The sequence below is a fragment of the Paroedura picta genome, chromosome 10, assembly GCF_049243985.1.
Source record: "Paroedura picta isolate Pp20150507F chromosome 10, Ppicta_v3.0, whole genome shotgun sequence".
Taxonomy (NCBI): Eukaryota; Metazoa; Chordata; class Lepidosauria; order Squamata; family Gekkonidae; genus Paroedura; species Paroedura picta.
The window spans coordinates 72774961-73921459 of record NC_135378.1 but is presented as its reverse complement, the minus strand read 5'-3'; the positions used below and the strand labels follow the sequence as shown (position 1 = coordinate 73921459).

Below are 1146499 nucleotides of genomic sequence, written 5' to 3'. Positions count from 1 at the left end.
TCCTTGATAAAAACTGGATGAAAAGGCAAAAGTCACTCCTGCCATAATAATCCTGTAGAATTCTGACACTGCTGAAAACAAATATGTTAAATTGTGGTTAACGGTGTATGTCAGTAGTAACAAACATGCTGTCGAATTCTACTCACAACCGGCTTTAAGACTCACTCCATGAAAATAAAAATCGGATAACTGCAGTAGCCTTATTGTGTCTCTTTGCAGTGGATTCTAATTTTCTTGTTGCTTCTGTGTGATGAAATAGAGTGTGTATGCACATTTTACTTTTATTCATGAAGAAGGTGGGTCAACAGTGTCTTCATATCATATCACAGCTGCCTGGGAAAGATGTGGTATTGCTGGCATCCATCTAACTAGAAGTGAGAATTTGTCTTTTCCCAATAAAATCTTTTCCCAATAAAAAGCAATATACATCCCATACCTGAGGTCCTAACACACTTTTTTCCAGGCAAAATCATTTTATATTTAAAAGATAAAGCTCATTCTATTCTATTTCTAATTATCTCTAAGATTTCTTGCCTAAAAGGTCTAAGAATTGGGTAAAGCCAAAGCACTTGTAAATAATCAGGGTTACCTTGAGAATGAGGAAACTCACAGAGGCCTAGGTATTATTCACTCAGATGTGCTTTGAACCTGAGGACCACTAGATGTCATCAGTGAGGTTATTTTCCAAAATAGCATCCCAATTTAGACTTGCTGCATCCACTGAGGCTCCTTTCCCCCTAAAAATAGCCAGGAAAGACTTTGAAGGACTGGTAGATTTCAAAGCTTTTAAAATGTAAATATGATAAAACACACAAAAAAAATCATTCATCTCTCATCTGGCCAGAGAATCAGAACCAGTCAGTGTGGATACTGTTGTAGACCTCCCCTTGGCTGAGCAATTTTTCTCCATGAAATCTCTGCATCAACTCGAGGGTGCCCTCTATGCCCATAGATGCAATGTCTCCAAAAATGTCAGAATGAAACATCCAGAGGCAAAAGACTCCCTTCAGTGCAAAATAGTTCTTTCATCTCAAGTTCAGTCTGGGTGTGGCTGAGCTAATTACAAGCATTTTGTTTCCAGCGAAAAATAAATTACTTTGGAAAGCTCTTGCAAGTGGAAGCCAATGGGCTGAGAAAAACGTGACTTGGTTTATATGCGTAAAAACACGGAGGCAGCAAGTAAGCAAGATGGTTTGCTGATACCTTCCAGTGGAATGAGCTGTGCTAGCTCATTCATTCAAGTACAGCTGGTTCTTGCACACTTGACAACCAGTAGCCAACCATGTGAATTAATGCCATGAAAAGCTATTGCATTTGGGGAGATATGAAAGGTTCAGTCTGCAGTGTTATCTCTGTAACAAGGCCAGCCACACACATCGTCACTTGATATTGCAATCATCAAGTGATAGCATGAATGTGTGAATCAGGTGCAGAAATAAATAGCTGTCAAGAGATGTTATAAAGTATGAGCAAAAAGCTGTTATGTAATAGGCTAGGATAATTAACATGCATTCCTGGTTTATCTCTGCCTAAACAATTTAACCTTATACAGATGCTCAGTGATGAAAATGATTGCCCTTGCTCTGGAATTCCTCAGGTCATGCTTGCTAGGTGCTCTCTTGTCCTCCCAGTGACAGAATATCTCAGTTCTAGCTTCAGCCACCTTAGTTGCCAATGTTACCTAAATTGGAAGTCTCTTAAATTTAGATGGGGGAATTAGCAAATTATTCAGAGAATTAGTGAGAAGCAAGTAACATTGAGATTTTCACCTGTGTATATCTTGGAAATCCACATAGAAAACATCCAAAATAAAATTAAAATATTTTTTATTGAAAAGTATTTTTAAATGGAACTAGCAAACCTGTACACAAATCACACTAAACATACCCCCAAGAGAAAAAGAGAAAAACAAGAGAAAAACACAGGCAAAATGGTGTGATAGGGAAGTATAAGAAGGAAAGGGAAAGTATAGCTGCCTTCATGATGTGCAGAAGTCTGTGGAAGAAATGGCCAGCGTTTTTGGAAGAAATGAAGCCCACAAGCATGCTACTAGGAAACACAGACACACAGAGACTGGTCTGGGTGTCTAGTTTTTATAGGAATATTTGTATCCTCAGATTAGAATTTGGTGACCTGGCCTCTAAAACAATGTGCTTGATGAGATCATGTGTATATAATAAAGAAACCTAGAAGGCAAGTTCTTGTCCAGTGTGGACAAAACTTGAGACAAACTCCCAGGACAGATATAATACCTGCAATGGCCCTTGGCGAGTCTCCCAGGAAAAGAGACAAAGACATGGCTACATCACGTGAATAAGACAAAAATGGAAATAGTATCTTGATGACTCTGGTATTAAAGGATGGGAGACAGACTAGGTGTGGTTGCTGTTAATCAGAACTAATTGTGTTCTATAGATGCAGCCAGAAGGAAGAAGCACTTAAAAGGTGATAGTAACATTCTTAGGGGTGCCATTGTCTTGTAGATGTTTCTAGAGTGGGGAGAGAAAAGCCAGTTGTTGACTACTCTGGAGGATCCATGATAATGTCATATGCAGAATCCAGGCAGCTCCTGGAAAGTATGAAGAGTACAATTTAATCTCTGCATGGGCACAGATGTTGTCGGTTAGCCCCGGGTGAAGCTGACATATATTTGTATAGTTTCAGCATAGTGATGTGACTGCAGAGCAATATAGCAGCAAGGTGCATGAGACATTGATGGAGGGTGTTTGCAGGCAAACCACCTCCCAAAGCAAGGAGGGGCCTGACTCCTAACACCAAGGGAAGGAAAGAAGAAAAGAGAAAAGGGGGGAATTAAACCATAACACAAGTCCACCCACACACCCCATTGGTAAATTAATAATTCGTTATAAAGTAGTGAAAAATTAGAATCTTTCTACCTGCTCTGATAATCTTTCTACCTGCTTAGGGCTGATCCTGCGTTGAGCAGGGGGTTGGACTAGATGGCCTGTATGGCCCCTTCCAACTCTATGATTCTATGATTCTATGATAATGTTTATAGGGAGTGTTTTTTTTTTTTACAAGAAGAATTAAAATATGACTTTTTGACCCACAGACTGACCTTTTCACTAATATGGGACATTCAATCATCTTGGGATTTTTACCACTCCCTTCTTCTGGTTTGTGTAGATCAGATCTGTTCATTTGGCCAAACTCTTATGAAGCATCATAGGACATAGCAAAGTAAAATACGTATTCAGCTATGTATTTGAGGGCAAAACTTTTTTGGGGGGGGAGGGGCTAAAGAAAGGTAAACAAGTACAGATGAATGGAACAATTATCTATAGCTTGGTCATAGCTTGACTATAGTATGGTCTCCCCTACAATATAGAAGGGGCTGTAGCTCAGTGGAAGAGTTTTTGCTTTGCGCGCAGCAGGTCCCAGGTTCAATCCCTGGAATCTCCAGTTAAAAGGATCATCCCTTAGGTGATAGGCTGACTTGAGGCCCTGCACAGCTGCTGTTGGCTTGAGTAGAGGATACTGACCTTGATGGACCAAGCATCTTGTTTGGTATAAGGCAACTTCATGTGTGTTCATACACCTAACAGAATTAGGTGTAAATTATATGGGCCCTTTAAACATTAGCCCAGCTACACAGTGAAACAGTTTCCCCATGGCTAAACCCCCACGATGGCCGTAGAACAAACTATACTGCTTCAGAAAGCAGGTTGGGGGAATCAAGTTATTTTGAAGGTGTAAAAAATGTTGCATGTAGAAAACACACACAAAAGGGTAGAGGCTGAGTCAGTATTTCCTCCTGATTGTTTTATAGAATGGGATATTTTGAAAAAGGCTTACCCAACAGGATAATTGCAAAGACGGCTTAGAATTGACTAAGCAAATAATAACTTGGGTTCACTTAATATCTCAAAGGAGATATGAATGATGATATCTATATTTGTAATGGTATAACCATGGGAGTGTCTCAGTTGTTTGTTTATGCTTTGGAACTTAAGTCACCAAGGACTCATTTCATCCTGAATTAAAATCCCGTACGTGGGTGTGATTGACAAGGCCCCAAAGCTTCCTTAGCTTGGCAGCCGTCATGTCAACTCTTTTTAAAGATGTGGGATTTTATAGTCTCAGGGCTTTTTATGACTGTTCATATGTACAGGAACATGCCTTGGTTTAAACATTGAAAGGCTCCCTTCAGACATAATTATGAACCCTGATTTATTTCAAATATGGTTAGATTCAGCCTCAACAAATGTTGATTTCATTGCCTTCATTTTTCCCACTGATCCCTGAGACCCAGCTGGTATCTCATCTTCCTTGGGGGGGGGGGGTGGGAGCACTGGAGATCATGGAAGAATTTCAAGATTTCTGTTTCTGTGCTAAGGGAAATCATCATTAATCAGCCAACCTCAAACCATTTTGATGTACCCAGTGTAAAGAAATGTGTTTTGGTTTGGAATAACATCAGCTAGGGCACGTACAGAGCATTGGACAGGGGCACTGCAAGTTTATACTTTTCTTTAGGATGCCTTGCTCAATCTGCTGCTGTGTTGAAAGTATGCATGCAAACATTTTCTTTGTAGTCAATAAGTTTGAAAGCTGTCAGCTGTTAACTGTCCCACCTAGACCTGCAACATTTGATCACTCTGTTTTAAATGAGCTCCAGGAGAAAGGGGGAGGTCAATAATTTTGCAAGCTGCTATTCCCCCAGTGGTAAACAAGTCCAGCAGTATCCTCAGTGTAGCAGGATACACAGACACAAGACAGGACCTCAGAACAGCAACACAGGGAAGGAAACCTGGGAGCTCTGGCCCTCTCAGTGAGTAATTCCTACAAAGGCGGGGTGGTGGCAGTGGTTTGACCAAAAAATAGAGAGCAAGGCCGCTTGGAGGGAAGACAGAATAGGGCCTGCAGCTCAATGGGGCAGTTCCACCACACTCTAACTACTGATCATTACTGGAATGGTCCAACTCTGGATGATCACACCATAGTTAATTTCGCCAAACATACTCTTACATGGCATCTGAGCTAAACTCACATGTTTTCACTTGCCTCAAGGATAAACCGTTGGCCAAATTATGAGACCATCTGAAAGTATCACCTGAGATAACAAATACGTGCATAATTTAAAGCTGGCAAATTTCATCCAGATTTCTTTTTTTTTTGGGGGGGGGGTGCCCAAGATTTTCAGTAAGTGTTAATGACTCAAATGGAAATATATTTAAGTACAGTTAGCAAAAACTAGTATGTTGTGTTCACACAATTTTATTTATTTATTTATTTATTTATTTATTTATTTATTTATTTATTTATATGCATGATATGTGATGTCAACAGCAATGCAGATCAGAAAGCTGTTCTTTTTTATTATTTTAAACTAGGATAGTTGTGCTCTTGGCACACATACTTAGTATACAGGGGGGTTTTTTTCTAAAAGAAATATTGAATGGATCAGAAATATTAGTTATTTTTCAGGATTAATCATTTGTCACTTGAGACTCTGTGGTGGTCTCTTTCCCCCTCCCTAAATGATACTCCTGATTGCTTTATCCTCCACCCAGATGTCAGTGGAGTATGTAGCACTTCGTAAACAATTCATTACACACTTGCTTTGGATATTTTGTTCATGCAAAACAACACAGGGAAGCAGTGAGTGTCACCATGGTGACAGTGGATCAGATGTTATTTCCTCTTTGGCTGCATTCTGAATGGAGGATTAGAAAATCTGAACTGGGCCTGAGTATGCTAAAGCAGAGGACTGAGATGAGACTGTGGACAAGGTCACATTGCTGTAACTGGGGCATGTATGTAGCGAGACCTCTTTGAATAAGAAGGCGGGGATTTAAAAAGATAATGGTGGCATCAAATGGATATGGGAGAAGGGGGTGGGGATGGGAGGCTTTGGCCACTGGATATAATATGCCAATCATTCTAAAAATTCTTTCCAAGTTAACAAAGCCTCCATTAAATTTGTAAGGTAAATAAATAATACAGCTCATGATGAAGCTATTCTTGAGTGACCTTCTGCACAGGATCTCTATTCAGCATCAGGATTGCCCCGAAAATCTTATAATCCAGGAGCAATGTTGCTCCTTTATTACTCATGTTTTCAAACAATCCTTTTATGTTGGTGGAGGCAATCGATCTAGAGTTGCAGTTAAGCATCACATGGAGAAAGGTCAGCGAGGGAAGGGCATATCTTCTGTTTTGTTTGCAGTGAATGCCTTGACTGTTTCCAAAGGTCTGCACGCATAGCAAAGTTGTCATCTGTCGATTTATCCATTCTGTTTTGTTTGTACCCACAGATGAAGCTCTTATTTAATACATGAAACAACAGATGCCAGGCTTACACCATCTAAAGCAATAGTATGGCATTACAATTAATACTTCTGAATGTGAAAATAGAGCTACAGCAATACACACAGCTCATCTTTCAATTAGTGTTTCCAAAAGATTTCATTTTGATTTATTTATGCTTATATTTTTCTCCTGTCTTTGGCCAAGGTAGCCTGCAAAGTTTTTAAAATGTTCCAAAATCACACAGTAATGTGCTAAAATAAAACTAATAAAAATGAAAACAACCATGTTCGAATTAAAAATGAATTCAATTTTGCATACAGTATAATTTATTTATTTATTTTGTTTATTTGCATTTATATACCACCCTCCCCTAAAGAGCCTCTTGTGGCGCAGAGTGGTAAGGCAGCCCATGAGGCTGGGAGTTCAATCCCAGCAGCCGGCTCAAGGTTGACTCAGCCTTCCATCCTTCCGAGGTTAGTGAAATGAGTACCCAGCTTGCTGGGGGGTAAACGGTGATGACTGGGGAAGGCACTGGCAAACCACCCCGTATTGAGTCTGCCTTGAAAACGCTAGAGGGCGTCACCCCAAGGGTCAGACATGACTCGGTGCTTGCCCAGGGGATACCTTTACCTTTACCACCCTCCCTTGTGGCTCAGGGTGGTTTACAGAAAACGTTAAATGAGTAACAGTGTACAGAATAAGTTTGGTAACTGTGTCAACAATCTTAACATCAACAATTATAACATTATAACATTATGTTCAGTTAATTATATCAACAGTCTATTTATTGAATATTTAAAAGAAATTTGAAAAAAGATAATAATTCAGGTTAGTGATGCCACGTACCCTCCACCCTTAGAGGGCTATACCCTTGGCAAACTGAGTTAACATTGTTTTATATCAACATAAACACTGATAAAAGAACGATTACATTTTTTCCCAATATTCTATGAAATAATTCTAACATTTTGCAAATGTTTCTGGTGGTTCTCTGTGTATTAAGCTCGTTAGTTTAGCCATCAACATAAATTCTCCCATTTTATTTAACCATACATCCATTCCTGATAGTTTATGTTTCTTCCTCCTTTGAGCCACCATAAATTTTGCTGCTGCTGTTGAACAGAAGAAAAACTCCTTCAACCGCTTTGATAGATCTGTTGGGGGAAAGCGTAGTAACATATATTTAGCATACATTGGAAATTTATAGTTTAATTTTTTTGCATCAAATAATGAATCTTAACCCAAAATTTTTGGGCTGCATGTGATCAAAAGAAGGCTTTCTGACATCTCCAATATTTATCATCTGTCTGATTTGACATTCTACTTTTTATAAGCCATGACTATATCATCAGTCTTAATGTCATCAACAGACATGACATGGCATAACATGTTCAGGTGACATTTTGTATGCAATCCCATAAATGTGCTTGTCTGGATAGAAGGAGGGGAGGGGGGCCCAATAGATGTTGTCGCTGGCCTCGACAAAATGCCTGGTGGAAGAGCTCTATTTTGCAGGACCTGTGGATCTGGGATAACTCGGACACTTCCGAATGAAACCTAAGAGGGAAAAGTGGTCCCTACAAGTGCATTGGATGAGTGTCACTAGACTAGGTAGGGTTGCCAGGTCCCCATGGCCACTAGCAGGGGGTGGGGGTGGGTGGTTACGAGCTCTAGATTGGGAAACTGCTAGAAATGTGGGGAAGACAGGGATCTCAGTGGTGTACAATGCCATAGAATCTGGCTTCCAAAGTATTCATTTTCTTCAGGGGAATTGTTCTCTGCAGACTGCAAACCAGCTATAATCCACATGGAGGCTGGCATCGCTAGGACTAGGACTTTCATGCATGCATGTCGGCTTCTCTAGTTCTGTGATGCCACAAAATCTATTTTGTATTATACAAAAAACTGTGGCATGAAAGACATGAAAGAACTTGCAGTCCTAATTTGTATGAGCCTGAAATAGTTACATAATAGTCCTCTATTAAATATAGCCCAGTTTACCAATTGTCTATATTAAACTTGAATTCAGAGCAGGAGACATTGAGAGTCAACTAAGTGCAAAGCAAATACATTAGAGGACAAACTATACATTACAGAGAGTTTCATGTCTCCATAAGGGGCGGGCGTATACATTGACCGTTTACGCACCAGGAACTTCATTGCCCCAACTTCCATGCAGGATCACAAATCGGGGTCAGATGAGGTGCACCAGGCCAAATGCTCCCCTGTTTGAGTGCAGGAAGAGGTGGGGCAACCTGCCACAAGTAAAACTGCAGCTTGCATTCCGGCACAAAACTTTCAGTGCATAAACGGTCGTTGAGAGGCAATGCAAGGAAGAAAGTTTCTGAAAAAAGGTGAAGCGTCCCCTCTTCCTCCCTCCTCTATCAATGGCAATCAGAAACCCATGGTTTGGAGAAAGTTTCATGCATCTCTGTGCAAAGTGTTGCATGGCTTTAGCACAGGCTTTCTCAAGCAGGGTTTCGTGAAACCCTGGGGTTTCTTAACAGCTCTGGAAGGGTTTCCTGAATGAATGGAAGGGACTTTTTCATATATAGTTTAAATTTGTTAAATATTTATTAGATGATATGACCATATTTTGCATTTTGATCTGCCCTCCCTTTCTAAAATGGTCAATGATGGGCCTGGAGGGGTGGGAAGGGGAGGGCCTCCAGGTGGGCGTATACACAGCTATGCTTTCCAACCATAAAGGTAAAGGTAAAGGTATCCCCTGTGCAAGCACCGAGTCATGTCTGACCCTTGGGGTGACGCCCTCTAGCGTTTTCATGGCAGACTCAATACGGGGTGGTTTGCCAGTGCCTTCCCCAGTCATCACCGTTTACCCCCCAGCAAGCTGGGTACTCATTTTACCGACCTCGGAAGGATGGAAGGCTGAGTCAACCTTGAGCCGGCTGCTGGGATAGAACTCCCAGCCTCATGGGCAAAGTTTTCAGACGGCTGCCTTACCACTCTGCGCCACAAGAGGCTCTTTCCAACCATGTTCTGCACAATTGCGCTACTTCTGGGATTTCTTGAAGCCTGAAGATTGTTTCAGGGATTTCTTGATGGTAAAAAAAGTTGAGAAAGGCTGCCTTAGCAGATTAATGTGAAGGCATATGGAGTCATTCTCTCCTTTTTAGTGATTGATTCAATTGGGCTTCCCTAGAGGCCTGTCTGAAAATGGTTACCAGCTGCAAACTTGGTTTGCTGGAGAATGCAAATGATTAGTCTAGTCATAAAATCAAATCAGTGACACATTCCCTTTAAACATTCACTCGCAACCTCAACAGATAATACAAGGACTTAATAAATGCTCTCTCAGTCTCAGTAAATTTCCCCCCAGGTCAGAGTTGATACACATTAATAAAATACACTGACCAGACCATGATGTACAGGTGGGAATGATGGAAATTCTTAAGATACTTCCAGTTCCCCAAGACTGTATATAATTTTGGATGAAATATTTCACACAGACAGGCACTTTATTATCATCAAACTCTGATATCTGCATGACAGCAATTAATCAAAACATTTCCCATATTTCTAACAGCTGCCTAACTCAAATGGGTCATGTCAAGAGAAGGATGTACAAGCTTTACATGCAAATTTTTGTGAACCTCATCTGAATACAATGTGCCAAGTATATATAATCAGCTCTGACCGCACAATTCTTGAGAAAAGTGAGTCAAGATGCATCAGGAGATTCAACAACAGGAGGGTTGTTATTCTGAATGATTGTCAAAATGCGTGCACAAAAACTGCTCACAATCTAAAATAGGTCCTATTCACCATCACAGTCTCCTTTTTCTGTGTTACAATGGTGTAAGTGCTAACCTGTACCATTGATGTGACTGTGTCTGGATGCTATGACTCAGGTGTAGTCAAACTGCGGCCCTCCAGATGTCCATGGACTACAGTTCCCATGAGCCCCTGCCAATATTCGCTGGCAGGGGGTTATGGGAATTGTAGTCCATGGACATCTGGAGGGCCGCAGTTTGACCACCCACCCCTGCCAGGATTAACTTTTGCTTATATATTCCTACTGTTATGATGGTCAGTTCATAGTCTGATGGAGAGTGCTTACACTCGAAAGCTCATGCCTTGAATAAATCTTTGTTGGTCTTAAAGGTTCTACTGGACTCTGATTTTATTGTGCTACTTCAGACCAATACAGCTACTCATTTGAATCTGTACCATTGATGTTGTTAACAATACAGGAGGGTAGCAGGCACTGTTTTTTTTAAAATGGAGGGTGCCACGACTGTCACTGGCTGTCACTGGTGTCTTAAGATTCACATCTTATAAGAACATATTCATTAAATTGTCCGTATTATAGGCAACCCATGGAAACAGTTCACTTATTCTTTTGGCTTACTTGTCAAACTGTCAAACATCACAGCAAACATTTAAAATATTTCTGGCCAGAGACTGAAGTGTTTTTTATTAGTGATTTATCCCATTTTGTACCTCATTTCCAGTGTTACATCTTGTAATCACATGAATAGTGTCATCTTAACTTTTGACATGAAACAAGAAACTTTTTGCCATCAAACAGTATTTACCTCAGACTTTTATTGAGAAAATGAGCTAAGGGGCGGCGGGGGGGGGGGGGGCAGGAAGCCTTGTGAACTATTCACTGTTTGCCAATTCTTTCACGTACATGCATTCCCTTAGGCTACCGGTAGTTTGAATCAAGTTATTTTGTTCAGGATAATAACCATGCTGAATTATGTAAAAAAGAAAGAGACACAGTCCATAAAAAATGTATTTCAAAATCAGGCCCCAAGCTTTTAGTTTTTTTAAAAAAAATCAAAGTTGATGCACTTCATGTTAATTTAAAAGAAAATATATGCAATGCTTATTTAGGGTTAATTTAACACAGACTGTCATGATGTAATAGAATGACACTGAGGATATTAGGACAACACAAATATTTAGTTGTGAAGTTGGTGCAGACATATGTGGTTTAAAGTACCAAGTGTTTATTTAAAAGTGCCTCTGAAAATCGTGTCCAGTTTTGAAATTTACCACCTCAAAAGAAGACTTCAAAACTAGCATTTTTTGAAGTTGTCCATTTGGATGTGTAACACATTTTCCTATGGCAGAGAATTCAAGATGGTAAATTCCACAAGCCTATAATTGTGCAGTCCCACAGGAGGACTGTTTTACCTCAGCATTTAACATATTGATTTGGCAATTTAGTTTGCATTTGAGTTCCTCAGAATGAGCCTGGTGATTGCTGGGTCCAGTCCACTGATTTTCAACTTGGCAGGTGTTTCCTCCACAAAGTGCCTTTTTCTCCAAACACAGAGTCAATTTTAAGATTTTACCCTCCTCATTACAGCACAGGGGTACCAAGCCTCCAGTCTGGGCAGGGAATTCCCCAGTGGTAGTTATATTTTACCATAAAACTATAGTTTTACCATAAAGCTTCAGACAATTCCTAGAGCTACCAATATCATTTCCTCAGAAATGACATCATCAAGCTCACAACACTAAAACCCCACATCCATATTCTCAATTTTCCCACCAGATGCCAGGCTTGGCTCTAAAGGGGCAGAGGATGCAGAAGATCCCAGGAAGCATCTCTTTTGACTTGGGTGGAGTGGCCATTATAGCCACCAGGAAATTTTCCTGTCGGTAGATAACCTCCCCACTGCCTTGGATGAGTCAGCCCAGGGGTTTCATTGTTGCAATGTTTTCTTGGAAAATATCAAGTGTGCAATGCTCTTATTTTTTTTCTTTTCAGGACCCTGACATGGAAGAAGGGGTGCTTCTTTCTATGCCGCTAAATCAGTCACTTGATTTAAAGCATTTCAGAACCAGACAATGATATGAAGAGTCATAGCTCTGGCTCCTCCTCTTCCTGTTATGTAATTTCCTATTACTTTTTTTTGGGGGGGGGGGCTCAGTGGGTCCAACATTCAAGATTATCAGCCTATGGTCTAAATCTCCAAACCTGAGAACTGAATTTTATATGGGTCAAGGATTGCGAGTCAACTGTCAAAGATTTACTTCCTTTGTCCCAAAGAATTACCAGCTCTGAGTTGTGAAATCCCTGGAGATTTGAAGGGGATGGATCCTAGGGAAGGCAGAGTTTGAAGAAGAAGAGTTGGTTTTTATACCTTGCTTGTCATTACCTGAAGTTTACAATCCCTTCCTCTCCCCACAACAGACACCCTGTGAGGTAATTAAGGCTAAGAGAGCTCTGACAGGACTGCTCTGTGAGAACACCACTATCAGGGCTGTGGCTAGTCCAAGGGCACATAGCTGGCTGCATGTGGAGGAGTGGGGAATCAAACCCGGCTCACCAGATTAGAAGCTGCCACTCTTAACCACTACACCACACTGACTTTCTTGAGAGAGGGAAGTGAACTTACATGGGGTGTATTGCTAGAGAGTCCACCCTCCATAGCAACCATTTTATCCATGGGGATTGATCTATATCAGGGGTAGTTGAACTGCAGCAAATGTCCCTTCGCTGGCAGGGGCTTGTGGGAATTGTAGTCCATGGACATCTGGAGGGCCGCAGTTTGACTACCCCTGATCTATATCATCTTGAAATCTGTTTTCATTCTAAGAGGTCTCCAGGACACAGCTGAACCCAAGTTTCACAGTTTGGCCTGTTCTGATGATTCAGTCGCAGCAGAAATATGGGCTAATGTCACCCAAACCTAGGACAATGGGGAATAAACCCCGGTTTACAAGAGAAAAACCCTCCAACGATTTAAGCTTTAATCTCCTTTTAATGCTGTGGCATTTTAGAAACTCTTGTTGAACTAGGAACAGCTGCTATAGTCATACTTCTGTACAAACCTTAAACCCTGGAAACATGCTCTTACTTGCTATGCTGTGTGTTCTTTGGAAAAAATTATCTATTCCTTTTCAATATCCTGAAAGGAGAAAGTATCGTGTCAGCAGAAGAGCCAGTGTGCTTCATGGAACACAAGTACCAAGTGTATTAATAGAACACGCCACCCTCTTCCATAGAAGTCTATTAGCATGTTTCTCATTCCAGAGATCACTGGGCTGGTCTTTTATCAAACCAGAAAAGAGTGGCGTCATTCCTGCTATCAGGTTGGCTGATTTCACGTCGAAAACAGGTAATGTCATAACTCCCGTGCTTCTTGAATTAGCTACCTAGCTTCATGGGACAAACAAACAGGCCTTTTTAAAGAGTCCTGTCATTTAACTGGGCACAGCAGGCCTCAGATTGTTTTTCTGAAGGCATCCAGGGGACTAAGAGAGAGATGACAAATGTTCTTCAGATAGATGCCCATAAAGAAACACAGCTGGGGGGGGGGATCAAGCTACATTAGACCCTTATAACTGCAACTGAGAAGGCCATGCCAGTTTCACATTGGGAACTGGCCCACAGATGTCCTAGGTATCTGGATTTAATGAAGATTTTAACAAAGTTGCCAAGCAACAGGTTTTTTTAAATTTTACTTTGATCACAAGTCCTCCAAGAGTATTAACCAGTTGCATGATTCAATGTGCCATGCTTTTATGGGTCTTGTTATTCAAGCTGGGCAGAGATTGAACAAGATACTAGGGATCTAACCTCTCCAGGATAAAGTTTGCTAACAGTTTCATGTACATGTTGAATCCCAGGACTGGTTCCATGCCACAAATAAGAATTTGCTACCAGAGGATGTAGTGATGGCCAAAGGAACCAAGAGCTTTAAAATGGGATTAGATTGATTCATAGAGCATTAATCTATAATTACTACTAGTCATGGCAACTAATCCACATTCATATCCCAGAGCCAGCAGGCAATGTCAGAGAGAAACCTCAGTATCAGTGCCCTGTTTTTGGCCATCCAGAGGTACTGGTTGGCTACTGTGAAAGACAGGATGCTGGACTCAATGGACTAGTGGTCTGATCCAGAAGGGCTCTTCTGAAGTTCTAATCCATCCCTCAGCATCAGAGTCACCTACAGGTGACTGGGCAAATCCTAGAGCCACCAGTTGGCCTAGGTAGGTTGTGCCACTGCTGCCTGGCCTGACTTGAGGAAGACACATGGTTTTGACCTCCCAGTCCATTCTGAGCATCATTTTCTGGAACTGATCAGTCAGTCAGAAGAATAACGACCACATGGTGCCCCTGATCCACATGAATTGATTTGAAATAATACAGTTGTCAAATGTATGAAAAACCACCATGAAATCCAGGAGAATCCACAGAGTTGCACACTCTCCACCTCTATCTTAGTGAAGGCCATCTGTCACAATGACCAAAGCAATTTGTGCCCCAAAACCCAGAAAGAAACTGGATTGAAATGAGTCTAGAAGATGCCATTTCATCATTCTATATATTCCAGAATGTATGATTTGGCAAAATTGTTTTTTCTGGAATGCCAAGCAGAAAAGAAATAAAAATAATATTCCAGGCACTTCTGATTTGGCAGACTTGACCCTTCCAAGCACTCGCTGGTCCTTCTGGGTGTTGGCTAAGAGAAGTGATATCCTTTCATCATGCTCCAGACTCAACATCTGCCGTTCCCAGTTCCTGTGTCCATTTCCTCCTGAACTCTGTGCACACACATGCATATTATTTAGAAGCACCATAGCCTCGACTAAAGTCTCTATAGAGAGTCTAACCAAGGACTGACCACTGGCAGAGGCAACTGTGGGATTCAGGGGAAAGTGGGAGAGAGAAGCAAAATAAAATAAATCTGAGAATGAGGTGGGGCTGTGGATCTCTCAGGACTTACTCTGAACCAGTGGTAGCATGGATTGCAAGTTCCTCCAAGGATGACGTTCCTCCTGCTGTACAAGCCAAACCTGAGGTCAAAGGGAAGCTGAGAAGGAATACCTAGGAGGAAGCTCTTTCTAGGGAGCCAGAGAATGAAGGAGCTGGGACTCTCTTGATTAAACCTGTCCATCTCCGAAATCCACATTAAGACCCCAGAAAAGAGGAAGGGTGAAAAAAACAGGCACTATGAACACTTAACAGTTGCAGGCAGATCTTCCCTAGCGCATTAAATCCCTGGCTAGATATTGTTCTCTGTCCGGGGTCTCCAGTTGAACATCTCTGGTTGAACCGTGTCCTCCTCCTCAAGTCCTGATATATGTACTTCTACCAGCCAGTAACTCTGCTCTCCTGAAGGCCAAATTACATGCTCCATTTGATATGAGTTTCCAGCAGAACTGAAGCTGCAAATCCCCTGTAGCCATTTTGTCTGGAAGTGCAGCAGGGACCTGATTAAGAAAAAGACCATGGCAGAGGGGAAGGAAAGGCTTTTGCCCTTACCCCCTCTGAATTTTTCCCAAGCTGAACTGGTCTGGGGAGCATTATGTGCTTCATATGCAGCCCCTGCCAAGGGTCAAATAATACCCTGGGCTCTTTCAGCTCCATAAAATGGTGTAGGGGGAGGGAAGGAGACCCACTTCTCCTCCAGCCGTGGTCCCAATCTGAAGTGGACCCTGAGACACTTCTACATGGAATGGCCTCTGGGGACTCACCCTTGCAGTATGGTTGCCAATCTGCATTGGGAATGCATGCACAAGGTATTGGGACTCTGCAGTAATTGGAAACAGGATAGAATCTCAGGCATTACTGGACAGAAGTTTTATCCCATTTTTATCCTTGCAAAAATCCTGTAAGGTGGCTCAGACTCAGAATGACAGTGACTGACGTTGTTGTCTTCTCTTCCATTTTATCCTCACCACCACCCTGTGAGGAAGGTTTGACTGAGAGAGGGTGCCTGACTCGAGGTCATGGCCCCCATGGGGATTTGAACCTGAGTCTTTTTGCCAATAAAGATACTCTGACTCTGAAGATGGGTCTTCCCGATACTAGCCCAACACTCTTAACCACCATGCTGTGGTTGAGGATTTCACTATGACTTGCACAAGTGGAGTTCATGGCCAGCACTCAAGCCTACACCACCCAAAACAAATTTCTTCCACATCACATTTGCTCTTCGGATTCAGTAAGGCATTCTTTTGATTTTCCCAAAGCACCCGATGGCTAAATATTTTTGCTGGCTATATTTCTGGCCATATCCCTGAATGTTTCCATTGCTGTAGATCAGCTATGGAAACAGTCATCCAATGCATGACACATGCATTTTCTTGCCAGTGGTAACACCTGTAACTAACAAGAACCGTGAGATTTGGAATCAGGTTCTGGCAGTTGCTGTGAGAAAGTGAACAGTAATCACGCAGAGGCGCATGACCAGTTCTGCAGTGAATTTGAGACGTAATAACTACACTGCAGGAACTTCCAATATTATGCCAAGTTTTTCGTATCTTGAAAACCTGAAGACAAGTTTTTCATATCTTGGAGATATGCCCGGCCCAAACTTGCATATTCATGTCATGGATGAAAACAGGGTTGTGTCCTTGTGTGATTCTAACAACCCTCTTCTCACTTCAAAGATCCTTCCTGGAGCCTGCTGGCAAACTGTGCATGACTTGGTAGTCATGTGTATGCATTAAGGACCCTGTGCATAGGTCAACACACATTCTTCACCATTCCTGGGGAAGGGGAAACTGGAACTGGAACAGAAAGAAAGGCAACTGGAATATTATTATTATTTTATTATTATTTTTCAATTTATTTCCCGCCACTCCCTAACCAGCTCATAGTGGGTCACAATGTCTTAAAACTCCCCATTAAAACTCCCATTAAGAGACTTCAAAATACCCCCAACATGGCGGAAAACCCCCACTCCCACCCTCACTTCTAGAGGGGTGGAGAAGGAGTTCCAACAATGTTCACTTCAAGCCCTAGGGAGGCGATATATCTACCTCGCCGGCCCCAGCCTCTATAGACCTGGCAGAAAAGCTCCGTTTTACAGGCCCTGTGGAACATTGAGAGGGCCCATAGCATAGAGTACGCCTATGTACGAGTGGGCAGTTTTTGAAGGTATTGTTCCAAATGCAAGAAATGCAGTGAGTTACCACACCTGTGTGTGTAAAAAGTCCTGTCAAGCCACAGCTGACTTATCTCAATCCCAGCAAGGGGCTTTCAAGGCAAGTGAGGAGAAGAAATGGTTTGCCATTGCCTCCCTCTGCAGACTCTTCCTTGGTGGTCTCCCTTCCAAGTTCTGACCCTGCTTAGCTTCCAAGCACTGAAGAGATTGGGCTATATCATGCTACCTCCTCCCCTCCATGTATAAACACAATACCAGAAATAAGAGTTGTTCACAACATACAAAGGTACCAGGAGCCCAACCTGTCAGTGTTTCATGTGAATCAAATGGCATTTACTGCTGTTGTTGCTACTACTAAAAGAAATAGCCCTCTTGTGTCAGTGATGAATTCTCTGGCAGGGATTAGTTGAGCAGCCATAATGCCCCAGCAGGATGTACAAACAGTCTCTTGTCTGTCACAGACTAGCTTTTCTTGCCTTCCTTCTCCATGTATAGGGTTGCCACCAGGACTCCCCTGACCCCTGCCTTCCTTGCAAGGCCTTGTGTGATGCAACTTGGCTGTACCGAAGTGGCATTTTGGGTTTTCTTCAGTATTGGTGCAGCAGTATGACTTGCAAGATTTTGTCCAGGCCATGTTGGTCTGAAGCAACAGAACAATGTCTGAATACAGGGGCACCTTTAAAACCAAGGACATTTTATTCAAGATGTGAGCTTTCTTCAGAACTGATTAAGCATGCTTGCACAAAAAAGCTTATACCATGAATAAAGCTTCCTTGGTTTTAAAGGTGAGACTGGACTCAAACTTTGTTCCGTTGCACGATTACACAAAGTGCATAAACCCGGAACATAAAACAAGCTGGCTGCATCCAGGAATGTGCTCAGCTTCTGAGTTCTCCTTACTAGACCTCCCTTCCCATCCCAAGTGGCTTTTATCCATACAGGGCAGAGTCTGCACTTACTTTCTTTATTCCATTGTCAATCCTGTTGAATTCAGATCGCTTTGAACTCGGGTCTTCCTCTCCTCCCCCCTCCCCATTGAAACAGGAAAGTCTTCTGCACGTGGCTAGGGAGGCTCAGAAGGTGGGGGGGAGCCTTTTTCTTTCTTTTCTTGAAGGGGGGGGGAGCGGAGCCAGGCAGGGAGCCTCTTTCTTTTCTTGGAGGGGAGGGGGAGAGGATCGAAAAAGGCAGAGGAGGGAGGAGAAATCCAGGACCGACAGAAGTTGAGAGAAGTTAGGGGCTTCTCCTTTAAGGCAAGCGTGTCACATGACCAGGTGTAGCCTATCAGAGGTTCTCTACCACGGAGCTTTCTTTATTCAGGATTTTCAGCAGTCTCAGATATGGCACAATAAAGGTAGGGTCACTCCAGATCAATCCTTCTTGCTGCAGAAGGAAAATTAAAATCGCCCAAAATCCAAACTGAAATCGAATTCTGTATAGAGGGCAGGGACTGAATTGATCTGGGGTTAGAATAAAAGCTCCGTGCAGTTTACACCCAGGTCTCAGGATCCCCAGCATAGCATTTTTGAGCTGTCACCTATTTTCACCATTGGATGTAGCCTGTGGGTTTTTTCGGGAAGCATCTGCTCAGCAAGAGGGAAACAAAATTTCTTGCACACTGCATCTGTCAAGACTTTCAGGCCACCTCTTCCTCAAGAAACCAATGGGAATGGTAGTCAAATCTCATTTTACTTGGATACCTCTGTGACATTTGACGCTACCTGATGTTAAGTAGTCTCCAGCAGGCTCTGTGCTTGCAGCTATTCTGACTGTTTCAACAGGATGGAAGTCTACGCAGTTGTTTCTGAGCTAGAGGATGACTTGTATCATTATGTTTTATGAAGCCTGAGGACAGAAAGGTTTCCTTTTGCATAAATGGGATGCAGATTACCTGCGTGTACGCTCCCCTTCTGCTGGAAGTTCTTAAGGAATACCAGGTTCTATTTCAGTCTTGGCTCGTATCCGTTGGCTCAGTTTACTGTCTTAGGCTAGAATTATTGGTCTGGTGCAGGTTTCGTTTTCCTGCTGACAGTGTACAGACAAATTTTTACTGTAAACATGGTACTTAGTCTATCAAGGCATTGAGTATTTTGATTAACCGTCTAGCTGGGAAAACCGATCTAATCTTGGTGTTTACGTTCTGTTTGAGATTGGGGTCTCGAAGCAGCACAACGATGTTAAACATTTCTTGCATAAAACGTTCTACATTTCTCTTTCCAGATCCATCAGTTAGACTTTTATTTACTGTGGGAACTGAGATGTTGGCCCTTCTCATCTCTCTCATGCCAGTGAGTTCAACAGCCATGAGTACTGTAACTGTTTCAGGGGAAAGAAGAACAGATCGTCAACTCAGAAAGTTTAATTCTTGTGGCTATGGAGCATTACCAGCTACTGCTCTGCTCTGATTCCCTACTGCTCCACATGAAGGATCCATTGTCTCCAAGGGAATTGCTCTCTGTAGTCTGGAGATGATCTACAATTCCAGGGGATCCTCAGGTCCCTCCTGGACATTGGCATCCCTAGCCTATACCTAGAAGGTCAACAAAGGCTTTCAGGCTCTGCCATACTCACAACTGGCTTCAAGACAAATTCACACAACCTTCCCTTCCTGCAGTTTTCCCAGAAGATTTGCCAAGCGCTGCTCTGTGGGGCTCATCCTTGGACCAGCAGAGTATGCTGGTATCATCAAGTGGAAGGCGAGGAAAGAGAGAGAAGGGCTTATGCACTCCACTTTGTGTTCTGCTGCCGACCAGTGTCTGGAGGCCTGGCTGACCTGTTTCTCTGGACTCTACGACCTCAACACTCAGCTGGGCCTCGAAGAGAGGGTCCACAGCACACAAACAGCCTGGATCAAGATGGCAACAACAGCACGGACTCTGAGGTTATCGCCAGCATGGCTGTTTTTGGTGAGCACTGAGATCAGGCAGCCGTGCCCTCTCAGTTGAGTAAAGGACTGGATGGGGCAGGATTGGACCCAATCCCCAGGACTGCTGTCTTGAACCAAGATGGTGGGGGGCATTTGGAGGAATAGGAATAGCTCCAGCTGGAAAAGAGAGGAACCAGGGGACCAAGACCTGGGCTATTTAATCCCAAGCAGCTCTCAGTCATGGAGGAGGTGATGTTGAAACCCTCCCCCCTCCCATTCTGAGGCCCAACAGGCAGATAGAGCTCTTGCCAGCCAAACAGGGTGGTAGAAGGCGGTGTAGCATAGCACAATCTGGATCAGGGCCCAGTGCATTGCTGGATCTTCCCCACAACTAGGGTTGCCAAGTCCCCTGGCCATCGGCGGGGGATGAGGTCACCTGATCTAGGCTGGAAAACTCCTAGAGATTTGAGGGTATAGCCTTGGGATAACAAGCTCAGTAGGGGACAATGCCTCAAGGTCCAGGGGAACTGATTAGTGTAATTCTTGGGGATCCCTATCCCTCATTATGTCTAGTTGCTCAATGCACTCACTGGGTGTTTTCCCAAAAAGGAATTAGTATTCTGTCCCTCAGGGTGTTTTTCTGGCTTAGAATGAGCCTACTGGGTCCAAATGGGTAGAAGAAGGTTATGATGCCTCTGTAATATCTGTTTATTCACAAAAGGAAGCAAGCAGGCTCCTAAAACAAGCAGCATGACCATTGATCCTGCTTCGGAATAATGGAAACAGCCAATGTTTTAGCCAACTCCAGTTCAAACCTCTCTGTGTTCTCTGTCTGGCTTCCTGCCCAAAATGCAAAGTACAGCTGCTTTCTTTTTCTCCACAGAGACCCTGCAGAACGCTGGTTTCAGACTCGGCTTGTAGTTATATTGCCCATTCAGGAAAAGATCTCTGTCTAATAGCTCCTATTGAGGAAAACATCCACTAAGCTATTAGCGAGAAGTTAGCCAAATAAAAAATAGCTGCCACCATATTGTGACAGCATGTTTTTGTTAGGCTTTCATTCTAATGGGAACACAAAGTGGCTTCCAACACCGCCTCAGTTCATCCTCCCAAGAACCCTGTAGGTTAGGCTGAGAGTATGAGCCTGGCCCAAGATCACCTGGCTAGCTTCCATGGCAGACTGGGGATTCAAACTCAGGTTCCTAGTCCTCCAGTCAAGGGTCCTGAAGTGCATCAGTGGTAGTTCTGAGTCTAGCAGGGTGAGTTGCATTGAAGGGGAATGGAAAAGAAGGCTTTCATGCATGTTATCCTTAACTCCAGCAAGCCTTACCTATTAGCAGCAGACATGTACCCACTGTCCAGGTTGTTGCCTCCAGGCATCACCTGGCAGTAGCAGTACCAGGCATTTATGCCAGTGGAACCTAGAGCAAGATAATGACCGGAGAAGACCTTGAACACTGAATCAGAGAGGCTTCTTCCTTGCTGACAGTCACCCAGAAAAAAACCTAACAATACTAATAGCCTTAAATTACAGGCAGACTTGTAACCAAAAGCTTGTGTAAGGCATTTCTCATAGCTGTGGGCTGTTTTGTTCTAAACCACAGTATTCACCGGTTGCCAAGGCCAGTCATTTACTTGCTGTGGCATGCTCATCTAACCCCCCCCCCCAGGGATTACACATTGTGCAAAGAATAAGAACAATAATAAGAAGAGTTGGTTCTTATATGCCGCTTTTCACTACCCGAAGGAGGCTCAAAGCGGCTTACAGTCGCCTTCCCTTTCCTCTCCCCACAACAGACACCCTGTGAAGTGGGTGAGGCTGAGAGAGCCCTGATATCACTACTCGGTCAGAACAGCCTTATCAGAGCCGTGGCGAGCCCAAGGTCACCCAGCTGGCTGCATGTGGGGGAGCGCAGAATCGAACCCGGCATGCCAGATTAGAAGTCCGCACTCCAAACCACTACACCAAACTGGCTCAGATTAGAAGGAGCTCTATGCCACTATCAAGATGTGTAGAATGGTACGGTATAGCCCCATCTCATCAGATTTTGGAAGCTAAGCAGGGCTGGTACTTGGATGGGAGACCTCCAAGGAAGACTTTGCTGAGGAAAGCAAATGGCTTAATCACCTGCCTTGAAAACCCCATGGGGTTGCCCCTAATTGGCTGTGATTTGACTGCACTATACACACCCACCCACTCACACACCATGCCATTATTCATCTATGACCAGAGATAAAATAGTTTTGGATCAACTCCATCTAGATATTGATTGACAAGGGTCTTCGTGGCATATACATTTGTGCAGGGTGTTCAGGAATCTGTCCTCCAAAACCGTCCCTCCTTCACTGGCTGATGAGCACCTGCCCTTTAGAATAATGCCTATGTATACACTCCGCTCCCTGTTGTCAAGGCAATGGAGGGGAAACAAAGGCACTTGGCTTAAGTTTTAGAGAAAGGATGATGGATTGGTGCACTTTCTTTTCACATGTAGGGCCCCGCTGAGATCAAATGTCTAGGCAGGCCAAGATTTTGAGCCTTGCAAAACAAATCCATCGCTCAGCCTTCATGGATCGTCACTAGTAATATCAAAACATGGATTTTCCCAAAACTATCACATGGCAGTGTTGAGTAACACATCCACTTAGAAGAGATGGCTTTAAATTTTTTACACTTGACAGCCTTCTTTATACTGACCCTTTTTTCCAACTCTACTTTAAATGTAAAACCTTGCAAACCTGGAGAAGCGAAAGCCAGGGATACCCAACCAGTGTGCTGGGGCACACTGGTGTGCCATTGGTGCACCTGAAGTATGCCACAGCGTGTTGGGATTTTAAAAGTATTATTATTTTAATTTGTTTTTTAAACCTCTCTTATATAGACAGGTTGGGTATCCCCCCCCCCTCCCAAAGTGGCCAGTGATGGACCCAGAGGAAGTGGGAAGGGGGGGGTGGCGGCTATTAAAAACTTTGTTGGCCAAGGCTCCTACCACTTCATTGACCTGTGTCGTTGGTGACAGCTGGAGCCAAGCAAGGTGAGTCCTTCCTTGGGGTTGTGACGGATGGGTTGGGAGTGTCTTCAGGTATTTTTGGTTTTAACCTGGGTGGCAGAAGGACCTTCCGCAAGCTTTGGACCCTGGGTAGCAGGGAAAGGGTCCTTCTGCGACTCCAAAAAGAAGAGTTGGTTTATATACACTGCTTTTCACTACCTTAAGGAGTCTCAAAGCGGCTTACAATCGCCTTCCTTTCCTCTCTCTGCAATAGGTAGGTGGGACTGAGGGAGCTCTGGTGGGACTGCTCTGTGAGAACAGCTCTATCAGTGCTGTGAGTAGTCCAAGGTCATCCAGCTGGCTGCAAGTGGAAGAACAGGGGGCTAGTCTTTACAGTGAAAGCTATTTATAGATGGGTGATGTCTCTTCTGGGGGCATGGTGGTAAGGTATGGCCAGCTGACAGCACTTCCGGTATACCTGGAAGCCTGAAAAAATTTACAGGTGTGCCTCCACAGATCAAAGGTTGGGAAAGGCTGTTCTAAGCTATGGTGTTAAGGGGCTTATTGAATGAGACCCAGAAGAAATGGTGTAACAGAGGGAGTTGCACTGTTGGGAAAGTTCTATTGATTTCTTATTTTTATTATGTTATAGTGGCTTTTTAAGAGCCTCTTGTGGCGCAGAGTGGTAAGGCAGCAACATGCTGTCTGAAGCTGTCTGCCCATGAGGTTATGAGTTCAATTCCAGCAGCCGGCTCAAGGTTGACTCAGCCTTCCATCCTTCTGAGGTCAGTAAAATGAGTACCCAGCTTGCTTGCTGGGGGGTAAATGCTAATGACTGGGGAAGGCACTGGCAAACCACCCCGTTTTGAGCCTGCCATGAAAACGCTGGAGGGCGTCACCCCAAGGGTCAGATATGACTCGGTGCTTGCACAGGGGATACCTTTATCTTTACTGGCTTTTCATTGCTTCTTCTTGAGTTGTCAAATGCCTTGAGCACTTTTTTGTTGAAAGGCAGTCGGTAACCAAACTAAAGTAAGGGGAGGCATTTATCCATATGGCACTTTCTATCACCAACTTTTGCTTCAAGCTTTTTGACCCATAAAAATAGTGCACGAGGGAAAAATTAAACTATGCTTTCCTTGTCCAAAGAGCAGTTCTTGGTGGCTGTGGCTAAGGGGGTGTGCACGGGTTAGATTCATGGTGGATCTTGTCGGTCAAAGACTCACAGATACTGGATTTGTTGCAGCACTTCCATGGTGTCGGAACACGAGACAAGAAGTACCAAGACTGCACTGAACCCCCCGCCACCCCCAAACAGATATACAGTTCAGGAACAATAGATCTCCTGGCCAAGCATGCCATTGGCTAGATTACCATTGATTGATTTAAACTGGACAGATCCCACCACTGGGATCCAGGCTGCACATTGGTCAATATCACACTCCCTTCAATCCGACTTCAGATCTCAAGCTTGGTCCTCTGCAGGATCCTTATCAGAACCACAAACATAACAGGAAACTGCGGAAATTATATATGTGTGTGGGCATGCCATTTTATGCTCAATGTTTCTTTTTTTTTTTAGTTTGCCCTAGCTTTAAAGACTGCCATATTTACTGTGGCCCAAACTTTCAAGAAGTTAAGGTACAAGTTCTTGCTCTTGAAAATTTTTAATGTTTTTATTTACATTACTGACCCATGTCACCCAGCAAGCGTGTATGACAGGGGAGGGGATTTGAACCGGGATCTCCCAGGTCCTCCTCCTGTATTCTAACTAAATTGTTGCAAAGCTGTCCAGTTGTCAAGAAAACTCCGCATCTGAGGGAATATTTCGTTTTTAAAAGTGTGTGTGGGGGGGGGGGGCAGTGGTGCCGTTTGACAATATTTCAAGAAAGCTGCAAACCGCACTGGGCTCTGAAAGAACTTTTTGGAATAATATTTGAGTCCCATGGCACCTTTCAGACCAACAAAGTTTTCTTCAAGTTGCCAGAGAGCTTTGGTGTGCAGGCACACTTCCTCAGACAACGGGACAAGAGGAAGTGTGCAAGCACAAGAAAACCCTCACACCTTGAAGAAAACGTCACCATTGGTTTGAAAGGTGCCATGGGACTCCAATTTCTGCTTCTGGATCCAACTTTTGGAACGTTCCCCAATCGGCCGATAAATTTAGTTTTTAGGAATAAAATTAGTTTTTAAGAAGCCCGAAGCGAGCCTATTCCCCTCTGGCCTTTCTCATCCAGCCAGGGGAGCCTCGGGAGCGCCCAGCGCGAGGGTCTCCTTCCCTCTCGGGGTCCCACGCTGGGCGCGCCCGGCCGCCTCCCCCACCCCCCCGCCGGAGAGCGCTTCCTCGTCGCGAGGGGGGAGGAGCGAAGCGCAAAGGGGGCGGAAGTGCAAAGCGGCGCCAGCGGAGCGAGACCTTCGCCTGGGAGGTTGCTTTCTCTCTCTCACACGCGCGCCAGCCAGCAGCCAGCCAGAGCCAGCCAGCGAGCGGGAGCGCCTGCGCGTCCTCGGTGCTGCTGTGCGCTCGGAACGGCGCGTCTCTCGGCCAGCCCAGCCGCTTCGGAGGTGAGCCTCTCGGGGCTGCGCGCTCAGGCGCTCCGAGGCGGGGGAGGGGGGGGGCAACACCTGGAGCCGCGCCGGGCAGCACCTGGCGGACAGGGCGCATGCTCCTCTCGTCCCCGGGGGCGCCGGCCGAGCGGTGCCCAAGGTGCCAGCGCGGGCGGGAGACAGGCGAGCCCGGCGGGTTCCGTCTGAGCGCGGGAAGCGCCAAGGCCGGGGGCTCGCGCAGGAGAGTGGGCTGCCTGGCTCTAAGGGGGGGGGGGGGGGAGGAATTGGCCCCTAAAGCAGCGGTCCGCCTTGCAGGGGGAGTCCTCGCAAACAGGCTCGCCTCTGCCCTTAACTTCTGCGCTTTCTCTGCGCGGTGTTCGGGGTCCCTTAATCCGACTGGTGACATTGTGCCCGACCTCGGGGTGTCGCCCCCCTTTGAGGACTATTAAGAAAGGAGCTGCAAGGTAGCCAGTTGGGAGGGGACGTTCCCTTTTTTGTGCACAGGTTTCCTCTTAGGGCGGGCAGGTAGCAGGGTTGCCGCTGGTGCCAACGGGTGGTCGCAAAGAGCACGGCAGGGGTAGTCAAACTGCGGCCCTCCAGATGTCCATGGACTACAATTCCCATGAGCCCCTGCCAGCGTTCGCTGGCAGGGGCTCATGGGAATGGTAGTCCATGGACATCTGGAGGGCCGCAGGTTGGCTAGATGGTGAAGTTCCAAACTGGACAAGTGCCAAGCACCTAGGCGGGGCAGGGTGACGGCTGTGGGGTAGCTTGGCAGCTCTGCTTCCTCCTCCTTGCTGGGCCTTTTGTTAACTAGGTAGAGACAAAAAAAAAGTGGAAGTAAGGAAGGCGAGGAAATCTGCTTACTCGAGCATAGCTTGCCTTTTGGGGAAGCCTTTCCCACCCCCTAATTAACTTGCAGGAACATACAGAACCCAGGTCCGAGTTGCGCTGGCTTCCCGTTGCTGCAGGCTTCCTTATCTAACTGTATTTCAGGAGATCTTCATCTGGGCTGACTCTGCAACTTCCCTGGGTGCACCTGAGCTTTCTGCTGAAATGTGCAGCAAAGCAGCTTAATCCCCCCCCCCCCCAAAGCATTGTGTAGCTGTGTGACCAAGTTATTACGTTTCTTTAAGTTCCGCCTTTCAGGTTGATTATAGGGTAAGGGTATACATCAGAGCCTTTTTAGCAGGGAAGTGAGAAACCTGCATGGATTTTTTCAAGTAGACAAGAGCCTTCAGGCATCCAATATTGTGTGTGCAAATTTTTGGTTTACCATTCTAGAATGTGTAAATAGCAGGAAGAGCCATAATGAGGGCTGTGTGTCACATTTTGTCTAAAGTGTGTACCAGAAAGTATGCTGGATTTCTAACTGCTCTTTAAAAAAATTCTCCATGAATTCGTTATTCCACCATAACAGTTTCCACTTACTATTATTGTTATTGTTGTTATTTAAAAGACCACCCCTCTCTGCAAGCGGGCTAGGGGTGGTTTACAAAATAGTTAAAACATTCATAGCCAAATTTTAAAGCACCCTACAATTAAAACTCTCAAGCCAACTCCCTTACATCCACCTTTCCTGCCCAGCCATCTTCTGTCTGGCCTGGAGATTGGGTATTGGCTGGGATCAAATGTCCAGCCATGAAGAAACAGGGTGTGGGAGGAGGGGAGACACCTGGAGAGGAGAGATGGGAGACCCACAAGACGTTAAGACCCACAAGATGTGATGGTGGGTCTGGGGAGATTCCAAATTCATAAAGATGGCAACATAAAAGTCCTTGTACTCTTTGACTCAATCTGGAATGCTCTCCATTAGTCCAAGCAATCGTTCATGGAGACTGGTGTGTCATCCCTGCTGTCTTTCTGGTTTGGCCATGTGGCTGCCACTGACATGGAAGTCCTTCCAGAAGCAGTTTCCCACCTTCGCAAGATTTATTCCTCATGGGAGTTCACTTCGACAGACACTGCAATGCTAAAGGATTGAGTGTGTGGGGTGAAGGGGGAGGGAGCAGAATTTTCATATGGAAATCTTAAGCTTTGAGACCACTGAGTTCTCCCCTCCATTTCAGAAAGCCTTACTATGATAGAACTTGAGACCAGTGCTTTAAATGCTGTATTATTAGGAAACAGAACTTCATTTTGACTTTGTGGAACATGCCAAGCCATTAATGCTTGTTGTGATATTGTAGCTTTGTTGCAAATGTTTGGTATGTTTTTAGCCACCAGAAATTTAAATGCAAGCTCGTTTTGCTTGGTTCCACCTTAAATATTAACTAACTTCAGGATCTTTCCATAGCATGCTTTGGTTTCATTTTACAGTTTGCGTAGCCTCTCACTCTTTCCAAATATATAAAAATAGAAGCCAGTTTCTACTTAGGCAATATTACAATATCTTATCTAAGGTGACACTGAAACAGTAATCTTTGACACTAACCAGCCTCCTTTCCCCCACCAAAGTATTAAAAATGGAAAATATATTTTGCTTCTTAAAGTACATTTCAGATTTCATGCAGAAACATCATTTACAAAGGGTTGACTTGCATTACATAACTTTAGTGACTAATAAATTGCCGTTTTGTGTGTCTTAGGTAAATATTCCAAGAAGAAATCTTGGATTGCATTAACGAAAAAAGTTAACCTCTGTTTAGGGAAACTCTTCTTGCTCTAGAATACACACAGGACAGGTATTATTAAATCTAGAGCACTCAACTGGTCTTTCTTTATTCTCCCACCTCAAGAATTCCTAGGCATGGATTTCTTTAGCAATTATGTAATAGGATGGGGTTTCAGTGGTGTCATAAGTGAATATCCTGATATGAAGCTAGTAATATTTATTTTTATTTATTTTTGGACTTCTAGTCTGCCCTTCCTCGAATGTTCTGGGCGTAACACATTTTAAAAACAGATTTAAAACAGTTTTAAATTAATATAATGTAAGTAATATAATTGTAAATCATCAGTGTTTATATTTCAAGGAACCACAGACATTTAATTATATTTTAACTGAGAAGGAAGACAATGATTAAATTTACATGAGATACATGCTTGCACACACACACATACACACACATAATGAGTGTAGTTGTATATGCAAGTTTGAATATTTCCTTCATAGGTGGTATAGCTTGAGTCTAGGATAGCAGAGCAGTCTATAGTTATATCATTGACAAAGTATGTGCACTTGGCTTAACAGTTTCCATCCAAGTTTTCAAGGCAATGATCAGAAAATTTATTAGATCAGAAAATGCCACTATCTTATTTCTTGAGGGCTTATACCCCCCCAAATCTTATATATGTGTCTATAAAGTACTACTGCACTCAAATCAAGTTCTTCTCCTGCAGACAAACATGGCTACCCTCTGAAACTGTTTTTTATGAGTGCATGTAAGCAGTTTCATGACCCACCTAAAAATATAAAGTATGAATGCAACCAGCAAGATGTGTTCAGAACAATTACCATAAAGGTAAATTAGTTAGGGAGCCAGGATCGCTGAAGCTCCCTGTTGACACTGATCTGCCAACAAATATTGGTTTGCTCCTATATAATAACTCGTCCATGGGAAGACAAATGTCTTTTTTTAACTGTTGCTAGTCCCATATACTTATGACTACTTTTCCAGGCTACTTATGGCCACTTATGTTTGCTTCCATGTGTCATTACAAACCATCATTTAAATCATACTGACTATCGAGCATAAAAAATGCATATAGACAGTCTGAAAACAGAAATTAGCAAGATTTAGGACCCGTCACAGGCTTGGGGCATCAAGAAGGCCCTACTGACATCCCCCTAGCAGATAAAAAGGGTCCATAGATGTTGGTAGCCAGATATCAATTGTGACACTTTGTTTGTTTGTTTGTTTTGAGATTTATTTGCTGTCAGTCTGGTTTGCGGCGGTTTACAATCAAGATGAAATTATAGTAATCTAAAACAGTAATATCCCCAATAAAAACCCACAATGATGCATGACTTTGAGGAAGGAAGTCATCTTCTTGCTTCACATTGGGCTAGAAAGATATTTTAAAAAGTTGCAACCAGCAGTATTCCATGTAGTACCTTCTGATTGAAACCAACCAAAACATTTACAAGAATTCTGCCTTTAGGAGAGCTATAGAGATGGTAAACCTCTCTCCCCAACTATTGGTGGCTGCTTCTGATCCCCAGTGAACAAGACATTTGATAGGAAAGAAGTGTTACTCTAGGTACTCTGATTCCAGAACTGTCATGGTTTTGAAGGTCAAATCCATTACTCTTGATTTGTGCCAGAAGTTAATTAACCTCCTATATGGCCTTTCTGTCACTGCCTTAAAATGTCCTCAATAACCATCAATTATATAATAAGGACAGCTTCTGGACAAGAGTTCAAAAAACGTTCCCCCTGGGCCTTATAGTAATCTGAACAAGGGATTAGCAAAGCATGCGTGGTAGGCAAATAACTGACCTTCACACAGAGGCACAATTCGAAGGATCAGCCCAATCAAGCAAATAGCAGTGATGGTACAAACGCCATCTGTCTAGGGCAGGGATTCCCAACCAGGGCTCCCTGGGACTCCCCTCGCCTTTCCCCAGTATCCTGCCTTAACTTGGCCATAACCAGTATGCCATGAAAGCAGGCAACTGGCTATTTCTATTGACCCTGGGGGTGGTGTTCTCACATGATTCCCACACCTGGGAAAGGGGGTGGAGCTGAGGTACCTACTCCTGCCTCAAACTACTTCCTTTTTCTCCTGATCTCAGTCCTCCTTGGACATGGTGGGGAGGTATGGCCAGCTGACATCACTTCTGGTCTGGTTCCAGGGCTCCTAGAAGTCTGAAAAAAATATTTCAGGGGCTCCTTCATGGTCAAAATGTTTTAAAAGGCTGGTCTACGGGGAAGACCAGCAGAACTGGAAAGCTGCCAACCCAGCTAGGTTTTTTTTCCAGACCAGAAAATTTTGGCCCATCTAGAAGGGCGAAGCAGTTTCTCTAAAGTAACTTGAGGGATATAAGTTTAACATCTGAACATGGGCTAAATCTTTACCACTGTGACATGGACAGCCAGTGTCGAATTAGGATCTGGCAACCCAGGTTTGAATTCCTGCATGACTGTGGAAGCTCACTGGCTGATTTTGACTCAGTCACTCCTTCTCATCCTAACCCAGGGGTAGTCAAACTGCAGCCCTCCAGATGTCCATGGACTACAATTCCCAGGAACCCCCTGCCAGCGTTTGCTGGCAGGGGGCTCCTGGGAATTGTAGTCCATGGACATCTGGAGGGCCGCAGTTTGACTACCCCTGTCCTAACCTATCTCATGGGGAGGTAGTTGTGAAAACAAAATGAAGGAAGATAGAACAATGCAAGGTGCTTTGGGTCCCCATTAGAAGAAAAATGTGGTTTAAATATCTTTTTAAAAGCCAAGAGGTTATGGCGTTTGTGAATGTTCCTTAAGTATTTATTCTTTCGGTATATTTTAATCCTTGAACCTCTTTTACAGACATTCACTATCTGGAATTAGACCCTGATCATCAAACATCATGAACAACTACAGTGTCTCTTTGGTGGGTCCAGCCCCTTGGGGTTTCAGACTTCAAGGGGGCAAAGACTTCAATATGCCCCTGACAATCTCTCGGGTAAGCATGTTTGCCTTTCAGTCCTTATGTGAAAGTATGGTGTATGAATGTTAACCTGAAGCCAGAGAGAGAAAACCTCTGTAACATGATTCACTCGTTGAATACAGAGACATGTATTCTGTCATAAGCAATCTGGATACTCAGCTTGTTTATAAGAGAAGAAGCAGAGTTTTCATTTTGATTTGTTGAGGTTTTTTAAAGCTTCAGTTTTTAAGACAGCAAAACGTTCAAGTTGTAAACATTTCAAAAAATTAGAGTAGCTAGTTGTATAGTTCGGAAAGATGTTTTCTGCCGGTGAGAATCTGAGCCAAAGTGTGATGGAATACAGCAGACTGTAATAAACCTTAGCATGGTTCAGACATACTGACCTTTGAAGTCCATTTTAGTAACTGGTTGCTAATGGGTTTCCCCCCCTGTCATTTCAGACAGACCCAATTTACTAATTGGCTGCTTGTGGAATTTATTTACCAGTTCACACAAACCTGTTTGTGTTGGCACAATAAAATCAGAGTCCAGTGCAAGCACTCGAAAGCTTGAATAAATCCTTGTTGGTCTTAAACTGGACTCTGATTTTATTGTGCTAATTCAGACCAACGTGGCTACACATTTGAATCTGTTTGTGTTGGGTTAGCAAAGTGTGGTTGAGGGAAACTGCTTTCTTCTGTTTTTCTCCCCTTCATTGCACTTCTGAATTGCAATGTTATGCTGTTTAAAATGGCCATGGCGCTTCCTACTATGCTGTTTCCCCCCACCCTTGTGTGCCTCATGATCTTCCACAGTCTTTTTTTTTTATGTTCTAAGTTGAACGCTTCAGTGCTAAACCGATATAGCTCTTCAGTGCTGTGGCAGCACCAGCGGTTTAATGCTATAGCGCTCAACTTCAAACGTTCCCCTCCAAAAGTATATGGAAGATTATGCAGGGAAAAAGCAACATTGTAGGAAGTGCTGTGGACATTTTAAACAACATACCACGTAAGGGCAGTTAGCAGCCAGTTACTAAAATGGGTCTGTCTAAAAATGACAGGAAAAAAATCCTTTAGCAAACGGAATATACAAAGGCAGTTTAAAGGTGGTCTCAACGTCTTCAGCTGCTGGGCAAGCGGTCAGATTTACGGTTCGATCCTGGTTTGCATGGGAAACCAAAGTTTTCAGGGGTTGGGGTATAATGGCAAACAAACAAACAAACCCATAAATAAAACAACCTCAATCAGTTACAAGTTGCACCAAGATGGACATGATGAATTCAACTGTCTCCAAAGCTGTGAAGGAAAGTGGTATGCAAACACCATAGTTGCATTTCATGTCTGAACCATGCCAATGTGTCAATCAGCACCTGCCAGTTTCTGGGAGGAATCCGCCTCTCAAAAGGTGTGGCAATGTCTGTTCTCCAGCTATGGCTGTGCCCCTTTTCATGCTAGCCCTCTGGGAAAATTTATTCCTGACTAGGGATTACTGCATTACCTGGGATAAGGCAGAACGGATGTGCCTTAGGGGAAGACAGCCGGGTGGCCTTGGGCCTAGAGAATAATTTCCTGTTTCAGTACATTTCTTTTTTTGTGTGTGAAGCGTGTGGTTTACAGAAGGGCTAGATTAAGAAGGCCTGGTGGTGTCAGACAGCATAAAGATGCTTCCTGACACTGTAGGATGTGAGGGCAGCACAAACAAAGGAAATGGGGAGAAAAGGCAACAAAGAACAGTTTAAAAAGAGAAAACAGTGGGTCAGTTGACAGTGGTAAAGGAACAGTGGTAAAAGCATCAATCTGCTTCTGAAAGCCACTTAAGGCACAGTGACTAATGCTAGATCAGTCAGCTTTTCTTTTAGATCTTAATATATCTTCTGTCAGTTGTTGCTTTGGAGTAGTTAGAAGAATGTTACTGTCTTCTTGTTGGTAGCATCTTTAAAGAAACTTTCATCTTTTTTAAAAAAAATATAAACTGAGAAGTATGCATGATGGCACTGAACAGCTAGGGAAGGAAAGCTGCATATCTGTTTTGCAGTAAACGTAAATCTGTCCTGTCCTGTCCTGCCCTGCCTTGTTCCAAATATCTTTAGGATATCGGTTTCATTTTGCTTGGTCTGAGTTTTTATTTTCTCAAAATAATTCACAGGGACAAGAAAATCTGTTTAATATTTTATGTTTTAGTCCTTTGTGCCAACTCATATGCCTTGTTTGAAATACTTTAAAAGTTTTTTAAAATTGTCTGGGGGAAAATTATTGTTCTTAGTAGCCCAAGGCCGGGATTGTTCAGAATTTCCACCATCCTTTCTGTACCAACTGAATCTTCTCCTGAAAAAGATTCCCTTAGCATTTTAATATTATTGCTTTCCTATAGTATCGTGGCTTATGTACCTTCCTTTGAAAAGCCTAGTTTTAAGACCCAATCATTGGGAATCTTTCTTGTGCAAAACCTCTCTGAAATGCATATGATGTACTTTTCTCCTGTGAATATACTGGCCTATCTAGCACGTTACTGTCTGACTGGTCTTGGGCAGAAAAAGGCTTGTAACCAGAAAGATTTGAAGACAGAGGGCAGGGGTTGAACGTGGGACCTTTCGGGTGCCAGTCATCTGCAGTAGCCATGGTACCTCTCCTTAATACCATTATGGGGTATGCTGGAAGTGGGTTATAGTCTTATTTAAGACTGGTTTTAATGTTGTTTACAAATTAAATTAACTCAAGCCTGGACGTCTGCTTGTCATTGTCTCCCCTGCTTAGACGGAATGTACCATGTATTATTTTTGCTTTGTATGGCATGGTTTTAGTCTTCAATTAGTGTACTTCATTCTGGTATGTGCATCATTCTCTGATAATAGAAAGGGGGGATGTTGTGTTGCTGGTACATCAGAACAGTGTGTTCAACAACACAGTCTTCTCTCTCCAGCATAAGACATGCTAGCTACTTAAACCCTGATAAAGAAATATGCAAACAAAGGAGCAGAGCTGTTTTCGTGCCCTTTCTAAAGGTCCTCTTGTCTGTTTTGACCTTCTTGGGTTTGGGGCAGTCATGCATACAATTCATTCTAGGCTCTGAGTTATTTTTATAGGCCTTTGTATTGGGAGCTGGCATCATGGTGCTATGTATGTTTTAAACTCTTTCGAACAGCAATTTTGAAACAGTTACCAAATAGAAAATTAGTTTCTAATGGGTTTATTTTTGGCAAGAGCATTTATACAAGGACATGCTGAATAGAAAACTTTAAAAGTGGGCTTTTTAAAAAAATTCATGTGTACTGCTTTAGCAGGATGGATGGCAGCAGAAAGAAAAAATTTTGTGCTTGGTGAAATATGCTCAAATGAGTAGAGTGTTGCTTTTGAAGAGAGTAAAGCAGCAAACAGACTTTGATCTATGCTAATTGCATGTTATGTAACTTTATGAAAATATGTGCAAGTTCTTTTCTTGTGGTTGTCTTAGTGAGTTCTTTGCTCCCCCCCTCCCCGCCAAACTTAATTCTGGGTGCATAAAGAGGCTGGATTGTGGTGGGTCTGAGATACTCATGTGATAAAGCAATGGGGTGAAAGAGATAGGAATGGAGCAAGTTATTGACCTGAAGAAATCAAGAGGTAAGGAACATAGAGAATAAGAGGTCAGGGCTGGCATATCTGCTTATATTCTATACCAGGGGTAGTCAAACTGCGGCCCTCCAGATGTCCATGGACTACAATTCCCATGAGCCCCTGCCAGCATTTGCTGGCAGGGGCTCATGGGAATTGTAGTCCATGGACATCTGGAGTGCCGTAGTTTGACTACCCCTGTTCTATACTGAGCATATGTGTTAGGGTTCAAACTGAGTAGTACGCAGGCCAACAAGATTTTCAGGGGAGGAGCTGTCCAGAATCAAAGCTCCCCTTGCCAGATACCACAGATACTTTTGTGGTATTTTTGTGGCCCAAGTATAAAGGGGCATCTAAGATGATACTACCAGGAGCCTCTTGTGGCGCAGGGTGGTAAGGCAGCAGAAATGCTGACTGATGCTGTCTGCCCATGAGGCTGGGATTTCAATCCCAGAAGAAGAAGAAAGGTTGACTCGGCCTTCCATCCTTCCGAGGTCGGTCAAATGAGTACCCAGCTTGCTGCTGGGGGGTAAACGGTAATGACTGGGGAAGGCACTGGCAAACCACCCCGTATTGAGTCTGCCATGAAAACTCTAGAGGGCATCACCCCAAGGGTCAGACATGACCCGGTGCTTGCACAGGGGATACCTTTACCTTTTAAAGATGATACTAGAAAGCTGTGGATTTCTCTCCTCTGCCCCTGACACTTGGTCGGTTTCTGTGAACATCAGTTGAGACTTTGGTGTTTTCGCATGTCTTACCATTTGGATTAGTGGTACTGGCTATGAGAACTTAAATGCACACACTGAGACGTGGAGGGAGACGGAGATCTAGCTATCTAGACTAAACCCATCTGGTATGAGTCTGGAATTGTGTTATAGTTCTTGTTTACTTATTGAGGACATTTCATGATGGGTGTGAGAATACATTGTGGGGGATAGGGGCCACCCAGTTAGTTTCAAGACATACATGAGGTTTGGGTCTAGGGAGGCCTGCTGCAGTCTTCTAACCACTACATCTTTCTGGCTTGGACAGTTGGCCTCTAAAATGTGAAATATTCACTCTATCCAAGTAGAAGCCCTGAATTGTTTGAATGTTATATAGGGCTTCCTCCCCCCACCCCAGCAGTCACTGTTTAGAAATGATGTTGACGATGATGCCAGCCGTTCAGTCATGTCTGACTCTTGGTGATCCTGTGGGTCACAAATCACCACGTTTTTCAATCTCGCACCGCTTCTTTTAGTTGTATAATGCTCTGGCCAGTGTCCATCTTGATCAAATCTAACCACTGTGTTTTTTGTCAGCCTGGTTTCCTTTTACCACTGACCAGTCCTAGCCTAATTGTTTTCTCCACTGAATTGGATCGCATGATATAACCAAAGTAAGTGAGACAGAGTTTCATGATTTTAGCTTCAGGTGATATATGAGACTTTAGATGCTGCAGTATTTCCTTGTTTCTGACTTTTGCTATCCTCGGAATCATCAACTCCCCCCCCCCCCAAATGTCCAATGATGGGCCTGGAGTGGGTGGGCAAGGGAAGGGCCCTGGGAGGGCATGTACACAGCTATGCTTCTCAACCATATCCTGCACCATCCTGCCACTTCTGGGGTTTCTTGAAGCATTTTTCAGAGGTTTCTCAACAGTAAAATGTTGAGAAAGGCTGTTTATCCTGCCTTAATGAACTTGGTCACACTTCTGGGGCTCCTTGAAGCCTGAAAAGTATTTCAGGGGCTTCTCCACGGTCAACGGTTTGAACAGGGCTGTGCTAGACAGAAGTTAGGAAATCAGCTTTGAGTGGGAGTCATTAAATGAAGCATACTTCTTCCTCTTTTGTTTCCAAAGCCAGTTGGGCTGGGGAGGAGTCAGAAGACAATTTGTAGATAATGGCTGGTTTTTAAGCTTCATTTTGCCTTGCGTTCCTTGTAGCAATTTGTACCATGGCCCCCCGCTGGAAAATATACTTGTGCAATTTTTGCTGTGCTGTTTAAATTACAGGGGAGGCGGTACCAGATCCGTTCCTGTTCATAACTTCCATCTGTCTCCAGGGCAGGAACAATGACTTCAATGCATCTCCCTGCCATGTATTTTTTAACAAATGCAGAGGTACAAAATTTAGTATGAGATCCTAATCGTTTGTTTTCGACCACTTGTGTGACACGCTTCCATTTATCTATTTCAAAGGGACAGATTTGTGTTCTTTAAAAAAACAAAACAGCCCTCCACCAGATGGCTAGTTGTGAAATATCCTGAATAAGCCTTCTACGCAAGGTCTCTATGAGAGTATATTCCAGTTAATGTAAACAGAGAAGAATGAGCCTTGTTTTTCTTTCTCATTTTGAGCCCAGAGGGCTTGACTGCTCATGTCAATGTCCCCGCCATTCTCCCCCCCCCCCCTGCTATTTTTGGTGAAATTACTTTTCTCATTATTCCTTTGCTGATGGTTATCTTTAAATGCATTGTGAGAAGAGATGTAGTGCTGAAAGGTTTGTTTGTTTTTCTTGGTAGAGTGCCAGCAGATATATGGAGCTTTATTCCCCCCTCCACCTTCTTGAAAGAACAAGCTTCAGAGTTATCCTACTGTCCATATAAGGAAAAAGCTTGACAGAAAGTTATCTTTTGTTTGCTTAAAATAGTGGGAAAATTGGTATTTCCTTGACCAAATAAAATTGTATTCATAGTTGGCTTCTGAACTTTAGGAATGTAGCAGACTTGTCATCCGTAAGGCCCCAAATGGGTTCAGGCTGTAGGGTCTAAATTAGTTTTTGTTGGAGTCTGCAGATTGTGTGTGTGAAATTTGCTGCATATTGGCTTCACTGATGCCTTGGGAATTTTTATTCTAGGCACAAATTTAACTTCTATCACTATCTAAGGATGCTATATTGAGCCTACAGTTGACTGCTCATTGTGAGTGGGTCACACCCATGCTGATGAAGTGTGTATTTGGGGGTTTCTGTTCTCCTTTGTGTTCTGAGACTCATAAGCCCAGCTACTGCTGCCATGACTTTCCTTTGGCTGTTAAGTCACAGTTTATTCATGGGGACTCCATTGGGTTTTCAAGGCAAGAGACATTCAGAAATGGCTTGCCATTGCCTGCCTCTGTGAGACAACCGTGGTATTCCTTGAAGGTCTTCAACTACTAGCTAGAGTGGACCTTGCTAATCTTCCAAGGTATAATGGGATTGGGGTAGCGTGGACTATCCAGGTCACCACTGTCATTTGCATTACCCAAAACAATTCCCCTTTCCAACCAAACCAGTTTTCTTCTACCTGTATTCGAGATACCTGTGCCCAGCCACGTAAGTATTGTGTGTGGTGGACCATGGAAAGTAAATAAATTGATTCTCAGATCCAGGAGACTGAGCTGAGCCCACATGGTCATAACATGACCCCTCTCACTTTAAGTTTGTTGAATATTATTTTTATAACATTAACACCCTAATTCACTAAAAAGTTCTGGAGACCATAGTGACATCATGCCCCAGCTGGAAGTATTTTTCTTTGTGTAATAAAGAAGCAGAATTTAGCAAACTGTCTTTGGAACTCTTCCTCCTCAAAGTTAAGCAATACATATTTAATTTGCTGTTTATTGCAGTCTCTGTTTCAGGATCTCTGTAAAGTCTGACCCGCAGTGTTAAGCTTCACTGTCATGAGAGATATAACATCTCATACACATTTTGTGCCTGCCCTGTTTCTCATTTTCTAGATCAACCATGAATGTGGATTTAGCTCTGCAAGTGTCCATGACTCTTATTACATAACGCTCCATGCATGTTATGGCTAAGTGCTAAAGCAAACACCCTACATGCAAACCAAATATCTCTTAAACATATGTTTTCTTGGCTTACATAGCTTCTTTGTTCTCTGTAAGTTATAGATGAGGGAATTGGCCTTTCCCATTTTCTGTCATGTGTTTGGCAGCTCTTCCACAATGTACACAAAAATCCATGGGCTGTTAGTAATCTGTGGTAGGTACAGTCTATGTTGTGTTTCAAACTGGTAAGACTGGGAGATCGCTAAGAAGCCATGGCAGCTAAGTTGATACAGGGTCAGATCCCAGCTCTACTCTCTCAGACATTTCCATTTATTCTTTTGCCACTTTTACCAGATTCTCCTAACTGCTAGCCACTAGTTTAAACTCAGCATTGTTCCGGAGGATCGCCCCATACTGCCGGGGAGATGCTTTATGGGAGCTCAGGGGCTGCATTTGGAAAGCAGAGATGGGGAAGATTTATAGACTTTTAGGTACTACCTCTAGAACATGACCATTAATATTAATCAGTGTATGAGAGAGAACAGCTTAGGTTCCTGCAGGCACATTTTAAATCCTGACATGGTATGGTGAGCACGGCCATAAAACGGCTTGCACAAAGTGACTGCCATGGGAAGGGGAGCCAGCCACATAGTGAAGATCCTTGTGCTGTGTCGGTAGCTTCTGCCAAAGAAATGTTATTTTAAGAATCTGTATAGCCGATCAGAAGCCTTGTTGGGCTAAAGCCCCATCTGGCTCCACCCCTTTTTACAAAATACTTGATGGGTACCAGGATAGGTGTGACAGGTCCTTTGTGGCTTATGGCTTTGTTTCTCTTTCAGTTTAATGCAGTATACATTATAGTTTGTGATCACAATATCTATTATTGGAGATTAAAAGTTTGAAGATGATAATACGGTGTTATGATACCTTAGTGAGTATGTGGCGGTTGTTTCCAGCCCTGTCAAAGAATGGGGCTGCTTAGAGGACTTGAAATATTTTTTCCTCTTTTGTGGTATGGACTTCTAAATTCCTGTTAAATGGCAGACTGGTAAATAACCAAAAGGCACATTTCCTTTTTTGGTATTTTGTAAAACTGTCACTCAGCTGAGCTTGAAGGGAGAAAAATGTAATAGTTTGCATTTTTTTTGGTGGGAGAATGAAGCATCTCTGGAAGAAATGTATTTTGAAGAAGATTGGGCATTTCCTTTTTGGAATGGAGTTGAGTTTTCTGGAAATAAATCCTTTAAAATCCTTCTGTATGGTGTAGTGATTAAAAGTGCAAACTATTTTCTGGAGAACTGGATCTGATCTCCCACTCCTTCCTGTGAAGCCTGCTGGGTGACCTTGGCCCAGTGACAGATCTCAGAACCCTTTCAGCTCCACCTACTTGACAAGGTGCCTGGTTTTGGGGAGAGAAAAGGAAGGTGATTGTAAGGTGCCTTGAAATTCCATAGGATAGAGAAAAGCAGGGTGTAAAAAATAATTCTTCCTTGTTGTTGTCTTCTTCTTGCTCGGCGGCTATGTCCTAAGCCATAACGTGCCAAGGGAGAAATTGCTTTGTAATATATGCCTTAATTGCATGTTTGCGTTGTGATAACCACTAGGGCTGCTGATTCTGGTTTAGTATCTCCCTGGAGAGGGTGGAGTTTTGGAAGGAAAGAGTGCTCAGTGAGGATACAGTGCTATAGGGTTTCCCTCCAAAGCTCTCACTTTTTCCAGGTAACTGATTGCTGTCATCTAGGGATGTAATTCTGGGAGATTTCCAGGGCCTACCTGGAGGTGGGCAATTTTAGGCACAACATCAGCGGTCAACGGGAGTGCAAACAAATGGCAGAGACTACTGTAGGTAAACAAGAATATGTTTTTCGTCAGTATTGTATGTGCATGTCTAAATGTACAGTAAAATCAGCATGTTATAATAAGATATAATTTTATATTTTATATATTCTGTGAACAAAACTATTTTTAAAAGGATTTTAAACCCTATACTTCCAAAGTGTAGATTTTTTAAATAAGGCCTTTCAATACCTCTGGCCTTTAAGGCTGGCCCAATTTCCCCTAAAGGGCATTGCCTCTCTCACTTTGAACTTTTGAGTAAAATGCTGATGGCTCTGAGATTGGGTGTCATGAACTCTGTACTGATACCTGACCTGAAGAAACTGCTGCTGCTGTAAGTACTCAGGGAAGACCTAGGTCAGCTCCATGACTCCATGTAGAATTAAATAACTGCCCATCAGGAACAGACTTCGGGAGGGAATGATCGTATCCACTTCCCTGGGTAACCTTCTGAAAGCAAGGCACAGAAGTGATCTGTAAGCTGGAAAATGGATTGTTTTTTCTCCAAGACCACCGGTGTGCCAGGAAGTCGGTGGTGAGCTAGTTTAAAAAAAGAGTGCTATTAACTTTTGTTGATACACTTGTAAAGTTGGGACAAGAGAAAGCTCAGCTGCTGAATGCAGTCTCTTCAAGTAACTGGTATCATATCTTGCCCCTGTAAAGACTATGAGTTACAATGTTGACATTCAAAGATATAAAACCAAGTTTAATGACATAGTCAGAAGTGGAGGGATTTTTTTGGGTTTGCAGTGATTCCAGTCAGGTATTGCCAAGAAAGCTCTGAGTGGAAAGCAGACACATTAACAGACTCTATGCTTAAAATATGGCACTTGGTGGTGGAAAGTGCCGTCAAGATGTAGCTGACTTTGGCGACCCTGTAGGGCAGGGGTAGTCAACCTGTGGTCCTCCAGATGTTCATAAACTAAAATTCCCATGAGCCCCTGCCAGCATTTGCTGGCAGGGGCTCATGGGAATTGTAGTCCATGAACATCTAGAGGACCACAGGTTGACTACCCCTGCTGTAGGGTTTTCAAGACAAGAGACAAACAGAGGGTGGTTTGCATTACCTGCCTCTGCATAGCAACCCCAGACTTCCTTCCCCCCCTCTGATATCTAGCCAGTACTGTTCTACAGTTAGTTTAAATCCATCACTGTGAGTCCTATCCCAGTTACCTCAGAAACTGCTCCCTGTCTTCTTCCAAGTGACAACCTTTGAGATACTTACAGAGAGCAATCATGTCCCCTCTCAATTTCCTCTTCTCCATCCCGAACATTCTCAAGTCTCTCTTTCCTTATAGGGCTTGGTCCACAGGCCCTGGATCATCCTCGTCTCTGTCCTCTGCACCCTCTCAATTTTGTTCACATCCTTTTCAAAGTGAGGCCTCCAGAACTACACACAGTACTCTAGGTGTGGCCTCACCAATTAGCCTTTGTTCTGCGCAGTACAGATCAAAAGTTAAACAGGGTTAGTTTGCTAAGTGGGATTTAAGGAATGGAGGCTTTCACTGTGAGTTGCTTTAAATGGATTTTGTGTTTAGAGTGCAGAGAGACTAACCCCCTCCCAACCCAATTCATATTAAGTTCGCATTTTCAAAATGGCAGCTCTAAATAATCTATTTGATGAAAAGAGGTATTTCAAAATGTGTTTACGTATTCTTAATTTGAACTTTAAAATGAGTCTGCTTATCTTCCCAAGAAAAGAGAAGGAAATGGTACTTTAATTTTGAGTTCATGATAATGGCAGGGTGTCGATCTGATAAAGTTGGCTTCCCACAATCTACCTGAAGAGAATTTGCTTTCTGAAGGAGCAGACACACAGAAAACCACATGAAAAATAAGTTATCGTGATAGAATTTGACCTTGTCAGAAAAACAAACAGGGTTAAGCTTCCATCTGGTAACTGCTTTCATTTTCCCATGGCTACAGCATGGGAAGAAGCAACGGGAGAACAATAGATATATAAAAAATGGGTATTTGAGTGTCCTCTTTTATGTCCTTGTATATCTTATTTCCCATTAGAGAAGCAGAACTCTGCTCCATTTCATGGCCATTTCAGCCGCATTCCCCTGCTTTAGATATGGCTTCAGGGTAACCTTTGCCTCTGGTGGTCACAGAACAGCAGTTTGTTGCTTAATACTCTCTGTGTTGCATGAACTAAAGAAAGAAAGAGAAGCTTTAGGATCCTGTACAGGGAATGTGTTCGTTTTCTTTCCTAACTTTGATTGCTTTTTGGTCTTCCGAAATCAAATGCATTCTTCTGCGCCAAATGGTGTAAGTAACAATTTGAGAGGGCTGTATATATATAAAATGTATATTTCATCTGTGTATACAAACTGTATATTTCATCATGGAGATTATTTCTTCTCCACATGCTGGGTCATGTGTGGCTTTTATTATGTCTTTGGGTATTTTAACCTAAATACCAGTTGAAAAAGGAACACTGTAGCTGACTTCAATAAGAATATAATATGTGCAGTATCTGTGCAGAAGCCTATGAAATTTGTTCAGGTTACTAGTACTGGATATTAGCCTCTGTGTGGATGCAAGGCTGTGATATTTTTTGATAGAAGTTTAAACTTTCTCTGCATTTTTCAGCACTTCGTTCCTCTGCTGTACCTTTGTGCCTTCTGCCAAAATAATACGCTTCACATAGTTTTATTATGTCATTATTATATGCTGTGGCAGCAAGGAAAAAAAGAGACATAGTTTTATTGCCGTGATCCGTCCATATGCTAAGTTACTCCAGGCAGTTCCCATGAACTCTTCCTCTCTGCAGTTGTAAACCAAGATTATTTTTCCATTTTGGTTATTGACATAAAGTGCTTCAGCAAATGACAGAAGGTATAATTTATTGCTTCTTTCACCCCTCCTTGTAAGAATAATTTGCTTTGCTTTGGGGAAAAGATCTTTATTGTGGGGAAGTGAGCAAGGACCGCACTGTGGACATGCAAAACAGTCAGCTTCCTGTCTGTGTGGTGTACTAAAACACGTTGACTGTTTTCCAACATGTCAAACCAGGTGTAGATTGCAGTAAAACAGGTGAAGAAATGGAAAGTGAGTGGTACAGGATGGTACATCATGTAGATGTTCCTAAAAGTTTGCTCCTGCTTGGATGCAAAACAGGTGCAAAACCTTCATGGGGAGGGACTGTGCCTCAGTGATATGTGTATAGAGGGCCCACTTTCAATCCCTGACACCTTCAGTTAACAGGATCAGGTAGCTGGTTATATAGAACAGGGGTAGTCAACCTGTGGTCCTCCAGATGTTCATGGACGACAATTCCCATGAGCCCTTGCCAGCATTTGCTGGCAGGGCCTCATGAGAATTGTAGTCCATGGACATCTGGAGGACCACAGGTTGACTACCCCTGATGTAGAAGATCTGAGCCTGAGAACTTGGAATACCACTGCCTGTCTGAGTATATCATGTCAACCTTAACAAATCACTGGTCAGTTTAGGACAACATAATGTGTTCACGAGATCTGTTTCTTTGCATGCATGGAAAGGTGTTATTTATTAATTTTGCAAATTAAGGTATTTAAGGTTTCAGTCCATTTAGAAACTTCTTTGTGTGAGGGTTTTCATATGCTGTAATAACAACTTAGCATAGGGGCCTATAACTTTTGTGTCTGTTTGAAAAGTGTCAAATTCTTTAATACTGTTATTAACTCTGTGTTGTACATAATAGGAGTGGTTTGCATATTGCAAGCGCAATACCAATCCACCAGTCACTTTAAGTATCTTCCCATGTCTATTTGAAAGAGTTTAAGCATTTGTTTTAATTGTACATATTTTTAAGACTACAGGAAATGATCATAGTTTGTCTTAATAAGAGGTGACTTAATATAAGTACATCTCTCAGTATACAGCTGGAGGTTTTTCATCATGCAGAGAAGAGAAAATCCCTCCTTTTTCTGTACAGTCCCTTGATAGGGTGCCATCAGAAGTAGAAATGCACAAAGGACGTTGGTAAATAGGTGTTGCTTTAACTTCCCAAGTTAATGCTAGGTATGCGTGCTAGGCTACCGCGGAACACTTTGTCCCCAGTTCCAGGAGCGTCCGTGTGTGACCCTGATGTAAACTGCTGTGGAATCTAGATTCAGAGTCCGCCTAGGAATGCAATCAGTAGTATGTGGAATCTGAATGTGCTACTGTTTATCTCTGGTTTTTCTTAGCACTGCACTATGGCCAGCTTGTTCATCAGGCACAGTAGTAAGAACTGATGCTGCTAAGAAATAATTATTTCAAACTCACTTAAAGGGCACGACTATTTCTTCTGCTTCCAGAAAAGCAACATTTTAAAAATTGTGTCTGGGTGAAAATTACTTCAAATGGAGTGCAGGTGGTTGCTACAGTGCAGTGTTCATTTTATTTCCATGCAATGTTTCCTCTTGCTTTCAAAAAACGCATTATTCAAATAAGGGAACTGCTCCACACATTTTGGGCCAAACAGAGGCATTTAGCCAAACTCCATACAGTTCTTAAAAGGGGAAAAAAAGTGTTGCAACTTTTTGTTGTGGGGGGTCTGTGAACTCTGTGAGTTAAGAGATGGATCTAAAGGTTCACAGTGTGGATGAACTGAAATTTAATATGCATGGCAATGTATAAAAGTGACATGCCAGTGTAGTGTGCCAAGGCTCTAAATAACTCTCTCCAGCTCTCCCTGGAGCATTAACATTTAGCCTTTCTTGTATGGCATTGATTGAAAGAAAATCTTTCTGCCTAGTACAGAAATATTTAGCTTTGCACCAAAACAGTGAAAAAGGAGGTCTCTTGACTTGTACCTCTAGAGGCTGAACTTTTGCATTTTAATTGCCTGAATAGGAACTTTAAAGACGAGAGAGAGAATTTCAGCAGTCCTTGGTTTGTCAAGCTCTGATTTTTGACTTTTGGGATGAGATAACTTATCTTGGTGGATACATGCTTTTGACACTTAACCTTTTAAGGGAAGCTTGAACCAAGGTTTTCCCGGTGTGGTTATAGAGGGCCATAAAGGAGCATTTCAGTTCGATCTTTGCAGTAGGCAAGCATTGTTAGGAACAGTCAGAAGAAGAAGAGTTGGTTCTTATATGCTTTTCTCTACCCGAAGGAGGCTCAAAGTGGCTTCCAGTCGCCTTCCCTTTCCTCTCCCCACAACAGACACCATGTAAGGTGGGCGAGGCTGAGAGAGCCCTGATATTCCTGCTCTGTCAGAACAGCTTTATCAGTGCCGTGGTGAGCCCGAGGTCACCCAGCTGGCTGCAAGTGGGGGAGTACAGAATCGAACCCGGCATGCCAGATTTGAAGTCTGCACTCCTAACCACTACACCAAGCTGGCTCTCTGGTGGATATCACTGGTGGATAACGTGGCAGTCATCCTTAAATTCCCACCTCACCTCAAGGTCTCTGAACCAATACTTCGGATGTTGACCCTCATACACATCCCAGTGTCGGTTAGCCAATCAGAGCCCCTGGAACTCACTGGATGGAAGGGATGAGCAAGCCTCAGCTTAATTAGGGTGAAGGATTCTGTGGCTCTGGAGAGGAGCATTGGCTTACCCAGGCTTTTATTTAGCATTTAGTTAGGATTTGGGGTCAGTTTAGGGAAGACAGTTTTATTTTTATGTGGTTGATAAATAAACATACATTTAGGGTCAGGTTTTTACTAACAAATTGTGTAGTCTCTGTGAGAGAAAAGAGCAGCCTTGAATCTGTCCAAAGAAAGGGGAATCAAAATCTCACCTTGATGTTTATTTACTTTATACTTGAGAACCAGATTTGATGTATCTCTTTAAGTCATCACACCCAGTATTTACCTTACTAATTACTTTATTTTCTGCTAAATAAATCTTTGTTCATCTTCATTTGTGTCTTGCCCATCAAGTCACATGTCCAAGGAAAAGTCATCTCGATTTAGCTCATACTTAACTATATCTTTGGTCTTGCAGATTTCTAAATAAAAAATCTTTAGGGAGAATGTAGCATATGCGACAAATCTTTTATTCAATGCTTGTGTCCCCATGTTCGTTTGATTGTGGGTGGAAGGGGTTTAAAGAAACTATATGAGAGGCAGGATGGGGATTGGATATTCTGCAGTTCAGAACAGTTTCCTTCCTCCTCCCCCAAAGGTACTACAGATGCTTCTAAGTCATTATTTAAAATACCCCTTTCTCAAATTATGATCCACCCCCATTATTAGAGCTAATACTTAAATGAATCACTTTCAGCTAGCTTCCCCTGTTCATGGATTGTGTTGCTTGTGAGGTATTAAGTCTATGGGTTCACTAGACACAGACTACAAGGTCTTCTAAAACACGACTTTTTCTATTGAATCCAAACACCAAACAGGAAACACAGGAATTATATGAACTTATATAATTGGCACAGTTCATTGGTCCATGAACTAGAGTCCGATTGGTTAGCCTACAAGCCTTCATTATCATTGTGTCCTGTGTTAGCACAACTTTGATTGCATATATAACATGAGACGAGCATGGGAGTTAAGATATATTACTATAGTATAACAATAAAGATTGGACTGTAGTTCAAAAAACAGTGTATCTGACTGTCTTCCCCTAAATTCTCAAACTGAGCAGTTGCTTTGCTGTGTTGCCTGAGAGAGTTCTCCGCTTGCAGTGTACAAATATTTTAAATGGACTAATGTGCTTGTATAGCCTGCTTCCTCCCCCAAGGCAGTTTACCACACGCATGCAATAAAACAGATGAAAGATTGTCCAGTAGCTGCTTGCCAAACAGAAAGATGGGCTTTAAAAAGAGGCAGGCTGTGCTGAGGATGAACAGAAGCACACACTTCCTGTCTCTTTCAAACAACTCAATAGAAGGCCTTCGGAAACAGATTGCAGAAACAAAACTTTTCAAAAAGCAACTGCTAGGGTATCCTCCTAGCTAGAAGACTGGGATGATGACTGGAAAGGCCTACATCAAGGCACAATCTACCAGCTCTGCCACAGAAGTCTTGCCGTGGCTTCAGAGCTGGAAAGGAAAGGCTTTCTTCCTACCCTTTATCCTCAGATGCATTGAGGTGTTCCAATCAAGAGATTAATTACTTTTGTTGTGGTTATAGGATGCTTGAATGCCAGATGCCTTGGAAGGCCTACAAGCCAAGGTATAGAGCCAAAGCTCCTTCCCACACAACTGGTTTTCATAGGTATTCTGTCTCTGATAATGGAGGTCCTATTCTCAACAAGAACCTCTTGTGGCACAGGGTGGTAAGGCAGCTGACATGCTGTCTGAAGCTCTGACCATGAGGCTGAGAGTTTGTTACCAGCAGCCAGCTCAAGGTTGACTCAGCCTTCCATCCTTCCGAGGTTGGTAAAATGAGTACCCAGCTTGCTGGGGGGTAAATGGTAATGACTGGGGAAGGCACTGGCAAACCACCCTGTATTGAGGCTGCCAAGAAAACGTAGAGGGCACCCCAAGGGTCAGACATGACTCGGTGCTTTCACAGGGGATGCCTTTACCTTTATTCTCAACAAATTAGGCTCATCTTTTTAAAAGCCATTGGTGGACTTCACCATATCCCATGACAGTGAGTTTTACAGATCAACTGTATTGTCCTTGATACAGCATTTTGAACCAGTTGGGACTTCAGAAACGGTGTTCAAAGGTATACAGAGAATATTGCAATAAACGAATTAGGTAAAAGTTGTGATGTGTGTAAAGTGCAGTCAAGTCATCGTCGATTTATGATGATGCCAGCAAGGGACTTTCAAGACAATTGTGAAGCAGAGGCCGTTTGCTGTTGCCATCTTCTGCAGAGGCTTCTTTGATGGTTTCACATCCAACTACCCACCATGCTTTGCTTCCAAGATCTAATAAGATTGGCTATACCATGTTGCCTTCCATCCTAGCAATTGTGATCCCTTCTAGTAAGTGCTTGTTTCATCCGTGGCAGGCCAGTTTGCATTTTGAAAAGCCTGATTGCAGATCTTGTTCCTTAATGGGGAACCCCGGTTAGTTTTCCTTCTTGTATTTTGTTGTATTGTTTAAAAAAAAATTTAAAAGACACCGTCCTTTCTAAGAGAATAGCTTCCATTGAGACTAGCCAGTCTTTCTTTTGTATCTTATTTTTTATTCCCTATGTCCCTTTGCTCCTGTGGTTTTCCACAGTTTTTAATGAATGGTCTGCTCAGTATCTACAAGCAAAGGAGTTGTACTTAAAAACATTGCTTTGAAGTTCTTAAATTGCAGCTGTAGTCTTAAGTCTCTTTGAAGCTGATTTTGATAGGGAGTGGAAGTGGGAGGGGAAGTGTCTATAAGAACAGAAGCTATAATGGCTTGTACATAACACAGAAGAGAGTATAAAGACCAAAAGCATGTCCAGGACATATTAGTCACTTTAAATGTTGGCTCTAAATATAGAATGTCAAGCTACTGCATATTACCAGTGTTTAATACTGTTGTTTTGTCATTTTCTTCTTGTAGATGTTTTCTCATACTTTCTTTTCTTGTAGTTTTAATTGTTTTAACAAAATTTCAAGATCTTAACTAAAAAGAAATCTAAAGTTTCTAATACAATTTCTTTGTAAGTGAATATGTTCCAGTTTTGGGTAGTCTTCACAAAATCTGAATTAGTTACTAATTGCATTTGGAAGCAAAAATGTAGATGGGTTAGGTCATGCCTCCTTTCGCTCCAGGCAGGACCATGTAAATGTGCTTATATTGTATTGGCTCAGAATGTGGCTGACCCTCTAGTTTCAATAGCCCAGCCACTCCAGCAGGACATTTGAACCTAGCTCTACTTTCTTGGAGACTCTTACCTTATTGCTATGGAAGACAGAAAGGCCTCATTGCCAGTCTTAAAAAAAAGGGGGGGGGACCGTTAAGAGGTTTCAGCCATCAGAGATTGGCCAACAGATTGAACTACAGTGGCACAAGCTGCCATCAGTGCAGACAGACCCAAAGCTTCACATCGTTCTACAACCAGTCCCCAATTGCACAGGAACAGCCTGGCAGAGATCTTCTAGGTCTCAGCCTAGATACTCTTTCTTGGAGTCTCTTATCTTGTTGGAATGGAAAATGGAAGGTCCGTTACTGGCCCAGCAGTAGTTCTAATGGGAACCAAGTAACCATGAGTTCTTTGGGTTTTATGCAGTTGGGGAGAAATGACATTCAGTTATTTCTCAAAGCTTCTGAGTTCTCAGGAAGCATGCAGAGGAGTGCAAATTTCCTCCTACTTCCAATACCTCTGTTTTGTGCTTGTTGTCTGTAGACCAGATGGTACTGCCCTTCCCTCCCTTCACTACTTTCTCCAGTCAGTTTAACAAGTTGAACCCTCTTGCAGGGCTTGCTGATTGGCCAATATATTTTTGGAAGCTTGTGCATTTCACTTTGGAGATCCGCCATATACCATTGAGGGATTTTCCATACCTGTACTATAGGTTCTGATCATAGAATCATAGAATAATAGAGTTGGAAGGGACCTCATGGGTCATCTAGTCCAACCCCATGCACTATGCAGGACACTTACATCCCAATCGCTCATCTACTGTAATCTGCCACCCCTTTGCCTTCACTGAATCAGCCTCTCCGTCAGATGGCTATCTAGCCTCTGTTTAAAATTTTCCAATTGGTAGAAGAAAACAAGTACTAGATTTATCATTTTGCTTAACGTTGGGTGGTTGTGGTGGTGATTTGCTTCAGCAGGCTTTTGAGATTTGCTCTTGTGCTTGGAGTTGCAGTTGGCATATGTGTAGAAAGCCTTTTGCTGAAGTTCAGACACAGAGCACCTTTTGAAAAGACCAGCTCCCTAGACTGGAAGAAAGGCCTTATGACTAGACTTTGGGAAACACTCAAGCTATTTTTCCCGATCAGAGACCAGGCTGATTTCAAAAGCTCCTGAATCAGCAGAGCATGTTTGAACTTTATCCCTATAGAGAGGCATTTTTCATGTAGGTGATGAAATATTAAAAGCCTACAACATAAGAGAACAAAACATCAATTGTGCAACTTTCTTCTGCTGTCACCAAATAAAGCCACCATGCGTGTCCTCCTTGTGACCTGTCCAGACAAAGCCCAGTGAGGCTTTAATTGTAATTTACTGAGTATGAAAAGCATTCTTTCAGAGGAAGCTTTGTTCCTTATGTTTCCCAACACCATGCTTATGAAATACGTATATAAGCAACCCCCCTTTTCTGCAGTTTATTATTTATGATGTACTCATTAGGAGATTGGAAGGACAATAATGCTGTCAAAGAAATGCTGTCAAAGAATACACCCAGTGTTTCAAAAAACTGAAGAATTGGGAAGTTTGACTTTCACTAAAAAATGTCCTAGCTCATAATGGTTGCAGATAAGCATCCACGTACAAGAGAACCAGTGTGCTGTAGTGGTTAGAATGCTGAAGTAGTATTGGAGATACCCCAGGTCCAAATCCACAGCTGGCCATGAAACTGGGGAGGTGACTTTGGATCAGTATCATCTATGTCACATGGTTATTGAAAATGGAGTTTTAGAGATCCATGTTTCCTGCTTTCGGCTTTTTAAAGGGAAGGGTGGAGTAAAAGCAGATAGCAGAAGTGAACGAGTAGGGCTGCTATTATTATAAAGGTTGTTAATTATATTTTTAGTTGGGAGTTTTAGTGGATTTAAAATGTCTTTAATTTTTTGAAAGTAGTTCTATACAACATTGTAACCCATCTTTAACAATTCTGGAAGGGCGGGATAAAATAAAATTATTAATAATTATAAATATAATAACTGTAGAGATTGCTCTTACTAAAAGGACTTTGGTGCTTTGATTAATTCCTTTTACCTACTCAGTACTAACAGTAGCAGAATAGATTATATATTAGATGCAAATGTACCTTGTGTAGTTTATATTGACTAAGTTTGTTAGTTTAGCTTCTTTTTAAAGTCTAGATCAGGGGTAGTCAAACTGTGGCCCTCCAGATGTCCATGGACTACAATTCCCAGAAGCCCCTGCCAGCATTTGCTGGCAGGGGCTTCTGGGAATTGTAGTCCATGGACATCTGGAGGGCCGCAGTTTGACTACCCCTGGTCTAGATTATAAGTAGACATGGCTTTGTTGTTCTTTGAAATTTTCTTTTTTTCTTTATGTAAGTTATATATGATATGATGTCAACCTTCAGTCTTCTTGCAAGGCAGTGAATTTTATGGAACACCATGGACAAGCTTCAAGTCTTTGAGTTTACTTGCTTTTTTCCAGGTTTCTATGAAAGCTACACCTGAGGTTATGCCATTATTAAAACCCCAGTTCAGTGTGTGAACGTTGACTGTTGTTCCTAGAGTTGTAGTCCTGGAAGACCACACCCAGGTTGCATGAGTCAGTGCATGGTGATGTTATAGGGTGTGTACATGAGGTGGGGATTATAACTACGGTTGCCATGGTCACATCTAAACAAATTTATACTTCATTCCCCCCTCCCTAATCCACATTGCTCTTCAGGAATAAGGAGATGAGTATTGTTTGGCAGAAGAACTTAAGTTAAAGAGGACAGTTCCCTAGAGAATATTTAGCAATCTCTGGGTGCTGTACTAAGATCTTATGAAGCATCCAGTTAATATAGTGGAAGGATTTAGGCTTCCACTTTCAGGAGAAATGGGCCCATACAAAAAATTCAAATATATAAAGAAAACAAGCACTTTAAATTTCTGTAGCTTTGTGCTGTTGGATTCTGAGGTATTCTCTTGTATAGTTGAGTCATTTTTCCCATAGTCTGTTTTATGTAAGAATCTTCCTAATTACTGCTGTACCTACATATTTGTGGTTATCTAAAAACAATGCCTGTAAAGTTCTGGGTCAGCTTGTGTGTCTGCCATCTTTCTAATCCCATGTTCTGCATCTCCTCCTCTCATTCAGCACCCTTTTCTGGGCACTCATGCTTCATGCAGGAACAAGTTAGTGCAAGCGGGCTGATGTGCAGTAGTTCAACAAGAGGAATCAAGACGCATAGCTAAACTTTTAGTAATAGGGGCATGTGAAAAAGGGGACAATTGGGTGGCCAAAAGTATTCTGAACTTTTCTGACTGCCATAACGAGCAACTGGTTCCATGATTAATATGCAATTTTGTCTGTTTGTATAACACTGAATGGTGAATGGAGCTGATGGCACAATAAATTAGTTAGTCCTTAAGGAGCCACACAAATGCATGTCTGTTTGGTACATAGAGTTTAGTGGTTCAATATGTGTGTGGATTATAGTTATATATAGCACAGACCAGGGGTAGTCAAACTGCGGCCCTCCAGATGTCCATGGACCACAATTCCCAGAAGCCCCTGCCAGCGAATGCTGGCAGGGGCTTCTGGGAATTTTGGTCCATGGACATCTGGAGGGCCGCAGTTTGACTACCCCTGGCACAGACTGTTCTGTACATAAATCTGTCTGCCTTGATATGACTTCTTCTTGCCACAGGCTACCAAGGGACTTGTGATCAGGAGGGTGGGTACTAGTTTTATCGAGAAGGCTGGCAACACGGCGGAACATGCAACTGTCTTCATGTTAGAGAACACTTTACCTTCTGTGGTATAAATGTGAGTTTTATTCAGAACTTTTTGAATGATAAAGGACAAAGTTGAAGAAGCTACACCTTAGAAAACGTAAAGGATTGACATTTTTTTTTTCTTACTGCACGAGGAAAATAGCATGCATCCTATCCATGTATGTAAATATGCATGCAGAAGTGCAGTTGTCGTTTTCCCATTTATTCATGGTCATTCAATGTGATGTAACAGACCATGGCTTGTCAGTGGAATCAACTTTGGAGCTTGAGCTGCCACACCCTATATGTAACTCAACTAATCAATCATTTCCACATTTGCAACAAACTCAAGTTTGTTGTCATTCAAATAGCAAAGTATGGTTTCTTCCTAACCAAGATTCCAGTTGAGGTTAAGCTATGGTTTGGAAGCAAAAGAAGAAATCATAGTTTGTGATTGGGATAGAATGACAAATTATGGTTTGCTGCAAAAATTTATTTATTTATTGAGATTTATATCCTGCCATTCCCAAGTGACTAAGCAAGAGATTGAGTGTAAGCTAGAAGCTTTCTAGCAGTAATTCCCAGAATGGTAAGCTATGTTTTTGAGTATATTCTTTATACCAGGTAAGTGCACAGTGAATAAAGTACTCCAAAATCATAATTAGAAAATAGTATTTAAAACTGGGGTTTAATATTCTAGTCATACAGGTTGCTAAAGATTTTTGAACTTTTTGGCTTCGTGACAATTTACTAGAAAATATAGAAATAATCTTTTGCACTGCTGGGCATCTCAATTGTCAGATCAAGTAAGAGGAGAAACCTTTCAACTATTTTTATAACTTCGCTGCTGTTAAAGCATTCCTTCCAAAACCTCAAGACAGTATTTCTGGTTTTTATTCCTCTACAAGTGGTATTTTAAAAATTCCAAAAAGAAAGGCTTTGCTTTGATATGGTACTTTCTTCAGAGATTTTAATTGAATGTGTCATTTTTTTTGGAACCCTAACTGTTTTTTAATATTAGCAGGAGAGAACCTTTGCTTTTATACAAGTTCCTATTATCTGGTTTTAGAGAGGAGCTGTATTGGCCTGCAGTAGAATAGCTAGACTCAAGTCCAGCTTCACCTTAGAACTCCATTTCTACTTGGTTTTGGCTCTCAACAGCGTATACCCTGAAATTCTGGGTGATCCCTAAGGTGCTACTGGACTTTGAATCTGATTGCCACTCAGCAGCTACACCAGGTAACAATTGCAAAAACGTTTTCTGGTGCTGAAGATGTAACAGAGGCAAGTTTAAGTTCAGATAAGGCATGCATCTTCTATTACATGGCCCAGGTAGCAATCCTGGATATAAGAGGGAGGCAAAGGTAGACTGTGCTGTAGTACACACTGCCAGGTTAGGTGTGCCATAAATTCCTGGGACATGAAATGTATACCTACGTGTATATGTAGCTAGGAAAATATACAGCTGAAGTGTCTTCTGCTCTTTAAAATCCCTGCCCTGGTACAGCAGGGCAGCTAAAAGCCATTTCTGGAAGAATTTCTGGAGATATTAGTTCTTGGCACTGTTGCTTCTGCCCGTCTTTTAATTGTGCAACAGAAGCTAGAGACAGTATTATTATTATTATTATTATTATTATTATTATTATTATTATTATTATTATTATTATTATTATTTGATTTATTTCCCACCACTCCCTACAAGGCTTGTGGCGGGTAACAATAGTCTTAACCCCATTAAAATCCCCATTAAAAGACTTTAAAAATCCCAACATGATGGAAAACGAAACCCCTTCCCACCCCCGCTATCGAAGTGACGGAGAGAATGGAGAAGGAGCGATGTACACTTACAGCTTCCAATCTGGGAGGGGGGAGGGCGATGACTCTAATTTGCTGACCCCAGCCTCAGCCATAGACCTGGTGGAAGAGCTCTGTTTTACAGGCCCTGTGGAAAGCTGACAAATCCCGCAGGGTCCGAAGCTCACCCGGGAGCTCATTCCACCAGGTGGGGGCCAGGACCGAAAAGGCCCTGGCCCTGGTTGAGGCTAGGTGTGCTTCCCTAGGGCCGGGAACAACCAGTAGATTCTCACCCACAGAGCGTAAAGCCCTGCAGGGAGCATAGGGCGATAGGCAGTCCCTCAGATATGTGGGTCCCAACCTCCGTAAGCCCTTAAAGGTTAAAACCAAAACCTTGAACTTGATCCAGGCAGCAATATGCAACCAATGCAGCTGCCTCAGCACAGGTTGGATGTGGGCCCTTCAAGATGTACCAGTGAGGACCCTAGCAGCTGCATTTTGCACTAGGTGAAATTTCCGGATCAAGGACAAGGTTAGGCCCGCGTAGAGCGAGTTACAGAAATCTATTCTGGAGGTGACTATTGCATGGATCACTGTGGCCAAGTGATCAGGAGACAGGTAGAGCACTAGTAGCCGAGCCTGGGGAAGATGGAAAAATGCCTGACCTGCTACTCTCTTGACCTGCGCCTCCATAGTCAGGAAGGCGTCAATGGTCACACTCAGATTCCTGATTTGGGACACAATGGTAAGTTGCGCCCCTGCCAGGGTGGGTAAGCATGCTGCCTGCTCCCGCCCCTTACTTCCCAGCCACAGGACCTCCGTCTTGGAGGGGTTTTGATTCAGGTGACTCTGCTCGATCCATTCAGTCACCACTTCCAAACATTTGGCAAATGGTTCCGGGGGAGAGTCCGGGTGGCCATCCATAAGGAGATAGAGTTGGGTGTCTTCAGCACACTGATGGCCAGAGGGCGCTTGAAGATGTTGAACAATGTGGGGGAGAGGACTGATTGGTGAACTATGAGACGGTGGCCCTATGTGCTGCTGCTGTCGCTTCTTCCTTTTGGTTGATCTGGGTTATTTTTTTCCTGAGTGCATGTTAGATATCTGAATGGAAGTGATTCACTAGCAAAGTTGCTGTTTATGGGGAGCACCCCTGTGTGTTCCTATTCTGTCATTTATGTCAACAAGGTGACAGATGAGCCTGTGGGTTCTGGGGCTCTGTTTCCTTCCCCACATATAACAGTAAAGTTCTTCTTAAATAAATAGGAAGGAAAAGAAGGACCCCAAGTTCTCTGATTGAAGATCCAGCTTGTTCTGAGGGGGGGGGGTTGCGTGCCCGGTTTATTTCTTGCTGACACTTTTTTTTGATAGTGCAGATGTTCCTAATATCTTAATCATAGATAGTGCAAATGTATTTCACACTAAGCCCTTTGGGAGCAATGCTCTTATGCTAGACATTCTGGTGTGAAATGCATTTGCACTACCCCAAAATACTTCCTGCTGAGGCCTTTTAGACGTGTTGGTTGTTGCTAATAACTTGGCTTGAGGTATATGTGGGATTTCCTGCAACATCAGTGCTATCCAGCTAGTTTTCAATGGTTTTAAAAAAGGGAAGAGGGGCTCTTTGACCACCAACAAAGGCTAGCCAGAGGATAAGGAGGGAAACTTGCATAAACAAAAGCTGCAAAACAAAGGATCTCTAAATAAGGTTAAGAATTGGGAGTAATCTGGCTGCATCCCACCTCAGGTGTCACTTTTAATCAAGCTTTGCTAACCAACCAGCTTTATTTTCAAGTGGGTAGCAGTGTTAATATGAAGTAGCACAACAAAATTTGAGGCCAATGGCAACTTTAAGACCAACAAAGGTTTATTCAAGGCACAAGCTTTTGTGTGCACGGAACTTTATGTTTTGCTCTTACAATATAAGTTTAGGATGTTTGTTCAAGCTGAAAGGTCTCTGTGGTTTTAAAATTAATATACAAATATTTTGTTAATACGCAGAATATTGACTAGATACGTTTAAAAATTAAATATAGACAGTTGTTATTACTAAGAAATCTAGATTGGTGAGAATTTCATTATTCAGGTACCTGAGTATCAGCTTTTTAAATAAGATTGTAATATTGTTGAATAATCCTGAAAAATCAGTAAGTCAGCAAATTATTAATACCAGTGAAATTTAACTAAAAACCTTCATTAATGTTCTGGGACAAAACTGTTTTATGTTTTGGGACATTGTTTACTAATGTGCTTCCAAAATATAGCTTTAACTATCTATAGATTTTATTGTTACAAATAAAAAGCATCTGGGGTATGAAATCCTGAAAATCAACTGAATCTGTGATTGAGTTATTTCTTCCTTCCATGCAGTGTAACATAACTGAGCAAAATAATATTATTGATTTAGTATTTTTAGGAAGCACTGGTCCAGGGACCATTGCTAATGAAAGCCAGTGTAGCGGTTAAAAGCGTTGAACCCCCACCTGTGCTGTGGTAGCTTGCTTGGTGACTTTGGGCCATTCACACACACTCAGATTAACCTACCTTTTGTAGAGTTAAAGTGGAGGAGAAGGAGAATGGTGCAAACCTCATTGGGTCACCAGTTGGGAGAAAGACATTATACAAATTAATTATATGTAAAATTAGCAGTCTAAAAACATATTTAAAAATAACCCCTCCCCCTACCTCAGCCCACTCCCCACACACACTGCAGCCAGATTTCCCAGGACTGATGCTTAGAGAAGAGGTTCAAGATCTTTCCTTGCACTGCCCCCAACCAAATGCCTCACTGAAGAGTGCTGTCTCTTTAAAGAATAATCCGATCTTATAAATCAGGGGTAGTCAACCTGTGGTCCTCCAGATGTCCAAATGCTGGCAGGGGCTCGTGGGAATTGTAGTCCATGGACATCTGGAGGACCACAGGTTGACTACCCCTGCTATAAATGACAGAATGCAAGTGTCAAGGAGAATAAAATGGTGAAGTTTAATATGTAATGTACTTCTGTTCTATGAATGGAATTTGGGCCCCTTGCAGACAAACAATGGGTTTCAATCACTTTGAAGCACGCTGAAGACTGGCCCATCAATTTTGTTTTGAAATACTTAATAGCTTCCCTTTCTCTCAGAATTCTGAGAGCCAAAATGAGTAGTAACAACCTAAAAAATGAAAACTGGATGACTGTATCCTTTGACTAAAACAATCAAGTTATTTCAGACTTCAGAGATGCTCAGTAAATCACAGGTGAACAGATTGGTTGGGAAAGCAACAGGCTTCCTCGTTGGCTGGAAGGTGTTCCAGAGATGTGTGTTGATGGTTTTGGCATTTAACAATTCATGATTAATGTCACTGTGTTATATTGAGTGCTGCTCAAGAGCCTAGCATCAAAATGTACATGACGTTAGTTTGTACTGTAATGTCATCAGACACATGCCATGCTATGGTATGCCCATTTCAAAATACCCTCCTTGCATTCTGATTTCTTGGCTGAGTACAAAGATACACTTATAGTACTGTGATCGCAACTAGAAAATTTAGCATCGATGCATGAAAGGTCACATCAGTAGACCTCTTCTATTGATAGAGAATAGTTAAATGAAAGTAGGAAACACATCATTTGTACAGTTCTTATAATTTACCTACCGATTTTGTGTAGAATATTTTATCAGATCTGAGGGAGTTTTAATTTGTTTTCACTAAATGCTTGCATTGGTGAAATATGCACTCACAATACCTTTTAGATAGCTGGGTGTCTCAGTATTTCCGCTTTAAACTCTATTATGTAACTCTGTATTTATATAATTTGATTTAGATTTAAATTTTGGCCATAAATCCTGGCTTAATAGAAATTGCTAATGTATTAAATGCTGAAGATTATTAGGTTCCCTTACCATTTTGAATGCTGCTGAGAAAGTTCCTTAATCCAGTTGCATTCTGACAGGTAGGATTTCTGTTTGACCATTCTCCAATTTACCAATTTATACCAGGCAGTTTACGAATTTATACCAGCTATTGTTATGCATTTTCAAGGTTATAAGGCAACCTTTTTCAACCTTTTGACCATGGAAGAACCCCTGAAATAATGTTTCAAACTTTGAGGAGCCCCGGAAGTGATTTTAGCTGGCCATATACTCCTACCTTACTCCAGGAAGTGACATCATTCCCCCCACCTTTAGCCTTCCTTTTGCTTCCTCTCCCCGCCTTTACTACTGCCATGTTGGCATAGCCTCATGTAGGCTAGATAGAAGGGCAGGAGCTGAGAAGACAGCTTAGACTTCCCCATACTACACAACTTCAGAGCTCCCACAGACCCCCAGGGATCCACAGACTCCTGGTTGGGAATCCCTGTTATAAGGTGTCTACATGAATTGCTTAACTAAATGAGAGAATAAAGGGAAGCAGCCTATGAAGCTTCCACAAACAGGTTGGCCTAATGCACTGATTGTAAGGAAAACTGCATTTGGAACTGGTGAGCAGGGCTTAATCCAAACCATTGGGTGCTCATGTATCCCCAGGTGAGATGTGCACCTGTCCTTCCATGAAGATGAAAGACAAAGTTATTATTATTATTAATAATAATTATTATTATTTAAAATGCTAGTCCACCTTCCTCCTTGGACTCAAGTCAGATTACATGTAAAAAAACTCAATCTTAATCTTTACAAGTCTATATACAGAAATGTTAATATACAGCTATACTACATTCAAACAGGAATTTAAGGTTCATTGGGTAAGAATAGAAACCAAGATAATACGAATAACCTTTTGCAGGAATGTGAATTATAGATTAATAATAACTAGAAGTAGTGGATGGAAATGTGAGCAATGGAAAGGTTCCCCCCCCCCTCTTTAAAGTCTGAATGCTCTCTATGTGAATGGGCCAGGGATAATTAATTTCTCAACAGTGAGGTCTATGTAGTGGCAGGGTAATAAATTTTAGGGAAAGCTATGGAAGCCCATGCTGTGAGGCACTTGAAACGAGACAGAGCAAAAGCATTCAAGAACTTAACAGTAGAGAATAATCCTGTCTTGGCAGGCCGGGTGGAAAAGATAACCTGTTCTTTCCATCTCTATATTCTTTCCCAATTTTATATGTATTCTCAGAGGTGATGCCATCCATTCATTTGCAGTTGAATAATCACTTTAGTGTGCTTTTTAAAAAATGTTCAGGCAAGAGACACTGGCCTTATTTGGAATTTGCTCTTTTTTTGGTCTACATCTGCACATGTCAAATAGCTCTGTGCAAAGAAGCTATGGTTCACACAGAGGTGTGCGAACCTGGTTTTTGCTTCATGTTGGTGAATTACTGGAGTTCAGTAGCATTACGGCTTTAGTAACTTCCGTCTAAACAGTTAAAATGCGTGGTATGCAGAATTGCAATCATGTTTAAAGTGTTTAATAAGCATTAAAATGTGTTTAGTATCTTGGCACTAGAGGAGCTATGCTTTGATGATTCTGAAGCCGCTCCAGAAGCACAAGGAAAATGTTGGGGGAGGGGAGCACAGTACTAGCGTGACAAGTCGATGTGATTTAATACTGTCACCTTGCTGTCTGTTAAATGAATTTTCCAGACTGTCTGGTATTCTATATGGTGGGGAAACCTCAGGTTTTCATTTTCATACTCTATAGTTCGAATTCCTTCTTTTTGTCAGTAGAAAATTTAAGAACGTGATACAGGCAAATTTTAGTTCTGTCATACACTGTTCTGTCATGCACAAGCTTGAATTCTGTCCCATGACAACCTCTACTGATGCTCTCACCAGACCTCATGAATGATTCCGAAAGAGACATCTAACCTCAGTAATGGCTTCTTGAGGGGATACTGTTGGAGGCAGGGAAAGCTGTAAAACACTTCAATTTATTTATGCTACTATAAACAAAACAATAATAATCCAAGAATAAAGAAAATAGTTATATTTAGAGAAACTGAATAGAGGTAGTATACAAATTAGGCACACACTGAGAATACGGAGTGCGAATTTGGTTTCTCCTTCTTGATAAGTTTTATTATCTCCAAGTTGTTTGGTGTAGTGGTTAGGAGTACGGACTTCTAATCTGGCATGCCGGGTTCGATTCTGCACTATCCCACATGCAGCCAGCTGGGTGACCTTGGGCTCGCCACGGCACTGATAAAACTGTTCTGACTGGGCAGTGATATCAGGGCTCTCTCAGCCTCACCCACCTCACAGGGTGTCTGTTGTGAGGAGAGGAAAGGGAAAGTGATTGTAAGTCGCTTTGAGCCTCCTTCGGTTAGAGAAAAGCGGCATATAAGCTACTTCAGTTGGGAGGAGACGGGGAAGCTGCTATTCTGTGCACAGAATTGGACTGGATCCAGCACTATGACTTTCAACACTAGATCTTCTGATTCTCCTAATCCAAGTTTTCCTTCAAGGCAATAATCTTTCTGAAGGATAAAAGCCTTTCTTTGTTGAGGGAAGTCTTCCTGTGTTGGAAGAAGCTTTGGTGAAAGAGAGATAAGATCCAATCCACAGTCTTTAGCTATGTGATGATTTGCAGTTCCAATTATAGCTCACAATGGCTGTGGAGGCCAGTAAATACAATAATGCGTAACATATCATGCTGATTCTAGCAGCATATTCTATCATGTCTGTTCTTTTGGTTTGGTTGCAGGTTGTGCTATTGTTCTCTGTGCCACCATGCATGAAAATTAGTTAGAATTCTCAATTCCCATTTCTCAAAATATGAGGGTTTTTTCCCCTGAGTAGATATGAGATGGAGCTAGTTGAGGTTTGGGTTGTTGCCTTCTGTGTGCTGAAAGCCAGGCTTGGCATGTACCAGGCCCACACATCTGCCCCCATATTACCACGGATCTGCATATGTGAATTCCAGCATGGACTAGCCATTCCCCGGTGAGGCCAACTTTGCATGGGCGGAAAAGACTAAGAGGGCAGTCATATAGAAGTGGATCTAATCCCCACTACCACATGACACAGATGCTGGACACATGACACACCTCCTGGGCCTGTCATGTTTCCTGTGGCAGGCCCATGTGGACAAGGAAGAGCCTGACCTTCCAGGTCCAGCTCCTCCCTGCCCTACAGTGGCCCAGAGGGGGCAAAAAAATCCCAGTTGGCTTCACAGCACTTCGCCGCCATAGGGCAAACTGGGGCATTCCTTTTTAGTTAGCAGGAAGGTGGGATTGCGTTCCATGCAATCCCACCATCCTGCAAAATAGCCCTTCCCCACACAGCCCCCCACATGGTGGAACCATTCCTCTGCTGCTACACCTTTCCCAGAGATGCGGCTGCTGCCATGCAGAATGGGCCTGAGTTCACCTGACTCAGCCTTTGGGAAGAATGGTAAGAACCTCGCTTGAAACCTGGTCAGGTGCTGTTAACTCTAGGGATAGTGCTCTTGACAGATAACACTTCAGGGAGATAATTGTGTGAGTCTCCTGCGGCCAAAATAGTACTCTTGTGGCACAGCAAATACTAACACATTTGTTGTGACACAAGCTTTCCTGAGCCAGAGCCCACTTTGTCAAATGGGCTTCTGTTTTATGCATCTCAGAAAGTGGGTTCCAGCTCACCAAACTTCGTCCACAGTAACACTGTTGATCTTTAGAGTGCCAAAAGACTTTTTATGATGTTGTTCTTGGAAGGTAATTGAAATGACTAATGCTTAATCTTTTGCCTTTGTGATCTTGCAGTTGAATGAAGGAGGCAAAGCTGCCAATGCAAACGTGGGAATAGGTGATGTGGTTCTTACTATTGACGGCGTAAGTGCAGATGGCATGACTCACCTGGAAGCTCAAAACAAGATCAAGACCTGCTCCGGCAAGCTGACCATGAACCTGCAAAGGTACAACTTTAGAAAGAAAAATTATGTCTTTGAGAATAATATTTTTCCCCTTAATGCCTTTTCATTTGCTAGAGTCTCCCCTCAGAAGTGATGTGATGGTAATGAGAGTAATCCAGGGGAAAAACATCAGTCCATCTTGTGATTTACCAAATTGGTCAAGTGGTCAGTTTTCCATTGTGTTGTCAAACACAACCTGCCTAGACGATATTATGCCTTAACTCAGTATTAGCAAAATTGAAGGCATCACTGTTTCCTAACCTAGTGCTGTTAGTAACATTCCCTTATAAGAAAATGTCAAAGAAATGATACACTTATGTAAAAAATGATATATTAGAGATATGAAGAAAAATGGCACTTGTAAATTGTTATTGTTATACTAGAGAGCCAGTTTGGTGTAGTGGTTAGGAGTGCGGACTTCTAATCTGGCATGCCGGGTTCAATTCTGCACTCCCCCACATGCAACCAGCTGGGTGACCTTGGGCTCGCCACGGCACTGATAAAGCTGTTCTGACAGAGCAGGAATATCAGGGCTCTCTCAGCCTCACCCACCCCACAGGGTATCTGTTGTGGGGAGAGGAATGGGAAGGCTACTGTAAGCCGCTTTGAGCCTCCTTCGGGTAGGGAAAAGTGGCATATAAGAACCAACTCTTCTTCTATTAAAAAGTTACACCTTCCATTGTCCAAAGCGGGGTTTTTTGAGTAAAGAGAAAGGGCTAGTGAATAGTGCAGATCAAGGTTTAATTTTCAGCTTGGGTGGGCAGGATGCCGTTCTCAAGAAAAAGTGTGGCTGCAGTAGCCGTGAGAAAGACAAAGCCAAGCCAAAGTAAGCTGATATGCAAAATGTCATTTGGAATCCCTTTTCTTGTCTGTTATAAAATTCCCAACATATTTCAAAATTCTTCCTCAGAGGAGGTGTTAAAACAAAACACAAGTAAACAGAGGAGCTCTACTTGTGCAAGGAGATTCAAGCGCTTCTATTTTAGTCAAAAAAAGTTAAAGTTTGGGTTTTAAGAGCTTGTAAACATACCACGACTGTTTGCATGCAACACTTGCCTGGAACATACCAGTAAACAATCCCAGATCTGTTTTCCTCCTGACCACAGCTCTTCTTAAAAACAAAACTGGGAGGAAAGTATTAAGTTCACAAGGCATAGTTTTCAGTCAAGTTTATGTTTCTACACTGCTCTTTTCCTAGAGCATACTGTCAGCAGTATAAAAATCTGAAGGAATGAGAATCTTTCTACTAGAAGGGTCTTCGATTGTCAGTGGAGCTCCAAGTAATGGATGAGGACCTGTTATATCTGCCACATGGTTTCCACAGGGGCTCAAAAATCATAGGGCAGTTTTCAGTTCCCTGTGGAAACAATTTAGAATTACTACAGGGGTCTGAGTCTATTATCTTGAGAGTTCAGAGATGCCTGGACTCTTGGATTCTGGAGCAGAGGCAGCCTCACACCTGGGGAGCTTAACTGCAATCAGAACACAGCAGCAGCTTCTTCCAACTCAGGGGAGCCAGGTATCCTTGTGAGGCAGAGGCCAGCTGATTAGTTAGACCAGGTGTAGAGGATAAAAAAAGAATGGGCTAGCAATTAGGAATAAGTGAGTAGAAAAGAAATAGGTGGATTGGATGGGGGGAAAGCAGGAAGAGAGAGGGGTTTGGATTGGAGAGAGGGGATAAAAGGAGAGCCAGATTAAGAAACTGGCCAGAGAGTTGCCTCATAGATGTCAGAACACTTGCAGGCAATGAGGTAACCTGGAAAGTAGATCCTAGGAGTCTCATCTTTCTGAGGCTGGAAGGAGCACAAGTGGGACAGAGCCAGAGAAGGAATCTATGCAGCACTAGGAGGGCAGTCACTTCGAGTGTAATTGGTGGGCATAACTACACAAACAACTATTAATCTATGTGCTAAGGTCTGCCTTAAAAACTAAGGCTTTTCTTTAGACCTGTTGGCAGCTGAGAAAAGGAAGTTGCAGAGCACGTTGTTTTGCGTATCTGCTTTTGGGTGTTTTCCTTAACTCCTGTCACCTGTTGCAAGCCTGGATCTGTTCTCAGATCTTGAAAGCTAAGCAAGGTTGACCCTACTTAATATTTGGATGGGAGACCACCATGGAAGACCAGGGTTGTTCCAAGCTCAGGTAAACCACCTTGGAACATCTCTTACCTGCAAAATCCTGTTGGGTTGCCCTGTGTTGGTTGTGACTTGATGGCACTTTGCAAACATCTTATTGACACATGCTACTAACTTCATGAATATGACTCTTGCATAGTATTCCTGTTCTATGCCCATTATTCTTTTGACCTTAAGAGATAATGAAAGTAACTCTGCCAAGCACAAAGAGAAGTAGTTTACTCTTTCCTAGGAAAAGTTGGGCTTAAAAAAAAAAAAAGACTTGCCATGAACTTGTAACAACTTATGGGGGGGGGGGGAATCAGAAGACCTGTTTTTTTAGCTTTTAGTAGTGCCTAGTATTGAAGACCATTGGTGTGCTCTGCTGATAGCGAGTGACTCAGTGTGTGAGCTCCCCATACAGGATGTGAGTCACTTGTGTCTGGTACCTGACAGCTGGAGGCAGAGGCAGCTTATCACAGGATTAAGCAAGCAAAGATCAAATAAATTGTCCTCTGGTTCCAGGCCTGGCATCTTAGCATTGTCTGAGAGTGAAGGCTATCTTGTGAGGTTGTGCCAGTTTCCAATTCCACATTCTCCCATCTGTTTCTAATCCTCTTTGGATCCGGAAGCATCGGGCATTTCAGAACCCAAAGAAAATCTTTTTCTACTACTGTGGTTAACTGCACAGTTTGTGAAACTTCTGACGAGTAGTCTTAAACCTAGTACTAAGGGCAGCTAAGATCATTAAAATTAGAGGAGACCGCGCTGTTGGTTGATGCGTTGATTTAAAATGTCTTGGATTTAATTTCTCACATTTAACAGATAACAAAGGCTGTCCTCCTGCTGTAGCCACTGTAATGGAAGAAATATAAACGCAACACAATGCCATGACTCAAGTAACTAAATCATTGCCTTGAGAGTGGACAGTGGGCTTCAGCATGCCCGACTTCTCCTCCTCCTCGTGCAAATTCATTCGTCCATTTCTAGAATGGTCCACCACAAACTTCATAAAAGGGCCATGATTTAGAAGTAATGGCTTGTGGTTCGCACTAGTAGGGCTGCCAGTTCAGTTGCCAGAACTAAATGTCAGCCTGTGGTTAAAGCAATGTACTCATGGAATTGTAGGTCATCCCACAGTAATATTTCCAGTCTTCCAAATTATGGTTTTAAATGATTTTTTTGGGGTTATAGTCACATTTTATTTAATAGAAGTAGTGGTGAAATAATACAGACAATTGTGATTTTTTTCTGACATGTAAAAACTATTTTTACCCTGTACTTTCCTCTTCCAAGGAATTCAGGGCAGTACCCGTTCTTCGTCCCTTCTCCGTTTCATCCTCATAGTCGGTTTTGACAGAGAACGACAGGCCTAAGATCACACTAGGAGTTTCATGAGGTGGCCTAACCAGTGTACCACACTGATTCTATCATTTACACCAGGGGTAGTCAAACTGCGGCCCTCCAGATGTCCATGGACTACAATTCCCAGGAGCCCCTGCCAGCGAATGCTGGCAGGGGCTCCTGGGAATTGTAGTCCATGGACATCTGGAGGGCCGCAGTTTGACTACCCCTGCTTTACACGTTTAACTCAGAATAATTATATGCAGCAAAGTGGGAGGTTTCTAGCTGGGAGATGGCCTATGGGAAGCCTGCACGGAGATCTGGGGAAAACCTCCTGTTAGGTTTGTAAAACAAGTTGAAAAAAATTGGGTAAGCTTTACAGTCGGAGAAAATTTCATTACGATTTAATTAAATCATACTTCCCAGTAAGGCTGCTTCTTCTGTTTGTCTAAGATATTCCAACACTTCCCTATTTAAAAACTGCATGCTTTTCATTTTTAATATTTGGTTCTGCTACAAACAGCATTTGAAACTTTTAAGAGGCATAGTGACCAATGCTTTCCGCAATTTCTATACCTTCAGGAAGTACCATTGTTAGCATTTATTTTGCATCATTAGTGTTCCAACTTTCAAGTATTGAGCGGAGCATTCCAGAGGGCTTTCATACATTAGACCAGGGGTAGTCAAACTGCGGCCCTCCAGATGTCCATGGACTACAATTCCCAGAAGAATTATGGGAATTGTAGTCCATGGACATCTGGAGGGCCGCAGTTTGACTACCCCTGCATTAGACTAACAAGATTAGTCTACATACATTAGCCTAACAGTAAAGTCAAGTCAGGTGTTAGAAGAGTACAAGAACATTCACCTTATGACTCTTTATGCTGTATTAGTTCTTGCCATTTCCCCCTTAATTATTTGCTTTTATAATATAGCAACCTTTGGAATGTTCTTGTTCTTAGACATACTTAATCTATTTAACAAGGTACAAGTCCAGAGAGGCATCTTTAAGAATTAAAAAGTTTTATTCTCAGTATAAGCTTTTGTGTGCATCTATACTTCTTCAGAGAGCCTCTTGTGGCGCAAAGTGGTAAGGCAGCAGACACGCGGTCTGAAAGCTCTGCCCATGAGGCTGGGAGTTCGATCCCAGCAGCCGGCTCAAGGTTGACTCAGCTTTCCATCCTTCCGAGGTCGGTAAAATGAGTCCCCAGCTTACTGGGGGGTAAACAGTAATGACTGGGGAAGGCACTGGCAAACCACCCCGTATTGAGTCTGCCATGAAAACGCTAGTGGATACCTTTACCTTTATACTTCTTCAGAGATGAAAGCTTATATCTGGAATAAAACTTTGTGGGTCTTAAAGGTGCAGCTGGTTACAAACTTCATTTTGCTGCTTCAGACGAACATGTGTACCCACTTGAGTTCATCTATTTAAGTTAATAAATATACCTGCGAGCATCTTCATAACAGCCAAAGCTCTCTATGACTCTGTAGTGTTTCTACTCAATGTTATTTGATTCCTCCATCTCCCCAGAACTTATACCACACAAGATGGAAACCAGATGCTTACTTGTTTTGGACTTGTTTCAGCTTCTGTCGTTTTAACACACACTCTTCAATAAATTATTGTGTAAGCTACTGAAAGTGGATGTAGTCAGTTGTATTTCTGTTACAAATTGGGTTGAATGTGGATTCTCCATGGCAGCCTTTGATTCTGTGGCTTGCAGAGAACCCCAAATTTAGGAAGATTTAACTTCAAAAAAGATTCTACGTGTTCTTCTCTTGTGCGAACGAGTGACTACATTTTGCATAAATGCGTTTTTAAAGGCTTCGGTGGCATAGTTGCTTTTGTATTGGTAATTTATGGTGACGTTATTGTATTTTTGTACTTGTACACTGCCTCCAGGAGGATTCTGGTAAAGGATCACAAAACATCTCAAACAGACACCCAACATCAAGTTTGAATAGAGAAGTAGGGCTGGGTATGACAAGTGTTGCTTAACCTTTCCTGTTCAAGTTCTAGCTGAGCTTTAGATCTGTCCCATCAAAGCTCTCGCCGTAAAAATTAGTGTTAGAGCTCCATTGCACATTTCTTTTTGCACTGTATGCAGCTAACACTTTATTCTGGACTTAATGCAGGGAATCTGAATTATTCATCTTCCTCCATTGACTGAGGTTATATAGGTGCTACAATGAAATTTATAGTTGCTCTCATTTCAATATTTCAGAGTATGCTTCATTTAAATATTTACAAAGAGTTAATGCTGTTTACATACTCTAGGACTTTTGTCTGAGGAATTCTTCCTGAAACATTTCTTCCCTTGCCGTGTTTACATGCTGGTTACAAGTCTGTAGTTTGATTCTTCCCATTCTATCCAGATAATTGTTTTCTCATGGCCATTCAAAAAGAATTAGAAAAACAAACCAGCAGTTGCAATACAATGACATTAGTGTACCTTATTCATGTTTAAACATGTGTGCACAGCCTGTGGTTTTCATGTGGCTTTTTCCATAGAGCAGCAGATTCCATTCTTGAAGAGCCAAGTCTTTAAAATGGTACTCACAGAACCGTGTGTGTGTGTGTAGATTTTCACATTCGTGCATATCACAATTTTCCAATTACACCTTTCAAAACTGTTCTGGTGGTAAGGTTGAACCCCAAGGTATTTGAACACTAGGCAAACCTGTTGAGGGTTTGCAGTTGGACCAGCTATGAGTACCATTTTAAGATGAAAGCCTGAGTTCCAGAGGTGTGGTATACAGTTTGCTTCACCCATAACCATCTGTGTTTACTGTTGGGCATACCAGCTGGCTCTTCTACCTATTTGCCTTGTGATGCTCAGACTTGTAGTCCTATCAACTTGTCCCTGGTTAAAGCTGCTAGTTTCTGATTCCTTTTGGACTAATTTTACTGCATAGTCATTTTTTCTTATTTTTCTCTACCTTACAAAACTGACTTGGCTGGGATGTAGCATTAAATTGTGACGTGGTACTTTGTAAACAGCCCTAGGGATATTCAGATTCCTAGGATCTTTGTTCCTTTTTCTTCCTGTTCCCTCAATGTGCTGCAGCGTATCTGGACTCTATATTTAGTCTCAGTCAAAGATTATTGTCATGAGTGCAATACAGCAATGCCAAGAGAACTCTTGGATGTAGAGTCAGTGTGGTATGATGCTGTGCTTAGAATAGTGGACTCAGACTGGAAGGCCTCAGGGTGAAATGCCTGCCTTTCATGAAACCTATCGAGGGACCATGGGTGTTCTGGTTGTTAGGATAAAGTGATGGAGGGGAGAACCACTTGGGGGGAAGGATAAGAGTACACTAAATAAATAAATAAATAAATAAATAGCTATAAGATATGAAACAAAAGCTTGTACAGTTTTGTGATGGAATAGTTGTATAAATATTTGTCATCTAGGGGAGGTTACTTTGAAGTGACTCAAGCATTTTGGTCCGTCTCAAAACAGTCCAATGTTGTGTACTGATTATCAGCAAATCTTTCTCGGCCCTGTTAGCTGATTTTCTTGTAATTGATGGTTTTGGGGAGTGAACCCTGGACCCCGGTAGGGCAGTTCTTGTTTTTGAATATTTGTGTGTCTGTTTAAAGAGAAAATGTGTTTTCATAAGTCATCTCTAGCTAAAGTGGGGAAAGAATAATGCAGATAAGAATGTGACTGTCAAACTTGTTTATGTCTGGCTTCAGAGTTTTCCATATTAGACATTGTTAACTTTTTAAAAGTTTGTTTTGTAGACAAAAATCCAAGAGGCATAGTGACCAATGCTTTCCGTAAAATCCAAGAGGTCAGTTGCCTTGCTTTAAATAGTTCCACAAGAATTCTTGAATCAGTGATCTCTGACTTTAAAGGACAAATTCTTCTCTTGCTTTTCCTTTATCCTTTTATGATTTTGATTCCTGTTTCTAGAAGATCCATGGACCAGTCCCGGTCCCCAGAATGGGGGTTGGACCACTGACTTGGATCATGAAGCTGAATGGGCAGTGTTTTGAGGGGAGGGGTTCACGAACAGAATATCTGTACATCAGGACTCAATGAGCCCTTTTTGTTTTGACTTATTCAGTTAAAAACTAGTTGCATGAATCCCACATTAACTACAACTGGCTATACTCTCTTTTTTCTTCGAAGGTCAATTTGTCTTGTGTGTTAGCTGGCAGCTTTGTTTCCCTGATATTGTGACTGAAGTTTATGCCAGTTAGTTCCCTGGCTAAATACATTTTGGGAGAAATGTCTATGCTTCAGCATGCCTTAAAGATTAAATAAACATTGTTGTTCCAACGGGGGTTTAACACTTCTCATTTCTGGCAAATGCTGTGTTATCTTACACTAAGAATGTAAAACCTCAAGATATGCAGTGAGATATGTGGATTTAAAACATCTAGACCCTATAGTTATGATCAAAAGCAGATGGTTCAATAAAAATAGAAGAGGGAGAAATGATGGGAAATTGGCTATTTGGGTAGGGTAGGATTTGATAACAAATTGTTATGTGGAAAGCAATATGGAATTCTGGATGACAAAAATGTGCTAAATATTGAAACTCTAATTTACCAGAATATGGAATTGCAGAACATTCTGTTTCCCTTGTGAAAGATCCCAAAGAAGCATGTTGGACTTCAACAAAGGCAAGAGCCTTCTCTGTCCTGGCCCCAGACACCCCCCTCCATGACCTGAACCACTGACCTCCCTACAGGTTCTTGTTAAAGTTGTTGTTCAATTGAATCTGTTGTAATACTCTATTAATTTTGGAACTAATGTTGGAATTGTTGTTGATGTGTTGTGTTGTGATTATGATATATGCCCATGACGTTTCATATAAACCACCATGAGCCATATGGGAGGACGGTATAGAAATCTAAAAAAATAAAATAAATAAATACACTTGCTTCAAAAAGTAAATGTGTATATCAAAGGTCGAAGAATATTAAAATTCTTTATTGTACTTTCACTGGGAGCTACCTTTGCTCCCCAGCCTCTTTAAGCTGTGTTCTTTGTTTCCTACCAATAAAATCTGGTTAGCCTATTGATCTTCAAATTCCAATGTTTTCACTTTCTGGAATAACGTCAAATTCTTATTTCTTACTGCAATCCTTAAAAGTTCCAAATTTCCAACTTAACTTCTCTCTATGCCAGTGGTCTTCAGTCTATGGATTAAGACTCCTAAGTGGGTTGTGGAGCCCCACCTACTTGCTTGTAAGAAGCCCCTTTAGGGCTGCAATATTTTTGTAAGGACCTGGCACATTCATATAGTATCTCCTGTCTTTCTTTCAATACAGACTGAAAAGAGTAGCAGGGTGGATGTCGCTCAGCCAAAGAGAAGATTCTTTTGTACTCTTGACTTGTTCCTTAACTTGGTATACCCCTCTGGTGCTTGACTTCTTTCTTGTCTCCATCTCGCTTGGTCTGCTGCCCACTGAGGGTTGGCTTGTAGGTTATTTTGATTGCTCTCTCTTCCTTGATAGTAACTTGACTGCTATGTCATGAGTCTTCTGGTTAACAAAGCTTCTGTTGCCCAGGGGATAAAAATCCACCCTAGTCTTTAATCTTGCAATCTTTGGGCCAGGGACTTTTCAACTTTTGGAGCTGACTATTGAGAAACCTGATGGGGCAAGTTGTAGCACACATCACCATTTGTCTGTTGTCCTAAAAGCTTGATTATCTATTGTTCCAGCAGACTGAACACTTTAAAGTTAGAAAATAAGACTCTGTTGTGATTGTTTACACATTAACCTTATCTGCTTAGCATTTATATGTACTCATTTTATCCACCTCGGAAGGATGGAAGGCTGAGTCAACCTTGAGCTGGCTGCTGGGATCAAACTCCCAGCCTCATGTTCAGAGCTTTAGATAGCATGTTGGCTGCCTTACCACCCTGTACCACAAGAGGCTCTGGGTAAGGGTTAGGGTCCTATATATATATATATATATATATATATATATATATATATATATATATATAGAAACCTGTTGTACATTTGAAAATAGGAAATCGTCTTGGTCCAATTACTTTCAAGATGCCCTTTATTGAATGATATTTTTACCACTTGAAAATTTAAACAAAGCCGTTGATCTGCCATTCATAGTGTTTTAATGGGTGGCTTGTGAACTCACCAAGGACCCAAGCACAGCTCCACTGATAATTTCCCCCGTATATTTTACTCTACCAAATGATGAAAGGGATATAGTTGTGAAGTTTGGGGCATTATGAAATAGAGTTGCACAATAGTGCTTAGGTATAGCATTTTCTGATCCTATTATGCACTTTTAGTAGATCTGTGAATGTAGTTAAGGAAAACAACAGCCTGACTCTCTGTGCAAACTTTCTTTCTTTGGCAAGACATCAGACAGCCTACAGGAAAACGTACACTGGGTAACTTTCTGAGGCTATGGGAAAGAGGTAGGAGGGTGAGCTGAGAGAAGAATATTTTGTCATGAAACAACATTAGAGTTCTCAGTAAAAAAGGTAGCTATATGTCAAAATCTGCAATTCAGATTGTGTGACACATGTTGTGCTAAGAAGCATAATGTTAAGTTCCTAAATACTACCAGTCACGTTTCATAGATTTTGAGCTTTTGATTCTGCAAAAGCAACCTACCTGCAACTCACTTTAGTTAATTTGTTGTATTGTATATTGCTTCAAGGCATGATTCTAGAAATCTTTGAAGAGCATTGGATACACTGACCATTAACGAATGTCCATTAAGAAACTTGATGTTTTTATGCCAAGCTCTTCACAAGTGAGTTATTCAACAACACCTACTTAACCTTGCTAGTGCAGCCCATGACTGAACAAGTCATTCCTATTTGCAAAATGCCAAGCCACTGCCTCTAAACAAAACTCTCAGTATGTAACACCCTCCAGGAGTCCTTTAGAATTGTAGCAACTGACCCATGGCAACCATGCAGCAATGTCCCAGTTTTCTTTCATGGCCAGGCGAGACTACTTCCTATTAAGTGAAAGTATGTCTTCTCCAGTAACTATGGAATGCTGGATTAACCATTTCAAAGCCTCTTGGTTCCCCTATTAGCCACTAGACTGGCTGGAGTGACATAAAGACCGATTCACCTGACAGCCTGATATAGTACCTGCCTTCATTTCCAAGACGACTGGCGTTCAGTTAGCTGGAATTTGCTTTTTGAAAGAGTTATAGCAGCTGAACTGGAGTTGCTGTTATCATACAGCTTTTATTATCTCTTTCCCTGCTCCTCCCTTTTCAATTTTAAAATGCTGGCAAGATCATAGTGGAAAGTGCAGAAAGGGACTATACAGTTTTGGTGGCTTGTCTGCACACTTTTAGATTATGTGACCTGTTTCCACTTCAAGTAAGTATTTCCACCTTAAGAAGGGTGGGTGGTTGTTCTTGTCAAGGAACCAATGTGTTTATCAGTTTCCTTTAATAGGAGAAAACCAAGGGCTGGATTCAACCAGCTTTTCTGCTGGTGACAAAGGAGGACAAAAGGTTATGCCGGGACCCAAATAGAAGCCAATCTTAAGGTAAAGGTAAAGGTATCCCCTGTGCAAGCACCGAGTCATGTCTGACCCTTGGGGTGACGCCCTCTAGCGTTTTCATGGCAGACTCAATACGGGGTGGTTTGCCAGTGCCTTCCCCAGTCATGACCGTTTACCCCCCAGCAAGCTGGGTACTCATTTTACCGACCTCGGAAGGATGGAAGGCTGAGTCAACCTTGAGCCGGCTGCTGGGATTGAACTCCCAGCCTTATGGGCAAAGCTTTCAGACGGCTGCCTTACCACTCTGCGCCACAAGAGGCTCAAGCCAATCTTAATAACTTCTATAAACTTTAATTGGTACTAAATTTTAATAGAAAACTGTGGAAACTCTCCTGTGCTAGGATGCATTTACTTCCTTCAATGCAGGCAACCTAATTGGGGAGCCCGGCATTAGTTGCTCCTGCTGCTGAGTTTGGCAAGCTTTGTGGTTTTGCTACCTCCAAGGAACTGAATTTCCTGTTAGATTGCATTCTGAAAGCTAGTTTTGACATTACCTACATCAAAAGGTCAGGTGTAATTCTTATTCATAGGTTGTATCCTACCGGCTTTTCCGCTTAATCTAGCCTATCTCTGTTCATTGTTGGCAGTTCTGATGCCATGGGACTTTTCTCCATGTGGGTTGCACGATCCCTCAGAATAGCCTTTTGGATGGTCAGAAGCTGTTAGGCTACAGCCCAACATCTGTCCGATGATTCCCTCTCAGATCACTGAAAGATGCAATACTGAATAATCTGAGATATGGCATGCATTTATAGTGTTGCTAATTATCAGAGTGTCATGGATTGCATGTATACCAAATTTCAGCTTTCGATATTATGAAGGTAGCCTTGCAGTTTTGACAAATTGCTTCCCCCCTTCCTCTGCAAATGAATTTGTGGGCAGACAAAGCAATGTTTTTCTTTTTATGCTTTTTATGTGATAAAATGTGGATTGTGTTCAGCTTTATACAAGACATCCCCCCTGTTTTTCCTATAGTTTTCTGGGCAAACCTCTAACCTTACTTTTACACTGTTTACGCCTGCTAGTTCAGCTCACTTCCTGCTTGCCAGTGTCTTCAGGCAGCTGATTTAGGAATGGGCTGCTTGCAATGTGTTCATGTGTGTTTGCAGGAACAGGTTACTTACAGCTATCAGAAACTGGCTCATCAGCTGGGTGTCACCTTCGGAGTTTACACCTGTGAAGTATATTTCACCTAACCTGTTTGAAAGAGGAAACTGGCATTCTGCCTGGCCCAATTGCCTGACTTGGCCACGATGGACTGTGTGGTTTTTTAGTTACTCAGATTTGCTTAACCATTTTTCAGTACATCTTGCAGGCGTTAACATCTGATTGATTTAAAATATTTATATCCACCTCAGACTCAAGACAGGTAACAAAGTAACAAGGATACAAACATAAGGGTCCAGCAACAATTTTAATAATAGCACAATTTTAAAAGGTACAGTTAATTGTCGATGGATCTGGCAAAACCACTAACACTCTACCAGGTAAGCCTCTAGAATAAAACCATTTTACGTGCCTTCCGAAATGCAGTGATTAAAGATACCTCCTGTGCTCACAAAAGAAGCCCTATGACCTAGCTTTAGCTACATGGACAGTCCATGAAGAAGGCTGTATGAGCAATGTAGTGTAAAGAGGGGAGAAGGCTTAAATGCAAAATACCTTGACTTGCACCCGAGTTGTGTGCCGCATACATGTGTGTCTGTTTTCCTTCTGTTATATGCCTCCAAGTCGCTATGGGTGTTACCCAAGAATGTAATATCACCAGAAAGTCTTATGTACTGTTTGCATTTTCTGTTGGGGAAAGTGGCTTGTGCTGGTGGCTAGACTCCATCTGAATTGCACTGTGTGACTAGGAAGAGGATTTTGAATGCACTGCAATAAAGGTATGGTTAGTCATAAAAATGTATTGCGTATTTATTCCAGCGTAAGGATTTGAGAGAGCGCACTTCACCCGATGCAGGTTGGCTGCTCTAGTACCATGTCTTGTCTGGGGAAAACCTTTCAGCTGAGTTAGGCATTTTAGAGCCATTTACTAATGACATAGTTTGAGGATCTAGCCTGGCAGAGATCTCAGTGTTCTATATTCAGTAGGCTCAAAGTTCCCTTTAGTGGAATTAGCCTAATTAATCCAGATTCAATTGAAGGATTCTTACGGAGACATTTTTTACTCTTAATGGAAAGACAATTTAAGTATTAGAACAATTTTATGCAATCAAGTTTGCCATAATTGAACCTGTAATTGGTTATCCAAATTATAAATCCAGGTCCTTGATACATGCCTCTCTTGAAGAGTTCTGTGCAGCCTGTGGCCAGCAGCTTTTTCATAACCATCTGGATTTATTTAAGTAAATGTATAATAATTTTGGGTTCCAGAATCTCTTGAGTTTAAAGAAAACAAAACTGTCAACTCTGACAACCTGTGACTTTATTTTCTGTGTATGTGGTGTTGTTGTTTTTTGCAGCAATACTATATATGTGTAATAAACATTTCTAACAATCCAGAGCTCTGAATATTAATGGTTCTGAATAGAAAGGTTTTGGATACGATCATGGAGAGGAAAGATTCCTGCCCGATATTGGTATGCTGTTGCTAACTGATTCGATTGACAGGGATGCAGAAATTGTATTCAGACATATTGTCCAGGGGTCATATTATCCCTTTGTCCGATTTGCTCTTGCTTGGGAGAGGTGACTCTCCACTTCAGACTTCCAACCCAATTTGCAACCTCCCTTGCATGATATAGCTGTTTAGCTGGCACAGGGAAATGCTCCGAGACATTTTAAACATGAAGCTTTTGTCCTTGTACATTTATTTTAAGCTTTGTCCATTTGGCTGTGGGGTAAGATGACAAAAGGAAACTATGCTTGTTTGGCCAGCATTTATCATAACCTTAAAATAATGCAGATGCTTTGGGCAGTGGCATGTTCTCTGGTGACATTTAATTTTGCTGTCACTCTTTAAAATAGCTGCTTGGTACCACACTGTATATTGCAGTTAGAGGGAAGGTTCATTGTCAAGCTATGTACTAGTAGACTGTAAGTCTAATTAAAATATCTTCGTGCAATCACTTTTCCACATGAACCAGCACACTGTAAAAGGTCACCTTACCATACCCGTAACCTAGGGTGTGATCAGTTTGTTTAAAAATCACCCAACTTGGGGTGTGGGGGAGTAAGTGTTACACATGCATGTCCAGAGAATGCCCCTGACCAAATAATCAAGCATGATGGGATCTGATGGGTCACAATAACCCTAGAGACTTTCCTAGAATATTAGGAAATAATCCCACATATTAAATCAGTTGATTGATTTTAGCTATTTATATCCCAATTCCCCCCCCCCCCGGATCCCAAAGCAGTTTATAACATTATATTCTTCTTTGTTTTATTTTAATAACCCTGTAGTGTGTGTTAGAATGAGTCAAAGCTTAATTGGCCTGTGTTTACCCAATGAGCTTCCATACTGGAGCAGAGATTCAGATGTTGCCCCAGAATCCCTTACCACCCTCCTGGATCCTTCCACCACCTCCAGGAAACGGTGTACCACCTGCTTTGGGAACCCCTATTTTAGATCCTTACATTTTGTCTTGGAGACTAAGAGATAGTCCTGAGACCTAGGAAAAGTTGCTTTTATACCAAGGTATCAAAATAGCACATGAATTGCTTGTAATATCATGAGCAATTCTCAATAGTCCGTCCTTAATAGGATCTTAATAGCAGTGTCAATGAAAACTGGCAAGAATAATAAAGGAAGGCAAGGTAGGAGATATCTCTATATAAGTTTTCTCATGCATACCGCCCAAGGGAATGTGTTGGCCTGCTTCCCTGGACTCTGTAATGTAATCTTTGCAAGAGACATGTTAACTAGGTTAGCAGCATGTCTGAAAATGGAAGGGATTAGTTTCAATGAAAAGAACAACCATGTCCCTAAAACATGAGGGCACCTGCAGTCTAAATTCTTGTTATTTGCTGAAAGTCTGTGTGGTCTTACATTCTCTAGCCTTTGCAAGAAAGTGGGGAGTGGGCATTGATGACGTCTTGTCAAACTGGTTATGAAATGAAGATGACCATCGTACCACTGTTGTTAGAGCGAACAAAAAGTAGAAATAATGGTTTGGGGCAGCTTTAAGGCCAAAGATTCCATACTATGTCTCTCCCATCTGCATATGTCCAGCTATCAAGACTGTGCCTTGGACCCAAAGCACAGCAAATAGTCAACTTCCTTTCCATGCATTTGTTCTATCTCCCTTTTCCCCGGTAATTTTATGTGCCTACTGTAACTCATTTCTATTTGCTAGAGAGGCCCTTTGAACAATGAACTGTAGAGGTCTGCAGCTGGACAGGGAATTGGTAGGAATCTCCTTCAGCCACTCTTCTGGTGAGACTTTTTCTGCAAGTGGAAGAAGACCATATGGAAGAATGGAGCAGGGTGGGTTGAAGGATGGATGTCAAATTCACATCAGGTTGTAACTCCCAGATGTCAAAGTGTCCACAAAAATTGAAGTTGGTGTGAGGGTCGAATTCAGATATATTTGGTACTTTCTTAATAAACCTAAACTTGTTTCACTGCATTAATAAGATACAACGTTTGTATTATTTTTGACAGTGTAAGAAAGGTTCTGATTGAGGGTATTTATAAAATGGTACCGTAAAAAATGCTTTCCTTTTCTGCAGGAAAATTGCAAATATAGCCATTGTGAGAGAAAGAAATGCTAACTGCTGCCTCCTATGCTACTTTGGCATACCTATCTTATTTTTAAAGGTCACCGAAGGACGACAAACAGCAATCCATAGGAGGGATAACTTCCCTGTGAAAAAAACACCTTCTACGTGCAGAAATGCATCTTGGATTTGATGGCTTTGCATGCATGGACTACATAGTGGTATTAGCATTCTCTAATGTAGATACAGATTGTCTATCAGGAACATCTTCATCATCGTACTATATATTTTGAGAGAGCAAAATGCTTTAATTTAAAAAGTATTTTATTCATTCCATTAGAAAAAATACTTCATAGAAGATTTTTTCAAGCCCCCCCCCCCCCGTTTCCAATGTGTTAATTGGAAAAATATTAATGGAGCGGGGGGTGTCCCTGTCCCATGAATTTGTCCAGAGTTCTCCCCCTTGGTTTTCACATCTCTGAACTTCATGTGTTGTATCCTGTTTCATTCCCTAGGCTCCCCTAGTCTTTAAGTGGATCTTGGATTGCAGCAAACTGTGGGAATGAATTTTAAAAACTCTTTCCTCTTCTGTGATGTTTTTATTACTATTACCTTTTAGAGGGGGAAAATAACACAATGGAAATTCTGGATTTTAGTGGCAAATAAATGCTGCAGGATGTAACAAGAGGTGTAGATGAAGTAAAATAAACATTTGGCTGACTGTCACATATCACATTGTACAAACCGTTCATCTGTATAGATGTAGGGAATTTTTCATGTGAAATGCTCCTTAGTCACTGTTCTAGGCCAGTCTTTTAAAATGATCAGTGAAAAAGGGTGTAGGCAGGTTGGATCTTGGAATACTGGGTGACTGTTCAGAAACACAGCAGTGGTGGGGGTTTAGAGTTTGAACTGTGAGCTGGCCCCCAGATTAAATGTTCTTAAATGTACTAAAACAATAATTAAGACTATTAGAGATATAAAGGACAGCTGAAATATTTGTCAGGTTATTGACGTAATATACTTTGTTGGGACATGCAAAATTATTTGGGGGTAAGGGTCCTTTGAATTTAATAAGAACAAGCACTGTGCAGATTATAAGTATTTTCCAAAAATAATTCAGGATGTGAAAGAAGCAAGGAAGGCTAGGGTCTTTTAGAATCTCTCCTGAAACTATCACTTTCTAATCTGTTTTTTGGCAGGCAAGGTTGTCTCTTTATATTGAGCTTTTGTGATTTTTATTTAATACTTTGCTACAAAGGTTAGCCAGCCACTGGAAGGGGGTAAAAGTAAATGTACCTTTACTGTTTTGCCTTGAATCTGATTCCACAACCACTTCAAGTAGACTCATTAGAAGAAATTTATTTGCTATGGAACAAATGTGCAGGTGGAGAAGATTGTTTCATTAGCTGAGAAGAAGAAGTCAGATTATTATCCTTGAGAAGATAGGACATTTTATGCCCGAACATCTTTAAACTGCAGTAATTAAAAGCTCTGGGAGACATTGCTTTCCTGGGAAACTCAATTTTTTCAGTGAAAAGGTAACACTGGTTTCCATTTAATAGCTACGACCCAGCATTTTCATTTAGCACATTAAAATGGGCTATCTAAATAAATAGTCATTCCACAAGGTGCTTGATGCTTAAGCTATGATTTTTCTAGGTCTCCATTGGGAGAACTTATTGTACTCACATTAAAATAAAATTTAATTTAATAACTGCCACTACCCTGTTTAGTGGCTGAGTTTAAGACTTTCATTTCTGTGGCGCACGGATATTTATTATCTGCTGCTTTTGGCACACTTATTAAAATCATTTTAATATACTATTTACGCAGGAATAATGTTCATTTACTGAATGAAACTCACCAGTCTTGGATTCATTCTGGCACATGCTCTTGTTGTAGCTTTTCTAATAAAACGTCTGCTTGTGATCAACTTCCCATTAGTCATGCATTTATTAGCTTCCCTTTCCCTGCACTCTACACATAGTTGTGGCATTTCATTGTCAGGATTTACTTTTGATTGTAAAAGAGCCTCTTGTGGTGCAGGGTGGTAAGGCAGCTGACATACTGTCTGAAGCTGTCTGCCCATGAGGTTGGGAGTTCGATTCCAGCAGCCAGCTCAAGGTTGACTCAGCCTTCCATCCTTCCGAGGTCGGTAAAATGAGTACCCAGCTTGCTGGGGGGTAAATAGTAATGACTGGGGAAGGGAATGGCAAACCACCCCATATTGAGTCTGCCATGAAAACGCTAGAGGGCATCACCCCAAGGGTCAGACATGACTCGGTGCTTGCATAGGGGATACCTTTACCTTTACTTTTAATTGTAACCCCCATTTTTCCATCTAGTTAGTGTTGTCCATAGACTCATTGGTGATGTAAGGAATAACGGAGCTCAAACAAAGAAGCAGGATGGTGTCTTTATTGCTTAATGTTGCACATATTTTTACATCTAGCTTTATAATAGGGCTATTACAACATAAGAATGAGGATTTCTTTTTTAAAGTTAGTTTTGGAAAACATTGATTTTTTTATGTTTGTGGGAGACATTCGACAGAGGTGACAGCTCTCTTCAATGTAAGATGTCAGCTTTGACCATTCAACAAAATGGTGGCAAAGACTTTTGTGTCTGTCTCTGAGGTAGAAAGAAAATAACATTTTGGTTGGCCCATTGCCACATCAGTCAGAGTTCAGTAATTATTTTCGGCTTAATTTTACCAACATGTCGTTAGTTGTCTGTTGAAGTAGGGAAAATGTATTGTCTGGGGAAAAACATGATGTGAGGAAATATGAAGATTTATCTTGCTATGAGTTGACAGATTCTCTATGTAAATACTACAAACAGCTTGAGGTCTAAAGCCTTTGTTGCAGGCTGCAGCCCATATGTGAGCAATGTCTTGAAAGACTTTTGCACTATGCCTTTATTCATGGTACAGACATCCTTTCCTTCTATCCCACTGTGAACTATAGATATATAGATAACAGTATTTCAGCAGTGGAACAGATAACAGAAAACAGCAGTGGAATAGGCTGCCTAAGGAGGTGGTGAGCTCCCCCTCACTGGCAGTCTTCAAGCAAAGGTTGGATACACACTTTTCTTGGATGCTTTAGGATGCTTAGGGCTGATCCTGCGTTGAGCAGGGGGTTGGACTAGATGGCCTGTATGGCCCCTTCCAACTCTATGATTCTATGATTCATGTCTGGCTCATACAGTGGCTACGGAGGAGTGGGTGGAGCCCCTCCCTGGAGCACAGGACTGTTAGATGGGAAATTGCACAAATGTCCCCAACTGGGACATGATAGCCTTCTTTAAGTATTTGAAAGGTTGTCATTTGGAGGAGGGCAGGATGCTGTTCCCATTGGCTGCAGAGGAAAGGACGCGCAGTAATGGGTTTAAACTTCAAGTACAACGATATAGGCTAGATATCAGGAAAAAAAATTTCACAGTCAGAGTAGTTCAGCAGTGGAATAGGCTGCCTAAGGAGGTGGTGAGCCCCCCCTCACTGGCAGTCTTCAAGCAAAGGTTGGATACACACTTTTCTTGGATGCTTTAGGATGCTTTGGGCTGATCCTGCGTTGAGCAAGGGGTTGGACTAGATGGCCTGTATGGCCCCTTTCAACTCTTCTACTCTGTTGCTAGGTTAACCAAGAAAAATCTTCCAGTAGCTGACCTGCACCTGCGTAATAGCTATGTGTGTTTGCATAGAGACAACTTCACGAACAGTTACAGATAAGTGCAACACTGTTTTCTTCCTTTCTAGTCTGTTTCTGAGATTCTTTTGCAATCAAACAGCTACTTTGAGATTTCCCACTGAGTATCTTGGGAGGTTGAAGTGTTCTCGTACCCATTTCCCGATTTTGTTTGCTGCTATTCATAGGTCTTACCAATCTTAGCTCTAATTGGCCTCTAGTCAACATCCTCTTTACTCTCAATGTATATGTAATGGTGATTGGTGACTCTGTTTCAATGTATCAGAGGAACTGAGCATGCACACGAAAGCTTATAACCAGAGTAAAACCCGGTTAGTCTTAAAGGCGCCACGGGATACAAAGTTGGTTTTGTCACTTCAGATCAATATGGCTACCCATCTGAATCTACGTTGCATGCCAGTGTCTCTCTTCCTTTGCTTTTCATAGTGCAGTGTTGCATCTGTTAAGTTACCATAGTCAAAGTCCCTCTGAATCTGTACTGGCATACATGGACATATGGTGTAGTGCCAAAGATCTGTTTTATGTAACACAATGACCATGTTTCTCCTCCTCGCTTTTCACAACCACAGCAATTTTCCCTTTGCACATTTTGACCACATTTTGTTTCTGTAAGTGTTCCGTGTATAATTTTACACAATAGTCTGAGTCCCACTAATAGTAGCTGCAGAGTTTCAGAGGAATCTGGGCAGAGAGCTATTTCCTAACCACAGAATATAGTCAGAGAAAAATGCTGATTACACTGTCCATTAGTTTGGCACAGTTGAGTGTTGTAGCTGTAGAACCACAAAAATCTTGCTTGCTTTTTTGCATTATAAATGTCATAACAAGCCAAGCAAATATGCAGGTATAATTTGTGTCATACAATTCTCCCTATTGTTCTTTGTAATTTACTAATTTATATTGCGAGGAGAAGGCACACATTTTTATGCAGTTGCTTTCCTGACTTTTTCCTCATGCTGAAACATTTAAAGTGTCCTTGGGTTATGAGCTAGTCTTGGTCTGTTTAGCCTGGAGAGGAGGTAACTGAGAGGGGATCTGATAACCATCTTCAAGTATTTAAAAGGCTGCCATATTGAGGATGGAACAGAGTTGTTCTCTCTTGCCCTGGAGGGATGGACCAGAACCAATGGGATGAAATTAATTCAAAAGAAATTCTGTCTAAACATCCAGAAGAAGTTCTTGACAGTCAGAGCAGTTTCTCAGTGGAACAGGCTTCCTTGGGAGGTGGTGGGTTCTCCATCTTTGGAAATTTTTAAGCAGAGGCTGGATAGCCATCTGACGGAGAGGCTGAATCTGTGAAGGTTTAAGGGGGTGGCAGGTTACAGTGGATGAGCAATAGGGCTCTGCGTGTCCTTCATGGTAGAGGGGGTTGGACTAGATGACCCAGGAGGTCCCTTCCAACTCCATGATTCTATCTCTGAGCATAGTCCTTGCATATAGAGGGTTTCAAAGCATTAAGGATAATTGGAATTCCTCTGTACAGGATACTATCGGGGAGGGGCGGAATTTGGAGACTTGATTCTGTATAAAGTAGACATTGTAAGGATTAAGCATGGGAATACGAAGTGTTTTATGGAAATAAGGAGCATATATGTTGTAAAACCTGGTCCAAGAACAGGAAAACTGAAGGGTGTGTGTGTTGATTTTCCAACTGGAACCTTCAAGTGCTGTAATTCCAGGTATGTTTTCCCTAACACCATTCTTTTACAGTGATGAAAACAAACATTCATTTCATCTGTATGTATAACTGCTCAAACAGTAGCTTCTGTATATGTTCACATTGTTTGTGTTACTATGAACTGACAGCTTTCAGTAATGGTGTGGCTATAGTGTATGTCAGCTTTGGGATTCTTAGCCTGAGCTGTTTTATGGAAAACAAAACCATTGTTATTCCCATGTTTTCATTCAATGGTGGTGGAAAGTCCTGTCAAGTCACTGGCAACCTCATAGGGCAAGAAATGATCAGGCAAGAGATGTGGTTTGCCATTGCCTGTCTCTGCATATCAACCTTGGACTCCCTTGTTGATCTGTCCAATGACTAACCAGGGTCAACCCTAGATAGTTTCTAAGGTTGTATGAGATCAGCCTTTCCTGGGCCATCAGGGTGTCCCTTCAGGAGGGGTGTGGAAAACTCCTTGAGAAACTACTACTGCTAGTGTACCTCACATGTTTTCTTCCAAGGCAGGAACTTCCAAACCCTATTCAGTGGGGATAAGAGCAATTCCTTTCTTCTCTTGTGCCCATACGCTGGAAACTAGGGTTGTGCACTTTGGTGGCCGAAGCAGCCGTTCCAGCCCGAAGCAGCTGGCGCACAACCCTATAAAACGGTTTGAAATACATGTGGTTTATGTTAGTTAACTGGTTGCAAGCAGTTTGGGTCATAATTTATGCAATTCAGCTATAAATCCAGTCAGCTTCATCAGGAAGTGCATCCGGGAAGTAAATGTTTTACTGTTTGAATGCTAAATGAAGCAACTGTTGAGAGCAAAAGCGAGAACTGGAAGATCTGCTGGCTTCCTAAAATTACGTTGTTTTGAATAGGGAAGTTAAGTGCACATTTATATGCAAGGGACCAAGAACAGCATGCCGCTGTCTCATTCGTGGCTATAATATACAGGGGTATTTCAAGCTAGAGAGCACAGTAGTGAATTCATCTTTTCTTTTGTTTCTTCCAGAGCACCGGCAGCACCCAAACCTGATCCTATTCCTGTGCAGCTTGTAAGTTTGCTCTTTAAATTCAAGAGAATGTAGTTGTGGCCAATTAACTTTTTTAATGTCCCTTGAATTCTTCTCCTGACATGTGTCACTATTCAAAGAGCTCTTCAAGTGCAGCCTACTATTTCCCTCCCTAAATTTAGCGTATCCAGATGTTTGTCGATCTGGGAAGCCCTTCTTGGCTTGATTCCCACATGCCTGAGTCTGTCTGCTTTCTTGTAGCCTTTTCTGATGGATGCAGAAAAGGACAGTTAATAGGACAGTGTAAAAAGTCAACAAAGCATTAACAGGACAATGTAAAAGAGCAGTATTTGGTAACAGGAGAACACCTATGACATATTTGCTGCAAACAAGCTGTGTCCTATCTACTCCCTCTTTATCTAGCTTCCAAAATCCAGTTATATCACGCAAGCATTCCCAACAGCTCAAGGAAAGGAAATCATAATTTTGGGACAGGCCACAGAACTTTCTGTGTATCCCTGTTATGGGAACTTAGTTCAGAGCTGGTTCAAACAAGAGGGGATCTTTGAAGTCATGACTGGACATAGGGGAGGCTGCAGTCTCCAAGGTATTTGGGATCTTAGATGGGAAGCCACAGTTCAAATTATCTGTTGTTTAAAACAGTGGTCCCCAACCTTTCTGAGGCTGGGGACCGGCAGGGCATCGGGCCGCACCCGCGCGGACCATGCCCGCTCATTGGGCCACACCCGCAGGCCACGCCCCCGCGGGCCATGCCCGGGCATCAGGCTGCGCCCATCGGGCCACACCTGCGGGTCGCGCGGCCCGGCCCTGATTCCCTCTCCCCGCACTCCCGCAGTAAGAAGCTTCCCGGGCCGCAAGCTTGCGGCCTGGGAAGTTTTTTACTGCGGGGGGGGGGGGCGGGGAGAGGGAGCCGCGGCCCGGCGCCATGTCCTTCGTGGCCTGGCACCGGGCCGCGGCCCGCAGGTTGGGGACCACTGGTTTAAAACACTCATATCCCAATTTTGTTCCAACCAGTGGGACTCAAAGCAGCTTGCAACAATGAAAAACGAATAACAGCTCAATATGCAGAAATCTGTGGACCACAATTAGGATTCAGGCAGAGGCAGAGAACGTAACATCTTCAGGTGGAGATGCTGTCCAAATATGTTCCAGCCCAACAACCGGGACACGTTGGTGCACATGTCCTTCTGCATCAAGTTTCAGCAAATTGTCTCAGTGCTGAATCTCATGACCTGTTAACAAAAGAGAGTCAGAAAAACCAAGAAAGCATTATGGAAGCCCCATGTTTCATTTTCAGATTTCTTTTTCAAAAATAATTTGAATTTAAGTTTTGAGTGCAAAACAGCAGATGACCACCAGGGCTGTTTCGCAGGGCAAAAGAACGCTGAGGCCTAAAGCCCTAAATTAGGCACGCCCAGTAGTACCTCTTACTGCTTCTCCTTTGAACAGCAGAATCCCATATCGTCATAATACAAGCTGTTTCTGAAATTCGCCGAATTTTTTTAAAGTAGCTTTTGAACTGTAGTTCAAAACATACCCAGCTGATCTGTGTTCTTTGGACCCAGACCATAATCCGAATTAAAAGCCTTCTTATTGCATTTGCCCTTTGCTGATTCTCACTAGGCCTTGCACTTGGTGAGTCTCTTATTGCACTCCTCATCCTCAAACCTTGCTTAGCAAGCACAAAACATTTCTGTTCAGATATTAGGATTCCCAGTACATGCATGTCCATGTATTTCTCCTCAGAAATGTATGCCGTGTGTGCAACATGGTACTGCCGCTTCTTTATGGGTGAAGCTCTGTTCCTGTAACCCACCACCGTCATCCAGCTGCGTTCCAAAGAGATGACAGTGTTGCTTGCTACTTTTGCATGCTGTTTGTGTGTGTGGCCTGTTTTTGGTGTATTTTTGTGTGTTCTTATTTCACATATAGGTAGAGCCTACGGAACTAGTTAAGCCTGTGCCCATTGCATCTGCGGTCGCCCCCAAAGCTTCATCCACAGCCAACATGGCCTTCAATAAGGCCCCAAGACCGTTTGGGGCTGTGTCATCTTCCAAGGTCACTTCCATCCCATCACCGTCCTCCGCCTTCACTCCAGCCCACGCGAGCTTTTCGTCACGTGCTTCCCCTCCACCGCCGGCCACTGTCACGTCTCCCCCCTTTTCTGCCTCGGGACTGCACGCTAATGCCAAGCCTAATGCCGATCAGCGGTCACCTGCGCTGAGCGCTGCTAAACCTGCAGTCAATGTCCCATGGCAGCCCGCATACAATGCATCCTTGAACACCTCTGTCAACGAAAATACCCAGGAGGTGGCAGAGGGGCAGCGAAGAGGATTCAAGGAGAACCAGGTTGACAGTGCACAGCAAAATGGGTAGGTGGCTTCAGGGCAACACTGCTGCTGCCGCTTCTTCTTCCTGGGAGGGTAATTGTATTTTTTATTGATCCCTCTTTTTACATTTGAGAATGAAATATCTAGTTTCGGCTGCATTGCTGAAACAACAGGAAACCATTTTGGCATAGCTGCACAACAGCATTGTTAGCTTTTGGACAGGTTTTCCCCCAAAGAATCTGGAGGATAATAGTTTGGTGCAGGGGTAGTCAAACTGCGGCCCTCCAGATGTCCATGGACTACAATTCATGGAATTGTAGTCCATGGACATCTGGAGGGCCGCAGTTTGACTACCCCTGGTTTGGTGACATTGCTGAGAAGTCTTTGAGACAGCTTGAAGCTTACTCACAAAACTACCATTCTCAGGATTGTTTTAGAGAAGAATGACTATTAAAGTGGCTTATGTTCAGGGCAGTCATGCCCTTGTTTGGACACGTTTTGTTCAGTGTTCTATGCAGTTGTTAAAGGAGGGTCCAGAATTCCTATGGTCGTTTGTTACTTATGAATTCCATAAAGTGACGTTACTCGTTCATTTGAAGACCTAAGCTATCACATGTGTTAATACTTTGGTGTGAATCTAAGTGTCGTAAGGAAAGAGGCGGGTATTCCACAGTGGAAAATGTTTTCTTAAAGATCCCTCTGGAATTGTGAAGGTTTGCTCAGCCAGAAATGGGACACTGGAAAAGGAAATAATCAGACAGTGGGTAGTTTACATACTGAGTGGGTTTTAACATCTTATGCTGAGGAAAGGAGAGAGAAGATGGAGAGCTTGTTCTGTAAAAATGTACTTAGATTTTCGTTAAATTGTGTTCCTTAAAGGAACTCCATTTGATTTTGTCAGAAATCTTAAATTCTTAATTTTTCCCCACTTTGAGTGGATATGGAGGGATTGTTTACTATGTTTGGTTTTTCTGAATTAGAGGTCTTCTTTCTTAAGAGCTACTGTGAAAAGTATGAGGCTCACCTGTATGAAAACTCACAGGAACAATAATGAGACAAAGTCCTAACATAAACTGCTATACAGCTAAAACAAGGGTAGGAAACAAATATCAAAAACCAAATTTGTGTATATTTACTCAGATCGGGCTGACCAAACTCACTAGATTTGCAATCCTGCATTAATTTATAATTGGAAATATATTCTTGGCCTTTGCACGTAGAATAAACTTATTTTCTGACCGCAAATTTACTTTAACAGATTTCCTACAATGCTGTTTTTGGTGCACAGATGGCCTTGCAATTGTTACTGTTCTTAGTAACTGATTATAGTCAGCAGTGCTAAATTGGGATGAAGTGGTTCCTGACAACGTGAAGCAAATAGATGGACTTATAAATATACCGCTGGCAAACCTTTGTAGCCTTCCAGGAAAGCTGGATTTTGCAGCTGTAAAGCCAGAAAGTTACCACTAATTTAAATTTGAAAAGAATACAATTTAAAGCAAACAAAGCAACCAAAATTAATGTATGCTGCTGGTATTCATGTGAACTCTCCCTGCCCCAAGTTTTAATTCCTTGTTGAAATTAAAATACCTTTTCTGCCTATAGGTGCAGTTTCTGACTTTATATTATAGAAGTAGTAGCATTACTAAAGCTTCCTAATAGCTTTCCTGCTTTGGGGTGGAGAGGATATGGATCAAAGGTAGAACATCTCCTTGGCATGCAGAAGGACCCAGATTCAATCCCCAGCATCTCCAGTAAAAAAAAAGTAGGAAAGGATCAAGTAATACAGGTGTAGTCAAACTGCGGCCCTCCAGATGTCCATGGACTACAATTCCCAGGAGCCCCCTGCCAGCATTCGCTGGCAGGGGGCTCCTGGGAATTGTAGTCCATGGACATCTGGAGGGCCGCAGTTTGACTACCCCTGAAGTAATAGGTTTATTTTAGTGTGAGTTGACAATACTGAGTCAGGACCCATGGTCTCACTCAGCTTTCTGTGTTCAAGTTTGAACTCAGAATTGTTATTTCATTTACCTTCTTTATTTATAGATTGCCTTTCTTTCTGAGGCTCAGTGGGGATTACAGAATTTGGCAGTGCAATAGGCACAATATAAGACATAGAATAAACTTTGTGATAAGATTGGGTTGCAAGTTAGAAAACCATGCAATAGAAGCAGGGCGAAGACATAACCCGAGAGAGGGAAATGCTGGTTTACTGAAATTAAGGAAACAATTCAGTAAAATTTAGAAATGCAATCCTGAACAGAAATGTAGTTACAGCCCTTTATGCCTTTTGTTAGAGCATCTTTCTATCCATTTCCAGTTGTATTACAGGCTTGTTCTCCTTATAGATGTGCCCTCTTGAACAATTCCATTTGACACATTCTGTGGAACGGCAGAAGTGTGGGACCCTTTCTGACCTCCTCAGGCAGGCCGTTCACACCGTGGGATCCATAACCAAGACCCAAGGAGTGACCTGGCACACTTTTAGCTCCTGTGCTATACTAAGTTCCAAGTGCATGTTATAAATAATGTGGCAGGATTAAATAACTCTTAAGAGACTAAACTGGGGATGATCCCACTATTTATGCCTATTTGCTTCACTTTGAGATTTCTTTAGTTACAGTGCTGTATTGCGACAACTGGTGAGTTTAGGTTGAGTGGAAAAGAAGAATACCAGGAATATCTGCTGCTATTCGGATAGTCACATAACCCTAATTACGTGGTTTGTTCAAACCCACTCTGAAACTTCCTTTCTCTCTGAATATGTTCTGTGACGTTACCTGGCAGAATAAAAAGAACTGTAGACTGGTTGGCCTTAGCTGTACTGAAAATATTATGGTTTCAAATGGTGCTCGGGCAATTATTAGTGTGACAAGAATTTGCTTAGACATGGAGATCTAGTGCTGATTAAACAGCCAGACAGAGCACACTGCCCTTTTTACAAATATATTTAGACCTCAGTAACACAATCTGTTTACTGATGAGAAGGAACACATCTCGTCTATACATACAGTGTACTTTGAGATTAAGCAGAAGCAGCCAATACCGCTTGCTTTTGTCCCCCCAAGAGCACGGCACTGGCATAACTGCTTGGAGAAACTGGAAACTAATCCCAGGGAAATGTGTGTGCTCAAGCCTAGTCCATGGATGCAATAGGGTTATAATGAGGTGACGAGGAAATAGCAGGACAGAGAGATGAGGGGTTGCATTTTTCCAGGGTTGCCACATTATTCCCTCTGTGTCAGTGGTTCTCAAGGTAGGTGTGCTCGGCTATGTTCATTAGCGGGACTCAAAATTCACTACTGCTCCATCCATTCCAGTTGTCGTTATCCATGTTTATTTGCATTGGTGCAAGTGGTGATCTTAAGCTTCAGCTTTCTGTGGTCTGCAACTTAGCCAGAGATTCCACCCCTCCCACACAACACAGTCTTGCCTTACAATGAGGAAACCTGACACGCACGGGATCAGTTCATACACAGTGTTCCCAGTGCTGCAGAGTGTAGAGGATCAGGAATTTGCTCTGTGCTCAGAAGCACGTTCGTTCCTTTTCTTCCCTCTCCCCCTGCGGTTTTAGTTTCCAGGCTTAGCTGTAGCTTTCTCAAACTCTAGTTTGGCTGCTTTATGTAAACAGCAAACTCTGGTTTACCGGTGTACATGAAGTTTGGGAAGGTGTTCTAAAACGCCAGGGTGGGGGAAGAACATGAGCCCAAGGCAGGAGCACAAAGAGGGAAACTATGTCCTGCCCTTTGTAGGGTAGTGAGATCTTCAGGAAGAAAGCAGGGGAAGTGTTAGTCTCCTGGCCGATTATATCCGAGCCCTGTCGCATGCACTTAAAATGGCCATTTGCTTGATTTGTGCATGTTTTGGTTTTATGCAGATGGTTTTGTGTGCTTGTGCATGAAAGTTGTTTGCATAGAACTGAATTGTTTAGACTCTTCTTGCTAAGCTCCTCATCAGGTGAAACTTGTTTTATAAGATTCCAACATATTTCAAATTAAAAGCTGAAATGGCACTTGGATTTCGATGGTCCTCAGTCACATTGCGGTAGACCAGTAAAAGTCCTTCACAATAAACACATTGAATATTATTTTCCTTTGCAGGAAACGACAGTGACAAAGTTAGTATCAATGGCTTTTGAGTGGAGTTAAGCTTTTATGCTTTTCAGCAATTGCATGCATGACTATTTGCAAAGTTTTAATTTTGCAAGACCTTGCTGGCTTAAAAAAAAACATAATCTGAAATGTTTGCAGCATCATTGGGTATGGTGTGTACTATGTTACATTGAGTAGTCTAGTACAGGGGTAGTCAACCTGTGGTTCTCCAGATGTCCATGGACTACAATTACCATGAGCCCCAGCCAGCAAACACTGGCAGGGGCTCATGGGAATTGTAGTCCATGGACATCTGGAGAACCACAGGTTGACTACCCCTGGTCTAGTAACACTGTTATTTCAGAACTGAGAGGGTTTCATGGGCAGCAAATGGATAAGAGATTAGCAGCAATGCACTGTTCTATTGTGTTAACATCTAATGAGTACAATTTAGACTTCTTATAAAGTCTAAGATTTGTAGCTGTGGAAAAGGTTTTCATTAGGAGATGTGTGTTACTAAATATGTCGCAATTGTGGACAGGTTTCTATTTATGCAAAAGCAATTATAAATGACTTTCTGCATGGGAACACTTTTTTTTACCCTCCTTCCTGCTACCCCTTGTTCATGTTGTACTTTGCTTGAGTGAACTAAACACATTAGTAAATAAAACTGTATTGGGGAAAAAGCAATAGTACCTTAACTTAAAGTTTGGCTATGGCACCATCTTGCTACCAGACTGGGTAACTGCTGGAAAGACCCTTTAAAAATTATTCTGTATATACAAATCCAAAGGTATGTTCACTCTTAGCTAAGGATTTTTCTGTCGATTCTGGCTCCATACTGGTGAGGGTTGTTCCCTGATTTCCACACCCGTTTTTGGGGCCTTCAGTTTTCACGTCAGGGTTTTTTCAGGTTAATCCCTGGTTTTTTCCTAGTTCTTTTGAAACCACTCTTATCATGAACTTTGTCTGGAAACTGATTTTGAATTGCTAGCTCACTTTTCAATTATTGGATTGTCATCATCCTCAAAGCACTCCCTCTCCTTGCCCCCATCATGAAGGTGAGTGGTTTTAGTTTATATATATATATATATATATATATATCAAAAGAAAAAACAGCCCTAAAATATTGGTTTAACGATATAGTTTGGTAATGGTAGTTTAAGCCGGTTCCCTGTATCCTCAGCTTTCATTTTTTTAAAGGAAGTCTCTAGCCTTAGCCCCTTAAAGATATGCCTTTTTCTTTATATCTCTGTGAGGAAAAAGGATAGAGATTTTTTCCCAATGAAAAATGCAAATTCAGAGGACCTATTTAAACTACTGTTACAATATTGATAATATCAATATTTCAGGGCTTTTAAAAAAGTAAGGGGGTTGTTGTAACGACACCGATGATGACATGATTCTTTGAAAACCCTCATTTTTGAAGACATATGTTGAAGAAAAGAAAAGTCCACAACTGTGAAAATGTACAGAGGACAGGTGTGCAGAGGAACTGTGCTCAAACGGATTCCGACGCTTTTGGATTGACTCCCGAGAAAATCATAGCAAGTCAAATGTGTGGAAAAAGTCTTAGACCTGATTTGTTGAGGGAATCAGGTACTGGATTACTGTACCACTGCAAGTGTAGGATTGTGGAAAACCTCTGTGTAACAAGGCTCAGTTCAAACAGAAAAACAGCACAGAAAGGAAAGATATAGTAGAATCTTTCTCCCTTCATTGCACTGTTGATGTGAAGGAGCACTCAGAGATGGAATTCATTTCCCTTAAGCCGAAGTTGATGCATTTCATTATGTTCATCATTACACCGCGTCATTTTCTGGCATGCTTAACCATCCCTAATATATTGTATTTACATTTTAATAAGTCCGTTATTAAAAAATGCTTGTGACATCATTCTATATAGTTTTAACTTCCCAATTTTCTATTAACTTTATCTTGTTGCTTCATTTCATATTTGTACTTCATGCGGGACTCTCCCTCCATTGTCTGTGTTTTTATTGTCCTTCCATCTTCAGTAACCCTGATGAAGTGTAAGTACTTCAGCAATATCATTTGCTTTTTAACCATCATCTCATAAAAATAATACCATATCCTCCATAATATAATAACAACTTACTATGCAACTAAACTAATCATCTAGCTATCTTTTTGTCAAATAACTCTTGGTTTCTCCACATCACCAGCCAAGTAATCCCTGTTTTCTCAATTATTTTTATTGCGTCTACATTACTGTAAAGGAATAAAGGTTACAAAAATTAGACCAAAAATTATTCGACAGTATAAGCCCATTTGTTTAGAACATTATCCTTCCCCTTCTGTACTTTCCTTTGAGAATTGCATTGTGCATTAAATTTGTATTGAATTGAGTGTTCCTGGAAGACTGTTGTCTCATATCCAAGGGTTATGGTTTTCAAGCTGGTATCTATATCTATTACTGAACTCAGTTGGCAAATGTATTTGAGAGCATGTTCTGGGTTATAAAACACAGATTTCAAATTTCCTTCAATTTGAGAATGTATTGGCATTCAAGACAATTGGAAATTGTAAGAAAAGATGTAGTGGGTTCCAGAACAGAAGCCATTAAAACACATAAGACAATAAAAAGAACCTAACTATATCAAACCAGTGGTCCATATGATCTACCATTTTGTTTCACAAAATGACCCACTAGTTGCCCTGGAGGGCCAGCAAGAAGGGCAAAGAGCACAAGGCCTTCCCCTGGTGTTGCTTCCCCTGGTATTTAGTAATTTGCTGCCTGTAAATATGATAATTCTTTTTGCTCATCATGGCTAGCAGCCATTAATGGACTTATTAATGAACCACCTATGCATACACATAATCCTGCAAGGGAGTGGAGGAGACTGGTGGCATATAGGGTCACTTTTCAGAAAAGGAACGAACTCCTGCTGCACTGTGTGCCTCTTCCATTGAATTTATCTGGATTGAAGGTGGACAGTATTTGATTAATATGGTACTAATTGTTTCCTTGCTGAAGAGTGTTCTCATGGTCATTCAAATGTTAACTTACTCATAGCATTCCTTGAGTTCCTTGGTATAGAAACACAGAGTAGAAATGGAAACACTTAAGCAAGTGGTACTCATTCAGTGGCTTAGCAGCCACCTGTGGTTCTTTGACATTAAACCTGCAGTGTGGCACCTGCCCATTGCTCCAAGAAACTGAAGAATGGGTGAGCTGTAGGCTCCATGGTAGACCAAGTAAATGGCCCAGATCTAGGTGCAGCCATGGCTATATATTAATCGTTTTATCTTGTTGTGTATGTGGGTTCAGTAAGATGGCCAAAATGGCCTATAGTAGTCATGCAGCTCGTTCAATTTTTGAATGAGGCTCTCCATAAGCCATGAACTGAGTACCACAGGTTTAAACCAAAATCCTGTGTTGAATGTTTAATGTAAATGTGTTGAAATGTAAGCCTTTTCAACTTCTGCTTCTCATCCTGACTTTTCTCTTTCTTTCCTTCTACTTATGCTGGACTCTGTCTTCTCCTTCCTTAACCTTTAAAATATGTAAAAGGAAAAACCCACCTAAGCGGTAATTGCTACAATTGTACCTTTCTATATGTATGAAATTCTATGTGGCTTTGAAATGGGGGCCTCATACCCTGTATTAACTCTTAATGTGTAAAGAATCAGTATCTACCGGTAGAAGGAGAGGGCAACATTGTCTACATATGTTTGCAGGGATAGTAAATTATTGTTAGAGAGAAATAGAGAAGGAAGTTAAGAGATTATGCAAGGCCAGTGGAAGTCAGGAGTATATTTGGAGGGGATCTTTCGATTCATAAATGCAGATGTGACAGAGAGCTCAGCAAGGACTAGAGGTATTCTGAATGTTGTCTCTGGAGGACAGAGCGTTACTTATTACTACTTAAGGCCAGAACGGGTGTCTTTACACCTGTCACCTGGGTTGAGAGGCTAAAGTGTGAATTAGGACATGTTGCCAAACCAGATGCATTCCCAGTGATTTTTTAAACAATTCTACAGTACATGGTCTTGTTTGAATTAGGACTGCAGAGCACCAGGAAAGCAGTTCCTTCCCACTCTATTTTCCAATTACAAATGACTCTGGAAAGCCATTTTTTGCACTACTGGATGATACTTAAATGTTTATCATTACTCTGGAATAACTTGTACATGTGTCCTGGGGTTATATTTATTAGTAAAGCGACACAATTCATGTGATAAATGTTTGGACTATAAATACCTTAAGGGAGGATTGACTCTTGGAAGCCTTAAACTAGGCCTTCTCAACCAGGGTTTCATAAAAGAGTGTAAGTTAATTAATTTTTAATATATTTTTAAATGTGTTAAATATTTATTGGGTGATATGGCTGTATATAGTCAGGTTGACCCCCTCCTAAAATGGCCAGTGATGGGCCTGGAGCGGGTGGGAAAGGGAGGGACCCGAGTTGGGTATGTACACAGCTATGCTTCCCTACCATATTCTACACCAGCTTTTTTCAACCTTTTAATTGTGGAGGAGCCCCTGAAATAAATTTTAAAGCAGACCTATCCAATGGCAATACAATAAATATATTCATAAAAGAAAGAAAAGTGTCCTTTTTTGTAGTTTTCGTTATTTCTTTATTCTGTAGGACTTCTGACAAAATGGAATCCAGGTAATATCCGTTTTCAGTGAGAGAACCGTTATTAGACTGTCCTTCTTATACTCTTGTATGATAAATTTTAAAGCTTCAAGAACCCCCAGAAGTGATGTCGGCTGGCCATGACTCCCTGTTATGCCCCCTAGAAGTGACATGTCATCAGAAGTGTCATCACCACCCACACCTTTTGCCCTCCTTTCATTCCCCTTATGCACCCTTACTACTACTACAGAAGTTCAACCTAATGTTTGCTTGAAAGAATGGCAGGAGCTGAGAAGACAGCCCAAACTGCCCCCCATGCCACAACACAACCAACTCTCCCCTCCCTTTTATTTGTACACCTACTGTCTACCCGCTGAGCCCTCTAGGTGGAGACAGCCAGTTCCATAGCTTGTGACCAAGTCCATTAAGATAGGAAAGGCCATGGACCCCCCTCCCCCCCGGAGCTCTAAGGGATCCACAGACCCCTGGTTGGGAATCCCTGTTCTACTCAATTACACTACTTCTGGGTTTCTCAAAAACTGAAGACTTGTTTCAGTGGCTTCTCAACAGTAAAAAATTGAGAAAGGCTGCTTAATGCTTTAATTGTGAGTGTATTTATCATTTGTTTTTGAGCTAAGCCAAACAATTTAATACTGTTTGTTGAATGATACCTTGTTTTTTGTTTTATATCCTCTCCTTTCAACCAGTCCACCACGAAAGCATGTTGTATACAGAAATACAGAATTTTACCATCCACCCACTCACAGCACCCACAGCAAGAAACGATTGATTGAAGATACTGAGGACTGGCGCCCACGGACAGGAACTACCCAGTCACGTTCTTTCCGAATCCTTGCACAGGTCACTGGCACTGAATCTAGTGAGTAGATATTTGAACCTGTAATGAAAACCAAGAGTCGTACAACTGATGCCTTTATGCATGTTCAAAAATACTGTTTTTGTTTAAACTTTTCAAACAGTACATAGAATCATAGAATCATAGAGTTGGAAGGGGCCATACAGGCCATCTAGTCCAACCCCCTGCGCAATGCAGGATCAGCCCACATTAAGGATGTGGTTACAGAATCCAATTGGGATTTGGAAGACCAGGATTTCAATCCTCCCACTCAGGCACGAAACTCAGTGAAAAACAAGCCACTCTGTCTTACTTAGGTTGATTTTGAGGGTCAAGTGAGGGGGGGCACGTATGCTCTACCCTTTGGAAGTAGAATGGGATGAAATGCATTAGATTCCTTTTTTGTCTTGAATTTATGTTGAAGCTAGAGAGAGATTTTTAGTGTTGGGTTTATAATAGGCGATCCACGAGGAAAATACCTGGAATGACTTTATTTGTGAAAGAAAAATACAGCCTGGGCATTGAAAATCCATAATGCCTGGCTTTTCCCTTACTTGGTTAGTGTATCCAATAGTTCAGCATCCCTGTCTAGCAAACAGAGCAGAATTGATAACCCACATCTGTGGTTTTATTTCTGTTGCTAAAATGATGCAAAATTTAGAGTGCAGAACTGATTTTGGAAAATCCTGATTATGGCATGGCCCACCTATATCTAATAAGAAGACTGTGATTTAAGGTCTCTGCTTTGAAAGTAGCCTCATCATGGATAACATTGACAGATGCTTGAAAATTAAAACAGTGGTTAGAAAAGAAGCAGAGCAGCAGCACCATTTAGTAATTTTTAGAAAAATAGCTTTCAATTAAGATACAGAGGAAAATTTTCCTTTTAATGAGAGCAGTTCAGTAATGAAATTAGCAGCCCATAAAGCCAAAAAGGTTTGTTTTGCACCTGTTGAAAAGGTTTTGTAGGAAATTGTATAAGTTTGTTGATATTCATCCATTTAATGAGAATTAAAAAGGCATGATGTTTATTTAAATCACTGGAGAAATGTTTTTGAAAAGTTATATAGTGGTTTCATGGAAATTAGCTAATATGGCTCATTTCTTTGCAGTGAAAGAACCAGAATCTGAGAATACAAAAAAGACAAAGTAAGTGAAAGATCTGAAATTTTATTTTTAAAATAAATGTTGCATGTTTCTGTTTTCAGTTGATAATGTGACAATAACAGTGTTTGTGTGTGATAAATACTTTATGCCTTCAAGTTCTTGACTCCTTATTTGCCTTCTAGACTACTTTTCCTTTGGGGTAGAGGAATAGCTCTATAAAATGGCCAGCCTTCGGATATAGGTTTATTTTACTTTATTTAAAAATGTCTGCGTCATTACTCCAGAGACCCTGGGTTGCAAAGTAAAATGTCATAAAAAATTGAACACACCTTAGAAGTTAGCAATTAAAAACCTAGCCGGAGTGTATAAACATCAAAAAGCATTTAGCAGCTCAACAAACAAATTATAAAGAGTTTTCAGTCTAGAAGCACACTGCAAAACAATTTAAAGATATTAACCTCTTAAATAAAAGCCCATGGGGGAAAAAATTAAATGTGTCGAATTACTACATTAAAAAGGAGTAGGGTAATTGCCAGGGGAGTCTCAAGGGGAAGGGGAAGTACCAGCGTTGATATAGCCTTCTCTGATAGGCACTTGCCTCACTTGTGAAGCTCCAGGAGAGAAGTGGCCACCATGGAGCTTTTTATGGGATAGAGATATGATCCTATTTTTTTCTACTTGCACTTAATTATAAATGTATTGCCAGTTGTAGCTTCCTGGGCATGGAATGCTGAACCTGTTTGATATTAATTGTTCCTTCTTTTGGTTGGAATATTTTGCATGTTTGTCTTACTCTGTTCAGTGTTCCCTATTCCTTCCATTTTAGCAGTGCATTTGCATGAGGTGTAAAAGTAAGATCAGTTTGCTTCTTGATGTAATCCAACCCAGCTGGATTTCTTGTTCGTTGCAAAAGAAGTGTACGAGTTTTGTGTTGGAGGATAAGGATTGGTAGGCTATAAACAAGGGCTTGCAAAGAGTGCATGAGTTCTGCATGTATCGCATGCAGGGGGTGGTTGAACTACAGACCTCTTTCCTTTCTTATCTGTCTTCTCTTTCCACAGGGAAAAGGTTCCTCTCAACGTTATAGGCCCCAGATACACAAAATTACGTGACTGGCACCATGGAGTCTCAGCACGTGTCCTTAATGTCCAGTGACTTGCCAAGTTTCAGAATAAAGCACGTGCCCATTTTCTTCTTCCTTTTTTTCTCTCTTCCAAAAGCTTTGCAAAGAATTTTTTTTTGAAATGCTAGCTTTTAACTAAGAGGAACACTCTAGCCTTTTCTATACTCTTCTTTTTCTAACCATTTCCTACTGACATGTAAAGACATTCTGTTGTGTTAAATAGGTGCCTAAAATAGACAACTGACACAAAAGTGGCTTAGAATATTCATAAGTAGCTTGGAGAACATTTAGGGGGCATTTCTGGCAATAAGGGTGGTTCATAGCTGCAGAAGCCCACTTGTAGAACTTGAGAAAACAGGCAACGAAAATGCTTTGCTTTAAGAGAGGGAAAGAAAGAGCATAGCCTCTTTGGGAGGGCGGGGACATGGTTTCCTCCACAGCTTTGTTTGAAATGATTATAATTTCACTGAATGTATTCTGGAGTGGAATGTAAATGTTTTAAAAGTTTTTAAAAAGAGAAGGAGTTTCTTTTGGTTCAAGTTAAAGGTGTTTTAGCGGTGTAGGCATAATATTGCTGTGTTTCATTTGAGTATATATATATGTGAGAGGTTGTTTTCGATCCCAAACATGAACATCTGAATGGGGCCATATAAAACAACAGATTAACATCGTATGAGGTTTTCTTTATCGCAGGTTTGATGGTTTTATTTTTGACGTAATTATTAGTTACCGTAAAGCACATTACTCTGTAATATAATGTATTATAGTGACACATTCATTAATTTATGCTTTGTGAGACCTGAAGGATATTTAATAAATGTTGGCTTTAAGTTAGCATTTTTAATGTCTCTTTCTTTAAAGCTTTTAAAAACAACAACAGATTTCCTATATATGTACAGTTGATAGCAATCTTACTAAAGAACATGAAGTCTCACAGCTCTGTTTTCAGAACAACCTACTTAGAAACAGTTGTGTTCCCACACATTTCTTAAATGGCCAGACTGAATTTCAATTTTTCCTATTGCGGTAAAATGATTTAATTTCATTTATAAGATATTCAGATATAAAGTATGAACTTGTACTGTCTCATGGTTTGACAGTTCTCTTCTGTGCTCTTTCTGTGTGTCAAGTGTTGCCAAGTCACAGCCGATTTACGGTGACCACTTTCTAGGCAAGTGACAAGCGAAGGTGGTTTACCATTGCCGTCCTCTGCAGAGTCTTCCTTGGTTGATCCCCCCCATCCAAGTACTGCTCCAGCTTAGCTTCTGAGATCTGCAGATATTGGGCTGTATCATGCCACCTTTCCATCCTCTGTGCTCTTTACTTTATGGTGATACACTTACAGCTCACTGTTCGTTAATCTTATTTATCTCTAGGGAAAGTCAAACAGAAAATGGATACCTGAGGTAACTGTTCACTTTTGTGCCTCTAACAACCACGTGTGCAGAAACGTAGTAGTATACTAGGCCAGGCGGATTTTCTCATCGTACAATAGATATGCTTTAAAAAAAAACACTATATGTTTAAACATAATAAATTATCATAGAACCTCACATTTCCCTTAATGCATGTGCACTATGCCATGGTCAGTTCATTAAATACACGGAATATTCAGAAATGACACTGAGTTGTGTGAAATTTCGTCTTTTGATTATTGAAGGTTTTAACGAATGTGTGAGGATATTATTGCTCTTTACAAAATATTTACAGTACATATTTCATGACCAAAGAAAATTTTATCCTTGGGTTGGGGAGGGGGGCGTTATGTAGATACAGGGATCTAACCAGCATTGCCACTAGTGAAAAGGGGAGGAGTCCCCTTTTATCACCAAGATGGCTATGCTGTTGATCATATAACCTGCAGGAGTAAAGAAGAAGAAGAAGAAGAAGAGTTGGTTCTTATATGCCACTTTTCCCTACCCAAAGGAGGCTCAAAGCGGCTTACAGTCGCCTTCCATTTCCTCTCCCCACAACAGAAACCCTGTGAGGTGGGTGAGGCTGAGAGAGCCCTGATATCACTACCTGGTCAGAACAGTTCTATCAGTGATGTGGGGAGCCCAAGGTCACCCAGCTGGCTGCATGTGGGGGAGCGCAGAATCGAACCTGGCATGCCAGATTAGAAGGCCGCACTCCTAACTACTACACCAAACTACACCAAACAGGTCATGTGGTGTAGTCTAAATTAAGGAACAGAACTGGCCAAGATTGAGAGGAAAGGCTGGTTGGATCCAGTTCATTGTAAAATATGTTTCTGCACAGTGTTATAATTTATTTGGATTTTGATATAAGTTTTATTCAAGCTTCTAATTGCAGTAATCTGTTCATAACATTAACATTAATGAAAGCGTAACCCCAATTAGCTTGTAATAATGAACAGAAGCTGCACAACACAAAGATATGATAGTGCTGCCTAGTTCGGAGTTAATTTTTTCTCCAGGTTGCCATATTATACATAGTTGGACGATACAGTTTATTGAGATAACTTATGCATTCCCAACAATGGTAAAGAAAATCTTGACATATGAAGTGAGTGAGTGAGAGAGATCTCAATTAGACTGTGTTTTGGAGTCTTCTGGTGGACATTGTTACTTTTATAGAATTTGATACAGTACATACAGATCAAACCAACCCCCGACTCTTCAACTGTTTTGTAAATTTCAGAAATGCACTTTTGTTAAAATGGCAACTTGAGAATTTTCTGTAACCCCTCTACTTGTTTTGTCCCACTCTGCATCTCATAGTGGATGCTGTTTTCCTGATGCACTCTTGTTAGTTTCTTCTTCTCTCCTTTCCATACCACACCTCATTTTCTCCTGCAACCCACGGAACTTATTCTTTATCCCATCTTGTTTTCTCTGTTCTTTGTCAACCCCCCCCCCAGCAAATACCAATGGAAATTGCTGTTGATTTTCATTTTGCTTTGATCTGTAGCATTGGACAGAACACAGTGTCATGCAAATTTGCCCTTGCTAAGCCCTGTTCTTTTGGAGCTTTTTCTGATTGCTTTGAAGGAATGGAAAATTACTCAATTGCTTCCAGGTTTATGACTTTTTTGTCATTGGTTTTGTGTTGTCCAAGAAAGGAGAGTTCTATTTTTTTTCCCCTGGCAAAATAGCATTCAGCTCACCTGGATTTGTTCTTTCCTCCCGCTAGAAGAGTTGGACTTGATATAATACCTCATAGATTCTTTCAACCTCATCTGTTATCCATTAGATAACATGTTAGATTTGAACTAAAAATATGGGTCTGGTGCACATTTTATTTTTGTACAATTGTGACACAGTTTAATTTTCCTGCCTGCACTGTATTAGCCATCAGGTATTCCTTTTTTATCCCGCAGATCTCTTTACATCTCCATCTCCAAGTTATCCCCCCTTTCTTCTGAGTCTTTGTTTTTATTTTATTTATTTATTTATTTATTTATTTATTTATTTATTTATTTATTTATTTATTTATTTATTTATTTATTTATTTATTTATTTATTTATTTATTTATTTATTATATTTATATACCGCCTTCCCTGGAGGCTGCATCATCTCTGTGCTCTTGCTCAGCTCAGCAGCACTTAATACTCAAGACTTTTACTGTCCCAGAAGTTCACACTAGCCTTAGCCATAGGTGGGACATTCAACAAAGATGGCTCATTGCAGTGGCCTGAAATGTCTGCCTCAATCGTTTTCTCTTCCTCAGCCTCCCTGTTTATGAGCTTGTGAAGGCTTTTGTCTTTTTCCCACAGAAACAAAAACCATGTTGTAGAGCATCTGCTTGCCATGCAGAAGGTCCCAGATTTAATCCCCAGCATCTCCAGTTAATATGATCGAGACCCAATTTAGCTTTATAAGTGTTGATATGGGTTGCAACCAGTGGATTTATGAAATGTCCTGGCAGGGTTGCAAATATTCAAGCTGTGTTAGCCTCTCAGCCTTCCTTTACAGCCTGATACATAGTTGGTTTTTTTTTTTTTAATTTAAGCAAGTATTAAGAAAAGGGTACTCTGCTGATGCACATTTTACATGGGTTATGCAGAATTCTTCATCAGGTTTGAAAGGAAGCTGGGTTTCAGCCACATATACAGCAAAAATATTAGTAGATCCATTTATCACCACATCTGGTTTGAAAGTTAAACCTCCCTAACTGCATAGGATTGGGATGGAGACATAGAGTAGTTTTGCTTTGGGTACAATGTGGCCACCACAATGATGAATATGTTTTTTAATGCAGAAATAAATATGACTTGGATGCTTTAGATATTCTGAAAGTAGGCATCCGGATAGCTAAGAAAAGTCTCTTGAATCAAGTATTAAAACTTTATATGCATTTAGAAAATAAGAGGCAGCTCCAATATTTAACAAAGCAACATCTTCAGTAGCATGCATGAATAAAATGGAGAAAGATTAATTCATCTAGGCAGGAATATGTAACTTCTTCCTTTTGTGTTGGCAATTTTGCCATCACCGCTGATGCTGAACCTTTAAATGTCAAAATATGTTAATTTAAAATAATAATCATCTCTGTCTTAGTGGGTGGTATATAAAAATATCTCTTTGCATATTTAAACTTCATCTTTCTGACCTAGAGCTTAAGGCCCTCTAAAAAAGCTTTTCACATTATTCAAATAGCTGTACTTCATTACTGCAATTTTAAGCACGTTTGTGTAGTTTCATTTAATGCCTCCAGGCTATCAGCTTCCATGAAAATTTAATCCTAAATATTATCCAGCCTTAGAATGTGTTTCTGGTAGCATAAACTGTATGTGTTCTGTATTATCGTTATGTCCAAAGCACATTTACAGATCTAATAGATGGACTGGAGTCTCTGCATACCCAATCAGTAGCTACCCAAACTGGAGAGATCTCTGCTGTGTTGGAACCTCAAACTACAGTGTTACCAGCTGATAGGTCTGCTTCCTTTCTTGTTGTTCACAGCACACTGGCATGATTAAAGCTTTATTGTGAACACTAATTTGTGCTATAATTTAGCTGACATTTTAATAGCATTAGAAACAAGTGGTTTGTGATAATTGCATCACACTTTTGTGATAACTTATACTGGCTAATTGTACTGTTCGTTGCTCAATTGCGTATGTAACTAAAACTTCACAATTTGTATTCTTTCTGAATAGAAAAAGACTGCTATAGGTACAATCCAGTCACTACATGTCACAGTGTTGTCTTGTAGCTCTCCTTTGAGCACAGCTTCACATATTCGCAAGAGTTGTAGAGGGTAGTGGGTTGGGGACAGTAGATTAGGAAATAGTAGCAGGAGACTCTTAAGTAGAACATCACACAATGTGCTATTGCACACTTAGGAATAGGAGCAATGAGTTTGACTCACCCAAGCTTGTGTTGGTATGCTATTATGGACTGAAGCTATACAATATTAACCCTCTGAAATATAGTTCCTTTGTATTTATTTATCAGATTTATATGCCACCCTTCCCTGGGGCTTCTGGGCTGCTTTACAGTACATCATAAAACAAGATTAAAACATTTTAAACAGTTAAAATAATCAAATTTACATTAAAGGAACTCATTGCCTTCTCTCAGGTTGGAAACAGGGAATAATAAAGCGCTTCGATGTTAGTAACTGAGTGGACATACAAATGTTTATTGTTTATGAAGGGAGGCCATCTTATTGATGACATTTGTAGGCCTCAACCATAGCCTTTGTAGAACAGCTCTGTCTTGCAGGCCCTGAGAAACATTATTGGTAAGCTGGGTTATGACAAGATCTGACTCCTTCTTTTCCCTCCCTAAAGCTTTTCTTAATATTTCAAAGGTCCTTTCAGAAATTTAAATCTAGCAAGATCTCTTTCATCAGAAGGCTTAGAGCTATATTTTGTCTACTCAGTTTTTGAACTCATCAAGGGAGTGCTAGAAAAACAACTAGATGTAACAAATCACTACTACAGTATTACACCACATGTCCCAGTTTTGTGTATACATGAATGTAAATTGTGCTTTTTGTGGATGTTATGTTTACAAAGCAAATTTAATTTATTCTCTCATTTGGGAGGAATTTAACAAATGAGCATTTATCAGGACAGAAGCAAGTTCAGCTACTTCTGTGACAAGAGAGCTGTCTCTGGCCACTGTTTCTTCTGCTGAGTTTTGTGGATCTAATCTCTCTTCTTCATCTTGCAGGAGGTAATTTGTTGTTTTTGTTAGTTTAAAGCAGGGGTAGTCAAACTGCGGCCCTCCAGATGTCCATGGACTACAATTCCCAGGAGCCCCTGCCAGCATTTGCTCCCATTTTGCTTGAGAAACACAAGCAAATGGGAGCAACTGCTTAATTATTGAGTCTGTCCCATTTTACCCCGGGCATTCTTATTTTGTGGAAAGGGAAAGCAAACAGCTCTATGTCAGTTTTTCTCTCCTAGGAGGACTGGGTTGAGTGATAAGGGACACTTTTCAACTCTATGTTCTGGACACTTAAATTATACTTATGAATTAATTATAGTAACCAAGAATGCAGAGATAGCATGACCCATTTAGAAATGATATTCCATTATCCACAATTATTTTAGAAATGATTTAGGAATTTCTTCACTTTATTGCTACCCCTACGTGATGACAAAAATCACATGAAAAAGTAGGTTCCATTGAGGTTCCATTCTTGTCAGTTAACATAGAAATGACATATCATCCTTTATCACCAATTACTGGGCAGTGGTGGATTAGCAGTGCAATCCTAAATAGAGTTACATTCTCCTGACTTCACTGGACTAGGATAGGCATTTGGGACTGTAGTGAAGACACTGCATCCTTGATGTATCCCATGTACATAGGCAATTTGAGAGATGTTGAGGACTAACTGGAACTCTTTCAACCAGTCTCTTGCCTCACATTTTGAAACATCAAGGTGCCTTAGTTACTAATATCTTTCAATGTCTATGGAAATAGTGTTCAACTTTTAAAAGATTTGGTGCCAACCTTGAGTGCTTGGATATGGAAAAACTACCCCCAGCACTTTCTGCATAATCAAACTTAGGGTTCATCTGTTGCCAGTGCTATTTATTTCACCAAATATTAGGGCAATTTTTCACAGGCCATATGGAAGGTTCATCTTGAACCCTGAGCCCAAGTGGGAAAGGTAGGCTATAAGTAATGCAAGTGAAAATTTGCTCCAAAATGCTGGATATCAATGGATGCTCACCTGCAGAATACCAAAATATCTTCCTGTGTTGGCTATAATAGTAAACAATTTAATTTAAAGCATAATGAAAGATTTAATATGCACAGTTTTAATCTCAGTGTGGTCCAAAGATGTGAATATTGTGCTGGACGTTAAAAATTATTGCTCACTTTACAACCTTTATGCTGTCAATTCACTTTACAAATGTTCTTATTCTCTAGAAGCCTTTTCCTCAGCAATCCACTGGAAGCACTGCCCAAGTGTGCACCTCATCCACCTGCCTCCGTTCATATTTTAAATGTCGATTGTCAAGTAGCCACTGTGTCTAAAATGACATCTACTTACACTAGGTAGCCTCTCTCTCTCTCTCTCTCTCTCTCTCTCTCTCTCTCTCCGTATTATTATTATTTTTAAATTATTTATTAGATTTCTTACCTGCCGCTCTCAAACGCAACTTGCAGCGGGTTACAACAAAAATAAAACCCTGATACATAAAAACCATAAAACCAAATCCCAACTACTCCGGCGACAAGAAAATAAAAACTCCACCTCCCTCAGTGCCTCAGGGCCCCAGTCTCTAGGGATGCCGATAGTTCTTGGTTGTGGAGGGGCTGTTTCTTTATAACATGTTACAATGTAGTAATTTATTATTTGTCAAAGTAGCAAAATATTAAATCCAAGTGGAAGAGGTTGACTATCTTAACCCTTTCCTTGATCCTTCTGTTCAGTGTCTCTGCCCCTTCTTACTTTCTCTTATACCCCGTATAATTTCCATGGTTTATGAAAAGCCATTGGGTTCCATCAGAAGGTGCTTCCATTTCCTGTTGTGATTTTACTTTAAAAATGTACTATTGGGTGAACTAGAGATGAGCCCTATTTTTTACAAATTCACCCTGAGTCTTTTAACTGGCTAGAAGTTAACTAGAGGCCTCACCACTTAAATCGGCTATGGCCAATTCTTTTGAGAAATGCAGTTGTTCCGGCTTTCGCTTATGCTCTAGTCTACTCCACAAGGTGGCAGCAATACTCAGTTAATAGCACTGGGGCTGTGATTTCTGTAGTAATTGCAAGCAGCGGATGATGAGGAAGTTCTAGTTTGTCTGTATTGGTGCTTGCAGATTCAGCACTGAAAGGCAAGTTATGGAGAACCGATAAAGGGTTAGATCTTGGTTGAGGGTGATTTCACACACTAGCTGAATATTGCATTTTCAATCCATGTTCAGTGTACTTTGCAACTGAATTTGTGTGAAAAGGCAAATTCACTTGCAGTCACTAAAGTGCATTGAAAGTGGATTGAAAGCACGTTATTTTGCATGTGTGAAAACAGCTTATAATTTTCTAGTGGCAGAATGGAACTTTCCTGTTTCTCTATTCCCATTTCAGTCCACTGTATCGTTATAAAATGGTGGTTCTGGGAGATAGGAGGAGGAATCAGCAGGAATTTGCCAGTTAAGTCTCAACCCAGCAGGAATTTGCCAGTTAAGTCTCAACCCAGTCCCTCGTTCTCAATAAAATCAGAGTCCAGTAGCACCTTTAAGACCAAAAAAGATTTGTTCAAGGTGTGAGCTTTCGAGTGCAAGCACACTTCCTCAGACTATACTAGTTCTCAATGACACTGCTTCATACCTGACAGTGAATGGTATTAATATCAAACTTGGTACAAGTAAACTGGTATTTCAAGTCCAGTGATAGGTATACACAGCCTAAGAAAAATGTTTACACCACAATGGAATGTATTATAGGCTTCGCATTTCCCCCTTTGCTCAAGGATCGTTCTCCAATAAAGGAGTTTGGATATATCAGATGACCTAGACTCAGTATAGTTCATCCTTTTCTGCACTCACCCTTGACCAAGTTTAAAGATAGTTGCAAGAAGTAAGTGTGGAGATGGCATTTCATATGTGTGGAGTCACAAGCAGAGAGAGCACCCGTGATAAATGCTTAGGCACACACAATCTATATCATAAGTGCTTTGGGCATCTATTGGCAACAGTGTATTAGGCAATGCTTTTTAAAAATCCAGTTCGCATTATTTGTCTGTGTGGGATGTCTGATGGTTCTTGTTGAATTAAGGTCAAGTAAGATAACAACTGGCTCTCCAGAATCCTGTGTGGCAGCTACTGCTGGGTTGCTGGCAAACATATCTGAACAAAAAAGAAGCCTGCTTAAGACCAATACTGTAGCAACTCAGACCTCTGAGCCACCTGGATACGCCGTGACAACAATGGAATCTACTTTAGCAACCCAGATGATGGAATCTGGGCCTGTGCTCCCACATTCTGGCAGGTACACAAACCTAGTAAAACTTCAGCAACCCATATATACCTTGATGCTTGAGTACCACCATGTTAGAAAGGAGATTAGTTGTAATTCTGTCCATCGTTAAGTTCCAAAATTGAATGCTGGCCTTTTCAGAACATGTGTTTCCGTTGATGAAAACAGACATTTAAACAAGGATGTCTTTTACAGTGGCAATAAGTTCTCAGCCAAATATATTGGTCATTCGGGAGCCTTTTGAAGCTGAAGGTTAACCAGTAATGGTGATCTTGCCACACCTGCTCTGGTGTTTTCCTCTGGGACAGCCAGTAATTCTAAAAATACATTTAACCTAACAACTTCATATGACTTACTAGCCTTCCTAAAAATAACTTTTTGTGACTCGTTTTTCGAAAGGGCGGCCACTTAAAACAAAAATCTGATGTGTTATTCCTTAAACTTAAGGCTGCCTGTCAAGATAATATTCCAAGAGGTACTCTCTCATGCTAGACAGCACTGAATATAACATCATACAGCATTTGTGTTACAATTTAATTATGCTTCTTATAGAACAGTGCTATGCTGACTGTAACTTTTAAACTTAGTTTTCTAGCTCATTGAAGAAGACGGAAAGGGAACTTGTATCTAATATTATGGTCCTGTGTGGATGACCAAAATCTCTTCAGATGTTGTAATATATTTTTATGAGGAAGCAGATGGGGAAACCTATAAATTCAGTCTTGGAAAGGACTGCAAGCCGTCAGACCTTTCTGCCTACTTCATACTAGATTTGTTCAAGCTGTTAATAATTATTGTTCCTCCACGTTATATTAAATACAGATGCACTCTGTTATCCAAGTGTCATGCTATTTTCCTGCCCAAGATTAAAAGGAACTCCATACTGTTGTGCGATGCATGGTTTGCCTGGCTAGCCCTTTTGTGGCTGGGTTTGAATGGCGAATGAACCAGCTCTATAATTGCAATGTCAAACACATTCACTTGGTAGCGACTCTTTGGAATTAATAGGCCTTAGTTCTGAATATATGTAAAAGGTCCTGACCCGAGCCTGAACAAACTAGGGGCAAAATATAAGTAGTACATTTGTCCCTATTCAACAAATGTTCAGAGTCCAGTAGCACCTTTAAGACCAAGAAAGATTTATTCAAGGTGTGAGCTTTCGAGTGCAATGACTCTTCCCCCTAGTCTGAGGAAGAGTGCTTGCACCCGAAAGCTCACCCGAAAGCCTTAAATAAATCTGTGTTGGCCTTAAAGGTGTTATTGGACTCTGATTTTGTTGTGCTACTTCAGACCAACATGGCTACACACTTGAATCCAACAAATGTTCAAGTTTTGAAGACATCTGTGCAGAAATGAGTACTGGAACTATATGTCTGGTTGTGCCCAGTTTTGTCATGACGTTTGAAATGCCTTGTATAAAGAATGCTTCTTTTATAATTCTCTTTGTTCTCTTATTTTCTTGGTGTTTCTCTTGTTTGAAATAAAGCTCCTCTGTCAGTAAAGTGCCATGGGCAAATCCGTTGGAGAGTGTTTCGCCATTTGTACCCATCCCATCTACTTCACCTCCAAAGATAGCATCATCACAAGTTAGAAATACTGCTGCTGCTGCTGTTTATGCTGCTGTTGCAGTCCGGTCCAGGTACACATCCAGCTGACTTGACCACCTATGAATCTCATAAAGAAAAATCTCAAAAGTGATGCACTGCATGGGAGTGTATTTTTATAGCACTTAAGGTTCAAATACTTCTAGTACAGTACTTCCTGAAACATCTAAATTCAGTTCCAGTTGCACCTTGGTGACTAAGAAGATTTTGGGGTATGAGCTTCTGAGATGTTCTCAGAAGCTCATACCCAGGAAATCGTGTTGGTCTCTAAAGCACAACTGCACTCAAGTCTAGCTATTCTATTACCAATCCACATGGCTACCCTCTGAGACTCTCCTGCAACACTTACAAAGTCTGAAGAAAAAAAAATCTCATTGAGAGAACTAAGCTTGATCCCAGCTTCATGAGGATAATTTTGTCTACTAAGTTGCAACAGCAAGGAAATAGTTTCAAGTTAACACATGACACACAGACTGTGGGTTTCAGAACCTTAGTATCTTGCTTTACATCATTATTTGTATAGCTCCTAAGAATGTGGTTTTAGATGAATTTATGCCAGTTTCTGGGTTGGATGCAGTCAGCTGTTCCATTGTTGGAAAAAAGTCGGCCCACATTGGCCACCCAATATGATTACAATGCCGGGGCATGGGAACCACACACATAAATGTCATGCAGTATCGGGCCTGTCTTAAGCATGGGAAAAGGGAGAAACTGAACACAAAATTGATTGGATCCCACCCTCTATGATTTCACTATTACTAAGCTCAACTTTCTTATTTCTGTTGTCACTTTTTTTTGATAACTGGTTTTCTTACAAAGCGTCTCTAAATATTCACTAGACTCTCGGACCACAGTACCTATCGTCCGCTCTTGGATGCCCTTCTTATTACTCCGATTATTAAACCACCTCCTCTAGAAATTATAAGACCATCGAGGAAATCAACAAGTGCTTTGGACATGCAAAGGAATAAGAGGTAGTAAGAGTATGATAGAACACTAAGCATAAAAACGCCTGGCTTCACTCACCCCGTCTTTACTTCTCTTGTGTTTGCACATAGCTTGGTTATACATCCTGCTTTGCATTAAACACCACTTGCACTGTTGAAATTTCATTCACTCAGTAGATGTAGTTTTCTGGCCATTAAAAGCAAACATGCACTTCCCAGTTGACACATTATTTTTTGTATTGAATCCTGTGCCCGGTGAATGGAAATGAGGAAGAATTGTACTGCATGGAGGTTTCTGTTTGTGACAAGGAAAGATATATATATATATTAAATTCACGTGTTCTGATGCTGGTAGGTTGAGTAAGCAGATGTTTGCCTCTCACAGATAGCACTCCCCGTAAAATAATCCTAATTGGTGTTCTAAATGCGAGAATAAGAAGGAGTTTGCAAATAATAACCTGTTCTACATTTAGGATTGAGGGAAAAACAAACAGAAAGCATTGGCAATCTATTTGTAGCTATTCTTTGTGTCTTACAGATCTTGTAAAATTCATGTGAAGCCTAGTTCTGTCTGGTCCTGTCATTGTAACAGTGGGTCTCAAAAGTTCTTGAGGTATCAAAAAATGTAAGGTGTTTTTAGATCAAATAGTTGTCTTGTATCTCATCCCCCCCCCCAACCGTTGATCCAAGATTATTGAGAATGTAGTTAATATTTGAAGGTGGCAGTGTCAACAGAAGCATATTGTGAGAATGACTCAAATCCTCCCATTGTAGCTGTCATTGTAGTATGCAAATTGTTTTAATTAAAATATGCAGACGACTAGTGGTTTTTCCAGCTTGTGCTGCATTTCTGACTTGGCATATCACCGTGAACCAGTTTCCTAGCATTGTTTATAGAGATTTTGTGCCCTTTTGGTTAACTCCAAGGCAGGAGAGTGTGAGCAGCAGTGGAATCAATAGCTTTGAATGAGGTATTGGCACCAATTTCATCAATGAGGAAACCACATGTTCTAAAAGTGTGTTGTTAGAACAGAGAGCTTCTATTTGTCACATATTCACTCATTCAGCACTGTGAAACTCAGTTACTTGTGGAAAATGGGGCAGCAAATAAAATAATTTTTACACACACATGCCAGTTACTCCATAAAGTGCTTGGTGGGACGTTTTGTTCTGTGTCATACTTCCTGACCACAACTATGGTAACCGTATACCCAACTTTCCTTGGACGCTTTATTTAACCAACAAACCAGACGTCTCTGTGTTGATGGTTTTGATGCAACTGGCTCATTTATTGTGTCTAGCAAGGTATTTTCCTCTAGTCTAGCTAGTCACGCATGGGCAGTTCCCCTATTAATGTGTCTCAGAAGCAGGCATAATTCAGAATACCCAAATATGGCTACCTAGGAAATGAGATTGTTTTGCTTTATTGTAAGTTAACTTTTTTTTTTAAGCTCCAGTAAAGATTTCCCCACACCTGGATGGTGAAGTCACCCCCCCTTTTTGTGAAATAGTCTCCTTGCCCTCCTCCCCGAGTCTCAGTTGTCCTGCCAATTTTGTGATATTTTAAAGTGCTGCCATATGTCTTTCACAATAGTGAGGTGCGTTGAAGGTTGTAAAGAAAACAGTTTCAAAAGTGGTAGGCCTATGAGGAAGTATGATGAAAGTACAAAATAATAGGATTTTGTATTTTTTTTTAACATCTAGCTTAAAGTCAGACAAATTCTTTCCAGGTTGAATACATATGAAATTGCCTTATACTGAATCAGACCATTGGTCCATCAACATCAGTACTGCCTACTCAGACTGACAGCAGGGTCTCAGGCTGAAGAAGAAGAAGAAGAAGAGTTGGTTCTTATATGCCACTTTTTTTCTACCCGAAAGAATCTCAGAGCAGCTTTTTTTCTACCCGAAGGAATCTCAAAGCAGCTGACCATCACGTTCTGTTTCCTTTCCCCACAACAGACACCCTATGAGGGAGGTGAGGCTGAGAGAGCCCTGATATTACTACTCGGTCAGAACAGCTTGATCAGTGCTATAGAGAGCCGAAGGTCACTCAGCTGGCTGCATGTGGAGGAGGAGTGGGGAATCAAACCCGCCTTGCCATATCAGACGTCCACACTCCTAATCATTACACGAAGCTTTTCTCATCATCTACCACCTCATCTTTTAAACTAGAGATTGAACCTGGCACTTTCTACATGATAGGCATATGTTCTGCCACTGTTTAAATGATGTGTTCCATGATAGCGCCTTTATAAGTTCAGAGGTTAAGTTATCAACCACTGTCATGGACTACAAGCAATAGGTGGCTGATTATTAGCAGATTTGGTAGGGGATGTTGGCGAGGTAGATAGAGAAGTTGTGATGCTTCCGTAATCTATTTGAAATCATGAATGCCTGTTTAATACCATCATATAGGAGGGGTTGTGGCTAAGTGGTAGAGTATATGCTTGGCATGCAGAAGGTCCCAGGGTCAATCCCTGGTATTTCCAGTTAAAAGATCTGGCAATAGGTGATGTGAAAAAACTCTTGTGTTTGACCACTGCCGGTTTGGGTAGACAATACTGACTTGGATGGGCTGCGGGTCTGATTCAGCGTAAGACAACTTTGTGTTTTCATGTGCTGTGCCCAAAAACCTCCTACAAAACCCTTGAATAATAATGTCCTACTTATCTCTTCTCCTTTGTGATTCTGGCAGTTCCTCCTTTCTCTTTTTATAAGCCACTGGAACCTGGTTCCCTTTAGCAACATATTTATTGTTGTGATCAACAATGGGAAGATTTGAGCTTTTTTTTTTTTTTTAAAGAACAGGATCATGGATGGAAAGTAAGAATTTCTCTTATGAAATTCTCTTGTCTGACATTTCTTTTTGTGTCCCTGGCACAAGGCATCTCCAAATATTTCTCTTTATGTCTGCAGACAGTACGAGATTATAGATTTTATTGTTTAAATGGGCTGATCCTGTCTCTGCTCAATTTTGAAGTTTGTATTATTACTACTTTTGTAGAACACTAACTTTTAAAATATTTTAATATTGTAGCTTAAACAACATGAATAAATGAAGCATAAGCACTGGGCATACAGCATCCTTTGACTACATTATAATCTGTATCTTTCAGTATAAAATGACTCTCTTGTGGCTGTTCCTGCCAGAGATGTGGGGAGAACATTTTTCCAATGGCAACAGATGTCATTGTCAATAAAATATCAAGCAAGCTAGACTGTTCCAAAGTTGGATTAAATGTTTTTCAGGTGGGAATGTTAAGTGGAAAACTTGCATTACTGCTTTCTGAGTAGCTGTTGTTCATTTTTTTGGTTTGGGTCTTCTTCAGGTTATCACTACTCACAAAGCTTCATGCTTTACACCTCCCTCCCTATTTCAGAAGTGTAATTGTAAGGTTTTTGGAAGTTAGGTCTAGAAATGTTGCCTGACCTGGATGGGCCAGACCAGCCCAATCTGGTCAGATCTTGAAGCTGAAACAGAGTCAATCCCGGTTAACAGTTGGATGGGAAACCACCAGGACTGTTTACGCACTGGGAACTTCACTGCCCCAGCTCCCATGAAGGAGCACAAATTGGGGGTAGATGAAGTGCACCAGGCCTAATGCTCCTCCATGTGGGTGCAGGAAGAGGTGGGGCAACCTGCCATGACTAAAACTCCAGCCTGCAGCCTGGCATGAAACCTCCAGTGCGTAAACGGTCCAAGAAATACCAGGGGTGCTATGCAGAAGCAACCAGTGATAAAATCCCCTCTGAACATCTCATGCTTTGAAAACTTTCCTGGGTCACCATAAGTCAGTTGCAACCTGATTGCAAAAAAAAAGAGAAAGTCTTGAAATTTGGACACTTGGCCAAATAAAGCAAGAAGCAGTGTGATTCGTTTATTTCATTTACTGAAATAGTTAAGCCCCCTTTAAAAAGCCCCTACTTGAAGCAATTTACATTTGAACAGAAAACTCCATCAAGGGAAGTCTGAGGCCATAAATAAAATTAAATTTTGACGCAGAAAAAGTTGATGGGTGTCAGTGATTTAACTGCTCCTATAAGATAGGTCATCTAAACTTCTAGAAAGATAAATGTAGTTAAGCAGCACCAGGGATTTCACACACAACTCCATATTAAGCCCTTACTTACTCTCTTCAATATCTGGGAATACTCCATGAACACAGAGGAAATAAGTAAACTGATCAACATATACACAAAATCTGCAACACCTGTTTATCAAAGACACAATACTATTTGGCACTGTCGAATTGATAGCAGAAAGTTTATGAAGTTATTCCAAAGTGGCCATATGAAGTAAAGATCCCTCCCTTACAGCTTGCTTCTGTGTTTTTCTATGACAGCAAAAGAAAACGTGTAGGTCTCTCTGAATTACTGTTTTCTTCTTTCTTCCCTGTCTCCTCCTCAGTTCTGTATCACACATTGGTTTATTCCCAATAACATAAGGTTCAAAAGGATTCAGTTTCTTAGCAAACCTGTTCACCATCAAGCATCTGTTACGACCAGTAATGTAGATAAATTGTTGAACAAACTGGCATGGTTTAAAATCTCAGTCAAGAACAGCTATGGACCATTGGGAAACTCTGTATCTTGCAGTCTTTATTTTCTATGTACAGAACCTACCTCACCAAGATTATTATAAATGACATTTAAGAACATAACAGAAGTCATACTGGATCAGGCCAGTGGCCCTTCCTATCCAGCACTCTGTCATACAGTGGCTGGGTCAGTATGCCCAGGTGCCATCAGAAGGTCCACCAGTGAGGCCAGAACTCCAGAAGGTGTCCCACAGTTGTCCCCCCCAAGCATCAGGCTTACAGAGTATCACTATCCTAGACATAGGACATTGTGTACATTTTGGTAAATAGCCATTGATAGACCTCTTCTCCATGTTTATCCAGTAAACCAGAGGTAGTCAACCTGTGGTCCTCCAGATGTTCATGGACTACAGTTCCCATGAGCCCCTGCCAGCATTTGCTGGCAGGAGCTCATGGGAATTGTAGTCCATGAACATCTGGAGGACCACAGGTTGACTATCTCTGCAGTAAACCCTCTTGACGTTGTCTAGGCTTGTAGCCTCCATCACTTCTTGGTTGGAAAATGTATTGTTCATATCTAGAATGCTGTATACATTGCTAATGTCAAGACTGTAAATTAATCTTACCTACCTGTGACAAAAATTCATAATACAGTTGAGTATCCAGAAGTTATTCTTCTAAGGAAAAATCCTGATGGCCAAGGCTGTTTAGTCAACCACTGTTTCCCACCAGAGAGAAGAAAGCTCCTTGAAAGGAATGCTGCTTCACTTCTTTTGAAAGTTATATCCCATCTTCTGTTCACGTGTGGGGTGCCCAGAATGTGGCTCAGACTCTGATTTAGCTGTGTTACATGCCTTCTGACCTAATTGTGATTGCAGCCCTGTATTTGCATTATTTTTACTTGTTATTTGGCAGTCAAGTACTCTAATTTCCAATGCCACAGGTCAAAAAATATATAAAAGGTGATTAGAAGAAAAATGGATGGTGTAAATGTAGCAAGAACCCAAATTCTGTCACAACTGTAACTGGACATCATTTTCCTTTATTTCCTTTTATAAATCTCAGTGTGGTGTACAACAGGCTTTTAGTAATAACTTAATTTTTTGTTATTGATTTTAATGATTTTTAGTAGAGGAATGGGTACTTGTGTCAAGACCAATGATGTTCCGAAAAGTAAATTCAAAATGGGTCCCTAATGGTTCCAGGATTTGGGGACCCTGCAGATAAATCATCTTTGTTGAATATCCTCATTGAAATATAGAATGAAAATAAAGAATTCACTGATGCCTCCTTGGGTTTGCTTTTCAAAGTTAGAATAGCAAACAATGCACTCCTTGGGTAATCTTAGGACCCCAGCATGTACATGAGCTTAAGTCTTTGCAGACAGTGTTGAGAGTAGCTGCTAAGCTCTTCCTCTTCCAAAAAGTTCTTGGTTGATTTTAGATTTTCTTGTTCACTGACAATACACTGACAGTACACATCCTTGTACAAAGCAGTACAAGGAGATAAACCAGGTCATGTGTCAAAATCCCATGTTTCTTCACTGGAAAATCAACTGCTTAATGAATTTTCTTCATTAAGAGACTGACCGGATTACAACAGTGATCTCTTCCCTTGAAAAGCCACGAGGGAGATTTCGTTGTTCCATCGGGAATACAAAATAAATGTAGGCAAAAGAAGAGTAACAAAAAATGCATTATCTCGAACTAGTATGTCCTTATTTGATTTACAGAACGCAGCTTTAGAAAGTGCTTTCCATGGTTCAGTTGTTATTGCTCATAGTGTCTTCACTTGACGTTGCTTTATTACTCTGCTTCATTCGTCATTAGTCACTATCGCTAATTTATCTTTTGGTAAATTTCATCAATTCTGCTGTTTGCACGTTCAGATAGTCCCCTCGGATGAGATTTTCTTGCATTTAGCGAGTCTGGTTCGGTCTCAGAGGACTGAAAATAGGTTTCTGAATCTTGGGATTGCTAGCAAAACAGCCTCATGTGGTAACTATAGAAGCCAACCACATAAAGTGTTGGATTTCAGGCACATTATCAGCATGGCTCTCTGCTGTGCACTGAAATTAGATGAGAAAACCACCCCCATTGTCTAGGTCAGGGCGAGTCGAGATTCACCTTGCTAACTTCCATCGGTTAAATTCAGATGGTTAGCTTTGATGATCTGAAACAGCAGAACAAAGCTTGTGTCCAGTGGCATCTTCAAAACCAATTAGGTTTTATTCAAGGTATGAGCTTTCGTGTGCAAGCATCTGAAGAAGTATGCCTTGAATAAAACTCCACTGGTCCCTGGACTCAAACTTTGTTCATCGGTTTAAAATGCCCAATGAGGAAATTGGTACTTCTGCAATTTGCCACCCCCTCACTCTGGAGCCCAAAGTGTGCCTGTAAATGCTGCTTCCGGAAGACAGGGTCTTCCAGCAACAGCATGAGGGGAAGTCAGAAATACAGCAGGAATGAAAAATTGGCAACAATCACCCCTTCCCTCCTGCTTATGAAATTTCTTTGCAGGTTCCAAGCCATCTTCTACTTTAGTCATCCTTAAAGCCCCCTGGCTGAACAGCAGGAAATATATAAAATGAATAAGTGAATGGCTGCCATTATTTCTTATGGGTGGAAAGGAAGGCATTGTTTTTAAGGACAAGCTTGATAATGCGGGCTGTTATGTTAGTTCATATGTTGTCCTATGTACACATAAGGCAGATTCAGATTCAGAGTACCTTTATTGGCATAAAAATGCAAAGCATAAAATGAAAATTTCAAACAGTTTCAGATGTAAAATCTATCGTAAAAGATTTTCATTTAAAATTGCCAGTAAAAACTTTGCTACTTTTATAATAGTTGCTGTGTCCCTCACATTTAGTATCATTTTAATCCAGTGTTTCTCATTAACACAGCTGAATTTCAATTTCTTCAGATAATTAGCTAACGGGCGACGAAATACTTCAAACTTAGGACACACCAGAAGTATATGGTACAACCTGTCAGGGACACTACATCCATGTAAACAGTATAAGGCAGAAGCAGGATAGCTCAGGCTGGCCTGGTCTCATCTCAAAAGCCAAGCAACATTAACCCTGTTTAGTATTTGGATGGGAGACCTCTGAACCCCCTCTGAATGTCTCTTGCCTTGAAAACCCTATAAGGGTCACCTTAAGTGAGCTGTGATTTGGCAGCACTTCCACCATCAGGTGACATCAGCAAAGCTGAGTTGCTTCTCTTTTCCTGCCTTACCTCTCTGTGCTCTGTTCTTCGGGGTCTTTACCTAAAGTGAACTGGTTTGAGAAAAAAGTGGACCCCTCCCCCCCAAAATTGGATTTTTTTAAAAGTCCAGAACTGAATAGCATGCTGGGTTTGGGATCCATTTATTTGGGGGGGGGACTAGAAAGTAAATTTGGTTCAATATACCCCCCACACACAAAAAAAGCACCAAAGGGGGGATTTGCCTACTCCTAGCCAGTCCGCTAGCAAGGACAGTAGCTGGCATCAGTGGCCATTGGTTGGGGAAGGAGCAGGCAAGGCCTAGCTAATCCCTTGCTTAGAGTTGTAGCAGTGTAGTAGCAGCACAAAGGACAGTCTCAGGGAAGGTCATAGGCCCAGTGGGGCCTTCCCACAACTTGGGGTCTGGGGCAGCTTCTCTGTGGCTAAGGCAACTCCTGCATATCATTTCAGGGAAAGCCTTATCAAACACCAACAGTCCTTAAAGGCAGTGGGGAAAGAGGAATTCCTTGTTAGTTTGTTTCTCCTTAATTTCTTTTCATGGTGGAAGAGCTGACTCCCTTGAAGAATATCTCTCATTGTCACGGGGCTCGTTCCCTCTTTGCTGAAGACATTAAACGGATAAGAAGCTGTGTTACTGTTTCTCAATATTAATCTGGGATTTTCTTTTCCCCCCAAATGCTACCCCATTAATCAGCCTCTGACTAATGCCTGGAATTTTGTTAGAAGGCTGTTTTCTATGGAAGTTGAGGCTTTTAAAGTTGGCACCTTGCATATCAACAGCATTTCCATGATTACGTGAATGTTGATAGTAAGATCACCACAGGAAGAAAACGCCAGCCTGAGGGAAAGTTTGGTGAAGTAAATCCTACAAAAGCAATTTTCAGTATTAATTGGTGTGTGAGGCCTGCCACAGACTTGTTGACAGAGATCTTCTTGCTAGCCTCAGTAGGCTTCTGAGTGAGTCATAAATCAAAGGTTTCTTCTGAAGCACTCTCTTCAGCTGGGCCTCAGCCTTATTTCCTTCATTTCGTATAGCATCCATAGTTCATTTCAATGCGATATGACTATGTTACCATGTTCAGTCTTCTACAAATGTGTTCTGTCTGTCATAGTTATACATCTTCTCTGTCATAGATATAACAAAACAAAATCAGAATCCAGTGGCACCTTTAAGACCAACAAAGATTTATTCAAGGCGTAAGCTCTCCTCACTTGAATCTGTCATAGATATGTTAGTAATGCACATTGGCCCTGTCCTGTAGCATTCGCCTCATTTGTGTAAGAGGTTGGGAGAAGGGGGTTCTGACGAGGAGGGCACCAGCAAGGAGTCGGGTACATTGCTTGACGTATTCATGACTGAACCAGAATAAGGTAGGGGGGCCAGCTCTGGATAGGGAAATATCTGGAGACTTTGGGGGTAGAGCTGGGAGTGGGTGGGATTTGGGGCAGGGAGGGACCTCAGTGAAGTCTAATGTCACGCAGTCCCCCCTCCAAAGCAGCCCTAGTCTCCAGGGGAACTAATTTCTGTGGCCTGGAGATGACCTGGAATTCCAGAGTATCCCCAGGTCCCACCTGGGAACTGACATCCCCAGAATAAAGGCCTAAATGGTACATGAAACAGTGGTGGCCCAACTGTACCTAATGGGAGCTATTTTAAAATATAAGAATATAGATATCCCTAGCCACGAAAGACTCTTGATTTTTGTTGACATTTTATATTGCTTCTGGAAATGAGCAAACTCAGGATTTGACTGACTTCCAGAAAAAAGGGTGTTCACCCTGGCAGCAGCAACATCAGCCTTTTAATGAGGCTGTGTTTGTAAAAAAAAAAATCTGCATTTAGTAGAACAGTTCTCATTTGGTGGCTGAACAGCAAATTGGGATTTCCTTTCTTCAGGACATGTATTTCATTGCCTCTTTTTATAGATTGTTGTACGATATAATTAGATGGTATACAGGAGTAAAATTCTAAGAGTTTATTTTAGTCTTAAATTAGTTAGCTATCTTATCAAACACCAACAGGCCTTGAAGGCAGCGGGAAAGAGGAATTAGTTTGTCTCTGTTTATGGTGGGTCAGTAGTTGCCAGTGTGGTGTGCGTGTTTATGTGTGCGTCCATCTGCTTTAAAGAATATGAGCAGAAAATTACTGGAGCTGCGTGGGAGCAACCAGAGAGGAAGTTTAATTTTGCACCTTGAGGTCCTGCAAATATAAAGACCTGCACTATGCCTGTCTTTCCTGGTCTACACGTACATAACATGGTGATGAGAAGGTCAACTCTGCTGCACTAAATGATTCACAAAGTTACTTGGAAAAATTATTAAGGACTGTAGTCTATATATGTAACTTGCTGAATCTAGGAGCCTATTGTAGAATTTTGCCTCGTTTAATCTGACATGTTAATGTTCTTGCTTTTTTAGTGTATCCTATTGCAATCGTTTTGTTGTTGTTGTTTATATATATCTCCAGTTGCTTGATCTTTCTCTTTTATACACTGTAATAATGCTATTGAATGCCAATAAAGGTAACAAACACTCTTGCTTCAGTGCTCTGCAGATCTCCCAATTTACAACTGATCTCCAGACTGCAAAGATCAATTCCCCTGGGGAAATTGAATGATATTAGAAGCCCCTGAGATCCTTACTCTTCCAAAATCTTACCTTTGCCAAATTCTAACCCTAAATCTCCAGGAATTTCCCAACTTAAAAGTAGCAAACTTAGAATTTAAGAACACAGTTTAATTTTTGCTCAATTATTCTTGCTACAAATTCACAAATGTTTTCATCTAACTTCCTTTTGCCATTGTTTTTGGGATAGTAATAGATAACGTTTTGTTTCTGAATAGCGACTCTCTGGAGCAACCTCAACTAACCACTTACACCATGGCCACAGTACGAAACATGCCGGAAAGTCCAGAGAATGGTGCAAATAGACCAGTTTCTGCCAATACTGCATCTTCTTCAGGCTTCAAACCAGCAGGACCTCAGTATGCAGTCAAAACCTCAGGCTGGCAGTCTTCTAATCCACCAGGTAAACTGCTTTGTTTTATTTATTTACATATTAGTCAGTATATCTCTAAGGAAGTGGATTTGTGTAGTAAATGGATTGTTTTAAGTGTCAGTGTGTCTTGGTTGTCTTATTTTGCTCGCACGTCTTGACTTTCAGTGAGAAAAGTGGACTATAAATAAAAACAGGTCTTTTACTGCATGCTTTAAAAATAGCCTATTAATTTTAATAAAGCACAAAAAGCATGCTCATAGTACCAGTGTGGAACAAATAAGTCTTTCAGCATATACAGGTAATAAAATTATACTCTTGACCTGAGGTTCTTTTTCTGATTATGACCAGTCAGGGATTGCCAGTCCAATATGTATCCATGCAGAAAAATAAAGAATAATAGATTGCCAAATTATAATCTGATCTGTATTCTTCTCATATCTCATTCACATATGGCTTTAGCTGGTAGTTTATTTCTGTACTGGATGCCTCAACTTGTCCTGAAGCATATATAATCTTTGGTATGAACTGTGTTCAGTTTGGGGCACCCCAATTGAAGAGGGATGTAGACAAACTGGAACGTGTCCAGAGGAGGGCAACAAAGATGGTGAGGGGTTTGGAGACCAAGACGTATGAAGAAAGGTTGGGGGAGCTTGTTCTGTTTAGCCTGGAGAGGAGATGACTGAGAGGGGATTTGATAACCATCTCAAGTATTTAAAAGGCTGCCATATAGTGGATGGAGCAGAGTTGTTCTCTCTTGCCCCGGAGGGACGGAACAGAACCAACGGGATGAAATTAATTCAAAAGAAATTCCGTCTGAACATCCAAAAGAAGTTCCTGACAGTCAGAGTGGTTTCTCAGTGGAACAGGCTTCCTCGGGAGGTGGTGGGTTCTCCATCTTGGGAAATTTTTAAACAGAGGCTGGTTAGCCATCTGATGGAGAGGCTGATTCTGGGAAGGCTTAAGGGGGTGGCAGGTTACAGTGGATGAGTGATAGGGTTGTGAGTGTCCTGCATAATGCAGGAGGTTGGACTAGTTGACCCAGGAGGTTCCTTCCAACTCTATTATTCTATGATTCTAACTGGAGCCATTGTTGAAAGGGGTGGGAAAGCAACATGAGGTGCCTACATATATTGGTTCCAGTTCTTGATAAAGTCCAGTTTGGGGATAGAGACTGTGAGCTAGGGGCTTACTTCTACACCCCTCAAGCTCATATATTTCAGCTACTTTTATGAACTGGCCTTTAATGAAACTGGGTATTATCTTCTATAACAGAGAAAGCCCTGTTTCTCTAGTCAGAGCTCCACATCTGACTCCGTCATACCTTTCTATAATAGGGAAGTCAAGATCTTTGCGCTGCTGTAGTATGGATGGACAGGAGCTATAGAGAGGGAAGGAAAAACAGATCAAGGATAATAGGATGCAGTTTTTTCTAGATATGAGTATAATCTTTCTTCTCAGTCCTATCCATTATCAATCTACCATAGTCATTTGATGTCTGTTTTGTTCTCCTTAGCTTCCAAAATGTTGTTGTCGTGAGATCTTGCATGTTTCCGATGTTATTAACTAGGAACATATCATTTATGCAGCCTATCCGGTATATTAGGTTTTACGTGAAAAGATAGCTTTGCGATTGAATAGTTAACTATATTTTAAAAGCTGAAGTTGTAAAGAAATTCTGGATGGATGATTAGTGGGGCTCATATTATAGGACTTGTTTCATCCTCCTTCTGTAACTTCCATTATGGATGAATAAGTGATCGTGAGGTGCTTGTTCTAGAGAATACATAGCAAGGTCTTTAAATATTTGTTAAGTTAGGCAGGCACATTTTAAAAGGTATCTTTGTACACAAGGCAGCATTAAGCTAGCTGACCTCTCTTCCTTGATTTCTTGTGCTACGCAATAAATTAGGAGTGCACAGGAATTGTATTCAGTACAAGCAAATATACATCTTGCTGTGTCTCATGCCAGCAATCTAATGCAACGATAATGTACATATAAACCCTGCAGTCTTAAAACAAAGTGGTGACCCTGTCCTGTGCCCTATAACATAAGAGCAAGCCATAGAACATGCACAGCTTCCCCAAGGACACTGTCCATAATGTCAGGAATGCCTTTCCACCCTACTTTGGACAAACAGGTCTCTCCTTACGACAAAGGAAAAATGGACATAAGTCTAACATTAGAAGCCACAACATCCGGGAGCCAGTGAGGAAACATTTTAACCTTCCAGGATATTTAGTTGCTGACCTAAGAATTCTAGTTGTCTTACAAAGGAATTTCAAAGGGAGATTAGAAAGAGAGAGGGCTGAATTGCAACAGATAATGAAGCCCAAAACAGTGCATTCCCCTGGACTGAATCAAGACCTAGGTTTCCTGTCTCATTACCAATGTTGATTTCTCCACACCTCCTAATCCAATCATGCCTGCTAGAGTAATAGATCTTCTGAAATCACTCCACAAGATATAAGGACATATCGCCTCACATTCTAGCTGTATATGAAAAAGTGAGCAGACACAAAAACTTCATACCAAATTTTGTTAGTCTTTAAGCTGCTATTGGGTTCTTGTTGTTTTCTACTATCTGTACCTGTAATTCTGTGTTGCAGGGCTGTCTTGTCAAAATGCGCCTAACAAAATACCGATTTTGCAGTGAATAGTAGCATCTTAGCCATCTCCTGTTTGGAAAATTTTCCATTACTAAGAGTTGCTTTTAAAGAAAGAATAATCTCAAGCTTCTAAATAAACAGCAGTTGTAACCTCCAGCTTTCTCACAAAATCCAAATGATCTTTTCTTGCCTTCTTCTGGCAGGGCTCAAGTTGTAAAGCAATATTTTCATCCATGCTATAAAGGGACTTCGCACCTTTGAAAAACGTGCTTACAAGCTGGAAAATGAAATCAAATTTATCCCAAAATAAGAGAGAACATATGGTGTTAATGTGGGTGTTTTTTTTTTAAATTTAATAATGTCTCTGTAGCGTATGCTTGGATTATGGTGGTTTAATAAAATGAGTAAGTTTTCAGGCCTTGGAGTTGTGGAACTTCAAAGTATCCTCAAGATGGCGATAAATCATCGCATCTCTGCCCTGCTCAGCTGGCGTTTTTCTTAATGCAAGAAAAATGTGGCAGACAAAGTGAGGGTTGATCTAAACAAAAGCTTTTGTTTGAGGTTGGTGTGCTCTTTTCAAATAAACCAAATCTAACAAAAATGCCCTTTAATGTTAAACCTTCAGGATGTTTTGTGTGATGGCTGTAAAGTACTGATTTCTGTGGAGTTTTATATGATTTCCCAGAGGTTGCTAGGTATTCTGAAAACAACACTAGATAAGGTCATTTTACTATCTTCCTGCTCACATAAAACTGATGGCTACTACTGTATACTGGTCAGCATTTATACATTGCCTTCCTTGGATTAGGCATTCTACAGAAAATAATAGAAGAAGAAGAAGATTTGGTTCTTATATGCTGATACTATTCTGAGTGGATAGAATTTCCAAGCATAAATCCTAGCTCGAAGAAGAAGAAGTAGTGGTAGTAGTAGTAGTAGTAGTAGTGTTGGTTCTTATATGCCACTTTTCTCTACCCAAAGGAGTCTCAAAGCGGCTTACAGTCGCCTTCCCATTCCTCTCCCCACAACAGACACCCTGTGAGGTGGGTGAGGCTGAAAGAGCCCTGATATCACTGCTCAGTCAGAACAGTTTTATCAGTGCTGTGACTAGCCCAAGGTCACCCAGCTGACTGCATGTGGGGGAGCGCAAAATCGAACCTGGCATGCCAGATTAGAAGTCCGCACTCCTAACCACTACACGAAACTGGCTCTCCAAATATCATGTTGTTCTTGCTCTAGAGCAGCCTTTCTAAACTTTTTACTGTTGATAAACTCCTGAAACCTTCTCCAGACATCAAAAAAACCCACAAGTGGCAGAATTGTGCAGAATATGGTTGGGGAGCGTAGCTGTGTACACGCCACCTGGGGCCCCTCCCCTTCCCACCACCCCCTACAGGACCATCATTGGCCATTTTGGAAGGGGGGCAGGTTAACATGATCACATATGGTCATATCATTTGATAAATGTTAAACAAATTTAAAAGATATATAAAAATGAATTAACTCCCACCATCCCGGAAGCCTTTCCAGGGCTGTCCAGAAACCTGGGTTTTCATGGAACCATGATTGAGAAAGCCTGCTCTAGAGGTCCTGTGATCAGTGTGGGAACCTGGTTGTATACAATCAAGCAGGTTGTCTATATTGGGGAAGATTGGGGATTATACGGCTATTTTATGGATTTTTAATAATGAGAATAGGGGATTGTGATTGATTTTAATGGGGGGGGGATTTAGTCTGTTGTGTTACCTGCCATGAGTCCATGGAGAGTGGCGGGATATAAATCAAATAAATAAATATGTGACATAGGTGACTTGTGCCTTATTAGCAGTGTTGGTAGGAAGTGCTGTTAAGCTGCAGCTGACTCATGGCAACCCTGCAGGGTTTTCAAGGCAGGAGATGAACGCAGATGGTTTGCCCTTGCCTGCTTCTGTGTAGGAACCCTGCACTTATTTAGTGGTCTCTCATCTAAGTATTAACCAGATCTGACCCTGCTTAGCTTTTGAAATCTGACTGGATCAGGCTAACTAGCCCAAACACAACAGTAGATGAGTGAGTGTTTGACAAGGAAACTTCACTGAGTGTCCAAGATAGACATGTTGAGGGGATACATTCCATTAATTGCACTTCTCCAGTCTACTACATAGTGCTCTGTCATAGCCTTGTTTCATCCTTTTGTTAATTCAGGCCCATTTTGGTCCTGAAGCCAATTCTTTAGAATAACCATCCACATAGGCTTTTGTGGGCACCATTGCTGCCTGATGTAGGAAGACTTACAAGACCATTGTTTTCAGAGGTACAATAAAATCAGAGTCCACTAGCACCTTTAAGACCAACAAAGATTTATTCAAGGCGTGGACTCTGATTTTATTGTGCTACTTCAGACCAACATGGCTACTCCTTTGAATTTTTCAGAGGCGTTTTTCATTTTTGTGTTTGCTGAGGCTTTTCATTGTGTTCGATGTATTTATTATTAGTTGATTTTTTTGTTGTTGACATTGGTGACAGGATGGTTTTATTAAATCTCTTTTTGGCATTTATTAGCTGCATTAAATCTCTCAAGGAAGGTGGGATAGATGAAAAAAATAGCCTTCAACAGGGCTGAATGGGATAAGGAGGCATTTCAGTGCAAAAAGGAATTATATACGGTGGTTTACCTTTTTAATGAAGAGTCTGTTTTTATTCTGAGAATGACTGTTTTTGAGTTTAATTGCAAAGTGTGTTTATTTCATTCGTACTCTGCTTTCTCACCAATAATGAAACAGCAACCATGTGAGGTAGGCCAGGCTGTGTGGCCATCCAGTTGGCTGCAAAATAAGCTGGAAGATGCAGAAAAAAGCAAATTTGTCAGCTATGCACAATCCTAAAGACTGACGGTCTAGTGTGTTGAGGATTTCTGTGTGGCATGGGTGTAGTTAGTCATCATTTTATGTTTTCCTAGAAGAAAAGATGTGTGCTAAGGGCCAAACTACATGATTGGGTTTTTAATCAGTTAGGTCTAGGTTCCCTGCAGACTCACAGAAACTGCAGAGAATTGGTTACTCCTACCCTATTTTTACCTAAGGTGGCAAGATAGTTTACAGCCCGTCTGCCACAGTCAACAAAATAAGTCTGTATTCCAGAAAAATGGAAGTGTTCAAGTTTCTTGAGGCTGAATTAAAAGTAACCACCCTTCTGTGCCCATGGAAGCGGCTCAGCGGGTCACTGCTTGGATCAAAGCCAGCCAAATGTTTCAGAACTAAACAAAGAGCCACGAAACATATGTTTGCATTCATACACTAGTTCTGCTTCCTGGTTCCATCCTGCAGACCTTCAGTTTTGTCTTTGCTAAATCTGCTTCCCTGTACTTCCCACAAGTGGTACGCTTGGATTTACCGTTAAATTTCTGAGCCACCATTAAATGTAAACCTATTTTAACATTCAGGAAGTTATCAATGTGAGCATTTAAAAAATGAGCCAAACCTCGATAAGCACACCTATCTATGTGTTCATTTTGAAATGCATTTTAATTCTGTGCTTTCAGGTTGAATATTGAAAGTCAGATTGACAAGAGATAAGCTGTGATGATACCTGTAGAAAAATCGTTTACTTCAAGCTAAATTGTTTTCTCTTTATCTAAATTACTGTGACGGATTAGCAACAAGCTAGTCTATACGAAATGCCTCGGCTCTTAAGGTTTATACCAATGCTGATTATTATTGTTACTGCTGGCCACAAAAGTAAGGCTATGGTTTGCCAACACACAATTAAATCAAGATTAAAAACTGGTGGATTTCCTCCCAGGGCAAATCAGCCCTGCAGTTTCCATCTTGCAGATCATGACCCATGTACATTAGAATTCTGGACCAGTCACATGTGGTCATAGCATCACCCTGACATTTTAGACAAAAGATAGCTTGTGTGGCCACCCACAGCATGTAGACCCTCCCACTGGATGTGACATCATGCTCCATTGGCCTTACCCCCCTCCTTCCCAAATGCCAGAAACTGACCAGCAGTCTACTCCACTGGGCTGGGGACAGGACTAGGGCAGGCATATGCCACGCTGTCATCCCCTGCCATTCCCGCCCCCCATGCAGTTAAATAAAAATGAGAGTACTTACCTCTCATGTACAACAAGCCTCGGGCAGCAAGGAATTTTATGGCCAGGATCTCTCCACTTTTCACCCCCTACAGAATCATCGTTGACCGTTTTGGGAGGGAGGGTCAGCATAACTATATCAGTCATCTCACTGATCATTTTTATTTTTAAAAAACATAAAATTAACTCCACCCAAACGGAGAGACCCTTCCAAGGCCATCAAGAAAACCCTGTTGAGAAAGAGTATAGAACTAAAATCTGGACAACCAGGATTCCAATCTCAGACTATCAAGAAGTTCGCTGGGTGACCTTGGGCCAGTCACACACTCTCAGAGGGTTATTGTAAAAATTGTAAAAAAGGAATACTATGCATACTGTTCTAAGGACTGTGGAGTTAGGATGGGGTATAATTGTGATCGATAGAGGTCAGCATATGCTTAGTTTATTGTACACTGCCTTGAGCTCCATAAGGAAGAATGGAGGCTAATGAATATTTTAAAGAAAGAAATACAATAGTCAATGACTATGCCTTGGATTATACAATCAATTCTTATTACAGTTTGCATTATATCAGACCTTATCCACTCAGGTTAGGAAAACGTTAGGGCTGCCTAGCCTCTGGTGGAGGTGGAGGATCTCTTGCCCTGGGTCATGTTGTCTGGCGGCAGCAGAAGAAAATTAGAAAAGAAAAATAAGGCATCATCTACTTACAGTAAATTCTCATCATAGAGCTTCTGGTGATTCCTAGAACTATCCTTTGTCACTCCTGAATTGCTCCAGGAATTGCCAGATTTCTTTCCTAGACACAGAGAATGCCTTATTTTTCATTTTAATTTTCCTCCCAGGACACTCCCCACAACCTTCCCACCAGTTGCCAAGCACTACCTGTTAACCCTAGAAAATCTTGAACAGTGTATTTGTGAAAAGGGGGCTTCTGTTTTACAACCCATTTGGTCCCTGGGTACTGAAATGAAATGCAGTACTGATTTATACTTCATTTTGAATTGCATTGCCTGTAATGAGTCTCCAGAACAGAGCAGGATGCAAATTTAAGCAATGGGATTTTTCCCCCCTCCTTAGCTAGCAGGTATTGTGTAACTGGTGGGTTCAATAGTAACACTGAAGGAGTTTGATTCTGATAGATGGATGGTCTGGTATTAATAATTCCAAATTGTTTTTCTGTCACAGGACAGCATACCAGAAGTGCTCACAAGTTAACTAATGTGAATTCCACTGTAGCCAAGCAGAGTCTATTGTGAAACCACAGCAAAGCTATTCATAAATGTCAACTGTTTAAGCTGGGGTATTTATGTGTAATGTGAAATATTAACCTTTTGAAATCACAGTGCAAGTAAAAATATTTTTGCGTTTCTTTTAAAAGTAGGTAGCTATAAATTAAAATAGGCTAAAAATATTCAGCTGTCTCACACAAGAGAGAGGGAGTGTGTGTGTTTGTGTGTGTGTGTCATTGTGAAGGTATTCTCCTTTTCAGTCTTTTATTTATTATATATATATAGTGTTTGTTTTGAAAGTGTTCTACCCGAATTAGCATATGTCTCAGGGAGAAAAACCAGCTTTCAACCCCGTGTACTGAATGTTCTATTTTTTCTTTTTAAAAAGTATTATATTTATTGAATTGCTAGATGTGCCAGATTTCTTTATGATATTGCAGCTATTTTTATTCAGTATTAATGTGGGTGTAAATCTATATGGCCATGGCGTTGTCAAACATGATATGACTGTTCCTGCATTCAGTTCCAGAGAAGTTGTCGTGCTAATCTCTTGCAGGAAAAATGAATGGGATTTTGTGACAGTTTAAAGATGAGCAAATGGACAGCAAGATAAGCCATTGTAGAGTCAGGTGACTGAAGTGTGTGTGTGTGTGTGTGTGCTGTCTCTCATACTGACATGGCCACGCTGGATAGAGAGAAAACTCTCAATGGTGGCAGTGAAGTGGAAGAGGTGCTGACTGGCCCATTTCAATGAAAACCATAATTGTATTCAAGAAGACAACAGTGGCAATAAAGTTGATAACACTATCTTCCCAGAAATTGTGTTTTGGAGAACCTCTTCTTCAGTCTTTCTAACATTAGAGATGAAGAAGAAGAAGAGTTGGTTCTTATATGCCACTTTTCTCTACCCAAAGGAGGCTCAAAGCGGCTTACAGTCGCCTTCCCATTCCTCTCCCCACAACAGACACCCTGTGGGGTGGGTGAGGCTGAGAGAGCGCTGATATTACTGCCCGGTCAGAACAGCTTTATCAGTGCTGCGGTGAGCCCAAGGTCACCCAGCTGGTTGCATGTGGGGGAGCGTAGAATCGAACCTGGCATTCCAGATTAGAAGTCCGCACTCCTAACCACTACACCAAACTGGCTTAAAAAGATGACTTTTTAAAGAGAGTGTTTGCTCAAAGCTGTGCTCTTACTGAGGGGAAATGGCACGACAGCTGCAGGCAGAACCTCCTGCAGCCTTAAGAGTGATGGTGCACGTTGCCATCAAAGAGTGATTACCTGCACCATCCTGGATAATCATCTGGATTGCAGTAAACTTATGGTTTGCTATTAGAACCATGTTGTCAAATTATAGCTATACAAACCATAGAAGTATGTGAGCACAACCCTTGTAGTGGTCTGACATGGCATGTGAACCACATGAGGGAAGGATATGAATCATGGTCTGACATGGCATGTGAACCACATGAGGGAAGGATATGAACCAGTTCACTTAACTGAAAGTTCATGACAAATTTTGGTGGGTTGGGTGTTGTGAATTGAAGAGCTTCCATGAAATTCCACAAATTTTAAAGCAGTTCATGGCAGTTTGTGAAGAGCAGAAAGTAGGGGTTTAAGTAGCTCAGAGCCATTTAAGCCCCTTCTTTCTGCTCCCCACTAAATGCAGTGGGGAGAAGAAAACAGAGGTCATGAACTGGTTCATTTTGTGAACTAACCTCCCAGTTTGTATTGGATCATGGTTCAGTTTGTGGTTTGGCCACGAACCATGAACCAAAATGAACTACAAAATGTGATTTGTGTCCATCCCTAAACTACATTGTAATATGTTCAGTAAATCAGTTCAACTTAAATTATGTTCCAATGTGTAGTCAGGAGGAACACGTCTTTTTCAATGTGGCCTACTCCGGGCCAAATTCACTCTAGTGTAGCTCAAATATAAGACAGCTACTTTTTTACTCCTCCACCCTCTGAAATGAGTGGAGTGCTGGCTTAAGGTTCAAAGTCCAGCTAAACAATGCACCCATCTGGGCAACAAATGACACACACACACACACAAATAGTTACAAAAGTATTGTTGACAAGTGGCAAAGCTCCTAATGCAGGTTTGGAAGAAGTACTACCCTGAATATGGTGAAATCAAAGAGAGCTTATGGAGTGGATTAATTAGCCCATTCAAGCAGTCGTGACAGAAATAATACTTCAGCACTGAAGTGCCAGTGTTGAAATACAGATATTCCAAACACACATGTACTCTGTGCTGCATGATTCACTCAGAAGGCTAGAGGATAAAAAGATAAAGCGGGGCTTTCAGGTACTGGTCCATGGAGGTTCCAGGCATTTGTCTAATCTCAGCCAGAGGCCCCAGTAAACTCAAATGAGGAATCAGTGAAATCTTAAGTTCAAAAGCATATAGACAGCTGGGTGACCTTGGGCTCGCCACGGCACTGATAAAACTGTTCTGACCGAGCAGTGATATCATCGCTCTCTCAGCCTCGCCCACCCCACAGGGTGTCTGTTGTGGGGAGAGGAATGGGAAGGCAACTGTAAGCCGCTTTGAGCCTCCTTTGGGTAGAGAAAAGTGGCATATAAGAACCAACACTACTACTACTACTACTACCACTACTTCTTCTTCTTCTTCTTCTTCTTCTTCTTCAAGCTAGGATTTATGCTTGGAAATTCTACCCACTCAGAATAGTATCAGTCTTGAATGAAAATCCTCATTGTTGGTTGGCTTATGTAGCCTTTTAGTCTTTCCAAGATTTGGCTTCTAGTGTGCCAAGATCCTTTTTGTATTAGCTGTACTCCAATAAATTTCAATGAGGTCCTAATTAGCTGTCTGATGGGCAGGTACCTGGAGAGGTGTTCCTCTGTTGTTTCTGCTAAGCAAAATAAATTTGTATGGGATTATGCTTGATCTTGACATATTTTTCCTGGCTGAAACTCCTTGGTACCTTGATGGCAACCATTCAGCAGGGTGCAGAAAGGGGGGGGGGAGTTTGCTCCTTTATAGGCATATATACATGGAGTCAGAAAACAACAGGAAAACAATTCTGAGTCTCTTTCTACAAAGGGTGGTATAAAAGTTTAACGTTGATTAATGAATGATGAAGTCTGCTTGTAAGAAATAGCTGCACTAGATACAGACGCATTCAGCGTTCGTAATAGATGGAAATGTATGCAAATAGGTAGCATTCAGACTGCTATCTGAAAGTAAAGCTGACATTATCCCTGCTCACCCCATGGCAAAGGGGTAATGGTGAAAAGCTGTTAAGGCTTGATTAGTTAATGGGCATGATTCTCCAATGTAACATATACTTCTGCAGAAGAGGTGCTATCTGATCAAAAGAGTAGCATTTGACACCGACTTCTCATGGATGGCTATGATTAGACTAGGTGCTGGCAGTTCAAAATCAGCTCAGGTGTTGCAACAGTGCTTTGATGAGAAAGGGGCAGGGGAAAGAGACAAAGATGGGTCCATTAGCACAAGACCTCTTGTGGGGCAGACTGAACAACACAGATACGTATGATGGAAAAGAAGATACAGGTGGGCGTGGGTAGGCGAATATAATGGAAGCTCCTTTATCCCATAGGTCTCACCTGGAGGAAGCCCATTCCTGTGCCAATTTCTCATTGTTCTCCTCCATCAAGCTTGTATAATCTGTCCTTGTTGCTTGTGCAGTGGGTTTGCCTCTTGAAAGACGTAAAATTTATCTCCCCTTGAAGTATAGTCAAGGTTGGGGGTTTTTTAAGTAGTTGTGTCCTTTGCTAAATAGACTTTGAGTTCTTTCTCCATTGATACCTGGCTGTGGCAAATAATTCACATAATTTGCACAATGGTATCTTTGAAGACCCACAGTTGCAAAAGCCTAGAAGATCACAAGGTCTTTCCTCTGTATTTTTTTTCTTTAAGCTGTTTAGAATGGGTCTCATGGACTTCTTTAGGGCAGGAATCCCAGCAGGAAAAGTTCACTATAAAGAAAGTTTTGTTTATAACCACTAGTTTTGTCTTTTGTAAGCGTATTCACAGTAAGATCTCCTTCAAAGGTTTAACAAAGGAAGAATGAGGAATCATATTTATTTATTTTTTATTTATACCCAGCTTTTTCCCCCCAGTGGGGACTGAAAGTGGTGTACACCATTTTTCTCTGTTTTATCCTCACAGCAACCTTGTGAGGAAGGTTAGGCTGAGAGTGTGTAACTGGCCCAAGGTCACCTCGAAAGCTTCCATGGCAACATCAGGATTCTGACACTTTAACCCCTGCACCATGCTGTGGGGGACTTCTCTTGAGATGAACAGTCCAGGTCATGTGGAGGTTTAGTGATCAGGGAAATACTATCAGGCTAAGCACTTTAAAAGCAAATGTAGAATTCTTGGAGAGAGAATGCTTGGATGTTTTTGAAAACTAGATGGACTAGATGGCCTGTATGGCCCCTTCCAACTCTATGATTCTATGAAATTATAATTACTGGCCCCATTCCAGAAATGCTCAGGAAAAGCCAAGCCCCCTTCTCCCAGAGATTCTATGTTCCTTAGAACTTCCCTGCCCCAGAGCTCATTCCCTGCTGCAGTTTTCACTATTAGTGAAATGCAAGTATCTCCCCACCATTTTCTGTCTCTCTAGAACCTGGAATGTTGCCTTCTAGAGCCATGGCCATGATTGGGCAGTGATTGTAGGGATTGCAGTTTCCTCAAGGTGCCTGATTTCATCAACATTTGTGTCAGGAGTCCTAGAAAATTATCTGTCTCGGGTCTATTGGTATCATGCTGTAGCAGTATTTCAAGCACCTGGGATGAAGAAGAAGAAGAAGAGTTAGTTCTTATATGCCACTTTTCTCTACCCGAAGGAGGCTCCAAGCGGTTTACAGTCTCCTTCCCTTTCTCTCCCACCACAGACCCCCTGTGAGGTGGGTGAGGCTGAGAGAGCCTTGATATTCCTCCTCTGTGAGAGCAGCACTATCAGGGCTGTGGCGAGCCCAAAGTCACCCAGCTCGCTGCATGTGGGGGAGTGCAGAATCGAACCCGGCATGCCAGATTAGAAGTCCGCACTCCTAACCACTACACCAAACTGAGTGGAGAAGAGGCTGAAGCATATCTAGCTGAGTCCTTGCCATCATTACAGCAGTTGGGTTGGTGGACGAAGAAACACACAGAGAAGAGAAATACACGGGGCTATAATGTTTGCCTCATCCTGAAAGTGAGCATTTTGAGGTGCCGAGCATCATATTCCATACACCAAGGAATTATGAACTTCAATGGCATTGCTAGGTAACACTTTCATCTTGAACTGTGACAGAAGTGTGTCCACCTGTTGTACTGCTCTGTTTCCTAACTTTAGGGCGATATTGATAGGCCCTAGTGACATTCAGGGTGGGAAAAAATCCTTTATATAATGTTTATATCTGGTTGGCATATTTGTAGGGGCAGGTAACAAGCACTGTGGTGCCTTATCACCTATGCTTTAGACAGCTGTTGGTGAACATCCCCTGTTCCATGAATGAATTAGCTTGACTCTATCTAGAACAGGGGTAGTCAAACTGCGGCCCTCCAGATGTCCATGGACTACAATTCCCAGGAGCCCCCTGCCAGCGAACGCTGGCAGGGGGCTCCTGGGAATTGTAGTCCATGGACATCTGGAGGGCCGCAGTTTGACTACCCCTGATCTAGAAATTCCACTTGATAATTCCCTCTGTCAGCATGAAAAGCTTCAGAGCATTCCCTTATTCCATTCAAAATTCCTACATCAAATGACACTACATTATGAAAATGAACCAAAGTATGAGGATGTAAAGTTTGTGCAGTTTTATTTAATGATGATAGAAGATTACTTAATGATGACTCCTGCCCTCAACAATTCTCACCTTTTGAAAGTGTCTGGAGAAGAAGGGAGGGTGAAATACCGTAATATTTGCCCGATTTTGCAAGGGGCACGGTGCTGGAGACAAATGACCACCTGACCCAAGTCAACCCAGAATGTTCATTTTAATTAAGAATCTTCACAGCCCATTTAATCTGGGTTCTTTAAAGATGAAAGGCAAGCTACTACAGCAGGAAAGTGACCCTCTCCAGTTGTAACTGGGCCTCGAATGCACCTGTTCTGATTTTTCATGGTGTACATTCTAGCATTCTCAGTCATTTTAAGAAATGATAACAGCATAATCCTTTCTGTTCTGGCTTTCATCATGGGAGGATTTAAAGCTTTAATTGTATTCCACAAATTCAGTGGAATAAAAAATGTGGCTGTTGAAGCCCATCGTTCTCCCCCCTCTGTTGCTTTCATAAGCCCATGCTTTCTAGAGGGATCTCACTAGGACTAAAGTCTCTCGTTCATTTAGCATAATTATTTTTTATTTAGGATTTGTATTCTGATGGATTTCCTCCAGTATCTCAACGGGCTGGATATAAAGAGCTGGAGGAATTCGTTATTGTATACAAATGCATTAAATTGTAATTCTTCCTGTGAATCTCCATAGGCTCCATTTATTGTGTAGAGGTTAATGTTATATAAATCATCGGATTACAATGCTTCTAAATGAAATCTTGGCACCTCCACATATTGAAGTAGCTTTATTATTTATAGGCATTATTTGATATTATGTTTAAGCGATCATTAAAGTGTTCGGTCTATTGCATTTGTTGCTATGGGCAAAGGAAAATCAAGTAAGGCCTAGCTTGGTTTTCACAGCCGAATTATCTACCTTCCTTGTGCAGTACTGCAAGAACATTTGGTTTTGGGTATTACAGACTAGGACTGCTCCAAGTATTCTCAGGTTTTACGCAGGAATTATTTGGGGAGGAAGAATACATATTTCCTGATTGCTTTACTTATATGCTGCTGTTTTGACAGTTTTTGTCTCCTGGGTCCCGTTTTCTTTACCCCTTTGCTTGTGTGATCCTATCCAATTAGGGATCACACATTGCACTTGATTACACATTGAATTTATAGTGTATTACCAAGTTATTCTACTATGATAGAAAACAGTTACGCTCAAGAATATTTTTAAGCGTTCTTTAAAAACACAGCGCGAACACTTGGGTAATGGATTCGAACCATTGTTAGAGCTACAAAAAATAATCAAATATGCTTTCAGCAATCTCGAAGAAACATCTAACTGTGTTGCTGTTAGCTGGCACCTGCAAATTAAGAAGCAAATTGTGCAAGGTGGGATTGAACAGTACAATTCAGTCTTTTAAGAATCAAGTTTACTTTGACAAAATCCTCCCTCCGACTTTTATTTGAATACTTGATAGGCACTTATAATGCATAAGGGACAGCAGTGGTTTCTTGTTTATAGCAAAATTCTCCAAAGGTATGAGGTGACAGCTTGCAGTTGCCAAAATTTTCTTAGGTAGATGTCATTTTTAATATTTACATTCTTTTTAGATTTATGTTCTTTTTATACAGCCTTACTGTAATCAACCCCACTTTTGATCTCAGGTGTATCATACAAACTGGTAACAAGATGCAAGCCTCCACTGAGGTTGATGGAGCCACTAGACACCTCTTAATGGCCTTAGGGACTGGAGTGGTTTCAAAAGCATGTCAGCCTTATCTCCAAACTAACAATAAAGCCCATTGCACAGAAAAATATAATGGGCTCTAGAAAAGTCTTTCTGTTAAAGGCAGGCCCAAGCCCATTGCACAGACAGGACACACCCGCACCACTCGGCCCTCACCTCAACCTGCAGGCTGCCCTTTGTCTCCACCATTGCTGCTCATCTCCAGTCTATAAAGCCCCTTTAGAAGCCCCGCCCACAAACCTCAAGGAATGGTTCCAACCCTGGGGTACCCAACCTCCACGTGGGGCCTGGAGATCGCATGGAATTACAGCACATCTCCAGACTACAAAGATCAACTCCCCAGGCCAAAGTGGCTGTTTTGGAGGGTGGACTCCATGGCATTGTACCATTTTGAGGCCCCAGTTCCAAATCACAAGGAACATTTCCAACCCTGTGGTTGCCGACGATTGGGTTAAAGGGGAAAGCTCTCCCCTCTCATTAATGCCCCGTCAAAAGCAATGCACATGCACGCCCACAGACATCCCTGTATCACTCTCAGAAGAGCGGCAGTGATGGCTACCCCTCAGCACAACACAGAAAGACAGAGAAACACATTCCTCACTTCAGTCAGTAGCTGCTAGATGCCTGAAAGGGGAGAGGGATGGAATCCCGAGCAACAGCTGCAATTGGCCCTGAGTGGGGGACATTCCACCAATAGGAAAAAGTTTCATCAATGGTTGCTGGGCAGATCCCTCAGACTGCAGTGCTTGCTGATTAACGAGTGATCCATCCTTGATCACAAGTTCCCTTTTATGTGGTATGACGATTAACCCAATTTTTGTCAAACCTTACTGTTACTTAGACACAACATTTGTGCGATTGGATGTGTGCTATGATGCCCCTAGTCTACTTATCTCCCTCGGGGGCAAGATTTTCCCTTTGTTTTTCTTTCCATTTTGTGACTGAGCTAATTGTCTGTTTTCTTCTTTCCTGAAGAATTCTGGCTGTTCCACTGTGTCATCACCACAGTATCATATTTTGGCTGTTTCCGCAGCACATTCCCTGGAATTCTGTTTTATGTTAGATGGTTTTTTTTCACCTTTTCCGAAGAGTGGTGTCTGAGGAGTGTAGGTTATCCTCCTCTTCCACTGCTGTTCCACACAAGCAGGAGATATTTGCATAACCTGAAATCAATTGAGTTTAACTTTTTAAATTTGCATTACATTCCAAAAAGTATTAAAACTCGAGTGCTCTGAAAGATGGACCAGTCCACCACACTATAAAATTCCATTTTTAAATAAACTGAGCAAATAATTATAGCCTGAACTGCAAAGCAGCATGTTGTGTCCTTGGTTTCCCCTCAGGAAGAATAGAATCTTAAATAAGCCAAGTAGATGTATTCGGTTAGCTGCATCTTTAGAGGCTCCATTTGTGGTAGTTTTATCCTGGCTTACCAGAGGTGTGTGTGTGTGTGTGTGTATACATGGCTTTTTTTTCATTCCAACAACTGGGTTAGATAGAATAGAGTGAAAGAAAGTGAAATTCATGTCATGATGACAACTTGAACTCAGGGCTCCACATCCTAGTCCCGCCTTTCTCCACATTTTTTACATTGAGAAACCCCTGAAACATTCTTCAGACTTTGAAAACCTCCAGAAGTTGAATGTTCATACAGAATATGGTTGGGAAGCATAGTTGTGTACATGCCCACTCAGAGCCCCTCCTCTTTCTAACCCCTCCAGACATATAAGTGGCCAGGGGGGGGGGGGTTGATATGACCATATATTGTTATGTCAATTGATAAATGTTTAACAAATTAAAAACATATTAAAAAGTTATGAACTCTCACCCATTTGGAAAACTCAGGGTTGTCAAGAAACTCCAAGGTCCTACTCTGACATTCTACTACACTAGCTATAGGTGACTCATATCAATTCAAAATAAAATATAATTAAACCTATTTAGCATTAAATTTAAAAAGAAAAAGGAATTTGCAAAGTTCCTACTGTGTTTAAGCGATTTTTTGAGAGCCGCATCTGCCTCTTCTATTCTACTTCAGCTTGGCCAATGGTTAACAAAAAGAAGGAAGGGTCCATTTTTTAATATTGGACACGCCCTGACATGCTTCTTGAGAGCTTTTGTCTGCTAGAGTTTATAGGCTTCTGTTTGCACTGCTTCTACAAATGTGTCAGAATGGAGCTTATTATTCACCTCGAGTTTATTTGATCAGAGTGTACATTTATATTATATTTTGATGTTTTGCTACTGAGTCATGCAGTGCTGGTGTTGAAATGATTTATGAACACGGTTTCTGTCAAACAGAGTGTTTTAAAGGTTTGCTTTTTAGAGATGGTATATATCGCAATAGCAGGACCATAAGTAATTGCACATTAGCTTGCAGCTTCTAATATTAGACCTGGAACACTAATAAGTGTAGATGTCATCTACATCCCATTTACTTTAGTAATGAATCTTTGGTTGAACTAAAATAATGGGTTGTTTTATAGCTGGCGGGTTCAAATTTCTTTATGATTATTGTGATACACTCTCTATTCTTCTAAGAAATATTTACAGTTGATGAAACGGCAGCATTCTTTGACAGTCTCATTCATTCTCCCCAAATGTATATATTTGCACATGGTGTCCAGTTTGAATAGTGTCTCAGAGTAGGTTGAAGTGCTGTAATAGAACTGCAGAGTGGCCAGTAAGATTTGACATTCCCCATGCTGGAATTATGTACTTTGTGGAGAGAATCATAGATATTGTTAACAAAAAAGAGCCTCTTGTGGCACAGAGTGGTAAGGCAGCGGACATGCAGTCTGAAAGTTCTGCCCATGAGGCTGGGAGTTTGATCCCAGCAGCCGGCTCAAGGTTGACTCAGCCTTCCATCCTTCCGAGGTCGGTAAAATGAGCACCCAGCTTGCTGGGGGGTAAACGGTAATGACTGGGGAAGGCACTGGCAAACCACCCCGTATTGAGTCTGCCATGAAAACTCTGGAGGGCGTCACCCCAAGAGTCAGACATGACTCGGTGCTTGCACAGGGGATACCTTTACCTTTACCTTATTGTTAACAAAATGCTATGAGGACATACACTATATCAATCAAAATACTATATAATTCATTAGATATTTTATTGAAGGCAGTTTCAAAATTTTCTTTGCATTGTATTTTTAAGCATCTGGAAGTGGTTATAGCCCAAACAATGCCAAGCCTGGAGCAACCGTGCCAAGCGAAAAATCCACCATGCCTCCTCCAGTGACAGATGAAGATTCTTTCGTTCAAAGAGCGGAGCACATTCCTGCAGGAAAGCGAACGCCAATGTGTGCTCATTGCAATCAAGTAATTAGGTTAGTAGTTTCCCCCCTTCTGTATTTGCCTTATGTTATATATGACATTGGTAGATGCTCTACTCACCTGCGTATTCTTAGTTATCCAAGATCTATCCCTGAGATGGACCCCTACAAATTGCTACCATAGTAGCCAACTGAAGAAACATGTAGACAAAATTGAGCGTGTTCAGAGGAGGGCTACAAAAATGGTGAGGGATTTGGAGACCAAGTCGTATGAAGAAAGGTTGAGGGAGTTTGGTCTGTTTAATCTGGACAGAAGACAACTAAGAGGTGATATGATATCCATCTTCAAATACTTGAAATGCTTTAGGATGCTTTGGGCTGATCCTGCGTTGAGCAGGGGGTTGGACTAGATGGCCTGTCTCTTCCCCTCACCTGCTTGCCATTTGCCAGTAGAATCATAGAATCTTAGAATCATAGAGTTGGAAGGGATACTATGCAGGATACTCCCAACCCTATCACTTATCCTCTGAACCTGCCACCCCCTTAAGCCTTCACAGAATCAGCCTCTCCATCAGATGGCTACCCAGCCTCTGTTTATAAATTTCCAAAGATGGAGAACCCACCACCTCTCGAGGAAGCCTGTTCCACTGAGAAACCGCTCCTTCCTTCCTTCCTTCCTTCCTTCCTTCCTTCCTTCCTTCCTTCCTTCCTTCCTTCCTTCCTTCCTTCCTTCCTTCCTTCCTTCCTTCCTTTACTGCTTCTTCCCTCTGCCATGTGTGCTGCCACTCCTGATCCCTTTGCTCACCTTGCCACCCTTTCTTCCTTGCCCTTCGCCCACTCATCTGTTGCCTCGTTCACCCACCTGGGTGCCACTGTCTTCCATGCTTGCCCACCTGCCTGCTGTCCTTCCCCTTGCTGCAGCTGTTTCCCCCCCTGGCTCAGCAATATTGAAAAAACTGTTTTGCTCACTGTAAATTAGTGTTTGGAAGATTTTTTTCAAGGCCCTTGCCTTTTCCATTTTTTAAATCCCTCCTATCTGTACATGGCACCATTGTGCTGGGTTTTTGATGTGCGCGCTGAAATCCTATTCAGAACTGCACAATACAGATAATGGAAACGAAACAAGGATAAACTGTGAGAAATATTGCTTTCGAAACCAGAACTCTGAAAGAACAGAACAACATTAGTCCTACCAAGAAATAAAATGCGCTTATGCCATCTTGTTAGAAATCTGGCTGCCTTGTTGTGAAGATTTTAACGTTTTAAAACTTAACCCCATATAGAATGTAATCGCTATAGGGATTGGTCTGAAATGGTCACCACATTCTCAACCAAGTCAAGTAAGAAGAAGAAGAAGAAGAAGAAGAAGAAGAAGAAGAAGAAGAAGAGTTGGTTCTTATATGCCGCTTTTCCCTACCCGAAGGAGGCTCAAAGCAGCTTACAGTCGCCTTCCCATTCATCTCCCCACAACAGACACCCTGTGGGGTGGGTGAGGCTGAGAGAGCACTGATATCACTGCCCGATCAGAACAGTTTTATCAGCGCCGTGGCGAGCCCAAGGTCACCCAGCTGGTTGCATGTGGGGGAGCGCAGAATCGAACCTGGCATGCCAGATTACAAGTCCGCACTCCTAACCACTACACCAAACTGGCTCTCTGTGAAAGTGAAAGAGACCACTAAGTTACTGCTGTAATTTACCCTGTCAATGACAGGTGTCCAGATCACTACATCTCCTTACCTGACTCCTGCCTGGAGTCAATTTCAGTCAGTTAGTTCTACATCTAGGTTTAGTAAGCTTTAAAACTGAACAATTGTGGTAGGCAGGAAGTATGGCTGCAAGCTAGTGTGGTCCGGTGGTTAGAATGTTAAAATGTTGGTTGGTGTGGGCGAAGCACTGGAAGGCGACTGAGACTCCAACTATTTCTACATGGCTTGATAAATTAGCGGACTTAGCAAAAATGGCAAGACTCACCAACATGGTTAAGAAGAGATCTCCGGAAGAATATGATGAACAGTGGAGTGATTATTTGGACTTTCTTAAGAAAGACAGCAGTAACTGTTAGAGTAGGACCAATATGTAATGGGAACTAACTATATATCTCTTGAGATAATATCAGACTACATCAAGTATGATATACGTGTATTGATGACACTTATCAGCTGGTCGCTTTTTTTGTCTTTTGCTTTTCTGTTTTTGTTTTTTGCTTTTCTGTAAATGCTTTTTATAAGAACAAATAACAATAAAAACTGAATTAATAAAAAGAAAACTGCCCCCCCCCAAAAAAAGAATGTTAAAATGTTATCTTGGAAACCTAGTATCAGATCCCTAATCTGCCATGGAAGCTCAGCAGGTGACTTTGGGCTTTATTCTCAGTGAGGAAGGTGAATGATATATGAAGTAAATAGATAAGGTCTCTCAGCCTAACCTTCCTCAGAGTATGGTTATTAGGATAAAATGGAGGCTGGGATAACAATGTTGTAAGGAATTTTGTGTCCTCATTGTGGATAAAAGCAGTATACTTCACTTCATAAAATACCGGTTTTGAGTTCCACATGACTCCACTGAGAAGACTTTATGGGAGCGATGAGCAACTGATCTCACCATTGGTTAAGGACTCCCCACCAGGAAGAAATCGGTTGTCGCCAGCACCTTGTGATCAGTTGTATCAAAGTTGCAGAAAGATTTAGGAGGATCAACAGGCTGTTAGTGATTTTGGTACCAGGTGATGGGTAATTGCGGTCAATCATATCTCCCAATTGTCCCATTGTTTTATATGGGAAATGGAAGATAGCTGAGTACATCAGAGGATAAGGATGTGTGTCAAAGTTACCTGACAGTACTTTAATCAATATATCATGTTCTCCTTATACTCTTGCACTACAGTGGTTTTGAAGGCTTGTGATAGCCTTAGGGGTTGAGGTTTTAGCATAATTACAGTTCATGCCCTTTGAGGCAGAATTACCTATGAAAAGGTAAGAGCTGGATCAAGTGACATTCCACAGCACACCTGTTTTGCAGCCAAACTGCATTGTAGACTTGGTTACTTTACACGAAGGTATAAAATAACCGTGGCACGTAACTCCCTCCCCTCCAAAAAAAAATTAAAAGAGGCCATCCTCTAACTTTTAATTTACTTCAGTTATTGATAGGTTCATCATACAAAGGATTTAACATTTTTCTGAACCCTATTATATACATTTTTAATCGGAAAAACACAACAAACAAAGATGCAGTTTGTGTCTTGGTATACAAAATGTCTTGGAAATACTTATTAGAGGGTAAATTACTGGCATCCAATAACTTTGTCATTTGCTGTGGCCTTGAATGCCAAAGTAACTAAACTGACTTGTTGTTTTAAAATGCAAAATTTTATTCCAAGCATCATTATTAATTTTCAATGTGGCTTATGAACCCAATATGATTTTTTTTTTACAAAGTTGCCAGGAAAACTTTACTGGAAAAGGAAATCTGCCCACCCCAAACCCTGAATAAATTACTGGTGTAAAATTGAACTGCCAGAGGAAGTGGAAGACATAAAGGGATGTAGAAGAGAGATCTAGCCTTTCATTTTATACTTCTACCTTGTGCCTTTAAGAATTGAGTCCAGAATTCAAGACATACTCCCGCTGCTTTATAGTGACCCAAACAATGCAAATGCTGACCTAACTTGATACTCTTCAACCTCTGTACAAGCACCTTTTTACATCAATGCCCATTCAGTTATGTAGCGATCAAACAATACAAGTCCTTATGTACAACAAAATGCTCTCTTCTCACTGTGCCAGCCCTGGCTAATTTACCAGTCTCATTAGGTGAGGGCTGACAGTGAAGAGGTTCTTCTGGCCCCAGATAGAATCGAATTTCCAGCTGTCTGTTTCAAATTCAAAATGATACCCTTGGGTACTAGCAAAGTGGAAAGAGGAAATACATGTTACATTTTTTTTTAGTGGAGTATCTTTTTATCTGTTACATTTGGTTTGGTGCCATTTTAGTTTTTGACATTTTGAAGCTAGCAGCTTAAAAGCTGTATTGATGTTCCGATATAGGTAAAATTACTTTTCTTCTTACATCTTGGTATCCACGATAGTTCAGCTGATATACTGCTGTATTCAAAGCATTCCGTTACATCTAAGACCTAGAGCTGACTACTACTCACTTGGTGTTCAGTAGTTCTGTTGGATGTTGTGGACAGCGACCAGAAAAGGTCACTATCAAGACTTCCTATGTAAACTTGCTTAGAGTCAGACTAAGTCCTTGGGACCCAGATTTGTCTTTGAGTATAAGGTTTATAAAAGAAAACTTGTTAGACCATGTTTGGCAATCCGGTAGTTAGCAACAGTCTTGAAAATTACACAGGGGAAGCAATGTTTGGGGTCAGTTCTAAAGCTAGAATGTTCAGTCACAGGAGTTCTTCAGTGTTAGAGTGGTGTTCATTCAGCCAGTGAGGAGTACTTTATGCATAAGAACTCACATTTGATCTCTGCATAACTAAGAGAGCATTAATTCAAAAAGGTGCTTGCGCAGGGGTTGATGTGTTTGCAGGTTAGCTTTTGAGCTGTTATAGGTAATCACATGTAGTAGAGAATGTCTCTGGCATGCACTGATTTATTAAAAGGTGCATGGAAGAATCCTAAAAACAAATCTCTCCCCTGTATTCTAAAGAAATGGTTAAAAGTTCAAACACACAGACTTATGCCAGTTTTATCAGTGGGGGGGAAATCCAATTGTTTAAACATTTTTATACAAATTTGCATGAGATTCACCAGATCTGGCTTGTATTTATTTATTAGTCTTCTAGGTTGGCCCTCCCCACAGGCAGGCTCAGGGCAGTTCACAACATATTAACATATATATTTAACCGCTCCTGCGGAGCAGATTTTAAAAAGCCCTAAGGGCTAATGGGGAGGAGTTAGGGCGGGCCCTGTCCGTGATAAAAACTCAGAGGGGCGAATCAGGAGCCACGAAGCCTGTAGGTGAATGAATACCTGTCCAATTTGGTAGACTGCTAAACCAGATCTTGTAAGTAAATTTGAAGCTGAAGTTCACTAAAAGCAAATTCATCTGCCATAGGAAAGTGTTCCAAGAATGCTCAGCTAAGCATGCAGGTATAGAGATGTCTTTGACTGGGATCAGAAACAGCAGCAACCTTGGTTATATGTGTGCTTTTGATCTGTTAACTTTTTCTGTGTTCTACTGTGAAATAAAACATATTTAATTTTTATGAACAACTTTGTGAAATCCACCAAAGTGACGTTTAAGGTGATATGCATGCAGCTGTTCCCTATTAGTTTTTGAATGCAATTTGTTTCCAACAGCAGTTGCCTCACTCCTGAGTGTTTAATAACTTGCATTCTCAGATTGGTTTTGATTTCATCTTCCTGTAGTGACTTGTCTCTGTTGCCTGCTGTACAACATGATGCTCTCATATCTTTAGTGTTTGATTTCTTGAGCAGACTCACCACTTGCAAATTGGTTTTGCAAGAAGCAGGGATTCAAGCAATCATATAAAGACAGGCTGACTTAGTTTTTGAAATCTCCGTTTAAAAAAAAATCATCCCATTGCATTTTATAACTTTTCTGTATATGTTGTGTACTAGCCAGTTCTGTTTTGATCATGTACTCTTTAAGTAAATGCTGTACCCTTTAAAAGCTGGAATGTTTGCTGATGCCAATGAATCCCTTTCATATTTCCCCCACTTTGCCTTCTATAGTAACTTTCTTTTCATTTTAAAACAGAGGGCCTTTTCTGGTGGCTTTGGGGAAATCTTGGCACCCAGAGGAGTTTAATTGTGGCCACTGCAAAACCTCCATGGCGTACATTGGCTTTGTGGAGGAGAAAGGAGTACTTTACTGCGAAGGGTGCTATGAGAAGTTCTTCGCCCCTGAATGTGCTCGATGTCAGAGGAAGATACTTGGGGTAAGAAAAAGCAAAACAAAAGAAGAGACTTCAGGAGACATAACCCCAGGCCAGTTTACTAAAGTCTTCCATTCACAAGTTACTAAAGGTTTTTCTACAAGGTTTCAGAATGCCTAATACTGGAACCTTTGTTTTGTTTGGACAGGCTTTGGATCATTGCAGACATCAGTAATGGTGCCAAGAGTCCTACAACAAATATATCAGTGGTCAAACTTTGGTTTGACTTTGATGATTGGACAACTAATCACTGGTTCTTATTTTTTTATTTCTTATATTCAAGATTGGTTCCGATTGTTTTCCAAAGGCTCAAATGTATCCCAAATAGGTTTGCATTGGGGTTTTTTCTTTCCAAAACAGAGTAGCAGGCACTAATATTTATAAGGACTATTTTTATTTATTTCATTAAAACGTTTATACCTCACATTTCCTCAAGGCAGCTACAGTCAACCCTCTCCATTCATGGATTTGTGATTATGATGTCTTGTGTTCACAGTCTATGGTCCAGTCATGTGATACAGTATCTAGACTGGAGCACCACCCCATCATTACATTTTGCAGGGAATTTGGAGGTTTAGTGACAAGGAGGCAGCAGAATCCTGCCTCTTAGGATTCACAAGTTTCACTGTTTGTCTTGCTTCCGTATGAATGGTGAGAATCTACGGTACTTCCTTTTTTTTGTTTAGATTTTTATTTTTCCATTAGCATAGAGTTAAAGAAAAGATAGCAAAGGAAAATAGGTAGATTTTACAATTGTTTCAGGAATTTGCCCCAATGTCTTTGAAATTCTTCAATTGATCTTTGATTTACCATATTTGTTAGTTTGGCATGATGAGTCATGTGGCTGTTATTGCATAGAAGAAAAATTCTGTACCTTCTTTAGGGAGACCTGTTGGTAAAGCACTCAATAACATGTTTTTTGGTTCATATGCAAATTTACATTTCAACAAAGTTTGCAATTCATCATGAATCTTTATCCAATCAACTGCCTGATTAAAGAATTATTTGCTGAGCAGTGGTGCAGCATGGACAGGGGAGAATAAATCGCAAACAAGCCGTGTGAGAATGCACAGGCATTAAGTCATCAGATACTGATGATCTCCAGGTTGTAATCTTCTAATAGGGCTGACAAAACATATGGGAATTCCTAGGAGCAAGCCCCAGACGCTGAGTTACTAGGCCAGCTTTGTACCAAAAACACATTGCAAATTCATGGGTAACCCTGCTAAATTCTTAGATACACCAGCAACCAGAAATCTAGGGTTCTTCTACATTTTTGCCGGTGTAGAACAAAAGTGCTCAGAATTGAGCAGGTTTGGTAGTCACAACTTGCATCTTCAACTTGGGTGTTTTTTGTCTGGCTTTTTAATTGCAGAGGCTTTCTTTGTTAATGGAATGTAATTCAGGTTTCTTAATTTAAAAAAATAACTTGTCAGAATCCTATGATCCTAAGCAGCATTCTCTCACCCCTCCCCTTCTCCATCATCAGGAAGTAATAAATGCCTTAAAACAAACCTGGCATGTTTCCTGTTTTGTGTGTGTGGCCTGTCACAAGCCCATTCGTAACAATGTTTTCCATTTGGAAGATGGTGATCCCTACTGTGAGACAGGTAAGGGTTGCTATAATCACATAAGCAGGTAAAAGCATTATTGGTATTACTTGTTTGTAGAGGAATTTACTAGCTTATCAACAGTGCTTTTAAATATGAAATTGGTCAATTGATTTATGAGTTATAGCTCAATTTAGAAAAGGTAGGAAATTTGACTTCAGCCAACTTGAGGATATCATAAAAGCTTAAGCTATGAATAAGGACAGGTTAATATGTTGACCTTTACTATTCAGAAAAAAGCATAAAGAGGTTTTCAACCTGAACTGAAGCCAACATCTAGTGTGGCCCATGGAATAGGTGTAGAAGCCCACAGACTTGATGTAAAAGCAGAGGAATGAAAAATATTGGTGGTTCTTTTTCTTTTTTTAAATCTCAGTTCTTTTTTTTTTTTTACTCTCACCTGAGTTTCTGTTGAGCTCAATTTTGTTTTTATTGCTGTTTGATTTATAAATTGTCATCCCATGTTGTTGGCAGCGTCTTGAGGATATGGAGAATGGAATTTACCCAGCTCAGTCAGAAGTTTTGTTCCTATTTTAGGAGTGCAGAAGACAATTTCCCAGGGAGTTCACTTATTTTTAGGCTGAATCAAGAAATCTGTCATCCTGCTGATTGCAGGTGTTTTCCTTGTTCCCCTCTGCCCAGCAGTCCTGGGACAGTTAGCTGGCAAAAATTGGCTGTCCTTCACCTTCTTGAGAACTACACTGATAGAAAAGGGAGATTTTTTTCCTCCCTCTTTCCTCCTCCTCCTTTCCCACAATAGTGTGGCTCTTAGTTCGTGTGTGCTATGACCCCTGGAAACAAATTCCCTAGGTTCGGGAGGAACTGCTGGGGAGGAAAACCGACAGCCTTACTGCTCCAGAATGCTGGATCCAGTCCTTTTGTGCTCCACAAGTGAAACTTTCGTTTTAGTGAAATGTTCGTTTAAACTTCTGTGCCGAAATCAGTTCATTGGCCAGGTGTTTGATCAGTGAGGTGAACACTTCAGCCAAAACTGTAGAAGCATTAAACACTATTTAGCAAATCAAAAATGTAAATTATTTTTCCAGGATTTTGTTTTAATAGCTAATAGTTTTGTTTATTATTCTTTGAGTTCTGGTTCATATTAGTCTCTTCATACTCCACGCACATACGCCCTTTATTATAAACAGTACAGGAATTTGAAATAAAAGGTTTCTGTAACTTTTTACAACTCCTGTGGGTACTATTATAGGATTGTTTGTAAGAAATCTAGTCACTGGGTGGCAGAGGCAACCTCGGCTTTTAGGTATATTGTTTGATTATATAATGACATATATCAGGTAAATAGGCACAGTACAACAAATATGATGGGTAGGAAATTATTATGCTCAAATCTAAAGGGTGCAGTGGATGTATCTAATCTAAGCTTCCATCTCAGAGGAGACCCAAAAACATGTGGTTTTTAATACAGAGAAGCACCAGTCTTTTTTTGTTTTGTTACCTTCTGTAAATATGTTCTAGAAAATCAAGGTATTCTTGGAGGGGGGGTGGAGCAAGAAGCATCAGCAGAGGAATATATGACCTCTGTGTGCAAGCTGGTGTTTTTCTTAGTTCTGCAAGTATGTGGCTTTTCTCATGTGAATTAAAAATAAATGCAAATTATCTTCTAGAGCAGTGGTCTCCAACCCTCTGTTCAGTGACAGGTACCGGTCCGTAGATCAGTCAGTACCAGGCCATGGCTCCTCCTTGTCCTCCTCCCCGGCTGCTTCCTCAGGGGCTGCCCTGTAACGCTGCTGCCAGCTCACCTTTGACGCTCTCTGGCAGCCGCCATGGCTGGGTCTCCCCCTTGGCGTGGCACTGTGCAATTGCTGCTAGGGAAGTAAGTGGAGCAGGGTCTCAAGCGGCAGTGGCGACGTCCCTCGGCAAAAGACTCCCCCCACCCCCCGGGCCTCAGTAAAATTGTCAAGCATTGACTGGTCCCCAGTGATAAAAAGGTTGGGGACCACTGTTCTAGAGAACTGTCCGTGTAAAGCCAGTGGGGCTCACCTTTTGGATTTGGAATAGCGCACTGCTGTGTCATTCTAAAGATATAGTAATAATTCAGTGTTTCATACAAAGGGAGGATAAACTTTGTGATCCAGCATTGCAGCCATGATGAAACTGCACAGTAAACAAGCAGTGGCCTTTCCCACGCTAAAGCATTCAAGGTTTTTATTCAATTGTATTTCAGGTAGTTTTTGTGGAGTCAAGAGTTTGTAAGTTAGGTCCCTGGGTCTGAGAACAGCACATCACTGACCTGTCTCTTGTAAATTTTTATGCATGGCGTACTTCAGGCTGCTGTTACCATGGTTAATGCAACAGGAGAAAAAATATCTTTAACTGTGTTGTCTGGGGCTGAAAGGGAAAGAAAACAGAAGCTTTTCTGTCTGCCTCAGCTACTGTTTTCTGTCTCCTGTAGGAAAGCTTGTAAACTTATTGAAACTGTAAATGGCAGCCAAGTCAAATAGGCACACGCCCATTTTGAATTTGATACTATAAAATGGAGAGGGGAGGACTTTTGTTATATTTAAAGCAAACAACTTTGGGGGAAGAGTCTGCAATACCAGATTTAATGCATAAAGCACATGAATGTTGGCCTGAGTTGGCAGCTGGGAAAGGTGCACTTGAAGGTTTAGGGAAGTTGTTGTGAAAAATATGGCAAAGAAATGGGATCTGTATGGTATGCATACATAGTTGCTTCTTCATGGGATACATATCTCTACAAGGGGCGTGTGCCACCAACAATATCTTTTAGACTGGGTTGCTATATCATTTAAATGTAGTATTCCATGTCCATCAGTTTGGTACAATTTGGTACAAAGAACTGGCCACTTTGTACAATTTGGTGCAAAGAACTGTTCCTTGGAACAGGAATTGTTTAAACTATATTTTTTCACTTAATAAGCTACTTTGTCTCCCACTGGAAGAAATGGGGGGGGGGATGACTAAAATAAAAATGTAGTCCATGCATAAGGGAATGAGAGAAGGAGGTAGCATACAAAAGACTGTATTTATTCATCATGAACTGCAGTCCGTTGTAATGTCTGAATGTAATCATCAAGGCGCCATCTTGTGAGACCCCAGAGTTAGCCATGCATTTAATGGAAGCTGTTCCCACCTATTTGTATTATATATTTACATCCTTTATACTCCACCTTAGTATTCAGTGGAAGCCCAAGCTATCTATAACATTCTCCTCCCCTCCATTTTATCTTCCCAATAACCCTGTGAGGTAAGGAAGGCTGAAAATGTGTGACTGGTCCAAGCTTCCATGGCAAATTGGTGGTTCGAATCTGGGCCTTCCAAACCTTAGTCCAACATGCTAACCACTGTAGCACACTGGTTCTATGTATCTACGTATCAGTCATAAGTAATTCCACTTTAGATTCTCTGGAAGAAGGTAAGTAAATAGATTTAGTAACACCTTATTTCACTAGGACAATTCTGCTTAATGTAGTCCATTATGAACATACATGAACTCCCTTACACCGAATGATAAAATTGGTCAGTATTACCTACTTTGATTAGCAGTGGTTTTGTGGGGTCTCAGATAGATGACTTTTATATAACTTACTAGTAATCAAGCCCGCTGTATCTAAATATAGCGGGCGCTAGACCCGGGAGCCCCTGGCAGTCGCTCTGCGCGGCTTGCAGTTGCTTCCTTCAGCAGGCTGGGCATTGGCCCGGCCGATGGTCTGTCCGGAGGAAGGGGCCAATCAGGCCCCTTCCTCATCATGGACAAAGCCCTCCCCCCGAGGGCTTAACGAATTATTTAGTCCGCGGTGCCTGTGGCGCCGTGGGCGTGTTAAGGATATATACTATCTGACCCTTACCTCATGCGTGGCTACTGTTAGATTTGCCAGCCTGGCTCACAGAGGGCCACAGATAACACACCATGGGCTAAGAGATGTTATCTGTACCTGTTTCCTGTTCCCTGTAAATCGCCCTGAGCCTTCGGGGCAGGGCGGTATATAAATATAAATAAATAAATAAATAAAATAAGAACTTAGAGGTGTTTTGCCCTTGGATTTTGCACCCAAGCTAAAGTCCTGAAGCAGGTTCTTAGCCCAGGTCTCATTCTGGTGGTTAAAAGTTGTTTCCAGGTTTTTCTTCCCCTGCAATAGAAAGCTTCCTGGATTTGAACATCCTCAGTCAACCTGCAATTTGTCATGAGGCCAAATTGCAGTTTGTTTCATCTTAGCAAACCAACACTGTAAATCTAAACTTATTCTCAGGGTAGAATCCTAAACTTCAGTTTGCCCAGGCACCTTTGTTTAGACATCACAGCACAAAGCGAGTGTTGAAGACATTCAGTACCAAGAAGCCTGCAATTCTGCTCTGTGTATAAGTTGAGCTGGGAAGAAGCATGTAACCATGGTAACACAGCAAGTTTGTGACATATGGATGTGGCCAGTTCCTCACCTGTGACATCAGTGTATGTAACCTATTTGATGCCTCAGGCAAGATACCTTGTATTATAACACCATTAATCTTGGGTTGGATTCAGCCATCTTTTCTGCTGATGAAAAAGGAAAGAAGGGTTCTCATTTACCACCTAAACTGCTATACTTGGAATCATGAGATCGCAATACATTAAAACCATTTATTTGTTTGTTTGTTATATTTATATACCGCCCTCCCCAGAGGCTCAGGGCGGTTTACATGGAACATAAGAACTATACATGAAACAGTCTGTAACATATGAATAACCATACAATAATATTAATAACTAATAGTTGTAACAATATAACAGTATAAACAATGCAACAGTGCAAACAGGTCCTGGTGGAGCTCTCTGGTGGAGTTCTGAGAGGGAGGGGAGGAGCAGGGGCCCTTCAGTCGCTGTTGGTTATGCCTGGTCTCAACCAAATGCCTGGCGGAAGAGCTCCTTTCTGCAGGCCCTGCGGAACTGTTTAAGCTCTGTCAGGGCCCTGATCTCCTCCGGGAGCATTCCACCAGATGGGGGCCAGAACAGGGAATGCTCTGGCCCTGGTTGAGACCAGGCGGACTTCTTTAGGGCCATGTAGGATAGGGGCTGTAGTAGAGATGGGCAATTGGGCAAGATTGAGTGAAAAAGCTGGCTGGATCCAACCCCATGTGGTGTTTCTTGACAATGGCTCATCTCTGCCATGTTGGTCTCATTATATGCTGAATGGTGAAATTACTCTGTTTGGGAGATTTTTCTGTGTTTTGCAAGTAAAAGCCATTTGTTAACCACCTACATCTGTGTTGTTTAGATTATTATGCCCTCTTTGGCACCATGTGTCATGGCTGTGAATTCCCTATTGAAGCTGGAGACAGGTTCCTGGAGGCCTTGGGACACACCTGGCACGATACTTGCTTTGTGTGCTCAGTGAGTATAAAAGCTATATTGAGCCTTTTTTAAAAAGCATATCCATGGCAGCGATGCTTGTGCTAACCTGAGTAAGATAGGAGTTACTGATGCAATACACTTGAATTGCCATGGTACTCACAAGAGAGAACTTTTTACATGTGTTTGGACAGCCATTCTCTATTGTAATATTTTTTGGCTCCTTTAAAGAGTCACTTGGCATGGACCATGACGGTGTATTCCTAGCATACTTTAATCATTCATGTTTATCCCTCCTGGAAAGAGTACATACACTCGATGAACACCATAAGTTTGTATCCTAGTTGAAGCAGAAACATAGACAAGTGAAATCCAGTCAATCATAGCCTTCTTTGCTCCATCTTTTCTCCGGATCTGCTACATCCAGATGTACAGTTGGCCAGTTTGTCCACAGCAGGGTTGCAGATGTCTTCTGGGTTGGCTTTCCCCTCCCCCCCACCCCTCTGCATTGCTTCTTTCCCTGTTTCTCAAAATAAGTCATAATTTCCCTGCTAGTACCTCATGATCTTTGAGAGCTAGGAAGCTGGAAATTGTTTCAAGTGAATTTCTGAAGCTGTCCACTTCTTTCAAGTCTAAGGGGATGTATGTATTCTACATGTCATATGATGGTTTCTTTCACCTTATGTGGAAGGGATATGCCCGTCTCCTACTTTGACCCTTTGTGCAAGTAAAGACATACGAGTCATTCTATGGCTGCTGGAGTTGAATGTCGGAGGTCACCCAGATCATGATACAATGCTGCAATTATCTTTCCCTTTGTCCTATCAGAACAAGATACAGTTTATCATTCCACTTTCAGAAATACGGTTGTGCACGGCAGCGTCTGATCAGCCGTTCCAGGCCGATGCAGCCAGCGCTGCGGTGGGGGAGGGGAGGTGTGGGCGCCGGTGCATAACCCGCACCTCCCCCCCACTCACACACACACAGCCCGGCACTCTCTGTGTCGGCTCAGAACGGCCAATTCGGACACCGCTGCACACAACCCTATTTCTCAAAGTACTTATTAGACGTTCTAAGCTTCAGCCACTACTACTCATGAACAGGGAAACCCAAGACAATTCACCGAGCTAAATATTGAACAAAATCACAGTTACCTCCCCCCACATGATCGGGTTGCCAGCTTGGTCTTGGAAAAAAATGGGAGACTTGGAGGCGCTGCTTCAGGGGGTGGAATTTCAGGAGGAAGCTCAGTGGATCTCTGGTGCCATATAGAGTCTGCTGAAGCTGCCATTTTCTCCAGGAAAATTCATCTCTGTAGTCTGGAGATCAGTTCTACCTCCAGTAGAGGTTCAGGGGCCCCCTTGAAGTTGGTAACCCTCCATAAATATAAAGGTAAAGGTATCCCCTGTGCAAGCACCGGGTCATATCTGACCCTTGGAGTGACGTCCTCCAGCGTTTTAATGGCAGACTCAATACGGGGTGGTTTGCCAGTGCCTTCCCCAGTCATTACATAAACATAATTAAATGTAAATTAACATGGAATGAAACTCAGTTGATCTTTGTGTGTCATTTCAGATATGCTGTGAGAGTTTGGAGGGCCAGACTTTCTTCTCAAAGAAGGACAAACCCCTGTGCAAGAAACATGCCCACTCAGTGAACATCTGAAGCACTAACTATTCCTAAAACAAACCTAATGACAGGAAAGGACAGCGGTCAGGTTTTGATTTGCAATAGGCTTACTGAAGTATTTATGTAGACTTCTTAAATCGTAGTGAAGCAAGGACAGGATGAGGGAAAATCAGTTTTTTGGATGTGCATTTAAGAGCCCCAAATGGGTGAAATTATTCCTAAGTAAACATATCACAAAACTAGGCCTGAGTTTGTTGGTTCTTCTCAGGGGAAAAGAGTTCTGCCATTGATTATGTAATTGGTATATATCATCCTTTTTAGAAACATTGCAATCTGGAATCATTGTACACAGACCTGAGGATCTATGATAGAAGTCATGGTGGATTTTGGGAGACTGTCACATAAGGCAAATGCTTTTAAAATACACAGTATAGAAAACACTGCTGTTTTGAATTGTGTTGTTTTGTAAGTGATGCAGAAAAAGTAACTCAGCTTCTGCACGCTGAACAATGAAATATTCGGCCACGTGGAAAAGAATTTTTGTAAGTGTTCCAGAAGAACATGCAACTTGGTTACTTCTAAAGTATAGCCAACAGTAGAGTGCTATAAAGCAGGGGTAGTCAACCTGTGGTCCTCCAGATGTTCATGGACTACAATTCCCATGAGCCCCTGCCAGCATTTGCTCATGGAAATTGTAGTCCATGAACATCTGGAGGACCACAGGTTGACTACCCCTGCCATAAAGGATATGGGGGAGGGAGTCTTGTTCTTACACATTTTTGTACCTACTTTGTGCACAATTTAATACTACTATTGGTAACAAATGCAAAAGGGAACAGTGGGAAAGAAACAATTTCAGCAGCCTTAGATGCAAAAATCACATTGCATTCTTGCACAGTAAATACTGAATAAACTTTTTCTTCACTAATATGGTCTTACTGATAGTTGCCTTTGTTATAAAATTGTCAATGACGTTGGCATGTCTTTTGAATTCACGTATTGCTTGTTTACCCGACATAATCTGTATAGATATATTGCTGTATCTTCCCACTTATCTCTAGCCCTTGTTTTCTCCAGGGAACGGAAAATTACATTGTTACAGAATACAATGTATTTCTCAGCTTTGACTCAAAGAGAAGGGAAATGGTATATATTCAAATATTTCTGTTAAAAATCTTGTTTCTCCATTTGTTGAAGGGCTGATCTTTTCATATCAGTAAATAGTTATCATTATCTATGTGACTTTGTTCATCTTCTGGGCAACACCACTCCATGTGTGATTTCTGTGGATGATGGATGGCGTAAGCTTGACACAGAAGAATCTGTGAGGACAGGACCAGATTAATTGGACAATATTTGTTTTCAATTTTTTTATAAGCTGAAGTTGCCCCTCCCAGGTGAGAGCTTATCTGAGGCAAAAGCTAATCCATGTTGCCTTTGTTCTTAAACACTTAAAAATAGTTGCTTCAGAAAAAAGAGCTATGTATATGAATGAGTGAATGTTGCATAGCATTCTGAGAAATTGGACTGAATTAGTCTTCTGTTTTTTTAATGTGTTCCACCGAAATATATATAAGGTAAAATATTCCATCTTTTCCATTTAAGAAGCATGGAATGAATGTTATTTTAAAAACATAGCACTTAAAGTATTTGGCCAGAGTTGACCAGCAAGTGCCTGTGTTTATCCATGTTGTAATGTCATACTCATTCCCCCAGCCACACAGTTTGTGTGGGAGAGTCTCTTAGCTGAATACAGGTGACTAGGTAGCATGGTGTTCATGTAATCATTCAGAATGTCACTCACCTGTGTTGCCCGCAGCCAATGACCTAGAGAGGTTTTACATGGCTGCTGGTTTTAGCTTTAGGTAAAGAATCATGGAGAACTCTTCTTTCCTCTTGGTAGGCCAATATAACCACAGTCAGAGTAGTTAAGCAGTGGAATAGGCTGCCTAAGGAAGTGGTGAGCTCCCCCTCACTGGCAGTCTTCAAGCAAAGGTTGGATACACACTTTTCTTGGATGCTTTAGGATGCTTAGGGCTGATCCTGCGTAGAGCAGGGGGTTGGACTAGATGGCCTGTATGGCCCCTTCCAACTCTATGATTCTAAGATTCTATAAGCTGGCTAACCAAATACCTGACTGTGTTCCTTGTAAGCAAACAGTGGTAAAGAAATCAAAGTAATAACGTATATAATCTGTTATGCCCTCATAATCTCATGAAATTCAAATACGGATACCCTTGAATCCCCAATATATCATAGAAATCACAAAAAAATTACAGTTATTATCAGCAGAGGTTAACTTTTTTCATGCCATGTATAGTGTTGGCCAAGATTTCTTCACACAGTTTTCTATCTCAATATTTATTGGAGGATGGGGTGTGGAACCGTTAAAAATGTACTCTTACGCTCTTTCATTTAAAAAAAAAACTCTGCTTATTTAGACTCTTAGATGAGTTTGTATCAATACTTGATTGTAGCAAAGTAACACCAAGGACACATTCACTGAGGAGTTTGCAACTTGTAAAATAATATTAAAAGAATGGCTGCCTCAGTGTGCAGTGTCCAAACGGTAAGCACTCCTACCACCTTGGTGATCTGAAAATATGATGATAGATGTTGGTAGGAAGGCTGGAAAGTAAGATACCTGGCAGAAGAGGGTTATGTGCATTTTTAGGAATGGTTTATGTGGGAAAGATGCAGTTTACTTTAGAAAGTAGACTTGGAAATCAAACTGGGGAAGTGAACTGGGGAAAGGTATCGAATCAGTGTGGGTTGTGAGAGATTTGGTGTTGCTGTAATTAGACCATCATTCTTATTGGACAACACATTTTAAAGTTCATAGATGCCTGACTAAATCAGAAAGTAGGAATTGTTGCACTTTGTGATCCTCATAGCATGGATCAAGGATGATGTGATGGCATCTTGATGCAGACATCTTCTGGTTTATATGGCCACTGTTTGGAGTTTTATTTGACTTTACTTTGGACTGTTGTAAACACTTGCTTTGATTTTCTTTTTGCGTTCCTGCATTTTTTCTTCTTCTTCTAGACCTCTTTATAGAAAACTTCTGTTGTCAGCTTTGCTTTTGGATCCTGTTCCTGAAAAAAACACAATCAGCGAAGTGATGTGATGTGTACATGAATTAAAAATTGCCTATGGAACCTCAAAATTCATGTTGTTTCACTTCTTTAAAATCCACAGTATTTTCATGATACCATAACAGGGCAACAATAATGTATCCAGCAGAATTGCCCCTTAGGCCATTTCTGTTTGCTTTATTCCTTGTATGATTTTCAAATTTTGGCTGCATAACAGAATATTTTGGCAGAGGTGTATGCAAAGATGTCTGATCTCTATAACCTGGAGACAGTAAATAGGAACTGTAATTCTATCACCTCTGCCTAGGTTTATCTGATACTGTATTTAGCCTTGGCACAAAGCATTCTCTGATTTCACTTTAGGATACTTAACCATCTATAGTAACATGGTCAATTACTTCATGATAACAGTAGCCTCATAAGATTCTTATGAGCTGGGTATCTTTTGACGAGGAGAATGCGCTGTTGTTTTCTACTTTGTTTGTACAAGAAATGAATGCTGCACATGACTCTATAAAAAGCTAAAGGCAGCTTTACAGGAATCCTACCCCAGCTTTCAAATGTTTAGACTACAATTAAAGACAAATGCAAGTCTATTTGCAAACAGTATATTAAACTCCAGAAGCCAAACTCTTAAATGCATCAGGTCCATGTTTGACGTTTTAACAGCAGAGGGTTGGTTTCTGTCAACCCACAATATAATTTAACATTAAAATGCACCAAGAAACAAAAATAAGAGATCTGTCATTCATTCATTAAGAAACTGTAATCTAGTGTAATATTTATAGTCCTAAAACTCAACAGTGTGTTTTCACAATAAATCCCCTTTCATTGCTCCACATAGAACAAATCTTTCAGTCAAAAAGCTTGCTGGTTGAAATGTACCATGTTTAAAGATCTTCAAAGCCTTTTTTTTTAAAGTGCACATAAATCCTTTTAACCAGCAAAAGCTTAATTTAGGCTGGAGTTTTACTTTCTGGGGGACGTTAATATCTTGTGCTCAGACAAGATCTTGGTTATATCAGAAACACACGGGCCTAATTTATTATTAGCAGCCTGGTGTTAATTAGGGGGAGTTACCAGAAATAGTTTGATTGATGGAAATTTATGAGGAAATCACACTTTGCTGATGGCAAAATGGCAGTAACTGAGAGAGCACAGTCTCTATTCAAAACCAACTAATTAACAGGGTGTTAAAATTCCTCTGAGGAGAACTTTGGATCTAATCATGGGAACCTCCATCACAGCCTGCTCTGAGCTATTTAAAAGAGGAGGGAAGTGCTGCCACCCTTCTGAAGTTTCAAAAATGGTGAAATATTTCATTCCTAATGAAATCATTGAGGTCCCAGCTTATTACATGAGAGGTGATACTCCTTTTTAGCAAACATAAACCTGCTCATTAATTTTTTTCCACTGGGGTTTAACTCTTTTTACCCTGTCGAGCAGTCATTCTATGATTTAACAGTTGGGGGTGGGGGGGTTAGTTTTGCAGAGCTCTCTTTGTATTGAGGTGGATTTTCAGATCATTTGTTTTTTAAATCTCAGAGATTCTATAAAATGGAAGCAAGTCAAAGGCAAGCTTGCTTTCAGGAATTCGTAAGGAGAGTTTTTCATTTTCTTAAGATCCATGACTGCATTGAATGTGATACTTATAATATCTCTGCATTTCCAGCCAAATCCTGTTTAAAGACACAGCATTAGAGAGTGGGGCTAGAAAAGTCAAATGTGCAAGGGCCGAGGGCGTATGCTCACAAATGACTGCTGTCCGTACCACCATTCAACGTGCATGTGGGACCATTTCAATAACTAATCCAATGAAGGTATACTATGTACATGTCATATCACGTGACAGGTAACCTACCACACCATGTTTCTTCACTGCTGATCTTGTGATCCTGTGGCAGCTGCACATTCATACTGTGACTAGATCATCTCGATTTCTTGCCATGTTCCATTTCTGCATGCTTCCGCTTCGACCAGCTGGTACCACTTAACACAACAGTTACATTTCTTTATTTGTGCTATTCATAGTCCACCTTTCTCACTGAGACTCAAGGCCGATTAAACAGTGCAGGGCAACAGGGCTGAGAGGATGGGGCATCCAAACAATAAGGTTTGCAGGAATCTAAAACAAAGCATAAACATTTAAACAGTATGTTAAATGTTAAACATAGTTACATCCTGCTTTCAGTGACAAAAAGTGTGTGTTATGCACAGGAGCATAGTGGATAGTCCCTTTACTGAAGCATTTTTTTTCCGAGCCATTTCTTACAGCACAGCCCTATTACCATGTTACATCCCGCCCACCAAAGCCTCAATAAATAACTACAAATTGGACATAGACATGGTAGCTGCAATTCTCGTACACTGTGACTGTGCTGCTTTTGGGTATCTCGCATCAGATTGCCCTTGTGAGTTGGTGAATGCAACTTCATCCTGACGAGGGGAAGTGCTGTGAGCTCGTTGATCAAAGATCTGATTGTCTTGTAACTTGGAAGTTAAAAATTCCCCTGGAATAACTCCACAAAGTGTGCCAAGCTAGCCAAGGCTCCAGTATCACTTGTTTATTTCCTTCAGGTATCTCTTGCCTTTCTCCCCAGTGGTGACCCAGAGTGGCTTACATCATTCACCTTTCTTCCATTTCATCCTTACACAAGCCCTGGGAAGTGGAACAAGCTGAGAAGGTATGACTGGCCCAAGACCATCCAGAGAACTGCCACAGCAGAGTGGGGATTTGAAGCTGGGTCTTCCAGAGCCTAGGCCAACACACTACCAACTCACCAAACTGGCACCAGTCCAATTCAGATTTTGTCTTGTATATAAACTTTCAGAACAGCTCAACTACAGCAGAAAGTCACCTTGAAGCAGCAACTTGCTTTCAATAGGGACATCACCAAAAAAGCCTATCAATTTTTGTTAAATTGCAGAGTGGACATAAGTCCCAATGATTGATGTAAGCAGGCAGTATCAGATGCCACCCGGTAAAGGACTACCTAAAGCAGTTGTGAGACATACTTAAAGGAGGTACCTGGGGCTAATGTGTATGTCTTTTTCGCTCAGGGACTTGTAGGTAAAGCTCTAAGCTGCTTCCATCGAGACGTGTAGAGAGTGAAATGATAGGAAAATTGTTCTTTATTATGGCAATTTCACACATGGAAGTCATTATTGGATACTGAATTCGCTCAAAGACCTGTTATACACATTATGTGGAATAAGATGGTACACAGATGAGCTCTCTGCAGACTGTAGCCAGACAGCCAAGGATTCCCTGGATGCAGAACAAAAATAGATCCGAGAATAAAGCTTAGTATAACCTTTTACCTCCTGTGCAGAGAGCCTGTTTGTGCTCCAACCTTCAAACATATCCCGATCAGAAATTGTGTAGTCCAAAATCCTACAGTTTTATTGTATGAGATGTCTAGAAAGGCTCCAGAACCTTATTGAATGTCTGAATCCACCCTTTATATCATCCCATGTTGGAAGGCCCCTTAACCTACAAGACCTCTCAGAAATAAGGGGTAGTCAAACTGCGGCCCTCCAGATGTCCATGGACTACAATTCCCAGGAGCCCCTGCCAGCGAATGCTGGCAGGGGCTCCTGGGAATTGTAGTCCATGGACATCTGGAGGGCCGCAGTTTGACTACCCCTGAGTTTCGCCATAGAAAATGTGGCTGGTCTTTTGCAGTTGTTTCCAATCCCGTGCAAACAAAAGACCTGCAATATAATTGTATTTAACATCTTTATTTTGTGATGTAAGATTTTGAGCTGGCATCTCCCTCACTCACTCAGTTCTTACAAAACAGCTATAGCTCAATGAACATGAAATGCAAGCACGGTCCAAGAGCATGAGAGGTTTTGGTGCAGCTGTTGTGGAAGTCGGAATGACCCTAAACGGTTAGTTGCCATGGCTGGCTGTGTTCAACAAGCCCTACTGTGTTTGTGGCATGCAGGTTATGTGCTTCATCTGCTGATACTCCACTGCGCACATTTGGTAGACTACTTCACAACATTCCCCTAGAGGATCTCCAACCCGAAGCACAGGTTTGATACACTGCCTTGTCATTTGACAGGGTCTAAGCTCCTTTTGGAATTCCTCTCCATCTGGAATAGTTCTCAGCATGGCGGTGTAATAACGGCACACAGCCAATACGTTCTGCTGAATTCTCGCTACCTCTATCCCCCACGGTGTCCTTAAGGCCTTCCTGTGGGCACACGTGTTTTTGGCAGCAGCTGAATTAAACCTCAGAGAAATACACCTTTACATATAAGTGAGAAGTGCTTTGGCCTTCTTATTTCATGGAACGTGTGGCATAATTATGAGAGGCATAAAGCCTATGAGCCACTGGAAGGTTGTGAGATTACATCACTGAAGATAAACCACTAATCCTTAAGATTCTTGTCTCGTAACTGTCTTTCCCTGTCATTTTCTTCCAAATACTCCTCTAGGTTAAATAAATCTCAGACTCATATGAGATATTGTTCTGGAAGCAAATGCTGATCTGGGAATTCATTCTTCGTGGCTTATAACTCAGGTTAAATGGATGCAATTTTGGGGTGACTGCATCACACACATAAGTTTATAATTTGTTTGGTATAAAATGAATTGCAGAACATGTAACAATTTTCCTGGGTGTAAATGGCAAGACATAAAAACCAGGCACATTTTTTGCTTGTGTCATTGACAAAGAAATAGACAAATGTGACATTTTTTTTTTTGGCATGTGCAAACTAGTTCTGCTGAGAAGAACTTTAGTAGACTAGCAAGTGCTGAAAAAACATGTAAGTGCCTATAATGATTGGGTTCAACCCAATGATGTTGACTGGCAGGAGATTCAAGACGTACATAAAGTATTTCCTGACACCATGTCTAAGTCACTTATGGAACTTGCTAACTTTGCTGGTTTTAAAACAGAAAAATATGTGGGAGGTAGATAAATCTAAGGTTTGCCATAATGATTAAGTGGAGCTTGGATGTGTATACCTCTGGATGTCAGCCAATGTGGGGCAAAGTCTGAGATTTTTCTCCAGCTAGTTGTGATCCCAAAGACCGTTTATGCACTGGGAACTTCACTGCCCTAGTTCCCATGCAGGAGCACAAATTGGGGGTGGATGAGGCACACCAGGCCAAATGCTCCCCCGTGTGGGTATAGGGAAACCTGCCACAACTAAAACTCCAGCCTGCAGCCCGGCATGAAACCTCCAGTGCGTAAACAGTCTTAGCTGGAGATGAACACACATGAAGCTGAATCAGCCTATCGATCCATCAAAGTCAGTATAGGCTCTCTAGAATCACGGGCAAGGGGATTTCATATCATCTACCACCAGGCCCCTTTAAGTGAACATACTGAGGATTGAACTTCGGACCTTCTGCGTGCCAGGCAGATGATTTTCCACTGAGCTACAACCCCTGCCTGCCATTGCACTTGTTCAACTCAGCTATGTACTCTTCCCTGATGGTCATTTTTGTATCTATGGTGTCTGGTAAGATGCATGAAGAGAAGACAGTAAGGAGTAATAATAGTAATTGTGTGCCATCAAGCCTCATCCAACAGTGGGACCATGGAGTCACCCAAGCAAAAGACAAACACAAATGGTTCACCATTGTTGTCCTTTACATAGTAACCCTTGTCATTGCTGGTGGTCTCCCATCCAAGTATTAACCATGACTGGCCCTGCTTTGCTTCTAAGCATTTACAAGCTCAGGCTCATCTGAGCTGTTTCAGGCTGCTCTAGAAGAACTAGCTCAGGGTCAGTTTGGGGTAGGCAAGAGTTGCTGTGCAGACTGAGTAATAACATGTGTGTTCTAATCAGTCATCTTACTGTGTCCTGCCAAAAGGTAGAGGAAACCAAGATCTGATGCAATCTGGCCACTCAAGGGAATTTTATTTTCAGGCCTTAGGGTGGTTCTCAAGAACTTTGTCAATAAGACCCAGTATAAAGACAGAGATGTAACCACTTGTTCCTCTTGAATTAAATCACTTCTGGAGGAAACCAGACACCTCTGATGAATACTGACAGTTGTACCTCTTGCTAGACATGAAGAACGTTCCTTATTTCATTAGGTTTTATTTAATTTATGTTGTTGTTTTTTTACCAGATTTCAGCTGTTCACTATAGACTTTGTGGATTAATTTGAATTGCCTATGTATGTGTTGCTGTTTTTATATGCCATTTATACAGTATGTATGTGCACATATAACAGCTATCATCTAAAATTACACTCATACATACATTTTTTCAATATTTGTACAAGAAAAATAGCACAATGAAACAATAATGTGAATGTAAAAGAATTCAAGGGTCACCTCACATGTGAGAAGTCAACTTTACATGGAGATTTGAAGGCTGAAATGAAAGGGCTGAGATTTTTGAAATTATCTCTTCATCCAGGTTTGATTATACCTATTTGAACTAACCACAAGCATGCAGGCAATGGTTATTAAAGGGAAAAGACCAAGTAAGTCTTAGATCAAGTGACAGTTGTCTCTTCAAGGCAAGTCTGCTGGCTACAGACGAGCACTCCAGATCAGGAAAGTGAGAATCAGTAGCACCAAGTGGGAAATTAGAAGAAAGCGTTGAAAACTTTCTTCAAGCCACTGCCTTCCCCCAAGCTTACAAGAGTGGGAGAGAAGGCACACACTGATCCTTGAAGGAACAAAACTTGCTGCACTGCTGTCTTGATGACTATCTAGGTACCAAAGCCAGGTAGGCCAGGACAAATATCTGAAAGTTACACATTAAACACTGCAAATTCTGATGTAACAGATCATTATGGGAAGATATCCATATGCAAACAGGAATGTGCAGCATTGCTGCCTGTTCCCTGACATCAACCTAAGGGCCTTTCCACGAAACTTCCTGTTCCTTGACATCGATTTATCACAAGAACAGTTGCCATCCCATTGTGTGCAATTTATTGTCAGGTTAATGAGGGTGCGTTTGTTCCAAAGATGACGGGGAGCTGAACTTTCAGTTTCTGTGAAATTTGTTAAGCATGAATTCACTTTTGGGGATGAGAAGATCCCAAATCGGGCACCTTCGCTTCCATTATCTGTTTTTTAAATTTCTGGCTCAAGTGATGGAGCACAGTTACTATAGATTTTGGAGGACTTTGTTAATACCTAATTAGGCACACTACATTTTCAGGGATTCCCCCCCCCCCTGCCTGAAAACACAAGGCCTCTTCGCTTTCAAAGACCCGTTATATTGATTGCAGGTACCACCACCACCTCTCTGCTCTGTGTGTGTGTTTTTTTTTTTTTTTTTATAAAGTTTTTATTTTTATTTTCCAAAATTAAAGACAGTAAGATATATGCAATCTATGTTGTCAATACAGAAAAAAGAGGACTATGCTCTTCATTTAATACATTTGGTTCCCTGTTTCAATCCCCTTTGTGTTATTTTTTTAGATAGTTCAGGTAAGGGCCGCATTGTTCTTGAAAGGCCTCTTCTGTTTTTCCATTAATTATCAGTGTCAGTTTAGCCATCTTGGCAAAGTCAGCTAGTTTGTTCAGCCAGTCTTCTGTCGAGGGTAGTTCTTGCGTTTTCCATTTCTTGGCCAATTCTAGTCTTGCTGCCGTCGTCGCGTAGAAGAAGAAGCTCTGTGTGTGGGTTGGGAGGCACTGAGGAGGAACACTTAATAACATAGCTTCAGCTTTCATAGGGAATCTAAGACCCCACATTTTCTGCATAATAGTATGTATTTTTGCCCAAAACTTATAAACTTTTTCACATCTCCACCACATATGAAAAAAAGAACCTACTTTATCATCACATTTCCAACATTTGTTGTTACAATTTTTGGCAATTTTAGCGATCACTTTTGGAGTTACATACCACCTATAAAACATTTTGTACCAATTTTCTTTAAGTATTTGACTGTTGGTATACTTTGGTATTCTAGACCATACTAACTCCCATTGTTCCATTGTCACATTAGTCTCAATATTTTGCATCCATTTGATCATACATGGCTTTACCCGTTCCATTTCTGTCTCGTACCTTAGTAACAGTTTATATATTTGGCCCTGTAAATGTGGTTTATCTTGGATTACTAAGTTTTCAAACTCTGGTATTGGGGCCTCTAGATTTAACGGTTGCTGGAACTCTGCTTTAAATCTGGATACTAGTTGGTTGTACTCTAACCATTGAATTTCTACTCCTTCATCCTTTATTGTTTGTATATCCTTAAGCTTACCAGTCTTTGATATTAAGTCTTTGTACTGAATACAGGTCAACCTTTTTTGTTGAGCTTTACCAAAATGTGCCTCAATTGGCGATTTCAATATTGATGGTGTGGGGGAAAGTCTCTTATTATATCTTGACCATACATTCATAAGCCCACTAGTCCAGGTATTTGCTACTACTTTTTGTTTTTGTTTTCCTGCTGGCCATAGTCTTTCATGAAAACTGTTACCCATGGTTTTTCTTTCAAATACCAATTCTCTTGAGTGCGGTTCCCGTATCCAGTCCACTATGTATGTAAGTGTTGCTGCGTCTTTGTATAGTTTTAAATTAGGTACACCTTGGCCTCCTCTCTCCTTCACGTCTTGAAGTATTTTAAAAGCAACTCTTGGCCTTTTTCCACTCCAAATAAATTTGTTAATCGCTGATTGCCATTTTCTTAGCGTTTTCTCCTGGACCACTATTGGTAACATTTGGAACAAAAAGTTGAATTTAGGCAACAGGTTCATCTTGACCGTAGCCATTCGAGCTGACCAGGACAGTTTTAACTCGTTCCATCTTTTGATATCCAGTTGCATGTTCTTCCAGAGTCTTTCATAGTTACCAATGAAGAGTTCTTGGAATTCTTTGTCTAGGTAGATTCCCAGATATTTCACCCATTTGGGATTTGTCTCACATCCGGTTTTTCGGTTGATATTTTGCACTTCGAGATCTGTGGCTCCCTGTAAAACGATTTTTGTTTTATCCTTATTTATTTTGTACCCTGAGTAATGCCCAAAGTCTTTCAGTAGTTCCAGGAGAGGGGGAATTGACGCTTTTGGGTTCATGACAGTACACACTACATCATCAGCATAACATTTTAATTTGAATTCCTGATCATCTATTTTGATTCCCATGATCTCCTCTGTGGCTCTTATCTTAGTTGTCAGCATTTCCAGTACCAGGTTAAATAACAATGGAGACAAAGGACATCCTTGTCTGGTGCCTTTACCTATTTTAATGGATTGTTTTGTAAGCATTCCATTTATTAAGATTCTGGCTTCTTGTTCCGAATATATTTGTCTGATGAATTCCAGGAAAGTACCACCACAATCGGTTGCTTTCAGTGTTTCAAATAGGAAATCCCAACTAACGTTGTCGAAGGCTTTCTCCGCATCCAGGAATATAAAAGCGGCCTTCAACTTTTCTTTACGCACGTAGTCTGCCACATTCAATACAAATCTTATGTTATTTCTCATTAATCTTTTTGGCATGAATCCAGTTTGATCTTGATGTATAACGTCTCCGATGCATTTTTTCAGTCTTTCTGCTAAGATTTTTGCCAAGATTTTGTAGTCCACATTTAGCAGAGAGATTGGTCTATACGAGTTGGGTGAGTTCGTGTCTCCTCCTTCTTTGTGAATAAGTGTTATTGAGGCCTGTTGCCATGATTTTGGGAGAGATTTTCCAGGATTGTCTATAATCTCATTCACTAGTTGAAGTAGATGTGGAGAGACAACATGACTCATCTTCTTGTAATATATTGCACTCAGTCCATCCGGCCCTGGGGCTTTCTGGGCTTTTGTTGTCATTATTGCATCGTTTATTTCTTGCATTGTAATTCTTTGATTAAGAATTTTTCTGTGATGGTCTGTGAATTTGCTCATTGATATTTTTTGACAAAATGTTCCAGGGTCTATATTTTGTTCCTTTTTCGTAAATATGTTCTGGAAGAATTGGGTAAGACATGAGTGAATTTCTACTTCATTATTATAGTTCCGGCCTTCATGTGATAGCTTTGTGATGCCAAGCTTCTGATAACTCTTCCGCAGTCTTTGAGCCAGCCATCTCCCCGGTTTATCTGCCCATTCAAAGTTTTTTTGTTTGAGATAGTCGAGTTTCTTCCTCATTTCCTCCACCTCTAGGTTGTCTCTCTGTATTCTTAGTAATTTTATTTGTTTTGCTAATCCTCTAGTTTGATGTTCTTGATGTTGCTTTTCTGTCTGTTGCAATTTTTCTTTTATTTCACTCAGAGTCTTTTCTTTTCTTTTTCTTATTGTAGTATTAAGTCGTAAGAGTATGCCTCTCATATATGCTTTACTGGCATCCCACACCGTGGCCGATGAGGAGTCTGGAGTGACATTTAGTTTGAAGAACTCTTGTAGACTTGCTTCACAGATCTGCTGAACCTTTGGGTCCTCCAGAAGATAATTATTCATTTTCCACCTTCTTATTCCGACTCTTTTCACACAAAGCTCTATTTGTAATGGGTTGTGGTCTGCGAAGGTGTTTGGTAGTATCTCTGAAGTTCTCAGTTTGTGTAACATTTGTTTTGACGTCCAGCATTGATCCAGTCTTGAGTAGGCATCATGTCTGTTTGAATAGAAAGTATATTGGCGCAATTTTGGATGGTGTTCTCTCCATACGTCCACTAGAGCCAGGTGCTTAAAATTAGATCTTGCAGAAGGTGGAAATGTTGAACCTGATTTCCTTGAAGATTTATCCCAGTATGAATCTTGGACTGCATTAAAGTCTCCGATTATCATTACCTCATTTTCCAATGAGTCCGAGTTGGACAGGAAAAAATCCCTATAAAATGTCTCTTTGGCGTTGTTTGGCGCGTAAAGGTTCACCAAGACAAAGTTTTGCCCGTCAGGAAGCTTAATCCTAAGGATAGAAAAGCGTCCATCTGGGTCCTCGGATATAATCTTCGCATTTATATTGGGGTTTACAATATATGTCACCACCCCTCTTTTCTTTTCCTTTGCTGATGCAATCCATTCTTTTCCTAGGCTTTTGTTTTTTAATAATTTTTGGTGTCTTTTTGCAATATGGGTTTCTTGTAGACATATTATATCACATTTTAGTTTTCGTAGTTGATTGAAAACTTTCGATCTTTTGTTCGGTGAATTTAATCCATTAATATTAACAGAAACTATCTTCAGAAGCTCCATTTTTACTTTCTGGTCCCAGCACCTTTTCTTGCTACTCCCTTGTATTCTTGCTGGCTTGTCTGTTTTCTCTGTTCTTCTGCCAGGGCAGAGCCTTCGGCTAGGGTATCCGCTAATTCTTGTGCTTGTTGTAGTGTTTTTATGATCCTTCTTCCAGTTGGTAATATAACTTCCAATGCGAATGGAATTTTCCAGAAGTATCTGATGTTTTGTCCAATCAGAATTTGCCGTAGGAAGTGAAATTGTGCCCTTTTTTGTAATATCTCTGGTGGCAAGTCTTGAAAGATCTTAACTTCTTGGTCTTCCAGGGTGAATGGATCTTCTCTATGCTTTCCTTGGAGTGCGTTCTTTGCTGACTTAGATTCAAAGCCGACGAGAATGTCTCTTGGCTGGTTGTTTCTCTTGGCTGCTCTGGAATTTACTCTGTAAGCTTTCTCGATTTTCACCTCTTCTTCCTCCAAGTATGAAGCGATCGCCTCAGTGAGTTCTTTCTTTAAATCTTCCTTGCCAAAAGATTCCGGGGCCCCTCTGATTTTCACGTTCCTACTTCTCACTTCTGTTTGCAGGATTTCAAACTTGTCATCTGCTCCTACTCTCCAGCCTTCCAGTTTTTCAATTTTAACGTTGTGTTCTTTTAGTTGTTTTGTATTTCCTTCTACGAGTGTTTTTATTCCATCTATACTATCTGTGAGTTCCTTCTTGATGTCTTGTATTTCTTTGGAAAGTTCTTTAGATTGTTTTTTTAATGCTTCATCCGTATAGGCTTTTATCTCTTTGCTATGTTTCTCTAGAAGGCGGGCTATTTTTTCCATATCTAAGCTTTCTTCTTCTGAGCTTTCTTCCAGTTCTTCTTGGTCTTGTTCTTCTTGGTCTTGTTCTTCCAGTTCTTCTTGGTCTTGTCTGCTCTGTGTGTGTTGATTCCTGAGTCAGCAGGCAGATGCTGGTCATGATTCCACATTCACAGGCACCAAACCCCTGAATCCCAGAGCCAGGGGATAACATCAGGGTAAGGTCTCCAACCTCTGTACCCTGTTCTTGGCCCCCCCAGAGGAATTGGTTGGTCACTCTGAGACAGGATCCTGGACCACATGGAGGACTAGTCCACTCTAGGAGGGTACTTCTTATGTTTTTATGATGATGGATCTTCTCTCAGTTGTGTGAAGCCAAAAATTGGGGATCCGTTTATTGCCTGTAAGGGTGAATTAGCCATCCTCCTCCCTCCTCCCCCACCTAGATTGTTAAATAATAAAAGGGAAATGTTGGATCCTTTTCAAAACCTTCCACAACACCAGTGAATCCACATTGGGTGTGGGACCTGAATCTACTTATTAGTTCAGTTTAACAACTCAGTCTACAGTATACCTAAGCAAAACGGAAATGATCATCTCAAAGTAACTTTCTCTTCTTATATAAGATCTCAATAAATATGCCCTATAAATTATCTATAAACATCTCTTATGTACACTGGCGTGGCTGAAGTGCTTTCATTTTTTTGATGGAGTTTCAGCTGACTGGAAGTTGGGAGCCCTGTAGGGAGCCCTGTCCAGTTTTCTCAAGTATACTTTTATGCCTGCCTTATCAGTTCTAGTGAATTCTGTTTACCAATAAGACCAATGAGATTTCCAATGAGACTATAAGCTTTTGAGAGTCAAAGCTTTCTTTGTCAGATAGATTCAAGTAGGAATGGAGATCCCTGAGCCCTTCTTTCCCAGCAAATCTTATCCCTGGAAATCTTGTTGGTCTTTAAGTTGCTACTGGACTCAACTCTTGTCTTCTGTGTATGTCTATATGGTAACCGTAGGAATGGATACCCTCCAAAACATCCTGTCATCAACAGCCTTGCTCGGGACTGAGCAAGCTATGGCTTCTTTGACTGAATCAACCCATCTTATGTTGGGTCTTCCTCTTTTCCTGCTGCCTTCAACTTTTCCAAGTTTTATTGTCTTTTCTAATAGACCAACACAGCTACCCACCTGAAACTGTTTACTAATGCGGTGTTTTGATCTCTTCTCTACTCGCTATAGTTGCCAAACGGGCTGCTATTAATGTAGGCAGGGGTAGTCAAACTGTGGCCCTCCAGATGTCCATGGGAATTGTAGTCCATGGACATCTGGAGGGCCACAGTTTGACTACCCCTGATGTAGGGTTTTTCAGAGCCAGTTCATAGTAATAATTTGGCTTGGATCCTAATCTCCTTTTCCACTCCCAAAAGAAACTTGCACTCACAGAAAAGGGAGAGGGCGATTTTTGCTGGATGGTCCCTCAGCCTCCCCACTTTGACCTCCATGATGTTCCCAGGGATACGCTGACTCGTGGGGGCAGAAATGGGGAGATGGAAAGGTTGCTGCTTATGTAATGCAGTTTGACTCACACTACATAGAATCTTAGATGAAATCTGTCCTTACTTTACCTCAAAGTAAATCAGAGATGCAGAGATGCCTTCATGTAAGCATCTGGCTGGACATTTTAAAAATCCATTGCAAAAAATATCCCATTAACTTCCCTGGGGTTTTACAAGAGCTTTGGTCACTTCTGCAATAAACACAGTCTAAATAAGAAAAGGAAGATTTCCAAAAATATTAAGTTGGATGAAATATTAAGTTGGATGGCAATTGTGTCTGAGAATTCTGGCTCCTAGCTGTTTTGGGGGTAAAACATATAAAAGAGTGTGGACATGATAAGACATTTTCTAGAAACTAGAACTATATGGCAGTAGCCCAGAGTCCTCCTGCTAATTTGTGAAGACAAGTTGCTACAGTAGATGAGGGAGTATTAGAGAATTTCTCCAACAGTTCTTCTTAATCTCATATGACAGTGACTCATGCATAGGGCTGACAAGTGAACTTGTTTGGCGAACCCACTGGGTTCAAGATGACCTAAGAGTAATTTTTTTGGGAAGATCTCTCCCTGGAAATCACCTTCTTCTCGCTGATCTCTGTAGTCTGGAAATTAATTGTAATTTTTCTGGAAGTCACCTTCTTCATGGAAATCTGCCTATCGTCTCAAGCGCATCCTGCTGTCTATCAACCAACGAGTTGTATCTATTGAGTATGCTTCAGAAGAAAAACGCATCTTGAAGCCAAGGTGCTATTTTGCCCTGAGAAGGTCATAAAAGGATAAAATGTGAGCAAAATCAGACTATTTCTGAGCTGACACCCATTGAATGCCAAGGTCTACAACAAAGATGAATGTCCAAGGGGAAAGCCAGCAACAACAGCAGGCTCCAAGATGGTAGATGTGAGGTTCTTCATGACACACAGTGTAATTCTAAGCAGAAGGACACCCTTCTAAATCAATTTTCCTGAACAAGCTTAAGAAGAAGAAGAAGAAGAGGGGGAGGGGGAGGGGGAGAAGCCGCGGCCCGGTACCGACTGATCCACAGACTGGTCCTGGGACATCAGTGCCTCAAACCCTGAGCTTTGGAGCTGTCGGTTTCCCGATTATTCGCTCAGCCGAGAGCTTTGTATCCATTTCAGCTAGCCCATGTAATTACAAAATGGTGATTAAAGAATAGATGGGAGGTTCTTCACCTTGGCAATGCAGTAGAGATTCTGATCCATGTGACTGTGGGCAAGGTGACCAGACTTCACCTTTACAATTTATCTTCTGACATTACAGTAGCTCTCACCTGCAAGCATTTAAGATGCTTATCTCAGGAGAAAAGATGCTACTAGGGTTAATCACTTTGTGTTATAAACCTCTTTAAGGGGAGATTTATATTAATGAACCTATTTGCCTCCTGTATCTGTTTTGCGCCTCATAGTACAAGTGAAATAGCTGAGAAGAGAGAGGGGAAGAATGTAGGCCTCTTGCCTTACTGCCTTTACTGTGCTGTGCCATGCCAGGTGTATAGCTTCACAGCTGAGAAGAACAGTAGTCCCTTCTTTGAAAAACATCCCTTCTGAACATGGCCAAAAAATGTGGGCTAGAAAAATCCACAGAAAAAGTCCATATACTACTGACCTGGAGGAATCCCTGAAAAAGTTCTAAAAGAGATTCTGGGGAGGAGAGGGATTTGACATCTCCCCAAACTGGAAAATACCTGCTGAGCACCATGGTGGAGTTGCCCAACAAGCAAGATAGCAATAGCACCTTACCCTAAGCCAGGGGTAGTCAAACTGCAGCCCTCCAGATGTCTGTGGACTACAATTCATGGGAATTGTCCATGGACATCTGGAGGGCTGCAGTTTGACTACCCCTGCCATGAGCAATCTCAGCACCAGCATTTGGGACAGGAATGCCCAGTGGTGGTTACAGCATGGCAGAGAAAAGGCTAGGAAGACAGATAAAGCAGAAAATGAGAGGGAGAGAGGGGAGAAGAAAATGGGAGGTGAAAAACAGTGGAAGGAAAGCCTGGGAGAAAGATGAAATTTAGGGGACGGGGAGAAATCTGCAGGGGACAGAAAGAATAAAAAAATAGGGAGGAGAAAAGGGGGGATTTGGGGGTTGGGCAAATAATAGCTTGCACAGAAAGAGGGGATAAAAGGTTAGGGACCGTACAGGGGAATAGGATATTCCTCTCTTGTAATCTTTGCAGCTCCCCAGCTTGAAAACGCACAGTCATTCCTCACAGCCTCTTGGACAAACACCCACTTGGACAACTGAAGGCGAGCCAGGAAGGAACGAAAGGTGAGCTCAGCTCTTGAGCTTTTTTCACTTCAAATCCAATTAGAGAACCTGAATTTGTCATTGTTCTTGAGTTAGGAAGGGGGGTCTGAACAGACTTGTCTTTCTGGGAGGCAAAAGTTGCCTCAGTTGGGCACATGCCAAGGCTCACAGTGGCCACCTTGGCTAGAAATGCTGATCTCTCTCTTCCCAATGGAAGGAGCATCTGGAGACAATGAAATAAGCAGATTCCAGGAACTGAACTGTCCAGCAGCCTTTGCCCCTCTTTCTTTGCTTTCCAGCCTGAGGAGGCTTTAAAAAGTTCAGGGAAGTGTGCCCTTTCAACATAGCTGATACTGGCAGGAAAAAGAGGAACTGTGACCGGGAGGAACATGGCTGCCAAGTACGGTTCCCGGCCTCCAGGTGAGGCTTGGCGTTCTGCTGGAGTTACCACTCCAAGCTACATAGATCAGTTCCTCTGGAGAATGTGGAAGCTTCAGTGGGCAGACTCTATGGCACCATGTCTTTGCTGAACTTCCTGCCAGTTCCCAAGCACTACCACATGATTTGCACAAGCTAGAGCTGAAATCTCTTCCATCAAGAGGGTCAAACTTGACCAAACTTCCAAGAGTCCAGGTCAGCCAAGAGGCCACCTGATACTTGGGTTGGCTCTCAGTGATATAAGGTATCAGAGATGCTCTTGATCTTGGAGTTTGTGGGTCATCACAGAAGCCCTGGGGGAGGGAGGGGTGGGAGAGGGGCCCAGGGACACTCCCTCTGCAATCTTCCTCCCAAAGACCCTTCCTTGCAGTACCGGTCTCTGCTTCCCCTTGGAAGAGAGACAACCAACATTCTTCTTTCTAAAAGCGTCATACTGTTGTCCTCGCCACTCTTGTTCCACATGGGCTGGTTGGTATCCACAGAACATGAGTGGGCAATTTGGGGGGCGGCATTTGCCTGCCTCCTGGCACCTTTTACTGACTCATGGCAGGCAAGAGCATGTGACATCCATTCCAATAAATGTGAAGCTCTATTAGGGCCACAACAGAAAATAAGCAATGTGATTTCCTCAAAATATTGGCTTAACCTTCCTGCCCTCTGAGAACTCCCCGTTGTATGTTTTGGCACCTCTACCTGCAAGCTCGTCTCCCAGCCAATCCATTTGTTTAGTCTACAGGAGTCGGGCTTTACGCAAACACATTTTGTTTTTCAAAAGCCCGGCTTAGGAACCAAAGCTGCCAGGAGCTGAAAGGTAACAGTTCTGCCCGGCTATAAAGGACTGTCATGCATGCGTGACACTTGCTTCTTGTCCCAGGAGATGCTCATTAGTGGTATTCAAAGGCACCATATTGACACGAGTTGAGCCAAATCCTTCTGCCCTTGAAATGTGCAAACACAGGGAACGGCAAGCAGCAGTGAGAAGCCTACAAACATTTTTAGCCTAATTCCGCTGTACAAGGGGAATATTTTGCCTGTGGAGATGTTAATTAAACTGAATTCTGAAGACTCAGCAGTGGAACTTGCTCCGTGGCTCACAGAGAACCACATTCAGATGCCTCTGTAGCTCAGTCCTTCTTTTCATCTTCAACCAGGTGTGGTACCTTCCTTTTAATGGGATTCCCTGGCCCCACCTAGCCTCTATCCAATCCCCTTCCCTGTGCTCCATCTGGGAGGCTATGAAAGGAAAGGGAAGCCTTCTCTGCTGCCTGTCTCACTGTGCTGCCCCATCCCTTGGCTGTTGGGGCTGCTTCTTAGCTTCGTCCATCCTGGCTTTCCCCAAGTTGTGGCTTGACCATGCCTTCTGACCACATTCCTCCTTGCTCCTACCTAGCTCCCAGCCACTTCTCTCTCTTGGCCTTCACATAGGTGAATCAGGCCTGTGGTAGCTGGGTTGGGGTCAAGTTGGGGCCAGGCATTGTTTCAAGATTGGGAACCACAGGCCAACAGCAAACTTTTCATTGGATATAATGGAGAGATGGGAGCAACCCCCTGGGGACCAATCACTATGGAATTCGTAAGGGAGTCAGGGAAGAGCCTCCTGGAGCTACCCTGAAAGTTTGGAGGCTGTACCTCAAACCCCGACTCTCCCAGCCCCAAGAAAGTAAAAAAAGCCAAAATTCCCATTATAGCCAATGGCCACATTGACTTTAATGGGTGCTGAAGCCAAATTGGCCAGATTGGGCTCTTAGTGGTTCATAAGTGGGGGGAGGGGGGATTGGAGGGGGGAGAAAACTTTTGAGAGGCACGTTTTGTGCCACAATACAGAAAAACATTTTCTTTTATTTCTGGAATTGCCTATACGTGTATTTGCCTATTTGTTGCTCCAGGCATGTTGCCATTAAAAAAAAAGAAAGTCTTGTTCCTGAGAGAGGGAGATAGGTGTGAGGGAGGAACGATACAGGTGACTCTAGCCTGTTTGAGCCTCCATACCTTTCTTCTGCTGGTTGCCTGCTGCTTGCTCTCCATGCGCTAGCACTTTTTAGGGTGGTGAATCCACTTAATGCAATTCCCAAACTTGCACTTTAAAATGGAGGATGTGGTGAGCAGTTGGCTGGCCAGACGTTGGATGTGGAACAGCTGGAATATAACACCTACATTAGGTAAGCATTTGACTATATTTATCGCGTGCGGAAAAGCCCTAACAATTAGACAAAATTAATATGATATTAATCTAAGAGTTCTTGATGTCTGGTATGTTTTGGAAATGGTCCATACCAGCATGGGAATTAGCCACATGACACAGGCAACTCAGGCTGCTAGTCTTTGCTAGTCTTTCAGTGGCAATGGAAGAAAATGCCTTTCAGTCGCAGCCAACTTATGGCAACCCTGTAAAGTTTTTCAGGCAACAGACAAGCAGAAGTAGATTGCCATTGCCCACCTCTTCCTTGGTGCTCTCCCATCCAAGTACTAAGCAGGACTGACCCTGCTTAGCTCCTGAGATCAAATCAGATCAGGGTAGCCTGAGCCATCCAGGTCTTCCAGAAGCAACCCTATTACAACTAAAATGATTTGGGTATTGTTCAAGGCTGAGTAACATAACTGTTTCAGTCTGAGGTAGCTTTAATCTTTCCAGCCACATCAACCTATGCTGTACCAGTTCTTGTACACCATGCATTTCACCCAGAGTATAGTCTGCACTTAGTCTGCACTTGATGCACCTCAGCTATTATAATGCAGCAGCCCTTGCTTTATAAACTGCATGGATTAGAGACTACCTGGGAAATGTGTATATGCCTCTCTGAAATGTGAGAGGAAAGATAATTTATATATGTAATCAACTTTACGTGCAGATCTGCAAGCGCCCTAAATGGGAAGTTTTGGTAGAATACCCAACAGAACACAGGGCAGCAATCCTCAGCCACCTTGGCATGCGCTGAGAGAGACTGGAAGTCAGTGCTGGATAAACCTATCCTGTGGCTGCTACAGGTTACAATTGTCTTGAGAACAAACCCACAGTTGTCACCAAGGCTGGCAGTTCTTTCTGTGATAAAAAATGGGTTTGTTTCTGGTGAAATCCATGATACTATTTGGCTGTAATTCTTCTATTCACAGAATATACTTTAGCAGGACTTGGGCATTTTATTGGCTTTTAAAGGCTCTAACAGAGTATGTGTCTAATTTCTTAATGGGTTCTTATTTGTTTCCTTTTAGTTATTTCTGGTACAAAGTTGTATCATCGTGGTGCTGGATTTTATGGCTTTGGCACTGCCACAGTCACCCATAGTAGAGACTGTGTCAAACCTTCCATTAGATACTCTTGCTTTAAAGAATTTTATGACTTGGGCATATTGCCGGATCTTTCGGTGTATGCTTTAGACATTTTTTTAATTCAAATTTAATTTTGTGAGAAAACAATTTGGCTATTTCTATTAAGACGATATCAGTTTCAGGTGCAATTTTCTTTGCCATTTGTTCCAGGCGTAACAGATCACATCTTATATAAAGCCCAAGTTGGATTCTGAATTTCTGATAGGGCTTCCCTAAATTTCAGCAAATGTATGAGCAAAACAAGTGCTCTGGGATGAAATTCAAGAATTGTCGATCATTTAGCAAAAGGTATGGTTTCACTGCCTTTAACATCTTGTAAAAAAAGTTTTTTTTTTTAATGGACAGGATATTAAACATTTAAAAGTGGCTGTAATTACTTTTCAGTGCAATTTTCTAAGGATTTTTCTTACACTTTCCTGGCTGTTCAGTAAAAGAAGTCCTATAATAAAGGAAGCAGTCTGAATTACAGAAAAATAGTTTTGTAGATTCAGCTTCATTTTACTCATTCATTGCTGATTCATACTCTCCCTAGCAAATATTCTTAGATTTTTAGACCGCCCTCCCATACGGCCCAGGACAGTAAATAGAATAACCTCTCCAGACATATTTCAAACCTAGTCTACTGGAACTATCTTGGCTCTATGATCAATCAAAGTGGTGGATGCAGCCATGAAATCAAACGGCGAATAACACTGGGCTGGAACAGAATGTTAGGCTTGAACCGAGTATGGAAGAGTAAGGATATCAGACTTAATACGAAGTGCCGGCTAGTCAATGCTGTTTTCTTCCCCATAACAAGTTATGGATGTGAAAGCTGGACCCTGAAGAAGGAAGACAGGAGGAGAATAGATACTTTCGAATTATGGTGTTGGAGATGAATGCTGCGAATACCATGGACAGCCACAGTTACCAACAAGATGGTTTTAGAGAGGAGCAAACCAACTATGTCATTAGAAGAGAAGATATTATGGCTGAAGCTCACTTACATTTGGACACATCATGCGATCAAACTCACTAGAAAAATCCTTAATGCTCGGCATGGTCAGAGGCAAAAGGAAACGTGGTCGCCAAAGGATCCGCTGGCTCAACACAATCAAAGCCGATACAGGGATGGCCATGAACCAATTAAAAGAAGCAGTCAGAGACAGGGGCACATGGTGAAGACTTTCCTATAGAATCACCGAGGGTCGGACACGACTGAACGGATAGCATCATCATCATCATCATCATCATCATCATCATCATCATCATCATCTACTGGAACCAACTCTAGGCCCAATTATTTGTCTTAAAGCATCCCTCATTATGATCTTAACACCCACTGCTTTGAGTCATAGTCCATTTGCTTGTCATAAACACAGAATTGTTGATCAGTTCCAACCCGGCTCTTGTGTAACTTGTCATGTATTCATGCAGTACGATACAATTAGCATTTCTTCTTGTATGTTCATTCTACGCGGCCTGATAGAAATCCCCCCCCCCCACAAAAAAGGATTTATTGTTACTGTAGGTTTGGCAATCAATTGAATAAATATACATTTATAAATCAATACTATTTTAAGACAAAAAAGTACTATTTACTGTTGTAATCTCCTGCAAAATGCATTTTGTTCATGCACAATTTTCACATACCCTTTGGGAGGTATCATTCCCTCCCTCTCACATAATCTAATTATCAGACCAAACCTGCAGGTAGCAGTAGGGATTGGGGGATGGTGCAGAGGTGCAGCTAAATCTTTGTCAGAAGCAGATCGGGAGAGGCAAAGCAGGATTGCCAACCTGCAGATGGGGCCTGGAGTTCTTTCAACACTACAACTGATCTCACAGTACAGTAATAAAAGGGAAGCTTCAGATTCTGTTATGGTATCACATCCCCCCTCCCCGAAATCCCTCCCCCACCCAAATTCTACTCTCATCAAGCAGTGCCCCAAATTTTCAGGAATATCCCTCCCAAAGTTGGCAACTCAAAGGTCAGATAATTGAATCTTGCGGAGCTGGACTGAACTGTGGGTTATTTTGGGCCACAAGGAGCTGTTGTGTACTTTTAACAGGGGTTTTAATGGGGGATTTTAACGGGGGTTTTAATGGGGGATTTTAAGACCATTGTTACCCGCCACGAGCCTGTAGGGAGTGGCGGGAAATAAATCAAATAATAATAATAATAATAATAATAATACTCTAACACCAGCATATAGTTTGTGAAGGATTCTCCTAAAGTCAATACCCCCTGGAGCACGCAGCAAAACTTGATTATCAAGGGACATAATAATGCAAAATCTGGTAAAAGTGTCAGACTTTTACCAGACATGAAACATAGTATTGCGCCTTAAGCCTTTAAAAGGTTTCTCGTTGGCTAGAAATTAAAAGTCTGGATGTGGACAAGCTTTTCTGGTTGCATTTGGAACAGGTGTCTGTTGCAACGCTGTGGAAAGAGAAAAGCAAGCATCAGGAATTCCCAGGCTTTGAAAGTGGCGTAGAATGTGACTGTGAGACTGCCAAGGCACAGAGGCTCATATGAGATGGGCAGTCAAAGGACAGCCGAGTGAATGGAAAGAACACATATCTCCAAGAATGCGATCAGCAAAGGCAATCACCCTGTAGACACACACACACCAAGAGAGAGTTTTTAAAGTTTTGTGAGAACATTGTTTCTATGAAGAATATGAATTTGAAACCAAATTAAATGGAAAGTCTTGAGTTTCGGGCTCCCCAGGGCAGGCACTCAGACCCATGAATGCTTTGAAGCAATGCGGTTTCTGTACTGCAAGTCCAACCAATGAGTCCTTGATCCCATCCAGGATTATTCACATGTAAATTTCATAGATTTCGATTAGGTTTGCAAATAAATGTGCACAGGACTGCAGCTTCAATGTGCTTGTTCCTCCAAGTCATCATAGATACTTGGATGGACCAGTCAAAACCATGTCACAGCGAGGCTCAATGGTTAGAATCAAGTGACTCTTGGGAAGTCAGTCTTACTGTGTTGGAGAAAGATCTCCATCTGCATTTTCCATCTGTTGGAGAAAGGCTAGTTGAAAGGGATTCACTGATCCTACCCTACAGCTCCAGAATTTTCAGGGGTATAATCTGTTTTTCTCCTGGCACAATCAGGGCTCAAATTTGTGAATTTCCTGCATTCTGCAGGGGGTTGGACTAGATGACCATGGAGGTGCCTTCCAACTCCATGATTCTATAGTTCTAAGTAAATGATGGCAACAGATTAAATGCAAAAATATTAACTGAATTAAAACACATTGGTAAGTATATAGATAATTAATATGTATATAACTACAACAGTTAAGCCATATCCATTTAAAATGCCATATTTAATTCATTTCGCTTTACAGAAAATTATTTATGGGCAGAAAGATTTTTAGTGGTTAGCTGCTGTAATATTTATACCATTTTAGTAAAACAGCTGAACCATCCATGGGTACGTTAGGTGATTCTCTCATTTTTTTTGTTCTGTAGAATGTATGAGGCTGAAAGGCACAGAATAATAGTAAGGCCAGAAGGGCCTTCATGCTACATATTCAATATCCCAGCTATCAAATAATTGGAGGCTTCTAGACCTGGAGGAAGCTTGTGTTAGACTTGCTGGCAGGGGGAGGAGGGAGCTTGGATGGTATTTTGGATGTATTGTGGGTGGAAGTGATAGAATTTGAAATCAGGCAGACACATTATTCTGGAGTAGTAAAAAGAACAGAATGTACAGTGAGGGCCAGCATAAATATTCTTGCACATTTTACAGAAGACATAAAACAGATTCCAAATGGTGAATGAGAGCAGGTGCAGCATTCATGGCCCAAATCTGCAGCTTATCAAATTGCTTTTCCCAAGGAACATAAAAAGTAGTTTAAAAGTGGTAGTTTTATTGTGGCCAAATGTTTAATTTCAAGCAACTCCCCCTCCTCACCCCAGTGTTCTAATTCATGTGTCACCGCAAATCAATACCATGATTACTTTTCAGAGTCACTTGATTATTATTGAAAAAATAGATGATTCTTCAGTTCTACAGTGGGAAAAGACATTCAACAATAAACTATGGACTCTATTCTTACTGCAAGTGACGCTCCATTTGTGGACCATGACTTTCCTGTCCCCCACCATTGCTGAAGCCCATTGAGCTCCCACTTCCTATTCTACACCAAGTTTTAAGGAACCTTGAGGGAACAACACTTAGCATAACACTGAACTTAATAGGACAACAGTGTGACTCAGTTAAGACAAGTTCACATGTTCAGACCATTCATCCAGTGGTCCCCAACCTTTTTATCACCGGGGACCTGTCAACACTTGACAATTTAACTGAGGCCCAGGGGGGGTAGTCTTTTGCCCAGGGACATTGCCGCCGCCTGAGCCCCTGCTCCACTTGCTTTCATGCTGGTGCCCCTGACTTCCCACCACCCGCTGGGGGGCGCTGCCAGCAGCAGCTGCGCAGTGCCACGCCGAGGGGGAGCCCCCGCCATGGCAGCCGCTGGAGAGCACCAAAGGTGGCAGGGTAGCCCCCAAGGCAGCAGCCGGGGAGGAGGACAATGAGGAGTCGCGGCCCGGTACTGAATGATCCACGGACCGGTACCGGCCTCCAGACCAGGGATTGGGGACCACTGCATTAATCTACCAAGCTCAGCATTGTTCTCACTGGCAGCAGTTTTTCAAATGGGGATCCTTCATGTCACCTACTACCCAACCCTTTTATCCAGAGATGCCTGTACTTGAACCTGAGATCTTCTGCATGCAAAGCTTATGCTATATATTTGGCTATGCATGTGTCATGTCATGTCAGATCATTGTGGACTTATGGTGACCCTGTGAATGATCTCCAAAATGTCCTATCATTAACAGCCTTGCTCATGTTTTGCAAACTGTAGGCCATGACTTCCTTTATCAAATAAATCCCTCTTATGTTGGATCTTCCTTCTTTGTACCTTTGACCCCTCTGCACCTTAATTATGAGAGGTTCTGCCATGGAAGGGGACAACTGGCAAAAAAACTGCCACCAGAAGAAAAAGGTGTTGGATTCAGCACTGTCTTTATGAAGCATTTAAGCTGATTTACTCTTCTGAATGCCATCATAGTTTTACATCATGAAATCAGCCTTATTTCTCCCATCCTAAAGATTCAGGATCAGTGCTAATAAAGCTACTTACTTCCATTCTTCTTTATTCCTGTTTCACAGACTAGAAGGAGTATATTTTTTTCTCAGATACCATATTTTTTCATTTAAAAATTTAGTGATGTTCAAAAATAAGATGACAAAGTAGTTTGCTTGGTCTTATGTTCACTGCAAGGTACAACTTGACATCCATATGAGGATTTTATCAATTACAAGCACCTCAGAAACATCTTTAAAAAAACATAAAATATGTCCCACCTTAAAGATCTAAAGGCAAGTTGATAGAACAGAACCGTACGATGCCTACGCATGAGCATTTGTCATTCTTCCCACCTTTTAAGTTCATGGGGGGAAGTGGTACAGAAAAGCTAGGAGTATACAGTTTGGACTGTAATCGTGTCCCTTTTGAAATATAGTAAGTGTTCCTTCTTCAAACAAAATCGTTTCCAATGTTCAGGGGCAAGCAGAAGCCTTCAGAGTTGATATTGATTCTGGCACCTCATTGTTTGGTTTTGGTTTCCTGGGCAGCAAGAGATGGGAGCAGTTGGGGAATGAGACTATTAGTTTATACCCTGATTTTATTGGCAAAGTCAGACAAAGTCAGATTGATTCTTATCTTAGGGCCATCACATGTCTACCGCTTAGGCCTTGCCAAGACTTCATGATGCTTGAGGGAGGTGAGCCACGTCCTGTCACTCAAACCAGAAGGTCTATAGCAGGGGTAGTCAAACTGCGGCCCTCCAGATGTCCATGGACTACAATTCCCAGGAGCCCCTGCCAGCGAATGCTGGCAGGGGCTCCTGGGAATTGTAGTCCATGGACATCTGGAAGGCCGCATTTTGACTACCCCTGGTCTATAGGTCAGAGATAATGGCATCCTTCAAAGGGTCTCTGTCCCAAGTCAATAAAGACACCAATGCCCTAGATCTGGACTGGTTTAAAGATTTGTGGAGCTCATAGCACTAGGTCCAGTTTAAGGATTTGTGAGGCCCTAGCAGAGTACAATTGTGGTGGGAGCAGCCAGACTGCAGAAGGGCCCCCAACAGTAGAAAGGAGTATCAATCTGAGTGTTCTTAAAGAGGGGAAAGGCGGGGGGGGGGGAGAGGGAGGCTACAGCCCTTGTCCTTTGGGGAAAGCACCGCACTGGGCCTCTGAAAACACAGTGCTTATGGTACGTGCTATATGGATAAAGCAGCCCTGACCTGATCTGAGGCAAACCAGCTTAGTGTAGTGGTTAAGTCCGGTGGCCTCTAATACAAAGAACAGGGTTTGATTTCCCACTCTTCCTCCACCTGCAGCCTGCTGGGTAACCTTGTGCCAATCACAATTCTCAGATCTCTCTCAGCCTCACCTACCTCAGAGGGTGTTGGTTGTGGGAGAATAAAAGGTAGCGGATTGTAAGCTGCTTTGAGACTCCTTTGGGTAGTAAAAAGTGTGTACAAAAAAGAAGCTCTTCTTCAGCCTACAAGATATGCCACAAGGTGCCCACCTGATCTGTATAGCATACCCCTTCCCAGCAACTTTTCCTGCACTGCCACCTCCATGAGGGTGGAATTAACTAACTTGGTCCCCCCACTAACCTCTAACACAGTGGTTCTCAACCTAGGGGTCACAACCCCATTTAGGGTCACTTGGTCCCTTCCCCGGGGTCATCTGGTTGCCCGCAGAGACAGCAGGAGGAGGCGGGTGGTAGGGGTGGTGGGCGGAGGTGGCAGAGCCATGGCAAAGGCCGCCTCCACACCCCCTCAATTGTTGTGTGCACGCTGCTGCTGCAGCCACATCAGGTGCTGCTGAGTTGGGGTCACCGAGCAGGTAAGGTTGAGAACTGCTGCTTTAACAGCTTTCCAGAGTTCATGTTGCAGATCCCTCAGGGAAACATCATAACCTTCATTTGCAAGATGGACTCTGGTTCCAATCAGGTTTTTCTTCCATCACTCCCCTGACTCTTTCACTTCCCACTAAAGAAAGCCCCTCCCCTCCCCACACCTCCATGAAGGTGGCAGTTCCAGATCAGCCTTCTCTCAGCACGAGGTATTCTTTTAAGGCCCGGAATGTCAGGGTACACAAGTTGGGGTACTACCTGCTAAACTAGTTTATTGTTAAAAGACACTCTTACAGAATAGCAAATGATGAAAAGTTTGTGAATGAAAGCTTATTATGTTCCTCATAAATGCTTGTTCAAGTGTAGCATTTTCTAAGAGGGAAAAGAAGGTTTCATGTTTACAGTTACGCCTTTGCTCAAGATTTCTTCACAAATCTTTCCCTCAAACAGTGTAATTTTATATAACATCACGAATGTCTTATGCCATCCTGAAAATTTTCATAGAATCATAGAATCATAGAGTTGGAAGGGGCCATACAGGCCATCTAGTCCAACCCCCTGCTCAACGCAGGATCAGCCCAAAGCATCCTAAAACATCCAAGAAAAGTTTGTATCCAACTTTTGCTTGAAGACTGCCAGTGAGGGGGAGCTCACCACCTCCTTAGGCAGCCTATTCCACTGCTGAACTACTCTGAATGTGAAATTTTTTTCCTGATATCTAGCCTATATCGTTGTACTTGAAGTTTAAACCCATGACTGCGTGTCCTCTCCTCTGCAGCCAGCAGAAACAGCATCCTGCCCTCCTCCAAGTGACAACCTTTCAAATACTTAAAGAGGGTTATCATTTTTTAAAAGATGGCATTGTGTCTCCTTGCTTAGCATCTTTATTGGTATTAATGCACCACTAATAAAAGCTGGAGCTGTGTGGTGACACCATGTAAGAACCAGTTCAGTTTTTCTTTTGCTAGGCAGCCACTATCTCTTTCCACCTTAATGCCCCTTGTTTTATTGTTATGATAATTCCCAAGTACTTTACATGTAAAAGACGTTTTAGAAATTGTTATGGCTATTATATTTCCCTGAAACGACTAATATTGTAACCTATTAGACATGGCCCCTGTGACTCTTTGGGAATCGATCCAGCATTTTCAGTGCTTGCTTATGCTGAGATAGAAACAATAGCAAGGGACATGGAAACAGAAGGAAGTTCCAGATTTTGCAAGCTTCAAAATCTGGACTTGGAGGCATGAGATAGTTGCCAGCAATATACTGGTACATGATGTTATTTCAAGTAAATGCATTTTCTGATCCAGGGTGGTTCTATATGGAAAATGCCACGGAATTTGTCAGAAAAGGTCGTAAATGAGTCATGCGTGCTTTAAGATATTCATTGTTAATCTGCTTGTTGAGAGGCAATGTACTCGATACTGCCATAACTTAACCTTCTTCTTACATGTGGGAGAGGCTGTAAAATCTTGGGATGCTAATTGATTAACTAAGATTCCTGCCTGCTCCAGTCTAGCACAGATGGCAAAAACAGACTCCATAGCCAAAAGGAGAGCAATGTAGTGGCATTAAAATCATTGCATTTAGAGCCTCCAAATATGAACTGCTCCGTTGAGGCCATCGTTGCATTTGTATGAGAGTAAGCCAGTTCCTAAGATTCCACTATTCTCCTCTTGGACCGAGACATAGAGTGGAGAATAGAATAAGGGAGGTTGAGAAGTAGGACAATACACACAAGTGGAGACTTATCTGAAAAAGAATGGGCTCTTCAGAGGCGGACAGCACTTTTTCAAACCTACTGCCAACTCCAAAATGATTTGCTTGTGCTCCTTTCCTTTCTCTTCTGAAAGTGAAAGCTTGCCGTTTTCCCTAGCACCCCAGTGACATTTTATTATTTTTATTATTATTATTATTATTATTATTATTATTATTATTATTATTATTATTATTATTATTATTATTATTTAATTTTTAGACCACCCTTCTCCAAATAGGTCTCAGGGCGGTTTACAACATAAATAGTTAAAACACAATAAAATCCCCATAAAAACCCCAATTAAAATCAACAAAAGTTACATATAACATATAGCGGCGGTGGTCACAATTCTGACCTTAGTTCAGCCAGGTGGAGAGAATAATATTCAGAAGAGGGTGGCACCAATACAATAGATCTAGCAATGATCTCGATGTTAGAGATCTCAGTATTGGAGGGGATCCTCTGATGGATTAGTGGGAGAGCTGCCCCGGCCTCAACCATATGCCTGGCGGAAGAGCTCCGTCTTACAGGCCCTGTGGAAATTTCACCCCTTATCCTGGATAGCCTGATCTCTGCAATCGATATTTATTATTGGGTGTGCTTTTTTTATGTGCAAAGATGCACCCAGTTTTCCTTGCAACATGGTGCCCATTCGTATCCAGCTATCCACACCGCAAAGTGATAGACATTTTACTATTTTTGTACAATATATACTGCCAGGTGCCAAGCTTCCATGCTGCACTAGCATGGTCAAGAAACAGAACACAGGGTGAAAAGATCAGATCAGCCGAAGTTGTAATGCTCACCAGCCTCAAAAAAAAAAAAAAATTGAATCCCTGCTTGGTGGCATCCCAGTAGTCACTTTTTAGAATTTCATCCTGTACAATCGAACCACTTCCATTCATAGAGCCAGCTTGGTGTGGTGGTTAGGAGCGTGGACTTCTAATCTGGTGAGCCAGGTGTGATTCCCCACTCCCCCACATACAGCCAGCTGGGTGACCTTGGGCTCGCCACAGCACTGATAAAGCTGTTCTGACCGAGCTGTAATATCAGGGCTCTCTCATCCTCACCCACCTCACAGGGTGTGGGGAGAGGAAAGAGAAGGCAACTGTAAACTGCTTTGAGATTCCTTCTGGTAGAGAAAAGCGTCATATAAGAACCAGCTCTTCTTCATCTTCATTCCATAGAAAAAATGAAGTGCCACATTGCTGTAGGTAGAACAGACCTGTGTAAAATAACTGGATTTACCACACTGCTCAATGCATTTTGCATCTCTTTGGTTTCGCTACTGTCCTTGTTTAAGTAGACTTTGTAGGCTAGATTAAAAGTCTACAAACGTACCCTCAATTAGAGAACAGATCTTTCCCTCTTTCCCCTCTTGTTTAGCATTGCAAGTGATCCCCAAACTACAAAGATAAGCTTTCCAGGAGAAAATGGCTTCTTTGGAGGCTGGACTCTGTTGCATTATACCCCAATGATGTCCCTCTTCACCCCAAGCCTTGCACTCTCCAGGATCTATCCCTAAATATCCAGGAACCTGGAGTTGGTAACCTTACTTCCATTGCAGTACCTGGCCCTCCTCAAAAGGTGGCTCCAGCGGAAGGAGAACCCTCCAGAACACTATGAAGGGCAATGCAAGGATCTACAATGGGTCGATCGGGACTTTGGATCCAACCTAAGTATACTTGTGGAAACAGCACTATCTGTTTTCTAATGCAGATTTCTGTTCTTCTTTGCATTTAAATTGTAAATTTTATGCTAATTATGCAAAACAGGTCTGTTGCCCTTTGCCAGTGTAAAACGTTTGTGGGGCACCAAGTTGTATAGACACCTGTTATTCCCCTTCGTTGTTTTCACCAAGTCGTCCAAAGAAAATTGCATGTGAGTTTGATGAACAGACTGAGTCTACCACCACTCGAGATCAGAAGTTCAAGGAAGTCTTTAGAGACGAGTGACTTGGGAAATCTCCTGAAAATAATTGCATTTCCATCACGATTGCCTTTCCTTCAGGAAAAAAGTGCATTTCCATCCCCAAAAAGATTGATTTTCCAGGTTTCTAAAAAGCATTTTAATTAAATTAATATGTCCGGAATTAAATGCTCAAGGAAAAACCCTTGTTTGGAAAATAACAATTGGACCTAACACACACACACACACACACACACACACACACACACACACCCTCAGTTGCCTGTCATCTCATTCTAAAAGAATGTAAGAGGTTATATTCAAAAGGTTATGCGAGTTGAGGGTTCAGCTGAAGCTGCCTTTGATGATACATTCAAATAGGATTCCAGACACTAGTTTATATTTTTATGGCTGGGATATTCCAGATTGGCCGTAATAGAAGATTGGATAGGCTTCTTCTTCTTTTTACTTTGAAAGGTATTTCTCAATACAAAGTAATTTGAAGTTTTATTAATTTGGAAACAAAGGGAGCCAAAAATATATATATTGGATAAAGGAAGTCACCTCTTGAGGATTTGAGATTGCCTTTTAAAAAGATTCTTGACTGTGTTTCTGTGATCAGAGGAATGATACTTGCAAAATAAGATATTTAAACTATAGGCGAATGTGGGGGGGGGGGGGTGATCATATTGCCTTTCTCTGCCAGATAACCATCTTGTTATTGATTTTCAGGACTGTACAAAAAGAATGAAATAATTCTGGCCAAGACATTTATAGAGGGTAGAATCATCTTTGGATTTACAACCCCAGGGTGTTTTTCATAAAGAACGGGGAGAGATTTATGCAGCAAAGATGGTTCATGAGAGAATGCCCAGCAACTCCCCTACTCAAGAAGAGCAATGAAAAGAGATTTGTGCAAATAAAGCCTGGCTGGCACCATTTTGTGTACAGAAGAAGAAGAGGGATATTTTTTTATTAGCGCCTTCCTGATTTTTATATTTTCACTGCAAATATGTCAGGTTTTTAGACGCCAGCCTGTGCTTTATTTGCATGAGAATCACTCAATCAATAGGGAAGCAGAGGCTTTTGAAAAATTTTGTCTGAAGGGTGGGGGGGGGGGCTCAGTGCTGCTTGTGCTCAAGTGAAAATAGCTCTCTAGTACCTGGCTTCTGAGAGGAAAGATGGCCTGATCTTGTGAGAGGATGATATTGGAAGCTAAGCAGAATTGGTACCTGGAGAGGACATCAATGGCAAACCCCCTCTGTTTCTTCCCTATCTTGAAAGCCCCTTGCTGGGGCTGCCATAAATTGGTTACAACTTAATATCACTTACATATGTAAAGTTTTTCTCTTCTCTCCAGAGCCCCAGCAAGCCCCTGACCAAGGGAGCCCCCGGCAGTCGCGCGGAGCGCGGCTGCCGGGGGCTCCCATGCCTAGCGTCCGCTGTATTTATTTTACAGAGGGCTTGATTACTAGTGTAATATATAAACCACTACTCCACAATGGTGTCTCTTGCCATTACTCCTTCTGGAGTCATAGAAAAACCCATAGAATGGAAGAACAATGCTAATATCAACCGCTAAAACATTGTTTTAGTTCAGAAACCTCTAGCTGTTTTGTAGAGCAAGTCTACAAATTATCAATTCCTCAGCACAGTAAAATATAAAAGAATGTCTCTCAATTATCTATTACTACCCCAAGGACACCAGGATGTTGTGCCCCCAATACCATTGTCCCATCAACCCTAGACTGAGGAGCCAAGTGTAGGATAAGAAAAGAAGAAAGGCAGCAGACAGGTTTCAAAATTAAGGGAGAGGGGATTTCTTCTAAACGTAAAGGAAGTAATTAGGTGGAGATGTTTGTGGATTGTATTGGCCAACGCTGTTTATCTGGAGAGGAAAGAAAATTAGGGACACTGAAGTGTTGAGGATCGAGGCAGGCTGAACTGACCTGGTGAGGTCTCTCAAGGCCAGACTTGCCTTTTTGTGCGTATAATTTCTGCCAAGTCACTGACTAAGGAATCCAGCAGTTTATTTAGGAAAGCACTCCTACACAAAATGGTCTCTCTTCTATCTTCGCTGAGATGGTTGCCTTATTGGGCTGGCCATGAAAATGGCTGTCAGCGTGTATATAAACTGTGATTTTAAAATTACAAGTCAGCACCCTGCCTTTGTAGAGAAAGACAGCTGTACATGCCCCCAAAATAAGCAATCATTTCTGTTTATTATACTTAGGAGTTACCCTGCAGAAAATGAACTTTCTGTTCTTTAATCTAAGACGATAGATTCTTCCTCCTCCTGTTCACCTGTCAAGTAGGGATTTACAGGATTTAAATGGTTGTCATAATACAGGCCGTTTTCAAACTGCCTTTGTATTCCGTTTTAGTAACTGGTTGCTAATGGACATTTTTTTGTGTGTGTCATTTCAAACCAGACCCGTTTTAGTAACTGGCTGCTAGCACAATTTATTTACCTGTTCATAAAAACCCACTCGTGTTGGGATAACAAAGTGTAGTTGAGCCATTTTGGAGGGAAATGGCTTTGGTCTGTTTTCTACCCCTTCGTTGTGCTTCTGAATCACTATAGTGTACTGTTTGAAATATCCATTGCGTTTCCTACAATGCCACTTTCCCCACCACCCTTTTTGTACTACACAATCTTCCATAGCACTCATAGTACTCCAGCGCTATAGCAACACTACTCAGGTGCCTTGACTCTACTAACTCCATTGAGTCAATGAAGTTAAGGAATCTCAATGATGTCACTATAGCACTGAAGCACTATGCTGGTTTACTGCTAGAGTGCTCAACTTAGAACATTAAAAGAAAAATCTCCGAGGAAGATTGTGCAGTGAAAAGGAGCAGGAAAACAAAAGTGGCACTGTTTGAAATGACCACAGTGCTTCAGAGACGGCCATGAATGAAAGGAAATTTGCTGTCTGACACACTCCCCCCCATCCCTGTATTGCGTTAATCAGAATCAGGCCAACAGTTAATAACATACAGTGTTGACCAGTAATGTGAAAATCTTTACATTGTGAAATCTCTACATCTGGTGTAGACCAGTAATGTGAAAATTTTCACATTGTGGAATCTTTCCAGGGGTTTCTGGACTAATTGGGCCTCAAGCCTGCTGGGATGCAATTGTCTCTAAACAAAATGGCAGCTTCGGAGGGTGGACGCTGTGGTATTTTTCCTCACTGAGGTCCCTCCACAAACTCCACCCCTTAAATCTCCAGGAATTTCCTAACCCTATATCATGGATTAAGGTGAATGAGTGACCTGAGTTCCCCTATAGAACATCAAGGATGAGAGAGTATTTGACGTGGGGTCACCCCATTCATAAGCCAACACTCTAACCACTATCTGTCAAAGGGTTCAAAAATTATTTCCACTGACTTTCCCTGTACAGAGCAGGATGCTGAGAATTGCAAGACCAGAGCTACTTTGTTCAAAGTTTTTATTTCTAGAGTTTATGTTTCAAGATTCCTGTGTTTCTTGGCATTTTTATGCTAAATGCATACTATTTCAGACAAGGTGGGATATACTATTTGAATTAATTAGTAGGGTGTGATTCGTAAATCTAAGTCTCTCTGTTCAAAATGGGACTCTCCAATTGTTGGAAATGGCTGAAAAATTACTCAGGTGTGTCCCTGGATCTCCCTCAGCTACACCTAATAATGAAAAACGCAGTATGTTCTGTGAATCAGAGTTATATTTACTTACGAAACACAGCACAAATCTTTGTTAGGATGACAGAGACCACTGATTCCTCAAAGGAACCACCTGTTAGTTCTAGTCACCGAAGAGAAACAATTTACCGTGTCCAAGATATTTGGAATTCATAATGCGGGGAGTGTGAATAGTCCACCATGAATTTTTCCTTGCATGTGTTCTACTGAAATGAAGCATGTGCACCAGAGTGCTGTTGGGCTTCCACACAACTCCGCTTTTGTGTGATGGATTCCCAAATAGCCATAATGTGACTTCAGATGGAAGGACTGGAATTAACAAAGAAATCCCCATCACTTTTACAGACATAATATGCGCCATGGAAAAATCAAGGGGCCCTTCACTGTTGCCCCCTTCCCCTGAGTAGAAAGGATGATTAGCAGTGAATGTGCCTTTCCGCAGGCCGAGATAGAATAATTGTGAACAAAGAATCTATTTGGTGTGCTAGATCAAAAGAAATCTGATTCCCTGCAAGCTTAATTGGACCCAAAATAGATAGTGTTTAATGCTGGAAATCTTCCCTTTCTCCCTGGGGAAGAAGAACTGGTCCAGTAAATTGTGTAACATGGCAGCTCTTGAAAGCACAACGTCCCAAAGTATTGGGGAGTACTCTATAAACATAATGCCATTGGACTTCTATTTTTAGCACAGGTTAATTGACAGATGGCTATGGGGTGGTGCTATGCACAGGGAGATCGAGTGAAATGGCTTTGGATAGCCGCCACTGCTATACAATGAACATTCCTTGAATGTATGGATGTTTGTTCTGCCTGACGAGCTATGCTCTTTGTGGATTTTCTTTTTCCTCTCTGCTTTACAGGTGTCTTCTCTCCCAACATTTCATTTTTTAAAAGTCCCATTCTGCTGTGTTCTTATGGATACACAGCTAAAATGAAATATTCCCTGCTATTTACAAGAGATTCCTGTAGTGATTTTTTAATGCCTGCAAGCCTAATTATTTTCTTTATAACATGTGTGCACATACACACATGAAGAAATATTAGAACCATACAGAACATGGAGACAGGCATGGCAGTACCTATTGTGCCTGGAAAAAGTGTGCTGTAGGTATGGAGATACCTGCTGGCTGCTTCCATGCCCCTCTTAATTCATAGTAAAACTTTTCTGTAAAGTAACATAACCAATTGCTCAATCTTATGCAGAAAACATAAGGGAACAGTGCTTGGGAGCAGGCCCACGTAGGTGGCTGTAGAATCTCGAAGACTGTTCCCATAAACCTAATAAAACTGATGCCTGTTGATACCTGCAGCAGAGCGAAGTGAGGTAAATAAACCAAAATAAATTAACACATCAGGAGGAAAGTATATAGCTTACTATGTTTTATTTGGTTCTCATTTACACTAGTCAATTTCAGTTTTCCCCCCCAGTATTTGACTAGTGGTTTTTGCAAGTGGAGAAATCTGCAATGTAGGTGATATAAGATGTCAGGAACACCACATCCATGAAGACGCAACCTATTATTTTATTGTATGTTTTCTCTTTGGAGTCTTTCATGCAAATGCCCACCCACCCCAGTTTTCAAAACTACATTCTGAATTGGTACCGGTCCATTCTCACAACAATAGTAATATGCTACCTCATTCTGCCATGCCAAGAGACCAGACCTGATTTCTTCCAAGTACAGTGACTTTTCTCTCTCATTTTCCCCTTAGCTTTTAATGCAGTACTTGAAATAAGGAATCACAGTTTTCCACTGGGGAAACAGTGAGAGGAGACTAGTATTTAAACTAGTATATAAATGATGGCAGTGCTAGCTGGGGGTACAAGATCAGTGTGCTGTTTCTGACTAAGATCTGGGAGCCCCACATTTATCAGGGAAGCTCCCTGGGTGACCTTGGGGAGAAGCAATTAACAATGGTGTTAAATGTTACTTCTGGCCTCAACCATAGACCTTTCCGAACAGCTTTTACTGTTGAAGGTCCTGCAAGGCTCTGATCTCATTTGGCAGAGCGGGCCACCAGGCCTATAGGTGTCCTTCTGGCACATTTGGTGGGTAATCAGTTTTATAGGTAGGCAGCTGTGTTAATTGCTTCTCTCCAGTATTTTTTAGGTAGCTGTGCTACTTGGAGGATGCATCCACACATCTTGGTTAGGGACTGATTATTTCATTTTTCTAAGCCATTCTGTTCTGGGGTGTATGGAACAGTATGCTGATGTTCTGTTCCTTCTTTAGCCAAGTAGTCTTTCATATCATTTCCAACATAGTCTCTTCCATTGTCTGTGCAAATGGCCAAAGGTTTTCTCTGGAACCTGTGGCATACCATTGCAAACTATGCCTAGAGCTTCTCCAATACTAGACTTTTTCCTGATTAAGTAGGTAGTTATGCTTAATGTTGTTGGAAACTATTATTTTGCAGTCTGAATGCTCATTCTGGGTCCATAAACCTATTGACAAAAGTTAGATATGCAAAGAGAAACAAAGTACCGGGCTGCTTAAAACAATAAAATAGATTTATAGTGAGGGGAAACAACTTTTGAGTGAGAGGAGAGAGAAAGCATCCTGTCTGTTTTGTTCATTCTGTTTTGGAGGCAAGCAAGGAAGAAATGTGCTCAAAGGAGCAGGAAGTCTCCAACTGAGCCAATCAGGACACAGAGGAGTTTATTTGTAAAATTTCAGGAAGTTCTTGATCTAAATATGTTAACTGCACATCCCTCTGCAGGACATTCCCAATATTTTGTTCAGTCATGCAACTGTACAGATTTTGCATATTCCAACAGGGCCAGTCACATATTATCAGCCTAATTTACCCCACAGAGTTGTTGAGAGGATAAAATGGAATTGAGGAGAATAATGTAAGCTACTTTGAGTTCCCATTGGAGGTAAAAGCTGGATACAAATAAAGTAAGTTAAAAAAAATCTGAAGAAAAAACAAAACAAGCTATCTAAGTCCATATAATGCACTATTATTAAAATAAAGTTAATTGATGTAATGTTTCATTTTCACTTTGGGATCATTAGAGAATGGTTTCATTAGGGTTGATCAGAAAGGTAGACAGCAGCTTGCTTTGCAGCCTAGTGATGTCATTTGGCAGCACTGCAGCATTGCTGTTTCTTAACATCAAACTAGCAAATCTACCTCCAGCCCATTTAGTCAAGCTGAGTTGCCATTATGATTTGGAAAGAAATTGCTGGCATGAATTGCTTTTTCCCATCCTGCATGTTTGTTCTTTACTGTCTCTTGACATGATTAAATCATGGGAGTCTGATTAAATTCACTCTTGGGTCTACGAGAAGGATGCTGTGTGTGACTATGATCTGGCACAAAAATTCAGTATGGTATCCCAGGCTTAAACCCATTAGATGCTTCTCCATTATTTGAATGATTTAGTATAGGCCCCACTAAGGAAGGCCTTTAGTTGGGCCTGCTTCCAAACCTTTTTCCAGCAAATTAATATGGGAGATTTAACAGTCTCCCACTAGATAAGCACTTATGCCCTTGCAATTTGAATCTGGTAGAATATCTCAGACATTATTATCTATTCTACTGTTCTCTTTTACAATCCTATTCAACCTAGACTGAATCAAATGCTGCTTTGTATTTCCAGCTTGGATGAAGATCTTGGCAGTTGTGTTCCCCATTATCACCCTGGAGGTAGCCGCATTTATATTGTTATCTATATCTATTAGCAAAAGGTGTTTGAGTAGGTGATGTATAATTATATAATTGCACAAATATATAATTGTATGTTATTTCTTGACCTATTTATAATTGTTTACATTAAGTTTTAAACCTTTTGCTTGAATTTTGTTTAACTATTGTCCATTAACTTGTCTTAATTTTTATTCTTTTATTTTGGCTCTTATGGCGTAAGGCCTGCAACAATAAACTTACTTCCTCCCTTTGCTCCATTTTTTATTGTTTGAAATTGGAAGGAAGCCTTACTATTGCTTAATTTCAGCCCCCTTCTTTCCATATATAAGGGGCATCATTTGGGTGGTTATTTCAAGTTTATAAGGATGGTGCACTTGGAAACTGTCAAGTGCTATATAAAAGCTATGAGTAGTTATTAAAGGAATGCTGCACTTTTATAAATACTTGAGTGTTCCCAATAATACAGAGTATGTTATTTAAAATACTAAATTATATATTGTCAGTGCACAAAATCACGACAAGAAGGTCACAAAAGGCAATTTTATCTAAAATACCTGTGGGATTGTGCTGGTATAGAATTGAAACTTGACTAAGGAGTCTGAACTCCTGAACAAATACTATTAGCTTAAACTAATAAAAACCTTCAGAACATGAAACTAACTATGGGATTAGTCTATATTATTCACGTAACAAATGGCTGAGTGAACGATAACGGAATAATGTATAGCCTTACGAAAATGAGATGGATGCAAATTACCTCTGAAACATTTAGGAAATGTAAATAACTTACACATGCAAGCTATAGCATTGAGCTCAAATGGGTTAGTAAATATAATCAGCTTGTGGGCATAAGTGTTTGCAGGATGAATGCTCGGAATGGCAGGATGTTTCCTTGCACAGAGGTGGGCTGAGTACATTAGGAAACTATTTTTACCCAAAGGCATTTCATTTGTGTATCACCATGGAGGCAGTCACTATTTGTTTTTATTTTTTTATTATTCTGAACATGCCTGAAGGTTTCTGCACAGTAAAGCATGAAAAAGGTTACATAGATTTTTGTTTTAACTAATGGAAAAGCAAAGTCGAGTTGTTTTAATTATTATAACCAAAAAGAATACGAAAACTACAACATTGGTTAAAATTCATTAATATTTGTTATTCTGGCCCCTGAATGTCTGGCATACAGAGTTCAAAGGGAGTTCACTATCTAAGGGAATGGGAAGAAAAAAAAATGAAACTAAGAGGGAACCTTTCCAATAATCATAAATTGGTCTTCAAGTGTTTGTCTGAAACAACAGAACAAATTTAGAATCCAGTAGCACCTTTAAGACCAACAAAGTTTTATTCAAGGTATGAGTTTTCATGTGCATGGACACTTCACTGGCAGTCTTCAAGCAAAGGTTGGATACACACTTTTCTTGGATGTTTTAGGATGCTTAGGGCTGATCCTGCGTTGAGCACGGGGTTGGACTAGTTGGCCTGTATGGCCCCTTCCAACTCTATGATTCTATGATTCCTCAGATACAATATAACGTAATGGAAGTAATTAGTTCAAACTTATAGGCAGAGTGTGAGAGCATAAATTAACACACAGCATAATGAAAATGGTTAACAGATTCCAGAGATAAATAGGAAAAACAGCAATTTAGATTTGTTTGTATTCACTTCCGCGTACAATAAATATGCCACATTAAGAGAACAATGGGCAAATAGATAATCAATTGCTGGCAGCCAGAATGATACCCAGAGAAAACCTGTTACAAGGCAGGCAGCAAAGAGACAATAACAGGACACCACTGGTGGTCACATACAGTTCTCAACGCAAAACAATTCAACACATCATCAGTGACTTACAACCCCTACTGGAAAATGACAGTACTCTTTCACAAGTTCTGGGGGGCAAACCAGGCACACTTCTCATGGGCCAGGGACCACCAGCCTGTTGGAAACAGCTGAGCATAACTTTTGTGCCCTTGAAGGTCACAACCGGCACCTTGATCCTAATCCACTGGAAGCTAAAGCAGCTGCCTATGCATACGTGAGCCCTCCATGGTGTTCTAGTGAGGACTCTGGATTTTGGATTAGCTGTAGTTTCATCTTTGCTAGTGGGAGAGAAAGTGCTGCTTTTTAACCAGCATGTGAATTTTCTTCTCATTCTCTTTTACCTTTGTGCTAATTTTTGAGGAAGTATGTCTGTGAACTCTGTCGTACGTCCGTGAGGCTAAATGTTTTGGGGTTTTATTTGCAGTATATGCACAAATATCGAGTTTTCGTGTGTGCTCACAAAAGTCTGTTTCTTTGTCTCGGTGGGCCATGCATTGCACTGCCTATACCTGAATTCTTATCAGTCAAGCACTATTTATTTCAGTGTTCATTTTCCAGCAAGCATTCAAACTTACTGAAAGCAATGGTAGTTCTGCATAAAAGAGCAGTTCTCAACCGCTGTAATGCCACAACCCAAAAGGCAGGTGTGCAAGTGCAGGTGGCGGCGTGGAGGTGGCCAGTGCCATGGCTCTGCCGCCTGCCACCTACTATTGCCCGCCGCTGATCATCACCACCACGGACCGCCTCCTGCTGTTGCTGCCACCGCCATGGCCATCAACCTGGCAACCCCATGGAAGGGGCCTGGTGACCCCAATGGGGGTCGGGACCCCAAGGTTGAGAACCACTAGTATAAAATCAAGGCAGGGGTGAATACTAATACCCTGCCCTTGGCCAATAGGTCTACTTTGTAACACCAGGGCTTTTTCTGTGGTGGTATTCACTAGCATCCTGACCTGGATGGCCTGATCTTGTCAGATCTTAGAAACTAAGCACAGTTGTCTCTGGTTACTACTTAGATAGAAGGCCACCAAAGAAACCATCTCAATTTGTTTCTTGTCTTGAAAACCGTAGAACAGCGGTAGCCAAAACTGTGGCTCTCCACTTATCCACATACTACAATTTCCATGAGCCCTCTGCTAGCAGCTCATGGGAATTGTAGTCCTTGGACATGTGGAGAGACACAGTTTCTGGATTTATGATGGGGGAATTAGCAGTTTTTGGAGACTAATAAGAGATGCAAAAGGCGGTGACAGTGAGATCTCCACCAGTGTATATGAAGAGAGCATCTAGCAAGAATTCTTAGAGAGAGGCAAACGTTAGAAATTAATAAAAAGTTCTGTAAAAAATAAAACACGGTCCCTAACAACATATAAATGGTTTAGTTTAGTGCATACATACAGAAGAAAATAAAGAAACGACCAGGTTCTGTTAGAGGACAGCCACATATGAGATACCAGAATGCCTGTCTCTGCTCTTTCTTTTTTTAATAGATTTATACCATGGGGCCTGGGGCAGGGAGCCCTAAAACATAGCCTTACTATGATTAGGAAGATCATGTCAGACGAATGAAGGTCCATTAATGGGTGGACTGGGTTTTGACAATGAAACTCTAATGGTTTCTCTGGGACTGGTGGAATGTTTTGGGTGAGTCCTTGGGAGTGGACTTTGTTTGCATTCTGGCTTGGAGGGGGAGTCCATGTCTGGCAAGCCCTCAGTTAATGGGATTTTGATATGCCAGTATTAAAGACAGAAAGAAACTGCTAGAAGATTAAATTTTTTACTGAAAAGAAATGTTACAGTATAGTTAACTAGATCTGCCACTGGTCCAGGTGTGGTCTCCTCCTTTGTCTTGGTGATGCTTGGGTGGGGATGAGTGTACTGCCCAGCCCTCTTGTGCAAATGATTGTGTTACTCCTTTGTCTGCTGGGAGACCTCTTGCTGATTTCACATGGAGACTGCCAGTTGATGCATTTCTGACACATGCAAGGCCTTGTGGGTAGCCACGCCTGGTTTGGCTTGTGTTAGCATATAAGAAACCAAGATGGAGGATAACAGGTGCTTTTCCTCCTTGCACATTGAAGGGCATACCTGGAGCATATCAACCCCTGCCCTAGAGTGTAGCCATGTCAGCTTCAACTTGACAGCACTTTACAAACACACATACACACTCACCTGGACAGCCCCCTTTTTGGAGTCTCCCCTAGTTTTCTGAGCAGCAAGATGGCGGAACTTTGTACACGAGTATTACACCTTTAAAACAAGGGTAATAAAACTAGCACTATACAACATTTCTTACTTCTGTGGTGACACACATCTGCCTCCCAAGATCCCTGTGGTCACAGAAATGTGCACATTACAGAATTTGCAGTGTCCACAGACCTGGAGATCCCCTGGAATTACAGAGATTAGTTCCCCTGGAGGAAATGCCTGCTTTGGAAGGTAGACTCTATGGTGTTATAACCTGTGGAGGCCCTCCCCTCCCCCAACCATATTCTCTTCAAGCTGTACACTGAAATCTCTAGGAAGTTGGTACCCCTGGACAGCAAGGGGGGAAATAGGGGTGTTGAACTGTTCTTGGATTAGGGTTGTCAGCTTTGGTTTGGGAAATACTTGGAGATTTTGGAGAGTGGAGCCTGAGGAGGATGGGATCTGGGAGGGGAGGGACTTCAATGGGGTACAGTGGCATAGACTCCGCCTTCCAAAGTAGCCATTTTCTTCAGGGGGGTAGATCTCTGTTGCCTGGAGATTAGTTGTAATAGCGGGAGGTCTCCAGCCATCACCTGGAGCCTGGCGACCTATATCAGGCAGCTAATCGAATACTAGTAGGTTGGTTTTGACCTGGAGAGCTGTCTAAGAAGGAAAGGTCCAAAAATTAATCTCAAAATCCATCTTAATACTGATACATTTATTTGTATATAGCCATAGGCCTTTACAAAATTTAAAATACAAATGTATAAACACTAAAATAAAATAAAAAGAACTGTATAAAAATATAAAATTTAAGAAATCCATCTTAATAAAATGTTGCAACCATGTATAATTTATAAATAGCAGTACGGTCGTTTAGGAAAAACGGGAGAATCTTCACTTTACAGAAACATGAGGCTTTTGTTGTACTCCACAAGTGAGAGATCAACAGTTTCTTTTTTGTCTATCGGATGGTTTATTTATGTGTAATTTTGAGGGCTGATCTTACACTGACATACAGAGGGCAATCTGAAGGAACTCTGAGGTGAGGGAGGCAGAATCGTGCCTAGAACTTTGTCAGAGAGCTCCAGCATATTTGTGGCTTTCCTCTGTTTACTTTGGAAGTAATATCAGGTTTAGACAATTACCCACTGGTGTTGCAGCTGACAACTCCAAGCAGTGTCTTGCCGGATAACTTTATCTTTACTCGAAAACAGCACACTGAAAGCCAAGAATGTTTGTAAGTGCTCAGAGTGACTGGGAACCCGTGAATTGTGAATGAAGTGGTCTCTCTGGAGAAGGGAAACAAGTCCAGTGGACAGAAACCTTGCAGATTTTGGTGGGAGGTTTGTGCTCATAGAATTGCTGCAATCCAGGCTACTGTGGACTGACGGATCGGATATCATAAGCAAATGCCTTTTTTGCATTTGCTTAAATGGTAATTATGGGATGGGAGGATTATGAGTGCTTTGAAAAAGGCTTGTGCCCCTTTTCTCTGTTTAGATCTGGGATTGGAACTGACTTTTTTAGGTGTCCTGAAATTCCAGATCTTTGTATTCCAGGTGGTATAGACTATCTGGTCCTGGCCCCATTTCTGGTGACTGACTGACGATGACCAGTTTCAAGACATCCATCAAGTCTGTGTACTTATCGCTTCTGTTTTACAGCTTTTGAATACAGACCATGTGTGTACACAGACACACGCGCGAACACACACGGTACTAACTTTAGTTTTTGGCTTTAAGAAGCGACTTTCCCCTTTTCACAGCAGGAATAACAGCCCTTGGTATTTTAAGCTGTCATTCCCCGGCTTCCAAAGTCTAATTCACTCGTTGTCGTTTTGCCTGATTCCTTTTCTTTAATTGTTTCACCCTTTTCTTATGGCAAGCGTGGGCTCATTGTATAGCCAATATTTGCCCATTTGTCTTTTTTTCCTCCTGGCATTTCCATGGTGTGGTATCTGTTCCCTACATGGTCCCTTTCTGACTGCCATTCTGCTTCTTTGCACTACATAATCAGAAAGGGAGGAGATGGCTCTAAGGAAACCCTCAAGAAGATGCAGGAATGGCCACAGTTGTTGTTAGTTGCAAAGTCGTGTCTGACCCATCACGACCCCATGGACCAAGGGTAGTCAAACTGTGGCCCTCCATATGTCCATGGACTACAATTCCCATAAGCCCCTGCCAGCATTCGCTGGCAGGGGCTCATGGGAATTGTAGTCCATGGACATCTGAAGGGCCGCAGTTTGACTACCCCTGCCATGGACAATGATCCTCCAGGCCTTCCTGTCCTCTACCATTCCCCAGAGTCCATTTAAGTTCGCACTGACCGCTTCAGTGACTCCATCCAGCCACCTCATTCTCTGTCATCCCCTTCTTCTTTAGCCCTCAATCGCTCCTAGAACTGGCCATGATAGCCAGTGGGAATTTGGAAGCTCAGCTTAAGGGAATGGCTGGTCCTGTGAACACGAACATTGCCAGAAGACCTAGAGGCCTGAACTATTCGAGGATAATCTGAAAGGAGAGATTTTGCTTCCGTAAACCACAAAAATCAGACAAGTGCAAACATTCTGGTAACGCCTCCAATATTTCCCGGCACGGTTGGTCCTAACTCTTTCTCACCTGCTTTCAGTGCTTCTGGCTCGGGTCCCAGGCAAGGCCTACAAGTGCAAAGGTGCATGAAAGGAAAAAGGCAAACAAGATTTCACCCAACATGTCAAGAACTTATCAAAAGGTTCAGTCCTAGAAGTGGGTGACAGGTCAGGTAGAGGCACTTTTTGTTTCTGCATGTTTGCTTTTGAACTGGTTCACATGCTTCTAGGCGTGCTTAAAAGTCCCAAAATCTTGAGGCAGCTTTGCTTTCATCTCCACCTTCTCTTACCTTTTAAAAAAACATGTTTTGGCCAGGGCAGGTGTGCCCAAGAAAAGACACATGAAACGCTACAGAGCATGAAGTCTCAAGTATGGCTTTGTCCAGGACTCCTTGCCAGGACTGTCAGGTCCCTGTTGAGCAGCAAACGCAGGGAGTTCTGGAACAGTTGGCAAAAAGTGGAGGAAACAGGCAGAGCACATTGCAATGGCAACTTGGGAGAAGAGGCAGTTGTCCAAAAGGGGAGAGTGTGCAAACACAATTCGAGGGTCTGTTTTGGGAGAAAGGCTTTGATATTCTGTGGGACAGCTGCCTATTGGCTATCAGGCTGAGATTGTTTGAGCTGGTTGTGGCAGAAAGGCCAGGACTCCAGGGAACTTCTCGATGGGACGGGGACCTGACCTAGAGTGTGACTCTATCTCTAGAATCATAGAATAAGAGAGTTGGAAGGGACCTCCTGGGTCATCTAGTCCAACCCCCTGCACTATGCAGGACACTCACAACCCTATCGCTCATCTGCTGTAACCTGCCACCCCTTTGCCTTCACAGAATCAGCCTCTCCGTCAGATGGCTATCCAGTCTCTGTTCTCCAAAGATGGAGAACCCACCACCTCCCGAGGAAGCCTGTTCCACTGAGAAACCGCTCTATCGGGAACTTCTTCCAGATGTTTAGAAAGAATTTCTTTTGAATTAATTTCATCCCATTGGTTCTGGTCCATGTGAGGAGGGGCTGCAACTGCGGGTCAGACTATAATCCTGAGTCCTGCTGCCTTCCTAGGTCCAATGCCTTCTTCCTTTATTGCTCATGCAGGTGTCTGGGCGGGAGGGATTGCCAGGGGTAACATGCAGGTGACATCACTGCTATGAAAACTAGACAGGACCATCTTTGAAGGTTCAAAATAATTAATTCAAAATACCACGGCAAGGTTCCTTGTGGGGATGAGTTAGGGGTCCATAACTTGACAGCCTTGAAAGATGTATGCTGAATGTCTATTTGCTTCTGGGCACAATTCAAACTACTGACTATTGCTCCAAAGTCCTAATTCATCTGGAATTTGGGTATTTTAATTGTGCAATAATATGCAGTGTTACTCTGCCTAACTGTAACCATTTTGAATACCTTCTTCTATCTGAATCTGCATGCCAATTTAAATCCTCGCTAGCAACTTTGTAAAGAGACATAAGTAAAGGCAAGCACCGGGTCATGTCCGACCCTTGGGGTGATGCCCTCCAGCGTTTTCATGGCAGACTCAATACGGGGTGGTTTCCCAGTGCCTTCCCCAGTCATTACCGTTTACCCCCCAGCAAGCTGGGTACTCATTTTACCAACCTCGGGAGGATGGAAGGCTGAGTCAACCTTGAGCCGGCTGCTGGGATCAAACTACCAGCCTCGTGTTCCCAGCTTCAGACAGCATGTCGGCTGCTTTACCACTCTGCACCACAAGAGGCTCAAAGAGACATAGGTAAGCACAAAAGCGCCTCTCGCCGCGTCAGGCCGCCGCCCAAGGGAACCCCCGGGAGCCGCGCTGCATGCGACTGCCGGGGGCTCCCTTGCCTAGCGCCCGCTGTATTTATTTTACAGCGGGCTTGATTACTAGTAGCTCTGATAAAGCTGTTCTGACCAAGCAGTCCTGTCGAAGCTCTCAGCCTCACCTCCCTCACAGGGTGTCTGTTGTGGGGAGAGGAAGGGAAGGTGACTGTAAGCTGCTTTGAGATTCATTCGGGCAGTAAAAAGCAGGGTATAAAAAACAACTCATCATCTTCTAAAAAGATCCCAGACCATTTAGGGCTTCAGAAGTCATCACCAGTACCTTGAATTTGATCTGGAACTCAATCAGCAGCTACGGCAGCTGTTTCAAGACAAGACAGATATGATCTCTTCAAGGAGAACCCATCAGCAATCTTGCCACTGCCTTCTGAACTGCTTGTAATTTCCAGGGCACCTTCAAGAGCACCCTATGTATTACAATAGTCTAGGTGGGAGGTGACCATGGCATGAATCACCATGGCTAGGTCAGAACTGATCAGATTGGTGCAAATTGAAACATTCCATCCTCACCACTGCTGACATCTGCTTGTCCAGGGACAAGGAGGAGTCAAGCCAGGCCCACAAGATCTTAACCCACAAAAGAAAGTTGGACTCCAACAAGAACCAGGAGATGAAGGCCCCCTGGAGGCCCAGGCCTTCCCAGCCAGGTGATCTCTGCCTTAGATGGATTTAATGTAACTTTTATCTACAAGTACAACTTCTTAATGCTGATTCATTACTAGAACAGCTCAAAGAAAGTTTTAAAGGAATTGCTGCTCTTATTCGTATTTGAACTGCTTAATTATTTGAGTATTCATTCATTTATTTAGTTTATATACCACCCTTACTGTGACATCTCGGAACAGCAGAACAAGAAAGTGCAACAATCTGAACATGAAAACATAACAGTCACGACCAGTCAAACATCAATCAAAGTTTAGGGACAATGTACACTGGGGCATCTGCAGCAAATCAGGGAACGGCTGAATAGCAACTCTAGGCTAGGGACATGTGGTGTATCAAAGTTGGCTGGCAGAGGGACAAGGTTATATAATTTTTTTAAATTGTTATTTTTTATTATCTACCTGAACATAGTCATTGGGAGAGCAGGGCAAAAAGTATGTAAACTACACAACACAATTAATTGAGTCTTCCCTTTTTCCCCCTTAGTCTGTGACTTCCAGGATATGCTTTCTGCACATTTGTTTTAAATTACTCCCGCACACGTCAGTAAAAATACATTTTTTTTAGCCACTGAGAGATAACAAGCCTCGTGAGTAAATGACTGTTAAACTATATGCACTAAGTTATTTTTAAGTAGTTGTTACAAAAAATGATACAATATGGTTTATGATGACTAGGAGGAAAAATTGGTGGGAAAAGGAATCGGCTATAATGTCACACCATGAGCAGCCGTCACCTATCTACTATGAATGGGAAATCTTTTTACATGTATTTTGGATGTCCATCTTGTGGGAGCCTCCTTCGGCCATAGTGAAAGTTTATAAGCTGCTTTCTGCTCATCAGTGACCCTTAGTGAAATTAATTTCTTGGCCATGTGAGTGTTGTAATGCGCTGTGAGTGTACAATTTTTATATTGATGCTGTAGAGTGCTGTCTGGATGGAAACACAATGCAACTGTGGTTCTGGAAAAAGAACATCTGGTGTAGCCAACAGAACACACACATGCACACACACACACACTCTTCTCTCACACTGTGGTGCTCACAACCAAGGCCTTGTTTAGGAGAATAGCAGAGCCCCAAGGTGGTAAAATGCACTACACTCTTATTGCAAGACCCTGACCTGAATTATTCAAGGCAGCTTGATATTGTCAGATCTCAGAAACTAAGCTGTTGACCCCTTGGCCCCCAGGCCACATCCCTAGCGCCCCCCCTCCCCATATGAACACACATGTCTTTCCTAGGAAAACACAGCTGCAGTAGGAAGAATCAAACTGCTGCCCCCAAATTTCTCACCGCCCACTGGCACCTTCCGCCCCCCCCCCGGGGGGAGCGTACCACCCACTTTGGGAACCCCCAGTCTAAGGGTCCCATACTTTTCCTGCACAAGTGGGCGTTCTCCATCCCTTTAATACAAAATTATATTTGGGGATTCCTTCAGTCTACTTTGGTGGCTGGAGTTTAGAACGCGGGCCTTTCGTTCTTCCTGAACTGCGATTACATGAGCATGTCATGCTCTAGTTACGCACCACAGATTCAGTTTCAGTGAGCATTTTAAGCCGATAATCCTTGTAAGCATCACATAATTACTACCTAGAATACACTATAGATAAAAATGTTGTTGTGCAGAAATTGCTATGTATGACATTGTCATGTGTAGGGTCACTGGCAGTACATTCCCAACTCGAATTCTCCATTAAAATAATTAAATAATCCTGTTCTTCTGAGATTTCATTCTAAATACATTTTGAACTGCACTCTTAATTATCATATTTTGAATCTTCCTTCTGGCAAGGTTTAGTCTCACTGGCAGCTGAAAGTAGGTTGCCAACTTGCAGGTGGATAGGGTTGCCAGCCACATGGCCGCCATCAGGGGAAGGGCAGACTAGGGTTTTCGAGCTGCAGGCTGGAAACTCCTAGAGATATGGGGATGGTGCCTGAGGAGACAGGGACCTCAGTGGGGTACAATGTCATAGAGTCGACCCTCCAAAGCACCCATTTTCTCCAGGGGAACTGATCCCTGTAGTCTGGAGATGAGCTATTATTCCAAGAGACCCCCCAAGTTCCACCTGGAGGCTGGCATCTTTCGGCCTGGACACCTCTCAGAATTACAATTGATCCCCAGGCTACAGACAGCCATTCCACCTGGAGAAAAGAATAAGCATTTTACAATCTCCTTCCCTTTGTCTCCCTACAACAGGCTCCCAGTCAGGTAGGTGGGGCAGAGAGAGCCCTGATATTTGTGAAAACAGCACAATCAGGGCTGTGGCAAGGCCAAGGTCACCCAGTTGGCTGCATGTGGAGAAGCAGGGATTCAAATCTGACTCTTAACCACACCACCAAGTTGGCTTCTAGAGGCCCAGCTTTGGGCCTGGACTCTGCCATGGAAGCTGCCTGGGGATTCCAGACCTTTCGCTGTCTCTCAGCCCACACACATGATGGATAATGCACTTTCCATGTCCTTTTGCAATCTACTTCTGAACTGTCTGAGGAAGTGTGCATGCACATGAAGGCCCACACTTTGAATAAAGCTTTGTTGGTCTTAAAGGTGCCTTTGGACTCACAGTTTGTTCTGCTGCTTCACAGCAACATGGCTGAATCTACCTCTGTATTAACCAATTTGTGCGGAATGACGACTAGCCTGCTATCTAGAGTTGTTGAGGGGAGGATAAAATAGAACAGGGGAGACCAAGAGGGCTGGTTCATCCATATACCATGTAGCACGTGCACGATGCCTTCCTCCAGCGGATCAGGACCATAGCCTCCCCCCTCCCCCCTTTCCCCTCTTTAAGGACACTTGGAATGATACCCCTTTACATGGGGTGGGGGCTCAGGCCCCCGAGAATCCTTCAACCGACTCTGGTGCTATGGAAGCCCCGACTCCTTAGACCAGGGGTAGTCAACCTGTGGTCCTCCAGATGTTCATGGACTACAATTCCCCTGAGCCCCTGCCAGCAAATGCTGGCAGGGGCTCACGGGAATTGTAGTCCATGGACATCTGGAGGACCACAGGTTGACTACCCCTGACTTAGACCACTCCTGGTCCACTCCTGGTCTGTGTCCCCATTGGAAAGAAACGCTGGGCAGAAATGAACATTGGTTGCACTGGATTCTGCCGGCAGCACTCCTGGGATTACTCTTCATTCACTCAAATGGGTAGGGTGTTGGTCTGAACTAGCACAATAAAACCAGTAGCACCTTTAAGACCAACAAAGATTTATTCGGGGCGTGAGCTTTCCAGTGCATGCACTCTTCCTTCATTCAATGTCAGCCTGCTGCTTCCCAAAAGAACAGGCAGTCTTTGGGCCCCTTAAGGAATGCAGAGGTTGTGGCGGGTTTCAGGTGGTCTGAAGCCACAGAACGCAGGTAGAGTCCCCGGCACCTCTAAGGCCCAGGAGCTCTGATAAGGTGACCAGATTTCATCATTGATAAAGCCGGACACTATTGACCGGGGGGGGGGGGCAGTGTTCTTGATTCAAATATTGGTCTATATGGAGCAACCAAAAGTTTCATGGAATGCAAAGATAGCATTGTAATACATGTTTTTTTTAATTTCAACATAAGTACAATTTGCTAGGTGCCTCCAGATGTCCCTCCAAAAGTGAGACAATCTGGTCACCTTAAGCTTTGATGTCGTGCACTTCTTCAGCACTTGGAGGAGGACACAAGCTGGCGCGGCCCCTGGCAATTCCCGCAAAGCGCCTCCTGGCCTCTTCCCCACCACCCGCGCCGGCTCCCGTTTCCCGTTTCCCGTTTCCCGGCCGGGGTGGCGCGTCTTGCCTGCAACGTGTGAAGCCGCCTCCCCGCAGCGCACTTGGGCGGCGTGGAGGTGGGGGAGCGGCCAGAGGCGCCTCAACGCCCTTCTCCCGCCGGCTTCTGGCTCGCTCCAGGCGCTAGTGGGAGCTGGCGAGGGCGAGGCAGCCAGCGCTCCGGCGTGCGGGGAGCCAGGCGGCCGGGAAGCGGCGTGGTCGGAGGAAGGCGCGCGAGAGAAGGGAGGGGGACGGCTCCGCCGGCGACACCGGGGCAAAGACGCCGGCCCAACCCAGCCCGGCCCGCTCCGGGAGGACCTCCGGCTCGCAGGACTTTCGCCGCCTCTTGTCAAAGTCCTCCGCGGGCTCCGGGCAGGGGCTTCGGGGGCTCCCGCCAGGCCGCGCGGGCTGCGAGCCAGTTCGGGGCCCCGTCCGTGCCCGGCCCCCTTCCCCGGGCTGCCTTCGCGCCGCAGGAGCCGGGAAGGGCAGGGCGAGCGCGGCTCTTCCGACGGGGTCGAGAGGGACTGAGCCGCCGGCCACGCGTGGCCAAGAGGAGACCTCTCCGAAGCGGAGCGTTCTGCGCCTCTCACACTTTCCCGGGCACCCAACTTGGGAGCTGCAACTCCTAGGGGTAAGGCAGTAGTAAGGGGGGGAGGGCAGTAGTAAGGGAGGGGGGAGAGCAACTTCCCTGGAGAGAGCCCCGCTCACGTGTTGCGGTAAACACGTGCGCAGCCGGCGTGTATGTATCAGACACCGGGTTGTAAAGAAGAAAAAAAAAGAACGTGTGAACGCTTTACGAATGAAACTGGGAGTGGGTCACTGGGGTGCTGCTCGTGCTCGGCTGTACGTGCGTTGAAAGTAATGTAGGAATGGCTGGAGGCTTGCATGAAGACAAAACATCAAATTTACGCCGGGCACGGATTGTATGTGGGTTTGGCTAACGTGGGAACAGGGCATTCATGTCAAAGCACGACCGTTCTTGTGCGGGTTGCAGGTGTCCAGAGTGTTGAATTGGACACTGGAAATATGCTGACAGGTTGGACAAGGTGAGCCTGAAATCCATAGAGTACCTGTGCCGCTGTCTTGTAGCAACCAAGAGGGCTAATGGGAAGGGGCTGTAGGTCAGTGGTAGAGCATCTGCTTGGCAGGCAAAAGATCCCAGTTCAATCTCTGGCATCTCTGATTACAAAGATCAGGTAGTAGGTGACTTTGGCTTGGGACCCTGGAAAGCCCCTGCTAGTCTGACTGGGCTGTACTGAACTAGAGGGACCAGTGCTCTGCTTCAGTATTAGGCAAGCTACATGTACTCACATGAGCTGTGGCACTAAAGATGAATGGGTTTATGAACACCTTTGAATAAACTTAACTTGGTTAAGTCCTTGGAATGGAAATGGGTTTGCTGTGGTCCTCCAGATGTCCATGGACTACAATTCCCATGAGCAAATGCTGGCAGGGGATCATGGGGATTGTAGTCCATGGACATCTGGAGGACCACAGGTTGACTACCCCTGTGCTTTTTTTGGAGGGGGGAGGACGCCTGTTGCTTTGAATGGTGGTGTGGTATTTTGGAATAAGAGATATCTTTTAAAAGCAGGAAACTTTACTCAGAAAAAAATGCATATCGAGCCACTGGAAAGGGAGAGCTCTTTACTTGAGCCCTTTAGATATGTCCCCTCTGCTAATTGGCTGGCTGCATGGAAAAGGAAAGTGGGGCTGGAACACAGGAGCTGTCCTTCAGTCTCTAGGTCATAAGCAAGGTGTGCAGGTTCTGTCCCTAGGTATGCTCTCTTTATCTCAATGCCAAAATTTGGGAAGCAAAATCTGTGATCATGAAGAGGGAAAGTATCCATGGACACTGCCTCTAGTGCAGTGGTTCTCAACCTGGGGGTCGAATGACCCTTTCACACGGGTTGTGGCAGGGCAAGCAGCTTGGCCGGGGGTGGGGTCTTCATCCACACAACAGCCTTGCGGGGTAGATTGAGATAGAGAGTTTGTTTGTCTGGAGCAGTGGAAAAGAGCGAGATCGGTATGGTGGGACAAGAGGCAGATCTGACCTGAGAAACCCTGAAAAAAACAAAACAATTTTTATGCAATCATGAACCATGGATCTTCACGCCATTGGTCAGTCTTGGTTTGATTTCTGTAAAAGAACACTTGCATAATTTTATGGTTGGGGGGTCACCACAACATGAGGAACTGTATTAAAGGGCTGCGGCATTAGGAAGGTTGAGCACCACGGCTCTAATGGTACCTAAGTATCATGGTTACCCTTCCATGATGCCATAAAGATACTTATACCCCCCCCCCTCTTCAATCAGCACAGGAGGGATTGTGTGTACAGACTTTTATTTGACAGCATCCACGACTGGGAGATGTTGTGTGTATTTCTATACAAGAGTTTGACTGAATTGTTACACCGGACCATGAAGAGTCTATTGCGCACCAGGAGCTAATTTAGTTATTGGTGCAAGCTGTAGTTTGCCATTACGCCTGATCTGGCCAACTATGGTTGGCCTATGAATTGGGGTTGCAAAGTGTGGTTTATTTGCACTTTGGAATCCTTGCTTTGCAATGTGATTATGTTTATTATTGAGTTTCCCTGAAATTTACATAAGACAAAAACAATGCAGTCAGCATAAAATATCCAGCGAAGGATTTAGGAGGACTAGGATTACAGAATTAGAAAACAATGCGAACAAGGCAAGATATGCAGAGAGTGGATTACAAAAATAGAAGACAATGCAGCAAGAGCGTGCTGATACCTACAGTAAACATTGCAGTATACCACAATCTTGTTCCATTATGAAATCCTCCTCCTGAAACTGTTCCATTCTGCTGCAGTTTTAATCCCTTTATGGGAATCCCTGAACTCTTGTGTTTTGCACACTCTGAACCGAGCACATGAGCTTGTTGCATTGGTTATGGAGATGAAAGCTCGTTTAAGCAATAGTAGTCTTTATATAATGCTGTAAAATGTTTGAAGTTCTTCCCACGTATGATCTCTTTATGCCTTATAACAGCCATGTATGGTGGGCCAGTACAGCTATCCCCATATAAACATATTGGTTGGGGAGAGAGAGAGAGTAGATTACCTAAAGCCTCCTCAAAGCCTCTATTCCAGACCTGTAATTTACATACAGAAAAGATCTAGGACTCTAGAGGTGTGCCATCAAAAGTTGTATCCAAATGCATTGCTTTGAAGAAGGACATCAGAGGGAACGTTCCTACTAAATGCAGCACCAAGTGAAGCACCGAGTAAACCCATTGATTAGGGCAATAAACTCAGAGTCCAGTAGCACCTTTAAGACCAACAAAGATTTATTCAAGGCATGCAACCACTGGAAAGCTCACGCCGTGAATAAATCTTTGTTGGTGTTAGAGCCCTACTAGACTCTAATTTTATTGTGCTTCAGACCAACACGACTACCCATTTGAATCCATCGATTAGGGGTTAATGAAATGAACTAGTCCCTTCTTATGTCCTATTTGCTTTTTGTGGGTGCTTCTTGCAGTGTGACTTTGTCGAGTTACACCGTATCAGAGGTGTGTTGCATGATTGCACAGTGACCTGTGATAGTGAAATATGAATGTGCTAAGGCTAGCAATCAGTATGGTAGTGGAAGAAGTTTTTTTGATAGGGAATTGTAGGCCTGTTTGTACCTGACCTGGATAGGCCAGACTAGCTGGATCTAATTGGATCCCAGAAGCTAATCAGGTTCAGTCTTGGCTAGAATTTGGATGGGAGATTTCCAAGGAATACCAGGGTCATGAAGCAGAGGCAGGCAATAGCAAACCCCCTTTGAATGTCTCTTGCCTTGAAAATTCTTTGTGGTTGCCGTAAGACCGTTGTGTCTTGGTTGTTGTTGTTAGGTGCAAAGTTGTATCCGACCCATTGTGACCCCATGGACAGTGATCCTCCAGGCCTTCCTGTCCTCTACCATTCCCCAGAGTCCATTTAAGTTTGCACCGACTGCTTCAGGGACTCCATCCAGCCACCTCATTCTCTGTCGTCCCCTTCTTATTTTGCCCTCGATCGCTCCCAGCATTAGGCTCTTCTACAGGGAGACCTTCCTTCTCATGAGGTGGCTAAAGTATTTGAATTTCATCTTCAGGATCTGGCCTTCTAAGGAGCAGTCAGGGCTGATCTCCTCTAGGACTGACCGGTTTGTTCGCCTTGCAGTCCAAGGGACTCTCAAGAGTCTTCTCCAGCACCAAAGTTCAAAAGCCTTCCTTATGGTCCAACTTTCACAGCCATACATTGCAACTGCGAATACCATAGCCTTGACTAAACGCACTTTTGTTGGCAGGGTGATGTCTCTGCTTTTTAGGATGCTGTCTAGATTTGCCATAGCTTTCTTGGTAATAAAAACAAAAACAAGGCAATTTGTTGGCAATTTTAAAATAAGCATCTGGCTCTTATACGTTTTAGAAGTAGAACATGGAAAGGTAGATCTAAAAGATGCTTGATATTTATCTAGCTAAATCTCTGGCCTTGAACTAGCATTGTATTTTTCGTCTTGCATCCTTACATCCACCCTGTGATTTGGCTGAAGTGAATGAGTAGCTCAAGGCTATGCATTGTTACTTAAGGAAGTAGTATAGATAGTATACTATCTATACACAAGAGACTCTTGTGGTGCAGGGTGGTAAAGCAGCAGACATGCTATCTGAAGCCCTGCCCATGAGGCTGGGAGTTCAATCCCAGCAGCCACCTCAAGGTTGACTCAGCCTTCCATCCTTCTGAGGTCGGTAAAATGAGTACCCAGCTTGCTGGAGGGTAAACGGTCATGACTGGGGAAGGCACTGGCAAACCACCCCGTATTGAGTCTGCCATGAAAACACTAGAGGGCGTCACCCCAAGGGTCAGACATGACCCGGTGCTTGCACAGGGGATCCCTTTACCTTTATAGATAGTATATGAAACAGGCTGAAGGATTCTATTTTATTAAAACCTTCCACAAGGATTTTTCCTGAAATCAAAGGGTTCTGATTGTGTGAAAACCCGATATTACTGGTTCCTTGCTATAAATGAAGACCTTACATTTTTTTCAGTGTTTTTTTTTTATTTTTAGCACGTATCTATTTTCAGGTTTCATGAATTCATGGCCACATTGAATCTTGGTGCTGTAGTTTTAAGACTGGCTAAACAACCTTATGCATTTTTTTGCTTGCTACAATGAACGTTTGTCTCTGAAAAATATTCCATGAATGTAAATACTGCAGAATAAAATAATCCTTGTTGAAAGCACAATTTATGGTATATCAACTGGCTGAATTTTTACATTGGTGCTTTGAATCAATGGGATTGCAACATACATCCTATATTTTCTCTTTCTCTCCCCCCCCCCCCTGCTCTTAGCATTTGAGCAGGGAATCCTCTCTGTCCCCTATCTGGGGTCAAGATTGCTATGATGCTGCCATAGCACTGGCCTGACCAGGATGGGGCTCTCATGGCAATTTTGAAACTGGTAACATTTCCTGTCCAATGGGTGCTGTGGCCACTGGGTGGCTGCCATGAAAACATCCTTTAGCTCTCAGTGACTGGTTCTGAGTGTGGTTGCTAACTGGCTGGTTCTGAGTGTGGTTGCTAACCCACCTTCCCATTGCTGGCAGCTCGTCTTCAACTGGCTGATTGTGTGGTGAGACTTTGCCATCAGGTAGGCAGCACAAAGCAGGTAGCAGCAGGGACTTTGATGCAGAACAAGAGTCCTGAACCTGGGATTCGCTGGTCACCTGTGGGCTAGAGACTTGTTTTGCTGTCTAACTCACTGAAACAAGTCACAGAATCATTGTATGCATGAACCGACTTCATGTCTTCAACACAAAGGTTCTTGTTTTCGGGCCACTCCCTGCTTAGTCCCACTTCTTTTGCCCACCCTGATACTTCATTGACCTTTGCCTAAGTCTTTTTCTCAGCCTCCTATCCTCTGGGTTACTTACTTCTCCTCAGCTTTCTGATAAAAGGTAAAGATAAAGGCATCCCCTGTGCAAGCTCTGGGTCATGTCTGACCCTTGGGGTGACGCCCTCTAGCGTTTTCATGGCAGACTCAATACGGGGTGGTTTGCCAGTGCCTTCCCCAGTCATGACCGTTTACCCCCCCAGCAAGCTGGGTACTCATTTTACCGACCTCGGAAGGATGGAAGGCTGAGTCAACCTTGAGCCGGCTGCTGGGATCGAACTCCCAACCTCATGGGCAGACAGCTTCAGACAGCATTTCTGCTGCCTTACCACTCTGCGCCACAAGAAGCTCTCTGATATTCAGTCTAAATAAGGACATGGGTCCTTACTAAGAAAGAATCAGGCTTGATTCTCACTTATTAGAGTCAGAAAGAGGAGAAAGGAGCAGGTTTTGTATTGTTCAGCCGGGCACCACGGAGCAGTGGTCTGACGGTTGAGTGCTTCTCTCCAGTTTCTGCTTCTGGTTTCTGCAAAGTGTAGTTCAGCTGGTTTGAATGTAGTGGTAAACTATGATCAAGAAAGTTTCAGAGTGTAGCCTTATTGGTCTGCAGAAAAAAAAGTTAAGATTGTAGTCTTGTAGCACCTTAGAGACCAATCAGAGTTTCAGAGTATGAGCTTTCTACTTCAGTGGGGAAAGTCATCCAAGGAAGGGTTAGTTCCCGCCTCTGCTCACTGGGATAGGGCTACTCAAATTCAAATGAATTGGGATCAGAACTCCTTTTGTCAGACACAAGTACAAATGGAGATCTCTGAATCCTTTTATTCTGGTCAGGAGGTGATAGAGATGTTAAAGGATGCAAAGGTGCCATGCATGTTATCGGATTGATTGGAGCAGAGGAGACTGCTTGGGGGGAAGAAGATTAGCTTCTTTGGTGAGATAAGAGTCCTTTGTTGCTATTCAGCCCTAGGCAGCCCATTGTTCTGAACCTGTGAATGAACTCAAGTTCAAGAAAGAGGATGTAAAGAACCAATCCAAGTGTGTAAAAGAAGGGAGGGAAAAAAAACCTAGTTTAGAATATTGATGCATTATGAACAATTTATCCTTTTTTTTGCAAGTTCCTTACGTGCAGCTTTACTTTGAAACCAAATTAAAATCAGTTAATGATAAGAAATGTTGAGTATTAAATATTAAGTAAATATATTAAATAATAATACAGCTGATATGCTGATTTGCAGTTTCTAGTTCTGAGTTGCTTGACTTACCCAACCACAGTCTTGTGAACTAAGCATATTTTTCAACAGATTGGGTTCAGACTCTTGGTGACCTTTCACTTAAGATCAGAAGAGAATATTTGCCAGCAGTCTCTGATTCATGAAAGGGTGGTTCATAGACTCAAGTTTGCTAGCCTTTCTATGCCTTTTTTTTGTGTGTGTGTGGCATTGTTTCCTGCAAAATATGAGCTTGCATTAAGAATACGGTTTCTAATTCCAGTCGGGTTGAAAAATGCGTTATACATGAATTGAGGGAAACTTTCTGCTTTAAAGGCAACATTCCTATGATAGATCTTCCTAGTCCTGAATTGCTGTGTTTATTTCTGTGATTTAAAATATGTTAGGACTGTATTATCTTGGGTCCACTTGGTGGTCGAAAGTCACAGGTGACTTATGGTAACATTGTGGGGTTTTCAAGACAAGAGACATTGGTTTGCTTCCACATCATGCACCCGGTGTTCCTTAGAGGTCTTCCACTGAAATACTAGCCAGGGCCAACCCTGCTTAACTTCAAATATCTGATGAGATCAGGCTAGTTTGGGATATCCAGGTCAGGGCTGGTTCCAGTTAGCAAATGAGAATTCCTAGGGCTGATCATGATTCCTGGCTAGAATTCTGAGATGATTTGGAAGCTGGGTGACTGCAGATATTATCTAGAACAGGAGTTCACCCTTACAAAGGACTTATGGATTCCAGGTTGAGAAATGTTGCTTTTAGATGCTAATAGCTTTCTTGAGTTGTATTTCAGAAAGAGAGATGAGGTATGGACTGAATTAATAATATCTCCATTGTGAAATGAAATACTAAAATATTTCATCATCTCTGAAAGCAGTTTTATAAAATTTCAGGTGCAATTAGAAGTTTTGTTTTTGAATTATTTCCTTGATTATAGTTTAATTTCCTGTTTTCACTGCCTAAACTGAATTCAGAAGATTTAATAGCCTCTTGCAAATTTTAAATAACTAGAAAACTTACATGTTTCATAATGAGGGAAAATTCAGATGTGCTTCAGTAAAATCTGTGTGGGATCAAGTAGCTTAATTTTATACTGTAGACTGAACTATCAGCTGCTGCACATCTGGTTGTGGATTTATGGAGTCTGGTATCTCTTATTTCCGATACCTTCCTAAAGGGGATTAACGAACACATTATATCTCTGGCCACTCGTTAGGCCAGGTGGAAACCTGTTCCATTTCATCCAGTGTAATTTTGACATCTGTTTATTTAACAAACAATAAGTTCTTTTTCTTTTGGCATATTAGGTTGGATCCCAGGGTGAATGTCAACATTCAGAAGGTGTCTTCCGCTCATGAAAGGGCTGTCTTATATCTTATGCTACACTGTAGGAATGTGCATTCAGTTTATCGGGAATGAAAAAAAAATACCCATAATGCTGAATACAGTTTCTCTATTGTTTCTTCACCTGCCAATATATTCGATACTGAAAAAAGCCCAAAATATTCAGAAATACCAATTATTTTCAGCTCCATTGTCCCCCATGGGGGTCAGTTTGGTGCAGAGGTTAAGAATAAAGGTAAAGGTAAAGGTATCCCCTGTGCAAGCACTGGGTCATGTCTGACCCTTGGGGTGACGCCTTCTAGCGTTTTCTTGGCAGACTCAATATGGGGTGGTTTGCCATTCCCTTCCCCAGTCATTACCGTTTACCCCCTGGGTACTCATTTTACCGACCTCGGAAGGATGGAAGGCTGAGTCAACCTTGAGCCGGCTGCTGGGATCAAACTCCCAGCCTCATGGGCAGAGCTTTCAGACTGTATGTCTGCTGCCTTACCATTCTGTGCCACAAGAGGCTCTTAGGTTAAGAATAGTGGACTACAATCTGAAGTCTAGGGTTTGAGTTTCCACTCCTTCACTTGGAGCCAGCTGGGTGATCTTGGGCCAGTTACTGTTCTCTCAGAGCTCTCTCAGCTCCACCTACCTTGCAGGGTGTGGGGAGGGGAAGGGAAGATGATTTTGGTGTAGTGGTTAGGAGCCAGTTTGGTGTAGTGGTTAGGAGTGCGGACTTCTAATCTGGCATTCCAGGTTCGATTCTGCGCTCCCCCACATGCAGCCCGCTGGGTGACCTTGGGCTAGTCACAGCACTGATTAAACTGTTCTGACCGGGCAGTGATATCAGTGCTCTCTCAGCCTCAACCACCTCACAGGGTGTCTGTTGTGGGGAGAGGAATGGGAAGGCGAATGTAAGCTGCTTTGAGCCTCCTTCGGGTAGGGAAAAGCGGCATATAAGAACCAACTCTTCTTCTTCTTCTTCTTCTTCTTCTTCTTCTTCTTCTTCTTCTTCTTCTTCTAATCCACTTGACATGGTAAAATTAGGTGAAGGGAGATGGAAATGAAGGAAAAGTGTGGGAAAGAGGGAGAGAAATTAAGAGAGGGAAAGGTTGCTTTTGCTGCAATACCCTAGCAAGGAAAGGAAGAGAGGCAGGCTAGATTATTGGAGAAAATGACCCGCAAGCTCATTTCATTGATAGCTGATTTGAATATGTTACTTTTGTTGTTGTTAAGAAACTTTGCCCCAGTCTTGGAGAAGAGGGTGTCCAGTCCATCCTAGCTTGCTTTTTGCCATGCTCAGACTTCCCCGTGCCCTTGGTGCTTGCAATCAGAATGTAGTTTAAAAGAGAAAAGAAAAGGTGTTTGGCTGAACACAGCATGATGCTGGTTTCAAGGGTCCCCTTCAAAGGCCTCCCTCGAACTGTGCCTGACTTTGGTACTCCACTGACTTTGTCCTTACAAGGGCAACCAAAGCAATAGAGCTGAATGTTGCCCTTTTTGTCAGCCCAACTGGGAAGTGGTAGCCAGGGATTTCTGAATTGGAATTTCAAGATGGGTTAACTCTTTCGTAGGGACCTGCTGTGTTTAAAGAAGAAGAAAAAGATTTGGTTCTTACATGTCGCTTTTCTCTACCCGAAGGAGGCTCAAAGCGGCTTACAGTTGCCTTTCCTTTCCTCTCCCCACAACAGACACCCTGTAAGATGGGTGAGGCTGAGAGAGGCCTGATATTGCTGCTCAGTCAGAACAGCTTTACCAGCACAATGGTGAGGTCACCCAGCTGGCTGAATGTGGAGGGAGAGCAAACCGGCTCTCACACCAAACTTTCTCAGTGGATAAGGACAAACTAGATGTGTCCTTATGTCTGCCATGGGAATGCCACCACTATTTAAAAGTGATTTAAAATGCTGCAAGGGCCTGTATCCTGATTGGGTCTGTGGTGTCATGGGCTGTGGTATCTTGTAGACCTTGGTGAACTATTCCCTGCCAATAGTGGCACTGTAGACCTGCAGAATTCCCATCAGCTTTGGTACTGCTGTTGTTGCAGCAAAGAATGCCTTCACACTGTGACTCCTTGGTATTCTTCCTGGTTTTCTAGACTATTCAAGATTCCATTTTTTAACCTTTAAAAATTGTCTGGGCCGTGTGCATGTGAGCACTCTCCTCTATACACTTCCCTGCTCCTTAAGGTCAACTACTGAGGTCCATATCATCACAAAGGGATAACAAATCAACATCTAAGATTGCTTTGTCTTTACGGGATTGCTGCCCCCTTGGGAACTGGCTGAGTCAACTGTTTTTGCAGAGATATGCAAAAATGACATTATTCTACCATGCCTGATTAAATCGATCTTGCTTCAGAGACTTATCTGTTGGTTTGGTCGATTTAGAAAGCTTGACTCAGTAAAGGTCTTGTTTGGATCTGGAATTCTACTTCCCTTGGGGCCTTGAGAACCAGGTATAGTGATTAAAAGTTGCAGCCTCTAATCTGAACAACCAGTTTTTATTCTCCACTCCTCCACCACATAAAGCCTGCTGGGTGACCTTGGATCAGTCACAGTTCTCTCAGAACTGCCTCAGCCATACTTACTTCACAAGGTGCCTGTTGTAGGGAGAGGAAGAAAAAGCAATTGAGACCCCTTAAGATGGAGAAAAGTAAGGTAGAAAAATGAACTCCTCCTTTTCTTCTTGAGTAGGGTTGGTCCTAGGCATCCTCTCACCCACCCTCTCTAATGGTCCTAGCTTTCTGGTTTAACAATGTACTAAGAAAAAGGGTCAGGATATTTAGTATTGATGACTAAAAACTTGAGCCAAATCAGATAGAACATTCTGGAATTCATTTGGAGGCGTATGAGGTGGAAGTGACAGTGGTCTCTGATGTCTTTGTATCTTCCCCCTAAATTTTGTCCTGCTCAATTATTTAACTTTGTACAGCATCTGTTGACAACGAGTCAAGATTTGATTGAGTTGGCATCTGACACAAGCTGTGACACATTTGCTAGATTCTTTGCAGATAAAAATCTCTTTGATCGACTGCTATCTCAATGACACATCTGCCCTTGACCTATTTCATTCTGGCTTCAGCCTGGGTCTGAGACTCTGTTAGCAGCTATGATGGACAGTTTCAGTAGGCAAATAGACTGGAAAACTGGGTCCCTGATTGGTCTTGCCTGGTCTCTCAGCCACATTTGGAACCATTAATCGTTCACTCTTTTCATACCATCTGGAATATCATGTGAGCGTATGGATTGCAACTTTGTGATTATTCCATTCCTTAATAAGTCACACAAAGCACAGTATGGTGAGATCTAGAATGACAGAATAGAATCATAGAGTTGGAAGGGACTTCTAGGGTCACCTGCAGAATGCAGGAAATTTGCAACTACCTGCCCACCCACGGTGACAGTCAGTTCCATGCCCAGAAGATCACCCCCCCCCCCAAAAAAAATCCAGAACGAACCAGAATCTGCTTTGGATCTGGATGTCATTAATAGGCTGATGATGCCCTGCTATGTATATACCTTCAACTAAGCCCCTAGATCAGGGGTAGTCAAACTGCGGCCCTCCAGATGTCCATGGACTACAATTCCCAGGAGCCCCTGCCAGCATTTGCTGGCAGGGGCTCCTGGGAATTGTAGTCCATGGACATCTGGAGGGCCGCAGTTTGACTACCCCTGCCCTAGATGCTGCTGTCTTAGTTCTTGATGCTGCCTGGAGACCATGATCAAGTTGTTAAGGGAGAGAAACTGAATCTGAACAACTCTGGGATGATACTACTCAGAAAGGTGGATGCCACGAGAGAGATTGTTTTGCCAACTTTAGGTAGTGTACTTTTGAGGCTACTGTGTTAAAAGCCTAGCATCATTCTAGGCCTGCCTTCGTTATTAGAGAAACTAGTTAATGCTGATATTATCAATTTTAGTTACCTCCAGCTCAGAAAGTGAGTCCTCTCATGGCTTCAGGTGATTTGGCTATGTGGATTCATGCTACTATAATCCAAGGCTAGACTTTTATAACATGCTATATGTTCAAGTCCTCTCTGAATCTTCAGTTGATACAACTGCATTGTTGACTGGGGCAAGTAAGGTAAAGGTAAAGGTATCCCCTGTGCAAGCACCGAGTCATGTCTGACCCTTGGGGTGACACTCTCTAGCGTTTTCTTGGCAGACTCAATACAGGGTGGTTTGCCAGTGCCTTCCCCAGTCATTACCGTTTACCCCCCAGCAAGCATTTCACCGACCTCGGAAGGATGGAAGGCTGAGTCAACCTTGAGCCGGCTGCTGGGATCAAACTCCCAGCCTCATGTGCAGACAGCTTCAAACAGCATTTCTGCTGCCTTACCACCCTGCTCCACAAGAGGCTCTTTCTGGGGCAAGTAGCTGCAGCCATATTGCAGAAATTTAAGAATGTCTATATTGGATGCCAGTTTTGTTTCTGGGTTCAGTTTGAGGTGCTGGTTTTGACCTTCAGAGACCTTTGTGGACTAAGACCCACATACTGACTAGGCCACCTTTGTACGGTCCCATACCACTATACTACTCCCCAAAGGACTTACATACTATCCTCTTGATTAAGGTCACAACTTGAATAAGAATTCTTCTATAGTGGCCCCGTTCTTATGAAGTATGCCATCTATTTTAGTGAAGGCGATGTCTCTGTCACTTTTTAGAAATAGGTGAAAAGCAGAGTTCTTTAAGAGAATATCTGACTGAATGATAATGTTCTGTTACAGTAATCAGAAGTTTTATTCTGATTTTTGGTGCTGCTGCTTTAGCTGGGGTAATAGTTATTCTTGTTATTGATGCCCTGTTAATAATGAAATATGCTTTTAAATTCTTTTTTTTCCTTTGGGCAATATGGGAAAGTGTAAATACCATATGAATGCTGGTCCTTGAAGTCCCATCTGCTGACTTCACCTTTGGATTTTTCCCTAATAACTTACCTGGCTTGTTGTAATGGCTTATTTGATGGCTGTTAATGGATCCTAATACGGCTGCTACTCTTCTACAAATGGTTTAATGTTTTCAGTTTTGTATTACATTGGATTCTAAATTGTAACTATGTTTTTAAAACATTTTGTAAATTGCTTTTAACTAGTTTTAGAAAGTTGGTATGCATCTAGGTAAATAAACCTTCCTTATTCTGGTATGTGCCACCCTCGCCCTCCTTCAGAAGAGCATAGTATATTCCACTGGCAAATTAGGAATGGGTGTTCCATCTTCATAGCCACTGTAGAGTAAGAGAAGAAGAAGAATCCACAAACAGAACTAGAGCCTTATGTACTCAGCTGACACCGTGATTACTGTTCATAGAATCATAGAGTTGGAAGGGGCCATACAGGCCATCTAGTCCAACCCTCTACTCTACGCAGGATCAGTCCTAAGCATCCTAAAGCATCCAAGAAACGTGTGTATCCAACCTTTGCTTGAGGACTGCCAGTGAGGGGGAGCTCACCACCTCCTTAGGCAGCCTATTCCACTGCTGAACTACTTGACTGTGAATTTTTTTCCCTGATATCTAGCCTATATCGTTGTACTTGTAGTTTAAACCCATTACTGCGTGTCCTTTCCTCTGCAGCCAATGGGAACAGCATCCTGCCCTCCTCCAAATGACAACCTTTCAAATACTTAAAGCATGTGTTCAGCATGTGTTCATCTTGTGGATTTCTGACATGTTTGTTAAGATGCTTTTTGCACGTTCCCTGAGGGCTGTGTTGTTCTGTGTTTTCTTTCTTTCTTCTGCAATCAGTCACAGGCTGTGTCCCATTTCCTTTCCCATCCCATTGGCTAACTTTTAACCCAATCTTCCATTCACATGCTGTGCTTTCTTCACTTCTGTGGCAGAGGTCTTAAAGGTAGCAGACAGAGCCAAGCGGAGGCTTCAAAGGAGGCTTTGAAACTCCAGTAGAACATATTCAGTAATGTCCCTTGGTGGACCCCACCTTTCCCCACATCTTGTCCAGGTCAGGATATCCTGAGGGAGAAGAAGAGACCTGTGGATATTTCAAGCTTCAGGCTGAACAGTCACATGTGATAAAGCTATCATTCAAACACTCTTAGCTTGTGAAAATTTGAAGATCCATGGTCTAGGGTTATGGTGTAGTAATGATACTAAGCTTGAAATGGTTGTTCAGGAAAGCCAAAATCTCCAAGCTGAACATCTGCGCTTGTGGGACGTTAATGGATGGTAGCCTTTTCAAACCTCTGAACTTGCTATAATTTAGGCCAGAGGCATAAATAATATGCAGAGACCTCTTGGTAATTATTTTGAAGCCTCTGACATCAAGAACAGACATACTACATCTAGTTACAAGGTTTTGGAGTTAGATTCAAGTAGGTAGCCATGTTGGTCTGAAGTAGCAGAACAACGTTTGGGCCCAATGGCACCTTGAAGACCAAGTTTTATTCAAGGTGTAAACTTTTATGTGCACAGCACAACTTTGTCAGGCAATGAAACGAGAATTACAATAATACATGCGTAAGTAGAGATTGGGTCATGCATTAATACGCAGTATAATGGAGACATTTACCAGAGACAGGGTTCTTCCAGAAATAACAAGTTAAGTTTATCTGGTCAACATTCATTTGGGTTCAACTCTGGGGGTGGGGGGTGGGGGTGGAAACGCAGTAAAGGAAATAAAAATATCAAGATTAAAGATGAATGGAGAGATGCATTCCCTATTGTGGAAACTGAGTAATTAAGAGAACCTTTCACTGTATCCTATTTTTCTCCACCCAAGCATAGAAACATGTGTCACCTGGACAGGTGACCGGCTGTCCTCAGACCTGAGAAATAAATTCCAATTTCCTGTTTGAAATTAAATTACACTCCACCATTTGTTACATTATATTACAATCCACTATTCCATTTTATTATCCCAAATAAGAAATAAAACACAATGAAGAGGCTGCAAACCTTCCAGGGGATGGTTTTGGAGTGTTCAGTTATGCCACCAATTCCACTTTGCAATGCGTGTCAGTATCAACTTATATTTTAAACATGGGTCTTCAGCATTTGGTAGAGCCCTCCTTGGATAATTTAGCTGTGCAGTGACATCACAAGTCAGTTGAGCTCTGTCCTTGTGCTCGCCATAATGTCATTACAAGCTCGCTGATGTGGTTGGTATCAGGTGGCCTGATTCGGATCTCATGAAATAAATAAGGGAAAGCATCATGGAAAGCTTGAGTTGAACCACTTTAAAATTTACATGAGCCTGGAATAAATCTCATAAACAAGTGTAATTTTGTAGGGATTACCAGGATTCTTTTCTAGCAATCCCCGGTTAGTATTACATTTAACATTTCAAGGGTGGAAAACTCTCTTCAGATAGAGATTCACTTTTCTTTGGGTTGTCTGTAGAATATCAGAACCCAAAACAAGAGTACTGAGAGAAATTTAAAAATTTTTTAACTCAGGTTCATAGAATGTTTCCATTTTAACTCATAAATGTATTAGTGCTGTGAATGATAGATTTTAAAGGCATGAAACCTTGGTTTTATTTCTTGTGTGAATGAATGTGAATAGGCCCATTGATTCATTGAGTCACTGTCTGGGTGAGTTCATGGAGTAGCATTTGGTGGAAAATGTGGTAATAGCTGAAAAGTAGTTCTAAGAATTACATCATCTTCTTTCTCAGTGATCCAGGTCAAATATACATGTTTAGAGTGTAGAATACTAACTTTTTTTTTAATGAAAAGGGCAAATGTATTTTATCCCTTAGGCCAGCGAACTCTCCTTATTTGGGGCATTATATCTTACAAACCGTTATAAAAGCTACTGATAACAAATCAGATTTCATAACACTTTCAGAGTTCACAGACATTGCTATCTTCACATCTGAGGGCTTTAAAATACTGCCCTTCCATCTTTCGTCTGTCAAGTCAAGCAGGACTCAGGACTGCTTACAAAAAAGTCACACCCAAAAGGCATAAGAGTCTGGAAAAGGGCAAGCCAGAACAGCTGGTTTTACTCAGCTCTGGCTGGAATTCACGCGTACCCCTGGAAACAGCAGTAAAGTTCTGAACAGTAGTTGGTATACTTCTGTTCCCTTGGTGGCTTACAATTCTGAATTACAACCATTCATAATGCAGCATGTTTCCATTAACCTAAGAAAATGTGCGCAGCCCAAATCCTATGAAAAGTCCTTACGAATGAAATGGCCTTAGTGAACCTCCTGCAAATGTCTGACGCTCTCCTCAGGTAATCCGTTCCACAAGGTAGAACCCACTGTTGAAAAGGAAAAGGCTCTGGTCAATGCTGAGGGGGGGACACTTAAATGGGGAGGAGCAGAAGATGAAAGCAAAAGGAGCATAATTTGCCCATGGGGACATATGAAGGTGGTGAGGGTAGTCCTTCAGATATGTTTTTCCTAGGCCATGAGAGGTCATTACTAGTCCCTTGATTTGAACTTTGAAACAGAGTGGCAGTGTAGAGTGTCACTTACATATTGTATTGTTGTATCACATGTTGAAAAATCAGAGCGTGGGGAGTCTGAGAACCGAAACAGATAAAATTTTGGAAGATCTGAAGCTGGAATTCTGCAGCATTTTTTGAGACTTGAGGCCACACAGAATTTGTCTGAGGCTGTTGGCTTCACATTTGTTGGTGAAACTACATATTGAGAGAAGTGTTAGTCTCATTTTCACTTACATCACAACCACCAGTTTGATGGTTGTGGTTAGGAGTGCGGACTTCTAATCTGGCATGCCGGGTTCAATTCTGCGCTCCCCCACATGCAGCCAGCTGGGTGACCCTGGGCTTATCACAGAACTGAAAAAGCTGTTCTGACTGAGCAGTGAGATCAGGGCTCTCTCAGCCTCACCCACCTCACAGGGTGCCTGTTGTGATATCATAGCAAGTCTATGGTAGTGAATGCTGCTTAGATGGAACACCATGTGGGAACCACACGCAGGCTGAATTCTTCAGAGGAAGTATGGTATAATTATAGAAAACAGGAGAAATGCATGCCAAAGACTACGGATATATGATAGGAATATGCTGGAGACTCTGACTGTTTTTCCTTGATGCAAGCAAGGATTGAAACACAGCTCTCAATGACACTGATTATGTATTCTATATGAGGAATACTGCAATAACACTGCCGATAAAGTATGAATTGAGTAAACTTAGGCTGAATTAGAATCAACATTATTTCATTTTTTCTGTGATTCTGTAATGCTGCTTACTCATGTTCAGTGGGTCCCAGGTTTTAGAATAAGTCTAGTCTAAGCTTCCTAGGCACTTCGTATTAGCAAGCAAGGCAGTGGATGAATTTAATCAGTGAGTGTTTTAACCTGTTAGAGATGTGTGTCATGCAGTTACTTAAGGTATCAATATGTTGTTTTCACAAGTTTTTGTCCCCTTAAAGCATAGACCTTTTTCCCGTTAATGTTGGCAAGACAAGATTTCATATTCCTGTCCTTTTCCCTCCTGTTGCTGATATGCTGCTTGGTCTTTGACCTTGACTCTTGAAGGTAGAACCATTGCAATTATGACTGTTCTGCATCCTTCGGGGGGGAAAAAAGAAAAAAATCCAAAAAACTGCACTGAGTTTGTTCTTTGAGAAGAGGATTGGACATTTTAACGGACAGGTAGTGTCTAAAACTGATTTAGGTGTGGGACGGCAGGGATATTGTGAGTAAATGGCAGAGGCCTGTGGTTTATTTGTGTTGTCTTAATGAAAATGGGAGAGGCTGTTGAGATCTATGCTTTTGCTATGTCTGAGTCATGCAGAGTACTAGGTGTTCAGAATTATGGAGAACAATTGCCTTGCGCCAGGCTCCTAACATTGGGATCTTTATGAACATGATTTTTTGAACAACGTTATTCGTTGACTACTTGTCTTCACTGCAGGAAAGTATAGGATGCTGGATGATATGTAGACTATTATATTTCTTGATTAATTGTATCTAGAATATTCATTCATTCATTCATTCATTCATTCATTCAATTTGTATGACCACCACTCTCAGAGAAATGGCTTGCGGCTGTTTACAATACTTCAGATACAAATCAATACATTAAAACCATTAAAATTCCCCATTAAAATCCCCCTGAACAACTATAGAAGAGTCTTAAAGAAATTTGCCTCTACTAATCAAATACAGCATTAACGGTGCCTCTGTTCAATATGCTTTCCCCCCCCCTTGACTCACCAGTGTAAAAAACAAAAACCAACAAGCCAAAAGGAGACCACACAATGATTTGCCCACAATTGTTGAGGAGGTTTATGTGACTAATGGTGAGGTAGCCCTTTAAAGGAGGCGTGTCAAGACAATAAGCTCACTGACTTTTTGCCTTCCCAGTGTTGTCTAGGAGATGATACTTTAAACTGAATCAACTGAATCTGGATTTTGATTTTTGTCATGCAGTCCGTTAGGTGACTCTCTGGGATAATCAATGTATTTAGAAAGTTGTCATGAGGAGAGAGAGGGTTATCTGCTTCCCTGGTACCTCACTTGTTACAGAAAAGGCAAAATACAATTTGTGCAAGGAAACATTGTAAAATAGTCAATAGATTTGGTTTGGCTTTGTCTCATATTCAGGTTGTGTCCTTTCAAGTGTTTCTCAAGCTTATTCGATATGTGATTATCATATCACTCATGTTCTGTGATTTCCAATTCTTGACAACTTTGTGATTTCGGAGGCCTGGATAGGCAGCAAAATCAGGTTGTTGACTCAGCCTTGTTTGACTGCCATATATGAATGGTGGGTTATGTTTGGCTTGAGGTGTGTGTGAGTGAAAGAAATTTGTCAGGCCTCATATAGTTTGCCAAAAAAAGAGCAAAAATTATATATAGACACCAGCTGGTATTTTTAAAGTCCATAATGCCCCTGCCAAAAGCAGCAGTGCAGTCATAGATTGGAAGGTCAGTATTTCTTTGTGGAATTGTAATAATGACTAATTTTTGAAAAAATAGTTTGACTGTATCCTATAATGAAAACTGCCACAATTTGTTATACTTTTCAGAATGTTGTTGTGTCAGTTTAAGCGTAGAGCCTGGAAAGATATATAATAATTTGGGAGCTCACTTCTCCATACAAATGGGAGCTGAGATTTCTGAGATGACCCTGGATGTCCTTTGGGCTCTAAACATGTCCCATGTTGTGATATGTGAAAGGGCAGATGCCGGTCTGAGATCTGCATTTGTTACGGCAACATCAAGGAAGTTTGCTGGATTGATGACTCAGCAAACTTTCTTGTATGTATTTTTGGACTGTGTTCATCTTCACATGTGGTCTCCAATGCATATTTGTGCATGTGGAAAAGGCTCGTGCAACTATTTTTAACCAGGCACACTGATGCTTTATGTCTGTAAAATTTATCTTCTTTTGACATGGTTTTGCAAGCGTGTTATTAAAAACAGCTTCTTTCTCTGCATGAGATGTGTGTTGGGGGCCTACTAAAGCTACCTTCAGAATTTTTTATATTTGTCTGAACATTATTGCAAGCATATGCATGTTTTGTCATATTCCAGCATCTCCCATGTAGTAAAATGGCACTGAAGGGGCAGAAGCGAGAATACTGATATCCTCTAGAACAGGCTTTTTCAACTTTTCTACCATCGAGAAACCCTGAAACATTCTTCAGGCTTCAAGAAACCCCAGAAGTAGTGCAATGCTGCAGAATATGATTGAGAAGCACAGCAGAAATGTTTTTTGAAAATATATAACAAACTAGCTTCAAAGCCCGTTCCTAAGAACGGGCCTTGAAAGGGTCCCCTCCCCTGGCCCCTGGCCAGGCAGCTTAAGGTGGCTTTGGGTTGCAGCTTGCAGTCAGATCAAGTGGGGGCGGGTGGGGGCTGGGCAGCTTGTTAGGAGGCCCAGGACAGAGCTCCTTAGCAGGCAGTCAGCAGGCCCAGCCTAGCAGGCCAAGAGGCCCTCATTAGCAAGCCCTCCACTACGACCCTTTGCCCAGGACCCTCTCCCCTTACCTGCTGCTGGCTCCAGGCACTGAGGCATCTGAGAGCAAAGAGGCTAGAGTCCAGGGACAGAGGGCGGGAGCTGCAGGGGCAGGGCCAGTCAGGGCAAAACTGGCTGCACCCTGATTGGCCCTATTCTAACTTGGACAGCCGGACACATCCCACCCCCTAGGCTGTTTCATAAATATATAGAAGAACAACAATGGATAAGGATTTACTCCCACCCATTCAGGAAACCCTTCCAGAGCCATCATGAAACCCCTGATCTAAAAGCAAGTGCAGAAATAGCAGAGCCTCTTCTTAACAGATGGGTATGTTATTGCATGCATATGTGCAATTGTTTTTCAACTTCATTTTTTTCTTCTTCCTGTTGTCCTCTGAAATCTAGAAATCTGGTCTGCATAGCTATCTAGATCATTCACCCAGTGAGCCTCATGGCCCCGGAACACCTAGCCACAGTGATCCATGCGACGGTCACCTCTAGACTAGACTTTTGTAACTCGCTCTACGCAGGCCTGCCCTTAGCCCTGACCCGGAAACTACAACTAGTTCAAAATGCAGCAGCCAGGATCCTCACGGCAACACCGTGGAGGTCCCATATCCGGCCTATTCTTCATCAGCTGCAATGGCTACCAGTTGAATTCCGGATCAGACTAAAGGTTCTGGTAATTACCTTCAAGGCCATACGCGGTCAGGGCCCAGTGTACCTGAGGGACCGCCTCCCCGCCTATGCCCCCAAAAGAGCTCTACGCTCTACTGCCTCAAATCAGCTAAGGATCCCTGGCCCTAAAGAAGTCCGTCTGGTCTCGACCAGGGCCAGAGCATTCTCTGTTCTGGCCCCTACCTGGTGGAACGAGCTCCCAGAAGAGATCAGGGCCCTGACGGAGCTTAAACAGTTCCGCAGGGCCTGCAAGAAGGAGCTCCTCCATCAGGCATTTGGCCGAGACCAGACGTAATCAACAGCGACCAAGGGCCCCTGCTCCCCCCCACCCCCCCTCAGAATTCAATCAATAAACCACCCCCCTCAGAATCCCATCAACAAGCCCTGGACCTGTTTGTATCACAACTGTTTACTGTTATACTGTGTTGTGTTTGGTTGCAATTGTTGGTTATTGATGTATATGTTTTACAGACTGTTTTATGTAAGGTTCCTTGTTATAATGTAAACCGCCCTGAGCCTCCGGGGAGGGCGGTATAGAAGTATGATAAATAAATAAATAAATAAAAATAAATAAATAAATAAATAGCTGACTGTAGATTTGAACCCAGGTATTCCTGGTCTCAGTCAGGGCAAGCTCAAGGGTTTCTGGCCCACTAGGTAAACTGTGACTTTGGTGCTCCCCATTTAATATAGGTAACGTGTTAAGATTTCTTTAATATGCAAAAGATGTTTACTTGCGCTAATTTGGTTCTCTTAAAACCTGGAGACCTAGGTGACTGCCTAGTTTGCCTGTAGGATCTGGTTGGACCTGTTCCTAAAAGTTTAGCCACTGTTCCATACTGTCAGATTTCTAGCCAAGAAACAGATTTTGCTGCGGGAGACATATTCTGTAACATATTCAGATTTATAATAGTCAATAGTACAAAATAGTCAATAGTACATAGATTTTAAGGGACTTGATATCTTTTTAAAATTCTTACTATATGCCCTTTCTGTATAGAGTTCAAGTGTTCTGTTTAGGACTCTTAAAAATAGGTTTAAGACAGCCTTTAGTGAAGGTGTGCCTTGCTTGTCTTCTTGTTGTTTTAAGAGTTCATTTGAAAACTCCTTTAATCTTTCACAGAGGTTTGCCAGATGTCTGTTATTTTTGTCGATTCATATTTGAGTTCGGTACTTTTTAAAGGCCCCACCCAATTTTATAACGATGAAACCTTACCTGTTCTTCATTTAATCTGATTTTTTTTAAACATAATTTTTAGTAATTTATACAAATACTTAATCCAAAATTAAGTACATAATGTAAATGTTTTGTCATGTTTTGGCATAACTGGGATGTAAGACAAGAAAAGCTGTTATTTTATACCCCGCTTTTCATACCAGAAGAAGTTCCAAAGCAGCTTACAAACACCTTTCTCTTCTTCTCTCCACAACAGATACTCTGTGAGGTAGTTGGGGCTGAGAAAGCTTCAAGAAGCTTGGTTCTTACATGCTGCTTTTTACTACCCGAAGAAGTCTCAAAGCGGCTTATATTTGCCTTCCCTTTCATCTCCCTAAGAGCCTCTTGTGGCACAGAGTGGTAAGGCAGCAGTCATGCTGTCTGAAGCTGTCTGCCCATGAGGTTGGGAGTTCGATCCCAGCAGCTGGCTCAGGGTTGACTCAGCCTTCCATCCTTCCGAGGTCGGTAAAATGAGTACCCAGCTTGCTGGGGGGGGGGGGGGTAAATGGTAATGACTGTGGAAAGCACTGGCAAACCACCCCGTATTGAGTCTGCCATGAAAATGCCAGAGGGCGTCACCCCAAGGGTCAAACATGACTCGGTACTTGCACAAGGGATACCTTTACCTATACCTTTTCCTCTCCCTACAACAGGCACCCTGTGAGGTGGGTGAGGCTGAGAGAGCCCTCACCCAAAGTCACCCAGCTGGCTGCATGTGGGGGAGGAGTGGGGAACCAAACAAACCCTGTTGTCCAGATTTGTCAGGTCCTTGCCAAATGCAACCCCACTGGATTCTGAGGAAGAAGTAGCAAGGATCAGCACGAACCATCTTCTGCCCTTGTTGGATTTGTCTGTTCGTTTGCGTGACTGTCAGCTTGACCTTCTTCGGCTTGTGTTACGACTTTGCATGGCCTCCTCCCTTGGAATTATCTGGCTGAGTGTGCCACTCTCAGGCCGTGCCTGGAAACTTGACAAGATTACAGTCCGCTGCCTTTAACCACTACACCACACTGGCTGTTTAAGTTTGGCTGGATTCATTCTGTGTTCAGTAACCGATAGCTACTATTTCTGATATCAGACACCTCCATATCTAGTAACTTTATCTATATTTGTTTACAAGTGGTTTTTGACATTAGTCTCTGTGTTGTTTTCTATTGGATAAAATTGTTTTCTTTCTCATATTTACTAAATGCCCACCAAGTGGAATTGACTTGCTCATATATTTTCTTGGTAATCTTCATGTCATTGTGGGGGTACCTACGCAGTGCTGCTGGCAAGTTCATTTCACTGTACTGGCAGTCTTCAAGCAAAAGTTGGATACACACTTTTCTTGGATGTGTTAGGATGCTTAGGGCTGATCCTGCGTTGAGCAGGGGGTTGGACTAGATGGCCTGTACGGCCCCTTCCAACTCTATGGTTCTATGATTCTAGTGGACTGCATTGTTGGAAGATTGGAGTCTGCTGTGGTTAATGTAACTGGCAGATTGGAAGAAAAAAGACATTTACTTTGGATGTACAATGTGTCTCTGTATAGACCCCAAATGAAGGTGGCACTTCATACATTCAGTGTCTTCCTGGAGTCGATCCCTTTCGGCAACTCTGTGTTATCCTGTTTGGCAGCAGCCACTGTTCAGAGCTGACCACAGCCTGCTATTAACACCATAATGTTGCTCTTCACATCCCATGTCGATGCCTGTCCTGCTTTGTCTTTCAGCTGCAGATGAGGCCCACCTCACTCCTCACTTATGTCGGTGCTTACATATTTGCTCTTGGCAGGTTTAGTTGCTGCAGCTCTTGCTAAGTGAGCTCTTTTTAGTGACATTTGCTTGTCAGCGAGAGAGGTGGTAGAGAAGGAATGTGAACAAGGCAGCTGGTAGCCTGCAGTGTTGACAAGAGAAGAGGTACCACCAGCCAGAGAACTGATTTATTAGTAAGACCAGCATCTCTGTCCAAAGCCAGGACAGAAGACTTCTGATGTGGTTTCCAGCATCGCCCAAATTTAATTGGCCTGTATGTGTGTGTGCTCACATCCTTTGGGTGCCAGAGACAGCAATTCATGTCAAGTGACTGTAGTAAGTCACTGGCAGGTTCTAGCTGGGCTTTTTGGCAAAATGGGGGTTATTTAATATGTATTCCAGTGCAGGGCATTTTGGTACTTTAGTCAGGCCATGTGGTAGTCCTTTGTCTCCCCATTACATTTGCCTTCCATCATTGGTCCAGGAGGTAGGGTTGTTTTTACTCTGAATGTTGCCCATCTCCCTAATTGCAGTCCTGTTCCTTTAGTTTGGCAGACTCTGAGAACAAAGGCTACTAACCAGATACTATTTTTTATTGTATTTTTTAAATTTATTGTATTTCTATACCCCGCCCTCCCCGAAGGCTAAAATGTCATTTCCTCTCTCCCTTTCTCCTGTTATTTTGCAAAAGTAAGAATGATTTGCATATGATGCTCCTCGCAAACTTCAAGGAGTTTTCACTCTGAGTGCAATTTTCTTCTGCTTGCCAGTGGCCTACTTCGTGCTTGTCCTTGTGCGTCTTTGTGTGCATCTGAAAGTGATTGGGCATGCATATTCAGCTTCTGATTCATAAATTACATACTATTTAAATGGGTTAATGCAAAGCGTAGACTATTCTTAATTTTCTGCCAGTGTAGGGGGCTGGAATACTGTACTGTTTTGACTTCGTTCCCAGCTCTCAAGATTATTGCAGGATTTTCTATTTCAAAAGACGAATGGTAAGAGATTTCAATTTAAGTTTGTTGCCATTTAGACTATAGGTACTTTGACATGGTGTGACACTTACTTAATTCCAGGAAGTTATCTCTGGATGTATAAAAGTAGACGTTCTGTTATGTTGTAGCTTTCTTTCTCGCATACTAGTTTTCTGTGTTGCAGAGATTTTTTAAAAATTGAGAAATTTGAGGATATTAAGTGAAATACTTCAGAGACTCTATTCCACATCTGCCTCTTATGGATCTCTGTAACTCTTCCGAAGGACTTCTGCAGGCTTGGATGTCATATAACATATTTTTAGGGCTCTACAGAGTGTGGTTGGCAATCTGTGTCTTGCTGTCTCAGGAATTTAATGTTATTTATTAAATTATTTTTACCCTGATCATGGAAAAATGTCCCAGGGATGTTCCACTGGATAGGAATTTTAATTCCTGGCTGATTAAAAACTGAAATATTTAGGTGCTGACTTGTTTTATTTTTTTTACTATATAGTCCACCATTTTCACTGAGACTCACAATGGAGTTACCTACCCATGTTCCAGTTGCGAGCTCTGAAAATCTTTCACAAAGTAATGTGGTTACTGCAGAGAATCAAAGCAGTCAAACCTTTAAATTTGACTTCAGATTCTGTGCCTGCCCTTTTTCCAGTATATTTATTCTGTGGCTACAACAAAAAACATGCAGTTTTTAAAAATTGGGGTGGGATTGCCACTTGTGATATGTGGGAAGTGGTGTCCAAAGTTTTTTTTAAAAAAATTTATCTAATTGTCCTATTGCAGCTGTCAAGTAGCATCAAGTAAGCACCTTCCATTCGAATCCTCATGGTTCAGTTCCTTAAATGAAAGGGAACACAAAGGAATGCAGGCAAAGTTGAGAAAAAATCCTGAAATTGACCAAGATATTTTTGAAACTGATGACAGCAGCTGCTAAGGTCCTTTTATTGTCAAGCTCTAGTAGATTCTTTGTTGTGTTATTGGACATTGTGAAAAATGGAAAATAATCACCACCCTCCACCATCCCCTTCTTTCATTGCCAGTCTTTCCCTTTTCCCTCCCCTCTTTCAGATCTTGCAATGAGGCTTCTTGGAGAGCTGCAAGTGAAGTATATTTCCCCCCCGTCATTTCTTTTTTCTCAAGCAATCAGAGACTAGCAATAGTCCCACATCACTAGATTCATGCTGTCTGCAAAGAGAGAGAGAGAGAGAGAGAGAGAGAGAGAGAGAATTAGGTAAAAGTAATGAGAGGAGCTTGGAGATCAATAGTGGGTGGAATGACCTTGAGGTAGGCAAGGAGTGACTTTCAAGGGGCAGTAGAGGGACGTGTATAAAGAAAATCTGAGTGAATCTGTATGCTTTTGAATTACCTTCAGCTCTGAAATGAAACAAGGGAAGGGAAATAGAAAACCACTCTCAGAAAACATGGGGAAACAGCGACTTAAAAGCTAAATGAGCGCTGAAGGTGGGGGGAAATCAATGCAGAACAGAACCCCCCCCCCTTGGATGGGGATGCATGTAAAAATGAGGGAAAACACTCATGCATAGTAGGTCTTTGCTTTCCAAGAACAGAGATAATCTACAAAATTACTTTTCTTCCATTGCAGGAACCTGTTTTTGAACTATTTATTAGAGTTCATATTTTTGAAAGCAGAGTTGAATATATGCCTGTTTACTTAGTTGTAGAGTTTATGCAATGTGGAAACTATTTTCTAGCACATAGACCTAAGCAATGAGCTTTGTATTAGATCCAATTAGAAGTTTATTCTCTTCCAAATGGGAGACTTCAAAACGTTTTAGTTGGCCACAGGGGGAAAAACATAATAATTCACAACCCTCCTACCTTGATCTTAAGCAATGAAACAGTACTGTGAATATGCCTTATCATATATTATATATGATTTCTTTCTATATCAGACAAGAAGTTTGACAGTATATTCATTGTTGGTGCATTATTTCAGGAGCTGGTAGGTATTATTGTCCATCCATATGATAAATATGCAAGCCAAAAAAGGGAAAAAATAGTATGGTAGAATATCATGCCTTATATTGGTGCCCGTTTATCTGACCTTTAGTCCTGACTATGTTTTGTATCATACAATGCAGGATGGATAAGATAGTAATTGTTCGTTGTTCCAAAGAGAAACTTTAGGAATACCCGACAGCTGGAGCATACTTAATGAGATTTTTAAAAATTTTGAACAACTCTCCTGCAAACAGAACAGACTATTTTGAAAGTCTCCTCAGATTCAGGATTTCTTTGCTATATGGAAGAAAGAGCTGTTGTTCAAATACATACATATATATGCCTTCCATGCATGAACCTAGCTTTGCAGTGTTTCAAATTTTTCAGGGATTTTTTTAAAACTGACATGTTGCTGAACAATTGTAGAAACTTTCAGGTTACCATGAACTTTCTGCAAGTACAAATGAATGCTAAATCCTTTTCTATTCTGCTGCTTAAGCTACATCAGCTGGACGATTGCATATTCTTTTTCCAACAAAGCTTACATTCAAGGGTTCATTCCTCTGAATATGCTCAGGTTAAATACCTGCAAGAAGAGGATGGGAAAAGTCAACCTAGATGGATCTCAGTTTCCGCTAGTCTGTTGTAGCTGAATTCCCTCCTTTGCCTAGACCAGCATTCATAGTGGCAGCAAAAGAATCTTTGCACAAACTAATCTGGGGGATCTCTAAGTCTCCTAGTAATATGCAGATGTCTCACTAGCAATGCCAAAGTGTAATTGCATTTTATTTATGTCACGGTTCACAAGTTGTCGGCATATAATCTGTTTTGGGAACAAATTTGGAAGCCCTGCCTACCAAGTTGCTTGCCCAATATGGCTCTTAGCCACTAGGTGGTGACAAGCTTAGAACATGTAATACAATATATTATGCCAAAAATGTGGATCATCTTGGAAAATTGGCAAAAATTGTGGGATATTTGCTATAGCTGAAGGTTAAAATTAATGCAGTGGACCGGTGGTAGGAATTACATTGGCTACATTTGTTTAATGATTTCTTCCAAAGTTTGTTTTTCTTTTTTAAAAAGACCATTATAAATTAACAATCTTCTCAGACTGTGGTTCTGAGAATTTAGCTCTTACTCCTTTCTGTGTGAGGTCTCCCCTGGTGATACAGTAAGTTGAAAATCATTGTGACTGTGCATATTTTATAAACAATTTTTTTTAAGTTATTCGTTTTGCCTTACAGTACTTTCATTTACAGTGTATTTTCCAAACCTAATATAAATTCTGCTTTTAGCCACATATCCATTCACTACCGAGAATAAAAATAAAAATTAAAGTGTCTGAACAGCAGTTATAAATTAAACATAAGTTCTTTTAATAGTGGAGTTAGTCTTGTTACAAGAGCAGTGTACCTATTCTTGCATAATGAATGTTTTGCGTATCACTCTTCAGGCTGCTTCACAACCATCTTACAGATAACGCCTTAATAGACTTTGAACAACACTGGTTAGAAATGTGTGATCATCCAGTGGATTTAGGTGATAGACCTCTTTTTGTTCACCGTCGTCCTTCAATAGAAGAGGATAATTTTTGTTCAGAATAACATTTCATGGTGACTCTGAAAATAAAACAGAGACCAGTGGCATCTTCAGAGACCTGACAAATGTTATGCTGTTTGTTGAGAGAATATGTGCTTCACTTCTCCAATCAATGTATCCAAAGCAGCTTACAAAACAGAACATAATAAATGATAAAAATTCAAATAAAATCCAGCATCAAACAACCAACCAGATTATAAAAAAACGTAGATAATTAAGGAACTTAAAATGAACAGTCTTTCAGACCAAAGCACACTATTAAAATGTGGTGAAACATCAACCCCTCAATTAAGAGCTTGGGTAAACAACAATGTTTTGTAATGTAAGTGCCAAGTGAGCTTTAGGGGGAAGGGCATTCCGCAGGCAAGGTGCCAGTCCTGAAAAAATTCTCTCTGGCTGCCACCTGCCTCACCTGTGGGCGCAGAGAGGACGGGGCGCAGAGAGCACAGTTTATGAAACAAATCTAGAAACATCTCTGACCATGAACTTTCAGAGCTGATTTTGTCAAGTGCATTGAAATAGAAATTCAGCGGTTTAACTTTTAATAGATATGTTAACCTATGTTTCTTGTAGTGTTGTTGTCATTGCTGTATTTGTATCACAAAAGATATTTACTGTGCTTCAATAAACACGGATGGGTACTTATGCATGCTTTACTACAAGGCAAATGGCAGTTCCAAGCAGAGGGTGATACTGTTTACTCTGGGAAGCCAGAATGGATAGAGAACGTTAATCTCTTCCTTCCTTAGCACCGCTGTCTCAATTACAGTCAGGTTTTTCATCTTTAATTTATTTAGGAAACTAGTATCAAAGCCCATTTTAAAAATGGGCTTTGAAAGGGGGAGCAGGCAGGAGGGCATGAGAGGTGGCCACGGCTTTCTCTGGCCAAGCAGTGACAGGCGTTTGCAGCCCACAGGGAGGCTCCAAACTCTTCCCTCCCAGCAGGAGTTACCTGTAGGCGGCAAAGCCCTGTCGCTGCCTCTCTCCTTGTGGGCGACAATGGAGGCTGCAGCCACAAGGCTTCTAGCAGGCAAGGAGGGAGGGTGGGAGCTGGAGGGGGAGGGCCAATCAGGGTGGACCTGAACAGACAAGTCCCTGGACAGTCTCCTCCCAGGAGGCTGTTTCCCAAATATATAAAGTAGAAAAATAGTGTTAAGGATAGTCTATTTTTTCTATTCCTGCATGTACAAAGGATTTTTTTTACAAAAAGATGAAACATCTAATGAGATAAAATTATAACGCCTAAAAAGGTTTTTTTTTGGAAAAAAAAACATCCTGATTAAGAGTTTATTATAAATGTCTGAGCATCTATAAATGTTTTAAAAAGTCACATATAACATAACTTCACAATTCCCACATTCTTGGAACATCCCAGAGTTTCAGACATTTAAAAGAAAAAAAAAACATGTGCAAATATCAGTCATGGATCTCTTGGGCCCTACCTAGTTTTACCCTAATCTGCCACTTCCCAGAGAGGTGAACAAAGATGTTCAGGCAACAGCAGGGTAAAGCAGTTTTGCTTCTAAACAGTACAGGTTTGCAAGATGATTTTGAACTGTTGGGAGTGAATAAATAGTGGGCATGTTTCATCTCGGTGGCACTTCTCAAAAGTTGTGAACAGTATTCTGGAACACTTGCCAAAGAAAAATAGGGTTCACTTGACTTACAACGTTGGAGTGATTAGAACTCATGATGATGTATCTTTTTGGATCTGAAAAATGAAGTGAGGAAGAAGTTTTATTCCCGCCTCCCACTCTTTTGACTGAAAATGTCTAGTCTGGGCTATTAGTTTAGCCCCGGTGGAGGAAGAAGATGGCTATGAGCTACCAATAGCCATTGCTTATTAGAAAAGCTGTGTATGGAGGCAACCCTCTTCTTTCCCTTCACTGTGACCCTGCCCCTACATCAACTATATCCTTTCCCTCATTTAAAGTCAGTGTGGTGCAGTGATTAAGAGTAGTGACTTCTAATCTGGTGAGCTGGGTTTGAATCCCCACTCCTCTACATGCAGCCAGGTGGGTGACCTTGTCACAGTCCTAATAATGCTGTTTTGACCAAGCCGTCCTGTCAGAGCTCTCTCAGCCCCACCTATCTCACAGTGTGTCTGTTGTGGGAAGAGGAAGGGAAGGCGATTGTAAGCCGCTTTGAGACTCCTTTGGGTAATGAAAAGTAGGGTATAAAAGCCAACTCTTCTTATTATAATTCCAGAATTCCAGCGCAAGGCATAATCTGGCTTTCAGAAATGGAAGACGGGATAACAACAAAAGGAAAAATCAGATATAAGGCTCAATACAGGATGACTGTTTTCAGTATATGAACTGTGAATAAATAATTTTCCTTTTCTGGTATTATCATGATTATATGATACCATTATTTAGGCTACTGTCCGTTTATGGTACTAATTCAGGAAAAGGACAAGGCCTCTTTCTGTGTATTCTTTAAATCATTGAGGCCTTGGTTTTGTGGTAGACCATCACACTAATCTGTCTGAGCAAAATGCATATTAGCCACTTTGGTGCATGAAAAGATTTTAATTTTTGTTTAAACAAGTTTTTAAATTACTGAAGCAATATGTACCGGAGAGAGATGAATAAATTTCAATGGCTGTGGCTTTTGGCTGCAGTTTCCTAAGGAAAACAGAAATGGGATTTTCTTTCTCCCTGTCATATATATTTCCCTCCCTCCCACTTAGTGCACCTTTAGTGGTTTGCTTTAAAGTTATGTCTTAAAACTCAGAATTACAATATGGTGTGATGAAGTAGGACACATTTTTATTATTTTATATGCTAATAGCATTTTTCTTTTGCTGTTCTTAAGGGTATTTTCCCCATCTTGGTTCTTACGATATTCAGCTCTCATACATAAAATGTTTTTCTTCAAGGTGCAGTTTGAGGCTTGTTTTTTATTTGACAATAATTGCATGCTGAATAATACTTTTAAAGAATACATTAATTCCTGCTGGCTGTATTTTGGCATCTACCATGTTAGTGAGAAAGTTTTGGGGAGACCCCGAAGTTTTAATCACTTCCACAGGGACATTTGGAACATGGTTGCCAACTTTGGAGAGAAAAATCCCTGGAGATTTGGAGGTGATGCTTGTAGGAGGCCAGGGTTTAGGGAGGTGAGAGACCTTAAAGGCTTATAATGTCAATAGATAAAAGGTAAAGGTATCCCATGTGCAAGCACTGGGTCATATCTGACCATTGGGGTGACGCCCTCTAGCATTTTCATGGCAGACTCAATGTGGGGTGGTTTGCCAGTGCCTTCCCCGGTCATTACCGTTTACCCCCCAGCAAGCTGGGTACTCATTTTACCGACCTCGGAAGGATGGAAGGCCGAGTCAACCTTGAGCTGGCCGCTGGGATCGAACTCCCAGCCTCATGGGCAGAGCTTTCAGACTGCATGTTGGCTGCCTTACCACTCTGCGCCACATGTCAATAGATATCACTGTCCAAATCAGATTTTTGTTCTAGGAGAATGATCTCTGGAAATCAAATGTAATTCCAAGGGATCACTAGGTCCCATCTGGAGGTTGGCAACCATGATATGTCTCCTAACAGCATCTAAAATAGACTTTTGGTACACTGTCATGGGTATTCATGTATATGTTTTTGAATATGGCATAGCACTAGGGTTCCCAGGTTCCCCTTGTCCACCCACAGGGGATGGAGGGGGGTAGAGATTCCAGATTCAGGTTGAGAAGATCTTGGCGATTTGGGGATGGACAACGAGGAGGATAGAGATCTCAGTGTGGTATAATGCCATAGAGTCCTCAAAAGCATCAATTTTCTCGAGGGAAACAGACCTCTGTAGTCTGGAGATGAGCTATAATTTTGGAGGATCCATAGATTCCACCTGGAGGCTGGCATATCATCCAAACTGCTTTTGAAATCTGAGTTTGATAAGTGTCTTTCTGTACAAAATAGAGGGTTGTTGTACTCTAAACCAGTAGTCCCCAACCTTTTTATCATCGGGGACCAGTCAACATTTGACAATTTTACTGAGGCCCGGTGGAGAGGTAGTCTTTTGCCGAGGGACATCGCCACTGCCGCCGGAGCCCCTGCTCTGCTTGCTTTCCCGCCAGTGCCTCTGACTTCCCGCCACCCGCTGGGGGGTGCTGCCAGCAACAGCTGCACAGTGCTACGCCAAGGGGGAGCTCCAGCCTCCGGAGAGCACCAAAGGTGAGCTGGCGGCAGAGTGGCAGGAGGGCAGCTCCTAAACAGCAGCCGGGGAGGTGGACGAGGAGGAGCCGTGGCCCGGTACCAACTGAACTGCGGACCGGTACCGGTCCCCGGACCGGGGGCTGGGGACCACTGCTCTAAACAAAAGCTTTAAAGGCATGCTAAAGCACTTATGTGGTGGTTTGAATCCTAATATTAGAACTTTTGAGACCCATCATTCTCTCACAGGGCTGTTGTGAGGATAATATAAGCAAGAAGAGGCCATATTTGGGCTGCAGTGGGAAGGCGATGAAATTGCTTTTCCCATTCTCTTTTAGCAGTGCTGTTTGCTGAAGGGGCGTGGAGGTGATTTTGCCCCACATCTCACTGCAGTGTCTGGAGCTGTATGGCTGTTGCAAGAAACATTCCCAGTGGTGGAAACAGCTGCTGGAGGGAAGGGAACCCTGGGAAGATAGGTGACTGTCAGTGTCTTAGGCTCCCCATTTTCTCTGTTGCAATTTATTTGACCCCTTAATCTTCGTATAAGAAGAGTTGGTTTCTATAGCCTACTTTCCAATACCCGAAGAAGCAGCTTAGAGCTGCCTTCCCTTCTTCTTCCCACAACAGACACCATGGGAAGTAGGTGAGGCTGAGAGAGCTCTTACAGGACTGCTTAGTCAGAACAGCACTATCAAGGCTGTGACAAGCCCAAGGTCACTCAGCTGACTGCATGTGGAGGAATGGGGAATCAAACCCAGCTTGCCAGATTAGAAGCTCCTGCTCTTAACCACTATACCCCGCTAGATCTTCTTGTGGACCAATTAAATGTTCCTATAGTTTCCCTGTGGATGTATAGCTCTATGAAAATTTGGACCCAGGTTCAGAACAGTTTTCCATTGAGCATGGCAGGACTTTAATACTTTAATTTCTTGAGGGCTCATAACACAGCTAAACTCCTTCATTGGTTTTCAGCACTCAGTTGGGATATTCCTGGAGATTTTGAAGCATTGAGCCTGAGGACAGCAAGTTGTGGGGACCTCATTGGGGCATAATGTCATAAGGCCTACCCACCAAAGCAGTGATTTTTGTCTGGGGAAACGGATCTCTGTGGTCTGGAGGTCAGTTGTAATTCCATAAGATCTCCAGGCCCTACCTGGTGTTTAGCAGATGCTGCTGGCCCTGTAAACTGGGGTGGCTACAAAAAATTTAATGGATTTGTTTGGAGGTTGGAAGAAACAAGATTAATAACTTTTTAATATACTTTTGTTTTTAAGGCAGGAGTCCCACTTATCCTTTTCCCTACATGTAAATATTTGGAACATATTGCTGAACATTTTGTCAATAGTTTCCTATTAGGTTCCGTGAAAGCACCAAGGTTTTTGGGGTGTTTTTTTGGTTTTGGCTTGACCAGTTCTGCTTTCCCGACAGAATTCGAATGTTATAAATAGAAGCATTAGAGGAAAGAGAAAAGACGACACACCCAATCGTCTCCTATGAAATACTGCTCCCATAGATGGAATTATGGATGAATAATTTAAGAAAGAATGAAAGGGCATGTCCTTTATAAAAATAAGTAATTTAGGGGAAATTAGCTCCAGCCAGTGCCTAGTTTACTCAAGGTGGGTTATCTTGACGCAAGTCATTGGGCACTGAATTAAGCCCCCTATGGCAGCCATTTTGTAGTCCCCTAAGGAATCTTGTAAGTGCATTTTCCAGATCCTGTTTCAAGTGTTAATTTAAGGACCGGTACTAGACAAGAGCTTAAATGACTTCAACTGAGGAAAAATAAAACTTTAGATCTTGTGCATCTCTGGAGGGAAAGGTGTGCCTGGAGTTAGCTATTCCAGCCACTAGGAATCCAAGATTAGCCCTGAAGGGGAATCTACAAATAGAGGGGAACCACCGTCTAAATCAGGGGTAGTCAAACTGCGGCCCTCCAGATGTCCATGGACGACAATTCCCAGGAGCCCCTGCCAGCATTCGCTGGCAGGGGCTTCTGGGAATTGTAGTCCATGGACATCTGGAGGGCCGCAGTTTGACTACCCCTGGTCTAAATTAAGATGGCATTCTCTATTTAGTGTATGCGTGCCTATGGATTTTAGAATTATTGAGTATTTATTGAGCGGATTTATTAAGGGATTTATTAAGGGAATTTATTTTGAAATATGATGTTTTACAGTGAATGTTAATTGGAAAAAGTAGCTGAAGGAAAATACAATGTACATAGGATGAACAAAGTCACTGCTAAGTCACTGTTTAAGCTAAACTGGCTATCAGGAGGGCTCAAAAGATTTGGAATTCCAATTCATTGGAATCCTTTTCATAACAGTGTTTTGTGTGATGTTGAAAGAATCAATAAACTTAGCAGCTACCAAGATACTAAAGGTAGGTTTTCCTATTCCCAAGCCTCTTTCTCCCCTCATTCTGCAGTACTGTGTAAAGTGGCTTGAGGATTGAAAAACTTAAGTCATATTGAAGTCAGATACACTGATCAAGAGTTTGTGGAGTTATGAATGCATAAGAATGTGTATGTAGATGCATTTATTGCAGTGATAATAATAAAAACTTATTGGGAGGACCTACATGCAAAGTGAAATAAAGTGGACAGATCATCTCATGCCTACTGAGGAATAGTCAGTCATTTGAAAGGCTGAACTGTTTAAAATGAGATTTATAGTATGCAGAGTTGGAAGATCATGCTTTGACTTTACAGGGAATGCTGTTGTTTTAAAAAGATAATACAAAGTAAAAATGTAATATTAGCTATTCCAGCCACTAGGAATCCAAGATTAGCCCTGAAGGGGAATCTACAAATAGAGGGGAACCTCCGTCTAAATTAAGATGGCATTCTCTATTTAGAGTACAGATTTAGGAGCTAAGGTTACTAATATTTATACATATCAAATTTCAAACATTGGAAGCTGAATTAAGATACCTTTAGAAACCTATTTCAATTCAGCTTCAGTATATCTTGCACAGGAACTTAATATGAGCTTTTGTGCCCCAAGATTATAAAGGTGAATTTGAAGAGCTTCGTTTCCCAAAAAGTTGTTAAATTTTAATTAGACACCTAAGCCTGTGTTTGACTTTTGAGAACTTTGGCTAACCACTGTGAGTTAATATTGGCACAGTAATCTGCAAATCGTGCCATACCACGTTAAGCAAAACTTCTCACCTTCTCTTCTTTATATATTGGTTTGCATCTTTCGCCTGTTCTGCTTCCCAAGTTAAATGGCTTGTTCCTCTTGAATATTAAATTTGTTACTCTTAAAAATTGTCAGGAAGAGAAGTCAAATGATACGTCTCCCTGCTTAATTTAAACTCGAATGTGGTTATTTTAACATTTCCTTGCAAAGCTTGGAATTGTTCTGCGGAACATTCTTGAAAAGTCTTCAGTTTTCTCAATTCATGGGCCCATTAATGTCTAAGAAGTCATTAAAAGCAAGAGCCAGTTGACAATAAAAGTAATGTACGTTTCCCAGAAATTAAGTACCATTGGGTTGAATGGTAATTTGGCTTTTTTTGTGTTAGTGGGATTTAATTTGTTCCTTTTTGACACTTTCTTCAATAAGGAGGTGGGAAACTTGACGCTTTGAGAACCAATGTAATCTATGAAGGATGTTGTTTCTTTCTTCTCCAGCTTATCCACAGCTGCTGCCCATGTAACCTGCCTTTTTCACTGCCCTTGTCATATTTCTCCCTTTCATGTTTAGGGCTGGTTCTCTCTCTCTTCTTTTTTTTATAAGTTCAATTTCTCATTTTGAGGCTACAACATACTATGTGCCCATGTCTGTCCTTCAATGCTGTTTTTAGTCTCCCCTGCCTCATCATGGCAGCCTAAGAGTAGAAAGGTACATGTATGTAAAGGAACATGGGGTTAAGAAACAAAGGCTGTTTCTGCTGAAAATGACACTGCTGCGTGTTGACCGCCTCCATAGTAACATGTAGTAACTCTTACTCCATGTTATGCCATCATGGACCGTTTATGCACTGGAACGTCATTGCCCTAGCTCCTGTGAAGGAGCACAAATCAGGGGCGGATGAAGTGCACAGGGCCAAATGCTCCCCTGTGTGGGTGCAGGAAGAGGTGGGGCAACCAGGGCCGGATTTACATGAAAAGAGGCCCTAGGCTATTCCACTTATGTGGCCCTTTCACCTCCCATTTTTAAGTTTGTAAATTACATGAGAGATAATAAAATACATCATTACTGTGATATATATCAATATGTTAAATGAAACATGTTGTGATTGGTACTTACCTTAATAAAAAATGTGTAATATAGGCCCCTCTTGATCTTGAGGCCTTAGGCTGAAGCCTAGTTAGCCTATAGGAAAATCCGGCCCTGGGGGCAACCTGTCACGACTAAAACTGCAGCCCGCAGCCCGGCATGAAACCTCCAGTGCATAAACGGTCCTGGTGAGGTTTTTCCTCATTCACCTCCCTGAAATGATCCAAGGCAAGGCAGTACCCAAGATGACATTATGTCAAGGAGTAAGGGATACTGTCCAGCCAGCCATGAGGAAAACTTGACACTGATCTGGTGGCAACTGCATGTTTTCCTGTAGCCCTGAGATCTATACTAAGTGAAAGTCTAAGACAAACTCTCCTGATCATGTCTTCCTAGAATTCTATTAAGTCTATTCAGTGGAACTTACTCCCAGGAAAATGCTCTTAGGACTGCGCTATAAAAGAGCTACACAAGAAACATCAGTAATTTGAAGGACTGCTTGCCACTGAAAACAAAACTGTGAATACTTTTATTACTGCGCTGTGAATTGAAGCCAATGTAAGTGGAGTGGGATTTCTTTGTCAATTTGTCTTTGGATAAAACCATTTCCACCATTTGGCTCAAACTGCATTTCAAAAGTGGGAGAAGCAATGATTCTTTGGCTAAGCTTGTTTTGAGACGTTTGCACGTCCTAGCATGATATAACCATTGCTTGTAAAAAAAAGTAAAATTAGGGCGATATATCTCATGAATACCGTTTGAAAATGGATGTGCAGATTAGCATGTTTTTTTTCTATTTTTCACCGTGTTTTGATTTTAGAAAGAATAGCAAAATACAGAAAAGCAAGAATAATAATCTTTCAGTAACATCTGCTCCTACAGCCAAATGATTAAAAAAGTTTCCCTCTCCCATCAAACAAAAATTCTGCTCCAATTGCTAGTATATACAAATCATTCATGTTCAAACATCTCATTTTTATATACTGTTAGCACTCAGAACCCACCTCTCATTGATGGTTAGTTTATTGTTAAAAAGCCATAAATACTCTTCCTTCAATATCATTTCAAATACACTTCCTGGCTGAAAATCCCATTGAAATAGATGTAAGCCTGATCCTGAGCTCAAATTTAGTGTCTGGCCCAACAGAACTTGATTTCTTTTAACTATTACATGAATTAAAATTTTTAATAAATGGGATTTTCTTAAAGAGATGCTGGACTATGGAATAAATGCATATTATACTCATTGATCAGAATTAGGGGTGAGTGCTTTGGCGCGGTTCGGCTGCCTTGGTGATCACCAAAACCCGCTGCCGCCCCTCCCCTTTGCACCGTGGTGCTGACCGCCTCGGGTTTCGGTGATTGCCAAGGCAGCCAAACTGTACCAAAGCGCTCACCCCTGATCAGAATGTTTAATCTCTGAATTGCAGGTATGGTTATGACTGTAGAATGCATATTCTATAACTGTTATTATTCCTCCCCATTCACTCTTGTATTGTGGCATGATGTAGGCATTCCCTTTAGTTTTATGCAGGTTTTCACTGTGACCCTTGATACAAATAACGGTTTGTGTAGAGCATTAAACTCTCTGCCATAGGTTATCCTCAATGCTTCATCACTGAGATACTTTTTAGTATGTTCTTGTGGTCCATCATTTGCCCTGCAATGAAACCTTTGGCTTTGCTGGCAGCAAAGGCTGGTACACTTTTAATCCCTCAAGCCTGGAACCTGGGGCACATCTGTTTCCAAGTGTGGCTGAGCTAGAGGTGATCCCATATATAAGCTGTTCAGAAGGACCACCCAAGTGGTAAAACTCTGGAAAATAAAATACAACCACTCATGGCCACCTGCTGTTGTTTTTTCCTCCGTATTCCAGCGTATGGAGTTGCAGTTGTAGTCAGCGAGTCTACGGGAGCTTACTACCCCAGCTTTCTTAACGGATTTCGGTCATTTTATTTTTTTTTGGAAGGCAGTATCAGCGACTCTTAAGACCACACACAATATTAATTGGAGTCAACAAGGAGGTTTGCTTCCATGCCATGCTGTGTTAAACATATTTCTGGCCAAACCAGCTGCCGCCCTGCTGCACTACAGTTGGACTTGCAGCACACCCTTTCATCGTAGTTGTGCCAGAACTTGCTGACCAGAAGCTCTGTTCAGTTCATTAGACTGGGTGGAAAATGTCTCGAGTACCTCATCATTTTAATGGAAGACTTGGTGGTGAAATGGGATTGGAGAAATCTTCTAATTGCTTCTCAAGCTATTGTAGCACTAATTCTTGTAAAGTGCCCAGGTTTCATCATGTGACAAGGTTTATAAAGCGTGGAACAGAGCTGAAACAGAAGTGTTTTCATAGGCTAGCCACCATCGCTCACTTCTGTATTGCCTCTTCCGCTAAAGCAATATGGAAACCAGGCCCGGTTTAAGGATTTGCTGGGCTCGTTAGCATCAGAGCCAGTTTGAGGATTCATGGGGCCTTAACAGAGCACAACTGGCTCTACTTGTGCTGCACATGTAACTGTGCCCCCCCCCCTCCCAGGGATGGTTGGAACTTTGGAAGCAATTGACAATTTCACTTTGCTGCAAATATTGCTCGGATCTTGGTGGGATGTGCAGGTACAGTGACCCAATATCTAAGGGGACCTTCACACTTATGCAGCTTGTGGCCCGTGTGCATACTACTAATAGAGTATGTGTATCACCCTTTCCCTAATCTTGTGGTCCACAAGTCACATACGTATGAATTCCCCTGACAATCACAGTGTGAAGCCCCCCTGACCATAAAGCACTGTGGGGCCTCTGGAACTGTAGAGCAGTGGTCCGCAAGCTTCTGCTGCGGTGAAGTGGTGGGAGAGGGCGGCCCGGGGGGGGCGCTAAAGTGGCTGATTAGCTTGCGGCTAATTCTTCCCTCCCCTCCCGAAGCAAGAAGCTTGCCGGGCCGCGAGGTAATCGGCCGCTTTGGCGGCCGATTTGCTCGCGGCCTGGCGAGCTTCTTGCTTCGGGGGGGGAGGGAAGAAGGAGCCGCGGCCCGGTGCTGGGCTGCGGCCCGCAGGTTGGGGACCACTGCTGTAGAGTCTTTAGCATGTGCTACTAGTATTAACCACTTCTGATAGAAACGTATTTTGAGGACTGCTTTCTTAAAGCATGCCTAGGAAAAGGGCCAAATGGTCAGATGAACATACGAAATGTTGATCTAGGGTTAAAACTGTAATGTCGGTTGCTAGATTTATTGAAGTACCACATTGAAGAAGAAATGGAGAAAGAAAGTCAGCTCTGCTTCCACCACCCAAGCTTGATTACCTCCAAGCCTCATTGAGAGTTTGGCCACTGGTGGTCAGCATAGACATTGCAAGGAAATGCATTTGACAATAGGAATTCAAGCTTTTCTAGTGTTATTGCCTTTTACTGTGATTTGAGTCTGCGTTTAATCTCTTTCCCTTCATGAATCTTGAACACATTAGTTGAGGAGGATAATTCTGGAAGCTACAGCATGGATAGAAAGGACTATACCCAGTCAAGCAAGTTATGGAAGGTCATTCCTTTTATTGCCAATTAGTGTCCAGCGAAAAACGAGGCCCACAATTTAGTTTTGAATTTGTCAGGCTAAAACTACATAGTATTCTTGTCTGTGTATTTAGCTAGAAGAGATATGTTTGACAGAATAGACTGGAGGAAGAGCAAGTCAAAACAAGGCAAAGATCAAGTTCCTGGGGTAGAATATTCTCAAGGAAGGTGGCAATGCCTTGCCCAAAGGCTGGCAAAGGTCAGAATTTAGTGACCTGTGCAGTCAGACTTGGGAGTCAAAGGCAAAAGAAAGGTAATGTCCATATCCAAAGCATGCTTGGGCAACAACAAACAGCATAAATTATTGTATTAGGAAGAATGACTTGGCCTGAATCCCTGACTTTGGCACAGTTAGTACATGTACTAAATCATTTAAACTGCAGTTAACATATGCAGGAATAGCCTTTATCCTTATGGAATAAATACTATGCATGAGGTAAGTCTGGGCATGGATATTCTTTGTAATCCTTTCCCATTTACAGGAGCATTGGTAAAGTCAATTTGACATGGCATTCTTCAACAGAATTATCCTATTGTGTTTGTTCATAGCCTAAGGTTTGAAATGTACTTCTCATTCCTGGATTGGTTCCCTCTTTTGATCACTTTGAACAAATCTTTGGTCAATGACCTGGCCATTACGTAATGATTTGAAAGGATTGCCTGATTCACTCTTTTATTTTGGCTGTGAAAATCTGTAATTTTTTCAAGCTATGTTCAGTGAATAACAGGCCTAACTTCTTACTCCTTTGTGGCTGTAACTTAAAGAAGAATGAGTCATACTTGTGTAGCATAATGTATTGACATTGCCCAAGTTTGGTGCATTCACGTTATTCTCAGACTGGTGTAAGTTTTCACAAAGGTTTGCACAAGTTAAAACCACGGATTTAACTTCCTGCTATACAGGTTGAACAATTTTTCAGGGCATGTAGGTTAAACATCACCGTAGCCTTTTGTATGCTATAAAAGCATGTAATTGGCACAGTTCCTCTGTCACTTCTTCAACCCAGACAACCATACACCATTTAAAGGTGCATGATGCTACATCACTGGGCCATGGGATTTTAAAATTAAAAGTATTCGGGGTTATAATCAATCCAAAAGGAATTAAGAGGAGATAATCATCTGTCATTGGCATCTGTCAAGCTTCACCTAAGTAAGTTAGGTAAGCTTGACAACCACTGGGCACAGTGGGAAGCTGCAAGGACATTGACCACATTAATCAGAAAATCCTTCCACACCACTGGAGACAAGTGAGCCACAGCATATTCCCATGACCATAATAAAAATTTCTGAGATAGGTTTTCCTGTGGTCTAATTGACTAGGAGGCTTGATTGTATGGGTTCCTGATGGCTCCCTTCTCCTAACACCAGCCTGCTGGGTGGAAGAATGGTCTACAGCAGGGGTAGTCCATGAACATCTGGAGGACCACAGCTTGACTACCCCTGGTCTACAGAACTTTTTTGACCTCAATCCTTTTAGGAGTTCTTCTCAGGTTCCAGGGCCCCCTGCAGTAAGCTGGCTTCTGCTTGTACAATGAGCTAGGCTTAAAAAGGCCCATGCTAAGAGTGAAATCAATTTACTCAATGTACCTTAATAAATCTTTGCCTTGAATAAATCTTTGTTGTCTTAAAGGTGCCACTGGATTCTGATTTTGTTTTGTTGTGCTGCTTCAGACCAACACGGCTACCCACTTGAATCAATGTACCTTGTATATGCAAGACAGATTTCTAGGAAGTTCAACCAAGAGAAGCATGTGCATTCATTTTTTTCTTGAATGCATTAATTCAAGCACACACAAATGAATGTATTGCATTATTTCTTTTTCTTTCCCTTGACAAAGGTCGAACTTTCTAGCAATTAATGATATAATATGTGTTAAAAAGAATATTTCATTGGGTCAGTTCCTAAGCCCCCCCCCATAAACTCTTGGGGCTCCCTGTCTCACATTTTTCAGTCTGTACCCCCCTTCAAATGTGCCATGCCCCCCCCAGGGAGGCCATATGGCCCCCATTGAGAATGGCTGGGATAAAAGATTGTTTCCCTTTCAAATTAAAATTTCTTGAACACCTGCAGGTTTGATAATATTTTATTGTTGTTCCAGTAAATTTATTGAAACCCAACTTGGGTTGGATAGCAACTGGTGCATTCGGCAGCCGAATCCTGTGAAATTCAGTGTTGTTTTTTAACATCTGGCAGCTCACAGTGCAAAATAACGGTGCTGTATTTTCCCATAGAGTGTTCATAAAATCCTGCAGAGAGCCTTCTTGGAAGGTTTGACTGTGGTGCAAAACAAACATTTATAATCTGCACTTTTATTTGTGTGTAAGATCTGAATTATTAACAAGGCAAATTGCTTGCTTGTTTCTCAAATGTAAGATAGCACAATTTCTTTGAAAATATTCGTTATGTTTATATTTTTGTTGCGGCATGAGTTATGTTTGCTTTCTGTCACCATCAGCTTCATGTCTGCATTCAGCAGAAATCCCCTGGGATTTAAAGTGATTTATTATAGTACAATCCTAAGTAGACTTACACCTTTCTTAAACCCACTGCCAGTTTAGGTTTAGAGGGTATGATTTTGTTCAGGCTAAAACAGAAGCATATTTTTGAATTTCCTTTTGTTGTTGCATTCAGTAGAAGTGGCAGCTTGGTCCTTAACCCTTCTTCTTGATCCCTTTTAAATGTTTATTTGAATATATTTATATAAATAATGATATACCCCTTCCCCTCCCTTAGGCAACAGAAACATACAAAGCTGCCTTTGTACTGAGTTAAGCCATTGGTTCTAGTTCATTCAGGACTGTCATACTTGACTAGCATCTGCAGTACAGGGTCTCTGGGGTCAGGTGTTCAGAAGAAAGGTGGACATATAATTTTAAAATAAACAAATGAATTCACATAATTCTGGCCTTTATTAAAATATATATAGGCTCTGTATAGGTGTATAAGCACATATAGGCCCCATAGAGGCATGGCCCTTGGTCAACTGGGGATGGGTACGTCTTCTGAGGACGAATGCAAATTATTGGGGACCGGTGAGGCCTGGTGTTGTAGACTGCAGTCAGGGCAGGGGGAGGGATATAGATTTGTTTTACCTGCCTTTGAGGATTGTTGTTGTTGCTATTTTTAATGGGTTTTTTATTGTTTATTGAAAACTGCAACAAGCGGGCTAGATAGGGAGAGGTAGTGGATAAATCCAAATATTATATATATATTTATAACCATTTATAACCATATTTATAATATTTATAACCATTAAGGATGGACAAAAACCTAAAAATGGTTTCGTTAGGGACTGAACCAACCTAAATGGGCCTGGACAAGTTTGGTTTCTCCTTTCATTTAGCTGTGACTTGATGGGGCCATGAAAAAGGGGGAAGAACACTTGAGAAAGGAATTTCTTTCCTCATTTCTCCTGTTCAACCTGGCTTGCTGCAGCCCAGGAGAAAGAGGAAGGGTAATATGTCTACTGGCCATTTCAAGCTAAGAGTTGAGTAGTGGGTCCAGTGCTGTTCAGATGCTTAGATGGCTGGCAACTGTTTAACCACTCAGCTTTGCTCCCCGCTGCTTCAAAGGAGGGTGAGCAGAACTGACGTGTGAATGGCTTACAGTCTTACTCTTTTAACATGAATCCAGCAGGTTTTCACATGTTGCAGTTTTGAGCATTGCAGTTAAGACAGGATCAGTCTTCAGAACTGGGACAATAGATCCATTGGTCACCAGGATTTCACCAGGCCCATTTGAACTCAGAAGTGGGAGCCAACATGTATTCTAACTATTAACTGTTCTGTGTCACTGTCTTGGGATTCTGTCCATAATAAACAGTTTATTCAGTGGTGGTGGGAAAGAGGATGGAACGAGAACACCTGCATGTCAGGGGCTGACAAAGAAACTGGTGTTTTGAGAACAGTCCTTGCTTATGTAAAGAAATGTCATACACTGCTGCAGAGGTCTTTTGGATATAATTAGGAAGTGGGGGGGGGGGAATTCCACATATACAGTTACTGCCAGGTAAGGCTACTTCAAGTTCATGTGGCACGCGCATTACTACCCTGCCCCCCGCATGCCTTGTGGTGAACATTGTAAAACAAATGTCACAGTAATCACCTGCAGAGGCAAATGTCTCCGATATACGGCTCTCAGTTTTGGGCATTTCTGTGGATTTGTCAATGCACATCTCATTTTTATTGTTACAGAGTTTGCTAAATGAGGTGTGTGCGTGTCTCTGTGTCTAAAGGCTGTAAAGTCGCAGCTGACATGACGACCCTATAAGGGTTTCAAGGCAAGAGACTAACAGTAGCAGGGAGAGATCTTCCATCCGATTACTAAGCAGGGCCAATCTGGTTCAACTTCTAAGGTCTGGTAATATTGGGCTAGCCTGGGCCATTCAGCTAAATGACATGCTGCGAATTAATTATTGGTAGTTGTATGCAAACTGTAACCTGCCATTGCCTTGAAGCCAGCAAACTGTGGTTTTGCCTACAAATAGATGTTGCAAACTGTGGTTTCAAGCTGGCATTGCATCCTGATTTGGAGGAGAAATAATAATCATTAGTTCATTGTTTTCAGATGAGATTGCAAACTATAGCTTAGGTTGAAGTTTGCACCAGTTGATGGTGGCACATGATGTAAGTGAGGATGTAGCATACGGCTTACTGGTGCAGTGCCAAACGATGCTTTGGTTATGCATCCGAACAGATAGTATGTCCCCTGACACGTATGGCTTTTTATGGAAATTGTAACAAGCAATTTTGAAAAGTGAAAAAGAGAGCAAAAGGAGAAAACATCCAAATAAAGACACAACTGGTCTGAAAATAAAAATTATAAACTAATGAACATTTGATTCAGTGGTGGCTTTAAAAAATGCATTGTATAAACTGCTGCTTCCATCTGTATTCATCTATCCATATATATCTAGTATAAAATTTTATATGCTTTAGATTTAGGATTTTGTTTTGCAAAACCTTGCATTTTCTAGTTTCAAAAACACTGCTTTAGATCTTTGTTTTGACCACATTTTAGCAGTCCATGGTAACAAAAAAAAATATCAATTGCTAACATTTTTAAAAATATCAATTGCTGCAGCACGTTTAAAGGTCAGAAGATCATGACGTTTCTGCCTTGGGCTAGGCTGGATTAATTTATAATTTCAGGCATTTTTTAAAAAGCACAAGTTGAACCTTTAACCTGGTATTTCCTGTTAAATGATTACAGGATGCAAAAATAGCCCAAGTGAAAAGGTTATTCATAGTTATTAATGGAGTTAATATAAATTATTGTTACCTTGTGCATGGGATAGTGATGTAAATTCAACTGGATACCACCTGCTTTTCACGTAGATGAATATAGTATATTGTAACTGTTAATTCATAGAGATGTAACATTTTTAGAAATTATGAAGCCATGGTGTGGGGGGGGAAGGTTTTCTTTTCCAGAAAAGACTCAGGCATTTTTGGAAAAAATTGAAATACATGAAATACTTAGTTTTCACTCGAATTTATACTCCTTGTACTGATTTAACAACATGCATCAGGTAACATATAAATCTGGTGTACTTATGGAATTTAAAAGTATAACTGCCTTAATCTTCTATTTAAAAATTGTAGGTATATCCAGTACTCGAGAAAGAGTTGTAGACTGCTGCATCCTTGCTACCCTAGCTCATATATTTTTAAATTTTGCCATCTGAGTGACGGAGGAGAGGGAGGTGAAGGTAGAAAACAAAGTCTGTAATAAATGAAATTTATTATTGTGGCAGGAGCACTCAATGAGAGCCAATAGGTACACTACCAGCATAACTAGATAATCAGATTGAATTTTATAATAATTTCTGAGAGTAGCAGTGTTGAATGGCAGTAAAACAGATTCGAGTCCAGCGTCATCTTAGAGACCTATAATGGTTTCGGGGTATATGCTTTGGGCTGATCCTGCGTTGAACAGGGTGTTGGACTAGATGGCCTGTATGGCCCCTTCCAACTCTATGATTCTAAGAGTAAAAACTCCCTTTGTCAAGTCTTTTGTCTGGCAGAGACCGTTTATGCACTGGGAACTTCACTGCCCCAGCTCCCGTACAGGAGCACAAATCGTGGGTGTATGAGGTGCACTGGGCCAAATGCTCACCGTGTGAGTACAGGAAGAGGTGGGGCAACCTGCCATGACTAAAACTCCAGCCTGCAGCCTGGAGTCAGAGGAAGTTTTGACTCCCATAAGCTTGTACCCTGAAATTCTTGTTGGTCTCTTAGGTGGTCTGGACCTCTTTTGTAATGTTGTACTGTATTAATTGTCCACTTAAAGTATTCTTAAAAGTGCTACTTATGTCTACAGTATACATTGGACTCATCATTATTGACCAAAGCTAGCTGGATCTTGTCAGATCTTGGTTGACCCTATGTAATACTTGGATGACAGACCACTGAGGAAGTCCAGGTTCATTATGTGGAGGCAGGCAATGGCAAACCACCATGTGTTCCTTGCCTGGAAAATCATTCTATGCATTGGATACAGAAGGAAGAGAAAGAAGTGTTTTTCTTTTTCACAATACAAAAACATGTAGGTACTCAATGGAATTAATAAGCAGTGGGTTTAGAACAGATAAAGAAATTACTTCTTCACCCAGTGGGTAATTAACACATGGATTTCACTACTGTGGGAACTGGTAGCAACTGCAAACATAGACAGCTTCAAGAGGGGACTAGATAAACATGAAATATAAGCCACAAGATCTAGATGGAATACTATGGTGCAGTGATGCTCTGTATTTTTGGTGCTTGGGGGCTCAATAGTGGGAGGGATTCTGGAGTTCTGACCCTGCTGGTGGACCTCTTGATAGCACCTAGGTTTTGGCTACTGTGTGATATAGAGTGTTGGGCCACTGATCTGGTCCAACATTCTTCTTTTACTTCCTAATGAGGACTAGTTTAGTAGTGCTTCCACTTGTGAAGGGATTGCTGTGCAAATGAAAATCTTCTAGGAAGTCTTGGTTCCTTCCCACTAACTGAAAAACTCTTAACCAATCGATAAGCCGTCTTCTGATGGATCAGTTCTGCTTCATTGGAGCAAGGGTCCCTTCTCTGGAGAAAGGCTTGTAAGCTGTTATAAGTGCCAACCTATTTTAGCTAATAAGGAGTAAGTCCCAAGTCTATAGGATAGCTGTCACAGTATTCCTGTGCCTTTTAACTTTCCCATAGTCACAACTAAATTGATAGAAACACACCATTCTTGTTTGCATGCCTCTTTATGCAATTAGAAATGCTTGCGTAACATTTGAAAAATATACAAATGCAGAGCAATCTCAAATCCTGGTGACTGGATTCCGCAGGAGATTTTCATACACTGCTTTGAGATCTAGCCCTTTGTATGAAGTGTTCATGGAAAGAGTCCTACTTTGTGTGTCTTTTGTCTGAAATTTTGCAGCGTACATAATGACTTCAATCCATTCATGGCTTCCATATGAGTGCAGTTTTCATATTGCATTATTATTATTATATTTATTATTATTATTTTTAGATTTATTTCCCGCTTCTCCCGACAGGCTCGAGGCGGGTCACAACAACTAACCCCATTAAAATTCCCATTAAAACATCAATCTACTAACATGACGGCTAAAAATCCCATCCCTCCCCCAATTATCAAAGAGGTGAAGAGGAAAGGATAGGGGAGTAGCGTACACGCCAACTCCTGGGGGGAGTCAATGTGTCCCCTCTATCATATAGTATAAGCCATTGGAAAAATTTTGCACACTTCTTCTAGTCCCATTGCCTCCCATTCAGTGCTGGAAGTGCACTCCAAAGTCAGATTCCCCTGCTAGGTAGAATGGGAGAGAAAGCATCCGCCATCCATTATTGGGGATGCTTTGAGCTTTGTTATGCATTATGGAGATCTCCCAAGTTTTCATATGTGGAGGCTTTCTTTGTAACAATGGATATACACAAGCGGAGAAAAGTTCAAACTGGCCTTTGGTACAGGTAGTTAGAGTGAACATTGTGCAAATGCAAGGCAGGGTCTTGGGAGAAAAGACATTGCATCATATCCACTGTTTAATATGGCTTATCATCTATAGCAAAAGCCAGTATTTGGTTGCTGGAAGGTTACCATAGTAGCAACCTGTTTCAGCCTCCTTCTGATTCTCCTGTAGCCATTTAGCCGGGAGAGAAACTAATGGGAATTCAACAGTGGCGACATGAGCTCAAGTAGTCTTGGGCTGTTAATTTTCCATTTTACTTGTGTGATTTTGAACAATAGTCCTTCTTTGATGTTTGCTTAACATTCATTGGCGATGCTTAGTGAGGTGATTATTCAAGAACTGCCGGATATGCTTATTTGCATTTTTAAACCATCTATACTCAATATTGCTACTGCAGTGAAATGTGAAAAAAAATTATCAAGCAGTGTGTAATGTGTACATGGTAAATCTTGCAGAATTCTTAGAGGAAGGATATGGGCATAGGCATGTGAAGTGGAGTATGACCATTCAATTAATTTAGAAACATTATTCACTATCCTTCCTTTCATCTTTACATGGAAATAAATTGGCAGTGTATGCCTGTGGTCTGTTGGGCACAATTTCTGAAGCATATGAGGAACAGAGAATGCTAACTTGATAATTATTAAGCTTAAAACATATGTAGTGTGCTGCTGTTGACCTTATAGCATATTTCATAGTATACTGTAATATGCTGGATTTGATCTCTTCACCTTCACAGAAATGCATTACGGGAGGGGTAGTCAACCTGTGGTCCTCCAGATGTTCATGGACTACAATTCCCATGAGAATTCATGGGAATCTTGGTTGACCCTGGGAAACTCATGGGAATTGTAGTCCATGGACATCTGGAGGACCAGAAGTTGACTACCCTTGCATTATGGAACTCATCCAGATAATGCAATTTTGTAAGGCATGGTGGCCATATGAGGAATTCAGTGCTATTTAAAACTGCTAAAAACACCACAAGTCTGAGAAAGCAGGTAATATTTATAATTTACCATTCTGGCTTCTGGGTAAGAAAAATCTACCACATACGCACATACACAGAGACAGAGCAAGATTCAATATCAGATTAATTGGATAAGATACGCATTGTTCATTTAGGGTAAAGCTGATATGGATAACAAATTTAGAGTCCGGTGGCACCTTTAGGCCCAGCAAAGTTTTATTCAAAGTATGAGCTTTCGTGTGCATGGACACTTCCTCAGATACAATAGCATTATTATTTAAAACCTTTGCAGTTTAAAGAATCTGACATTCATCATCAGTTTGCTGCTGAGGAAAGGGATAGACCAGGGGTAGTCAAACTGCGGCCCTCCAGATGTCCATGGACTACAATTCCCAGGAGCCCCCTGCCAGCGTTTGCTGGCAGGGGGCTCCTGGGAATTGTAGTCCATGGACATCTGGAGGGCCGCAGTTTAACTACCCCTGGGATAGACCTTTAATCTGGAAACTGTCAGGGTTGAAGTGTTTTCTTAGAATTGAGGGCCAAACTAGATGCAACAACATCCTCATGGCCATCATGAGGATGCTGTCATTTAAAACACCATAAGTCATTAAAAGTCATTTTAAATGCTCTTGTCCCTTCCTCACGCACCCAGTAGCAGGCATGTGAGTTTGTGTGTGTGTGTGTGTGTGTGTGTGTGGAAAGGGAAACAAGAATGCTTCAGCCCACTGCTCTGAGGACCCAGTCAAGAATGGGCTTTTGTGGCATTTTAAAATTAGTTTTAAATGGTGCAGTTATCGTCATGGCAGCCATGAGGATGCTGCCACATCTAGTTTGGCCCTGAGGGGACAGGAGTGTCTCATGAGACTCACTGGGTGGCTTTGGATAGTCACTTTCTATTTCACGGGGACACTGTAGGTCTAAGATGGAGGACTGGAGAATTATGTGTTCCATTCTGATCTTCTCAGAGGAAGGGTGGGAATGTAATGGACAGAGGAGTAGAATTGAAATAAAACTGACATTTTTTCTCATTCATGGCCATTGTAGTTGGTCTCAAAAAGCAATGTGGTAGGAAGGTCATAGAAGAAGAGATCTGGACTGCAGCATGTTCATTGAATTTTTGTTTTGTCTCACCCAATGTAAATGGCTGTAATTGCCAAGGTTTTGTCACTGTTAGTGACATTTAAAACTGATAAAGCAGTGGTCCCCAACCTTTTTATGGTTGAGGACCGCCTCCGAGGGTGGGGAACAGTCGGTGGCCCGGGCACTGCACATGCGCATTAGTGCCCCCTGGTGGTGAAAACGTGCATGCATGGAACTGTCGCACATGTGCATTATCACCACCAGGGGGCGCTAATGCGGATGCTCGTTTGTGCTTGCAGGTGGCCACGCCTGCCTCTTCCCCCCCTCTTCCAGCAAGAAGCTAGCTGGGCCGTGAGTGAAGTGGCTGCTTTGGCGGCTGCTTTGGCGGCTGCTTCTCTCGTGGCCTGGTGAGCTGCGGGGGGGGGGGGTAGAGGCAGGCATGGCCGCCAGCGACCCGTCACTGAGGTATTGGGCCGTGGACCGGGGATTGACGACCCCCATGATAAAGGACAAAGGCTGTGCTAGTCAGCTTGGGTAACCAGGCCTCTCGAGAAGTATTTTAGCAAGAGTATCCAGTACAAATTTACTCAGAATGGAAGACTTTGAGCATGATGTTCAACCTTTGGGGATGAAATTAAAATCCAGATACCCACAAAGTACAACTGATAGGAAAGACAGGGAACCGATTAATCTTTTTTCTGTTTTTCTTGTTTAAACTTTGGTTATTTTAAGGTACTGCAAATTAAAGGAGAATAAAGGATATCATCTTTTTTCCCCCCAGCTGTACTAATTTTTAAAAAGTCAAAGTGAAATAAACCATAACTCTCTCTCCCAATACGTTCCCCCTCAATCTGCTTACATTTTCCCTGTAATTGCTAGCAGGCTTTTAAATCTTTATCTTTACTTTATTATGTTGTTCTGTTAAAGTTCTATGACCATTGATCTTTTTGCTGCTTCTTCTTCTTAAGGGACGATGGCATTTTTAGTACAGATGCTTAAACAGATACTTGACAAGCATTTGAAAATGTTTTAGTCCTGCCATGTGTTATTGAATAGCTAGTGTCCCCAGGTATACAGAGGCAAGTCTGGAAATGATTTAGGGGGTTGCTTTCTTGGCTTGCAAAGTATTTGTCTTTAGAGATGCAGTGTGGGCTTGGCACAGTGGATAAAAAGCCAGTTCAAGGAGAATAAATTTAGAAGTTTCTATTAAGGGATAAAATAATTCTCTACAGCAGCGGTCCCCAACCCCCGGTCTGGGGACTAGGACCGGTCCATGGATCAGTCGGTACCGGACCGTGGCTCATCCTCGTTCTCCTTCTCACTGCTGCCTCGGGGGCTACCTTGCCACTCTGCTGCCAGCTCACCTTTGATGCTCTCCATGGCTGAGGCTCCCCCTCGATGTGGCACTGCACAGCTGCTGGCAGTGCCCCCCAGCGGGCGGCAGGACGTGGAGCAGGGGTTCAGGCAGTGGTGGCGTCCCTCAGCAAAAGACTACCCCCCTCGGGCCTCAGTAAAATTGTCAAGCATTGACCGGTCCCCAGTGATAAAAAGGTTGAGGACTACTGCTCTACAGGAATGTGACTGAAATTTAATTAGACGTAGGTGTGATTTGCTAGAGAACACAATTTAGAACAGAAAATAACATTGCCATGGTTGAACTTAGTCTTAAATAGTGAAGTTGATACCAGGGCAGAAAAAAAGAGAGAATACAGAAAACATAATTGTAAAATTCATTGCCAGATTGCCCCATCCACTGTTAGCTGGCTTTTAAAAGGATATAAGGCAACTATCTATCTTCATAAAGGATAGATATAACCATGAGCCACTGGAACTAAATTAATAGTTTAAATTAATAGTTTTTTTGGAGGGGGGAATCACACAACTCAAGGGATTGACACATGCAACCCCTTGGATCAAATCCTGAATTCTGTCCCATTCTCAGTTGTTAACACAGAAGGGGCAAGAGATGTGGAGAAAAACGGGGATCTGCAGAATTTGACAGCAGGTCACTTGAGATCAGGGGTAGTCAAACTGCGGCCCTCCAGATGTCCATGGACTACAATTCGCTGGCAGGGGCTCCTGGGAATTGTAGTCCATGGACATCTGGAGGGCCGCAGTTTGACTACCCTTGCTTTAGATCTTGGGGCTTGTGGTGCTCTCTGTGCTCACCAACAAGGAAAAAAAATCTATTGATAAATCTTGGGGCCAAATTAGTTAGGCAGATGTCTAATTCGGGAGGAGTGCCAGAGAGAGGCTATGCTTCTGCTAAACCTAATATCCCACCAGTACCTCAGTGTCTTCGCAGCTGAGGCAAATCTTTGTCTCTATGTGATTATTGCACCTGTGAGTTTACCCACACAGTCTTTTCACAATCTGCTTTGTGTCCTTCATATTTCTTTCGGGGTTTTCTCACTCCCATCCTGTTTTACTTCATGGTGCATTCAGAATATTCCTGAAATGCCCCTAACATATTTATTTTACCTCATTCTTTTGCAACAGATCCTGATTATGAGTTTCTTTAAGGGTGAAGAAATCTTAGTTCCTCTGTCAGTGCATAGTAATGGTAGATAAATTATATTTTAATAGTGACCAGTCTATTTGATTTCAGTGTACCAATTTTGAACCCCTTGCTTTTGCAGGGTTTTTTGTTGTTGTTGTTAGTTTTAGAGCCTTGAGGAAGATATTTTAAAAGGTGACTTTACTTTTAGATTCTAATCTCTTATCTACATTTGCTCTTTTGTTTCCCCCCCTAGAAATAGACATGCTATCTGTAGTAAGTACAATAGTACTCAGTGCTAATTGATTGTTCTTGAGCAGTGTTTGTGCAGTGGCCAATGAAAGGGTTCCAGGGTGAATACTTTGCTGATAATCAATTAATAGAGATCATCAATCTTTCCCATTCTTCCCCCAGTTTAGCTGAAAAGCAGTGCATTAATTTAGAAAATCTTTTCTGTAATGCATGATAAAATGGAATGTGTTCAGTCCAATCTAAGTACCTGGATAGTATAAGCAATAGCCTGACTTTTCCATGTTAGGAGCACTCAGAAACATCTGTGAATTCAGGCATAAAAATAAATGGTCATGTCAAAGAAGGTCAGATTCCATATCCATTGTAAGAGAATATTACCCTGCTTATTACTATCACCATATAAATATCCTGACACTATCTTTTTATTAAATGTGTATTATTTATTTTAATTTATACCCAGCTTTTAAAAAAAGAATCTCATTTCTTAACTAAAAAATTCCTGAAGCAGCCCATCTTTTTGCCCAAACAGCTCAAGACTACATGCATTTAATTACTGATTTTATCTGTGCTAGACTTATACAAGGCTATTCAGTAGGACTTTGGGTCTCTCTCTCTCTGAGATACTTGACTGGCTCTCAAGATCCCTAAAAGAGATGAAACTATATGAGTACTGCCCTTATCATTTCACAATGACACTTTCTTGTTTGTAGCCAAGTTTGGTGTAGTGTTTAGGAGTGGGGACCTCTAATCTGGAATGCCGGGTTCGATTCTGCACTCCCCCACATGCAGCCAGCTGGGTGACCTTGGGCTCGCCACGGCGCTGATACAGCTGTTCTGACTGAACAGGAATATCAGGGCTCTCTCAGCCTCACCTGCCTCACAGGGTGTCTGTTGTGGGGAGAAGAAAGGGAAGGTGACTGTAAGCCACTTTGAGATTCCTTCGGGTAGAGAAAAGCGGCATGTAAGAACCAACTCTTCTTCCTCTTCTTCCATGAACACAAGACCATAAGTTAAAGTCCATTATAGTCTGTGAAGACAAGGTTATGAGTTGGATGGTTTGGACTGTATGTGATAAGAACATGTCCTCTGTGACAATTGGAACCTGCATTATTCTACTTTTGAGGACAGTAACACTGGTTTTATGGCTGTCTTTTCCACCTATCTGATTAGTATGATCATCTGGAGTGGTGCTTCCCCAACTAAGTTCAACAGATGGTCTTTTCAGTGGCTGACCCAAGATTGTGGGACTCGGATCCTGCCAAGGCTTCACTCACATTTTCTATTTTTTTCCATAGGGCTCAAATATGTTTGTGAGTCAGATTAATCTAATGGTATTCATGCTGTGTCCTGACCTGGATGGATGAGGCTAGCCCAATCTTATTGAATCTCAAACACTAAGTAGGGTTGGTCTTGGGATGGGAGACCTCCAAGGGAGTTGAGAATTGCTATGCAGAGGCAGGAAATAGCAAACCATCAGCTGTGACCTGATGGCACATTCTACCACCAGTCCTGTGGCACATTGTGAGCCATATCTGCTTTCATTCATTCATTCATTCATTCATTCATTCATTCATTCATTCATTCATTCATTCATTCATTCATATGCTGCCCTCCCCTGTGGCTCATGGCGGTTTACATGAAGCATCAGTGCAACTTGGTACTAACAGTGATAACAGAGAGAACAGAATTTAGCAGCATCAGCATTTTTACAGCTTGAGAACATCAACATTTTAACAGTCCTGTCAACCAAAAGAGCCTCATGACTATTGTGACACAATTATATGCCAGTAAAGGTAATCTGAGCTCTATAACTACAATTTTTTCAAATATAAAACAATACCTTTTAAAATTACCAGATTATTAATGAGTATCAAATTTCTTTGCATGCATAAACATAATGTATGGAAATACAACTTTTGGTTTACCCTTTTCCCAAATACATCATGAGGGTCTTCGTATGTAAAGCTGATATGAAAGTATATATTTGAATTTGTTTAACCTGTTACCAGCTACTGAATATTTTGCATTGGCGCTAAATAAAGCATTCACACATTAGCTCTGTGTAGACACTGCAGTGAACATACACATAGTCTGTATATAACGTGCACAGCATATAGACAAGATATATGCAATACATTTTATATTACATTCAATGTGTGTACAGTAGAATGTTCAATTTAAACCCCACTTGTAGCCTAGTACCAGTCTGCAGTTTTAAGGTGAACAAGTGTAAGCTCAGTGCCTTGCAGGGAACTATAATCGCTTAAAGAGGACACTGGTACACAGCTTTGGCATTAGAATTTGGCCACATAACAATTTGAGCATGGCAAACAAAGGAAGGGAATGCAGCCCTCTTGTGGTCAGCTGGCCACAAGGCAACCCCGATTCAGCCTGCCCCTCAACGGGTGACTTTGGCTAAAGTCTTCAACCCGGATGCCATGGGAGGAGGCATAGTGGATTGACCCTACTGGGCGTCCGCCTCTGTTGGGTTATCCTGCCTCCCGGAAATGCGGGCCTTCAATCAGGCTCAGCATCCACACGGCCCCTTAAGGGGACCCCCAGACCTAGGGCAGGCCAGTGCGCAAGCTTAGCCACCCCATACTCAACCCTTCCCATGCTCCAATTCCGCCGGCTGTGACAACAGAAAACAAAGTAACCATAACACATAACAACGTTCTTCTGTGTTTCTTCAAACCTCGTTGTCTTCTTATTAATCATTTATTTCCGTTTTTTTAAAACAGTTTCCAAACCCAAGGGAAAGGGTAGGTGGGTTATGTGCTCTCAGGGGCCGCAGGAGCGGGAAGAGGCCGAGCAACAATGGGCCACTCCTTAAATAGCCGGCCGTTCAGCCCCCCGCCCCCTCCAAATCGCGCACATGCATGATTTCCTGGGGGTGGCTGGGAAAGAAAGTTTCGTTCCCAGCCCCAGTGTCCTTGCCACACTCATTCCCGCCGCAGCAATGGCCCCGGCAGGTAACTCTTCCGGGGCTTTTTCTTACAAACAGATACTTAGGGCTGCTGCTGAAACTGGCATCCCCAACTGAAGTTTTCCTGCTGTCTGATAATACGGGAGATCATTTGCCCTGGGTCAACATAACATATTATGTTCTTCTTCAGCTGTGGGCAGTGGCTTATTGAGCAGTAGCAGGGAAGTACCCAATGTGGAGATCGCAGCATGAGACAACACCTTCCATGTTGTGGGAGAGAGTGAGAGAACAAAGTTAGCATGGCCTTTTTGCCAATAGCATTCTGTTATGTTTAACATGTAGCTGCATCATTAGAATTGGTTTGTGGATCTTTGTTCCCATGTTTACCTGATCATGATGCATCAGATGTTTTATTTCAAGTGAGGTTCCTGGATCTAAGAGAGAACTTTATCTTTCAGCAGACCCTGAAGTATTCTTCATTAGCTTTGCTGTATTTATACATGACTCCTTTTTTTGGGGGGGGGGGATGTGAAATTTCTTAACTTTTCCCAGAAGAAAACTAATCTTCTCGAAACAGATGTACACTTCAAACCGAGATTTTTTTTTAAAGCTGATTCTAATTACAATCATTTGATTGCACTTTAGCTATTTACTCTAGTATGTGATTTTTCAGTTGTTCTCAGGAGCCACATAACAGCTATGAATCATTTTTATTGATGGATCACTCTCTTAAAACAAATAGCGCTATTTATCTAAAGAATGGACATATGAATACAAAGAAGCATTTTTTAAAAATGTTCTTTGTTGCCGTCTGATGCTTTGTGTGCAGTGCTATGGGCGGTTCTTTTTCTTTTCCCCCCATGAAAGCTTTCTCAACAATTTTGCATGCCGAAGAAGCATGGAATGAAATACTACCTTCTTCATGTTGTAGCACTTTTCTTGTAATTTGCTGCACCCTCAGAAGTTTAATGATAGATTCTTATCTTCTCAAAAGATTTTTGAGCTCTATTGATTTTAAGTAATTTCCTTAATTATCTTAATGCTGTCCCTTTAATTATTCCAAGATGTTCCCCTTTATCAGAATTTGCTTGTCGGGGCATGTAATTGGCGTGGCAGGTTGAAGGCCAGCTTTCTTTATTAAGTTACCATGATGCTGCTTCTGCAGCATTATTCACATTGTGTGACATTTTAATGGCAAGGATATGTTTAAAGAATGCCATATTGTAGGTTCCCAAAGCAAACTGCAAGAGCACTGCACTTTATTGGGAACTTTAATAGATGATCTATATTGCCAGTGTGATTTGCCCATAATTCTGAAAAAGAGCAGTTTTAATGAAAGCTTAATAGTCCTCTTAACTGTTTCTTGTACTAAATTCTTGACTTTTTTTTTTACCTGTCACTGCTTAGAGCTCTGCTGGTTAGGAATTCAGAGGCATGATCTAGCCCACCCAGTTGATAAACAGAGTAATTTGTTCCAGGTGGCAAATATGAAGGATCAAGTGTTCATGAACAAGCTGCTGGCCATCTTTGTTAATGCTGCTTACTTCTGAATTGGTGAGACTTCATGATCCTGGTTCAGACATTTCACACACACACACACACACACACTTCTCTTACCTCATTCCGTTTTCCTTCTCTAAAACCAAACATTAAGTACTTATCCATAAAAAAAAAAATTCTCTATACGATATGATTTTTTAAAAATCCCTGGAATCCCAGGTGATTTACCTCAACTTTTACAATATAGCCCCAAATTCCTCATCTCAAATTCTGTTCCTGGGGAACAAGCCCCCCCCCCTTAGTAACAGCATAAAGGAGGAGTTGCAAGTCTGCAGGGACAGAGGGAATTGGAATCCCTCTCCAATTTCTTTCAGCAGAACTTTTCCATGAGATCCATACCTATACATGCAAAGTATATCTAACTGGTCCTTTATCTTTCATGTTGCTCATAAGGAACATGTTCTAACAGACAACGTAGCTGGATATGAGTTGCTGCTTAAGAATCGGAACAGTTTTTTTTTTCTTTTTATATATTTATATAATTGATTTTTGAGATTAAAGGCACAAGTAGTGATCTCTAACCTCTTATTTCATTCAGTGTGCAAGAACAGTCTCAATCTTGTAAGGAAAAAGACAGATTCTGTCCCATGCAGGCCTTGATTATGATCTCTGTGTTTGCTGCAGTAGAGAAACCAGCAGCTCTACAGGGCCATTTCAGGTAAAGAAAATGACACAAATTGGAGAAGGACTTTCCTCCCCCCAGTTTCTCTGTCCAAAATGTGCACTTCTACTCCCTGAAAGAAAAATGCATAGGGATTAGTTCATAAAATAGCCAGAATCATACCTGATTTGTACGACAGTAATTTATCCCCTTGTTTTTAAAATTTAAAATTGCTGGGTTTTAAATTTTTATTTGCCTCATTTTTAGCCCTTCTTTTCCCTCTGAGATTCAAGGTGGATCACAAAATATCTAAACCTTTTCATTCAGACACCATGAGACATCCAATAAACAAGGCAGTTGTTCTAATCAAAATTAGAAATTTGATTGGTTAGTTGAGCAGAGAAAGACTTCTGAGCTGGATGCTGAGGAAAATTCAGTCTGATTTCAGCCTTAGTTGAGCTGAGTTGACTACTGAGAGATGCAAAATTCAGCCCTGACTAAAAGCAGTTTTATACAGATGGAGATCTGAGGGAAAGTTGGCAAGAAAGTTTGGAAGTTAGGTGAAGACTCCCATTCAGGCTATAGAAAAGAGAGAGATCTTCTAGAGAAAGAACATTCCCTACCCACTCAAACAATTAGTGACCTCTGAAGTATGCAGAAATCCCAGGTCTAGTGTGGTTAGAAACTGCCTTTGGAAACCTTAAGAGTTAGTTAAAATCTTAAGAAGAATGTACCAACCTTCTGGAAACCAAAAGAGTCATATTACTCAATGTGTACTGGAATGCTTGGGGAAAACACTGGGGGAAAAGCCCCTCAGCATAAATATTTAAGTCACTGTGAAAACCTGGAGACCAAGCCCTATGAGGAGAGGTTGAGGGACTCTGGAATGTTCAGCCTGGAAAAATGAGAGATGATTTTGCTCTTCAAGTATTTGAAAGGTGGTCTCTTGGAGGAGGGCAGGGAATGGTTCCTATTGACAGCAGAGGATAAGATTCACAGCAATGGGATTAAACTACATGTACAACAGTACTGGCTAGATATCAGGGAATTTTTTTCCATAGAGTAGTTTAGCAGTAGAATAGGAAGTGATGAGCTTCCCCTCACTAGCAATCTTTAAGCAGCAGCTGTACAGTTACTTATCATGGAAGCGTTAGGCTGATCCTGCATTGAGCAGGAGGTTGGACTACTTGGCCTGTATGGCCCCTTCCATATGATTCTAGCCTGTGCTCACCTTCAGTATTTCACACTTCGTTACCTTTTCGTATTTCAGTCTTTTTCTGCATAAAGCATCTATTCTTTTCATAGTCTGCTTAAAATTAGGTTGCCTTAACCGGGGGGGGGGGGGGGGTTGTCTGTTATCTGGTTTCTCATTTACATCTATAATTCTTGCTTGGATGGAAGAAATCTTTGATTTTATTTGAGAGATATATGGCAAAACTGGAAGCTGCACTAAGAAGTACACAATAGGTCCAGTGTTGGACGTAACTAGTGTTCATTACAGCTTACTTCAGAGCTGTCTCATAATCTGTTTAGCTCCACTACTTAGCTAAGGATTGTGTTTGTATCTATGACACAGAGATTTCTTGGATGTTGTTCATTTTAGTGTTAAACAACAAGGAAGCTTGGAAAGAGGGTGATTGTGGCATTCCATAGTTTAAAGGCCATATGATCTATCTCTTAACTGAACTGAAGCACTGTAGTTTGTAGGATTTAATGTTTGAATGTTGCTTCGTGGAAATGAAGCCTAGTCAAAAGCAACATGTAGAAGAAAAAGTTTGTTTAGGAGCAACCTCCCTGACTGTGTAGATTTCTGTCCACAAGGATTTTTGTACCTAAGGAAGTGTTAAAAGCATCCCATATTTGGGATTCAGAGTTGCACATTGAGAAGATCTAGAACAAATGACTCTGCTGTTTGTAACTTCTCTGAGTTGTTGGTGGGCAGCAGCTGGCTGGAACCAGCATGGTAAAGTAATTAAGAGCCGCACACTCTAATCTGGAGAACCGGGTTTGATTTCACACTCCTGCTGGGTGACCTTGGGCCAGTCACAGTTCTCTTAGAACTCTTTCAGTACCACCTGTCTCACAAGATGCCTGTTGGGGGCAGAGGAAGGGGACAACTCATCTTGGACCCTTAGTTACCAGTCCAGAAATCCAAACTTATAGTGGCAAGCTGCTACACAGTTCTTCCTTCCGCTGTTTCCCTTAGAGAAATGCAGGTGTTCCTTACTGCAATCTCCAAATCATTGATTTGCTGTGGTCAAGAGATTTGCACATACTAGTACATATTTACATTTCTAGTCTGAAATATTTACTGGTACTTGCAGATCTGAAAGATGCAGCCTCTAAAAGTCTGTATGTTTTTTTTCTGAATTTGAAACCAGGGACATTGTTCTGTCTTGCCAACTCTAGGATACTTAAGCTGGTACCCAAGTCCCAGTTCCTTAGTTGCAAATCCAACTGCAAATATTGAAGATATTTTCAAATCTATGTCCCCAGTGATTTGGGAAATGCCACTTGAGGGCATATGGGTAAATGTTGGCCACTCACGTCTCTTGCACAGTTATTGTAAGGATCATGAAATATTGTGGACCAGTAGTAGATCTGTTGAAAGGTTTCAATTAAATGGCCTTTAGAATGCTTTACTAACCTCAAAATGTAGTGCCTTAGTAAGTAATACTATAATTAACCGTATCAAATTTTCTTTCTCTAAATATAGCGGTCCAAAAGGAAAGCATCTGATCCAAGTGACAGAATGGGAAACTACGGAAATTTATTGTACTCGCAAGTAAGCGCATGGCTTCTCATGGTCTGAGTCTGACTAGGTGTCAGGGTGGTGCTGTTATGACAAATAGTAATTGCTTCCCATTCGGTGTTCCAGATGGCACCATATAGAGGAAGTCTTCGAGCCTTGAATCCTCTCTAGCAACTATTTGGGTTGTATATTGTGATCCCATTTCCGCTCTAGTTGTCAAGATGTAAGTTTTGCATCCTGATATCTTTTGTTTTTGCATTATGTTAAACTGGGAGAAAAGGAACAGTGGCATTAGTATTAAAAATAATGGGGCAGCCCCAATATTTGTTTGCTCTAGTTTATTCAAGTGCTGTTTTTCCTTGCCAAAAAACATGATTGGCTAACACCTGAGATTCCACATTGTACCCTAGTTCAGGGGTGGTCAACCTGTGGCCCTCCAGATGTTCATGGACTACAATTCCCATGAGCCCCTGCCAGCATTTGCTGGCAGGGGCTCATGGGAATTGTAGTCCATGGACATCTGGGGGACCACAGGTTGACTACCCCTGCCCTAGTTTACTCAAACCTATGTTTTACTTACTCGTTATAACATTTTACTTACCTTTTACTTACTCGTTATAACATTTTACTGTGATTTTCTTGTTTTCAGTTGTAGGGAGTTCAGGAATATGCTTTCAGTGTGCTTAGCTGAGGCTTAAAATTAAGGATACGTTTTAAAATGTACTACATGAAATATGGCAATTAAACATGCTTGGTAAAAATGTAATGATTAAATCCTGCATGGTGTTCAGAAGTGCTCAATAACAGCCTGTGGGCTTCCTCTTTTTCCTGCCCTGCTAAGCAAAAGCATCTCCTGTGTCAGTAGAGAACGAAACTTACTTGTCATTAATAAGAATGCAATGTGGAATTATTGCATTTCAAAATCTGAATCCATGCAGGCTATTAGAGAAGCCCTTTGTTTTTGTCCTTTCCATGTAGGCCCTGTTTCCTTTTAGGCTCTATTATCTTTCGTGTTTTCAGGAAAGAAACCTTCATGCTTTAGTGTGGTTCTGGCACAGCTTTGCCTGTAGGTTCTTCCATGGAACTACTAATCCATTGGCTCAACAGCTTCATGGTATTCTTTGCGGATCACTTTGTGCCTGACTCCATGATTTGTGGCTGTCTCATAGCTTCTTGGTCCCCACTTTGTGTTTGGTGGGAGAGGGAAACCTACGATGTTATGTTCTCAAATCACACAGCTGTCTGTTACCAGTGGTTGTGGAGAGGTGGAATAGTTCACTAATGGGATTCTGATGTGCAGGTGAGCTAGTGGCTTGGTCTTAAACATCCACTAGGCGTGAGATGCAAATGAAGGATGAAATTCTTCATTTGTGTGGGTGTGGGTTCACAGGAAAACTGCGGGATATGTCAAATATTTTTCATACATAAAATAAGGCTGTCACTTAAACATGTAGGCTACAAAATTAAACGTTGAATATTTTTTAAACTTTCAGATTTAAAAACTACTGTATTATCTTGATGGATGTGAAATACTTCACTAGAGGTACAGGAGGAACATTCTGACAGCAAGAGTTGGGACTCTCATGGGAGGTGATGAGCTCTCCAATGGAGCTTTTAAGTAGAGGTTTCTGCGGATGCTGTAGTTGCATATTTCTGCACTGAACAGAGTTGTTAGAGCTGATTTCCGGTGTCCCTTCCAACTCTAAGAGAATTGGGCTTCTCTTTTCTCTTTTTGGTGTCCCAAGTTATCGGTTCAAGTAGAAAGTAGAATGCCATGTCTGTTTTTTTTTTAAACCGCAAAAACTCAAGCAGCTTTCATTTATATTCCTTGGTTAGCTGCCACAATCAACAGAAGCATGAAAAATACAATATCCTCCTTTATGTATGCAGAACATCATTTAAATACAAAAAGAAGAACCACATGGAATGGGAGGAATGGGAAGGTGATTGTAAGCTGCTTTGAGCCTCCTTCAGGTAGGGAAAAGCGGCATATAAGAACCAACTCTTCTTCTTCTTCTACATGCCAAGTAAAGTGGCTGTCATTCTTTGGAGGTGGGTTGTATGAGAAAGGTACATTGATTCCATTTAACAGGATTTCAGGATACAATAGCAAAAAGTGCACTAAATAATAATAAGAAAATAATGCATTATAAAAAGCGCACTATACTATACGTGTAAACAGCAATAAAAAAAACCCCAAGAATAAAGAACAGGCCATGGTTTATGGTACAAAGCCATGCTTTTAATATCTAGTTCTGACTATATCTGATTGTATTTGCAGATGATTTTCACAGTAGATGCTGAAAATAATGCTATCACACCAGAAACGGGTAATGAATGTGTTAGATTCGGATATAGGATATTTATAAAAATTTTGAATAAACCTTTTTGGGATGTCAAGAAAGCAATATCTTCTATATTCAGTATTAAGAAGTACAGAGGCAGCAATTTATCAGTGTGTTGGTTTATCAGTCTTGCAGGTAAGTTAAAAAGCAGCTTGAAAGAAAAGGGTTGCGAAGGCTTTTTGGAATGAATACATTCAAAGTGTTGGCAAGCAGTGTGTCTGTACTGTGGCCTCAGCTAAGCTGTTTGTGCTGTCCAATCAAAAGTGGATCATAGAAAAGATAAACATTGTCTCATCTAGCAGGAGAGCACAAGAAGATGAAGGCTTCTAGGTCACACAAGATGTTTATATTGTTAGGGAAAATGTATATTAACCAGCTGTTCAACATCATACAGGCACTCCAGAAAGTACCAAAGTTTTGCTTTCAAAAGGACTTAACAAGGACGTAGTCGTCTTAATTTTATGCCAAGTGCCTGACAAATAAATAGATTTTTTTGTAGAAAGATTAGTGACCCATTGTCTCTCACTGCTATGTTCTATGTAAATGCACCACACACCTCCCTGTGCATCCTTCCACAATTGTAACAACATTAGGACTTGGCATTTGCATATGTTTCTGACTTGAAAATCTACAATTCATAAAGAACCTTTTTTGGAGGTTGATTTTCATGCTTGATTTCAGTGTGTATTCTTTGGGGAGAGCTTACAGAAGGAAAGCAAGGAAAGAAAAGAAGTAACACTTAACAATGACTTTTCCTTTCGTCAGAATTGTTTATATAAATGCTTAGACTGCCATGTAGAATATAAACCTGCTGTACTGGCTTAATATAGGTAAGCCTGTGCTACTTTGTTGTGGTTATCTTCTTTCTTCCATAGCTAGCGAGCTAGGTCAATAATTCAAAAATTATGGTACAGCCAGAAATAAATAATTAAAATTCCCGAAAGCCCAAAGAATCTACCTTTACAGAGTCTCTTTACATGATGCATAGGGATGATCTTCTGGCTATACTCCTTAATTCTTTGGTGAGCATGGCTTGTTATTCATTCACTGCCAGTGCAAAACTTCAACAGTATTGGGCCTTATTAGAGAGCAGTGCCCAGTCTTCTTATTCAGATTGCAAAGTCTAATTTTTCATAGTTCTGAACTAGGTAGGAAATGACAAGGGGGTATGGTTCAGTGCTAAAGCATCTGCTTGCATGTAGAAGGTTCCAGGTTCAAACCTTGGCATCTCCAGTTAAAAGGAGCAGGTAGCAGGTGATTTGAAATACTTCTGCCTAAGAATCTGGAGAGCTCCTGCCAGTCTGGGGACACAGCACTGACTTCACTCTGATCCTGTATATTTATCTAACAGCAACAAAAAAACAGACAAAAACACTATGTATACAAGACAGCTTGTTTAATAAACACAAAATTCTTTGAACAAACAGTCTGTTATAGTACAATTGCTTACTGCAAAACTTCACAAAAAATACAATCAACAATAAATGTGTAGAAAAAGTAACAAGTGCAATTAAGGCCCCCTAAACATTTGTCTTGTGCGGGCACAATGGCTACCAAATTTGCCTTTTATTCATGATTATGATGATGATGATGATTCCATATAAGGCAACTCCATGTATCTATGTGGATTGATACATTCTGCATGGGCATGATCACCTTTCCCCCCTGATGATAAGTAAGGCCTGAACTGCAGGAGGAGTTGTCCCTGGGGCAACCTTGGAACCATTAACTACCCCCAGACCGAAGGAGCTGAAAGAACAAGTGTTCAAGGATGCAGACACAATTGTGCTGTAATGCATCAGATGGTGCTTTCTGTATGCGGTGAGGATACACTTTCTCCTACCAGCTGTAAAATAAAATAAGTCTGTCTAGGGTTAGGATTCCTTTACATCTTCTATAAAATTCAAAGTAACTCAGGCTTAAACTTTGTGTGTGTGTGTGTGTGTGTAACTTTCCACGTACATCATAATAGCTTTAAGGATAACATAATTTAAGCAGGGATATTAATCCCTGCCCTTTAGAACAGGCAAAGCACAATTTAAGCGCCCTCCTTTACAACCAGCTTTTGTGGTTGCAGCTGTTGGAATGCTGGAAAGCAGCAGCTGTAAAAATGTGCGGGTCCCCCCCCCCCCCCCCGCTTTCTATTTTGCTTCATCTTTGAATACATGGCTATATGGCTAACAAGAGAGCTCATGCTGCTGCAGTGACTTGTGATGTTCTTCTTGTGTGCATCTCAGAGAGGACTTTCTCAGCCTCGAGCGTGTTTTATATCATGCCCCGAGGTTGCCGCTCCAAAAAAGTAAAAGAAACCTGAGAAGGAGATAGAGCTTTCCTGCATGTAACAGATGGTTACTGTTTTAAACGCATGCATAACCCAGTCCTTACCTCACATATAGCACTATGAAAGAAGGAGGGGGGGGAGCCTATTTGGTGGGAAAGGGGAAGGTGAGAGGTGAACCGGGGGGGGGGGCAAAGGATGAAGAAAAAGGAAAGTTGATTGGAGCTTTCTTATATCCTCCTTAATCACAGTCATATGGTAGTCTTCTTTTCCAAGCAAGCAGGAAGGGGAAGGAGCGATGGCCGTGGAATTGTGTAGCGTGTGCCGAAGTACTGCAGGCAAGCTGTGGTGTCTGGTAAGTTTCTTTTGTGCGTGCCTGCTGCTGTAATGAATAGAGGTCTTTCCAGAGCTGCCAAGCCTGCAGCGAATGTGGTCAAGGGATTTATTATGAAAAGTACCAAATCTTGGCATAGAGCTAATTGTGTATAACAAGAAGCGTGCTGGAAACTCGGTCCTGAGAGGTGACAAATGCTGCAGGAATTCTATTTCTGACGTTGCTGAAAGGGGTTTTGTGTCGGAGAATGCCTGCATGTCAGTGCCATGTTCCTAATGAGCTACTCCTTAACAGAGCTGCGTATTTTCTTGCTGCTGAAAATTGGGTTGAGATAGACGGAGGTTTCTCCGTTGGCTTTTCCTCCCGCCCCCTTTGAAAGCCAATTCCAAGAGTGGTAACTCCCACCTCAGATCAGTAAATGTTTAAGAGCTGTTGTCGCTTTGCATTCTTGTTCACACCCACACAGTGTGTGTGTATGTGTGTGGGGACACTGTGGAGAGTTGCATTGTTAAGAAGGTGCTTTTATTTCAAATATATTTATATATTTCTGGTAGAAGCTTAGGACAAGGGCCTTTGGAGGGGGGAATGGGCCTCAACAATTAAGGGAGAGAATAACGAATGTTTGTTAAATTCAAAACACACCATCAAGCAGTGTGAGGATGTTAAAGGCTTGCAGGATCCTTTGTGTACATGGCCTTCTGTTTCCATTTTTGAAATTTATGCTAATACAACCAATATCCTAGTAACCACTAAAACAAACATCAACAAGCTGGCCACCTTTGTCCGCCTCTTCCACTGCTTCTCTTTCACTTGAGTATTAATAGAACTCTCATTGATTCTGTCTGCCTGTTCTGGCTAATAGATCCTCTTTCAACCACACCACAGATCTCTTCTGCATTCGTCTGTAAGATCTGTGTGATAGTCTTTCAGTAAATCTCAATGGGCAGCCCTGACCTGAAAGTATTCTGCAACAGGTCCTGGAAAGGACTTTGCAGCTGAAATGTGTGTTTGGAGCAGATAGCTTCTTAAAAGGTTGCAGGAAGTAGTTCTGAAAACTGTTCAGTGTATATTTGAAATATAATGGGAAAGACAACTGTGGCCCCAGTTAAGAATTGCAACACACACTGGGTGCAGTATGGGATCAGTACAAGTGTTCAGATGCCCCCTTATTCCATCTACCAGAAGTGGCCAGATAATGTCTCAGACAAGCTTGGTGTGTGGACATACATCCTGTATTAGTTTGAGGGGGTAGCTATATTGGTCTGCTGAGGCAGCTTGGTGTAGTGGTTAGGAGCACAGAATTCAAATCTGGTGAGCTGGGTTTGATTCCCGGCTCCTCCTCCACATGCAGCCAGCTGGGTGACCTTGGGCTCACCACAGGGCTGATAAAGCTGTTCTGACCAAGCAGTAATATCAGGCCTCTCTCAGCCTCACCTACCTCACAGGGTGTCTGTTGTGGGGAGAGGAAAGGAAAGGTGATTGTAAGCCACTTTGAGACTCCTTTGGGTAGAGAAAAGCGGCATATAAGGACCAACTCTTTTTCTTCTTCAGTAATATCAGGGCTCTCTCAGCTTCACTTACCTCAAAGGGTGCCTGTTGTGGAGAGAGGAAAGGGAAGGTGATTGTAAGTCACTTTGAGACTCCTTCGGGTAGAGAAAAGCAGCATATAAGAACCAACTCATCTTCTAACACTGTACTGGGTCATATTAGTGTTTCATAAGAGAGAAGAAGTGTATCTTGAAAAAATATATTGTGGTTTTGGGATACCTCTGCTGCTTTCTGCTGAGTTCCCTGAAGCCTTGATTCTTATTCCCTGACAGTACAATATATGAGCAATGACATTATCCAGAGGGAGAACCTAAGAATACTTTGGGATTTTCTGAAGGCCACACTATGCCTCAGAGGTGCCAGGGAAAACTAGATGCATCATTGCTACCTATAAAACACAACCCCTTTCCCAATGATTGTATGAATTATAGATTTTAATGCTTTTATGGAATTTTATAGAGTATGTTGTTTTATTGTGAGCCGCCTCGAGACAACTTTGTCAAGAGAAGCGGGATATAAATCAAATTATAAATAAAATAAAATACTTTCTGATTTGCTGGGAGCAAACTGGAGGAGGAGACTGGAAGCCATTATTAATTGGGTAATTCCTTACTGTTGTGGGGGAGCTGTTTGAGAAAATAGATATGTTTGCTTTTGAGTGTCAGAGTGATTGATGCTCCCAATTTAATCCTCCGCCTACCAGTCCTAGGTCTCAAAAGTTTGGAAAACATTATATATACAGCTAGTTTAAGGATCTGCTTTAAATTTCTTTAAGTGGAAAACAGTAATGTATATGTGTGAAAGAAAACACTAGAAGTGGTGAAAAGAAATAACCATTGTTTTTTAAAAAGTAATCCTAGTTGGAGATAGATGGTGATGATTGTATTTCTTCAGGATGCTTCGTTGTTTATGAAGTGATGTAACTAAAAAGGCAGGTTCCTGCCTCAAGGAGCTTACAGTCTCAATTAGATAGGAAGATGAAGGCAGCAAGAAAAAGAAGTGATATAGGTAGTAAAGGATGAACTGCATTTGCATGTATTTCTTGGAATCTTTATTTCCCCCTTGGTTCACCAAGGGTCCCCCAAGGACAGCAGCAGCAATGACAAAAATACACCAGGCATCAGAACAGAGGTACCCCCAACATTCCCCTTGGTTTCTACACCACTAAGTGAAATAGGAGCCAAGTTTTATCTAAATCCTTCCTGCTTGTACTGTTTGAATCTAATTGCTCATGTTATTTTGGTGGTAGCCTTTAAATGCAACAAGTAAGATAATATTTACATTATACACCGATGGAAAGATGTGGTGGTAAATATACTGTATTAGAGACTAGCAAAATGTTTGAGCCTATCAAAAGTCAGATCTAATTTTATTTGATTTCCCAGGGAGGGCGACTGCAAAATTACGTTGCCAACATGAAGGCTTTGTTCTGTGTGGTTTTTAATCAAACATCCAATAGAGGAGACTTATGGATAATGGATGACCTTCTGCAAACACTTGGAAATACAGTCTCTATAACAAGAAGAAAACAGAGAAGAATTACTCAAGAGCCTTTTATATATATGTATTAGTAATAAGATTCTTATTGCCATTGTCCATATTTATTTTTGCTGTTTTGAATTCTCTAGTTATCAGATATTGTCTTTTAAAAAATCACCTTAGTCACATTCCTTTATTTATTAAACTTGGGGTGCTGCCCAGGAAAGATCTCCTAAAAAGTCCATCGTTAAGAGCCATTTTGCAGCCAGTTTTAAGAAGACTTTTCACATTCTTCTTTCTTTAAAGGGTACTGTCATCAGAACCATTTTCTACTTAGAAGTTGACGGGAAGGGAGAGGAGGGGGAAGATATTTTCCTTTGTGAGAAAAATATAAAATCATGTAGCAGTCATAGTAGGTCAGCAGGTTCAGTTTTGGAAATTTGACTCAAGGCTTGCCCTGCAATGTGCTCTTAGTAATATTAATTCAGTACAATGTTGAACCCTGTGGAGCACATTCTTGCTAGCTTGCTATATCACTTTACAGTTTGAATGAATTCTTATCTAGCAGTTGTGATACAGAGTTGCTGTTGCTGCTCTATCTCTGCTCATAATGTCTAGATCAGGGGCAGCCGAACTGTAGATGTCCAGGAACTACAATTATTATGAGCCCGTGCCAGTATGGTAATTATAGCCCATGGATGCCTGGAAAGCAATAGTTTGTCCATTCCTGAGATAGGTAAATACAATATCTGATATACAGGCATTGTCCCATGTATATGTGTGTGTGTATAAATCCAGTTTATAGCTGACCACTCCTATACAGTGGCTTGTGGTAACAGCAATCTCTCACAATGACTGTTTATGCACTGGAGGCTTCATGCCAGGCTGCAGGCTGGAGTTTTAGTTGTGGCAGGTTTCCCTACCTCTCCCTACACCCACACGGGGGAGCATTTGGCCTGGTGTGCCTTATCCATCCCCGATTTGTGCTGGGGCAGTGAAGTTCTCAGTGCATAAACGGTCAATAAAACCCCATTAAATCCCATCCTGGTGGTGACAGAGAAAGTTTCTGTCAGTCTCAACAGACGTCTTAAAACTGCTCAGGAGGACAACCTCAGGGGTTGCTTGATGATCTGGCTAGGTCAGGCATGGGCCCTGATCTTACTCGCGTTGGCCTCAACCTGGTGAAAGAGCTCCATTTTACAGGCCTTGTGGAACTGGGGAAGTTCCATCATGGCCCTCAGCTCTCCAGTGAGCTCATTACACCAGGTAGGGGACCGGGCCAAAAAGGCCCTGGCTCTGGTTGAGGCCAGGCGTACCTCCCTTGGGCCGGGACACTCCAACAGGTTTGCACCCCCATTTAATGGCTGTGAAGCCTTTGAATGAGCACCAGTTTCTGCAGTTCATCTTACTGTAGCCTGCAGAGTGTTCCTTCCAAGGGAAGCAATCATAGTTTCTGAAGATGCTCAAGCTGCAGGACAAACAGCGATTGTGTTCAGATCTGCTCCTTGAGAGTCAGGTTTTTGTTTAAATGGCTTGTTATTCTATGGTATTTTAGGCAGGCTAGAGCTGCAGTAACAGTCTCATCATGACCATTAGGTGGGTGCACTTACCGTCTTGTGGCAGAATTCTATAGATGAGGGGTAGTCAACCTGTGGTCCTCCAGATGTTCATGGACTACAATTCCCATGAGCCCTGCCAGCAAATCCTGGCAGGGGCTCATGGGAATTGTAGTCCATGAACATCTGGAGGACCACAGGTTGTCTACCCCTGGTATAGATGCCTGCAGGCTCAAAAAGGTTAGACACTGGAGAGCTAGAGTGTTATTATTCTAAAAGAAGACAAACGTAAAGTCAGAAAATATATTCAAATGTATGGTAATGGAATCGAAGGAGAATTAAAATCTGTTCCAAGTGTAATATCTTGAATACAAATCTCTTCTCTATATATGAGATATATAATAGGTTTTCTTTCCCGTGATGGAACCTAATCTATTAAAGGGTCTAATAAATATGTAGAAGTGGCAAAAATATATTTTATTGAATACGTAGCAATAATGAAACCAGGGTTGTAGTCAAAATAGATTAGTTAGAAAATTTAGATTAGTTAGATTAGTTGTGAAAATTTAAATCTATCCCCAATACTTGTCTTCTGCCTGGGCAACAAGGGAGGGGCTCTGGCCCATGCTGCTCTCAGCGTTTCCACCCCCCCCCCCCCAGGGGAATACACTCTCCAGACTGAGTGGCTCCAGCCCCTAATAACCAGCCTTGACCTAACTGCTGGCCTTCTAGCCAGACTCAGACTTTGGGATTGCCAGTCTCAGTTGGGTCCTCCATCTCTGCATTTAAAGGTACTCTTCCTTTGCCTAACTCCACTGTGCCACAATGCATAGGTGCATTCTCCCCCAACACGGATTCTGTTTGTTGGACAAAGGGAATGCATTTTCAAATAATTCCATGCTTACTCTTATCTAACTTGCCTTGATTTAAAAGACATTAATTGATATTTAAAAAATAGTGCCTGGAATGAAGTAAAGGTTTCAATCACTGTGATGGTTGACGGCTGGTAACTTTTGGAAATGTGAAAACTAATCCGATAGGCCCCCATTTGTTACTTTCTTCTATTTATTTAGACAGTTATAGCCTCCCTTTCCTCATTGTCTGAAGCATTACTTGTGGTATGCACACTCATTTCTTTGGTCTCACTTCTACCTCTACTCAATCCAGATTTTTGAAGCAGTTGTGATAAGACATTTAACTAAAGATTATGCTGAGATGAATTATGGACTATGTTGTTAGTTTTACAAAATGCCAAAGAAAACTTGACATTTGGGAGATATGCTTGACAGCCTGGGAGATATGCTTGACAGTTTGAAGAAACAATCCTCAAGGAAGTCAAAAAGAGAAGGCTTCACTAGTTTGACCATAAAAAAGAGTACATTTCTCTATTGGTTCTTGTGCTGTTGATGACAAGGATTGAATGGAGATTACAGCTGTGTAGAGTGTGGACACTAATTACGAAATGGACCATGGAATGGAGCAGGGTGGTGCATAGGGTCTCCTTATCTTTGTACCTACAGTGTACCTTAAAATATTTTCTTATATGTTTCTGGTCACCTGGTTATAGACATACTATATATACTGATGATGTCGAATAATGCTTGGAGCATCTTATCAAGTCATGGAAATGCTGCATTTGCTTCCAACTCCTCCTGCTTTCATTAAGGGTATGCAGAAATCCCATTTAGTTTACTTACTGCTGGATAAGGAAGTATTTTTCTAGAAAGTGCAACATAAACAGTTTGATTCTGTAATGTGTTAGCTCATTGCTGAGTGTACAACTGCTGCTAGCGATCACCACAAAACATCACAAGCTGCTACAGATCAAGCTTATGTTGTTATAAAGTGGTTGTGGTGGTATCACATGGGTAGTTAAACAAGCACAAAACATCATGTCATCATGCATGTACATAGTAAGGGAGGACGAGACATTTCTCGGCCCATCTAACCCTTTTGTTATTTTCAGGGTGATTTTTTTTTGGTACTTTTATTTGACTGGCTCTCTGTTTAGTAAGTTAAGTGCTTGTCTGTTTCAGTAAAATATTAATAAATCATCTAACCCCCAAAGAGACATTTTGCAGAGGTCACGTGATAATACACCTGCACCACTCCTTTAAAATAGCTTTCTCCTCATCAGTTACACATCTGAATGATGTAAAAAACATCTGTCTGGCCTCTGGGGTTAGATGTAGCATTGAAATATTTGTCAGGTATGTCCCACACATCAGCAATGTGTGCCGGCTAAGGTCCAAGCGAAGCCATTTGTGAAAATCATTTGACTCCAGACATGTGCAATAAACCCTTCTGGCCCACAAGGCTTGTGTTCAGTAGGTTGATTGTAGAAAACAGAAGGAAACCTGGTACTCGAGGGAAAGTCAACTGAGTCAGGCTTCGAGAGGTTCATACATGCAAATACTGGAGTACATATAAGAAGTAATCTGATATCAGGAAGCTGGGATTTCCTCGGTTGACATTTCACTGAATTTGGGGGCTTTTCACTTAGGCAGGTGTTCAAAAAATTAGTCAAGATAAACAGCTTTCCCCAGTCTAGAAAAATCTGTTTGAGACTTCACAGGGATAACAGCTGCTTGATCCGACCCCCCCCCCCCTTCCTAAAATTCAGAGAGAAACTCCCATGTAATTTCTATCTGCTTTCCCAGCCCGGCAGTTTATATGGTCATATCTGGTTAGCTTCAGAAGAAGCCACCAATTTCTAAGTTTAGCATGAAAGTAGAGCAAACTATGACTTAGGAGTCTGGTAGTCCTTTAGGTCAGGGGTAGTCAACCTGTGGCCCTCCAGATGTCCATGGACTACAATTCCCATGAGCCCCTGCCAGCAAATGCTGGAATTGGAATTGTAGTCCATGGACATCTGGAGGACCACAGGTTGACTACCCCTGCTTTAGATAATCCAAAAGGAGTTTGTAAAAGTACATGGTTCCAAGTTATGGCAAGTGGGAAGTGGGACCAGTTGGATCATCTGCGAAGGTGCTGCCAACTCCCCCTCCTGTGCCTGCCTGCCTTGCTGCTGCTGCTTCTGCCTGCCCATCTTAGTGAGGGGGGGGCTCCTGCCCAGGCACAGATAATTCTCCTCTGTCTGGGGTGAATTAACCCCACTGTTTTTTAAAGCCTTTGTTTTTCTGCAAACTTGGAAAGGGGTGTGCTCAAGATCTATAGAAGAATAACCTCAATGTGAACCTGGTACCATTCTCTAGATTTTTCTGTCTGCGTGAGGACCAGGTTCAGAATGAGATGTGTCATATTGCACAAAGAAATTAAGATTTTGATACTGACGGACTGAACTATTATGAAAATATTCACAGATGTTCCAGTGGTTCAGGAAATAAAGGTGTAAGTAGTGAACTGTGGACAATACAGTCTCTGTGAGAGTGGAGAACTGTAAATTTGCCCGGAATTAAAATCTCAGAAAGGCTCTGTGGGGCTCTGGATAAGGTACCAGAAGGCAGGGAACCCAAGGGATAGAGATCATGGAAGCAGACTGGTTAGAATAAAGGAAAACAAAGCGGGCGATCTCACTTCACCTTGATATCGGATCCAGCGGTAATAGTTAAGCCCTTAATTGCCTATTAAGAATTAACTGGTTGAGGAAAAATAAACTGAAATTCAATATCAATAAGATAAGAGGCTGATCAGTTTAGGAAATGGGGAATTGAGTTGGCTTGGACAAGATTATCACTTACTTCACCTATTCCAAAAGATGAAGTTTACAATTTAGAAGTGTTTCTGAATTTAGTTTTGCTCCTAGGTTTGTGTGTGTTGGCTAAGGGAATGTTTCACAACTCCTGGCTGCCGTTCCAGTTGAACCCTTTTCTGGAAGATGAAAATTTGTTATTTTGTTTAGTTCTGTGTAAATTTGCCCTAGATAAATAGAAAACTCTTAAACTATGGCAAGATCTCACGTGGATTATGGTTGACCTCGAAACACTGGAAAATTGAGTTACCCTATAAAACAAATCAGTTAGAGAATGCACCCACACAACAAAGATTCTCGGTTTCCCTGTAACTGCTGTTCCAATTTAGAGGCATTTACACTTGCGCTAAAGTGTCCATCTGGGAGTTTTGTGCTCAGCTAGAGTTTTTTAGCTTTCCTGTGCTCTGCCACCAAAGGGCTTTTTTGAAATTGTTGGCTGACTGCTATTGTGTTACAATGCAATAATGTTAACTGATTCTGTGGGCACGATTTACCAGCTCCCCGATTTCCCAGCTTTCATTTTTAAAAGTAAGTCTCTAGTCCTTTTCACTGCCCTCAGGAAGTCCTCTGATCGCCCTTGAGGGGAAATGGCCAGCTATGAAAACAGTAACAATATGGACAGCAGTGTTCAAAATGCACCTTTCTATTCTGGTGGCTTCCTGATGTTCTTCAAGGATTTGCAGGGCCCATAGCCCTGGAGCCAATTAAAAAATTTGGGAGGGCCCTAGTAAAGTACAGTTTTGGCAGGAGCAACCAGACAGGGGGCAGAGGGACCCCCAGTGGAAAGGGGTGTCACTCCAAGTGTCCTTAAAAAGGAAAAAAGGGGGGGGAGGAAAGGATGGTATAGTCCTCATCCATGGGGGGGGGAGGCATTATGACCATTTATGCCCTGGGAACTTCACTGCCCCACCTTCTGTCCAGGTGCAAAAATCGGGAGGCGGATGAGACACCCCAGGCCAAATGCTTCCCCATGTGGGTGCCGGAAGAGGTGGGGCAACCTGCCACGACTAAAACTCCAGCCTGCAGCCCGGCATGAAACCTCCAGTGCGTAAACGGTCCATGTGAGGCCTCTTTAAATGCAGGGCTCATAGCTACATGTGCTATGCGGATAAACCTGCCCTGACTAACTGTATTTTTTCTGAAAAGAATGTAGCCAACCATGGTTATGAAAGGAAGTTTTGAGGTTGATGAGAGCTTTGAAAATGGATGAAGTCATGTGGATGTTCCCAACAAATCTGCAGCAGTTCAGGAGCCAAGGTGCAGCCATAATCTGGGTGCATATGCAGGGATTAGAGATGGTGGAACATGATGCTGATTTCCACTTAGTGCTTTAGGGTACCAGCCAGGTTTCTTTAGCTGTCTTTATGTAATTCCAAGTTTAAGAAAATAGTAGTATAACTTCAGCATGACTAAATAAGGGACACTTTTATTTCCCAGTTCACATGGCATACGCTTGTCATATAGCTAATTGACTACAGGACAGAGGGATTTCTTATAATGCGTGTCTTTGAGCCATGAAAACAAAAAGTAATGTGATAAATGGCCCTTGTCTTCCAGGAGTCAGAGTGCTTGCCTTGATCAGCAGTTTGCTTGATTAGCTATTTTGGAACATGAAAAGACTTTTGGGGAAATGGGAAGCTGTCTCCTTTTCAATGTAGGCTTTCAATAAATGTTTAGGCTCTTTTAAGAACAGGGAGAGAGGTCCTGAATCCTTAGGTACTTTTACAGAATTAGTTTGCTTTTCCTGTAGAACTTAACTCTTCACACCTAGGGGATGAATTTAAACATAATGAACTTTTCTTTGCCTAGGAACAGCCCTCCATGCAGTGGAATGCCCCAAATAAGAACCAGTTCAGCCTTTCTGTTCAACTTTTCAGCTCCCAACAGTCTAGTTTTTCCTCTGTTTGCTGTAGTACAGGGGTAGTCAAACTGCAGCCCTCCAGGTATCCATGGACTACAATTCCCATGAGCCTCTGCCAGCAAACCTTTTGCTGAAGGTTCCTGAGTACCTTGTACAGTGCAGTAATATTGTAACCTTTCTGGGACACATGATATTCTGATTTGGCTGCTGTTTGTTTGTTGCTTATAAATAATATCATGGTACTTTCAATCCATTTCTATCATTGTTTAAACGATTGTGAATGCTTTTTTTTGTATTTTTAGAAGTAGGTTTTCCTCACCTTCCCTTTTCTCCAGCCATGGCCACTGAAAAGCCATTGTTTGGGAAACCTTGTTGGCAAATATACACATGGCATGAAGGTAGGGGTTGTGATAAAGAAAAGAGACTTAGCAAAAATTGCCCTTCCTTTTCTCTTCTGCCAGTGGAGCCTTTTGAGCTAGTACTGGTGGGAATGGAAGGTAAGTCTCAATATTCTTTGCCGAGCCATCTCTGTATTGACTGGCATTTTGTCTAAAAGGGCTTCCCAAGCCACGGTAATGCTTTATCCTGAATCACAGTGGGCTTCTGGTGGATGGGGGAGATGGTAGAAGATTTGTTTATGAAGGTGCTTAAAATGTGTAGGATCTAAGCAAAAAACCCCCAAACAGCCATGTTTTGTCCTGTGTCGTATCGGCAACATTTGTTGTATAGAACAATGTGATAAGTGGGAACTACTTACGGTTTCATAAATCTTGTGCTTCTATTTAGAATTACCACAGCACATTTGTGATTTCTTACTGCCTGTTTATTTGAATAATAATGTCATCTTTCTGCCTATAATGCAATCCCAGAATCCCAAATGATTACAATTCAGCCAACATTTGTTTTTCCTTTGCAGAAGAAGGTTTGGTTTTCCTTCAGCAGACCACTGCAGTTTCCCAAGGAGCTGAAACTTAAAATCCCTTTTGCAGTTGCCCCTAAAGTGTCCATTGAGATTCTTCTTTGTTCTGCTGACACGCCATTCTTTTTCAGACAGCAGACCTAAACCCGTATTTTGAAGTTATCTTGCTGACTTCAGAATGTTGCCCAAGAATTAACAGTTTCCCCAATACAGCCATAGGTTTATACATGATGGCCAAGCCAACAGAAGTCATGCTAAATTAACCATAGCTAGGAGCTACTGAATTTGGAAACAAGTTTCTGTGAACTGTACTCATGCATATTATAGGGTTTGGCCAGAAGGCAACACTCACACCACTGGTAGTAATTACGCAAGTAGCTTTGCAGTGGCAACCAATGCAGGAATTAGCTGTAAAAACGTTCTGCTACTCCTTGTTTTGTCTCTCTTAGGAAATGCTTGTTTCATAACCTCACACAAATGCTTTGTTTTGAGTTAAAAACAAACAACAAACCCAGCAGAGGCATTTTAGAACAGAAATCTGGGTTACATTCAGTGACCTGCATTAGATTTAGGTAGGCAGCTACAGTTTAATTTATAGAAAACTTTTCTTGTGCGCTTAATATGCTCTTTATTCCATTCTTCCTTTAGAAACAGAATGATGATGTAGCATCTGAATTTGTCATATTGAGCTGCAGAACTGTGTAGCTACAGTTCTTACTCCCACTGCAGTATGCAGTAAATACCTGATTTCCTGTGTATAATAACTGGTCTAGCTACAACAGCTGCAGACAATGAGCAATGGCTTCGTTTAGTGTGGATTGATAAGGATAAGCCTTCGGGGAGAGCGGTATATAAATCTAAATAAATAAATAAATAAATAACAAGGCACATTTGAGAGGAAATCAGTGTACATGCAGAGGAGACTAAAATAGTGATTTTTCACAATATTTTGTTAGTGAGACTGGAATTAATGCCAAAGTTATTTAAAATATGATGATATTTCTCATTAAAAATAAAATTTCACATTGACCTACATGTGTATAAAGACTAGTGAAATTCCTTTCACCAAAGGAATGGGAAGGCGATTGTAAGCTGCTTTGAGCCTCCTTTGGGTAGGGAAAAGTGGCATATAAGAACCAACTCTTCTTCTCCTTCTCCTTCTCCTTCTCCTTCTCCTTCTCCTTCTCCTTCTCCTTCTCCTTCTTCTTCTTCTTCTTCTTCTAAAGTTTCTGAGGATTTTTTCTTTCTCAAAAAACAGCCTTAATCATTTTTAAAGCAGTTTTGTTGAGTTTCTTGTCTTGCAATCCAATGAACACGCACACACGCACAAAATGACGGGACACTGGCTGTTGAAGCCAGAAGAAAAAAGATCTTGTTGGTACAATTAGTTGATATTATATTAACTGTTTGGGGAATTTTTAGCACCATAAGAATGTCAAGAGTGGTGTTCTATAGTTTGCAAGCATGCCCACTCTTGTAGAATTAGTTTGCTTTTCCTCCACAGATTAACACTTAACATCAGTGGGTTGAACGTCAAAGAGAATGAGCTTGGAAAACAGTTTTTTTCAAGCCTTACATTTAGGTGGGGGATTTTTTTTTAGGAAGGGCTAGTTAGATTGATTGATTGATTGATTGATTGAAAAGCACTAAAAATGCTTAGATCTAATTTCTAAAACTTCCATCAAAATTTTTGCAGCTGTTGATGTGATTTCAGTTGAGAATTTGCCTAGTTAAAGATGCATAAGTAACTGGGTGATAAATTCAGGTTGGTAGCCACATTGGTGTGAAGTAGTAGAACAAAGTTTGAGTTCAGTGCCACCTTTAAGACCAATGAAGTTCAATTCAAGGCACAAGCCTTTTGTGTGCAAGCTTAATTCTTCACACTTTCATGCTTACAGGCTCTTAACACACACATGCACAAATCTTGACTGGGCATCTAAAATGGAATGTTACTAACAGTGGGAACCACAGAGCTGTCTAGTTCAACCTTTTGTATTGCCCTTGTAGGACAGTTACCTAGAACACTGGCAGACAAAGTGTGGGATATCAGGGCACTAATTATTTCTGTTCTTTATAACAGGAATATGTGTTTTATAATCCATTATTGTTTGATGGTAAAGAATCTGTTTCCTTGAACCATTGGAATCACAGATGTGCAAAAGCAACTATACCCAACCTGGACAAGTGTTTCATGGATCTCTAACCCCATTTCAGCCCACCCCATACTTTTGGCACATGCTTTTTATTCACTTGGCCCCATTGTCGGCAATAAGTGGAATGGAAAGTACTCCAGACTTTCCAGCACATTATGTTTTCCTCTCATGCTATTTTGAAGAATGGCTTATGGGACAAACGGCATCCTTTTTTCCAGGACAAGCTGTGTTTTTGTTATTAAAAAAAATAAGCTTTGCCAATACAACTGTGATTCAAAGTCTCCCCCTAATCAGGTGCTGCATTTAAGCTGAGACCGACAACAAGAAATTTACCAAAAGGATTCCCTTCCTGCCTCTAAGCAATTCTTGACATCACTGTCGGTGCCACGTTTGTTAAACTATTGAATGTAATTTTACAGGATAGTTTAGGATCGGTGCTATCCAAGATCTGCATTATGGAAACCTGCAATAATTGCCTAGTTGAGCCAAGTGGCAAGAAACTGTGGATGGAATTTCCCCATGAACACTTTCCTGTACTTTCATAACCTTGCTGTATTATATAGCCTTGAATTATTTATCCAGAAACTGCGGTTAAATTTAATGAAATATTTAATTCCTTTGTTTTTATTTGTAGGGGGGAAACCGCTATCAGTTCAATTGTAATGTTTCTTAGCCACACACATAGTTAGCCGTTCAAGATGTTATTGAAAAAAATTATATTAATGCATTACATAAAACATTTGAGCCCATTCCATAATATGGAGAGAAACCATATGTTGTTGTTCTGTTAGAAGTCTAACAGAAGTTCTGTTAGAAGTTAGAACTGTATGTGGAATGAGGAAAGATTTTCACTCCAAGATTTCTTTGCCTTATTGTGTTTGAACCGTTCTTGATTAATCTCTATTCTGGCTACTTTAGATATTCAGTAGCAACTTTAGATAGTCATCTCTCAATTTGCTGCCATGATATTGCCATATTCCTTCTTGAGTATGGAGATTGGCCAGCGCCATGTATGGTAATTTCAAGAAAGATTAATAATGCTCCCATTTTTAAAGCATGCTGCATTCTACAGTATACTGTGAAGCAGTGATATTTACTTGGTGTCTTGGGAGCCACCTGTGGCTCTTGGACATGTCACCAGTGGTCCCTTTGCAGTGTTTCTCCATGTGGCACCTGCCCCTTGTTCAATGAAAATGGGCAAGGTTGTTGTCCAGCAGAACTCTGGCTTGGAAGATGGTTCCCACTTTCTGAACAACATGTGTGTGTAATAGGATTATTTGATTATAGCTACATGATTATCTGAAAGTAGTTTTGAAAGTCGCTCATTTCACTTCCATTGTGATCAATTCTCATTCTTACATACTAGGGAAGAAGATATATTCTAGAATTGAAAGAAACATGAAGCTAGTTCAGATGGCCTAAGGAGACTTCATACTAACACTCTCCACTTCAAATAAAATAAAAGAGCCAGTTAGGTGTATTAATTAGGAGTGCAGACTTCTAATCTGGCATGCCGGGTGCGATTCTGCACTCCCCCACATGCAACCAGCTGGGTGACCTTGGGCTCACTACAGCACTGATAAAGCTGTTCTGACCAAGCAGTGATATCAGGGCTCTCTCAGCCTCACCCACCCCACAGGGTGTCTGTTGTGGGGAGAGGAAAGGGAAGGCAACTGTAAGCCTCCTTCAGGTAAGGAATAGTGGCATATAAGAACCAACTCTTTCTTCTTCTTCTTCTTCTTCTTCTTCTTCATTTCCCATATATATGGTATGGGGCACCAGCTGTTTGAAGAAAAGTAAGACACTTAACTGATCCAGTGAAACCCTTAATTTAACTGAAATAGTACTTTGGATACCAGCCTAGAAATGCATATATTTACCTTATTCTTGTATTTAGTGTATCCGATCATTTTCTGTCTTACAAATTTTGGGGGACACATCTCAGCCCCCCCCCAAAAGAAAGCATGAAAAACACACTGATATTCATAATGGAAATATTTTAAGCAGTCTTAATTAGTGAACTTGGCAGTATGCCAATTTTCATTAAAGTGTGTGTGGGAGGCACACTTATTTTAATTTAAAAGTGGTCCAATATTTCCCTGGATTTAGTAATTGAATTTTAGCCTCAGATTTTCAGTATTTTTCAGGGGACTTTAATTAGTCAAGGAATGTGAGTTAGAATCTGACCTTGGTGTGACCTTCTTGCTTGTAATACTGTGTAATCAGTTACATGTAGGGCTACAATGGCTCCACATCTTTTCCTCAGTAGTTATTTAATTGGAAAGTGTTTTGCTCATTGAAGCATTTGACATGTGAGATGGAAGACATCAACTTTGGTGGTACTGAGTCTCTGGTCATCAAAGGAATTTTCTTTAATGTCCCAGGAGGCCCATGCTGTAGTGACTGTTTCAACAGAACCAAGAAGTTCACTCCTCTGTGCAGTGGATTCATGTCTGAAAAGTCCAGTCCTTTATTTAATGAAGGAAAATACATGATGGATACATGCAACTGAAGTTGATGTCTCCTTTACATGGTGACATTAAGAATTGGTTGCATTTTGAAATTTGTGGTTAGTATTCTGTCTTGAAAAAGGAGGTTAAAAACAACAGGATGAAAGTCTGATGATAAATATTCAGAGAAGTGAAAGAGGAATATTAACAGCCTATGATACAAGATTTTTAAAAATGGCAGCTTATTACAGCTGACAGCAGTTTGTGATTCAAAAACAATATTTAATCCAGAAAACGTAAGTATGCCTAGTTGTACTTTATATACATAATAATATCAGTTATACTTACACACACAACCACAATTATAATGGGAAATATTTCAGAATGCTCATCATTCCAGCAACTAATGCTATCCTATTAGGGAAAATAGTTATACATAATAAGCATTAAAACCTATAGCTTAACTATTTTAGCTGTTGTCTATTCTCAGATGGAGCCTGTTTCATATAAATGCCCAGATTAATGCACAGTTATCATCTAGTACAGGGGTAGTCAACCTGTGATCCTCCAGATGTTCATGGACTACAATTCTCATAAGCTCCTGCCAGCATCCATGAACATCTGGAGTCCATGAACATCTGGAGGACCACAGGTTGACTACCCCTGATTCTAGTACACCTTCAAACCATCAGCTGCTGTGTGTATCTCTGTTCTAGCCTTTCCTGTTTTGTCTAGATGTTCTGGTGTTTGTTGGGGTGAGATTGCATTTTGCCATGGCTCTCCTCTTTTCCCTCTCAACACACTTGACAAGCAAAAATATTAATTACAACAGAGGTGCTCTCCTTCATGCCCATGTCCCAAAGCTGTCAGTGTTCATATTCATTGGTATTACTTGAATCTATGTAGGATTGCATTGCCACTTGGAAAGTGAGCATGAAACCGTCAGTGCCACTGACTGATAAATGCCACCAACAGCACAAGTGTAAATGTGGCAGATACAGATTAATGTAGTTGATTTTCAAAGATGCAAGTCCTTTTTAGGATGATGACTCTGGGGCATATGCAATCATAGAGAGCCAGTAATTGTATGCATCTGAGTATATGGTAGATAACTGCCAGTTCCTTGGCTGATCGCTGCTACTGTGCATATGCAGCCCTGTTTGAAATGTTCTTTGTTTTAAATTGGGAGCAAATTCCTAAAACTCTCAAATGAACTGCTCTGCTTGATGCATAACTTGTTGCACGATTGACCACTCAGTGGAGGTAAGTACAGCCCTGTTTTCCGCTAAGACTATTTTGGTGATAGCAGGTCGCAGTTGGATTCAGAGAGTGGATAAACGTCCAGTTGCAGGCCTAGAGGAAATTCAGGTGCATTTAAAAGGTAATAGCTGCGGGAAAACTTGGCTAGAACATTGGAGTTCACACCTCTGTGCTTTGGAAATGTCTTCTGTTATTTTTAATGCCTATAATATGTTCAAGTTTTTAGTGCCCTTTACCAGTGTTTTATAGGTTCACTCAGCCCTGTTACTAGAACAAAATTCAACTTGGTGTTGGGCGGGAGGGGGACTATGTCTTTCCACTTAACAAAGCCTTGTTTCCCATGGTTTTGTTACAAATTAAGTGAACATAACTAAAATTGATGTATTATCTTACATTAAGGTCCTAAGAAGTTCTTAGAAGTTCTATAGAAAAAATTCCACATTCCACATTCATAGCATGTGGATCAACTTCCTTGCAAATATGCTTGTTTGGAATCACAATCTGTAAACTGCTCCGTAGAGCGGTAACAATAATTCAGTAATGGCATTGTAGGAGGAGAAAGGGGCGGGCCAAGTCCATGATAAAAACTCGGGGACAATCGGGAGCAGCTCCCGATTGGCCACTTGGCCTGTCCTGGACTCGGAGGTGAGGGGGCCGGGGGAAGAGGCTTCGCTGCCGGGAAAGGAGCAGGGCCACCGTGTTGAAGATGCAGCGGGCCTGCTCCTTTCCTGCCGCCGAAGCCAGATCCTCGGTGGGGAGGGGGTGGGGGAAAGGCTTCAGCGTGATGAGAAGAGCAGGGCCTGCTCCTTTCACCACACTGAAGCCGGGCCCTCGAGGATGGAGGCAGCGGGGCTAGCGCAGTGGAGGGGCCCACCAGGAGCCCTGCAAGGTCGCCGGGGCCACCAGTGCCCATTGTATTTCTATATACAATGGGCTTTACATCTAGTCCCATATATATTTGCTGAAATATAATCCCATTATCTTTAAAAGGGTTTACTCTCAACTAAATATATTTGGGATTATTTTGCTGTATTTTGATATAGTTTATGGTTTCAAGAAAAGAAAAATGTGTCAACTGCAAAAGTTCATTGAAGTAACCTGTAGTAGGACTTGAACAGGAGAACTTCCTGCTGAGCCTATATATTCCATCATTCTATATTGGAGGTTGGAATGGAACAAAGACAACTCAGCCACTGTAGAGATGACTTTTCCATCTGAGAACACTTAAATTATGTGAACAGAGCTATTTCCCCCCATTAAATTATCATATGGTATCTGGACATAGCTGGATTTATTTTATTCCCCGAAGTTGGTTCCTTATCCTTCTTTCATATATACATATATATATTCATAACTTTATCTGCATATAAATAATAACCACATGTTTTTTACACCAAATAGAAAATTATTTAGGGTTAGCTGCAAAAATAGAACAGCAAGCTTAAAGAAAAATAAATACATTCAGTATTCTCTATCACATGGTAAAATAAAACTATGTTGGTGCGAGCATAGGAACACACTATGGTGACAGAATATCTCATTTATATAGGAAAGTAATGAATTATATTGCATCATAGATACTTGTGTCATAAAGACAATTAATAAAGAGAATTCTGCTGATGCAAAATGGGGGGGAAGCGGCCCCATGTAAGACTTATATGGCTTATTGGCAAGGTCATCCATCTTCTCTTCTTGTTTTACCATATAAGCTCCTTGGGTTTAACCTGATGAATGTATCATATGAATATATGCATATTTTCTCCATTATGATATGTTTATCTAATCAGTTAGTATCTTACCTGAACTATAGCGCTGGGATAAAGGTTCAGATCAGATAAAGAAAATGGAGATTCTTTTAGCGTGGGACAGAATTTTATGGCAGCTGAAGCTCACAACAAACCATTGGGGCTACCAGCTGCAAAATGTGTCATTTATGTTGATAAAGGCTTTGTATGCAAAAATTGTTTTCGACTTTGTTTTGTGAGGGGTGTCCAGAAGTAGCTTGCAATACGGTACAACCCCAGAGAAGGCCTTATCTCTAGTAGCTGTGCTCCATTTATGACAGCTAGCTGGTCCAGTAAGAGCCTCCTGTAATGAACATCAAATGACATCTACTGGCAGGCAGTTGGACATGGGACTGTTCTATAAAAAGAAAGCAGCATGGATTTAAATAATCTTTCAAGTAAAGGTTCAGTAATTGACAACTTAATACAGAATTTAAACACTGAATCACCTCCTGAAACCTGTCTTCCAGATGTGACCAAAGCCATCACAAAAACGTTATCTCCTAGACCAGGGGTAGTCAACCTGTGGTCCTCCAGATGTTCATGGAATTGTAGTCCATGAACATCTGGAGGACCACAGGTTGACTACTCCTGTCCTAGACATAGTTCTGAAAGGCAAGCCAGAATGAAAAGATTTGAAAATTTGTTAATCTCTGTGCTTCAGGATCACTTGCTTTTAGAGTACTGTTGTTAAACTTGTGGTGCGTAAAACCAAACTTCTACTCAATTAAGTGTTAAATAATGGTGGGGAATGTGCTTCCTCAATCTGTTCTTCAGGAAGGAGTGTACCACCATATGGGACCAACTAATGTGGCAGGCTGTTCCAAAAGATAATTGTTTATTCACCAATGAAGAAATCACTTTCAAACACTAGGGACTTTTCCCACTTTAAAAAAAGCCATTTATCATCTCTTTAAATTTAGCAGCCAGTCTCCAGTCATGAGATTCCATTTGTGAGGTTCTGGCACGTGAGACAGGACCAGGTCTCCTGTGAACACCCCACTTAAGAAATGCCTGTTGGCTTTTCCAAATAAATAAATATTCTCATCCCCCTCAATCAAGTTTTGGAGGATTTCCCCTCCCTGAAATACATACACTGCCTTCTGTTAAAAAAGTAGTTAAAATGTTCTTAGATATGCCCCAGTTCTCCCTAAATTTAGAACAGGAAATAGCTGTGGCACCCGTGTGATGTGTGTTGGCAAAGGCTGACTTTTTGGAATACTGTAACTTTGATTGTCATTTGGCTTTTGGTATGTGACAAACATTTTAATGAGGCTAATGTTACTCTAAGATTGCTGCAGAAAATGAGACAGAGCACTGGGAAGTATGAAAGCTGCCCTTGAACCTGCTCAATTAAAGCTCAATAACGCTTATGCATTTTACTGTTCATTATTTTAGGGATAAGTTGATACAAATGTTTAATCATAGGATATTTGTGAGACAGAATACAGTGGCTTGGCCTCTGGTTACATTTGAACAAATTATTTATTTATCCTAAAATACCTTACTTTCAGTAACTGGAAGTGCTTTAGATTTTGATGTCCTGGTATTTCTTTTCTCTTTTAATCCGTATTTTATTGTATTACACATTCTGAATCTTTGGTGTATTTTCTCACGCGCTATCTGTGTTACCACATTTGTAAGTGTAAAAAAATATGTAGTAGTTATATAGCAAGACTGCAGAGGTCATCATATTTAATCTTTGAGATACTATTCATCTAAAATACGCTAGAATTCATCTAAAAGTCACGGCTAAAGTACAAATGCTACTTTCCTTCAGAGGTCTACTGTTGGCCTTACAAATTGGTTCCCTTATATAACCCCCCCCTGCAGTGCAAAAGCTTTGTTTAGCTACAGTTCTTCCTATCTATGCAGCACATTGTTCCATGTAAACCACCCAGAGCTGTAAAGAATGGGTGGTATAAAAATCCAAATAAATAAATAAATAAATAAATAAATAAATAAATAAATAAATAAATAAATAACATTACACTGAGAAGTTACAACTGGCAGTGACTTCCGTTTTTCTGTATATAATGGAAATCTGGGTTTCAACTCTAAGCCTAGCAACCATCATGAGGGTTGGGGGGTAATTATTATGGCGGTCATGTGACATCAGTAGCTCAGTGGTTTTACCATAGAGTTTTTGGTGGTTCTTAGAGCTTACCCATAGTAACCTCCAAGTTATACCTGACAGTCATGTGCCTGCAACAGTGATGATTGGTAGGTAATCCTAGTAGAAACCCATGTATATTAGGGTTGTGGCACATGTTAATTTACATAAATCTACCATTCATATCTACTTGGGCCTGCATTAAGGAAGTTGGTAACCTGTAAAGTGTCTTTTAGATTGCTCGATAACGTTCATCCATCTGCAGCATGTAACGTGCTCCCAGCAAGTTTGATTTATTTAAGCGGTTGAGTTCATTAAAAGCTGGTAAGAGTTTGATGTTTCACTCTACTGATTCAAGCTTTGATTCATATAATTTGATCCATTGATTAGTTGTTGTAAAAATATACTGTGGTTTACCAAGTGTGTGCTTTTAATTTGTTTAATTTATAATTCAGTAACCCGATCCTTAATGTAACTTTGATGTGTATACCTCCCGTGCTTTATGTCAGTTGCGTTGTGAGAGAGTCTGCTGCATTGCCAGAATGCCATCCAGTTATAATTTAAAAACAATTCTATGAATATTTTATTGCATATCTGTGTAACTATTTATTGTTAGGGACTATTTAAAAATTTACAAGACATTTTTAAACAATCTTTTGCATTCCAGCAAATTCTATCCCTATTCTCTGATTCTAAAACACATCTTTCCCTTAACAGATAAAAGTTTATGCTGTTAAAAAATATGCAAAATCTTGCGATTTCTGTGATTATTGCTATGGTGCTGGAAAATGACTAATGTGGATCCTAAGAACTGTAATTGAATTGGGCTTGTGGTACAGGATCTTTCTACATTCTTCCCATTGAGGCCCCTTTTACCTGAAAGGCTGTGTCAAGTAGTCAGAAGAGTGGCAATTGTGAAATATCGATCGATCGATCGATCCATCCATCCATCCATCCATCCATCCATCCATCCATCCATCCATCCATCCATCCATCCATCCATCCATCCATCCATCCACTGGTCTTGTGGTGGTTCACACAATTCAAAACAATAAACCCCCCTAAAAAACACCCCTTACTACAGTACGATATAGAGGGGGGGAAATAGCATTTAGCACGGGGTGAGTATGTGTGTAGGTGAGCGAGCGAGGAGAAAATGTGACCTTCCCCCTTGAGCAAATGAGTTTTCCACACATAGTAGGGTACTTTCTTAGAAGTAACTTATAGCATGCTGTTAGCATTCATCTACAAAAGGCGATATTAATTTTTACAATGGCAGGGCTTTCTGAATCAGCCTGATAGTTCAGTTTAGCTCAGGCTTGTCAGAGCTTAGATATGTAAGCAGGGCCATCAATAGTGATTGGATGGGAGACCACCAAGGAAATCCAGGGTTGCTAGCATCTCTTTTTTGGAAAATCCCGTGGTCTTGTAGCTGCAACTTGATGGCATACTCTGATTATTTATTGGGGCTTTCTGAATTATGAATGTGCATGTTGGTTCACATGCTAATGTGTTCCTAGCTTGGCCCATTCAAAGTGCACGTTGGCTTGCTGTGGCATGTCATTGTTGTTCAGCACTTGGATGGGAGACCACTAAAGAATACCAGGATGATGTTTTATATATATATGGTTATGTTGACATGCTCCTTCCCCCCATAATGGCCAATGATGGGCCTGGAGGGGTTGGGAAGGGGAAGGGCCCTAGATGGGTGTGTGCACAGCTATGCTTCCCGACCATACTCTGCACAATTGTGCCACTTTTGGGGTTTCTCAAAGCCTGAAGAATGTTGCAGTGGTTTCTCAATGGTAAAAATGTTAAGAGTGGCTGCCCTATAGGGTTGCCTTAAATCCATTGGGACTTAATGGCTCTTCCCAATATCACCAAATGCTGAAGTTGTCATTGTTGCACCAGTTCGATTGATATGTTAACATGGAAGTTGAAAGGACAATATGAAAACACAAACAAACAAACAAGTAATTCAGTTTACACATCTATATTCAAGATGCTCAAATGTATTTTTCTCTGTGTTGAAGTTCTTTAGCTGCCATGAATTCCTTTTATCATGCAAGTGTATGAGAGCAAACACACTGTCAGCTGTGCATTTAGATTTCATGAAAGATACTGGAGAAGAAAATCCCAAACAATTTGAAGGTAAGCTAGACTTACGTGTTTGATTCCACGCAGCAGAAAGCTGAGTTTTAATAAAACATTCCTGAAAACGGTGTGTGATTTGCTGTATTTCAGTAATATTTTGTAGTCCATTCGTTTTCTAAACTTGTGCCTTAGTGGCTTGCAGTGCAACATGGGAATGTGCATTGTTTCATGGGATTGAATGGCTTGCCTGTCTGATAGTTTCTAATCAATTCCAGACTTTTTTCCATGACATCATTACTATAACAGACTTTCCTTGCAAATATGAACAGCTGCTGTGTACTTTTTGGGTGTTTTATGTTACAAAGTGTGGCAGCTTTTCTAACTCTGTACAAATGGCTGTTAGATAAAGAGGGGAGCAGCTTTTGATGCAGGGCGAAATGATCAGAGCCCAGCCATGAGCCAAGAAGCTTTTAACAGGCTCGGTAATGAAAAAGATGGGGCAGGGGGCTCTCTAATATCAGCATTTTGGAAAGCTTAGGGGATAACTCTTGCTACATTGACCACAGGTTGTTGATGTTCATTTTGCTGTCTACATATTTACAATTGAGAGAATAAGAACTGAATTGTTGCTAGCTCATTGGAAGAGGCAACAATTTGCCCATACCCCAAGATTTCTCAACAAGGGTTTCGTGAAGGCCATGGAAGGGTTTCCAAAATGGGTGGGGCCTAATAAATTTAAATATATTTTTAAAATGTGTTAAATATTTATCAGGTGATGTGGCCATATGTGGGCCCCCAGTGGCCACTGATGGGCCTGAAGGGGGTGGGAAGAGGAGGGGCCTTGTGTGTGTGTGTGTGGTCACAGCTATGCTTCCCAACCATATTCGGCATGATTGTGCCAGCTCTGGGGTTCCCTGAAGCCGAAAGAACCTTTCAGGGGGTTCTCAATGGTAAAGATGAGAAAGGCTGCTATAACCAATAAACTTATTGAATTGGAACATTCTGTGGAATCAGGTAGGCAGTCAAGTTAGTCAGAACTGACCGAACAAAGTTTGGTTGGTTTGTTGTTTGTAAAGGTGCCACTGGACTAAAATTTTGTTGTGCTCTAGAAGCTTTTGTTAACTGCTGAGGCCTGGTGAGGCTGTGGTGGGTCTGTCCTGGGTGACAGACCTGGAGTAGGCGTGCACGGGGCCTTCGTTCCCATGATCTGGGTGGTTGTCGCCGAAGCTAGGCAAAGCAGCCTACTGGATAAAGATTTTTTCCCCCATCAAACTTTAGTGCTAAAATGTGTCTCTGACCAGGCTGTTCTGATGCATTATTGGTCTCTCCTCCTTGCATGGGTGTGTTTATTTTCTGGTAGGCTGTCTGATTTCATCCTGTATTAGGCAAAATATATGGACTTGTTGGAATATTTTTTACAGAGAATAGAAATAGAATGTCGTTGAGTGGAAAAAAATGAAGTCCCCAACATGCAGTTCAGCCCTTTGCACGTTTACTTAAAAGTAAATCCCATTTTGTTCAACAGTGCTTGCTTTTAGGCACATTTGCATAGGATTGCGACCTTTAATCATGTAAAAATGAGCTTAAATATCTAATGTTTTACTTCTAGCATGATTGCAAGAGCAGATTTATACTACAGAAAGTTCAATCAATGACTTAACCTGAAACTCAAGCTAATAAATCAAAACACAAAATTGCAGTTATCCAAAGGCATTCCTTAGTCTCCTGCTTTCCAGACAGCTATACTTGCCTGAGTTTGCTTTATCCCCTCCTTGATAACCCATTTACAATACTATTATCCCTACGATTAACAATGCCCCACTCATCCAGTTGTGGTTCATAATACCAAATTAGTATCCAATCACATCACTGTATGGTGACCTGACTCTAGTCCTGACATTGACCTGATGCAGTCACTACAAATAATGTAAGCATATATTTATCCTGCTGCTTGTAATTAAACAGTAATTTTCTCAATTAATCTTAGTTTAAAAACTTTGTTGTTCTTACCCTATTGCCCTCCCAGTAACCACTTGGTCATACAGGACTTTCTTTGTGATGCTCTGTGCGATGTTAATCAGACAGAGAAAAGTTATAGATGTCTGTGATTCAGGCAATTGGTAAATGGATTTTTTTTTTTTGCGTGTGTCTTTTGAACTTTCTCCATCTAGACAGTGTTGTGGCTTGGGCACAGTTTCCTACTTGATATACTAATTGTTTATGTAAACTTGAAATACGAGTTCCTTATGTAAACTTATGTTAATAGAAATGAATTGGGACCTAATAAATACTGCGGGGACTGCTGGTTGCAGATATTCTTGCTCCATTTGTTTTATTTGTTTGAATTATTAGCCATTCTAACTTTAAACTTTAATTAATTCTTTTGACTTACTATGTTATGCAAAATTGATGTACGTTGCCCTGAACCAGATTAGAGGCCACCTCTCTTAATCACTTTGCCTGTCCTTCCAGCCATTCTCAACATCCAGATAACTCCATTTAAACTGTGTCTATTGAGCAATGGACTAGGATCGTTACAGTTTTACAAGTAAAATACGGTTTTACATGTAAAATTTACCCATTTCCTTCAAGTCCTGAAAGTCTAGCAAAATAGAAAATATCAAGTATGCTGGTCCCTCCCCCATGATGTCTTTGAAGTCCCCGACCTTTTTGTATGTCTCCAGTGGCCAATCAGAAACCATGCTGCACAGAAGCTCCACTTGTCCCACCCACACTCTAAAAATATTCGTTGTGAACCAAAACCCCCAAAAAGGGCTGGTGGGAGTCATGGCAGCTTTGGGTGCATATTGGGTGCCACTTTCTCTTTTGAAACCTTCTAGTGCCTCTCTAAAGCTGAGCTTTTCCTTTGCTTGGAATGTGATTTCTAGTAGGAATGGGATTTTATATTTCAACACTGCCCGTATTCTGTTTTCAGCATTAGGCTCACAGAGAACACAAATGGTACTTGGATGCACGTCCTGATCATCATCAAATGAGTTGTGAAATGTTTGCTCCAGTGCTCACTTACATTCTCCTGAATAACATTTAGAAATGTATCATAAAACTGCTAAAAGAGAGAGTTGGAAATCTATGTTGAATCAAATGGTAAATGGAGTCTGAAATGGAGTCTGCTGTAACTTAAAAGAACACAGGTAGTAAGTAGGGTTTCTACCCAGAAATCCTAAATGTCTTGGCATCAAACATGGAAAATATTTATAGGGCATTGTATAGTTTTACTCCTATTACTACTGACCAAAGAAAAAACACTTAGCGAGTTACATTTGAAGATGCAAAGTTTGCACTTGTTAAATACCTCTTGTACTGGTTGAAAAGACTGGAAATAAAGTGTTGTTGTTAAATACCTCATCCTGATCCAAAAGAACCTTGCCTCTCTACACTTGGGGAGAAAAGGGCCATTGTATGAAGACCCAATGACTGTTGCAAACTTGAAGCTTCATGCGAGGACTTTCAATATTCAGTGTATGAGTTAATCCTTTGGATTTGAGCCTGCAGTCAAATGCATCATAAAGATTGGTGTGTGAAGCCTACTGTGGGACCACATTTTTCTAAATTAACTGAAATCTGGAAAGAACAGCTGCACACGAATGTATTTTGCAGCAAAAGTCAACTTTTCTTTAGTAGATTGGTCTATGTGGATTAACTAGAAGAACATATAGACTTATGTGGCCAGTTGCTTCCAATCAAAAATAAGGTGTAAAATTTGCTGCCCCCTGCTCTTTAATGTCTTCATAGTTCCCCTGCTGTCTGCTTTTCTCTCCATGGTCTCTCCTGCAATTCCCTAATTGCTCTTTTAGTTCAGTGGACTTTACTGGCACCCACTTGCAGCTTTTTATTTTCTTGCATTTGATATATTTACAGTAGATCCTAAATAAATTAAGGTGACCAGATTTTAACTTTGGTAAAACGGGACACCATTGACCGGTGGGGGGGGGGGATTCTTGATTAAAAATTTGGTCTATATGGAGCAACAAAATGTTTCATAGAACGCATAGAACGCAAAAATAGTATTGTAATATATATATTTTTTAATTTCAACATAAGTACAATTTGCCAGATACCCCCAGATGTCCCTCCAAAAGTGGGACAATCTGGTCAGCTTAAAATAAATCACTCCCATTTGCTTCAGTGGATTTAGTGCAATTTGAAACAAAATTAAACCCTTTTCACCATTTTTGAGTCTTGCATTTTTGGTACTGTTCTCTCATGATTTCAATTAGTGCTCATTTGCTCAGTTCTCTGTCTTCAAGTGCTGCAGGATGAGTATCAAGCCTTATTCTATTTCTTTGTCATTATCATTTCCCTTTTCACACAAGTATACTTTCCTGTGATCTTTAATGCCAATTTTGTCATTGGCTTTCACCTTCTCTGTTCTTTTTTTCCTTTCTTTTTTCTCTTTCTCTGCCCCTCAAATGGAGTGTCTGCCTTCCTAAGTGTATGATAAGTAACCTCCCCATTGGCAATTCTAAGACGTAGAAATGTTTTAAGAGCTTGACTCTCACTAAACAGAAAGGAGTTATAATTGCTAGATAATTATTCTGAAATATGAAAAGTAATAATCTCATCATTTGTCTCCTTTTTTATGCCGTGAAAACTTCATGTTAATATTCTTTAGGTGTGATATTGAGCAGTTGGGAAAACAGTTAGTTTATGAGACTCATGTGCACCTGTGACCCAAGTATGATCTGGGTCTCTTGAGGAGAGTCATTAGCTTCGTTTCCCCTTGATAATTTATCTTCCTCTCCTATAGTATAGATTTAATTAAAATGGCTGTAAACGGAGAGTTCATTGGAGACTACAATACGGGGTAGTCTGGAAAGCATCACTGCGGCATTTCTTAAGGAGAGTCATCTCAATGAACCTCCACTGCCCTCTTCAAAATAATGTGCTTTTGAGTCCTTAGATATAAAGGTAAAGGTAAAGGTATCCCCTGTGCAAGCACCGAGTCATGTCTGACCCTTGGGGTGACGCCCTCTAGCGTTTTCATGGCAGACTCAATACGGGGTGGTTTGCCAGTGCCTTCCCCAGTCATTACCGTTTACCCCCCAGCAAGCTGGGTACTCATTTTACCGACCTCGGAAGGATGGAAGGCTGAGTCAACCTTGAGCCGGCTGCTGGGATTGAACTCCCAGCCTTATGGGCAAAGCTTTCAGACGGCTGCCTTACCACTCTGCGCCACAAGAGGCTCATGTTCTTAGATATACTCAGCCACAGATGTCACAGCAGCTACGAGAGGGTCCATGTGCACTGAAGCATCCAGCGCCTCGTAGTTTGGAGCTTCTTGCAAGACATTGAGAAATACTTCCCAGAAAAGTATAGCGGTTATGTTTTCATGATAACCCGGATAAACTCTCTGAGCTCATATTAGTATTGCAGACTACTAGGAAACCAATACAAATGTGAAATACTGCTAATATGGTGCTTTGGGGAGATCTGGTGGTCTATTTATTCCTCAGCACTGGAGGCTTGGCACTGGGCTGCAGGCTGGAGCATGAGCTGGGGCAGGTTGCCCCATGTCTTCCTGCTCCCACTTGGGGGAGCATTTGGCTTGGTGCACTTCGTACACCCCGGATTTGTGCTGCCACATGGGTGTCAGGGCAGCAAAGTCCCCCGTGTGAAAATGGTCAAGGCAACAATTCTTTCACACAATTTGTAGGACTTAGGTGATCATCCACATGTCTACAGGTCTTTGCTTTCTTCTGGGACAACAATGTTATCACCCTCATTCCAGACCTTTAGCTGCTGTTCCCAGGAATAGGGAAACTTGCCATGTAGGGAGCAATTGGCATCCTAGGAAAAGGATTTTTTCCATGTACCTGCAAAGTCTTGAGAGAGAACTGAAGAGCTCTTTTTTTTTAACCCCACTTTTTACTACCTGGATAAATCTTGCAGCTTCATGAAAATCATGTGCATTCCTTTTAATTCCCAGGGTGGTGGGACTTGGATGACTCCAGCATGACTGTTGTGAGCTTTCAGTTATCTTTAGGACTTTTGCTAGAGCTCTCCGTGAGCTTTTTTTAATGGTCCTGACCTGTGGATCCAGTAGAATTCTTGCCTCATGACTCAACTCAGCAAGTCTAGAACATAACAGTGTTGCAGGAAGGAGAGAGGAAAACTCAGTGTGCAGATTCTGTTTTCAGCAGTAGATTCCATGTTCCTCTGCCCTAAGTAACTTGTTTGTCAGCAGTATAATACAATTAACGTGCAAATTGCTATTAATCTCAGTGCTCTTGTTTTCATTTCTAATTATGCAGTGTATCTTGGGAAATGGAAAAGGCATTAACTTTGAGGGCAGAGTTTACCAGCCTTCTGCTTTGCCATGACATCTTATTTAATATAGATCAGCTGTAGTTTTATCCACGCTGTATTGTTTTAACAGAGGGACAATCTTCTGGAATTGCCTCTTCCAATAAATAATTATGGAAATAGGACTTCATATTCAATTTGTTTTTTCAAAAGGGAAAGCTGTCTAGCAGCTAGCAGCTTTTCCAATTTTAATTCCAAGTTCAAACTGCTTCAAGGTATAGCGAGATGTTGCCAATAATATAATAAAGGCTGTAGTCCAAGTATTGTGTGGCCAGGGTTATTTCCCCAAGCAATCTTGATCAAGAAATTGCCATGGCCTAGTCCCATCTGCTGGAAGCAAGACAGACAGTGATTGAAAGTGTGCTAATTCATAGTAGCCCTAATTTTCAAAGCTTGAAAGCTATAAAGGGTTGACCCTGGTATGGAAGACCACCAAGGGAGACTAAGGTTGCTCTGCAGAGGAAGTCAACCACCTCTGCTCATCTCTTGCCTTGACCCATGAGGAGTTGCCATAACGTTGGTGCTAAGAAACCAGCAACCTGCATTTTGGTACAAACATATTGAAACAACTTTCTTGCTGCTTTTGCCTCTGCAATAGTCCCTTTTGACCCAATTTGAAAGATAATTATGGATTTTCTTTTTCACTTTCTGGTTACATCTTACTTCAGTTCCTATGTTAGTTGGAATTGGGCTGATCAGGATGTGTGTCCAAGTACCATTTGTGTACTCTGTGAGCCTAATGCTGAAAAAGGTATACGGTCAGCTCCTTGTGTATGTAGGTTTATTCTTCCTCCCCTCCCAAGATTACAAAAGAAGAGACAACAAGAAGAAGAGAAGAAGAGTTGGTTCTTATATGCCGCTTTTCTCTACCCGAAGGAGGCTCAAAGCGGCTTACAGTCGTCTTCCCTTTCCTCTCCCCACAACAGACACCCTGTGGGGTGGGTGAGGCTGAGAGAGCCCTGATATCACTGCTTGGTCAGAACAGTTTTATTAGTGCCGTGGTGAGCCCAAGGTCACCCAGCTGGTTGCATGTGGGGGAGTGCAGAATTGAACCCAGCATGCCAGATTAGAAGTCTGCACTCCTAACCACTACACCAAACAAGGAGCAGCAGCAAGGCCAGGTGTGTTGGGGTAGCCCTGTGATTCCAACTCTTCCTGTTATTTACAGCGTGAAAAGTGGCTCTTTCTTTTCAGCTGCTATTGAGTAATTCCGCAAGTATCACATTGCCCCCCTCCTCCAATGTTCCAAGGAGCTTCCCCATGGCTTTTCTCCAGCTACATGAACTGAACTGGGCCAATTCTGCACACATAGGATCATCACAAAGCACTTTCAATGTGCTTTGTCAACTGAATTTTCCTGTGTGGAACCAGAAAATCTACTTCTATCTATTGTGTGCAGAATAGGGCCAGATATCCTACATTAAGGGCATTGAATAATGTCTGGGTCAAAAGAAACATTTTAGCCTAGCACCTGAGGAAAGAGTAAGGTATGAACCTGAGGCGAGCCTAGAATGTATGCATATTGGTAAGTCCTGACTGTTACAACTTGATAAAACTGAATTGTTATGAGATAACAGTGAGGGATCAGTAATTTTCTCTGTTCAAGGAAGTTGCTGTTCTGAACTGGGTTAATGCTTTTCTTTCTAAGAATTTTGAATTTTAATTAGTGGCTTATTTAATCTTCTTTGTGAAGCCACATTTGACTGCCTGCAGTGCCCGCACATGTGCCGGCAATATGTTCCTTGAAGGAATTTGTTGCTAACCGAAATGTTTAGTCTGCTTTAAGTGATCTCCACTCACTGCATATCACTGTTCAGCACTCTCCCCCTCCCCCATGAGTCGGGTGACTTCCCAGAAAAAGTGATCCAGCTGGGATAGTGGGCAGGCACACAGCTGTTGGTGGGCATCAAATCCCTATCATAAAATGAACTACCTGTGAGAAGCTTTGAGGAAAGTCGCATCCTGTTAGACACTGGTTGCCAATGTTTAAATGGGATCAGAAGGGAACGGGGTCTATTGCCCTCGGTGCATTAATGGGCAAATGAGAACAAGATGCAATTTAATAAAGATAAGTGTAAAGTTCTGCATCTGGGTCAGAAAAATGAAAAGCATGCCTACTGGATGGGGGATACGCTTCTAGGTAGCACTGTGTGTGAACGAGACCTTGGGGTACTTGTGGATTGTAAATTAAACATGAGCAGGCAGTGTGATGCAGCGGTAAAAAAGGCAAATGCCATTTTGGGCTGTATCAACAGAGGCATCACATCAAAATCACAAGATGTCATAGTCCCATTGTATGTGGCACTGGTCAGACAACACCTGGAGTACTTTGTGCAGTTCTGGAGGCCTCACTTCAAGAAGGACGTTGATAAAATTGAAAGGGTACAGAGGAGAGCGACGAAGATGATCTGGGGCCAAGGGACCAAGCCCTATGAAGATAGGTTGAGGGACTTGGGAATGTTCAGCCTGGAGAAAAGGAGGTTGAGAGGGGACATGATAGCCCTCTTTAAGTATTTGAAAGGTTGTCACTTGGAGGAGGGCAGGATGCTGTTTCTGCTGGCTGCAGAGGAGAGGACACGCAGTAATGGGTTTAAACTTCGAGCACAACGATATAGGCTAGATATCAGGAAAAAGTTTTTCACAGTCAGAGTAGTTCAGCAGTGGAATAGGCTGCCTAAGGAGGTGGTGAGCTCCCCCTCACTGGCAGTCTTCAAGCAAAGGTTGGATACACACTTTTCTTGGATGCTTTAGGATGCTTAGGGCTAATCCTGCGTTGAGCAGGGGGTTGGACTAGATGGCCTGTATGGCCCCTTCCAATTCTATGATTCTATGATTCTATGATTACCACAGTACATGAATCTAAATTTTTTATAATTATTATAATGTGAAGTTGAATATGTAAGTAGACATAAAATGTCCGTGTCCACTTGCTTTGTTTAATTTATACAGCAATGAATACAAAGTAATTCTGGTTTGTTCTATCGGGGCCTATAGGGTCTAGTGCAGGGGTAGTCAACCTGTGGTCCTCCAGATGCCCAAATGCTGGCAGGGGCTCCTGGGAATTGTAGTCCATGGACATCTGGAGGGCCGCAGTTTGACTACCCCTGCTTTAGACCTTATACTATTCTGCCAGTATGACTCAGGCTTGACCTGGAAGGATGACTTGCTTAGGCAATGATGTTAGTTAATCACAGAGGCCATTAAGATGTTCTGCCAACAGTAGTGCTAATTATTTCCTACTTTGGTGGTTTCTAATGTGTGAACTCATTTAATAATCTGGCAGCATGTTGGTATGGCATAAGTAGAGTAATTTCTGCTAACATAGATGCTGGATTTAGATAAACTTTTAATATGACAGGGAAGGAAAAATGGCTTGAAATAAAAAAAAATAAATGTTTTCTTTCTGCACTATCTCTAATAAAATGCATTGGGGAGTTGACTTAAATAATTTAAGTTGAGTCTTTGTAATTTGTAGCCAAAGAGAGCTAAGGGCTAGATCAAATCAGTTTTTCTATCAGTTGAAAAGTTTTAACTGTGTGCTCTTTGAGGGGGTCATGGGACCTACACAGACAAAAGGTATGTAGAATTGTGGTATAATAAGGGGAACAGTCCCTTGGATTTTTCTGTTACTTTTAGTATGTAGCATTTTTAATTGGACCTTCTCAATGTACTTCCATAGGAGTAATCCATCCCAGTGGGTCTGGGACCAGCTTGGGTGCCAGAGCTGTGTTGCATGTAAATTATATTTTTCATTTGCTTTGTAAACTTTGCCTTCCCATTTAGGTGAAATGCAGGGTAGAAATCAATTTAATTTTAAAATGTTTTGTCTACATAGTCTGTCTTGCACATATATACACAGATTCTTTCATGGCCACTGGCTACTCATGCAGTGATGCTTTGGGTCATGTCCTGTCCCTTGGGATTCCTTTGATCCAGTCCTCAAAGTCATTATGTCCTCAAACATCAAAGGGATTAGGTGCAATGGGTTCAAACATCAAAACTGCATGCAATTTTTATTATTTGCAAATATTCAGATCTTAGCAATTGTATACAGTTCACTTACATTTCAAAGTTGGTATCGTATCCACATTTTAATTTAGATTTTATTGGCTTTTGAAGGATGATGGGGCAAACTTGAAACAGGGTTTCACAGATTTCAGAATTTACACAGTGGTAACAATAAAGCTAAGAAAGCTCATTGGTGTATTAAGTGTTCAGTCAATAGTTCTGCAAATAAAAATGAATAAGCTCTATAATGATCATTCAGCAGTTGATTTTTTTTAAAGAAAGGCTTTTGGAGTCATGTTATGATCTTCCTGTCTAGTCCCAAGACTCGAAAGTATTTATGACTCAAAAACAAAGTCTCTTATAGTCAAACATAAGCAACTTGATACTAAAAGAGCAATGGCATGCTTATTAAATGGAGAGAAAATAATTAATAATGGCCTTTCAGCAGGCTGCACCCCATGTATACTGTTTTTCCCACTTCCAACCTCTGTCCTAGTAATATTTTTTCTTTTTCTTTGCTTAAAACCCTGTCCCCTATGACTGTGCTTCTGAGTCCCCTATGACTCTGCTTCACACATTGCCTGTATTATTCATTCTCTCATTAGTTTGTGAGGAATGTAGCACTGTTGCCTGATTATTTTGTCCAAACAAAGAACCTAAGCTTTCACACAGATGTTATTGAAACATGTATGATTACTGAAACAACAAGGTATTCACACATCCTGTATGTACACCTTTCAGTAATGTTTGAAATTACTGGCAGTCTTCAAGCAAAGGTTGGATACATGCTTTTCTTGGATGCTTTAGGATACTTTGGGCTGATCCTGTGTTGAGCAGGGGGTTGGACTAGATGGCCTGTATGGCCCCTTCCAACTCTATGATTCTATGATTCTATGAAATAGCTCTTAGTATCTACTTGGGAGAGTTTAAGGTTTGGTGACCCTAATTTGTGTTGGCCTGATGGTTTACCAGCCTTGTGGGAAAGAACAAAGCTGGGGACTTCCCTCCAATGTCCAGTTTCCATTTTCTCACTGCCCCCCCCCCCTTACCTTATTCCTTTGCCTTAAAAAATTTCATTTGCCTCTGTGGAGACTGAGACTTTTCTACACTGGTATCCAGAGTTTAGAATACTTTCCCTGCTGTTATTTGTTAGGCGTCTGCTTTTTAAAAATGAAAGTCCCGGCTATCCTAATTTATCTGGGATACCTTGGAGATCTGACTGATATTTTTAGAATTGTTCTGGCAAGCCATTTTCTTTTTGTTTTAATTTTCTATTATATAGCCTGTTACAGATTGTTTGTAACACTGGTTCTAAGCTGGAAATTACATGAAAAAGTTAACTATACATGGTTTTAAAAATATGTGTCCTGATAGCCCTTGAGCCCCCCCCCCCCCAGCATATGGTGATATTTTGAGGCCACATCTCCAAAGCAAGATCATCAATCTCTTTTATATCGGTCCCGGTGCACAAGACCCCAGCTGACCCCATCCTCCAAGCTATCTCTAGGCAGTGGGGACTTACCCTGGCTGCCATTTGGCGGGTGGACGGCGGGTGGGAGAAGACGCGGCTGCTCGGCTCGGCTTCGGCATGGGTGGGCGTGCTGCTAGCAGCAGTGTGTGCGTCGTTGGGGAGGCAGGCCAGGAGTAGCTGCTTAAGACACTGCCTGGTGCTTTCCCACCTCTTTGATGGTCTGCTGGGCAAGTTACCCACCCTCCCTTTTCCCTTGCTATGATGTGTTCATTGTTGTTTTGTTTGCTTGCCATCACAGCGGGGTCTGCGCAAGGTAATGAGCCAGTTTTGTGGGGAGCTGGGGTGCAGTCAGACTCCCCATGGGGGTTGGGGCCTCCTTAAAGGGGTCGTGCTTACAAGCAGTCAGGCTGCCCGGTGAGGTAGGCCAGTGCTGTTTGTAAATGACCAGACAACTCTGGGGGTTGCCAAGGAGGCTTGCGCCCTTTGCCCCCCTATAGTTTGTCTCCCATCTTAAAGGTAAAGGTAAAGGTATCCCCTGTGCAAGCACCGAGTCATGTCTGACCCGTGGGGTGACACCCTTTAGTGTTTTCTTGGCAGATTCAATACAGGGAGGTTTGCCATTCCCTTCCCCAAATAAAGGAAACACGTATTCCCAGCGAGTATTCCTTTATAGTGTGGATTATGGGGGCGGCCAGCAGGGTGCTAGTTCGGCTCATTCCTGTGCTGTGCCAACCCTTCTAAGGGAGGGATGTTTTTTTTTTACGTAAGCTGTGGCCAAATTTTAAGCCAAAAAATTTGATAACGAGTCGTGTCTTCTCTCTGCCAATCTGGCCTCCTGCCTGCCAATCCCAGGAGCATGCCTAGACTGCAGCTTAGTCACTTGGTAGCAACAAACATGAATACACATTGCATGTTCCTGGCAACATTCATCGTGGCAAGATAGCTGCCTTGAACCAAAAGGAAAAGTGAGAGAGCCAGTATGGTGTAGTGCTTCAGAGTGTCAGATAAGTGTCTGGGAGATCTATTTTCCAATCCCCACTCCTACCATGGAAACTCACTCAATCACCTTGGGCCAGCCACCCTTGCTTAGCCTAACACAGCCTTTCTCAACTTTTTTACCATTGAGAAGCCCCTGAAACATACTTCAGACTTCAAGAACCCCCAGAAGTGGTGTGATCATGCCGAATATGGTTGGGAAGCAGAGCCCATCTGGAGCCCCTTCCCTTCCCATCCCCTTAGGCCCATTATCGGCCATTTAGGAGGGGAAGGCAGGTCAACATGACCAGATATAGTCATATCACCCGATAAATCTTTAATAAATTTTAAAAATATATTAACAATTAATTAACTCCCACCCATTCAGGAAACCCTTCTAGGGCTATCAAGAAGCCTGAGAGTTTCATGAAACCCTGGTTGAGAAAGCCTGGCCTAACCTCTCTCACAGGGTTGCTGCAAGGGTAAAATGGAGGAGACAAGAGTAATGCGAGTCTCTTTGGTTTCCTGTTTGAGAACAAAGGTGGCGTATCAATGAATTTAATAACTAGATAAAATATAGATGTTTAAGTAAAATTAATAGGAACCCTTGGTTTACATCAGGTGATGATGGACCTTACATGCTGTAATGAGCCAGCTACAGAGATGTGTTCCCAGATTTCTTAGCAGCCTCGGATTTTTCTTTTATTATATGCACATCTGTGCATGTTATAAGTAAAAAAGGTAAAGGTATCCCCTGTGCAAGCACCGAGTCATGTCTGACCCTTGGGGTGACGCCCTCCAGCATTTTCATGGCAGACTCAATATGGGGTGGTTTGCCAGTGCCTTCCCCAGTCATTACCGTTTACCCCCCAGCAGCAAGCTGGGTACTCATTTCACCGACCTCAGAAGGATGGAAGGCTGAGTCAACCTTGAGCCGGCTGCTGGGATTGAACTCCCAGCTTCATGGGCAGAGCTTCAGACTGCATGTCTGCTGCCTTACCACCCTGCGCCACAAGAGGCTTTATGTTATAAGTAGACACATGTATATAGATTCATACATATGAATGGGATTGATTAGCCTTCAGGTACCTTAGCCTGTGTTCGGTTTGTAGCCTTACAGTGTATATAACACAGCTTTGCCCACATGAATACTTACATTCATATTGCTGCAGCAGGAGCACAGAGCTGGGTAGCTTTCCTTCGTAGCTTTCTGCCCCAAATGTTTGGAAATTGCTTTAGAAAAAAAGGTAGCTTGGATTTAATTAATTTAAACTGTTAAACTGTGAGGGTTTCCCCTCAGGCTTACTCCTGCTGAATGCTGGAACTCATTAATAAACAGTCAAAACATCACACCTGCAGAAATGTTTTTGTGTGAAATCCTGCACAAGACTGTTAGTCACTTATGTCAAGCATGCATGTCGAGACACGGTTCCTTCGTATTGAAGAGAGTCCTAGCTGCAGTGTTTCTGCATTTGCCATGTGCTCATGGTGCAGTCTCATCGTGGCACATGGTTTCATAACCAATATGCAGTTCCTGAGTAACTGAACTGGCATCTGGACAAGCTTGATGGTGGCCTAGGTTCTCAGCAGAGAACTCATTTTTAGTTCTTGATCCCAGCCCAGAGTGCAAGGAGAAATAGTGAACAGGAGCAGGTGAGACATCCACAGAGGAATAAGTTGCATTATTTATTTACGTAATTCATTTAGAAGAAGAGGAGGAGGAGCTGGTTTTATATTCTACTTTTCTTTACCTGAAGGAGTCTCAAAGTGGCTTACAATCACCTTCCCTTTCTTCTCCCCACAACAGACACCCTGTGAGGTAGGTGAGGCTGAGAAAGCCCTGGTCAGAACAGCTTTCTCATGGGTGTGAGTAGTCCAAGGTTGTCTAGCTGGCATGTGGAGGAGTGGAGAATTGCGTTGTAATGCGATCAGACTTTCTTTTTTGTGTGTGTGAGGGTAGATGATGGAAGTGAAGCTGAGGAGGATGAGTGGGAGTAGTAGCTGGGAATGCCCGACTGGGTTCAGGCTGACAGATATTAGTAGTAAGTATGAGGCTTGTTCTTGGTGCCTATTATGTAAAACACCTCTTGTTTATAAGGCAGATGAATTCTGGGTTGATAAGTAAAAGAAAGAACTATTTCTGCTTTTTGTTACAATGGAAGAGGAGTAGAGCTGATTTCAGCTGTGTCCCAGGAAGTGCTTTGTAGCCTCTGTTTTCCTGATGTTATGCACATGTGAAAAACAAGGAAGTTTTAAATGTTCTTGAACCACATTTCTTCTGAATTGATTGATTGTCCATGAGGGGCTTTTGATTTGCAATCACATTTTGATGTTCTTGCGTTTCTAAGGGACATGTGATTTTGGTCTGAGCCATAAAATTTGCTGTTCTGCATTCATCAGGATCCAAACGGAATAATAAGGATAGTTGTTTAAAAACAGGCAAATGTAATCTGGTTCCTTCGAATCTTTCTTTTAAAGTAAGACTTCTTGCAATTGTGAGATGTGCTCATTCGTCCCCAAATGCTAAGCTGTAGCTCTCCAAATGTCCATGGACTACAGTCACCATGAGCCCTTGCCAACATGGCCTTGGGGGTTCATGGTAATTGTAGTCCACGGGCATCTGAGCCACAGTTTGGCCACTCCTATTACTAGCTGAATGTCACAGTCAGATTACTTTCAACCAATGTGTGTGCTGTTTTTAAAGCTTTGATACAACCGTCTCCTTAATTTCTGAATGATATGAAGTTTTGGTTGTTGCTTCCTTTTAGGGAAGCAGTACCCATGGATAGTATTTTAGTATTTACATTATCCCTATAAATACTTCCCTTGCTGGTGCTCATTAGAAAATTGTCTATTACCATAAAGTGGTAAGAGCCTTAACATGTTCTTATGGAAGTAAACAGAAATGTTGCCAATGCTTACTTCACTGAAATCAAGACCTACTTGGGATGTTATTTTTGGAAATGGGGTTTATGTGGAGAAACACTTTTTGTAGTTTAATAAGTACTATTAGTTTCATCATTTGCCTTTTAAGTTCTTTTCAAATATTACTTTTAAAAATAGTTCCTGACAAAATTGCAGGGGCCTTTTGGTCTGAGATTTGGTGATCTCTTCCCCTGTCCCCCCCCTCCCTGTATGATCAAAAGCCCTTTACAAACCCTGATGATGTCACAAATTCAGACATTCTTTGCTGGCAAATTGTGTTTGTTTTTTGTGGATTATGTTTATTTGCCTCAAACCATAATGATAATAGTTAGCATTTCTTCAAGAGCCTTAATCAAAAGTGATGTACGCTACAGGAGGTGGGAAAAGGGAAGTGCAAATGACTTTACTTTTAATGTGCCCACCCCCACGTGCTCAGATGAAACTTAGAACAGGGGCAGTCAAACTGCGGCCCTCCAGATGTCCATGGACTACAATTCCCAGGAGCCCCCTGCCAGCGAACGCTGGCAAGGGGGCTCCTGGGAATTGTAGTCCATGGACATCTGGAGGGCCGCAGTTTGACTACCCCTGTCTTAGAACTTCATTCACAATTAGCTGGCATTTACTCCAGGAAAGTTTTCAAGCTTCCCTTTTCCATTCAACAAAGGAAAGGGGGAGGGGAGCAAAACCAATTACTCTTGTCCATTCATATGAACGGTCACTGAACCCTTCTGAGAAGGCGTGCATTTTATCCACTAGTTAGAATGTAGGAAGCAGCCAGTGGGCATGCTTACTGCGGCTGTCCAAAGTGAACACCTACACAAATAATAGCAGTGCTAATGAGGGATAATTGTGGGGAAGTTGCCCTTGGTGGTTACAAGGGAATTTCTGGAGAACAGGGAGTCCAGATTTGGGGTGCTGGAGAACACTGGGCTTAACAGCAGGAGAAAACTCTGGTGATCTTCCGGAGGATGGAAGCAGGATTCTGAGATGTCCAGGGGTTGGCTGTACTTTCTTACCAAAATTTTGTGTGTATTACAGCATAGCCATGTCATACAATGGCAATGGTGTTCCATGAATCCAGCTCCTTTGCGTGCTAATGTATAAACCTGATTGTGCCAGATTTATTACGGCTTATTACTCAGTCCTTGCCTCTTTTTTATGCATGGCCATTTTATGCGTGGCCTTACAAAGACTAAAGCTGATAGGGAACATTGTTTTTTCTTAAAAGCTTTTTCTCCAAGGAAACCCTTTCCAGAAATTTTTTGACATCCACATTATGCAGTAATTAAATTTAACGATCCTAACTAAATAATATTTAGATATGTAAAGCCGTAAAGGGGGCTGGAGATTTGGGCAGTTTGGCCAAAACAAAGGCGGCTCTTCCCCTCCCTCCTTGCTCCTTTTTCCTCTCCACCTGCTTGGAGAAAGCTCCGTTTCTTCAGACAAGCTTCGTAATTACCCTTCTGTGCCTGGTTTGAGCCTCCAGGAAAAGCCCACAGCATCTGTAAAGCTGGCAACCAAATGGTATTTCCAGGCAGGCAGAGAACTGCAGGGTAGGGAGCCAATTCGTGGGTTTGTCTGAGCAGCTGAGGACTTCAACTGAGTAATACCAATGGTGTACAGTAACACAGACCTGTGCCGTGAGCAAGCAAAAACAGCAAGCAAGTGCTCGGACCAATATTTATAGACCACTATGTGGCACTTCTAGAAAGAGCGTGTGGGGGGGGGGGTGGGAGGAGAAGATGCATGCATGCAGAAGCAGATAGATTCAAGTGGGTAGCCGTGTTGGTCTGAAGCAGCAGAACAAAGTTTTTGAGTCCAGTGGCTCCTTTTGTGTGCACACAAAAGCTTATAGTTTGAACAAAACATTGCGGGTCTTAAGGTGCCACTGGACTCCAACTTTGTTGTGATGGAGAAGGAGAGTGAGAGAAAAGCACAAGCCAAGACGAAGGTGGATTTGCGTCAGGGTTTCGGATTTCTTCTTTAGAAATCGCATTGTGTTGGCGTTTAAACCAAATTGTGTTTGTTCCACTCCCCAGGTTTAAAGTGTGTTTGAAGGAAAACCACAGCAATCTTGTCCCAAGGATGCAAGGAAAGTGGAAGGAATCTGAAGGTATGTTTTTGGTTTTGCTCCAGCTCATCTCTCAGTGCCTTTGCTTGCCTTCAAGAGTGGTATTGGCACCTTTTGATAAGCAGGATCCTGGGATATAATGAATTGTTAGAGTTGCCTCCCTGCTGGCTAATGACTGGTTCTGCAATCTTGCTTGCTCTTGCAGATGGGAATTTATTGTCACTGGTTGATATATTAGTCTTCATTCATTGCTGTATTTGAATGGGCACCAGTGGTGATGGTTTCTGGGTCTCAGGCATGTTGTTGGGAAAACGCTTGCTCTGTTTTGCCAGTTTGCGTTTATGAACATCTAAATCTGCCTCATGTTGAGTTCATATAGATCAGGGGTAGTCAAACTGCGGCCCTCCAGATGTCCATGGACTACAATTCCCAGAAGCCCCTGCCAGCATTCGCTGGCAGGGGCTTCTGGGAATTGTAGTCCATGGACATCTGGAGGGCTGCAGTTTGACTACCCCTGATATAGATCAGTATTGCCAGTTGTGACTTCTCTCAACTCTTCTGAGTCTCGGGTAGACTGGCTTATCCCAATACCTCCTCTCTGAGATGCTTCATGATTGGAACCTTCCACTTGTAAAGCTAGTGCTGTAATACCAAGGCGCTGCCAAGGTTTGTGAGAGTAACACTTTTGTTTCTTTACCATAAGCTAAATAGGTTAAGGAAATAAAAGCTAGAAGGAAGTTAATATGGAATCAAAAGCCTTTGTTAAAAGAATAGACTGTCTGGGTTGGGATATATCTCAGGGCTTGCCAATAATTCCCTAAAGCTGAAAATTCATTTAGGGGAAGATATTCTTGAAGAAAATGGATGTAAACTGAAGAACATTGTTCACATAATGCATCCATCAGACAAAAAGGAGTAAGGAACAGAGAGATGGAAGTGTGGCAAATATTCAGCTTTCTGATACTTGGCTGTGACTAAAATAATAAATAAACCTCTAGGCTTTACCTTATCTAGGTCCAAAATAGATTTAGGCTAATACACCCAGCCTTCTTTTTCCAAGTGGGTACCAAGGTTCAGGGTTCACTTTCAAAAGAAGCATAATTTCATTTATTATTTCTACCCTCCTAGTGTTGACAGTATGCCAAGCATGAGAACAAATGTATCTCCCAGCGATAAAACTATGGTTTTAAACAGCTTGTTATTTATTCTGTATTATAATATTATTATATTGTGCAACTAGCTACTAACTACTTTGAATAACATGAAATATAAGGTAGAATCATAGAGTTGGAAGTCCAGGGTAATCTAGTCCTTGCAGAATGGAGACCCTGCTCACAAATGTATAGCCTAAAAACTCAATAGTTGTGGCTTATCTTTTGATGATGTTGAAACTAGTGAACAGTTTTTGTTGCCTATTTACTTCAGTATATCTAATCTTTCACGTTTCCTTTTTACCTTCTATGAGATCAGATAGGTTAGGCTTGAAACTGTGTGGCTTAAGGCCGTCCAGGGATCTTCCTTGGCTGAACGGGGATTAAAACCTTAATTTCTCATATAACTTAACCAAATTATTATTTTGTTTTAAAAAGTGTACATCATCTTTCCATCCTGTCGCTGCTGTGTTGTTTTCTGCTGCTGTAGTACCATTTATACTGCATTGTATCTGTACTCTGCATCATGTCTAATATAGTATTATTGTATAAATTTATATAATTTTTTTCTTATTTGTTTAGCTTGCTTTAGTGGTTAGGAGTGCGGACTTCTAATCTGGCAAAGCAGGTTTGATTCCCCACTCCCCCACATGCAGCCAGCTGGGTGACCTTGGGCTCGCCACAGCACTGATAAAGCTGTTCTGACCGAGCAGTGATATCAGGGCTCTCTCAGCCTTACCTGCCTGTCTGCTGTGGGGAGAGGATGTACGCTGCTTGGAGACTCCTAGTAAATAAAAGCAGAATATAAAAACCGACTCAATAGAAGTATTCATAAAGAATTAGTGTGGTGTAGCAGATAGAGTAATGGACAAGGACTATGGGTGACCCATCCTACCGCAACTTCTATTATGGAATTTGATGGTTGACTTTGGGCCTATCATAAACTCTCTGCCTGGCTTACCTGATAAGGTGGTCATTGTTAGAGAATGGAGGGAGAATGATGTTCAAAGCTACTTTGACATCCCAACTGTGGAGAAAAATAGAATATCAATACAGAAATGCATGAATGCTCAAGAAGAGTTGGGTTTTTTATCCAGGTTTTCACTGCCTGAAGGAGTCTCAGAATGGCTTGCAATCTCTTTCCCTTCCTCCCTGCACAGCAGACACCCTGTGAGGCTGAGAAAACCTCTGACAGCACTACTCAGTCAGAGCAGCACTATAAGGGCTGTGATGAGCCCAAGGTCATCCAGCTGGCTGCATGTGGAGAAGCAGGGAATCAAATTCAGCTTGCCAGACTAGAAGCTCTTTACCACTTCACCGCGACGGCTCATGAAAGGCATTCACTTTAGACTGGACTCAGGGAAAAGTAGACTGAAGGGAAAAGGCACAGACAAAATGTCTATATAAACAAACACAAGTAAAAATGTTATTTTTATTATATACTGTCTTTAGCAGTTATCCTGGAATGAGGTGAGGGAAAGCACAGAATCTTCCATGTTGTGTTGGTTGAAGAGAAGCAAAAGACATCAGGGTTGCCTCTACCACATGGACAAACCAAGATCCACACTGGTAGAAATATGGGAGTGCTCTGGCCTTTCTTAACAACCAACATCTTCCCAACCAACATGCTTATAAGAACCACTGAATTAAAGCAGTGAAGCCTTCTAAGATTCTCAACTACATTCTTCCTTTAAATAGTATCCTAAAGCATCTACCATGAACAGCCAGAGATATTTGACATAAATGCTATGTTCTGGTAAAAAAATATGTTTAAATTTAGTGGTGGAATGATTTGGAAGATTACTCTTATCTTTTGATTCATTATCTAGTTCTGTGATATATTGAATCTGTGCATTGTTCAGGAGGAGGGAAAGTATAGAAAGAGATGAGTTATTTTGTTCTTAAGGAACCAATTTATACACACAGCCAAGAAAATGGAATTGGCGCTGTACCTTTTTCTTTAAACTATGCATATAGTATGATAAAAGGCCTTTGGCTTTGCTATGATAAATTGACTCTTGAGAAATAGCCTTCTCTCTCAGCAGGAGTCCAACTAATTTTTCTATATCCTTCATGGTCCAAATCACGTTTCCATAAAACCATATGTTTAAAGTTGTTTTTTTGTAATTTCGTCTGAAGGTCAGGATATCCTTTGTTTGGTGCCAGATCACTGAAGCAGGACCCGAGGCTTTGGTTGAAAACTGAAATAAACCAACGAGTTAAGGTTATTTATTGCAGATCTCCCAACTTCTATAAGTGTAAAGTGTAAAGCATGACTTTTAATTAACAAGCACATTTTCCCTGTGTCTTGACTTGGAAAATTACATGTCAGCATAGCTGCAAGGGTTAGTTGACCATTCCTGACTTTTCAGGAGCCACATGCAAGATCTGTTTCCCTTGTTTTCCGACAATCTGTGCTGGTCAACATGCCATTATTAATTAACAAGCTGTGACTAATCAGCATAGGTAGCTGAAAGCAAGACCAGCTTTTCTCAAAAGCAAGGAATCCCTACATTCCTGCCCTCAACGCCTATCGCTACATCCGGTTGACGTTTCCCAACCATCTGAAATGTGATTTCCATGTTTATTGTTGGTTCTGCACTGGTAAATCAAGTTTGGCAAGTCAAGCGTTAGGCCGGAGGAAACAGACTGACCCAGGACACAGAGTTCTGGTAAACCTTTTGAAGGCTATTTTCTCTTGCTCCCCCTCCCATATTATAATGAATTTCATTACAAAGTGTGCAACCTAGTTAGCTAATTATTAATGAGAAACATTCAAGAGTTACAGTTTCTGAGCCTTTTTGTTTTGTGGTGCCAGTTTACCAACTAGAGTTGCTAAACTAATATGTAGACGAAATATTGGAAGGGTGTCATGGGGGTAAGAGAGCAAGTGGGGGCTTAAGCAGAGGAATGAACGGAGAAGAGATGACAGAAATTAGAGGTCTTCAGGGGGAAAATAGAGGTCTTCAGTCTTCCTTTGTGATTCCCTCTTAGTAGCCATTGAAATCAATAGTGGTCATGATGGAATTAGATTATTGAGATAATAACATAAAAGGGAAGTATAGCTTTTGATTCCTCCCTAGTCCAGTGCCTGCAACCCTGGCAAGTTTCCTTTCGCCTTAGTAGTTTAGTCCACAGTGGGTAGTTTGGAGATGTCTTGAGTGAGGCACATAAAATCAGTTCCACCGTGCTGTTGAAACGCCTTCAGGCAAAGTAAGTATTCTGTTGACTTCTGGAGTCTTTTGGTGTGATTTTGGTTCACCTGTCTTTTTATAGTCCACTGTAGTTTAGATTATCCAAAGTTAATTTTGGTAATGTGTGGTAACACAACCTGACTAGCTCTTGTTTTTTACTTTGCAGAATGAGGGGTTTCCTCAGCTGGCCCCAGTCTCAGCTGCTAAATATCAATGAGTTCCCCAGCTTGATCTGACATTCCTTTTCGCAAGTAGGGTTTACTTTCCGCTGCTACCAGCAGACCTGCAAACCAGACTATTTGTTCCAAATCTAAATGCTCTTTTTCTGTTCCTTGTTGAACTGGGAATCAGGAAACCTTAGAAACCTATGACTCATTCTTTAAGCAAATTAGGTGACGGCATGGTATAATGATAAGAATGCTAGACTAGAATCTGAGAGGCCCAAGTTTAAATCCCTAAGCTGCCCTGGTAACTCAGTATGTAACCATGGGTACACACCCTTTCAGCCTCACCTACCTCACAAGGTTGTTGCTGGGAGAATAAAATGGTGAAGGGAAGATACATGTTCTACGCAGCTTTGGTTCCCATTGGGGACAAAAGTGGGGTAAAAAGAATCAAAGCAGAGGGTTTTGTCATGGGCCAGCAGGTCCTTAAGAAGGGCAGGAGCATGGAATTTAGTAAAGTATCCCCAAAATATTCCCAGATACCTGACTCTGATATGTATACACAGTCCTTTTGCAGAGTTCTTAGAAAGACCTTTGCAAAGTTGGACAGCTGCTGCAAGTTAGAGCTGAGATAGAAAGACCAGTAATCCAATAGTACAAGGCAGTTTCTTATAGTCAGTCTGATCTTGGGCTCCAGTTGTATTTATTTTAACCTTTCTACCCATCCCCTTCAGCCCACCCATGGGTTCTTCTGATCTATAATGGTTGGTGTGAGAGTGCAGAATGTCCCCCAAAGAAAGCTGTCTTTGCTTGTTAGCACAGGTCTACCTTAGATAGGTTTTTATTTAAAACCTCTAACACCTTGATCCTACAGTCTTTGACAGTGATCCACAACGACTCTTTATGAGCTTGCATGGGCTTTGGTGAGCACTGTGGCACTTTTCCCTTTACCTCTGAGCTGACTTTGTTTTCAAAGCTGGAAGATACTGGCAGGAATGCCACTTGGGGGTGTGAACATGTCTGTGGATGTGTCTTTCCAGGATGTGCCGGATCATAGCTATAAGTTCCGTTGACTTTCATTGAACTTAAAGCATACCTAGGATAACAGCTTGCATTTAAGAACAATGGTTTAGAATTGCTGACATTAATATGACCCTCCTTTAGAAAAATGGCCAAGTAAAATCTATTTGTCATTTAAACTAATTCTACACACTCCCTCTTGTGGCTAGAATAGAGAAAAAACTGTGGGCATGGTTATATTTTCAGAGACCCAAGCATATAAAATCAACAGTACGGAGGTTCCTACGCCGCTTGGATTTTTACCAGTGTACATACGGAAGTAAACATGAGAAGCGTGCAATATAAAATTAATTTTGCCAAATAAAATAAAATGAAAAGGCTTAGTGTGCAGTGCCATCCTATGCAGAATGACATCTTTCTACGTCCATTGATGCCACTGGGTTTACGGAAGTGTAACTCAACTTAAGATAGAACTGATAGGGTATGAGTAACAGGTATGAAATAAAATTCAGCCCTAGGGTGACCTTAAACTGATTGTTTACTACATGTTTAATTTGGGCCAGTGGACTCCCAGTTGCTAGATGATGCTACCTTGGTTTTTCATAACTCAAGAAAGTTTAGATACCCTGGAACTGAGGAAAAGAAAGCAGATAATATAGAAGTTGAATGTGACTATTTTTATTCTCCTAGGATACTTTCCTCCATAATATCTTTTTTCATTTGGGGAATATGGGATAACTGCCCCGACCTGGATTGTCCCGGCTAGCTCAGTCTCACTAGATCTGAGAAGCTAAGCAGGGTTGGTCTTGGGTGGGAGACCACCAAGGAAGTCCAGAGGTAATACGTAGAGGCAGCCAATGGCAAACATCTGTCTTAAAATCTTTATAGGGTTACCATGGGTCAGCTGTGACGCGACAGCACATTTCACCGCTGCCATGGAATAATCAGTGCTTTTCTGATAATGTGGAAAGAGGCCCCCAGAAGCAAAACAGCAAGAAAGCTGATCTGTCCTGTTGTAAGATCATGAACAGCTACCTATGCATCAACTAAGGAATCATTACTTTGTCTTTCTGGTTGTTAAAAACCCATAATAGAAAATACCGTAGTGTTTGCAGATGATGATCTGAAGTCCTTGGTCCTCATCCCAGTGGGGCAGATATGTCAAAGGGATGGGATCAACATTCTGCGTTTCAATGGGAGCTGAAACAAGCCTGAACTGAATAGCCCACCATGCACAGTGCTCCATGAGGGCCTTTCCATGATTCCCTCTGCACACTTCCCCTTGTCTATACTCACGTCTGAGAGGAAGATAGTGATGAGCTTTGCCAAGCTATAGCTTTTAGTGGAAACTTTCACAGAATGTGTTAATCACATGCCATTCATTTTATATCCAAGGAAACTCTTTGACCACTCAGCAGGATAGATATGAATGTGAACTTTTAGAAGGAACATACCATGGTATGTTCCACGAATATTTGTGCCTGTGTGCAAGAGGGGATATTGAAACAATTGGGCTTGTTATGCTGCCTTGCCTCTTCTCTGACACTTTCAGGTACTCTCATCCTTCCAAAAATTCTTGGAAGGTTAGATGAATGGCATATCCCCTTCTAGTTTGGCGTAGTGGTTAGGTAGAGCCAGTTTGGCGTAGTGGTTAGGAGTGCAGACTAATCTGGCATACCGGGTTTGATTCTGCACATGCAGCCACCTGGGTTCGATTCTGCTGGGTGACCTTGGGCTTGCCATGCCACTGATAAAACTGTTCTGACCGGGCAGTGATATCAGGGCTCTCTCAGCCTCACCCACCCCACAGGGTGTCTGTTGTGGGGAGAGGGAAGGGAAGGCGACTGTAAGCCGCTTTGAGCCTCCTTCGGGTAGAGAAAAGCGGCATATAAGAGCCAACTCTTCTTCTTCTTCCTTATAGCAGTCCTTGAGCCTGGAACCATGGACAGAGTGGCTAGATTTTGTTTGGCTGTGGGTGTCTAATGGAGGTTCAATACTAGTTCCGTGAAATGTATGCTATTTTTAATACTTTTTTATGGAACAGTTTTTGGAAAATGTTTTGCTAATGTGTATTTTATTCTGATGGTCTATGACCATAATAAATGATATGTTGATATATATGTTTAATAATTGGGAAAGTAGCATTCATAATTCATCAGATTTCTAATGTTGAAAGAGCACAAACTTGTTGATCACCAATTCAGCATCATTTTAAGGAAGGCACTGTGCATCTTGAGGCTCCAAAGTTAGGATCTCGCACATGTTCGGAAGAGCAGACTATGCAGAGAGTGCAAAGATCTAATGTTCTTAGAATCTCCTTAGATTTCTGAAAGACATTTAAAGAGCAAGTACAGACGCTTAAGTAAATGCTCTGTTCTTTGTATTTGCTAGTGAAGCTGCAACCCAACCCCTCCAGTAACCCCTCAAAATATGAAATTAATTTCATACCATAGAGGAAGCCAATGAAATGGAAACCACATGGGAAGTTATGAGCATCTGCTAGGAAAGGATATAAGAAAGCATCCTGATGGTTGCCCGCATTTCATTACGAGCACCGCCAAATTTATCTAGTCTGTGTCAATTAGGTTGAAGTTGAGGAACATTTTGCCTGTGGATAAAGTCTAAAGGGATGTTAAATAACAAGAGGTAGTTAATTGTTTTATTGGCTAAGTGTCAGTGTACATGCAGGATCAATTAATGGTTATCTACTCTGATTGTTGTGTTCAGTGAATTCACAATGAAGACAACATCTGACAACTTTGCAGGCCAACATGATTGTGGGTTATATTTTTGCTCAACCTGCTGTAAGCGTGTTTCTCTCTTGGCTTGAATTTCAGACTTCAGATCTTTTACATAACACCTGCAAGGATACCATTCAAAGCATAAGAAGCTGCAAATGAAACGAACTGGATAGTTTGGATAACATTGTGCATGTTAAGCACCATCAGGTCTTTCCAACGTATGAGGGAATGACCTAGTCCAATACATCCTATCATTAAGAGCCTTATTTAGGTCTTGCCAATAGAGAGTGTGGCTTCCTTGAATGAGTCAATCCATCTCATGTTGTGTTGATACAGTTGTAGTGATGGTGGAACTTGGAAAATCTAGTTCAGAGTCCTTGAAAACTAAAATATGGATTAAAATGTGGAAATCACTGCCAGACGATTTTGTGATGGCCACAGGAATAAATTAAAGGGGGATTTTCTATCAGTGGCAACTAACTATGGTGTCTTGGGCAGACTTCCATGTTCAGAGGCACCAAACACTTGAATCTCAGAATCAGGGAGCTTCATCTTGGCTTCTATGCCATGTTGTTAGCCCTGGTGTTAGTGCCATTGTGTGAGATGGGATGGACCTGATGCAATCAGGCTCTTCTTATGTTCTTAATTTATATTTGCTTTTGCCTAGTAAAATCTCTGACTGTGCACACATTTTGCTGGATCTTGTTTCTCCTCATTAGTATTAGTTATCTAACACACAGATACACTAGCTGGGCCTTTTAAATCTGATGTTTTATAGTATCTTTAGTGGGCTAAATCTGACTATGTACAGGTATTCTATTTCACCTGAAAACTGACACTCCTGGCACATCATCACCCATGGCTACTATAGAAACAGAGCTGTTGTAGAACCCATTAAGGGAGAAAAGGCTAAGTTCCAATTAGAACTATTTTAGGTACAGTGAACTTTCAAAGGTATATCTATATATGTTTTCGGCTTGCCCGCCAAGGACTATTTTATGCTGCAAGTGCAATAAAGGCTTTCTTTTTTAATTCAAGGCGATCATAAATCATGTGTAATAAAGATACCTGATGCTAAAAGGATTACATTTTAATATTTTCTCTGTACTGCATCTGGCTGTTCAGTAATAAATGCATGCTGCACTATTTAGATGGATGCTGTGATAGTCATTTTAAGGCCTTCTCAGTATCTGAAACCCTTTGTCTATTCTCATTCCTGAAGAAACTGATATGATACTTGGAGTGGATTTCTTGCAGAAAGTATGAGGGTGAGTTTCCAGGTTTTTATTCCAGATATATGAATGCCTGTCATCTTCTCCCAACAAAATTGGGGATTGCGAACCCCATTGATGGCCTCCAAGATGAGCATTTGGCAGACATTTATATTGGGTGCTTTGTTTGGGAAAAGTCCATCAGATATTGGGAAGGCCTTAACATGATTACCACGGCATTTCGCTGAATAGCTCAGCACATGTTTGTTACTGAACTAATGAAATTTAGAGCCTCTGGTGGTGCAGAGTGGTAAGCGGCAGAAATGCTGTCTGAAGCTGTCTGTCCATGAGGCAGTTCAATCCCAGCAGTCGGCTCAAGGTTGACTCAGCCTTCCATCCTTCCAAGGTCGGTAAAATGAGTACCCAGCTTGATGCTGGGGGGTAAATGGTAATGACTGGGGAAGGCACTGGCAAACCACCCCATATTGAGTCTGCCATGAAAACGCTAGAGGGTGTCACCCCAAGGGTCAGATATGACTCGGTGCTTGCACAGGGGATACCTTTACCTTTACTTAATGAAATCATGGGCTTGTGATTAAAGAGCTTCTGAGATTTACTGTGACCGCCATTAGCGAGGTAGCAGTTGGGTAAGAAAAGAAGGTGCTCCTGGGCGGGGCATTGGGGTGGGCGGAGCATGCATGGCACAGACATGCCACATAGGAGGGGAGGAGTTGCATGCATGCAGTGCCTTTAAAGGCACCATGTGTGCAGAACCTGGCTTCTTCACCCACTTATATGATGGTTAAAGATGATGTTGTTAATGGTTATGGGTTTTATGGAAATAAGTTTGATAACTGTTAAACTGGTTCTTATTCAGTGTTTGAGGAAGTTTGTCATAGCTGTGGGATGGCAAGGAGCTGGAGCCTAATCAGGGGAGGGGAATCCGGGAAGAGGACAAACGAATCCCCAGTTAAGGTGCCTGTAAAGTGGTGACAGTCTTGAGTAAAGGCCAACCCAGCTGGAAAAGCCTAAAGTGTTCATAGAGCGAGGTGAACTGGGGTGGGCTGAAGGAGGTCTATGCCTCCTGAAGCACCCCTTGATTCACTGTTTGGGTGAGAATACCCAGTGACAAGGGGACCCATGGGGCAGCAGAAGATTGGGAGGGGCTCCCCAGGGTGCCTTTAGTCTTTAGGGTTAGATGACCCAAGGAAATTAGTGTGGCTCCCTCTCCCCTTGCCGGCCCACACGTTGATGTTATGGTTAATAAAAGCCGTGACCTGTTTGCCAATAAAAGAAGGTGTGAATGTCATCCTTCAGCCCATATGCAAGCTAATATTATTTTATTCTTAATAGTTATTTAAAACGACAAAAGCCAACCTAGTTCATCATAGTGAGTATTATAAAGAATATATTAAAATAGCTAAAACTACATTTTAAAAATCTACTATTAAGTTAGCTCATGATTTATCCCCAGTCACTAAAACAAAATGGCTTGAATTGCTTTGGAATGATGCTCAGTTTGTGAAAAATCCTGAAAGAAAAGATCCCCAGATCTGGAACAAAAATACCTCCCGTTATAAGAACTTCCTCTTATGGGTTAGCGTAGAAAAGCAAAGTGTGATCAGGGAGAAGACCACATTGCCATCTTAAAAAGCTCACTAGCTCCACCTACCTGCACTTAGTGGAAACACTCCTCCATTTGGTACCAATGATCATCCGACAGTGCAGTCTTATACATCCTTCATAATTAAAATGCTTCACTCTGCTTAGGATTGCTCTGCAAGTTGCTCATATTTAGGTGTTCTTTGCAGGCCTTCAGTTTTCTTACCGAATCATTATTCTATGATTCTATGACCCAATAAACACTTGTTATGTTTTCGAGAGAAAAAAAAAGTTTGGTATGTATCCAGTGGCTCAGAATAAATTTAAGCGGGCCTTTTAAATAGTTCTGAAGCTCTGCATATATTTTCATTGATTTGGTATTACTATTGGAGCAGAGACAATAACATCTTTAGTGTTTTTACAGCTGTGAAAACAGGCTTGTTGCAAACACAGACGAAAGTCCGCTGAAGGGCTGGTCATACTGACAGCATTCAATATTTTGTAGGCCCCTTCTTTCAAACATCTGTCCCTCATTTAAAATATTTTAAGAGCAGAAGTTTCAGAGTAGTGTGGATGAAGATCACTGTTTACAGTATAATGCAACTCTGCAACTGAAAATACGGGGAGAGGGACAACACCCCAACATGCTTACGTTTCTCGGGGGGGGGGGGGAAGAGCCATCAGTTGTGATACAGGCCATTGACCCTTCTAACACCTTCACACACACACACACACACATATAACCTCCTTTTGAAATGACTTGAGCCTTTACTCTTGCCAAGAACACATAAGAATTTTAATATGGCTGGTGTACGAAAACCTTCTAAGGAAAATAGGGAGGAGAAGCCTGAACAATGGAAAAAGGGGGTGTGGGTCTATGATACATCCTGTGTCAAATTAGAACCATACCATGTAATTGAGTCAGATTTTGCAATTCGACAGAAGGCTGTTTTTCTTTGCCATTGTGTCATAGTCAGGTATTTGCCTAAGCAATACCATAAGGATATAAAGATCTGCCTTCTCCAGAGTCATACTCTTAGTCTATCGATCCCAGTATTATATGGCTCTCTGTGGTCTCCAAGCAGGACAGCATTTCATCTTGGTTTCATTTTCTTAAAAACGAGAGAAAGCAATGGAGAGGGCAAGAGACTGAAACTGGGACCTCCTGAATGTAAACTGATCTCCTTGTCCTCAACCTAGACATGGTGGTCTTTTTAATTTGATACATGCTTAGCCTCATATCTAGCAGGGGAGATCCATACACAAATCTCCATCACCTCTTGCACAAGTCAGTGTTAGAAAACATAGGGCATCCAGTGGGAGGTCTAAAAATAGCACCTCCTTTCAGTTGCCTGTCAGAAAGTCGGCTTCATAACAGCAACTGTTTTTATCAGCAGGCTGCAGAAATTTTTAATCACCCTCAGGTTGAGGGAAGAGGTTTGCAATAAAATGATAAAACCCACATAAAAACAAAAAAAAACATATGCAGTTGCATGCCACTGGCGATGAAACTAACCTAATGCTCCCCTCCCTTTTTTGCACACTGTCTCGAGGGGTAACTCATGCCCAGATAACCAGCAAATGGGGCTGAAATGGGGAAGGACCTGGTCTTCTTAGCTTGGCTTCAACCAAATGACTGGCAGAAGAGCCTTTAGTGGCCCTTATGAGAATAGAAAGGCAAGATATACATTTTGTAAAATAAATAATACTTTTACATAGTGCATAGTTAAAATGTGAAATTCTTTGCCAGAGGATGTAGTGATGGCCACAAGCATAAAGGGGATCAGACAAATTTATGGAAGATAGGTCTATTCGTGGCTGTTAGCCATAGTGACAAAAGGGAACCCTGCACATTCAGAGATAGTAAATCATTGCAGAATACACCAGTGGTAGGAGACATCAGGGAAGGCCTAAGCCTCTGTGCCCTGTTGTCAGACTTCCAAAGAAACTATTTGGCCACTGCATGTGATGGGATGATGGACTATATAGACCAGGGGTTATCAACCTGTGGTCCTCCAGATGTTCATGGACTACAATTCCCATGAGCCCCTGCCAGCGTTTGCTGGCAGGGGCTCATCGGAATTGTAGTCCACGGACATCTGGAGGATCACAGGTTGACTACCCCTGATATAGACCACTGGTCTGGCCCAACAGGGCTCTGACTGCTGTTGATTTCTGTTCTGAAAAGTAAATCAATGCATTTGGTGATGCTGTCACAGTAATGTTTGCCCCCAAGTGGGCTTCTGTGTACAAATCACACATAGGTTCAACTGCAACAATAAGGGGCTTCTTAGCATCACTTTCCATATGTCACTCCCAACATTATTAAGACCATCTCTGGGATGAGACTGGTTTGTTGTCTGTCTGGTTAATATGCTGTTACATTGTTGCTGCAATTAACACAGCTTTTTCTCTAAGAATTGGCTTCCCATTGTGATCCATTGAGGTGACCTGTAGATATTTGTGACGCCAGTGGGGGGGGGGGGGTCTGAAATAAACCTTCAGCCAAGGTAATTTAAAGCCTATATAGTTTAGTGTGAGATTTGTGTATCTGTTACAATGTTGAAAAGGAGTAGGCCTGCATAAAAATAAAATCCCCTTTACTCACTGTTGAAGAAAGTTACTTGGCCGATCTACAAAGCCCGTGAGCCGAACCATTCACCCAGCAGAGTTTTAACAGCTGCAGAAGGTTTGTTTCAATGGATAGGAAATTATTGGTTGCAATTTTATATAATTAGTATAGAGCATAATAAAACACGTGGTGTGCCTAATTAAATGTTTAAGGCCACTGGCACCACATAGCTACCGTTGGAGTAAATGAAATGGAAAATGGTTATCATGATTTCTCACTTGATAAATTCTGCTTATAATCCACTCAAAGACACATTTGATCAGGTGAATTCTGTCCTGACAGATTCCATTCAACCTTTAGTCATGGTTTCTTGACTAGACAGCGTATCATTTGTTTTAGTACTTCTAGCTTAGAATTGTAAAACAGGAGTACATGTTTTCTTCCTGTTTTGTTCTTCTTCCTTAATTAAGTCATGTGATATGAGAAATCCTCCACGCTGGAAGACAGTTGTGATGTTTACTAATAGCTGAAGACCCCCCCCCCCCCCAAAAAAAGATCATATGTTCTGGCATTTTCAGAATCTCAGCTTTCCTTTTTTACCTATAAGCTTTATAAGTATTAACTGACAGAGTAATACTAGGCAATAGATTATGCCTCTCAAAGGGTTACAACTGAACGAGAGAGGTGTCACTACATTTACTTGAGTTCAATTAGAAAGTTGGAGGTTTGTTTTCTTTCTTTTTCTTTTCTGTCAAATTGCTGTCAACTTATGGCAGCCTTGTAGCATTTCCAAGACAGAAGACACTCAGAGGTGGATTGCCATTGCCTACCTCTTTGCCATGACCTGGTATTCCTTGGTGGTCTTCCCTCCAAATACTGGCCCAGAGCCAAGGCTGCTTAGCTTCTGACTCAAGGTCTGTGTTGAATGAAATCACAGTTGTCAATTTTACAGAATAAAGTAATTAAATTTGATGTAAAATCAGCATTCAGAGAGATACTTGTTTTACACATGAATGGTATAAAATGATGTTTAATGTATACATAGTTTTAAGATGCAATAAAATAAATGAATGGAATGAGAAAACTGACTAATGATGGGATGAAGGGTTCACCCGCACACAAAAAAATACATTTGAAAACTAACCATGGCATATTCATACACCCTGGTGTGAGTTGTACCACTGTTTCTACTCAGTTGCCCATAGTTGCATATTTCAGTCATTTATTTAAACCACTCATAGCTTTTCATGACTATAACATTATCAAGGCAGTGTAGAAGAATAAAGCAACCAAGTAAGCCAACAGAAAATGCATCATTAAATGCCCATCTTGGAGGGCCCATATATGGCCTGTGCTTCAGCAGCTGCACTGGCTCCCGGTTGAATTCCCACCAGTTAATGATCTCTGGTCCCAGGGTAGTACATCTGGCCTCAACCAGGGCCAGGACGTTTCCTGTCTTGGCCCCTACTTGCTGGAATGAGCTCCCAGAGGAGATTCGGACCCTGTAGGAGCTGATGCAGTTCCACAGGGCCTATAAAAAGGAGCTCTTCCACCAAGCTTTTGATTGGGGCAAGTAAACTGTTAATATCTATGACCGTTTATGCACTGGAGGTTTCATGCCGGGCTGCAGCCTGGAGTTTTAGTCGTGGCAGGTTGCCCCAACTCTTCCTGCACCCACACGGGAGCATTGGCCTGGTGTACCTCATCTGCCCCTGATTTGTGCTCCTGTATGGGAGCTGGAGCAATGAAGTTCCCAATGCATAAATGGTCTATCAGATCCCAATCAGAACTAATAAAAAACACTCAAGGAGAACATCCAGGTGAGATGAAATAAATTGACTGGACAGCTGCTTAACTACAATTTTAAATGTTCTATTATTATTATGACAATTTGCAGAACTGTATTTAAGTTAATTTTAATTATTGATATATTTTTGTATTGTATGTTTTAATTATGTACTGAATAAAGTCAACCATGTTAATAATTTAATAATAATAAGTTATTTTAACTTTCCTTTTTTAATGTCCAGAAATTAATGGGAACTTTTAGTTCCACAGCTCACACAGTTGGTCCACGGTTGAAAGGGCTTGAACTAACATTCTGTAAAACAAGTCACCCTTCAGGGCAATAATTATTGACTTTGGAAAAAGGAAAAAGGTATTAACACTGGTCTTAACTGGGCAAATATAAGCAAGCCTTAGTTTTCTCAACATCTGTTAAATGACCTTCAGGAAACGATGAGGTGGGTTTGCATTTTGCTCAGAAGACTGTGCAAATCATGCTAATAATTACCCCCTGAAAGAAGTTAAATGTTTCAGTGATGCATCAGTAAAGGTATACTTCATAATAAGCAGACCTTGGTGATTAGAAAGTGAATTCCATAATGAGTTTAACAGTGAATTAAACTTCCTAGCCAAGCCATAAGCTTTTCACCAAGCTGAGTAGTTATGATATACATACAGCAAGATGATGAGGGTCCCCACCCCAAACTGCGACATGGATCCTTGGAATGGGTGGTGACATTATGTGCTCTTGGGAGTCTACTCCATGGAATTGTCAATGTGTTGATTTTCTAATCATAGCCACCTATTAGAAAACAAACCACAAGGTTTGTGCTTTGGTGCCCTTAGTGGTGAGGTATTGAATATGACGATGTCTTCCCAGAATTCTGCATAGCATCAACCTCAGTCTTCCCATTGGTTCTCCCTGTTCCAGCCTTTCCATAAGTATTACTAAATCATACCTGGGTATTTGCTTTCCAACAGCCAGATACTACCTTATATCTGTTGTTCTCTGGTCCGTTTCTGGTGTTTTACCAGCCTATCCTTGAAGCCTCCCTGTCTTCTTCTTTAGAGGGCCTTCCTTTAGTTTCTTCCTTCTTGCTTCAGCTTACAGCTGGCTATTCAAGTGCCATTAGGTAGAAAGTCTCACACAATTAATCTATAGATATATGAATGAATATAGCTTCCTTGGAGTTTAGGTTGTGAAAGTATTTGGATACATGTGCAAATAAGTAAGGATTTCCCATAATGCTCTAAGTAACACTGTCAACCTGACCTGTTTAGCCCAGGCTAGTCTGATCTCATCAGATCTCGGAAGCTGAACAGGGACAGCCTTGGTTCGTGTTTGGATGGGAGACCACCAAGAAAATTCAGGATTGTAATACGGAGGCAGGCAACGGCAAATCCCTGCTTTGCCATAGAATAAGGTGACCAGATTTTAACATTGGTAAAGCAGGACACAATTGACAGGGAGGGGGGGTTCTTGATTAAAAATTTGGTCTATATGGAGCAACAAAAGTTTTCATAGAATGCAAAAATAGTATTGTAATAGAATATATATATTTTAATTGCAACATAAGTACAATTTGCCAGGTGCCCCCAGATGTTCCTCCAAAAGTGGGACAATCTGGTCACCTTACCATAGAAGCTTGTTGGGTGACCTTGGGCTAGTGACACCCTCTCATCCTCACCTTCCTCATAGGGTTCTTGCGAGGTTAAAACAGAGGAGAGAAGAGCAATTTAAGCTGCTTTGGTTTGAAGAGAAAGGTGGGATATGAATTAAGTGAAGAAAGGTCATGTGTTTGAAATTCATATTTTCAGATGTAATTTAAATGATAACTAGCATTTGGAATGTTCTTTTGATATAAGAAAACAAAGGGAAAGGAAAGAGGAGAAAGCACTCATATATAAGGTTGCACTGATTTCCACTTGTTCTTCTCTCAGGATTTGGGAGAGCCTGGATAAAGGTTGTTGGTATTCAGCACTCGTTGTTAGTTCCATGGGGTCAGAAACCAGGAAACTGGGAGTTCATTTCAGCTTTTTATTGTGACCCCAGCATGGTGGTACAAAGAATAAGAGCAGAACCAAAGAAGTCCACAACCAACCGCAATTTATAGACAAAAGCCACCTAATAGATCTTCCCACCAGTGTGTGCTATTGTTTAGTTTGACTTTAAACTGACTGGATCCAGCAGACGGGATCTAGCCGCACATTGGTCAGTTACCGCCAAGGCTTATGATCCTGCCTCGGACCACAAGCTTGGTCCTTAGTGGAACTACAGATACAGCACCGATGAATCATAGAATCATAGAGTTGGAAGGGGCCACACAGGCCATCTAGTCCAACCCCCTGCTCTACGCAGGATCAGCCCAAAGCATCCAAGAAAAGATGAGATTGATCCCTCACCAAAACCCTAACAATATGTACATGTATTTATTTTGCTGACTTTTCTGTGGAATGTGTAAGAGAATGACCATTTATGCACTGGGAACTTCACTGCCCCACCTCCTGTGCAGGAGTACAAATCAGGGGCGGATGATGTGCACCAGGCCAAAAGCTCCCCCATATTGATGCAGGAAGAAGTGGGGCAACCTGCCACAACTAAAACTCCAGCCTGCAGCCCAGCATGAAACCTCCAGTGCGTAAACGGTCAATAAGTGCTCTTTTGTGGGTGGGGTTCTCTTAGAATCTTAATGAATATATTTTACATTATATAATGTTTTTGAAGAGTTCTTCACTTTAGTTTTTTCCTGGTGTGAAATAAGGTTTGGTGCAGTGTGTTTCTTTTTTCTTTTTAAACACACACCCAGGAATATTTATTTTCCCTGTTTTTGGATACAGCGAAGAGGAAAGAATGGGAGAAGCAGGACTAACAAAAGAACTGAATTGTGCCAGAGACAGTACTTCCTGAAACGTTCACTTAGATGTCCTCCTGAAATGATGCCGCAGTTGTACTTGTCCTGTACTCTGAATCGTTGGCCTTGAACTGTGTTTATTGACCCCTCCTGTCTGGTTAATTGGCACCTCAGATTCTCTATTAATTAGTGTGGTTCTAAGAGGCAGGTGGTGCCATTCTCTTGGTAATCCTTGTCAGCAGCATCTGTACAATATTTTGTACATAATTAAAAGTAATGTGCAATAAGAGCCATTAACCAAGGCAGGTTACTGCTATTGTTTTCATAATATTTGCTGGTTAAGAATTCTTCTGCAGCGTTCACAGGCTAAAACTTTTTGTTGCAAGTATTTTTAAAGCTCCCCAAATCCAAACCATCCAGTTTACAGATGTCTCTAACATACACAATTCCTAAGGTGTATCCAGCCCTGTATTTGTTTGCACTGCGTCAAATGTCTAAGAAGTACATTCAGTTCATGACAATGTTCAGGTAGAGGGCAATTTTTTTACTGGATGGGAAAAAATCTGGCTTTAGTTATATATTGTCTAAATTATAGGAATGTATAAAACCATCCTTGGCTTTTAATTCCTCAGAAATACCTGTTGCTTAGAGATATGAACAGTAATTTAGGTTTGGGTTTCTGTGTCTCGGTCTGCCTTATTATTTGAATTTAGTGTTGTAAGGATACCTTTTGAAGTTAGTTGATTCACTAGTCATCTGCACTATTTTGAAAGGGAAACTTCCCCTTTCCACCCAATTGGGATGAAAGTGTCAGAGATTACACACCTTACCAAGGGAGCCTCTATCTCAGACTTCACATAGATAAAAGAAAATGTTTCTGTCCAGAGATAGATTCAAGTCCAGTGATGTCAGTGCCAGCAGTCCCCCTGCCCCCCCCAATCCCCTGACCATTCCCTGGGGCTGCTGGCTGCAGTCTGGCAACCCTAATTGTACCATCACTCATACCTGGAAAACTGCAGGCAGAGAGGTGATTAAAATTTTCCCCTGTAGAGGAGACACATGTAAGCACAAGGATACATTTCTCTTCTGGCTTTCCTGCCCCTGAAATCTTAATACAGGTGGAAAGTGGAATAGGCAGGATGTATTCCATGTCCAGGTAGGCCCAGGGGAGAGATTAGAAGAAGAAGAGTTGGTTCTTATATGCCGCTTTTCCCTACCCAAAGGAGGCTCAAAGCAGCTTACAAATGCCTTCCCATTCCTCTCCCCACAACAGACACCCTGTGGGGTGGGTGAGGCTGAGAGAGCCCTGATATTACTGCTCAGTCAGAACAGTTTTATCAGTGCCGTGGCGAGCCCAAGGTCACCCAGCTGGTGGGGGAGTGCAGAATAGAACCTGGCATGAGAGATTAGAAGTCCGCACTCCTAACCACTACACCAAACTGGCTTACTTGAGAGCGCTGGAGAGAGTGACTTCATTGAGGGTGGCTGAGGGTGGGGTGGAAGCAACAGCAGAGGCCCCAACAGAAGCTGTGGCCTATGACAGCTACTTTAGGGTATGTCAAGAGCGGTTAGTTCTGGGGATGTCGGCATGTTTTTAAACAGATATTTCGAGAACTTTGACAGAAATGCAATCGCCAGGCAATCTTTGCTTGATTGAAATTCTTCACTTGGACCGTTTACGCACTGGAGGTTTCATGCCAGGCTGCAGGCTGGAGTTTTAGTCATGGCAGGTTGCCCCACCTCTTCCTGCATCCACATGGGTGCACCCACATTGGCCCCATGTGTCTCATCCACTCCCGATTTGTGCTCCTGCACGGGAGCTGGGGCAGTGAAGTTCCCAGTGCATAAATGGTCTTGAGGGCCAAACTAGGTAGAGAGTAGATATAAATGTATTGTATACCGCCAAAGGCCTTTACAAAAACAATAGAATACAAAAATAAAACCATATTTCTCCAGTTAATACATAATAACAGTGAGAATAAACCAATGTATCACAATAAGATATATAAAGTTGATATATCAAGATCAACACTTTGAGAGTATGTTAGCTGGAATCTTCCCGGCAGCCACCGCAAAGAGTGCCAGCTTATGTGAGACATAACAATTCGGTATTTGATAACAGATAGATAAGTTTGTCAGAATCAGAAGATGTGGATTGGGTATTGGCAAGGAATTTGTCCCCAGGTTCTGAATACAGGGGGCAAGCCAAGATATAACGGGGAAGATCTTCCAGAGCGAAATTCCCACATATACAGTGGTGTGTCTAAACTAGGTGATACAGTGTCCCCTGTAATGTATCTGCCTTTTTGCTTTTGGGATTCCCTCACTTTACAAATGCTGTGGAGATTTGAACCTGCTCTGGACCATGGTGTAGAGGTAGGAAGATTTCCTGGTTGTAGAGGTAGGACGAGTTGTCAATACCCTTAGGGCAAGGGTAGTCAACCTGTGGTCCTCCAGAAGTCCATGGACTACAATTCCCATGAGCCCCTACAAGCAAATGCTGTCAGGGGGTTATGTGAATTGTAGTTCATGGACATCTGGAGGACCACAGGTTGACTACCCCTGCCTTAGGGGGTTCTGACGACAGCCCCAGTGAACCAAAAATGAAAACAATGTGAAAAATAATATGTCATCATTCGAACATAAAGAAGTTTAGATTGTCTGAGGTTGGGTTTGCCTGTGATTGCATATTGAAATACCTGTGGTGATCAATGGACATCTTGGGAAAGCAACAGGCTGCAAAACGGGATCAGCAGCCAGGCCCTGTCAGCGCCTGGCTTTCCGGTCTCAGCACTTCTCTGTTAGCATTGTTTCTGTGTATAAGAAGCAACTTGTTTATAGGAGTCAACAGTAAAGATTGCCAGCATTTTCCACATTGTTTTGATTTGTGGGTACACTGGGACGTGGTCTCACTACTGTTCTTTCCTATTAGAGTTCGGCAAACAAGTCATTTAGCCCCCTTAACTGTCAGAGTCGCACCAGGAAATGGAAACTGAAAGCAGACGACAGCTGCAGACCTCATGGCTCCATCAGGTGGGAGGGAAAGTGTGGCCAGAACTGGCATAGTTGGATTTTGGTCTGAAAATCAGTGGAACTTTCATTTGGAGTCGTTAGCCTTCTTAGGTCAATATCTATGTGTAAAGTAGAAGAAGAATAGGTTCTTATACCCTGTTTTTCTCTACCTTAAGGAATCTCAAAATGATTTGCAGTCACCTTTCCTTCCTACTGGCTTTCCTGAGAGCCAGTTTGGTGTAGTGGTTAGGAGTGCAGACTTCTAATCTGGCGAGCCGGGTTCGATTCTGCGCTCCCCCACATGCATCCAGCTGGGTGACCTTGGGCTCGCCACGGCACTGATAAAATTGTTCTGACCGAGCAGTGATATCAGGGCTCTCTCAGCCTCACCCACCCCACAGGGTGTCTGTTGTGGGGAGAGGAATGTGAAGGCGACTGTAAGCCGCTTTGAGCCTCCTTCGGGTAGGGAAAAGCGGCATATAGGAACCAACTCTTCTTCTTCTTCTTCTTCTTCTCCTCCTCCTCACAATAGGCACCTTGTGAGGTAGTTGGGGCTGAGAGAGTTCTGATGGAACCGTGACTGGCCCAAGATCACCCAGCAGGCTTCATGCAGAGGAGTGGAATCAAACCCCAATAGAATCTGCTGCTCTTAACCACTACACCATGCTGCAACATGACTACATTTCTGGAAAGTGTTTTTTTTTGTATATTAATAAGATTAATTTAATTTTTGCTGCAATAGGATGATATATTTGACAGTTCACGTTTTCCAAAGGAACGCCCAAAACAGCTAGCAAAGAATGTTCAACCACAACCACAATTGACAGAGGCTGATTCTGTGAAGGCAAGTAGATGAGCGATAGGGATGTGAGTGTCCTGCCTAGTGCAGGGGATTGGACTAGATGACCCATGAGATCCCTTCCAACTCTATCATTCTATGATTCTATGATTCTGTGAACTGTGTGAAGACTGGTCAGTGGCAGGTTTTTGCTGTGTCTCCTTCTTCTTTCTATCTGGCCACTGAGGGAAGCCTAGAAAGAAGTTGAGCCAGCTGTGTTGATGGATGAGGCCTCACCAGTTCTTCTACTAAGCTGGGAAATGGCCAGAGTCCAAGAGCGGAAACCAGCAAGCCCTTTGTGCTGTTTTCTTTTTCCCAGACTTCCTAATCTGGCTCTCTCCTACTCTTTATAGAGAAGGATTATGTGGAGAGCTCTTCTATACAGTCTGTACTGTCTCTTGAGCAGTGAGCGTTCTGTTCGGTTACTTAAGAATCCTCCTGAATCACTGACAGCAACAAAATCAGTTCTAGCCTGACAAAAAAGATTGAAAACTGACTAGCAATACCAGCTATGAGAAGACATCCAGAAGCCCTTGTAGAGAGCTGGCCAAACGATGCTCTGAAATCGAGGTGCAGCATTCCTGACCTTCTATTCACCTTTGCCTCTCAGAAGTACCACTGAGAGGATATCCTCCGAATTAGCACTTGCAAGAGATACAATCCTGAAAGGATTATGGACTGGATTTAAATTTCCTCATCTGATACCCCTCTGCATGCCATTTTAGATTCTTCCAGTGATAATGCAAATCCAGCGTATGTATGTGTTGATCGAGCAAGGCTAGAACTGAGAAGCTGAAGAGGGTAGAGAAGTGGACAAAAGGGGGGTTTCTTTTTAAGAGGGTTTAGAACTATTTCATTTTATAGAAAGAACAAACCTGGGTTTAAACCACTTGCAGTTCCCTGCTGCATCTATGCATTTCGGTTTACAGGTATTTTTTTTACATTAATTTGAAAAAGAGCCTCTTGTGGCACAGAGTGGTCAGCGGCAGAAATGCTGTCTGAAGCTGTCTGTCCAAGAGGCTGGGAGTTCGATCCCAGCAGCCGGCTCAAAGTTGACTCGGCCTTCCATCCTTCCGAGGTTGGTAAAATGAGTACTCAGCTTGCTGCTGGGGGGTAAACGGTCATGACTGGGGAAGGCACTGGCAAACCACCCCGTATTGAGTCTGCCATGAAAACACTGGAGGGCGTCACCCCAAGAGTCAGACATGACCTGGTGCTTGCACAGGGGATACCTTTACCTTTACCTTATTACTTTAAACATTTACCACCCAGACAAGAACAGCACCGTATGTATGGAACGAATACTCTTTTGGTATGTTCTTTTGACTTAAAGCCATAGAAATTTTATTTATTTATTATGATCAAAGACATTTAATGCATATTTCTAAATCTGCCTTTCAATATCTCAATAACTGTTGTATACGTGTCTAAAATGTACAGGTTTTCAAGACAAGAGATGAGAAGAGGCGATATGCATATTGATTTTTAAAAGAGTACGCTAACCGTTGAACTCTATAAAAATCAATATACATATAATCTACATGTTACACTGAACACGTAAGGCTTTATATTGCCTTGATATTTACTAGCTCATCACAAACTTTACAGAAGTCCAGTGGCATCTTAAAGACTAACAACATTGGTTTCAGCATGAGCTTTTGTGAGTCAGTGCTTACTTCCTCTTGGGTCGTTCCATCTGAAGAAGTGAGCTTTGATGAAACATAGCTGGAAACATCATTAGAAAGTTTGAATCCAGTGCCACCTTTAAGACCAATAAAGTTTAATTCTGGGTGTAAGCTTTTGTGAACGCACATGAAATCTACTTCCCAGAATTTAACATTGTTGGTCTTAAAAGTGCCACTGGACTCAAACATGTTCTGTTGCTTTGGACCAACACAACTACTCAACAGTTATTCCTTAAAGTACCACAACAGTGCTACAGCAGACTAATATAGCTGTCTTTCTAGAATAATCACAAACATTGGTCATCATTCATTTAAACTATACTATCTAATTCCTTGTCTTATAGAACAGGGGGTCAACCTGTGGTCCTCCAAATGTTCATGGACTAGAATTCCCATGAGAATTGTAGTCCATAAACATCTGGAGGACCACAGGTTGAATATCCCTGTTATAGAAGCCCTGCCCTGCATGGATTTTGTATATGCAGGTCACATTTCTTTAGCAGAGTCTTTTTTGATGTCCTTACCTTCTTTAACTAGCAAAAAACCTGGTTGGATTTCTGTTGGTTTCGGGAGGGTGGAATGAACAAATGAACGGACCAACCAACCAACTAGTCTTTCTGTCTTTCTTTGTAAATTAGTGCCTGTCCTTTTATAGTGAGTTAATTTTGATATGTGATCCCCCAAATCCCTTTGTACTAGTCTGTGAAACAATAAGCGTGTTATTGTCTTTGAACAGGAGGTAATAACACATATGAGCTACAGTAATTAAACTCAATACTGAGTGAATCCCAGAGATGCTGTAGAAACCTTGAACCAGTGCCAGGAGCAGTTTTGGAATGGCAGAGGGCCAATAAGCTGAACCTTAAATGTCACAAGACAAAAATGATGCTGGTGGCTGAAAAGACCAGGAAACTGAGGTTTGTTCTGCGCTTGATGGAATTGTAGTCTCCCTAACACAAGGTTTTAGGCAGGGTTTGCTGCTGTACCTGAGCCTTCTCTTGAATAAGGAGATGGCAGTGGTGACCAGGACTGCAGTTTTGACTACTGAGCCAGTGGTAAAAATGGTCATTTCAGTGTAGTGTGCGCCCTAGTAAGATCTAAGTTAGATATTCCAATTCTCTTTAAGTGGTGCTCTCCTTGAAGAGGGCCCAGAAACTACCATTGGTACAAAGTATTGCAGAAAAAAAATGCTGGGGGGGGGGGCGTAGGGATCATATCTCATCAGTTTTGTGTCTCCACCTCTGACTTTCAGTTTGCTTCCAGACCTGATTCAGGGCATTAGTATTGATCTGTATGACTTAGGGCCACCATACCTTAAGGACCACGTATTGTCATACAAATGTACTCAGCTACTGTAGCTATCTTTGGAGCCCCGTTTTGGAAGGGGGGGCTGTCATCTGAGGTGAAATGTGTAGCAACCTGAGAAGGCACCCAAAATTACAATATTACAGCCCCAGGGTCCTCAAACCATCTCCCACCATTGGGTGAAAACTTTTCTTTTGTTTCGCTTTCCATTATTTACCCTCCTTTCTGTGTGTTTTATTGTTGTTTGTGTACATAAGCACACACCCACATACACATATTATTTGAAGTGGATTATAATGTCATAATACCTAAATAATTATGATTCAGAATTTAAGTGTTTACTTGTGATCAGTTTTTACTGCCTAAGAGAAGCCCCAAAATGGCTTCCAATCCCTTCCTCTTCCTAAACAGACACCCTGGGAGGTTGAGAGAGCTCTGAGAGAAACTGGTCTGTGAGAACAGCATTAAAAGGATTGTGACTAGCCCAAGGTCACCCATCTGGCTGCATGTGGTGGAGCAGGGATTCAAACCCAGCTCACCAGAATAGAAGCCACTGCTCTTAACCACTACACCAAGCTGGTTTAGCAGTACCCAAATCAACAAAGTCTTGTAAAAGGCTGATAGTTTTGTTGTGGCACAGGCTTTTGTACGGTTGGACCCATTGTCAAATGTATGGAATATACTCAGTTATCAGATTCTCTTTTTCTTCCTGTGTATGTGTATTTGTGCACGTGAGAGAGAATGGCTGAGTCAATGTGCAAATAAGTATATGTTGGTTGATCAGAATAAATTGTACCCGCTTCTGTTTGCAAAACATGGTGATTTGCACCTAAGTAAAAAAAGGATTTGCCAGGTTGACATTTCTTAATAATGACCTGTGACCTTTTGTGGACTGGAGCCATAAAACATTCAGAGAAACAGAGTCACTCTTCTGAGGAAAATTTAAGCTTACATTAAAACGTTTAATGCAGCCAACTGACCAGTTCTTTTCAGTAGTGGCTTAAATATATATATATACAGTAGCTTACAGTTGCATGCTAATATCCCAGAGTCTACAACATCCATTTTGGCAGCTGTGACAGATCCCTCTTGGCTACCAGTCCTTGCTTGCCTGCCCCCCCCCCCAATTGAAGCAAGCCTTTATTTTGGCCTTTCTCACGCTCTGTTGTTCTCCTTTTGACTGTGTCTCCTCTGTAGACAGTTCTTTTCTTCTAAAGTAGCCTGTTGCTTGCTTTCTATTTGCAGGTCCTGGCCAAGGGAAGCAACTACTATTTAATCTCTTGAACAAATGTTAACGCTTCTTTTTCTCAAGTTCCTAATACCTTGTAGTGGTGAGTTATATTTACACTTAGTAGTCAACGCCGGCAAAAACAAATCCCAGTGCATTTCCGCCAAGATATTTGAAATGACATTGATTTAGTCCTGTTTGAATAAGTAGGGGAAGCTCTTTCATTGCAGCTTCCGAACCCACAGACTTTTCCCCCCTGCGGGAGTCCTCACTTCCTGCAGTGCCTTTTTAGGGGATCAGAGGGCAGTTGGAAGAAAGCGAAGGTGACTACAGATCAACTTTAAGCAGTGGAACATCCATAGGGTTGTCTCCCACCCTCAGTGGCTATTGCCTGCCAGCACTCCTGCAGCCTGTGGGATCATTTTTTTTTAAGCCATCAATTCTTTTGAATTAATCTCGACCAGAACCGATGGGTTGAAATGAATTCAAAATAATTTTTGGCTAAACATCCAGAAGAAGTTCCTGATGGTTAGAGCAGTACCTCAGTAGAACAGGCTTCCTCAGGAGGTGGCGAGTTCTTCTTTGGAAGTTTTTAACCAGAGGCTAAATAGTCATTTGACAGAAATGCTGATTTTATGAATTTAGGCAGATTATGATAGGGTGGGCAGGAAGGGATGTGCCAGTGTTTGTCTGTTGTGGCACATCCTTGCATACTCAGGCAATTGCTGATTGCCATTGTGGGATGGTAGGTGAATTCCCTCCAGGCCAGACTAAATTCTGCAGATTATTGGTGGGCGGGATCATTTCAGCATGAAATTGGGGTCATTGTGGGTAGGGAAGTAATTGAGTTTCTGCATTGGGCAGGAGCTTGGACTAGATGACCCTTGAGATCCCTTCCAACTCTATGATTCTCAGATCGTTATGGCCTCCCACCCATTCTCAGCAGGGGGCATGATGCCATCTATGCCACCTCAGGGAGCATGCTTTCTGGGTTGGAGCTGGCATCCATATGGAGGCTTTTGGCCTTTTACTATGGAAAACCAGAGAACCAGCTAGATGTAGTGCAGCTTGTTCAGTGATGGAACCTTGCATTAGGAATGCCTTTCCTTTGGGGGATCACATACCTATTCTGTTGTGTTTTAGCATCTAGGCCAGCCTTTCTCAACTTTTTTACCATTGAGAAACCCTGGAACCATTATTCAGGCTTTGAGATACCCCAGAAGTGGCCCGATCATACAGAATGTGGTTGGGAAGCATAGGCGTGTACATGCCCAACCATGGCCACGCCCCTTCCCACCCCCTCCAGGCCTCTCATTGGCCATTTTGGGGGCAGGTCAGGTCAATATGACCATATATGGTCATGTCACCCGATAAGTTTAACAAATATTAAAAATATATTCAAAATTAATTAACTCCCACTCATTCAGGAAACTCCCACAGGGCTATCAAGAAACCCCAGGGTTTCACAAAACCCTGGTTGAGAAAGCCTATTCTTGGCCAAACATTCCTTCTTACCCTTGACTGAAGGGTTCTATTCTTAAGCCATTTTATGGTCTACCTGAAGATTGTCTAATAGTATTTTCAGGCTGCTTGACGTCATTCTATGATGTTTCAAATTTTTGAACGCATTGTTGTTGTTTTTTTGATCCTGATGGAAGTATACAGCATATACACATAAGAATTCATTCAGCCCTGCTGCTGCTCGTAATGTACGAGCAAAAAATTTGTGTAGCTTTTCATGAAAGAAATTAGCTTCCGTAAATTGGCCTTGTGACTGTCGTTCACGCTGTCACATGCTGCAGTGGTTGCCAGCGTGGTAAAGTAGTTAGGATGTTGGATCAGGGAGACCCAGATTCCCAGGTTCCACCATGATGCTCGCTGGGTGACCTACGACCCGTTGGTCTCTCTCTCTCTCTCTCTCTCTCTCTCTCTCTCTCTCTCTCTCTCTCTCAGCCGGACTTGTTGGAAGCTAACTGCGAGTTCCTTGAAGGAAGGGTACAAGATAAAAATGTGATTGATAGGGGAGATTACAATGCTGGGTACAAGCCGCCTGTAATGAAGCAACAGCAGATAGAACATATTGCTTCCAGATGGGGAATAAGTCGCTCGGATCACATTACTCCAGTCAGCCACTACCTGTGCTGCTGGTTCCTTGTTTCCCATCCAGGATGCAACAGAAAGTGAAGCTAAAGAAAATCCTGCGGCTTTTATTATTAGATTACGTAATATAAATGAAAATATTTAAAAACCCATTATGCCATTATTTACATTGCATGATCCCCCTTACGTGTTTTGAATCTGAAAAAAAAACGTATTGCTAATTAGGAGGGCTATTAAACATGCTCAGTGAAGTTATTTTTATTAATTTGCAGAGCACGTTACTATGCCTTTACAGAACAGACAAAAGCACTCGCTAATTAAAACCTCTTAGAATTGTGGGGAAAAAAGCAGTCCTTTTGAAATACTCTGTTTGAGCTGAGGTAGAAGGCAAGTCGTTAGCCAAAAATGCTTTAAAGTTAGAAGCTTTAAGTTCCTGTATTGTGTCAATTCCCCGCCTGAGCTGCTACAAGCTTCATTATACTGTGAAAGTTGTCAAGGGGTATTTACTGATAGCCATGTGCAGTGAACCCTCAAACCTGAACGGTCATCTGTGTGCAGCCTGTAGCTCTGGCTGTGTTTATTCTTGACACTGTTGACAATAACTTGATTGCTTCTTGGAGGGAGAAATACCCTGTCTGCTGAACTTGTTCAAGAAGGAGCCATTAATACATTTGGCAACAGGAGAAGGATTTGGTGTGGTATTGCTTTAAATCCTTGCTTTTGGACATCCAAGCATGCTTCAGTAGGTGGCTTTCACAGAATGAAAGTTGGGTGAGGAGTTTACTTTGGACTCTCTGCAGAATAAAATGTACATTGTACTTGGAGGAACGTACTGGGGGAAAGGCTGTCAAAGCACTTCTAAAACTCTGGTATAGTTAGCAAATCGACCACCATCTTTCTTTTTCCTTTTTGCTGTCAAGTCGCAGCTGAGTTATTGCAACCCTGTTGGCTTTTCAGGGCAAGCAACATTCAGAGGTGGTTTATCATTCCCTGCCCTTGCATAGCTGGCCCTGGTGTTCTTTGGGGAGGGGGGGGTCCCCCATCCAAATACTAACCAGGGCTGACCTTGCTTAGCTTCAAGAGCTAATGAAATCAGGCTAGCCTGAGCTATCCAGGTCAGAGCTCTGCCTCATTACCTGTGTATTTTCCCAGCCAAGGCAAATAGCAGTTTCCTGAGACTATTTCAGATAGGGGTAGTGCTAGAAAAGGGAAGCATAATTGCACCGCCAAAGCAGAATGGGCTTGGGAGAGCGTAAAGCTGCTGGCATTGCCCGTTGCCTTTTCAGTTGTCCTGATTGAAATTGGCCAGTCACATGTGATTTTTTTTTTTAAGGAGAAGAATGCTGGGTTGTAATTTAGAAGCCGGATTCTGTTGCAACGATGCACTTGCATATGTCTTCCAAGTCCCACTTTTACAACCTACTCTTGTCAGCATAAAAAGGATAGATACTTAGATTATTCTAGCTGGGATACCTTGAGGTGACATAATTCCAAGAATGCCTTTCAAACTTTTTGCATGCTAATGCATGCTTTTTGTTTTGTGTTAAAAAGAGTCAATATTTCCCAGCTATCAGTGGACTTCCTCCTCCCCTTTCTGTCCCCTCAGCTATTAGTGGAGTTTCCTAAACCTCCCTACCCCCCTTTCTATCTCCCCAGCAGTTATTAGATTTCCTCAACCCCTTTGCTATGTCCCAAGCTGCCAGTGGGGTCTTCACTACCTGTGGTCCATCTGCCACCTTGACACCTCCTGCCACCTGCCACCTTGACACAAGGCCTTGGCTGATGACTGCTAGCTGATTGCTTAGCTTGGGGTGTGTTACTGGGGTCCTTCATCCCTGCATTGTGCCCAGAAATGATATGGGTGTAAGCCTCTAGCTCAGCTGCCACCTTCTCCATTACAGAATTCTATACTGTCATCCTCTGCCAGCCAGCACAAAATTTCAGATTTTGTGGGAACTGAAAATTTAGTATTATTTGGAAAAGAGTTTGTCCTTGCTGATCCCCATGTCAGTCTATAGCAGGCTTTGTCACCCAGGATTTCATCAAACCAGCTTTGTATTTGAAGGGAATATTAATCTGACTGGATATCCAAAGAAGAGGCAACTGTAGTTTGCAAGTTATGTCCTTCCAACATTATTAATATTGTTTGCTGTAATTAAAGGTATCTCTGTTCTTCTGTATGACTATAACATAACTAAGATTATTATGATTTAACAGATTATGCAATAAAAAAAATCGCAGTTCCTGTTTTATGTTCTCAGGTACCAACAGATAATACTACGTTTTGTGTGCATAAATAACCACCGAAAGGGTAGAAAAATATCTATTCTTATATCTCCATTGACCACAAATATATTGAATTCAGTAAAAACAGAACTAATACATGTTGAGTGATCATAAGAAATCACTCCAATTGCAAAAGAAATGAATTGCAACTCAGTGTTTGATATATATATTTTATACAGACCCAAGATAGTTTGTATTATACCTTCAGTAGTATGTTATAGCTGAGGCCCATCAGAGAACATATGCATCCCTCTGTTTGTTTTAGCTTCACGCTTTCTGCTAAACCCCTGTTTTCTCTACACTGTGCTAGTTAGTGCAATGCTTTGCCCTGAGAGTTTTTTTAAACCTTCATTTCCTAGAAGTTTGTTTAAACAATCCATGTAGGCAGCACTCTCCCAGGTTGAGGAAAATCCTGTATGAACTGGAAAGTGTTAGAAAGGCTTTAATGAGATTATCATGTACTGTTAGTTCACACACAGAGAATTTAAAAAAAAGTCCTAGTATGGCCAGCTGTGCAGTGTTACAGAGGACAGGTGGCAGAATTAGAGAAAATAAAAACACTCTGTAATAGCTAAGAAATAAGATTCACTTTTAAAGAAGTTTGGACTTTTTGCAAACTTTATCTCTGCTCCGTAGATTTTGCTTTCTTTTTTTTAGAGAGAGTTGCATTTAACAGTAGAAATTACCAAATACTCTGTGAAAATTGTTGCTGTTTCTCATTTCATTATGATCCTGAACATGTTTTGTAAATGTACTGCAAGCATTTGGAGATTTTAATACTCTGTGGGACCCTGGGATGAAAATCGTTAAGACTAAAGTTGCCAGATCCCCTTCCTCCCCCAACCACACACAGGGGTGGGGGTATTGCTGCCAGCTCCAGATTGAGAAATTACTGGAGTTATGAGAGTGGAGGAACTCAGTGGGGTACAATGCCACAGAGTCCATCCTCCAAAGCCTCCCATTTTCTCCAGGAGAACTGATCTCTCCAGTCTGGAGGTCAATTATTGTCGGGAAGCAATGAGGAAGAATGACACGGAGAAGGATTTCCTGCGAAAGACCTCTCGAACAGAGGGGAATCCTTTATTTATACATACACGTAAATCATTTCAAATAATCCCGCGAGGTAGCATGGAGCAAACTGATAGGCTTCAAGTAATCCTTTTAACATATGAGGCAATTGCTGTGCTGTAGTATCCTGATTGGTCTAGGTTAGATGTATAGGTGCAGCCTCAGAGAGCGTGGTTTGCCAACGCCCTCAGGCCGAATCTCTACATCTCCCCCTTTTTTGTTTTAAGGCAATGATAAGCCCGATACATGTTTCGGCGCTGAAAAGTTTCATGGGATTGGCAACACATTACCCATACTTTATCACTGTGATTTTTGGGTGTCCAATTATGAAATGCCGAATTTTTTGCATGACAACAAAAACAGAGACCTGGCATTGTGCGCTATCGAAATTGTTGAAAGCGCTTAACTTGTGAAAAGTTCCCTGCAAATAACTTTGATTTGTCTACATTTTGTAATTCAGCCAGCACCATCTCAGGTGAATTAAAGGGAGTGGGGATAAATGACATAGAAGCTACCAACAGACGGGATTCATAGATTAAAGACACATTTTCCCCATGAAATTGAAACATATAAGCAGCATCGCGGACCCAGTGATTAGGCGCAGACATATAATGCGGAGTGGCAACCCCACTTGGTAAAAACCCACACATACAACATAACCAAATAACAACAGAATTAAAATGTAAGGCTGTTATAACAGCAGCAAGAAAGTTTTCCAGAGTTTCTGGAAGTCCTTGGTCCTTGAGTTGCTGCTCGGCTTGATCAGACAGGTCCTTTATTGCCCCCCAAGTCACTGGGGGGTTTGGATGTCTTCCCTCCCCGTTTTCTCTTGACCACGGGCTCCATCTCCTGCAGCTGCAGGTTGAACTGAGGAATTGGGTTGCTTAACCCCTGATGCCAACCATTAAGTGCAGGGCGGACACAACAAGCAGGAACCCACGCAGAGGGAAGGGCAACTGCTGTGTAGCCCCAGCCCCAGGTAATCAATGGGACTGGCCCATACCACCTCGGGTCTGGTAAACGACGGTATTGATCCTGGGGCCGAGGAAGAGGGACGTCGGTCTGGAAATGACGCTGAGTCCTAGCTAAAAATTGAGAATTAAAAGAAATAAGATTAAGATGATTTAGAGTAAACAAAGTACTTGAAAGCAGGGATTCCTTGTCTAAAAGGGAAATCCCAATTCCCCCTTTTTGTTTTAGTTTGTCAAGCATGCGTTTCAGGGTCCCATTGGCACGCTCTACAATAGCTTGACCCGTGGAATTATAGGGAATTCCAAAGACATGTTTGATGTTCCATTGCGTGCAAAACTGAGCAAAAGCTGTGGAGCAATATGAAGGCGCATTCTCTGTTTTTAGGGTGCCTGGAACACCCATGACTGAAAATGCTCGGAGTAAATGTGCATGGAAATGTTTTTCTTTTTCTCCTTTTTGCATGGTAGCAAAGATGTACCCAGAGTAGGTATCAATGACTACATGGAGATGCTTCCAAGGGGAAAAGGGTGGAAAAAGAGTGACATCCATCTGCCAAACTTGGTTAGCTCCAAATCCTCGGGGGTTCACCCCAGTAGTTGGATAGGAGGCCTGATTAGCGCATAGTGGACATTAGCTTGTACTTCTGCCAAAGGAAGGTGGAATTCCCTGGCTAAGGCCTTCGCATTCTGGTGATGAAAAGCAAGGCTCTCAATTGGAGACTGAACAACAAATGAAACAAGAGAATCAGCTCAAGCATTTCCTTCAGTGAGAAAACCAGGAAAAGGCTGATGGCTTCTCACATGAGCTACATACATTGGAGCTGTTCACTGTCGCAGTGATTTTTGTACAGCTAAAAACACACTTAATAGTTGTTCATCACATACTGGAGACAAATATGAATATTCAATTACAGATAAAAGATTACAGAGATGCAAACCATCAGAATTCAAACTAATTCAAATGGTTGAGAGTCAGAAAGTCCAGGGCCAACACTGCTGCTGCCAGGCCCAACCATTGGCTGATTTTCCGTGGACCTGTAAACTTACTGTACCATATACCATCTGGTTGTTGCCAGGTTAAGACTCCTGGTGAGGGAGATCCATCGGTAAACACCGTCTCTTGGAACATCAGTAATAACCCTTTTCAAAGAAAATGACAACTGAAAACATTAGAAACAATGTAAAGCAAATACTCATTTGGAAGGAAACCTGGAGGCTTAGAGCTTTCAAAGCGCTCAAACATGTGACCAGTCAAATTCAAAGAACAGAAAGGACTCCATGAGTCATCTCATCTGTTGAGGGCTGGAATGGCTAGAGCTCCAAGAGAGAGCTAATCTCCACACATTCCCCTGACCAAACAAACAATTGACCTGTGAAAGATTAGGCCTGTCTGATATAAATCAGGTAGCCTGAGTTAAAACAAAATGTAGGTCCTCCTTTAAATAGACAACCCAAAAAGAATTTGACCAAAAGAAAAAATTCTCACTGCTAATTACACATTAAAAAATTGATAATGTAATAAAAAACTGTGGACACATTCCCCAAAGAGGTTCTGTGCCTTGTTTTTACCCAAAAGGTAGCAAAACATAAAATAAAGACAAAAGGATTTTGTCTTATATAAAAATTCCTATCTCCATCACAGCCAGGCATTACCCTGACCTATAAATATTACGCAGCTAGACAGCTCTGACTGATAAAGCTCTATTGAGGCATAGCAGCATTTCAGTGAGCATACTCCCTAACTACTGACCAAAAATTTTAAGACAGAACTCCACTCCCCCCCTTCTTCCTTGAAGTGGGGGTGAGGAAACAAAAGCTAAAGTTCTTCCTGGGCTGTAAACAAAGGATCATTCCTGTGCTACGGAAAACCTTTTAGTTGTGTAGATTAGTGGGTGATAGGTAAGAAAGCAAGATAAGTTTCTAACTAAGCTCCTAGCATAGGAACTGGAAAAAGAGAGCCTAATTCCAAATCGCTAAACAGCACTCCTGCTACTGCAGCTGGAGGCTCTACCAATTTAGTGATCCCTGATAAAGATTGTTGCAAGCATCTGGAGAATGAACAATATTCCCGAGGGTTTTACCCTGAGTCAAAAGAAGCTTGGTAGTCGCCTATGCCAAAATCCCAGCGAGATTTTATCATGCTTGCAATATCTGGATCACGGCCCAAACCCTGAATAATGCATCTATTTTCTGAAATACAGTTTTCTTTAGCTAATTTCTTGAGCAATTCAGCTTGGGCTTCCTGATTATTAATCTGTGCCTCTGTAAGGTGCTTGATGAAATCAAGAAAGAATTCAGAGACTTTCTGCCTAACATTAGTGATCCCCTCTATCATTCCTTGAAAATAAGAGGATTGTAAACCATTTTCCTTTATAGCCTTGTTCAATTCATGCAGAATTGAATAGGGAATGGCTTCCCACGTTAACGGGATCTGCCTGTTTTCCCCTTCCCCATGTGGTTCCCCCCTCCTTAAAGGAAAGAACGCTGGGGTTTCTCCCTCCCAGTCCTCAGAGAGATCGAGCTGATCGGCCTGACAGGGAGCTCGAATCGCGTTAACGATCTGGGAGTGGCCCCCAGTCCTTAATGGCTGCGAGGCGACAGTTTTGGGAGCGGTCAGTGTAATGGCCACTGGTAAGAGAGTGGGATAGGGAAGGGGTGAAGGTGCAATATCTGCCTTTAACTCCCTCCCTATTTTTTCCCAGTCTCCTAGTCTTCTGGTCCCCGCTAAAGGGTACCACGGGCACTGGCAAGATACTTCTTGTATCAGTTCCCGGAGGTCCTTCACCGAAATCGCCTCTCCTGTGCACTGTCTCACTGCCTGTTGCAATTTGTCAGCATGCTTTACCTGTTCCTTAGACAATGATTCCCCCATACTCACCAGGGAGCCGTAGCTGATCGTGCACGAAGACTCTTTTTCTGGTCGCGGTGAGCACAGGTTCTGGAATCACGTCGGTGGTCACCACTTGTCGGGAAGCAATGAGGAAGAATGACACGGAGAAGGATTTCCTGCGAAAGACCTCTCGAACAGAGGGGAATCCTTTATTTATACATACACGTAAATCATTTCAAATAATCCCGCGAGGTAGCATGGAGCAAACTGATAGGCTTCAAGTAATCCTTTTAACATATGAGGCAATTGCTGTGCTGTAGTATCCTGATTGGTCTAGGTTAGATGCATAGGTGCAGCCTCAGAGAGCGTGGTTTGCCAACGCCCTCAGGCCGAATCTCTACAAATTATAATTCTGGGAGCTCTCCAGGTCCCACCTGGAGGCTGGCATCCCTAAGACAGTCATGTTGCTTTCTCTCCCTACATCAACTGAGGACCAAACTAGATGGGTCTGGGTGCCATGACCAAATGTGAGTTTACCCCAGGCACACAGCAGCAGCATGGAATGGCTTTTTAAAAATAAAGGAGAAACAATTTGACCTCAGAATGCTGCTAAAGGGAAAATGAGGGGTTGAATCCTTGCAAATGTGGTGCTATTTGTTCTTAAAATACCTGTTCCAGATCCCTAGAAAAATCTCCTCTTTGCCCTTAGTAAACAGTGGACCCAGAAATCAGGAGGTGGAGAGGAGGGATGAAAATAAACTTGAACTGGTATAGCGGTACACCTAATCCTGGAATTATGGTGCACCCTCCCAATTCCAAATCTGATTTCCTCTCCCCCAAACGCATATTCTTGGCTTTGGATATTTGTAGAGAACAAGCTGAAGTAATAAATTGGATGAAAGGAGATTTGTACATATACGTATTCTTACTATAGTTGGCTGTTAGAATGAAGCTGAAAAATGATGAATTACAAAAATGTAAAAGAATCACTGATGGATTATTCAAAATATTTTTCACTGTCAAAATGTTACTTGCATTTCTCTACATTTTATGTTTCTCAATTTCAATACACATGTACAAATTGGTGCAAAAATATGGTATTCAATCTTATGAAAACATTTTGGAAGCAAAAAGGGATAACTTTTATCATTTTTCAAATGTGCTTGCATTTCTATTTCTGTAGCGAGTGATCAGAATAACTCTTGCAGAAAATGAAAGATTGCAATACACAACTATTTAAAAGATGTATGTGTTGTTTCAAGGATAGAAACAGAGCAGAATTATAACTAAGGAAAAGTCTGGGTGGGATCAAAGGGAAATTATCCTGTCTGATGAGCGATGCTTACAAAAGTTACAAAACTACTCACAGTCAGAGTAGTTCAGCAGTGGAATAGGCTGCCTAAGGAGGTGGTGAGCTCCCCCTCACTGGAAGTCTTCAAGCAAAGGCTGGATACACACTTTTCTTGGATGCTTTAGGATGCTTAGGGCTGATCCTGCGTTGAGCAGGGGGTTGGACTAGATGGCCTGTATGGCCCCTTCCAACTCTGTGATTCTATGATTCTATGAAAGTTCTCCCTGAAATTTAATGAATTTTACAGGTTTTAATTGGAGTGTTTGTGAAAAAAATTCCGTGGCTTGTTTTATATATTACATATGGTAAAAAGTAGATCTCTGCAATGAAATTGCATTAAGACTTTTTTAAAAAAGAAAGTTGATGCGTATGCTTACCATTCTCCCTAATATTTGGGAAAGGGCCCTGTGGGTAGAGTGCTGCCTGGGACATATCCAGTGTCCAGACTATGCTTTCGCCAACACGGGCCAGTTTGCTGGATGTGACCAGATTGGGCCAGCCTCTGTAGCGCCTGCCTTCCCTAGGCCAGCTGCGAGCTGCACAGCCCGCCTCACTGCCAGACCCTGCCTGCCCTCTGCTGCTCCTCCACTGACCTGCCTTGCCGGCCAGTAGCCACACCCAGCTTGCCCCGGCCCCTGTGGAGGCCACCCCCTGAACCCATATGCAAGGTGAGCTTGCTGCCTTGCCACCTCGTGTCCACATACTCACCACCTGCTGAGTACACCCAGCCTCCGGTGGCCTCACTACACCGCCGCCACTCCTTCCTGCAAGTGTGCCCACCCCCAACCTCGCCCACGCCACCACTTGTCCACTTGACCTGTACCAGCTCGCTGCTCCACTCGGGCGGTGACGGCACCCCCCCCCCAGAAATGGCAGCCCCTACCCCCAGGTGGTCGACAGCAACTAGTGGGAAACCAGCAGTGGTGATGCGCCACCGCAATCTGCTCTTCAGAACAGCTGGCACCATCAATGAACTGCCGCCGCTCCAGCCCCAGTGGGCCCTGTGGCCTGTTTCTGCCACAACTGCAGAGGGGAAGTGGGCCCTGTGGCAAGCCAACAGTGTTCAGTCATTGCAGGCAGCAGTGACCCTCCCCAAGCCCACACCATCCCTACCCACCCCCTCAGCTGCTGCCCTCCTGCCCCTCCACCTCCCCCGGAGACACGTGCCTGAGGGGGCAGAGAGGCTGCTCCGCCTGCATGCTGCCTCCCAATCCCACCCCACCCCACTAGCGCCCGCTGCATTCCTGGGTGCAGTGGGCTTTTTTACTAGTATTAGTATAATGTTTTATTGTTACAATACTATTAAATCACCAATTTGAAAAAGAAACTACCAGGGAAACCTGCTGTGTGGTAGCCTTGTCACCACTTTGCTATATAAGGGAAACTGCACAAACATGTCTCCATGTTTTGCCCACGTGTTCATAATGTTCATATTTTAGTCTGCTCGGCCACCCCATTGTTGCTGCTTGAATCTGAAGGTTTCTCTCTCTTTGAGAAAGAGGTTTCCACATAACCATCTGCCACAAGGATTCACAAGTGGGTCAACTGCATGGAGTCAATCATAAGAAGTCTCAGAAGTCAGATGGAAAACGGAAACAACCATATTGTGAAGAATGAACTCACACGCTCCTACATGCAAAGCTGTCATATACTGAATCTGACTGTTGCTCCCATCAAAATCAGGATTGTCTTCTTAGACAGGTAGCGAATCTTCAGTGTCTCAGGTAGAGGTATTTTAACATCACTTGCTTCCTGATTTGTTCAGCTGGAGATGTTGGGGACTGAACCGGGAACCTTCTGCATTCCAAGCAAATATTCTGCCACTGAACTGTAGTCCCTCTTTTTACTGCATCTGTATGATTTTTCACACGTTTTTGACATGTTCTGAAATACAAGCAGCCATTTTCAGAGTCTGTACTCATTGTCATCTTATGCTATGAACTGTGCTGAACTCTGCACATACATGTGTGTCATTCATGGCAGTATTTACTACTGAAATACAGGTTTCCTCTAACTGCCATGGTGGCTTATTGGGGGAGAAAGGTGATGCATACATTTTGTCAAAACATACATTTCTGCAAGCACATTTACAATTATTAATAGAGGAACTGAGCTATCAAAAGATACCTTCCTAACTGGCATCATTCTTTTTTCCTTGCCTTTTCGGGCGATGAGAGCCAAATAGCTAGTAGCTAGCTGTTATGTCTGTACAATAATGCTTCTAAGTCAAATTCTGAAAATCTCTTCATTAAGGTCTCAACCAAATAACACTTAAAACACATTCCTACAGCTGCCTTCACTCACACTTCCTGGCTATATGCACCTCTTACCATAGCAACAGTTCTCTTAAGGAAATGTACACACACCTACACCACATTTCTCTCTATAACATAGTCCCGTCCAAACAGGTGGGTGTCTCTCGTTCTTGCTCCTCCCCACCCCCCCAACTGCTACAGCTGATGGTGTATCTTGAATGATGATGGTCATGTTCCCTGAGACATATCTAAAGGGGGCATCTGAAGGCCTGAATTGACTCCCTCATGATTAGGTCTCATTTTGGAGTACTGGTAATAAAAAAAGTTATCTGGCTCAGAAACATTGTTACTTCCAGTAGAATACATGGTTACCAAATGGGAAGCATTCCATACATGGTCGTCTGACAATCTATAGGTGCATGTTCCTTCCTTCTGCACAATCCTAAATGGTGTTATAAATTTATGATCTGCCATATCCATGTATTGCAGGGAAACATTGTATTAGGGATGCATTTTGCATTACACAGAAGTAGCATTATGCTTTTTGTCTGTACCCTATGTGGGGAAATTATTACCATTGACACTGAAGATGTATCTGTGCTAGGAAAATGGTTTGAAATCTGGTTGTATAACCTTCTGGACTAGAAAAATACTGAAAAAGGTCTGACATAATGCAATGGCTAGGCAATGTGGGTTGCCTTCACTGTAAAAGGGTGCCTACTGTAAAAGGGTGCAGTTAATGTTAATAGTATTGATAATACTGTGTGCTAAAACATATTACAATCCTAAATGATATTCTGAACCAAGTCAATCTGAATTCTCTGACCTGCACTGTTTTTTTTAATTGAATCATTGTGATTCTAGTGGTCAAAGGAATGGGCCAAATAACTGTGTTGGACAGACGTCAAGTGCTGAAGTAATAGTGAGTGAAGGATTACAATTCCTCACCTAGAGAAAGCTTGAAGAGCAGGCTGCTCCAAGCACTCAGATTGGGCAGCATCAGCTAAAAGGGAATTGATATAGTGACTATGTGCTGGAGGGAGATCATTTTGGGTTAGAGGGAAGAACTGTGCTTAGCTGAACATCTGCTCTGAAGAGTAATTTACTTAAGAAAGAGAAAGCTGATCTCCACTGTGTCTGGAGAACTTGGACATATATTTGGTATAGGGAATTTGAGTAGTGAGGTGATACTCCAAATTCAGGCCAAAGGAGAGGGGCTATTCTTCCAAGGAGAGGGGAAAGATCCTTGTTTAGTTAGGAAAAGGGAAAATCAAGTGTGAAGATTCTCTAGGACTTGTGTGAAAGTTTGATTGACTCTTCAGAAGTGAGGGAGATACTGGTACTTCTAGGGAGGAAAAATTGGGGGTGCTAACATAAGAGAACCTGCCTTCAAGAAACCAGGAGAGATCAGGGAACTCAAAAATGAAAGAAAAACACACAAACACAGTAACCAAAAACCTCTCAGTCATAAAGAAATCTCAGCATCTAAGAAAAAGCTAGAAAACCTCAGAAGCCTTTAACAAAGAACTTCTAACTGTTTTATAGCTGATTTTTATGTCAAAACTTTGATTCCTTATCCCAACAACTTTCTTTTAATGTAAAACAATATTTTGCTTGTTAGTTAATAACTCCTCAATGCCCTTCTGACAAAGTTCAAAGAAAAGTGGGCTCTGTACTTTCCTGAGTAAAACCAAAAGATCTATCAGTGACAGGATGGGACAGTCAATATTATTTTATAACAAAGAAACCTCACTCCAAGAAGCCCCACTCCTGTGAGGAAATAACACATTTAATTTGGGAGGGAAATTTTACCTCAGAGTAAGGAAGTGTGTGTGGATCTGTCATAACACCTGATAGTTAGAACTTTTATTTATAATCTCCTTGTACCAGCATCCAAAATTATAATAGCTGTCAAGCAGACATTTATTAGCCTGCCTGTGTAGCCTTTTTGAATAAAAATGTTTTTTCTCTTTCCAAAAAATGACTTGTTGCAACTAACTTTTGCACTAGAGGAAAAAAGGAATGCGAATGTCCCCCTTCGAGGGCACTGGGGATTGCAAAAAGCCCTGTGAGTTGGGGGCTGTAATAAGAAAGAGGATTAGATGTGACTGAGTGAAAAAATGGAGTTTCTTGATCAAGGGTCCAATTGGGACCTGGAGAGCTCTCTGAATTACTACTAATCACCAGGCAGCAGAGGACAGTTGGTCCAGTAGGAGAAAACAGCTGCTTGAGACAATGGCCTCTATGGCATTATACCCCACTGAAGTTCCCCCAAAACCTGCCCACCTCAGGGCCATCCACCTTAATGTCCAGGTTTTTCCGAACCCAGAACAGACAACTCTAGCTGGATACAACATAATGCCAGTATTGCAAATATGCCAGATATTGCATCCACCAATTGTGGATTGGTGGATTCTATATAAATCTGCACATAGGTAGCCAAATGCAGTATAGGACCTCTGTTTTCTTAAAAGTGCTGTCTACAGGACAGATTTAAGGCAGCTGTCTCTTCTCACTTGGTGCTTCTTGTCTCTTAGGTGTCTGATTCACTCCAGGCCTGGCTCAGAAGCCAGATTATTTTGGCAGCAAAACAAACAGGATTCCCTTGGGGGTGAATGGTTATGGTGTTGCGCCAATCTTGCTTTTTGAACTTCCTCCCCAAAGCTTTCATTCAAAGTCTAGAATTCGTGGCTTTAGACCAATAATGGAAATCTGTGGGCTGTATTCTCTGCATACCAACTAAATCTTTTCCATCATAAGAGGTTATTGTGTGGAAATCAGAAGGGTAACAAAGACAAACTCAAGTCTTGATACCTGGTTAACTGAACCAGCCTGAAGTTCAGTTGCATTTACTAATCAGATGGATTTGTCAAGTTTTTAATTTTGTGTATGTGAGGGGGCACTTTAATGCTCAAGGAAACCTGCTTAATTTCTCCTTTAAGCCATTCCACAACTACCCATGTTGGATGGTTGCTACAAATATTAGAATTTTCCACCTGTCATTTTTTAAGACTGGGTCAACTATTCCATAATTGGGGGGGGGGGAGGAAGTGCAAAATCGGTTTTTAATTTCTACTACGGGACTCTGCCCATTTTATTTCATTAGGTAGTAACATTTTTACCTTGCCATTCTCCAAGAAGCTAAGGCGGCATTTGTTATCTTCTGTTTTAGCCTCACAAAAATATTGTGAGGTAGGTTAGCCTGAGAGCAAGTGAAGAGCCCAAAGTCTTATGAGCTTCATAATTAGGGCTGCTAGCCTCCAGATAAGGCCTGGAGATATCCTGATATGACAACTGATCTCCACATTGAATCCTAGAGTTGGAGGGGTCCATACAGGCCATCTACTCCAACCCCCTGATCAATGACAGAGATCAGTTTCACTGGAGAAAACGGCTGCTGCTGCAGGTGAACTCTATGGCATTGTAGGCTGCTGTGGTCCTTCCCCTGCTCCCCAGCTCCAACCTCCCCCACTTTTCCTGGTATTTCCCCACCCAGACCTGGAGACCCAAAGAATGGAGATTTGAGTTTGGGTTTCTTAGACCCTAGTCCAACACTCTAACCCACGCTTTCTCAACCAGGGGGCTGTGATATCCTGAGGTTTCTTGACAGTCCTTGAAGGTGTTATGCATTATATGACTATATATGATCATGTTTGACCCCCCCATGGCCTGTGATGGGCATGGGGGGAAGGGGATGGACCCCAATTGGGCATGTCCACAGCTCTGCTTCCCAACCATATTCTGCATGATTGTGCCACTTCTGGGGTTTCTAGAAGTCGGAAAAATGTTTCAGGGGTTCCTCAATGGTAAACAAGTTGATAAAGGCTGTTCTAACCACTTGGAATTTAGACCCTTCCTCTCTGCTGCTGCCTCTGCTTTAGGGATGCCAGTCACCAGGTGGGATCCTGGGGATCCCTGGGGATTTTAGCTTATCCTCATGGGAGAAAATGGCTGCTTTGGAGGGTGGACTCCATAGCAATATACACTGAGCTCCCTCCTCACCCCAATTCCGCCCACTCCCAGCTCTATCTCCAAAGTTTATAGGTTTTTCCCAACCCAGAACTGGCAACTCTTCTTTGCATCTCACTCACTTTATGACAATCACCCTGGTCTTTGACTCAGCAGATTTTTAGCAGGTTGCTCTGCTTGATAAATACACGATAATCCTGCCATATCACAATTTGATCAATTGAGATAGGAATGATCCTCTATCTATCCAGTTTTTGCCAATGTTTTGGTCACTGGAAACCAACCACCTGAAAGCCATTGCCAAGAATTAAATGCAACTATTCTAAGTTGAGAGCAACATTATTTTAAGTTTTCGTTATTTTCTTATTTTGTATGACAAGTGTAATGAGCATTGAGTACTGCTATCATTGCCTGCTGTCCCAGGGTGTGTATTGTAGTAGATCACACAGAATAACAAGTCAGAATCAAAGTAGATCAGAGGTTATTCTGAAGTAGCTGGTTTATATAAGGAATCCCCGCAAACATTTCAAATATGCACTTGAAAAAGCACATGTGTTTTACCGATTAATGATAACATTTGCAGCATCGTTAACTCATTGAACTCTGCAGTTGTGTATGCCAATCATATACAAGTTTACTTAAAGCAAATCTTACTATTCTTAATTAGGCTTTAAGTGTATATAATTGTAACCTTTTTGTGTACATCAATCTGTATTATTTCCCCTTCCCTAAAATCCACAGCAGTTTCTTAGCACAAAGAGGTATCTTAAAATAAATGCATGGAAATGGCTGATATATTATTAGGGGATGTTAGATTTTTTTACAACATTTATGCTGATGTGTTCCTTCGCCTTCTCCACTATGAGTTTCATGAAGACCTTGTTGCCAATAGCAACTGCAGGGAATTTTTTTGAAAAACACACTTTTTTTTGGTTGGTGTGTCTGTGGGGGAGACAATGGGCCCTGGTCTACTGTGGCACAGCTTTAAACTTTATTAAGTCAGCCTTGCCCTTCCTTCTTTTCTGCCGAGTTAAATGGAAGAAAAGTTTGGCAGGCTCCCTGCTGTGAACTTGATTGATGCACAGAACATCTGAGGGACTTTTGTTTCCTTGCTTGCTCCCCATGAGCGCATAATGTGTGAATACGCAAATAAGGTCAGCCCTTATCACAAGTAATCTAGGCCCGCAAGTAGATCAGCAGTGACAGTCGTACCCCATAAATGGGAGCACAAATCATCCTCTGTGTTCTTTAGACAAGTTTGGGGGATTTTTTTTTTCTTTCCTTTTCCCATCTTGGAGGATTGGTCGGAAGAGATGGGAGCATGGAGTGGGGTCAGTGTAGAACTGAAAAGGCAAAGGCATACGTGCTTGGAATAGAATACCCCTCATTCACTGGGGCTGGATGGGGGACGGGAAAGGTTGGGGATTGTTTACTTGCAACAAAGTGTAAGTCTTTTCATTGGGAGGTTGGAGCTGAGTTCTCTCCTATAGGGTTGCCCATGGCCAGCAAGGTGGAATTTTGCAAACTGGGAATTCAGCAGAAAAGTCCTTGGGTTTATTTAAAGAAAAGTACTGAATTTGGTTTGTAATGGTTTGGGACACTCTTGAATGCCTTTTTTTTTTTTTTTGGCCAAATACAAAGATCAGTGAAGCCAGCAGTACTTGGATTGGGTATTCATACTTTGTTTCTGGAGCCTTGGAAGGGAATTCTACTGGTTTCCATGGCTTGATGTAAAAGCAACGCTGTGCATGCAAGAATCCAGCTTCACGTTTACAGCAGCTTACAATGTTAGTATGAAATGCCACACACATTCAGGTCACAGATCTGTAGCACGCTAGTGAAGAATGTTCAGGGTGGCAGCATGGTTCAGATGAGGGCCTAGACACATGGAACTTTGTAGAAATATATTTTTTCCTCATGCTTTTTCCATCCTGTTTAGGTTGCTCTTTATCTTTCAAATGTTATGTTCAGGCATACGGGTTAGTTTCATCTGCACTTTCTGAATTATTCCCATTGAATTGTATTGGTCATGGGCTGGCTGCTTGGTTTACAGATTGACACCTTCCAAGTTAAAAAAAATAAACAAGCAACTGGTCAGCAAGAGAGAACATATTTTGTTCAATCTGTATGGCAGGAATGGAAATTCATATTGGACTAAAGGGGTGTGATAATATTTATTCTCGTCCATCTTTCTAGTGACAAGCCATTTGTGAATGAAAATGTTATTGACCTATCAGTCCAAAACCCAAAATTTCTTGGAGAATTTTTTCAATAGCTCACTTATTTCCAATTGATTTTCCAATTGCTTTACACTCTTCTCTTTTTTCTCCAGCTCTTAAGTCTGCACTTAGGGGGGAAACCATGGGGTTTGGTATGAATGTTCATATTGGTCTGTCTTTCCTTCCAACATGTTGCATTTAGTTGTTTCCTCTTGAAGGAGAGGATGGCAGAACTTCTTGCTCGAGGTTATTTTTGCCTCTGATGTATGGCTGTTGTTTTTTCTCATTACTTAATGGATTCCGTGGTTTGCTGATATAAGAAAGTGCATAATAGGTTAATTAGCAATAAAACAAATCAAAGCTAGAGTTACACTACTGATGAGATTAACAAGCGTGGAAACAGTGATGTCACTCTCTAAATGGAGAAATAAATGAGATCCCCCTCCTATTTATATTATCTTGTAGATTTTTATGGAGGGACCCCCCATGCAGAGTTTAATAGAGCTTGTACTAGCCTGCATATTATGTCGGTGGGCAAATGTGATATGGGTGAAATTGCTTATATCAACCAAACTTGGAAAGCCTGGAAGATCTACTTGCAAAATGGGTGTCATCGTAATATCTTCAGGCTTTATTGATTTTGAATCACACTTTTGGTTACCAAATACAGTACCCTTAATACTTTCTTGGACGTGTATAGCTTTGGTTCCTTGATTGTGCTGAATATAAAATATTCTGAAAACAGAAATAAAATTAAGTAAATCTGAGTCTTCCCACATGATTCCTTTGGCTTCATATGGCTTGGAAACTTCAGTTCCTCTGCCTAAGAGCCGAGGATGCTTACAGCTTTTGTGGTAGAACTACATGCAATATATTTCATTTACTTTTGTGTTCAGGTGCAAACAGTTCTCTTTCTCTCATGGTCTTTTCTTTTAATGACTTGGACATGTCATTGAAATCCCATAAACAAGAATTGTTTGAACTGCTATCTTAAGGAATTGCTGCTTTCTAAATATGATTTAATTCTCAGCACTGAGTCCCAGTTCTTATTAGTACAGATCTACAGGTCTACTCAGAAGTAAGTGCCACTGTATTCACTAGGGCTTACTGTGTATATGATTGCACTGTAAGTGACTTGAAAGGTAGACCTCCAGCATAAGTAATCCTTATGAGTTCTCCTCTATCTTTCCTTGACGGTATCAGTGTTTTTTCCCCTTCTGTTGACAAATGAGTATTGTGGAAGAGGTTTCAAATTAGCTTTGAAATGAAGCAGATATGTTTAAGATGAATTAAGAACTCTAGTAAAATCATTTTCTTGTATGATGAAAAGCATCTGAAGAGGGGTCACAAATCTGCTGAAGACATAAAGAAATTAGATTTTCAAGGGAGGATTTTAGAAAGAACCACCTGGTCCCCCTCACCCAACGGAACTGACTCGAAAAAGAACTGGAAAAAGAACTGGACAGAGCTGAGAACAGTGAGTGCGGTGAGAGCGACGAGGGAGGGGGATGGGCAGAACAGAAAGAACAGAGAGAACGCAGAGCTAGTAAAGGGAGTGACGACCCTGCGGCTTGATAAAGACACCCGGCTGGATTTATTGCAGCTGTGGAATGCAACTCAAGTCAGGGGTGTAGTGGAAACGCTACCGTTCACCCCCCCTCGCCCTCCCCCCCTCCTCACCTGCTCCTTATTCCTCGCGTCTGCAAGCTTACCCTCCTCCCTCTGGGGAGCTGCCTTTAGGCTTGTTCCCCGATTAAGTCCACAGAGGGAGACAAAAGAAGAAGTCCCTACCAGCGTGGGAATCGTGGGTGAGGCCGCAGCAACTGAAACGCGCTCCTGCACGGCAAGGGACTGGAGAGAGACCGCGGAGCAGCGTCCAGGGTTTGGGCAGCCATTTGCTTGGCAAGTGTGTGGAACCAGCACCCCAAACTTAAGAAATTGAGCTGCGGAGGAAGATCTCCCTGCGTATTCCCTGCTGGCCCTGCCGCTGGGTGGGGCGTTCAAGGGCCTTTGGTCTATTGTGAGCTGCTGGCCTGGGAGGCCTTCGGAGCTGTGCTACCACTTTAAGCTACGAACCGGCATTACGAAGATCTACCATCCTGCGCTCTCTAGTGGCTTGACCTGGCAGGGTCGTGAAGATCATCCGGGAAACGCAGCCCTGGACCTCCAGGCGACCGACTAAAGTGGAAATTGGACTCAGCACCTGCACGAATCAGCTCATTAGGGGGTTGAGGGGGAGGGGCAAGATAAGGATAAGAATACGGGCATACTCAAGGCCATCTACGGGGAATTAGATAAGTTAAGGTGCCCTAGCAGGGATCTATTGGAACCAGTGGGGGGCAAGGTCGTGAGAACCCCCTCGAGGCGGGATCTGACTAGGCCCTAGCCTGCTGGTGAAATAGGACTGCTGGCTTGCAGAGATAAGGTTAGGGAGGGAGGTTAGGGTGGGTTTAGTGGGTGGAATTGGGTTGGGGGGGCTAGGGTGGGATATTCAGTGCAACCTAGGAGTATTAGTGCTAGGGTTCTAGGGCAGCTAGTTAGCTGAGGGTTTGTTCCCCTGGGAGTATGATTGGAGGGGTACCACCACGAGGGGGGGCCCAAGTTGGGGCCGGGATCTCGTCCATAATGGGTCAAGGGCGATATGGCTGGGGGAGGAGGTTAGACAAGAGAAGGTCAGAGAGCACTTGTGTTAGTCCTTGGGCCAAGCCGTGGTTACACGGCAGACGCCCGAGGCGTGCTCGCTGCCCTTCTAACCTCCGTCCCATCCCCAGATATACGGGGGAGGAGGCAAGGGTGGACCCGGTCTTGGTCCTGTGCAATGCAAGGTCAATCAACAACAAGGCCTCAACTCTGCAACAATTTTTCGCGGAGTCTGGGGCCGACCTTGCGTGTGTGACTGAGACCTGGGCGAGGGGTGGCGAAACAGTCGCCTTAAAGGAACTTGCCCCCCCAGGGTTTGCGGTCCTGCACCAATCCCGGGTCCATAGGAGGGGAGGGGGGGTGGCAATCTTGGTCCGGGAGGATTTCTCCTACAGGGCTCTCCCGGCCCCAGACATCAGGGGAGTGGAGTGCGTCGGTATTGGGTTGGACTCAGTCGAGAGTTTGGCCATCTGGTTGGTATACCGTCCGCCCAACGCCCAACCAGATGTCCTGCCGAGCCTGCTGGAGGCGGTGGCCGCCTGGGCCTTGCAGTACCCCAGGCTTATAATCTTGGGGGACTTCAATGTCCATGCGGACGCGCTGCCCCCAGGACTTGGCTCGGACCTAGTGTCGGCCATGGCGACGCTGAGGCTCTCGCAATTTGTTGCTGGGCCCACCCATCAGGCCGGCCACACCCTCGACCTGATCTTTGGGGCAGGGATAGAGGTGGTTCTGGATACAGCTTTGGCCGTACCATGGTCAGACCATTATGCCCTGCGGGCTCGGATCAAGACCCCACCCCCTCCCCAGTTGGGCGGCGGGCGCATTTTTGCCCGCCCAAGGAGACTCATGGATCCAATTGGTTTCCAGAATGCTCTGCGGGACCCGAAACCTCCCGGCATCTCGTTAGCGGCCATGGTGGAGGACTGGCAGTCCCGCCTGTCGGCTGCCATAGACGAGATTGCTCCTAGACGTCTTCTCTGCCCTCGACTCAAACGGGCACCCTGGTATACTGGGGAGCTCCGGGAGAAGAAGAGGGAATTGAGACGACTAGAGCGAGTGTGGCGGAAGGCCCGTGACGAGGCTACAAGAACATCTCATCGCACGTTTATGAGGGCGTATGAGATGGCAGTGAAAGCGGCTAAACGTGAATTCTTTGCCGCGGAAATTGCATCCGCTAGCTCTCGCCCAGCTCAACTATTTAGGGTTGTTAGATCTCTTACCGCCCTGGAAGATGGGCGCCAAAATAGTAGGAATTTGACCATCAGCTGTGAGGCATTTGCGAGCCATTTCGCGGATAAAGTCTTGTCGCTCCGCCACTCCCTTCCAGCTACAGTTAATACAGTTAATGAACTAGAGGCACGTTGGCCGCCTTTGGAGGTAACGTTTGATGGCTTCAGGCGGCTCTCTTTATCCGAAGTGGACGGGTTGCTGGGGAGGATGAGGGCAACCACCTGCCCCCTTGATCCCTGTCCGTCTTGGCTCCTTAAGGGGAGGGATGGACGGATAGGTGAGCAGCTCAGGGATATTGTTAACTGCTCTCTCCAGTTGGGGGAGTTTCCTGAGGTGCTGAAGGAGGCGATGGTGTGCCCTCTCCTCAAGAAGCCATCCCTGGACCCACATGACCCTGCAAGCTACCGCCCAGTAGCGCATCTAGCGTTCCTGGGTAAGGTGGTGGAAAGGGCTGCGGCGGACCAGCTCCTAGCGTTCCTGGAAGATACTTCGGCACTCGATCCATACCAGTCTGGCTTCCGCCCTGGTCATGGGGTGGAGACTGTGTTGGTCTCCTTGTTGGATGACCTTCGTCGCCAGCTTGACCGAGGTGGCTCTGCTGTGCTAGTTCTTTTAGATCTGTCGGCCGCGTTTGACGTGGTCGATCACGAGCTGCTAGCGAGCCGCCTTGCCGGTACGGGGATAAGGGGTACAGCGTTACGCTGGATACGCTCCTTCCTCCAAAACCGGACACAGAGGGTAGCCGTGGGAGAGGAAGTATCGGGCCCTTACCGGCTCCCTTGTGGGGTCCCACAGGGCTCGGTGCTCTCTCCTACATTATTTAACATCTTTATGCACCCTCTGGCTCAACTGGTACGGAGCTATGGGCTGGGTTGCCACCAGTACGCTGATGACACCCAGCTCTTTCTCCTCATGGATGGCCACCCGGACTCCCCCCCAGATCCATTTGCCAGATGTTTGGAAGCCGTAGCTGGATGGCTCGAGCAGAGTCGCCTGAAACTCAACCCCTCCAAGACGGAGGTTCTGTGGTTGGGCCGTAGGGGGGCAGATCAGGAAGCGCGCTTACCCTTTCTGGCCGGGACGCAACTTAATATCGCATCTCAGGCCAGGAATTTAGGGGTGACCATCGATGCCTCACTAACACTCGAGGCACAGGTTAAACAGGTAGCTAGCCGGGCATTTTTCCATCTTCGCCAGGCTCGGCTACTAGCGCCCTATCTGTCCTCTGAACACCTGGCCACAGTGATCCATGCGACGGTCACCTCTAGACTAGATTTCTGTAACTCGCTCTACACCGGCCTGCCTCTGGGCTTGATCCGGAAACTGCAACTCGTCCAAAATGCGGCTGCTAGAGTCCTCACAGCTACACCATGGAGGGCTCACATCCAGCCAGTTCTGAGGCAGCTGCATTGGTTACCGGTCGCCTTCCGGATCAGGTTCAAGGTTTTGGTTTTGACCTTCAAGGCCATCCGTGGTCTAGGCCCAGCATATATGAGGGACCGCCTTTTGCCCTATATCCCCCGCAGGGCTTTACGCTCTGCGGGGGCTAACCTACTGGTCGTTCCCGGCCCCAAGGAAGCCCGCCTGGCCTCGACTAGGGCCAGGGCCTTTTCGGTCCTGGCCCCAACCTGGTGGAATGAGCTCCCGGAAGAGCTGAGGGCCCTGCGGGAATTACCAGCATTCCGCAGGGCCTGTAAGACGGAGCTCTTCCGCCAGGCTTATAACTGAGGCCGGGCGGAAAGAAGATCAGCCCCCCCCTCACAAACTGGTGGTAGAGAGCGTCACCCCCCCACCGTAGATGAGGATGCGGAGAGCAAATGAGTAGGCTACGCCATCGCTGTTACAATTATTGTAAATCATTGGTTTTTATTGTCATTTTATGGTTTTAGGGGACGGGTTTATGTAAGCCGCCTCGAGCCTTCGGGGGGAGGCGGGGTATAAATATAAATATAATAATAATAATAATAATAATAATAATAATAATAATAATAATAATAATAATAATAATACAAACATGCCATGGGCATTTGTTTAGTAAAATAGGACAATCATGGTGAATTACAATATGTATTTATTTTATATAAATCTGACCTGTTTTTCTATGTTTACTCTCAAATGCTCAAGATAATTTAAGGACAGTTCATGCAGTACTACTATGAAATAGCCATTGATGAAATCTAGCTATCTTCTAGATAGGGTGCTGTACTGCAGGAGTGAGTTTGACTCTACGTGGTTGGATAGTTACTTCCTTTACTAGTACTGCATCTCTGGCAGCCACAATAGATGTCAAGTGCCCAAGGGAAGTGCATTTGGCCTCGACTAGAGCCTGGGCCTTTTTGGTCGTGGCCCCGACCTGGTGGAACAAGCTCCGGGAGAGCTAAGGGTCCTGACAGAGCTGTCAGAGTTCCGCAGGGACTGTAAATGGAGCTCTTCCACCAGGTTGGGGCCCCTCAGACTGCGCTAGATCATTAGGCTGGGGAGAGGGCATGGGGGAATATTGCTGCCGACCTTTTATTGGTTTGTGTGGGGTTATAATGGGCGTTTTAATGGGGGTTTTATGGAACTGTTGTCACCCGTTACGAGCTGTTTCCGAGATTGGCAGGATAAAAATCCTAAATAAAAGGTAAACCATTGGTCCAGGTGACCCATAGGATTTGTGTTTGCCTACCTAATAACTGAAATGTGGGTTACAGACCACATGCATTATTATTATTATTAATTAGATTTATATGCAAGTGATTTAAATGCAAGTGATTTATGGTAGTGACCACATCACATATACAAATCAAATAATAAGTCACTAGACATACAGGTTGGCATCTTAACCCCCCTTCTTCCATTGCTAGAGTGCTGTCTTCCACGGTAGAAGCAGAGCTCCATTGTTGAACACTTCTTCCTGCACTAGAGCTTTCTGCATACTATTTCTTATGCATACTACACAGTTATGAAATGTCTTCCACCAGAAGTACATACTCTACAGTGGATGATGATGATGATGATGATGATGGGATTTATTCCCTGCCACTCCTGAAGCCGGCTCGTGGCAGGTTACAACAATCCATCATAAAACCCCGATAAAAACCCCATTAAAAACAGGACATCCATCAATAACAGAAACCACAGATGGTGAAATCTAACTCAACCCTCCTACCAATATCTCATCACATGGGCTTAGAGGGGGCCATTGGTGTTCGAGATCACCTCTTCAGCAGAATGGCAGCACTATGGAATTGGAAGAGCAAGTTACAATCTAAGGCACAACTTGAACAAATAAGTTACAGTGATGTTTGTTTAAAAATGTTGCCCCAGAAACAAGTAGTATATGGCCAGGATTCAAGGAATTGTGCTGGATACACCCAAGAGTGTGGCATGCCTTGCAGGAGACCCCCCCCCCCAAAAAAAGACAAGTCCCCTTTTAGACAACATGCAACCTGCCTTTAAAGCTTCCGTTGATTTCAAAAGTGGATTGCCATCAGAAATCAGGATTTTCTGTTTGAGAAAGCCAACAGTTCTCCTTGACTCACTGAATTCATTACATAGTTACTTGAATTTTGGTCTTTTACAAACTGTAGCCATATGAATTGACACACTGAACTTATTTCATAGTTTGTTGAATACTGGTTTATATATATTTCCAGAACTGTAGTCACATGAATATTAGACCATATAAGATAATTCTGTAAATAGTGTTCTGCAGTTAGTGATTTTACTCTGTTCTGTTTAAGAAGTATGCCCCCCCCCCCCAGTATTCCTTGGTTGAACATCCTACCAATGTAAAACTAGATTAAAAATATCTGGAGCAGACTGAATTAATCAAATGGCTGAGCTCCTGTTTACGTCAATTCTAGATGTGAAGACAACTTATGCCATGAGAAATCAAGTTGCAAGATGTGTTTTACTGATTTACTTAGACAATTAAGATATCTTAGTAACTGATGGTGCATCAGTATGTCCTTATAGGCACCAGTGAGTTGGATCCAAATTAAGTGTTCTGAAGGCAGAATGGAACTTTCCTGTTTTTCCCCTTCCGCTCTGGGTCACTGATCTCCCTGACCTTCTCATTGAGAAAGGGTCTACAATGGGAAGAACATATTGAAAGTTGCCAGTTTATCCTGGAGCCAACTCAGTGTTCAAGTGTGGAAAGTGTGATCCAGTCACAGCTGACTTATGACAACCCTGTAGGCCAGTCTATTTCAACCTGTGGAGGCACACCTGAAAAAAAATTCAGGCTTCGAGGGACACCACAAGGGTTTTCAGTTGGCCATGTCACCTGGCCACATCCCCCCCAAAATGGTATGTCACCAGAAGTGATATAATCCAGACACAACTGATCTATGTTTCTAGGGTTGCCAGCTTCCGTGTGGGGCCTGGGGATCTCAAAGAACTACAGACTGTTCCGCAGCCAAGATCTGCATGATGGAGAAAGAAAGGCAACTGGTTGGGAGATTCTTCCTCACATACAAAAATCCCAATGAACTCTAAAACTGTTTTCTGAAAACCTCTTTTAAAAGCTCTCACTAGTTTACAGTGTGCTGGGCATCACTAATAAAGTGCTTGTTAAATGAGTGTCGTATGCTAAATAGCAAACCTTGACGAAACTAAACAAGGAAGCATTCATCTCAGCTGTCTGTGGAAGAAATGGGATTGAGCTAATTGTCGCCTGCTTTCCGCTCTTGGTGTTTAAGGTATAATAATGGAAACAGCCACATTTTCTTTTTGCGATATATAGCATCTCTCCCCCCCCCCCCGCCCAAGAAGACAGTTTAAAAAAAAAATCAAGGGAGATCCTCTGTGTTATTTACTTCTGCTGACCCCAAGTCCTGGAGCTCACCAGAGGCTTGCTCAGTAGACCCTCTGCTGACCCCAAGCTGCAGAACTTACCAAGGGCCTCCCATGGCCTATCATCAAGCCCCTTTACCACCCCCACCCCCCCAAGTTGAAACAAAAACACTCACCTTGCTTGTTGAGCCACCACTGACACAGGCTAATTCGAAGTGAAAGGAGCTTTGGCTAGCCAAGTTTTGAGGGAGCAGGTCTACTCACCCTTATAAGGGAAAAATATTTTTAAAATTAAAAATCCCTCCATGCCACAGCACACCAGTTGAGCGCTGGTTGAGAATCCCTGCTGTAGGGCAGTGGTCCCCAACCTTTTCGAGGCTGGGGACCGGCAGGGCAACTGCCCGCCTGCGCATGCTGTGCATGCGCGGTCGAAATTGCGCATGCGCGAAAGTGCCGCGCATGTGCAAAAGTGCCGCGCATATGCGATTTCGGCCGCACATGCACGATGCGCGGGCGCAGCCCTGATTCCCTCTCCCCCCTATCCTGCAGTAAGAAGCTTCTCGGCCCGCAAGCTTGCGGCCTGGGAAGTTTCTTACTGCGGGGAGGTGGGGAGAGGGAGCCACAGCCCGGCGCCATGGCCTTCGCAGCCCGGCACTGGGCTGCAGCCCGCGGGTTGGGGACCACTGCTGTATGGTTTTCAAGGCAAGAGATGTTCAGAGATGGTTTGCCACTGCCTGCCTATGCCTGGCAATCCTGGACTTACTTGATGGTCCTCCATCCAAATACTAATCAGGGCTTCTGAGATCTGATAAGATCAGGCTAGTTTGGGTCATCCCGGTCAGGTCCAAAGGTAGTCTGCCAAAGTAAAAAGGGAACACTTAGGAAAGTGTAACTCTGCTTCGGATTTTGAAGGGTATGCATTGTTCAGATGATTTCTGGAGCTTACTTCTTTAGTCAGTGTAGGATGAGTTATATTTGACCACAGCATTTCAATATTAATCTGTAATATGAGCATAGCAATAGAAGTAGGAGCCGTATGAAGGTAGAGCATAGTGTTCCTCCTCTTAATGATGGATATTGTATTATACAGAAGAGTATGTTTAATATCTTTAATTCATTATGTTTTAATTACATTTTTGTATGTATATATGAATGAGAGAACCCTTGCAGAAGCAGTCATGGTATCTCTCTGAACAGAAGAGAGTTTGCTCATAACTTTAAAGTCTTCTTCCATGTCATGTAAACTTCTCTTTCTGTTTTTGTCTCATTCAAGTCCTTACATAGGAATCTGTTTGCTGTATAGGCCTGCTGGTTGGACTCCCAGGCAAATGTCTTGAGGCTTTAACTTGAAGGCTTTAATGCAGACCCTTTTGTTTCTCCACTGGGTCTTCTGTTGGAGAGCCAGCTTGATGTAGTGTTTAAGATTCTTATCTGGAGAGCTGGGTTTGATTCCCCACTCCTCCACATGTAGTAGCCAGCTCAGTGACCATAGGTCAGTCAAAGTTCTTTCAGGGCTGTTCTTGCAGTTCTGTCAGAGATCTCTCAGCCCCTCATACCTCACAGGGTATCTGTTGTGGAGAGGGGAAGGGACCACCATTGTAAGTGACTTTGAGAAGAATCTTCTTAATAGTTTCAACAGACTAAGAATAAAAATCCCCCTATAAATAACTTCTTTAATATATGAATCTCACAAATTTGCCTAAAGGGTACACTATGATGTAAAAACCACGTATTGGCAAAACTCCTTACTGATGTAGTTATTTAACAATGCAATCCACACATCTTTCTGTTATCCAGTTCATAAATCTGAGTAGTGAAATAATAAAGCATTAAAAAATTGGTTGCTCTTTGGGGTAGACGGGGGGGGGGGGGACACATTCTGTGTTCATCGTAATGCCTGGTTTCCTCCCCAAAATGTCCTTATGCCTCCTATTATGGAGCCTTCAGAATTTGATGCCTTTGTTTTGTGCATGTGAGTGTGAAAGAGAAGAGGGGAGCTTGAAATCTCTTCCTCTCTCTCTCTCTCTCTCCCCCTCCCTCCCTCCCTCACTCCGTTTGGCTTCAGCTTCTAAGTTTACACAAATTCCCTGTGTGGGCAGCAATCAGTCCATGCTCCCGTCTCTGGAATCCAGTCCAGCTAGGGAGTCTTGCTGCCCTTTTGTCGTCCTCCCCACGAGGGGATCCGTTGAAGACCGTGCGGTGACAGAACCAGTTTGTAACAGGCTTGCCTTTCACTTTCTCATCTCCAGGCTTTTCTGGCAAGACTCCTCCGAGGATCTGAGAGAGGCGGGCGCAGAAAAAGGCAGTCAAGTGAAAGAAGGAAGGGACGGAGAGAAACAGGAGATTGGGAGCCACAAGCAAATCACAGCCGCTGCCGCCTCTGCGATGAACTGGCTAGACGAACCAAACTGGCAGCTTCACGTCTCCTTGCTCATGCTCCTCTCCGTGCACACCAGGGGTAAGACGGGGAAACGTTATGCAGGGTGCTTCTGACAGGGTGCTGAGCCGACAGGCAGCATCTCCCTGCTCTGTTACTCTAACGGAAGGAGAAGTTTGGGCTGGACCATTTGAACTTTTAAAGCTCGCAAGCTACTTTGTGTGAAAGGTGCATCAAGTTTGTGTGCGCAGCCTTGATAGGGGCTACCCTGGAATGGGAAGTTAGCTTCAGAAGCAGATAGATGTGATTGCTGGAAGTTTTTACCCTGGTTGTCCATCATCACCCCTCCCCCTCCCCCCCCATTGGTTCCTGTGCTGATTTATAATTTGCTTTACAATCCAGTCAGAGTTCATAGGAGTAGCAAAGTACCTTTTTAGAGCATTGGTATTTTGGAGGCAAGATAAGGTTATTCTTGATGCTGATGCAGTTTTTGAGAGTATTGAGCACTTAAATTTTACTGGTAAGTTATTATTCGTAATACCAATGCAGCTTTTGGGGAATATTGTCATAATGTAAGGTAATTAAAGAAAGAAGGTGGGGGATTTGAAAATTTCTGGCTGCTTCCCTTTTTATAACCCAATATATATATATATATTTAAAGAAATGCTTATATGAATTCAAATGAATTAAGGAATATGAGTCAGCATGATTGTGTTTGCTTGCTCTGAAGGACTGGAATTGTGTTCATTTTTTACATGGGAAAAATAAATGAAGTAATTAGCGTTAGAACTATTCAGGTAATGAAAGTATGGCACTTTTTTAAAGTCTTTTGGTCAAAGGAAGAAATACAAAAGAAGTTTGAACTTGATATGAATGAATTGAGTAAAAGTGCCTCTCCTGTAAAATGTATTTTAGTATAATTAATAGAGTAAACATATTAACTAGAGTCTACTTAGTTAACCTTTGAATAGTTTAATTTAGCATTTCCCTGTGTTTCACAGCATGGTCTTTTCAGAAAAAGAACTCTGTACCACAGTTCAGGTCACAGTTAGGCACTCTTAAACCTGTTGAAATCAGTATGCTTAAACTTTCCTCTGTCTTATTTCTCAGTAGAGGCGCATGAGGTTGCAAAGTTGTTTCTGGGTTATACCACTTAAAACCTCAGATGCGAGGGTCACATTTAACGTCCCCCATTGTGAAGAAGCTGTTGCATGTAGGAAACTAGTAGGTTCAGAGGGGAGGCCACTTTAAAACCTTTACCCTTCACTGCTGCTTTAATATATTCACCGTTTTCATTGGGGAGCTTTCAGTGGTCTGCAGTCTGAACTGGTACAGGCCAGAGATACAACTTTACCACCTCCTCTGTTGTTTTGGGAGGACTTGATCATATATATTTGGTCTTTCTGCCTCTTTAATAGGGTTTAAGATTATGATCTGAAGAAACAGCTCCAGAATACCTGATTTAATCAGTTTTCTCTGAGACATAATGTGACCTAAAGTAGGACAGTCCAAAATATTGAATGAGCTTTGCATAAAGGTTGGTGGGTTAAATAAAGTGCTGGATACCAACAGCTTTGTGGGAGGTCAGATCAGAACAGAATCTCTCCCAACTGGATGCATTTTTTTGGAGAAAAAGGGACTTTGAAGAATTGTGAAGTTCCAAGAACTAGAACTTGTTTTGCAACTCTCACCTTTTATAGAATGAAAATGTAGATCTGGAAAAGGAATAATGAATTATTTGGTCAGTCTATCCACCTGTCATCATTTGTTAATGAACATTAACCCTATCTTGCTCTACGATTATTGGCCTTATGATTGGGTAAAATTACATTGTCTTTAAATACAAAGATTGAGAGGAGACAAACTGGGTGCCAATGAAGCAACTGGTTTACTATATCATTAAATTATGGCCTCTCTGGAGCCAAATTGAAGATGGACAGTTTTTAACATTCCTGCTTTACCAGGTTCATTGTGGATGCTAGCACATACCACGTGTCCAGATTCTACAGATGGTTCAGTTCTTACTGGTTGATATGTCGCCAGTCCCTGGGTGGTAAGCACAAAAATACATTGTCCACATGATATGAATAGCTAAGTATGAAGCCTGGGACAGTCACTGCACTGGGAACTTCCCTGCTTGGCTCCTGAGCAGGAGCACAAATCCAGGGCGGACAAGGTGCACTGGGTCAAATGCGCCCCTGTGCGGAAACATGAAGAGTTGGGGCAACCTTCCCCAGCTTAAATTCCAGCCTGCAGCCCAGCGCAAAGGCTCCGGTGCAGAAATGTACAAGGGCCAAATGTATAACAGAAGTTCCAGGTTTGTTTTGTAGTAGAAAGAACATCAATAAAGGGCTCCTTATTTTAACGCTTATCAAGAACTCTATAAAGACTAACATTGAGGGGTTCAAATAATGAATTAGAACTGTCATGCTTTTTATAATTAGTAAAACTTTTGGTGATTCATTTTCAAATCATAGAGTAATAGAGTTGGAAAGTACCTACAGGGTCATTTTGTTCAACCCCCTGCAATGCTCATGTTTGAAAATTAAAAATAATTTAATTTTGGTTTAAGTAGAATTGCTCATTAATCCTTTACAGCTGTGTAGAGCACTATTTCTTACAGCTTAATAATATCATAGAGTTTTAATAGCTTTGAGACAAGGTAAATATACTTTGATGTTAGCTGTTAAGCAAAAGGCACTGTGGCAATAAGCTGCATTGACTATTTTCCTTTGTATATTTCAATGAAGATATAATTAGAATCTGATGAAGATTTGTGATTTGAAATCAGTGTTACCGGAAGGTGTTTAATTCTAGATAAGCTAGTCAAAAGAGAATTCTTGATTAGCAAGTTAAAATAAGGAAACCTTTATTGAAGCTCTTACTACAACAAAATAAACATGGAGCTTTTGTTATACATTTATCTCTCATGCTTTTCATGCTTAGCAGCCTTTGGGGACGCGCAGTAATGGGTTTAAACTACAAGTACAACGATATAGGCTAGATATCAGGAAAAAATTTTCACAGTCAGAGTAGTTCAGCAGTGGAATAGGCTGCCTAAGGAGGTGGTGAGCTCCCCCTCACTGACAGTCTTCAAGCAAAGGTTGGATACACACTTTTCTTGGATGATTTAGGATGCTTAGGGCTGATCCTGCATTGAGCAGGGGGTTGGACTAGATGGCCTGTATGGCCCCTTCCAACTCTATGATCCTGTGATTCTGTGATTCTGGGTCTGGAGATCTCCTGGGATTACAACTGATCTCCAGGCAACAGAGGAAAATGACAGCTTTGGAAGGTGGACTACCCTCCCCAAGCCATACCTTGCCTCTCAAAATCTCCAAAGATTTCCCAACCCAAGGCTGGAAACCCAACAGATGGAGAACCAGCTTGATATTGAGAGTATGCTTAGTATAATGGTTAAGAATGGCAGCCTCCAATCTGGAGATCTGAGAAAAAGATAAAAACTGTATAAAACTTTGGGTAAAAAGGAGAGTTTCTTACAGCGTGTCCTTCAGCGAGCCAACCGGAACCCCCAATATTAAAGTCACAACACTATGATCAGACTAAATGTGAAAATCAAAACATCTACTATTAGTATGTTTTCATTGATAATGGATCAAGTGGTAAGAACCACATCATTAAACGATAATTAATAATGCTATCCTATGCAGATGAACTCTGAAGTAACTCACTCTGTATTCAGTGGAGGCTTTCCCTAGATAAATGTGCATAGGATTCTACTTCAAGCATCCCTCTTGAGTCTCTAGGATTTAGGAGATATTTTTGAATCTCCAAACATAATCTATGCAGCACCTAGTTTCTTGCTCTTCCATAGGACACAGTATTGGTTTGAGAACATCCTGAATCTGTGCTACTTTTTGCTGCTGCTGTTCCTTTTACATCCCATAGCTTTTGCTGGGAAGTTTGCCATACTCTTGAGCTGCTTCCAAGAGTGGTGTGGATCATATTCTGTGTGAAAGTTTGGAGATGCGAGTTGCAGGTGCTTATTTTCCTAATCTCTAAGGATCTATTAGGGAAAAAATATTCTTATGTTACTGCGGAAGTTTAGGAGTAGATTTGGAAGAATTAAAATAGCTTTAAAACAAGTGTATATGTTTTCAAGCTTATATATATATATATTCCTACCACCAGATGCTAGGCTGCTTCTCCCACCTTAAAAGACTGATTCTTAAAGGTTTGGCCAACTCTCAAGGGAAACAGATCTGTCCTAAGATATGAACATATGTAAGGGCGTGGAGAGATTTATGCAGGAAACCTGCAGTGGGCTGTTGAAAGACAAACACCGACAATTTTTCTATTGAAAGGATTGGAATTCCGTTGTCTTATTAGGATATTCCTACTTGGAAACATGAGCAAAAGTAAAACAAATGCCAGCAGAAGAATACAGTAGGAAATCAGAGTTAGAAATGAATCTAATTTAATACAATAGCTAACCTGTATCTTTGGGCCTCATGGATTCATTTGCTGCTTTCTTTCCTTGCTGTGTCATTAGTTGTTATGATGCTAAAATTCTGACAGTTTGTGCATTTATAATCTAAGACACCATAATTATTTCCAGGACACTTATACTTACTTTACTCAAAATGGGAACACTTTTGTGTATCCCAAGAATCCAGTGTTACTTTATATATATACTATGGGCCGATTCCCACTGCATTCAGGAATATAACGGGCACTAGATTGGGGGGTGGGGTGGAAGAACTCTGCCAATGGCCTCTTCCTCTTACCAGCAGGGGCAGGTCTCACGCAGCAAGGATCTGCAGCCTCCAAGCCTCAGAGCAAAGTGGAAGGTGTAGGGAGGGTCAGGGGAGGACGAAAGGTGATTGGCTGGCCACTGGACAGACAGGCAAGCTGGTCGGAGGAGGCACCCAGGTATGGGATGGCCGCCCTGAGTGGGTGTTAAGCACTGAGTACACCTTAGGCTATACTAGAAGATCTTGACACATGGGAACTGTGGTAGGCAATGGTGGCTGGAGCAGTGGAGCTACGGGATTTCTTTTTTGTACCGTTCTGCCATCTTGATGTTGTTTTAATATTAGATTGTATTAACTGTGGCTGGGGATGTTTTAATTGTTGAGATACTCGGACTGTTGTTTTACTGTTTTATTGTGAGCCGCCTTGGGCCGGCAGTTGTCGGGAGAGGCGGGATATGTAAAAATCAATCAATCAATCAATCAATCAATCAATCAATCAATCAATCAATCAATCAATGTTACTACAGCACACAAAAAATCATAAAACTTGAGATACTGTCAGTGATTTATTGGGCAATTAAGTGCCCTACATGATTTGAGTTAGTCCAAGATAACACGAGGACTGTAAATCTTTCCAGAAGCGGGGTTTGGGACATCTATAAATCTCTTCTTCAAAATGGAGGACTCAAAATGGAATGATTGTGTTGGGGAATTCTACAAATTTTTAGATTTGTGTCTGTGAGGGTGAGCACAACACATTTGCTATCCCAACAACACCCAAGCAGGAATATAAACCAATGTCATGTTATTCTGCTTGTTCATGATCTTTGGAAACACCTAGCATTATACTTCCTACATGTTAGTGACCCCAAAATTGCTTGCAGAGCTCGTGGCATATGTAGAACATTTAACTTAGTGGAGGAGGACAATGTGGGCCTTTTCACACTTCCACTTGGAAGAGATTGGCCATTAAGGCTATCAGGAAAGATCCAGGTAGGCCAGTGGACCCAGAGAGCTGCCCTTCTCTAGGGTCACAATGAGCCCAAGTTGCTATCACTGACCACAAGCTATTGCTAGCAGTTGCTGCAAAAAGTCATCTCTATGATATGGTGAGACCAGCCCTACTGCTCTGCCTCTTTTTCCCTTTGATGGGGACTGGGGCTGGAAGGTCATGCAATTTTTAGAGCAACTTTGTTGCTTTTTAGTCTACCCCTTCCAGTTGTGCATGGACCTTAGCACATGCAGAAATCTTCTAGGGAGTCCTAAACCAGAATATGCATTGGTTATTGAAGAATGCTAGCCTCATTTATTAGTGCCAAATGTAGCTCTAGCAAGAACTAGCAAAATGGTTGAAACATTTTGAAGTATGGATAGGATGGAGTTACCTATAGGTCAGATTAATGGTTGATCAGAATACCGCAACTACTGGGTTGTACTAAATAACTGGCTGGGGAAATAGATGAATCCTGTTCTTTAGTACATTCACAGTTCACAGATGGTTTGAATACAGAAGTAAAAAAATATTACTGAGTTTGCAAATGACATGAAATGGAAAATTGGAGCAATACCATCTTTAAAAAATTAATGAAGCTTCAATTCAAAGTCCTGTTTTAAAAATGACCTATGAGTTAGAGCAGTCTAGTCTGCATAGAATCATAGAATAATAGAGTTGGAAGGGACCTCATGGATCTTCTAGTCCAACCCCCTGCACTATGCAGGACACTTACATCCCAATCACTCATCCATTGTAACCTGCCATCCACTTGAGCCTTCACAGAATCAGCCTCTCCATTTTAGCCTCTGTTTAAAAATTTCCAAAGATGGAGAACCCACCACCTCCTGAGGAAGCCTGTTCCACTGAGAAACCGCTCTGTCAGGAACTTCTTCCAGATGTTTAGACAGAATTTCTTTTGCATTAATTTTATCCCATTGGTTCTGGTCCATCCCTCCTGGACAAGAGAGTGATGTGATGCTCTTATAAAAAACATAAATATAATTTGTAATTCATTACGGAAAGAACAGCAGGTATAACGAGAAAACTGGGAGGAAGTAGCATTGTGTTCATAGTTGGCCAAAAAGGGGGTTTTGTTTGTGTCTTTGCCTCCCTGGCATTTTCATGATTTTCAGGATCAAAATGTGTGCAGATTATGCAATACAATCAGTAATGGAACCAGTGGTATCCAGATGATTCATAACTGTGTAATTGGATAAACAGTGCACAAGTCAAGCCTTGCAGATAATACCAAATTATTTAGGAGGCTAAAATACAAAGGACTTGCAGTGGGGGGGGGGCTGTGTTAATTTATAGTAGTAGAACAGAATATGAGTCCAGTAGCACCTTGAAGGCCAACATAATTTCATAGTGACTCACAAACTGTTATGCCCTGGTTGGTGTTTTTGTGGGTGTTTAAGGTGCTACTACTTTATATAAGGTGATAAAGGGAGGAAAGCTATGGCAAATCTAGACAGCATCCTAAAAAGCAGCGATATCACCCTGCCAACGAAAGTGCATCTAGTCAAGGCTATGGTCTTCCCAGTTGCAATGCATGGCTGTGAAAGTTGGACCATAAGGAAGGCCGAGCGTCAAAGAATTGAGGCTTTTGAACTCTGGTGCTGGAGAAGACTCTTGCGAGTCCCTTGGACTGCAAGGCGAACAAACCGGTCAGTCCTAGAGGAGATCAGCCCTGACTGCTCCTTAGAAGGCCAGATCCTGAAGATGAAACTCATATACTTTGGCCACCTCATGAGAAGGAAGGACTCCTTGGAGAAGAGCCTAATGCTGGGAGCGATTGAGGGCAAAAGAAGAAGGGGACGACAGAGAACGAGGTGGCTGGATGGAGTCACTGAAGCAGTTGGTGCTAACTTAAATGGATTCTGGGGAATGGTAGAGGACAGGAAGGCCTGGAGGATCATTGTCTATGGGGTTGTGATGGGTCGGACACGACTTCACACCTAACAACAACAAAGAAAAAATGTGCATTGGGGCAAAAAAATCATTGACTTTGCATTTATGTTGAGGAGACCAAGACTGGTTGTAAGAACTTTGGAAAGAAATCTCACTGAAACCTTCAGAAATAGATATCTTATTGAAATTGTTACCTTATAAAGGAGACCTGACACTCCAGTTTATAATCCATGCCTTCTCTTCAACAGAGGACGCAGGGCATTTCACCATACAGCAGCAACCCTTAAAATAGATAATAAAATTAATTAAAAACAAATAGATACAGTAAAACCCTACGCGAGCAGCAGGGTGAAGTAGAAGAGCATCCCGTACTGCTCTGGATGTTGTACTTTGTTCATTATGCAAGAACTCTCTGCAAATAGAGTAGATCAGATCTAACTCTTTGAGCTGCTGTGCAATCTTACCTTCTAGTTTTGTAAGCTGCCTAATTTGTGTGCCTTGTTTTTTAAGCAAACAAAACCATCCTAGAAGGAGAAGATTTGGCTTTTATACCCTGCTTTTCACTATCTGAAGGAGTCTCAAAGTGGCTTACAATCGGCTTCCCTTCCTCTCCTCACAATAGGCACCCTGTGAGGTAGGTGGGGCTGTGAGAGCTCTGAGAGAACTGTAACTAGCCCAGTGTTATTGCATGTGGAGGAGGAGAGGGGAATCAACCCTGGTTCTCCAGATTAGAGTCCTCCGCTTTTAACCACTGCATCACGCTGGCCCTGTTCTGTTCCTTCTCCCATGCCAGTCCTCACTTCTTTTCGTACTTAACTTAGAACAAAGTTTGATCCTAAATACCATGAATACCATGAAAACCTTTGCTCAGTTGCTCCTGCCAGCTCTTGATGTAAAAACAAACCTAATGGGATTTAAAGCATCTGCAAAACACCCACTTCATGATCTACTAGAAGAGTTTGTTTATTTTAAAAATCAAATCTTACTCACCCACTCATCTTGCTTATTAATGTTGGGCTGAGTGGAAGTCAAAAACACCTTAAGTAGAGCAAGCAAGAGTCCTTGGCTTTGGCTAAGAGAACTCAGTGGGGGTGGAAATGTAAGCATTGAACTCACTGCTCATTATGTGCTGAATCCTACCCTCAATTCTATTCCTCTGGCTTATCCCAATGTTAAAAAATACACAGATCTGACAAAATGCCGAATCGTATATTCACTTACTCTTTAAAACAAGTGTCATCGTATCGTCCTTGCCGTTAACTTGGATTATGTACAGTTGTGTTCTTAAAATCCCTAAATGTAAATCCAGTAAGTTCATATGCAAGGATAAATTACCCAGAAGATGTATATTTTGAGCAACAGATATATTGTGCGGTTTAATGTTAAATAATCATTTTCCCCCTGTGTAAAATGATCCCAGGTACCATATGGCAAAACACCCTGGAAATGTCAATAGTTAGGGAAGGCACAGCTGTCAAAGACATAACGGTGGTGTGCTGAAGACTGAGGACCTCAGAATGGGAGTCCCCCAGAAGACAAAGGGATTACTTCTTGGAGTTATTGACTCGTAGACTGTAGCTGCAAGGTTTTATGCTCGGCCTATTATATGATGTTCTTGGCTGCCATCCTCTACTTACGTTAACCTTCAGTAAACACGATTTGTGCTGCAGCATCACAGATGCTTGAAACATAATCTCTTTTGCGCTTACCTGAGGGGAAATGACAGAAACTCCCCATCCTTTGCCCTCTTCCTCTTTGTTCTGAAACAGGTATAATGTTCCAAAACTTGCTTCCATGCCTAGTGATAACAGGGTGTGCTTTCTCCCCTGTTGCCTTCAAATCAAGTTCTCTGTTTTGAAAGCAAGAGAAGAGTCTTCCTGGATTGGAACAAAGATCCTGTATCTTTCCCCCCCTGTAATGCACAGCTGGCTGCATTGTAGAAAAACCCTGAAGGGGGTCATAAAGGCCACAACCCCTGCATGTGGAACTTTCCTCAGCAAGGCTTCTCATTGGCTACTGGCGTTTTGATTGGCTGTGCAGACTTCTTAAAATGTCGCAGCCAGTATTCAGAGATAAATTGCATTGTGAAAGTTTGATGCATTGATAGCTCTCGTTCTTCCATAAACTGGATTAGACTCCTTTTAAAATGTGTCCAAGCTAATGACCATTACTGCATTCTATAACAATAAATTCATATTATTATTGTTGTTAGATAACTATTGTTTATTAAATGTTTAAGGCATCTAGATGTAGTATAACAGTGGATCCAAGTTCCCCTGGGAGAAAATTGGGCTTATAAATGTTTACATTAATAAACTGAAAAGACAGCAAGGATTTGACTGTAGGGTTGGGGTTGTTTTTTGCTGTCAAGTCACACATGGTGACCCCATACATCTACCTACCTACCTGTCTATGACCTCAGCCACTCATTTGCCCATCTATCAATGCATGGATCCACCCCAAATCATCCTGAATTTTTGGGAGAACTCAACACCCACAATAGACATTCTACGAATGTATCACTGCTGTTTTAATCTGTCACTTATATAAATTAATTTTAAGTGTAATTTTTATTTATTGTTATTTCTATTTTATATTTTGTTGCATACCACCATGAGCCAGCTCTCTGGGAGGGCAGTCTAGAAATCTTATGAACTAAACCGAACTAAACTAGGATTTGCGAACTTAAATGGACTCCGGGGAATGGTAGAGGACAGGAAGGCCTGGAGGATCATTGTCCATGGGGTCGCGATGGGTCGGACACGACTTCGCACCTAACAACAACAGCGACAAACTAGGATTTTCAAAGCAAGAGTTGTGCAGATGTAGTTTGCCACTGCCTGCCTCTGCAACACAACCCTGTTTTTCCTCGTTGGTTCCCCATCCAAATACTAACCAGGACTGACCCTGCTCAGCTAAGATCTAACAAGAACAGGCTAGTCTGGGATACCCAGATCAGGGCCTGCAGTGTTATAAGGGTTATAATTGAGTATTGGAGGTCTGTTTGGCTGGGCAGATTTTGTAAAAAGTTACTAAGAAGAAGAGTTGGTTCTTATATGCTGCTTTTCTATACTAGAAGGAGTCTCAAAGTGGCTTACAATCACCTTCTCTTTCCTCTCCCCTGTGAGGTAGGAGAGGCTGAGAGATCCCTGATATTACTGCTTGGTGAGAACAGCTTTATCAGGGCTGTGGCGAGCCCAAGGTCACCCAGCTGGCTGCATGTGGGGGAGCGGGGAATCAAACTCAGTTAGCCGGATTAGAAGTCCGCTCTTCTAACCTTACACCAAGCTGGCAGCAGTGGCTGCCACAGCACAATGTCTTCCCCATGTGACTGATGGGCAGCTGAGGCAATCCTTTTCTTTCTGGCACCTCCTCCTGCAGCAGCCATTTTGTGGCAGTTGTTTTGAGACCATGCCCACCACGCTATGTCGGAATTCCAAAAGTGCCTTCAAGCTCAAAAAGGCAGGAAATCCTTGGCCAGGGCATCCAGTTACTTTGAGCCGGTTCAGTTTAATTTGTACATAGGATTGGGAGGGAAGTAACTTTAGTATTTTTCATTTGCTATAATGCTGATTTAGACATTTCCTTGTCACTTGGAAAGAATGTAAATTAAATTAAAGAACGGAGCACTTATCTTTTTAGACAAAAGTTGTGCTGTGATCAGCCCTTGTTACATTTGGCAGTTACTGTGTGTCCTAGCGAGAAAGCGGTGCAGAAGCACAACATTGTGATATGCTTTGCATACCTCAAGTTGTGCCGATAATTCTCAGAGGAGGAGTCCTTGCGTCAGTTGAACGCACAGCATAAATTTAGAGTCCAGTGGCACCTTTAAAAGCAGCAAAGTTCTATTCAAGGTAGCTTTTAAAGGTATCACTGGCTCCTAAATTTGTTCTGCTGCTTCAGACCAACACGGCTACCCACTTGAATGTAGCACAGCATGTAAAGGCTGGTTTCAGTGCTATTCTGCTTGTTCTCTATCAGCTCATCATCATTTCATGAGCAGAGTTCTTGCATGTGATAATGTCCTACAGCTATCCTTTTCACTCAGAAAAGAATTGGCCTTGTTCTTGCCAGTCAACTACTTGTGTACTTGTTGTGTGACAATATGATTGAGTATTCTGCATATGTTACAACACTGCCTATTTGTAATCTTTTGCATCAGCGTTCTTTTTGACAGTGAGGTTGTAGGTCTGGTCCAAAGTAGAGGTGTGTTTGTGTATATGCATGTGAGACTGTCATATTCTACAATATCATTCCCTGTACCTTGAGGGGGAAGGTGATTTTACCTCCAGTCTGCATCCCTGGTCTGTCCCAAAGTAGGTGTTTATGTGTGTGTGCTCAAGAGCATGCATGCAAGACTGCCATGTTCTACAATATGGTGCCCTGTATCTTGAGGGGAAAGGTGACTTTACCTCCGGTCTGTAACCCTGGCAGGGCACGGAGGAGTATATGCCTGACTTTATGATATAGCAAGGTTCATAGGCCTCCTGGTATCTGTACACGTGTGCCAAAATTATCTGCTTCCTAGTGCACTCATATTGCTCTGAAACACACACACAGAAGGCAAAACTGTGTGATACTGATCTAAGCAGTTATACTAATGGATACTCATAGCTCAATGCTCAGAAACTGGAAATATCCCAGGGAGGGGTGTTCCTAGAGGTTCAGATAGTAGAGATGGCCAGGAGTTATTTTTTTCAACTTAAAAGTATGTGACCTTGCCACTGTTATCATAGCTTGATTGCAGGTAGATTAGTTTCTTGCAATATGCTTTCTGTGGGGTCACCCTTGAAGTCATTCTAGAAATTCATTGGTATGGAGTGAAGCACAGTCAAATGTGAGCAGGTGGATGCATGTATCAGTGGTACTGAAACTTAATTGATTGTTTCTTTGTTTCTGGGTGCAATTCAAGGTGTTGAGTTTGAACTTGGAAGGATGCAGTGGCCTAGGGTTGGAATACCTGAGAGAGAGTCTGCCAGTATGTTTTCCCTGTTGCTGTATTCTGCAAATTTGACGTATGGTGAATTTCATCATAAATAGAAGCACACCAGGAACAAGATATTTTTAACCAGTCTCTCAGTATTATAGGAACCCCTCCCCCCCCCCCCCCCCCCCCCGTCAATGACTGCAGGAGATTGGTTGGTGACATTTCCCCTGTTCTTTGGAACATACATTCAGATCCCCTAAGAAGTGATTGTCATGATTAATTTTTTTTACATATCTGATGTGAAGTTTCTGGATTTTTTCCCCCTAACTGAAGGCATTATGTGATTTTATGTTGCTGACCTTTTATCCTGGTGATTCTACATTCTAATTTTTTTTTGGCGGGGGGTGTATTGCTATCTTTGTTTTTGGTTGTGATTTTTAACTTCCATGTTGAACCACATAGAGCATTTTAAAATATACAAGCGGTATTTGAATGTACAAAATACATGAATTAAAGTTACTTTTCTTCCAGTAGGAACCAAATTATGTACTCAAATTGAACCTTTGTACCCAGAGAGTCTACTTTTATTGGATGCTGCAGGCTTTTATAGTTGATCAGTAGCTTATTTTGCAAAGTGTGGCAGTTTTTCCCAAGATAGTACTTTTATGGAGATACTGAACTTTCCTAGAATTTAAGATGCAGTTTGTTGTTTCTCCAAAACATGCTATACTGAGGTTATACTTCGATAGCAATAGTTTTAGCACAGAGTTAAGCCTGGTTCTTGACTGTTATTTCGGATCTACACCACTGTACACCCACCATTTGCACCATTGATATCCAGTATAGTTTATTTGCCGGGGTGATTGAAGTGGTTTAAACAGAAATTTAAAGATTTTATTGTAAAGCTTTTCTGTTGTAAGCCACCCCGAGGCCGTCTTTGGAGAGGGGCAGCCTAGAAATCTAGTAAATAAATGAATACTCTATTTGTCTTTATAAAACCATTTTCTTTGAGACAGATGGTGGTGGTTAGAAATCAAAAAGCTGAGAGCTCCCAACAATTGTATAGAATGTCATTGTGGTGGGGAGGGGAGTAGCACTGCCAATTAGCAGACTGACAGAGCCACGGTTGGTAGGGTCTGCTCAGCTCTTTCAGATAGATTGGGAATTGAAACAAGAGGCACTCATACAGAAATCTGAAAACCTTCCAGGTTAAAGATTTTCCTATCAGCCTTATCCTGCATACTGAGTTTCTTGTAGTTTGGGGGTGATAATCGCAGAGATCAAGTAATAGTTTTGTTATGTGTGCTGCATGCACCCCAGCGGCTTTGATTTTCATAAATATTTCAGCTATTTCCCCCTTCATAGCATCTTTGCAGAGCTACATGTTAAGGAGAGAGATGTTTTGACCATTTCATGTACCGTTCTATTTCCCTCCAGCAGCAGAGTTGGTATTTGTGCTCTGGATGGTTTTGCAAGTCGCATGCAGCAAAAGAGGCCGGCTTCAGTTGTCAGTGGCTTCACTAGGACCCATTATGCACGGGGGTTTTAGCGCGGGGGTGGAATGGCAGCAACTAAAATCACCGATAACGCACGGTGCCGGCTGCAACCGGCCGCAGCTTTGGTGCACGCTGCTGAAAAAGCCGCGTTAGTGAAACGCAGAAGAAAGCGCAGCTTCCGGGTGACCGGGGCGCAACCAGAAGCGGCGCCCGGATCGCTGCGTGCATAATCGGTTACTCTGGGTTTTGCCGCCGACACGCCCCGCCTCGTGCATAACCGGTGTGCGTTGCGTCTTCCCCCTCCGCGTTTTCCATGTGACCCGAAATTGCCGTTTCGGCGGCCGTGCATAATGGGCCCATGGCTCTCTGATCTAACTTGAGCAACTTTTCCGTAAGGACAATAGAGGAAAGAAATGGCCTCTTCCATTTCTTTAAACATTTATTGCACAATAGGTACTGCAGTGCTCTCTTGGCCACAGAATGATATGGTGGAAGGAATCTTGATGGTAATTTCATCATTGCCAGTCTCTGAATCCCAGTGGCCTAGTTCATGGGTTGGATCCAGCTACCTCTTTGCTCAGTCCTCGCCACTCTTCCTCCTTGTATAAAGCTCAGGGATGGCCAGTTGATGGCTTGCCAGATGTCTATGGACTACAGTGACCATGAGCCATGACCAGTTGGCCATGATGGCAGGGGCTAATGGGAATTGTAGTCTATGGACATCTGGAGAGCTGCCATTTGGCTATCCCTGATATAGCCCCTATCCCACATGGCATTTGTCTGCGGTGGTCCTATGATCTCAAGCATGGTCTTTTTGGTGGACTGCTATGTGGTGGTCCCATGACCTTCAGTTTAGCCTTTTTTGGTAGATTGCATCCTTCATGTTTCGCCAATGAGATTAATTGATTAATCCAAATATACAAGCAGCTTTCAGAATCTGTTGATGTGCAGGTGAGGGGGAAATCAGATTGGCCTGAATAATTTGGGGTTGTAGTAAAGGAGATATTTTTCCTGTTTCCCGGCAGAGATTGCTACATAGAAAATGTACGTGCATATCTTCCCCTTAATTGTTTCATGCAACTTGCACATTAACAGGAATCTTCATTTTCCTATTTAGATACTATTTAGTTTAAATAGCAACGTTGTGCTGTCAATTCTTTCAACTGCACTTGTGTTATTTCTTTTGGTAAGCAATATGTGGATTCTTCTCGAATTGTCTAGTTTCGCTTTTTCGTGATTTTTTTGAAGATATGTCCGTGAGTACTTGTCATTTTTTTTAAGGAAATAAATTTCCACAATGCAGGCTGCAATCCTAAAGGCACTTTCATGGAAGTAAGCCCCACTGAATGGCATACTCTGGTTTAGGATTTCTCTCACAATAATGTAATGATTTTCCCACCTTTTGTCTCCATGCAAGGCATTTCCTTCTAGTCTCAGAGTGCATGTTAGCCTTGGGTTTGGATACATGTGCACTTTGACTCTGTGGTCGAGCTTTTAAGTCCTGTGTTCAATACAGGATTTTAAAGAGCTAATTAAAGATGTGGTACTAATGGGGCAGTGGTTTTGTCTTTACAAGGCAATTAGAGAAAATGACAAGATTTGCGTTTCACTTATGGCTCCCCAGTCTTCAAGATTTCTGGTGTGTGTCAGTGTGTGTGTGTGTTTAAACGTTGCGGTTTCAAATGTATCACCATCAATGTGAGATGTAATTAAAGTAGAGCAATAAAGAGCAGAGAACAAATTCCTTTTATTACAATCTCCTTAATTAATGAAATGCCCTCAAGCAATACAAGTTTATTTCATCCAGCTGTTGTTTATTTGGAAGGCGTTATGCCTGTTTTAACTTAGTTATAGCAGAACAGCAGCTTGTTTGTTTTTTAACTTACAACTCAGCATCTTGAAAATTCCAGCTATTCTTTTAAAAAAGAAATGCATTTCTGCCCTTGTATCTGTAGAGAAGAACTTGTAAAATGTAGGAGTGTTGTCTTCTCATTTCTTATTGGAGACAGCCATTGTTATGAATATACGATGAGCACTGCTGGTTTGGACCACTGGTTCGTCAAGTCCAACATCCTCTTTATTACACAGTGGCCAACGCCCCGGAGGGCCAACGGACAGGGCATAGAAGTTAAAGACCCTCTCTTATGATACCTTCTGGTGCTGGCTTTCAAAGTATTCTGTTTCTGAATGTGGAGGTTCCCTTTATTCACCAAGACTAGTAGCTGTTGGTGGACCTACCCTCCATGGATCTGTAAAACCATCAATGTGCGTTGTCATGAAATGGTTTAAGGAAAATACTCTTGCATCCGTTCAGGTTGTACTAGTCATGGGGCTATACCTGAAGACAACCATCACTGCAGCAAGAAGTGAACAACTGGAACAGATGTGTGTCAGAGCAGTGAAAATTAAGCAGCCCTGGAGCCAATGGTAGTGATGCTCTGAAACAACCAATTGTGGTTGGGTGCTGCAAAAAGGGAGTGCAGATTTTGACAACTAGGTTGGGCAGTTGGCCATAGGAAAGGGTAAGAGGGAGGAGGAGAGTTTGTTGGAGAGTTCATTTTAACAGGAGATTGTGAAACGGATAAAATAATAAAATTGCAGGTTGTTATAAAATTAAATGTAATGTTTTGACCAGGGTGTAAACTCCCTGGTGTGGGAGTTTGGAGAGATCAGGGGGTACACTTTGCCACTCACATGGGCAACAAGAAAGGTCTGAATTTTAGCCATGAGGCTAAAAGAGAAGGATGAACGCATCTTTTTGAGAAAGCGAGAGACAGAGAAAAATCATTAAGTACATCAACGGCTGGTTGTGGTTCAGATGCCCAAGAGAATGCTCTGAGTGACTGGGAAGGTCATTCCAGAGAATGAAATGGTGCAAAGGACAAGAAAAGTCAAAAAGTAAACGTTTTCTGCATTGGCCGTTAACCTTACCCCATAATTATTAATTCAGGATTTAGTGAATTTATATATCCCCTCAAACCTTTATTCTGCTGGGAATTCCCCAGGGTGGTAAAGAGAGCAAGTGTGGTTAACAGCAGCAGACGCTAAGCTAGTGAACCAGGCATGATTCCCCACTCCTCCAGATGACCTTGAGCCAGTCACAGTTCTCTGAATGCCCTCAGCTTCACCTCCTTCACAAGGTGACTGTTGTGGGGAGATGTAGGGAAGGTGATTGTAAGCTGCTTTGAGGCTTCTTAAGGAAGTGAAAGGTAAAGGTATCCCCTGTGCAAGCATCGAGTCATGTCTGACCCTTGGGGTGACGCCCTCTAGCGTTTTCATGGCAGACTCAATACGGGGTGGTTTGCCAGTGCCTTCCCCAGTCATTACCGTTTACCCCCCAGCAAGCTGGGTACTCATTTCACTGACCTCGGAAGGATGGAAGGCTGAGTCAACCTTGAGCCGGCTGCTGGGAAGAAAGTGAAAAGCAGGTACAAAACCCAACTCTTCTTCTAAAGAGAAGGATAATTATTTTGGGATGGTGTCTTGCTGTATCCCACAGCCAGAGTTTGTGGGAAAGACAATATATGGCAAAGGCAGTAATGTTTCATCCTGCAATATGAGTTGAAAGAAAAACAGTGATACAGAAATAGAGGCAAAAGTGGGCATCTGAGAAAATTTACGTTTTCAGTCAAATGGAGACAAGAATGTTAAAGATCACAGTAGAACTGGCAAAAATAGTTAAGCTGTATGTTATATAATCTGCAAAATGCTGTGGGCTTTCTTCTAAATTTTCATCTCGTGTTCTGCTAATAATTTCTTGATTCTTAATTCAGAAATAATCATTTCTTGATTCAGAGGTTAGGATTTGTTCAGGAGTTTAGAGCTGTGAAGTCACATAGAGTATAAAGCATTGGATTGGATCCAGTGATTGGGAAGGTAACAGATATTTCTTTCTCTCCCTTTTCCCAGCAGTCTGATCCTGAAAAGTTGATTCTCAGACTATCAGGACCCACATGGGATAGCAGTCACATGGATAAAGGGGCTGCCATGGGAAGGGAGATGAAATTGCTCTTCCTACCTCTTCCATCAGCTGGAATGAAAAAGGGCACACACCTCGGAATACAGAGAAGTTACAGAGAAGTTATTTCATATTAGTAAGGGGGTATGTTCCCTATATCAGGGGTAGTCAACCTGTGGTCCTCCAGATGTCCATGGACTACAATTCCCATGAGCCCCTGCCAGCATTTGCTGGCAGGGGATCATGGGAATTGTAGTCCATGGACATCTGGAGGACCACAGGTTGACTACCCCTGCCTCTGTAGCTTATAGACTAGAGTGAGGAATACCTTTATTTGATCTCATTTATATACTTTATACCTTATTTTTATTTACGCTTTTATCCCATTTAACATCTCTGTTGCATAATTTGCACGTATAATTTATTCTTGCCATATAAGAAGGAGGGGTTTGCTCTAAGGACAGTCATTTGTTTTTATGTTGTTGATTCGTATGCGCGTGTTTTGCAGTTTGCATAGATATAACCCCCAGTATAGAGATTTAAAAGAAACATCAAAACAATGCTGACCATTAGCATCACCAGCTATACAAATGAAGATGAACTATTTGTGTTATTTGTTTCAGCTGTTGATGGATAGTTGAGAAGACAGCACATGACAAGCACCTCCTAAGCCTGGCTCTTTCCCAAGGCTGGCTCTCCATACAGTTGCTTTCCCTAAAATCGAACCCTGGGAAGGTCTGACAGTATTTATGCAACATGGGTATTAAGAGATTCATGCATGCAAAAAGTTGGGCATTATTATGAAATATTCATAGAGTGACTTGGTATATCTCGGAAAAGGAAAGTGGTGTACCCAAATTTGGATCTTAAATGTTGGAGGCGTAATAGGTTGTATACAGGGAATCACAACATCAAGGGAATTTGAGCAGGAGTCTTGGGTATAATTGAACAAGCATTGAATATGTTAAAACATTTGAACCAGGTAGTTGCATTGATAGGCTACTTGATAGGTATAGTAAATTTAGATTATTTTATTTAGCGTCATTGGTTAAATCATTAATAAATATTAATTACAAGGAGAACATCCTTTCGCCCGTGGATGGGTGCAAAAGAGATGGACGTTGTTTTTAATAATTAATTTTGCCTCCATTTCTTGCAAAACAGAGTAAGGACTCTTGAATTTTGGAAGATTCAGGTTACATTTGTGGTTTTGAACAACTTTGGAGTATTTTAGGTTTAAGCAATTTTAATTCATCCCTTTTTGCTGATATATACTTCCTTTGTATGTTTTGTAGGGAAAAATAAAAATAGAATTGATTATAGTAATTTATCTTGTAGCGAAAAAGGGATTTATTTTGTTGGTCTCTAAGGTCCTATTGGTGCCCACTTTCTGCAGGGATATAGAGACTCAGAGATCTCCATTCCTACTTGTGGCTGATGAAAAGAGCTTTGACTCTCAAAAGGTTCTACCCCAAAATCTTTTGTTGGTCTCTAGGGTGTTACTGGACTAAAATCTAACTGTTCTGTACATCAACATGGCTACCCTATGGAATGGACATTCATCAGTGGACGTTCATGGATCTCAATCCTGTCCTTCCCCATTAGTTCTTTTTGGCCCCCTGATCCTGGGATCCTGATGGTTTACACTGAAGAAGGAAAGTGGATAAATTTGCCTTCCTGCCTCTTGTATCAGTGGAACTGCAGTTGTGGGAGAAGGAGGTGAGGGCAATTAGTCCAAGAGGGCCCCATAGAACCAGCTTTCCCAGGTTGGAAGGCATTACTGGCACTGCTGGGGGAGATGGATGTGACAGAGATTTGGAATCCTTGCATAGGTAGAACACTAAATCAAATCCGTACTAGTACAAATGGTAAAACATGAGTTTCTCCATTGTTTCCCTGCCTGCTGCTGCTTCTTGTCATGTCCACAGAAAGAGCTTTGGACAACCAATTATTTCATGCTCCTTTTGGATTTTCTCAGTATGCTGCTTTGAATTTTGTGGATATCTCTTGCACTCTTCTACTGCTGTGACTTCAGCTGGCTGATAAGGCCTCACAACTTGGTTTAGGATTGCACTGCGGTTTCAGTGTTATGTTCCAGTTCTCTCCTGTAAATGCCTTGAGTAGAATTTTACAGAAATAGTTCAGTAGTCCTGGCAAGACACAGTGAGCAATGAGATTGATACTGTGTACAGCATAATTGAACATATGAAATACCTGATGAGCAAAGTAACAATGGATAAAATCTACGGACTTGGCACTTATTTATAATAAGGTACCTTGCATAAAATTTGAATCCAAGTCTGATCCATATTTCCACATCAATTTAAGTCCTGTGAGCAAAGTCAACTGTTAACTTGCAATACATTTGCTTGTTTATCAAAGTTTTGTTCTGCCTTATTGAGCTAGAGTTTTGAAAACCTTTACTAGAAAGACATTTTTAAAGCAAAGACGAGACCTTTAAGTAGGAAAGGATGTTGACATGAGACCTAAAAGGGTTGCTGGACCAGAGAATGAAAAACAATAGTCACAGAGAGATTATTCAAAGAACGCTTCACTGAACATTATATTCTAGATAGAGTATCAGTTAGTGGTCACTGTGAATTTTTTCTCTTGAATACTCGGGCATGTGGGACTTCCAACCGAGTTCAGTTTCAGTAAGTATGTTAAGTAACCTTAAGTATGTCAATATTTTTTGTTGCTGTTTTGAGTTGACTAGTGATAGCTCCTTGCTCCTTTTTAGAGTTGCAAAGACCTGGATATTGGCCCTAGGATTGGAGCTCATTTTCAGGGCAACAGAGCTGAAAAATTAGGGCTCGCTAATGAATCCTTTAGTTTGGTCAGTTCTTCTAAAAATTATTAAAAACATGGAAATGGAAAACTACCATTTATTAGCACACAACTAGTTTCCATCTTATTTTTAACATTTAGATACGGTGATAAAACCTATTTCTTGCAAACTGCACCACTGTACTTGTTCACAGATACCATGTAGGTGGAAGTTCTGCCATTAATAGTGCTGTCAAATGTGATATCACTCAGTTCCACCAAACACCATTACTAGACTCTTGCTATGACATCATCAGAACCCACCCAGTTGATATCATCATTAGGATGATGAGTTTCTGGCCACATTACTTCCCTTCTAGTGTACTGGTATGTCTTCTCACCATAATTATTTTTTAAATTTCTCACCATAAAACTAGTTGGAAAGCCATTTAGTCTACTGAAAGCTTTGGAAGTCTTCCCAAACAAGGATATGTGACGTTTTTTCACTCCCCCCACCCAGTCTATTATCCCATATTAGAGACTTCAAAAGTTAATCCTGTGAGATAGCAAGCATTCCTAGGTCTATGGTTCCATCATGGTTTGGAACAGATACTGGGTCTGTAGAGAATCAGGATGGAAGTTGGATGTCTTCCACATAAAAATGGATGTTTACTTCTATTATGTAAGACCATTTCTGACTTTGATAGATGGTGCATACCTCCATATATTCTCCTCATTGTGAGGAAAGATATTGAACTATCCGTTTTAACCATGTAGTACTGTTAATCTTTTAAAGAAGGAAAAAGCTCTTGTGGCTTTTTAGAAAATTCTCTTCCATTTTTCAATGTATTTGATTTGAGACAAAGCATAGATTCTTCCTGTCAGCAGTTTGGGAGAGGGAGGGGAGGTCACATGGCATAAAGAATATGGAGTAAATCTCTAAACAAATGAAAGACTTTTGTCAGAACTGTCATGTTTGAAGATTTCCATAAACCAGCATCATTAAAATACCAGGTTGGAATGCAGTGCTTTTTCAGATTGCTATGGACTTGACTTTTCAGCATTGTCACTGAAATCTTTTATACATGTACCACAAGGAAGTTCAAGGTGTTTTCTTCTGGTACATCTTCCCTGTGTGAAAAAGCAGTTTTAATTTATTTGAGCATAAAAGCTGTCCTTAAATAAAAAACACTGCGATTAGAGAAGACAATTTATGCTGTTGCTAGGATGGAAAATTTAGCCTTGACCTGTAATGCAGTATTTTCAGCTCTTGTATTCATTCAGATAAATGGTATTGCAATCCCGTGTATCACTTGTTTTATAAAACATTACCTTGCCAATGTGGAGATGTGATCTAGGTTTAGGAAGCTGCTTGCCTAAGGTGACCAGATTTTAACATTGGTAAAGCAGGACACCACTGACCGGGGGGGGGGGGGGGTTCTTGATTAAAGATTTGGTTTATATGGAGCAACAAAAGTACTCCCAGATGTTCCTCCAAAAGTGGGACAATCCGGTCGCCTTATGCCTTGCATCATTTGAATTTCCTTCTTTGCCAGCTCTGAAATCCAGATAATTTATTAACAAATCATTCCATAGGAGCTTTCTGCCCATTACTGCTGTTGCATTTTGGAAATACAAAGAATATGTTGTGATGAGTTGCCTTTTGGCAAAACTTTCAGATAAGCAGGCTATCATGTGATAACTGCAACCATCTGTTGAGTAACATGCTTATTTGAATCTTAACTCAGATTTCATTACAGGTAAGGAGAAGATATACCACCAGGGCCATTCCTACTATAACCTGTGAAAAGACAACTATATTTGACATCCTGTTCTGTAGCATTCATTAATAAATAGTAGTTATCGGTAGATGGATTGCAAAGAGCGCGGGAGTCTGTTATAGCAAATTCACAAATTGATTATCATAGAATCGTAGAGTAGAAAGGGGCCATACAGGCAGTCTAGTCCACCCCCTGCTCAGTGCAGCCTAAATCATCCCTGACAAGTGTTTATTCAGCTACTGCCTGAAGACTGCCAGTGACGGAGAGCTCACCACCTGCTGTCCGACCCCGGCCATTCTGGGGGCAACCCTCCTGGCTCCCTCCTGGGAGAGGCCAGCTGTGGCTGACAAAGATGTACCCCTATGCCAGCTCCAGCTCAAACAGCAGCCTGTCCCTGACCCCCGGGACAGAGCTTACCTGACAGCCAGCCAATGCAGCCACTGAGAACCTTGGTGCAAACCCAGGACAAGCCAGGCACCAGGCTCAGAGATGCTGAACACTGACCGCACCTCATTCGGGTGGGGCTGGCAAGTGATGGGTGTGGAAGAACCCACCGCTGCTTAAGAGGCAACTGGGGAGTGAGGGTGGGGGAAGCCAATGGGAACAGGGAAGGGGAAAGAGACAGTGGCAGGAACCAACTAGGAAGGGGGAACAGGAAAGGGGAATCTGGTAAGGATAAAAGGAAGCACTGGGGTGGTAGTGATGGTAGAGGAGAAGGAGACAGGAGTGGAGTGGAGTGATAGAATAATTGCTGCACAAGATAGAGGAACATCGGAGGAGGGAGCAAGAAGAGAAGGAAAGGAGGAGTGGAGACCAGCTGGAAGAGAGGAAGGAGGAGAGTGATAGGTGGGGACCAGAATAGGAACAAGCTTTGCAGTAGCAGCAGCACCCATGTTGTCCCCAGAGACAAGTGACATGGAGGAGGAGGACTCTGAAGAGGAAACGCCTTCCTGTCCTCCCATACAGCTGAGTGTTGGTCAGAACCCCAAGAGAGACAACCCAGCCAGTGGAAATCCAACAGGGAAATCTGCTGGGCATCACACCTGCTAGGCAGCTGATTCCACTACTCTTACTGTAATCCTTCCACACACAATATCCAGCCCATCCTTTTCTTATATATGCCCCAATCTAGAAAGAATGTATCTAGAATCTTGTCCAGATTATTAGTCTGGGTCATTTTAGAGCATATTCTTATGGAAACAGTAATGGTCACACGTTATAATTGGGTTAACTTCATTACTATGTTTCACTTAATCGACCTATTCTGTATATTAGAATCTCCTAAAAAGACGGCAGCAAGGTAAGGCTTGCAATCTGTATGCCCCTAGCCATGGAATTTGCCCCCTTCTCATATAATTTCCCTGTCTTTCTGCTAGTGTGAGTGTGACACAATTGCACCGGTAAGAAAGATACCAGCCCTGCAATTGCCTCTTTCTATTTTAGAACCTTTTTGTATGTTGCAAAAGACACATTGTTCACATGTTGTTGGCAGAATTGCAGAATCCAAGGTGAGTTATTATCAAACCTGGGTATTTATCACATAGAAGTCCATGTTTAATCTTATAAAAAGTAATGCTCCTCAATTTTTTTTTCGTAATTGTGCCATTTGGAGAATGGCAGGCAGCCAGTAAAGCACTGAATAGCTGCTTAGATCCATCCCTTGTCTGTCTCACTAACGTTGTGTGCTGCTTTTTGTCTTGTAGACATTACACAGTCCTCTGTCAAGGGAACTTACAGTTATATTTAGACATGCAATAAATTAACCTTGGAGAAGGCCCAAGCTATTCAGCTATATTTCTTATGTTGCCAGACATATATTTCGCATACAGAGAGTTTTGAATATATTGTTTCTAGCATCAGGAACATCAGACTAATAATCACATACTGAATTCAGTGCCTATATTATCTTAGTGCCTATAACATATTAGGGTTAGGGAATATTGACAACTATTGTTTCAGTTTTCCAACTGCTGTTTTTTCCTCTGGTTTGGATACATTTTATTGTCCTTTTTGTTTCGTGGCTATCTGCGTTTGAGGGTCATGTATAGCTTCAGAAATCACTAATCACTTTATGAATTGTTGGCAAATGAACGTTGGAAAGCTGGTTTATTGTAACATGTAGACATAATGCAAAACTATGGAATCTGGAATTCAGCTCAAAGATAATCACTAAGATCCCGTTTTGACTCATCAAATGCTGGTTTCTCAGTCATTCTGTCACTGGAAAAAGACCTGTCTCCTGAATTTATGATGGGGAAATTAGCAGTGCTGGGAGACAAATAAGCAATGCAAGAGTTACTCCACATGTATATGAAGAGAGTATCTGGTCAGAAATCTTAGACAGAGGCCATTCTAAAAATTAATAAAATGGATTTTTTTAACAAATAAAAATGGTCCCTGGCAAAGCACGTACAATTTAATCAAAATCAAGCATACAGATGAAAATAAAAGGATGATTGGGTGAAACAGAGGAATTAGATTTTTGGGGTCAATAAGAGGAATACATACAACACAGAGAGGGAGGGCTTCCATAAGAGCAGCCTGCCAGCAAGCTGGATCTTGCATAAGGGAGAGCCAAACATACTGCCTTGAAGGAAAGTATAAAAGTGTTTGAAATTATTTCAGTGTTTTGCAGGAAAGAAAGATATAAGTCTTCAGCCTACATACAAATGATAATAAGATGTCCACTTGGTAAATTGGAACACTATTCAAAAGAGGTTTCAATAACATAGAATTAATGACATAATGAATTCAACTAACTAAATTAGAGTAAGTTTGGTTGTTGGAGATTCCATAGCTTGAGAATGACAGACTTGTTTTCATAAGACGGGGAAGAGTGTTTTTGGAAGAGTGTTGTGTTTTCATTAATGGTAGACTGCCTCCCTGCCTCTTGAAGGTTCAGAGTAGCCTTTCTCAACCTTTTTACCACTGAGAAATCCCTGAAATGTTCTTCAGGCTTCAAGAAACCCCGGAAGTGGTGTGATCATGCAGAATTTGGTTGGGAAGCTAGCTGTACACACCCACCTGCCCCCCCCCACTTCCCACCCCTTCCAGATCTATCATTGGCCATTTTGGGAGGGGGGGCAAGTGAACGTGACCATACATGATCATATGATGAACATTTAACAAATTTTAAAAATATATACAAAATTAATTAACACCCACTCATTCGGGAAACGCTTTCAAGGCCATCAAGAAACCCTAGGGTTTCATGAAACCCTGTTTGAGAAAGCCTGGCTCAAAGTAACAGAAGAATATTTCATAAAGTTTGTAAGATGTGTGTGTCTAATCACATCATTATCCATGCTTTATCATCTGCAGTTCTGCTTTTAACACGATTAGGAATCCTAGCAAATAAAACTGAGCTTTTGATGTGCTTAAAACATCTGAAGAAAATGTTAAATCACTGTAAGTTGCAGTCCTCAAATGTCCTTTGAAGTCTTTTAAATTTTTGTAGATACGTAGATGGTTGTGAAAATTCTACTTGCAAAATTTTCATAGATGCAAGGTGTTGGTCTAAAGCAGCAGAACAAAGTTTGAGTCCAGTGGTACACTTAAGACCAACAAAGTTTTATTCTGGGTATAAGCTGTTGTGTGTGTGTATGCATGCACACTCACACTAAAACTTCATTGGTCTTAAAGATGCCACTAGACTCAAAGATTTTGAGTATTTCCCCTAGGTATTCTAGTATAAGTGGGGTGGGTGTTACAGCTTAAGCAACTGCCTTGGAGGTAATCATATCTTGGCAGATGGTTACCAGGTTTTGCCAGGTTTCAAGAAGCTATCTGTGAGGAAGCCTACGTAGTTTTAAGTGGATGGCACTGGATTTCCTCTCCACAGTAGTTATACAATATGGCCTTCAAGGGAAAAGCAAACTTGTGCCAGATACGTTGCTACCTTCCAGCATTATTGTTTTAAGTTTAAACAAGACTTTTCCCACCCTAGGACGATAAATCATGTCGAGATTTTCCTCAAATAGAAATGTTCAACTTTCTTTCCTGTGAGTGCTGTGTATAAACAAAGGGGGGAAAGAAAGGGATTGTGAAGGCTAGTCTGAAAAAAGGAATCCGTACAACGTTGCAGATAGTTTACATCTCTTTAGGGCTCTGGGTTGCACCATGGCACCAGAAGTTGGGATAAACAAAGCTTGCTACTACTCTTGAAACAACACAAAAACAAAACACTCTGCTCTCTTCAGTCCAGCAACAGTTAGCCATTTGTTTCTGGACTGCAGTAGCTTTGCACCATGGAGTTAGTCTTGGTCTGAGAGCAAACACATCTGCAAATGTCATATGGGGTGAGCTCAGAGTTTGACCAAATGGTGCTCATTAAAGTTGTTTTCATTCATGGGTGTCAAAGGGCTGTCTGAACGGAAGCAGATTATAAAGATAAAATGTGCTGCCCTCTTCTAGAAGCCAATAAAATGATTGAGAATTTAGATTTTATGGGGCATAAAGATCGTGTTTCATTTTGAATGAAAAAGACACCTGTAGAAATTTCATGCACAGAGCAGACCTACAAATACACACATACGTATGGACCCTCAAGCACACATGTCTTGATTTGCAGGCTTACTTGATTTCCAGAAGTCTTCTTTCACATATAAGCAAGGCACTGTCAATTTGTTCTTCTGAAGGAGTTGATGGGAAGGGGGTGTCATCTCCCCCCCCTCCTTTGTGCCTTCAGTATCCTAGTTGTAGGGACCTGAAACCCCTTCTCTCTATTGGTTATATCAGCACACTTCATTGTTCTCATATCATTGTAATTTCCTTAAAGGTAGAATAAGAAGTCAGAGCAAAAGGATTTTAGTTCCACCCTGGACAGGGTGACTTGAGACCCATTCTGTTAATCGGAAATAAGAGATCTTCACTCATTAGAATGGATACCATGGGATCTCATTGATTGGGAGGGCTTAGAATGGGCTCTTCTAAGTTGCCATTATCAGTATACATTCAACAAAACACCAGCATGCTATGTCTCCAACTAAATGGTGCACCATTAGAACACAGTTCATTGAGCAGTGGTAGTACCAATCATGGGATGATTCAAACACAGTTGTTTGTACTTAACAATGTCCTGCTTTGACATTAAATATATTTAGACCCATGTCTAAAGACCCACAAGCTATGGCTTGTGAAAGGTGAAATAGCTGTTCAGATGCATTGGAGTTCTCCTACAGTGGGGCCGAAGTCATCTAGCGTGGTTAGGTCACGCCTCTGCTTGCCTAGGAAAGGCAATTGTAATGCAAATTTCTTGCAGCCGCTTAGCTGGTGCCCAGAACCTGACCTTCCAGTTTTAGATTGCCCTACTGCCTAGGTAGGAAATCCCTAGCTCTGTTCCTGATCAATATCAATTGGATTTACAAAAAATCAATTGGATTTACAAAAAGAAAAAGAAAAAGAAGAAAAAGAAGACAGCTGCAAAAAGTGGATATTTTTCTGCTATAAGCAATTTCTTCATAAGTGCAATTTCAAAAAAAAAAACTGCTAGAGTTTTTCTCCATGGCTCCCACTTACCTGCAGGCAGCTGGAGCCAGGACCAACCACACTGCAAGAGAAAATCAGCGGGAAGGGTCAGTTCTCTTGAACTATTCATAATGTGATATTTGACTCAATCTTGAAATTATTATATCTTGATGATGCAGGAAGTCTCTCTGCTGTTCATCTATATATTTCTTTGACAAAATTTTATTATATGTAGTAGGTATATTGATGAAAGTAAAGATCATGATGAATTAATAATGCTTCCATAACATTTCCTTCAGTGTTCTTCAAGGAAATACTAGGCTGAATCTTATAATGTGACAGTGAAAGGTGCTGATGGGTCCTCAACTTTCCTGGGTTCTTCTCTCAGTATCTTCTGACCACGGGAAAGTTTATTCTGAAAAATATCCTCATTGGTCAGGGGGTGGTTGTGTGTAGAATGTAGCTCTTCGGTCAACAAAGCTGTAATTATGGGAAGAAGGGTGAAATTTCACCTGCTTCTCTTACTTGCTGCATATTTCTATGACTCTAGAAAGAATCTCTTCTGAAATTAGATGAGACCACTTAGAGGAGAGGATTCACAGATCATGGAATCCAAACCACTGACAGTAAGTTACTTCTAGTTCCATGTCCCATCTCCCCAACAAACCTCATAATCTTCCTACTACTTTTGGCCAATATTGTGTGAAAGACACAATTCTCCAGTCTTCATTCTAATCTTCCCGCACATGAAGCGGTGGAGCATGCTTCCCTGCCACAAGAAACCAGGTCTATGAATGGTTTTTAAAAGTTAAATATGCAGGAAAGGAATATTTCAGAGGCCATGTTACAAAGAAGGAAGTAGGAATTATGAAAGTAAAAAGTTTTCTAAAGTAAAACTTTTGAATAATCTGTTCCACATAATATATTTCTAGTAAGGCCTTGGAGGATGAGCATGTCTCATGTCTTAAGTGCCATTCAATGCTGTCCTGCTCCTGAGTGCCTCCTCCTCCAACTGGCTTGCCTGTCTGTCCAGCGGCCAGCCAATCGCCTTCCGTCCCCGCCCCTGACCACCCCCTCCTTCTTCCACTTCCCTCTGAGGCTTGGAGGCTGCAGATCCCTGCTGCGTGAGAGCTGCCCCTGCCAGTGAGTTCCATAATGGCTGCCCGAAGACTTTCCAGGTCCTGGGGAAAGGGGGTGGCCATTCACAGAGTTTTTCTACTCCATCTCCATCATCTAGCGCCGGTTGTATTTCTGAATGTAATGGGCTTGGCCTCTAGTTGTATTTATATATCACTGGGTAAGCCTAGTTAAGTCACTAAATTTTGGTGATCACTATGTGTGTTTCTCAGTATTCAATAAATACCATGTTGTTTGAACAGGGTACTATACCAATTTCCCCGGTTTGGTATGTGAAACTGGAAGCAGGTTTTTTTTAGAGCACATATCTGCATGCACCAAAGCTGGTAAGTGTATGTTGCCCTGTGTGACCGAAATGGTACCTCCACATATCAGGAGGATTACAGGTGACATTATCTCACATTATGAAAAGTTAGTGTGCCAAACTTTTAAAGACTGGAGATTCTCTCCATATTTAGCAGAGACACGCGACAGTTCCCTGGTACCACTATGCCAATTCAGAATGGAGGCGGAAAGTTGCATTTAGTCTGTTAAAACCAGCATGTCTTCTTCATGTGCTGACTATCTATGGCAGGGGTAGTCAAACTGCGGCCCTCCAGATGTCCATGGACTACGATTCCCAGGAGCCCCTGCCAGCGAACGCTGGCAGGGGCTCCTGGGAATTGTAGACCATGGACATCTGGAGGGCCGCAGTTTGACTACCCCTGATCTATGGTGTAGGGAGCTTTTCATTTTGAACATTCCCCACCTACATTCTTAAGAGCTGGAAGACTTTCTAAACATATAAAACACCTTAAATTGAGCTACGTGTTAAAATCCAGATTTGGAGCTTAGCCCTCGCCTTTTCCCTTCAATATGCAGTATCAGCTAGGGTTTGCTTTGTGGACGCTTCTAAGGATTGTATGAACAAAACAAATTTGGTAGCATTTTGCCTTTCATGTTGGCTTTCAAGCTTCAGAAAGTGAAACATCTTTTTGATGTTCTTCACAGCTTTATTGTTTGAAGTTTTCCAGAATTAAAAAATAACCCACCCCATAAATTTTAGTGAGAGTTATTCACATTTGCCACAGGTTTTTGAATTGTCGTGCTTCTTATTTCAGCCATCTGTTTTTGTGTGTGTGTAAACCTTGGAAATGAAACAGACCCTGCTGATTCAACTTATGTGATTCATGCAGGAAATAATATAAAAGAAATAAATACCAATCTGGAATAAGCAATATCTGAGAAGATAAATATATTTTACATACACACGTTGAGGCTATTTCAGTTGTGCTTGGGAAATCACTTCGCCAGGATTTCCCAAACAATATCAGAAGGAATCTTAATAAAGAAAGAAAAATGGAATGAATGTAGCCAAAAGGTAACTATTAGGAGATCTAATATGCATCTGTTGGGAGTATTGCTGTACAAATTCCAACATTTCCTGGCACCATGGTTTTAGATTAACTTCAGCTAAAATCCTGAGTTGGAACAATTCTAGGTACTTAAATAAAAGGTCTTATTTCAATCAGCTGAGATTGTCCCGTTACAAGAGGGAAAAATACAGGCATAATTTTCCAAGAATGGGAAAATTCATGGTCATGGGACTAAATTCTCATTTCTATAACTTTTGAAAATGTATTGTTTTAAGGAAATGTACACAGTTCATTAAAATTGCAATGTTTTTTTGTAAATATATACAACTTTTTTGTAGTAATTGTTGTAATGTAAGTTGTAGCATAAGTTAAATAAATACACATTATATGCAAATAAAATAGATTGCTTATCTGCCTGCAATCTAGTTTTCCCTGAAGACAGGAAACTGTGTTGGGATCAGATCCATGCAAGTTTATGGCAAGTTAAGATCTAGAGTCAGGGATATTAAATGGAAGTAAAAAATCCCCTGAAAAAACAAAATTATTTCTGTGTCTTCTTCCTATGTGTTCAGCATGGCCTCTCCAGTTCAGGTTGACTGAAAAACAAATTGTCCTGGATCAGTCTTTCTGATGGGCTAGTCAAGAGAAATATAATCTAGGTATAAGCCTAGACTAAGCTGATACGATAGTGTCGAGAAATATCTTTTCTTGGAGTCTATTAAGCCTTTTCTTGGAGTTTTTGTCTGAATGGCCATGGCAAGAATTAATTTTTGCTTCCGTTACTCAGGCCTTCCGAGAGTAAGTTCCTTTGGGATGACCATCTCTAGACTGGATTATTGTAACTCAGTCTATGCAGGCCTACCCTTGGCTCTAATCCATAAATTACAACTGGTCCAAAATGCTGCTGCACGAATCCTCACTAAGACACCATGGGGGACGCATATAAGACCAATATGGCAGCAGCTATGTTGACTCCCAGTTACCAGGTTTGGTTCAAGATTTTAGTGCTAATTTTTAGGCTATACATGGTCTGGGACCTGCATATCTAAGGGACTGCCTGTCTGAATATGTCCCCTGGACAACACTCCAGTTGGCCCCAGTCAACTGATTAGTAGTCCCCAGCCCCACAAAGTGTCACTGGCTCTATCCTCTGCCTGGCGGAATGAGCTCTCAGAGAACATCAGGGCCCTGGTGGATCTGACACAGTTCTGCAAGGCCTGCAAGATTGCACTATTCTGCCAGACTTATGGCTGAGGCCTCCCTTGCTCTGATTGGGTACTCTTCCTACCTTCGTATTTAGCACTACTTCAAACTAATTTAAGCAACATTGTACTGAAAGGCTTCTACAAGTTTTTAATCTATTAATATAGTTGATGTTTTTATTCTATTAATACCCAGCATATGGTTTGATTATATACCAGTGTAAGCTGCCCTGAGATGACTGGCTCAATAGGGGTGGTCTATAAATACAAAAATGAATGGATGAACTGGCTGGCTGGCTGGTGCTGATGCTGTTGCTGTGGCCTTTATTTTCACCCAGATCTCTCTTGATGTTTGTGCGTGGGGAACCTACTGCATAACAAGTGTCTTTAGGTGTGAATAATTGCATTTAGATTAAAGTGCAGTGTGCTGTCTTATGCATGCATGTCTGTAATTCTAACAACTTTTCCCATCAATGCCATATATACTTTTAAAGTTGCAATATTGGTAAAAAAAAAAATCCCCCTAAGTTATACAGCTTGCCATTGTGAAGTATATTTGCTGTAGCCACCTGCTCTTTGGGCCATATTTGTTTTAAAGTCTGGCCAGCTGTTTATAAAGGAAACCGCTGTCCCTGAGTAATAGCTTTTTGTGGAGAATAAAAGAAAATTGAAAAGCCAGAGACTCGAGTGAGAGAGAAAATATACATCCCATATAGTTGTTTGGGTTTTTTTGTTTAAGAACAACAATTCTGCTATTGTAGATAACAATGGCTTCATAATGTCTGCGGTAAACTTCAGGATGAATGACATCCTATTTAATTTGGACTAGGGCTGCTTCCACATGGGGATGCAAGAAATGCCCCAGTTGCCACAGCAAGCAGTATGTAGCCAGGTGAGAGTGGTACCTGCATACACAATCCCTGTACTTCAAGGAAAAGATATGTGCTTTTGAATGGAAGAAGGATGACGTGTTGTTAGGATGCATACGCACTCAATGAAGACGACAAATAGGTCAAAGGGCAAGAACGAGAATGATATAACCTTCACTCTCCATCCAATGCCATATCACTCTCTATTTAACTTGGAGAATATCACCATCCCTTTTGTTTTGGAAACTTGTACTATACATTTTATTCTTTCCTGGATGTCCTGGACAGGTCTGTTCTTATAGATTTTGAAACTAAATAGGGTTGGCCCTGGTTAGTACTCAGGTGGGATACCACCGAAGAAGCCCAGGGGCAGGCAGAGGGAAAACCACCTACATTCATCTCTTCCCTTGAAAACCCTACAGTTTGTGGTCCTCTAGATGTCCATGGACCACAGTTCCTATGAGCCCCTGCCAGCGTTTTCTGGCAGAGGCTCATGGGAATTGTAGTCCATGAACATCTGGAGGACCACAGGTTGACTACCCCTGCCCTACAGGGTTGCCATCAATCAGTTGTGACTTAAGGACACTTTATGCACAAAACACAAATTTATCATGTTATGCCATATGACAGCAGATACTTTGGGAATGGCTACAGTGCGTAAATGAGGTCTTAGATTGTTTTAAGGAATCTTCCAGCTCAACATGGAATGATTTCTGATGGTTCTTTGTATCATAAGGTATATTTGAAAGATCCGTGTGGTGTGAATGTTTTAAAGAACATTGTGCATAGTCTGTCCAAAAGAACTGACCTTGAACAGTGGAGATCCACATTACCAGAGAAACCAGCTGTATACAATGGAGATAAAGGGAGGAAGTTTAAAAGAGAACAGAGGCATTTGTGAAAATTAGTCAGTATTAGTGTAATATTCCTCCAAGGCGTGTTTATAATGCCCACCGGAATGTGTGGGTGGTGGGATCAAATTCCAGACATTCATTTACTGACATAACACCCTCAAACAAACACATACCTACCTCTGCTTTCTTCTGGCCTGTAAGCTCCACTGAAAAGACCATGACACCTGAATTCAGAAAGTGTGCTGTGTGTGGAGATTTTTTGCTTGCTTTTGTTTGTGGCTGCAATGAAAATGCAGCCCAACCTACAACAGAACTTAGTTCCATATTGGGGTTTTTTTTGGCAGTATAAAAGGTCTTCCCCTCCATGCAAATATACTTTATTTCTGCTTTTATGTTTTCTATCTGCAGATGTTTGGAATTATCTCTAGCACAGCACAAGAAGTAAGCATCTTTTTTTTAAAAAAATTCCCTTTAAGACTTATGCAAGGTTCCTATGGTATTTCGCTTAGCTTCCATTCATCAGTGTCAGGTGTCCTATAAATGTTCTTCCAGCTGTACTGGAGCTATTTATCTGTAAATGGATCCCATGAGAATGGGAGAGGGAAAAGCTACAGCTAACCCATCAATGTGGGTAAGGCCCATTCACGTGTATTTTCCCTGCAGAATCAGCATCCAGTGGCCCATTTAGATCTATCTGCACTGCACCTACTCATGAATGAGTAACTTTTATGTGAGCTGAGGAATTTTAAAGCACTCCCCATGATGCCCTATATCTTTACACAGTTCTGCAAGAGCACTAATTCTGTACACCTGCAATACTGGCTATTTCACTTGGTGAGGCTATACCAAAGCCCGGATTTCCTAAGGGCTCTTTCAAGGGAGAGCTATCATGAGGCAAGATGATGCTACATTTCAAGTAGCAGAACTTTTTATGACCCACCTCTTTGAAGGATCTGTAGGAAGCACTATACCTCACCCAGGCATATATTTTCTGATATAGGTTCTCTCCCTCTGATGGAAAACATTGTTTTTCTTTTCTGATCGTGTTAACAAAAATAAATAGAACAATCACTTCTAAACTTTGCACATTTTAGCATCAGCTGCATATAAATAATATGCAAATGGTCTGGAAATGCTAGCAACGAATGGGAGAAAATGAAAAGGCTCACAATAATTTTAAGAAAGGAAAAATATGTGTATCCCTAGACATCACTGTGCCTTCTGCATCCTAGACAAACATTATTTTGTCATATTTTGCCAGCTTGGTGTTGTGGTTAGGAGCGACAACTTCTGACGAGCTGGGTTTGATTCTCCACTCCTCCTCCACATGTAGCCAGTTGGGTGACCTTGGACTCACCACAGTACGAGCAGTAATATCAGGGCTCTCAGCCTCACTCACCTCACAGGGTGTCTGTTGTGGGGAGAGGAAAGGGAAGGCGACTAAGCCGCTTGGAGATTCCTTCATGTAGAGAAGAGTGGGGTATAAGAACCAACTCTTCTTCTGTGCCTAGGGGATGGTAGGCCATCCCTAGCCCATTCCGTTTCAGATTGCTCTGATTTCATGGTTTTGTTAAAAGAGTGAAATGGGTCAGATTTCAGGATAACTGTCTGTACCGAAAAGCCATTCAGCTTCTCAAAAATGTTACATGCTCATCTGATTAGACAAGAATGTTTCATAAAATAAATATCTTAGTGTTCAACTGCTGGTGCCGTATTATCACCACACTTTCAAGCAAGGTCATTGAGCACAGTGGTCTTTTGGCATATTTACATTTTTTTAGCTCTTCCAAACGGAGATAGGAGAACGTCAGATCCTTGGGTGTGCCGATGTCCTTGGCACAGTATGTTGTTTGAACTTCATCAATGCGTTTTTGTAGTTCTTTTACCATTTAGTGTTGCTTTATTTCCCCATTTTCCGTGTCCTTTTGTAGTGTGTGGCCATGTTCATTAAAAGCACATACTATTCCTCTTTTTGAATGTAAATGTTAGCACCTTGGACAGTTTGCAGCTTACATTTGTAGCCCTGTTAAATTAAGCAACTTCTCTTGTTTATCCTAAAATGCAGATAAGTAGCTTTCAGGGTGCTGTTTGTAGTTCCTGAGAGAGGAGTCAACACATTATCTGGAAGAGTCTACTAGTCATAACTAATGAACTTTTGGCTTTCACTGCAGAACAGGCAAAGAGACAATGAGTTCTGCAGAAAAGGGAGAAAGCCCTTTGTACTGTATGTTAGTAGTTTGTGTATGGTGGCGCCTGCTAGGACATGCCTCTCACTGCTCTGTTGTGTTAATTAGGAGCAAAATATGGTCCTCCTCTTACTGGTGTAGAACTGTTTGGTTTATTATGAATATACGGAGACAAGGCTGAATTCTAGCCAGTCCTGCTTAAACAGCTGCATGCATCAGGGTTATGAAGCAAATTGGATGAATGCATAACGTTCAACTCTAGTTATCGCTACCACTTTAATTTGTACGATGTCTGTTCATTGTGTTCGTCTTCCAGCCATAGTTATGCACTTTCAAGTGCCACTGACATCAATGGGGAAGTTAAACCTGTCTTTGAAATTCTACTGTTGATGTTGACTGTACTAGAAAATTATCTAATTTGGCTGGATCATGTCTTCTGTTTACCACATCACAGAGGGGTGTGTGTGCTTTGGTGGTGGTTGTTCTTTTTATTTGAGCAACATTTGTATTGGGTTTCCCCCAAAATATGGCATATTTTTTAAAGAAATCTTAAGACAAACCTTCACAGATTTAGACAATTATTGCAATTAATAAAAAAAGAAAAAAAGGCAAACATGTAATGCAAAAATTCCTCAGTAGAAGAAAGTATAACGACAGTATTTGCCCTTTCACACGTGGTTTAGGTGGTTTTTCTCGCCCCTTTTGGTTTCCCTGTAGTTTCTTCTAACTGCTTTTGATCCAGCGTGAGAAAGCATGGAGTTGCAACAGAAACCACCAAAGGACAACAAATTGAAAAGGAGGGCATGAAGAAGCTCAAGGGAAAATTGCTGCAGGATGACTCTGGAATTCTGGGAAAGCCCTATGTGAGAAGATCCCGTGATATGCAGATGACTAGGGATAGGAAGTTGGGTGACAGAGATGCATTTTATGAAATTTCTCATGGAAGTTGACTTTATGCCTAAGTTCTGACTGATCTGAGATGTAGAAGGCAATTTCTGCTCAGTCATATTGACTAGCTTTTGCCAAATTCTGCAAACTGCCATTTGTCTAGCTTGCTGTTTAGAGGCATAATGCTAGGGCTGTCAGTTGTGGACTTAGAAATGGAGATTTCAGGGAAGCGTCCTGAGGAGTATGGAGTTTGGGAAGAGAAAAAAGCTCAGTAGAGATGTCACAGAGTCCAAAGTTGCTGTATCCTCCATGGGAGCTGATCTCTATACTCTTGAGAGCCAGTTTGGTGTAGTGGTTAGGAGTGCGAACTTCTAATCTGGCATGCCGGGTTTGATTCTGCACTCCCCCACATGCAACCAGCTGGGTGACCTTGGGCTCGCCACGGCACTGATAAAATTGTTCTGACCAGGCAGTGATATCAGGGCTCTCTCAGCCTCACCCACCCCACAGCGTGTCTGTTGTGGGGAGAGGAATGGGAAGGCAACTGTAAGCCGCTTTGAGCCTCCTTCGGGTAGAGAAAAGCGGCATATAAGAACCAACTCTTCTTCGTCAGTTGAAATCTTAGAAACCCTCAAAGCCCCTACCTTTAAGTGGTGACCCTACTTGCTATTTAAAGCACCATCCTATAGCGAATATCATATCTGAATGTCATAAGATGATTTCTTTACAGGCTGCCTATAGATGCTTCAAAACACACAGAATCAGATTTAACTGTTTTTGGTTTCTTCCTGTCTGTGATTTGATTAAATAGCTGGAGAATTCAATGAAATATGATGCTACCTTCCATTTTGGGGAAAAAGCAGCTAATGGAATTAGAACTTTGAGTCAAAGTTGTCTTTGGCAGAAATGAATTTCTTTGGATCTGATTTTTTGGATTCAAATGTGCCCTGATTTATAGTTGTGAATGTTCACCAGTGTTTTGGAAAACACCTTTAGCTACCATCTCTCTTATATTTTGTATTACTAAACTTTGCAACATGGAAAAGGTCACATTACTGGGACAGTCCTGCATTTTTAATATTCATTTTAAGGTGTTAGCTATAAACATGCTGTAGATCCCAAATTATATTTAAAGTAGTATTTACATGTGTGTTTCATGTGTGTCATAAAGCTATACATGCATCATACTTATAAGCATCCATTACATCTTAAATCTGCCTTGGAAATTGGATTTGTAATTTCACTCGTTTGTGACTTTGCTAGGCTTAAAATTAACAGGGCTTAGAGTAAACTCCATCCTTTCTTCTGGGCCCTAGATATGAAGGAAGGAAATTCACTCATCTTCGCTCACTTCCCTCAAGCTCAGTTATTTGTGCTAGGGGAGGGACCTGACATCCAAAGACAGGAATTGTGCTTCATTCTTTTCTTAAAAACTTCAGTCAGGCTCCGATTATGAACTTTCTTCTGGAAATGGCCTTTGTTTAATCCACTTATGCACAGAAGCATGGAAGGCAGGCCCCGATTCAGCAAAGCATTGACCGGAGGCTTATTCATACATATCTGGCATGGCAAGTTTGATCTTCTTTTAAACGCTGTGGGAGGGAGGTGGCAGCACCATTTAGTAGTGCCAAAATTGGCTTTGAGCTCCTATTGGGTGAAATGAGGAGAAAAACTATACAGAGCCTTAAAAGATGCAAATGCAATACTTGCCCTCCATTTGGTCTTGCATTCCATTTGGTCTTCCGTCTCTGGCACATTACTCTGGTGTACTTATTAGCTAGTACACGTTTACAATAGGAATTCTCCCCATTGCAAGCTGGCACACCCACTGCTGCTTAAAGAAATGTGACAGGCCCATTGTACACAGAGGGCCAAGGTTCACATGTGCACCTGACGGCTTTTATGTGCTCTGCATTTTTCTTAGGTTTAACCTTTTGCATTTTGTCTTCCTATTTCCATTATCTGTCTCCAATGTCTTCTGAATATGCTATGGTATGTTGTGGAACTTTGATCAAAACACTTGCACCAGTCCTTCACCCAATAAGCATGTAACTCATCAACTATCTCTATCTGTTGTGTAACAACCAGCCCGTCTATTAAGTTTTCATAGTGAATACAAGTTCGAAACACGAAGGCAGGGAAAAGGTCTAAATCAGGGGTAGTCAAACTGCAGCCCTCCAGATGTCCATGGACTAAAATTCCCATGAGCCCCCGCCAACGAATGCTGGCAGGGACTCATGGGAATTGTGGTCCATGGACATCTGGAGGGCCGCAGTTTGACCACCCGTGGAAATAGTTTAGCAAATCTTGTTTCACCTTTTGCCTTGACTTCAGATTGGTTTAAATGTGAGTGGGATTGTAATTTTGCTAAGAAAAGTACGTTCTACTTGTTGGATGTCCCTGGCCGGTAAAAGGTTGGGGGACCACTGCGATCATTATAACTATTTCTGAGATGGGTCATAAAGTGTGGGTCAAAAGCTCCACACACTGGGGCCAGGGATAGACTGAAATCTTGTAGGACTCATTTTTGGATCTTAGTGGCTATTTGGGGAGTTTCCAGGCAAGCTGCAACCAACATTGCTGAGGATTCTAAGCCTAAATTGTAGCAAGGGTGGTGGAGAAATCTGGAAGAGTGTTAAAAGTGAGGAGGAAGGGAAGGTGGAGGAGTGAAAAAGAGAAAACTGAAACTGGCAGAGGGGGCAGGAAATGATGAGCAAGTGAATGAGAGCAGAGGCTCAGAAGACAAAGGTTCAGAAGGAAGAAATGGGCAGAAGCTGCAGACACTTATAGGGGAAGGCAAAGAAGAAAAATAAGGGTGAGAGAAATAATGGAGAAATAAGACCCCTTCCCCTGGCAAGTCCTTATGGATCAGAAATATTATTCACTGGCATTAAATAAATGTTGAGCTTTTGAAAGGCACCTTTGGGTATTTTTCACATATAAGCTGAAAAGGCAGCTTTTAATCCACCTGGAACTGGTAATAATGAATACTGCATGACCAGGAACTCAGACTTCCTCTCTAGCTCTTTGTTGGTCTTAAAGGTTCTGTTGGACTCAATTTTTGTTTTGCTACTTCAGATCAACACGGCTACCCACTAGAATTTACCTCCAGCTCTTGGTTTTCCTTTTCCTTTCACCTTTCTGCCATCACATGCTCTATATTCTTCATGTAGCGTTGTGCCTGGCAGAACTATTTTCTGTTTGCCAACTTTACAATCAAGGAAGGGGGGGAAAAAACAGCTGAGCAGCATTAGGCAGCCACAGCTTGGGCTGCATTTCTTAACTGCCGAATAACAGATCACAGGTGCAGGATTAACCCAACATACTGTTTTGTTAATGGAAGCCCCTTAGCAGCAGTAGTTCAGTGGTTTGTCACATGATTCTCTTCAAGGGGGGAGTGTGGCAAAGATAGAACAGGCCCACGGAAATTGAATGTAAGTAGAAGAGGTCAATGTTTTGTTTTTTTAAATCTTAACAAAATACATCAGGGAGAGGCGGGGAAGGAGAATGAGGCTTTCCGTTTATCCTCTTTGTGGGGGAGTGGGGAAGTTCACCAGCTTTTTAACAAAAGGTCAGGCATGGAGGCACATGACTGGACAATTCCATTGAGTTGAAGTAGGGTTTCTTAAACGTGCAGCTAGTTAACTATGGGACAAAGAGGACTTTTTGTGCATGTGCCTTGTCTTGCATTTCCCCTCTACTAATTCCCTTCAATAGATCTCTCTCTAGGCAATAGGTTGCTCCATCACATTCACCTGGAATTAAGTCTTGTTGATTTCCATTGAAATTTGTTTCCAACTTAATGTGCTTAAGATCAAAAGCAGCTTTTTAAAATGGCGGCATCTGTTCAAGTATAGATTTTTGTTGGCCACATCTATAATTGTATATGAAAAGCATTAATATAAAAATACAGTTTCAGCTAGAAATCTAATTTGACAAAATGGGTAGCAAAATTGACTGTAAATAAGGCGTGCCACATTTTGTTGCCACCTTTCTGCAATAAATTTAAACATGGTGCTGTACACCTCAAGAGAAACATTTCTGTCCTTTGCATTTATATAGTTAAAAAAATCCCTCAAATCCAAGTATTACTGTAGTGTGATATCTTAAATGGGCTATTATTTTTGTTGATATCTGGGGAGTTTTCATTTAAAAATAAAATAACTATATTGTATAATGAAGGGTTGATAAAGCTTTAATCCAGTCAGTGTTACGTGCTCAGAAGTGTACCACAATGGTTGATGCAGTTTAGATTAAAATTGGCTTCTGGCCGCATGAAGAAGCAGAGCATTTCAATGCCCTGTGTTAATTAATTGCATTGTGCATCTAATACTACTTAATAGCATTAAAACTGTAACCTTTAATTAACATGTTTAAAAGCCTGAAAAGTTTTTTCTCCATTCCACTGTACCTTTTGAACCGAGAAGTTGTTGATTGTTAGTAGGGTTTCTTGAAAAAAAAACCTGGTTCAGCTTGCGTCCTGTTCACCGGCCACAAACAGGGACCCTGTTTTTCAACCACTGGTTGGATAGTTTGTCCATCTGTTCATTGGTGTTCTACAAGTTTTTTTCACTGTATTTCTACCTAACTGGGCATCATTACTATTTATTAAATTTCTATTCCGCTCTCCTGGAACCGGCATTACAGTGCAGCTTTGTATTTTAAAACTGTGCTTTATTGGGTTGCCCTTCCCACAGTAGATGGTTGACGCAGCATTTATTTTCCTGTCTAAGGGAGAACCTCCCTTCCCTCATTTGGTGGCTGGCTGCCAAAAGAACGCAACAAATTCCTCTCTATTACTGTCAGAAGGCAGCTTCCACCACAGCGCAGTTTATCAGCTGTTCAGCTTTGGTTAACAACAGAAATATTTATTAGTGCTGTTGGAACAGACCTACCAAATTTAATGTGCTGCAGACCCATCTTGAGGATCGTGTTGTTCCTTGCACGTTGCTGTTGGTTGTGGCCTGTAGAAAGGACTTTCTCTGCCATCGGAACAGGAGCCATGACAAAAGTGAGTGCGGAAGCGTGCACAGCTGTTGCGCTTTTCCCTCACAAAAAATATTACAGGTGTTGCTTTCTAATATCACGAAACCTGTAGTCTTGTGTGCTACTGGAGAAACTGCATTCAAGATAAGCACACTGATATAATAAAGTCCATAAGCAAAATGTCATAACCATTACAAGAGTTTGGTAACTGCAAACTAGAAACAGAGGAGTCCTTACAGAATTATTATTATTATTATTATTATTATTATTATTATTATTATTATTATTATTATTATTATTATTATTATTATTATTATTATTATTATTATTAATAGATTTATATGGAGTCACTGAAGCAGTAGGTGCAAGCTTAAATGGACTCCGGGGAATGGTAGAGGACAGGAAGGCCTGGAGGATCATTGTCCATGGGGTCGCAATGGGTCGGACACGACTTCGTACCTAACAACAACAATATAATTCACTAGCTATAGAAGGTTCCAGAATACATGAACATCTTTGCCCACCTCCTGAAGATACAAATGGCAGAATACTGTTGGAACTCTGTGGAAACAAGTTTTCACAGCAAAAGAGGTTATGCATGTACCATAAGAGCTTCTCCCCAACAAATAGCAGTGAGAAAGGTGCATGCATGTATTCATATGAGTGGTCATCATAGTGGCTATAGCAAAAAAAAAAAATTCTGACCTCTTGTCTGTGATATAAGAGTAATGATTTGGGCCACCTTTACAGCACTGTGGCAAGTACAATTTGCGATTCCTTTTGAATACTCCAAAGTTACTGCTGCTGTAATATGAGGGGAGCAATTCCCATGTTGGCAAGCTCAGAGAACTAAGTTACCACGGGCATCAGGCTGCAGTAACCCATGGTAATAAACCCTTTTTAAGTGAAATATTTGTGCGTTTTTTAAAAATGTCTGCTGCTTTCTATACATCATTAGCAGTCTTCTCACATACGGACAAATGGTTCGAGAAAGTGTCAGAGGGGATTTTAATGCTGTGTGAAAAAATATATACTTTGAGCTGCTAACATGTTGAGAAAGCAGTCCTTATTGATGTAAGTTGCTGGTTTTGGAAGAAAATGACAAATATTAATATTTCATATACCAGCTGTATAATGTTAAACAGTTCCTAATGCACGGTGATCTTATATGACATGTCAATTTCTTTTTAGCAGCAAAGGTTCAAACATCCCTGCCTCGTTGGCCTTGAAACATACTTGCCAATCTGTATATCATAATCTGAAATAATAATAATTCAGTGCTCACGATATGAGAATTTTGGTGCTAAAGGACATGTAGAAAACTTCAATCACAACTTTATGTTTCTCCTTTGTCTGTGCATGCTGGTATTGCTAAGGCAAGGTTTGTACTCAGACTGGACCAAAACCGGATCTTATTCTTAGGATGCCTTATCCATGTTGACCAAATTTGTCCATTAACCATGATAAAAGTTCAGGGGTGGACTGTTGGATTATTCATCTCCTCAATCTTAGACAATTTATTCAATACTTCTTCCGCTTGCTTTACAGTGCAGTCCTAGTTCATTGAAGTCATTGGGGTGATAAAGGTGTAATTGTGTTTAGGATTGCACTATCAGTCACAGAAATTTTATATCACCATGAATATTAACCTCAGTGAATGCTAAACAAAGGGTCACCCTTAGCCAGGATCTGAAGACGAACATTTCAGAGATCCCTCTTAGATTTGCATCAGCCTATTGGTGCTTGTTTGCTTTAGATTATCTAAATTTGTATTTCAAATAGGCTGTATTGCATATATGTCCAGTCCAGGCCACCTCATTCAGAAAATGGTGGTTGCCAATATAATGTGCCTGGTAAAAATGTTTTACTATTGCTCCCTGAAATGCTATATTTGGCAGACTGGCCCGTGGTTTAAAAAGCATAATTTATTGTGGTTTCTTTATAGCGCTGCTATTTTATTGCCGATTAGTAGCCAGCAATAGCCTTTGGAAGTTCTTTTATCTGATGTCTGAGTCATACAGGGAGTTAAAACAGTTAATGTTTCCTTTTCCCATTAAAGCAGTCATTTTTAGGATGTCATTTGACTTGTTCAGATGCAATCAGTCAGTGGATTGTAAGCTAGCACACGCGGTGCTATTGTAGGGTATTTCCTGATTTCTTTCTCCTAAAAATAAAAATGCTTGCTGACTGAAACAGAGTGGTTTAACATGCCACAAATATTCTACCTAGCAAAGGCTTATTACCATGGGTTACTCCAGCCTGATGCCCAGGGGTAAATTAGTTCTCTGAGATTGACAAGATAGGAATGGCCCCCTTCATATAACAGCAGCAGTAACTTTGAACTTAGAATCATAGAATCATAGAGTTGGAAGGGGCCATACAGGCCATCTAGCCCAACCCCCTGCTCAACGCAGGATCAGCCCTAAGCATCCTAAAGCATCCAAGAAAAGTGTGTATCCAACCTTTGGTGGAGACCGCCAGTGAGGGGGAGCTCACCACCTCCTTAGGCAGCCTATTCCACTGCTGAACTACTCTGACTGTGAAAAAAATAATAGTTTGAGAAATTGGTTCAAAGTGTATATAATTAAAAATTAGAACCTAATGCTTTTTTTTGGGGGGGGGAGGGAAGTAAGTGGCAGATCACCTGCTTTGTATGAAGGAAGTTCTGGGTTCTTTCCTTGACATCTATGGCTAAAAAGGGTACCAGTTAGTAGGCACTGGGAAACACTGTTCTGTGCCCCAGACCTTGGAAAGTGGCCGGTGGAATATACAATACTAATCTCAGTGAATATCTAGTCTGATGTTGGTGCAAGACAACTTCATAAATTTATCTGGCAAACATATGGCATTGCAGGCATGCAGAACATGAACGTTCCACCCCAAATTAAACATATTTATGTGCATTATTAAATCAGTCACATTAATAGTTTGAGAAATTGGTTCAAAGTGTATATAATTAAAAATTAGAACCTAATGCTTTTTTGGGGGGGGCGGGCAGTTGCATGCAGATAAAATGTAGCTTTCTGTCAGCCACAGGGGGTAGAAAAACTGAATTACACCCAGAAAAAAAATATCACGGAAGATGAAAATACAGCCCGGAACTCTCATTTTGGAATTAATATTTGCATTTAATATCACAGCGTTATGAGCCAGATGTCTGAAAGTCTCTGCCCGGAACATTTATAAAAAGTCCATTCCTGGTCCATGAATAACAATGTAACGCGGTCACAATCCCAGCTTTGTGTCTGTTTGCTGAGAGAAGGATTTCGTTTTAAGAGGCCCTGTTACTCTGGCCCGGAAAATGAACATCTGTTGATGTTCGCTTGCCCCATGTAGGCTGGATTTTAAAGAATTCTCATCCAAAAACAATAATTTTAGGGGAAGCGGAAAGGAGTCTTACTTTCAGAAATAAAAAGTTTACGTTATAGGTAGATTATAGATACCCACTTCCTAAAGTTAGTTTTGGTCACATGCTTATTGTTTTAGACACCCTCTCCTCAAATGTCACACATTTCCCCCAAAAAGAATTGTGCACCTGTTACAGATGTATGTCTAAGAATGATTCCCAGCAAAATAGGAAACCACCAGATGGGTTCCAATACAAAAAAGAGATTCTGGTGATTAATGCCGTTTGGAAAGAAACACTCAGAAACCTCACTTGGAGATTGCCCTTTTGCCATGTAAGGAATTGCACATCGGAATGTTCCCTTCATGCTCAGAACAAATCAGAACTTCCTTGTATCTAGGGACGGGTCCCATTACACTCTTTCATTTTGTGGTGGCTTGTTCAAGAAGAAGGAACACTCAAAAGTAGGGTTGCTAAGTACCCCCTGGCCACCAGCAGGGGATGGGGGGTATAGGGTTGCTAGATCCAGGTTGGGAAACTTATGGGGATTTGGGAGTAGAGCCTTAGGTAGGATACAATGCTATAGAGTCCTTCACTCCAAAGCATCAATTTTATCCAGGGGAACTGATCGCTAGAGATTAGCTGTAATTCCAAGGGACCCCCATGACTCACCTGGAGGATGGTATCCCTATTCAAAAGACCCCTTCTTCTTCTGCAAGTTTCTGCCCATACCAGAAGGGAGTCTTTGGTTAAAACCCTTGGAAAACTAGCATGTTCAGGGAATGACAGAACTCCCAGCCTCATAGGAAGAGCTTCAGACAGCATGTCTGCTGCCACTCTGTGCCACAAGAGGCTGTATAAATGGCATAGTGGGTTTAAAAGAAAAAAATCATAAGAATAGCATTGAAATAGCATTGAAACATTAAAAAAAATAGTATTACTATCCCAACTTTAGGAAGCTGATCCTCAATACAGACTTTTTCCTTATATGTAGTCAGTCTATGAGGTTTAGTGGTTGGTGGGAAATTGTAGAATAATGAATTTCATTTAAAGTTTGGTTTTAAGTATCTTGGTAGCAAGCCCTGAAAGGTATTTGCCTAGTGTTTGCCTACCTATGGGTCAGCACTCACAAATGGGTCACAAAGCCTACAAAAGTGGGTCTCAGGCCAGCCATCCTTAAAGGTTGGCCCTGCCCTTTCCATTGTTCCCTTTTGTATTTTGGGAACCTGGAAACAGTATCTTCCATGTCATATATTACTTGTTATTTTTTCTTCACTGCATATGCATATTGTTCAAGTAAAATGTGTCCTGATGGTTAGTTGAATGAGTTTCATAGAATCTCAGGGGGATTAGAGGGAGTAATGGAGAAAAAGGGAGTGGTCAAAGGTTGGAATGTGACCTCCATACGCAAAGGCTGTGTATGTTGGAATGCTGTTTGCTTGGGGTTCGTAGTGGGGGCAGCTACACCCTTTGTTCAGTGATTGTTGGTTTTTCAAAAACTTCTGGTTTGCTGCTATAGAAAATGGAATGCTGAACTAGATGGGTGCCAAGGTCATAGTTTGTCTAGGGTGCCCAAAAACCTTGGGCCAGCCTTGGATGTGTTACCCCACCAAGTAAATTTGGAATAAATTTGAGTCACAGTGGTCTAAAATAAGAAGGGAAAACTGCCTCTACAGAAGTACTCTTGGCTCTGTCTGTAACATATTTATCTCACACTTCTTCTGAGTAACTCTGTGGATGAGTACATAGTTGTCTGGTCCTCCATTGGTTACAAGAACCCTGTGAAGTCAGTTGGGCTGGTTGTGACTGGCTGGCCCAGGGTCCCCAGGTAAGCTTCATGGCCAAGTCTCCAGTTTGAGTTCAAAACTCTCATGTTTTGAGTTCAAAACTCCAGACCTGACATCCCTCCAGCCAAAAAACAACTTCCCCTCACCCAGACTCCTGCGGGCGTTTCACAGAGAATTCCCACAGTGCCCCAGGCCTAGGGACAATGGGTGAGGGGAAGTTGTTTTTGGGCTGGAGGGATGTCAGGATAAGTGCCTGGTCTCTGCCATTTCTCTCCAACAGACAGGGGTGACCCCATCTTGCCTGTGTCTTATTGTACCTTCCATTTGCATATTGTGTCTCTTCCTTGTAACCCATGTATATTCACTGTTCCCATGTAATCATGCTTTGTAGTTGCTCGCTTTGATTTGTTTACTTTCTGAGAAACATTGTAACAGGGACCCTGCAAAAGGCTTTATCTTTCCGCTGGCGCCGGCTGGCCCAAGGACGCGTGAATTTCAACACCTCTGGCAGGAAGCCTGGGATGGCACCTGGGAGAGGGGGCACTCCTCCCCTGGGAACACTCAAGTTTTGGGCGGGAGAATTGTATTGATAAACGCTTGTAGTTTTGCTGTTTGGCAGATTTGACTTCCTGAGTTATAGTGACTAGATCTTACTTCCATTAAAGCTTTCTTTCTATAGAAGTTTTGTTGTGAGTTCATCAGCACTTGACATCAGGTGCTTTAGAGTATTCACGCACAGAAACTTAACGTCTTTGTTTTCTTTCTTGTGCAGCTGGTCTCCTAGACAGCAAGCCCTTACGTAGTTCTGGGAAACTGAACCCGGACATGAGGAAGGAAGATGGTGGAAGCACAGCGGCTGCTCCCCCGCCGAGGATGCTGTTATGCCACTGTCATCATCACTGTCCTGAAGAGTCAAGCAACAACACCTGCAAGTTAGTGATACAAAATTGCTAGGGAATTCAATGGTTTAGGGCAGCCCTTCCCAACTTTTTCTTGAGAAACCTCACAAACATTCTTCAGGCTTCAAGAAAGCTCAAAGGTAGTACGATTATGCAGAATATGGTTGGGAAGCATAGCTGTGTACATGCCCCCCTGCCCCCCTTTCCCACCTCCTCCATCATTGGCCATTTTGTGAGGGGTGGGTTGGTCAATATGATATGATCATATCACCTGATAAATGTCCAACAAATTTGGCTGTACCCTGATTGCCCTGCCCCTGAAGCTCCCAACCTCTGTACCTGGATTCTAGCCTCTTTCCTCTCAGATGCACCTCAATGCCTGGAGCCAGCAGCAGGTAAGGGGAGAGGCCCTGGGCAAAGGGTCATGGTGGAGGGCCTGCTAATGAGGGCCTCTTGGCCTGCTAGGCTGGGCCTGCTAACGACAGCCTCTGAGCCTGCTGACTGCCTGCTAAGGAGCTCTGTCCCGGGCCTGCTAACGAGCTGGCCAGCCCTGCCTGCCCCACTTGATCCAGCTGCAAGCTGTGGCCCAAAGCCACCCAGGGGCCAGGGGAGGGGGACCCTTACAAATCCCATTCTTAGGATTGGGCTTTGAAGCTAGTTACAAAATAATATAAGGTGAGTGTGAGATACCTATTAGATTGACAATTGGATCACGTGTGTCAGTGTTCCGCATAGAAACCTTAATTATGGAATGTATTCAACTGATTTTATTTTATTGTTACCTCAAGCAAACAACATGCAATGGAATCAAGTTCTCTCCAAATATAAATTACAAGAATTAAGCCCATCTCTACATTCCCAGTTCCATAAACAAATCTAAAAAGCTGCTCAGCTACACTCAGATTCAGCTAACCCCCTTCCTCAGAACCAAAGAAACAAAAATGATTTTACTTTTGGGGGGAATAGAGGCCTCTTTCTGGGAATGTGCTCCACAGCCTTGTTACAAACCCTGAAAAGACCTGTTTCATGTTATCAGCTATCGTGCTATCGTGCAGTTAACCCGTAAGAGCATACAGGCTAAGGTCAATCAGATGATGTTCATATTGCCAAGATTTCTTATTTCTCTAACTAATGCACAGTAAATGTAGCAGTGGATGGTGTCAGAATGACTTTTCAGTGCATCTTATCACTGCAAGCCGTACATACAATTCATGCATACCCCACCCCTTGGAAGTTTACATAGTATTCCAGGGAGTTCCTGAGGTCATTGTAGGAGTAACATTCCACACATCAGGAATGCACACAACTACGCTTCTCTCTGTACTTCTGAACTGAATTTTAAGGATCCCACGAGACTGTTCCTTTTTACCCTTGAACAAAAAGTACATTTTGTGATTCATAAATGACTGTTGTGGCACAGGGTGGTAAGGCAGCCGACATGCTGTCTGAAGCTCTGCCCATGAGGCTGGGAGTTCAATCCCAGCAGCCGGCTCAAGGTTGACTCAGCCTTCCATCCTTCCGAGGTCAGTAAAATGAGTACCCAGCTTGCTGGGGGGTAAACGGTAATGACTGGGGAAGGCACTGGCAAACCACCCCGTATTGAGTCTGCCATGAAAACGCTGGAGGGCGTCACCCCAAGGGTCAGTCATGACTCGGTGCTTGCACAGGGGTTACCTTTACATTTAAATGAGTGGAGTGGGTTAACATACATTGTAGATAGCTGTGTTGGTTCATTGGGGGAGAACTCAAATGGTAATGCTTTTGTGATTTTTCCTTGGTTCTAGTAAAAGACTAGATATTTTGCAAAATCAAAACAAAATGGAATCCAGAGTTCATTGGCAAGGAGAAAAGACCTATGGAACTGGTAGGCTCACAGTGTTATGTGAAGCAGAGTTACAGCATTCTTTGCCATTTAACTTCAGTGGACACAGAAGGATGCAACTCTGCCTAGAATGGTACTGTTAATGGCATTTAATGGGGATTGGCTGAAAGATATCTGCTTTGTGTGCAGGAAGCCCCAGGTTCAGTCCCCAGCATCTCCAGTTTAAAAGGATCAGGTAGAAAGTGATGTGAAACACCTTGCCTGAGACCCTGAAGAGCTCTTTGAGTGTGATGGACCAATGGTCTGATTCAGTATAAGACAGCTTCATACATTCAATTAACAAAGGTAATGCTTGGCACAAAAACAGTCCAAGCTAGCACCAAAGATAGAGTTGCCAGGCTTGATGAGGTAGAGTATTGTGTGATTATCCAGAAGAAATGTCACATACACATACCACATGCGACTGTCTAGGAGAACCCCTCATCTCCATGATAAAACCATAGAGAATGGGAAATTCCTAGAGCATCTCAGGTATTGTGACATTAATTACAGATGATGTCCGTGCCATTCCTGCCACACCCATTTTTCTCCTGCTGCTCCATTTGTTGAGCTTGAGGGTGGGAACAGGAGCTTGCCCACCAGGGGAGGGCAACTGGTAAACCTAATCCAAAATTCAACCTAAGATCGTTTCAGATTTACAAACAAGAATTTTTCAGACTTGCCATTTTTGTCATCCAACTTTTCTGTGCCCTACTTTACTTAATGTTCGGTCAGACAAAAAGGTTTGATGAACTTCAAAATCTTCTCATTTCTAGGTGACTTTTAGTGTGGCCTAATAAAAGAATTTCCTTATTCTAAATGTCTAAGCTGTAAAGGCCTGCTGTTTGCCTGTGATATACATGAATATACAGACTTAAGTGAGGATTTGGAATAGCTTTAAAGGTTAGCAGTTCTTTCTTTTGTTTCATTTATTCTCCCTTTTCTAAATCTTTCTCTACTACTATCTCATGCTATCAGTCCATTAAAAAAAATACCAATAAAGCAAGGATCTACAGCTGGAGTCAAGACAAAAACAAACAAACAATTTACAGAGCATATTGTGGTCCGAGAATTTAAATTTCAGCTTGTAGAGCTGTCTTCCTCTTCCTTGTGGGTATTCTTTTCACTACATATTTGTTCTTGCCGAATTCACTGTGTCCTGACCCCCCAGTTCAGTGTTATGTTCAAATAAATTTAGGATGCCTCTTTCGTTTGAACAGCTGATGATATTTTAACACCTAATAAGAAAATATTCCCTGTCATTTCTAAATCTCTAAGCAGTTGCCAGTTCTCACCCAAGATAAGGCAGTAAGGTTAGCCATTCCTTTTGTGTTATTTCATACTGGGGATGAGGAATACTCCGAAGAGTACAAACATTGAAGTTTACCCAACTGCAAATATTTACCTGGTTACATAATACAGCTGGCTTTTTTCCAAATGCCACAAGGCGGCTGGCTAGTAATTTGGTCCCCCAAATAGTTGCTTTGCACATAGGATTTCAGAAGAGGGATGAGGTGATTCATTTCATGTGTGTGTTTTGGGCTCAGTTGGAATCCCATGGCCTCTGGTAGCTTTTCAGGGCTGGGGTGTTGGGTTTCCTTGTTACCTTACATCAGCACAAAGGATATGTAAATACTGTCAGTGTACCTGAAGGAGGTGGCGGCTGAGTGCACAGGTGTTTAGAGGACTGATTGATTAACAGGGACCTTTCTCCAGGAGAGGTGAAAGCTTTTGAAAGCACTCCCTAAACCTTGTAAAGGTTATGTTAACCCTCAGCCTTTTGAAACTTTAACCCTCTCTGTGAATATGCCCTGCACCTGGGAAGTTCCAAACAGACATTTGTTTGCTAGTCCTTTAGGGACATCTCACTATAAGAAAGCTTTGATGTTTTCAAAAGATACTTGGAGTCTTTTTTTTTTAAGTGCTCAATGTGTGCAAATCCAGCTTGTGTCATTATTGCCTATGGAAGTTCATTGTTTGCCGTAGACTATTGGCCACAGTTATACTTCCCTTTTACATACATAATCACCTGGCAATGGCTGTATGACTATGTTTTAAGGTTTTGAAATGAGCCAGACATGTCAGCTCCCTTGAATAGTTAAAGGTAAAGGTATCCCCTGTGCAAACACCGAGTCATGTCTGACCCTTGGAGTGACGCCCGCCAGCATTTTCATGGCAAACTCAATACGGGGTGGTTTGCCAGTGCCTTCCCCAGTCATTACCGTTTACCCCCCAGCAAGCTGGGTACTCATTTTACCGACCTCAGAAGGATGGAAGGCTGAGTCAACCTTGAGCCGGCTGCTGGGATTGAACTCCCAGCCTCATGGGCAGAGCTTTCAGACGGCTGCCTTACCACTCTGCGCCACAAGAGGCTCATCTTGAATAGTTATATCCCTTTAAAAAAACTTCTTTAACTTCTTGTTCGGATGTCAAAACTTTGAGCATAGAATGGATGAAAACCAGTGGTTGAGGAATACTGAGTACAGCCTCATTTTGTATCACAAGAAAGCTTTAACTTCAAGTTAGCAAAGAGATGGTGGGCTAGTGTATTGGCCCCCATGGAATAATGAAGATATGTGTTCCTTTACCACACCCTTCCCTCAGTCCAGCAAACTACTATCAAATTTGAATAATTTTTCCCTATGTCATTTTTCTCTAACATAAGATCTTTTTTCTTTGTTTTGTGCTGTACTGTCTTTTTTTTAATGATCAAGTCACATATTAGTAATGAGTTTACTGTCTTGCAAAGGAGTATTTTACTTTGATCCAGAAAATGAGCTTTTAGACATGTAGCAGGGAAATTGTGGAAGGTGGGGAGGCCACTGACGTTCTGGTTCCAGCATCCTCCATTCTCTTTTGTTACTTCCTTCTTTGTTCCTTCCCATAATCATCTGTAGAGACTTATTCTAATGAGATAAGAGAAACGGAAGAGCCCCAGATTCTCTGGAGAGGCTGTCCTTCATAGTAAATATTGCCCCTCACTCCTATCAGTGCATCTAAAGAAATGTGCATCTAAAGATGGTACATCTACTGCTCTCCCCCGGGCTTCTTCTTGAACATCGTTGACCTCCTCCTCCACCCCCCCTTTTTTAGGAAGGGGATCTTATTATTGTGCCACCATGTTGTGACGTTTTAAAGTCTTTTAATGGGAGTTTTAATGGGGTTTTAGACACTGTAACCCGCCACGAGCCATCTGGGAGTGGCGGGAAATAAATTGAAATAATAATAATAATAATAATAATAATAATAATAATAATAATAATAATAATAATAATAATAATAATAGCTGAAGGATTGGGCCTTCTGGCTTAATTAGAGCATTAATTGCCCCTCCCCCTTCCTTTGGCAAAGACAGATTGTAAAATATTACTCAGAGTCTGTCTGAGAAAGCAAAATTTCCCTCTCTGTTCTGTTCACATCTAGGGTATGTCAGGCAGAGGATAACCAATCCAGCAGATATGGTTATTTCAGAGAGCAGCTGGCCTTTGACTCAGTGTGATTTCTTGCAAATTTATAGTTTGTGTAGATGTCAAAGTAACCTAGCTTGCCCATACAGCCGAAAAATAGTTTTAGCTGGGTAGTGCTTACACTGACTTTGTTTGGACTGACCCTACCTTCCAGTAAATGTACATTGTGTTACATAAATCTGTATGAGTATTCAGTTTAGAAAGTTTAGCCCTAATCCCAAACAAACTTTACATTACAATGAGATTTTATTATCTGATACAATATTCAGGTCATACATTTCTGGCTTGAGAAATTCCCAGTTTTAGGGCTTTGCGAATCTGAATCTGAAATACCAGTCTAAGTCTACCTTTCTTAATATGAACGCTCAGGTAAGCTTTATGTGTTAGTTCTATAGGCTTGGATCCTGTCAACAGGTATGCTACATACCAGATTGACTCTGCCATGGAATGATCTTCCTCTTGCATAAACACCTGTTTGTGAAAGACTCACTGGAAATCATTGACCTTGTAGAAAGAAAGCTGCTAGCACAAAAGGAAACAAGCTTCACAGCTGAGACTATCTGGTGTGCATACACTTGTTTCTAGGATGGATGCCAGTGCGTAGATCGGTTTTTGGAAAAGACTTTTTTTTTTCAAAATCTCTGTCGAATTATTTTCATCATATCTTGACTGATATATTGCAACATTATATCACAGTACTGCATACTTCTAATTTTTAACACATGATACAGCCTTCACTGTATTAAATATTTAAAAAATTATCTAATCCAAACATTGGACGGAGCATGCCTCTTTGTAATTATACCAGTTCCTTCTGATTGCAAGGAGGAAGAACATGCCAGAATCTACCAGTCTCTACAAAAATCACAGATGTAAGAACATATCCAGAAGTACATTATGTCTTTCCCCCAGGAACTCTTGGACTAGGTCTAATCTACTCCTTGGATTTGGACTAAATTGCCAATTTCCCCTTGTTTCCTTGTACCAGACTCCTTCATGATGTTCCTTAGGCTCCTGTGTCCCTCAGAGCACGTTTTGTAGAAATTAGTAGACTGCAATGGGAAGGCAGAAGCAAGACAGTTCATGTTGTGGGAATTTTCATCTGGATCCAACCCATTGCCTTTAATATACAGTGTAAATGCAACAAGCCTGTTTTCAGTTTCTGGCATAAGAATATTTAAATTCAAAGACTGCATCCATATGATTACGCAGAAGACCTGGTTTTTATATGCTGCTTTTCTTTACCTGAAGGGGTCTCAAAGCAGTTTACAATTGCCTTCCCTTTCCACTCCCCACAACAGACACCCTGTGAGGTAGGCGAGGCTGAGAGAGCCCTGGTATTACTGCTCGGTCAGAACAGCTTTATCAGTGCTGTGGCGAGTCCAAGGTCACCCAGCTGGTTGCTTGTGGGGGAGTGGGAAATCAAACTCAGCTCACTAGATTAGAAGTCCGCGCTCCTAGCCACTACGCCAAGCTGGCATGCACCACACACACACACACACACACACATTTTAAGAAGATCTTTGTTAAACTCACTTCCTTGGTCTAAGTAATCTTTAATTAAAACAAAATCTTTTACTTCACAGTCTGTCAGCAATTCTATTTCAGGCTACATTTTTTCAGGTGATTTCCATGGATCTTTCTTGGTGGACATATAACACACCCCAAATTATGGTATAGTATTGAAGTACAGGATGCTGATGCTGGTTCCAATTGTTCCTTGCTACTAAGAGATGACTCTGACAAGGGAGAAAGGGCCTGCCTAGTTTGGTCTTTATCCTTATGGCATAAAAGTTCTGTGCTTTCTCTATGAGGAGGTGATTGTCAGGCATCTACATTAATTGATCATCCCTTTAAAAATAAAAAACCCACTGAAACCTTAATTGCTCTCCAATGTTTGGTTGCTGTCTTCCTCAATTATCCTTGTTTGTTTCTCTGCATCAGAGACACCATGCAAATACGTAAAATATAAACTAATATAATATATTGGCTTAATGGATGTCTTTTAGTCTTTTCTTGGCAGGCCTCCCTATAATTTATTTCCCGAACTTGAGCAATGAAGTCATTACCATTGGTACCCAGAAGGACAATTGTCTTACTTGAATTACCCACATATGTGGTATTAAAGTACAGTACAAGTAATTAGGAAATGCCTGCTTTTCTGGACTATATAAATAGCCTATGTTTCAAAAGTATCAAATTATAACTAACCTGTTTAGGATACATTTTAGGGGAGTCTGCGCAAATGATTCACTGGGCTGTCTTTGCATTTGTTTGGGTAAGGTTTGTTTAGATTTGGGGAATCCAGTCATATGTATTTATCCTCTGTCACATTCACATGTCTAAGGGTAATATCAGATGGCATGATCATCAGATATCACCATTCTTTTATTTAAAAAAACAAATTTAGGCTCCTGCAGCACCATTTTTTTAAGCTCCAGCATCCTTGGTATGCATGAGTATCATGCATGGAAGAGAGGGGGAGGTAACCCTTCAACTTGGGTTTTATTGATCAAAAATTGGCTTTCAGCTTTGTTAGAATTTTAAAGGGCAAAGAAATGTGTTTCTAAAGGACACAGCTTTTTCCTGTTGAAAGGCTAAATAAGAGCAGGGATGCTGGCTTTGATTAGCAAAGGTGGGGTAAGCTGATGGGTTGAAATATCTCTTCCTTCCCCATAGAGCTCTGGTGCAAATTGAGGCTTTTGCATTTGATGAACATGGATATTCTTGATTCCCGAAAACACAGAATGGGTTTTTAGCAAATATGGGCTCTGTGGGTAAGAGGTACCTCATCTCATCCCTTCCCTTCCCCCAGATTACCTTGCTGTGCTCCATTGTTTTAAAAGCCAACTCAATTCTGTTAATGGAGGTAAGATCTAGCAAAAAAGTGCTAGCGGGGGGACTTAAAACAACAGAGAAACTCTGTGTTTTGTACTTATTCTACTTATTCTACTGCCACTTACCTTATAAATAAATAGAGAAACATAAAACTACATTCCCCAGATCATGCCTTTTTTGATTGGCCTTTGTGTAAACAAGGGTCTTGGCTGAGTTGTTCCAGAGAGCCAGCTTGGCGTAGTGGTTAGGAGCATGGACTTCTAATCTGGCGAACCAGGTTTGATTCCTAGCTCCCCCACATTCAGCCAGCTGGGTGACCTTGGGCTCACCACAGAACTAATAAAGCTGTTCTGACGGAGGGGGTCTCTCAGCCTCACCTCCCTCACAGGGTGTCTGTTGTGGGGAGAGGAAAGGGAAGGCAACTATAAGCCTGCTGCTGCTGCTGCTGCTTCTTCCTCCTCTTCCTCTTCCTCTTCTTCCATTTTTTTCCTTTACTGCAACATTGATAATTCTCCCCTTTTAACTCCTCAGATCCCTACTCTTCTGTGGCAGTTTGTGGGGTGACCTTAGACACACTGTCACCCTAAGCTACCTTACAGAATTGTTGTGAAGATATAATAGAGAAGTAGAGTGAATAAAGTACTGATGAGTTGTGTTTCGGGAGCCTTTGAAAAATCTTTCCATCCTTTAGTGCAGGATAATCTATGAAGTACACTTACGACTGCCTTATGGGAACTGCTGCCTAAATAAGTGTTTCTCTCCTATTCAGAACGGATGGCTATTGTTTTGCCATGATAGAAGATGAGGACTCTGGAGGGCAGACTCTTACCTCAGGCTGTCTAGGGCTAGAGGGCTCGGACTTCCAGTGTCGGGTAAGAATGTTTTCTGAACTTGATCTGGCCTCTGTGTGTTTTTATTTCACTGGAGTATAATCAGGAAGGGTGGCGTGCTCTTTTCTTCTTACTTGCTGAAAGCTTTTCCACATGTAAAGAGACTAGCACATGGGGTCATGCTTTGAAGATCTTTGGAGTCCTTATTTGGTAGCCATTCAACATAAACCAGCAAGCATCTTTACAGTTGTATTTGAGGATCAGTGGTCCAGAATAATAGTTGCCATGAGTGTTAACCTGTATGATATGCTGGCAGTGATTCATAGTTATGATGTTATCAGAATCTTAATGTTTAACATTTGCTGTGAAAAGTTAATTATGTAAGTGAGGGACCCAACAACTGAGGAATTAAATCTCAATCTCTCTCTCTCTCTCTCTCTCTCTCTCTCTCTCTCTCTCTCTCTCTCTCTCTCTCTCTCTCTCTCTTTTGAATTAATGAAGTGATCATATTATAGTATTGTGAATTTTAGAGTATGGGTTGTGGCCAGCAAGCATTTTTGCTCAATATTGCCCAATCCTCCATCTTACTAAAGCTCACATTCAATCATGATATACTATAGCTTCTGTGGGGGAGGTCATGGGGGACCCCATCCTTTATTCTCCCTTTTTTCACTAGAGAAAAAGCGGGTTGGATTTAATTTTATTTATTGAAATCATTTATCAGTCACCTTTCCCGCTTGTGGAACTTAAGTCAGCTTACAATATAACTGAATCTATCTTTTTGATGGATACTAATCCATAAATAGTCACACAATGGCCAGATCTGGAAAGCTTTTAGCATTTTGAGATTTTTTTTTTTTTGCTTTATTACCGTTTGTTAATTTTTTGGGCATATTTGTAGCTCAACCCTGTTTAGGACAAAGTTTCTTATAAAACCTGTTTCTTATAAAATCTGTTGCAGGACACTCCGGTGTCTCACCCCCGAAGATTAATTGAATGCTGCACAGATCAAGATTTCTGTAACAAAGATCTTCACCCTACTCTGCCACCCCTAAAAAACCGAGGTAACAAAAGGGGCAATCTTGTTTTCCAATCTGCATGTTTTTTTCTATTTGTAAGAAAACCCCAAAAGACAACAAGAAAAAACACTGTGTGTACATCTTTTGCTTATTTAAGCTCATCTCTAAGAAGTCAGTTTAACTTTGGATAGTTTGAGCTTCCAAAATGAAATTATCAGTGCATGTCTCTTCAAAACATATACTTAAAAAAAAACTTTAGTGTGCTGATGGGTTAGTGCAGGGGTAGTCAACCTGTGGTCCTCCAGATGTTCATGGACTGCAATTCCCATGAGCCCCTGCCAGCAAATGCTGGCAGGGGCTCATGGGAATTGCAGTCCATGAACATCTGGAGGACCACAGGTTGACTACCCCTGGGTTAGTGGATTAAATCCGAATTGGAATGAATATTGTAGGCTAATTTTAGTAATTAAAAATCTAGCAAATTTAGAAGAGGTAGATTAATTTTCTCGGGGGGGGGGAATTGAATGTTCCTTTTTTATTTTTGAAATCCAGTTGGGTACCACTGTTTTGTCTCTAGCATCATTTCCCCCTTGACAAGTCATACAAGTACACTCGGCAGTCAGTGGGCTGATGCCACTAAATTAGCTAGTCAGATTTCTAGGCTTATTTCAGGGGTGTCACTGATAGAAAATGTAGCCAACGTAATTATTTTTAATAGGCAATTTTGCAAGGATGGCTGGAAAACTGCTAAAAAGGAAAGGGTTTTTTTGGCACTGTGGCCAATGAGTAGTTTGGCTTATCTTTGGGTAAATTGATGCTCATTATCGGCCAAACGGATTTCAGATGACAGCACTAATCCAGAAATAAAGAATGAAATTCTCATCCTCACCCGTTTTTTTCCTTCCATCTCCATGCCAAACTGCCTTCTGCTCACCATTAAAAAAAACAAACCCTGAGTAGCAGACTTTGCTTCTGATTCAGGGGTTTTATGACCGGGGTCACATCTCAAGGGAAAAACGGGTTCTAGGAAAGCCTTCCAGTTGCGGGTCAGAGGTTGCTGAACTACAAATTAACCCAAGGACAGAGGTGATGTCAGGAAAAGCAAGGGTATTGTTCTCTGAAGTGTTTTTCCATGCATAGAATTTGCTAGGGATGGGAGAGGGTCGTTTTTCTAAATATGAAAGGAATGAAAAGGGTTGTGTCTGCTGCACAAACATATCAGAACGAGAAGCCGGAAGCTAACCAGGCTGGAGAGGAGTGGACGGGAGGCATTAAAGTTGTCAAAGAAGAAGAGAAAAAAATGCCCTGAACGGACTCCCCGCTAAATGAGTCAAATGAACCCTGATGAGAACAAGAAGCTCCTGTGCAGGGAAGGACCGTCTGCTTATTAAGGAAGCAAGGGAAAATAATCAGATCCCAATATAACATTGCCATTTTAAACAATGAAAAATATTACTGAAAATCCCAATGAAAAGGCAGACTCCAGGCAGATGAGAGGCAGACTCTGTCTTTACTGATTTAACACTCTTATAAGCCGAAGTGTTGGTGCCACCATGTCTGGCTCCCCGCCTGTATATGTGATTATTGAATGAGCTGGGGAGCAGTGGTTGGAGAAAGGACAGAGTTTGATGTGTGGGCAAGCCATAGATGCCAGGTTGTTCATGCAGTAAACCTGAATATTAGAACTGGCGAAGGGGGGAGAAGAGGGTGCCCGTAATGTTGCGCCTACATTTTTGACTGAAGCCTGTTCAGAATTTCACAGGGGATGGAGAGCTTGGATGGAAATTCCCCTTTGAAATGCTGACTTCAAAGAAGGGGGAACTGACCCCCCCCCCCGAGAAGGAAGGACTCCCTGGAGAAGAGCCTAATGCTGGGAGCGATTGAGGGCAAAAGAAGAAGGGGACGACAGAGAATGAGGTGGCTGGATGGAGTCACTGAAGCAGTAGGTGCAAGCTTAAATGGACTCCGGGGAATGGTAGAGGACAGGAAGGCCTGGAGGATCATTGTCCATGGGGTCACGATGGGTCGGACATGACTTCACAACTAACAACAACAATGTGTGTGTGTATATGTGTGTGTGTGTGTGTGTGTGTATGTGAGTGTATACAGTACACACAATGAAATAATATTCGAATCATAGAGTTGGAAGGGGCCATGCAGGCCATCTAGTCCAACCCCCTGCTCAATGCAGGAACAGCCTAAAGCATCCAGGATAAGCCTTTCTGCTTATAGAATCATAGAACCATAGAGTTGGAAGAGGCCATACAGGCCATCTAGTCCAACTCCGTGCTCAACGCAGGATCAGCCCTAAGCATCCTAAAGCAGTGAAGTGTGCAAGGAAACAAATTGACACATTATAAAGGACTATGAATTCATTCAAAAATAATAGTTCTAGGTAGACTATTAGAGGAATTTGGGCAAAGTTCTTCCTTGCATTTGCCCATTACTGAAGGCAGTGATGACCCCGTCCATGAGATTACATTGCTGCTGTTGTCCGTTCCTAAAAGCTGAATATTTGCCTGCCAGTTGTTGGACAACGTTGAATGTTGCTGTTCATACAGTATCGGTGAGATTGATTCTCCCCAAGGGCCACCCTCTGTCCTCAGTCTTGGGATTTCCTTTTCAAGCATGTCACAGATTTCCTCAGCCTTGCTTAGAATGGATAGAAGCACAAATGAAAGTGTAATAATGGGGATGAAGATGACGAGAGAGGGTGCTGTCCACAAAAGGCTTCAGAAATTATTAGACTTGAACCTTCTATTAAATGATTGATGTCTGTGGTGGCTCTTGGGCATGTCTAACTCTGCCCCCATCAGCCATTGAAGCTATCACTCCAATTACTCCATACTGGCATATCAGCGATGGGCATAATACACAAGACTGCGCAAGGTAGTAGCATAAAACACAGAAACTTTGAGCTTGAAGAGTCTTCTAGGGTTGTCTAGTCCAACCCCCTGCACAATGCAGGAAATTCTCAAATACCCCCAGTAACCCGTGGTCGATGCCAAGAAGAAGAAAGTGGCCATGTAAGAAAGGGCCATGAAAACAGAAAACTGGCTCATCAACTGAGATAAATGAATGGGAGCACCAAAGAGCAGAGCAACTCTTGTTCCTCTCTCATTTCAGTGGGGCACAGTGGGGTAGGAGGGTTTTCTGACAAATACTATTAGGCTGGGATTTTTTTTAGGTGAAAGATAGTCATCACTTTATAACCTCATGTGTGCCAACAAATATATATCTTGGTCTCTTCACATGTTTTTAATGATGCATAACTAATTCTGGGCTGAAAGGTACTAGCTTCTCACAAATATTGCCATCTTGGAACCTAATTCCTCTGTGTATACATGAGATGGCCCAAGCTGGCCCAGTCTTGGGGGCAAAGTAGAGTCAACCTTAGTAATTGGATGGGGGAATTCTGTGTAGAAATAGGCAATGGCAAACCACTTCTGTTCCTCTATTGGCCTCGAATACCCTATGGGGCCACCTTAAATTGGCTGCAACTCAATGGCACTTTCCATAGGGTATGGGATTGGAGCAGTCTTGTTTCAGAATATATATTTTATAAAAGAGGAAACCCCAATCTGAGCCCTATGGGATTCGAGCTGGGATCCCCCCATGTCCATCCTGTTATTGTGTTATTGTTTACTGATTGATCTGGCTCCTTACTCCCTCTAGTAAGTCTAATAAGCCAACAAGGAAATTGGTCCCCTGGCTGGACGAGGAGTTGAGCAGCTCGTGGTTTTTCGCCTGCAGCCTTTTAGCAGTAATAGTATGTAATTAAGGGAATGACGGGGTTTTTATTGCGTTTTATATTTTTATTATTGTAAACCACTGTGAACCCAACTAGGAACAGCGGGACAGAAATCTAAGTATAAATAAATAAAATAAATAATACTATGGAACTGGAGCTGAGCACAAAACCATTGCCTCACAATAATTGCCATTATCCTTTTGGAAGTACATACTTGTAATATGTCTCAGTCTATCGCAAACTGCATTTACTGAACGTCTCTTGCTTGCAAGAGCGTGTCTCCGATTAATCACAGCGCGGAGCATTTTGTGCCCATCTCCTTTGTCCCCAGTAGCAGCCGCTTCCTTCACAGGGATGAGTATTCTCCCTGGTGGATTCTCAGTTTCCCGACCGCTCGCTTGGAGTGATAGTTCAGGTACAAATCTGCTGCCCTTGTGAGAATACCACGCAGTCCTGTTTTCCCAACTGGGAACAGTGCGCCAGTGTCTTCTTTCAAAACGGATTTGGAAAAGCTACGGTGGTGTCTCAGATGTTTACACCATTAATGCACCTTTAGCAGGTAACGTTAGGTTACAGTGTTGGACCTGATGCAATCAGGTGATACATTGTTCGCTAGTCCCTCACGTGGGGAGCCAACCGGGAGGAAATGTTGTTTAGTGGCCAAATAGCAAAGGAAATAGAACTTGGAAATAAAGCTGCAGAGTGGAAAGCTTAGAGTCCCCTAGGGAGCTCCCTGTCGCATTGCTCTGGTAAACCTGAAATGCAATAGCTCTATTCCAGGAGGGATCGATAAGGCTAGAGTTCTCATTGCTTATGGGCCTTTATGTCTTCTAGGTTAGGGCCTAAGACGGTCAGGCTGCAATTGATTCTTCTTATTTGAAACAGTTAGAGCGTAGGTTTGTGGTTCGATAGAGGTTGGTTTCCCACTCAGTGAACTGAGAATCCGACAAAGGAAACTTTGACTCTCAAAGACTTATACCCTCTCCTCCGATTTATCCTCAAAACAGCCGTGTGAAGTAGGTTAGGTCGAGAGTGTATGAATGGCCAACTGTCTTTCAGCAAGTTCTCATGGCAGACTGGTCCTCTGAGATCCTAGTCTGTCAGACTAACCCCACATCGGTTCTCTGTTTATGGACTTCCAAGGATTTATTGCTAGATAATCTCCCTACCCAGTTAACAAGTTGCAGACAGGGTAATGTCTAGAAGCCAGCTGAGTTAATGTGCATGAAGCTTTGACAGGCTGGTGCCTAGATCTGATTTGAGGGGGTCTCACACAGAGAAAATGGTCTATTAGAACTTTGGGCAAAGGTCAATTATTCTTTCATTTTCAACAGGGCATTAGTATGCAAACACCCCCCCCCCCAAAAAAAAAAAAGTCCTCCTAGCAAGCAATGAGAATAGTGCCTTCGATCAGCTGCACCTTAAAGACTATAGTCTATGCCAGGGGTAGTCAAACTGCGGCCCTCCAGATATCCATGGACTACAATTCCCAGGAGTTCCCAGGAGTTCCTGGGAATTGTAGTTCATGGACATCTGGAGGGCCGCAGTTTGACTACCTCTGGTCTATGCACTGTCATCTATTTAATCGCTAGAACTCATGTCAGCAGTGCACTTTACATGGGGTTTCCCGTGGAGATGGTTAGAAGACTCCAGCTGGGACTGTAGCTGGCCTTTGAGCATTCAAGGCGACACCATCACATACATCCAATATGATTGTTGGTTGTTTTCCCAGTTGTCTTGTGGGCTCAACAGAAACTGCTGTTTTTTAAAATTTATATTTTGATTTATACCCCGCCCTGCCCGGCATGCTGGTTCGGAGCGGTTTCCAACATTCTAAATCCATATAACGTATTCCCATAAAAATACCATATATCAATAATTTCACTTAAAGCATAATGTCAGAACCTTAAAACCGTACAGTCTTAAAAACAATCTTGCCAGCTTTGACTTTCAAGACCCTACTTATCCCAGAACCTGCATATATCCAAGCAGTGCTTCTCTCTCCGTAAATCTCCTTCCACCCCCCCTTGACATAAACACACAATTTTTCTTCTCGGAATTCTGTTGTGCTCTTATAGCAATTCCGGCTTCACTGGATGATATGCCACCTTCTGGGAGAAATAAAAGTCTGTCTTAGACCGTTTATGCACTGGGCACTTTACTGCCCCAGTTCTCGTGCAGAAGCACAAATAGGGGGCAGATGAAGTGCACCAGGCCAAATGCTCCCCTGTGTGAGTGCAGGAAGAGGTGGGGCCACCTGCCACGATTAAAACTCTAGCCTGTAACTCAGCATGAAACCTCCAGTGCATAAACGGTCTTAGGGAAGCATTTGGGACTTGAACTTCAGTTAGTGACATCCATGGTTTGCCATCCATTTTAGCCACATGCCAAGAGTATGCAAGCGGCCTAGAATGAGGAGGTTGTGATTGGTCACCCAGCAAGCTTCCATGGCAGAGTGGCTACTCAGACCTTGATTTTGCTTTGTTTCACTGCATGCCGATGGGATTTGTATTGTCCGTCCATCACTTTTATGATTTTTAATCACAATCATAAGCAGCTGCAAATAGATGGAAAAGTAAGATGCCAACGTTTGTAATAACTGAGATAAATACAGCCACTGTCAACTTCTTAAAGCGCCCCCCTTTTCATTTGAGATTTTGCAGAGGGAAACGTCCACCACAAGGTCTTGCTGATTTCGATGACTGTCTGTAGTATACTTCTCTTCCTTATCATCCTGTTCTGCTACTTCAGGTAGGTTCCATGAGCTTGTGACTTTTCCATTGTCTGCCTCTTCCTGTCATTGTATATTTCAGTGGTCCCCAACCTTTTTTGGGCTGGGGACCGGCAGGGCGACGGCCACGCCTGCACAGCGCGCACGCGTGGCCGCGCCTGTGCATTGCGCATGCGCGGCCGGGCCGCGCATGCACACATGCGCGCTGCATGGCTGAAATCGCACATGTGCAACTGGGCCACGCATGCGCGATGCGCGGCATGGCCCTTATTCCCTCTCCCCCCTCACGCAGTAAGAAGCTTCCCGGGCCGCAAGCTTGCGGCCTGGGAAGTTTTTTACTGCGGGGGGTGGGGAGAGGGAACCGCGGCCCGGCGCCCTGGCCTTCGCGGCCCGGCACCGGGCCACGGACCGCAGGTTGGGGACCACTGGTATATTTGATCGACCCTATGAGCAGGTAAACTGTAAAGTTTATACCACAGATTCTAGAGAGGGGGCTTTGGCACAATGATTTCTGGAGCCCATCCCCTAGTTCACAGTGCTGTTGCCACTAAATCCAGGGCTCATCTTTTGTTTCCTTCATCAGGATAGCTATGGTCAGGACTCATGTCAATAAGCCTGAGGTGGGACAGCTGCTGGGGCCCAGGGCTTGTGGTGGAGACCACTGTCACCGATCCACACATGCTTCTGCTGCTATCCACCAGCTTGCTTGCAAGCAGTCTGCCATCTATGCTTCTATATGGGAATAACATCCAGCATGGGGGGCATGTGGAGGTGGAAGCATCAGGGAGTGCAGGTGTTGCGGGGGCTAGAGAGGGATGGGGGACCGATGCACAGGTCAGTGGATGGGGAGGGAGGCATGAGAAGTGGTGTATGGTGATAAGCTGAGGAGAGGAGCTCCCCCCCTCGCAAATCTGGAACTGGCCTTGGCCATTGATCATCCCTCTTCAATGCCTGTTGTTAAGCAAGGTGGAGGGGGGGGTGCTGGGATTACTGCATTTGCCGCTGGTACTTCTGACAGCCAACATCACCCTCTCATGGCCATCCCTCTGGATGGCTTGACAGGCAGTTGCTGGGAAGTGCTGTTTGGAGGCGAACAGGCAGGGGCTGCTCATGGTGACACATGGCAGGCGGAGGACTTCTACAAGGGGAAAGGAGGGCTGCTGCCACTGCTGTATCAGCTGGTCAGCTTGGCTGAATTCAGCCCCTGGAGACTGGCTCTTGCCACCTGCTGTTCCCCATGAAGTGCATTTGGCCCCTATAGCCATAGCAGACCAGTTCTTGGAAATACAAAGACAGACAGACCATGCCTGAAACAAAGCAGTCTAGAAATGTAGCCCTACCATTTTCAAACTTGAGAACTGTCTTAAATCCCCAAGGCAGCCCACAAGAACCACTTTCAGGTTTTCATGCAGTGCATTTCCATCTTTCTTATCTCTCTTTCTCTCCTTTTGACTCTTTGTATCTCCCCCTCCCCAAACACATGTTTTATTTTCCTTGTGCCCTCCTTCCCTCTTTCTCTGAAGAAAAAAAAACGCAGTAAAATAAGCATAGTTATGCTACAAAAGAACTGACCCAATTTAGCTCAGGCGTGCTCTGGTTTGGCCTCTTGTGAAGCACGTGGCATTGTAAAGTGATAAATTACACGATAAGGGGCATGTAACACATGCAACTGTTAACCTTCATTTTGTGAGTTATTTATTTAGATAACTATATCTGGCTTTTTGCTTTAACCAGGGCCCAAAGTGACTTACCGTTCTTACTCACTCTGTCCTCAAATCTTTTGGGTTCGGTGAGGCTGGGACAGAGTGATTGGCCCAAGGCCACCCAGTGAGCTGCTGTAGCATGGGTGGGACTTGAACCAGGTTCTTTCAGATTTCAAGTCCGGCACTCTTAAGCACGGCCCCATGAGGGACTGAATCGGATCGGCTTCCGTGGGTCGCTTTTAATTCCACTGCTAATGCGCGTCTAGTTGGAGTCAGTAGAACGGGAAACGCATTCACAGAATTGGAAGTAGTGCATTGCTACTTTCTCTGCTGAAAAGAAATGCAAAACTCCAAGCTTGAAAAAGCCTAAAACAGCACAACGAGGCAATTAAGCAGACAGAGGTAGTAGGTTTTATGTGTCCGTGTCTGTGACCACCCAGGGGTCGAGTCATATGTGTTTGTTTTCCCGTACAACGGTAGGTATAAAAGGCAAGAGAGACGGCCTCGCTACAGCATCGGACTGGAGCAAGACGAGACTTTTATTCCACCCGGAGAATCCTTGAAAGACCTCATTGAACAATCGCAGAGCTCAGGAAGTGGATCCGGGCTCCCTCTGCTGGTAAGCAAGGAGAAACTCAGAGGTGATAAACACAAGAACTAAGCACCGCTTCCAGACCAATGCAATTTCACAAAAAGGAAACAGCGTTCATTTCAGTGTTGCCAGTGGAAGGTTGCTTTAGTACAGGGGTAGTCAACCTGTGGTCCTCCAGATGTCCATGGACTACAATTCCCATGAGCCCCTGCCAGCGTTTGCTGGCAGGAGCTCATGGGAATTGTAGTCCATGAAGATCTGTAGGACCACAGGTTGACTACCCCTGCTTTGATACACGGTATCATGGTAACTGACTTTTAAACAAACACATGATACGTAACCTAGCCCCTTGGATCAAGTGGAATAGCTGGGGGGAACCGAGAGTGGCTAAATCTGCAGTACTTTTTCATTGAAAAGGACAGATCTACAGACTTGGGAATTTGCCTTAATTGTCAGCCCCTGAAGGTTTTACTGGATAACAGTCAGAGTAGTTCAGCAGTGGAATAGGCTGCCTAAGGAGGTGGTGAGCGCCCCCTCACTGGCAGTCTTCAAGCAAAGGTTGGATACACACTTTTCTTGGATGCTTTAGGATGCTTTGGGCTGATCCTGCGTTGAGCAGGGGGTTGGACTAGATGGCCTGTATTGGCCCCTTCCTACTCTATGATTCTATGATTCTATAAGCAATAAGGTAATGCAGGAAAACAGCCTCATAGCTTTTTCTTTCTCTCATCTCTCTTGCATTTTGTCAGAGTCCACACAGGTCTGTATTGACCACTCAGACCTCTCCAGGGTCTCGGGCAGAGGTCTTTCGTATCACCTGACACCTGGTCCTTTTAGCTGGTGATGCCAGGGATTGAGCCTGGGACCTCTGCTTGCCAAGCAGAGGCTACAGCAACAAGCAAGGTGTTAAGCTTCTGGCATGTCACAAGATTCACCTTGAGTCATGTGCATGCACACGAAAGCTTATACATAAAGCTTTGTTGAGCTTGAAGGTACCACTAGACTCAAAACTTTGAGCTGCTGCTTCAGACCAAGGGGGCTACTCAACTGAATCAAGGTTCACTTGGTTCCCTCCGTTTGTGGCACTAAAACCCATTGCAGCTGTCCTGAAAGATATACACTGACATTCGCCCATAAACTCAGTGATTGAGTCTTTTGTGTTTCCTAGGCTTAGAGGATCTAGTCTGCATTATTTTGATTGCTCCAAAACTGTTTCTGTTGGTTTCCTTTGCACTGCAAAGGGTTCTGGACATCATTCTTAAGGGTCCTCGTAGCTTCTGCAGGGCCTGGCTACACATCTCTGTCATAGCTGTGCATACCACAGGAAAGGAATTGCATTCAAAAAACTCCCTGATACACTCCTGCAGCTCCACACTGAGGACAAGACTGGTCATTACAGAGTAAGCCATCTCCTGACTGGCTTCTTCCATCATTCTCTCAGTTAAACGAAGCGGATTCGATTCCAGTAGCTTCTTATCTTAGATGCCTAGAAAATGTGGTAGGGGGCGGGGGGGATATAAGCTTTTGAGAGTCAATGCTCCTTTTGTCAGATGAGGTACTACTGCACTTGAATCTAGCTCTTCTACTGATCACCAACATGGCTACCCATGAAACTATCTCAGTGCGAAGTGTCAGAGCATCAGATGAACCTCAAGGAATATAGTTTGAAAGCACCGGAACTGTGATCAGTCGTCAGCTGTGATTGGTCATGGTATTGCTTGACATCTCAAAGATATTCTGTGGAATATTTCATGGGGATTTTTTTTCTCAGTCTAATAATTAAATTGGCTGAAATCACTGGATAGAGTTATGGAGTGTGATGGTGGTGGGTGGGTACACAGTGAGGCTTCAAGAATATTCACTGTGATTAGTATGGCACTTATACATGTGTACATACGTGTAGGAAAGATCTCACAGAACTGCTCACTTCAGCTGACTTTTGATGCTGCAGTCTGTCTGTCTGTCTGTCTGTTTAACCAAGGCATGGTGCAATAAAACTACATAAAATTATCTCTACCCCATCCAGTTTGGTGAGAGCCAGTTTGGTGTAGTGGTTAGGAGTGCGGACCTCTAATCTGGCATGCCAGGTTCGATTCTGCGCTCCCCCACATGCAGCCAGCTGGGTGACCTTGGGCTCGCCACGGCACTGATAAAACTGTTCTGACCGAGCAGAGATATCAGGGCTCTCTCAGCCTCACCCACCCCACAGGGTGTCTGTTGTGGGGGGAGGAATGGGAAGGCGACTGTAAGCTGCTTTGAGCCTCCTTCAAGTAGGGAAAAGCGGCATATAAGAACCAACTCTTCTTCTTCATCCCACCCCAGCTGCCAACACCTGGTAAAAGGCGATATTACCTTTTAGTTTGTCAGGCACATTTGCCATGGGACATTAGGCACTGAGGCCTGTTTGACATTGGTGGCATTTAATGTGAGCACATTGTTTTGCATGCGACAGGTGCAAAGGACTATCGCGAAGCAGATCCAGATGGTGAAGCAGATTGGCAAAGGTCGCTATGGCGAGGTCTGGATGGGGAAGTGGCGTGGGGAGAAGGTGGCCGTCAAAGTGTTCTTCACCACAGAGGAAGCCAGTTGGTTTCGAGAGACAGAGATCTACCAAACCGTCCTGATGAGGCATGAAAACATTTTAGGTGCGTGCCGTTCCTTAAGAAAAGTCCCTTATCACTGGTTTCCATTATACGTACGTGGGTGATACAAGGAGAACTTTTGAACTTTGATAACTTAATAAAGAAAACAATGAAATCATTTGTTTCAATAGTTTCAGTGAACTATACACTAATGTTAACAATTGAAAATGATTTGGGGAAAAAAGAACTACTAGAAAAAGACGTCAGGTTGTATTCTGTTCAACACTCCCAAGATTAGTGGGAGAACATTTTAATCTTCCTGGACATTCTGTTGGTCAGTGGTATATTCACCTGCTTGCTTGCACCCCTACTGTCTCAGTTCAGAGGATCCAGTGGGATCCTGGAGAGCCAATTAGACCAGACTGACTTTAATAGAATGGTGGCCTGGCCAAGTATGAGGCGCTTCATTTGCTAGTATAATGAGTGCCCCAGTGCAAACTATTGCTAGTACTCTGTGCCACAAAACAGCATATTTTTTTGATTGTTAAGAGAGCCCATGTACTTAATAGGAAGGCCATGTAGGGTAGTTTTTGACATAGTCATGGGCGATCAGTTGGTTCATTCCTCCACTCATGAACACCCACAGATGAAACCCACAGAGGCTTAGTCCATCTAAGTCAATAGTGTCCATTCAGACTGGCAGCAGCTTGCCAGGCTCCCAGGCAGAAGTGTTTCATATCACCCACTGCCAGGAGATGCCAGGGATTCAACCATTCTGCATGGCAAGCAGATGCTCCACCACTGACCCATGGCCTCTCCCGACATTTCTAGGTAAGTAAGCCTTATTGGATGAATATTTTTAATGTTTCTTTATGGCGCATGACTCAACTTATTTTGGAATATGTAAGAAATTGAATTCGTGACTTCTGTAATTATATAAGAAATTGAATTTGTGACTTCTGTAGTTACGTAATGCTTTTTCCCCCTCCGTCTTCCCTCTAGGGTTTATTGCTGCTGACATTAAAGGTACAGGGTCTTGGACTCAGCTGTATCTGATCACAGATTACCATGAAAATGGATCCCTGTATGACTATTTGAAATCCACTACCTTAGACACAAAAGCTATGCTGAAGCTGGCATATTCGTCGGTCAGCGGACTGTGCCACTTGCACACTGAGATTTTCAGCACTCAGGGGAAGCCAGCTATTGCCCACCGGGACCTCAAAAGTAAAAATATTCTGGTGAAGAAGAATGGAACCTGCTGTATAGCAGACCTTGGCTTGGCAGTTAAATTTATAAGGTGAATGCTCTAGTCTCATCCAGATTTGTGAATGTGAGAAGAAGTGTTTTTGCCCCCCTCTTCCGTATTGAGCATTGAGGTTTCTGAAGGTTGAAATGATGGCCATATTTGATTGGCCAAAAGTTGGAAGCTGTTTGTATGCTTCTAACTAAGCCTTCCTTATTTGCTTTGGTGTCCAATGAAGTGAGCATTGATGCTCAAACGTTTGTACCCCCATAATCTTGTTGGCCTCTATGGTGCTCTGATCTCTTCAACCACAGACAAGCATGGCTGCCCTCTGAAATCACCATTCAAAATTAAATTAAATAATTCTTACAGGTTTAAAATATCTTCCATGTTATGCATGTGGTTTTGGAGGGCAGATATATTTTAGGAGATTTACAGGTTTCTCACATCACATCACATCTAGTTGGAGCAGCACATTGAATTCTGCTGCCAAAACATTGTGCACATTGTTCATTCAGCCAGTGCTTCCAACTGATTTCTGTTTGGCTTTGACCATACTGGAAAGCGTCAAAGTCTTAAGGGGCACTTGCACTGTGGGTGATAGGTCTATGAACCAACACTATATGAAACAGTAACCAAGCCAACCAGCCCCTTCTTCATGTTCTGAAGTAATGAATTCCATACTGAAGTGGGAGGATATACAGAAAGTTGGTTGCAGGGTGGCCACTTACATTCTTGGACTCTTGACAAGTACTGTGGGTAGTGGTGGAAGACGTCCTACTGGATAATGCTTTTGTTTCATCCTTGGCAAATTAAATTGTCAGAGTTTAGATTTGATTTTTAAAAGAGCTGTTGCGAAATTAAATTAATCACTGTAAAAACAACCTTCAGAGTACGTTCAAGGAGAATTTGTTCACTTCAGTATCTGTAAATAATTTCTTCCCATTGAGCTATGCCTTGGTCTGTTTGAAAGTAGACTATGCAGGAAATGAGAGTGAACCCTTTCAGGATTTTTGAAACATAAGGGTGTGCGACCACCCTGAGCCGGAGGGTGCTCTAGAAATTTAATAATAATAATAATTTAATAATAAATAATATTTTAAATGCAGTACCAAGTGAAGCAGCCACAGTCCCCTGGGCCTCTGTGCTTGTCCAGAGTCTCTTTGAAACTATGTTTTTCCCCATACAAAATAGGTGCATAGCCTCTTTGAATGGGAAAAGTCTAGTTTCAGTGAAACACTGTTGCTTTCCACCAATTGTTTGCTTAGAATATTTCTGACAAAGATGGCCTGCATTGTTAGTACTCCATTTGCATTGTTGTTTACAGGCTCCCCATAGCACCTGAATCTGCTTTTGCTTCAGTTAGCCTTCACAAGGCTTATCATACCTAAGCACACCTGGGGATCTAGGAGCCTATTGTCCCACCGCCTCCCTTTCCCTGGTGCCCTCTTAGTAATGCCTTTGAGTGGGACTTATGGTGGTTAGAGAGAATTCAGCATTCAAAATAAGACATTTATTTAAAGGAAAATGTCTACACAGATGGTCCACACAACAATGGATCAAGCAAGGTTACAGAGTAAAGGTGCCTGCCAGGATTTATGATGGGCCTTTGATGGGTGTTCTGTCCTGGCTAGAACATTTGCATAACCAAGCAAGTGCCGAGTGCCTGTGAGAGCCCTCAATGCATGAAAACCATTAAGCACACTTCTGGTTCTTTCTTTGTGTGCTGTCAGAGAAACTTCTTAGGAAGAATGTATGAGTCTTGTTGCTCCAAAATTGTCAGACTTTGAAACGGAGACATTTGAGTATTCTTTTTAGAAATTGGAACATTTTGATAATTTCTTATACTATTCAAAATTGTTAGGCAGGAGCTCACATGTGAGGAAAATTGCTGGAGTGAAATTACAGTGCTGCCCTTACGTACAAGTTCTCTGCTGGGTACATGTTTGCTATCAGCATCAACAAGAGTTTGTGATGAAAAAATAAACTTTGAATTCAGGTTGATGGAGGTTTTTCCTCCCCTCTGCAACGAGAGATCGCTGGCATCCTAGCCCACACGGAATAGTTTATTGTTTTGTATTGTGGGCACATATGTGGAACAGGTCGTGTATGGAATTAAATGTTGACATTCATGCTCAGGTGTCCATTGAAATGGATCCGTGCTCCACTGAATCCTGTCTAGAAGCTGTCTCCAGCTTGTTCTAGTTTTGTACACGTAAGAGATATTTTACATTGGACAAACCATCATATCTGTGATCCCCATTTGCATTCTGAACTGAAACTGGCCTTGGAAGCTGTATCAAGTGATTTGTTGATTATCTGACCCCTTGAGAAGATCTGGGGAATAGGGGAAATAAATATATAAACAAACAAGAGAGGGACTCATCAGAGAAGGCAAACCTTATATCCACCACTTCTGTCTTCTCCCTATGTTCAGGCTCCAAAATGGTCCCCAGGTCACCTGACCCTGCAGGTTTATAGAAACATCTGTTCTAGTCCCAGTTACTTCTCCTTGTGGATTGTTTTGATCTGCTCAGGATAGTATACTTAGCTATTAGATATATGGTGTCAAGTCACTCATGAAAATTGAGTTTTATAAGCAGTTTTAGATGCCAAGTTGGCCTGTTCAAGGGAAAAAGCACAGCCAGCTTGCAGTGACCACCTAGGGTTATCAAAGCAAGAAACGTTCAGAGGTAGATTGCCATTGCTTGCTTGGGTTTAATGTCTCTGGTATTCATCGGGGATGTCCCGTTCATCTACTGAATAGGGCAGAATCTGCTTTGCTTCCAAGCTGTGGTTAGATTGGGCTAGTCTGGACCATCCAGGCCAAGGCAGGAACATCTTAGGGTTTTTTTGCATATTTGGGCCCTGAAAGAAATAGATTCAGCTGCATTTGAGAAAATAATGTAAAACTCCACCAAGATGTCAGTGCTTTCTGTTAAGCTTATGCAAGGAAAACAAGTCTTTCTTGCTTATAGATATATCTCCCAAGTGAGTAAATTCCACCGCTTGTGCTTTATGGTGTCCTCCATTAATAGATGAAACACCAAAGAATTAGAAGACGAGCCACATTAAAAATACAACCTTTAAAGATGGCTCGATTGTTATCCTCTGCCTCAGAATTCCATCGTAATGCTAATGAAATCTCACAAATGTGACATAGCATCCCCTGCTGAGCTTCGCTTTGTTGTGGTTTGGCATTTGAATGCTTAATATAGCCCCAGGCAAGTAAGCCTTCAAAAATGAGTTCTTGGTTAACAGTTAAAAAGCTTTCTTGGTAAAGTTCATTTCGTTAAGATTAACTGTTGCTTCTGACCTTGCTGGTAGATGGGCTTAGTTAAGAAACTCCCCCCTCCCCCCTCCCCCGCCCCCCATATCCTGTTGGGAGGTTGGAGAAACGTAATGAAAATGTTATTACGTGTTTTTCATGGTTGGTTTCCTACCTTTGTGTTCCAGTGATACCAATGAGGTGGACATACCACCAAATACCAGAGTGGGAACTAAACGTTATATGCCTCCTGAGGTTTTGGACGAAAGCTTGAATCGGAATCATTTCCAGTCGTACATCATGGCCGACATGTACAGTTTTGGCCTCATCCTTTGGGAAATAGCAAGAAGATGTGTTTCAGGAGGTAAATGGTTAAATGTTGAGCTTGTCTTTTTCCCTCCATCCACATTATTTCTGTTCACTGTTATACACACATGTGCGCGCACACACACACACACACAAACGCACAGAGCCGCTAATCTATTTAAAAGCATAGGCAGCCCTCAATGCATTTATTTCCATTTCCTTCTGCTGGGATGTATATTTCTGGTTCTGTAAGTCCGCCTTTAGCAGCAAAGATTTATTATCTGTTTTAATAGTCTCTTTAAAGATGCAATGCTTCTTAATTGTAGTAGGAATTTGAAGCTCATTTATGGGCACTTCCAGAATTATAAATGTTACTGCTAAAACAGGAGATCTCCTGTCATTTATGTAGAAATTCAATGGGGTTGTTTTTTGCTTAGGCGCCCTGATTAACTAAGAGATTACTTAGACTTAAGTGCAGAAAGACAGGTATTAGCAGGCATTAGGCAGAATTAGGAAAACTATAGGGGAGAGCAAAATTAATTCCAGAGCTAAGGGGATTGGCACTTCCAAGCCGTCTTCTCCATTTTTTTCCTGTAATTTTTTTTTTTGGGGGGGGGGTATTTACTGTAGAGATTTTTGCACAGCTTTTCTTTAGCCCTCTAAAATGCCAATATAGAGGTTTAATCTCCTAAATTTACAGCATTTAAGCAAACAGATTACATTTCACTGTTACCCCAGAGAAGTTTAAGGGCAGGCTTGGCTCAAAGTCTGAGGCCTATGTGGATTCCCAGACCTCACCCAGAAGACTTGTCAAGTAATAATAGAACAATTAATAATGCAATAGTAGAGTAATAATAGAGCCATTAAATTATTTTCTTTTATCACTGATCTAATACAGTCTGCGAGAATTAGTTGTAATAGCTTCCACGTCAAGTAGTGAAGAGGTCACCAGTTTGTGGCAGCTCACAACATTCAGATACACAATGGGTTAAAACACACAATGGATTGAAATATTAAAACCACCCATAAAATAACCCCAAAACAACATAATACAGAATATAATAACAGAAGAATAAGCAATTAAGCCAGCTGCAGTCTTCTAGCAAATTTTGAGGTTGGGGGTGGTGGTCAAGATGGAATGTGTTGCTGTCCTGGCCTCAACCAAACTCCTGGCAGAAGAGCTCCATTTTGCAGGCCCTACAGCAGTGGTCCCTAACCTTTTTGAGGCTGGGGACTGGCAGGGCAACTGCCCCCCCTCCCGCAGTAAGAAGCTTCCCGGGCCGCAAGCTTGCGGCCTGGGAAGTTTTTTACTGCAGTGGGGGGGAGCGGGGAGAGGGAGCCACGGCCCGGCGCCAAGGCCTTCGCGGCCCGGCACCAGGCCACGGCCCGTGGGTTGGGGACCACTGCCCTACAGAACTGAGTTAGTTTCATCAGGGTCCTCAACTCTTCCAGGAGCTCAATCCATCAGGTAGGGGCCAAGACCAAAAATGCTCTGGCCATGGTCAAGGCCAAGTGGAATACTCTTTGGCAGGGGACATTCAGTCTATTAGTTTTAGAAGAGCAAAGCGCTCTTGGGGGAGGGGGGCATAGGCAGACTGGTGGTTTTTCAGATATGCTGATCCCAGACTGAATATGGCCTTAAAGGTCAAAACCAATACCTTGAACTGGAACTGGAATTCAACCAGCAACCATAGCAGCTGCCTCAGTTCCGTCTGGATGTGGGTGCTCCAAGGTGTCCTAGTGAGAACCCTAGCAGCCACACTTTGCACCATTTGCAGTTTCCAGGCCACGGACAAGGGTAGGTCCACATAGAACAAGTTATAGAAGTCTAATCTGGAACTGATCATCACATGGATCAAACCAAAATTGTGCATTCATGAACCTTCTGCACACAGCCATTTTGTATGTTGACTGAAAACACAGAGAGGGAGAGCAGGCCCCAGCATGCTGATTCTGCTCCCCACTACGACATGATCAGTGATGAATACAAGAACATTATATCAGCTTGGCTTCTCCCAACTGCCATGACCCCATTGGCCAATGAATAAATTTCCTCACTTGAATTTTCATCACTTGGACTTCTTGAACCCTCATGAACTAACCCTTTTAGTTAAGCAATACTGAGGTAATGAGTGAATATATCTTTTCAGGTATTGTTGAAGAATACCAGCTTCCATACCATGACCTTGTGCCCAGTGACCCTTCCTATGAAGACATGAGGGAAATTGTGTGTATGAAGAAGTTGCGGCCCTCATTTCCCAACAGGTGGAGCAGCGATGAGGTAAGGAGACTTTAAATATAGAGCAGAAAGAGTGATCCAGTAGTCACCTAGTTTAACCCAAGCTTGGTTTGCTGGCTTATAGGAGGTAGAATAAGACACTACCTTTGCTGTTGGTGATTTATGGGTCCTCTTTCAAAAGATCATCAATAAATACTTTTGGAAAAGCCATTTAATTGTAAGGTTGTTAAATGGAAATGAAAATCTAAAAATAATATAATAATAATAATAATAATAATAATAATAATAATAATAATAATAATAATAATAATAAAGTTTGAAAAATATTGGGGAACCGTTGTAGTCATTGTCATCGTAGTACTTCTTAAAGCATAGGAACATTTAAAATAATAGATCAGTATTTTTATTCCCAGTGTGATGTAGTCGTAACAATATCAGACTAGTAGCCAGGTTCAATTCCCAACTCTGCTGTGGAAGCTTGCTTGGTGATAACAGACCACTTTGGGTTCAACCTACCCCACAGGGTTGTGAGGATAAAATGGGGATGGGAAAACAATGTAAACAAGTCACTTTCTGGGACGTTGGCTTGTTTGCTTTCCTCCCCCCCCCCCCCACATGACTCTTGCATGCCTATGTACTGGCCCGCGCACAGAGAAAGTAAACAATGTGTGGCAGTTATGTCCCAGTGGATTGGCAGTTGTAAGATGTTTTAAATTTTAATTTTGAACTTTGAAACTATTTTTTAATCTGGCCTGAGCCCGCTTTCAGTGAGCGCCGGTCTATAAATCAAATAATAAATAAATAAATCATTGCTGAAATCACTGCTGGGTGCTTCCATGCATCGCTTTGTTCACAGATCTGGAAGTGGTCACCTGCAGGGAAAGAAGAGGCCAGCTTGCGTGGGAGGCATGCAAAGGCAAATGAGTGCCCAATAAAATCTTTTCTGGTTGCTGTCCAGATAGCACCTTGATGCTGCAGGATAAACTTTACAGCTTCTCTGTTTGCAATCAGAATATGAATGCTTTTGTTTTATCTCTGCCATCTCCTTCTTTAAAAAGTAGGTCAGCATATTGATCTGCCCTTTAAAACCACATTTCTATCTATAGGTTGTTAGTGAAAGCCAGAATACTTAATGTTATAATTCATCGGAATTTGCTTCAGTTCTTGGCTGGCAGAACGTAACAACTCAGGATAATGGACTGTATCTTTCTTTTTACATGAAGATACCAGGGACCGACACTGGAACATCCATAATGCAAGCAGATGCTCTAGCGCTGACCCACCATATCCTTACCTCAATTTCACCTTTGGAACAAGTTTGTGGGTAACAGTAGGCTGAAAGATGACTGCCAGAGGGAACCCCTACTAGTATAGTGGGGGGTTGAATCCAGGTGTCCCCCCAGTCATGTTCCAGCATTCCATGGGCTATCATAAATTTGTTCGTTTATTTACAACATTTATATCCCATCTTTTAGGCCAAAGAGAGCCACCAAGGTAACTAACAAATATAAATAGAACATTAAAAATCATTCTAAAATCAAAACCAGATTTATAAAAAGCAGTAATTTAGCATAGGGCAGGAAGAAAAGGTCATTAAGGGAGTGCCAAACCAAATAAAATTCACCTGTCAATGAGACAGTGATGGAGGGGGAGCAGACAGATATTCTGAGAGTACTACAACAACAACAACAACAACAATAATTATTATTATTAAATCTATTTCCCACCACTCCCTACATAGGCTCGTGGCGGGTAACAGCAGTCTTAAAATCCCCATTAAAACTCCCATTAAAAGCCTTTAAAAAATTTCCAACATGGTGGAAAATACCACTGTCCCCCTACCCAATCAAGGGCATTGGAGAATGGAGAGTAGTGGTGTATACTTCAGACCCCAGGGGGGGGGCAATGCTCTACCTCGCCAATCCCAGCCTCAACCATAGACCTAGTGGAAGAGCTCCGTTTTACAGGCCCTGTGGAACACTGACAGCTCCCGCAGGGCCCATAGCTTACGGCCACAACCAAGAAGGGCCTGTCTAAACTCAGAAGGTGGGGGCTTTCCAAGTAGGGCCACATAAGAAGATTGTGGTAGTTGTGTAGGTTTGCGTATGTAGGCTTGAATCTATATCTGTAGGTGTGTAGTTGGGTAGGTTTGAATCTGTAGGAAGTAGGGATGTCAGGCCTCCCACCTTGTTGCCCTCTGGTACCTTGACTGCTGACAGAGGAGAGCATGTCCAAGGGTGCTTCTTGTTTTTTACTAGAATTGACATAAACCTGTCGGGACAACACTGGCATGCCACTCCCCCCCCCCCAATCTTCCTGGAGGTTGTTCTTGCAATCTGGCAACTCTAGCAAAAAGTCAGACTAGATTACCTGGGAGATTGGTGACTCTGCGGAAGCCTCCGTCATCTCTGGTGTACATCATGGAAACACTGGCCTCTGAGGTTTTTTACTGTTGGATTCATAGTCTGGTGTGGACCTTGTTCAACCGTTATGCATCCCCATGTGCAATATCCTCCCCCCCCGCCGCCCCAGTGATAAGCTCTTAGTATTGACAGGCTCTCTGTCAAAGGGGCAGTGAAAGCCCATGCACAAGTCCATGCGTGTCCTCCCATTTCCCACCATTGGTAGACGTATATAGGAAACAGCTTCTCAAATCTGCACTGGTATTTTCCTTTAGGGGAAGGAGGAAGTTGTCTGAACACTTTCCACCGAGAATTTATAATGAAGCAAAATTGTGTTTTGGAATCAGTAGACCCGTAATTGATGTACCGCAGACAAATCTGCCGACAGTTATGGCGATGCTATGCAGAGGTCATTAATCTTGTTAAGTGGTACAGTGTAATGCTATTATTGCAGGAGACAGCTGTGATTTGGGAATAGCTGTCTTTGCTTAAGTATTCTGCAATTAGATTTTAAAAAGACTTAAATGGCAAGAGTTGTAAACAATTTTGAGTGTGTGTGCGTGTACGGGGGGGAAGGGCCTGGGGAAGGATCAAGAAAGAAAGCTATACCAATGCTGATGGCGGAAATTTGGTGCTGGAGGCATTTATGTCCTGAGTTAGAGACATTCTGGCTGCCTGTAACTACCGAGTACAGTGGGATCCTATGACACATGACAGTGTACTCAAGGGCACTCTTGTTGTATTCTTCAAAATGTTCTAGAATAAAATTTGGCAGGAAAGCACCAAGTACTTTGTGTACTTGCCTAGCCAAATGTGTTATATTTGGTTCTTTCCTTATCTGTAGTGCCCAAAGAAGGGTTTATCTCCTGAAGAGGGGTTGACTCTAGCTGTGTGGTGCACAGCTGCTAAATTGTAATCCAGTAGCCCCTTAGAAAGAGCCTCTTGTGGCACAGAGTGGTAAGGTAGCAGACATGCAGTCTGAAAGCTCTGCCCATGAGGCTGGGAGTTCAATCCCAGCAGCCGGCTCAAGGTTGACTCAGCCTTCCATCCTTCCGAGGTCGGTAAAATGAGGACCCGTATTGAGTCTGCCATGAAAACACTAGAGGGTGTCACCCCAAGGGTCAGACATGTCCCGATGCTTGTACAGGGGATACCCTTACCTTTAAGCCTCTTAGAAATCAACAAAGTATGGGAGGGGGGGGAGAGAATATGAGCTTGCCTTACATCAAGACTACAAGCATTGAAGGTACAAACAGAACTACAGACCCACTGATGCTTCTTGTCTATGCACAAGTGAATATTGTGATTTTAGTGAATGTTATTAATCAGCTTCCATGTGTAGGCTACAGCCAACAAAGATCCTGACGCGTGCTTCCTTCTTCCCTCTTCTCGTCCTCCTGCCCGTCCTCCCTCTCTCCCTCCCTCCCTTCTTGCAGTGCCTAAGACAAATGGGGAAACTCATGACGGAGTGCTGGGCTCACAACCCCGCTTCCCGGCTCACAGCTCTGCGGGTAAAGAAAACACTTGCCAAAATGTCAGAGTCACAGGACATTAAGCTCTGATTCGGATGATAAAGGCACCTCTTTTTGCTAAAGCTCATAAAGATGGACTTACCTTCGTGTTTCCAAGAGACGGGAAGAGGAATCACAAGCCTTTGTTGATTTCAACCTTGAACGCAGTCCTTCAGCCAAAGCCTCCGTACGCGGACACAGAACGCTTTTCGGGAGCCACGAGAAGGATTGTCTCGACACCTGCTTCAAGATAATGCATGCTGCTTTCTATGGAAGCCCATAATAATGTTATTATGACTATTATTATTGTTATTATTATTATTGGGATGGTTTAAATTTTATGAAAATGAACCTTTGAGATACAGAACTACAAAAATAATTATATTGCTACGTTAAAGGCGGGCGGGCGGTGGGAAATCAAAGAAATCTCTTCTGAATTTTAAAGCAAAGGGGCAATTATTTTCCATTGAGTTATTGCACTCCAGTACTTGCTGTGTTCTGAACGGAAAGGAAGGGGAAATAGAAATGGGCTTATCATTGACCTGCTAGTTGCATCTGGTGTAAATTGTGCCTCTTCTGAAGGCCACGTACCCAAAGTTATGTGCATTGCTGTTAAGCAATATGGCGCATACAATATGGCTCTGCTGATTTTTCCCTGTGCGAAAACCTGGATGAACAATTGGCTGTAGCTTTTTAGCACCCTCCGTCATTTCCAGGGCACTTGCGCAGATATGCTGCCCAGATTGATATGACTGGAGCCTGGTGTTTCTGTTCTCAAAAGCCATGGACCAGCAGGGGGAGTTAGAATGGCAGGAGAGTCATTAACACATGAAGGAAGCCTCAGCATTTTTCAAAAATATGCACTTCTTCTTGCGTGTGTTAAAGAAGAGTTATTATTTTTGAGAAGCATGGCAGGAAGGGATTCGTGTTTTCAGTTGCTTGCTTCATTTTTGCTCTTGCCTAGCAGAGAAACTTGATCTGAACTTCTTAAAAGATTATTGCGATTCCCTCCCCTTTAAACAAATGGGTGTACTGTTATCTCTCTGTCGTTGTACTCATAGAAGCACCCTATGATTTGGGCTCGAATCCTGAGAATTACAAGGGTGCTTCTCTGCGCACATTGGTTCTTGGAGACTTCCCTTCCTACAGGAATCCCCAAGGGTTAGTTGAGAGTGGTGCATAAGTCTGAAGCTTGAAGGAAATGCCTGTGCACTAGGGCCAAAAGACACACTTATGGGGCTGTTTTGATTCCGGTTTTCCTTCAGAGTCTCCTAGGCCACAGGTGGCCAAACTGTGGCTCTCCAGATGTCCATGAACTACAATTCCCATGAGCACTTGCTGGCAGGGGAATTGTAGTCCGTGGACATCTGGAGAGCCACAGTTTGGCCACCCCTGGTAGGCCATCATTGATCATTCTCTTTCTTGAGGACCTTTAGTTTTCTTTGGTTTAAGGTTTCCTAGTTTAAAATATGCCCGTCTGACCCCAGTTATATTTAAACTGTAATATTAATAATAGGATTTCTGAAATGAACATGCATGGCTAACCGTACTAGGAGTTTTCTAATACATCAAGAATTTTCAATGTAAAGTTTACCAGGGTGGCTCTTGGGCAGTTTTGTTGTTCACATTGGACTCAGGTCAAGAAGGTGGACCAGGGTCACATTGCAAGCAGGGTCGAGGAGATGGTCTTTTGAAACGGTAACCTTCTCATTGGAAGGGCCTTCTGTAATGACCATTAAGCCTCTAGGGATCACTGTGCAGCTTCTGATCCTGAAAGACCTGGCATCGGTAGGTGATAAAAAAGGAAGAGAGAAAGCCGCAGGTTGGATTCCAGAGTGTAGCCCTCAGGCATTCTCCCCTGCTTTGCAAGGTTAGTGGACATCAAAGGTCTATGATTGGGGACAGAGCGGCGTGTGTGAAGTGAAGCACTTTGGCGTGATAAGATGGAAGTGGGGAAAACATAATGAGCAGTTACAGCTTGTTTCAAAGTCTGACTCCAGAGAGGAATACTGATGCCTGCTTGCTCTAGTCTTTTACAAGGAAGAGTTTGGGTGATATTAAGGCATTTCTGCACCCTCTGGCAGAGGGACTGTCTGAAGATTTATTGGTCAAGAGCAGCCATGAACCTCCCCTCTGCTTGTGAATCTGAATGCACCAACTACTACAGTCAGTTAAGCATTGGAAAATCTCATTATTATAGGCTATTGGGAAGGCAGTTTTACTTGTGAAGCTATTCGCTGCTGCTACATGTGCATTTCAGTTCCAAAGTAGAAGGCAATCGTGCACAAAGCCATCTTCCCCTTGAGATATATTCTCCTCCCCTTGGGTGCCCTGCATCTTAACAGTTGACACCATAAATTCCCAATGCTGTGATTGGTGAATAGCTAATGGAGGCTAAGAAAAGCCCCCAAAGATTCTGACCTGGCTGGGTTTGAGAACAAGCTGACCCATTTAGGAGTGGCCATCTCATGAAAGCGTGTTCCTAGGCCCTGCTCTTTTACTGAGCAGTCCCAACGTTCAAGACAAAACCACAGAAAAGTTCTCTTTTAACTAGTTCACTTAAAAAAACAGAAACCCCACTCTAGCTCAGCATGTTGCTATAATTCCTGTGTAGTTGTATCCAGACTCTGATTTTGTTGAGCAACAGTAAAGGACAAACATCTGTTGAACCAAATTTGTGTGAATCCCACCTGGTAATGTTTGAATGAGAGATGAAATGAAGTTCAGGATCGGTTATGAGGGCTACTTAAACAAACTGCTTCCGCTTATGCTTGATGTGACGCTCAAGACATCACAAAAGAGTCAGTGCATAAAGGCCCATAATATACCAAACCCGTGAAGTCACAGTACCCCAAATAATGGTCATCCCTTCTCTGCTATAGAAATCCCCTACTGTATCTTCCTGTACATTGTACCTCGTCAGATTTGAGAAGAGCCAGAAGGCACAGGTCTTGCCAATTGTGGTAAACTCAAAGATGGTAGAAATCACATCAGTCTGATTCTGGTTTCTGAGAAAAACTGGTTCTTACCTGCAGGCAGTGTCTCCTTAGAATATGGTAAAATGTGGATAGATTCATGTTGCTGTTCAGTGTATGATAAAACTTGATTCTGTTCATCCAGTTCCGCGACCCTTATTAACCAGGCCATTTCTACTTCTGAAAAGTGATTTAGCACTGGTAAAATAAGTAGGTGATGAAAAAAATAGCCTTGCAAATTAACCGTAAGGATGATTGCATGGTTATCCACTGAACTGCAACAGGAAATCAAATTAATCCACGTTTTACATTCCAATAATTCTCCAGAGTCCTAACATCTTAATTTCCCACAAAAATAAGTAGGTACGTTAAACCAAATCCTTTTGTTAGAGCCCTGTGTATTTGGGGTTTTCTGTTGCTGTAGTTTGAGACTGTTTCTTCAGAGAACACAGAGCAAAATTTCAGAAAGAAAGCCTTGTAGCTCCAAGTTTCTGGATCTCCATATGATTTCAATATGCAAAAGTGTTTCATTTATGGATGCCAAAATAAAGGCACGATGCCAGCTGGTAGGCCATATAAATTTCTCTTTCGTTCAGGCTCGCATTTATTTTTATTTAAAATGTGCATGAGTTTATATAGATATAATTTTGAGTTGGGAGTCTGGAGCTACTCCATTTATATGGATTAAGAGTAAAATATTACAGAGAATAACGCACTAATTGAAACCTATTTATTTATGAAAATTTGTAGTTGACAATTCACAAAGACAGTGTGATAAGAGGGGGGAAATGGGACATTGGCACTGAGATGACAAGGGCAGAGTAAAATCTTTTGTTTGCTTCAGTTTTTCTAGAAAACTTGAAGGGTCATTTTCTCATTCTCTGACTAAGAACCCCCCAAGAATTAATGGGGGGGGCCTTTGCTGCGGGGGGGGGGGATAATGCAGCAGCAACAAGGGGTGGAGCTGAGTTGGGCGTCCTTATAAAGGACGGCATGGCAGGCTCAGTCGCTTTCCACCCTCCCAGCGCCAAAGATGCAAATAAAAATGTTTGAATGGACAGTTTGCGTTTATGAAAAGATCTGTTTGGCTCATGACAAAATGAATGTTGCTTATTCATGGACTCCTGTGCTTCCTTCCTCCTTCCTTGAGATGCAAAAGCTGAAATGCAGCTTTTCTCGTTTATGAAGTCTTCATCTAACCACTATTTGCATTGACATCTAATTTGGACCACAGGGGAAAAAACCTCTTATTGTCAGCCATATTTAGAATTCTAGCGGGTAGATAACATAGAGCCAACTAGTACTAAACCATCACTTAGAATTTAAGCGCTGAGATCATAAATAAGCCACGGTTTCTTAAATCACCCCAGTTTGGATCTTGCAACAAGCTCTGGATTCTTTCAGTGAAGGAGTTTCTAACTAGCTCCATTTCCAAAGGAAAGTAGGAGGAAGCCTGCAAATCTGGGAACAAACTATGTTTGTGCTCATCATAAACAAATGGCTGTTTGTTAGTGGTGTGTGAATGCAGCTGATGTCTCCAGCTATGATTTGGTTGTAGAGTGCTACTCATAAGCAAGTTCTTTTCCAGTGACAAGTTGACTGTCATTCACATTTGTAAGGGCCATTAAAATCATGTCATTTGCTGAAGGTCATTATGCTCAGAATCTACCTTCCTTCAGACTTCATCAAATGGCCATCAAAGTTAATAGTTATACATGTAACAGAAATTTGAAAAAGGTTTTCAAGGGAATGTAAACATGTAGAGTTTCTATGAATGGCAGGTACAGTAGAAAGAGAGAGCCTGAAGGAGAAGGATAACCTGGCAACTATTAGCCCTTTGCTAGCACAGCACAAGTTATTTCTTTTGAAGAAAGGTTGGTAATGTAATTTTTTATTATAATGATTTGTGTTCTTTTTTGAGAACCAGTGCCTTATTCAATCTGTAAATAGGGTAATTGTAAAAACTAGGGAACAAGCCTATGTTGTAATTGTTGGAGATGGTATATGTCTGTTTTAACATTCCCCCAATAAAATGTTTTCCGTTCCCCGTTGAAAGATAAACTTTCTTTTCAAATGGTTTGGCTTCTTTGAATCCTGCAGCCTTATTTAACACCCATAAACATTTTGATTGTTGAGCCATGTGACTTGCCAAGAGAGAAGTGCACAGTTGTTTTCAATGCTTTCGACTAACATCAAATAAGTACCAGTGGATGATCTGGTCTGGATATTGTGCTTTCTCACAACCATCACCAGTTGAAACCAAATTACAGATTATAGCACTCCAGCTGCTGTCGTGTATTTATGAAAATGCCTCTATTCTCTTGCCAAGTTGGAAGTAGCACCGCGCAAGGGCGCCAAGAAGGGTAATTAGTTCTCACCCTGAGTGATCATGGGGCCCTCAGTTCTTCCTGCTCCCATCCAGGGTCTCATAATGTCCTCCCAGTTCTGGCATCCAGGTTGCAAGTTCACTATCCCCCCATCTTCCATACTTACGCTTTCTACAGAGCCCCAAGGTCTGCTGGTCTCAGGGGATTGTTGCTATCCCTCCCAGTGGAGGAATGCACCTTCATAGCCTACATGAGTGACAGAGAAACTAAGAATGAATTTGTGGGAATGAGTAGAGAACAAATTGGGGGCCTGCAAAGAATCATGGGAGAAAGCAGCAATTTGGAAATCCCACCCAGCAGGATTACACAGTCCAGGCATTTATGAGTTTTCAGGTGTTTTTTCCTCTGTTGCCTCCCCGCCCCCATTTATTGTAGCATCCATTAACTCAGTAGCAGCTCACCACCCAATGCTTTATAAGGCATTTTCAATTTTGATTTGTGTTTTCTAATCTAATTATCTCTTGTTATTTTATGTTTTCCTGACTTTGCTGCACACTTGGGGATTGCTGAGTGGACATGCGCTGCGGTGGTCCATTTTCTGTGGCTTTCATTATACCTACAGTGACTAAGCAAGCCCGTGAAGAGTTCCATGAAAAACTGAAACCTATAAAATAAAGTTAACCTTCAAATGTACTTTTTAAAAGTTACATAAAGCATTCTGCTTCAAAATACTTTCCAGTGCAATGGAGTAGAAATTTCTCAAGTACACACACTGACAGAGACTTTGCATTGGCTTATTTAACTTTGAGAAATGTTACAAAACTTACCGCACTACACAGTGAAATGGAGACAACGGTTATGTTTGGAAACAACAAAGTCCCTTTTGTCAGCCCAGTTACCAAGTTCCTTGGAGAACAGCAGCTCTCCATAGCCTCAGGTATAGATGTTTCCTATAACCTACCACCTGATCTAGAGCCTCTTGTGGCGCAAAGTGGTAAGCGGCTGAAAGGCTGTCTGAAAGCTCTGCCCATGAGGTTGGGAGTTCGATCCCAGCAGCCAGCTCAAGGTTGACTCAGCCTTCCATCCTTCCGAGGTCGGTAAAAGCTTGCTTGCTGGGGGGTAAACGGTAATGACTGGGGAAGGCACTGGCAAACCACCCCGTATTGAGTCTGCCATGAAAACGCTAGAGGGCATCACCCCAAGGGTCAGCCATGACTCGGTGCTTGCACAGGGGATACCTTTACCTTTACCACCTGATCAACATAGGCTCTTCTACTGAGCCATAAGACCTCCCTGCATAATTCTTTGCTGAATTCTCTGTAGAATGGCATTGGAGATATCGGTTCTGTTGCCTTTGTGTAGTTCAGGCTTTCTTAGTCAGGGTTTCGTGATGGTCCTAGAAGGCTTTCCTGAATGTGTGGGAGTTAATTAATTTTTAAATATATTTTTAAGATTTGTTAAGCATTTATAGGGTGATATGGCCATATATGATCATATTGACCCACTTTCCCTTCCCAAAACGGTCAGTGATGGAGGGGGTAGGAAGGTGAAGGGGGCCCAGGTGAACATGTACCCTGCTACGCTTCCCACCCATATTCTGCCCAATCATGCCACTTCTGGGGTTCTGGAAGGCTGAAGATTATTTCAGGAGTGTCTCAATGGTCAAAAGGCTGAGAAGGGCTGGTGTAGTTGGCTTGCATGTGGCAGAATTCCAGCTGTTTCTACTTGCATACATTTTTCTGTGCCTTGGCAAAATGGGGAGGGGAAAGAAGGCTGGTCACATTCTGCTTATCTTGTGTAGGTCCCCACCAATTTATTACTTTGTAGTAATTATCTCCACTGATGGGACTTTCTGGTGTTCCTACTATTGATTTACATGTAAAACACCAATATAGTATTCAGGAAGAAAGTTTCTTGCATAGATTGATGTCAGGATGTAGTCCATAATGCTGAAGATATACCCACCCAATGGTGCCTTGGATCATAAAGGGACATCTATTTTGAACATGACCCTTCCATAATGTAGAACATTGTGGGATTTGTGGCTGTTGTTTAGTGTATATTGAGAGATATAAAAATTGTTTTAACCCACTTGATGATGCATTAGATTCTAGTAGGGGTGCCCTTTGCACCATGATATTGGGTTAAATGTAAAAAAAAAATGACTTGGAAGCACAGAAGCTTTACACAGTATCCCTGATCCTCCATGTTTTGCAATTTATAAATATGTTGAACAACACAGGCCCCAGGACAGATCCCTGGGACACTCCACTTGTCACTCTCCTCCAAGGAATGTTGAACCACACCTTGCATGTTTATCTTGCATCCAAGAGAGCAGAGTTGGACTGGAAAACACAGTTCTGCTCGAGAGATACCCAGAGTATTATAAATTGGGATCCCAGTTTGAGGGCCACTACCAACTAATGGTGGCAAAAAGTATTAATTGTAACTCTCCAGGTTCTCATAAGCCCCAGTTTCGGTAGACCTAATTAAGCACTGAAAATTAGTGTTTTTATCCAGCTCCCAGTGGGTCACACATACCTGGTGAGTTGCTTGGCAGATTGCCGGTTACATATGTGTCTATTGTGCAAAGTAAAAACAAAAACTGAGGGTCATAGAGTTGGAAGGGGCCATACAGGCCATCTAGTCCAACCCCCTGCTCAACGCAGGATCAGCCCTAAGCATCCTAAAGCAATAGGATGCTTAGGGCTATAGGATCTTTTGATTCCTATAGACATTATATGAAATCATTCCAAACATTGCAAAGCCATATTGTCCATAATAGTTCTATTGATAACTGAGAAAGCAAGATGGCTGAAGGGCAAATTAGATATGATAGAGGCATGACCAACATTTCAACAGGATGGATTGCCTGTGAATGAAGTCTGTAAGGTACATGACTGAAAAGTCAGCATGGGCCAATGAGAGGGAGTGCTAAGCCCTTTCCATCACACACCCATTTTCTTTCTGGTGGGACTCCAAGATCAGAAGAAACCCCTTCCATGAATGAAATGGCTTTGGACAGGAAAACTCAGGCAAGAGAAGCATCCAGCAGCCCCCCTTCAATCCAAATTTTAATTCACTTCCCTGCAGTTTACAGAAATTGTTTTATGGATTTGCCCTTCTCGTGTCTAGAGTGTTCCCCACCCGCTGGTATTTCTTGGCAGTTGTGTAAAAGCCAAATGGAAGATCTGTCAAAGCGCAAGGAGGAAGCCGTGTTCCTGATATATACTCCTTTGATTTAAACCGAACAAAGGAATACATTTCATTGCCTAAAAATACCCAGCGGTCTTTCAGGTTGCAAGCATCTTGAGTTGACCTGACTGATTAGCCAGACATTTAGTGGCTGATTGTAATCACACAGGTGGGTAGTGGAAGGGAAAAGAGAAGATCATACATCTCATCCTGATTCTATTGCAAGAGGTGGCTCATTGGTGTCAAGAGGCCCCACTGATTTAAACCAGATCCATGCATGTGACACAGGATTGTTTTTGTGTGTGTGCGGAAAGTTTTTAGAAGAATAAAAAGTCCAAGGACTGGTATAGCCATTAGCTGACATTGCAGATGGTGATTCTTTCTGCTCTCAGATACTCACATAATCTGAGGGGGACTGTTCAGGAGGGAGGAAGAGAAAGAGGCTGCATCAATGGGCCAAAATTTTAAAGGGTATCATGGCATCATCTTCTCTTTGGCATCACAAGGGATGTGTTACATAATAGCTGAGGTAGAAGAAGAGTTGGTTCTTATATGCTGCTTTTTTCTGCCCAAAGGAGGCTCAAAGCGGCTTACAAAGTCGCCTTCCCTTTCCTCTCCCCACAACAGACACCCTGTGAGGTGGGTGAGGCTGAGAGAGCCCTGATATTCCTGCTCTGTCAGAACAGTTTTATCAGTGCCGTGGTGAGCCCAAGGTCACCCAGCCGGCTGCATGTGGGGGAGTGCAGAATCGAACCCGGCATGCCAGATTAAAAGTCCGCACTCCTAACCACTACAGCAAACTGGTTTTGAAGGAACAGTTTTGCCTTGTGATCAAACCTTTGTACTATACAACTAAGCATTGTGTTGGGCCAGAGATTTCTACAAGTGCCATCTCTTTCATTTTTGTTAATTTTTGGTCATGCTGCTGATGTATAAAAATGAAGTGTTCGGACTTTTTTTTATTGATTAAGAGCAAATATTTGCTGGCTTCTGAGATCACTTATGCCTCTATCCAGAGATTATCTTTGAACAGAGTTTTGTTATTGCTAGGCAATCTATGGCTGGAAAAATATGGTGTTTTTCTGCAATAATATTTAGGGATCTTTTTTAGTCTTAAGTGCAGGGCCCAGTAGAAAAATATGCCCAAGTAGACAGTTAGGAGTAGAAAGAGGACACTCTTTCTCCTCAAACAGCTAGAAACTGAAGTGTTTGGGGTCCAATCTATTCTCTGTGATCTGAACATCCACCCAACCCTTGAACATAGCCTGTCAGAATCTTATTCGTCTTTGAGCTGCTGATTTCCACACCCTTTCAAAAGGTGCCATTAAAAATTCACCTCAGTTTCTGAAATAGCTTGTCCTGCAGAAACCTGGGGGGCGGGAGAGTTCACTGGCTTTGAAAGGGGGCTGACAAAACTCACAGCTATGGGTATCAGCAGCTACAAGTTATTTAGCTGAACAGCACCTCGGTGTGCAAAGACAGAATTCTTGTGTGCATGTGTGTGTGTGTGTGTGTGTGTGTGTGTGTGTATGTGGGGGGGGGACACGGGAAGGATATGGCCCTGGGTCTGGGACAATAGGTTGTTCTATGAGGGAACAGTTTGCTAGTAAAAGTGGACCTTCGGTATGATTCAGCATGGTTTTTATTATGCTTTCTGCCCTAAAGCCCTTTGGGAGGGACAGCCCTAGTTTGAAAGCCGCCTCATATGCTTTCCTTTAACATTTGAAGGAACCCAAAAGACACCTGCCTTAGCATCCTAACACAACCCTTGGCAGGCAGCTGAGGTCTCCTTGAAACTTGAGATATCTTGCACCTTTCTGTAAGGTCCATCTTGGCGATTGTAGTCTGCCTTGGAAAGGAGACTGAAACATTGATTCGTGTGCTAAAAGAGCTCCTTTGGGAAGGAAGGAAAGAAAAAAAAGAAGAAGCAGCCATAAACTCTTTTTCTGACAGACAAAGGAATCTGAAGAGGCTTTCTCCGTAACTAAATGAAAGGACACACATGGGATGGTTTTTCACTTGCTTATAAATATAATTTATAACCTGTTTAAAAATTCTTTCTTACACTTTGTACATGTCAGACTGACAGCATAAATGCAGGCAATTTACAAACAGAGGGCAGGAGAAAAAAAGGGGAGAGGGGGAAAGAGGCACACTCTGAACTAGTAAACTACACCTCCACTGTACAGCAATACAAAGAATGCAATGGCTAGCACTTTCGCTGTTAGTAATTCTTTAGAAAAAGGAATTGCATAGAAGATACAGCAATCAGGGAGATCAAAACCAAACCAAAAAAAAAAAAAACCAAAACAAAACAACCCACTTCCCCATATTTGATCAGCAAAAAGAGAAAACAAAACACCCCCAGCACAAACTGTAAGTGACACTTCAATGGTTTTGCTGGGAGATATTAAAAGTTGAGGACCAAGGTTGACCTTCCAAGCTTAGGCTCCACATTGGATTCCTTCCCTCCCCCAGATGCTCCAGTTGGGACTGGTTCTGCCTGTGCTTACGGAAGATATAAGTCTCTGGTCTCCATACTGTAACGGTTCAGTGAGAGATGGGGAAAAAGCATCTCTCTGTTAAAGAAGAGAAATCCAGGGGATGCTGTAAATATCGTCCCCAGGAGTATCGTATCTCTTTGTACTGATGATGTTTCATGCCCTCTCTCAAAAAGAGGGGTTAGAGGTTGATGTGTGGCTTGGGATTTAATTTTAGAAAGGATGATTTGCAAAGGCTGTGGAAGAATGGAAGCGGGCACTGGGCAGCTCTGTTAGTATTATGTTTACTTTGCTAAATGATTCCCTCCCCTCCCCCCCCCCCCACACACACACTCTCTCTTTAAAATATCACCTTGGTTTATATTAGAGCCAGTTTGTGGAAATAACCAGGCAGAGGCTTCACTGGCTCAAGTAAATAATACAAAAACTGTTTTTCCTAGCCTTGAGTGGAGCCACCGAACAATGTGGTCCCTGGCTTCCTGACCCTGAAAAGAAAACCAAAATTATTAGATGAGAGTTGCCTGTCACGTCTTTCACTGACAAAGCCTTAAAAACACATGCGTGACAAACAGGTTAGATCCAACACCTCCAAGTGCAGGGAGTGAGTTCCCTGATTTCCACTGCAGATCCTGAAGCTGCATCCTCTTCTTTTTTCTGAATTTTGAGAGTGACATTGAGGGAGGGGGAATGTAAGGAGGCCTGCAGTGGGAAGGGAGGGGAGATCAAAAATATCCCTCCAGTGAGTAGGATCCCGCTGGTGTGCTTTGGATCCAAACCCATTCTCTTTGTGAATGTTAACAGAGGTTAAATTGACGGCACTCATTCTTATTAACATTGTAGGAAACGTTAAAGACCTTGCCCACCCCTGAGCGATCAGTTCTTTCCATATGCTCCATCAATTATTAACATTTGTTCGTTAACATTTGATTAACATTTGTTCATCAAAACGTTAACATTTAAGTTCACCTGCAACTGTTTTATAAATGCTTTTCTGATACTGTCACTGGGGTAAAACAGGATGGCTATGCAACATTTGCTCATGTAAGTTACTCATGTCAGCTGTTTAACAAATAACGGCCCTGATCCCACTCTAGGCACAAACAAGGATCAGACACTACCAACTGGAAAATGTAAATCCCTAGCTGAATCACAAGATTTATCCATTGTATTTACTGAGCCCCCATAATATAGGTGGGACTATAGCTCTAGGAACCCCTTGGTCTCAGTTATGAACCTAGAAGCCGTCCTTTGCTAAATTTCAATAAAAATGGATGACATATCAAGCTAAGACATTTTATATGCAAATATTCTCAATACACAAAAGGAAATGTCAAGGGTCATGAAACGTTCTGTGAAAGACTCCTACAACATCCTTTCCCCATAATTTCATTAGAGTGTTCTTCCTATTTGCTGCTCTCCTTGGGTTGGTGCTAAAAGGGTTATTATTGGCTATGATGCAGCCAGTCAGGGAACATGGGTCCAAGATGATGACAACATGACACTACATAACCATAATGGTTACATAATAGCAACACCCCCAATCAAATCAGAGGGAGGGCACTGCTTCCTGTCCCCATTCTGAATGAAAGAATATTTTCAGTCTGGAAATGACGCTCCTAGAATCATCGCTGAAACAGAAGTTAATACGTCACAGGATGTGAATTTTGTTTTTGTTTTGGCTTCATAAGGACTCACGTCTGAAGATGGGCCAAGGAAGATGAAGGGTATCTATCAGACAAGCAGATAATGTCTCAGTTTATCAAATTTTAAAATTTTGATGCTACCCTTTTGGGGCAGAGAAGGGTAACCAGCAGACAAGTGCTTTGGATTAGGCTATATGAACGTGAACAAATGCTTAGGATTAGGCTGTATCTTTGCATTTCGTCTAGTTGACATTGGTGACATTCCTGGGATGCACAGCAATGACTCTGAAGGGATTACTCTTGAGGAGATCCTGAACAGGAGCCAAGGGTGAGTGATAGGGTTTGGTTTCTCATTTTGAGATACAAGTTAGGTTTTGAAGTGAGAATCAAGTATCTGAAATCTTTATAAAACAGCTATCCTGACTATTGGAAACTTCAGTGTATTCACTGTATTAGTGATACCTTTTAAATTTGCAAACCATTAGAAAGTCAGGTCATTCTCATAACTATCAGTATCATGATACTCAGCATGCTGTTATGTTTCAGAACACTTGATATGCACTAGCCTAAGTCATCCTTATGGTGGGCAGCATTGTAATCCCCAATGAGTTGAACCTAAGAAGCAGAGGTTTACTGAAGGTTTTGTCTAGCGGCCTTAGAGGCTGTAAGATTTAAACTAGGGCTTTCCTGGTTCACTGTTCAGTCCACTGACTCTCAATATGGATATTTAAAGGAAGAGGGGGATAAGATATTACATTCATTACTATGATCAAAATTCCATACAGCACCGTCACTGAGTCCCTGACCACATGAGTATAAGAAATGAAAACAAAATGAAAAGCACCTGGCCCTGATCCAGAGATGCCATGGGGGTGGCAGAAGATACATGAGGATCCTGTCTTTCACCCACCTACATAGAAATGACCAATTTTGTTGAGACTTGGTGACTGCTCCCTTCCCCCATTTCTGTCCTTGGAACCCTTTCTTGCTGGATAAAAGCAAATGTATTGTATACATTTTCCTGATCCAAATGGGTGATGTTCGCTCTATGGGTGTGAAGCAATGAAAACAATCATAATGCCAATGAAAGATTGCAACTAAATGAGTGGGGGACATGTTAGAGGAATGCAAAGAGTACAGCAGATCACATGAGGAAAGGGAAACAATCTGTTGTACGAAGCCTTGGGACATCAAAGGGGCACCAGGATGTTAGTCATGAGCTAAGCCCCGTCCCTTCAAAATAAGACCCAGCAACATGAACATATACTATTTCAAATGCATTTTATCCGAACACTACAAGAAAACGGTAAACAAACAAGGCTAAAATAACCGCCTCATAATTACTTAAAAAATAGAAATACATTTCTTCTACTGCCCTAGTTTTATATAGATGTGAGTGTGTGTATATAGATATATTTATAGTCATATACATATATATTAATTATATTACTAACAATTGAATTATCATGTGTACTATTAAACTAATCTGAAAATTATAAATGGGTAAAGAAAGGAAGTCCTTGATATCTTTAAAAAGAACCTAAAAAGTCACTGAGATTCAGAAAACTGTATTTGTTTTAATCTACTCAGTTCCTGGGGCTGAGCCTAGCTGCTGACTGAAAATATTCACCTTCTCATACATGTCGGTTACCGAACTAATTCAGTTCAAGTCCAGGAATGTGTTAAAGACCAACAAGATTTTTGGGGGAAAGTTTTCAAGAGTCAAAGCTCCCTAATATTCAGATTTCTGTTCCAATTTGTATCTGACAGAGTTTTGAGACTTTTGAAGGCTTCTGTTGGTTTCCAAGGTGCTACTGGACTTAACCTGACTGCTCTACGGCAGACCAACACAGCTATCCTCAGAGACGAATTCCGTAGCTTATTTTAAGGTAGAATGAGCATGGACTCTTCCGCTAGATGGCAGTGGACTCAAGCACTCAGAAATACAGAGGCCTGGTTCTGGAATTCCTTCTCTTCCCTGCTGGTCCTCTTTTCACCCCTTGCAGTTCATTCTTTGCTTCCTCCTCTCTATGTTATGGAGTTTTCCTGTGTCGTTAAAATATGTCTTCACGTGTGAATTCAGCTTAAGCAGTAGTACGACAGCAAATATATGGGGTGGGCAGCCGGTCAGCCCATTGACTTGCCAACACATAGAACATTTCACATTACTGTTCTAAAATGGATGTTATTCATTGCTGGCCCAGTTTGAAAAAAATGACACAGGAACAGGGCTTTCATAAATCACGTGTCATTCCATTAAGAAGAACAGTTGGTTCTTATATGCCACTTTTCACTACGCGAGGGAGTCTCAAAGTGGCTTACAATCGCCTTCCCTTTCTCTCCCCACAACAGACACCCTGAGAGGCAGGTGGGGCTGAGAGAACTCTGACAGAACTGCTCTGCAAGAACAGCTCTAAGAGGCCTGTGATGAGCCCAAGGTCACCCAGCTGGCTGCGTGTGCAAGAGTGGGGAATCAAACCTGGCTCTCCAGATTGGAGGTTGCTGGCTCTTAATGAGCTACCTCTGAATCATTGTGGACGTTTCAAACTGTGTCACTTTCCCTGCCCTTTTCCACAGCACCAACTTCCTCAGAGGTTTTTTGTAATGTTCTGACGTTGAGTGCAATAGCACTCAACCAATACAGCACTTCAGTGCTATAGCAGCACCATTGAGATGCCTTGATTCCATTGACTCCCATTTCACTTCATTTGACGCTCCCTCAATACATCTTCTGCCACAATACAGATTCTGCCAAAAGGAACCTGGTTCTCCCTTCTACATTTACTCGTTATGTGGTGGCTTTTTTCTTGACTCAAACTGTTTATGCACTGGGAACTTCACTGCCCCAGCTCCCATGCAGGAGCACAAATCAGGGGTGGATGAGGCGCACCGGGCCAAGTGCTCCCCCGTATGGGTGCAGGAAGAGGTGGGGCAACCTGCCATGAATAAAACTCCAGCCTGCAGCCTGGCATAAAACCTCCAGTGTGTTAATGGTCTCAAAATGTATTTTACACATCCTGGCTCAACTTCTCCAAACCTCAGGCTGTCTGCCTTTTCCCACACTCGTCTTGCTATCTGCTTCTACCGAGTGGCCTAGGCCAGGCGTAGTCAACCTGTGGTCCTCCAGATGTTCATGAACTACAATTCCCATGGGCCCCCACCAGCAAACGCTGGCAGGGACTCATGGGAATTGTAGTCCGTGAACATCTGGAGGACCACAGTTTGACTACCCCTGGCCTAGGTGGCTTTTTGCTCCATATCCATGACTATGTTTTGGAGATTTTTTTGCTGTCAATTCACAGCAAACATATGGCAGCCCTAAAGGTTTTCAAGGCAAGATACATTCAGAAGGGGTTGGTCATTGCCTGCCTCACAGGTTTCCTTGGTGGTTTCCTTGGTGGTCTCCCACCTAATTACCAACCAGGGTTGACCCTACTTAGCTTCTGAAATCTGATGAGGTTGAGCTGGCCTTGGCTGTCCAGGTTAGGACTTAAATATCATATGGTAGTTTAATTAAACAGATTCTTCATGAATGTACATGGCTGATAAAGCCACACAGTTCATTTGGAAATTCCTTTCGGACTCCTTGCTATGGAATCTTTGCGTAGAAACAGTATTCTGTTGACACGAAATACTGATTTTTTTAAAAAAAAATACAAATGTATGAAAGGTATGAATGGCAAAGGATTTCTGGCTCCAGTGGCCACAGCATCTGGTTCTGGGATGTTAAACAGAAGTCCGCTCTGAACACAAATGAAACCTAGCCGAGAAGGTAGGAGAACTGGATCCTCAGTCACTTGCCAAGCCCTCTGGAGCAATCTGGAGCTAAAGTCGACCACACTTTGGAAACATTTCATGTCCACAATGAACCCAGTCAGAACCTATGACTTGCTTTTGACTGTTCAAAGGCTGAAGGCCAACTCCCTTCCTCACACGGAATGTTTTATGAATGCTGCTCTGAGTTTAATAGAAACACAGTCACTGGGTGGAAAATAAAAGCTGGTGGAAATGTCAGAAATGGGGAAAGGTCAGGCAAAATTCACCTTCTGTGTTAACTAATGGCATTTTCACAGTTACCTTTAGAAATGAAGACTTGAGAAACTTCAGAGAAATAAAATCCTGCTGAAGAATGCAAAGTGCAGATGGGGGGGGGGGGGGGAAACAGCCGCTGGTTTGAAGCCTGGGGCAACAGGAGATGATATGAAATCTTTTCTAACAAGGAAAAAGGGGAGACGGGAATGTGAGAAACAAAAAAGAGAGATGACCTGATTTTTTTTTAATACAGCAGACCTATCTTTACTAAGCACCAAGCAAAATGAATCTGCATATAAGCAGCAGCTGGCTAGTTACCAATTTCAGTTTTCAATGCCACCAAATGCCAGCTATTCTAATGCTCAGAAGCATCTGAGAAGGGCATGAGATGGAGAACACAGATGTGTACATGACAATGCATATCAAGTGCTAGCAGGATTGGAAAAGACACTAAAAAGAAATCTAGGACAATCTAAGCTCTCCATTCTAAAATGAGCCCACAACAGAGCTAAACCTTTGGGGCAGAAAGTGCTGTTAAGTCACAGCCAACTGATGGTGTCCCCATAGGGTTTCCAAGGCAAGAGACTCATACAGGTGGATTGCCCTTACCTGCCTCTTTGTAGCAGCCCTGGCCTTATTCTGCACACATAGGATAATGCACTTTCAACGTGCTTTGACAGCTGGATTTTCCTGTGCGGAACAGGAAAACCTACTTCTCAAGTGCATTGAAAGTGCATTATCTATTGTGTGCAGAATAGGCCCTGGACTTCCCTGGAGGTCTCCCATCCAAATCCTAAACAAGGCCAATGCTGCTTGACTTGCAAGATTTAATGTGACTGGCTTAGCTTGGGTTAAACTTTAACAAATCCCATAATGGATGTTTCTATATGGGATGCAGGAAGATTAAAAGACCAATTCAGAGGGCAGGATATTTTTCCTATGCCAACAAACCAGCAGGAAGTAGTGTTTGTCTATTCACTGTTTTTTGCTGAGTGACACTATAATGGGAAGTTCTGACATTCTCATTATCATCTTTCACAAAGATTAAACCACAAGGTCTATTATTCCAACCCCCTAGTTACTTCCTTGTACTGACTAGTGCAGGGGGAGTCAACCTATGGTCCTCCAGATGTTCATGGACTACAATTCCCATGAGCCCCTGCCAGCAAAGGAATTGTAGTCCATGAACATCTGGAGGACCACAGGTTGACTACCCCTGCACTATTGCATGTGCTGAAACCAGCCCCTTAAAGGAAGCGGCTTTACTTCTGAAATTAAACATTCACACGCTCTTGCAAGGGTCATTTCCCTAGCTTTGGTCAGCTTCCTAGCTAGCAAACCAGATCCCTCTAATTACAGACAATGCAGCCCCAACATATACAGGTTTCTGCCCATGCCATCCACGGGTGCCATCCAGACACAGAATCCAATGCTAGATTCCTCACTTGTCTTTGAACCCAGAACATTATTTATGGCTGTGTAGATCTGATCCAATTCTGTTTTTAAATGCCCAACACGTTACTCAGGTAAAAATGGGCACCAGGTAGGCCGGTTACTTTCCTATGAACTCTGCAGTGCTTAGATATTTATCCCTGTGCTTAGACAGGAACATACTGGAGCCCATTTGTAGCTCCTTACAGCTTCTAGATCTCTTTTGGATTACGACCGAAACTTTGGATGAAAAATTTGCCTGTAAAGATGCCGTTATCAAAGTGGTGATGTGTGCAGGGCCAGAGATGTTACTGAAAGACGCCAAATGAGTCCTATGAAGCCTTGTTGGTTACAGCAAGCAAAAAGGGAAGCTGAAGTCAGCATCACTGGGGCTCAGTCTTAAACGAAATGGCCAAAACAGGTTAAAGTTTCTGATCAGTATGAATGTCTCATTATCCGGCAGTGAAGGCAAGCACTTCCACGAGAGAGACTTGTTGCTTCGTGAGCACTCATTCAACAGGTCAGTGGGAAAGGGGGCTTAGGGCGAGCCACAGGCCTTCAACAAAGACAGGTCATATTTAAAGAACACACTGAAAAGACCCCACTTAAAACATCCAGAGTTGGGGTGCTGCCATTGCTCAAATGATTAATGCTGTGGATAAATTTGGAAAGCAAAAAAAATAATAGTAATAATAAGAAGAAATATAATATTCCTCACACTAGATACTATTCAGTAAATAACCATACAAGCAAATTCATATTTTTTTTTCCTCCTTTTTTCTTTTGGTACGGTTTTGTTTGTCAAACCACGCCAAATTGCATATCACATACACACACGTTTCGATGATGGAGGCAGGGTATGTTGTGAACAGGGGAAGAGAAATCCCTGCAGTTTAAGACCCCCCCCACAGGAACGCAGGTGTCCCTGGGGAAGGTGGGGGAGAGGTATGTGGACTCCTGCTGACCATCAACATTATCTCTTTGCCAGAAGCAGGACTCTTAAAAGCTCTGGCTTAATGTCTCAGTTGAGAAACCAGGCTGGTGACTGGAGGATTTGTTTAAGACATCTGATGGACAGATATGCAGCTATGAAATGGGTCTGAAATTAGTGTTCGGGACCGGGATTTTATCTGAAAATAGCCACAACCCTGCTTCGTCCATGGCTTGGTCTAGAATGGCTTTCAACAAAAAGAAGGAAGAAGCAAAAACAAATATATAAAAAGACAGCCACGGACAGTCTTTTTACTTTCCGCCGCCCAGGATTTTGTGATGTAAACAATGTTCGTAGAAACTGGGATTGTTAAGAAAGTTTATCCATATATCTGGATAGCAATAAAAAGCGTTTCCTAGGAAACTGTAAAACCCTGTACCGAGCGGTGTACAGCCAAGCTGAGAAGAATGTTAGACTGAATCGTATTATCCAGGCAACAACTTTTGGATCCTGTGAAAATGTACAATGAGAATGCGTGTGAAAAGTCAGGATGTTTCAGCTCTTCCCTCTGGGATGCCTCTTGCTCTGAAATGCATCGGCCCTGGGGTGCTCGGTGGGGGATAGTCACAGCCGGCATGGTTAATGTTCCTTCCTTCTCTTTCTGAGGCTGCCTCAGTACTTCCCTTCTGCTGCCAAGGAAACGAATGTCTCGTGTCTTCCCATCTCTTCGAGGACTGTGGCCAGCATGCTCAGGTTCCCATCGGGGAAGTTTTGGGCTTCCCAAAGGTCTAGGATCACGCCGGTAGGGCTCGGCTTTGTAGCAAAGTAATTGAGGTACCTGCAAACAGGAGAAGGGCTTTCATTAAAGAACAGCTGCCATTTGTATCCGTGGTTCCTTCCGCTGGACTCCCTGCTCCATCAAAACTGCTGGGCCACAGTGCAAGTAACTGTTACTAGCAACAGCGGGAAGATGCAGGGCCACGTTGACCCAGCTGAGCAGCAGCTGAGTGGGAGACGCAGCCATGCCCTTGCTGACAACTTCTGAGTGGAGGCAGCATGGCCGTTTACGCACTGGGAACGTCACTGCCCTAGCTCCCGTGCAGGAGCACAAATCGGGGGCGGATGAGGAGCACTGGGCCAAATGCTCCCCCATGTGAGTGCAGGAAGAGATGGGACAACCTGCCACGACTAAAACTCCAGCCTACAGCCCGGCATGAAACCTCCAGGGCATAAACGGTCCAGGAGAAGCATACTTTGCAGGGGTGCAGGTGTCTGATCTTGGCATAGGCATGGCACCTGCTGTCTCCCTGTCTGGCAGGACATGGCCCTTAGCCTAATGCTATTCAAATGATTACTTCTCCCTGCCCTGAACTCAGAATGACAAATGCCACATAGAACTCTGCTACTAGTAAGCATGCTTTTAAACAGCAAGGAGCCGTTCCCTTACACTCCTCTTTGAGATCCCCGCCTGCAACCACAATGCTGTCTGTGACAGAGGACCCAGCAAGGTCCACTAATACCACACTAATTCCATCAAAATTGATTCCCATCCTTGACTTCAAACACAAGCTTCTTTTAGACAAACGGATCTCTGCTAGGGGTCGTTCTGATGGGAATCATGCCGAAGAAGTTCCCGGAGGATTTGTCATTTGTTGGTAACACATGCATTCATTGCTTAGCTCATGTGGACAACACACCTTACCTACCTGTCCAATTTTAGTTTGTGGGCCAGCATCCTCCAGTCATGACCTCTTGTCTGAGGAGCATCTAGGCTACTGCAGAGCTTCTGCCGGATTGGAAGGGGAATACTGAAGGCGCAAGGTCCTACTATGGTGGTGATCGTGCTGGCTGGATCCATGAGAGGGTATTCAATGCCAGTAGGTTCCTGCATTTGGAGAATACGGGCAACATTATTGGGGAAGGAAACAAAACCCACAGGGAAACGTGTGGTCTCCAAGATACTAGAAACGCTGGATGTTATGAAAGCATACATGTAACATCTGAAAATACAAAGACATCATAAATATGATCATCATATGACATATGACATCATATATATGTAGTGCCAGTGCCAGGCCAACATTTAGCATAGCACTGCAACCACAGACTGGCTGAAGATCTCCAAGGGGATTGCTACATGCAATAATCTCATGGGAGATGCTTATTGTGGTGGTAAGGCGGTAATGCTTTCAGAATACTTTTAAGCTGAGTTTTCTGCTAAAATGATGTTAAACCTGAAAAGGCAAAGCTAGAGAAGCTAAGTGGCAACTACATTGTACATAAAGTTGGGGAAGAGGGACCTTTAGGACCAGAAAAGCTTTTAACCAGCCACCAAAAGGACATTAAGGAGGAAGCCAGGTAGATCTCCTGAGAAAGATGGGTGCCAACAATGAATGCTGCCCTACTTTTCCAATTTCATCTGTGCAAAATGTGTGGTGGATAGCAAATCATTTTCAAATGATGTAAAGGTATATAAGGAGACTAGGGGCCAAGCCTGTAGCATTCAGGATTACAGCGGGCACTAGATTGGGGTGGGGGTGGGGGGTGGAAGAACTCTGTGGATGTCCTCTCCCTCCCCCAGGACCTGGGAAGGCGGCAGGCTGGAGGCCCCTGGGAAGGGAACTCACCGGCAGGGGCAGCTCTCACACTCCAGGGATCTGCAGCCTCTGAGCCTTGGAGGGAAGTGGAAGGAGGAGGGGGTGGTCAGAGGTGGGGGATGGAAGGCGACTGGCTGGCTGCTGGACAGACAGGCAAGCCAAGTTGGAGGAGGAGGCACTCAGGGGCAGGACAGCTGCCCTGAGTGGGCGTTAAGTGACTTAAGCCATGAGACACACTCATCCTCCAAGGCCTTACCAGAAATATATTATGTGGAACAGATGTTCTTGCAACCATGAGACTTACTAGTAAAGGCAGGAACACCACATTCTTTGACCACTGCTTTTCCAATGATGTCTTGAAGTACAGAGTCCAGACAAGAGATAGGGATGATGTAGTTATTCTGCATACCAGTGACACCAGTTTCCATAGAACTAGTGATGATATGGGGGAGTTACTCGACAAGCTATGTGTCCTACATAGGCCTCCTATTTTGAATGTCACCAAGAAATGCAAGAACTAGCTTTCCTTGGTGACAATGGGAACAGCGAGATAAGAAGCGGATGGAAAAATGCCACAAGGCATTTGAGACCCATGTCAATCATGTCAAAATTCATTCAGTATATTTCACTGCAAACAGCCAGCAGGTAAAAAAAAATCATTTTTCAAAAAAAGATGTTTCATATTCACATCCAAGACCTTGTAGACAACTTGTTTCTTGGGAGAACTCTACTACATAAAATTGGAGGACATGGAGTTAATCTCTTTCAGTCAGTACTTGTGGGTTCTATGCGGCATAGAGATATAGAGACAGCATGGTTTGAAGCATGAATGTGGTATAGGGTTGCCAGACTCCAGGTGGTACCTGGAGATCTCCCACTATTATAATGAGCTACCGAAGATCAAGGTAAGTTCCCCTGGAGATAATGCTGCTTTGGAAGGTGGACTGTACGGATTCATTCATTCATTCATTCATTCATTCATTCATTCATTCATTCATTCAACTTATAGCCTGCCACTCCCACAAGGCTCATGGCAGGTCACATATCATAACCCCCCCATAAAAACCCCTAATACATAATACCCCTAATACATCTTAAAAAGAAAAACCCAACAGCCCAACCTAACCCAACCCGATCCAAGGGGCGGCAGCAATGAAACCACATAGCTCATAACCCCAGGGAAGGAATAGAGAATCGCCGCGAGCATAACCCTAAAGAGGGAGGGGCAATCTACCATGGAGGTGCCCTGCTGAGGTTCCCTGCTCAGGCTCCACCCTCAAAATGTCCAGGTATTTCCCAATATATATTGGGAAAATATCCTATAGCAATCTAAACTGCATCAGGAAGAGATTAATTCTGACTGTCTACTTCTGAGCCTGAGCCAGTTTTCTCTTTTGCTCTCCAGTTCTTCATTTCACACATGCAGCCATAAGCTTTGCAGGATGTAATCTGAGATCAACCAGACCAGGAAGAGCTCCTTACAAAAATTAATTTCAGACACTATCAATCAAGCTTTATGTGGCAAGCCTGCAGGGATAAGCACCACCATGTACGAGGAGAAGATGTAATGGACCCAACTCCATGTGCTGCCTGGTGGTGTTTACATTCACATTTCTGCCTCACATTTTATGGTATTTATTACTTCAAATAAGTGGCCCAGATGCTTGCTATAGAGTGCATTTACTGTCCCTTCTGTATTTTTTTTTACTAGTAGGTCACATGGAGTATAGCTTAATTAAACATTACATGCATTGGAGTTAGGGCTGCTTTTCATGAAAGATTTTGGATTTGGGTTCTGATATTTGGTTTATATGCCAATGCCTTTCATTATGAAATGGGCCCATAATTCAACCAGTGTTTTCTTTAGAGATATGTGCAAGCTGTGCTTTATCCATGAACGCATTACTTCGTGCGTGATAAGCAGAACCTAATTACAAGGTATCTCTTAAGAAGATACCTCTCATCTCTGTTCAATGGACTTGAACATAGTCTTTAATGAAAACGTCATAGGACTGGAGATGAAGCTGGTAAGGCTATCATTTTAACATTTAGCAAACAAGAAATCAGCATGCTGCCCAGAATCCTTGGCAAGAGCATTAGGACTTTGGGTGTTGCATTTGTTCTGAAAGCCAACACAGAATTTGGTACCTAAGCAACTGCGAATACCAGCTTTGTTCTAGGTATGAGCGTGACTGAGTGTGGCAGCTACTACCTTCTTTCCTCCTACTGTTCACTGGACCTGTGTCTGAACTGTGGGACTTTAGTGATCATTTGCAAGTGGAATTTGTCATTTCACACAGTAAAAACTGGTTGAAAGTGGATTTAAAGTGCATTATTTAGCATGTAAGAGCCTCTTGTGGCACAGAGTGGTAAGGCAGCAGACATGCAGTCTGAAGCTCTGCCCATGAAGCTGGGAGTTTGATCCCAGCAGCCGGCTCAAGGTTGACTCAGCCTTCCATCCTTCCGAGGTCGGTAAAATGAGCTTGCTGGGGGTTAAAACAGTAATGACTGGGGAAGGGAATGGCAAACCACCCCGTGTTGAGTCTGCCATGAAAACGCTAGAGGGCGTCACCCCAAGGGTCAGACATGACCCAGTGCTTGCACAGGGGATACCTTTACCTTTATCTTTATTTAGCATGTATGAAAGTGCCCTATTTCACAGTCCAAGCAATTTCAATCTGCACCTCATTTCCACTGCTCTCATCAGAGACTACAGACATCAGAGATACCTTTTTAACAATGGGTGTTGGTGCTTATTTCTCCAGTCCCATACTTCAGGGATCTTTGGAAAATTATTTCCTATGAGGAACAACTGTGGCACCAGGTAACCTTCATATTTTTTTAAACAGGTTTGGGGACCATTTAAAAAACACAACCAGGTCTTCAAGTGTCAACCAAGTCTTCAAGTGTCATATTAAATATGTGAAAGATACGCATCCATATCACATTGGTGGACCATAATGAAGACTTGATTGCCCCTTTCCAGTGATTCCTGAATCATGGGTTCCACCCATCGTAAAACAAAGAAAAACACAGCACCTTCCCCCCCACCCCCACCCCCATTTTCCAGTCTTTGTGGAAAAACAAAAATGTGAGTGAAGGAACTGTTCGTTTTCAGTCTTTGGATTCCTCTGTTCTTTGAAATTCAGAGGAAGATTATCAGAGCCATCCCACAGAAGCAGAGAGAGCGCCACACAGAGAGAAGCAGAGATCAAACTCTAAGCAGGAGAGAACTGGGTCACTTTGCTTCCCTGTATTCATTACCAAGTATGACAAACTAAAAGTCTCATACCAAGTTGTTAGCTGATCCGTAACTGTCTGAAGGATGCTTGGAAGGGACAGGAGGGAAGGTTGACTGGGAGAGGGGGCTGATCATCTATCAGCTTGCCAGAGGCATTTCAGCTGATGTGCAGTCAGTTATATCAGCAGTATCCCATACACCTAGGATTGACAGGTGCTGATGGCAGGGGATGGAGGGCATTCTCTGGGAGCTCTCTCTCTCCCTCCTTCTCTCTCTCACACACAAATCAAGCCCTAGGCAGGAGAGAATGTGTGTGTGCGTAGTGTGGTGTGCGTGTAAGAGAGAGATCAAGCCTCAAAGTAAACAGCAGGGCAGGGTGATCTCTATGTAAAATATGCTTACCAGAAGAATCCTCCCTCCCTCTGAAGAACTGTCTGTACTCACGAAAGCTTATACCTGAAATAAAACTTTGTTGGCCTTAAAGGTGCCATGGATGGGAGTCCTCCTTCAAAGGAGGAAGAAAAGGAGGAGACATCAGCCAATGGAGGAAAGGGAGGCTTGGTTTTGTATCTCTCCTACACAACAGAGGGAGCCAGACAGAAGCCTGCAGCAATTCAGCAGTGGCCCCAGAGAAGGAGAGAGAGTTGGGCAAAAGAGAGGTCCCAACTGGGGAGTGGCAGCCCTACATACACCCAATATGCAGTCCCAGCACAACTTATCTGAGCAGCAACAGACATACAGGAAATTCCGCTCCCTCCACCCCCAGAAAGCCTCTGAAGCTATACCAGTGCTGCTGCCTTCTAAGCCCACCAGAGCCTCAAAGTCCAACATCATCACAGGCATCCCTGTAGGCTGAGGAGCTGAGCCAGACAGTGCAGGTGACAAGAGACTCTCTCTCTCTCTCTCTCTCTTTTGACAGGTAGAGCAGCCTTTCTCAAAAGATCAAAGAGTTTTGTAAAGAGCTTCTCTCACTTATGCTAAGGCCGGTGGCCTAAACCTTTTAAATTGGCAGGTGCCTCCTGCCTTCCTTGAAAACCAGAAAAGGGCCCTGCAGGTGGCCATCGCCCACGCAAATCCCCAAAGAGCATATACATTTTGTGAGGATGGCCTGCCACAAAAGAAGGCCGTCTTTTCTGCACGGGGAAATGTCACAATGGAACAGACATTTCAAATCCGCAGGGGGAAACTATATTGACAAGCCGCAAAAGGGAATAAAAAAGTGGATTCACGTCACTGGGCAGTCTGATGCCGCTGTTACGCAGTGTGTCTCATCTGTACGATTCCAAATCAATTCACAAAGTATAATTGCCCCCATTTGCGGATGGGGAAATTGAGGTCAAAACGCTCATCTGAGAAAACAAAACGCCACGGCAGCAGAACTAACGCTCTGACCTCGGCCTTGGGTGTTTTTTTTTTTTTGCCTGAGATCAACCTTCTTTTCCTCACAGCACCCACAGCTCAATGATATGATATGCAAAAAACTGAGACAAGGAACGTTGACCACCAGAGATAGAAGTGCATTGTTAAAACCAATTTTAAAATGTCGTTCTACAGACCTATCCTAAGCAAAGTACGCCCTTTTAACGCCACTGAAGTCAAGGGGCTCAGAACCAGGCAGCTCTGCTTAGGATGGCACTGATAAGACACTCCAAAGGAAAAGGGTGCCTGACATTTCAAAGTCTAGGAGAACAATAAAAAATATATATCGCTTCAGGACCTCACATCTGCAGCATAAGAAAGGAAATTAATTTGGCCAGCGCATCAACAGACAGGGAAAGCAAAGTAAATGTTTTTTGTGAACTACTAAAGCAATAAGAAGGATCTGCTTTAAATAGCAGTTTTTAAAATCTTTCTCTGAGCTGCCTTGTTGGTTTATATGAGAAAGCTGGTGCAATGTAAGCTGGAGCGACTCTACCGTGCTGGTTCAAAAACTATTTCAATACTCTCAAACGTCCAACTCAAACCCCAAGACATAAGCAGAGAGATTCAAATGAGTAGCCGTGTTGGTCTGAAGTAGCACAATAAAATCTGAGTCCAGTAGCACCTTTAAGACCAACAAAGATTTATTCAAGGCGTGAGGCATTTACTCATGCCTTGAATAAATCTTTGTTGGTCTTAAAGGTGCTACTGGACTCAGATGATTCATTTTGCTTACCCTTTTGCTTACCCTTACAAAACTCTATCCTCCTTGTTTTTAATTGCTGGCTATATATACTGTTTTAAAAAGCTGATTTTCATTTTTTTTTTTAATTTTTCATTGCCTTGAAGGCCCCACTTGGGCAGATATCCATCCTGTGCTTTGGTAACGGCACTGGCTTCCAGTTGAATTCTGGATCAGGTTTAAGGTTTTGGTACTTCCCTTTCAGGCCATTTGGGGTCTGGGCCCAGCGTAGCTGAGGGACCCCCTCTCTGTCAATGCTGCTCAAAGAGCATTGTGCTCTGCCAATACCAACTGGTTGATGGGCCGTGACACCCAGGAAGTATGTCTGGCCTCAACCAGTCTTGGCCCCCACTTGGTGAAATGAGCTCCTGGAGGACATCCGGGCCCTGTGGGAGCTGATACAGTTTGCAGTGCCTGTAAAACAGAGCTCTTCTGCTAAGCTTTTGGTTGGGGCTAGTGAATTGAGACCATCTGCTGGGTCCCCATATCGGAAATGACCTAAGGAGGAAATCTCGGGAGAGATGTAGCCAATGAATGACTAGACAGCCACTACTACATATGGGTCTAAACGATTTTAACATTTGTCTTAGAGTTCAAATGTTTAAAGTTTTAATTAGAGTTTATTTACGCATTTTATACTTGAAGTACACTGCCCTAAGCCGACTTCAAGAGGGTGGTATATAAATCCATAAATAATAATAAATAAAAATAGTAAGTTGCGCTTCTTTTTAAAGCTTGGCCTTAAAGGCTGTGCCAGGCATTACTGGCTGAGTCGGATCCTCATTTCAGGTCTCTATGGCTGAGTCAAACAAGAATGGGTTGTGTATCATTTCTTTACCTTCCAGTGTACTGCAGTTTCCTGGAGATGACCCTGCCGCTCAAGTGGGAAGAAAAACACACATATGGCATTGGCTTAGTTCAGTCATAATATGAAAACCTGGTTGATTTTAATTTGTGAAAACAAGATCTGGCTTCCAGATGATCACTGAAAACCTAGTTTGCCTCAACAGTTTTGACTTCACTTGCAGGAGAAGAAAAAATTAATAGGCTGTTGAGTGATGGGGGAACCCAGAAGTGATGTCAAGCCTCCCTATGGATTTTTGGAAACTTTATGGTAAACCTATGAGCCTCTTATTGTGCAGAGTGGTAAGGGCAGCAGATATGCAGTCTGAAAGCTCTGCCCATGAGGCTGGGAGTTTGATCCCAGCAGCTGGCTCAAGGTTGACTCAGCCTTCCATCCTTCCAAGGTCGGTAAAATGAGCACCCAGCTTGCTGGGGGTAAAACGGTAATGACTGGGGAAGGCACTGGCAAACCACCCCGTATTGAGTCTGCCATGAAAACGCTGGAGGGCGTCACCCCAAGGGTCAGACATGACCCAGTGCTTGCACAGGGGATACCTTTTCCTTTACCTTTTTATGGTAAACCTATCACAGATAGCTGCCCCCATGTCCCTGCCCCTCCCCCAACTCCTGTGGGTTGCCAAGTCATGCCTGACTATACAATATGGAGAAAGGGAGGGAAAGCAGGCACTCTCTGCTTCCTACGTCCTCCCAGGAATTGTACTGAAAATGGTGGTGGCACAGAGCACCATCACCGGGTTGGGGGGTATTCCAGTCTCCCTTGTCTTCCTGGGACCTGGAATGTTACTTCAGCAGTATTCGCAGTGCTAGATTCCCCAGTTGCTAATGGAGCCTAATATACATTGCCCTAATGACTTGAATGTTGCCAGATGCTGGGGGAGGGAGGAGATGATGCCAGGGAGAAGGAGATCTCCTTCTCGTCATCTTCCCAGCTGAGGTGACAGCTTCACAAATTCTCCTCCTGTCTTCAGCTGTGAATGCGCATCAAGAGAAAACAGCACAACAGAAGGGAAATTATGGCACAAACAGCAATGCGGTACATGTAATACGACAACATAAATAACCAGCCTGCTGTTATAATTCATGCCATTTTGTGCAACTCTTTTTTTAAGGAGGACGGGGCAAGAACTCATAAACACAAAAATTGCCTGGAGAAGCAAGGACATTGGGGATTCTTCACAGACTCCTGGTGGACATCCAACAGTTTGGGGAAGCTAAGAGAAAGGAGCCACAGAAATAAAAGGACAAGTTTCTCACATTCATAATTTCCAATAACTCCAAAATACTTATTTGTTTTGTGTCATCTGTCTGTCACAGCTCACAGAAAATTTAAGAACGATAACACAACGGATCGGTCATTATTGCTTAAAAGCAAACAAAGCAATAAATTGCTTACAGCGGAGAATGAAACAAAAAAATAATAATGCACTCACAGGAAAATATCATTGGTTAAAAAGAACAAAATGAGAATAGAAATCTAAAAGGTAGAAAGCCAAGAGTCACTAAAATCCCAATATCTTGTGAAGTAAAAAAAAACAAAAAACTAAAAACACACAGCATAAAATAGCAACCCGCATTAATGTCGCTAAAATCACATTCAATAAAAAACAGGCTTCGATAAAATCTACCCGATGAAGTCACGGCTTACGCTCCCCCTCGGCGTGGTACTGCGCAGCTGCTGCTGGCAGCGCCCCCCAGTGGGCGGCGGGAAGCCAGGGGTGCCGGTGGGAAAGCAAGCGGAGCAGGGGCTCAGGCAGCGATGTCCCTCGGCAAAAGACTACCATCCCCCCCCCCGCGGGCTTCAGTAAAATTGTCAAGCATTGACCGGTCCCCAGTGATAAAAAGTTTGGGGACCACTGATTTAGAGCTCTCAGTAAAAAACAGCACTTAGAATGGAGCCAGCAGCTGCCCACTGCTTTGCTATTCATCTCCAAGGTCTTATTTTTGTCCTTTCCTACTGCATACATTACCATGTCCCATTATATACAATGAGGTTTTTAAAGTGCATACTAGAGTATCTCTAAAGAGAGTACTCACTCTTTCTGCTCCCTTGCTAAGTTAAATTTGGGATTACTTCAGTTTGGTACTTATTGTAATAATTGTTTATGATAACTTGTTTTACCATCTGTCTTTAATATTATGGTGTCCCCCGCTGAATATATAACTTTACACCCAATAATCAAGCAGATGTTCTCTGAAACAGCTGCACAATGCAGAATTAAGTACCTTTCTGCCCGTCATCTCCTGGCCCTTCAAAAATGACCCAGAAGAACCCACATTCTGTGATTTGAGCAACTCAAGCTTTGGCAGCTTCAAGCTGTTGAAAACACCGAATAGTCTCTCAAACAATGAAATAATGGTGTTTACTTTGCAGCAGCTTTGTGTGTGGGTGGGTCGCTTGACCCAAATATGGCTTTAAAACACTGGAAAAAGACAATCCAGTAATTCAGAACAATTTTAGGATGGCTACATTTGTGTGAAACTCATCTATTGCTTTTATCATTAATACCTATTCACAATCTAATTAATGTTGCCTAAATTAGCTAACATCTTGCTTCTTTGCACTGAAAGGCACCTATCTAGATAAAAATGTATAGCTTACAATGTAATATTGATTTTTCTGGGCCTTCTCCCTACTCATCTAAACTTGACAATGGGTTTTGGGGCACTAAATGGACCAGTTTAAGGTATCTTTTTTGTTACCCCTGTGCATCTAGTTCTGTGACTTCAACATCACTTCTCTCTCTCTCTCTCTCTCTCTCTCTCTCTCTCTCTCTCTCTCTCTCTCTCTCATGGCAGGGTACAATATAACCCCCCCCAATAAAACATGATAAAACCCCATCCCATAACAAAACAGAGCTGAAAAAGTAGATAAAACAAGATTGGTGGTATAGTCCTTCCCTTCACCCCTACAGCCATCTACCCCCCAGAGTGGGGTATACTGGATGTTATTGCATAGCCTGTGGAGGGGCCCCTGTTGGTCTTGGCTTTGATCTCAACCAAAGACCTGGTGGATGAGTTCTATTATGCAGGCTCTGTGGAACTCTGATAGCTTTGTCAGGGCCCTCAGCTCTCCCAGGAGCTCATTCCACCAAGTCAGGGCCAGGACCAAAAAGGCCCTAGCCTGGGTGGAGGCCAGACATGCTTCTTTAGGGCCAGGGACCTCCAGTAGATTAGCACCCACAGAGTGGAGAGCCCTGCAGGGGAGCATAAGGAGACAAGCAGTCCAACGGATGGCCTTAAAGGTCAACACCAAAACCTTGAACCTGATCCAGGCCAGGACCGGCAACCAATGCCGCTGCCTCTTCACAGGTTGGATATGGGCCCTCCAGGGCGTACCGATGAGGACCTTAGCAGCTGCATTCTTTATGCATGTATGTATTGCCATCGTTTATACGTTGGAGTTTCCAAGTCAAGGACAAGGGTAGGCCTGTGTTGATGACCCCGTAGGGTTTTCAAAGCAAGAAATGTTAAGAGATGGTTTGCCCTTGCATACCTCTGCACAGCTCCCCATATAGTCTTCCCATCCAAATAATAATGAGGGCCAACTCTACTTAGCTTCTGAGATCCGAAGAGCCTGGGACAGCCTGGGACATACAGTCCAGGACATCATTACTAAATGCCAATCTACAATTGTATTAAAGTTGCTGCAGCAGACACAAGTACGGCCTCGTTCTCTTGCTTATGCCTTTCTCTTGCTCCTCTCCTCTTCCTTTTTCATGCACAGACAACTCAAGATTCCTGGGCCCATTCTGCACACATAGGATAATGCACTTTCAGTGTGCTTTGGCAGCTGAATTTTCCTGTGCAGAACAGGAAAATCTACTTATAAAGTGCATTATCTTTTGTGTGCAGAATAGGCCTTAGTTAGAAACCAACTCTAGTTCCCTTAATTCCAGTATCCAATACTTTCTCCCCACAAATCTAGGATTTTAACACAGGATTCTGTGTTTTAAAATCTCGCTTGATGTGAAATAAAGAAACTCCAGTTCAGCCAAGAATCCTGCATTTAAATGTCACAGGAAACTGGTGAGAAATAGAAGAAATCCTTAGTCATGATCCATGCAAGGGATGGCAAAGGAACAAAAAGAAAGGGTGGTGCACAAACATGGAAAATCCATCATACCAAATGCTGCTCTGCATACATCCAAAAGCTTCTGGGGCTTTACCACTTCCCAATGGAGATGGAGACAAATTTCCAAATATACGTTTGTCTCATTTACACAATATACATTTAAGTGTGAAAACATATTCAGCCTAGAAAGTGATTTGGCTCTGAATTGCGAAGCACTCCTTCAGCCTACATCCTAAATTGCTATCCAAATTTGTTTGTGAATCTGATCACCTGTCTGTCTCCCTTACTAATCCTTTCAGCCACCTTAATTTTCACTATCTTATTTATTTATCCAAGACGTCAGCTGCAGGTGCAGAAATCTTACCAGCATTCTGTCTGGAGACTTCAAAATCATAAAATAAATCATTCCTTATCCCTGTGCAACTGGCCAAGAGCCTTAACGTTCTTTGGGGAATCAGTTCTCCTCAAAAGAGGGATTTTCTCCACTTTTTCATTAGCTTCAGTGTCTGATCCACCTTCTTTCTTTATCTGCTGCCTCTTGTGCATTCTAAACAGAAAATGTTTATCAAATGGAAAGCTGGCTCCCCCCCCCCCTCAACACACACACCACACCCCTAAACCCTAAAAATCATGTTCCTTCGGTTGTTGCTGGCATTGTGCGGTTATTGAACTCTGCAGACCTGCTGGTCGTGAAAAATAAAAACACCATCCGAAGTCAGCAGGGGTGGAGCTCTGTGGCTCAGAGATATGGCTTGAGGAAGGCAGGCTGCTGGATTGTTGCTATGGTAGCAGGATGCCGGGGCTATTCCTTATTAATGTCAGTGGGGCTTCAGCCTGAAGTTGTTTGTAGCTCAAAACGGGTGGTGAGACTCTGGCCACAGGGCCACAGCAGGCCGTGGGGAAGAGAGAAGAAGACAAGGCAGCAGCTGGACTGAGGAAAATGTCCACCCTTCCTTACAGGAGAAGTAAAGAAAGGCAAAATACCTCACCTTGAAGGAGACATTTGTGCACCTCCTCCAGCCTCAGACTGATCCGCCAGAGTCTCAGGGCCCATTAGTTAGCTTCAGAGTTCATCATGCAACGGCCTTCCATGGAAAATCTTGGGTTTTACTAGACCATGATTACTCTGAATGCTTACTCTTACTAGGTCCACTATTAAAAGCTGCATTGCAGCAAAATCAATACCTGCTCATGCTCCTAAGCATGGATCTTAAGAGTGAACTGCACATAGTTGAGCTTGAATCTGTTTTATTTAAAAGTGATTCTAAGGCACTGAAGGAAATACTACGTGACACATTGTTTTTATTATGCCATCATTGTGTGTCATGGTTAAGAGCAGCGGCCTCTAATCTGGAGAGCTGGGTTTGATTCCCCATGCCTCCAAATGCAACCAGCTGGATGACCTTGGGCCAGTCACAGTTCTCTTAGAACTCTCTCAGCTTCACCTGCCTCTCAGGGTGTCAGCTGTGAGGAGAAGAAGGGAAGGCGATTGTAAGCTGCTTTGAGACTCCTTCAGGTAGTGAAAAGAAGGGTATAAAATCAACTCTATTTTTTCTAAAAGTATTTTTCTGGAAAAAAAATGGATAACTGTCTCTGGAAGCTTCTCAGAACTGCAACAAACTGGAACTCAGATAATACCTCAGTATACAATACAGGGCAATGGCTCCTGATTTCAGACTAGGATCTGGGATCTCCCAGGTACAAATGGCCACTCTACCCCAGGAACTTAGAATCATAGAATCATAGAATCACAGAGTTGGAAGGGACCTCCTGAGTCATCTAGTCCAGGGGTAGTCAACCTGTGGTCCACCAGATGTTCATGGACTACAATTCCCATGAGCCCCTGCCAGCAAATGCTCATGGGAATTGTAGTCCATGAACATCTGGTGGACCACAGGTTGACTACCCCTGATTTAGTCCACCCCCCCCACGCAATGCAGGACACTCACAACCCTATCGCTCATTCACTGCAACCTGCCATCCCATCTCATCCCCTTGAACCTTCACATGGAGGTGATGTTGGACTTGCAGCGTGACGTTGGGCCAGTCACACTCTTTCAGCCTAACCTATCTCAAAGGGCTGTTGTGAAGATAAAATGGAAGGGAGGAGAACAATGTAAGCTCCTTTGAGTCCTTTGCAGGGGAGAGAGATGGGGTATAAACGATGGCAATACATACATACATAAAGTTAACTTTCTGCATTCTTTTCCTTTAGACTCTAGGGTTATAGAACTAGAAGGTTAATGGATACAGCAAACAGGACATATTATGTCTGAGACCTTGTTAAGTAGTCACTGTAGAGAACGGACCACCATTTTCTTCATTTCTGAATAGTATGGAGAGATCTGAATCTCCTTACCTCTGAAACAGTACAGTTGAGCTGGAATATCTGCCCCTCTCCTTCGACCTGCCGTATGCAGAGTTTGCACACAAGCTCCAAGGTGTTCAGGCTGAACCTCTCCAGGGTGAAGGTGCAGTGCAGATTTCTTTGACACCCGCTCCAGATGTGATAAAAGGGAATTTCCTGCAGAAGAAGTGATAAAAGCATGAAAATGGAACCTTTGATTTTTGACACTTTAGGCAGCCTCAGTCAGATCTAACTTTTAGCATTTAGTATTCTAACTCCCAAGTGGGTGGATTATTAGCAAGTTTCGGGCAATTGGAGGGGGGGGGAGTACTTCTTTTGAACAGGATGCTCTACCAGGTAGTGTGTAATTTAAAATCCAGCAACTGGAATTTAAGTAATCTGGATAGCCCAGGCTAGCCCAGTCTCATTGAATCTCGAAAGCTAAGAGGAGTCAGCCCTGGCTAGTATTTGGATGAGAGACTTGCAAGAGATATCTGGGTTGTGATGTGACAAACCACCTGTGAAGTCTCCTGCCTTGAAAATCCCATAGGGTCGCCATATGTCTGCTATGACTTGATGGTAGTGTCAAAAACAACAACAAAAACCTTGGAAATTGCATGCATTTAGTATTCTTTGAATTGATTTTAGAGCATTGCTAGAATGAAGTTTTTTTATTGCTTAAGTATGCTCCACAAGATATTTTTCTATATGCCCAAGATTAATAAATTTGATACAAGGCTTTAGGATGCTTTGGGCTGATCCTGCGTTGAGCAGGGGGTTGGACTAGATGGCCTGTATGGCCCCTTCCAACTCTATGATTCTATGAGTCTATGAAGGCAGAGGACCTTGTTCACAAGTAAGGATTACATGTTTGGCTAGAGTAGACTGTATAAATCAAGGCTGAATATCAAGGCCTTTCCACAGTTCTTGCCTTGGCATGCCAATGATTATTTCTAGCAACAGTTACCTGGTACTTAGCCAACAGTTTGCTCTTCCAGAGGGAGTGGGTGATATCGTGAATGGACAGGCGGAGATTGTGGGTACTTCCCTTGAAATGCAGATCCTTTGGTTCTTCCAACAACTGACCACCCATTTGCCTTTCCAGCTGTAGCACTTCCTAAGAGACAGCAAGAAAAGTGAAATGCCATCAGCAGGGGATTTTAAGGCATCCTTTGCCAAAAAAAAAAAAAAAAGCCATTAAATGTGCAATTCAGCAAAGGCAAGGGTATGAGGAGTTAAGCTAAATTCATGCTGCTGCGACTCAACCTCCTGTCGTTGTGCTAAGAAGTTCAGGGTGGCCTTTTAGATGGAAACATTAGTTGAACTCTGCGGGCCCAAAGTCTTATACGCTCTCCACTGCACAGTACTGGCTCTTAATCCAGAAATAGTAGTTCCCTCTTAACTGTGAATTAGGCTGCCTGCCATGAAATAAATCCCCGAAGAGTAGCTATTACAGGAACAACGATCTATGAAAGGAAGGAAGGAATTCTGCTGGACAGGCATGCATGTATTACAGGAAAGACACATGTTATACAGCGTGACTTCGGAACAAGGACACAAGCTCAACTTGCTCAAGCACTGCAGAGACTCTACATGGTAATCACGTTCCTCTTGGAACAAGAAATATTCCACAATAGGCCAGTGTGCCCTGATATGTGGTTTGCTTAATTGCTTGAGAGGGGTGAGGTCAACGCATAAGCACACGGGTAACACTCAGACATTGACAATGTGTCATTCTAGATATTGTTCAGCCTGAGGGGGTCTTCGACTGAACCTCTCCCCACCCCAATTCAAGTGGCTTCGATGCATTAAATTGTCACAGCCTGCTTGACTGCTTCATTAGCTTGCCTCCCCCCCCGCCTCCCGCAGGTCAGGCTATACAAGAGAAACATCTAAAATTGTTTTTATAGGATTGTTTTTGCTTTAATCATCTGCTAACAATAAGAGGGAATTATCAATAGGGGGGATGAACAGAGAGAGAGAGAGGATGAAAAAGTGAGCTCATTAGAGAATCTCGAATAGAAAAGGGTCTTTAGGTCCTAAAATAACACACTTTGGCTGAGGAAAGCCTGACATGACCGGCAGGAACTTAGCCAAGACACGCCCTAAATAGGCAGCATCAGACTCCAGCCTCTCAATTAAGTAATTTTAATGGAGTTTGGCAGTCAAGCCCTGCCCGGGAGAGGGAGCAACCCAAGAGGAAGCTGCAGCTGGTTGAGTGAAAGAGTAGAGGGGAGGAGCCAGCCATGGCAGGGCATAGGAAGGCTAGCCTATCTAAGGATCTGCAGTGGGCCAGGGAGGATGGAGTATCTCAGCTCAGACAATGTGTGAGAGTAGAGGGTACAGAAAAGAGGAGGAATAAGATGGTGTACCCATCTCCAATCTGAGTCCTTTTTGGTCTTTTTGGTCTTCCACTGTGTGGAAGGTCACAACAGAGTGAGAGCAACATGTTCTTGACCAAAGACAGTATCACAAATGTGATTTCATGCAATGCATAGACTCTCATGAGTGACCCTGGCATAATTTATAAGGAATCGTCCTTATAAATTAATGAATGTGTATTTTTCTGCATATATACTTTTATCTACTGCCATTCCTAGTCTATTTCAGGATCTTGCTTTGGAATGCCATCCCCACCATATTACTTACACAAAATACTTATACAAACACACAGGGCTGCCATAAGCCACCACCTCAGCTCTCTGGACAAAAATTTCTTGTACCTCATCTCTCATCCTATCTGTGTGTGTGTGTGTGTTTGTGTGTGTGTGTGTGCGCACGCAATGGGTGCAGTCAAGTTGCAGCTGCCTACTACCCATAATCAAATCAAACTCCACCATAAAAGAAATTATATAGCCTGTTAGGAAGAACAGATGGTTATCTGTTTGCATACCATATATTGTCCCAAGGTTGCATTTCCTTATTCCTTCAATAAAGGAACCAAGGGATGCATAGTCACCTGTCAATGGTACTTTACTTGGCTGTCCAAGCCTCCAGGGCAACCAGGGGCCTGAGAATATAGTCCTCTAAGCCTGCCTCACCAATCCTACTTGTCATCTTTCTGAAATTGCACTCAAACAACTGCTTAAGGAGGCAATGATTTACCCCATGAAGATAAAGGGTTCCTTAGAATTAATTGGCCCCACCTAAGACATTTCAGTAGGGTTGGCTGACTAAATCCATGAACCTGAGAGTTCTCACCTAGAGTGAGAAGATCAGGAAAAAAGGCAACCTTAAACTAGGATGTAATTGTTGTTTAGAGTGCAGGATGACACTGTACTGGGGGAGGGAGGGAAAGGAAACTAGTTTGCGGGGTGGGTGGAGACAGCGAGAAGTGGAAGGGCAAGGAATGGTATGGACAGAGGTGAGGCCAGCCAAGGGCTGGGGATTCCAGTGATTGGGAATCGAGAGAAATGTGGTGGTGGGAGGAAGTGGTTAAAACAAAGGAGTGCGAGATATGGTAAGAAGAAGAAGAAGAAGAAGAAGAAGAAGAAGAAGAAGAAGAAGAAGAAGAAGAAGAGTTGGTTCTTATATCCTGCTTTTCCCTACCCGAAGGAGGCTCAAAGCGGCTTACAGTCGCCTTCCCATTCCTCTCCCCACAACAGACACCCTGTGGGGTGGGTGAGGCTGAGAGAGCGCTGATATCACTGCCCAGTCAGAACAGTTTTATCAGTGCCGTGGCGAGCCCAAGGTCACCCAGCTGGCTGCATGTGGGGGAGCGCAGAATCGAACCTGGCATGCTAGATTAGAAGTCCGCACTCCTAACCACTACACCAAACTGGCTTTGCATCCCTTCTAACCTTCCCATTCCAAAAGAGGTTGGTGGCGGGGATAATCTCCCTGGTTGCACAGCAAGGAAAAAGATGGCAGAAGGGAAATGATGTTGTTTTGTGTAGCACTTTAGAAAATGCACACCTTCCCATCCAGATGACTTGCTCGTGCCCTTCTACCACTCAAGTCATAACAAACCAAGTTTGAGAAAGAACAAAGAAAGAATGAAAGAAGCCTGAAAACAGTTAAAGAGATTAGGATGTTTGGATGTTTCTTCCCCCTGCAAAAGATAAGTGAAATAAGTAATAATGTTGCTTGGAAGCCAAAGATGAGGGGGGGGGGAAATCTCTAAGGGGGTGCAGCCTCAGAAGAGCTAAATGTCAGAGAAACTGAATAACTCAGAGCAGGACATTGCCCTTTTTACGTGGGTTTACAACATGGCTATTCTAGATGGCACTGCAAGATTCACACATTGTGTAGCAGGCCAAAATGAGATAGCAGTCTGGTCCTCTAGGCACTCTCCCTTCATCTACTCCAGCATCTCAGTAGAGTTTTAACAGGATAACTCATGTCTGATAGATAGATGCAAGTGGTAACTGCAAGACAGTATAAAAAACCCGTTTTCTCCTATTGGGATAATTTGTTTGTGAGAAATCATTCCCTTCAGGAAAAGTGGGAGTTTACTAAATCATACTTGATTGGTAAGAAATATATTTTTGCATTTGGACACTTGAACTCTGGGAGTGGTTTCAACAGGTATTTGAGCGGTAATCTTACTAGGCAATCAGTGGCATGCTGCTTTTTATAGATCTGTCCACTGCGCAATGCTGCATTAACCTTCTCCATTTATGCATGAGAAGCTCTCTACCAACTATGGCCTGGGTCTTACATGCTGTAAAAAGACCAAATAACTTGTCATCAATAATAGCTTGGTTATTGTAGCATCTGCTTCTTCATCTTCCATGTATTATGAAATCTTTGCATCCAACCCAGTGCTCACCAGTAATAAAGTTTCTTATGCAATCGGGACAAGAAAGATGCAACCAATAGCGGAATCCATGCATTTATTCGTGTGCCTAGATCTCCCCCATCACTAGCTTGACCTTGACTTTTCACTGGTAGAAATTTGCAAAGATGCAACTACTTTTCATTTTTGTTTAGATGATGGAGATGTCCCACAAATGGCTGTTCTGAGAGCCTGTAATTTAAATGTTCAATACCAGCATTCTGGAGTATATTTCATATTTCCCTTTTGCAGTCTAATTTAGCAGATTAATATTGCAATCCTTAAAAAAATCCTTCTAAATGTTTAGGTTTTGTGATTTCATTGCATTGGAAGGGGGTTTCTTTCATTCTTTCTTTCACTTTCTCTTTCTGCAAACTTGTAGATTCCTCTGCATTTGCAAAACTCAAAATTATAGCAGTGTTTGGCCTCATTGTGCAGATATCCATCCAGAAGTCATCCCTTGGTCGATCAGATACAGCAATTATTATGAGCCAGATCATAAATAAGAATGCAATAATGAAACTCTTTTATGTTTGATTGTCTGATGACCCAGACAATAAACTCAGCATCTGGGAAAGGTAGAGATATATATTTAGGTGCACTGACCTAAGGAAATGCAATGAATTTTGCTTTAGACATTCCAGGGAGATAATTTGGGCATAATGATCATTGCTAGCGATCAAATAATTAGTATTGATTTGCTCTCTAGACATCTCCACGAGATAGTTAAGTCTACTGGAAAGAAGCTGGAACTGATTGATTGGCAAAACCCTAATTCTAAAAGCTTTCTAATTATGTTCCTTTTCTTCTAATAGCTTAAAAGCAAATATCATTTTGCCTTTAGAGTTTGTCAGGTGCTAGGTTTGTTGGGGACATGAGCTAACTAGACAATAAAGAGGACCAACATAATGTTATTACACTTCACTGCTGGATCGAAAACTCACTTTGTTCTTGATTTCAATAGCTTTGCTTCCTTTGTGTGTCTGCATGGATATGAGAGAGAAGTTAATGAAAATGTCGCTGCTTACATGCATCTTTTTATCCATTTGATATGTCTAGGCTACCTTTGTGTAATCTTTAAACCACCTGACTGAGGTTGTAGATCAAGGGGGCATCAAAATAAAGCCCAGGTATAAAATTAAATTGTATGTTTGGGATACATCCTGCATACCTCTGTTTACAGAGAAGAGGGCATGCAGAAAATAACAAAAGAGTCTTGTGGCACCTTAAAGGGTAATAATTTTATTATGGGATAAACTTTATTGAGCAGGTTCACATTTCATCAGATGCTCAGTTGACAGAGGAATTTATTCACTGGACTGCAAACCATGGGCAACGGACAGAGATCAATGGCTTTGCCCCACCAGATCTCAGGTGCTAAGAAGGCTGAGTATTTAGATCAGGGGTAGTCAAACTGCGGCCCTCCAGATGTCCATGGACTACAATTCCCAGAAGCCCCTGCCAGCATTCGCTGGCAGGGGCTTCTGGGAATTGTAGTCCATGGACATCTGGAGGGCCGCAGTTTGACTACCCCTGATTTAGATGGAAGACCACCAAAGGATTCCAGGGCCACAAGGCAGAGGCAGACAATGGCAAACCACCTCTGACATTTCTTGCCTTGAAAAGGCACCTCTGACATTTCTTGGGGAGCACCATAAGTCCGCTGGGACTTGACAGGGAAAAAAAGTTGAGCACAATAAATGTATAACCATCTACTGCCACCTTCGACTGTTTCCTTGGTTCCCCCAGGTTTCATTTTTTTTAAAGTTTGCAACCTATTTTGTTGCCCTCAAAAAGTTCTCCAGAAGCACAGCAAGGGAACAATACAGGAAAAAAATGGAGGGCAAAGGATTATTTTGCCTTCCATTGCCAGCTAAACAAAGTTACTCGTCTTTTTCTTTTGCCTACCATACTGTGTTTCTTTAACGAGAAAAAGAAAGGTCATTTGACACATGGACTAAAGCATACGAGTCTTTATCATGACATTGCAGAAAATATTCAGAAGCCCGGATCCAACATACTCTTCACATAAACCTATTTAAAGAAACACTGTTTGTCTTCATGTGCACGGTTTATTTTCAATATTGAAAAGATGCACCTGAGTTTAACCATATGAAACCATTGCTGTAACTAGAGATGATGCCAATATCCACCTAGGCTCAAGCAGAAGACTTTTGAGAACACCACACTGATGTGCTACATAGCAATAGGCTCCAATACAATCCAAAATGAACCCGAGTGGGTCAAAGGGACAGTGCCTTCTGAAAGATTTCACTGTAATGATTGACCTGAAGCATACAAGGCTTCTTATGCCCATAGGCCTCTGCATCAGGGATGGTATTATATCAGTCTGTGCACAACATTTGATGTTCTCCTACATTCTTCTCTGTTCCTGCAGATTTTTCCAAGCACTAAAAACATCATATATAGGGTGTCTTGAAGGAATAGCTGTGTGGGTTGCAGGGGCTGGAGTGAGGAAGGATACCTGCAGAACTCTACTGAGAAAGGGGCTCAATTCATCCCCTTGTCCTTCCTCATTCCACCCTACCAATGCTCAGGGCTGTTCTTCCATGACACCCTGAGTGGTCCCTCCCAGGGCTGGAAGTGTCTACAAGGAAGGAGAGAAATGTGGAATAACTTCTCTCCATGGATGGTTAGACACACACCACTGGAAGGTCAATAAAAACACGATCCAATACAAAATCAGTCTATCCTTCCTCATTCTATTTGTGTACCCTGTAGTCAACAGGCCATTCTGCAATTTTAGCAGAGTGGAACAGAGTAATTTTGCTTTCCTCCCAACTTATTCAAGCAGAACCAGCAGGCTCTACTAATCCCAACTTGCAACTATACAGTGAATGGAAGTAGATGATACCTTTCACAATGTGGGGTTTCACTATTTACTAACTAAAGTGCTAAGCTGCTACAGTGGCTAACGCTGAATGCATAGCTCATAATCTTTTTCTAAGGTTTAAAAGTGCCTCAAAAGTTGAAGCTGAATTTGAATCACTCATCTTTGGCTACATAAAACAGGCTCTGTTATCCATACAGAGCAGAGCTGTAGGATCTATCAGCACAGCGATGGCTAGCCTCCTAAACTAAAGTACATTATACTAAGTTTCGTGTTAAAAGTCTTGGTCTCTTCCTTGGAAGAAGAAGAAGAAGAAGAGCTGGTTCTTATATGCTGCTTTTCTCTACCCAAAGGAGGCTCACAGTGGCTTACAAAGTCACCTTCCCTTTCCTCTCCCCACAAGAGACACCCTGTGAGATGGGTGAGGCTGAGAGAGCCCTGATATTACTGCTCGGTCAGAACAGCTTTATCAGTGCTGTGGTGAGCCCAATGTCGCCCAGCTGGCTACATGTGGGAGAGCACAAAATCAAGCCTGGCTCGCCAGATTAGAAGTCCGCACTCCTAACCACTACACCAAACTGGTATAAGTGCTAAATAAAATAAAGGAAGGTTGAAAAACAGCTGGAGAGGGATTAAGCTATCTTCAATTAAAGCAGCATTTTGAAAATTTAAGTCATCCAGTCCAGAAAATAGCTAAAGTTCAAATGGCTAAATGTTTCCTTTCTGCTACACAATTCTTACAAAAGGATCTCTCACACAACACTATTTTTTTTTAACTGCACAGAATGAGTTCAACTCAAGTCCATGTCATTTGCTGCAGCAGACTCACAAGCAGGAGATTGTGGCTCTGAAGGTGCTTCCAGATGGAAGGCTGCTTTGAGTAGCCAACACTTTGATTCAGGGTAACAGAAGAATGAAAACGACTCATGACAAATAGCACTAGCAGCTATGGTGGCACAACCTAAACAGCAACTTTCGTTCCAACCAGAACTAACCTGGTAGGCTTCCCTTCAAGTACCATTATGCTGCTTTCAGCTAATGTTACAGTGTTAAATCAGCCATACGTCTGGGCACACTCCCAGGTCGTTCTGCACAACAGGTGTCCCTTCCGCCATACATAGCACAACAACCATGTTCTTTACCTGGCCAGATGCTTCATAACCCTCCAGTTTTTCCCCCCATCATACTTATAAAGCACCTAGTAGATCACAACATGCAGTGTTAATGGAAACCTAAATAAGCTTTGAATTAGCTACTCACCATTCAACAAACCAATGAAAAAAATATATTAAGGCTGGCGGAGTGCTTCACCCCAATAGACAGCCTGTGTCTCCATATGTGGGCAAGTATCTGAATTTATAATTTAAAAAAAAGCCACATTGGTCTCCCTGATAAACCTACGAAATCCACATTTCCAAAAACAAACCCCAGACTCTGGCATATGTCAGCAGGTTAGATGCCTCTGTTGCTAATTCATAGAAGATGTTTGCTTGTATATGCAAATTCTGGAGAATATGAGAAGGCGCCCAAAGACTTTGTGGATCAAGACAGGCAGACAGGAAAAGATAATTTGTCTTTGGGAGACTCAGACCTTGACACTGCTAGGAACTTAATCCCCTTTTAATGAGTTTGGTATGCAAGTAATAATATTTTGATGAGTAAAATGCAGCAATTTTCTTATAGAAGCTTTCAAGATGTTGGCCCAAATAAACCTCATTTGGCATGTGCTCTACAGCTGCAGAGAGACAAGAGGTTTCTTAAAAGAGAGTTGAAGATGATGTGACAGTGACATTGTGCCACAGTACCACTGCGTCTTGTCCCAATGCCCTCTCTGGTCCAATAGGTCCTGCAGGTTTTTGTGGCCCTACAAAACTCAGTGGAAATGGCATGAGAAGATGTTGCAGTGACATGAATGTACACTGGGAAATGATTCTTCTTCTCGCTATAAACCTGTGTTCTCTGAAAAACCTTCTCTGTCCTTCCCAAGTCTTTCAGCCATTTCCTTTCTGCTGAAGCTACTCCCGCCACTCCTGTGATGAGGACATTCATTGCTAAACAGTATCCAAACTGGAAGTGGGATTTGTTAGGACACCAAGTAATGCAAACACGTCCCAGGCGGTGTTTACAGATACATCCTTGGAACTGTACAGCTCTTAAGGGCAATCTGCTCTCCATGTAACCTGCAAGTGACAACACTGGGAGACTGACAACATATCCAGGCACTTAATGATGAAGGCTCTTAAGCGTTCACTGCTACAAAGATGCCACCAGTCAAGTGGTAGGATTTATGAATCTGCCCTAGTTTCAATTGATTTATAGGTGAGCGTGGATTAGTGTCTGTTGTCATAAACCTGTTCCAATAAATATCACACATGTGCTAACATTCAGTAGGGTATGATTATTAAGGCATCATAATCTTGCACAGTACATATGGAGACAAGTATGTGCATATTTAACTGTGTGCTGCAGAGCAAGGGGCACAAGTATAGAACAGCAAGAACCTTGGTTCATTTCCATTGCAAATTCTCAGCACAAAAAACTGCAGACAAAGTCATCTAGCAAAGCAATATAGCAGCAGGTGCTTGATTAACAACCCCGGAGCTTCTTTTATCATTATCAACTATTTACAAAGAGGCATTTATACATTTTGCATCTCTGGGGAGTCGGCACTTAGTATTAAAAATACATGAACCTCCAATGAAGTCCTTTCCCACCTTATGGCCTTTTAATAATGCAAAAAAATTCAGAATCCAGATTATTATATAGGTAAACAAAGGGGGGAAAAAAGAATGCCAGAGAAAGAAAACTCAGTGTATACAGGAAACCATTGCACTGAAAGGCAGCCTGGAAAGTTTTACCTTCTGCATTTCATTCCTCCTTTTCACTCCCTCCCCCGCATTATGAAACTATTTCTTGTTGTCCAGTGCCTCCCCATCAAAAGCGCAGTTCAAAAAGGTAGTACACAGATGCGGGTTATCAGGAGGCGAACATATAGCAATTACAGCATCAACCTATCAAAGCAATTCAGCTAAAGGAAGACCAATTTACCTTGAGGGCATCCTGGTTGTCATCTAGGCAATAGACTCGGATGTTGTACTCCAAGGAAGAGCAAATCAGTGGGCCAAAGATGGCCAACTTGAGCCGCTTTGCAGCTGCTTTGGTGATTGACTGTCCTACTAAAGCATAGGTGCTGAGAGTTTCTGTCAGGATATGGCAGGCTTCTGGATTCAGCTGGATGTAGCATGGGGTGGTGAAGTTTTCTTCTCCGACTGCCACCACATCCTGAAAGAGTGAACAACATGAGACGGATTTGGGTTTGTTTTCAGTGGGCAGCTGCCTGACCACTTGTGAGGCTAAGGTTGAGTTCCAAATAGTAGGTAGGTAGATGAGTCTGGACCTTGACCTGGATGGCCCAGGCTAGCCCCATCTTCTTGGAAGCTAAGCAGGGTCAGCCCTGATTAGTACTTGAACGGGAGACCACCAAGGAAGTACACAGTTGTGACACAGATGTCTCTTGCCTTGAAAACCCTATGGGGTCTCTCTAAGTTGGCTGGGACTTGATGGCACTTTCCACCACCAGAGGTGAGTTTAGACAGCTACTTCATATGAAGTAGCACAGTAGTAAACAGTTTCCTTAACCATTTTACTTAGCAGCATCAGGCACTGCCAAATGCAAAAGGTGTGGCCTGGCAAAAAACACCTGAGAACCCAGAAAGCTGACACTTCTTTCTGCAAATTCTGTGTTTCTGAAACACAAAGCTGCAATGAATTCACAAGCCTCCCATTTTCTATGCTGGCAAGAAGCTGGCAGTGCTGGTGGCATGGAGGGAATGAGATAGCTGGATGGAGTGAATGCCTAATTTAGGAAGAGATTCAAGAGCTGGGTTCAGGGAAAGGTGATGCTGCACATTTGCAAAGGTGACACTCTGTTCTTCCTGAGGGGCAGAAAGGAAAGTGTTATCTGCATTGCTGATCCTACACCCCCCACTGGCCAAGCCATGAAACATTTGTACTGGCACTCATAACAGTAACTCGCCTCTAGCTACACAAACATCTGTTCAATGGATAGAGTATAGGAGGTCTGTTTTGGAAAGAGAGCACAAAGGAAAGAAAATGAACCTGCAGAAGATTTGGCTTGCTGAGCTAGCAGGAGAAACTTACTGGACTTTTGCAAACTGCATTCCTAATCACAAAAGCATTTTCAATACCTGCATCATCGTCTGCTTTATATTGAATGTGACCATTGGTCCAATTGACCCACTGCTGCCTATTCTGAGTGGCAATCCCTCACCAAAGTCTTGGCGGAAACCTTTCCCAAACAAGGAGATGGCAAAAATGGGAGAAAGCAAAGCAAAATAAAACATGAACCACCAAAGTGAAACGTGCACTACCTTAAACATGGACAACCTGAACGGTGCACAATAAAAGTTCTCAGGAGCACGATAGCAATTCTTTGAAAGCAAAAATAAAACACAGCTCAAAACAACAGAAAGTTGGGTTGGATACCACCATTTTGTTCCACTGTTGCTCTGGTTCGAGGAGCCTTCTCCAGAAGCAAAATATATTTAGCAACAAAAGAACATGTGGGTGCCGCTGGAACAAAATGGCAGGTACAATCCATGACTATTATATTTAAGGCAAACCTCCTTACAATGCACATGGGAACCTTCAGAAGGAATCCCTAAGCAGAAGTGATGTTGCTCACTCACTTCCAGGGCTACTCATAACATAAAACTGGAAATAATAGACTTGCTGCAATCATCCCTTTAACTGTGAACCTATTCCAGAGCATGACAGGTAAGTACTGATGCATTCAGGGAGAATTTAAAAACTTGTGCTATGTATCGAGGGCAGTAATGCCCAATTCTCAAATCTTTGTTCACTTCCATAAAGTTTATGTGAAGGTAAAGGTTTCCCCTGTACAAGCACTGGGTCATGTCTGACCCTTGGGGTGATGCCCTCCAGCGTTTTCATGGCAGACTCAATACGGGGTGGTTTGCCATTCCCTTCCCCAGTCATTACCGTTTACCCCCCAGCAAGCTGGGTACTCATTTTACCAACCTCGGAAGGATGGAAGGCTGAGTCAACCTTGAGCCTGCTGCTGGGATTGAACTCCCAGCCTCATGGGCAGACAGCTTCAGACTGCATGTCTGCTGCCTTACCACTCTGCGCCACAAGAGGCTCTTAAAGTTTATGTTCCAAGTTCCAAAGGTCTACATTACCTCCTTTGGAAAAATGCATTCATGATATCAATTCACTCTTTGGCTTCCTCTTTTTGAGTTTCATTTGAATCAGTTTCTCAGGGACTGAAGAGATACTGGCATCAAACACTGACCCCTTGATATTCTATATACATTATATTTTATTAACAACTAATCATATCTAATATATACACCTTTTTAATACAGTTGCCCCTACAAATGTTGCACACACTAAAGTTTTGGGATCTCACCTCCCATTGTCCTTGGGTTGTTTGGTTCTTCAGCTGGATTTTCCAGTCTTCCATGTTTGGTTCTGCACAATGGTGCATAGTTAGAATGACAGGCCGCGTCAGCAAAGTTCCCGGAGGCCCACAGCTTACCACGGGAGTCAAAAGGGTTTGACTGTCTTCCACTGGAGGCCTAGCAGGATTATAAAGACAATGAGTTGTCAAATTTGTTGGATAATTTTAAACGATGCTGTAGAAAAGCAATAACAGAATTTTTTTTCCATTATGAAGAACAAATCCCTTGTCATTGTTATTTATCCATGACATGGGGATTTTATATTCACTAATTATCGAATCAGTTAGGGGACAAAGGAAAAATATTATTGAAGAGCTCATGTGCCAAAGGCCAAAACATGCCAAAGTCCTACACACATTCATCCCATGTAGCTGCTGATACTGTGGCTTCTACAGTGCAGAAGAGGCAGGCTGCCTACGGTTGCCAGCTTCAGGTTGGAAATTACCTGGAGATTTTGGGGGTGGAGCCTGAAGAGGGCAGGATGCATGGAGGGGAAAGACTTCAACAGGGTATAATATCACAGAGTCTACCTTCCAAAGTGGCCATTTTCTCCAGATTAACTGATTTCTGTCACCTAGAGATCAGTTGTCATCTCAGGAGATCAAACACCATCAGGTTGTTACAGCAAAGCAACCAAAAAATGGGGTAAACAGTACATCGAAAACACCAAGGAAAAAGGAGCTGGGCAATGGTGACTCTGAATTGAAGTAAATAATGCCTCCATAACTGAAGTCCAAACAAGGATCTGGTAGTCCCCCGTTTCACAGGTTAGAAGCCACCCTGTGAAACAGAGGACTACCAGATCCTTGTTTGGACTTCACTTATAACTAACCTGTTGGATTTTTGCCTGAACTATTTTCTGCATGACAGTTATTGTATTACTCTACACAGATTTACAGTACTGTATGGGGTTTTTTATCAATGATTGTCTTTATAATGCTTTATAAATGACTGTTTTGCACTTTTGGAGGTATTATTTGCTGTCATTTCAGAGCTACTGTTCCCAGGACTACCAAGACTCCTGTTCAGTGTGGCAGAAACTCCCTAGTTTAGATGATATAATCTGGCCACACCATGTTCTACCAAAGCAGGAAAATGACATGGCTGATGAAGAGTGCTTACATTAGAATGCTCACGCCTTGAATAAATCTTTGTTGGTTTTAAGAGTGCTACTGGACTCTGATTTTATTGTGCTACTTCAGACCAACACAGCTACTCATTTGAATCTATGGCTTATTCTGGGGTTTGATACTTTTTGCCTTGTGGATACTTCTCTTAAGAATAAAGGATCTGATGCAAATGAGTTCTTGTTTGCATTTATCTCGAATGACTAGCTGTTACATGGGGTGGGGGAGTAAAACCAAGAGCTTCCTAGCTTGCTAAAGTATCTCTTGAATGTTTATGGAAATTCAAACTGTTTAGAGGCGTACCTACAACCACACAGGGCCTGTGTGCAAATGGGGCTGTGTTGACGATGGAGGAAAATGCAGAAGAATAAAAGAAGCTGCAAGGCTACCAGTGTGTTGGTCAACTGCTAGTCTTTGCATGTGTGTACAATTGTCAATGTTTTGTGCTGTAAAATCAGTATGGGAATGGCTTGCATCAGCAGTACTGTATTTGAGTCTTATACGTGAATAGAATGTCACTGTGTGTGAACAGAGGAGAGAGAGAAAGAAGGGGGAATGGACCCGGGTAGTTTATGGTGAATATTACCTTCCTATTCATAAATTCTTGAGTCTCCCTACATATAACTATATGCTCTTCATGGACATCAACCTTCAAGGCATGAATCATTCCCTTCCTGACAAAGAACTGGGAAAGAGCTTTCCTGATGAGCAGATAGTCTGCATTATGGGAATGAGTATTTATTTGTGTTTTTTTTTTTTGCTTCACTCTGCAAAAATGGATGTTGGACATTATTGTTGCCATATTGTAGGCATTAAACTAGGTGAGCAACCAATAAATTACAGTTCTGAAACATGATTCTTTCTTACAGATGGTGTATCTGAGGCTGGTTTAATGCTGAACAGAAAGAAAATGATCTTTGCTATAATGCTACATACTAGTACAGCTTGACTCTCGTCTGCATTTCTTGTGTGAATATCACAAATGTAATATAAATGAATGGGACATTCTAAAGATAATTTACACTTAAATAGATTTATATTGTATTTTGCATACCAAAACAAGTTCCAATGATTCTTTTGTATGCCTTTGAAACATTCTGCTGTTTCAGTTGTACATGGGTGCATTCAGGTAGACACATTTTGTAGTTTTGTTTTTAATGGTCATTATCATCACCATATTGTAAAACCTCAGTCTTACAATTTGGCTCTGTTCTGCCAGGCCTATAGTTGTGGCCAGGAAAATAACATCTCAAACATCTCAACATCTCTACCTGAGAATTCATTCACCCTCATCCAACCCATTAAATCCCTCAGCATTGGGTGGCCCTTCTCTGTGTGTGTGTGTGTGAGTGCAGAATAATAAGAAGAAGCTTTTAAATTGTTTTAAATAATTAATCTGTTGAATTAATATTTTATTATATGTATTAATGAATTGTCTGCATTTGTTGTGAGTCGCCCTGAGCCAGACAGGGAAGGGTGGCATACAAGAATAAAAATGATTATGATTTATTAGTATAGCAAAGCTCTTCCTCCATTGATCAGCTCTTTAATATTTGGAAAACTTGGCAAAATGAAGGCTATTTCTCCTAATGATGCATATTTTAGGTATGTGTGTGTGTGTGTGAGAGAGAGAGAGACCCTGCTATAACCAAGGATGATATTGCAATGGTATAATGGTAAAGTGTCAGATGAAGGTGTCTGTCCAGATTTGAATCCCCACTTTGCTGAGGAAGCTTGCTAGTATTTACCATGGGCCAGCCACACTCTGTCAAACTAATCTACCTCATTAGGTTGCTGAGACAATAAAATGGAGGAGAGGAAAATGCTCTAAGCCAGTGGTCCCCAACCCCTGGTCCGGGGACTGGTACTGGTCCGTGGAACAGTTGGTACCGGGCCGCGGCTCCTCCTCTTCCTCCTTCCCGGGGGCTGCCTCGGGGGTTGCCCTGCCACGCTGCCGCCGGCAGAGAACTGTTGTAAGTGTAAAAATTCTGGCTTGGATTCTCCTGGTCTTCTCACTGCACTAGAATCTGCAGGGCTCCCAAGATGGAATTGTTTTAAATATGCAGCATATACCATGCTTTGAGTAGGTAGTTTTAAATATGCAGCATATACCATGCTTTGTGTGGGTCGTACAGATTCCATTAAAGCAATTATGTCCTCTGTTATTGTGCCTACCCATTTCGGTAGCAGCAATGAAATTTCGCTTTCTGACTGACAGTTTGAATAGCTGTGTTCAAAAAGACAGAAAGAAAGAATAAGCAAACGTATCAACTGAGAGAGAGATGAATAACTCACAGGAGCAGATGGTGACCCTTCCAGTCATGTTAAGTGAAGGTTTTGTAAATGTAGTCTCCCTACTGCTGTTTTCCTTCATATAAACGTTTGTGTGTGTTTTAAATTAGGATCAAGATGCTTTGGGTACCATCTATCAATCTCAGGGCTACCCGATCTAGAATTATTCTGTACTAGTTTATGTATCTTTTTTATTTTCCCTCTCTTTTGGTTTTTGAAAAATATGTTCAAAGGGGGGAAAAATCCAGACTTTAGAACATTAGGCACGATTTTGTCTATGAAAGAAGAATAGGAAAGCCTTTTGCCGTAATAGTCTAGAATTTTTATTCGGTTTTCACTAGGTTCAGTTTGCCAGACTAGATCTAAAATCAAATTAATTCTCCCAAAGACAAAAGTAGCTGCATAAAAAAAACACACATTAAAAAGATTTCTCAAATGGTTTTTCCTCCTAAATATGCTTTTGCAGTAATATCCACCAACCAAACTACGGACAGACTGGGGATCACAGCATATTAAAATAAAACATTTCTGCTATCCAAACCCTATTGGATGTTCTATCCCGTTGACTAGGGGTAGTTAACCTGTGGTCCTCCAGATGTTCATGGACTACAATTCCCACGAGCCCCTGCCAGCAAACGCTGGCAGGAGCACATGGGAATTGTAGTCCATGAACATCTGGAGGACCACAGGTTGACTACCCCTGCTGTTGACCATATTGATTTACACTGCATAATCTGCCTTGAGTCCCAGGGAGAAAGGGGGACTGTAAATAATGGGAATAAATAAACTGTGGCTGGATCCTGCTACAGTCCATTTTAGAAATGTTATCCACTTGGAGAGCCTTCCATGGCAAGTTAAAGGAATCTCTCTGCAGTAAACTTAAAAACAGTTATACCAATTTAATCAAAGAGAGAACAGTTGTATCCCACTTTTTATTATTGCCTACCTTTTCTCTCCCCCTACATCTCCCCCGGTAGGTGGGGCCAAGAGAGCTCTGAGAGAACTGTAACTGGCCCAAGGTCACCCAATCTGGCTGCATGTGGAGGAGTGGGGAATCAAACCCAGTTCTCCAGATTAGAGACTCTTAACCACTACACCACACCAGCTTTCTCACCCCACTAAGAAAATGCCATATAATTTCTATGGTCGATATTCTTTTATTTTAAGGATATGAAATAACAAAGCTGCCGTATACCAAGTCACTGTATAACGAAAAAACCCGGCATGTGTTTATGAATCGCTGGCATTCTGAATTGCAGAATTTTAACGTGGTCTTAATTGTTTTTAATCTACAGACTGACATTGCCACATATCACAGTCAAGAAAAGATTTATATATGCACGGCTGTTATCTGTTAAGCCTCATGACAGAAGGTAAAAAGATGTTTCAGTATAGTTGCAACAGTTTTTAAGTACACTTCGAAGAAGAAAGAGCCCATTGTTCATAATTCTCTGAAAAATGACCCCAGTTACCCAGGTGTAAGAGGGTGCCTCTCTGCCTTGATAACACTACCATCAATGCCACTAACACATTGTTTTAGAAAACTGGAAAACAGCAGTGTGTGACTCCTTGGGAACAGCACTGGTATTTCATGTGGACCATTAGATTCCCATGTTGATGGCTAAAGGTAACATTTCCACTGACACCCTGTGCTTACAGATGCTATAATGGGGATGAAATCGACAAAAAAACCCTCCCAGTGTGCTGACATCCATAACCTTCCGATGGCGGAAAGAACAGCTTGACTAGGCCAAAACATGATGGCTGTAGCTTCTAAAGAAAGGCAACAAAACAAATCTAGGGAGAACAGATGGTGAAAGAAAAGTTTTGGAGCATGCAGGTGGGCTGGTATGGAGGGTTCTGAGGAATATGGGGTGGTGGTGTGTCAGGCTCTGAGGAATAACACATTTCTGCTTTTCGCTGGAGCTATTAACAATTGCCTTGGCACATTCTGAAGCAAGGCTCAAGAGCTTATGGGGTTTGCAAAGAGTTTGCTGAAGCATGCCCATGACTTTGACCCTGGAACTTGGCCCATGTTTTCCATTACAAAATCCATTTTGCAATTTAGTATTCAGATAATCACTCGTTGATGGCAGCTTAATTGCTCTATTGATTGTTTTGTTATTGTTTTGTTTTTTTTAGAAAACATACATGAGTGATAAAGCAGCCTAAACTCAGGATATTGGTTTGCCATTCTTTTGGCCTTTCAGTGGTTGCTCAGCAAATCATACATTAACCCAATAAACACAAGCTGCTGCTGGTTGGGTCCATTAATTTTAATTGCCCACCACAAAGGTAGAAGTGATATTGTAGCATACAGTGACATGCTGGGCATCACCTGTTTGGATATATTTTTTAATGTGACTTGAGGACAGTGGTAGTTTTGCTTGGTTAGAAGTGGAATAGCCTCAGTTTCACAGAAGAAAGGAGTGGGTGGATTGGATCCATGCAATGGTTGCCTCAAGCCTAGATTACTGTGTGTGGGTCTGCCCTTAAAGACAATTCAGAAATTCTGGTTGGAACACAACACAGTGGCCCAGCTACTATTTGATGCTAAGCAGGGGTACAGACTTAGGAGGGTGGGGTTTGGGGAAGGACTTCAATGGGGTACAATGCAATAAAGTCCACCATTTTCTCAAGATGAACTGGTCTCAGTCGCCTGAAGATCAGTTGTTATCCCAGGTGATCTCCAGCCATCACCCAAAGGTTGGCAGCCCTATGTTGGACCTATGAACCTTCAGGACCACCTCTCCTCCTATTTTCAGCTGTAATGGCTTTGCTCGCCAGAGCTAAGGCTTCTGAAGGTATCACTCCACAAACAGGTAAAATCACCAACTGTCCATTCATGCACAATTTCTCTGGTGTCTCTCAAATTATGGAACATTTTGTCTAAGGCTCTCAGGAAGGCCTTCCCACTCCCAACATTTTGCAAAATGTACAAAACAGAGTTGTTCCAGAGAGCATTCTTGTACAGCTTTGATCTGTGATGGAATGGATCAGTTTGAGAGATGGCCTCTGTTAGGGTTCTTCAACCCTGGGATCATTGCTCTCAGGCACAGATGTTTTCATAGTTATCTACTTTCTGATTTACTGAATAACTTTGTTTTACTTGGAGACGTTGCTGTTTAAGCCAGACCAGTATTTTTCCCCCCTCAGGTCTATCAGAATTGAAAAAAAAGACTGGTATTGGGATAGAGGACTTTTTTGAAAATCCCCAAATTTTTCTGGGTTCAATAGACCTGAACCCAAAAATGCTGTTTGTTAAAAAAAAAATGCACACCCTATTCTTCACTGTAAGACTGAAGGTAAGTTATGGGAGACCATATTGTGACTGGCTCTGCTTCCTGTGGCAGCCATTTTATGGCAGCCATTTTGTGGCAGTGCCTGCCATGCTGTGTCAGAATTTCAAGTATGCCTGCAGGCTCTAAAATGATGGGGACCCCTGTCTCAGTGGATGATGCCTAGCAAGCTATGGGGTGTTCTTCAGCTACAGTAAGTTGTATCACCTTTACAGAAAATGTAAACTAAAAAGCTTGTATTGTGGCAGACCAGCCCTTTAGAATACTGACTTCGTGATTTCTCATGGATTACCCCTGGGTTAAGGCAGAGCCACTCAATGATGGCCTGTGGCAAATAAGAACTGGCTACAGGCCGTCAGGCAGGGCAGCTTTGTTAAATTGGAGGAAAGGAGTTTATCTTCTTATTTTAGAGCATCACTGTGCCACTGTGACCTTATGCGGGAAGTTTATTTACCTTCTGCAGCACTATATACAAGCTGCTTTATGGAGCGGCTACCATGTGGTGAACCATTTATGTAGAACTAACCACTGCTATCAGGTGGTCTATAGGGTCCTTTTTCAACACTAATTCTTTAACAGAATGATGCATCTCTTTGAACAAGTCATTCTGTAACTGATGGTTGAGTTTTTAACAATGTTTGGAGCAATCCGTGGTCCGTAAAAAATACGAAAACACAAAACCAACCTGACAACAATAACAGGATAGACTTTCCCTTGCAATTAGCCATTATCAAAATGAAGGACATGAATAATGTAGGCAAAAAAAAAACAGTGGAGGAGACACTCTTGGTCTTTTAAAATTTAATTCTCTAAATGTATTAGTTTAGGGATGGATGACAGACCAGCAAAACCACAGAAGTGTGTTCAGTATTACACAGCCCCCAGATGTCTGTGGCTGACTACAGAATGAATATTCTTGAACAATTGTAAAGCTAATGAAAGCTGAAAAAATCCAGATGCTTAATATTGCATCAAATAACAAATTCCCCATTTGGATGATGTGATACTGGAACCTGATGTCGGCTGCGATTTTTATATTGCCCCCCCCCACAGATTCTATCCACGCAAACATATCTGATTTGTGTTGCTCATTCTGAATGTGGAAAATAAATGTCCTCGGCACAGATTGTGGACAGTGAGATACACCATCCTACTGAAACATCATGCTGCATTGCATCTGCACAACTGTGACTGCTTTCAATTATTTTTACATTGACTGCTAACATCAAAAACAGCCAGGATTGTCAACTCTGAAGATTTTGGGGTGTGCAGAGGGAGGAGGAGGGAACACAGCAGTCCATCTCCCCAAACAGAAGGATTGCCAGGTCATTCCTGGCCACTGGCTTGGGACGGGAGGGTAGCAGGGATGCCAGGGTCCCCCACTGCCAGGCCCCACCTCTCCATTGCCAATCAGCTGGCCAGCAGCGTAGATCTACCCCACCATCCAAAATTTCAGCGACATGCCTACATGACTTCAACATGACTTGGAAGAGACGTGAGCATATTAGGGGTGTCAGGGCAATTCTCTGGTATGGGGGCAAAAACCAGTGTTGCCTTGATGTAGCTATGTCACTTCTAGTTCACACTGGAAGTCACGTGAGTATGTCACTGAAAAGTGGAATGAAACTCCCTGCTCCCGGTAAGCTCACTTTCCATCCTCTGCTGGCTCCAAAGGGACCAGGCAACCCTAGGGGTAGGGTTGCCAGATCTAGGTTGGGAAACTACTAGAAATTTATGAGTGGGGCCTGGTGTGGACAGGAACTTCAATAGGATTCCTGTACCGTACAGCTTGCTCCCCAACACACCCATTTTACTTCAGGGAAACTGATCTCTGTAGTCTGGGAACGAGCTGTACTTCTGGGGGAATCTCCAGGTCCAACCTGGAGGCTGTCAACACTACAAAGCAGCCATTTTCTCCAGGGGAACTGATCTGATCTCTGTCCTCTGGAGATCAGTTGTGATTCTAGGAGATCCAGGCCCTGCCTGGAGACTGGCACCTCTATAAACAGCAGAAGCCAACAGGGGGTTACAGCATCAAAAGTTAGCCCCTTATAACAAACTTGTCCACCACGCAGAAAGGACCTGGGCTTAAGATATTTCTCCGTTCCCTTCCTGGATCTGGCTCCCAACCCCCTTCTGTGGCCTCAGCAGCTTTTGAGCCTTGCGTCAATAGAAACATAGATATGCTGATCAGAATGTTGCATTAATAGACTTTGCCTCCGCCTTGCAATTAGTTGCTACATCAAATGCACCGTAAGCAGAGACTCTTACCTCATGTTCTCTTTTCGGTGAACCGTCACATACATTTCGTAGACTCTCCCCTGGGGAACAGCCCCTGCAGGGATCAGCAAACTCACTCCTGCAGAACAACAAAATAAAAAGAAAGGGGAGTGTGTGTGAAACCCCCCCAGAGAATATTAAGACAGGGGTGGGGGGGGGGAACCTGACTTCTGGAGGAAGGAGTCTGAAAAGACGCCACTAGGCATGTCCAAATTCCACCCAACCCCATCCAACGAAACAGAATGCTTTACTCCCATCTGGATGCTTATACTTGGCAGTTTTATTACTTCTGCCCCTTTTCTGCATTAGAGGAACTGGAAAAGGGTGGCTATCTTCCCCTCCCTCTTTGCTTTATTTAAGGAATACGCAGATGGTTGCTGTGTTGCTTGAATTGTAAAAATGAGGTAGGGACACCCACAATTGCATTGACTATTTCAAACAGCAGTAATGGGATCATTTCCCTTGGCAATTCTTATTTAATTAAATTGAAAAAAAAGAAAGCTATTAGGACACTGTCTCATTAAACAACAGACGATTAAAGTCTTTTCTTTAGGGGGTGGGGGTCTGTGTATTCTAAGATATTGGTTCATCTGGACCTCAGCTACCATTTTGAAGGGCTTATCTGGGGTGCAAACTGCATTTTTGGGGTTCGGTTCCTGGTTCAATCGAGATTTATACAAAGCTGCCATGCCTCTGGGATGATTCATTCATCTCAGTCGAAGCGACAGCCTAGGCTAGAGGTAGCCAAACTGCGGCCCTCCAGATGTCCATGGACTACAATTCATAGAATCATAGAATCATAGAGTTGGAAGGGGCCATACAGGCCATCTAGTCCAACCCCCTGTTCAATGCAGGATCAGCCCTAAGCATCCAAGAAAAGTGTGTATCCAACCTTTGCTTGAAGACTGCCAGCATTCGCTGGCAGGGGCTCAGGGGAATTGTAGTCCATGGACATCTGGAGGGCCATAGTTTGACTACCCCTGGCCTAGGCTGTAAAACAGGATATATCCAATGTAATGAGTGATAAGCAGAACCGTAGCTCTGTGGCAGAGTTCTGCTGGGCATGCAGATGCAATACCATAGCTCTGTGGTAGAGCTCATGCAGGAGGCTCCAGGATCAGTTCCGGGCTTTTCCAGTTAGAAGAATCAAGTAGTAAGTGACATAAAAGATCTCGACTTGAGACCCTGGTGAGCTGCTGCCAGTCTGAATAGACAATCCAAGACTGAAGGACCAATGGTCTGATAAGGCAGCTTCATAAATGCATATGCTGGTATGGAGGCCTTGTTGTGTCCTGGGCTCAAAGGAAAGTAAAGGGCTGGGTTGCCTAGCAGGCAATGCAACCCTTTGGGAAATGACTCCAGGCTAAGACCCCTTAGAGCTAATGCTGCAAAGGACTACACTATATACCTAATGCCTGTGCCGTGACGATTCTACTAATCCATTCCTTTCCACAGTGGCCATGAATACTAAGTAGTCTGGTCCTTTTATGCAGCAAATACAGCATGGCTGAAGGTGCTTAGGCCTCCCTATTGACCTATGTGTCTTTCACAGTCTATGTGACTAGGCTACATGCACATGCACATGGAAGCTGTACCAGCATAGGATGATGGTATGTTCAGTTAGGAACCCAACAATAAGTAGGATCGCCAAATGCATAGAGAAGCTGATGCATGTACAGTCTATACATGTGTTGGATTGATTCACATAGCCTTAAGCAGGTGAGGGGTGAGGCCTGCTGCTCCTATCGCATGTCCTGCTTGCTCTTTCTTAAGTAGAAGCAACTAGAATCTTAGCAACAACAAAAATTAAAGATACACTGCAGCAAAGATTGCAGTTCACATGCAAGATCTGGCTTTAAAAAAGGGGGGGCTTGAGAAAAAGGAAGTTTTGAAAAAAGACTTAAACTTACTGAAGCAAGATTTTTAGGCAAACAAATAGAACTTATTGACACTGAGGTTCCCTCTCACTGGAACCTGTACAACTTCAAGTACGTGAAGCCTTAAGTACATGAAAGCTATACACAGCTGAATAAATGCTAGTGCCTACTGATTTATCCCTTTGGCCATGGGCCTAGCACTAAGCTCCTGATATTGTGGGCCTTGGGCAACTCCAATTCCCCCCCCCCCCACCATCACCACATTAAAGATCTCATGTCACAGTCAGGCTATTCCTGTTATGAATTTTATAGTGCATTGTTTGCTGTGTGAAAAGCACATTGCAGATTAGAAAAAAATGAGACCTCGCTCAATGCATGGACCATAGACCTAACCAGAGTGCAAATTTACAATATATTCAAGAAAAAAATCCATACCAACTACTAACCAGCATGCCATAGTGGGTATGAGGCATGCTTTGCACTGTACTCTATTCTAGTAACTAGAACTAAAAAACCCAAAAATATTGTAGTCTTATAAATGTCCTTTTTTTTTTTAGCTCTCTGCCATCTGAAGCAAATGGAAATTTAGAGCAACTGATTTGTTTCCTAATTAATTTGTCCTTATTATGCCTACTGGCAACACTAAGGTATTTTGCCTGGAAGCTGGATTTGTTTTTAGGCACTGCATGAAAGAAAAGGTCAAGGGTTCTGAATGCCACTTCATGCAAGGACGATGAAAAGTCTATTGCTTCTGAAAGCAGTGAATCGGTGCTTTGCAATTTTCAGCCAAAGAAGGCCAGGGCTTTGAGAAGAGAAGATGTTTAATAAAAGTAACCCCAAATGGGAAATAGCCACTATATGGTTTAAACAAAGAAGATAAGGCAGCCTTCATTTCTTTTCTGTTGGTAAGAAATGTTAGATGGTTGTACAATACATTTTTTTGGAAAAATAAACCATTCAATGACTTTCATACAATTACTTGCAGACATGATTTACCTGAATTGGGTACAATCAGATGACCCCCAAGAGAGTTGAAGGTACCAAATGCTGTACAAGATGGGTCTGTTTGCCGAGCAAGGCTCTGATTCTTAATATTCAACGCTTCATTCTCTAGCAAGGACTGAGTAATTTGTGGGGAGAGTTTGGAAGAGAAGTCAGATAGGTCATCCTGTGGGGTGACTGCGCCTGAGTTGTTGTACACCTTGATCTTCAGGTTGGGCAGTGGATCAAGAATGGGCGAGTTGGTCATGGGGATTTTATCAGACACGTCATGCAAGGCATAGACCGGCCCCCTGTACATGGCGGCAGCAGATGTCAGGTCCGGAGGTACAGTCAGAAGGTCTGTGTTTTAAAAAAGAGACAAAAAAGAGACAAATATAAACATTAATACTCATGGCTCAGTTCTACTTTCCATGGAGGTTCAGGCCACCAGAGTAGCACAGCTTGCATTCTACCATCTCCACCAAGCAAAGCTACTAGCACGGTACCTGTCCCCAGAACACCTAGCCACAGTGATCCATGCAATAGTCAGATCCAGGATGGATTATTGCAACTCCCTCTGTGTGGGCCTACCCTTGTCCCTGACCCAGAAAATGCAACTGGTCCAAAACATGGTGGCTTGGGTTCTCACCAGTACACCACAGAGCACCCATATCAACCCTGTTCTCAGGCCAGCTGCATTGGCTACTGGTTGAATTCTGGATCATGTTCAAGGTTTTGTTTTTAACTGGTAAGGCCACCAGCAGTCTGGGCCCCAGACTTGAGGGACTGCCAAACTATACCCCCCAAAGGCCATTGTGCTCTGCCAACATGAACCAGCTGGTGATCCCTGCCTCCCGAGACATGCTGGTGCATAGGAACACTCAGGTTTTGAAGTGTGAAATTCAGATTTCTTTCTTCTTCTCCAAATATTCTTTGGCATTCATAAACATTAGTTTAAATCTAAAACAAGATTTTCTACGTTAATGTCAGCTATTGACACAGGTACTGGATTTTGCTGAGGTTCTTAAGTGAATGTCTTTTTATTTAAAATTCTCACTTTAACTGATATAATCAGTCTCAGGACCAGACCATAAAAGTTTTGGACAGTGGACAGCGAATCATAAATCCAGCTTCATTAACACCTGGAGCCCAATCCTAAAACTCTACCGAACAAACTTTATCTGGCACATTTCTCCAAAGTGCTGACTGCAAAATATCAATCTAAGCGTTCAAAAGAAAGAGAAGAAAAGAAAACAGAGAATTGCAAAGAACTATGGGAACCGTGCACTTTATCATCCCTAGTCAAGGCTGAATTGTTGCCTGTGGCTTATTCCTGAATGCCTTCTGCAGCACTAATTTAAATGAATCCTTGGCAAGCAAACTGCAACTCTGTTAATCTCCTGCATTGGAAAGAACTCCAGCTATGTTTACTTCCAACCTGATTTAACTTTAATATGCAAAAGAGTATTTTTAATGTCATCGTAATAAGTACTTTCCATTCCACATTTTATCTTGGCCTCCATGCTTTCCTTTCTTAATCAGCAGTACTATGATTGTTTCTTAGCTGAACTGAATGGTGCAGGCTACCCTCATCTCATCATATCTCAGAAGCTAAGCAGGAGCAGCCCTGGTCAGTGATTGGATGGGACATCTCCAAGGAAGCCCAGGATCACCATCCAGAGGCAGGCTGTGGCAAATCACTCTATCAGAGGTCACCATAGGTTGGCTGTGCTTTTGGTGCTTTTCACCACAAACATCCAGCCAGTTCATATAATTAGTTGAAGCCATTGGCCATTTCTTTTTCTGAAGTAAGCTAGTTGAGGCTGAAGAGGATGAGATTCATTTTTGAATTCTCCTGGAAGGGGAAAAAAGGGCCTCTTAGCTTGGAGAAAACTATAACACCATGGAAAAGTTCAGGCCAGCCAATATTCTGTTTTTCTGTAGATGACCTTAAGAAATATTTGGAAATTTTGTGGGTGGAGCCAAAGAGAAAAGCAGGAAGTGCCTTCAGTGGGGTATAATGCCCTTGAGTTCGCCTTCCAAGGTAGCCATTTTCTCCTGGAGAACTGATGTTAAAATGTTAAATGTTTTAATTACTGTTTTTATGATGCATTGTAAGTCGCCCTGAGCTTTTGGGGAAGGGCGGCATATAAATTTTAAAAACAAATAAATGACTCTCTGTTGCCTGGAGATCAATTGTAACAGCAGACCTCCTGCTACTATCTGGTGAAAGACCTGTCAGCCTAGGAACTGTGGAAAGATGAAAAACAAGCTGCCATCCAAAGAAAGCACAATAAATGTACTTTCCTTGGATGTCAGCTTGGTCCCCCCCCCCGCCACCTGGAGGTTGGCAACCTCTGCATAAGCATATTTTCTGATTCTAGCAAATCCTTATTCAGACTTTCACAATGAAATCCAGAGCAGAGTTATTCTCATTCTATGGGTACAGACTGGAGAAACTCAGTATAGTATTGGAGGTAAAGTCTCACGGCGACTATAATATTTTGCTAATCCAGTCTATTTACCTTGAAATTTAAACCTCATATCTCCATTCTCAGTTCTGCTTGCTTAATTTTCTTTTTTTCTCATCTTAATCACGTTACACCTCTGTATGTTTCTCTGCATTGGATCCCATTATTCTTCTAATGCTCAAGCCTCTTCATGGTTTTGCACCTTATCTATCTTGATCGCTTTCTCCTCTAGTGTCTCTGTACATCGAACTCTAATCTTCTTACTAAACTTCCACTTCTTTGAGATTTCCTGTCTCTGAACTTTCTCTCTTTGCAATCCTTTATGCATGTTGCTCTTTCCTTTTAGATATTCAACTGGCTTCTGCTTTGTTCCAGTTTAAGAAATTATTACAAAGTCACCACCCTTTATACTATTTGTTCTTTATTTTAAGCTTGAATGTTTTTTTTATCTTACTTAGAGGTTAACAATTTATAGACCCCTCTTTCACCCTCCACCCATTATTATTTCACCATTCTCCCATTATTTTATTTCAGCAGCTTGTACACAGACCCCCTTCTTGTTTTCTTCTTCTTTGGTTTCATGTTCCTTTTTTTTTAAGTGTGAGTTTGTGGATTGTGGAATGGTTTTCTGTAGAGCCACAAGAATGTTAAGAGGCACTTCTAGACAACAAGTAAATAACCTGCAAAGACATTTCCCCCTGTACCCACAGTATTTATTCCTTCCCTGTCCCAGCAACCCATAACCTTTCCCCTTTTCCTTATTGTTTTTCTTTCCACCCACCATCTAACCTACCTTTATCTGCTCCTCTGTCTTCAACTTTCCCTCCTTCCTTCCCACCCCAACAGCTTCTTCTTTGGAAAAGCCTGGCTGAGTTGCATGGCACTCACCAATTCCAGGTCTGGTCCAACTGGACAGTAGCCTCTGGTGCCAGCCCAGCCCTGCCCAGCCCCGCCCAGCCCCGCCCAACTGTGTCAGAGCTTTGCTGCCACCAGTGATGTGGTTAGATTCAGTTGGGTAGCCATACTGGTCTGAAGCTTTTGTGTGTCTGCATCTGACAAAGTGTATGAAAACTCATACCTTGACTAAAATGTTTTTGGTCATAATGGTGCCACTAGACTCAAACTATGTTATGGTTTGGTTAGTGAGTCTCTGATAGTTCCCGATAGGCCCAACCCCAGCAGGTCCTCCACCGCTGGGGCACATGATAGGTAAGGGGGACAGGACCCTTTCTGGGGTTGCTTTGGCTTCCAAGTCCACCCTTGTTCCCCGACATGGCTTTGCTTTCTCAAAACCAAGACTTGGAAAGCTCAGCAATATTATAGTTGCGCATCAACTTCTAGAATGGCAACTAAGAGAATTCTTTTCTTAAAGCTGCGGATGCTGCTTTTATTATTTTCAGGAATTTTAATTCCACCAATGGATTATTGTTTAGATTTTAGATTTTTCTGCAAACTTGGGACTTCCTTCAGGTTTGGAGAAAAATCTCCCCTCTGTCCCTGGCTCCATTTTACAGATTAATCCACACTTCTATAGCTTGGCTCAGAATGAGATGTATGCTAAGACTACATGGTGACTTGGTTTACTGATATTGTTCAGCCAAGTTTAGTAGACATTAAATACCAAGGTACAGAGAAATATATACAGTGCCCATTATTAACTCCTGAGAGAGGGTGTAATAGGAAAGACTGCTGGAGTTTCCTGCTAAAAATCTTTGAGAACTGCAGCTGCCAGCCCAGGGTAGGAACATCTGCTATCACTGTCAGGTTTTGAAATGGGAAAGCTTCTGTATTTGTATTAAGAGCACTGCTATGTTGCTCCCACACTAAGGACTAAAGCAGCATATGGAGGCTGAAAATTTCTATAGGTTCCAGTTTTGAAGCAATGTAGTAATTTCTGTGCTTCATAGATTACATTGTTCAGCTAGGGATCCCCAGTTGCAAAGCACATCCCTACACGCAGGGCGTTACTATGTGTGGATTCTGTGAAATCATATTGCACCACACCAAGTTCAAAAGAAGCCGAGCATCAATAAGAAAATTCAAGCATTCATGGGAATGAGAAAGATAGAGATGAGATCTTACTGTTTTTTCATTATGGATTCTCCTTTTCTAGAAAACCTCCTTCAACAATGGACTCCCACAGGTGGCTGACACTATAACTCCCTCCCGCCAACAAAACAGACTGGAAGCAAATTAACTGATGTAGTGATGGAAGTCAAGTAAAAATTGCTGAAAGGAGATGGATGCAGAAGTGATGAATGTTGCATTTGCGGTTCTCTTAGCGATTCTAGGAAGGAACTCAAAAGTTGAGCTGTACAATAAACTAATGTAAAAGTTGTTGATTATTTATTATAGCGCACAATTAAAAACAGAATAAAAACTTCATAAAAACTGTATAGAGCTAACAGCACATAAGACCAAACGCGTTTTGACCCTACTGGGTCTTCCTCAGTGGTCAGAACTGTGATAATACATTCTATATAAAGTACCTATATTAAACTCTTTATAAAGTGTAGCTGAGTGGCTGAATGGGATCTGTAAATTATGGCTCCAACCAATGTAAATATATGTAAATTTTATCCTTTTTGGAGACTACCTCCAATGATATGTGCCTAGGGTCACCACTCTTCACTATTATATAATTCTGGGCTGAGAGTGTATCTCATGTGCATCAGAAAAAGAGAGTGTATTCTGTTTATTCTGTTTTTAACTGTGCAGTATAATAAATTATTAACAACTTTTACATTAGTTTATTGTACAGCTCAACTTTTGAGTTCCTACCTGCTAAGGTTGGGTTGTGTTCCTTTTTTGGTTTTGGTCTCTTAGAGATTCTGCCAAGGACTGAGCTTGAAGCATGCACGGGAGTGGGGTGGGGGGGACATTATATATATAATCATTATATATGTATATAAGTTGGGTTTTTTTCAGGAGTTTCTCACTTCAGTTCAGTTTTGCCTCTTGTAACACCATGTTGAGATCCTAATAAAGAGCTGATCGAACCCGCAGTGGTCCTGGCTTCCTTGCATCCAAGGATTTAACAGTGATAATGCCCATTGGAGGAGCTTTCAGTTTACATTGGCTAGGGAGTAAGGCAGCTGACTGGATAGGGCATAAACAGTGGCTGGCTTGTAGGGCACATATGTTTTATGTGGAAGGTCAATCTGGGCATCTGTAGATGAACGACTTCAGGATGCAGTTGTTGGGAAAGTCCTATGACTGCCCGGAGATCAGATTAGACAACCCTAGGCTAGCTGAAGAGTATGTTCAAACTGTCAATAGTCAATATAAGCCTTTTACTCATCCTTTTGATGTATTGCTCTCAAATATTTTAGTGGTTCTCTTCAGGAGAGGTTCCAGTGCTTCTTCCTCAGAAACAAACCATTCCCCCTCCTTCCTTATACAGCGTTCCATTCAGGAGATGTAACTGAAATGACCTTGCTTCAATTTGGTTAATGTGAAACGAGGAGGGAAAACTAACCTTGCCTTGCGGCTTTGATATTAACCGGCTGGAATCCACCATTTAGAGCAGAGGAGTCTATAATGTCTGACTCAAAGTCCCGGTGGTTCTTCCGATAGATGAACAAAGCGACAATCACGGAAATAGCGAGACACACGATCACCGCAATCACAATCCCAACATAGAGAGCTACGTCGTCTGAATCAGGTGCAGCTGGAAAACGGGAATTGGGGTAGGGTGTGAAAGGAGGAAACCTTTAGCATGGTAAACAGTCTCAGGAATTTTCACAAGTAGTCACCTGTATGGCTATCACAATGCTAATATCTATTTTATGGGCTAATTTAAAACCCATTTCGAAAGCTCTGTAACGGGGCTGTACTCTTTCTGGTAGAAAATTGATATTTTAACTTTCAGTCATTTAAAAAAGAAAATCTTTACCTACTTATCTCTTTCTTTAATGGAGGTAGGCATAACGGCTCATTTATAATTGGATCATCAAGGAAAGTTTAGTCAAAAGGGGTATTCATCATGGAATGCACAATAAAATGATCAATGCTAATTCTGCAGGGCATCGAATCGTGCCACACTTTCTTTTACCTCCTTTTTCGATGTGCATGCTTTACTTTTCTTAAAAGTAAACAAATCTTAAACTAAACAAACTGGAAATAGCTTGCACTGAAGTTTGTATGTTATAATTGAATTTGCAGACATTTAAAGGGAAATATTTCAGCTGACAAAGTAGTATGATCTGAAAGAGACTTAAGAGGTTATAATTGCATGCCAAATAGCCCTAAAGTTTCTGCTTCGATACTGAATGCGATTTCATGTGTAACAGTTCTCCTGCAAACACATACAGAGGTCTCCTATTTATAATGGTTTGCATGCTTATTTCAGTCAGTGAGAGAGTTCTGCATACTATGAAGCAATGCTCAGAACTGGCAAAACATGAAAGGGATGTCAGTCCTCTCTAGGAATCATTGGAATACCTAGCAATACCTAGAGCGCAGTGTCACCACTTCAAAATTCCCCCAAAAGTGACATAATAAAGTTGGCTAATGGTACCACCCCATAACCCTGACCCTGAGGCTCCTGCCAGTTACTTGCTAGCTGGCAATCCAGGGAGTGATTTGAACCAAGGCCATGACACTGGGTGAGGTAGGTCCTGATTTAAGTATAATGACAGCAATGCAGAAGAAGAGTTGGTTTTTATATATCACTTTTCTCTACCAGGAGTCTTACATTCACCTTCCCTTTCCTCTCCCCACAACAGAAATCCTGTGTGGGAGGTGAGGCTGAGAGAGCCCTGATATTCCTGCTCGGTCAGAACAGCTTTATCAGTGCTATGGCGAGCCAAAGGTCACCCAGCTAGCTGCATGTGCGGGAGTGTGGAATCAAACCCAGATTGCCAGGTTAGAAGCTGCCACTCTTAACCACTACACCAAACCCAGCCCATTAAGCAAAGCTGCAGCCTCTGCAAGGCAGTAATGCATGCAACAGCATGGCAGAGTTCTGTAGCCAAGGCACATGTGACACTGATGTGCTAAAGTTCTACATGGTAGCAGCTCACACACACAAACAAAAGATGCTGGGCGTGACTGAAGTTGCATGGGTAAATTCTGCCTTGCCTGCATCACATTTAAATGAGGCCTAAACCAGCCATCTAGAATGGCATTTGCGGAATTTGAGCCAACTATGATAGATGATAATAGATGATAGATAGATATGAAGACGACAAGGATGGACAAAAAAGATAAACACGGAACTAAAAGAAATGTCAACATGCCTTAGCTACAATAGGGGACAAGGGATTTAAAAAGGACCAAACTGACAATGTAGAATTATACTTAGCATTTATGACTTCAAATCCTTCCGCTACATTAAGAATGCCGACATTCTTAATCTCACTCTGTGAGATTACCCCCCTCCCCGTTTTGTAGTTGAGGCAATGTTTAATTCTGAGACATGGTGGTTTATCGTTATAGCTGAATTTGCTGCTGAAATGAGGCTTTTCCAATCTGGTTCAACTGGCCATCAAGCTACACTAGTCCTGAGAATCCAGTTCAGAACAAAATACTACAACATTTCTAAGAACATGCTATGTTTTGATAGCATTCTCCTGAGGATGTAAGGCCAACTGGCGAGACTTTCTTTCTGTCTGCTTATAACATGACTCCTGCACTAATCCCAGTGTAATAGCTCCTGCCACCATTCCCCAAGAGACAGTACCAAAATACCTGACTACATGCAAGAAATGTGACACAGATGTAGAGTGTGTGTGTCATAAGGGGGAAAATACATATTCCCATTATTGTTATTAGCTAGGCTGAGATAGTTAGTCTTAAAGGTGCCGTTGGACCTAAATTTGGTTGTGCTACTTCAGACCAACAAGGCTATCTGCTTGATCCTATGCTGCTACATGGTGTTCTTTCAGTGTATGGAACTTAAAAAACAACAACCCCGTTTTCATGTTTTTGATCTCCTTTCCCCCTGGTCTTTCGGGTGCTCATGTAAGAACGGAGAGATATTCAAGGTGGAATCGTCCAGTTCAGGGCTGATGGAACATTTGTAAATGCTGCTATCTATATCATTTTTGTTTGCCAGTGGCCTTCTCAGACAACAGCTGAAACCAAAATCTATAGAAAGTCACTCTATTTCACTAGCTCTTCCCCTGTATCAAAATCACATGCCTGCAATCGTTTTACCTGCTTCCCAATTAATTTATTCTGCTGGTGATGGAATTTGTCCTTTCCATTTCTTGCTTGCCTGGCCCTTTCTTCCTGCCCCCATTATTTACACTCCTTTGCCTAGTATATCAGCCTGCACTTTTCTTTAAAGCAAGTAAAAGGGAACTCTCTTTGGATTTAGCCCTTCTTGCCCATGCGAATGAGCTGAGAGTACATCTTGGAGCAGAAAATTAGAATCCAAGAACATAATATCAAGCAAGACTTACAAGAAAATCCATATTCATTCTGGGTTCTCTGTTCAGTTGAAATAGGGTAAATGAAACCTTTAAAAGAAAAAAAAAAGATGGGAACAAAATCAAAATTAACAAAGGGAACTTTAAAACTACATGCACACATACGCACAAACATGAAGAATGGCTCAATTTCCCCCCCCCCCAAAAAAATTAAAAAGAAGGAAGAAAGACGAGAGAAAGGAAAACCACGGTACTTTAAAATTCGGATTCAGAACACTCATAATTTTGCATCTTCTGTCTGCTGAGGAGTTTCGCGAAGAATTAATAAGTAGGCAGATTGTATTTCAGAGCCAAAAAATCGGTCTCGAGTCACTAACTTTGGAGTGCTTAAAGTCTTCCTTTTATAGAGCATAAACTCTAATGGATCTAATTTATTTCAGACATCAAGGGTCATTAGCATACAGAAAGTCTTCTCCCCCCTCCCCCATCCTTGCCATATGCTTTAATTCCCAGGATATGTTCAGTGGGGCTCTAAGCAGTTTTTTTTTAAATTTAATCATAGTAGCTTGCTGCTGGTCTAATAGAACCAAAAGAGACTTGCTGTCAATGGTCAGAGGTTAAATACCCATTTACTGGGAGCTCAGCCCATGCAAAAGCCTCGTACCCCCATCCCTTTTTTATCCTAGATTTCCGGGGAATGGCTCTAACCTACTCTTTAATAGAAATCCAATAGGAATTCTCTATGGAGAAAGCAATTTGCCAGAGAGTTGGAAATGGACTGTGTTCCATTTGAGATCATTAGGAAATCAATAGGAGCCCGGAGATCATAAAGTAATTTATTTTAGATTTTGAAGGCATTGTGTAATATTGTCAAAAACTTAACGTTATTCACATTTTTTCCCCCTGCTACAGACAAATAGCTAAGAAAACTGACTCAATTCTCATTTTTCCTTATTTCCAGGGATAATGCAGTGCTCCAGCATGTTCTCTTCTAGGCAACATGTCTGATAGAGACAAGTTATTTCTTTTCTTAGTGCCAACAAAAACAATGGGTTGGATCTAATGGCTCCCTTTTCCTAATGAGAATGCCTACAGCTGATGAAAGTTCCTTATTGAGCAAAAGGGAGATGCTGGATCCAACCAATTCTGGTTAAAATGCTAAGCATATTTAATTGGTGATATCTGACAAAGGAAGCTTTGATTCTTGAAAGCTTATAGCATCATAAAATAATATAATAATAATTTTTTATTCCACCCTTCCATATTGCTCAGGGTGGAAAAACAACATGCAATGGTTAAAAATTAAGACATTTACCGTATAACTAGTGCTCCCCAACTAAAGTTTCCAGATGGGGTGGGTGGGGCTGATCTCTGAGCTCTTCCAACTTTCCTCCTCTCCCCTCCCAGTGGTGAGGCAAACCTTTCTTGGTGGATATTATTTCAGTCCTGAACCATAAACATGGTGGAATAGGCCCACCTTACAGGCCCTGTAGAACCCATTTAAGTCCCACAGGGCCCTGATCTCTCCTGGGAGCACATTCCACTAGGCTAGGGTCACGTACAAAAAGGTCCTGGTCAAGGGCAATTTCACCTCCTTCAGGCCAGGGACCCAGCGTAGAGGTTGATCTGAAGATCTTAATGCTCTTGGGGGGTTATAAGGGAAATCTTACTGGCCTCTAAGATGCTACTAGATTCAAATCTAGCTTTCCTATTACAGACCAACATGACTACCCTCTAAAACTCTCTTAACTGGAAATTAGTTTATCTCAGGTCAGTTGTATTTGCTTTCAAGGCCAACAGCTTGAGAAAATTTGGGTCTCTTCCATTTAGATAGAAACACACTACATTTGGGAATTAAAAAGTATACACTTTGGGGGATACCTATTACACCTGGGCTATCAGAGACCATGCAGTTTGAACTCATCTTGAAACTGTAAACAAATGAAATGATATGAAATGAAGAAACAAAGGATGGAGGATTATGAAGCTTACAAGACAAGCCTAAGCAAAGTTACTCCATTCTAAACTCACTGAAAACACATGGAGTTGAATTTGACTATTAATCTTCTACTGAATTAGACCACTGATCTGTCAAGGTCAGTACTGTCAATACCAGTCAATACCTTAAAATGCAGTATGCCTACATAGACTTACACTGTTAGTGCAAGATGACCTGGAAGAACTTGTAATCTGTAAGAATCAACTTCTTTTTGGGTTCACGGTTACCGTCAACTGAACATAATATTGTGAAATAAGGTATATTTTCTAACAATTGCTGTTTCTATGAGGTCTCTAAAAGTATATGAAACTTGATGGGAGAGCAAGGAATCCCTGAAAAGGGTTTTGAGGAAGCCAGAATTGGCTGCTTATGCTCTAGAAGTCTACTATTGCTCCCAAGAAGCTTCTACAACCATAGTTTGGGCTACTGCTATGCTGCCCATGTTTTCTCTATTGGATTCCAGTATGGAAAGGTGTTCAGCAGAACCCCCATACTGACCAGCACCACAACAGTTGCCACCAGCCGTCTGGCACACTTGTTGTTGAAAGCTGGACTCCTCAGAGTATGTTTTTAGCAATATCTATACTGATCCCAAATCAAACAGCATACCAGACATCATCCTTCAGACTTAGCCAGCAGTAAATAATATTTTGCTGTTAGAAAGTAAGGCAAAGAATTGTGTTTGGCACCTGATCCTTGTACTTTCCCCTTTACACTAGTGTCATGTATGTATTGATGATCCATATGTATTTTATGATACATTTATGACATGTTATGTATTCATGACACATCCAATATTTCTCCCATCGGCCCATTATGCACGGCCGCCAAAACGGCGATTTTGGGTCACATAGAAAACGCGGAGGGGGAAGACGCAACACACACTGGTTATGCACGGGGCGGGGCGTGATGGTGGCAAAACCCAGAGTAACCGATTATGCACGCGGCGATCCCGGCGCCACGTCTGGTTGCACCTCGGTCAACTGGAAGCTGCGCTTTCTTCTGCGTTTCGCGAACGCGGCTTTTTCGGCGGCATGCACCGTAGCTGCGGCCAGTTGCAGCTGGCACCGTGCGTTATTGGTGATTTTAATCACTGCCATTCCACCCCGAATGTGCACTAAAACCCCCATGCATAATGGGTCATGGTGGCACTCAGGGCAGCACTAGTATGATTAATTCAAATGACTTCTAAGACCACAGCTTGGTTTAGGCAATGACTTGGTTCAGACCATGGTTTTATTAAGCTAACTGTGATTAGTATGGTCATTCAGACACAAGACACTCCGCTAACCATGGCTACTTAGAATTCATCAAACCAGGATGTGAAACTGTGGTTTTAAATTGGTTTAATAATTTCAATTAGTCTTATCAAAGGATTTGTTTTATATATGCAGATATCCTGACTAAATTCTGGCTAGTTCCACAGAACTATTTTCAATGCAATGAGGTGCAGGGTGGTGTGAGGTGAAGGTAATGAAACTAGCCTTTGCTGAGGCATCCAGGATTGCAATGACAGTGTGCAAACCAAATGGTGCTGTTGCAAACTGTTATTGTTAGGTGCGAAGTCGTGTCCGACCCATCGCGACCCCATGATCCTCCAGGCCTTCCTGTCCTCTACCATTCCCCGGAGTCCATTTAAGTTTGCAAACTAGCCGTAAGCAAAATAAACCACGGTTTTACATTATGTCTAAACAGAGCTAATGGCACCCAAGACAGTTGAGTCCCCACAAGATCTCCCATCCAAGCGCTGACCAGACCCAAATTGCCTCAAGTTCTGCAGTCATTACTTTCCAGCCATTACTGGGAATGAAAGTTGTTAATCCACTAATGGTCAACATGGAATATGTGCACTTGGAAACTATGCCATGCCAATGAACAACGGATTGTTAATGACTTTACACACTCTAGGTCTGAGAACACAGTACACCCTTACAATGATGACATGCCTTGAATGTGGCCTAATTTACTAGTAGCAGTATAGAAACTGCTCTTTCCTGGTTTCTTCCTATACCATTCTTATATTGTGGTAATGGAGAAACCATGCAGGAGTGGAAAGATGATGTGGAAAGGGCCAAGAAATTGTCAGATGATACTTCACGTAGACCCATTATGCACGGCAGCAACCACGCTGGATCTCGTGTCTTCATTTTTACAGCAGTGAGTGGACACATTTGGTTGACACATCAAGCACTGATTGATTAACTTTTGAGAAATCCATTTACTTACAAGCATACGTGAGCCCACTAGAAACTCAATTTAGTTGTACACTGTGTGGTTTCCCCCATATGATCTCCTTCTACATAACTTATCTCTTCCTGTGATACGGGAACTGTGCAGGATGAAACTGTGAGAAAACAACCAGTACCAACCACAATGCAAATAATGTTGTTTCAGCCCTTTTTGTGGATTAGGAATCCCAATAAAAAAAACCAAAATTCCAGTTCACACCATACTGATGAACGCAGCTTTTCAGAAAAATGCTAATGAGCCATGAAAATGGCACCCCTCTCTGCTGCTTGTAGGCAAACACTTCCAACTGCAGGGACTGACTTTAATTGAGCATCTATCTGAACTAGCTTTTAATTCAGATTTTTTAATCATTGTAATTGAAGTGGGTGTGCCAAGGAACAGAGTTGGGAAAACAGTTTACGGTGGCTGTTTCCCAGTACATGAGTCTGGGCATCTTTTTAAATGGTTGGCGGGTTTCTTCTCCCCTCTCTTCCTTTCATGCTTGCCTATCTGATCTTTCATATAATAAGAAAGGACAGTTTCCTCAGATAATGAGAGAAATCTGCTGAGATTAGTACCTGCAATAATGAAAAATGATTTTTTCTCCCAGCTTCAAAGTGAAAGCAGTGTAAAGTAGGGATTTGTTCTTCCCCTTCCTTGATCGGTTTTGCTAGAGGTATCGGTATGGCTGCATGGCAAGTACCGGAGGGACTTCAGATATCACCACCACGTTTCTTCGCTGGGGGATGAATGCGGGGAAAAGGTACTGCTGGATCTGACTCCACAATTGTGGCTGGTACTGATGATCTGTGCCTTGAGCAGCTGGTGTCACAGTTGGTAACTTACTTTGAGAAAAATAATTAATTTAAGCTGCCTCAAGTGGCTTTTGATGAAACAGGAAAAAGGCTTTCAAAGGACCTACTGGCATGTGTTGCAATTCCTTGTGTGTTTACCGCTGGAATAGTTACAGCACCACTAGTTCAACACCTAGATCAGGGGTAGTCAAACTGCGGCCCTCCAGATGTCCATGGGCTACAATTCCCGTGAGCCCCTGCCAGGAAATGCTGGCAAGGGCTCATGGGAATTGTAGTCTATGAACATCTGGAGGGCCGCAGTTTGACTGCCCCTGACCTAGATACTCACTTGCATTTAAATGAACCTCTCAATTTTTTCAGCCATGGGAATTCACAAATCCAGGGTCAGGGTTTTTTGGTAAGAGGGCAGCCTTAGACTCAAGACTTTAAGATTTCCATTAGCTTTTATGCTTTTCCCAAACTGGTATCAGTTTTTTTTTAATTTTTAAAGACAAGCCTTTTCTTTTGGCCTTATTTCACTTTTTCTTCTACTTTTACCTCTGTTAACTTCAGTTTCCTACGGAAATATTGTGATGGTCAAAGCCTGAAACGAATTGTAATTTTTTGAACCACGTATCAACCATAGTCAATTTTGCAATGAATTCTGACTCTCAAAAGAAAGGTCAAACTGCAGTTAGTTCCACAGCCTTTTCTAGAGCACGTATCTGAAGCTGAACAAAAAGTAGGTACAAGAGTTAGCAATAAAACTGAACAAGAAAGCACTGAGAAAGGAGGCAGCAGAGTTTCCAGGTCTTCTGCTACAGCAGGAGTTATTCCATTTCCAGTCCATCCATGCTGACCAGAGTTTAGGGTTCCCAATCCACAGGTGGGGTCTGGAGATTTCTCAGAATTTCACCAAATCTCCAGATGACCTTTCCATGGATATTTTGGAGGGTGAATTCTATGACATTATACCCTTCTGAGACCCCTCAGTTCCCAAACCCTGCCCTTCCAAATTGTAAGGAATCTCCCAAGCTAGAATTGGGAACCCTACAAGTGCAGCTGTAGGAACAAAATGTGGTGGTGGGGGGAGTAGCATTACAGAACATAATACTCTAACAATCCCACAAATCTCTATGGTAAAACCACAGATTGGTAAAGTGTCACTGGCGACGCCATGATGTCACTTCTGCTTAAATGGCTGAAGGTGATGTTGCAGTACTGTGAGAAAACTAACCTAACCTCTCAAAGCTCCTGGGGACTGCCAGCTAAAAGATGGCAATCTTAGTAGGAATTGGTGAGGGGAGAAAAGTTAGGAAATACTGTGAAGTGGAAAGAAGACAGGATCCTAGAAAAGCTTGACTTGCCCTAGGTTTTCCTGCTCTTTTTCTTCTTATTTAGTACATATGATAGACAACCACAGTTTGTCATGACCTCTCTAGAGCCACAGATTTCAGTTAGACTTAGACATGGCTAAGTTTCAAAATTGCGAAAATGCTAAACTGTTTTTTTTTTTTTGGATTTTGGGAATTTGAAGAAAGGACAAACCCTCCAGTGAAAGCCCCTTCCCCCTGAAGTACTAGATGAGATCTGTGTCCTGGGGAAAAGAAAAAAAAACTTTGTCCAACAACTGTTCAAAACAACTGACTTGCCCTTGCAAGCTTATAATAAATCATTTTCTTCAGCACTTTGTTGAACATTTTGCAAAGCTGCTTTGTAGCTTAGAATTAAACAACTCTTTTTTCTTTCATCCCCTGAGATTTTTTTCTCCTTTATCTGTAAATTAAAACATGACTCCAAAGGAAAGCAACATACTGATGCTTAATTGGAATATTAAATAGTGGCACCTCTTAAATTATAAAGCTGTTTGTTAAGAAGCTCAAGTTTGTAGGGTGTGACACCAGGAAAATGAGTTTTGGCTGGAACTTAGGTTATATACTGAGAAATTCTTCCTTCTCTCGGCGGGCTGCAGAAATATGAAGAATATTTGCTAGGTAAGTCCTGATGGTTCTTTTATTAAAAGACTACATTCCTTTTTTTGTTAGATTTATGTGGCAGAGTAGCTGCTGTTCATCTCAAGAGTCTGTCTTGGGGATCAGAGCCAGAGCTGGTTACTATTTTATTTAGCGTAGTCAAATCTCAATAAATCAAGTCATAAAGCACACTAGGCTCACCGGCTTCCCTTAGAAGCCCCTGTATGAATCCATCCATATTTTATTTTACTTATAGTAGGACAGTTATAGCTATTACTTATGGCCTAAAATCCCAATAGGGTTATTTTAATTCCCCCCCCCCTCTTTCTGGTTGTCTCAAATCAGGCAGTACACCACTCACCATCCTAATAGCCCCCCCCCCACCTCCTTGAGGTCCCTGCTTGCAGCCTCCACAAGGAATCCAATGCACCAGCTGAGACTGGCAGCTCTGATCATGTGACCCAGTTGATCTATCAGGTGCAGCAGTACTTGATCGTTCCCCTGTGCCTCAGCTGGCCATTGGGGGCATACCTGGCTCCTTCTTTGCTCCTTGGGCCAAAAAGAAAAGCACCAGCCATGCAACCAGCTTGGAAAGAGCCTCCAGTGTGGAGCCCCAACTAGGAGAAGATGAGAGAAGCCTCAAGAGGCTGATTGGCCTGAACAGGAGATAGTGGGACACGCAACATCTGTGAAGGCTTATTTAAACCTTGGTAGCCCCAGGCTGAGAAAGAGGTGGTCTGGGCTGCTCCCTTCCCAAAGCCTGCAGAGACAGTGGGCCAGAGGGAGTACCTCAGTTGGAGAAGAAAGATCTGGGCAAACTTGACCGTTTGCCCTCTGCATCTGAGGGAGACCTGGAAGCCAAACCTCCTTCCAGCTTGGGGACCAGAAGAGAAGAGACACATGTACACTGCCCTTAGTTCTTTTGGAGAAATTTGGTATTTAAAAAGAATGTGACACGCATATAATAACTCCAATTTATTTACTACAGTGCAAGTAGACTTCTTAAATTCATTATTCTAAAATGATTAATGTGCATTTTTCCCTTTATGAACAAAGACAAATCCCAAGTCGAATCAGAATAAAAATATACAGCTACTTTTATTGCCAGGTATTTTCTGCTATCCGGAAAGTCTCTCAGGCTTGCACTAATGATGTCAGAGGTCAGCACTGACATCAGACATTGCAGAGATGCATCTCAGTCATTTGTCTTCTATCTGAAAGTCTGATTATTGACAGCTAGATGAGAATGACCACCATCAAGTTTGAGGTATTGTGCAAGTTTCACCAACCATTTACTCATTTCTTGACCTTTTCCTAAGGGAGCAGTGAAGTCTTTCTTTCTTCTACGCAGAGAATATGCTTATGAAATGGCATTCTTTGGCTCCAAGTAGTGATGTATGTATTAAGTCACTTTGAAATCAACAGGTAATCTCCCCACATTGCTAACCAAAATATAATATTGCAACTTTTTTGCCAGAAAGATGAATAAAACCAAATGTCAAGATAGTTTGCTTTTCAAATTGATGTTAAACACATCCTTACCACATAGTGTCTCTGTATAATATAATTGGGAAGAGCCACTATGGGTGGAGCAGTGTTCAGGCCCTGTCCCGGTGTCCGGACACCGCTTCCACTCCATGGGCCAATCTAGGTGCAGCCAGCAAAGCTGGCCCCACTCGGATTGGGATGGCTCATGGAGTGCCCACCCCCAACACCTGGCTGTGAGGCTCACATGTGCCCTTGCAGCCACACACTCCCCACCAGCCACCGAGGCCTGCCCAGCCCGCTTCTGCACCCGGCTGCAGCAGCAGGAAGGCAGCAGGCAAGGAGGATGTGGAAGGCAAGGAGGTGGCAGGGCGGCAGCAGGCAAGGAGGTGGCAGGCAGGGGGCGGCAGACAAGGAGGCTGCAGAGAGGCGGCAGGCACACTGGTCCAGCGGAGGTGGCAGTAAGGCAGCAGCCATGATAAGAGGCAAGGAGGGGAGGCCGCTCCATGTCTCACAGAGCCAGACTCCCTGTGTGCCTGCCGCGTTCTCCTCCAAAACCTTCCCGAAAGCGCCTGCTGCATTTACATGTGCAGTGGGCTTTTTACCTAGTTTACCTAGATAATGTCAAATGCATGGAGACAATGTAGCTTAAAAGTTCCAAAAAGCTACCACAGATTATTTATCATGGAACAACTACCAGTTGCATGGCTTTCAACTTGTTTCCTCCATCATGTATAAAGTGGTCTCTCTGTGAATGAATATTTGTAATATTAGTTGGGTGTGGTTCTAACAATTCTCTGTTAAGGATCTTCATCGATCTTACTGAATTACCCAGCTATAAAATGTTTTGAAGGATGCTGCCCCCCACTGAATGAAGTCGTCAGGTTTCTTTGAGGTCCTCTTAATGTTACAGGGAACTCAGGTTGAGTCTGGGGTACCACCCCTGTGTCTTGTATAATATTCACATGAGAACTGTAAATTCTCTTCATTGTCCATGCTACAAGGTGGGCAGTTTAGGCTTTCAAATGTTGCACATATGGGGAGGAGAGTTCAGTCTTCCTCCCAACACTACTTCCATGGTGTGAAATAGTCTGAGTATTCTATCTGGTCCAATGGGAAAACCCATAACTATAAACATGGACTTCTCTGGTGAACTAAACAATTTACCACAAATGAAACATATGGGATTGTTGAAGACCCTTCTCCACATTACATTTTTTAATTCTATTTTTTTTTCTAATTAGGACCCAGAGAGGCTTATGCCATTATTTTTTCCTCCTCCATTTCACCTTCACCAACCCCATGAGGTAAGTTAGACTGAAAGATTGCTACAGCATCAAAGTCACCAGGTAAGCTTCCATGGCAGAGTCATAGAATCATAGAATTGGAAGGGGCCATACAGGCCATCTAGTCCAATCCCCTGCTCAACGCAGGATCAGCCCTAAGCATCCTAAAGCATCCAAGAAAAGTGTGTATCCAACCTTTGCTTGAAGACTGCCAGTGAGGGGGAGCTCACCACCTCCTTAGGCAGCCTATTCCACTGCTGAACTACTCTGACTGTGAGAATTTTTTTTCCTGATATCTAGCCTATATCGTTGTACTTGTAGTTTAATATATCGTTGTTCTTATTTTATTCTGCATTACTGTATTTTAGGATATTTTACATTCTGGTTTCAACAGATGTATCACATTATCTTATGCTGGTCTATTACCTTAATAAAGAGAGTCTCTCTCTCTCTCCTCTCTCTCTCTCTCTCTCTCTCTCTCTGTCTCAGTCCTGGTTGTCACAGATCCTAATCATCACACCACAGTCATAATCTGAATAAGGCACCAAAGAAACAGGGATGAAGGAGAATCTGAAATTCATGTTTGATTCTTATAAAGGACACAGGTAGAGACCCTGCGCACAACCTGTTTACTCCATAAAGAGGTAGAAAGAGGTCTCTCTGTGAAAAAAACATCAAACTAGATTCTGGAAGAAGCAGAGTGAGAAGCAGACAGATTCTGCTGTAAATTTACCAAAGCATCTTAAGAATAATTGATCTCTTTCCATCTCTGATGTGAGATATTGGATTTGCTTCCTGTTAGGAACACTTCTTTGCCTTTAACTGTGTTTTTGTAATGTAAGCCATATCTTACAACTCACAGTAAGGTATCACTTCTGTCTCTTTGAAAGGGAACAGATTCAGATAAGTATGGAACTTCAAACCCCCTTGTCTGGTTTATGTGTCCTCCTGGCAGCATGGTTCTTGCCAAAAACAGAGCTGAAAAAACTTGTGCCAAAAACTTGTGTAGACAGCCACTTGTGTGATGTGGTACACAAAAATTGCCCAGTTTAACCATGCAGGATAAGCCTATTATTTTGCGGGTTTAGGTTTCCTTGCAAAGTTAGGACTATCCAAACCAAACCACATGTGCTTCATTTCATGCCAGCAGCTTGTAACCATGGAGAAATAGGCATGCACATCATGTTCCCAGCAGTAACCATACTTCCAATTTTCCCAGGCAAAAGAGATCTCAAAGCTTCCTTGAGTGAAACAAAGTCTGAGTCCAGAGACACTTTTAAGACCAACAAAGTTTTATTCAAAGTATAAGCTTGGATATCTGAAGACATGTGCATGCACATGAAAGCTTATACCTTCAATAAAACATTGTTGCCACTAGACTCAAATTTTGTTCTGCTACTTCAGACTAACATGGCTACCTACCTGGATCTATCTACCTTCAGCAAATCATCTCTTTGCCCATTCCATTTCTGGATATTCATTATGGGAGCCCAGCAGTCATTAAAGGAAGATGAAGAAGAGTTGGTTCTTATATGCCACTTTTCTCTACCCGAAGGTGTCTCAAGGCAGATTACAGTCGCCTTCCCTGTCCTTTCCCCACAACAAACACCCTGTGGGGTGGGTGAGGCTGAGAGAGTCCTGATATCACTGCCTGGTCAGAACAGTTTTTATCAGTGCCGTGGCGATCCCAAGGTCACCCAGCTGGCTGCATGTGGGGGAGTGCAGAATCGAACCCGGATCGCCAGATTAGAAGTCCGCACACCTAACCACTACACCAAGCTGGCTCTAAAGGAAGCCCAAAAGACCCAGGCTTCCAAACAATCTCTCTCACACTCAATACTTCTGACCCCCAACATGCCACAACACAATTTTGTTCTCTACAGATACAGCAGGAGGGAAATTCAGGCTGACCAAGGAACACAGTCCATAAAGATGGATGAGTGAGCTTAGTAGAGACATACATTGCCACAGTTCATTCCCTTTTTCTACAGATATATGCTCTTTCTTAACTTGCTACCTAAGGTTCAAGAGCTAAATGGGAAATGCTAAAAGCTCACGTGCACACGTGCTTTACATCTGGCTGGTTAGACAGTCCGTTATGTGGATTTCCATATACATTCAGAGTGCCTTATTATACATCATTTACAAAAGGACTCATTTCATGCTTCGTGCACGCGCGCACATACACATACACACACACACACAGGATGCTTTAGTGATGATCTCTTGAGTGCTTTGCTCCCCCCCCCCCATTATACTTAAAAAAACCAAACAAACTCCTGCATGCTTACTGAAACCTAGTATGCTCAGGGGCTTGATAGGTTCTCATCACTTTAACCAAATCTACAATCCATTATAGCCTCCACCTGCTTTCAAAATAAACACAAAAGAAAACCCAATCCATATTGCACCATAAAAGACTGATGCACACTGCTTATTATGCAGGGCATGTCCCAAGTAAGTATGCCACAGATAGAAACTTTGCTACATCATAATTACTCAATTAAACATTCTTCCTTTTCAGGAAGCATCCTGGAAGTGAACCAACAGGATTTAATCGCCAAAATTCTTACACACAAAATGCAGCATGTTAAAGAAATAATACTGTCTAAACCCAATGTTCAGAATTCATGGGCCAGCAGCCATCACAGAAAGGAAAAAATATCTTTCTTGTCCATGTTACAGGGAGTGGTGGTCCTTATTGTATGAACTACAGCAGGGGTAGTCAAACTGCGGCCCTCCAGATGTCCATGGACTACAATGCCCAGGAGCTTCTGGGAATTGTAGTCCATGGACATCTGGAGGGCTGCAGTTTGACTACCCCTGAACTACAGGAATGAACTACAGGAATGAAGATCCAGCTGCAAAGTAATATAACCGGTACGATAGCTGCAGGAATTAACCTCTAGTGCATAGTCTTTTACATTCTGTGTACATATTGCTTCTCTCTGCTTCTTTTTTTTTTGTTTTCTTTTTAAGTTCTTGTTCTTAGGGAAGGAAGTGTGGCTCAGTGTTAGTGACACTGCTCTACATGCTGAGGGTCTCTGTTCAATCTCTAGTACAGTGGTGGATCTCTCCAGATATCAAAGAGCTACAATTACCATGAGCCCCTGCCTGTGCTAACCATACCTCGATGGACATTTGGAGAGCCACAGTTTGGCTTCCCCTGCCCTAGTATTTCCAGTTTTAAAAGGAGGTTGGTGATGTGAAAAACATATGCTAAGGACGGGCAGTAAATAGTAGGGTGTGAACCGTGTATCACTGGCTTTGACAGTTTTATTTCTAATATGTCTTTGTGAACTACAAATGGGTTTGAGGGGTTTGATTGGCTGGTTTGGCAGAGAGTTATCATGTGGCTGTGTTTGGATGCTGTGACACAGTTTACTAATGTGACAAGATTAACTTTTGCTTCTATATCCCTACTGTTATGATGGTCAGTTCTTAGTCTGAGGAAGAGTGCTTGCACTCGAAAGCTCATGCCTTGAATAAATCTATGTTGGTCTTAAAGGTGCACCTGGACTCTGATTTTATTGTGCTAAGGACCCTGGACAGTCACTGCCAGTCAGAATAGAAAGTCATTTTCAACATCTGGTTTATTGGCAGAAAGCAGAAAAATTATACTGGTGATTCAGATTTTATTTTGGGTCAGCACAAAGATTTAACTTTAAGATTATCCACTGTAACAAACAAACCCTCACTGCATTGATACACTGGCATTATATAATACACATTTACTAAATTCTAATGTTCCACGTACACAAAAAAAGGGGAAAATGGCCCATGTGGAAATAAATATATGAACCCTTTCTCATGGCAGCTGGCAGGGGCTCATGGGAATTGTAGTCCATGGACATCTGGAGGACCACAGGTTGACTACTCCTGCCTTACAGCCTTACAATACAATAGTCTGTATTGCTGAAGGCTCATTAAAGCCATTACAATAATTATGAAATAAATGTAAAGACTCCAGCTAGAAGATGTTGTGTTCTTGGGAAGCACCATCTAACAATGGCAGTTCTAAATTTTCTCTATGGATAGTTTTTCTTTTTAAAAAATGTAGCTTCTTCCTCACTTCCTTCTCTCTTTCTCTGAAGGTACGCTAGCGAAATGACTATTCATCCTTTCATGTTAGGAGGAAAATAGTAACTACAGAATAAGAGAGTGTGTGAACCAGTGAGATCATTAGTCTGAATAAATGTGACAGCCAAGTTCCACCAGAAATGCCACAGTTAGCGGTAAACAGAAACTACAGCTTTGGGTGAAAAATACTGTAATTACAAGGTGCGGCGGGGGGGGGGCAAGGAAGACTCCACAATTTTTATTCCCCCAAAAAATCAATACCAGTTCTGACTGCTACTTTACACAGGAGTAGGGCTGGGTAAATGAAAGAGCTTATTGATCTTCCTGAGTGATGTTACCGTAGTGAATAATGGGTGTATAAATGCAAACCAATATTTTCTGGGATATCTGTATTTATTTATACAGCTATGTCTACTTTATTTTGCGTGAGTAGGAGAGACTGCTTATGTGAGTATCCCATAAGTAGTTCAATCAAGCTGGCATACACAAGCCCTGGACGATACACTTCCATACACTGCTCATTCTGTTCTATAAGGCTTCCCATCAAGTTGGCCCAAAGCTACCCATAAGGTCATGGCTGGACAAGAATTTGAACCTGATTTTAAAGCATGGATCTAGACCAGCCTTTCTCAACTTATTTACCATTGAGAAACCCCTGAAACATTCTTCAGGCTTTGAAGTGGTGCAATTGTGCAGAATATGGTTGGGATCTATAGTTGTGTAAATGCCCATCCGGGGCCCCTCCTCTTCCCACCCCCTCCAGACTCTTCATTGGCTTCCATCAGAGGAAACACTGGGAAATGAGAAGTCTGGGGCAGTGGTCATATCCCATTTATATATTTCTAGTGTGATGAAAGATAACGAAGAACTGGTTAATGGAAGGCAGCCATGATAGTCTAATAGAGGTTGACTGCATAGTGACTGTATACACTAAGAAAAAACAATACATAGTTTCTGGTAAGGTATCTGTGCCAAGCTGTTACTTTTCCTTCCTATTTTCCATCAGGGGCAGTCTTAGTGATTCTGGGTTTTAGGGCAAAAGTCCAAGATGGGCCTCAGAGTCATTGCCACTTCCAGTCATCCCCTCATGTCACTTTTACAAGCAAGAAGGGTGGGTGGGCCTTGCCATGTGCAAGGTGTATGGGAGCTTCTGCTGCTGGAAGCCAATTGCTTAAACCCCGGACAGGGAGGTTGCAAGCAGTGATGGCAGCAGAACCCTGGTCTTCTCCTCCTCCTCCCCAATTGTGGGTCACCTCCCCCAGTGCTAAGATCACCCTGTTTCCCATGAACAAATCTAGGGTGGAAGAGGGGGGACTGTGACCATGATCAAACCCTGAGAGCTTCAATGCCATTAAAATGAACGATGGAGACATGCAAGATTTGTATGCTTAATTCCTCCTTGGGTGAAGTTAAAATCCCGCTAACACAACAGAACGATGAGATACAATGCTGCTTAATTGTGAATCAAATAATTATAAGAAGCCTGTTCTCCTTACTCAGGAATTATTCCCACAGTTAGATCTGAATGTTTCTCCTGAGGGTTCCATAATTCTCCAAGTACACCTTGTCCCAAATGTACTGTGGATCAAGCTGCCCTCATTAAATTGTGTGCTACCACTGGCGTCAGCTCTCTAAGGTGGCTTGTAAATCTTCAATTGCTTTTCATACATATCTTCATTAGGGTGACCATCTTCTTTTCAGGGAGACGATCTTTGCCTTAAACACCTGCACAACTCATCTAACAGTGCCCTCCGAAGCAGAGTTCCAAGCCCCATCAACTTCAGTGGATGTAGACAGGTACAGTCTTGCTTAAGTGTCCCCTGTACATGAAATAGGTACAGCTTTTCATCACTGTGAAATATCTTCTCAGAAACGTTCATGTTTTGGAAAATGCTAACTTCAGCTTATCTTCCTCTATAAGCCAATAATGGACACCAGGAGGTACCGTACTGTAGGGCTGGAAAGACGCTATGTTCCTTCCCTAGATCATCTTGAACTACAGTTTCATCTTGAGGAATCTGAACAAAGCTGGAAGTAATTGGAATGGATTTACACATAATGAAAGAGGATGAAGGGGCAGGGGAAGAAGTATAACAGGCCTAGAGCCATAAAGTATGGCAAATCAATTTTTTTTCCAGTAGGTATGGCTCATCGAGCAAGGTTATAAATGGTACAGGCCTATGCATCTCTCAAGTATAAATACACTATTAAACAGAAGCTAAGAAGGTCAACATGCCCAGTATATTTTTACATTGCTGCTTCATTAGGACAGGGAGATTTCTTTCTTTCTTTCTTTTTTAAGAAAAGAGAGCAGAGAAGCACTAGCATATCATCCATTTTTCCAGAGAGGATGATGGCTTCATGCTCAGCAGTGGCTTTTGCCAATAAAAGGCAATATCCCATTTCCATAATAATGGCATCCCCATAGGGTTTTTAATCTGAAGGAGCATAATCTTGTTTGAAATTTCTGTTTCAATTGCTGTGCTTATGTATATACACAAAAATGACATCCAATAGTCTACATATGATCTGATAATAAAGATCTTTTTGAAACGGATGGTTCATTCGTACCACTGGTATCATACCCCTGGTGTTATATGTACATTGGATCTTCTGCCTCCTATAATTGATACTGGAGAATCTCTCTCTCTCTCTCTCTCTCTCTCTATCTATCTACCTACCTACTTACCTACCTACCTATCATCTTCTGTATTGATAACAGAGGTCACTGGATTACAGTCATGAGAACCAGTTCTTTGAAACCTTTAAATATTTTGGAAAACACAACAGTAACAGAGAGGGCATAAGGAACCATTATAAAGCTGTTAGTCTTTGCTATGCTTCATAAATCCTTTTGACCAGAAACCATGGCAAAACAGAAAAAAAAATGCATGCCCATAGGCCACTGAAAAACTACCAATTGTTTACAACCTAAGCTGATTCCCCACCCCCCTCCAGGAAATCAAATACTTGTAAGCAGAAACCAGCAGGAATATAATATTTTGATCATAGGGTTTCCCTGAAAAACCCACATAGAGGACAAATTACAAAGGTAATTCCAAAAAGGTATCCATTTTAGTGATAACTGGTCCTTAGTCAATGGGGTTCAGCAAGTCTCCTATCCCTAAGCTAAGGATTCGATGATGTCTTATGTTTTTATTATGTTTTATTTTGGAAGCCTCCTTGAGCAGGTTTTACGGCCATGTGGCACAGAAATCTTCTAAATGAATCAGTTTCTAAACAAAGAACTTCTTGGGTGGCAAGTGCACCAAAGACCACAAATCATGAATAGCATTCAGGCCATTATGCTAACATCTACTAGTCCAAATGGCATATAGAGAGGCCAGCCTCTAGGTGGAACCTGAGGATTCCTTGGATGTACAGGTCATCTCCACACTACAAAGATCGGTTGCCTTGAAGAAGATGGATGTACTGGAGGGTGGACTATGTGGCATTAGACCTCACTGAGTTCCCTGTCTTCCCCAAGCTCCATCTCCAAATCTCAAACAGTTTCCCAATCTGGATCTTGCAACCATGCCTCCCAATCCCTCACTGGTGGCCATTGGGGGACCTTGCAACCCTTAATGGCAAACTAGGGTGAAAAGTTGGGAAGTCAAGCCAGGTATCACAATCCTAATGAAGGATTTTATTTGCCTTTGGGGGCTTTTTGGAAGAGTCCTCCTCTTGCATGCCAGCAGGATAAAAATCTGTAGTTTAAACTTACTCTAAATGTTTTAAAGAAGCACAGACACAATCTGTTTTGGACAGGCCCCCTCCGCCCTGCACTGCTACAAAACAGGGAAATCTCTTTGCATTAATTCTACGGCATGCTCACAGCAGTATTCTTTAATAGCCCAAGAAGGTTGAAGCTTTAATTTGTTTTGCAGGGGTAATAGATATTTATCCCTAACCACGAATGTCAATGTAGCAGCATTAATGTTCTTCCACTTACTCTGCATACACAGCCCATCTGTGCAGTTCTTGGATTGCAAGACAAGACCTTCACAGTCTTTGCCACCATTCTTTGGTGCTGGAGCCGTGCATTCCCTCCTGCGCCAATGAGTACACTCTGTTCCACATGTAGACCACTTACTCCATGCTGTCCATCTCCCATCCACTGTTAGGAAGAAAATGCAACAAAATAAAGACATTATAAGGGAAAGACCCATAGAATCATAGAGCTGAAAGGGGCCATGCAGGCCATCTAGTACAAACCCCTGCTCAATGCAAGATCAGCCTAAAGCATCCATGCTAAGTATCGGTCCACCCGCTGCTTGAAGACTGCCAATGCGTATGTAAATTGAAACAATAATGGCCATTTACTGTGTACAAAAGGTGCTGGAAGAAATTCTCTGTTGATTCTGATCAGGGTTGCCTTAATGGAGATAAAGATGCCTTGTCTCCTTAATAGAGGCTAAATGGAATGGTGATATTCATTTTTAGCCCATGAAAAGCTTCAGCTGCCCATTTCCACATATAAGGCTTTATTAAAGGGACAGGGCAACGTTTTATTCAGAATACAGATCAGGGATCTCTTTGTGGTGAAAGGTGAGTCAAGTTGCAGCTGACTTACAGAGTCCCTGTAGCGATTGCAAGGCAAGAGATGTTTAGAGGTGATCTGCCTGGGCTTCCTTGGTGGTCTCCCATCCAAGTACTCACCAGGGGCCAGCCTTGCTGAGCTTCTGAGATCTGACAAGATCAGGCTAGCCTGCACCATACTGGTCAAGTTGGCATCTATGCACTCCAGCCGAAAACTATTTCAGACCAGTACACTACTAGCACCCTACCTGTCTTCTGAGCACCTATCCATGAGCCATGGTGATCCATGGGATGGTCACCTCCAGAACTGGCTTTTGTTAGTAGCTCTATGCAGGCCTGGCTTTGTCCCTGACCTGGAAATTGCAGCTGGTGCAAAATGCAGCTTCTAGGGTCCTCACAGAAACATTGTGGATGGCCATATCCAGCTGATGCTGAGGCAGCTGCATTGGTTGCCAGTTGTGGCCCGGATCTGGGTCAAGGTTTTAGTTTTGACCTTTAAGGCCCTTCACAGTCTGAGACCCACATATATGATGGACCGCCTGTTGTCCTATGCCCCCTGCAGGGTTTTATGCTCTGCGGGTAGTAACTTGTTGGTGATTCCTGGCCCCTGGGATGCTTGCCTGGCCTTAACCAGGGCCAGGGCTTTTTCAGTCCTGGATCCAGCCTGGTGGAAAGATCTCTCAGAAGAGTTGAGGGCCCAGTAGGGGAACTCTTTCTATATGAGGCATTCAACAAGTATGCAGTCTTTCCTGGATACATCAGAGCACCAAGAGTGTGCCCAAAGAAGGCAATCTTGCTCACTCAATTTATAGATAACAGGATGTACAGAAGTTCCACAGGAGTTTAGAATATGTGACTTACGACTGAAGCCATGCCACCCTGGAAAAATACACATTTTATCACAGCCAGAATGTTCATCCTCCATGCTCTCCCATCTATTGCCTTCTCAAGTCCTTCATCTTGAGGTACCCTGCTCTAGTCTACTCATGGCTTAAGTAGCAATGCTTGGAATTTGGAACGAGCATGTTACAGGATGCTTTAAGTTGGCATGCAGAAAGGCATGAAGAATCAATGTTCTGGCTGCAACACAGGTCACTTTGTACTAAACTGGCACAGAAAAGGAATCCCATATTAAATTTCAAGGGAGCCAAAGGCAACCTGGGCAGGAATGCGGCCAAACTACTTGAATCAACTAGCTGTGGTGTTTAAAAGCATAGCTATAAGGGGGTGTTGTTTATGTGAATACTTATTTTTCCAATAGAAAACAGAAAGGCCATTTTGACTCGAATTTTATATACTTAAATCCCAGGTTATTTCTAGAGATTTCAACAGAGCACAGGTTGAAGCCCCTAAGATTCTGAGCTTTGAAAGGTTAGATAAATTCTAAGAGTTTCAAAGGAATGAGAAGACAGGGCAAACTCGTATAATAACAGTCATTTCTCCACTGTTGTTTGCACACCATTCTGCATATTATAGAAGACACCGGAGTTCATTCACTGGAAAGAAGAAAGTCAATAAAGAAATGCTTGATACTTGAAGAACAAGATGGCTACCAAACTGCTGGTCAGCACCCACCATTTTATTGATTAATAAGCTGTTGTGCTTTTAATGTGATTGATTACAGTTGATGCGTTATATTGCAAGATGCCTTGAACATTTCTAAAGTTAAGTGGAGTAAAAGAAAGAGACAGAATAGCACTATTTGAAAAATAAATAAAATAAGAATACCTGGACACAGTGTGGTACAAGTTGTTTTCTGGAAACTCTGACCTTCACAGAAGGCACCCCCATTGAGTGGAGCAGGGTTGGTACAAGTCCTTGTCCGCTTTTGGTGGCCCCTTCCACAGCGGTTGTTGCAAACAGACCATTCGGTCCATGTTGACCATCCTCCATTGACTGAGAAGTGAGAAAAGAAAGAAGTAGTTTAGAAGCAAGGCAGAGAACACATTCAATCCAGAAAACGAGGCATCCCATCATTATTCCCTTCATCTTTTGAGTTCAATGATCTACTGTTAAATTGTCCTGCTGGCCTCTTTATTAAACCAATTGAACACCTTCAAACCTTTAGGCAATCACTACAGTTATCTAAGCACTGTAGCTGAAGAAGAAGAACATTTGTTTTTTAACTCCTTTCTTCTCTGCCCTACCAATCTCAAAAGTGCCTTACAATCTCCGTGCCTTCCTCTCCTCACAACAAGCATCTTGTGAGGCAGGTGAGGCTGAGAGAGTCCTGAGAAAACTGTGACTGGGCCAAAGTCACCCAGCAGGCTTCATGTGGGGAATCAAACCTGGTTCTACAAATCAGAGGGCGCTACTCTTAACCACCACACCATATTAATTAGTGTCTTAACACACACCTTCATCCTGAATTCTGTGCAGTTCTCTGCAGACTGCTGAAACGGCCCCTCTCCCCACGTTAAGTGCTCTGCAATTAGGGAGCTGATCCAGCTGATTTTAGACCCTCTCCACCAAATTCAGCTACAGTGCTCCTCTATTCAACACTGGCATATAGCTGATGAATTCTAATTAAATCAATCAACAAACGCAAATGAACTGCGCATTTCCTGCTCTCCAGCAGATACACAGTGCAATCTTGAGTAAGCCCCACAGGGTAGACTTAAATAGGATTCTCAATAGACCTGTATAGGCTTGCTCCCATCTAACCATGATTTTATCATTAGCAAGCCTTTCCACTGACAAATCTTATCGGTTAAATTGAGCATTTGGGCAGGGTTTGTAACATGGCACTAAAAGGCAGCTTCCTCCAGCCGTCCTTTCAAGAGGGCTCACAAATATTAAGAGCTGCATTACTACCTGCACCATATGGCAGAAGCCTTAATGGTTCTGAAAGCTTCCCTGTTTTGCAGAGTAAATGGGAAGTGGGCTGCAATAACACAATCAGGAGAGCTGCTGGCCGTTCTTAGTTCTTTATCTTCCCTTACCTGTTATTTTTCCCTCCTGTTCCCCAGGTACTTGAGGCATGAGCATACCCAGAGGCATGAACCTCTGAGGCTGATTCTGCATCAGTGGTGCCACTCTGGGGCACCGTCATTGCAGTGCTGCGGAACTATATGTTCTGCAACTTTCTGTGTCTCCACAAGGGACAGATTTCAGTGTTCCACTGCTGAAATGTGTCTCCCAGGGAGACGCAGCCGCGGTGGACAGGTTCTGCCATGCGGGAGGTTTGTTATTTTGCAGGAAGGTGGGATTGCACGAGAATATGATCCCACCTTCCTACAACATTTTAAAAAATGCCCCAGTCTGCTGTGTGGTGCCACAAAAATGATCAGGGCATTTTTTTTGCCCCCTCCTGGTCTCTGTAGGGTGGAGAGAAGCCAGGCCTGGAAGGCCCAGCTCTTCCCGTGCACATGGGCCTGCCACGGGACAGGCCCCATTGTTGCCCACAGCGTGAAAAGGGAATCCATGTTCCCTTAGTGTGGGGTTACTGAGGGCCTGATCTACACCAGGCACAGGAGGGTGCTGGCCTGGCACTGGCATCATTTAAATGTGAGGCTAATCCCCGCCTCCATATGAGCCCCCTCCTAGCCTTTCCCCCCCATGTGGAATTGGCCTGAGAGTCACAGCCTTGAACTGGTAGGACGGTCAGTCAGGAGAGACAGAAAGACCTGCTGTGTACAGAGAGAACTCCCATCCCACCTTTCTATTATTTTTCCTGTCATATTTTCTCTTTTGACTTATAAGCCACTTTGGAGCCTCACGGGGGAGAAAGGTGGCATACAAATAATTAAATAAACACAAACTATTAGCAATGATTTCCCCCTGCTACTCCCAGTGGCTAGGCAGCCATCAGGATTCTGAGTACTTGTATGTGATGACTGAGCTGAATTTACTGGGTCAAATGCCATGCGGACCAGAGACAACAAGCTCGCCTATTCCCTTCTGCCTGTTTGTGGTATGTAATGCCAACACAGAGCTCATTAGCCGAGGCAATAACTTAAATATCAGATTCCTCTTGGTATAGCACTGCAGCTACAGTTAAACAGCGGCAGGGATCAACCCATACTTGCTTCTCAAAACCTTTCAGCGATGGGTGAAGTTCCCAGTCAAGGTCTTTCTGCTTGGCCAGAAGAATTGCTGTGGTAAGTGTGCGGAAATTTGCTAATTTACACATATGCCGAGCATTCTCCAGCTGAACTGCACAGTGCTGGTCTGTTGTGCCTCCTTTGCATCACAAATATAGCTAATCAGCTCTATTCAACCAGTTTGCCTTAGAAAGTGGTATTAAAAGCCCTCATTGTGACTTCACGGAGGCAATTGCCTACAATTAAACATAACTGCTGCTGTGAAATAAAGGTTGAAGCATGATCTGTCTTATAATTAAACTGATTGAAATAAAGCTTATGGGGATCAGGGACTGTATCATTAGAGTTAATTCTTATTCTCTCTGTGCTTCTCTTTATGCAGTGGACAATAGAGACTGGTTGCTTTGCACATTACCCAGCCACCCAAAGCAACCTGCCAGGGACATTTGTGCATGGATGTAGCAGCTGCGTACAAGAGGCATAATATGCGGTTGAAAGTGCCACTGAGTCACAGCTGACATATGGTGACCTTGTAGGGCTTTCAAGGCAAGAGACAATCAGAGGTGATTTGCCATTGTCTACCTCTGTGTCATGACCCTGGTATTCCTTGGAAGTTTCCCGACCAATTACTAGCCAGGACTTACACTGCTTAGCTTCCAAGAACTGATGTGATTGGGCTAGCTTGGGCTACCCAGATCAGGGTGATAACAGAGAAACGCTTAATATTTTGATGCTCTGAGCTATCCATGCTAAGCACAGCCACCAATATAGGTCTGCATGGCTAGTGCAGACCTATACTAATCACACCTGGTTCCATGTAATTAGTATAATACAATGGTCTCTGAAGTCACAATGAAAAATTATGTTATGCAATGTGAACACTAGGTGGCCACCACAGCTTACAGCAGGGTAGTCAACCTGTGGTCCTCCAGATGTCCATGGACTACAATTCCCATAAGCATCTGCCAGAAAACTCTGGCAGGGGCTCATGGTAATTGTAGTCCACAGACATCTGGAGGACCATAGGTTGACTACCCCTGGTTTACAGGACAAAACTTGATCATCTGAGTAGTATCTAGCAGGGTCAGTGTGATGACCCTGGCCTTCTACGGTCCATGTCTTCAACAGACCGATACTACAATAAAAGTAGCTGATATCCATTCTGGCAGGCAAGATGTGCAAGCCGACCCCCTTTTGCCTATGAATGTCCATGTGATGCAACTGTACAGCTACCAAGCTGCTTATTCTGCTCATAAGGTAAGAAATGTCAGGAGTGGATGGCAAGAATTCTACATACTACATTTGGAAGACACTTTGAGCTGCCTTTGATCAATTTGATGCAGAACTGCCTCCTTACCATAGACTATGACAGCAGCAGTTGTACTCTTCCTCTTTGCCACAATATTTTTGGCAACGCAAGTGTAGTTGGCTGTGTCAGACAGGCGTGCCTGCTTTATGATCAGGTTGTGGTCAATGGTGATGTAAAAATTTCGGTCTTCAACAGGATCAATCACCTCTTCATTCTTCATCCATTCCACCTGGTGAAAGTGATAGGCAAAGGCCATCAGTCCCCAGGAAAAAGCATAGGCAGTACAATTCAATGCTTCAAAGCATTGTCCCCCAGTAAGTATTTCAAAGTACACAGTAAGGCCTTTTGAGTTGTCCCACTTTTTTTGCTTACATTTCTCCATCCATCATTATTCTCTAATAATATTTTTGTAACTCCCACTGGGTTCTAATGCAATTTCCACAAGACTCTTGGAAACTGGGAACCTAGATTTCTTTCTGAACCATGCTAGCCTCATCTCACCTGTGCAATGATCACTTTCTACCGCTTTCTTTCTCCTAGATGGTCCATGACCTCATTTTGACCACTGTGACCTTTTCTGCATGGGGGGGGGGGAAGGCCAGGCTGGCACTTTTATGGCAGCAGGGCTAATCCCCGCTTCTACATCCCCAGCCCTGGCCTGCTTTAAGCCCTCCGTTGCCCTGCCACAAGGAAACACAGATATTTCCATGTTCACCTTTTCAACAAGGGCACCAATAGGTCCTATCCCAGGACATGCCTGTGTGGAAGGGGAAGAGTCAGGCCTTCCAGGCCCGAATCCTCTCCCTCCTACAACATTCATGCTGGCACAAAGTCAACCAGGGCATTTTAAAACATTTCCATGAATATGATAATACCCCCTCTCCCTGCCATCACTGCACGGAACCTCTCTACCCCAGCTGCCTCATGTGGAGGCAGTAATCCAGTGTGGACTGGGTCTGACAGAGAAAATCCGTGCCCCGTGAGGACCAGGAAAGTGGCAGGGTTAATTGCCCCATTGCAAGGACCCAGCGGCAGCCTGGTGCAGCTGCCACCATGCAGAAAAGGTATGTACTGGTTTTCCGATACTCTCCCTGATAGCATTTAGCTACAAGGCACATGTCAGTTATTTATTTAACCTCATTTATTTCATCCCCTTCTTCCCAACTGGGATGCAAAGCTGCTCACAACATTTTCCCCATCTGTATTTCCTCCTTACAGCAATTAAATAGGACAGGGTTCTCAGTTGTGCCTGAAGAATACTCTTAACAGGTACACATGATTGCCCTTTGCTTATGGTGATCCAGCACTGCTGCCCAGCAATCCTGGAGGCTTGCTGCTTGTCAGTAGAGCCACAGGGGGGAAATGGTGGAGAAGTCTCTACCAGCACGAACCCAAAAGTGACTGTATGGTAAATCCTAGAGCGTCACAACGATAAACGTCACAACAATAAGATGCTATTGCTTCTGGGTTTATACTACTGTTGGTACAAACGTCATTAGAAGAAGAAGAAGAAGAGTTGGTTCTTATATGCCGCTTTTCCCTACCCGAAGGAGGCTCAGAGCGTCTCACAATCACCTTCCTTTCCTCTCCCCACAACAGACAATGGTAAGAAAGCCTCATGGGTGAGGCTGAGAGAGCCCTGATATTACTACTCAGTCAGAACAGTTTTATCAGTGACGTGGCGAGCCCAAGTTCACCCAGCTGGTTGCATGTGGGGGAGTGCAGAATCGAACCCAGCATGCCAGATTAGAAGTCCACACACCTAACCACTACACCAAACTGGCTCTCTAACACCAAACTGGCTCTCTAAATTAAAATGCTGCCACCCCATAAAGCTCTCTTCAGTTGCCAGCATTGGGTTGGCGAACCTATGATGATAACACGTGTTTGCGAATGTTTCTGAGCTCATCCACACAATGCCTGTTAAGGTGTAGAAACCGAACATCTTAAACATTGCTGAAAAAGCAATGTGCAAACAAACACCTTAGTATACGTGTATTAAGTTTATGTATAGATTCCATTCTATGCGTGTTTCCTATCATCACATTTCTAGTGGCTTTATAGCCCTTCACTTTCACAATGGACTCTTTTAAAAGTTCTTTTAGAAAAATCAGGGGAAAAGAGTTAAAAACCTAAATTTGTGCTCACTAGCTACACAATATTCCATTCATTTCCACTCCAAAGAAGCACCCCATTCTCCCTGAGCTGCCTGAGGTAAGCTACCCTAACTTGGCTGAACATCCAGTGGTTTATTTGCTTTTGAACTCACTAGTTCATTAAAATCTGTGCCCAGAACTGTAATCAGATGGATAAAAACAAAAACATTCTCTCCCCAAGTCCACCCAACGGAATACAGAGGAAGCTCAATGGTAAGAAAGACCAGGGTTGTACTGACAAACATCCCCTTTTCCCAAAATCATTTGAACATCTGCCCAAGGAGCCTGGAAGCCAACCAAGTTTATTCCATCCTAGTTTAGTAACAGAACAGTAACAGGCTATGGATGGTCCTTCACACAGACAGAACGGTGTCTCCCATGGTCACATCGGGCTTGATTCATACTCTCATTAAACTGGTCAGGTACCTCAAAAGGAAGGATTACTCCTGGGCAGAAATGTATGCGTTATGATTGGTAATTCCATTTTATCATGAAAATGGATCCCCATGTGATTTGAGTGGACTTATAAGAGCATGGCTTTATTTAGGATTGCACTGCTTAGTGACTGGTTGCTTGATGACCTGTAATGGAACACGTGAACTACCTCTGCTGAAAATTATCATGCCTGAATTGATATAAAAGCTCTGCTTGGGGGGCATGATGTGAGTTGAACCTTTAACATATGCAAGGTATCATTTGGCATTGTTTCCCATCAATTAGAAATGAACTTGCTTGTGAACCAGCCCTTGTATTTTTCTAATTCGCAAGTGAAGATGATTATACAAAATGTTACACGCAAAACTGTCTTTTTCCTAAAAATGCTTCTGAGCAAATGCAATAACATTTGTCTGTATATCAAATTCTTGCCTATAAAATGGAAATAGTACATAACAACATAAAAAGACCTTAGTTAGATCAAACTACATTTCTGTTTAATTCATAATTCTGTTTCCAACGAGGACTGACCAGTTATGTCTAAGAAATCCACAAAACAGGCATGCAGGCAAGCTAAATTGGCATGGTCCCTGAGCCATCTTCAATGATCCTAAGGCAGGGGTAGTCAAACAGTTTGCTGGCAGGGGCTCATGGGAATTGTAGTCCATGGACATCTGGAGGGCCGCAGTTTGACTACCCCTGTCCTCAGCAGTTCCCCCTGCCCTCCTGATACCTCATAGACAGTCCAGATTTCAGATGAAGAATTAAGACATTTTCCCCTAAAGTGTCTCAATTTGTATTCATTCACAATGAATCTCATTTGCCTTTTTGCTGCCCATCTATCCAGTTTAAAGAGATCCTTTCAAAGCTCTTCATGAGGTTCTTGGGCTTTACCATTCTAAATAACTTGGCAGAGTACATAAACGTAGCCTTACCATTGGCCACTTCTGACTTCACATCATTTAGGAACAAGTTAACCCACCTGGATATAAATGTTTGGATAACCTCATTGCTTATTCTCTCCATTGTGTTTATCTTACGTTGGCCTACTTTACAAATTTCCTCTGCGGATAAATAAGAACTGTAAAAATACTTTGCACACTTAAAGAGCAGTAAAAATAATTCACAATAACAAAACCATGTTATCTTTCAAAATGAGTGTTGGCTTCTATACAGGGCCAGCACTGGGACTGAATCAGGACGCAGGTTTTGAAATGTCCCAGTCAATATGAAATGTGACACAAAATTTATCAACAAAGGCAACAAGCTAGAAATGAGAAAAAATAAGTGGTCCAGCTACTAATGTCTGTAACAGAGCACAAATAGTCTGTAACAGAGTATAAATTGGTATTATTGTAATGACAAATATTCCCTTTCCTCCATGCTATCTGAAAATCTACCCAACAAAGCAGGTAACCTAAACAATTTAATATCAGCCTCAAATACTACCAGCTTTCCATGTTAAAGTAATTTGGGAACAGCAATCAGAAAGCTATGGCATTTGAAATGCTACAAGTTATAAAGATAAGGACATTTGGCACAGTATGTATGAAGACTGTAGATAACTTAAGGGGCAAGCAAACACAACAAGAAGATGTGACAGATGAATGGAAGGCCCTTTATATAATTTCTTTGACATACCATTTTAGGCCTTATCCCCTGTTCTTTTGGGATTAACTACCACTACACAGCATCAATAGCTCCCTCTTTTATATTTTGAAAATCAAATCCTGTAACACATTCTTCTTAAGAGGTGTGTTAATAATTTCCTCCAAAGCACTGCATGTATTTTCTGAGAATGAAAATTTAATCCATTTGCCACTGTTTCATGTGTATAATTTATCATAGAAAGTAAGATACTGCATTTAAACTTCCTTAGGGCGTTCAGTCAAAATGCTGGATCTGCGGGTATGGTCTCTTAAAGATGAGGCAGTTATAGTGTCATTAATAATAGAACCACAAGGCAAACAACAATTGCTCTGAGAATGCACGTCAAAATTACCTCAGGAGCAGGAAAAAAGCTATTTGAAGTAAAAACCAGGACCATCTACATTTTTGCATATTATGTCAGTCATTATGTCTCCTACAATACTTTTTTAAAATCCTTTATGCTGTGTTGTAGCCAAATTAACATCTCTGCCTTGGAAAAGGGAATATATGTCATGTAGTGTTTTACTTTCCATATGATAAATACATAATAATTGTTGTGTTACTAAGGAGCTGAAGAAGGAGATGTGGGTCCCTTCATTTTTATGCCCACAATAACCCTGTGAGGTAGCTGGAACCTGGTCCTCACATAAATTTAATGACTAATGGCTCAAATACACAAGATTTGTGAATAGACAGAGACATCTGCAAATGCATCTCCTGAGGCTTTTTTTCAAAGTGAAAACAGCAGCCATGAGGTTGCCTCTGATCAGGGTTGGGCCACAGGGTGCTGCACCATCTAACTAGTATCAAGGGCCTTTGAAGCTTTCATTTGGGTGAGACGTGCAGGCAGTTTAAGGCGCCTTGTATGTTTTCTCCTGCAGTCCAACTAAAACTTCTGGGGGATTGACTGAAACTAGGAAAATGACGCATGCAAATGCTCTACCTTACTCTATCCCCCAACCTGAACCCAACCACTATGGCCGATATTTACTGTCTCCTCTGTGGGGTCACAAAGTCTTCGATGTCTCTTTACTCCGATTGCAAAGTCAGACGTGACACAGCCAGCCTGTGTATTTGTTTACACATGTTCACCCCGAACACAGTATTTATTGGCTGACAAAATCCTTCCTTTCCCCATCATCATACAACTGTTGGCTCAGGGAAAGCTACACGCTTGACTTTTCTTCACTGCTTTAAGCATATGTTCATCCTAGTCTAAGTTGCTTTTGGTTCCCGACCTTCACTTTGTATAAGAGGCAAGAGAGAGAGAGACAGATTTAGGTCCCTCACTTGTTCGCTTTGGTTTGTATACAACAGTTTCTACGTGAATAGAAAGGACCCAAGTATAAATACATGTGGTTCAATGCATATAGATAGAGGGCAGTCATAAACTTGCTTGGCTTCATTCCCCTACCTATGCATGATCAATGGCTAATGAGCAGAGTTTGTGTGCATGCAGTACGCAAGCAGCGTTCACTCCCATGATCGGGAACACTCCTTTTTGGAATCAATCACATTCACACACAATTTAGATGCATATAGACTCCACATGAAGCTAAGGATTAGCCACCTGATGTAGGTAAATGAGTACCAGGTCGTAAGCTATTACTCTTGTTCTGTGTTGTCTGTCTTGGGAGTCCTGTGTTATACCAAATCAAATTCATATTTAATTACTTCTTAAACCTCTATAGCACTTTAAATATTGTTTTAAAAATAAAACATCTGGATTATTTGCATATACAATCCTGGGAGCCTATGAGGCCCAAGTGACCTGATCCTTCATAATCTCCCTCTTCCCCTTCTATAACTGCTTCCTTGGGACATCACGTGCAAGTCTCTGGGCCCATAGAGAATCAGAATATCTTTATTGGTATAGTTAGGAGAATCGCATTGAGTAATTATGAAGGTGCCACCCTGTGCCTGTCCTGGTATCACTCTCTACCTTCTGGAAGTGCCAAGTCTTTGCCTCGGGTAGATCTGTGAGAAAGAATCTTAATTGCCCATAAACCTGGGACCTTTTATACAGTCTGCTTGAAATTTGGCAGGGAGGATGTAGTCGGAATATCTTCCCCCCACTTTAATTGCCTATAAAGCTGGAATGTATTCTCCAGGCAGCCTGAAACGTAGCACCAAAGGGTCCCTGGGGTGAAAATAGCTCCTTGAGATTTCAATCCAAATAGGATAGAAAACAAACAAGATACAGCAAGATGCATACACTGATGAAAGCACTGGTAAAGAAAAATGAACAATACATAACAATGCAGTAATAAAACAAGATAATTTGCAGAAGGGACGGGGGAGGAAAAAAGTGTCCATTCCTATAATCTCTTCCAGTTTTTTCCACCTGCCTTTGAGAGAGTACATCCCAATCTGGGCTGGGATTAAAGGTGGCTAAATTTGCCTCGATCTATAGAATGGCTGATCAGATTCTACTGCATTCAGCACTTTTATCAATAACACCACACTGGCCGCATTGCTTCAAAACGTCCCAGTGTCCCCGTCCTCTGTAGACTACAATCACTTTGGGAGCGTAGCATCTAACCATAGCTCAATAGGGGAGGGGGAAATGTTTCTTTCACTGTGTAGTCAGCATTTGCAGACAACTGGCTCCCTAGTGAAATCTGTCCTCTGTTTGGGAAGCTTTTAAGCAGTGACTGTGGAAGAGACCATCTGGACAAGCAAGCAAGGAAAAGGTGCTTCCTTGTTTGTATCATTCCCCCCCCCCCCAGCATATCAAACTGAAAATGAACAAACCTGTCTCTTTTCTCAAGGCACAATCAGGAAGTGATTTAACTTTAGATAGAAAAAATTATTGGTTCAGAATAAGGGTCTGTCGGAAGCCTGCATACTGTCTAGGACAGGGGTAGTCAAACTGCGGCCCTCCAGATGTCCATGGACTACAATTCCCAGGAGCCCCTGCCAGCGCTGGCAGGGGCTCCTGGGAACTGTAGTCCATGGACATCTGGAGGGCCGCAGTTTGACTACCCCTGGTCTAGGATAATGTCAACAGACTCAGTGTTAACTCTGCAATACTAAATGGAATTGATGGCACTTAATACACACAAAGCCCAATGGCGTAAGATCACACAGAAAGGCCCTCTTGACTAGGGTTTCCAGATCTGGATACACCTCGCCCCTCCACCTCTCCTCCCCCAAGGTGAAAGAATGCCACATTTTAATATGGCATGCGGATGCCACCCAGAAGTGACATCAGCATACCAAGGTTGTCAGGGTTGGTGTTTTTGGGCAAAGCTCTTTGGTTTGAAGCAAATTTTACTATAGCATTTTGCCCAAAAGTTAGAGCATCACCCCCAAAATCTCTGATGTCACTTTTGGGTAATGTCAGAAAACTCCCAGAAAGTGCCTCTCATGCCTTGCTGGCAGTGCCAATGGATCTACTCTTGACTGTTCAAGCTGGTGGGTACATACGGGAGGGCCTTTTTGGTGACAGCCCCGTAATTGCGGAACAATCTTCCCAATCTTGATCTTTAGGAGGCAGCTGAAGACAGTTTTATTCCAGGTGGCATTCAATTAATTTAGTTTTTTTTCTTTTGAGTTCTAAATTGAGGTTTCAGTTCACAGATTTCTCTGTGTTTTTTGTATTCTGTGTTTAATGCTTTATTTACACTGGAAGCTGTCCTGAGTGGCATGAGTTAGAAAGACAACTGATGATAGATAGATAGATGGATGGATGGATGGATGGATGGATGGATGGATGGATGGATGGATGGATGAAGCAAGCAGCAGTGGGCACTGAATATAACATAAAACATCAATCCTAGAAATAAAATTGCTAGTGTGCCCTGTTATACATACTTAAAATAAGACAACAGGATACCAACAATATCTTTTTGAAGAAGTAAGTTTTATATCCTACTTTTCTCTCCCGTAAGGAGTCTCAAAGTGGCTTACAATTATCTTCCCTTTCTGTCCCCACAACAGGTGCCTTGTGTCGTAGGTGGAACTGAGAGAGTTCTGAGAGGAACTGTGAGTGGCCCGAAGTAACCCAACAGACTCCATGTGGAGGAATGAGGAATCAAACCTAGTTTTCCAGAGTAGAGTCCACCATTCTTGATGGCTCTCATTTTGAACAGTGCTACCCTATCACCTTCTTGTGGACTCTGTCCAGCATTGTAATTCCTCCAGTAAGTCATCCCAGGCCAATTTTTTAAGGAGTGCAATTCCATTCCCCCCCTCTCCCCCCAGAGTTGTTAAAGCTTCCGCAAACTTCTCCTGTACTTTCTTCATGCTGCAATCTAATGTGGCAGTAATTTAGAGAGCTCTGCACCTTGTAGTATTTTCTGCTCCCCTTCCCATCCTGCTTCCTGGTGGGAGACAGATGTGTTGTCTCTAATTATTCACTGATTGGCATCAGGAGATGTATTAACATAATTGGCACATTTGTTCTAATTAACAGAGGGAACCTGCCACATGTCACCCCACATGAAATGTGAGCCCAACAGCCATTGGCAAGCAAGTGGGGGGGATCTCAACCATTGTCACAAGTGCTACCCTGGAGCCCTAAACAGGTCTCGATTTTAGCTGATGTTAAAATAATGCATGCTAATATGAGAACAAATAAAACACAGCTAGGATTTTTTTTTTAGTAGACTTGACAAATAAAAGGTATACAAACCGGAAAGTGATTATCAGGGTTTCAATATTTGATCAAGCAGTCAATGAGATAAACCCATTAATTTTTAATCTTTAAACTGTTTTAATATAAGTACTTTAAAAGCTATGGGTCGCAGAAGCAATTTTAGAAAACAACCAGAAAGCCAGTGTAGTAGTGTGCAGGTTTAGCTATGGAGTTCCGTAGCTCATCTATTGCTTCCTTCCCAACTTTTGCTTGACGAAATGAGGCAGTTGATGTGGCAGTTTCCCTGTAGTGTATTTTTATGTCAGTAATCTTAAGAGCAAAGCTGGCTCTAGCAGCTATCCTTGCACACTCCTAGACTTACCAGGTTTCCAAGCAATCTCCAAGCAATAAGGACATTGTGTCCATGTGTAACACCATTTCCTGTGAAAACTGGAAGTGATGTCATGCTGTCAGGGCCTTCTAGGATTTGGGGAAAACTCTATGGTTTTTGTAAATTCTGGAGCCTGCCTCTGCCAGTCATGGCATCACTTCCAGTTTTTTCAGGAGTGGCATTGTACGGTAGCATGATGCTGGAACACTTGTCCCTGCCCCCAAATACTTTCTGGCATTTCAGGTGATGGCCTGGCAACCCTATGCTGACTCCTAGCTAGAGCTGCTAGGCAGCAACTGTGGTCCCCAGGACTTGTGGGGGGATGTGGACATGCAGAGCCTGGAAGACAGAAGTGATGATATTGTGTTGCTGGTGAAGCAGGGTCACTCTGGTACATGGGCAAAAACTTTATGGTGGGAGTCATTTTTGCCTTAGAGATTTTGCCCATATACCAGAGCTTTCCTGCATAATGATGCCATTTCCAGTGTATGCTAAAAAATCTGTTATTGGCAATGCAGGCATAGGCCTATTTTTCCTCTCAGTAAGTCCCCTGCCAGCCAGCCGATTCATGACAGAGCAGAGGGCACAGAGGCAGCAGCCTGGCAACTATAACTGTAATACTGTCATCCGACCCTCTTCTTTTTGCTGCTGCCCAGTGGACTGAGCATGGCCATCGAGTGAAGCAAGCACTAAACTTATTATACAAACAAGACAAGATTCAAAATATAAAAGCGTAAATAATCTGTTGATGAGCATAGGCATTAAAAATGATTTTCTGTTTCTAGTCAAAACATCACTTGCCCACTAGAATTCCAGACTGGATCACAAGGGAATAGAGAAACCATTATGTTAAAAAGCACAGCCGTGGTGGGGTAAACCACACTGACATATTGCTGAGACCATTCTCTTGCTTATGTGTTTTCCTACTGTGGAAACACTTTCTTAATAGCACATATGTCTATCTATCAGGAATAACTCACTGTCAACTCTGCAATGCAATGCAAATCCTTAGAGTTGAGGCTGAAAGGAAGCTCTAACAAGGGAGCAATGGCATAAGGAGGCAGAAGACTGCAGTAAAGCCACCAAGGTTAGAAGAGGAGTAGATGACACGGGAAACAAAGTGCATGGAGGAAAAAGAGGGCAAGGGACAGGAATCTGGAGTGGGGCTAGGGAGATATGGGAATAGGAGTAGGCAAAGAAGGATGGCAGCTAGGGTAAGAACAGGGGGAAGGCAACCCTAAAGGTTTGTAAGCAGGGGCCTGAGGGAAAACAAGGCAGGATGTCTGAGGGAAAATGGGGCTGGGGATAGAAACAGGGACAGAAGAGGACCTGGAAAATGCTGAGGTTTGAACCTGGACTAAAACTAAGCTAGGAGCTGAGGAAAGGTATGAAGAAGTTAGCCCCAGGAAAAGTATGAAAGCAGCATAGGGCAAAGATCAATCGGGGGGGGGGGGGGGATGACAAACAAATATGTATCTAGAAAAAGGAGGAAGAGGTAGGCAAAGAGTGGCAATGTAATACAGCCTATGAAGGCAAGGGCGGGCAAAGTACTCAGGATAGTGAGAAGCAAAGGGTATGAGAAATTAAAATGAAGCAAAGGGTATAGGGCACGGGAGCTGTGGCTGCCTCGGACCACCTTTCTATTCCCAGTGGTTTCCAATGATTTTGGCCTGGTGACCCATAAGTACTAACTTGCTTGGTAATAGCAACCCAACCAGTGTCAGCCTAAGGCTTTTTTTTTTAGCACCCAAGGCCAATGTCAACTTCGTCACCCATCTAGCCCAGCATTGCATTTTCTACAGCAGCTAACTAGTTGTTGAGAAAACCATGAACATCACACCAAGGGTGAAGCTGTTTCCAAACTAGAGGTGGTCCATTCCCTCTTCTTTACAGCTACTACCATAAAATGACTAAGTGCTGGATGGATTTTCACATCTCATTGTTGCAAAAGGAGGTGGAAGGTAAGCATGTAAGATCTCTATGAGGAGGACAAGGAGAGAAAGAATGATGCAAAGGCTGGGTATGGCCCTTAGGGAGGTCTGCCAACTTCCAGGTGGTAGCTGGAGATCTTACGTTATTACAAGTGGTCTCCAGCTGATGGAGATCTGTTCACCTGGAGAAAATGGCTGCTTTGGAAAGTGGACTCAGTGATTATTATACACTTCTCAATTATTACCTTCCTCAGGCTCAAAATCCCTGTTTTCCAACCCACTTTCAGAGGCCCCATGACCCACTTTTGGATTCCATCCTATCGAATTCACTAACATAGGTGATAGCATTTCTACATCTCCCTTCCTGTTCTCCCATCTGTTTATACAGGCCAGAACATAATCCTCCCTTCCATTTGCCACAAGACTTCATAAAGCTGCTTCTCTCCACCCTGCTGAATATTCAGAGTCATCTCCCTGCTTTAATTCCCTTTGTAAAAACTCTCTCTCTCTCCCTCTCTCCTTTTTCCCTGAGCAGAAGCTAAAACATCGCCAGGGCAACAAGTCACCTGCATGGAAATGCATACACGTAGGAGTTCCAATTAAGGGACAACGACAGCAAAACAGGACCTGCTCTCGTCAAACAAAGCAAACAGTAGTTATATTAACAATCAATTAGACGCAGCAGCCACCTGATGCTGTGCATTTGGAGTGGTCCCCAGACTGCACTGCCCAGACAATAGCAGATGAACAAAATGTGTGCCGTGCTCATTCCAACCCGGCAAGCAACTGTTATGGCTCCAGACCACCGTGACACCCTCTCATCCCTCTTAACATGACGTAAACGCAAGCACAACAGCCGTTTTTAAGCCCAATTGGGTCACCCCGTTTTACAGCAGATGCTGATGCTCTCCAATTAAACTCTTAGGGAGAAACGACCTCTTTATAATTAGCGAAGCAATTATCCCCGTGTTGAAGGTGCAGCGAATCACACATTCCAATGCAAAACTTCACTGAGTTGCTTGTGGCATATTAACTAATCTTAGATCTCATGCATGTTTTGATCTATAACCTTATTGCAAGGAGTTAATTTGATGAGGCTGCCTCACTTAGAGACTGTTTCCCACTCCCAAGGAGATTTGGCATCTTTGAAAAGAGCAGAAGCAATAAGAAAAGGGATTAATTGCTAATAACACTACTACATTGCCCCGGGGAGGACCACTGAATGTGCCCGAAAAAAGTTATTTTTATTTTATATTTTTTTAATCTTGGGCTTTCCAGAAGTGGCTAAATCAGCTCATTAGAAAAGAGGATGGAGTTGGTACAGGAGCAGTTCCGAAGCAAAATCTACAGAACATCTTCTACTACTTTTCATGGATCAAGGTACACCTGAAGGTTCATGCACAGGTACTTCCAGATGTTAACTACTCTCTTGCCTAGCATCTCTAAAATGAATTGTTTTGCCACTGGGCTGGCTGGCTTATGAGCTCAGTGCTGAAGACCAATGGAATAAGTTTGTCAGAGACTGTGGCTGTACATGAGAACACTAGAATTGCATGTTCAGCATCCCTACAGGCTACTTTCCAATGCAATGCTTACTGCAAAATCAGATTTGGCTTTTAGGCAGCGCAATTGCAAACGAGCCAAAAGATGGGTTGTCATTTTCAGCTCTGAAAATATTTAGAATTATTGGAATGAAATAAATACGTTTTGGGCCAACAAGTAGGGGACACAGCAATTCCTACGAGTCCTGACAAACAGAGGTGTTCATGCAAATGACACACACATACAAAGACCATTGTAGACAGATTGCCTTTAAGAAACTGCCCTTCCAGAATTGCCTAGGACCTCAATGTTGTTCTGAATTGTTGTTGATGGCATAGAAATCTTATTTAGAATGGGCTTTACATATAGTGAAGCCCCACTGCCACGTTCTTTTTACCACTCTCAGGTATGGCTCAAGTGATAATAGTTGCATTAGAGTTGTTCTTAGGGATGTCAGCTAAGGGTTCCAAGAGATTTTGGGGGGTCGGGCCTTGAAAGAGTGGAATGGGGGGGGGGAGACATCAGCATAGTATAATGCCATAGAGTCCATGCTTCAAAAGCAGCCATTTTCTCTGTAGTTTGGAGATCTGCTTTGATTCCAAGAGACGTCCAGGACTACCTGGGGGATGGCAACCTTAGCAGTTCTTGGTGAAGAACTGAGAGAAGAAAGAAGACAAGGCCAAATGTTAATAGTGCAGTGGGAAAGGGAGAATTTATCTTATGAATATGAAAAAAGAAGGATACTAAAAAACGATTTGATAAATTTTTCCTTTCCCACAGCAACATGGGCATTTGACCTTGCCTTCTTTCATCTTAGTGACTGGTGCAGCCCTCTTGTTTTCCTTAGAAACTGAGAGAATCGTGTGTCTTTTCCTATACTATCTGGCTCACAGTAGAAATAGTATGACAGAAAAATGGCAGTGTGAGAGAAAACCTTTTATCCTGCTTCAGTTTTCATGATTTAAGAGCCACTTAAACTAATAATTCAAAAATGAAGATCATTCTATGTGTTGGGAGAAAAAAAGAAAAGAAGTAAATGTGCATGATGCAATGCATCAAGAGTGGCACTATCAGATTTTCCACAGTGCGTTCATAAATCAGTTATTTAGTTTCAGGCTCTCAGTTAACTGGAACCCCCACTTTAACAAAATGAATAGTATCATTGCCTACACTAGTTAACCACTGTTAATCCAGCAGTTAGAAGCTGTGTTTCTGGACAGAAAGGGGAGTGGCCTGATCACAATGAAGCGGCTGGCAATGTAATCTCTGAACTAAGGAAAGGAAAGTCTCCACTTTCCTTCTGCCATTTCATTATTCAGTCCTGCTGTAGAGAATTAGTCCTCTCCTCTGCTACCTGGTGATTTATTGCTGCCCTAAACCTGGTAAAGGACATGCTGATTTTTTTGTTCTTCCATTAACTGAGCTAATAATCTCCAGAGGGCTTTCCCCCTTCCCTATTGCTCAACCTACCTTGAAGACAGCATTCCAGATTTCTCCCTCAAACATGACTCAAGTAAATAGAATAGATGTGGAACTCAACTTGGAGGTAATCCTGGTTATTTTTTTTTTAATTCAGAGTTGGGGGTAGTGGTGCTCAAATGGCACTGGACAGTGATTGGGGAGTTCTTGCCACATAACAATGATTTATATTTTAAACATATGCCGGTAAGTTTCCACTTCCTGTCCATCGGCTACCTTATGGGTTGCAAAAATCTGAGGTGGACAGGACGGATGTGGGCTCCCATGTGGTAGTGGGAAGATTCAGGGCAACTAGCCTGGACCAAAAACCAGGCAGCCGCGCAGCTTAGTGTCCTCTGCGTGGTAACAGTCAAGATTACTCTTCTGATTTAAACTTCTGAAATACCACGCAAGAGGCTTTATAACATTCAAAAATAAACAAAACATTTATTTAACGTGGAGTGGGAAATCTCAGGTAAAATCAAGGATAAAATGTCAGAGGTGAATTAATAAGAATTCTAAGATAACAATATTTTCACAAACTACAGCTCACATATTTCCAGCAACTGAGAATCTTAAATTTTTCACACAGTCTAAGAATCTCTGTAATGAGAGGCTTTTGTTTTAAAGTTTCCTAAACACTGTAGTATACTGTCTTGAATATAAATAACTTTTCACGTTTTGGAAGGCAGAGATACACTACCAGGCACCCCAAATTCCTTCCCACTCCACTCTCAGAGTTATCTCCCTTCCAACTGGGCAGCAAATCATTTCTCTAACGAAAAGATCTGTCCCCAAATGGGGATTTTCACTGGTCCACCCACTTCTCCTTGACAATCCTCCCAGTCCTCAGTCAGTATGAAACTGTTAGAACTTCACTGTCCTCACCAGAGTTAAACTTTCTACAGTCAGGGCTAAACTCAAATTGAATTCTCTTCAACAGTCAGCTCCTGTCCTTCTGCTCAACTGACACTAACCAATCAAGTCCCTTTGAACAGCCTGTCCCTCAAAGCTCTCTAGCTCTGTGAAACATTAGCCCTTCACAGCCCATTACATGTTTATACAACACTGAAGAGCTTTTAAACTGCAGTCCGTCACAGTGGGCAGTAGTGAATTAAAAGGTAAGAATCACTGATATAGCTGCTGTGCATTTATCCATCCTGATCAAATGGTTTAAAAAAAAAGACTCCTTCCAGTGAAATTTTCATATCACAACATGAAGTATCTTTAGATTACAACTCTTCAAACCTGAGGCTACCTAATAAGAGTCCGATTGTCAATGAACAAATATAATTATAGCAGCACTGACAATGTATTTTAGAGTCAATAACACTCTTAATTTTGCTTTGTTTTTGCTAGTCTTTATAACTGTAAGACACTCAAAAGTACTTTTTTGCCCCAAAGAAACTGAAACTCCGGGTTTACAGCCCTGAGGAAGAGTCCTGCTCAGTTTGTGACTCACCCAATTGTACCCAGGCTTCCCGCATATATGCTGCCCCATGGTATGGCTAGAAACCAAAAAAGCTTTGATGAAGCTTAACCAAACTGAGCAGTACCTAGATGGGAAACTTCCTGGAAGGCTATGCATATGGTTGCCTACACCAGGTTGAGAAATTCTCTAGCAGAGAATCCTCAGTTATCCATACTGGAATGAATGAGTTACATTTTTATCATCCTCCCAAATAACTGGAAGTTAAAGAGCCTCTTGTGGCGCAGAGTGGTAAGGCGGCCGTCTGAAAGCTTTGCCCATGAGGCTGGGAGTTCAATCCCAGCAGCCGGCTCAAGGTTGACTCAACCTTCCATCCTTCCAAGGTCGGTAAAATGAGTACCCAGCTTGCTGGGGGGTAAACGGTAATGACCGGGGAAGGCACTGGGAAACCACCCTGTATTGAGTCTGCCATGAAAACGCTAGAGGGCGTCACCCCAAGGGTCAGACATGACTCGGTGCTTGCACAGGGGATACCTTTACCTTTACCTTTATTGGGGACTGACTTAGGATGCTGGAGTCGCTCCTAATTGCTTTCCTTCCTTCCAACTGTCCTTCGTTAATACATCACAATAAGGGCCTTTCAAACATGTAAGTAAAGTCCTGAACAAAGAATACATTCATCTCCAAATTATTATTAAAATAATCATGTAATCCTTCAGCTCGCCCTGTTATCTTTCATCTTTTCCTTTCCCCTCCCCCCCTTCACCACATTAAGGTATTCATACTCATTTGTATTTGGCCCTTTGTTCTTTTAACAGTGTTGGAAGGAGTCCACAGAGAAGCTCTATTAGACTAATCTCTAATCTGGGCATTTGATCTCCCTCCTGACTCCGAAAAAGAATGAGAAGGATTGTGGGGAGGGGATGAAACCATTAAGCAGAACTCTTCAGAACAGCTACTGCAAGAGATAAGTCTTGGACCTGCCAAATGTTAATTGGTGCCTGCTCTGACAGTAGTACAGATAGGTTTCACAGCCAATTAGCTTGCAGTCATCAATCTTTCCTGCTTGACAAAGTGAATTAGTATGTTGCGCAGTCTGGAACACGGCAGTTATTAGCAGGCTGGCTTGTGGATGATCCTTCCTGGAGCTCAGTGCCAGATTTCTAAGGAAGGATGAATCTCCAAAGGAATCTGAAATCCTTTGGCAGGGATCACCCCTATGTGGAGTAAAACTGGATTACTAAATGCTACAGCATATATTGAAAGGTGACACTTTCTCGATCACTTCCTGAGATGAGCCACCGCTGAAATTAAGTGATGCACATTAAGTTTAAATTAAATTGGTCAATAAGACAGCCTTGTAAATAGATCCATAAAAGTTATTATCTTATAAAATATACATTTTTCACTAGCTGTCCCGCCTTACACGTGGATTGTATTTATTTGATTTCATTTATATCCTGCTTTTCTCCCAAATGGGAACCCAAAGCAGCTTACATAAACCTCCTCTCCTCCATTTTAGTCTCACAACAACCCTGTGACGTAGGTTATGCTCAGAGTATGTGACTGGCCTAAGGTTACCCAGCAGTTTTCCATGGCATAATATGGAGTTAAAACTGGATCTCCCAGCCCTTAGTCCGATATTCTAACCCCTACACAAAATTGGCTTGTGCTTGAGTTAGCTAAACAAAGAAAAGAATCAAGTTTTGCAAAGTTTCTAATTTTCCATTTTTCCTTCCAAAGAAATCTCAAACGATTATAAAACAATTTTTATTTTTACAGATATGTTCCTTATTTTTTTCCATTTGCACATTCTGTCACTGTGTTCCTTTTGTTCCAACCTTTTTTTGTTCCCTCTATTACTAATTAGTTTGTTCCTCTAGCTGTAGCTTTATCCCATTTACATGCCATACACTGATTTTATATCACTTATATGCAGTGATAGGGGAACGTTCTCAGGAAACTAATGCAGTTTGTCTAAAGCACGGAGAAACCCAGATTTGTTTAATTAACATGGCACATTCATGAAATTCTGTAACATCCCAAATCTCTTGGCAGGATCAAAAGTGAGAGCTGCAACTCATGATGGGTCTCTCTGTGAAGGTTTTCTACACTAGCTGTTAAGACCCAGCGACATGCAGATGTTTGCTATGCTCATAACACGCACACTTACAATCTGCTAGTCATGACTAATCTCAGCTCCTAGCAAAGGTAATGAAGTCCCTAAGTACCACCATACATCTGCAGCATGACATGCCCCATTGCAAATACTCTTGTCACTGTGCAACAGCTGGTTGTTAGGATGTTCAGAAGAAAATAAGTTGATTTCTAACTGATTAATACCATGACTGTTAAAAAAACCAAAACACGAATTCACTAAAAGCCACCTTATTTTTAGATTAGATTATGATTCTTCCCCAAGGAAATAAGACAGCAAAGAAAGAAAAATAACAAAGATTTATTAAGAACGTCTATTAATTATTTTTTCTCCTGTTGTTTGTGGACAGTTTCACGGAAACTGTGATTTGTTCCAAACTTTGGTCTCAGAAATCAGACATCAAAAGGCTAATGACAAGTGTGATGGACCACACTATAAAAATAAGGTTCCAAGTGCTGAGGTAACAGTAATTGAAGGGTTAAAAATCTTCACTAGGCAGTGAGAGCCAGAGACTCTCTGAGTGTTCTAATTGGCCAGCAACAGCTGAGAGAGAGTTAATATGCTAGCTGTGTCATCTGTGCCATAGAGAGATTCTGATTCAGAGAGGAGTCTGGCAAATCCTTAGCTGACCATCTACTCTGAGGAGAAACTTTAGAGAATTGAGTATTTACTGAAAGCTAATGCACACAGTGACTGAACAAAGGGGGCAGATATTTGGTAATGGGAATGTGGGCAGTAAGGTTATACTCCCAATTCAGGCCAAATTGGAAGGCGAATTCTTTGAAGGAGAGTAGGAGGATCTCTGCCCAGTTAAAAAGAGGAAACGAGGTGTAAGGATTTGCTCACATTTGTGTGTGAGAAACAGCTTCAGACCCCTTAGTAGTAAATTGGTTACTGATATGTCTAGGATGGGAGAAAATGGTGGCACTAGTCAAAGGTGCTCACCTTCTAGAAGCTAGGGGTGTTCAGTGGAAAAAAAGATAAAAAATGGAAAACAGTTGTATTTTTGGACAAACACAGTAACAGAACCTCTTAGTTTAAAAAAAACTTAACATCTAAAAGAAAAGTCTATGAACATCTCAAAAGCCTGTAACAAACAACTTAAAGCAGTAAAACAACTGATTTCTATGAAAAATATTTTCCTCATTCCAATTACCCTATTCCTCTTTGTAAAACAAAAATTGTTTGTTTTCTGTTCTGACAAGGTTTTAGGAAAAGGAGCTCTTTCACCTTTCCAAAATGTTCCTGGGCTTAGTAAAGTCAAAATATCTGTCAGTGGCAGGGGTGGGACCTTAGGCTTAATTTTTTTTAACAATGAAGAAACCATGCTACAAGGGCTATCCGGACTGCGAGGGAATATTTCATTTTGGAGTGGGGAAGTGTGTAGGGGTCCATCACAACAACTATCATATTAATTATACGCTAAATGGCTTTTTGGAAACTGAAAATAATTTCTTGCATAGGGGAGAAAGAAAAATGAAAGAGAAAGCATCCTAATGCAGGGAGGAATTAGTATAATTAACAATTGAGTTCTCTACTAATCAGCATTCTGAAACTTCCCAACCACTGAGGGATTCTTCAACTGATACAAATTTTATAGCTATGTAGCAACCCACTGTGCATGTAATTTGCAGAATTTGCAGCAATAGCAGAACTTCAAAGACAGTTGTGGGCAGCAACCAATCTACCAATTCAAGCCCCACTAACTTCAATTTTACCTGTGTAGTACAGACCAGTTTTTATAGAAAAGCTTGTTCTTTGTCTTGGAATCAGGGCACAATCCATCCAAATAACTCCTGTTAGAATTACGTGTTCACTAGAAGCATTACGCTCACTAAGTTAAGAATGTGCTTAACTCTTCCATTGAGATGAAAAATGTTTAAAGAGGTGAACTCCGGCTGGGAATTTTCTGCTCTGCATATCATTCTCCTGTTCAAATCAAGGTGGATGCAACTTTGCTTTGTTTTGGCTGCAGTGCTGTGTGTTCGGTACACACACAATACTACTGCTTCCCTTGTGAGTTGAATGTCAAAACACTGTCAGTAGACTGAACCAAGTCTGAGATTTTGAGAATGATTTAGATTAGAAGTTGCTGTTTAGCAACATATTGTAAGAATAAAAACAACATTAGGATAGTGTTTGAAAATGATTTTGCTAGGCATGCCCTCATGCTTCTAATCATCTTCCAGTGATTCAGCCACTGAAGAATCTTGTCTGTCCTGAATAGGCAAAATTAGGGCTGCCAGCCTCCAGGTGGTACCTGAAGATCTTCTGGGATTGCGTCTGAGCTCTAGGCAATAGAAAACGGCCCCTTTGGAAGGTGGACTCTATGGCAGTGGTCCCCAACCTTTTTGAGGCTGGGGACCGGCAGGGCAACTGCCCGCCCTCGCATGCCATGCATGTGCAGCTGCGCCCGCGCATTGCGTGGGTGTGGCCGGGCCACGCGTGCACACATGCGCGGCTGAAATCTCACATGCATGGCACTTTTGCGCATGCGCGAAAGTGCCGCGCATGCGCGATTTCAGCCGTGCATCTGCAATGCGTGGGCGCGGCCCTGATTCCCTCTCCCCCCCTCCCGCAATAAAAAGCTTCCCGGGCCGCAAGCTTGCGGCCTTGGAAGTTTTTTACTGTGGGGGGGCAGGGAGAGGGAGCCGCGGCCCGCGCGTTGGGGACCACTGTTCTATGGCACTGAAGGCCCTCCCCTCCCCAAACCCTGACTTCACCACACTTCATCCCCCAAATCTCCAGGAGCTGATAACCCTAGGAAAGATCTTCTCTCCAAAATCTCTGCTGACACATTAGTCATTCAGAGTTATTTGATTTGTTTCAATGGCAATAACTTTTATCATAATTTGAACTAAATATTGTTAGGGATTTGATTTGTAAGCTGCTTAGGAAGCCAACTTGGTTCAAAACGGTAACAGAAAGCTAACCAATATATACACAGTGAATTGGTGACCCACTGGGTTTGCTCTCCAATCTTTCTTCATAAAAATAGAGCAGCAAAAAGACTTTTCAATTTCAATTTAAAAGGACTTCGCCTCTAGCAATGTATGATGTAACTTGGGGTTTTGTGGGGATTTTATTGTGTTTTAACAGTTTTATGTTGTAAACCGCCCTGAGACCTATTCGGAGAATGGCGGTCTAAAAATTTAATCATAATCATAATCATAATCATAATCATAATCATAATCATAATCATAATCATAATCATAATCATAATCATAATCATAATCATAATCATAATCATAGCAGTACAACCACTGTACTGGGCTATTGCTTCTTGCACAGATGGGTTCCTCACCCTATATATATTGTTTTCCCTAACTGTAGCAAGGTCACTTTCAAAAGATAGATAGCAAAGTCCTCTTCCATGTGTTTTTAATTGCTATTAAGTAAAACAGGGAAAGAAGATTAAAAGATGGATTATATTTTTTCCCTTTGTTCCTGCTTCTTATCAGATCACAGCATGCACACTCTTGCAACCATGAGGCATGAATGTTTCACTATATGCAGTCATAGCAGTAACACAACATCCAGGCTTTTAAAAAAAGTTTCAATATTGTATGTGAAAGCTGATTGCCTCAATGACAATATGCTGGAAAAGAGGGTGGTGGTGTTTGGGATGGATCCCAGCCCTGCATCCATAAATTCCACCCAGTGTTTGCCTTAGTGATAACAGTTAGAATATTGCTGAGTTTTCATCTCTTGCCAAGGGAGCAAAAGAATGAAACTAAACTGCCTGTAGCTCTGCCTAGCGGGGCCGTTCTAATTGACTCTGAAGTCATTAATCAGTTCCCAATCAATCTATTCTACCAGCAGCAGGCAGTTAGATCTCCATTACCTCCCATTTATCATGCCATTGCCTAATTCACTGCACCATTAGCCACAGATTAGACTTCAGTTAGGATAACTGTGTCAAACACCCCCCTCCCCTCCCCCACTCACCTCAGCCACTGGGATACCTTCAGGTGGACGGCACTGGAGGAGGACTTCCTGTTCCAAGGACACCTCCTTCCCCAGGGGCTCCTGCTCAAAAGTCTTTCGTAGATCTGAAGCGGAAAAGACCAGAAGTGTTTAATGATAGCTGTACTATAGAACTTGAAAAATCCCTTTATGTATACTGACAGGGGTTTGGAAAGAGAGCTGCCTTGGTTCTGCAAAACTTCTAGCCATACATCCCTTTCGGGCCCCTGTCCCTGAGAGTTGATCTAGCCTAGAGTTGCCAGGAACTGGCATAAGGAATATGAGTGGGGATAGACTCATAGATATATTCTAGCAGCAGCATCACATAATTTCTGGGGGAACGCACAGGTAGTTCTAGGAATTGCCAGAAACTTTGTGCTAAAAACATAGAGTTTGCAGTGATTCCTAGAGCCACCCTATGTCAGCTTTATCTTTTTTTCACAGCAGTAACATGTTGTCCCCCTCCTCCAAGTGGCATGGTGCCAACATCACAAGGTTTTTTTTCTGCCACCACTGCTCATAATTGAAGCACGTAATGGGAGGGCGGTGTCATGATTTTCCTGCATCCTCATCAGGAAGATGGGGGTCCTTGTCCTAGCAGTGTCAGTTGTGGTAGGCAAGCTTTGATTTCATTTCTATGTACAAGTAATGAACTTCATAGAAGCAAAGGAGCCATTGACTTGAAAGGAAGATGCTAAGGGTTAAACTAACAATTGGGAAAATGGCCCTTTTGGCTGTCTACATAACTGGTTTCTGATTTTTTTGGGGGGGGTACTTGGATCTGGAACTGGCTTTTATACTGTTAGATAACAAGATTTGTATGGACATTTCACCTTATTTTCCAAGACAACAGCTCTGAATGTCTGTTGATCAAATTTATATTGGTAACATAACTAGAAATACTTCTTAGCAGACTAAAGAGTCACTGATAGTGCTTCTTGGATCATCTGCTGTGATGGCGCAAGGCCATCTTGCTTTATTGGCATAAACCCATAATGTGCTGAGTGCAGGTTGATGGTTACATACCACTGTTAGCAAATAGGTGACCCAAGGGTTACTTGCAATTAGATTAGCTCAATGGCAAGCCACGGGAAGACTGAAGGAGAGTACAATATTTGTTTAGGTTCTTTATGCAATTTTGTTTTCTGCGGAATTAAAATTACATCATAGGAAGTTTAAACTATAAGATGTGTATCAAGTCCAAGATCATAATCTAGCAGAGTGATTCCACAAAGACCCTGAGAGGTTTTGGTTCTCTTTGCTTTATTACAGGGTTGCTTTATGCTTTATTACAGGTGGTACCTGGATATTTCCTTGAATGACATCTGATCTCCAGATAGAAGAGATCTGTTCCCCTGGAGAAAATGGCTGCTTTGGAGGGTGAACTCTATGGCATTTCCCCTTTCCTGTCCTTCTCCTTCCCAAACCTTGCCTTCTACAGGATCCATGTCCCTCCAAATATCTAGGAATTTCCCAAACTAGAGTTGGCAACCCTAATTACTACTACTACTACATCACACTACTGTTACTACTATTGTTCTATAGTCACAACTCTACTTGTAATACTAGTATTAGTAGAATTTAGAGTTGTTCACTCTTTGTGTGCTTCATTTGCCTAAACATGGCCAACATTTTTTTGAAAATAAAATTTGCTATCCACTTGTATTTGCAGTGGAGTTACTATGTTCACGTACATCTTGCTTTACACATTTATTTTTAGATTTTCTTTAAATAAACCATAAGGTGCTAAAAACTATCAAGTCACTTTCACATTTCACACCAAAATATTTGATTAACTTCATGGTGCTGAAATCTGGAATTAAGTCTTTAATTACAGCAATCGTAATATAGAGATGAAGAGCCTCTTGTGGCGCAGAGTGGTAAAGTGGTAAAGTGGTAAAGGAAACGACATGCTGTCTGAAGCCGTCTGACCATGAGGCTGGGAGTTCGGTCCCAGCAGCTGGCTCAAGGTTGACTCAGCTTTCCATCCTTCTGAGCTCGGTAAAATGAGTACCCAGCTTGCTGGGGGGTAAATGGTAATGACTGGGGAAGGCACTGGCAAACCACCCCGTATTGAGTCTGCCATGAAAACGCTAGAGGGCGTCACCCCAAGGGTCAGACATGACTTGGTGCTTGCACAGGGGATACCTTTACCTTTACCTTTAATATAGAGATACCGATATCAGTGCTGGTTTCGGTGGTTTTTATTTGTTAAGTGGTATGTGGATTTGAATTCAAGTGCAAAAGAGGTCCATGAAAAAACCCTATGCTCTTGAATGCAAATGGACTGCCAGGGAGAAATGTATAAGTTTACAATAGGATACAACTAGAGCAATTATTATTTATTTATTGTATGGCTGGGTACAGTGTAGCCAGGAGATCTTGTGATGGCAGGATTATCTGGCAGATGTGCAAGAGATGTTTGGAGGTGAGTTGCCATTGCATGCCTCCATGTCATGACCTTGGTTTTCCCTGGAGGTCTGCCATCCAAATAGTAACTAAGGTTGATCCTGCTTAGCTTTTGAGGCTTGTGGAGATCAGGCATACCTGGACTATCCAGGTCAGGGCAACCATAACAATAAATAGCTGAGAGATAATCAACTACAGCTATTCCTGAGACTGAAATGGTATGGGGGTAGAGGTTGCTCTGATGGTTGTAAATAGGAGCGCCATGGTCCTGAAGGCCTAGCTCCATACACCACCTCCCTACTGTATAGGCAGCAGGCATATTTTTGCCCACCCATAGAGATTTATGCATTCAACTAGTTTCCTGAATGCTCTGTGGGACTTGATGCCCTCCAATTATTTAGTTGATGAGCTAACATTGGCAACAATGATTATCAACTGCCATCAATGAGGTTGCACCTCCACCTCAAGCTGACCCCTTGGTATACTGGGAGCTACATGAGAAGACGTGAGAGCTGAGCCAGCTAGAGCAGGTCCGGAGGAAGGCATCAGGGCATCAATAACATCTTACAGCAGTGCTCTTCAACCTTCCTAATGCCACAACCCTTTAATACACTTCCTCATGATGTGGTGACCCCTAACCATGAAATTATGCAAGTGTTCTTTCACAGAAAGTAAACCAAAACTGACCAATGGCATGAAGATCCATTGTTCATGACTGTAGATAAATTGTTTTTTTCCCCTGGGGTTTCTCAATTCAGCTCTGCCTCTTGTCCCACCATGCCCATCTCGCTCTTTTCCGCTGTTCCAGACAGACGGATGCTCTATCTTGATCTACCGCTCAAGGCTGTTGTGTGGATGGCGCCCCCTGGCCAAGCTGCTTGCCCTGCCGTGACCCCTGTGAAAGGGCTGTTAGACCCCCAAAGGGGTCCCGACCTCCAGGTTGAGAACCACTGTCTTACAGGATGCTTATGAAGGCCTATTTGATGGCAGTGAAAACCATGAAGAAGGAGGACTTTGCAGCATCCACTAGCTCACACCCAGCCAAATTATTATTTTAAATAATTCCATCACTTACAACCCTGGATGAAGGGCACTCAAATTGTATACTATTGGCTCTTAACTGTGATGCTTTTCTGAGCCTTTTCACAAATAAAACTTGGCATCCACCATGACCTTCCTCAAAATGTTGAGAAGTAAATGAAGACCCCCTTCTTCCACCAGGCCTCTGGCTGAGACCAGGGCAGTCCATCATCTTCCCTCCACCTCCACTTTCAAATGATATTGTGTTGTATTTTACTATAATTCTTATAATTGTAACTGATAATTGTATTGAATAATTTTTATTGTTGTGAACTCCCCAGAGCCTATATGGAGAGGGGTGGTATACACATTTATTATTGTTATTATTATTGTTACATCCTACTTGGTCCACTGACAGTACTCTTAGCTACAGACCCTGACATAATGGACTGGAATGTCCTCAGTGCAGCCATTAGAGACTATCAAGTAAATAATGCCCCCTCCCCACATACAGACATAATTGTGTGTTTGCAAGGCAGCGAGTGCTTACATTCTGTCAGGTACCTCCTTTTGTGTATTTAGAGCTGTACTCAGCTAGATTATATATCCTTTGTGATCCAGACAGATAACCAGTTTAGCAACACAGACTGTTTACTCAGGCAGTGATGGCCAAGCCAAGAAAATGCATTAACGTAAGGAGAAATCTCCCCTAATTAACTTTGGGAATGTAAAGAGTGCAGAAAGCACAGGTAAATGAGAGATGGCACATAATCAGTTTATGTACAGGAAATATCTATTTAGAGAGTTAATAGAGTTATTTGATTAAGCTCTGGTCATTTTTTTGACACCCACAAGGAGGCTGTCATTCTCACTGTTTCCTTTCACATAGTCAAGGGTGCCTAATTTGAGCTCAGCCCTGTGCACCAGCCTGCATTTCCTATGTTGGCTCCCAAGGGAGCACACAAACGGTATCAAGTTGGTAGCCTAAAACAAGGCATATATTTTGCTCAGTTCTCCATACTACAGCCATTGCCCCACACAGCTTTCGTCCACAAGTTCCATAGGGTTTCCAGTTCCAGTTGGGGATGCAGATTCTCCCATCCTCAGCAGGACAGTGGGAGGGGGGAATGGCACCAAAATTTGGGGGACATCAGAAGACTCCTGGTAGTGACATCAGCATTTTGCTGGGGGATGATCTGGTATCCCTTCTTGTGCACACAAAAAGTGACATCAGTGCCTCGCTGGTAATAGTGCATTACAGGCAAGGGACTCCACCATTTGGTAAGTCTCTCCTGCCTCCACTGGTTGCCAGAGGGCACCTGGTAAGTTCCAATTATCCCCAGCTTATTTTTATTGATGGTCAAAGGAGAACCCTCCCTTTTCACAAATGGGCACCCGATCCAACTTGTTTTCTGTCCACTTTTTTTTGGGGGGGGGGGACATCCAAGTGGATGAGCTCGTTTGACAGCTTGTTCACTCTTTTGTGTCATTTTGGTGGTTTTGTTGCGAGGTTTTTCTTTGGATAAACATGGCTACTTGGAATTCCTAAATGTTCTTTCTGGAGTTCCATGTCTTCCCTCAAAATTGCCATTCCTGTCTCCAGTGGGCTACAATTATCACTGTATGGAGTGCAGTTGTATGCATCTAAAAATATTGTAGAGTTGCAAGTGCTACAGTTCTCTCCTTGCAGGCCTATGGACCTCTTCACAAAACAGTTTATGTGTTTGTTTCTTCAGAGCCTGCTCATGGGCTACCATACTCACATGTAACCTCCCCAGTGTTTTATGGATCCAAGAAAAACATGCTTGTTATGTTCAGATAACAGTGTAATGGAAGAAGTAAAACCCCATTTTGGCACTGGATGTACAGCTACAAAAAGCAGGCATGTGAGCCCCTAAAGTATTAGTAAACTATAAGCAAACCACACATCTAAGAGTACAGAGCTACAGGTGGCAAGGTCACAGCTAGTTCCTGTGAATTCCATTTTCATGTAGCTGAAATCCCCCAAGTAACAGCGAGGTTTAATTCTCCTTCAACAGCAGGACAAACAAAATAGATTCAGGTGGGTGTTATGTATGTGGGCATTCTATGACAGCAGACTGTATGCAAATGAAGGCTTGAAGTCTTCATGATTGTAGCCAATCAAGACTTTTAAAATGGACCAATGAAATGCACCCATTAAAGATCAAATAGGTTCTTTGGCGGGCAACCCAAGGTGTATATAAGTTCACGTGTGCCTATGTTTGTTGTTCTGAGTTTGGAGTTGGAGTCAGATTGAATAAAAGAGCTGTTTGTTTGCGAAGAACTGAGTGGTCTGTGCCTATCAAACCTGCAGACACTTCAGTGGGTACCTGTGTTGGTCTGAAACAACATAACAAAATTTGAATCCAATGGCACCTTTAGGACCAGCAAAGTTTAACTTTGTGTATAAGCTTTCATGTGCATGCACACTTCTTTGAAGTATGTCATACTTCTTTGAAGTACGCACACACACAAAAGCCAATACCCAGAATTCAACTTTATTGCCTTTAAAGGTGTCACTGGATTCAAACTTTGCTCAAATAAATAAAACTTATATATTGATCTGAAAAACTGTTCCCCCAACTTCAAACTCCAGAACGTCAGAGGGTGAATGATTAATTCAACAGAATATTCTTAAGGAAGTTATCAAGTATTTTTTTTAGTATGTGCACAGAATAGCATAATAAAACCTGAAAGAGAATTTATTGAATTTAATACATTCAAAACAGCATGAAATTCAAGTAACATAGAAGAGTTTGGGTGCCCAAATATGTTTGTATTGTTTTTGGCCCTATATGTGTCATATATTTTTTAAAATCTGTCTTTTTTCTGAGTTGGATGAATGCTCTTTTTAGCTCTGTATAGTCAACCTCAAAGGACAAGGAGTCTCAATGGGTTTTTTTTCTGGATGCCGTAGATAACAGATAACCCCATAACCTTAAGAAATAAAATGATGTTAACTGCTACTGAGCAATGACATCTCCTTTTTATTTTAGAGTATTTCCTTACACTTTTTTTTTCTTGAATCCAACACAGTCTGTGGGTTCAGGATTCATTTCTGTGCCATTTTTAACCCACTTTCCAAAAACACTTCCTGTTCAAATGCGTAGCCCATAAGGAATTCCTTTTGCAGCAAATGGCCACTTAATCTCATCCTGAGGTTTTACTATGATGGAAGTGAGTGGTGGGTAAAACTTAAGGGATATCCTTTATCATTTTCTGTGAAATGTGATAAGAGGCAGGTGAGATGCCTTCAAGGCAGTGTTAATGCAAGGGTGACTAATGAATAGGCATGAAAAACGGACACTTGCCAGCAAGGAATTAAATGTAAACCAGCAACATACAGAACAATGGAGCATTACTGTCAGAAAAAGATGGATTTCTGCCCTTGGTAGACCTTAAAGACTCCTTATTTCTCTCATATGCTCTTCTCAGTAATTCTAGCTAGGACTTTCCCTCTAAAACAAACATAGCAAGAGTCTATGGAAACAAAAAGGGCTTTTATATGCATTCCTTTCTGACTTGCAACTTTGATTTAATGCGAACGGGTGCTGTTTAATAAGTACTGCTTTCCACACATGATTTCAACAGAATAACGTTGATGTCTCTAAGGGTCTCTTAATAGAGGTCTGCACACATTCATTTACATGAACATTTAAAAAGTCAAGATGCCAAGATAGTGCAAAGGTACTATTTTGAAGTTTTATTTATACGGTTACCTATGACCTAGTTTTTCAGTCAAGGAATGGTTTGTCTTGGACAGCCAGGGTTACAGCTAGTCATCTAGCACTATGTGATGCCACAGAACAGCCTTTCTCAACTTTTTTTACCATTAAGAAACCCCTGAAACATTCGTCAGGCTTTGAGAAACCCCAGAAGTGGTGCGATCATGCAGAGTATGGTTGGGAAGCAGAGCTGTGGACATGCTTACCCAGTGCCCTTCCCCTTCCCACCCCTTCCAGGCCCATCATTGGCCACTGTGGGAGAGGTGGGTAGGTCGACATGACCATATATGGTCATATCACTCGATAAATGTTTTAAAATTAAAAAAAATATATATATTAAAATTAATTAATTACCACCCATTTGGGAAACACTTCCAGGACCATCAAGAAACCCCAGGATTTCATGAAACCCTGGTTGAGAAAGCTTGCCATAGAACATAGGGAAATGGTGGGGTTTAAAGTCACCTTACCTCACTTTCAAACTCCTGGCAAAGGCCTCCAAAAGACAAAGAGGAATAACAGCCTAGATCAGCCCTAGAGTCTAATAAATTCCCAGCTATGAATGTCAGAACATCCTGCTGGATCAGAACAATGGTCCATGTATTGCTTCACACAGCAGCCAAATAATTACCCTGTAGGGCCAAACAAAGTGGCCTTAGGGGCCAGGGCACAGATTCCCTGCTGTCGCCTTGGTTAGCTACCTTTGTATGCCTCTGTATTTATATATGGGGGTTCCTTTCAGTCACCATGGCTAGGGACCTTTGTCGGTGTAGTGGTTAGGAGTGCAGACTTCTAATCTGGTGAGCCGGGTTTGATTGCCCGCTCCTCCTCCACATACAACCAGCTGGGTGACCTTGGGCTTGTCTGACCGAGCAGTAATATCAGGTCTCTCTCAACCTCACTGGATGTCTGTTGTGGGGAGAGGAAAATGAAGGAGATTGTAAGCCGCTTTGAGACTCCTTCAGGTAGAGAAAAGCGGCATATAAGAACCAACTCTTCTTCTGATCTGTGGTTTTTTAAAAATTGTGCGTTTTATTGGGTATTGTTATGTAACTCGCCTTGAGTCCAAGAAATGAAGGCGGACTATAAATGTAATTATAAACAAAGAAACAAATAAAATGAACGATTCTGCCTAATTCTATTTTAAAGCTATCTATGATTGTAACCATCACTTCCTCCTCTGGCAATGCATTCCACAGTTTAATTACTTGTTGAGTAAAGCAGTATTCCCTTTTGTCTGGCCTGAACAATTTCATTGGGTACCTCGAGTACTAGTATTGTGGGTTAGGCAGATAAAGCTCCTTCTATCCACTTTCTCCACCTTCAAGCAAAGGTTGGATACACACTTTTCTTGGATGCTTAGGGCTGATCCTGCGTTGAGCAGGGGGTTGGACTAGATGGCCTGTATGGCCCCTTCCAGCTCTATGATTCTATGATTCTATGATTCTACCTCGTGCACAATTTTATTAACCATTATCATTTTTGTCATGTCTCTCCTATAGCCTTGTGGAAGGATTATTCTCATCTCTGTATCGTCTGATAGGACCATGAATCTGTGAATCTGTTCTAGCTTCTTTGTCAGGTATCCTTGATGTTTTCTTTAGAACACTTGTCAATTCTCATTACTTCAGATCTTTGTATTGTGTTGTACGGGTTTCTTCATCTACAAGCATGTTGACTCGGACAATGCATGCACAAACATTTGATAACGACTAAACACAAATTTCCTATTTGCACTATTGATCAGAAACTTTCACACGTGCCAAAGTCAGAAGGAGAAACAAGCCAGAAAGAATTAATCTCTGCAGAGGCTGAAGCACAGATATGCCTTGGAATAAGAGAAGGTATTCTTAATAAATTGCTTATCTTACCTAATACGTGCAGTGATTTAATATGATTTTGGATGATATTTGTATGTCTGGCAAGAGAAGGCAGAATAAAAGTTTACATAATAACAACTACTAAATGGGCTGTTTAGACTTAGAATGATTTCCCTAGATGCAATGAATTGTACAAGTGGGGAAAGATGCTTCAACATCTATATGGATGCACAGCAAAACCATACTTATGTTAGAATTTGGTAACCAAGTGATAAACATCTACAGCAAAGACCTACATCAAGGCCCCAGGATAACCAGAATTCTTAATTTAACATCTGATTCAGAGAGATGTCAGTTTTCACTTAATATAGGAGACATATTCATGTATCTATCATACTACTTCAGGTATGAGATTCAATCTCAGTGACAAAGTCCCATGCTTGTCAACATTGGAGCTCACTGAGTCAAACAAACATTGGACACGTGAGTCAAACAGGGACCCATGCAATAAGAAAATGTAACCTGTGATTTAAACATGTGATTCTTGAAACATAAAAGTAACAGAGACCTCAGCAGAACAGATATTGTACAAATTACAGCGATTGCGGCATTTTATAGTAGTCCTGACAGGTCTTCCCTTGATGGTACATCACTGTGGGCCATGATCCTGGAAGCACCTAAGTCTGAATTCAGTCTTCTGGAGCAGAACTTGAGAAGCACCATTCTATTAGCCAAGTACTCTATTATCTAAGAATGGGTTCCCCACAGTATCATTCCTGGAGTCCTGGAACTACATCTTGGATTCAGTAGGTTCCAAGAAAAAAATGTCTTCAAAATCAGTTGTTAAAGTGTCCTGAAATACCAACCCCAAGATGTGCTGAGGTTTATAGAGGGACTTCTTTCTCTATCGCAGACTCAGGGACCCAATCTTGACAGGTAATGAATCATATGTCATAAAGATAACATAGTCAGTGGAACATTTTCAGTGGCAATCCCATGTTCTTTTTGTTGTACTGTTCCTCTCTGAAAGGAGGGCCTGGGCTCTGCAGCAGAAACAGCCTGAAATAGTCTACTGTTTGTTATTTTACTTATTTATTTATTGGATTTATAGCCCGCTGCTCTCAGAAACCAGCGCGCAGCGGGTCACAACAACAATCCAAACAATAAAATACCCACCTAAAATTAACTGCTTTCAAAAGACATAAAGCTATTGTGCTAGCAAGATCCAAGCCCAGAATTTATTTAATTTAAAGTATTGACTATCTTTCTACCTAACTCAAGGTAACTTGTAATGTAAATAATAAAAAATATAATAATATACATAAAAACCACTATGTAAATCAATAATTTTAAATTGCCACTAGGCAGAAGAACTAATCAAAAGCTGTCATGAATAAAACTGTCTGTAACTGCCTCCTAAAGATCACTGGAAGGCGAAATCACAAAACTCCGGCTCACTTACTTTGGCCATATCATGCGATCCAACTCAATAGAGAAAGCAATTATGCTAGGACTGGTCAGTGGTAAAAGGAAACCAGGTTGACAAAGAACATGGTGGTTAGATACAATCAAAATGGACACTGGCCAGAGCACTATACAACTAAAAGAAGTGGTGCAATATTGGAAGACATGGGGACAACTGAGATATAGGATTGGCAAGGGTCTAACATGACTGAATGACTAACATCATCAAACATCATGAGTGAGGTGGCCAGATGCACCTTCCTGAGAAGATTGTTCCCAAATCATTGGGCTGCTACTGAAAATGGCCCTCTCTCCTGTATCCACTAGACAAGATTCTTTTGTTGAAGGGACAATTAAGAGGACCTCTCTGTGGAATTTTTGTTCCTGGGCAGGAACGTATGGGAGAAAACTGTCCTTCAGATAATGTAAGCAGTATCCTGCTTATGATCTTGCTGTTTAGGAATGATCTTGTTTATGTCTGGTTGCCAGAACCCTCTCTGGCTCCTTATGCAACTCAATTCGATTGGATTATACTGGAATTATTCTGCATAGAATTGTCTTGTAAAGTTAAAATAACACATTTCCTCTTCCCAGAATTTATTTCCTGTAAGATTATTGCTTTAACCTGAATTTGTTGTCCCTGGTAATCCAGTGGGCAGTGAATCTTGGATAGTGAACCCTGAGATTCATCTCTTTGAAGTTTAAAACCCACAGGGGTAATATTATTAGAACCCTTAGTAATGTACAGTAAGATTTGCGTTAGAGTCCAAGTGTCCTGACATTATTCTATTAGGGCAGGGTGACTGATGTATATTAGTATCTTAATTATTTGAATTAATTCTACACATTTCCTTTTGCAGGAGACAATATCAGGGGGAGATTCTGGTTTTGATCTTCCACCACTGGTTGGCCCCAGTGTAAGATGGTACTCTTGATTAGATGGACCACTGGTCTGATCCAGCAGGCTCTTTTTATAGTCTCACTGTACTCATGATTTCCATCCTATCCTAATAAGTAATAATTTTATTAGAAGATCCCTTTTGAATCAAACTAAGGGTCCTTCTAGCACCATTTCTAGGAAGCCCACAGAGATGTGAAGATAACAGACTCCCCTGATTTTTACCCAAGAGGGAATGGTATGCGGAATTATGTTGCTTCTATACATGGAGACTCCATTTACCTCCATTTAGGGAAAGACTAATGGTCAATGACAGAGCTATCCTTTATGGATTTGTCTAATTAACTTTTAAAACAACTAAGAGAAGAACATTTTTGTACCCCATTTTTTACAACTCAAAGGGAGTCTCAAAGCAGTTTACAATCACCTATCCTTCCTCTCCCCACAATAAACACTCTGTGAGGTAGGTGAAGCTGAAAGACCTCTGAGAACTGTTACTGGCCCAAAGTCACCCAGTCAGCTGGGAAATCAAATCTAGTTCTCCAGATTAGAGACTCTAGCTCTTAAGTCCTACACCAAACTGGCTCTCTAAAGGCAGGAACATTCATTAATCTTGTGTCATGAACTGTATAGGTAAATTATGTCTTCTGTGAAGTTCTTCCATTTGTCTTTTTTTGAATTTATGCACAGTTTCATTATGAAAAGCGAAAAAAAAATATCCACATTCTCCATGCCATGCATAATTTTATAAACACAAATTATGTCCTTCCCTTTAATCACATTTCCCCCCTAAAGTAAAAGTACCTTCAATAATTTTGGCTGCCCTTTTCTTTACCTCTTCCAACTGTATGTCATCCTTTCATACAAGTGGTAACTAGAACTGAACACAGTATTCCAAAGTCTGTTAATGAATTCCAGAAGGCTAGCCAAGTTAGTCTACAGAAGTGAAAACAAATAGAAGTCTTACGGTACATTAAAAACGAAAACACTTTTATTCCATGATATACTTTCATTGGGTAGAGTCCATTTCCTGAAGATGCACAGGGCAGATTCCTTTAGCAAGCAGGAATGTATGTATCTGAGATAACACATATATGCATGTCAGTTGATGGCTGACCCACTTTGCATATCCAAAAATAATGAAAAATTAATCTGAATTTTTAAAAAATGTCCTTAAAATGTCAGAAGCCTCCTGTCGGGATTATTTTTTAGTGCCCATTATGGTCGACAGCAGTAAGACACAGGCCATTTCCTCACATCATCCATTGTTTTCTTCATTTTGTCTCTTATAGATATCTCAGTCACTTCCCACCTACCTGTGCCACTCCCTCCTCTCCATCACTTATTTCTGGTCACAGCCTTATACTCCCCCTCCACTCCTTCAGTCAATCCACTTGTCTCATTCCATTCTCTAGCTTGCTATTCTTCTTCTTCCTTTGAGAGCCAGTGTAGTAGCTACATAATTACCTCGGGATTTCAGAAATCTAGATTCAGATTTCTGTGCTGCCACAAAAACTCAGTGATTGACCTAGGCCAGCCAGTCTCTGAGCCTAACTTACCTAAAGGGGTTGCTGTATAGATAAAATAGGGATGGGAGAAAAATGTATGCTTCTTTTTGTTGCTTGGAAGAAATGTAGGATAAAAAATGCTTACAGTTCCATTTAAAAAAAATTAAATAGAAAAAGACTGGGGATGAACTATACCAGAATCCAAGTAGAGTTGCAAGAAACCATTTGTAGCAGATCTTTTACCCAACTTCCATTCTGGAAAGCAATGAAAAGGACAAGTACAGCCATAATTGCACCCAGCATACTCTGAGCTTTGTTCCCCCCCCCCCTTTTTTTGTACCCTACCACCTTGTTCAGACTGAGAGGCCCACATTAAGTAGAGAGGAGTTTATGAGCCACAATTTGGCCACTTGTAGTTTCGCTGGGAAATCAAAATGAAACTGTAAGTGCTGAAGATATTAAAATTCCAAAGAGTGAAAAAAGGAAGCACCTTACCATGTAGTGGAGCTTTATGAGCACACATGACTTATCTCTTATGGTCATACGCCATCTGTGGAAATTCAATGTTCACCTGTTGTACACACTTTCTATCAATCCTGACTGTTGATCAGAATGGAACTTAAAATATATTCTGTGCTCTACTGCAGATTTTTGTTTATTGTTAGAGAAGATATTCCTGTAGCCACTGCAATTACCAGCTGCATTAATTAACCTTGCCTTTTCACTACAACCAGAAAGTCGCCTTTCTGCTGCTTCTAGGTTAAAATGATGGTATGAAAGGCAACCACTGCCTAACTCATGTCCTGATGGCCAGCTTGCCTCTGTCCTCCATGGAGTAAGTTTCCATAAGGTATTTTTATACCGAGCACTGTTATTCTAGTGCATGGAGGGATCAACATATATGCTCTTGCATGGAGTACTCTGTATATATATAAGGTTGCCAACTTCCAGGTGGGGTCTGAATTTCTCCCAGAAGTACAACTTGATCTCCAGATCACAGAGATCAGGAGCTGGCTGCCTTGGAGGGTAGATCCGATGGCAATGTACTCCATTAGTTCCTCCTCTCCTTTAATTCTGCCATCCCCATCCACACATAAATATTCAAAAATTTCCCAGTCCAGAGTTGGCAATCTGACCTATATAAAAATCTGATAATAATTGTCCTGGTTCTGTACTTTATTCTAATCCCCCCTTTCAAAGTGGAAGTTCTCAGTGCATATTTCACCATCAATAAATGTACTTCATTCTTGGAAAATATTGGTAGTTTGGAACCAACAAGTTATTTAGCGCTTCCTGGTTTTATTTGAGGAAAGACAGGAGAGACAGGTGACTGTAATCCTGCTGCCCTTGAGAGTCCTATCTAATATGTAAAATAGAGCAGTGTCAAAGGAATATTGAATGTTCTCCCCAGCACACTGAATAGCAAATGACAAACAAAGTTGAAAAGTCCTTTTATTACTCTATCACCCTTTTTTTTTTTGCAGGAAGCAAGGAATTCAGGACATTATCCTTCAGAATAAATTTATCTCATCGGCTTTGCTTTATTCCTTTTAATATACTTCAATATAATCTTTTGGTGATTCTCAAACCATGTCTTTACAACATTGTCGGGATTATAAATAAAGGGATGTGAAAATGAACTTCAGAAATAACATCCAAGTGCCGAACCTAGAAGGAAAAGGTCAGCTGAATTTGGTCAGTAATGAATGTGTAATTGTTCTTTTTTTATGTTTTTGCTTTTAAATTCCTTTTTTGTATAAATGCTTTCTTCATGAAAGGGGATTGAATCAATCAGTCTTCTCCACTTCTCACCAACACATTCATCTTAACAGCACACAGCGGTAGGTATGAGAACACTATTTATACTACAGTTCCTTAAAACAAAATCCTGAAGAAAAGGTCCTTTCAAACAATATAACTTTTTTTTTTAATCCTCTAAATTAAGTCCAGAGGCAGCAAATTATTAAGCAATAGAGATTGCTTCCTTTAAAAAGTATTTTTGAAGCTGTAGTAGATTTGATATCAAGGCGCTCCCCCCAAACCCTTCCAATTATTTGACAGAATTGGAAACACACCAGAAAGATTTTTTCTATGATCTTTTACTAATATTACTTGAGTACAGACATGAGGCCTTGAACGGAGAAAAAATAAGACATATAAGGCATAGCAAAACAACATAGGTGTTTTTCAAGAAGAGAAGTACAGTGGTCGAGGATCAGAGGAAAAGTTGTGTTAAGAGAAGAATGAGGACAAAATAATTAATGACTAGCAGAGGTGGAAATGAGGAAGATCTTGTAGACTTGCTAGTAGTAGCTTTAGTCCATGTAGAGTGTTTGACCATTTTTCTCTTTCTGTAGGTATGGTGCCAAGGCACCAGCCTGAACTTGCAGCCTGGAGTGTGTGACAGCTTGGTGGATGGGGACCATTCCAGATTTGTGAAATGGTTTCAGACATTCTTTTTCAAATGTTCAAATGTTTCAAATAGACCTAGCCACTTCAGGCTTACTTTCTCGCTTGCCACTTAGGCTACTGCTTTCCCCACAGGCTTGTTTTTCTCACCTGTCACTAAGGTGCATAGCTTCCATGATAACTTGGATTTCTCTTACACTTCACACTCTTCACTCACTCAACTCTCTCCCCCCACAAACACACGCAAGTCTCTTCCCCTTTCTCCCATGCACTAAACACACTCTTTCTACAAACAGTCAAGTCCACTCCTCGGGTACAGCTACTATCCAATCATAACACACTTCAATCACTTCAGTCATCCAGCCTTCCTCTTTCTGACTTTAGAGGCCAATGAGGAACTCCCCCATTACCATAAAATCAACCGGAGCCATGGGCGAGTAGGCCTGGATGAAGTTCAGTTTATTTCAATGTCCTAGAAGCAGATAAAGGATTGATGCCATGGCTGATTTTGTTTCCTTGTTTATAATTTTGTTTATTCATTTGGTATAATATCAATACAGGCACAGCTTTACCAGCTATATTTCTGTATGTTCCCTTGAATTCCATCATAGAGAAGTGGGGTAAATAAATAAATAAAATATTACTAATATATTATTCTTGCCACATCTAAATTGCACCACTCACTGCAGATATGCAGTAAAATGCCTAAGGGTGAGGGGGGGAAAGGAATTATATTACAGATATCTTCTATCTACACAGCAGATAGAGCAAGAATACTTTCTTGTACCAAATTAGCTATTAAAGCAAGCATGAGACACCCAAGTCATATGAAGGAAAGAGGAGAGGCAGAGTTAGGACTGTGGGCAGCAGGCCAACAGAGCTGGGGACAGGAAGCAGAAGCTGAAACCAGGACGAGTAACAAGCCAAAGGATAGCCATAAAGGAATCCTCTCCCACTCTGGCAGGAGGTGCTCTTCTCACTGAGATTGTGGGCAAATAAAGGCAGGAGACTGGAAGCCTTGCTTTGTATACATGTATAATAAAGGTCCTCTACAACAGGGGTAGTCAACCTGTGGTCCTCCAGATGTTCATGGACTATAATTCCCATGAGGCCCTGCCAGCATTTGCTGGCAGGGGCTCATGGGAATTGTAGTCCACGAACATCTGGAGAACCACAGGTTGACTACCCCTGCTCTACAAGACCGTTTACACACTGGGAACTTCACTACACTGCCCCAGCTCTCATGCATGAGCACAAATCGGGGATGGGTGAGGTGCGCCAGACCAAATGCCCCCCCCATGTGGGTGCAGGAAGAGGTGGGGCAACCTGCCACAACTAAAACTCCAGTCTGCAGCCCGGCATGAAACCTCCAGTGCATGAACGGTCCAAGTGAGTAAAATGGTCCTATGGACACCCACCCAAGAGTCCACTGCTTTAACCAATAGAGCCCCCTCTGACCACATTGACACTAATCATGTGATATTTCTATAGATCAGTTGACCAGGTCACCTGATATTTCTGTGTCAGAGGACTATTAATCTCCTGGATACCGAGCTGATCAAATACTGCCATGGTTGCATCAAAATGAGTAAGGTCAACAGTATAATAGAATTAATTTACAGTTAGCACATTTTCTTGTGGACTTTGCTGAAGGTTATTTTAAAACTCATTTCCTATTTTTTTTAAAGAAAATAACCATCCGTAGACACACTTAAGGTATCTATTTCAGGATTTAACATTTGAAAAATGTATTAGCATCCTTTCAGCGCTATGTCGCCAAGTGATGTTGAGTGGAGTAAGAAACAAAAAGGTCATCTTTATTTGATATTCAGTTTCTCAGAAAATGAATAACATATAACCTATTCCTAGGTTTGCTATCACACAATACGATATCCCATCTACAAGCTAATTAAAATTGCTAGGTTTCAGGGCACTAAGAGAGAGAGCTGAAATACTTTCTGCAACGGCAAGGCTTCATCTCAAGTTGTGCTAAATCTTCAGCAATACATTTCAAGAGTTTTAAAATAAACTCACAGCGGTATGCAATATTTTCCCCATCAGTGTTTTTTAGTTAGGATATATTGGACCAAATATTTTGGGGGGGGGATTCTCCCCCCCCCAAATAAAATCCCAGTATTTGGATACTGGATTTTTCAGAAATATCTGCACGCTCAGCTGGAGTTCTCCCTGCGGGCTCTGCTGGGGCTCTTCCAGATGGTCTGGTTACTCCTGAATCCCGAAGATATCTAAGATTTTTGTGGAGAAGCCAAAATGTACCCCCCAAATGTCACTAAGGTGTTTTTTCAGGTATATTTTTGGTATGGGTGGACCTGAGTGCCCCCCCCCCCACTCACAGTATTGTAAACTAGAGTGTAATCGCAATATCTGGTTAACTATAAGTCTAACCATACAAATAAGCATTAAGGCAACAAGAGAACTACCATTTTTTTCTTCCTATAATAAATCAGCATAGAAATCCAAACTTTGTGGTACATCAGAATGTTCTTGTTTATAGATTCCTTGCTTGATTGGCCCTCTGGCTACTTTGGAAGGTGTGTTCTATGGCATTATACCACACTGAAGTCCCTGCCCTCTCTAAAACCTGCCCTCCTCAGACTCCACCCCCAAAATCTTCAGGTATTTCCCAACCTGGAGTGACAATCCAACTACTTATCAATGTCATCAATATTCAGAGGAATGGAGCAATAGGTGCTTATGTGAAACCCTTTCCCGCTACGTGTGTGGTTTTTTTTTTTAAATAATGTGACATTTAAAAAATATTAGCATCCTGTCAGAAGAAAACAGAAGGATATTCCCATGCCTTATAAAAGAAACACAGACAAACACCCCTTCATACTCAAGCATGGCACTGCAATCATTAAACAAATGGATATTTGTTTTTACAAATCATTTTTTTTTGGTTTATTCTGTTATACACTCAGTGAACTGAACTGCTGTTTCCCACTTATGTTTATTGACTTCAGAAAGTGTCCTATAGAGGGCACACTAATTCTACATCCTCACAAAATAGTAACTAAAATTGTCAGAATGGAGAGGAGGGAGGGAACAGATCTCTGCTTTGAATGTGCTGGGGGGGGGGGGGAATCACTAATTATGTCACCACAACACAGTGCGACTTGTGTGGAAATTGCCAGATCTGACCATTAAGGGGAGTAACTACTGCAAGCGGAACACTTTATGATTTTTTTCTCCTCCCACCCAATATAATACTCTTCATTTTAATGTACTTATTAAAAATGAAAAATCTCTAGTCAAGTCTCATAAAGCAGAAGAGCTCAGAGCTTTTCCCTCTACTGTCCTCCTACAGCAGCACTGCACTGACTAATATCTACAGCTGGAATAATCTGAAGCAATGGCTTTTAGTTTGGTGGACTAGCTCTGGAGTAAATGCACTGCAAATTGCAGCTGTTGTATGTTGATTACAGGCAAATGCTGGAATGACTTCTTAAACTCAGTGGAAAAGTCTCTGTTTTGCATTTAGAAGGCCCCTAATTCAATTCCTGGCATTGCTAATTTAAAAGTACCAATAGTAGGTGATGCAAGACAACTCGGCCTGAGACCCTATAGAGCTGCTTCCAATCTCAGTAGACAATACTGACTTCATATTCATTCATTCATTCATTCATTCATTCATTCATTCATTCATTCATTCATTCATTCATACCCGCCACTCCCAAACTGGCTTGTGGCAGCCAACAGTAGATAAAACCCCCACAATAAAGTCCCCCAGAAGAACAAAAACCCAACACTCAGTAACAATAAAACCAGAAAACCAGAGGGATTGGCCATGGACTAAAAACCCAACCCCAACTCCGCTCACAGAGAACCTAAAGAATGTAAAAATGCCTCAGGGTGTTAATAGGGGGTAGCCAGATCTACTTGATCAAGAGGGGGAAAGCCCAGATCTTAACAGACCTCTTGATCAAGAGGGGGAAAGCCCAGATCTTAACAGGCCTCAACGATAGACCTGGCGGAAGAGCTCTGTCTTGCAGGCCCTGCAGAATTGCAAGAGCAATCCCTTGATAGGCTGATGGTTTCATTCAGTACAAGGCACACAGTCAGGCCTGGAAGCATATAGGCACCAGGAGCAAAGCATGTTATCTCGTCTCAGGTGAGTTAAATAATGATAAAGAGAGCAAGTGCCATCACTCCATCGCCCGAGGGAGGGAAGGCTCTGGAGGGAGGGGGCTGTGGGTCGGGTGATCCCCCCCACTGACCTTTCCATCTCCCAAGCAGAGGCGGTGGGCAGTTGGAGGCAGGATGGCTCTCTAGCTGGGCTCTTTCCACGGCACCCCCACTGGTCAGGATCATATGCCAGGCTGACAGGGACTAGTGGTGTAGTGGGGAAAGAGAGCAGCGGACAGGACGGGGATCTGCAGACCGAAAATGGGAAGGCTGCATGGAGTAGGAATGGAGGGGCGGGGCATGAGTTATAGCATGTTTTCCCCTCCAAACCATCTTCCTGCTGTTTGTAGGTGGGTGATTTACTGGAGGATAGCGCTTTTTAGGTTGGTGAATCCCCTTTTGGGGAGACAGGCACAACATTAACACTTTTATCTCCCCGCAACTTGCATTCTCGTGGCATGAGTGTATGGAAGCAACTCAAGTGGGAGCCAATTGGCACTATGTACGAGATCTGTGGCTTAGTGGAAGAGCCTCTGCTTGGCATGAAGAAGGCTGCAAATTCAATCTCTGGCATCTCCAGTTAAAAAGGACCAAGAGGAGGCAATGACAAACCACTTCTGAATGTCTCTTGCTTTGAAAATCCCACCATAAGTCAGCTGTAACTTGACAGCACTTCCACCACCACCACCCTGTTGTGCTATACTGCACTATACTGCAGCATGTATATGATCACCTCCCAGTGGGGACAGCCTTACATATTGATGTGTTGCCCCATTCCTACTGTAACTTAAATGATGTGACTGACCGATGGGAAAAGGTCTGAAAGTTGTAATGCACAGTCACCATCTTCAAATTCAGAAAACTTACTTTTACCATTTTCCATAAATTTCAGACCAAACGTTCAATCATACGCTATTTATTATTCTGTCAATCAAAAGTGGAGAATTAGGACACTAATTATCTAGAATAACTGACTGCAGTTGTTCATTGGGGGGAAAATAAGCCGATAAGACTAAATTTTGATATCAAAACACATTCCTGCTTCACATTTAAGGGATCATGCCCAAAATCATTTTGCTACTATGAACGTTGTACTTCATAGTCTGCTATTTCCCCCTTCCTGCCTTTATAATGATACCTTGAAAGCTAATGAGGAAGGGCCATGGCTTAGAGGTCAAAAACCTAGTTAGTATGCAGAAGGTCCCATGTTCAATCCCTGGCACCCCTAGTTAAAAGGTGTGGCAGTAGGTGATGTGAAAAACCTCTTCGTTTTCAAGCCACCATCAGACGGAATTGACAATTTATTGATTGATTGTATTTATATACCGCCCTTCCTGAATACTGAAAGTGAGGGATCAAGAGTCTGACTGAGGTGTTCAAGGATCTTTTGCATCAAATCTGAATATGAATTTTATATATAGGGTGATTTCAAGGAAAAAAATGTATACATAATTGTGTTAGAAAATCCAGACGACAGACTAAGATAAACGTATGGCGCCATCCCACATGACTTGCAATGGCCTGCTGACCTGCCTATTCAACAGTATGGTGGCGCTTTAATTACCAAGCAAGAATGCCATGAATGGAAACATTAAATCATAATACTTAGGAGAAGTATTAAAAGAACTTCAGCTTGGGGAAGAGATGCTGCCATCCATGTATCTCATTGTAAGCCAGGTAATTACACACCCATAGCCTTAACAGCATTGACCTGTTTCATTAAATCACAATCACTTCAATTAAAGGTCTAAATATAACATGTCCACAATCTATCATGCGTTATCTGGCAAAGCACCAAAATCTACTCCATAATTCAAAGTAGGGTTTTTTTGACATCTAAACGAACTGATGAAACATTTCTACAGCTCTCTTGGGCTCTCCTGGATATTTAAAGTTCAGCATTTATCTGTTAGAAAGGTCCCTGAAGACTACAAAGACATGTTAGTTGCCTGAAACGAAATCCCAATAAAAGAGGTATGTTAAATACTTGCGTTAGTGTCTCCTGAAGGATATTTATTTGTCCTTCTAAATCTCTACAAGAACTATGAAAAGATTCATTCATCCATTCATTTAAAACATCTCTATGTCGACTTTCCAGCCAACTCAGGTTCCCCAAGGCAGTGAACACTAAAACATTTCCCAAACTTTCAGACATTTAAACAGTGCTTAAAATGCAAATACATGAAAATATTTAGAACAATTATGTAAATGCCTCCAGGTTCTCCATGAAAAAGTATACGAACAAATTTAATAATATACAAATTTTACAAAACTAGAGTTGTATACATTTATTGCGACTGTTTGTGAGGAGACAATGTATAATATTGTACTCTTGTGACATTTCAAAATATTGTGTTTAAGAGTCATCATGTAATTTTGTATAATTTTCTCTGACTAATTCACATATCATATGATAATTTATAGAGTATACTATATTTGATAATAGTTTTGTAGAGTTTGCATATTGTTATTAAAATTGTTTGTATACTTTTTCAATTTACATAATTTTTTTTGTATTTGAGGTTTCTCTGTGGTTCGTTATTTATCATTTCTGAATTTTTCCAAAAGGTTCCCTGGTTTTTATGTAACTCCAAATGAAAGACCCCTGATATTACTGCTCGGTCATAACAGCATTATCGGTGCTGTGGTGAGCCCAAGGTCACCCAGCTGGTTGCACGTGGAGGAGCAGGAAATCAAACCCAGCTCATCAGATTAGAAGTCCACACACCTAACCACTACACCAAGTAGCACCCTCATATCTTCACCCTCATATCATCAGTACCCTTTCATACTGAAGAAGTTGTCTGAAGACCGGTTCATCCACATGTGTGCATGACTTGACTTCTCTACATTCAGTTCTTTCACCCCAGATGCCTAGAAGCTGAATAAGTGAAGCAACTCCATGCAAAGCATATTGCGTTTGAGAGGATATGAACATTATCCTTACGGCGGTAAACCTCTGATGGCTCATTCCCACACTTCACTCAGTGAAAAATAAGCCCTTAAGTGACAAACACACATGTGTGAAGCAATCCCGACTATTAGGCATGATTCAGAAAGACTGGGCAACCACTTTTCCTCCTCCAGTCATCTACTGCTGCTAGCCGCAAAATAAATTATCACCAGATGGAAAAGAAGCCTGATCAGGAGAGTCAAAGATAATGGTCAGAAGGCATTGAGCGGACACCAGAACAACTCTAGTTTTGGAAGCTTAACAGGGCTGTTTATGACTTCCCCTAATTGCTTCTACAGAGCTCATGGAGAGAAAAAAGTGCATCACACACACACACACACACACACACATGGCTTTTCTAGGGAATTCATTCATTTTACTAGAAGAGGAATTTTCATTCCCTAAAATGTCAGCCTAAATGCCAGGCAGTCAGTCAGCTTCTAGTGAACATTCACCCAGAGCTGTTTGTATCTTGTTCCCGAAGGCAAAGGAAACCTTGGCTGATTGATGTGCTTCCTTAAATTGTAAGTCAGGGTAAACTCATTTCATCTATCTGATAGTGAAATGAGAAACCTCCCGTGCAAACGAGGAGTTACAAAGGCGGTTCTCTGCTGGAAAATTAATGAAAATTAAATATTTGTAGAATGAACTGGATATCTGTTTCTAGGAACAGTTTGTCTCCAGTTATATCAGTGGAGAGGGCCAGATACGGATTTGACAGGCAAAGGAAAGGCTTAATATGGAAATGAATGTCAAGAAGGTTAAGATGGCTCTTTTGTTATCTCATCTTCTTTGATTGGGATACATCCATTCAGATTAGGAAAAGCAGCGCAATGAAATGATTGCATAGATCTAATCTATCACTGTGGGAAGGCACTCATCCTGTCAGGGGGTTTATTTGGATAGCATAACTGTATGTATGACTGCAGACAGTTTCCTTTGGATGGAAGAATATTATCTGAAACACTCTTCAAATATGATAGATTATTACAGGGGTAGTCAAACTGCGGCCCTCCAGATGTCCATGGACTACAATTCCCAGGAGCCCCTGCCAGCGTTCGCAGGCAGGGGCTCCTGGGAATTGTAGTCCATGGACATCTGGAGGGCCGCAGTTTGACTACCCCTGGATTACTAGGTCCGCATGACGGGGTTCGGAGTTCAAGTGTATGTCACTGGAACTAAATACATGCATTTGATATGTGAATGTAGAAGGCATTGTTAATTTTAATTTCATCTGCATTGCTGAAAGAAATATTAACAATGGAATTTAAAATCTGGTAAATGTAGGTTTCTATGGCACTGTTCAACCAAGTAAATAAATTTTGGAACACAAGTCGTATATTTAAAAAGAAAATTGGTCACAGCTCCAACTGGAATGATCATACAATGTACAGTATTTTGCAAATTATTATGCTAGGGTTTGGTAAAACCTCATGCCTCTCAAGTGATACTTTTCTTCAATTTCTAATCCTACTGCAAAAAAAAGTAGATTGCAAGCTTTTATTCTAACCCCTCTTTCTTTGCATGAGTTACTCTGTACATTGACTTAAGGACAATACAGATGTACTTTTAACAACTGTGCAAATGTTTTCCCTCGGAGTCTTAAAACACTGGATTTCACATCATAATTATTATACTAAATAAATACATAAATATATAGAATTAAGAACAGCACACGCATGGTATCATGCATTAATAATCAGCTATATATTCTTGAAACCCTGAATTACAGGAGAGAACTGGAATGCTTAAACTATTGGCGAAGTAATTTACATTGCAGTGATGCAAAACCTGATTGAAGAGTAGATTAAGGTCTATTTAGGAACTAACATACTTGATAGGAAAGAGGAGAGACAAAAATAGATTCCTGACTACATCTCTAGTTGAGAGAGAGGGGAGACATCTCTCTCAACTAGAGATGTAGTCAGGAATCTATTTTTGTAGCAATCTGGAGACAGACAAGGAATGACACTTAACAGGAGAGAGAAGTTGTTGCCCTGACTATCCTATCTAATTGCATTCCTGCTGTCCTGGGATTTCAGGGCCTTCCTTGTATACCAGAGATTGCTTTTTCCAACAAAATCATCTTGGGATCAAGCTGAGTCTATTCCATGCTGAATATTCACCTTTGAAAATCACTTGAGCCACCAGGACACTGCAATGGACATTGGCTTGCTCTTTACACCTTTTTGTACCCCACAGCAGGGGTGAACCTAAATCTGACAAAGCAAGCCTGTTTGCATTACCATCATCGCTGTGGCCCAAGTCTGAGTGGATTCCACAGCACTGACAGATGACAGCAGCCACGACAGACAAAACTGGCCAAGGCTAGAAGCCTATCAGTGAATGTTCTGATAAGTTAAATCAGTGGTGCCCAACCTTTTTATCACTGGGGACCGGTCAACACTTGACAATTTTACTGAGGACCGGGGGGTTAGTCTTTTGCCGAAGGACATTGCTGCTGCCTGAGCCCCTGCCCCCCTTGATTTCCCGCCAGCGCTCCTGACTTCCCGCTGCTCACTTAGGAGCACTGCCAGCAGCAGCTGCGCAGTGCCACGCCAAGCCCCAGCCATGGTGGCTGCCGGAGAGCACCAAAGGTGAGCCAGCGGGAGAATGGCAGGGCAGCCCCTGAGGCAGCAGCCAGGGAGGAGGAGGAGGAGCCGTGGCCCAGTACCAACTGATCGACGGACCGGTCCCGGTCCCCAGACCGGGGGTTGGGGACCGCTGAGTTAAATGACCAGTCTGCCTAGGATAGTGAGCCTCCAAATGGGGTCTGGAGATCTCCTGAAATTACAGCTGATCTCCAGATGACAGAGATTAGTTCCCTTGGAGAAAGTGGCTGCTTTGGAACTTAGATTCTATGGCATTATAATCCACTGAGGTCCCTCCCCAGGCTCCACCTCTCCACCAGGCTTTATAATCTCTAGGCATTTCCTAAATCTATCCCTGCTCATATCCCACCAAATTTGGAATGACACTATGTGGGGCATATAATGTCTCACAAACGTCAGTATGAAACAGGGTGTCTGTTGTGGGGAGAGGAATGGGAAGGCGACTGTAAGCTGCTTTGAGCCTCCTTTGGGTAGGGAAAAGCGGCATATAAGAACCAACTCTTCTTCTTCTTCAAATGTATAAACAGCTTGATACTTCAGGGCCATGGCACTCAGAAAATTCATTTGTTAGTAAGATCATAGAATCATAGAATCATAGAGTTGGAAGGGGCCATACAGGCCATCTAGTCCAACCCCCTGCTCAACGCAGGATTAGCCCTAAGCATCCTAAAGCATCCAAGAAAAGTGTGTATCCAACCTTTGCTTGAAGACTTCCAGTGAGGGGGAGCTCACCACCTCCTTAGGCAGCCTATTCCACTGCTGAACTACTCTGACTGTGAAAAACTTTTTCCTGATATCTAGCCTATATCGTTGTACTTGAAGTTTAAACCCATTACTGCGTGTCCTCTCCTCTGCAGCCAGCAGAAACAACATCCTGCCCTCCTCCAAGTGACAACCTTTCAAATACTTAAAGAGGGCTATCATGTCCCCTCTCAACCTCCTTTTCTCCAGGCTGAACATTCCCAAGTCCCTCAACCTATCTTCATAGGGCTTGGTCCCTTGGCCCCAGATCATCTTCGTCGCTCTCCTCTGTACCCTTTCAATTTTATCGACGTCCTTCTTGAAGTGAGGCCTCCAGAACTGCACACAGTACTCCAGGTGTGGTCTGACCAGTGCCATATACAATGGGACTATGACATCTTGTGATTTTGATGTGATGCCCCTGTTGATACAGCCCAAAATGGCATTTGCCTTTTTTACCGCTGCATCACACTGCCTGCTCATGTTTAGTTTACACAGTGCTACCTAGAAGCGTATCCCCCATCCAGTAGGCATGCTTTTCATTTTTCTGACCCAGATGCAGAACTTTACACTTATCTTTATTAAATTGCATCTTGTTCTCATTTGCCCATTTTTCCATTGTGTTCAGATCTCGTTGAACTCTGTCTCTATCTTCCGGAGTATTTGCCAGTCCTCCCAATTTGGTGTCATCTGCAAACTTGATGAATAGTCCCTCCACCCCCTCATCTAGATCATTAATAAATATCTTAAAAAGTACCGGGCCGAGCAAGATGACCACCCCCACCTGCAACAGGAGAGGGTCACCAAGATGTAAGAAAGAAATTACTTACATGCAATGCGAACATAAGCTTTCCTGCTCTTGGTGGTGCCCGCAGAGCTCCAGGCCACGCACTGGCACCAGTAATCTTCTGGTCCAAAGAGCTCTTCAACTTGCTGGCGCGAGATCTCGATGCTCACCTCTCGGACAATCAGTCCTGCGTAAAACAATTAAGACTCCAATGTTGATCTCAGAACCTTTCAACATTTGTTTGGACAGATCTTACATCTGTAAGACAATACCTAGAAATATACAGAATGTCACCTAGTGTTCTTCTTTCTTGGCTCCTTTTGAATGCCTGAAACAGTCCTATTGGAGCACAATGTGCTTCTACAAAGGAGTTCCCTGTGCTTTCACAATTAACTTTATTATTAGATATAATAATAACAATAATAGAACATGATCGTAATAAGGTAGCTATTCATCACACATCTCGTGAGAAGATGGCTAAAGGGGAAAACAGAGATTCAGATAGCATTTAATTAACCTAGCAATAAAACAAAGTTAAATTATTTAGAAGAGACTTTCTCAACCCTGGGGTTCCTTGACAGTCCTGGAAGGGCTTCCTAAATGGGTAGGAGTTAATTGTTTATGTATTTTAAAAAATTGTTAAACATTTATTGGGTGATATTCCTATGTCATGGCAACCTACCCATCTCTCTCAAAATGGCCAGTGATGGGCCTGGAGGGAGTGGGAAGGGAAGGGGCCCCAGGTGGGCAGGTACACAGTTACATTTCCCAACCATATTCTGCATGATTTCTTGAACCCTTCAGGGGTCTCTCAATGTTAAAAAAGTTGCGCAAGGCTGATCTAGAAGACGAAAAATTGGTTTTTATACCCTGCTTTGCACTACCCAAAGGAGTCTCAAAGCAACTGACAATTGCCTTCCCTTCCTTTCCTTACAACAAACACCTTGTGAGGTAGGTGGGGTTGAGGAAGTTCTGAGAGAACTGTGACTGGCCCAAGGTCACCCAGCCGGCTGCATGTGGGGAATCAAAGCCAGTTCTCCAGATTAGAGGTCCCACTCCTAACCACTACGCCATGCTGTGTCTCTAGAACAGTGGTTCTCAACCTTGGGGTCGCAACCCCATTTGGGGTCACTTGGCCCCTTCCCCGGGGTCACCCCATTGCTGGCCACGGCGGCCTGTGGCGGAGGGCAGCAGCAGCAGGCAAGGGCAGGTTGTGGCAGTGGCAGCAGGTAGTGGGTGGAGGCGGGCGGAGGCTGGTGGAGGCAGGCAGAGGCAGCAGAGCTATGGCCGCCTCCACACTGCCTTGATTGTTGTGCGCCTGTGCGCACATGCTCACGTGCACCTGCGTACCCATGCATGCTGCCGCCAAAATTGCAGTCACGACACCAAAATGTTGAGAACCACTGCTCTAGAAGATGAATAAATCAATACTGTGCTTTGATCCTCCGAGTGGAAAGTATCTCTGAACATTCATTGGAAATTGTAAGTGGTGTCTGTGTTTGCACATCTGTAGGGATAATAGGGCTCTTGCATTGCCAATGATTCCTAATTGTGTGGGGAAAGCTCAAAGACCCATTATGCATGGCAGCAGCCATGACAGGCTGCTGCAGGGCACTGCATTGGAGCAGCATGCCCTGGCACTTTCTGTGTGTGCACGGGGGAGGGAATCCCCCAGTATATGTGGACTGCCCCATCGTTTTGCGTGTGCATACAAAATGCCCGATATGCTTCCCAGAGGCAGCAGCAGCAGGAGGAGCGGGGGGCATGGGCCCCTACTGCAAGATGGCGGGGAGCGGCACACGGCTCCACGAAGCTGACAGGGGTGAGAGGTCAGGGGAAGAACTGGCTCCTTCAATTATGCATGAGGCCAGCCTGACCTAGCCGTTTCCGGTGCCCGCGGCATCTCCAGGAATGCAGAAGAATCCACGTTCCCTTACAGTGGCCCTTCCGAGGGCCTGGGTCGGGCCAGGGCTCGGCAGCACCTGGGATGGCGATGACATCGGGCATAATGGGGAATTTGACCTGAAGCCCTGTCACCGCCAGCTCAGGCAGTCCACCCCGTGCATAATTGATCAAAGTGATGCATACATGAGCTCTATTCACATCCTCTGCTGGGAAGTGAATTGAATGTGTGATATGAGCAGAGCTCAAGTGAATTTACCTCTCTTCAAGATGTGAACCCCTGTCTTATAACATGAAATTATACTATTGAACATTTCCTTGTTCAGTCTGAAGTCTATGATGTGGCAGGATTCCCAACCCTTACTGACCAATGGTCCTTTCAGCATATATTAGCTATTTTGTTTAAGGGTTAGTCATGTTCTTGGGCCTTAAAGGCCTCCATAAAAGTGCAGCATTGGAGACTGTGCACATTGAAGATCGTACTCATTAAAAATCTATTTCTCAGTCTGTTTTACTCAGAGACTCCTGCCTTAACCCACACTGAGTTGCCTCTTCTATACATGAATGCTTGGGATGTAAATTTAAGAGACTTGGGACACAGTGAGCAGTTTGACCCTGCCTAAACTAATGTTTATGAGACGTAAACTGGAGTTCTATTTCCAGCCTTCCTGCCACATGCTCTACAAGGTCATATTCATAATCTGAATGTTCATGATTGTAACGTACAGTTTGGGCAACCCTGTAAGTCATGAAAACAAAAAAAAGCCCCTTCATTTTGCCTTCAGTGTTACAGAGGTCCTGTTGAGGAACTCATCAATGAAATACTCTGTCCCGACGGTCATGCCTGGCCACAGGCAGTTGTTTATGTTGAATGTCAGTTATAAAAAGGCAAGCCTCCAACATTAAAACGATATAGTGGGATTGAAGAATATAAATACCACAGTGTTAGTGAACCCTTCTTGTGCCCTTTGCTAGAAATCAGTGTCCATTTTCCATCTTCTACCTATATACATGAAATTGTGACTGTATACAATTCTGAAACCTCCTATTGGTGGAATCACACCCCCCCCCCAGGGCCAATTGCTGCTCTTGCTCAGGATTCCGCACCCCCCTTCCCTTCAGGCCTGCTGCGAAGGGAGCCTCTAACAGCCCCTGACTGAGGGGAGGGAGGCATTTCCGAGAGCAATGCAGGGGAGTTTGTGGGCATGGGTGTGCATCCCTTTTGAGGGGGGAAAGCTTTCCCCTTCTGCCTAACTGCTGCCTGACAGAGGCCACAGAACAGCCCCGTCTCACTTACAATACTGCTATGGCTTCCCCCACTGCTGGAGGGCAGATGTCTCTTCTCGGCAACTCTCTGAACATTTGAGGCCTACCACGCAAGGTTGTTGTGCAGATGAAACTGGATGCTGTTGCAGGTTCCTTGCCCTGTCCACCCTCCACAGCAGCTGTTTCTGCCTGGGGAGCTCTGTAATTATAGTCTGGAGGAGAGCTGTAGTTCCAGCTCTCCAGGCCTCACCTGGAGGTTGGCTACCCCTGGGTTGGGAATATTCCTTGAGGTTTGGAGGTGGGGCCTCAAAATGGTAAAATGCCTCAGAGTTCCCCCGCCAAAGCCTGGGGAGCTATCTGTATAGTCTAGAGATGAGCAGCAATTCCAGGAGATCTCCAGACCTCTTCCTGGTTGGAAATATTCCTTGAGCTTTGAAAGTGCAGACTCCAAAGGGTATAATGCCTCCTCAACCACCCAACCAGCCACATAGTTTCCCCAGCCTATTTCAGGTCAAGAAAACATTGCTGCCTTACCACTCTGCGCCACAAGAGGCTCTTATGCAGAGTATATACAGAGTATATACAGAGTGTATTACTCTGTAAATATCAGGTCAGGAAGTAACAGAAACTTCTTGTCAGATCAATTTGGAAAGATGGCCGTACTACTTGAAATGGATATCCCTTCAGTGTTGTATCAAGACACCTAAACAAAATCTATCAGCTTTTGCTAATGCAGTTAAAGTCCTTAACACAATAACACTTCCTGGGTGAGTTAGAGAAAATGAAATGTGTTAAAGCATTTGTGATGGCAAAGAAATTATTACGAGGGAATAAGATGTGATATTGTAGATCCCATGGAATAGCAGGAAAAGTTCCTTTGTGGTTATCTACTGCCATATCGCTGAAGTGCATCACATGGGGAATGATAAATTAAGGAAGAAAATGCCTGTGCAGCATCTAAATGTTTATAACTATTATTTGTTTGGTTAGCAAACTGAAGTGCTTTCATACTTTAGTAATGGCTGTGCCAGTTCATACAACAGGAGTAAACATCTGGCCCTAACTTATTAAAAAGATAATTCAAAAGGAACAAAGAGCTTGTTCCAATGTACTGCAAACAAGGCTACACGAATGCATTCTCCTTTCCCCTCTCCCTGTGCTCTTGGGAACAAAGCCAGCATCGCATCCCTGTTTTCCCAGACTGCAGCCTACCATCAGGTTAGGTATTATGAAATGGGTCTAAATACTGTGAGTGTTGGAATGGATCCTTCCTGCCTCCACCATCTTCTGATATCTTACCTATGCCACCTAAAATTGGCTCAAAAGAAAAAGGAAATGGTCAAACATAAAGAGTCAACGAAAACAAGATCCCCGGTTAAGTGACCCGCTTTCTGTTTTATCTTCGTCAGTGGTTGCTCTTCCAATATACTTTCATAATAGTAGTCATAGTATCACATTGGCAAAATGCTCATAATCATCTAAATCCCCAGACGATTATGAGCATTTTGCCAATGTGATACTAGTATATTGGAAGAGCAACCACTGACGAAGATAGAACAGAAAGCGGGTCACTTAACCTAGGATCCCGTTTTGGTTGACTCTTTATGTTTGATCATATGTTTGACCATTTAGACTTTATGTTATAACCTTTTCACTTATAAACATAGAGAAGACTACTATATCATTGTGCCTCGTGATTTCCTTTTTTCTTCTGAGACCTAAAATTGGCTGCCAGGCTAGATCCGTGGCTGCTGGAGACCTTGTTTTTGGAATGAAACCAATCTGGCAGGTGATCCGTATAGATCCGTATAGATACAATCTGTTCATCTAGCAACAGGGTGTTCTGCAGTGAAAGGGGAGTTGCAGGAAGCCCATGAAAAATTGTAGATCCATTCTTGCATGAACAGGACTTCTGCTTGTGGATCTAACCCTATGTAAGCACCAACATTGATGTCAGTTCTGTTTAATTTAGGCTTCAAATCTTCATTAACAATGAAGAATAGAAGGGCAGTGGAGAGAGTTACAAGTTCTGGGTTAGGAAAAAGCCTGAGGAGAGGAAGGGTTTCAATGGGGTATAATGTGATAGATTCCAACTTTCAAGGTGGGCCATTTTCTCCTGATGAATTGATCTCTGTTGCTTGGAGATCAGCTGTAATCCCAGGAGATCTGCAGCAATCAGTTGGAAGCCAGAAACCCAAGCAATCATTTCTGGGCTAGCTGTACTGGCAGAATGTGAAATGTTAAAAAGGTATCCTTCTTCTTACCCTACCAGTGCTTTATCTCTTGATATTTGACAAAAAAATATGTGTGATTCTTTGTAATGAGTGAGGTGGACAGCCAAGAACAATTCATATGGTCAGCATCTGCTCCTGGGGTCTTTTATTTCAAGTTTTTGACACCATAATTGCCATTTAGGGAATGAAAGTTGGGAATGCTTCCCCTCCTGCTCCACCCTATGGAGGAAGCCAGGCCTTTTCACGTTCTGTGATTCTTAAAAATAATTAAGTTAGACAAGGGTTATAAAACAGGGTGCCCCGACGCTTCTAAGCAAACTTAAAAAAAAATCTTTCAGAGAAGCTTTAGAGTTCAGAATAAAAATGAATTGAATGTTTCATTTGTTTTCAACCAGAACCAGCCAGAACCGGCATCCATCACTTATTTGTACAGACCAAATCCACAACTGAATAACTGCCAGTAACCCCTGAGCAAAATCCAGGAAATTACAAATTTGCATACATTAATACATTTGCATAAATTTAAGATACCAGGCCTCAGAAGCATGTGCTTTCCATTTAAAGTTATGTCATAACAAACTTAATTGTAGAGGAATAATTGCATGAGTTTGCAGAGGGCCGGAATGTTCAAAAAGTGCTGCACACTGTATGAAAACCCATAATTTAGAATTGTTAATGAAATGCCTTGCAGGCTCATTTAGGGTATTGCTTCCCCTTTTCCCCATAGTTTGTGGTAATAAAGCCACAACAGCTCAGGACAGGGGAACTCATTCCCCTTATAACCCTCTATTTTCTAAATGGCGATAAAGAATCTTTTCTCACCATTATCGGAAGATTTCTGACTTGAATTAAATCACTCTGTACATCTTTCAGAATATAGTATTATACAAGCATTGGTTGATTTACTTTCTAAATACAAAACAGCAGCTCAGACTCTAGAAGCCAGTTCATATGATCTTACCTCGCCTCCCGCACACACGCAATCTCTGATGCAAAGGGTTTATTTTATTTATTTTAGACTTTTATACCACCCTTCCATATGAAAGTTCCATAGGAGAACTTTCTGCACATATTTAGGAATGATGTTTTCTCCAGGAGAACTGATCTTTGAGGTCCAGAGACCAATAACAGCACAGAGAAATATCCAGGCCCCACCTGGAAGTTGGCAATCCCAGTCTAAAGAAATAGTGCCCACCTGGCCAATTAAATAGACCACTGTTAACACGACTGCCAAGACTGGCATTAAAACAGTCCCTGTCCTCTTGGCTATGCATGTACCAGGCACTCTATGTAAACATTACTGCAAAGAAGAACAATCCCTTTCATACAGTCCCTTTCTCTTTTCTGATTGAGAAAAAATGGCTTGAAAGCACACCATTCTACTGGTGAAGCGAAGCAGTTTTGCTTACTTAAGCAATTATCCAACTTTTGTGTTTCAGCTGGCGTGCTCAATGCAATCTTTGTTTACTTCTAATCCCCGTCTGCTGTTGACTTCATTCTAGTTTCTATATAGGATAAGATAACGGTAAAGGTATCCCCTATGCAAGCACTGAGTCATGTCTGACCCTTGGAGTGACGCCCTCTAGCGTTTTCATGGCAGACTCAATACGAGTGGTTTGCCAGTGCCTTCCCCAGTCATTACCGTTTACCCCCCAGCAAGCTGGGTACTCTTTTTACTGACCTCGGAAGGATGGAAGGCTGAGTCAACCCTGAGCCGGCTGCTGGGATCGAACTCCCAGCCTCCTGGGCAGAGCTTTCAGACTGCATGTCTGCTGCCTTACCACTCTGCGCCACAAGAGGCTCTAGATTAGAATAAGGATGGGAATTAGGGTTGCCAACCTCTAGGTGGTGACTGGAGTTCTCCCAGAATTCCTACTGATTTCCAGGCTACAGAAATCATTCCCCCTGTATGGTATTATACCATGTTGAAGTCCCTCCCCTCCCTAAACCCCACCCTCCCTGGGCTCTGCTCTCAGAATCTCCAGGAATTTCCCAGTCAAAAGCTGGTAGTACTAATAAGAATACACCTTTCACCTCTATCTCCACCTCTATCACTCTGCGCCACAAGAGGCTCTCTATATAGGATATGATTATGGTAACGTTGGGTCCCCAGCATATATGGTATTATCTACTAGGGACAAAGCCCACTGCATTCAGGAATCCAACGAGCGCTACATTGGGGTGGTGGTGGTAGAAGAACTCTGCAGATAGCCTCCCCCTCTCCCCAGGACCTGGAAAAGCTGCAGGCTGGAGGGCCCCAGGCAGAGAACTCACTGGCAGGGGCAGCTCTCACACAGCAGGGATCTGCAGCCTCTAAGCCTTGGAGGGAAGTGGAAGGAGGAGGGGGTGGTCAGAGGTGGGGGACGGAAGGTGATTGGCTGGCTGCTGGACAGAGTGGCACTTAAGCCATGAGACCAGCTTCTCCTCCTAGGCCTTACCAGAAATATTAAGTGGAACAGATTTCTCTTGTTGCCTTCTTTTTTAAAGAAGGCTTTATGGTGAATGTTCTCAGTTTTGAGTGGCCAGTTCTTCCTCTTCCTCCTCTTGAGCTCACCATAAGGTTCGACTCTGCCTCCTCCTACCTTTCCCTCTCTGCTCCACTTCTTCCTTAATTCCTCAATCTAAATTATTTTGCTCCTCTTTTGAGTGAATCCTTTCATATTTCAGTTTTAAAATGTGAAATATAAAACTTGCAAAGCATTTGGAAGATCGCCGCATTGTTAATTCTGCTTTATATCTTTTTATTACCTACCTTTCGGGCTTTGCCTTCTTTTTAAAGATTGTGATAAAACTGATCAACGACCTGTTTCTTATTCTGTGACCTTGTTCGGATGATGGCTTGCTGGCAAGAGAGTGCTGTACTAAGTATACTTTTTCCTGCAAAGTCCTGATTTGCAGGGTGAGTGTGTCTGGCCTGAATTCTTGTGAGACGCATAGACTACTGAGGGTTATCATGGAAAGTTGTGAATGAATGGACAATGAGTTTGGAAAGAACTGTACTCCCTCCTCAGAATGGCCACTGCCTGGATATGATTTTTTTGCTTGGCTTCTCTACCACAAAGGGTCATATTAGTGTTGCTAGGGAGGGAGTGGAGGGGCTTACTGGAGATTAGGTGAGGTGAAGCCAATGATGCAGTGATGCTGGCAGCAGTGACACACCTGGTGTGCACCAGAAGAGATGTCAAAATGCCAGATGTTCTGGTATTGAGGCAAAAAACATCACTGTGTTCCTGGCTAGGCCTGTGGATGTCATTGGTAGGTCCTCCCCCCTAACCAGCTGATTAGTGGTTGGACTGGCAGTCCTAGGAGTTATATGGCCCATCACCACAAATAAAGAAAAGCAACAAACACTGTGATACCTTGTTCAGATTACAAGCAGCTTTTGTTTGGAGGTCATGAGAGCCAGAGTGGCGTAGTTGTTAAGAGCAATGGATTCGAAACTGGAGAACTGGGTTTGATTCCTCACTCCACATGCAGCCAGCTAGGTGACCCTGTGCTAGTCACAGTTCTTTTGTTAATACAAAGCAATTTTGTTAGGGTTCTCTCAGTCCTGCCTACATCACCGGATGTCTATTGTGGAGAGAGGAAGGGAAAGGTGTTTGTAAGCTGTTTGGGTATTTAAAAAAAAAAACAGCTCCTCTTCTCAATATTCACAGAGAAAAGAGGACTCTCAGTTTGTCACAATGAACTCAGTAGGACTGAGCTCTATGAAGTCATGCATAGAGTCGAGCTGCTGAATATCTTTTCCAATTTACAATTCAGATTCTCTTTATTGATAACAGTCTTGATGGGACTCCAGGTTATTAATTTAAATGACACAGCTTCAATCTGTTACAACAGATACATTGTTTTGCTATTAAGAAGTGTTGGTACTATGTTGACTCCTGCTTATGGTGCTCAGCAATATGGACCGCAGGCAGCCATAAGAATTTTTGCTCAAATACTTCAAAGTACATATGTAGCAGAGTTTGCACATTTAAAATAAACGTTGAATATAAACACGCTTCAGATGAAAAACAGCCAAGCAAAAAGTTTTCTCATCTAAATGGGAAGGTGGTGATTGTGTATAAAGACATCTGCTTCTTTCATACTTCATATTCTGTGATTATCAGCTAAAATATTTTGGAATTTTGTTGGAAATAACCTCAAAAGAGAAAATAGCTTGAAAATGTGTACTGCATTTTAAAAATTAAAGCAGAAAAATAGGCTTTATTGTGGCTTTACACTGCAGAGCTAGCACTGTGAATCAGGTGGTGGGTGAATGAGCAGTCACAACCTAATTCTCTTGACCATGCAGACATCGGCTAGGGACAAGGAACTCTACATGAATGTCCAATCACTTGGAAGCTGGGTTCGTGCAATCCTGCCACCGTTTCCAAAATCTAAGAAGCCTGCAAACTGGGGTCCCATGAAACTTGCCATTATCTGTAGGGTTGCTAGGTTCCCTTGGGGGTTAGATGGGGAAGGTGGCCAGCTTCAGGTTGGGAAATTACTGAAGATTTGGAGATGGAGCCTGGGGAGGACAGGGATCTCCATGGGGAGCAATGCCATAGAGTCCAAGCTCCAAAGCATCCATTTTCTTCAGGAGAATTGATGTCTGCAGTCTAAAGCAAACAACCAGTACTGGGTGAGTCATGAGACTTATAATACCTGCTGGTCCCCCCAGACGCCCGCCCATGATTCTCCCAAAGTTACTGTTCATTATTATTTATATTATAAATGTGGTTTTGTAGTCTTTTGATGTAATCTTTTGATATTTTATTGAAAGTTGTTTTGATGTTATAGTCCGTATAATGTTCCATGTAAGTTATATAATGTTCAGTGTAAACCGCCCAGAGCTGCAAAGAAATGGGCGGTATAGAAATCTAAATAAATAAATAAATAAATGCAAGTTGGAAGATATTAAGTTGCCTGATAGTTGTTGGTGGGGATAGTCCTGCTGAGTCTTTCCTCAAAAGCCAAAACAGTTCTGGAAAGGGCTCTACCCCCTTCCCCTATCTTTTCCTGCCAGAAGTCAAGGCTTGAAGGCTAACAATACTGCTGTGGTTGCTTAGCAGTCATCATAATTGCATATATTGATATATGAAATATTTAGAAACACATGAACAGATGAAGTTGCCTTACAGGGAATCAGACCATTGGTTCATGAAGATCAATACTGTCTCCTCTGAATGGAAGTAGCTGCCTGGGATCCCAGGCTGAGCTCTCACATCACCTACTCCCTGATCTTTTAAAGTGGACATTTCAAAGATTGAACGTCAGACAATCTGCAAGCAAAGCAGATGGTCTAGCATGGAACCATGGCCCCTCCTAAATGATTTCTAACTTTTTGTCACCACTGGACATTTTTATTTATTTTGTACAAATCCTTCCCTAAAATATATACATTTTTCCAGGATATGGTACCCCAATAAATTAGCATTATATTCATGATACAGTAAGTAATATCTTATATTCTAATAGTCAAGGCCTCATCTATGGATACTTACATTTGTGGATTGGGGCCACAGTGACAGAAGATCATTCTGCAAACTTGGTGACCCTCCCCCTGAATAATATCTATCAGCATTCTGAATGTTCTAAAGCACCATATAAATCAGGGGTAGTCAAACTGCGGCCCTCCAGATGTCCATGGACTACAATTCCCAGGAGCCCCCTGCCAGCATTCGCTGGCAGGGGGCTCCTGGGAATTGTAGTCCATGAACATCTGGAGGGCTGCAGTTTGACTACCCCTGATATAAATGATAACCATTATTAAAATTTCTGCTCCTGTCATAAGACTGCAGATCATTATCTCTACTTGGCTGACTGGCCAATTCAAAGACTGAGAAAGTCCAGTAAATAGCTTGTTAGAATTTATTAGAGCATTCCCCCCCCACCAATGAAAGAGCCTCAGGCATTCTTTTTACACAAACATTTGATCCGACAGGTTTTATGGGCAGTGGAAACAAAACAAAGCCAGGCATATATGAAACCAAACATTTGTTTTGTACACTAGGGAGGTAACATTATTTTTTACCATCCGGACATAGGTGCGAAAAACTCAGGTCCTACCTCCTTCGCTTAGGCTACTCAACAAAGAGAGAAGTCTCAGATTAAGCACCTTATTCCAGTGACCTCTGAAATAATACAAAACCTGTATTCTCAAACACGCAGAGCAGTGGTGATTTCATCTTAAAGGTTGATGATTTATTCAAAAATTGATCTCTTATACATTTGTTACAGAATACTTCTATAGCTGTTCTTTGAGGCAGGGGAGGGAAATTAGAGTATGCACTTTCTCCTCCTGTTCTGGGGCATTGGGGTCAAATCAGATGAGATCCCTGCTCAGGCTTTGAGCACATTCTGCGTGACAAAAGACAGCTTCGGGATAATCTTCTGCAGATTATCTGCAAATCAGAGTGGGGAGAGATCTAAGCTTTACTTTTATTTATTTTTCTAAAGGAAGATAAAATATTGCACTCATATATCAGGTTGTACTAATTTCCACCAATTTCCCCTTCAGAACTTGGGAAAGCAACCCCCTCCCCCAAGGTGTCAGTAGTTCTTCCTGATGAAGACCACAACCAAACAAGCAGCCCTGGATTTCAGTATTTCCTCTCTGTTGTTTCCCTCAAATGGCTTCCAATTCTAGGAGCCTCTGAAGCTGAGAAAGGGCTTTGGCAGAAAAGCTTAAAGGTTTAACCTGAAAGGGCATTAGATCCCATAGCTCTGGTTTCAGGCAAGTTGCCTTGCAGGAGCCCAATCCCATTACAGGCTATTACCTCATCATAGGCTTTCTCAGTCTTAAGGATATTAAGTTCATATCTTTCCCTTTTATGATCTAGCACCAGGTTGTCATCTTCACTGAACATCATAGAACCATAGAATAACAGAGTTGGGAGGTACCTCCTGGGTCATCTAGTCCAAAGCCCGGCACTATGCAGGACACTCACAACCCCATCGCTCATCCACTGCAACCTGCCACCCCCTTGAACCTTCACAGAATCAACCTCTCCGTCAGATGGCTATCCAGCCTCTCTTTAAAAATTTCCAAAGATGGAGAACCCACCACCTCCCGAGGAAGCCTGTTCCACTGAGAAACCGCTCTGTCAGGAACTTCTTCCGGATGTTTAGACGGAATTTCTTTTGAATTAATTCCATCCTATTGGTTTCATCCCATTGGCCATCCTTCTGGGGCAAGATAGAACTGGGGTCCTGCTGAACCCTTCTCCACCCACCTTCCTTTGTCATTTCAGCCAGAGAGGTCCTCTATCTCCTGTTGCCATAAGGGACTCCTCTGTTATGCCAGTCCCCGAACACCTTCCTCTTGGCACCTCCTTTATCTAGGTATCTCTCACTGCACTCTGATGGCACCCACTTCCAACTGCCTTGGGAATGGTTCTCAAGGACCTTCAGTGAGGCTCTTTACAATTGGTGTGCAGTATCACAAGATTCTTATGCTCCTCCCCCAATCTCAGTGAACATTTATCCTGTGTTTTCATCAAATATCTTAAAAAAAACCCAACAACCCAAAAACCCACCACTTCGACAAAGAGCATGGGGGGATATACTTTGTTCTCCCCTCCATTTTATCCTCACGACAATCCTGTGAGGGAGGGTAGGGGAAGACAAAATCCAATAGACTTCCTCACTGAGTGGAGACTCGAGCCTCAATATTCTTACAACAGTACCCTAATTGTTATGCCATAGTGTTTAGCTAAGCCATCCTAAGAGAAAAAAAGATCATGCACAGAGGGACTGCCTAGCCATACTGATGCGTGCCTCGATAAGGCCCAGGTTTGATTTCTGAAATGCAGTGCTGTATGTAAGGTTGATTTGGACCAAGACTTGGAAAATTTAGTTGGTTTGAACATGGCAACAAGGGATGTGCATTCAGGCCTACCTGAATTTAAAATATAGTAGAAAAATACCACATTGGAATTTTTCGGGTATATTTCAGCAACCCCCAAACAATGTGGAACTTTTGGAAGAACTGAAGGGGAGAGTCCCCGCTCAAATCCCAGATATATTTGGGAATTACCAACAAACCCAAACAACAGCTGAGGGATCAGAGCAGATTGCTCCCACCACTCAGCTGTTTGGGGGCTTTCTTCTGCAGTCTCTTTAAACAGGGGTGTTTCAACACAAAGGATTGGGGGGGCAGGCTCCCTGCTGGCTCAGTGAGGGCTCTTTGGGGCTGTCCGACTGCATGGCTGAAAAGAGCACTGGCAGATTCCCCCATAGGATCAGCTGCTTTGTGGGCTCTCTTGGGCAGTCCGGGTTAAATTGGTCAACCCAGCAGAGCCCTAGCACAGCCTGCAGGGAGAGTTAATCTTTATAAGCTTTGAAATAAAGTTACTGCTTCTTTTTAGTATGCCATTTTATTACCTGCTGCTTCTGATGTATTGATTGTTTAAATTTACTTTACGACTATTGTTGTGGAGACTGTATTATACTGTATGTTATCATTTATTGTAAGTGACTCTGTAAAAATATTTCTTTTTAAAGACAAGGTAGAAACTACTTAAATAAATACACCCATCCCACTATCTGATGTAGAATGGAGATACCAAGCATAGTGTGGCTGTCAGAGTGTTCTACTACAATCTTGAAACCCAAATTCCACTTCCTGCTGTGCTACAGACACTTGTTTGGTGACTTTGGGGGAATCATTCCATCTCAGCCTGATCTATTTCACAGGGTTGGTAGTGTCCAAAGAAAATGGAAGCATGAAGCATGATTTTGTATTGGTTCCCACTAGGAAGAATGGCAGGCTATAAATCTCTAAGTAAATAAATGCTGGAGTAATATTTGAACCCACAACTAATCACAAGGTTAGATCAATTCAATGAAAATAGGAAGAGGAGTCCCATTTGATCACCCTGATACGACATATTTGGGGAGCATAGAACATGTATGTACATAGGTATCTGTACATGTCACGTGGTACAGGAACTGAAGCTAGTAAGTGTCATAGGTGGGATTGAGTGAAAAAGTGGATTAGCTTCAAGACATACTTTTCCTAAAATATCTTTAATTATTTTTAATTACACTATCAGTACATTCTTATAGCATAGTAGAGATGTTCTTTACGATTGCCCTATATGACTGGGACACTCAATTCTTTTATTTGCATTTCCAAAGCCCAATGCATGAGATCCCTCTTCAGGGTAGATGGTGGGAATGTAATGATTTCCATCCTTGCTATCAGCATTACATTGCTGATAACTTGTTGTCTGTTAACAGAGTCCATAATTTGTTGTCGAAAGGCATCTCACTATGCCTAATATAAAACTGGTCCTGCTTTGAGTTGTTAATGTAATTTTATAATTAATAATTTGCTTTTTAATTAAATGATACCCAGAGTTAATTATCCTTCCCAAAGGAAGGACCATAGTTCCAGCCAGCCAATGCATTCCTTTGATTCATAATGAAAAGCAATAGCCTAACCATTTAAACCATGGTAACTTTCTGGTTAGAGGGGGGTTAAAATAATTCCGAAAACAGACCCAAGTTTTGATTCATGAACATAAATACATTTGTGACAAGCTGTCCTTGCTGGTCAGCTGCTTCCTGTCATTCAGTAGTCCTTTACTGTCACATTTGGGGATCCCCAAACAAGGCTTTGAAGGATTGCTTAGAGCAGTAAGGAGTATGGGGAGGGAAAGTCCATGAGGAGAAACACGATAAAGAGCAGAGGCAGTGGCTATGCCAGCTCTTGACATAAAGTCCAGGGTGGTTTCATGTTTCTTTATGGATGAAACATTCAAATGACAAAGAGAGAAAAAGAGAGAGCAAGAGATGAAGGGAGACAGCCAGATCAGTTGGGGAAAAAAACTCTGCAAGTGTATTTCATATCATCCACAGTTCAGAAAGGGAAAATAAGAAAACAAAATAAATCTCCTTCTCATTCCTGGTTGATGGTGGTTTTAAAGATATAGCCCTTCGGTGCTGGGTAGTATTTCTTGGTCCCCAGCCTAGCGCCCCTGCAAAACCAAAGCCTTTCGGAGGCAGTTTAAAGTTGGCAGATAAATCTCCACATGCAAGAGAGAAGGGCAGAAATGTCAATTGAGAGTTTTCACGGAAGAGGCTGGGAAAAATGGGGGTGGGAGATGATCTGCAAGAAATTGCATTTGGGGCTGCAAGAAAATTTGGAAAGATGTGTGCAATCAAACAGACAGAGAAAGAGAGGGGGAAGAAATAAAGAATACCATAAATACAACTGCAAAAGTAAACTAGATGGACCCTGGAGTTCCCTTCCAAATTCATGATTCTAGCGTTTTATTTTTTTATAGGTCAACTTTTAATTCATTCATACGTATGTTCTGAGATACTGTTTGGACAGAAAAGGCCCTATTCCAGTGATCTTAATGCTGTGTTACTTTTCAGTGACTGGCAGAGACATTGAGGGAATAAGTGCAATCAGCAAAGTGACACATGGGGTCACTAGGGAGCCTGGCTGAAAGGCTTGTTTTCCCTTCCTCTTAGTTTGGAAAGAAGGAACAGCAGGACAAGAGTAGACGTCTTAAAATCGCCAGGTTCCCCCCCCCCCATTCTGCTGTCAGTTAGGGATCATATTTCACAGCTAACTTCAAATCTTGACTTTTTCAAAAAACAGAAAGCCTCTCAAAGATTTCTCTCCTCCCGTACTCTTTTCCTAGGGCACTGTCAAGCTAAATGACTTTCTCCAGACAGGCAGCAGCTCTGGGAATTTTATGGCTGCTCCCACATTTTAAACGCACTCCGTGCCTCTGAGAGGCCAGGAGTCTTTCATCTGCCTCATGACCATCAAGGGGCAATTGCTCTTGGAAGGGAATAAATGGGGTGTCAACATAATAGGGGTTTGTGTAAAGGAAAAGGACTTTCTGAAAAGATCTGCCCAGACATTTTGAATAAAAAAATGTTACCGCTTTGTGGGATGTGTGTGCATGCTTGTGCCTCCTGAACAAAATATCACATCTTGATCTTAGCCAGATTGGACTGCTGCAATGGAGCAGTCTATGGAGTGGCCTTGGAAGAATATTCAGAAGTTTCAAAAAACTACAGTCATGTCACTCTGGTCTTGGCCCACCTACACAGGCTTCTAGTTTGTTTCCAGGCTCAATTTAAGGCAGTGGTTTTGACCTTCAACACCCTACGTGGTTTGGAACCAACATAATTGAAGGACAACAAAGGACTTGCTATATAAGGTTCAGTGTTGAATGTTACCTTCAGTCATCACGGCTTCACTCTCTGTAACTTCCTCCCATCTCATTAGGTGGAAAGAGCAGAAACAGCCACAGGAGCCTGGTTGGGTTGTACTTTCACTATCCTGAGTTCATGTGTGTTGCTGGTCAAGCCAACAGCAGCATGTCATCCTGTATTAGCTCTGTTCTTCTGCATTTCTCCTAGTGTGGCTAGTGTCACACATCAACTTGAGGGGTGAACGAGCAAGGGTTGCCAGCCTCCAAGTGGAGAAAAGAATTACCACTGGTCTCCAGACTAGATGTGTGCATTAAAAAAAGAGTTTTAAAAAAATCAGGTAAATTGGACCCCCCAAAAAAACAAAAATTGGAATTCTCCCCAAAAACTGGAATTCTGATACCAGTTTGGGGGTTTTTGGTGGGGAATCCTATTTTGGGGACCATTATTATCAATGGCAGGTGTCTGGGGGGCTGTTTTTTTAATTAAATAGAGGCACCAAATTTTCAGCATAGCTTCTGGGGCCTCTCCTCAGAAGCCCCCCCCCCAATTTTCAAAAATATTAGCTCATAGGGCCCAATTCCATGGGCCCCCTAGGAAGGGGTCCCCATTTTCCATTGTTTTCAATGGTGGGACAGCAAAAAAGGATAAAGGGAAAATGTGGGGCATTATTGCAAACCCAGCAAACCCAATGCCCCCATATCCAGTTTCTCCTGCAGAAATTCTTTGCTTTGATATCAGACCTTGCTTTTTACCCCTTCCCCACTGAAAACAATGGAGCATAGGGGTATCATCTTTGGGGTCTGTAGAATTGGACTCTCTAGACCAGTGTTTTGAAACTTGCATTGTCTTTTGAAGAGAGCCACTAACAGCTACACTGAAAATTTGGTGCCTCTACCTCAAACCTCTGGATCGATTCCTCATTTCAGCCTAATGGGATCATTGGCTATAATGGAACTGAAGGCATTTAGAGGTGCAGCAATCCCTTTAAATGCTATTTGACTGTGGCTATCCTGCTTCCTGTATAAACTTTTCCCCGAGATTATCTAGGATGGGATACAATGGATAGCCCAGAATACGCTCCCCTTCTATTTCTGGCTGAAAGCTAAGCCAAACAACAACAACAACAACAACAACAACAACAAAACTCCAAGAAGGTAATTTCTGGTTATTTCCCCTTCTCAGATATAGTTGAATGCACAGCCCTACTCCAGACTACAGAGATCAGTTCCCCTGGAGAAAATGGCTGCTCTGGAAAGTGAACTCTATAGCATGACATCTCACTGAGGTCGCTGACTTCCCCAAACCTGGTCCTCTCCAGACTCCACATTCAAATCCAAGAATTCCCCAACCTGAAGTTAGCAACCCTAAAACAGAGCCATAAGTATATATACCCATTATAGATTTGTTTAATATTATGGCTGGAGAAAAATGTCAGGCTCAAATTGGATATTGTTGGGATGATATGTCCTAGGAATGGATGACAGGTTCTCCAAATAACATCATTAATGGTAGAGGAAGAGTATTAAATCACCAACCGTGCTTAAGCTTAAGTGTCTTTGTAGATTTTTCCTTGACAAAATTGTTAACGTTATGAACATTCAAAATAGCTGATATATTGGATTTACAATTTGGATGTTCTATAACAAAACCATAATGTCCAGTGTGAGTCTTTAAAGAATTTATTGACTGGGACTCTTTACTGTGTGTTTTTTTGTATGGAAAACATCTTCTGGCACAGCCCCTGAGACAGAAATGGGTACGGACATGACATCCATAGTCCCACCCCAGGGAGTGTGCCAGAAGAGGCCAGGGCAGCTGTCAGCTGGGACGTCATGGGCCACTTAAGAAAGAGGCCAGTGCACTACCACACTGCCCGAGGAGGCCTGGGTAGTCATGGGACAGCACGGTGTGGTAGCTGGGCAGGGCAGCATCACATTGCCCAAACAGGCCTGGGCAGGTCATGGGGTGGAGCAGAGGTTGGGTGGGTCAGCACCACCATGACGGTGAGGAGAGGGGGGAGGGGGGAGAGAGGAGGGAATCTGGGTGGGGGAAGGTGGGAAAGTGGAAGGAAGCTGTATGGGGGGAGGGAGGAGGGAGTCTGGTTGTGTGTCTGAGGGAAGGGGAGGGATCAAGGAGGAGGTAAGGTAAGTGAGAGGTATGGCTGGCAAGGGCAGGTGAAATGGCGGGGAAGAAGTTTGCATGTGTGTCTGAGAGAAGGGGAGAGACCAGGGAGGAGGTCAGGCAAGCAAAAGGGGATGAGGGCAGGGGGAATGGGAGGGAAGGATGTTGTGTGTGTGTGTGTGTATATCTGTCTGAGGGAGGGGGAGGGGGAACAAGGAGCCCCTGAGCAGGTATGTGTTCCGCATACCTTGTGAGAGTTGGGCTGTCACTAATTTATTTCCAGTCTAAAAGTGAATGTGTTCCTTATTTGTTATCTGATGCTTATTCTTCATTCATGTAAGATCAATTTGTTAAAGCTGTTTCAGAAGCAACAAAGTTGTGCTTTCTCCTCCTCTTCCTTCTCAAACTGCCAAAAGGGAAGATGTGAAGAAAAGAAGAGAAGCCTGAGAGAACTAAAAAATGACAGCAACCTAAATGTCTCACATAATAAAGGAAAAACTGCATGGATATATTTTATATTGAGGGAGGAAAACTATATCCCATGTTTTATCATTTTACGTTACTAGAGCGTGATAGAATTGTGGTGAAATATTGCTATCCAGTAACAAGTGGACAGATTTTCATCTAGCATTTGGCATCATTGATCATGTGCTACCCGTTCTTTGATGTCTCTGTTTCTCTGCTATGTTGGCAGATAAGTTTGGTGATTTTAGTCCAAGGAATGTGTATTTATTATTACTCTAATGGTCCATGTTCCCTTTGGAGTTCGCTTGTTAAAAATCAGATCTAAGGTTCAAATGTAAATGTTTATTTTAAACCTCACACAGAGACACAAATGAGGGATCTAGGAAAGGGAAATATAGAACTTACAAAATAAAGTAAATATATAGTTTCTAGCTAATACCAATCTTGCAAGGATTATTTGGTCTTTTCTCCTTTGTAGAGAGGCAGACAAAAAATGTGTAATCCTTTACATCCCTTAACAGATTTTTTGCTCTCTCTCTCTCTCTCTCTCTCTCTCTCTCTCTCTCTCGTACCCATCAACACTGTACAATTCAAGATAAGTTGCTCTACCAAGCATGTTCTCCTGTATGCCTTTATTTCACATTCCTGTTTCTCTGTTCTTGTAATCTCTAACACCTGCCTGTAAGGACAGAATGCATGACCCACCACTTCACATAGGCTTCTTACAGTGAACTTGTCTTGTTCTCCTTGGCGTATCTTCCTACCTGAGGGCTGAGAAAAGATTCTGGCTCTAAGACGGCATTTCAAAAACGACTTTCAATGGGCTTTTCTTCTTGCAGTTTATACATCGGTGGGGCTATAGCAACAGGACCAATACATATGGACTTAATCTTCGTTTCACAAGTGAACAACTAATGTACGGCTAGAAAAGTGTTTACAGTGCATCTATTAAGAAGGTAAGCATGTGAGAAAAATAAATGAAACAGCATCCATAAGCCACACTAAACTGCTTTGTGATCTTGATGTATTTTTTGGATCCCTCCCCCCCACGTTTCCATGCTCACACATTTCACTTAATAGCAGAGCTAAGGGCCCTGCGGGATCTACCAGCTTTCCGCAGGGCCTGTAAGACGGAGCTCTTCCGCCAGGCATATGGTTGAGGCCAGGGCAGCTCTCCCACTAATCCATCAGAGGATCCCCTCCAATATTGAGATCTCTAACATCGAGATCATGGTTAGATCTATTGTATTGGTGCCACCCTCTTCTGAACATTATTCTCTCCACCAGGCTGAACTAAGATCAAAATTGTGACCACCGCCGCTATATGTTATATGTAACTTTTAATTGGGGTTTTTATGGGGATTTTATTGTGTTTTAACTATTTATGTTGTAAACCGCCCTGAGACCTATTGGGAGAAGGGCGGTCTAAAAATTAAATAATAATAATAATATTAATTAATTGTACAGTAGTTAACATCTGGGAGTCATGTGATCCTACTGCAGTGTTACTGAAACTGAACCGCTCCGGGGATCAAATCAAAGGGCAGGTACGTTTAACAGGAACTAGAGCAAAAGGGAGAGAATGAAAGAGTGAGCATTCAGTATTATTTTGGTTTAGATGGCTTAATGAGGCAGAAAGCAGTGTGAGAAACCAACCATGGAAGAATGGGTGATATTCCGCCCCCCAATATATAATTTCGTGCATTGAAGGTGCAAAGAACTCACAGTAGGGGACAGACAAGAAGATTGCATGCATGGCAGAAGAAAGGGACAGTGCAAAACTGGAACAGCCCAGGAAAAGAATAAACATGGCTACTTCAGAGAAGCCTAAATGCAAACCAAAGGCCATATTACTACGTACAAGCAAACCAAAACTCACCACTGCTACATGTTTAGGTCTTGTTTTAAGACTGCTCAAAGGAAGATTTATCTGTGATGGTAGCCAGTTTGGCTTGGAGACCTGCCAGACTTGTTTTAAAACTGAAAGCCAGCATGATGCAGAAGCCAGAATCAGTGCTTGGTTGATAGCTACTATGGTGCAGTGATTACAGTGTTGGACTACGATCTGGAAGACACAGGTTCAAGTCCCAATTGTGTGCTAGGAGCTTGTTGCACGACCTCAAGCCAGCCATGCTCTCTCAGCCTCGGAGTTATAGTGACAATAAAATGGGGGAGGCCAGAATGATGTGTAACCTCTGTTCTATCCATGGACACAGACATTGGAAGTGATTTGAACTCTTTATTAAGACCCCAGCATGGTACAAAAAGTACTGAGAAGTGAACCAATCAATCCCTGGAGAACCCCAACTTATATATATTAGCAGACAGAGGATCCTCCCATCAACACATGCTATTGGTCAGTTTTAGTTTAAACTAGCCCTACATTGGCTAATAGAGATTGCCTGCTTTGATCCTGCCTCAGACCTCAAGCTCAGTTCTTGGCAGAACCACAGAGCCCCCTCTAGGCTCTTTAGAGCAGTGGTCCCAACCTTTTTATCACCGGGGACCGGTCAACGCTTGACAATTTTACTGAGGCCCGGAGGGGGGGTAGACTTTTGCCGAGGGACGTCGGCGCCGGCTGAGCCCCTGCTCCACTTGCTGTCCCTGACTTCCCGCCGCCCGCTGGTAGGCACTGCCAGCAGCAGCTGTGCAGTGCCATGCCGAGGGGGAGCCCCAGCCATGGAGGCTGCTGGAGAGCACCAAAGGTGAACCGGTGGCAGAGTGGCAGGGCAGCCCCCGAGGCAGCAGCCAGGGAGGAGGACGAGGAGGAGCTGTGGCCCGGTACCGACTGATTGGGAACCACTGCTTTAGAGGAAGGGCAAGGTATCTATTACTAAACAAACCCATAAGCATCTCAGTTGTCTCCCTTTGTATTCCTTTTTCCTTGCTCCATTAGTAGTTTACAGGAAATCCTGTTTACCTGTTCTACAGATGATAAGGGATGCTGGAAGAAATCTATCCTTCAGAGAAAATGCCTGCTAGCCCTTGACGTTTTGCTCTCCAACAACAGAAAGTACAGTGTCTTTTAACAATCTCTAAGCTGACCAAGTGGGACTCTGATAAGGAAACAGATGCTTATCAAAGGATGCCACTCAGCAAAATGTACGGAACCTGTCTTTTAAAGAATCACCCACTTCAGTCTTGTCTGAATATCAAAGTTTCAGGAATAAATCCACTAACAACTAAGGACCAATTTCAATGAAGCCTATGAACATGAATGGAAGCTTCTTCTTCTTCTTCTTTTTTTTAAAGGCATCCAGGATTGTATCAAAAAGAGGATCCACAAACATAATCTTGGCTTTGGAATACTTCTGTTCAGGGACAATTGAGAAGTGATGTGAAAAATTCCAATATCTGTTCAGTTGACCTAGGCCAAATGTTCCAAATGGTGAGATAAAAGGCAGACCAATATTTCCAGATCTAATGGTATCATCTAATGGCAGAGTTATACCCTTTGAAGTCCACCGACTAGAATCCTTCAGTGCTTCCTGGTATTTTGAATATTATTATTATTATTATTATATTTATATTTATACCCCGCCTCCCCCCGAAGGCTCGAGGCGGCTACCAGGACAACAATCAAAGTGTACACTTTTGCAAAGAGCTGAAAAACCTAAAGCCCAACTGACATGTGATTTCTGAGTTATCTGGAAGAGTTATTTTTCCAGCCAGTAGACCAAACGCTGATGACATCCTTATATGAGAGAAACGCATCTTGCTTGCTAGGCAGTCATTTTTCATAGCTTTCATACAGCACTAAGCCCTTCTTCTTTATTTTGCATGACTTAAGCTGTATTGATTACTAATATTTCAAAATAAGGGGAATCACATCATCGACATAAATACGTTCATAACCCCTGGGATGTTTTCTAAGCCTCTTAGGTTACTTCATAATATTAAATGTAGTCAATGAGTACCTTGACCTCATGCAGGCAGCCCTTTGTACATTCATCTGTCATTGTGAACACACACACAGCATAAACAAATATGTGTACTTAGACTAGACTCTGCCTAGCCTCAGGATGTTGTACATTTTTGTTCACCTTGCAGGGAGAAATCACAACGGTGGTTGTGGCAGGCCTAGTCTGCTCAGCACAGGTTTTTTTATCAGCGGTTCCCTAATCATGTAAACTGCCATGTGCAGGTTTGACACTTGTATAGAAGTGGGATCAATGGAGAGGGGTGTCTCGGCCATCCCAGTTGCCAGGCTCCATTTCTGAACAACAAAAACACTACTTGCATGGAGATAGATCAAGATCTTAGTCTCCCAGTAGCAGGGGAAAAGAGTACGAATATGGTAGCATCTTAAAGCCTAACACAATTTACCCTGCCACAATTTTTGTGGTGCTATTGGACTCTTGCTATTTTATACTACTACTTGTATGGGTAATGGTCATGAAGTTTTGTTTGCTGCAGGGCTTGATAAAAGGCCTCAGTAATGGGCCGCCACGCCTGCCTCTCCCCCCACCCGCAGCGAGAAGCTCAACAGGCCGCGAGAGAAGTGGCTGCCAAAGCGGATGCTTTGCTCGCGGCCCGGTTAGCTTTTTGCTGTGAGAGGGGGAGAAATGGCAGGCGTGGCTGCCGGCATGCCGGCAGACACAAATGCGCATGCGCAGAGTTGCCGCACATGCGCGTTAGTGCCCTCTGGTGGTTAAAACGCACATGTGCGACGGCTACATGCATGCACGTTTTCACCACCAGGCGGCGCTAAAGTGCATGCGTGGTGCCCAGGCCGCCGGCTCTTCCCCAGCCCCAGAGGCGGTCCTCAACCCTAAAAAGGTTGGGGACCGCTATCCTAAGGTGTCCAGTCTAGTCACAGCTAGATTTATTCAAAACAATGACTTACCAGATGTCTCATCGACTCTCTCATCTACCACATGGTCCTTTTGATGAACCCATTCACTGTTACATTTGAAGTAGATCTGTGTGGCTGGGCTGGCTTTGCAGTAGAGATTCACGGGCTTGTTCTTTACAATGTAGGCTTCTTCGGGCTCAATGAGAAAGTGTGGAAGGGGTTCCGGAGGATCAGAAGGGAAGGTTTCGGGGAGTTCATGAAAAAAATCATCATCTACAAGAAGAAAAAATGGAGAGGCGCAGTTAAATAACAGTTATTCTGATCTCATTCTGTTTGCCAGTTTTCACTCTGGGAGAAAATATGTAGAAGCATGTCAATGTTTTCCAGGACTACAGATAAGCACTTTCAAGTAAGATTGAACCAGGCTTCAAGAATAAATAGCCAGTCGCAAAACTGAAATTATCTATTCAAACAGAAGTATTCACTTTACCTAGCTTCACGGGCCCTTATAATATTGAATGCAATGAGATGGACCTGTTAATATGCCACAATAGAATCATAGAATCATAGAGTTGGAAGGGGCCATACAGGCCATCTAGTCCAACCCCCTGCTCTACGCAGGATCAGCCCAAAGCATCCTAAAGCATCCAAGAAAAGTGTGTATCCAGCCTTTGCTTGAAGACTACCAGTGAGGGGGAGCTCACCACCTCCTTAGGCAGCCTAGATGCTAATTTTCCCATGTAAAGTCTTTCCAGCTTAAAAGCACTGATTCTCAGACTATCCTAAAAATGAAAATGTTGCTTTAATATCAGTATCAGAAGAATAAAGGGTTTTGCAAGATTGTTTTTTTTATCCTTTATCACTGACCATCCCTCCCCCCACTAACACACTATAAGGGAACTATGGTGCTTCTAGATAAACAATGAAAATTATGCAGAAAGGTCAGTTGCTCACCAGAAATTTACTAACGTACAATCTTTTAGAGTTGCTATCTCTGGGTTAGGAAATTCCTGGAAATTTGGGGGTACAGACTGGAGAGTGAGTCTAGGGAGGAGAGGGAAGTCACTGGGGTATATTGCCATATATCACCCCCCCCCCCCCGCAGGAGAAAATTTATCCAGGGGAGCTATAGCCTGATGACTATTTGTGATTCTGGGAGGTTTCCAAGGTACACCTGAAAGGCTGGCAACCCTACGTGTGACAGTGTTCTATCTCAGGAAATATATATATATGTGTGTGTTGCATAAATAACACTTATATGCTCTATATATGCCACATTGACCTGTTGATTGGGAAATTTGCCCCAGGGGCATGTGTAGTAGCCATACCGTAATGTGGCTAATATTGATGGAAACAATCCAGAATACTCTGATAAGAACAGACTGATTAGAAGTTTCAGCTACCAAATCCCACAGTGTTTTATCAGTGATCCAGGTTAAGCACTCTAGCATGGATATTCTACCCATTTACTGGAATCCTGCACTGAAAATTATTCACTTTACTTCATCACTAGTCCTTAGATGAGTAATATTTAGATAATACCAGGCCTTGTCGAAGCTAAAAAGCCTTATATGTGTACTGGTAAGGCAATTAGGGCACATGGCATGCAACTCCAGGAGTTGCCAAATTGTTTGAGAGAAATGTTCAGACATGCCAATTTAGTATTGGGGAATACTTTTTACATATGTTCTACCTGTTTTCCCCAGAACATGTGACTGGACTGAGGAACAACCTGGGTTTCACTGAGGTTGTCTGATTTTAAAATAAATAAAATAATGTCAAAGTGTTGTAAATTAGATGTCCTCTTGATAAGGACGACCAGATTCCGAAACTGAGTATTCTCTTATCAAGACCCGCATTTATGTGTCTATGTGTTTTGATTTTTTAATGTTTCAAACTATATCTATCTTAGTTCAGTTTAATGTTTTTCATTGTTTGCTCCCTTGGGGGCCCTAAATTGTGTGGAAAGGCAAATGAAAAGTTTTTAAAATAAATACGGTAAAATAAATCAAGACTACTTTGCGCAAGCAGGAAAGGTGGGTATTATTTAAATGGTGTTAAAATGCATCAAGTGAATCTCTATTGGTAGACTCTTCCATTTGTGAATTACATTGATACAAAGAAAAAATAAAAGTGCCTGAACCAGAGCCTGCTTCTTTGTGATGCCTTTGAACACATCTGTTGAGTTTAATAATTGTTGGTAAACAGAGAGTGGCAGATAAAAGACTGACAATGAAATAATGGATACAGACAATTTTTCAAGAAAATGGGAATTATTCAAAGCTCCAGACTTTACTCTGGAACTGTCATTAACTAGTATATATTTACATTGATGTTTGCTGCAGGGCTTGATAAAAGCGTCTTAGCCGCAGACAGCAAGTACAAGCAGGTTGGTGACAAGATAATCACCAAGTAATTTATTTTACAGTGGCACTTTCTTTAAGTACATGTGTTTGTTTCCTTCATGGCTTCACACTTCTGCCATTGATTAGCTTACAACACACAGGATTTTTGGTAGAGAACATTCACGCAGAGCTGACTTACTGGTGAAGACAAATCCGCACATAACCGGCAGGAGGAAATAGCCAAATGATCTGAGGACATTTTCAGATTGCATTGTTGACTTAAAGCCTGCTAATGTTCTTGTGGCAGTAGAAAGGCAGAGAGTATGGTAAAAATAACCATTTTGTAAAACCCTTATGTGCTTTCTATGTATAGACTTAATTCAGCTTTTATCCCACCACTTATCTCATTATGAAATTCATGGTAGCTTAGTCAACCTGTGGTCCTCCAGATGTCCATGGACTACAATTCCCATGAGCCCCTGCCAGCCAACGCTGGCAGGGGCTCATGGGAATTGTAGTCCATGGACATCTGGAGGACCGCAGGTTGACTAGCCCCGGCTTAGGATGTTCCCAGAAGAACTTCAAGTCCCTTATAGGCAGTGACCAAGACTTCTGCAGGAAGGACCAGTAGCACTTTAAAGACTAACAAAATGTGTGGCAAAGCATGGGCTTTCAAGAGTCCCTACTTACTACCTCACTAAGTTAGCAGTGACTCAGGAAAGCTCCTCCCCTGCCACAAACGCTGTAAACGCACTATTGACTCTTATGAGATGTGTCTACACATGATTCGGTCCATATGGACCATGTGCAGGCATGAATACATAAGTACTGTCTGTTTCAATAAGTAATTTCCCAGTTGATTCACTGACAGCCACAATGATTAAACCACATGTGGTCCTTGTTTCTGTTACTTTCCTATTTTGGGAAATAAATTCCCCAGATCTCTCTGCTGCCTTCATACAAGAAGGTGACCACCAGCTCCAGGATGGGAAATATCTGGAGATTTTGAGGATGGAATGTGAGAAGGGTGGAGTTTGGGGGAAGTGAAAAGGCATGGTATAATGCCATAGGGTCCACCCTTCTAAATTGGCTGTTATCTCCAAATGAACTTATCAGTTGTAATCCCATGAGAACTGTGTTTACCACATGGCAGTTCCACAACCTATGGATGATATCATTATTGCATGCACCCTGTGTGGAATGGATATGTTCTCCTTCACAGTTTCCATCTTCCAGAATTGTTCCAATGCATGATTCCATGTGCCTAACTTCTTTTGGTTGCTTTGAGAAATACGTATGTACAAGTTTTCAGGATTCTGGGTGATTTTATAGATCTACTTTCCACAAGCCTTATCATTACCAAGGTAAACTGGCAGCCCCTCCCCAAAGCCTCTTTGATTGAAGCCTATAATGTAGCTAGGGTCTATGAGATTGCCTGCATCACCCAATCTTATGGCTTAAAAATAAATGTGGACAAAACCAAAGTCATAACCCACTATGGATCACCAACAAATGTATACCACAATGGAGCCCAAATTGAGCAAGTCAAGGAATTTAAGTACTTAGGCTCATTGGTGCCAGAAAAGAAAGTGTCACACAATAGGATTGGCCAAGCAACATCAGCATTTGGCACACTCAAATGGTGCCTCTGGAAGAAGATGAACATCTCTCTCAAGACCAAAGTTCATCTCTTCTGGACACTAATCCTGCCAGTCCTCCTATATGGATCAGAAACATGGACTTTACTGAAACCTGACAAACAAACTCAAGACCTTCCAAATACAATGCCTGGAGCAGATTCTGGGTGTCTCTGGATGTGGTCATAACTGGACAATTTGGACAAAATGTGACAACCAGCCGCAAATTAAAGAACAAATCCAAAAGCGCAGACTGCTATGGTCTGGCAATGTCTGCAGAAGAACACCAGCAGACTGCCTCATAAACTCCTCTGGCGAGAACAACCAACTGAATGGAAGATCCAATGACTGGCGCCAAAGAAAGCATACCTTAAACAGATCAAGGAAGACCTTAGAAACCAGCGATTGACTATCCAGATGGCCAAAACTACTGCTACCAATCGCCAAGAGTAGAAACATATTATAAACTAGGCAAAAAATCCAGCAGCACCTACAGCAGCATATTGGCTGAGAGGACAACCAGCTCCACCAGTCACTAGCTAAAGCAGGGGTAGTCAACCTGTGGTCCTCCAGATGTTCATGGACTACAGTTCCCATGAGCCCCTGCCAGCATTTGCTGGCAGGGGCTCATGGAAATTGTAGTCCACAAACATCTGGAGGACCACAGGTTGACTACCCCTGAGCTAAAGGATAAAAAGAAGAAAGAAGAATGTAGCTATATAAGTGAGCTTCACTTTTTTCATCAGTATGTTACTAAAAAAGGACTTCTCCATACAGAAACTAGCTTGGACACTTTGCTTATAAAATCAGAGACTTTGCCTATAAGTATACCTATATAAGTATAAATGGATTACTTTCATTTCATGACATTGTATCTGAGAAAGTGTGTGTGCACACGAACGTTCATACCTTGAATAAAACTCTGTTAGTCTTAAAGGTGCCACCGGACTCTAAATCTGTTCTGCTGCTTCAGACCAACATGGCTACCCCCATGAATATATCTTGGACACTGAAGTTGAGCTAGTTTTCAAATAGGTCCTGATCTCCCTTCCCCCAGATCTCCCTCCCCCCAAACCATCCTTTTGCTTTGAGAAAAGTGTCATCAGGGCAGTTTACTGAAGACTAAAGCTCTTTCCATCGACTTGCAGCCTCTGTTGTCAATATGAAAGAGTATTTTAGATGACCAAGACAAACAGTTCTCACAGGGGCAAAAGGATGAGGGAGCGGTAACTATTGACAGATCTATCAGTAAGAAGCTGACAGCCCTGAAGGCCTTATTCAATCTCCTCTTTTCTGCTTCTGAAGCAGTTATCATTATACACAGTGATGGACACTGGTGATGATCAATAAAGCGCCACAGAATATTACACTAAAAATACTGCAGAAGGTTAGCTCTCCCCCTCCGTGTCAGTCTTCATGAAGATTAAATGTCAGGCAACTACCTTTCTTTACCCTTGATATATCTATATTTTCCTATGACCAGAATTACACAGGATATGAAAGACTTTTCCTCCTAGCCTTCAGGTTTTGTAGAAAGACATAGAAAGAAAGAACAATGACAGATGAAAGGAACTGGAAAAAAAAACACAGCTATCAGGGTACCCAGTCTAAATGTCTAGAGTTACACCTATCTGTACTGCATATGATCAAATCAAGAAGGTTTGTGGTTTCATGGAGTTCCGGAGCCTCACAAGCTATACCGGAGGAATACAATCTTGTCCCGGTCATTCAAAGCATATTTATTTCTGTGATCTGAGTCGGTTAAAAATTCTGTCGTACACAAATGCGAGTCTGCAAGGGCATTTTAAATCAGATTCGGAGAGATCTTTGGGAAATGTCACTAGTTGCATCCAAACTCTTTTTGCTTACTTCTAAAGTTATATCCTAAGAATGCAAGCAGGAACAAGTAGCATATACTACCTACCTATATGCACAAAAGCACAAAGCATAGTTGAACTTTTTGGAGGAAACGCCATTTGCACTAAATAGCCACAGGGCACAGCTTTTTTCTTCTGGTTATTTAATTGCAAATGAGCAAAGAGACAGATGGAAACTAACAAAGCACGCATATGTTTTATAATTAAACAAGAACTGCCTCACTAATTTGTGGCGACTGAAAAAAAAAAAAATATTTTCACTTTCACTGACAGCTCTCAGCGCCTTTATCAAAGACAACGTTGATCATCATGCTAGCCAAGCTGTACACGGAAGTGTCACTCTTATGCCCAAAATTCCAGTTGTCCAGATAGCGTTCGCTGGCAGGGGCTCCTGGGAATTGTAGTCCATGGACATCTGGAGGGCCGCAGTTTGACTACCCCTGAGATAGATGATGCATTTTGGCTCCAGGAAAGTTCTGTTTTAGATAGCTACCTTGCTCTCTGAAGACCCTGAGTCTGAAGAAGAGTGCTTGCACTCGAAAGCTCACACCTCGAATAAATCTTTGTTGGACTTAAAGATGCTACTGGACTCTGATTTTATTGTGCTGCTTCAGACCAACTTCAGAAACTGGCTTAACCTAGGACGCCCCTGCTACCATAGTTCAAAACAGTTTTAGGGAAAGACATATCTGAGTGAACAAATAATATACAGCAGGGGTAGTCAACCTGTGATCCTCCAGATGTTCATGGACTACAATTCCCATGAGCCCCTGCCAGCAAACACTAACAGGGGCTCATGGGAATTGTAGTCCATGAACATCTGGAGGACCACAGGTTGACTACCCTTGATATACAGCATTAGAGTTCTAATTCATATCCCCCCAGTGCATTTCAAATTGGAATTACTGCTAGCCCCTCCTTCTTGACGGCTGTTTCCCAAACCTGAGACATCTTCTGTTGTTTTCCTAAGGAAACCTCTGAACAGCTCATGGATGGGAATCCATTTCAAGATGAGCACCAGAGTCTTTTGGGGGACTAAAACTCTTGTTGCTAAGGTGCATTCTTTCTTTCTACCTTCACATCACGCATTTGTATTTTAAAAGGACATTATCATGCCTTTATAGAGTTCTTGTTCATTATTCATCTCTAACAATGGAAAGATGATTGAATTCTGCTGTTCTCTACCCCACCATCCCTCAGAAACACCCTACTTAACATCAAGAAGGCATAGCCCCGTCTCTACCCGTCTTTACCTAGCCTACACATCAGCTGCACACCGCGAAGATGTAATAGGCAGCCTTATCAGACTGATGGAATCAATGCTGGAAACTCATTTTGTTCTTCTCTAGGTTCCCAGATGCGATTAGATCTCCTATAGCAAGAACACAAAATGTTATTTCCTTCCTTCCAGGGCAGACAAACTGCATCTTTACAAGTCCTGTTCCTATATACACCTTTAAGAAACAGTTCTGGGTGTTTTTTTCCTTGGGGGGGAGGGAGGAATTACAACTTGGATGTCCTCCAGCACATGAACATTGCTCCCCTGTCATTGTGTAATAGCTCTGATGTGAATCCACAAAGCATGGCGAGTTAATCTGGATCTTCTAAATTAGACCAAAATATGCTTTCATTGCTTCAGCCTAGCCATGGCGCATTTGCAACCTAATAATGCAACTGCCGTTCCCCTCTCAGAGGTATACAGAGGTCATGATACCAAATAGCAACTGACACGGACTGTCCTCCACAAATTTGTAGAGTCCCTTTGTTTCCAATCTGCCTGTGTTTGCATTCTTCTCCTCACACACTCTCTTGATGCCAGGGCCAGCTCCTCTTGTGTGAAGCCAGTAAAGAGTGGTCTGGCCAAAGGTATCTCATCATGCTAACTAGAGTAGAACAGGCTGTCCAGGCCGAAGCCTAGCCTCGCGTGGTACCTGACTATCGAGTACTTTAGTTAATAAAATGATAGTCAGGTACCACGCGAGGCTAGGCTTCGGCCTGGACAGCCTGTTCTACTCAAGTTTGCATGATTTTGTTCTAGGGCTACCAATTATCTCCTGAGAAACCTCTGGATATTTGGGAATGGTGCCTGGGGAGGATGGAGTCTGAGAAGGTGAGGTAGCTCAATAAAAATGTCATCCCACAGGGCCCACCCTCCTAAGCTTCCTGTTCCTCCAAGGGAACTGATCTCTGTGATCTGAAGATGAGTTTCAATTCTGGGACAACTTCAGGCCTCGCCTTAAGGTTGACAACCTTGCATTGCTGCCATAGCTACAAAAGTAACTTAACATTTTAATTTTTTTTCTCAATTAAAATGTTTCTCGTCTCAGAGGGATCTGATTTAAACTAGCATAATATAGCTGACAAAGAATCACTTCTCTGATAAGACCTAGACTGCTCCCCCCACACACACACACCAAAAAACACCCTTTCCTCCTAGCCTGGTTACAGTGACTCCTATCTGCAACTTCCCTCAGGATCTAAAACCACTCCTTCCTCTCCTCAGTTAACCAGGTTGCACAGCTCTTCTCTTTCCAAGACTCAAAATAAAAGAATCTCTTGATGTAATCCACTGCCTGGCCTGTAACTTGGGTGAGAAGATCCCATTCCTTAAATCAAGCTTTTGCCTGCCTAGAACTACCCTTGTTTTACAATGTTTGCACATTGGCACACATCCTGCATATTTGCTGCCCACATATATACATGCTTGCCTCAAGGGTACTGGATTTTTCCTCTGATTTTCACAGGAAAGTAGCTTTATCTGTCACACTAACTCTGGATCTGGTCTTCTTTAATAAGTAGAGCAAGCTGCTCAGAGTATGGATGCTTAAAGTGTTTGGCTCCTCTAGTGTCTTTTCTACTCTTGTGTGGAGCACTTGGTGTGATCTGTCACAGTCTGCTGATTTCCCAGTCCAGTATTTGTAGTATTCAACTTAAGAAATATTAGTTTCATTTTTATCCCATATACTTTCTTCCAAGCTTGTAGAGCTACTCCACCAATTTATCAAAGATACCTTCAACCCCTGTGTGAATCATTGTGTTCCTTACAAAAGATGTTGAACCTTACAGTCTGGTTATTTGAGGGTCGTACTGGAAAAGGGACCGTATTCATACTGAAAAATAAATGGTTGGGTACAGCAGCTACTTGACCAGACACGGTAGTACCCTTTGAAAGCCATCTAATCTGATGCATATTACTGCCCCTCGTGGCAATCAATTCCACAGTGTAATTACATGTTACGCTGTCTTCAAGCAAAGGTTGGATACACACTTTTCTTGGATGCTTTAGGATGCTTAGGGCTGATCCTGCGTAGAGCAGGGGGTTGGACTAGATGGCCTGAATGGCCCAACTCTATGATTCTATGTTGGGTTAAAAGATCATTCCTTTTGTCCTGAATCAAATGCCTATCAAGATGAGCATGTATGGGGAACAGTTGTTAACATTGTATTGCCATCATTGTACTGAGTTCTTGTTTACGATGGTTTAAATGGGGAATTTTGATGTTTTAATGTATCGATTTTTATGATGTATTATAAACCGCCATGAGCCAGTTCTCTGAAAGCGGTGGTCATACAAATCTAATAAATAATAATAATAAATAAGGATAATTGAGATCCTGCATATCAAAACTCTGTGGTAGCATGCCTTGGGCCAACTGCTGTGGATTATTGTGAGCATAAAATGGAGAGCAGAACACTATACGCTGTTGTGAGGTCTTTGGAATGTTGATGGGAAAATATAATAATTGGATGTTCCCAAGTTTTAGTAGCATGGCAAAGGGAGAAAAAGCTTCCTTCTTATCTGAGGATCCACTCTGTGTGAAATGTTAGAACCCTCCACTCCCTTTGTTCCTTGTCCCCCTTTTCTTATGGAGTGATCTTCAAACTCTTTAGCCTCTTCTGGTATGGGCCTTTTAATTATTTTAGATGTTCTGTCTATGCTGTTGTTCTAATTGCTCCTCTGAAAATAATAATTGGAATTGTTCCGCATAGGAAGAAAGCCAACCCTGTCCTTTACAAAAACAACAGTGTCCTTGATTTTCAAGGACAGAGTCAAAACACAGCATTGCTTTTCCCTCTAGATCAAACAAAACAATAGCTGGAGAACTCTGGAGCATTCTCCAAAATGATCATTGGATTTGTCTGTGTACTGTCACTCCACAATATGAGTTTCTTTCTACATAATGTCACATTCATCTTTATTTTCATGCAATAAAATGTACAAGCAATCTGGTATTGGTTTCGGCTCTATGCCATCAGGAGAAGAGGCATGATTAATAGCTTAACTGGTTTCACTCTTGCAATTCATTTGTATTAAGAAACTAAAATGTTCCAAGGCCATTTGTTATTTAATTCAGAACTTATTTATACTTTAATTCCATGTTTGAATTCAGAATGCATTTTGATATGTCCGTGCTACAGCACCCTACATGCACACTGTATAACAAGGATGTACTTGGTACTAACACTTGAAATATAGGTCAGATGTTTAGCTTTCTGCTGCAATAATTAGGTGCCATTCTTTTTTGCACCTGTCATAATCGATTTGTAGTTTCTGCAGACGTTAGAGCACAACCTAGACAAAGTTAAGTGCTGCCACTGCTTTCTCTTAAGGATTTTGTTGGATTGCACCTTGAGCTTGTGCACCAAAAACACTTTTTCCAAGAACTACTAATTTTACAGAAGGGGAGGGGGATAAATGCTTAAAGATACCAGAACATTAACAATGGGAAAAAAGAATGTTTATTTGCTATTTCACTTATTTACTAGGTCCTATGTATCAACTCTAAGAACAGAGAAATACAGTGTTCCATATATCAATGTATTTAACCCTATGTAAAAGATCTATAGCTCAAAAGGAAGCAACAATTCTCATTGGCCCTTCTCATAGTAAATGGTATGTTTGTGTATGCTTCAAGTTGCAGCTAACTTATGGCAAGCCCAGCAAGGGGTTTCCAAGGCAAGTGAAAAGCAGAGGTGGTTTGCCATGGCTGTCCTCAGTACAGTCTGCCTTGGTAATTTCCCTTCCGAGTCCAGACTCAACTTATCAGATCTGAGGAGATCAGGCTATAAACATGGAAGTAATGGTACAGGAGGCAGGAAGTTCTGCAAGGATGACCGTGGGCTTCTCCTGCTCCAACAACTCTTTCTCCTCTACTTATGACCTCTGAACTGGAGTTAGGTGGGTGGGTGGGAAGGAGACAGGGCCTTCTTGCTCATTCATCCACCTCCAGCACTGTCACCTCAGCAGGCAAAAGGAAAATTTGGGGAAAGTCACTGAGGTGGCAACTCTGAAGATAGAAGTATAAGAGGAAGAGGGTAGAGGGCAGAGCCTATGTGTGCAGATTAGGCCCTAGTCCAACCCCCTACAGAATGCAGGAAATTCACAACTACCTGCCCCCTCCACAGTGACCCCAATTCCATGTCCATGTTCTCATCAGTTTCTCACTGGTCCACCACTGCTGTGTATGTACAATCTCTTTGCTGGATATGTAACTTGTTTCTGAAACAGAATTTACTTCAGCACAGTTCAAGCCCAATTTTAAAAGAGCTGCCAAGATAATTCCCATTGTATTTCGATTCCCATTGTTGAGCTAAACCTTTTACCACATGACAACAAAGGCAGCTGCAGTTAACTGCATGTTTGGGACTTGTATTTTTTTTAATGTTATGATTAAAAGGTTTTCTGGAAGAACAAATCCTGCTTTGTGGGCAATGAACAGCAGGTGTTACCTTGGACAGACAGCTTTATTAGGCGTGAGATAATGGCTTGTTTGAGAGTGCACTCTTTCTGAAAAAGAAAATTACTCACTAGTTGCTTCCAGTTCTACCGTCTTGCACCTCATCAACTGCGATAGATGACGTCTGTATTGTTTATCAGAGATCTGCAAAGATTTAATTTTACTTTATCTCTATTATCTTTATCACTTTTTTGCTTGCATTTTCATCATTTCTATGATAGTAAATCGGAACTATTTTTTTAAAGAATTGTAACCTCTTGATGTCCTTCTAATTGTGATGCAATCTTCATGGATTGTCCTTCTAATGAAATAGATCCTTTCCCCAAAATTGGAGGCAGGTAGAAGAAAGCATCCCTTTCTAATAGCCAATTACAGAGGAGGCACAAGGAGGAATTTTGGCAGCCCAAGATATACAAGGACATGAAGCATGACAGGCACAGAGGCTTTCACTCGGCAACTGAACAAGTCACAATTTGTGTCCTCTACAATTAATTACAACCAAAAGTGTACAGTGAAGACAAAACTATACCGGTTCTAAAGGAATGGGAGAAAGAAACCTCGCACACCTTAAACTGCAACATTTGCACATGCATTACTGCAGCTCATGGTATCTCTTACTCAAAGCAGTTCAACGTAGCAGCAAGCCATTGTTGATCACAAGGCCAACGATCAACTCCCTGCGTCAAAGGAGACTCTCAAAGAAAATACTCACACAGGCAGTAAAATTGGGCCGGTCTGCTGGCTTATACAAAACAGAAAGCCTTACGCTAAGCTTCTGAGACACTGTAGTGATTCATGAAATTCTGTAATCAGATAGACCTGTTTCTATCACACAGGTTAGGGGAACATCTGCTCAGTCTTCTGGTTGGTATTTTAAAGTATCTGCTGAGCTGTCCAACAGAGGAGCCTGTAGTCTTTGAAAGCATAGGAGTCTTTAAGACTGAGTTGCCAACCTCCAGGTTATGGCTGGAGATAACATGGGATGACAATTTAGTTCTAGGCAACAGAGATTGGTTCACCTGGAAAAAAATGGCTGCTTTGAAGGTGGGCTCTATGGTGGTGAACCAATCTCTGTCACCTGGTGAAACAGGTGCCAGGTGGAGCAAATAGAAAAATCTGCTGCCAATACCAGAGGGTATGTAGCAGGAATGAGGGGGGGGGGAAGAGATGATGGGAAAGAGAAAAGGAAAGAGAGAGGGAAATAACTTCAAAAGGGCTTGGAAAAGATTGATATTTTGGCAAGTAGCTTGGCTTTCTTCAGTTTCATTTTGATATAAACTCAGGAGGCTCTTGTGGCGCAGAGTGGTAAGGCAGCCGTCTGAAAGCTTTTCCCATGAGGCTGGGAGTTCAATCCCAGCAGCCGGCTCAAGGTTGACTCAGCCTTCCATCCTTCCGAGGTCGGTAAAATGAGTACCCAGCTTGCTGGGGGGTAAACGGTAATGACTGGGGAAGGCACTGGCAAACCACCCCGTATTGAGTCTGCCAAGAAAACGCTAGACGGCATCACCCCAAGGGTCAGACATGACTCGGTGCTTGCACAGGGGATACCTTTACCTTTTAGGCTGATTCCATCTTTATGTCTGATCTCTGTAAAATATATATTGGATGAATTCTAAAACCTAGATTCAAGTGGGTAGCCATGTTGGTCTGAGTCCAGTGGCACCTTTAAGACCAACACAGTTGTATTCAAGGTATGAGCTTTTGTGTGCACGCACACTGTATCTGAGGAAATGTACGTGCACACGAAAACTCAAACCTTGGATACAAGTTTGTTGGTCTTAAAGGTGCCTCTGGACTCAGACCAACATGGCTACCCACTTGAATCTAGGGTTTGAAACTGGACTCTGAATCTGGTTCTTCAAAAACCTACTACATCCTCAGCTCCTTCCTTGCACACGCAACACAATTCTGCCTTCTGGAAACCAAGGAGGAAAACTTTACAAAAAAGTTGGATAGTTCTTACTTTCAGATAAAACTTTAATTGCAAAGCTGATATAGAAACTATGATAAACACATAACTTTTTAAAAGCACCACATGCCTACCGGGAGTCAGTTCTTACTTGCCATAGAGGGAAGGGGGGCAACAAATAGCTCTTTACAATCCTCTAGGTTGAAATGTAACTAGAGACTGCCTATATGTCTTTGGTTTGGCTCAGATTAGAGAGATTACAAAAAGCACCTTATTGAAAAGACAACTGTGCCATACCCGTTTAAAGTAGGGGGAAAATCCAGTGGAAACTTCCTTCTAATTATTACTCGGTTATTCCTTTGTGCTGTCACCTTTCCTTTTCATTTGTTTAAAACTAATAAAATATTTAAGTCCTTTTTTATAAAAGAAAAAAGTGGGTCACAAATTGAGTTTGGAAACTTTATCGGGGCCGCTTATCTCCTGCAACAAAAGCACACAGTATTTAGTTCCTAAGTACTGCAAGTGTGAGCTCCGGGCACTTTATCTAATTAGGAAACTGACACTAGTCAAATTAGACGTGGTTGTGATGGCAGATTATGAGCCATGGTATCGTTAATATATGGTGTTCTCTTTCCTTGAATAACTGGCAATTGGATTTTAGAGGTGGAACGCCTTGGCAGAAAAATGCAGGGTCAGATGATAAGATCTCATCTTTTCGGTTTGCCAATAAAGCTTAACTGTGTTATTCTGTTTGGTTTTTGCTCTCTGAAAAGCCAGGCTTAGATGTGGTAGGAACTTCTGAACCACCTGCAAAGCCAGAGTCATTTGTACTCTCCACTGCCATTAGGCTCACTAATGGCTGACATGGGGTCAGAGAATTATTGCACTTCTAAAAAGCATCATTTCCTTCTCAATGTAAGGCTTCATTTTTCTTTGACACATTAGCCCTGAAACAGCTCCAGGCGCTTGACCCCCTCCTTTAACCTTGATAACTAATTAAAGACTGGACAAGACTTACGCTAAAATAGTTTTTGTTAAACCTATTCATTCTGAAGTCTCCTCACGGCAAACATTTTCACTTAGGTCACAGCTGGCCGTGTACAGTGAGATAAAAGACCCGACCCGAATGTAACTTGGGGGGGAAGTAGAAAGGAAAATAGAAGTTTTGTAACGAAGAGAGCATACGTGGTTATACACGGCGCTTCACCACTCAAAATCCACTCCCAGCAACATTGCTACGAGCTGATTTCTTAGAAGTATTCTCAAGCATGTGGTTAGGCAAGATTAGTAATTTATAACCCGGTCAGAAAGAAGTGATCTTCTTTAACACAGATCTCTGGATTCTTGACTTCTCAGACATCAAATATTACATTTTGCTTGCCACAGATAAGCTACTCCCCCCCCCCCGCGAATCTTTATACATCCTATTTCTAATTGCCATGTTTTGCTTCCCATACTAAAATAAAAAATCACAAGGGGGGAGAGATAAGGTATATGCAAATCTGAGTTAACCCAGGGTAAATACCAGGGTCGGAGGGGGGGAAATAACAATTTAAAATGTGTCAGGGTTAAGCCCCAACCCCCCAACTATGAAAAATGTAAAAGAGGTACAGAACAGCTAAAAACTGAAATAATATAGAAATTCTGCTGCCCCCTAGAGAGAAGGAAGCTTTTGGAATTATTTGATTTGAAAATGAAATATAAATGATATTTTAGAGTTTTATGCCTATTATTGTATTACTTGTATTGTTTATATAATTGTTGTTACCTGCTCTAAGCCATTGGGGAAGAGCGGGATATAAATAAAACTTTACTTACTTGCTTACTTAAAAGGGGGAAGATTGCAATGAGGGATGGAAGCATGCAGTGGCGAGGTATTACATGATAACCCCAGAATGCGCATGTCTAAGAACCCCACCCAACAGTCAATTCAGACATAGGGTAAGGAACTGAAAGCTCAGACATTACAACTGAGAAAAGGAAGAATTATATCTGCAAAAAAAGAGACCTACAGGCAAAAATTATTTGCTAAGTTGGTTACACCAGTCAGAGCTAATCACCAGAAGACCTTCTGACAAGTATCTGAAAACGAAGAATTAGGCTGAGCAATTTGTCGTTAAACTGACTAGAAGTTCATTCTTGGGAGTTTCTCTGTAGGAATCTCTCTGCAACATTGGAGAATAATGTACAAAGCGTAATAATCAGAATAGAATCTGCTGCTTGAGAGTCAGACAGAAGATGGAACAGGAGTGTGTGGGCGTAGTAGATATTTATTGTATATGGCCAAAGGCCTTTACAAAACATAGTTAAAATAATAAAATACAAAAATAGAACTGCATTTCTCCAGTTAATACATAAAAACAGTGAGAATGAAACAATATAAGACTCAATAAGGAGTGAGTGGTAGGAATTTCTAGATGTTGCTTGACGTATAGACAGGTATGGCCTGAATATATGCAGAAGAAGTTGCAAAAGATGGTATAACAGACCTTGCCCTGCCTGTTGAAAGTAATGGAAGCATTTTCCTTTACGTTTGGACCATCTGGCCAATGGGAGATCTGAGAACAACAACAACAAAAATCTGTCTTCATCTCATGAGAATCTGGCAAAGACGCCAAACTAGTGTTATCTGCTCCAAAGAGATAAAGGCAGTATGGGGAGGGCAAGAGAATGTACAATGGAGAGGGCTGGGGAAGGAAGAGATAAGCAGTCCCTGCAGATCCCCCACCTGAAAAATTATCTTTTCCAAGAAATGTTTCTGAAGCATAGTTAGCATGGTACCCTCTTTGGAAAAACACTGGCCACTCTGGATCATTTTTAAAAACACAGTTTCTAATAACAACAAATAATATTAAGCTTCTATCCCACCTCTGTAACATTTTGTGTCCCTTAATAAATATTAACAACTGTCAGGTTAAACTTGCCATTTATCAGTGTTGATGACTACAGAGGCACAGCAAGGAACTTACAAATGTACCGAGGGGGGAGAAAATGAGAACATAATAGCATTCACCCTAGATCAAAGCAATGGTTCATCTCGTTCAGCATCCTAGCCAACAAAATGGCCAACTAAAAGCTAGTTTTAAACCACTAAGCTTGTTGTGAATTCCCTCACAACAAACTGTCATCTAGGTTACATCCATAGTTATATCATGAAGATAAATAAGCATGATTAAGCACTTTGTACAAATAATTAATTATCATTAATCCTCTGTAATGAGGAACGTAAGAAACTATTATTGCTAGACTGGGAAGCATGACCAGCGCCCCCTACAATACATTACATAGAGTATGGAATGTCTCTTGTTTCTGGCAGATTCAAAGAGGAACACAACTCTTCATCTTGGCTCTTCTCTGGATATCCGATGACAGGTCCCCCTCCCCCCTGACCACCAACTGGGGATGGGGGAGTTGCCAGATCTAGCTTAGCATCCCTATATACAAAAGTCAGGCCTATTCATAACTGCTACATCAAATCAGAGTCCTACACAAAAGACAAAACAGGATATACTGAACACATGGAAAGGGGAAATGGATTATGCACTACTAAGCAACCTGCACAAAGCCTGAGACCTAGCAAAATGCAGGATTCCTGACTGCACATACAGACCTACATGTTTACAATTTAGGATTGCCAATCCCCCGATGCTAGAGATCTCCCACTATTACAACTGATGTCCAGGAGACAGAGATCAGTTCCCCTGGAGAAAATGACTGCTCAGGAAGACGGTCTCTACAGTATTTGTTGTTGTTGTTGTTGTTAGGTGCGAAGTTGTGTCTGACCCATCATGACCCCATGGACAATGATCCTCCAGGCCTTCCTGTCCTCTACCATTCCCCTGCGTCCATTTACTCTACAGTATTATACCCCACTAAACCCCCTCCCCTCCCCAAACCTCACCCTCATGAGGCTCTACCCCCAAATCTCCATGTGTTTCCCAACCTGGAGCTAGCAACCCAAATATAGCATGTATACATGTAGTGGTTTGCCAGTGAGCCAAAGAACATGTATGGCTTGCTGCTCCCTCCACATACCCATATGAACTGTGACCTCTCAATGTGGCTACTGGACTTTACTTATGAGCAACTATTGCTTTTCAGATGCCAACTCATTACTTTATTTCTTGGATCACAATGGCATACATTATTTGTCCAACACTAGTTATCTAATGTACATACTGCCAATTTTGTACAAACTATAAATCCTTGTCTATGCGACTGATTTATCTTTGCATAAATCCAAATCACATTAAAAGCCATTAGTGACGTTCTGCAGAAATGGTTGGCGGGGGGGGGGAATCCACTTAAAAATACTATATCTTAATATTGAATTAGGCAGACTGATTATTAAGCTAGAAAATGTTAGGCAGAAGTCATTTGGAAAGTCTCAGATTACACAATGGGATACAAACTAAACCAGCTCACAAGAGTGTGAACTCTAGATTGAGACATCCCTGAAGATTTGGAGTGGAGCCTGGAGATGATGGGATTTTGGGAAGCAGCCATTTTATCCAGGGGGACTGATCTCTATAATCTGGATATGAGTTGTAATTCCAGGAGATCTCCAGATCTCATCTGCAGGTTCACAAGTCTAATCATAAACTGACTGTCATTTCAGTGTAGCACCAATACTCAGTTATTATTGCTTAAAATGTTTTCATTATGAGAACGTGCAATCTTAAGCTTTCTTAACACCCACAACATGGCAAAGAACGTAAGAACAAAGAGGCATGCTGGTTCAGATCACTGTTCTATTTACTCCAACATCCTCAGATAACAATAAGAATTGCATGCCATATTCCAAACAAGGCTACACTATAGAAGGGCATTATAATATAGTAGACATCTTATTTTCAAAGCTTGCCTATTTTGGAGTTTGTCTTCTTCCCTGCACACTGAATTGTCCTTTTTGCACAGCATTGTGCTATCATGGCAAGATCACTTTCCCTAGCATTCTTCCCCAGTTCAAACCCCATTAGCTAAAGATAATAGATCTCCATCAGTCTGTAAATGGCACATTGTGAGCATTGGCAGTCACAGTTCACTTGGGAAGGGAAGACTCAATCCATTCAATAAAAACTGAGATCCCTGTGCAAGTAAACAACTTTAAAAGAAAAAGCACTGGCCTTTTAACACTGTGTTTACATTAATAGTGCAGGAAGTATATTTTCAATTAGCGAAACCAAGTGGGCCTTTTAAAGAGGTTTACCTCTTTACTATTCCTTTCCATATTTCAGGCTGAAAAAGATCTTTGATTTTTGTCAACAGAGTATGTGCCTCTAGAATGCATCAAAGTACATAAAGCAGAGGTCAGAGTACCAGAGTAGGATCCGGAAGACCTATTTTTTGCCTTGAAGCTTGCTGGATTATCTTAGGCCAGCCAGCCTAACATACCTCACATCATGATTTTGAGGATAAAATGAAGGTAGCATGATGGTGATTGCTCTGAGGATTTTGGAGGAAGGACATCATTACAAAAACCCACTAAATAAATAAAATTTTCCAAGAAACAAGGGGCTGTTAGGGTTGGGATGCAACAGGAGATAACAGCTAATTTACACCACTGAAACATGTGATGTAGCTCCCCCCCACCCCCGAACAGCTCTGCTTCAGAATGCTGACTAGGGAACCACATGTATGAATGTTTGCCACATCAAAACAAGCAACAAACCACCAAAATACCCTTCCTGCATATATAAAACCTTGTGGGGTTTTCAAGGCAAGAGATTTTCAGAGGTGGTTTGCCATTGCCTGCCTCTGCCGTTCTGTGAAAGTCTCCCGTTCAAACACTAGCCAAGTCTCCAGTTCAAACACTAGCTTCTGAGATCTGACGTGATTGGGCTATCCAGGTAAGGACTAAGGCTACCCAAACACAAATGAAAGATACAAGTATAAACTCCATATGCCAAAATCTCTCCTATTTTGGGCAATATGGAACATAAATGATAAGGATATGCTTAAAGACATCCCTCGAATTTTGTTTGCTTGTTTGTGTGTGTTTGTTTGAGAAGCCCTCTGTACAAAGTGGCCCTTTGAGCTCATGTGTTTAAACACGGAGGGCATACCCTTTATTCCCCACATCTCAGCTCTCTTTCAGCCTCCAACAAACTCAGCAAAGCATTACAAGAACACAACTGATGCATTGATATTAACACCATGTGGGTCTGCCCCCCACAAGCTTTAAACAGCAATGTATTAATTCCAAGGCTCACAGTAGGGCACTACAATTCCATCTGTCACATCTAACTTACAGAAGCAATCTATAGCCGCACAGCTAAAAGTTCACAAAGAGCAAGTAATATATGGCGGCATTTGGTTACATACTGCATTTTTTTTTACCCCCTGCAGTAACTAATTCCATCAACTCCCTCTTGCAAAATTTTGCTGATTTGCTATTATTTAGTTCAATTCTCCCCACCAACTCTGTTTATTTAATTTAAGGGAAGTTGCCACAGCCTGGAGAGAAACTCCTGAACTTCAACTCCCTTCTCCTCACCACACAAAAGTTCAGCTCAAGCTCTTGGACCTTTAATAATTAACCCTCACGATGCTGATTCTAAAGAGAAGACGTTGATTATGAAAATGTTAAGAGGAAACTAATGGCCCCAAAATAGACCATCCCTCTGTTTAGTTATAATAAAATCATAAACCAACCTGTTGCTTTCCACATGGGATACTAGTTCTGGATGCCTGGGAAATCACGATTTTCACTTCTTTTGCTTTTTTACTCTGGTCATCAGGAAAGTATTACACCATCATTTCTTGTAAGAATCACCCCTTGTAGCTGAAAACTTCTGAGTTATCATTATACCCCATTAGGAACTGGTGTTAACCTGGGCAAAACATGTCCCAGTATGTTCTTCTTCCGGTGCACACAGCCAGATTTATTCCAGTGCTAGTTATGGACTGCCCTGTGCCAAAAGGTATGCAAACATCATCATTCCTACAGTTTAAAACAGGGACATGTTCTATGTGCAGTGAGGCCCAGACCAGCACTTGGCCTTCTGCATGGAAGCTACGGGTATAGAGAGTGCCCAAGATGGGCAATGTACCTGAGTCAAATCCATTGGAAAGAGAAGGGCATTATTTTCAAGTGAGAACCATATTTATATTCAACCAACAAACATGGTATCTCACTCATGGTTGCACATTCTCGTGTTTACCATTCCAGTCTTATTCGAATTGCCAAATGTAATTAATTCAGTTCTGTTACTGCTAGAGGGTGATTGTTCAAACTACGATTATACTAGAATTCAATACAGGAAACCTCAAGGAAGAGTTAGGAGATAGAGATAACTATTAATTTTGGGCTTATAGACTCTGGTTCAGAAGCATGAAACTCATTGGTTACGTGGCCCAGATCGGTCATAAATGTCACTTTGTCATGCTGGGCCATGTGTGTTATAAAATGTAATGCCAGGTACCGGACATATAAACTTTATAAAAGACACAGGAAATCCAATTAGCAATTATTATTTTTATTACCCAAAATACAATCTTGCTTAAAACATTAACATTCTTATAGTATTTCCTTACAGTATCTCTCTGATACCCACCTCTCCACTTCCACTGCCCATTATGCATTAGCACATAATGTACAATCTCGGTCTTCTGGCAAAGAAGGTTATGACCAGCTGCTCATGGGTCGGATAAGAACTCTGGGCTGCTTCTGGCCCATGCGCTCTACGTGTGACATCCCTGCTCTAGTTAAAACTTTCACATGGCAATGTTCTGTCTCATCAGACTGCTAGGGAGATCGTGAGTTTGAATGCAACTTCACATGTTTTTTTAGAATACAAAATCAGCATCCTGCCAGTATAAATCATATGACTCAGCGAGAGAGAGAGCTAGGGTAGCATTGAGCTCTCTCTGCTAGGTATCAGGGTCTCTGACACATATGAAACACCATTCAAACATGTGATTCCCTATTTCCAGCATGAAATAATATACCTGATTATCACAGTTTGCTAATTATGTGACTTGACTCCTGGTTTCCAAACCTATTTAATTACCTCCTTACAATATTATAATGTGACCTAATAAGGTTGTTAGTTTTTTAAACACTGGCTAATTTCCGATTGACGAAGGGCTTATACAAGGATGCATTTTATCTTCCTGTCTCTTCAATCTGTATGCAGAATGTATAAGGAAAGTTGGATTAGATTTAGAGGAAGGTGGAGTGAAAATTGGTGGGAGGAATATTAACAATCTGAGAGATGTAGATCATCCCACATAGCTGGCCTAAAAGACTGAAGACTTGAAAAGACTCCAGATTTAAGGTAAAGCAGAATTAAAGATGAACCTCAAGAAGATGAAAGTAATGACTACTAGAGAACTACATGTCCAACCCAGGGGACCATCAGTATGTTACAGTTAAATGGATGTTCTCACCATGTTTTGTTCCATTATTATATTATTCTATTATTATGACTGTATTGCTATGGTTCAATTTACTATGTTATTTGTACTGTTTTTCTCCTGCTCCGTGTAAACCACCAAGCCTCGGGGGAGGGTGGTATATAAATATAATTAATTAATAAAATAAAATAAATAAGGATGTGTCACTGGTGACCAAGCTCAAGTTTATTCATACCATAGTATTCCCCATTAGTAAGTTTGGGTGTGAAAGTTGGACTGTGAAGAAAACTGACGGGGACAAAGTAGAGTCCTTTAAAAATGCTGTTGGAGGAGAGTTTTACAGACACCATGGATTGCCAAAAAGACAAATAAGCTCTCCACATAAGCTAAAATGATTAAAGGGAGGCTCTCATACTTTGGTCACATTACTAAGAGACAAGACTCACTGGGGAAGACAATAATGCTAGAAAAAAGTTGGAGTTTGTAGGAGAAGAGGAAGATTCACCATGAGATGGATTGATTCAATGAAGGAAGCCATTGCCCTTAGTTCGCAAGACCCAAAAATTAATTAATTAATTAATTAATTAATTAATTAATTAATTAATGTTTGGAGCAGGAACCTCAAGCTCCAAGGATGGACAGGAGCTTTTGCCATGTACGAAGCTCCCAGGAAGGCCACAGTGCAGGTGTGCTTCCTAGTACCTATTGTTTCCCTGGATAGAATGGGCTTTGCCTCTAGTAATATATATGTGTATAAACATATCAGCAAGGCAGATTGATTATAAGGCATTCCAGGTGTCTTTGTGCGAGCCAGCTTGGTGTAGTGGTTAGGATTGCGGACTTCTAATCTGGCATGCCGGGTTCGATTCTGTGCTCCCCCACATGCAACTAGCTGGGTGACCTTGAGCTCGCCACGGCACTGATAAAACTGTTCTAACCGAGCAGTGATATCAGGGCTCTCTCAGACTCACCCACTCCACAGGGTGTCTGTTGTGGGGAGAGGAATGGGAAGGTGACTATAAACCACTTTGAGCCTCCCTTGGGTAGGGAAAAGCGGCATATAAGAACCAACTCTTCTTCTTCTGAATAGGAATTGTTTGAAGGCTACCTTAAACATTTAAGCACACACATTCGAGGAGTTCAGGTTGAATAGCTATCATAGCTATTATCATACCCGGAACTCTCTGAGTGTGCCTACACGTATCAACCTTTAACTTCTGCCACACAGGGTATCTGGAATGCCTTGTAATCAACCAGTCTTAGCACTAGCACTTTGTTTTAAAATTAATCCATTGTAATTGGAGGGAGGTAACGGCAGTTGCATCGTGGGTGGAAGATTGTCTGGAAGAAAAAAAAATCCCAAATGTCTCTGTGCAATAAAAGCTATAATAGTTTTTCTGAAAAACGGCTCAGAGAACAAAATGTCAGAGCATTCTTATCATTTTCTGGAAACTTCTTCTGCTAAGCCCACTTGCCCACATGCAGGATCAGGTCCTTTAATCCCATTTCACTCACTTCATATCATGCACCATTCTTAATTTGGCCTATCTTCTTTCTTTCTTTCTTTCTTTCTTTCTTTCTTTCTTTCTTTCTTTCTTTCTTTCTTTCTTTCTTTCTTTCTTTCTTTCTTTCAGTCAATCAGCTCTGTCATTGTGTGGAAGAAAGCACAGAGTGGTCCAACTGAGATATTTCTTTTCTGAGCCCTATGAAATTCCAAATGAATGAAAAAAAGTGAAACAGATAGGAATGATTAAAGCCTTGGCTGGAGGCAATTGTTAGTGTTTGTTTAGAGTTATTTAAAGCACTGGTTTTTCGCAATCCACCTCAAAGGACAGGATCTCCTCCCCCATTTTGTTCTTTCTGTCCTGCACTGATTGGATTTATTTTTATTACAGAAGATGTCAAAATGGGATGGTGCAAGTCTGGATCCCACACTGAGATTTCAGATGAATCCATCTGATCTTTAATCAAAATAATTCAGCTGAAGCTCAGAACAATTCTCAGCTGTCTACGGTCATGGCTCACCTACTATTTCTTTCTTCTTTTTCAAACAATTTCTCCTCTGTCTTCTCTACTCCTCTCCTTTGTTAGATAGTTTGTGCTCTTTTATTCACTGTTTCTGTATGGCCTTGTCTTTCTGATGAAAAATTTCATATAGATCGGAGCGAAGGGGACCGTACTAATTCTAAGAACAGGAACATAAAAGCAGGGCTCGACAGCATGAGCTAATTCCATACTACCTAAGGGCTGAGATCAGAGCCTGGTCCCAAACATACAATCAATAGTTACCAACGTGTAGGCATTTGATCAGGCATTTGGACTAGTGCACTAAGCAGCATAAACATAAGGTCACTTCAGCCTGTCTCATCCAGCCAGTTTCTAATTTGCTATCAACAGACAGGCAGCAACAAATATATTGCTGTCTTGACTATGAGTACAAAATTAAACTATCCTTTCAGCTCTTTCACTAGCAAAACTCAGGGAAGGGGATGACTTCTGACCACTAAAAATAGTGGGATTTTTGGATAAATATTGCATGAGACCTGGAAAATACAGTGTGACCCAGCCCTTTACTCTCAAAAAGACTAGAAGAAAAAGAGTTTGTTTTTTATGCCCCGCTTTTCACTACCCAAAGGAGTTTCAAAATGGTTTACAATCACTTTCTCTTCCTCTCCCCACAAAAGGCACCCTGGGAAGTAGGTGAGGATGAGAGAGCTCTGAAAGAACTGCTGTCAGAATGGCACTACGAGAACTGTGACTAACCCAAGTTTGCCCGGCTGGCTGCATGTGAAGGAGTAGGGAATCTGTGCCACAAGAGGCTCTTTAAACAAAAGTACCAGTGTAGAAATCCTGAAAGTGCTATATTTATCGAGAAACGGTTAGTCTTTGTAATGGTATGAAATACTAAAGGTGGGATTAGACTTTAGATCTCTCTTGTTTTGTAGTAATCAGTGTGGTGTAATGGATAGAATGTCAGACCGGGATCTGGGGAGATTTGGGTTCAAGTCCTCCTCTGTGCCAGGGGAGCTTGTTGGGCTGCCTTGCACCAGACACCTACAATCATACAGGTGTTATGAGGATAAAAAGGTGAAGAGAACAAGGTAAATGCTTTGAGGAGAAAGGTGGGGCATACATGAAGGCAATAAAGAAATAAAATAGCCATGAAACATGTTCATTTGCAGGAAGCACCTTTTGAAGAAATCATTGTTGTGCCATTTGCAATTAACTTGAGTTCTACAAAAGCATTACCTCTGCCTGCTTTATTTTCAGTTCTTTTCCTTAGCATGAAAGTTCCTCTTTTACACAAGTGCTAGACACTGTGCATTCATTTTCACTGAACTAGACCAGGGGGTGGCCAAACGGTGGTTCTCCAGATGTCCTTGGACTACAATGCCCATGAGCCACAGCTTAGCCACCCCTGAACTAGACAATGCAAGCCCAAGTTGTTTTTCTTGGGTCGTTATTGCCAAGTCAGAGCCAGCTGTAAACATCTGAAGTTAATATGTTTGGTTCCCAACGTGCTTCACTTTACACTTGGGCCTCATTTAAAATGGTGCTGCATGTTCACATAGTGAGAAGCTCATCGGTGCTGCATCTGAAATATCCTGGGAGGGATTTGATATACAGGAAAGAAAACACTACGTTGTTGGAGGGTGAGGATTTGTTAGGAACCGTGCAGGAGCCGTGTGAAGAAGACGTTGCTTTCCATGACAGTTTGTTTCTGGAGAGCCAAAGAGATTGCTGTCATCACCTACAGCCGAAGCATTACTGTCCCCCGCCAAAAAAGAGATTAAACGCTGTCATGTTAAGCAAGTTGTTCTTCATTTGCTCAAGCAGAGAAGGCCCAGAAGGCAACCGCTCTGCCTCACCCCAAAGCCACACAACAGAATGCTTAATTTTTTTTTTTAAGCATGAATATGGAGTGGTATTTTGTGTTTAAATAATGCACTGTAAATGCTAGATTCCTAAAACAAGCCAGTGTGGTGAAAACTGACTGAGCCATAAATTATTTTCTTATGAGGTGGGTCTCTCTCAGAATCATAGAATCATACAGTTGGAAGGGGCCACACAGGCCACCTAGTCCAACCCCCTGCTCAACGCAGGATCAGCCCTAAGCATCCTAAAGCATCCAAGAAAAGTGTGCATCCAACCTTTGCTTGAAGACTGCCAGTGAGGGGGAGCTCACCACCTCCTTAGGCAGCCTATTCCACTGCTGAACTACTCTGACTGTGAATTTTTTTTCCTGATATCTAGCCCATATCGTTGTACTTGTAGTTTAGACCCATTACTGCGTGTCCTCTCCTCTGCAGCCAATGGGAACAACATCCTGCCCTCTTCCAGATCTTCGGTTACTGACTGGAGGCTGACAAAATAGAGTTTCAGGGAGATTCCAGGGCATGGCTTGACGTGCTGGTACCCCCTCTGATTTTTCAACTGGAAGTGATGTCACTGCATCATACAATTTCTTTTTTCTTTTTTTTTGCCTTTTGGCCTACCTCAAAACTCCTGGGAGTCAGGCAATAGCCTGGTATCCCTAAGCCCATCTCAAGTCACAAATCATGGTCTCTCAGCTTCAGCCCCTAAATCTGAAATATGGGGATAATAACAGTGACTGTATAGAGTTTTTTTGATGTTAAGAACATAAAATAATGTACATGAAACACTTTAACCACTCAGAAAGAATGAAATAAATAATTATCTCCAACACATAACCTTCTTATTGCTAGTTCCCCACCGCACCATTCAACTTTCTATAGATTTATTTCTCAAGCAATTGTATCCACATAAGCCTTTTGTCATATTGCTTTGTTGTGCCTACTGAACTGTTCCAGTTAAGAGCTGCATTAAAAATAGCTAAAGGGTAGAGAAAACTAGTTCACCATAGTCAAGTGACACTTAGCTGTCAAAAGCCAGCTGAGCAACAATGGTATACAATGAATGGCCTTTGACTATTAGTTGAATAACATAGTAATTCTGGAGATGGAGGAAGGTTAGCAAACCATCCCAACTTCATGTGGCACTTGTCACTGACTCCTTATTGGTGACGATAACACTCTAGTTCATACATGCATGCTGATAACCTGAATGCTGAAAAATCAAGCAACACCTTGCATGTGTCAATGGGCCATCTTGGAAACACCACTGCTATTCAGAGAGCTGGTTCACACACAACAACCTGAACAATTAGTTAAAAATTGTACACCAATAAGCTGCATGCACGTGATTTTGTGCACAAAGTTGGGGATCTTGTATGCCAGTCCATTGTAAATATAGATTCTATCCACTTAAAATTGGTCCATAAATTTGTGTAAAGGTATAGAGGCTGGAGATAGAGGTGAAAGGTGTATTCTCATTAGTACTACCAGCTCTTTACTGGGAAATTCCTGGAGATTTTGAGAGCAGAGCCTAGGGAGGGTGGGGTTTAGGGAGGGGAGGGACTTCAACATGGTATAATACCATACAGGGGGAATGATTTCTGTAGCCTGGAAATCAGTAGGAATTCTGGGAGAACTCCAGTCGCCACCTAGAGGTTGGCAACCCTAATTCCCATCCTTATTCTAATCTATAGCCTCTTGTGGCACAGAGTGGTAAGGCAGCAGACATGCTGTCTGAAAGCTCTGCCCATGAGTTCGATCCCAGCAGCCGGCTCAAGGTTGACTCAGCCTTCCATCCTTCCGAGGTCGGTAAAATGAGCATCCAGCTTGCTGGGAGGTAAACGGTAATGACTGGGGAAGGCACTGGCAAACCACCCTGTATTGAGTCTGTCATGAAAACGCTAGAGGGCATCACCCCAAGGGTCAGACATGACCCAGTGCTTGCATAGGGGATACCTTTACCTTTAATTCTAATCTATTCCTGTATGTACACCACCAGGGTAACACTAAGTAGGAAGACAAGGGGAACCCCTCCCCTTTTCTTTTTCAATACAAGCAACAGCGATATTAATTCTTCTTTCATGATTATAAGCTCAGCACCAGAGTTAGCATCTGTTCCAGGTTAATGAGTCAAGTGAAAGACATTTATTTAGCTGGTGCTAACACGTGTATTTCTGCAACAATAGATCAACTGGCTGAGTCCATATGAATGCCCAGACCATATGCTTGATGCCAGAGAAATTATTTTATTTCCCTTCGTGTTCCTCTGGCACATATAAAACTGAAAGGAGTAACATTTCCGCTCCGTCTCAATATAGTCTGAACTAAATCACCTAAAATGTGCCCCAGGAAACAAATGCAGTATTCATTTCTCTGTTCAGTTCCTTGTAAAATACTATCCAAGAAAGATTAGAACACTCCTCTCAGATCACCGGGAGAGATTTCTACCAAGGCTGCACAAAGACTGACCTGTGTTTTGCTGAGCTCCTTGGAAACGGAATCATTAGCACCTCATTAGCACCGGCTACCACTGAGCGGTTAGTCATTCATTTGGATGCTACTGCTGTAGGGCAGCTGAAGTCATTGCTCAACAATTAGTCTCTGTTTACGTGGAGCAGATGTGCTCCATAGCTGGGAACTGGTCTTCCTGGGAGCATGGAGCTTCCAGTTTTGCAGTGGGTTAATGGACTTGTGGAGGGTACACACAACGTTCTATGACCAATAATGGGCTGAGTTCAACATGGGTGCATTTATTGACTTTCATGTGGTTGAGAAATGCTTGTTCTGTTTGATGCTATGCTTTGACTATTGTTGCATATATTTACTTGGATGCATCTATATATTTACCTTTTATTCAGTAAACTATGGCCATGATCCAACGAGCATACATCTGTCTGCACATACAGGGAAGATTTCTATAGAAAGCTATATACGCCCTTGCTTTGTTCTTCCATGTCAGTTCTCAGATGAGCATGCAACCGGTATAGCCATTTCTTGGAACATGAGACTCATTTAGATTGTATGGGAGAAAGGGGAGGTAAGCCTAATGCATTGCTAAAATGACCCCTTTCCACATGTGCAGCACTGTGCCCTTAATAGGGAATGGATGATGCCCTTTCAAGATATATTGCATTATTTATATACTAAATTAGTGCTTCTCTTTACTGAATACTATTTACATTTCAATAGCAAAACATTTAAAGCAAAGTACAAACTGAATGTGAATTGTGGCTTGGGGACATTGTGGCCATAATGTATATTTACGCAGACTTTTGCTGCTGACCATCACCAACATTTTGAATTTAATTGGCGTGCATCCATGCACATACATAGCAATGATTACAGTTAATCTGGAACATATGCCTCTTAAAATTCAACTTGTGGCAACAATAGGCAGAAGGGTAGCCAGAGGGAGCAGCAGGAGACAGCAGGCAGATCCCAACATTGACACATTATGTGCCCTTTGTAGCTTCCAGTGATGTGCAGAGTGGTGTACACACATAGAATCGTAGAGTTGGAAGGGGCCATACAGGCCATCTAGTCCAATCCCCTGCTCAACGCAGGATCAGCCCTAAGCATCCTAAAGCTGAAGCCCCATGCACATGAAACCCCATGCACAGTTCCAACTGAATGTGTGGAGCCAGGGGTGAATCCTTGCTTCCATTTCCTAGCTATGAGTGCCTAGTGCATTACAGTGTGCCAGATGATAGGCTCTTGCTATGACAAGTCCAAAAGTTGAAAACAATGCAGGCCTGGGTGCGATTTGGCAAGAGTGAATCAGTATAAAAAGAAACAAACTTTATAACCCACCCTTTTTCTGCAGCAACCATGTAAGGAGGCCCACCCCTAATGATGCCCCCAGGGGTCAATGGATCCCAGGATGTGAGGGGAAAGGGGGGACCTGTAGTGGGTCAAAATCACCCCCTCATTTCTGTTGGCGATACTGCCTTCCACTAGCAGAAAACATAGTCAGCATGTAAGAAGCAGAGAATCCAGATAAACAGTAGAGTAACAGGCTTTGATAACAGCCCATCTGGATATCATAGATGAAACACCATCAAGAAGAGCTGAAAAAAGAGGGAAAGGTAAAATTTGCAACCAATTTCAAGCGGATCCATTTATTGACATTTTCAAATATTTGTAAACTTAATGCCAAGTTGTACCCCCCCCCCTCCGACACCAGAGCACTAGCTTGGCTAAATAATCTCCTATCAGAAAGAGATCAAAGTACCTTTATTGGCATAAACAGAATCAGCGAACAGAGAATATTAGAATTTTAAACAACTGCAGTTTCCACAAAAGATAAGATTATATCTTAGAATAACCAACAACACCTTGGCTACTTTTGCAATTAATGTTGGATCCTTTTCACCAAGTATAACTTTTATCCAATGTTTAACAATATTCCATTACTGGTTACAAGCCCTGCTAGAATTATTTCCTTTAACAACCCAAACCCATAATCATATCAGACTCTACCCACTAACACCTGTGGTTTCATGCTAATTTCTTTGAGCTCACTAAGAAAAATTGCTATTGACTGTTTTCATTAGGCAACTATTGACCCTGCTCCACTGCAGGATCGAGGAGAAGAAATTCTCTAAATGTGCCCATATATCATCTTTTGAATGTCAAGGTGCAACAGTCATGTTGAAGGATATGGTTTATTTAATCCAAAATTAAAATTTTATAGGCTACATTACCTAAAGTAAATTGCTTAATATATTTAGGAAAACAGCTGCTTTTCTAAGCTGGCTGCTTATGCTACTAATTCTTCTCAAGGGAGTGTCTTCGCAAGCTAGTCTTGTGAGACAAAGCAGTAGAAGATGCAAACACCTCTGTAGTCATTATGGACCACACACAGGAAACAACCAAACCTTCCACAGTTGTATTAAGGTAAAGGTAAAGTTATCCCCCTGTGCAAGCACCGGGTCATGTCTGACCCTTGGGGTGATGCCCTCTAGCATTTTCATGGCAGACTCAATACAGGGTGGTTTTGCCATTCCCTTCCCCAGTCATTACCATTTTACCCCCCCCCCCCCCAGCAAGCTGGGTACTCATTTTACCGACCTTGGAAGGATGGAAGGCTGAGTCAACCTTGAGCCGGCTGCTGGGATTGAACTCCCAGCCTCATGGGCAGAGCTTTCAGACTGCACGTCTGCTGCCTTACCACTCTGCGCCACAAGAGGCTCTTACAGTTGTATTAGTTATTCTTTAAAACATTTATACTCAACTTTTCCTCACGGTCCAAGACAGGTTACAATACTAATTTAAGAACATTTTCTGTTAAAAACCGAAACAAACTAACAAGCCCCATATCTCCCCCTCTCAAAAGATGCTTGCCATTCAGACTCTCTCAAAAGCCCTGGCAAACAAACAGGTCTTACAGTGCCTCCTGCAGATCTCCGAGGAGTGCCCCCCCTCCTCACCACTTCAGGGAGCCTATGCCACAGAGAGGGAACCATGATGAAAAAAGCCCAGTCTCTGGTTGATGCTGGATGGGCCACCCTAAGTGGTGGGAGAGCCAACAGATGCCTGCTTGAAGATCGTAGTTGGAGCACAGGGACGTATGGAAGAAAATGGCCCTCCAAACACACAGAGTATCACAGATACCAGTGAATGACATACAGTGATTGCACCCTGGAAAGGGCCGCTCTGAAAGGAAGAGGGTGTTTTGCTGTGCAACAATTGCCTTGTGTCTTGTTCAGGCTTGGCTTATGCTTCTAGTGCTGAGCGGAGGCTGAAGGTCATCCTGGGAACAGTTCTTTGCAAAAAGGTTTTACATCAAAGTTCAGCCTACAGGCTGTATTTGTATATATAAGCCAGCATCTGCCTGTGCAGATAATGATTTTCAAAGTAAGCCTCTCTATTGAACTACTATTGAGACAAAAATATCACCCCATTAGTAATCTTCTTCCAATTTTGCCATCCCACCTGGGAGTCGGTTGGTGGTGTTATATAAATGATCTGAGACACTTACTTGTATCGCACACACTTCTCTTGCCTGCCATTACTGTTGTCTGTTAGGCATATGAAAAGCTACCCAGCTGGGAAAAATCTGGAAAATACACATATGCAAACTGTTCTTGTATTTGCAAACCACCTTTTAAGAAAAGAAGCAGGACTCTTACTTCCCACCTAAATTCTGCAATAAAATGCTTTGCTTCTGGCTTCTGTTGTGTTTACATGCCCTTGACAAAAGGCATTTAATGGCTGCTGCTTCTTTTCACTCTGCCCCCATGCGAGAAAAGAAAACAACAGCTGTCCCATCTTCCTTTGTATTGACTAACGAAAAATGTAGAAGAAACGGGTTTGAAAAAGGCATTCTGCCTTTTTATTCCGACCCATAGGCCAGCATCCAAAGGGAAACAGTAGTAAACTACTGGAGTTCTTTCAGAAGTTTTCAATGCCAGTGCTGGATTCGTTGTGTGAATGCTGCTGCCCACCAGATATATCCAACAGTAGTTTGGACATGCCACAAACCAGAGTGTGGCTCATACTCTCTGACCTGGAACTCTTCTCTATTAATTCCAGATCATAGGGGCCGCCAGTATAGGTTGCTCACTGGTGAGGTCAGCATGCTTCACACATGCTCAAAAGCACTCTGCTCTAACTTCACAAGTTCTACATGCCGAACTGATCTAAGTTCTTGTTTTCCTTTAAAGAAGTACCGAAAGTTCCTTAAGCATCTGCACTACTCCACTATCAAAGTAAGGATACCACTGGTCTTATCCTAAGTGATCTTTATATCTATGCTACAGTCCAGAAGCAAAAGAATTCATTGAGCCTCTCTGCCATCTCTCCTTCTTGCTGTAGCAATTCCTTTATTCTTTGGTCAAGATTGGGTCCCCCTGAGTCACTGTTCCTTTTTCAGATGATGAGCCCATGGATCCTCAAGCTTAAATGCACACGAATAAAGGAATCCTTTGTAAAAATGTACAAAGGTTTATTGAATAGACTTTTTAAAAACCCAGAATATTACTATGCAGCACAGTTTCTACCACTAAGCAACAAAGAACTTAAAAAGCTAACTACAATCAGTGCCTGGTATTAGATGGGACACCTTCTTAGAATAGAAGAGTCCCAAGCTAGAGCTTAATGAGTTCTCTACACAGCTGAACATCATGATGGAGCATAACAGAGCAAAAGGATACTAGCATGGCAGGGGTAGTCAACCTGTGGTCCTCCAGATGTCCATGGACTACAATTCCCATGAACATCTGGAGGACCACAGGTTGACTACCCCTGATCCAAAGGACCCACTGCTTTTCTGGCAGTCTTCCTGCTCAGGATATATTTAAAGAAACACTTACTGTTTGTCTTGATGTTTTCAGCAACTTGCTTCTCAAAGTCTCTTTTTGCATGGCTAATTAGTTAATTATATTTCTTTTGCCCGTGCCTGTGTTCAATTCATTGGACAGACTTTCCCCTTTCTAAAAGAAGCCTCTTAACTTTTTATAGCTTCTTTGACTTGTGTGGTTAATCATGTAGACATTTTTAAAACTTGACAGTGCTTTCCTTAAGTTGGGGAATGTATTCTCTCCAACTTTTAATTGGGGTAGTCTTAAATAGCTTCCAAGCATTCGCTAGGGATTGGATTCTCTTATATTTCCCCTTTCATCTAAACCCTTTCCTCCTGGCACCACTTTCTCATCCACACATTCACAGAGTCAGCCCTTTACTGAGACCTGCTTTGCAGCTGAGAGTTTTGGCTCCGGTCCCAGGAGTTAGGCAACAGCAAGCAGCTGAGTCACCTCACCCAAGCAGAAGCCCCTCCCACCAGGACCATGTGTTTCTAGTGCTGGGAGATTTTCACACAGCTCAGAACCCCAAGAGCCTCAAGCAAATCAGCACACATTTATCCATGGTCACCTTTTGCACCAATCCCAAGCTCAACTCCCCTGCCAGGAAGCTTGTTCAAAGCATGGGCCACAAGCCTAAGAAACAAGCTCCAAGGTACACCTGATTTCCTCTTATAGACAATTTGACCTAGACCAGGAGTGGCCAAACTGGCTCTCCAGCTGTCTGTGGACTACCATTCCTATGAGCCCCTGCTGGCAGGGGCTCATGGGAATAGTAGTCCATGGACAGCTGGAGAGCCACAGTTTGGCCACCTCTGGCCTAGACTATTCTAGCAATTTTGCTGTTTGTTCAGAACCTCCTATGCTTTTATGCCATCAACAAAGGAATGAACTGTTTGTTGTCAAGTTATCACCGTTTGGAGAAAAAGCTGGATAACAGGGAAGAAAAAGGAATAATGAAGCTAGAGCAAACTCTGCCTATATCCACCCAAACATCCTCAAACATGATTAAAATTTAAAGATAAATTCAGAAACACAGCCTGCAGGGAAACAAGTCTAGCTCCATTACTGGCTTGAATATTTATTCCCAGGTATTATAGCCAGTGAGCAGGTTGCAGAGAAGACATTCAAATTCCTGACCCTATCCTTAGACTTAATCTATTAATGCAGAGAACATTTATTTAAGGCAGACAGCCCTGCATCTCAGGGTAGAATCTAGATTTCAGAGACTGCAACATGAATGAATAATTAGTTATTGCTCTTAACAGCTTCAAGCTTGGTAATGCTTTGAGAGAGGCCAAAACATAGCCCCTGATTTCTTTACTTACGCAAACATGCTTGGCTGGTTTCCAAAGCAATTTCAGTAAGTACACTGGCAGGTTACATACACTGAGCTTGCAAACAGGTACAAAGTTTTGAGTTAATTTCTCTAAGGGGGCATATTGTCAGGTATCTTGAGAAATACCCCACTTTATCCAACCAGGCCCAAAGTGGTTACAAACACATATCTACTAATTGTCCAGATTTCTTTTTAACCACCTCCCCTCCTGACCCCACAGAGTTTGCTTGATTTGTGTAGATTTTGGCTCCAACCAACTTTTCCACTGGTGAAAAATGAAGGGGTCTTCTTGACCACCAAAACCACAATGGGGATCATGGGGCCTTCCTGGACACAGGCCATGTGAGATGGAGATAGTAGTGAGACAGGGAATTTAGCACAACTGCATGGCGACAATGGCTGGCTCCAATACATGGCTGTTTCATTTAGGCGGTTTCAGAATTAGGGGCTGCTATAATGCACTTTACAAATTGGTTTACCATCCTAAGCTGATCAGCACCCTTCTTAGTCAAGTGGAGTCAATGGATTTGGAAGGGTTTAGCTCCACTTTGCATGGCAGTGTCAGTAACTCATTACAATGGGCAGACTGAGCACAGACTGTACACAAGATGAGGACCTGTAGCTGGATACTGATTATAGAGAGACAGACCTTAATTTAAGGTTGGACACTGACCCTGGAGATGGGGACCTTAACTTTAGTTAAAATGGAAATGCGCAGGGCTAGATTAAAGACATCCGGAAATGCCATTTCACATGTTGGTGTTGTTGGGACTGAAGATATCTTTCAGAGTGGAGAAGTCTGTAGTCGGCAACACATATTTTCTTTCATCATGGAAACAGTGGGTACTTTCCCATGCTGTTAAACTGCTCACATTCATTTCAAGAGACTATGCAGAGAATTTCCTGCAGGATTATACCCAGGCTCAATCAATTTTACAGGGCAAGTATCACCTTCATCTATGAAGAAATGTATCCACTCATCAAGCCACATTCAGTACAGCACTTCAGAACCTCCCAAAATGAAAAAAGGTAACAGAAATACAGAAATCCTGCAGCTTTAGTGGCTGTACTTCTATTTCAATGCAACAACCAATTTCTTTTCCAGCATCAATACAGCCTTCCTAGTACTCCTCATAAGGCACCCAGAATTGTTTAATCACATTTCCATATGCTTTTGGAAGTCTTCTTAATCTGATTCACTCATGGCTACAGACAGTTTGCATTTTTTAAAATGGTAAACTTAAATACTTTCGACAAGATTGAGTGCAGTTGCAACCACATTTGAGAAAGGAGACGGTCGGGAGTAGGAAGCAAACAAATGGCTTGCTTAGAAACTGAAACCTTCTCTGGAGACCCTGAATCTTCAAGTTCATTTAAACCTTAACAAACTTTACATTTCAAATCATATCTTGCAGGACAAGTGATAGGATTACACAGCTAAATCCATAAGCATTGATTTTTGTCTCCGTCACAGATGCACCGTGTGCAGTATTGGAAAATCCGCTAAGAAGATAAGGTTATGACATACAGTAAAGAGCATGAGAGTTTGGTATAGATAAAATTGCCCATATCTGAGCCTCACATCATCTGAAAAATACAAATGGAAGTATATGGAGATTCTTCCCTTCCCCTCCCCCAGTTGATGACCTTTTCTCTGGGAGGTTGTTACAGAACGTTTACTGTGTCCGTCATGACAAGGTTGACTACTTTGATTAGAGCTACTTCAAGAATCAGTCCATGCATGTGGAAATCTTTGTGTGGGAGAAAGAAAGAGAGAGGTTTATGTCTGTGATATTTGGGAAATATTTAGTACTTCCATCAATTTATTTATTCCTTCAGAAAATCTGTATGCCGCCTTTCCAGACTCGCTCAAGGCAGTTCACAACTAGAAAAATTATTTTTTTTGCTGGGCTGGGGTTTTCCATCCTGGTTTTAAAACTATGTTTTAAAACATTGTCTGAGAAACATTCAAGAGCATCCCAGGCTCCAACCCCAGATAGCCAGGAATTTCCAACCTGGAATTGAGAACTCTAACACTAGCCCCACAATTTCTCCAATGCTATAACTGACCTTGAAATCTGAATACACAATATTTTACAAATTCTATTTTAAGAATTGTCATTTAGATTAGTATGACCTATGAATAGCAGCAAATTAGTGTACAGATAATAACAGAATTAACAGATATGTGAACTAAGTTTGAATCCAGTGGCACCTTCGAGACCAACAAATTTAATTCTGGGTATAAGCAAGAGCTGTGAAGTAAGATATGAACCCAATATTTCTGTTAAGCCCTGGAGGTTCTACTGTCCTGAGTGCTGTAATAACTTGCAATTCAGCAGTCTCTGATTCCAGTCTGTTTCTGAAACTGCTTTGTTAAACCAGGATTTTACAAGACTTGACAATCTCCAGTTAACTAGGCAACGTTTGAGGCTTTAAATTGTTTAGTGCATCCACGTCTCTTAAGCAAAGAATGATTAACTGGATTTTTTAAAGTGTGTACAGTATTTCCTCCGCGCTCTTTCACTCTGAACTGTTAACGGTTGGTAAAGGCTTTGTTGAAAAAACCCTGAAAACCTCCCTTACTGAATCTGCCCAGACCATACATAACAGCAAGGCCTTCCATCATCTTCAATATCTCCTTATCCATAAAATACGCCTTTCTTGGGCAGCCGGGCCAAATGTCAGCCAGGACCCAGGAATTGTACTGATGAAGACACTTTTGGCCATGGGGATAAATGGCCAACCTCATGTCTGATTGGAAAATGATTCCCCTATTTAGCCCCTGTTTCATCAATGCTTGACTGAATGTAAAACTGAGACCGAGCTGCTTCCCCAGGGTGCACTGTTCTTGATGGGTTAGCTGTCAAATGCTCCATTGTCCAAATTACAGCACTACTGCAGATTTCCTACTAAGAAACAATTTACTGCACCACTCTGCCATTCGTCTTGTGGGCCATGTTTTCCAGTGAGTCTTTTCAGGTATCAAAAGCTGATTAACTTACTGGAGAAATATGAACACGGTGGCGATGCTGCTGTCATCCATTCGCCAAAATTTCCATTTTCTGTGTTGTCAGCAGGGTATGATAATATGGGTACGCTGAAGCAAACCTTTCCTTGCAAGGAAGTCATACATCTGAACCACAAGCTAGGATCAAAGAGATCTGTCAAAGCGCATGACTATTAGACAGTATGCATTTCCCCTTCCCCCCAAATTAAAAACCTGTGCAAGTTTGTCATAACCTTTTCTTTTTCTTAGCAAAATTAATGGCATGATCTTAAAAAAAAAATCCTTTAATCTTCTTTAAGAAAATTCAGCTCATGTCAGGTGGGCTGGGTAAAAAGCCAAGCAGAATGAGACCAGGACAGAGACTTAGTTATGCTAAGCAGTTTTCAACTTTGTAAATCTACTGGAGTCCATGTGCTTAGAAGTCATAACTTTGGTAGTGATTTATCCATTCTCGCAACAGTCTTGAATATGGTTGGGCACAAATTGAAACATTTGGAGTGGTCGCAACTAAACCAGGTTTGAGAGGCTGAGAGAAAGAAGTAGTAGAAGAGTTGGTTCTTATATGCCGCTTTTCTCTACCTGAAGGAGTCTCAAAGCGGCTTGCCTTCCCTTTCCTCTCCCCACAACAGACATACAGTGAGGTAGGTGGGGCTGAGTCAAAACAGCTTTATCAGTGCTGTGGCAAGATCACCCAGCTGGCTACGTGTGGGGGAATGCGGAATCAAACCCGGCTTGTCAGATTAAAAGTCCACACTCCTAACCACTACACCAAGCTAGGGGGATCTCCCCGGAAGGGTTAAATGGCTATGAGCCTTTTAAACCAATGGACTGCTAACACTGGTTCAAGGGTTACGAACTGGACCAATTTTGGGCTGAATTAATTGGCTTGTGAACCGGTTCATGCCCATCCCTAGCCTTGTACACACTAGGCAACATGAAGAGCATCATGTGCATACTCAAAGCACTCTTCATCACAATGGTAACTAGGCTTCATGCTAACCACATGCTCCAGTTAGTGATTCCTGCTGACCCACGTTTGAAGCAAGATATGCCTTTGGGGGGCACTCCATAGTAACCACTGAACACAGTCTAGATAAAGGCTTACTGAACTCAAGCACGGATAAGCTTTAGAGTCCCACTGGAAATAAGAGGTTTAGGACCAGGCATTTTCTGTATTCTGTATTCTTCTTCCCAAAGAAGAAACTGCTGCATACTATATTAATATATTTTTTCCACCCTGGAATCTTTTCCCTTCCATCTGGAACAATCAGATCACAAAATCTACTTTCAGTTAATGTGACTGAAACTCAATGGAGCCTTAAAGTAACTCAGTGAAGAAACCATACTCTTAGTCCACTGCTGACTTGGTCATGAACCTTACAGTACACGCATAATACACAGAATTGCAATCCCAATTTCATAAAAGAACGTCAGGACCGATATTCGCTCTCTCTTATGATTGGGGGGGGAGGGGAGAGGACGTGACCCGTATTCACACTAGCCTCACATCTAGAAGGTATTTTGAGGTCTGGATATTATGGTCAAAATGTTAATAGTTAAACAATAAATAATTAAATGTTCAATGTTGCTGAAGCTGCTGTTGATATTGATGCAGTTAACTGAGTTTATGTTGTATCTCTCATATTGGATTTCGTGTTCCCTGTGAACCACCCCGAGCCACAAAGGAAGCCGGCATAAAAATGTAATAAATAAATAAACAAACAAACAAACAAATAAATCTAAATAGCTACATCATCTCACTGAATCTTGTAAGCTGTTAGCAGCCTCCCAGTGGAACTGGTTACTTTCTATCGAAAATATGTGAGTCAGCAGAGGTGGTAACTCAGATTGTTGAGCAGACAAACTAAGCAGTGTATTGAGGCAACACATTTGCACCAGTAAGAAAAATAATTCCTATTTAATGGGCAAGCAGACACATTTATATTGAAAACAACTTGCTGTGGTTGAACTGTTTTCAAATAAACAGAAGGAGTACTATGCACAGCATTCTTTAACAGGAGGGAGGCCATGACAAGCAGACACAAAAGCAGATGTAATCGGGAGGGACGTCTTAAAACAGGAATCAATAGAAGTCCAGCCACTGAATGCTGTGATAGTTAAGTGGGCTCTAAATATATATTTACATAACTGAATTCCTCAACTAAAATTCTTTTATATGAATCACAAGAAATTCTTCTGATTTAGCTTATAGACTATTGTGGTGCACAGAACTTTGATTCTCACCAAAGTGGTACATACATTCCTTGCAATTCTTTTGTGAAGGAGAAGGAAAAGGAGAAGAAGGAGGGGAGGGGAGGAGAGGAGAGGGGAGGCACAGGAAGAGGAAGAGGAAGAGTTGGTTCTTATATGCTGCTTTTTTCTACCCGAAGGTGTCTCAAAGCAGCTTACAGTCACGTTCCCTTTCCTCTCTCCAAAACAGACATTGTGTGAGGGAGGTGAGGCTGAGAGAGCCCGGATATTACTGAAGAAGAAGAAGAGTTGGTTCTTATATGCTGCTTTTTTCTACCCGAAGGTGTCTCAAAGCAGCTTACAGTCACCTTCCCTTTCCTCTCTCCACAACAGACACCCTGTGAGGTGGGTGAGGCTAAGAGAGCCCTGATGTTACTGCTCAGTCAGAACAGCTATATTATGTTGCGAGTTTGCGCTGTTTACTTGGACAGAGGTCCAACCACCAGCAGAGAAGAGATCACTCACCAACACAGCCAAGTTGTTGCAAATTATTTACAGTGATTTATTTACATCCAGCATCCAGCAATACATTCAGCGGAGTTTCAGAATGTCCTGCTTAGCTCTCATTGAAGAAGGCAGACAGAATAACACAATGCACATTTCATATATACAGTTTAACAGCCAATCACAACAGTGCTGACTCACTCAGGTAATTAGCCACAGGTGCAACACCTTATTGCATCATCCCAATGCATTCCTATGGAGACTCAGGCTGACAACTAGAGACAAGCCCTTACATGCCCTTACATGCCTGGACATGCCCCTGGAATCCATTGCATTGACATACGTTTATAGCATTGGCTGTATGATCAATACTTGACTGCCATATACTGACATATTAGTGCTGTGGCGAGCCCAAGGTAACCCATTTGGCTGCATGTGAGGGAGTGCAGAATCAAACCCGGCTCACCAGATTAGAAGTCTGTACTCCTAACCACTACACCAAGATGGCTCTCTGTAAAACTCACATGCTCTCAACCCAACCTACTCCACAGGTTTGTTGTTTCATATAAAAGAACCATGTTCACTTCCCTAACTTCCTTGGAGAAAAGGCAAGATAAAAATGCAACAGAAATACCTACTAGATTGGGTTAAACTGCGAGATAACAACTTGCTCATGGCTACCCAGTGAATATTTTTATTATTTATTATTATTATATTGGATTTATTACTCGCTGCTCCCAGCAAACTGGCTCATGGTGGCTTACAACATTAGAAACCCCACAATAAAATATAACCATCCCAACTAAAACTGATGACCAATTAACCCTTTCCCCACCCTTCTGTTTGACAACACCCCCATCCAATGTGTCAGTGGAAAAAATGCTGAAGTGCAGATATTTGAGCTGAAGTGCAAAACACTGTAACATTATGCGATGCTAGTTCTCCATTCAGTTTGTTCAGTTAATGAAACATAAGGATTCATTTTGTGCAGCACACCAGAAGGCTACAGAACGACAGAGAAAGAGAATCAAAGGGAGGAATACCTTAAGCATTATCATGCCTGCAATCTTAGAGAAAAGCTGTGCACCATATGTTTATCACATCATCCAAGTTTGGGTAGCATAATTTAAGGAGAGAGATTAAAAGAAGTTAATTTGGTTATAAACTGTCTGATACTCGAGGAATACAGTCTGTATTCCACTTGTTGATGGGGGAAGCATGATTTAAAGCAAACAAAAGCCTACTAATTTAGAACATAATTAGGTGCTAAATTTAAGCGGATGCTTCTATAAGTGTGGATCAAAAAAGGAAAGAAGCTGGGATGACATGGTAAACACCGCTGAAGACATCTACGTTGCTTGTGAGTGTGAAGCTTCTGGTCATTGTTGCTGTCCTAGTGTGATAGCATTGCATGCTCAACTACTCAGAGCACTACACAACTTGTAGACCAACTTCCACAAGGCAGGAGAAAATTGTCAGTGTGGTTAGGGTTACGACCTTAATGTGTTTCCTGTACATTGTTCATGATTATCATATAAATCTACATTATATCAGGGTAGAACACTGAAGCATGTCTATCAGGTTGTGGCTTACCTGAAACCATTAGCACCTCTTATATTTGTGGAATGGCATTAAGGAAGGAGCGCTGTCTGGGTTGGTGTCTGGGACACGTCCAGTGTCTAGACACTGCTTCTGGCTCAGCAGGCCAATCCACGCACACTCCGCAAAGCTGGGTGCCCGTGGATTGGGCTGGCCCCTCTGGTGCCCGCCCCCAGGAGCTGGCCGTGAGGTGTGCTCCCAGCCTCATGGCCAGATGCTCCCGGACCACAGAGGGTGGCAGATCTAAGGCACCCTAACCAGGCCGCCGCTCCTGATGCCCACTGGCACAGCCATCTGCTGCCAACCTCATCCATGCCACCAGCGCCTCAGGCTGGTTGGCGCAGGAGGCTGGCGGTCCTGTACTGCCCTGCCCAGCTGTGCTGGAGCCCAGGACAACCATGGCCAGCCCAGCCTGCCACTCTGGCTACCTGCCAGCCCGGATGCCTGCTGGCTGCCTCGCCCACACTGACACTGTGCCACGGAGGTAGGGCGACCCTGGCTGCTGTGTCCTCCCCCCCATTAGTGCCCATTGCATCCCTGGGTGCAATGGGCTTTATGGCTAGTCCTACTATATTTTTTAAATAATGCCAGGAATGGCCTTCCTGCAGGCAAATACTATGACCAATATATTGCCTTCCCCAAATGCTATTATTGTTGTCAGCATTTAAATGTGGACTGTCCTTAAGACCAGTATACAAGTCCATTCCCAATATTTTAGGGAATTGCATCTTACAATGTTCAGCAGTAGTATTTTCCAGCTATAAACGTGTTGATTTTTCAGTTTTCTCATTCTTTCCTTACATGTCCTGAAAACATTCAAAGAAAAAATGCTAAGGGGAATCTCCATTGGAGTGCTGTGATGTGCACTGGACTGAGTGTCAAGAAAAGCACTCAGCTTTCACATCAGTTGACTACTGCTGAAAGACAAGAGACTTGCCCCAAGATGGAAGTCCTGTTCAGTGGCAGAGCACCTGATTTGCATGATGAATGCCACAGGTTCAGTGCCAGCTATCTCCAGCTAAAAGATCTGAAAGATAAAGAAGGTAAGAAGACCTTTCTTTGCCCAAGGCCCTAGAGCAGGGGTAGTCAAACTGCGGCCCTCCAGATGTCCATGGACTACAATTCCCAGGAGCCCTTGCCAACATTTGCTGGCGAATGCTGGCAAGGGCTCCTGGGAATTGTAGTCCATGGACATCTGGAGGTCCGCAGTTTGACTACCCCTGCCCTAGAGAGCCACTGCCAATCAGAGCAGAAGGAACACTGCCAACGTTTGATTGTCCACTGCTCTGACTCAAGATGGCAGCTTATGTTCCAGCAGAAGGATAAGCAACCTGCAGCCCAAGTCCTGAATGAATGGAAACATACCAGATTATTTTGTTTGACACGGCAGTTTACTCTTTGAACTCGGAAACATCCTTTTAGGGCTTTGGTCATGAACATTAACAGAATGCCTGTTATTGCCACCATGTCTCTCTCATTAGCTTTCAAAATGTTCTTGAGCTGGCTGGTGCATAAATTATAGGAATAACAACAGAAATTTAGTACCTTGCACAACCTATCAGAGCATATTCATTTATGTTGGGCAGCATCCCCCCTGCATCCGCCACGTCCCTTGCAAACGCATTATCCCTTAGCTTCTTTCGTGAATTCTCTTTGGATAATTGGCTTGGGCAGCTTACCTCTGGTCTGATTTCTATTGGCAAATATATGATCTGACAGCACACTTTCCAAAACGGATTCTCCTCCTCTCCCTCCCCTTGGCATTTCAAGAAATAGAGGAAAGCCTGTAATTGGAAACTGCATATTTTTAATTGAACGTATGTTCTGTGGGTTTCCCCCCCCCTCTCGGAAGCACTTGTTTATTTCAATTTTAGGATGTAAAGAAGAGTTTTATTTTATTTTATTATAGACAGCTGTTGCATAAATTACAAAAAGGATTTTATAGGCTATAAGAAGTGATTCTCGTGCAATCTGCTTCCTTAAGATAACTTACTAAAGTTCTTTCCTCTAGGCCTGGAGCCTCATAGGCAAAATTGCGAGTTTAAACAAGATTAAAGTTATGATAATAGCTTCCCATTATGAAATCTGTTGCTGGCTAGTTACACAGAAGCAAGTCTGCTGCAGTGTGGTTGCATTGGATTCTTTCATCTTTAAATATGCATTAAATAAACAATTTGTCCTTTTATTCAGTGGGATAAAAGTGATATGGCAGAACAAATGAACCGTGTTATGCAGAAATACCCCCACCCTCCCCAAGTATTTATTTAGATGCAAGAGGAGGCTTACTTCTCAGTCCTAGCATTTAAATGACTAACAAAAGTAAATGACTGATTCAGGCTTAGCTTTTGAGCATGATATATTTATTGAGAATGCATATACAGCTATGAAAAATGAGGATATGTCTCTCTCTCTTTTAAAAAGTATTATACTATGTGCAATTTCACATTCAGGTGTCAAAAAATCATTTCAACATTGCTTTCATCTACCTATTAGAAACCACTTTGTTTCAGCAAGCTGAACTGCTGCTGGCTAGAGGCCATAAAGAGTTCTGGGTGTCACATGTTTATTTATGAACAACTGCATCAATGGAAAGTCTGATCAACACAATCACATTTTGGATAATGCTGAGACAAATTGCCATTGAGGCTTGTCAAGTGGAGAACATGGCAGATCAATGCTTTTTTTTTCCAGATGTTCTCTGAACACAGGAAAAGGGGACTGCTTTCTGTGACCTCGCTCCCAGTCTTCACATGTTGATTTGAAGGCTTGAAACAGACTGTGTGAATGCAGCCTCGTACCTTTAAGGGGCCCTTAAGGGATCCCGAGAAACTATTTTCCAGAGTTGATTGTACATTGAAGACAGCTATTTCGACCCAGGACCTAATCCACCCTTCAGCACATCTGCCTGTGAAAATGCTGGTGGGCTGACAACCAAAAAAGGGGAGAGAGGAAGATTGTGCTTGTCTAGACACAATGGGAGAAAGCCAAGCCTCAGAGGCATTGCCAGCACCTCAGGGCTTGCATTGGATCTAGCTGGCAAGGGCAGCCTGCTGTCCTCTTCAAGGCACTGGCAGCGTCCTGGAGGTATCTCTCGGTTGCTTGGCCACAGAAATGGTCCTGCATGCATGGCAGTGCATGGGGTGCATGTTTACCAGATCCAGGTTGGAAATTTCCTGGAGATTTGGGGGTGAAGCCTGAGGAGGACAGGGACCTCAGTGGGGTACACCTGAAGGGCAACATCCCTATCCCTTATCCATTTTGAGTATGTATAAGAACTTTGACGGTGGGGTACAAACTTAGGCTTCTCCCATCCCGAAACCTTCTTTATAATTAGAAGCAACTTCTTAACCTGGATAATCTTTTCATTCCACAGTATAAGGCTGCATTAATCAAGAGTTTTCTCTCATACAAAAATTTCATTACTCTGGAGAACACAACATTAATAAATTTCTACTTTTGTCTAGACAGATCACCACATGAAACCCCTACGTAGAATCTCTTGAGCAGTTTACCTACTGATGAGAAACAAGTTGAACCAGCAAAATGTATTGCTACAACGAGCGGATCCTTAAACATGGGAAATAACGGAAATATGAAGTTCTGATTAATAGATTTAAAAGATTATTTTATTATTGATTTCTCTCTCCCTCCTTCTTTTGTTGGCCTGTGAAAGTAATCCTGTGTTTTTAACAGAAAGGAAAGTGAAGTCTGCTGCAAAGCTGTCTGTCTGTCTGTCTGTCTGTCTGTCTGTCTGTCTGTCTGTCTGTCTATCTATCTATCTATCTATCTATCTATCTATCTATCTATCTATCTATCTATCTATCTATCTATCTATCTATCTATCTATCTATCTATCTATCTATCTATCTATCTATCTATCTATCTATCTATCTATCATAGTGGCCACTGCCTTTCTCTCAATATGTAACCTCATTTTCCTGCATTCTCAACACCTAAAACAACGGGCTGTGAAAATGGTTTTCATTAAAAAATAACAAGCACGAGATCACCAGGGGATAGATCAGGGCAAACCGAATAAAAAATTCTTCAATCATTGCTCAAGTAGGTCAACTGGAATTAATTCAAAGGGCAAACATTCAAATTGAGCCTGCTGCCTCCCAGCCCCCAACTCGACACTAGACACATGCTGAACGCCCCCTCTCCGTCCTTTGACATGGCCAAGTGGAAAGCCTGACATACCGATTATTTGATTTGATGAGAGTGGCAATCATGCTGGGGCTGGTTGCTTTGCCTCAGTAGTACATTGTAACCACAGAATAACTCAGTTGAGGCCTGTGAAGACCAGAGATGTGTCTATGCCCCCATTTAAGAAACTGGAAATCCGACTAGAAGAAAAACCAAATCAAAATGGAACATGAAATCCAAGAGCTGACACTGATGTTGTTGGGTAGAATCTAGTAGCTCTATACATTAGAAATTGCTTCTGATACAATACTGAAGAATTATCTGAATTTATGAACCAGTTAACTGCTGAAGTTAAGCAGGTTCAGCGTTATAAGCCACTTGGATGAAAAAACCTTTTGGAATCAAACAGAAGCTGTTCTGTACAGCAGGGGTAGTCAACCTGTGATCCTCCAGATACCCATGGACTACAATTCCCATGAGCCCGTGCCAGCAAACCATCACAGATAAATATACAATATTTATGAAGATTAGGGTTTTCCCCTGGAGTTCCAACAAGAACAATAGGTCTTCTTCATCAAGTAAAAAACATATCACAGGCACATATGACAATAAAACCCTTTTAATGTGATGGGGCTATCTTACATTCATTCTTTTCAGGTAAATAAGCAAGATTAACTGATAACAGCACCAGTTTTCATCCTAGACCAATTAATAAAATCCATCCCAGCTCAATCATGAGCTCCCACTCGTGGTGCCTCTAACTAGAAAGGGTGAGGAAAACATCCCGGTTGGTGGCTTTTAATAAATGGGCCAAAAGGGAACATTTTGTGAGGGTTTTTGAAGGTGGATTAGTGAGGTTGGTTTTATTTGATTGCTCCATATTCCAATGTATTTATAGTTCGATATTTGCAATTTCTGATGGTTATATTTATTCTGCCCTCTCTCTGGGGACTCAAGGCAGAGCACAAGAAGAATAAAACGACACATAAAAATAGAATACGAAAATAAGAATTCAAGTTAAGTTCAATAAGTTAAGTAAGTTTTAAAATACTTTTTTTAAAGTATTCTTTCAATAAGCTACTTTTTGTGATCCATTTTGAGGCTGCCTAAAAGAGGAGAGAAGCCAAGACCTGTTTAAAATTAGTATGGTTTTCAATTCAGCTGGAACCCTTGTAAGTTCCATCATCATTCACTGTTCTGCAGCTGGGTTCCCCGATAGTGCAGCCCTTGAATATTAAATCCATAACCTCTCTCCTTGGCTGAAGAGATTGTTTGTTTTGCATAGTTCTTCACTTAATGGAAAGTACTTCTGACATACCTGAACAGCACTGATTCCCTTAATGGCTTTCAGATTTCTTTAAGTTGAGAAGCTGGCAGATTACTAGTTGTGCTTAAGAGGCTTATTTCTCTCCTGGTAATGTGTTTTATAAGTGACTTCTTTCTTTAAAAAATCACTTCTGTCTCTTCCCCAGGATTTCCTTTCTTAAAACACACACACACACACACCAAAAATACTTATTTTGAATTTGCTACAGTGTTTTTATAAGCTCCAATCAAAATACCATCATTAAAAAGAAAACAAGAAAATAATACCCCCTTCAAATAGGAGCATGGTCAGGAAAGGTTCACCCTAGAAGGGGAACTGTTGCCTTTCTAATATAACAGCTGTTGTGTTTAAGAAACTGCTTTCCCCAGTGCCCTGACAGAGCTAATTAACCCTCCTTTTCTAAAACAAAAAGAAAGAAAAAAGGAAGAAGCAGCAAAACAGCCTGCTGGTTTAGTAAAGATGTACTTGTTTCTTGACACGGCCATTATGGGGATTCACAGGACAGCCGTCGGCTTCTGTCTTTTGCCTCCGATTTTCAGTTGACTTGCCAAAATGGGATGCTCATGAGAAAATTAGAACAAACCCCCCAAAGTGCAGATGTGGGTGACTGTAGTAGCAAAAGAGGTTAATAAACATGGAAGGGGGGGGGGACAACCTTAAAGACTAATTGGGGTTACTGCTGAATGTTCCTTTTCAAGCAGGGGGCAGTTTTATCAGATATAACAGCGGGAAGCAGAAGGTGCTCCATATGAAAGCAGGTGGGTCAGCATGGGTGAATATAACTGAAGATAACACAAGTTCAAGAGAAGCAGTCAACAGTTTTGAATGAAATCACATCCGTGTCCTGAAACGCTGCCCCTCTTGGTGTAAAAAGGGCACTTCCCCTGCAGTTATATATTTATTTTACCATCTGAATAAAATAATACAAAGAAAATTGATGCAATTTCTTGTGTTGTGGAGAGTTTCCTCAGGAAGGGATAATTGCGTAAACTCAAATTTAACCTGTTTAAAATTCTGCCTCATCATGTTCACCCAACGCTCTTAGGAAATCATGGAATGCAACTTTCTCGGTATATAGAAATGACAGGCCTGCCAATTTCAGTTTGAGGAATAACTGGAAATTAGGAGGTGCAGTCTGGGGAAGGTGGGGCTTGGGGTAGGGAGGGACTTCAGTAGGGTCTAATGCCATAGAGTCTCCCCTCAAAAGCAGTCGTTTTCACAAGGGGAGCTGGTTTTAGTTGTCAGGAGATTAGTTATAATTCCAGGAGACCTCCTGCCCCCAAAGTGAGGTTAGCAACCCTGGCAGGTAATGAAGACGGACATTAGCAGAGCACTTCAAACACCTAGCTCCTGGCTTGAGGGAATAGAAGCTGTTTCATTTTAAAGATGCCATTCTGTGCAAGATATACAGATCATTTGACTGTACTATGACACAGATTATTATCCAAAACATTATCTTTACCTCTCATTTACATTTAAGTGTAGGTTGTGCCATAATTGATAGCGTTCCTCTCACACTTAATAATTTAATGTGGCTGAGGCCTATTTGGGCTTTACAGAATTGGTCTCTTTATTATACCCTCGGGCTGCAATTTTCCAACAGAAATTGTCTAAATGTAGTTTTCCCTCTTCCTTCCTATATGAAATGCTTCTATTACCTGCAAACTCAATCCCAGAGGGCAAAGATAGAAGCTGAACCGCCGAACTTGTACGTACAAAGACTTCTGTGTTCATAATCAAACTGTTTCCGTCTTTCTTACTGCAGCACTAATCAGAGGAAGCTGTTTTACATGATATCTAGCAAGCAAATGCGTTTCCCTGTTTTGTATGGCCTCCCCACACACAATCATCACTGGACAAACCCTCAAAATGGATCAATGAAAGCATAGCTATAAACTGCACTCATGTCCAAATTGGGCCCTTGGGATCATGTTGTTGGTTAGCCTTAAACGTGGCATCACATGAAGAAGAATAGCTGTTTGTGTTTTTTTGTGAAAGCCCCTGTAAGGTAGGTGAGGTTGTGAGAGCTCTAAGAGAACTGTGACTGGCCCAAGGACACCCAACTAGCTGCGTGTGGAAGAGTGGAGAATCGAACCAGGTTCTCCAGATTACAGGTTGCAGCTCTTAACCTCTACACCAAGTGCCTAGTGCTTCTTTTTCTTTATCATGTTCTATGATCCGCTATCTAGTTCATTTCTTCCTCAAGGGTTCGACTTTCAATAAACATTACCATTAATCTGAAAAAAGGAACTATACTCCTTTGCATTTTTTTTTACTGTCTGTATTACAAATTATGTACTTCTGGAAGATTTTACAGCATTGATTTCAAATTGCGTGTAAACAAAGCATCTGGACTTCATTTTAATGAGGTAAAGTTTAGGCAACAGTTTCTCGGTGGAATGTTTTCCTCCTAAACTTTCTAATTGGTAGCAACTATGTCAGCAGCCTGTCCTCTTTCTGCCAAAGTGTATTCTCAGTGAGGATGAGGGAGTAGAAGAGGATGCAGAGCCATTCCGATCAAAAGCTGGTTTACACCTAATTAGACGAAATCGCGGCACAAGAAAAAAATGGTGGCTTATAAAACAGAATTTTCAGAACATTTTGCTGACACTTTGCTGACTCATATAAAATAGGATATGTTGCCCAATCAAAGGCCAAATCATAAAACAGTTGTTTTTATGTATGTCTTGTAATACTAGGCACAATATTTTACTTATCTGTATTCCTTCCGGAAGCAGCATTCTGAAATTCAGACACAAACAAGCCTATGTAAGCAGCAAACATGACAAGTTCTTAGTTTAACAAACAAAGTGACAAGGTGAAGCACAGACACCTGGGAATGGCAATAATGCCCACCAGAAATCAACTAACCACAGAAAGATAATTTAAAACTGTATCCAAAGAGGGCATAGTAATATCCAGCCCTCTGCATCAACTGGAAATCCAATGGATTGCTGAGCCCTCTGCCTTGGAGCTTCCTTTCACATCACAAATAGTTGTGTATGTGTGTGGGGTATCCTGTGCTGGAATAATTTGCACACATGGTCCAGAGAGAAAAAGGAAGCAACACAAAGGAGCTGCATCTGTTTTGACTTTTGCACAAGAGCTGATCTGACAATGCAAAGGAAGCTGCTATCTTGTTCAGGAGACATTTAAGTTTCCAACATATATACTTACATTACACATATGGACTAAATTGCAATTTGATCCCCCTCCGCCCCCCCCCCACACACACACAATGCCTGTAGCTTTCTGGTGTCTCCCTCCACCCAAACCCAGTCTGTTTAAATCTTCCTCCTTGGGCTGGGCTTCTCTGTAGCTCCTAGAACACTGACGAATAAACAGGATAGAAGAGGGGTAGAGTGATAATAAAATGAATGGATTATAATGCAGCAAGGAAGATTCATTGTAGTTTCTCGAAACAGACTGATCAAGGTGGAGTTAATATATGTCCTATATATAGGAGTTAATATATGTCCTCATGGACTGACCGGTTCTTTTTGGAAGCATGGACAAGACAGTATTATTGGTTCCCTTTTATTATCACTTCCTTTAATCACATTGAGTTTAATGACACAGTAGGTTGAATTAAGTCCTACTGTCTTCTGATGGAGCTTCTTTGATGGAGCCTCTTTACAAGTCAAAGAAATTAACTTCTTAATTCAGTGGGATCCACACATGGTATTTCCAACTAAGAAATAAATGTACATCCATCACTTCTGGCAATGTACATCCTCACTTGTATGTACATCCTCAAATGTACATCCTCACTTCTGGCAATGCTAGGCATGGTTAGATGTCTGTGAATTTGGGTCACCCTTCTGCCAGGTGGGTCATGGCAAATGCCCAGCCATGATCACCCATTTAGTTTAAACCCCATTGGTTTGAATAACATATCCAGCTAAGTGTCATAGAAATCTTGACTGAACTGAGTATATTAGCGATCCCCAACCTGTGGGCTACGGACCACATGTGGTCCTTCGACTGATTGGAGGCGTGCCCCGAAGGACGCCTTATCCCCCCCCCCGGCCCTTTGCTTCACCCCCCCCCCGGCCCTTTACAACACACTTTGGGTGTCATTGTCTCCCATCACTCTCAGATGGGACTATCTCGTTGCAGAGAAACAAGCTCAGGGTTCCCATTGATTTGTCATTGTCATGAGTTGAAATTTCCATGAAAATAAAATGTTCCTTATGTTCATTGTTGTGGCGTGTCTGTATCTTATTTTGAAGGGATGTTTAAACATTACCATAGCGATCAGAGAGCGTTAGGGCAGTGGTTGAGAGTAGAGGAGTAAACTACCCCCCCACCGGGCCTCAGTAAAAGGTGTTGAATGGTCCCCAGTGAGTGGTCCCCGGCGTTGAGTGGTTCCCGGTGATAAAAAGGTTGGGAACCACTGGTGTATATAATAAATACGCCTGGGACAAAAGAAGTACCAGTCTGATTTGGTCCTCTATATGGTGCTTCAAATACTTTGGCCACCTCATGAGAAGGAAGGACTCCCTGGAGAAGAGCCTAATGCTGGGAGCGATTGAGGGCAAAAGAAGAAGGGGACGACAGAGAATGAGGTGGCTGGATGGAGTCACTGAAGCAACCGGTGCGAGCTTAAATGGACTCTGAGGAATGGTAGAAGACAGGAAGGCCTGGAGAATCATTGTCCATGGCAGGGGTAATCAAACTGCAGCCCTCCAGATGTCCATGGACTACAATTCCCCATGAGCCCCTGCCAGCATTCGCTGGCAGGGGCTCCTGGGAATTGTAGTCCATGGACATCTGGAGGGCTGCAGTTTGACTACCCCTGGTCCATAGGGTCGCCTTGGGTCGGACACGACTTTGCAACTAACAACAACAACAACAATGGTGCTTGGAGTGGAGGGTCTTCAGATGCAGGGAGTAAACAGGAATCTGTTCATTGTGGAATTAGGCCCACACAGCTCTAGTGCCCACCTGAGAAAGGTGCTGCAAGCAGGTAACATTCACGAAGGATTGCAAAGTGACTCAGCTTTCATGACTATAGTGATTGCAGAATTTTGCTTTGAGGAAAGCTCTACTTGCAGAGAGTTCTATTTTCTATCCCAGTCACCTCAATTTGCAAAAAAAAAAAAACCCAAATCCATAAACACGTTACCAAAAAACAGCAAGATTCTTATTTTTTGCCCTTAAATCATGAGCAAGGGGAGAGGGATACATGACACTGATCAGAGAAGAGGAAGAAACAGACTTAGCAGGAGAAGACTAGAAATGATTTTCCACCCAGTGCCAGATGGTATTTATCCAAGAACTCAGATAAAAAAAACTACAGACAGAAGAAGCAAAGTTACGGACAAAATATTTAATTCTTAGCTGAATGCAAACCTGCAGACTTGATGGCTGTCAGCACTCTAGCTATTTTTTTAAAGAAAGGAGTGATCTCAACCTGTCACGTTCACAAAGAAAGAGTGATTCTCAGCCGTGTGAGAATCAACTCGCACTCCGTACTTGGGAGAAGGAAAAGGTTCTGCTGCTCACAGGTCGGAAGCATCAGGGAGATAAAAGGCATCCTAAAAGGACCACCTAGTCCAGCATCATTAAAAAATAAGCTGCTGCGTAATATGAACTATAATGAGTTCCCATGAGATCAGGAGGGAAGTAGCACAAAGATGGGCAGCTGAGGAGAGGAGAAAACCATCAAGGAAGAAAATGATCCCCAGCTTCTAGTGCAGGAAGGTATCTGGCCTTGTCCACAATCATTTTATCCAAAAATCAGTTTCAGTTCAGTTGTTATCCAAAGATCTGTTTCAGTGAAGGGGCAAGACTGTTGACAGGGTTCATTTGGTGGCATGTCCACAAGTTGCGATCCACAGAGTGAATGTTTGTCAAATTCTTTTCCTGAAACCCAGCAAGTCCTCTGTGTGCCACTGTGGAAACAAGCTGGTTTCCTGAATCCCACCTCCTTAAAAAACCCCAATCTTTGTTAACTGTTTGCCTTGGTCCTTAAGGGCACCAAAATGAACACGAAAGATGGGAGGTGACTTGTTGAGTCCCTTAGACCTGCCAGACTCAGTGTCTGCTAACAGCAAAGACAGATGAGTCCACTGAATCTGGCCCAGCTCACACAAGCGATGAGCCCATATTCCTGCAAGCAGAGGCACAAGAGAGGGCAAGCTGCAAATGCCAGCTGCTTCAAAGGCCGTTTACTTTAATGAGCTGACCACGATTCTGGCAATATGAACCTTCACCAGTGATAGAGACGGTTCTCTAGGCCAGGGGTAGTCAAACTGCGGCCCTCCAGATGTCCGTGGACTACAATTCCCAGGAGCCCCCTGCCAGCGAACGCTGGCAGGGGGCTCCTGGGAATCGTAGTCCATGGACATCTGGAGGGCCACAGTTTGACTACCCCTGCTCTAGGCTGACTGAACAGCCACCGCAAGCCACAAACACAGATGACAAATGTCTATCATTTACCTAGCTAAGATTAGTCTCTGAGCCTGCAGCATTCAAAGTCTCCAGGGTTGCCAGTCACCAGGTGAGGGTGAAGCTCTTGTGGGATTGCCAACTTGGTATAGTGGCGAAGAGCTGTGGTCTCTAATCTGGGGAGCTAGGTTTGATTCCACCTGCAATCAGCTGAGTGACGGTGGATTAGTCACAGTCCTGTTAGAGCTGTTCTCACAGACCAGTTCTGTCAAAACTCTCTCAGCCAGAGTGTCCGTTGTGGGGAGAGGGGAAGGCGACTGTAAACCACTTTGAGACTCTTTCAGGTAGTGAAAAGCAGTGTATAAAAACCAGTTCTTCTTCTTCAACTGATCTGCAGAGAACAGAGATCATGTGTGCTTTGGGAGCTGGACTCTATGGCTTTATACTCCACTGAAGTCCTTCCCCTGCCTTCTCACACGCTGCAACAAAATCTCTACGTATTTTCCAACCTGGAGCTGACAACCCTAAAAGCCAGCTATGCAGGGGAAAAGTGCAGAAGCACCTAAACCTACTGTGCAGGTACAAACCTAATGGATATTCACATTTTTGGCAAAACACTGAGACAGTCCAGTAAGGGGTCAACTCACTTGTAAATAAGCCCTTTGTCACAAAAAAAACACTGTATCTCCCAGCTATCATGCTCAGACGGCATATTTGACAGCCAGCTTTTCCTGCGGATGGAAGGAGAAGACGGAGGAGATTGGGGGTTGGGCATCTGCCATTGGATTGGTTCCCTGGGGTGAGTGATGCCCCAGTGGGCCAAAGAAGAGGTGGAGGCAGTCACGGGCAGGATGCATTCTAACTGAATGGTTCTCCAGGGCTAGTTAGACACATCTCTCTCTCTGAAAAAAGGCCGGCTGAAATTTAATTAAGCATCTTATCTTTATTCTTGGGTACATGGGCAAAAAGGGCATTTGCTTGCCGTGAGTACATATAATCATCAACAGCTATGTTTTGTTTGGTTTTATCGATGCCAAGCTGGAATGCTGAATAAGAAAAGAAGCCATAAAACAAAAGGTACATCTGCTTATTTAACACAACAGAATGGTGCGGCATAAAATCACAGGGACACGCTAATGAGAAATGTGTGAAGAAATTTGGAACATGCTGAGCCTGGTACATGCTGAACCTGGGGAAATAAAACAATTTTTTTGGGGGGGGGGGGAAGGGAAGGTTATCCTTACTTCCAGTATGCATGACATGATGATGAATTTCTCAAGCAGCCTAAATTAAAAAGGCATTTAGGAGGGAGAGACCAAGGGATTGTATTTTATGAGTTATGGGTGATGGGCTGCTTTTTCAACGTAGTAATGTAGGTCACATTGGTAATAATCTGCTACTGGGACTGACAAAGATTTCCTTAAGCATTTTAAAGGTAAAGGTAAAGGTATCCCCTGTGCAAGCACCGGGTCATGTCTGACCCTTAGGGTGACGCCCTCCAGCGTTTTCATGGCAAACTCAATATGGGGTGGTTTGCCAGTGCCTTCCCCAGTCATTACCGTTTACCCCCCAGCAAGCTGGGTACTCATTTTACCGACCTCGGAAGGATGGAAGGCTGAGTCAACCTTGAGCCAGCTGCTGGGATCGAACTCCCAGCCTCATGGGCAGAATATCAGACTGCATGTCTGCTGCCTTACCACTCTGCGCCACAAGAGGCTCTTAAAGCATTTTAAGCATTTTAATGAGCATCAAAAAGCACACATACATGCACATTCTCTACCTTTTTCAGTGCTTGCTTTGAGAAGGAATGGAGTTCAGAAAGCAATTCCCTCACTCTGAATGGGCTTGGTAGAGAATGCTGTAGTCAGCAGGTTCTTCTGCAAGTGCCCACCTGCAAACAGGCAAAATTATCTATTGCCGTACATGTGCTTTCTTCCATGGTGCTCCCCACTTTGTGGACTGGCCTGCCTGAGGAGGTCAGGAAGGCTCCTGCTCTCATGGCTTTCTGCAAACTACACCAAACCAGTTTGGTGTAATGTTTAGGAGTGCGGATTTCTAATCTGGCGAGCAGGGTTAAATTCTGCACTCCCCCCACATGCAGCCAGCTGGGTGACCTTGGGCTCACCACAGCACTGATAAAACTGTTCTGACCAAGTGGTAATATCAGAGCTCTCTCAGCCTCACCCACCTCACAGGGTATTTGTTGTGGGGAGAGGAAAGGGAAGGTGATTGTAAGCTGCTTTGAAACTCCTTCAGGTAGAGAAAAGCAGCATATAAGAACCAACTCTTCTTCGTCATAGCATCCAAATTATGCAGTATGATAATTCTTTGCTAAAAATGATAATCAGTTCTTTGGGTTCAGTTGTAGTTCACAAAAACATTGGAGAAATAAAAATATCACGGTTAGTGACTAGCATTTTTAGCCAAAAATTATCATATTGTATAATTTGGATACTATGGCACAGTTTACTAATTTGCTACTAATTTACTTTTTCCTTATATCTATACTCTTATGATCCATGTTCCAGTGCTGAGGAAGAATGCAGGCACTCAAAAGCTCACACCCTGAATAAATCTTTGTTGGTCTTAAAGGTATTATTAGACTCAAAACTTTTGTAAAGGTGAATTATTCAAGATGGATTTTCTGCACTGTACTAAATGATTCACAAAGTTACTTGAAAATAAATTATTAGGGATTGGTGTCTTTACTACTGAGTATATCTTACTGAAACTAGGATCTTACTGAAACATCAAGCAGGCAGGGAAACAATGGCAGCAGTCAGGATTTGAGAAAGGTCAACATTCTCTCAGGATTCCCTGTCCCAGAAAATAGGAATACTTTTCAAGCCACACAAACAACCATAATATAGGTTGCTCTTACAACACAGAAATCTGCAATGGAAAAAAAACTTTTCTATGTTTTGGACTGCAGTGACTATAGAACAGGTAGTTGCTGACTGCTAGTCTTTCTGTATATCCCTTCGATGATCTCTAAATAGTGGTAGAACATAGCTGCTAAGTCATAAATCTGAAAGTCCTCACTAGATGTGAGTGTCCTGCATAGTGCAGGAGGTTGGACTAGATGACCCATGAGATCCCTTCCAACTCTTCTATGATTCTATGAGATGGCCTTTGGTGAGACATCCTTAGTGTCAGCCCCCAATCTACATTTTGAGGGTTAGAGTTCTGACATGTCTTCCAAAGCTGTTGCAAAGATTCTAACTGCTGTGAAGATGCATCATTCTAAAATACAATGCTAATGCTAAAAATTATTATCCGTACCCTATCTAGCTGGCTTTAGGGAGGGAGGGTGGCATGACACAGCCTGATCGCGTCAGATCTCAGAAGCAAAGCAGGGTCAGCACTTGGATGGGAAGCTGCCAAGGAAGACTCTGCAGAGGACGTCAATGGCAAACCACCCCTGCTTCTTACTTGCCTTGACAGCCCCTTACTGGGGTTGCCATCAGTCAGCTGTGACTTGATGGCACTTTAAAGGTAAAGGTAAAGGTATCCCCTGTGCAAGCACCGAGTCATGTCTGACCCTTGGGGTGACGCCCTCCAGCGTTTTCATGGGTCAATACGGGGTGGTTTGCCAGTGCCTTCCCCAGTCATTACCGTTTACCCCCCAGCAAGCTGGGTACTCATTTGACCGACCTTGGAAGGATGGAAGGCTGAGTCATCCTTGAGCCGGCTGCTGGGATCGAACTCCCAGCATCATGGGCAAAGCTTTCAGACGGCTGCCTTACCACTCTGCGCCACAAGAGGCTCTTATGATGGCACTTTACACACACACAAATACACACTCAACTGGTGTTTTCAAGGACAAATGTAAAAATAATATGCCGAATGCCTGTTTTTCTGGTGCCTTCAAAAAAGTTCAATGTCAGCTGAGAAATCATTATCCTCTTTGCTGTCATTATTATAATTTAACAGCGTGCCAGTTAGTGAATACGCCAATGATGCTTCACTAAGTGACATAAGCAAAAGAGAATGGCCTCTTCCGCAGACTAGTTTACAATCAGAATGCATCGTTGCTCATACCTGTCTATATTAGTCGTTTCACTGGATGCCAGAACTTATGTTCCACTGCAGCCTCACAAAGGTTCAGAAACATTAGCAGCAGTCACGTATCTTCCCAGCCATGGGTACACCAAGCAAACTATATCTGAAATAAACCCGAAAGTGTCCATGTGCTGCATGACGAATGTGTTTTGTATGCTCAATCATGGCTGTGGTTCATGTTGGATTGGCTTGCTGTCAATTTAGTTGGCACTCTATTGGTTTCCAACTATTTTCACGTTGGTCTTATTTAGTTCTTTTTTTTTAAAGGAGGGGGGAAGAAAAATGAAGAGCTATTTCTGCCGGGCAAAATCCATTATTTGGGCACAACGGCCATACAATTGAAACAACTGAGTGTGAATGGACAAAGAATGGGGAAAGAAGAAGAAAAGGGATGAAACTAAACTTCAGCTAGAAAGGAGATCAGCCTGAGGCATAAGACAAAAAGTGCTTACTGAATATATATATACTGTGAACTTTAAACAGATGACAATCCACAGCTCACAGAGTAGCCCAGTCCTCCCCGCTTCCAGTCCCTTTTTAACCAAAATACGGAATCAAAGAACCTCACTAATTCAGTCTTCATCTGCCTGAGGCCTGAGGAATGTGAGATCAGCCACTCATGAGCTCTAGGCTGCTCCCTCTGGACTCGCTAATGGTCTGAGGGCAAAGAAATAATGCAATTTGTCAGGAAAGGGACAAATGCTCTAATAACAATGTTCGCCTAAATTCGGGCCACATCTCAGTTTAATTGTCCCTGCAAGACACTTGAGTTGAAGTTCGGCTGGGAAGAGAGGGGGACAAAAAGACGCTGTTTGTCAGGTCTTTTATTGGAAAATTTTTGAGGAAGCCAAATGTTGTGCTCCCCAGAGAGCATGGTGCAGGGGGTCAGTGACAGGGAAGATTAATACACCGCGTTGCTACTGACAGATCTAGCTTAGAAATATGTGGAATATGTGGAATATTATCATACCTTTCTGCTTTAAACATCCTTATTAGAGATACAAAGTTTATGGGCCTTTTTAAAAGAGAAACTTTGACTGAAACTTGCTAGATATGTTACAAAATACAACAACAAGAACCATGCAAACACAGATCTAAAGGACAGTAGAAAAATCTTCCTGCGAATGGCAAGAATTTTTTGCCTCAGTACAATTTAGTTTCCACCCCCCCAGGCCTGAACAGAAGGCTTAGTTCAATCTCTTGAGATATTAAAATATGCAATAAGAAACTCTGTCATAACATTGGCTGATTTTCATGGATTCCAAAACTCATAGGTACTGTGTAGCCCTCAACAGAATAAAAGCCGTGGAACAGGATCCATGGGTGCTCATCCAAAACCTTTAGTCTATCAACATATTGCACGTGGGTGTTTGAAGTATTAATCATGATCTCACCAACTCTGAGGTTTTGTTGCATGCCAGGACAGCTAAAAGATAATTTGGTTCCTAATATTCCTAATAAATACGAGGTACAAACCTGACAGAAATGAATGGAGTTGCGCTGGAGAGTTTGCCACTGGATCAGACTCGTGTGAATTCCTAACTTTAGCCCACTGAATCTCAGCTTCTCCCATTAGTCATCTTAGCTAATAATGGAGATTCTGTCCTCTGAAAGGCTCCCCCTTGGGGATAACCTCATGCAGAATTTCAACAACCACCCAGTTAATGGAACGAGGCAGATAGAGGGTGTTCAGTGCTTTTTAGGAAATCTGTGTGTATCGAATACCAGTCAGCTCTATCATTTTATGTGTCTGGATGCTCAGACCTGTACATGCCACATGATGAAATGCAGAACCAATTCCCTTCTGTCAGAAAGCAAACTATTGCTAAGAACACAAAAACAAGTTTATTGGATCACACCAAGCTCAATCTAATCTACTTTTACATCCTTTCTAGCTCTTTTAGAAAAGGGTATGTAAGCTGCACTGATGTTCAGACTTGAAGCAGAAACCTGTGCTCTGAATGTACAGACCAATATTTAATTCTAACTACAATACATGTGGAGTTTTCTATGCCCTTCTTCCAAAACAAGTGTAGGAGGCCAGGCTACTGTATGCTGTGCAGACACAGAACTGTGGTCTGAAAATGTGAAGCAAATTGGAAGAGGCCATATAGGACATCTAGTCCAACCCCCTGCTCAATGCAGGATCAGCCTACAGCATCAGGATAAGTATCTGTCCAGCTGCTGTTTGAAGACTGGCATTGTGAAATACATTCCTCAAAATGTGCAGATGAAATAAACTTACAAAATAGAATCACCATTCCTACAAGTTTCATCTCATTTGGTGTCCCAGGGCTCGTTCACCTAAGGCAGGGATTCCAGACTTGTGGTCCGAGGACCCCCAGTGGTCTGTGGGAGATATGGAGGGGGTCTGCTGCATTTCCCCTCTTGTCTTAATGGACTTGGCCATAAGCTAGGGAACCAACTGCTTTGCTCCCCTCCTCCTCTCCTGTGCATGAGTAAGTTATCTCATGGTTTCTGTGCCAGGGAGGGGATGGAGCCTGCATACCTATTCCCACCTTAAATTGTGTCTTATCTCTCCCCCCCCCTCTGTCTTCCTCAAGACTGTCTGTTAACCCAGATGGTGATGTAACTTCCAGTGACATGTAACTGATGGGGTTGAGACAGGAAGGCATGGCCAGCTGACATTACTTCCAGGTCTCCTGAAAACCTGAAAAACTATTCCAAGGGCTCCTACATGGTCAAAAATTTTAAAAAGGCTGACCTAAGGTATACCCTCTGTTTGTTTTACCAAAGGGCAATACAGGAAAGAGGAAGACTCAACATTAGACTCAACATAAGTAAGTATTTGAAAGGTTGTCACTAGGGTTGAGTGATTCGGCCGCCGAAGCGGCCGTTCCGTCCGGGCGCAGCCAGCGCGGCGCCGTGGGGGGGGGGAGGGCGGTGCTGGCAGCGGCGTGACAGCGGGCGCAACCACGCAGGTGTGGAGTTCCGCGCCTGCGTGGTTGCGCCCGCTGTCACGCCGCTGCCGGCACCGCCCTCCCCCCCGCGGCGCGGCGCTGGCTGCGCCCGGACGGAACGGCCGCTTCGGCGGCCGAATCGCACAACCCTAGTCACTTGGAGAAGATGCTGTTTCCGTTGGCTGCAGAGGAGAGGACACGCAGTAATGGGTTTAAACTTCAAGTACAACAATATAGGCTAGATACCAGGAAAAAAATTTTCACAGTCAGAGTAGTTCAGCAGTGGAATAGGCTGCCTAAGGAGGTGGTGAGCTCCCCCTCACTGGCAGTCTCCAAGCAAAGGTTGGATACACACTTTTCTTGGATGCTTTAGGATGCTTAGGGCTGATCCCGCGTAGAGCAGAGGGTCGGACTAGATGGCCTGTATGGCCCCTTCCAACTCTATGATTCTATGATTCTATAAGATGGATTGATTTAATAAAGGAAGCCTTCAGTTTGCAAGTTCTGAGCAAGGCTGTTAATGACAGGACATTTTGAAGGTCATTAATTCATAGGGTCACCATGATTCAGAAGTGACTCGGTAGCACATAACACACATGTTTATTTCTAGACAAGAAGAATGACACTCATTCCCTAACCCTACCAGATGACACCTAGGGTAGAAATTCTAGGCTAACTTCCATCTGGAAAATTAAAATCCACTTGCAAGTGATACTCCAGGCTTAATTGCATAAGTTAGACACTTCATCCCTTTTCCTATTCAAAGTCAATCCCAAAAGTCTTTCACTCATTAGCTGTGAACCTGAGTTTATCTACAACAGTCTAACAACTGCAGATAAAGAAACACAGGGCTGTGAATCAGAGGGACCATGTGTTACCGTTTGTATAAGATTTTTACTGGCTGCTGGTTTGTTTCTGAGCAAAGTGCTGGTTGTTGCCTATACAACCATATACCGTCGGAGATCTGGAAAGACCATCCTACAAATAAACCTGAAAGGTCATCCTGCATGCCAATCTAGCTATTGCAAAAATTGTCATCACATGAAGCGTAACGTTTGCTTTCATTAGAATCACCCCTCCTCTTTTCCATATTAACTCATACCAGTTTTGTTCCTTTATAAATCTATTTTTTAAATTTTATTTTCAAGTGAAATAACAAAAGCTATATTTTTGAACCTAGGATACTGGAAAACTAACATAAACCTTAAATGCAAAAAAAAAAAATCTAAAATTAATGTCTGATATTCATAGCAACTATGCCCAATGCCCAATAAGAACAAGCGGGGGCAATATGTAATTGGTTATACTTTGGAAACATTATACATCAGCATGAAAATACACTGGGAACATCAGCGGTAAAAAAGGCAAATGCCATTTTGGGCTGTATCAACAGGGACATCACATCAATATCACAAGATGTCATAGTCCCATTGTGTACAGCACTGGTCAGACCACACCTGGAGTACTGTGTGCAGTTCTGGAGGCCTCACTTCAAGAAGGACGTAGATAAAATTGAAAGGGTACAGAGGAGAGCGACTGTTCCCGTTGGCTGCAGAAGAAAGGACACGCAGTAATGGGTTTAAACTTCAAGTACAACGATGTAGGCTAGATATCAGGAAAAAAATTTCACAGTCAGAGTAGTTCAGCAGTGGAATAGGCTGCCTAAGGAGGTGGTAAGCTCCCCATCACTGGCAGTCTTCAAGCAAAGGTTGGATACACACTTCTCTTGGATGCTTTAGGATGCTTTGGGCTGATCCTGCGTTGAGCAGGGGATTGGATTAGATGGCCTGTATGGCCCCTTCCAACTCTATGATTCTATGATTCTAGCACCAGGACCATTTCTTCTTTCAGACTTAGGTGAGATAACTAGCTCACCTTCAGCAAAACCTGTGACCTGGAAAGAATTTAGCTGTAGGGGACACATTAATTAAATGGAAAATGATTAGTAAGCAAACAGGTAACATCTGAAATCTGTCTTTGGACCATGGCTTCATACATGGGAATAGTGTGCATTTATAGTCTTCTGTGGCTTGTTTCTACTACAATAACAGGAACATCATTTGCTAAACAAATACCAGATGCCCATATATCTCTAATGCTTGACAACTTTTTTTTTTTGGGGGGGGGGGCGTTGAGCACAGAAAACTCCATCAAACGGAGCCATCTATTAAGGAGAAGAAATAAACCATTCAGTGTTAATAATCAAAAGTCAAATAAATAAACAGGCCCAAGTCTCCCTAAACTGGTAAGAAATTATCTTTAGGTATGCCTTTTTCCATGGGAACAGAACAGCCATTTGTCATAGCCACTCAATCCCACTGAATAGAAGACTTTGTACGGCAAGCCCTCCTTGCTGATATTCTACTAGGGTGTGCTGCAGGCCACACATAAAGCATGGAAGGCAGATGTTTCAGTTGCAAATAAAGTTTTATTCAAGGTATGAACTTTCGCGTGCATGCACACTTTATCTCAAGAAGTATGCTTGCAGATGAAAGTTTAAACCTAGAATAAAACTTTGTAGGTCTTAAAAGTGCCCCTGGACTCAAAACTTTTTACTGAACTGTTTCTCTTTCGGATTCATGGTTGTTGTTGTTGTTTTATTTGTGTCACCTTAATACACAGAGCTCCTGTGAAGCACAGTAGTGTATGTACTGATCTAGATCAAATGAAGACGGTAAGACTTGAGAGGTTTATCTCACTGTATATGATTTAATCTTCTTCCTTTCTATTATTATTATTATTATTATTATTATTATTATTATTATTATTATTATTATTATTATTATTATTATTAAATTTCAATATTACCCTTCCCTGTATTTGCACCTGCACATGGTTTTGTGATGGAGAAAGCATACACAACCATCTCTAGGTCATTCCACTTATACTTCACAACCTCTTACACCTTTTCCATGCAGCCAAAATAATTAACACTGGTTGTTAACCAAGCAGTGATGTGGGTGTCATTTCCCTTTCCAACACTTGTCATTTTATTGCATATATATAATACTGGTGAAGTCATGCTACTTCTAGTGGGAACACCTCATAAGATCTGGGACAGGAATTGCCACTGAATGTTATAGAAACAGCCATTTTGAAGTTCCTGCTGAGCATATCTGTGGAATTCTGACACAAGCAAAAAAAAAAAAAAACCCTGCTTTGACAAATATAGTAGAATGTCTTATGAAAGATCTCCATGTCTCTTATTCTGCATTGATTGATCTGAATCTGCTAACAGTGGCTGTTCTCATGGGTGTGGGGTGGAAATGCAATGTTGCAGGTCATCCAGAGACACAAACACAACCAAAAAGATAAGAACTATAACAAAGCACAGTAGCCACTGGGGCACAACATGCACCAATCTGGAGTATTCAGACTTCTCTGCCACTTTAGATTTTAAAGCTCACCCCTCCCTTTTCTAGCTGAAAATGCCTGTATCATAAAGCTACAAAACTTGGAAAGGGCAGAAGCCCTCAAGGTTGAGACTCTGCCAGGTTTGTTTATTTTTAGCCTGACTTTCCACTCTTCTTTAAAGTGTTCAGTTGTGATGTCTAAATTTAAACGGAAGCCAAGATTGCCAGGCATTTTAAAAGCACTCAGACTGAAAGATTGACATATCTAGTGACTGAGCAGAATACTTAAGTTGCATATGCCTTCAGGCCCAGATAGATTTGCTTTCATGTGGTTGTCTGGCCTCTATAAACTTGCAACAAAGTGGACTTTCTTCCTTCAATTCCGTTTTCCCCCCCCTCTCCTTTCCTCCTACGGCTGCAATCACTAGCAACAATCCAACACTATTCTTAGTAATTGGAAATTTTCCTCCGCAGAGCTCCATGCCAAGAGATTCCATAGGAAAGGACAGCCATTTATTTCTTGTCACTCCTGAAGCTTAAGTCAGCCAGTCATTACTGAGCGTCTGTTCTAGCCTACTTTCAGAGGCATTGAGCTCGTCCAGTGGTTTTCAAACCGTGTTCTGGGAAATCCAGAGGCTCTTTGAACACTTGCCAGGGCTTCATCAACAAGCAGTTCAGTAATGGCTCACAAGCTTCCCCAATGGCTCACAGATTACCCATTGCTACCAAGCGACCCTGAAATATACGGCCACAGTAGAACGCTGAGTGTGTGAATCCTTCTCGATTCAACCCGGGCAAGACTGAAACCCAACAGGCCACATATGAATGGAGTGTGCTCGCTTAAACGTATCTGCTGGGATACGATGACCGTTTACGCACTGGAGGTTTCATGCCGGGCTGCAGGCTGGAGTCATGGCAGATTGCCCCAACTCTTCCTGCACCCACACGGGGGAGCATTTTGCCCGGTGCACCTCATCCACCCCTGATTTGTACTCCTGCATGAAAGCTGGGGCAGTGAAGTTCCCAGTGCGTAAGCGGTCATTGCAAGTTCCTCCCCTTCCCTCCCCTTCCCTTTTTTTTTGGCTGTTAAGTCACAGCTAACTTATGGCAACCCCACAGGGTTTTCAAGGCAAGAGGTAGTCAGAGTGGTGTGCCACAGTCTAGCTCCACATCCCAACACTGATATACCTTGTTGGCCTCCCTTCCAAATACTGACTAGGACAACCCTTCCTTGCTGTCCGAGTCGGGGCTGCAAGCTCCTAGCAAACCATTTTGATGTGGAAAGGCATAAAAGTCGAAAGCAACCTAATGCAATCTGCAGCATCAAACCTTGTTCTGAATGGACACAGTGAAGTAATTCATTCTTTTCTCTCTCTCTCTCTCTCTCTCTCTCTCTCTCTCTCTCTCTCTCTCTCTTTCTTTCTTTTTAAATCCAAGCTTAGGTTCCGCAAGCCAAATTTAAGAGAGGTCTCCAGCTGCTTTATGTTCCAATGACTTTCCAATAACTATTTCCTTGCATTATGATGATTCAGCTATATGGCTTCTGGAACACTGTGGTGGGTTTTGATTCCTCTATTTGTTTCAGATTTCTGCTGATTGCCCTTTTCCCAGCTGCAACCCCGCCCCCCCTTCCCCTCCTTCTCCCTCCGATTCAAAGTCCTGAAGCAGAAAGGACAAGACAGGAAAGCCCTGCTCTGTGAGTAAAACATCTCGTGTGGGACTTCAAATCCTTGCCATAAATTGCTGCCTTGACTTAAAATGCCAGTTTGCTTTCCAAGTTGGCCCCACCTGCTTGCCAACCCCATAGCTCCCTACACTTGCAATATTTAATGATAGACAGAATACTGAATGAGCAGTTCTACCTCCTGGTAAGAGAGCTGAAGCAATACCCAGTAAAGCAAAAGCAAGAACAATGGTCTTGTCAGTGTGTGCAAACAAAAGCCAAAATGAGATAAATGTCATAACCTGCTTTTCTCCCCAAAGGGGACTCAAAGTAGCTTGTTATTCTCACAGCTCGGTGAGGGTTAGTGGGTGTGACTGGCCCAAAGTCACCAAACAAGTTACCATGGCAGATCAAAGGTCTGAACCCGAGTCTCCAATATCCTAGCCAGACAGGTTTACAAACACACAGTACAGGCAGAGAGGTCAGGGAAGTTGCTAAACCCTCTTTATTTTGTAAAGCACAGAATATTCTATTCCCAGCCTTTCTGTGCTTCCTTTCTCCCCAATGTGGAGCCAAAGCACGTAATTCTCCCATGCTCCACTTTAGCCTCACAACAACCACCTTGTGAGGTAGGTGAGGCTGATAGGTTGTGACCGGCCCATGGCCACTCTGCAGGGTAAGGATTTGAACTCTGCAGGGTAAGGATCCTAGGACACTTTAACCACTATACCGCATACATTCTGGTAGGCTAGGGAAGTACAGTAACAGGCTGTAGTATTATCTGCCCCACCTGCCTGTTCTGCCTCCAGCTTTGTGACTTCTTAAGAATAAACCGTTGCTTCCCTTGCAGATGGCATTTCTGGAGCTTATCTGGGTCAGGATCTTCCAGCTCCCTCCATTTTGGGCACTGCAAGTTCCTTCATCATCCTTAACCAGGTGACTGATTTTGAGGCTTTTTGCTTCCTTTCCTGATGTTACACACACCACAAACAGATAGATGGACTAAAAGACACTCCCTTTTTTCATTAGTATAGAAGATATAAATAGATCATGGGAGGTGATAGTACCAGGAGATCACGGGAGGTGATGATACCACTTTAATCTGTTCTGGTTTGGACTCACTTGGAGTACTGTGTTCAGTTTGGGGCAACACAGTAGAAGAGGGATGTAGAGAAACTGGTGTGTGTCCAGAGGAGGTCAACAAAGATGGTGAGGGGTTTGGAGATCAAGATATATGAAGAAAGGTTGGAGGAGCTTTGTCTGTTTAGCCTGGAGGGGAGATGACTGAGAGGGGATCTGATAACCATATTCAAGTATTTAAAAGGCTGCCATGTAGTAGAGGATGGAGCAGAGTTGTTCTCTCTTGCCATGGAGGGATGGACCAGAATCAATGGGTTGAAATTAATTCAAAAGAAATTTTGTTTAGACATCTGGAAGAAGTTTCAGACAGAGTGGTTTCTCAGTGGAACAGGCTTCCTTGGGAGGTGGTGGGTTCTCCACCTTTGGAGATTTCTAAACTGGCTGGATAGCCATCTGCTGAAGAAGCTGATTCTGTTAAGGTTCAAGGGTGTGGCAGGTTACAGTGGATGAGCGATAGGGTTGTGAGTGTCCTGCATAGTGCAGGGGGTTGAACTAGATGACCCAGGAAACCCTTCCATCTCTATGATTCTATGATAGAAGATTATATAAATGACCCCAAACACCATTTCCTGACATCATAGTGATCTAGAAGTTGCATGGATCCCATTGCCAGCTTATCTGGTTAATAATCTAGAAGGAGAAAATACTAAGATATGACATTAAATGTCTTTTCTGTCTATTCTGCAGCATGCAATTTGTTAATGACGAGTGAGAATTCAAAGTTTGCACCTGTATGCAGTTGTTTTCCACTAGCATAAAATTAGCATGCCTTACTATACATTAATTTTGCCCAGTAGCAGTGCTGGTTTTTGACACAAGCTACCTGATCTGCAATTTCGTAGGGCAGAGTCGTTTTCAGAATACATCTCCAGATCTTTACGATTAGTTGCATTTGTTAATATTTTGCCAGTAACAGGAAAAAGAGGTTTGCACTTACACCTCTATCCCTGCCTAACAAGAAAGGAGATTTTTAAAAAAATGTTGGGAAGCATTTCAAAATCCACTTGTGGTCTGAATTTATTTCATTCTTGGTAAGGTTTTGCTGTTTGCATAAAATAGTCTTTGGCATCCCTACCTATGTCAGGTTTCCTACTCATCTATTATCCCCCGAAAGGTCATGGAGATGAGGAGACCTCATGCCTATTCAGGATTTGAAGAAAGAGCCAAATTAAGAAAGATAACATTAAATACCTGTTTCAATATTTCATGCTTAAATCTGGGACATCAATGGCTCAAAGATTTGGCTGTCAGGAAATTACAAAAAGCACAGAGGAAAACGGCATGAGATTAAGCCAATCTATCTCATTGTCAATGGAAGACAGTTGCTAACCGCAGACATTCTCTTAATGTCTAGATTGATTATTCAGCCACAATTACTGACATCCTTTAAAAGCTTAGGCCCAGTTCCCGTTTTTGTCATTTCTTCTACAAAGTTGCTTTATTTCAAGTATCATAAATGCACTGCAGAGAATCTACCAAAAAACCTACAGTAAAAAAAACCAAAAACAAACCCCCAGAATATTTCAGCCTCTTGTCACATATCAAACTGAATCTAACATGTATATTACCGGCTCAGAAATATATAAAAATAACTCTCCTATTTAACATTGCAAAGAATCTGCATAATTTGTGGGGAATTTGTTTATACCACTTAATTTTTAATCCCTAAGGGCATTGGAACATTTTTTCGAGTCATAAGCACGTGAAACTGAATGCTAATTTTGTTCGTAATAGGGTTTTTGTAGCAAGAGACTGAGTGGGCAGCTCAAAAAGAAATGGCACTCAAAACTCTTGAGCTAATTATTTTTTGCTTCAGGAATCTGGAAGAAAAATGCTATATTGAAGAACAGACCTGCTATTCTTATTTCTGTGTGTATCATATCATTGACCCATTATGCACAGCGGCAGCTACTCCGCGCTGCTGCCGTGCCATTGTGGTGGGGCAAAAAGCCCCGCCGTCCCCCATGTATGCACGGGGGCAGAGCTCCGCCAGCTGTCCTGGTGCAACGGCCCTGGACAGGCAACACAGGGCCAGAAGCGCCAGGAGTGCAGGTAAGCGGCAGCAGCAGCTGGGGGGGAATTGGGGGCAGGGGGCCCCCATTGCATGATGGTGGGGAGCAGCATGCTGTTCTCCCACCATGGCTGGGGTGGGGGGTCACTCCTGTGAGCTCTGTGGATCCACAGAGCCAGCAGAGGCGAGAGGCGTCCCTGCAGGGATGCCGTATGACGGGGGAGGAGCCATGCCGAAAGCCCGGCTCCTCTGATTATGCATGGGGCTCGGGCAGCTTGGCCCTCGCCTGTGCCCTCAGGAGTCCTGGGACTCTGGAAGAACCCGTGTTTCATTAACGTGTGTATTTGAGGGCCTGGGCCGGGGCACGCCTGCGCTGGTGACAGCGGCATGCATTATCGGGGATTTTCCGTGCATAATGGGTCATTGTGGTGCAAAAGCAAATCCTTTGTCCCTCCCAAAGGATGATGTAGATGCTCCCATGAGGCGACAAGCACATTCTTCTCTCATGATAAAGTCACTAGTTCAAGGGTTAATAATTGGCACAAATAAAGGAAGTGTGGTGAACATGAACTTATGGTCCTTCCCTTCTCCAAAGCAGATATTTCCTCCAGAGGAACTGATCTCTGTTGTCTGGCGATCACTGGCAGTCTTCAAGCAAAGGTTGGATACCCACTTTTCTTGGATGCTTTAGGATGCTTAGGGCTGATCTTGCGTTGAGCAGGGGGTTGGACTAGATGGCCTATATGTGATTCCAACTCAGTGATTCTGTGATTCTGAGATCTGTTGTATCTCTGGAAGACCTCCAGGCTCTACATGGAGGTTGGCAACCCCAATAAAGCGAACAGCTTATACTTGTGTCTTAAGCATTCTGTAGTACTGTGGCTTGAGTTGATATAAATGAAAGTAATAAATGTACGCACAGAGCACTATGCCCCCTGAAAATACATTGTATTTTTAAAATACAGGTTTGTTTACATGACCCTCTGTAAAAGAGATAAGGAAACTATCTCACGAGTTCTCCAAGTCTACCCTTCCTGTCCCTTTCACCCATCACCAGTGTTTGATGGTGTTGTATGTCCATGTAGACTTCATAGGCATTGGTAACAACAGTAAAACCAATGCCTCTGTGCATGTATAGTCTTTCCTTCACCAGTACACTGTCTTCCATTTACACATGTTGGATGCATTCTTTAGAACGGTGGTCCCCAACTCCCGGTTCGGAGACCGGTCCCAGTCCGTAGATCAGTCAGTACCGGGCCGCAGCTCCTCCTTGTCCTCCTCCCTGGCTGCTGCCTCAGGGGCTGCCCTGCCACTTTGCCGCCAGCTCACCTTTGGTATTCTCCAGCGGCCACCATGGCTGGGGTTCCCCCTCGGTGTAGCATTGCGCAGCTGCTGCTGGCAGCGCCCCCCAGAGGGCGGTTGGAAGTCAGGGGCACCGGCAGGAAAGCAAGTGGAGCAGGGGCTCAGGTGGCAGCGACATCCCTCGGCAAAAGACTACCCCCTCCCTGGGCCTCAGTAAAATTGTCAAGCGTTGACCGGTTCCTGGTGATAAAAAGGTTGGGGACCACTGCTTTAGAATACAGGTCTTCAATATCTTATTTTCTAGAGAGATCTGGGCATTGCATTCATTACATTAGAGAGACTGCAGGTCCTTCATAGTGCAAGTCCAACAGCCAACATAACACAACTGACTGGTTCTGTGTAAAATAAAAGTAAGTTCAAGACCTTCACTTGTTACAGCTACCTTCTTAAGCCCTCCTAACTAACTGACAATGAAGCCTGAAAATAAAGCGCCATATATTAAGACTGACACCCATGAAATATTAATCCCCTTGATGCCCCACATTTGCATAGTAATAAAAAGGAAGTTCATCCTCTTCTTGGCCTGCTTTGGCCCCAATTAAGGATTCCATTGCTGTACCTGAGATTCCAGAGAAAGATGCAGAAAGGGAATGGGGCTGGAGGGGGAGGGAGCCATTCCCCACAGGAAACAGCAGTATTAATGGAGCTTATCACCACCATCATTAATTTAATCAGAAAAACCTTGAGGCAGAAGGCTGCAACAATCTGTTAAGAAAACAGTCTCCCAAAATGAAAGCAATTGTAATTTCAATTAGACCCAAGCTTTTCTTTTTCTTTTCTTTTTTCACTCCTTTTCTTTTTAACCTTCTTCTTGACCCTTCTTTCTACACACTCTCACTAATTCTATGCTATTCCACTTGCTTTCAAAAATAAGTCTGGCAAATGAATATACCATTTTTCTCTAAAAAATGTTTTGGCTACTTTTTTTTTTAATCTTGGTTTTGGATACAGTTCAATGTACTGATTTTGAATGGCACACACCTTCAAACCTGATTCTTAAAGAAAACCAAAAGTTAGACTACCTTAGCTATAGTCTATGTCAGGGGTAGTCAAACTGCGGCCCTCCAGATGTAGTCAAACTGTGCTGAACCCTGGCAGGGGCTCATGGGAATTGTAGTCCATGGACATCTGGAGGGCCGCAGTTTGACTACCCCTGGTTTATGCCCTAGTCTGGCTCTGACTTCAGCACCAAAATATTGGGGAGGGGGGCATCATACTAGCTTAGGCCTGCCAAGCCCCCTATTGGGATGGGTGAATCTCTTTTCCTGGGCTTCAATTGCCCACAACCAGTCCAACCAGAAGCAGAAGGAAAAACATTTAAAACTTAAAATTATCATCAGCATGATAACATCACTTTTAGGGAAAGCTCAGATCTGACAATATCATAATCATAGAATTGCTGGTGATTCCTAGAGCAACTATTGTTGCTTCCAGTTGTCCCCAGGAGTGGTCATCTTACTCACATTACTGTCCCCATAGTGTTCCCACCCTCAAACCTCCTGCTTTACCTGACAAAAGTAACTCCACCTACTTGCTTTTGGACATGCTTCTCTAGATTTACTGTAGTGGCAAATGGAGGAAAGACAGAGATCTCCCCCCAAAATTTTTTTTATGGAAACGTGGTACAACCCTAAGCTGCAACCCTTCTAAATCCACTGAATTTGAAGGATGTGGCTCTGCATAGGATGGTACTATTAACCACTAACTAGGTTTATATCACCATGGCTGAATCTGAATGGAGCTTTTTTTTTACTGCTTTCGATCCTGCTGAATTCAGATCGATTTGAACCCAAATCTTTATGCTCCCCCCCCCACCGACAAACACAAACTTGAAACAGAAACCCATCTGCACAAGGCTGCAAGCAGGCACGCAGGCAGGTGGGCAAGGGGAGCTGAGATGGGCGAAGACGAGACAGCAGCAGGCTCTCACAGAATGAGGCAAATCTCTGCTGCGATAAGTATGGAATCTGGAGTACAGTCACCTTAAACCTTAAAAAAAAATCTTGCAACTAGGAACTAGGAATTCTTTGAACTGGTGCCCAAACAATCAGGGACAGACTGCCTTGTTACAGCATTGGAGCCATGAGGCAGAAACAAGTTATTTCAGGAAAAGCAGACAACTGCACACTTAATCATGCCAATTTTTCCTATATCGAGGGTTATATCCACTCCAGGTTATTGTGGAGAAAAAGTAAGGTCACTCTGGATCAATCATGCTTGTTGCAGATGAAAAATTTAAATCACCCAAAATCAAAATGGAAATCGCATTCTGTGTAGACCAGTGGTACCCAACCCCCTGTCCCGGGACCAGTACCAGTTCGTGGATCAGTCGGTACCAGGCCACGGCTCCTCCTCATCCTCCTCCTCGGCTGCTGCCTCGGGGGCTGCCCTGCCACTCTGCCAGCGGCTCACCTTTGGTGCTCTCCAGCAGCCGCCATGCCTGGGGCTCCTCCTTAGCGTGGCACTGTACAGCTGCTGCTGGCAGTACCCCCCAGATGGTGGCAAGAAGTCAGGGGCACCGGTGGGAAAGCAGCAGAACAGGGGCTCCGGTGGTAATGGTGACATTGCTTGGAAAAAGACTACCCCCCCCCCCGGACCTCAGTAAAATTGTCAAGCATTGACCGGTCCCCGGTGATAAAAAGGTTGGGACCACTGGTGTAGACAGCAAGGATTTAATCGATCTCGGATTGGAATAAAAGCTCTATGCAGATTCAGCCCATATCTGTTTCAGATATGTTTCATATACTGGTATATAAAGAGCTCCTCAACCCTCAATCCAGTTATTATAGCCTTTATGTTATTCATACTTGCTGGAATACATATTGTAAGCTAGCAAAAAAGCATCTTGAACCCTTTGCCCTCTGAGTCTCAAAACACAGTTTCAGGCACCAGTGGTTCTGAGTCAAATACTCTTCTGAGATGTTCTTGTGATCTCTTTAAGCCCACCCATACGAAGTAAAGGTCAAGTGCGTAAAAGCAAGCCATAGCGCTCCTTCACAAAGCTCCTATAGCCCCTCCACTAGAAGGCTATTATACGCTATTCACTTTCCATACTACCCTGATCCATAGCTCTCAGTCCTTCCATAACAGTTCCTGTCTTTCACAGGCTGCACTTTCTACCCCTTGTAATGGCTTGATGTAAGGCATTTGAAAGTTTCCTCTCCTGTGTGCATGGTGATCTTTGGTAGTTGACAAGAGGGCTTCAAATGACCTTTTCCAATTGGAGGCACTGAAAGGAAGTTCTGTAGCTCAAGTCACCCACTTTTAGTTTATTAGGTTCCGTATTAATGACATTAATATAATGGCATTACGTTAAAAGCAGGCTTGGTCAGTCTCTTGCTAACCGCCTTGATGGCAGATTTCCTCCTGATCCAGATTACTGTGGTTGACAGATTACTTTAAAATTTGTATAAATGTTTGGAGTTGCTAGTTAATCAAATGTTTTAATTTAAATCTCAGTGGAGCTAATCCCCAATTGGGCACGATGCTGATATCATCCCAGGCGCCACCCAGCCCTGGCCTGACCCGGGCTTTCAATGGCCCACGGTAAGTGAATGCAGATATGTCCGCATTTCATTTAATGCCGTGGGTGCCATCTGCGGCCCTGCCGGGCTAGCCCTGTGCATAATGGAAGCTCCTCCCCCAGGCTACTGTATCCCTGCAGGGACATCAAAGACCCCCTGTCAGCTTTGCGGAGCTGTGGAGCTGGATGGGGCGTTCTCCCACCCCTGCAATGGCATGCCGCTCTCCTGCCAGCGTGCGGTGGGGCCCTCATGCCCCCACTCCCCCTCACTGCTGTTGCCGCTGCGCAGTGCAATAGGCTCTCTCAGCCCAGGTGTTGTGTGTGCATGGTATGCCAGGGCAGTTCACGTGCACTAGGGGGATTCCCTCCCCCGTGCATACATGGGAAGCAGCGGGGCATGCCACCCTGGCACAAGGACCTTGCGGCAGCCCGGTGTATCTGCTGCTGTGCATAATCAGTCTTTGTGTGGATTGTCTGAACTACAGCAGGTACAAGAACACTGAACAGCTTCACCTGTTTGTTACCTGCTTCAAGCAGAAAGGAATACTATGTCCATGAGTTAATAAAGATTAGAGAGAAATTAAAAAAGAAATAAATTAGATCCAGTTGATTAATGGAGTCACAGCTTTATGTCAATAATCAATGAAGGTGTTTAGATCAATTATCTATAAAAGACTGCATTCTCTTTTTATCTATCTTATTATGTCTAATGCTATGAAAGATCCCTCTAAAGTTTACTTGGGGAAGAATCCAGACAAAAAGGAATACTTTCCTATTCCCTCAATTTCAGTGATGAGATAGAACCTCTTTTACATTGAAATCAGTAAGATTTAAATGTTTTTAACTTTACTATTAATACTGAGGTTGCCGCATATCATATGCATTTATTTCGCCTGGGTGGAAAATAATTTAAAGTGGGGATGAATATCTAACTTTTTACCTATCCTGACTAATTCATATGCATACACAAAACAGGTAGATTAAAGCTTAGACGAAGCAAAATTATCGCTGCATTGGAAATTCCCGAATGTATATTTTAACTTTGCAGCCTTCGCACATACAGATACAGCCAGAAGCAGGAAAACCAATGCAGCAAATAAAGAAAACCGAATGCCTAACTTTTCTTTTAAAAATGGATGTAAAAGACTGTTAAGAAAATGGAATGAGTTCAGCAACTATACTTACACCCATGGTGTACGTATGTGAAACTTCTTGGCTTTCATTTACGGGTTACAAGAAGTGTGTATTTTATGCCATTCCTTTGAGCAGGGGTAGTCAAACTGCGGCCCTCCAGATGTCCATGGACTACAATTCCCAGAAGCCCCTGCCAGCAAATGCTGGCAGGGGCTTCTGGGAATTGTAGTCCATGGACATCTGGAGGGCCGCAGTTTGACAACCGCTGCCTTTGAGTATTATTTTAGGAGTCGACTTTTGTCAGTTGTGAACTTCCACTGATTTATTAAGCATCGATGTGTGCCTATGCACTATCAATGGATAGATGTCTGGCGTTTAAGTCAACATTCAAAGACTACAAAGGGGAGTGACCTTTGACCTTAAAAACAATATTGGGATGTTCATTTCAGATCACTCTCTGCACACACTTCTCATTAACACTCAACACATGCCTTTTTGTTTCATATTCCACGTCTCTTGTGTTGTTTTATGTAGGAGATATTGAATTTGGCCTCTTTCCCACATCACCAGAAGAGCATGCGCCACGAAACGCTTTGAACTTCCTTTCTGCCATCTCATATTTGGAGAAGCAGACCTCACAGTGGTTGGTCTCTGGCGCAGGTTTCTGCTTCAGCAGACTACATTTACAGCGAAGGTGCAAAAGTCAATTAAATGTCTCTTTAGTGTTTCTTCCTCTTCAGTTTGTCAGCATGTCACACGGAGCATCTCCCTACACACGAAGGCTAGTGCCACGACAACTCATTGAAATAAGACGTCAAAACTAATCCCGCTCTGCTTTCAGGCTTTAGTGGCACACAAAGTGATGCCTACAGGCAAATCCTTCCTGCTGACTTCCTTGTTAGATGTTTTGGTTTATTGTAAGAAATTTCCTGTTTTGGCTATGAACAGCCTTGTGTAATCTCTTTCAGAAATTACATATCAGGGCTTTGCTTTGGGGCCCAAATACATCCCTGTTCCCTTGAACTCTGGGCAATGTTCTACCAAGTTGTCATAGCACATCACGGCAGATTTGCACACTTGCCTAGAAACATATGGACAGAGGTCTCAACCGAAAAAGACATCTTGTTCATCCCTGGCATTCTCCGTCCCTGCAGCAAAATTCATTACTTATTTTCACCTGCCGGAATCAAAAATCCATTTTACGAGCGGGCGGGGGGTGTTAGCAAACCACTGCTCCCTTTGCTGCTGTTCAGACAAAGATGCAATAATATTTCCACAGCAGTACAGAAATCCCTCGTTTATGCACACAAAAATGTTGTGTCGGGGAATAATGTTTTTAATTATTATAATTGGCATCCCAGTTACTGAAGCTCGCTTCGGTCATCTTGATGAAAGTAAACATACTCAGCACCAATAAAACAGTAGAGCCCCCCCCCTCCCCCAATCATCTGAGATCCCACAATGGGGTCCAGTCACCAGGAAAGTCCTCTGCATAATTCCTGTTCATTTCAGGGGAGCTTGAACAGGAGGACTTGCCGGTGGATTATGCCCATGATTAGTTAATTAAGGTTGTCATCATCCTTGTGAATGAAACATGATGAATACAGTCTTTCCTGTAATGATGCCAACTTTGAGTACAGACAGGGAAGCAGAAACTGTGGAAATGAAAGAATTACCGTACTCTAGCGAGGAAACATAGCTGACTCTGGAATGCTATTTCTAATGTTCAAGCTAGCTAGTAATAGAGTTATCACTTTGCTAAGAAGACTGAGAAAAGAGGCTATTGTTTACTTGTTTACCTGACTTTATATGTGTTCTTCATGGGTGTAAAGTCAGTACCTTTAACTGAGCCGGGTAGCTGTTGTGCAGCCAATGGAATGACTTTAGAATGGGTGGAATATGCATGATCTGCCTAGCTTCTGATATCAACTGAGCCTCAGCATTTTGCACCAATTGGAGTCTGCAAGTTGGCTTCAATGGGAGACCTATGTAGAGTGCAATGTTACAGTGACGTTACTGTGGCACGGATCTGGGTGGCCAGATCAGCAGAGTCAAGCTAGGGAGTAATCTCCTGGACTAAACTAGGTTGGAAGAAAACTTTGTTTTGCACTTGCATGAATGCATTAATTCTGAGTTCTGTATAGTTGCTAGGGTCTTAACTGAGTCAGCATGGATCAGTTGAACCCACTGAAATCTGGATGCACATCTTTTGGGAACTCAGGCTTCCCAGACAACATTTCCTAATCTTGGCAGGGTTCTTTTTAATTTGTTCACACTCAACCATTTAGCCACAGCCGTTTGGCAGCAGCTCAAAATCTTTACTGATCATCAGGAGATTCCAACAGAGATATGAAACCGGGTATCATGAGCATATTGACAGCATCCAATTCCAAAACAGATTGATGAACAGCATGGAGAACGCCACAGGATAAATCCTTCACTGATAACTGGTGTCTAGTGGCAATCCTTTGTGTTTTGTCCATAAGAAATTAATTTGAAACAATCCAGAAAACATCCCTGATATCTACATCTGCCTCCAAACATTTCAACAAGATATTGTTGTCTTCTGTATCCAGATACTGTATATGGATTTCTCTGTATGAAGCAGATTAAGTCCATGAGAGCAACAATTCCATGAGAACAACCTTTGCATACATTCAGCTGGGGATCCTCAGCTAAAGCTATCAACATCGTTTCTGTCCCATTGCCCAGTTGACATTTTAAATTGTGTTAACTAACACTGAGAGTCACCAAGGAAGGCAAACAACATGAAGACAAACATCCTGGAAATGGAGACGGAAACCTTATATACTGAACATAGTGTCCAACTGGATGACTTGTTATGATGTCCAGAATAGGTAAGGTTTCCTTTCTTTCCTACATGCTAGTTTGAAGAAAGCGATCCAGGGTAACTATTGCTCTCCATTATGACGAGTGACTTTTATTTGTCTCCGAAACTATTTAACATCTGCATGGAATCTTCAAGGAAGATCGTTTGGAGATCTGATGTGAAGTGCCACAATGATATTCCTCTCTTTTAATCCTTTCCATGGTAGTCTGGAAAGGTAGAAGAAGCCATAAACCAGTATCTGAGATAAACTAAAGGCTTGGTGTTGATAAACAAACTGAAACTTAAACCAAACAAGACAGGAATGGAAGTTAGATTGACTCTGAAATGGCAATAAAAACAATTTTGGATGGGGCTGAACGATCAGACTCCTGGACTCCTCATTGTTCCTGGGTAATCAGGTGGCAGAGGTGGCTGGCAATGGAGACCTACTACCCGATTAAGTTGAAATAACAAAGGCTACTTTAAACACAGAGATGTTGACTGGAATAGTACAGCCTGGCCTTCTCAGATCTTGGAAACTAAGTAGGATTGGAGACTGGATGGGAGACTGCCAAGGAAGACTCTGCAGAGGAGGGCAATGGCAAACTTCTTCTTATCACCTACCTAGGAAATCCCTTGTTGACATTACCATAAATCAGGTCCAACATCACACACACACACACACACACGCACAAAACAAAACACATGAAACACTTGTTAACTTATCTGGTGCAATCGTCTCTGAGTCAGAATAAACTTTGTCAGTTGTTCTGCCTCACAAAATATTACGCCAGCATTACTCATTTAGATATAGGCAGATTCTTTGTCATTTGGGCTGCAGCAGACTAACCTGGCCACCCCAGTGCAAAGTAAGTAGTTTCACCAGCTGTGACCATTCCTGGAGAAAGTAATTTCCTTGCTTGCAGTTTCCGAGTAGTTTCTCACATGACATGGCGTGCCAGTAATGAGAAAAAAACAATCTCTGGGCTGTTACAGCTTGATACAACAAGCTCATTTGAGACCACGGTTCAGGTCTCCTTCACTTATCACCACTTATTCCTATTGACATCAATAAATAATAAATAATGTAATGAGGATTTTGAAATTTGCATTAGATATCATGCCAATAACTAACATGGATTTATTGTATTCTATTAAACAAGCCAATGGAATATTAAATATGCAAACTCTAATTCACAGTGCTGCATTTTAAACCTGAGATTCAGCAAAAGGCTTATTTGTGAACGTAATTTGGTGCACAGACGGATAAAGTACACTCCCTCCTTATTCAACTTGCTTTGAACTGTGCAGATGAAAGGGAATATTGGATATATTCTAGGGCAGTGGTCCCCAACATTTTTGGGGCCAGGGACCAGGGAGGGGAAGGGAGGTGCGGGCTCCAGTGCGCTGGCGGGTGCAAATGCGTAGGTGCGGCAGCTCCTGCCGGTGCCCACACCTCCCGCCTCACAGCGTGGCGCTAACTGCACCAAGCGCCACACCATGGGGGGGAAGGGAGATGCACCCGCTGGCGCACTGGTGCCCACATCTCCCCCCCGGTGCATCCCGGTACCGAGGGCTCTACGGAACAGTACCGGTCTATGGACCAGGGGTTGGGGAACACTGTTCTAGGGTATACGCTCAGTTATGGATGTCATGTGCTTTGAGTGTGCATGCTTCAAAACTCCTTGCTCACACAAACTGGCTGAAAGAAAAAAATATCTGAAAGTAGTTCAATCACAACATAATTGTACCTCCATCCCAATAATCAGGAACCCAGTGAAAACATTGGTATAGAAGTACTCCAAGCCAAAGAATTTTGAAGGACATCAATCAAATTAAATGCTGTCTCATGGTGAGATAACCAGAAATGATGTAACTTCTCTATCAAAAGGCTTGTCTTGTGACTCTGTGAGATCACCCTACATTTGAACAAACAGGTGCTTGTAAGCCATTAACCGGCAACAGCATATTTAGCAGATATCAGAAATAATACTGAACCATCAGGGAAAAGTTAATCAGCAGATGGGATCGCCTTCTGTGGCAAACCGGTGTAGCCTCCAGAATAGCTCTCAGTGAGGTAAATTTGGCCCCTTTTCCTGCATCACATGACCAGTAATACAAATTTAGAAATGAAAAAAGACCAATACACAGCTGCTTCTGGACTACAGTCATGCAACAGAATCAAACAATATGATTTGCTGATCCTGCGTTGAGCAGGGGGTTGGACTAGATGGCCTGTATGGCCCCTTCCAACTTTATGATTCTATGATTCTATGATTTACCCTCTCTTCTGCTTCATATGTGGACTCCCCCTCTGATTTCCAGCAAGATCCAACTAGATATAGTGATTAAGAGCAGAAGATTAGAATCTGGAGAATCTGGTTTGATTCCCCACTCCTCTACATGCAGACAGGTGGGTGAGCTTGGGCTATTCACAGTTCTCAGAACAATATCTCACCCAGGGTGTCTGTTATGGGGAGAGGAAAGGGAAGGCAATTTGCTGGCAGGGGCTCATGGGAATTGTAGCCCATAGACATCTGGAGGGCCGCAGTTGGACTACCCCTGCATTATACCCTTCTGAGATCCGTGCTCTCTGTACATCACAACTCAAATGCAATTTCCGTATTCTTTCCTTTCTAAGGTTTGTTTAGGTTCTGATACAACCCTTTCATGTGTTTTCTTTCCAATTCTTATCCTTAGCAGGAATATTTTCAGCTTATTATATTTTTAAAAAAAACAACAACTGAGTAGTACCTTGAACATCAAAAGAGAAGAACTTGGAAAGGAACTCATTGCTCATGACATATTAAGAATATTCATTTTTCCTAACCACTGATGTCAAATGTACAAGACAGATTATGATCTTTCACTTATTAATAAATAATTTGCTAGAACTGACATCCAAGCAAAGAACATTGCAGAGTGACTATTTTAGGCACAGAAAAAGGCATGAGAGGTTAAAAAAAATTGTAAAATGAATGAACCATGGCCTGGTGCTGAAAGGAAAGTTGTAGAGACCTAGAGAGAACAAATCCCCCTACATTTTCTCTGGCAGGTGAACAGCACCGTGCGGTTAAAAGGATACCGAAAATGAGGTCCTTTTTGCTCACTGGTATTTTGATATAAAGCAGTGGTTGCATTTTGGAAAAAGGATCCCTGAAAGCATGAGATCATTACTTTCAATTAAGCCTGTCAGCATGCTTAAGACAACTGAAATGTCTGTCAGCATTTCCATTATAAGCCTTTCCCCCTTTTTTCCTTTCAAGGTAATGTAACTAAATCATTCTGCGTAGCATCATACCCACGATCAGTAGCTACAGCTCAGGTGCATGTGAGTTAACAAAACCGGATAGCAGGTCTACTCAGACATATGCTCTGTTTTATTAAAGGGGACTCACATCTATGGAAGTGTTTCGACGGTTGCAGCCTTAAAGCCTGAGCAGTGGATGTAATTTTGGAGACACATGCTTTTGAACATCACAGCTATGCTGGGAAAGCTATGAAGGGACAACATCTGCATGCAATACAAGGCAATTTGGTACTGGGATTCTGAATGTAAGAATGGTGCATGACAAGTATGGGACACATTGATGGCACTGTTCTTTGTCAATGCCAGTAGAAGAAGAAGAGTTTGTTCTTATATGCCACTTTTCTCTACCCGAAGGAGACTCAAAGCAGTTTACATTTGCCTTCCCTTTCCTCTCCCCACAACAGACACCCTGTGAGGGAGGTGAGGCTGAGAGAGCCCTGATATTACTGAAGAAGAAGAGTTGGTTCTTCTGTGCCGCTTTTCTCTACCCGAAGGAGTCTCAAAGAGGCTTCCAATCGCCTTCCCTTTCTTCTTCCCACAACAGACCCCCTGTGAGGTGGGTGAGGCTGAGAGAGCCCTGATATTCCTGCTCGGCCAGAACAGCTTTATCAGCGCTGTGGTGAGCCCAAGGTCACCCAGCTGGCTGCATGTGGGGGAGTGCAGAATCACACCCCGAACCTGGTTTGCCAGATTAGAAGTCCAAACTCCTAACCACTACACCAAACAGCCTTGTGCGTGCTCACAATCAAATATAAGGAGTCTGGTGGTGACTGGAATTAGTATAATATACATACCCCAGCTTTACCAGTACGCTAAGAGGGGCTAGCAACACGGCGGTAAGATAGTGCTTATATTCTGTCACAAGCAACAAAAATGAAAAGGACACTCTGAAGAGTTAAAGAAGCATTTTGTAATGTTGGTCGACTGGTATGAAAGCTGGGAGCCTGAAGCCTATCTATGTGCAAAGCACACACCATTAGCAATTCACTTCAAAAAGGATGTGAACAAAATTGAGGGGGTGCAGAAGAGAGTGAAGATGAAGATTTGGGGCCTGGGGAGTAAACTCTAAAGGATGAGCGACCTGAGAATGTTCATCCTGGAGGAGAGGAGATTGAGAGTGGACATGATTACTGTCACTTGGAGGCTGGCAGGGAACGGTTCCTGTTGGCAGCAGAGGATAGGACCTGCAGCAATGGCCTTAAACTACTAGTAGAATGGTACCAGATAGATATCGGGGGGAGGAGGGGCGAGAAATTCACAAGAAAGATTAACCACCTATAGGTTCTGGCTGTCCATTTCTTGTTGTCCTTATTGATGGGTTCTGTTTCTCCCTGATCTCAATTTTTTTCCATGTCTAAAAACTCCCATCTCCTTTCAAGATGCAGTGGCTTTTCTTCATTCCCCCCCTCTAATTATTTAATTAGAGAGTGGAAAAATGAATTCTTCTTGTAATATAAATGATTTGACTACCCAAATGAGTAATCTGGATAAGGAATACAGCTTTCACTACAGTGCCAGGTGAGCAGGATATTACCAGAAAAGGAACAACAATACTTCTAAGTACCGTTATAATAATTTATGGCCATCCAGAACTTTCTTCTACATAAATTCTTGTGCATGGAGGCAGCATATAAACAGGTAAAGAAATGCATACATACATTTGTTTCACATGAGCACACAAAGCTGCCGTATACTGAAACAGACCCCTGGTCCATCCAAGTCTGTATTATCCACTCAGACTGGCAGCAGCTCTCCAGGGTCTTGGGCTCAGTTGTGTTTCACATCACCCACACCCAGGTCCTTTAACTGGAGATGCCAGGGATGGAACCTAGGACCTTCTGCGTGTCAAGTTAATGCTCTACCACTGGTTCCTCCTCTTCTTCTATTTAAATAATGAAGCTTGGTTGGGGTGGGGTTGGTTGGGAGCATCACCTTATATGCCCATAAAGAATAACTGGATTGGAAGGGTGACAGACATGTAATTCCAAGTGAGCATCTAACAGAGCCAGATATGAGCCACTATGAGGAAAAACCTTCCATATTAGAACAGGCAAAAAGATAACTGAAGTTCAACCTTGAAAAGGATCTAATTATGTCCATGATATTGAATTAATGAATTTAGACTGCTGCCTAATCTCAAGATTTATAGCAACAACAGAAACTTCTACAAATAAAATTATTCACTGGATCTACTTTATGTTTTAAGAACTGGAAGATGGCACTTAAAAGGGACAACGGATAAAATGTGCAGACCCTTCAATCAATTCTTATTATTTTCAAAACTCGAGACTCTTAAGAGGTCATAAATTGTTCAAAGTCAAAAGCCCTACTCAATTTTGGAAGAAAGTGACAATGAGAACCACTGTCACACGGTATTTTTGCAGATTAGTAGACTGGGCAATATGAAACCTCTCTCTATTGCAGAAGTATAATTAACTTTCCTGTCCCACTTCATTTAGCAATGAAGTTGAAAAGAGTGAATATAGTCACTGGAATACTGTTCCGTCACACTAACTCAGTCATCACGATAAGATCATAAGCAAAGCCACATGATACTGCTGAGGAAGCACTTGGGACACCCTGGAGAATTTTGCTAAATTGTTTTCCAAGCTCCAAATAAATAAAAGTAGGGTGGCAGGATACTTATCAGGACCCAGGACTTTAGGGTGATTAATTTTGCAATTTGGCTACAGTATGTTGGGGTGTTAGAGATAACCGCAGATCCCCTGGGTAAAAGCTAGCTCACTTGTGTTCCTGACTCCGTTAATAATCTGTGCAGATTTCATTCAGCTACCAAAACAAAGGACCTTTATTGTAGGAGGAGCAAGAACTTTGATAGAGGGTACCCCCTTCTGCTGATCCCCTTACCAAAGAGTACTCAGCAATTTCTCTGAAAGAGCTATTGGAAAATCAAATTTTTCTCGCCAGCCAGTTTTTGGGGCAATGAAATGAAAATGTTATTGAAATCTACTATGTAAAGTGCAGAAAAGGACCCACCCGGAATGCTTAATAATTCCCACACACACATTATTCATATAAATATTTAATAAAGAAAAGACTCAGATTACTGCATTTTTAGGTTTTGTAATTTTAATAGCTGAATTATAAATTCAACCAACATTTTAAATTGTACAAACAGGGCTATTTTTATGAACATTACAGCTCAGCAGGCCAGGAAATCCACTGAACTGCTTTGCTAATGGGAGATTCCACCAGCCCATCATGAGGGAAGAAATGCCTCTTTTTCAGGCATTGCTATGAGACTGGTTTACAGCAAACTTGTTCATAGGATCCAGACCATGGTTTGTAGTATTTCCATATGACATTGAGCATTAATATATTTTATGAAAAAGTGTAGCCAGGCCTACCTCTGGCTGGGGCAGAAAATTTCCTGCCACAAACTCTGTTGCTCAGTACTGGGAGGTCAACAACTGCAAGTGTGATGACATCACTTCCTGGGAAAAGCCAGGGGCAACAATGGTTGTTCTAGGAATTCTAGAGCTAATCCTGTCACTTCCAGATTTTCCCTGGAAATGACATCACTACAGTTACCCTGCTAGCTCCCCCTCCCCCCAGTATTTCCCCCCAACTCTTGTATCACTTATTGACTAGACAAACCTCATGTAAGCTGATCTCTTTATATAAGCTGCTAGTATATACTGGTTGCTTCATTTGGCTGCAGCCTTATTTAAATTCACTAAAACTATAGTTTGCATAACCATGGGTTTTCATTGTCCATTTGCACTGTATTTTCATTTTGACACACAGTGGCATTTAGAAGTTGAATAATGGTTGTAAACATGGCCTGTCAATTCAGGTATCATCCAAATTACCAGAAACCGTAGTTGACAAACTGTAGCATGGGTTGGATCCTGTGAATAAATTCCATGTGCATTAGATCAGTGGTCCCCAACCTTTTTGAGGCTGGGGACCGGCAGGGCAACTGCCCGCCCGCGCATGCCGCGCACGCGCGGCCGAAATCATGCATGTGCAATGCGCCATGCGAGGTCGAAATCGTGAGCTTTTGATTTGTATAAAGGCCATAGGGTGTGAGAAAAAGGCTGATAAAAAAGTAACCACTGCTATCCTGCACTGCTCCAACTTTGATGGAAAAGGCACGTTAAATGATATAAAGTACGGTATATGTTGTTTCTGATCAGCAATGTGACAGGAAGAGTCATGTTAATCCCACCTCCAGCCCTGATGCAAACTGGGATCTTGATTGCCTGCCATTCCCCTTCTACAAATGCAGGGAATATCTGTTCATGGAGCCTCTAGCAGTCATGTCTCTTTTGGTCTTCATTCGATTTCAGGATTCTATGGTCATATTCATAAATATTACAAAACACAGGTATGTGTTTTGATGGCTCTGGAGTGCCTAAAAAGGGGAAGTGTTTAAAGGAAAATAATATAAAATACCACATGCAGGTTTTCATTACGTGCTGAGAAGAAACTGTCCAGACGTGCCTCATACTACAGGGGAGAAAGTCAAGTTTCAGTTTTAAGGTGGAACACCTAAACTTTATCTGTATACCTCCTGGCTCAATTATTTGATGAACAGTAGCTTATAGAAGGTAGATCAGACCAAATTATCCTAGTAAACCTTCCTAAGGTAAAGGTAAAGGTATCCCCTGTGCAAGCACCGAGTCATGTCTGACCCTTGGGGTGACGCCCTCCAGCGTTTTCATGGCAGACTCAATACGGGGTGGTTTGCCAGTGCCTTCCCCAGTCATTACTGTTTACCCCCCAGCAAGCTGGGTACTCATTTTACCGACCTCGGAAGGATGGAAGGCTGAGTCAACCTTGAGCCGGCTGCTGGGATTGAACTCCCAGCCTCATGAGCAAAGCTTTCAGACAGCTGCCTTACCACTCTGCGCCACAAGAGGCTCTAAACCTTCCTAACACACCATTATTATTATTATTATTTTAAACTTTTCCTCTTCTGTGGAGATGGAACTCAGTTCAATAATGCTCCATCATACTCCCCTCATGCCTCCTTAAGTCACTACCTATAAGTGAGGTTCCTTTATGTATTTGCCACAAAACAAGACAAATAACCCCGCAAGATGCACATCAGTCAGAGCTAAATGTTCCCACATCAAGCCAGGACCCATTTCCATTCTTCATGCCCTTTCAGTAAACAGGTAGTTTCACAACGCGTTCTTCATCAGGCCCCGTAAGCTAATATAGATAAATAATCAAGCCACTAGGATTTACAGGGCGGAGGGGGACTGCCCGAGCAAGCACAGAGTTGCTGCCATAAGCAGCAAAAGGAGGGAAACAATGCTGAACCTTTACAGGGGAAAGCATGCTTGAGCAGGATAGTAAGCTGTCAAGAAAAGTGGGAAATCCGTTCTTCCTTGAATCTCTAGTTATGAATTTTGTGCTGGAAAGGGACATGGTAGGGTGAAGGAGACTTTGCCCATGCCTGTCTCAATCATCTTAGACCAGGGGTAATCAGACTGCGGCCCTCCAGATGTCCATGGACTACAATTCCCATGAGCCCCTGCCAGCATTTGCCATAGTTTGACTATTCCTGTCCTAGACAAACTGCATGTCCTCCACATTGGGCTATTTATAAAGCACGAGGCACTTGCATGATACACAGGGATCCTAACAGTAATATACCTATTTGCAGGCAGCTCAAGCATATTTCCCTATTATTTCTCCCGGCTTCCAGCCTAGCAAGTATTAATTCCCTTCCCATACTGTTGACATGCAATTTCTTTTCTTAAGAGAGGTCCTTGGGACATTACATGATGAAATAAATATTTTTTATTTTAAACCAAAGACTATTCCCAGCAATTACCTCAGCAGGGAAGATTTAATGATAGACTAAGGTAGCGGGAGGTGGGGGGTGGGGTAGAGTCCCTTCAAACTTTGCAACACTTCCAAGTAAATATATGGAAACTTGGGCTGTAAGAATATTTCTTGCTTCAATTATGCATTGCTGGTTGTCACGAGTTTGAACTGTAAGTGAGATCACACTGTTTCATCAAAGCGTTAGGGGGGAAAAAATCCCGAGAACGGGACTCGTAACATGACAGTGGGCGCTGTGTTCAAGCACCTACATCTATATGCTTTTAACTCTTTCTTTCATGGCAATTATGGAGTCTTTGAAATCCACTTGTTGACAAACTGACAACTACAGGCATGAAATGCTCCCAGAGCACTGTGTCACTCAATAAAGGCAAAGAGGAAAAGCAACTTTCTCAAGTACTGCAGAGTTGTTACACCTTGCCTTGTTAGATGAGAAATCTAGATTACTTTTAAACTTAGAAGATGACAGACAATTCACAATCCATATTTTAAGAAATCATTTGCTCTCCACTTATCTAAAATTTACCATCTGACGAGCCCTTAAAGACATTTCATTTCTAAAGTGCACAGTACATCATTTTGATTCTCTTCTCCTTTATAGGTAACTTTTTTTTTTCAGGGGCAGACTGGGATATTAAAAGAGGCTTTGAGCAAGTAGCCCTGTAGGGTACTGCCCCACGAGAAAAGCATTCTTGGTAAACTAGGGTTGCCAGCCCCCTTGGTGGGGATAGGGGACCCCCAACACCAGGCCCTGCCATTCCTGGCCACTGATCAGCTGTCTAGTGGAAGGACTTATCTGGAAAAAGAAAAAGATCAAGGCCTTGTTGCTGGCATCACATAGGAAGTGACATCATCACACTAGTGATGTCCAGGAGAGACTCTAATATCGAGGCTGAAACTCTATGGTATTTATTGATGTGGGACACATCTTCCGGCATGCCTCATCAAACCGAAATGTAGACGGAAGTGACATCCGTTGTCCCACCCATGAAGCACGCCAGAAGACGGAGGGCTGAGCCAGCGGTCACACCAGCTCCTGGGATCTGTAGGGGCCGAGACAGCAGCTGCCCCATTCCTGAGGCCTTGGCAGCGGCTATACCAGCCTCAGGGGCCAAGGCAGCTGCTGCAAGACCCACAGAGGCTGAGGCAACAGTGGAGGAGCAGGTAAGCAGGAGGGGGAGGGGGAAGGGAGTGCACATGTGCATGTACTTGTGTGTGTGTGTGCCTATATGTACATACTCACGCGCACATGACCCATGGGGGTTGAGGCAGCCATGGAGGAGCAGATAAGCAGGAGGGAGGGAAGGGAAGGGAGTGAGTCTGTGTGCGCACATGTGATTGCTTGTTTGCTTGGATAGGGGAGGTAAAGTGGGAAATAGGAGGGGGGGAAGGGGAGCGAGTGTGTGTGTTTGCGAGTGAGGGAGGGGAGAGGAAACAGGGAGGAGGAAAACCAGGGTGGGAGGTAAGTCTCTATGTCTATTTAGATGTTTGTGAGAGAGGGGGCCCTGACAAAGTTGCTCCAGAACAGGTATGTGTCCCACATACCCTCTGAGAGTCAGACTGTCAGGACAATTTATTTTTCACTTAACTTTAAGCATGTGACCTCAGAACAAGATTAATTAGACATCTAGACTATGTTAAAAACCATCAGATGGCAATATTGTATCTTGGGCACTGAGAATGAAACTCCCCACTGTGTATATTCCATACTGTTCAAAAACAGAACTCAATCCTTAAAGCACAGGTGTCATGACACAGCACCTGGCTGGTAGAACGAGGCAGAGGTCCTTGTCACACACTCATGACTAGGAGAGAATTTTGTGTACTGTGAACATTGTAATGGTTTATGGTTATGTGTCATGTACCAGAGATCTAAGGTTTCAATTCACAGTAATTTTATGGTTTCTTTATAACTTCCATCTGAAATGGCGTGAATTTACTTATCTTAACTCCATTCAAATGCTGAATCATGAATTTACTTATCTTAACTCCATTCAAATGCTGAATCTCCATAATCTTGTCTGTGTGATGTGTGAATCCATTCTAAAAGATAGCTGCACTCACATGCATAACCTAGCAGGCATTGTAAGCACGTGTCCATAGGAGCTATTCATTACAGAAATGTGTATGACTTAACCACACAAAAATAATCATATCTTGCTTTAAATAAAAATCAGTTTTCACAGGATCTACAGAAGTCAGCAGCTCAGAGGAGGTAATTTTTGCCTCTATATTTTTATTCAGAAAGTAAATTTCTCTTCCCCACCAGTCCTAAGGAATTCTGAAACGTGTGTGAGGTAGCAGTCCAAAACATGTAAGAGAATTCAGTATTTATATTGTTGAAATAAACACACTTGATCTGGTTATCAGCGCAGAGGCTCTTTCTCCGATTTTCCTCACTGCGAGTTAAAAATGCTCAAAACTCGAACCAGCTACTGGACAGCTTCGGGATGCAGGCAACATCATGTGGAGGGGGTTCTAAAAGCTGCCAACATTTGAAGGCTGTCCAGGGACAGATTCCTTGTGCAGAAATGGTCTATTTGTAGCATAACTGTCCAGGTGCCTTTTTAATTGTGGTGGTAAGGCAGAATGAAAACACTCAAGCTGCAGGCCATTAACTTCTCCATACATTTCCCCCCCAAAATCGCTTGGCATCATTACTGGCAGGATCCAGACAAGGTCAAGCTTTCATGGTTTCCCATTGGAGTCAAGTGCCCAAGCAAGTGTTCAACTCTCCCATTAACATCAATACAAATTAAAATGTTTGACTCTGGCAGAATTGAGCCATGCATATTTTACTGTGAACAGGGTCACATAAAATAATTTATCAATTGAAAAGTTGGGGCTCAGGCAACAAGACAGGCTTCATATGGCTTGCACAGGGCAGAGGAAACCCTGCAATGGTGTTTTCCAGAGTGAATTTTGTGAGCTCTTGGCAGAACTGTGGCAACTGCTGCCAGCAACAGGGTTTGATAGCTTGCTGTACTCTGACAGCCAACTGAAGGAGACCCAATTAGAGCTATCACCTTCCCCTATTATATGCCTTCCACTTTTGGCAGCCAGAAGCACTAGCATCCTTAATCATGATCCGGGTCCCATGAAAATATTGACATCTCCTATAAAATTCAGGTACCCAGGGAAACTGGTCCCCTAGGCCTACAGAGTTCTCTGTCTTTATTTAACCAGGTATGTGCCACCCTGGTATTACAAAAGAAATCAAATGGTTACACATGACCTATAAAAGTCAAGAGTTGTAATAAGTTCAGGGATCAGAAAATAAGAATGGAAATAGGCAGTTTTCCTAAGAGGATCAATGTTCAGTTTGCTTTTGGAAATACTGATTCTTACTGCTGGAGCTGATACTTCTTAATATTTATTTACAGCCAGCATAGAGCTAAATATCCTCTAGAAATAACTGAGTGAGAATTTGTATGCAAAGAGTATGCAAGTACTCTGATTTCCCAGTGTTGTGGGACTAATATTTTGGGAAAAAATATTAAAGTCATCTTCAGTGTGCATTTCCTGTTGTTATTTTTTTTCTTTGTCTACTTTGTCCCTTGCATGCAAAAAAGAAATGAGTCCTTAATTTGTTACTATTGATAACATGTTACTTTTAAACATGTTGGCTGTCTTTTCCACATAAATATATTTAGGGGGGAGAAGGAGACTAACGGTGCAATCCTAAGAGAGCCAGTTTGGTGTAGTGGTTAGGAGTGCGGACTTCTAATCTGGCATGCCGGGTTCAATTCTGCGCTCCCCCACATGCAGCCAGCTGGGTGACCTTGGGCTCTTCACGGCACTGATAAAACTGTTCTGACCAAGCAGCGATATCAGGGCTCTCTCAACCTCACCCACCCCACAGGGTGTCTGTTGTGGGGAGAGGAAAGGGAAGGCGACTGTAAGCTGCTCTGAGCCTCCTTCGGGTAGGGAAAAGCGGCATGTAAGAACCAACTCCTCTTCTTCTTCTTCTCCTATACACATTGAATTAGTATTGAAACATTCTGCCTCCAATAGGGCTTACTTCCAAGCAAACACACAGGACTGCACTCTCTACAGAGATACTGCAGACCATTATAGAAGACTGATCCGGACTGTGTAGCCAGGTGCAGAACATATGCCTGTGAAGTAAGCACTGATTTTGCTTCCTTTTCATTTAAAAGACAAAGTATCAGGTTAGAAAAGGGCCAGCCCAACAATTGTGTCTCTTACCCTGCCAGATCCTCAGGCAACGCTGGAAAACAGTGAATTCTCCAAAGTGTGAACAAATATTTTTCTGCCTAACTAGATTTCATGTGGCTGACTTTGAGTGCTGCCCTTGAATTTGGCAAACACACTGAGTGCCAGCTCAAGCTCTGTGGATCCCTGTACCATGCTGTATTCTGCTGTTGTGTCCTATTTAAAAAAAATCACTGCTCTACATAATGTTGACCAGCACAGGAAAAATAAAACCAGAAGGCAAGATCAGGTTGTGTGTGGCCAGAGGGAAACAATTTGTGCTAGCAGCCATGCTGTCAGCCACATTCTAGGGTTGCCAGCTCTGGGTTGGGAAATACCTGGGGGTGGGAATAGGTGGATTTGGGAAGGGGGAGGGATTTCAGTGAAGTATAATGCTATGGAGCCCAACTTCCAATGTAACCATTTTCTAATTAGTTGTTTGTTTGCTTGTGTGTTTTATCATATTTATACACCACCCTCCCTTTCAGCTCAGGGCAATTTACATTAGAATTCTCATAAATGATACATATAGTAAACATCTTGACTTAAATATATAACAACTTTAATGAGAACTTGCATTGAATAAAAGTTGTTTGTTGTTATTTGAATTTATTACCCACCAGTCTCAGCAAAGCTGGCTCATAGTGGGTTGCAAGTAAATACAAATCCCTTAACCCCCCCACTAAAACACAACAATTAACAAAATTACAAAATTTAACATTCAGCATTCAGTACTCAACAACTCAGGTTTTTTTACTGCACTGTGGTTCCATTTTTTCTACAGTGGGTGCAGTTGATGGTGGGAGGGACCCCTGAGCTCTGGTTGATGGTTTGTTTCACTTGTCTTGGCTGAAAGGCTGGTGGAAGAGCTCCCTTTTGAAGGCCCTGTGGAATTGTTTTATCCCTGATGTCTGGGAGCTCATTTAGACTGGAGATGAACTATAATTCCAGGAGATCCCCAGGTTCCACTTGGAAACTGGCACCCCTAGGCCAAACACATGTGAATTTAGAATAAAACCTTCCTTTCCTAAATGTAAGGTGTGGTTGTTGTTGTTTTTGCTCACTGACATTCATCTATCTCAGAAGTAAAACAGAAAGGTGTTACTTCCACCAGTTTTGGAATAAAATTCAACAGGTTTCAGATGTCTTTGTTTTGCAAACTGTTCACAAAGCATGCCTTCTATAACGTCTGCGGCTCACTGATGCCATTAATGGTTAGTTAGGGCTGCCCCCCTTTGTGCAGAACACCCCCCCCCCAAGTGGAAACCCCAGTGGTCTGGGGATGGAAACAAGGCTTCAATTTACCAGGCCCATTATCACCCCCGGACGTGTAGAATGATAATGGAAGTGACAGAGGTGCAGCTGAAAATTGGCTCTTAATATTTTATGTGTTAAAGCGAAGGACTAGAAATCTCACACTGCTCTTTGGGGAAAATAGCGTGTGTGTCTGAGTGTGTGCATATGTGCATGGGGGAGTCTGTAAAAAAATTCATCTCTAATTTGTTCTCTTTCACAGATAGCTGAATTGCAACTGCACCTCAGATTTGAAAAGATAGCTCAAAAGCGGGAGAAAGGATGATAATCTCACTTGGTTTTTGAAACACTGCTACTGCAGCAGTATTTGAAGAAAATAAATAGCACAGATTAAATAGTACAACAATGGGCACCGTTATCTAAATGGGGTGCGACTGAAGTGATGAAAGAGGGGGAAGAAGAGAGAACACGCATGCCATAGCGTTTTCCTCCTTCCCGTCTCTGTGTTCGGTCTGGGGACTGGCTTGACGGTGAGCCCTTGAGCAGTGTTTTCAAATTGCTTCCTGGAAAACCATCTCCCTTGTTTTGTACTTCTGTTACCTGTTCCATTTCATCAGGGGCGATATAATGCTTGCAAATTAAACTCTTATAACAAGGCAAAAAGCACCCCTGCAAAACTATTAATCAAGGCTGTCAAGCAACTCTTGCCGTGTAATGGGAAAGGAGAAACAACCATTTAAAAATTAAAATGCTTTTTGTAGCCTTTTAAGTGATTGCTTATACAAACAGAAAATCAGCCGCCTGGCTCTTTGCCTAGCTGTGCCCACAGCCTGTGAGCATCACTATGCTACTTACAGGAAGCAAAATAGAGGCATGTCAGTTTTGGAAAATGGATGCATCCCTCTTTAATGTCCTCCTGTGGGGTTACCTGGTCAGGGAATGATTCTGCAACAGGCATACACCTCGGCCTTTCTTGGTCCCCTCCACTGATGTACATCATTTCCCTAACAGCTTTCTCATTCAAGACAAACATTTTCTTCAGAACCTATTGGTCCTTCTGTGTTACTACTGGTTCAGGGTATAAAAGTTTCAGTTTGTTATGTAGGCTCAACAGACACAACCATTCTTTGTAGTTTCAGGTGTGTTGCTTGCAGCTGAAGAGTTGGATTTGAGTCCAAGGAAAAATTTTGAGACAAATGGGATTTCCAGGGTACAAAATTCTGTTCACAGTTCCATTTGTCAAGATACCTGGTGCTCAAAAGTTTATATTGTGGATATCTTTTTGGTGCTACTGGACTCAAGTCTTGCTCAACCATTCTTCATATCTTCACTCTTATTTTTTATAAGGCAACTTGGTGTAGTGGTTAGGCATGCTGACTTTTAATCTGGGTTAGATACCTTGCTCCCCCACATGCAGCCATTCTTCTTCTTCTTCTTCTTCTTCACTACGCAAGAAGCATGAACCCTTAGCCAGCTGTGAATGCATGAACTTGAGTGTATCAGCTATCATGTCAACTTGATGGTGACTAGGACCGACAATTTAGCCATGGGAAGATGCAAAGCGTACAACTGTGATGATTTCTCGACAGGGGGGGGAAAGGCCAGTCTGTTATAACATACCTGCCAAGATATTTTCTTTCCTTCCCTAAGATGTCATACATCTTCCACTCATGTTACTTGTGAGCAGCCTTATAGCAAAGTCTGTCAGTTGCAATATTGAGAATTACCAAGTCCTACAATTTACATTTCACTTTTCTAGTATGTCCATCTGATAACGTGAGGCATTCAATTTTAATAACTGTCAAAATTTCTGATGGTGTATGTGTTTGGTGTGGCTTGCACACAGCAAGATATTATTTTAGAAAGTCAAATTGTTATGCTCGATCCCAGTTACTGAGTTGGGTATAAGTAGCTCCTGGAAGAATTATGATTCTGAAAGTTCACTAGGTTGAATTCCTCTTGCTGCATTTCAACAAGTACTAATTTTGAATGTGTCTGAATACTTGGGATTTCTTTCCCCCTTTTCTATGAATTTCTATGAATTTGTAATGATCCTAGGTAATTTTTTCAAGGTCACTGGGAGGCCAAGTAGTTATTCAGACATTAAATTTGTTCGCACTTTTAAAAAAGAAATTGGGCAGCTTTGCATTACAGATAGCAAGAACAGTTTGTGCACAGTGGGAAGCGACAGAGATGGCACAAAAATAATGTAGGCCAAATGAGATGAAGGGAGAGAGTGGAATATATTATACAAATCTAACAGAAACCACAAAATATTGACCTCCTACTAGAATGTAAATCTTTCACCTTGAAATACTTATCTGGTCCAGGCAACTTTTTACCACTGTATGTGCAGAGGTCTTGCAGTCTTTTTTTTTTTTTAATTCAAATTGTAGTAGTCCCATAAACACATTTCTTTATGTATACAAAATGGATTCTACCACTAAAATCAATACAGAGTCCAGAAGAGTTCACATGTTCTCTGAATATAATTTGTAGGAATGGGCACAAACTGGGTCACAAGCTAAAATTTGACACCAACTTGGTCTAATTTGGAGTCCTCAGATCAATGTTTGGAGAAGGTGCCTTGCACAAACATTACTAGGCTTTTGTCCCCAGGTCCACAGCTGGCTGGTTAGATTTAGATGGCTGCCAGCCATGTCAGCCTAACACCTGATGGGCGCAGCCACCCTGTTGTTAGGTTGAAATGGCTGGTTACTGGTTACTTTTAGCACTGTCCACTTGGAAGCAGAGGGAAGAATAACTGACCAGTGAAATAGCTACCAACCACCTTAAATGGCTGCAAGCCATTTCACTGTCTGTTTTGCTTCCATGCAGGGGAAAGCAAAATAGGCTAGTGAAATGGCTGCCAGCCATTTAAACCTAACAGCCAGATGGGTCTGCCTCTGGGGAGAAGCAATTGGCTGCTAGTCATTTAAACCTAACGGCCAAGCAGATCTGCTCCCACGAGGAAAGCAAAACGGATTGGTGAAATGGTTGCCAACCATTTCAGCCTAATGGTTGATGGGCGCAACTGCCCTCCTGAGAGTCTGAATAGTTGTGAGTCATCAAAACCATCTGTTTCATCCCTTCTGCTGTGGACTGCTGAAATGGCTGCCAGTCATTCACCCATCAGCTGTTAGGTTTAAATCAACAGTTCTCAACCGCCATAATGCCATGACCCCAAATGCAGGTGGGGTGGGCGCAGCGTGCACATAGGCACTCAACAGTCTGGAGGTAGCATGGAAGCGGCCAATGCCATGGCTCCGTTGCCACTAGCCACCACCACCGCTTGCTGCTGGCCGCTGCTGCTGCTGCCAGTCACTGCCACCTGCCACCGTCATGGCAACCTGTCTTGGCGACCCCACAGAATGTGCCAGGTGACGCCGCTTGAGGTCGGGACCCCAAGGTTGAGAGCCATTGGTTTAAATGGCCATGAGTCATTAAACCCATCAAATTTACTTTCTTTCACTTTGCAGTGTGCGGAATCAAAATAGACAGGTTAAATGATGCCAACTATTTAAGTTTTCCCATGCTAACCCTTGCTCTTGGGGTCCAAAATGGCCAGTTTGGTTTGAGGCATTTTTGGCTAAATTCAGTGTTTGGTTTGGGGGTTACTGGAATTTTTAGATTTGTGCCCATCCCTAATATTTTGTTGGCTAGGTTTATAAATTATGGGTAAACATCTATTTTTATTTTAAATATCTGTATTCTAAAATTTCCAGAAGGCTCATTTTTATTTTAGTTCCAGGGGGCCCAAGTGGCTTACATAATTGTCCTCTCCTTCATTTTTTTCGTACAACAACCTTGTTACTGTCTCAAGGTCACCGCAAAAGCTTCCATGGTAGACTGAGGATTTGAACCTGGGTCTCTCAGATCATAGGCTGACATGCTCAATGACAAAACTCTACTCAAAGCACAAATAAATGATAATTTGGGGCACACTGACAAACTGATTTTGTGCTATGTGATAAATGAGCAGGCTTAGGAGAATGCATTTAATGGCATTAAATGTATTAAAACATGTAAATGTTCTCTAAAAGCTCAAGCCTTACTAATAAGAATGTTATTTTCTTGCATTATCACAGTGCTCATACATTTTGTTGAGTGACTGGAAATATGAACAGAAATGAACAGAACCTTAGCAAGAAGAGCTTTGCAGCTCTGTGATTCTTCTTTTCCTCAACCCTTTGTAAAGATTTTTAAAAAGGTCTTTAAAATGATGCACTTCTGCATCATTAGGAAACATTCCTCGAGATGTATCTCATTTTCTATATGTAATTGAGAACCTTAATTAAGATATTTTAATAAAAAGATAAAAATGAATGTATTTGTGAAAGATTATACAAACATTTCTTCCTGGAGCTCCTCTGTACTTTTTCAAAGGTGGCTTTGTATTTCCCAAAAAACCTATATTGGCTGCTAAATCTTATCAGACAGACAGCTTCTGCTATCAAAGAAATGCTCTTGCAATATCCACTATCCTCATCACCCTTGTCACTCTTCATTTGGGTGAGAGAAGCAGATGAGATCCCACTCTCCTGGCAACTGAATGAGGGAACAAGCAAGCTAGAAGAAGAAAAGTGCCTGGAGGAATCTTTGGCCTGCACACACATTTCCGTTTCACCTGCATTTAATGCTGTTAATATTTTAGCAGCCACGGTACCAGGGTCAAGCTGGAAATTTGTTCTCTCTGTTTCATTCTGAAATATCGGTGTATTCTCTTCCTCGTTTATATTTTCAAGAATAGAGGTGGGTTTTTTTTTTAAAGGGAGCAAATGAGGGAAGAGTTTACAAAAAGGTCATAGCCATCATTCTCATTAATTCCCATCTGAAAAATGGCATATAAACTGAATATCATATATATGGTGAAATCCACTTCCTTTTCCTTCCAGAGACACTCTGGAACATCAAAAAGCTGCCAGGATCAGGCAAAGCTGGTTTATCTATGTTAAGGTGACCAGATTTTAACATTGGTAAAGCGGGACACCATTGACGGGGAGGGGGGGAGTTCTTGATTAAAAATTTGGTCTATATAGAGCAACAAAAAGTTTCATAGAACACATCGAATACAAAAATAATATTGTTATATATATATATATATATATATATATATATATATATATATATATATATATATATAAATAAATTTCAACGTAAGTACAATTTGCCAGGTACCCCCAGATATCCCTCCAAAAGTCGGACAATCTGGTCACCTTAATCTATGTAGTACACGTAGCATCTCTCTTTCCCTCTTTAAGGATACTTGAAGTCCTTTTCCACTATGGAGACCCCTCCACTCCTAATCTAGATTCTAGACTTCTACTTGATGGACTCTAGCTTATAAATCTAGCTCTAGCCTTGACTTCCCCTTAACAGGCTAATTTTCTAAGTGAGATCCACAAGCCAGGAAAAAATGACAGGAACAACAGTTTGACTGATGGCCAAGGAAAGGGAGACTAGCAGGAATTGAGAGCACAAGCTCATAAGATATGGAGAAAAAGGAAAAATGACAAAGGGGTAGCAAAGATGAAGCTGCCAAAATTGGTGCCAAGCTTCAGGCCCAGGCCTACCTTAAAGACCAACAACATTTTCCAGAAATGTGAAGCAGGGACTCACGGAAGCTCATAGCCTGCCATAAATTTTGTTAGTCTCTAAGATGCTACTGGGCTGTTTCTTTTCTATTGCTACTGACAGACTTGAATATTTTTCAGGATGTAAGTTTTCCTGGGTCAAAGCTCACTTGGTTAGATCCAAATAGAATGAAGGTCCACAAGCTTTTAAATCCAGGTCAAAAGGTAGGAGGGGTGTTGCAAACAAAGGACAGTTGAAATCAGAATGCAGTGATACAATGAAAAATATAATTAGCTAGCTTAGAGAAGCAGACACGCACAGAGGTGGGATATGCAGAAAATTAACATCTGTAATGAGATAAGAATGTGATTTCCATTTTCATCTCCTGAGGGTCTCTTGCCCGGTTTATGAGTTGCAATTTCTCTTTCTGTTAAGTTGGTGCTGTGTCTCTTGCACATTTCATGCTCATATGAAGATTCTCCTGGCTTGTATTTCCTGATCTCAAACATTTCCTTCTTCCTGCCCCTGCGTTACGGGTTAACCAGCCAGCTATCAACCTCAGAGCAATGAAGCGGACTTAAAAAGTTCTGAAGTTCAAATGTAATGCCATCAGTAGGGTATTAAATAATGGAGAAGAAACCCTGTTCAAGTCTTGCCGCAAAGGGGAAAGACCAATTTTTAAAAAAAGAATATCTGCAGCAGAAGCCACAAAAATGGCAGCACAATTTCTGCAGGGTGTCAGGAAATGCATTACGACTAAGTGATGCAGCTCCAAATGAAATCTGTATGGGTCAGCTGCAGGTTAAGCTAACAAAAACAATAAAAAATTAAAACTGAACAATTACAAAGCCCAAGAGCACTCAGGAGACAGAGTGATGGGTGGTTTTGTCATGCAGACAAAAGGATCAATCCCTGTCCCCCTCCCCTGGAGTTGATCTTTCAAGCCGTGAAGTAAATTCTAACTGTATTTTCTAAGACAGACAGAGAAAGAAGCACTCCTACAGAGTGGCATTTTGCCAAACCGTCTTGACTGTAGAATTGTCAGAGATGACGAATTTCACCAAATAGTTATTCACTATATATTTCCTTATATAATACTATTCTCTCTGCAATTTATTACTGTTTGGTCCTGTCTGTCTTTTCCTCAGAAGCTGGGGGATGGGGTGCATTTTTTAAATCAGTAAAATGCTAAAACATAAATTGTCATATATGACTACACATTCCACAAATCCCATACAGGTAGGCCTAAAGGTTTTTTAAAGAAGATCTAAACAACAAAAGAGTTTCTTTTCAATTTTATATACATAATAATAACTAGCGGCCAAGCCAATTGCAATCAGGAATACAACAGGCGCTAGATTTGGGGTGATGGTGGAAGAACTCTGCAGATGGCCTCTTCCTCCCCCCAGGATCTGGTAAGGCTGCAGGCTGGAGTTCCAGAAGGAAACTCACTGGCAGGGGCAACTCTCACATGGCAGCGATCAGCAGTCTCTGAGCCTCAGAGGGAAGTGGCAGGAAGAGGAGGTGGTCAGGGGTAGGAGACAAAAGGCAATTGGCTGGCAACTGGATGGACAGGCAAGCTGTTTGGTGGAGGAGGCACTCAGGGGCGGGACAGCTGCCCTGAGTGACCATTAAGTGCTGAGTGGCACTTAAGCTATGAGACACACTCCTCCAAGGCCTTACCAGAAATATAGAAGAAGAAGAAGAAGAAGAGTTGGTTCTTATATGCCGCTTTTCCCTACCCGAAGGAGGCTCAAAGCGGCTTACAGTCGCCTTCACATTCCTCTCCATAGTATATGGAACAGATAAGAGAAACTTAAATGGTGTCTATTTCTTTTCTAAACTTAGTTGGCCACATATACTAGTTAGAATTGTCAGCTCTGGGTTCAGAAATTCTTGGCATTTAGGGGCAAAGCATAGGGAGGGCAGGTTTTGGCCAGGGTAGAGATCACTTTCCCTAAGGGTCATTTTTTCTAGGGGAACTGATCTCTTGTCATCTAGAGTAGTGATCCCCAATCTGTGGGCCGCAGACCACATGTGGTCCGTCGACTAACTGGAGGTGAGCCTTGAAGGACGCCTTCTCTCCCCCCCCCCCCCGGCCCTTTACTTCATCCACGATCCGGCAGGCGCACATGGGACTATCTTGTTGCAGAGAAACAAGCTCAGGGTTCCCATTGATTTGTCATTGTCATGAGTTAAAATTTCCATGAAAATAAAATGTTCCTTATGTTCATTGTTGTGGCGTGTCTGTATCTTATTTTGAAGGGATGTTTAAACATTACCATAGCGACCAGAATCAGAGAGCGTTAGGGCAGTGGGCCTCAGTAAAATTGTCAAGCATTGAGTGGTCCCCGGTGATAAAAAGGTTGGGGACCACTGCTTTAATTGACCATAAGGGACAGAATGGCTACTTCCTTCCAGAAATTTTGAAGCCATGGAAGCCCTCCCCCCCCCCCCGGGGCCACTCAGGACACTCACTGCTGCCCTGTTCAAATCAAGAAAAGTAATAGTTACTTCCCTATCAAACCTAAACTAATTAAAATGTATCATTTATAACTTGGATATCATATAAAGGATATTATTCTGCGTATTTATTGGATGTAAGAGTAAAAATGCCATTGTTTTCTAGAAGCTTTAACCCCCTTGCAAATATACCCAGTATTACTTGAAAGACACAGTAGCAACCTGTTGCACCTTTCACTAACTGGCAGGGGAATAACTGGGGAAGACCCTGCTCAGTAACAGCGGCTGAATAACGTCTTGCTGTGTTTGTTCTCCTGTCTGCACAGAAGAATATAAGGCCTGGGTATGCCCAGAGGCAATAGCCAAAATGCTTCTAGCCTGAGGGTTGAGCCTGGAGCTGGGCAGAAAAGCATTAAGCAAAGGTAGAGAAGACCCTGCTTAACCATTAAAAGCCTCCCCTTCCTTTCTTGCTTGGCTTGCTTCTTCTCTCTTCTATTGGTTTTGTGTGCCCCCCCCCCCAACTCATGGAGAAAAGCAGGATATAAATATGCTAAACAAATAGTATAAAACTCCTAAAATAGTAACAAAAAAAGTAACAAAAACATGTATCTTAATTTTTGATGTCTGAAAGACAGAAAAATATAAAAGCTGAAGGTAGTAAATAAATTCTGTAGCAAACAAGAAGTGCATTCTTTGGAAATCAGGTTAATCTTGCAAAATGACACATCCAAAGAGTTTTGTAATGAGCTCCCTGCTCAGAGTCCGTGAGGAAAATGCAAGGTGAAGTAGCAGGTATTCAAATAAGACAGGGAAACTTTTCTCATATGACTTTATTTCCAGATTTTGGATTCCTGATTGCCTGCTAATAAAAGTGCCGGTGCATTTGAAATTATTGATTTATGGGCTTCATACCATCTGAATTTACCACTGAAATTTATTTTCAAACTGCTTTTATCTACAGCTGTTCATTGCTTGTGTGTACTGGTAAAACCCAGCAAGGAAATAAAACATGGTGCCTATTCCTTACATTAAAGAGCAATGGAAGTGCTTATCTTGGAATGAGGATATCTAAAATTAACTAACTTGGGCTTCGTTTGGCCTAAGTTTAACTGAAGCGCCATATTTTGTTACGTTTCTGATTAGTCATTGGAAACACACTGAGCTTTGGCGGCCTCTGTTCTCATAACCCTCTCATGAGCAGCCAATCTGCAACAGGATTAGAACAACAACAGCAACAACAACAATTTTATTTTTACAGCCTGTCCTTCCCAACCGGCTTGGGGTGGGTAACAACAAGAGATTGGACTCCTACCCAAGTACAGGCCCCTTCATTGCCACCTCCCTCTTAGGGCTGCCAACTCTGGGATGGAAAGTTCTTGAGGAATTTGGGGATAGATTCAAGGATGTGCAGGTTTCGGGAAAGTGAGGGACCTCAGCAAGGCATAATGCTGTGCAGTCTACCTTCCAAGGCATCCATTTTCCCCAGAGGAATTATATTTGTAGTGCGGAGATCAGTTTTAATTCCAAAAGATCTGCAAGACGCACTTGGAGGCCAGCAATCAGAATAACATCGTGCTGCTAGAAAACATAGCAAAGAGCAACTCAACTCTTTCAAGCTAAACAAAATATGACTGAGACCCTAAACCACTTTCTCCCCCATCAAGTCACAGTCAATTTACATCAACCCGTCTGGGTTTTCAAGGCAAGAAACATTCAAAGATGGTTTACCATTGCCTGCCTCTATGTAGCAACTCTATTATTTCTTGGTGGTCTCCTATCTAAATATTAACCAGAACCCATCCTACTTGGCTTCTGAGATCTGGCACAATCAGTATAGCCTGGGCTACCCAGGTCAAATAACCATAGTGATGTTTAAAGCCGTAACTTCCAAGCAAAACTAAATTCAAAGGATTCTGTCTGCAAAGGAGATTGTATATTCATAGCAGCAGGTCGGATGGCAACTCTGCTTTTGAATAAGATATATAGAATGTACCAGGCTGCTGATGAGTTCTACCAGGCTAAACTCATCAGAAGTGTGGCAGCTTTGTCACAACATGATAGTTTACGAATGATCTATGCTGCAGCTGTCTGTCTTTAATGCTTATCATAAGCAGGCTGTTCTTTCCCCCTTCATTCCACTCAGATTTTCCATAAAGCTAGGAGGATGCATGCCAATGAAGCCATGGGAAAGGAAGTCTGGGAACGGAAACAATCATACCAATGGCCAAAGTCAACCACAGATTCCACAAGTCAACCAGGCTACTGACAGAATAGCAATTGTGGGTAATATACATCTTCCCAGCACATTCAAAATGGTCCCGTGACTCTCCTGGAATGTATAGACTTAACTAATAACACACTATTTTATTCTCACTTTTGACATAGCAGTGCAAAACATATGTATGTATGTATGTATGTATGTATGTATGTATGTATGTATGTATGTATGTATGTATGTATGTATGTATGTATGTATGTATGTATGTATGTGCCAGGGGGGAAAAGGTCATTTTAGTAAAGATCTATTTAAAATGTATTAAGAAAGAGCCTTAAACAGCCTGCACCATAGAGGGATCTCTCTCTCTCCTCCCATCTGTTACATGGTGTTCCACATGCTGACCCCAGATAGACTAGCTTGTCACCAGAATCTCAAGGACCCATTTGTTACTGTGACATCTCTCATTTAACACCAACATGTACATGCCTGCTGTTTCCTTCAGGATAATTTGTTAATGCCACCATCTTTTCTGACATTGTTTCAAATATCCTGTCATTTAATGTGTGCTGCTGTACCCTGATCTATTAAATATTCAGATCCCAACCATAGGTAACAAGTGTATCTGCTCCCAACATTAATGCATGGTTTGTTACAAACTCACTATAGCATTATGAATTTACAGCATTACAGTGGCATATTTAGCATGCTTCATGTTCAACACTCCAATGCCTGTGTGTGTGCAATGTGCTGTCAAGTCATAGCCAACTTATGGTAACCTTGGGGGCCTTTCAATGAGAGACATGAGTGGAGGTGGTCTGCCATTGCTTGCCTCTACATAGCTACCCAGAGCCTCTTGTGGCACAGAGTGGTAAGGCAGCGACATGCTGTCTGAAGTTGTCTGCCCATGAGGTTGGGAGTTCGATCCCAGCAGCCGGCACAAGGTCGACTCAGCCTTCCATCCTTCCGAGGTCGGTAAAATGAGTACCCAGCTTGCTGGGGGGTAAACGGTAATGACTGGGGAAGGCACTGGCAAACCACCCCGTATTGAGTCTGCCATGAAAACGCTGGAGGGCGTCACCCCAAGGGTGCTTGCACAGGGGATACCTTTACCTTTACCTTTTACATAGCTACCAAGGACTTTAAAGCTCCTAAACAAGTACTAATCAGGCTCAGCCCTGCTTAGCTTCCAAGATGTGACAAGATCAGGCCAATCCGGGCCGTCTAGGTCAGGGAATCTGTTCAATCTCATCTTAAAATTAGCTGTTAGATTGTCTTGCAGAAGATTATTAGAGGAAGGGAAGGGAAGGGAAGGGAAGGGAAGGGAAGGGAAGGGAAGGGAAGGGAAGGGAAGGGAAGGGAAGGGAAGGGAAGGGAAGGGAAGGGAAGGGAAGGGAAGGGAAGGGAAGGGAAGGGAAGGGAAGGGAAGGGAAGGGAAGGGAAGGGAAGGGAAGGGAAGGGGAAGTGCTTGTGTAGATGCTAGATTCTTAAAGCCTGTGACTGGATAAATTATTTTGTCTCCACCCTTGACGTGGCTTATCCAGCATGGAGGCAGTTCCCTGCTGGAGCACCTGTTCATGCAGCATTGTGCAAGAAGCCAAAAAGTACCTAGAGCAAGAGGACTGTAGTGGAAAGCTGCCCCTTTAAGAGATGAATAGATGTACAAGCAGAAACAAGGCATAGGTTCAAAACTGAGTCTTTAAAAGCATTCTGGAATTTCTGCTGTGCTATACAAGCAATTGGTAAGCTCTATTACATCATTTGGGCTGATCCTGCGTTGAGCAGGGGGTTAGACTAGATGGCCTATATGGCCCCTTCCAACTCTATGATTCTATGATTCTATTTGTGCTGAAGCATTGCTCAAACATGTTCTTGTATTTCTCAGTGCTTTAAAAAATATTCCGAATAAATGTTACTGAATAATTGTTACATTCTGATCCATCAAGCATGCCAAATGCAACTGTATTAACTGTATTTTCCCATACTGTGCTTACAACTTAGTCTATGTACTGATGTCAAGATAAAATTCTCATTTATTCACAAGCTCTACCCCTTTACCTCCTTACTCTATCAATACTTCTGCCATCTTTCATTTCTTTGATATTTTGCAACTGGCAACAGAATTAGCTAAACATTGTTACATAAGCATCCATGTCACGGCACAATAGGGAGGTGTGCACAAGACTTTCTTGCGATGCTTTCCTTCAATTTCAAAACCTGGGGAGAGTTGGCTTGAAGACTGCCACAGAATAAGCACATAAATGTGTTTGAGCAGCTTTCTCTCACTCTTACTTAAAAGAGAGAGGAAGAAATGCACTTTGGCTGCACTCAGATATGTAACTTAGCCATGGCTAAGTAAAAGATTTAGGCACCTTGCTTGTTACCAGAATCACCCAGCATCTTGCTTCTCCCTCTTGCCTTCTCAGGTGCAGAATCATGGTTAATAACCAGGTTCGGATGTCCATCATGTATGAATGCAGGGGTGTAGGTTATTCAGAGGCAATTTACACACAGACACAATGGGATACTAAATCAGAGTTTAGCTCAGGCTTAAAGGTAAAGGTAAAGGTATCCCCTGTGCAAGCACCGAGTCATGTCTGACCCTTGGGGTGACGCCCTCTAGCGTTTTCATGGCAGACTCAATACGGGGTGGTTTGCCAGTGCCTTCCCCAGTCATGACCGTTTACCCCCCAGCAGCAAGCTGGGCACTCATTTTACCGACCTCGGAAGGATGGAAGGCTGAGTCGACCTTGAGCCGGCTGCTGGGATTGAACTCCCAGCCTTATGGGCAAAGCTTTCAGACGGCTGCCTTACCACTCTGCGCCACAAGAGGCTCTATCTCAGGCTTAGAACCCCATTTACTGGGTTAACTAGACTGAGTGGGTAAACTGGCTCCAGATAACTCTTGCCTGCATTCATATGTTATAGGAAACCAAAGTTAGCTTTTAAATGCAAGTTTTTGCTTGAGTGAAGAGGGAGACATACAAGTCCTGCAACAAACTGGATTAATGTATTGAACACAACGACTGGATGTTCACTCACTGGGGAAGGGTGTTTCTCCTTGGTATTTACACAGGCAGCAAATGTCAAGACTCGATTCATTCTCAGCGACCCAAAATACAAGCAGCATCCTTAGAGTCACCTTAGTTTTCAAAGAACAAAGAAAACACGGATTCATACATGAGTTGCTCGTTTTATCCCTGGCTGCATTATTCTCCAGGAAACGGTATTAATCCTGAAGCACAAACTCTTTTAGAGCTGTATGCTGCAAATATGAATTCACCTTTCAATCACTTCTCTAGGTTAATGACACTGAATAATAGCACATTAGCAAAGTGCCATTCCAGACACTAGCCAGGCATGCCAAACAGATAATCTGACAATCGTTTCAGATTCATTTTCCATGAACAGAAACACTGTTAGGGTTTATTAACTGGCCCATCTGCACACAGTGCAACGTGGAGCACGGGAGCTCAATTACAAGCAGCGATCGCTCTCATTAATATAATTTACAAGGATATTTGGCCTGTTCTAGTGTTGTAAAACTTTTTTCCCCTAAATGCTCTTGCTCAACAATATTCTCACTTATGTGCGCTAATTGTTTCAAGCATTAAGTAATGGAGGAGGTGCGGCAAAAAAACAATATACTACATGTTGAAATGATATCATGTTCCATCAGTACATACACCCCAGCGTATCCATGGAGTATGAATTATGCCCTATTCCTCACTATGGCTACAGGTTTCACGTTGAGTGTACTGGATTTGTGCCTACTATTGGAAATTACCGTATTTGCCAGCGTATAAGACGAATGGGCATATAAGACGACCCCCCAACATTTCCACTCAAAATATAGAGCTTGTTACATTACAATACAGTACATGGGCCACTATGGGCAGCTATGTCTATCCCAACTGAAGTGCACCCGGCGTATAGGACGACCCCCCCCAATTGGAGGCATGTTTTTCAGGGGGGGAAAGTAGTCTTATACGCCAGCAAATACTGTATCTGTTTTTCAAACTATGACCAACAAATAGCTGGGTTGATCTGTGCACAGATCTTCCTGGCTTCTTGTCAAGTTGAATTACACTGGTGTGAAACCCAAATGTTTATAAGAGGCCACGGAGAAGAGGGAAGAGGGATTTTGGATCCCTTGCACAGTTTTGCAACTCAAAAGTCGTCACCTGCAGTATCGACCAATTTATTTGAACAAGGATAAAAAGCGCTTTCCATCTTGCAGTCTGATCTGTGACCTTATTGTATTCCATTTATGTTGTCCCTGAGCATAGCTCTGCAACCATCTTTGCTCTCCATGGTATGCTTTGGAACTTTTCAGTGTTGGTTTTTATCAAGGGCTAAGATTTCAGTGGACAGTGGTAAATCTGCAAATTAATATTAATTTGCCTTGGTCTCATGGAGGAAGTGGAGAATTAGAGATGAACTGGGTTTTTATACCCCACTTTTCACTATCGGAAGGCATCTCAAAGCCGCTTACAATTGTCTACCCTTCCTCTCCCCACAAAAGACACCCTGTGAGATAGGTGGGGCCAAGAGAGCTCTGAGAAAACGGTGACTGGCCCAAAGTCTCCTAGTTGGCTGCATGTGGAGGAGTAGGGAATTAAACACAGTTCTTCAGATTAGAGGCCACAGCTCTTACCCACGACACCAAACTGGCAATGCTTTCTACTAGGTAGATCTGACCCCGCCTTGCCAGCGGCTTACAATCACTTCCTCATGGCCACCCCTCAGGGGGGGAAATAGGGATTTTTATTATTTTGCGTCACATTACGTCTTGAACTGTGGTCAATGGGGCTTTAGCTTTAGTTTTAATGGGTGTTTTATTGGGAGATTTTAAGTATGTACTGTATATTATATATTGTATTGTGACCGCCTCGAGCCTCTGGGGAGTGGCGGGATATAAATTGAATGAATGAATGAATGAATGAATGAATGAATGAATGAATGAATGAATACTGTTCATCTCTCTCTGTATTTATCAGCATGTCCTATGGGGCACCTGAATGTTTCATACTACATTGGAATAGATTACTCCAGTTCCATGGCTAGCACTAACACCGAGATTCTGGCAGTGGGAAGTGCAAACCCCTTTATAGCTATACTTACACATAAGTACCTCTGTGCTTACAGACTAACTCAGAGCTCTCATATGTGTCAGTATTACACAGCTGTCGAGTTAAGATCTGCAGAATCTTTTGAGAACTACCACACTCTAGCCCGTCTCCTGCACAGGCCAATTTAGAGCTACTGAGATGGACTCTGCAAGACATTCTGCTAATTGCTCTGAACCACCTGTGCTAGCCAGTCCCTTTAGGCTCCACTCATTCATTGTGTGGGTCACCTATGGTGTTTTTTTCCTAGGCAATAGAACACACTCTCCAAATCCTCTGTGATGCTGCAGCTTCAGTATACCTGGCTCGGATTTCTTCATGGAACTTGCCAGCAGTATGTAGACTGATTGATCACCTATGCTGTGCACAGAAACAAACTGGTGTTTTCATTGCACTCCACAGAACAAGTCCAACAACTCCTTTTCCTCTCATGCATGTCCCCTTTGTCACTTCCATCTGTATTATGATGAGCTATAGAGGACTAATAGGTATGCTTCTATGTACCTACCACTCAAGAGTGACTCTAGAATAAGGTGAGCAGATTTTAACATTGTTAAAGTGGGACACCATTGACCTGGGGGGGGGTCTTGATTAAAAATTGGGTCTATATGGAGCAATAAAAAGTTGCATAGAACGCATATAATGCAAAAATAGTATTCTAGTATATATAGATTTTTAATTTCAACATAAGTACAATTTGCCAGGTACCCCCAGATGTCCTTCCAAAAGTGGGACAATCTGGTCACCTTACTCTAGAAACAAATATTCTCTCTATGTCCTTTGATTTTTGCTAACCCCTGGCCTTCGAAACACATAACAGACATGAATGAATCCCATAACATGCATGATACAATTCAGTGTCACTATGCAAACTATACATGAGTTTTGCAGGAGAGTTTTGCCAGCAGGAGAAGAGATTCCTGTCTGCTGCTGACAGTGGATCTTTCCTACAAGAGTTAAAGCGGATTTTGCACAGCCATGTGATGCTGTTCACTGCAGATCTTCCTCAACTGAAAAATCATATTGTTGGACAACATCTCCAGGTATCAATGCCAGCAGCTGTTATTAAGACGGCATTCTGTTTCTTAATTCCTCACTAGACATGCCGACAACTCAATTCAACAGTCAACCATCTGAGCATTCTTAGTATTTATAGTTTACAGACCAATCCAGAGTCATTTAAACTATAACTAGGTTTATCTCATACCACTGAATGGGCCTTCTGGTTTCTTTGTGTCATAGCCTTAAATTGTCTGATGTACAACAACACTTCTTGCTCTCAAATGTTCATATGCTATCCTGACCTGGATTATATTATTTAATTCATGTTATTTATACTAGTCCTTTCTCATTGGAGTGCTAGGCAGATTTCACAGAGTGAGTCAATGGCTAATAACGCATGGGCAGGAAAGGCTGGGATGGCAACAGCATAGCAGCGTTGCTAATCCCCTGCATGACGTTGCCACCAGGCAAGCCCCCTCTCAGCCCTGGCCCTCTTTAGGGCCTCCGATTGCTCGCAGCAAGGGAATGCTGATTTTTCAGCATTCCCTTTGTTGCTATGCCACAGTGGCCAGGAGGGGACCAAGCATTTCCCACTCGGTTCCGCGCCAGTTCATGGTGAGATTGCATTCTCATGCAAAACAACACCCCCCTGGTGCCCCCCCATGCAGTGGACCCTTTCCACTGCAGCTGCGGTCCTCAGGGGGAGGCATTTTGGCATGGAGGTGGTCCAGCATGGAGGTGGTCCAGCTCCAGCAGCAGCCCAGCACAGCCACTGCCATGCATAATAGGTCAATGCAATCAAGAGAATAGGTCAATGCAATAATAGTAGGGCTGCTGAAATATGAAAACAACCAGAAATCTAAAACAGAGAATTGGTGCAAAGCTTCAAGTATTAACATGTCCCATAGAGGGGTATATTTGGATTTACCTGAGTCAAAATCCTTATTGGTATTTTTGGGATAACAAATAAACAAACAAACAAAGCCTTTATTGGCTTAACAAAAATAAAGGAATAAAACAAGAATAAAATACAGAGTACAAAACAAAAATGTTATAATCATGTATGGTTACAAGCATTCATAGCGTTCATCCATTCCAAGTAAACAACTAAAATACAAACTAAAATCCATGCAATCACACACATATTAACAGGATCCTTCTCATTCAATACTATCCCAAAGCAGTGTTTCCCATCCAAGTGGGTGATATTAGCCTTGCACAAGGTAGCCCTCCAAGCTGGGCGGCAACTCTAAAAAAGTAGACAGTCTAAAATTAAATGATTTGGGGGGTATATTTTAGCATCCAAAATAATATATCTGGAAATTTTCAGAAGAACTGAAAAAACTCCCCCCCCCCCCAAAAAAAAAATCCTGCTATACTTGGGAATTACTGGCAAACCCTGAACAACAGCTGAGGGGCTGGAGCAGATTGCTCCCACTGCTCAGCTGTTTTCAGGCTTTGTTCTGCAGTGTCTTTACACATGGGGTGTTTAAAGGGGCTGCAGAAGACAACCCACAAAACATTCGAACCAGAGGAACCATTTTGAGTTGTGGTTTGTCACAGTAACTGCTTGATACTCTCCCGTGTGTTTGAATATTTATATACCTTACATTTCTACAGAAAAGTGTATGGCCAACTGTCTAGGTGACAAGCTTTAAATATTCTCATTTTAACAACACTGTGGGGTGCTCCGCAAAAATATTGCAGTACTACACAAATGACAAGTAAATGTTCCTGCTGTGCCTCCTAGAGGAACAGTCGTATGCAAAGGGTGCTGTAATGGGATTTGGAAATCCCAGGCTCAATTCCTCAGTTTGCCACAAAATCCCTATGTGACTCTGAACAAGTTAATTTCTTACAGCAGTTTCAATTGTTACATTTTACAGATATGTACTTTGAAACCCATGTACTAAGATGAGTGCAGTCGCATTTAAGTAAATACCCAGAACTGTATGCAGGGTTTATTGTTAGGGACATAGACAGGTCTTAGAGATGAATGCCTGTAAAAAGCAAATGCTCCAAAAACTTTCTACAAATTCATGTAGTTATTGATGTGACTTCCACATGGGAACAGGCTTGTGTGGTTTCCATATCACCTACCTGGTTGCTGATACAGTGCAGCAGCAGTGGAGCATCCCAAATGGCTGGGTCCCCTTCAGTTTCCCTGACCCTTGCAGCCATCACCCCCCTCCTCTCTCAATTGCATAGTGTCAGTGATCAATTTCATATTATTATAGCGATGTATCATTATAACATGAGCCTCTTGTGGCGCAGAGTGGTAAGGCAGCCGCCTGAAAGCTTTGCTCATGAGGTTGGGAGTTCGATCCCAGCAGCCGGCTCAAGGTTGACTCAGCCTTCCATCCTTCCGAGGTCGGTAAAATGAGTACCCAGCTTGCTGCTGGGGGGTAAACGGTCATGACTGGGGAAGGCACTGGCAAACCACCCCGTATTGAGTCTGCCATGAAAACGCTAGAGGGCGTCACCCCAAGGGTCAGACATGACTCGGTGCTTGCACAGGGGATACCTTTACCTTTACCTTTATCATTATAACAATAAATGTAACAAGACCCAGTTTTCATTTTTTAAGTAAATCTGATTCCTTCAGATATGCTTTCCCTCTTACTGACATATGCCTTTCCCCTTATATCTAAACACTTACCTTTTTCTTAAAAGTAAAGCTGGGAATTCACAGAATTCCCTGGCTTCACTGTCATTCTCCCCAAAACAAAGTAAAACATGTTTGAGACAGAGTGGCAACAAACCACATATGCACAAATGTACCATGATGCTTTGGGGATGGAAAGGGAAAGAATGTTTCCCAATAGCACTGAACCTGGGGCAGGTAACCCTTGTGGAAGTCTCCTTACTTAGAGCATTTAAATCCAGTTTTTAGTATCAGAACTAACTTTCACATACCAATATAAAAATTTAAAATTTAAAAAAAAATGTAAAAAAAAGAAAGACAACAAAATTATCACCAAAATGGAGCAATTAAGGAGAAATACCTATCGGTCAGCTATGAGTAAATACCAGTCAGCCAACTAGGCTAATCCTACATTGATGAGAGATTTGGAATAGATGGCCTGTATGGACCCTTCCAAGTTTGTGTTTCCATGATGCTGTTAAATAATATCAAGGGACTTTACCCGCATTACTCTAATAAACAAGGAAATAACTAAAAGAGTATCCAATTTTTTTTTAAGAATTTATTTTGTTTGGGCATGCACTCACAGCAGCTTAAAGTAGCCAGCATTCTTCTAAAGCAGGGGTAGTCAAACTGCGGCCCTCCAGATGTCCATGGACTACAATTCCCATGAGCCCCTGCCATCGACATCTGTTCTAAAGCATAAATTCAACTCGTGAAACTAAAAAAGGGACAGAAGTAGAACACCATTCTAAAACATTTGACTAATTCAATGGACCAAGAAGAGTATCATTGTGCTTAGGATGGATCTTGAAATTTGCCAGGGAACACCACAACTTGATTGCAAATACGCTCATTTGCAAGTGATGGAGGCTGCATCACAATGCTGCCTCTCTGCTATAAAAGCCATTCACAACCAGATAATTCTGCTTGGGCCAAACCCTCCAGTGGTGAATGACTGCCATGGCACAACATCCAATGTTATGTGGCTACAGTCCCAATAAGCTGGCTGATCTGGATATCCATGTTTTGTTTTGGGTTTTTTGTTACCAATAAATAATCTTTACTTTTCTCAGAGCATGATTAGTTTGATTCATTGGTCTGTCGAAAAAAAGACTGGTTGTTTCCTTGTGCTTTATCAAGGATACCTCAGGTATGCTACAGGTAAATGGAGAATATAAGATATGCAATCAAAGTACATGTTTTATAGAAAGTAGAAGTGATACTGGCAACCCTCAATCTGGTAGGTTTTCCATGTTCCTCCCTAGGAACATTGAAACTTTCACTGCCCCTCAAAGCCCCAAAGTGTCTGCTTGGAAAATGTCTCATGGCCGGGATGATTCCAGGCTTCATTAGTCCTAAAGGTAAAGGTATCCCCTGTGCAAGCACCGAGTCATGTCTGACCCTTGGGGTGACGCCCTCATTAGTCCTATCCTGACCCAAATCATGGAACTAAGTTTTGAGAGTCAATAATTCTATGACTATGTGGAAGGTGTTTGCCCTGCAAAAGGAGTGAGAAGGGGAGGGGAGGCTAAAGCAACCTTAAGGTATCCCCTGTGCAAGCACCGAGTCATGTCTGACCCTTGGGGTGATGCCCTCTAGTGTTTTCATGGCAGACTCAATATGGGGTGGTTTTGCCATTCCCTTCCCCAGTCATTACTATTTTACCCCCCAGCAAGCTGGGTACTCATTTTACCGACCTCGGAAGGATGGAAGGCTGAGTCAACCTTGAGCTGGCTGCTGGGATCGAACCCCCAGCCTCATGGTCAGAGCTTCAGACAGCATGTCAGCTGCCTTACCACCCTGTGCCACAAGAGATTCTTAGTGGTGTACTATTATTTTAGTAGTGAATGTATCAATTTAGGTATGGTATAAATATTTGCAGAGTGTTTAAAATCTGAGCAATTATTTAATGGAATAGCAGCAGTTCCCATAAAGAAAAGTCACCAGCATTTACTTTCATTTATTACAATATGGGGTCCATTTATATATTACCTCCTCTGGCACTAACATCTCTAAGGATAATTAAATGAGGGGTTGGTAGGGCACTTGTGGGCTGTGATAAAGGAGCTGTGGAGCTGGTAGTTGACAGCCAACACTAGGCTTGTGTATAGTTTAAGGCAATGTTATTGAAACAGTTCAAACTTGACTCCCCTTTAACAAAAGCAAAACACTGTTCCCCCCTCCCCTACTTGGCTCTTCTGGACAATAAAGCAGCTTCCATATGACTGCTCAGAAATCTCCCATTGCTCAGATCTGGCTTTTGAATCATGTTCCTTCAAATCATTTCCTGGGATATGCCAGAATTGGCCTTCCACTGACTGATGGAAGCAAACATGTAAACTGAAAGTGAACACATGCTTTTAACAATAAGTTAAGCTACTCCTTGCTTCCTTTTTGGAATAAGCAACTAAAGAGCTTATGCGGAGATGCTTTGCCTAAGCCATGACTTTCACGCACATTGCAGTTTTCTGTTCCTTCCCTATGCTGAGGAACTATGTTCCTGTGAAACACCAGATCTCTGGGAACGTCACTGGGGATGTGTGTGTGTGTGTGTGTGTGTGTGCGTGCACGCGCACACACACGCCAAAAAGGAGGCTTCAGTGATGGGGAAAGGGAGAAATCAGTGAAAATTGCACTCCACAAGTTTAAATGCCAACTGTGAGCACTGGAGTTTCCAACAAATTACAGTAACTTGAACACATTTAGCTCGTTCTAGTCCATTGGAATGAACGCAATCTGCTGTGTCTCTATTTATTTGCCTTCTCGACACTCCAGATTTCTCACTGATGCTCAAGACAGAAAATGCCTGCATCCTCTCTGTTGTCCACCCTACGTCAAATTTCAGACTGTCAACTTCATGGGGCAGGGCCTTGCCTTCTTGTTCTCTGTGAAGAATTATGTCATTTATGTATCTCTATAGAAGAAGATAACAGAAAGATTATGTTATCACCGCTTAAACCTGCTGTGAATCGTCCCTGTGCTTGTTTTATATATAGCTAATGATAGAAATGCCAGAAATCATTTTTATTTTATTTTATTTTTGCATTTCATTGATTTGGGACCCTACTACCTCACTACCCTCCTGGATGTCTATTTGAATGAGAGTTCTTATGTGCAGGCTATTCAGAAAACAGATGCCGACGTGTCATTTCTATAGCCACAGTTAATTTTCACATGGAGCAAGTACAGTTAAAAACACAAGCAGGGCTACCAGCTGTTGAGCATTCATCGGCCGCCTTTTATCAAATGCCCCTGACTTCCTAAGTCAGTTTGACAGGAGACTAAATCCATACTTACATAGCCATCTTTTGTTTTCATTGTGTATGCAAAACAATGAGATGCACTTAATAAAAAAAAGTCTGAATTCCGCACAAACAAATGCTGCTCCCCACCCTCCCAAGTCATCAGAACTCATCACAAAGTTTCAGTCATGGTACAGAGACTCAGTTGCCCGCTAAGTATCTGCTCAAAAGACCTTGTCTGTAATGACACTCTTTTATGACTTCTCTTGTGATCACCCACCGCAGAGCAGCTGTAGAGTTCCCTCCCTGTGTCTCAGACAAGAATACTCCATTTTTAAGCAGTCACAAAGGAATCTGCTGGCTCGCCTGTGGGGAGCGGTAGCAGTTCCCACATGCCAACTGTTGCTGGCTCAGGCCATACAACAATCCTTTGCTGCTTCTCTTTCATGACATCCTACTGAGACAGAGTGTCCAGGCCTCTGCTCTGGTTCACCAGGACAATCAACAGCAAGTAATTCTGGCTGTATTCAGGCATAAGAAGTCATCCATCATCTAGACCAGAGGTAGTCCAACTGAGGCCTCCCAGATGTCTATAGACTACAATTCCCATGAGCCCCTGCCAGCGAATGCTGGCAGGGGCTCATGGGAATTGTAGTCCATGGACATCTGAGGGGGGCATAGTTTGACTACCCCTGATATAGACCTTCAGCCAGCAAATTACTAAAAAGCCCCTTCCCTCTCTTGTTTGTCCTCTGACCTCCAGCTGAGCTAGCCCAAAAGGGAACATTGAACTTTTTTTTTTGTCAGCCCATTATGTTTAGGGGATATCAAAATCAAATCAACAACTCCCCCCCCCCCACCGTCTTGGCTTTTTCCTTTCTCTTTGTCTTTGTGGGACTTCAGCTCATTTAGCACAACGGGAGTTCCTGACTGATTTATAATAGGCTTCAAAAGACAGCTGCTCTACAGATGCTACAGCCAAATTTCGATTTCTGGAGTTCTCTGTTGGGATATTGAAAGTGTAACATGATCAGCCCCCCCCTCACAAACTGGTGGTAGAGAGCGTCACCCCCCACCGTAGATGAGGATGCGGAGAGCAAATGAGTAGGCTACGCCATCGCTGTTACAATTATTGTAAATAATTGGTTTTTATTGTCATTTTATGGTTTTAGGGGACGGGTTTATGTAAGCCGCCTCGAGCCTTCGGGGGGAGGCGGGGTATAAATATAAATATAATAATAATAATAATAATAATAATAATAATAATAATAATAATAATAATAATAATAATAATAATAATAATAATAATAATAATAATAATGATAATATTAGTCTGGAAAACTATCTGTGGCACAGTACTTCCAAGAAAATTCCAAAGACAACAACGTCACAAAATAGTGAGAGGGAAAGTGATCATGGTAATCTGGGCTAAGACGCAAAATTAGCTGCTCCCACTTGAAAAAACATCATTTGTATCTCTCCTAGGCGAATCAAAACATAGTATATTCTCTATATAGTATTTTAGATGATTAACATAATCTTTTTTGAAAAGGCATCAACCTGCTTGTCGGTGGGAATTTGGCTACCATTAGAAGTCTCGTTTCGAGGTATTAGACTAGGCAAAATTTCTCACTTTGGCTTCTGTTGATTGTTTTATCTGTTTTTGTGCTGACTCAATGCATTTGCCTCATCCATAAATTAATTTCTTATGGAGGAATGGGAAGGCGGAATGGGAAGGCGACTGTAAGCTGCTTTGAGCCTCCTTCGGGTAGGGAAAAGCGGCATATAACCAACTCTTCTTCTTCTTCTAACTAGAGAATGAAAATCTAAGCATCAGCTTGTCACTCACTGGCCAGCCCTCCGAAGTTTCAAAGACCATACTGGTCATCCCAAACTCCTGATCAGTGACACACCACTCTCCAGAATTTGTATGACACTAAGAAGGCTTCACAGTGTGGTATAGTGGTTCAAAGCAGCCGCTTCTATTCTGGCGAACTGGGTGACCTTGGGCTCGTCCCTGTCCTGATAGTGTTGTTCTGTCAGAGCTCTCTACCTCACAACTAGCTGTTGTGCGGAGAGGGAAGGCAATTGTAAGCCACTTTGAGACTCCTTTGGACAGTGAAAAGTGAGGTACAGAAAACAACTCTTCTTCTGCTTTTGGTACATTATCATCAGCTGGTCAGTTTAGCAAATTCCTGCCCAGGGGGGCAGCTTCCCTTCTTCATTGCCATTTAAAACCTCCCCGTTGTACCCACGTTGGCCACTATCCACGAATTTCAAATAGATTTGGGTAGTCTTGAAACTGACAATGTTTAGAATAGATGTCATTTATAATTCTGTCTCCCTTCATATCAGCACAGTCATTTCTTATGGTGTGGAATTTATATTGCAATTTAAATTCAGCACAGTGTCTGATTAGAGAAGAGCTGCTGATGACAATCCCCACAGAAAGTAGAGGAAACTCATCAGCCATCAGCTGCTTTCCCACATTAGAGTTACTCTGGACACAGACTTTTCATGATTAATTTAATGATTTCTATTAATGTTTAAAACCTCTTTGGAAACTGTGTACATAATATATACATAGGTGCACACACATCATTCTACTAACCAGTTTCTCAAATATATGTATGGAACATGTGAGCAGGTGGTTGAGCTTACTCAACATTTAACAAAAGAATACTAATGAAAATTATTAATCTAATCACAGGGTTTAGGCATTAAAAGGACTCATGAGGAGTTCGAGCAGAGCAGGTGACCTAAAGCATAAGTATCAGTACCTTTTCTAAAAGAGCCTCTTGTGGCGCAGAGTGGTAAGGCAGCCATCTGACAGCTTTGCCCACGAGGCTGGGAGTTCAATCCCAGCAGCCGGCTCAAAGTTGACTCAGCCTTCCATCCTTCTGAGGTCGGTAAAATGAGTACCCAGCTTGCTGGGGGGTAAATGGTAATGACTGGGGAAGGCACTGGCAAAACACCCCGTATTGAGTCTGCCAAGAAAACGCTAGAGGGCGTCACCCCAAGGGTCAGACATGACTCGGTGCTTGCACAGGGGATACCTTTACCTTTACCTTACCTTTTCTAAGTCCATCAAATGGCTAATGTAGCACAAGTAGTATCACATTTATCTTACATGGTAGATTTCTCCCATGGAGCATCAATAGGGAGAGGAAATCTGAAGCATGTTTCTGAATTTGTAGAAGAGAAATAAGAGCAAATACAACTTCACATAGGAAAGTTGCCTTTGATATCTACCAAGGTTCAAGGGATGGCAGGCTACAGTGGATGAGCATAGAGTTGTGAGTGTCCTGCATAGTGCAGGGGGTTGGACTAGATCAGTGGTCCCAATCCCCGGTCTAGGGACCGGGAGCGGTCTGTAGATCAGTTGGTACCGGGCTGTGGCTCCTCCTCGTCCTCCTCCCCGGTTGCTGCCTCGGGAGCTGCCCTGCCACTCTGCCGCCGGCTCATCTTTGGTATTCTCCAGCGGCCGCCATGGTTGGGGCTTTCCAGTTTGGTGTAGTGGTTAGGAGTGCGGACTTGTAATCTGGCATGCCAGGTTCGATTCTGCGCTCCCCCACATGCAACCAGCTGGGTGACCTTGGGCTCGCCACGGCACTGATAAAACTGTTCTGACAGGGCAGTGATATCAGGGCTCTCTCAGCCTCACCCACCCCACAGGGTGTCTGTTGTGGGGAGAGGAATGGGAAGGCGACTGTAAGCCGCTTTGAGCCTCCTTCGGGTAGGGAAAAGCGGCATATAAGAACCAAGTCTTCTTCTTCTTCTTCTTTCCCTCAGCGTGGCATTGCGCAGCTGCTGCTGGCAACGCCCCCCAGTGGGTGGTGGGAAGTCAGGGGCGCCAGCAGGAAAGCAAGTGGAGCAGGGGCTCAGGCGGTGGCGATGGCGACCCTCAGCAAAAGACTCCCTCCCTCCTGGGCCTCAGTAAAATTGTTAAGCGTTGACCGGTCCCCGGTGATAAAAACGTTGGGGACCACAGGACTAGATGACCCAGGAGGTCCCTTCCAACTCTATGATTCTATGATGATTCTATATCCGGTGCTGAGAAAGCTTTGTTGTACCTGCACATTACTACAAAGATAGTTGATTAGTGCTTAACTGTAAGACTTGAAAAATACAAGAGCATTAAAGACTTTATACCCATATACATTAGCTGGCTTGTAGCCGTATTTTAATAATAAATAATTAAACCCCAAATATCACATCTAAAACAAAAAGTGGGGAATTATCCTGGACTATATCTATTTTCTTTTAATGCTTCAGTGGTTTCCCACTGATTTCCACAGAGCAGCAGATTTGGTCTTCCTTATTCATGGAAAACGGGGAAGAATAAAGCCAAACACACAGAGAGAGACATAACTATATCCAGTTAAACTGCTGCATTTGATACAGATTTACATTTCTGCTTTGGAAATACATTGCTGTCCACATGATTTCATTAAAGCTACAGGACAAACATAGCCTGTTCACTTGATTTCAGCACCACTAACCTCTCAGATTGAAACTGTCTGGATTAACTAATTGAGCTGCCAGCTGGGTACCTAGCCTCATGTGTATGTAATCACATTCTGTGATCTGGCCTAAGAATACAGATGATAAAAAGATAAACTCTCTTTCACATAGTTCTTTTGAGCATTTGGTAGCCGAGACAACAGCAGAACATATGGTAGGCTTCACATAGGACATTTCGTTTTCTGACAGGTGAAGAAAGTGGCCCATATGTGTTTGGCAAAAAAGAACATTTTATAAAGCTGTGGGACACTGCAGCTCTAAAAAAATATGTTATTACCAAAACGATGTATCTATTCTTAGAAATAAGATGGATCCGTGTTGTGTTCACTTCTGATAACTTCATCTGAATCTGGGACTTCAAACTACGAACTACAAAGCAGTTTTGCAGGGGTGTTCATCTGTGGTTGGGTAAGTGGTGTTTCTAATAAAATTTCCATGATCTATATTGCTCTCCTTGCAGTTGCTGAAGCTCCCCATTGGAGAAAATGGGTAGAGAAACTATACAATTCTTTCCTTACTTAAAGGGCTTATATAGCACCAATACAGGGGGAAATGGCATGGAAGGGAAGGATTAACATTCTCACTGTGGCACTTCCTCAATTAAATTGGCTGCATCCTCCATGCCCTGTCTAGTTTATCCTCTTGATATAAAAATAATGCCACTGCAAAGCAAGCTTTAAATAAGAAGGTCATTGTCTAGGAACTCCACTGTCTGAAGGTGATGAGTTAACAAACGTGATGCTGAAAGAAATGATACAAGAAAACTGCTTTGATCACAACACAGTATATCACTAGAGGGGGAAAAAAGGAATAGAAGGAATTTATCCAAAGACACAATGGGGAAAAAGCTGGAAGGTGGAAACATTACACTAGGACATGTGAGTATTATATTAAGACATGTGAAACAAATGCTGCAAGGGACACGTGCAGCACCGAAAGTTGTCTTTCCTATCTCAAGTTAATGACCTGGCCACCTCCAGGGATTCGAGAATCCATTCTGTTTGAACCTCATTTGAGTAATCTAATGGAATGCAGTCTCTGTACAGCCCTTTTGTGTTACATATCTGTTCATCTGTGGAGTCTAAACTCTCAAATGACAGAGAAAACAAGTATGTGTGTCAAATATTTGATAAGTACCGAAAAATGCTGTATGTACATACCAGCTATACAGAAAGCAGCCAGTATAACTGATGCTAAATGAATTCCAGAGAAAATAAGACATGCATGCATTTTTAAAAGCATTTCAGTTGACCTTAAACACACATAGCCTTGGTCTACTTCATACCTCTCCTTCTCTGGCATGGCAGCATGATTGTTAATGGCCTTTCTCAAAAAATGTTGATGCAGGGGGGCACATTGGGCTAAAGGAAGACATGCACGTATTCCTTTAGCCCAATGTGCCCCCCTGCATCAACATTTTTTCTTTAAATAAATATAATGAAGAAAAACAATTGGATTACATAGATCTGAAGTAGTCTTCAAACTCCTTTCTTTGTAACAGCTCCACTTTATGGGGCTAGTTGGCCAAGTCAATTCTAGAGCTTTCAGGATTTTTGCTCAATGATTAATGAACACTCAAACTTACAAGTCTGAACACAAAAATGCTGCTTGTTCTCTTTAAAAAACAAAAACAAAAAACAGCAAACTTCTAATCTGGCATGCCAGGTTCGATTCTGCGCTCCCCCACATGCAGCCAGCTGGGTGACCTTGGGCTCGCCAGGTCACTGACAAAACTGTTCTGTAGCAGTAATATCAGGGCTCTCAGCCTCACCTACCTCACAGGGTGTCTGTTGTGGGGAGAGGAAAGGGAAGGAGATTGTAAGCCACTTTGAGACTCCTTCAGGTAGAGAAAAGTGAACCAACTTGAACCAAGAGAAAATAAGAACCAACACTTCTTCTTTTCCTTCTTCTTGTTTACACTATTTAGAGAGCTTTGTTTGCTTGTAAAAAAAGTAAGCTTAAACTGCAGTGCAGCTGACAGCTTTTTCAACAACCAGGGAACTTTGCAGATGAGGGTTATGTTCTATATATCTAATGGTTATCTGTCTTGGACACACTTATAATGCTATTTATTAGGGAGAGAGTTGAGGCATAAATGTCCTGAGCTGGCTAGAAATCAAAACATAATAGCTACCCCTTTCATAATAAATCTTGAATATGCTTGAGCTGATTTTTGTTCTTCCCCATATATATTGCACATGAAATATATGTAGGCTTTATTTATGATGAACAATAGCTAGGAAGATAGATAGTATTTCAAAGTATTATACTTTAATGTCCTTGATTGCTGAAAACCAGTTACAGCAACTTAAAGATATATAAAAACCCTTAAAACCCCTCCTCCTCCTCTGTTGTATGTATTATCTTGCTCTCACTGCATTGTTTTCTTTTTGTGTAATACAATTTTTGTCATTGTTTAACATATCATGTCTAATCATTTTTTCCAGATTTCCGTAATGCTATTATTTTGCTTATTAGACTCTCATCCTATTGAATGCATTGACTTACATTAAGACTGCAACAGCTAAAATAAGCTAGCCAAGTCCAGAACAAAATAATGTATTTAAGCAACTCACACTGGAAAGAACTACATTAAATCATCTGATTTCCGTAACCAGACATGCAATATGAGAGGCATTTTCTCTCTCCAGTTACTGGCTCCAACGAAGAACAGAATAACACTCTTTAGAAAATGTCACTCTCTGTTTATCCAGAGCAATGTGCAATTGCAGAAAAACCCCGAGCAACATGAGAAGAGCAACTGCCCTTTCTTAAGGGACCAAAGAGGGCTCGAGCATTCAAAGGCAACATTGGTAGTTCCAGCATTTAAGGAATTTCCTACCATAAGTATCAGGAAATACCCTAGGCATGAAGACAGACACAGGAATGACTGTATCCATTCATTGAATGTTAAGGCGGTAAAAGGTGAGGTCAGCAGTGCTAGACTAAGAAATGAGAAGAACTAATTGCACATATTTTGGTGCTAGAATAAGTAGCAGCAAAAAAAGGTACATGATATAGAAGAAAAGCTAGTTTTTTATACCCCACTTTTCACTGCCTGAAGGAGGTCCCAAAGCAGCTTACAAACACTTTTCGCTTCTTCTCCCCATGACAGATGCCCTCTGAGGTAGGTGGGGCTCCAACAAAATTGCTCTGCAAGTACAGCCCCAAGTAGAGCCTCTTGTGGCGCAGGGTGGTAACGCAGCAGACATGCTGTCTGAAGCTGTCTGCCCATGAGGTTGGGAGTTCAATCCCAGCAGCCGGCTCAAGGTTGACTCAGCCTTCCACCCTTCCAAGGAAAATAAAATGAGTACCCAGCTTGCTGGGGGGTAAACGGTCATGACTGGGGAAGGCACTGGCAAACCACCCCGAATTGAGTCTGCCATGAAAACGCTGGAGGGCGTCACCCCAAGGGTCAGACATGATCCAGTGCTTGCACAGGGGATACCTTTACCTTTACCTTTTTACAGCCCCAAGAGAACTGTGACAAGCCCAAGGGCACACAACTGGCTGCATGTGGAGGAATGGGGAACCTAGTTCTCCAGAGTAGAGTCTGCCATTCTTAACCGCTATACCACGCTGGTTATAAAAGCAGGGTGGAATGAAAAACGGCTTTCTAGTATGGATACTATGCAACATTCATTATGATTTTTCTTCCTTTCTTTCACGCATCCTAAATTTATTATTCAAAACCCTGCTGCTGGAGCCTTACGACCAGTGGGGGTAGCTTGTCCCCTGCCAACAGCTGTATCAGCAACCTGTCACTAAAAACTATAGTGCTCCAAGTTAGGAGTGCATAGATTAAAATTAACACAAACCATGGCATTCGAGAAGCCATAGCACCCTACATTAGGAGACCTTAAATTATTAACATGGCTTTGTTTTTTCATGATTAATTATTAAAAGTTGAACGCTTGTCAACATATTCATCACAGTACCAAGAGATTAGTGTTGCCTCATGTGCTGTATTATCTGTGTTCTAAGCAGTGACCTTTGAGTCATATTTCATGTCCCAAAAGGTTTCCAGCTTTGGCATGTCTTACTTAATATGAAGCAAGAAACAAGCAGGGATTTTGATAAGCCAGTGATGTGCTTAACAGTTCTAGCCAAATTATGCCCTAATAAATGTACTTAAGAGTTTAAAGAACAAAACTAATTATAATTCGTGTATGTTTTGTGCCATTCAACCTATAATATTACAGCTTGCTGCTAATGAAAGTGGTTGTACTAAGTTGTATTGGTAATGATTTTTGGAACTTAGTTCCAATTTGCCAATATAAAGTCCCCCAAATGAGCTGGGGGAAATATGGAACGTGTGCTACATTCTGTGCTAGGCACACTATTACTTTTCATGTGTGCCAGCTGGAACTGTTCAACCTGCCCCTTGTCTTGTGAGCCTGATTATGACAGGCTTTGGTCTTTCTTTGCAAATCAAAGGCTAAACAAGCACTTAAGATTAAGCTGTGGAAAAGTTCATTATTGTCATCATGAGGATGTCCTTCGTTTGAAGTTTGAAGTTTCTTAAATGCACTCAAACCAAGCTCAACCTCTTCGCAAAAGTTTAGTGGCAGTTTATATGGGTTTGACACCTAATCCTGTTCTACTCTATTTTATAAACATAGTTGATCACTGCATTTCCCATTTAAACTTATCTGAGAGTGTTGGCAGCCTGGCTAAAACAAATTCCTTCCCAACCCCTCCTCCCCCCCATATTCAGTGTTATTTTTGAAGACCATTCTTAAGGTCAAGATACACTGCCCTCTTGTCGCCCCTCAGGAATATGGTAGGTCCAGATTTCTCGGCCCCAACATTTTCCATGTGCTGTATTTCCCCTGGAGTTGCCAACCTCCAAGAGGTAGCTAGAAATCTCCTGAAATTACAACTGATCTCTAGGTGAAAGAGAAAGTAGCTATTGTGGAAAGTGAATTTATGGAATTATACTCCCTCCCTTCCCCAGACTCTGACCTCTTCCAACTCCTCTCCCCAGATCTCCAGGTATTTTCCAACCCTAATTTCTGCTACCCTGTCTCTTTTTTCTTTAACTAAGTCTATCTTGTAATTACAGCAGTGGAAGAAGAGCTGGTCTGAAGCACCAGCAGCCATGGAAAACTAAAGGCACCAAATGGGAGCCCAAAAGTCCTCATACAAACTATAATGTCAAATAAATCGATAACTGAAAAGACTATTTTTCTTTCTAAAAATGCTCTTTTTTGGCTTAACATTGAAACTAGAATATTGGGCACGCAGCTAGTAATAATCTTATTGGAGGCAGAAGGGTTAGGGGGTCCTCAATAATTTGTTTTCCAAAAAAGGAAAAATTACAGAGCCATGTCTGGCATGCTCATGATTTTAGGGATCGCTGTTCACCAATATAAAGTTCCCAGTCAGCCCTCGATTCTAGCTGCAAAGAGCTTTGCAAGCCATTAATCCATTAAATCCAGTCTTAAGTATGCAAATCAATGTCATTTAGACCTGCGGGTCAGCTCCAGCACTCATAAACAGTCTCGGCACTAATGACGTCTACATTGTCTTCTGCCTTCATTTCCATTTCACCTCCAGAGTGGGATTGTTGTTTTCTCTGGAAACATTTGATTTGGTATTTGCAAAGAAATAACTCACGGCAGGAGCCACATTTCAATATGATAAAACATAAATTATGTACTCAACATCCACTAGGAAACTTTATCAAGTATGCAGGAGACTGTGACCTGCATTTATTTCCAAACGTTCTAAAACTGTTATGGCACCCAGGCAACACGGGGGGGAAAACCCCTAAATTATGACATTAATTCACTTTCGTTTGCTTCATTTTCTCTTTCCATTAAAAAAAGGACAGCAAGGGGTTGAACAGATGCATACCTAAGCACAATGTTTTGATTTTCCTTCAAATCTCCTCTTTGCAAATGGAGGGGGGCGGAAGAGAATTGCCCGTCACATAGTTTAGCACTTCACAGCCATAAAAAGTTGAAACCAAGTGAACACATGTGGACAAACTGAAGCATGTCCAGAGGAAGGCGACAAAGATGGTGAGAGGTTTAGAGACATATGAAGAAAGGTTGGGGGAACTTGGTCTGTTTAGCCTGGAGAGAAGACAACTGAGAGGGGATCTGATAACCATCTTCAAGTATTTAAAAGGCTACTGTATAGACAAATGGAGCAGAGTTGTTCTCTCTTGCCACGGAGGGACAGACCAGAACCAGTGGGATGAAATTAATGCAAAAGAATTTCCATCTAAACATCTGGAAGAAGTTCCTGACAGTTAGAGTGGTTTCTCAGTGGAACAGGCTTCCTCGGGAGGTGGTGGGTTCTCCATCTCTGGAAATGTTTAAACCAGGGGTAGTCAAACTGCGGCCCTCCAGATGTCCATGGACTACATTTCCCAGGAGCCCCTGCCAGCGAATGCTGGCAGGGGGCTCCTGGGAATTATAGTCCATGGACATCTGGAGGGCCGCAGTTTGACTACCCCTGGTTTAAACAAAGGCTGGATAGCCATCTGACAGAGAGGCTAATTCTGTGAAGGTTCAAGGGGGTGGCAGTAGGTGAGTGATTGTCTTGCATTGTGCAGTGGGTTGGACTATATGACCCAGGACATCCTTTCCAACTCTGGTATTCTATGATTCTACATTCTCAAACACCCTGCCTCATAGCATTTCTGCTCACACAAAATAGGATCAACCTGTAGAATTCACTGCTACAAAACGTTGCAATGGCCACTAGCTTAGGCTTTGAAAGGGGATTAGACAAATGCATGGCCAGTAGAGTTTTAGCTATGGTGATTAAAGAACTGCCCCCATTCAGAGATAGTGAATTTCTGAATGCCAGCTTCTGTGGGAGCCACATGTTCCAGCTGTGTCCTACTTGCAAGATCATTTGGTTGTCCACTCTGGGAAACAGTGTATCGAAAAAGCAGAACAACTGGTCTGACCCAGATATGCTCTTCTTATCATTTCCTTTTGCTAAAATACCATTAAGGGCACACTGATGCTACTCAAACAGACCGAAGAGCATCCTGTGCCCTCTCCCCTTAACGTCTGTAAGCCCTCTTGCATGGCATAGCTCTGAAAGCCCAGGGCCAGGAAGTCTGTGACACAAAAGCCCCAACAACAGCTGTTGCGTTGCTTCTAGAAAGTCTGTTCCAACCCTTGCTGACAAGTTTTTCCTTTTCCCTTCATGCCAGATATCATGAGGCATTACGAGACCATTCATAAGATCAGGCTAAAGGCCAGTGACAAAATATATTGTGTCTTTTAAGTTTGGCTTCCATTCTGCGAGAGAACCAGTATGGCGTTGACTTCTTAAAGATAATGCCTTCAAGGTTAAAAGGACACATTACTTTGTGGGATAGCAAGCAAGCATTTTGCCTTGATGCTTCTATACAGCCAGCACAAACAGAGCTCAGCTGCCTTAGCCTAAAGTTACAATTCTCACTCTCTTTTGACTATAGGGATACCTTGTGTTGTTTTTAACAAGAAAGGCAAGGAAGAGGATTCCTACGACTAGGAAGTACACAGGGTTGCATTGCCCTTTTAAAATTGAGGGTATTTCTGTGCAGACAGTTCTCTATCCATTGAGTATAATCCAACAGTTTCTCAGTAGCGTGGACAGAATTATGAGCAGTCATTTCCCCTGTTTTTCTTTAGTTGCCATGCATTAATTTCTCCAATACTGCAGCGGGAGTAGCTTACTCTCTTGCCACTACCTAATTTGCTGTGTGAGAAGTCAATACCTGCATCTGTTAATGCACAAAACCTCCCCTGATAATAGCACTGGATGTAGCCGCCCTTAATTGAATTCTGGGGGTGGCTTCGTTTTGCTACTAAGCCCATCAACTTGCCCACTGAGCACAAAACCCCTGTTGCAGAGTGCTTTTAGGCAAGTCACATCACCAGTAGTGACAGATTCATATATCGTGGTATCTGTCTCAGAGGCAGTTCAGACCATTTTTACAGAGATCGTGGGCAAGAGATTAAAGCAGAAACGAAGAAACAAGAACATGCAGAAGTCAATTAGCCACTTATTTAGGTTTTCCCCTCCAGACCCCTGATAGAATTTTAATCTGCCAGTGGACATCTTTAATTTATCCCTCCCAAAAAGAATGAGGAGGCATGATTCTTTATTAACTCCATTGGCATTTCCTCCCCCTAAAGATTTTATTGGACCAATTAGTCTCTCACACAAAACAGACAATCACTCTGAAAATCTGCTTAATGGCATTAACAATTTACTTAGATTAGCAACCTTCATTGTCACCTATATAAAGATTCCGGAACAGCCTCACTCTGAGGAGGGCTAATCATGAAAAGAGGTGAACTCTCACTGTCATAATCAGAAACACGGCAGGACAAAGTTTATTTATTTGGCAGGTACACAGGCCACCGCTCCAGATTCCTGCTATCAAAAAGATCCTGTATTCATAGTTACATTTCGGAGCAACTTCCAAGCACAGTGAGATCTCACGGAAAGTCATGGAAAGTGCAACCTTCTTTCTTAAGCTTCTTAAAACCTTCTTAAAAATGGATTGCACACCCCTTCTGACAGGGACTTCTCTAAAAGTTAAAGGTATCCCCTGTGCAAGCACTGGATCATATCTGACCCTTGGGGTGACGCCCTGTAGCCTTTTCATGGCAGACTCAATACGGGGTGGTTTGCCAGTGCCTTCCCCAAGGCCACATAGAGAAGTCCTCCAGTGGACTGGAGGAGCCACCTTCCTACGGGGATACCCCAGTCCCAAATTATGCAAGACTCACCTCAAACAGGGGCGATTCTCTTGTGGAGTGAGGTGAATCTGCTGCCACTCTTTCCATTACCCAATGATCCCTGCCATGTTTGCCTGCTCTTACACCTCCCACTCTCTTGGGAAAACATGCTGAGAGGCATGGTCCTTTTCCGGAGTCATTTTTTCTTCCTAATCTGCCAATGTGGCTGTACTAGGACTGAAGATGCCTGGGTTCAAATCCCCTTTCAGCCATCGAACTCACTGGACTTGTTTATATTAACAAAATTTGAGTCCAAGAGCACCTTTAAAACTAACAAAGATTTATTCAAGGTGTGCATGCACACAAAAGCTCATGCTTTGAATAAATCCGTGTTGGTCTGAAAGGTGCTATTGGGCTCAAAGTATGTTGTGCCACTTCAGACCTTGAATATGCCCACTTGAATATATCTGATTTTATTAAATTATGAAAAAATTGCAATTCAAGGCAGTCTACAATACTAGTTAAAAACATTTTCAACACCAAACAAATAATAAAATTACAAACCCAGGAATCGCTGATAAGAGTGTATTGCGGTAAATATCTCAGCACGTCTAGTTCAGGCAATGGCTGCTCTTTACTCACTGGATAATGCACTTTCAGTGTGAAAATCCACATGCTAAAGAGCACTGAAAGTGCATTATCCAACATATTCGAAAACAGTCTCTTCCTGAGAGCCTATGCATTTGGTTGAGTTCTTTAATTAAACTGTGCACAAACTGACCCACTTGCCCAACACTCAGGACCAAAAATTACACTGAGCCTTGAGAATAATACATTCCCAAAAGGTGGTTTGAAATAGCAAGTACACAGGACACAAGCTTGGTAGGTTCAGCAAGGATCAGTGCTAGCTCAGTTAGAAATGAGATGCTTGGAGGTTTGAAATTGACACTTTGGTGTAAGCAGCCTTAAAGGATGCAACATGTCCTGCTCCATCATCTGATTGAAACCATTAAATTACCTGATGGCTGCCCTGACTTCTATCCTGAAAGACAGGGGTAGTCAACCTGTGGTTCTCCAGATGCTCACGGACTACAATCCCCATGAGCCCCTGCCAGCATTTGCTGGCAGGGGCTCATGGGAATTGTAGTCCATGAACATCTGGAGGACCACAGGTTGACTACCCCTGCTGAAAGAGACAGAAGAAAGTTTGAGTGGCACCTTTAACACCTACAAAGTTTTATCCTGGATATGTTTTGCATGTACACAGAATTCTTAAAATGTGCATGCACATAAAAGCTTTTACCCGGAATTAAACTTTGTTGATCTTAAAGGTACCGCTGGGTTCATACATTGTTCTGCAGCTGCGGACCAACATGGCTACCCCCCTGAATCTAACTTTTATCTTGAAAGAGAGGCCTCCTGTTTTCTAAAAAATATTAGGAGTCTTCCTCCAACCCCAAAATTAATAGAAGGACACACAGCGGGGTTTGGACAAGGGGACCACATCCTTCCTTCCTTTGCTCACCAGACAACCCAAATAATCATCTGCTTCAGTTCAAAATTTCTAGCTTGAGCTAGTATTAATTTGCTGTTGCAATGCAGATTCTCTTCTTCTTCTTACAGCAAAGGAAACAGTGGGATTTCTCAAAACCCAACAACTTATGTATTCGCACTGAGAATTTCTGTGGTAACTGTAGAGATTCATACTATAGTTTGGGGTCAGTTATAGCACTAACATATGTAGTACATTATGTGTTCAATCCTTGTTCATTTAATAGAAAGTGCCATTGAGCCAATGGGACTAGAACAGATGGTACTGTTTTAGTCATTCCCTTTCAACTTTGTCATTCTGCCACTTCCTACCATATTAAAGAATAAAAAGCATTTTGTGGTATAATTTTCTAAGAATTTACCAAGGAAAGATGGGAGGAGGAAAGGGGTAATATCTGTGTGTAATTTAATGGAGAAAGCAGAGACTTGGCACTTAGAAGTTTCATCCAGCATTTGTAAACTACAATAAATTATTGGTCTTTGCTCAATCCATCTTCGAAAGCTTTATAATTAGCAGCCTATCTGGTTAAAAGCTTAGGTAAGGCCTAGATAGACTGGAAGTGCAAAGCACAACATATCCTGCAAACTGTTTCAAAATACTCATCCTGTTTTGAAAATCCTGCCCCACAATATTCAAGGAGTTCCTTGAAAACCACAAGATCCAGTAACATGTTATTTTTAAAGCAAACAACCCCTCCCAAAATATTTGTTTCCTTTCATAATAAAACTATTTTATTCTTTTAAGCATCTTGGTCCTTTATCCCTCTTTGCATATTTAGACTCTACCAACACTGATGAAACCTGAATCTAATAAGACTGAGACTGAAATGGAAAGATTATCTATAGTGGCCTCAACCAGAGCTTATGGTTGAGGCCCGTTGAAAATACATCTAAAACAGTTGATGAAAACTGTTGAGGAGGGGCATGATAGAGATTTGTAAACTTTCACATGAGGTGGAGAAAGTGGATAACAGAACTTTTTAACTTCCTTTTAAATTTTTATTTATTTTCCTTTAAATGTATAACCCGCTCTGCCAAAGGCGGAGTCAAGACAGCAAACAACATATATACTATGATACACTTAATCACATTTAAATCACGTTAAGATTATAAAGTTTAAAAATCTAAAATCAAGCCATCTAGGGCCAGGACCATAGGACCTTGGGTAGGGTAAAATGTAAGTTGTGATACAGAAGGGAGGCTGAATGGGATATTATTTTACTGGCCTCAACCATAGGCCTGATGGAAGAGCTCCATTTTGCAAAGTTGATTGGCATCTGTTCAAGTGACTTAATGCTAGCTGAATGTATCCTTCATTGGCACATGGTCTGATCATCAAACAAGATACATTTGACTACTGAATATGTTCCCTGATAAATTCAAGGCATCCATCATTTGTTTGCTTGTTTGTTAGACTTGTATACCACCTTCCCCATTATCAAGGGTGACTTGATAATGAACATTTAAAAGGACCCACTTTGGTTATTCTGTTTAATGGCTTGGATCCAAAGACATGGATGTGGAAATATAAACTGACTTAGTGCAGTTCTGCTGTTACAAAATCTTGTATGACACTTTGTGCTTTCCTCCCTATATGCTATAGTGTCTAGAAGAGCCTTTCTCAACCTTTTTACCATTGAGAACCCCCTGAAACATTCTTCAGGCTTCAAGAAACCCCAGAAGTGGCAGATTGGTGTACAATATGGTTGGGAAGCAAAGCTGTCTACAAGTCCATGCAGGGCCCCTCCCACTCCCACCCTTCCACCTCCATCACTGGCCATTTTGGGAGAGGAGGACAGGTAGACATGACCATATATGGTCATATCACCCAAGAAATTGTTAACAAATTCTAAAAATGGGAGTTAATGGGTGGGAGTTAAAAATTAATTAACTCCCACCCATTCAGGCATTTCTATTACCATAAGACATTTATAATAGGTGAAAATTCTGCACTGAATCCAACAATACAGCCAGGTCACAGCCGACATATTGCAACCCTACAGGGCTTTCAAGGCAAGAGATGTTCAGAGGTGGCTCACCCTTGCCTGCCTCAACATAGCAACCCTGCACTTTCTTGATGGCCTCCCATCCAAATGGGAGGGCTTTTCTTAGCTTCCAAGATCTGTGAAAATTGGGCCACCCAGATCAGGAGGATCCACCACTCAGTGTCTGAGATCTAACATGCCTATGAATTTGCTCATCTCTGGTCTCTTAGGAATTTACTCTTTTCTCACTTTTCTTCACTTCTGTATAAACACTCTTGTTTTTCTCTGATAATCTGCATCAAACATCAACCCTGTCAACCTTTTCATTACTAGCTTTGTATTTCTAGATTGCAAAATATGAATTCAGAGCAAGAACTTTGCCATAACGTGCCCCAGAATACACTTCTGTTGTTACCCGCTCATTAAGTAAGCAACTGAAAACTGTGATCATGCAGTGAATTACGAAGACGACCAAAGCGACCTGAAGAAGATGAACAACAAAATAATCACACACAACTAGTTTCACAATTCAAGCCCTACAAGGGATTTATATGCTCTGCCGCTATGCAAGCTATACTATTATCAAGCCATACATTTCAAGAGATAAAAAGGGCAAGCGGTATTCTTATCCAAACATAATTCCTAACAACTGAAGCAAAAAACAGATTTCTGTTTGATGAAGGTCAAGACCCTTTAACCACCATGGAGCTGCTTATAGGGGGTTTGAAACAAATTAAAGGCTCAAGAAAAATTAGATTCAGGCAGAGTAAAGGAAAACACAACAGGGGGGAAAAAGTTATGGAAGGAATATTCCACATGTCCCTGCTCTGTGGGTTATCTGTTCATTTCTTCTATGGCAATGACCGTTTATGCACTGGAGGTTTCATGCCAGGCTGCAGGCTGGAGTTTTAGCCATGGCAGGTTGCCCCACCTCTTCCTGCACTCACACGGGGGAGCATTTAGCCCGGTGCACCTCATTCACCCCGGATTTGTACTTCTGCATGAGAGCTGGGGCAGTGAAGTTCTCAGTGCATAAACGGTCAAAAGGAGACAATGGTAAATTAAAAGCAAATTACTCAGGCAAGGGGGAACAGAGCCAGAAAGTGCTGCTTGACTTTTTGCCTCCTGTCACTTTGACTTCTCCTTCAGTACCACACAGGCCAACACCCTGGGGCAGCTGTCACGCAGGGCTCCGGCGACTCTGATTTCAAACCTCAGGCCAGGAAGCAGTGTTTCGAAGGCCAGTAAACCACTCAACTCTTGCCTCCTCTTCATAAATAATTCCTCTCAGCCACTGAGGAAGGCTAGATGTGGCTCTCAGCTTCATTATGGATACTTGAGAGCACTCTGAGGCCCCCCGTCTAGGCAGGCAGCTGATTCCTCATTGGGAAACCGTAGTAGCCTACTGGGAGCAGTCAGAGAAAGCAGTCAGAGAAAGCAGTGGCTGCTATCCTTGCCTGGAATCCTCCCCGCTTTGCACTCTCATGCAATCAATCACAGCAGAAAGGTCAACAGACAGCTTTCAAATAACTGATCCATTTAACTACTGACATTGATCTGAGCCAGAGTTATTGAGGAGAGGAGAGGGAAGCAGAGCTGGAAAGAGAAAGGGAATGGATAGGTTTTTGTTGGTCAGTCCCCTTTGACATAGAAGGAAGGCTAAAAAACACAATCGAGGAGCATTTTCTTTTGACTAATTCTCTAAGTGAATTCCTAGGGGTTAAATATACTTAAGCCCTGACCTAGATAGCCCAAGCACACTTGCTTTTGTCAGATCACAGAAGCTAAGCAGGGTCAGCCCTGATCAATCATTGGATGGGAGACCACCAAGGAAAACGAAGACTGCCTCACATAGGAGGCAATAGGAAACCACCCTGGGATGTCTCTTGCCTCTACGGGGTTGTCATAAATTGGCTGGAACTTGACAGCAAAAAAATGTATCAAGTTGCTTTTGCACCCGTGACTGAGCTACAAGGCACACAGAGAGGGAAAAAATGTGGGACACACCAGATTACAACATTTAAAAAAAAACTTCTGGTCACTACTTTGTTCCAATTTGAGGCACACTTCTCTTAAGCCCCCAAAACTTTACATATTAAAAAACCTTCTTCAGATGAATCCATCACCACTGTTTCTGCCTGAGTCTCTGTTCTGGGTATCCTATTTCTGAGTACAAGTGATTCAACTGGCAGTCTGTATCATACCTGCTGTAGAGCTAACCCAATTTAACAGTCTCCTGTGGAGGCAGACTGGAAGAACACCACACCACAATGGGTCACAAAGAAAGAGATGCATTCAGCCTCCTACAAGGGGTGAATTCTTAGGCACGGCATAATTTATGTGTAATACGCTAGCAGTTTTGTGCCACACAGCTTATGAATTACATACTTGTAATGTGCCTCCCCTTTTTAAAGCACAGTGGGCTGCAACACCATTTGGAAGATGGGCAAAAAAAATTGGGAATGGGCATCAACTTGCCAGGAACTGGGAAGAATTCCTGGGGGAGGGGAATGATCTACCATTAGTACTGATCATGATCTCCTGGATTCATTCCATTGGTTCAAAGCACACAGGGATGGATGCTATTCTTCACACAGTTGAATACTCCACCTGAATCTTTGGCCAGATGTTTGGACACTATGATGGAGTGACTCCAACAAGGTACCTGAGGCTTAACACCTTGAGTGTAGTGGTTAGGAGTGTGGACTCCATGGAAAGTTACCAGTTGAATTCTGGATCAAGCTTAAGGTACTGGTTATGACCTTAAGGCCTTACACAGTCTGGGACCTGTGTGCCTGACGGATTGCGTATGTCTCCTGAAGGGTGTTGCAGTCTGCAGATTCCAACTTGCTGGTGGTCCCGGGCCCCAGAGAAGTGCGATTGGCCTTGACCAGCCCTCTAGAATGAGTTGCCAGCCAAGACTCAGACCCTACCAGCACTCTTCCACCAGGCATATGATTGAGGTCAATAGTAAAAGGTAAAGGTATCCCCTGTGCAAGCACCGAGTCATGTCTGACCCTTGGGGTGACGCCCTCTAGCGTTTTCATGGCAGACTCAATACGGGGTGGTTTGCCAGTGCCTTCCCCAGTCATGACCGTTTACCCCCCAGCAAGCTGGGTACTCATTTTACCGACCTCGGAAGGATGGAAGGCTGAGTCAACCTTGAGCCGGCTGCTGGGATCGAACTCCCAGCCTTATGGGCAAAGCTTTCAGACAGCTGCCTTACCACTCTGCGCCACAAGAGGCTCTATTGAGGTCAATACAATGCACAAATTAACATCAGTCAGGGCTCTCCCCTTCCTCCTCAGCCCCCTCACCATTGGAAAATGGTTTTCACATATCTGCCAGAATTAAACTAAAGTATCAAAGCCCATTTTAAAAATGGGCTTTGAAAGGGGCGGAAAGCAGGAGGGAATGAGAGGGTGGCTGTGGCTCCCTTTGGCCCACAAAGCGGGCTAAAGGAAGTGGGAAGCCCCCCCTGCCAGTGGTGACAGGGCTTTGCAACCCACAGGGAGGCTGCAAACTCTCCCCCAGCTCCCTCCCAGCAACAATGGAGGCCGCAGCCACAAGGTTTCTAGCAGGCAAGGAGGGAGGATGGGAGCTGGAGGGGGAGGGCCAATCAGGGTGGACCTGGATGGACAGGGCCTTGGACAGTCTCCTCCCAAGAAGCTGTTTCCCAAATATGTAAGGGAGCAAAATAGTGTTAAGGATGTTTTTATTCTTGTTAGCCATCCCAAGTCTATTCCCAGGGATGGACAACCAATAAATCCAAATAATAATAATATATGAAATTTTCTAAATAATAATATATGAAATTTCTAAATTTCAAACTAGAAGGCAAATCATTTATAATCTGTTGATTGATTGCTGATTCTGTTTTTATAATGGACAGTCTGTTTAGCATTTCTGTTTCCATAGACTTCATTTTGATTTTAATTTTTGTTGTGAGCTACACTAAGCCTTTCAGGAGCACTAGACAGAAATAGTTTAAATAAAATAAAAATGGACCACCTACCTTCCTTCCTAATTAATGGGTTTCATCAAAATCTATTTAAGTTTAGGAAAAGGTCAGTATGAGCTGCCCTTTGCCCTTCCCTGAAGGAGAATAAAGTATGGCCATTTAGATGTGTCCCCTAGATAGAAGGGCTTAGATCATTCTGAAGTCTCACATGAGTTATTTCTCAATGAAATGTTTCAAAGGAAGAAATGGTGCTGAAGGCAGCATCACCAACATAAGAAATGAAATCCTGTGTATGTTTACGTAAGTATGTCAGGAGAAGCGATATTGCATTTTAAAAGAGAGGGAACAGAATTGGATATCAAGAACAGGATTAAATCATAAAATCTATCTACTATGGAGAATCCAGTTTGTGAGATAATCTTTTCTATAAAAAGGGAGAATATTAAAGTAAATAACTCAAAGAAGCCCAGGAAATGCTAAGCCTTCTTGTGTAACAGATGGATAATACAATCTGGTGAACCACACATTACATTCTGCACGTACGATAAAAACGGCTACAGGGGGAATGTTATTTTCACCCCACATTATCTTGACAAATTCATGCATGATGCATGCACATACACACAGCTACAATATTCCACAAAAGTATTAACCATATATGCATTGCAAAGCTAAACACTAACTGGAAACAGAACAGTTGTTTCCAGCCCAAGTTGTTGTCATACTTTGTCCTTTAAAGGTCTGCAATTCTTTTCTAGCATTATCAGTGTTAATCACTTTTTAAAGCCTTAAACTATCTTATGTGGATACCAGTGGAGTCCAAAACAAAGACAATGGTGAATGTCAAGCACAGAAAATTTCAGAATTAATACTTGTGAATCAAGTCCTACCTGAAGCAATCTTATTTCCCCATTCCTATTGGTGTGGGTCGTTTTGCTCTCATTCCTTTCAAAAGAAAACCATGAGACTTGGATGTCAGACATCTTAGGTCTGAGGCAGACAACCAGAGCACCCCACAAAGGTCTACCCTATTCCCAGCTTTCAGCCTAGAAACCCATTTCTATCTTTCAGACTTTTACCTATCATATTCTCCCACCCCTTTACAAGAAGAAAGCTGAGTTTCAGAATCATTTATTATCTGATTTAGGATTGGTAAGCATAGACAACAATTGTTCTTTTAGAAAATGGAGGTTTATGGGCTGCAGAAGGTCCAATTCACAGCACAAATTATGAAGAAAAGTAGCAAATCACATTCTGTATATGTTTTTATTGATCATCAGTGTAATTTTCTCTGCTTGGCATCTAATATCAACAGGGTATCTTCAGTAGTTGGCAGATGTTGATCCATCAGAGGAGCATAAGCAGACACCAAAACGTTTAGTATTTTATTTGTACACAAGTGGGATCCAATTTCAATCAAACTGTTTACATATGCTAGCAAATAAGTGATAAGTTGAGGTTCTAATTTAGCAGTTCACAACTGGAACAGGGCAATAAAGCTTACCTCAATTAGAGAGCCAGTTTGGTTTAGTGGTTAGGAGTGCGGACTTCTAATCTGGCATGCCAGGTTCGATTCTGCACTCCCCCACATGCAACCAGCTGGGTGACCTTGGGCTCTTCACGGCACTGATAAAGCTGTTCTGACCGAGCAGTAATATCAGGGCTCTCTCTGCCTCACCCACCCCACAGGGTGTCTGTTGTGGGGAGAGGAATGGGAAGGTGACTGTAAGCCGCTTTGAGCCTCCTTCGGGTAGGGAAAAGCGGCATATAAGAACCAAATCTTCTTCTTCTTCTTCTTCTTCTTCTTCTTCTTCTTCTTCTTCTTCTTCTTCTTCTTCTTCTAGACCCACTATTTACTTAATGTGGCCTCCAATATGGATATTAGACTAACTGAATTGGAAAGGCTGGGACTTCCAATGCAAAGAAGCCAGATATTTCAAGGTTGAGAAAAGCACCTCATTATGTCACCTAATTATAAAAGCTACAGATAAACAAAATCAGGAATTCTGTGTGATCTCTGTAATTCAAGCTTCTGAATTGGTGGACAGTTACAGATAAACCATTCCACATCAATATCAGTAAAACTGTCTGGTTTTGTTTTTAAAAATTCTACAATGTATATTATCCAAGAAACAAAAGATATCTGTAGACTTTATTGAATCAAATTGTACATGTTCCTGATTTAAATTTTATTGGTATTATAGAACAATCTTAAAAGTCTGAGGATTTCGTACCATTCATTTCAAGCATTGACATTCCAGTGGTGGATATCAATGATGTACTCTACTGTCTACTACACTGGTAAGGTCTAATATGCTTGTATAAAAGATATGGTGGTGTTCTGCTCAAAGGGACATCTTATTGACAATTATAGTAACAGCGTAATAGTACTGTTTGTTAAGTGACCTCATTAGACATAAATGGATCATGAATGGCCACAACACTGAACAGGGAACTGGTATGAAATATCTAGTTCTCTAGAGCCACTTTGGTGCAGTGGTTAAGAGCAGTGGTCTCTAATCTGGAGAACTGGGTTTGATTCCCTTCTTCTCCATATGCAGACAGATGGGTGACCTTGGACCAGTCACAGCTCTCTCAGTCTCACCTACCTCACAGGCTGTCTGTTGTGGGGGGGGGGCAATTGTTAGCTGCTCTGAGACTCCTCTGGGTACTGTAAAATGGGGTACAAAAAACCCCAGCTCTTCTTCTAGTTTTTGTTGTTGTTGTTTTAATAAGGATCTTCCTTGGAATTGCACAAATTTTAATTAATAATCTGCAAAAATGGTCATGCAGTTCAAAGGTTTTCTTCATAGTAGTGATGGTAATTTGGTCTTGGCAGCGATTATATTTTTTTATAGACAATATTATTGCTCACATTATACATCTAGGTTGTAGAGGTGAGATCAAAATTCCCTGGAAGTTCTGTAGATTCAATTTGAGGACTCTTTTGCGTCTCCCTTGGGTCACACCAGCTGTGATGTTACAAGCTGAAGTGAGGCTTCTTTCTATTAAGGTGTTTCTCATGTACTATTTAAAGCTAAATCAGATGTCTAACGCCAGACTCCTCCAAAACTGTTTGCTGCACAATTAACCTTACATAGACAAAATAAAGGGTGGGAAGTTTTGTTTCCATATTACAAAGTTTCAATACATTTCTCTGAACTAACTGGAACCTGAGTCACAAAAACGTTAACCAAAGTTAAGAAAGGGATTAGATGTGAGGGTGCAAATTTTAATTCCTGATTCATGCCTTGGAGACAAATGGGGACAAGATGTTTTCAATATCAGCACCTTACTTTTGGAATACCTTTCCCCCTTGAGGCTCACCTGGTACCTATGTTGCTTTCTTTCAGGAACCAGGTTAAAATGCTTCTGTTTGCTCAGGCTAAGGGGTTGATCTAAGGGACCGAACTAAGGGACTGATCTTTTAATACCTAGAAAACTGTTAAGCTTTCAGTGGTCTGTTTCTATGGTTTATGTTGGGTTTCATATGCTGGGCTGGGGTTTCAATGCTGGACTTTTAAAAGTTTTGTTTTTATTATTTTATTTTACAAACTGTTTTAGGCAGGTTCCTGGAGAAAAATACATAAAATCATTTAAATTTATCTTAGTGTTTCCAAATCATCTTAATTTAAACCATTCCATGGGCCCAAGTTTCTTCTTTGTCTCTAATAAAGAGGTATAAACTATATGTTTGAGTGACAGAAAGAAAGTTAACCAGACAGAGACCAAGAGTGTCAGAAGCCCTGGCTGAACTCCACTTCTCATAATTCTTCTTACAGGTATCCAACTTTGAAGCAGTCTTGAATTACAAGGCTGACACCACTTCTGAAAAGGCTCCTGGAATGATGAATATCCTTTTACCTCTTTTTTTGTCATTATTCTTATTATTCCAAAATATATTCTCATAAGGCCTGCTGCTGCTGATAGAAATGTCTGTTATGCAACTGACAACTCAAGACAAGCAACCGAGCAAGTGACAAATCTGTAGCACCACAGCCTGCCTTTTCAGTACTGCAGGTCATCTCTTTCTCTTTCTTACCTTTTAAATTCAGGCCCTGAGAAGAGACAAAAAGCAGTTTTATTCATCTATAATTTTTACATCGCACCGTCTTTCTATGGACTTCAGGAAAGAAGAAGAATCATAGAATCATAGAACCATAGAGTTGGAAGGGGCCATGCAGGCCATCTAGTCCAACCCCCTGCTCAACGGAGGATCAGACCAAAGCATCCTAAAGCATCCAAGAAAAGTGTGTATCCAGCCTTTGCTTGAAGACTGCCAGTGAGGGGGAGTTCACCACCTCCTTAGGCAGCCTATTCCACTGCTGAACTACTCTGACTGTGAAATTTTTTTTCCTGATATCTAGCCTATATCGTTGTACTTGTAGTTTAAACCCATTACTGCGTATCCTCTCCTCTGCAGCCAACGGAAACAGCATTCTGCCCTCCTCCAAATGTCAACCTTTCAAATACTTAAAGAGGGCTATCATGTCCCCTCTCAACCTCCTTTTCTCCAGGCTGAACATTCCCAAGTCCCTCAACCTATCTTCATAGGGCTTGGTCCCTTGGCCCCAGATCATCTTCGTCGCTCTCCTCTATACCCTTTCAATTTTATCTACGTCCTTCTGGAAGTGAGGCCTCCAGAACTGCACACAGTACTCCAGGTGTGGTCTGACCAGTGCTGTATACAATGGGACTATGACATCTTGTGATTTTGATGTGAAAGAAAAAGAAAGTAAAACAAAGAAGAAGAGTTGGTTCTTATATGCTGCTTTTCTCTACCTGAAGGAGGCTCAAAGCAGCTTACATTTGCCTTCCCTTTCCTCTCCTCACAACAGACACCCTGTGAGGGAGGTGAGGCTGAGAGAGCCCTGATATCACTGCTCAGTCAGAACAGCTTTATCAGTGCTGTGGCGAGCCCAAGGTCACCCAGCTGGTTGCAGGTGGAGGAGTGCAGAATCAAAGCTTACATTTGCCTTCCCTTTCCTCTCCTCACAACAGACACCCTGTGAGGGAGGTGAGGCTGAGAGAGCCCTGATATCACTGCTCAGTCAGAACAGCTTTATCAGTGCTGTGGCGAGCCCAAGGTCACCCAGCTGGTTGCAGGTGAAGGAGTGCAGAATCAAACCCGGCTCGTGAGATTAAACTGGCTCCTTATGTCATTGCTGCAAAATCTGTTTGATGTGGTTTAGGGGGAATAGGCCATGGTCTGGATGGCCCAGGTTATCCCAATTTCATAAGATCTTGGAAACTAAGCAGGATCCACCCTGGTTAGTACTTGCATGGGAAACCCCCAAGGAAGTCTAGGCTCGCTATAAAGAGGCAGGTAAACCACCTCTGTTCGTCTCTTGCCTTGAAGATCCTTCAAGTCACCTTAAGTCTACTGTGAACTGAGGACCCTTTTCGCCACTAGGGGATAGACAATAAGTGGCCCAAGATCAGCTGATAAACTTCATGGCTGAGCAATGATGATTTTAAATTGGGTCTCCCTTGTCCACATCTGTCTCTCATCTATTGAAATCAAGCTCAGTAAGGTATAATTTAGTTTAGGATTGCAGTGAAAGAGGTATTTTTGATAGAAAGTTTATTGATATTCATGAGTGTAGAGGAGTATAATTATTCTTAGGTGGCGCTGTGTAAGCAGACAGCATAATCTGGTGAAACATGTTCACATGTATTCTTTCATAGATATTCCTTGGGAAGACAAATGTTATGCCAGCATCAGCTAAAACGCTTAGTGAGGATTTTTCACACATAAAAGGTCGGTTCTAATTTCCCATCTCAGTGTGGGAAACTTGCAAATATATTTTAAATGGGTCAACCCCTTTTTTGAGCAGTCAGACAAATTAATGGGATCCCTCGCATGTGTAATATGCTGAGCATCAATCCTAGTGTTAGCAGAGAATTTTAGAGAGAGACCAAAACCAATGTTCTATGCGTTCTACTTGTGATGACAGATCTGGGACAAGCATTTCTTCTTTATGATACCTGCTTGACACATTTAATAAAATAGGCCTGATCCCTGATCCCTTGAAGCTGAAATGTATACATCCTTCCAATGTGGCTGAATACAAATAATTATTGATTATCATGCAGCAAATGCCATACTAGCAGAAATCCTACTGTTGACATGCAGAAAGGTTATGCAGTCACTCCCTTCCATTCTATATATGTTTTTTCAGGGAGACTTACAACAACAAAACAAAGTAAAACCAGAAAACCAGCACACAAACAACCATGTTATAAGAACAAGAGAAGGAAGCCATGTTGGATCAGGCCAATGGCTCATCCAGTCCAACACTCTGTGTCACACAGTGACCAAAACCCAAGTGTTATCAGGAGGTCCACCTGTGGGGCCAGAACTCCAGAAGCTCTCCCAGTGTTACCTGTCCTGCAAGCATCAAGAATACAGAGCATCATTGCTCCATAATTTTCTATGTATATCTTGTAGATCATAGCAACTGATGCTATTTAAGACATTTAAAAGCACCAGAGAACAAAAGCAGTAGTAAAAAGATTAAAATGGAAAATAGTGACCTTAAAGTTGCACAGCATAAAAGCAAAGCCAAAAAACTCTTTAAAAAAATTTAAACTGGCATCTGATGACACTCCAAGCATAATGATTTTAAGAAGGATGCACATACACAACCACAAGCAACAGAATTTCATAAGTGTGGTTACAGCTGCTCATAAGACATCACAGGTCAACTACCAGTTACTACATTTCTCTTTTATCCTCTCCAGGTATGCAGAAAATTGCTATGTAAACAAAGAGACACCCCCTGCCCCACAAAACTCAACTTAAAATTATTGCACATGCTCTAAAAACCATGGCATCCTTTAGGTAACCGAGCATCAGCTAAGAATAGATTGAAAGGAGGAAAGCAGTTTATTGCTAATAAATAAATTAATCTCCTCAAGAGCTTTCAGAACTTTGGAGGAGATGACTGGGGTCAGGAGGACATGGATAATTTCTTCTCTGCACAATTTCTTGCAGGTCCTCAGCTTGCCATCTCAAATTGTGCCATCCTGAGCACAGTCCATGGAAGTCTGTTGGTTTAGAATGATGTAAAGCTTGCTGGGGGGTAAATGGTAATGACTGGCAAACCACCCTGTATTGAGTCTGCCATGAAAATGCTAGAGGGCGTCACCCCAAGGGTCAGACATGGCCCGATGCTTGCACAGGGGATACCTTTACCTTTACCTCTAACTCCACTTAGGATGATCTCAAGATGCTTGAATGGGCACGGGAATCCTAACATAAAGGTGTAGTGATTCTTTTTTTCCACTTTGATGAGGAATTCTGGGTTTGCAAAATATAACTGATACTACCTAAGAATTTGGGCCTGTGTAGGCACTGTGCCCCAATTTAATGCTGCTCCACAATGAAAGGGGGTACCATGCTATATATTGCAAAAAGTCACATTGCCCAACATCTGCTGTTCATAGCACTGATACAATAATCTGGTCAAGAAAAGCATATATGAAGATCTGTACATCCCTGGGTATAACATTAGTCGAAAGCATGCATCTGCTTTGGTTTGCATTTCAATCAGACCCTGTACCATAGCAAATGGATATCCACGTCTCTTCTGTTTCTGTCTGTTAGAAGAAAATCCTTGTTAGGTGCTGCTGAATTGCTTTCTCTGTAAAGCAATAAACTTTGCTTCTTTAGTTGCCGTCTTCTTCTTTTTAATCATTTTCCTGTGTGCCACATTGGCTCCAAGCCAGAGATTGTCTACAGCGAATAGCTGAGCAAACCTGAAGCCTGTCTTCAAGATAAAGTCTCACCTGAGTGCCTTGAATAACAACATAATTTCTCATGATTTGTATGCCTTGCCTGCACTGATGAATCTAGAATCATATTTTCCTTTTATCCTGTTGCCACACAAGGCTGATACCTTCAAGGGCAGTTTTTTCTCCTCTGGACATAAATAGGACATTACTGTTTAGATGTGTCTGTGCCACATGTTCACTGTTTCAACTATAGTCTGTTTAGATACCCACAGGCTCCTATTGCATAAAATAATAAAAAGATAAACTGGGAAAGAATATATCAGGTCTTGTTCCTTGAAGCCTGCAGAAATCTTACTCCAAGCTATCCTTGTTAAAGGACTGAGGGACCATATCACCAGTAATGGACATCTTTGACAGGGGACTTAAGAGGTCTGCTAATGAATCTGCCTAAAGTAAACCACCAAATAATGATTGTACCTTTTCTTAAATGATCGCCAGGATGGAAATTTTAAAACTCCCTAGGCAACACAGTTCAACTGCTAAGAAGTTCTCCCTGACATCCTGTTCAGCTGTGACTTTGGATTTTCATTGTAAACAAGCACTTTGTGATGTTGATGGGATCTCCTTGGAATATATGCTCCCATTTTTTTTAGCATAACAAGTTGCTGTGAGGATGACTCCCTTGTAAACCATCTTCATGAAGGGTATACAAATTGTGGCTGATAAAAACAAGTTAAAGGTACATGACCCTTAAATCGTTATAGTTGGCAACAAGAAGTCAAGCTGTCCAAGATAAGACATCCTAAGGCCTTTGATGTGCAGTGACAGTAACTGCCATTCACTAAAACCAACCCCACTGTTCTCTCTTGGGTAGACAATCACTCCTGACATTTCTTTTGCTACCTCTCACACATTTCTAGACAAATCTGTACATATACCCATTGCTGGCTGTGTGCCCACAAGGTTTTTCAGAGCAGAGTCAGCTTCAACAAAATGAGTCTGCAAAGACAGACAAACTTGGCAGGAGGCAATGCAGCACCTTGGATAGTTCTGAGGCTGATAGCATGTTCCAAAGGGAGTTAAAGGCAAAATGATATCTTAATGGAGCAGGCCCAGAGCTATCCAACAAAGCCCTACTCCCCTAGGGAATCTTGCACTCTGATGTTCTGTGACCTCCTGGTGAGACTCTAGTTTCTCCAGCTTGACTATGAACTTGGAGGGTGATGGGAGTGCAGTTATGAGCACTTCTGAGCACTTTGGCTGTATACTTGAAGGTTTCTTTTTCGGGGGGGGGGGGAATGCTGGATTGGTCTTCTGAGATTCGAGCCAAGAGATGTTGCTTCCTTTCTCTGCAACCTGACCATCCATGGACAGAGTTGCAGCCTCTGACAATCTATGAAAGTCATCCATAGCTGCCTTTTCTCCATTTATACCCGGGGCTATGTCAAATGCTGGATGGGTCATCTCATCCAAATCTGTTACAGGCTCACTGAGTGAGGATGTAACATTAGGCATTGTGCTGTCCCAAAATGTCTGATTCATAGATTCAGAGCTAACACTAAGGGTTGGTGGGTTTGGGCAACCGCTAAAGCATAAAGCCTGGCAAACAGTCCACCACAATTTCCCAATTGAAGAAAGCTGGAGATCTGGAGGGAATGAAGACTCTTCCATGCTCCTTTTAGATCCACCGGCAATTCTGAGTCCAAACAGAGCAGGAGAAAAATAATCACACTCACCTTCCTTCATTGTAGCTGTAACAGGGGGGTGGGAGTGGAGAAACAGGGGTCTGGAGCGCCACAAACTATGTTTAGCTATTGTTAGTATGACCTTATACTCTGTCAAGAGATTCTTTTATAAAGTTAAAGTTGGTCCTAAAATATGAAAACCATTGTCCCTTGAAAAAGCTATAAGGTGAAACATGTCGGGACTTGCGTGAAATTATAAAGAATAAAGAATTACTGAAGATAGAAGACTCTATATAAGTCCATTTTGGATATTTTATTGCCATATTGGTTCCCCAGGGCATCTATATTTCTCTATATTTGAGATGACAGGACAGACTATGATGACACTGAGGAAGGGGAAGAGTAGAGCTGCAGTAAAGACTGAGGAAAGGGAAGCTGTAACAGAGGAACCCAGAGACATCCTGTAACCAAGACCCCTGCCCAGACTGCCCCAGAGATTCTATAGATAAGGAAACCATTATATAGTAATCTGGAAAACTGACAAGAGAAGGCCAATACTGCTTTTCCCTTCCACTGGAAGCTTTTCTTTTCTTTTCTTTTTTTAACAGTGGAAAGCTATCTTTTTCATTACAATTCAAGGTTCCTAATTAAAACAGTGCACTCTACTGGCTAAGAGACTGCCTACGAACTGGTTCAAATCTTGCGTCTAACTCACCAAGTGAACACCAAACGACATTCTCTCACCAGCGTTTCTGAACAACGGAACTAACAATGCCCTAGGGCTGCTATAAGAACTATGGAGATAAGGCGGTCTGAAAACTCTAGCATTATTCTCCCTCTTACTGTGAGGACAGACATCCAACACATTTCAGGGAACAACATCAGCTGATTTTCCTCTTTGGGCACAGACTTGTAGCAACTGCATGGGTAGTGTACTCAGTCTGTCCCATCAACTCATCTGAATGTTCTCTGATGTAAACAAGCAGATTGTTTTAAGGAAAACAGTCTGGACAATGCTTCCAAACAGCATAGTGGTGTTGCAAGGACAATGGTTGTATTGATGTACAGAGGAAAGCAATAGCGAATTCATTTCTTCACATGTCCATCTCTCAAGCAGCAGTACCTCTTAATATCCTTCATATGCTACCTGAGCCTTGGGTAAATACTGTCAGCTTATGTGTGCTCATCAAACTTTTCTTTTGGTGAGCACTGTTACAACCCCTCCCCTTTGAGAAATGCAGCTAGAAAAATTGTGTGTGTGTGTTTAGGGGATCAATCCCAAAGATTGCTTTTCAGTTTCACACTGGGTAGTACTGGAATAGACCATTTAACAACAGTCCTTCATCTTGTCCTGAGAAAAACTAACATTTCAAACAAATGAAAACACCAATGACATATTGTTATGCTTGAACCAAATAGTGGAGCTACACAGACAAGCCTTCTTCACAAGAAGTTATAAAATTGTAAAACAGGTTTGACTTCACTGGATAACGCTTGCTAGCATAAGGATTAAATACTTCATAAAATAAGCCAATGTGATCCAAGTTTGGATGCTCCTGAAACTCATCTTATCCCAGTTTATGTCTGCATTTGGGAATTCTGTATTTCCAAATTTTAAATGATGCATTTAATTTGATGAAGTGTGCATGCACATGACAGCTTATATCTTGAATAAAACTTTGTTCTGAAGATTTTTGTTTTAATTCCCTAAAGGTAAAAAAAAAAAAAAAAGAAGTTGGCACTAGTTGATGACACAAGGAGTAGCAGAAGAAACTAATCCAGTAATCTCAAAGATCAGGGAAATGTAGGAATGGCAGGTTCAGTACAGAATAATTTCCAATCTGTTCTTATAATGAACTCACTGTATGTGACCAGCTGTCATGAGGCAAAACATAGTTTTCTGAAAAGAGGAAGAAAATGTTGCATAAGAGAGCAAAAAAAGAAAAGAAAACTGGTATGAGAAGAATAGTGGTATTTGAATGCTGAGTATAATTGTCCAATCTAGTCATGTTTCTACAAATAGTCATTGGATGCAATGGAAGGAATGATTAAACAAACTATATTACTGAGACAGAAGAATGTTATTAGCAGCTTCCTTGAAGAACAGCAGATGGGTCATTCAACTTAGACCTTAGGAGTACCTTAGTTGGCATTCATAACAACACTTGCTGATTGCAAATTTGCCAAGTTTTTAGAAGAAAGTTGCTTATCCAAGAAACATGACGTATAGGAACATGTGATTGTGGAATAGTTTCTGCATACTTACAGACCAGTTTTGATTCTTGTGTAGCAATTTTACTATCACTTTCCATTTCCTCCATCAATTATTATCTTTCCTCTGCTTACTTTCATTTGCAGATATTAGGAGAAAGTTGCAGAAAGCCAGCCTTGATGTACACAACCGTACATCAAGTTCAAATGTGCCAGTCTCAGAAAAGAGACTTACAATTTCTGGTTTTGATCACTATCCTATTCTACCTATTTATTTGTTTGTTTGTTTATTTATATATTTGGATTTTTATACCACCCATTCTTTGCGGCTCTGGGCAGTTTACATGGAACACTGCATAAATGTACTTGGAACATTATAACAATCTATAGCATATCATTTTCAATAGAACATCACAATCTAACAGTAACAATTGCAACACAACATGAATAACAACAATGCTGGGGAGTTCAGTCATGGCAGAGTGTCTGAGGGGGGACCAGCAGATGTTCCGAGTCGGTCGGCTTCAAGCAGATACCTGGTGGAGGAGCTCCCTTTTGCAGGTCCTGCTCCTAAGGTCTAAGCTGAATGACCTATCTGCTGTTCTTCAAGGAAGCTGCTAATAACATTCTTCTGTCTCAGTAACATAGTTTGTTTAATCATTCCTTCCATTGCATCCAATGACTATTTGTAGAAACATGGCTAGATTGGGCAAAATTTAGAATTTGATAAATGTTTGTATCTGCACAGTTAACATGAACTGGCATTAGGAATATACACAGACAAGTAGAGAAGAGCCAAGAACAGGTATAACAAAAGGGCCACTCTCAGCATTAACCCTCCTCCCACAGTCCATTGCTAACAAGATCCCAATCTGTTTTGTTTGATACTATATGAAGACAAATGGCAGTGGTGTCTATTGAAAATGGGAGAAAATGCTTTAGCCGGGAAAAAGCATTCCAAAGATGGATCGCTAATGTCTCATCATGGTAGGAACTGCCAGTTCTTCTTTCCTTTCTTCCTCAGATTTCTTGCTCAAACAGAAGGCCAGATGAAGAGGTAAGTACCACTTGATTCACCTTCTGTTTAGCACTCCTCCTCTGACATGTTTTTGGCCTACTGTTCTTCTACAGATGAACACTTTAAAGCAATAGTAGCAAGCATTTACTTGGGCGTCAGAACTATCTGACTGCCCCGCCCTCCTGGCACTCCAACAACCTGAATACATCCCAAGTCAAAGTCAAGAGGAGACAAGCTGAAAGCAAATTTTGCTGGCGCTGTGATTGCTCTTTATGTGATTAGACCATAGCACCTTGAAAAATTAACACTTTTTGATGCTGCATGGTGCTTTGAGTATTTTGATCAGAGGAGTGATTATTAAATACTTCAATAATGGATTCTTGTAGTTCTGTATTCTAAACCTGGGAGGAAAGAAATGTTGCAGAGTGATTCTATAGCTTTAGCACCACATCCTTCCTGCTAACTGTCCTTCTAGTGATGCTGATTGCTGAAAAGCCCGCTATGCAGCTTCTGTTGTACTAATACCCAAATTAGTATGCTTTAAGATGCTTTGGGCTGATCCTGTGTTGAGCGGGGGGTTGGACTAGATGGCCTGTACGGCCCCTTCCAACTCTATGATTCTATGATTCTAGTCTTCAAAACATGAATCCTAACTGTCTGCACTATGGAATAAATACTTTAAAAACACCCATCAGTTCTCTTTTCCTTGCATTGAGAAATCAGGAATACATTATACATTTTAAATATTGTGGACTTGTTGGTAGTATTTCAGGCAACAATCTAGACAAGAACATAACCACTCTCTAGACTTACTATGCTATGTTAAATGGTCATGACAGTTTTTATTTTTGCTTGAATTGTGCCTTAATAAAATTGTCATCCAATCTGCAATGGATAAACAGTGTTTTCCTTTAACAAAGCACTGTTTTGCCCTTGCAGATTGGATGACAATTTTATTAGATCACAATTCAAGTGAATAGAAAAACTGCTATGACCATTTTCCTGGTGAGAAAGGAGCTTAGAGGGAACGCATTTTGTTGTCCTACCTGACAATAGGCAGATTTTATCACAGCTCTCATCTACAGAAGAACAAATGTAAGACAGGGAGAAGGTTTCCTGCTTCCCATTTGCTTGCTAGAAGATGTTCATTAAGAGATGGTGCTACTTTCTAGATGCCTCTTAGACTCCATATTGTTAACATATACCCAGACTTCACAGTACTTCCTTGTAGCATTGACGGAAAGTCAGCAGCAAGTTGCTGCTGACTTTAATGGCCCCATTCTCTTTACAAAGCAAAAGACAAACAGGTGTGGTTACCCACTGGTTGGCCCTAGGGATGTCAGGTGTCTGGTACTGACCCTGACAGTCCAGTATTTTCACTGACTGTCAGGAGGAGAGAAAAAAAACACCAGAAATGTAAATGCCTGGTACAGTCAATGAAAATATTGGACTGTCCCAGTCAATTGGTTATCTTACAATGCCCAAACATCATGAAACACACTGTTTGGTCTGCAGAAGATAGTGCTGAGCCTCAATGTGTCCAAAGTTTTTAAAAAATATCCGGCAATCCTAGCTGTCCCACCTTGGACTTCCTTGGTGGTTCCTATTCCAGGGCCCACTCTGCTTAACTTCTGAGATCTCATAATGTCATCCATGTCAGGCCACCATATAGAAACTGTAGTAATAAGCATATTTGAACCATGTCTTGCTGATTCCTGTATCCACAATATCCTGAGTGACATACCTTCAAGGCAGTACGATCTGATTAAAAGGACACCTGTCCGCACAGCTCCTCTAAACAAACTACTGATGTTAATGGTCATTTATTTTCCACATTCAGCCACAAGGCAAGACTGACCTCTGAAAACAGCCTACAAAACAGCCTGGCCTCTCACTCCAAGTTTCAATCAAAGTGCCCTTTTCAGTACATCACTGTAAATTCTAACACCAATGTCATTAAATTGGTGATGTTTCTCAGACATTAAAAACAGCCCTGTTGGACAATGGCAGTGGATTGTCTGAAATTAGATGGCTACTGCCATTCCCAGTCAAACTTTGTACACTGTTGTTATATAAAAGTAGAGAAAGCCTATTTTTAACTCAACAAACTACAGAATATTTATGTCTACAAGTCAAACATGGTCCATAATATATTTCATTTGAGCTTCTTTTTTCTCTCTCTGTGTATATCTAATTCAAAACTTGAAACTGGGAAGGTGAAAATGAGCCTGTTCATGCAGCATTCATCTTCTGCCTCATTATAAAAAAGGACCATTCCATAGAAGTGTTTGCACTTAAGATGGTAGCTCAGCTAAATTTCAATTTGACAGCCCTAACTTTAAGAAATGAAATATCTGTGTCCCATATAAAACTATTTTCCCCACCAATGTGGTAAGTGTTAAGGATAATTCTGATTCTCCTCCCAATCTAGCTTTATGGGTAGGGGTCACTTGCATAAAGCATGCCTATTCACTGTCAAGAATTTGTGGCTTGTTTTGTAATTTCTCACTAACTTGGGTCATTTGCCAATTAAATAGTTGCTCATGAAGAAAATATAAAGTTTCCAAATATGCCCCACTCCATTATAATCTCTTGTGTAGCTCAGTGGAGCCAGACAAATAGAGAGGCTCAATTTCCTTCCCCAGCCTGGTTCTTATAAGCGAGCAGTTACGGAAGAGATCCTAGAAATGATGGAAACATTTCAGCAACTACACTGTGATTTAGCAAGGCTTTTTCATATTGTAACACCCTGGTCTCATTATGAAAGATCTCAATTCAGGATCAGAAGCTGAGTTGCTCGTGATGACTGCAGCAAGGCTAGTTTTGGCTAGAAAATGGAAAATGCAAGATCTACCTTCAATAGAGGACTGGTTGACCAGGTTGGCAGCCCTGGCCAAATGGCTAAATTGACACTGTTAGTCAACGGAAAGACAGAAGAAGATTTTCAAGAACAATGGGGCCCCTATTGTTCCCAACACTAGTTATCTACTCTGCAGGTCAGCTCAAGGAGATCCCTGTCCACAAGCAAATATCTCCTTGCACAAGGCTGGGAAAGCTCTCTGAATCTCCAATAATGTCTGCCTGCTTGGAATTCTTTTCTGTCAGTAGAAGACATAGACACACCCACAGTCTCATGGCAAGGATGTCTCACCTTGTTCCCTGTAGACAACGGCAAATACAGAAACCACACGTTAGAGGTTGAATGGAGGACTGCTTCTGTTCATGTGCTTTGTGACAGCATGGTATAGTGGTTAGGAGTGGTGGCTTCTAATCTGGTGAGCCAGGTTTGATTCCCTGCTCCCCCACTTCTAGCCAGCTGGGTTACCTTCGGCTCATCACAGCACTGACAAAGCTGTTCTGACCAAGTAGTAATATCAGGCTCTCTCAACCTCACCTACCTCACAGAGTGTCTGTTGTGGGGAGAGCAAAGGGAAAGTGATTGTAAACCACTTTGGACTCTGCTTTTCTCTACCAGGAGTCCACCACACCATAAACAGCGGGTTCTCAATGGTAAAAAGTGAGAAATGCTAAGTAGATAGGTAAGCTTCTCCTTTTCCATAATACTAAAATGCAGTCATTCTATGATAAAGATTGGCAGCAGATTTAACACAGACAAAGGGGAAAAGTACTTCACAGCATGTAATTGATCTGTGGAATTCACTACCATGATCTAACAGAAGCATTTTGAACTAGCTGATGTCACCCAAGGTAGCCCAACACATTTGCAGAGCAGAACAGGGCTTGAACCTACGTCTCCCAGATCATAGTTCAACAGTCCAGCCCAGGGGTCCCTAATCTTTTTGAGCCTATCATGGCATTTGGAATTCTGGTGGGCGCAACTACAAAATGGCTGCTGCAGGAGGCAGATTCAACCACAAGTCAAAAATTTAAGTCAAGTCTTCAACATCTTAGGCAGAAGCTCATGATACCTTTAAAAATGAAGATATTGTCAGATCCTTCCACTGTGGTGGCAACTGCTACTGAAGCAACATTTATAAAAACAATCTGATCACCAATGACCAGTCAGAAGCCTTTCTTAGTCAAAACTCCACCTTCTCCGGCCCTTTTCTCAACAAACTTGGTGGACACCTGAAAAGGTGTTGTGGGTGCCATGGTGTCCACAGTTACCATGTTCAGGACCCCTCTTCTAGCCACCACAGTGGCTCTCCAATGACAAAAGTTCCCCATTTAGTGAATTAGTTCCTTTCTCACGTGAATTTCCCATGCTTGAGGTCCAATATTATGAGCTTAAACTCATTGAACAAAAAGACAAAGATTTAAAAAAAATCTTTTGCTCATTTAAGCAGTACAAGAGCCTTCAGTCACATTTTGCGTATGTATTAAAATTCTTATTTAGTTTGCGCTGATCAATAGTTAGTTAAACTAATTACATCTTGTCCAACATTCTAAGCCACCTTAAGTGAGTGATGATTGTATAAAGCACCAGTGAAGAAGACCGCCTTGATGAAAGTTTAATTTCATTAAGTGCAGGATTGACTTTTTAAAAAAGAGAGTGAGCAGTCTTTAAGCAGCAGCCAAGTGATAATCTGAGAAGACCTTCCATTGATTTCAAACTCTGGTGGCCAATAGTTTTACTAATGCATGGACAAAACTAGAAAAGTCCAAGGACAGGGCAGCTGCAAATACAACTTCTAAGCACTTGGAAGCACACTCAAGAAAGATAAGAACACACAGAGGATTTTTACAACTTCCAAGAAACAGCAACAAAGTGAAAGTTTTTACTTTTACTCTCCCCCAATCAGCAACAGTTCAACAAAATAAATGTATAGGTGTTAACCATTACATCTTAAAGAGTAATTTACCTAAAAGATTAATTTAATGGCTATCATATACGTGTTCAAACAAAGAAAAACAACTGTCTCCCCCATGGATTCAAACAAACAAAAATATTATACAATTGTCAGTGATGGATAATAACATGAACTTTAGATCAGGGGTAGTCAAACTGCGGCCCTCCAGATGTCCATGGACTACAATTCCCAGAAGCCCCTGCCAGCAAATGCTGGTAGGGGCTTCTGGGAATTGTAGTCCATGGACATCTGGAGGGCCGCAGTTTGACTACCCCTGCTTTAGATAGTTTTGCAATGTATAGATCTGATACAGCAGCATAATCTATAAAATGGAATCAAATTCCCTGTATGCCTGTGGCTTTCACTCACCTGGACTTACTTATCAGTTTTTGCATGCAATTAAAAAAAATAGTGATATATATGCCAGGTTCACAGATCTACCTGCCGTGCAATGGAAAAGGACATAGATTTTCAGAATTTCGGAAACACTTTTGCCACCATGTACCTGATGCTACATTTCGAAACAGAGAACCATTTCTAACACAGTATCTGTGTATAACCGACTGTTCTGTTCTAATGATAACTGTGGGTTGGCAGATAACAATGCTATCAAGATGGTGCAGCTAAAATGTTTGGGAGGTACCATCCTCTCTTTCTCCCTTTCTTTAATATACCATGTATTTGACACCACAATCCTAAACATGCTGTGGTCAATTCATTCCATAAAGAGCAACTAAAATGCTTCTGCAGGGAAGGTAGAAAAATATGTTCTGCATGACTCAGCCCAGTTAAATGGAAAATCTCTGGACACTTTTCCCTCCCCTCCTCCACAGCTCAACACTGACTGAGTCGTTGGCTTATTCAAAAGACCTTTTTTGATTTGAAGTCCTCTTTATTCAGAAGCAAGACTTCAGCGTTCTCAGGAGGGTGGAGTGGATAGATGGGGAATTGGAATGTCTTGCCTTTAGAGAGGAGGGGTGGATTAGATGATAATTCTCTAATTCATCTTGAAAATCTACTTTCAGTGAAGAAGAGTTTTTTTATGCCTCACTTTTTACTACTCAAAGGCGTCTCAAAGGCTGATTCTACATGAGCGGTAAAGGCCAGGGTGGTATCTATATGGACCTGGGGCTAATCCCTGCATCCATATGGCACCACCACCAGGCTGCCACCATCCTGAGCCTGCGGTGGATTGGGCCCCAGGAGACCCAAGTTAAGGCAACACAGATTCTACCATGTTCCCTTTCGGTGCTGTGGGAGCAATGGGCCTGTCCAGCAGCAGGCCTATCAGGACGGAAAGAGCCAGGTCTTCCAAGCCCAACTCCTCCCCACCCTATGGAGGCCTGTAGAGGACAAACAATGCTCTGGATGGATTTGAGGTGCTTCATGGCACTGCAAGGTGGACCAGGGCTTTGTTTGTTTAATTTGCAGGACAGTGGGACTGTGTAGAATGCAATCCCAACATCCAATGAACTACAAAGCCCCCTGCCACATACATCCCCATGTGGCGGAATCTACCTGTCACCACTGCATTTCCCGGGGAAACTCCTGTCAGTGGGATACCCCTGCAGGACACATTTCAGTGCTGGGATGATTCCCCGTGGGGACACAGCATACCGCGGAGCATGCAGCTCCACAGCAATGTATCAGTGGCAGCCAGAATGGTACCCTGGTGCTGAATTGCCCAAAGTGGCTTACCCATCACCTTTCTTTCCTCTCCCCACAACAGGCACTCTGTTAGGCAGGTGGGGCTGAGAGAGTCCTGAGAGTCTGTGAAATGCCCAAGGTCACCCCGCTGGCTGCATGTGGAGGAGTGGGGAAGCAAACCCATTTCGCCAGATTAGAGGCCACCTGCTGGCAGGTGCAAACGGAATCTTGTCTGCTAAGAAACCCTGACCATCTGTTATGGAACACTGTAGAAGAAGACATGATTGCTCTCTTTAAGTATTGGAAGGCTGTCACTTAGAGGAGGGCTGGGCGCTGTTCCTGTTGGCAGCAGAGGATACGACTCATAATAATGGATTTCATTTAGAGGCTGACAGGTACCAGCTGGATATTAGATTTTTTTTTACAATACGTTTTTTTAATAAAGTTTCTAATGAACTACAGACTTTCTGAAAGTAGCAGTCATTGGAGGTTCCAATTCTGCCTAGGACCAGGTTGTGAAGAGAGACCTCCCAGAGCTGGGTAGATTGGAGAAAACAGATCTACTCATACAGAATGTTGTCCAGTCGGTCCCTTAGGAACCAACACAGAAAAACCCCAAAGCATTCATATAACTATCCGTAAACCTTTTGATACAGTTACATGTAAGGCAGAAAATAGTAATTGTTTAAGTATGTTCTGGAAGGGAAGATGGCATGATATTGTTTGATGTCATCAGCTCTTTGTGTAGGAGATCACCAAGAAAGGCTGTGGCCTGGATAGATCAGGCTAGCATGATCTTATCAGATCTCAGAAGCTAGGTAGGATTGGCCCTGGCTAATATTTGAATGGGAGACTTCTAAAGGACACCAGGATGGTCATGCAGAGACAGGTAATGGCAAATAACTTCTGAATGTCTCTTGCATTGAAGACCCTATGAGGTCACCATAAGTCAGCTATGACTTGATGGCACTTTCCATCGGGGAAAATCACCTCTGCTACTCACTTGCCTGAAAACTCCCCTTCCTGGGGCTGCCAGGAAATTGAAAGGATTTATGTATGGCAAAGTCAAAAGAAGGAATGTTGCAGCTTCAAAAGCCAGAGGGTTAAGTAAACAAGGAATCATGTTCACTGGCTGTACCAACTTCACCTACAAATGAGGTCCTGTTTTCAACTCTTCAAGCGAGAGGAAGGAAAACCACACAAAGTCAATACTGCATGCCAAAATTGTTTTAGGTTGCATTTTAAGGTTTTCTTCAACAACCTTGATTGAAATCCCCTAATATGTCAGCCAAAGAATCTCCAGGTGAATGCACACGAAGTTGCTCTGCACATCTCAATTTAGCTTTAAAAAATCTGTCAAAATCAATTTGTTAAGAAAACCTTAATTTGTATTACAAAACTTAATGACTACAAGAATCCTGCACCAGTGATGAAAAAGGACTTTGGGAAAATGTGTTTTACTTCCCAAAAAACAGAAGGGTCCATAAGGGTCATGCTTCCAGAAATTAAGCATGTCCAGCCTACAATATTAATCTTTCTGTATATGTGCACTCTTTTGTTAATAATATCAAGTTTCTTCTGGCCTTAACTCACAGGAAGCCAGGATTTCGGGTATGTAAATATGAATGTCTTTAAAACATAAACATAATTAGAAATTCAAAATTTTCAAAGGACATACATTTTAAAATAAAATATACTGTGACTCTTTAAAAGTGGTCAAAAGTATACAAACTCAATTGAGACACAAGTCATCATCATCATTCCTTATAAAGCAAAAATAACATATAGGTTTGATAGGGCTTGTGTTGGAAGCTCCTAATACTTTAAGCATCAAGTGCCACTAGAGGGTAGTATTACTGCAATATAACACCTGTGCAAGTTCCTTTTCCTTCCTTAAACTCCTTATTTATGCATGCTGTTAATTCACTTCAGCAATCAAACAAGCCATGATCATCGTATTTTATATATCTGCAACTGCTGTTATTAATTGTCAACGTTCCTTTAAAAAAAAAACTTCCCCTACCTCTTTAAATACATATATCTAGGATAGAGGATATTTCAAGTCTATTTTTGTAGGAATAAGAATTTCAGAAACTTGGGGAGGGGGTAGAAACAGAGAGGGGCTGCATTTATCCTGATTTTTTAAAATCACAGTGCCAGTTAATTTAGACAGCCTCAACAATGAATGACAAATAACTGCTTTCAGGAGAATATTAAAATTCCCAGGTATGTTAACAGAATCAAGTCTGCAGGCCCCAAATTCAATATAATGTAGTCTCGAAAGCAGACTTAGCATTTCCATAACTCAATTTGCCTCTTCTGCGACAGAGATGTATAGTATTGATATGCAAAGAAGAAAAGTGGTTGTATTGGTGTCAGGGACAATCAGGGTCCCCACTCCTGCACCCATTAGCTGAGTGATTTGGAAGTGGTGCAATGGTTGAGTCGTTCCCATGGGAGATTTTTTGTTTTGTTTTAAGGACACAGATATTCTATCTGGGGATATTGATTGAGACAGACAAGTAGCTAGGATACATTTCCAGCAACAAAGAAATTAATGATTTAGTGATTCATAGCACACAAGCTGCTTCCGCAACCTTTGGTAATTGTTTGCCATGCAGGTAACTGGCACACAATCTGACCTTGTCAAATTAGCAGAAGCGTATAATAATGTCACTGCTGAAGCCACCCTGCTGGCACACCGAAAAAGAACAACACATCCATAAATTAGTCATCTCTTAATGCTGATAATCTCTTAGCAGTTTTGAACATGAATGGTTATGGTAAGCCGCAGGACAGACACCCCCACAGCCCAATATAGCATCTCTGCTCACCTTGCAGTGCTCCGGAGAACCTGGCAATATTAATAAATAACAACATTCACACTTTCCCCATCACTGAACAAGCTGAAGCAGCATTTTGTTAGAACTGGCTGAAGTCATTGGGTCAAGCAAAGTTCTATAGCAAAGTTCTAATACCATCTGCATGCTACTGTTTGCTCCCCCACCCTTTCTCTCCTGGCAAAGTGGGCAAGGATGTGAAATGAAATCTCAGCAGGAGCTCAAAATAGACCCAGCTGGAGGATTACAAGACTCTAGGGACTGTTAATGGGCTACCAAGCCTTGAGGCTGATCTTTTTAATACATTCCACATCTATAGTAGCTGAGAATTTGTTTATATCTGGATTTAGTTTCTGGTGGCCTGAATAGGACTACTGGGTCACCCGGAAACAATTCTTGCTAAAAGTGCCATTTTTATGGAATTAGCCCTTAGAATATTTTGGGGGTAGCCCATGTACAGTGGAAGTTCTTATCATATGACCAATGGTGCTCATGCACTAAAGCAGTGGTCCCCAAACCCAGGTCCGGGGACCGGTACCAGTCCATAGATTATTCTGTACCAGGCCGTGGCTCCTCCTTGTCCTCCTCCCCGGCTGCTGCCTCGGGGGCTGCCCTGTCACTCTGCCACTGGCTCACCTTTGGTGCTCTCCTGTGGCTGCCATGGCTGGGGCTCCCCCTTGGCGTGGCACTGCGCAGCTGCTTCTGGCAGCGCTCCCCAGTAGGCTGTGGGAAGTCAGGGGAGCCATTGGGAAAGCAAGTGGAGCAGGGGCTCAGGTGGTGGTGATGTCCCTCAGCAAAAGACTACCCCCCCCCCCGGGCGTCAATAAAATTGTCAAGCGTTGACCAGTCCCCGGTGATAAAAAGCTTGGGGACCACTGCACTAAAGTGAATGACTGGAAACATAATCTTCAGGGATGAAACATTATAACAAACAAATATAATCAGTGAGCATCATCAGGATTATATTCACAGCAAACGAGCATGTGAATAGGCAATCACTGCTATTTAGCTACTCTTTCATGCCCTTTAAAACTTTATTCTTGATGTATGAGAATGCCTGAATCACACCACTGGCCTATTAAGATCAGTACTGCATACATAAATTTGCAGTGGCATTCCGGGGTCTCAGGTAGAGGCCTTTCACATAACCTACTACTTGAGTCTTTCAACTGGCGATCCCAGGGATTGAGCCTAGGATTTTCTGTATGGCAAGCAGATGCTCTGCCAATGAGTCATGCACATATAGATTATGGCAAACTACTAAAAAGAACTAGAATGGTCTAGTGATGAAGAATGCTGGACTCTAATCTGGAGAACACCTGAAGCTTGTTGAGTGACCTTGAGCCAGTCCAGCACACTCTCAGCCCCAGGCACTTGTGAGGAAAGGGAGGGAGATTGTAAGCTGCTTTGAGACTCCTTGGGGTACAGAAAAGTGAGGAATATAAACCAACTTTTTTTCTAAATTCCCCCAGCTCAACATGGAATGGTCCCAGTTGAAATAGAAGGAATTCTGGTTTTCCTTTTGATTCAACACTCATTTCAGTTAGACACATAACTTCCCAGGATACTGTGTGTATGGAAAGTATTGTTAAGTTGCAGTTGACTTATGGTGACCCCAGCAAGGGCTTTCAAGGCAACTGAGATGATGAGGTGGAGAATGAGTCCTGGAGTGAAACTGAATCCTAGTTATTGTGTCCATGGAATCTGAAGCTCAATTTAACCTCTAATGCAAACAATAGCTAACATGAGGCATGGTCTCCCCATAAACCATGAAGCTCAACTGCAGTTTGAAGCAGGTGAGGAAACCCATAGTTATGAGGGACATATTTGCATCTGCCTACACATAGTATAAAAGCATGATATTGTTACCCCAGGGAGGAATGGAGATAAGGATTGCTGTGAAGACAGAAGGAAGTGAAGAAGAGGAAGCATATTTTCTTGAGGCTTGCTCCTGTTCATGAAACAAAGTGAAGTGCAGGGAGCCAGTTTGGTGTAGTGGTTAGGAGTGTGGACTTCTAATCTGGCATGCCGGGTTCAATTCTGCACTCCCCCACATGCAGCCACCTGGGTGACCTTGGGCTCGCCACGGCACTGATAAAACTGTTCTGACCGAGCAGTGATATCAGTGCTCTCTCAGCCTCACCCACCCCACAGGGTGTCTGTTGTGGGGAGAGGAATGGGAAGGTGACTGTAAACTGCTTTGAGCCTCCTTCGGGTAGGGAAAAGTGGCATATAAGAACCAACTCTTCTTCTTCTTCTTCTTCTTCAACATCATCATTGCATCTGTACTTTGCTTCTGTTGGGGAGCCACACTGAGAACCCAGAATTATTTGCTATATATATACAGGCCCCTGATTCAAAAGAAAACCCATCAGCAAAACTGTACCTGTAGATTAGCAATTACAATCAATGCAAAAATGTTTACTGCAGCACAAAGCATGTAAATCATACCCGGCAACATATATCTAAAAGGAAGTGACAGATGACTGTAACCGCCATTAAACCTTTATCGCATCCCTGCCATGTAATGCAATTAGATGGCAAGAAACAACTAATGTGTATCGCTCTAGTGGGAGAATGGAGAAAATATTGGATTTCCTCACTTAATCTATTTATATCTTGCAGTGGGGGCATTAGTTAGATTAAAGCTAGAGACGTTGCCCCACTCAGTATGCTAAGTAGTGTTTGTCACTCATTGTGTTATACAACAGTAATAGCTGTAGAAGCCATGCACATTACAATCATGTTGAATTAGCCAGAGATGCAGCACTAACATCTTCTGCTCCCTATGTGCTGTCTCATTACATACAGTTAACTTTATTTTCTTATAAATAAAAAGGCAGAGGGAAGCTGGGCCTTAGAATGTTCTTAATAATAAGCATCATTTCCCAGAAGCCGATATCCGTAGTACAACAGTAATATAGTGTGCTATTGCTGCTTTAACAATGAACTGCACAGCTGTTTTATTAACCGGAATATAATGTTTGTGCTTAAGCGGCAATGCTCAGCTGAGAGTCACACAGGATTTGCAAAATAACTACGGATCTTCACAATGCTGTCTTATAAACAAGCCTTTGTTTTACAGGTTAGAAAACCAGAACACCAAATGCATATTAGCTCACTTTACAAATTCCATCTTGCAGCGTCTTTCTGACGGACTGGCATCTAAGTGTGGTTCATGTGTCTTGTTCCTGACCGCCCCTCAAGGAGATTGTGGAGATGAGCCTGGCTGGGACACAAAGGCTGGGGGAAAGGAGAGAATTGCAGCCAACTTGGATTTGTTCTGCATGATGCATCTCCAAGTGCAAGAGTGATAGACCCTGCACTGGCAGTCTTGCAGGTACAAGTCAATGCAACCTGCAGAACAAGCCTTGAAGCCTCTTCTGCATTGTAGCATTTCCAAGCACATGTAGATAGGATGAAGGAGACACAAGCTTGTATTTATGTTCCACCACCAACAAACTGTCTGCACATGGAAAAACAATAGCTGAGGGAGAAAAGAAGGCTGAACCTGTGTTCATGCACTTAATGCTTTTCACAGAGAAAATGTTTAAGATGCCTAAGCCTCTCAACTACAGCCCAAGTGTATGTATTCCTACTAGGAGGATAAAAGTCTTTAAATTTGAATCACTTTGTTAAGCTCAGGGGGGTTCAATTGAACTGAGTATTGTAATAAATTGTAATTCAGAACCCCCATTCTAGTTTGTTTCAGAAGCTACTTTGGGGTCCCTCGTAGAGTGTCCTGGGAGGCTTAAATGCTCTCCTACTAGTTTCTCAGTTTTGCTATTCTTGATGTCAGATTTCTGCCCATTTATCCTTTGGTGTAGGTTTAACCTTTCTGCCCTTTCTGACACAGCACATTAGCTTGTGTCTCCATACACAACTGAAGGGCATTGTTGGCATTCAGTGGCATATGCAGTGTTAGAAGATGAGCAAGTGAATGAGCCTGAGACGGTGTAGTTGATGTTATTAGGTCCAGTGATTGTGTTGTTTAGGTATATGTGGCAGCAAAATTGGCATTTACATTTGCCGCAAGGTTTAGTACCAGTGTCCATGTTCAAATTAGATGTATATTATTGACCAACTATGCATGGGTAGGGAAGGGAGGGCCAGTGCCTGCATGACAGCGGGGCTAATCCCCGCACAAGACTGGTGCCATCTGGGCTCCCTCCTAGCCCTGCCCCACTTTAAGGTCTCTGGTGGTCCATGGCAAGGGAACATGGATTCTTCCGCACTCCCTTTTGTGCCATGATAGCCATCAGAGGCCCTACTGGGCCATGCCCATGTATATGGGAAGAGCCAGGTCTTTGAGGCTCAGCTCCTCCCCCTTACCCGCAGTGTCCCTACAGGGACACAAAATGTCCCATTTGGCTTTGCAGTGCTGCGGAGCCAAATGAGGTGTTTTTAACCCCCCCCCACACACACACACAATGGTGGGATAGTGGCCTGCTGCTCTCCCACCATTGTGTGGTGGGGACCCCCAGGCCCCTCCATACCCTCTGCCGCTGCCACTGCCACAATACACAGCGGAACTCACCCACCCTGGAGTTGTGCCTGCACACACACAGCTCCAGGGTGAACCATGTACGCCGGGGGTGTCTTCCCCCTGTGCATACACAGGAAGTGGTGGGGCATGCTGCCCTCTTACTAGGGATCAGTAGTGGCCTGGTGCAGCCTCTGCCATGCATAATAGGTCATTGTGGGCAAGAAGTTGCTTATAACTGGTGGAGTTCTCTGTGGGCAAGAAGAGTTTTATCTTCAAGCATTTGTGAAACAGAACTGTTATTATGCAGTAGAAGTTGTAAGTTGCTGATGATGCATTGAACTGTTATATGGTCTTTTCTCACACCATGTACAACATATGGCATAGTCAAGGCTCTGTACATCTCTAGAGCTGAACAAGTAACGAATGATTATATTGTAATTCTGTGCCCACAAAAATTGTGCACCCAGCATACACAACCTGTGATGTAGACGACTCTACCAAAATTCACTAATGTCAACAAGGAGCAATAGTATAACAGTGACACCATCTAAGCAGAAAAAGTAATAGAGGAGGTAGCCAAGTTTTTTTTTCTTTCCTGGTTAACGTAAAATGATTTCTTTTACAACTCAAATGGTTCTCTGTGAATTGTGTTCATATTTCTTGGGTTCAACACATTCTTATTTAGACTCAGGCTGGTCTATAACTGTTACTGGGCTGAATGGCTTCTGTGTTGTCTTCTACCAATTATCCTTTCCATTTTTCCTCCCACACAATTTCAATCCCTTTGAAATTCTTTAGTGCTAATGAAATGTTCCTTCCCAGGTGCCCATAATTCCAGAGGAACATCAAGGTTTGTCTGTTGTGGGAGCCTTACGACAACTTAAAGGCTAGTTTTTTCCTGTGCATAAGTTTGTGTGGACTAATCAACTCTGGAATAAAATCTTGAAGTGACGCTGGACTCCCATTTATTCTTCCAAGGTGCATTAATTATGGCTGGTACTATGTATCTGTCTTTAAAGAGTATTTCTCTCATAAGCAATTTAAAGTTTGAAACACATTTTTGCAGTACATTTCCACATCCCGCTAATCTTCCACTCTGCTTCTATTCAATTAATTCTTTGTGCCAAATTTAAATTAGTCAGGGCCCATAGACCAGGTGCAGCTTGTGCATCAAAATCTACTACCTGAAGTTTCAGCAGAACTGCCTTGTCTATATATCTGCAATTCAGATTACATTTAGCAAACACTTGTAGTCCCTGGAGGGTATTTCAAGCTGGTATTTCAGTGTTGAAGTGGTTTAGTATGCTGAGCTCTTAAAGTTTTAAAAAGTCATTACATTAGCTTGTGTCCCCATGTCAAACTTAAAACTCACTGTTTTGTAATAATTAATGAAAAAATCTATGCCTTGTAGAGCTGAATAAACTCAGAGGACCAATGAAGGGGGCATGTGGGTTCTTATCTGTCTCTGCCAGAATAACGTCCTTTCCTTGAGATTTTCTCTCCTTAGTTTTAAATATTACAACATCAGAAAAAAGAATATGCAATTTATGCTTTTCTATGCTATGATACGATGGCACATGTAGCAGAGCTTTATCACATCAGCATAACTCTCAGTCCCTGTGTGTTTTTCTTCCTGCTAGGACTTCTTTTGCTCTGAGACTGCCAGGCTTCTAGTCTTAATATTACATTTTTATTTATTTTAATTAATTAATTCTATTTATTTATTTGTCATATTTATAGACCATCCTATTGGCCCTGCCATCTTGGGGCTGTTCACAACATGTAATAAATACAATTCATTCAAAAGGTAAAATCAATTAAAACAAATTAAGCCAGCAATTAGTGATGTCTCCATTGATGTTCTTCTTCCGAGGGTAGCCAGTGAGAGTGTTCTATCTGCAGCAAGTGAAACCCTTTATGTTGGTGGATTCATTTGTCTGAACAGCCCTCAACTGTAAGCTTGGCAGAAGAGCTCCTTCTTGCAGGCCCTAGGGAACTGTGCTAGTTCCATTAGGGACCTGATGTTCTCAGGGAGCTCATTCCATCAGGCAGAAGCCAGAGCTGAAAAAGCCCAGGTTGAAGCCAGTCAGACTTCTTTAGGACTGGGGACACCAGACCGTTTGCAAAAACTGAACGCAGCCCCTCCGGGGGCCGTATTCAGATAGCTTGTCCCGTAGGCCCATTATGCACGGAGTGGAAGGTCCGGATTCGGGGTGGAATGGGGGCAGCTAAAATCACCAATTATGCACCCTGCAGGTGGTAACCGGGCGCAGAGTCAACGTAAGCCGCCGAAAAAGCCGTGCTAGGGAGATGCGGAAGAAAGTGGAGCTTCCCCGGACGAGGGCTCAACCAGAAGCGGCTCCGAAGTAGCCGTGTGCATAATCGGATACTCTGGGTTTTGCCGCCGTTGCATTCCATCCCATGCTAAGCAGTTTGCTTTGCTTCTTCCTCCTCCGCGTCCTCCATGCCGCTGTTTCAGTGGCCGTGCATAATAGGCCTTAGAGACACAGAGCTCAGACCATGTATGGCCTTACATTGTTCTGTTAAACATTCATCTGTTTTCCCCCCTCACCTTTCCCAGTTATCTGTAGAATTTCCTTAAAACACCAACATTCCTAGAACAAAGCTTGAGTCTCGTGGTACCTTTCAAGGCCATCAAAGTTTAATTCTGGATATAAACTTTTGTGTGTGTGTGAACATTTTCTCAGACTAACATGGCTACCCATCTGATTCCAACATTCCTAGAGACATTATTGTTTTTAATTCAACTGTTTACTTTCATTTTCTCTTCTTACATTTGCCGCAGTGAGCTTTATGAAATGATGCCATAGGGAAAAGAAGTTTGAGGGAAGAAAATGAATGTTCAGTTTATGCAACAGCTAATAAAGCTGGTGACTCAGATCTGTTGACTGCTGCTATTTCTCAACACAAATTCCTTGCACAAACCCACTCATAAGAGCATTCACAAATCCTACTTATATTCTTTTTTTTTGGGGGGGGGGGGTAAGCTGTTTTTATTAGTTTACAACCAATAGTTTTCAGACCCTGTTATAGAACAAGCAGTAGATAATACTGCTATATGACTAGCAGTAGAGAAAGGGCCAAATAATCCAACAAAACAAGCTCAGGCTTGTTTCAAGATTTAAATCTGTTCCCTAGCACCAGTTTCACTAAGGGAACAGATAGTTGAACACGAGAGAGAATGCATAGTGTAGATCAGCCTGCTCCCAAATTTTGACCATGGAGCAGCCCCTGAAATAATTTTCAGGCTTTGAGGAGCCCCTGAACAAATGTCAGCTGGTCATGCCTTCCTACCACTCTCTCCCCCCAGAAGTGACATGTCCCTGGAAGTGACATCACCACCAGTGTTAACAGGCTGACTCAAGGAAGACTATGGGGGGGGGGGAGACAGGAAGCAGTTTAAGCCAGGAGTAGGTGTGCAGGCTCTGCCCCTCTCCCAGATATAGAAGCCATGAGATAACTCATTCATACTTGGGAGCGGGCGCAATGGAAACAGCTAGTTCCCTAGCTTGTGGCCAAGTCCATTAAGATGAGGGGAAAGATCACAGACCCCCTTCCAGAGCTCCTGCAGACCCCTGGGGGATCCACAGACCCCTGGTTGGGAATCCCTGCTGTATATGGATTCTGCAACAAAGGATCCTTGAAGGTAACAACTTTTTTGGAAAATTCATCCCAGCCAAAAGTTAATAAAACATGATTCCACTAGATAAATACATGCTCTGAACACATGACTAGCTTCTTTCCTCAAATGTGAAAGTGGCAGTTTTAGTCTACACATTATCTTCATCCAGCATGGGAAACAACTTCCGTAAATGAAGCTGATTGCCAGCCATCCTAGTTTTCATTGCAAGTAGTACTGGAGACCCACAGAACTAGATGGATAGTTAGTTTGGTTCACAAGCTCTCCATAAGTTGCAATCTACACAGTCCAGTGTCCAATACACTGTGTTTGAACAGTTTATATATATATATTGTGTGTGTGTGTGGGGGGGGGGGGGTTGACTGTCCATGCTTGTTTTCATATTGCTTTCCCACTGCTTCCACACCTGCCACCTCCATTTCCCATCCACTTGTTGGCTGTAAGTGGGAGGCATCTTTCACAGTTGCCTGACAGGGTGTTTGTTAATAGGAAAGCTGATCTGAATCAGAAATAATGTGTACAAGTGCCTTCTCACAATGCTTTGTCGTGGCTCTTTCCTTCTCAAAACTATTTTCTTCCAAAGGTGGAAAAAATAAACTTAGAAAATAGGCCTTTGCTCCACTGCGGATGAGCTGTCCAGAGCTAGGAGCTTCTTTTTTTTCCTTGTGTATTCCCCAAAGGTGTGCAGTGTATGTTAAGAAAACCTTAGGCTTTGCACTGGGGAAAAATTGACCAAAGCTTTCCTGGTAAAGGTCATGTTCAGTCAAGTTGGAAAGTACAGGAAAGATGAACACTTAACAGGAGGTGGATTACCTCAAAAAAGGAAACCGGGAACAGCTGCTTTTCAAAGACCATTTACACACTGGGAACTTCACTGCCCCAGCTCCTGTGCAAGAGCATAAATCGGGGCCGGATGAGGGGCACCGGGCCAAATGCTCCCCCATGTGGATACAGGAAGAGGTGGGGCAACCTGCCACAACTAAAACTCCAGCCTGCAGCCCGGCATGAAACCTCCAGTGCATAAACGGTCAATGAGACTCCATGGCAACTCAGGGTATTATACTGCACCATGCAGGAGCAGCTGTGACTGGGCCACACTGGCAAAGGCTGCCACTGTGGATAAGCAAAACAGTTCACAATACTTCTTGAGAACAAATTTTCAAGGTGATCAGTGGAGAGGTTCTTCTTGACATTTCAGAACAAGGTAAGTTCAAATGTAACGCACCCTAGCTGCCGACAAGCATCGCTGGAAATAAGCCAATGGTTCCAAAACCGTAAAAAACGTAATAGAAGTCAAAGCAGGCACTACAGGGTTTTTCAGACAGGTGAACTAATTTTCTCATTCACCGTCAACTGTATTCACCCATCAATTCATTGCTTACTCTGCCTAGTTTTATTTTCCTTTAGCTCTCATTGAATGAAAAATAAAGAACTCTTAATTGTTAGCTTTTTTGTAGACTTTACAACATCTGGAAGATGTTAGCAACATTGCTTAGCGCCAATCACACACAAAAAAACATTATCTATGTACTGATAGCTGATTTATTTAAGGCCGGAAAAAATCAACAAAGAGAGTGACTGTGTTATCCAAGTTAACCCGGCACTCCCTATCCAAGCACTGATAAAATACCAGAGAGGCTTACATCCTGCCAGATCTCAAGGCTGTTTTATCTCATTTTAGCGTGGCCTAAATGTCACTAAGGAGGGTGTTCTGAGACATGAGCCTGCATCTTCTCTCCTAATACATCTTATGTTACAAAGCACTGCAGCCCTGTGCTGGACCGACAGACAGAAAATAAACACGCAGGCCCACATTAAAGTGTTGATATGGCTCACTCTAAAAGCCTCAAAATACTTTTCTATCACAGCAACACAACCTAACTGTGAAACTGGACAAGCTACGTTTTACAGCAAAACCCACTATCAATTATAGTGTAAGGTTATGGAATGTTGCTCCAAAATCCAAAAGATTTGCTCTAAGTGCATGTTGAATACCTGCTGTTAAGTAAAACGCTTCCCTGAGGATTTTAAACCTCAACAAAACTGAGTAATAGTAATGATTGATCTTTAAAGGCCAGAGTAAAAACAAAGCAAAGTTTGTACTTCTTCTTAACAAATGTTTTCTTCATCTCACAGCAGTAAACCCCACAGCTCCAGCCTTTTCATCTGGTTCATGCCCAGTCACTTTTCCGTGCACTAGTTTTTGTCTGGAATGTATTGCTTAAGGTTAAGGTCCACAGGGCTATACTGTATTAAAATGGCTCAGAAAGACACTTTCATAATATGTATTATGGTTGCTGTATGGATTATCCTGCTTTCATGGCATTGCTTTTTGCCGTTAATACCATTTTCTGCACTTTTTGACAAATCGTGTCTAATACTTTTTGCTTTGTTTCAGTGCTGTGTAAATTCTAGCCCTACCGCATTGCTTATTAGATGTTTCATTCAACTGATTGCATTGACTGATGTGGTGCAATCTGCCTAGAGTCTCAGGGAGGAAGGTGGACTGTAAGTAAACAAATGGCATGAATTTATGATTGAAGAATTCACATGTTCTTTCGGTTCCTCCAACTCATGAAGCACTGCCTTGCTTCTTTTTCTTTTCAAATCACAGATGTGCCCTGAGACACTGTCGTATCCAAGATAGAAAACTGAAATAAAAGGGTAATATTGAAGAGTTTTAATCATGTATTTGGGTTGTGGGCGTGTCCCGGCCCACAATGAAACGCGAGTTAATGAAACGCGAGTTCTTCCAGAGTCCCAGGACTCTAGAGGGCGCAGGCAATGGTCATAATGGGTCTAAGAGAGATAAAGAAATCCAGCAAGTCCGCTACTTAGTTTTCATTCATTCTGAATTTTGATTAGAATTCACAACAGTGTGTAGTTAAACCCCTCCCACAAACACCACAGTGCACATAATCCGCTTTTACAATGTTGGCTACCTTGCTTCCTTGGCAAATCATTGGTTGGACTCAGGAAACATGTTCCCTCCAAGTATTCTCTTTCATCTTCTGCCTGTACTGCTGTCATGTAGTAAAATATACTTCTGAAGGTTTCAAATTAGCCTGCACTATCTTGCAGAACGCTCTTTCCCCCTCATGCACCCCACAAATCTGATCTGTGCTTTTGTCAGTTCTTCCTCCGTTTTACAGCACTGGTCGTGGCAGCTCTCACATCTCTGCAGGAATTCAATATGAAACAACAGAGAAGAGATGCTCAGTGGACACAGAATTATTTGTCTTCCTACCAATTCATGCAAGGAAAACAAGTAACCCCCCCCCCAAACACACACACACACACACACACACTTTGTGTAAATGGACCATGGCTGGCAACCCACCACTTGTTTTGGTAAAATCAGTACGCAGAACAAATGTTCCTGGCATACTGAATATTCCCACAGGAAGTCTACTTCCTCTAACTGTAGTGACTATTCATATAGCAACATGTGTCTTCTAAACCAGTGGTCCGCAAGCGTTCGTGCGCTGTGGACCGCCGCTCCGGACTGGGGGGAGGGGGCGGCCCGGGGGCCCGCGTGGCAGCCCCAGTGCAAACGTGCATGCGCGGACTGCCGCAAACGCACGTGCGCGGCGGTCCGCGCATGCCCGTTTGCGCCGCCGCCATGCCGGTGGCTGCGGCTCCCCCTCCCTCCGGGCTGCCAGCAAATCGGCCGCTAAAGCAGCTGATTAGCTTGCGGCTCGGCAACCTTCTCTTCCCTCCCCTCCCGAAACAAGAAGCTTGCCGGTGGCGAGCTTCTCACTTGGAGGGGGAGGGAAGAAGGAGCCGCAGCCCAGCGCCAAGGCCTTCGCAGGGACCACTGTTCTAAACCAGGGGTAGTCAACCTGCGGTCCTCCAGATGCAAACACTGGCAAGGGCTCATGGGAATTGTAGTCCATGGACCTCTGGAGGACCGCAGGTTGACTCCCCCTGTTCTAAACAGCGGCTCAAGTGGATGAACTTCTAAATGTGCTACTCATCTGGACATGGCTATCTTTTAAACTTTTTCCATAACACTTCTATATAGGAGTGGCATTCCCGATGACATCAGCTTTCCATTTTACCATCGTGACAATACCGAGGTTATATGACGATGCTCCCTTTTCACTTTGGGAAGCAGTCTTGCCTCTGCAACTGTGCTTTAATATATTATTAATATGCAGTTGACTGTCTCACCCAGCCTCCTTCAATACCTCACAGTAAAAAAGAAAAAAAAAACAAACCTGATCACCCGTCAAGCTTAACTTCTTCACATTCAGGTCATGAAAAAGGACAGCAATATTACTAATGTGATTTCAAGTTCTCTGTGCAAACACAGGTTTTTGCAGGAATGAGTGAAATCTGCCCTGCAGGCCTCAAGCCGCCCCTTTATCAGCTCCCCATGAGCCCTACAGTAATACACAGAGGTCTGTCCTCAAAGTCCCCAGTGTTCAGTCTTCCTCCAGGCTGCAAAGGTTTCCTCATTTTAGATGGTAAAGAGCTCTATTGCCTATTTGTTCAAGTGTCGCAATCTGTTATGGAAATTATTTATTCATTTATTTTACGGAGCAGAAACCATGTCATTATAAGCTGCCTCGACCCTGCTTGTTGCTTTTATGAAATAAATTCTTCCCTGTATGCGAGTCGCATGCAAGTTGCTGGACACAAATGAGATTTGGCAGCAGGAAGACTGAAAGTGCTTTGTTGGGGATGCAGAGATGCCTGGAAACAGATCTCAACCACGGTTCATTCTATCCTTTTAAAAGGCTTACACATGGGCTCAACATGCACAAGGGCGTTTCAAAGATGCAAGTACATCATCCACACATTGTTTGCTCTTCAAAACACCAGTTTACACTTCAACAGTAGCGCCTGCTACACTTTCATCCCGTCCTTCCTCCAAGGAACTAAAAGTAGCACTCACAGTTCATTTTATCTCCATAACAAGCCTGTAACATGACAGCAATGGTCAGGATGCTGCCTCTTGAAATGAACACAGTTCTGGCTATCGCAGAAGTAGTCGTGTGTTGGGTTTTTTAAAGTGAGGAGCTGGAAAGCTCAGATGTAAAAGCCGTGCATGTTCAAATGAACCTGCTAATACCTGTCAATCATATGGGATGTAATGTGTCTATTCATGCAAAGCGACCTATTTATTTTGATCTGCAACCTGCCCTGTCCAAAAGTCTCAGAGTAAATAAGATCACTGCAGATATTAAGAAGGGGATGGAAGAGAAGGGAGCAATGACAGGGGAAATGCCTTTGAAACCTAAACTGAATAGCAGTGCTATGTTTTCAATGCTAACAATGGAAGAAAGGCCCAGGGCTCAACAAAAATATATTGTAGAACTCTATAATCTTGAGACAGCAAGCTACAATTACCAACACTTGCTTAGCTCAGGTTAGGCTCCATACTATTTAGATCCTCAGATGTGTGCCATATGAGCTAAAAGATTTCCCCCTCTGGCCCAGAGGAAGAGAACTAGCCGTTAGAAAGTGACACCATCCAGCATGTATAGTTTTGAAAGTGCAACCCCAGAAAAAGAGTCCCAGAATGCTTTAGAGCAGGGGTAGTCAAACTGCGGCCCTCCAGATGTCCATGGATTACAATTCCCATGAGCCCCTGCTAATGCTGGCAGGGGCTCATGGGAATTGTAGTCCATGGACATCTGGAGGGCCGCAGTTCAACTATCCCTGCTTTAGAGGGTAGAGGCAGGCAGCATCTCCAGCTACATGCAGTCCTATTAAAAGTGGTCAGTGACTGCCAAGATGGTTCGGATAATTTGGAGAAAACCTTCCAAAGCAATTGATTGAGGTTTCTGGAAAATAAAGTGAGTGAGGAAATTCATTTTCAATGTGCAGTTACACCGTTCTGTTCAGATTAAAATGAAGGTAAGCTCCCACTGGTCCAAAATGCAGCTGGACCGTTCATATACAACTACTGCCCTCCCAGCTGCACTGGCTGCAGACTGGAGACCAAATCAAATTAAAGGTTTGGGCTATGACCTTCTGGAACCATCATACCTGTGGGACCGCCTCTCTCTGTACATCCCCAAAGTCCTTTAAATTCCAGCCAGCAAAATTTGCTCAAGATCCCTGGTACCCCGAGGAGGTTACATTGGCCTCCACTAGGGGCAGGGCTCTTTCAAATGAGATCAGAGTCCTGTGGGACCTCGAACTGTTCAATGGGGCTTGCAAGATGGACTTGTTCCACCAGGCTTATAGTTGAGGCCTAAACCAACATCTGAAATGTACTGACCTCCCTGTCAAAAACCCTCCTAGGGTACCTATGACCCTTCCAGCTCTGCTCCAGCCAATAGCAGAATTGGGCTATCGGTTGTTCAAATATGTTATTAATAATTTGAAAACATTTAACTATTAACTGTTTAATTTTATCTATCTAGTCTATTTTTGCATGTATTTTATCTTGATGTAATTCCGCCCTGAGTCTACAGAAATAGGGCGGTCAACAAATCTAATAAATAAATAATGAGTATTGAGGGAAATGAGTCGTTGGAGAAGGGAAAGGAAAATAAATAATAGATACAGAAGACATTTCAAAGGCTTTATTGACTTTGCTGACAACTGGGCCTGTCTGCAAAGCTTTCCTGTGGTACAGTGTACCTTACTTGAACAGATCGTGCCTTCCACTGACACAAGAGCCATCTGATACTGAAACAGATTAAGAACATAAGGAGAGCTCTGCTGGATCAGAGCAGTGATTCATCTAGTTCAACAATCTGCTCCACAGAGAAACAAACCAATAATCCTGGAGGGCCAACAAACAGGCATAGAGGACAAGGCCTCCTCCAATGCCGCTTCCTTGCAATAGTATTCAGGCCTTCTACTTTTGAATATGGAGGTTCTTTTTATTCACCATGGCTAGTCATCAACAGACCTATCTTCTAGGAATTTACTTAACCCCCCTTTTAATGCCATGCATCAGTATATCAGTGATTCTAGTATTATGGGCGAGAGAGAAAATTTCTGTTTCTTCACTTTGTTCACCCTGTGCAGTTTTTTTCTTAGCTGAAAAGTCCTGGGCCCATTCCACACACATAGTATAATGTACTTTCAATGTGCTTTTGTAGCTGGATTTTCCTGTGCAGAACAGGAAAATCTACTTCTAAAGTGCATTGAAACTGCATTATCTAATGTGTGCGGAATGGGCCTTGGTCTCTTTTAGCTTTTTCTCATAGCAAAGATGATTTCTCCAAATCTCCTTTTTTGAGCTACAGAGAACAGAAGTACACATAGAGCCAAAGGGAACCTCACCATCAATACATATTTGGGCACTACGATTTCAATTGTATTTTCAGCTCGTTTCCTAATAATCCTCAGTATGGAATTTGCCTTTTTCGCCCCTGCTGCATACTGTGTCAACATTTTCATTGACCTATCTACTACAACCCCAAGATCTCTTTCTGTCTTACAGTAATGATCAGGTTCAGATTTTATAGTAACCAAGCCAAAGTTCTATAATGTGAACTACAAGGAGAGTGATGTTTTCAACACTTGGACACACTGAGGTCATTCTCCTCTATAGCCCAAAATGCTTTCTCGGGGGAGGGGATAATGATGACGGTCAGCACATGCTCTCCCTGCTGATATTATTGTACTGGGTTTTCCTTTCAAATATGTAATATAGTCCTCTAACCTTACCCCTGCTTTTACCCAGTCACTTGTTTATCTGGAAAACAATCTGATTTTGGGGAACAACCTACGCATTAATCAAAGGCTGAAGTGAATGATATTAATGGAATAATTATCAGCTATGGACTCGTCTTTCCTTCATCTCCAGTTAACTGTATGTGTAAACAACAGAATGGTCATTATTCCTTCGAATATGCACTTAAGACAGGGCTCGGAAAGAACTGCAAACATGCTGAGAGTAGAGAGTGGCAGAAGACTCAAAACAAAGCATATGCTAATATTCTGGGATGTTCTCCCTGTATAAACAAGCTTTGATAATTCGGAATGGCTGCCAAGAATGAGTGATCGCAAGCAGGCCAGACAGTATGCTAAGAATCTGTTTGGGTGCCCTCACCAAAGATACCCATTATTTCAGCCTAGTTTATTCTTATATATGGGAGCTTTGCAAGACCACTAAAGCTGTGATAGCCCAATAAAATGAACCATGTGGTTCGCTTAAGCTACAATTTGTTTAATAAGCTCAAATTGCAATGCCATCCTACAAGGAATTACACTGATGTTAGTGGGTTTGAAGGATACAATTCTGCTGAGGGTGGCACCATTAGTGAATCAGAAATAACAAATTTTGGTTTGTACATAAACCCAAGTTTGCCTGCTGCTTGACTCTTCTTATATCTTTCAGATGGGAAGCCTAATCTACTATCTCTGTAGCCAGACAGCCACAATAAGTGATACAACTCAAGAAACTACAGTTTGTGAATTCAGACACCACCATGATTAGCACAATTAGTAGTTAACAAGCTGCCACTGAATTTTAGACTGAAATCTCAATAGATTTAGGGTGGGTGGGAGAGAGTGGCTGGCCCAAGGTTACCCATCTGTTTCATGGCAAGGAGGGATTTGTCTGTGGATTTCTCCAGGACTGCTATACCATTATAACCATGACATTTCACTGGTGATATAGAACTGGCTTGCAAGCATTTTTGTCGACCATGCTAAGCATGTTTACTTGGTCACAAATTCCACTGAAATTAATCAGATGTACTTGCAAGTAATTTGGGAGGATCAGAATGTTGATACCTAACGTGTGGGGAGGGGCATTCTGCTTACTAGATCACACTTTTAAAAAGCATACAGAAACATGAAAGCATAGGCGTAGATACTTCCTTTGGGGAAAGGAATCACATAATTAAGCTGATACTCTTAAATGTTCATCAAAACTCTAAACATAAATCAAAACAGCTCAGAGACAAACTGCATATACTTCGCTTAATCTTCAACATCTGTGGCACAGAAATTTTGGTTTGTTAATCTTACTATTTTCTGGGCATTAACCTTCAATGAGGGGAAAATGCTGGTTTGGTCAATGCAAAAAGTGTTTTCAGCAGCTCAGCTAAAGTGGAAGCCAAGGGTTAATCCTTTTGCTAAGTATTAGGAGCCATCAAAATTCCTTTGCTCTTCACAGAAATAAACCTACAAATGTGTTGAAGATGCAAGAAAATCTGAGTGTAGTATTAAGCTTCCTTTCACAAACCAAAAGGGCCCTAGTCACCAAAATATTTACATTTCAGAAAGTCCGGGATTTAGTACATGCATATGCTGGTACCTGTCTTCATTTGCTTCAGTTTAGCCTTATGACTTTTTTTTTCTTTTTCATTGGCTCCAGCATTTACTTACAGTAGCCTAGAAGTTTATTCTTAGACTTCCCCCACCCAGAGAGAACCAGGCAATGTTTTCTGAGCAGCCAAAAAAAAAAAAAGGAGGAAGCAGGAAATAGTTGGCAACATGTGGCAGACCTGCGCCTTCTAGCACTGACATAATTTTATAAACAGAGAGGCATTAAAGTGACCATTAGTCAAAATCCAAACAAACATGCAAAAGTACTTTTCTTAAAATAAAAAAAACACAACCTGTATCCTTTAGTCATATGTAATGTTCTTAATAAGATATGTAGTCATGTCTAGACTTGATTTCAGAGCAATAAAATCCTAAAACTAGTACAGAAAACATGCAGCCCTTGAGACAGGCCTATAAGGCCCTGAAGAGGTTGCTACAAAACCTAGGAAGCTTCTCTTTCTTAGAGGTTACTAGTTCTCATGGCTTCAAACCCCCTTTTGAAACTGTATCTTGGAAATCCATACAACTAGGTCAGAGAAAGGAAGGCAGAGTAGGCATATGGGCAAGATTAGACTTGCACCTATTATCATCAGGAGTAGGATTATATTAAATATGTAAAAATATGTAAATAAGGCAGCAAAGTGACAATTTGTCAACAAGGTCAATCAACAGCATTGTCTAAAGAACGTACGCTGTTCAGTTTTTTTTAAACATTTGCTATGAAAGTGACTTTGCTGGTTGTTCCAGTGAATTCTGAATTGGCTCTCATGTTTATGGGATAGAACAAGTGACAACTCCCTCCTTCTACCATATATTAAGGAGGAAATTAAAGATGCAAAAATTGTCATTTGACTCCCTTTCTCTTATAGTGTGCCGGTATTAAACAGGACTCTACCATATTATCTTAATATGAAGAATTCTCCAACTACATGTGCAGTGTGAACACTGAAGGTCTATTTTTCATTGTCCACTTTTACAGAAGTGGATATAGAACAGAAGATTTTGTATTATTTTGTTTTGGTTCTGTTGTGTATAGTTATTGCATGTTATTGCTTTTGTCACAACATTATGGTGGTTTTAGGCATTGGGCTGGATCAATTTTGGGGGAGGATGTACATGCATACCGGCCTCCCCGAGTGGGGACCCTTTATGGGGTCTTGGTTGAGACACTTAGCAGTACCCCAGCTCCAGGGCAATTCCCTTTTTCAACTCCCAGGTGGCAAAGGTTCCGTGTAGGGGATTGTGCCTTTGTGGGACCAGCTGCTTGTCACTCCTTGTTTCTCCAGCAGGCAGGATGGGGATGGGGCTTCATCAGCCAACAGTTGGGTTGCTAGATGTTTGGATCCTGCCTTATGCTGCACCAAATGCTCTGAGTGCTGTAATCAATAAAGCCGTAGTCTGTTTTGCTCCAATTATTGTCTGTCTGTTTACTTTGTAATTCCTGTTTCCTTCTTCAGTCAGTGCCATACACTGCCTTTAGGAATGCAAACCAGTCAATTTCATTCCATTTTAACTTAGAATTATCGTATTTCACATGTCACTGACTGACAAGAAATTATCTAAAAGGACAGGAACAGCCCACAGACAAATAAAACACTACAAATATTTGTCCTAATTCATTATGACATTGAAAATGTAGGTAGCATATCCCATAATCATTTAAGAAACGCTATCGTTATGTTCTTTTAACACCAGACATACAGAATCAGTTTCAAAATAATCCTTCTTTGTGTTTTTGTCTTTGTTCAACTATGACTGAAGTTTTTTTTTTTTTTTAAGCAAGCAGTTTTCTTGGCTTTATAGGTTTGAGAACAACACACTTTTAAAAATTGATTGTGATTGCCAGCAACTCCCCATTGTAAGCATTAAACAAAACAAAACAAAATCTAGAACAAAACAACTGACCTCCACTTGTTTTGATACTGATCGATTTAAAACTGTTGGGAAAGATAGCAAAGTATTTTTTAGCAAAAGTTCATGGCTGAGCATCTTGGAATTAATAGGTAAAGGAGTCTCCACTCCCACCTTCTGTTAAGAGGTGTGCAATCCCATAAGATTCATTTACCACCAGAAAAGGTTTGCATTTTCCTTTTTTCTGTACATGTGACAAAAGAAGCTACTGCTACTGCCAAGGTTAACTATACAATCTCGTTAGACATCTATAGATCTCATTAATGCCTCATAAAAGAAAATCAATACATTGCCTTGCGCAGTCATATAAAAAAATTGACTGTTCTTCAGTCTTCTTTGTTGAAGTCAAAGAAAAATGAAATTTCAGTCAATAGATATCAGGAACATTTCTTTTCTGTGAGTGAATGTAAGAGGAACCACAGCCTTAATGGATATCGAGAACAAGATGGCTCACGTCTGAATCTTTAGAAGAAGAAGAGTTGGTTCTTATATGCCGCTTTTCTCTACATGAAGCAGTCTCAAAGTGGCTTACAATCACCTTCCCTTTCCTCTCCCCACAACAGGCACCCTGTGAGGGAGGTGAGGCTGAGAGAGCCCTGATATTCCTGCCTGGTCAGAACAGCCTTATCAGTGCTGTGGCAAGCCTAAGGTCACCCAGCTTGGCTGCATGTGGGGAAGCATAAAATCGAACCTGGCTCACCACTACCCCAAGCTGGCTCTCTTTACTTGTACAAACCATGGATATGTTATGGATCACTTTATCCTTGAATTCCTATCCCAAATGGTAAGGCAGCTCACCAGGAGTGGACTCTACGAAATGCATCAAAAACAGGCCAATAGTGATGTTAACAATTAGGGTTGCCACGTGGAGTTTGAAGTTCTCCAAGGTCTCTACTTGGCATCACATGACAGTTTCCCTGAAAGTGGTGGGTGGCCTTTCGGTATATCATAGAGCCTGGGAATTATGGCAGGACCCTAGGATTCCACTTTTCCTATGGAATACCATAGAGACAAGAGAAGCTGATTGATCATCTTCTGTGAAAAACAGTAAAGGCTGTAGTCCAACTTGGGGCCAAAGGTGGGATGGGCATGCTGTTGGCTGGCACAATCCTATAAGTACTCAAGAATGATTTTTTGCCTTAACACTGATAAAAACCTGTGAAGGATTTTCAAAGGGTTTTTCTTGGGTTGTATGGAACATGCCAGTCATATCAGCACACATATTTAGGATCAAAGAATTCAGGTGGCATATAGGAAAAAAATGTATATAAACACCTCCAAGTGATTTCCATGAGGGTAACTGGGGAAGTGATATGGAGCAGGACATCTAAAATATGAATTTTGGTGGAACAAAGTGATCTAATGGAAAGGGAAGGAGTTATAGGGGCTGACCTTTGAACTGGGTGACACCATCACATCCCTACTGAACTTCTGCCGCTCTCCAAACTCTGCTCTCTTCAGGCATTTCTAGCAAATATCCAGAAATATCACCAAATTGGGTGGGAAATCTTAGTCTAAACTCCCCCCTAGAAGCTAAATTGGCTAAACTGAGGCTATCACTGATCACATTGAGAGAAAACAAGAGTCAATGGAAAAGACAATACTGCTGGGAAAAGTTGAAGACAACAGGAAAAGAGAAACCCATGATGAGATGGAACGATTCAATCAAGGAAGTTTGCAAGATCTAAAAATGACTGTTAATGATAGGGTACTTTGGAAGACATGAATCCACAGGGTCGCCATGAATTGGAAGGAACTTGATAGCGCTTAACACACAACACACACAATCTAGTCACAATAGATAAATGTGGTGTTTGTTTGGTGGACTACAAGTTGCCAAAGCAATACATTCAGAGGCTAAACTTGTAAAACACTGGGCAAAATGTAAGTTTTTCAGGAATCACAGAACTGCACCTTTGAAGCTGATTATTTACCCACCAGCAGTTCTTATTTTGAGTAACACAGGTCGATCTCATTCTGGAACCAGATCTAACAAAATTGTTAGTGTGCAAAAGAAGCATTGATGAACCCTTTTAGATTAGATTCACAAACACACACAACCCCCACCTTTTTGTTTTAAATAATACGGTATGCTAAAAGTTTAGCGGTATCCTAGTTGCTGACTTTTTATTAAAGGTGACCTTTCTCATTCACCATTAACACTGGAAGCTTTTTATGGGGTTTACATACTCTGAAAGCCAAGTGAACTTTTAAAACTCATATTCAAAGGAACCTCTCTCTTCCCTTCCTCCTTTTCCAAACAGTTTTTACTTAACTGTTTTCAAGATTTCTCTCTCTCTCTCTCTCTCTCTCTCTCTCTCTCTCTCTCTCTCTCTTCGTGGTTTGTTTGACAGGCTTGAAGTTATTCCTAAGTAATATTTGTCTCTTCAAACATCACTCCAACATTCCATTATGGGCACCTGTTGCTGATAATTACAGGCCTGTCTCCTAACCACTTCCTCTGTTTTATGTCAAGGCAGGAGTCGGCTCACTTGATCACAAACAACTACCAGTAGAAAGACCATTGCAAACAAGCCCCTATAGGAATTGTGCAGTTTTGTGTTTACTGAGGTCCTAACCAAAAGAAGCAGCAGCTGAAATAGAACTAGAATAGTCTTTTTTTTTTTAAGACTATCTAAAATAATATAAATTATGTTAAGTTTTTTCCCCTTATAAAATGGCTGTTTTGACTCCTATGGGGCTATTAAATATGTAGTTCATTGTTCCTACAGTTATTTGTACCTTTAGCCAGAGTCTCAAAAATGCCCTCCAACCAAATCCAGTAAAGAAATTCATTCCTTCCCAAAATTTCTGGGGAGCTGCTCAATCAAAAGAAGTTTGTGTTCGCTTTCGGGAACAGAACTTTCCAGTCTTTGGTTGCCTAAGGAGGTGGTGAGCTCCCCCTCACTGGCGGTCTTCAAGCAAAGGTTGGATACACAATTTTCTTGGATGCTTTAGGATGCTTAGGGCTGATCCTGCGTTGAGCAGGGGGTTGGACTAGATGGCCTGTATGGCCCCTTCCAACTCTATGATTCTATGATTCTATGAATATAGTGTCTCAGTTTTTCATGCAAAAGATTAAAGGAGATACACTTGAGACTTCCTCTTTTCAACAGCAATATACACTTATTTCTAATAGTTTATTTCTTTTTTAATATTCATTAAGGTTTCTAATGAGGTCTGATTTTAAAGCAATACTAGATGTATGAATTTTATCAATTTTATCCACGTCCTTCTTGAAGTGAGGCCTCCAGAACTGCACACAGTACTCCAGGTGTGGTCTGACCAGTGCCGTATACAATGAGACTATGACATCTTGTGATTTTGATGTGATGCCTCTGTTGATACAGCCCAAAATGGCATTTGCCTTTTTTACCGCTGCATCACACTGCCTGTTCATGTTTAGTTTACAATCCACAAGTACCCCAAGGTCTTGTTCACACACAGTGTTGCCTAGAAGCGTATCCCCCATCCAGTAGGTATGCTTTTCATTTTACTGACCCAGATGCAGAACTTTACACTTATCTATTAAATTGTATCTTGTTCTCATTTGCCCATTTTTCCATTGTATTCAGATCTCGTTGAACTCTCTATCTTCCGGAGTATTTGCCAGTCCTCCCTACTTGGTGTAATATGCAAACTTAATGAGTAGTCCCTCCACCCCCTCATCTAGATCATTAATAAATATGTTAAAAAGTACCAGTCCGAACACCGAGCCCTGAGGTACCCCACTACTCACCTCCCTCCAGTCTGATGAAACACCATTGATAACAATTCTTTGAGTGCGGTTCTCTAACCAATTCCCTATCCACCTAACTATCTGAAAATCCAGATTGCAGTCCTTCAACTTATCCATCAGAACATCATGGGGAACCTTATCAAAAGCTTTACTAAAATCCAAGTAAATGACATCAACCGAATTTCCACGATCCAGCAAACCTGTTACTTGGTCAAAAAAGGAAACCAGGTTGGTCTGACAGGACCTGTTGGAGACAAATCCATGCTGACTTCCTTGGATAACCAAATTGTCCTCCAGATGTTTGCAGATCGCTCCCTTTAATATCTGCTCCATTATCTTCCCCACAACAGAGGTCAGACTCACTAGTCTGTAGTAAGTAACAACACCTGTAGGGTTTATATGTCCTTTGCAATGAATCTGCAGTGCATATACATTGAGGCATTTGCTGGCAGGTGCTCATGGGATATCTGGAGGGCCACAGTTTGTCCACCTCCTGCATTAAGGCATCCATCATGACGATGCTTTCTTGGAGGGCTGATGCTGCACGGTTAGCAACTGGGAATGTGCTGTAAAGCAGGGGTAGTCAACCTGTGGTCCTCCAGATGTCCATGGACTACAAATGCTGGCAGGAGCTCATGGGAATTGAAGTCCATGGACATCTGGAGGACCGCAGGTTGACTACCCCTGCTGTAAAGTTCATATCAGTGGTGTGCAGCTCTCACTGCAATTCCAAGCACACTTTCCTAGGAGTAAGCCTCACTGATTAACATGGGACTTGCTTCTCATGTGACTTTTAAATTGGTCTTCACAAAGCTTGTGATTTTACCCTTGCCCACTGAGGAGGAAGCTTCCTGGGATGTGTCTAAGGACCTATATATCTAGGCTATAAACATCCAAACACACATGCTAGGAATCAAGTAAGCATGTTTAGGACTAGGTGGATAGCCAGCAACTTTTTAAAAAATCCACCTTTTGCTGATTATAAATGATTTTATTCTCAAATATCTGATCATTTTAGGGACTCTCATAAAATCTACAGCCAGCAAAGCAATTTAGGCAAGTGATGAAGAAGGAACCTTGCACAGAAAGATTTTTTTTAATCATAGACCAACCATTGTTCCAAAGAAAAAGTATCTCTTGTCCTGAAAGTGGTTTTAAAAATATGTTTTTAATCCTTAGTTGTTACTGGTTAGAATTGTTATTTGAGTTCCTGTATGTAACTAGCAATGTTTTACTAAAAGCTTTCACAGGAAAAACTTTGCAAACTGAGCTTCCTTTAAAGTACTTTTAAAAACCCTCATACAATTGTCATAAAAAGCATATTACCCAGTAATTGCTGTTCTGGATGCATGTCTTTTATTTTCATCCTTTTAAGTGGGATGAGATCTTGTAAAGATATGGGAGGATTATTTTCATGACTGCTTAGTGGCAGGAAAGAAAATATTTTCTTGTTAATGCCAGAATTCCCAGCTAATGCAACTTTCTGCTGCATTTGCTTCTTTTATTTTCTTTAAACTATTTTTCCACAGTACTGAAATGTTTTAAGGCTGTGCACTATGTGACCAGATTTTAACATTGGTAAAGCGGAACACCATTGACCGGGGGGGGGGGGGGGGCTTGTTTAAAAATGTGGTCTATATGGAGCAACAAAAAGTTTCATAGAACGCAAAAATAGTACTGTAATATATATATTCTTTTAATTTCAACATGAGTACAATTTGCCAGGTACCCACAGATGTCCCTCCAAAAGTAATACAATCTGGTCACCTTAGCCCCACCCCAATCCTATTATAGGTCCAGCTTTTTGAAGGGAACGGATTGACAATATAGTTTCCACTATTGTAATGCCCTTGTGTTGTGCAATTTTACTTGGAATACTGTGTATACTTAGCTCTACAGGATACTGCAGAAATGGAAGCAGACAAAGAGCTAAGATGATCAAGGGATTAGAACTCCTTCCCTAGAAGTTAGGGCTTTTCAGCTAAAAAAAATATGTCTAATGGATAGGATTGCCAGCTGCAGGCCGAAAACTGTCAGCACAACCCAAAGTGAAGCATAACTTGATTCACCACTCACTCCATCCCCCCCCCCTTTGGAATCCCTTGAAGAGACCATACTCTTTCTGGCCCAAATTAGTCCAAACACAGTTGCCTTGGGTTAAGTGATTTTTTACTGGCTATACTATCCATTATTTGTGATAAGCTGCACAATAGCTTACTTCTCTTTTTAGGTACTTGAAAGCAGGTTGTAGGAAAAGAAGCCTACTAAGGTTTACCCAAAGGGGCCAAAACCCAAGAAAATGTTTTTAAGATTGCACTGGAAATCCACTTTGAATCTTGACTTCTCTTTCAACTATGGACAAACAGATCAAAAGAGTGGTAGGGAAAGTTCATTTCAGATTTGGCATTTAGAAAATGCTGGGTACAGATCAGAAAAGTAATTTTCAGAAAGGAACTAAATAGAAGTAATAAAACGTAATATAATGATGTTTGGTAGTAAAATTTTGTTTGCTGTTACAGCTACAGATGTGACCTGGTAGAGAGCATTTATTTCATGCATATAACATAAGACAGACTTGTAATGAAACATCTGGCTTAATGAGACACATTCTGGTAAATTCTGCTATAGGTTACCCAACACAACGAAAATAAACATTACAGGCCATCTGCAATCTACTAGCAGAATCAAGTTTCCAAACCAGGAATGACTACACCAAGTTTACAAAACCCTGAAGAGTGTGTATTCAGCTAATCCAAGAGGGAAAATACTAAAAAGAAAATGAACTGATTGATATTTTGAAAGTATTAATTCACCCAGATGTTTTGGGCTATTTTACAACTATCCAAAATGCCCATGCATGAAAAATTCTGATTGGAAAGAATGGAGGAAGGAGAAACTTTCGGGGGGAGGGGTCTTTTTCAAACTTGGGAAGGGTTTTTTTTTAGGTTGGCATTCCCAAATATCTACAAAATCCAAATAGAATACCAATGTTAGAGAATATTGGGAAATACCAATATTTTTCAGGTTCAATGTATCCGAACCAAAAAAAATTCCATGTGTCTTTTTGCACTGCCCTAAAACCCATCTGTGCAGAGGTGAAAGCAGAAAAGGACTAATAGGTACCATCCCATTCTAAACCCACTGAAATCAACAGGCATACAAGGATGTTATTTCGCTTGGAACAATGCTATAAATCCCCAGTAAAGTGTACACCTAATAGAATAAAGGGCACACCTTGATTTGCAGTAAGGCCTGAGCCTTGTAGACCCAGGCCTTACTTCAAAGCATTCTCCAATTTCTGTACTAGTGGCTGTGCATCCATTGGCATAATGCTGGTTGTTCAGACGTCTGTTAAGCTAGCTGCTCTTGTATCAGGGCCTGTATCATTAATAAATTTGTGTTATTTGCCTTCAGAATGTTCTGCTGCCAATATTAAACTGCAACTTCCCACAAATAAATCAAAATTTCTTACATGCAGATGCTGTGAATCAACAAGAAAGGACACCAGGACTTGACACACATCAATTACTGTTCTAGTCATGCTCACTCATGGCCATAAACCACTGACCTATATCAAGCATACTTCCAAATGTATGAAAATCCAAGGATTTCACCAGCTGAAAAGAGGTCACATAGTATTGATGTCAGGTATGTTTGCAAACTTTTTCATGACTTGCTCATCCCCCCCCCCCTTGTGAGTTTTTGTGTGTGTCTTTCCCACTGACTATGTATCATGAGTCATAGGCTTACTCCATTTCCTTGAATATCTGCTTTATCCCTAACTAAACCCTGTTGTGCAGCTTAATACTAGAGGCTTCAAATTGCCTGGATTAAAAAGAACAAAGTGCATACATAGACTAGCCCATTTTCAAATGATTGATGAAGTATCTAATATACATTCATCTGATATACATTGATCCTTATGTCTATATGTTGGAGAGTAACGAATGTAAGTATACAGAGTCAAGGATACACATTCACACACACCTCAAAAATGTTAATACCCTATCTGGGGGGGGGGGGGGTAAAAAGAGGCACCATCCAACATTTTCCAGATATTCAGGTTTTCATTGATTGAAGAATATATTCCAGGGCCTAAACAACCATGTAATGCAATTGTAATAAGCCACTTTGTGCTGAAAAATAAAGCCCAAAACATTAATGCACTGTTTTACCTAGTCTTCATCCGCAAAGCATTATTTGCTGTAAACAGAACTCAGATCTTTTTTTTTTCACTCCATAAATGTACACATATTTTGGTTCAACAAACAAGTGTTTTAATTTCACTGGGAGAAAGACAGAGCAGGTAAACACATCTGGAAACACATCTATATTTACCATTTCTTTTAAAACCTTAAGATAATTTAAAAGGGAGGATATAAATAACCCTAAATTTATTAAAAACCAAAACCTGCTTATATTGGTTATCCTTGCAGGGCAGAATTGTGAATTTAAAAGCCAATAAATTAACTGGGTTTTGCTTGCAGGTAAATTATTTGCATGCAGGCAGGTGAGCATAGAAAGTTGCCTTCTACTGAGTCCCCTGGGCTCAGTATTGTTTGCTCTGACTGGTGCTAAACTGGGGGGGGGGGTCATGAATGGTCTACAGCTGAACCTTTTCAATCTTTTGAGGGTACCCTGATATCCATAAAGACTCAGATAAGTCTATTCAATACTGAACTAGTTCACTGTAATCCACATGAAATCCTCTTCTGTAAAAGAGGCAGACTATAAATTAAGTAAATACATTAAATAAGCAAGCAAACAATACAGGTTACACTATGTTTGTTGTCCACAAGAAGCTCAAGTTATCATTCACTCCACACTGTGTATCAGGAAGCAAAGTGTTAACATCTACTAACCTGGAGAGCCCTCACCCATGCTTCTAGACAGTCCCACATTGAAAGTTAACTTCAACTGAAGTCTCTGGTTTGTTTCCATTAGATCCATCACTGAATCACAAAGTTTCAGAGGCAGGAACACACAACCAAAAGTTCCAAAAATCCTACTGTATACACGGACAAGAGATCACTTCTTTTTTCTAGAAGCTATTTCCCTTCTTACCTGGGTACGGATCACTTATCCTTACTAGGAAATATCCCCCCTTTTTTTTTGTTTGAATGAGGATCTTCCTTGATCCACTCACTCTCTTAGCCTCCTTACCAGTCCACAATTAGTGCTTAACTGTCTTTTCTTCAACAATCAGCTCCCAACATTCCTTAACTGACTCACTAAATTCCTGTCACTAAAAAGTTCTCATACTCTGTGAAGCATAATCCTAGATTTTACAATAGTGATTATGCCCACATTCTTGATATCATTCTTGATATCAGGCAATGGTGATCTGTTTTAGCTCCATTTTTCCCCCTGGCATCCAGTATCTATTCTTCCTTGATCAAGACAATCCACTCATTATCCAAAAGGGTCACATTGCTTGATCATCTGTTAAAAGAGTCAGCTTGGTATAATGGTTAAGACCAGAGGCCTCTAATCTGGAGGACCAGGTTCTCCACATGCAGCCAGCTGGGTCACCTTGAGCCAGTCATAGTTCTCAGAGCTTTCTTAGTCCCACCTACCTCATAGGGTGTGAGTTGTGGGGAGAGGAAGGGTAGATGATAGTAAGCTGTTTTGAGACTCCTTCGGGTAGTGAAAAGTGGGGTGCCAAAAACCACTTCTTTTTAATGTTTCCACAGTCATCTGATAGCTAATAGTTTCCCCTTTTACCCTAACTCGCCCCTTTTTCAAGCTACAGTATACTGGACAGTATATACAGTATATACAGTATACTGCAGTGGTTATAGCAGGTAATTACAACAGAAGTCAGAAGGAGATGCTAGAGAAGAGGAAAGCAGCTAGTGAGCCATTTCCACCAGCAGAATGGTTGCTTTGTTTCCGTCATGTGTTCACACAAGAGGAGCAAATTAGATATTGCACAGATATAATTGATTTCTTCTGCCCCTTTCTTCTGAAAAAGAATGGACAACAAATCTGAGAAGTTGCAGGAGGAACAGATTCTTTGCACTTCTGGGTCAGCTTCAGGATCAAAAACCAAAACCCAATCAGCTTTATCCTCTCCATGCAGGAAAAGCCACTTGGGAGAAATAGCTCATTTCACACACACACACACACACACACACACACACAAATATGGCTAGCAAGGAAATGGATAAGCAAAAAACCCACTTTAGTCTTCAATTTCGGGAAGGTGGGGTGATATTCAATGTGGCCTGATGCTAAGTGCTTTGGATGGGAAAGGATTCCATGTTGCTGTGGTAGCACCAAATCAAAAGCATTTCATGCTAAACCAGACTCGCAGCATTGTTTATTGTTCCCAGTACCAAAAAAAAAAAAAGAGCAATCTGGTATTAAAGAAAAAGAAGAGGAAGCCACTGCCGCTGTTCTGGGTACTACTTAAACCAAGAACTTAATCTTGGAAGCGAGGTCGGAAGAAAAGGCATTGAATGAAATATTAGATTTAGGGGGATATGCATACTTGTAAGGAATTCAAATGGCCACACTGAGTACACAGCCCTAGTTTTTGGTAAAGATTATGTCGGCACTGATCCCACACTTAGAAAAGCTTTAGATTTGTTGAAACTTGTTCAGGGGTTGCACTAATGGACTGATAATAGAAGGGGAACAGAAGGAGGTCATAGAAATACTTCACAGTAGTTACAACTGTGACAGTAAAGTGATTAATTACTGCTCCAGTCCAATCCCAGCTTGCCCATTAGTATACCAAACAAACCTTTGTCTGTCACCAGGATGGCATTACAATAACGGCACAATAACCATTTTCACAAGACACTTTAAAACAACAGCTTACCAAAATGGGGTTGGCTGGAAATATCACTTGGGCTTTAAGCTGTTTGTACTTCAAAAGCCTCTGATCTCAAGGTGAAGAGTTTATGGTTTGCTGCCTGGTTTTCAAAATGAGCAGCACAGCTTTGCAAAGAATACATTTATTTTCACCGTGCTGATAGTTATCATTTTCGGTTTCTGCACCTCAATTAAATGGCAAATGTTTCCAAAATGCATTTCTCTATGCACACTTGGAAGCTGTTTTACTGGCGCTAGATATTAATTGCTTTAATAATACCGCAGTTTGTGGTGTATTTTTTTAACAAAAGCCCAAACAGGCCCGTTATGGGTTCTTACTTGTCCTCAAGAATTTAAGATTTTTCACGAACTGATGTACTTAAAAAAAGATGTGTATCTATACACAGGCCTACAGTTAACTTTTTAAAACATGAAATTTGAAAACATGGTTCATTTTCCATTGTGGAAGCAATCCTCCCAAGACTTCACTGGATTTTGTTCTGAAACCTAGGTACTATACAAATAACACTAGCCAAGAATGGCCAACCTGTGGCATAGTATGTGCAACAGGGTTACCATATTTTGAAAGAAAAAAAATCGTAAATGTGGGCAGTTTCTGGAAGCAGTCAGGAGGCAAAAATTGCACACAGCTGGAACAGCATCCTCAATAAATACTTGGCTTATCCAAGGTGTTCAGCTATAGCTCCTACAAATCAGAAATATTCACTAAGTGATTCAAGCCACAGACTATAGGTCAAGGCACACATATACATGGCCATCTAGTAGCATTGCCTAGCACTCTGGTTGGTGGCTCATGCCCACCGCCAGAAACTCTGGAGCATGGGGGTATATAGCAACTGTTAATTAGAGTAGCTGAGTGCATGGCCCCCAGCAGCAGTCCCAGGTGTGCCCTCACCCATCTGTCTACCTGGCGTGCAGATGTGATGTGCTCTTGGCAGACTCTGCTGGACACCAGGGTTTGCCAGGACCAGCCTCTAAGCTACAGATTTTGACAACAGGCTCAGCCTTTGGACTCCAAGCCTGACACAGAATCCCTGGCAGCAGCTGGCTCCACACCCATGTTTCCCAAGCTTAAAGAGCAACAGCATAGGAAGCAGTGCTTTGCTTTGCAAGAAAGGAGGAGGAGTGCTTGATCCGCTGCTCAGGGCACAGCTGACTTCAAGAGTCTTTGCAGAACTCGGTAGCGAAGCGGCAGTTCATGGTTAGCTGTGCATCAAGGCTACAAAGTGGCCAGAGGCAAACATCTTTTGTGCTGGCAATGCCTTTCCTACTGGCCTTGCACCTCCAGATTCTGCTTCCTGACCTTGACTATTGACCTGACAGACTTTTGGCTTGTGACTTTTGGCTACAGACCATCTTCTGACTCTTAATGGCTCTGGTTTATGTGAGACCCTATGTACCCTATGTCCTGCACTGGTGTAAATGGCCCTTATGCTGACATATCTCTATTATGCCCCCTGTGCCAATTGTGCCCAACCCCCAGATTGTGCCACTGGTCTTTAATAAAAGTTTCTGATAATATACCTAGAACATCCATTAGTATTAGTGCCTGTAATTTCCTGGATCCTCTAGAACAGGGATAATCAACCACTGGTCCGCGGCCCGATGGCGGGCCGCAAAGGCCACAGTACCGGGCCGCCGGCAGCCATGCCTGCCTCCCCCCGCCAGCAGCAAGAAGGAAGGGAAGAGGCAGACACAGCCGCTGGCATGGCGATGATGCAAACGCGCATGCGCGCTGTTGCTGCGCATGCGCGTTAGCGCCCCCTAGTGGCCAAAAACGCACACGCGCAGTTGTCGCGCATGCACGTTAGCGCCACCTGGTGGCAAAAACACGCGTGTGCGGCAAATGCGCGTGCGCATTTTCGCCGCACCCAGGCCGTCGGCTCTTCCCTCACTATGGAGGCAGTCCCTGACCTGAGAAAGGTTGGGGACCGCTACTCTAGAACTCTTTTTTTCCCCAGTCCGCCAGTATGGAGAACAATTTAAGCAACAAGCTTCATATAATTGATTGAAGTTAAATGACCCTCATTTGACCCAGTTCTTTTCTGGAAACCATGATTTCAGTGTGGATACATGTCCCACATTTGAAATAATGAAAAAATAAGCAAAATATTCATTCTGTTTCTTTGTCATCTTCTCTTCCTCCTTAAGAAACCAGTGTGTTGTTTTGTCATGTAACAGCCCAACTGTTTCCTGCTGCTCTTCTATTTGGAAACGTACTTATTGCTTTGTTTAATGTTTTTGGTAACCCACTGCTCAAGTTCCCGTTTTATGCATATTATTAACTTCTGTTTGTTTTGCCAGAATATGTGCTCTCATTTGGGAAAATCTTCTACTTCTTAAAGGAAGAATTTTTGCCTTTTATGGCTTCTTTAATTTGAGTCATTAACTATGCCAACATCCTGTTAGACTTTGTGGTACCTTTCCTAACCTGAGGCATGTATTCTGACTTCAGTTCATTTAGTGTGGTTTTATGAAACTTCTAAACATCATGAAGGGATTTAACTCTTTATTATCCCTTTGAGCTTCTTTCTGACAAGAACCTATTTAAAAATCAAATTTGATCGTGTTGGACTTTTGTGATAATGTTCCACTGACAGAAAGAACTTAATGGTGTTGTGGAAATTGTTCCAAAATGGTACATCTACATCTCGAACCAGGTCTTCAGCACTGCTCAGTACCAGATCCAGGTTCAATAACCAACACTCCTAGTGTAACGTAATTCATGATATCCAGAAATTCTACAGCTTGAATACATATTAACCCAGTCTTTCCCTTACTACTTAACAACTTGGGTACTTATTGTAAGGAAGAGTCCCTCTCCATCAACTATGCAAAAACAAAAGTTATGGTTTTTGGGAAAAGACCAAAAAAAATTCTTTGGAGTATACACAATATTCCTATAGAACAGTGCAGTACATTTAAATATCTTGGAATCACTTACAATGAGACCCTAAACTGGAATGCCCACCTTGCAACTATAAAGGCCTCTGGTCTAAAAATCATTGGAGCCATTCTGAGATTTTACTACACCAGAGGAGGATTTCTAGTTGACCCAGCTCTAAAGCTCTTTGCAGCCAAGGTCATTCCTTACCTACTATATGGCATTGACATCTGGGGCTCAAAAGAACAAATGACCAACAGCTTGGAGCCCATTCAGAACTTTTTTTCAGACGTATCCTGGCTCTTCCAAAAGAGTCTCCCGCAGCCCGATGAGGGCAGAGCTTGGTTTCCCTTCACTCAAAGCCCGTGCCCACTTAGCTATTCTGAAATCTTGGAAGAAAGACACAACAACCAAATCAGATTCTTTAAGCCATCAAAGTTTTAAGCTCTTATTGAGCAAAGACAGGACTCGGTCTGACTTCTTTAGCTCCATTCTTTCACACTATACCATACTAGACGACTTACTGCATACATCAGCCAATATCTCTGATGTACGTGATTGGGTGCTCAAAGCTGATTCATTGATTGAACACTCTTCAATTCTGCTATCACAATCAGTCCCATGGTATAAAACAATTTAAAAAGACCACTCTAGAGCATCATATTTAGTAAACATAACAACACGCAATCTTAGAATGGCCCTAACATCTTTGCTGTTTGAAATGATGCCATCAGCCATGCTCTTTGGACGATATCTCCAAATACCCACAGCCCAATGCCTGTGCATATGTGGAAATTCATCTGTGGACGACCTGCCCCACTATGTTTTGGCTTGTCCCCTGTACTCCAAACCCAGGGGCAAATTCCTTGCCAAGTTACTACCAAACTCACACCCCACTTCTGATTTTGATAAAGTCACCTATCTGTTATTAGATGTTGACCTCTATATTTCATACATGGTGGCACTTTTCGCTCTGGCCGCCAGGAAGATCCGAGCCAAAGCTTTTTTAAAGGTGTCCCCACCTTGATACACCATGTTTTTTTATTGTAACTCAGTAGCCCTCGTCTACAATTTTATGTACGCAATATTGGAGAAATATTGTTTTATTCATATTTGTACCATATTGTTTTTAATTATGTTTTGTAATGGCCTTTGGCTATACTCAATAAATGTTTTCATATCGTATTAACCCAGTCAATGTGAGCCATCCATTATTGTAGCATTTCCCACTTTAGTCACTTCCCATTTCCTTTTCCAATTCAAGAACATCCTCAAGGGTTTGCCCACTTTAAAGTTGCCTTTAGGGACCATTATTTTCACTGATAGTGATTCCACGGGAGAGTTGAGTCCCTTTATGCTTCCTAGGTTATTTGGCTCTATGCCCTCTTTGATCTCTGTGACAACAACTCCCCTAACTTGCTATTCTCCCTACTGTTATTCTTCACCTCCAACCATAACTATATCAACAGCATAACAATCTGCTTACTTCTGCCTCCCCTCTAGTTTTCTGCCTTTAGATCTGTAGAGTGGCTACCCTTTTTGCTTATCCTGTAAAGTGCCACCAAACTTAATGACGCTGTAAAATAATCAAGCCCAACATCAGCACCATCTTTCCTGAAACTACTTATATAAATTCTCTCTCTATGTAAAAAATTGCATTATAGGTTATGATACCCCAAAGCATAACATAATGAAGCCCTTAGGGATTGTGGAAAGTTTCTTATGATGTTCTCTCAAGTAATTTAGAAAAACTTTCAGCGACTTGCAGTTCTTTCCTTTCCCATCTATGCTTAGTTCTGCTTCTTATTAGCATTAGTTTGGCCCAATTACAGGTACTTCCTATAATAGATGCACTATTATTGGATGATATTTGATTTTATATCATGTACATTGCTTTAGGAAAATTACAGATGTCCCATTTGTGCACTACTGTGAAAAAATTCCAATGTACATTTAGCTGACATAGCATCAGCTGTTGTTTAAACTGGGCTTAGCTAATGGACTTTTAATGTCAATGGGGTTATATGCAGTGAGTGGCTATTAGCAGGAATAGGCCATTTGTGTGTGTGTGTTTTTTAAAAACTCTCTTCCTCAAGTGTTTCTTTTCTTCCTTTTTTTTTCTTCCAAATATTCCTTCCTTTGATTTAATGACTGTCACGAAAGGCAAAGCAAATGTAAAGACAAGGGAATCTGCTTTGACTTTTAAAACCGACTCATTAACCTCAGTCCAACCTACAATGATTACATGCATCTTGCGCATCTGGCACAATATTGAGCTTTCCTTTTCTTTTTAAGGCAGTGGCCCAGACATTTATCTTTATTCTTAAAAAAAAAAAAAGTTCTATCCTACATTCCAAATACCCCAATTTATGGATTTGCTCCACTGGAGCATTCCACTTGTGCAAAAGAATCTTCTACCAGCAAAACGCTTTACTGTTATCAGAAGAGATCCTAAGGCGGCCTCCAAAGAATCAAAAATAAAAACAGTTGACATACAAAAAGCAGGGAACCATATGAAAAATTACAACATTAAGAGTAAAACCAGAAAACAGCATTAAACTGATTATAGGATCACTCCAAATGGCCAGCAACATTGCTTCCAGGCCAACGATGGTGGTGGTGGAAAGTGCCATCAAGTGACATCTGACAGAGCAATCACATAGGGTTTTCAAGGCATGAGACATCCAGATGTTATTTGTCATTGCCTGCTTTCATGTCATGGTCCTGGCATTCCTTGGAGGTCCTTCATCTAAATACTGGCTATGGCCAACCCTGAAGGGCCTCCAAGATCTGATGAGATTGGGCTAACCTAGGCTATCCAGGTCAGGGCCAAGCCCACTAAATGTTTAGAAGAATAAAAGCAATGTTCTCTCAGCACCCGAACGTCAAGAACATTGCTTCAAGCAAATCACTGTGGGTGATCAGGGTTCTTTGATCAAGGTGCCCTGTCTTTGGTGCTCACCCACTTTGCCTGAACAAGTGGGGGAACAGAGACTTGGAAGCCATGATAACAGGCAGGCTTGTATAGAATAAGGTGACCAGATTGTCCCACTTTTGAAGCGACATCTGGGGATACCTGGCAAATTGTACTTATGTTGAAATTAAAAATATATATATTACAATACTATTTTTTGCATTCTATGCGTTCTATGAAAATTGCTGTTGCTCCATATAGACCAAATTTTTAATCAAGAACCCCCCCCCCCCGGTCAATGGTGTCCTGCTTTACCAATGTTAAAATCTGGTCACCTTAGTATAGGACTTCATATCAGCTCAGTCGAGAAAGTAATATGACTCATAGCTCCACTGTAAAGGCACTCTTGCAAAAGCAAAAACAACCTGAAGGACATTTCCAAAGAGAAATTCAAAAGGTACTTCAATGAAAAGTATTGGCCCTGTGAAGAAGCACAAAACAAAACAAAACAAAAAAAACCCTCTACAATTAAGGCAAATTATTAAGACTTAGCCTGCCTCCGAGATGTATGAGATAAAAAGTTTGTGGCGTATCACTCAGTCATTTGAAGTCAGTTTACATCCTGTGATTTCTTATAAATGCAAATTTAAGGCCTTTTTCCCCCTGGAGATTTTGTACCACAGACTTGCTTTAAAGGGAAGTAAATAAAGGAACAATTTAACAAAAACAAAGAACAGTTGGAAGGCTTCATTGATCCGGCATTAAGAATGCAGAGGTGTGTTAGGATTTATTATGAGGACTTTTGGAACAACAGGCAAGGCAAAAGCAGTTAAGTCATGGAAGAATATGTAATGCAAAAAGGGAAAGGCTAGCTTACATTAATGGTAATGCCACAAACTACACTATCGTTTTATGTACAACTGTGTGAAAGCTTGGCCAATGAACTAAATGCACATATGTCAAAAAATTATTTGTGTGGGGGCAAGGAAAGTATAACACGTGAATAATTTCAGTACGTTGCTGATCAATGTTTGGAAGTTTTCAGACATGTTCTGTAATTAAAATAGTGGGAAAGGTAATAGGGAGAGGAGCATAGCAAGAAGTATATTCCTGTAAAACACAAGATTTGCTGGGATACCTAAATGCAACCATTTATGTACAATTCACTCATGGCTGGATGCTCTTGGAGCCACTCACCTCTGAATTTTCCCTTCTAAGCAAAAAAAAAAAAATCCAGACATTTGCAATACTGCAACATTCAGATTATTTCCTTAAGCAAAGCAGCAGGTATAATTATTGTGCTTTTTTATCCAGGCTGCTAGAATCTAGGAAAGTAACTGCAGAAAGTCAAAGCATTGTCTTTACAGGATTCACTGGTAATCCACGTCTCTTAACATTTCAACCTCTCAGCAATTTTTCCTAAAAAAAAAAAAGCTTTGTGTCATGAAAGATGTGATCATCTGTGGCCAGATGAATTCTTCAGCAACACATTTTCTAAACAAACAAAACAAACAAACAAACAAAAACCCCTGCACTGTAAACATATTCTAAGACTGCCTGATTCCACGGTTCTTAATAATTAAGCAGCTAAATGTGTGGCTACCCAGTGTGGGAGGAGCTCCATATGTAAAGCTGTCTGTGTGTAATAAGTTCTAGGGGTGGAGGGGAGGGGTTTGAAAGCACTGGCACAGTTCACAGTGCCATCTAGGGTAGGTGGAGCCTGAAGATCTCCCTGTATTTCAATTGATCTGTCTGTATTTCAACTGATCCCCTGGAAAAACCAGCTGCTGAAGGGTGGACTTCATGGCATTGTATACTCTGCTGAGATCCCTCCTCCCCATGTCTCCACATATTTCCCAACCCAGAACTGGCAAACCTGAAGAAGAAGAAGAAGAAGAAGAAGAAGAAGAAGAGTTGGTTCTTATATGCCGCTTTTCCCTACCCGAAGGAGGCTCAAAGCGGCTTACAGTCGCCTTCCCAGTCCTCTCCCCACAACAGACACCCTGTGGGGTGGGTGAGGCTGAGAGAGCCCTGATATCACTGCTCGGTCAGAAGAGTTTTATCAGTGCCGTGGCGAGCCCAAGGTCACCCAGCTGGCTGCATGTGGGGGAGCGCAGAATCGAACTTGGCATGCCAGATTAGAAGTCCGCACTCCTAACCACTACACCAAGCTGGCTCTACACTCTACAAAACTATTCCCTTCTAATAATATTGAATGGGATTAAATGAGTGTAACTCTTCTTAGGATGGCACAACAGATCTATGAGAACTCACATAGAAAGCAGTTTGCTAAATTTGAGCTTGACCCACACATCTGCACTTTAAGTGGTTACCTCTACAATTTATTTATACCCCACCTTATTTTCTCAAGCTACAAGTATAAAGGAAGGAGTTACATAAAACGACCTAGGGGAAACAGTATATTATAACAACCAGACATCTTAGATCAGGCTTTCTCAACCAGGGTGTCACAAAACCCTGGGGGTCTGCGACAACTCCAGAGGAGTTTTGCTGATTGGGTGGGGGTTAATTAATATTTTGTAAATATTTTAAAAATTTTAAAAATCAGGTCATATGACCATATATGGTCATGTTGACCTGCTTCCCAAAATGGCCAGTGGGCCTGAATGGGGTAGAAAGGGAAAGGGCTGCAGTCATAAAACTCCTTGCTGGACAAGGCTTATGGCACATGGTAGTGGGTGAAGTCCAGAGAGGAAAGGACTCTCATTTTAAGTGCATTGGGTAGGGGGGAAGCGGGCAACAGGGCAGTGGATGCCTGCCCCAGCCCTGTTCCTCAGCCCAGCAGAGTAGGCCACTAGATTATTTCTGGTGATGGGGGACAGGCAGGGGTCGATGGAGTACTCTCTCCTCCAGCCCCTCCTACATTACAGCCATTCCACCTTCAGGTGAGGATGGAGAGCTGTGTTGTGCATTCTTGGGTGCTGTGGGAGAGGAAAGGGAAGCATGGAGGCAGCACATGTGTGGGTGGATGGGGCTATTGTTGCAGATTTTGCCATGAGAACGGGGGGGGGGGGGGAAGCTCCCTGCAGTGCACAAGGAAGGGGCCCAAATTCCTGCCACTGTAGCCTGATTTCTGCATTCCCTGCTGGGCCAGGACTGGCCACTACCAGGCAAGCTGAGGGAAGTGGAGTGCTGTCTCAAGGCTGCCCCTTGTGAGCCAGTCTACCTGAGCCCTCTAAGGCCACAGCAACCAACTAAGCCATGTGTGAGAGCCATTTTTCTTACCGATACACCTGCAGCTTGACAAAGGAGACAGACAGCCATGCAAATGCCAAGGACAGTAAAGTCACCCCAAAGAGAGCAGCCTGACATTGGCTCAGGAAGGGCAATGAAGCAACGAAGGCCTGCCCAGACTTTGTCCTGGCCCAGTAGAGTAGGCCACTGGGTTGTTTCTGGCATTGGGAGTCAGGGGGCAACAGATCATAGAATCACAGAATATAGAATAATAGAGTTGGAAGGGACCTCATGGGTCATCTAGTCTAGCGATCCCCAACCTGTGGGCCGCGGACCACATGTGGTCCTTCGACTAATTGGAGGTGGGAACTGGATTCTGAAAATAAGCATTCTCCTGCATTATTTTTTACTTTTTGCCTCACAGAAATGTATGTAGGAACACACAGATGAAACCTAAATTACTCTCTGAATTATATGATACTAAAATATATATCTAACCTACCATGTATATTTTACATTTGCCAATGATGTTTTGTAAAAACTTGATATTTGAGGGTAGAATCTGAGGAAGGCAAGGTCTGGGGGTGAGAGGAATCTCAGCAGAGAAGTGGTATCAGGGAGTCCACCTTATGGAGCTGACATATTCTGCAGAACTGATTTTTGTTGTCTAGAGAGCAGTTATAATTCTGGCATATCGCCAGCCTCAAGTTGGAGGTTGCCAAACCCAATTTTTATAGTATACCATTAATCAACATAAAATATTTAAATGTAAGAACGAAATATGTGCACAAAACAAGCATTTCTACGACTAAATCCACAAGGCAGTCATAGTGATAAGATCACTGTTGTCGCTCACTGTAAAGGTAATTCAAAGGACAGGTGTCAGTAGAAAGAGTTGCACATTTCTTGTTAAAAGAATAATTGTAGAGAAGGGGAGCTTGGCCATGTTATAATGAGGATTATCTAAGTATTCCACACAGAGAAAAGTTATATAGCAAGATTAAAATCTGGGCTAATGCTCCTGACATAATTTTAGCAAATTGGATTCATTATGCAGGCCCCAGTTTCTGTATAATGAAATATTGCTTTGTCCTTAGGGTTTAAATAATTACCTTTTCCCACCAGACATCTATGAAGGCAGATAAGGCATGAATGAGTACTGAAAAAGTTCAGTGTCATAAAACAGGTCTTTTTTTTATTTAAACCAATCTGCACTACAAATCTGTCAAAGAGGCAGGCGCCTTTCAGGAAACCAGCATAGCCAGAGAGTCTCAGGTTTGCATACCAGTTACTCTATGAACTGGTGAGGGTGAGCAAAATAATTGGCTCTCCTAAGTTTCCCATCACAAAATCAACATTTGACCCGCTCTTATTTCCCCCAGATGCCTTACAAGCGAAATAACTTATGCTATGCCCTAATCCAGCCTATGGAAACATCAACATGTTCAGATTCCATGTTCAGTTTCCTAATGTTTAGGTGGTGAAGCCCACTTTTCTGTTATGTAGAATCCTGTATAGTCTTATGATTTTGCAATCGCCAGCCACTTTTATCCCTCCTCACAAGAGAAGGAAGACAACACACAGCAACATGTTTAGAACTTAGGTCCCAAATGCCAACATTTCATCAAGAACACAGCAGAGGGTATCTTTTGAGCTGTTGAGGGTATCTTTTGAGCTGTTTTGAGCTGTCAGGTCACACCTAGCCTGACAGATCTTTTCTGGGCATCATTTTAGGCTGATTAATGTAGGTTTTATGGTTTGTTTTAATAGTGCTATTTTTATGGTAGGTTTGTGTGGGGGTGTGGGTGTGGGTGTGTGATTGTTCTTGTCTTTACCTTTTCAGCTACTTTGGAAAAGTCTTTCAAGATGTAGCAGAAACATTTTCTAAATAAATACAATTTTTAATGTGAACGTCATTTGTGTACCTTGCAGATTGTTTTCATAAGCACAGTGGATATGAAACTAATGTCTGCACATTTGGTGCACTTGTTAATGTCTTTTGGAAATTTTGTACAAAAATTAGTTTGAAATTCAGAGTTGATGAGACCCAGAAGTAGGATAGCCAACAAATATTGATTACAATAAGTTGTGAAGTTAGAGGCTAGGAAATGGCATCCAGGAATCCAGTGGATTTCAAAGGAAGCAGACAGAGTTTCAAGCTAATTGCTTGTGTTGGCTGTAATCCTAAATAATTTCAATTAGGGGTGGGCATGGACCTCAAAAAACCCAGTTCATTTCGGGGTTTCAGATGGCCGTAAGAAGGAGCTCCTGTCTCAGTACCAATGAACAGGCAATCAAAACAGCCCTGGATGGGTAAATAGCATATATATATATATATATATATGCTATCCCCAAACCACTCAACCAAACCATATGTTTAAATGGTCCCAAACAGCTGAACTGAATTACACAAAAATCTGGTAAATGTTCAGGAAAGGTGCCTTTCCTGAACATCCATTCAGGGGCTCCAAACCAACCAAGGTTCATACCAAGTTTTGGCTTATGTATACATTTGAGCCCATCCTTAATCTCAATAATGTCCCACTGAATTGAATGGAAATTCTGAGTTAATGTAATCAGGGAAGCATTCTACATTTTTCTTATTTTGCTTTAAATTGTATGATAAAGAATACAAAACCAAACTTTTAGAAATAATTTGGCATCTTTAAAAAAAACACAATTACAACACTGTTTATAAATGCCTGTAATTAAAGCTCTCACATTGAGATGAAGCATCTGCAAAACTAGAAGGTCATCAAAGAAGTAAGTTAGAATGGATTTGACACTTCCCTGCTTACAGTTGTTTCCATTTTCAACTCATTTCCCCCTTACATCTTCAACATATTAATTGCAAAATGTTGCAAATTAAGTCGCTGCTTAGATAAAACTCTGCATCCCAAAGGCTTAATGTTATTTCCTTGAGATTGGCTGTTCAATAATATTATGATAGAATGAGCTCAAGAGAGGTCTGATCTTAAGACTGGGCTCCATGGAGCACTTGCAATAAATCACTTACTGCATTAGTGTTCTTTCTGAGTCCTTGAGAGCAGTTAGTCCTGAACTATGCTTCCGTCTGAGAGTACATTGAGGGTACTAGGAGGATAAGGTCTGCCTTCCTCTTTTATTTCTCACATTTGAGCCTTGACTTGGCCTTTAAAAGCTCATACTGTTTCATCACCGAAAACACAGTCTTAAGGAAGGAACTGGCTAATGAAAATGACAGGCAACGCAGCTGCTGTTTTATCGCCATGGATGTCAAGAACAGTGCCTGCTAAACTTGAACATCTCCACTGGGTGGCTAAGAACTGCACACAGTGAAACATTCAAAATTGAGTGTATGGATAAAGTTTATCCTGCAAACCCCAAGTTCTCACAAAAACCAGCAGGCAAGACTACATTTTATTTCAGAAACCATTTGGGTTCAGTAACGATGAAAATTTCCCAACCAATCTGTTTGCACGTGGTCAGAGGTTGCAGTGTTACTTAGTAGTTGAAGAGCCTTGTGCTGGGAATCAACGCATGGAGTAGACCCGAGTGAGATTCAAAGTAAGCCTCTTTAGGATTGCAGTACAAAGGTGTTCTCGATCCTATGCTAAATGGAGACCTAACCGATCCATGTTTGTGTCTTTATAAGAACTGAGGAGGACTGTTCGAGAAAGAGCACACCTGCAGCCATGAGCTAATAGAAGCTATTTCACTGGGCTTGAGAAAAATACATTCTCGAGTGGCTGTATGTACAGCAAGTAAAAATTAAAAGAAAGGAGAGGCCCTGTTTTTTAGGAATTAAAATTTATTTCTCCTAATGGTCAGGTTTGTTACACTCTGCATTCTGGCAGTTAGATCTAATATAAACCATGAGGCCCGTTTGTAAGACTGTTGTTCTAATTGTGCTGCAAACTTGATTTTTGAACCACCCTATCCTAGGAAATGACAGACAGACAGACACACAGCAGGAGGAGGAGGAGGAGGAGGAGGAGGAGAAGAGTTGGTTTTTATATACCACTTTTCTCTATCTGAAGGAGGCTCAAACAGTCGCCTTCCCTTTACAGTCTCCTTCCCTTTCCTCTCCCCACAACAGACACCCTGTGAGGTGGGTGAGGCTGAGAGAGCCCTGATATTACTGCTTAGTTAGGACAGCTTTATCAGCTCTGTGCCAAGCCCAATGTCACCCAGCTGGCTTCATGTGGGGGAGTGCAGAATCAAACCTGGCTCACCAGATTAGAGAGAGAGAGAGAGAGAGAGAGAGAGAGAGGGAGGGAGGGAGAGAGAGCATTATCTATTCATTTGAAAATTCCTGATATCACTGCTGCAATTCAAGCTTACAGAAAGGAGAATCAATTGTCTGCCTTTGAAGCTTAGTGTTGCTGTCTAGTCATTTCTAACCCTCCCCCTGAAAGTTAAATAAAGTAAAATGGCTGTCTGTCACATTCTAAGGAGGAACACATCAAATTATGATTCACAAGTGCTGTATAACTGAGTGAACATTTTAAAAAGTAAGGAAACATTGAATGCTCATTGATCAGTTGATTAAATCCAGTTATTTTACAGCTAAGAACAAGGCTTTAATACGAATACAAAAGCATCAGAAAACAACCAGTACTTCACAGCTATTTTTTTTTGGGGGGGGGGGGCTTATTGTTGCAGTCCAGCATTAGTGGTTGCTCTTTCATGCCATTCAAGACAGATCGACAGGGGTGCCACCAATGAGCAGCACTTCACATACCATCATGTTCAAAATGGTTTCCTTGAGTTTTCAGCTTCCTTGGCAAAGAGCCCCAGTACGCATCTTTGATCACACTGTAGGATTTATCAGCATAATAAAGTGGAAGTATGGGTGCGCCAGGATCTGGGCCAAATTATTAATCTTGCTGAATCTATCAAGTGTTCATGAGCTCAGTACAGGAGAGAAAAATATGCCACAAACTGGTTTGCAGGGAAGCCCTACTCAGCACTTCTTTTACTAATACAAATAGTTATGTCTGACATATCAAACAGAACTGGCTCACTGATGCATCAAGATAATTAAGTCCTTGTTTTTCCAACCTCACTCTTCCTTTTTTTTTTATTTACAACAGGATGCATTTAGGTGCTTAATTAAAAAGAGTATCCCCAGAAGGTTAGCATATTCACATATTATATTTCACTTTTTTCCGCACCAAGCATTTTCAAACTGCTGCTGTGGCTCATACAGTGAGTTAGGGTAAATATCCGTACATATGGCTCCTTTTATTCCCCTCTTTTGGAATTATCACTTTAATTTAATTATAAGCTCTTCTGGTGTCTTTTCTTTTCTTTCTCTTTTTTTTTTACGTTTAACAATGCAGTCCCCCCCAAACACATGGAACAAATGAAACCAAATCAGTGTAATATGTATAACCTTTGGCCTCTACTTTCAAGCCTAGCTTTTTCACCATCATCCTCAGCCTATAAATCTGTCGTTACTGTGTGTCACCAAGGTACCTGAATGCTGCACTATAAAGAAGACTGGCCATAGTATGCAACGCCCAGTGGAACGTTTCCAAATGCATGATGAAAGGCACAAAGCAAAAAAGTTCACTAAGTTCCTAGCAAGCTAAATGCTCAGATGGTATATCAAAGCAAAAGGAAGTTCGCAATAGATTATGAGTGGTTTGTTTGTTCCCGATATTTGGCATTACTCTGGTGGTTAACCCAAATTTTATTAGCATTTGCTTGGTTCAGATGGTAGCCAGGAGTAGCTTTTATCAGCTGCCAAATCCCCACTACCAGAAGACTTGGCATGAGACCTGGTGAGGTGGAGGTGGGACAGGTGATGTAAAACTGAATTGTGGCATAGATGGTAGTACTTCTACATATCTTAACCCTTATAATAAAAGCAGTATGGGGTGGAAAGAGGTCTTTGGCCTCATCACCTAACTACTAATCAGGTTGGCGCTGTCCAGGTTGCCCCACTCCTGATTGGCTGTCCATCTAATAAATAGCCAATCAGGAAGAAGGCCCTGCCTCTGTTGATCGCCTCCCACTCCAACTTCTTCCATTTGGAAGAAGTGCCAGCCCAATAAGCAGGAGCTGGAAGGAAGGGCAGAGGGCCTGGGACTGAATGCTGGTGGGGCTGGGGGAAAGGGAGGAGGGAGTCCTTGCCAGGGCTCGGCCCCGCCCCAAGCAGCCCCAGCCTTGCCAATTCTTGGTGGGGCTGCCAGGATAGTGGAGGCAGGAAAGGAGTGCCCACCAGCACCTCCCCTGCCCCCAAAAACCCCACTGCAGGCTGCGGGGCCCTCCCCAGGTCTTTTGAGGGTGGGGGTTCCCAAAACTAACTGCCTGCTGATAACTCCCCTCACCCCCAAAAACCCTGCCACTGCCTGCACGGCTCTCGCTGTGCCTTTTTTTAGGGGGGGGACAACTGCTCACCACCAACTCCCCCCAAAAAAGCCCCACCACGGCCTCCCAAGCCCTTGGCAAGCCCACCAGTGCCTCCCCCCCAGGCTTGCCAATGCTTCTCCACATCTTGCCTTGCCTGCCCAGCCCTGGGGGGTGGAGGCCTAGCACCAACAAGCTATGCCCCTAGTATCTAAGAATTGCATTACGCATTCATAATTTTTTGGCTTTGAAGAATTCACTGATATAATGCCCAAAACATATTTTAAGCACAGCATGGCAATTCACCATAGTTAATGTTAAATATAAAAGTTAGGGCCAGATCAGTTCCTACTATTGCCTATTGGATGGAAAGAAATACATATTTACATTTCAGCAATTACATTTTCAGAACCACAAGAGTACATCAGGATAGCAAATTCTGCTGAGATTTCAACTTGCTGCCATAAGAAGGCAGCACTTAAGCCTCAGGACCCAAAAACTGGTAATCAAAGCAGCCTTGGACAGGTAAACAGCAGAGACAGCATTATCGGTGTGTTCTGATATGCTGTCCAGGACGTTTTGTTACAAGGGCACCACAACATACATTCAGACGAGCTACAGATTTACTCCAGTCATTTCTGTCACCAACCTCTTTGTAGTGATTTTTCCAAATCTTTGAGAAATACCAAATCGTAATACCTTCTTTTGCTTTCCTTAATTCCTTTATCTTCTATAGGTAAAGGTATTCCCTGTGCAAGCACCGAGTCATATCTGACCCTTGGGGTGACGCCCTCTAGTGTTTTCATGGCAGACTCAATATGGGGTGGTTTGCCAGTGCCTTCCCCAGTCATTACCGTTTACCCCCCAGCAAGCTGGGTACTCATTTTACCGACCTCGGAAGGATGGAAGGCTGAGTCAACCTTGAGCCGGCTGCTGGGATTGAACTCCCAGCCTCTTGGGCAGACAACTTCAGACAGCATTTCTGTTGCCTTACCACTCTGCGCCACAAGAGGCTCATTATCTTCTATATGAACATAAAAAATTAGTGGAAGATGGAAAAAATGGCTTTCCCATTCTACTGGGAGATTGACTACAATAAGAATTTCTCTAATGTGTCTGACTGAGTTCTGTAGCCATGATATAGGTGTCTGTAAACTGTCACCCAGAGGTGCAGTCCTAGAAGTAGTTAGATGAGTTTAATTTAAGTTATGTCAATATCCTTTCAGGAGATTATACATGTGCACCATTTCTCTTTAGGAAAACTTTTATTTAATCTAGAAACAAAGTATTTGCCGACATTATTTTTTCTTTGACTTTATAAAAGTTTTTTTGCTACAAATTATAGCTTCTGTTTTTATGTGCATTACTTTTGATCACTAAAAGTCACCTGGACTTTACACAGAAGGGCAGGATATAAACACTTTAAGAAAATAACAGGAAGTTTTTCTAAAATACTATATTGTTTACTTTTTACTTTGGGTAGTTAAGCTTCATAAAAGCTAACAATATAGGACTCTAAGTTCTGGCTCACATCTAACAAATTCTACCCAGGAAATATGATAGGAAAACCTGACCACTGGACAAAAAAAAGATCACATATGCACCAATTCTAAAATGTTAAAATAAAAATCAGTAACACAATAGAAAGTTATAATTCTCTTCCTGGTTAATGATAAAGGTAACTTTAAATGCTATATTCTGAATGGTTTATTCTTGGGCTTAGCAGCACATCTCTCTTGAGACAGGGCTAAAAAAAAATCCATCAATTACTCAATTAGTAATTTTATTTTCCAAGAGGTAGTGGGAAGAGAAGGAAAAGGGACTCCAGAAATGCCCAAGGCATCTATGCCCTACTTCAAAAGCTCAAGAGAAGAAACAGGGCAAAATCCTTGATAATTATGAAACCATGTTATTAGAAGCAAATAAAATTGAAACCATTCCAGGATGGTTTTCTTGAAAAGAAAAGACAAAAGAAAGACCCTGTTACTTACTAAATACCAGGAAACGAGGAGACATTTTCTTTTAGAGCACTTATTTGATTGGGTTTGGGTTCCACAAAAGCTAAAACAGATTTGAAATTTGAATCCTCTGGATGTGCATGTCTACTATTTTATATAAGGACAACAAAAAGGGCCAGAGAAGCAAGGCTCAGCATTAACTGTCAGCTTCAGAACTTGTTTTTTAAGTAGAACACCCAACCCCAGGACTGTCAACACACAGCAGGGGGAGAGGATTTTTATCAAAGTAGCAGGTCTGTGTCCCTTACCCACAGCATCCACATCATGACAGGAGTATCTGCAGAAGGGTTCAGCCAAGATACTTAGGGTGTGTTCACAAAGACCCTGCTGTAGATGGAATGATCAATGTATGGTGTGGTCATCAAGTGTGTAGAAAGGGTGCCATAGCTATGACAGATATTCATGTGGAGAAAAGGCCTTCACCAATCCTAACTGGCAACTAACAGTGCTTGATAAAACAAACAGATTTGGTCTCAAAATAAAACTTAGAAGTCCAACAAACAGGCCTCAAACTGTTAAGTGTTGTTCTTATCATCCCAGCAACATACTCTCCTACCATGACCCACTGTCAACATTTATCATTTACTGTAACATATCACTGCATCTGATGAAGTGTGCATGCACATGAAAGGTTATACCTTGGATAAAACTGCTTTGGTCTTTAAAATGCTGCAGGACTCAAACTTTGAGCAGAACAGACAAATGGAAACAACATGTGGAAATAAACACACCACCATCCCCAGCACAAATCACCGATATCAGTTATTTCTTTGTACAGTGGTGTTCATTCCCATACATTTATTAGGTAAGTATCATATTTCTGAAGCATGTTATAGTTCCTCCCTCATCCATTACATAGTGCAAGTTAAGTTCCAAATGTCCACGTGTGGTTCAGCAAAACAAAGAATCACTGGGCATAATTCAGAAATGGAGTTATGTTCTACAAACGTCAATATCAGTGTCCCCCATCTGAAGAGACCAGAGGTTCATCCCTGCCAGGAAAACCGATTGCTGCCATCGTCTCTGACGAGAGTCACAGAAGCCCCTACAACTTTCTACTGGCTTCCATTCTAGAAGATTCTCAGCCAATCCCAACTGTAGCTGTAGCCATTTCAATGTAAAAACCCCAGGTATTGTATACTGTTTATAAAAAGCATCAACACTATTATTAACACACCATAAACCAGATGTGAACTGCAATTTGTTTTTAGAAACCTACCCTCAGGTTTTGTTTTGTTTTTTATGGGGGAGTCAGGACAACGGTAGAATTGTTACACAAGTCGGGGAGAGCTCAGGATTGTTACACAGTATTGGGTATTTTCCAAGCTTTTAAACTGAGTTTCCCTCACTCCACCCTCCAAGCTTACTACCCAGACCCCCTGGCAGCAATCTCTTCAATCGACAATCATATACCATCTTTGCACACAAACACGTGTGCATAACTTACTGCTGTATGTGTACATAACTAAATTGACGCTTTTCCCCTCTAAAAACAGCAAGCAGAAGAAGGTGGCAGGGAAAGGGCAGCTACTGTAGACAAGTACCCTCAGTTCCACAACTGCCGTCAGTACTACAGTAGTGTGGGTAGCCGCTACATCATACAAGTGGGAGTAAAGTGTCTCTGACTTTAATACTGCAAGATTTTCTCCCACCAAAGATCTTCACAGACCTCAAGACATCTGTGCCTCCAGAGAGACCACCTCATGGCACAACTGAAATAATGCAAAGCACTGTACCAAACAGCAGCTACCAAACAGCAGCTTCCAATCTCCAGTTTTTCTCAGTCATTTTAAAAAGTAGCTATAAGCCAAAACACTGTAAAGTGATTTTGGATTTTTTGCTCCAGATAGAAGACCGTCTAAGACAGGCACCTTCTTCTGGCCTCGTTCTTTCTTGGCCAGTGCTGAGGGGAGGAGGGGGGAGATGAAAGAGTTTTCTTTATAACATCTCTTTATAACAGGGGTAGTCAAACTGTGCCCCCCCAGATGTCCATGGACTACAATTCCCATGAGCCCCTGCCAGCATTCGCTGGCAGGGGCTCATGGGAATTGTCGTCCATGGACATCTGGAGGGCCGCAGTTTGACTACCCCTGCTTTATAACATGGACAGAGGCAACATACACAGTGTGTGGCATCATCAACCATCTCTGAACCAACAACGTCAGAAACCTTATAATCAACCCAGATCTCTAGGAACTTTTTGGAACACTTGGCAGTTTGGTTTTATTATTGCTATTTTGTTGGACTTTTATACCGCCATTCTCCCACGGTGGGCTCGAGGCGGTTTACAACATGGTTAAAATACATGAAAACAGTGTGACGTATTTGGAAATTAAAGTTAAAACTGTAAAAGCTAAACATCAGCTCACTAACAATGACCTATCTAACTAAGCCCACCACCACCACACACCCACATCAGCCACCGTTTTTCTTGCCTGCCCATTGTTTTGGGCAGGTTACATCTGCCAGTGGGATGGGGAAAAGGAGGGGAGGAACCTGAGAGGGGTGGGGTCAGGCCCATTTTTATTAGATTGCTGGAGTTTAGTGCTTGTGAAAGTCCCTTAAAAGTTTGCACAAACAGTTTGCTCAAGTGCTAGATCTCAGGAGTTTGAGATCTTTCCTAGAAGCGACCCAAAGAGGGCCCATGAAGCAGAAATTGGCAGCTAGCGCAAAGGTGCAATTATTTCATCTTGCCTCTGAGATTTTTGAGTTCTTGCAAAAACAAGAGCAGGGATGACTTGGGGCAGCGGGTATTCCTCAGCAGTGTGTAGAATAAATGCAAATTCCTGGTTGCACTCTCTCATCTTTTTCTTTCTTTCCATGGTAACCATGTAAATAGGTTTCCTGTCTGATTACCTTTGTTGTGTAGCATAAACACATAAGTGGAACTTCTTTCTATCGTTTATTATCAGGCTTACTGATTTGCAGCGAGGAAAGTTCAGGGAGGCTGCCGCCAAACACCACTTAACAAAGGCAGTGCCTCTTAATGCAAGAGGCAAGTATAGTAGAGACTCAACCGCTTTCGAGGTAAGACTGTAGCAAAACATTCACCCAGGGACACAGAGGCATGGGCAGACATAAAGATAATTCAGAGAAGGATACTTTACAGTTATCTGCAGGCTATAATAAGAACACAGAGCTTTATTCTCAGTGAGGAAAAAAAAGGCTCGTAATATATATTTAAACAGGAACTGCATTACTCTGTATACACAAACAAATTCCTTTGGGCAGACTATGTTTTAGGCAAGCAATAAGGGGGGCAGGGAAGGAGACAGCAGTTCAAGGAAGCTCTGTTCCTGCTGAGCAAGGCAAAAAGGAGAACGAGGATCAACTCTCAAGCATATCAGTCTGTCCAAGCTGGCTTATAAACAAAAGAGTTCTAGCTAGCCAGCTAATTGTCCCATTCATGGTGCTGTGCCTGATCTACCCACCTGGCCCATACTGATCAGATTATCTTCCCATTTGCTTGTCTTTACTGAGCCTGCTTTGTTTGCCCAATTAACCCCTGTATTTATTTCAGATGAGAGAAAAAGACAAGGAGTTCACCAGATCCATAGCCTCTCAACATGGTTCGTTACTGATTTCCTTCATGTATTCCTTTAATACAGGAGTAGTCAATCTGCGGTCCTCCTGATGTTCATGGACTACAATTCCCATGAGCCCCTGCCAGTTAACTCTGGCAGGGACTCATGAGAATTGTAGTCCATGAACATCTGGAGGACCACAGGTTGACTACCCCTGCTTTAATAGACGTTCTGGAAAATCTCTATCTCCTCCAATCAGCCAGATGTTGTTGGGCAAATTGGCAAGCATATTTTCTCCCCCAAATCAAACCCGAAAAGCCATCCTCCTACTGGTGGGTGGTGGTATTAATCCCCCCCCCCCAAGGATTTGACAGAAGTTTAATGTCATTCCTCTCCTGGCTTTCAAGCCAGCAGTCAAAAGAAAGAGAAGACTCAACAATCCATTCAGGAACTGTTCTAAACTTACAAAATCCACAAAGCGCCATTTATCCTGAGAATACCGACATAAAAAAACTGGCAAGTACTGGACCTTGGGTCAATGACTTCAAATGAAATGCATCAAACAGTCAGTTTTGTCACAGAGACTCAAGCGAGGGATAACTGGCTTAGCAGAAACACCCTGATCAAGTGGATGCCAGACAGCGTTATCTATATAATAAAGTCCCTTGGGATTAGGGGGCTGTTCTGAAAGTCCAGCTGCCTCAAGACATGTTGGGAGTCCAAGGAAGAAAACAGCATCTCTCTGCTAGAGAACATGGCATTCACTTCCCTGAGAAATGCGGAGTGCACCAGCTCCGCTGAAATGAACAGACCCTGTTCAAGAGTCCTACTTCCTTCTTGCCTTGCCCCTATTCCTCTCAAGGCTTGCAGGCAGAGCCACTTCCCCACCAGACTGTGCCCCATAGACTGGCTCTCTTCCCCACTGGGCCAAATCCGCTGCAAGGGGTGCCTCTTGTCCGGAACCACTTCTGACAGACCCCAAATGACAGCGTGGCCTTCTGACCACGGGGGGTGGCACACCTTGCACGAACAGCAGACCTCCCCCTGCCAGGGAAAAACGGAGCAAGGCGCCAGCCTGTCTCCTTGCTTCGGCTCCCCGCACACCCCAGCCTCGGAAGGGGTCCCAAACTGGAGGACTTTAGGGGGGGACAACTTCGTCCTCTAGGGAGGGGGGCGAGCTCCCCTTGGCAGGTCTGACCCTTCCAAGTGTGGGTCTAATGCTGGGGGCGCTTCAGAAGCGACGAGCCGAGCCGAGCCTCGCCACTCCGGGCACACGGGCCATCCCAGCAGCCGCAGAGGCGCCCCGGCGGAGGCCGAGCGCAGCCCTTGCCCGAGCCCGGCCGCACTTCCAGGGGAGAAGCCGCCGCGCCGGTCTGCAGGAGCAACCGAGGGTCCCCCCCGACCTCGCCCTTGGGCTCCCGGAGGCGGCGTCGGCTGCGCCCCCACTTCCCCGGCCGGACCACCTGGGAAAGCGGCGGCGGCGGCGGAGAGGACGGGACCGGGGCGCCTGCCTGCCTGCCTGCCTGGGCGCGGGCATCAAGCGTTCGCTCTGAAGTTTGCGCCGCTCGCCTGGCTGCTGGCGGAGGGCGAAGGAATGCCGGGAAAGGCAGCCCACGGACTCGCCCGCGCCGGGCCCCGGAGCCCAGGCTCCCCCGCAGGGCGAGGGCCCCAAGAGGACCGAAAGACCCCAGCGCCGCCCGCCCCCCCCCCCAGGTTCTTGCCATCAGGGCGGGGAGGGAGACCACAGGGAGAGAGGGATGGGAACCTCACTATTGAGATAGATAGATAGATAGATAGATAGATAGATAGATAGATAGATAGATAGATAGATAGATAGATAGATAGATAGATAGATAGATAGATAGATAGATAGATAGATAGATAGATAGATAGATAGATAGATAGATAGATAGATAGATAGATAGATAGATAGATAGGTAGGTAGGTAGGTAGGTAGGTAGGTAGGTAGGTAGGTAGGTAGGTAGGTAGGTAGGTAGGTAGGTAGGTAGGTAGGTAGGTAGGTAGGTAGGTAGGTAGGTAGGTGAGCGGACGGGTCCTTCCGTGCGGCGGGTGGGGAGCGGCGGCGCGTGCCTTACCTGGGGCGGCGGCGGCGGCGGAGCCGGGGCTGCTGGCGCCGAGGATGGCGAGGGCGGGCAGGACGACCACTTGCAGTAAGTATCCCAGTCCCAGTCCGTAGCGGGCCGCGGCGGCGTCCAGTCCTTTGCCCATGGCTGCTGCTGCTCCTGCTCCGGCTGCTGCTGCTGCTTCGGCCGCCGGGGCCGGGAGGGAAAAGGCAGCCCCCGCCCCCGTCCCCGTCCCGCGAGCCTCGACTGTCGGGCGGCCGCAGGAGCGCCGGCGAGGGGAAGTGGCCCGACGAGCGCCGCAGCCCCGCGCCCGGGCGGGGAGGGGGGTGGGAGGCGAGGGCGGGGACGGAGGCGGAGGTGGGCTGCCGCCTCAGCCGCCCTTGGCCGCCAGAGCCGGCGCGGGCTCCTCCTCCTCCTCCTCCTGGTGCTGCCGCTGCTGCCCCTTCTGCTCCGGCGGGCACGAGGTGCGGGCGGCGGCCAGGCGAGCGGGACGACTGGTCATTGCATCGTCTGGCCAGGGAGGCGGCGGCAGGCGGAGGTGGCCGAGGCGGGGGGCGGGCGCGGAAGCAGCAGCCGCAGGCGCCGCCGCCTCAGCAGCATCCTCACTCGGGCGGGCAGCGAGGCTCAAGTGGCGGCGGCGCCAGCGCCACGCCGAGGCACACGCCCCTCCGCGCGCCTTGCCCTGCCCTGCCCTGCCTTGCCCCGCCCCGCCCGCCTGCAGCCGCGAGCGCCCCTCCGCGCGCCTGGCCCCTCTGCCTCGCGCTCCCCCCCCCCCCCCAATCGCCACCCCGGCCGCTGTAGGCGAGCGAAGCTAACGAAGGCGCCGCGCTCCGCTCTGGCCAATGGAGCGCTGCCTTCCCGAGCGACACCCGCCGCAAAACCCGAGCTGGACTCCTGGCCCGGACCGCCGGCCTCGCGCCCCCTCCGGCGCCCGCGGAACGCCACGCGGGCTGGGGAGGGAGCGGCGCCGGCTCCCGAGTAAACCGGAGTCAGCCCGACCGCCAGGGGGGATCGCTCACGTCTTCCGCGAGCGCCTTGCCGGGCGCGTGTTAACGCGTGCGGGAGGAGGTCGCCTGCATGCGGGTGCTGAAGCGGGTCGTGTCCATCCGCGTGGCTTCGGTGGCAGCGCCCGTAGCTTTAGCGTGGGAGGCCGGAGAGCTTGCACACCCGCACGTGCACACCGGAGTTTCCCCAGGCAATCCTATCCCGGAAGAGAAACGCGCATCCTTCTGGAACGGCCGCTTGCCGCTAAGGCAAGAGCAATGGCAGCACATGCTCTGCTCTCCCCTGCCTAAAATCACAGCGGCTGAAGCCCACCTGGATGCTTCTGGAGAGGCACTTGAGAGCTTGGCTGCTCGCTCTTTAAACCCCAGGCTTCTCCCAAGGAAAAGGCTGGCTTTTTAAGGAAGGGCACCTAACCAGGTCTCCCAGCTAAGCGAGGTCCGAGGTCAGTACTGGGAAGGGAGACCCCCAAGGAAGAGGCTGCAGAGGAAGGCAAGGGCAAACTGCCCTGAAAGCCCCTTTTGGGGTCGGCGTAGATTGGCTGGGACTTGACAGCACTTCACACACATCCAGCGTCTCCCATTGACCCCTCTTAGGTTTCAGGCATGCCCTTTGCCTTTATTTCTACTTGGCCGGCTAGCCCAGCATCCTCAAATCTTGGAAGCTAAACCGGGTCAGCCCTGGTTAATACTGGGATGAGAGGCGACCAAGCAAGTCCAGGGTTGCACAAAACCACCTCTGAAAACCCTGCAGGGTTGGCCTAAATCAGCTATGACCGGATGAGCCTTTCCACCACTGGGGTCCAGAAGGCGAGCCAGCCGTACGTGGGATGCTTCCTGCCAGCTATTTGCATCCAGCCACTCTGCTGGGTAGTTGAGCGTAGGGGTTGCTGCTGGAAAGGAATGGAACAGCTCCCTGTTTTTTGTAAGGATCATCTTTGTCCAGTGGAGTTCTCAACCTGAAACAGGAACACCGATGAAGGAAAAAGCCAAAATGCAAGTCAAAGTGAGCATAGTAAGGCTTTGGCAACTGAGCGGGGAGTCCATGGCAACATTTTCAGACTTGAGCCTGTGGGCTGCAGTCATCAGGGAGAGGGGTCTGGGGGAAGGTTAGTTTAGTTGCGGTTCCTGGTTACTGAAATGACCAAAAGCAATACAGAAAAAAAAAATCTGTCCCGGGCGGATACCAAATATTCCTGTGGATGGGTAGATGTACGGGTGACCAATTGCCAATAGCATTTTGGGTGTATCTTGTGGTATATTGACTACTTTTTAAAATTCTGTCCCTGTGGTTATTATGAAGGCCTTATTTCACAGTCAGAGTAGTTCAGCAGTGGAATAGGCTGCCTAAGGAGGTGGTGAGCTCCCCCTCACTGGCAGTCTTCAAGCAAAGGTTGGATACACACTTTTCTTGGATGCTTTAGGATGCTTAGGGCTGATCCTGCGTTGAGCAGTGGGTTGGACTAGATGGCCTATATGGCCCCTTCCAACTCTATGATTCTAAGTCCAATTTCCAACCGAAATAAAACACGATTTCATGTGGCATGCTGGGACAGCTTTTGAGAAGCACTGGTCCATATCAAAATAAAATATCTGCTAGGGAGCTTGGAATAGATTGACAGGCTGACCTGCTTCCCCTTCCCAAAATGGCCAATGATGGCAGTAGATGACTCCCCAGACCTTGCAGTGCAAATCAGACCTGGAGTGAGCTATCGGAAATGGTTTCAAGGAGGGGGTGGAAAGGGGAGGGGCCCCAGCTATACAAATCCTTGTTGGCTGAGATTCATCACCGGAGAGGTAAGTAATCTCAATTTAACTGGGGTGGGCAAGGGGCAGAGGCCTGCCCCAGCCCTATTTCTGGCATAGGTGGGGAGATGTGGCAGCATAGGCCTGCACTGGCTCTGTAGCTGTCCTTAAGGGGGGTGACCAAGAAGTATTGGCCTGCCCCGGCCCTGTTTCTGCAGGCTCCCTTTGGTGAAGAAGAGCAAACTGGTAGCCAGCCCAGAGTGCAGGTATGGTTTGGTTCACAAGTCATCCAAAAAATATGTATGTGCTGTCACTCGCTGTGCTGTGGGAGTGGCCTGGTGATGTCACATCCAGTGGCAGTGTCTGGGTGATATCACTTCTGGTGACATGTGACTTCCGGGGGTGTGACAGGAAGGCGTGGCCTGCTGACATAACTTCTGGGGTTTCTCAATGGTAAGAAGGTTGAGAGAGGCTGCTGTATACATTGGAAGCTAATCATGATCAGTCCTGGTCAGTATTTGGAAGGCAGAGGAGATGACCGTCACTAAATCCTACAGGGTCACCATAAATTGGCTGCAACATGACCTGGCTTTCTTTCTCTGATCTGGGACTGGCACAGTCCAGCCCCATCCACGTCCAATGAAGCATATTCTCGAATAGGATTGTGTTTACTAGGCATATTCACTGAAGCTCAAAGCCAAAACGCAAGTTTGCAGATGAAATGGCGATTTGGAGTAGACGTTATGAATGCAGACTATGCTGTTAAAGATCTGAAATTTGAATTTTTATTTTGACTACCGAGCCAGAGGTACAGCAAGCAACAGCCAGTTTTGCCCTGGGGGATGCAGAGCATTGGACATGACGTCATCCCACCACATGGTGCTTTTGCCAAGCAGATGACATGGGTCACAAACAGCCACAGAGTATAGACATATCTGTGAACCCAGGCTTTCTGATGCTTTTTAACAAAAGTGTTTTTACCATGCTATTATTCATGGGGGCATTTAATTGTAAGCCACCTCGAGCATCTTGAGTGAAGGATGTGGAGCCGAAATCCATAAATGAATATCGTCCAAGTAGGCTGTCGGATTCTTTAGTCGCAGGCATGGACAAAGACTTTGGCTTTTATCTATTTCTATGGTTACCTGTTGCTGTTTGTTGCTTTGTGCAGCCCATGGCTTTCTCTCTGAGGTCTCAGCCAACATTAGGAGAACATCTTCACAGCAGGTCTTTTGTTCAATTTGCAAAAGTAAAGTAGAAAGAGGTAGCATTGTGCTTTGTATGGTACCTGCAACATCCCCCCCTCTCTCTTTCTCTCTCTCTCTCTCTGTCCCCCGCCCCCACTGCCAACTCTTTATAAAAGCAAGCTCCTATGCAAATATGGAGAGTAGTGCTATGCCAAATCCTACTCAATATTCTAGCCAGGTCTACACAATGGGGTTTATTTGGAGCAGGGGTAGTCAAACTGGGGCCCTCCAGATGTCCATGGACTAAAATTCCCAGGAGCCCCCTGCCAGCGAATGCTGGCAGGGGGCTCCTGGGAATTGTAGTCCATGGACATCTGGAGGGCCCCAGTTTGACTACCCCTGATTTGGAGGAAAGTGTTTTTAGGATTAGGATTCACTGGTGGGATCCCAATGAGAAGTTCAGTATTCAGCCACCTGGGAGTTATTTTTGGTAGAAACTAAATGGCTTATGCATATACATCTCTCTTTGGTCATATAGTTGATCAACAAGTGGAAATAAAAGTATTTATGTATACCAGGTCTGGTTATCAACATACTTCTGCCCTCCAGACCCTGCAGCCCAAATCGGACGGGGAGTAAGCAATTGGAAAAGGTTTCAAGGGAGAATGTACTAGGAAACCTGGAACCAATACTGGGGAAAATAGATTTGTTTATGAGAATCGCCTTTGCAACACATACAATGTGCCCATCCTGCTGTAAGATATATATGCACGTGTTTGGGGTGGGTTTGGGATCTATAGTGTGCATGCAATGTTTGTGTGCTCATGGGGCTGGATTCCAGAGCCATGAGCATGCACAAGCACTCACTCACTCACACACACACACACACACACAAAGTTTGCTGACCAGCCCCAGCGAACCTATGGCAATCCCACTGGGTTTTCCTCGACTGGAGGCATTCAGAGGTGCTTTGCCAGGGCCTAGCCTCCCTGGTTCCCATCGAAGTCCTAGCCCAGCTCGCCCCTGCTTAACTTTCAGAATCTGCCGATGGTGGGTGGCCGTGTCGGTCTGCGAAGCGTTTGAGCGCAGTCACAACAGCGGCACCTTTCAGAACAGCAAGGTTGGATTCTGGATAGGAGCTTTGGGGTGCAGGCACACGATCCAGGGCTAGGGTGGGGGGTGAGAGAGGGGTGGGGTGGGGTGGGGTAGGGAAGGCAAATTAGGATCTGAGCTGGCAGCGGCCCAACTTCTCTCTCTCCGCCCCTTCCCCCCCCCCCGGTCTTTCCAACCCCACCCTTTCCATTCGGCACAATCCGGTCCTTTTACCTGCTTTTCCTTTTTGCTAGAAAAACGAAAACACCCCGCGTTAATTGGGAAGCGCTTTCCGGCGGCGAGCCTCGGAGCCGCGGGCGAGGGAACGGACCTCCCCGAGGCGGCCCCCAGAGGCGGAATCGCCTTCGAATCGCCCCCCTTCCCGGCCCTCCTCTCTCGCCTCCCGGCCTGGCGAACCGAAACCTGCTGCAGCGGTTAGGATCGCGGGCAATTCGCTGGCCGGGGATCGAACTCGTGGCCTGGCCTGGCCTGGACTCCCCCCCCCCCTTTGCATTCCCCCAGCCCCGCATTCCTTCGTGGCGGTGCATCTCCCGTCCAACGCCTCTGGCCAAGAAGTTTGTCCCCGGACGGCGAGCGGCGCGTGGGTCCGTCGGCGCGAGCGCTGGAGCCGGCCGTGCATCTCGAACGACGCGGCTGCCAGTCCCGGCCCGGACTGAAGAAGACAAGCCCCGGCAAAGGGCTTTCCTGGACCAGTGAGCTTCGTTCTCCCTAGGCACCCGCAAAATCCGAGCTGGATTCCTCGCGTAGGAATGGCTAGTGCGCGTGCAGTCAAGCCGGAGGGCGGAAAGCGCTTGGGTGGGACGGATAGCGCCCTTGCTCAGGCTTAGGGCCCTGCCCGGCGATTTGCAAAGGATGGAGACAGCAGGGGGCAGACATCGTTAATTGGAGAATATTGCATATCTCTAAGGAAGAAGGTTAGGGGAAGGTGCTATGCTGAAGGGTGACAGAAGCAGCCCCTTTTGGGGACCAGGAAGACTTCTCCTGTGCCTTGAAGCCCCTCATGGGAAGCCCCACGCATACTGTTGTATCCCAGGCTGAGTACCGTGACATTTCCGAGAGACAGTGCAGTTAAGGCCAGCTTTTTCGACCTTTTGACCATGGAGGAATCCCTGAAATATTTCTCAGCCTTTGAGGAAAGCTGGAAGTTGTGCCACACCTCCTTCAGAAAAGCGGGCATGGATGTAAGATGCGGGAGCCAGTTGATCGATTGATCATTGATCGATAGATCACTCATTTACCATTCCCAGGCCTGTAGAGCAACAGGGTCCAGAGATGTCTCGTGATGTCAGTGGCCATCCAAACTTCCGGGAAAGGCAATGTAACCCCTGGGAAGCTCTCATGTAACTGAGTTAAGGAATGAATGAGAGATGGCCATTCTGTCTAATCTCAAATACCACCTCCGTATATGCTCAGATCAAAGCAAAGATCTCACAGACAGTCCCCCATCTATAAGACTGACCTTCATAAATAAGTTGTTATAGCTGTGCTCTTGCATTTAAGAACTCGGAGAAAAGACGCTGGCTTTTTGTACCCCGCTTTTGACTACCCGAAGGAGCCTCAAAGCAGCTCACAATCACCTATCCTTCCTTTCCAAACAACAGACACCCTGTGAGGGAGGTGAGGCTGAGAGAGCTCTAAGAGGAACTGTGACTGGCCCAAGGTCATTCAGCTTGGGTGCATGTGGAAAACTGGGGAATCAAGCCCCGTTCTTCAGATCAGGGGCCGCCGCTCTGAGCCACTACACTAAGCTGGCTCTCCACTTTATGAGGATGGGGATGAATTCTGAGAGTTGTGAGTCTGAAGATCAGTATTCGTCACCCAGGGTACTGATAACACTGCCTTGGGGTCTTGGGACATTGGGGTGGGATCCCATCCTAACAGCTGCTTCACACATTAAATTCCTCTGAAGCTAATATTGCATTTTTAACATGAGAAGCTTCAGGTTGAAAAGTGAGCTACACAGAAAAGAAATTAAATTTAATATTTATTTTTTAAAAATTTCAAACATGTCAATAAAACATAACCCTGCAACCATGCATAACTTCACAACCTGGGAGGAGAGCTAATAACAATTTTTGGAGGTGATGGTCTAGGAGGGGTAGTCAACCTGTAGTCCTCCAGATGTTCATGGACTACAAATCCCATGAGCCTTTGCCAGCAAACGCTGGCAGGTGCTCATAGGGATTGTAGTCCATGGACATCCAGAAGGCCGCAGTTTGACTACCCCTGGTCTAGGCTAACCTAAGCATTAATATTGAATGGGAGCCCACCAAGGATGGCCAGGATCACTATGTGTAGAGGCAGAACATCTCTGAACATCTGTTGTCTTGGAAACCCCATGGGGTTACCATTAGTTGGCTGCAACTTGATGACATTTGACACATACATACACAAAACAAACCAACAGAATTCTTCACCCACACATGGAACACAACAATAGGGGAGTGAATTCCTGGGGAGTGAATTCCATAACTCAGAAAGCTCTTTCAAGGATTGCCACCCATCTAGCCTCAGATGGCAGGGGCACCCTAATCCAGGCCTCCAAAGTTTAACGGAGTGGACTGGAAAATTCATATTGCAGTAGGAAGTCCTTTAGGTATGCTGGTACCCAACTATATAGGGCTTGAGGGCAAATTGGGAGTCAGTACAGATGGAACAAGAATGGAATGATATGGCCTCTATGACCCACTGCAGTCACCATCCTGAGCATAGAACTTTGTACCAACTGTGGCTTCTAGGTGGTCTTTAAAGGGCATCCCACATACAGCACAGTATGATCTCATGTAGATGTTAACAGTGTGTGCACCACAGTTGAAAAGTTATTTCCTGCCCAGGAAGGGCGGTAGCTGGTTCACCAATGTAAGCTGGTTCAAGGCACCCCTGGCCACCACCACCACCTGTTTAATCCACCAGAAGGCCCTTGTCCAGCAGCTCCCCCAAGCTATGAAACTTCTCCTTTAGGGGAAGGCAAACCCATCCAGAACAGACGTATCAGTCCTTGAATTAAATCTTCCCTCACTAATAGCATCTCAGTTTGGTCGGGTTTACGTTTCAGTTGGTTAACCCTCATCCATCCCCAAACTGCCTCTAGGCACACGTGCGGCATTTCTGTGTGAAAATCCTGCACCGCATAATGTATGCATGCATAATGTATGTGTGGAGTGCACCAGAAAACTTGTGCATAACAGTGCTGTTATTGCGTCCCACTTCATGCTTCCAGACAAAAAAAAAAGGGAAGACAAAGTGCACTGGAGGGAGGGAGGTGCTATTTTTGGGGGAAATGTTCAGGAGATGAAACACTGCAAAGCCATTTTATCTGTCAGGGTTTTTAACAGAGTATTAATGGTAGGCATCTTTAGGGGGAGCATTATCTCAGGCTTATGTCACATGTTTTGAATTGTGATTTATAAACTGCTTTGAGCCAGGAGGAAAGGTGGTATATAAATATTTAAATAAATAAAAATTCAGTTCATGCACTGGCAAGTGTTATGATTCATTCGCGGTTTAACAGACTTTTTAAAAATGGGAAAGTCATGTGTGAAATAGTGTTTAAACATTTTCAGGAGCTTATTTTTCCTGGATCCTCACCTGAAACTCTTAACCACTAAACCACCATGGTTGTCACTGTGACCTACTGAACTCATGTGCTTGGATTCAGGCTAAATGGGCCTTTGTTGGTAAGATTGCCAGTGCAGGTGGTTTCCCCCCCCACAGGCCCCTCTTTCTGCCACTGATCAGCTGGCCAGAAAAAGAGGGGGATCCATCCATCTTGCAGTGACATGGCTATATCACTGCCCATGTGACCCATCACTTCTGGGACACCAAGGTGACACTGTGGTATTTCAGCTAAAACTATGGTAGAAGCCAATTTTTCCATAGAAAAGGGGTAGTCAAACTGCGGCCCTCCAGATATCCATGGACTACAATTCCAAAGAGCGCCTGCCAGCATTTGCTGGTAGGGGCTCATGAGAATCGTAGTCCATGGACATCTGGAGGGCCGCAGTTTGACTACCCCCTGCCATAGAGTTTTCCATAGAGCATTGCCCCAATATCCCAGACATGATGATGTCATTTCCGGGTCACATGGTAGAGTAGACATGTTGCTGTCCATCAGATGGGCCTCCTGGCTACTCCTGGTAGTTGCCAGGAGAGTGCTGGCAACCCCGATTGCTGGGATATTTAAAACAGTCCCACATCCTGTTTTAAAGATGTAATTAAGTGTTCATGAAAGTCACACATCCACTGCTGTGAAGCATTCAGTGGCAGCAATGAATGTGCCGTCTGAACCCGGCATCTCATTTTCTCAGGTGTAAAACATGGTGCGTCATTTGGCTAGAAACTGTGATATCCCTGCCCATAGAAACGTGATCTCAAGGAAAGTTGTGTAGCTGCGACAATGTATTATGCATGAAGAGCGATGACTGTCTGCATGAGGCTATTGTTTCTGAATATCCCTTGAAGAAACAGGTTCCCATCTTTTGCAGCCAGAAGTGCAGTCATTATAGTGAGTATAAGGCAAACACAAAGCAGAAGTCTGACCTAACAGGCAGTGATGCGATCTAAAAGGCTATGTGATTAATCCCCAAAAGAACTGCTTCAAAATAATAAAAAATATAGTGATCAGGAATCAAAGCAGGGGTGCCATTTCAGTCTTCTGGGGAAGAAGGCAAGGGTCAAAGGACAGAGTTTGGATCCATAGTCTCAAGAGCAATGAAGGAACAACCCCTACCCCCTATATATTCAGAGCACTTGTTAGGGTCAACTTTTTAAATACTTCACAATGGTTTATATCCAATGCAAATTGTGAGTGGAGAAGATCTTTCAGTGTCGAACTCCTCCCACCCCTTCTGCAATAGCCTCTCATATTTGCAAAAAGCTGCCCACAGAGTCCAGGGGATTCCCAAGAATGGTGCAAGGAGAATTGTGGGGGTCACATGGGATGGAGAACCAATGAGTGGGTAGGAAATAACTGGTACAGAACTAGATTTATGCACAACCTAAGGACGCTACGGATCAGGGCCTTAGAATATGAGGCCACTCTAAATAAAAGGGGGGGGATGCTTAAACATTGCTAAATTACTACTTTGGGAGGTAATCCCTGATCTCATCCAGTCTCAGAAGCTAAGCAGGGTCAGTCCTGGTGAGTGCTTGGATGGGAGCCCACCAAGAAGTCCAGGGTTGGTGTGCAGAGGCAGGCCAAGGCAAAACATCTCTGTTCATCCCTTGCCTTGAAAATCCCACAAGGGTTGCCATCAATTGACTACAACTTTGTACCACCACTTGGCATAGCTTAGGTAGAGAGAAACTAACTCTTACAGCTTCCACATGGTTTCAGCGGTCAAAATTAGTTCCCCCTCCGCACTCAGTGCTGTTAGCTTTGCAAGGGGAAAAAAAAGAGCTGTGCATCCTTTCCTTCCCCCCTGTATCATCTCTGAAGATATCAAGGGCAGCACCCTTTGCTACCACCTCCAGTCCTGGCTGGCCGAAGGATTTTTGGCGCTCTAGGCAAACAATGAGTTCGGTGCCCCCTGCCACTTTCAATATGGAGAAAAATTAGAATGAACTTTCCTAGTTATTTACTTGGCATTCAAATTGAATAATGTCAGAAATAAACCCTGAGCTGGATAGTCCAGGTGAACTCAATCTCATCATGTCTCAGAAGCTAAGCAAGGTCAGCCTGGTGAATATTTGGATGGGAGATTTCCGAGGAAGTCCACGGTTGCTATGCGGACACATACAGCAAACCACATCTGAATGTTTCTTGCCTTGAAAACCCCAGGGGTCACCATAAGTCGTCTATGATTTGATGGGGAAAAACAAACAAACCATCACAGAAATTCACTTTCATCTCATTTGGTGTCCCTGACCGCTTGCTGCCCTTCTTTGGAAGAAGCAAGAGGTCTTCTCCTTCTCTCCCCCGCTTTTTTCTCCCGGTCATCCTTTATCATGAAGGCAGAGCTGCCAAGACATCATGCAAGTCTGAGGTATATGGGAATATTCTGGCACTTTTAAAGCTTTCATTAAAAGATTACATGCAAAAAAAAAAAAAAAAAGGAGAGTTGATGGTAACTTCTATAAAGAGAAAAGAGCTAAAAATGCATAAAAACTGATGCAAAAAGCATGCGAGATTTGCCCCAAAGTCAGAGGGCATATTATGCAGAAGCGCAGAGAAGCAGCTGAGCTTAGCTTGACCCATTAAAGTGGCTGTGTGTAGCAGCAGTGGCGGTGATGGAATTCAAACTGTGCCTGCTCAGGAAATGTAAAAAGTGATGAGGCCTGGACAAAAGTAACACACTGGGCAAATGAATGGCTGGAAAAGGATCAGGCGAGGAAAAGAGGCAGCGTTCCTTGACAGGAGTCAACTGAACTTATTTCTCTAACCTCCTTCAATGCTTCTTAGCCAGTCCTTTGGCAGGTCTTCAAAGGGTAGCTGTGTTGCTCTGCAATAGAACAGTTCGATAGAAGCCCTATGAAGATAGGTTGAGGGACTTGGGAATGTTCAGCCTGGAGAAAGGGAGGTTGAGAGGGGACATGATAGCCCATGATAGTCACGTGGAGGAGGGCAGGATGCTGTTTCCGTTGGCTGCAGAGGAAAGGACGCGCAGTAATGGGTTTAAACTACAAGTACAACAATATAGGCTAGATATCAGGAAAAAAAAATTCACAATCAGAGTGGATTAGGCAGCAGTGGATTAGGCTGCCTAAGGAGGTGGTGAGCTCCCCCTCACTGGCAGTCTTCAAGCAAAGGTTGGATACACACTTTTCTTGGATGCTTTAGGATGCTTTGGGCTGATCCTGCGTTGAGCAATGGGTTGGACTAGATGGCCTGTATGGCCCCTTCCAACTCTATGATTCTATGATTCTATAAGTCTAATAGTGCCTCAGAGACCACCAAGAATTTGGGGGCATACGTTTTTGAGAGTAAAACTCTTTTAATCAGATACAAGTTGGAATGGAGATTTCTGAGCCTTATGTCTCAATCAGAAGGTGTCGGGGATGTTGTAAAGAAAGAACTCAGGATGAAGAGGTTTAATGCACATTGTAATGTGCTTGACTGGAGCAGAAGGAAAATGCTTGGGGACATAAATCAGCATCCGTAGTGGGAGTGAAAACCTGCCAGGGGCAGTTTTTAATAGAAGATGGTTATTTATCATTATGATCTTACTATGTATGTTTTTATAATATTGTTAACCACCTCAAGCTGATAGAATGGGGCACTATACAAATAAAATATTTAATTTTAAAATTTATTTTAGATAAGAAGCCCATGTCTGTATTCAGTCCTGGGGGCCCATTGTTTTGAATTCGTAAATAGATTAAAGTTCATCAGTATCCCATTGAAGGCTCCCCTTGAAGCTTATTGAGGAGTTCCACACTTAGGTCAGCACTTAGAACTTGGAAGATTAAAATGTTCCCACACTGTGTTTTGAGTGCTGTGTTTTTAATGTCAAAATCTCCATTTATTCTTTTGTGTAGGGTCTGAGCTGTTGGTCTGCTATAGAAAGTGAGTGGGCATTGGGGATGTTTGAAAGAGTGTATAACATTGGACTGATGATTATGTTGTCAGAGTGAATAGGAGCAGAGAACTGGCATCTTGATTTGTTACTGGCCCTGGTCCCAGAGTCCATCCATGTTAGGAAGGACATTGTTATCAGTGAGAACTTGTTTGAGGTTAGGGGGCTGTCTGTGGATGACAAATGTTTGCCTCCCGATGCCTGTGGGAGAGAAGTATCATTGTCCGGCAAAGACTGTAAATTGTCAATGATGAGTTGAACCAGTTTGAGCCGAGACCTTTATGTGGAATAGCTTGTGCCCCCTCAGTAGAGGTAGATTTTATTAATGGCAGCTGTGCCTCTTGAGCAAGCCTAGGAGAGGAACACTTGAACTACTTGGTGAGGAGACTAATTTTGGTTGGTTCCTTCTCCATTGGCAGAGATTGTTGTGTTCCTGCTTTCCCTGAAGAGGGCCAGAGGCCAGTCCCAATTCTGGATTTTTAGCTCGGATGGGGCAGGCAAGAAGAGAAAGATCAACACTTCCCCTCCCCTCTCCACCCAAAAAAACAAGTGAAAAAAATCTCCCTGACTACTTGGCTGGGAGGCCAGAGCCAGAAGAGATGGGAAGGTACCATGGCTTGGTGGTAGAGCATCTGATTGGCACACAAGAAGGGGCCAGGTTTGATACCTGGCATTTTCAGTTAAAGGACCAGATAGCAGGTGAAGTGAAAGATCTGTGTCTGAGATCCTGGGGAGTTGCTTCCAGTTTGAATAGACAACACTGGCCTTGATGATTTAGGATAAGGTAGCTTCATGTGTCCATGACGGACACTTGGGGGAGCTCACTAAATGAAAGGAAAGTAATGGGAACTGGAGAAATCCAGAAAAAAAAAACAGAATATTATGGGATCAGCAACATTTATTATAGGATCCCACATGGAAACTATTTCCCTGTGTTAAAAAGACAGGAAGATCCAGCCATCTTGACTAGACCTTGGGTCTTTACGTAAGGCGAAAGCCTTGCCAAGAGCCACAGCCCGGTTTCACAGCATCCTGGAAGAGATCCTGTCTATTTCCATCAGGTCTGGGAGATTTTGCAAGCTTTTGCCGCTTCAGGACCTCAGCCGAATTAATATGCATAAAGTCAACTAGAATGACACAAAGAGCACAAACCAGATGGGCCAGATGGCTTCAGGCAGAATTTGACTCGATCTGACATGGGGTATTTCCTTGGGGCCTTGGCAAACCACTTTCCCTCTCTGAAGTGTGCGTGTCATAATAGGTACTCGGCAGAGGATGAATAAGGACGGAGTAATCTGTTACTGGGATGGGAAGTTGTCGTTGCCCTCCCGACTGCTAATGAAGGCAGCAGGAAGTACTGGCCATATAACTCATTCCTTATGGAGCAATCGCTTGCGTACCATTTGTATAAACGTCAACGTACATACATTTATCGTATTTATGCCACAAAACTTATGTAGCAGGCCTAAAGCTTCTAAAATAGATATCTCAGGTGTTTAAAAAGGATATTAAAAATTTAAGCGAGGCTTCTTTGGGAAGCGTGTTCTTTTTAAGGAAGTGCATTTGTTGATTTTCCTTTTGTCTCTCCTGTAGCTAGCAGGGCAGGCCACAAAAATCATATCTCAAGTACCTGTTTCTTAACCCATAAAACGAGCATGATTTACAGCTTTCCTTTAATTGGAAGACTAGCAAAAATCATTGGCCCCAGAAGTGTGGGAGGGTCTGTCTCTCTCAGTCTGACCTTAGGACGATATTTTATCTCCTGTCATATCACTTGACAAGCAAACCAAATTCATTCCTGGCCTAGTTACTGCAATCATGCAAATATAATATTTATTTAAAGAAATGGCCTACATTCTCAGCTTGACGTGGTGGTTAAGAGCAGCGGCTTCTAATCTGGCAAGCCACGTTTGATTTTCTGCTCCCCCACATGCAGCCAGCTGGGTGACCTTGGGCTTGCCACAGCACTGATAGAGCTGTTCTGAGCAAGCAGTAATATTAGGGCTCTCTCCGCCTCACCTGTACCTCACAGGGGGTCTGTTGTGGGGAGAGGAAAGGGAAGGTGATTGCAAGCTGCTTTGAGACTCCTTCAGGTAGAAAAAAAACAGCACACAAAAAACAAGAAGAAGAAAAAGAAGTTGGTTCTTACACGCCACTTTTCTCTACAGGGCGAAGGGACTACATATCACAGATGAGATCTGAGCCTTCATATGTAGCTCAGGGTCCAGGACTGGCCCGTGGATCAGTCAGTACCGGCCCGCGGCTCCTCCTCGTCCTCCTCCCTGGCTGCTGCCTCGGGGGCTGCCCTGCCACTCTGCCACTGGCTCACCTTTGGTGCTCTCCAGTGGCCGCCATGGCTGGGGCTCCCCCTCGGCGTGGCACTGCGCAGCTGCTGCTGGCAATGCCCAGCGGGTGGCAAGAAGTCAGGGGCGCCAGCGGAAAAGCAAGTGGAGCAGGGGCTCAGGCGGCGGCGATGTCCCTCGGCAAAAGAGTATCCCCCCCACCGAGCCTCAGTAAAATTGTCAAGTGTTGACCGGTCCTCAGTGATAAAAAGGTTCAGGACCACTGGTCTAAATTACCAAGAGTAAAGAACAGTCATGCTTGACTTCCCTAAGTTGCAGCTAGCTCCTTTCACCAGAGGTGGGGTTATAAGGACCCACACGGGCCTTGTAGAGACCTTTGGAAATAGAGGTGCTTTGTTTCTATTTGCAGGCTCTGAGGCTATGTAAGGGGTGCCTGGTCTTTGCCATTTGCTACTGTAGAATATTGTAATAACCAAAAATGCATTCTGCAACAGGAGGAGGAGAAAAAACAGGGCAAATCCTTTAGAACGGCAAAGGATGTGACTGGAAAAAAAAGAAACCATCAGAAAAAGAGGAACATCAGCAACGTATGACAACATAACAAGACAAAAACAAGTGATAAACAAAGACTGCATGCCTGAACTCCTATTAACAGGACCATGCCTATCAGTTTTAATGGGACAGGATTGCAGGCCAAGATGAAAGCAAGCAAAATCAGAGGTAAACAGAAAACCAGAGGACAGAATCTATGTTTCCCTTAAGACTCAGGAGAACGGCTGAATGTAAATACACTCCCTGCATAACTACTCATTTTCCCTTGCCTAACAAGGCATTTGAAACAGCTCTGTTAAGATTTGGTCAGTCTTTGCAACAGAGATAGGAACTGTAAATGAATGCTCTCATCCCCTCCCCACCATACTTTGACAGCCATAAATGCTACATTATGCATTAAAAAGTGGGATAAATGAATAAAGCTGATTAGGAGAAGCATTCGAAGCTTTGGACTTGAGCCAAGGTTCATAATTGGGCCCCTCTTTACAAGTATTCTGTGCATGAACCTACCCCTTTATTTGCAGCTGCTAACATCTACTGGCAAAAAGGCTGCATGTGTACGAAGAGAGAATGTACAGCTGTCTTTGACTGGGATCCTTTTGGACTTCAGGCCTGCTGATAACTATGGCTCCTGGCTGAGCCACCTGGCAAGCCTCAGTTTGAAGCATATGGCATGTGACAGGGTGGAGCTGGCTGGGGTTTGCAGGGCCTGTTGAATGTCTCTGATTCATCGTCTTTCATTAGAAGATAATGGCAAGCGAGGGCTTACCGAACATCCGTGCTTGCGCATTCGTGCTCTGCATGACTTCTTCAGGCAAATCCTTCTGGAGGGACTGGTTGCCTAAAGGGGAAGTCAGGAGTTCAGTGTGAAGTGATGGCAACAGGTTTGTAGGGGGCTGAACATGTAGCATGGAACAAGGTTGCCCCAATAAATATTCTGATAGAATCATAGAATCGTAGAATCATAGGGTTGGAAGGGGCCATACAGGCCATCTAGTCCAACCCCCTGCTCAACGCAGGATCAGCCCAAAGCATCCTAAAGCATCCAAGAAAAGTGTGTATCCAACCTAGCACAACCTATATCCAACCTAGCACAAAGGGCATACTGTCATTGCTTAGGTCAACACCAGCAGCAGAGAACTAGGAAATGCAGAGGAAAATATCTTTTAGGTGATTTTAGAATGACCTAGCATTGTGTTGATGTCATAGTAGCTAGTCCTTCTAGCACTTTCTCTGTTTCTCCACCTGGGAATGTGTGACCACTATTGCCCTGGGAAACTCCCAAAGTAACCTCGCAAAGACCATAAGCAACCTGCCTCTTGTCTACTGTCAAAATGCTCTGCCACACAGAAATAGGGGTGAGCATGACCTGGCTTACAAGCTAAAGTGACTCAGTCCCTGTAAATTCAGTTCTCACCAGAGTTGGAGGGCAGGTAGAGTCAACACAACATTTTCGGCACCAGGAATCTGGCTCGGTGCAGCGCTGGGGTTAATTTCTGCTTCTGGATGTTGTTGGCGCCAGTCCATGTATCATTCCCAGGCTGTAGAGCAAATGGGGGCTTGTGCTGCACCAGGCCTGGGACTACCCTGGACCAGTGCTGATATCATCCAGAAACAGAAATTAGTCCCATGACTGGACGAGTGCTGTGCCGTGCTGGATTCCTAGTGCAGAAAAGGTCCTGGAGGCCTCCAGTGAGTTTGGTTCATTTGATGGCAAACAAAAAACAAAAAAAAATCAGTCTCCAGTAGCACCTTTAAGACCAACAAAGATTTATTCAAGGCATGCAAGGACTCTTCCTCAGACTCAAAAGCTCATGCCTTGAATCAATCTTTGTTGGTCTTAAAGGTGCTACTGGACACTGATTTTATTGTGCTCCTTCAGACCAACACGGCTACCCATTTGAATCTATCTAGATGGCAAAAAGTTCATGATAGTTTGTAGTATATGAACTAGGCACACCACGAAACACTAACCAAATTAGATGACGTTTTCCCTACACAGGAGCATACAAAGAGAGGGAAATGTTTGCATAATCAAAGAATATTTTTGATTATGTTCTATTTTGGTACACCTGCATTTGGACCTCTGTTGTCTGGCCAGGTTGCTGTTCCATCACCTTGTGATACAGCTTCTGAGGCTTTGGCACAGAATAAAAAGGAGGTGTGGAAAGTTGCTTGACATTCTCCAGCAGGAGGGCCATATTCTATTAAATGCTGTCATGCTTGTTCACAGCTGAAATACACAATCCCATTATTGTTGTCTGGCTTCCATTATAAGGCAAAACACATGTCTCATTTGGAATGATAGATGTAAAAATGACCACTTTTCAGTCTTTTCTTGTAATCACTCTGTCTTGTTCCATTTGGCGTTATTTTCAGCACCGTAGTTTAAAAATCTTCGGAGGAAGGGGTACTCAGCTCAGGAAGTGTAGCTCGTCTCAGCGGCCTGACATTTTAGACGTTCAACGCAGAGATCATTTCCATTCACCTTTATAAAGGATTGTCAGCGTGAGACCAATTTTTTTTTTTAAGAAATGAAGTATTCCTCTGTGATGCTACTCGTTGCTCTCCATTAACCCTTCTAACATTGCCCATTTCAAAGAAGTATGTTTTATTAGATTTTATACCTCTTTGGGGTGGTCAAAGATGTTTGAATGGCCTGCCCTAGATGTCTCAGGTTAGACTGATCTCATCAGATCTCACATACTAGGAAGTGTTGGCCCTGGTTAGGACCTAAATGGGAGACCAGAGTTGCAGTGCAGAGGCAGGCAGTGGCTGACCCATCTGTGATCGTTTATGCATCTGCAAGGATGGGAGCATCGAGACATCTGAACATGTATTACTCCAATGTAGGCTATACGATCAATTCAGGGGAGAACTTATACCTTCCCTACAGAATAAGCCCAACTCAGAGGCAATCAAAGACATGTTGTCAGACAAAAGCCCAGAAATAACTTCTGTTGTGGCCAGATTTGCTTGGAGAGCTATCAAAACAAGGATGAGCTGGGTGGATTCAGAGCAACTTAGGTAGAGATAGTCACAATTGCTGGAGATAATGCTTGTGAATTTTAAAATAAGAATGATTCTTATTGCTGGAGTGTTTTTATAATTTTTATGATAATTTAGTTATCAATGATTCTTTTATGTACCTTGTTAATGCCAGATGTTTTTATGTATTTTGTAATTTGACTACTGGTCTAGTACCGTAATAAGAAAGACTTGATTTGGCAGGCAGTGGCCAGCCTCCTCTGAATGTCTCTGATCTGGAAAACCCCATGAGGAGTCACTGTCAGTCAGCTGAGACTTGATGGCAAGTTCCAACAACAACAACAGATGCCTGAATGCAGAACTATGACCGCTTATTCACAGGGCAGAAAGGCCAGGATGGCTGTGGCAGGGCTGCAGGGCTAATCCCCCATGCAGAAGAAGAAGAAGAAGAAGAAGAAGAAGAAGAAGAAGAAGAAGAAGAAGAAGAAGAAGAAGAAGAAGAAGAAGAAGAAGAACAAGAACAAGAACAAGAAGAACAAGAAGAAGAAGAAGAAGAAGAACAAGAACAAGAACAAGAACAAGAAGTAGTGTTGGTTCTTATATGCTGCTTTTCTCTACCAGATGAAGTCTCAAGGCTGCTTACAATTTCCTTCCCTTTCCTCTCCCCACAACAGACACCCTGTGAGGGAGGGGAGGCTGAGAGAGCCCTGATATTACTGCTCGGTCAGAAGAGCTTTATCAGTGCTGTGAGGAGCCCAAGGTCACTCAGCTGGCTGCATGTGGGGAGTGGAGAATCAAACCCGGCTCTCCAGATTAGAAGTCAGAGCTCTTAACTGCTACACCAAGCTGTAAACAAACAAACAAACAAACGAGACCCGGTTTTCATGAGAAAGGAAGACCCAAGGGTTGTGGTGAACACGAACACCTTCCCCACTGTATTGGTGAACCACAGATCAGGCTGCTAACATAGGCAGACCATAACTAGTTAATTTTGGACCTAGGGCAACAATATAAAATTGCAAGCCCCTATACTTTAGAACAATTATTTTGGTTAAAGTTAGTTTCCCCATATATTACAATTATTGTATAAAGTTATTTTTTCAATAAATAACACAGCAATTATTGCGGTGGTTGTGTTCTTTTCCATGCCTCTCAGCCTTTGTGTCCTATGCCCTTATTACAGCGCTGCTTAAAGATTAATAGATTTATTGTAGCAGGAGCAGAGCCCACTTTATCAGATTCATGAAGATCAATACTCTCAGGGGTTTAAAAATAGTTTGCAACATATACACAGTGGAGTGAGTTTATTTGACCCCTTGTAAGTACATGATATTCACATATTGTGACTTTTAAATGAATTATGATGCATGGTTCTCTCTTTAAAAAAAAACTACTTCAAAAGCTTTAAAAAAAAACACCCTTTTCCCCAACAAATGCTATTATCAGTAAGGACATTTTGGTCTCTTTTGTGATGCTATTAATTTTTTAAAAAATGAATCAAAGATAGAAGAGGAAGAAAATGAATGTTTCCAAGACCGATTCCCTATGTCTCCTTTGTAACTAGTTAGAAACATACATGAAGAACAGGGGAAATGATGTGCAAAGTTATTTTTTTTTCTTAGAGGAATTAATGAGGAAAAAATGATATATATTTCCTTCGGAATGCAAGTTAATGCCTTTTTTTTACACATTAACACCGCTGTTATGTACTAACCCCTCCAATATGTTTATGTGCTCTATAAAATGTTCATATCTGGAGCAGCATTGATATAAATTATGCCTTAATCAACGGGCTAAGAGCCTGCACACTCAGGAAGAGAAGAAATATTTGCATATAAATCCTACATCTATTTATAACTTCAGCAGTCACTTCTCAGGACGGTCACTCTCTGTACAGATCAACGTCAGAAGGAAGGCATTTGAAACTGGCATAAACTGGAAGTTCTAAGTGTCCCCATGTGTTTTGGAAATGTTTCAGAAACCACAGGATTGGTGATCTTCCTGAGATTATGAAGAGACTAGCTGAGTTCTTTCTTATTGAGGTTGGACTTGGGCACATGCTGTTGTCTTCCCTGTCACTGGACCACCTCCAAAACAAAATGGAGTTGCATAGATGCCTGGACTTATCTCTAATGTCCCCGTATAAGGAGGGTTAACATATTAGAGAACAGTCCATTTCAGAAGTCTTCTCCTGCTCTAGTACATTTAACCCATGTCCTTTGTCGTTGGCTAGTTCTATACATTGAGCAGAGAGGTACTTGGGAAGAAATATGTTTTTTTCCAAACCGTCTGATGAAGTTCAAGTTCCCATATGGATGCCAGCCTCCAAGTGGACCTGGGGATCCCCTGGAATGACAGATCATCTCCAGACTACAGAAATCAGTTCTCCTGGAGAAAATGGCTGCTTTGGAGGGTGGACTCAATGACATTGTACCCGGCTACAGTCCCTGTCCTCCTCTGACTCCACCCCCAAATCTCCAGAAGTTTTCGAACCTGGATCTCTCAGTCCTGTCCCTCAGTGGTGCCCAGAGGGGGCCTTAAGTTCCCATCACCAAACTCTATGACTCTTTCTAGTGAAACTTTGTAGCATCTGCAAAATCTCACCCAGTTCTGGTATGCATAGTGTTACTACTACTTTTTTTATTGCTGTTCTTCTAAACTGACCATTGCTAAGCAGGTACTAGTTGAAAGCATGAAAAAGAATAGTTGAAACATAAAAGAGCTCATAGCCTGCCTGTCCCCACAATGGTCTGAGAGCCATATTCCAGTATACGCCACACCATCAGGATGTTGTAGTCAGAATATCATGCTAGAACCTGGAGACCTAGTTCCCAGTCAGTTCCAGTCCCAAATCCAGGGTGGTCAATCTGGGGCTCTCCAGATGTCCATGGACTACATTTACCATGAGTCCTTGCCAGCATGGGCATGGACATCAGAAGAGCCACAGTTTGGCCACCCCTGACTCAGGCTCTAACCAAAATGCCACGCTTGACTAATCAGCCTAGAAAATTGGACTTGGATCCTATGACTGCACTCTTAGCCTGCTGCTAGCACTTCCCCTCATGCATAATCAATGCTTTTCAATGATCCATTGGGCAATCAGAAGTGCCAGCTGCAGAGGATGCTTGCTGTGCCGCAGCCGTTGTCCATTATGCCTGGATCACAGTCAGAGGATCCTAGCTATTGTGCTTGGTGACAGTCTCTGGTACCCACACATATTCCGGAATCAAATGCTGCCATGAAGAACAGAATAAGCTGTGACTGCAAGCACCATCTATGAGCACTTGGCACAAACAGCTGATAAATTCATCCCAGACTGTACTATTGGAGGGTTGGGGGGGGGAAGTGGTAAGTTAAATATCTATGAGAAGGAATTCTCAACCATAGGAACTTAGCACATAAGAGAGAAGACCAGCTAGAACCTTTCTCATTGACATCTATTTGCTATGTGCAACCACCCATTTGCAGAATGAAACAATATAGTTCAAGGGCAGTGTTTGTTTATTTTAATAGGCTCTGCCTGAAAATTCTGCTCCTTTGTTTCCTCAGTTTTGCGTTTTGTTTGATCCTCTACAGCAGGGGTAGTCAAACTGTGGCCTTCCAGATGTCCATGGACTACAATTCCCATGAGCCATATCTGGAGAGCTGCAGTTTGACTACCCCTGCTCTACAATATAGCAAGGGCTTCTTTGGCTTCTTTGGCTGTGTAAAAAGGTAAAGGTATCCCCGATGCAAGCACCGTTTCATGTCTGACCCTTGGGGTGACGCCCTCTAGCGTTTTCATGGCAGACTCAATACGGGGTGGTTTGCCAGTGCCTTCCCCAGTCATTAGAACAGGTTTAATTCCCCACTCCCCCACATGCAGCCAGCTGGGTGACAGTTCTCAGAGTACTCTCAGCCTCACCTCACAGGGTGTCTGTTGTGGGGAGAGAAAGGAAAGGTGATTGTAAGCTTCTTTGAGATTGGCTAGTACAAAGCAGGGTACAAAACCCTGCTGCAGCTCCTCCTCCTCCTCCTCCTCCTCTTCCTTCCCAGTAGTCCATCTTCCTATCTTGCACAGAGCCCATGAGTGAGTAAGGGGTCAACAGCAAAGGACCATGCCAGAAGCCATGGGCCCTGGAAGTTGTCCCACCTCAGGGTATGCCACTGATGTACTCCTGTATCCATAATCAGTATCTATATGTATACTCAGGGGAGCAAATATAGCTACCTAGGATGAATTCAGATTCTGTAAACAGCATGGGCATAAGCTGAACCCTCACATGCACCATAGACCTTGTTTGAACTGGGCCCTTATATCTGATTTTTAGAGAAATCCCATTCATAGATCTCCCAGTATCAAGTCTGCTTGGACCCTTATAATTAGTTTGTCTGTTTGTTTATGAGATTTTTAGGCCACCCATCTCCAACAATGGTCTCGGGGTGGCTAACATCATTAGAATCAAATACAAACATTTCTAAAAATATAAAAGCCATTGGGAATTACTTAAAAAATCCTAAAACACAAGGAAAACCTCTCCCTCACAGGACTCCCTATGAACCTGGGGCCAATAGAGCCAGACCAATTTTACAATCCCCTACTGTTTAGACGGTAATGACTGGGGAAGGTACTGGCAAACCACCCCGTATTGAGTCTGCCATGAAAATGCTGGAGGGCGTCACCCCAAGGGTCAGACATGACCCGGTGCTTGCACAGGGGGTACCTTTACCTTTACCTCTGGATATAATGAGCCTCTTGTGGCGCAGAGTGTTAAGGCAGCAGACATGCAGTCGGAAAGCTCTGCCCATGAGGCTGGGAGTTCAATCCCAGCAGCCGGCTCAAGGTTGACTCAGCCTTCCATCCTTCCGAGGTCGGTAAAATGAGTATCCAGCTTACTGGGGGGTAAACGGTAATGACTGGGGAAGGCACTGGCAAACCACCCCGTATTGAGTCTGCCATGAAAACGCTAGAGGGTGTCACCCCAAGGGTCAGACATGACTCGGTGCTTGCACAGGGGTTACCTTTACCTTTACCTTTTAATGTTCAGATGTGGAGGGGGGGGTAAGGTGCAGGCAGAGGGGTCCATTCAAAGACATTCTCAAATGCTGGTATTGGCCTCAAACATATGCCTGGCAGAAGACTGGCATTTTACTCAACCTACAAGGCTCATATCAACCACAATAACCTAGGACCATCCCAGCAGTGGAAACTGCCTTGAATGGCTCATATCTGATTACTGCATTGCATAGCCAAACCCCATATGCAGGCTAAGTTTTGATGTTTAAGCTAAGGCTTCTGTATTCAAGGTCTCTTCCAATGAGTTGTGGCGCAAATATATGTTACAGAGCATGTGTCATGAATGTGGAAGCATGGGTTTAATGAGACACACTTGCAAATGTGTGCACGATTACCACCCATTTGTCCAATTAGATTTTACTCATCTGAGCATGATGTGTGAAATGACCTTATACTGAGCCAGATCATCAATGTCAGTCTTGTCTACTCAGACTAGCTATGGCTTTCCAAGATCTCAGGCAGAAGTCTTTCACATCACCTACAGCCTGCCCCCGCTTTAACTGGGGATTGAACCTGGGACCTTCTGCATATAAAGCAGAGGTTCTCCCCCTGAGCTACAGCCCCTCCACAGAAGTCCTCGGAAGTAAGTCACAACAGCTTACTCCTAGGTTAGCTTACAGAGGAGTGCCTCCTCTTTCACAACAGAGATAGGCAATTTACCCAATAAAAAGTACTGCAAAATTTTGTTGTTTATTAGCAGGCTGATATTTGCCGTAAGCATAACAGTCTTGAATTTTTCATTTCTTGCTCTAGGGAACTGAAGGTTATCAGCATCTGTCTAGACGGTTATGTCTTTAATTTGAGGTTTATATTTTGCTTTATATTGTTTCAGCTTTCAGTAACACACGAGAATCTAATATCAAATAAATGACTGTATAATGGATGGTCCTTTGGCTGTGATAGCACACAATGTCTCACATTATTGGAAGTCTCAGACAATCTATGTTCAAGGATTATTAAGTAGCTTACACTGAATTTCTTAGTTCATTTCATACCAGATGCAGTCATAAATTAGTTGATGGCAATCTGTTAATAAAAAGTTAATATTCTTCATTATCTACTATAAAGCTATTCACATTCGCCCAATAAAGCTATTCTTAGGGTTCTTAAGATGTGGAGATGTCATGCAAATGAGGATTTTTTTGCCTTTACAGCAGCCGCAAACAAGGCTTCCTAACTTTCCATGTGAAGATGATGCAGTTCCTGACATGAAAAATGCAGCAGAAAGTCCTCTGAGCTCTGCAGCTGTAACCTCTTTTATGATGCTGTCTCCACAGTATGAAAAGAATGCTTAAAATATATAAAGAAAGAATCCTATTCCTGAGAGGAGGGCTCAGGCTGTGCTTGTTGATGGAGTTTTCTTTAAGGACTCTTGCTCCTTTGACTGATAGACAGGACCGGATTAGCCATTATGCTAAGTAGGTTACAGAATAGAACTCCACCCAAACACTGCCAGTTATGGCAGTGTAAGTCTCTAGCACAGGGGTAGTCAAACTGCGGCCTTCCAGTTGTCCATGGACTACAATTCCCAGGAGCCCCTGCCAGTGTTTGCTGGCAGGGGCTCATGGGAATTGTAGTCCATGGACATCTGGAGGGCCGCAGTTTGACTACCCCTGCGTCTAGCACATGATCACACCCTGTTAAACTTCACCCTTGTTCTGTGCTCATTCAGAGGTCTACAAACAGCAAGGGGTGGCCGGCTGGAAGCTGCCTTGGTGCAGTTTGGTTTGCACATAGAAGCCTGCATGATGGCTTTATTGAATGCACCACTATTATTTTGGATTTTTTTTTTAGTATGCTGGGATGTCTGTTGTCCCACAGACACCAGCTCATCCCATTTGTCTGGTTTTGTGGTGATTTCAGAGACAAACCCTTAGGGCACCCTATTTCTGGGGGAGACTGAGTGGAACAGGGACACAGCCCTAATTTGGACAGCTGGTAGGACAATGGGAAGAAGATGTAGGCAGGCAGAACAGGCTAGGGAGTACTGAGCATCCTGAATACATGGAGATTTCTCAGACACCTCCACTTGGAGGTAGACCTTTCAGACACATGTTTTTGGGAAAGAGGATTTGATAGCATTTCTTATACTCGCAATTCTTTTTTGTATTTCTACCCCAATATATCAGTGAAGAGTTCAGGGGAACAGAAATCCTCACACCTTTTCCTCAGTGTTCCTTGAGATAAAATTACCCTCTGGCACTACGGATGGCATATGATGTGTGCCTGAGGCAAGATAATTGTGATGAGCGATGGATGAGTATAATGTAGAGCCATCAATCTGGCTCCATCTGGCTATGCCTAAAATACCTTCTTAATGGGGGGAAGGAATACTGACCAATCTTAGATGCATGTGGCACAAGTATTCGGAGCCGAATGAGTGCATTATCTAGAAAGAAGTAATACCTCATTCCTTCTTTGGGAAGCATTACAGGACAATGTGAACCTGGCAATACATGACTTCACTGAGTTTGGGGGAAGAGAATAGAAGGCAGAGTTATTTTAAATAAAATGTGAATGAGCCATTTCAACTTATAGCACATAGACATGACACTGTTCTTCTCTGCACTGTCATTGTGAGTGGTAGAAAATCTGCTGTTGGCCTGTTTAAAGAGTTTCCCCTTATTTTTTTTTAAAGGGGGTTGTTTTCAGACTGTTCTTTTTGGTGACATCACTATCTCTTTTCTTGTTAGCTTCATGGAACTCAGTAAGCCATCTTCACAAGGAGGTAGCTAAAAATGAAAATGTAGCAAAGCTTGGGTGAATTTTTTAATCAGCAAATAGAAAAGGTGTCATGGAACGGGACTGTAACTAGCTGAACCTTACAGCACCATCCTTAACATTAGTCTATGCTCAGCCCCTTGACTTTGATGCACTTAAAAGGGTATAACTCTGCATAGGGCAGCAGTGTTAGAATGCAGTCTTATGTAGTTACTCAACTAGCCAGTGGTTAGGAGTGCGGACTTCTAATCTGGCATGCGAGGTTCGATTCTGCGCTCCCCCACATGCAACCAGCTGGGTGACCTTGGGCTCGCCACGGCACTGATAAAACTGTTCTGACCGGGCAGTGATATCAGGGCTCTCTCAGCCTCACCCACCCCACAGGGTGTCTGTTGTGGGGAGAGGAAAGGGAAGGCGACTGTAAGCCGCTTTGAGCCTCCTTCGGGTAGGGAAAAGTGGCATATAAGAACCAACTCTCCTTCTTCTACTTCTTCTTCATAAGCTCATTGGAAGGACTGCATTGAGCTTCATTGGAAGGACTGCATTGAGAATGTAATCTTCTGCGGCCTTTGGTGGACAAAAGTTGATTAAAGATATAGGAAACAAGAAGATTAATGTCCCTAGATGAAAGATGTTTAATTGTATTTACATAGAGTTTGAAGCTTGTGCAAGAAAGGCATTTCTGAGGACTTGAATGTAATTATAAAAAGAATTCTAGATGTGATAGTGGAAAATAGAGGATAGTTAACTGGCTTTCAATGCTAAGAAGTTGGTTGAGTAGGTAGGTTGGTTGGTCATGGGAAGCAACACTTGAGAAGATGCTAAGAAGGTCAGTTTGAGCTGTTCTGAATTTGAATTGAAACTGGCAGGGAGTTAATCACAGCTGTGGTTTCCTCTGCTGATTTGTCATTTGTGATATAGTCCTAAACAGAGCTCTATGGTCATGGTCTTCAGAGGACTGCAGTATTAGGAAGTTACCACTCAATGACTTAAAAATTAAAGGTCTCTAGAGCATGGGTCTCTAGAGCCTCTTGTGGCGCAGAGTGGTAAGGCAGCGATATGCTGTCTGAAGCTGTCTGCCCATGAGGTTGGGAGTTCAATCCCAGCAGCCGGCTCAAGGTTGACTCAGCCTTCCATCCTTCCGAGGTCGGTAAAATGAGTACCCAGCTTGCTGGGGGGTAAACGGTAATGACTGGGGAAGGCACTGGCAAACCACCCCGTATTGAGTCTGCCATGAAAACGCTAGAGGGCGTCACCCCAAGGGTCAGACATGACTCGGTGCTTGCACAGGGGATACCTTTACCTTTACCTTTTAGAGCATGGGTAGTCAACCTGTGGTCCTCCAGATGTCCATGGACTACAATTCCCATGAGCCCCTGTCAGCAAAGGCTGGCAGAGGCTCATGGGAATTGTAATCCATGGACATCTGGAAGACCACAGGTTGACTACCCTGCTCTAGAGGATTAGCAGAATCACCTGAAATTTGGTTTCTGGGCTGTACCGAATAGGAAGTTACCTGCATTCTCATATGGTATAGTCCAAGAAAAGCTGAGTGAGAGATGATATATTTGAAGGTCCTGCTTCGGAGATTCTTCAGACCTGAGATCCTTCATACCCATCTGCATTAATGTTGACAAGCAAAGAGGGGATTTGGGCATTACCACTAATTGTACTTCTTGCCTTTCCAAATTGTATGCCATTGGCTGATGTCAATGCAATGAAATTGTATATAACTAGCTGTGATCAATAAACCAGCTTCATATCTTGGCTTCACATCTTGATTTGAGAGAACTCAACTAACCATGGTTAGTGGGTTGGTATGGGTTCATATGAACAATAAACTATGGTTTGTTCAATTGAAACATGGTTTTGTGTTATATCTGAACAAGACCACTGTTTCATTCCTTTTCCTGAACCTACCCCACAGATCAATCCATATCATGTCATCTCTATATTTGGAAAAATTATATCCTCTGAACATGCCAGGTGAATCTCCTACTTCCTGCCCATAGAGGTCTAAATAAAACCTATCCTGCCTGAAGAGAGAACAATGGACCATGTGATCAGACTCCTAGTGACCAAAGCTGTGCAAGTTATAGGAAATCTCTCTATAGTGTTTCATTTGTGATGACTTGTTCAGACAGAGAGCCAGCTTGGTGTAGTGGTTAGGAGCATGAACTTCTAAACTGGTGAGCCGGGTGGTTGTTATTGTTATTAAATTTATTAATTTTTTTGATCCCTCGCTCCCCCCGTGTAGCCAGCTGGGTGGCCTTCGGCTCACCACAGCACTGATAAAGGTGCTCTAACTGAGCAGTAATATCAGGGCTCTCTCAGCAAATCTCGCAGGGTATCTGTTGTGGGGAGAGGAAAGGGAAGGTGATTGGAAACCACTTTAAGACTCCTTTGGGTAGAAAAAAGCAGTGCATAAGAACGAACCCTTCTTCTTCTTCATTTGATGACTTGGAACCATAAGCATTGATGAACTGAGATTCAGGTGGGAAGCTGTGTTGGTCTGAAGCCAAAGAAGTGTGCTTGCATCCAAAAGCGTATACCTTGAATAAAACTTATTGGTCTTAAAGGCACCCTTGGACTCAAACTTGGTATTGATGACCTGAGTTTTTCAGGCAAAAAGCAGAAAGGCAACTTTGCAGAGAAGAAGGGAGAATCGACTACCATTGGGGAATCTGTCAAACACTGGTTTCAAACTATATTTCCTGAAAGGCTTAACTAATTGGAGGAAATCAGGTAGGAGCCAATGTTAACTCTTAAAATGGCAGCAGGTGTAGCATGGAAGTATAGTCAAGTCTCCCAGATTCTCGGCTTGCTGGCACTGTCAGATGTTTCATCATTCCTGGAAATACCGCTTCTGTCTAGCTCCTAGCAATGACATCACGTCATTGAGAGAGAGCGATTAATCCATACTGCCATATTACCACTATACCTCTGGGAATAATATCATTGCACAAAGCTACACCACCATCTTAAATGCCTCGCAGACAGGGTGGCTACTTGAGATATACGTAGGGGCATAAGATTTTTCTAGCCAGGCTCATCTCTAAAATCAATACAGATAAGACATTTACTGCAATGTGCTATTACATTTCCAGACCTCTGATATTAACATTTTGACAGTAATAATGTTGCGAGCTCTTAGACTTCCACTGAATTTAAAAAAGGGAAAGGCTGTAGAATTAAATTTTAAGCATGCCAATGCTGTGTTTTCAACATTCTCATGAATGGGGGAGGGGGAACGCCCACCTTAAACCCAGGCTACTATGTTGAAGACACACAGCATATATAGAAAACAAACTGACCTAATCTAATTTTGAAAAATAGAGATGAAGGAAACATTGGCAAATGCTTGAAATTCATCCGATTTTTACAATTTCAACAAATTTTGATAGTAAAATTTGAACTCTTGCTTCCCAATTTTATATTTTATCTTTGTTGGTATATCTTGATTGTTCTGATTTTTGAAAATTTATTTTAAAAAGGGAGTCTTTATTCCATAGCTTGGGTGCTCTTGAAAACATAGACAAATAGTAGCCAAGAAAGCAATCAGAAAGTTTCTAGCAAGGCCTTTTGTATCCCCTTCCATTTATAAGAATATTTTTAAACAGTGGTACATTCAAATGGGATCCTTGAGAGCAGTGCATAGTTGAGCTTTCTATCACCTCATACTCTGCCTCCTCAGCTTGCAGGATGCAAAACCACATGTTGGTCATGATAAACTGTGACAGAATGTTGAGGTTTCAAGAATTGAAGGACCATGATTCCAAGACAGGCCTGCAAACATGGAGATGGCACATTCTTCTATCCTTCCAACCCATTCTCCATTCTCTTTCAAATGAGCTCTTTCTTCCCCTCTGCTCATCTTTCTTGTTTCGTTCAGAGGGGCCTAGTCAGCCTAGCAACAGACTACAGTAAGAGGACAAACCTCTGAACACTAGCAATGAAATAATCTACAGCTATTAAGACACAGCAGCCAGTTTCTAAATTCAAGCAGGTATCAGCTGCTCAGTTACATGGCAGCTTTGTAGGAGATGGTGGTCCAGGGCACATGGGTTCATCTGTCAGAAAATTGGATGTATTTTACTCCCTTTATTTCATGTTTGCATGAAGACCATCAAAGTGTCCAGACCACATAAGGCTTCACCCCAGCCAGCACACTGCTAAGGCTAAAGCCTCTGAAGAAATGCAATGACATTTTGCTCTTGGAAAATAACTTGACGTTGAGCTGTGGATTAATGAAAATTCTACCTCTCTGGGTCATTTTACCAGTGCAATTATACAGGCAATATAATCAGTGTTTTGCATATGACATAAATTGACTACTCTTTGTTCACCAGCATTACATTTGTTTGAGTTAAAAAGGGCATATGCTCTGTTCCTTCAATAATGCTCCTTTGTCATCATAATGTACATTCAGTCCTCCTGGAGATTAAGAGAAGTTTTTACAATCTGTGTGAGCAGGGAAAAAAAAATCCCCAGACTACAGAGATGTGCTTTTGTTTTGTTTTGTTTTTGTTTTTTTTACAGTGTAAGTGAATCATAAAGTTACAATGGGCTCTGGAAGATGATCTCAACTGATGTCTGGAAGTAATTTTATAATTGCCCAATAACTCAGAAATAACAGTGGCCGCTTGTTTCCCACGGTATTCGGTCCACTGCGTGGTCTGTTTTCTGATCTAACCCATCCTGTTCTAGGAGACTCTTGACTTTGGAATCTGTTTACCTTCATGAGCTAAAATGTTCTCTGCTGTAAATGAGATTTTGTCACGAAGACAAACAATTGGTGTGGGGGTGAGAAGGCAAGGGAAGAATCAAGTGACCAGTTCAGTTTTCTCTGTGTGTATCTACTTTCTCTCGATGTTTGTGCTTGTGCTTGTGCTTGTGTTTGTGTGTGTGTCTGGAGTGAATGAGTGGGCCATTAGATTTAAAAAGACTGTCCTCTTGGAGCAATTTGTGTTTAGACGGCTCTCTCAGTTTGATCTCAGCATTTGTCATGATGGACAGAAAGAATGCAACATTTGGAACATTAAAATGGGCATTTTTAAAAAAAAATCATGAAATCAGGTCAAGCTGTTCATGACTTTATAAAAAACTGACCTGTGCTTGATTTTTGGTCCTTACATTACAGGAATTGCCATTCATTTCTGACTCTATGCCATGATTCTCTGGTAAAGCAGGAATGCATTTATATATGCATTAAAATATTCTGTTCTGCCCTTTGACTGAAAGGAACAACAAAGCTGCCAACAAATTTAGATTAAAGCAACCCACATTAAACCCCACTAATCTACACCAACAAGGGCAATCAGGGGAGAGGGGATGGCCTGTGAAAATTGACAGTTGAATCCAACTAGTTCTATCAGAATGTCAACCAAAATAGACTAAGCTCCTTTCAGCACACAGCTACTATATCAATTCCCTTTTAGCTGTTGCTGGCCATTCAGAGTGCTTGGAACATCCTGTCACTCAAGCCCTCTCTTAATGAGGAATTTTAACCCTTCACTCATTGTTGCTGCTGTTTAACACTTGGAACAAGACTTTTGTAGTGCTGTCCATCACACCAAGGTGGGTAGATGTCATCTTCTGCTGTATCTGAAGACTTCTTTCTTTCTATCTCACCACAGTAACGTGGTTGGCCAAGTGGCCCCATGAAACCTGAGGAGGTTTGGGGTGCTACGGACAGCTCAGCATGGGTACTAGGATGCTCATGGGAGAAATGGGCCCATGGGATTGAGAAAATGTGGCCCGTGGGCCAACTTGCAGGAGAAGTGCTGCTAAAGAGTGGTAGCAAGCTAGAAGGAGGTGAGGTGACTGAGCCCAAATTGATGCCAGGGTGGGAGGAAAAGGGGATGGAGGAGTAGACACTGTGGGAGGCCCCAGGCAGCAATGGGGCAGAGACCCCTAATCAGTTGGATCTAAGCGCAGCCATAGGAGGAGAGCCTGGGAAGGATAATCAAGCATCAAAGAGACTGACACTCCATCGTGAGATGTAAAGGCAAGGAGCTGTGGAGGAGGAAAGCAGAGCTTTGGCCCTGAAGAAGATGGGATGGATCTTCTCAAGAACAGTGGGTCTCCTCAGGAGGAAGGTATGTCAACCGATGGACACTCCATAGAAAGCGGAAAAGAAATTGAGTAGGCAACTGTCACACACAGTCCAAGGGGGAGCCTTGGTGAACTCGTCTGCTACTGAGTAGCTTGGGACATGGTCTGAGGTCACAGGAGTGAGTAACAAACCATTTATCAGGTGGGCCTTTGAAAGTATTTTGTATAGGGAGCTGAGGAATAAAATGTGACTGTAAAAGTTAAGAGCTGGTTTGTTTCTCCTTTTAATACAAGTTTGAATCAGAGTTTGGGTAAAGAACATTTTCAGCACTGGGAATGTTTACTTCATGTATTTATTGAGAACAGATGCACGGAAGTTAAGAAGGTCTGCGGCAGCAACCTTGATCGGGCCTACGATAAACATGTTTCGGAAAAGTAACAAACCCTTTTTATGTAGGCATGCATTTGAACATGTAGTTGAAAATCTATTATATATTTTTTACTGTAATAGTGGGTGTTCTTTGCTACACATTTTTAAATATAATTGGATTTATTAGATCCGTAGCAGACAGGAACAAGAGTACCCCAATTATGGAAAACCACCCCCAAGCATTCAGTGCAATTCTGCAGAGTTACATCCTTTGAAATCAGATGGGTTTAGAAGGGTGTTAGCTGCTGGACTTGCACTAATAATCGCCTATCCTTCTGAACTTCTAAGTCAAGCTATAACTCATTTGTATGTAATGGAGAAATACCCATAAATAAGGCTGGAAGTAAATGTTTTAAATAATAAATAATTCTGAGTTGCTTTGATATTTTTAAATAATGGTAACGTGCCTGGTTTAGAAGTCTGAAGAATTGCTCAGTATCAATAGAACTGTGAAGGCCTGGAGAAAAACAACAACCCAGTATCTCCCTCCCTTCTTACAATGCTTTCTCTTTTTTTTCAATGGAAAAATAGGATTGGGGGTAGGGGGGGAACTCCTAGAACACATCTCTATTTTGGAATGAGTAAAATGCTTTTTAAGGCAAAGTTTGATCCACTCAAAGGTATACTTTGAAAATGTTAATGTAAGACAACAAGCAGGGACCCAGAAGACTCACCATGGGGCTCTCATTCTGCCACCCCTTCACTTACTTGGTCTCCAGTTCAGTGACTATGAGGGTTTGTCTCATTTATTTATTTGTTTGTTTGGTTATCTATTTATTTCATTTTTAGCTTGCCTCTCTCGAACAACTCTAGGTGGGTTACATCATACATAAACCCCAATAAAACCCTGGCCCCATAAAACCACTTAACCTCAGCAAACAGGATAGCTAAAAACTTCCCTGTACCCACAGCCAATCCTCAAAGGAGGTCGCTAGATGGTATAGCATAGCCTGAGGAGGGCCCCTAGATCTTAATCTTGGCCAGAATTCAAGACCTGGTGGAAGAGCTCTGCTTTACAGGCCCTGTGGGACTTTGACAGCTCTGTTCGGGCTCTAAGCTCTCCCAGGAGCTCATTCCACCACGCTGGGGCCAGGATCAAAAAGGCCCTGGCCTGGGTCAAGTCCAGGCATATTACTCTAGGGTCAAAATAATATGCTCCCACAGAGAATTAGCTCCTTTTGAGAATTAGTGCAGTTTGGTGTAGAGCCAGCTTGGTGTAGTGGTAAGGAGTGCAGACTTCTAATCTGGTGAGCTGGGTTTGATTCCCCAAATGCAACCATTGGGTGACCTTGGGCTCACCACAGCAATGATAAGGATGTTTTGACCAAGCAATAATATCAGGGGTCTCTCAGCCTCATCTCCCTCACAGGGTGTCTGTTGTGGGGAGAGGAAAGGGAAGGCAATTGTAAGCTGCTTTGAGAATCTTTTGGGGAGAGAAAAGCAGCATATAAGAACCAACTCTTTTTCTCCTAAACAACAATGACTGTAGGGGCACATCAGGAAAAGTTTGTTCCTTTATATAACTGGGGTCTGCTCTACCATTGTAAAAAACAGGAAGGAACTTCAGTTGTATCTAGCAGGGATTTTCTTTTTATCCCAATTTGCTTTGTTTTATGTCCCTATCTATATAAACTTAGTAATTTATACATCTCTTTGTTTACCATGCCTTTCAAATGGATGACCTTTGGAGATAACTTTTGTTTCCTAAATTGAAAGTGGTAATATTTATTGTGAGATCATCATCTTAGTTTCAATGTTGTCCTTCTCATTCCCTGTTTCGGGAACCCCAAGTCTGAGTTCAGAGGCTATCTTATTATTTCAAGTTGATAATTAATTAGGGGAAATCATCAGCATACTTGACAAAGACTTCCCCCATTCAGTTGACTAAAGTTGAAGTTGAGTAGGACATACTTCACCTTGGTATCTAAATCTAATCTAATCTAAATATTGCCATCAAATGTGAAATTCCATGATGGTCACAAGACTTCCTCTGAGGTTTTCATCCTATAAGTAAAAAGTAAACATTTTTTTTTTGCTATGTAAGCACTCACTTTGTAACTTTTTCATCCTGAGAAACCCAAACAAACCAGGGAGGATGGGAGCATGTTCAGATGTTATTCAGCATATCCTCAGATACCATGAGATTTTCTTTTTGCACTAATCACCCTTTTCCCTTGTTCCTTTTCATCATCCTATCCTGTTTCAAAAATGCCGAGATGAAATCTAACTCTTAATCTTAGCTAATGGGAAATGTGTCTAATTAAAATCTCATCAGTGTAAAAATATGTTTTGTTAGTTCAACGTATTCTAAGTATATAGTCTAAAATAACTTCTTCCTGCAATTCTGACATTTTAATTTGAAATGCATCCTCTGTATAATTACATAGTACTCTCCATCAATTAAACAACTCCATGAGACCAAAGAGTCTGGTGCCTTCCATGAAGACTCATTCCCCCAGTCTTTTCTTAGGATTCCAATTCAATTTTTTTTCTATAGAATTCATTTCCTGTACTGTTGAATTGAATCGACCTCTGGGTGAAATGAGGCAGCTTGTGATGCGTCGCAGTTTTCATGTTCCCAGCCAAAGCTCATGGAGAAGCTGCTTCTCAGTGATGGTTATGAACAATTCACTAGGTTCCAGCAACAGGTGAGTTGCAATAAAGGTGGGTAGGTAGTAGAAAGCAAACAGTTCAGGTCTGAAATGGCAGGCAAAGTATCAGGACCCTGGACAGAGCACAAGTGAGTGGCACACTAGGTAGTCTAGAATGGCACTCTAGCACTGAAAGACATAGTCTTGACCCAAAAGAGTAAGGCAGAGATTACCATGTTCATCCATGTCAAAATACATCCTAGGGAGAACACTCTACTGACATCAATGAGTATGGTTAGCATCAGGAGGCAACCATGACTTTCTTGGAATAATAAGCTAATGGCTGGCATCCATCCAATTGAAAACATAAAAATCAGCAGTTGTTCAATTACCTCTCTGATGCCAGATGAAACTAAGGCTAAGAGGATTGGAAAGGTGTGATAGCCTTTATATCAACACTAGTGGAGATTAAGTTGTTTTTCGATAGGAGGTAGTCTTCTTGTATCTCTTTGTTCAAGAATCCATCATAGGTTGGAGTAGGTGATTTTTCTCATAACACGAGGGAATGGGGACAGGTGTTTGAGTATGTATATAATCAAAATGATCTGGAGGCTGTTCTCTGGGGAGTTGCTTCCTGGTATGATGGCACCCATCCTCTTTCCTCCCTCAGAGGTAAGATTTTCTTTCCATTTTCCCTTCTCTACTGTGAGTCATCCTAGTCATCAGGAAAGTTTTCACCTTTCCTGAAGAATTCTGGCTGTCCCATCCTGTCACAGTATAATATTTTGGCTGTTTGCTCAGTCTGGGAAGCTGAAGGAAGGAAGGGGAGCCCTATTTAACATATACAATGTAAATGGCATTTTATATGTTTTAAATTCAAAACTAACAAAATATTTTATTTAACATAGAGGTGAAAGGTCAAGTGAAACCAGGGGTAGAGATTTCTTTGGTAAAACCAGAACATGCACAGACTTTAGTTCTTATATTTCAGGCTAATGGGAGTTTCTTAAGCTTTTCACAGTGACTTAAATCTTTATGTTGACAGGTTTGTGCTCCAATCAGATCTCTTAGAACAGCCTGTCACTCAAGGCTTTTTGACTTTTCACAGCCCTTCATTTGTTTACACAGCATTTTAAAGCTTTTAAAAAGTGCATTCTGTCATGGAAGTCTTATTTGTCTCCACCTATGTTCTTAGGAAGACATGACAGAGACTTAATAGAGTGTGGGAAAAGGGGACAGGGACCTTTTCATTCTCCAATGAAGTTGGTGGGCAGATGATTCAAGGAAGATAAAGGAAAGTATTTCTTCAAACTTAACTCATAGAGAATTCACTGATAAAAGATTACACGGCCATACTAAGCAATTTATAACAACTATGTTGGTTGAAATCAATAGGCTTAAGAAGTGTGTACCTTTGTTTAGGATCAGACAACCAAGACAGTCTGGAAAAAATGAAAAAGCTTACAAAAACCCGAAAAAGCTTACAATCTGTTGCACTTTGTTTATGTAGTAAGAAAATGGGACTCAGACAACCAGCTCCACTATTCATTCTGCTGTCTGGTAATGACAGAAGGAAGAGAGTGGTTCTTCCCAGATCTACTGCAAAAGTAAATTAGCAAGAAATAGACCTTTAACTCAAAAGGAAGTTCTAATCTTCATTCAAAGGGAGTTACTGTTACATTGGCCATTGTTAAAATCAAACAGAAGTTACAGGTTGGATGTATTTTAGTTGCCTTTGAAATGGTTCTGTGGATCAATATTTATACTTTTCAATATTTATAATTATCTGTGTATTCAATACTTATACTTTAAAAAAAAAGGGTGCCCATATGTTTTAAATGTGTTTCACTGTTTTAAAGTTATAATGATCTTATGCTTACATCTATAATAACACATTGATTATCTACCTTCACTTAATGTGAAGCCTGAACGCAGGTCTGTTCAACCCTACTTACCCCCCAGATGCCTGTTGTGGGGAGAGGAAGGAAAAGCAATTGTAAACTTCCTTGAGACTCCTGAAGGTAGTCACTGGCAGCCTTCAAGCAGCAGTTGGACAGATACTTATCCTGGATGCTTTAGGCTGATCCTCCACTGAGCAGGGGGCTGGACTAGATGGGATGCATGGCTCCTTCCAACTCTATGATTCTACAATAATAGTAATAGTAATAATGACAATAAACGTTATTTTTGTAACCTGTCTTCCTGGGTAGCTTGGGGTGGGTAACAACATGGGTTAAAACACTCTTCACATCATCAGTTACTAAAAGCATCATAATGTCATATCAGCCCCCAGGTGGTTTGAACCTAGGGGGGGGGGTTCACCATTATTAGAGGGGCAGATCCTCCCTCTGTTTTGGTAGTGAGGCCAGCAGCCATAGGTCTGGTGGGGCAACTCTGTTTCAGAGGTCCTGCAGAACTGGTTTAAGTCCCACAAGTCTCTTTTGGTAGAGTGTTCCAGCAGGCTGGGGCAAAAACCCAAAAGGCTGAGGCTGCCTTTGGGACGGGGATCCTGAACAAGTTTTGGTCAGATGAGCTCAATGTTCTTTGAGGGGAGGAGGGGAAAAGGTGGTCTCATAGATATGCCAATCCCTGACTGTTTAGGGCAGGGGTAGTCAAACTGCGGCCCTCCAGATATCCATGGACTACAATTCCCAGGAGCCCCCTGCCAGCGAACGCTGGCAGGGGGCTTCTGGGAATTGTAGTCCATGGACATCTGGAGGGCCGCAGTTTGACTACCCCTGGTTTACGGCTTTGAAGATTAATACCAAAATCTTAAACTTGATCCAGTCTCCAATCTGGAGTCAATGCTGGGTAGAGAAAAGCTGTGCATACAAACCTACTCTTTCCCACGCTCACTAAGAATGCCCAATGCATACAAAAAGGCTGCATTAAAAAAAAAAAAGAAGAATTCTCCAGATGCCTCCCTCATTGTAGAGTAAGGTGAGGAGAGATAAAATGATAGTTTCTAGCTGGAGAGATAATATCCAGACAAGACCTGCAAGGAACTTACTAAAAAAGAAAGTAGACTCTAAAAATAAAAAGAAACAAAGCAACCCCCCCCCCTTCCGCCCAGCAATCTCCAAACCAACATTACAAGAGAGGCATTTTACATCGTTGTGGTTGCAAACCTCTTTCCCACTCATCCTGGATGCAATTTAGGGGGGGGGAGTGTTATGTGAATTGGACCGTTGTGAAGCATGTCGAAGCAACAGCCCATGAGATTGAAGTTCTGTTTATTCACAGACTAGGTATAGTGCAAACTCCTCTGCATTACTCCACCAATGCGCCTCTATCCAAACAAATGAGGCGAAATGTCTCCAGAAGCCAGCACGTCTGCTTCTTGCCCTGTCCTTTCTATTGAGACTAACAGCGAGGTTGCTGCGCGTGGTGAGATGAAACTTGTCCGCGGTGAACTCTTGTAAGGGAAGTTAATTACCAGCCATATAAGACATTATGGTAAGCCAAGAAGGGCATTGTGAGTGGGTGGGGAGTTGACTGCACCGTAAATCTCTCATTTACTAAAGTGTCTCAAAGTGCCTGCATTTCATTTACCACACGCCATCATTGTTTGCAGATTCCCTTGAAACAGAGGTTAACGGCAATTTTGAAATCATCATGGCTGTGAGAGTTTGGTGGCACTCGCTTTTCCTGCAATACTCTCCCCATCTCCAGTCTGAAGATCTGTGTTGGGGGGCAGCTGTGGGAGTTATTAGCAAGTTTTTTCTTCAAAAAGGGAAGAAGAAGAGTTGGTTTTTATACCCTGCATTTTACTGTCCGAAGGAATCTCTAAGCAGCTTGCAATGGCTTTCCTTTCGTCTCCACATAACAGACCTGTGAGGGAGGTGAGGCTGAGACAGCTCTGATATTACTGAAGAAGAAGAGTTTGTTCTTATATGCCGCTTTTCTCTACCCGAAGGAGTCTCAAAATGGCTTACATTTGCCTTCAGACATCCTGTGAGGGAGGTGAAGCTGAGGGAGCCCTGATATTACTGAAAAAGAAGACTTGGATTTTGTATGCTGCTTTTCTCTATCTGAAGGAGTCTCAAAGCGGCTTACAGTCACCTTCCCTTTCCTCTCCCCACAACAGACACCCCGTGAGGTGGGTGAGGCTGAGAGAGCCCTGACATCACTGCTCGGTCAGAACAGTTTTATCAGTGCCGTGGCGAGCCCAAGGTCACTTATTTGGCTGCATGTGGGGGAGTGCAGAATCAAACCTGACTTTCCAGATTAGAAGCCACTGCTCTTAACCACTACACCATGCCTGGGGAAAGGGCAAAAACTCCATTGTGTGATAATGAAGTTTTTTTAGGGGATGGTGTTAATATTTTAGCTGATAGGCTTGATAAGAACACTTACTATCTTTTCCTCTCATTTTAAAATTATCCTTCTGGATTTTTAGGACCAAAGAGTTATTTCTTAAAATGAAAAGCACATAAAAATATAACATAGGACCATAAACATTATTCTGCTACATCAGATCTAAGGATGCTAGCCACAAGGTCGGACCTGGGAATCCTCTGGAATGATAGCTCAACTCCCAACTACAGAAATCAGTTCTCCGGGAGAAAATGGATGCTCTGGAGGGTGGCTTCCATGGTACCATACCCAACTGAGATCCTTGTCCTTTTCTGGTTTGGTCTACAAATCTCTAGGAGTCTCCTGCCTACCTTTTCCCATCCCCTGCCAGTGGTCAAGGAGGGACCTGGCAACCCTGCCAGAAACATGAGTCAGACTTGTTTTATCCTTTTCCACTGAGAGGCCTGTTGTTTTCTTCTGCAACAGTAGAAATCATCAGAGCATATTAAAAGTGACTCAGCTGTTGTATCTGTTTCCATCAGTGACCATGAGTGTTCCAAGCCTTATTCTGTTTACTTGTTTTTCAAAGAATCAGTTACTCATATTGATGTATGTCACCACTTGATGACTCCCATATAGCCATGGGAACTAGCATAACACTGAAAAGTCCAAATTCTCCTAATGGAGCCACAGTGGAGAAAATTATGAAGTGAGCAGATGATGATCTAAGCTGCCTGTATGGGGGCTCTCTAAGCAAGCTTTGGTCTCATGAGTGGCCCTGTTACTTAAGGGTATTAGGGCAGTGGTCCCCAATCTCTGGTCCAGGGACCAGTACCGGTCCATGGATCAGTCAGTCTGTGGCTCCTCCTCATCCTCCTCCCTGGCTGCTTCCCCGGGGGCTGCCTGCCACTCTGCTGCCAGCTCACCTTTGGTGTTCTCCGGCGGCTGCCATGGCTGGGGCTCCCCCTCGGCATTATTATTATTATTATTATTATTATTATTATTATTATTATTATTATTATCATCATCATCATCATCATCATCATCATCATCATCATCATCATCATCATCATCATTATCATTATCATCATCATCATCATCATCATCATCATCATTATCATTATTAGATTTATTTCCCGCCTCTCCCGACAGGCTCGAGGCGGGTCACAACAACTAATCCCATTAAAATTCCCATTAAAACATCAATCGACTAACATGACGGCTACAAATCCCATCCCTCCCCCAATTATCAAAGAGGTGAAGAGGAAAGGATAGGGGAGTAGCATACACTCCAACTCCTAGGGGGGGGAGCTGCTGGCAATGCCCCCCAGTGGGTGGTGGGAAGTCAGGGGTGCTGGCAGGAAAGCAAGTGGAGCAGGGGCTCAGGCGGCGGCGACGTCCCTCGGTAAAAGACTACCCCCCCCCCAGGCCTCAGTAAAATTGTCAAGCGTTTACTGGTCCCTGGTGATAAAAAGGTTGGGGACCACTGTATTAGGGGACAAAGCTGCAATGGGCTCCCTGACAAAGTTCTAGCTGGGCCCGGCTACACCCCCGATCAAAACCAAATATCAGAACAAAACAAATCACCTTACTGCCTGTTGCTGTAAATACAGTAATAATTTTTCCTTGGTAGAAATATTGAGAGAAAAGGGACAGCATTCTTAATGAATACATTTTACTTCCCATCATTCAGTACTTTATGAGCCTCTTTATTTATATAGTTTGTGTCTCTATATAAGCATTTATAATTGTGTAAAAGAAGCAAAGGAAGCTTTCATCTTTTCAGCCAGACTGTTCCTGCCAAAAATGTCCTCCTCTTCTATTTATTAAAGATTGTGAGAGCACTCCTGGTCTCTTTTATCAACCTTGAGGATTTTCAATATCATCTACTAAATTTGCACAGCCCTGTACCTCTCAATATTTCACTTTTTGGCCTGGTGTCTAATTTTGCAAATTTATGTTTACACACATATATGTGGCTACCAAAAATAGGATGCCCTTCTAGTTCTAAATTCTAATCTCGGACTTCACACGTGCTTTAAGTGAGACTAAAACAAAATTTATTTTAAAACCACAAATGCAAATTATTATAGCCACAGATTTAACCCAGGGTATTGCTTGCTTTGATATAAACAGAAAATAAGGCAAGTATAACCTTGAATGCAGATTAATACAGACCACATGCATATTAATTTTGTGTGAGAATGTGGAGTGGGAAATCACAAATTTGATTAATTCTCGTGAAATAGTAACTGGACACCCCATTTTATCCATAATATAGACAGAGGTTTTCTGTACTACAAAAACATACTATGCATGCCCTAACTCTCCAGCCAAGAGAGGGATGAGAAAGAATTTGGCTGGAAAGGAATGGAGTGGGGAGACAAATACAGAAGAACTAGTCAATGGGGTGGGGGGAGAGGGAAATAAAGGCATACCAGGTTGGTTGATGAGCTTAGCAGCATCTCATGATAGGCAAATAATTGCTCCAGGCTCATGGTTTTAAAAAAATCCTTTAAAAATCATTGCTAAAAAAGGGCTGCAAACCACAATTCTGCATAGAGGCATAAAACTCATGCTGCCTCCTGCTTGCAAATGCATTTTCAAGCCTCCTTATGGGAGACCCCTCCCACGTTTTCTCTCCACCTCATCGCAGCTTTTTGCCTCCCGATGAGGTGGCAACGGAAAACAAATCAAACTTCTTCCCCAACTCCTTGGCTTGTTAATCTCAGCAAGCCACCAATCAAAGCATAGCGGTTGTGTTGGGGACTCAAATTTCCATCCTCCCTGAGCTCCAAATTTTTTTTTTAAGTGCACTTCTGCATTGCTATGTAGTAATGCTACAATGTAAATGCATTTTTAATTTAAAAAATTAACACTTCCACCTTGGTATGGAGAAACTCCACAATGATAAAGCATTCCACCCCATCTTTTTTGGGATTCATGGTGTTTTGAACTCTATTTATGTTTGGGTAGAGTTGTGAGAGTCTGGACATGGTAACTGAACCCTGAAGAGTGATTGTGGGTAAACAGTAGACTTGAAAACAAAGCACATGAATGCCTAGCTGATTGGGAGAGGGCTGCTTCATCACACACACCCTTTCCCCATTCATTCACCTCCACCAGAAAACACAAAGAGGACTGTGTTTTGCCTGCTTGATCTCAAATGGCCCATGGACACTTTATGGAAAAATGTATTTTAACCTATGCAAAGTAGTTTTGTGGTCCTGTGGAAACATGGACTGTGCCATTTTTAAAAATAAATTCTCAGAGGGAAGGGCAGCTATGAGGGGTGGCAAAACGCTGCAGTGATTGTTGCATGTTTCTCCCTCAACACAGGCTTGCCTCTGGTTGCTCTCTGATTAGAAGTGAGATAAGGTAAAGGTATGTTGCATGTTTCTCCCTCAACACAGGCTTGCCTCTGGTTGCTCTCTGATTAGAAGTGAGATAAGGTAAAGGTAAAGGTATCCCCTGTGCAAGCACCGAGTCATGTCTGACTCTTGGGGTGACGCCCTCTAGCGTTTTCATGGCAGACTCAATACGGGGTGGTTTGCCAGTGCCTTCCCCAGTCATTACCGTTTACCCCCCAGCAAGCTGGGTACTCATTTTACCAACCTCGGAAGGATGGAAGGCTGAGTCAACCCTGAGCCGGCTCTTGGGATCGAACTCCCAGCCTCTTGGGCAGAGCTTTCAGACTGCATGACTGCTGCTTTACCACTCTGCGCCACAAGAGGCTCTATAGAATTGAGATAACAAATGGCAAATCCAGTTTTGGCTATTTTCCTCATCTTGAGGCAAATCTGGCTAAAACTCAAGCCAGCCCCTGGACAGCCACCGGATGAGGCAACATCATGTGGTGGAAGCTCTAAAACCTGCCAGCAACCAGAGGCTGTCCAGGGGCAGATTCCTTGTGTGGAATTGGCCTGAGCATCTCTCTGCTTGCTCTGCTCTGCCTTTCCTGCACCCCTAGTGGCTGCAGTGCAGAACTTCACTAAAAGGAAATAAAGTCCATTCAGATGGTTCCAGTTTCATTGAGCCCTCAAGCGGATGGGTTTTGTACTCCTGTTGTTGTTTGGGGAGAGTCCTGAAGATATGCAGAACCTAGGCTAAAATTCTGAGGTTATATCTAGTACCTTTGCACTCAACTCAGAATCAAATAGGCAGTCAGTTTAATAACCTTGACAGCAGTGTCATGTGTGAATAGTAGCTAAACCCAGATAGAAAATATAGCATTTTTAACCCACTGAAATGTCCAGATTATCTTTAAAGGGAGACCTGTGTATAATATAACATAGTTTGAAGTTTCCGCAGTGGTGATGGAAGTGGCCAAATCAGCTCAGTCAGGATGAGCATATCAAATTAAGCTAGCTGCATATACTTGAAACTGCTGCTTTAATCAGTCTCTTCTGCTACAAGAGCAGAGTGTAGCAACTCTCTTTATGGAGCCTACCGAAAATCACTCTACCTATCATTGTACCCATGGTAGGGGGCAGTGTACTCTACAGAACTTTGTCCCTCAGCAGCAGCCCTATCTTTACTGAACGGGAATCCGACAAAGGTAGTGGATTAAGCAGAAACTCTGTTTACGTGTCTGCCTTTATAAGTTCCTTGCCCTGTGATTTATGAAACAGCCAGTAGGAGGAGTTTTCTTCCATCGTAGGGAAGCAGACAGATGCAAAGGCGAAAGAGCAGGCAGAGCCACTCTCTAGCTGCTTTCATAGTTTCCAAGGACTGTAGGGGCTGCTAAGTCAATTGGAAGACATCCTATGACCGTAGGCAGACATTGTGTCTATCTCTTTTTGTGCGTGAGCAATAGGACAGGAGGGACACAGAGAGAGAGAGATCCCCTAGTCCTACGTCTCCAACAAAAATATCACAAAGGCAGGCCCAGTTTAAGGATCTGCAGAGCCTGTAACACCAGAGCCAGTTTAAGGATTCAGGGACCTTAACAGAGCACAAGTGGCACTACTTGTGCTGCACAAATAACTGTGAGCCCCCCGCCCTCCCAGGGACAGTTGAAGTTTCAAGAGCAACTGACAGCTTCACTTTGCAAAAAACATTTCTCAAACCTTGGTGGGATGCGCAAGTGCAATGACCCAATATCGAAGGAGACCTTCACACTTATACAACTTGTGATCCACACGCATGCTCAATGAGCAATGTGCATACTCAGTTGCTAACAAATCATGTTTGTTGGCCTTGTCCACAAGCCACATAAATATGAAGACCCTCCCCTAACAATCACACTGTAAAGGCTCCCTAACCATATTGTATTGCGGGGGCCTCTGGAATCACAGGGCCCGTGGCGTGTGCTCCATGTGCTGCTAGGATACCCTGCTTCTGTCTAAAGAGCAGAGTGTGTCTGCCAGAAACAGCCTTGATGGGTGGGAATGGAAATGTTCTACCTTTCCTGTCACGCTGCCTGCCAGTGTTTGCTCTGCCGCTGCTCCATTAGGCCATGAAACACTTGCAGCGGCGAGAGGGGGACAGAGTCCTGTCAAAATGGCCCAAGAAAAACAGCCACTCTTGAAGGCTGCCGATGCTGTTTGGAGACAGTCCCAGTGCCAATTAGCCTTGGATTCAAGTGCTTTATGGCTGGCTCCTTCTCAGACAGGTAGAAGGAATCATAGCCCTTTGAAGTGTCCTCTGTGTGCCGGGGCATTATCATTCCCTTGGAGTGTTCCCCTGAAGTGGTGCTTACCTGTCACCAAGTCCAGCATTCTGGGCATTAATGTTAGTCCTCGTCTTCGGCAGCTGGGAGATTTGTCTTCCTTAATAGGCCGGTCAAGGCCAGGGCCTGCACTCATGTCAGGCTGTTCCCGCCAAAGAGCCTGGGTTTCATCTTTATGGCTGTCTTTCACAGTGTCGTCCGGAGTAATTATTAGCGGACACCCAGCTGCTACGCCACACATACTCTCTGTCATCGTTTTAGTCAAGCCATGAAAACAGGGCAGATGGGTGGGGAGGAAGGGAAACAGAGACAACTTAGCATGAATCTCTTTAAAGGAGAAGCCAGACAGAAGGAGAGCTGGTTCTTAGAAGGGGATCTTGTTCAGCGTCTTCACCCATTGTGGCCTGCATCTACAGTAGTGGCAGGAAATATACAGAGGGAAGAATAGCACCAATTCCATTTATTTATTGAGATCCTTATCCTCCCAGTTGTTGATAAACCCACTTCTCGGCACCTATGGTGCCAAAGTGGTGCCAAAGGCTTCAAGACCAGGGCCCATTCTGCACATGCTGGATAATGCACTTTCAATGCACTTTTAAAGTAGATTCTCCAATGAGGACAGAATGAGCCCAAGACACGATTAGAATACAAATCCCCCTTTCCAATGGTTTTCATACACGGGCAGTATGTTCTGTAGATCAACCACATTATCTGGGTGTGCCTTCATTTCAGACCTGGTGGCTATCAGCGAAGGAAATCTTGAATATTTTTTTTCTGTTTTGAGAGACGATTTCTGTCCCCCCCCCAATGTTATTCATGGATTTTCATATCACATTTTGTTTGTGGTTGTTCCTATCTGTATACAAGACACACATACCCTTATTAAGAGCAAAGCATACAAAGCATTTTTACTGGAATGACAGGTTATTGTTGAAGGCTGACCTCTGAGGTCAGCCACTTGGTCCAGTGTGCATCTTTGGAAGGAAATCGTGTCAGTCTCAGCACAAGGAGAGTTAATGTCACTCTGAATTCTCTCTTTCCCTGACTGGGCTCCCCCAGAATCTAGGTGCGTTCTTGTCCTAAGCTGGGCCTTTTTTTGAAAGGAGGTGCTGTAGCTATGCAGGCCTAAGAAGGCGTTGCCAATCTCCATGAGAGAGCTGGACCCTGCGAGGACCAGAGTGGGGTGTGTGATTGAGCTGTTGGCCATAATGTCTTCCGGACTGTCCGGATCTGCAGCTCAACCATTTGGTGCAGCCATTTAAAGGATCAATACTACTCCTTCAGTTCCGAAGATGTGAGCAGTGACTCAATAAAGCTCATACCCTGCTACAAATTTCCATAGTCTTTAAGGTGCTACAGGACTCTTGCTCTTTTCTACTGTGACAGAATGGTTGACGCAACTACCCATCTTGATCTACTCTTTCAGAGCTAGGGTTTCCAGGCCCAGCCTGGCAGTGGGAAACTAGAGGAGCAGGGTTGGGGCAGGGGGTGTCATCAGTGATGGATCTCAGTTCTGGGGGAAAACCATATTATTACTGGCAATTCCTAAAGAAGCATGACAGCATTTCTGGGTTTCCACAGAAGATGGGGTTGGGGTCCACTTCCAGAACTGTCCCTGACTCCACTAGAGTGTTCCTCAACTGAGGGACCAGCACCAAGTGTAGATCACTTATGATGGGTCAGCTAAAGCAGGGGTAGTCAACCTGTGGTCCTCCAGATGTTCATGGACTACAATTCCCATGAGCCCCTGAAGGACCACCGTTTGCTGGCAGGGGCTCATGGGAATTGTAGTTCATGAACATCCGGGGGACCACAGGTTGACTATCCCTGAGCTAAAGGATAGGTTTGTGCCACACTCGTTTGGCACTGGAGTTGAGCCCTGGGGCAGAGCCCCCATCTTCAGGTAGCTTAATAGAAACTACATGATCATTTCTGGGGGTGGTGTTATTTTTATTTATTCTTTCATTAAATTTATAGGCTGCTGCTCTTGGCCAGCCAGCTCATGGTGGCTAACAACAAATTTAAAATGTAGAATTAAAATTAGAAAAACCTAGACACAATATACTGAAGCATAAACATGAATTCCCCCATCCCCCCCGCACAGTCTCCACCCCCCTAGCTGCCATTCCCAGGTAGATGTAGATCTTACCCAATTTGGAGGATGTCAGAGGAGGGACCCAAACTATCCCCTTAGCCTGGTGCATAATGTAGTAGTGATGGGCACAGGCATAAACAACTTTAGGAGAGGAGTATAAAGATTCATGGAGGATAGGTCTATTGGTAAGTATTAGCTGTCATTACTAAAGGAAACCTCCACGCTCGGAGGCAGTCATCCTCTGAATCCCAGTGCCAAGAGGCTACGTTAGGGAAAAGGATTGGTCTCGGTGACCTTTTGGATGGTCCTCCACAGGAAATGTTGGCCGCAGTGTGGAACAGGATGCTGGTCTAGTGGTCCACTGGTCTGATCCAACATGGCTCTTCTTGTGTCTTTATGAAAAAGTCCATTAATATCAATTTTAAAATGGTTGACTTCTCTTTTTGGAAAAAAAAGACCCCTTAGAACTCTGAAGTGCTAGTCAGGGAAGGACAAAGTTTTGGGTTCATGTGTCTCTTTCAGGCTTGACCAGATGCCTGAGTACTTTATACTTTAGCACCCACACTAGCGTAACACTTTCCAGTTGCTCCTGGAGTGGCTGCATTTGTAGTCTAGCATGGCGACTCTAAGACGGATCTGATCGAAACGGTTGTCCCCACAAAGCATGTATCATGTAAATCAGTGGAGTGCCACCAAATGACAGATGACAGAGGTGGGGCATAAATGGAAGCTGGAACCAGACCTAAAAGAGCATTTAGCTCCTATTATTCACCATTAATCTCAGGGCTAAAATGTATTCATAAACTGATTTATGAAAAGGCTTTGATTAATGAAGCAATTGCCGACGAAGCATACTACTAATCCACAAGCCAAATAAGACCCTGGCTAAAAGTCTATCACTTTAAAATGCAGTTTTCATTATCATCTGTTGACCAGCTCAAGATAGTCAATCACAGTGGAGTCAAGCAATCACATTATCCCCAGTTGCTTATTCTTCAATTTAAGACATTTCCCAAATGATGATTCCCCCAAAATATCTCCTTGCGGGAAATGGGCAAGATGATGCATCATAAACTGTTGGAGAAAATACAAATGTTGATAGCTGTAGACCTTGAGGCCGCATATAATAGCTTCCCCCCCCCCCTCTGATGCCTTGATTTTTCAGGATTTCTTTTTTTGCCCTGTGACAAAAATATGCAAAATGTCTATGGCTGGGAATAAGGGATCCATGCTCCAGTCCCATCCAGGTATCTGTTTCTGGGCACAATTCAAAGTGCACATTTGTACCTGGAAAAGTAGGTAGCTTGGACCATGGGTACTTGAAGGAGCAGCTCCTCCCATAGTAGAGGTGCTACTAGTTGGTATGCCCTTCTCAATCCCTGCTCTCTTTGCACCACATGCAAATGCCCCCTTGGCCTTTGAAATGCCTCCTGGCACCTACTTGACTCAGGAAGCAAACCCGAGCAATCCTTAGCAACATTATTGCTGCCGTTTTTTGAGGTCAGTGCTGCATTTCTTCCTCAAGCATTTAAATGCAACTAATTTGGGGTGTGTATGAGAAAAAAACCACTCAGCTGGGACAACCCGTTCACAGTATTCTCATGGAAGAGACAAAATAAAGTTCTAGTGATCTCAGTTCCTATATAATTATTGTTATATAAAAGGCACTTCGGAACCTGGAATGCCCTAGGGAGGGTGACAGCAAATCATTTCAACTAATGTTCTTTGCATTAGCTTTTCTAGAGCTCCACACAGACTGCAGGAAAGCGATGCTGCCTTTGAACAGAAAGCAAAGGGGACATATCAATGGAGCTGGCACCTGAGCAAGGTGGTATGCTACAATGGCCTTGCTATTCACACAGTGCATTTGAATGATACCTGCCCTGTTGCTAATATTGCATTTTCCTTCTTTCTGTAAAACATTTTAATTCTGCCTTTCAACCCAATTTGGGCCCTCCTCAAGGCAACAGATCTAGCCTAACCTATGTGTAAGGATCATTTATTTCCTGGGCAATCCTATGGAAGCTGAGCCCCTTCATTGCAGTGCCTAATACTGCCCTGTAAATCACATAACAAAAATCCACACGTTAGATTGGTATCTACTGAACCATTGTCCCTCTTTCATATTGGCTTGCATTGTTTCCCTGTGATGTGGAACTGGAAGGTTTCCTACCCTTTGAGAGGAATGTTTTTTAAGATGAACTTTAAAGTGAACACTTTGCACTTACTGTTGATTTTTAAAGATTTCACGAACACATTTGGATTGAGACTGAAAATAATCCCAAGCCCAGTTCAACAAACAGAAAATGATCCAGCTACTGAAGTCAAAGGGACAGGCAGGGTGGTCCTTTGGTGCCACTTTGGTGCCACTTTGGCCATAATGTGACTAGTGTAAACAAATGTCCCAACCCTAATTGCATGCTAGTTTTTAGAGGGTATCCTTAGGTAGGCACATAGCTCCTCCCCTCCAATACAACTGGAGGGTGGGCCTGAGTTCCAGGAACAATTTGGACTCCAATAAAGACCATGGTGGTGGAAAGGGCTGTCAAGTTGCAGCCAACTGATGGTGACCCCATAGGTCTTTCTAGGCAAGAGACATTCAGAGGTGGTTTGCCATTGCCTGCCTCCATGTGGCAACCTTGGATTTCCTTGGTGGTATCCATCCAAATACTAGTCAGGACCAACCTTCTAAGCTTTCAGGAGTTGAAAAGATTAGGCTAGCTTGGGCCATCCAAGTAAGGGCAATTCATTGGCCAGTTGTTTTTTTTTTCTGGACTCTTCATTCTTTAACACTTTTCTTTCTTTGCTCTTCCTCAGGTGATGTTGCAAACTACTTCAGAAATTCTCCTAAATCCTTAGGTATGTATGTGGCAGATAATAAAAGAAAAGTCAAGGACTGTTTTGTTTTTGTTTTTTTTGGATTGTGGCCTTTTTTCACTGACAAAATGTCTTTGGAAGCAAATAGACCCTGAGGCTAATAAGGCAGGAGAAACTGTGCAAACAATTTTTAAAAATCTGTGGGGTCACTTTTTAAGTTTGGCCCAGATGACGGGGAAGTAAATACCACTTCTGTAATCGTGACTGCTTGACAGCAAGATGCAGCGGAAAATGTCTGACAGAAATCCCGAGACAGAAGCATGAGTCAGTTCTCTCACATGTTTAAATTCTTGCCATTAAGATCCTTAAGTACAGTTTACAGAAACTGATAAATATTTTTCCCTCCAGTTTCAGTGCACTCAGGATTTTGGAAAAGTGCTTTGCAGGCATAGCAGGCCCCTCCAAGAAAGGCTCTCCACATTCGGGCTGTTGTGGTTGAGACATCAAGGTGGGCCAAGCTCCAAAAGGTCAAAAGGGCTACATGGAGGGCCCAGAAAGTAGCCCCTTACCTCATCACTAGTGAGATGATTGTTGGGGATGACCAGCCCTTCTCTTTCCTGGTAGATGTAGCCTTCCATTGGCTGCAGTGGTAATGGTCAAGGCTCAGGTTTCTACAGAACAAGGCAGAACTGTGCACTTCAAGGCAGACCTCTGGAGCATCCAATATGGCCCAGGCCCCTGGAGGGGACAGCCCTGCCACCTGGCTGCAGAGTGGTTGTGTTCCATCATGAATGCAGACCACATGGCACAAACCATTTCCACTGTGTGCTACAGAGAAGCCTGATGGTGGGCATCATCCCTGAGGTTGGTAACACAGTGTGTAAGAGTGCTGCTTGGGTTGGCAATTTCTGGAAAATTCAGCAGCCTTGGAAATGTCTGAGGACTAGTGGTTAATGCCTCCCATCCTTGGACCCCATGTGGAATTCATTTAAAATTTATTTATTTGAAATATTTATATGTCTGCCTTTCTTGGGCCTCAAGAGACATGCTGGCCTGAACTTGCGGCACCCTGCAGGTCCCTGTTTGGAGCCTGGCTAAGACATCAAAGGAGCAGAATGTTCTGTTTCCTTGAATTTATAGCAATGCCATTGACCTCAGGGACTGAGCTGAAGAACACATCCTCCAGGAGCCGGGCACAGTCACCAACGGGCCCAGCTGACTCATGCTTTGCAGCCGCTTTGAACTGCATGTGCTCCTGAAACTCAAGAGAACCCCTCTGTTGTCCTAACAGAGTCCTGGATTAGAAGGTTGTCCAGATTACAGTGACTCTTTGTTCTTGACTAATAGTTACATTATAAAATAAAAAGTAATCTTAGCGTGTGCTACATGACCTAGTTTCCTGATTTTTCTTCTTTCTTCCTTCCTTGCTGTGGTTGTGATTATGCTAATAATGGCATTTTTAAATATTTTTCTCCCCGCTTATAAATATTCTCTATTGCTTGCATTAAGGAAGCTTAATAGTATTAAGTATGATTGATTTATCAATCACCACAAGATTTATGGGAACTATTGTGAATTAATACAATGGCCAACATCCCTTAAACACAGAAGTGCTGTCTATACTTAAAACATACATTTATTCTGTCAGCGACGCAGCTGGGCAAGAACAAAATGGAAGGATTTGGGGCTTTGCTCTGTGAATAATTCTCATTTCAATATGAACACGAGAGCTCTAAATTTAAGAAAAGAGGCCACTGTTGGGTTGTCCTGGCTTCCCCTGCCTATTTAAATAATAACTAACAAGCTGACTCATTGACTCAGTTTGATTAAGTTCTCAAATATTCTGCTGATTTTTCTCCCCTAATATATAGGCTGGGAGTGTGTTTGTACTCATTGGTTTTATTTCTTTTACGAAATTGAGTAGCAACAGCTTCAGAACCGTTCCAAGAGGTGGGTGATGCTGAACAAATGAACGCTTCAGCTCCACAAAAGGCCATTTGGATCCAAAGTAAATCTATAAGCATAAATGTGTGTGTGTGTGAAGTAAATATACGCAGCAGGGTTGCTTAGAGGTGAGATTGTCAGAATAGGCTCTGGAAGACCCAGGCTTGAGTCCCCAGTCTGCCACAGAAACTTGTTGGATGGCCTTGGGCCTGTCACATTCTATCAGACTAAACTACTTCACAAAGTCATTGTGAAGATAAAGTGGAGAAGGGGGTGGGGATGATGTCAACTTGCTTGGGTCCCCATTGAGAAGAAAAGTAGAGTATAAATGTCAAGAAAGGAAATTGCTGTTTGATTACCAAATATCACAATATTGAAACAGTGTATTAATGCAGAAGAGTGCATTTTTACACGAAAATTAAAGCAAACACAAACTGAACTGAACTGAATAAATATGCCCTGAACTGAACTGGCTAGTTTGGATCCCCCTTTCTGTTGGTTGCAGCTTGCCATGACTGGGAGAAAGGAGGAAGGGGGAGTCAGCTTAGTGTACTGGCTAAGGGTGGTGGCCTCTAATTTGGAGAATGGGTTTGATTCCCCACTTCATGAAACCAGCTTTGTGACTTCAGGCCAGTCACTGTTCTCTCTGAACTTTCTCACCTTCATCAATCTCGCAGGATGTGTGTTGTAGGAAGAAGAAGGGTAGGTGATTGTAAGCTGCTTTGAGACTCCTTTGGGTAGTCAAAAGCGGGGTACAAAAAACAGCTCTTTTTTGCTATTGCCCATAAAGGGTTTAATGGCTGTCAGCCATTTAACCTAACAGCTGACAGGAGGACCTGTTTTGCTGTTAGGTTTAAATAGCTACCAGCCATTTAAACCCAGCTGTTCAGCTGGAGACCCACACTACTCAGCTGTTAGGTTTAAATGGTCCAAACAGCCAAATGAAATTAGACAAAAAGTCCAGAAAATGTTTGGAGGCTCTGAAACAGGCCAAGTTCATGCTGGATTTTGGCTTGTGAATCAGTTTGTGCCCACCCCTAGTGGAAAGTCCCCATTTGGTGATTCCATGGGATTTTCTTAATTCTGAATGCATTCTTAATGCTTTCACTTGCAAAGAAGTTCTCTTGAGATGAAAAGGACTCACTTCCCCAGAAATATCTTAAGACTGGGTTGATCCCAAATGACCCCCTGCGTCAAATGTAGTTTTCCCACAGCCCGGTATAGCCCATTAAAAAGTTTTTCCAGGTTTATTATACTTTATTATACTCTTAGAAAATGTTTACTGCCTTTTAAATTTAAAATTATCGTACCAATTATCCAAGCTTTGTAATGCTGTGCTGAATGGAAACGCTGAACTGAGACCTGTTTAGAGTACATATATAATTAAAATGAATTAAAATGTGATTAGATGGGATATTAAGTCTTGATAGTAGGTTTATAATTTTCTGAGAAGGGCAATAAAGACAATTGGCTCACATACACGTACACACATCTTGAAGCTTAGTGTGCTCTGATATTTATTAGTCTAAGAATATGGGTTTTACGACATAATATAAATGTAAAGTATGTAAACAAAGCGTCCAGGCTTCTAAAAACATGGGGAAACAGTTCATGTGAATGTGCACACTGTGCTTGAAATGTGATGGTACAACTGAAAAGAAAAGGCATTTTCACACGCGGGGAAAGTAGCATGCCAGCGGCCAAAGGTAGGCGGCATATTTCGGCACCTCCAGATGACGTCGCCTACCTCCAGTGGCCAACTTGCAATATCTGCCCTTTTAACCCGCCACAGGGGGAATCCAAAAAAGGAGATTCACCTCTCAGAAAAGAGTGATCCCTGGCAAACACCCTGCTGGCAAATAGCGGAAAGAAGGTTTGGAGGGGGAAATGTGCTTTAGTCCATGCCCCACCCCCATCCTCCTCCGTCCATTGCCTACCCAGTGATGACGGCAGATTCCCCCCCCCCCATGTCAAACAGCATAATTCTCCTGTTAGGTGTTCCTACATCCATGCATCCTTCCTGTTCTCTTCCCTGTCCCATCCACTGTTCTCTTCCCCCCACATCCTGCTGCTCCACCAATCCATGCTAGTCCAGTTGCCCTGGATGCCTTCTCTCTATCTCCGGCATGTTGTACACTGGTTATTGCCTCAATATTCTCTGCTGGCCGGCCACGTTTGCTGCTTGGAGACGAGAAGACACAGCAGGCTGTACTGTACTGTGTGCAAGGGGGGTAAAAGCATAATTCACTATCACACTATTGCAGGCAGGAGGCGTCCCGCCATTTTGGTCACTGTGTGGAAAGGTTCAAAGAGCCGATTTATAAGAACGTAAAGGGACATCAAACTAAAGTTCCAGTATTCTGTGGTGTCTGCTTCGGTGCCTCTAAGAACCTGCAAACAGAGTATGAAGACAGTGGCTCCTTTGCTGCCTAAAATGGTCCTCAGAGGCGTTCTGTCAATGACCAGAAAGGTTTTGTTCAGATGTCATGACTGATACCATGTATTTCAGACTGGGATTAAATAGTTAATACAGCTGGGGCTCACAAGGCATGGGAAAAGATTGTGCTCTAGATGTTCCACAGACTAAACGTTACCACTAGAACATTGTTGTTGCTGAGCTTCTATTGGAAAAAGACATGGATCAGTGGTAGAGGTCATGGTTTGTTTTCAGAAGGTCCTAGGTTCAATCCCTAGCATTTCTGTTTAAAGGTTTTTCTGGCAACATGTTGTCAGGGAAAGAGCGTTCTTTGCCTGAAGTCTTTTTAGAACTTCTGTCAGCCAGAACAGACAGTACTGAGCTAGATTCACCAGAGATTTGATTCTGTATAAGACAATAATACATTCAGACTGTTAACAGAGTTACTATCCTGAGTTATTATCCAGAGTTATTATCCATACATTTAGCAAGTCTCTTGCTGAAGCCCTCTAATGTAGGACCGTCTGCTATGGTCGGAGATTCCGTAAGTATAATTAATAACACCTAAAAGGCTATGAATTTTAATCTTTATACATTAATTTTATATTTGTATGTAAACTATGCTGTTAAATCGCTGTTGGCTGATCTTTCAATTGTAATAAATATTCATGTTGATGTTGAGTATGGGAATTTTGTCTATTCATATTCACTGAAACCTTAAAGATCATGGCTAATGTATTTGTGATTTGGGAGGTAGCGTAACATGAGACATTAGTCCTAAGAACTGAATATAAGAGCAAACACATTGCAAAATTTGGTATGGGAACTAGGGACCTCCTAAGCTTAGGTGAGGAGGAAGACTAGTTGCATAAAGTTGTACTGAAATGCATTTTGTAGAAGGATGGCGCATAATTGAACTTGTGATGTTGACAATGTTTTTTAACTGTGATGGTTCCCTACATTTCCCATAAAGTTAACAATTCTGCCTGCTGCAACAATCCAGTTGCATGGTTGCAATTAGATAACATGGCAGGCACAAGCACAGTCATAGGCATTTTTCTAAGTGGAGCTCCCAAGAAATGTAGGAACGGTTAAGGGTTTTCTCAGGACTGGTAGAAAATTTACCAGCTTCAATTCAATGTGCTAGCTATCATATACAAAGCCCTTAAAGGAACTAGACTCAACTGGCAACTTCTGGGAGCTTGAGGGTGGAGATGTGGAGGTGCAGGTATCACATGTGATATGTCATCACTCATGGGTAGTCAACCTGTGGTCCTCCAGATGTCAATGGACTACAATTTCCATGAGCCCTTGCCAGCGTTTGCTGGCATTTGCTGGCAGGGGCTCATGGGAATTGTAGTCCATGAACATCTGGAGGACCACAGGTTGACTACCCCTGCTCTAAGGCACTGATTGTCAAGCAGGAGTCTGCAGACTCCTGGGGATACTCAGCCACAAGCTAGAGAACCAACGGCAATTGCTCCCCCTCCTGAGTTTGAGTTCTCTTGTGGTTTTTCTGCCTGGAAGGGGGCAGAGATTGCATGCCAACTCCCACCTTAAACCACCTTATGTCTCCTCACTGTCTGAAAAATTGAAGTTGTACGACAACAGGTTTTTAAAAAAGCGTCACAACAATTTTGCCCACAAACTCCCAAATCAAGACTAACTTTCTTAAATTATCTACGACTTTGTTAAGTGTCTGGCTATGATAACAAGCATAGTAGCTAAAGGAAAGTATTTTCAGGAACAAAATGTATCTCAAACACTGAGATTCACAGAAAGACCTGGTCCTCTCACACTGAATAACAATACTAATGGCAGTACTTCCCTCACCACCTGGCATTGTAGCACATGAAATCTAGTCATAATTATGTGGCTTTGGAGAGATTATGCACTGAAAAATAGAAAGCAGTTGAGCTGTTAGTGCCAGCTTATTACCTCTCTCCTAGAACCCACATGGGCGATATTTGTAGGCTGGCAGGCAGGCACTGAAGTTCTCAATTTAGAGGTAGCCATCAAATATGGTGGTAAATGACCACCCTCAGATTAAAACCTGCAATTCTGAGGCCCTCAGAATGAGCTGCAAAACCTGAATTTCAACACTGCAGCTGGCAACCCAGTCACATGAGCTTCTCTTGAAATCAACCCTGAGCCAGGGGGCTTCTTTGGTGGACAGGGCTGGACAGGACAGAGGGGCAGCATAGTGTGACGTAATGTTAAATTGTGCATTTGGGGATCCAGGTGCAACTAATGGTTTAAAATCAGAGTCCTATTTTAAAACAAATCTCTCATTCATTAAATTATGCCTTTAAAAGATTCTCAGGTGGGTATCGGTAGTTTGGTACAGGGCAATACACTGAGATGAGAAGCAGGGCTAAGATCTGTCAGAAGGTTGGACATTTGAATGAGCTTAGGAGACCAGGACTGATGTATTAGTAGAAGATCTCTTGCTCCCTCTTAATGTTGCCCATCTCCCCTATGATGGCCAGGGAAAGAATTTTTTTAGCAGTGTCAGGCTGGCGACATGCTGTCATTTCCAGGGAATCCTCAGAAATGACACCATGTTGCTAGTGTGACAGTGAGGTCACATTCTAGGATTTGGGCACAACTCAAAGGTTTTACCCTAGAGTTTTGCCCAAATTCTAGAGCATTGCCTGGAATGCATGGGAGCAATGGGATGCCACTTCTGGCATTTGTCAGTTGTTACATCATGCCTACAAAAAAGTGCTACTTTCCCCCATTCCCAAGCTTCCATGCTCCTACTGGCAAACGTAAAATAAGCAGAACACACTGCAAAGCTGGGGCAAGAAAGCTAACCCAAGGCAGGGTCTTCTCTCTCAGGCAGGGTTAAATTCTGGGATACCAGGTGGATTTAAGCACGGGGAGGGGGCCGATGAGCTTAAATTTAGTCTGGGCCTGATCCTCACTAGCTGCCAAAGTGTCCAAACTGAAGAAACAGCTTGCCAACCTGCACTTTATAGGCTCTGAAGCTTTGTGGTTTGCTACTTAGATCGTGTTTTATTTATTTTAGAAAATGTATACTCTACCCTTTCTGCCCTCCTAAGGGCTACCGAGGCTGCTCATAAATCGAAACATGCAATCACATCTTAAAAACCATTATAACCAACATGAAACATATCATCATAACAATTATACTTGGTGGGAAAATATATACAAAACCATAGAAAAAGCAAGGAAAACATTGGCCAGGACCAATACAGCTCCGAGACTCTGAAACTATCTTCAGGATTCTGCTAAGGAAGGGATAACAGATGGAGATGTTTTCACGTCCTAAATCCATAATATCAAGTAACATCAAAGCTGGAACTTTGGACACAGGTTTTGGAAACCTTCCCTGACAACTTGGTTGGTTATCTGCTGTTGATGAAGGGTTGGTTCACTTCCATGTGCATCATTTATAAAATTCCATGTTAGGCTAGCAAAAGTATTCTGTTATCCTTGACCAAACCTCCTTTCTTCCTGGGTGCATGGAGCATGGTCCGTTTGAACCTCTGAAACTAGACTGGTTGATGAACTGTGCACCAATGACTTATGTGTTCTTTGAATCAAGTTCACTTTCAGACACATATTTGAAACCCCAATGATGGTGGGTATGGGGACTGCAACTACCTGGCCACAACTGCATAGCCACCAGTGGGATAAGACAAGTCAGACCCCATCTTGGCTATGGCCCTGACGGTTGACATTTTATCTTCTTGGTGACTTAACCACAAAAGCCACTCTCCAAGTTCTGGGAGCTGATGTAGAATGCAAAACAAAATGGACACCGCCAGCCCAACAGCTGTATGTTCTCAGTTAACGACATCTGATAGAGGCAGATTCTACAAGCATCACTTTTGCGGATGAGAAAGTAGAATAACCTTTACTTTTTTTCCAGAGTTGCAGTTGGGCTCTCAACCACAATCTGAGAGAGAAGTTATGTGGAAAAAACCCTAATAACAGTGTATGAGCTCTCTTGTCAGCTTTAGTGCCTAACCATGCACCAGTGGTATCGGAGACTAGTTTATCGCACAGTATATGTTAAATGATGTTCTGGTTGATTCAGCTTCCTCATGCTGTGAATATATTAAAATGAAAGCGAAAGCTATGCTTAGGGCAGTGTGAAGAAGATCTTTTTTTTCTCTGGCAAATCCCCCCCAGCAATAGTTTCCAAAGAACGTATAGTGAAATTGATTCCGATGCGTTTCTGCTTTGGCATCAAAAAATATTGAAATGATCACTCAGGAAAAATAGCTGCCTCTTTTAAAGTTGACTGCGGCTTTTCCAGTTCAATGTGGAATCCAGGGTTAGTCAAACTGCGGCCCTCCAGATGTCCATGGACTACAATTCCCAGGAGCCCCTGCCAGCAAATGCTGGCAGGGGCTTCTGGGAATTGTAGTCCATGGACATCTGGAGGGCCGCAGTTTGACTACCCCTGGTGGAATCCATCATTCAGGGAATGGGAGGGAATGAGCTACTATCTGGGAGTGGGAAAGGGGTGACAAGTCATCCAGGAAGGGGGGAATATACAAGAGTAAGAGAACCTTCCCTCCGCTGTCAAAATTGGGGTTCAAATTTCAAATCGGTCCTCTTTACTCCAAAATGGTTCTTCTTGATTTTTGGAGGGGGCCTTGCAAGGAAGAAGGAAGAAAGAAAGAAGCTCTGCATCTCCATGATCTTTGATGAAGTTCAAGGTATGATAGGTTTCATTTGTCATAATTTTGTTACTGCTCCAAAATGCACTCCCCTCTGAAAAGAATGCTACACGTTAACCCTTGAAATCAAAGCCAATTTTTAACTGCCTGTGCTCTATGTATTCATGAAAGAGATCAGCTTAATCCTGTGGTAGTAAAACATTGCATCGCACAACTTCTTTCCTAGCGGGACTCAGACATGCGAGTTGGTCAGCCATAGAAAAACCATGTCAAGCTGCTAAAGGGAGGGGGGAAAGCATAATAAAAATGATCGAGAGCTTAGAACACTTTCCAATGGTAAACACCAAAGACTACAAGCCTTTCCTGTAAAAAAAACAACAACAACCCAGTGTTTGTTGTATTGTTTTCTGAACACATAATACTCTTTTATTGTATTTCTTCTGATTTTGCAATCCATTTTTATCCCATTGTTTATTGTCTGTATAATACTGCCTTCATTGCATTGGCCTCCAAATCTGTATTCCTGTTTTATTGCACTGTTTGTTCCGTAGATTATGCTGTCACTGTTGCTTTCTCTAATTTTGTAGTCTGGTTTTTGTGTGTTGTTGGCATCTATTATCCTGTTTTATTGCACTGTTTGAAAATTGCGGAGTCTGCCGCAAAAAGGCGGACTATAAATGAAACGAGCAGATAAATGATTTTTGTGTTGACAAAAAAGGACAAGGGGCTGTGAAATGGCACAGTATAGCCCGATTCCATCAGATCAGAGCTGGTACTTGGATGGGAAGCCACCAAGGAAGAATTTGCAGGGGAAAACTATGGCCAACCACTTCTGTTTAACTACTAGCCTTGAAAACCTTTTTATGTCACTATAAATCAGCTTTGAATTGATGGCACTCTCTACACACACAGAGAAAGTAGAAGGAGAGTTGATTTTTATACCCCGCTTTTCACTACCAGAAGGAGTAAAAGCATCTTACAATCACTCCCCTTCCTCTACCCACAACAGATCTACATTCTTTCAATAGGAGTGTTAAACATATGCTTATGCTCAAGAGACTCAAGTGGCTTACAATCACTTAGCCTTCCTCTCACCACAACAGAAACCCTATGAGGTAGGTGAGGCTGAGAGAGTCCTTAGAAAACTATGACCAAAGCAAGGTCACCTAGCTGGCTCCATGTGGAGGACTGGGGAATCAAACCCAGTTCTCCAGATTTGAGTCTGCTGTTCTTAACCACTACACCACATTGTCTCTAGATGTTTCTTCTCCTCCACAACTGCTAGAACTCAGAAGCATCCATGGGTGGTCGATTCAGAAATAACAAAAGAAGGGTTAAAAAAAATAAGGCATGATTAATTTGAAGAATTTACTGTCTTTGGATGTAGTGATGGCCAATAGCTTAGACAGCTTTGAAAGTCAAATTTATTAATGATTAATTCATCAGTGGCTATTGATTATGGTAGCTAAATGGACTTCCATGTCCAGAAGAAGTATGTGTCCACTCATAATGGCATTTGCTGGTGAGGTTCAACAATGATGAGAGACTTGGGCCTCTGTGCCCCTGCTGTGGATCTTCTGGGACATGTGACCACTGTGGGAAGTAGGATGCTGGACTAGATGAATCATTGGTCTGATTCAGCAGGGCTCTTCTTCTATTCATATGAGTCTTCAGCACTTCCTTAACCTTCTCCCAGAAACTATTTTGCACAAGGATGCACCCAATGGTCAAGATTTTGTGCCCCAAGGTAACAACGAGCATTCATTGTATACAAATATTCCAAACAAATATGTAAACAGGTATTGTGAAACAATGGGAGTCATGTCACTTTGGATAACACTTGGAACAAAACATATCAACTAGTTGTTTTTGTGACTTGAATGGAAAACTGAGGAACAATTGCCCAATGTATAATATAACAGCAAGGTGTGAATATATTTTAGATGGGAACTGATGAGCCAATGTGATGTGAGAGCTCTGTAGTATAGTGGATAGAATGGTGAGTTGGCATCCTGGGTGACCTGGGTTCAAATCCCCACTTCTACCATGGAAGCTTGCTGGGTGACTTTGGGTCTGTTACAAACCTCCAGCCTGGACTACCTCACAGGCTGTTGTTAGGAAAAATGACAAGGAAAGAATGATGTTCTATAAGCCATACTGAGTCACAACTATGGGGAGAAAAGCAGGATATAAATAAATAAAAGCAAATGGACCCCATGGACCATCATGATAAACAATAGCTACCTGGTGTTTGAATGGGAAACATGACGAGCATTATTTAGACAGGATCAATGCACAATATGTAGCTGGTCTCTTGTTTCAGTACTCTCAATACCTGTGCAAAGTTATAGGCACAGTCTCGAGCCTACAATTTCCTGTGTCTTGATTTGCTTCCAGAAGTTTAAAGGGACACATGCATATATGCTATGGATGTAGGTAAGGCTGTGAAGATGTGTGGCATAAGAGGGTGCCAGCTTCATTTTAGATGAATAACCAAGACGGGAAAGTTTTCAGCTCATTGCAAATAAACAGATTGCTGGGTCATCAGTCTGGGCAACCAGCAGAAGCTACAGAAGCACTTTATTTTCAAAGCACATAAGGGAAGAATCACTTCAATTTAAACCTACTGTGGGGAATTTTAGGTAAAAAGAACCTAATTACCTATTTGGACTCAGTCCAGGACGCCGAGGTTAAGTTAACATTGCTTCTCTTGGAAGAATGCCAGGATATACTAATGACCGCAAGTGCTGGTGTATCTGATTTCCTATTTTGGTCAAAAACAGGAGCAGCCCAGCATCCCTTAACATCATGTTGGGGCATTGCCTGCACACTCACTTGGAAAAGAAAATCCACGGGATCATCAAGAAACCAGCACAATTTCCTGAAGCAATTTGTCAGCATTTGGATGTCATCTACCCTTATCTGCATTGTGCTCAATCCTTCAGTTGTTAAATGATTAAGAATCCATCTCACCTATACTCCTCATTTTGTGCTATGAAGTCTATGCAAGACTTTACAGCAGGTCCATCCCAGTTGTGGCCCACTAAGCCAGGCTCATTCCAGTAGCTGTGCAATAGAGCTTTGGAAGTGTCACTGCAACACCTGAGATTCAGCTCCTGCTCCCAAATCTGTTCATTATGCGGCCTCTTTCCTCCTGGCTTCCACTGATACTTGGTGGTCCTGCTGGTGAAGAGATGCATTCCTATACCTGGGAGATCCAGCTAGCTCATGGACAGAGTCCCAGAGAAACCATGCCCACCATAGCAAGGCCTGTGGTTGTGAAATCTGTGGTATATTAAATCATTATCATTATCATCATTTTATTTATATCCCGCCTCCCCCCGGAGGCTCAAGGCGGGTTACATAAAATGATCCCATTAAAACAATATCATAAAAGCATGAACCCACAACTAATCCTTGACAACATAGTTATAGCAGGCCAAGAGTGGCAGCAAGGTTCAATAACTAATCCGATCTCTACCCCCCTAAATGGGTAGAGTTGGGTGAGCCCTCTGTGGAAATGCATTTAGGGGGGGGGGAACTTTTGCAATCTGAACCATGGGACTGAATGACATACCTATCAGATAATCAGACGATGCCAACAAGAGACAAAATCTTTAAAAAAAATTAAATCCCAGAACTGACATTGGGGTCATTATTATGGATGCTATTTTGGTGTTATCATATACAGATTTTTCTCGGTCTTTGTTATCCTCGTATTCAAACCATGTGGCTCCTTTGAGAATTTTTTGCTTGCTCAAATAGCAGCTGGGAATGTCCTAAGTTTGCATAGATGATGAACTAAGGCATGCAAAGCATGTGTTCAGTGGTCTGTCTATTGGCCTTTGCGGTAGATGTTGTAGAGTCCAAACTAGGTATGTTCTATCATTCCAGGTTTGTCAGCCTTTTCATTAAGGAGGATTCTGGGTTCTGTCCTAGTAACCAGAAAGAAAGCTATCATCTAAGCAGCACAGAGGAAGAATAATATGGAACAAAGCTTTTTTTAAAAAAGCCTAGAGCAGATCTTTTAACAGTCTTCTTTTCCTGGAGTTTCTAGAGCAGTGTGATCCCTGCTGACATCTTTTCTAGCACCCACCAGGTGTTCTTAGAAAGTGAGTGTGGTCAGGTGGGGCTTCTACTCAGCAGGCATCTGATTAGCGCTGGTGATCTTATTGGCTGTGCAGATTAAAATAACATTGTTTCAACCCACGCCACCAGCATAATGTTTATTTTATTCTCTTTCCTCTTTTCTAGTGCATTTCTTAAAATGACTTTTCCTGTCCCCTGCATTTGAGATTTCTCTCTTTGTGTGTCTGCCACCTGCTGCAACTATGTTATGGTTGGCTCAGCATCCCAGGGTGGCAATTTTATGGTTATGCCCACCACCCTGCATCTCCAGAAGACCAACTGTGGAACAGGTGCCCAGTGGCTGAGTCCTCTTTGGGACCTTCCCTAACATGCAAGGCATAAAAGAAGCTGGCAAATACTTGTCGTGCAGTACTACACCCAGGAATGGCCTATAAATGTACCATTTAAGTCTCCATGAATTGTGTGGCTGGAGAGAACTGACCATCTCTCAGCTCCGCTTTCCTAACAGTAAAAGACAAAAAGAAGAACCTTCTTCACCATGTGGTACAACCACACCATGTGGTTAGAATGTTTGGCTAGGATCTGGGACACCCAACTTTCATCTCTGCCTTGCTGACCTTCAGCCACACTCACACCCTCAGCTTAATTGTCTCACAAGACTGTTGTGAAACTAAAACAGAGTGAGTTCCCATTGGGGAGCAAGATAGGATGTAAATGAACAGATAAACTTTTAAAGCCATTTGGATAGTAGAATGACTGTAAAAAAACAACAACCCAGACTAGACTCCATTTATTAGGTCTTATATGGGGCATTCAGCAGTGTTCTCTTGTTGAACCTGAAGTGATTTACAGAAAGTGCTAACTTGCACTGGAATTCTATAGTCATCCACTGCATGTCAGGATGTACCAGTAATTCTCTTCAAAAGCCATCCGTTAATTCCTTTTCTGGGTTGGGTCCAGTCTACATTTTCCACTCTAGGAAGGCACTTCTGTCCATAGAACAGAGCTTTCCTGCCACTCTTGCACAACAGTGCATTGATCCACTAGAAATGTTGCTCCTTGAGGGACAGGGAATCCACGGGAATGGCCCAAGGGGCAAATCAGGGGTCTGCGTGAGGAAAAGGGAATTGGCAGAAAATACCCCTTGCCTTCTGTGAGTGGAAAAGGTACTTGATCCAAATTTTGCTTTTCTGTGTTGCTATTTCATTGACATCAGTTTTGTTTCTGATTTGTGTTAGCATAGTGGAAGTTGTATACCATATATATGTTTGTGTTGAACAATGCAAATCAATGCCTGCAGCGTAATGAAAATAGAATCCCTTCTGCATGTAATGGACGTGCAACCTCTCATTATATAGACCATACCCCCCCAAAATTATTTTTATTACCACCTGTAAAAACAATCCACTGTTCCTTGCAATACAGCAGAACAGCACAAATTATCAGAGGAAACAGAAGCCGTGATCATATCACCCCCACTAGCTTGCTGTACCGCATCACCCTGTACAACCTCTGATTGAATTTAAATTGGCTCTGTAGGGATTTTATTGCTGTTACTGACCAAGGTCTAAATGTTACTGAAGCCAAAGGGTTCTCTCTCAACCCGAACGGACTGTGGATTGGATCTTGGCTGGATTCTGGACCTCCACCTTGCACTATTCATACCTGGATTCCACCCTTCCCTTTGGTTCACGTGGCCTTTGAAAGATGTTAATACTGAGCTCTGAGTTTAAATTGAAAGAAAATCAGAAATATGCCAACCTGCAATTTTAGAGCACGACAGTTCTACAAACCAGAATATCCAGCCCTCCTGAGCAAGGAACCTTTGGAATAGTTGTGTTTGTGTGTGTGTGTGTGTTTGGAAGCACAAGAAAAGAAATAACTAAAAACACATCCTTGGGCACTCATCCTCAAAGCACCATGCCTTCTGGGATCATTTAGGAAGGTAAGACTAAGGCGATTAACTGGATCCTTTCCAGTTTAACTTTGTTGCATTGTTTTTACCCAAGTACCTCATCCTATGCAGGACTAATTAGAAGTGAACCCCACTGAGATCAAGAGTAAGCCTGATCTGCATTGAAGTTTTTATTTCTTAAGTAACAGGATGGATGGTTCCTGTGCTTTACCACGATGTGAGGGCCAAACTTCTCATCATGCTAGACTTCTGTGACTGGAACTTCAGATGTATCATCCCCCCACCTGGTGACCAGAGGGGAGATTGGGCCAGGAACCCCCTCCCCATACACATGAATGACAACTGATCTCCAACCACAGAGATTAGTTTCTCCGGACAAAACAAAAGAGCAGCTCTGGAAAGTGGACTCTTGCATGAAATCTCCACTAAGGTGCTTTCCCTCCCCAATCTCCACCCTTACACATATCCAGGAATTTCCAAAGCTGGAGTTGGCAACCCTAGGAAGAAGGGATTTGGGCTGTGGTTTAAATGGAAAAAAAATAAACATATACTTAACATTCTAATTGAAAGAATGCGGATCCCAAATTTGTATCTTTGGCTATGCTTGCCTTTCTGAGCTTTTGAACACGAATGTTCTGATACTGGATCCTGTGATATGAAGACAGAGCTAGTTTTGTCCCTGTAGTATCAGAGTCTGGTGTCATTCATGAAGAGCTTGCCAGAGATCATGTTCTTCATTGACAGTGAGTGAAATCGAGGTTTTGGACAGAAGGGTGCAGGAGAGCATCAGGCAAGTAGAGGAACAAATTTGTTTAATAGGCTCTAGTAGTTATTTAATCAGATAAAGTCCCTTAACTAGGTTAGGGAGAATGAATGGGCTAATTGGGACTAAGAGGAACAACAAAACAAAATCAGAGTCCAGTGTTTTGTTTTGTTGTGGTGCTTCAGACCAACATGGCCACCCACTTGGGACTAAAAGGGCAATCCTTTGGTGATTGGGACTAAAAGTGATCTTGTCATCCTAAACGAAGTTATACCCTTATAAGTCCAATGAAGCCATAACAACTCTGTTTAGCATTGCGCAGTAAGCATACCTTGGATCCTTAAGAATGGGAACATGTATTTTTGTCTACTGTGCAGCCTAGAGAGATTCATCTCAAAGGGGAACTAGCCCGTTTCTCATTTCAAGTTTTGCTAGAAAACAGGGCTTTGCCTAAATTGATTGCCGTTTAGTTAGGTTCTGTAAAGAGTGTTCCATGCTCCAACAAGCAGAGTGTCTTGCAGGCTCATCAGCTTTTATCCCTGTATCCCAGTTGATATTTCAGTGTCCCCCAAACTCCAATGTTTATGCGCAGAATGGCTTCCCCCTCTTTCTTCACAAATCTGATAAACGAATCCCCTTGCATATGAAAACTCAAGCCAAGATAAACCAAGGATAGTCTCTAGGGTACCCTAGCATTTTGTTTTCCTTTGTTTTTGTTGCTACAGATAAATATGGATAAGCTTACCACCAGCCCACCTTATGGTTATTTAATGAATTTGATGTGCTTCAGCTTAAAATAGCAAATTGGAGTCACCTTTGTTGTGAATGGAAGAAACACACACATCCTCATTGGGAACAGAATATAGCAATTGTTTGTTTGGCATGACAATGAGTTTCATGAGCCCTCTCACAAGGGGCCCTATCATGGCTGCCATGTCTCTTATCCCCCCCCCCCCATTTCCTCTCTCTGTTTGTGCAAATTCTGTCATCCTACTTTTCCTACAACTACTTATCATGGAAAGATCAGGGAAAGGCTGAAAAGAATTTCCCACAAGAATAATTAGAATGTATCCTTTGCCACTTTTAATCTCCAGGAACCTTAGGGAAAGTGGAGAGGTGACATCACAATGAATGACACTATAAGATCACCCTTACTAAATACTGGGAAGTGACATTGTGGTGGTGTGGTGGTACTCTAGGCATTTCCAAAATCTCTATGGTAAAACTGCAGAGATTTGGGAACTCCATAGAGCAGGAGTAGTCAACCTGTGGTCCTCCAGATGTCCATGGACTACAATTCCCATGAGCCCCTGCCAGTGTTTGAACATGCCATGTTCATGTACTGAAGAGCCACCACAAACTCCTGTGAATCATGATACACTTCATGGTGTTCATTAACTGCAGAAAACAGGGGGTTAAATGGTTCATGAACTGATAGATATGAGCTGGTTTTTGTATCCATTCAACATGACCATCATAATTTATTTATATCCGGCCCTTCCACATCACTCGGGGCGGGTAACAATATTTAAAATATACAGTTAAAAATCTTTTAAAAGTTTTGTTTTTGTTTTATGGTTCAGCAAAAATTCAGTTCATGTCCATCTCTAGAGCTGAGCTCTAATTCTCATGGGGGACCACACCTCTTTCCTCTTTTTCCCATGTGGAAATAAATGGACACCTTTCTGCATAGGACAAGTGTTTTACTTATTATGGTGAGGGAGTCAAATGTTAGGTTTAGCTTTTAATACTGCAGTTTGCTTTCTAGCTCAGGACCATCTTAGTAACATTTCCACTGTTTGTCTATGGCTATCAAGAGATAAACAGAAAAGTAGCCATTCAGTCTAAGGTCTCATAAATATTTTTTCTCCCCTCCTAGTGCTTCTTTTCTGTTTTCCTGATATTGCTTTCAAATTCCAGTTAATAATTTATCAGCATCATGTCTTTGTTGCCTGACATAGAAAAACTTCAGCCATTCGCATTCTAACTGACCCTTCTGTCTCCATTCACTGCTGACAAAGCACATCCTTAAAGTCACTTCAGTTTGGAAAAGGATTAAAGGCTGAACTACCCAACATGGCAAGCTGTGTGACATATTCTTTTGTGCCCTCTTAACATGTGGCAAGACTTATTTCATGTTGTAACATAGAGGGGTCCCCATCCCCAATAGCAGTCAGTAATGGGGATTCGGACAGGAAAATACAGAGGTAACAACACAGAGTGTTAATGTTCACCAAAAACAGACCTTGAGCACTCATGATGCTGCCATATATTGTTAGGTCCCTAGTATATAAAGTTCAGTGCTGTCTAGTTGGTCTCACATTGGCTCACCAGCATCTCAAATGATTAATTTTGACTAGTTTGTGGTTTGCGAAGTTCATGGCAGGTCAACTGGCATAAATTTACCATGAAGTTTCAAGCAGTTTGTTGGGATTTCTGCTGGTTTCTGAAAATACATTTCCAGGCTGTCTTCATTCAAACAAAATGTGTAACAAACCTCAAAGCAATGAGGGTGGAAGAGAATTCTTCAGCCTTGGAAACACTTTGTCACTTTCTAACAAATCATGTCAGTCCCAAGAGGGTTCCCCCTCTTTGGCCAGGTTCCTTTGTGTTCACTTCCCTTTTCTTGAACAGAGCTTGCAAAATTCCATCCCCTGCTTGGATTTGACTGTGCTTTGAGATTAGTCCTTTTAAGCTTGCAATGCCAGTGGCACTGCATCCTGCTGGCCATTCTGTACATTGTGATTTCTTGTGCCGGGCTTGCAAAATCCCCTTACCCTTGCTTGGATTTCTTGTGATTCTGCTTCAAAGTCAGTCTTTCAAAGCTTCCATTGCCACAATGGTATTAGGTTATGCTGGGCATTCTGTACAATGAATTGGTTGTGCTGAGTTTAAAAAATGCCCCCTTCAATTTGTATGGAAGGGATACTCTGGTTTGGCGTTAGCTCTATTTGATTTGCATTGCTACAATGGCACTGGGTTCTGCTGAACATTCTGTATGCTGAGCTGGTTATATTGGGCTTGCAACCCCACTTACTAGGTTCATGCTTTTGTATTTCACATCTGTCCTGTTAAAATGGCATTGCCTCAATGGCACTGTGTTATAGTGGTTTAGCTGGGATTGCAAAATGCCTTCCCACAGTTTCTAATGCAGAGATTATCTAAAACTTTAATTCTGTTCTGCTATTGCCCTCCCCCCCCCATTTCCGCATTCATTTGTGACAATGGACGATGGGGTACCTTCTGGGAGGGGGGCTGTAACTTAGACTCCATAAACCCAATCCTCACCCAACTTGAATGGTATATACAGAAGAGGAAGTTGGAAATGCCATGAGAGATTGGTGTCTTTAGCTTACACAGGTTCTCTTCTATATACTTCTGAACCTGTACCTGCACATGTCATTTCCATAGAAAACACTTTCCTGAGGACCCCATACATCTAATAGACACCAAATGTGGGGAGCTGGTAGAGGATAGTCAGTTGAATCTTACCTATGAGTTTGGTGTCTCTAGCAAACTTGGAGGATAGGTTCTAATGTATCATAAATCACACAAATGGATAGTTTGTGGATCAGGGTTGCCATGAATCATCACAAACCATATTTTCCCAGTTTGTGCCCATCCCTAAAGTAAACATCTTTCATATCAGCCATTATCTTCCCCTTTGAGACAGAGATGACAGGGATTCCACCTAGCCCATTCTGTGCACAAAGCAGATGTTGTATCACCTGGTGCCAAAATACTGTGTCATCTGGTGCCAGACTACTGTGTCATCTGATGCCAAAATCAGTGATGCTGTTTTTGGGGGCATGTCTTGTGATTTGCAGTTTGACCGATGAACACAATCAGCAGATGAGAAGGCCTCTGGCAGGTCATCCAGAAACACATTTCTACAGTAATGGGCATTTTGCTTCATGCATAGAGATCAGATCTACATAGAGTGATTTGTGTAGGAACTGAGCAGTAGTACAGGATGTTGGGTTGAGAGTCTTCAGTTGGGGAAACAAGGTTGGAGATGTCAGGGGAGATATGAAGCTAACTAGTTGGCCTTAAGAAACCCACTGTTGGCAATTTACAGTTCAGTTATTGAGTGCAATGGACTGGTTGTCTTTGCATACTAGTTTGAGAACTTAAGAGGATCATCACACATTGGATCATCACACAGTGGCTAGCCATTAGCTCTGAAGACCCAAACAGGGCAATGCCTTCCACTGTCTTGCCTTCTACCATCATTTCTGAAAGGGTCTAATGTCTCCAGACATGGAAGTTCTCTTTAGCCATCTTTCTGCCTAATTCTATTGAATCTGCCTAATTGTATTTTAAAGCTATCACTACATCCATTGACAATGGATTTCCTCCTGTAATTACATGGAAATAATTTAATGGTACATGTTAAGGATAATATGATGTTACTGATTCCCTCAAAGGAAGCAGGAATTTATTTCTTCATAATTTTAATTTGTCCCTGTTAGTTAGTTAAGTTTATTTATGATCCATTGACTAGCGAAAGTTTTTGTCCCAGGTGGGGAACTTTAGCAGTTTACACCATTCTCTCCTCCTTCATTTAATCCCCACAACCACCTTGTGAAGTAGGTTAGTCTGAAAATATGTGACTGGCCTGAGGTCATCCAGTAAGCTTCCATGACAGTGTAGGGATTTCCCAGATCCTAGTATAATACTCTAACAACTCTACCACACTGGTTGTCTTCTCCAGCTGAATTGGGGCCAGCTTGATGTAATGATTAAGAAAGGCAGCCTCTAATCTGGAGAGTTGGGTTTGATTCCCTACTCCTGGGTGACCTTGAGCTAGTCACAATCCTGTTAGGACTGCTCTTACAGAACAGTTCTGTCAGAGCTCTCTCATCCCCACCTATCCCCACCTACCTCCCCTACCTGTTGTGGGGAGAGAAAGGGAAGGTGATTATAAGCTGCTTTGAGACTCCTTTGGGTAGTAAGAAGCAGGATATAAAAGTCAACTCTTCTTCTCTCACATCCTGAAATGTCTGGCACAACAGCACTATTATGAGCTTTTAAGATTCTGTGCCAATACATTTTCTAGCAATTTTTTCTACGATATATGATATTTTTATCTGTGAAATGGCTCTGTACCTAACCACATTCAGTTCTCATCCTTTATAATATAACTTAGCTTATAATAATACTGATCTGTCATTCATAGTGTTATCAAGCAGCTAAAACACCCAGCATTATGCAAAAAATAAATTGCATTACAGACCATCTTTACCTGAGGACTCCAAATATAATTGGGCTGAGAGTGTATTTTGCAGCTCACACTAGCACCCTGACAAGTAGCCAGATTCTAATATAAACTTGGCGGCATTTAGCAGTAAGGCCTTTGAAACTGAGAATAAATGCTCTCAGATAAAGCATTTCATGCCAATAGGCAAATAGTTTTTTTAAGTGTTCATTGACATTACATCCTATATCTAGCTGATAAACATACATCAGATACTAAGGAGGGTTTATTTACCACTTTTATGGACCTCAGGGCAGTCTTTGACAACATCTCGCCCACTAGGCTTTGAATCAAATTAAGGAATCCCTGAACAATTATTACATCTGATTGTCACTTTACATACTTCCAACTACCATGAGTTATGCAGATGATGCAGCTCTTCTTTCTTGTTTGAGGGTGAGATCAAGACATCTTCTCCAAGCATTTCTTCTTGCCAGAGTAATGTGCTTCCTATTTACTGCACCAAATCCAAAATAATATGTTTCCACAAATACCCGTAATGGAAAAAAGCAGACCTATGGATCCTGGATAGACATTTGATTACGCAAGACTTACTGAAGCTAAATATCATGTATTCAGGCCTTCATTTTGCCTCTTCTGAAAACTGGAAACTTCATTACTACAATCATGATATTTTAAAAATCATTCTAGAGGGCGAGTTTGCTCTGGAAGCCTACCAATCAAAAATTAGATCTTTCTTGCTCTATGGGACATTTCCAAAACTGAAACTTTAGAACTCAATATTTCTCTGTGCCAACTTTCAAGCACCTAATTGCATTTCAAAATCCAACTTGTATTTTGAAGATGCCCTTACTTCTTTCTCTCTAATGGTAAGGAAGGCTGTGATGAAATTTAGGTTTATTTTCTTCCTGACCTTCTAAAATGGACTGAACTTGATTAATTCCTAAACAAAGTTAGTAGAAGAAAGACTCTCATATCTGAGTATTTCTAGTTATAAACAAAATAATTACTGACTTAGAATAAAGGGACCACCTTGATTTAAAAAAAAATGAAATGTGACTGTCTTTCTGGGGACTCAGTCCATCTTCTTTTCCAGAACTTCAAAAAAAAAATTAACAATTCCAACTTATTGAAGACTTTTCTTCTAGGCTTGAGTCCATATAGATAGGGCAGAAAACAAATACAATTATAAACAATCAAACAAACAATGACCTATCCCTTAATGCAGGGGTAGTCAACCTGTGGTCCTCCAGATGTTCACGGACTACAATTCCCATTAGCCTCTGCCAGCAAACACTGGCAGGGGTTCATGGGAATTGTAGTCCATAGACATCTGGAGGACCACAGGTTGACTACTCCTGCCTTAATGAATTATTCTGTAGATTCTCAGATAGCCTGATGGAACCTGCCCATGTAGAAACAGAGACAGAATCACTCACTAATTTTTTTAGTTGTGATTTATGTTTCTCAATTAAATCAATTTGTATTTCTCTATTAATATCAAATTTCCCTGTATGTGTTCTTGATTACCATCTAATATATCCATTGCCTGGGAAAGGCAAGGATATCACCCTCTCTGTAGTCCGTTATCTAATTGCAGCCTTGAAGATCCATCCGAAGACATAACTAATTTTCACCTAGATGCTCATGCATGTACAGGTGCTCTTCTAGCATTATAACTGGAGCTGGAACTTGCCAACTGGAACTTATCATTATAATGGGAAATTGAATGCTGTGTACAAAATCAGAGGGTGTGTGTGTGTCAGTTTTAATTGAGTCAGATATATCTTAAAGCTTGGGGAAAAAACCACACAAACATTTTACAGAGCCAGGATTAAATTTGGTAGGCCTATTCTAAGCCAAATAAAATTGCTTTTTTTTAGAAGGAAGAAATCCAGCCTGTGGCAGAGATGTTAGAGCATCCACCACTTTGGCTCATGTGCTGTTTGTCAGTTGCAAACAAGGTCAGTTTTACTGTTCATTGACCCATTTGTGGATGTTCAACAGCTCAGGAGAAGGCAACAGGCTTTTCCTGCTTTTCCTGTAGCCCTAGCCATCATTTCCCTCATCAGTGAGGGTTCGGCAATGGTTGGCAATATGTTGTGATCCAGAGACTTCTTTGCAATGGTATGGGGTATAGCCTACAGTTATGCAGGTAGAAGAAACTTATGCCACAGGATTTTGCCGTCTTCTTCCCTCACCAGCCCTCTGCATAGCACAATAGCCTTCTGCTCAAGGTCAAGGGTCCTCATGGACATGGCATAGAGAGCTGTGGCAAGGAGGAGAAATCTTGCTTCCCTCTCTCTTGTGTTTGCACAGCACACTTGGTTTGAAACCCTTTGCACTCATGCAACATGGTGGGAAAGGCATTTGTCCAACTGAACCTCCTTCAAGCATCCTACGAGGGCTTGAATAAAAACACATTTGGGCACTTGTAGTGCTTTTTGCAACCATGCTATGATTACTGTGTGAATGAGGCACCCTGTTAAGTAATAGCATAGCACACTTAGCATATACAGTGCATTAGAATGTTAAAATGCCTTTTGCACATTATCTCAGAGAGACTTGCCATAATTCTGTAAGTAAGGTTACCGACTTCCAAGTAGGACTGGAAATTCTGTCAAAATTACAACTGATCTCAATACCACATAAATCAGTTCCCCTGGATGAAAAGGCTGCTTCAGAGAGCAGATTCTATGGCCAAATACTATAGAGTTTAGGAAAAAAATAGACTGACATTGCACCCTTACTGAGTCCCCTACCTAAATTGGACCCTCACTAGGCAACGTTGCCAAATCTCCAGAAGCTTCCCAAGCCACCGGTGACAACTGTACTCTAACTATAAGACAGGCCAGTATAATTGTCTTCATGCTGTAGATGCTTGGCTAAGTGCTGCTGGGTTTGTGGCTAGGGAAAATTAGTCAGGAAGTTGTTGATTCTCCATTCTCCATTCAGTTCAGTCTATGCCTCAATAGTACACTAGCTCTGTCAAGTGAGAGAAAGTTCCATTGACTTCCTGGTCAAGGCAATGAACCAAGGCTATCTCAGAGAAGCAAGACAGTCCAAAGCTAAAACGACATTTCCTCCTCTGAATTAAAAGTTCTTTTGCCAGAAAGGCCACAGGAGAATTGGATCACGCTCCTAGAAAACAATCAGGAGAAAACTTTTGTTTTTCAGCAATGAAGAACAAAAAAAGTGAGTAAACACAACAGGCATATTAATTGTAGAGGTACTTAACTCTTCTGGACTAAAATGATGTTCAGAGAAAAAAATAATGGCACACAGCAGCTTTTGCTAGGCCTATTGGTAGAGTGCCAGTTCTGGATGGGGAAATTCCTGGGGTAGAGTTTGAGGAGGGTGAAGTTAGGGTGAGCTCAGTGAGGTGGAATCCAATAGAGTTCACTCTCCAGAGCAGCCATTTTCTCCTGGGGAATTAATCTCTGAAGGCTAGAGATTGTTTGCAATTCCTGGAGATCTCCAGGCCTCCAGATCTGCAACCGTAATTTCTGGGTTTCACCATGTTCCATTTTTAAAGCGAGGTTGAATTCTACAATAAGGGCTGGTTTTAGGCTTAATAAAGGTGTACGTTTTGTCAGGTTTCAGAGGTCTCTTAGTATCATTTCTAAAATAGAAATATAGTAAATTTTAGGGTTTTTTAAAATTTAGAGATTCCATATAATCTGAGGCCAAAAACCTATGGCTCACTTATTGTATATAAATCTAGCTCTGCCTTTAACATGCCTGCGACTATAGATTTGATGGGAAGACCCACAAAGGTAGCCCCACTTGGACTGCAGGGGGGGGGGTGTCTGCCACTACTGGATTGCCCACCAAGGACATTTGATAAAGATTCAAGAAATTGCAGACTTCTCCTAGAAAAGCACTGGTTGAATTAGCAAAATGATGTTTTTTTAAAGCCCCCATCTAGGATTCTGGTTCCACCCACAATATACATATATATATATATTTATATATTGCTGTATTTTCACAGTTTCATATATCAGACGCAACAAAAATGTAGTTTCCTTTGCAAAGTGAAACATCCCTAACATATATTTTTTCTCTAGTCTCGTATTTTTATTACAGCTTCTCTGGTATAGGTGCAATTATTCTGGTGATCATTCTTCCTCCTGAATTGCAGCAAAATCTCTCCCACTCCCACCCATTCTGGTGAGTATGACATTTGAGTCTCATAAGTGGGCCTTGTAATGAAGAGGGATGCCTCCAGCTCATCAGATAGGATTTGGTTTCTTTCAAACAGGCGAACAGAAATATCTTGGGGGGGGGGAGTGGGGAGGATTGTCATAGATGCCAGTAAAAGAACGAAGATGTTTTCATCCGGCTGATGTGTTGGTAACCAAGGCAAAAGCTCTCTTCGGACGTAACTGTCACTTCTGAGCATTTGTGCTATTCATCAAAATCATCATTAGACTCTTTCTAAGAGTAATTAGGCATCTTGCTGGAAATAAAGTATTTTACAGCTTATTATTTCTTATTGGCAAAAATCAAACCCTGTCAGTATGATTGGTAGGATGTATACATGGAAAGAGGGTTTACATAGAGTAGTGACCCCCTAGGAAATACATTACATGCCTCTGAAGGCCCTTACCGGTAAGTTGGTTTGCTTGATCTCAAGGGTAGAGCATGGGGGACAAGGGAATGGGCACCCTGAGAGAGTGTGCTAATCTGAAAGAAGGTTTCATTTCCTGGAAGCAAGGGACAGGTCTTTGGACCCCCCCCCCCGCCCGGTTCCCTTTTCATCTAATGACTCCAGCTCTTTGCCTTCTTTTGCAGGCACACAGTATCTCTCTAAGTACACTTCTGATACCAATCCACCCAACAACTTATCTGAATACCTAAAATACTCTTGTCATCTTCAGCCTAACTCTTAGGTGTACTAGGTAGGTAGCATCCAACATTTCCCAACTGTTAAAGTCTGTCGAGGAAAACATTAAATGGCCATAGCTGACAAATTCCCCACATGCCGAAAACTTGATCTCAGGGAGAACATTTCTCATGCAGGAGTATCCATCCATGCATTTGACAGAATCCAGGTATAATGATGCCATGAGATGACACGTCTACATCAAGACTTAGGTAGCTTTTCCAAGTGATCCAGTCTAGTGCTTCTATGCTCTAAGGGTGCCTATATGTATCATCTGACCACTGATATCACAGGAAGTACTGAGGTCCACCTGGCTGGGTTTGAGCTGAGCCTTCAGGTCCACCTGGCTGGATTTGAGGTGAGCCCCGGCAGCAATGCTGAAAGGTCTGGCTCAGACTCAACTAGAGGCAGCAGGGTAAGAAGCTCTGGAGTTACCCTGCTTGATGTGACCAAATATCTTGACCTATCTCTTGCAGCCTTCCATCCCATCCAGGTGGGCTGATGCTGTTTACCCCCAGCCCAATTCCACAGCCAGCCAGAGATGGAGCTGGAAGACAATGGCTCCCAAGCTCCAGAAGGCAATGCCTGTGAAAAGTGCCCTTGCTGCCTGGCAGGCAGCAGAGCCTCAATTTTCTTTTTCAGTCCTTCTCCCCTGCCTCCATTAAACGCCTGCTGGTTTCTCAAGACCTTGTTGTTCCTGTTTTTTTTTTCCTTTGCCTTTTGTGAGCGGCCCCTTGCAGTGCGCGCATTGTGGGAGTTGCCGTGGTTTCCCAAGACAGGTACACAGCATCTAAAGCTGGCCCAGCACCCTGTCAAGGAAAAAAGAAAAAGGCAACGGGCAGAGCAATTAAGAAAAACAGCCATGTGCTTGAGAGAGCCACATTTTCTTATGTTTCTCCCATCTCTTTAGAGAGGCGGCCCCAGTGGCAGATTTCCATTGCTAGTTTGCCGACGGCCAAAATCAAAGCAACTTGAAGTGGCAAGGCAGTGACAGTTTCCCCCTGAGGTCAAATTTGTTGTTCCCTATTTACAACAAGAAAGGCCCTCAGCACAAATCCCTCGCAGCCTGGGGAATAATTTGTTTACTCCGCAAGCACACTGGAGTGTGTGCGATGCTCGTTTTGTAGGAATTTGCATTGGGGGGGGTGTGTGGAAATTAATGAAAACGACTCTTCCACTAACCCATGCTAATTTCATGGGGAGCAAACTTCAGACAGACACCACAATAGATCTATCCGCACCGCAACAGACAATCTATATAATCTAAGCTAGTTAGAAAGGAGTCTTAACAAAGCCCCTGGGTAATATGTTTGCAGAAGGTATAAATTATGAGATGGATTTTCAAAGGGCTAAAACAAAAGTTAACACCGCAAGGCAAGAAGCTGGAAAATGGAGAGGGGGGGGAACCTTAAGATTTCCCTCTTGCATCCTTACATGGCATGCTTTCCAAATATCTGTTTTATCACTTTTCTGGAGGGCATCATTTAATACTGTATCTGACTGCTCATTTTGATTAGAAGGCCAATGAAAAAAGATATGCATTTGCCTATCCTACGTTTTTTCTGATGGCAAACAGCACATTTGCAAAGAGCACATTTCAGAGAGAATAGCATCAAACCGCATATACCCCAAATGTTTTCAAGGATATCAATCGGCCTTGAATCTTTGGGGATCATCGAGTCATCCATGATGACTTGGGATGCTTTTGTTAGTTGCTAACCATACAAGGTCACCCTTTTCTGCATGATGGAAGCTCAGATGAGAGAGATGTATGCTGTTTTGACAAATAGCAGATGTGGTGCTAAGCATGTCACTGCCCTGTACTACTTCATTTCTCCAGGAATACTAACTGGGAGCCCTCCACAGCTTAACAGGCACCACTGGCTGCCAATAATAGAGTTCCTAAATAGAGTTCCAAAATAGTTCTTATTTTGCTCTATGAGATCAGAATGCTATCAATGGGTTCCACTCAGCTCCATACCATCTCCTTTGTTGTTACCATCTCCTAACAAACTGAACCAGTTCATTTAGCGCCAAAAGGTTCATGAGGGTCTGTGGTTCATGAACTGGGCATACTGTGAACCATGAACTGAATCACATTTTCCCAGTTCACACCAATCCTTAGACATGTGGTCAGTCAGAACTAATGCAAACCAGAAATAGGTCTACTCTCTTCTTTACTCTCTGTGACCGTTTATGCACTGAGAACTTCACTGCCCCAGCTCCTGTGCAGGAGCACAAATCCGGGCCGGATGAGGTGCACCAGGCCAAATGCGCCCCCATGTGGGTTCAGGAAGAGGTGGGGCAACCTGCCATGACTAAAACTCCAGCCTGCAGCCCTGCATGAAACCTCCAGTGCATAACAGTTGGTGAGCCCTGGGCATTAATGTGCCAGAGTGAACAGTTGGGATGTAGCGACCAGAGGTTCAAGTCTGATGCTTGTGGCTTGACTTGAAGCCCGGAATTGCAGTATTGGTATCTTCACAGGCATGCTGTTTACTTTGGGGAATGGATGCTGTTTTGCAGTCCAGAAATGACTCCTTTGCTCGACATGTACATTGTTATAAACAAAACGATACTACAAAGTGTATCACTGGTCTCCAGTGATTTTCCATCCAAAAGGCAATCAAACCTTGTATTGCTTTCCCTGGAACTTTTCACACTTGGAAAAGTGGTGAGCATGGAACAATGCGTAGTCAAATGGCATTGTTAGTTTTGGTTGGTTGATATTAAATGAATGTTCTCATACTGTTGCATTGAAGCAAATACAGGAGATGTATACATAGAAATATAGGAGGGAGTTCTAGCCTTGCATTAAATTGGTGCATATGTCTGTAGATATAAAATTGGCAGTATTCTTATGATATACATAGTGCAATATAGGCAGAGGTGCACCCTTCTAAATTCATTAAAGTCATTAAACTGGCCATTATTTAAAGATCTTTTAGCAGATTAAAATGATTCAACGTTCATACATTTATATATTTTCATATCTAAGTAACAGAGCAAGATCAAGTCCAGCAGCATCTTAGAGACCAATAAGATTTTCAGGGTGGAAGCTTTCAAGAGTCCAAGATGACTTTGTCCAAGCCTTGTATCTGAAGAGAGCTCTGACTCTCAAAAATGTATCCCTTGTTATTGCCGACTAACCTAGCTACCCTCCTAATAATATCTAAGTTGAATTGTGTTTTAGTGTCTTGAGTGGAGGTGAGATGCTTTTCAAACCTGACATAACATTTGAGGACCTATTTTCTCCAAGCCAATGCAATTGTCACAAACCTTGGAAGGTGAGTAGAGGAGAATCACCCAGAAATCCCTTGGAAATCTGGCATCTCTCACATGCTTGGGGTGGGGGGAGGCATCCTACTGTATCAAAACCTCATGAACTAAACTGGCTCATCTAGCGCAAAAAAGTTTGTGACGGTCCATGATTCGCGAACCGCACTTGCCATGAACTGACCCACGTTTTCCGGGTTCTTACTAATGCCTACTTTTAGATGCTTCTTACCACTTTTCGAAAGATTCCTTAAACTGTTGTGTAGGTTCTATCCATTGACTGGTAGACATGAAACTTGGGTGGGGTGCATTGTTAAGGTGTTGCATGCAATACTGTGATGTCACTTCCACGATTACACTACTGTGATACTCTAGGAATCTAGATCTTGCTCATTGTAAAGGGACTGAAGGTTTTAAAGGGTTACAGATGCTTTGAGTGAACATTATTAGGACTCTTACTTCCAGGTAAAGTGTTTAAGAACAGGAAATGATCCAGTATTGAAATCCTGTGCAATGAATCCTGTGTAATCTTCGAACTCACCATTCATAGAATCATAGAGTTGGAAGGGGCCACACAAGCCATCTAGTCCAACCCCCTGCTCAATGCAGGATCAGCCCAAAGCATTTTAAAGCATCCAAGAATTCCTTAGATTAAAAAGCTGAAACCTACATGTAGTTAAACATATGTAAGATCCATGGATTTCTGTAACTTTCTTCCAGTTTCATCTGAGGAATTAAGAGTTCCAGAGGTTTACCAGGACATTTTTCAAAACCCAAGATCACACCAAAATTCTGAGCTCTATCAAGTCCTCATGAGGAAAAAAATACTGCATTTTGTCATTAAAAAAGCTTAGCTTTCTGTCTGGATTGAGGAACCTTTTCCACATCAGCACATGGAGATGTCATAGCTGCACACCTCAATTCACTGCATGTCTGTGCACAGTAGGGGGAAAATTGCACTATAGCCTTATTCTTTAGAGATGGTAAGAACTGAACACATCAGAAAGAATTAAGGGGGAACACAGAGAAATGGGACTTCCTTGGAAGACATTTTCTACTTGATACTGGTAGACCCCATTGAATTCATGGCAGAATTATATGATAACCATGCTTGCTGAGGAAACACAAGTCAGGTCCTATGCCTATCTTTCAGTAATGTGTAGTAAAACATTCCCTATGTCCTTAAAATGGTGTCTGTTCCCCTAAATTTGCCAGTGACACCTAAGGATACAGAGAAGGGGCCAATGATGAGGCCATATCAGCGGTAAGAGAACTCAACGCTGTTCTGAAGTCCTGCAGGATGAAAAACAAACAAAGAAAAACAAGCCAGATGTTTGGCTACTGGATTCCCCTGGCTTGTCTGTATGGAGATCAGGATTAAGAGACAATTATATAAGGGAAACAATATGCAAACCCACAGCCCGAAATGCTAAACCTTGTCTGTCGTCGTTGCTTGTCTACAGTCGCTGTACTTCTATAATGCCACGCATGGACTACGATTCCCATGAGCACCTGCCAGCATTTGCTGGCAGGGCACATGGGAATCGTAGTCCATGGACATCTGGAGGGCTGCAGTTTGACTACCCCTGATATAAATAGTGCAAACTCTGAGAGGCTGTGGAGGGCACAGCCATAGAAATATTGCGTATGATATAAAGTTACCATGAGAAGGACACACAAACATTCTTAAACTTCAGCCATAGACCAAGGCTTCCACACAGAGACCTTCGTTATATACCCAGCATTTGGAACTGAATGTTAAATGCCACTCTGTGCCACCCTAAGCAGGGTAACACCTTTGAAACCTGTTGCCTTCAGTGGTTGCCTTGCATAGAAAGGTGCATGCTTTTATTTTAGAAAAATGAGCCAGTTTAATCAGCTCCCCCAATCTACCCAAGTTTATTTTTAAAAAAATAATTAAACCACGCATTCTGCCAGCAGCTACTTTAATGGGAAGTAAGGTGGGTATTACTGACCTGACATAAAGCCAATTAGAAAATATATAACTTTATAATGGAAAGAGGGAGAAACCTTTAATGGCTGTGTCATTGGTGAACACTGTTATGATCCTCAGCTCACTGAAAGCGTAAGACTCCCTTGCATAGAATGCTGACTCTACACCTGCTTTGGCAAATGAGCTCTGAACAAAATATGAAAGGATTTCTTTCGACTTAATGATGTTTAATCTTTTTTGTCCTTCCGACTCCAGTATAGGCGTCTTGAACATGACTTATACGTATAAATGCAGAGTGATGAAATACGAGCAAAAAGAAAAAAAAGAAAGAAAAAGTCAGCCAGGAAGTCTTTTATTTTTTTCGCTGACGTATTAATTCATTTTCATCTCAAACGTAGGTCTTACCATCAAGGCTAACTAGATTTTATGAGAAGAGTCACTGAAGTGAAAATCAAGCCAATGAATCGTTTAATATGAACTAATGAACACCAGAGATATGAAAGAAGAGGCTTTAGTAACTGGTTTGGTGCTTTAATTGTCAGGCTGATGTAAATTCAGAGCACTCCTAAGTAAAGCAGTGGGACTACGGAAGAGAAAGCGGAATCACTTCACAATAATTGGTTTTAATTAAATAGCTTATAAACAGCTCTGGCCTGAGCAACACAAGAGCAAGAGGACGGATTTTTTTTTTTCAAGGTAAAAATAAATTGCATTTGCAAAAGGTTGTAAGTAGGGCAGAGACCACCATCATGTTTGCGTTTGAGAACATTTCTCTCCTGCTTATCTCCACCAAGAACTCAATTAATGTTTCCTGCTTTCTGTGAAATAAACTAATCCATGGGGAACTGGAGAAAGGAGAAATACAACAGGCTTGAAATGGGACTGGGATGATTCTCTACCAGCATTCAAAAGCTTTCGATGCCGAATGGAGCTTCTACCCACACATTTGTCAGCAGAGAAAGCTTGAATACATTTTGTTGCCTGCTCTGGATTTCTGCCTAATGTGTAAAATAAAACCTCCTTTGTCCTTTGTCTAAGAGGCCAAGTAGAAATTTACTTTGACCGTAATGCTGCACCCAGTTACTCTTACAGATATCTCATTGAAGTGAATGGTACTGCATCCTTTGGCCTGGGAGTGTCATTGTTTTTAATAATTCCAGGTCAGATATCTGTTGCATTTGATCCTACTTAGCACTTCTTGAGTACATGTTATATGTGGACATGAAAACAAGTTTAAACATAATCATATGAAAGCAGTTCACCTTGTGATGTACAAAACTGATTCCTGTGTTCCAACAGAGAGCCAGTATGGTGTAGTGGTTAGGAATGTGAACTTCTAATCTGGCATGCCGGGTTCGATTCTGCACTCCCCCACATGCAGCCAGCTGGGTGACCTTGGGCTCGCCACAGCACTGATAAAACTGTTCTGACCGAGCAGTGATATCAGGGCTCTCTCAGCCTCACCCACACCACAGGGTGTCTGTTGTGGGTAGAGGAAAGGGAAGGCGACTGTAAGCCCCTTTGAGCCTCCTTTGGGTAGAGAAAAGCAGCATATAAGAACCAACTCTTCTTCTTCTTCTTCTTCTTCTTCTTCTTCTTCTTCTTCTTCTTCTTCTTCTCCTTCTTCTCCTTCTTCTTCTTCTTCTTCTTCTTCTTCTTCTTCTTTCTTCTTCTTCTTCTTCTTCTTCTTCTTCCTGCCTCCTATGGGTTCAGGATTCGTATTCATAAGAAAACCAGACTGACTGTTTAAACCTAGATAAAAATTGGAGGTGGGGATCATGGCAATTTTTCAGCACCTCTGTTGCAGGTTTTGTCTCTCCTCTGTTGCAAGTACGTCAAGCCTGAGTGTGGCCAGAGGTCAAGCCATTTGAGGTGAGCTTCTTCTACATTACTTCCCCCCCCCTATTTAAACTTATTTTATTCATTTAAGTGGTGTATTGAAATTGCATGTTGTATACAAGCGGCATGGGTCCTTATCAAGAAGAAATGCTGGGCAAGAACTGTTCTTAAATAAACAGTGTGTTATTGGAGAGAAAAGAGGGGGGAAAAGGCCTCCTAGTGAGGGTTGCCAGCTTTGGGTTTAGAAATTCCAGGAGATTTGGGGGTGGAGCTAGAGGAGTATGGAGTTTAGAGAGGGGAGGAACCTCGGTACTGCATAATGCCTTCAAGTCCACCTCTCAAGGCAGCTATTTTCTTCAATAGCGGCTCTGTTGTCTGGAGCAGAGTTGTAATTCTGGGGGATCTCTTACCAAGCCATACACACAATCTGGATTTGCATTCCATGGCAGGACTGCAGGATCGGAGGAAGACAGCAAAGGAAAACCAGAACAAAATAAATGTCATGCTTTTTTCATTAAAAGTGGTTTAGATGGAGAAACGACTTAGTTTCTGCATTAATCATGGTAATTATGCAACACTCACTTTTACAAATTGTTTTAATTAATAATGAAAAAAGAGCACAAGATTACAAATCTGAGTGAAGTAGGTAGGCTAAAAATATCTGGGATCTATAACTGAATCAAGCAAGTTAGTACTAGTCAGAACAGCTAAAGTTTGAGAGGCAGATGGATTTTCATTGACTTCCATTCTGCTAGGCCAATGAACTTAACTTCACAGCTACATTCCTCCTTGGGGTTTTATACATTCATAACTGACCCCACTGGGTGACAGAGATCATTTAAAAATTTCCTACTTAAACTAGCCAAGTAATGAGCTGTGGGCCAGATGTTCTGATAGTCTCCATAGCCATGGGTCAGAGTGCAGATTGATTGTCACAAAAATTTAATTGAGGAATACTGAAATAGATAGCAAAGCAAGTTTTCCTTATGGAATATCCAGTGATCCGTGGGTTCTAAGACCAATATGTCAAAATTAATGCTTCTTCACAAATGCACATTCATTTCTTGAGGGCTGCAGCATTAAATGGTAACTTACATTTGTAGATGTTCCGTGAGAGGTGAAACACCCACTTTAGTGCTGTGGTTTCATGTGTCACTGCAAGGCTTTTACCATGGAATTGCTTCACAAATTAGGTTATTTTCCTATGTTATATAGAAAATGTTTCTAAGTTATACAGAAAACGTGACAAGACTTGCAAGCCCACATGACTCAAAGTTTCTAAAACAAGAATCCACAACTTGTGGAGCCAGTTTGGTGTAGTGGTCAGGAGTGCGGACTTCTAATCTGGCATGCTGGGTTCGATTCTGCACTCCCCCACATGCAGCCAGCTGGGTGACCTTGGCCTCGCCACGGCACTGATAAAGCTGTTCTAAGCAAGCAGTGATATCAGGGCTCTCTCAGCCTCACCTCCCTCACAGGGTGTCTGTTGTGGGGAGAGGAAAGGGAAGGCGACTGTAAGCCGCTTTGAGCCTCCTTTGGGTAGGGAAAAGCGGCATATAAGAACCAACTCTTCTTCTTCTTCTTCTTCTTCTTCTTCTTCTTCTTCTTCTTCTTCTTCTTCTTCTTCTTCTTCTTCTTCTTGTCTGAGCCAGTAGGAACCTTTAGAATTCTGTCACAGGGTGGTAAGTACAACTGTAAAATGGCTGCTGTGAGAGGTGAGGCCAGCCACAAAATGGATGCCACAGGAGGTGGGGCCTTCTATAAAATGTCAGGGAGTTAGTTTATGCAGATCTTTAATGGACTCTTCAGGATTTCAGGCAGATCTGCTTAAAATATGTCCTTTTAAAACGGACATTGTTTTAAAATATTTTCTTGCCTATACATGGCTTATGCCACGAAAATACAACTGTGGGCCTCTCCCTGCCCAACCATTTCATGTACTCATCTCATGCGCCTTCTCTCTCTGTTCCATCTCAACTCTGATTTCCCCCTATGCCTGTGGAGACCATCAAGACCGAGAAGAGGGATTGAACAAGACAATGAGGGTTGCAGAAATGACAAAAAAAAAAAAAACCCTGGATGGTTTAAAACATGGCTGTATGTATTATGAGCTGCCCTGAGCCCGCTTGGGGGAGGGGAAGCCTAGAAATTGAAATATAAATGCTTATTTTATAATCCCTGAGCAGTGGTAGCAAATGCTGCTGAAGCAGTTCTTTAACAATCTGCCGAGCCATTCACAAGCCTTGCTGTGCAAAAGCTCCATATGGTCCACCCATTTCCTAAAAACATTTGGCAGATGACCAGAAAAGCATTGGCGGGCACCATATTGGGGACTCCTGTTCTAAAATGACTGAAGCAGCATCAGACGGAGCCCTATCTTGGCACCATCCAGGGCATTAAGATCTGCACCTAAGGAAACTGATTTCTTTATTGTATATGTGTGTTGTATAGCCAGGAGATTTGCCATTGGTGGTTTGCCATTTCCTGCTTCTGCATCATGACCCTTAACGTTCCTTGGAAGAACTTCATCCAAATTCTTGGAGGTCTCCCATTTGAATCCTGGCCAGTGGTGGAACCTACTTAGCTTCCAAGATTTGATGGGATCAGACTTGCCTGGTCTATCCAGGGCAGGGCATGAAAACAAGTTAATATTTCTTGTATGGCCTTGGAGGAGGAGCATGTCTCATGTCTTAAGTGCCACAGCACTTAACACCCACTCAGGCCGACTCCCCCACCCCTAAGTGCCTCCTCCCCCAACCGGCTTGCCTGTCTGTCCAGCAGCCAGCCAATCACCTTCCGTCCTCCACCCCTGACCACCCCTCCTCCTTCCCTCTGAGGCTTGGAGGCTGCAGATCCCTGCCATGTGAAAGCTGCCCCCTGCCAGTGAGTTCCATAACAGCTGCCTGCAGCCTTTCCAGGTCCTCGGGGGAGAGGGAGGCTGTCCGCATTCTTCCACTCCACTCCCTTAATCTAGTGCCTGTTGTATTCCTGAATGCAACAGGCTTGGCCCCTAGTATATATATAAAATGTGTGAAACAGCCATGTTGTCATATTAGTTATTGATATCAGATACATAGGGTGGATATTTCATGCACTAGATTCTCTAGTGATAGAGGGGGGTAGCCGTGTTGGTCTGAAGCAGCAGAACAAAGTTTGAGTCCAGTGGCACCTTAAAGACCACCAAAATTTATCCAAAGTATAAGCTTGAATATCTGAAGAATTGTGCATGCACTCAAAAGCTTACACCTTGAATAAAACATTGTTGGTCTTAAAGGTGCTCCTGGACTTAGACTATTGGCTTGCCTACTGGACTAATCCTGGAAACGTGGGTTAAAATTTCCACACTGTTATGAAAAGTTGCTCAGTGACCTTGAGCTACCCAGTCTCTGTCAGCATCACCTTTCTCACAGGGTTATCATGAGGAAAGAAGAATCATAGAAGCTTCTCTGGGCAATTTGAAGTAAGGGTGAGATGAAAGCATATTCAATTAATAATTCTTAAAACTTTAACAACCCGGGGATCCCCATTTCGATTTTAAGACATTCTGCAGACCCACAAGCCTCCCCCTTCTCCCTCATTGACTCACACCACATGACGGACAATTTCTGAAGTACATAACGTAAGCCACAGATGTCCCCTGAAGGTTTCACTCCTCTCATATCCTCTGAAAATTGCAGTGAAATTCTCATCAGCTACACGTCTAAAGCAAGTTTTAAAACGTTTTTATTATCATGACATAGCCTACGAGGGTAGAACTGAGAAGGTAGCTGCCTTTACGGGGCTGCAAGGCCTGAGCAATTTCACCCCTTGATGGAAAGGGACTTTGTACTGGAGACAGGAGAGCACTTCCTTATCGGTTAATTTCTGGACAGAGGACAGGTGAACAGAGGAGGGGAGGGAGCTGGAAAAAGCTTTAAGAGCTGCTCTCAGCTCAGAAGAGCTATGCTTCTGCTATTCAGTAGAGAACGTCCATTAGGGATTATTGCCTATCAATACAGATTGAATGGTGCCTGGGAGTGCTGAGTCCTCCTCTTTCTGTGCCAAAATCTTTTGTGTTGGAAAACAAAAGACTATTTCTGCACTAAGAGACATACATTGTTTCAGCCTCACTTTGAATTTCTTTTGGATGTCGCGAGTTGACGCAAGGCTTTCTGCATTTGGACTTTCCTCCCCTCATTTCCCAGGCTGAAATTTGTGTTATGCTTTCTGCACCTGAATCCCATGGAGGCAGCCTCCCATCATGTTTTGCTCCCTTCCTAGGGAAGGGAGCAAAAATTTTCAAATTTTTTTTCTTTGCAAAATGGTGGTTGCTTGCTTGCTCCTTTTCTTCCTTGCAACCCATAGTTCCACCATTCGGTGCCCTCAATCACCTCCCTATAGTGTACTGAATGTAATTTTGTTTTGTTTTTTAAACTTAGGTTATCACGTTACAACACTACTTTTTAAAATATACTTAGAAATAGCATTGTAATGCCATCACTCCACCCACCCCTTTTTAAAAGGCAGATTTTTTTGAATGAAGGCAGGAGGGAGGAAGGGAAGGAGGAGGGAAGATGGCAATAAGGAAAGGGGCATTCACAAATGACTCAAAATGGTATCCATGTGGAAAAAACCTGAATGCATGTGCTTCCCCATTAGGCAGCCCCGAATTCCACCTTGACAACTGAAATTGGTGTAATCAGGAATTTCCAGAATGCACAGTAAGTCAGAGGGCAATTTGGGACTGGACCTGGAATGGTGGATTTTATTGTGGAAATTAATGGAAAAGTTGCACTTTGAAAATGCAAATCTGAATGATATTGCTAGTGTGGAAAAGTTCAGAGTTAAACCAACTCAATTTTCGATTGGAATTAGAATTCCTAGTTCCAAGGACCCAATAAGCATTTTTTCTGAATTGTGATGTGAGGTGATCAGGAAGCTAGGTGACTATGGGCAATGGCACATATTTTCTAAAACAGTGTTTCCCAAACTTTTGGGTCTTCCAGGCCACATCCCTAGTGCCCCCCCCCCCCACACACATACAAACATGAACACATACCTCTTTTCTGGTGTTAGATCCACTGCAAATTCAAACCACACTATGTTATCTACATTTCATTTTTGTTTGCAGTGTCCATATTTTAGTCTGGGGGAAATATAACTTTTTTTGTAAAACTCATTTGGGTCCTCATTGGGGAGAAATACAGATGGGGAGTGGGAGAGGGCTAGGAGCAAGAGGGAGAAAGCTTTTCTGGCCTCTCAAAGATGGAGATTTTTGCCAACCCTGAGTTAAGAAATTCCTGGGTACAGTCTGGGAAGGACAGAGCTTGAGAAGGGGAAGGACCTCAACAGGAAATTGACCCCGCCCAGCCCACCTTATGAAGCTGTCATTTTCTTCAGGAAGCTAAGCAGAGTTGGGCCGTGGTCAACACTGGGATGGGAGACCACCAAGGAAGTTGAGGGACACTACCACCCACAGATAGGGAATGGCAAGCCACCTTGGAACATCTCTTGCTAAGAAAACACAGCTGCAGGAGGAAGAGTCAGACTGCTGTCCCCCTAGTGCCCCAAAATTCCACACTGCCCCTCTGGATCCTTCTATCACTCCTCATGGGGGCATACTGCCCATGTTGGGAACCTTTACTCTAAAAGAAGGAGTAAAAGTTTCAAGTTCTATCCACTTTTCCTGAGGTGAGAAATCCTCATTCCTGTTCCTAGGAAAATGACAGAATTCTGTTTCTGTGAAGGCTGGATGAGCATTCAACAGGAACACTCTCTGTCCTTACAAAGGTCTTACCATCCCCTTGGGACTGTCCCCCCCCCCACCCAGCGTGTTCCAGAGCCTCAGGTTTACTAAATAAATAGATATTGGGTGTTTTTTTTTTACCCTGGTTGTTAGACCTGGCTTACATGCTATTGAGAAGTGGGTTTTAGACCCCCCCCATACCATTTTGTGCACCCAGGTTTCCCACCGCTTTGCTGCGTTCTTTGCAAACCCTGCTTTTCCAAAGTCTTCGAGGGCCACAAAGCTGGGTGGCTGCTGCATGGAGGGGAAAGTGCAGCTCTTCCTAGTCCCACATGCATTAGGACCACTTTACATGTCCCAATCCCCTGCAGTGGTCATCACTCCAACATGCCACCTTAGGGCTTTTGGGTTTCTTTAAAAAGATCAGTAATCAGCATACATAGGTAATACTGTATTACTATGATAGCTTCTGATTAAAATAATCTCCCCCAAAGCACCCTGATGACATGAGAAATGAGCACCATGGGGAATGGGGCGTGGGGAATGTGGGGAAACTTGCCCTGTGGAAGTCTGATGGCTACTGCGTTGAACCAGCAGCCACACAAGGTCATTGCCACATGGAAGAGGTTCTCATATTCCTAGCTGTTCTACCCAGGTATGTGGTGAAAGAACAGTCATTCCCTGCAGTTTTCTTCTAACCACAAGATGGCCATTTGATATGGAGTTTCCTTTTTGGGAACCACAGAGGTAATAGGTCATGTCCTTGGCAATGTAATAACACCATGTGCTGTGCTTCCCCCTCCCCATAAGGCCAAGGAGAAAATATGAAATGAATATTCTTAGCTTTTTCATAATTTGGGTTGTTTCTTAAAAAAAAAAAAAGACCTGCTTGTTTCCAAACACTACATTTGTGTGTTTCTAGTTTTTCCAACAGCCTATTCTTCCTTTTGTGCGGAAACCACCCTCATGTATAATTGTAATAGTAATATTTACCTCACTTGGAGAGCTCTGCTCCTTGAAAGCAGCGCCTATTATTTACACCTCACAGCTCCTCAGCAAAGGAGGCTGATCAAACCATTCATGTGCTAGAGATGGAGTGGGCAAGGAGTCATAATCAGCTAATGGTGGAAGGAGGGGTAGGAGGGGAAAAGAAAACATGAGTCGGAAGCTGGTGGTTCCAAATTCAAAGCCCACTTAGGCTGCTCTTCCATATACCCCATGTGGCATTTACTGCTGTGTACTTACTTTCATGCCTTTTCAAGTTTCTAAGCCCAGCTTTCCTCTTTGTTTTTTTTTGAAAGCACATTTTGTACTTCATTTTATCATGAACCATGTTAGAATTGTTTTCCTACTTATATTTCAAAGCAGAGTTCTTTCGGTGCTCTACTCGAGCGAGGTTCTTCTTGCCGGTGCCTGTTTCGGCACTTCAAAGTTGGAATCTGTTTTTACTTCTTAAAATTCAAAGGATGGTTACTTAGGCCCTTTTTTAATAACAAGGTTTGATATACTTCAAAACGAGACAATTAGCTCAACCGTTAGGAAATCATCTGCATGCTGACATTTGGATACTGACAGTTCTGTGATTTCTCATTGCTTTGACCAGTTGCAGTCCCATCTACCCCCTTCCCAGTGCAGGCCTTTTCAGATGTTCTGTTGTACACCTGTTGTGCTTCCCACCCAGGGTCATTCACTCAACCAGACTTCACATATCTTAAGATGCTCTTTTAGAGATAAGGGAGGAGGAGGTGGAGGAGCATCCACATCTACAGGGAAATGGAAGTCCCCCTATATTGGTAGACAACAGGGTAAAGGTAAAGGTATCCCCTGTGCAAGCACCGAGTCATGTCTGACCCTTGGTGTGATGCCCTCTAGCGTTTTCATGGCAGACTCAATACGGGGTGGTTTGCCAGTGCCTTCCCCAGTCATTACCGTTTACCCCTCAGCAGCAAGCTGGGTACTCATTTTACCGACCTCGAAAGGATGGAAGGCTGAGTCAACCTTGAGCTGGCTGCTGGGATCGAACTCCCAGCCTCATGGTCGGAGCTTCAGAAAGCATGTCGGCTGCCTTACCACCCTGTGCTAGAAGAGGCTCATAGACAACAGGGTACAGTAGGGCAATTAAGGTGGGGTGATAGATTTACTGAAGTGGCTGACCACCTACAGCCTCTGACAGAGGCTAAGCAGCAGCTTGATGATATCCCACAGGTTTGAATAGGATGCTTTGGGCTGATCCTGCATTGAGCAGGATGCAATGGTTTGAACCTAGGGTCTTCTACATTCCAAGCAGATGTTCTACTATTGAGTCATGGACCCTCCTCAATTCATAGATCATACCATGAGTGGGTTTTGTAGGCTACTGAGATGTGTCTGTGGGATTAACTTTTATATCAGCTACTTTCTCAAACATTTGCCCTCTCACCAAAGCAATTTTTATCTCTGAGAGTGCTTCTGCTATTTTCCTAAAGAGAAAAGGAAGGGAAGGGAATGATTTCATGTGAAATTGCTTGGCATTCTGCTGGATTTCCATTTCTCCCTTCCAGAGATATACATTTTAGTCATGGATGGGAAGCTGGTAATGGTTGAGGAAATAGCACTTCAGCTCAGAGTTTCTCTGAACATTACTTGGTCTGTCACCCAAGTTTTCTCGTGGGTAAAAAAATTATTATTCCGTTGCCTCTGAAGATGGAGTGTTTATCAAGGCATCCCACACAAACCACTTACCCCTCTTAGATGAAACACTACCTCTTGGCTTGAGTGGCCAAGAACTGATATTCTGAATGCAAATATATATATGTGTGTGTGAGTGTAGAATGTATATCTACATCTATCAGTCTAGTCCGTCTTCCCTGCTAGGCATTCACCCTCCCACACTGTCTCTTGTGAATGCTGAGAAGAGTCTGACAAGTTATTACTCATTTCTGACTCCGTAATTGCTTGTGGCTTTACTCTCTGCAGTGGGTGATGGGAGAAATTACAGGCAAAGGAGAATTTTCATAATGCTAGTAAATACAACTTGCAGTCATGGAGTGCAGGGACATCCCTAGTTGCTACTGCATTGCAGCCTTTCCATACTCTGAATCTGCAAAGGAAGAGTTGCAAATTTGTATTGTATTGGAGCTTCAGATGGATTGGAAGCCTTTCCAGCCTATGGAGATTTGCATGGATCCTCATAGAATCATAGAGTTGGAAGGGGCCATACAGGCCATCTAGTCCAACCCCCTGCTCAATGCAGGATCAGCCCAGAGCATCCTAAAGCATCCAAGAAAAGTGTGTATCCAACCTATGCTTTACCTTTATCCAATAGAAGAATAGGAGCCCAATTGTGCCTCCCAACTCCTTCACGGACCTGCTAACACAGTAGTTTAGCAGCTTCTGGGCTGATGCCCAGAAAGAAGAGGATAGCCACATAAATTTAATTAACAAAAGCTCATAGCATGTTTGCCTGTGTGAACTTCTGACACATACATTGGAGATGGGAGGCAATAATCTGGCATTAATGGCATATCTACAGTTACAATTTAGAACATGGTTAATGTCTATATTTTTATTATGTAGTGGGCTAATTAGATCATCTCTTCAAAGTCACATAAGTTTGGACTACACACAGAGACCTGTTATGCACAGGTGTTATCCCTCATTTTCACCATGCATGTCCATTGTGGTTTGTTTGTTTGTTTGTTTTTTGTCATTCTGCATCGATTTTTCTCCCTTCTGCACTCAGTTCACTTTCTGGTTGCTGTTTCCATGGGCTTTCTGAAAGTGTTTTTGCGTTGATCTTTCACTTCCAAGCCAAAGGTATTTCAATAGTATACAAATTCCTTTTACAGGTCCTCAAAAGTCTCTCCTCACCCACACTGAGGTTGTTCTGACCACTAATATTAAAATTGAAGCTGAGCCACATGGACCTTCTGGGAACAGCCAAGCTTAAGATTCACTTGAGATTGATTCATTGGGAGGAAGACTGTAACCTGCACAGGATAGGCTTTTAAGAAACCTGCCAAGATCACAACCCATGTGCAGGAGCAAATTAGAGAACTGCACAGAGAAAGCCATGCAAATTTGCAAGAAAGGCAGGAAATTAGCATTACCATGCAGCTGCACTAGGGCATGAGCAAAAATACCCCCCTCTCATTCTTTCAAATTAGTGTCAAAAGATTTAAAAGGTTCTCCAGAGCTTCTGCTGGAGGACTCTTGCCACATACAAGTTTCAGCAGTTTGCAAAGCATGGTGAAATTGCAGTCAATTTTGCACAGGTGCATGCACTCACACACACACACACACATCTTATCAATGATCAGAGATTACAATGCCAGTGTCAATGTGTTCTATCATGCATTCTTTACATTCAACATATTCTCCCGCATTATGAGACTCCGTGGTTCTTTCCATTCTTCACAGTGGCTGATAATGCAGCAGAGAATCTCCTGGTGTTCTCAGGGATCCGCAGCTGCTTAACAATAATAAAAAAAGTCTTCTAAATTTCAAAATCTAGTTTTCCTCCTTTGCTTATGTTCCTTTCTGTTGCTTTTCATTCCACAAACTAAAACTAAAATGCAGGTGCAAACCCTGAACCTCAAGGATTTAAATGGAAGGTGCTTGCTGGATGCTCCTGTGTGGTTGTGATAGGGCAATTGCACACACACACACCCCAAATTGGACACCATCCTCCACACGTCATGGGTATTTAGAAAAGTGCATTTGTTGTTGTTGTAGGTGCAGAATAAACAAACCAAAGGAGAAATAATGGTGCCGAAAACTGATGCAGAATCTGAGATCAAGAGCTGCTCTGAAAATTTGAAGTAAGATGTGCATGCCACAGAAACCTAGTGATGAATGAGTGGAATAGCTACTGTTAATGATACCACTCTTCAAAGCAACATCTCCAGGTTTCCCCTAGGACTGCTGCTCACCATGTGGAGGATGGAGATGTCCTAGAATTACAGATCATAGAGATCAGTTCCCTTGAAGGAAATGGCCAGTTTGGAGGGTGGACTGTATGACATGTTACCCTGAGGTCCTTCCCCTCTCCCAACCCCACCCTCCCCGGGCTCCACCTTCTAAATCTCCAGGTATTTCCCAACCCATAGTTGGCAACTGTAGCCTCTCTCCGTGATATTGTCGTCTCACACAGTGAATCCCAGGGCTTGAAATGACTGGGAACGGGCAGTCCTGCCTTCCCTCTCAGTGTCCTGATGCCCGCTTAGCCTGAAGGTGAAACATGTCCCTTTGAGTAGGGCAGAATACAGATTATTTTCTGTATGGAAAGACTTTTAACATTTGGGTGTAGAAAACATGCACACAAACCGATGCAGAAGCTTTCTGAGCAGAAAAAATAATCAGATTAGTCCAACCGTCTGAAGAAAAATCTTTACAGATAGTGGTGACAGCTTTGATGCAATCTGCCAATCATAAAAGTTGAATTCAGAAGTTAAATGCCAACAGGGTCATAGACTTCCATTCTGTTACTCTGTTCTCTGTGCTTACCCCACCTCTGATCTACTTGCATGCATACAGTGAAACAGGAGGGCATTTAAACTGCTGAATTTTCTTATCAAGATGCCAGAAGAAAGGGCAATAGGCTGCATGTTCAATTAGCTGAGTCCTTTTCAAGACAGACTTTAGCCGCAATCCCTTCAAGAATCTATTCTGAGTCACCATAGATCTGACCTTCTGCAAGTCCATTCTGGGAGAGCCTTCACAAACATTAGCCAGATAATTGCAAAAGCTTGTGAAAGGCCAACTAAACTTTCTCAGTCTGCAACTTGGGTTCAAAATATGGCAAAGGAATATACTGTGTTCCATACACCTGTGTACTGATACACCTGTTGTCATATATAGTAATGCATAGTTAGTTGCCATGAATATTTAGTAATTCATTTACTTATTATCCACCTTTTCCCATGGAGACTCAAGTTGGATAATGTAAGTCAATACAATCAATAGGATGAGGAGACATGTAGTAAACGATGCAATAGGACCAGGATTTCAGAAATCTGAAACAGGGCATGGATATTAAATATGACATATTGCAACTGTATGACATGATACCCTGCAACAATGCAAGAAATACAAGAAATGATATAATACAAATAGAAATACAATGCAGTGAGAGCAAGGTTTCAAAAAATACAGCACCAGATAAGACGTACTATGTAGATAGTACTTACTACGTACAGTTTATACTCTTGTTCTCTCTATTGAATTATCTTGAATCATTCTGCTATTATGCAGTTCTATTCTGTTATAAACATGCCCTCCTAAAGTGGTCTTTTATATAGATTCCAGAATGCCAAAAGCTTTCTAACCAACTCAGGCAGGCCATCCCATAGGGTAGGGTTCACTACAGGGAATGCATGTGAATGGGCAATGCATGTGAGTGACTTACTGAGCATGCCTATTTTCAGAGTAGCATCTGTAAAAGGTCCTATTCAGATCAGCAAATTTGTCATGGTGGTGCATAAGAGGAGAGGTGATCCTGCAGATATGACAACCCAATGCCACAAAGAGCTTTTTACAGGATGGCAAGCACGTTGAATTGAACTTGGTAACTTGGTAACTAATGGGCAGTCCCTTGAGTGATTGGAGAACAGGGTATTCAGGTTCCTGCTCTCAGGCTCATGTAGCATAGACAGGTCTCTATATACATAGAGATACACACCATCTAGCTCCTGATAATAAGCAAGCTGTCCCATATTGTGTCCTGATTTAGCCAGGTTCTCTGAATTACCTTTCCCAGAAAGGGCAAATTAGAGAGAGGGCAATAGTTGGCCATATCACTTTTCTGTAGGGATGGCTTTTACAGCACCACCTCTTTGTGGTGTATGGAAGGTGCCATGAATCAGTGACTTGATGTATGATACACAGCAATGATTTCTTTGTGTAGTCCTTACAGGATTCCAGCAATCAGGAGAGGCAAGGATTCAGAGCACAAGAGATGACCTTCATAAATCCCAGGATCCTGCCAATATCCCTCACAATAACTGGATCAAGACGATCCATAAAGACAACTGAAGATGAGCCAGATGTTTTTTCTGCCTGATCCTTGTTACAACCAGCATCCAAGTCAGACTATATTCAAGAGTTTTTGTCAGCAAAAGAACTTTAGAAGCAATGCAATAATGAATGCAATCCACATCTGGATACACACTTGGATACAGAATTTGGTGTATGGGCTGCCACACAGAGACACAGTAATATTTACTTTTACTTGTAGGTCAGAATCAGATTCCTGCTCTCAGTCCTCATATAGCATAGACAGGTGTGCACAAAACAACACCTGTTGATTTACAAGAAGATAAAGGTAAAGGGAAAGGTATCCCCTGTGTAAGCACTAGGTCACGTCTGACCCTTGGGGTGATGCCCTCTAGCGTTTTCATGGCAGACTCAATACAGGGTGGTTTGCCATTCCTTTCCCCAGTCATTACCGTTTACCTCCCAGTAAGCTGGGTACTCATTTGACCGACCTTGGAAGGATGGAAGGCTGAGTCGACCTTGAGCCGGCTGCTGGTATCAAACTCCCAGCCTCATGGGCAGAGCTTTCAGACTGCATTTCTGCTGCCTTACCACTCTGCGCCACAAGAGGCTCGTCTACAAGAAGATACAGGGACATAAATAACTGGTTTCAGATCAAGGGTGCTCAGACAGATTATACTTTTAGCTGACAAAGTCACCTAACGCCTCCACTCTGACCTTTTCCGTATCAGAAATCCAGCCCAGCACAGTGCTTGTCTGGTCAAAGGACTAATTTCCGCTTCTGGATGATGTCAGTACCAGCGTTTCCTTGCTGCGGGGCAAATGAGGGCCTGTGTTATGCCAGGCCTGGGACCACCCTGGATCGGCGCTGATGTCATCCAGAAGTGGAAATTAGCCCTGCAACTGGACAAGTGCTGCAGTGGGTCCATCCTGGCTTGGAAAAAATCTCTGTGCGACTAAGCCAGTTCACACAAATGTCAGACTTTTCCAGTGCAATGTTTTAGAAAGGGATCCTAATGGTACTGTAATGGAACAGTGCAGGAAGGTGCTTCAGCATTACAGTCTATTGCAATGTTAATTGTGCAAATCAACCCACCCACCCCTTTTTTACTGCAATGCCCTCTTCTTCATAATGGTACATCATGCTTCAGACAGTTTTCATTGCTTTATATAGTTTTGCACTTGTGTTGTTTTCTAGTTCTGCAACGCTGGTCCGACTGCAGTGTTTATTGGAGGCCCTTGCTGTGTGAATGTGTTCCTGTTCCTGTTTTGTAATCTGCTTTGACTTTCAGTGAGAAAGGCATGCCATAAATGAAGACAACAACCTCAGCAGCGGTGCCCATAATAATAGCAATAGTATAAGTAGTAGTAACTATTCCACACTTTCCCAGTCTCATTTATATGAGGCCACCTCTATGTATATACCACCCTCCTGACCTTTTTGCTCATTTCACATCTTCAAATATTGTGACCTAAGGGAAGAGTCATTAATGGAGTTCTTGCACATAGACATCAGCTCTGTGCATTTCCATTTATTCCTGAAACCAAGCCCTTCAGTCCCTTCCCTGCACTTAGTAGAATGAGAGTCTATCTGCATCATAAAGCAAGAGAGCTGAGTAATCAGTAACAAGTAATTTATGAAATTAAATCATTTTTTCGTGTCCAACAAATTTGTTTTATTTTTCACTCTGGATTAGCCTAAGGTTCATATATTCATCTTTGGGACTGATTTGAAATTGCAATTTGTGAATGGTTGATTTCCCTTCCACTGGCTATGTTCTCAGAGTTCTTTACCAGCTGTAACACTGAATTGGTCCTTCTCAGAATGTCACAAAATAATGTAAAATCCCATTATTATCATAATGGCAACTTTAAAACATTGTCCACATGACAAAAGGTTTAAGGAGCTGATAAAAGAGCCCCAGGGGACCTTGCACTATCCCCATTCCCCTAAAAGATGGAGACAACCAAACCAGGGTCTTCCCATCAACACACCAGGTGGAATTTTCAGTGATTGGCTGAGCTCTGCTGATGTCAAATGGAACTCTGCCTGTCAAGCTGTCAGGAACTGCACATCACTGAGAAACCCATTGAAAGAGGGCAAATGAATCACAGGTCCTCAAAACAGAAATGGGCAGGCAGAAGAGATGCACATGGCCAGAGGCTGGAGATGCTCCTGGTTGGACCTGAAGATCTCCTGGAATTACAACTGATCTCTAGATCACAGAGATCAGTTTCTCTGGAGAAAGTGGCTGCTTTGGATGGTGGATTCTATGCCATTATACCCAGTTAGTTCCCTCCCCGAATCTGGCCTTTCCCTGGCTCTACCCCTCAAGCGTCCAGGGATTTCCAAACCTGGAGCTGGCAATCCTAGAGACGAGGAGCTTCCTATTGATTCAAAACACGTTTACTAACCAGTTATCTTTAATAACCAGTCAATAGGTCAGTTCAGATGTAAAGCAAAACCCTGGCTTCTTTTGGGTGGTGTCAGTGAAACCAGAATTTAGCTTGTAAGCTGATCAGTGAATCCTGCTTTGTCTCAGAGACTCCTGGCTTCATTGTTGTGCCCTGCCTCTCTGTCAAAGGGCCAGCTGCTCTCCTAGCCACCTCTTCAGCAGTCCGCTGAGAGAAAAGATTGGCTGCATAACCAATTAGTTTAACCACAGGCTGACAGCAGTGAGAGGGCAGGGAAGTTATTCTTGGGAAGTTTGGGCTGTTCTTCGAACAGCAGTGGACTGTCAAGCCAGGGCCCCCTCCCAACTCAGTGGCTAGCTATGGAAGTTGCGAGGATTGTGCATTAACACACCCCTTCACACACCCTCAGGAACTTTGCAGATCATGTAACCCAGGGGTAGTCAACCTGTGGTCCTCCAGATGCTCATGGACTACAATTCCCATGAGCCCCTGCCAGCATTTGCTGGCAGGGGCTCATGGGAATTGTAGTCCATGCACATCTGGAGGACCACAGGTTAACTACCCCTGATGTAACCACTCTCAGGTAGAACAATCACACAAGAAATCCTAAGGATGAGAACGAGTCTGAGAACAAGACATGTTGATGTCTCTTATTCTAAAGACGCCATGGTTTCATCCATGATTCAGAGAGCAAGGCAAGTCTCACAGTTGGAGGGTGTGGGGGAAGTCCTTAGAATTGAAGTCCTTCAGGAAGTCCTTGTAATTGAATGCAGAGGGATTTCCAGTGCCCACTACAAGGGGTCCTGCGGGAGATGGGGTGGACTAGAGCAGTGGTCCCCAACCTTTATTAGGCTGGGGACCGGCAGGGCATCGGGCCGCGCCCGCAGGGACCGCGCCCGTGTGGGCCATGCCCACGCTTCGGGCCGCGCCCGCGGATTGAGCCGTGCCCGACTGCGCCCGTCGGCCATGCCCGCGAGCCGCGCCCGGCCACGCCCGCGGCCCGCACCCACGAGCCGCGCCCGGCCGCGCCCGCAGATCGGGCCGTGCCGGCGCGGCCTGCACGGGCGTGGCCCGGCCCTGATTCCCTCTCCCCGCCCTCCCGCAGTAAGTAGCTTTTTACTGCGGGGGGGGGGCGGGGAGAGGGAGCCGCGGCCCGGCGCCATGGCCTTTGCGGCCCGGCGCCATGGCCTTTGCGGCCCGGCGCCGGGCCGCGGCCCGCAGGTTGGGGACCACTGGACTAGAGAATCTAGAGAGAACTCTCGGAGCCATGAGATGTTTCCAAAAGCTTGTTTGGGTCGTATCTGGGTAGACTGGGTGTTCCTCCTATGTGAATCTTATCCCATCAGGCATGAGCTTGCTCAAGGCAGAGAATCAGTTCTCCCATTCCGAACAGCCCATAACAATTAACCCTCATTATGATATGTGATGCCAGGACCAACAAGTAGAGGGGAAGCAAGGAAGAAAAGTGCACTGCACAGTGGAAGGCTGCAGATGAGTTAAACATTTCATTTCCACGCCTGTTGATCCATAGCACCAAAGCTTAAACCACAAATATAACTTTGGGGCCGCAACAGAATCATAAACATCGAAAAATGATCAATATTAAAGTCAGAAAGAAGACAGGCAGAGAGCTCACCAGAAATCTAGCCTGGCCAAGGAAAGACAATAGACCAAGTATTGGGTGACCTTCAAGGGAGAGGCCATTCCCAAGATGAGATGCCACCACAGTTTTCTTCTTCATATGCCCTCTTGTCTAATTTTACACAAGAGTGGAGACTGAACCAGCAGCTCCACAGAGAATCTCAAGAAGGTTGGGATTGTTTTGTGATTATACCACACAATTTCCAAATTACCTATTAGCTGGACTTTGGCTAGTACCTGAAAGCAGTAGTAGACAATCTGTCAGCTGTCTCTTAATCATGAAGGAACCCATTAATTTAGATCCAGGCAGTTTTCCTGTTTTTACTTGGACTTCTTTAAATCAACGACGATGCAATTAAAGGGATCTTTACATACATACTGTAATGACCTCAGGGTTTGCTTTCCTCTCATGTCATTGATAATAACCTATGCTAAGTTTAGCAATTAACGTGGGTGAACTATCTGTGTGGTCCTTCACTTTCTACATTGCGGTGGCAAAAGACAAGCAGCAATGGTACAAGTTGACCAAAGTTTATACTGCTGTTCGGGGTCTGTGAGCACTGCTTAAGCCAAAAAAGTGCGCTCCACTGCTGTGTGTTTTGCTTGTTGTTATGCCAAAAAAAGTGGCATTGGTCATACTCTACAGAATTATTTTAAACTCCCTCCCACGCCTCTAGCCAACCTATAAGACATACATCCTTAACAAGGCTTTTGCCAGGTTTTAAATATATCTGGGTGAGAATATTCGAGTGAGTAATGATCCTTAAGATATCAGTGACAAGTCATTAATTTAAGTGCTGACATCTCTATTACAAGGTGCCATGCTAAAACGCAGATCTCTATTGTCTATATATACTTTCACAAGTTTCTTAAAAAAAAAAAACATCTACTTAAAACCATAAGCACATTCACACCTTGAGAGCTTTATGTGTCCCTTATTATATAGGATGCTTCATTATACAGACTACCATGGTTATGTAGGGAAGAGTAGGTTTTCTTTTTCATATTCTTTCACATGCAAAGCATCCTCTGACATTACCACTGCACAGTTTGGCATTTCTTATTTTTGAAATTTTAATTTGACAACTAAACCTAGTCCACACCCATTGTGCTTTTGCAGCTGATTTTCCTGTGTAGACCAAGGAAATCTACTTCCAAAGTGCATTGAAATTACAGTATCTAATGTGTGCGGAATGGGCCCAGGTGTTTTAAATCCAGAGATAAAACAATTCCAACAAGCTGGATATACATTTTAAAATTTAGTATGTAGTTGACTTCTTTAATCGGTGACTCACCAGTTAGTATTGCATCTCATATTTAAGGAAGGATTCATGCATATCATGCAATCCAACTCAATGGAGAAAACAATTATGCTAGGATTGGTCAGTGGAAAAAGGAAACCAGGCCGACAAAGAGCACTGTGGCTGGACATGATTGGGATGGACACCGGGCCTGGATAGAGCGGTGCATATAAATAACTAACTCCCCACTAAGCCAGGCACACCATCACATAAAGATATGGCATAAAGATCTCAGCAAGGCGACTTGAATTGGGAGGTAAATCATAGCCTTGATTGGCTAATAGAACCTGTCATTTGAGCGCACCCTTATCAGTCCCTGGTCAGACCCAGACGATGGATGAAAGGCCATGGCTGCTGCCATCTATAAAACAGTACTGTTTTTTGGATGGTCATAGAAATTCCCCCCTAAAATATTATTTGATATAGTACATGCCGGAATAATGTTACATTTGATATCAAAACATGGGCTTTCTGCCATGCAAACAGAAAAACTGGATCAGGTGGACAAATCTTAAGGATAAGTATAAGAGTTTGTGGCAAGTTTCTGGACACACAGTCAGCAGATTCACACTGTGCCTATTAAACAGGCACACTTGGAGATTATGGAATTTGGCTGTCGGCCGATTAACTTGCATTTTTCACGGTGCATTTCAGTTTGTAATTCAAATTCACTTCTCTAACCCGCCTGCCCCCATTTCAAAGCCCTTCCCAATCATTCACTTCTAAGGTAGTTTTCCAATCCTTTTAGCTATGCTCATGTCCAAAGCAATTTAAATTATTATGTTTTTACATTTTCATATTAGGTGTGCAGCTTGGAGGCCAAAATCTGACCAGCTGTTCACAGAATTCTCACATGCGTTGCTGCTTGTGTAAAAAAAAATGTCATGTCAAATAAAATAAAACTGCACTGAACGCTTTGTTATCTGGCATTCATGGGGGAATGAGGGTTGCTGGTTAATCAAATATTGCTGGTTAATAGAGCTTAATATTGAGGAAAGTCCATGATTCTATGCCAGGCTTGCATGTCAAATGGTTTCGGCTTTCTCCGAGGGATGCTGCACATTTTGCCATGAATGTGTTTGACAGTCAAACTTAACATGTTTGGAGGTGTTGATCATAAAAGAGCCAATCACATCAGCCCTATTTGGTTGATGCCAGATAGCTGCAAACGTCTGTTAGAAAGAATCATCAAGTTGGTAGGGGCCATACAGGCCATCTAGTCCAACCTCTTCAATGTGGGATCTGCCTAAAGCATCCAGGATAAGTATCTGTCCAACCTGAAGACTGCCAGCAAGGGGGAGTTCACCATTTCCTTAGCCATCTGATTCTGCTGCTGAACTACTGAACTACTTGCTTAATTGCTTGCATTTGGTTTCTGCAAAAGTGTGCAAGGGCAGACTCTGTTGATTCAGTCTGATTGGCAGCCATTGGTGTCCCTGGAGACTTCTTCAACAAATACCAAGTGGGTAGGATTTTGTTAAATCCCAGCATTTATTTATGACAGTTGTTATATGATTTTGTGATGTTTGTTAAACATTTGCCTGGTGAACAGAGCGGCTACACAGCAACGATGGGGGTAATAGAACTTAATAACGCTGTGTGAGAACATGCATTGGGGAAAAGCCAGTTGCAGTGTACTACCTGGTTAAGAAAGAACATAGCTGGTTTAACAACACAGCCCATGTAGCATGTCCATTGTTTACATCTGAATCAGCCAAAGAATGGAAAAGTGTTGCCTCATTCCAAAGTACCTCTCTTGCGCTGAAAAGGGCTTCAGTTATTTGGCTTTGAGAGAAAAGCCCTTTCATGGCAACTTTCAAAGTGAATCAAAGTGATAAAGTGTGCAAGCACATGAAGGCTTTTCTACCTAAATAAAATTTTGTTGGTCTTAAGCAGGGGTAGTCAAACTGCAGCCCTCCAGATGTCCATGGACTACAATTCCCAGGAGCCCCTGCCAGCGAAAGCAAAAGGTGGCAGGGGCTCCTTGGAATTGTAGTCCATGGACATCTGGAGGGCCGCAGTTTGACTACCCCTGGTCTTAAGGGTGCTACTGGACTCAATGCTTCTTTGACCTAGCTTGTTCTGTCACATGGTTCTGGGTTTTAGGTTGCAGTGTGACCCTAAGCATCTTTGCCTGTATGTCCAGTATGTATGTCCAGTATGCCTACAGCCGAGTTAATGTGCGTAAAGTTGTTGGTCTTAAAATCATACGTGGATTGATCTTACAAATCTTAAAGAAGAAACTGCAGACTGAGTCACCATGAAGTCACCATGAGTCAGAAATGACTTGATGGAACCTAACAATTAACAAGGGCTCTGTTCTGGCTCTGTAGGCCCCACAAACCTTTAAACTTGGCCTGGGAAGGAATGCAATGAGCCATCTTGCTGAAAAGCCACCAACAAGTTAAGGGATGGCCTGATGGAACATTTTTTTTTAATTCCTTGTTTGTGACTGAAAAACAGAACGTGAGCTACAAAGGAGGGCGTCTGAGCATCCCTTGTCTTTTCCTTTTGGAAAGCATGTAATTACGTCCAATTTCTGGGTTACTCTTTCGACACGTTTTCTTCTTCCTTGTCATTTTTGTTGCATATTGCCAATCCCATCCCATTACAGATACCCACTTACCATTCGGACATGAGTGAGTGCCACAGTGTGTTTTCCTGTGTGACTGCCTTTTCTCCAACTGGAACTGGAACAAATAATCAAATGTTTGATTGAAGCACCCCAGAATAGTATTTACCAGTTTTAACGGTTTTTCTACAGATGGAATAGGGCTCTTTCATACATTTAAATGTTACTGTTTCAATCCACTTCAGTGACTGTTTGCTAGTAGCTTTTGCCATTTCACATAGACCGTTTATGCACAGGGAACTTCACTTCCCCACCCCCCTGTCAGGAGCACAGATCGGGGGCAGACGAGGTGCACCAGACCAACTGCTCCCCCATGTGGGTGCAGGAAGAGGTGGGGCAATGTGCCACAACCAAAACTCCAGTCTGCAGCCTGGCATGAAACCTCCAGTGCGTAAACGGACATAGTTAAAACCAGTTACAAAGTGCATTGAAAGTGGATTGGAAGTGGGTGTGCTAGCACTCATATTCTATTTTGGTTTGATGCACAGTAGATATGAAGTATAGAAGAAGAAGAAGAAGAAGAAGAAGAAGAAGAAGAAGAAGAAGAAGAAGAAGAAGAGTTGGTTCTTATATGCCGCTTTTCCCTACCCGAAGGAGGCTCAGAGCGGCTTATAGTCACCTTCCCATTCCTCTCCCCACAACAAAACTGCTGTTTTGTTTTTTTTTGGTGGGGGGAATGCTGCTTGAAAGCACTGATTTGAGCCAACATGCCAAAGGTAGATGAGTGCATTTAGAATAATCAATACTTTCAGATGCCTCCATATCGTTGCTTTTTCTGCATATCCTTACATTTTTAGCATAATGTATGGCACCAATAAAAGATGAAAAGACGTTAGGTTTAGAAGCAAACCACTTAAATAGAAAGCAGGGGGAAATCTAAATTACTATTAAGCATTCCACACCAATTTGCAACATCCCAATACGATATTAAAAACTGCCTTTCACATAGCCTGGGTCACATAGCCAGAGTAGATCTTAGTATGGGTTGAACAAACTGATGCATGTTCTCACACAATTATTTCTATGCGAGGTCCAGTTTTCACATTCGATGATATCAGACTATGTCAGACTTACACTGACATAGACCATTGAAGTCCGAATTCTTTACTCAGACGGCCAGGAGCTCTCCAGGGTCTCAGGCAAAGGCCTTTCACTTCACTCACTGTAAGATTCTTTCAGTGGAGATGCCAGGGACTGAACCTGAGACCTTATGCATGCCAAGCATATGTTCAGCCACTGAGCCAAAGCCCTATGAAGGAACATCTAGTTCCTTCATAAAATCTGGAACATCTAGTTCCTTCATAAAATCTGGATATTGTAATCACACAAATGTTTCATTTACTTTATATATCCTGCCCTTTCTGCCAAGTGTCAGCCCAGATCTGTGTGAGAGATATGGTAGAAATACTACTTCACGTATTCTGAAAATCCTAAAATACGAAGCAGGCACTTCAGGCCACAAATACTGTCTTCTGTCTCCATGTGTGAACTGCAGAGCAGGGAATGACATTTAGATTTTTCACCTTGGACATGAATATATTTTAGGACCCCATATTTGTGGGTTTTCTCCCCCTAGTACAACTCCTCAACTTGTACTGATATTTAAATATGGACTGCAGATCACCCTCCTCACTATGGGGATACTTCCAAATTTCCAAAGAAAGGACTGAAAATTCAGCAGCCTCCTCACAACCAGCAGAAACTTCTACAAGGTCATTCCACTGGCTCATGGCAACCCCAGCCATGTGACATTCCAGGCCAGAGACAAGCCATTTCCTGCCTTGGCATAGCAATCTCAGTCTTCCCATCCAAATTCTGATCATGACCAGCCCTGCTTAGCACCCAAGTTTTGACAAACTCAGTCTATTTGAGCTGTGTTTTTCAGTGAGTAGGAATTAATAGATCTATTTATTTATCGTATGGCACGTGTAATGTAGTTAGGAGATACAAGGATTGTCTGGCAGTCAGGCAAGAGATGTTTGGAGGTGGTGTGCTATTTTCTTCTTCTGCATCATGACCTCTAATGTTCCTTGGATGAATTCCGTCCAAATCCTTGGAGGTCTCCCATCCAAATAAATAGCCGGGGTTGGTGCTGCTTAAATTACAAGTTCTGATGGGATCGGGCTTGCATGGGCTATCTAGGTCAGGGTTATTATCTAACCACGCATCACATAAATAACAAACAATGTTCAAGTTCAGCAGCCTTAAACTATTTTAAATGAGCACCTTCTGTGAATAAGTACAACTCCCCCGTCCTTAAGCAATGGACCATATTCACAACGGGTCAGTTACTTAAGTCTTCCACAGATAAGAGTGTTCATGAAAATCTAATCAAAGCCAAAAAAGACTGATAGATGACATGACTCAGTAGGTTAGGTGGAATTTGGAGCCCTGACACTATACCACTAGCTTTTTGATTGTTATTTTATGATTTTATATTTTTGAAAACAATGCCCTTTGAAAAAAAATAAAGCTGTCATAGGATATATTTTTTTGAAAAACTCGGTTTTCTTGAAAAATTCATAGGTGGGCAAATCAAAACTCCACTGCCCTCATCTGAGCTGCGCTCCTGGTAGCAGCCACTGTGTGCCTGACCTTATCCGTGTCCTGAGGTTGTAACTCAGAGCACCAGGCTGAAAAAGAAATTCCTTAACGAACCATGTTGTGTAGACCCCTCAAACACAACTTTATTTCTTATATACCCCTTTCCAGTGGTGTGCCTGAATGATTTATAGAGCTCCATTACATTGCTGAAGTGCTAAATAATAAATAATTGCAGGAAGCATGAAATCAAGAGACCCAGCGTCGAGACAGGAAGAGGAAGTGAAAGAGGTATACTTTCCGTGGAGGCTTGAAAGTTGGTGGCAATCCGACAAGCTTTTCCAGATGGCAGGAGCCACAGTGGAGAAGCCTCCTTAAAACCACACGTGGTCAGTTGAGAACGGGGATGGTGTGTACGGCCATAGGGGGAGTCAAGTAGATGAGGCAAGGAGCTTCTAATGGGTCCCTTGAAATCACTGGAAGGGGAAAAGCAATTGGGAACAAGTACAGACTTTTTCCTCACAGAGAGGACACGACAGGGCTCTGATCTGGGAAGGGCCCTTTATATCTGGAGATCAACTATCCCAATATTTCCCCCAGTGGACACTTGGCTCTTCAAGTGCTAATCTGTTGGTAACCCCTGGCCTCAAAGATGTTCACATGGCTTTGACCAGAACTTGGGGCCTTTCAGCCCTGGCTCTAGGATGGTGGAATGAGTTGCTGGCTGATATTAGGGCTCTGACAGATCTAACAGAGTTCCTGTAAGATGGCGCTTTTTCAGCTAGCCTATGGTTGAGGCCATGGTGGCCGAATATCATAGGGGCCTCCCTCCTCTCCTCTCAGTTTCCCCCTTCTTTTGGGATGGACCTCATGTCCTTGGTCTACAGCCAATTCCTGCAGACCAGGCTGAGAATCCTGGGGGCAGCTTCTCTAACAGCATGGTTTAAAGTTTAAACCATGCCACAGGGTCAGGCTGGCTTAAAAAACAATAACACTTTTTCATTTCCAGTCTATTAGACCCCCTCCCCCCCAAAAACTGGGATTTCTCAAGAATCCTAGATCCAAATGCAATACTGGTATTTGTACCTGGGATTTTTTTGGAAATACTCTTTTTCCAGGTCTAATAGTACTGAATCAAAACTCCTAATTTTCTGCACACCTACTGTTAGAAGGGGTAATTTCTCTCAAATGAGGGTGCTTGTGAAGAAGAAATCGAAAGAAAGAGGATCAAACGTCTCTGGGAAGCTTGGAGACTATTTAAAACTACAAGCCTGGAAGCTCAGATAAAACGTATACTGCAGCAGGTTAGGAAAGGTACAATAAGTATTTTTTGAAAAGCCTGCATGGTTAATGAACAAAGTTATGGAAGCAGTAAAAGGTTAGAAGGATTACTTTAAGCAATGTGGGCTAGTCTGAATGAAGTGAATAAAAGGGAACACAGATTTGGAAAATAAAATGCAAATTGGTGATCAGATGGGCAAATAGGGACTATGAGGAAAATATTGCAAAAAAACCATAAAAACTAATAATTTTTTCCCAAATGCATTAGTAGCAGGAAACCAGCCAGGGACACAGTGGGACCCTTGGATGAACAAGGGGCAAAAGGATTATTAAAGGATAAGAAAATTGCAGATAATCTGGATGCTTTTTCTGGCCACTCTCAAAAATAGGAGGTGTTTGTGACTCCAGAACCTCCCATTTCAGGAGGGGTAGGTCCTATGACTAAAGGCCAGATTTAAAACTGACAAATCACCATGCCCGGATGGAATACATCCAAAAGTTCTGAAAAGAATTCAAATATGAACTTGTGGATCTCCTAACAAATATATGCAATCTATCACTGAAATCTGCCTCCATTCCTAAGGACTAGAAGGTAGTTAAGGTAACCCCCATCTTTCAAAAAGGTTCCAGAGGAGATCTGGGAAATTGCAGGCTGGTCAGTCTAACATTGATCCTAGGTAAATTGGTGGCATCTATTATTAAAGATAAAATTAGTAGACCCGCTGATAAAATTGAGGAAGAATTGGCATGGCTTCTGTAAGGGAAGACTCACAAATGTTTTTGAGTTCATTGTGGGGGTGAACAAACAGGTGGACAAGAATGACCCAACAGATGTTGTTTGCAGCATTTCCAGAAAGCTGTAAATAAAGTTCCTCATCAAAGGTTCCTATATAAACTCAGCAACCATGGGATAAAAGGACAAGTCCTCTTCTGGATTAAAAACTGGTTACTTGTCAAGAAATATGAGTATAAATGGGCAATTTTCACAGTGGAAGGTGATAAGCAGTGGGATACCACAGGGCTTGGTACTTGGTCTAGTAGTTTTAAACTTGTTCATTCATGATTTGGAGTTGGGAGGAGTAAGCAGCGAAGTGGTGACGTTTGCAAAAGACATTACATTATTCAGCCTGGTGAAAACCGGGGAGGACTGTGAGGCCCTCCAGAGGGACCTGTCAAGGCTGGAAGAGTGGGTGTCAATTTGGCAAATGAGGTTCAATGTGGGCAAGGGCAAAGTAATTCACACTGCAGTCAAAAATCCCAATTGTAACTACACATTGATGGGGTCCAAACTGGTGTTAATTGACCAGGAAAGAGATCTTGGAGTCATGGTAGGTAATGTATTAAAAATGTCAACTCAGGGTGCAACTGCAATTAAATAAAAAAAGGCAAATGCTATGCTGCAGATTATTAAGAAAGGAACTGAAAACAAATTAGCCAGTCTTGTAATTCCCCTGTATAAATCTATGACGAGGCCTCATTTAAAATACTGTGGACAGTTCTGGTTGCTATTTCTCACAAAAGATATTATAGCTCTGGAAAAGGTGCTGAAAAGGGCAACTAAAATGATGAAGCGGGTGGAACACCTTCCCTGTGAAATAAGGTTAAAGAGGTTAGGGCTCTTTAGCTCAGGGAAATTATGACTGAGAGGTGGCATGATGCAAGTTTACCCAATTATGCATGGAATAGAGAAGGTAGAGAAAGAAATACTTTTCTCCCTTTCTCACAATAGAAGAACAATATAAGTGGGAACTCAGTTAAATTGTTGAGATCACCCCAAGGGTCAGACATGACTCGGTGCTTGCACAGGAGATACCTTTACCTTTAGGTTTAGAACAGATAAGGCTACTTCACCTGAGGAATACATTCACTGCTGCAAGTGGTTCCAGCCACAAAGGTTGACAGCTTCAAGAGGGGACTGGATAAACATTTTAGCCACAAGGTATAGATGGAGCCATATGTCTGGGGCAATGATGCTCCATATTCTTGGTGCTTGGAAAGGAGGGACAGTGGGAGGCCTCCTGGAGTTCTGGTCCCACTGGCAGATCTCCTAATGACACCTGGGTCTTGGCCAATGTGTTGGGCTAGATGGATCATTGGCCTGATCCAGCATGGCTTCTCTTATGTTCTTAAGAGTGGAGGTCTAACAACCTAACCACTACACCATACTTTTCCATTGACAGTTGGAAGACATCCATGGTCTCAATGGTCTCTTAAAAGGCTGACATGTAGAGGATGGAGCAGAGTTGTTCTCTCTTGCCCTGGAGGGATGGACCAGAACCAATGGGATGAAATTAATTCAAAAGAAATTCCATCTCAACATCCGGAAGAAGTTCTTGATAGAGTGGTTTCTCAGTGGAACAGGCTTCCTTGGGAGGTGATGGGTTCTCCATCTTTGTAAATTTTTAAACAGTGGCTGGATAGCCATCGGACAGATGCTGATTCTGTTAAGGTTCAAGGGGGTGGCAGGTTACAATGGATGAGCAATAGGGTTGTGAGTGTCCTGCATAGTGCAGGGGGTTTGACTAGATGACCCAGGAGGTCCCTTCCAACTCTATTATTCTATGGTTCTATTCTATGATTGGGTCCTGTTTTCTCCTGCACACAGTAACACCCGACTAAATCCATTCAAGTAACTCTGCTTAGAATAGCGCTGTAAGCATCTTGCAAAACGGACTGCCATAACAAACGTGCTAGACATTTTTGGTATTTTGGTTGCTGCTGACAAACAAAGCTAATCTGGCCGGTCATTGCTTTTTCTTTCATTGTTAGTTGCACAGAACTGCTCTGACGCTTTCACCTGTCATGAACACTTGCGTAACTTCAAAGGACAAGCCTGTAACGCTCATTTCTGCTAGCTTACCTTATCCGTTTTTTTGAAGCCCTCGCTTATAGCGGGAGGGCTTCCTTCTCTTGCCATAACAGGAACACTTTGTCAAGCATCTCTCTTTCTCTATCTCTAAGAAGAATCTTCTGCCAAGTAGGCAAAAAGGGCCCAGGCAAGCGACCTGCCTCTGCGGGACACAGATGTATTCTGGCAGGTTATTGGCCTAATCAGAACACTCTTTGCACACAGACCCCGGAATCAGCAGCTGAGCCCGACACTAGGACTGCAGCAGCGGTGATTTTCCTTTTCTTCCAAAGAAAGAGAAGCAACTCAGGACTTGCTGAGAAGGGAAAACGTCCCGCCCCTCCCTCATATTCAGCAATCCTCTTTTTATTATAAGTTTAGTTCCAGGGCTGCGCTGTGGCACGGTGTCATCCGGATATAGGCAAGGCTGAGCCGCAGTGAGTCCTCGCTCTGAGCTGCTCTGTATAAACAGCAAATGACTGAATGCTTTGCTCCATCAGAAATTCTATGTGCATGGGAAACCTCCATCTCAGGCACTTTGAGGCGGGTGTTATGCCTGATGTTGTATATACAGGGATTAGCTTTTCTCTCTCCCTCTCTCTCTTTTTTTTACAAGGCAACATCTCCTCCCTACGTTATAAGCACCAGGTAGAGCTTTAGCTCCTAATCTGCTGTTTGCAAGAAATAAACCTCAGAATGCCCAGAGTGAAGCTCCTTTCCCTTCTCTGTCACATGCTGGGTGCAGCCTAGGACTTCTTAGCAGAGGCTCATCCCCAGAGGATGGATCAGGCTTTCTGGATACTCTACCCTGTAATCAGCAAGTGACTGTTTTCAGTGCCAGGGTGAAATCTTTCCCTTTTTGGTTACATGTCCCAGCAAGAATGTTCGGAAAATGACAGAACCCAAGTGAAGTCCCAGCCCCAGGGCTATCCAAGCCAGCCCCCCCACCCCTGAAATTCAGTCCCATCATGGCTGATTTGCTCCTTATTAAACATTAAAATCCTTGACTGCTGCTCTCAGTGCACCAGTGAGCACAGGACTGGATCTCATTCTGAACCAGCCAGCTCTGAGCTCTTAAGCAGTGAAGAGGGAGAAACGCTTTGACTAGTAATGCAAAAAAAGAAGAAGAGTTGGTTCTTATATGCCACTTTTCTCCACCTGAAGGAATCTCAAAGCAGCTTACAGTCGCCTTCCCTTTCCTCTCCCCACAACAGACACCCTGTGAGGTGGGTGAGACTGAGAGAGCCCTGATATTACTGAAGAAGAAGAAGAGTTGGTTCTTATATGACACTTTTCTCTACCCAAAGGAGGCTCAAAGTGGCTTACAGTCTCCTTCCCTTTCCTCTCCCCACAACAGGCACCCTGTGAGGTGGGTGAGGCTGAGAGAGCCCTGATATCACTGCTCTGTTAGAACAGCTTTATCAGGGTTGTGATGAGGCCAAGGTCACCCAGATCAAATCAAACCCGGCTGCCACTCCTGCCACTATGCCACGCTGGGGGTCAAAACTTCAGAAAGCTAAACTGAAGAATGTTCAGTTGCAGTTTGCTGCTGCAGGCAGTGCCAGAACTCTTTAAAGCCTCTTGTGGAAGCCACCGTGGCCTGGATACTTTAAATGTTTAGGGGCTTTACGCACGGGGATCTTTGTTGCAAATTGGTCACTGAATGAAAAATCGCCATTTAAAATAGTGGAATTCGTCGTTATGCATACCTGCCTTTGTAGTGGAATCCAGTTGCGTTTTGTAGCGTTTCCCACAGCTTCCGGTCTCGGCAGAAATCGCTAGAAAGGAAGCGCTATTGCCAAGCTCGTCCCGCCCCTGGCCGTCAAGCAGCCAATGGGCAGCCGTTAGCATGCTCCCAAACAGCCCCTTTCCCTTTAAGAAAGGTTTTTTTTTTTAAAAAAAAAACAGACCCATTGTAACGAATCTGTGTAGATTCGTTGCAACGGAGAGACCCATCCAGCTGCCTAATGTGAGCTGTCGTTTGATCGTATGATCGTTGCCACGCTGCCTCGAGTGAAAAAAAAAAAATCCCCCCCCCCTCTCGCGGGCCCGATTTTCGGCTGAATTAATGTGTAAAAAATAAAGGGACTTTATTTCAACGAACGGGCTTTTCTGTGGTTTGTGCTTAGTGACTAAAGGGGAAGGACTGAAGCCAGGGAAGCCTCTAAACAGAAAGAGGCTCGCTGGTGCGTTTATCCCCGCTCGCTCGGAGAAAAAAAAATGGCGATCGCTTCGCCGGAAGTTTGGAGGACAGGCTCAGGAGGAGGGACTTTGAAGAAACCGCAACAATGTTAACGCACAGGTCTTTTTCGCTAGTGTTGCAGATTGGTTGCAAGAGTGTAGCGCTTTCCGGAGGGTGAATCCACTTTTTGGGATTCCCCTGAAAGCGCTACAAGGAAGCGCTTTTTGCTGATTGGTTTCAGGTGTGTGGCAGATTGTCTACGACGTCGTGCGTTATTGCAAATCAGTAGCGTTTTCAATTAGCAACCATTGTGCTATTTTGAAGGCGTGCAAAAAGGCCCTTAGATTAGCGAGTGAAATATCATTGGTGAAAGGCCTCTTTCCAGATGGTTTGAAGAAGCTCAGCATTTTTGTTGCCCTCAAGCCATCTGTTTGGTAACCTGAAGAATCATAGAATCATAGAATAATAGAGTTGGAAGGGACCTCATGGGTCATCTACTCCAACCCCCTGCACTATGCAGGACACTCACATCCCTATCACTCATCTATTGTAACCTGCCACCCCCTTGAACCTTCACAGAATCAGCCTCTCTGTCAGATGGCTATCCAGCCTCTGTTTAAAAATTTCCAAAGATGGAGAACCCACCACCTCCCGAGGAAGCCTGTTCCACTGAGGAACCTCTCTAACTGTCAGGAACTTCTTCCGGATGTTTAGACAGAATTTCTGTTGAATTGATTTCATCCCATTGGTTCTGGTCTGTCCCTCTGGGGCAAGAGAGAACTATTCTGCTCCATCATCTATATGGCAGCCTTTTAAATACTTGAAGATGGTTATCAGATTCCCCTCTCAGTCGTATCCTCTCTAGGCTAAACATTCAAACTGAGACTGTGCAGACGACACTCTTGTCTCTCCACCCTCTCTCTCTCTCTCTCTCTCTCTCTCTCTCTCTCTCTCTCACAGCCCATGAATCTCTCTACAGCACCAATGAGCACAGAAAATGCATGGGAGTGATTGTGCTGAACCCTTTCCTCCTCATAACTGAGGGCGCTCTCCCTGCCCAGCACACAGTCTGATGTAGCATTACCAACTTCAAGGCAGAGCCTGGAGTTCCAGACTACAGAGATTGGTTTAACTGGAGGAAGTGGCAGCTCCAGAGGGTGGACTCTATGGTATACCATAACCCATTATGTGATTTCTCCTCCCAGCTGAGCACCCTACCCCCACCAAACTCTATCCTCCCAAAATACTAACCCACCAGTCTCCAAGAACTTTCCAAGCAGGAGTTGCTAGTTAACTGCACCCACGTGTGGCAAGCATTCATAGGAGGTGGCAAAGCCAGCATACTCCTGCAACCTGTCCTTAAGTGCAGGCCCACATACAAAGACATTATGTTGTCTTTCCTATGTGTCTACATTTTGGTGGTGAGCTCCTTTGGGTAGGGATCTGGCCCTTCTTACGTTATTCCCAGTGCTCTGAGTGTGCTGACGGAGCTTTGCAGTAATGAATAATAAACACCTGTCGACAGTACCTTGGTATTCTTTGCCTGTTGGCCTGGGATGTGTTGAACAACTGATGGAAAACTCAGTTATGACCTTTCAGAAATGACTTTTCCTACAAAACGGGAGATCAGTGTGCGGCACCGAGGCCCCTGTCTGTAGCGTGGAGGGCTGTAACAATGTTTGGCCACTCTGTCGCTTTCTGATAAGACATGTAGCTTTGTAAAATGATTATCTTTCTTTGTACCTTCAGCCCTCCAGTTGGCTAGCCGATGTAAAATGACAGGGGGATTTGAAATGTCTTCGTTGCTGCCAGTTTGGCATCCATTAGCCACAGGAAGCAGTCATAGGAGGAACACCAAATAAGATATACCCACCTGCATGTAGCCCAAAGAGTCCGTGTCATGTCGGATTGCCCAGCCTTTGGGGTGGTCTGGTCTCTGTTGCTCAGCTTTACAACTCCACATTGAGATTCTGCAAGGCAGAAGAGCCTTCCAAAGTTCCATCATCCCTGAAACTTGGGTCCTTTGCATTTCCAGATATCACTCTTCTCCCTTTTATGGATGAGTCAAGCAGCTGATAGACCAGACAAGAAAGCGGGGGTAATCGCACTACCAGAATATCCTCAAATTTGGTCACATCGGACTGATGACTAATAAAACTCATTTTCTCTATCTCGTCCTTCCATTATTTCTCCCCTCTCTACTGCCCACCTTTGCTAAGTCCCTTCTCATTAAAAGTATTTATTGGACTGGCAGCATTATCTGATCCGGAAAAGCTGCGCTGAGCAGTGTAATGAGAGCCCCGGATAGTGTTTTGCTGCTATTCTTGCAATAGGTATAGCTGTGCAGCTACTGGAAATATATATCTTTATATTGTAATATGCAGATAGTAATAAATGGGCTGAAATGGTCAGTGTGCACACAGTACCACTTACTCGGTCGCCATATGCGCTATAAGTAGTGTTAATAAAAGAGGTGAGGGGTATAAATTCTATGGAAGATCTTTTACAAAAAGGGCTGTCTACATTACGCAGGTATGAAATATACATGTATTTTGCAACCAGTGCACTTACAATTTTAGATTTATAAGTACTATGTGTTTGCACATTGTTGTCACACTCTGAGTTTATGACAAACAAAATATACCATTTAAAATTTTTGCTTAGCTTATCTTTCTCCCATTCGATTCTTGGAGGACTGAAATGAACGCTTGCTGGCCACTGCTGAAACCTTGTCCTGTGGGTGAATAAGGCTTTCTTTAATGCTAATGTGACTTGAGATGAACATCAAATTTCAGCTTCCACCATCCCTCCTTCCTATAATATTAGGAAGAGGAGCTGGTTTCTTGGCTTAAGTGCCACTCAGTGCTTAACACCCACTCAGGGCAGTTGTCCCACCCCTGAGGGCCTCCTCCTCCTACCAGCTTGCCTGTCTGTCCAGCAGCCAGCTAATTGCCTTCCATCAACCACCCCCTCCTCCATCCACTTCACTCCAAGGCTCAGAAGCTGCAGCTCCCCGCTGCGTGAGAGCTGCCCCTGCTGGTGAGTTCCCTTCCCAGGGGCCTCCAGCCTGCAGCCTTTCCAGGAGGGAAAGGCAATTTCCAGGGGGGAGGGAATGCAATGGGCTTTGTCCCTAGTTCCCAAATAATGTTTCAAACTTGTGACTTGTACGAACCTCTGCAGATGGCATCCCACAGTCTACAAACAGAACGTTATCAGCCATAGTGGTCAAATTCTCTCTTCTTTCCTCAAATGTTGTGTGCCCTACCCAAAAACTGCTCTTGAGTTTCAGAGGAGTGGGATTTGGAGTACTGAATTGCTGTTGACTGATGTGCCTTGATGTTTTCCATCTGTCCAGGGACTACGTCTACAGACTAACCTGCATTCACTTGCTTTGTATGCTGCAGAATCATGAACATGTGAAAGCAGCCAATTAGAACATCTCTTGATAATGACAAGAGGCACGTGGTTTCCTACAGAATAGTAATTCCTTCCCTGAAAAAAAGAATTAACCCTGAAATTCCAATGAGACAGCATGGGAATGCACATGACTGATCTGAACAATAAACCTGCTTTTCTTCCTATTAAGGAAAATTAGGTCATGTGGCCATGATTGGCCAAGAACACAGTGAAAAGGAAAACCATGCAGCCAGGTGTGAGGCACATCTCCATTGTGGATAGAGAATAAGAAAATCCCACAGTTGCCAGGAGGCAGAGTGAGAATGCACGTGTGCAAGTTGATCCAAGTCTGGACACTAAGCCTTCCTTTTCATTAGCAACCTTCAAATCAAGCAGAGACTCAAAACTCAGTGTGCACAGTGTTAATGTTTTATGCACTTGAAGAATGTGGCATGTAGCAGACAAGGAAGGGATGGCAAATAGGAAGGCACAGAGAGGGGTTCTATGGGAAAGTCGTGTGTGCCTGTATGTGGTCAATTGTCTTTTTGTGTGTGTGCAGGTGAATAAGTGATGGCCACTGGTGGGCCAACCAACTGTGAGTTGCACTGGTGGGTGATCATTGACCTGTATCAATATAATAGCTCCTTCTACCTCTCTCATCCATACTGCTTGCTTGGATTTCACATTCATGAATTTTTAGCATCTCACCTTTTACTTTGGCTTGTCATCTTCTCCCAGTCTACACAATTTCTTCTGCATTCACCTTGTGTTGGTTTTCTCTTATTCCATGGAATATATTACATAAACTAAAAAATAAATAAAAATGCATGGATGGAATTTACTACAAGTTGTCAAAGACTGCAGGATCTAGCTCACATTTCTGAAAACTCCTAACATCATAGCATCAGAAACATCAATGCATTACTGAGACACATAGCTCCCATGAGCATGCTGCTAGCAAAGATGTGCATGTTGAGTGAGTTTAAATCCCTGAAGTACATTGTCTTTTACTCTTGCCCTCTTGAAGAAGTATTTTTTTCTTTGACACCATGGATCTCATATGGGTTTTCTTTAAAAACATATTCCCCTGTACACTGGCCTGCATTCTGATATTCCTTTTCAGAAGAAAATGTCCCTAATTCAGCTTGGGATAGACACTAGAATTATCTCATTTGCTGAAGGTGCCCCGGAGCACTCATTGCATAGCTACTGTGGCCAGAAATTGCAGAATGATCTCTACCTAAGAATGGCCGTCATCCTCCATGGAAACTATAGAAACTATGACTGAACTATAAACTTACTATTTCACTTTCTTTTGCTTTGGCTGAAAAACAGCACAGCAGAGGCTGTTGAAAACTACAGACGACAGGAAAGGACTTACCACAGAGATGTATTGTTCACATCTCACACCAAATAACAAAGCATAATTTATGGAGGGTTATTACATTATTAAAGACTTTTAGTCAACTCGCTCTTTTTCTTTCTCACCAACAAGTCAATTCATTAACCTATTAATCGTGATTACAGTATTTCCGTGCATATGTTGTATGAAAATAACAGCTCCTGCAGATACAGCCATTCAGACAAGGGGTTGGCTTGGTATTCCCCCACCCATCCCTGGAGAAATCATATTAACCTTGTCAAAAGGCTGTGGAGTACCCCTCAAAAGTCCTCCAGAATTGCCTTGAGCGAGAATCCTGGAATTTGCTTTTGATTTTGCTTTCACTGAAATTCTGGTGGCAACTCTCATGCAGATGAAACATTTGTGGGCATTTGTGTGTACAAAGTGCAACGAACTTATGGAGACCCCCAGCAAGGGGTTTTCAAGGCAAAGGAGAAGCAGATGTGATTCGCCATAGCCTTCTTCTGCTGTTGGTCCTGGAGGTTGCCCATCAAAGTACTAAACTGATCCTGCTTGGCTTTTGACATCTAATGAGATTGGGCTATTCCACACCATTGTCTTTCTGACTACATGCATTATTGTTATTCTTTGTAAAGTTATCACAAAGTTGTAACTACGGAGCTGGTGAAAGTCTAACGCAAAGGTAGTCAAACTGCAGCCCTCCAGATGTCCATGGACTACAATTCCCAGAAGCCCCTGCCAGCGAATGCTGGCAGGGGCTTCTGGGAATTGTAGCCCATGGACATCTGGAAGGCCGCAGTTTGACTACCCCTGGTCTAACGTATAGCAAGATGTCACCTATTATCATTAGGTCAGTGCTTTTCCTCTGCATTTTCCCAAGATGGGCATCAGCTCCTCTATGAAGGAAGTATTAATAAATGAAGTATTAAATGAATGTATTAATGAAGTATTAATGAAGTATTAATAAATGAAGTATTAATAAATAAAGCAGAGAATGGGGAGGCTGTTTGTATGCATTTAATCAGAATCCATTTTTTGACTCGCTGATTTCATTTGTTTTTCTTACCTGTGATATTGCACATGGTTGAAAGGAAACTCCCTGCATGTGTGATTTAAATGTCCCTCATTAGAGCTCTTGGTTTGGTTGAGTGACCTTATGGTGTCAGGAAGTCCTTAAGTCCAGCCTAGTGACCCTGCCCTTTACTTGTGTGTAATCAGAATAGGAAAAAGGTTATTTCCTCACATTCTATCCCTGTTAGAATCTCTAAAGTGAATGTGGCATTAGTGCCTAACTTAGCAGCCAGGAACGTCCCACCATCTCTTCCCACAAGATCCGCCTACTACTCATCCTAAGATCTTCCAGAGATTGTTAGAAAACAAGGCAAATGTGCCAGCCTGTGATAATGCCTCAGAGTTCTCCCAGTTTACTTGAATTCGAAAGACATGGTCGAGTGATACATGAAATATTCCCCAGGGGGGACATTGCTACATACATTGACAAGCATCTCAAGAATGATTGCTCTAATCAAATCAAATTAAAATGCACTGTTTAAACTTTTAATTAATAAACCACCCCTATTAATTCTTAAATCTAACCTCAGGGCTGGATAACTATAGTGTATTTTATGAAGGCTATCAATAAAGACAATCTGGTTTCATTCTGCACACACTGGAGAATGCACTTTGGATGTGCTTTAGAAGTAGATGTTCCTGTTTCGCACAGAAAAATCCGGCTGCAAAAGCACATTGAAAGTGTATTAACCTACATGTGCGGAACGAGGCCTGGAAATTGAAGTTGGTGCAAAATAGGAAAGTCTAATTTGGTGGGAAATGGGAGTTTTGAATATAACTGATCTGGAATATTCATTTTGACTTGCTATTTGTTTCTGGGTTCTGTTAAAGGTATTGGTTCTTAGCATTACAGACTTTCATTGCCATTAATCAGTTGCTATTTGTGTCATAACACAATAAAGATTTTGTTTTTAAAAAATGGAGGACATTTTGGGAACAGGAGGCTGGGAGAGGAGTAGGCAAGGAGAAGACATATCAGTGCTGACACAAAATGGCAGTAGGAAAACAAATTTGAAATCGAAACTCCTCATTAGAAAACTGTGAATTACTACCCATAGGGGAATAAACACATTTCTGCACAGAAATATTTGGAAAATGCAAAGTAAGGGGGCATGATACTGGGAAGGCAGAAGTTTTTACATTGTTTAAAGCAGTGGTCCCCAACCTTTTTATCACCGGTGACCACTCAACGTTTGACAATTTTACTGAGGCCCACTGCCCTAATGCTCTCTAACTCTGGTCGCTATGGTAATGTTTAAACATCCCTTCAAAATAAGATACAGACACACCACAACAATGAACATAAGGAACATTTTATTTTCATGGAAATTTTAACTCATGACAATGACAAATCAATGGGAACCCTGAGCTTGTTTCTCTGCAACGAGATAGTCCCATCTGGGAGTGATGGGAGACAATGACACCCAAAGTGTGTTGTAAAGGGCCGGGGGGGGGATGAAGTAAAGGGCCGGGGGGGTGGGGAGAAGGCATCTTTCGCGGCCCACCTCCAGTTAGTCGACGGACCACATGTGGTCCACGGCCCATGGGTTGGGGATCGCTAGTTTAAAGCATTAAGCATGCTGGTGCAGGGGTTTGCTGTACTGTGGAAACGATCGAGGAAAGCCTTTATTTCTAAGAATAAGGTAGAGCAGTTTTATGGATGGTCATATACTTCAATTTTCTGATCAACCTCAGCAGAGGACAATTCTTTGTTCTTATAATGTCACAGGAATTATCCTGCTTTTATCCACAAATGTCTCCTTCATTCTTAGCTTAGGTGTAAGCAATGCTGCTCAACTTTTCAGTTCCAAAGCTTATCTAAAATTGTTTTTAGCTGAAATGGAAGCACTGCTAGGATATGACATAAATCTGCATTTTAATGGGACAAGAAGGGCTGCTTCACATATTCCAGGTTTTATAATAAAGGAATATACACATACACATGCTGGACTTATCATTAGTCATAAACATGCATGTAATGTTAGGAATTACTTTATGCTAAACAACTTTTTAATATATATTAATTGTACAGGAACTGCCGGTTCTTCATATGCAATATGTATAATACTGGGAAGGTTCACCAAACCAAGAAGTTTTGCATCAAAGCAACAGTTAATTAAAATTTGTCTGCATAAGCATATGGAAATTAATAGTCCCTCAGATTAGCAGAAACAAATGCAGCTGATTCTTAATGAATGACTAAACAAAGTTCTTTTGGATACTTTCAGTTTTTAAAATGAAGTGCTCGTTAGCATTTTAAAAAATGAAGTACAATGGTTATAAAATACACATTTCTTGTTGTAATTGGGTTTTTTTAAAAGATAAATTATAGTGTGACATGCCCTGAGTAGAAGATATTAACCACATTTCTGTGTAGCTAATAACAGTATTTCTTTTTCAGATTTCATAATATCATACCATAGTTCATCATAAATGGAACGATTTACAAAAATACGGAAGAACTGATTTCCAAAAGAAGGAAGGAAAATGGGAGCTTCAGATGTGAGGCTGGCTACCAGAGGCTACCAGTGAAATAAAAATGCAGAAGACAAGCTTGTCAATTTCATCTCCACCTTTAAAGCTCAGAAATACCTGGAGTTGTAAAAAGGGGCTCATGATTCCAAATATGGCCTCCTCCAGACATCTTGAAAAGAAATGCATTCCAACTATGGCCAGGAGTTGAACTAACCAAGGTTATTTTCTTGGATATCTTTACATAACTCTTGTAGTACTACAGAAAACAAATGAACAAGAGTTTTGCATCAGGCTACCGAAATGGCATCAAGGAGGAACAATCGGCTTACTTTTTGTACCCAAAAGAGGAACATGACCTTCTTCTAGCCATGTGGAAAGAAGACTTCCTGATGCAGCTCAAAGAAAAGAGCAAATCAGCACAGCTGTGAAGATCATTACTACAGTGGCTGAAAGCACACTGTGATCAGGCTTGACATGAGCTAGAGAACAAAGAGCTAAAACTTCAGGAGTGGAACATGTTACACATAATTAAATATGGATCCTGGCTAATCAATAGTGAGTGCATAATTACTTTTCTCAAGGTTAGTTAGGCAGGGCATTGAGAGGGGACAGAAGTCAAAATGAATAGAGTCAAGAGTAGAGAATCAGCGTTTTGCCATTTGGAAACCAAGGAGGCTATTAGGAGTGGAGCCCTGTCATACTTGAGAGGGTCATGCTGAAAATTTTATCAGTAGCCTCATTAAGGAGCCGCTAAACAAGGTCAAACAGGCCTCTGAGAAATGGCAAAGCCACTCAAGTGGTGCCGGCAGATGATGGGGTGGGTGGGGGGAAGTCTGAGACACGCTTTAGTTGCACCATGTCTTTCCTGGTAAGGGCTAAAGCTCAGTTGGAAAGTTTTAAGCACCACAATTCCAGATACCAAAAAGTATAAAAATAAGCTGAACCCAGTCAATTAACTGTAGGGGAGAAACATTGCAGGCTCTAGTCCTTAAGGTCCTTTGATTGCAGAGAACTATCTCTCAACCGTATATCTATACATTTCAAGCATGGTTTGGGTGCTCAACAATTGCTAGCCAAACCGTATTTTGGTATAAGGACTAAGCCAGATTCTTTCTTTTTTTGGGGGGGGGGGGCGGAGTCTCAAATAAAGCCCATTCTGAAAGCAGTTTTATAGCAGCGTTTTTTTAAGTTGTAGAATGGAGACCCTTTAGTTCTTGCTCTGGTGACCACTATACTTGTCAATCATAGCTCATTAATGATCATACCTTTTAATCCCATTAATCAATCAGCTGCAGTAGCTGTATGATAATGGCAAGCCATTTATAGGAGCTGTTAAAAAGAGAGATAGAGAGAAGAACTTAAACAATGGAACAGCTGAATCAATAGATTTACAGAATTTGCAAGCCACTGAACCACACTGCGGGTGAGCATACAGCAGCTGGGGGTTACTTGTCTTCAGTGTAGTCAGTACTGCAAAATCATGCTAGAATAAATGCCAGAGAGATGAGCAGACCATTATGTCTTAGCCCGTTGGTCTGGCAAGGAGATACATACATGGTACTTCTGCACCCCATTTATGCTCACAACAACCCCATGAGGTAGGCTTCGCTGTAAGAACACCCCAGGCCATCCCGTGTACATAATAACAGCATGGTGAATCTGTTTTTTTCCCCTCATCATAGGCAACAATGGAAATTGTAAGGGGCACCCTCTTTGAGTGCCCTTAGAAATGGAACTCCTGGTGCAATTTTTTCACAACATGGGGTTCTTTTGAGGAGAGGCTCCTGCAGCCACATGACAAGTTTGGTGCCTCTACCTCAAACCCCAACCGCCTCAGAGACAAAGAAAGACAAAGAAGGGAACTCCCTCCCTTTAAAGTTTAAATGGCTACTTGTTTGAATTGCTGAATTGCTCTGAATTGCAATTTAGTGGTCTGAGCAAGGTTGATTCTGTTATGGAAATGGCAATTGGACCTGATTAGGCTGATTCATGCCTGAATCAAGTCTGACTCAGGTACTTTTCAGCTGTATCAACTTGCAAATATCTAATGTGACCATATTATGGCTTGCAGTGCCACATGTGGGCCAAAGGGATATCCTTTGGAGACTCATCAGAAGGTCATTCTGCTTACGGAGTTTCCTTGTCTTATATCCAGTGATCATAAATTCTTCATTCACAACTAAGTCCATAGTTAGAATCCGGTGGCACCTATAAGTCCGACAAAACTTTATTGATGGTCTTAAAGGTGCCACTGAATTCTTTTCTACTACTTAAGACCAACACGACTATCTACCTGAACCAATCAAGTCCATAAATGTAGGTGGTCAGGGATGCATGTTCCACTGGGAGAGTTAATAGGCCCCACCTCGGCATTTTTAACAAGCATAATTGTTTGTGGCTTCCGCTTCCATTTAAATAATGTGGGCTTCTTTCAAAAATGCAAAACAAAAAAATCTGGTTAAAAATATCTGTGGCAGATGGTATTTTCCTAAAGCGGGAGTGCTCCAAAAACACCACTCATCTGATCCACCCAGTTCTGCTTACCTACGATTTATCTTTGCTCAACAAAAAAATCTTTTTTCCCGTCATCCACACAATTCTTAAGTGATCCTGGATTTTTAAAGAAATCCCCTCCCCTATCTACCATGACTGTGTGCATGGCAGATTGCTTGAAAGGAGGAGCAACGGACAAAATTTATGGAATTTATTATTTTCTTAAGGATGGTTTTAATTATATGTAAAATCTTCTAAGCTCATTAAACATTCATATTGTACCAAAATAACAACTCAGTGCAATCTCAGTCAGGTCTATTTGGAAGGAAATCCCACTGAACTGAATGGGACTTACTCCTGGATAAAGGTGAATAAGACTGCTGCTGTATACATCAGGTACCATGAGACGGGTCACAGGTGTCTATGGGCTGGCTCTGATATTACACCAGCTTGACATGTGGTGGGGTAATGGTAGAGGGAGCTACATAATTCATACACATTCCACCCTTATATTATGCTGATCCTTCTATGTATTCTGTGTGTGGTGTGAAAGATCTAAAGATGCCACCTAAAGAAGCCAGGGGAGACTGCATTTCTAATAAGAGAGAAAGTCGTTCCTAGTATTGCCATAGAAAATGGTTAATACGTGGTACATATTGCTTGGTTTGCAGAACACGGCCTATTCTGCACACAACAGATAATGCACTTTCAATGCACTTTAGAAGTAGATTTTCCTGTTCTGCTCAGGAAAATCCTGCTGCCAAAGCACATTGAAAGTGCATTATCCTATGTGTGCAGAATGGGCCCTGGAGAAGTAGTAACTTGCCAGTTAACCTGTTTGAGATGAGAAATTGCCTACATCAATATTTACTCAGAAGTCAGTGCTCAATCCTTGTAAATTATAACGAATGTAGTAAAATGTCAACAGATTGACTCATTATTCAAAGATGTCAGTGCTGCCTACACATGACCTTGAGGTGTCAGGTGAGACTGAGCAATAGCATGGAGGCATCCACTTCAAAGCACAACACAGCTGAACCCAAAAGGTTACCGGTTTTAATATTTCAACATGAATTTCTCCACCTTCTTCCCATAATTTAAGGCTCATAATGGCATGCATTCTCAAGATGACAGGGGACAAAAAACCATTAGGTGCGGAAAATAAGTATATGGACAAAATTGTTAAGCATACTCGGGCTTTAAGCTTGTGTCATATAATTTAAAGACGCTATAACTAATATGGAGCTTGGTGCAAAAATTTATTTTGCTATGGATCCATGGTTTGGGATATTGACGATGTTCTCAACAATGTCCTGATGCATTTGGCCTCAGCAAAATAAACTCTCACACCACATGTCATAATGACAGTTTCCATACTTTATTATATCTGGAGGTCATCACCATGCAAGAGGGAAAATGTAAGGCATGAAACTGGACTGCTTATTTTGATCCACTTTCACCCATCCTGCTCCCTGGGTCCTCTTCCTATACAACTATTTTGCCCTCGCAGTTACCTTCTTCCTTTCCTGCCAACAGTGTAGAATAGCAATATATTGCTTCAAATGTTGCCACCTATCTCCCCATGATGTCAAATTAAAGCCAGAGGACAATCTTTCACTCCGATCTTTGTCTGCCCTGCACAGAATGTAGCATCTCTGAAATTTCTGGAGCATCATATTCCTCTGGGTTGCATAGACTACTCAACTGGCTAGCAAGCCTGAAGACCTGCGGAGCTCTCGGCACCACTGATAACTCCTTCAGCTCTGCAGGATCCATGGAAAGAGGCCTCTTGAGAGGACAGTGCAAGATCAGCCATTCTGGAGGTCATGAATGTTCGTACCATGGGGTGTTTTGCCACCCAAAAGAAAATGGGCAGAAGGAGCAACCAGACTGAAGAAGAAGGCCTTCTTACATGAGAGTCTTCCTCGCAGAATTGAGAAGTGGGAGATGAGCAGAGGTTAGGAGGGCTGAGCAAAACCTGGGATAGTCCTCTACCTTCAATACTTTGATTTTCATATTAACATAACATTCAGCGATTATAATGTGACATTGCTATTACAACTATTAAGCAAAGAACTAATGCAATGCATTAAAATATAAACCATTTTTGGGTTAGGTATCTAATAGAGGAGAGTAGAGGGAAAGCTGGAAAAAACCACCTCCAGATTTTGCTAGGCTTTACCATCCCTGCCAGATTCATAAGGATTGGCATTGGATTGTCACCTGACGATTTCACACCAGGTTGTCTCCTTGACAGAACACATCTCTGTCTACCTGACCATACTAAGACAGGTAATCCTCTTGAGATCAAAAGTTTGCAAGTCCAGTGTCAAAAACAATTTTCATCTTGCCCCAGTCCTGTTTTCCTTTTCTGTGGTACTCTTTCTAATATTCGTTTCCCAACACATTTCAGTGGCAGCTTCCTTTCCCCTTTCCCATGATAAATTGAACCTAGGATGCTCGAGATTCAAACAGAACACTTGCTGCAGGAGACAGAATTCTAACTCGACATAGCTAGGTGCTTTTATTCTGCCATCTATCTTCTTAACAGTCAATCAGTTGTTGAAACAGGAGCTGGCTTCACTATACTTCACTCAGTTTGCTTTTGCAATAATTTATGTTAGCCGAGCCTAAAGCTGTTACAGCTGAAAACAAAACAAAATCAACACCCTAAAGTTACACCAAAATTAGTTTTAGGTATTGAAAGTATAATGAGTTGTTCCCACTTCTCAAAGCTAAAGACCCAAGACTTCTTCCCCAGAACACAGGGGTGGGAGATCCATGCCAGCAAAAACCATAGTATATCCTCAGCTCTGGTGAAAAAAATGTGTGTGGGAAGACTCTCACTGACCCACAGGCTCTGTCTTGCCTCTCAACATATCTAGGCACCAGTGGCCATACAAGTCTCTGGCTTTGCACCATTCTCCTGGCTTTCTTGACCCTCACAGGAGTTTTGTCTCCCTCATTCAGTAGACTATTCCTACCACCTGGCCTTTGTAGGAACTACCCTCTAAGACAGGGGTAGTCAAACTGCGGCCCTCCAGATGTCCATGGACTACAATTCCCAGGAGCCCCCTGCCAGCGAATGCTGGCAGGGGGCTCCTGGGAATTGTAGTCCATGGACATCTGGAGGGCCGCAGTTTGACTACCCCTGATCTAAGAAGACCATGGCTCTCAGCTTTCTTTCCCTGTGATACTGTTCTGAAGTCAGCATCTGGTTACTAAAAGGATCACTTACTACACTCACACACTCCTAGCAAGTTTAGCAATTTGCCGACTGTCCCGCTTCTCCTGGCACCTGTTTTAAATAGCATGTTCAGCTGGTGGAGGTCTGTTTGGTACAGAGAATCACCATCAGCATTAAAACCTAGCCAAATATTTATTTAAAAAAGAACATGTCTGCATACTTACAGCACAGCAACAGACTGAGCGAAGAATTCAAATGAAAGATGCAAACTCATAATTCCTATCCCTTACTCTGAACGTGACCTGGCAGCCCTTATGCCCTTTAACTTAGAAGTTATAGTGTTCTCAAAACTATCCTTTGTTCATGACTGCAGCCCTCCATGTAGAAATGGCAACCTTCAGCAGGAGCCCTGGGGTAAGAGCTCATTCTCACTAGATGAAATCAGTCAAAGAGAGCTTCCCTTTCTGTGACAAGATGTTTTATTATTTCTGTCCCTTGCCATGGGTCAAAAACCTTTCCTGTAATACCCAGGAACAGACCTCCTAGCATCAAGACTCTCAAATCTTTCTTCCCTGCTATGTGTCAGCTTCTAGTTGGAGGTGAGAGTTGACAATTTCATTGTCTCTGGCTAAGAAGTCCATTAGCATTTCTAAAGTATTACTGGGCAAGGCTGGAGAACAATTGACCCAATCTGCCCCCTCCTCCCTGTTCTCTACTAAGAGTGAGAACTTTTTTTTAAACAACTAAAGGTGAAGGTTTTCAGCAGCTCAGTTCTCCAAGGACATGCAGTAATGGGTTTAAACTACAAGTACAACGATATAGGCTAGATATCAGGAAAAAATTCACAGTCAGAGTAGTTCAGCAGTGGAATAGGCTGCCTAAGGAGGTGGTGAGCTCCCCCTCACTGGCGGTCTTCAAGCAAAGGTTGGATACACACTTTTCTTGGATGCTTTAGGATGCTTAGGGCTGATCCTGCGTTGAGCAGGGGGTTGGACTAGATGGCCTGTATGGACCCTTCCAACTCTATGATTCTATGATTCTATGAAAATGCATTTCTCCACAACATGGATCTCCCGGCGCAATAACTGGAATAAACAGTGGCCACACAATTATTTTTGTTTTGATTAATTTTGCACGCAGCACCATCTAGCCTAATTAAATCATCAACAACTTATTGTGTCTGTCCCAAGAGGGTGACAAAGAGCAGATTCCGGGATGTTCCGTCAGGCCATCAGGTACTTTTCACTATGGTACATTTAGCCCCAAGGATTGTTGACGGATTTTGAGGCAATTGGGCTGATCCTAATAAAAAGGCATCTGATTACATTGCAATTTTTTCTTCCCTTATGTGCCAATATAGGTTTCCTTTGAGTCCTGGCTATTTGCCAATATGGTGCTATCCATTCTGTCCATGATACCAATACTATTACATCTTGATTGTTAAAAAAATTGTGTCAGGGTGTGAACTTTTTGGACTGTGGCTCTTTTCTCGGCCACAGACAGACTAACATGGCTACCCATTGTGCTGTATCTTGATTCTGTAAGTGATTTTAGGTGTTTATTTCTTAGGAAGTTCAGTGTTATTTGGAACTGAATGACAATATATCAGCTAATAAAATATTTCATCATCTTCCTACGCTCTTTTAAAAACCAATTAATAAGAAATTAATTTAAAAGCATATAAAAGGAACAATGACTGTTAAAGCTAAATTAAAATAGTTTCCCTTAAAACAATCAAAGTGAGGGAGCCCTACCATAAGTAATAATCACATGTCCAGTCACGTTTGAGCAAAATTGTTGCATAAAATCACGGTAGTTCCATTGTACACAGTTGGCCACATTTCCTTAACATCAGGATAGGCTGGGGGTGTACATTTCGTTAGTCCAAAGGCAAACTTGCTAATGAAATACAGCAAAACATGAGTGGATAAAATGTCCCTTGTTTTACAGTGCCATTTTAAGCAGAATTGTAGCCTTTCTCAACTTTTTTACCATTGAGAAACCCCAGGGACATTCCTCAGGATTTGAGAAACCCCAGATGTGGCATGATAGAGCAGAATATGGTTGGGAAGCATAGCTGTGTATACTCCAACCTATAGCCCCTACCCTTTCTACCTCCTCCAGGCCCATCATTGAGCATTTGTGGAAGGGGGACCGGGTAGACATGACCATATATGCTGATATCACCTGATAAATGTTTAACAATTATATATATATATGTTTAACAATTATATATATATATATAATTAATTCCCATTAACTTAGAAAACCCTTCCTGGGCCATCATGAAACCCCAGGGTTTCAACCCCTGGTTTAGAAAGCCTATTCCAAAGCCATTGGCTTCAATGGACTTAGATGGGTTCAACTCTATTTACCTCTGCAAAGTCAATGGGTCAAGAAGGGTGTAAATCTGGTTAGTATGGCATTGCTAGTTCTGGAGATAAGGGGGCTTTCACTCTTCTCTGTATTTGTGTATGTAGCTGCCATCACAGATGACTTATGGCAATTCCCAGAGGATTTTCAAAGTAAGAGATGTTCAGAGGTGGCTTGCCATTGCCTGCCTCTGTGGAGCGACCCTAGATTTCCTTGGTGGTCTGCCATCCATGTAGTAACCAGGGCCAGCCCTGTTTAACCTGCAAGATCTGACAAGATCAGGTTAGCACGCAGCCATCTGGGTGACCTTGGGCTCATCACAGCCCTGATAAAGCTGTTCTGACCGAGCAGTAATCTCAGGGCTCTCTCAGCCTCACCTCCCTCACAGGGTGTCTGTTGTGGGGAGAGGAAAGGGAAGGTGAATGTAAGCCACTTTGAGACTCCTTCTGGTAGAGAAAAGCGGCATATAAGAACCAACTCTTCTTCTTCAGTACTATCAGGGCTCTCTCAGCATCACCTCCCTCACAGGGTTTCTGTTATGGGGAGAGGAAAGGGAAGGCGACAGGAAGCCACTTTGAGACTCCTTCGGGTAGAGAAAAGTGGCATATAAGAACCAACTCTTCTTGTTGTGTACACATGTGTACTTACTGTAAAAACATCTCAAAGAGCTGTGCTGATGACAATCCAGAGACACTGACATGTGCTTTGGGAGCAACCCTTCCCCCCTCCTGCACTACCATTCAGCCTCCGCCATACAATGAAACAATGGGCGGCCATTATACTGACAATCAGGGCCCAACCAATCCCCACCCTTTCTGCCCATCTTGCCTTCTCTCCCCTGAATCAAAAACATACCCTTCCAGCCTCCAGCAACATCAAGTTTAATCTCCCAGAGAAACTATTCACAAAAGGGCATTCTACCAGTTTTAGAAAAGGCCTCGCTTGAGAGAAAAAAAACCCTTTGCACAAAGGGACCGGGCTTGGAATCATTAGGCATCTATTTTTACCTGGGAAAGCTGCAATTGGATCAAACGGCATCTCTCACAGCTGAAAATGAGCTCCCAATGACCGCTGCTGAGCATAAGGCAAGAAGGAGTGACTGGGGTGTTAACAGGGCTTGGCTGCAGTTCAGCCCCTGAGATGGTGGTCCATTCCCACCTTAGGCTGCTGTTGATTCAGTTGGGTAATTCAGGCCGTCTCCTTGGAGGAATCCATACAAGTGTAGAAATCTTTGCGTCTCCTTGGAGACGGAGGAGGTGTGTGTGTCTCAGGCCGATGGAGATAGGATTCGAACATCTCTCCTCCCCCCCACCCTTCCTGCAAAGATTGCAAGTCCAAGAGAAATTTTTATCAGCATGTAATTTGAAGATGTAAAATCTCCAGAGGGGAAACTTCTTTCATTGTGTTCACCACCACAGAGCTCACTTTATAGCGCAAGTTTGAGAATGGATGCTCTGCATGAAACACTGTTCTACTTCTAGAACAGAACTGGGGAAGGAGGGGAGGGGAGGGGAGGGGAGCAGCGGTTACTCCTTAGGACAGAATTGACACATTGAGGCTGCCTGAAATTGCTTTGGCCTGGTCACTGTTTGGTCGCCATGAGTTTGTATCGGCTTCTGTGTGGAGCAGTTTGCCCCATGAATTTTTGCTGCAAAGAAAAGGTAAACACAGAGAGCAATGGCAGAGATTGAAGCCATTTTCATTTCTGTCCTATTAGGTCCTTTGATTTCTTGGCTTCTAATAGAGCACTTTCATTATCTTTAGCTGCCAGGGACCACTGGAGTTGCTAGTTTACCTACCCCTGGCAATTTTTTCAGAAACACCCAATCCCTGCTGCAAACATACTTCAGTTCCAACTGCCCCTTTCTAATACTCCAGCAGCGCCTGACTGAAATGTAATCACCCACCCCAAATCTCTAAGGGCTTTTTTTGCATGGTTCTTTTTTCCTGTTGGCTCTGGCCCCATGTCGCTTTGGTTCAGCCCCCCCCCCCAATATCTTTATGCATTGTTGTGCCTTTAGTCTTTGCTTCTTTTTTATTTGCCCCCCCCCTTCCCCAGTTCTTTTGAAACCACTTTTAGTCTGATCTTTTCTTGGAAGATGATTTCGAGCCAGCTTTTCCCCCATGCATAATGCCCCTTTTCTTTATCTCACTCACTCCCATCCATCCTCACCCCACTTTGCAATGATTGGACTCTCATTGTTGTCAAACCACCTCCCCCGAGTAGTTTCCATTTTGATATTTTTTAAGAGACACTAAAATATTCATATACTGATATAGTGTCATAATGATAATGTGATTTCCTGCTATAATTATTGTTCAAGCTTAAGTCTCTAGCCTCTTCCCTCATGGAGATATCATGGAGAAGCCATATCTAAACAACCAGACTTCCCCTGAAATTGTTCTGTATGAAAAACATTGTGTTTGTAGCCTGTTACTCAGCTGTGAATCTAGCTGAACGTCCTCTGCAGGGACCAGTTCATACATGCATATTTTGATCATTCATTCCTTGATTGCTCAACCTTGGTTGACTTTCAGAGAATGTGTAAGTGGACTGTATTGATATGGAAGGTCAGCTCATGGTCTTTGGTTAGAGATGTCTAATTAGATTGTGCAGGTCATTTGTTGATGCTGAGCTGATGGGTTGATCAAGGGATGGAAATATGCATAAACATGGAAGTGCTTGATGAAAACTGGAGCTCTAAACTGGAGGGCCTCCCAAATAACATTTGTGGTTTAGAAAAGAACCAAGTAATATTTTGGTTGTGGAGAAACTTTCAGAATGACAGCTAATTTCCTGCTCAACAGCGAATAATAATGCAGCAAAAGATTTCAGAGGACTCAGCTCAGATCCCTCTACTCAAAAGATAATGAATTGCTTCTCAGAGGGATGTGGAATCATCATAGCAGAGGCACAGAAGGAGTTAAGGAATAAAAAATTAGGTATGACATTTGAAGTCTTTTCATCCTCCTTTGCCTGCATCTTCCATATCAGCTATGCATCTCCTGGAAGGCCTTGCGTTGTACTGGAACAGAGCATGTTACATGGCATTTGAGCTGGATTAGAGAATCCTTGCAGTGACTGAATCAGAGCTCAAGGAATAACAGCGGGATGAAATAAGACAAACACAAAGCAACCTGTCTTTAAACGCAGCACCTGCTATGGGCCAGGTTTTAAAGCTCGTCTTTCATTTACTCAGCATGTGAATCCCTTTCAGAAATCTGGTTGGAGGAGATAACTATGGAAATAGCCTTTGTTTTGTGGCTCTTGGAATGCCAAGCTCCTTTGAAAACCTGAGATTCATTTACAGAGAAATGTATAGAATTAGAAAACAGTCAGAGGCCTCAGAGATTCTCTAGATCACAGCTTTCAGATACTGTTCTTAAGAATCCTAATGTTATGAATCTTGAGGTCTCTCTGATGTTTACTGTGGGTTCTTTGATGAGAAGACTGGTCATGTCATACGAGATTCTCTGAGCACAACCAAGATAGCCCAGGCAAGCCTGTTCCTGTCATATCTTGAAAGCTCAGCAAGGTTGGCTCCGGTTAGCATTTGGAAGGGCAGCCTCCAAAGAATACCAGGGCCATGAAGCAGAGGCAGACAATGGAAAACCAGCTCTAAGCATCTCTTGCCTGGCAGCCAATATTAGGAGCTCCTGGCTTAGTTATACACGTTCCATACGATAAATAAATAATAGGTTATCTGAAGGATCACCAGTCCTTCTACCAGGACCAACCTCCCTCCACATTGGACAGGTGTATGAAAACATATTTTCCATGCTTGAGCCTCTGCTTTGCATGGGATAAAACTGAGGTCCAATAAACTTCCCCACAGAAATCAATGGGCTTGGAAGAGCATAGCTCTGCTTAAGATTGCTTTGGTACTTAGGGAAAAGAAGACCCATTATGCATGGCAGGAGCCACGCCAGGCTGCTGCTGGGTCCTTATGCTGGAGTGACATGCCCTGCCACTTTCCACGTACGCACGGGGGAGGGAATCTCCCAGCATACGCAGACTGCCCCGGTATAGCACGTGAGTGTGCACTTTGCAGAGTCTGGAAAGATTTTCTTCATGTAATTCCAGAAAGGGGACCACTGTTCATAATATTCCTCCAAGTTTTTATCCTTTAATAGTGCTGTTGGTCTGGCTGAATCAGTGAAAGTCAACAGCTTCATTAACCTGCTTTTTGTAGAGGCAGTTTCTGAGCTTCTCCATTTGGCTACATACAAGCATCTTACTGCATATAGAAACAGGGTCCTCTTGTCTTTAGGTATCTCCCCCTCTTCAAAACTCAATAAAAATAATTCCGGTTTTCTCTCTTGATTTTGCTGTGCAAAACAGCAAAATCAACCTGCAACAATCTCTAAAGACCTTTTCTGCAATCACAGCTTACTCTCAATTTTCACTGAATTGGAATTGACGTGGCTTTAATTCAAATGCTGTATGTGCATTCTACACTTCCCCTTTTTCTCTGGAATGATAATGGCAATGGTACACCAATGGGCGGGGGAGGGTGGAAAGTACAGTTTGGGAGGAGTGATCTTAATGTGGATGGTGAAGTAGTGGAGGACTGTCCTCCCAGGAGTTGAAGAGGGTGGAGTGGGGGAGCTCCAAAAGAACCTTTATACTTTTGAATTAACTTTTTCTCAGGAGTGAAGAAAGGAAAAAAAAAAAAAACCTTCCACAAAAGCACTCTTTAAAAAAACCTGGAGATACAGCAAGCAGAATGTGAGCTAAGCACTCAAGGGAAGAAAATTGAACTGTGCAGAATGACAAAGAAAGCCCAAAGTACAAGTACAGTGAAAGTGGAGTTGAAAGCAAAATGAAAGCAAAGAAAAACACCAGTGCATAAAAGGCCTCAAGTGCAAATGGACTGAAAGTGTATTATGCAGTATGCATGAAAATGCCATTAGAATTACAGAAACAATTCGGTTCAAGTAAAAAATATGGGCTTCAGTAGGAGCGACATGAGAATCAGTATTCATGACTTTGGCCTTATGGTGATCTTGCCTTTTTTCCCTGCAAAGTATTTTTACTTTGTTGTTCTTCTTTCTTGCTGGGCAGTCCATTTATCTATTTTATTTGTACTTGTTTGTCTATGTCCCACCGATATATTGATGCTGGTCCAGATTAGGGAACTGAGGGAAGAGACCAAATCATCTTATATTCAGCTTCTGAAATGGCACACAATTGGCTTTTGGAGGAGAAAAGGCCAAAAAGAATTAGGGTAGGATGTATGCGGTGAAGTGATAATAAAACTGAGGTAACTTTGTAATCACACTAACTCCAGATAATTTGTTGCCAACAAGTGTTTCTGTTATTCAAAAAGGTACATTGCATTGAGCTCCTTAGAAGGACAGGAAAAAAATTATAAAGGAATATGTCTCTATAACAGATAGCTAATCAAATTAGCTATCACAGTTCTGTCTGGTGTTCATTGCCTGGACTCAGTTTAAATAAAGGAGGTGGAGACATTGGCTGGTGGTGTACAATAGCTGCAACAGAAAGCTGCAAGGCATGCCGCTTACAACTGAAATGAAAACAATATTTCGCCTTGATTGTCAAAACGCTGAAGTGGTGAGATCTGTAGGGTATTCTCACAGGTTTATGAAAGCTGCCATTGCTTCCTCAGTGCCTCCTTGAAAGCATAGTACTTCTGAAATTCGATTAAAATTTTGGTTTCTCAAAACCTTTTGCTCTCCTTTATTTTACTAATAACTTTTGCACACCACCTTTCCATAAAACGTAGGGTCCTGTAAGTGGCAAACAACAAAATCATTAAAACACCTATAAGCCAATGTGGTGCAGTGGTTAAGAGCAGTGTGTTTGTAAACTGCTCTGGGACACCTTTGGGTAGGGAAAAGCAGGGTATCAAAAAACAGCTCTTAGAGTCATAGAAATGGAATCATAGAGTTGGAAGGACCTCCAGGGCCATCTAGTCCAACCCCCTGCAGAATGAAGGAAATGACTACAAGAACCCACATAATTCCTTCTGTCCAACCTCATACAATCTGCCTAAGTTCACAGAATCAGCATTTTTGTCAGATGGCTATCTAGCCTCTGCTTAAGAACTTCCAAAGAAGGAGAACCGACCAGCTCCTGAGGAAGCATGTTCCACTGAGGAACCACTGTGTCAGTAACTTCTTCCAGATGCTAAGCTGAAAATTCTTTTGAATTAATTTCATCCCATTGGTTCTGGTTCGACCCTCTGGAGAACAGAAAACAACTCTACATATATGACAGCCCTTCAAGTATTTGAAGATGGTTATCATATCAGCTTTTACTTCTTTCCAGGCTAAATAGACCAAGCTCTTCTTCTAAATATATCACAAATGATTAAAAACAGTTAAAACACATGGACACCTGAACAGGAAGGTAGGTTAATGAGAATCATCCCATGTCAACATTTGAACCTTTACGAATAAATTTAGACTTCTGGTTTTACTGCCATTCTCCAGCATCACTAATGAGAATTCCTAATACTCCAGACACTGACCTGGACACCAAGATTTCTGTTCCTCATTAAAAGTCTTGTGCAGTGAACTAGGCTACTTTAGAACGAAAGAGGATTCGTTTAGTAGTTCTCTTCTGCTGCAGCCCACTGATCTCCCCAATAAGGTGACACAGGCCAGGGGAGGAGGAGGGGGAGGTGTCCCGAGGAACAGCATGGCAGGAAGGGGAATTGGCAGAAATTACAGTGGAAAATTTCACCTGGAATCAACTCAGTGAGTTTAAAGCAGAGTAACTCTGTATAGGACAGGTCTGCTAGGTCCTCTTAGTGCCTTTAATATCTGCACTGCAAAAGGGAGAGGAGAAAGAGCTCCCCCCCACTCCCTATTTCAAGTTGGGAGTGGACTGAAACACTGCTGCTAAATTCCCCACTGGAAAAAGGAGAGGAGATATGTCTTGTTTCTAACCTTTCTTTTTTCTATTTCTTTTTTTGCCCAAGCTGAGAGCTTGGTTTGGGGAGAAGAACTGTTCCCCCAGTCAGCTGAGCTTCTGATAACTTCTCAGATACTCAGTTTGAGGCAGCAAAGTTTCCAGGATGGGAGATGAAGATGAACTTAAATTTCAGCTGATGAACTGAAAGCAGGCTTCTGATGCCCCTCCCCCCCCCAAAAAAAGACATTTGCTGCATATAGTTTTCCCCTACAGAAGATCAGAAGCTAACTCCCAACTGATCCCCCATCAGCTAGGAGTTGGCTTCCTAGTAGCCTGTTCCTATGAATAAAGGTAAAGGTAAAGGTATCCCCTGTGCAAGCACCAGGTCATGTCTGACCCTTGGGGTGACGCCCTCCAGCGTTTTCATGGCAGACTCAATACGGGGTGGTTTGCCAGTGCCTTCCCCAGTCATTACCATTTACCCCCCAGCAAGCTGGGTACTCATTTTACCGACCTCGGAAGGATGGAAGGCTGAGTCAACCTTGAGCCGGCTGCTGGGATTGAACTCCCAACCTCATGGGCAAAGCTTTCAGACGGCTGCCTTACCACTCTGCGCCACAAGAGGCTCTGTTCCTATGAATAGGCACTAACAATTTGCAAACAGCCCTTGATCATCACCGGTGAATGTGAGGTGAGTTGAAAGGACAAGTATTTGAGCATCCCTAATTTGAAAACTCTGTGTCTTAACACAACACTTTCAGAATTCTATAACAGCAAGAGAAGAGATGGTATCAGTAGATGGATTCAGAAAGCTCTCACTCTGTCGCATATTTTTCATTGGTGTGTCAAGTAGGCTTAATCGGAGTTGTATTGCTTCTTGCTTTCCTCAGCTGGCTGACAAGATGCATATTTTTAAAATCTTGCTGTCCACAAAAATGCCTGTATGGCAATTGAGAACCTGACTCTGCAAGTTGCTACATTTTTAAAGAGTGTGTCTGGGAGTTCTCAACTCCACTTACACATAATAGAAAAACTATAGATAGTGAACACATTTCAGAAATGGACACTTCACAACCCAGTCCTCAGAAGCCAATGATGTCTATGTGGAGGCCTGGTATGGATAATGGCAGAACTACTTTGTTGGTATTCAAAGCCGTTCTGACCTGATTCAACTTCATTAGCTCCATCTCATTCACTGTGTTTTGCCGAGTAAAAGCCAGGCATGCAATCCGGAAGAAACAACTACATAGGGTGATATTCTTTGGATAGCAGACCCAAAGTCCTAGGAGTAGCCAGTCTAGGATTTCGGTGGGTTCAGTGCAAAGTTGTGGTTTTGTATTTCAAGCCATGTGTTGTGTGCAGGGTCCTGCATCAAGCACGGGGTTGGATTAGAAGGCCTGTATGACCCCTTCCAACTCTATGATTCTATGACTCCTGGCTGGATGGTTTTCAGGAGTATACTAGTATGTATTTTATAACAGTATGTATTTTATGTGGGGTTTTTATTATGTAACTCGCCATGAGACTGCTTTGTGGCGGGTAATAAATATAACAACAACAACAACAACAACAATAATAATAATAATGATGACAACGACGATGACAACAACAACAACAAAAGAATAGCCCTTTTAAAGTTCAAATCGAGATCTTCCAACCTGTTTTAAGCAGAGGCGAGATATTAAGCTTTTTTAAAAAAAAAATCTACTTAATTCATTGTTTCCCTAAATCTTCCATTGTCTTTATTATTATTGTGGGTTTTTTTCCCCATTCAAAACAATACCCAACACTGAGGCCAGTGGAATGTGCCATGTAGCTGTCAATCAGAGAGAGAGGAAATACAAAATGTGAATAGTTAAATCAGCCGCCGTGCTTGTTCGAGTTATCTGCATAGCAGAGATGTCAGAGTATTGTTTCCCCAGCCTGACTTCTACATGGAAGGAGTAACAGAGCATGTCCTGGCCTCTTTTATCTTCCTCAGGAGAGCAGCCAAGTGGCATAATCAATTCTTCCAGCCTTTTGTCTTTCACCTGATGTTTATTTTGCTCAGTGCTTAGGGCTTCTGAATCTGTTGACTTTCCTTCTGTTATTAAAAAGGAAAGGTGAGGGGCATCTGACTATAAGTTGTATTGGACTGTATTAAAACCTTCTGAGGGATGTTCCTCAGTCCCGCCGACGCCAACTTTTCATCCTTTGGCAGAAGAGTACAAAGTTTCTTTGCTTCTTCCAGAAAAGGCAGGCGGACATAATAAGAAGTTAAATGAGAACAAGGGATAACCTTCCCCGGGCCAGCGACTCAGGGGATTTTTAGCTATGTGTGCAGCATACTTTATTGGACTCAGGTATATATTACTGGGCCTAACAGAGGTCAACCATGAGGAAAAATTGCTCTCTCTCTCTCTCTCTCTGTATATATATATCCCTCCCTCCCTCCCCCTCTCTCTCTCTTGCCTTTGGAATTAGAAAAGAAGCCTGGAGCTGACTCAGGTGGAATGATGTGGTGGAATTCTGGATTATGTCACTTCAGAGTATTGATCTGATGATGATATATTTTGGGGGGAACTCAGAAGGCCCAAGGTTTGATTCCTGATGTATTCACCTAAAGGATTTTGAGGAACATTTCTGGAAAGAGACCTGAAATCCTGGGGAGGTAACCATCTTTAGAAATATAACTGTAGTTTAGGACTGCTATCATGTCCACTACAGTATGTAGTGTCCTTCCCTCATGCTCTGGCCCCTGACCTTGCTCAGTGGACCAGTGGGAGCAAACGTCCGAGGAGAGGCAATGACATCGTGGCATCTGTGACATTCTGTTGTAGAATTCTTATAGGTTCGCCAAATGTTCCCAGCGGGCAGCCCTACTATGGTTCTGTGAGATAAATCAGCAAAAATTAATGATTTATTATTAATACCCATGATTACATACACTCAAAAAGCCTTCACTTTCATAGAATCATAGAATAATAGAGTTGGAAGGAACCTCCTGGGTCAACTAGTCCAATCCCTTGCACTATGCAGGACACTCACAACCCTATTGCTCACCCCCTTGAACCTTCACAGAATCAGCCTCTCCATCAGATTGCTATCCCGCCTCTGTTTAAAAATGTCCAATATGGAGAACCCACCACCTCCCGAGGAAGCCTGTTCCACTGAGAAACCGCTCTAGCTTCCGGATGTTTAGATGGAATTTCTTTTGCATTAATTTCATCCCATTGGTTCTGGTCTGTCCCTCTGGGGCACGAGTGAACAACTCTGCTCCATACTCTATATGGCAGCCTTTCAAATACTTGAAGATGGCTATCAGATCCCTTCTCAGTCGTCTCCTCTCCAGGCTAAACAGATCAAATTCCCCAACCTTTCTTCATACATCTTGGTCTCCAAGCCCTTCACCATCTTTGTTGCCCTCCTCTGGACATGCTCCAGTTTGTCTACATCCCTCTTCAACTGTGGTGCCCAAAACTGAACATAGTACTCCAAGTGAGGCCAAACCAGAGCAGAGTAAACTTTGTTTTTCATATTTTGAAAGCTGAATATTGACATTACAGAGAGGATCTGGTCCTAGGCAAATTAAGCCACAGGAAAAATCATGGGAACATTGTCAAATGGATGAAGACTGAAATATGATTGTAAATTCTGCCTGTGTACATACCTACCCACCAACATAGAAACCACGTATGACTACATTTCAGCAATGCTAGCTGACAGGGGCTCATGGGAATCACTAGACTCTCCCAGGTTCATGAGCCTCTAGAATAGCCACACTCTTAGAATGTTGTTCTCTTCTCCCCCCACCTCCTTCTCCCAGAAGCCTTGCATACAGTCTTTCAAATAAGTTTCATTGTGTTTTCTGTGCAAGATAAAGTGGTAGGAAGGACACTGGTCCTAACTCCTCCTTCTCAGCACAATTTACTCAATTGTATTTATTTGTCCTGCATGAAGTTGAGGGAGACTAGCAATTTCATCCATAAACCCATTCATTTCAATGTGTGCAATTAAAGGGAATTCACTTCTGGGTCCCTTTCCTCCAAGGACTTCAGAGCAATGTCTATTTCATTCTAATACTAGCTCAGTGAGACATGTGAAGCACACGGAGGACTGGCCTTGGGTCTTCCAAGGAGTTCTTCCTAGAGAGCCAGGATCTGAACTTGGACCTCCTGAGTCACAGTCCAACACTTTCACCATGATACCACACAATTTTTCATGCTTATTAGTTCCAGAGGGCTAGAGTTGAATTTCTTGCCACTCCAAATGTTCACACCAGTGCCACAGGGCAGGCGAGCATTAGGCGTGATGAGCATGTCAGCATTTGTGTTTGCAGTCAAGGGGATATATTCCACTGAGATTTGGTCATGCTGATTAATGTCAGTGTGTGAAACAGCCTTGATTATGGCTGTTAGTTAAGGTTAGTAACAAGACAAAAATCTGACAAATCTTGGAGAGGGAACAGACCACATTTTTCATGATCCACGATAGAAGGTCGTGTTTAATGGCCAGCAGAATAAAGACGTAACCCTGTATCTGTCCCCTCCAGTTGTTTTTGCTTAATTGTAGTCCAGAGCATGTAAAATAGAAGGTATTGACTTTGGTTGGCTTAAGTCAATACATACCCCTTGGGACAATAAATCTTGATATTCACCGAAACATAAAGTCAATTCACAGTATATACTGCTTCTTTTGTTCATTTACAATCCATTCAAAGAAGTGGTTTGACATTCTTTCTGGATACATAATATATCTGGAGGGTTGTTTTGGTAAAAAAGTAAGAATAACTCAGCTAACAAGCATCAGCTTTGAAAGGAATTGAGCTGATTGCAGACTATGGAGTTCTTCAGATGCTAGGTGACCAGTAGGGAGTAAGCTCAGTACAAGTTTCATTGAGTGCAGCACAGGAGGCATCCAAGGACCAGGAATCTAAGATGCCTTGCTGCCTCATTCTGGTGTAAGGGATGTTGGGAGTGGACTTATCCGCCATATGATCTCCTTGACTTCTGGTGGTCATACTCTATCCCTTTTTATACAGATGGAAGATAGAAAAAGCTTCCAAAGCGACGGAATAGCTGCATGTACATGGAATTCCATGATAGTTCACATAGTTTCCCATTTGAGCATGCCTAGATATTTTATTTGTTTATTTGTTTATTTATTTCTTTACCACCCCTCCCAGCACAGCTGGCTTGGGGCACTTTCCAACACATTCCAATAAAATATAAATCTCTAATATTAAAACAATATTTATACCATAAAGTATTCAATCAACCAGCAAGTTTTTATCTAAATATTAGTGTTTCAGTGCTGTCCTATTTCCTTTCCAGGATTCAGGGGAGTTGTCATATGGAAGGGAGCCCAAACAATGTACTATTATTATTGCTGCTGTTCATTGGTCCCAACCAAATGCTTGGCAGAAATGCTCTGATGTACAGGCCCTGTGGAACTGGGTCAGGTCTGGCGGGGCCTGTAGTTCTCTCTCAGGAGCTCATTCCACTAAATAGGGGGCAGGACAGAAAAGGTTCTGGCTCTGGTTGAGGCCAGACGCATCTCTGTTGGACCAGGGATCACTAGCCTGTTGGAATTAGCTGAGCACAGTGCCCTTCAGGGATTATAGTCAGTCAAGTGGTCCCTCAGACATATGGGATCCAGACTGCATAAGACCTTAAAGGTTAGTTCCAACACCTTGAACTCTGATCCAGGATTCAACTGGAAGCCAGTTCAGTTACCTTAAGGCTGGCCAAATATGGGCTCTCCAAGGTGTTGTTATGAGAACCTGTCCTGCTGCCTTCTGGACCAGCTGTAGTTTCTGAATCAGGGACAAGAGTAGACCCACATAGAGTGACTCACAGAAGTTTAGCCTGGAGGTGATCATTGCATGGATCACTGTGGCTATGTGTTCTGGGTGCAGATAAGTGCTGGTAGGCTTGTCTGGTAAAAGTGGAAGAATGCCAGTTGACTTACCTTTGTGACCTGCACCTCCATTGAAAGGGAGACATCAAAGATCACATCCAGATTCCTAGCAGATTGTGCAGCCATTAGCTGCACACCATCTAGGCAGGGCAGTTGCGCTTCTTCGCCTTGCCCATTCCCACCTATCCATAGGACCTCCAACTTGGAGGGGATGAGTTTCAGGTGACTCTGTTTGAGCCGACCCGTCACTGCTTCCAAATAACTCTTCATGTGGCAGAAAAGACAGCATGGTATCTGCCTGCCTGCCTGTCTATTTGTATTTATATACTGCTCTCCCTTGCAGCTCAGGGTGGTATATAAATGATGAGGCAGATCTCATCAGATTTTGAAAGTGAAACAGGGTTGCCACTTGGAAGGGAGAACACCAAGGAAGACTCTTTAGAGGAAGGCAACAGCAAACTATCTCGGCTTCTTGCTTGCCTTGAAAGCCGTTTACTGGTGGGCACTGTCAATTGGTTGTAATTTGGTATTTATATATATTGATGTTCATTCATACCAGTGCCCTTTCCCTCAGGGAGACATCACACTGCAAACTGGCCAATAACACATTATCTTGACTCCTTGGAGTTTCTGACATATATGTGCACAGAGCATTTCTGTAGAGTACCAGAACTATTCCTCATACCAGCCTGCCAACGTATGTTTGCCAAATATGCATACATTCAATAAGCAGCCCTGGCTTTTTAACGTGTACAGTGCCAAGATTCATATGCCTCTGAATCTGTCTTTGCCTCATTCATACATTGCATTTTTAAATGCAGGCTAAAATCAATCTGAGGTGCATAACTAAACATATGAATCACTCCCCTCCTTCTTGTTGACCACTCTAGAGAAACTCTACTCGTATTAGCAAGGCCTGCACAATCCAAGGCTAATGTGATTTCCCCGGATCTGATAGCGTCAGAGGGAACTAAGAAAGGATAGCTCAAAAGCTTTAGATTTCACAGTTACGGAATATGGCAGAAAACATGGGGTCAAAGGCAGCAGAGCAGAATACAATTAGCACACCTTTGATTTTATCACCCTCTTACAAATTAATACTGATGTGTGGTGGCTGAGTCTGGCTATTAAAGAGAGTTCTGGGAGAATATCAAAGAAATCCCTGACATTTTAAAATGTCAGTTTCCTACAGACTGAATCCACAAATCTTTGCTGTATGCAGCAGTACAAAAATTTGTATTTTAATCCACATGAAAAAATAATTTCCTTGTACCGTTAGCGGTAAGACTGAGAATGAAGGAATAGACTTCACCCTGTTTCCCGTCAATAGAGTGTTGTTGACACATCTTTAGCTGCATGTGCCTGGAAATTCTTGTGGAAGGAACTATTTCCCCCTCCTGCAAGTACTTTGGGGCCCCAGCCCAAAAACTTTAAGTAAAAAAAAATGTGACATATAATTTACTGAGTGGATTCTCTTTGTAGGTAGTCTGCAATTAAGAAAAACAGAATGGGAACAGAGATGTCACATACAATTTCATTTGGATGATTTATATCAGTTTGAGGAAAGAAACACAATACTTAATTGGACCCAACAAAGACTCTGGGGCTGCAGTGTTTCCCCATGGAGGGTGGAATTGAAAACGGCAGTTTCTGTCGCAGCTGTGTGATACAGTTTATAGTGCAAAATGCTTTTAAAATGGCAGAAGTTCAATTCTGTGCATCATAAAAATACACATTATTATTAGGCAAACACACAACTACAACCTCCCCCCCCCCTGCCAAGTTTGAGTCCAGTGGCAACTTCAACAAAATGTAATGAAGCTTTCATGTGCATGACCACTTAATCCCCCTGGAGTTCAGCATTTTGAAGAAGCAGAAGAAGAGTTGGTTCTCATATGCTGCTTTTCCCAACCCGAAGGAGGCTCAAAGCGGGTTAGAGTCGCCTTCCCATTCCTCTCCCCACAACAGACACCCTGTGGGGTAGGTGAGGCTGAGAGAGCCCTGATATCACTGCTCGGTCAGAACAATTTTATCAGTGCCGTGGTGAGCCCAAGGTCACCCAGCTGGCTGCATGTGGGGGAGCGTAGAATCAAACCCAGCATGCCAGATTAGAAGTCCACACTCCTAATCACTACACCAAGGTGGCTTGCCCCTCACCCCAGAATGCAGACGTGCCCTCTACATTCAGGTTCCAGAAGTCCAATGCCCAAATGAGTCTTTGTGAGGACCCATTTACTGCCAATCCTTCCATCTCTCAAGGGCCCAGTGAGACCTCTGGGGCAGCTCATTGTGGATCAGTACTCTTCCCAGAAGATGGAGGGACATCCCGCCTTCCTTTCATCTGTAGGCTAATGTGAAGAGGAGAAGAATGAAAGCTACTCATTACTTTATCATTCTTTAGTTATCTCTGTGCCTTCACTGGCATCCCTGTGAGCTCAGCAGTTAAACTTTGATAGCTGAACAATGCCTGGGAACAGGGGCTACATTATTATATAAGGCAACTGTGCTTGAAACAATCTGTACCTATGTTTCCGCCTTTGTGAAATTAAATGTGAGAATTTTAAGAACAAAACGTTAAAGAGTGATAACTTTTGTTTCTTTATGTCCTCATGTTCATTTCTTTTTGGAGAAATAAGAGCTAACTGCCAAGCAGAGGATAGATGAGGGACATGTTGGCGCTACCATTCAGCTAAGTGCAAGGAATGAGTTATTAACGTACTCATAAAACAACCTGTAATTCAGTTATGGGATTACCTTTGGGGAAAATAGGGAACACCTTTGAAAATAGGCGAATCATTTGTTTATTTCAAGATTTATGAGCCACCTTTCAACAGTTGCTTCCAAGGCAATTTAATAGCCCTGTCCAAATGTGTCTGGGATGGGTCACATTGATTTCTGTAACCGTATATCATCAGCCTAGTCTAGAAGTCATTGGGCAACTGTCCTGTTCACTCAATATTTTTGTCCCTGTGAAGCTTTTCCTGCAATTGGTGAATGGGAATGTATGCATATAATGGTGTGCTGGACTCTGGTGCATAGAAAGTTGTATGCTGCCGGGGGGGGGGGGGGGGAGAAGGCATCCTTCGGGGCCCACCTCCAATTAGTTGAAGGATCACATGTGGTCCGCAGCCCACAGGTTGGGGATCGCTACTTTAGGAGACTATGTTGGGTTGGTGTTATAGATAGTCATGGCCATTTGATGGGTAAGGCCCTAACTAGGAAAGTCAGGAATGCTCTGAGTTGCTAAAAACATGCAGGATTTTCCTTGGTAGTGGTAACTGTGCTAAAAACATGCTGGGGGACACTGGCAGGAGGATTCTGTTGCAGTCACTCTGCTTGTGGGCTTCCTAGGGGCAGCTGGTTGGCCCCTGCCTGAACAAAATGCTGGACTTGATGGGCCTTCGATCCAGCATGGCTCTTTGTATCTTCTCACAAACAACTGGTGAAATCTCTAAGGATATCTAAGGATAAACCCTGCTGAAGTGTCCCCCCCCCCCAGGCCGTGCCATCAGCTGCTTGTGGGATGCTGATGGAGCAGGATGAGGCTCAGCACAATTAATATGTGAGGATAAGTGAAACCGGTGTTAGCACTGACTGCGTGGTGTTGCTGAAATGTGCTGACTTTAGCCAGTGTGCTGACTTGGTTGTATCTGTACTTCACAGGTGAATGGCCAGTATGATGATGCAGTTCAACAGTTTTAAGTTAGCCTGGTTTAGGGCTGTTAGTCCTCAGGTGAGACGTGGGGAGCCTCCGGATTTACAGCTGATGTTCAAACAACAGAGACCAGTTCCCCTGGACCAGGGGTAGTCAACCTGTGGTCCTCCAGATGTTCATGGATTACAATTCCCATGAGCCCCTGCCAGAAAACTCTGACCCAAAGAGTTCAGATGACCAGATTCTTGCTGATCTCCCACTCTGACTATGGGGAAATCATGGCAGAAGTACCAGCCCATTGGATGCTAACTTAAAAAATACTTTTGTTGCAAAGGAAAACACAGGTGTGTCTGGGTGTGTGTGGGAATTCCATGTGACTAACGCTCTGTGTTCTTTGAGTCTAAGAAAACAGTAATGGCTTCAGGCTGGGTAGGCTATCAGCTCCTGTCCTCTGATTCAAGGACAAGATATTGGCTTAAACTGTCTCCTAGGAAAAAAAGAATATATTAATGCATTGGAAAGCCACGGCCACTATGCACCTTGGCCTGACCGTTTCAGCATTAATAAAGGTAATTACCTAATTGATTTCTTTACACATTTTTAATATTTCCATAGTTACTGCTAGCCAGGTCAGGAATTTCCTGGCAGTGGACGACAGAAAAGCTTTGCCGGGAAATACCCGCCCCAGAGCCTATTATTGCTTAAACAGTTAATAAGAACTTACCCAAAAAGTCCCAAAAGCCAATAAGATTGCAATTTTGATTGGATCTGCACTTGCCAAGGGGTACTACTTTGGGGATTTCTTATTTCTATGGCATCTATTTTTCCATAGTATTTATATCCCCCCTTTCCTCAGGGCCCATTGCACAGGCTAGTAAAAGGCAAGGGGTTGCTTTTAAACCTGTATAGGATAGACAAGTAAAGAAGCAGAAGATTGAAATACATCTTCTGGTTTATACCTCAAAATACAGAGAAAGGTGCTTTCAAAGGTGCTTCCAGGCTCCAGGCGTTCCCCTGGAATTCCAGCTCATCTCCAGATTAAAGAGATCAGTTCTACTGGAGAAAAAGGGTGCCCTGGAGCAGGGGTAGTCAACCTGTGGTCCTCCAGATATTCATGGACTACAATTCCTATGAAATGCTGGCAGGGGCTCATGGGAATTGTAGTCCATGAACATCTGGAGGACCACAGGTTGACTACCCCTGCCCTGGAGGATGTCCTGTATGGCATTGTATCCCACTGAAGTCCTTGTCCCACCCAGGCACCACCCCCAAATCTCCAGGCATTTCCCAACCTCTACTTCCTGCCAGTGGTCAAGGAGGACCTGGTAACCCCATGCCCTACATCAGAGGAGCCAAACTGTGGCTCTCCAAATGTCCATGGACTACAATTCCCATGAGCCCCTACCATCAGTTTGGTCACCCATGTCCTACTTAGATGGTGTTTTTTTTATAAACACGGAAGAGCTCTAAAAGAACTGCTCTGTGAGGACAGCTCTAAAACAACCGTGACTAGCCCAAGGTCACCCAGCAAGCTGCATGTGGAAGAGTGGAAATCAAACCTGGATCTCTAGATTAGAGCCTGCTGCTTTTGACCACTACACCAAGGTGGCTGTCTGAACATTTTAGCGCATTGCCTGCTTCCTAAAACAAACAAAAAAGATGTCCTTCTTTTAAATGCACAGGATTTTTTAAAAAAAATTAAAAAGGAGAGACAGGGAAGTTTTGTTCTGTTGACAGAGTCGTCAGGGTGAAATTCGAGCAGGAGACCATTTCAGAATAGGCAATAACCTAATTTTGGACAGGAGCTCCACCATGGGCGAGGGCATAGTGTAGCCAAATCCAATGGGCTACTTGACCATTGTTTTCAGAGGGAAGGAGGCTGACTTAGGTTGAAGTAGCAGCTAGTGAATCAGCCCCAGGGGCCCCTCAGGGAATTCCCTTTCTTTAAAGGCCATAATCACACCAGAACTCAAACCCTGAGAAGACCCAGTGCAGGCCTAGTAGGGGTGGTAGAAATGAAACTTTCCGGGAAGCAGTTTTTTTTTCTTTGGCTTATTTCTGTCAAGAAGGGTAGATTGGGTTGTGCTGAAGCGGTGTCTCAGACGCTTGCCATGCAGAAGGCCCCAGGTTCAATCTCACCATTTCTAGTTCTTTTGTTTGTTTGTTTAAAGGATCGGATAGTCAGCGAGATGAAAGATTTCTGCCTGAGAGGCTGGAGAGCCACTACCAGTCTGCATAAACAACACTGACCTTAATGGACCAAGGGTCTGATTCAGTCCAAGGCAGCGTCTCAGGTGCACAAATTGTCCTCTTGATTCCCCCTTTTTGACATTTGGCTCCTCTCTTCTGAGCTTCACAACCCTTATAGGACATGAGATGGGCACAGAATGGAAGGAGACCTCAGGGTTCCTTCAAGGCCCATACATACAAAAAACTAACACACCAGCAAGAAGGCCTTCTACCTAACATCGAGGCATTCTTCTCAGGCCTCCATTCAGACTTACATGGGCCCTACTGCACATCTGTCGTGGGTCTCAGGCAGGCTGGCTGGCTTCCAACACAGAAATATCTCTCCTTTTTGCGGTGGCAAGGACGAAACTCTGAATGAGCCAAACTTTGTTTACCATCCTAAGACCCATCCATCAAGGCAGCCAAATTTGCTCCTGGACTGGATTTGAACACATCCCACACGAACATTTGTTCAGAGGTACCTTCCAACTCTGTGGTCCTTTGGTCATCTGCATTTATATTGTTTTGAGGCTCTGACCTTTCGACAGAGTTTCCCACCAGAGTCTTCCATCGGCTATATTGTACAAATGTATATCTTCTCATGAGAAGTGACGGCGTTATGATCATCGCGCGTTTCCCCTGTTCTTATTAAAGTGATCAGCTAAATCAAAGGCCTGCCGCTGACCTTATAAAAATGCTCATCTGTTTTCCCCTTTAATTCAGAGTAGATTAAAAAATGAGATTTAACACTAATTAAAAAGTTGGATTTACAGTGGGCCTTTATTGCCAGCAGATTTGCAATAGCGGGCTTGCGAGCAAAGCCTTTGCCTCCGCGCTGGTCAAACATTTTTATTGAACAGTGACAAGTAATAAAACACCAAGTTCTAAGCTATGGGTGGTGGTGGTGGTGGTGGTGGTGGTGGGGAAACAGTCCTGCAAGCAATTCTGAGAGTTACAGTATATTTAAACTGCATATGTGATAGGATGGGATTCTGCTCCAAACAAGGCCATTCATTAGAGCAGGGGTAGTCAAACTGCGGCCCTCCAGATGTCCATGGACTACAATTCCCAGGAGCCCCCTGCCAGCATTTGCTGGCAGGGGGCTCCTGGGAATTGTAGTCCATGGACATCTGGAGGGACGCAGTTTGACTACCCCTGCATTAGAGTGATCAGGTCAATGCTATGTATTCCTGGAGCTGGTTTTAACTAGCAAACATAAGGCCGGCTGCTTAAAAACTATACTATGTCTGCTGTTTTGTGGGCGAAAGTAACAGCTATGTACTTGGTTACCGGCTAGAATAATTATAATCCCCATTTTGTGCCGAGGGTCCATTAAATCTCCTTCCTTTGCTTTACCCTACTTTTATATTGTATCGGTTTAGGGGGAAAAAAAATAGCAGATAGCACCCTGGTGCAATTAGTCCATTATTAGCATCTTTCAATGTTCCATTAAAGGCCACTGTCAGAGCGAGCCTTGTCAAAGGCATGCTTTTAAAAGAAGCCCTGTGCGTAAGGCTTGGGCCACATGCGACAGAAAATTAAATTGGCACACTTCATCGTAAAGACCTCGTGTTCCTGGCACTGATCGCTAGCCCGATACCTCCGAGAGAAGGCTCAGCTGTCATTCAGTGATCCATTAACACTCCAGCTCTAGCCGGCGGTGTCATATTCCTCATTCGTGCAAAGATAGCACTCCCCGGAGACGCCAAATACCTGCAGGAATGAAAGGAGGACAGAAGGGACAGCAGCGCTATCAAACAGGGAGCAAATGGCACAGGAAAAGGGAGAGGTGTCCGTTCCAGCGTCGTCATCCCAAAACGGGCCGCAGAGTCCAAAGCCTGCCATAGGCATCCTTAAGCGATCCAGGATTCCTGTTTCAATTTTTTTTTCTTTTTTAAAGCACATGTATTGAGGATTTCATTTTAAATGACATCCTTTGCCTTTCAGCTCCAGCCTGATATCCAGGCAAGCGTAAGGGCCCTTTGGCTTAACTGCAGGGAAAAGAGTTTGCTGGATTATTTGTACCCCAGACCGTTCTGGGGAGGTGCTCAGTAAAACAAACCCTGGCTGCCATTTCTACAGCAGGTGCCCCTTTGAGGAGCCTTCTCAGATAGTGGACCTTGCAAAAATCCTGTCAATTATCTCGTGAACTAATCTATCTCTGCTGTAGATCGGCTATACGACATAAGGCCTTATTATTGTTGTTTGTATGTCTATGCCCGGAATTTGTTTCTGTTTTAAATTTTGTATATCAAATCTTATGCTAATAAAGGTATCTGAATCTGAGGAGTTCTATGAAGAAAACCAGGCATGACCGGCTCCTTTCCTTGTTGTACATCTTCATTTGCTGGCAGAGGCTGGCAGGAAGATGGCAGAGATCCTTGCGTTGACCTGGCTGGCATTTGAAATCATAGGCTGAGAAGAAGATGTAGTGCAGATTGCCCATTTTCCTGTTGAGTTTCAGTCCAATCTCCTCAGTGGTTGAACACCCCGGGGAGCGAAAGTGCCTATGATTTGGACCTTGCTGCAGCCAGTGGGAAATTGCCTAGTACATCCCTCTCTGTTTGCTTCTCTCTGTTTGTGCACCTGTGTGTGCCTTTTACTGAAGAGCAAAGAAAAGGAAAGCCAATATAGACACGGTAACCTCACACAACAGGAATGCCAGCGTATCTGTTTTATCAAGTTGGACTGGAACAGTAAGACTCAGCTCCACGGCTCAAGGAGAGCCACTTTTGCAAGCCCATTTATTTATTCATTTCTTCAAAATGTATATCCCACATCGGCTTCCATCCCCGGCATGAGGCCTGCACCTCACAAAGACGCAGATTTGCTGTTCCTCTGGCAGTCGCTATTTCATGATGGGAACCATCTGCCAGCCACAAACCCCACCAGGCAACTGTTGTACGCCCTGTCCAGAAACAGGTGAGGGTGCTACATTTGGGAAGGGTGCTCTGAACAGACACAGGGGGCATGTCAAAGAGCCATATGTGGTTCTTAAGCCACTGAGTGAGTCTGACTGATCTGGACATTCTGTATTGACCTTGAGGAGCTAGCTAAATCTTGGAATTTGCTCTAAAGTGTGAGATCCAGAATATTAGATTCAGTGGGATAATAAAATCGATGTAGCTTCTGTGAAGGAGAAAGGGGAAAAACTGGTTATTATTTCTGATCAGCCACTTTTAAATAAACCCCATACTCCCTACTTTTTCAAACATGGAAGTCCATGTCTCTTTGGTATATTTTCATCCCACTTGTCTCCTTGGCAGGGACTCAAAGCAGTTAATTTGGGTTAAGAGCTGGCAAGCTAGAACTGACTTGTGGAGACCCAGCAAGGAGCTCCCAATGCACATTAGAAGCTGAGGAACTCGCCATGCCTTTTGCTGCAGTCTTCCTCGGAAGTCTCCCATCCAAATATCGGCCCTGCTTAGCTTTGGAGATATGATGAGATCAGGCTATACGATGCTCCCCTGCCTCCCCAAAGCAGCTTGCAAAAGTACAATACAATTTAATCAAGTGTAAACAATACACAGTATGAAAACATCCCTTGCACGCAAAACAACCTGGACTGGTATGCACTGTCAAGAGACCGCCTTCTCCACTATGCTCCCCAATGAAATCTATGCTCGAGCATGCAGAACCTGCTCAAGACCTGGTCCCAGAGAAGTCAAATTGGCCTCGGCCAGAGGCCTGTTTTTCAACATTGGCACCAGCTTGGTGGAATGGTCTCCCGAGTGAGATCAGGGCCCTGCAGGACTCACAACAGTTCTGTAGAGTCTGTTCTTCCAAGCCTGTGTCTGAGGCTTGCAAATACTATTAATAAGCTGGACTCTCTACTCAAACATCTGAATGCCCACTCAGTATTCTAACTGCAAAGCACTTTACCTCCCCCACTGGAAAGAAGGCGTTGAATTCCTTGACTGTCTTTAATGCAAAATATGAGATGGTTTTAAAATGTTTAAATTATTGTTTATTGCTATGAAATGTTGGAAGCACCCTGAGACTTCAGGAAAGGGCAGCATTTAAACTTCACAGTCAATAAGAAAAAGAAAATAAAGCCAGTGCTGCAGGCTACAAAGAGCCTCTTGTGGCACAGAGTGGTAAGGCAGCAGACATGGAGTCTGAAAGCTCTGCCCATGAGGCTGGGAGTTCAATCCCAGCAGCCGGCTAAAGGTTGACTCAGCCTTCCATCCTTCCGAGGTCGGCAAACCACCCCGTATTGAGTCTGCCTTGAAAACGCTAGAGGGCGTCACCCCAAGGGTCAGACATGACTCAGTGCTTGCACAGGGGATACCTTTACCTTTACCTTTACAGGCTACAAAGCATGGGCTAAGAATCAAGGACCATGAGCTTTTAAGCTCTTGTCTTTCCATTCATGCCTTGGTCATGCTCAGACTTCAGCTACTTGCAACAGGAGAGAAAGACAGACTCAACTTGGACCTTACAAGGGCCACTAGGGAGGGCAGTGTATAAATTAAATAAATAAATAAATAAGATGGCATGTGTTATTCTACAATTCCTCTCTTGCTGGATGACCCCTGTACCGAAAAGTCATTTTGGAGGCAGACTACTTGAGTATTTAAGACAGTGGTTCTCAACATAGGGGTTGGGACCCCTTTGGGGGTCGTATGACTCTTTCACAGGTGTCACAGCAGGGTGAGAAGCTTGACCGGGGGGGGGGGAGGGAGCACCACCACTGCTGCCGCTCCTCATGAAGGCACCTGCAAGTTTATATATAATTTATAACCAATTTATATACAATCATGAACCATGGATCTTCACGCCATTGGTCAGTTTCGGTTTAATTTCTGTGAAAGAACACTTGCATAATTTTATGGTTGGGGGTCACCACAACATGAGGAACTGTATTAAAGAGTTGCAGCATTAGGAAGGTTGAGAACCACTGATTTAAGAGGTCAATTTAACTGGCCAATTTCAAGGAATGACCAAGAAGTCTATGAATAGCCACGAGCACAATGTCTTCTATTCTTGAACATTCTCACCCAAACTATTATTTATCTTTGCATCCTGGGAATGGGCAACTCCCCCCCATACGAGCAGCTGACCCAAACCCTTTCCCCATGAGGCCTTGCTACCCTTTTGACTTGTGCTCCAGCATTGGAATCGATACCTTGAAACGAGAGTCTGCCTTGCTGTGATTTCCATTGCGGCCAAATGTTTAAATTTGTCACTGTGTCGACTTGCCGACGGAGAGGGGCCTGGTTAATAAAGCAAAAGTATAACTTGCACTTGCCATCCACCTGCTATCTTGATGGAAGAAAAGTGCTTAGAATTGAATCATCAAACAGTTCTCCTTTAGTGTTAAATCCATAGTACGTGGCTGAGTTCCAAGACTCAGCGACTTCCCCCTCTCTCTTTGCAAAAGCAATCAGTACAGTTTGTTGCATGCTCCATGCACTTTATAACTCTCCCTCAGTGAACTCTTACCTGGAGAGAGAAATATACAAACAGGCACACCTATAACACAAATTGACACTGAATACCAGAGCAGAGAGAAATGCTGAGTGTTTTGTGTGTGTGTGTGTGTGTGTGTGAAATGAGATGAATTAAGAATCTTCATCCTTTTTGTCCCCATTCTAAAAAGAGCACTATTCAGTCAGAGCCTTCATTGGTTAAAGGAAACAGTCTCTTCTACCACTTTCCCCATGAAGCCAGACCCATTTCTTAAGCCTAGTTGATTCAGAAGGCAGAAACTCTAATCTATATTTCTCACATATCTGGTTGGAAAGGAGAGGGGAGGGAGCTGTGGCTTCACTGGAGACAGGGAAGGAGGCATCTAAGCAGAAACTTGGAAATATATACAGAGAGACACATGTCATGGGTCCTAACCCTTCAAGGGAAGGTACATGGCTTTGTAGAGGGTTAGGCAATGTCGTAATCTAGTAGGATAGGCATCCATAGAAGGAGTGGATTGGGATAGCCCTCAAGCAAGCAAGCAAACAATTACCCCTGGTAGCACCCCAGGGCATATGTGCCTTGGATCCAGGCTGCTGTGAGAATGGTAAAGGGCGTAAGGTTGCTCAACCCACTGCCATTATCTCCCTGGCCTAGGGACCACTAGTATCAGCTTTCTCCTGGCTTCCAGGAGACCTCCAGAGCAGTGGCCGAGCAGGAACCATCCTGGTTGGTTAAATGACCAGCCTGCCTCCACATGGAAACTGCTCTAACTCCATCCAGATTCCAAGTTCATGAGATGAAGAAATGCATACTGAATAAGTCTGTGGGTTTGGTAGATACAGACTGCACATGCTTCAAAATCACAGCTCTTTATTGAATCCAAACACCAACCAACAACTGGGGTACAACATGGACTTATATAAAATTTGGGGAATGTGTCAAGGGCTCTGATTGGCTCTTAGTGTAGCACTTGTCCATAGAGTACAAGATTTAGAGTGTCTGATTGGTCCTTTTATAAGCCCTCATTTGCATAGTGGTTCAAGTTAGTGCCAAATTGTCCGCATACATAACAATACCTGAAATTATCTATCTATCTGTCTGTCTGTCTGTCTGTCTGTCTGTCTGTCTGTCTGTCTGTCTGTCTGTCTGTCTATCTATCTATCTATCTATCTATCTATCTATCTATCTATCTATCTATCTATCTATCTACATCTGTGTGTGTATGTGTATATATATATATATATATGTATGTATGTATGTATGTATGTATGTATGTATGTATGTATGTATGTATATATGTATATATGTGTGTATATATATGTGTATGTATATACATACATACATACATACACACACACACACACACACACACACACACACACACCCTTGATATTTCCTACAATTCTCACTCAATCCTGAATGGATACTGAAAGAAGCACAAATATGACCCAGAGGCTGCCTCACTCAATATGAACCTCCAGTTCAGTCAGAGAAAGGCCTGAAGGCCCAAAGGCAGATCTGATGTGGAACCCTCCACAAAGGAGAGTAGATCATTGTATTGCTGTACTGCTGCCTTATTTCTGATCCTGCTCATCTGATTCTACCTGTTGGGGCAGGCAAGAAAGGATGGACCTTGATCTCTGCCTAACCACACTTAAGTTTCAGTTGTGTGACTCTCAAGGATAAGCTTAATCTGGAAGGGCTGGCAGGAATTTCTTGGCTCATGGCAGGTGAGGGGAAAATACAGAAATCGTCATGGACAAAATCATTGTCAGAAATAAAATATTCAAAACCTGGAATTTTCCTCCATATTCTCTGTTTGCTCTTTTCCAAGTCAGGTTCGTGATTGATTCAAAAAGGGGACTATCTGATGAAAAAAGGTGAACTGTTGAGAAGTGGGGCATGTGTATGCAAGCATTTCATAAAAGCTGGATTTTTGCCAATGGATGCTCGACATTTTGGAATCTTTGCCAGGAATGCTCAGAACAATATAAGCAGTTTAGATTGAGCACTGTACCTCAAACATGTCCAAGAATCTTTGGCAATGTCGAGAGTATTGCACATAAGCTGATATTGAGTATCCTACCTGAAGGCAGAATGTCTGAAAATCACTTGCCCATCATATACCGCAGGTCAGGTTTTCTCAACTAGGGTTTCATGAAGGTTTTGCCTGGAAGGAGCCAGTTTGGTGTCGTGGTTAGGAGTGCGGACTTCTAATCTGGCATGCCAGGTTCGATTCTGCGCTCCCCCACATGCAGCCAGCTGGGTGACCTTGGGCTCACCGAAGCACTGATAAAGCTGTTCTGACCGAGCAGGAATCTCAGGGCTCTCTCAGCCTCACCCACCCCACAGGGTGTCTGTTGTGGGGAGAGGAAAGGGAAGGTGACTGTAAGCCGCTCTGAGACTCCTTTGGGTAGAGAAAAGTGGCATATAAGAACCAACTCTTCTTCTTCAGTAATCTCAGGGCTCTCTCAGCCTCACCCACCTCACAGGGTGTCTGTTGTGGGGAGAGGAAAGGGAAGGTGACTGTAAGCCGCTTTCAGCTTCCTTCGTGTAGGGAAAAGCGGCATATAAGAACCAACTCTTCTTCTCTTCAAATGGATGAGAGTTAATTCATTGCATTATTTAAATTAGTTAAGTATTGGTCATGTGATATGACCATATATGGTCATGTTGACCTGCTGCCCCCTCCCCAAATGGCCAATGAGGGCCTGGAGGGGGTGGGAAGTAGGGGGGCTCTGGGTGGGCATGTAGACAGCTCTGCTTCCCAACCATATTCTGCACAATTGTGTCACTTCTGGAGTTTCCCAAAGCCTGAAGAATATTTCAGGGGCTTCTCAATGGTAAAAAAAGTTGAGAAAGGCTGCCATAGGTACCAAATAATCACAGAATATCTGGAGAACAACCAACCATTTAGAAAATCAACCTTAACGCAGCAAAAGAGTTATTGTGAGGCAAACGTTTTGGCTGCAAATTCATTTCAGTTCTACAGATTTCTCTTTCCAACACAAGCATTTACTGCCGAGCTGAATGTGTTATAAAAATATGGTATCAAAAATATGACAAAGCTTTGCAGACAGAGAAAGTTTGACTGTGTGTGTGTTTCACTAGATCAAGAAATTAGGTGAATTTAAGGTAAATTAAGCTAATAAGATAGAGGAAATGTATGAAAGCAGAACTGTGATTAGATCATACCAAGAAACTAGAGACTTAAATTGCATACTCTACAAACATACTTTAAAGGTAAAGGTAAAGGTATCCCCTGTGCAAGCACCGAGTCATGTCTGACCCTTGGGGTGACGCCCTCTAGCGTTTTCATGGCAGACTCAATACGGGGTGGTTTGCCAGTGCCTTCCCCAGTCATTACCGTTTACATTACAAACATACTTTAATTTTCATAATTAGGAGTTTTAGGACTGCTTTGGCTTCTAGTCCTCAGTGAGGCCAATGCCTGGACTCAGGGTAGGGCTGTCAGATAATTCTGGCCACTGGCAGGGAATGGAGGGTAGGGTTGCCACATCAGGCTGGGAAACTCCTGGATGGACCCTGGGAAGGATAGGGACCTCAGTAGGGTAAAAGGTCTTAGATTCTACACTCCAAAGCAGCCATTTTCTCTAGGGGAGCTGAGCTCCACAGTCTGGAGCCGAGCTGTAATTCCAGGGGATCCCCAGTTTCCACCTGGGGGCTGGCATCCCTGACATATACTTAGCCTATTATGAGAGGATTATAAGATTGAAGGAACCTCACAGTAGGCTTGCTTAAAACTACAAAGGAACAGGTTTGTTTCAGTAGAATGCATGGCTTGGTTGTTTCTTTGGTGTCCTTTCCTCCAGCTCTCTCAGTATTTCAGTGACAAAGTTACAGGAGAGCTAAGATCAAGAAAGGGTAACAGTTAAAAACAGGCTTCTTGTTTGAGGGCCCTAAGCTTATAACCCTACCTACCTCCAAAATACCTAACTGGACTCCATGTCTGATCAGCTGGCCTCCTAACCTTTCCCCCATCCAAATCGAACCACCCCAATTCTGGCAGTCGGCCTGCAGTTAATCTTCCTAAACCTCCACTTGATTGGCCCCTGAAATCAAAGAGCACAGTGCTTGGAGAGTCTAGCTAGGATGGGAGAGATTCAGGTCCAAATCCCTGCTCAGCCATCAAGTGTACAGGATGACTTGGGTCCCATCTGTCTTTTTCAGCTTAATTGACCTCACAATGCTGCTGGGGAGAGACTGTGGCTCAGTGGTAGAACATCTGCTTGGCAGGCGAAAGGTCTCAAGTTCAAGCTCTGGAGGCCATTGGAGAGTAGTTATCAGTCTGATTAGACAATACTGACCTTGATGGACCAATGGTCTGCATCAGGATAAGGCAGCTGTATGCCTTTATGAAGCATAAAGGGGGGAAGAGCTATGTACGCTTGGCTGACTTCTGGCATTTATATATAGATTGTCTGTCAATGATATGGGATTTGAATCCGTGGATTCCCCCCCCCCCCCCAATACCCAGTATTTAAAAGTGTTTATAAGGAATCATTCTCATTTATGCAAATCCACCATGAAATTCAGATCATGCTTTGTACATTCCAGGTGTGTTTCTAGGCTTCTCAAATAATTAAGCAGAATTTTGAATCTGGGGAAATGTACAGCAGCTGTGAATGAAATGTTATCTCTCTTTCCCTTCATGGGAAAAACATTCATATTCATTTTTTTGCCCATTTTCCATTTAGTTTTTTTTGATAGGGAACTGTTAAACCAGCTGGGTGTAGTGGTTTGGAGTGCGGACTTCTAATCTGGCGAGCTAGGTTTGATTCCCCGCTCCCCCACATGCAGCCAGCTGGGTGACCTTGGGCTTCCCACGACACTAATAAAAGCTGTTCTGACTGAGCAGTAATATCAGGGTTCTCCCAGCTTCATCTCCCTCACAGGGTGTCTGTTGTGGGGAGAGGAAAGGGAAGAAGACTGCAAGCCACTTTGAGACTCCATCTGGTAGAGAAAAATGGCATATAAGAACCAACTTCTTCTACTTCTTCTTCTGGATTCATATTTGAATAGCTTTAGGGGAGGGTGGTATATAAATGTGATAAACAAATATTTGGTGGCTCTCTGTAGGCAGTGCGTTATTCTTGAAATATTGATTGCCCTTTTGGCCATTGGCATGTTGATATATGGATCAATGTATAGTTTTGTGTTTATCACTCATTTATTTATATATTTTTCGCTAGGCTTTTGTATATTCAGGACTGTAAAGTCTTCTATGCTGCAATGTGGAACATGCTGGGTAGTCAGTTCAGGATGCTTAACTTTACATTTAACACAGCCAGCTCTCAAAAATGTCAGTCCTAACCAAAAACACTGACATTTTGTAGATGGTGGCTGACTTAATAAATTTTGTTAAGTATCTTGAAGGATCTGCTGTACGTGGAACTCTCTGTATCTAGAGAAATATTTATACTGGCAGGGCTTCTACGTTGAGGAATAGCTACAGGCTGTTGAAAGATCTTCATACTCATCAATTTATACAGTGAAGTTTTTAGATTTCCACGCTGGTAAGTTTTTCCTATAATGACTGCATGAAGTGTACACAATTGATATTAATTCAATAAATGTCAGAAAAAATGCCATTTTTTAAAAAAAGAGATAGCAAATATTTTCAGAACCTCTAAGATTTAACTCACAATAGATTTTGCAGCCAAGAGGAACAGAACTTTAAAATGATGGATTGCAGGCACTTTGACTATGTGCATTTGGAACCAAGAAGTTCAGGTCCTGGGCCGGGAATGTATATGAATGCTGTCCTGAGTTGAGTTCTCTCTATAAAACTCATTCTGATCTTAGTGTTTCATGTTGGGGTCTGGAACTGTGTCCATATTATTTTTGTCCATTTTCCATTCATGTGGCCCAGATGTTTGGACAGGGGAACTATTTTATTCACATTTGTATAATACATTTGGCTGTCTAGCACTAGCATGGGCTATAGAAGTACTGATTGTGACATGTACAGGTAAAGGTAAAGGTATCTCCTATGCAAGCACCAGGTCATGTCTGACCCTTGGGGTGATGCCCTCTAGCGTTTTCTTGGCAGACTCAATATGGGGTGGTTTGCCAGTGCCTTCCCCAGTCATTACCATTTACCCCCCAGCAGCAAGCTGGGTACTCATTTTACCGACCTCGGAAGGATGGAAGGCTGAGTCAACCTTGAGCCGGCTGCTGGGATTGAACTGCTGCTTTACCACTCTGCGCCACAAGAGGCACTGACATGTACAGAGTATGTATAAATCACATACAAAATCTTTCTTAAAGTAACAGGTTTGTTTCATAAGAATGCATGGCCTAGCCTAGCCACTTAAATGATCTCCACAGAAGTTTGTAGTGCTGGAATAATGCAGAATTGATAACTGGATGTAGAAACACTGTGAAGCAGATACAGAGTAAAACAAGATGCATTAACATGAAGTTGGGCTCATGTAGTTTTTCTGTTGGCTGGAAAGTAAATGAGGTCCCTGTTGACTATCCTGAAAGGATAAGGATCATAGGAACAGCATGCACAAAAGCTGGGAGATGGGGAGGATAATTTGATGAGAATGAGTGAAGTAGAAATGAATTCATCAAGGCTAACAACAAATGGTTACCTCACAACATTCAGTTCTCTCTCTCATTCTCCCTTCCTGAGTAGGGATAGGCATGACCCAGCATACACACTTAAAATACTACAACTATCACCTGGGACATAGTTTGTGAATCAAAATCCATGTGATCTCATCTACATGAGCATTCCACAACCTTCCGTGTGGTCGTCTGACAAAATTTGGTGGTTTGTGGTTGGGCGCATCATGGACATCTGCCATAGGCACCCTGGTGCTGAGCAATTGATGGTTGGGAACTTCTACTTCGCTATGGGTCTGCCATAACTACAAATGTCATCCTAATCCAGATTATTCCCAGATATGTAGTTCTCATAAGACATTCTGAGAACACAGCATGGATAGGTCATAGACAAGAATACAATGTTTTCATTAGAGCATTTGGGTTGCATCTAATGACACTTTTGTTAATCATACACCTGTCACTAAATGCAGAGTACATATGAGACACACTGCAGTCATCCCATCTGGAGACGGCACATTTCTCCTTCCAATTAAGTAGCTGTAAAACACTAGGAGCTCGTACTTCCCTCTAAAGTCTCTGGATATTTTGCCTGAGCAGGGATCCTTACATTTAATTCGTTTTTCAAATAATGTCTACTGGCAACCAAGGGACGAACAGAGCACTCCAAAGAAAATTGGCGTGTGTATTGAACCTTTGTTCTTTGCTTCCCTCGGAGTTCTGTTCTGTTGTTATAGCTGAGAAATGAATTCGGCTTGGGTTTTGGAAAAGAAATCTTTGGAGGCAACCTCTGGAGATTGTGAGCTATGAGATCAGTCACCAATATTAACTAATTCTGTCCATAATATTGAAGAATCTTGTTGAACACGTGCAACTTCAATTTTTATCTCTGAAAATACTCCATGCAGTTATGGATCCAGTCTGCAGCAGGCTTCTGTTCGCAACCCTCCACTGTCATACTGCAACGTAAGTGATAATCTCGATGACATGCTAGTCTCCATGTAAAAATAATTACCTTTTGAATGCTGCAAGAGGTGTGCGACAGCAATTAGTTATCAATTTGAGTAATTAGCATCGATAGCAATTTATCTTTGCTCCCATAAATAGCTGATCAGTAGGGTTTTTTTCCTGAAATAACACAACCTTCTGAAATGTAGATGTGATTTGTGATATTGCCAGCAACATTAATTAAGAAAGGAGATTTAAAAAGAAACAGTTGTGATGATCACAGCTGCCCCCATATTCATCAGGGGTTCCATCGTCAAGTTCTAGTGAGTTCTTCTACAGGCGATTGAACCTACAAGGCTACCATAAGATGAATGAGAAATGTTGGTTATCCGATCTAGCAATGGCTCATTTAGTTCTTTCCTAGCTGTGTGACCTGAGACACTTTGAATAAAAAAGGAACTGGGGATAGAATGAGTACAACGGCAGCTGTGCTGTGGATTTGGTGCAAGCATAAGAAAGATTCCCTCTGGCTCCCTGTCCAGAAGACAGAATAGCATCTCTCTGAAACTTAACTGAAAATCTCTCAATTGGTTAAGAATGAAATGTTCAATTAAAGTTTCACCTTTCACAGATTAACAAGAACTAATGGTGCAATCCTAGGCAAAGTTACTCCGGACTAAACTGAAATTACACTGAAGGAACCAGAGTAAACAATATAAATCTTCCATTTGTTTTAATTGACAATCAACCCAGGCTCTTGCTCAAGGATCACTAGAACTCTCTCATCCAGTGTGAATTTATATTAATAACGATAAACAACAAACAAAATAGCATCCTTAAATTATGTGGCAAAAATGGAGAGAGCATGTTCTTATTGTAGTTTTCGTTTTTTTTTTTTCTTTTTAATGAAAAGCAGGGTTTAAAGAAACAATGTCAGGCATTTCTGAGAAGACACCAAGCACATCCATGGCCAGGTACGTCTCTTTGTTTACATAGTTCTTGATACTGTTTGCCTTCTAGTGGCCTAGTATGGTAGATCCTAACAAGTCACAGTTCCTAATATGAGACTATCACAGTTCTGCTGGGCCTGTAAGATGGTGCTTTTCCATCAAGTCTATGGTTGAGGCCAAAGCAATTAATAAAAATTGGTCTCCCTCCCTTCTCCATACAGGTTCCTCCCCCGTCTCTGCTTCTTGTGCCAGTGACAGATGTTACCTGCCATTGACATCAGGTAGGTAAACTATAATGGCTGGGATGGGGTGGTGGGTAGTTAGAATTTTAATTGTTACTGGGTGAGTTGATGTTATTTTAAATATTTAATTTATAAGATAATTATTTGTATGAATTTTAATCCATGTTGTAAACCACCCTAAGCCCTTAAGGGATTAGGGAGGTATACAAACTCAATAATGAATGAATGAATGAATGAATGAATGAATGAATGAATGAATGAATGAAAGAAAGAAAGAAAGAAAGAAAGAAAGAAAGAAAGAAAGAAAGAAAGAAACTCACATTTTTCATTGGGAAATGGAAATTGGTATTTGTTATACAGTTTCAAGAGATGGTATGTTGAATGCACACAGGCTAGTATGTGCATGATGCACAAGGAATACCTGGTGGCCTTCTATAGGGAGAAACTGTCCAACTGAAAGAAGTTAGTAAATCTGAAAAATTTATATCAGGTCATGACATTGGATTGGACCTCTAGCAGCAACTGGTTTCCCCTGCTATGAAGACTGTGGTATATGATATGAATATCTTGGCAAGAATTGCTTGAGTTCACCAGCTGTGGATGGGGAGGAAGTGCCTTTTCTACAGACCCCCAGTGAAAGCCCTGTGACATTAAACAGAGAGACAGATTGCTGAAAATCACCAAACAAGGCTATGGAAGAAATGAGACTTGTATCACAGTTGCTAATTAATGGACCCCAAGACAATTAAGAAAACACACTTAAATCCAATAAAAAATTAAGCCTCCTTAAGCATACCTGGCACTGAGTTGGACTGTGAGTTTGATCATTACCTATTCAGAGTTCAGTCGGGAACTTTTAAAATCTATGTACTTCACTGGTACGTGAATTCTACCTTTAGCTTTATTCTGGACTGTTGGCCTTGAGGTGAAAGAGGAACTCACTACCCATTTCCAAATCCCTGGAGGAACAGTCCAGTCCCTTTCCAAATTTTCCTTAGGCAGCACCAAGACCCAGCAGGTGTTCAGATTTATCTATTTATTAACATATTACCTACTATGATAAAACACCCATGACATTATATCTCATTTTCAAAATGCCCTTGGGGGAAGTAGAAAAATGCAGTCACATTATACTTGCAGCCAGTGTAGACCCCCGCCATAAAACACTTGCCAATAAAGCTCGACGCGCCACATTATGCATGGAATTTTTTAATATTTTAAAAAACATATACGTTTATCCATATAAAACATTTTTTTTTCTGTGCTAATTTCCAACCTTGTAGGCAAGCTGGGACTGAATTTCAGAACACCACTGTTGTTAAGGCGCATCAGTGAGACCTGTGCATTTTTTAAATCACTTTTAATATGGCTTCATTTTGTTTTATAAGGACATGCCAATAATATGAACATCCTAGTCTGGCCAAAGTCAGTTTGATGATTGACAGGGAAGCTATAAATGGCATCTGTTCTCTGGATAATTAACTTGAAATATGATCTGTTGGGCTTTCCTGTGCGAAGTCTTGTTGAACTGAATCACAGGGGGGCTTTGGTGTTAATACATAAAACGAAGTAGACTAGTAGGAAATAATGCACAGTGACCGAGGAAGCAATCTGGAGTGGGTCTACTAAGAAGTACACCCCGTTTTATTCACTGGGGCTTACTTTCTGCAGTGTTCTTAAGATTACAGCCACAATTACACACTGCTAATTCAAATTCAGTAGCACCTTAGAGACCAATAAGATTTTCAATGTCAAAATTCCCTTCATCAGATACTAATATTCTTGCCAATAGTTCATAAGGATGCCAACAATGAAAAAGTCAAATGAATACATGATGCGGCCTCCTACTGAGGCAGACCATTGGTCTCTCAAGGACAGCCTTGTCTTCTCTGACTGATAGCCACTTTCCAGGATCTTGGGTAGAGGTCTTTTATATCTCCTCTAACAGGAGATACCAGAGATTGAACCTGGAAACTCCATCATGCAGACCGGATGCTCTATCCCCCCCCCCAAAGGATCCTTTCATTTCTAGAAAGGAGAAGGGAAAGGGTCCTAGACTACAGCTCATCACAACTCCTGAAGCATAAGAGAGACACATAACAGGTGGCTGAACATGGTCAACAAATGTGATGAAAGGCATAACATGAAAACATGATAGATCAACACAAAACTTTTGTTGACCTAACATGGATTCTTATAAATTATGCAGGTAGATAGTAACCATCCCTCCAGTAACAAGAGATAAGCAGCCAAGTTGTCAGGGAAGGTTTCCAAAACCTGTGTCCTAATTTTGTTACGATTCAGCTTGGATGTTATCTAACATTATGGATTTAAGACTTGAAGTCATCTCTATTTGTTATGCCTTTCTTAGCAGAACCTAAAGGTAGTCTCAGAGGGTAGCTGTGTTGGTCTGCAGTAGAATGGCCAGATTTGGGTCCAGTATAGGTTTCCCAGCTCCAGGTTGGAAATTTTTTTGAGATTTGGAATTGGAACCTGGAGACGTCAATAGAGTACAATGTCACAGAGTCCACCTTCCAGAGCATCCAATTTATCCAGGGAAACTGATATCTGTAGTTTACAGATGAGCTGTAATTCCAGAGGATCCCAGTTCCCATCTGGAAACTGGCATCCCTAGTCCTTAGAGACCAACAAGATTTTCAGGGTAAACACTTTTGAGAATCAAAAACACTGTAGAACCTATGTCACAGTCTGGTTCAAATACTGAGAAGAACCACTCCATAAATCATGGCCTGTGGGATATATCTGTCAGTTGCCCAAACTATAACCAATGACATAGCCCAAAGACTTTCATCTAAGTTTCCTATACTTTGAGGTACGATTGTCCCTGACAATAGTGGGCAAGTGCTCCGTAATGCACGAAAGTCAGATTGCTTCTTCGTGGGAGTGCTCCTCTTGACAAGCCCTTGGACTTGCATACTTTGTCATCATACAGCTCTTGTGTATGAGTCTGAATATTTTAAAGAGTCATTTAATCTCTAATTTTCTATATCAGCAAGAGGTTTATTCTTGCATACCTATTGCACAGGAGAGCCATAAGGCTAAACTCATTCATATCTGAAGTGTGCTTTGAATTCCCCGTACTGAAGAGCTTTATTATTTCTGCTACTCCAAACAAAGGTTAGCCCAAATGCATAACCTTCAGCTTGACATCCTTTTAGTAAGATGGACCCTCTCAAGCATCAGGTTTTAAAATCAGAAGAACAATGCAAATAAAATGCTCTATCAGAGAGATTTTCCAGGGCATTGTACATAAATATGTGCTATTCCTCAAATGTAAATGTTATTAGACTCCACTGAGTAGTAGTTTTGAAGGTCATAGATATACAGAATCTTATTGTACACTGTAGATTTCAAATTTGAGTTTACAAATACTATTCATTCATGCTTCTAATGAGCTGCTATATATTTTAAATGTTTCCTCAGTTTTTTCAAACTCTTTCCATTCTTCTCTTGTTGCAGTCAATTTTCCTAAATTTATTTTTTAAAAAGCTGGCACAACTTCATATAACCTATGCACCCAATACTATAACCCATCATTGATGACTATTTTATTTTGATACTCATATTCTGCCTGCCCATAACAGTGGGAATTAGGCAGGTCACAAGACAGTAAAACAAACAGAACTATAAATTACTGCCACTCACTGACCGTTTCTGCACTGGGAACTTCACTGTCCCAGCTTCAGTGCAAGAACACAAATTGGGGGCGGATGAGGTGCACCAGGCCGAATGCTCCCCCATGTGGGTGAAGGAACTGGTGGGGCAACCTGCCATGACTAAAACTCCAGCCTGCAGCCCGGCATGAAACCTCCAGTGCATAAACGGTCACTAACTAGTGAGTGGTTAAGAGTGGTGAACTCTGAACTGAAGAACCAAGTTTGACTCCCTACTCCTCCACATGAAGCCTGCTAGGTGATTTGGGCTTGTCACAGTTTTCTCAGAACTCTTTCAGCCCCACCTATCTCACAAGGTGCCTCTTATGGAAAGAGGAAATGAAAGTAATTGCATTCTGCGTTGAGACTCCTGAAGGTAGAGAAAAGCAGGATATAAAAACTGATTCTTCTTTTTCTTCTTCCTCTACTAAGACATCATCAGCATCTGAAAGCTAACAGTAATATTCATGGCAATATGTCCACAGACCACTAGGAGATGCACCATGTGGTATTTATGAATTTGTTTGTCTCCGTCTATTATTATCCATGCTAAAAAATATGGACATTAATTGCATGATAAAAATAAAATGTATCTCAACCAGTATATTATATGCTGTCAAGTTGTTTCTGACCTAAGCCAACCCTATGAATTAATGACCTCCAAAAATGGCCAGTCATTAACAGCCGTGCTCGGATCTTGAATCTCATGTTGAGTCTTCCTCTTTCCCTGCTGCCTTCAACTTGTCCTGGAGCCAGGTTATTTTTTTTCCACCTCTCTAATGAAGATTGGCAGTCAATCAGATGTTACTGTCAACATATGTATCGCCTGGAGCTTGGTCTAAAGAGGCACGCCTGGAGAAGCCAGAACATACAACAAAAGATAATGTTTCTTCATGATTGTTGGAATCTCCTTGGTGGTCCTTAAGGAAACGGTTGTCCAAACACTCAACAGGACTTGGGAAAGATAGCTTCATCTTGCTAGCTGAAAGGAGCAGGCAGATATTTGTCTCTCTGTGAAGAAAGAACAGTTTAGCTTTCAAAAAAAGACACACCGCAAAACTGACAATCCTGCTATGCATTGGATGAAGCACCCTAAGGCGACCAGATTGTCCCACTTTTGGAGGGCCATCTAGGGGTTCCTGGCAAATTGTACTTATGTTGAAATTAAAAATATATATTACAATACTATTTTTGCGTTCTATGAAACTTTTTGTTGCTCCATATAGACCAAATTTTTAATCAAGAACCCTCCCGGTGAATGATGTTTTGCTTTACCAATGTTAAAATCTGGACACCTTACCCTGAAGGAGAAAATCTTTGCATGGGGCAGTGGATTCATTGCCCTGTAAACACAAATGCTAATTTTCTTCCACTTGTGTTTGTAAACAAATACTACTACTACTGGACAATAAAGGTCCAGTGCTTCCTACTCCAAAAGAAACCAGTCCAGGTAAACACTACACCTGGAATTTAATTTTAGAAGAATGGTGTGCATATCATAATTAAAAGCCAGATGAAAAATGTAAGATTTGCTTATGGGAGAAAATAGAAGGGAATTAAGAAATTGGACTTCTCAGAACACTAAAAATGTATAGTATCCAGTGAATGGGAGATTTAAGTAATGGGGTAAGATTTCCCAAACACTTATCTTCTGGCCAAGTTGAATCTCTTGGATTGCCTTATTAATTGGCATCCCTGGCCCCCACTGCCCTAGCAGGCATGCCTCTTCAGGAGTTCATTTCTCCGGTGGTTGTCTGCCCATAGTCATTACTCCCTACTCCCTCCCTTTGCCCCTTCTGAGTTCCTTGGCTCCCTCCTATAAAGGTTAGGGGGGCTCAGCTGACTTTCTGGACTGTGCTGTTTGGCCCACCCAAATATCAAATGCTTTCTGTTTGCAGTTCTTCAAGTAGAGACGGTAGAGATGGAACTTGAGACTTCTTGTGGCTAAGGTAAGTACCAATAACCCATAGTTCTTCCCTTAAAACTCTGATGGCTAAAACTGGATTTGAACCTGTGACTTCCTTTTGAGGCAAAATGATCCAGGAAATGTAAGGCTGCCTTTCTTTGACCCCTTATATCCATAATAAAGATGGATTATATGACGCAGTGAGCTTTCAGGAGTTAAAATAGCATTGAAATCAATGGTGGTGGTAAAAAATTAAGTGAAATCAGAGGAAAAAAACTTTCCCTGACTTGTCCAAAGGATATTTTAAGTTCCTCTCCTGTGTTATATGGGTAGTTCATGGCTAGATTAAAACCAAAACAAAACATTGAGTTTCAGTTAACAACTTTTGACTTTTTTGTTTTTGCTATGTTTATTTTGTAAGCCCCACTGGACAGGTTCCCTGGAGGAGAGGCACAGCAATCTTCCAAATAAAAGAAACAGAAAAGAAAAAATAAACCTCAGCAGTTGGGAAGCTTGTTGAGTTATAATGCTAGATTGCTAAACTTCAGGCTTTGCTATGCTTGAAGCTACACAACTAGATTCACCGCTCAGCACTAATTTCCTAATAATTCGTTCTGCCTTTTCACCTTACCCAGATTTCTTTAACATCTCGGCTGTTAATAATTCACAGTTATTTGTGGACTAGGAATGGTAGAAAGTCGGCAACTGTAGCCATAGGAAGCCTAAGAAGAAATTGTTATTCTTCTGATATGCTGCCTTCTGTCTGTGAATTCCAGCTTTCATTTTTTCCCCCAGTAAGTTTCAAGCCCTTTTCTTTCTATTATCACCACCAGCTGATTCTCCTCTGGTGCCAAGCAAGGGTCATTTCCTAGGTCCATTAGTTAAAGCTTCAGGCAGCTGCAACTTTAGAGTAGCTGTCCTAGAGAAGGTGCCTCTTCCTCTATTCCTCTGCAGAAATGCAGCCTTCCAAGTCTGGCTGAGTTCTAGTTTCTCCGAAACAAAACAACAAGTCTTACTGCCTACTGTCATTCTCAACTTCCTGCTTATGCCAGCAAGGTGCTGCTTTCCCCTGCTGGTGCCTTTTTATCCTCCTCCTTCAATTCCTGCCTGAGTTAACTTACTCCTGAAGAGACTCTTTCTCCAGTGGAGATCTCTATATCACAGGCAGCCTTTATTGCACAGGGAACTAGTGCAGATTGTCTGTTCCTGTTGGCTCACCTTGAAGAAGAAGAGTTGGTTCTTATATGCCGCTTTTCCCTACGCGAAGGAGGCTCAAAGCGGCTTACAGTCGCCTTCCCATTCCTCTCCCCACAACAGACACCCTGTGGGGTGGGTGAGGCTGAGAGAGCCCTGATATCACTGCTCGGTCAGAACAGTTTTATCATTGCTGTGGCGATCCCAAGGTCACCCAGCTGGCTGCATGTGGGGGAGCGGGGAATCAAACCCGGCATGCCAGATTAGAAGTCTGCACTCCTAACCACTACACCAAACTGGCTCTCTTGATTTCCTTTCTACCACTTAAGAGGACACCTCTTCTCTCCATCTTCTCTTCTTGAGGCTAAGGTGTTAAGGCAGTGGTTCTCAACCTGGGGATCGGGACCCCTTTGGGGGTTGAACGACTCTTTCACAGGGCAGGGCAAGCAGCTTGGTGAGAGGGGGTGTCATCCACACAACAACCTTGCAGGGTAGATCGAGATAGAGCATTCGTCTGTCTGGAGCAGTGGAAAAGCATGGTGGGACAAGAGGCAGAACTGAATCGAGAAACCCTGGAAAAAAACAATTGATATACAATCATGAACAATGGATCTTCGTGCCATTGGTCAGTTTCGGTTTTATTTCTGTGAAAGAACACTTGCATAATTTTATGGTTGGGGGTGAGGAACTGTATTAAAGGATTGCGGCATTAGGAAGGCTGAGAACCAGTGTGTTAAGGGATGTGACAGACCGACTCTTCTTCTCTCCAAAGGTCAGAAATGACAAGACTCATTTTTATTTTTATTTTTAGTATTTTAGACTTCTTTATTTTGTATGCTTTTATGTCTTGGTTCGCATTTATGTCAGCAGCCAGACCCCTCCTCACACTGAGGGGTACACATTCAAAAACACCTTTCTTTAATATTGCATCCAATATTAGTTTGCAGCACACTGCCTGGCTGAAATTGCCAATGAAATAGATGTCAGTTGTATCTCCAGCTCAAAGGTACACTGTCTGCTCCCAAGCAGGAATAGAAATATGGAAACCAGCCAGATGTCAATCTGGACACATTACCTAGATTCTGTGGGAATGTAAGTGCTGAATCACTAAGTTACTCAAAAGAGATAGATACCTCTGAGACAATCTAGTCAATTTCTCAGTCTCTCCTTCCTTTCACACCCACTGACCTTAATTAGCAATTCCTAACAGCTGGACCCACCTAAACAGCCCCTATCTAGTACTCAAGGGGTCTTCAAGAAAACATTAACACCTTTAGCTCTAGTGTGTGTGTGGGAGAACAATCACCATTATTGCCTATCTCCTGGGAATCCATCAAGGTTTCTCTCAGAACATTTAAATAAATAAGAATACAGTAAACATTGTGATAGATTCAGTTAGGTAGTCATGTTGGTCTGAAGCAACAGAACAAAGTTTGGGTCCAGTGGTGCATTTAAGAACAACAAAAGTTTGATTCTGGGTATCTGATTAAGTGTGCATGCACATGAAAGCTTACATCCAGAATTAAACTTTGTTGTTCTTAAAGGTGTCACTAGACTCAAACTTAGTTCTTGTAAGTGTTATAAAAGTCAGTTTTAAAAGACATAAGTGGAAAACACTAGGAGGAGAGCCAATGACTGTTATTGGAGATATGCCAGAGGAACCAAAAAGGTCTTCACCTACTGGTGAAAGAGGCTAATAGAGGGAGACAAAGAAATTTCATTGGGGAGGGAATTCCCAAGTTTGCTTCCACAATGGAGAAGGTATGTTTTGGGTTGCCACTTGTTGAGCCTCAGAGAGTAGGGGCCAAAAAAAAAAAAAAAAAAAAAAAAGCTGGGCCTCTGAGGATGACCAGAGTGGATGGTTTGCATTGCAGCCTTGGTTGTTACATTGCCGTAAACCATCTTGAGTAGGTCTAGTACAGTGGCATGCATGCTTTCCAAATAAATAAAAAGTGACCAGTTGATTCTAGACCCTGTCGAGCATTGCAACCTACTGAGGAAGACAGATGATATACTAGTTGAATATATGTCATATTTTTGCTTTTGTTTTTAAAAATCTAGAGCAGGGATTACCAACCAGGGGTATGTGGCACCCTGGAGGTCCACAGGAACTCTAAAGGGGGTCCACGGAAATTCTGAAGTGCCATGATATGGGGGTGGGGTGTTCCAGGCTGTCTAATTCCTCCTCTTCTTTCCGGTCTATATGAGGTGGAGCCCCCTTAGTAGTAGTAAGGGAGGGGGAAAAGAACAAAAGGAGGGCTAAGGGGAGGCATGGCAGGGGGCGTGGCCAGTTGACATAACTTCTGGGGGGGGCCTTAAAGTCTGACAATTCTTTTCAGGGGCTCCTCCATGGTCAAAATGTCGGAAAAGGCTGATCTAGAGATTTTTCCTATATGTAGTAGACCTGTACACAAACTAAACACTAGTGGACATGATGCTTTGAGACTTTATTTTTTTTGCTCAACTGTGGTTTCAGAGTTTCCTAATAATCTGCATTTTTTCGTTCTACATCTACATCTCATCGAATCTGCTAGAAGACGCAGGTGACCAGCTTTGATCTTTATAATCCTGAACCAAGCACAATACTTGCAAGAATCCTGCGGAACCCACGACAATAACTTTAGGATTGTTGTCTAAAATTCACTTCTATATCTTCAGGGCTTTGTTGTGAAAAGCTCTGCTATGAAGCGAGTGATTGACTTGAGATTATGACAGCAAGGGCATGTGTTGCTAAGCAGTTTATGAGGGGGCTTCATAAAATCAAATGCCAGGGAGCCAACCATTCCTTTGGAGTCGCCCCCCCCCCTTCCAGGTTTTCTGTCAAAGTGGCAAGCAAAAATAATCTTTTATTTTGGTATTATCACAACAATGCCGAGACTTCCCAGGTACTCTGGTGGGACCTCTGTAAATAGTCTTTGGAGTCTGAATAATTGGGAAACCATCAGGAAAAAGAGAACAAGGAACAAAACCCCTGCAGGTTCCCGAGGCTAGAATTATACAGGCAGCAGTACAACAAAACATGCTCCGTATGGTGGGGTGTTGTAATCCCTGGAGCACAGTGGAATACCGCCACAAGTAGAGGTATGCAGCTGCAAGATTAAGTATATGGAATATGGTTAGGCAAATAGCTCATCTTTGGTAGGCCTCATCGTACAAAACTGATCAAGCATGGAGATACAATTATTATGCCTCAAGCAATTTTAAAGTGTGGTGCAGTGAGGAACACGATGTTTTCTTCCGCCCCCAGGAAAAGCAGCAGAAATGAAAAAGAAAAGTATAGTCTAAGTTTAGTCGTCTTTGTCTGCTGGAACTTTTAGCTTACAATATGCAGTGCAGTCCTAAACAGATTTACACCCATCTGTTCTAAACCTATTGACTTCAATGGATTTAGAAGGATATAATTGTGGTCATTTTCCCCAGCTTGACTGCTCTGCATTGAGAAACAGCCCCTTGCTCTATTGTGCTGGGTCAGTGTAGCCCATGTGTTAACATGGCACATGTGCAAAAGCAGAAGGCAAACTAAAAAGGGGGGTGGGGGAGAAGAGTGGCACATGGCTACCTCTGTGGTGACAAAACTGTGAATGGAACGATAATGTGACCCCAGCATGCAAAGAGAGCCTGGTTTAGAGTTTAGAGACCCAGAGAAGAAGCAGAAGAAAGCAAACCAGACTGGAAGAAACTTTTCAGAGTGCTTCAGCTGGAATCGCAAGAACAACAGACAAAATACAGATTTAGTGAGGAAGTAGCCTTTCTTTAGGATTACACTGATAGATCCTTTAGGGAGGGAAATGTCCCTTGGTGGCCTTGGGACATTATCTCTCAGTCTAATCTATGCCTGGGTCAGTTCTGAGGATAAAAGGGAAGATTAGGAGTTGCTTACTCACTAGCTGTCTTTAAATCTCCCTCTGGCAATGTAAAATAAAATATATATCGAACTCGTAATGCATTTGAATAATCTTTTGTCAGTTTAACTCTTTTTTAGCTTCCTGTTTGTGGGTGCTGGCTGAATAGTGTGAGAAAAAGCCATGCATATAGAAGAGTCCATAAATCTTCTAGGCAGAAAGAAATGATACAGAGTCAACAAGAATCCTATTTGGTAATGAAGCTCACTAAGCTGATAGCCACGTGACCCCACCCCTTCTACCTCATCTCCCCACTCCTGTGCCACTGGAGTGGTATAGAAAATGTCTGCAGAGGGGTAAAACTCTCATGCTATTGCTGGCTGCTGTTCATAGGTCCTATGGTAAGCATCCTCAAAAAGTCCTGCCTCTCCTCCAGGGCTCTGAACCATACATGCAAATCTCTAGGCGTCATGCAAATCCACATGTCTGTCAGCCTCTCAGAGCCCATGGAACTCTACTGGATGGGAAGAGCCAAATTGTGACCGTTTCTGCATTCATGAAAAATGCCACACTAGCCTTACTTAAGTCCCATGGAATAACAAAAATCTGACTCTTATGGAGCAGATCTGAATACAATCCTTGTGCTCCGCAGTTTGAGAATCTTCGAAACCACCATTTCTCCCCCTCCCCTTGGAAGACAATTCACAGTTATCCAATGAGGAAGCTCTGGATTCGAGTCTGCTTCCTCCTCCATTCCCGCCTCCAGTGATGTCATAGATACCTATAAACTCCGCCTACTATCCTCATCTCCTTCAGGAAACCCTGGTTGAGAAAGCCTGCTTTAGGGTTTACTTACCTTACTTAAAAGCTAGCTTTACTTTATATAGTACAGTCATCCCCACATTAAAAATTATCCTATTTAATATTTTATTTTCTGTTAATTAAGCCTTTGTTGTTCATCTCCACTTGGTCTTGTCTGCTGAGTCAAAAGTCTAAGAAAAAGTTATTCCTATTTCCCTCATAAATAATTATAGCCCTGGTGTGGCACATTTGCAAATAAGAGACCTTTAGGGAGCATAACATTTACACATGACCAATACTTTAACCAAAATTTGTGCCCCCCTTTTTAGTTGACCATGAGCAACTGGGGTTTAAAGAACCTATAGGAGAGACCAGAGTGGGATACTGGACATTCTTCAGTTCTGAAGGCAGGTACCTCAGAACCTCACCCTATTGAATATGACTTGGAAAATTATTTATCATTGCACTGACCCATCTTCAATATCACCTTCTTCTTATTTAGATCCATACTGTCAAGATAGATATTGACTACGTTTTCAAGCATCTACTCGCTTCATGGAAGCTTCATACAGCCAATGAAGTCTCCCTCCTATTGTCACAGTGTTCCTTTCTGCAGATACCTCTTTACAACCATTTGTCTCCAAAGAACATATATAAAGAGATATGATACTATAGCTCAAATTGGATATTTGGAAGAGCAATCACAGAAGAAGCTGACATCTTCTTCTAAGCATGGATCATTTAATATGTGCATGTACTATCTTAAATCACAGACGTGCCAGATTATTTTCCTGGAATTGAAGACAACTGGGTTTGGCAAAATGTAAATTCAGAAGATTTTGCTACATCTAGTGGCCTTTCTTAATTCCATGAAAAGATGCACCAATATTATTGTACTAGAGCCGTATGACATTCTTGAAAGCATTCGAGTCCATGTTTCATGCCTTATACACTTCCTCTTTGTTCTCTTTAATGTGCATTTATTCAACTTCAGTCCCTCTGTGTTTACATGTACATCTGTTTAAACGATGAACAAGTTTTGTGTGACAGCTTTGTCTTTTAGATGCCTGATGCTTCCATAGGACACCTCCCTTCCTCTTTGTCCCTCTTATCATCAAGGCTACAAACCTTGGCAACAAGAAAAATGGAACATCTATTTATAGATGCGATGAAGGAGAAAAGCAAGGACCTCAAGGCAGGCCAATTAGCAACCACTCTGTTTTCTGGTTAATGATTGGTTGGGGAAAGCAGAAAAGGAGCATTAATTCTGGTACCCCAGAATGAATGCATGTTGTATAACAGATAAAGGGGCTGAAGTGTTCCATGCTGTTTCTATAAAAAGAAATGTTATTGATACTACAATAGATAATCCATCGCAGGTGGTTAATCTCAGCCACGGAGATTGATGTTCAATGATATCAAGTGATGCAGACAAATCTTGAAACAGCTGGAGATCAACCTGGTGGCATTCAACAAATATGCCCACTCCCCCAGGAAACACAACATTCAGGGTTAGATAGGACTATAATCTACTTAGGAAAATAGATATTTTGAAAAGGGAGTATATTCTCATTATTACAAATTCACACACATTGTCCTTTATCTCCTTTTCCAATTCATTTAAAAATGAAATGAAACATTGCTTCCCCCAAGTTCAAAGCTCAAAAATCATATCTGAAAATCACAACATTTTTGATGGCAAAAATCCTCAGTTTTGAAAACAACTCTCGTAATAATAAGCTTGTTTTAACTAAGAGATTAAATTAAACAAGTAAGCAATTGGCAGTTTATTTCTTTAAGTATGTTTTTAGCCCATTTGGAAGGTATATAAATAGGATATCAATTAGGAGACCTTTAGAAAACCATTCCAAAGGAATAATTTGACTAATGAGAAAGTTCTGCTGAATACACCTACACACTTGTCCAGTACAACAAAGCAAAACACAGATGCACAGCCGGGATGATCTCGAGATGCAACTGCCTAACTTCCCCAGGCTTGAGGCAGAAAGGGCCTTATAATTGGCACTGGAGAACCCTCAGAGAAAATTATCCCACCATCTGAAAGATCTAAAAATGTCTTTGAAATTACAGCACCCTTCCACCTCCTTGCTATACATCCTAAGTGTTTCTCCATGAGTACTCATCTGTGGTGGCCAGGTGCATTCTCATGTCCACACCCACCTATCAGATCTTTCCAGTTGCAGGTGAACTCTGGTCATATTCCCTGGTTTACCTGGGAGGTCAGAATCACTTTGATGTTTTCTGACAGTTTGTTTCAACACTGTGCTGAGCAGCTTTGTGTCTGTGCAGTCGGTCTGTGCAGCTCATGATTGGTAGTTAATAGCTGCTTCTGCTCAGCTGCGTGCATATGTACGTGTATGCACATATCTATCATCTATCTGGGATGATGGTCAGATAATTATGTGTGCTTGTACATGTACACCTACCCACCTGTCTGTCTGTCTGTCTGTCTGTCTGTCTGCTTGTCTGTCTATCTATCTATCTGGGATGATGGTCTGATCATATGTGTGTGTGTGTGTACAAATGTGCACATGTCTATATTGTATCCATCCATCCAGGATCATGGTCAGATGATGTATAGTGCCATCCTAGGTGAAGCTGTACCCTTCTAAGAAAATAGAAGACAGTGGAAGAGAATAACTCTGCTAAGGATTGCTTTCTTATGTGGTCTACTTGTAAAGGACACAATTGGTTTCATTTTATCCCTCTTTGTGCCCTCTTTGTCATATCATATTTTCTGCTTTTGTGCCTGCATGGACAGTAGTATCTAGCTATGAAGTGACGGCAAGAATTGATTTGTAGATCGTCTAGATTCTTGGACAGGTATGGAAGGCATGCAGAGGTACTCACGCAGGAAGTCCCAACTCAAAAATCTCAATCGATTTTAATTTTTTAAAGACAGAATCATTTTTACTTATGCGTCTTATAAACAGTTGGAGGCAGTGGCAGAAAAGTGACAGATGAGAGCACAGAGAATACAGTGGAAATGGACAACCCAAATCTGCACATATTCCCCTGAGGAACTCTATGGGCAATTCCACACATTGAAAATAATAGCGTTATAAATAATGCTGGCAAAATGGCATAATGCTAAAAAAAATAACGCACCTTCAGCCATTCCTCACCTTCTGGCTCTCCCTCTGACACCTTCTTGTGCTTCTTAGCACTTCACATGCCTGCTTGAAATAGTGGAAGAGAGCAATGCTGTTTACACACTACTCTCCTCCACCTGTCAGTCAAGACAGGCAGCCAATCACTTTTCTCCATGTTTTAAAAGGCCTGCAATGCCAGCTAATTTTTTAAAAGTAAAACTTCTCAGTTGAGATGCCTATGCATCTAATCATAGATGCATAGTGCTTTTTTCTAATGCCACCCCTTTTGCAACCATGAGCCTTGAACCTTTTAAAAATTAATCTTGAGCCAGATTTGTGTGTGTGTGTGTGTGTGGGGGGACTATAGAGAGGCATGCTTCGTGTGTTAACTGGTGGGGGAATTTTTTTTTTTTTTGCTTTTCCTGGATGATTTAACGCCTATTTGTTGCTCCAGGTACTTTGCTTAATTAAAAAAAAAACTGTCCCTGGGAGAAGGGAGAGAGAGGCAGGTGTGAGGGTGGGCACTGGAGGCAGAGATAGAGCTACTTCAGCTCCGCACATTTCCTTGGCATGTGGCTTGCTGGTTGCTCTCCCGTGGCTCACGCTACAGAATTTGGGGGATCCACTTTATGCGATTCTCCAACTAGTGCTTTAGAATGGAGGATGTAGCTACCGGTTTGCTGCTTGGACACTGGATGTTGACAACATTGTGAGGAACACCAAAAATATGGTGTCTGCAAAAGGTAACCATTTCACTATATTTTTCGGGTGTGGAATAGCCCCATGAATTGCAGGCCAGAACTACAGTGTGAGCTTAGCCAGCAGGTGGCAGGGAGGAGACATTCTCAGAATTATCCAGGAGCCAGGCCATACAGGTCTTTAAAAAGTCAAAACCTTGTATTGAGTCTGAAGAAAAACCAAAAACATAAACAGAAGGAATTCTTCTCTCCTAGCCTGCTAAGAAGCAAAGGGCGACATTCTGTGCTAGTGGAAACTCCCTAGCTGAATGAGCTGATATAATAGAGGAATTTTTGATGTTTTACTGTTTTTAAAAAACCCAGTTAACAAGCCTCCTTATTAGAAAAAAAGAACCAACCCTGAGCATCTGGAAATGTGTTACTATAGGAATCACCATCAAATGTGAAACACATAAAATGATATAGAAGCCAATTTAAAAATTGCATACTTCTTTGCGATAATATTCCAATTTGTAATGAACTGAGCCGGATGACTAACAGACTACATAAAACATTCATACTCCTGTGATTCATTCACAAATGGATTGATTTCTATGGCTCCATTGACTATTTCCTAACTTTCCTGTGAAGAATGGCTTTAATAAGAGGCACAAGGTCTGCGGATACCAAAACTAGCAAACAGCAAAAGGGAAGGAACAACCTCATCCTGAGCAAATGCCATGTAAATTGCCTACTCCTTCGACAACCTCACGGTAGCCGCTCACATGTCAAGAATTGCTTACAAGCACAACGATGATCAATTCATAGAATCTGTTAGCGGTACATATGCTGAGCATTGAGACCTTTAAGAAATCTCCCAGTGATATTTGCTGATGAAGTCTAATGTTACAAATCATAGCCTCCTGCGAGAGAATGGGAAAGAGAAGCAATTACAATACCGCTTGGCAATAGCATTTATGTGGCATTTTTGAATATTCAAAACACTTAACACAGATTATCTCAGTAATCCTTACATCAGCCCTATAAAATGGGTGATTATTATAATACCCATATAGCTGAGAGAAATGAGGATGAGAGAAGGTGACCAAGTGGATCAATGGATCAAGCAGGAACTCAGCCGGGACTTCCTGCCTCACTCCCTTGGCTTTCACTTTTACAGGGCAAGTATGTAACTCTGTTTAGGATATCAGGATCTAAGCCCATCGGCACCTAACACATCTATGAGAGCTCCAGGGTATAAGCTTTTGAGGGCCAAAGCTCCATCATAGCAGAGTCTAATAGTTAGGGACGGGCATGAGCTGGCTCATGAATGTAAGTTTGTGATTAACTTTGGCCAGCTTGTAGTTTTTGCAGTTTGTGACATGAAGAGCGACCATGAAGTACCATGAATTTTAAGACAGTTTGTGGCAGTTTGTGAAGAGCACAAAGCAGGAGTTTAAATGGTTCAGAGCCATATCAACTCCTGATTTTGGCTCTTCACGTAAAATAGCTGTGCACATTCTGTGCACAAAAGTTTACTTTTTTATTACTGTTTTGAAATGTTTTAAATCCTTTTATATTTTCCTTTTGTATTGCAATGGCCTATGGCTACATGCAATAAAATCTGACTTGACTTGACGTAAAATAGCTGAGTGTTAGCACGCTGCTTTTCATGGGGAGAAACCACAAACTGAACAAAAAACTGCTATAAACCGGGAGGCTGGTTCATGAACCAAACTAGTTCATGAGGTATGTGACCCCCCATTTTCTGCTGCTTCTCGTGGGGAGTAGCATGCAGGGGTTCTCCCTGAAAAAAGTGGTGGAAAGCAGGAAGCAGTGGTCGCTGTGGTTCAGTTCATGAACCAATCTCCTGTTCGTACCGGTTTATCATTTGGTTTGTGGTGTGGCCATGAACTGAACTGAACCTCAAAAATGTGTCTAATGAAGAGAGCATTGTTTCACAAACACATATATCTTGAATCTCTTGTTGGTCTCTGAAAGTACTACTGGACTCAAATTTGTTCTGCAGCTACCCTTTCAAGCTACTGTTTGAGACTCTACTGTTAGCCACTTCACAATACTGACTCTCATCACACACCATTAGTTTCATGTGCGACAGAGTGGGGTAGGAACGTGATAGAATATTGAAGTGGTTAGATTCGCCACTTCAAAACGTAGGAGTATTGTGAAGCTGATTTCTCCCTAGCAGGAGAGGGAGGTTGTTAAAAAATACCCCTTTGCGTCAGCTGTATGAGGTCTGTGATAAGCATCTGTTTATTTTTTATTTAAAATATTTACATACCTATCACTCTCCCAAGGCTCTCAGGATCCAAGGCAGACAACAACCAAATAAAATAAAAGTTCCAGAATATCCCTTCTGGCTTTTGAATGCACGTTACCCAGGAGAGCCAGTTTGGTGTAGTGGTTAGGAGTGCGGACTTCTAATCTGGCATGCCGGGTTCGATTCTGCGCTCCCCCACATGCAACCAGCTGGGTGACCTTGGGCTCGTCACGGCACTGATAAAACTGTTCTGACCGAGCAGTGATATCAGGGCTCTCTCAGCCTCACCCACCCCACAGGGTGTCTGTTGTGGGGAGAGGAATGGGAAGGCGACTGTAAGTTGCTTTGAGCCTCCTTCGGGTAGAGAAAAGCGGCATATAAGAACCAAGTGTTCTTCTTCAAATGAGATGAGATGTGGGAAGATTTGAGATTGGATTTCCCTGTGGATTTTAATTTTCTTTTAGTTAAAAGCAGCTAAGGGGGTTCCTGAATTGGATCGGGTCTGTGGTGCTGTGGGGAAGCACCCCAAGCTGTTTGTTCAGTGCAGATCTCTACACAGAATACTGGAGCTACATCTGTGTCCATTTGGAAACAAGCACTACAATGAGAGCGTTTCTCTATTTTTTATTGTCCTGGAACACATTTGCTATCGGCCTCTACATGTGGACTTCCCAAAATAATACCACCCTTTGCCCCGGAGTACAAAGGCTAAGAATATGATTGGAAGTTGGTAAGGGATTTGGAGAAAAAACAATATCTGTCCTCTTAAAATTCCCTGCCTGACTCACCCAAAAAAACATTACTGCTTTGATGCCCCTCTTATAAGTGAAATATCTCTGCCTAGTGACTGATTTAAATGGCATTTGCTGACCTTTCCCAGATTCAAAGAAGACATTTTCTGGAGCAAAAGAAATACCTGATGTTTTAGAAGGAAGGTTTCAGTGAGAAATGAGAAGGCTTCCAAGCACCAAACTACACTTTACATGGAGAGTCATAATCAATTTCCAGACTTTTTTTTCCTGGAAAGCAGCCATGAGGAGCTGTCAATTTGTTTGGAGCTGTGATATAAACAGGCAGGTGTTCTATCTTCACCCTGCAGGGGGAAATGTTCAGGATTTTTCCAGACCCTCAAATAGCCAGAGTTAAAAGGTATTTAAAGGGGTTCCAGTCCCTTTAAAAGCCTTCAGACTCAAGGTCACTTCATGCTGAAGTTGTGGCTTGGAATAGAGAAGGTATTTAAAGTGGCCCCTGTAAATGCCTTTCCGCCTTCCACTGGAAACAATGGACAATGGGGCACCTTCTTTGGAGCCTATAGAATTGGACCCCCTGGTCCAATCTTTTTAAAACTTGCTCGGCCTCTTTTTCCCCCATCAGGGCACCCAAAAACATGAAACCCACCCTCCCTCCCTATTTATGAATTGTTGGACTATTTGTTAGATGTTGCATTGTGTTGTTGTTTAATTGTCACAGCCGGCAGAATGTAGCATGGGAAGGATCAATTTTGGGGCGGCCAAACTTGTGCGCTGGCCTCCCCTAGATTTGGGGGGCCCCTTAAGGGGCTGTGTGGATGCAGAGCCAGGATGAAGGCTTGCATTTCCAGGAGGCAGGAGAACCCAACATAGGCTGATGCCCAGAGGGGTCACTCCATGTTGCCTCCCCCCACTTTTTCAGCCTGTCATTATGTCTAGGATTCTGGGCTGGATAGCCAATGCAACCTGTTGAAGGGCAGGCTGTGATGGACTGCCTTGTGGTCAGCTGACCACAAAAGGGCAAATTTCTCTTCCCATGCTTGCCATGCTCAATGTTGAATAAAGGCTGTGGCCAAATATTTTACACCAAATTATGGTTCTCAGTGTCCTCATTAGGCTGTCAATATCCCCCCACAGGGCAAAATAGAGGCGAGGATGATACAGGCTTGAGATCTCCATTGGAGAGAAATGTGGGGTATAAGTGAAACACATGAATAAATACAGCTGGAAATAGGTTTATGAACTCTCACTTGGGAAATGGTGATAGAGAGGGGAAAGAGCTCAAGGGAGAGGTGGGAGGGGAAAGAGCTCAAGGGAGACCATAAGGTCTCCCCTGTGAAGCTGCCATTTCCTTCAGGGAAACAGCATTAGATGGAAGCCACACAGTAAGGACAATTAATACATGATCAGGCCCAGTTCTAAAATACACAGCCGGTATTATTGATTGGAAGCAAGCAACTTGGAAGTAATAGATCACAAAACTCACAAGATAATGTTGATGCATCACTCACTGCATCCTCGAAGTGATGTTGATTGTCTCTACTTACCAAGAAAATTAGGTGAAAGTGGTCTCTTGAAAATTCAGCAAGCTATTGAAGAAGAAAAATGAGCACTGATTGACTTCATCAAGAAAAACAAAATGAAGCTTCTCATTGAGGTGTGCAAGGCAGACTTATTTAAGGTGGCAGAAACCAAGGATTACAAGAAGACTGAAATAAAAATTCGTTATGACAACTGAATGGGCACTATTTGAAAGATGCAGAAAATCAAATCTTTTTTATTTTAAGTATTTTTTTTAAAAAACAATAATTTAGAAAAGGTACAAAAAGTTACAGAAATAAAGAGCTTTGCAAATATTTCAAAAATCCGTACCAGTGTTTTTGAAAGTATTTTGGCAGTCTGTGGTTAACCAAATCTGTTAGTTTAGCCATTACTGTTAATTCTCTAAGTTTAGTGCTCCATGAGTCCATGTGGGGAGCCTGCCGTTCCTTCCTGTTGGTGTGGATGATAAGTCTTGCTGCTGTTCTTGCATGGAAGAAGAATTAATCACGCTGGTTGGGGATACTGAGTTATCTGTACTGTTCCCTGTTCCACCAAGTTTTATGTAAAAAAGATCCAATAGCATTTTAACATTTCCAACATTTACCATCAGTTTGTTTGGACATTTTGCTAATAAAACATCCTATGCCAATTTTCACACAGTGCTTGACGATTCATGAATTTCACATTTTTATAATATAGTTGTTCCCATTCCTTCATATTAATAGTCCCACCAAATTTTTACATCCACTTTATCATGCAAGTTCTCACTTGTTCTGATTCAGGGTCATTCCATACCCGATAAATACAGTGAAATGCTTACCTTCTGCAGAAATCATATTTTTGGCATTTTGCACGACATCACCAACATTCAGCGTCTAATCAGCAAACCAGTAGCTACATCATTTTAAAGCACTAGCTTGGGAATTGCATAAAGTGGATTTCCCAAACTCTGTAGGAACCAGCAAGCCACACACCAAGGAAATGTGCGGAGCTGAAGTAGCTCTATCTCCACCTCCAGTGCCCGCCCTCACACCCGCCTCCTTCTCCCTTCTCCCAGGGATGGGCTTTTTTTAAAAAGCTAACTGCCTGGAGCAACGAATAGGCATTATGTCATCCAAGCAAAGCAAAAAAAAAAAAAAATCCCCCCTAGTTAAAACACTTCAAGGCTCATGATTCCAAAAGGGGTGGCATTAAAAAAGCACTATGTATCTATGTTTAGATGCATAGTCGTCTCAACTGAGAAGTTTTACTGAAAAAGAATTAGCTGGCATTGCGGGCCCTTTAAAACATGGAGAAAGGTGATTGTCTGCCCGGCTTGATTGACAGGTGGAAGAGAGTTGCGTGTGAATTGTGTTGCTCTCTTCTGCCATTTCAAACAGGCGTGTAGAGTGCCAAGAAGCGCGAGAAGGCAACAGATGAAATCAAGAGAGCCAGAAGGTCAGGAATGGCTGGAGGCGTGTTATTTTTTCACGTTACACCATTTCACTGGTGTAACACTATTTCTTTAGATGTGTGGAAATGCCCTCAGTTTCATATTTACTATCCGGTTGGTCGGTCTGTCTGTCTGTGCCAAGAATTACAAACTGTTGTTGGTAAGGGCTGGCCAGAGCCCATAGCTCAGGTGGGACACATCTGCACCACTCCACCCCAACCTCAGAGTACAAGCCTCTACCATCATCTCTTCTATCCAGTTGGTCTGTCTGTTTGCACCAAATAATACAAACTGTTGTTGGTAAGGCTCGCCTCTACTATCGCTGCTAATCTCCAGAATATAAAGATAAACTCTCCAGTCAGAAATGGCTGCTTTGGAAAGTGGACTGGGCTACTGTGCAAAAGAAAAATTTGAGGCCTCCCACACAGGTTGTTGTGGAGATGAAACACTATAGACCTACTGCACAGAGTTGTTGTGCAGATGAAACAGGAAGGCAAAAGAACCCCGCAACAGCATGCAGTTTCACCTGCACAACAACCTTGTGAGGTAGGCCTCAAATGTTCAGGGAGTGGTGGAGAAGAGAAACACATGGCTTGGCTGTGTTGTCCCTCCAGCAGTGAGTCTGGCCAAGGCAGTATTTTAAGTGAGAAAGGGCTTTTCTGTTTTTTAGCCTTTTTTTTTTAGCCTTTCCTCCCTCGAAAGGAAAGCACATACATGCCCACAGACTCCCCTGTGTTGCTCTTGGAAACATGTCCCTCCCCTCAGTCAGGGACTCTTAGAGGCTTCCTTCACAGCAGGCCTAAAGTGAAGAGGGGGTGTGGAATTCTAAGCAGGTGCAGCAATTGGCCCTGGGGGGGATATTCGACCAATGGGAGGCTTCGAAACCTTCTGCATTTTGTCAGTGTGTACGGTCACGATTTTTTAAATGTAGATAATGATATAGAAATATAGTTCTTCTGGGGCCTTTGATTCTTGTGGCGATTAGTTGTTCTTTAGTCTTAGGGTAGGATCCAAAGGTTGTTCCATGAATGAAAGATACTTCTGCCAGAAGAACTGAACTCTCCTGCCTCCTGTTGTATCGCACTGATGTATCCCACATGATGCTCATGTATAGCAGAGGGCTCTCTGCTTAAGTGTGGGGGGAAAATGGGACTATATTAAGAAGGAAAATATGCAGAAATCTGCTGCTTCTACTGGCAGAATACTACATTTGGGAGCAATCCATCATTTTAAATAATGCTATCTGATATTTTGATTTTTTTCTAACTCTCTTTTTATGAATATTCCCATCTAAATTAATTTTTTTTAAGTGGGAGGCATTACAAAGCCAGCTGCAAGATTTACAAAGGCCCCTAAACAATTGTAAGTGGTTTCAAGACACCATCAGCATTTTGAATGGATCACCTCTAGAGAGGTTTACAAATGAAATCTCAAGTTTAACTAATGTGAAAACAATTTTCCTGTGAAGAAGCAATTCATCCAATAGCTAAAGACTGAAAAGAAACTTCTTCTTCTGTTAAATAAAAAAAAAATGTTTTCAGTTAGCTTGGGGTTTTTTCTGTACAGGCTTTTATTTTAAATATGAATGAACTGAAATAAGACTTTTTAAAAAGTCAACATGCCTTAGGAAATTTACTGGTTATTAGACTGTTTCCAAGCATAAATCTCAACCATCTGGGACAGGGTGAAGGGCTACTCTGTCAGGATCTTCGACTCTGTGAATAAGTAACCTTGTTTATGAAACAAAAGTTCTTTATTTTAAGAAGTGAAAGTATCCAGGAACAACATTGTCAGTTCTGAGTTACGTCCAGAGAGGCGAGAGATTATACATGCCGAGCCCCGCCCTCAGGAATGTCAGTTGTCTCCATAATTCAAAGGGGCCCAACTTTGGTTAGGTCTCCTATCTAACTACAGAGGCTACACGTTACAGATTATAATTCTTATCAAACAGTGGTTATACAAATACAGTGAACATAGGACACACATATATATGGCCATACATATATAGTGAGATATACATATTTACATACAACTGAACAATAAAATAGAATTTCTTTGAACCATGACTGTTACTCCAGTACGTCACTGCTGGCGCCAGAGGGGGCCTCTGTGAGATCTAATTTACGCGGGAAGCAGCTGTGTCCCCCAAGGTTATGATACTATAGCCCTCTCACAATTATGATACTATACTTTTATCAGCTTCCAGGCAATCCACAGAGAACAGAGACAGAAACAAACTGGTTCCCACCTCCAGGCGAGGACTGGAATCTCCACACCTAAGGCTTAATCTGAATTCCCATATAAATCCAATTACTTTCTGGCAATATACATTCCATAGGCATACAGTAACAGGGGGAGGGGGGGCTGAAAGCCCATTCAATAAATCACAATTATTTGGCAGAACCAACCTGGTTCTGACATACTCACACATCAATTCACCTGCCTGTTCAGAGGTTTTCTGGGTCCAATGTATGTATCCTTTTTGGTGATGGCAACTTGTTTGCGGGAACCCAACCCAATCTCTTTTAGACATCCTGCTTTGGTTGTCCCCACCATCTGAAGCTACATGGGTGGCAGCTTGAGGAAGGGCCTTCTTGGCTGTGGCATCAGGTTTTTGGAAGTCCCTCTCCATGCAGGTTCATCTGTCTTCTGCTATTGTTGACTTCTGTCTGCAGGTGAAGACTTTTCTGTGTTTTTGTCATACCTCAATAATGTTTACTGGTCCCCCTCCCTGGTTCTGGTGTTGTTTCTTTATGCATTTGTATTGAATTGTTTCATCACTTTAAATGTTGCTTATGATTGTTCAATTTTTAAAATGTTTTTGAAGTTTGCTTCCATGGGAACCTTGATCAGGTGGAACCCTGACAGCTGGCATAAAACTGTTTTAAATAAATCAATAAAAAAATGAATAAATCTCTATTCAACTTGTGCCAACACTGATGGCTCAGGCCCAGGCTAGTTCCATTCCCAGACATCTAATAGCTGTTCATTTCTTTGATGTTGGTTGTAAATTTGCTGATTTGTATTTTACCACATACAACCGCCATGTAAAAGCATAACAGTGTGATCCCATGCATAATTGTTCCAGTCTAAGCCCATTCCAGCCAATGGAATTAGATTGGAGTAGAATCAATCATTTAGGTCAGCTCTATAATTAAAAAAAATATTGTGGGGTGGGCAATGACTTAAGAGTAGCAGAGGTCACTAAAGGACAAGTTTCCCTGGAAAGCAGACATGGGAGTGTGAAGTTAGGGTTCAGCAAGTATTAGCACCATCATTACAACAGTGACAATGTACATTAACAGGGACATCACTGCCCAGAGCTGCAAAGAATGGATAAAAATCCAAATCAATCAATCAATCGCCAGAAGTGGCGGCTGCAATCAAGCATTGTCTGTGAATCCCAAGAGAATGGACTCGGTTATGGCCAAGTGATTTCCTTCCTCTCTCATGTCTGATGCTAATTGGTGGGTTCATTTTGAGAACACAGTACTTCAGCATTGTTCAGTGATGTTTCTCTGTCACACCTGTGTAGATCATATGCAGTCTGGGTCTGCAAAATGACATTAAATGTGGGCTTCTACGTTTAATCACAAATTAAAACCTGTCGATCTGAAAGTCAGCTCATAGGGGGGGGGGGGATATTTTGCAATATTTGACCAATTTCAGGTAAGGTTGTCATGCCCAACAAGCCAGTATTTTACTGGTTTGACAAGCAAACCGATATTCTGATAGTCAGTTTGTGGAGAAAAAATATTTATTTTATTTATTACATTTATATACCACCGTCCTCTCATGGCTCAGGGCAGTTTACAGAAATACTGCAAATTTCTCGGTCCTGGCCCCGACCTGGTGGAATGAGGTCTTGGAAGAGCTGCTGGTCCTGAGCAAACTTGCAGTGTTCCGCAGGCCTGCAAAACGGAGCTCTTCCGCCAGGTCTATGGGTGAGGTCAGTTCAGTAAGAAGATCGGATGGGACCCCTTAAGGAAGATACACCACCATATCTGTACAACATTGGTGTGACCAGCAGATGTAGTCCCTCTGATGCCTGGCTGTTGAGCCACAGTGGGTGGGGAAAGGTGAATTTATTTTTTACCACCATGAATCATGGTTGAATGTTAATTTTAATTGGGTTTTTATTAGGGGGTTTATTGTATGCGAGTATCTATGTGTAACCCGCCACAAGCTGGCTTCCAAGAGTGGTGGGAAATAAATCAAATTATTATTATTATTATTATTATTATTATTATTATTATTATTATTATTATTATTATTATTATTATTATTATTAATTTCAGAATCTTCCAGATATGCCTATAATCTATCAGGCTATTACTGTGTATCTGAAGAAGTGAGTTCTGATTTACAGAAGCTTATGCTGGTATTCATTTTGTTACTTCTTGAGTTACCAGTTGACTCGAGTTTTGTTTTTTGTATTTCTCTTGTCTCTTATCAAGAGACAGCTCTGCTCTTGACTCTTGACCTGTTGGATTGCCTCATGGCTTCTCCTTTGACTTCCTTATTCATTTATTTGCTTTATATAAGTCCCACCTTTCACCCAGTAATGAACCCCAAATGGTTTCCCTCATTCCCCTCTCCTCCAGCCCTGTAAGATAGGTTAGGTCTCTCAGCCACCTTCCATGGCAGAGTGGGGATTCCATTCAGGGAGTCAAATATTTCTCAAGTGAAGAACTGGCCAACCTAATTTCAGTATAGTGAAATGGGGAGGGGGAATTATGGGAAATAGTCAAACTGGCAGCAACAAAAAAGCAATACCAAAAGGAATTTTATATGTATGAAATCCTCTGTGTTTTGCTGATGCATGCCAACATAAACAAAGTATTCTGTAAAACAATTTACATTATCATCAGCAAATAATTTCAAAATATAGAACTCTGAAATTTGATTTTGTTTTTCTCAGTGTTCCCCCATCTCATGCCTCTTGAAGATTTTTTTTTGGGGGGGAGGGAGGGACCTGAAGCCTGTTGGGTAGCTTCAACACAGTATTTTTCTAATCTTCGCTTTCACCTGCCCATCTCTCAGATCAGGTGGAATGTCGTTTCAGGGTTAATTTAATTCCAGGGTAAACACTTCATTAGCACTTCTTACATAGTGTTTTGGAATGTACTGAGCCCTGTCAGACTGGATTCATTACTCCTGCAGACCCACAACATGCCAGACAGTTAACATGACATATAGAATATACCAATGGTGCTGAACGGTGATGGGAAGAATGCAGTCACTTCATGTCTGTGAGAAGGAATTTTGCCTGACAAAAGAATTAAGGCTGTATCTGGTATTAAACAGAGAAGCAAGAAGGGACTTTGGAGTATTTGTACAGTGCTTTCAATGTTCACTGCTATAAACCTTATGAGTCATTCCACCAGGTTGGGGCCAGGACGGAAAAGGCCCTGGCCCTGGTTGAGGCCAGGCAGGTATCTTGGGGGCCTGGAGACTCATAGAGCCATCTTAAATAGTCAATGGATAAAAAAAAAGTGTGAATTTGCTCGTCTCTGTGCCCGTCAATGCAAATCCCAGTCTGAATCATACCTGTGTGTGTGTTAAGTGCTATCAATGCCCTATCATCAACAGCCTTGCTCAGGACTTGCAATCTGAGTGATGTGGCTTCCTTGATTGTATCAATCCGTCTCACGTTGAGTCTTCCTCTTTTCATGCTGCCTTCAGTTTTCAGTGATGCTTGTTTTCTTTTCATCTCATAACATGACCAAAGTATGAGAATTTAGCCATTTTAACCTCTAAGGAGAGTTGATTGGATCCACTTTTGGGGGGGACGTTTTACGGGTCCATGATATCTGCAAAATTCTCCTCCAATGTCACACTTCAAACAATCGAACTGCCTTCCTGCCAGCTCCTTCATTGTCCAAGTTCCACACCCCTACATAGTAATGAAGAATACCATGGTAATATTTTGAGTCGATCTTGCTCACCAGTGACATATCTTTACACCTTATAATATTTACTGTCTCCTTCATGGCTGCCTTTCTCAGTTTCAATGTCTGTCTGATTTCTTGGTGGCAATCTGCCTTTTGGTTGGTGATGGAACCAAGGAACAGAAAACCTGTAAACAATTTTGATTTCTCCATCATCAACTTTAACATTGAATAATTCTCCAATAATAAATATTTTCTTGATGTTCAGCTGTAACCCTACTTTCGAATCCAGCTTTCCTTACGATACATTCTGCTTGTGGATTGGAGATGGGCAGATAAACTGTATCCTTGTAATACACATTTGTCAGTTGGAAACCATCCAGTTTCTCAATAGTCTGTCCTAACAGAAATTTCTTGTCCAGAGTACAAGTTCCACATCAAAACAACCAGGTGTTGAGGCACACCCATTTATTTTAAAACCAAGCATAGCTTTTAATAATCTGCGCAGTTAAAACAAAAGCTTTGCGGTGTTATCTATGAATGTAGCGTAGGGTTGCCAATTCTAGTTTGGGTAATTGCTGGGGATTCATGGTAGAGCCTGGGGAAGGTGGGGTTCAGAGAGAGGAGGGACCTCATTGGGGTGTAATGCCATAGAATTTACCCTCCAAAGCAGTCATTTCCTCCAAGGGAACTGATCTCTGCTGTCTGGAAAATCCGTTGTAATTCCAAGAGATCCCAAGACCTGAAGTTTGGCAAGCCCATTCAGGTCATATACTCCCAACTGTTATGAACTTAGAAAAGTTGGATGGATCAGAATAGTGTCTACAAGCCTATAAGTAGGCAAAAGAGTGCACAGAAGATGAATTTTCACAAGGGTGGAAGACAGAGCTGGCACGGAGGTTTTGAGCATGGACTAGCCTTTGTATTTCTGAGCTGGTGAGTAATTGTATCAGGTTTGAAAGCTGTCAATAAGCAAGAGCTGGACAAATTCCCAAGGGATTCCCTTCCAAAAATGGTTTTAGATCCCTAAAATGCATTGGATAACTTTTGGCAGTGGGCAGTAGATGACTGCTAGCAATGGTCTATAATTTTTCGACCAGGCTAGTTCTGGAGGAGATAACTCCTAGCTACCAATTTAGCCCTGTCAATTTGTCTCTGCAGTTCCCCATGTGAGTACTGTAATCCTAAAATAATGCTTGGTGTGAGTTCCTGTTCCTTATGTACAAAAAGATCCAGTGGTCTGGGCTAGAGGTTATCATTGTGAGCCATTGTCTGTCAGGCCGTTCTTCGGATATCTTAATTTACAGGACACTTGCAAAAAAGATAATTAATATTTGGGAAATAATGAGCTGAGAAACTCTACTGTTGCTTCATTGTATTTTTAGGGGTTATTATTAAGCAAGATGAGGGACACGAATCCATTGTTATTTGATAGGATTTCCCAGAGAGAATGAATTCTTAGGTAAAGATTTAATAAGGTGTCTTTTGTGACACTACTATGATGAGTCATCAAAATCTAGGGTCACCAAACATTCACCCTTTTGCAGATTTTCTGTGTGTCATTCATGGTTCTGACAGTTGATAAGGGAATGGAGGGACAAAAGGTCACCAAAAGTGAGAAAGTTTAAATGATCCTTTCACACTCTGTGAGCTGCAGAGACAAAAGAAAGGAAGACAGATGATGAAGCATGGGGTTTCGTAAGCCATTTATTCATTGGGAGCACATTTATTAATATTTTTATAAAACCACTCAGGTGAGGAATGATCCATGTCAATCTGTTAGTTCTAGAGAAGCCTGTATACTATGTACTCAAAATAACTTGTCTTCAAGATTCAAAGATAAATAAGAATTGTGGAACCTCAAAGAGTAATACTTTTTAATGGCAATGTAAGCTAGAGCTCTCCCCTTAAAGTCCTACTGTATTCCTCAATGTGGTGAGAGGGTGAACTGCGGAGGTCACAGACCGCAGGCCAATTACAGAGACACGGGGAAGGACATGGCAACACACCCCATCTTTTTTGCCAAGAAAATTCTATTGAAAGTATGTCAACTATGGTATGGTGTGGTAGGCCCACCAAGCAACAAAGTACCGAACAAGCCACTGGGGAAAGGCAACAGCTCTCTACCAGTAACCTGGGCATTTATGAGACTTTCCTATAGAATCGCCAAGGTTGGACACGACTGAACGGATGACATCAACGTCAAGCTAGAGCTCACAGTGGGCTCTAGCCCATGAGAAGATATGCCACAATCAACTTTTGTTAGCCTTAGGTGTTTTTGATGCAATGGATTAATATGCCTAGCCCTCTGGAACTCATCACATAAGACAAGAAATGACTGGTATATCCCCTGCTACATCCTGGGTATCTGTAGTGATTATAGTCAGAGGGAAGCTTGGGGACCAATGGGAAGCAGTGGTTCAGGTCAATCTTAACCAAATGCCTGGCAATGCCTCAAAGCTGAGAGGGAATTGTTCTACTTTGTTCCTCCTTGTTCTCCATGAACCTTGACTACACTGTTCCTGGCTTAGAATCATAGAGCTGGAAGGGGCCATCCAGGCCAAGTAGTCCAACCCTCTGTTCAATGCAGGATCAGCCTGAAGCATCCAAGATAAGTAGTTTTTCAGCCACTGCTTAAAGACTGCCAGTGATAGGGAGTTCACCACCTTCTTAGGCAGTTGGTTCCACTGCTGAACTGCTCTGACTGAAATTTCCCCCCTGCTATCTAGCCAATTCTGTTCTACACATATTTTAAACCCATTACTCTGCTGTCAGCAGGAACCACTCGCTGCACCCTTCTAAGTGACAACCTTTCAAATACTTAAAGAGAGCAATCATGTCCCACCTCAACTTCCTCTTCTCTGGGCTGAACAATCCCAGGTCCCTCAGCCTTTCCTCATAGGTCTTGAGCCCCAGGGCAGTCACCTCTTCACCATCTGCCCCAGGCCTCCTTCATATAAACCTCCTCCTGTCCTGTCACATCTCCACCTTTCTTGCCACCAAACCACGCTGCTTTTTTGAGGGCTTCCATGGAGAGTGATGGCCTGTCAGGCTATGTTGCTATTTAACTTACCCCCCCCCCGCCCCAGTTGATTGGCTGCCTAGTTGGGACAGGGCTGTCCATTCATCCCACTCTGGCTATTGGTGAGTCTGCCCAGCCAGACCTGTTCAGCGGTCCTGGGGTTGTGCCCTTCCTTTCATTGGGTGTGCCAATAATATCACTGGCTGATATTGCCATGGGCTCAAACTGCATTTTTGTGAATCACTACCCTGTCACATCCCTGGGGAGTCAAGGAGGGACACATCGCCTGACATACATCCACCCAACTTCCAGCTCAACTCGTGGTTCTGAACCCTGTTGCTTGGCAACTGGCCAAGCTTCATTGGTTTCAAGAGACACCCTGGCTTTTTCTAAGATTGGCAGCTCCTCACTGGCCACCAGCAGGGTTTGGCATGGGGGGTGGTTTGCCAGAATGCAATTAGGAAACTCCTGGAGATTGGTTTTGGGGAGGACAGGGACCTCATTGAGGTACAATGCCAATTAAAACATTACTTAAATGTTTTTAACCCAATGTTTTTAACCCTATCCTATGTTGTTAACAGCCTTGAGCAAGCTTCTGGGAGGGGCAGCATATAAATGTAATAATATAAATAAATAAAAAACAGAATTCACCTCCAAAGTATCCATTTTCTCCAGGGGGACTGAGCTGTGCAATCTGGAGAGGTGCTGTAATTCCACGGGATCCCTCGCCTGGAGGCTGGCATCCCTACCTTTTCCTGCCTGTCTGAATGTGGTTGTTTTCTTGCTCCCTGACCACATCACCTCAGGGTATCCTCATTCTTGGGGATCATGTGAGGTACTGACATGTTCACACACCCAATTTTTGACCAATATAGACCTGAAGATATGTTGTTGTGGAAACTGGTAGTTTTTGTTAATAAGAATTGTTTCTTTAAGAGCCCTACAATGGCTAACTGGAGCTGAGATTTTCTTAACTTAGTTTAACTCTGATATAAACCTATAAAAAGGGGGTTGAGTTCCCTTCTGCCAGGAGATTTTAAACATAAATTCTGTGTGGGAACAAAGAAGATCCTAGCTTTTGCGTATTAAAACGGATCTCCACAAGTTCCTTCCTTGCCACTCACTCTCATATCTAATTCAGGATTAGATATATGATTTCTTTTCAGAAAAGTTTAATATCCCAAGTTATCTTCCTTTCTATTTTCTTTTACTCAAAGGATAATACAATTTCAAGGACCTTGAATTTTAAACAATCCTATGAGTAGGAGAGAGATACATTTAGCATTATAAATCTGCACTCATCTGTATTCGCATGCTGGCCCTTTTCACTACTGGTGACTTATATGTTTCACAAAGGATTGAAATCTTTTCCACCCACTGTTGTTTGTTTGGCAATCGATTATAACTTTGAAGCCCTTCAAGTAATACAAAGAAGGTAGGAGAATTATGAGGTGATTTGGAACATTTTTACAGCAATGAAATAGGGAAAGAAAAGCTTTTAGCTCAGCAGTTTCTATATATTTCATTTTGATTCTTTCCATACAAACTTTGTGCCAAGTCAGAGAGAGCAGCTCTGTGGTAGATTATGCCAACCATATAGGACAGCTCTGAAAGACAGAAGACTGGACAAGCTTGCATAAACAATTGTCCTATTCCAGGAGCACTAATGAATGTGCCAGCAATGTGCCACCTAGATATGGGCAATGGCTTTGCAGTAGCTCTGGGGGGAAATGCACACCTGCTAGGTCACATCATTTATTACATACTTTTATGCCATTCAGGAAGCATGAAGGGTCTCCAGATTCTGATTTTCTGCTTGTCCAAACTCTAGCTACTTTCCCCCCTGCTCTAAAGCTGGTTACGTTTTCACCCTGAATCGTCTCTTTGCAGAAGACCTCCCACCTTCTAACTGAGATACAGGGGCCTAGGGATATCCATTCCCTACTTGTACTCTGGAAATGTTCTAGGTCTCCTTCCTTCCAGGTTTCCCTAAGGTAGCCTTTTTCAACCTTTTGATTATGGAGGAATCCCTGAAATATTTTTTCAGCCTTCAAGAAGACCCAGAATTGGGTCGGACACAATGTCAGCTGGCCATGCTTCCCTGCCACAACAGAGGAGGACTGAGGGGGGAGAGAAAGGAGTCAGTTTGAGGCAGGAGCAGGTGTTCAGGCCCTACCTCCTTTCCCAGTTGCAGTGACTATACAAGAACACCACCCGCAGGTCAATGGAAGCAGGTGGTACCCTGCTTTATTGCTTGTGGCCAATTCCATTGAGACAGGATATAGGGGAAAGGGTGGGGGATTCTCATAGAGCCTCCGGGGTCCAGGGAGCCCTGGTTGGGAATACCTGCTCTAAGGTCTCAGAGCTTGCAGCAGGATAATTTTCCATCCACCTCCCATTTTTAAAAGCCACTTCTTGGCTGTCAACATCCTATCCTTTGAGGAACATTGTTTACTTTTGGTTGTTTACATTTTATTCCTGTATACCTGAGGAGCTCCCCAAATATGCAGAGACCCCTACTTATCCGTGGATGACCCTGTTGTGCTCTTTTCTTTGACAATCACAAGATGGAAGAGAGAGTTTAGTCAAAACTCAGCCAAACTAAAATTATAGCCCTGCCAGGGTCGAAGTTCTCTAGCTGCCGAGACTGTGCACAGTTTGTGCCTGTAGGCATTTTTGATGCCTGCACAAAGATATAATTTATCCGGTTCTAATAAATACCTTGCAACTGATTGTGCAGTTAAGGAGTTTCAGGTCCCATTGACTTCCATGGCATTTAAGTACACATAATTGTGTAAGTGTTCGCTGCCACCATGTTTATCACAAAAAGCATGATTTATTTCGCAATTCTTGATCCATTCAATGGCTTTAGGCATTTATGGCGGGGCTTTAACTCAGTTGTTGACCCCTCCTCCCCCCCAAACAGGATCCAGAGGATTAATTTGCCCTTAAATTAATGTGTGATTCTGGTACTAGATGCTGAATAATTTACTGATTGGGACTGGGGCATTTCTGGTAGGACCATCTGGTGGTGTCATTTTTTAAAAATACTTCCTCAGGCCAACCAAGTTTTGTTCAAGCTGTGAGCTTTCGTGACTGGTTCTCTTTGCTTGAGGAAGCCTGCACATGAAAGCTCACACCAGGGGTAGTCAAACTGCGGCCCTCCAGATGTCCATGGACTACAATTCCCACGAGCCCCTGCCAGCGACTGCTGGCAGGGGCTTGTGGGAATTGTAGTCCATGGACATCTGGAGGGCCGCAGTTTGACTACCCCTGGCTCACACCTTGAATAAAATGTGCTTGGTTTTAAAGGTCCCTTTGGACTCATGGGTTTTTTTTTTTGTTCTGCTGCTTCAGACCAACACCTGAATCTTCCCCAGAACTGGTAGTAGCAATGAGAATTGTCATTCACTGACCATTTCATGGGCTTGAGTGATCACAGTGCGAACATTAAAGAACATACTGGTTTGTTAGCTTTCAGTTCATGGCAGATTTTAAAGGACTGTTCACTGCATGATTGTGTTATAATTTAGAGGATTCTATCTCTTGTTCTTACATAAGAACATAAGAAGAGTCTTCCTGGAGCAAACCTGGATCAGTATCCTGTCTTACACCATGGCCAACTACTTCCTCCTTATTCATTTAACCAGTAGGTTAAATGTATAGGAATTAGGACACATGTATATGTCTAAGGATTAGGGATTAGGAATTAGGGCATGTCATCTATACAAGAGAGAAGTCTTTTGCACTCTTCAACACAAATAAACAATGATGCAGGTTTCTTGCTCTCTGCCACATGAGATTGGTCAGAGTGGTAGCAGTTAGGGATGTTCTGGACTTTGCCATGCACAGGTTTGGTGATGAGCACATTGTGTTTGGCTGTTGCAACCTTCACATGTTGAGCCTTGCATCTCTTATCCATCCAAAGTTCAATGAGGCTGAAGTCATCATCTCAGTTGGTCTTGAGCAGATCCTGAACAGGCAATAGTTGGGAGAGGTGTGGGGTCTGCTGGGCAGCAGGGGCAAAGGGTATGTTGGGGCCGTGTTGGGCAGCAGTGGTGGAGACGGGGAAGGCCTACAAAACAGCAGTGGTGGTAGGTGAGGAAGGAGTGGGGGTGTCTGCCAGGAACTGGTGATGGGGGCACATGAGCCACATTTACTGCACTGGAGGACATGTTGCTTCTATGGTGAAAATCATATAAAATGGGAGAGAGGGAATGGGATTTCAGAGGAAACTAAGGAACGGTTCTTCTTCCTATTACATCTCTTTAATTAATTTGTATGCCAGTTGTTTTAGGGTGTGTACTCATGTAATAAAACTATGAAGAAGAAAAACTCTAGGATTTCAAAATGGAGGGAAATCGGAAACAGCTAGATACCCCTCTGTTGTACCAGGGCTGCATCTGCATTTGCTCTGTTTATTCCATTGTGGATCCTGCTGAATCCAGATCGATTTGAACTCCTCTCTCCCCCCCCCCCATTGAAACATAAAAGTGTTCTGTATGTGCTTAGGGAGGCTCAGAAGTGGAGGGGGGAGCCAAGCACAGCAGGAGCTTCTTTCTTTCTTTCTTTCTTTCTTTCTTTCTTTCTTTCTTTCTTTCTTTCTTTCTTTCTTTCTTTCTTTCTTTCTTTCTTTCTTTCTTTCTTTCTTTCTTTCTTTCTTTCTTTCTTTCTTTCTTCCTTCCTTCCTTTCTTCCTTCCTTTCTTTCTTTCTTTCTTTCTTTCTTTCTTTCTTTCTTTCTTTCTTTCTTTCTTTCTTCCTTCCTTTCTTCCTTCCTTTCTTTCTTTCTTTCTTTCTTTCTTTCTTTCTTTCTTTCTTTCTTTCTTTCTTTCTTTCTTTCTTTCTTTCTTTCTTTCTTTCTTTCTTCTGGATCCAGCTCAGCTGAAGTCCCCCACTGTATACATTTTATGGTGGTGGTTGTTTTCATTTGTAACATATTATTCCTCTGAGTTGCCTTGGAAGCTAATTTTATGTTTAAAAGCAGAATATAATTTTAAAAGCATGAACTTGAACATGAGCAAAGTTTAATATAGGCAGAAACTGATAGTGTCCTGTCAAGCTTCACGTTCTCCCTAGCTATTGGGTGAGCTGCCATGATGTCACAGCAGTTTTTGGAAAGAAAAACTACAGAGTGATGAAAAGTGACTGAAGAATGCACAAAATATTCTTGAACTTCATGAATGTAAAGGTCTGAGGAGTGAACAAGGTGGAGCTCCCCACCCCCCACTCACCAAGAAGGAATGAAGGAAAATCTGGTGTCTAGGGAAGGATAGTGTGCATGTGGCTCAATAATGATTTTGGAACAGTCCTAATTATAAAACTTGCCTAAGGTCAAAAGTTGTGAATTCTATACCCTGCTGTATTTTGTCCTTGAACATATCATTAATACAATCCTCCTGCTCTCTTTTGTGCTAAATCTGGTGCCCTGGGCTATGACATTTAATATCTATGCTAAGTCAGAATATTAGTTAGCTGGTATTAATCTTCCCTTGTATATGTCCAGAATTATTTTATGTTTTCCTTTACAAGTGCTACTTTTGCTCCATAATTTCTTTGCTCTTGGGCTGTCCAAACGTCTGTCCACCTTCATGCCATGGCCAGTTATTTGGATGACTTTTATTCTTGGAAACTACAAAGGGAAGAGATAGACATGGTGAGGGATATGTATGTGTGGATGGGGGGAAAGCCATCAAATGTTTAATGAGGCTGAAAACAATAACCTGCATCACTCAGTTTTTAAAATTCTCTGGGTCCTCTACTAGTCTAGAGATGTATGGAGATAATGTGGAAGTAGATATGTATATGAAGCTTGGGCCCCAGTGTTGGGAGTGTTGGGAGATTATCCACTTTCCTTGTTAAATGGATCTACTCCATTCCAGGTGGATCTTCAAAAGAAAGTACTATAATCATCTCACAAAGCTTTTATGTCTATGAGTGTTTTAATGGATATGACCTGTTAGATCAGAAAGATATAATTTGGGAAAGAATGTGTTTCTTTTAAGCTCAGATGCTTTTATCAGATTATAATGAATACCTTTCTTAAATAAATAACTTTCTCAGGTTTCCACTAAATTCCCCTTGAAGCATCCTGCAATGCAAGTGAGAGCAAGTAAAGTATATTTTTCAGAATCATTTTGCTGAGTCTGACTGCGATATTGGGTGGAAAAATTCAGTAGGAATCTTGTGGGGTACTGCTAGGCCAATCAGGAGAATGGAGTTCATTAGCACAACTTTGGAGGACATCAACTGATTTTAAAAAAAATGTCTTTTAAAGAAGATGATCTAGTTATTTAATTGGAAATTAATAGGTGGCTGAATTAAAGCATTAGGTAACATGGTAGACCAAATGTCCTAGAATACTATGGGCCTTACCCCAACATGGAACCTTACTGGCATATCCACAAGTGTTTTTCACCCTCTAGTGGTCACTTCAGTATTACCCTGTTATATATTTTTTATCATTTGTGAATGTTGATACGTCAGATCATATTGGAATTTTACTAATGAGGGGGTCAACCCAAAGCTGTTTTTGGACAATGAGAGCTAAGAATGGACAAAATTACCCTTTGGGGATAACTAAGTGTTGATGACTAGTTTCCTAATATTATAAAACACTGGTCATTCTTCAAATGGCCAGGACAATTAACTCTATGAGAAGAAGTACATTAAACAAGGAGCCTAGTTCTTAATGAATGACTTGACCACCCTATGAGTGACAATTCCACATTTAATTGCATTGGAGTTTAATTGGTATGCTTTTCCTCCTCTGTTTTAATTATCTTGTGGTAGTGAAGTCTCCCACAGAGGAAACAGTACCTTGTGTCAAAGGCTCTGACTGGGACTGTTATAGCCTCTATGGGATGCCAGCAGGGCAGACTCTGTGATCTAAGAATGGAACTGTACTACGAATCATGCACTTATCCTTGTTTTACATGGAAAAGACTGAGAATGCAACAGATGAATTCTGCATTCGGGAGCCTAAGGCCAAGAAGGAAGGAAACAATCTTTTCTAAACTACGCATGAGAGTATCTTGGTGTAGTGGTTAGGAGTGCAGACTATTAATCTGGCGAGCTGGGTTTGATTCCCCGCTCCTCCACATGCAGCCAGTTGGGTGACCTTGGGCTCGCCACAGCACTGATAAAGCTGTTCTGACCGAGCAGTAATATCAGGGCTCTCTCAGCTTCACCCACTTTAGGGAAAGGGAAGGCAATTGTAAGCTTTGAGACTCCTTCTGGTAGAGAATAGCAGCATATAAGTACCAACTCTTCTTCTTCTTCTTCTTCTTCTTCTTCTTCTTCTTCTTCTTCTTCTTCTTCTTCTTCTTCTTCTATTAACTTAACTAGACTCCATACATTTGAGGAGCAAGAGATATCTGTTTTTTCAAACAGTTGATTCTAGCAAAGAAAATGGACTGAGAGAAAGTGCAGAGACATGAAATTCCAACTAGCTAGGATTTAAACGAGAAGAGCAACTATGTCTTACACTGAGTGCTGTGATCATTTTAAAGGAAATGTTTTTTTTTCTGTTATAGATTGCAGCTTGTGATTTTTTAAGGGAGAGACTGTTGGTCGAGTGAAGGAAAAGAAGCTTTTCAGTCCTTCTCTCCTTGGGAAAATTTATGACACCCCTTTTCCTTTTTGGGTAAAATAACTCGAGGGTGGCTATTTAAAGGGGGAAATAGCGAAGGGTTAAAAAGTCACACACCCCCCTCCACAAGCTGCCCTCCCAGGACATTGTATCCTCAGTCAATCTGTAAATTCGGAAAGTTTTTAAAAATAGATTCCCATTGAATGGTACCACCAATACCATTGTCAACATCATCAGTCATTATCCATTGTCATAATTAGTAATTATATATTATTTTTGGTATGTGATAAAGGAAGCTTTGACTCACAAAAGCTCATAGCTTAGAATATTTTGTTGGTTTCCAAGGTGCTACTGGAAGATTATGTTGTTGTATATATCCCCTTCTGTTGCCATCTTCTACTAGTAGGTGAAGACATTTTTGTTTCCTATGCTATTCCTTCTCTCCTTCCTGCCCAATATTTTAATTTGGTTTTGTATTTGTACTTTAGCTCTGGTTTTAATTGTTTTAACAATGTTTGTTTTAATTGTTTTTATGTGGAATTTTATTATATATCTCTTGTTAACAGTTCTTGTGGCCCTTATAAGAGCAAAAAAGGCCCTTATAAGAGCAAACAGACAGGGTAAATAAATACCAACTGACTGACTGACTGTCCAGTTGGCCAGCCAACCAACCAAATAAATATTACTTTGAAGAATTCAAAGCATCTCGCAAGCAGTATCATATATCTAACAACCCTGTATGCCCCTCATGCAGATTAAAATATATACACAAGTCGGGTATGGGATCTAAGGTACAGGTAGTTGGAAACCTGGAGTAAACCCTAGGTTTATTGAAAAGTAAGAAAAAGGGATTAAATAAAAAAAATGATAAAAACTTTTAAGATATCACATTACTTCTGTACGGGATTTAAGCTTTCATTTGGGAGAAACTAGATAATCTCAAACAGACAAAGATTTTATGAACTACCTCACCAAAGGCCAGCTATCATGCTGAGTTGACAAGGCAATTAAAATGCCCTTACAAAAGACCAGAGCATGGAAGGAAGAGGAGGAGGCTACAGGAGAGATGGACAGAATGATCACTAAATGTCTTGTAGACAAAACTTTACAACGTGTGATCTTTATTAAATATTCTCAAAAGCAAAAAGAAGAGGACAAAATGCTCACTAAGTAGCATGTTTGGTTGAACTGCAGACTGGATTAAAAACCCAAGACAAAGATAAGTAAAACTTGATTCAGCAGACCTCGATGAAGGCTCACACAATTATTTATGGATTAAGAAATCTATTAAAATGATCATAACATAAGAAAAGAGTCGTATAATTAAGGAAGGACTTCTGAGAACATGGTGTACACACTGGAATTTATTGAGACCTCCATATCCAAGTTCAATCAATCAGTCAGTCAATAAATTTTCTGCCCTTGTCTCCCACAGAAACTAGTTATGATAAGAACATGAGAAATAAAAGTGCCTTTTTAATGTATGACAATATAGTAAATGCTCAGGGGAAAATCAAGTCCTGGCAAGATGCTAGAGATGAGGGAATCAACATTCAGTGGTTTCTGTATTATCAATCAGCTTCAAGATTGAAGAAGATTATCAACACAAAAGGTGGAACACGTAGAGAGGTGCCACAATTTTTGGAAGAGATATTAAAATATATGTTTCCAGTGGCTAGAATTACTTATGCAGCAAAATGGAAATTAGATAGATGTTTCCTGAAGCATAGAAGAACTCATTCCAACATGCTGGAGCCTGGAGCCAGGGCCAGGGCTAAAATAACCAGACTGAGGTCAGGCAGATCTCTTTGGTGTCAGGAAATACCAATAGATTGGCACCTGAAAAATGTGAGTTCTCCAGGGAACATATTGGGATAGATAGTCCCTCAGATATACAGGGCCCAGTCCATGTAAGGCCTTAAAGGTCAATACCAAGACCTTGACCCTGATCAAGAATTTGACTGGCAACCAATGCAACTGCTGGAGGGCAGGTAGAATGTGTGTTCTCCATGGGGTCCTTGTGAAGACCCGAACAACTGCATTTTGCACCAGCTGCAATGCCCGGGTCAGAGCCAAGGGTAGCTCCAAGTAGAATGAGTTACAGTAATCCAATCTGGAGGTGACCACAGAATAGATCACTGTAGCAAGGTCTTCCAGGGCCAGGTAGGGTGCTTGTAGCTTTGCCTGGCACAGATGGTAAAATGACTGGAGAGCTACCTTTGTGAATGGTCCAAGATTGATGCTTTCTTTAGGAATGCTTGTAGCTGATCTGTGGCCACATGTTCAACCACCTTACCAAAAAAGGGCAGTTGCAAAACAAGGAGGTAGTTAGCGGTGTCCCATGAATCAAGCAACGGATTCTTCAGCAGGGGCTGAACCACTGTCTTCTTTAGACCCTATGGGATTGACTGAATCACTGGGAGGCATTGGGTCCTGCAGAGCATTCAGGAAACCAATTGGAATGAAAAGTCTCTGCAGGCCAGCATAAATTTCACCCCCCCCCCCTCACCTATACAGGGTGGAGGTAATATGCGGAGCCAGGTCTTCAGGGCAAAGTGATCTGCCCATGGCACACTATTCATAGATAGACAGAGAGACAGAGAGAGACAGAGACAGAGATAGAGAGACAGAGAGAGACAGAGAGAGAGATAGAAAAATGTTTTCAAAGTACTCATCCTTATATTTATATGAATGTTTTCAAAGTTCTCATCCTTTCTGTCTCCACTGAAAAGCCCATTTTGATTTATTGCATCTGTGCGTAAATCGAACCTGGGATTCTTTATTCTGGCAGCATTTTACCCTCCCTCCCTCTGAATTTCTGTAAACCATACCAAATTTTCAGCATTCTTTGTGCATCAATAAATCAGCATTAAATATTCAATGCATATAAGAAGAGTAGAGGAACATGCAATGGGTGTATAAATATTGTATAAGTTGTGTATCAAGTGGTCCACCACATGTATAGCATGCAATTGATTCCATAAAACCAACAGGGATAAATGGAGAACTGAAATCACCAACAACATTTCAACTGAACATGTGCTGTGTAGCATACAAAAGCAAAACTCAGTCTTCCCTGCATTGGTTCAGAGAAAGGGAAGGTTGTCTCAAAGCAACCCTTAGCAGAGCCATACTTTGATATCAATGGACATAGAAGGATGTAACTCTGGGATTGCACTTACTTACTACATCTGTCCATCTTGACTAGATGCAAAGGTTAAGAAGGTTAAACTAGGGGCCATTCCGCACCGGGATCCATGTAGCAAATTGTTTGCTGAACGAAAAATCGCCATTTTAAATAGTGGAATTTGGCGTAACGCATACCTGCCTTTGTAGTGGAATCCAGTTGCGTTTCTATCGTTTCCCACAGGGTTCCGGTCTCGGCAAAAATCGCTAGAAAGGAAGCGCTATTGCTGAGCTGTGTCCCGCCCCTGGCCGTCAACCAGCCAATAGGCAGCCGTTATCATGCTCCCAAACAGCCCCTTTCCCTTTAAGGAAGGTTAAAAAAAAAACACACCAGTTGCAACGAATATGCGTTGATTCGTTGCAAGGGAGAGACCCATCCAGCTAGCAGGTGATGTTTGAGCTGCCGTTTCATTGTTGCCACGCTCCCCCCGAGTGAAAAAAAAATCCCCCCCCTCACGGGCGCGATTTTCGGCCAAAAACAGTGTGAAAAATAAAGGGAAAATAAATCAGCAAACGGGCCTCTGTGATGCTTGTGCTTGGTGACTTTAAACAGAGGGACTGCAGCTGGGGAAGCCTCACTGGGTAAACGAAGGCTTGCCGATGCGTTGATCTCCACTCGCTCGGAGAAAAAAAATGGCAATCGCTTCGCCGGAAGATCAGAGGAGAGAGCCAGGGGGAGGGACTTTGCAGAAACCACAACAATGGTAATGCACAGAACTTTCCCGCTAGTGTTGCAGATTGGTTGCAGGAGTGTAGCAGTTTCCGGAGGGTGAATCCACTTTTTGGGATTCCCCTGAAAGCGCTACAACAAAGCGCTTTTTGCGGATCAGTTTCAGGAGTGTTGCAGATTGTCAACGACGTTGTGCATAACGGCAAAACTGTAGCGATTTCAATTAGTAACCATTGTGCTATTTTGGACTAATGGGAATGGCCCTAGGTGTCCTAAATCTCTGTAAGGACTTACAAATGGACTGCAGCCTGAGATTCCCAAGGCAGAAGCCAGCTTCACCCAAGGCAAAAACTAGCAACCATTTTCAAGAAAAAAATAGAGGAGAGAGGGGGATGCTTGCAGTCCATTTCCTGCTCTCCCATTTAGATAGAAGTTATAAGTATTTGCTTAGGAATGTTATTGCATTTCAGCTGCCCCAGTGCTACTCTACAGAAAGAAGGTAGTAAAATACATTTTGAAACCATTTCTTCTATGTGCTTCATAGGTCAAACCAAACTATTTTCAATTGCACCTGGAAATTACCTGGAAGCCTATGAGAATTATAGACTGAAGAAGAAGAAGAAGAAGAAGAAGAAGAAGAAGAAGAAGAGTTGGTACTTATATGCCACTTTTCTCTACCTGAAGGAGTCTCAAAGTGGCTTACAGTTGCCTTCCTTTTCCTCTCCCCACAACAGACACCCTGTGAGGTGGGTAAGGCTGAGAGAGCCCTGGCTGCGTGTGGGGGAGTGCAGAATCAAACCCAGCTCTCCAGATTAGAAGTCCGTTCTCTTAACCACTGCACCAAGCTGGCAGCAATATTGTGCCTGAAAGAAACATCGCACAGTAGGCTGTTAACAGTATGCCACATTTCCTTTTCTTCATGAAACTGGCATGAATATTTTAAGAACAGAATCAGCAGATTTTTGTCAGCAACAAAGCCTGTCTATGACCACCAAAGAAGGTATGTTGCTTAGGAAACTGGGATTCTGATCGTCACACCATCCCTTTAATCAATGATCCCTTTGATAGACTATTGTGGCCCACTGAAAAAGCCATACATGATGGTCCTGCTTTAGCACTGTGTTAACACAAGCACTAAGAATCACTAAGAGCCCTGAAAGCTAGTCAAGGATTTGTAATTTGAATGGCTTGTGAATGAATGCACCTGTGTTCGATGACGTTAGGTCTGACCAGCCAAATATAATCCTGCTGCTAAAATGCAACGCTGGTCGAATTTGGGTCGAACATCAGAGGAGAACATCTATGAAAATCTTATGGCGCCGGCTTACCAGAATATGCAGTACTTTTTGCTGAGCCCAAGTGTCCAACCTCGGAAAGATGGAAGGCTGAGTCGACCTTGAGCCGGCTGCTGGGATCGAACTCCCAGGCTCATGGTTAGAGCTTCAGACAGCATGCCAGCTGCCTTACCACCCTGCGCCACAAGAGGCTCCTACATGCACTAATAAGAGAACACACTACTGAAATTTTTGGCAGCCTCTGGAAGAAAGTTAATGACTGATAAAAAGACTTCTTCATTAATTAAGTGACTCTGATACTTTATAGCTCTTACTTTGGAGCTTTTATGGGCTGCTGGACATATATGTAACTAACTAGTGTGTGTTAAAACCAGACCCTTGAAAAAGGCCCTATAAGAGATGAAACCCGTCGTTCTATTGGTTCATATAGTGCGTACCACATTGTTTTGCGATTGCCTATGAGCTGTATATATGTTTTTAATGCCTAAAGGTTTTTAAATTGTGCACAATAAAATTTATATAATTTTAACATTAATATAGACATTCAACCTCTGAAGGCCCTAACTGTCATCAATTGGGTTTTTATGGTCCAAGTGTCATAAGACTGCTTTATAAACACTTCATCATGAAATGCTACCATGTACAGTGAATAATACTCAATGAGTTCTGAAACACATTGACACAGATTGGATCAGGAGCATACCTCACAGTTGAAGTGGAATAGGGAAGAGAGAAATGTATTGAGTGCATTACAATATCTCACAGCACGTTTCTGGAAACCAGGGGGGATATGCTAAAGGTAGTCTGCAATGGGAAGACTGTGTAAATATTTGGGAGGGAAATAACAAGTGTTGATCAGATGTTTCCTTTTCTTGTTAAACACTGAAGTGGCTGTATTCATTCTGGAAAAAGGTTATTTCATGCTTGGTAAACAGCACAGAAGACTGTCAAGGAGGAGAAGAATACTACAGCTCCCAGCTGAAATCTTCAGCTGGGAAATTCCAAAGTTGGCTGCAGTCCACATTCCCCCCTCCCCCCACACACACATATACTTCAGGAAGCTGCTGTGATTCAACCCCCATCCTCTCCTTGATCCATTCTCATTGCTCCAACGTTGTCTTTGCTTCAGACAACTCAAGGAATTCTGCAGCCAAAAGAATTTTTCAAGTGCCCAGTTGGCTGTCTTTTCAAACACAAATGGCTTGCTGCTCTATTGTCATCTTGTGGGCGTTCTTCTGCTTGCAGAAATCTGCAGGTACAAAACAAGCTTGTAACCAAATCAGTGTTTAAAGTTTCATGAATGGAGCCCATCTTTTCAATTCTAGACCTTCATTAATAGCTGTATTGGTTCACTGTGCCCAGCGCATGGACCAGACACAATAGCTGATCAATAAATCCTTTGAGTAGGCTGTGTTTGAATTTATTGTCCAAACATGTGTATCCTTATATTGCACACATTTTTTTCTAAGAATATAACACTGTTTGATTTCATCTCCACAGGTCACCTTTTGTGTTGTGCTATATAACTAGTCAGCATTGTAATCTATGTACACTCGGTAGCCTACCTAGGACAAAGGTAAGATTGTAGGAGGCTCCATGATAACAATATGAAAGCTTACACATTGGGAGAGCTTGTATGACAACCAACTGTTTTGAACCTGTTGCCTTTCTTGTTGAAATTCTGACCACCAAAAAGCCACTGGACAACCTATACTGTATAAGGCAAATCCAACAACAACCCATTCAATTAACTAATGGGAGGAATCTTTGAATTCAAGGAATGTGCAGAAGCGCGTCTTTCCTCAATTCGTGCTTTCCGGTTCTCTTTTGCCACACACTGGTATTCTTTGCTAGTTGGTATGGAGCATGCTGCTGCTCCCTCTGTGAAATCTTTTACAACTCTTCTAGGGAAGCCACAGATGTCGGTTTGAACCCTGTTCTTCCTGATAATATATTCAAAGTGGCACAGTTCTTTGCAAATGGTGTCAGATTTCTATCTAACACAATGATATGGTTTCCAGGGCTGGTTCTGCACTTATTCCCTCCCTCCCCCATTGCCGATCCTGTCGATCTGAACCCAGGTCTTCCTCCTTCCATGGAATTGTAGTCCATGGACATCTGGAGGGCCGCAGTTTGACCACCCCTGGTCTATTCAGAGCTGCAGTGGCTCTCCAAGGTCTCCAGGTGAGATCTTTCACATCATCTCCTACCTGATCCTTTTCACTGGAGTTGCTGGGAATCAGACCTGCTTGGTTCATTAGTGAAGCGATATGTTTGTTAGATTTTGCTTAGATTGGGCCTGGACCTTCAGCCTGCCAAGCAGACTGCCTCCCCAAAGCAAGTGCTGCTTTCTGATTACTCCCCTAATTCCCAAAGATTGTAAACGTAAAATCTGCCAGTCTGTTTCCAGGCTCGTCTGGAAGACAATAACATTTCTTTTCAAGCGATACTGATTTTGACATCTTGCAGCTGCTGCCACCAACTATAATACCCGCTTAACAAAATATGCATTATGAAACTACTAGATTCAAAGCCCGTTTGTGAGAACGGGCTTTGAAAGCCTCCCCCTGCCATGGCCACCCAGCAGACACATAGAGGCAGCATTGCCCCCGGGTGTGGGATTTCTGGGCCCAGTGGGAAGCCCTGCTTCCCCCCTCCCCCCATCAGTGTGAGTAAAGAAGGAGGCCTTCCCCTTGGGCCTAGAAGCACACCCGGGGCCTTGAAGACACCCCTGCTTCCCCCCTTCTCCCCCCAGCGGCAGCTTCTAGGCCCAAGGGGAAGGCCTCCTTCTTTACTCACAGTGTCCTGCCACTTCCCCGTCACTTTCTGGCTGTCCTGGTGAGGGCTTAGAAGTCTTTCTGGCCTGTCCTGCTGAGGGCCTAGATTGTGCCCTCACCCGATTGGCTAGAACTGCTGTCTGCATCTTCTGATTGGCCCCTCACCCAGACAGGCCCCTCCCACTCCCTGCCCACTTACCCCTTAGCGAAATATTAAGGTGAAAAGATGGCAAGTGGTTCCAGGAGCACACCTACCAGAACATGGCTGAACCTCAAGATTATTCACAGAATACAACCAGGGGTGTGCATTTGGCTAAACTGAGCTTTAAAAATACCAGGAAAACGCCTTAACAGTATCAAGACAGAGCATGCATATTTTCCCAGCACACATCCATTTCCTGTAAGAGGCAAAAACAGGAAGTGTGACTCTTCCATTTTCAGTGGGGCTTCCATTTTTAGGAACTATTTCTATCAGACACAATGATATGGTTTCTAGGGCTGGTTCTGCGCTTACTTCCCCCCCTGTTGTCGATCCTGTCAATCTGATTCTGGGTCTTCCTCCTTCCTTTTTCCTGAATTGAAACAGACTGTGTTCTACACTTAACTGCTTGACTGGGGAAGGTAAAAGGGGGGAGGAGAGCAGTGGTTTGCTGGTTGCTTCATCTGTCTCCTAAATCCTGGCAAGTACTTACCCTTACCGCTAGGAGCGCCAGTTCTGTGGAGTGGGAACTCCTGAGACTCACTTTCATTACGAGTGCTTCAAACGATTTCTGGAACAGTCCCATTCTAAAGAGCATTGCTGATTTGTGATGACTAATTAGCTACTGGATTAAATCTGTGCGTTTGGGCTGTGCATTCGTTTGATACTGAAAACTGTTGTGTCACTGATGAACTGTAAAACATGTCGAACTTCCAAAGAAGGCTGGTAGACATTTTCAAATAAACAAATTAAATACATATTTTTCTCAGGCTGCCACTAGCTTCCATTTCATATCCACGCACTTAACTATTCAGCTGAGGGAATGCTGATTTACCATTGCAACATTTGTCTTTAAAATTAAAAGAATAAAATGTTGAATAATAGCAACAAACACAATGTTGTGCGTACCACAATGTTTCACTTTCTATAAAAACGCTAGATGCTCCCTCCCTCCCTGTGCAAAAACTTGACCTCTTTATTTATTTTTGGCTGTCCTTGTATAATCCCCCCCCCCCCCGCCCAATCCCAGCGCTGGGAGACCTTAACCCTGCCTCTCATGCTTTCAAGTTCTATGCCTACATATGCAGAGACCAGGTGGTGCTCATTATGAAGTGCTTATGAGGAAGCATCTTTCAGAGGCAAGACAAAAAGGCCGACAAAATGTGGAGCTGGCAGCCTTGGCTTTCATTAAGGGGTGATGCAGAATCTTTTCCAGTTAATTGTAGGAACCAGATCCTGGGTGCGTTGGTGAATGGCTGCTGTTTTGAAGAGCTAAACAAACATAATGCATGCACAAGTCAAGGAGAGGAGAATAGAAGAATAACATGATGCCTTTTCAGATAAATGGTTGTTTTTCCCTCCCAGCACTCAAGCAAATGTTCCCGTTCCAAACACAGGCATGAGTCTGTGTCTGACTCCTTAGAGTTCGGTTCCACTGCAATCAAGAGACTGAAAATGAATGCATCTTTTCCCATGCTGACTGCCCCCTTGGAGAAAAGGTCGAATACAAACACAATCAATAGTCAAATATTTTTCGCTGTAATAGAAGCACACTTTGGGAGGGGAAAGGTAATGGAACAACCAGTTTGGATGAGGCAATAGACCTAGGGATACATCAAAATCTGTTAGAGGTACATTTTACCAGCACAAAGGAACACATATGTGTGTGAGTAAAACATGGGGGGGGGGAGGTGAGGGGCATTGGGACTGTGAAATATTAGGAAACTAACTGTAACAGGGAAAAATGGCCTGAAAAGCATTTGGTCAGGGTCAATATTTGTCACTTTCAGATGTCGTTATAGATTGTCAGAGAATACTGAGGTTATTGTAGGGTCTAATATGTTTCTAATCAATGGTGAAATAAAAATTAACATGTGGAATTCACTGCAGCAAGAAGTGGTGGAGGTTATAAGCATAGACAGCTTCAAGAAGGTTTTAAGATTAAAAAAAAACATGGAGCAGAAGTCCATCAGTGGCTATTAGCCATAGGCACAGGTGGAATTCTATGTTTGGGGCAGTGATGTATTCTTGGTCCTTGGGGGACAACAGTGGGAGGACCTCTGGAGTTCTGGCCCTGCTGGTGGACCATCTGATGGTGCCTGAGGGTTTGGCCATTGTGTCACAGACTGGAAAGGGACATTGCTCTGGTCCACCTTCAGATACTTCATTAAGGAAACTAATGGCAACACAGTAGGCCATCTCCAGATCTGGAACTAGTTTTAGAGAATTCCACTGTATACATGTTCAAGAGGAGTGGAATTCAAGCTGAAATGACCCAGTGGAGCAAAACAAAACAATAAGAACTGAAAACAAGGAACAGAAAACAAAAAGAAATTATCTGTCCCTAGTGGGCCAAAGCAGTTTAGGTATGTCTTGGGAGACAAGCCAGAAAAAGTGGTCTAGGACAGGGGTGGTCATCCTGTGGCCCTCCAGATGCCCATGGACTACAATTCCCATGAGCCCCTGCCAGCATTTGCTGGCTGCTTCGGGCATGAACGGCCACTTCAGACGCCAAAGCGCCCAACACTAATACATGGTGATCAGAGGACTTTCTGCTTATACTCCGTCCGCTTGGAATAGGGTTGTCAGGTGTCCGTTTTTGAACTGGACAGTCCAGTGTTTTCCTTTTGTGCCCAATAGATAAACTGATAAAGTATTGTACATATAAATGTCTGCAACATATGAGGTATTCTCCCACCTCAGTGGCTTGGGGCAATTGACAAGTGGTGGTGGGGAGAGGAACCTGCATAGGACTTGGACAGATCTGAAGGTGCAAGGAAAGGAACTTGAGCCAAGTGTTCCATTTACAGTGCTATCCTATACAGAGTCATGCCAGTCCAAGCCCATTGGTTTCAATGGCTTTAGACTGGAGTGACTTTGAATAGGCTTGCTGTAGGACTAGAATTACAGATCTGGGAAAAAATGCAAAGAAAAACCACTTAAGGCAATAAAAATTGTCTAGGGAATGACATGCTATAATGCAGGAAATGGGATACCAAAGATAAAGCCAATGCAATAAAAGATGAGGGAATATAGAAGATCTGCCGTATGCATGATTGAGCATTCCATAAAGAGTGACCTGCAGGGGGCATCAGGAGTGATGTGTATTTAGCATAGTTGGAATACGAACTCCCTAATAATGTTCAAATTACTACCACTGTTGGAGTTAACTGGAGACTTCCTGCTTCTTTGAGCATACTTCCTCCCAGCTTGTCTCTAGAACTGCAGGTGAACAGAAGAATTACTGTAGACAACAGTTAACAGTTCTCTCTCTCTCTCTCTCTCTCTCTCTCTCTCTCCTTTCTATACAAAGTTGTTTCTCTTCTGAACAGAAACTAGTGTGCTCTTTATGCATCCTAGTGCTTGAATCTCTCTGCATATTCAAACTGTGCCAACAAAAGGAAGGGTTATTTAAGCTGGTCAACTCAGAATCCTACTCAGGTGCACTCAATAAGGCTCACTTGCAGGGAAATGCACTGTCAATCTGCCATTCCTAGCTGCTGTATTCCCCTGCTGGAAACAACATATTGGGTGGTACATCTCATCATTTTACAGTGTTTCTTAGAGTCCCTTGGGTTGAGGTTGCATGGGAAAGCCTTGCAGACCTGACAGATGGGCCAGTTTGTCCTGCATTAACCTTGAGACCTAGATTCTTGCATAACTGCATATTTTATACAGTGATACATAACAATGCAGATCTCCCAATTTCATGGGGAAACTCCTGTAGAATTTATAGAAGCTATTATTTCAAGGACATCGGTCAATATCTCTCTTGTAATTCTCCTAATATGAAATACTTCCCTGGAGATTTATTATTATTTTTTCCAACTTAATTAACATTTTGTTGTAACGGGAGACAGTTCCGAGGAGATAACAGGAAAGGGAAAGGCTCCACTTGAGAAAGCAATTAATTACATAATGTGGCACAATGGCATGCCTAGACAAGTTTAATAGTAGGGGTTTCAATGTTACTTTATTCTAACTCATATGCCTGCTGCCACGTAACCGGCCTTACGGTAGTTAACAGTAAAACAACACCATCATTTAGACCAGGGGTAGTCAAACTGCGGCCCTCCAGATGTCCATGGACTACAATTCCCAGGAGCCCCTGCCAGCGAATGCTGGCAGGGGGCTCCTGGGAATTGTAGTCCATGGACATCTGGAGGGCCGCAGTTTGACTACCCCTGATTTAGACACTAAAACATTAATTTAAAGAAGCTAGCCCAGAAGGAAAAAGAAAGTATATTCAGGAAACTGAAAGGAAAGGTCTTCCAAAATAATGATGTCCCCATTTTCATGAAGTCACCAATGCACAGGCCAACAGGGGCCTCACGTGGCATGGAGTTACACAGAAAGGCAGCCAGCTGTAGTCACAAGTATTTATTTATATTTCTTTTAAATGCTTCTATCACACCTTTCCTTCCAAATACATTCCTTCCAAGACACTGAACAGTGGAACATTAAAATTTCAAGCTATTAAAACATCACGTAACAACTTGGGAAGAGTACTAATAATAAACAACGAAAGAGGTCTGTAGATGTCCTTTCATATAGATATGATAGCTCATTCAAAAAAATTCTATTGGCCCTGATGCTAGGAGAGATTCGTCAATTCCACCCAATGTGATTATTAACATTGCTTGCTAGAAGTAGCAAGGCTCTGGGGTACTGTTCAGTAACCATCTCCAAAAAGGCCCCCAGCTTATTCCAGTGCCAAGATTTCACAGTAACATGTTAGTGGGGGAAGATAGATTATCGCAATTATAAGAAAGAAAATGTTGAAGACTGCAACAGCACCATGAGTGTGAATTGTAAGGAGGCAATTCAAGTTATATGGGAGCAATTTAGTGCTCTTGAAACTAAGCACACTAGTCCTGACTTTGGATGGCCCTTAGAAGAACTAGGTTGGACATCCGTTATGTAAACAAAGAAACCTGGTAGATTAATAGCTTCCCCAGCCCAAATTTCTCTAATCAAAATAATCTGAAAATCTAATAAGATCTAGCTCCTTGGTCCCTCGGGCTAGCTATTTATTTATTTATTTATTCATTCATTCATTCATTCATTCATTCATTCATTCATTCATTCATTCATTCATTCATTTTATTATATTTCTATACCGCCCTCCCCGGAGGCTCAGGGCAGTTTATATTAAACATATAAACAATACAATATTATTCCAACCTATAATATTCTAGAATAAAAATTGTATTCCAGAACCTGAAGACCTTTATTTAGATAAAACTACAGACTCTAAAGACGTCAGTGGCCAAACATGTGTGCTAGGATTGGAAGTTCCTATACAGATTAAAATTACTGGTTTTAAAGGAATGTGCTTTGAGTTTGGGTGGAGCTGATCCTCGGTTATAGCAGTCCTCTCATTTCTTCCAGAAGAGGATACACTGGCTAGGGACAGTTGATGTCCAGAGCAATAAGCTGTTACACTGTCAAGTTTTTAATACATTTTCTGTAGCATCTCTGCAATCAGATGTGCCTGGACAGCTAGAAGATTAAGTTCTTCTGATCTACCATGCTGACTCAGCAGAGATGGCTAGAACATATCATGTTTCACTGTATCGTTGTTGGTGGTCATTAATTGTTCTGAAAAGTGGGGGGTGTCATCCTGAGGTAGACAATCAAATCTATTTGGATGCTTAAAAGAAGGAAAGTTTGCTTGCTCAGACACATGTCTGTTAGGTTTGTCAGTGTAGGTCAAGCATTGTATGGTGCATATTTTGTGATTTCAATAATTAACCTATGGGCTTTGTCTATCTTTTTAACTTTATAAGTTATATATTAACATTTATTGTGCACAACTTATAAAGTTAAAAACATAGACAAAGCCCTTAAGCTAATCTGAATATGTACACTGTGTGGACATCTAACCTTTGGGGTCCCAGCTACTGGTTGGTTAGATTTCTTGTTTTTTGTAACACTATCCCCTTTTTGGTTATCTTGGGAAGAAATATCCTCAGGCCAACCTCCAACCCAGCCACTTCAGCTAATTATCCACTCAGTTCTTGAACATCACGGCAAAAAGAAGACTTTAGAATTAAAACATCTGCCCAACTAAGATAAAAGTTTGCCTCTAGCTGTCAGCAAAGCACCTTTAAATAAATTGTAGTCAGAGAGTGAACTTCTAATGGGCAGCTCATCCCCAGGTACTAAGGTCTGTCTATGCAACTAGCAAGCCATGTGATTTATTTATTTGCATTTGATGTTGGTCTGGCAGGTATGAGAGGTGGGCCAAAGGGAATCTTTGCCCAGAGACATGTAATGGCTTTTGGCAGCCCATCATACTTAGACTCTGTTCAACCTAGACCTAATACATATAGATGGACATTAGCATCCTGTTGTTCCTGTAGATAACTGACGGTACAGTTCTAAGTCAAATTATATCCTTCTGTGTTAAATGACGTACAAAGATACAACTCTCTTAGGATCACAAGGTCACACTTAACAATACTGCCATTGGCTTGAACCATTTCAGAGACTACTAAGTACTGGCACACACCTACTCATGTCAGTGGGACCCCACAACTGAAAGTTAAGTGTGTTTATTTATTCTCAGTACCCCCCATAAAAAGCCTACCAAAACAAATTGCATATTACTTACGCCTCCTCCATCCCTGTCAGCAGATGATTATTTTTTATTTATACACAATCTTTCCATTCCTTTCAAACGAAATTCTGTTCATTTCTTTTCCTCTTTAATTTCAATTTCTTTGTTGTCCCACAACAGTTTCTATTGTGAGGTGTGTGGGAGGGGCACACAAGAGTTTCTATTATGCTTGTCTCCTCTCTCAGGAGAGGATTTATGTTTATTTGCTTTCCCACACATGTTCCTTAACTTCCTCCTTAATACACCAAAGTGTTATGTATTCATTAACTTTGCGTTAGAAAGAGGCTGAGCAATAGAATAGCAACCAACAAATGAATTAGGCTCCATACTACAAGGAGTTCCAAACACAGTGCGGCCTACTCAGTTCCTCCAACAATGATTTATGAAAAGCTTCTTCTACCCTGTGGCTACACAATACACTTTGCAGCAGTGTTTGTGCCTTGTGAACACAATGGAACTCTGCTGTGGTGCTAAGCTTACGGATCCTGCGACATACACTTTGGCTTACGAACATTAAAAGGAGCACTTACGGGCTGGTTATGGCCTGTTCTCTCTCCGTTAACGTGTTTTATTACAGCTCCCTTTCCACATTTATGTATGTTGTTGTTGTTGTTGTTATGTGCGAAGTCGTGTCCGACCCATCGCGACCCCATGGACAATGATCCTCCAGGCCTTCCTGTCCTCTACCATTCCCCGGAGTCCATTTAAGTTTGCTCCTACTGCTTCAGGGACTCCATCCAGCCACCTCATTCTCTGTCGTCCCCTTCTTCTTTTGCCCTCGATCGCTCCCAGCATTAGGCTCTTCTCCAGGGAGTCCTTCCTTCTCATGAGGTGGCCAAAGTATTTCAGTTTCATCTTCAGGATCTGGCCTTCTAAAGAGCAGTCAGGGTTGATCTCCTCTAGGACTGATCGGTTTGTTCGCCTTGCAGTCCAAGGGACTCGCAAGAGTCTTCTCCAGCACCAGAGTTCAAAAGCCTCAATTCTTTGACGCTCAGCCTTCCTTATGGTCCAACTCTCGCAGCCATACAATGCAACTGGGAATACCATAGCCTTGACTAAACGCACTTTTGTTGGCAGGGTGATGTCTCTGCTTTTTAGGATGCTGTCTAGATTTGCCATAGCTTTATGTATGTATGTATATGTAAATCACTCAAGATAAGGTCAAAGACTTATCTAAACTTATCTAAAATAAGTTAAGGTGACCAGATTGTCCCACTTTTGGAGGGACATCTGGGGGCACCTGGCAAATTGTAGTTATATTGAAATTTAAAAATATATATTACAGTACTATTTTTGCATTCTATGCGTTCTGTGAAGATTTTTGTTGCTCCATATAGACCAAATTTTGATCAAGAACCCTCTCCCCCCGGTCAATGGTGTCCCGCTTTACCAATGTTAAAATCTGGTCACCTTAAAATAAGTGCATGCATGCATTTAAATTTATAAGCTGTCCCTCTTGAGCCTGTTATCTTGGGGCAGCATAAAATATTACAAGATAAAATACATAGATACATTTAAAATACAGTTAAAACTGTTAAAAAGCTGACGTCAATCTCCAGCACTGAGTCTTACTGTTAATTGTCCTTAAGGGGGAGGATGTAGGAGGAGATATCAAGCAAGCAGGTGCGGCGTGCTTGGCCTCAACCATTTGCCTGATGGAAGAGCTCTCTTTGGCCCATTATGCACAGGGGGGGGATAGCGCGCATTCGTGGTGGAATGGCAGCAACTAAAATCACCGATAACACACGGCGCCAGCTGCAACTGGCCGCAGATTCAGTGCATGCCACCAAAAAAGCCGTGTTAGCAAAACGCGGAAGAAAGCGTAGCTTCCGGGTGACCGGGGCGCAACCAGAAGCGGCGCCAGGGTCGCCGCGTGCATAATTGGTTACTCTGGGGTTTGCTGCCGTTGCGTCCCATCCCATGCATAAGCCATTGCGTCCCATCCCATGCACTTCTTCTTCCTACATCAGAAACTCTGTAAGGTAAGTGAGGCTGAGAGAGCTTTAACTATCAGGGCTGTGACAAGCCCAAGGTCACCCAGCTGGTTGCATTTGGAAAAGCGGTGAATCAAACCCATCTCACCAGATTAGAAGCCACCAGACTTAATCACTACACCAAGCTAAAGATATTAACTCCACTCCTCTAATAGCCTCGCCCAGTTTTTAACTTGTTCACTATATGAAGCTACCTTCTCCCCTTTATGTTTTTACTCTCTCTAACATGTGCAGAATGGTGTACCCCTGTACAAACATAATGGCATGTGAGCAAAGGGACCTTGGAAGAGCTGCTTACATTGGAGGAAAATCTCTTTGACTGGGGGATGGCTGAAAGCCTCTGCAGATAGAGGTTGCTAAAAGATTTTACACAAGGGATTTCTGTCAGCAGAGTGGGCTGCAGCAAGAACACCATGAGAGAAGAGTCAGAGGTTTGCAGCAGGAGGGGGAAATCTCTCAAAATTTTCACCTGTTCTGTTAATGAAAATTTACCACAGAGTTTGTGCCACATACTGGAAGGAGCGCAGTCCAAGGGATTATTGATTTAGATATGATGCCGGTAATGACTGAATGGATTAAAATGTTCATCTCTATTGGCTTCTTTATTGTTTGTGGTTGTTTTAAAACCAAAATGTTGGATTTCTATTGTTTCCCCACTGTATATGGGATTGGATCCAACATAACTTATCTTGCTAGCTAAAAAGGAAGGAGGGGACTTGTTTAGAGCACCCTAGAAAAAGGAACCACCCTTTAAAAAGAAAGGAGGGGGTTGGTTTGGCCACCCTAAAAACTATATTGAGAAACGGATGATCTGCATGAACAAAAGACAAGGCTATAGAAAGGAAGGGAAATGAGTGAAAAAGCCGGCCGCATCCAACCCATTATGTCAAGTATTTTAATTCATTGAAAACCAACATATAAGTTTAATTAGCAAATCAGTTTACTGTAAGACAAACTAAGAGAACTGAATTGACAAAACAGCAGTTTCCGATTGTGAAAGCTTCACCTAATTTTGCTTCCTTGCTTCTTCATTTGCACGCACTCAGGTTCTCTGGGTGGTGGGCAATCTTTTCCCCCTCCCTTCACTTTTATGTTTGTTATGGGTGTACCAAGAGCAGAAGGAGGATTAATTTTCTGTTCAACCCATTACAGTTAAAGAGAAGTTAATGAAAACCCCAGACCCTGAGCAATGGGCTCGGTAAGTGAGCTTGAGTTACCCTTAAGGATGCCACAAAGAGAATATTACTTTACAGTGTCTTTCTCTAGTTTCCAAATACTGATATTGATATTACCAGCCAGCCTGAAGGTATCAGTCATCAAAAAGCTTATTGACTGTTCTGAATAGCTCTATCAATATCCAATTTGCTGTCTGATCTAATGCACAGACCATGCAATGTCAGTGTGCTGACTATTTTTTTTAAGTTTTTTTAAAAATCTGTGCCCTGCTTTTGTGTGTGGTTTACAATTATATGTTATTTGCCCACCTTAAACTGCTTGGATGATACCTCTAGCCTTGCAACATATGTTTATGTTTAAGGGAATATGAGCTATGAGGCCATGTCTCCACTTCAGATTCGTAGTCAGGTGAGTTTTTTTTTTTACTAGTTCTGGAGTGTTTTGATTAAACGAGCCCTGTTTTCTTTCCTGGAATTGATGCGATACAGCATGTAACTCAAACTGATTTAGCAAGAGCACGTCTGCATAGCAGCGATAACCTAATACTGTGGAGACACCTGATATGAAACCAAATTCTGTTTTTGCACAGACTTCGTCAGTTAAGTGAGCCCCATAGGGGTGAGTAGGGATATAGTTTCTTCTTTTGTTATTTACTGCTTTGTTGCTTGTGTTATTGCAATCCAGCTACTGTGTCTCAGAATTTCCACAATATTTTTCAGTAACTTGGAAGAAGAAGAAGAAGAAGAAGAAGAAGAAGAAGAAGAAGAAGAAGAAGAAGAAGAAGACGAAGACGAAGACGAAGACGAAGACGAAGACGAAGACGAAGACGAAGACGAAGACGAAGACGAAGACGAAGACGAAGACGAAGAGTTGGTTCTTATATGCCGCTTTTCTCTACACAAAGGAGGCTCAAAATGGCTTACATTTGCCTTCCCTTTACTCCCCCCACAATGGACACCCTGTGAGGTAGGTGAGGCTGAGAGAGCCCTGATATCACTGCTCAGTCAGAACAGTTTTTATCAGTGCTGTGGTGAGCCCAAGGTCACCCAGCTGGCTGCATGTGGGGGAGTGCAGAATCAAACCTGGCATGTCAGATTAGAAGTCCGCACTCCTAACCACTACACCAAATTTAGGCTCAGAATAAGACACAAGGAATTGGAATATACTAATCAATGGAACTTTGAACATGAAGAACATAAGAAGGGCTTTGCCAGATCAGACTAGTGGTTCATCTTGCCCTGTCTCACAAAGTGGCCAACCATTTCCTCTGTGGAGGACCAACACAGGGCATAGAATCTGAGGACTTCCACTGATACTGTCCCTGACACTGGTATCCAGAGGTTTAATGTTCCTGAATGTTGAGGCTCCATCATTACATCCACTGGCAGCAGACTCTGCATTTTAATCCTTTGTTGCATAAAGAAGTATTTCCTTTTGTCCATGTTGAATCGGATACCCATCAGCTTTATTGAATGCCCTTGATTTCTAGCATTTTGGGAGCAGGAGGGAAAAAAATTATCTTTGTCAACACTCTTTACCCACATGCATAATTGTATCGACCTCTATCATATCAGGATTAAATAGTAAAACAATACATAACAATTCAGTTGTAGCAGTGGCCACATTGCTCAAAGTCTCTTTATCTATTCTTCCAATCTGTTTTAGCAGATTATTCTTTAAGTTTGCAAAGAAAAGGCTCCTGAGGGATAGTGGCGGAAATGTCACCTAATGGGGGATGAGCTAGCAGAGTTATTCATATAGCAGGGACACCTAGATGGAGGCTATCAGAACTGGTCTGAATCCGGGGAGCTTTATTGCCTGCACTGAAGGTAACTCTTTAATTGTTGAGTCAAATAGTTCCTCTATCAGTTGCAAATCCTTTATGTAATAAATACAGTTGTAGTCCTTTATTCTTCCAAAAACTGGACTCTTCTATTCCAGGTCCATTTGCAAATTAAAAAGAGATCTTTAGAAACTTTCTACGGCCTCATAGGAGGCCCTCCACTGACACTAGGGTTGCAAGGTCTCCAGGTTTGGGTGGGAATCCTCCAATTTCTGGACTCACCTGGACCCCCCCAAACTCCTTCAGAACTAAAAGAACATCACAAATTAATGTGATGTCTCAACACCTAAAAGTGGGTGTACAGTCTGGTTTTTGAGCAAAACTCTATGGTTAGAAGTTAATTCTACCACAGAGTTTTGCCCAAAAGCCAGAATATCATCCCCCAACATTATGACCTCACTTCTGGGGGATGTCAGCATACTGCATCATTCCTCCCTGCTCCTGGAAAGTGCTCTTCATCCCCTACTGGCAGCGCTGGCAGATCTGGCAACCCTAGCTGCTACCCTGAATTTATTTGTAGCCCTCCTTGTCTTCTGTTCTGCAAGCATGTCACACAAACCCACAATCCTGCTCATTTTAGGCTTCTTCACTTCCTCATTTTTCATTTACTGCATTTCTGAAACTGTTTCGTCCCAGCAGGAGGCAAAAATTCTGTTCCAGCTACCATCTCATTCTTAGACTGCATCAAGGAACTGAAGATATCAAAGACTTATGCAGGGCACTGCTACCATTATTTCTGACTACTAGAAGTTTCCCCCCTTCTTTAGTCTTGAACCTTCACACTGTCCATTTGGTCTCTGGATTTTCTTGCACTGTGAGTTGCTGATTCTCCGCCCCTCCAAAGATACCATTCAAGTGCACCAAATGGGTCAGATCCACGTGGCTCTGATCATTTTCCTGTTTTCCCCCCTGTGCTTAGCAGAGGTTAAGGATATGCTGTTTCAAGTGTTATGTTAATTGTGCCATAGCTTTTAAGGCAGTGAACATGTAAGAAATCAGATCCTTAACAATGAATTACCTGCTTTGCTCATTTCCCTAGAACCTTGCAGAGGGGTGATAGCTCAAGGGAATGTGAGATGCCTGGCATTTCACACATTTATGATATTCTGGGGGAGAATCCTACAAACACAACCCTTTTCTCTCAGAATATGGGATAGAGATGATGTTGTTAAGTAGGGGATTTTGGTCCACCTAAGGACTTTTATCGGCATTAAAATGCAATTTATTTGGGGAAAGGAATTGTATGAATATGCAGAAAATAAATAATCTATACCTCTGTGCAAAGATGATGATGATGATGATAATGATGATTGTTGATTTATTTACTGCCACTTCTGAGGCTGGCTCGTGGTGGTTACAGTCCCATCAAAAAACCCATTAAAAGACATAAAAATCCCAAACATGGTGGAAAACCCCACCACCACCCATCCCCAATATCAGAGGGGCGAGGAAGGAGGTCAAAGGTCGATCTACTGCTCATACCCAGGGAAGGGCCTGATCTACATCGCCAACCCCAGCCTCAATCGTAGACCTGGCGGTTTTGTAGGCCCTGCAGAATGTTGAAAGCTCCTGCAGGGCCCACAGCTCACCCAGGGGCTCATTCCCTACCAAGTTGGGGCCAGGACCAAAAAGGAAAAGTTGGAGGATGGCTGGTAGACAGGAAGAAGTGAACGAATCAGGAAAATGAAAGCGAAAATAGCAGGGGAGGGGGAATTGAGAAGCCTTCCTGCGAGTCCTCTTGTGGCGCAGAGTGGTAAGGCAGCCGTCTGAAAGCTTTGCCCATGAGGCTGGGAGTTCGATCCCAGCAGCCGGCTCAAGGTTGACTCAGCCTTCCATCCTTCCGAGGTTGGTAAAATGAGTACCCAGCTTGCTGGGGAGTAAACGGTAATGACTGGGGAAGGCACTGGCAAACCACCCCGTATTGAGTCTGCCATGAAAACGCTAGAGGGCGGCACCCCAAGGGTCAGACATGACTCGGTGCTTGCACAGGGGATACCTTTACCTTTTACCTTACCTGCGAGTCCTGTGGGCACCCTGCTTTAAAATATATATTTTAAAATTATGAATGCCTTGTGGGTAAACTCTACCCCTCCATTCAGTTTCTTAAATTGCCATGATTCTCAGGTGATGTCTGCGGGGATTTGCCTCAAATGTAAATAGAACAGCACTAAGGAACATGAGCACTTTACCGAATGCAACACGGACTACTAGAGCTCATTTAATGCTCGAAAGTCAACCGTCATGCGTTGCCGTGTGCGTATGCCGGTGCGGGGGCGTGCAGGATGCAAACAATTCCCCATTCCTGTTTAAAGGGATTTGCAAAGCAACATGTGGCAAGCGGCATCCTACGGCTTTTCAAACAAGATTAGTTTATCCTTGAATAATCTTGGAGAAGAGTTAATTCCAGTGTACCAGAACAAAAGGTTATAATCTTCCACCTCAGGGTATAAGAACCCCAAAGAAGCTTAAAACATTTCTGAAAAGCTCGCCATTTGAGCCAACTGAAAACTCTCTGCAAACCTCTCCCCTCCCCACCCAGTCTCTGCTCCAGATGTTAAAGGCTGAGCGGTGTTTGGACTGGAGAGAGGAGACAGTTGGCAAAGGCTCTGAGGAGTTCTTTTCTTTGGAGGATGCCTTGAGCCAGAGTTGAGGTAGAAACAAGAAAAACAGGCATCTTGGCTACATCTTGCACTTATTCCCCCCACCCCCCACCCCATAAGGTAGTGCAGAAGCGTCATGATGGACATAAACCAGTCAGCCAAAAAATACTCTCATTCTTTGTCAAAACATTCTCTTTGCTTCAGCAGAGTGCAGGGAAAATAAGTAGAAACTAATCATAACATTTATATGGTACGTTTCAAAGAGCTTCACGTTCAATATCTCAGTTATCCTTACACCATATGTGAAGTGACACACACAAATATATTTTTTTCTTGTCTTCTCACTTTCATGCACAGGTAGCAAGGCCATTTTCAGCCATTTTATTGGGCCAGTTCCTCTTTTTCATCTTTCTTTCCCAGCACTTTGACTCCTTTTTATGTGATGTACTATTTTTTAATTTTTTTTTGCTATTTATACACATTTATGCGGCTTTCTCACAGCTGTCATCTCACCCTCCCTTGCTACTAGTGCATCTGGCATTGTTTCCAACTTAGAGGACATATTGATGATGATGGGGGGGGGGAAATGCATTAATTTTTACTTTTGTGTATGTTGGAACAGTGGCTTCTCTGTGTGCCTCATGGCAGCATTGCACACTGATGACTTCTGAGCTATGTGTATTTGACTCCATCTGTGCATGCATGTCATTGCATGGCCTCACAGAGGTATTCCTCTTCAGCCATCCCTCCCACATCCATTAAGATATCTTGTTCTAAGAACTACAAATATGCATATAATATGAAGAATAAGAAGAGTTGGTTTTTATATGCCACTTTTCTCTACCCAAAGGAGTCACAAAGCAGTTTATAATCTCCTTCTCTTTCCTCTCCCCACAACAGACACCCTGTGAAGGAGGTGATGCTGAGAGAGCCCTGATATTACTGCTCGGTCAGAACAGCTTTATCAGGGCTGTGGCGAGCCCAAGGTCACCCAGCTGGCTGCATGTGGGGGAGCTCAGAATAAAATCTGGTTTGCCAGATTAGAAGTCCACACTCCTAACCACTACACCAAGCTGGCTCTCTTGATATGACGTACTGCTCACTGTTATAGTGTCCACAGTGATAACTGAAATGAGTTCAAGCTGCACAAAGCAAAAACAAATTATGTGATTTGTGCTTAAACTGCCAGTTTAGAGACTTGGCCCTGACCTTAGGGGATATAGGCTAGATATCAGGAAAAAAAAATTCACAGTCAGAGTAGTTCAGCAGTGGAATAGGCTGCCCAAGGAGGTGGTGAGCTCCCCCTGACTGGCAGTCTTCAAGCAAAGGTTGGATACACACTTTTCTTGGATGCTTTAGGATGCTTTGGGCTGATCCTGCGTTGAGCAGGGGGTTGGACTAGATGGCCTGTATGGCCCCTTCCAACTCTATGATTCTATGATTTTATGATTCTATAATTCTATGATTCTATGATTCTATGATTCTATGATTCTATGATTCTATGATTCTATGATATGTGGCATCTCCTCCAATGATCACAAAGACTGAGTTTGCCAACATAACGGGTACAAAAACAGCTTCAAGCTCCAATACAGAAAAAAGTGAAGATCTATTATTTACATATTTAGTACATCTTTATGTCACTGTTCCTCCAAAGTTATCAAGGTGGTTGTACATCATGCTCTTCTCTTCCATTTTGTTCTCATAATAACCCAAGTGAAGTAGGGTATGCTAAAAGAATGTGACTGGCTCCAAGTCAACCAAGGAGATTCACAAAAGAGTGGGGATTTGAACCTGGGTGATGCAGACCCCTGGCTAGCATGGCCCAGCATTTCCTGATCTCATCACATTTCAGATGCTAAGGAGGGCCAGCCCTGGTTAGTTTTTGAATGGGAGGCCACCCATGAATACTAGGGTAGTTATGCATAGGCAGGCAGTGGCAAGCCACCTCTGTCTCTTGCCACGACAAATCTATAGGGTCACTATAAGACTACAACTTGATGGCATTTTCCATTACCAGCATCCCAGATCCTTGACTGACATCATAACAAAGACATGACCAAACTATGACCTCATAGCTCAAGGGGCTATTATGTAGACAAAAGGTCTGGTTGCTCAGCATGGAATCAAACATCATTACAGCACTCTTGGTTTAGGTGTCATCTGTATGCCAAAGACCAAATAGTTCTTTATCCAGGCCACAAGCCTACACAGGACGAGCTGGACTGAACCAGTGCCTGTCTGCTGTGGGAGCTGGGGATAAATTCCCCTCTAAAGTGGCTCTCCAGTTTGATTCAGAGTTTTTGATGTAGGGTTGATTCACTCTTGCATGGTAATCATTCCAACGACTAGTGCTTGTATGTATGAAAGTTCCTCATGGAACAAGCAACATATGCAGAAGTTTCTTGTCTTATTGCTCCAGATACAAAACATTCCCATTCTATCACTTTGCACAGTCAAATCACAAGTCCAGGGTTATCTTATATACACATATAAGAACCAACCCACAACTGGAATGTAATTTTGGGGATGCTAGTTGGAAAGTCTGTCCAACTCTTCAGAAAGTACAGCAAAGGAATATAACAAAATCACTACTAATAATTCATTCAAGGCACGATCTTTTTACATCAAAGTTTCAAACACTGAACAAATTCTCTGCTTCAGAAAGTCCAAGAGATTTGGGGGGGGGGGAGATCACTATCAAATAAATCTCCAAGAGCTGACACCCTTATTTTCCCACATAATTTCTTTTCCCGTCCTTAAATTTAAATTATGCCAAACTATGGCTTCAGCACATTGAGGCAAGTAGGATTTAACAATAGACAAACGGTTAGACCTTTTGGTATTCACAATGAAGGGATTAAAATTCTAGCCATAAAAGTATAGTGCCAGATCAAAGTCTCAAACAGATTAAACGCAATAGACGTCAGAACTTGAGATCTTGGGGAACCAAGCCTCTAAGACTAATCTGAAATTAAACTGTAGATAGAGAAGCAGTATCTGCAAAACTTTTAAGCATCTCTCTTACATAAAGTCATTTGTTTGAGCTGATCCTTTGCATAGGAATATATCTATGCATTGTGAAAATTTAATACAAAACATTTATGTGGAACAAAAGTGAAATATCAAGGCAAATATTCTTACTCTTCTTGGTTTTCATTAAAAAAATAGCCACAATCTAGCACAGAATCATTGGTTTCAATGGCACATGTCATTCAATGTTGCATCAGGATGGTCATTGCTGTTGTTATGATGAATCTAACCAGCATTTTAACTCAGTCTTGATGGATTTCTCTCCTTGCTATTGTCCTCAGCATGGCTTTCATCCATGCTAATCACATGATTCCCAGCACAACCTTTTGGGTGATCAAAAAGGACCTCCCTTTTTTACCAATGGAAAACTGGTTGGAGCCAACCAATGTATTTAGCATTTGTATAATATTTATTTGCAAATATCTGACAAGGAATTTGGCCTGTCAATGCTTTTTTTCATGCAGTCAGTATGGATCTGAATGCAAGCCTGCATTTGCAAAGCAAAGGTCATTTAATCCCTAATTCCCATTGGTCATTGTGAGTTTATATAAGAAATCATGGTCAACTTGTAACTAGGGTATGAAGCTGGTTACACATTATGGTTTGGAGTAACCTGGTTTTATTTTATGTTTTAAATTCTATTTTATTCCATTCGAGTCAAAACTGACTCTCAAAGTCATTCACAGGAATCTAAACAAACCAACCTGCAATGCCTAATATAAATGGAATTAGAACTCAGCATCAATATTCCTCTGAGAAGGATTCTCAGTGAGTGGTATCCATATGCCAGCAGATTGCTTGATTTAGACAAAACAGCAATTGCATGTCTCAGAAGAGCCGTTACATGTTTTGTGCTTTCGCCATACACACAGTAGGAGTCAAGGAAACAAAACAGCTGTAAAGGGTTGCCAAGAACAGCCGCTCCTTTTAAATATATTTTACCTCTTTCTGTGCCGTTCAGGTGTTTAAGTCACCCACTCAGCCTTGTTTTCCCCCTTTTCCAGATAGTGAGCTATTCAAGGCAGTAATTTGATTCATAGGATCGACAGCATAGCTAAAAAATAGTCTTGCTTGGGGCAACAGCAGATAACTAACTTACCTGATGATCTGTGGATTTCACTTTTGTAGAAAACACACAAAAGTCCTCCTGGAATCTATTCCATTGCAGTCCCTACCTGTTCTTCCTCTGCAAAATGCATCCTCAGCACAGCTATCCACTGTGATTTTATAGCTTTCCACCTACAGGTATCTTGCCCTGCTTTATTAAAAACCTAAATGCAAATTTATTCTTACGGGGTGGGGGATACCCTCTTATTGTATGAGACTGCTGCTATAGAAACTCATTTGCTGCTTTATGTTTTGGAGTCTAACCAGCCCTATAGAATTAGGACAACATTCAAATTTTGAGAAGACACATCCTGAATCCTGGACTTTATTGTATCTGCTGTCCTATTCTGTAACATTACTGAAGGCCAGCACTGGGCATTGACTGATAAAACACTAGTTCTCATAGAATATACAGCTGTCGCAGAGGCTATTTTCCTCCTTTCTTTATAGGCACAGCAGTACGGAAAAGAATCTTGTAGGGATAAAAAGACACTGCTGATGAAACTATTATTAAAATGCCACAAGGCGCATGCAGCCGATTGTACCATATAAGTGAGAAAATGTACTCTGTTTACATGTGAGCTGAGCTGTTACTAGAGGCATGACAAATCAGCCGAAACAAAATGGAGGCATCTCATGGCTCAGAGGGAGGATGGAGGCAGAAGAAGGATGAAGCTTGCATTTCTTAAACAAAGGACATAAAATTCTGAAGCATTTGATATAGAATCTTACAGTTAGAAGGGGCCATACAGTATAACGCCCTGCTCAATGCTGGATCAGCTAAAGTAGCAATCCCCAACCTGTGGGCCACGGACCACATGTGGTCCTTTGACTAATTGGAGGTGGGCCCCGAAGGACGCCTTCTCCCCCCCCCAGCCCTTTACTTCATCCCCCCGAACCCTTTACAACACACTTCATTGTTGTGGCGTGTCTGTATGTTATTTTGAAGGGATGTTTAAACATTACCATAGCGATCAGAGAGCGTTAGGGCAGTGGTTGAGAGTAGAGGAGTAAACTACCCCCCCCACCGGGCCTCAGTAAAAGGCGTTGAGTGGTTGAGAGGTCCCCGGTGAGTGGTCCCCGGCGTTGAGTGGTCCCCAGTGATAAAAAGGTTGGGGACCACTGAGCTAAAGCATCCAGGATACATATCTGTCCAGCCACTGCTTATTGAATCCTAGAGTTGGAAGGGGCCAAACAGGCCATCTAGTTCAACCCCCTGCTCAACGCAGGATCAGCCTAAAACATCCAGGATAAGCCACTGCTTGAAGACTGCCAGTGAGGGGGAGCTCACCACCTCCTTAGACAGCTATATGACAGTCATGCACATCTGTTCCTGTGATAGGAAACCCTGGAAAAGGTGAGTATTTGATTGCAGGTCTGGAACCAATATGCACAGTTTCTTCTTTGGTAAGCTTTGCACAGAATTTTGGCTTAACATGTTGGAAGGGAGACAGGGCTAGCCAGTGCCATCCCACTCCGTTCTTAATGCCTATCACCTAAACATGTTATAGCAAAGGATTTAAATTCAATTCAGTTTAATTTTTAATACCTTACATTTGTTTATATTGTATTTGATTATGTTTTACCTGTTACATTACTCATTACATTCCTTATCTTGTAAACCACCCTGAGCCCTTGGGAAGGGCAGTATATAAAACATTAATGAATAAATAAATAAACCCAAAAGTAGTTTGTCCCCCAGGCATTATCTCTTAATATCTCCATCAATTTCCCCCACCTTTTGGGTTCAGCTCCAAAGACCAGACTCCTATGCACACCTTCATCGTATAGCCTTAAGGTTCATGCTGTGTACTGTTTCGTCTGGCCAGGTCATGGAATCATAGAATCATAGAGTTGGAAAGAGCCTCCAGGATCAGCTTGTTGAACCACATGCACAATGAAGGAATGCATAACTACCTGCCTATCTACAGTGACCCCAATTTCATGCCCAAGTGGTCTTTTTCATGTTAAAATGAACCCATTTCCCCAACATTAATTTTGCATCTGTTGTGTATAAATTACATGCAAACTCTAGCCTCTTGTGGCGCAGAGTGGTAAGCGGCAGAAATGCTGTCTGAAGCTGTCTGCCCATGAGGTTGGGAGTTAGATCCCAGCAGCTGGCTCAAGGTTGACTCAGCCTTCCATCCTTCCGAGGTCGGTAAAATGAGTACCCAGCTTGCTAGGGGGTAAACGGTAATGACTGGGAAGGCACTGGTAAACCATCCCACATTGAGTCTGCCAAGAAAATGCTGGAGAGCGTCACCCCAAGGGTCAGACATGACCCGGTGCTTGCACAGGGGATACCTTTACCTTTACCTAGCAACACATGTAGGCAGAATGGAAAGTCTTTCACAACAGTGATGGCGTCAGTTACAGCTTTTATAAATGTAACCCATTCCAGGGGAGCTCTGCCTTGGGTCACCACCCACAGCATGACAATGGCATGAAATACAGTATTCTGTGACACCCCCCCCCCAATCATCTGAGCTACAGGTGTAAGTATGAAGTATGATAAATAAGGTGTCCTGGCTAGAGTTTATGTTGGGGGCCCTGATAGCATACAGTATGTGTGTCTGACTGCTTCAGAGAGATATGACAGGCTGCAGCCTTAGTTGGCGTCCTAAGCTATGCCAACCCACAAGTGTGAGGAAGAAGGTGTGTGACTCCCATCAATGTATTATTTATTTATATTTATATTTATATACTACCGCTCTCAAATGTCTCGCGGTGGTTTACACAATCCATAAGTACAATAAATCCGATAAAAACCCAGTAAAACACAATGCACAATATCAAGATGGCGGATAATAAATATGTAACTTAGTTTCAGTTTCCGAAGACCTCAAGAAGGAAAACAGTCTCTGAAGTCCATCTCCAACATGGTCAAGGATCCTTTCACAGCATTTTAGAAAACATGCTAAATATCACACCATGATGGACACAATAGGGATCATCACAGGATGCCAATTTGTGTGTGTGTGTGTGTGTGCAATATTCATACGTATTTCAGCACTGAATCATTGATTAGGAATGGTATATTTCTAAGAGCTGCAGCCTGCAATTACCTTCAGGTTTCCCCCGTCTTTTCCCAGTTTCTGTGCCGGAGCACCAATTGGCAGAATGATGCTCCTGTCACTCTATGCCTTGTGCTTTCTGATATTTCATTTATCTCCCTCCAACCACAGCAAAATTCCCAAGTAAGCTCTGATTTTACAAGTAGATATACAATGCAACAAACTGTGACGGTTTCAAGACCATCGGGCAAATTGTCAAAGTGCAATTTTAAGCTGTTTGGTCTTGTTGGGAACTATTTTTAGATGTGGAGGAGACTTTGAGAGCTGTAATACATGCCTTGCATTGATGGAAAGCATCACAAATTGCTGATGCTCATGTTCTGATTGGGGTCAGGAAACCCTATTTACCTGTTGTCTTGAAATGGTTCACTGGCACATCCAGCTTTCGCTCTCCAATGTCAGTGAAAGACCTATTGTTCACTTAGACATATCTTGGTCTACATTAGGCTTGCTGAGCTTAAGCATTTAGGATCAATTTCCAGCAGTTCACCATTTAACTGAGTTTCCAGTCCCTGGCTGGCAACTCCTAAGAGCAAAACAGGAGTGGAGAGCCCAAAACATCCAATGACAGCACTTCCGGTTTCAAAACCAGAAGTGACATCACAGTGTTGTGTGGTGCTCTAGGAAATTCCGAAAATGTCATTGCTGTCCTCATGGAGTTGCCAATTTTTGGCAGTTGGGAATGGCAGTTGAAGCTTGGACCTTTGTGTGGAGGTGGTTCACCATAGTGCCCCTAGAGGTCCTACCTTTTAAGCACTTAGGGAATTTACCGTTGCACAATGTAACTGCCGATTTTGTCATTGGTGAATTTTGGTCTAAACAATGAGGTAAAAAACTCCTTTCTCCCCCAAACGGGACAGTGGGATGTTATAACTGACTTCCATAAGTTCATTAATTGCCTCATTATCAGATGTAGCAAAGTCCACATAGACTTCCTTATGCTGCAGTTCCCTCCACTTAGTCATTTCTGCTCTTCAGATCTCAAAGGGCTGAACTGTGGGTCAGTTCCACCCGGCCTGTGCCAGCTTGGTAGTTTTATCTTGGCCCAGAACCCAGTTCCCTCCTTCAGGTTCCTCTTTCCCCTTCTTTGCACCCTCTCAGCCTTGCTGAGCCAGCTTGCATTCCTCACCTCACTTCCCTAGTCCCTTCTGCCAACTTTATTTTTATCCCTGAGATGTTACCAAGCTGGTCAAACCCAGCACTGCCCCTCCCTTCTCTGAACCTTATTGGTCTCTTAATGGTTGCCTTGCCTCACTCCAGATGGGTTTGCAGTGGGTTGCTACTGCGTTCGTGTGCCTCATACAGTTCTGGCATAGCTGCTGCCTTTTGCCCAGTAGGTAAGGCTTCCAGTAGGTAAGCCAGTTTGGTGTAGTGGTTAGGAGTGTGGACTTCTAATCTGGTGAGCCAGGTTCGATTCTGCACTCCCCCACATGTAGCCAGCTGGGTGACCTTGGGCTCACCAAGGTGCTGATAAAGCTGTTTGGACCGAGCAGTGATATCAGGGCTCTCTCAGCCTCACCCACCTCACAGGGTGTCTGTTGTGGGGAGAGGAAAGGGAAGGCGACTGTATGCCACTTTGAGACTCCTTTGGGTAGAGAAAAGTGGCATATAAGAACCAACTCTTCTTCTTCTTCTTCTGACCTCCACTGCTGCCTTTGTGACATGTACCCCCACCCCCGCTCTTAGTTTTTTTCAGAAAACACTGGTCCAAATCCCCTGCATAGATACAACCTTTCCTTCTTTTCCTAAAAAGTCTACCTATTACTCTATAAAACTGTTGTAAGTTGACTGATGTGCAAGAAAAGGAATCTAAACAGAAGGAAAAAATCTACCCGGGGTGGAAGTGTATATCTAGGCTTTGGGTTGTGAAACAAGCTTTGATAAACACACTGTGTTCTGCCAACAGAACCATTTTTTTTTAAATGAAACCTTTGACTACCCCAAAATACATCAGGATTTGGGGTGAGTTGGGAATAGCTGGATAGTTGGATGGGAAGGGGACGGTGCCAACCATGGCAAATTAGTTTGATTGTGTACCTGTGGAAAACATTTGTGATACAATCTACAACTATTCTGAGCACTCAGGAGAGCAAACTCCCCACCCGCTAGTGTTTGCGGGTTCTGCTTGCAGTTTGCAATCAACTTGCAATTTGAACACATATAGGTTCACTTTATTTTTGCTGGATTCAAAATCAGCCAGAGATAATACTTCTCAAAGATAAATTTAATACACTTCTTTAGTCGCAGCACAGTTTGTATATTTACATAAATCTCTATATCAACCGAACAAAGCCATCATAGGACTAAATACAGCACTTATTTCTTTCCATCTGCAAATACACTTCCTTTTATAACTCACAGGGTCCCTATCTACTTTTTCAGGGGGGGAAAGGGCACCACACATTTCCTGAATCTAATGCCCCCACCTAAGGATTCCAGGCAGGAGGGTTTTTTTGGCGTCAGGAGCTGATCTCTCCATCTCTTCCCTCTTTCCAAGCAAAAAGGCCAGCATTTTGGGCTCCGACCAGAAGCCTGGTGGAATAACTCCATCTTGTAAACCCTGCACAACTGATTAAGGTCCCACAGGGCCCTGATCTCCCTCAGGAGCCCTGCCCACCAAGTTGGGGCCAGGGCTGGCAACCCTAGCTATGTGATTGTGGAGAACCTGAACTGGGTCTGGAGAACCTGGACCCAACTCTTTAAGGACCAAGCATCTAGTCTGTCCCTGTGAGGATGTGCTTGCACAAAGAATCCATCATTGCACCGCACTTGAGAGTCCTAGAAATTAACAAGGGAGGGGGTGGTTGGTAAAATGTGAAACCCCAATTTCATTGGAGAGTCTTAGCAGACCCATCTTTTTGAAAAAGAAGTGAAGTGCTTGTGTAAAAGGTACATCGTGGCCGTGACTTTCTCTGAAACAAAACACTTTCCTCTAACTCAAGGGAACCATTTCCGCTTTCAAGGGAAAGCTCCTTGAACCAGAGAAAGACACCACTGTTATCTGAACACAGGGGTAGGACATAGCCTATAGTCCCCTGCAGGAGAAATGCCATGTTATGCAGGAAGCCTGTTAAGCTTAATTTAAACAGATTTTATAAATGTGTGTTGGTATTACGACATTGTTTGTAATAATAGCGCTAATGCATCTGTTCCGTCTTTGCAGTTACCTAGACTACCTTTCCTGACATCACACTTTGATAATAACCTCCATCTGCTCCACTGTGTCTGTCATTTCTTTCCTCTGTAACTTATTGTGACAGAGGCTTCATTTACCTAAACTTATCTTGGCAACTTGTACTTCATTAAAGAGAATCCTGCAATCATCAGTTAAAGCCTTTTTTCTCCTACCTGGCCATGCATAGCTAAGCTTCATAAATCATTCTTTCACTTTCCATTTTGCAGCTCCTGGAAAGGTAACATTATTGAATTCAGATCACTGGAATAGACCGGTACTAAAATGTTTATTGACCAGCTTTTAGGCGCTGAGCTCTTGCTTTTGAATGCAGATGGTAATATTAGCTAAAGCTTTTGCATTTTTTAAAAAAAATGGATGTTACTAATATGCTTTATACATTGCTATAAATACTCCTGATGACAGCCCATTGGAACAAAGCTGCCAAGCAGAAATCTAGCTAGATTCCTTGCTTCTAGAGTTGCTAGGTGCCCCGTGGTCACTGGCAGGGGAGGGGGGATTAGATTCAGATTGGGAAACTTTTGGAGATTTGGGGAAGGAACCAGAGGAGGATGTGGAACTCAGTGAGCTACAATACTCTAGAGTCCAATTTCCCAAAAAATCCATATTCTCCAAAGGAACTTGTTAGATCCGTGGGTCAAGGATATGCAGACCCTGGAATCATTGCAGCTGTTTATTGGTACATGATACAAGAAGCACTGAGAATTCACTGAAAAATCCCAACAAACCTTGCATTATATACAGTTATGGAACAAAGGATCGACCTGCAGCAGTGGTGGTTGGACATGCAACGGTTTGAACTGATTGGATCCATGGAGGATCCTACCATGAGCTGACTAGTCAGACCATGGCTGGGTGATTTTAATCCAATGGCTCCTGTGGGGAAGCCAACTCACCATGAGTGGCTCAGATTCTCAATCCTGCTTTGGACCTCAAGCTCAGTCCTTGGCTGGGTCACATACCTAGAAGAACTAATGTCTATAGCAGGGGTAATCAAACTGCGGCCCTCCAGATGTTCATGGACTACAATTCGCATGAGCCCCTGCCAGCATTCGCTGGCAGGGGCTCATGAGAAATGGAGTCCATGGACATCTGGAGGGCCGCAGTTTGACTACCCCTGGTCTATAGTCTGGAGATATGCTGTAATTTCAAAGGATCTCCAAGTCCCACCTGGAGGTTGGCCTCTCTCTGGTTCTTTACTTAGATAGCCTAGAGACACTTTTTGGCACAGATCCCTAGGTACACCAAAGGGACTCTCTGTCTTAGTCAGGAAGAACAATACAGTTGTGAAGGACTGCTATAGTGCAACAGGAATGCAAGGTCCAACATACTGATACAAAGCAGTTTAGGCTGCCTTGAGCATAGGGTTTCCAGGCAAGTGGCAAGAAGTTGGATGTGCAATGTTATACAGCCTCATGAGCTTACCAGAAGTTCATAACAGAAGCGACATCAGGAAGCTCTGGGAATTACCAAAAATTCTATGTTAAAACTATAGTATTCAGATATTCTTAGAGCTACCTTTGTCACTTTCAATAAGAATCTCTGGTCAGGTTACAATTTTTGGGCATGAATCTGAAGTCGTAGTAGAAAACATCCCTACATAAATTGCTAAGTTGACCAACAGAAAATTTATTTCCTTTTATACAACTGGCAGGACAAATTAAAGCTCTGGATGACTGATTATGCACAGTGGTGGCCACACTAGGCTGCTACTGGGCTTTTGCACTGGGGCAGCATGCTCTGCCATTTCCCGTGTACTAATGGGGGAAGAAATCCCCTCGTGCACAAAGTCTGCCCTGGAGTTGTGCGTGCGCATGGACAACTCTGGGGCAGAAATGGTCTGCCACGCCTTACCACAGTGTCAGCAGGGGGGGGGGGAGGAGGTTCTTCACTGCATGAAGGCTCTCCCACCATTATGCAGGTGAAAAAAATGCCCCGTTTGGCTCCACGGCGTGTGAACTGACATGGAACCAAACAGGACATTTGGAGTCCTTCCTGGGATACCATAGGTGGTAGGGAGGAGCCAGGCCTGAAGTCCCAGCTCTTGGGGAATGCTGAAAAATCAGTGTTCTTTTAATGTGGAGCATTGGAGGCTCTAAAGTGGGCCAGGGCCAGGAGGGGGCTGGGCCAGTGGTGATGTCATGCATAAGTAGAGATTTGCCCTGCTGTCATGTCATAATTGGTTGATCAGCCAAATGCAGTACAATTGAGGAAGGGATTGGGTGGGATGGAGTGGTCTAGGGGTTGAGGTTTATATGGACTTTGTATTTTTATTGTATGTTTTATGTGTGTGTCAAAGGAACCAGGCCCTTTTCCTTTGCTGGGTCAACAGACCACTTCATTCTGCCTCCTAAATGTCAGAATAGGGACTCTAGGCTTCCATCTCTCTAGCTTGTCCAGGCGACAGAATTTGTGACAAGCTACCATCATGGATATCAAAGATGCTCAATTGGCCTTGACCATTAGACTTTTCCCTTGCAGTCTCCAGTCCTGGACATTTCCAGACGCTGCATGGGAGGTGAAAGAGTCTTTCTGTTTGAGACAGAAAAATGCTATTTTATATGTAATTTTTTTTTAAATCTCAAAGCCTTGGCTTTATGACCAACTTTGAGTCACACTGAAGACAGATTGAAACGCAGCTGCGGGAGACACAGGTGGTGGCAGCCTGGAAGCAGAAGTAATCCTTACAGATGGCTTATAAACTCCATACGGACCACGGTGGTATTTGATGATAGGAAAGGTTTCACGGCTGTAATTCTAGCTTCTGTCATGGAGTCCTCACCATTCTGTTGTTTGTCAGACAATGGAATGGCTCAACCTTTTTCAGACTGCAGACCCTTAAACAACAGGCTGGAAAGCACAAAAGGAATCCAGCCCAAATGCAAACATAGAGGCATAATCTTTTATATCAAAAGATTCCCTTAGCCAATTAGCCAATATGTTTGGGCTTGTTCAAACACTGCTTGTTCATCACTAGGAAATGTGACTAGCTAAGATTCTCTCCTAAAGCAAAGGGCCAGACGAAGAAATCAAGTGGAGTATGTTCATATAAGACTCATTTAATCTATATAGAAGCAATCTTAACTGGCTTCCGATAACAACAAAAGTGTTTACTATCTGTTGTGATAACAGGAACTGCTGCTGTTCATATTATTGATTATGGGACTCATTGATAATGCTTCTGCAGATGAACGCCTACCAAGGAAGTGACAGGACTGTTTTCACGTAGAAAAAAGCAGCCTCATCCAATGGAATTCTGAGTCTCAAAAGTTTATATCCTGAAAATCTCTAAGGTGCTACTGGACTCAAATACAGTTATCAGTGACATAATATCCAGCTGTGCAATTCTTCTGAAACAACAGCTTTTCTATTTACAGAAGAGGGGACAGTGATGTCCCCTGATTTCTCTTCCCACTATAGACCCCCTGTAGTGGGCTGCGGCAGAAGGGAAAAGAACATCTCACTATGAAACCTGCAGATATTTAGATATCCGCCATTTTTTCCATATACAAAGCGTTTCCCTAACGGAGATTTGTCAAATGTGCATTTGCCTCTGCATCACAGTGTGCAGCCTTGTGAACTGCCTGGACACATCCTGTGGTGTGAATTGAGATGTCTGGGGCCACTAGTAGCTGGATATGATAATGTCTAATACTTTACATGCCCCAATGGCCTAGGTATGCATCTTCTTCATTCAATGCTTCAAATGCTATTAGTACACTTATGTTATTAAAGTTTATCCTTAAAATAAAGAAGGAAGATATTTTCTTTCTGGCGGGAGAAGCCTCTGTCTCACTAAGTTGAATCCAGGTTTATGCCCATTATAGCACTTCTTTGGATCTTGGCAAAGATGCAAACAACACAAACATATATCATTTACAAAATCTGCTATCAGCTCCTATAGCAATTTCCCTGAGCACTTAAGGTGCATATTTTTAATGGGATGTAATAATTATTGCAGTTAGGGGATATTTGCTTGCATTTATATAGCTTGTTCTGCATCAAGCACTAGGCAGAGTTTGCAAAATCAGTGTGTTCTTTAAAAAAAAAGAAGCTATTATCTTTGGCTATTGAAACAATTATCTGCACTTAAAAAAAGGAACATGGATTTGTATCTATTTCACATTGTTTCAGAGCATCATATGTGGTGACATCAGCAATGACAACTGATAGAAGGCAAGGGACGTTTTGGAAAACCCTCTTCTCAGATATAATTTTGCCCACAGGTGTAATTTACCCCAAGGACAAATAAAAATGCAAGCCAGGCAATAAGACAGTGTCAGCCAATTAGAATATATAGGTGAGATCATCTTTGCTATATGTGTGTATTTCTTCCTTGGGAAGTCTCTAGGCTAATTTTAGTGTTGATAGAAACAGTGTGAAAATGAACTGCAAATTCTATTTAAAGGTACAGCAGATGCTTATTAAGGGAAAGCACACTTCTTTGGGACCTTCAATTACTTGGATTCACTTGGTTCTCCCAACCTCCCAACCTCCCAGCCCACAATGTTTTTTGTTTCAGGACAGGGAAGAAGGTCATTGATCCATTTCAAGGGTTGGCCTAGATAAGACCTCTGCTGGACACTTTGGAGAAGCACTATTGCCTTTTCAGAGTCAATAGTAGGCAGCAGAAATGCTGTCTTACGTTTTCTGTCCATGAGGTTGGGAGTTCAATCCCAGCAGCTGGCTCAAGGTTGACTTCAGTCCTTCCGAGGTTGGTAAAATGAGTACCCAGCTTGCTGGGGGGTAAACGGTAATGACTGGGGAAGGCACTGGCAAACCACCCCGTATTGAGTCTGCCAAGAAAACGCTAGAGGGCGTCACCCCAAGGGTCAGACATGACCTGGTGCTTGCACAGGGGATACCTTTACCTTTACCTGGCTGTTAGATGTCCCACCTGGCAATCCCGGTCCCCCACTACTGCTTAATAAAGATTGAGATAGCTCAGATAAAAGTGAGCTGACGAAAACCAATTCTGAGAGGCAGAACATTCCTGAACCATGTAGAAAGAGAGGGATGGTGTGTTTTACCCGCCAGGAAAAAGGACATATAAAATTCTGTTGCACAAAAGTAGAGAATTTAATTTAAAGGACTGAAGCAATTACAGGACTCTGACTAAACCCTGTGCCTGAAGAAATCCAACCAAACTCTATCCCTGAAGAAGCCCAAGCTAGAGCAAGCACAGGAAGATTTAAACAGGGAATCAGTGGAGAAGTATTAGGTTGGAGAGACACAGGGGCTGAAGTTAACTTCATAAAACCAACATTTCTAAAGAAAGAACAAACCTTACCAGGAAGGACATATAGAATCAAAGGAATCAGTAGCCCAGAATTTGGAGTAAACTTGGCAGAAAGAATTCTAGGGCAAATGGATACCAGAGGGATAATTGGAAGTTCCGATAGTACTAGGAAATGACTTGGCTTCACAAGCTAAATTGGTAAATGTAGTAACCAGGCAGAAGCCTCAGATACAGGCTTCCTACTCTTCCAGAAGCTCGAGTGGTTGCTACAGAAACCAACGTTAGCTACTGTCTCAACAACCACAGGTGGAGCACAGTGTGTCAGAATCAGAAAAATTGTTGCCGAACATCCCTGCATACAAGCCTATTAAGAAAGGGCAAAAACATGTAGCCTTCTAGCACTAACTCTAGAAATACCACGACCAATTTATTTTGATAGATTATCGCAATTAGATGGACCTCCATTAACCCTGTTCTCTGGTTTGTCCATGTTGTCCCTTGCCATGTGGTAAAGATAGAGTCTCAGAAGCGGAAGCTAGACTTTCATGGTTCAGCAAGCTGAAGACACCCCAAGGAAGGAACAAGCGGAACAGAAGAGAACTTCTCAGATGTGTCCATGGAATTTACAATCTCCTGTTCAGTTCATCCCTTCTCAGGGTTCATACCTTTCTTCCTGACTTAAAGAGAGATAATCTAGCAGTTTGCCTGCCTTGTTTCTGTTCCTAGGTGTAACATGTTAGCTAAAGCTATAGATCGTAGCAAACTTTCTGTTCTATTCTGGCCAGGTCTAACTGCAAAACTTGGCATTGAAGGGCTGTCTCTGTACATGGTTTTTATTTTGATAGCCTTTTACCAGCATTAAAGCTTCTGGAGCATGTGTAAAATGCAGGCCCACTTTTTGAAATATCGAGATGAATTCTTGGGTAGAAGGTGTTTGAAATGCAGCATTAAAGGTAAAGGTAAAGATATCCCCTGTGCAAGCACCGAGTCATATCTGACCCTTGGGGTGAGGCCCTCTAGCGTTTTCTTAGCAGACTCATTACGGGGTGGTTTGCCAGTGCCTTCCCCAGTCATTACCGTTTACCCCCCAGCAAGCAAGCTGGGTACTCATTTTACCAACCTCGGAAGGATGGAAGGCTGAGTCAACCTTGAGCCGGCTGCTGGGATTGAACTCCCAGCCTCATGGGCAAAGCTTTCAGACGGCTGCCTTACCACTCTGCGCCACAAGAGGCTCTGAAATGCAGCATTAGGAGCACATATAATAGTAAGATCTTGTGTGGCTCACTGCTGATGGTGTGAGGGTAGGGAAAAGACCAGGCAATGGGATTTCTAGTCTCCATCATACCAATAAAGTATAGGCCAGCCCTGAGGGTATACAAGTCTGCTTCCTATCCATATACACTAGTAGTTCAGAGACATTTTAGCATTTTTGGGTTAGGAGCATTTTGTCAAGGTTTTTCATTCAAAAGAAGAGATCGAAGTGAATAACCGTCCTGATCCTCAGGGAGGTATATAAATATAAATAAATAACATGATGATTATCATTGATTATGGAGGAAATACCAAGTGAGATGACTCTGCTATGAAACTTGTAACGTTATGCCCTCCTCTTTTCCCCCTATAATTACAGCAGCCTACAAAAATCTTGCAGCCTGTCGTCCCCCTTAATGGAAACATGCAAATACTGAAATTAATATGCCACAAAGCAGCAGCTGATTTTCCTATAGGTGATCTTGAACACAAGATATATATATACTTTAAAAATAATTAAATATATGTTTTTTTTTTGTAATCCAAAGTCTGAAGAGTGTTTTTAATGGGAAAAGGAGGGAGAAAGAGAAATACAATTTATATAACAATTTTAGGTCCGCGCACCACTGATTGTGGGGCTGTGATGTACATCTTGGGTGGCTTATTGTCCTAGTGAGTAAAGGCAAATGCAGATGGGTGATTCCACAGTTACTTGTCCCAAGTTCTACACAGCTGGAAAAGCTCCCCCCTTCTTCTCTACAGCCTCACGATGCATTTGTGCACCTCTCAGCATGGGTTGCCTGGCTTTCTCTGATCTTTCTCAGACCTGCTTTGCTCCGCCTGGATAGATGCAGAACTGGTGGGAAAATCTGGATTCCCTCCTCCCACCCACACAACAACCATTTCCACCACAGCAGCTGCTTCCAACAAAAACTGGGAATTCCGAGAAGCTGATGTATGTTTTGACCTAATGATGTGTTTATATTATGCACCAATTTAAAAAGAAACTACTGGAGGAAATGGCTGTTTCAAATTTTGTGGCAAGGTCCTGGATGCCCCTGCCAAATGACTGCCACAAGAAGCAAAGCCAAGTACATCCACTAGAGCAGGGGTAGTCAAAACTGCAGCCCTCCAGATTTCCATGGACTACAATTCCCATGAGCCCCTGCCAGCATTTGGGAATTGTAGTCCATGGACATCTGGAGGACCGCAGTTTGACTACCCCTGCACTAGAGGAAGGGAGTATTCAAAGTATAAACACCTCTACACAAGAAGTCCACAGTGGAATAGTAGGCACACAGAAGAAGAAGGGATAATAAAACAGATTGACACACAGAGAGCAGCAAATGAAAGACTATTCTGCTGCTCCTTAGCCCCCCAGTGCCTCAAAGGTGATTCATGGGCCCTGTTTACAGGATCCTGGTGTGAGGGTCCTCCCTCTCCAATTCCAGTGGGTTGTTCTCTGCCATCTTGCTGGATGTCTCAGGCAGGTCTTTCTGGACCTCAGAATGGGGCAGGGAAGGGGGTTGTTCCACCTTATTATTTCTCTTTTTTTCAGCACTAAAACTCTTGCCACATCAAAGTCTTTTCATTGGAACCTGCCTTTAAAGGTCCAATTAGGCTCATCCACTCCTTGGGCATTCCCAACCACTCTCCAAGGGAGAGCAGTGATATAATCCTCTTCTGTTCCTCCTACTAGTCTTTTGGATGGCACCTCCCCCAGCTCCCCTCTCCCCACCTTTCAGGTTATGCTAGGGCTTGGGTGGGATAGGCTGCTGTCCTCAGGCCCAGCCTCTGCTTTCCCATTGGCTCTCCCAAGCCCAGACATCTGGTCCTATGTTGCTGTTGGGCTTACTTGCCCTGGTTCAGTCCTGGCTAGCTTTTGTGCAGACCTCTCTGACTCTGCTCTGACTTCTGCCTAGACAAAACAAAGAAATATCAAGCTGGCTGCTATGGCTAAAGTTCATTCAATTTCACACCATGCCAGAACGAGATCTGGGATACCTCATTTTCAGATACAAATGTCATCCACAATGGCTAGTATCAGTATCCGAAAACAAGGTATCTTGGATCTCATTCTGACATGGTGTGAAACTGAATAAACTTTAACCATAGCAGCCTGTTTAATATTTCTACCTTTTGTCTGGATTCTTGCCTGGTTGGACTTCTGCCAAGGCTGTGGTCTTCTCTAGGCCACATCACGGTTGCTCCCCAGTTGGGTCCTCTACCTGCACCTCGAAGTGGGGTGCCAGGTAACGGCTTTGTGTCATTGCTTGGGAGGCTGACAGGCTCCCTAGCCATGGGACTTTTCCAAAGTACATGGATGATGCCTAGGGAACTGCCTGTGTGAACCATAGCCCCCAGGGGCACCATGTTGGGGAACCCTAGTACATAGCAAGAGGGTGTAAGTAGGAATTTTTAAAAAAGACTTTTGGCCCTCTTGTCAGAGACAAGCTCAAAAATGTTACTATGGCAATCAAATTTACTCAAATTAACAACCTGATACCTCTCCATTATATCAACTGCTCTTGCCAAAAGTTTAAAGTAAATTGATGCATCTCAAGTCCTGATGCAAACTGATAAGATTTTAGTAACCTTTTGTAGCCCTCTTCTAACAGCTTATGAAGTGCCCTTTCACCTCACATCATGACAGTCATGTGGGATTGCTTAATTAGAAATAGACCCGCAGTGGACTCAACTGATATTTCCTCACCAACCAACCTTTTTCCTTGATAACAACCAACATTCACATTTCATGTCCAGTGGACCTGTTCTCATTTTTAACATTGCGCAAGAAAAAGCATCTCTGTTTTTGTTAAATAAGCATCAGTCAGACAGAAAATGTGTCACTTTAAGTCCTGGAGCCAGGCAGCCCTTATGTTCTTGTGTGAAAGTAGCACTCTCCAGATTTGCTAAGACTACAAATTACAGTTTGCCGTAGGTTAGCAAAATCCTTAAAACCTTTGAGAATCAAGACATATTGAAAAATCCATTTTGCTAGCTTCATAAAAAAAAAAAAAAAACCCTTAAAAGCATTCTTTGTTCCAAGTGGAGAAAATGCAAGGAAGGTGGAAAGACATTATGACGGAGGGCAAGTATTTGCCTTTTAACTGGAATTCTTTGGCTGTTATTAAACATCTTATTTTTTTTTTTCATTGACAGTGATTTCATGATAAAAGCCCTACATGTCATAACATAACTTTAAAGAATCATCAAAGCTGGGTTTCAGTTCTAAAATAAATCCCATTGCTATGTAGATACTGGGCTTACATGATGGTCACCAACCAGCCATGTTTTTGCTACGGTCATTATTTATCTATAGCGGCTGGTACAGATAATGGAAAGATTATCATTATAATTTAAAGTTCATGCTTTTTCATCTTTTCATTTCTGTGAATTCAGCCTGGAGGCTCCTCATCCACACTAGGATACCTGTAGAATTGGTCCATATATGCCACTTTTCTCTACCAGAAGGAATCTCAAAGCGCCTTACAATTTCCTTCCCTTTCCTCTCCCCACAATAGACACCCTGCGAGGTAGGAGAGGCTGAGAGAAGAAGAGTTGGTTCTTATATGCCGCTTTTCTCTACCCGAAGGAGTCTCAAAGTGGCTTACAGTCGCCTTCCCTTTCCTCTCCCAAGAACAGATACCCTGTGAGGTGGGTGAGGCTGAGAGAGCCCTGATATCACTGCTTGGTCAGAACTGCTTTATCAATGCTGTGGTGAGCCCAAGGCCACTCAGCTGGTTCATGTGGAGGAGGAGCAGGAAATCAAACCAAGCTCGCCAGCTTAGAAGTTGGCACGCCTAACCACGACACCAAGCTGGCTTTCTACACCAAGCTCCCTCTTGATGTGAGACCACCAAGGGATACTAAGAAGCAGGCAATGTCAAACTATCTCTGAATATCTCTTGCCTTGAAAAGCCTGGGAGGTTCCCATAAGCAAACTGCAACTCCATCGGGAAAAAAAAGAAAGAAATTAACCATTTGGACACATCACTAAGCAACGAGTACAAACAACACTATCACATTCTCTCAGCAAACACTGAACCACATCCAACTAGTCTGTGAATTACGCCTACTTCTTCTCTATCATTCGGGAGTCGGAATCCACAAAAACAGATAAAAAGGAAAACATGTAAAACGAGAAGAGCTTTTGCACTGTTGCTCGGAAGCGTTTTGGAACGGATGAACATTCAGTTATAAGTCTGTGAATTATAAAGTATGCTTTGTTTTGGACGAAACTTCGAAAGGAGTGTATAAACGTTTCACCGGTTTAAATTAGAAACATAAACCTGTGTATGTCTTCCCATTACACTTTCTTCCCGCCAAGAGAGCAGCCCATATCTTGAATTTGTACCATTCCCAAGTACTTGGATAAAGATGCAGGGTGCAATGCTCACGAATACACATTGCAGGAAATGAATTGGGGTGCTACGCCAATGTCTTTCTGGACCGATTCCAGGAAAGCACTTTCGTTATACAGTTTACTTTCGATGAGGCGTTCCAATGACACTGAAAGGGGTCTACTCTTATTTTCTGAATGAATCAAGATGCAAATAAATGTACATATATGAGTTCTCTAAGATTCTGCCCGAAAACAGGAACAGAGATGTTTTTTTCTGATGTTTTAACAATGCAATCCTGAGCACCCTTCTATGCTGATTTAGAAGGGGATAATTCTGTTTAGGATGGCACTCTACATCAGGTATCTAATTCCATATAATTTGGGGGAATAAAAGAACAATCATCCCCAACCTTTTATTGCTATCTATTTTGCATGCATGTGATAAAATATTATCCCTGTACAGGCTATAGAGAAGATCGTGTTTCGACTGTTGTCACTGTTTTTTTCATGGTTAGATAAATAGCTTTTTTTTAGTACCTAAGTTTTTATTATTGGTTTTGACTTCCAGTTTTTAAACAGCTGCTGTACAAAGCCTTGACTGATTGATTGGATTTCTAGGCTGCCTCTCTCCACAAAGGTCTCGGGATGGCTTACAACAAAATCGCATACAATAAAAAATTTAAAAACTTAAAATTAGACTAATAAAATGCTGTTTCAATCACTCTGTCAGTTAAAACATCTCCTTGGGCCTAATGTTAAAGGTAAAGGTAAAGGTATCCCCTGTGCAATCACTGGTTCATGTCACCCTTGGGGTGATGCCCTCTAGTGTTTTCATGGCAGACTCAATACGGGGTGGTTTGCCAGTGCCTTCCCCAGTCATTACCGTTTACCCCCCAGCAAGCTGGGTACTCATTTTACCGAAGGATGGAAGACTGAGTCAATGTTAATCCAGCTGCTGGGATTGGACTCTTAGCCTCATGGGCAGAACTTTCAAACTGCATGTCTGCTGCCTTACCACTCTGCGCCACAAGAGGCTCCTGTGCCTAATGTTAGGCAGTCCAAAATACAAAATAATTGGCCCAATTTAGATGAGAGGGAAAGCATGGGTGTGGGTTCACCTATTATGGAAGCTCACCTATTATGGAATTTTGGAAGTTATTGTTGGGTTTCAGAGAGAAATTAGGTAAAAGAAAATTAAGAGTGTTTCTTTTAACAATCCTAGTTTGCAGCCATCCAAAATGAAAATTCAAAATGGCACAGAAACAGATTAAGGGCAAACCTAAAATGAAGAATGGTTTCAGATGTGCAGAAATACCACGTGGCCCACTTCTTTATTTTAGATGGCAGGTGTACAATTCCAAGTTTGAGTGCTTCCAGTTGTAAAACTGAGTCCCATCCATGACAGACTATCAGAGAAAAGACTCTATCAGAAAAAAGACTTTCAACCTTACCATCTCCTTTGTCCTGTTCTCATAGTAATTCGTGGCAATCAACTCTACGGTGTTATCGACTATGCAACAAATGGCGGCCAAATGGAGAAACCATACATGAAAACAGCTCAGCCATAGAGTTGCCATGATGACAAGCCTGATATAAGATATAAACAGAACAGATGAGAGCTATTTGAAGTATGGTATCATCTGGCAGAATGACTTAAGTGCAAGTTTCACTTCTGTGTAATCCGCAAATTTAAAAAGTTAATTATTGAAACCCCCAGATGGAACCATATCTAACACATAAGCAAATGTTAATAGGCATATTTTGAAACAACAGAAATAACACGTCTTTTGAGAACCCATTTGTACCATATCCATGCTTTTTACTAAGAAATCTAACATTTACATTTATTTTTTGTTAAATAGCACTCTCCCCTCCCACTTCGATACACTCTGAAAGATTGCCTTCTTGGAATTAATGTCTACCCTGAGCAATCCAAAGCATCAACAATACAGTCAGCATCAATGAATATCATGAAATGTGAATAATCACCTTGTACCTTTGCATCCATATTATTCATTCAATAGTCTATCTTCTCCCAAACTAATTACAGGATAGATTTAGGAACAGGTGCATCTTTCGAGCTCTGCTAAGCACTACAGTTTTTAAGCGTCTCTCCGGACTGATGACTGATGTATCACCAGCCCCTGGGAAGTACCAAAATATTCTGTAAATAGTCTGGACAGATTCCCATCAACCTTCTCGCTTGTACCTCTGTCAGCAATTGCTTAACATTAAAAGTTTCTCTAATTAATCTATGCAGTCCAGGGCTGGAGCTGTAAACAGAATTGACCACTTAGACTATACTGTATAAGCAGACAATCTACAGCAGGCAGGGAAAAAAATAACCCAATGAGTTGTGCATAAGCAGTATCAGGCAGTGCCAAGAGGAATAAGCACAAACTGGCTCACAGACATAATTTCATGATGAATTTTGGCCAGTTCATGGTTCATGAACTGAAGGGATGTCATAGACTTCCATGAATGTCATGAAACAGCCAGGCCTTGGACACAGGTCTTACTCCTCTAATGATGCACAGCTGGATTATTTGCCTACCACTCACCAGTCAGCTGCAGCAGAGTAGAAAGACATGGAATCACATTTGTGGACACCCAATTGGCAAGCCGTGAGGTGCTTGTTTCATCCCCCAGCCTAGAGCTCACTGGTAAGGATCAGCCAGCCACCCTATCTCCTCCAGGATCCCCAAGTCCACATGATTAATGCTGGCACAGGTGGAGTGGGGATTTACAGTCCAGACAGGTCAGGCGTTCTCAAAGCTCAACCTCAGCCTTCAGATGCAGAGGAAAATGGAACATCACCAGAGGAGATGTGAAGCAGCTGTTGCAGGCATGATATAGGGGTCAAAGCATATAAAAGAATAGGTGAGAAATTCTTCAGCATGGCTTCAACAGGTTTCCTTTGGATGCTAGTCTACTGCTGCTGCAGCATCTGACTTGCTTTCCGATAAAGCTAACCTGGGCTGGATCAGGCCATTTGTGTGTAATTTACAGACTATGTTTATTAAACTCCAGCATCCTGCCTCTAAAAGTCAGTTCCAGTAATATACCTGAGTTAAAGCGATGAATGCCGGCATCTGCCCGAAGCAGAACGATGAATCTGAAGGCAGTTTGCGGTGGTTCATGAAAAGCAGAAAGCAGGAACTCCCTATGGAGGATGAAATAGAAACACCAGTAAAAGAGGGAACCTCTGACGCAGGCAACAGCCTCGGCAATGAGCAACCTGCTGAAACAGGATCTAAAAGAGAGGAGGAGGGTTCTATCATCAGCAGGAAAAGTAATTTGTCAGAGACCTAGGAGCTTGCACTCCCTTGTTTGGAGGGTAATTCTGTGCTTCACATCAATTCTTTGGAACTAGCATTGCCGTAATGGTACATGGTTCTGCTGGGCTTGGTTCTTTCAAGCTTGCAGCCCCCACCCCTGGCCATTATTGTTTTTTTCTCCATTGGGAAGAATGGTGGATGGGACACCTTTGGGGGACTGTAACGTGGACCCCATAAACCCAATCTTCACCAAACTTGGAGGGCAGGTAGAGGAGAATCAGTCAGAAATCCTTTGGACGATTGGTGTCTCCAGCACACTGGGGGCAGAAGTGTTCTACTACCTCAAGAAGCAAACTGGTTCATTTAGCTCATAAAATGTTGTGATTCTTTTGTGGTTCACAAACCAGGCATACCACAAACCATGAACCATCGTAAACCACATTTTCCTGATACATGTCCATCCCTAATGGTGACATGGTCTTTTTAGTTGAAGATGCTTGATTGAACTTCTATCACAACTATGACCCCTCCCCTGTGTTAAGGACCCTTCTTTTTCCTGTCCATTTTATCCTCAAAAATCTTGTGTCATGAGTCCACCACAGGGTCTAAGAATGGGGTAGAGAGTGATGAAGAGAAGCCAGTGGAGGCAGACCAAATGATTAAAGTAAAAAGACAAAACAATGAGGAACAGCTGGGAAATAGCAAAGAGTCCTTGGAAAGGACAGAGACAAAGGAGATCACTGAACATCTTGAACAAAGGAAAGCAGAAACATAGGCAAGAACTAAGTAACAGAAGGAGTGCCCATCTTAATGTCCCATATGGTATGGGGATGAAGGCTGAGGAACAAAGATCTAAGTCATTACGGAACCAGTACGTACTGCTCAAGCATGCCTATTTAAGTCCACAGTACTATGGTTGGCCTGGGTGCAATAAGTGTGATTCCTATCTGGTCCACATTCCTTTGCACCTGGATTCCTGCCAATCTTCCCTGCTAATTGTCTGAATAGCTTGTTTTGACTTTGCTTGAACTCTGCCTGCCTTGACTTCAGAGGGCTCTCAGCCTTGCTTTGAGCTCTGCCTACCTCAACAGCAGAATGCTGTGTGACTGACACAGGCTCACCCATCAAATTTCCATAGCATGGGTGGGAATTTCCCAGATCCAAGCAAAAAAACAACAGAAATATTTAGAAAACTTAATTTAAGGGTGTTCTTTTTTTCAGTGGGTTGGATCCTGACTATATTTTTCAGCAACAGTAGGATAATTCCCTGCCTCCTCCTCCCCCTGCCAACCAGTGATCTCCGCAAAATGCTGCTTCTTGGAATACATGGGAATTTGAGGAACAACAAGAGAGGGGCTGCAGGGAAAACGGAGGGGGGTATCTTAGTTGAAATTGCCCATTTAGTCCTGATCCATCCCAGTGTATTCTAATTATACACATATATATATATTAATTATTGGCATATACAGATTTCTAGTACAGCATACTAAACTGGCCTGGATTGTGGGGTCCTAACCCCTATATAATTGGGTCCTACCTACTTGTAGTGTAGTGGTTAAGCATGTCAGATTCTAAGTGGAGAACTAGATTTGAGTTCTTCATTCTCCACATGAAGCCTGCTGGTGGATCTTGGGCCAGTCACAGTTCTCTCAGAAATTTCCACTTACCTCATGAAGTGCCTCTTGTGGGGAGAGGAGTGGAATGTGATTGTAAACTGCTTTGAGACTCCTTAGGATAGAGAAAAACAGGATATAAAAACCAAGGGCCATTCTGCACCTGATAAATATAGTGTAATGCTTACCTTCTGCAGACGTCATATTTTTGACGTTTTGCATAATGTCGCCAACATCCAGAGCCCAAGCAGCAAACCGGTAGCTACATCCTTAATTTTAAAGCGTTAGCTGTGGAATCACATAAAGTGGATTCCCCAAACTATGTAGCATGAGCTAGAGGAGAGCAACCAACAAGCCACACACTAAGTAAATGTGTGGAGCCAAAATAGCATTATCTCTGCCTCCAGTTCCTGCCCTTGCACTCATCTCCCTCTCCCTTCTCCCAGGGACTTGTCTTTTTTTGAAGCCAACTGTCTGGAGCAACAAATATTGGATTGTGGATATTGTGCTTGCCACCTTGGTATCCCAGTTCCTCTATACTTGATTTGGAGCAACAAATAGACATTAAATCGTTCAGGCAAAGCACCCCCCCCCCGGTTAAAACACAAAGCATGCCTCTGTAAAGTCCCCCCCCCCAAAAAAAATCTGGTTTAAGATTAATTTTTAAAAGATTTGAGGCTCATTAGTCCAAAAGGGGTGGCATTTAAAAAAGCACTATGCATCTATGATCAGATGCATAGGTGTCTTAATGGAGAAGTTGTACTTTAAAAAAATGAGTTGGCATTGCTGGCCCTTTAAAACATAGAGAAAGGTGATTGGCTGTCTGGCTTGATTGATAGGCGGAAGAGAGTTGCATGTAAAGTGTGTTGCTCTTTTCTGCCATTTCAAGCAAGCATGCGGAATGCTAAGAAGCGCAAGAAGGTGGCAGAGGAAAACGAGAGAGCCAGAAGAAGAAGAATGGCCGGAGGCATGTTATTTTTTAGTGTTACACCATTTTGCTGGTGTAACACCATTTTTTTTCAATGTGCAGAACTGCCCCAACTCTTCTTAAATTAGAATTCTGCCTCTGTGGATGGGATCACTTTAGTTTAATGTGACCCAACATTTACAGTTATTTCATGAATAGCTTACAGCCATGGGTTTAAGAACAACAACACATTATGCTCACATTATAGACTAAGAGGCTAACTACTCAAACTGAAAAAATAGGTGTCATTATTAATACACTGACCTTGAAATCTGGGACAGAGTCATGGACCCAGAAAGGAAAACAGAGGTCATTTTCAATAGAAGTTTCAGTATGATTTATTTCAGGCTGATATGCTAGAAGGAACCTTCATAGCTTCCAAAGGAACAGCTGTGGGAAACATCCATCTATTCCTTATGCAGGAAATGTGCCAAAAGTCTGAGAGTGCAGTGCATATATTCATATGTTCAAAACAAAGTAGGGCTTAATTTTTTCCCATGAAATTTAACAAACTCAAGTTGATATACAGGGTGGGGGGGGTTGTTTCTAGAGAGTGAGAAAAATTAATGACTTGCTTCCTGTGCTATCTGAAAATCACAGTTTAATCTGTCTTCCAGCCAAGATATAAACAAGTTACTAAACATTTAGCCACTTTGGGCCAATTCTCACAGCCATTTAACTGAAGACGGACTGTGCCTTTTATGGCCTGGGTTGTGCGTTTTGTTCACAGTGAAGTGATGGTGTGAGGCTTCCACCAGAGGTCAAGCTTGCAGGAGGGCATAGTGCTACTCATTTTACAATCGCAGTGTCAGCTTGGGAAGATTTCCAATAAATCAACTAGAGACTGAATCTCTTGAAAAATAAACATTTAAAGGGATTGGCCAATGACTGAGAGCATTTTGATACGTTCAGCAAAATATCCAAGAAGAAGGGAAGTGACGCAGATATACCTTATTATGCTTGTTACCAAATTTTGCTAAGTGCACCCCGTATAATGAATCTGGGGGTTCCTCCTTCAGCAAAACACTGAAGAATTATTATTATTATTATTATTATTATTATTATTATTATTATTATTATTATTATTATTATTATTATTATTATTATTATTATTATTATTATTCAATTTATTGCCCGCCACTCCCTTGCGGCTCGTGGCGGGTTACAACATTCTAAAACCCCATAAAATCCATTAAAATCCAGTTACCACAACTACAGTCCAGCAATTATTAGTTAGCAAGCTAACCCGGCAAGATTGGCTAATCCACTACCCTTTTCCCCTACTAGCAGGTGGAGAGGGGGTATTGGGGGTATTGGTGGTACCCATCTCTAATCCCAATCCCGCGTATAGCCTTAAAGGTTAGAACCAGAACCTTGATCCGGGCAGCAATTGGCAACCAGTGCAGCTGCCTCAGCACCGGCTGGATGTGGGCCCTCCATGGTGTACCAGTTAGGACCCTAGCAGCTGCATTTTGCACTAGCTGAAGTTTCCGGATCAAGGACAAGGGAAGGCCCGCGTAGAGCGAGTTTCAAAGGAAGCAGAATGAACTAAGCACTAAATTTTCAGTAAATGTTAACAAAAGTTCCAATACACGACAGTGGAACTGTTCCAAACCCAGGTGGTTTATTAGAGTCCAGTCTAGAGATGTCTGCATAGATATGACATTAGCAGACACCCTGTGACTTGAATCATGGAGACAATTCTAATGTATGCAGGCAGGCCTACAGTACACAGACATGTAGCAGCTCTCAATGTGCAACAAACATCTTGGTGGGTAGTGCATCACAGAGTCTAAAACTAATGCAAACCAGATCCACATCTTCTCTGTTGAATGTATTCATATATTAGAAAATGAAGTTCCCGCACGTATTTAAGAATTTGTGCCTTACCCCCTCTGGAAAGGACACTCTAAGGTAAAAAACAGTGAATTGCCCTTCCAATCACAGTTTGTATAATAGATCTTGAGCAATGTTGGTGGTTAAATGCAGGGGGACTGACCAGCCTCCCTGATTTATATGCTTTCTTAAGTCCTTAGTCAATACCCTAACCTAAAATTACTTATTGTTATCTATATATGTGGGGGGGGAGGATTAAAGTCACATATTTTAATATTTAATTAGTTTAAATCCAAGGATTTTCTTCAAGAAAGACTTTCTGTTAAACATACTTAGAGGAAAACGCCCAAAGTAATTGAGAGAAAAAATACTTTTACCTGGAATGGGCCTTAGATCACGTGATATGTTAAAATGGTCTGTGATCGCTATGGTAGGTGAAAATAATCATGGGTATTCTGCTGTTATCGCTTTGGGGTCTGCTTTGTAGTAGGCTATTTCTGATTCCAATCTGTGACTGGAATCCTGTTTCTTCTTTTCACTGAATGGAAACTGTAATCTCAATAAAGTCTGTGGCATATCCTTCACATGTGAGTCCCTGCCCAATGAACTGGAGCCAATGTACTTGTAATATAGTGAGCTCAGTTATAGAGTCTAAACCAGATTTACTCAACAGGAGTTTCTTAATGGCCACAGAAGGGTTTTTCTGATTGGGTGGGAGTTAATTAATTTTAAATGTTTATTTTAAAATTTAAAACAATATCAGGTGATATAACCCCCCTTCCCAAAATAGCCAATGATGGGCCCGGTGGAAAAGGGAGGGGCCTCAGTCATTAAAATCTTTGCTGGTTGAGGCTCATCATATGTGGTACTGACTGAAGTCCATAGAGGTAAGTTCTCTCATTTTAACCTAGCTGCATTGGGTGCGGTGGCAGGAGGCAATAGATCAGTGGATGCCTGCCCTGGCCCTCTTCCTAGCATAGCAGAGTAGGCCATTGGGCCATTTCTAGCACTGAATGGGTGGGAGGCAATAGAGAATGATTTGACAACTGGTGGGAGTGTCTGGGTGATGTCACTTCCGGTGACATATGACTTCCAGGGGTGTGGCAGGGACGTGTGGTCTGATGATGTTACTTCCAAGGTTTCTCAAAGCCTGAAGAATGTTTCTGGAGTTTCTCAAAATGGCAAAAAGGTTGAGAAAGGCTAGTTTAGACAATGGATTGTGTTGTGTACTCGAGAGAGAGAGAGAGAGAGAGAGAGAGAGAGAGAGAGAGAGGATTCCCACTACTATTCTTGATGGGACAGATGTGTCCAAATATGCAGTGGATTGTGGATTGTTGGTATTGTTGTGTCATCAATGCTTGACATCAGAATACAACGTAATATAGCCTTAAACAGGAATATAGTTTAATAAGTCAGATTCTATCTCTGTGTGGATCTGCAATAACAATAAATTCTTTTTTTCTCTAATCTTGCTCACACTTGTAAAAACTGGACAGTCTAAAACACTGCCCTGGATTAAAGGCACAGACTTGTCACAAACATCATACTTATAAGATGCTGTGTATGCCTCCCTTGCTTAAGTATTGTGTGGGCTGGTCCAGGCTCCGGATGACTGTAGGATGAAAGCTGAAGTACTGAAGTAATCTCTCAAGATCTTCCCTCCCAAAGATGCAGGCAGGCTAGAGAAAAAAGCAGCATACAATTCTTATCAATATCAACATATAATAAAATAATGACAAGACTGGTATAAGAGTGTGTGTAACTCACATGTTACAATTTGCTTGTAAGAAATGAAGACAAATTCTATCAATTAATGTTTGCAGATGTAGAAACTTGCTATATTCTGAGGCATTTCTTCAAAGTATTGCCTCTGATGTGAGCAATTTTGTTTAAGTGGCTGAATTTAATTCTACAATGCTTTTTTCAAGTGCTGATCTTTCTGGTTAATGTCTTGGTGAAATCCTTGGCTTCCTTCCTAAAAATGTTTACCAGGGGAAAGGGATATTTCTGTTAGCCAAAATTTCACTCAGTTTCTCAGAAACGTGTCCTAAAACCCTGATAAACATGGAGTTGCCCTGGGCTACCGTTATAGTCTGTATTCAGTTCATTCTACAGTCAAGTTCTTCCCCTGGGGCTCGATTTTTCAAAGTGGCCACAGGAGTCACATTTCAGATATGTACTAATCTATTTTAAAAATTAAACAGGAACAGGGGCATCCAAACCCTTAGACTAGATTGAGTGTATTTGCCTTAGAGCTCAAAGAAATTACTATTTTAGGATAATTGTATTGATTCTTCTTACCACAGAACATTTCTTTCTCTCTTCCTCATTTTTAGAGTCGTTAGGACTGGGTACAGCTTTGGTTGATTAATTGGGGTACGTGGTTATTTCTTGAAGCAGAAATTTCTAAAGGTGACCGTTAATGTTACCCTAGATAGAATTATGCCTTTCTGGGTGACCTTAGGCTCACCACAGTGCTGATAAAGCTGTTCTGACCGAGCAGTGATATCAGGGCTCTCTCGGCCTCACCTACCTCACAGGGTATCTGTGGTGGGGAGAGGAAAGGGAAGGCGAATATAAGCCGCTTGGAGACTCCTTCTGGTAGAGAAAAGCGGCATATAAGAACCAACTCTTCTTCTTCTTCAGTAATATTAGGGCTCTCTCAGCCTCACCTCCCTCACAGGGTGTCTGTTGTGGGGAGAGAAAATCACCCACATATACTCCAGTTGTACATATGCATGCTCTGTTTAGAAGTCCAAATGAATGCTCACGAGCAATGGAGGCACACAGGAAGCACTAACGTGTTGTTTCTTTTGCAATTCCCCACCAAAATTTGTAGTGTTCTGCAGCTGCCCATCTTCAGATTGTTAATTTTGACCTTGACTTGCATTTAAACTGTTAGAATTGCAAATGAGCTCATATTACAAGCTCCACGTAGAGGCAACATCCCCAGGGCTAAGAAATTCTGCTAAATGCCAATGCTACAGTTTATATTACGTTGTATATAATTAGGATTACGTGTAACACTGTCTCTCAGGTTGGTTACCAAAGTTTTCTTTTTCGAAACCCTTTACTGAGATTTACTGAGACATAGCAAGTGTATAATCTGTCCCGATTACTTTAGTGTTATCCTGGGCATATTAGTGAAATAATAACTTTAATGGAATGCTTCTTGTTTTGATCGCTAAAGCTTCACTGTATCTCATTTTACTGAAACGATTTCTTTTCCTGTTTAATTAAATTGCAAATAAATTGTGCATAGTTACACGAGCTTCCATAAAGCTGCAGTCCATTTACACCAGGGGTAGTCAAACTGTGTCCCTCCAGATGTCCATGGACAACAATTCCCACAAGCCCCTGCCAGCAGATGCTCATAGGAATTGTGGTCCATGGACATGTGGCCACAGTTTGACTACCCCTGATTTACACTCTATACTGACTTTCTACCCCTCCAAAGTCTGCCCCCAAACCCATCAGAAATGATATTATGGATAGAAACCAGCATTTGTTGAAATCATTATCCTTACCGCTTTACTCTTCCCTTACTTCAAAGACCTAGATAGAGTTTTGTCATGTTGTACTTAGTTGATGAGGTCAAAAAATGGTCACCCCAAGATGGGGTTGTCACCAGCTTCCAGACTACAGAGAAAATGGAGAAAGAACCTTCTTTTGAGGATAGACTTTATGACACTATACCCCACTGATGTTTTTCTCCTTTCCAAACCTCACCCTGCCCAGGGTTTCCCTCCAAATCTCCAGGACTTTCCCCACCAAGAGCTGGCAATAATACCCAGAGAGCTATGAATGGCGGCATGAGCTGGATCTCCCCACTGTACTCATTCTATTCCAGTGGCTCTCAGTAGCCCTTTTCAGCCTTTCCAGTTAGAGGACACGAATATACCAGACAGGGCAGGATTGTAATGGCGGGCTCCACTCTCAAACCTGTGTGAATTCATTGGATTATGTGCACACTGCCTTCGACTCCCACTAGTTCTCCTTTAATGGGATAATGAAATCACTTCCAGTCTCTACAACAGCAATGCTGTGGGAATTTCCCATCTCAGCTTTCTCCAATCTGTCTGGTCTTTACCATAGACATATGGGGAATTCCTACAGCAGCATAAGGGGCAGTAATATTTCTGGGTGATTGTTTGGAAGTGATATTCTGACATCAGGGATGCTTCCCCTTCCAATGCCCTGTCCCATTAAAATTGTCAGGGCAAAGGGCTGGCAACCCGAGTTCTTACATTCAAAGGCCAAACTGGTGTGGGGCCATGGTTCCTGGAGGACCACCTCCAGCTATAGTATCCAGCCCTTTTAAGATCTGCCTCACCAGCTCTGCGTTCCATGTTTCTACCTTCAAAGGTGAGGCAGGTGATTACTAGAGAGGATTCTTTTAGTACTGGTGCTTTGCTTATATAATTAGGGTTGCCAAACTCCAGGTGGTGGCTGGAGTGGAATGATATGGAGCCTGCCTTCCAAAGCAGCCTTTTTTTTTTTCAGGGGAACTGATATCTTTAGTCTGGATATGAACTATAACTCCAGAAGATCTGCAGGTCCTACTTGGGGACTGGCATCCTTACCTGGAAAGGTGGCATAACAATTTGAAAACACCTTGCTTTCCAGATAAGGACAGAATGACAGGGCATTGGTGATCTAGCAATGCTAAATACTCTGCTCTGCCCTGCCAGGGGACACTATTTAGGACCCTGCAAACCACAATCATCCTCAACTTCTTAATCCTCTCCTTCATCAGCAGCAGCATTTCTTCCATCATGGATATTTTCAGTTCTGTTCCATTGTATTGTTTTAGCCATTGCCCAAAGCTATATCATGGATAATTAAATCAGGACATTTCCAGAAAAATTAGCACATGGTAGCAAATAAAGTGTGGAAATGACAGATTTCCCAGGGCTCTGGCCAGCAGTCAAGAAGGTTAAGAAATTTGATGCTGTTGGCTATGCTTTAATGTACCCATCTAGGGCAAGCAACCATCATAAGCTTGCTTTCTTCTCTTTCCTTTCCCTAGTGGCATTTCCTTTGATGTAAACTATTGGCACTGGTAATTCCAAAGTTATTGGGAATTCATCACCATGTGCTGAATCATGCGCATGGATGTGCTGTTGGAAAGGGGAAGTTGCCTGTCTGCCAAGAGTTGGTGATGCAAAAAACATTTCTTTCAGAGGCAGTGAAGAAATAGGAAGGGGAGACACTTGACCTTTCCTTATACCTCCATCTTTGCATCTCATCTGAAATGGCCAAGCCATGCAAATGCAAGAAAAGACATTGATGTTTTGAATGCCACTTGATTACTTTTATCTTTACAACAACAAAAACAGACCTAAGGGTCACTGATTTCACGACAGAATCCATATTGGCAGCACTGACATATTCTAAAATATCTATTTTCTACCCTGCCAAGATTTATTGGCATTTGTGCAGCTCTGATGCAAATATTACAAAGGTCCGTGAAATAAGTGACTTCCTTCTGAGAGTGAACCATGTTGAGTTGCTTCTATAGAAATAATTTCCCTACTAGTCAGTGCAGTTTGTCAGGCGTGAAAGTGTGCTAAAGGGAAAGGCCAGGGGAAACAGGGGAGGGGGGGAGAGAGGAAGAATTATAATGGCATTTATCAGTAATGTATCTGATCTTGAGAGGCTGGGCAGATGGATATGCAGATGTGTGGAGGCAGAAGATTATCTTTCCATCATCTGGAGTAATCTCCAGAGTAGCTAGTAATTTCCGACAGGGGTTAGGAGCAGTTACAAACCTGTCCTTTTCCAAGTTGCTGAAGATATCAGGGGGAAAAAACATATCTAGCAGCGTTCCCCCCTTCCTGATTTGCCATTTCTATTTGAATAATTCACTGTACAATTCTACGCACAGTTACCCAAGTAAGTCCAGTGAAATCAATGACTTTAGACTTGAGTAACTCAGCATCGGATAGCACTTTTTAGAGCTGCATTCATTTTCACCTAAATTAGGAAGAAATTGCCCTCATTTTCATGCACTTTTAAAGAAAACAAAGTGAACGGCCTGTTATTTGCACAATGTATTGTCCTGTCTGTTCAATTTCACCCTTGTCAAATCAGCTCTGGTAAAGTAATTTATTTCCATGGAGGACTACCAATTCTGCTGATTTAAAAAAAAATACAGATTCAGAATTGAAAGACAAAAAGAGTAAAATATATGCATCAGTGACTGAATCTAGCTCATTTGCAGGTTTATCTAAATAAATAAATAAGCAGGATAGCCCAAGCAAGTGCAATGCTGTCAGGTCTCAGAACCTAAGCAGGTTCAGCCCTGGCTACCACTTGGAAGGAATGACCTCAAAGGAGAACCAAGGTCATTGTGTAAGGGCAAGCAATAGCAAACCACCTCCGAACATCTCTTGCCTGGCAGCCAGACAATTTTAGGATCTCCTAGCTATATTACACAAATGCCATATGATAGATAGATAGATAGATAGATAGATAGATAGATAGATAGATAGATAGATAGATAGATAGATAGATAGATAGATAGATAGATAGATAGATAGATAAGAAGGTTCATCTGTGTATGGCTTCTGTGTATTATTTTTTTAATTCCCTATTTATTATTTTGTTGAATAACTAACCTCAATAGTATTTTTGGTAGAGTGATCTTAAAGGAAAACAGGGGTTGGTTGTCAAGGCCACAGGATTATTCCTCAATACCATTTCTGTTTCTGGCCTCATCACTGCTTATTCACAGTGAACAAATGCACAAATCCCTTTTCCTCCCAAGTGGACAATGGTGATTGATTTGTATTGGTAAACCCAGGGATGCCAGCCTCCAGGTGGAACCTGGGGATCCCCCAGAATTACAACTCATCTCCAGAGTACATAGATCAGGTCCTCTGGGGAAAATGTAGTCTTCGGAAGGTAGACTTTATGGCATTGTACCCCACTGAGGTCCCTGTCCTCCCCAGGGTACAACCCCTAATCTCCAGGAGTTCTCCAGCCTGTAACTGGCCACCCTAACTCACCCATCCCCTGCCAATGGCCAGGGAGGGCTAGGAAGCCCTACTCAGCAATGGTATTAAGGGCATATCAGGACTTTGTAGGAGGAAGGAGAAAGCAGTGGAAATTACACCTCCACTTCTGTTAGCCAAAAGTTATTTTTACATGCAGGCAAACACCCAGGGCAGGTCTATACTCAAGGATCACTTTTAACATGTGATAAGTCGGTAGCACCTAACAAAATCCCTGCTTGTTAATTTCTGAGCATGGTGGATCTTCTTCAAAGGGACTTGTGGTTGAACAAGTATGAGTAGTGCTATGTTGGCCATATGGAGGAAACAGAACCTTTTTTGCTGTTGCTCCCAGGCTGTGGAAAGTACTCCTGGAGAAGGTTCAACAACATATGTTGTTGAAGAAGAATGTGCTGTTGAGTCACACTCATAACAGACTAATGGTGAACTCAACAACTGGGTGTTCCAGGCAACAAATGAGCAGAGGTGATTTGTCATTGCCTTTTCTGGGTGTAGTATCTTCCAAAAATTCTGTTAAACCATCTTTGTTTCAGAAGGCCTAAGGAATAAAAATCTCCCAGAAGGCTTTTCAGAATGTACGTTTCTATCAAAGTAAAAAGGTAAAGGTATCCCCTGTGCAAGCACCGAGTCATGTCTGACCCTTGGGGTGACGCCCTCTAGCGTTTTCAAGGCAGACTCAATACGGGGTGGTTTGCCAGTGCCTTCCCCAGTCATTACCGTTTACCCCCCAGCAAGCTGGGTACTCATTTTACCGACCTCGGAAGGATGGAAGGCTGAGTCAACCTTGAGCCGGCTGCTGGGATTGAACTCCCAACCTCATGGGCAAAGCTTTCAGGCGGCTGCTTTACCACTCTGCGCCACAAGAGGCTATCAAAGTATGATGCACCATATGTACTCAAAGCAGATTGTGCTGTGGATTTGATTATGGATCTGTTATGGGTTCTACCATGGCTTTCTTGGCCTCAACTGGGAGCCTCCATTCTGGGTCTCTTCTTATCATTCTGAACCTGCTACATCCTATGAACTTCAAAAAATCATGCTCAAAACGTAAACTTACCATTTCCATGAGCTTTGGCTCCCTCTCAAGGTTGCCTCCATGTTTGGCTCACAGTTTGAATCAAACCCCATTTTGATCTGTTTCTGACTTCTACATTTTTGCCCCATTTAGCCCGGCAGCTGTGTCCACTTGACTCCTACAAGCTCCACATCCTAAATTGCTTCATATGCCACAAGGTCACCGACAGGTCACGCCTTGATAAATACACTGCAGTTGTAATTTATGTGTTGCAACATGCCGTAACTTTTATGCCTACACAGTTGGTGGACAGAACCTTCTCACAGGGTCATGGCTGGGTCATTCTAGTGGCCTACTTTTCCAGCACAGATGACTTTGCAGTTTGCCTCCCCCTCTTTGTACCTGCACAGCTGGGATGCATCATTTAAAAGCCCTGCGGTGGGTGGGCTGCTTTTATTGCTCCTCTGCGGTTGCTTGCCTCTCCTATTAACAAGCACAGTGTCATGTAGGCACGATGGGCTAAGCACACAAAGATAATTCAGATCATTTTAATGTATGTTTCCAGTGCAGGGATACCTATATGTGAGGGTTTTTTAAGATCCCATAGGTCCACCATCATCATGATCTATCATTTGTTACCTGCCCTTTCGCTTCAGACTTTGTGATGTGACATCCCTGATTGGAATGTTTACATTCTAAATGTCTTTGAGTTTCAAAAATACTATTGCTTGGAACTACACATCAGATAATTCAGGGTACAAAATACAAAGGGACTCTCTTCTTTTATAACTTGTGGTGGGCATACAAAAAAGCGACCAAACTGAATTAGTATATTTGAGAATACAATCTCCTGTGGAACGGAAAGTGCTCATGATCCACTCCAAAAGAAAAATGCAGGCTACAAGGCAGAACATAGAATGATTTGTGCCCATATAGATATGATATCACTTCCCTCCATTATATTGTTATCGTGTATTCTTCTTTTTGCATGTAGATATGATGGCATCCCACACAGTGGATGTGGGATAGACTATCTTACTTATTATGACCAGCACTACAGTACAATGAGCCTGTCTACTGGTAACTAAATCACTGGCTCCATGAAGACTGGAAGAAGAAGAAGAAGAAGAAGAAGAAGAAGAAGAAGAAGAAGAAGAAGAAGAAGAAGAAGAAGAAGAAGAAGAAGAAGAAGAAGAGTTGGTTCTTATATGCTGCTTTTCTCTACCAAAAGGAGTCTCAAAGCAGCTTACAGTCGCCTTTCCTTTCCTCTCCCCACAACAGAGAGAGCCTTGATATTCCTGCTCAGTCAGTCCTTGTATGTATTCTTTAAAAATCAATAAAGGCTGGATTTTCCAGCATTTAAAAAAAAGACAATCTTTGAACAAAGTGTTTTGGAAACCATCTTTAGATAAGACTCTTGTGCAAGAAATACAAGTCCATAGACCACTTGGATGTGTGGAACTAGCCATGTGATTATCTGGGTATCTGCTGAAGTACTTTAGGAATTAACAATTGCAGTTACTTTCTTCTTATGTGGTTATGTGTTTTGTATTTCACAGCTTTTTATTTTAATATGAGCATTATGGTGATACACTAAATTGTTTTCATGTGCATTTCCATATGCAATTCTTCTTGATTTTTTCCCCCACATCAGTCTTTTTTTGGGGAGGTGGGGGGGTTGGACATCTTTTCTTCTTCTGTTTGCATTTTTGTAATTGACCTAAGATGGAGTTAAAGCCTTCTACCCCAGTGAAAGACTGGAAGTACGAGTTTCTATGAGTATTCTCCAATATTGCTTTGCCAAGGCATTAAACTGGGGTTTTGCTTCCTAATATCACCATTGTTTCACGATTGTGTTCCAGACAAAACTGGACAATTTTATTAAAATTAACTAACCCGATACCCCTTGCCCATCCTCAAAAAAGATAGTGGTGATCCATCCAAACAGCAACATTAAATGGTTGCTAGAAATCTGTTCAAACATGTTCTGATTTTTGAAAAATGTAAACAAATCCCATGCTCCTTTTAAGAATGGCAACGGTTTCTAACTTTCCTCCTTAGCGTAAGGTCTGAAGCAATCAGATTTACAAACAGGGAGCGTTTTGGCATACTTATTTAAATGCTTTGTTTTGCAAATAATGAGAACATTGCAAGCTGTTTGGCTCCTTTGTCTTTAAAAATCCCACCAGAGGATCTTTACAGCCACTGTGGCTTTCAATGACTAGTTCCTGTGGAGTCCAAGTCTGGTTTTGAGGCGGCTGTCAGCTGCTTCCCACAATCGTCGGAGCCTGCTACGCTGTCTGCGGGAACCCAGCCAAAGGTCTGAGATAGCTATTGGCATGGGGTTGGCTCCCCACCTACCTCCCGCACGGTGTGATTGCTGTTCTCTTGGTGTGCTGTCAAGGAGAGCTGTCACTCCGGAACCCATCAAACGCTGACACTTATTAACTCGTGTTGCCCCATCCTAACCAGAAGTGAAATTGAACTAATGACTGGCATAAGGGGAGAAAATGAACAATCAGAGATGATCGTTTCAGGCGGGCCTCACGTTTTTGAAATTTCCCAAACGTTGTCTGCCATTCCAGCCAGTGTTTCTGAGCTGCATTCCCATCTTAAGCTCCACAGATAGGGTCTATTCACTCAGATTTGGACTCTGAGCATCATTTCTACTTCTATGTTGCAGGGGCAGGTCTCTGCTATAGACCCCTTTGCTCCTCAGTCATGTTGAAGTATGTAGGCCAGGGGTACTCAAACTGTGGCACTCCAGTTGTCCATGGACTACAATTCCCAGCAATTCCCAGCAAATGCTGGCAGGGGCTTATGGGAATTGAAGTCCATGGACATTTGGAGGGCCGTAGTTTGACTACCCCTGTGGCCATGCCTTGGCGAGAAGAAATTGAAGCCTGCTGTTCAGAAAATGTTATTCCTACAACTCAGGGTATCTGGTTGGCTGTTTTCATTCTCAAACAACTGACCGAGGATTAAGGAGCGGCCTCTGTTGCAGAGGGGAAGGGAGGAATGTTTCATAGCAGTGGCGTCACCCTGGTGTGACCCTGTCTCTCTGGATCTCCCACCTCCCTTCAGACGACAGAGGAAAGGGTTTCCAGAACATAGTAATGCATGGGCAGGATAGAGCCAGTTTGGTGTAGTGGTTAGGAGTGCAGACTTTTAATCTGGCATGCTGGGTTTTATTCTGTCCTTCCCCACATGCAGCCAGCCGGGTGACCTTGGGCTCGCCATGGCACTGATAAAGCTGTTCTGACTGAGCAGTAATATCAGGGCTCTCTCAGCCTCACCCACCTCACAGGGTGTCTGTTGCGGAGAGGAAAGGGAAGAAGATTATAGGCTGCTTGAGACTCCTTTGGGTAGAGAAAAGCGGCATATAAAAACCAACTCTTCTTATTCTTCAAATTATATGCATATTTGTAGTTCTTAGAACAAGACTTCTTAATGGATGTCTGAAGAGGAATAACTATAACTTCTGTGAGGCCATGCAATGACATGCATGCACAGATGGAGTCAAATACACATAGCTCAGAAGTCATCACCCACCTCACAAGGTGTCTGTTGTGGGGAGAGGAAAGGGAAGGCGACTGTAAACCGGTTGGAAACTCCTTCGGGTAGAGAAAAGTGGCATATAAGAACCAACTCTTCTTCTTCATAAATTGAGAAATGTAATCCTTCATGCAACAGGCTTCCAAATTACATAAAATATTAGCATCAGCACCTAAAATTACCTTTAAATCCAGACGGTGCTAGCTTTGAAACAAGAAGAAGAGTTCTTATATGTTGCTTTTCTCTACCCGAAGGAGAACAAAAGAGGACCATCCTGGAAAGTATGAAATATGAAAGTGATTGTGATCTGGGAAATGAAACTCTTGATTGAAAAGTCATGAACTTAGAACCACAGCTATGTGGGATCCTTTAAGGCTTGGCACACTCCCGGGTCTGTAAATTCTCTTACATCCTTTTTTCAGATTAATGACACAAAACGTACTTCTGTTCTACCTAAGAGCTCAATAAGGATGAAATGTTCAAGCCTCCTTGCCAGTGATTTCAAGTAGTCGTATGACTGACAAACACTTGGCATTTATTATACTTTTAATAAAAGAGAGTTAAACACATGGGGGCAACCTACATGGTTTGCCGCTATGCCCTGATTTCGGATGGTTCTTCCAAAGTACCTTTCGGCTCATCTCGACGGATTTCCCTACGAGCCGGCCTGAATCTGAAACGTGGCTTTGAGACTGTGAAAAAGATTTCATGGCACTGAACTAAGCCTAGTTCAATCCATTAGACCCTTTCCATGTAAGGCGGTTTCTTATATCGCCTTGCATAATTAATGCTGCAGGTATGACACACGACACTGCTCTTAATGTATAGTAGATTAACTCTGAATTAATGAGACTAATGAGTTTGAAAACAGTAGGCAACCTTTTATTTTCCTGGAAAGGCTAAAGGGAAAACGATACTCTGGAAAGTGGCTCACGTGAAGGTCAAACAAGGACAATGAGTGTTTGGATCCGCTTTTATGTGCAAATTGCCATTGTGATTTACCCTGTTGAAATTACAGCCGGAAGAACAGCCCTGAAAGCTGCACAGTGCAGTAAGAATGCACAGTAAATAACAAGAGCAATAATTGAGTCACTTGAGTCTATGCACCTCCTGCTGGGAATATTGGATACAGGGGACGAGAAGGGTTCGTGAAAGCTTTAAAAAAAATGGACTTAATGCTTTTGGATCCTGCTATTTGAATCCCAAAGAGGTTTCTTTCCCCCCTATAGTTATTTGAGGAATGGGCGATGGCCTCCTGAAGAATGGCTCTGCCTAAATGCCCATTGTAAGCTAAGAGTTATGAGGTAATAAAAGGTTTCTGCCACTTTCAGTGGCCATTACAACACTTTTGATTTCCAAAGATGGTTGAAAAGTACCATTAACAGCACTCCTTGGTGGCTACAACAGGGTCCATTTTGACGGCTGTGCCAGCACTTTCGGCAAACCCTTTAAATTATGGGATACGTTGCGCCCTGTCCGCCACCCACGAAACCTGGACGCGTAGGAATCTAGAAGTTTTTAAACTGCATCTCACAGTTGCAGTACTTCTAATTCTATTGCGTGCCCTCTTCTAAATTCTTACTTGGAACTACCCTTGTGTTTCATCTGAGTAGTCAGATGAAGGGAAAAGCACCATGGAATTGCTGTCCCATGGACACATGAAGCTGCCTTGCACTGAATCAGGCCATCAGCCCATCAAAGTCAACATTGTCCTTTCAGATGCTCAGAGGCTCTCTAGGGCAGGGGTAGTCAACCTGTGGTCCTCCAGATGTCCATGGACTACAATTCCCATGAGCCCCTGGTAGCGTTTGCTGGCAGAGGCTCATGGGAATTATAGTCCATGGACATCTGGAGGACCACAGGTTGACTACCCCTGCTCTGGGGCACCCTTTCTCAACTTATTTCATTGAGAAATCCCTGAAACATTCCTCAGGCTTTGACAAACCCCAGAAGTTGTGTGATCATGCCAAATATGGTTGGGAAGCATAGCTGTGCACATGCCCATCCTGGGCCCCTCCCCTCCCCATCCTCTCCAGGCCCATCATTGACCATTTTGGGAGGGGGAGTGGATCAACATGACCATATATGGTCATATCACCCAATAAATGTTTAACAAATTTTAAATATATATTGTTTGGGCAAAGAAGTATAGGCTCAAACAAAGTAAGTTCTGCCACAGACATGCCACCGGAACCTTGTGCCGATATCTGAAGCCTCTACAGCAGCGGTAGTCAAACTGCGGCCCTCCAGATGTCCATGGACTACAATTCCCAGGAGCCCCTGCCAGCATTCGCTGGCAGGGGCTCCTGGGAATTGTAGTCCATGGACATCTGGAGGGCCGCAGTTTGACTACCCCTGCTCTACAGGATGGGACAGTGGCACAGCTATTCAAATCAGTGTTGCTATGCCAGTTAACTGTCAACATGTCGAACTGTATGCCTATATAGAATATGGTGGCTTTTAGGTATGGCAAGAAGGGGGTTGTTGGGAGGAGCATTAGGAGGAATTATCCATATGTTATGCTAAAGGAATTTTGATCACCATATCTGTACATCACCCGTGGTGCCACGGGCGCCACGGACTAAATAAAAGAGTAAGGCATTCTGGGGTGGGATGTGTCCGGGATGAGGAAGGGTCCGGATTGGACCCTTCCTCATGACAGACAATCGGAGGGACCAATCGGCAGGCGCAAAGCGCCTGCCGATCGGTCACTCTGATTCCCAGCCCCAGCAACTGTGAGCCGCGCGCAGCGCGGCTCGCAGTTGCTCCCAGCCTGACGTGGCGAGAGGCGCTTCGCGCCTCTCTCCGCATCAGGCCGGCGCCCAAGGGAGCCCCTGGCAGTCGCGCGGAGCACGGCTGCCGGGGGTTCCCTGCCCAGCAGTCTGACGCAGTGAGAGGCGCGAAGCACCTCTCGCCGCATCAGCCCGTCACCTCTGACAGCCGCCGCAAGCCTCGCCGAAGACTACAGAAAGCAGGAAGACTCCACCTCTGACAGCCGCCGCAAGCCTCGCCGAAGACTACAGAAAGCAGGAAGACTCCAGCAGGAAGACTCCTGGACTCCAACTCCCACAATGCCTTGCTGCCCGTGCTGCTCGCAGTTGCTCCCGGCCGGACGAGGTGAGAGGCGCAAAGCGCCTCTCTCCGCGTCAGGCCGGCGCGTCAGGCCGGCTCTGCGCGACTGCTGGGGGTTTCCTGCCCGGTGGTCTGATGCGGTGACAGGCGCGAAGCGTCTCTCACCGCATCAGCCTGTCACCTCTGACAGCCGCCGCAAGCCTCGCTGAAAGCAGGAAGACTCCAGCAGGAAGACTCCTGGACTCCAACTCCCACAATGCCTTCCTGCCCGTGCTGCTCGCAGGTGACGGGCTGACGTGGCAAGAGGCGCTTCGCGCCCCCCCAAGCCACCCACAAGCCGCCAACACTTGAAACTTCGCGACCGCCGCCCCGACGCTGCCAGCCAGAAACCGCCACCAATTGAAGGTTCGGGACCGCCTCCGCCAGCTGTGCCCTGCCCCACGGATCCAGAGACACCCAGCTGACGAGGTAGCCACCAGTCCCACAGGACGCCCCCGCCCTTGCTGAACAGGGCCGCACAGCCCCGCCGCCCTCATGGCCTGCCCTCCTAGCACCCACTGCATTTTGACTGCAGTGGGCTTTTTTTACTAGTCTGACATAATACGCTAATCACTATGGTACAAAAAGTATCTAAACAACTAACTTCCCTGCTCAATGGTCCAGAAATGACTCTGTCAGCCACAAGTAACCAGGACATTGTCTGTTTACAGCCTTGTGTGGCTGATGAATATCTGGAAACTGACCATAATAGTATTTGTCCTAAATTGATAATGACAATAATCTCCTGGTTCAAATATTTCCTTGTCTCCCTCTTCTCATCTGGAATGGATGTCAAAGAACTAATTGGCTCTCCAAAACCCTGCTATGGAAATTAAGGTGTTGGAAGCCAGCTTTCATTATAATGAACATGGCTTGTTGACTTGTCCAAGTTCATCCAGTGGCTGTGAAACGTTTCTTCTCTCCCCCCCCCCACTTGATTTCATCATGGTAGATTGCTATCTCTTCTATTTGTATTGTTGGTGCTGCTGAGGAAACCATAGTAACTTAAGTGAACAGGAACAACTCCAGACCTTCCCTGCTTACTCTTCCTTTATTCTTCCAACCACTTGGCTCCAATACCAATAAGATAAAACTCCTCTATTGGAATGAAGAATTATTTACATGTTCAAAGTGAGATATTTACATAACTTTCCATTATCAGAGAATGTGCTCCTGATGAAAAGAGTATTCTCAAAGTGTTTGAAATCAGAAGAACAAAAAAATGAAACCCTGCAACCAAGGGATTGTTTCCCATACACAAGTTCTGGCTGTAAATAATTATGCAAAAATTGGAGACCATGGCCCTATAGATTTTGACATGTCCATGGATGGGAATTTCTCAGCAGGCTCCTTCACCATCTTTTGAGTCTATTCCTTCCATCTCTGCAATGGATGGTTGTCAAAGGAGTTCCCAAAAAAAGAAAAGGCTGGGAGAACATATTTGAATAACAGGAATAATAGAAGGGTTGGATTCAGCCAGCTTTCACTCAGTTCTCTCCCTTATTGCAGCTCCTGCCCTACATGACATTTGTCTGTACAGGGCTCATGATCCCCAATATAGCCATCCTCTTGCTCCTCTGGACATAGGGCAGGGATCACTGGGGGAATTAGGCTGGACTACAACAATACTGGCTAGATATCAGGGAAAGAAATTTCATAGTCAGGATAGTTCAGCAGTGGAATAGGCTGCCTATGGAGGTGGTGAGCTCCCCTTCACCGCTGGTCTTTAAGCATGCACTGGACAGATACTTCTTATAGATGCTTTAGGCTGATCCTGCATTGTGCAGGGGGTGGGACTAGATGGCCTGCATGGGCCCTTCCAACTCTATGATTCTATGATCCTTGGGGAAGCTTCTGGCTCTGTGTTTCTGTGTTTTATCACCAGCAAAAAAAAAAAAAAAAACGCACAAAGATTTTAAAAGATAGGTTCAACTCATAATCATTTTGAGATTATTTTATCTCCCTATGAAGTCTTTAAACTCTCACTCCTTCCCTTCCCTACCCAAGCACACTGAAAAACAGACTTTTCAAAAGTGATTATGGTGGTGTTTGAATAATATTAGTGACTTAATGGAACTAACAAGGACAATTTCAGATGAATGTTAAGTTCTTAGGCAATGATACTATCTGATCCTCCTCAACAGAGAGGACATTATTAATGCACCACTAAAGAGTCTCGTATGTAAATACTCAGAGACGCCGCTTCGCCGTGCATGTCTCTTGATTTTGCCTCCGTTGTCAGCGAGGGTTCATTTTCTTTTCTCTTCCAAATGGGCGACAGGTTTTCATTTTGTTTTCTGGTTTATGATGTGCTGCTTATCTCGTCTCCATCCTCCTCTAGGTGGAGCAGACAGAAATCTCCCCAAAGCTCTGAGTTAGCAGCGGGTCTCCCCGGGCTGTCGGGAGGCCTGCACAGGACCAGATAAGAAGAGAGTATACTTCAAACAGCCAAGCGTTAATCAGTCAGCATGGCTTCTAGCTCAGTGCTGGAGCAAAGGAATGCAGTTCAGAGGATCACTTAAATTAAACGAAATTAAATGAGACAGGCTTGCTTAATTCTTGCTTTTTTCTTTAAAAAAATAGTTCTTGAAGTGGTGTTTTCAGCTAGTTGCTCTGTGATGTCACCACGCAAGACAGCTACTTTGTAAAGTGGCAAGGCCCTTGGGATTCTTTTATGGGACTCTCGGGCCAGGCTTTGAAACAAATACGCACCAAGTCCTCTGTCTTATTCACATGTCGCAAGATAAGGAAAACAGATTTTTCTCATCTCTTAACTAGATTTCCGAGCTTGTTGTTTCAGGACCTTTTCTGGCACATAACAGTGTTTCACATCCATGACTTTCCACTACATCCAACGGTAAGAAATTCAGGTTTCTTCATGAGAAAAGAGCTTCAGAATCTTATGACACTTATGACATAAGATTATGACACTTTCCTGTTATGGGTAGGATTGCCAGATCTGGTGGAGGCATGGCTCCTCTGCTACCAGGCCCCACCCCAGTCAGTTGGCTGGACATGGGGACTTTCCCTGAGAAAGAGCAAGGTCCATCCAATATGTCTAAACATGACCTGGAAGTGATGTAATCAAGGCAGTGACATTGGGGTATGTTCTGGTATTTGGACAAAACCTCTATGATAGAAGCCAAATCTAACATAGAGCTTTAATCCAAATACCAGAGCATCACCTGGTGTTGCTGTGTGATGATGTCACTTCCAGGTCACATTAGAAGTCTGGTAGACATGTTGCTGCAACAGCCTCCCTTCCCACTCCCAGTAAGTTCCCCCCATCCCCTACTGGTTGCCAGGAAAGACCTGGAAACTCTAGTTGTAAGACACCATCCTGGTGAGGCAAGGCAAGACTAATATGGGTAGAGTGAAGAACACAGTCTGATCAGTGTGAGTCCTGAATTTAAGATCACAAGAAGCAAGGAATAAAATCTGGAGAGCTTTGAAGGTTTTGGTAGCCTTGCTAAAATAGATGGCTCCATTGCCTTTGAGTTATAACAATTGCAACCTGTTCTGGAGATGTCAGCTTCAGCAGATCTGGAATAGGTGCTGAAGTTGGCAAAGGACTAGCAGAGATATGACATACCTTGGAATCCAAGGACAAATGACATGTCTTCCCTCACAGGGAGGAAAAGGGGGTCTTTGCTGTCCCCATGGCCTCCTCCTCTTCCTCTATGGTGTTCTCATGAGAACGTTTCATATGACATCCTCCCCATCTTCCTCTGAATCCCTCCATTGATGAAGGAAAGGTCAGGGTCATGAGTCATGACCTATATTGGTTAACATGCCGAACACAGCAAGCATCCTTAATGACAGCGACTCAAGGGCTGCCAGGCTAATAACCCTGCATTTAGTAGAAGAGATGGCATATTTCATACCTCTACCTTAGCTACATTTTATTGGGAATTTATGATGATAAAATGGGAACAGAAATGAAGATTAAACCAAGCCATCTCAGCAAACAAACTGATGGCCCTGTGAATGAGTCAGAGGACTACAAGATGGCAGTAATGTTGCACTGCACAAGAGAAAAGAGCATATATGACAGATGCAGATACAGAAAAGCAGGACACTAGCAAAATAATTTGACCCATCCAATAATTATTGCCCCCCCCACAAAAACAAAACAAAACAACAACCCTGTTTCTGAACTATTTCAGTCCTTCCAACTTCCCTAGGAGTAGACAGTCAGCGTAGATTGTTTTATCATAATGCTCGGGGGCAAATCTCAGTGTTGTGAATCTGCAGCCTCCAGAGGCCTAATGTTAAGAGGCAAGCTTGTCTTCAGCATTTCAGTCAACAAGATCAAGGAAAGGCTACTAGAAGATCCCAGCTTGACTGTGGCTCAGTCTGTTGAGAGTAAAGGGAGGCAGTTACCATGGTTTAAGCATCTGCAATGACCATAGAACCAGAAAGAAGAAGAAGAAGAAGAAGAAGAAGAAGAAGAAGAAGAAGAAGAAGAAGAAGAAGAAGAAGAAGAAGAAGAAGAAGAGCTGGTTCTTATATGCCGCTTTTCCCTACCCGAAGGAGGCTCAAAGCGGCTTACAATCTCCTTCCCTTTCCTCTCCCCACAACAGACGCCCTGTGAGGTGGGTGAGGCTGAGAGAGCACTGATATCACTGCTCGGTCAGAACAGTTTTATCAGTGCCGTGGCGAACCCAAGGTCACCCAGCTGGCTGCATGTGGGGGAGCGCAGAATCGAACCTGGCATGCCAGATTAGAAGTCCGCACTCCTAACCACTACACCAAACTGGCTCTCAGAAAGTCTTGAGTGTGAGTGCCAGAATCAATACCTTTGAAGCAAGAAGAAAGCAGGGCCCATTCCGCACATGTGCAGAACAGGAAAATCTACTTCTAAATTGCATTGAAAGTGCATTATCTATTGTGTGCAGAATAGGCCCTGGGTGTCTCTAGCAGCAGGACTCCAAAGACAATCCCTGCAGGAGAGGTGGTTGTTTCCACAGCTTCCAGAGAAACCTGCAAAAGATGTACAAACAAGAATCACTTTGCTAAAATGTCAAGCAGCACAGCACTTGCCGTCTAGTCTCTGTTCCTAGGAGCCATGATGGCACAGGAGCAGATGCCCAGATGCCTGAGAGAACACTGTCCTTGTAACCAGCTCTCCGGTCCCTTTTAAATTAGATGCTGGATGTAGGGTCAAAGAGTCGCCAAGGATATTGGAAAGTGCCTCGAAAACAACGTGCTGGAGCAAGGACAAACATGCTGTCAGTTGTTTTTCAGTCTGCAAGATTCAAAATGAACAGTTCCAAATTCGTGCATTTCCAAAATGGCCATACTCCATACAACCTTTTACAGACAAGAGGAATATACTTTTACTGGGTAAGTCAACTGGTATTGCCGTAGATTTGATATGTTTTTTTCTCTTTTTCCTGTTTTAAAAGAGGCCTTTCTCTTTGAAGAGAAATCCATTTCACACTTGTGTCATTTCAATCCATGCAGCTGCTTTATATGACATACCACACGGTGGTGCCCTAGTAGAATCATAGAACCATAACTTGGAAGGGACCCCCAAGGTCATCTAGTCCAACCCCCTGTAGAATGCAGGAAATTCACAACTACCAGCTCTTCCTCAGTGACCCTAATTCCATGTCCAGATAATGCCCCCCTAATCTCCCCTCCCCAGAATTCCTGCTCAGCAAATTCACCTTCTGACCTCCCTAGTAGGAGGCTAGGAAGAGTTAGGAAGACATCACCTGCCTCTGAGCGCCTACAAAGTGAAATGCTGAAATTTTGTAGAACTTTCCCGTTCCTTCCTCTGCCTCCCCCCCCCCCACCCATTTTTTTTTCTCTTTGATCAAAATGGAATTGATTCTAAATGGAGTCTACATTCCAAAAAAGAGGAAGGTAAATGAATGGTTGGATTTCAAGGGGAAAGTGGGGACAAAGGAATTAAGAGAAGTTTTCTTAACAATGCCAGCATGAATAAACACAGGGGCACTATAAATTGTCCATGGCACTAGCCTTTATTCTGAGTGCTGCTACCTGATTATTTGGTTATTTTTATGCCGTCATTCAGAATTTTTTTTTTTTAAATGGAGGGATTTAGCTGCTACTGAAAATGTACCGCAAAAAAAACCTCTCCATCACGGCCATTCTAATGCACAGAAAGAACCTGAACATTGTCCTATAGTTATGGAAATTATCCTAAAGTGGCTCAATAGCAAAAGGCCTTTCCCTAATTAAGTGATTAGCCAATCAGAGCGATCAATTTATGCTAATGGCAAAGCTAATCGTAAATCCCCTGCTGGGATTTAAATCTATGGCTGCAAGCTCAGAAGCATCTGTTGTAATGATTAAACCATTTGCTCTGTATGTATCTCATACAAGCCCATTAGCTAAACCAATGCTAAGTTAACTAAGCTAACCTTTTCCATTCAGGCACTTAGTACAGCACCAGCAAAAAAAAATTAAAATTACCGAAATTATCGACACCATCTATAGATTTATTCATTTGGCAGGGTGACCTTTGAACAGAGCTGCAGAGGCAGAGAGAAACTGATTAGCAATATTTAGGACTTCGGCTCTCTTCTGTCCCTGAGCTGTGTCATTCTTGGGAATCAGGCAAAATGGAGACAGTAATTTAAAAAATAAAAATAGTGGCACATCACTTCCGGGGTTCATCTGTGAAGGCCATAGGTAAATGTAAAGGTATCCCCCTGTGCAAGCACTGAATCATGTCTGACCCTTGGGGTGACGCCCTCTAGTGTTTTCATGGCAGACTCAATACGGGGTGGTTTGCCAGTGCCTTCCCCAGTCATTACCGTTTACCCCCCAGCAAGCTGGGTACTCATTTTACCGACCTTGGAAGGCTGAGTCGACCTTGAGCCTGCTGCTGGAATAGAACTCCCAACCTCATGGGCAGAGCTTCAGACAGCATGTCTGCTGCCTTACCACTCTGCGCCAAAAGAGGCTCATAATTAAAGGATGCAGATAGACAAAAGGTCACTTTGCAATCAGGATAGGAGTAGAGGAAAACAAAAGACAGGTAGGGCTGCCAAAGGGAAATGTTACTTTACAGGCGTGGATTTAGAAAAAGAAGAAAAGAAAAGCTGGTTTTTAATACCCTGCTTTTCACTACCCGAGGGAGGTTCAAAGCGGCTTACAATACCTTTCCTCTCCCCACAACAGGCATCCTGTGAGGGAGGCGAGGCTGGGAGAGCCCTAACAGAGTTGCTCTGCAAGAACAATTGGAACAGGACTGTGATGGTCCAAGGTCACCCAGCTGGCTGCATGGGAAGAAATCAAGGCCACCTCTCTTAACCACTACGCCACACTGGCTCTTTATGGCTTAAGCCAGGGGTAGTCAAACTGCGGCCCTCCAGATGTCCATGGACTACAATTCCCAGGAGCCCTTGCCAGCGTTCGCTGGCAGGGGCTCCTGGGAATTGTAGTCCATGGACATCTGGAGGGCCGCAGTTTGACTACCCCTGGCTTAAGGCTTAATGGGCATCCCACCTGCTTCAGATGTTTGTAAATAATATTATTCATTAATGTGATGCTTGGATTTGTGCAACTAAGTACAGCATCACTGACTAGTTCGCAAGTCAGAACAAAACTGCACAGATTTCACCAGAGATGCCACATTGGAGGAGCAAATGTAAGAGACAGGATAACCCCACCCCCACCCCCGAGATCTGGACATTCACTTTCGAAGAGGGATCCCCAACCTTTTTTCAGACTATGGGCACATTTGCAATACTGGGACAGGGTGGTGGGCACAACTAACTCTTCCAAATCTCAGCAGAAGCTCAGTCTGTAATGATGCCTCCTGAAACAAACGTGGTGTTTTAAAATTCGTACACCCACCTTGCCTATGGTCATATGGTAAAGTTCCTTGTCCTAGGGCAGCTGATGCCCTAGCAACTTTTAAAAATCTGCACAGCCAATCCGATCCACATTGGCCAGTCAGAAGCCTTGCTGTGCAAAAGCTGTCCCCTCCCCCGGCCCCCATGTTTTAAAAGACTTGGTGGGGGCCAGGCATGTTGTAAGCAGATCAGCATCACACTGGGGACTCCTGCAAAGTTGCAGAGAACTCTGGGAGATCTTCCATCTCTCGCCAGCATGAAGGGGAAGGGGCTCTTTTGTGCTCCAGGAAGCTAGTAGGAGTGAAAAAGAATTTCAGCTCCTCTCCTGGCACCACTTCTCCTATCATGAAATGGGAGACCACTCCAGGGATCCCTGTGCTACTGAGGCTGAGAGGAAATGTCTGGAGCACAGCAGCAGAGTACAGGTCCTGGGCATGAATGACTCTGTTCCCCTACTTTGGTGCACTCCCTCCTATCCGGGAATGGAAGAGCAGCCCAGAGCCAACAAATCAATTGGCTTATAAAGACAAGCTCAGAGGCCAGAGGTGACTTGTACAAACAAGCCTGTAGATTTTGCGAGGAAGTGGTTCAAGAACTGAGTTGCAACAGCTTATTTCCCCCCCCCCCTCCCTGTTGGTCTTGATCTTGCTGCGTTGATGGTTCAGAATGTTCAATGGAGCAGCCAAGGTCTTTGAGAACTGGAGGAGGAATGCTAAGATGGGTAATTTTGAAAAGTAGTTTACAGAATTCAAGGGACTATTGCTCATTTTATCCCCCCTACACTCGTGTGTGTGTGCACGCACACACTCACCCCTTAGAACAGCGGTTCTCAACCTGGGGGTTGGGACCCCTTTGGGAGTCGAATGACCTTTTCACAGGGGTCGTGGCAGGGCAAGCAGCTTGTCCGGGGGAGCGCCATCCTCACAACAGCCTTGCGGGGTAGATCGAGCGTTCGTCTCTCTGGAGCAGCAGAAAAGAGCGAGACATGGTGGGACAAGAGGCAGATCTGAACTGAGAAACCCCAGAAGAAGAAGAAGGAAAAAACAATTTATCTACACCATTGGTCAGTTTTGATTTAATTTCTTTGAAAGAACATTGAATAATTTTATGGTTGGGGGTCTGCACAACATGAAGAACTGTATTAAAGGGTCGTAGCATTAGGAAGGTTGAGAACCGCTGTATTAGAGGAAATCTCCATGCTGCCACTGGGAGTTCTCAAAAAGGCATGCAGCTTTAAGAAATATGTAAGTGACACCCAATAGGCAGTGAATGGTATCAGTAGCGTGAATGCATTTATTTCACAAAGATAATGGTAAGCGGGAAAGGGGGGTGGGGGAGAACTGTCTATGTTTTTATTTCCAAATCTAGGGAAATGATCCGCAGTCGGCAGCTCCCAGCCACCACCATCCCTAAATTAGAACCGCTGAATGGAGGAGCAGGAAGAAAAACATATCATCTGAATACATCCTAAAAAGAATGCAGAATGTGGATTATATTTAGCTTTTCCCCCCGATTCGGTAATTACCAACTGAAGCTGCAGCCTGTCAGTTCAGAACTGAAAATAACAAAAGTGAAAAAAAGGAAACTCAGCAATAAGCAACAGTTTCAAAAATTCTTGGTTTCTGTTTGTGCCTTACGGAAATGAGATAACGTTACTAGAAGAGACAGACCAACTGCAGGCACTTTTCCCGATTGACTTTATAGTCGTTTGCCTCACTAAATTTTCTTGGCATCAGATCTGACTCCCTCTGTAGAGATTTCTGAGCAGTAACTGTAGAAAACATTGTCACTTAGGCAAACTGGAATGGCAAATTGCCGATTTATGGGCAGCAACACTCAATAAAAGCATGTCTACATCTAGTTGTGTGCTTGTGATACTTGGTACAATTAAACTACGCAAGGTAGCTGGGTGCATAAGCTTCTGCTTGTAATGTAGACCTGTTTGATTATTTAGAAATTCATTGGCAAAGGTGCAGTGAGGAACACAAAATCCAGCATATTAGGCCATTGATGGAAGAATAATGACTCAGAATTCTCTAAAAGTATGCCAAAGTTTTCAAGCAACTCAGGCAATTTGCTTGTAAAGAGTGGGGGAGCGCTTGGGAACTTTGTGTGTAGCCAAGGTTTTGCATTTAAACCTGTACTTTTGAAAAAGCTATAGAGTGTTTTGAGTGTCAGGTAAATTGGACTTGTTCTTTTGAATGCTATGCATCTTCACACACCAGTGGAGCAGAAGAGAAAGATGTCAGTGCAGAATCTGGTCCTATCGGTGAGTGTGTACACCCACTTACATTTCCACGTTATCAAAATGTGTATCACACTTTTCTGCTGAAGGATGAAAAACCGATGACATTACAGCAGCCTTGGGGCCTTTTGCATTGGCAATTCACTCTGCAGCTGACAAAGGATAGTTTCCCTTTAGGCCCACCATTTGACTGTTTAGGAGAACAAGATCCAAAGAGAATACTTCTGTGGAATTTGCTGCCTGTGGATGTAGTGATGGCCACAGGCATAGACAGCTTTTAAAGATAGATTCATGAGGGATTGGTCTACCAGTGGATGCTAGGAATGGTGACTAAAGCAAATCTCCATGTTCAGGAGCAGTCAACCTCTGAATCCCAGTGTTATGAGGCAACATAACGGGAAGACCTCAGCCTCAGTGCCCTATTGTTGACCCTCCGGAGAAACTGGTTGACCACTGTGTGAGGCATGATGCTGGACTAGATGGACAAATGGTGTGACCCAGAAGGGCTCTTCTTATGTTCTTACCTTTCCAGCTCTCTCCATATTATTTTGCAGTGCTATTGCTGTGTCTCCTCCACACATAAGGTCAAAGGACAACACTTCACCCTGGGTTGAAAAACAGTTTCCAAAGCTGAGTCTAGGGGGATCTTTGCTTGAAAGGCCTAAAATCCAGCTCCCCCTCCCAAAAAATCTTGGCTCAAAATAGACCTTTTCAGATGTTATAATTGCACATACCACATTTACCAGGAGGGCACCCTAGCCATGATCCTCCTGATACATATGATCATCATGTGTGTGAATGGAGCTATATAGATATTGACCAAGTGCATACAGCCTTGGTACATGTGAATGCAAACCTTGAAAAATCCATTGGTCAAGTTCACATGTACAGAGGTGATACAGGCAAGGTAAAGACACCTGGTGTTTGTTCATGGGAAATGCATGTTTTGTGAGAAGCGATGCATGGCCGGTAGGCTGCCAGTATCTGTGATTGTAAAACTCCTCCTCCTCCTCCTCCTTATTCTCTGATGGTAGAAGGCAGCTTCATTAGCTTTATTAATATCTGTGATTTATGGAATGGTGGTTCACCCTCATAGGCAAATTCAAAGCCATTGTGATGACTCACAAGTGATCATGTCAACCTCCTGAAGTGTTGGGTAAGTTAAGTCAGGGGTAGTCATCCTGTAGTCCTCCAGATGTTCATGGACTACAATTCCCATGAGCCCATGCCAGGGCCTCATGGGAACAGTAGTCCACGAACATCTGGAGGACCACAGGATGACTACCCCTGAGTTAAGTGACCACATTTCTAATTCAGTTTGGAGTTGGACTGGAAAAATTGACATATTTGTCTAGACAGTAGCACTATGATGCCACATCATTTCAGCTCCAAACATCAAAGCTGCCCTATCAATTTCAGAGCTTGCTGTACCATCCTGACAAGGCAGCTTCGTGAATGGCGTAGGTGTGAATAACCACCTTAATGGGATTTCATTTCTGCAGTGCAGAATAGGTTTCCTAAAGATCACAGTAATCGGTTAACTGGCATAACCTAAACTTCAGCAAGTCCCTCGCCTCAGTGAAAGCAAATGAACGTAGGCATGGATCTGTCTACTCTTTGAAATTTGCCTCATTTATGGTCTTTCTGGCAGAGATAAGCACCTGTTAAAATATCTTTAAGTCTCGAAGGGCAATATTTTGTCTCTCTCCACATATGCATGAGTTCCATTGGAGTCAATTGCAGATAGAATGGAGAAGATGAAGGCTTTTGGCGTGAAGGTTTTTTTTTTTTAACCCTGAGAGGAAAATGTCATGGATGTAAAACATTCCTTATCAGCTCTTTCTGTCTGAGTTTTGCCACTTTCCTGATCACAGTGCATCTACCACTGGTAGATAATAGCAGACTCTGCGAAAGGTTAAAGTATTTGTTCTTTCAAATGAGGTCTTCAAAACCCTCCAGACTGTTCTCAGATATGTCTGTTAGGAGGACAATGGACATAATTCAGATGTTGGTGTCCACTCAAAGAATATGTGTCCATCACATTTAGACACCATCCTGAGTTTCTTGGAGGAAGGATGAAATGAAATAGGTGCAATAGTCCGAGAGAATCAAACTCTTCCCTCCTCTTTAAGCTGGGTGGGGACAGAAGCAATGATTTTGAGATCCCCACTGTTTGTTTTCCTCTGCAGCCGGTCTGTCATTCTAGGGTGGGGAGAAAAAGAAAGGTCATCAGCTGGGCTCCTGGCTACCACACTGGGGTAGTCAACTAACTGGAGAGAATAAATGCTCTAACTCCGGGGTAGTCAATCTGTGGTCCTCCAGACGTTCATGGACTACAATTCCCATGAGCCCCTGCCAGCAAACGCTGGCGGAGGCTCATGGGAATTGTAGTCCATGAACGTCTGGAGGACCACAGGTTGACTACCCTTTCTCTAACACACTGAATGGGACATTATTTCCCAGGTGATGTTATTTACCTCCATGAACCCTGAAACCATAATGATATTAATTAATCTTTATTGGACCAAATTAGCTCAACAGAAAGCCTAATGTAAGAGTCTGTCAAAATCCTGAGTACACATGGCTGAACTTCAGTTTGTTGTAGATCAGGGAACTGTGTATTTGTGCAGAACTCGCAGGAAAAAAAATCAAGGAAATAAAATCACCATTCATTTTTGATCCATTGTTGTTTGCTCATATATCTGCTACTTAAATTAAGGGCACTACAATACATGAATTTATGTCTAGCAGCCAGGGGACATAGAAGCCCCCTTGAAGTCTTTACTCTGGCATTTAGCAATGACCAGATAGCTGTTTAGGAGTAACCCCAAAAGTCATTGGGGTTATATAAGTTTTTGCTTATTGCCTATGTGAGGGTTTTTTCCAATTTATACTTGTTTTGGCTACTGATGAAGAGCACTAGAAACAGGTGTTAAATATCTGTCTAGGTTTGTTACATTATGTGAAAACTTCTGTAAATATTTTTGTTCACGAGCAATGTTTTATTGGATAGATAGATAGATATAACATGGATTTATTTATTTATTTATTTGTTTATTTATTTATTTAATTTCTATACCACTCTTCCATATGGCTCAGGGCGGTTTACATACAACATCATAGGGGGATACATGGAATGAGTCAACATACAACATAGTCAATATACAACAATAATAACCCAACAACAATCAGCTTGTTTGGGGATATTTTGGGATATTTTCACCTTCTCTATGCACTCCTTTCAAAACATCTGCACAATCAAGCCCCCCATGGCTAAAGTTTAGTTTTCCTGGATTTGGAGGGAAAATGTTTGTAAAATAATGCTGACAATCCTCCAAAATACGATGAAAGGATTGGGTAGCCAGCAAAATGTCATGCAAAAACTTGGTGGCAGTGGTTACGCTGAACATGTGACCTTGGGAAGCCTGCTCCAGCTTCCTCAGTATCACCCAACTTTTGCTTGCCTCTGCTCACCTGCTTGCCTCTTTCATTCATTGTGCTAGAAGGGCAGAGAGGCTTTCAGGTAGAAGGAGGGAAGCCTGAAGGCAGAATGATGGGCAAGAGAAGGGAAGCCGAGGAGTTTGTGTGTTCCAGTGAAGATCGAAATCTGCATTTACATGTGAATTAAGTTCCACTTTATGTGAATTAAGTTCCACTTTATGAATGTTCAAAAACAGATTTCTATTACATCATTTTTGAGACATACTCAGAGATGCATCAGTGTGACAGTTACCAAAATACGTTTGTCAACCTTCAGTGTTCTTCTCTGTGTGCTGGGGACATATCTCAGTGTACCTTGGCCATTCTCAAACTTTATCTGGAGTTGCCAGTATTTGCATGCACATGTATCTATTCCCTAAATTTCGGCCATTCCCTGAGTATTAGCTGCACTGTAGCTGTAAGCGGTTTTAAAAACAAAGCAACCCCCCCCTCTAAACCTAAAACAAACGTACAGTAGATATTTTTGAAATCCCAGGACATGAAAATGTAGACATGAGTGTGAAAAACACATTTTCCTTCTGTGTGTGTAGCTGATTTTGCTTCCCAGTCCTTTTGTCTCTGCTGTTTGCATTTGACCTTTTATCTCCAGACCTTGGTGTGACATGGGCAAAGGTGGTAATTATAGATCTCAAGGACAAAACGCTTGCTCAATGCCTTGCTGTAATACAGTGAAAGCATCGGGAAAACGGGAACAAATAAATAACTGGAGACCCATCATTATGATAGTTAATTCCTTCGGGGACAGCACTAAAGCAGACAATATGGTTAGAATGAAGTCTCCATCTGTGTCTCAGTGTCAAGGGAAATAGTTCCACATTGCTTCTTATCTTTTTCTTGGTCCCTGTGACAAGTAGGCCGTGAGGTGTTCTGTCCCTCCACTGAAGTGCTTAATGAAAGATGATGGGATGGGAATTGAGAAGTGAACATCGTCGGACTGTAAATCGTACCACGTTAGACAGCAGCCCCTCCTCCAATCAATTTCATTGCTTTGCATTTAGTATGATGCTCATGAAAACCTGCCTGGATGATTCTGCAATGCCCTCTTCTCCGAGATTCAAAAGCAAACTGAAAGGCAGACAAGACAACATGAGGTGCAATAATGATAAATTAATGGACTGTCAGGAAGGGGGGGGGAAATACCCTGTTTGGAAAGGTTTAAAGCTTTGCTCTAGAATAGTCAAACTGCGGCCCTCCAGATGTCCATGGACTACAATTCCCATGAGCCCCTGCCAGCAAATGCTGGCAGGGGCTCATGGGAATTGTAGTCCATGGACATCTGGAGGGCCACAGTTTGACTACCCCTGCTCTAGGATCAGATGGTAACTTGAGAAAAGTCCAAGTAAAGACAAATTCTGTTCGGCAAAAACTGAAACGGATTCAATTTAAACCAAAATTTAATTTTTTTTTTAACCAAAAAAAAAAGGTACACAATTTGTATTCTGATAAGAAGAAGACCTCACTGAGACCTTGGTCCTATAAAGCTGAAAATGCGGCATGGTGCAGTACATGACTATTTAATAAGGAACATGATCAAAAATTTTACACTGGTGAATTATGCTATGTTGGTATTGGGGGTAAAAAAACATGAAAATACGAGTGTTTATCCAAATCATGCTAATTTCTTGAAACAGAACTCCAAAGTTAATCAAGCAGAGATCTGTTTGTCTTTCTCCATGAAAAATACAAGAAACCACCTCGTGATTGCTAATTCTGTATTTGTTGGATTAAAAGGGGGAATGTTACGGTTAAACTGCAGAATGTTCAAGTAGGTTTAATTTTTAGCTGAAACATGGCAATGTCAAACATATTCTTCTTGATTTCTTAAGAAATTCACATGTTTAAAAATAGAAAGGGGCATGTTGTGTAGACAGAGCCAGCCAAAACTTTTTTTCGGGGGGGGGGGGCAGGATGACTGTTACACTATACACAATCTACTCATCTTCTTCTACCACGATTCGCATAGAATCACAGAGTTGGAAGGGGCCATACAGGCCATCTAGTCCAACCCCCTGCTCAACGCAGGATCAGCCCAAAGCTTCCTAAAGCATACACAGGAAAAATTGTTCCTTTAAATACAAGTGGTTAATAGGGGTTACCAGGAGAAGAAAGGAAGCAGCTATTGATTGGATGCTTCAGGGAAAGAAGCAAACACACACACAAGCTAAGATCTTGGTCTAGATATAGTTTAGGATGTGAAAAAAACGGTGGTGGTTTGTAACAGCTACATGTGCTATCAGAGGGAGGGTTGCAGTGGCTGTTGGTGTTTTTGTGAGCAGCAGGGAGGGGATGGCGTTTGAAATGGTCCTGGTTCTCTCTGGCAGTCATCAAGCAAAGGTTGGATACACACTTTTCTTGGTGTTTTAGGATGCTTTGGGCTGATCCTGCGTTGAGCAGGGGGTTGGACTAGATGGCCTGTGTGGCCCCTTCCAACTCTATGATTCTATGATTCTGTGATTTAAAAGAGACAAGACGGGTAGTGGCTTGTGACTGTCTGACCTAGCTGGAACACAAGTGAGGGAGAAAGGTCGATAATCATCATCTTTCTATCCAGTCCATCCCACCAGTGACATGGGACTTTGATATCAATATTACCACTAGACCCACAACCAATCTCCAGTCTGAAACAGCCATTACTTAACTGGGTGGGGGAACAATGGGGACAACATTTTGCAACACTGAATGTTGCTTTCGCTCTAGTTGATGTAACCATTTGTGCTTCCTTTTTTTTTTTTTGTTAACTGAGGCGAAGCAGTCTGAGGCGGCTTCGGCCAAGGTCGACACGGTCCGAGGTGGCCTCGGCCGAAGCTGAAGCAGACCAGATTCGGACCGCTGCACACAACCCTAGGTGGAACCACCTGGGGCATTTCTTTTTTATTTTTAGGAACATGGTACTCTGAGTATTCTCTAACACTTTGGCTAGTACACTCTTTCCACTACTCAAACACAAGTACTGGTCTTGAGTTTTTGACTGACTCTTAAGGTCTCCAAAGGCAGTCTCTAACCACTCCAGACCAAGTAATTCTCCTCTCTTCAGAGCTAACTCCCTGTAGGGAATTTTCTATTTTCTCTATAAGATCTATCCCTTTCCCCTAGCCTGAATGGGAGACTTCACCTATTTCCCAAACTTTCCCCTGGTTCTCATGTCTGTGTTAAAATGATGTCAGCTGAAATCAGGCACATTTCTCCTCAGCATCCAGTTCAGAAGTCTTTCTTCTCCTCATCTGATGCTGACCAATCAGACAGCAGCCTGTCACTCATGGCTCTCTGGCTCTGTGAAGAGTTAACCACAGCTCTTTATCTGTTTACCCAGCACTTCTAAGCTTTTAAAAGTGCGGTCCATCACACCTGGCTTTTTCATCCACTTTGATTCCTGTAATGTGTAGCTTGAATAGTACTGAGAAGTGGCTTTATGTGATTTTGCTGAAGAAGGTGCGAGTCACAGCAACCTTTGTAAATGCATTAGGCTGAGCAGAAATATTTTCGGCTTAAGTACAGAGAGTGAACATTTCAATATCGCCTTCATGAAACCAAGGAATGAACTTGTCCAATGCACGTCATTTTAGAACACCAATAAGAGACAATTGATTTTTTTTTTTTTACATTAAAAATTGTACTGTTTTTTCACACACACAAACACACGTGTGGGGGTTCCACAAGGAGTTGCCAGTGGCACTTCAATTTCGTTCTGTCACTGTTTCTTCTTTTCCTTCCCTGAAATCTCCTTTTTTTCTTGCTTCCTTCACTCCTTCCGCCAGTCAGTCAGTCAGCCTACCTTTATTTGCTCCCCTCTTTTCTTCCCCAGCAGCCTTTCCCCAAGAAAACCCTGGCTGGCTGTACTAAGCCCCACTGTACAGACCATGCATGGTCTTGTGACCATTCATGGTCTTGTGAGAGACACCACACCTTCCCTTGTGTCCCCTATTCCATATTTTCCCCTTTTTCCATCTCTGGGCAGCCCCCATATCTTCACCTTGCCTCTAATTCCTTCTTTCCTTCCCAACCACTACCAACCTATCATTTATCTGACCCCAAGCTTCAGTGAAGTGGTTATTTAAGGCATGTGTACCCCACGTGTCTCCCCAGTGGGGAATCAAAGCATCTTTCATCATGGTCTTCACCGCCATTTTATCCTCGCAACAGCCTTGTGGGGTAGATTAGGCTGAGAGTGTGTGCCTGGCCCGAAGTCAGCAAGTCAGCTTCCATGGTACAGTGAGGAGCTACAGAGAGAGGGAGGGAGGGAGGAGGAATTGGTGGACATTGGCACAGCCTTATGAGGTCCCTTCAAATGCTATGATTCTATGATTCTAAGAAGAAGAAGAGTTGGTTTTTATATCTCGCTTTTCACTACCAGAAGGAGTCTTGAAGTGGCTTACAATTGTCTTCCCCACAACAGACGCCCTGTGAGGTAGGTGGGGCTGAGAATGTTATGAGAACTGTGACTAGCCCAAGGTCACCCACTATTTCAGGCAATCTTACCTTCTTGAAAATAATAATTAAAAAAAAACTCATTGGCTCAAAGCACAGCAGAACATTTTCACCCCAGCTGCCTTGTGTGGAGGTAGTAATCTGAGGCAGACCGGGTCCAGTTGGGAAAATCTTCCCCGGTCTTGATCCAGGAAGAGGTGGGGCAAACTGCCCTGTTTCAAAGAACCAGCAGCAGTCTGGAATGGCACCACCGGTGTGGAAAGGGTTGAGGAGAGGGGAATCAAACCTAGCTCTAGAAGCTGCCATTCTTAATCAGTACACCAAGCTGGCTACAACTGCAACATGAAACTAGGATTCAGCTTGCAGATAAAAATTCAAATCTTGGTTTAACTATGTGTATCTCATAGATAAGAAGTCTAACAACAGCTAATAAACCAGCTTCAGAGCAGATCTTAGTTTGATGCATCCTACCTAACCATAGGTAGTGAAGCAGCCTATATTAGAACACAGTAGCCATAGGTTAAGGTGACCAGATTTTAACATTGGTAAAGCAGGACACCATTGACTAGACAGGTTCTTGATTAAAAAATTTGGTCTATGTGGAGCAACAAAAATTTCCGTAGAACACAAAATATATATTGATAATATATATATATTTACTTGCAACCTAAGTACAACTTGCCAGGTGCCCCCTGATGTCCCTCCAAAAGTGGGACAATCTGGTCACCTTACCATAGGTAGTTCAGTTTAGTCATTGCTTCATGTAGTGTTTAAACTCATACGCATTTCACGATTCTTCTTTGTATTGAAAATGAGTGGAAGTCACACACTTGTGTGTAGCAAACAACAAATACCCATCTGTCACCTGATGTCCTGGCAGCCTCATCACCCAGTGCTGCCAATGTTCTGGCTCTTCTCTTCTTCTGGAAAGAGATTTTGATGTGCTTACCTGAGTGATGCTGGAACACCAGTCTACTAATGTCACATCATTTCTGGCCTGGCTGTAGTTGTTTCCAGTTGGACTGTTGACTGTGCAAACCCTCCAGAGAGGGATATCCTAACTCATATTATAATGCTATTCTACTCTTAATTCCATTTTATTTATCACACACATTGCACTTTTCTCCGGTCCAGAAATCTAATTACACGACATATTCTTTGGGATGGAAGTTTTACATTTTTTGTAAGCATTCTGAAATATGGTGAGCTCACTCAAGTTAACCTGCAGGAAGTGCAACATATGTCTTTGAAATCTCTTCTCCAGAATGGCATTCATCTTGTATGTGACAAAACTCTGATCTAGTCATGAAACTAATGTAGAATTCAGGATATTTGGGTCTCAAATGCCACCTTGATACACTATGGGCACTTCCACCCATGCTAAATAATGCAGTTCCAATCCAGCTTGGCAGGTGGATTTTTCCGTTTTGCATAGTAAAATTCATTTGCAAAGCCCCCTTTGCATTTGTGGACATGAAGTTGTCTCTCACCTTCTGTTCCCATATATACCCAGAAATTTTACTCAGCCAAGTTCTAGCTTTTTTCCTGTGGAAGGCGAGACCCTTCACAAAAAGTACATTTATACAAACTTCTCTTGGCCAAAGGCACATGGCCATGAATTTATTATTTATTTAATTCATCCCTCCCACCCCATCTTTTCCACCAATGGGGACATAAAGCAGCTTACATTGTTCTGTGATCTGAATATAAACTGGGTAATTTCTCCTTCTGGTCATGTGAAGATGAACAGAGCATCACCATCAGGTGTAATTGGCTCTGATGAGACCATATGTATGCTTGACTACCAAAGGGCTGTGATTCTTTGAAAATATGATATCCCGACAGCAAAAGTACAATCTTGAGAATTAAACCGCGTACTTTTTGCACCAAATGTAACAAATACTTAAATATGTGAAAAAGAGTGAATTTCATCTATTGTGTTCAAAGCTTCATAATGCAAAAAAAAAGCAACTGACTTTTTTTTTTTGCTCTAATACACTTTACACCAGTCATATGGATGTGCTAGTAGTTCTTCTGACTGGCTGCGATTCCAATAAGTTAAACCATTCTGAAGTGACTTACTACAGGATTACTTCAAATCTTGTGGAACAATCACAGTCCAGCAGCAAAGTCCAACAAAGTTTTGTTCAAGGTATCAGCTTCCATGTGCATGCACAGTTCTTCAGATGCTATTTGGTTGTGTCTAAATAAGTATGTAGGTATGCACACAAACTGGCTGGTCAGGAGTGGTAGAAAGTAAATGCAATTATAAATAACTAGTAATAAAAAGTTTGAATACATCTTTGGACTCAACTTTTGTTCGGCTACTTCAAACCTGCACAATTACCCACTTGAATCTATTCCACAGTAAAGAATGTAAGATACTTAAAGATATTCCACAGTTTGGCGGACTAACTTATTTAACTTTTCTATCTATACTAGGGGCCTGTTCCATTCAGGAATACAACAGGCGCTAGATTAGGGGGGTGCAGTGGAAGAACTCTGCAGGTGGCCTCTCCCTCCCCCCAGGACCTGGAAAGGCTGCAGGCAGCTGTTAGGGAACTCACCTGCAGGGGGCAGCCCTCACACGGCAGGGATCTGCAGCCTCCAAGCCTCAGAGGGAAGTGGAAGGAGAAGGGGGTGGTCAGGGGTGGGGGATGGAAGGCAATTAGCTGGCCGCTGGACAAACAGGCAATCCAGTTGGAGAAGGAGGCACTCAGGGGCAGGACAGCCACCCTGAGTGGGTGTTCAGGCATTTAAGCCACGAGACACGCTTCTCCTCCTAGAGACCTTACCTGAAATATTAAGTGGAACAGATGGTATCTTCCACATGAAGCCAGCATTGCATGAAAACAGTTCAATTGATCTTCATTCTCTAGTTTTAAAAACGTCATAATATCTCAAGCTTACTGCACTAGGATTTCTCCGGCACAAATTCTTGAGCGGAACCAGTTCATTTTAATGCAGCAGAACTTCCAGGCAAATAGGGCTTCCAAGACTGTGCAACACCTAACACATAGATTTCCCCTTCACATCCTTCAATACAAAAACATACAGGATACAGAATACATATGGGAGGGGGGGCAGTTTATTTTCTATTTGGTGGGATTTTGTCAGCAATAAAAGCCTATCTCTATAAAAATGAAGTAGAAGATAGATGGAATCTCAAAATATTTCCTAGACGTGCACAAGTCTATCAGGGAACAGAATGGTTCTGTCATGAGTTTGTCAAAATAAATACAGAGATACCATTACTGGAGCTGTCTCCCCTCTGATGCGTTGCGACTGCCCTTCAGCCAAAATGATACTCGTATTTCCTGCTACTTAATGTTGCGCTTGTGCTGTCTTTAAAGGTGCCATGCGGTATTGGCTATGTAAATGGAAATACAGATCTTGACACATATTTCAGCTTCCTAGAAAACAAGAAACATTTAGGATACACCTACATTTTCTATGACCTTCTAAGTTCCAGTGTGTGTGTGTGTGTATGGGGGGGCACTCCTTAATATTTTTAGCTGTTAGGACTTTAAAGTATAACACTTCCCAAAAACTATTTATGTCATTATCATTCTTTTTTTTTTAAAGCCAAACAGATTTTAATGAATAATTAGATAAGTTTAGCATTTGCAATGTAACTTCAATGTATTCCTGCTCGCAGCAAAGATCTTTCCAGGTATAATTTAGGTTAAAGGTGATGAGGTATATTTCCTGGTTTATGTCCTGGGTGATAAGAGTGGGTCCTTCTCCGCGGGGAAGGGGGGGTCCTGCTACCGTCCCCAGATATTACAACTGATTGCCACAACCCGAAAATTGATGTTGAGGAATAATGGGTCTAATAAGGAACTGTAGTGGCCGCCATCTGGATTGTTTTATTGATTTTGATTTGTTTTTTATGATATTGTATGGGGTATGTGCTTTCATTGTCACTGTGAGCCACCATGAGCCATCTTGTGGCAGGATAAAAATCTAATAAATAAATAAGAATATCTATTAAATATGATGTCAATCTGGTGAACTGATTATCCAACCATGAACAATCCCCAAACTTTCCCGATTCTCAGAACTCGGATTCAAGTTATTTAACTAAATATAGTTTTCATAAGGCATTACATTTTGGCTGATTCTTTTAAATGGATATGCAAACTTCAGCCTCTCTTATCTCTACAGCCCCTGGTTACATTCAGCTCTACGTTCTACCGTCTTTTTTTTTTTTTTTTCAATTTTACTCCTTAAGAAATTCCCTCCTGCAGCTTTTGTCACCATCTTTCTTTGGATCTTTCCATCTCATCTTTCCTGGGTTCTTGGCTTGCCCTCCTTTCTCTCCTCAAAACATTCTAGCTTCCTTGTCCTTAATTACCATCCAGGGTTGCCAACTCTACATTGAGAAATTCCTGGGAGATCACGAAGCTGCGGAGATTTCTGAGGCGGCGCGGAAGAGGCCAGCACCATGGCGCCATCACCGCTGCCAGCCGCCACTGCTGCCCTGTCTTGGCAATCCCCATTAAAGGGTCGATTGACCCCTTGAAGGGTCGCGGCCCCCAGGTTGAGAACCACTGACCTAGGTATTTTTACTCTGGAAGGAACTAACATCCCTTTAGTTGGAGATGTGGGGTTTTTAAGGCAAGAGTCATTCAGGGGTCGTTTTCCCTTGCTTGCCTCTGCCTGGATGCTGGACTTCCTTGATGGTCTTTCCCTCTAAGAATCACTGAGGGCCAGCTTCTGAGATGTGACAAGTTTGGACCAGTCTGGGCTAGCCAGGCCAGTCTCCTCTTCCCCACCCCCTACTTCCACCCACAACTTGAGATTGCATAGAGGCTTTTCTTTACAAGATCTCAGGGACACAGTTGTCAGGTTTTGTAGTTGAATAGGAAAAAAAAAACCCACATTGTTTTGTCTTTACAACTCAACATGCCAAATGCTTCCGTCTTAGAGCAAAGGGAGCTGTGAACGGTGTCCCCGTGGGCTGATATTGCAGTGGCTGGGCCAGTGCCTAGAAAAATCAAGGCCAATTGAAAGAGGGGAAAAAATATTTACGACTTTTGCTTTGAGTCCCTGTGATTACCAATTTAACATTACTGAAGCAATAATAATGGCAGTAATAAATAACATTTCATCCTTACATTGATACGGAATTAATCACATCCCCTTTAAAGGGCGGAGGGTGATAGTTAGTGGAGAGGAGCTCTATTTCATATATTTAAAAAAATCCTCAGGAATAAATCATGAAGCAAATGAGTTTTATTTACTGAAAATGGAATACTTAACATTCTTTAATGGCTAATTCTCGATCAGTTATTCATTTAGTTACCCATGGGCAAATTCCAATATTGTTGACACTGAAATTATTTTCTGAGTAAAATTTAAGCAATTACAGGTGGCTCTAATGTGCATAAAACCAGAATCAACTATTATTTAGTGAAACTGCAGTAAACGTTACATTTTATTCAATTGCAGGGTTTCATCTATCTGCATGTGAATATACATTTGGCAGGGGAGGGATAACCTGTCTTTATAATAAATCAGTTGATTCCAATAAATCTCACCAAGAGATATATGCATGTTGCTGTTTTCACAGCATGCAAAGTGTTTCTGTCTCTTGATATATGAAGTACACTACCATTATTAAACCATAGGCCAGCATCATCCACAGCAGATTTATACAAAGTCAGTGGACTTAGAAAGGTGTAGCTCTTGCCTAGGATGGCTGTGTGGGGGGGACGGGACTTCCAGTGTCTTCCTAGAGAGAACTTCCCCCTTATAAGTCCATAGGCTTCAGCTTGTGATAAAACCTTTTAGGGAAGGGGAATTTCCCAGTGGGTCACTGCCCTCGAGGGACTCTGGTGACCCTACAATATGATTCTTCCACCTATGCCAAGCCAAGCTACTAGCACCCTATCGGGCCCCATAATACCTAGGCACAGTGATCCAGGTGACAGTTCTCTCTAGGTTGTATTTCTACAACTCACTGTATGCAGGCCTACCCTTATCCCTGATCTACAACTGTTGCAGAATGCAGGAGTCAGGGTTCTCATGGGAACACCTTGGAGGGCCCACATCTGGCCCATACTCCAGCAGATGGTTACCAGTTAAATACAGGGTCAGGATTAAGCTTCTGTCAATTACCTTCAAGGCCATGTGTGGACTGGGCCATGAGTTCTTGAAGGACTGCCTCTCTACCTATCCCCCCCCAGAGAGCACTGTACTTTATAAACACCAACAAGCTGGTGATCCCTGGCTCCAGAGAAGATTGTCTGGCCTCGACTAGGGCTAAGGCTTTCTCTGTCCTGGTCCCCACTTGTTGAAATGAGCTCCCAGGAGAGATCAGGGCCCTTCCAAAGTTAGGGTCTGCAAAATGAAGCTCTTCCACCAAACCTTGGGTTGAGGCAAATGTACGAACTCCACCAATCAGAACCAGAGGCTTATCCCACCACAAATTGCACCGTGCATCATGGTTAGATTCCACGATTCAGCCAATAACAACACAGTTGTTGAGTATAAAGTCACCAAGTTCTACTGTTAAATGCTTTACCATTTCAAGTTATACTGTTACTAATTGTTGTACTTTCAAATCATGATGTTTCTCATATTGTATCTCTAACTTCAATGTAAACCACCCTGAGCCCAAATGGGAGGGTGGTATATAGTTATAATAAAATAAATTTAAATGAAACTAGTTAAACCCATGTTTGTTGTCTTATGTAGGGTAGGTGCTGGTGTCAGAAGGATACATTCTTCTCTGCTTATACAGGAAGCTTTTACTTTTTGTTTTTGTTTTGTCAACTCCCTTATGTACATGTTGAAGCAGAATGAATCAGACCTGTGTATTTGGAGTCCATTTCTTGGTGTTTCTTCCTGATTGCCAAATGTTTAAGGTCATAAAAGACCGTGAATACACATTCAAGCTCACCACACATGTTGCCAATGCCTTAACTGAACAACTCATAGTAGCAACATGAAGAGAGTCAGAATGTGCTTTCTCATACTGGTGAAGATTGCTTCCCTCCCACTGCCGAATTATTGAGTCTGATTGCAGAAATAAATACCATGTATCATTCCAGTTTTTCTGCTGTCAGCTGTCCTGAGTCAAAGACATTAATCATTAGACCCAATCACCTGCGGATACAGAAAATTTTCAGTTCACATGCTTTGAAATTTATTCACATGGTCCTCTTTTTATAAAAAAAGGGAAGGGCAAATGGTCACTTGCTTGGTTTGTGGAACTTCTTCGCTATGGATATGAAGTTAGTACCATTCCCCCCCCCCCCCAATCCTTTTCAAGAGGTGAAAATGTTTCTCTTTTAATTTGGAGTACAGGAACAGTCGTTTCTTTGGTGTTTTAACTTACCTGTGTAGATTGTTCTCAATCCTTTCCTGAGCTCTATGTACTTTTAATTTCACTGTGTACTGCCTTTATCATCCTTTAAAAAAGGAAAGGACATTACTTAATTAAAGGAAAAAATCATGACATTTATATGCAGTACAGTTGGAAGGAGCCGTACAGGCCATTTAACCCAACCCTATGCTCAGTGCAGGATCGACCTAAAATATCTATGGTAAATATTTTTTCAGCTACTTAAAGAATGCCAGTGAGGGAAACTCACCACCTCCTTAGGCAGTCAAAGTAAAAAGGAAGGTTCTAAGCTGGCGCCTGTGGAGATGGTCCCACAACCAGAAGGTAGGGCAACCAGAAGGTAGGGCAAATGGAGTAGGCCTTCCATTGAAGGTGTTTATAAATGGGCAAGTTCAACATGTGTGGATTGTACTTTCTCGTAGAAGAAACAAAAGTGCTTAGTTACACATACAAAGCATTTTATTGATACATTAGAGCAAAACCTGAACCAAACTGCACAAAGATGGCCTGCAGAAAGAAAAAGGGAGCATCTACAGCCATATCTACAGCCACATCAGCATTATTTGAATGTACAAGTCTGTCTAAAAACATTCAGATTGATGTCAAAATATTGCCATTGGCAGCCTGCAAATGGGTTACTTTTATGATCAATTCAAAATTTCAAAATCTCTTCCCTGTTAAAGGCCCCAAAGCACTCAAAAGTTCATGACTGCATAGCCCAATCTCACATATAGCCAAGAGCTCTAGATTTCAATTGTCGGTTGAGCCAGCAAAGTTCCCCTCTTTCTTCCATTTATGGGGATGCTGAAAAACTGATAGCAAGGAATGATTGCATATATCAACCATGGCAGGTATTGTTTCAGTCCTGGTCACCAGGAAATGGCAGAGACATGAGTGCTTACAAATAGAGAGAGTCTCATGACTCTCTCCCTTGTGTGCTGTTCACTACCAGCAGTCCATTGGTAGATTTCAGCCTTTCAGGTTTTCCATATGGATATGACTTAATGTCCAACAAAGAAAACTTGCCTTTAGTCCAAATTGTTCTTTTAGCAACCACACCACTTGAAGTCAGAGCAACAGATGACCTTATTAGTAGGATAGGCATGAACCTGCTCACAGACATTTCTTTATGATGAATTTTGGCCAGTCTACAAATAGCATCATGTTCATGAATCTCCGTGAATTTTTACAGCACCTTGTGGAGGTTCATGGGTTTTTCGTGAAAACCACCAACAATTGGAAAAACCTGAGCTACAAGGTCAACCTGCTCCTGCAGCTCAACTTTTTCCAGTGAAAACACTTGAGCCATGGGGTCCATGTAGCACAGCTGTTTAGATGGGAAAAAGGCTGAACCATGGGGGTTGCCTGTTCCCACAGCTCAGCTGTTTAGAGTCCAAAACTCAGGCTATCTCCATGACTCAGCTGTTCTGGGCAGGAAGCTCCTGAACATGGTTCAGTTTATATGTGAGCTGACTGGGTTCATGGGGTTCATGGTTTGGTTCATGGTTCACCCAGTAACCATGAACTGAACTACATTTTGGGGGTTCATGCCCATTACTCCTCATTAGGATTTTCATGACAATATACCATATCCCTACAAATGTTATGAGGGAACGAAGGCAAAATGTTATAGACTTTTCACATCTTGGTAGCTAAGCTGGGTTGGTACTTGGATGGAAGACCACCTAGAAAGGCTCTGCAGAAGAAGGCAGTGGCAAATCACCTCTGTTTTTTTACTTGCCTTGAAAGCCCTTTAAGTCTGTTGAGACATGAAGGCACCTTTGGACCTAAATATAAATCCTATGAATCCTATAAATCCTGCTCTTAAAGGAGGGGGGAAAACTCATACTGTATCTTAAGCATTTGACTCACTTGTATCTTTAAATTCTCACAAGGTATAAAGAAAGTCTTTTTGCATATGCCACTGAAGCTATATGATTAATAAAAGAAATCCCTCAAGAGCTATCCTTTTTGATTGATGCCTGCAACAGTCAAGAGCATGAGAAATATATTGAGAGAATAAGTTTAGAAGAGGTCAGATTATTAAAAGAAAGTTTAATAGGAATCTATCCAAGTGAACCTCAGCCAGAAATAGGAGTGCAAATACATAAATGGGTGAGATTCAGTTAGGAAAATGTTATACTTGCAAAATTTTTACACACAAATATAAAACTTCCTACTGCTACAGTGGGTGTCCCATAAATAGACAAGAAGATGGAGGGAAGAAGTGAACTCCTTGTACTCTTGATGGTACAGAGTACCAATGCTCCCCAAATCCTAAAGAAGGAGAAAGACTACTGCATGAATTGAATGCGCATTGGTATTCAACTGAAAGCAATTCAGTTCAGATGTCTAGCACTGATATACATGTTTGAATGTGCCTATGATTTAACCCAACATCATCAGGCCAAGCACAATATATCCTGGGCCTATTCTGCACACATAGGATAATGCACTTTCAATGTGCTTTGGCAGCTGGATTTTCCTGTGCTGAACAGGAAAATCTACTTCTAAAGTGCATTGAAAGTGCATTATCTATTGTGTGCAGACTAGGCCTAGTATTGAGATGGGAGGGTACCAAAGAAAAGAATACCGGGGACATGATACAGATGTGGGCAACAGCAAACCACTTCTGAACAGTTCTTTCCTTGATAACCTACGGGTTTGCTTTAAATTGTCTGCAAGCTTGGCAGCAAAAAATGAAAATAAATTATATCCAAAATTTGTGATCTGGCAAACCATTGATCTGTGGATGTACACATATTTTTGTGTGTGTACATCTTAGTTAAATCAGGGTGAAGAAATATGGGCAGGGCATAGAGAGGCTGCTCAAATATCCTTGCCTTTTCCCCTTCATTTCCCAAAAACTTTATGAATTCCAAATTAGCACAGCAAGCAAGGAAATAAATCAATGCTTCTCTCTACAATATTCTACTCATTTTTATTATCAGGCTATTGTTTCATGAGGGAGCATTAAAATATGACCCTTCCACAATGCAGTCAGGAGTGGTTATAGACCACTGTACCATCCAAAGATTCTCCTTCTTTGTTCTGCTAAGCATACGGAATAGGCCTCTTTGGCAACTTCTTACAGTTTATTATGGGGACTTCACAGAGTCTAAACATGTATCACATGCCACTTCATTAAACGACCCCTTCCTACAAGAACCAATTAGAGTTCTCCTCCTGTAATGAATGAAAGAAATATTTGCAAGTAAGCCAAGATCAGTGGTTACAGAATCCTAAGTGCTCTATAAGCACTTTCTATTTTTAACTGTTAACTATTTTAACTGCCTGTTTTAATTGCAACCTATATGTTGTAAACTGCTCAGAGCCAGTGTCTGGGAGGGGTGGAGATAGAAATAGAAATAAATAAATAAATGTGTACTAGTCCCAAACCATGGTATAGGCCATTCTGCTATGCACACCATTCCTCTGGTCCCTCCCCTGAAGCTCATCCAAATACCGAAACCAGTTTTCTTCTTCCCTCCAGATCTCCCACAGAGATTCTTTTCCTACTACCCTGTTTCCTTACCTATGATATACGGGGATGAACTAATGTTCCATATTTCATATCTCTTTCATTCTAGTGTTGGTTACTCTTTTTTGTTCTCTACTGTTTTGATGTTGGATATGCAGATCCTTAAATATTACGTACATGGGTTTAGTTGATTGACAAATGCTTGAAACCTGTACAACCTGGGCAGAGCAGCACTTGCAAGGAGGAAGCTTTCTAATCTTTCCCCTCCCTCTAGGAACTTTTATTCCAGTCCCTGCAAATGTCTTGGGCCTCCCCCACTTGTCTATATGACTTAATCTTCAGGGTGTTGTGCTGGGGAAATCACACTACCATTAGAGATGAGACCTTAGGTACACTGGTGTTCTGCTGAAATGGTTTATGAATTCAAGGTTCTCACTATTAAAACACAAGCAGCCAAATGCTATTGTCTACTTCTAAACTTTTTATTGATTTCAAGTAATATGAATAATTCCTATGAAATTCACAAAACATTTGGGATGGGTTTTTTTTTATTAGTCTGAAAAAATGCAACACTGTAAATTATGTTTGTGTAGACTGAGAGCAATTTCTCCCCCTGTTGCTATGAAACAAGGCTGCTGTGGATTTTGTAAAGACTAGAAATGGTTCATGGAAAGGGGGGAAATGCTGGTTTTCTTATTGTTGTTAAGCAAAATATAATACATCTGTCAAAATGAATGTCAAATATAGAATTTTTGTTTTAAAAAAACCTGATTAGGATTTAGAATGAGGAAAATATTCCTCCATCCTCATAGTGACTTATTGAGAAATGTTTCCTTAAAAGAATGGAGAAATAAAAATTAAAGATGCAGAGATTAGAGGTCATCTCATAACAAAGATTAGTTTGAATGAAAATTAATCTGAAATCCTGATCAGCAGTACTCAAAGTGGTCTATAGTACATTTAGAAGCAAGTTCCTCAAACCAATCCCAGCACCAGATGAGAATTTGCACATGTTGATTATTTAGGATTACCTAAATTGTGCTTGGCAACTGGAGGGTGGTTTGAGGGTGATGGAGGCCTATGATATCTGTGAAAAACTGGAAAAGGTGTCATGTAGCTCTAGGAACTACAAGAAACTCTATGGTAAAGACATAGAGTTCTTGGATCCTTAGAGCTCCTCCTCCCCCCCCCCCCAAATGACATGGTGGGGCACACAATGTCAAATATGTCTGATGGCAGGAGGCATTCTGCCATAGTGGTATACTATGGTATAGCTTTATTTTTATTTTTCATGCAAACTTAAATGGACTCCAGGGAATGGTAGAGGACAGGAAGGCCTGGGGGATCATTGTCCATGGGGTCACGATGGGTCGGACACGACTTCGCAACTAACAACAACAACAAATTTCTTTCAATGTTAAAAGGTACTAATTTTGAGCATTTATGTTTAGGACAAGCACTGAGGAAAATGACTCTTTGAAAAGGAGATATCTAGAAATCATTCTGGTTGGATCCTACAATAAAACAACATAGAACATAGAAAGAAGATACTTTTTACTTTACTTTTCTTTATTCTGTATACATTTTGAAAATATTGTTAGTAGCCTTGGGGTAGGTTTTTTTCTCTCTCTCTTTTTGATAGTGGGAGACCTGGCAGCTCTCAAATCTCTCTCTGTCAAAGTCAGAGATAGTCTGAGACCACAGCACATCTGGGGTTCGGAGAGCTAGGGATAAAGATCATGATCATTTGAAGAGTAATGGAAAGCAGCAGACATGGCTTATTCTTTCATAAATGTTTGACATATTGACTTGTAGTTGCTTAAAAATTGGTAGTTGCTTAAGAAAGGGGCTAAGAGATTGAGCTATACATCAGGAAGTCCCTGGCTGAAATCTCACCACTGCCATGAATTCATTAGGAGGCCTTGACTAAGCCAGTCTTCTCTGGCTCAGGCTCCTACTTGTAGTAAGGGGGTAATTATGCAAACTTACTTTTCTAGATTGTTTCAAGGATAAAGGAATCCGCTGTCACTAGATGAGCCCTTGCACAAACTCTGCATACCCCAACGATCTTTCTCTCAGTGCTTTCCAATGCAGAGACATGATCTGAAGCAGCCCATTCCATGGCCTCTTGAATTCTTTGGAAAGAGCTGCCACTAGAAACAAGAACTTCCCTGTTCCTTTCTGTTTTCAGGAGTACTTGTAAGACTGTACAGTGCTTGAGGATAATTTTCTGATTTTGCTGCAGTTTGTATTAAATATGGATGTGGACTACTGCTCTGATGCTAACATCAATTTTGTTTTAGATTTTATTGGTTATTATTAAGCCAGGGTCACCAGCCCTTTATTTAATGAGAGCTACTGAGTAATGAAAAATATTCCAAGCTACTGCCCTGGGCGGGTTTCCAAGTTTTGTTCTGTCCTGGAAATAGAATGTGGACTTGGAAAAACTCCAGAAATCAGCTAAGCAACAGAGGTGTCTCTGTGTGTGTGTGTGTGTGGGATCCCATTATATAAACACCTTTAAAAAACTAAAGTCTACAGCAGAACTCTTCATGATCTTTTCCTAGCCCTACTGGTGGATTCATGAGTCAGCAATTGGCAAGTTGCCCGTAGCTAGGAATGCCATTCCCCAGATGGGACCTGGGAAATCATCTGGTTTTACAGTTCATCTCAAGGTGACAGATGGCCTGGAGAAAATGGCTGCCTTGGAGGGTGGAATCCATAACATTATACTCCAAGAAGATCCTTCTCTCTTCCAAATCCTGTCCATTCTTGGCTCCATCCCCCAAATCTCCAAATATTTCTTGATCCAGAGCTGGGAACCCAACCAATCACCCTAGAGCTATTTGTTGCAGATCCCGCATTTAAGCATAACTTTAAGCATAAAGTAAGGAAAGAATGAAAAGAATTAATAAATGTCTGAAGCACTCTGACACACTTCCCTTAATGTTCTCTGTTGAAATATATCTGTGTTGAGCAGCCTTATTTCTCTGCAATAGCTGTCAGGCCTTAATAATAACTAGCAGGCCTAATATCAGGTCCAATATAACCAAATATGAAAAATACAGATGTTGTGTGTGTGTGTGTGTGCCCACCCCTATTATCCACAATCTAAAATTTCTGTTCCCAGAAAAAAGGAATATGCTCCTTGTGGTGATGATCAGGTTGCAAGTGACTTACTTGAGCCAGTTTGGTGTAGTGGTTAGGAGTGCAGACTTCTAATCTGGCATGCCAGGTTCGATTCTGCGCTCCCCCACATGCAGCCAGCTGGGTGACCTTGGGCTAGTCACAGCACTGATAAAGCTGTTCTGACCGAGCAGTGATATCAGGGCTCTCTCGGCCTCACCCACCCCACAGGGTGTCTGTAGTGGGGCGAGGAAAGGGAAGGCGACTGTAAGACGCTTTGAGCCTCCTTTGGGTAGGGAAAAGCGGCATATAAGAACCAACTCTTCTTCTTCTTCTTCTTCTTCTTCTTCTTCTTCTTCTTCTTCTTCTTCTTCTTCTTCTTCTTCTTCTTCTTCTTCTTCTTCTTCTTCTTCTTCTTCTTCTTCTTCTTCTTCTTCTTCTTCTTCTTCTTCTTCTTCTTCTTCTTCTTCTTCTTCTTCTTCTTCTTCTTCTTCTTCTTCTTCTTCTTCTTCTTCTTCTTCTTCTTCTTCTTCTTCTTCTTCTTCTTCTTCTTCTTCCCTCTTGCTCGCCTTTGTATCGTTTATGTCCAATACACAGATTAAATGATCAGCATTGGATAGATTGTCTGCTTTGTGCCTATTCAGGAAGCAATGTTATTTAATGTATAGACTGCCCTTTCCAGTCAGGCTCAGGGTGTTGCAAAACATCTATTCATTATGCTACCAGAAGAACTGATTGCAAGGTTAATTGGGTCCATAGGCAGCCACCAAATGCACACAAAGGCATCTAAATAGCAAGTCACCGAAATTCAAGTCGATTTTTTTTCTTTTACATGTGTGCGACAAAAAGATGGCAGTGGATGGCAACAGCTGTTTGAAAACAAGGCAATCATGCAAACAGATACATCCAAGATTTGTTTGGGTGCATCTAAACAGTGTAGTGAATCAATGACTTCTTTACTATGGTTTGTTCTTCAGCTGATGGTCCCTCTCCACTGCCTCCCTCGGTCCCCATATTTTGCTAAGCAGTTAGCTTGCTGTTGGCCCCATTGCCTCTTCCAGCTTGAGATTCTTCACAGCTGAACTAAGTCTGTGGCATGAGAATACCCCCTGCTTCCTCTCAATACCTCCTCCTTTCATTTATCCAGGCCAGCCCTAAGTTTTCAAATCAGGTCCTGGCTTGTGGGAGAGAAGACTGCTCAGCCTATAGCAGCCCCACACCATTTCCAACTCAGATATAGTCACATCTGGCCAGGGCAACCAAGAGCTGATGCAAAGCCCCACTGCCTCATCACCCCCACAATATCACAATATGCTTTGATCCACAATCCCCAGTATCTTCCCTTAGATCTGCATTTGGCTTGTTGGTCTTAAAGGTGCTATCAGACTATATTTTTGTTGTGCTACTTCAGACCAACACGGCTGCCCACTTGAATTGGGGGGGGGGGAGTATCCATTTCTGATATGTTAATGTGAATGTACTCAGTCACATCCTAAAAGTCCAGAGGAGGTGAGCTGCATCTTTTGTGTAATTGGATATCTCTTGTACCGCACAATTTTAGGGCTAGGAAGCTGTCTGCATGGAGCAAAGCTTCTGTGGTGGTGGTGCACTCTCCCTCTTTTCTTAAGGAGAAAGGCAGATTTGGGAGTCACTGATGACTTTTTTCCTGCTACTCCATAAAAACCAGTAACAGAGCATGGGGGTGCATTCATATTTACAATTAAATAACTTTTTTGTTTGTTTTTCGTGAAGCCTCACCCCCTTTCCTGTGCCACTCCATTTTCTGATAAGGCCCATCCATTACAATCCTCATAACCCCCATCATGTCCTTGCTTTGGTCCACATAATTCAGGTTCCTCCTCAATAGGTCATTGAGAGGCTCCCTCTATTAGTATTGACAGATAATTATTGGTGTAAGCCATAGGGGGCTGTCTATTGAATTGCATTAGTGGTGATGGATGTTTTTAGATATTAGGAGTTATTAATCATTGGGAAAAAGGGGGGGGGGAGGAAAGCCCCAGCAGAAGGCTTTTGCTACTTCAAGAAACATATACAGTAGTAAAGGAAAATTGATACCATCATAATGGAAATAGAATGGTTTAAAGTCAACATTTTGAGAAATGAATTATTAATCTTTCCCCTGTAAGCCAAGCAGATCTATGTTGTTCCTGGAACCACGAAAGTGCAGCATGACAATATATAAGGTGCATCTTTGTAACAGTAGGCTTGGATCATGGTTCAAATACTAGGTTTTAGGATCAAAATACTAAAATACAAAAACTGTCATGGAATGCTTTTCCTTTACTATTAAGAAAACTTGCTCCACAGACAAGGGATGTGAGGAATGCATATTTTCAGTTTTAGAAGAGTCCATGGATTTAGACAAATTGGGTCTGTCCTTCTCCAACCTCCAGTTGGGGCTGGGGCCATTTTCAACTCCTTTGCAGTAATTTTCTACAGAAACACAAGTAATAGAATTACTCAGCGTCAGCCCACTGTTTCCCAAGTCACCTGCTATTTTTTTAAAATATATCAAGACTTTGCTACTTCCCATCTGATTCCTTCCCATTTCCTGTGGGGTCAACTGAATTCCAGCAAAATCATACAAGGGCCTCCTGCCTAACCCTTTCTCACCCTATTCCTCTTTCTTGGATACTTCCAGTTTTAGTATCTTTAAAAACATAATATTTAAGTGCAAAGTGCCTCCTGGGTACATTGGGCTAAGAGAGTGTGACTAGAAGAGAGAAAATCTGAGCTGGAAGGGAACGCTGAACCCTTTTCTCAATTACTCTCACGTGTTCTCTTGCCCATTAGTTGTTTTCATTTAATCTCATATCTATGAAAGGGAAAGCAAAAATCCAGGAACTAAAGCTTTCTTGACCCCCACATTCTGAAGATGGGTTTAACCTGTTGATCGGGTTGCCAGCCTCCAGGTGGTGACTGGAGCTTTCCCACTATTGCAACTGATCTCCAGATAAGGTTGCCAACATTGGGTTGGGAAATGCCTGGAGAATTTGGGAGCAGAGCTATGGGAGTGGGTAGAATTTGAGGTGGGGAGGGAGCTCAATAGAAAATAATGTATGGAGTCCACCCTCCAAAGCTACCATTTTCTCCAGGGGAACGGATCTCTGTCACCTGGAGATGAGCTGTAAAACTCGGTGATCTCCAAGTACCACCTGGGGACTGGCATCCCTATCTCCAGATGACAGAGATCAATTCCCCTGGAGAAAACATGCTTTGGAGGGTGAACTCTATGGCATTGCCCCATATCTCCCCATGCTCCAACTCCAAAATCACTGACCCAGAGTTTGCAACCTGTTGAATTTCTGCTTGTCACAGATCGCTCTAAAAGGCACTAAAAACACACACACTGGTAACTCCTCAGGATCATAGTTGGTGCTTACTGCTATGGAGCACCCTTTAAGGCAGGGGTAGTCAAACTGCAGCCCTCCAGATGTCCATGGACTACAATTCCCAGGAGTTGTAGTCCATGGACATCTGTAGTCCATGGAATTGTAGTCCATGGACATCTGGAGGGCCGCAGTTTGACTACCCCTGCTTTAAGGCGCAGAGATTTCCCCGCTGTTTCCTTTCTCACAGGTGAAGCCCCAAAAGCCCACCCTGATTTATTATGGGTTAAAGAAGATAAGGTGACGAGAATGGGGAAGATCTCTCACCAGCAAACGGCTTCACTAGACGCAATCCCTGCAAAACACAGTTATGGCTTACGAACGCATTACAGCAGTGAACCAAGTTCAGCCTCCAGCTGACAATTCTAATGCTTATTTAGACTTAGGACAAATCTGAATTATTGGGGCCTCTCCCTGCTGGCATCATCAATGAAAGAGGCTGATACAGTGACAGAGTAGTCATGATGCTCTTTGCAGAGTGGTTTCCTTTGCTGGTAACAGAGACCGTCAGCAGGCCTTGGAGTTCATCTCTGGATCACACCCTGATTTTTGGTGTTTTTGTACAATGTCTCTGTTCATTGGACTGGTCTCTTCTCTTTAGTCTAAGGCCTTCCTAAGCTGTATAGTTCTCCAGGAGTGTTTTTTTTTTAAATGTCTTGTCAGATAGCAATTTAGTTAATTGAGGGAAATGCCTTACAAAATGCTGATTGAGTGCTTCCAAAGCAACTTGGCCACGAAGCGGCAGATCTTGCTGGTTTTATCATTTAAGTAAAATGGAATCGAAATGTATCATTAAGTATTAGTGTGCCCAATAACGTTTACAGCCATTTGCCATAAAGCAAACCAGGGGAAAAAAATTCTAACAAATTACAGCCAGCAGTAGCAATAAAGGCTTCCTTAATAAACAATTGCTTTGACATGATTTTAACCAACTGAGAATCCAAATGGGTTTATATTGGGGCCCAAATGAAGCCCGTTAAGTAAATGGCAGTTTCTCTTCAAATGAAATTGATTGCAGATTAACAACTGGGCTGCCCACTCTTCAGATATTCCAGGAAGAGGAGGCCCCTGTATCAGCTCGCCTCACTCAAGGGTGAGCTCAAGGAGTTCAGGAAGCCCAGCTTGAATTTCATTCCAGAAGGCAGCTGCATTGGTCTGCAGTAGAACAGTTCAGTTTGAGTCCAGTAGCACCTCAGTATGTGAGCTTTCAAGAGTCCAGGCTCCCTTCATTAGATATCATCAGAGCTTTGATTCTCAGAAGCATATACTGCAAAAATCTTGTTGGTCTCTAAGGTGGTACTGGTTTCAAATCTAGCCACACAACTTTAACTGGTTTCGAAGAAGAAGAAGAAGAAGAAGAAGAAGAAGAAGAAGAAGAAGAAGAAGAAGAAGAAGAAGAAGAAGAAGATTTTTATATGCTGCTTTTCTCTACCAGTAGTCTCCAAGTGGCTTACAATCACCTTCCCTTTCCTGTCCCCACAACAGACACCCTGTGTGGTAGATGAGGCTGAGAGAGCTCTGATATTACTGCTTAGTCAGAACTAGGTTTGTGCACCCACCTTTCAGTCCGGACCACCTCGGCTTTGGAGGAAGCCACCTCAGGACACCTCAGCTTTGGAGCTGCCGCCTCGGTTGCCTCGGAGATCTCTGAAGCCTTGGAGCTCTCTAAGGCAGCCCTTCAGAGTCCAGGGCCATGGAGCCGAGTTAAGGAGAGCGGGGGCAGTGGCAGCAGCAGTAGGTCCTTTTGCCTGGCAATCTGGGGGGGGGGGCATGGACAGGGTGTATGCACACATCATCAGGCCCAGGACCTCAGTCAGGCGGATTGAGGTGCACTGGCTGAACACTCAAGTAGAGCCATGTGAAGGCTGTGGGAGCGGAGGGGGTGGGCAGGTGCATTCTCATTGATCACCTCCTCTGGGAGGGAGAAAGGGACATCCCTAACTTTCCTTCATTCCAAAGGGCCTTGGAGCACCCCAAAGCACTCCAAGGTGGCCAGAGGTTCCCTGAAGCATGGGAGCAGGGAATCAAACCTGGGTCACCAGATTAGAAGTCAGTGCTCCTAACCACTACACCAAGCTGGCTTGGTAACCATAAGAGTCGCTAAGTTACTGCAATTAGTTTGCATGATGATCTACAGAGAAATTATGCAAGCTTTGAAAGTTTCTAATGTAAACTGCCCTGAGCTGAAAGGGAGGGCACTAAATAAATAAAATACAAAAAAATACAAAATAATTTCAGATTAGCAAAAAAATATACACCAATTCAACTCAGACCTTCCTGAATTCACACTGAATTCTAGTTAAAAATTGCCCTTCACCTTTTTCTGAGAATGGTAGGTTCAAAGGGGCAATGGCCACTCCATAAGGCTGAAGGATTCCGTTTTCATTAAAGAATTGTTCATAAGATGTTCTTCCTGAGGCTTCCAACCTTAGATGCCATGGCAGAGCACCATGGCCTCTTGCCCATACCTTGGGCCACTGTCTTCCTTTTCCCATTTTTTCTATCCTTTTCCTATTGCTCACCTATTCTTAGCGAGAGTGTTGGGCATGGGATGCATAATGTTGACTGAATCTCTATGTCATTTCTCAGGAAACTTGGAAGTGACACAGGGTTGTTGTTTTTATTATCCACTCTATCTCAGGGGACTTACGATAAGAGTAAAAACATCATACGAAAATATAGATTTAAAATAAGTTCATTAAATTATTAGTATTAAAGTAAGAATTAAACTATTTGCCAACTCTTTTGTCATGGGGAAGAGCTGGCTCATAAGATGGCTGAGTTCATCAGCAGATTCTGTCAGGGAGGCCAATTGATAAGATGACTTTTTTAGGCCTCAACCATGGGCTTGGCAGAATAACTCTGCTTTATAATCCCCGCAGAATTGTCTAAGATCTTGCAGGGATTTGATCTCAGTTCACAGAGCATTCCACCAGGCCAGGGCTAAAAAGGCCTTGGTTCTGGTTGAGGTTAGCCCAATCTCTTTGAGGCTGGGGATCCTAAGGAAATTCTGTTGTCTAGTTCAGGGGTAGTCAACCTGTGGTCCTCCAGATGTTCGTGGACTACAATTCCCATGATCCCCTGCCAGCGCTTGGAATTGTAGTCCATGAACATCTGGAGGACCACAGGTTGACTACCCCTGGTCTAGCTCTTAAAACTTTCTGAGGAATATATGTGGTCCCATATTTTCTGCATGCAAGTAACATTGAAAAATGCCTTTTGTGGAAAACATTCTAATTTGAGGGAAGAGTTCTTCCCCCACCCCCAAATAATCTGATGGTTTGTAATGAAGAGTCTATTGTTCTCTCATTTTACAAAAAAAAAAAAGAATTGTGGCAAACTGATATGTTTTAGTGTGTCCTTCACAGTACTTGACCTGACCAAGGTCTGAGCCTCATTTAGATGGCAGAACAGAAATCCACTAAACATTTGCTCAGAAAATGCATTTTCAGAGTTTCCAAGTCCCCCTGGTGCTCATTTGCTTATACTGCTGAAACAAGAGGGAATTGCTCCAAAAAGTCCGAGCATGTGTAAGAAGCAAAAAAGAAAAGATGGAAATATGTTCATTTTGAATTAATCAGCTGGAATGCATATTAATTTTAATAGTCAATGGGCAATCATCACTCACTTACCAATGATGCCTGCCAGGTGTTGTGAATGTCAGAAAAGAGGAGCCAAGCTTGCTTTCCCCCATACATTTATAAAGGGTAAATCTAGCAACAAAAATGGGCTACAGCAGTTCAATGGCACTTTCTTGACTGTTTCTGCACTAGCAATTTCATCTGGATTTTTTTTGTCCATTTATGCAGCAAAGTCTGCCTTTCCAGGCACAGACCTGAATCTCCCTTTCACTTACCTCGCAGTAAGGAACTTCCTGGTTACAGCAAATTCATCTTTCAAGGCAGACTCTAATTCGCACCTGCCGAATGGGGAAATACTTGCGTTTGGAGGTTTTCCCACAGCCGCCATTTTGAGTTGTTTGTGCACTCCCTCTTCCTCATTGCCAGGATTTTCCAGCAGTTCACATTGCAAATGGGCATGATTTACAGTGAAAGGAGTCACTGTCAGTCTGATCCAGCATAGTTCTAATCGTCTTATGCCGTATACTGTTTCAGTCGAGCCATTAACACTTATGGGCTTCTGCTGAAATGAAAAGGGCAACTCTCTGAAGTTTCTCCGGCATGTTAAATCATTGAATGTTCTTTCCCAGCAACAAAGTCAACCCTTGAAATATTGATTTAGCAGTACGCAAGATGTACTGAAGATTGGCACTGCTAGTAGTCATTCAGCTCCCTTTCATAATCCCAAAGACATTATCTGAAGGAATTATAATATATTGAGATCATAAACTCTGGCAATCAAAAGACAAGAACTGCACTGAGATGAGGAGTGGGAAGCGAGGCTGGAATAAAGAATTCCACAGTGCTAGCTCTTGTAGAATCTGTGGGGTCATCTAAATACAAGGCTAGACAATGGTCAAAGAGTGACTCTGAACAGGCAGAAATAGTCAGGATTTCCTTTGTGCCATAGATTTTTCTCTTCATGTTTATAATGTATTTCCTATGTGCCTTTCAAAGAGAACAACCATCCATAGTAATTTCCCCTTCTAGGATTTCCCTCACATGGACCGTTTATACACTGGAGATTTCATTCCAGGCTGCAGGCTGGAGTTTTAGTCATGGCAAGTTGTCCCATCTCTTCCTGCACCCACATGGGGGAGCATTTGGCCCGGTGCACCTCATCCACCCCCGATTTGTGCTCCTGCATGGAAGCTGGGGCAGTGAAGTTCCCAGTGCATAAACGGTCATGTAGACACATCTTGAGAGTTGAAGGAGGAGTTGTCTGCCAGGCTCTAGGGTCATAGTGACAAAAGCTTAAAAGTGTACCTTCTCATAACCAAGAGCCTATCTCCCACGGGAGCAATAAATGTCCAAGTTAATGGGGAAAATGTGCAATAACCTGCCACTCTCATTACATACTGGACAACATTTGCAGCTCCACCTCCCACATCTTCCTTCCATTAAAGGGGATCAAAAGGCCCGGGAGATAAACACACACATAGAAATGTAAATATAGAGAGAGCTATGGATTTGTTGCTATGGCCACCTTCTAGAATAGACAGCCAAATAAACCAAATGTTGACTGAAAGTGAGTGAGGCACTTAGGATGCATTAGATTCAGGCCCAACGGCAGTAGGAATGGAGCTCTCCAAGTCTTTATATCCCAGTTAGAACATGGAAGGAAAGAATGCTTTTAAAGGATATTGTTATCAGCTTGATTGGAGCAGACCTGATGTTCTCTTGCCCAGCCTTAGAGAGAATTGTGATCAGGAAAACAGAACGGACATTTGGAATCTGTCCTCTGAAAGCAGATGAAGGCTCTCTGCCAGACCTCTGTTTTCAGTCCTCTGAGTCTCAGCAGGGGGTGCTTGTGTGACTGCTTTTGAGTAATGCTTTCCTGGGATATTTATAGGCCACTTGTCTCCCCAGTGAGGACTCAAAGTGGCTTACAACATCATAATTCTCCCTCACCTGCACATTTTCCTCACAGTTATCCTGTGGGGGCAGGTTAGGCAGAAAGAGCATGGCCCAAGGTCACCTAGCTTGCTTCATGGTAGAGAGAGGGGAGATTTGGAGTTCCTAGCTTGACACTTGACTCACATCAGCTTGCTGTTTTATACATATAATTGTCAATCATAGAAGAGAATAAGAAGAGTTGTTTCTTTATATCCCAATTTTCTCTTCCCTAAGGTGTCTCAGAATGGCTTGCAATCGCCTTCCCATCCCCTCTCCACAACAGTCACCTTGTGAGGTAGGCAGGGCTGAGTGAGATAGACTGACCCAAGGTCACCCAGCTGGCTTCACGTGGAGGAGGAGCAGGGAATCATACCCAGATCAGATCAGAGTCTGCCACTCTTAACAACTATGCCTCACTGGTGCACTACACATCCATTATTCTTGGCTGCTTAGAATCATAGAATCATAGAATCATGGAAGGGGCCATACAGGCCATCTAGTCCAACCCCCTGCTCAACGCAGGATCAGCCATAAGCATTTATATAAAACTCCCATGCAATGATTACAAACAAAAGAAAAAAAAATTCGCAAAAACAAGCACATTTTGTTCCTGTTCAGCTCCCCCCCCCCTTTTAATAGAGTAAGAGAAAGAAAACAGCGTGTAGGAGGAGAAAGTCTCTTGACCAAACTAATATACCTTAAAGAAATGTTCTTGTTTGAATCTGAGCTAAATATATAATTGGAATTGGTTCTAATGTCACGGGTATCTGCATCAAAAGACAATGCTAGTTTTTATGTCAGATGCAAAATTGCAACAGAATTAAAGTTTTTGGGCATTTGAACAGTTCCTTCATTCCCTTAGCACAGGGACTAAGACTTAACACAGAGACAGAGTCTAACTACAACAGATGCAATCTAGGTGGGTGTTCATATTAGCACTTTAATTCACTGATTAAAGAGTTTTTGCTTGATGAATCATCTGTCTTTTAACAGATCAATCAGCCTTAAAAAAAAAAAAAACACCCCTGTGTCTTTCTCTTTCAGACCCACCACTGGAAATCTGCCCTCTCTGATTAAAAGTTGCCCTCACCAATTAATCAGCTACCGCTAATTCAATTATATCTGCTACCCTAATCCCATTTTATCCTCCCAATGGTCTTGAGGGGTTGATGAGTTTAAGGGAGAGATTTCCCCATTACCACAAATCAGGAGGCAGCTGGCTCTCCACAAATCCCACCCACACAGGCAAGCCATTCCTCTAACCCCTCCCCTTGGCTCCACCTACCTCCTCCCTGCACTCCTCCAGCTGATCACATTGAAGCCATGTTGGAAGTCATGATAGTTATGAAGAACTTCTATATTTGCAGCAGGAAAACTATCTATGAATACCAAATGCTGGGATCAAGCAACTGTTTATATGCCAGGCTCTGAAAGAGCCCATCCTGGCCTTTCTGTGTTTTCTGTGATAAAATAACAAAACAAATCCAGGCAACACTGCAAAACAATATGGCTGCTATTGTGTTAGTGTATGGAGTTCATTGCCTGGAGATGTTTGCAAGCAACGATGCTCACATCAGCCCTCTGTTCTGCATTGTTTGGGGGTATACAGCGTGAAAGGAATCCTTCTCAAATCCACAGAGGATGTAGAACTGGGCAGTACAGCTAACACTGTGTAGGACAGAAATAAAATCCAGAATGACCTTGAGAAAGCTGAACTGAAACTAGCAAAATGAAATTTAGAAGATGCAAAAGAAGACTTAGCTTTTATGCCCTGCTTTTCACTACCTGAAGGAATCTCATGGCACCTTTCCCCCGTCTCCCCAACAGATATCCTGAAAGATAGGTGGGGCTCTGACAGGACTGCTCTGTGAGAACAGCTCTAACAGGACTGTGTGTAGTCCAAGGTTACCCAGCTAGCTGCATGTGGCGGAGCAGGGAATCAAATGTGGCTTTCCAAATTAGAAGCAGCCCCTCTTAACCACTACACCAAGCTGGACCAAAATCAAAGTTCTTTGCTAAGGCAGAAAGAACTCAAGAGTACAGATTACTTGTTTGGCAGTAGCACACGTGAAAAGGATCTTGGCATTTCAGTTCAGTCAGCCAGCAGTATGATGAGTTGGTTATCAAGGCTAATTTGTTTTTAGGTTTAATTATTAGATGCTTAGTTGGTAAATCATGAGAAATAAGCATTTCTCCCAATGCCAAAATCATCTGGAGAGTAATCCAGTTTTGGATGATGAATTTAAAGATATACACTGGAGTAGGTTCAGAAGGAGGCAACCAAGATAACCATGGATCTGGAAAAGAAGCTGTGCAAGCTATGCCCTGATGTTGGACCTTCCGAGGAATTCCTTGGCCACTGTGTGAGCAAGGATGCTGGACTTGATGGATCACTAGTCTAATCCAGCAGGGCTCTCCTTATGCTCATTTGTCCTTAAGGAAAGGCTGAATTGCCTTCTTCAGTAACATGAATGGTTGTCACGTGGAAAGGCACAATGGTTTGCTCCAGGGGGCAAAAACTATGTCTAAGGGTTTAGCTTACAGGAAAGTAAATTATGCTTGAAAATTAGGAGAAACTGACAATAGAGCCAACCTAGGCAGAGGGTCCCTCAAGCAGAGTGTTCATAGTTATCTGTTGACAGCCATCTTACTTTGAATTTTCTCTACTGAGCAAGGGGTGGAATAGATGCCTATATCAGGGGTAGTCAACCTGTGGTCCTCCAGATGTTAATGGACTACAATTCGCATGAGCCCCTGCCAACAAATGCTGGCAGGGGCTCATAGGAATTGTAGTCCATGGACATCTGGAGGACCACAGGTTGACTACCCCTGGCCTGTATGGTTCCTTCCAGTTCTAGAACTCTGCTACCAAGAACAGCTGCATGCTGAACGTTAACTAACTTGTTCAGCCTGCATAGTCTGGCAACCTGCCGTAGATAAGTAAGGCACGCTTTATAGTTTTCTGAAGCCATTAATGTAGGTCTGATCTGCCTCTCTGCTGTGAAACATTGGCGGCTAAGTTATCCACAATATGCCATATTAGGTGGCTTAGAGTGCAAAGTATCTCCTAACTCTTTCCACTGTTGATGAAAGATGCCAATAGAAAGTGTTAACACCTCTAAATAATTCCTTAGTATTAAAGTATCACCCTCAGTGGGCTAGATGGTGTGTATTAGGGACAAGAGATCAATAATGTTCTGCAGATGGCTCACACCGCAGAAGGAAAGCTGGACATGAAGCAATCATTAAGAATGAAATCTGTCATTTCCCCCAAGCTACTCTAGAAAGGAAACTTAAACGGTACCCTTTCCAATCTCTTGACCTTGGAAAAATCTATAACTCAGTGGGAACTTAACTAAAAGAGAAGATTTACCATAGGCATGTTGAAAAGGAAGGAGAAATGTAGGGTTAAAGGGTCCACCACTCTGGGTTGCTGATAGCAGATTTCAGGGGGAAAGTGTTTGAGCAACCACAAAGGAGCAAGTCTGGCTAAGTGCTGTGAATAGCTCAAAGAGTTCAAGAAACTTTTTTTTTACAATCAGCTATGGTTTTCAAGGATTAAAAATGGGGGAAACGGTTATAGATTTGCTGCAATGACACAATTTCCTAAGCATCCATTAGTTGGCTTTTTAGTAGCAGGATGGTAGATCCAAAATAAAGAAGGTTCATGAGTCTCAGCTCTGCAGTGGGCTAAATATAGTCTTTAAAGCCTCACCCTTTTGTGAAGAGGTGAAGATGGGGATCTAAGGTGCCTGCACACCCTACAATAAGACAAAGGAAAACTGAAACCCCTTAGATATTTTATATCTTTATTGTGGAAAACTTAAAAATAAGGAGGATATTTTTTTGGAGGGGGTGGTGGTGGAGATATACTGTTCCAGTTTCAGAATCAATTGTTACAATGGAGGGCAAGTTCAGTGTTGGAGGGCAAGTTCAGTGTCCAGGACTTCAAGTGGTCATGGGCAGTTTGGCTCAGATACAAACCCAGCTCTCTAGATGACCGTTTATTCACTGGAGGTTTCATGCTGGACTGCAGGCTGGAGTTTTAGTCGTGGCAGGTTGCCACACCTCTTCCTGTACCCACACGGGGGAGCATTTGGCCTGGTGTACCTCATCTGCCCCCGATTTTTGCTCCTGCATGAGAGCTGGGGCGGTGAAGTTCCTAGTGCATAAACGGTTGATAAGAGACCACCACACTTAACCATTACTCCAAGCTGAAGTACTACCGAACATTTACTCATCACATTGATATTCTACTGAACTCCACTTCAAGAAACCCCAGAAGTGGTGCAATCATGCAGAATATGGTTGGGAAGCAAAGCTATGTACACACCCACTCAGAATTGTGCCCCTCCCCACCTCCTCCAGGCCTGTCATTGGCCATTTTGGGAGGTCAGGGCAGGTCGACATGACCATATTTGGTCATATCACCAAATAAATGTTTAAGAAATTTAAAACATATATAAAAATTTTATTAATTCCCACCCACTTGGGAAACCTTCCAAGGCTCGCAAGAAATCCTGGTTGAGAAAGCCTGATCTACACATTCCTTGGAATTAGATAAGTAGGAATTTCGGGTCATCATTCCCAAACTGTAGAAAGAAAATATATTTATGTGTGTTCTGAACCTTGCAGTTGTATTAATTATTTTCCCTATGAGTCATCCTTAAACAAACAAAGCATTATAGCCCTCACAATATGTCAGTTTCCACAATATTTTAATCATTTTGCACAGAGACAGTCACATTTTGAGCTATTTGAAACTGGCAGGTTAAACCATATTTATCCTCAGAGGGAAAACATTAATGGGTCAGAATGACAGCCTGTATGTATTGCCGTAAGACTATAAAACCCATGATACAGTGCAAAAATGAACCTGGGCATGACGGTTAAACATCTGCGGCTTTGACCTGGTGAATCCTTAAAGGTACTGAATGAATGAAGAATGGGAACGGTTAACATTCAAATTTTCCACAAAGTCCACTGCTTTGGGATAGAAAGGTTGAACTGAAAATGCAATTCCATCTGAATTCCATTACATAATGAGATGTAATATCTAAGCTTGACAGACAGCCTGTGCGTCATTCTCAAAATGTAAGATGAGAATCTGCCATTGACAGGTGATGGTTTACTTTAAAATACTGGTTTAGAATCAGAATCCTCGTGCATTTGTGCAGACATTTCTCCCCAGAAATATTATCTGTTCTTTCCTCCAATCTCCATATCTAATTCCTACTTTCCTCCCGCTCTATGCATTTTGGACACACATGCAGTTTAGTTTGGTGAGACATTGGCTTGAACAGAGTAGTTATTATGTGCCCACATCTTTTGACGTTTCTGAAATTACTTGGGTGGCCAAAGAAAATAGCATGCAACATATTCTGTGTACTTAAAAAGAGAAATAATCATGCATTTCCTTCATAATGATAAGAGGGCCCAACACACAATTATCTTACAGCTAAATGGTAATTACAGTGGGACTGAACGCCCAGCAATTACAGGACCATTTAAGTAAGCAGCCAGACTATTGTAAAGTTTTTGACTTTACTTTCTGATTGCTCCCTATTTGGTGGAAATTCATTTGGAAATCTTAGTAAGAATGACAAAGTTACAACTATTTTTGGGAGCTACATCTCTAAAATGAGAAGGTATTTTGCATTCCCATATAGGCTCAGTGCTCCAGTAACTCCAGTCCTACCTTTTCCAATATACACGTATCAGACATACGAGCCACCTTGAACTAATGGAAAAGTGGGGTAGATTTTTTTAAAAATAAATAAATAAATAAGCGTGCTGAAGTTTTGTTTGTTTTGATTTTTCTCACTGGAATGCGGCCTTTTAAAAGAGTTTTGTTAAATCAGCGGGAAAGTTATACAAATAATCAGAGTTCTCAGAGAACCATGCAATCCACTAGAAAGCCCCAGGGACCCACCAGTCTCTCAGCTCTTTGGGCTGAGCCAAAAGTTCTGGTATCATTTCTTTTTCCGTAAACAGCCGAGAGAATGATATCACCCACACTCTGAGAATTAAAATTATGTTGAATAAATAGATGTTTAATCATAATGCTGAAAATCACTTTTCAGCAACTTCCTGTATGCTGAGAATGATTACTGACTCAGCAGTGTGATACGGAAAAGCTTTTAGAATTTCACATTATATACATACATATTCCCCAAGTCTCTATATAAGAAATTAATCTCCATGAGTGGGACATGTATTACCTCTCATTTTTCAAAAGCCAACAGTGGCGTGGCAAGGTGTATTCTCTATGCTGTTTAGAAGGACAGGAAGGTCAGAAAAGAAAAATTAAATTAAAATGGGATAAAATTGTACCTTAGGGGGTCTTACTATTATCTGGTGGTAGAAAGTGCCATCAAGTTGCAGTCAACTTATGGAGACCCCATAGAGTTTCAAGGTAAGAGACTAACAGAGGTGGTTTGCCATTGCCTGCCTCTGCATAGCATCCCTGGACTTCATTGGTGGTCTCCCATTCAAGTACTAACTAGGGCTTCCCTTCTCTCATCGACTTGTCTTCAGAACCATGGAGGGTCCAGAAAGAGGACCAAATGAATAAGAGAGATACTGTTATGAGTCACGAGCATGGTGAAGACTCTGGAGGTTGTCTGTAAAGCAGTCTCATTGGTATCTTTATACACCAGTTGTTTATTTGGAAGGGCAGGAGAGGGAATAGATGGAGCTCCAGAAGAAGGATATATGGAACAATTTTGTATCATCACTCTCAGTCCATTGGTTCAACTGGAGATCACTTTGTGATTAGGAAATAATGAAAACAGGAATGCTATGTAATGCCTTTGATGACGGTCAGAAACAAACTGCAAAGTGAAAGAGAAAGCTTAAACATGTTAGGAATATACATAAGTCTGAATGAGAAGAACTAAATATAGAATGGGAAGTTTTGCAATAATCTAAATGCATATTTCTCCTACTATGGATATTTCATAGTCTCCCTGTAATGGCCACTTTAGAGTTAAAGGTTTGTATGGAGAATGGTAAGTATTGTACTTAATTTTCCATGTTTATACCACAGCTAAAAATTAGGGCTTTTTTGAAATATTTGTTAATATCATTCAAAAATCAGGTATGAAAATTCGGTTTGCAATTTGAGCTGGTGTGAAATGTCATGTGTTTTCCCAATCAGCCCTTATCTACTATCTACCCTGGAAGATTGTCCATCCTTTTAACAGCAAATTATCTCTGGATCTGTGTCCTAGAACTGGTTAACACTTGGATCGTCCTGTCTGGAAGAGATGTTTCATGCCAATCTTATTATCTGCACAGAAAGAAGCAAGAATAGACACTGATTCTCAGCAACAATCCCAATTATGTGGGAATCACTCCCCTGCTGTGAGACCTATGAGGCCCCTCCCATACCTACAAAATGCTTTGGTAGGGCCACCGTAAGTTCCAAGAAACCCTTACTAGTGTAATTTATGCAGAGCGTTCCACATAGCCTTGCAGATATTCAGACATGCGTGACTGAATCATCTTTTTTTTTTACATTCACACTAATCAGTTTAAGACCATTAAGGATGAGCAGACTTCCCTTGTTCAATGTTTTCACTTTTCTGCAATTTTCCTCTGTGCTGCATTTCATCCCTCCTTAGTTCCAGTTTAACTAGGAGAATTTCTAAAATTAATTCCAGAACTGGAATTAAGCAGTGTATTGCTCTTTTCCGTGACCCCCTCAATTCTTCTCTGTGTTTTTTTTTCTGTTTTCCTCTAAGGTGTTATCAGTATGCATCTATAATGAAACACTGTGAGTGGGTGTGGGGGGGATAAGTTTGATGAGACCATATATGCAACTGTATCAAAATTCTTTTTCTGTGATATTACATGGATGGACCTACAAATTCCATGCATCAGGGGAAGACTCTTGAAACAGATGAACATAAAGTCACATGAAAACAGCTGTTTCAATGTGTTTTTCTTAATGTGCACATAGATAACAAATGTAAGGATCTAAAAATCTAGGATCTAAAATCTAGAGTGAATGTGCACAACATTCAGAATTGGTATGACCCTCCCTGTCTTTCAGAACAGGCAATGTAAACTTTTTAAAAAACATGGAGGAAGGTAGCTGTGTTGGTTTGATCTGAGTCCGGTATCCCTTAGAGCAACAAGGATTTCGGAGTGGAAGCCAGCTCTTTCTCAACCAGAGTTTTGTGAAACCCTGGGGTTTCTTGATGTCCCTGGAAGGGTTTCCTGAATGGGTGGGAGTTCATTGATTTTAAGAATTTTTTAAAAATCTGTTAAACATTTAATCAGGTGATATGATCATATATGGTCATGTTGATCCACCCCCCCCTGCCTAAAATGGCCAATGATGGGCCTAGGGTGGTGGGAAGGGGAGGGATCCCAGCTGGGCATGTACACAGCTATGCTTCCCAACCATGTTCTGCACAATTGCACCACTTCTGGGTTTTCTTGAAGCCTGAAGAATGTTTCGGAGGTTTCTCAATGGAAAAAAATCTGAGAAAGTCTCCCTTCATCAAACACTATTGTGGAGAAGACTTACAGTGAAATCCTATGCCATGTAGCTCCATTGATTTCCCTGGTCTTAGGGTGGAGTAACTAAATGAATGTGTTGTTAATGTGCAGCTTTACTTTGGAAAGAGGACCAAGTAATTCAGAACTGCTCTGACAGGGATGACCCAGACGAGCACAATCTCTTCCTACTTCTGCAACTATGCAGTGTCAGACATGGCGGTTATTATCTTGGACCTCCAAGGAAGTCCAGAGTTACAACTCCGTGGCAGACAATGGCAAGCCACCCCTGAATATGTCTTACCTTGAAAACCCTACAGCAGTGGTTCTCAACCTTCCTAATGCCACGACCCTGTAATACAGTTCCTTGTGTTGTGATTACCCGCAACCATAAAATTATGCAAGTGTTCTTTCACAGAAATTAAACCAAAACTGACCAATGGCATGAAGATCCATTGTTCATGATTGTAGATAAATTGTTTTTTTTCAGGATTTCTCAGTTCAGTTCTGCCTCTTGTCCCACCATGCCAATCTCGTTCTTTTCCACTGCTTCAGACAGACAAATGCTCTATCTTGATCTACTCCATAAGGCTGTTGTGTGGATGGCACCCCCCCAGCCAAGCTTCTTGCCTTGCCACGACCCATGTGAAAGGGTTGCTTGACCCCCAAAGGGGTCCCAACCCCCAGGTTGAGAACCACTGCCTTACAGTATTACCATAAGTCAGCTGTGACTCGCTGGCAAAAAAATAATAATTCTGAACTCCCAAATCCAAGAAGGAATGCCAACGAGGGATATTTTAGAAGCATCTTAGGCCTCTCTCTGCTTTCCCACCCCCTCTGTTTATATTGTACCCCTGACAAACTTGAAGCTTTCCAGAAAGATAATACCACTGATTTTATTAGGCTATAATAATGCAGAGTTAGCATTGCGCAAATCATCATTCAGTCTTGGGTGAGCTGGCTTTTGAAATTGCTGTGCCATCAATACTTATGAATTTATTCACTAATTTGTTTTTAAATAAGATAAGTGGACAAGTAGTATTGATGGACTGCCAACACGTCACCTGGATTCCCCCCATTATCATTAGGCAGTCTGGCTGGCTGAAGTGATTCGAGAACAAGCTGTGCTATAAAACCAGCGTAGCAATGATTTTGCATTGCAGGATCCAGAGATTGTATTAAAATATCTGAAATAATATCAGACTGTGGCATCGTTGTCAACACCCATTGCAGGGAAGGCGGCCTTCTTCACCTCCTGCTCCGAGCCGTCACTATTCACTTTCCAAAATGGTTCTACTGGGCAAAAATAAAATTGTCATAAAATTGTCACTGCAGGGCTTTTTTTGCGCTTAATGCCAATCCCCAGAATACAAACCGCATTGTGTTGACAAGGATTCTTGCATAGTATATATTTAATGGCATGATAATAGAGGCGTATAGAAGAGGTTTTATATTGTTGGTAATAAATTGGATGGCTCATTTTCAAAGAATCGTTTGCTGAACTGAGTGCCTGGGTATTTCTCGGATCTCCTGTGTGTATTACCATCTGCTCTTCAAAGAGTAATGTACCTGCCTACCTTCCAGCTATTTTGCCAGTGACTCAGGAAATTGGATGTAGGATCCAACAGCTTGACACAGTTAGTGCCATTTCCTGACTTCACCATAAGAAACAACGTTGGCTTTGAAAATTACAAGGCAGGATGGTTTTCCCACATGGGAGTCACCTGGCTAAGCTGCCGTGGACCAGAGGGAGGGGAGATGGGATATTGAGCATAAGAGCAGCTTAGATGCCTGAGTCTCTTTAGGCAAGCATGTAACTTGTACAAGGATGAGGGAGCTGGCTGAAAAGGCCGTGGATTGTAAGGATGATTTGTGCAGCATTATCTTCCCTGTCAATCAAAGTGTATACAATAAATGCAAAAACAGTACGGTGCTGTAAGGTAGGAACCGGTTACTGTAAAACCGTGTCTCATAACATCATGGTCAGGCTAGAATTGCTACTGGTCACCTAATCCAGGTAGTCTAATTTGTACATGACTTGCTAATTATGCGACTCAATAACCTGAATTGGCTAGCCATAGTTTTGTGTCTGTTCTTGGTAATTACTGGGGACATGAATTCAGGTATTTCTGATCCAAAACAATGCCCCGAATTTCCAGGCTCATTTCAGACAGAAAATAGCCCCCCCCCCAAAAAAAAAGTACCATGGTATTTCAGGATTCTGTAAATCAATGTTTTCAGATTTCAGGGATGTTTCAGGTTGTTTCAGTGTAGGTGACAAGACCTCACATCTAGAGGTAAGATCTGCCCACCTGGCCTCAATCAAAAGCCATGACAGAAAGAGCTCTGTCATGTATGCCCTGCAGAACTGTAACAGCTCTGATAGGGTACTCAGCTCTTCTGGGAGCTCATTCCACCAGGCATGGGCCAGGGCTGAGACCAGGCAAGCTTCCCATGGGCCCGCCATCACCAACTTATTCGAACCCATTGAGCGCAAAGCCCTGCAGGAGACATAAGGAGAGAAACAGTCCCTTAAGTACACTGATCCTAAACTGTGAATGGCCTTAAAGGTTAACACCAAAACCTTGAATCTGATCCAGTATTCAACTGGTACCGTAGGGACTATAGAACTCCTAACTAATTCCTAACTTCCTTGTAGCAGAGTCTATGATGTTCCTCAGCCATCCTGAACATACCTTCACAGTGCACCTTCATGGTACATATAATTCACCCCTAGGTTTGTGAACATTTTCTGGCAGGGGCTCATTGGAATTGTAGTCCATGAACATCTGGAGGACCATAGGTTGACTACCCCTGCACTACAGGATATCCTCAAATTTCTGTTCCAAAGCCTGTATTTGGTTTATCTGTAGCTTGCTAGTTGGGGCTCTCCCACACACTGTATTTATAAGGTCAAGCCACTTTCCCATCTACTCAGGCCACTGACCATACTACCCAACTCTACTCCATAAGGCCACAGTCCATATGGGGCAAACCTTCACCCAGTGGCCTCCCCAGTTATAGACTCTTCCTGATGGATAACGTTTCTAGCCTCTCTTCAGGAAATCCAGCATGTAACCACTTGCAGTTTTTGCCAGAAGTGACATCATGTGCCAGCTCAATGCTCATGAGCCTGACCCATTTCTACAATTTTCTCTTTCATTGGCTTTTGAGGTTCTGGCAGGTGTGACAATGGAACAGCTATAGTTCTTCAGAAAAGAAGAAAATCAATTAGTGGGGCAGCTCAGTCAGACAGGGAGAGAAAAATGGAGGGAAAATTTTGCCTCTGAGGGAGGGAAGTGGGTGAGGTCATCAAAGCAGGCAATGAATGGGATTGGAAGGTGGTCTCCCACCATAGCAGGTGACCTAGCATCCCTATTTTAGTCCCAAGGAGCAAATTATCAAGGCAGCCTTTACTTCCCAAATATGCTATCAGTCTTTTCTCTTGCCTGCTCATCAGGAGTCCTCAAGGTCTACCCCCACATTTCAGTCCTCTGGATCAATAAAGTGCAACTGTCTGGGTTTCCCAATTTCAGACTTCAGCCTGGGACACTATGGGGTGTGACGATATAATAAAAGCTGTCTTCTCATTAAATGGTAACATGATCTTGCTGGACATTAGGTTTTTGAGTTCATAAGAATTTATTTCTTAAAAAATTGGGAATCTGGATAGCTAATGGTGTTCAAAGACCCGTCTGACGAAGAACTGGGCTCTTGCAGATATAGGGCTTGGAAATTTCCAGAGGAACTTTCAGAGGTGATGCAGATAGAATTTGGGAACAGGGCAGGTTGGTTATGCCTTAGAGCTTATCCTCCATTTTCTCCAAGGAAACTAATTTATGTTGTCTGGAGATCACTGGTAATTTCAGGAGATCTCCAGACCCCAGCAGGAAGTTGGCAAGACTTTGCAGGTAGCCCTGCAACCGACTGACGGACTGGCTCCCTCTTTCCAGCTAGGGGGCAGGGAGTGAGCCTCTGTCATGTGAGTGTATGTTCAAATATCCCTAGGTTTCAATAACTGATTTGGAAGTCTTCTCCTGGTTACTTTAAGACACCCATAAGATGCTACTTAGAGTTGAAAGAGCTGAACTGGCATATGAATCTTGCCTTTGCAAACTACAGTTTTTGCATGGAAATCACTCTACAGAAATCACACCATTTTCATCCCTATTTGCAGCAGATAAACGCTGTCATCCTTCAGCGGTTGCCTTTGGTAACCATTGCTATTCTTCGCCAGTCCAGAAGTCACAAGCGGTACTTCAGAAGCAGACTGAGCAGGGCGTGACTGACACTGATTCTAATGGGGCTGCATGACATGACAAATATTTGCCTTATTTCCATTCGGCATTCAAGAAGAGACCAAATTGTATTTCTCTGTTTTCTTCGGTGTCCAGATGATAGGTTTGTCTGCTCCTTAATGCAGTCTCATGATGCCTCAGTACAAATAAAATCAGTGCCCTCTGTACTCTGCTTTCACAGCAGTAATAAGTATACGGAAAAGAGCCGAACCTTCATTTCTTTCAAGATATATTGAGAGCTGCTAGGGAATTAGGAAGAGGGTGGGGAAGAAAGACCTCCTTGGTTTCTTGCCCCCCATTCTCCAGGAGTGGGTTGACTACAGAAAGGCAATCCAACTTATTGTTCTTTGTTGCCACATGTGTTCTTTAGACCCATTCTAACACCTTCTTTCAAGCCCACCTTTATAATCTGGCTTCTGATGTACATTGCAGAGTACCTTCTTTTCTTCTGAAGCTTCTCAAACTATTCTGTAGAGCTGTTGAGTCAATATGTTGGAATCAGTACAAGGTGGGAAAGTCAGCCAGACTGGCCAAATACATAATGATGTGCATCAAGAAAGCAAGTAAATTGTCTCATTTCAGGCCAACTACACAACTGGGTTCTGGATCCCTGCCTCTCCAATTGGCCACCCTATTAAACCCCCAAGTGTCTAGTTTGTCTTTTAGAGAGAAGGAAAAGGAGGAGGGAGGCATGAAGGAAAGTAAGGAAGAAACAGAAGAACAGCTACAAGTTAGGGATGCCAACCTCCAGGTGAGACCTGGGGATTCCCCAAAATTACAGCTCACCTTCTGACTACAGAAACTAGTTTGGACAGTGAACACTATAGCCTCACATCCCACTAAAGTCTCCATCCTCCAATCTCAAGGAGTTTCCCAACCTGGCATCCCAACTCCTTACCAGTTGTTGTGGAAAGGGCAGGTGGCAACCCTACAGCTAATCCTGATCCAATATTCCAGACAGCTACTAAATACCAAAGGAGAAGTAGAAGTGGCAGAAATGAGGCAAGTTGCCTAATCCGTTGGAGAGATAGGAGAGAGGATGCTGATGATGAATTCAATTCATAGCCCACCTTATTCCAAAGCTCAAGGCAGGTTACATAAAAGCATACCCCCTTAAAAACCCTCCCTTAAACCCAACAGCCCCAATCAGTATCAAGATAGCAAAGTGCCCCCACCCACCATCAGAGATGAGGTCTTGGGACAAGCAAAGGAAATCCATATAAAGAGGGGAGAGGGGAGGATAGAATGACCAAGTCTTGCCGGAGTTGAAGAGCCAAGCAGGAAACAATCCAAGAATCCAGAAAGCCGAGCTAAAGGTCTAAACTGTGAGTTCAAGAGCCAGAAGCTGATAGTCCAGAAAGCCAAGCCAAGAGATCCAAACCAGGAGGGCGTTGAGCTTCACTGAGCTGGGAGCTGAGCAGTTTCAACATACAAATTGAACCCACAGAGAGGCCTCTGTACTGCCTCTCCTTAAATGCAGCCACTCAATTGGCACAGCTGTGGCCAATGCTTCACTGGTTTAAGGGCTTTCACCTGTCTCCCATCTACTTTGACAGTGCACTGCAAGCTGGCCACCACACCTCTGAGCTGTCAAGTCAGCCCACCTCTGTTGCCAATGTCCATGTTCTGGTGATGTTTCAGGGCTCGTCTCGGGTGTAGTTGGCAATGGAGGTGTGGTGAGGAAAAAAAATCCGAAGCCAGGATTTCAACAATCAAAAACAACGAGTTGATGCTGGAGGTAAAATTAGAGTCACTGTAGGCTAGCATTCTAAAATACAGGGTTAAAGAGGAGGGACTTCAGATATATGCCTGAAAGGCTGATTTTGGTGAGGAAATTACGTGATTGTTCAGACCTTGAGGAACAATGAACTCCAGAAATGGTCTAAGAGAGTTTGAGCAACAGGCTGCTTCAAGTGCTCTGATTGGCCATAAACAGCTCAGATGGAATTGATATAGAAGTTGTGTGCTGGAGAGAGATTATTGGTACAGAGAGAGAGAGAGAGAGAGAGAGAATTCTAAAAGAACCTGCCTGTGCCTTAGCTGAGCATCTGCTCTGAGGAGAAAAGAAATGCGTCTTTACTAAAAGCTGAAAACTGATCTACACAGTGTCTGGAGAGTTGGAAGAGATATTTTGACAGAGGGAATTTGGGCAGTGAGGGGTACTCCTAATTCTGGCTAAAGGAGAGGATAATAGTCTTCTAAAGAGAGAAGAAGGAATTCCGTTCCTGACAGTTAGAGTGGTTTCTCAGTGGAACAGACTTCCTCAGGAGGTGGTGGGTTCTCCATCTTTGGAAATTTTTAAAAGAGGCTAGATTGCCATCTGATAGAGAGGCTGATTCTGTGAAGGCAAAGGGGTGGCAGGTTACAGCAGATGAGCGATTGGGATGTGAGTGTCCTGAATAGTGCAGGGGGTTGGACTACATGACCCATGAGGTCCCTTCCAATTCTATTATTCTATGATACTATGATTCTATAAACCCT

At 42.5% G+C, this 1146499-nt stretch overlaps 3 protein-coding genes and 1 long non-coding RNA gene across 30 annotated transcripts; 2 read left to right on the top strand and 2 right to left on the bottom strand.

Moving 5' to 3' along the window:
* The first annotated feature begins 25363 nt into the window (after nt 1-25363).
* Nucleotides 25364-157585, top strand: PDLIM5 (PDZ and LIM domain 5). Of its 18 annotated transcripts, none has more exons than XM_077300857.1 (21): nt 25364-25565; nt 31022-31157; nt 62202-62353; nt 84381-84423; nt 90833-90849; nt 94359-94376; nt 96138-96310; nt 97399-97435; nt 99893-99922; nt 103299-103415; nt 104559-104663; nt 105873-106001; nt 107725-107937; nt 109412-109564; nt 110369-110503; nt 121091-121275; nt 139838-140009; nt 145692-145872; nt 147359-147479; nt 152714-152829; nt 154363-157585. In XM_077300857.1, the coding sequence occupies exons 2-21, from the start codon at nt 31062-31064 to the stop codon at nt 154450-154452; spliced, it is 2283 nt and encodes a 760-aa protein (XP_077156972.1). In that variant the 5' UTR covers nt 25364-25565; nt 31022-31061; the 3' UTR covers nt 154453-157585. The 18 variants fall into 18 exon arrangements, with proteins under 18 accessions (XP_077156972.1, XP_077156970.1, XP_077156966.1 ...); XM_077300855.1 differs by lacking the exon at nt 90833-90849 and adding an exon at nt 86662-86774; XM_077300851.1 differs by lacking the exon at nt 90833-90849 and adding an exon at nt 86335-86774.
* A 50341-nt stretch (nt 157586-207926) lies between these two features.
* On the top strand, nt 207927-455877 carry BMPR1B (bone morphogenetic protein receptor type 1B). 7 transcript variants are annotated; one of them, XM_077300844.1, is made up of 13 exons: nt 207927-208422; nt 314520-314593; nt 370862-371070; nt 418386-418545; nt 427448-427550; nt 428470-428572; nt 434933-435029; nt 437193-437331; nt 439757-439949; nt 440889-441186; nt 444589-444764; nt 446857-446987; nt 450784-455877. In XM_077300844.1, the coding sequence occupies exons 3-13, from the start codon at nt 370998-371000 to the stop codon at nt 450907-450909; spliced, it is 1599 nt and encodes a 532-aa protein (XP_077156959.1). In that variant the 5' UTR covers nt 207927-208422; nt 314520-314593; nt 370862-370997; the 3' UTR covers nt 450910-455877. The 7 variants fall into 7 exon arrangements, 6 of the variants coding, with proteins under 6 accessions (XP_077156959.1, XP_077156960.1, XP_077156961.1 ...); XM_077300845.1 differs by lacking the exon at nt 207927-208422 and adding an exon at nt 273718-273869; XM_077300846.1 differs by lacking the exons at nt 207927-208422; nt 314520-314593 and adding an exon at nt 318901-318915.
* An 8886-nt stretch (nt 455878-464763) lies between these two features.
* UNC5C (unc-5 netrin receptor C) lies at nt 464764-825491 on the bottom strand. 4 transcript variants are annotated; one of them, XR_013224912.1, is made up of 18 exons: nt 824834-825490; nt 614954-615175; nt 590997-591140; nt 564423-564526; nt 542794-542974; nt 539122-539289; nt 536807-536971; nt 519042-519098; nt 516113-516304; nt 510179-510523; nt 507297-507384; nt 498256-498424; nt 495852-496085; nt 486143-486292; nt 485188-485352; nt 471600-471778; nt 466730-470731; nt 464764-466612 (listed from the first exon to the last, which is right to left on the bottom strand). XR_013224912.1 is itself a non-coding variant. In XM_077300836.1 (17 exons), the coding sequence occupies exons 1-17, from the start codon at nt 824964-824966 to the stop codon at nt 470566-470568; spliced, it is 2862 nt and encodes a 953-aa protein (XP_077156951.1). In that variant the 5' UTR covers nt 824967-825490; the 3' UTR covers nt 464764-470565. The 4 variants fall into 4 exon arrangements, 1 of the variants encoding a protein (XP_077156951.1); XR_013224913.1 differs by lacking the exon at nt 519042-519098 and having other exon boundaries at nt 824834-825491; XM_077300836.1 differs by having other exon boundaries at nt 464764-470731.
* Nucleotides 825492-1140789: 315298 nt separating this feature from the next.
* On the bottom strand, nt 1140790-1145446 carry LOC143820056 (uncharacterized). The gene is made up of 3 exons (XR_013225214.1): nt 1145198-1145446; nt 1144419-1144494; nt 1140790-1141013 (listed from the first exon to the last, which is right to left on the bottom strand). It is a non-coding gene; the product is annotated as an uncharacterized LOC143820056 (long non-coding RNA).
* Between the last annotated feature and the right edge of the window lie 1053 nt (nt 1145447-1146499).

What these genes read in the sequence shown, in the direction of transcription:
- PDLIM5 (XM_077300851.1), top strand. Translation starts at nt 31,062, where the DNA reads ATGAACAACTACAGTGTCTCTTTGGTGGGTCCAGCCCCTTGGGGTTTC. An exon ending in CATTGCAATCAAGTAATTAG is followed by an intron (nt 140,010 to 145,691) that starts GTTAGTAGTTTC and finishes ATTTTAAAACAG; the next exon opens with AGGGCCTTTTCTGGTGGCTT. An exon ending in TGATCCCTACTGTGAGACAG is followed by an intron (nt 147,480 to 152,713) that starts GTAAGGGTTGCT and finishes TGTGTTGTTTAG; the next exon opens with ATTATTATGCCCTCTTTGGC.
- BMPR1B (XM_077300843.1), top strand. Translation starts at nt 370,722, where the DNA reads ATGCTCCCGTCTCTGGAATCCAGTCCAGCTAGGGAGTCTTGCTGCCCT. An exon ending in GATCCGGGCTCCCTCTGCTG is followed by an intron (nt 437,332 to 439,756) that starts GTAAGCAAGGAG and finishes TGCATGCGACAG; the next exon opens with GTGCAAAGGACTATCGCGAA. An exon ending in AAGAAGATGTGTTTCAGGAG is followed by an intron (nt 444,765 to 446,856) that starts GTAAATGGTTAA and finishes ATATCTTTTCAG; the next exon opens with GTATTGTTGAAGAATACCAG.
- UNC5C (XM_077300836.1), bottom strand. Translation starts at nt 824,966, where the DNA reads ATGGGCAAAGGACTGGACGCCGCCGCGGCCCGCTACGGACTGGGACTG. An exon ending in CGCCGCCGCCGCCGCCCCAG is followed by an intron (nt 615,176 to 824,833) that starts GTAAGGCACGCG and finishes TTCTTCTTGTAG; the next exon opens with ATGATGATTTTTTTCATGAA. An exon ending in AAGGTATCCCAGTGGCTGAG is followed by an intron (nt 542,975 to 564,422) that starts GTGAGTGGGGGA and finishes CACTTTCACCAG; the next exon opens with GTGGAATGGATGAAGAATGA.